Source organism: Bufo gargarizans, chromosome 3 (genome assembly GCF_014858855.1).
Source record: "Bufo gargarizans isolate SCDJY-AF-19 chromosome 3, ASM1485885v1, whole genome shotgun sequence".
Lineage (NCBI taxonomy): Eukaryota > Metazoa > Chordata > Amphibia > Anura > Bufonidae > Bufo > Bufo gargarizans.
In genome coordinates this window covers 243,319,097-244,472,529 of record NC_058082.1, presented here as the reverse complement: position 1 = coordinate 244,472,529, position 1,153,433 = coordinate 243,319,097, and the positions used below count along the sequence as shown (strand labels likewise).

At 42.8% G+C, this 1,153,433-nt stretch overlaps 5 protein-coding genes and 1 non-coding gene across 12 annotated transcripts in view; 2 read left to right on the top strand and 4 right to left on the bottom strand.

The window, feature by feature from the left end:
• The window catches only part of FRMPD4 (FERM and PDZ domain containing 4), a 553,304-nt gene extending 532,605 nt beyond the window's left edge, over window positions 1–20,699 (bottom strand). For both annotated transcript variants that reach the window (XM_044286281.1, XM_044286283.1), the window contains exon 1: window positions 20,368–20,699. In XM_044286281.1, coding sequence (XP_044142216.1) covers window positions 20,368–20,408 — 41 coding nt within the window. In that variant the 5' untranslated portion in view covers window positions 20,409–20,699. The remainder of the gene's footprint in view (window positions 1–20,367) is intronic.
• A 188,670-nt stretch (window positions 20,700–209,369) lies between these two features.
• Window positions 209,370–209,455, bottom strand: LOC122933554. The gene has a single exon (XR_006388505.1). It is a non-coding gene; the product is annotated as a small nucleolar RNA SNORD71 (small nucleolar RNA).
• Window positions 209,456–338,058: 128,603 nt separating this feature from the next.
• Window positions 338,059–340,702, bottom strand: LOC122931504 (DNA damage-regulated autophagy modulator protein 1-like). The gene is made up of 7 exons (XM_044285569.1): window positions 340,584–340,702; window positions 340,099–340,166; window positions 339,759–339,901; window positions 338,908–339,079; window positions 338,531–338,586; window positions 338,274–338,360; window positions 338,059–338,167 (listed from the first exon to the last, which is right to left on the bottom strand). The coding sequence occupies exons 1-7, from the start codon at window positions 340,700–340,702 to the stop codon at window positions 338,087–338,089; spliced, it is 726 nt and encodes a 241-aa protein (XP_044141504.1). The 3' UTR covers window positions 338,059–338,086.
• A 51,053-nt stretch (window positions 340,703–391,755) lies between these two features.
• On the bottom strand, window positions 391,756–420,803 carry MSL3 (MSL complex subunit 3). 3 transcript variants are annotated; one of them, XM_044287620.1, is made up of 13 exons: window positions 420,602–420,803; window positions 418,968–419,050; window positions 417,415–417,527; window positions 415,068–415,168; window positions 409,015–409,103; window positions 407,515–407,637; window positions 406,941–407,101; window positions 404,530–404,688; window positions 403,813–404,075; window positions 400,687–400,796; window positions 395,064–395,163; window positions 394,624–394,708; window positions 391,756–392,162 (listed from the first exon to the last, which is right to left on the bottom strand). In XM_044287620.1, exons 5-13 carry the CDS (start codon window positions 409,015–409,017, stop codon window positions 392,063–392,065), a joined length of 1,104 nt encoding a protein of 367 aa, XP_044143555.1. In that variant the 5' UTR covers window positions 409,018–409,103; window positions 415,068–415,168; window positions 417,415–417,527; window positions 418,968–419,050; window positions 420,602–420,803; the 3' UTR covers window positions 391,756–392,062. The 3 variants fall into 3 exon arrangements, with proteins under 3 accessions (XP_044143555.1, XP_044143553.1, XP_044143554.1); XM_044287618.1 differs by having other exon boundaries at window positions 417,432–417,527; XM_044287619.1 differs by lacking the exon at window positions 417,415–417,527.
• A 25,408-nt stretch (window positions 420,804–446,211) lies between these two features.
• Window positions 446,212–1,079,385, top strand: ARHGAP6 (Rho GTPase activating protein 6). 4 transcript variants are annotated; one of them, XM_044287027.1, is made up of 13 exons: window positions 446,212–447,076; window positions 984,453–984,612; window positions 1,020,835–1,020,906; window positions 1,031,554–1,031,810; window positions 1,046,237–1,046,432; window positions 1,049,285–1,049,340; window positions 1,051,469–1,051,619; window positions 1,053,653–1,053,801; window positions 1,057,367–1,057,546; window positions 1,063,253–1,063,350; window positions 1,073,061–1,073,314; window positions 1,074,666–1,074,749; window positions 1,078,150–1,079,385. In XM_044287027.1, exons 1-13 carry the CDS (start codon window positions 446,534–446,536, stop codon window positions 1,078,839–1,078,841), a joined length of 2,892 nt encoding a protein of 963 aa, XP_044142962.1. In that variant the 5' UTR covers window positions 446,212–446,533; the 3' UTR covers window positions 1,078,842–1,079,385. The 4 variants fall into 4 exon arrangements, with proteins under 4 accessions (XP_044142962.1, XP_044142963.1, XP_044142965.1 ...); XM_044287028.1 differs by lacking the exon at window positions 446,212–447,076 and adding an exon at window positions 835,124–835,251; XM_044287030.1 differs by lacking the exon at window positions 446,212–447,076 and adding an exon at window positions 964,240–964,626.
• Window positions 1,079,386–1,099,126: 19,741 nt separating this feature from the next.
• The window catches only part of CFAP47 (cilia and flagella associated protein 47), a 465,875-nt gene continuing 411,568 nt past the window's right edge, over window positions 1,099,127–1,153,433 (top strand). Inside the window, exons 1-15 of the mRNA XM_044285568.1 lie at window positions 1,099,127–1,099,203; window positions 1,101,118–1,101,281; window positions 1,104,311–1,104,462; window positions 1,108,506–1,108,621; window positions 1,115,544–1,115,682; window positions 1,120,297–1,120,522; window positions 1,121,496–1,121,656; window positions 1,123,395–1,123,528; window positions 1,124,792–1,125,027; window positions 1,128,954–1,129,143; window positions 1,132,008–1,132,230; window positions 1,134,862–1,135,014; window positions 1,137,709–1,137,898; window positions 1,146,178–1,146,274; window positions 1,146,570–1,146,786. Of these exons, the coding sequence (XP_044141503.1) occupies window positions 1,101,120–1,101,281; window positions 1,104,311–1,104,462; window positions 1,108,506–1,108,621; window positions 1,115,544–1,115,682; window positions 1,120,297–1,120,522; window positions 1,121,496–1,121,656; window positions 1,123,395–1,123,528; window positions 1,124,792–1,125,027; window positions 1,128,954–1,129,143; window positions 1,132,008–1,132,230; window positions 1,134,862–1,135,014; window positions 1,137,709–1,137,898; window positions 1,146,178–1,146,274; window positions 1,146,570–1,146,786 (2,396 nt within the window). The 5' untranslated portion in view covers window positions 1,099,127–1,099,203; window positions 1,101,118–1,101,119. The remainder of the gene's footprint in view (window positions 1,099,204–1,101,117; window positions 1,101,282–1,104,310; window positions 1,104,463–1,108,505; window positions 1,108,622–1,115,543; window positions 1,115,683–1,120,296; window positions 1,120,523–1,121,495; window positions 1,121,657–1,123,394; window positions 1,123,529–1,124,791; window positions 1,125,028–1,128,953; window positions 1,129,144–1,132,007; window positions 1,132,231–1,134,861; window positions 1,135,015–1,137,708; window positions 1,137,899–1,146,177; window positions 1,146,275–1,146,569; window positions 1,146,787–1,153,433) is intronic.

Genomic DNA, 1,153,433 nt, shown 5'->3' with positions numbered 1-1,153,433 from the left:
ACTGAGGACAAAGCGAGGTCCACATACACATGGGGTTGCGGTACTGGGCAAAACCATACTTTTGTTGTGCTATAGATACGTGACTTTATTGTTTATTCAAGGCCGGCTGGAGCAAGCCGGTCACTGCTGAATACTGCCTTATTGTTTTGTCAAGAATAAAAGACAACCATTACTGTTAAAAGGCTGCTGCTGTGTTATTATCTAAAGGCTACCATTGGGGCAGATCCCTACAACATATAATTTATGTTAAAGGTGATATGAATTATTGATATTTCTGCCAATCTTAATAATTAATATTCATAAATAGGCGTGAGTCGTCTCACGCCTATTTATGCCTAATTTAACAACAAATCACTACTGATTGCCTTACTCTACACTGTACTACCTGCGGCTATTGCTGCGGCGCCTTGCTACTACAAAAGACTACACACTGTGCTTAAATAAAAGGTATTTATTAACACACTATACGTCACAGTATAATATATTTGGTTATAACTATATAAATCTATATCAATGGAATAGATATATATATTTATAGCAGCACACAGCAATATAAGTACACACACTATTACAACACACTAATACGGTTCTAACTACGCTAACACAGTCCCAATTCCTCCTCAGAATCTAACTACAATTACAATAACACACATACATACACTTTACCAGCAGCCCACCCAATCCTGTCAATATACTGTCCCTACGGGGAATAACAAGGGGTTAATACAGACACTGCTGCTGCTGGGGTAAGCAGGGCAGCCGTGAAGGGGTATCAGGGGTAGAGGCAATACCAGGGTAGCAGGGGATATGAGGGATCTACAATCCTGGGGGAACACAGGGGAATTAGGAATATAGGGGGACACAGGGCAGGGGAAGGTAAGGGTTTCCAGGGGTCCAGGGGGTAAGGGTAAATGAGCTGCAGGGGAAGGTAAGGGTTATAGGGGAATTAGGGGTATCGTTGGTAGTATAGGGGGAGTAAGGGTTGGTTGTATGGGGGGAGTAAGGGTTCGTTGGTGGTATAGGGAGGGTAATAATAGGGTTAATAATATTATAGGGAGGGTAATAATAGGGTTAATAATATTGTTGGTGGTATAGGGAGGGTAATAATAGGGTTAATCGATACTTAGGGTAGTATGCTCGTTGTCCAGGGGGGCTCGTTTGTCCAGGGGATGATCCTCTCTGGCTGGGGGCTCGTTTCTGAAGTGCCCCAGAGTAGCGCCGCCGAACTATTTAAGTATGACATCACCGCACCGGCCCGCGCATCCCAGAGCGCGCTTCCAGGCGGAGGGTTCCTTTGATCCTCCGCCTGTGGCGCATCTGCATACCATAATTATCGCGCCGGAGGTATGCAGATAGCAGAGGGAGGGACGTTTGTTTCCCTCTCTCTGTTATGTTAACTATCCCCAGCAGCTGTGAATATTTAAAACCAAAAGGCATCGGATCTCTATTGATCCTATGCCTTTTGAGGTCACCAGAGGCTGGACATAATTGTCCAGCCATCTGGTGACCTTCTCATCTCCTGCAGGGATGCAGGAGGAGGGGGGGGGGCATCCGGACAGGGGGCATCTTATCCTTATACTATATGTGTATGGATGCTTGGGGCACATCCATACACATATATATATCCACCAATCTTCTGGAGGGATATATATATATATATATATATATATATATAAAATATAAAAAGTAGAAAGGATGGGCAGCACTCCAAATGGTAAAAAATACAAAAATCTTTATTTACCCCAGTGGGACATGCCACGTTTCGGCTCTAGACAGGAGCCTTCCTCAAGCGCTTGAGGAAGGCTCCTGTCTAGAGCCGAAACGTTGCATGTCCCACTGGGGTAAATACAGATGTTTGTTTTGTTTTTTACCATTTGGAGTGATGCCCATCCTTTCTACTTTGTATTTTTGGATTGGCCTTAATCCGTGTTGGGCTGCTGCACCCACCAGATTGCATCAGGGACTGTGCTGCCACTGTTTTTTATATTTTTATATATGTTGGTAAGGCTGATTAGTCAGCCTGCATTTGTGGGAGGGGCGGAGGCTTTTCATATACGAGCCACACCCTCACTCACAGGTGTGTGTTTTCAGGTGCACAGCTGCCGCTGGGTGTCATTAGCACACTAGGTTCTCTGGTGGTAGGATTCTTTCTTTGCAGCATGGAGCTTGTTATTTTGCTCTCTGCTACCGTAGCATGCACGCGCCATACTACGTAAGTAGGTTGGGCCGGGGCCGTCTCTCCAGGCCGGTCGGATCCGACTTTGCTAGCGAACGGGAGGCTTCGCCTCAGAATCTGCTACCTCAGGTTTGCTCGTTTGGGCCTAAATACTTCCATTTGCTTTTCATTTTTGTTTGTTGGTAATAAGAGTTGGTTCTTATAAATCTTACAAGTTTCACTTTGCTTCGTTCGTCTCGTATGAAAAGTTTATTTACAGCAATCCGGCTGAAGTAAGAGTTACCCGGGCTGCACCTGACGTCATGTTTGGAGATCGGACACAGTGTTTATTGTTTAGGCCTTTTGCTGTAGCTGTTCCTTGCCATGTGTCTCCCCCCCCCCTTTTTCCCCCCGCTACCACCATCTTTAAACTTCATGTATTTCACTTTCGTAAGCCGTGTACCGGGGTGGGCTCCCCAGGATACAGCAAAGTCACAGACATGGAAGCATCACTGACACCAGCTTTATATGCAAGAATATAAACTTTACTTTGGAAACAGTATTAACACAAGTACAAACAGTATAAGTAATACCCCAGGCCCACAGTCACCGTCCCTGTCCGAGGGACAGGCCTAGCCTGTTGGTGTACACAGCAGAGCCTACAAGTCGTACTGTGCCGCTATAGAAGACACACCTAACCGGTGGCAGACACAGCAGAGCCTGCAAGTCAATTACTCCGCTGCAGTCCAGTACAGTAAGGCCTAACAAAGCTATAACCCTATCTAACTAGCGCATACAAGGCCTAGGCTAGTCTCTGTTACTTTAGGCGCCAAACAGTGAAGTACAATTGGTAATCAGGTGTACTGACCTGCGTCCGTTCTGGGCCCTAGGATGCCGCTTACCCGGGATGGCCACCAAGCTCTCAGCAACCGTGCGGCCTTGCTTGATGCTAAGGTTTTCTGTCCATACACTGGAACTGGTCTTCCTGGGACAACCTCTCTTTCAAAGTGCTGGATCCAGACAGGGGACAGCAGATGCTCTCCTTCCTTTGAATGTCCATTCACTGCCGGACATCTGCAAGCCAGGATGGAATCGGATTCAGCCCCTCACAGCACAATCCTTCCACCATGTCAGATCAACACTTACTGGTTCACCCAGAAGCATGCTGACTGTGCTGCAAAACAGCGGCCTCTAGTGCCCGGAATGCCAAATGACAGCTCCAGTACAATTTAAACATAAATATACAGGCAGAGCTTATCCACAATCTCATACTTTCATGCTCCGCTGTTATCCTGAGCGGCATTTACACTTTCGGCTTTTATTTAATGTCTTATGCTGCATCGGCACGTCTTCACTGTACTGCACTTTTCTACTCTTGGTTCGTATTCACTCAGATTGGTCTCACACTCAAGCTGCGCTCACCTGTTGGCTGTTACATCTCATTCCATCCCCGACAGCCGGATCCGTATTACATGCCTGTTATTACATGTTGTATACTCGGCTTACAGCCATAGCTGCTACTGTTACTCCGTTTTCATGCTCTGGACGCACCACCCTGGTGTTCCCACCTTGCTCCACTCACAACCAGAGCTGCGTTTATACCAATCTTCATGCTCTGCTTATACCCAAAGTTGTGTTCACAGTTCTACTGCTACACCAGGTTGTATACCCCACTCACCAAAGCCGCTTTCCATGTCTGCGGTCACATCAAGTTAATATTCCGTTCACATCCAAAGCTGCGTCCGCATGTCTGCTTTTCACATCTTGTCCTATACTCCTTTCACTACTAGAGCTGCGTCCACATGTCTGCTTTCGCATCACGTCAATACTCTGCTCACTTTCAGGTTGCATTTATACGTCTTTATACCATGCTTTTCATGCGCCTATACCATGTTTTTAGGTACCACTCACATCCAAAGCTGCATTCACCCATTTGTTGTTACATCATGTGTTGTACTCTGCTCCCACTCAAAGCTGCATTCTCCTGTTTATTGCTACATCATGGTTTTGCTCAATCTCACCGGGGCAGTCTGCACCCACCGCTCTGGTACCTCTCTCCTGACAAACATAACTGCGTTCTTTTCAGGCTTACGTTCCCTTCCTCGGTGGTCTGTCACATTCCATAGGCCTAGTTTCTGTTTAATCCTGTTTCGTATTTACTCAGACTGGTCTCCTGCCCTAGTTCACCAAACAGCTCCTCAGCGGAGGTCAGTGGGCCGATAGGAGTCCGTTTCCTGGTATGTTTTCACAAGCTGTTCATTTGTTTGTCACAATAAGAGACTTCTCTTAGCGAACTCGCAATGCCCCAGGCATTTCATGTTTACGTTTATGGTTCACGGTGGTTAGTGTTTTATGTATGCACGTGCTTCGGATTACTAATGTCTATATTTTTAACGCCTGTTGGCAGTCATGTTCCTTAGGCCACCTTCTAACCAATCCAATCATTCAAGTCGCTTCATATGCCATCAGGTCCGGCTTACGTTTTAATTACTTATCGTCACCGCAACGTCATCCCACTGGCTTCGGGGGCCCTATGACCGATCCGGCCTCATGGCTCCGGGGGCCCCTTGACCGCTTTTCATGTTTTGTTTGTTAAGGGTACGACATGGTTGTAGGCTGGTTAGTGTCCCAGGTTTCTGTTGGAGGTTATGCGAGTCCATGTCTTTGTCTTTCTAGTTTCTCGAGTCCCGGTTGCTTACTAAACCCGTTGGGTTAAGGCCCAATCTTTTCCCCAGCCGTCCTTAATTCTAAGGTTCGCATCCCGGCGGCTGCCCGGCCCCATGGGCCCCTGGTGGTTGCTTCAGCCCCATGGCTTCAGGGGTCTGACCAATGGTTGTCTGTCCACCTGTGCAGCTATGCTTTTGAATGACTCATATCTTTACCTGCTTATGTTATTAATTTGAGATAATGTCCGTTATTATCTCCATTTTCTGTCACGTTTCCCTTCGTCTTTTCAGGTCATGCAGTTGAACTATTGGGGTCACCTTCCACGTTGGTCAGGTCTCATTCCTAACGATATTTCGCCTTGCATGTTATTCAGGCCACGTAGTTTATCTTGGGTATCACCTGCCACATCGGTCAGGCTCATGGTTTAATTCACGTGCACCTTATTCATGTCACTTTTCATAGTTATAATTCTTAAAAAAAAAATAAAAATGGCTTTGGGGGCCCGACGACTGCTTCGGCCCCATGGCTTCGGGGGCCCGACGACTGCTTCGGCCCCATGGCTTCGGGGGCCCGACGACTGCTTCGGCCCCATGGCTTCGGGGGCCCGACGACTGTTTTCAAACCAGCTGGGCTGATTGCCTGGTTGGTTGTCCATCTGTGCATCTAGGCTGATTTGGCCCCTATGTATCGCACACATACCTGCTTCCCTAATTTCCTAATAATCCATGTTGATCGCTCCATGTTGATCCATGGCTTCGGGGGCCCAACGACTGCTTCGGCCCCATGGCTTCGGGGGCCCGACGACTGCTTCGGCCCCATGGCTTCTGGGGCCCGACGACCTGCTTCGGCCCCATGGCTTCGGGGGCCCGACGACCTGCTTCGGCCCCATGGCTTCGGGGGCCCGACGACCTGCTTCGGCCCCATGGCTTCGGGGGCCCGACGACCTGCTTCGGCCCCTTGGCTTCGGGGGCCCGACGACCTGCTTCGGCCCCTTGGCTTCGGGGGCCCGACGACCTGCTTCGGCCCCTTGGCTTCGGGGGCCCGACGTCTGCTTCGGCCCCTTGGCTTCGGGGGCCCGACGACTGTTTTCAGTCCTGCTGGGCTGATTGCCTGGTTGGTTGTCCATCTGTGCATCTAGGCTGGCCCCTATGTATCGCACACATACCTGCTTCCCTAATTTCCTAATAATCCATGTTGATCGCTCCATGTTGATCCATGGCTTCGACTGCTTCGGCCCTATGGCTTTGGGGGCCCGACTACTGCTTCGGCCCTATGGCTTCGGGGGCCCGACTACTGCTTCGGCCCTATGGCTTCGGGGGCTGACGACTGCTTCGGCCCCATGGCTTCGGGGGCCCGACGACTGCTTCGGCCCTATGGCCCCTATGTATCGCATACATACCTGCTTCCCTAATAATCCACGTTGATCGCTCATTTTATGTTTTGACCGCAAACTGGTCCGGTTCGCCCTACAGCATTATTGTCATGTCTTACGCAGATATTTCGTCTTTCTTTAATTGTTCATGCTTTCGTTCAGGTCCTGTCAGAGGAAGAACAAGTAGGGCAATTCGCTCTAGCATTTCAGTCTCTGATTGTAGTCGATCATATCTTGTCAACCAGGTCCCCACGCAAAGTCTTTGCCTTTTTACCACGACCAGGAATTCATTTTTGCCAGTAGCTTCATTGCATTGCATTCCCTCACTCATGGGAGGGCATAGACAGAATCTTGTATATTATGGCTTCATAGCTTCTTGCCGCACTAACCTCCGACTCCCTACAACCACGCTGAATCGGATTTTGGACAAGGTCCAGCATTTTCTCACGGTAGAAGATTCAGATAGTAGGTCGGTCTTCACGTCTCAAGCGTAAAAGCAATTCTCAGGGGCGCACAGTAGAACAAAGCGCGGATAGCTGTTGTCTGGGTAACTATTCAAGGATTCTCTTCCTATCTACATGGTTCTTTTTGGCCCTCATTCCTGCATAGTCTAGGCAGTTAGGTTTTGGTCCCATGATCTCCTGACGCTAGGGCATTGCCAGTACTCACACTAGAACCAAACTTTACAAGTTTCAGTTGGTTTTTATGATCCATTTCACAACGTTTTCTCGGTCCTCCATTCCGCTTTTGTGCAATATCCGCAATATTGAGCATCATAGTCTCTGGCCTTGTCATCCACAAGATGGGTTGTAGGTTTCCTACTGGTCTTGCCTCACATACCCCGAATTTTCGCTCTAGATCCCGGATGCCTTGCAGTTGGCTTGGGGATTAGTTTGTACATGCCATTCAAATTCCTCTTCTACCCTACTTGGCTTGGTTTTTGCCCACTTATAGGCCTACCCACGATCATGGCTTAGGGCACACAACAAGCCATTTAGTGAGGTCAGCTAAGACACGCCTAGCTGGGTTAGGTTGTTCCCGTTGTTTTCTCCCTAGGGTTTCCGGATACCTCTTGGCCGTAGCCATGACCACAAGTTGGTAAGGCTGATTAGTCAGCCTGCATTTGTGGGAGGGGCGGAGGCTCTTCATATACGAGCCACACCCTCACTCACAGGTGTGTGTTTTCAGGTGCCCCACCCTCCCTCCCTTATCTTCTCATTTCCACAGGGTATGCCCACTTATAGGCCTACCCACGATCATGGCTTAGGGCACACAACAAGCCATTTAGTGAGGTCAGCTAAGACACGCCTAGCTGGGTTAGGTTGTTCCCGTTGTTTTCTCCCTAGGGTTTCCGGATACCGCTTGGCCGTAGCCATGACCACAAATATATATATATATATACATTCATGGATGTTTGGGGCACATCCATAAATATACATATACATACCCATAGACAAAACCAATAAGCCCACCAGTATAAATATATATATATATATATATATATATATATATAGAGATGTATGCTGCCAAGGGGGCTTACACCCATCTCCATGTATACCCACAGGTCCCACCTGTACGAGCCCATAGACAAGGGCCAATATATATGTACAGTATATATGTAGAGGCATATATACATATATATTTAGGAGATATGCTTATACAGTGTGCTGCTTCTTCACTTTCTTCAAACTACATATATATTTAAATATAACACTTCCCTAAACAATATACATATAATCTGAAATAATAATGCACTCATTGCTGTCTGGTTCAACATCGAGGTAGACAGAACATGGTGCACATCACTTGATGGTCTATCTACCTCCTTGGTGAGCCAGGCTGCAATGAATGTCCCGCTACTGCCATGAATGGCCTTTTTAGATTGAAAATTTGATTGACTGGTATGAAATCATTTTATGCTCATTTTTTGTATATGTTAATATTTGTAGGTATATATACTTGTTCCTTCCCGTTTGTGTGAAGTTGCAATTGAGGATTGGTGGGTCCTAATTGCAAGCAGTTAGCAGTGGAGTGGTTTCCTCGATCAAACCATTCCCCATGTACTCTCAGTACAGTTACATTAGAAAGCCCCAAAAGGTTAGCAGTATTTGAAATACTAGCTCTGGTTAGACCAGAACCAATGATCATAGAAAACAAACCAGCTCACCCTGCATATGGTGTCTCCCGTGCACGGACCGAACCAGGCAAGCTCTCAAATAAGCAAAAGTAGAACAGATAGTACAGCACTTTAGGGGGGATATCGATGCTCCGTCTTTATTGGTACAAACTACAAACACATACAGTGGACCCCACTGCACATTTGCACATCCTAGTTGACGAGTTTCGACCAGTAACTGGTTGTAGTCGGAACTGACGGAGCATTGATTTCCCCCCTAAAGTGCTGGACTATCTGTTGCACTTTAACCAATGATCATGCCTTGTCCAAAAAATCATTCATATTGCTTGATTTTTCCAATTCTAATGTGGATCCACAATAAAAGTAATCCACAGGGAATTTGCTCACCTGATAGTATGCTGTACTTCGGGGGTCATGTGTCTAATTTCCATACAGGGAAGCTCCACTCATGGGAGGCCAGGTAGTCTCTAATAAAGTAGCCAGTCAGTGTGCATGTATTGTCAAAAAATCTGCATAAAAATACTTGTATTATGGGCTTTGTTTCAGTTTTGATGTTTTACATTTTTATTTCATTCTTTGTTTTATGTCTGACTTTAAATTAAAAAGGGGCATGAAGGGTCTTAGTTATGAAGAAAGATTAGAAGAATAAAATGTATTTAGTCTCGAGAACAGAAGGGGGAACATGATTAACCTATACAAATATATAGATGGGCCATACAAAAAATATGGTGAAAAACGGTATAATGTAAAATGTCCTCAAAAGACAAGGGGGCACTGCCTCCGACTGAAGAAGAAAAAGTTTAGTCTCCAGAAGCGTCAAGTCTTCTTTACTGTAAGAACTATAAATCTGTGGAATAGTCTGCCTTAGGATGTTTTCACAGTAGGAACAGTGGATAGTTTTATAAAGGGATTAATTCCTAAAAGTAAATGACATTAAAGGGATCCTGTTATCAACTTTATGCTGTCCGTACAGAGGGCAGTATAAAGTAGTGACAGAAATGCTGATCTCAGCGGTGTGTCACTCATGAGCTAAAAGTGAGTGGTTGCCAAAACCAGCATCATAATCATTGCAGCCCAGGCCTGGAAAAGAGTCAGATCTACCTGAGAAGAGTCCTGGTTATTCATAATCTCCTGCTCTCCTGCCCATCTGCTGATGACTGACAGTCTGTTACCTAGTTTTCTCCCTTTCCTTTCTCTCTAGGAGACAACTGCCAATTATCAGCAGATGGATGGGGAGAGCAGGAGATTAGGAATAACCATGACTCTTCTCAGGTAGATCTGACTCTTTTCAAGGCCTGGGTTGCAATGATTATAATGCTGGTTCTCAGCAACCACTTACTTTTAGTTGATGTGTGACATACCAATGAAATCAGCATTTCTGTCACTATTTTATACTGCCCTCAATACGGTCGGCATAAAGTTAATGACAGGTTCCCTTTAATGTTTATGAAAATATGTAGAAATCTGAGTCTTATTTCTTTCTGGGATTCACATACCCACCTATCCCTTGGTTGAGCCTAATTGACTTATGTCTTTATTCTACCGTATTAACTATGTAACTCTTTGCCAAGGCTACCAAGGGTTAGCATCTTTCTGGCCAGGAGTATTAGCAAAATCAAATTTTAGTTTGTACTACTTTGTAAGTGAAATCTGTTTTTGAAATCAGCTATAATTTATACTGACATAGAAATCCACAGATAAGATTTGTTGATAACATTTCACCCTTAAGGTCCCTTGACACAAGACAATTATTGGGCTGCAAAGGTGCGGCCGATCACCTGGTGAACTAATTGTTTATGCGGACACTACAATAATTCTGAATGGGGACAAGAGATGCCAGTAGAAATCCCTTGTTCCTATAGTGCAGGTGATTGCAGCAGGAAAATGCAGCTATCACTTCCCCTTACAAGTGGGAAATTATCTGGAACAAATGGTTCTGTCCCAATCATTGCCTGCTCTTTAAACCATTTATATTTCCTTTTTTTTCCCCCCCTTTTCTGTACCTGTGTGTACTGTGAAAAGTAAATCAATGAAGGTTCCTACAGAATACAGAGGTCTTAAAAACCTTAAGGAATTGATACAACTTTTCACTACACACAAAAAAAAAATAACATCTGCAGTAACTTTAATCCTCCTTTGACTGAGGAGTACCTATAAAATACAACACATGAAGAGTAACTGCCAAACTTGGTGACATCAGTTGGCTTAGTTTTTTCTTATACATATAATACAGTTTCTATCTAGTTAACATTTTAGCTATGCGAAACAAGGCTGAGCTTCAGAGCAATTTGGAAATAAGCAAGAATGATACAAATTAGATTTTTTAACAAACTCAGAATTTGCAAGAACAACTACTCTACCACAAAGCACAATACTTCTTATAAAATGTTCTCTAGTAGTTGTCAAAAAACAAAACAGATCATACAGTGGATACAGTAAAAGGTGGCAGCCAACAAGGAGATGCACCCGACCCAAGTTTAAATCCTGGAGCTGTCCACACAAGCTAGTTTACCATGCACTGCAGCCAAGGATAATATTTTGAATCAAACTTTATGCGGACACAAAAAAAAATCTCACATCTCCATTTGGAAAACAACAGTCTCAGCAGGATTCACGCAGTTGAGGCTCCTGTATTAAAATACAATTCTCACATGAATTCAGCATTATGAACCATGGGAGATAGAAGGATATTACGTGTAAATTCAAGAGAGAGAGGCTAGAAGCAATGTTTCCCTTGTGAATACTGGTATGGATAATACTTAAGTATGAAGGGAGCCACTTCCAATGTCGAAATTGTTGTGTCCATGTCACAGTTAGGCGCTCAGAATGAAAAATACATGTTTTAAAGTGTTTGTTGTTAAACCTAGTAGCAATGAACATTTATAGAGCATCTGACATTGTAACATAACAACCACACATTCAAGAACAAAATCCGTGATTTTACCCTGCTAGATTGAATGAAGTAAAATCCACAGACTCGAGTTAGGCATGAATAAATTTGTCCCAAAATTGAAAGCTCGGGACCTAATGCTAAACCTACCTGGGCTGTATGGGCAATACCAGGAGCAAGTGGGCAAATTACAGGAGTACCATTGAGGTACTTGTGGTCCGCTGCAGCCATCCTCAATTGTATGCATTTTTGCTGGGGATTGCCATTACCAGCGGGCCACAAGTGCAGAATCTGCCCCCAGTGTATAGATGCACCACTGCATATGGCGTTGAGCACGTCCTGCTTTTTATTACCACACCAATCTGTAGTTTGTATATTGAATTTTTTGGAGGTGTAGAAACTCCTAGTCTGAATGTGCCTTTATTTCCATCCACAGGCAGCATTCTGGTGCACATGTGAGGCCCGGGCTATATCAGCCAGTCTTGGGTGGGGCTCAGAGCTCTCGCCCTTCTCCCACTGTATGCATGGTCACATGCTGCAGGTTACTGGGAGATTCACTGTGAGTCGGACCTTGTGCTCCTGTAATTTGCCCACTTGCTCCTGGTATTACCCATGCGGCCCAGGTAGGTTTAGCGTTAGGTCCCGAGCTACTTGAGAAACCTTGGCGCGGTGCTCGGGCTCAGCCATGTCCTCCAAGCAGGATATGTTGGCTAATCTCTCAATTTTATACCAGTACGAGTGTTAGTAAGACCGCAGTGTGCACCTGTCTTTGTTTTGTTATAGTATTATCACTACACTATAGAGCTGCATGCCCAGTTACTCAAAAAATAATATGAGACTTCTGCTATATAGGAATACTTACTACTAGTAAGTATTCCTATACAGCAGAAGTCTCTTTTTTTTTTTTTTTAAGTAACTGGCCATGCAGCTATATAGTGTAGTGGTTAACATTCTGGGCTGTAATCTAGAAGGTTGTGAGTCCGAATCCCGCCAGAAACTTTTCAGAAATAGAGACTAAATTAGATTTAAATACACTGACTCAAGCATTGAGCTCAAGCACACGTGATATTCGGCCGAGCATAGCGATGACCGAGCTGAACTGGTGTTCGGCCGAGCATGCTCGCCCAACACTACTGTATACCCATCGTAGCTTCATCAGTTTACAGCTCTTAGATGCCAATTGGCTTTAAGGAAGACTCATCACCTCCTAACATGTCTGTTTTAGTAAGGACCTGCATTCCCCATGTAATAACAATTCAGAAAAATCTATTCTTATGACTCTATGCTGTGCCATTCCTTTATTATTTCTACTAGAAGTTGTAAATTATTACTAGCAGTTTGCAATGAAGGTCAAGATGGGTGTTACCAGTTGGGTGTGCGTCCCTACACAGTCTGACATTATCCAATCAGTGTTCCCATTGTCAGACTAGTGATTAATTCACAATTTGTAGCCGGAATAATATAGGAATAGTACAACATAGAGTCATAAGACTAGATGCAACAGAATTGTTGTTACATAGGGAAGGTAAGAAGTTTCTAAAACAGACATGTCAGGGGATGTTACAGGAAGTGGAATTCGGTCCGAATTTTAGGAAAACTTTAAAGGGAGTTTGTCACCTCCATATGGCCATATAAAGTGCTTACATGGCTCTGTAGCAAACCTATACAGGATTGTAACGGTACCTTTGTCTTTGTCTTTAGACTTGCACCAGCAGGAAAAACTAAGTTTAATTAATATGCAAATGAGCACTCGCAAGTGCCGAGGGGCAGCGTTCAGTGTGTAGGTGCCCAGGCTGCTTTGCCTTCTTTTCACTTTTCTCCTCCCCAGTCTCTGCCTTTGCCCGTCCTCCAAGTCTCTTGCCTCATTGATAGGGCAAAGGAAGAGGCTGGGGAGGAGAAAAGTGAAAAGAAGGCAGAGCAGCCTGGGCACCTACACACTGAACGCCGCCCCTGGGCACTTGCGAGTGCTCATTTGCATATGAATTAAACTTAGTTTTTCCTGCTGGTGCAAGGTCTAAAGAAAAGAACAAAGGTACCTGTACAATCCTGTATAGGTGTGCTACAGAGCCATGTAAGCACTGTATATGGCCATATAGAGGTGACAGACTCCCTTTAAATCTAAACAAAGTTGAATTTCCTTGAGCTTCTTGGTAACAAATCATTTTTCCTCAAATTGCGGCTGCAGTTGTCTTAGAAAGAACGGGAAAAAAAAATACAAATACTCACCTCATTCACTTGCTGTGCATTGAAAAAGGCCTGCTGAAGGACTTGCGCTGAGCATGATGACGTCACCGCGTGCTCCCAGCATTATCACATGGTGACGTCATCACTGATTGTTATTGAAATACCTATGGAAAAATATTAGGTTATTCAGTTTCTCTTCAATAGTTTACTGTGGGCTCAGGGAGTCTTAGCCTCTAAAGCTATGATTCCCCTATACAGGAGGAATAGTAATGCCCCATCTCCCATTGGATACAAAAAGTTGCCCAAATCTTGCATATAGAAGAAATTTGCTCCCTGGATCTTCAAATTCCCCAAAAAGGGAAAACAGATCTGGAACCAGGGTCAGACTGGCCCACAGGCGTACAGGCAAATTCCCTGGTGGGCCCTGAGCAAGGTAGGCCCCTAGTCCCCTACCCCCTGAACAAGTGGCACATAACACAGTAGAATTACTGCACTACATACATATATTCAATGTACAGCACCTCAACCAGCCTATGTTCATATAAAATACTTTATAGATTTTTAAAGAAACTCCCCAGTTTATTATTATAGACACGACCAGAGCTGAGATGACTTCTATGTATAGAGGAAAGCTAGCCAGTGTCCTCTTCTCCCCAGGACCTACCTTCTCAAAGGTGCTGCAGGGACCCCCATATTCAATCATATGGTAGCATCTTGCTTCTGTGTGAACAGGTAATATTTGAATGTATCCGTACGGTGGGCCCCCAATCTAAATTTTGCTGGTGGAGCCTAGGCATCCCAGTCCTACACTGTCTGGAACCCTCCAATCTTTACATAACCCCAACACCACCTCACTTATGCAGTTGCTTCTGCAACTTCCTTCAGATCATGGAGCTTGTTAAACTTAGCTAATTTGTCCCAGTCTACAGTTACTATAACCTGCCTGTCTACAGATCATTACCTTATGAGATCCTGACTAACATGCCTAGGGAATGCATTCTGTGATGTTTATCCATTGTTCACCAACTGTTACCCAGTGTTAGGCCTCATGCACACGGCCGTGTTCCGCGGCCGAGAGCAGTCCGTGGTAACACGGCTTGGATTCCTGTTGAGAGCAGGAGCACACGGCGTATAGTGTATTACTGTAGTGCAGCGGCGGCATGAAGCGCACGGCGTCATAGCAACCAATGACGCCGTGCACTCCTGCTCGCAACAGGAATCCAGGCCGTGTTACCACGGACCGCTCTCGGCCACGGAACACGGCCGTGTGCATGAGGCCTAACTCTGGTCTTTTATAATTGTTTCACACTTTTTTCTTTCATGGAACTTGCACAATGCCATAACTAAGCATGTATTGTGTGCCTTATAAAATGTAATTAAGGAAAAAACTACAAGGAAAAACATAAGGTTATACATATTCTAGCTACAAATATGAAGTATTGGACAAAAATACTTGGCAGACGCAGGCCATAAATAGTGTAAATTATGCAGATTTTTTTGGAGCAGAATTGCGTGAGGAAAATCCACAGAATTTACAGTAACAGCTAAGAGGATGAGATTTTAGTTATCTCCTCCACACAATGCAGAGATAATTCACAGTCCACCAGTGGTGCAGATTTTAAATTCATAGCATGCCAATTTATGTTTGTGGATATCTGCCACGGATTTCACCCTTGGCACTGTATGGGGTGAAATCTGCTGCAAATTCACAGAAATCTGTAGAAAAATGTGCATGATTTGAAAATTTTGCTGCTACATATTTTGACCATATCCACTTTAGATTCTCCACAACAGACTTGCCATGTGAGAACATACTGTTAGACTGGACACTGTAAACCCACCTAACTTTCACAAATGAACATCAATTTGTATTACGGCAAAACATAAAGGTGCTTAGGGTAGAGTCACATCAACGTTTTGTTTTCTGTCCTTCTGATCTGTTCGAAGAACAGAAAAAAAAATAGATCCTTTATTTTAGGCATCCGTTATACAAATTTTGCACTAGTCTAGTTTTTGCCATTTCCGTCTGATATTTGTTATTATAGATGGGAGAAAAAGTCCTCCAGGAAGAACGTTTTCTTCTGTCTAAAATAACGGATCTCAGACAGAAATGGCTAAAAAGGATGTAAAATTAGCATAACGGATGCTTAAAATAAAGGATCTGTTTTTCTTTTTATTTTATTTTTCATTTTCTTCTGATGGATCAGAAGAACAGAAAACAAAACGGTGATGTGACTCTACCCTAATATAGTGCAGTTCCCAGCTTAAACATGGATTTTACAAGGAAAGTCCTTCTGAATTTATTGTTCCAATATTCTGAATGAAAAATACTGAAAACTAAGCATTAGTGTTGGGCGCGAATATTCGAATCATGAATATTAATCGCGAATATCATAACTTTGAGAATTCGCTAAGATTTCGAATATAGTGCTATATATTCGTATTTACGAATATTCTAGATTTTTTTTCCATCTGAACCCTCCCTCCCTGCTTCTTGCTTGTGAGCCAATGAGAAGGCTGCAGTGTCTTTGTCTGAGCTTAGCAACATCCCTAGCAACCAATAGGAAAGTTTCCTACCTCTTACTATATAAGAACCTCCCCAGCAGCCATTTTCTAAAGTTTATTGCAGTTATGAGAGAGACAACAGTGTCATTGCTGTGCTCTGTGCTTTGTTGTATTACATTAGACAGTTACCATATTTTTCACCCCATACGACGCATTTCCCCCCCTCAAAAGTGGGGGGAAAGTGCCCCTGTGTCTTATGGGGCGAATGCTGCCATCTTACATCGCAGTCTGCGATGCTGCAGCATCGCAGACTGCGATGTATCAGCGGGGAGGGAGGAGGGGCTGGAGTCCGGGAACTTGCGGCGGGGCCCGGTGCAGTCACTGTGCTCTTACACCGGGCCCCGACGCTCACAGCAGTATTTCTAAACCATAATCCTTAACCTCTTAATAACTTTAACTAAAGTTGCGCTCTCCCCTGTATCAGAACTTACTAGTGAGCATCCAGAGCAGGCAGAGCGGCTGGCAGCGTTATGTCACTCACTGATGTTGCGTGCCTGCTCCACCTGCTTCATTCATAAAGTGGGAGGAGCAGGCACGCAACGTCAGTGAGTAACGTAACGCTGTCAGCCGCTTTCCCTGCTCCGGATGCTCATTAGTAAGTGCTGATACAGGGGAGAGCGCAACTTTAGTTAAAGTTATTAAGAGGTTAAGGATTACTGTTTAGAAATACTGTTGTGAACGGCAGGGCCCGGTGTATTGGGGGACAATGTTATGGGGCGGGGAATCTGTGGATGACACATATATAGCAGTGTCATCCACAGATCTCCCCCATAACAGTGTCATCTACAGATCCCCGACCCCATAATAGGGCCATCCACAGAGGCCCCTCTCCATAAAAGTGCCATCGACAGATCCCCCCATAACAGTGCCATCGACAGATCCCCCCATAACAGTGCCATCGACAGATCCCCCCATAACAGTGCCATCGACAGATCCCCCCATAACAGTGCCATCGACAGATCCCCCCATAACAGTGCCATAGACAGATCCCCCCATAACAGTGCCATCCACAGATCCCCACATAACAGTGCCATCAACTGATCCCCTCAATAACAGTGCATCATCCACATATCCTCCATAATAGTGTCATGCACAGACCACCATTAGTTCAAAAGCACACCTTTTGGTTAAAAAAAATGTGTTTCTTATTTTCCTCCTCAAAAACTTAGGTGAGTCTTATGGGCTGGTGTGTCTTATAGGGCGAAAAATATGGTAACTTATATATATAATTCAGATAGTCAGTGTAGGTTAGATTGATCTATAGTGTAGTTGATAGGTTCCAGTGCAAGGTGTTAGGCAGTGTAATAGGTTCTGCTGTCCATACATACATGCTACAGACATAGTGCTGTGATGTCACAAGTTGTACGTATTGCAAAAAAATATGCACATCATTAATTGCCGAAAATTCACAAGCGCAAATATATTGGAGCACTCTATCTGCATATAAAGCTATTGTAATGTTCTGCCGTGCCAACCATTTTCTCCAGTCTCAGGAAACTTATACCAGCTTGAAAACTGTAACATAAGTGACCCACGCCTGGATTTCACGCGCATTACGCAAATATTACATTGCCGATTTTCGCAATCAAGAATATAATCGTGAATTATCGAATTCTTAAATATATGATATATATTTTACAAAATATTTGCAAAATATAGCAAATTCGAATATTGCCCCTGCCGCTCATCACTACTAAGCATGCATATTCAGAATGGAGTGTTTCTTTGATGTATGTTAGTGGTGAGCGAATCAAGCTTCGTTCCTACAATTTGTTTTAATGCTGTATAGAGATTCCGTATAACATTAAAACAGATTTTAGGAACAAATCGGATCTTGGATCCGAAGCTCGATTCGCTCACCCCTAATGACTGATGTCAATGAGTAGACATTTGCTGTGTGCAGAGGCTTGATTATAAGACATGGGGGAATACAGGCAAGTACTATCTGCACCACTGGAATTGGAAGCACTTCTTTATAAATGTTGTGATCAGAGCTAAATCCTTTAGGAAGATTATCCACTCAGAAATCAGAAAATCCTGCAATGAAAGCACTTTTATTCCCCACGTTTCAGAACAACATCAACATAACGGCTGATTTCTTGACAGCAAATCTTATGTTTGCATCTGGAGTTGTAAATAGCTTCAGATGACGACTGTAATTACTGTCCTTTTAATGACTTTTAACAACTTTTCAAGACTGTCAAAATCATATCTCGCTAGAAATGAAAGAGTGAACTACACAGACCTATAATCTTTTTATGCAAGTAATTAAACGAATGTCCTATGAAGAGGGATTTAATTCCTTTAAGGTTCTTAATTAGACAAGCATGCTGTTGGGAAAAAAGAGTGCAACGGGACAGAATAGTAAGGAATATAGGAATATGCCTGGTTCTTATTACATCATATATTATCAAGTTTAAAAAAACGATTGCAAATTTGCTATAGCCTAATAAAAGATTGAAGATCTTTTTATAGATTTAAAACGACTGTAATACATAAAATACTCAAAAGTATATGTTATTTTATATTATATACCACTATGGCTCATCAAAATACATAGGGGGTCATTTATTAAACAGAAATATGTCTAATTTAAGAGTATTTCTAGCGCAGAGGTCCTTTGCGCCGCAATCTGTAACTTCTCCCCACTCATGGCAGGTCTAAAAAGTGGACATGGCGTGGTCGGGGACTTGCCGGCAGATCCATCTCATTTTCTTAATGGTCTACTTGTAAGACAGCTAGGAAGCCGTCTTATGTCTAGAAGCGGGTATGTAAAGGCCGATGCCTCTTTATAACTTCAGCGGATCCACTGCTAGTGCAGAGCCTTATTAAGACCGGCATCTAAAAAGCCAATCTTAATAAATGGGCCCCATATTTTTTATCTTTATTACCATATCCAAATTAAATATTTCTAAAATTGAGTAATTTACACTACTATATAACACTATGTTAATGCTCATATTACAGTTATAATGCTTGCATTATAAAAATTATAAAAAAATATGTATATTATGGTTCTAAATCCTAAAAGGTTCTCTGCCAATAGCACTGAGACTGGGTGTACTGGACAATTAGGAATATGAAAAAAGTTCAGGAAAAGTGTGGGCAAAATAAAAACTGATATTATTTCCATTGCTTCTCTAATAAAAGGCCTCGGTGATTCAGAGAAATTCCTGTGAGCTTCGTGCATTCTTCATATTAATGATAGTCAAGAGGTTATCTTAGAACACTGCTTTAACGTGACGTGTTCGGTTTCTTACCGTAAGCTAGTACACACACTGCACTATATAAAATAAGTAGGCCCGTGCTGTTCACTCCTCTGGAATTATCTTGTAGCAACTGTTGCAAAATACGAATGTGTTTGTGTCGAGGTAAAGCAGCAGACCAGAAGAGTGTTCAGATATATGAATGCTAAGAAACTTATTAACCATTGTGCTTTTACAGTGAGCTAACCTTTACACTGCCACAAAGATGTTTGCCACATTGATTGAGGCCCGAAGAAGTATCAAGTAAAGTCATTTCTCTATATCAGCTGGGATCTGTCTAGCAATCTATTTATAATCTATCTATCTATCTATCTATTCATAATAGTTTTATCTATCTATCATAGTTTTATTTATCTATCTATTATAGTTTTATTTATCTATCTTAGTTTTATTTATCTATATATTATAGTTTTATCTATCTACTGTATCTATCTATCTATCTATCTATCTATCTATCTTTCTAGCATAGGTCTATCTATTATAGATCTATCTATCTATCTATCTATCTATCTATCTATCTTTCTATCATAGGTCTATCTATTATAGATCTATCTATCTATCTATCTTTCTATCATAGGTCTATCTATTATAGATCTATCTATCTATCTATCTATCTATCTTTCTATCATAGGTCTATCTATTATAGATCTATCTATCTATCTATCTATCTATCTATCTATCTATCTATCTATCATAGTCCTGCAGTATATTAAATAGGTTATATGTGTACTATAACATACTTTACATTCATAGCAGTTAGCAACCAGTGGTATAGCTCTGTCTGATCTCTGGACATGTCCATTGTTAACAGCAATGTGAAGATTCACCCCCAGAGTGAAGATGCTAGACACTAAAGCAGACTGTGGCTAGCTTCGGTTTGTGCTCCCATATAACTCCACCGAATAACAAGGGTCACAGAAATTCAAACATGAAGTAAATAGGAAATAGGTCACAGGAATGAGATGGCAGCTTTGGTCTATTATCAATGCGAGACCCTGATTGTTACAATGCTAGTCCTGCGACTGCAGATTGCATGCCTTGGCTTATACCCCCTCCCCCCTCTTTAAGGAGGTACAGTAGCACTGGACACACATGCTCCCCATCCATACAATGTGACAGTGGTAAACTTACCTGGATAGCTTAGCAATCTTTGCAAAGCCAAACACATCCATGCATGCAGCTGTGCTCTATTCTCCCCTTCCTTCAGACAAGCAACATCCTGCTGTTATCAGAGGTTTCTACCAATATTGGATGTCTTCTACACCAGAATGCAGCGCAGTATCATCCAAGGTCTGCAGTTTGGGAATGAATCACTCAGAAATACCATTGATTCTATTTTTTGCATCCAGCCAATATGACTGTGGAGAGATGTCAATATGACAGTATCTAATCTTCAAGCTCCTTGCAGCATGTCTTATTTACAGCGTGCTATTGTACATTGTGTCCATGTAGCTCTTTTAAGCATCTTTGCTGTGCTTTCTTCATTGAAGACTGCTGATCCCAGGCAGTGAAAGAGAAACAAAAGGGGAGGAGGTAGGAGCAGCCAGTGTGCATGCAGTGAAGCAGCACAGAGAGCGGAAGCAGAGCTCCAGAGATGCAGTAAATCACCCCTGCCTCTGCATAATGCTCACACTATAACCTTCTGCTCTACAAGCCCTCTGACATCACTCAGCAGCCTTAGGCTTCCCTGGTACTCAACATACACCTTTCCACACTTGGATAAGGCTAGTGTTTGGTTGACCTAATGCTCTGTATAAATCAAGTCGGTCTTCCTTAAAAGCGATCTTGCCAGAAATATAGATATTTCCAGAAAATGAAGGTCAGAATAAATAATAGGACAATACTATACTAATGTCAAAATACTGTGTCAAACATGTCATCAAGTGAGGAATAGTTTAGTGCTCTCATTAAGAGAAACAAAATAAGAGTATTGTAGGTTTGATACCTTTTAATGGCTAACAAAAATAGAAGTAATGATGTTACATAGCGAGCTTTCGAGACATCACCAGTCTCTTCATCAGGCTTACTACAAGAATATATGAAGAAACAGCAATATATATACAATAAGAACAGAGGCATGGGGAAAATGAATGGACATTTGAAAAAAAAAAACAAAAACAGAACAACATATTAAAGATCTTGAGAATGAGTCCTTAATTATCTTACAGATAAGGGGTGTGAAAGTTTTATGGTCTCTAAATTGATGTTATCTCAGAGACCTGGTGCCCCGACTATGTCTATAGAAGTCTCTTTAGATCTTGTAGTGTGTCATAAATCCCAGGGACAAATTCAGTCCAGTATTCAAAGTGTCAAGCAGTGTTATAAATTTGTATTCCCAAATTCTTCTAGCTTTTTGGGATTTGAAGTTACCTTTTAATATGAGAACTTTCATGTGTTCTACATTGTGTCCTGGGGTACAGAAATGCTTAGCCACAGGAAAGTGTAGCTTCTTCTCTTTAATTGTGTGGCGGTGGGACCTCATCCTTGCATTGAGTCTCTGTCCTGTTTCTCCAACGTAGAGGCCTCTAACAGGACATTTAGTGCAGAGAATCAGATAAACAACATTGGATGTAGAACATGTGAATGTCCCAGGGATCCTATATTCCTGCTATGTGTTGGGGATCCGGATTTTATCTGTTGTCATTATATGGGAACAGGTTTTGCATCTTCTTATATTACAGGGATGGGTTCCCTTTTCTGTGGTACATGGCCTTGAACTTGATCTGATCAGAATGTGCCTTAGATTTGGAGGTTGTCGGTAAGCTAGTAAGGGGGGGTCTGGGAAGATTATTATGATGTCATCAATTTCATGAACATTTCATGAACAATTCAACAAATTCCATCCCACCATAAACCTGACCCTCAACTATTCCCACACAGAAGTCAGCTTTCTGGACACTACCATAAAACTTCAAGACAGCTCAATACAGACATCTCTGTATCGGAAACCTATTGATCGGCCTACATACCTCAAATGGGACAGCTTCCACCCCAAACATATTAAAACGTCCATCATCTATAGTCAAGCCGTCAGATATAACCGAATCTGCTCCAGCCCATTAGACAGGGATGAGCATTTACAATATCTGAAAAGGACATTTCTACACCAGGGCTATCATCCTGCTTCGATTGAAGATCAGATCACAAGAGCCACCAAGATCCCCAGAAGTCAACTTCTCCAATACAATGAAAATAAACAGAACCAGCGCATACCTCTGGCTGTGACCTACAACCCACAACTAGAGGTACTGAGGAAAACTGCCAAAAAATTACATCATGTCCTACGTAAGGATGAACGACTAAAAACAATCTTCCCAGACCCCCCCTTACTAGCTTACCGACAACCTCCAAATCTAAGGAACATTCTGATCAGATCAAGTTCAAGGCCATGTACCACAGAAAAGGGAACCCATCCCTGTAATATAAGAAGATGCAAAACCTGTTCCCATATAATGACAACAGATAAGATCCGGATCCCCAACACATAGCAGGAATATAGGATCCCTGGGACATTCACATGTTCTACATCCAATGTTGTATTCTGATTCTCTGCACTACATGTCCTGTTAGAGGCCTCTACGTTGGAGAAACAGGACAGAGACTCATGCAAGGATGAGGTCCCATCGCCACACAATTAAAGAGAAGAAGCTACACTTTCCTGTGGCTAAGCATTTCTGTACCCCAGGACACAATGTAGAACACATGAAAGTTCTTATATTAAAAGGTAACTTCAAATCCCCAAAAGCTAGAAGAATTTGGGAATACAAATTTATAACACTGCTTGACACTTTGAATACTGGACTGAATTTGTCCCCGGGATTTATGACGCACTACAAGATCTAAAGAGTCTTCTATAGACCTAGTCGGGGCACCAGGTCTCTGAGATAACATCAATTTAGAGACCATAAAACTTTCACACCCCTTATCTGTAAGATAATTAAGGACTCATTCTCAAGATCTTTAATATGTTGTTCTGTTTATTTTTTTTTCAAATGTCCATTCATTCCCCCTATGCCTCTGTTCTTATTGTATATATGTTGCTGTTTCTTCATATATTCTTGTAGTAAGCCTGATGAAGAGACTGGTGATGTCTCGAAAGCTCGCTATGTAACATCATTACTTCTATTTTTGTTAGCCATTAAAAGTTATATAACCTGCAATACTCTTATTTTGTTTCTCTTAATGAGAGCACTAAACTATTTTTCTATTGGCTAACACGGTACCAGACTTTTTCCTTTTTCTTTCAATCAAGTGAGGATTAATGCATGTAGAAAACAAGTGACAGCTTTCACAGGTGCCAATGGGTCAAAGTATGACAAGATCCTTCAACCAAAAAGTACAATTAGCTCTTCAGTAGAGATTATAAAGAACAATAAGAAAAGTCTGAACAGGGAACTACCTTAGTGTCATCCATTTGTCAGCCCGAAAGACTAAAGGTGATGCACATATTGGAGAAGAGATGCCCCCAGATATGTGCTCATCACACCCTTATGTCAGCAATACACCTTTTGCACAACCAGACTGCTAGCCTAAGGAGCTAGCCTAAGCCAGTCCAATTACATGGATAATACCTACTGAAGGAGTTAGTGTTCCCCTCCTTCTTAAAGCCATGTCTCATTTCCTTATTGCTGTGGGGGTTCCAACCAGGCTGATTTGATTCTTAAGAATTTGATTAATTTAAAGAACTACCCAACACTAAAAACACTGTTTTGACTGGGGGTAGAGGCTATACCCATTCCTGTAACTTCTAACTCTCATGGGTCATTCATGTTACATATGGGTTAGGCTCTGGTGAAACATAAGGTTTTCATATACTCTGGAAAACCTGCTGATAGAAAGTATACAATAAAAATTTGGTTTGATAATTTACAACTGTGTGCCATACAGTCTGAGACAGTGAAAAGCATAGTTAAAATTAACAACATTTTTGGGGAAAAAAGGCATGTTGTGAGAATACCGCTTAGTATACCCTAACTGTGCACTAAAATGAAATGTGAACATAATGGAGGAGAATTACTCTGAGCCAGAAATCCGGTGCAATTTGCACACACACACACACACACACACAAAAAACTCTACACTCTTCATCACTTGCCAAAAACGGGGGCATGGCCTAGCACAAAAAGACATGGATTTCTTCGTAAAGAGGTATGGCTTCAATGCATAGCCAAGTGCAAAAAATGCACCAAAATATGGTGTAAACTTAGACAAGACCAGGGATGGGCAAACTGCGGCTCTCCAGCTGTTCTAAAACTCCCAGTCTGCCCAGTCTGCCTACAGCTATCAGCTTATAGCAGGGCATGATGGGATTTGTAGTTTTACAACAGCTGGAGAGCCGCAGTTTGCCCATCCCTGGACTAGACTAAGGATCAGCAACCTCCGGCACTCCAGCTGTTCAGAAACTACAACTCCCAGAATGCTTTATTCACTTCTGTGGGAGTTTGAAGAACAGCCAAGCATGTTTATCTGCTGGGAGTCATAGTTTCACACAAGCTGAAGTGCAAAAGGTTGCTGACCCCTGGACTAGACAGCCCATAGGTCCCCCACAGTTTATCATCCAACATCAGCCACTGTGATAATTCTGGATCATTTTAAATCTCAGTTTATATGGTCTTACTTGTAGTCAGTATTAGTAAATGTGGGCCAGTGTGTCAGTTTCAAAATGTGACATGCACAGTTCTCCTTGGTACTTAGGCAGGCCAAGATTGATACCTCCTGCACTAAATAAGTCACCTTTAATGTGGTTGCTTAGGTATTGAAAAAGTATGTTGGACAAAAAGATTCCTTTCAGAACTACTTATCAAAATACTTTTTCAGAACTGTTTTGGTTTTGCAGAAAGTTGCAAAATTCCATTTAAGGTCTCCTCCTTGGAAACAGACTACAAGCTGTCAATCTTTTTATTATGGTGACTTTTGAGTTTCTGACAGTTAGTAGTCTGTTGCCACGAAGACGCGAGAAGTAACTAACAGAGTTTTAAACGGCATGTGTTAAATCTCAGCAAGACCAGACCTAAGCTTCAAATAGCAATTTCCTATGGAAATGTTAATCATCCATATTATAGTCTTTAGGTCAGAGTAGATAATAATTCACTTTGCAGATTGAATTATGTATAATAAAACAAAATTATTTCAGGCATGTAAATCTGTTACATCTTTCTCACAAGGTGAAGACCTGAGCTGGTGGGTTCATTTTCGTGAGTGTCATGTATCTAATACTGATGTAACTAAAGACATATCTACAAAAATAAGCAAAAAAAATTCCTTTACACTACAATCTTCATAAATTCTGGACCATAAAGGTGTTAATGTAAGCTTATCTTTAAAGGGATAAACCCATGGAAAATATTTATAGTTATATCCAGCCCATTACTATAAAACCTTTTTTGTTTTATAAAAAAAGCTTATATCCTCAAATAATCCGAAAGTGATGTCAGTATAGCACCACCTGCTGTTTCTATTGAACTGCTTTTTTGTTTCCAGTTCTTTAAATCTGCTGAGGTGGACACACATGCTCAGTCTTGCTTCCCTCTCTGCCCCTATGCGTATGCAGAGGGTTTCCTTGTGTGATGAGCTAGCTGCTTCTGAAGCTGCAGCATCTTTTCTGATTAGCCCTACAATCCACTATTTATCTGGGCAATGCATGACACTGCAGGGGAAGTCAATGCTAGGTTGAAAAGGGGTGTCTTTTCTAGTACAATTCAGACCAGGCCTGGCCCCTCCAGATACACTGGGGACCTTTGGCTGTCATGGTTGTACATACCAGAGTATGAAGGATCTTGGAGAAACAGTAATGGTAGGCTAAAGGACCTTTGATGATTTCATGATCGCAGCTCCTTTAGCCTCCAAAACACACCAGAGGAGAAGAAGGAGAATAGAGAACCTGCAGCATGTAAGTAAATAAGTGTTTGTGTGTCTATGCGTGTGTATGTGCTTATATGTGTTTCTGTGTGTGTGTTTGTGTATCTGTGTTATTCAGTATATAGGAGATAGCACCAGTAGCTTAAAGGGAATGTGTCATTAGAAAATGACCTGTTGTTTGACCTGTGTTGCTTTTTTTATGTTTAACATACCGTATATACTCGAGTTTAAGACGAGTTTTTTGGCACATATTTTTGTGCTCAAAAAGCCTTCTCGTCTTATACTCGAGTCTAGGTCTGTATTATGGCAACTTACATTGCCATAATACAGACCATGACATGTTGGAGGCCGGAGAAGCTGTTACTTACCTTTACAGCTGCTCCGGTCAGCTCCCAGCACGTCCGCGCGGCACCTCTGTTAAGCTCCCAGTGTAAATCTCGCGAGACACGCGGGCTATTTTTGATTTTCCATGTGACTTTTTATATGTAAACTAAAACAAAAAATCCTGCAGTTTTTGCACTGGCCACTACATCTAATAATTGCCGCCACTTCTTGGTTTGTACAGATCACTTTACTGTAGTTTACTCATTCTAATCCTGTCTATAATGAGATCATCTCTATGTATGGATAAGACAGGATCCACCATTCACAATAGGGGATTGTCAGATCGTATTATTCCTTCTTTGTTGAATGACTGCTGCACAGGCCACAGAGCATGTCTAGAAGACTTTCCCATGTAAGTCAGTAGGGTCCCTTTCTGTCCATTGTGTCTATGGACCATGCGGCTGCAATAGAGCAATTTTGTAATGCTTTGTAAATGCTGTTAACAATAGCTCAGGCAGGATGGCTGCCTCCATAATAGTGTTTGGGAAATAGAATAAAAAATGTATGATCAGAAAATAAAAACAATAAAAACAAATTGAAAAAAAAATATGTTGCTATCTGGTTTTAACTGGCAGAATGTTTTGTGACGCATTCCTTTTAAAGTGTAACTGACTTTTTTTTTTTTTTTTTGCTAATGTGTAGGTACAGTAACAGTATACTTTAGTTAGGGAAAACTTTTATTTATGGTAGACATGTCAAAAAAGTTTTTACAAAAACTCAGTGACCCTTTAAACAATTCCCTCAATTGTTGAAAATATTTTCAAAGGATGTGATATCATTTGAGTTAAGGGGGGAGGGTGTCAATAAGGGACACATTTTACTTTCTTCACCCTGGTAGTGTTGTTTAGTACCACACCATGAGCAAAGCTGGGGTATCTCTCTGTAATTGGAAGTGTGCACATTATATTAGGGTGGGTTCACATCACGGTTTCCCCATTTGTTCAACACTTTCACTACTGGAGATTTTTCCATTCTTCCTTGAGCAATAACTTTTTTTATATTTTCGTTTACATAAATATTTGAGGGCTTATTTTTTGTGGGACAAGTTGTACTTTCTAATGCCACAATTAATTATGTCATACAATGTAGTGGGAAGTGGTAAAAAAAATTACAAATGGGGTGGAATTGTAAAAAAAATTCTCCACAGTTTTACGGGTTTTGTACCCACGTAGTTTCGTTTTCGGCAAAACTGACTAATACCCTTCATTCTCTGGGTCAGTACAATGATACCACATATGTATAGGTTTTTTATGTCTAAATAGTGTAAAAAATTTTTTACAGCACCATATTCTGACCCACATAACTTTTTTAAAGTTATATCTACTGAGCTGTATGAGGGCTCATTTTTTGTCGGACAATCTGTAGTTTTTATGTGTGTGGGACTTTTTGATCACATTTTATTAAATTTGTTTGGGTAAGATAAGCAATGAAAAAAATGGAAAATTGGCCATTTTTACCCTTTTCCATTACACCACTCACCGTATTGTAAAAATTATTTTATTTTTTAATAGTATAGGAATTTTCAGTTGTGGGGATACCCATGATGTTTATAATGTTGGTTATTTAGATATTTATTTTTTTATTATACGGAAAAGGGGGGTGATTTAAACTTTTATATTTTTTTACATATCTTTTTTAACTTTTTTTATTTTTGGAATGATTTTGAAGCTCATATATATGCCTATAGAATCTATTTTTTTATTTTTTTATTTTGAACAATCATGTATTTTTAAAATGAGTTTATTACTGTCTATTGCTCATTTCTTATGTTGGCCTGCTTTCTGGTGGCCAAAATAAGAATTGCAGCACCAATGCTGTGGGTCTCGTCAGCATTCAAAGCAACTACCGCCATCCCCATTGACCACAGGGGATGTCTGTAGCGTTTAACACATTAGATGCTGTGATCTCACTTGATCATGGCATCTGAAACCTTTATTTACAGTGATCAGTATTATTGCCGGTCGTGGTAATTAGCCACAGGTTTCTGCTGTTTGGAACAGCAGAGACCTGCCGGCCATGATGCCCGCTGAACATTCAAGCAGGCATCTTGTTTACATGTATGGCGCTAGTATCGAAAGGTTTAACATATGCAAAAAAACATATATGTTAAACGGATGCCTCATACTGATGCCATACAGTGGCAAAAAAAAAAAAGTGTACTTTTTTTTACCATTGTAGAAAAAAAGGATACACTTTTTTTTTTTTACCAGACTGTGCAGGATACAAGAACATGGTGTGCTACGTTTATGTATCCTTTTTTTTTTCAAATTTATACGTCAAACGGAGGTATAAAACGGGATGTGAACCCAGCCTTAGTAACATACCACACACTTGCTCCTGTTTTTCTTCCTTCATTGTGATCAATACACCAGTACTAAAAAAACTTTTATTGTCTCATGAATTTTAATTTAATTATTTTTACCTTGGTCATTGCCAGCATGAAGGGTGACAGCATTATGGTTGACAAAAGTGCATTGAATATAGAGGTAATGCATACAATGACTATGTGAATACTTTTTTGAAATGTAGACTATTACTGCCCTATATGGATGTATTATGCATACGTGTACTCTGAGAACCGAAGTTTAGAACCCATTTTAATTTGTAAAAATATTATGGAATGGCCAAAGAATCTTAAAATATTATCGTACCTGTGTAACTAATGCATTAAATGTGAATATATTCTAGGAAAGCTTTTGAATGGATTGGTTTGTAGGCCCCTTGAAAGAAAAATTACAAATGTCAATGTTGATAAACATGGGTTAATTTCTACAATAAATTGTAAAAAAAGGATGATTCTGGTGACATTTTATACTCCATCTACTACAGTTCGTCTAGAACACATTTTTTCAAAACACAATACTTAGTATTGATAGGCATATGTTAATTAACCCATTGAGAAAATAGAAAATTTCCATTTTTGTGTTTCTGTTTTTTACTCCTGGCCTTCCAGGAGCCATAACGTTTTTTTATGTTTTCCTTCACTCAGCCATACGAGGGCTTGTTTTATGTGGGACAAGTTGTACTTTCTAATGGCACCATTTACTGTTGCTTACTACATTGTAGGAATCTGGAAAAAAAATGTGGTGAAACAGGAAAAAAATTAAAATTTTACCGGGTTTTGTTTTTATGAAGTTCCTTAAGCGGTAAAACTAACTGTGCCCTTCATTCTCTGGGTAAGTATGATAACAATACCATATTTGTGTAGTTTTTCTGGTGTTTTAATACTGAAGAAAATAATCTGTACTTTTCATGAATTTTGGAGTGTGACTTTTTTATCACATTTTATTCATTTTAGGGAGGTGAGGTGACGTAAAAATGATCAATCGGTCAATATTTTTTTTTTTTTTTATGTTATTGCATTCACTGTATGGGATAAAAAAAATTGTTTTATTAGTCCTGGCATTTTGGGATACAGCAGTGTCTATGATATTTATTTTTTTATTATTTTGTGGAAATGGAATGATTTTTATAACATTATTTTTAAAAACCTTTTTTTTCTAATTTTTTAATCCCCAAAGGTGAAATAAACTTGCAATAATCATATTGCCTTTTCCACACTATAATGTGATTTTATACATTAGTGTGTGGAAAATATTATATATTCTAATTCAGTGCTGCCATCTGCTGGCCTGCATTGGAATATAACTGTAATAGGCCTGGTAGCCTTGTACAGGCTCAGGCCTATTACTGCTAAGGAATGCTTTCCCTGGTCTCAGTGAGGGAAAGGCGTTAAGTCGCTATTGGGTTTTCTGCTCTCAGATGTCGTGTTCACATTTGACCAGGGCATCGGAGGAGATAAATGTCTGTGATCAGCTTTATCACTGATCTCAGTCATTAGCTACAGATGTCTGCTATGTGAACTAGAAGGCATCTGGCAGCTATGGTGCTCGCTGTGCTTTAGGTTCCATCTTTAAAGAGACTACATTATTTTCCACCACCACTCCAGATGACTACTTCAGTGATCAAAGTATTCATAGGGTTGATGTAAATTACAGCAATACTATCAATGCAGAACAGTAAAAGGAAGCTGAGAATGTTCTGCCTGAGACATTCTGTAGGGACCATGCTGGCGCTTAGACAAATGGATACAAGCATTAAAACAGCATCTTTTTATCAACCCCAGACCACCATAGATGATAACATTAATCTTTCCTTGCCATCATATATATTATTATTAACCCCATCACCAGTCTATAACAGTATATGCTTTGGAAAACACAGTTTTTCTTCACATGTGATTTTATGTTTATAATTATTAGTGTTGATTGAGCCCCATAGTGCTTGAAGGCTCGGGCCAAACACATTGGGATGCTCGGATCCTCTACCGAGCACCCAAGCACAATGGAAGTAAATGGGAGAACCCCAGGCTCCCCCTGCTCTGAAGAGGGGAGGGTGCCTAGTTCATAGGAAAAGGTCAGAAATTGATGGAAACACCACCAAAATAGTTCAGGAACGATGTTGTCCGAGTAGTAAGCCACTTTTACAGAAAGACAATAATACGCACAAAACCAAAGATAAAAATGATTTTAGAGGAAAAATTGTTAGGAAACATTCTTTCCTGTATATTTACTTGTATATAAAGTGCAAGTGCTGCCAAAAATTACAAGGAAGAGGCACTCCGATATAGCCTGCATATCACATAAAGGAGGGCATAATTTACATTGTAGTACAATTGTTCATGTAGTGGAAATCCTACACCTAAAGCCGATGCACTAAGTGAAAGGGCTGATAAAAATTACAAGGAACCGGCAGTCCAAAACACCCTTTGTTACATATAAAGGAGGGCATCATACACACCCTTGAAAAATTATGATTGATGGCCTGCTGGTGACCCTCAAAAACATTTGGAGCAAGGGCCTGCTGATCAGACCATCTAAAACACTATGGGCTAGGGCCTGCTGCCGCTCTGGTGACTCTAGAAAACCTGGGCCCGATCGCACGTCCCTGTGATGGTGACGATCCATTCAGATGTCTGCCCTATCAACCTTCGATGTTATTTTTAGCGTGAACCACGGTGACCATGGGTAACGGGGAATCAGGGTTTGATTCCGGAGAGGGAGCCTGAGAAACATCTACGGCTACCACTTCCAAGCAAGGCATTATGTGCGCAAATTACCTATTAGGTATAATTAGGTGAGGACCTGCAGGTGAGCTGACCCTGTAAAAGATTGCAGGTGAGGGCCTGCTCGTGAGCTGACCCTCTAAAAGATTGTAGTTGAGGGCCTGCAGGTGATCTTACCCTCTAAAAAATTATATGCTAGGGCCTGCTGCTGAGCTGACCATTTAAAAAATTATGGGAGAGTGCCTGCTGCTTAGCTGACCATTGAAAAAATGTACAGTGTTCAAAGCAGGCCGGGTCGACTGAATACTTCAGCTAGGAATAATGGAATAGGACTCTGGTTCTACTTTGTTGGTTTTCGGAACTGGGGCCATGATTAAGAGGTACGGCCGGGGGCCTGCAGCTAAGCTGACCCTGTAAAACATTATATGCAAAGGGCATATATGCGAGGGCATTATATGCGACGAAAAAGCATGTTGATATGATGGAAGAGGAGAAGGAGGATGAGAAAAGGAAGATTCAATCATATATTCTTGTTTGTGGTGAAAGGGGTGCACAGGAATACAGTGTATTCAGTACATTATAAACAACACGTTTAAAGTGCCTTTATGTTCATCAACTTTCCTCTGGTGGAGTCGAGAAATCATGGTCAATCCAGGCCTTGTTCATTTTTTATCAGAATTTTCAGTTGACAGGCGGATACGCTTATCTGTTATAATGCCACCAGCAGCACTAAATACCCGCTCAGACAAAACACTGGCGGCAGGGTAGGCCAGCACCTCCAAGGTGTAGAGCACCAGTTCGTGCCACGTGTCCAGCTTGGACACCCAGTAGTTATAAGGCACTGAGGGATCATTGAGGACGCTGACACGGTCTGCTATGTACTCCTTCACCATCTTCCAAAATGTTTCCCTCCCTGTGACACTAGACCACACATCAGGTTGAGGGTGCTGGCGAGGTGTCATGAAACTGTCCCAGGCTTTAGAGAGTGTTGCCCTGCCTCTGTTGGAACTGCTGTGTGTTCCCCTTGTTTTCCCTCCTCGGTCGGCCAAGGAACTACGGACTCTGTCAGATGGAAATTTTTGGAGCAGTTTTTCAACAAGGATCTTCTGGTATTGCACCGTTTTGAGAGATGAGAAGTTCTCTTTGTAGCGGGGGTCGAGAAGGGTGAACAATCAGTAATCCGTGATGTCTAAAATACGTATAACGCGTGGGTCGCGTGAAAGGCAGCCTAACATGAAGTCAGCCATGTGTGCCAGAGTACCAACAGGCAAGATGTCAATGTTGACATCAGGATGACTCTCCATCTCCTCATCCCACTCCTCCTCTTCTGCCCATCTACGCTGAACAGATGGCATTCCATGAGTACTGCCCTCTGTAGCAGAGGCAACTGTCTCCAGCTCCTGCTCACCCTCTTCATGGTCCAATTCGCACTGAGAAGACGAACTGAGGGGCGGTCTGGCTATCACCATGTGTAATGTCGTCCCCCATTTCCTCATCTGCCACATTCAGAGCGTCATCCTTAATTGTGAGCAGCGATCGTTTGAGTAGACACAGCAGTGGGATGGTTACACTGATAATAGCGTTATCGTCACTAACCAACTGTGTGGATTCATCAAAGTTTTTTAAAACCTCACAGAGGTCTGACATCACTGCCCACTCCTCGCTTGTGATTAGTGGCAGTTGACTCGAAAGGTGAAGACCATGTTGCAGCTGGTATTCCACAATCTCAGGTCCCTCTTCAAGCGTGCTGGGCGCTAGAGCCAAATGTAATAGTGGCGCTGGATAGAGCTCCTCGGAATATCCGAATGTGGGATCACTCGTTTGGCAAGCCTCTCCATGGTGGGAGGAAGGATGATCAGAGAGAGGATTCAGCTGACCAGACTTTGCTGTCATCATCAGGAGGATCACTATCAATCTCCTCATCTTCTTCCGCCTCTTCTTCCAACCCACGCTGAACAGATGGAATTAAAGTTCCATGGGTACTACCCTCTGTAGCGGAGGCAACCGTCTCCTTCTCCTTCTCCTTTTCATCGTCCAATTTGCGCTGAGAAGACGAACTGAGGGTGGCCTGACTATCACCCTGTGTAATGTCTTCCCCCATTTCCACCTCTTCCACATGCAAAGCGTCGTCCTGAATTGTGAGCAGCTAGCGTTTGAGTAGACACAAAAGTGGGATGGTTACGCTGATAATAGCGTTATCGCCGCTCACCATCTGTGTTGATTCCTCAAAGTTTCTTAAAACCTCAGCGGTCAGACATCCATGCCCATTCCACGCTTGTGAATAGCGGAAGCTGACTGGAAAGGCGACAACCATGTTGCAGCTGGTATTCCACTACTGCCCTCTGCTTCTCACAAAGCCTGGCCAACATGTGGAACGTCGAGTTCCAGCGCGTGCTCAAGTCGCGCAACAGCCGGTGAGCTGGCAATTTTAATCGCTGCTGCAGCGTTGATAGACCAGGCTGAAGCTATAAATGACTTTCGGTAATGTGCACACATGTGTCGCACCTTCACCTGTAGCTCATGCAATTTTGGGTAGGTTTTGAGAAACTGCTGAACCACTGAGTTTAAGACATTGGCTAGGCATGGGATTGTTTGTGAGCTTGCCAAGCTCCAAAGCCGCCACCAAGTTATGGCCATTATCAGAAACTACCATGCCTGGTTCTAGGTTGAGTGGTGAGAGCCACAGCTCAGTCTGGTCTCTTATCCCCTGCCACAGCTCTGCGGCGGTGTGCTGTTTGTCCCCTAAGCATATCAGCTTCAGCACGGCCTCTTGCCGCTTCACCACTGCAGTGCTACACTGCTTCCAGCTACCGACTGATGACTGACTGGTGGAGGAGGAAGCGGAGGAGGAGAAGTGGGGGTTGGAGGCACTGGTGCCAGATGCTGGCGGAAACCCTGATCGACGTACGGCCCGCAATCAGTTGGCGTCGGTAGCACCTGTGCCATCCCAGGGTGCGACACTTTCCCGGCCTCCACAACATTCACCCAGTGTGCCGTAAGGGAAATGTAGCATCCCTGGCCAAATGCACTTGTACATGCGTCCGTGGTTAAGTGGACATTCCCAGTAACTGCGTTGGTCAGGGCTTGTGTGAAGTTACGGGACACATGTTGGTTTAAGGCGGGCACGGCACAACTTGAAAAATAGTGGCGGCTGGGGACTGTGTAACGCGGGACGGCCACCGACATGAGGCTGCAGAAGGCCTCAGGGGATTGGCCATCACTAGTGATGAGCATCGCTATGCTTTGCACATGGCAGTACTCTGCCAATACAACAAGTGCATGAGCGCCATGCTCGAGTCTCCTTCCCATACGTTTTGCGGCTGCTAAGCAGCCAATAAACGTGCAGGTAAGTACTGCCATCACTGTAATGCCAGTAGCCAGGTTGGCATTACAGTGATTGGTTGGCCGGAACGCATCATCTGGTGCTATATAGCATCCAATGACACAGGTTTGGCTCAGAGCTGCAGTTAGGAGGGGACTTTTTTGCTGTCAACGGTGCAATCCGTGACTTGTGTGATCTGCGTTTCAATACATTGTGTGGTTGTCAGGCCCAGATATAGGGAAAAAATTCTAATATCGAAAACACATTTTTTTCCCATAATCTATCCACATTTTTGCTGTCAACGGTGTAATCCATGAATTGTGTAATCTGCGCTTCAATACATTTTGTGGTTGTCAGGCCCAGATACAGTGAAAAATATAAATATAAACTACATCAGAAAACAGTGTCTGTACCGCAGATTCCAATAATCTGGGCCTAAAATATTGTCCACATTGTGTGTATTTCTGTGACATATACTGTCCTGCATCCAAAAACTGTTTCTTTTGGGCAAATTCCAAAAATCTGGGCCTAATCTAGTGACCATAGTCTGTGTGTTTCTGTGACATATACTGTCCTGCATCCAAAAATGGTGTCTTTAGCAGACTGTAAAACAATCTGCGCCACATCTAGTGACAAAACCATTAATATGAAGGAGAGCACTAAGGGACGGGGAAGTGGGCGTGATGCTGATGGTGCACGCAGAGGCCGTGGCCCTGAGCGCAATGAAATTGTGCCTGCTGCCAGTGCACCAGAAAAAAAAAAACATCCACCATACCCAGCTTCATGTCCAACTTGGCCAGTTGGGCGGCGCAGGACAACACTGTCTAAGTCAGACCAGTGCGAACAGTTGGTCGGTTGGATTGCTGAAGATAATGCTTCCAGTCGATTAAGCACCACCCTCTCTTTCACCAAGTCCAGTCTCTGTAGCCAAGAGTCTGGTCAATTGAATCCTCTCTCTGATCATCCTTCCTCCCACCATGGAGAGGCTTGCCAAACGAGTGATCCCACATTCGGATATTCTGAGGAGCTCTATCCAGAGCCACTATTACATTTGGCTCTCGCGCCCAGCACGCTTGAAGAGGGACCTGAGATTGTGGAATACCAGCTGCAACATGGTTGTCGCCTTTCGAGTCAACTGCCACTAATCACAAGAGAGGAGTGGGCAGTGATGTCAGACCTCTGTGAGGTTTTAAAAAACTTTGATGAAACCACACAGTTGGTTAGTGACGATAACGCTATTATCAGCGTAACCATCCCACTGCTGTGTCTACTCAAACGATCGCTGCTCACAATTAAGGATGACGCTCTGAATGTGGCAGATGAGGAAATGGGGGACGACATTACACATGGTGATAGCCAGACCGCCCTCAGTTGGTCTCATCAGCGCGATTGGACCATGAAGAGGATCAGCAGGAGCTGGAGACAGTTGCCTCTGCTACAGAGGGCAGTACCCATGGAACTTTAATTCCATCTGTTCAGCGTGGGTGGGCAGAAGAGGAGGAGGGGGAGGAGGAGATGGAGAGTCATCCTGATGTCAACATTGACGTCTTGCCTGTTGGTACTCTGGCACACATGGCTGACTTCATGTTAGGCTGCCTTTTCAGCGACCCTCGTGTTATACGCATTTTAGATAACAAGGATTACTGAGTGTTCACCCCTCTCGACCCCCACTACAAAGAGAACTTCTCATCTCTCATTCCTGTGGTGGAGAGGACGAGCAAAATGGTACAATACCATAAGATCCTTGTTGGAAATTTGCTCCAATCTGACAACGCTGGCGGCAGAGTACGTACTTCCTTAGGCAACCGAGGAAGAGAGACAAGGGGAACACACAGCAGTTCCAACAAAGGCAGGGAAACACTCTCAAAAGCATGGGGCACTTTCATGACACCCCGCCAGCAACCTCACCCTGAAGTGTGGCCTAGTGGTACAAGGAAGTAACAGTTTTGGACGATGGAGAAGGAATACATAGCAGACCGTGTCAGCGTCCTAAATGATCCCACAGTGCCTTACAACTACTGGGTGTCCAAGCTGGACACGTGGCACGAACTTGCGCTCTACGCCTTGGAGGTGCTGGCCTGCCCTGCCTCCAGCGTTTTGTCTGAGCGTGTATTTAGTGCTGCTGGTGGCATTATAACAGATGCAATGCTGACAGGTTGACCCAGATAAAAATGGCCTGTATTGCCCCTGACTTCTTAACTCCACCAGAGTAAAGCTGAGCTGATGATGAACATAAAGGCAATTTCAAGCTATCATTTATAATGTACTCAATCTACTGTAGTGTATTCTCATGCACCTTTTCCACCACAAAAAAAGAGTATACGGTTGAAACTTGTTTTCTCCTCCTCCTCATCCAGATTGTCTATATTCCCTCCACTCAAATTTTTTTAATAGGGTCAGCTCAACTGCAGGCCGTCAACTCACATTTTTTTTATAGGGTCAGCTCAGCAGCAGGCCCTCACCCATAATGTTTTAGAGGGTAAGTTTAGCAGCAGGCCCTCGCCCCTAATGTTTTAGAGGGTCAGTTCAGCATCAGGCCCTCGCCCCTAATGTTTTAGAGGATCAGCTTAGCAGCAGCCCCTCGCCCATAATGTTTTGGAGGGTCAGTTCAGCAGCAGGCTCTCGCCCCTAATGTTTTAGAGGGTAAGTTCAGCAGCAGGCCCTCGCCCCTAATGTTTTAGAGGGTCAGCTCAGCAGCAGGCCCTCGAATATAATGTTTTACAGGGTCAGCTCACCAGCAGGCCTGCACCTAAAATCTTTTAGTTGGTCAGCTCACCTGCAGGCCCGCAACTCAAATCTTTTACAGGGTCAGCTCACCTTCAGGCCTAAACCTAAAATCTTTTACAGCATCAGCACACCTGCAGGCCCGCAACTCAATGTGAATGAGGCCCTCCTTTATGTGATATCAGGTTGTATCGGAATGCCTCTTCATTGTAATTTTTGGCAGGACTTGCACTTTATATACAAGAATAAATACAAGGGGTGGTCCCTTAGGGGTGGTGGGAGGGCACCCCCCAAAAACTACTCGTGAATTGAATCTAAGTGAAAGAAAGGGGTAGTAACATATTAAAACCTAACTTTTATTAGGATTATTAAAAGTCCCAGTAATGGGAGGAGAACCCCTACCAGACAAACAAAACACACAACAACAGGGGCCCTGGGGTAGCAGGTTGCCTGATGGTCAGATACACGTTCACGTCTCCGAGTAAAGCCGGAGGTGGACTGTGCGACCTATAGACATAAACAAAAAAATGGAGACCGTGGCAGGTGTGCCGTGGTCTAAAGACATGCATGTCTTTAGACCACGGCACACCTGCCACGGTCTCCATTTTTTTGTTTATGTGAGTAAACATGAAGGTCCGGAAGGCCTAAACCACCTTTATACTTATTATTGTACTAATAGGGAATGAGAATCTGGGGCACCTAGCTCTCTAGCGGTATTGGGGAAAAAAGTTTTTAATATCCTTAAAAAAGGATAATGGGAGCTGCACTGGGATGATGGTAATAGTATACAATATTTTGGGGAGAATATAGGTTTTAAGGACATTTTATGCCTCATCCATGAAAGCAAGAGGAAGTCATCAAGTCATAATGGAGATTTAATCTCTGCAAATAAGGAGACATAGTTCAATTTTTGCAGGAGTTTTGGGTCATTTGTGAGCCAGATCCCAAGATATTTTATTGAACAATCATTCCAAAGAAAGGGTGTGGTCTGTTTTAGTGAATCTACTTCAGTAGAAGGGAGAGAGAGATTTTTATATATAGCCCAAAAAGTCAAAAGTGTATAATATATTATGCCTTTTTTCCGGTATTGAGCTCCTGTGATGGAATCTTGCATCTCAGGTAGACTTTTGTGTAGTTTATATTCAAAAGGTCTTTCTGTTTATTTCTAATAGTTGTGATGTCTGCTAAAGTAGCTCTAACCTTGGACAACTTATGGATGCGTTCTAAGGACGCAAGTTGGCGTAGTAAGGAATTTCTTTTGTTTGCTGTTTTTTCAAATAAGTCTCAATGGAAAATTTATTTAACCCTAATCACAGCCATAGTCCCATTTTTGCTGGAGTTTTGGGTCTTTTGTGAGCCAGATCCCAAGATATTGTATTGAACAATCATTCCAAAGAACAGATGTGGTCTGTTTTAGTGAATCTACTTCAGTAGAAGGGAGAGAGATATTTTTATATAGAGTCAAAAAAGTCAAAAGTGCATAATATTTCATGGTGGGCTATGCTGGAGTTCGCAAGAATTATGAGAAGATCATCTACAAAGGCAGCAGTGGAGTATACTGTGTTTATTATAGTGAGGCCTTGTAAATGGGGGTTGTTGTGGGTGTTTTGAATTTGTGTCTCAATAACAATCTACCATCTACCACCCTACTCGTGTTCACCGTTCTGTTAGCGACCTAAGATTAATAACCTCCATAGTTCATACCTCTCACTCCCATCTTCAAGACTTTTTCTCGAGCTGCACCTACTCTCTGGAATACTCTGCCCCGGAATACTAGGTCAATACACAACTTCTCTACATTCAAACGTGCCTTAAAAACACATCTTTTCAGGCAGGCTTATCAAGCTACCTAAACTAACTATTCCCTGACTAAACCTCCCCCACCAACTCCTCTGGCCTAATCTCAATCCTCTAGTAGTCCCAAACCCGAAGCAGATCGGCCGGCACGACTCCAGTTAGTTCAATAATGGCTCAAATCCTACTTATCACAATCAACTACCTTATGTGTCACCCCCAATTCCTCATAGATTGTAAGCAGTGGCGTCTCTAGCTTTCAAATTTTGGGGGGGCACACTGGGGGCCAGGACAAAAGTAGGGGGGGGGGCAGCTATAACAACGATACATTTCACACTTGCGTTGTCCGGATCCGGCATAGAGTTCCGTCGTCGGGGCTCTATGCCGGAAGAATCCTGATCAGTTTTATCCTAATGCATTCTGAATGGAGTGAAATCCGTTCAGGATGCATCAGGATGTCTTCAGTTCCGGACCGGAACGTTTTTTGGCCGGAGAAAATACCGCAGCATGCTGTACTTTTTGCTCCGGCCAAAAATCCTGAACACTTGCCGCAAGGCCGGATCTGGAATTAATGCCCATTGAAAGGCATTGATCCGGATCCGGCCTTAAGCTAAACATCGTTTCGGCGCATTGCCGGATACGACGTTTAGCTTTTTCTCAATGGTTACCATGGCTGCCGGGACGCTAAAGTCCTGGCAGCCATGGTAAAGTGTAGCGTGGAGCGGGGGAGCGGCATACTTACCGTCCGTGCGGCTCCCGGGGCTCTCCAGAGTGACGTCAGGGCGCCCCAGGCGCATGGATGACGTGATCGCATGTACATGTCATCCATGCGCCTGGGGCGCTCTGACGTCATTCTGGAGCGCCCCGGGAGCCGCACGGATGGTAAGTATACCGCTCCCCGCTCCTACTATGGCAACCAGGACTTTAATAGCGTCCTGGCTGCCATAGTAACACTGAAAGCATTTTGAAGACGGATCCGTCTTCAAATGCTTTCAGTACACTTGCATTTTTCCGGATCCGGCGTGTAATTCCGGCAAGTGGAGTACACGCCGGATCCGGACAATGCAAGTGTGAAAGGGCCCTTAGTTATATAGCTACTGAATGAGATGCCTTTAACATATATATCTCCTGAGAAGCCAATTTGATTCTAAGGGGTTAATTTAATTCAACCTGTAATCTAAACTCTTGTGTCATCTGTCACTTCTCCTATCTGTTGCAACAAAAGCAGCCAGACAGCCTCAGTGTAATGTAACCTGTTCTACAGCCTGACTCACGGCTCTTTTAACTCAATGAATCGAATGAGTCACAAACTAAGTCGGATCTTTAGATTCTTTTAACTTGTGACTCATTCGATTCATTTCTATTCATAGACTCCCTGCACTTGTGTGACTCGAGTCAGAGCTGCTAGTGCTGTGCTTGCCCTGCCCCCTCAGCTCTGGTCGGTGATTGGTTGGTGGGCGGGGAGGAGAGGGGCTGGCAGAAGCCAGCTTCCACTCTAAGATCAGATTACGCTCCTCCCCGTCCCTCCCTCAGGCTCCGGCTCCCTGAGTCCCTGCTGCCAGCAGCATGAGGTGAGAGACACCGATCTGATCAGTCAAGTGAATGCCGCTGGCACAGGCAGTAGTAAGGAGATGAGCGCAATGGAAGCGCTCATCTCCCTGTGCCTGGCGGCGGCTCACTGGGGGGGGGGGGCGCATTTTAGTTGGGGGGGCACATGGGGGGGCCCAGCATGATGTAGGGGGGGCCGTGGCCCCCTCTGGCCCCCCCTGGTGACGCCACTGATTGTAAGCTCTTGTGAGCAGGGCCCTGACTCCTAGTTTTTCAGTTGTATATTAGCCAGTTATTTTTGTTTTGTATATCAACCCTATGAACTTGTAAAGCGCTGCGGAATATTGTGGCGCCATATAAATACATTTTATTATTATTATTACAATGAATAAAGATGGGTATAGGTGTAAACCCTGGCTTGTGCCATTAGAAATGAAAAATATATCAGAGAGAGTACCATTTACCCTGTTACGTCCATGTGGCTGTGAATAAAGGGAGGAAAAAAAAATCACTGTAGGGTCACTGTCACACTGTCAGGTTCCTGCATGCAGTTTTTGAAGCCAAAACCAGGAGTGAATTCAAAGTTCTAACTGTCTTATATACCGTACTTCCTCTCCTTGTATGATCCACTCCTGATTTGGGCTTCCAAAACTGAGTGCAGAAACCTTAGCACAAGGTTGTACCCTAACAAGCTGAGACAGGAAACCAAATCATTGTAGAGCTTTAGATATACAGAGCCAATCTACCCTATCAAATACCTAGTCAGGATCAGTACGAAGAAGGGCTATAGGGATTTGTTTAGAGCGTGCATAATGGATTAAGTGATGAACTCTATTAGCATTATTTTTTACTTCTCTGATTCTGACAAAACTGGTTTGTTCAAGATTAGTGATACATGTGAGAAGAGGTCTAATATATAGGTCTAGCAATTTCACCCAGCGTTTTATGTCTGTGTTCAATAGGCATATAGGTCTATAGATGTCACATAGTTATGCATCTTTGCTGTCTTTAGGTATTATGGTTATCCGTGCTTCTGAAGCCTGCTTCAGGATAGCTGTCCCTGGGAGGAAGATGTTCTAAGTCAGACTGTATAGAAAGGTATAATATTCCTAGAAAGTTGTTGCTATACTGGCCTAGGGGACTTTTAGTTTTATTGACAAAGGTACAGTCTATCTTTTTGTTTTAAGATAAGCTCACCTCCTTTGTCGCTGTGCACATAGAATTTTATGTTTGCATCTCAGGTAGACTTTTGCAGAGTTTATATCCAAAAGGTCTTTCTGTTTATTTCTAATAGTTGTATTCTCTGCTAAAGTAGCTCTGACCTTGGACAACTTATGGATGCGTTCTAAGGACGCAAGTTGGTGTAGTAAGGAGTTTCTTTTGTTTGCTGTTTTTTCAAATGAGTCTCCATAGAAATTTATTCAACCCTAATCACAGCCTTATGAGTTTCCCAAATAACAGCTTAGGATGGTTGTGAGTTGGAGTTCTTCCAAAAATGCTAGAATACTGTAAATTTAACAGCCTTGAAGAAAACACATAATAGTCCAAAAAGCATTATAAGAACCAACAGCCATACTGGCTTATTGGGCAGGCGTGGGGGCACCCTTACTGCAATGTAGAGAAAGTCGCAAAAGGATAACAGCATGACCTGCAGCCTGTAAATAATGTGCAATGAATAGAGCAACAACAAAATAAGAATAACAAGATTAAAAATGTATTCATTATGGACCTAACATTGAAAACTCAACAATTACCCTGAAACTAAATGTGCTGGAAATATAACACTACAATAGGGGTGGGTCACTGACAGTACCATGGATTAACAGCATGGGGAGGACCAGTTCAATACCCTGGGTAAGGGGTGCAATAAAAATGACCCAGTCCTCTGGAAGAGACCTCTGTGACAGCTTTAGGCCTTGCTTCTTATTCTTGGGGGATTTGAATTTCCCAGCTATCTACCAATCTGCAGGCTTCGGAAGGTGTAGTAGGAAAAGGAGATCCTCAACAGGCATCCAAGACAACACTTCCATCCACTGGAAGCATCTGAAGGTGGCCACAGACCTGCTCGAGACATCCTGGGGAGTGGATGGTGCTTTCCCTCTTTTGTTAGTTTCTCCTTCCGTAGTTGGTCCAGATATCAAAAGAGTCATATAGTACAATTGTGTTAAGTGATAAAAGAGTGCTCTCTAGCCTTTGTTAAACTTTCAGTCAACATAGCTAAAAGGCCACAAATCACTTCCCCCTGGGGTTTGTTAGGCTTGGGTTTAGGGCAGGGCTGGCCAATCTGCGTCTCTCCAGCTGTTGCAAAACTACAACTCCCAGCATGCCCAGACAACCTACAGCTATCAGCCTACAGCAGGGCATGGTGGAAATTGTAGTTTTACAACAGCTGGAGATACACAGATTGGCCAGCCCTGGTTTAGGGCATAGGGCCCTGTGGATTAGTTCAATAATGATTTGTGAAGTTCTTTCTGGACTCAGTATGATTAAGGTATTCCTTTGAGCCAAACGTTTTTATGATTGCTCCTGTTTTCTTGGTCTTCCAATAGGACCATGGTTTAGTTTAAATATTGGAAATGTAGGCTGGTTTTAGTGCCAAGGACTGCAGAGTAAGAAAGAGAAGCAGTCTGCACAGCTTCCAAGTTCTCAACTCTATGTCCAATTTGTTTAATGTCTGTGTGAAGCTCCATGATTTCTTGTAGCAGAGGAGACATTGCTTCGGCTATAGCTTAAAAAAAAAAAAATATCTAGTAACTGGGGCTCCACCGGGATCTGCAAGATCATTATCTTCATCATCTTGTTTTTCAACATCATGGTCTGAGTTCTATGTGAGAATCAGGACTGTGAGATGAGGACAGCTTAGCTGCATGGCCAGTGGAAGTGCTAGATCTTTTGCGTAAGAATTTGTCGAGTTCTCCTTGAGGTATGGGAGGTTTCAGAGTATTTTCACAGAATACAAATGGCACTACTCAAAAAATAAGCTGCGAGTCACACTTTAGAAAAGGTATTAACACATGGATAGTTGTATAAGGGCTTGGGTATTTACAGCTTACTAGCTCTTTAAAGGGAACCTGTCACCAGGATGTTGTGTATAGAGCTGAGGACATGGGTTGCTAGATGGCCGCTAGCACATCCGCAATACCCAGTCCCCATAGCTCTGTGTTCTTTTATTGTGTAAAAAAAAACAACGATTTGATACATATGTAAATTAACCTGAGAAAAGTTCTGTACCTGAGATGAGTCAGGGACAGGACTCATCTCAGGTTAATTTGCATATGTATTATGGATGTGCTAGCGGCCATCTAACCCATGTCCTCAGCTCTATACACAAAATCCCGGTGACAGGTTCCCTTTAAGTAAAAGTTAAGCAGCAGAAACAGGATTGCAGACAATCCAGAAAAAATTGTGGCTGGTCCGCTTTAATAAAGGAAACAGCATACAGAAGATATTTGTCCCCCTGTGGAGATGATAAGGAGAGTAGTCCTTTCTTGTATTGCTTAAACTAAAAGGCAGCAAGGCCAAGTGGGGATAAGGGAGAGAAGTATTACATTGTCACATGAGGTCACTTACCATCCAAAATATGTGGAGCAGAAGGAGCTTGTATGGCCATGGAGTGGTGTCAGGCTGCTGAAGACCGAGTAGGCCACAGGGCACAAACATGGATGAGAATGGAGAGAAAGCTCTACCCAGCCTTGGAATCTCTTCAGGGACAAGTCTCTAGGGCTCCTGGAGGCAATCAATGTGTCCTGGTATGCTAAGGTTTGTAAGTCCAGCGGCTGGGACGCATCCTTGGGATGAACTGAAATTTAGTCCTTGGCTTCACACAGCTGGGTAGGCCACAACTCAAGGAACCACGTAAAGTTTCTAAATAACCATGAGCGGTGTCCCATTGTGTCTCTGCAAAACGTTTTAGCACACTTAGGTGGAACAAGATGATGTCGCTGGATTAAAAAGCGGAGCCAGGGAACATGCATCCTCTCACTACCATGCCAGTCCACACACCTAGTTTCAGCAAATTCTGTGATATCCTCCCATTCTATAAAATCAAGTGAATCCCCCAGATCCTCATCCCATTGTCTCATATCAGAAAGCTTTTCAAGCAAGGAAACCACTGACTTATACATGGTAGATATGCAGCCCAGGCCACCATGTTTAGAATGGCAAAGTTTCTTTGTCCCATCTTTGCACTTATCAAAGTGACAGTACACCTATGATTTGAATGGATTAGTTTTGACTGCTAGTCTGGTTGTTAGGAATACACCACAGTGCCTACCAACAACAGTCTTTTTTGTTGTTTTGTTGCTGTTGTTGTTGTTTTTTTTATTTGTTAGCAGAATGTCCCCAGCAACCTGTCTCAGTTTACACAAATATTCAGCTAAAGGCAAAATTGCTGCCAAAGTAGGGTTAGATTAGGACCCAAATCTCTTATTTTGACTGATATCATCACCATTATTACTTTACACTAAGGGTCAGAGACCCCTTGTACTTCAGCTGTTATGAAACTGCAACTCCCAGCATGCTCCAGTATGCGGCTACTGAGAATAGCTAAGCAAGTTCCATGCAAGGAGTTGTATATAATTCCATAGATAACCTGCAGATCAGTATTGTGCACAACATATAAATGCATTTTAAAGGTAATGATGTAATGGAAAGACTTTTATTTTAATGAAATAACAGAAGGATGCTCATTAATTCACTGACTACAAAACTTACATTTGTGTCTTTAACATCTGAGTGGAAGCAGAAAGCTTGAATTATAGATGAGACTATATTTAGATTGCAACAGTAGACAATCATTCTACATAATCTATGATCCAATGTTTTATTAGTAGTGGCTTTTTTTGACAGGAAACGGGACGCTACTATTCACACACTTTTCTGGATAATCTCTGGATAAGATGTATATCGAATACTCAGGGATAAAATATGTGGTCTTTTTTAAGATATTGAACTAAACAGCAATTGTAAGCATGGCGAAAGCGATTCCGTTGTTTATGACTCTGATAAGTTACTCTAAAAAGACTATTGTCTCATAAAAATGATGCATTTCTGTAGGCTGGATTCAAAGTGGGCAGCAGGCACAATCGCTATATTCAGCATTGTCATGTAGGATCTCTCAAGTAGATCAAAGACAAATTGTGAAGTATTTACAGCAACATTTGAAAATAAGCTACATGGCAACAGATGCATTTACAGAAGCAATAACATTTCTACAGTAGATATATATATATATATATATATATATATATATATATATATAGAGAGAGAGAGAGAGAGAGAGATATCTTAATTAATTTACTTTGAGGTCTATAAAAGAACAGCTAAAGGGATTTTATATTATTCCCTCTGAACAACTATAAATGGTGCACTGAGCTTGTATCATTTATGATTGTTCAAGTGCTTCATACTGTTTTCAAAGCTTATTAAAACTTCCTTCTCATCAAGTCAAGCCACAAGTGATTAATTGGGAAGCATTGATGGAGCCTTTTAAATGACCAGTAATAACTTGGTGATGTAAAGGCATAGCTATGGACTGGTTGTTGATCATTAGGATCTATTTATATAGGATCAATGACCCAAGGAATTTTTACCGGATCGGGAAATTTGCAGTTTATGCATTTTAGTTTTTCACTCCCCACCTTCCCAGAGTCATAACTTTTTTATTTTTCAGTTCACATAACATTAAGCTTATTTTTTGTGGGACAAGTTGTAATTTCTAATGGCACCATTTACGGTTGCATACATTGTAGTGGGAAGCAGAATAAAAAATTCCAAATGGGGTGGAATTGGAAAAAAAAGAGGTTTTTTTTTTTTGGGGGGGGGGGGGGTTACAGCATTTACTATGCAGTAAAATTGACCTGTTAACTTTATTCACTAGGTCAATACAATTACAATAATGCCATACTTTTAAAGTTTTTCTTGAATTTTAATACTGAAAAAAAAATTTTTGAAAGAAAATTTGAATTCTTTTTTATCACCATATTCTGACCCCTTTTACTTTTTTGTTGTTATGTGTACAGAGCTGTGTGGGGGCTCATTTTTTGAAGAGCGATCTGTACTTTGATACCATTTTGAAGTGTGTGTGACTGTCTGATTACTTTTTATAAAATGTTTTAAGGGAGTTGAAGTGACAAAAAAATGGCAAATTGGCCATTTTTGTTTTTGTTTCAGTTACACCATCCACTGTATGGGATTAGTATTGTTATATTTTAATAGAATGGGCATTTTCAAATGCGGTGATGCCCATGATGTGTTTTTTTAATTGGTTAAGTATTTTTATTTTGATTCTGGGGAAAGGCGTTTTTTGTCCGGCCACCTCTCAGCATATTTGCTGTGTTACGACCAGATCGACAATGCACTACAGATCTGGCAGGCTGTTCCAACAGTGGAAGATAAACGCCAGTGTGAAACTGAACTTAAGCTTCAAATGCTATCGATTTCACCAGGGAGTTGGACGACAAATCTATGCAAAGCTAAAGAAGAGTAGCACTGGTACAGGTAGAGCGGTGATGCTCAGTGCTGCTGTACTCCCATATCCGTACAGATGTGTATGGGTGTATGGAAAGCGCAATACATATATGAACTTCAGGTTATTATTTAACTAGGAAAAGTAAAAATAAATCTAAAAATAATAATTAAAATATACTACAAAAATAATTTCCTTCACATTTAGAATACATTTTAATAAAGCGTATCTGAAGGTTTAGGTATACTTTAACCAACCAAGTTCTTTTCAGTGTGTAGACCATGTTTCAAAAACTTGATTCTTCTGAAATATTAAACTTTGCTACTCCAGCATATTCTTATCTTGCTTCTCTTCCCATCTGCTCTATTTATAATCTAACACTAATAGAACGTGGTCTCCTTGAAAATAAGTAAATGTAAGCAATGTTTGAAAGCTGTGTCAAAACCAACAAACCCATTGGAGTCCGACTGTACATTGTGCCTCCCTCGCTTATCAGTTTCCACTGAAATGTTAGAGTTGAGAAATATGATGAATCCTCTAGGGATTCTGGAAAATACTATTCAGTGGATGTACAGTACATTCCAGGCAAACGGATTTGGCAACTACATAGAAAAGATATTAACCTTTCAGTAATGTATGTTTAACCCACACATACGATAAAGGTATATAGAGAATGATAAAGTTTGTACAGCTCGGTGGAAATAACCATGTTTATAGTCTCCATGTGGCTGCCTTTATGTTGCTTGTCAAGCCTGGACTTGAGTAATAGAAGATGCGGAATTGGTATTATGGCATCTTCCTCTGTTTAATTAGAATAACAATATCAGGAATGAATCATTAACTGCAGGCAATGGGGGTCATTTGCAATTTAAAGAAATGGTACAGTGGCTGCAAATACAATGTTTGCCTTTAGACATGTACAACGGATTAATAAAACTAGGTCATTGGTTAAAATGAGAAATGTTTCTGCAGCAAACAGACTTAGATCCAAATTTCAGGGAAAATGTGATTCGCCACGAAGCCGAATTTCCGTGTGCTTCTCGGTAACGAATCGATTTTCCCTGAATGGTGGTAAAAAATTTTAAAAAAAATCATACTTACCTCATCTGTTTGAGCACGAAGAGCCATCTTGGTCCCACACAAAATCCTGTGCACAGTGACATATAATGCCAGCAGACATGTTGACGTTACTACAGGCTGCTTGAGATTTTGCACTAGATCTTCAATAAAGCTGGTGGCGGCCAGCTATTGGTGATCAAATGGATGAGGCAAGTATGATTTTATTTATTTTTTATTTTAATTTTACACTTTATTGTTAATGTCATATGCCATGATACGCTATGAACGTGGCATCTGAGGGGTACAATTGTTTTGAAAATTCGGCGAAGCATCCGAATCACATTTTCCAATACTTCGCTCATCTCTTGTGAACATGCTGTAAGTGTTGTATATAGAAAAATGTCTAAAAGAGCCTGTCCAGAATTAAAAGAAACTGTGGAATGGTACTCTCCAAAGATGCAGCAGCAGGACAATTGTTAGGTCTAAGTCAATTGGCTTCTCTTCATTTTGGAAGTATATCTGATTCAGATATGTAATTAGTAGGGATAAGCAAACCCGTGGAAGTTCGGCTTCGGCCGTACTTCAGTTCAAAGTTCGGGTTCGGGAGCCAAACTTGACTCTGACCCTTAACCCCATTGAAGTCAATGGGGACCCGAACTACACTTTATTATTTTCTGTTATAACATGGTTATAGCGGGAAAATAAAAACATTCTTAAGACAGAATGCAAAAGAATATGGCAATTTAGGGGTAAAAAACAAAACAACTCACTTCATCCACTTGATAGCACTGCTGCAGCGTCTTCTATTAGCAGGACCTGCCAAAGGATCTGTGATGATGTCATCGCACTCACCATGTGGTGAGTGCAGTGATGTCATCACAGGTCCTTTGGCAGGCCTCATTGGCGGTGCACTCCATACAAAAAAAAATTTCTTTTATTTTTGCTCAAAATTATATGAACATCTATGCTTGATCTGTACATACTAAACTGAAGTGAAGCTGGATGGGATTCATGGGTTATATGAGGTAAGTGCCTACTTTTTTTTAAGTGTCTTTTAATGAAGCACATTCAGCTACTTTGTGCTTTCTCTACATTTCCTTCTCCTTTCAGGTCAACTGAACTCATGTAATTTATGCATTACCTCCTGTGCTCTAATTAGTAACACTTTACAGACATTTTAGCCTTTGATGCTGCGCTTCTCCAGTGGACCAGCGTAATGCTGAATATGCAACCCACATTGATGGGCTTCTTTCCCTAAAAACAATAGACACCAATTTAAAAACAACGGCACGTTTATATGGTTCATGGGCAAGTTTTCGGCATTGTCTAAAGTATCCTACATGCACCAGCGTCTTGACTAACCTCCAGTCAACCTCCACTTAGTGGGAAAAAACAAACATATTTAGTTAAACAACCCACATTTATTGGCCATAAGGTAAATAATACAGATGATTAATTCAGTTAATATATCATTTTCAACTCTTTATTGCCCTACAGAATTAAGAATCGCAAACCATTGAACATATTTAAAAGAAAAAAATTGCACATTATGTCTGACATCTTTTTGGCAGAGTGTGCCTTATAAGCGTATTCCTTGATGCCAAGCAGTGGGTGCAACCACTGACAAAGAACACCAATATATTTTAACATTATGCTTCATTGTCTATGAATATTCATTAAACATGATTGTTTGTTCCTCTTATTGTTGTTGTTGTTATTATAAGCAGCACAAATTCGTTCACATTAGACTGCATACAGTATATAGCTTGACAGCTTATGTAGCCATACAGTACAATTATTCTTTGTTCATTACAGAATATAGCATATATAGAGAATTTACTGCTATTTATTATATTTAAATCCACAAAATGTCAATGGTAGCATATTGTACAGTCGTGGCCAAAAGTTTTGAGAATGACACAAATATTAGTTTTCACAAAGTTTGCTGCTAAACCGCTTTTAGATCTTTGTTCCAGTTGTTTCTGTGATGTAGTGAAATATAATTGTAACGGAACGTTTCAGCAGACAAGGGGTTAAAATCCGTTTAGGCGATATGCCCCTTTCTGAGAGACAGGCACAGCTACTGCAGAACACCAACCTCCCGAACTGGATACAAAATAGCAATCCAAACTGGAACCTCGCAAATAGCTGCCAGCAGACGAACAGGAAAAGCATCCAATCGGCTTACACTCCTGGCAATCAGTCTCCAACAGCATACAGGGAATCCCCCCAATAACGAGACAAGGCTCCGTGTTGAGGATCAGCAGTGGTCTGACGTGCTGGCACACTCAGCCTGGTTTTTATTACATTTGTTGCAAATACAGGTCCGCCCACAGGGTTTTGAAATACAACCAATCAGTAATTCACAACACACACAATGTAAATACAGCAACCAATCGTTCCCGCCCCCTAGAGGACCAGAAGGGAGACTGCGACACAGAACAGATACAACACATCCCCACAATGCATCATGGTTTCTTCCTCTCTGCCTGGGAGACAACCGAGGGCAATCCAATTATCTCTCAGGACAAAGGGGAGATCGCCAATACACATGTGGAGACAACAGGATAGACATCACCATTTAAACACACAATGGGACAATAGAACCACGCCCAGCATATTCCTTCCAAGCTGACAAGTTACACTTATTATAAATTGTTACAACTTTGTGAGGTTACATTGTCCATACATATAACTTACATCAATTTAAACAGTATAACTTGGGGGACACACCTATCCAAAATTCCCTGTAATAGGTTCAGGGGTTTAAAAGTTAGCATGGGCCATAATCCTGAGGCAAGAGGCCTTCAAACAGCCCCCTCCAAAACACTGTGGCGAGGTTGGTTTCGCCACACATCTCCCCCCCCCCCGCCCCCCCCAGGGAAGACTAACCAGATACCTGACCTCACGCCGGTCGGTACCTGAGTTAGTCTGGCAGCCCACCCACAACCAAATACTGGACCTGTTGAATTTAGTAGCCTGTCTCTGTCCAGTGAATCCACCAAGGTTATATTGGTAGCTGGTACTCCCGGTCTCTGAGTTGCTCCCTGGCTTGGAGTGGAGGTTGCTTTGGGGGCAGGGATCAGCGGGACTCTGCCCTGGTACCAGCGCTACCATGGAATAAGCCTGGTTGGAGTCTGGTTGTTGGAGGGGGAAACCGACTGTCTCCCCTTTGGCTAAACTGCCCTGTTGCTGGGGGACAGGAACAACTGTCCCTACCCCCTGTGCTGCAAGTGCAGAGACCATGGTCCCATCTGCACTGTTGTGGGGCTTACTGTCTCCCCCTGGTGCTTTAAGCCGCCGCTGGGGAGAGGGGGTAACGAGCTCCTCTCCCATACATACTTCCAGCTGCTGGGGAGGGCGACCGACCGCCTCCACTCCCAATACAGTGTCCTGCTGCTGGGGAAAGGAGACTGGGCTCTCTATTCCCTGTAGGACACTCTGCCGCTGGGGGACAGGACCGACTGTCTCTGCCCCCTGTAACTCCGCCTGCCGCTGGGGAATGGAGACTGGGCTCCTGATTCCCTGTACATCACACGGCCGCTGGGGAATGGAGACTGGGCTCCCAATTCCCAAAAAATCATGCTGCTGCTGGGGAGCAGGAACAACTACCTCTGCCCCCTGTAACTCAGCCTGCCGCTGGGGAGGGAGGCCGCTGCTCTCCTCTCCCTGCACTTCACGCTGCCTTCCCGGCATATCACTCTGCTGCTGGGGGGCAGGAACAACTACCTCTGCCCCCTGTAACTCAGCCTGCCGCTGGGGAGGGAGGCCGCTGCTCTCCTCTCCCTGCACTTCACACTGCCGCTGGGGAATGGAGACTGGGCTCCCTCTGTCCCGCAACTGTAACTTCCGATGGAGGTCCACCCAACGTGGCAGCTGACCGTCACCTTCTGCCCGGTATAGTAGGGTCTTGAACACTAGACTCCTCACGAACTTCACGTATTTCTCAGCTGGATTGGGTCCGAAGAAGTTCAGCCGCAACCACATCATACGGTCAAATTCCTCCACAGAGTATCTGTACTCCACTGCTGGTTCCATCCTGGTGCTTGTAGGATCGCTGTACTGAGACATGCGTTGCCCTTAAATTGTAGAATCCACAGAAATGGTGTCTCCTGCAGCTGTCCTTCTGGCTGTAGGAACGATCCCGCTGCTTGCCACCAATTGTAACGGACCGTTTCAGCAGACAAGGGGTTAAAATCCGTTTAGGCGATATGCCCCTTTCTGAGAGACAGGCACAGCTACTGCAGAACACCAACCTCCCAAACTGGATACAAAATAGCAATCCAAACTGGAACCTCGCAAATAGCTGCCAGCAGACGAACAGGAAAAGCATCCAATCGGCTTACACTCCTGGCAATCAGTCTCCAACAGCATACAGGGAATCCCCCCAATAACGAGACAAGGCTCCGTGTTGAGGATCAGCAGTGGTCTGACGTGCTGGCACACTCAGCCTGGTTTTTATTACAGTTGTTGCAAATACAGGTCCGCCCACAGGGTTTTGAAATACAACCAATCAGTAATTCACAACATACACAATGTAAATATAACAACCAATCGTTCCCGCCCCCTAGAGGACCAGAAGGGAGACTGCGACACAGAACAGATACAACACATCCCCACAATGCATCAAGGTTTCCTCCTCTCTGCCTGGGAGAAACCGAGGGCAATCCAATTATCTCTCAGGACAAAGGGGAGATCGCCAATACACATGTGGAGACAACAGGATAGACATCACCATTTAAACACACAATGGGACAATGGGACAATAGAACCACACCCAGCACATTCCTCCCAAGCTGACAAGTTACACTTATTATAAATTGTTACAACTTTGTGAGGTTACATTGTCCATACATATTACTTACATCAATTTAAACAGTATAACTTGGGGGACAAACCTATCCAAAATTCCCTGGAATAGGTTCAGGGGTTTAAAAGTTAGCATGGACCATAATCCTGAGGCAAGAGGCCTTCAAACAGCCCCCTCCAAAACACCGTGGCGAGGTTGGTTTTGCCACAATAATTACACTCACTTCATACGTTTCAAAGGCTTTTATTGACAATTACATTACATTTATGCAAAGAGTCAGTATTTGCACTGTTGGCCCTTCTTTTTCAGGACCTCTGCAATTTGACTAGGCATGCTCTCAATCAACTTCTGGGCCAATTCCTGACTCATAGCAACCCATTCTTTCATAATCACTTCTTGGAGTTTGTCAGAATTTGTGAGTTTTTGTTTGTCCACTCGCCTCTTGAGGATTGACCACAAGTTCTCAATGGGATTAAGATCTGGGGAGTTTCCAGGCCATGGACCCAAAATGTCAACGTTTTGGTCCCCGAACCACTTAGTTATCACTTTTGCCTTATCGCACGGTGCTCCATCGTGCTGGAAAGTGCATTGTTCTTCACCAAACTGTTGTTGGATTGTTGGAAGAAGTTGCTGTTGGAGGGTGTTTTGGTACCATTGTTTATTTATGGCTTTGTTTTGGGGCAAAATTGTGAGTGAGCCCACTCCCTTGGATAAGAAGCAACCCCACACATGAATAGTCTCAGGATGCTTTACTGTTGGCATGACACAGGACTGATGGTAGCGCTCACCTTTTCTTGTCCGGACAAGCCTTTTTCCTGATGCCCCAAACAATCGGAAAGAGGCTTCATCAGAGAATATGACTTTGCCCCAGTCCTCAGCAGTCCATTCACCATATTTTCTGCAGAAGATCAATCTATCCCTGATGTGTTTTTTTGGAGAGAAGTGGCTTCTTTGCTGCCCTTCTTGACACCAGGCCATCTTCCAAAAGTCTTCGCCTCACTGTGCGTGCAGATGCGGTCACACCTGCCTGCTGCCATTCCTGAGCAAGCTCTGCACTGGTGGCACTTCGATCCCGCAGCTGAATCCTCTTTAGGAGACTATCCTAGTGCTTGCTGGACTTTCTTGGGCGCCCTGAAGCCTTCTTCACAAGAATTGAACCTCTTTCCTTGAAGTTCTTGATGATCCTATAAATTGTTGATTGAGGTGCAATCTTAGTAGCCACAATATCCTTGCCTGTGAAGCCATTTTTATGCAACGCAATGATGGCTGCACGCGTTTCTTTGCAGGTCACCATGGTTAACAATGGAAGAACAATGATTTCAAGTATCACTCTCCTTTTAACAGATCAAGTCTGCCATTTTAACCCAATCAGCCTGACATAATGATCTCCAGCCTTGTGCTGGTCAACATTCTCACCTGAGTTAACAAGACGATTACTGAAATTATCTCAGCAGGTCCTTAAATGACAGCAATGAAATGCAGTGGAAAGTTTTTTGGGGATTAAGTTAATTTTCATGGCAAAGAAGGACTATGCAATTTATCTGATCACTCTTCATAACATTCTGGAGTATATGCAAATTGCTATTATAAAAACATAAGCAGCAACTTTTCCAATTTCCAATATTTATGTAAAAACTTTTGGCCACGACTGTATATTTGGACAGAGTGGTATTTTTCAACATTTCTGAGCCGAAAACCTTTACGCAAATAATTAACATCAATGAACTATAAAACCTATGAGCATACAACATGTAGCACATTAAAAGTACAACTTGAGAACAGTGTGATGACCCCCTAAAGATGGTATTTAACCACCTGGGGTATATATACAATAGGTTGAGAACCTAGGAGCTAGAACACCAAGAGGTAAAATCTATTTTCAAAATGTTTCCTACTCAAATTATAGTAAAATGTAGTTAACTCAAAATATACATAAATAAATATAAAAAATAACATTTGAGGTTTAAAGTGTAGCTGAGTTTTCAAAAAAAAGCTTATATATAATTGCTCTGTTCTTTGTGCAATCATACTTCACATTCAACTGTGAAGGTCTTTTTTTTAGCTCCCTTAATGTCTTTTTTAGCCATAGTATTCCATATTTCCGCTGCACAGCTATATGCAATTCTCTCACAAGCATGGACATCTCCCTTCTGTGGAATCTGACAGTACTATTCTGCTGTAACGTCCTTTCCCTTACTTCCCACTATGTTTGCTTTCAGCTCCAGAGCTCACAGAACAGATATGGATGGGAAATCACATTTACAGAAAAGCAAAAGTCTTCTGTGCTGTTCAGAAGCTTTGTAGAAGCAATTCTATCATGCTCACAATATCAGCTAGCTCTGACATGCCCCCAATTCCTGTGAGATGTCTTCTATGTCTCTGTTAATCTTGCCTGAAAATAGGCAGTGGACTGCAAATTAGGTAGAAATGAGACCCAGAGTGGCCATGACGTTACTGCTTTTTTAGGTAGATGCAGGCTTATTTTTTAGAATTAGAAATTTGCACCATCCTTTATTAAGTTAAATGAAATTGTGTGAAAGTACAGTGACTGTTTAAGTATGACATTAAAAGGGATTTTCAGGGCTTAAATACTGATGACCTGTCATCAGGTTGGATCATCAATAGTGTTGAGTAAATCAAAGCATCCAAAATGGAATTCAATCCAAAGTTTACGAAAAATTTGATTTGCAATTAATCTGAATTTCCTGGCGCTTCATGGTAACTAATCTATTTTTGCAGTGCAGTCAGCCAATCAGCAGCTACCCAGCTCTTGTAATGTCACAGCCCAATTCTAATCCCGCCCAATCTCATCCATTTTACAGTGAACTGAGCATAGGGAGAGACATAACAAGTGCTAGGAACAGTGTTTAACAAAGCTTTAACTGTAGAATCTTGGATAGGAAGAGTGTAAGGAGAACATAGGGAGAGTTTTTTCTCACTGAAGGGAGAACATAGGGAGACCATATGGAGATAGTTGGGACAATGCAGAAGCTGAAGGGAGCCATAGGAGACAGCCTAGTTTACATCAATCCCTGCACAGAGCTATCTAATTGAACAGTGTCCACCTCTATTATTCATTGCTTCTTAAATTGGGGTGAATAAACTGTCTAATTTAACTGTTATTGGTGTGCTCTCCTTGTTTAATAGATACACAATTCTATTACACCTTGATTCTCAAATTGGGGTGAATAAGTTGTGTAATTTAACTGTTATTGGGGTGTCTACCTTGTTTTATTGATAAGTAATTCCATTAGGCCTTGATTCTCAAATCGGGGTGAATAAGCTGTGTAATTTAAATGGTATTGTGGTGCCCACCTTGTTAAATAGATAACCAATTCCATTATGCCTTTATTCTCAAACAAGCTCTATATTTTTACTGTTCTTGGAGTGCCCACCTTGTTTCTTAGATAAGCAATCCCATTAGGCCTTTATTTTCTGATTGGGGTTAATAAGCTGGCTAATACTATTGTTATTGGGGTGTCCACATTGATATTGAATAACTTAATTTACAAATACAGTTACTGTTACTGTACAGTATGTCAAACAGACAGGTGCCAATGCACTCTGAGGGTGGCAAAAAAGGTTGTTGGATCCGGCAGAAATAGCAGCAGAAGAAGTGGGTGTGGTAGCAGCAGTGATGGGGTGGTGTAGTCAGTGGCCAAACGGACAAGGTTTTATGTTTAGGGGTTATGTTTTGATGCCTGTAAAAGTGACAATAAAGCTGGTTGTGGCCAGTTTACACCCAAATCTGCAGTGTTGGAGTGGTTTATTGAGGTGTGGCAACCATCTAAGCTGAGAAGACGACGATCCTGGAGAGCTAAGTGACACTAAGATGTCACAATATTTAATCCAAGACTAATCTTTTAAAATGAGTGTGAGCAAGAATTACATCTGACTTTTTGTAATTTTGTGATTACTGACCTTACTGCTGCAGCCACTTCAACATGGGTATCAAAGTGTACATTATAAAATAATAAATTCAGTTAGTATTAACAAATACACTATAAAACTACAGTAAACTAACTTTTACCACTTACAAAGATGCCAACAGTTCTGATTTTTGTGAGACAATTTCACAAGCCATGTTGACAAGGAGTAGAGTTTCAGTAAATTTTTCTCCCAAAGTGGGTGTCTAGGGGCCTTAAAGGGAACCTGTAATCAACTTTATGCTGTCCATACTAACGGCAGCATAAAGTAGAGACAAATGAATTGATTTCAGCGGTCTGTCATTTCTAAGTGAAAAGCAAGTGGTTGCCGAAAACCAACATCAGAATCATTGCAGATTGGGCCTGGAAAAGAGTCAAATCTACATGAGAAGAGTCATGGTTATTCATGAATTCCTGCTCTTCCTGCTTACCTGCTGATGACTGGCAGTCTTCTACCAAGTTTTCTCCCTTTCTCTCTAGGAGAGAACTTCCAATCATCAGCTGATGGACGGGGAGAGCAGGAGATTATGAATAACTATGACATTTCTCAAGTAGATTTGACTCTTTTCGAAAAGTATCACGATGGGCACGCCCTGTGCACCGACTTTTACCAATTTATTTTTAGGGTGGTGGGAGGACCAAATTGTTTTTTCAGAGAAATTTTCACTATTCACAAGTCACATTTTATTTTGGGGCAGATTTATTTATGACATCCTGCTGTTTTGGGAAGGAGAAAAACAAGTCTTTCTTGATTTTGTTAATAAACTAAATGACAACAGTATTGAAATGCATTTCACTTTTTGAGATCCATCCAAGTGAGATTTGTTTCCTAGATTAAAAAATTTGTAAGGATAGTGACGGACGCATTCTGACGGATATATTTCGTAAGCCTACTTCTAGAAACAGCCTCCCCCATTGGTCCAGCTAGCATCCAACGGCATTAAAGAATGGAATACGGGTTGGACAATATCTAAGAGCCAGAAGAAACTGCACTACGGAGGATGCTTTCAAAAGAGAAGCAGATGAATTGTACAAACGCTTCACGGCTATAGGATACCCAATTATTACATGGAGGCGAGCATATAACACAATAACAACACACAGCTTATTTAAATAAAGAGTGTTTACTAACAAAACAGTGCTACAATATAAAGCACTATAAGTTTGCTGCCATTCTCAGAAAATAAACAATGTCCCCTGTTATGTCCTGATAGTATTAATCACACACTTTTTATTTTCTTTGTTATATGTTTTAAATAGAATATAATAAAATATGTAGTTTTAAATATATATATAAATATATATATATATATATATATATACAGTTGCAAAAAAAAGTATGTGAACCCTTTGGAATTATATGGATTTCTGCACAAATTGGTCATAAAATGTGATCTGATCTTCATCTAAGTCACAACACTAGACAATCACAGACTGCTTAAACTAATGACACACAAATAATTAAATGTTACCATGTTTTTATTGAACACAATGTAAACATTCCCAGTGCAGGTGGAAAAAGTATGTGAACCCCTAGACTAATGACATCTCCAAGAACTAATTGGAGAGAGGTGTCAGCCAACTGGAGTCCAATCAATGAGATGGGATTGAAGGTGTTGGTTACAGCTGCCCTGCCCTATAAAACACACACACCAGTTATGGGTTTGCTTTTCACAAGAAGCATTGCTTGATGTGAATGATGCCTCGCACAAAAGAGCTCTCAGAAGACCTACGATTAAGAATTGTTGACTTGCATAAACCTGGATTGGGTTATAAAAGTATCTTCAAAAGCCTTGCTGTTCATCAGTCCACCGTAAGACAAATAGTCTATAAATGGAGAAAGTTCAGCACTGCTGCTACTCTCCCTAGGAGTGGCCGTCCTGTAAAGATGACTGCAAGAGCACAGCGCAGACTGCTCAATGAGGTGAAGAAGAATCCTAGAGTGTCAGCTAAAGACTTACAAAAGTCTCTGGCATATGCTAACATCCCGGTTAGTGAATCTACGATATGTAAAACACTAAACAAGAATGAATTTCATGGGAGGATACCACAGAGGAAGCCACTGCTGTCCAAAAAAAACACATTGCTGCACGTTTACAGATTGCACAAGAGCACGTGGATGTTCCACAGCAGTACTGGCAAAATATTCTGTGGACAGATGAAACCAAAGTTGAGTTGTTTGGAAGAAACACACAACACTATGTGTGAAGAAAAAGAGGCACAGCACACCAACATCAAAACCTCATCCCAACTGTGAAGTATGGTGGTGGGGGCATCATGGTTTGGGGCTGCTTTGCTGCGTCAGAGCCTGGATGGATTGCTATCATTGAAGGAAAAATGAATTCCAAAGTTTATCAAGACATTTTGCAGGAGAACTTAAGGCCAGCTGTCCATGAGCTGAAGCTCAACATAAGATGGGTGTTGTAACAGGACAATGACCCAAAGCATAGAAGTAAATCAACAACAGAATGGCTTAAGCAGAAGAAAATACGCCTTCTGGAGTGGCCCAGTCAGAGTCCTGACCTCAACCCGATTGAGATGCTGTGGCATGACCTCAAGAAAGCGATTCACACCAGACATCCCAAGAATATTGCAGACCTGAAACAGTTCTGTAAAGAGGAATGGTCAAGAATTACTCATGACCGTTGTTTATGTCTGATCTGCAACTACAGGAAACGTTTGGTTGAAGTTATTGCAGCCAAAAGGAGGTTCAACCAGTTATTAAATCCAAGGGTACACATACTTTTTCCACCTGCACTGTGAATGTTTACATGGTGTGTTCAATAAAAAACATGGTAACATTTAATTATTTGTGTGTTATTAGTTTAAGCAGACTGTGATTGTCTATTGTTGTGACTTAGATGAAGATCAGATCACTTTTTATGACCAATTTGTGCAGAAATCCATATCATTCCACAGGGTTCACATACTTTTTCTTGCAACTGTATGTATATATAAGCTAGGACCCCTAAATCGATTTTTTTGGTCATTTGACCGCTAGCTATTTTGTGATTCATTATCCCGAGGGTCCTAGCAAGGGTTCAACTCTGTGTTTGTTTCCACCTTGTGCGCACTTTGCATATGAGGCGGTGAGCGGGAGGGCTGAAGTTACACTGCAGTGCAGACAGGTGAGCAGCAGCAGGGTGAGAACACCGAAAGACGTACAGACGTACTGCACTTTCTGCAGCAGCTCTGACACATCGGTGTAATTTTTCAAGAACCTCTGCACCACCAAATTCATCACATGCGCCAGGCAAGGGATGTGCGTCAAACCGGCTAGTCCTAGAGCTGCTACGAGATTTTGCTCATTATCGCACACCACCAGGCCGGGCTTGAAGCTCAGTGGCACCAACCACTCATCGGTCTGTTGTTACATGCATGTCCACAGCTCCTGTGCGGTGTGGGTTTTTTCCCCCAAACAGATGAGTTTCAAAATAGCCTGCTGTCGTTTTCCCCTGGCTGTGCTGAAGTTGGTGGTGAAAGTGTTACGCTAATCAGATGAGGAGGCGGTAGAGGAGGAAGCGGAGTAGGAGGAGCAGGCAACAGGAGGCAAAGAGAAATGTCCTACAAATCTCGGTGGCGGAAGGACATGCGCCAAATTGCTATCCGCCTCAGGCAAAGCTGCCACTTCATTTACCCAGTGTCCAGTTAGGGAGATATAACGTTCCTGCCTGTGCTTACTGATCCACGTCGGTGGTTATGTGGACCTTGCCACAGATGGCGTTGCGCAGTGCACACCTAATTTTGTTGGCCACTTGGTTGTGCAGGGCGGTGATGGCTCGCCTGGAAAAGTAGTGGCGGCTTGGAAACACGTACTGTGGGACAGTACGCCATAAGTTTTTTAAAAGTCTTTGTCTCCACCAGAAGGAATGATAGCATTTCAAAGGCCAGGAATTTTGAAATGCTGGCATTCAGGGCCAGGGATCGCAGGTGGGTAGGGGGGTAATTACTCTTTCTCTCCAGTGTTTGGAAGATGGACAGCTGAACGCTTCCATGGGACATTGTGGAGATGCTTGGTGACGGTGACAGACGTGGTGGCATTGCTGCCACATCCTCTGTTTGCAGGGTGACAGTTGCCACTGTCACTCCAGCGGGGGAGGAAGAGGCTGAGACTGCAGCAGAAGAGGGACCAGGAGGAGCCTGAGATCTTTCGTGGTTTTTGAGGTGTTTACTCCACTGCAGCTTGTGCTTCGCACTTAGATGCCTGGTCATGCAGGTGGTGCTCAGGTTTAGAACATTTATGCCTCGCTTCAGGCTCTGATTGTACAGCGTGCAAACCACTCACATTTTGTCGTCTGCACACTGTCTGAAGAACTGCCACGCCAGGGAACTCCTTGGAGCTGGTTTTGGTGTGCTCAGTCCCTGGTTGTGGTGGGCAGTAGCAGGCAAACTGGCTAGGGTACGGCCACTCTGCTTTTGCACACTGCTCCCTCTTTTGCTGTGCGGCTGGTGCTGTGTGACCATCACCTCTTCCTCTGAACTGCACACATCACTTGCATTACCTTCATTCCATGTGGGGTCTAAGATCTCATCATTCTCCACATCATCTTCCACCCACTCTTCACCCCTGCCCTCCTTGTCGGTCTGCACACTGCAGAAAGTTGCAGCAGTTGGCACCTCTGTTTCGTCATCATCAGAGATGTGCTGCGGTGGTCCTCCCATGTCCACATCCTGAAACATAAGTGGTTGGGCATCAGTGCACTCAATCTCTTTTACTTCGGGAGCAGGGCTATGTGGACGGCCCTCGGAAACCCTGCCAGCAAAGTCATCAAAAAGCATAAGAGACTGCTGCATGACTTGGGTCTCAGACTGCTTGGCTGATTTGCAAGTGGGTGAGGTGAAAAACAGATGCCCATGGGCTTCAGGTGCCAATTCTGCGTTTTCAGCACAGGACCGGGTGGAAGACAATGTGAAGGAACTGGAGGCACTGTCAGCCACCCAATCTACTACCGCCTCTACTACCGCCGATATTCACAATTAAAATTCACTATTCGAATATTCGCGCTCAACATTACTCAACACTAATATCTAATTCTAGAAAAGCACAGAAACATTCACATGCTTATCTATACATACATATATGTAAATAATGTTTTTATTAACTTTATACATTCGTCATTTTGTGTCTATCCTCTCAAAAAACTAAATGGGGCAGTATGAATAGCATATGGTGGAACCGAAAATCTGTCACAGAAAATCAGATCTGGATAAGGGATCTTCCCACAGAGGTGGTCCCTTGGAGAGGTAACATAGTAACACAGTATATAAGACCTGTTATCCTGCAAGTTGATCCAATACAGGTTTTACTGTAATGTACAGAAAAAAAAAAAATTGAATACATAACTACCCCCCCAAAAAATTTGACCCATGAAACTTGATTTTATACGTTTATATTGTATATTTCTCTGTCAGTGTAGAACTGAGTGAAAATGTTGATGATATCTGTATAGCTCTATTCTTGTTATCAGAACCTAGTCTATGGGATACAGTGCATAGAAATTTACTTTTAAGAAACAAGAGAGGATTAACATTTTGGAGCTTGCTCTAAATCTTCAGATGAAAAGCGAACATTAGCTGAATCCTGGGCAGAAGCAATAATTTTATATTTTAACTGCTTCCCATATGATTTCCCATAGATTTTAAACACCTCGGCAGTCAGTGCTTATTCTTGCTTATTTCTGAATATCTCTCCATAGAGATGGAAGGGATGTTTTTAACCATCCCTGCTGCCTTATCTATCGCTGTATACACATGGCTCAACACATCCCCTATATCAAAACAACCATTATGGAAAGGGGAAATACTTTTTAAAAGTATTTTTTGTGCACTTTGTGCTAGTAAAAATAAAAATAAAATTGTTTTAATATTTTCCCAGATACCCCTAACATGTTCATAGCACTGACTCCATATCTGTACACAGCCATACAGTAGATGGAGTCAGAGACAGGGATGGGAAAGCAAGGAAGAGACAGTAAATATGCAGACTGACGTTACTACACGTCACCCCTCGCAAACAGCATACACGGAATCCACCATAGCCAGTATGTCAGAGCACAAACGTGAGCAACAAGGCAACCCGTCTCACAGTGAAACACACTGTGACAAAATTTTTCAGAAAATTAGCAAAACCCACTTTTTTAAAGACCAGTTCAGTTCTAAAGTCACTTTATGGGGCTTACATAGTAGAAACCATCCATAAAGGACCTCATTTTAGAAACTACGCCGCTTAAATTATTCAAAACTAATTTTACAAACCCTTTACATGTTCCACAACAATTAAATTTCACTTTTTTTGGTAGATTTTCCATTTTAATCCATTATTTTCTGTAACACAGAAATGGTTAACCAAAACGCAATATCTATTACTGTGATTCTGCAGTTTACAGAAACACCCCATATGTGTTTGTAAACTGCTGTATGGGCGCACATCAGGGCTCAGAAGGAAAGGAGCGCCATATGGTTTTTGGAGGGCAGATTTTGGTTAACTGGTTTTTAGACACCATATCCCATGTGAAACCCCCATGATGCACCCAACAGTAGAGACTCTCCAAAAGTGACCCCATTTTGCAAACCACAGGATAAGGTGACAGTTTTATTGGTGCTACTTTGGGGTACATATGATTTTTTAACACTAGGTATTTTGCTTTTTTGAGGCAAGGTAACAAAAAAATTGCTGTTTTGGCACAGTTAATTTTTTTTCTTTATTACAATGTTTACCTGGAAGGTTAGATCATGTGATATATTTATAGAGCAGGTTGTTTCAGATGCTGCACAGTTTTTTTTTTTTTTTTACGACATTCACCTTAGGCTGACGATCATGTGATATTTGTATAGAGCAGGTTGTTCTGGACGCGGCAATACCTAATATATTTATTTTTTTAAGTTTATTTTAGTTTTACACATTAAAATTATTTTTGAAAAAAAATCAAGTTTTTGTGTCTCCATTTTCTGAAAGCCATATATATATATATATATATATATATATATATATATATATAGTTCAGACCAAAAGTTTGGACATACCTTCTCATTCAAAAAGTTTTCTTTATTTTCATGACTATGAAAATTGTACATTCACACTGAAGGCATCAAAACTATGAATTAACACATGTGGAATTATATACATAACAAAAAAGTGTGAAACAACTGAAAATATGTCATATTCTAGGTTCTTCAAAGTAGCCACCTTTTGCTTTGATTACTGCTTTGCACCCTCTTGGCATTCTCTTGATGAGCTTCAAGAGGTAGTCACCTGAAATGGTCTTTCAACAGTCTTGAAGGAGTTCCCAGAGATGCTTAGCACTTGTTGGCCCTTTTGCCTTCACTCTGCGGTCCAGCTCACCCCAAACCATCTCGATTGGGTTCAGGTCCGGTGACTGTGGAGGCCAGGTCATCTTGTGCAGCACCCCATCACTCTCCTTCATGGTCAAATAGCCCTTACACAGCCTGGAGGTGTGTTTGGGGTCATTGTCCTGTTGAAAAATAAATGATGGTCCAACTAAATGCAAACCGGATGGAATAGCATGCCGCTGCAAGATGCTGTGGTAGCCATGCTGGTTCAGTATGCCTTCAATTTTAAATAAATCCCCAACAGTATCACCAGCAAATCACCCCCACACCATCACACCTCCTCCTCCATGCTTCACAGTGGAAACCAGGCATGTAGAGTCCATCCGTTCACCTTTTCTGCATCGTACAAAGACACAGTGGTTGGAACCAAAGATCTCAAATTTGGACTCATCAGACCAAAGCACAGATTTCCACTGGTCTAATGTCCATTCCTTGCGTTCTTTAGCCCAAACAAGTCTCTTCTGCTTGTTGCCTGTCCTTAGCAGTGGTTTCCTAGCAGATATTCTACCATGAAGGCCTGATTCACACAGTCTCCTCTTAACAGTTGTTCTAGAGATGTGTCTGCTGCTAGAACTCTGTGTTGCATTGACCTGGTCTCTAATCTGAGCTGTTGTTAACCTGCGATTTCTGAGGCTGGTGACTCGGATGAACTTATCCTCCGCAGCAGAGGTGACTTTTGGTCTTCCTTTCCTGGGGCGGTCCGCATGTGAGCCAGTTTCTTTGTAGAGCTTGATGGTTTTTGTGACTGCACTTGGGGACACTTTCAAAGTTTTCCCAATTTTTCGGACTGACTGACCTTCATTTCTTAAAGTAATGATGACCATTCGTTTTTCTTTACTTAGCTGCTTTTTTCTTGCCATAATACAAATTCTAACAGTCTATTCAGTAGGACTATGAGCTGTTTCCACCTGACTTCTCCACAACGCAACTGATGGTCCCAACCCCATATATAAGGCAAGAAATCCCACTTATTAAACCTGACAGGGCACACCTGTGAAGTGAAAACCATTTCAGGTGACTACCTCTTGAAGATCATCAAGAGAATGCTAAGAGTGTGCAAAGCAGTAATCAAAGCAAAAGGTGGCTACTTTGAAGAACCTAGAATATGACATATTTTCAGTTGTTTCACACTTTTTTGTTATGTATATAATTCCACATGTGGTAAAAATAACATGATCTTTTTATAATGTCATTACAAACACGGCAATACCAAACATGTAGTGTATTATTTTTCTTTTTCTTTTATTACTTTTTCTAACTTTTTTAAACAGTTTGTGCACAGACCCAGTGTTCTGCAGTGTACTGAACAGCCATCAGACCCAGTCTTGAAGATCCAGTGGGTCTGATGGCTCTCCAGTACACTGCAGAACATTGTATATTGTACTGTAGTGCATTGTCACTTACACTAAGCTGATCAGGCTCCGTCTCTGGCAGAACGGTTTCCATTGTAACCACCGGGAAGCTGCCATAGCAGCACAGCGGCCCAATGGTGGAGGGAGCTCCCTCACTCTGTTAACCCTTTCCATACCATGGTCCATCGGGGATCAGAACCTTTAGCTGCCGATTTGATCCTCTAATTGTCTAGTCTGTACAGACTGGCCAATCAGAACGATCACCAGTGCGGGACCACTCTCATCGGTAACGGGCCAATTAACTGAGAACCCTAGCTGTGTGTAACATTCGGGATCTCAGCATTGTCACCATGTCTGTAGACATGGTGACAGTTTGCTTCCATGACGGACCTGTAGGTTATGGTGGCTTAATGCAGTGTAGTCCATGACGTAAATGTATGTCATAGTGGCTTAAGGGGTTTAAGGGGATATCCAGGTAAATATAATGATGACCAATCCTCAGGATAGGTAATTGTTATCGCATTGGGAGGAGTCCGAGTCCTGGCTTGTCCACTGATAAGCTGCGACAGGTAGCCGCTGTGCTCACTGGAACAGCACTGAACAATCTATAGTGGCTGTGCTTGGTATTGCAGCTCAGCCCCATTCACTTCAATGGGGCTGAGCTGCAACTAGGCCATGTGACTGATGTACAGTGATGTCACATGGTCTAGGAAGAAGCCATGGCGCTCACGGAGCGCAGGCCTCCTCTAACAGCTAATCAGCGGGGTTCCCCGACAATCTGATATTGATGACCCTTAAAGACAAACCAGTTTTTTCACGGCTCCCTCTGCCTCTCAATCGACCCCCCTTGTTGCGGTGATAGTGGGCCAAAGGCTATCATTGTAAACCCAGGCCTCGCAATGGCCTCAGGGACTGCTATGTATGGAAGCCTATGCAATGCAGCCCCCAGGCTTGGTCTAGTAGGCACACTGTCAGTATTGTACTACATTGAAACAGGGATTAGACCATGAAATGTTGAAGTCCCTGTACTGCCACAAAAATAAAAAGTGAAAAAACATAAAAAAAGGGTTTTATAAAAATAATAGTTTACAGTAAAAAAAAAGCACCCGTTTCCCTTCATCAAGTGATTTTTAATTAAAATACAATTTTATAAAAATAGACATAGTAGATATTGCTACTCCCTAAAGAGTGGCTCTATAAAAATATCACATGACCTACCCCCTGTAATATTTAACGATCAAAAAATCTTGTACCCAAAAATGGTACCAAAACAGTCATTTCTTCCCACAAAAAACGAGCCCCTACACAAGACAATAGGCAGAAAAATGTAAAAAAAAAAAAATATGACTATCAGAAAACGAAGACACAAAAACATGATTTTTTTCAAAAATTCTTTTTATTGTGTAAAACTGAAAAAATAAAAAAAAAATAGACATATTAGGTATTGTTGCATCTGTAACAACCAACTCCAACCAATGAAAACTATCACATGATCTACCCCCTAAGGTGAATGCAGAAAAAAATATAAAAAAATGTGCATAAACTGCCATTTTTTGTCACTTTGCACCAAAAAAGTGTACTATTGAACGATCAAATAATCATATGTACCCAAAAATGGTAACAATAAAAAGTCAACTCTTCCAGCAAAAAACTAGCCCCTACACAAAATGATCAGCAGAAAATTTAAAAGAAAAATGGGTTTCAGAAAATGGAGACACATCTAACCTTCTCTCAGTTTTAGAAAATTGCAGCAGAGATCAGCAAGAGGATGTACAGAGTAGTGTTGAGTTATATACTGGTGTTCATGATATACTGCTGTATTAAGAAACGGCAATATGATGATATCACTGTTTCCTAATATTCGCAGTGTTTAGTGATGCCATAGGAGTGGTTGTATGCGTGTTGACCACTTCTGAAACGTCCATGTCCTGCCACCTAAATACATCACATGTTAGTTCCCGTAGCGGCTGCCCCCTCCTTGCTCCTTTTTCTCCATGAACCTGCCCACTTGTGTCTGATGTTGGACGTCAGGAAATAGCCATGCACACAAGCCAGATGACCAACGTCAGCAGCGAGTGAGAGAGGTGGAAACAGGGAGTTCTCCTGGTCCTGGCCTGCGATTGTCCAAGACTGGTACACTTCCATATTAGAAAAGTCACACACTAGAAGCAGTTTCTAAGCTAAATATCAGGGGTCTGAAAATAATGGAAATAAAGATTACAGACTTTTTTACTCAAGGTAGCTGTTAACATGTGTCAATATCCTGTAGGTACAGTATTTGCTATCAATATAATAATATCCACTCTTACAGTAGAAAGCTGTATAATTTCTAAAAACTGTTGCAAGAAAAAGTATGTGAACCCTTTGGAATGATATGGATTTCTCCACAAATTGGTCATAAAATGTGATCTGATCTTTATCTAAGTCCCAACAATAGACAATCACAGTCTGCTTAAACTAATAGCACACAAAGAATTAAATGTTACCATGTTTTTATTGAACACACCATGTAAACATTCACAATGCAGGTGGAAAAAGTATGTGAACCCCTAGACTAATGACATCTCCAAGAGCTAATTGAAGTGAGGTGTCAGCCAACTTGAGTCCAATCAATGAGATGAGATTGGAGGTGTTGGTTACAGCTGCCCTGCCCTATAAAAAACACACACCAGTTCTGGGTTTGCTTTTCACAAGAAGCATTGCCTGATGTGAATTTTGCGGGCCGCAGCACGACCACGGGGCACACACGCCCGTGTAAAAGAGGCCTAAATCATATGGTCGACAAGCATTACTTAGCAGCGCATACCATGTCAACGCACAAAATACCGTCCCAGAAGCACTAGATACAAAACTACAGCACAATTGCACACCACAGTGTAGCACAAAACAGCCATACAAATAGCACAGTGAGGCACAACATATTTCTCGAGAGTACTATAGAAAAACCACAGTATAGCACAAAATATGTCCCCAGCAATGTCAAATACTATATTGCAGCACAAAATACCTCCCCAGATGTGCCACATATTACAGTACAGAACAAAATACAGTAGTTCCCTAGCAGAGGCAAACAAATAGCACAGTGCAGCAGAAAAATACCTTCCCAGCAGTGCCAGATACCACAGTGCAACACAAAATACCTTCCCAACTATGCCAATCACAAAATCGAGTCCCAATGCAGCTGTAACAAACATTTGTGCTTAAACTGGGATTTTGAACAATCAAATAGTAGAAAGCAAGAGTTGATAAACCTTTAGACTGCATTGTACTGAACAGAAGACAACATACTGTCTCTAAGTACTAAATGTCTCTAGTTATTGAATAGTAACAGACCTTTAAGATACAATTGCTGCATATAACTGAAATATGATTTTCTTTCATCATAATCAATATATCTAATTAACTGAGTAACAGTAAGATATATTTGTATAAAGAAATGGCACATGGGGTATACACAGTACAAAATCTGAGAAAGCAGAAAATGATGTTAGCTTTTAATGATTACTAGACAAGAGTTATGGGTATTTGAATGACTTTGCCATACACTATGGTGTCCTTTCAGATATGCAAAAAAATTATGTCATATCACATAAATTTCTGCTCGGGTAATTCTAAATATATTGTCTTGCAATGGCACATTACCCTTTTAACATGAAAAAGACAATTCAGATCAAAGTCTGGACATAGCTGCTCAAAATTGGTTTGCAACCATGTAAAGATTATCAATATGACTTGCCTATGGCAACATGCAGAGTGACTCAGATGACAAAAGCAATTACATTCAGGCATTGTCTGTCTCACTAAACATGACAAATGTTTGGGACATTCACTGATCTTTTTTGCGGGTATTACTTTGAGAATTAGACCTGACTAGGTATGTACCAAGGGCATTTCTAGAGCACCACCAGCGTGTAACTTTGACGTTTTCATTAAAGTATCAAAGAAAAATTAATGTTCTTGTCTTCAAATTATGTGCTCTAAGTGATATTCTGTATTTGCAATTTATTTCAAATATGTTTGCCTAATATTTGAAAGTGTAAATGTCATTTTTTTTTTTTTATCTTTTAGGGACAGTGGGTATGTTTTTTTAATACACTCTATATGCTAAATTTTATTAGAAAATTATATGCAAAGTCTCCCCTCACAGGAGCTGGCCAGTTTATATTACTAGCTGCACGTGTGCTGGTAATAATAACTTTAGGAACAATATATAGGGGGGGCACATAAGATACCACAGTCAAAAATGGGGCGGCACTAATAATTTTCACCACTTAATCATACTACTGAAAAAATGAAATAAGTATATATAAATAAGATTACAAAATACGAGAGTATTGCGGGATGCAGGGATACCTTTTTATTGTACTAACCTAATACTTAAAATACTTTCAAGAGTTTTCCTTTCTTCCTCTGTATTGCTTCACACCTGAGAAACACTCTCGAAAACTGTTCTATATAGTTTAAAGCAGTTTCAGCAAACACCAGGGCTGTGTAAATAACCTCATATGTTAAACATATCACTAAAGAAGACCAATGAACAGACACTCACAGGCTTATTCACAAAAGGGGGAAGAGTTTGGAGAAGGGAACAATCTAGGACAATATAACTGAATAGGAAAGTGAGCTGAATTGGAGGATTTTTTTCAAATCAGCTACGTTGTCCTATATTGTTCACTTCTCCTGACTTCTCCAAACTCTTCACCCTTTTGTGGAATAATCCTGTGGGTGTTGTTGGTGTGTGCAACTAATAGCACTTATTCTGTTTGTAATGCAGAATGCAGCAATCAGGGGTACGTGTAACTCAGTGTGCGTTGGTCAGGGGTGCATGTAGCGCAAGGTGTGCTAGTCAGGGGTGCATGTAACGCAGGGGGCGCTGGTCAGGGGTGCATGTAATGCAAAGTGCGCTAGTCAGGGTGCATGTAACGCAGGGTGCGCTGGTCACGGGTGCATGTAACACAGGGATCACTGGTCAGGGGTGCATGTAAAGCAGGGGGCGCTGGTCAGGGGTGCATGTAATGGAGGGGGCGATGGTCAGGGGTGCATCGCAGATAGAAAAGGTACTTACAGTTCTGATGTGCTCTGTCCTCGTGCCTTCTTCCTCTAGGTGTGGTGGCAGGGGGAGGGGAGCGCAATGATGTTTCCTGATCGTAAATCCTCCATTCTTTTCTGCCTCTGCAGGCCCTGCTAGGCTGAAATACCAGGCAGCCAATGGCAGTGCTGCCCTCTCCCTCCCAGACAATAGCAGCTGAGGTGGGCGGGGGAAGATTAACTTGGCTGCCGACTGCCGAAGAGTCCGTAGTGAAGCGGGTGGGCAGCATGGGCAGTACTTTCAGTTTAGCAAAAATCCAGGGCCTGCTTTAATATTGATTGGACCCTGGGCAAGAATTTACTTGGGCCCCCTGGATCCTGCCTTCCTACACCCTAGCATGCAATCACACCCTCCACCACAACACACACACCCAAAAAAAATCCACACCTCCTAGAGTAATAAACTTTAATAATGATAAGTGGCCACTAGAGGTGTTCCTTGGCAGTAATGTAAACACTGTCCTTTTTTTCTGAAAAGGCAGTGTTTACATTAAAAAGCTTGCAGACACATACTATAGACACCAGAACTACTACGTTTAGCTGTTGGGGTTCTGGTGACTATAGTGTCCCTTAATATAGAGAAGAAAAAAAATGAATTAGCACAAAACTATCAAATAAAATGGCTGTATCATTATTCTAAAAATAAAAAAAGCACAAATTTACAATGTGCCTATAGTACTGTATTACTAACCCCTCCATCCACCCCTACATCCAGAGTAATACAGCGCCACATACCTCCTACATCCAGTGACCTCTCTTTGATGTAGATGTTCTCTTTCCTCATCTTCTCCTTTCAGACCTTCAGACCAGACCAATTTTTCAGCAGTTTCTCGTCTCAGCAGTTTGACAAACAAAATCTTAGTTTACTACTTTTCCATAATCCTCACATCTTCTGGACAAATCATCCTACCACCCCCAATACTGTGCCACTGTGCTCCCCAATACTATACTGCAGTAACAGATAAACCCCTGAAAATAGTAGTACCATGCAGATAGTGCCCTTCAATAATTATTGGCACACAGTGCCCTAAAATAACTGTGCCCAGCAAATAGTGCCCCTGACACTAAACATAAGGTCCCCCAAAAATAATTGTGGTAAGCTGATACTGTTCCAAGCTGCCCCCACAATAATAGTGCTCCCAAAAGTCCCACCAGTCCTACAGTGCCCCAACATGTCCCCCGGAAGTAATAATGCTCCCATAGTGCCCATACTAGTAATCATACTCCCCATAGACCCTCAGTAGTAATAAAGCCCATAATAATGCCCCCCAGTAGTAATAATTCTCCTTATAATATGCCAGTGCAAAAAATACCCCCTTTTAATGCCCCCAGTTGAGCTAATGTCCCCATAGTGCCCCCATAATGTGCCAGTATAAAATACCACTATATAGTGCCCCCAGTAAATGCCCCCATAGTGCTCTTCTCCCCCTTCTTCCTAGTGCCCCCCCATTATGTACCAGTATAAAAATGCCCCATATATCGTGCCCCAGTAGATGCGCTCAGTGTCCCCCTTAATTTGCAAGTATAAAATACCCCTTTTTAGTGCCCCCCATAGATGAGCCCATAATACTCCTATCTCCCCTTCCCCATAGTACCCACCATTATGTGCCCCAGAATGAAATGCCCCTATACAGAGCCCACCATATAAAATCCCCTTTTGCGACCTCAGTAGAAGCCCCCATAGTCTTCCTCTCCCCCCTTCCCCATATAAAATACCCCTTCTTTGTGGCCTCAGTAGATGCCCCAATAGTGCCCACAATATTGTGCCAGTAAGAAGTATCACCAATAATGTGTCAGTAAGAAGTTCCCCCATAGATGCCTCCACAGTGCCCCCCAATAATGTGCCAGTAAGATGTGCCCTCATAAATGCTCCCAATAATGTGTCAGTAACAAATGCCCCCATAGATGCCCCCCAATCATGTGCCAGTAACAAGTGCCCCCATAGATGCCCCTAAACATGTGCCAGTAATAAGTGCCCCCATAAATGCCCCCAATCATGTGCCAGTAACAAGTACCCCCATAGATGCCCCCAATCATGTGCCAGTAACAAGTGCCCCCATAAATGCCCCCCAATCATGTTCCAGTAACAAGTACCCCCATAGATGCCCCAATCATGTGCCAGTAACAAGTAGTACCCCCATAGATGCCCCCCAATCATGTGCCAGTAACAAGTGCCCCCATAGATGTCCCCCAATCATGTGCCAGTAACAGGAGCCCCATAGATGCCCCCCCAATCATGTGCAGTAGTAGTACCATATGAAAAAAATAAACACCTATACTTACCTCCATCAGGTTGGCAGTAATGCGATGCAGGCCTCTTCCGGTCTGTGTCCCACACTGTACAGTTCGGATGGAGCGATGACGTCACCATCCCGCCTGCCGCGGCCTCTGATTACCACTCTGAGTACTAGCGGTGGCCAGCGTTTTAAAGAGGAATCAGCAGGGGGTGGAACACGAGGGGGGGCAAGGAAAAACCTAGGGCCCCTCTTGCCCTCCTGTAGCGACGCCTATGATAATCATTATTAAACTATTGGCACTGATATCCGATAGTTTATTAAGAATAATTCATGTTCACATGCATGTCCGAGTGTGTCTCTGGTTAGCGCTAGGAAGATAAGAATAGGAGCAGGGCTGAAGGGTTCAGTGCTGATAGTCAGTGTACTGTGTTTCTGTATCCACTCCTCTCTCTATCTTCCCAGCACTACCTAAAGACACACTTTAGACGGTAGTGTTACTACCAGCGATCAGTGCTGGCAGCAGATATACTGTCTTCAGTGAAAGCAAAAACTCCAGCAATAAAGTGGTAAACTTGTTGAGTTTTATTAAGGAACGCGGCTGTGCAAATCAAGTGGGACGTTTCGGCTACATACGGCCTTTTTCAAACTACAGCAGAAAACAAGACATAAATATAAATAAATAAAAGGGATATACCAGGGCAGTGGTGGTATATGTTCAATGTAAGTGACAAAATGCAATATTAGTGACAAAACGCCATAATACAAAGCTATAAATGCAATAATACAGTAATATAAATGTTGTAAAGCTTTGGTCCAGAAGTATGTGGGTCCCTTGGTTCAAGTCAGGTGGAGTCCAAAGTTGGAGATCCATATACACAAGTTCAGGAAAATAACAGTCCATGTCTTACATAAAATAACATCTCCCATCAATCTCATGTGATTTCATGTATAAATGTATGCAATATGTATACTAAATAGAGTTAATGGAGCCTATGAGTATGATCCCGAGATGGCAGCCAGTAGAAGTATGTTCCTATACAAGCCTATATAAGCATATATAAACAATTGTATCCATCCCCCTGGATGTATAGTCAGTTCAATGTGTCCCCTTAATGATTGAGTTAGCAGGATTAAAAGTCACTTGTTTGCTTTAGAACAAAATAAATTTTTATTCGAATTTTCAAAGAAATTTCAATATAACATACAGGAAATTGAATGTTTCACACGTAATATTACTTCATATCACATGAGGTGAGAACACAATCTACATTTCAAATATAATTGGTGATGCATGTATCAGAATAAATTGCAGTAAAATAAAATAAACATATACACGAAAGTGCCTTCTTAAATCTTTGTTAACTTTTAACCTTAAATGAATAAAGAAAAGTGAATCTTTATTACATATACATTGAGAACATATCTTTAATTACATGTATCACTAATCTTATCTAGCAATACTAAATTGGTTTTATGCATTATAATCTTTATTATATTTATGCTTTCTCTTATGTTGTCTGACTTTTCGGTTGACCGGCTCCTTTCACACATCCGACTCCCTCCTTACTTAGGGAAGTACTTTAGCCATGCTTCCCATTTTTGTTGCATAATGGTATACCTCTCCATACATATTGCATACGATTTTTCATTGATACAGCTTCTTGACACCATCTCTATAATGTTTTTAGTAATTGGTATTGTTTCTGTTTTCCAGTTTTTTGCTATCAATGTTCTGTATGCAATAAAGATGTGTATCAAGGGGAACTGCACCGATGAATCCATAGAGTCTATTCCCAGATTCAGCAATACCAGTTCTGGGGTGATAGTAAGGGTTTTACCTGTGATCATATTAACTAGTATACCTATATCGCCTTTCAATCTCGTCAGTTTCGGGCAAGACCAAAAGACATGGAACAAAGTTCCCCTTTGATTACAGTTTCTCCAACATGTGTCTGAGCATGTGTCGTAAAAGAAATGTAATCTTGCAGGGGTGTGATACCATCTACATAGTGTTTTAAATAATTGTTCTCTATGGTTAGTGCAAATTGTTGCTTTTTTAAACAATATCAATGCTGTGTTCCATTTATTTAAGGGTATGTTTTTATTAAGGTCTAATTCCCATTTTTTATGGTAGGGCAAAAGTTCTTGAGTTGAGTCGTTGTTTAGTATGTCGTATATTGGTTTAAAGTTGCTTTTTGTAGGATTAGTGTAGGTTTGATTCAATAGGTCTGACAACTGCTGGGGAATATATGTATCTGTTTTGGGACATCTTTCCCACATCTTTTTCAAGGTGTTATATACTGGCTTGTCTTCTTCTGAAAGATTGAATTTTTCCTTTATTAGATTGAAGGGCTTAATAATATCGCCTTCAACTATGCTAACAAATGTAGTAATTCCCTTGGAGGTCCAATTTTCAATTTTTTTTATTGAGGTAAAATATTTTAGGGACTCTAGTTCTAAAGTGTGCTTGACTTTATCTGGAGAATTACTCTCATTAAGAGTATGCATGTTCCATGCCTCTAATGAAGCTTTAATCGTGGGCATACATGAATTTGCTAGCATTTTGGCTTTTCCAGAGTTTAAAATAAATTGTAACCAGTTTGTCATTTGTAATGCTTTGGATTCAATTTCCACCCAACTTTTAGGGATATTTTTACTTTTGATCCAATCTAATGATTGCTGAATTAGAATAGTTTTATGATAGGATTCAATATTAGGGAACGAGATTCCTCCAAATTGAAATTTCTTCGCAAGGGTTAGCATGGATATCCTAGGCTTCATGTTTTTCCAGATGAAGTTAGAAGCTTGTATCTGGAACTTTCTCAAAAGGTTTTTAGGGATGGATAAGGGTAACGTCCTGAATTTATATAGCAATTTAGGAAGTATAAGCATTTTATATAGAGTGAGTCTTCCGAACCAACTCCATTCTTTAGACAACAGACTATCTATTTCTTTTTGTAGGTCCTTAAGTAGCTTGGGGAAATTTTCTTTTATAATTACATTCCTAGTTGCTGCTAATTCGACCCCTAAAAAGGTAATTGTCTTGGGGTTCCAGACAAAGCTTGATATGTCTTGTATTGCTGATTTAGTACTTTCATTTATGTGTATTCCCAAGACCTGAGATTTATTTTGGTTCACTTTGTGATAGGACATATTGCCAAAGCTTTTTAATTCCTGCTGGACTTCCCTAACAGATTCAAGTGGGTTTGTTAGTGTTAAAATCATATCATCTGCAAATAGCGTTATTTTATGCGTTTTGTCTGCTATTTTTATACCCTTAATGTTGTTGTTATTTCTAATGTGGGCTGCGAGGGGTTCAACAGCTAGAATAAAAAGCAGCGGCGATAATGGGCAGCCTTGCCGCGTTCCATTTGTGATATGGAATTTTTCTGAGAAAATGCTGTTGCATTGTACTTTGGCTGTGGGTTCGGTATATAATGCAAAAATAGCTTTTATCATAGACTCTGGAAAGTTGTATTGTTTTAGAGCTATCTTAACAAAACTCCAGTGGATCCTGTCGAACGCCTTCTCTGCGTCCAAGGAGAGGAGCAGAGAAGGCGTTCTTTTTGACTTTGCCCAATACGATAAGTCCATGATTTTTCTGGTTCCATCGTATGGTTGTCTGTGCTTGGTGAAGCCTACCTGATCCATGCCAACTAGTGTTGGGACTATGTCTTGTAATCTAAATGCTAGGACTTTCGCATATAATTTAATATCAGAATTTAGTAGTGATATTGGGCGAAAATTACTAGGAGTTGTTGGTTCCTTGCCTGGCTTGGGAATTGTTATTATGTTTGCTGTTAACATTTCTTGGGGGAACTCACCATCTTTCATGGCTTTGTTAAAAGATCTGGTCAGATGGGGTATAAGAATATCACTAAATGACTTATAGTATTCTATAGATAGCCCATCCGGTCCCGGGGATTTTCCTGATTTTGAGGTTTTAACGGCTCGTTCTATTTCTTTTTCTGTGATAGGTGTCTCAAGAGTTTTTTTAAGTTCAGGTGATATCATGGGTAGCTGACTTTCCCCAACATATTGGGTAATTTCTTTTTCAGTTGGTTGAGGAATATTGGCGTTGCTTTTCAGGTTATATAGTTTCTCATAATATTTTGCAATGTAATTAGCTATATCTACCGGATTGCTTATTTTTTCTTTAGTTATCTCATCCACTAAATGGTGAATCCTATGTTGGGTTCTAATGTTCTTTGTGTGTTTGGCCATGAGTTTGGATGGTTTGTTAAAATCTCTATAGTAACCTGCCTCTATTCTTTCTTTGGATTTTAAATACTTTTTTAACATGAGCTCATGTAGTTTCAGTCTGACTTTTGAGAGGGCCTCTAACGTGGTGTATGAGTTGTCTTGTTTGTGTTGTTTTTCTAACTTCTCTAAGTTATGCAATGTATTAGTTATATCCTTTTGATGCTTTTTGTTAAATCTAGAGGTTTGTTGAATGATGATCCCCCTTATAAAAGCTTTGTGGGTTCTCCATAAAAGAATCGGGTCAATAGATGGGGTTAAATTGAATACAAAAAATTCCTCTAAATTTTTCCTGATATTTTGTTGTGTGGATATTTTGGACAGAATAAAGGTGTTGTTTCTCCAGGATGAAGCTCTGCTAAAATTTGCTGAAGACTTTACTCTCATCACTATGGGAGAGTGGTCCGACCAAGTGATGTTTTCAATTTTGCATGAAATAATCTGTCCTATAGTGTCTGCTTTCGCTAAGAACATATCTATTCTGGAATATGTTTTGTGGCTTTGAGAGAAGTATGTAAAATCTCTTTCAGAAGCGTTCAGACATCGCCAGATATCAAACAAACCGTGATCCTTTAGCCAGTTAGTAATGATTGTTCTGCTTTTGTTTCTCCCTCCACTTGTGTCCATCTGTGGGTCATGAATTGAATTAAAATCTCCTCCAATCAGGAGAGAACCTTTCTGTATTGGAATTATTTTCTTGTATAGTTGGTTAAGAAATTTGATTTGGTTGGTATTTGGGGCGTAAATGTTGACTAATGTATACAAAACATTGTTAATTGTACACGATAGGATAATAAATCTACCTATGGGACTTTGGATTAAATCAATAATTTGAAAGGTTAATGTATCTTTAACCATAATGGCCACCCCTGCTTTCTTTGCTGCAGCATTTGCATATATGACTTTTGAATAGCCCTTAAACTTAATTTGTGGATTGCAATTTTCTTTGAAATGTGTTTCTTGTAAAAATACTATATCCGGTGTGTGTTTTTGTATGTCATGTAACAGGTAAGATCTTTTTTGAGGACTGTTAAGACCTCTCACATTGTAGCTTAGTATGGACAAAGACATTTCTGGTTCCTCCCACACCTTATTCAGAGGGAAAGTAGCAGAAAAAGCCCAGCCAGTGTACAGTGTATTATTTTGTACAGATGTTTATGGAATTGTCTACTTACTGGTGGCCAGAATGCTGACGATTTCTGAGTTTGTAGTATTCTGACGTTTCTAGTTGTTTTGATCCAGGAGTCAGTAGGCGTTGTATATCTGAGTAAATTTTTTTATCTCTAGACATATAAGGAACAAAAGTTCAGTTAATTAAAACAGGAGCCGGTCAAGCGATCAGTGGTTGGGAGGAAAAAAGAAAAAGAAAATAAAACACTGAGAACAGATAAAAGAGAGTAAATACTAACAACGAAAAAATTGTAGTGTTTTCTCGATCAAACTCTCGGGAAAAACCCCACAACAATAGAGTAGAGAGTATAACAAGAGTAGCTATTCGCTACACAATTGGGGACAATTGTTAAGAACAATAAAAGGACAATTGGAGCTTGTTACATAAAAGCTCTATAGTGACTGCTGCTATTTGCAGTATTGTCAGTTATGTTCTGATGTTGTAGGGAAATCCTGGTTAATAGCCTTTAGTTCAGCGTGATCTTTCCCTTTTTTGGGGTCTCTCGGTAGGTTGTGCTTCTTCTTCTGGTGTCAAGTCCCATTTACGAAGCTGGTCAAGACCTTGTTCTATTGTAGTTATCACTTTCATTGTACCTCCATCTGGAATTAATAGTTTGATCGGGAAACCCCACCGGTAGGGGATGTCGTGCATACGGAGGGTATTTGTGACAATTTTGAATTTTTTCCTCTGCTGGAGGGTGTATTGGGAAAGGTCCGTGAAGACTTGGATATTCTTGTATTCCTCAGGTAACGGTTTAAGTTTCCTGAATTCTTGAGTGAACTTTTCTTTAATCCTATAAAAATGAATTCTGGCAATAGTGTCCCTTGGAATTGCTGGATCTAACCCCCTTGGCTTCGGAAGTCTGTGGGCTCTATCTATTTCTAACTCTTGTGGAGTGCAGTTTTTGAGGACAGTTCTCATTAGTTTTTGTAGATAAGAAGTTAATTCCATGGGAGCAATGCTTTCAGGTATGCCTCTAAATTTTAAATTGTTTCTTCTGTTTCGGTCCTCTAGGTCAGCTAATTTAAGCTGGAGTCTTTCTACATCATCTGAATTGGTATTTGTGGCATCTGCTATGTCATTATGTGACTTACAAATTTGTTCCATTTTTTTCTCAATATGTGTCACTCTTTGATCCACTTTTTCAAGTTTGGCATTAGTCGCCATCAAGGCGTTGCCTATTTCTTTGGAAAAGGATCTATGAAGTAGTAGCATTGTCTCTTTTATAAAAGATTCTGATGCAGCTTTGTCTGTAGCTGTGATCGAGTTTAGATCAGTGTCCGCTATGGGTTCTGTTGAATTATTTTCTGTTGATGAAGCTTGTATTTGAGTCTCAGTTGAAAGAGGTTCACTGGAAGAATTTTTCCTAGTTCTTTGCTTTTGTGGGCTGGAAGTGTCAGAAGAATTTTCTGAATGTTGGTCTTCTTCTATATTATCTTCTATCTCTTCAGTGACAAAAATTCTGTTATTTGCAGGTCTGGTATTTCTGGATTTGGATCCTTTAGTTTTATTTTTTTGTGAGTTATGCATATTTACTATGTCTTTGAGTTCGTCGTTGGGATATTCTTTGTTAGAATGGTATTCTTTGTTAGGCGTCTGCCAAGAGTCTATGTTATTTATGCCTCTAGTGTGGTAGGAATGGCTGTACTTTTGTTGCTGCATCTCACAAATGTGGTTTTGATTGTTTACGTGGGCATAGACCCCTGCTGCTAACAATTGTTCCTCTGACAGGTATGTTGGTTAAAATACTACTGCAAGTTACACAGGGTTAATATGTCGATTACTAATTATGCAGATGTCTCTGTGAAGTTAGTTTATAGTAATTCCAAGGAGCTGTAGCCTGTAGCAAGTCTCCTCTCCAAAGCAGCTTTACATTCAGAGCTGCAGCCTTATTTCTGGTTTTAATCTTTTGGCTGAGCGATTGTAAGCAGTTAGTATAAACAGTCCTCTTACTCCCCAGCCCACTTGTAGTTACTTATCTTTTACTTTTCTTTAGTAAGTGTGCTCTTTATGGCTCACTAGCCTAGTGGAATAATTCCAAGGAGCTGTAGCAAGTCTCCTCTTCAAAGCAGCTTTACACTCAGAGCTGCAGCCTCATTTCTGGTTTTAATCTTTTGGCTGATCGATTTTGTTTCTAGTGCAGGGGCACACTCTTGTATCACCCAAACAGTCTCAGGTCTCAGAAGGTCTTTGGTCCAGTGGTTCCTTTTTTGTTGGAGTTCAGGCTGTGAGATGTTAGCTGTTTATCTTATCCCGTTTTCGCGCCCTGTTCTTGTTCCTTTCCTGCTATGATCCTAAGGATGCTGATTAAAGATGTTCTCCTTGCACAAATGAAATGAAACTTGGTCCAGATGTTCTTTGGTTCCCCTTCTCTCTTTATGGCAATTTCTGTGCCGATCTGACAGCTGGAAGTTGCTTTAAATCGTTGCTTTTGCAGCAAGGCACAGAGAGCTCAAACTAACAGCGTCTGCACTGCATGATATCCAAGCTCCGCCCCCACTTGTTTGCTTTAGAAAAGACACTTATTTGCTTTATAAAAGGACCGAAATAAGGAGACCATTAGGAGAAATACAATTAACTGGTGCCGCTGGAGGAAGGTGGAAGGACGTGCGCAACAAGAGAGGTGCAATCGCACTGAAGGGAAAGCTCGGGTAGGACTCTGAGAGGCGCGCCCTATTTGGGGTAGTGTAGGCAGAGGGTATGACAAGGAGACCAGAGGAAGGCTGAGATTTATCCAGAGTTTTCAGAGTTTAGTAGTTAGATGGTTGGTAAGGGGAGACCTTGCATAGAGTTTGGTAATACATATTCATATTTTAATATTTCCCTAATAAAGTATTCCAAACTCACTATCCCTATATGTTAAAAATGAAATGAGAGTTATACTATAAGTGTTGTGTCAATTTTAGATTTCAAAACAAATCAGAAGTATCAGCTCACAAAAAACTGACTAAGGCCTCATGCACACGACAGTTGTTTTTCTCGGCCTCCGTTCCGTTTCTTTTGCGGATAGGATGGGGACCCATTCATTTCAATGGGTCAGCAAAAAAATGATGATAGTTCATCCGTTTATGTTCTGCGTCCGTTGTCCGTGTTTCCCTTCAGCAAAAAAAATAGAGCATGTCCTACTTTTTTTACATTTGCGGACAAGGATAGGCATTTATTACATGGGATCTGTGGAAAAAAAACAGATCCTCCCAAAAAAACGGATGCTGCATCCGTTTTTTTTGACAGACACACAATTTGCGGACGCAAAAAACAACTGTCGTGTGCATGACGTCTAAGGGCTCTTTCACACCTGCGTTATGGTCTTCCGGCATAGAGTTCCGTCGTCGGGGCTCTATGCCGGAAGAATCCTGATCAGTTTTATCCTAATGCATTCTGAATGGAGTGAAATCCGTTCAGGATGCATCAGGATGTCTTCAGTTCCGGAACGGAACGTTTTTTGGCCGGAGAAAATAGCGACGCATGCTGCGCTTTTTGCTCCGGCCAAAAAAACTGAAGACTTGCCGCAAGGCCGGATCCGGAATTAATGCCCATTGAAAGGCATTGATCCGGATCCGGCCTTAAGCTAAACGTCGTTTCGGCGCATTGCCGGATCCGACGTTTAGCTTTTTCTGAATGGTTACTATGGCTGCCGGGACGCTAAAGTCCTGGCAGCCATGGTAAAGTGTAGTGGGGAGCGGGGGGAGCAGCATACTTACCATCCGTGCGGCTCCCGGGGTGCTCCAGAGTGACATCAGGGCGCCCCAGGCGCATGGATGGCGTGATCGCATGGCACGTCATCCATGCGCATGGGGCGCTCTGACGTCATTCTGGAGCGCCCCGGGAGCCGCACGGATGGTAAGTATACCGCTCCCCGCTCCCCACTACTACTATGGCAACCAGTACTTTAATAGCGTCCTGGCTGCCATAGTAACACTGAAAGCATTTTGAAGACAGATCCGTCTTCAAATGCTTTCAGTACACTTGCGTTTTTCTGGATCCGGCGTGTAATTCCAGCAAGTGGAGTACACGCCGGATCCGGACAACGCAAGTGTGAAAGAGGCCTAAGTCTTCAACTTTCAGGCCACAAGCAAAATAATAATGAGCTAATGCCCACTAAAATGTTAGCAAGTTTACTTGCCTTTATGTTTTACTACTGAGGTGCAGCCTGTGTGACAGGTATGTGGAGGCTTCTAAAAAGTTGCAGGTTTCCTTTTAAAAAGCGATTTGCTCTCTCATGTGAAAAGGTTATTAGGGCATTGTTTTCATGAATAATACTATTCATTATTGTTACTTTAATATTAATGAGTGCGTTAATAAGAAGAAAGGACAATGAATATATACGGTATTTAATATTAGTTTTGTTAATATTATTACTCGTACATTATTAAATAAATATAATACTTTGTGGAGAAATTATACAAATGCATACTTTGGATCTTTATCATTACATTTGCTATTATTAAACGGGTTGTGTGCATTAAATAAAATCCAAGCAGTAGCAGTAATTACCATAAAATAACAGAAATATACTCACCTCTTTTCTCCCATGTTACTTCCAGCTCCTGTTCTCGTTGTCAGTGTTTGTTTTCCTGGGTGCAGTGGTGGCACCCCAAACATACTATGTCCCATATACTACTGAGGACAGTGATTAGCTGCACAGTGAACTGTAATGTACAGGATGTGACCACTGCAGCCAGGAAGATCAAGTCAGCTGGAAGGGGCTAGGGAAAAAATAGGTGAGTATAACTTATTTTCATTTTGAGGCTACTTTCACACTTCACACGTCCGTTTTGTCCCCATTTATTGTCAATGGGGACCAAACAGAACAGAACAGAATGCTCCAAAATGCATTCCTTTGCGTTTGGTTGCATTTCCATAACGGAGAGAGAACTGCAGCAAGCTGCGGTTTTCTGTCCGGCATGGGGTACGGAGCAAAACGGATCCAGCGTGACACATAATGCAAGTCAATGAGGTCAGATCCGTTTTCTAGTACACAATAGAAAACAGATCCGGCACCCATTGACTTGCAATGGTGTTCATGACGGATCCGTCATTGCTATTTTAAAGATAATACAACTGGATCAGTTCATGACTGATGCAGTCGATTGTATTATTAGAAATTGAAGCATTTTTGCTGATCCCTGCCGGATCAGGCAAAAACGCAAATGTGAAAGTAGCGTAAGACATTTATTGCTGCTACCCGAGTTACATTATTAAATCATTTGCCAATTTTGATGATTTGCTGATCCATAGAAAACATTTGGCCAAAAGTGGCTCTCAGTCCTGGAGAATAGATTTACCATGGCTTCCTACTGGCCAGTAAATCAGGCATACAGTAATCGGGCAAAAAAAAAAAATTGTGCCTTAATATTATAAGTTATTGAACAGGAAAAATCATGAAACTAGGTTGTTTTTTTCCCCTTACAGATGATAAATGCAAAGCAGATCTAATTTATTGGCGTGTCACAAGACAATTACATGCAATTATTTGTAGTGGTTAAATCCTTTTATATGTATTACAATTATGAATTATAATTGCATGTATTATAAAATGAATGAGTAAGATAATTATTTTTATAAAAAGATATGTAATATTTTTCTTTCACTAAATTCTGGCATTCACATTCAACACCGTTGAGTGAGCAATAGCTTCGCAGAGAGCTATCTGAATAGAATGAGAGATCTCACCCAACACTCTAATAATAAAACTGTGAAATAATGTGCGATGACGTTCATGCTATTTCTAGTGCACAAGCATGTTTCTGTGGCTAAATAAACCTTTCAGTAAAGTTCTCAGTAAACCAAAGGAAAGGACCAAGCAGGTTTCCCTTCAAAGCGTCTTCAAAACATAATGAATCTATAACACTTAAGGCGCCTTCTGCACATTAACACAAATTGTGCATTGCAGTGAGCCTGATTACTTACTGAATCACTCTGAAGAGCCCCAATGGATTATCACAGAAGTCCATGCTGTTTAAATGAGATTGAAAGATTTTCCTACTGAGTCCTCAGCTTGTCACACTGTGAGCGATAGAAACATTCTGCCTCGCTCCGAATTTGCACTGCCCAGTTGACAATATCTGTGCATAGGAAATTATTTAGCTCAAGGGGTTTTCATCTGCTACAATGTGGCTTTATAATGTTGAAGTGTAGCTACAATGCAAATACAATAATGCACGTCTTCACAATGGTAAGTGAGATAATAAATAAACATAACAAGTTCACTAAAATCTATCTGGACAGAAAAGAAATGCTATTGGCCATTATATAACTTGCATCAAATTGGACAGCTTAGCAACGCCATGATGTGGTATGTTTTGTGGTATTATGCTCTTTAAATATGTCTATGTCCTGTACAGTGTATAAAGTTAAAATAGCTGAGAATGTCTAATGGCTTAACTTTTATTATTACAATTGGGTCCCATGTCATACAGCAAATTAGGAAGTTAAACATCTATACAAGCATTGTTACTTTGATTTATAAATTGAATGGGATAGATAGACAAACAGGTATATAATTAGATGATAGATAATTAGATAAATATTAATAGTTATTTTAACTGAGTAGCATGCCATGCCTGTTAGTTGACTGAATACTTCATCTGTAGATGAGAGATAGTTTGCCTAGACATCTTCTTGGTATAATAGATATAGTATTATTTTGTATAGTCTAGCACCATAGCAATTAATTACTGTTACGACCAGTGGAAGTGGATTCACTGTGCTAACCAACGGATTCAGCTTAAGGTTAAACACAAGGGTGTTATCCTGGACACTCCCTGATATTCTCCCTTTTAATCCCCTATACAGGGATTTGGCCTTTGTTGCAGTGAACGCACCAGGCCGCTACCTCTTAAAGTAGTCTCAGTGTGGTTGGCTACATACCTAGCTGGTGCAGAATACCAAGGGATGAGACTATACATGTTGTCAGAAAACAGGTCAGGGAAGGTGGCTCAGGGTCAGTACAGTGAACAGGCACGAGTCAGGTCAGACAGCAGAGAAACAGAGTCCTCGAGTCAGGCAGAAGTTGGTGCACAAGCAGACAAATGGCTATACCTCTTTAACAGGGTCTGGCAGACCATAGAAACATATTGTACCGGCAAGTACCGAAAGAAGCAGCCAGATATATAGATATATAGGCGCAGCTGATTAACAATTTGACACAGCCACGCAGCATCTCACCAAGCAGGAGAAGATTAACTCTTGCAGACAGCAGTTTAAAGAATACAAGCCCTAATACACACAGGACAGGGTGCTGGCCTACTGCTAGACTGCTGGAACTAGGATAGACACTGGTAGATTGTGGAGCAGAACTGGTGCCCACCTGAGAAAGTGGGACATCGCCATCAGTGTAACAATTACAGCTTTTAGTTTTATTTCTGTCTGGCTTGACAGCTCGGTCTGGATAACTTTAAACCACAATGAGTCAGACTGAAGCTTTTATTAATGTTCTTTTGCTTTTTCGTTGTTTCCAATTGTGGGCACCAGCGTGTAGGAGTGTGTACAGCTGAAAGAAGATAAGCTCTTTTACAGCATAAGTATGTTCAGATTTTGTATTCCACAATGTTAATCTTAATTAAGAAATTCAATCTGTCCATGCTTTAAATTAGTGTTTCTCAACTTTTTAACTCCAATTGCCCCCTAGTAACAAACATTTTGAAGTGAGTTCTCCCAAGGAAATGAACACTTTAAAATGTTAACAAAATAAAGCTCTTCTCACTCCACTCTTATAGGCTCTGTTCCAAGCCCCTGTCAGCAGTTCCTTGAGATTTGACAATAAGAATAGTGCAGCATGCAGCACTAATCTTCCTGTCAAAATGATAGATGCCACATTAGGACCCATGATAGACGACTATTACTTTTTAAAGTACATTCCATTCTACCAAATATACAGGAGAATACAGCACTACATGCCTATTACATCCAATGATGTATCCTTTGATATAAATGTGCTCTTTCCTCATCATCTCCATTTGGACCAGACCACCACAATGATTTCTTTCAGTCATCAACCATGTCTGAACTCTGTATACACACAGACATCTTAGGTTCCTGCTTTTTCATCATCCTCCCCACCTTCTGAACACCCCATCCTACCACCCCCAATACTGTGCCCTCTGTGCTCCCCAATACTATACTGCAGAAACAGTCCCCCACAAAATGCTAGAACCAGTCATGGCCGTAAATGTTGGAACCCCTGAATTTATTCAAGAAAATGAAGTATTTCTCACAGAAAAGTATTGCAGTAACACATGTTTTGCTTAACACATGTTTATTCCCTTTGTGTGTATTGGAACAAAACCAAAAAAGAGAGGAAAAAAAGCCAATTAGACATAATGTCACACCAAACTCCAAAAATGGGCTGGACAAAATTATTAACACCCTTTCAAAATTGTGGATAAATAAGATTGTTTCAAGCATGTGATGCTCCTTTAAACTCATCTGGGACAAGTAACAGGTGTGGGCAATATAAAAATCCCACATGAAAGCATATAAAAAGGAGAGAAGTTCACTTAGTCTTTGCATTGTGTGTTTGTGTGCACCACACTAAGCATGGCCAACAGAAAAAGGAGAAGAGAACTGTCTGAGGACTTGAGAACCAAAATTGTGGAAAAATATCAACAATTTCGAGGTTACAAGTCCATCTCCAGAGATCTAGATTTGCCTTTGTCCACAGTGCACAACATTGTAAGAAGTTTGCAACTCATGGCACTGTAGCTAATCTCCCTGGGCGTGGACGGAAGATAAAAATTGATGAAAGGTGTCAACGCAGGATAGTCCGGATGGTGGATAAGCAGCACCAAACAAGTTCCAAAGATATCCAAGCTGTTCTGCAGGCTCAGGGAGCATCAGTGTCAGCGCAAACTATCCGTCGACATTTACATTAAATAAAACGCTATGGCAGGAGACCCAGGAGGACCCCACTGCTGACAGAGACATAAAAAAGCAAGACTACCTTTTGCAAAAATGAACTTGAGTAAGCCAAAATCCTTCTGGGAAAACGTCTTGTGGACAGATGAGACCAAGATACAGCTTTTTGGTAAAGCACATCATTCTACTGTTTACCGAAAACAGAATGAGGCCTACAAAGAAAAGAACACAGTACCTACAGTGAAATATGGTGGAGGTTCATTGATGTTTTGGGGTTGTTTTGGTGCCTCTGGCACTGGGTGCCTTGAATGTCTGCAAGGCATCCTAAAATCTGAGGATTACCAACGGATTTTGGGTCTCACTGTAGAGCCCAGTGTCTGAAAGCTGGGCTTGCATCCGAGATCTTGGGTCTTCCAGCAGGACAATGACTCCAAACATACGTCAAAAAGCACCCAGAAATGGATTGCAACAAAGCATTGGAGAGTTCTGAAGTGGCCAGCAATGCGTCCAGATCTAAATCCCATTGAACACCTGTGGAGAGATCTTAAAATTGCTGTTGGGAAAACACACCCTTCCAATAAGAGAGACCTGGAGCAGTTTGCTAAGGAAGAGTGGTCCAAAATTCCGGGTGAGTGGTGTCAGGAGAATATTGATGGTTATAGGAGGCGACTGATTTCAGTAATTTTTTCCAAAGGGTGTGCAACCAAAAATATTAAGCTAATGGTGCCAATAATTTTGTCCACCCCATTTTGTCCTCCACCGTTTGGTGTGACATTATGCCCAATTAGATTTTTTTTCCTCCCTTTTTTGGTTTTGTTCCAATACACACAAAGGGAATAAACATGTGTATAGCAAAACATATGTTACTGCAATACTTTTCTGTGAGAAAAACGTCATTTTCTTGAAAAATTTCAGGTGTGCCAACATTTACGGCCATGACTGTAGATAATAATAATTCCCCCTATAGTGCCTCCAGTAGTAGTAAAGCCCACCATAAGGTACTTAATAGTAATAATGCCCACCTGTAGTGCACCCAGTAATATTAATGCCTTTTATATTGCCCCAGTACTAATAAAGCCCATCACAGTGGCTTACTGTACATTAAAAATAAAGCCCACCACAGTGCCTCCAGTAGTAATAAAGCCTAACATAGTGTCCTCCAATAATAATAAAAAAAGCCCACATAATGCTCCCCAGTAGCAATAAAGCCCCCATAGTGTGCCACTGTAGTAAACATGCCCTCTTATAGTGTCCCCAGTAGTACTAATGCCTTCTAAAGTGTCTCAAAATAGTAATAAAGCCCCTATAGTATGCCCAGAGGTAATAATGCCCTCATAAAGTGCCCCCAGAAGTACTAATACCCCCTTATAGTGCCTCTCTGTAGTAAAAAAAAAGCCCCATAATGTGCCCCTGTAGAAAAAATGCCCCCTTATAGTGCCGTGGGTAGTAATAATGTCCAAAAATGCCCCTCAGTAATAATAATAATAATTCCACCTATAGTGGCCCAATAGTATGCTGCCCTGAGGTGGCAAAATAAAATAATAAACTGAAATAATCACCTCACTCTGGTTCTATGCCGCTGAATGCAATGCGGTACAGGAAACTGGACTCCTCCAGGCTATGTCCTGACCTGCTTGCAGACCGGTTCAGGTGCTTGGGATGATGTCATCGCTGCCTGTACCATCCTACTGGCCTGTAGCCTATGGGAGTGAACATCAGGGCAGGGAGACAATGGATCCCGTGCCCTTCCACAGTATTCTCCTGTATTGCTATCCTGAGGACAACGATACAGTTGAATGTGAACAGACCTTAGCAACTAGCAATGAAACACTGCTAGGTGCTAGGACAGTCTCACATACCCCCTTACCTCATGGCATGTACCTCTTTATACCACTCACTCCAGTTTTGCAAAGTGGGTGGGCAAGTATACATGGTTACATATGTTAGTGAGTTTTATAGTCCTTTAGATTTACTCCTGAGAATTTTTTTTAACAGTCTCAAAAAAGCTGCAAACTTACTCGAGTGGGGGGCGTGTTAGAAAAACCAGAGGAGTATTTCTAGACAAAAGTGCAAAGTATGTCAATGCAAGCTCAAGAAATCCTGACTATTATCCTTATGATTCCCCTAACAGTTGTAGACATCTAGATTTAGAGGAATTGTATTTTGCTTAGTCCAAAAGGAGAGTTGATTAAAGAAAAGGGTGTAGCTTTGCTGGAAAGGGGACATTGCCTAAGATGTGAAGTTTTGCACCAAAATTGTAGTGTAAAATTATGTCTCAAAGTAAGCCAACCAATAGTTTGGTATACAGTTAGACAAAAGTGCACCAAATTTATCATCTAGTAGGAGACCATGTGATAAATGTGGTGCAGATCTAGACAACCTGTCTAAAATTATGCCATCTACAGGATCAGTAAATCTGCCCTAAGGTAGACAGGCAGCGTAACTTGGGTGAGCATTTTATAGGCTTATTATCAATTACAGGTAACTGCCTCAACGTCTTTTGTGTTTGGCTCTTTGACATTACCCAACTCTATAGTGAATAACATCATTTTAAGGGTTTCCATAGACATTAGATTAAATTAGAGATGAGCTAATAGATTCTAAATGAATTGGATTCAATTAATCCGCAAAAAGTTTTTGCAATTTCAGTAAAAATGGAGCACAGAGCCATTTTACTGTGAAAATTGGCAGGGAAAACCTAGAATGAGTAAGATAATGGAGGATCACGTAACACATTGGAAGCGTGGAGGGAGGCTTGCCCTCATTGGCTCAGAGGCTGAAAGACAGCCTGAGACACACCACACTCTTTAAATTGTTAGGTGGGTTCTACTAGGGAGAGAAATGCCATAAATGTGGACGTAAACTGCCATTTGCACATGCTACAGGCTTCAGAAGGGAAAGACTATCTTTTGGCTTTTGCAGCACAGATTTTGAAGGAATGGTGCTTTTGAACAGGCACCAGTACAGATATTTTTTGACAGCCAATTACGTTTGTTTAATTTTCTCTTCACAGAGCTGTGTGAGGGCTTATTTTTCGTGGAATGAGTTGTCATTATCAATGGTTCCACTTTGAGGTACATCTGACTTTTTGTTAATTTTTTTATTTAGTTTTTTGTGAAGCAGGATAAAAAAATAGGCAACAACCCTGCCATTGCTTTTTGAGTTTTGTTATTGCGGCATACACTATGCAGGAAAAACATGTTATCTTTATCCTTCTGATCAGTATGATTACAGAGATGCAAATTTCATATAGTTTTTTATTGTTTACTACTTTTACACAGCATTTTTGAAAAAAAATCCTGTTTTTGTGTCACCACTTTCTGAGAGCCATAATTTTTTTTGTTTCTCTGGCGATTCTCTTGTGTGAGGGCTAATTTTTTGTGGGGTGAGTTGACATTTTCATTGGTAGGTAGGTACCATAGTACTATTTGTATGCTCGCTATTGCACTTTTTGTGAGGCAAGGTGATAAAAAAAATTGCTGTTTTGGCACCTAATGGGGTAGATCATGTGATATTTTTATAGATCCAGTCGTGGCGATACCTAATATATAAATATATTATATTTTTAAAAAAAATCATTGTAAATGGCTTGATGAGGGTAAAGGGTGTTTATTTTTATTTTTTTACTTAAAACTTTTATTTTTTTATCTTTAAAAAACACTTCACTTTTTTTGTGCCCTGTATGGGGAACCATTCACTTCAATGTGCCTTGCGGACAAGGATAGGCATGTTACAATGGTTAAAAAAAATATATATATGCAAAACGGATGTCACATAGATGTCATCTGTGTTTTTGGGGATCCATGTATTGCGGACTGAAAAATACATACTTTCATGTGCATGAGCCCTTACACTGACAGTTCGCCTATGAGACCTACCCTGGGTACTGGACATCATAGGTTAGCAAAGCTAGTGGGCCCTAAGGCCTTTGAAAGGCTTGGGGCTGCCATGGTAACCATCAGTTCCCTGTTATCGCCATGCGGGGGGCCGATGAAAAGACAGAAGGAGCCCCCTCCTTCTGCGAACCCCTTAGATGGTGCAGTTAATCCGCCAGCATCACTGAAAATGTAACAGCTGGGCCCTTGCCGCTAATTGGGTGAGCGCTACTTCTGCGTCCACTTGATTAGTGCACTGTACATTTGAAAAAATAAAAATGTAAAAGGCAATAACAAAAAGATATTTAAGAAAACCTAGGAGACCTCAGAGTGTCATATACAAATTTTCCCACCATAATAGGAATTGTTCTATCTTTGAATGGAACAGGAAAACGGAAAAACGGAAACCGAAGGCATACAGAGTACCTTCCGTTTTTTTTCCGGATCCATTGAAATTAATGGTTCCATTTACGGTCCGTATATGGAACGCAAAAAACAGAAGGCAAACAGAAAAAATTAGTCCTAAAGTGTATGCAGGCCTCCTCAAATACAGGGCAAATAAATCTGCATAAAGCTCCACATGTAATCCCCATTAAGCAAAAGTTGTAGAACTTCACATAACAGAACATACCTGACATAACATAGTGATATATAGCTATATGTAGTGCGTACCGCTGTAAGTGTTGCCGTTTAGTAATTCATTTTGCTCAAAACAGAGCAAATTAATTTGTTAGTGCAAATTGTTTAATTCTCTAGTAGACGATACTGTAAATGAGCTTTGTGTCCAGACTATTAGAGACACATGTCAGTATGTGAGTAAAATCTAATGATTTTTATAATAGGCATAGTCACATGGAGCTCAGCAAAATGTAGTTAATTAAAATAATTGTGCTGTTAACCTTTGTTAATGGGATGATTTATTCCAAAGCGATTACAAATGCTTTACAGTCTAATATAACAAGGCTTAATATATTGGTCACAACAGTTACTTTATTAAAAGTGGCTAGATATGTTATGATTGCTGTATTCACTGTAGAATACATTTAGTCATAAAGTATTATTACCTTATGCACTGGTAAAATTATATTATTTTGAAGGCACCTTATGACTCAGAGACCGATTTTTCAATGAATATCTAAATCAAAATGAACCTTAAATAATATAGCAGTAGAAAGATATAATTGAGCCCATTTAGTATGCATGACACATGCGAAAATCACCTTAGGTCTATTTATTTTATTAAGGTTCCCCCTTACCAAGTGGTCACAACAAACCAACCCTATCTCTTTTGGTCACAACAGGGCTTTCCCATTCCATTTAGTCACCCATTTTTCCCTTTTATCATTGTCACATGGTAAGGGAAAAAAACTAGCTATGCTGTTGGACGCACAAACACCTAGATACTACTAAATCTCTTTTTCAAGAGGAAGTACGATCTACTCATTGCTGACTTATTGACAGGGGCATATCTACCATAGCGGCAGACCATGCGACTGCTATGGGGCCTAGGGCAAAGGGGGCCTAGTCTTAGTTGGGATTATCTCCTCTTCTACTGGAGATGAAAACTTGGTCAGTACTCTACCCTTTAAAGGAACAACTTTTAGCAAACAAGGCAGTGGAAAAAATGGCCCAAGGGTCACCGAAAGTGGTTTAGGTGGAAACCCTTCTGTCCTGTGTTTGATCCTTGCTATGGGGCCATTACTTCTCTATTTACTCCACTGCTTATTGACATTCTATTTTCTGAATGGAATATGCATATGCTGGTGAGGATGATATTTTTGTTAACAGAAGGGAAGCTTTATGCTATCAAATTGTGAGCTTCAATCAATAAATTCGGAAAGTGTAAGTTATGCCATAGGGAGGAAAAAGAGGGGAATTCACAGAAAATAAGAAACAACTGAGGGCATCTTTATTATTATACAAACAGTACACAAAAATATAATTAGAAATTGGTATACATTTTTCAAACTCCCCTATACTTCCCCCCCCCCTTTGATACCCCCCCAGCCTGATGCGTGCACCCCCGCCTCCCCACCCAGCCCCCCTTGAATAAATAAGGAGAAGGGAGGAGAAAAAAGGGGGCAAACAAAATAAAAATGTATAAATAAATAAAAATAAAAAATAATAATAATAATGACAATTAGGATAAATTACAGTTGTACAGTCCTGTCAGAATTACCAACCATCCCATATCTTAACCCATTTCTCAATTCCACCCCTCTGCTTATAGAGAATCCGCTCATAATTTTCACCTTATTCACCAGATTTATCCATTTGTTTACTTCTGGGGCCTGTCGTGCAAACCAACTCTGACTAATCAGGACCCTGGCCAATAGTAATATTCTGCCTATTAGAATCTTTTGAGGTCTATGACTAGTTAGTATCGAGAGATTGTTCAGTAAAAACAATTGTGGCTCAAGAGGAATCTGTGTTTTTAGTTTGTATATAAGAACCTTGTTAATACCACTCCAGTATGCCCCGAGTTCTGGGCATGCCCAGATCATATGTATGTAGTCCGCACCGGCAGTATCACATCGAGGACAGTTGGAGAAATCTCTTAATCCACACCTATTAAGCCAAGTAGGGGTAACGTATAATCTATGATAAATATTGAACTGTATTAGGACGTGATTAAAGTTGTGGGATAGTACATCTGGGTTAGTAAAAATACTCCCCCACCCTACACTTTGTATATTTGGGCAATCCCTCACCCAAGCCTTTTGCCCTGGTGATTGTGTCTCGGAAAACCGTGAATTAATTAATAATTTCTATATAATTGAAATCTTCATTCTTACTGGTGCCTTCTCAAACCTCTCATTAAGCGGGGAGGAATTATCTATTTCTAACAGTGATTTATAATCTAAACTAGCAAGTGCCGAACAAAGCTGAAAATGCCTAAACCATGACAAATTCTCTACACTATGTGATAGTTCCACAAACTGCATAATTTTTCCATTATTAACAACCTGTGCCAGGAAAAGAATCCCATTCTTTTGCCAGAATTGATCCTGTGCTATACCATCTAATATCTGTAAGTGAGTGTTGTGCCAAAGAGGCGTGAATGTGAGTGATCCTTTTACTCCCAACCATTCTCTAGTAACAGCCCACATTTTCATTAATAGTTTTATAGTCCCTTTATGCCCCCAGTCTCTATTAGTCCACAACCCCGATTCCAAAAGCGTAAATATATTATTATGTGGAGAGCTTCTTACTAGGCTACTTAAGAAAGTGTTGTTTGGCCACTCACTGCACGTCCATAACTGGGCGGCAATGAAATAGCCTTTGAAACATGGGAGGTTTAGACCCGCATGGTCCAAAGGCTTATAAAAGTATTCCAATTTGAGTCTCACACGTTTTCTTCCCCAAATCAAATTGTTGATTATTCTTTCCATTAATTTGAAATATTTTTCCTCTATCCAAATAGGTAAATTCCTAAGAACATAGAGGAATTGCGGTATAATTACCATTTTAACCAGTGAAACTCGATCTGCTCTGGATAAGGGAAGTCTCAGCCAAATCCCTATTTTTGCTCTTATTTTGGTTATCAATGGGGTCAGGTTAAGATGTACCGAGTCTTCCACCTTGGGAGATATCGTCATACCCAAGTATTGAAAGGTTTCAGCCATATCTAGCTGGGTTATCAAGGATTCCTCTTGAGGCACTGAGTCTATTGGCATTAGAATAGTCTTTGACCAGTTTATATCTAGGCCTGATACCCCACCAAATAGTTTAACATTATGAATAATTCTTGGGACGGTTATCTCTGTATTATCTGCAAAAAAAAGAACATCATCTGCATATAATGAAATGCAATCTTCCTCTCCCAGTATTCCAAAGCCTTTATTTTGAGGACCCTGCCTAACAGCCAGAGCCAAGGGCTCAATGTAGATATCGAATAGGAGTGGAAATAGTGGGCAACCCTGACGGGTACCTCTGTTTAGATCGAAGTAAGACTCCCATTGAGACTCAGCCTGGCCGTAGGGGACCTATAAAGTGTCTTAATCATATTTATAAATCTCTCCCCGAAGCCCATCCTCACCAAAACCTTCCAGAGAAACCGTCACTCCACCCTGTCAAAGGCCTTTGAGGCATCTAGAGACAGGATGGAGCGAGCAAACCCACCGGGGGCCTGTATATTGGCAAAAAGCCGGTGGAGATTATGATGGATACCTTTGTTTGGAATGAAACCGTTCTGGTCCGGGTGGAAAACAGAGGCGATCACCCCAGAAAGCCTTGTGGCCAGAATCCTCGCCAGGAGCTTTACATCAGCGTTCAACAGCGAGATCGGTCTGTAGGATCCCATATCTACGGGTCCTTACCTTTTTGGGGAATTAATATTATTACCGCTTCCATCATTGAACCCGGCAGGTTCCCCTCCTCCACCGACTCAGCAAGGACCTCCAACAATCTAGGAAAAACATCCTCTTTATATCGAACATAGAATTCGTATGGAAGTTCGTCCGAGCCGGGGGTGGAATTACCAGCACATAATTCAATTGCGCCCTCCAGCTCCTGGATAGAGAGATCGTCCTCAAGTACTTTCCTTTGTGCTAAAGTAATAGTGGGAAAAGTTATACCATCAAGATAGGAGTCCATCAATTCATCCGTGATCTCACAATCGGCTCTATAAAGGTCTGAGAAGTAATCAAGGAAGGCCCTCTCTATGGAATCATGTCCCCTAACCATCCTCCCATGGGTCAGTCGTATATTATCTATATTTTTTTGGGATTCCTGACTAGAGATCACCCTGGATAAAAGTTTCCCTGGGCGGCCTGTTTCAGTAAAGTATTTTTGCCCTTTGAAGAATAGGCTCTGTTGTGCCTTATCCAACAAGAGGTCGGAGTATGCTTGTACACTCTTCTGCATATTTTCCCTATTTTCCTCTGTCCTATTTATAAAAAAAGATTGCGTAGCTGAGGACGCTTGTTCTTTTTGTTTTTTCTCGTTTTTCCCCATACTCCTTTCTCAAGTTTGCAATATGACTGACCATTATTCCCCTCATATAGGCCTTAAAAGTGTCCCATACCACTTGGATTCTAGCTGACTAGAGTTGAGCGGACACCTGGATGTTCGGGTTCGAGAAGTTCGGCCGAACTTCCCGGAAATGTTCGGGTTCGGGATCCGAACCCGATCCGAACTTCGTCCCGAACCCCATTGAAGTCAATGGGGACCCGAACTTTTCGGCACTAAAAAGGCTGTAAAACAGCCCAGGAAAGGGCTAGAGGGCTGCAAAAGGCAGCAACATGTAGGTAAATCCCCTGCAAACAAATGTGGATAGGGAAATGAATTAAAATAAAAATAAAATAAATAAAAATTAACCAATATCAATTGGAGAGAGGTCCCATAGCAGAGAATCAGGCTTCACGTCAGCCACCACTGCAACAGTCCATTGTCAGATATTTAGGCCCAGCACCCAGGCAGGGAGAGAGGTCCCGTAACAGAGAATCTGTCTTCATGTCAGCAGAGAATCAGTCTGCATGTCATAGCAGAGAATCAGGCTTCACGTCAGCCACCACTGCAACAGTCCATTGGCATATATTTAGGCCCAGCACACAGGCAGAGGAGAGAGGTCCCGTAACAGAGAATCTGTCTTCATGTCAGCAGAGAATTAGTCTGCATGTCATAGCAGAGAATCAGGCTTCACGTCACCCACCACTGTAACAGTCCATTGTCATATATTTAGGCCCAGGCACCCAGGCAGAGGAGAGAGGTCCCGTAACAGAGAATCTGGCTTCATGTCAGCCGAGAATCAGCCTGCATGTCATAGCAGAGAATCAGGCTTCACGTCAGCCACCACTGCAACAGTCCATTGTCAGATATTTAGGCCCAGCACCCAGGCAGAGGAGAGAGGTCCCGTAACAGAGAATCTGGCTTCATGTCAGCAGAGAATCAGTCTGCATGTCATAGCAGAGAATCAGGCTTCACGTCAGCCACCAGTGCAACAGTCCATTGTCATATATTTAGGCCCAGCACCCAGGCAGAGGAGAGAGGTCCCGTAACAGAGAATCTGGCTTCATGTCAGCAGAGAATCAGTCTGCATGTCATAGCAGAGAATCAGGCTTCACGTCAGCCACCACTGCAACAGTCCATTGTCAGATATTTAGGCCCAGCACCCAGGCAGAGGAGAGAGGTCCCGTAACAGAGAATCTGGCTTCATGTCAGCAGAGAATCAGTCTGCATGTCATAGCAGAGAATCAGGCTTCACGTCTGTTGGGCAATATATATACGGACCCCTTTACCTTAGTGTCCCTGTAAATGATCTCGGCAGTAAGCTTGGATTAAGTCTGTCTGGTACCAGGAGGGTGAATGAATGACAAACATGTGCCTTGTTCAAATTCACTCTGTTTAATGGCAGAGGAACAACAGTTGATATAGGAGGGGTTGAACTTTCTTTACATCCAATCATATGTTAGCATTTATCACAACCTATAGTATTCATACACATGAGCTCTGCATTAACATAAAGGATGCAGTAGTAACAGCACTTGACCAATTAGGTATGGACACATGGGCTACTATGCATTTAAAATCCTGATGACCTTATAAGGTAAACCTTCCAACTTTTAGGAATGTTTTGGGTGTTCTTGAAACCGCTCAGGAAGTTTCTCACATTCCAAAGGGGGAAGGAGATCTTAAACAGATGTACTGGTCAGCTTAGAGAGACAAGATGGAGTTACCTATATCCCATCAACGTCAGCTACCAGTGCAACAGTCCATTGTCATATATTTAGGCCCAGCACCCAGGCAGAGGAGAGAGGTCCCGTAACAGAGGATCTGGCTTCATGTCAGCAGAGAATCAGTCTGCATGTCATAGCAGAGAATCAGGCTTCACGTCAGCCACCACTGCAACAGTCCATTGGCATATATTTAGGCCCAGCACCCAGGCAGAGGAGAGAGGTCCCGTAACAGAGAATCTGGCTTCATGTCAGCAGAGAATCAGTCTGCATGTCATAGCAGAGAATCAGGCTTCACGTCAGCCACCACTGCAACAGTCCATTGTCAGATATTTAGGCCCAGCACCCAGGCAGAGGAGAGAGGTCCCGTAACAGAGGATCTGGCTTCATGTCAGCAGAGAATCAGTCTGCATGTCATAGCAGAGAATCAGGCTTCACGTCAGCCACCACTGCAACAGTCCATTGTCAGATATTTAGGCCCAGCACCCAGGCAGAGGAGAGAGGTCCCGTAACAGAGAATCTGGCTTCATGTCAGCAGAGAATCAGTCTGCATGTCATAGCAGAGAATCAGGCTTCACGTCACCCAACATTGGAACAGTCCATTGGCATATATTTAGGCCCCGGCACCCAGACAGAGGAGAGGTTCATTCAACTTTGGTTAGCCTCGCAATATAATGGTAAAATGAAAATAAAAATAGGATTGAATGAGGAAGTGCCCTGGAGTACAATAATATATGGTTAAGGGGAGGTAGTTAATGTCTAATCTGGACAAGGGACGGACAGGTCCTGTGGGATCCATGCCTGGTTCATTTTTATGAACGTCAGCTTATCCACATTGGCTGTAGACAGGCGGCTGCGTTAGTCTGTAATGACGCCCCCTGCAGTGCTGAATACACGTTCAGACAAAATGCTGGCCGCCGGGCAGGCCAGCACCTCCAAGGCATAAAAGGCTAGCTCTGGCCACGTGGACAATTTAGAGACCCAGAAGTTGAATGGGGCCGAATCATCAGTCAGTACGTGGAGGGGTGTGCACACGTACTGTTCCACCATGTTAGGGAAATGTTGCCTCCTGCTAACACGTTGCGTATCAGGTGGTGGTGCAGTTAGCTGTGGCGTGTTGACAAAAGTTTTCCACATCTCTGCCATGCTAAACCTGCCCTCAGAGGAGCTGGCCGTGACACAGCTGCCTTGGCGACCTCTTGCTCCTCCTCTGCCTTGGCCTTGGGCTTCCACTTGTTCCCCTGTGACATTTGGGAATGCTCTCAGTAGCGCGTCTACCAACGTGCGCTTGTACTCGCGCATCTTCCTATCACGCTCCAGTGCAGGAAGTAAGGTGGGCACATTGTCTTTGTAGCGTGGATCCAGCAGGGTGGCAACCCAGTAGTCCGCACACGTTAAAATGTGGGCAACTCTGCTGTCGTTGCGCAGGCACTGCAGCATGTAGTCGCTCATGTGTGCCAGGCTGCCCAGGGGTAAGGACAAGCTGTCCTCTGTGGGAGGCGTATCGTCATCGTCCTGCCTTTCCCCCCAGCCACGCACCAGTGATGGGCCCGAGCTGCGTTGGGTGCCACCCCGCCGTGACCATGCTTCATCCTCATCCTCCTCCACCTCCTCCTCATCCTCGTCCTCCTCGTCCTCCAGTAGTGGGCCCTGGCTGGCCACATTTGTACCTGGCCTCTGCTGTTGCAAAAAACCTCCCTCTGAGTCACTTCGAAGAGACTGGCCTGAAAGTGCTAAAAATGACCCCTCTTCCTCCTCCTCCTCCTCCTGGGCCACCTCCTCTTCCATCATCGCCCTAAGTGTTTTCTCAAGGAGACATAGAAGTGGTATTGTAACGCTGATAACGGCGTCATCGCCACTGGCCATGTTGGTGGAGTACTCGAAACAGCGCAACAGGGCACACAGGTCTCGCATGGAGGCCCAGTCATTGGTGGTGAAGTGGTGCTGTTCCGCAGTGCGACTGACCCGTGCGTGCTGCAGCTGAAACTCCATTATGGCCTGCTGCTGCTCGCACAGTCTGTCCAGCATGTGCAAGGTGGAGTTCCACCTGGTGGGCACGTCGCATATGAGGCGGTGAGCGGGAAGGCCGAAGTTACGCTGTAGCGCAGATAGGCGAGCAGCGGCAGAATGTGAACGCCGGAAGCGCGAACAGACGGCCCGCACTTTATGCAGCAGCTCTGACATGTCGGGGTAGTTGTGAATGAACTTCTGCACCACCAAATTCAGCACATGCGCCAGGCAAGGGATGTGCGTCAAACCGGCTAGTCCCAGAGCTGCAACGAGATTTCGCCCATTATCGCACACCACCAGGCCGGGCATGAGGCTCACCGGCAGCAACCACTCGTCGGTCTGTTGTTCTATACCACGCCACAACTCCTGTGCGGTGTGGGGCCTGTCCCCCAAACATATGAATTTCAGAATGGCCTGCTGACGTTTACCCCGGGCTGTGCTGAAGTTGGTGGTGAAGGTGTGTGGCTGACTGGATGAGCAGGTGGAAGAAGAGGAGGAGGAAGCCGAGAAGGAGGAGGTGGCAACAGGAGGCAAAGAATGTTGCCCTGCGATCCTTGGCGGCGGAAGGACGTGCGCCAAACAGCTCTCCGCCTGGGGCCCAGCTGCCACTACATTTACCCAGTGTGCAGTTAGGGAGATATAGCGTCCCTGGCCGTGCTTACTGGTCCACGTATCTGTGGTTAGGTGGACCTTGCTACAGATGGCGTTGCGCAGTGCACACTTGATTTTATCGGATACATGGTTGTGCAGGGAAGGCATGGCTCTCTTGGAGAAGTAGTGGCGGCTGGGAACAACATACTGTGGGACAGCAAGCGACATGTGCTGTTTGAAACTGTCTGTGTCCACCAGCCTAAATGACAGCATTTCATAGGCCAGTAGTTTAGAAATGCTGGCGTTCAGGGCCAGGGATCGAGGGTGGCTAGGTGGGAATTTACGCTTTTCTCTCAAATGTTTGTGAGATGGAGAGCTGAACGCTGCCGTGTGACATGGTTGAGATGCTTGGTGACGGAGGTGGTGGTGGTGGTGGTACATCCCCTGTTTGCTGGGCGGCAGGTGCCAACGTTCCTCCAGAGGCGGAGGAAGAGGCCGAGGCGGCAGTAGCAGAAGAGGTAGCAGGGGGAGCCTGAGTGACTTCCTTGTTTTTAAGGTGTTTACTCCACTGCAGTTCATGCTTTGCATGCAGGTGCCTGGTCATGCAGGTTGTGCTAAGGTTCAGAACGGTAATGCCTCGCTTCAGGCTCTGATGGCACAGCGTGCAAACCACTCGGGTCTTGTCGTCAGCACATTGTTTGAAGAAGTGCCATGCCAGGGAACTCCTTGAAGCTGCCTTTGGAGTGCTCGGTCCCAGATGGCGGCGGTCAGTAGCAGGCGGAGTCTCTTGGCGGTGGGTGTTCTGCTTTTGCCCACTGCTCCCTCTTTTGCTACACTGTTGGCTCGGTCTCACCACTGCCTCTTCCTCCGAACTGTGAAAGTCAGTGGCACGACCTTCATTCCATGTGGGGTCTAGGACCTCATCGTCCCCTGCATCGTCTTCCACCCAGTCTTGATCCCTGACCTCCTGTTCAGTCTGCACACTGCAAAAAGACGCAGCAGTTGGCACCTGTGTTTCGTCATCATCAGAGACTTGCTGAGGTGGTATTTGTCACGAACTATGGATCCGACCGCTCCGGATCCCACAGCTCTGACGTAGTGGTCTGTGACGGAGTCTGCGCACACACAGAGACCTCACGTGACCGGGGTATTACCACTCGGCTAACACCCCCCACTACACTTCGGTAACTGCCACCACGTGGGTTCCCGGTCCACGAGCCGACTATCCGGGTCATTCACTATCACACAGATCAGTGGATGAACCGGATATCACTTACTGACCAACCGCAGTCAATCACCCCCAGCTACAATTCCTAAATGCAATTTAACTAACTACCTGGTAACGTCTCTTCAAAGGCAAGGTACGTTGTTCAGCAGCTTAGAATATGGAAGACTTGGCTATTTAGATTTTATAATCTTTAATAAGCGGTAAAAAGCAGTGCAGACAAATCTAATGAAAATGACTATAAAACTACAGAATAATAATAACAATATAAATAATCACGACAGTTCAAATGAAAGGGAAAAAGATGAAAGAATACTTAGTTTCTCTGCAGGGTTTCAGATGGTCGTTCATATGTCCTTTTTGAATCCTTGCAAACCCCTTTTCAGTATGTATCAGGGGAGACCCTCAAAGTTCTTCTGATACAGGGATATGCCGTCAATGTCCAATGAAGTGTCTGGTGATGTTCCATGGGTCTCTCTCCTCTGTCCTTGTGCATGGATTTTTATGAACTCTGCCATGGGCAGGAGACTTACTCCTGTCAGCCAATGGCAGCAGAGTGACTGTCAATCCTAGGGATTGCCCCCAAGTGTTTTATGACCCCATCAAAGTTCAGTTCCTACAATGAGGATTATACTTAAGCCCGTATCTCCTTGATACATCGGCATATTGTTATACAGAATACATATTTGCGATCCTTATTTATTTACCTACAGAATGAGACCACACACTGTAATGCTGGGACCTGTAGTTCTTCTACCACCCATAGGTCAGCTAAGGAATCACATCCTCTAGTCATATTTGATACCCAATTAACCACAATACTCTGTAGAGCCTGGATCTGGTGTCAGAAAGGGCATAAGTTGATTCATAAATGAAATATGAAAGTGGACTGGTTTTATGCCCAGAGCTAATTAAGGGCTATTAGCTCTCCTCAAACCAGACCTGGAAATTAATGACGTCACGCTCCAGCCAGGCTTGACAGCGAGCTGATCTTGGACAGGATGAGCTGGGCCTGGTGTAGCTTTTATGACCTTTTATTGCTGGCCTTACAGAGTAGTGGTAATAAAAGTGTCCATCTATATCATAGGCGACCCAGGCTTCAGAAAGATGAGAGTTCACAGCTTTTTACATGGGCCAGAAGCATATAAGATGGCTACCCAAAGGAATTATGTATGTATGCCGGCACACCTCCCTCTTTTAAAAGGTTGCCTGGGGAAATGGCCACAAGCCTATTCCACAGCAACCCAGCCATCTCCGGTCGATTCTCCCTGCCGCGACAACCCGTCGGCATTTCCATGTAAACTACCTTTTCTGTGCTGCACGGTGAAGTTGTACTGCTGCAAAATCAGGCTCCATCTCAGCAGTTTCGCATTGTCTCCTGCGAGACGTGCCAACCAGCTGAGGGGATTGTGATCAGTGATCACTGTGAAATTGCGTCCATACAGGTAGTGTTGTAGCTTTTGCAGGGACCACACAATAGCTAAACACTCCTTCTCTATTGTGGAGTAGCTGGTCTCCCTGGCCAGTAACTTACGGCTCAGGTATAGTACAGGATGCTCCTCCCCGGCCTGGTTCACCTGACTCAGGACTGCACCCAGACCAAAGGCGGAAGCATCCGTGTGGACCACAAACTTCCGAGTGAAATCTGGGGCCTGAAGCACAGGAGCACTGGCTAGTGCATCCTTCAGGGCCTGGAAGCCTTGCTCGCATTCCGGCGTCCATGACACCATCCTGGGCAGCTTCTTCTTGGTCAAGTCTGTCAGAGGCTTGGCCAGGCGCTATAGTTCGGGATGAACTTCCTATAGTACCCGGCCGTTCCCAAGAAAGACATGACCTGCTTCTTGGTGAGAGGTGTTGGCCATCTCGTAATGGCTTTCACCTTCTCTATTTCAGGCCTCAGTGTGCCTCCTCCTACTCTGTGGCCTAAGTAAGTGACCTCATTCATGCCCAGCTGGCACTTGCTAGGCTTAACAGTTAGTCCAGCCGCAGCAAGTTTGTCCAGTACTTGCGACAGGTGCACCAGATGCTCCTTCCACGTGGGGCTATACACGGCAATGTCGTCTAAATAGGCGACAGCACATTCTTCTAGTCCTTCCAGCAAGTCATTCACAAGCCTTTGAAAGGTGGCTGGCGCATTCTTCATCCCAAACGGCATTACAGTAAATTCGTATAAGCCGAAAGGGGTGATGAAGGCCGACTTCTCCTGAGCCTCCGAGGTCAGGGGAATCTGCCAATACCCCCTGCTCAGGTCCATGATTGCAGGTAGCTGGCTCCTGCCAACTTATCTAACAGTTCATCAATCCTGGGCATGGGGTAAGCATCCGAGGTTGTGATGGCATTCAGTTTCCGATAATCCACACAGAACCTGGTTGTCTGATCTTTCTTCGGGACCAGAACCACCGGTGAGGCCCAAGCGCTGTGGGATTTCTGAATGACCCCGAGCTGCTTCATCTCCTCGATCTCCCTCCTGAGGTCTGCCTGGACCTCCAGTGAGACACGGTAGGCGGACTGCTTGGTGGGAGCATGTGTACCTGTGTCCACATGATGGACTGCAAGGTGTGTTCTCCCGGGTTTCCCTGTAAAAGTGTCACGGTGAGCCGTCAACACTTCTAAGAGCTGAGATCTCTGCTGGGACGAGAGTTGAGGGTTGAGGGTTAAGTCCACCTCCAACTCTCGAGTGTCAGCTAGCAGATCTAGTAGGGGGTCGGCCTCCTCCCTTTCGGGCAGGCTGCAAACCGGCATAACATGTGGCGTTCTCTCGTGATGCTCCTTGAGCATGTTGACGTGAAACGTCTTCTGTCTCCTACCTCCCTCTCCAAGGCCCACCACATAATTTACCTTACTCAGACATTTGACAATGGGGTACGGCCCTTCCCATGCAGCTTGCAGTTTGTTTTGCCGCATTGGCAGCAGGACATAGACCTTCTGCCCCTCCTGGTAGATTCTCTCTCGGGCAGTGCGGTTATACCACTGCTTCTGTTTGCTTTGGGCCTGCACCATATTCTCCTGTACCAGACCTACCAGCGACTCCATTTTGTCTCGGAACCTGAGGACATAGTCTACTACAGAGACTTCAGTTCCGGCAACCCTGCCTTCCCAAGACTCTCTGATTAGGTCTAGGGGACCTCTTACTCGTCGACCATACAGGAGTTCGAAGGGTGAAAACCCGGTTGACTCCTGGGGAACCTCTCTGTAGGCAAATAGCAGGTGAGGTAGATATCGTTCCTTCCCTTGCGCCTCCACAAACGTCTTCAGCATCTGCTTCAACGTCCCGTTGAAGCGCTCACAGAGGCCGTTTGTTTGTGGGTGGTAAGGGCTGGCTACGATATGGTTCACCTGTATTTTCCTACAGAGCCCCTGCATTAGTTCAGACATGAACTGAGGTCCTTGGTCGCTGAGAAGCTCAGCTGGGAACCCCACTCTCGTGAAGATCCCCAGCAGGGCGTCTGCAACCTTGTCCGCCCTAATGGAGGATAACGCCACTGCTTCCGGGTAGCGCGTCGCGTAATCCACCAGGGTTAATATGAACCGTTTACCCGAACTGCTGGGGATGGCCAGGGGACCAATGATATCCACGGCCACCCTCCTGAAGGGTTCATCAATTATTGGTAAGGGATTCAATGGAGCTCGGTGACGGTCTCCTGCTTTGCCAACTCGCTGACAGGTGTCGCAGGACCTGCAGTACTTGGCGACATCTGCCCCGAGGCCAGGCCAGAAAAAATTCTGCATCACCCGGGACTTTGTTTTGGTTATTCCCAGGTGACCAGCTAAGGGGATCTCATGAGCCACTTGCAGTAATTGTTCCCTGAACTGCACAGGTACAATGAGCTGCCTCTTGAGTGGCCCCACCCTACTGTCACTGTGGGAGATGTCCTCCTTATACAGTTTCCCATTGTCCCAACACACTCGGTATTTGTCTCCCTCAGTGGGAGGGCTGGCAGCTAACCCTCTTAGCTGCTCCAAGGTAGGGTCATCTCGCAGGGCCTGCTCAAAGGCGGCACTACAAGTCCCAGCCAGCTGTCCTGTGGCGAACAGGGACAGTGGCTGAGGCTCTGACGCGGTTAAGTCCACGGGGTCCGAACCGGTGGAAGGGGACACTTCCACTTGCTCTTCCCCAATGGCGCGTTCCGCTGCGGCTTTTGCAGCCCTGCGAGTGACGGGCAACACAGGCACAATAATGTCATCACATTTAACATTTGCACAACTTGAATCAGTTAAACACAGGTTTGCTACCTGTGTACATACACCCGCCATCCCCTCTACATCTCCTGTCATAGGAGAACTGCTCCCACACACCCCACCTCCCACCTCCCGAGGTCCATCCCCGAGGTTATCTGATGTTATGCAAACATCCTTGCACAGTACCTCGGTATGTCCAGGGACCTCCATAGGGACGGGTGAGTCCTGTGTGCTTCCAGGGGGCACGTAGCACGAGACCAATCGTCCTAGGTCAGTGCCTAATAAAACATTTGTGGGGATCTCCGCAGAGACTCCCACCTCCCTTACTCCACTCCCAGCCCCCCAATCAAGGAAAACACGAGCTAGGGGAACATTAGGGCTCACCCCCCCAACTCCCGTGATGGTGAGGCTTTTGCCGGGAATAAGGTCTGCGTCATCCACTAGTTCAGGCCGAACTAGTGTGACTTCGGCTCCTGTATCGCGGAAGCCTGTGGTGCATCGGTTGCCCACAGTAACCGACTGTAGGTTGTCTGCGGTGTGTCTTGCAGCTCCATTCACTAACAGCACAGATGATGGGTTGCGGGCAAGCTTGCCAGGGGGTGCTGTCTTCTTCTCCGGGCACGAGTGGCTGAGGTGTCCTGGCTTGCCGCACGCATAGCACTTGCGCACGTCTGTCGGTGCTGGCTTGACTCCTTCAGGTCTTTGTGCAGGCCTGTGAAAGGGTCGCTGGACAGGAACCGACAAAGCTGGCCGGGAGGAAGAAGCAGATGAAGAGGTTCCTCCCAGACGGGACAGAGTGTCTTTGAATGCCCGAGTGCTGGGCATGGCGACGTATTCATCGGCTAGCTCAGCCGCCTCTCGCGCACTCTTCGGCTTGTGCTCACATACATATTTTTGCACATCTGTGGGGCAATTGGAGACAAACTGTTCTCGGACCATCAGATCCGCCAGGGACTGCTTGGTGTCCTCTGTGAGGGGATCAGACCACTGTTGGAAGGTGGTCTGCAACTTGCCCAGATGGTCCATAAAAGTATCTCCGGGCCCTCTCCGCAGGGACCGGAACCGTAAACGGTAAGTCTCTGGAGTCAGCTGGTACTTGACCAGAATAGCCTTTTTGATGACCGCGTAACTGGTACGCTCTGCTAATGGTAGTCCGACCAGGGCCTCCATAGCTTTGCCCTTCAGTGCGGACATTAGATGTCCCGCCCACTGTGGCTCTGGTACCTGGTACTGCTGGCATGAGGTTTCAAAAGCATGCAGGAAAAGATCAATGTCACAGTTCTCAGACTCCATCACAGGCAGTTTTGGCTTGACCATCAGGGATGGGCCTGTGGCTGTGGCATGCCGGTCGGACCCCTGAAGCTGTACTCGGGCCAGGTCCAGTTCATGCCTGCGGACAGCTTCCCGTTCTGCAGCCTCGCGCTCAGCCTTGCGCTCTGCAGCCTCGAGCTCAGCCTTGCGTTCTGCAGCCTCGAGCTCAGCCTTGCGCTCTGCACGACGTGCCTCCAGCAGCCGAAAATATAAGTCCGGGTTACTGAGCATTAGTTGGTCCAGCCCATTTTGGGATGGCATAGAGACAGAGTTATGTCCAGCTAGAGGACTGCAAGCCCCAGCAGGCTGTCCTCCTCCCAGTTCATCATCCTCATTCTGGAAGGGGTCACCTGGCTCAGGGGCCCCTGAGTCTCCTCCATTCTCTGAATCCTGCAGGGATGACTCTTGACTCCTACGTGCACATAACTCCTGGATGAGGACAGTCTTATTTTTCCCATATACTTGGATGCCTTTGTGCTCACACAGAGCTGTGATATCAGCCACGCTCAGGGCGTCATAATTCACGGATTCGGACATTATTGCCAAATAAAAGATAGGACAGAAAACAAGAGAGAGGGGAGGGTACTGTCGTGAATTATTATTCTATCAAAACTAATGCACTGTGCTTCGTCTTCCAGAATTTTTCAATCCTTTAGTACAGAGTTATGGACATAACTTCATGCACTAATATTCTAAGCATACAGAATCCCGTAAGCTGCCACCATAAAAATGTCACGAACTATGGATCCGACCGCTCCGGATCCCACAGCTCTGACGTAGTGGTCTGTGACGGAGTCTGCGCACACACAGAGACCTCACGTGACCGGGGTATTACCACTCGGCTAACACCCCCCACTACACTTCGGTAACTGCCACCACGTGGGTTCCCGGTCCACGAGCCGACTATCCGGGTCATTCACTATCACACAGATCAGTGGATGAACCGGATATCACTTACTGACCAACCGCAGTCAATCACCCCCAGCTACAATTCCTAAATGCAATTTAACTAACTACCTGGTAACGTCTCTTCAAAGGCAAGGTACGTTGTTCAGCAGCTTAGAATATGGAAGACTTGGCTATTTAGATTTTATAATCTTTAATAAGCGGTAAAAAGCAGTGCAGACAAATCTAATGAAAATGACTATAAAACTACAGAATAATAATAACAATATAAATAATCACGACAGTTCAAATGAAAGGGAAAAAGATGAAAGAATACTTAGTTTCTCTGCAGGGTTTCAGATGGTCGTTCATATGTCCTTTTTGAATCCTTGCAAACCCCTTTTCAGTATGTATCAGGGGAGACCCTCAAAGTTCTTCTGATACAGGGATATGCCGTCAATGTCCAATGAAGTGTCTGGTGATGTTCCATGGGTCTCTCTCCTCTGTCCTTGTGCATGGATTTTTATGAACTCTGCCATGGGCAGGAGACTTACTCCTGTCAGCCAATGGCAGCAGAGTGACTGTCAATCCTAGGGATTGCCCCCAAGTGTTTTATGACCCCATCAAAGTTCAGTTCCTACAATGAGGATTATACTTAAGCCCGTATCTCCTTGATACATCGGCATATTGTTATACAGAATACATATTTGCGATCCTTATTTATTTACCTACAGAATGAGACCACACACTGTAATGCTGGGACCTGTAGTTCTTCTACCACCCATAGGTCAGCTAAGGAATCACATCCTCTAGTCATATTTGATACCCAATTAACCACAATACTCTGTAGAGCCTGGATCTGGTGTCAGAAAGGGCATAAGTTGATTCATAAATGAAATATGAAAGTGGACTGGTTTTATGCCCAGAGCTAATTAAGGGCTATTAGCTCTCCTCAAACCAGACCTGGAAATTAATGACGTCACGCTCCAGCCAGGCTTGACAGCGAGCTGATCTTGGACAGGATGAGCTGGGCCTGGTGTAGCTTTTATGACCTTTTATTGCTGGCCTTACAGAGTAGTGGTAATAAAAGTGTCCATCTATATCATAGGCGACCCAGGCTTCAGAAAGATGAGAGTTCACAGCTTTTTACATGGGCCAGAAGCATATAAGATGGCTACCCAAAGGAATTATGTATGTATGCCGGCACAGTATTCCCATGTCCTCATCATCAGGAAACATAAGTGGTTGTGCGTCAGTGCATTCTATGTCTTCCACCGCTAGGGAAGGGCTAGGTGGATGCCCTTGGCAAACCCTGCCAGCAGAGTCTTCAAACAGCATAAGAGACTGCTGCATAACTTGAGGCTCAGACAGTTTCCCTGATATGCATGGGGGTGATGTGACAGACTGATAGGGTTGGTTTTTAGGCGCCATCTGTGCGCTTTCTGCAGAAGACTGGGTGGGAGATATTGTGAACGTGCTGGATCCACTGTCGGCCACCCAATTGACTAATGCCTGTACCTGCTCAGGCCTTACCATCCTTAGAACGGCATTGGGCCCCACCATATATCGCTGTAAATTCTGGCGGCTACTGGGACCTGAGGTAGTTGGTACACTAGGACGTGTGGATGTGGCAGAACGGCCACGTCCTCTCCCAGCACCAGAGGGTCCACTAACACCACCACGACCATGTCCACGGCCGCGTCCCTTACTAGATGTTTTCCTCATTGTTATCGTTCACCACAACAACAAAAATATTATTTGGCCCAATGTATTGTGTTCAAATTCAGCTGAATATAAATTTGAGGCCTAGTATTTAGGCGCTGGGTGACAGGTATAGGTTTACTGACAGAATTAAACTGGAATATGCACAGTAGCGTGTGTGTGAAGTTATTCAGAATGACCCTATCAGCACCTTGATTCTGATATACCCTTTTAGGGATGTATTTAAAGTAGGCCTGATACAGCAGAAACCACTAAATTATGAAATTGCTAAATTGGGAATTGTATTTCAACCCAGAACAAAAAATGTGCTTTGACGGACACTAAATAACTTGCCCAGCCACAACAGTACAGCAGTAACGACAGATTTAGCAGGATATAAATTTGAGGCCTAGTATTTATGCGCTGGGTGACAGGTATACGTTTTACGGACAGAATTAGACTGGGATATGCACAGTAGCGTGTGTGTGAAGTTATTCAGAATTACCCTATGTGCACCTTGAATCTGATATACCCTTTTAGGGATGTATTTAAAGTAGGCCTGATACAGCAGAAAGCACTAAATTAGGAATTTGCTAAATTGGGAATTGTATTTCAACCCACAACAAAAAATGTGCTTTGACGGACACTAAATAACTTGCCCAGCCACAACAGTACAGCAGTAACGACAGATTTAGCTGGATATAAATTTGATGCCTAGTATTTAGGCGCTGGGTGACAGGTATAGGTTTACTGACAGAATTAGACTTGGAAATGCACAGTAGCGTGTGTGTGAAGTTATTCTGAATGACCCAATGTGCACCTTGAATCTGATATACCCTTTTAGGGATAGATTTCAAATAGCTCTGATACAGCAGAAACCATTAAATTAGGAAATTGCTAAATTGGGAATTGTATTTCAACCCAAAACAAAAAATGTGCTTAGACGGACACTAAATAACTTGCCCAGCCACAACAGTACAGTAGTAACGACAGATTTAGCTGGATATAAATTTGAGGCCTAGTATTTAGGCGCTGGGTGACAGGTATAGGTTTACTGACAGAATTAGACTTGGAAATGCACAGTAGCGGGTGTGTGAAGTTATGCTGAATGACCCTATGTGCACCTTGAATATGATATACCCTTTTAGGGATAGATTTCAAATAGCTCTGATACAGCAGAAACCACTAAATTATGAAATTGCTAAATTGGGAATTGTATATCAACCCAGAACAAAAAATGTGCTTTGAAGGACACTAAATAACTTGACCAGCCACACCAGTAACGACAGATTTAGCTGGATATAAAGTTGAGGCCTAGTATTTAGGCGCTGGGTGACAGATATACGTTTACTGACAGAATTAGACTGGGATATGGCCAAAAAATAATTACACTATTGATGGTTAAATGCACTTGTTGTGACAGCTTGACCAACCACACTACTGAGGGTTAAATGCACTTGGTGACAGGCGCAGCTTGCCCCTGATGTAGTATATGGCCAAAAAATAAACAGACTATTGCTGGTTAAATGCACTTGGTGTGACAGCTTCACCCTGATGTAGGCTTTAGCCAAAAAACAACCACACCATTGAGGGTTAAATGCACTTGGTGACAGGCGCAGCTTGCCCCTGATGTAGTATATGGCCAAAAAATAAACAGACTATTGCTGGTTAAATGCACTTGGTGTGACAGCTTCACCCTGATGTAGGCTTTAGCCAAAAAACAACCACACCATTGAGGGTTAAATGCACTTGGTGACAGGCGCAGCTTGCCCCTGATGTAGTATATGGCCAAAAAATAAACAGACTATTGCTGGTTAAATGCACTTGGTGTGACAGCTTCACCCTGATGTAGGCTTTAGCCAAAAAACAACCACAGAAGATACCTGAAGTGCACTTGCACTAAACAGATATTATACACCTGACAGCCATAATAGTCATGTACATCGAATGACAAGCAATTCGATATGACATGCTAAGATTATGACGCATGCGCAGGAGAGGGCAAGGAACAAACCTATGCCGAATGCTGTGAAAAATAAGAGATTATACTTAATAGATAAAATTAATTTTATTGGTTTTAATTTTATCTATTAAGTATAATCTCTTATTTTTCACAGCATTCGGCATAGGTTTGTTCCTTGCCCTCTCCTGCGCATGCGTCATAATCTTAGCATGTCATATCGAATTGCTTGTCATTCGATGTGCATGACTATTATGGCTGTCAGGTGTATAATATCTGTTTAGTGCAAGTGCACTTCAGGTATCTTCACCTGACGAACATATATATATATATATATATATATATATATACATTAAGTTTAATTGAGATGACTGAGGTGAGGATCTGTGCATGCATTTTGACAAATTGACAAATATCTGACTTGGACTGTTAGGACATAGATGTTTATGCCTCTGGATAACAACTGTGTCTATCATTTTATGATTTACATATGATAAGATACCATCATCTCATGTAAAGCAATCTGATGTTCTTGACACATCCCTATGCTATGTTTATGTGCCCCCACTCAATATGGCGGAGGTGGCGTGTTCGGCGTTCTGCGCATGCGCCGCGTTCATGTGCCGCCGGCCGCTCCAGAGTGACGCCTGTCGCACAGGATGTGCGTGACTGCCTTCCTCTGGACCGGCGCGGCGTCACCGGATGTGGTGGCCTGCGAGTGAGAGGCCGAGCGCCATTAATGTCCGCCGTGTGAGAGTACCCAGGTGAGCCTGAAATGTAATCAAATACGAGATCGACAACCAATCAAATATATCCACCTGACCTATTTATGGATGACCCTCCTCTCTGTCAACCAATACCCCTTTAAAAAGCTGTACGCGAAACGTGCGTTGGGGAGTGGACCGGTGGTACTGCTGCACGATACATTATAATCAATTGGTCAGTATATATATATCTTTTCCATCATGTGTCAAATACAATTGTGATTATTGTTATTGCCTCATTTTTGACAAACTTGGTGTATATTTTTACACCGGCTTGTGGCAAACTTTGACATATATATATGTGGATATTTTTAGTATCTAATAGCTACAGCCTGTGGATACTATATGCCCACTATTGATGACCATTTGGGTACAATTATGCACTTGCACTTTACCTTGGAGATATGTATTGGCAGCCCACCATCGGTTCACTTGGTTTTTAATATGTACTGTAACCTGTGTGTATTGTCTTACTTGTGACCAGTGCTGATCATGTGTCTTTTTTGTAATTTTCATAATAAAATTGAGTTATTTTTGTACTAATGTAGTATATATTCTTTGAATTAAAATATATTTTACTTATCTTACTCCTTCAATCGGTTATATATATTCTAATTAGGGGTAAGCCCGTAATTTTGTTAGGGCTATATATAGGTCTTTCTATTCTAGACATAGATCTACCTGATTTACTAATACATGAAAGACCCTTCTCCCTTGGCCCAGACCTTCCCAAACATCCTCAAACCCGGCCTCAAAGCAGAAGAGAGCCAGATTACTGTCTCTCATTTAATATCTATGAAGAGCATGACTTTTTAAGTTGAATTAAGAAATATAGTCTGTTGTTTTCTTTGGTTCTGTTTTGTAACCTTTACAAAGAAGTTAGACATGGAAAATAGGAAACAACTCAGACACTGAGACATTATGAAATATAGAGTGTGGAGGGGCACCTGGATGTAATGTCTAGATGTATTTTTCCATACCATTATGCTTTAATAAGTGCTTGTGATTGGACATATTAAAATTGATGGCTAAAGAGGGGGTGGTTAGACCCCCCAATGTGCAACTAATAAAATTGGCTCTATGGGCGGTGCCCATAAAAGAATCCTTTAACCAGCAAGTGTCTGGGTCTTTGATTATTAGGTTGACCGCATCCCATGGCACATGGGAAGAACTTATTAACCAACTTGAATTCCACAGACAAGAAAGGTGTGGTCCCCTAGTTTGGCACTTGCCCTAAATTGCAGCGGCACTCAGTACAAAAGCCTATACCATCCTACTCATATTAACTGGAAGACTTCCATTTTTTCATTTCGATTTGGGCTGAAAAAAAATGCATGGACTTTAATGACACCAAAATAAAAACATACGTTAAAAACATCTGAATTTAAATGTTTTAGCACTGAATATCCCCTAGTGATGTTTACAAATGACAATGCTAGTAATTATGATACAATAGGTTCTTATGTTGATGGATACTGATCACCCGTTGAAGATGTTTGTAATTGCAGTTCCTTAATAATGCAGCAGAGCTTTGCATGGTCAAGATTGGTCAATTATGTATATCATTGAACACTTGGAAGGCTGTAATTTATTTAATAACAGGGCAATTTTCTCTTTATGATGCCAATGGATGGCTGATGATGGATGAGATTGGGTGCTAAAATTCATGACAGAGTTATTTATAAACCACATCTGGATTCATTGACATAATTCTGCCATGTTGTTTTGTGCCAAAGTATACTGAAATGTTACTTAAAAAAAAAAATATAACTAAAAGAATATAGTATATGACTAATTTGTTTTTCTAGGAACAGGCTTAGGCCAAGTTCACACTTCAGTTATTTGCTCAGTTATTTCCATCTGTTATTGTGAGCCAACACCAGGTGCGGGTCAAAAGACAGAACAGGTGCAGATATTTCCATTATACCTTATCTCTGAGTAGGCTTCACTACTGGTTTTGGCTCATAATAACTAATGAAAATAACTGACCAAATAACTGAAGTGTAAACGTCAACGTGGTCTTATTGATAATAATGACAATGTTTTAGGGTGGCCATCCAAACGCTTTCACTTGAACAGCATCATTTCATGGGAAGTAGCTGCTACTGATTTGCTCCAGCAAGAAATATAAATTTAGAAACTTGGACTTGACCTCTCTGAAATGAAGAGATACTGTATTATATCTTGTTAAGTAAGATGCCATCAAACTAATAGGGCTTGCCATAGCCTATATGACTAGAGATGATTCTAAACTAATCAGATTCCTCTCGAACTTACTACAAATTCTGATTCCAGTAGAATCTGAATCTTTTACGATTTGATTCAGAGAAATCTGTCAAAGTCGCCGCCACCATTTTTCAGGTCAGAAAACACAGAAGGCATCTGCTACTAAAAGGATAATTTGCGGAGCATGTGCGGTAAACCGGTGACGAGGATAGGAGTGGTAGTGGCACTGATGAGATGTTGTGTCACGGTGTACTCCCTCAAGCTGTTGCTCTCTGGACATCAGTGCAGTAGAAAGGTGGTTTGAAGAATTAGGTCAGAAGTAAAAGATTGAAAGTCTTTCTTTACTCAAAATATAACTTATAGTACTCCTACCAAGAGGTGGGGAGCAGAGTGGTTAACCCTGTCGCTTCCAACCTTACCTATTCATTACTGGTGTACCTTTATAACATTACAAATATAATGGCATCAAGGGCGGAGCTTGCCGTGCTGTGTAATGGCCGCATAACTGCAGCGCTCCTGGCTGAATCACCTCCACCTCAAGCAATCTGAGCCCACATAACCCACAAGGTGGTCAAAATCAGAAGAGAGATGCAAGAGACTGCTCCCTCTACCCCTAAAACCACATTCTGACATGGACAGATACCTTCAAAAGAAAGATGCTTCCCCAGCCGGGAGACCTAAGATAGCGCCGAAAGGAGCCTCCTCCGCCTTCCACGAGCGGAGACTCAGATGAGGAAAGCTCAGAGGCACTCTCGGATGCGGCTGGTGAGTTGGACCCTTCACATATCTCTAAGTCCTTCCTAACCAAGACCCTCAAAAAGGCTATCGCCCCAGTGATAAGAGAACTGGCGAACATAAAGGCTGACATAAAACACCTGGGACAGAGAGTGTCAGGGCTTATACAACACAGCAAGATGCTGCAGACAATCACCCTCTCCTATCGAGATTATATAAACCACGCTCTCCTGCAGATTGAGGACCAGGAGAACCGTAGCAGACAGAAGAACATTAGGCTTCGGGTCCTACCCGAGAGATTTGGTGCAGAGGCCATCCCACAGGCAGTCCACTCAATTCAATCTTCACTCAGCTATTAGGGGAGGAAAGAGCCCAACAGGTTGTCATTGAGTGCGTACATAGAGCCTTTAGGCCCAAGCTGATACCAGACAACCCCCCTAGAGACATTATCTGTGGACTTCTCAGCTATTTGGATACGGCTGCTATACTGTGAGCCACCAGAGAAGCTAAAGAAATCTCCTATGAGGGGGTGTGCATACTAATATTCCAAGATTTAGCAGCCAGCACCCTGGTGAAAAGACGCATCCTAAAGCCCCTCACAGAAGCTCTCAGAGCGCAACGCATCCCTATACACTGGCTCTACCCATTTGGACTTGCTGTAATTAAGTGAGGCCGCCAGACCATCATACGTTCTCGAACAGCTTTAGGAAAAGCTAGAAATTCCTCCTATGAAAATTCCATCCTGGCTTCCCATATCCTCTCTAACTGATTTCCTAAAGCTACCTCAGTCACAGGTCTGGTCAGTGGTTGGATAGAACAAGCTGCCCAGAAGACCGTCTACAGCTGCTTGTCTTTTTTCTCTTTATTTTTCTCTCTTCCTCTTCCTCATTTATATTGTAGACACTATTGTATGCTGCTGATCTCCTTTTTTTATTTGGAGCCTAAGTTCCAGGACTGACTATTGATGACCTGCATGCTTGTATAACTTACCATGTGGACTCTTTCTGATAAGTACCTGTTATTTCACATGTAGAGGTGCATCACAGTCGCCTTATGAGGCACCCGCCTCCCACTCCACAAGGTGTCCCCCCTGGGGCTTCCCAGGCCGCAACTGGTGGCCTGTGGGTTCCAGAGGTGCTCCTCTTCTTCACAATCATGTTTATTACACACTCACTAAGTTCCTTTATGTTCTTTTGGGTTACTTTGTATCTTACTTTTGTAAAATACTCCAGGTGTCTAGTGAGAGGGCTACGCCAGCACCCTACCTTACTCCATTTAATATGGCAAATCTGAATATTGTGTCCTTTAACGCTAGGGGCTTAAACACACCCCAAAAGCGAAACCAGATGTTTAGACTCCTCCGTGGGGAGAGGGCAGATTTCCTATTACTCCATTTTCGCCATAGACACATTCCCGCATTGCCTACCAGAACGTACTCTATTTGGTACCATAGTACACACTCCTCAGCATCTAGAGGTGTGTCGATTGCAGTTCATTGCTCCACACCTTTTCAAATGTCATCCCTCATCACAGACCCTGAGGGAAGATACCTAATTAGTTGGGATAAGCGGGTGCAGTACAGAGGCAAAGTACAAGTTTGTTAATTCAAATGTCCAAGTTTATTCACACATCAGGTCAAACAAAAAACACTCTTTGTTTTTGTTCACACCGAGTAGAAAGTTCATGCATAACAAAAAACATCACCTTGTCGGTGGTTCTGCCTCCAGCAGTCCAAATGCATGCTTTAGGTGGCCTGCTCTGCCAACACACAGGTCTCAGCTTTTCAGCTCAGCACAGGGCTCAGTTCCCACACCAGCGATTGCCAGAGCTCCTCTGTCAGAGAGAGGTAATCACTCCCAGCTGACACTGCTGGCTGGGTTTTTTATAGGCCAGTCAAGACCCGGCCTGGAACATGGGGAATAATCACCCACCCAGCACTTTGACTACTTCTAGTAAGAGCCATCCCGGATCAGCTATACAGCCATACTAAAATAGCAAAGTGTCAATCAGCATTAGTTCCCGCTGACACCTGAAAGTAGCGGCTCTTACTTCACCGAGGCCAGGAACCTCAGTGACACATACCTTCCATCAACAATGGACCCTTGAGCCTTCCTACAGTGGCCAAACAATAACTATAGCTAATGTTTACACCCCTAACACCTGCCAGATTTCATGGCTCTTGAAGACCCTTAGCCTCATTAGAACTTACTCAGTTAGCACACTATTACTTGGAGGAGACTTCAATGTAGCTTTACATCCCTACTTGGAGGAGACTTCTCAATCGACCTCTAGGACACTTCTTATCTAATTAAAAATACTGCTCTCAGATATGGCTTTGGTAGACTCATGGCACACAGTACATATAGATGACAAAGACTTTACATTCTATTCCAATACACATGGCACCTATCACCGCATAGACTATATATTTGTTCCTCCCTAACATTGTCTCTGCCCAAATAGCTCAGATAACTATTTCTGACCATGCCCACGTCTCTGTAAAACTGCATCTTTCCAGCCTGCCTCCTAGAGCTTGGATGTGGAAACGTAAAGGGTAACTGTCATATTTTTATTTTATTTGCTAGTTTATTAGAGCTAGGCATGTATACCTGAGTTAGTCTGTCAATGTTTGTCAAAAGATCTGTAATTACCTTATAATAACAGCTTTCATTAATGTCCTCTGCCCTTTCCACTGTTCCCTTAAAAGACAGTTGCTACGGCTTGTCTGTCTCTGGCTAAGAAGACAGAGGGGCGGTCCTTCACACTGCATGCCTGTATTAGGCTTCAGAGTGAGGAGGGGTGTCACTCAGTAATCCAATCTGATTGGCTGGCAGGGAGCTGCTGCCTAGAGCAAATGTGTATGGGAAGTGAGGGAAAGCAGTTTGTCCTCAGAGAACTGGAAGAGGTGCCATCTTAAAGAAGATCCTCATATTGTAGGGTTCAAAACAGCTGTAACTAAGGGAAAAACTGAAGGAAAACTATGGTATGTGAATAAACTAAAGATTGCTTTATGCATAATGCTGCTGCAGCAGTAACATATGCTAAAATTGATATTTTTATGAAAACATGACAGTTACCTTTTAATACTACAATCCTAGATACTCCATCCCACATACAATCCCTAACCCAAAAGCTAGAATATTACTTTCGGACTAATGAAGATCCAGCCATTTCCCACCTTATTTTGTGGGAAGCCCACAAAGGCCTTCATTAGGGGAGAATAAATTGCATTGGGCAGTCGGCTTAAAAAACAGAGAGAAAAAGAGCTGACATCTCTACTTAGCCAAATTACCCATCTGGTGAACACCCACAAAATCTCTGACTCAGCCATTCATCTTGATAAATTAGTTTATCTTAAACGCCAGGTCAAAGACTTATTGAATATAAAGTCTGCAAAGACCCTCCAATCCCTACATTATAAATATTATGCCCATGGGGACAAGGGAACGAGGGTAATGTCCTCTTAGTTGAAAAAACAGAGAACCAGAACCTTTGTCTCCTCTATAAAAACCACTTGAGGCTCAAGTGTTACTTCCACCCCCTTGATAGCACAACAGTTCCATCAATTCTACACAGAAATTTATAATCTGCATCCACTTACTAGGGATGGCTCTGATGCCTCGGACCACTCTCCCATAGATTACATGATTTCTTCCTTCCTACACAACATAGATATCCCTACATTGTCGGCCAAGAACCGGACCCAATTGCTTGTCTCCATATCAGAGGAGGCCGAGAGGGTCCTTGGTACTATCCTATCTTGGAAAAGCCCGGGACCAGATGGCTTCCCTATAATATATTACAAAACATTTAAGAAGACCCTACTCCCTAAATTCATGTCACTGTGCACGGTTCTACACTCCCCCCTCAATCACTTGAGGCCTATGTCACAATTATCCATAAAGAAGGTAAAGACCTTGAGCTCTGTAGTAGCTATCATCCAATTTCTAAATGTCTATTGTTAAATACGGATCTCAAATGGTGGGCAAAGATCCTTGCACATAGACTCTCCTCCCTAAGATTATCAGAGAGGAGCAGGTGGGATTTATTCAGGGAAGAGAGGAGAAACACAATGTTTCTAGGGTCCTACATGCTGCCTATCATGCCAAACAAAATAAAATACCATTGGTCTTGCTGGGTGCAGATGCAGAGAAGGCTTTTGATAGGGTCAACTGGGAGTTCATGAGATATACACTACAAGCCTTTTATTTTCCTGACCTATTTATCCAAATTCTCTCTCTGTACACCTCCCCCACGGCTAAAATACAGATAAATGGCACCCTGTCGAAACCTTTTCTATACGAAATGGAACGCACCATGGTTGTCCTCTATCCCCCTCATTAGTTGTTTTGTGTCTGGAGATGCTTCTTCTAAAATTACAGCAATCTGACCAGATCAAAGGCCTCAAACTGGGCACCTTCACACATAAAATTGCTGCCTTTGCAGACGATCTTTTATTGCTTATCACAAACCCTTTGGAAGCCTTCCCAATTATATTACAGATATTTGCTGACTTCGGCAGAGTGTCCAACTTCAAAATAAATTTGACAAGTCTGAAGCCCTAAATATTCCGGGGGGCAGCGCGGACAAAGGGGGCACTGATTGAAAAATTAATGACTGAATAAGCAATACCGGGGGCATGTAAGTAAGGCTATATCTTTAGTTTAACTTTCATTTTCTTTAACTACCCTCCGTTACTCCAGAAAATAAGCAAAACCCTCCAAGACTGGAAGGTCCCATATGTCTCCTGGTTTGGATGAAAGAACATTCTTTCCATGTTTGTTCTCCCCCCAGCTATTATATATGATGCAAGTGTTGCCTATATATATACGAGCTTCCTTCTTCTCAAGAGTTCAAACACTATTTAGAAGATTTTTGTGGAACAACAAAAGAGCTAGACTACCTTATCTCCATCTCAATCAAAAACCATCCAATGGAGGCATCTCCATACCTGACTTATCGCTATGCTTCCAAGCTACTGAATTGGCACCCTGGACTCTACTGCTAATCCCCAATTGAAAAATCCATACTTGGAGATTGGGAGAGAGGTCTTGTCATCTAGATATAGAGTCTGGGGCATGAGTCTGATATGACACGGGGCATGTTAAAGGTATGCAGAGCCCACCCCACCCTATTAATGTCTAAGGGTCTGGTCTCTCTCCTAGCACCCTTGAGTACTATGCCATCAGCTATTGCAAATAAAGATACCCCCACATGGTGGGACTCACTTCCTGACATATAAATTACAGAAGCCATCAGAGCCCCCACGGAACTGGCTCAACTGTCCCTGATCAACCAACATTCAGGCCCACTACTCTCTAGCTTACACTCATTTGATCTCTTTTCATCTGTTCGCAAATTTAAGCTTAAAAGTACTGATCATAAACTTGATCCAACCTGGTTAGAGAACTATACACTTCTTGACTCCCCGCCTCCTATGCTCTTCTCCAAGATTTACTCAACCCTACTTAAGGACCGCATTATTCGCAAACCTGCCCTCAATCGTACATTCACACAGTAGGAGATATCCACAATCCTCCTTCACTCTCATGGGTTTTCTAGATGTGTAAAAATACAGGTGAACACATTTAAAACTGTTACCTGTTGGTATAGAACACCGGATTATCTCTTCAGAATTGGGGTTTCCCCAGATAATGTGTGCTGGAGATGTGGTGACGATATGGGCACTCTTTCACATATATTTTGGGAGTGTAAACTGCTCAAACTATTTTGGGCGGCCCTGGACAGAGCATTACACCAAATCTGCCGTGGTGCCCAGGTCACCTTAGACAAGGCATTGATTCTCCTCTGGCTCACGAAGGGCCCCTTCCAGCCCTCCAAACATGATCTCATAACCTCACTCATCACTGCTGCAAAATTGTTGATTCCCTTGCACTGGCAGTCAACCTCTCCCCCGACCCTAGATCAATGGATCAATAAAGTGCACCAAATTTTCAGATTGGAGGAGTTGGCGGGCTGGGAGTCCCACACCAGAACGAGGTATCTTCAGATGTGGACTCCATGGCTAGACTTTATAGATAAAAGAACATAGCTCTTTACACTAGAACAGAGGTGGAGGAATGAGGCTCCTTTGTTGAGCCCCAGTTAGGGTGCAGCCTCAAAACTCCAATGACTATACCCCACCCTCCCTTCCTATACTTCTCCCCTTCTCTCCTTCCCCAACTTCCCCCCCCCCCCACCCCTCCCCCTCCCGGTCCTCAGGACATGTATACTGGACACTTATGGAGTGATTTGTTTATTTTATTGTTTATTTTATTTCTTATTTTTACAGTTATATTGTTCTGTTTACATTGTGCTCTCTATCCTTTCTATAATATGGAGCTCAGCTCACACAGTGTGATAACACTATCCGAGACAATTGGACCGCAGCAGTTCATGTAGCCTCTGTTTTGCCAAAGAGGTATTGCGTTATTTCTTTTAAGAGGCGCTGGAATAAGACAACTGCCAATAGACCCCAGGTCCTATACTGACTCCTAGTCGCCCTTTTTCTGCACTTTCTTCTTCTAGGATATTGAGGTCACTAAGTGATGTAACCGTCATAACTGTATTTCCAATATGCTGAGTCTGTCTATTCTATCCATTTTTGTATACATCCTCCTTGTGAGAGCATATTTGTAACTGTACTTATGTTCTTTTATTAATAAAAACTGATTTGAAATAAATATAATGGCATCAACAATTTGTAACATTTGCAGATATCCCCAGGTCTGGGGTACTGCATATGATTTAATTTTAAAATATAATCTGCATATGATTTAATTTTAAAATATAATCAGATAGTGTGTTGTTAAACAGGCTGTTTGTTACCACCAGCTACTGGTGGATCTCAAATGGTGGGCAAAGATCCTTGCACATAGACTCTCCTCCCTAAGATTATCAGAGAGGAGCAGGTGGGATTTATTCAGGGAAGAGAGGAGAAACACAATGTTTCTAGGGTCCTACATGCTGCCTATCATGCCAAACAAAATAAAATACCATTGGTCTTGCTGGGTGCAGATGCAGAGAAGGCTTTTGATAGGGTCAACTGGGAGTTCATGAGATATACACTACAAGCCTTTTATTTTCCTGACCTATTTATCCAAATTCTCTCTCTGTACACCTCCCCCACGGCTAAAATACAGATAAATGGCACCCTGTCGAAACCTTTTCTATACGAAATGGAACGCACCATGGTTGTCCTCTATCCCCCTCATTAGTTGTTTTGTGTCTGGAGATGCTTCTTCTAAAATTACACCAATCTGACCAGATCAAAGGCCTCAAACTGGGCACCTTCACACATAAAATTGCTGCCTTTGCAGACGATCTTTTATTGCTTACCACAAACCCTTTGGAAGCCTTCCCAATTATATTACAGATATTTGCTGACTTCGGCAGAGTGTCCAACTTCAAAATAAATTTGACAAGTCTGAAGCCCTAAATATTCCGGGGGGCAGCGCGGACAAACGGGGGCACTGATTGAAAAATTAATGACTGAATAAGCAATACCGGGGGCATGTAAGTAAGGCTATATCTTTAGTTTAACTTTCATTTTCTTTAACTACCCTCCGTTACTCCAGAAAATAAGCAAAACCCTCCAAGACTGGAAGGTCCCATATGTCTCCTGGTTTGGATGAAAGAACATTCTTTCCATGTTTGTTCTCCCCCCAGCTATTATATATGATGCAAGTGTTGCCTATATATATACGAGCTTCCTTCTTCTCAAGAGTTCAAACACTATTTAGAAGATTTTTGTGGAACAACAAAAGAGCTAGACTACCTTATCTCCATCTCAATCAAAAACCATCCAATGGAGGCATCTCCATACCTGACTTATCGCTATGCTTCCAAGCTACTGAATTGGCACCCTGGACTCTACTGCTAATCCCCAATTGAAAAATCCATACTTGGAGATTGGGAGAGAGGTCTTGTCATCTAGATATAGAGTCTGGGGCATGAGTCTGATATGACACGGGGCATGTTAAAGGTATGCAGAGCCCACCCCACCCTATTAATGTCTAAGGGTCTGGTCTCTCTCCTAGCACCCTTGAGTACTATGCCATCAGCTATTGCAAATAAAGATACCCCCACATGGTGGGACTCACTTCCTGACATATAAATTACAGAAGCCATCAGAGCCCCCACGGAACTGGCTCAACTGTCCCTGATCAACCAACATTCAGGCCCACTACTCTCTAGCTTACACTCATTTGATCTCTTTTCATCTGTTCGCAAATTTAAGCTTAAAAGTACTGATCATAAACTTGATCCAACCTGGTTAGAGAACTATACTCTTCTTGACTGCCCGCCTCCTAAGACCCTCTCCAAGATTTACTCAACCCTACTTAAGGACCGCACTACTCCCAAACCTGCCCTCAATCGTACATTCACACAGAAGGAGATATCCACAATCCTCCTTCACTCTAATGGGTTTTCTAGATGTGTAAAAATACAGGAGAACACATTGAAAATTGTTACCCGTTGGTATAGAACACCGGACTATCTCTTCAGAATTGGGGTTTCCCCAGATAATATGTGCTGGAGATGTGGTGACCATGGGAGTGTAAACTGCTCAAACAATTTTGGACGGACCTGGAGGGAGCATTACGCCAGATCTGCCCTGGTGCCAAGGTCACCTTAGACAAGGAATTGATCCTCCTCTGGCTCACACGGGCCCCTTCGAGCCCTCCAAAAATTATCTCATAACCTCACTCATCACTGCTACCAAATTGTTGATCCTCTTTCACTGGCAGTCAACTTCTCCCCGACCTTAGATCAATGGATTAACAAAGTGCACCAAATTTGCAGATTGGAGGATTTGGCGGGTTGGGAGTCCTACACCAGAACAAGGTATCTTCAGATGTGGACTCCATGGCTAGACTTTATAGATAAAAGAACATAGCTCTTTACACTAGAATGGAGGTGGAGGAATGAGGCTTCTCTGTTAAGCCCCAGTTAGGGCGCAGCCTCAAAACTCCAATGACTATACCCCACCCTCCCTTCCTATACTTCTCCCCTTCTCTCCTTCCCCAACTTCCCCCCCCCCACCCCTCCCCCTCCCGGTCCTCAGGACATGTATACTGGACACTTATGGAGTGATTTGTTTATTTTATTGTTTATTTTATTTCTTATTTTTACAGTTATATTGTTCTGTTTACATTGTGCTCTCTATCCTTTCTATAATATGGAGCTCAGTCACACGTGTGATAACACTTCCGCCATTGACCGGCAGTTCATGTGCCTCTGTTTTGGGGTCTTGGTTTTTCTTTTAAGACGCTGAATAAGACCCCTGCAAGACCCCCAGTCCCTACTCTAGTCTCGCTCTTCTTCTTTCCCTTTTTCGCACTTTCTTCTTCTAGGATTTGAGGTCACTAAGGAATGTAACCTTATTTCTGTATTTCCATATGCGGAGTCGGTCTATGGCTATCCATTTTTGTAATACCTCCTTGTGGAGCTATTTGTACTGTATTATTTTCTTTCTATGGGACTCTCTCTTACCTGATCGTCCGATTTACAGCCGACTTCTCCCCCCATTTGTTCTTACTGATTTGCTTCCCTGTCACTGTTGTGACTAACCTCCCTGTGACTGTGTCTTTGTAATACTGGGATCAACCCTATAAAACTTTATTTTTGATAGGCTGCTGGATATTCGGCTTCTCCGTTTTGGCTGCTGGTGTCTCTTAGGAGTCTCTGGTCCTGGGGAAGGTTGAAACCCGGTGAGATTGTTCCTTTCTTTTGTTACCCCACTTCCTTTTGTCTCCTATACGTCCTCTCCCGCGGATGATAGCTGCTAACTAAAATCTACTTCGCCATCCTAAAAACACACTTGGTGCCTACAAATACTAAAAGTAGTAAACCATACAGTATCAGGTGGAAAGTGGAAGTGGAAGAGTGGAAAAAGTAAAAAAAAAAAAAAAAAGAATACAAAAAGGAAAAAAAAAAAAAAAAAAGGGGCGAAAGAGGGAGAAGGAGCAAAGAAAGAGAGAAGAAGAGATACAAATATAAAAGGAGAGTAGGAAAAAAAAAAAAAAAAAAAAAAACACAGGAAAGGGAGAAAAAAAAAAAAAAAAAAAAAAAAAAAGGGAGGAGAGAAAAAGAGAGTAAAGAAGGAGGAGAAGAAAAAGAGAATAAAGAAAAGGAGGGGAGACGGGAAGGGAGTAGGAGGAAAAGGGGAGGAAAAAAAAAAAAAAAAAAAAAAAAAAAAAATTATCAAGGAACCGACCATGGCTCCAAAAGCTCCCAGGCGATCGGCTGACCACTCAAGTCAGAAATCGGGGTCTAAAACTTACGAAACAACTAAAATAGACCAGTTCTTGAGATCTCCGAGGATTAATACGAGGGGCGGACAAAAGGAACTTGCCACAAAAAAAAATGATGATGATTCTGAGGTGATTGTAACAGAATTACAAAAAGCTTCTAGATACCCCGAAGAGGAAGACGGCATAATGGGGGAAGTCATCCCAATGATAACTCCTCCCCGCTAGAAGAAATACTGCTAGCGGTAAAACAGAATGGGGATCTAATACAAGCTGTACAACCCACTTGGGTTTATTCAAGTCGACGTCGGATTAATAAAAGATGATGTCCAAAATGCGAGATAGAGTTAAACTCCTTGAGAGTTCCGTCACCCTTATACAGAAGGATCCAAAAAAACAAATATGGAACTATCTACATTTAAATCAGAATATAATCTCTTGAAGAAAAAGCTAGTGGACCTTGAGGATAGGTCACGAAGATATAATGTGAGAATAATTGGGATTCCAGAGGGTGTGGAGGAGAAAAACCCAAAATTTATACAGAAGTTAATCCTTGAGAATTTCGGGAAGGAGTCATTTTCTTCCTTTTTTATGATTGAACGAGCCCATCGGGTCCCAGGGGGAAAACCAATTCCAGGGAGACAACCTCGGACATTCCTCGTCAAGCTACTGACTTCAGGGGACAGAGATATCCTCCTGAGAAGGGCAAGGGAATCCCCACGGTTATATATAACGGGACAGATTGGCTTTTTTTCCCGACTTCTCGAAAGATGTACAAGAAAAGAGACGCACATTTATGATCGTTAAAAAGAGGCTAAGAGAAAGGGATATTAATATTCTCTCATATTCCCAGCCAAATTGCGGATTGTTTTTAATGATAAAATTTTTTTGACACCCCAGAAGAAGCTGCGGACTGGCTTGATCGAAAGAATTGATAATTCAATTGGGTTATGTTTTGGTGGGAATAATTAGTACTACAAGGGGCTTATACCCCCAAAATGTATTTTCCTTTGCTTCTTAATGAGGATGGCTGAGGGGGGAAGGTGGAGGGATGGTCATAGGAAAGAAATCTACTACAAATGTGGTGGATTGCTTGTAGGGGGGGGTGGGGGGAGGGGGAGGTGGGGTTGGGCTGTGGTGCGTCAAAGTAGGTGTGGTTTCCCTTTTTTTGGTTTTTGTTCTTTTTTCTTCTTTCTTCTATTTCTCCATTTTGACCTTTCATGATGACGCTGATTAGAATTTTTGCGTGGAATATACGTGGCTTGGGGGATAGAGGCAAGAGACAAGCGATTTTTGACTTGACACAGGCCCACTTACCAGCAATAGTATGCCTGCTAGAGACCCACCTTACTGAGGAGACCACTAGAGTGCTCGACAGGGGATGGGCTGCACACGTTCCATTCTACCCTCTCCAACTATTCGAGAGGTGTCACGGTGTTGATACACAGACTTATTGATTTCGTCTGTGAGGCATCCTCTGTCGACCAACAGGGGAGATTTTTTTCTTATACTGTAAGATAGGAGGGAAGATATGTATTTTGGCCTTTGTCTATATTCCACCGCCATTTTCTTTCTCGGTTCTTAATTCTCTTTTATTATTTATGGATAAATGGCCAGAATGTCCAACATTGATTATGGCGACTTTAACTGTGTTATCGACCCTCTTCGCGATAGGATTTCTACGAGTGCTAGGAGTGACAGTCCGGTCCAGGGGTCCCCCCTGGCACGGTTCTGCCTGGAGGCTGGATTTGAGGACGCTTGGGAACATCTGGGACAGGGGAAAAGGGCTTTCTCATGCTTTAGTAAAGCAGGTAAATCGCTGTCCAGAATAGATCTTGTATTGATAAATAGTAAATATGTGAATCAGATAAAGCGAATGAAATACGAAACAAGGTCAGTATCTGATCACTCTCCGATACTACTTGAATTATGTTATCTCAGGAAAGATATATACCAAAATCTCCTTTTAGATTAAATCCCTACTGGTTATCAGTTATAAAGACACATGAAACAATTCAAAACGAAATAGGTCGATTCTGGGAAATTAACTACGGTTCAGCGAAAACTCAAGTAGTATGGGATACTTTCAAGGCGTATATGAGGGGATTGATGGTTAGTAACATTGCGAACCTTAGACAGGAATATGGAAAGAAACAGAAAAATCTAAAAGAACACGCAGTGTTAGCAACAGAATCCTTCTATAGGAAAAGACGAGAGAATAGGCAAAATATGCAAAGAGCCACACAAATATATGCTAATTTTTTATTGGATAAGGCCCAACAGAACCTTTTTTTTAAAGGGCAAAAATACTTTACAGAATCAGGCCGACCTGGTAAACTCCTTTCCAGGGTAATCTCCAATCAACAACCCAAAAAACATATAGATAAACTTCGTTTGAGTGATGGTAGGATAGTCACTACACAGGGCCCGGTGGAGAAGGCCTTTCTTGATATTTTACTGATTTGTATAAAGCTGATTCTAACATCACAGATGATAAGATAGATCTCTACTTAGATAGGATCAAGTTTCCAACTATTACTGAGTGGAAAAGAAAGCACTAGAAATGGAGGTCTCAATGCAGGAACTTGAGGGAGCTAACTATGCTCGGCTAACTCCACCCCTGGTTCAGATGGGCTTCCATATGAATTTTATAGTAAATATGGGGACTGCATTCTTCCCAGACTGTTGGAGGTCTTGCTGAATCAGTGGAGGATGGGATTGCCAGATTCAATGATGGAGGCCATAATAATACTAATACCGAAAAAAAACAAGGACCCCTTAGAATTAGAATCATAGACCAATTTCACTGCTAATGCAGATGTAAAGCTCCTTGCGAGGGTCCTGGCAACAAGGCTTTCCAGGGTCATCTCCTCCATTGTCCATCGGATCAGTGCGGCTTTATCCAAAATAAGGGTACACATCATAATTACACCGGCTCTTCTCCAATATTCAGGCCCCGGGGGGGACTGCCCGCTCCATCCTGTCATTGGACGCCTCCAAGGCCTTTGACAGGGTGGAGTGGCGTTTCCTCTGGAAGGTTCTTGCAAGGATGGGCTTTGGAGAAAGATTTATACGCACTCTTAAGCTACTGTATAGATCTCCAAGGGCAAAACTGAGTCTTAATGGAATCCTGAGCGGCAGTATTGATTTAAAGAGAGGCACCCGCCAGGGCTGTCCACTATCCCCCTGCTATTCGATATTTATATCGAACCCCTTGCGATGGCCATCAGGCAAGATGATCAGGTTAAAGGATTCGGTACGTTAGGAACACAAGACCGCATCTCATTATATGCAGATGATGTTCTGTTTTTTATAGATCATACGGAAACTACTCTTCCTAGGATCATTCATATGGTTAAATTATTTGGTGAGGTGTCTGGTCTTTGTATAAATTGGGCAAGACCAGTTACTCCCAATAGACCCTCTGCCACAGAAGGAGGTTCCTGGTATACAGTTGGATATTGTTGATACTTTCCAATATTTGGGTCTGACTATATCGCCTCGGGTTGAAAATTTTCTACAACTTAATTTGATTCCATAATAGTAAAGACCAGAGCTAAAATAGGAATCTGGCTGAAACTTCCCCTATCCAGAGCTGATCGAATCTCATTAGTTAAAATGGTGATATTACCACAATTTCTCTATGTGCTCAGGAATACACCTATTTGGATACAGACAAACACTTTAAACTTATTGAAAGAATAATTAATGATTTAATATGGGGAAGAAAGCGAGTTCGAATTAAGTTGGAATATTTGTATAAATCCGTGGAGTCGGGGGTTTAAATCTCCCCTACTTTAAAGGGTACTTTATTGCAGCTCACCTATTGAGGTGTTATGAATCAGAGAACAGCGCACTCTTGAGGAAGCTGGTAACTAGCCATGCTCATAATAATATTTTTACTTTGTTGGAATCCGGTTTATTGAAGAGTTATGAGCACGGCTATAGAGAAACTATTAATCTACTTCTGAAAATGTGGAATACAACTAGGACATGGTTGAAGGTTAAGGGTTCATTCACATTTACGCCTCTTTGGCATAATTTCTATTTACAAAGCTTAGATGATATTGCAGCTGACATATTTTGGCAGAAGAATAAAATTTATATATTTCACAGGTAGTTAAAGATAGAGAAATTAAATCCTTTATAGAAATGACACATAATATAAGAAATCTTTCATGGTTTAGGTACTTCAACTGCGATCTGTATTATCCAGTTTGGATGATAAGCGATTGTTGGATATAGATAATTTATCTTTTTTGAATGAGTGGGTAGGGGGTGCACTTGTTAAAATAAAGATTTCAAATATATATAAGTTATTACTTAAGGCACGGTTTAGTGATACACAGTCACCAGGACAAAAAGCTGGGAGGCGGATTGTCCGAATTTACAAGTAGAAGGTTGGGAGAATATTTTTGGGAATTTGGTTTCAGTATCCCAGAACTTCAACCATGTTTTAATACAATTCTATATTTGTCACAGATTATATATTACTCCCTTATGGATGAAGAAATGTGGGTTAAGAGATATGTCCAACTGCCCCAAATGTGACATTGTAGGAGCGGACTTCCTCCATATGATATGGACTTGTCCAGAACTATAAACTACTGGAATAACATCAATAACTGTATTATCTACAAATTAAAAATTCGAATTCCTTTTGAACCACAAGTATTCGTGCTTAATGATCTCTCCAAATTAAAAAATCATAAGTATCAAAAGATTTTTCCTGATATAAGTTGATGCTGGCAAGTACTGATCAGCCGGACCTGGTTTCCCGTTCCATTCAGACAGCAACACATGGATAAACCTAACCGATAATGTTAAAACTAACTAGAACATTTTATATAAACGGAGGGATGTTAGGAACAGTGGAACAATATTGGGAATGGCTGAAGCTTGATTTGATTAGTCGAGGTCAAGTTGGTTTTTACTGGGGGCCTGCTGTGACGCACCACAGATTAGTGGGATTGGGATTATGGGGTAGGAGGGGGAGGGGGTTCTAAATGAAGAAAAGATGAATTGATATATTATAATTATACATAATTATTGGGACACTAAGAATTGAGAGTTGTAAACAATGTCTGTAAAAAATGTTTTTGTAGTGTTTTTTTCCAATAATCTTTAGAATCAAAAAAAAAAAAAAAAAAAAAAAAAAAAAAAAAAAAAAAAAAAAGCGCCAATAAATCAACCGAACACTGACCAAACCCAAACTTTTACTAAAAGTAAAAAAAGAACGAAAAAAAAAAAAAAAAAAATATAATATGGAGCTCAGCTCACACAGTGTGATAACACTATCCGAGACAATTGGACCGCAGCAGTTCATGTAGCCTCTGTTTTGCCAAAGAGGTATTGCGTTATTTCTTTTAAGAGGCGCTGGAATAAGACAACTGCCAATAGACCCCAGGTCCTATACTGACTCCTAGTCGCCCTTTTTCTGCACTTTCTTCTTCTAGGATATTGAGGTCACTAAGTGATGTAACCGTCATAACTGTATTTCCAATATGCTGAGTCTGTCTATTCTATCCATTTTTGTATACATCCTCCTTGTGAGAGCATATTTGTAACTGTACTTATGTTCTTTTATTAATAAAAACTGATTTGAAATAAATATAATGGCATCAACAATTTGTAACATTTGCAGATATCCCCAGGTCTGGGGTACTGCATATGATTTAATTTTAAAATATAATCTGCATATGATTTAATTTTAAAATATAATCAGATAGTGTGTTGTTAAACAGGCTGTTTGTTACCACCAGCTACTGGTGGATCTCAAATGGTGGGCAAAGATCCTTGCACATAGACTCTCCTCCCTAAGATTATCAGAGAGGAGCAGGTGGGATTTATTCAGGGAAGAGAGGAGAAACACAATGTTTCTAGGGTCCTACATGCTGCCTATCATGCCAAACAAAATAAAATACCATTGGTCTTGCTGGGTGCAGATGCAGAGAAGGCTTTTGATAGGGTCAACTGGGAGTTCATGAGATATACACTACAAGCCTTTTATTTTCCTGACCTATTTATCCAAATTCTCTCTCTGTACACCTCCCCCACGGCTAAAATACAGATAAATGGCACCCTGTCGAAACCTTTTCTATACGAAATGGAACGCACCATGGTTGTCCTCTATCCCCCTCATTAGTTGTTTTGTGTCTGGAGATGCTTCTTCTAAAATTACACCAATCTGACCAGATCAAAGGCCTCAAACTGGGCACCTTCACACATAAAATTGCTGCCTTTGCAGACGATCTTTTATTGCTTATCACAAACCCTTTGGAAGCCTTCCCAATTATATTACAGATATTTGCTGACTTCGGCAGAGTGTCCAACTTCAAAATAAATTTGACAAGTCTGAAGCCCTAAATATTCCGGGGGGCAGCGCGGACAAACGGGGGCACTGATTGAAAAATTAATGACTGAATAAGCAATACCGGGGGCATGTAAGTAAGGCTATATCTTTAGTTTAACTTTCATTTTCTTTAACTACCCTCCGTTACTCCAGAAAATAAGCAAAACCCTCCAAGACTGGAAGGTCCCATATGTCTCCTGGTTTGGATGAAAGAACATTCTTTCCATGTTTGTTCTCCCCCCAGCTATTATATATGATGCAAGTGTTGCCTATATATATATACGAGCTTCCTTCTTCTCAAGAGTTCAAACACTATTTAGAAGATTTTTGTGGAACAACAAAAGAGCTAGACTACCTTATCTCCATCTCAATCAAAAACCATCCAATGGAGGCATCTCCATACCTGACTTATCGCTATGCTTCCAAGCTACTGAATTGGCACCCTGGACTCTACTGCTAATCCCCAATTGAAAAATCCATACTTGGAGATTGGGAGAGAGGTCTTGTCATCTAGATATAGAGTCTGGGGCATGAGTCTGATATGACACGGGGCATGTTAAAGGTATGCAGAGCCCACCCCACCCTATTAATGTCTAAGGGTCTGGTCTCTCTCCTAGCACCCTTGAGTACTATGCCATCAGCTATTGCAAATAAAGATACCCCCACATGGTGGGACTCACTTCCTGACATATAAATTACAGAAGCCATCAGAGCCCCCACGGAACTGGCTCAACTGTCCCTGATCAACCAACATTCAGGCCCACTACTCTCTAGCTTACACTCATTTGATCTCTTTTCATCTGTTCGCAAATTTAAGCTTAAAAGTACTGATCATAAACTTGATCCAACCTGGTTAGAGAACTATACTCTTCTTGACTGCCCGCCTCCTAAGACCCTCTCCAAGATTTACTCAACCCTACTTAAGGACCGCACTACTCCCAAACCTGCCCTCAATCGTACATTCACACAGAAGGAGATATCCACAATCCTCCTTCACTCTAATGGGTTTTCTAGATGTGTAAAAATACAGGAGAACACATTGAAAATTGTTACCCGTTGGTATAGAACACCGGACTATCTCTTCAGAATTGGGGTTTCCCCAGATAATATGTGCTGGAGATGTGGTGACCATGGGAGTGTAAACTGCTCAAACAATTTTGGACGGACCTGGAGGGAGCATTACGCCAGATCTGCCCTGGTGCCAAGGTCACCTTAGACAAGGAATTGATCCTCCTCTGGCTCACACGGGCCCCTTCGAGCCCCCCAAAAATGATCTCATAACCTCACTCATCACTGCTACCAAATTGTTGATCCTCTTTCACTGGCAGTCAACTTCTCCCCGACCTTAGATCAATGGATTAACAAAGTGCACCAAATTTGCAGATTGGAGGATTTGGCGGGTTGGGAGTCCTACACCAGAACAAGGTATCTTCAGATGTGGACTCCATGGCTAGACTTTATAGATAAAAGAACATAGCTCTTTACACTAGAATGGAGGTGGAGGAATGAGGCTTCTCTGTTAAGCCCCAGTTAGGGCGCAGCCTCAAAACTCCAATGACTATACCCCACCCTCCCTTCCTATACTTCTCCCCTTCTCTCCTTCCCCAACTTCCCCCCCCCCACCCCTCCCCCTCCCGGTCCTCAGGACATGTATACTGGACACTTATGGAGTGATTTGTTTATTTTATTGTTTATTTTATTTCTTATTTTTACAGTTATATTGTTCTGTTTACATTGTGCTCTCTATCCTTTCTATAATATGGAGCTCAGCTCACACAGTGTGATAACACTATCCGAGACAATTGGACCGCAGCAGTTCATGTAGCCTCTGTTTTGCCAAAGAGGTATTGCGTTATTTCTTTTAAGAGGCGCTGGAATAAGACAACTGCCAATAGACCCCAGGTCCTATACTGACTCCTAGTCGCCCTTTTTCTGCACTTTCTTCTTCTAGGATATTGAGGTCACTAAGTGATGTAACCGTCATAACTGTATTTCCAATATGCTGAGTCTGTCTATTCTATCCATTTTTGTATACATCCTCCTTGTGAGAGCATATTTGTAACTGTACTTATGTTCTTTTATTAATAAAAACTGATTTGAAATAAATATAATGGCATCAACAATTTGTAACATTTGCAGATATCCCCAGGTCTGGGGTACTGCATATGATTTAATTTTAAAATATAATCTGCATATGATTTAATTTTAAAATATAATCAGATAGTGTGTTGTTAAACAGGCTGTTTGTTACCACCAGCTACTGGGGGATCTCAAATGGTGGGCAAAGATCCTTGCACATAGACTCTCCTCCCTAAGATTATCAGAGAGGAGCAGGTGGGATTTATTCAGGGAAGAGAGGAGAAACACAATGTTTCTAGGGTCCTACATGCTGCCTATCATGCCAAACAAAATAAAATACCATTGGTCTTGCTGGGTGCAGATGCAGAGAAGGCTTTTGATAGGGTCAACTGGGAGTTCATGAGATATACACTACAAGCCTTTTATTTTCCTAACCTATTTATCCAAATTCTCTCTCTGTACACCTCCCCCACGGCTAAAATACAGATAAATGGCACCCTGTCGAAACCTTTTCTATACGAAATGGAACGCACCATGGTTGTCCTCTATCCCCCTCATTAGTTGTTTTGTGTCTGGAGATGCTTCTTCTAAAATTACACCAATCTGACCAGATCAAAGGCCTCAAACTGGGCACCTTCACACATAAAATTGCTGCCTTTGCAGACGATCTTTTATTGCTTATCACAAACCCTTTGGAAGCCTTCCCAATTATATTACAGATATTTGCTGACTTCGGCAGAGTGTCCAACTTCAAAATAAATTTGACAAGTCTGAAGCCCTAAATATTCCGGGGGGCAGCGCGGACAAACGGGGGCACTGATTGAAAAATTAATGACTGAATAAGCAATACCGGGGGCATGTAAGTAAGGCTATATCTTTAGTTTAACTTTCATTTTCTTTAACTACCCTCCGTTACTCCAGAAAATAAGCAAAACCCTCCAAGACTGGAAGGTCCCATATGTCTCCTGGTTTGGATGAAAGAACATTCTTTCCATGTTTGTTCTCCCCCCAGCTATTATATATGATGCAAGTGTTGCCTATATATATATACGAGCTTCCTTCTTCTCAAGAGTTCAAACACTATTTAGAAGATTTTTGTGGAACAACAAAAGAGCTAGACTACCTTATCTCCATCTCAATCAAAAACCATCCAATGGAGGCATCTCCATACCTGACTTATCGCTATGCTTCCAAGCTACTGAATTGGCACCCTGGACTCTACTGCTAATCCCCAATTGAAAAATCCATACTTGGAGATTGGGAGAGAGGTCTTGTCATCTAGATATAGAGTCTGGGGCATGAGTCTGATATGACACGGGGCATGTTAAAGGTATGCAGAGCCCACCCCACCCTATTAATGTCTAAGGGTCTGGTCTCTCTCCTAGCACCCTTGAGTACTATGCCATCAGCTATTGCAAATAAAGATACCCCCACATGGTGGGACTCACTTCCTGACATATAAATTACAGAAGCCATCAGAGCCCCCACGGAACTGGCTCAACTGTCCCTGATCAACCAACATTCAGGCCCACTACTCTCTAGCTTACACTCATTTGATCTCTTTTCATCTGTTCGCAAATTTAAGCTTAAAAGTACTGATCATAAACTTGATCCAACCTGGTTAGAGAACTATACTCTTCTTGACTGCCCGCCTCCTAAGACCCTCTCCAAGATTTACTCAACCCTACTTAAGGACCGCACTACTCCCAAACCTGCCCTCAATCGTACATTCACACAGAAGGAGATATCCACAATCCTCCTTCACTCTAATGGGTTTTCTAGATGTGTAAAAATACAGGAGAACACATTGAAAATTGTTACCCGTTGGTATAGAACACCGGACTATCTCTTCAGAATTGGGGTTTCCCCAGATAATATGTGCTGGAGATGTGGTGACCATGGGAGTGTAAACTGCTCAAACAATTTTGGACGGACCTGGAGGGAGCATTACGCCAGATCTGCCCTGGTGCCAAGGTCACCTTAGACAAGGAATTGATCCTCCTCTGGCTCACACGGGCCCCTTCGAGCCCTCCAAAAATTATCTCATAACCTCACTCATCACTGCTACCAAATTGTTGATCCTCTTTCACTGGCAGTCAACTTCTCCCCGACCTTAGATCAATGGATTAACAAAGTGCACCAAATTTGCAGATTGGAGGATTTGGCGGGTTGGGAGTCCTACACCAGAACAAGGTATCTTCAGATGTGGACTCCATGGCTAGACTTTATAGATAAAAGAACATAGCTCTTTACACTAGAATGGAGGTGGAGGAATGAGGCTTCTCTGTTAAGCCCCAGTTAGGGCGCAGCCTCAAAACTCCAATGACTATACCCCACCCTCCCTTCCTATACTTCTCCCCTTCTCTCCTTCCCCAACTTCCCCCCCCCCCACCCCTCCCCCTCCCGGTCCTCAGGACATGTATACTGGACACTTATGGAGTGATTTGTTTATTTTATTGTTTATTTTATTTCTTATTTTTACAGTTATATTGTTCTGTTTACATTGTGCTCTCTATCCTTTCTATAATATGGAGCTCAGGGTCGAGTGACGTGACGCGATGACGTAGGCTGAGTACGTCACGCTCTCCGCCTCCCCCGTGGCTCAGCTGTCCTGCTGCTGCTCTGAGCTTTCGGCGTCTCATGGATCTCTTGGCGTCTCTGTGACGCTCCCTGGCCGTGTTTCCTCTATGTTGCCGCTCCGACGATTGCTCCGACTGCTCTACCTGTGAGGAGCTCATCATCAGCTTATATTTCCCCGGTCTTCGTCGATCCTCTCCCCTCCTCTCCATCCCGCTGTGGAAACTTGGAGTCGGCACCGTCTGGATTTGCCTGGATCGCTGGATCGCTGAACGGGTTTGGATCCTCACTCCTGCTGCCTCCTGCTCCTGCTGCCTGTATTACTGTATGTATTGGTCCTCAGACCTGCTGATTCCTGCTGATTCCTCCTGATCCCCCGTCCCTCTCCCTGTGCCGTTCTGATTAGATTAAATTCTATGGGACTCTCTCTTACCTGATCGTCCGATTTACAGCCGACTTCTCCCCCCATTTGTTCTTACTGATTTGCTTCCCTGTCACTGTTGTGACTAACCTCCCTGTGACTGTGTCTTTGTAATACTGGGATCAACCCTATAAAACTTTATTTTTGATAGGCTGCTGGATATTCGGCTTCTCCGTTTTGGCTGCTGGTGTCTCTTAGGAGTCTCTGGTCCTGGGGAAGGTTGAAACCCGGTGAGATTGTTCCTTTCTTTTGTTACCCCACTTCCTTTTGTCTCCTATACGTCCTCTCCCGCGGATGATAGCTGCTAACTAAAATCTACTTCGCCATCCTAAAAACACACTTGGTGCCTACAAATACTAAAAGTAGTAAACCATACAGTATCAGGTGGAAAGTGGAAGTGGAAGAGTGGAAAAAGTAAAAAAAAAAAAAAAAAGAATACAAAAAGGAAAAAAAAAAAAAAAAAAGGGGCGAAAGAGGGAGAAGGAGCAAAGAAAGAGAGAAGAAGAGATACAAATATAAAAGGAGAGTAAGGAAAAAAAAAAAAAAAAAAAAAAAAACACAGGGAAAGGGGGAGAAAAAAAAAAAAAAAAAAAAAAAAAAGGGAGGAGAAGAAAAAGAGAGTAAAGAAAAGGAGGAGAAGAAAAAGAGAATAAAGAAAAGGAGGGGAGACGGGAAGGGAGTAGGAGGAAAAGGGGAGGAAAATAAAAAAAAAAAAAAAAAAAAAATTATCAAGGAACCGACCATGGCTCCAAAAGCTCCCAGGCGATCGGCTGACCACTCAAGTCAGAAATCGGGGTCTAAAACTTACGAAACAACTAAAATAGACCAGTTCTTGAGATCTCCAAGGATTAATACGAGGGGCGGACAAAAAGAACTTGCCACAAAAAAAAATGATGATGATTCTGAGGTGATTGTAACAGAATTACAAAAAGCTTCTAGATACCCCGAAGAGGAAGACGGCATAATGGGGGAAGTCATCCCCAATGATAACTCCTCCCCGCTAGAAGAAATACTGCTAGCGGTAAAACAGAATGGGGATTTAATACAAGCTGTAACAACCCAGCTTGGGTTTATTCAAGTCGACGTCGGATTAATAAAAGATGATGTCTCCAAAATGCGAGATAGAGTTAAACTCCTTGAGAGTTCCGTCACCCTTATACAGAAGGATTCCAAAAAAACAAATATGGAACTATCTACATTTAAATCAGAATATAATCTCTTGAAGAAAAAGTTAGTGGACCTTGAGGATAGGTCACGAAGATATAATGTGAGAATAATTGGGATTCCAGAGGGTGTGGAGGAGAAAAACCCAACTGAATTTATACAGAAGTTAATCCTTGAGAATTTCGGGAAGGAGTCATTTTCTTCCTTTTTTATGATTGAACGAGCCCATCGGGTCCCAGGGGGAAAACCAATTCCAGGGAGACAACCTCGGACATTCCTCGTCAAGCTACTGACTTCAGGGGACAGAGATATCCTCCTGAGAAGGGCAAGGGAATCCCCACCGGTTATATATAACGGGACTAGATTGGCTTTTTTTCCCGACTTCTCGAAAGATGTACAAGAAAAGAGACGCACATTTATGATCGTTAAAAAGAGGCTAAGAGAAAGGGATATTAAATATTCTCTCATATTCCCAGCCAAATTGCGGATTGTTTTTAATGATAAAATCTTTTTTTTTGACACCCCAGAAGAAGCTGCGGACTGGCTTGATCGAAAGAATTGATAACTCAATTGGGTTATGTTTTGGTGGGAATAATTAGTACTATAAGGGGCTTATACCCCCAAAATGTACTTTTCCTTTGCTTCTTAATGAGGATGGCTGAGTGGGGGGGAAGGTGGAGGGATGGTCATAGGAAAGAAATCTACTACAAATGTGGTGGATTGCTTGTAGGTGGGGGGTGGGGGGAGGGGGAGGTGGGGTTGGGCTGTGGTGCGTCAAAGTAGGTGTGGTTTCCCTTTTTTTGGTTTTTTGTTCTTTTTTCTTCTTTCTTCTATTTCTCCATTTTGACCTTTCATGATGACGCTGATTAGAATTTTTGCGTGGAATATACGTGGCTTGGGGGATAGAGGCAAGAGACAAGCGATTTTTGACTTGACACAGGCCCACTTACCAGCAATAGTATGCCTGCTAGAGACCCACCTTACTGAGGAGACCACTAGAGTGCTCGACAGGGGATGGGCTGTGCACACGTTCCATTCTACCCTCTCCAATTATTCGAGAGGTGTCACGGTGTTGATACACAGACTTATTGATTTCGTCTGTGAGGCATCCTCTGTCGACCAACAGGGGAGATTTATTTTCTTATACTGTAAGATAGGAGGGAAGATATGTATTTTGGCCTTTGTCTATATTCCACCGCCATTTTCTTTCTCGGTTCTTAATTCTCTTTTATTATTTATGGATAAATGGCCAGAATGCCCAACATTGATTATCGGCGACTTTAACTGTGTTATCGACCCTCTTCGCGATAGGATTTCTACGAGTGCTAGGAGTGACAGTACGGTCCAGGGGTCCCCCCTGGCACGGTTCTGCCTGGAGGCTGGATTTGAGGACGCTTGGGAACATCTGGGACAGGGGAAAAGGGCTTTCTCATGCTTTAGTAAAGCAGGTAAATCGCTGTCCAGAATAGATCTTGTATTGATAAATAGTAAATATGTGAATCAGATAAAGCGAATGAAATACGAAACAAGGTCAGTATCTGATCACTCTCCGATACTACTTGAATTATGTCTATCTCAGGAAAGATATATACCAAAATCTCCTTTTAGATTAAATCCCTACTGGTTATCAGTTATAAAGACACATGAAACAATTCAAAACGAAATAGGTCGATTCTGGGAAATTAACTACGGTTCAGCGAAAACTCAAGTAGTATGGGATACTTTCAAGGCGTATATGAGGGGATTGATGGTTAGTAACATTGCGAACCTTAGACAGGAATATGGAAAGAAACAGAAAAATCTAAAAGAACACGCAGTGTTAGCAACAGAATCCTTCTATAGGAATAAGACGGAGAAGAATAGGCAAAATATGCAAAGAGCCACACAAATATATGCTAATTTTTTATTGGATAAGGCCCAACAGAACCTTTTTTTTAAAGGGCAAAAATACTTTACAGAATCAGGCCGACCTGGTAAACTCCTTTCCAGGGTAATCTCCAATCAACAACCCAAAAAACATATAGATAAACTTCGTTTGAGTGATGGTAGGATAGTCACTACACAGGGCCCGGTGGAGAAGGCCTTTCTTGATTATTTTACTGATTTGTATAAAGCTGATTCTAACATCACAGATGATAAGATAGATCTCTATTTAGATAGGATCAAGTTTCCAACTATTACTGAGTTGGAAAAGAAAGCACTAGAAATGGAGGTCTCAATACAGGAACTTGAGGGAGCTATTAAACTATGTTCGGCTAACTCCACCCCTGGTTCAGATGGGCTTCCATATGAATTTTATAGTAAATATGGGGACTGCATTCTTCCCAGACTGTTGGAGGTCCTTGCTGAATCAGTGGAGGATGGGATGTTGCCAGATTCAATGATGGAGGCCATAATAATACTAATACCGAAAAAAAACAAGGACCCCTTAGAATTAGAATCATTTAGACCAATTTCACTGCTTAATGCAGATGTAAAGCTCCTTGCAAGGGTCCTGGCAACAAGGCTTTCCAGGGTCATCTCCTCCATTGTCCATCCGGATCAGTGCGGCTTTATCCAAAATAAGGGTACACATCATAATCTACACCGGCTCTTCTCCAATATTCAGGCCCCGGGGGGGACTGCCCGCTCCATCCTGTCATTGGACGCCTCCAAGGCCTTTGACAGGGTGGAGTGGCGTTTCCTCTGGAAGGTTCTTGCAAGGATGGGCTTTGGAGAAAGATTTATACGCACTCTTAAGCTACTGTATAGATCTCCAAGGGCAAAACTGAGTCTTAATGGAATCCTGAGCGGCAGTATTGATTTAAAGAGAGGCACCCGCCAGGGCTGTCCATTATCCCCCCTGCTATTCGATATTTATATCGAACCCCTTGCGATGGCCATCAGGCAAGATGATCAGGTTAAAGGATTCGGTACGTTAGGAACACAAGACCGCATCTCATTATATGCAGATGATGTTCTGTTTTTTATAGATCATACGGAAACTACTCTTCCGAGGATCATTCATATGGTTAAATTATTTGGTGAGGTGTCTGGTCTTTGTATAAATTGGGCTAAGACCAGTTTACTCCCAATAGACCCTCTGTCACAGAAGGAGGTTCCTGGTATACAGTTGGATATTGTTGATACTTTCCAATATTTGGGTCTGACTATATCGCCTCGGGTTGAAAATTTTCTACAACTTAATTTGATTCCTATAATAGTAAAGACCAGAGCTAAAATAGGAATCTGGCTGAAACTTCCCCTATCCAGAGCTGATCGAATCTCATTAGTTAAAATGGTGATATTACCACAATTTCTCTATGTGCTCAGGAATACACCTATTTGGATACAAGACAAACACTTTAAACTTATTGAAAGAATAATTAATGATTTAATATGGGGAAGAAAGCGAGTTCGAATTAAGTTGGAATATTTGTATAAATCCGTGGAGTCCGGGGGTTTAAATCTCCCCTACTTTAAAGGGTACTTTATTGCAGCTCACCTATTGAGGTGTTATGAATCAGAGAACAGCGCACTCTTGAGGAAGCTGGTAACTAGCCATGCTCATAATAATATTTTTACTTTGTTGGAATCCGGTTTATTGAAGAGTTATGAGCACGGCTATAGAGAAACTATTAATCTACTTCTGAAAATGTGGAATACAACTAGGACATGGTTGAAGGTTAAGGGTTCATTCACATTTACGCCTCTTTGGCATAATTTCTATTTACAAAGCTTAGATGATATTGCAGCTGACATATTTTGGCAGAAGAATAAAATTTTATATATTTCACAGGTAGTTAAAGATAGAGAAATTAAATCCTTTATAGAAATGACACATAATATAAGAAATCTTTCATGGTTTAGGTACTTTCAACTGCGATCTGTATTATCCAGTTTGGATGATAAGCGATTGTTGGATATAGATAATTTATCTTTTTTGAATGAGTGGGTAGGGGGTGCACTTGTTAAAATAAAGATTTCAAATATATATAAGTTATTACTTAAGGCACGGTTTAGTGATACACAGTCACCAGGACAAAAAGCCTGGGAGGCGGATTGTACGAACTTACAAGTAGAAGGTTGGGAGAATATTTTTGGGAATTTGGTTTCAGTATCCCAGAACTTCAACCATGTTTTAATACAATTCTATATTTGTCACAGATTATATATTACTCCCGTATGGATGAAGAAATGTGGGTTAAGAGATATGTCCAACTGCCCCAAATGTGACATTGTAGGAGCGGACTTCCTCCATATGATATGGACTTGTCCAGAACTTATAAACTACTGGAATAACATCAATAACTGTATTATCTACAAATTAAAAATTCGAATTCCTTTTGAACCACAAATATTCGTGCTTAATGATCTCTCCAAATTAAAAAATCATAAGTATCAAAAGATTTTCCTGAGTAGAATATTGATGCTGGCTAGAGTACTGATCAGCCGGACCTGGTTTGCCCGTTCCATTCCAGACATCAACACATGGATAAACCTAACCGATAAGGTTAAAAACTACGAGAAAATTTTATATAAACGGAGGGAGGTTGAGGAACAGTGGAACAAGATATGGGATGGCTGGAAGATTGATTGATTAGTCGAGGTCAAGTTGGTTTATTTACGGGGGGCCTGCTTTGACGCACCACAGATTAGGGATTAGGGATTAGGGGGGAGGGAGGGGAGGGTTTTCTAAATGAAAGAAAAGATGAATTGAATATATTATAATTATACATAATTAGTTGGGACACTAAGAATTGAGAGATTGTAAAAATGTCTGTAAAAAATGTTTTTGTAGTGTTTTTTTCCAATAAATCTTTAGAAGCAAAAAAAAAAAAAAAAAAAAAAAAAAAAAAAAAAAAAAAAAAAGCGCCAATAAATCACCGAACACTGAACTCAAACCCAAACTTTTACTAAAAAGTAAAAAAAAGAAGAAAAAAAAAAAAAAAAAAAATATAATATGGAGCTCAGCTCACACAGTGTGATAACACTATCCGAGACAATTGGACCGCAGCAGTTCATGTAGCCTCTGTTTTGCCAAAGAGGTATTGCATTATTTCTTTTAAGAGGCGCTGGAATAAGACAACTGCCAATAGACCCCAGGTCCTATACTGACTCCTAGTCGCCCTTTTTCTGCACTTTCTTCTTCTAGGATATTGAGGTCACTAAGTGATGTAACCGTCATAACTGTATTTCCAATATGCTGAGTCTGTCTATTCTATCCATTTTTGTATACATCCTCCTTGTGAGAGCATATTTGTAACTGTACTTATGTTCTTTTATTAATAAAAACTGATTTGAAATAAATATAATGGCATCAACAATTTGTAACATTTGCAGATATCCCCAGGTCTGGGGTACTGCATATGATTTAATTTTAAAATATAATCTGCATATGATTTAATTTTAAAATATAATCAGATAGTGTGTTGTTAAACAGGCTGTTTGTTACCACCAGCTACTGGTGGATCTCAAATGGTGGGCAAAGATCCTTGCACATAGACTCTCCTCCCTAAGATTATCAGAGAGGAGCAGGTGGGATTTATTCAGGGAAGAGAGGAGAAACACAATGTTTCTAGGGTCCTACATGCTGCCTATCATGCCAAACAAAATAAAATACCATTGGTCTTGCTGGGTGCAGATGCAGAGAAGGCTTTTGATAGGGTCAACTGGGAGTTCATGAGATATACACTACAAGCCTTTTATTTTCCTGACCTATTTATCCAAATTCTCTCTCTGTACACCTCCCCCACGGCTAAAATACAGATAAATGGCACCCTGTCGAAACCTTTTCTATACGAAATGGAACGCACCATGGTTGTCCTCTATCCCCCTCATTAGTTGTTTTGTGTCTGGAGATGCTTCTTCTAAAATTACACCAATCTGACCAGATCAAAGGCCTCAAACTGGGCACCTTCACACATAAAATTGCTGCCTTTGCAGACGATCTTTTATTGCTTATCACAAACCCTTTGGAAGCCTTCCCAATTATATTACAGATATTTGCTGACTTCGGCAGAGTGTCCAACTTCAAAATAAATTTGACAAGTCTGAAGCCCTAAATATTCCGGGGGGCAGCGCGGACAAACGGGGGCACTGATTGAAAAATTAATGACTGAATAAGCAATACCGGGGGCATGTAAGTAAGGCTATATCTTTAGTTTAACTTTCATTTTCTTTAACTACCCTCCGTTACTCCAGAAAATAAGCAAAACCCTCCAAGACTGGAAGGTCCCATATGTCTCCTGGTTTGGATGAAAGAACATTCTTTCCATGTTTGTTCTCCCCCCAGCTATTATATATGATGCAAGTGTTGCCTATATATATATACGAGCTTCCTTCTTCTCAAGAGTTCAAACACTATTTAGAAGATTTTTGTGGAACAACAAAAGAGCTAGACTACCTTATCTCCATCTCAATCAAAAACCATCCAATGGAGGCATCTCCATACCTGACTTATCGCTATGCTTCCAAGCTACTGAATTGGCACCCTGGACTCTACTGCTAATCCCCAATTGAAAAATCCATACTTGGAGATTGGGAGAGAGGTCTTGTCATCTAGATATAGAGTCTGGGGCATGAGTCTGATATGACACGGGGCATGTTAAAGGTATGCAGAGCCCACCCCACCCTATTAATGTCTAAGGGTCTGGTCTCTCTCCTAGCACCCTTGAGTACTATGCCATCAGCTATTGCAAATAAAGATACCCCCACATGGTGGGACTCACTTCCTGACATATAAATTACAGAAGCCATCAGAGCCCCCACGGAACTGGCTCAACTGTCCCTGATCAACCAACATTCAGGCCCACTACTCTCTAGCTTACACTCATTTGATCTCTTTTCATCTGTTCGCAAATTTAAGCTTAAAAGTACTGATCATAAACTTGATCCAACCTGGTTAGAGAACTATACTCTTCTTGACTGCCCGCCTCCTAAGACCCTCTCCAAGATTTACTCAACCCTACTTAAGGACCGCACTACTCCCAAACCTGCCCTCAATCGTACATTCACACAGAAGGAGATATCCACAATCCTCCTTCACTCTAATGGGTTTTCTAGATGTGTAAAAATACAGGAGAACACATTGAAAATTGTTACCCGTTGGTATAGAACACCGGACTATCTCTTCAGAATTGGGGTTTCCCCAGATAATATGTGCTGGAGATGTGGTGACCATGGGAGTGTAAACTGCTCAAACAATTTTGGACGGACCTGGAGGGAGCATTACGCCAGATCTGCCCTGGTGCCAAGGTCACCTTAGACAAGGAATTGATCCTCCTCTGGCTCACACGGGCCCCTTCGAGCCCCCCAAAAATGATCTCATAACCTCACTCATCACTGCTACCAAATTGTTGATCCTCTTTCACTGGCAGTCAACTTCTCCCCGACCTTAGATCAATGGATTAACAAAGTGCACCAAATTTGCAGATTGGAGGATTTGGCGGGTTGGGAGTCCTACACCAGAACAAGGTATCTTCAGATGTGGACTCCATGGCTAGACTTTATAGATAAAAGAACATAGCTCTTTACACTAGAATGGAGGTGGAGGAATGAGGCTTCTCTGTTAAGCCCCAGTTAGGGCGCAGCCTCAAAACTCCAATGACTATACCCCACCCTCCCTTCCTATACTTCTCCCCTTCTCTCCTTCCCCAACTTCCCCCCCCCCCACCCCTCCCCCTCCCGGTCCTCAGGACATGTATACTGGACACTTATGGAGTGATTTGTTTATTTTATTGTTTATTTTATTTCTTATTTTTACAGTTATATTGTTCTGTTTACATTGTGCTCTCTATCCTTTCTATAATATGGAGCTCAGCTCACACAGTGTGATAACACTATCCGAGACAATTGGACCGCAGCAGTTCATGTAGCCTCTGTTTTGCCAAAGAGGTATTGCGTTATTTCTTTTAAGAGGCGCTGGAATAAGACAACTGCCAATAGACCCCAGGTCCTATACTGACTCCTAGTCGCCCTTTTTCTGCACTTTCTTCTTCTAGGATATTGAGGTCACTAAGTGATGTAACCGTCATAACTGTATTTCCAATATGCTGAGTCTGTCTATTCTATCCATTTTTGTATACATCCTCCTTGTGAGAGCATATTTGTAACTGTACTTATGTTCTTTTATTAATAAAAACTGATTTGAAATAAATATAATGGCATCAACAATTTGTAACATTTGCAGATATCCCCAGGTCTGGGGTACTGCATATGATTTAATTTTAAAATATAATCTGCATATGATTTAATTTTAAAATATAATCAGATAGTGTGTTGTTAAACAGGCTGTTTGTTACCACCAGCTACTGGGGGATCTCAAATGGTGGGCAAAGATCCTTGCACATAGACTCTCCTCCCTAAGATTATCAGAGAGGAGCAGGTGGGATTTATTCAGGGAAGAGAGGAGAAACACAATGTTTCTAGGGTCCTACATGCTGCCTATCATGCCAAACAAAATAAAATACCATTGGTCTTGCTGGGTGCAGATGCAGAGAAGGCTTTTGATAGGGTCAACTGGGAGTTCATGAGATATACACTACAAGCCTTTTATTTTCCTAACCTATTTATCCAAATTCTCTCTCTGTACACCTCCCCCACGGCTAAAATACAGATAAATGGCACCCTGTCGAAACCTTTTCTATACGAAATGGAACGCACCATGGTTGTCCTCTATCCCCCTCATTAGTTGTTTTGTGTCTGGAGATGCTTCTTCTAAAATTACACCAATCTGACCAGATCAAAGGCCTCAAACTGGGCACCTTCACACATAAAATTGCTGCCTTTGCAGACGATCTTTTATTGCTTATCACAAACCCTTTGGAAGCCTTCCCAATTATATTACAGATATTTGCTGACTTCGGCAGAGTGTCCAACTTCAAAATAAATTTGACAAGTCTGAAGCCCTAAATATTCCGGGGGGCAGCGCGGACAAACGGGGGCACTGATTGAAAAATTAATGACTGAATAAGCAATACCGGGGGCATGTAAGTAAGGCTATATCTTTAGTTTAACTTTCATTTTCTTTAACTACCCTCCGTTACTCCAGAAAATAAGCAAAACCCTCCAAGACTGGAAGGTCCCATATGTCTCCTGGTTTGGATGAAAGAACATTCTTTCCATGTTTGTTCTCCCCCCAGCTATTATATATGATGCAAGTGTTGCCTATATATATACGAGCTTCCTTCTTCTCAAGAGTTCAAACACTATTTAGAAGATTTTTGTGGAACAACAAAAGAGCTAGACTACCTTATCTCCATCTCAATCAAAAACCATCCAATGGAGGCATCTCCATACCTGACTTATCGCTATGCTTCCAAGCTACTGAATTGGCACCCTGGACTCTACTGCTAATCCCCAATTGAAAAATCCATACTTGGAGATTGGGAGAGAGGTCTTGTCATCTAGATATAGAGTCTGGGGCATGAGTCTGATATGACACGGGGCATGTTAAAGGTATGCAGAGCCCACCCCACCCTATTAATGTCTAAGGGTCTGGTCTCTCTCCTAGCACCCTTGAGTACTATGCCATCAGCTATTGCAAATAAAGATACCCCCACATGGTGGGACTCACTTCCTGACATATAAATTACAGAAGCCATCAGAGCCCCCACGGAACTGGCTCAACTGTCCCTGATCAACCAACATTCAGGCCCACTACTCTCTAGCTTACACTCATTTGATCTCTTTTCATCTGTTCGCAAATTTAAGCTTAAAAGTACTGATCATAAACTTGATCCAACCTGGTTAGAGAACTATACTCTTCTTGACTGCCCGCCTCCTAAGACCCTCTCCAAGATTTACTCAACCCTACTTAAGGACCGCACTACTCCCAAACCTGCCCTCAATCGTACATTCACACAGAAGGAGATATCCACAATCCTCCTTCACTCTAATGGGTTTTCTAGATGTGTAAAAATACAGGAGAACACATTGAAAATTGTTACCCGTTGGTATAGAACACCGGACTATCTCTTCAGAATTGGGGTTTCCCCAGATAATATGTGCTGGAGATGTGGTGACCATGGGAGTGTAAACTGCTCAAACAATTTTGGACGGACCTGGAGGGAGCATTACGCCAGATCTGCCCTGGTGCCAAGGTCACCTTAGACAAGGAATTGATCCTCCTCTGGCTCACACGGGCCCCTTCGAGCCCTCCAAAAATGATCTCATAACCTCACTCATCACTGCTACCAAATTGTTGATCCTCTTTCACTGGCAGTCAACTTCTCCCCGACCTTAGATCAATGGATTAACAAAGTGCACCAAATTTGCAGATTGGAGGATTTGGCGGGTTGGGAGTCCTACACCAGAACAAGGTATCTTCAGATGTGGACTCCATGGCTAGACTTTATAGATAAAAGAACATAGCTCTTTACACTAGAATGGAGGTGGAGGAATGAGGCTTCTCTGTTAAGCCCCAGTTAGGGCGCAGCCTCAAAACTCCAATGACTATACCCCACCCTCCCTTCCTATACTTCTCCCCTTCTCTCCTTCCCCAACTTCCCCCCCCCCACCCCTCCCCCTCCCGGTCCTCAGGACATGTATACTGGACACTTATGGAGTGATTTGTTTATTTTATTGTTTATTTTATTTCTTATTTTTACAGTTATATTGTTCTGTTTACATTGTGCTCTCTATCCTTTCTATAATATGGAGCTCAGCTCACACAGTGTGATAACACTATCCGAGACAATTGGACCGCAGCAGTTCATGTAGCCTCTGTTTTGCCAAAGAGGTATTGCGTTATTTCTTTTAAGAGGCGCTGGAATAAGACAACTGCCAATAGACCCCAGGTCCTATACTGACTCCTAGTCGCCCTTTTTCTGCACTTTCTTCTTCTAGGATATTGAGGTCACTAAGTGATGTAACCGTCATAACTGTATTTCCAATATGCTGAGTCTGTCTATTCTATCCATTTTTGTATACATCCTCCTTGTGAGAGCATATTTGTAACTGTACTTATGTTCTTTTATTAATAAAAACTGATTTGAAATAAATATAATGGCATCAACAATTTGTAACATTTGCAGATATCCCCAGGTCTGGGGTACTGCATATGATTTAATTTAAAAATATAATCTGCATATGATTTAATTTTAAAATATAATCAGATAGTGTGTTGTTAAACAGGCTGTTTGTTACCACCAGCTACTGGTGGATCTCAAATGGTGGGCAAAGATCCTTGCACATAGACTCTCCTCCCTAAGATTATCAGAGAGGAGCAGGTGGGATTTATTCAGGGAAGAGAGGAGAAACACAATGTTTCTAGGGTCCTACATGCTGCCTATCATGCCAAACAAAATAAAATACCATTGGTCTTGCTGGGTGCAGATGCAGAGAAGGCTTTTGATAGGGTCAACTGGGAGTTCATGAGATATACACTACAAGCCTTTTATTTTCCTGACCTATTTATCCAAATTCTCTCTCTGTACACCTCCCCCACGGCTAAAATACAGATAAATGGCACCCTGTCGAAACCTTTTCTATACGAAATGGAACGCACCATGGTTGTCCTCTATCCCCCTCATTAGTTGTTTTGTGTCTGGAGATGCTTCTTCTAAAATTACACCAATCTGACCAGATCAAAGGCCTCAAACTGGGCACCTTCACACATAAAATTGCTGCCTTTGCAGACGATCTTTTATTGCTTATCACAAACCCTTTGGAAGCCTTCCCAATTATATTACAGATATTTGCTGACTTCGGCAGAGTGTCCAACTTCAAAATAAATTTGACAAGTCTGAAGCCCTAAATATTCCGGGGGGCAGCGCGGACAAACGGGGGCACTGATTGAAAAATTAATGACTGAATAAGCAATACCGGGGGCATGTAAGTAAGGCTATATCTTTAGTTTAACTTTCATTTTCTTTAACTACCCTCCGTTACTCCAGAAAATAAGCAAAACCCTCCAAGACTGGAAGGTCCCATATGTCTCCTGGTTTGGATGAAAGAACATTCTTTCCATGTTTGTTCTCCCCCCAGCTATTATATATGATGCAAGTGTTGCCTATATATATATACGAGCTTCCTTCTTCTCAAGAGTTCAAACACTATTTAGAAGATTTTTGTGGAACAACAAAAGAGCTAGACTACCTTATCTCCATCTCAATCAAAAACCATCCAATGGAGGCATCTCCATACCTGACTTATCGCTATGCTTCCAAGCTACTGAATTGGCACCCTGGACTCTACTGCTAATCCCCAATTGAAAAATCCATACTTGGAGATTGGGAGAGAGGTCTTGTCATCTAGATATAGAGTCTGGGGCATGAGTCTGATATGACACGGGGCATGTTAAAGGTATGCAGAGCCCACCCCACCCTATTAATGTCTAAGGGTCTGGTCTCTCTCCTAGCACCCTTGAGTACTATGCCATCAGCTATTGCAAATAAAGATACCCCCACATGGTGGGACTCACTTCCTGACATATAAATTACAGAAGCCATCAGAGCCCCCACGGAACTGGCTCAACTGTCCCTGATCAACCAACATTCAGGCCCACTACTCTCTAGCTTACACTCATTTGATCTCTTTTCATCTGTTCGCAAATTTAAGCTTAAAAGTACTGATCATAAACTTGATCCAACCTGGTTAGAGAACTATACTCTTCTTGACTGCCCGCCTCCTAAGACCCTCTCCAAGATTTACTCAACCCTACTTAAGGACCACACTACTCCCAAACCTGCCCTCAATCGTACATTCACACAGAAGGAGATATCCACAATCCTCCTTCACTCTAATGGGTTTTCTAGATGTGTAAAAATACAGGAGAACACATTGAAAATTGTTACCCGTTGGTATAGAACACCGGACTATCTCTTCAGAATTGGGGTTTCCCCAGATAATATGTGCTGGAGATGTGGTGACCATGGGAGTGTAAACTGCTCAAACAATTTTGGACGGACCTGGAGGGAGCATTACGCCAGATCTGCCCTGGTGCCAAGGTCACCTTAGACAAGGAATTGATCCTCCTCTGGCTCACACGGGCCCCTTCGAGCCCTCCAAAAATGATCTCATAACCTCACTCATCATTGCTACCAAATTGTTGATCCTCTTTCACTGGCAGTCAACTTCTCCCCGACCTTAGATCAATGGATTAACAAAGTGCACCAAATTTGCAGATTGGAGGATTTGGCGGGTTGGGAGTCCTACACCAGATCAAGGTATCTTCAGATGTGGACTCCATGGCTAGACTTTATAGATAAAAGAACATAGCTCTTTACACTAGAATGGAGGTGGAGGAATGAGGCTTCTCTGTTAAGCCCCAGTTAGGGCGCAGCCTCAAAACTCCAATGACTATACCCCACCCTCCCTTCCTATACTTCTCCCCTTCTCTCCTTCCCCAACTTCCCCCCCCCACCCCTCCCCCTCCCGGTCCTCAGGACATGTATACTGGACACTTATGGAGTGATTTGTTTATTTTATTGTTTATTTTATTTCTTATTTTTACAGTTATATTGTTCTGTTTACATTGTGCTCTCTATCCTTTCTATAATATGGAGCTCAGCTCACACAGTGTGATAACACTATCCGAGACAATTGGACCGCAGCAGTTCATGTAGCCTCTGTTTTGCCAAAGAGGTATTGCGTTATTTCTTTTAAGAGGCGCTGGAATAAGACAACTGCCAATAGACCCCAGGTCCTATACTGACTCCTAGTCGCCCTTTTTCTGCACTTTCTTCTTCTAGGATATTGAGGTCACTAAGTGATGTAACCGTCATAACTGTATTTCCAATATGCTGAGTCTGTCTATTCTATCCATTTTTGTATACATCCTCCTTGTGAGAGCATATTTGTAACTGTACTTATGTTCTTTTATTAATAAAAACTGATTTGAAATAAATATAATGGCATCAACAATTTGTAACATTTGCAGATATCCCCAGGTCTGGGGTACTGCATATGATTTAATTTTAAAATATAATCTGCATATGATTTAATTTTAAAATATAATCAGATAGTGTGTTGTTAAACAGGCTGTTTGTTACCACCAGCTACTGTGCATTTACCCATAGCTAAATATCACTGTCACTTAGAAAAAATTCTATATTGGCATTAAAGAGCTTGAAGGGTTGGATACAGTCCTAGGAGACTTCAGGGTCTCATACACAACTTTTGAGGACAATCTGAGTACTTTAAATTTGTGTCAAATTTATTTGTCTGTGGGTATATGCATGATCCTATATTGTCAATCCCAAGCACCAATACTGCAACAGCAGCCCTAACACATCCAGCATCTACAAAGCACTGTGAAAATACAACCAGCCCCCGAAACCCAATGAGGATGAAGTCATGTATAGCCACACATTACACATCTGGAAGGCCATACATAAAAAAAGTCAAATGTAACAGCCAATACTGTGCTGTAGATTATTTATTTAATTTACCAACGGAACACCTTCTTTTCAATGGTCTTTTATTGGTCATAGTAGAAAATAAGGATGGAAAATTCCCACAAAAAACTGTGCAAGCCAGCCTCCCAAAAGTTATTCAACAATGTGGTTTTCTGTTGCATAATGCGCCTTTTTCATCTCCCTAAGACCTCATGCACAAAGCAAATGTGTGTGCATGAAGCCTGTGCACAAGTCCCTGTACTACATAATCCATGTGCCAATGTATGGTCACTGTCCAAGATGAGAATAACTCTGCATTGCACCATATGATGTTGCTAGCATGTCACCAATTCTTTATAGAAACACTCATATCAAAATACTACTGTAGGTATGCCCCTATATGAAATCAGAAGATTACAGACATATGTAAAACCCCAATAGACTGCTCTGTGTGAAGTATTACTGCTTTGTAGTTTGTACAGAAGAGTAGTTGGACCATTCACATGGGGCCAAACTGTGCTGTATACATAGGTGTCTTCTTCTAAGCTTATACTCTAATGCAGTCTAATCTTTATGCATGTTTTTTCCAGCAATGAATAGATTAGCCAGTGACAAGTAGAAGTTATACAATGCAATTGCTGCTAGAAATAAAATATATATCACACAAATTAAAGGAAAACAAGGACAGCTGCTTAATGGTCTTATATTAAATCAATCCCAATGAACACGTATTACAGTCAAACTCCATACTTGTCATTTGTTCAGCATTCGTTGACATATGCCAGTTTAATTGAGTGTTCCTTTCCATGCTGCTCACTTGATACCTGAAAAGTGCTCATTATACCTTGTAATAGAAGCAGTACTCTGATTTAAAGGTATAATTTGCATTTGTTAACTCAAATCAGGTAACAGACAATATCCTAGTTCAAAATTTAAATTGAAAAAAAAAAAAAAAAAAGAGATGACACAATAAACAATAGCCTGTATAATCCCGATTTCTTCTCATTCTTGCAGACTGATTTCACAGCCCTTGAAAACAGAAAGAAAATGGAGTTTCTTGTTTACTCATGTTCCTTGTAAATGAAAATGCATTTATTGCAACTGACAGCTAACATAAAGGTTATCAGGGGTTAAACTATTGACATGCAGCAGTGATTATCAGTGTTGCAGTACTGGGGTCCTGAGTTTGAATCTGACCAAGGGCAACATCTGCTTGGAGCGTCTATGTTCACCCCATGCTTGTGTACTTTTGATCTGGGTGCTCTGGTTTCCTCCCGAACTCCAAAAAACATACAGATAAATATTCATTCCAGAATGTGGTTACCCATTCTGTTTGGCACTATACAGATACATTTTATTGAATGACTCCGTTTTAGATTTCTCACGGGACAACCCCTTTGAGTACCAATGCATTAGATTCCTCTCTTGTGATATTCATTATCTCTTATTACTGTGGCATGTAACAGGTATCTTTAGAAGCAGTCTACATATTGTGTGGTAAAGATAGCATATGGACAGGAAAAACAGTACAAAATGGAAACTTTATTGACGCTTGTGTGTGGGGTACAAATTTTTGGTATAATTTATTTGACACAGTGATCTGGATGCTGGTACAAATCTTGGTCATAGCATTAATAAATTACCTAATTAGGCGCAAAGGAGCGATTAGATGGGCAAGTGCTCATCTTCTCACTGCTTTCCTGGAAAAAAAGACCTCCATATGTGATGATCAAAGAGCAAGTTTACTCCGCCTGGGGTTATGAGAGATTTTTTTTTTCTCTCTTCCCTACAACCTGTCAGCTCCCACACTGCCCCCCCCCCCCTTCCTTTTTCAGGCTGGCTGAGATCACAGCCAGCTAAAAGGTGGAGCTTTTACTATTTATATCAGTCCCGACCAGATTTCTAAAGGCTATATCTCTCTATGTAGAGGAAATAATGCTGGCCTTGCTTTAAAGCTTAGATTGTTGGCTTTCAAACAAGACTAGGCCCAGATCTCTAGCTCCAACAAAACCTGAACTATGATTGCTTAAAGCAGTCCTCCTCCCCCTCAGCCCATTGTCTGAGCTCCTCTTGGGCTGAACTGTTATATCCTTTTCTCAAAACTGAGCAAAGTTCAGGCAAAACTGTTAGGGAGTTAAAGGGGTTATCTTTTTCCCCAAACCAATGTAACCTAATAAGAAAGCAACACTTTTAACCCTGATATTGTGGCTATTACATACTTTTTTTTGTAATTTCAAACTTCAGTGAGGATGGCACTACTGCTCTTGTGCCATCTTACTACACAGAATGAAAAAGACACCAATGATGCCTAACCTAGACAAAAGTAACTAGTGGAGGACAAATCCCTGGGCAACTAGGTATAAAATAAGTTGTAGCATGGCAATTTTGAAATAGGGGGGTGAATCTCAAGCAAGGTTTGCTTTAAAAAACAGTTGCATTTGAGAACCGTTTATATTTTAGCACTGGGGCAATGAGGCTGGAACTGGTGTCTGTGTTTTGCCTTGGTTTTCAGCAATGGTGGCAAAAACAAAGTGCTTTGCCACAATTATGTTATAAAAAAAATCACAGTGTATGCAATGCAGGCACAACATGTTAACTCAGCCTAAGAAATGCTCCAACTGATGAGATGCTGCATAGGCACCAAAGGCCATGACATAATGCCTGACTAGTCAACCTATTCCTGTTTATAGATGAATACTGTATAAGTATGAATATACTGCATAACATAAAAATACCCATGGCCTCTTACATATCTAGAGCAAACTGTAGGAGTTTGAAAGCTGTAGATGAAAAATAAATTACAATAAGGAAAAACAAATGTGTGGGGTGAAAAAAGATTAATTCTGGAATAACTAAATTGGCAGCCTTGATGGGACAGCTGGTCTTTTCTGCTGTGAGCTTTTTAGATTGGTGCTGTCTAGTTTTTAACAAATTTACTCAAGCTCTAGGTACTCTAGGGATATGTCTACTCCATTTAGTACTGTTCATACTCTTACACTTCATGCTCCTAATAATCCATGTATAGTGTTATACATGATAGAATAAAAGAGCAAGCACTCACTCTGTGGCAAAATACTCCGATTTAATAATAAAAAACAATAATAAACAATATCACAATAAAAAATATATCACAATAAAAATAAAGTGCGAATAAAATATTACAAAATAGTAAAATACTTGGTCGACCAAATTAGTATCGCATTCCACCTTGATAGAGGGGCATAACTCAATAATAAAATGACGGTGTCTTGAATAAGAATAAACGTGATACTAAACTGTGGATTTAAATATAAGAATATAAGAATATAGGTCCGATGGATTCTCCGTGTAAAATGAAAATCAACAGTGCTACAAATCAACAGTGCTGCAAATCAATCAACACAAATGTGCAATAGTGTAATCAACACATATTAATAACAACATATAATAGAAATAAATGTGAAGAGGTGATGGGACACCTGATAGGCTTACGGGCCAAGAAGTTCCTCCTATAATATTGAATAACTGCAACCAGCAATGGCCAAATCAGCCGTTGGAATGTCTCAGCTTAATAGCTGTATCACTTTCAATGATGGCAATAATGTGACTGTCTTTGTTCCAAAAAGGTAAACTTTCCTGGGTATGGAGTCTTACCTCCTATGATGGTATACTGCTGCTGTGCACGTGTGTAGTCGTCCACTTACTGTTTGTTTGAAAATGCCGGCACTCCGCTGTACGAGACGCGCTGACGTCCGCTCTCTCGTTAGTGCTGCTTGTAAGGCAATGACGTCTGGTCTCGCGGTGTTACGAGTGAGACTTCCGTCCGATCTCTCTAGCCGCTCAGACGCTATACAGCAGTTTGGTTATCCCAGCAAAAGTAATTTTTCAAGAATGTCTATTAGCGCATGGCCATGCGAAAATTCTTTCTCCTGGAGGTTATAGCTGAGTATCGCCCAGACGCGTTTCGGGACTGTTCCGGTCCCTTCCTCAGTGGTAATGGCAGACACTCCTGAACCTCCTCCTTTTTAAACAATCCTTTGGTAAATGACAAGTCCCGGTTGAACAATCCAGGCGGGAATAATAATATATAATTATCGCCATGTTGCGATTTGGTTGCGTTTTTCATGCGTTTTTTTGGGGGGTAATGCGTTTTTTGTGAAATTAAGTTCTACCTATTGCAATACATCTATGTACATAGTTAAAACTCCTTAAATCAATTAAAAATCAATTAAAAATCAATAAAAACATATCATTAATCAATAAAATGGCATTTTATTGATTAATGATATGTTTTTATTGATTTTTAATTGATTTAAGGAGTTTTAACTATGTACATAGATGTATTGCAATAGGTAGAACTTAATTTCACAAAAAACGCATTACCCCCCAAAAAACCGCATGAAAAACGCAACCAAATCGCAACATGGCAATAATTATTTATTATTTTTCCCGCCTGGATTGTTCAACCGGGACTTGTCATTTACCAAAGGATTGTTTAAAAAGGAGGAGGTTCAGGAGTGTCTGCCATTACCACTGAGGAAGGGACCGGACCTGGTATTTTAGGGGCCCTAAAGCGTGAGAAGAAGTCTGGAATCCAAATGCCTAAAAATGCCCTCCTAAAAGGTACTCATTGGAATTTGGGTCCCTTTGCGCACCTAGGATGCAAAAAAGTGTCACACATGTGGTATCGCCGTACTCAAAAGAAGTAGGGCAATGTGTTTTGGGGTGTATTTTTACATATACCCATGCTGGGTGAGATAAATATCTCTGTAAAAGACAACTTTTTCAATTTTTTTGTACAAAGTTGTCAATTTGCAGTGATATTTCTCTCACCCAGCATGGGTATATGTAAAAATACACCCCAAAACACATTCCCCTACTTCTCCTCAGTACGGCGATACCACATGTGTGACACTTTTTTGCAGACTAGGTGCGCAAAGGGGCCCAAATTCCAATGAGTACCTTTTAGGAGGGCATTTTTAGGCATTTGGATTCCAGACTTCTTCTCACGCTTTAGGGCCCCTAAAATACCAGGGCAGTATAAATACCCCACATGTGACCCCATTTTGGAAAGAAGACACTCCAAGATATTCCGTGAGGGGTATGGTGAGTTCATGTAAAATTTTATTTTTTGTCACAAGTTAGTGGAATATGAGACTTTGTAAGAAAAAAAATAATAATCATTTTCCGCTAACTTGTGACAAAAAAGTGACCCCATTTTGGAAAGAAGATACCCCAAGGTATTCCGTGAGGGGCAAGGCGAGTTCCTAGAATATTTATTTTGGGCACAAGTTAGCGGAAAATGATTTTTTTTTTTTTTTTTCTCTTACAAAGTCTCATATTCCACTAACTTGTGACTAAAACATTTTTTACATGAACTCGCCATGCCCCTCACAAAATACCTTGGGGTGTCTTCTTTCCAAAATGGGGTCAAATGTGGGGTATTTATACTGCCCTGTTATTTTAGGGGCCCTAAAACGTGAGAATAAGTCTGGAATATAAATGTCTAAAAAATTTGACACATTTGGATTCCGTGAGGGGTATGGTGAGTTCATGTGAGATTTTATTTTTTGTCACAAGTTAGTGGAATATGAAACTTTGTAAGAAAAAACTAAAAAAATTAAAATAAATCTATTTCCGCTAACTTGTGGCAAAAAAAAAAAATCTTCTATGAACTCGCCATGCCCCTCAAGATCACTTTTGAGGGGCATGGCGAGTTCATAGTAGATTATTTTTTTTTGGCACAAGTTAGCGGAAATAGATTTATTTAATTTTTTTTGTTTTTTCTTACAAAGTTTCATATTCCATGTAGCGCTGCAGCGCTTTTGCAGTGTTTTTGCAGTGATCAGAAAAAAAATTCTGTCACTGCGGTGGTGCGGACTGAACGCAAGTGTGCGCACAAGATCAGGCTTGATCGGGCGAACACTGCGTTTTTTGTAGAGCCTATAGAACATGTCCTATTCTGCAACAAGAAAAGGCATTTTTTATATAGTTCTGGCAATGTGCGGATCCGAAAAAAACAGAAAGCACATTGCCGGTGTCCGTGTTTTGTGGATCTGCGGATCAGTGAATCCGCAAAACACATATGGACTTCTGAATGAAGCCTTACAGGGGGGTGATCAATGACAGGGGGGTGATCAGGGAGTCTATATGGGGTGATCAGGGGTTAATAAGGGGTTAATAAGTGACAGGGGGGGTGTAGTGTAGTTTGGTGCTTGGTGCTACTTACAGAGCTGCCTGTGTCCTCTGGTGGTCGATCCAAGCAAAAGGGACCACCAGAGGACCAGGTAGCAGGTATATTAGACGTTGTTAACAAAACAGCATCTAATATACATTTTTGGGGTTAAAGCAAATCACGTCTACAGCCTGCCAGCGAATGATCGCCGCTGGCAGGCTGTGGATCAACTCGTTTCTTCCGTGAGCGCACGTTCACAGGAAATCTCGCGTCTCGCGAGATGACTACGAGGAACAAACCGACCGCCCGCAGGATGCATCCCTGCGTTAGGCGGTCGGGAGGCGGTTAAAAAAAAATAAAAAAATTATTTATAAGTGCAGGGAAAGGATAGCGAGGAATAATTTTGCAGCATCTTAGTGCAGGGAGAGACATCTAAAGTCTCTTGGGACAGTGCTAGAAAAACCTCACTGTGATAAAAAAGCAATTTACTAGTGCAGGAAAACATTATTTGGGGATCCAAATAGCCATTATACAGCTCTGGCATTTTAGCAATTTGTTCTGGTAATTAGGGTTTAAGCGCTATGTTGAAAATCCTTTTGTGGCTTATATCTGTGGAAAAGGAAAAAATATACGCACTTCACTGTCACTGCATTTATTTGTGAAAGAATTTAGTGGCCTATTTCAGGACGAAAAAGAAAAAAATATATATGCATTTCACTTCTGCAGTTATATTTGTTGAAAGGGTTCAGTGTCCTATTTCAGTACAAAAAGGAAAAAAATATACGCACTTCACTGGTGCATTTAATTGTGAAAGAGTTTAGTGGCTTATTTCAGGACAAAAAAAATATATATATACGCACGTCACTGGTGCCTTTATTTATGCTAAAAGCGTTTATTGGCCTATTTCAGTACAGAATGAAAAATATATTATCATTACAAAAATAAAAATATATTCTCAGTTCACTTCTGTAATTATGTGTTGAAAGCATTTACTGGCCTATTTCAGTACAGAAAGAAAAATATAGACTACTACACTGCGGCATTTATTTGTTGCAAAAGCATTTAGTGGCCTATTTTAGTGCAGAAAGAAAAATATATACGCACTTCACTGCTGCATTTATTTCTGCTAAAAGCGTTTAGTGGCCAATTTCATTACAAAAAGAAAAATATGTTATCAATACAAAAAGAAAAATATATTCTCAGTTTACGTCTGTAGTTATGTGGTGAAAGCATTTACTGGCCTATTTCAGTGCAGAAAGAAAAATATAGACTACTACACTGGGGTATTTATTTGTGGCAAAAGCTTTTACTGGCCTATTTCAGCACAGAAAGAAAAATATTTGGCGCTTTTAGTGGTGTTTTCATTTGCGTTCAATTTATTTAGTTCAGCTAAAATTATGTCAGACAGAGAAGTGCCAGGCCATGCACAGAAGAGGAGAAGAGGCCTAAATGTTTCTGGAGCATGCAGAGATCGCAGCAGAGTAAGGGGGCTTGGCAGCAGGAGTTGCAGTGAGAGGCCTGAGCTCCCGATGTCATCTAGCAGTCGTGTCTTGAACAGTAACCCAGCAGTTCTTGATTGGCTAACTCGGTCATCCACTTCCTCCCAAGTGAAATCAGACACCCCAGTCAACAGTTGGTGGGTTCGTCAGACGCAACCCTTAGTTGGCATGGCCCAGGATCAGGCCCTGTGCCCTCACCTGTCCTCAACCTGCCTCTGTCCTTTTCTGTTCCCTCAGTCAGAGAAGTTATGTATGCTATGGGCTCAGCTCCACTATTCAGCGAGGACGAGCTACTAGAGGACAGTCAGCAGCTACTGCCAAGCCAAGATGTAGAGGAGACATCTGCCGATTCCTCCTCTAGGCGGGCAAGTAGTGATGGGGAGAGTGACATGGGAGGTGGTGTTGCGAGCGGTAAGGCTCCTGACCCAGAGACTGTTGAGGAGGACAGTGACCTGCAGATATCACTTGATTATGGTGAAGCCGATTGCAGTTGGGAGCCAGGTGCAGAAGAGTCTTCATCATCATCAGGAGAAGAGGGTGACCGCTTGCCCATGAGGCGGCAGCAGAGCCAGCAAGGTGGTAGCATGTTTGGGAGTCAGCAGGGTGGCAGCAGTGGGAGGCTGGGAGCCGAACGTACCTGTGGTAGACCAACTTCTTCTCAGCAGCCTATCTGCCTGGGAAGTAGTGGTGCAGGGGTTCACAGAGGCAGCAGCGTTAGTAGTCAGTCAGTGCGGACTGTGGCAGTTTTTTATTAAGTTGCAAGAGGAGGTTAACGTGGCCACATGTAGAATATGTGGGCAGAAGGTGAGGCATGGCCAGGGTGCCAATGTTGGGACTACAGCCCTGCGTCAACATATCCAGCATCGCCATGCAGTGGCCTGGGAGAACAGTGGCCCCGATGTGGTGGTCCAGCTTGCCGCATCTACCACTGCATCACCCAGTGGCACGCATCCGGTTTCAGCCAGTCAAGGCTCCACCACCTCAGCCGAAGGGAAGCTGTCTGCCATTCCCATCTTCTGCTGGTCCAGATGTTCCTGCTCTTACTCCTCGTCAGTCATTCCATCAGCAATCGATAGCCAAAGCGATTGCCAAGAGACAAAAGTATGCGTGCACGCATCCAATGGCGCAGAAGCTGAACGTGCTCCTGTCCAAGTTGCTGGTGCTGCAGTCCCTCCCTTTCCAAGTGGTGGACTCTGCACCTTTCAGAGAACTGATGGCTTGTGCAGAGCCGAAGTGGAGAGTCCCAAGCCATCATTTCTTTGCCAAAAATGCAGTACCAGCCCTGCACAAATATGTAGAACAGAAGGTGGGCCAGTCCTTGAGCCTGTCAGTGTCTGTCAAAGTGCACGACATGTGGAGGTGTAACTACGATCAGTGACAATACATGTCCTTTACGGCCCACTGGGTGAATGTGGTTCCTGCACAGCCACACTAGCAACTTGGCCAGGTCACGCCGCTTTCGCCTCCACGTTGTCACGCCTTTGGTCCTGCGACAATGTCCGCCTCTGCCTCCACCATATCCTCAGCCTCTACTGCAGGGAGAAGTTGCTGCGCCCCTCCAGCATACCACATGTGCAGGGCACAGCTGTGCTAAGCTGTTCTGCACCTTGTTTGCCTGGGTGAACAGAGTCACACATGGGAGGAACTGCTCCGTGTCCTTCAGCAAGAAATCGAATCCTGGCTGTCTCCCCGACAACTCAATTTGTAACCATAGTGACCGACAACTGGAAGAACATTGCTTTGGTGCTGCATCAAGGAGGACTGAGCCATGTGCCCTGCATGGCACACGTTTTCAATCTGGTTGTCAAGCGGTTCCTGAAGTCTTCCACACATCTGCAAGACATCCTAAAAATGGCCAGGAAACTTTGCATGCATCTCAGCCACTTGTAAACCACAAAGCACACTCTCCTTGAGCTGCAGTGGCAGAACGGCATCCCCCAACATTGTCAGCTGCCAGGACTACAGGCTGAACGACGTCATTCCACTTCATGTCCTGGAACAGATGCTGGTAACAATGGCTGGCCAGGGGACTGGAGACATGGCGCTTAGATCTCACGGCCACATGAGGCCTGTAGGGGCTGAACTAGAAGAGAAGGGGGAGGAGGACATTGAAGCACAGCCATGGGTGATTTTTCTACTCAGGTGACAGGAGAGGAGGAGCAGGAGCAGCCAGAAGAGCTCCAGGGCAATGAGGAAGACGAGACAGAGGACCCAGACACGACGTGGCAGTATGCAGTAAAGATGGAGGAAGGGAGTCCCTCGAAGTCACTTGCACAAATGGCCCGATCCATGCTCACTTGCTTGCGTAGTGACAGTCGAATTGTCACCATTCAGCAGAGGGATTACCTCTGGCTCTCCACCTTGTTGGACCCTCGCTACCGGTCCAGAATGGGGGCCTTTTTTACACCCACTGAGAGGTACGGTAGGACAAACTAAACTATAACAGAGACATCCTATGTAGTCAGTTGGCCACTGCCTATCTGCGCCATCGTCCATCCTCTTGCAGGTCTGACCGGGGGGGCCCTCTGCGCTCACGTTCCACTGCCATGACTGCTGGGGAGGGGTGGGGTGGCAGGAGCAGTACCAGCTCCATCAGCAGCAGCCTGAGTCTACAGTCGCTGATGAGTAGCTTTCTTCACTCGCATAGTGAAGAAACTACTCACCAGCAGCAGGTAGACCTGGAGCAGGACCTGAACCAGCAAGTGGTGGCATACTTGGACAGCACTCTGCCAACCCACATTGAAGATCCGCTGGACTACTGGGCAGCCAAACTGGATTTGTGGCCTCAACTAACTGGTTTGCCCTGTAAAAGCTGTCCTGCCCGGCCAGTGGTGTGGCATCAGAGCGGGTGTTTAGTGTGCCGGGGCCATAGTTACACCGAGACTGACCTTTTGTCAAGAGGCATCAGGTGTGGATCAGCCAGGAATTTCAACCACCAATTCCTGATGCATCAGACTAGGTCTTCCATGGTGCCACACCAACACTTTGATAAAAGAGATGCCATCTGATGCCAAGTGTTCCTTATTTCAGCCACCTTCATCAGCGGGTACCGGTATTGCCACCCACCTCCCCACTCTGTCACCGGGTCACTTTGTGGTCTCCTGATGCAGCTGCTACTGCCATTTCCACAGTATGTCATCTTTCCCCTCTGTGGTATCCTCCTGCTGCTGCTGCCATCTCCACACTATGTCACCTTGCCACTCAGTGGGGATATGGCAGTAGCATCAGGATACCACAGAGTGCCAAGGTGACATAGTGTGGAGATGGCAGCAGGAGGATACCACAGAGTGCCAAGGTGACATAGTGTGGAGATTGCAGCAGGAGGATACCACAGAGTGGAAAGATGACATACTGTGGAGATGGCAGTAGCAGCAGGACACTACAGAGTGGCAAGGTGACATAGTGTGGAGATGGCAGTAGCATCAGGATACCACAATGTCACCTTGCCACTCAGTGATATCCTCCTGCTGCTGCTGCCATCTCCACACTATGTCACCTTGTCACTCTGTGGTATACTGATGCTGCGGCCATCTCCACACTGTGTCACCTTGCCACTATGTGGTATCCTCCTGCTGCTGCTATCTTCACACTATGTCACCTTGCCACTCTGTGGTATCCTCCTGCTGCTGCTATCTACACACTATGTAACCTTGCCACTCTGTGGTGTCCTCCTGCTGCTGCAGCCATCTCCACGCTATGTCACCTTGCCACTCTGTGGTCTCCTGATGCTGCTGCCATATCCACACTATGTCACCTTGCCACTTTGTGGTATCCTCCTGCTGCTGCCATCTCCACACTATGTCACCTTGTCATTCTGTGGTATCCTCATGCTGCTGCCATCTCCATACTATGTCACCTTGCCATTCTGGGGTATCCTCCTGCTGCTGCTGCCATCTCCACACTATGTCACCTTGCCACTCTGTGGTCTCCTCCGGCTACTGCCATCTCCACACTATTTCACCTTGCCACTCTGTGGTCTCCTGATGTTGCTGCCATATCCACACTATGTCACCTTGCCACTCTATGGTATCCTGATGCTGCTGCTGCCACCATCTCCACACTATGTCACCTTGCCACTCTGTGCTATCCTGCTTCTGCTGCCATATTCACACTATGTCACCTTGCCACTCTATGGAATCCTGATGCTGCTGCTTCTGCCATCTCCACCAGATATCTCCTTGCTACTCTGTGGTCTCCTGATGCTGCTGCCATATCCACACTATGTCGCCTTGCCACTGTATGGTATCCTGATGCTGCTGCCATCTCCACACTATGTCACCTTGCTACTCTGTGGTATCCTCCTGCTGCTGCTGCCATCTCCACACTATGTCACCTTGCCACTCTGCGGCAGGGGCTATATTCGAATTCACAATATTTTGCGATTATTTGGGCGAATATTTATCATATATATCCATTTATTATTTTCTTTATTGCGAAAATCGGCAATGTAATATTTGCGTACTGCGCATGCGCAAAAGGGAGTCGTCTAGTATAGCATAACTGTTTTCAGACTACCCAAAGTTTGATGAGATTAGAAAAAATGGTTGGCAGCAATTTTCGCGACTCTGAGGAAGAATTCCTGATCACTGTAAGTAATTTGACATTACAGCATTGTATTTTATTACATTTCACATGCATGACAGAACAATCGCTTTATATGCAGATAGAGTGCTTTTAAATATTCGCAATTGTTCAAATCGTCGCTAATGATGCAAATGTTTTTTCGCAATACATACAACTTCACATTTTATCAGGTCTCAATAGATATTACTGATTGGTGACATCACAGCACTATATATGTAGCATGTATGTATGGAGAGCAGAGAAATATCTCTCACATGCACATTGCGCATCTATTTTCCTGCCGCACGCTATATACCACACACGCACACACACACATGGTCTATAGATTAGAGTTTGTGTCCTGATGGTCTGGACTCAGGAGATGCTTTCTTTGTCTGACCGCCAGTATTTGTAGGTTAATTTAGAGTTACCCTGGGTGCACCACGAGGAGGCGAACCAGCTTTACACCCCATACTGTACCGTTGCTTCACTAGACAGGCACATCTCTGCTCAGCTGGCCAATATCTGATTGCTCAGACCCCACACACATACAATCGCAATACAATCCGATCTTATAATGGTAGCATTAAATCGAATATTTCCCCTTCAAAGACTTTTTGCTGTTTTGTTGAGGACATTATTTTCAATACTTGTATTAAAAGAAATTGGGATTATATGCTTGCATCTTTATCCTGCAGCGAATGTTGGAGCGTGGCTATGACAGGACCCGGGTCCCGTCTGACAGAAATGGTCCGGTTTGAAGAGGAGGAACTCGGAGCGGATTAGAGAGACCCATGACAGAATATTCTCAGGTACAATGCCTACTTTACTTTTGTATTTCTTGCCAACACTCTGTAATGTATATATACAGTTATGCAAATAAGTATTTCATCCCTTTACAAACGATTACTTAGTACCTGGTGTGACACGTATCAAATCAGCAGGTTACATCATACATCTCGATCTCGCCATGAGTATATATATATTTATACACACAGCGAGTAGAGTTCAGCAGACACCTGGATGTTCGGGTTCGGCGGGTTCGGCCGAACTTTGGAAAAAAGTTAGAGTTCGGGACCCGAACTTGACCCGAACTTGACCCCAAACCCCATTGAAGTCAATGGGGACCCGAACTTTTGAGCACTAAAATGGCTGTAAAAATGGAAAGGGCTAGAGGGCTGCAAATGGCATAAAAATGTGGTTAAGAGCATGGCAAGTGCTCTGCAAACAAATGTGGATAGGGAAATGACTTTAAATAACATAAAATACGTAAAAAAATAAAATAAAATCTTGACGAGGTCCATATGGAATAGGAGGTTGAGGAGGCGATGGATGTGGCGGTGGCAGTGTAGGTGGAAGCGGCGGTGGAGGAGGAGGTAGCCTACACTGGTTTTTGGTTTTAAATTTTATTTTTTTAAATTAGGGTACACCCCAAAACATTGGGAACTATAACCTGTGATAACCCCCTGCAGTCGTGCTAAACACACGTTCAGACAATACACTGGCTGCAGGGCAGGCCAGCACCTCCAGGGGGTAAAGGGCAAGCTCAGGCCATGTGCCCAATTTGGAGACCCAGAAATTGCAGGGGCTGACCCCTGTCAGTCAGTTCGTGTAAGCGTGTGCACACTTACTGCTCCACCATGTCGCACGTCCCCGTGATGTTAACAATCCAATTTGATATTTGCTCTATCAACTTTCGATGTTCTTTTCTGCGCCTACCATGCTGATCACGAGTGGCGGGGAATCAGGGTTCCACGCTGGAGAGGGAGCGTGAGAAAGAGAGACCACATCCAAGGGAGGATTCATTTTTTCAAATTTAACCCGTCTACTTGGTAGAGCAGGGGTCTATGACAGAAAAAAATTAGTTTATTGTCACCCGAAAAAGTTAAAGAAAAATTATTGAAATTTATTAAGCTGTCAACTAGGTAGAGGAGGGGTATATTACACCCCAAAATTGGTGAATTTCATCAGAAAATATAACAGACAAATTTTTTTTTTTTAAACCTGTCTACTAGGTATAGCAGTGGGACATCACACCCAAAAATTGTTGAATTTCAACTGAAAATGTAACTGACAATTTATTTATTTTTTAACCTGTCTACTAGGTCTAGCAGTGGTACATCACACCCAAAAATTGGTGAATTTCACCAGAAAATGTAACTGAAATTTTTTTATTTTTTTTTCGGTCTACTGGGTATAGGAGTGGTACATCACACCCAAAAATTGGTGAATTTCACCAGAATATGTAAATGACAATTTTTTTATTTATTTTTTTACCGGTCTACTAGTATAGCAGTGGTACTATACACCCAAAAATTGGCGAATTTCACCCAAAAATTTAAATGACAATTTTTCATTTATTTTTTACCAGTCTACTAGGTATAACAGTGGTACATCACGCCCAAAAATTGGTGAATTTCACCCAAAAATGTAAATGACTATTTTTTTTCTTTTTTTTTTTCTTGGTTAACCTGTCTACTAGGTATAGCAGTGGTACTAATTACCCAAAAATTGGTGAATTTCACCAGAAAATGTAGCTTACAATTTATTTTTATTTTTTACCAGTCTACTAGGTATAGCAGTGGTACTATACACCCAAAAATTGGTGAATTTCACCCGAAAATGTAAATGACAATTTATTTTATTTTTTTACTCGTCTACTAGGTATAGCAGTGAACACCGAAAAGGAACTGAGATTAAATGGGTATATCATCAAAAATAAATCCTTTATTAAATAAATAACAGTAATAACAGCGCTGCAGTATAACAATGGCTGGTTAGTGCCGGTATACATGTCTATTCTGCACAAGGTACGGACAAGTCCTGAGGGATCCATGCCTGGTTCATTTTAATGAACGTGAGCTTGTCCACATTGGCTGTGTACAGGCGGCTGCGCTTGTCTGTGATGACGCCCCCTGCCGTGCTAAACACACGTTCAGAAAATACATTGGCTGCAGGGCAGGCCAGTACCTCCAAGGCATAAAGGGGAAGCTCAGGCCATGTGTCCAATTTGGAGACCCAGAAGTTGAAGGGGGCAGACCCGTCATCCAGTACGTGAAGGCGTGTGCGCACATACTGCTCCACCATGTTGGTGAAATGCTGCCTCCTGCTAAGACGTTCCATATCAGCTGGTGGTGCTGGTTGTTGTGGCGTGCTGACAAAGCTTTTCCACATTTTGGCCATGCTAACCCTGCCTTCTGAGATGCTGGCGGTGCCCCAGCTGCATTGGTGACCTTTTCCTCTGCCTTCGCCTTGTGCTTCCACTGTGCTCCCACTGTCAGGTGGGAATGCCACCAGCAGCGCGCCTACCAGCGTGCGCTTGTACTCACACATCTTACGATCACACTCCAGTGAGGGAATTAAGGACGGTACGTTGTCCTTGTAACGTGGATCCAGCAGCGTGGCCACCCAGTAATCAGCACAAGTTAGAATGTGGGCAACTTGGCGGTCATTGCGGAGACACTGCAGCATGTAATCGCTCATGTGTGCCAGGCTGCCCAGAGGCAACAAATAGCTGTCCTCTGTATCCCCCCAGCCACGCACCAGTGATGGCCATGAGCTGGTCTGCGTGCCACCCTGCTGTGAACATGGTTTCTCCTCCTCCTCATACTCCACCTCGTCATCCTCCAGAACTGTGCCCTGGCTGGAAAATTGTGTACCTGGCGTTTGTGGGTGCAGGAACCCACCCTTGTAGCCACTTGGGAATGACTGGCCGGAAACCCTACAAAATGATCCCTCTTCCTCCTCCTCCTCCTCCAGTGCCACATCCTCTTCCCATCATCGCCAGGAGCGTTTTTTCAAGGAGGCATAGAAGTGGGATAGTAACGCTGAGAACGGCATTATCGGCACTGGCCATGTTGGTGGAGTACTCGAAACAGCGCAACAAGGAACACAGGTCTCTCATGGAGGCCCAGTCATTGGTGGTGAAGTGGTGCTGTTCCGCAGAGCGACTCACCCGTGCGTGCTGGAGCTGAAACTCCACTATCACTTGCTGCTGCTCGCACAGTCTGGCCAGCATGTGCAAGGTGGAGTTCCACCTTGTGGGCACGTCGCATATGAGGCGGTGAGCGGGAACGCCGAAATTACGCTGCAGCGCTGAGAACGCCGAAAGCGCGCACAGACGGCCCGCACTTTATGCAGCAGCTCTGACATATTGGGGTAGTTTTTAAGGAATGTTACACCAAATTTAGCACATGTGTAACATCCCAGAGTTATGTTACTAAACTCTTTTGCCTCGCTACAACCTGTTAAGTGTATCTGCATTGTCATCCTGTGTAATTTAACATCACATTCCTCACAAATGTGCATTTTCTAAGCCTGTTACATGTATTTGCTGTAATTTCCATGTGCACCAGCAGGTGGCAGCAATGTGTTAGCAAGGCCTTAGTTCAGTTTAACATATCTAGACTGGAATAGTACATTCCAGTTTAGCTCCCCCTCTATGAGCAGAAGTGGGCTGGCCCATGTCCTGTCTCATGGGGAGGAAAGCAAGTTAGTGTTAGTGTGCCAGCCACCCCGGCTAGGAGAAGGCTGTGCTGGTAGGAGCTCCCAGTTCTAGGGATCCTAACCCAAGATCTCGTCTCGGCTGAGACCAAAGATCACCATCCCTAGTCTGAGCCTTCAGCCTCAGCTGGTTGACAAGCAAGCAGCCACCTCCAGAACTCCAGGAAGAGCCATTCCCTGTGAGCTAACTGTGAGTAACCATCCAGAGACCAGGAGAAGCCAAATTCCTCCTTAGCTAGTCAGTCCCATACACAGCAGAAGATAGACAGAGCAGAAGACAGATTCCTGCTATATTCTCCAGGCACATGATAGGAGCAGAAGAGATATTGATCCCTGCCACATATTGCCATTAAATGCTGGGACACAAGGACTATTGCTGTATCTCATATGGATTAATGCTGCTTCCAGTAAAGACAAGTTGAATTATATCCCAAGTCTGGATCTCTTTCATTACTACCAAGGTCCTCAATTACTCCTACTAGCAACATATTCATTTATTGCAAGTGAGCCAGGATCCAGGAGTCCAGCCGTACCAAGGTAGGAGACACCGTTGACACTATACCTACTACTAGACATTATACCACTCTGGCATTCCTCACCTGGTACGTGAGTTACAACATCTTAAAGGGCCCTGTATTAGTACCCTGTGCACGCTGCAATTGGTGTCACGAACAAAAACCATACACTATTATACACATATCCTGACCCACTGCATAATTGGCATCCGTGTAACCGTACCACGGTTCTGCTCATTGCACTTGCGCAAGGCAAGGGATGTGCGTCAAACCGGCTAGTCCCAGAGCTGCTACGAGATTTCGCCCATTATCGCGCACCACCAGGCCGGGCTTGAGGCTGACTGGCACAAACCACTCATCAGTCTGTTGTTCAAGGCCCGTCCACAGCTCCTGCGCGGTGTGGGGTTTGTCCCCCAAACAGATAAGTTTTAAAATAGCCTGCTGTCATTTATTCCTGGCTGTGCTTAAGTTGGTGGTGAAGGTTTTACGCTGACCGGATGAGGAGCCGGTAGAGGATGAGGAAGCGGAGTAGCTTTGCACTTAAATGCCTGGTCATGCAGGTTGTGCTCAGGTTGAGAATGTTTATGCATCGCTTCAGGCTCTGATTGCACAGCGTGCAAACCACTCGTGTCTTGTCGTCAGCATATTGTCTGAAGAACTGCCACGCCAGGGAACTCCTTGGAGCTAGCTTTTGTGTGCTCAGTCCTTTGCTGCAGTGGGCAGTAGCAGGCGTACTGTCTAGAGGACGGCTACTCCACTTTTGCACCGTGCTCCCTCTTCTGCTGTGCTGGTGGCTCTGTGCGACCACGGCCTCTTCCTCTGAACTACATAGCTCACTCGCATGACCTTGATTCCATGTGATTCCTCAACGTCCTCCACATCATCTTCCACCCAGTCTTCACCCCTGCCTTCCTTGTCGGTCTGCACACTTTCGAAAGCCCCAGCAGTTGGCACCTGTGCTTCGTCATCATCCAAGACGTGCTGCGATGGTCCTCCCATGTACTCATTTTGAAAGATAAGTGGTTGGGCATCGGTGCACTCAATATCTTCCACTTCTGGGGCAGGGCTAGGTGGATGGCCTTGGGAAACCCTGCTAACAGAGTCATCAAAAAGCAGAAGAGACTTCTGCATGACTTGGGGCTCAGACTGCTTGGCTGATTTGCAAGGGGGTGAGGTGAAAGACTGATGGACATCGGCTGCAGGTGCCAACTGTGGTCTTTCAGCAGGAGACTGGGTGGCAGACAATGTGAAATAACTGGATCCACTGTGTGACAACCACCCGCCAATCCCGTCGTACTAAGCCACAGTTGCCATACAGGTCTCCACTAGAGACTTCTGGAGGCGAATCCACTGTGAGCACAAAAGACGTTTAAGATTGGTTGGTGGGCCCAGACAGGATGCAATCACGATTGTATGTACAATCGGTAAAAATAAAATTACTGATTTCACGCTGGAAATCCAATTAATTTGCTGCCACCACTCTTCGTATTGAATCGGGGCGAAGAGACCCCGGCTAGTTAATCCTAAAGGGACGAAACGGTTATTTGCAACCTAGCTAGTAAATTAACAATTTATAAAAATAACACAATTTGGTAATATGTCTTCTGAGGACAGAGTTCTTAGCATAGATCAGGTCATCAAGTAACAAGGGCAAAACTGGAACGATGAAATCGTTAGTTTTTATTCTAAAACTACACACAAAAATATATATATTAAAGCTGACAGATAAATATACCTGCCAGTTGAACAGATTGGTTTGGATAGAAATAGGTAAGAGGTGGAAGGGAATAGAATGTCTGTAAGTTCAGAATTACCGTGGTAGGGTCCAGTAATAGGCAAAGTCTTTGAAAGGAATAATCCAAGATGGTGGGTGTGCCCGTGTCCCGCGGGCGGTCGTGATGTTAGTCGACGTCAGATGGTAGAATAAGGACCTGAGTGTGTCACTGTTTTTACCTACTCTGAAGCGGGGAGTGGTTATGACACGTTCAGGTCCAGGCTTGTGTAATTGGAACAGGGGCAGTCCTTTGCCCCATAGGGAGAAAATCTGGCAGAATCTTTGCTTTGCCCATTTCTCCATATCCCGTAAGTTCAATCAAGAAATATAGTTGATATTGATAATCAGTACAATTTTACGCATCATCTGATAACAAATACGACTAAAAGATAATACAGGGTGCCTGAGAACCTTTATATCTCAGAGCGGGAATCTCTGATTTGCCTGCGGGTTTCCTAGAAGGTGGGTTAGAAGAACCAAAACCATCTCTGAAAAGATGGTTTCTTTCACATTTCCATAACCCATGAAATATTAGGAAAATATGGGAAAAATATGAAGCTTATGGATTGAAGGGGACTTTCAGGTCATCTTCCTTCCTGTACCAACCAGCTGTGTGATAAGGATCTGTCCTTTTCTTCTGAAGCTCGCTGCCCAGGCTAAAGGTGTAAGACCCCTGCTGGTATTGGAGACACTATGGCTGCAGAAAGACCAGGTTTATGAGGTTCTGTCATAAGAGAATTAGATTGATGGCTACTCAACTTGGCATGGGCAGGAAAGGTTTGTCACAAGGTGGTGATAATGGCACCTCTGCTCTGTGAATTACTCTTTTAGTCAAAAGAGAAGATTCTTAGTGAAGGCTCTTTTGTCTTTGTGATTGTGAAATAAGATAGGGCCAGGGGCTATCCATAGTATTCAGTATATTGTGCAGACTAGATGGGCCAAATGGTTCTTATCTGCCGACACATTCTATGTTTCTATATTTCTATGTTGATATGGCGCATTTGCGATTTCCTAGTATTGCAAAGCGTCACACACTGTCAGCAACCCAATCTACTATCGACTGTACTTGTTCAGGCCTCACCATTCGTAGAGCCGCATAAGGCCTGACCAAATACCGCTGCAGGTTCTGTCGCCTACTCGCACCTGAGGAAGGGTTTTCACTTGTGCGTGTAGCTGGCACAGATTGACCACGTCTTCTCCCTGCAACAGGAGCTCCACCAGCAGCACCACGACCTGAGCCACGTCCCTTATTTGACGGTCTCCTCATATTTCTCGAATTTAGGATCTTGCCCTAAATGGGTGTTTCATTAATAGTAGAATAGAATGACAGTATGTACAGGGTGTATCTCACACAGCCTGAACCATACTAGGCCTCAATTAAATTTGTTTACCCAAAGTGGCTGTACTTCAAATACCTGAATCAAACCCCTGTATTTAAAGGGTGTATCTCACACGGCCTGAACTAGACTAGGCCTCAATTAAATTTGTTTGCCCAAAATGGCGGTATTTCAAATACCTGAATAGAAGCCCTGTATTTAAAGGGTGCATCTCATACAGCCTGAACCAGACTAGGCCTCAATTACATTTGTTTGCCCAAAATGGCTGTATTTCAAATACCTGAATCCAACCCCTGTATTTAAAGGGTGTATCTCACACGGCTTGAACCAGACTAGGCCTCAATTAAAGATTTTTGCACCAAATGGCGGCATTTCAAATATCTGAACATAAAACAGATATATAAAGGCTGTATCTTACAATGACATATGCAGAAAAGGCTGCCAAATAAACTTTTTTTGCCCAAACCGGTGTTTGTTTAATAACTGAATATGGCAGCAGTATATAACCCTGTAATTTCAACCGTCTTGATGCTGCAAGGCCTGAAAAATTGTGTATTTTGCCCCAAAAAGGGTGTTTTATTAATAGAAGAATATAAGCCCTGTATATACAGTGTGTATCTCAAATGCCCTGACCCACACTAGGCCTAAACTAAATTTGTTTGCCCAAAATGGCTGTATTTCAAATACCTGAATAGAAGCCCTATATTTAAAGGGTGTATCTCACATGCCCTGAACCAGACTAGGCGTCAATTAAAGATTTGTGCATCAAATGGCAGTATTTCAAATATCTGAATATAACCCAAATATATAAAGGGTGTATCTCACAATGACATATGCAGCAAAGGCTGCCAAATAAACTTTTTTTTGCCCAAACGGGTGTTTGTTTAATAACTCAATATGGCAGCATTATATAACCCTGGAATTTCAAATGTCAAGATGCTGCAAGGCCTGAAAAATTGTGTATTTTGCACAAAAAAGGTGTTTTATTAATAAAAGAATCAAACCCCTGTATTTAAAGGGTGTTTCTCACACGCCCGGAACCAGACTAGGCCTTCTTTTAATTTTGTTTGCCCAAAATGGCTGTATTTCAAATACCTAAATAGAAGCCCTGTATTTAAAGGGTGTATTTCACACGTCCTTATCCACACTAGGACGCTATCAAAGAATTGTGCCCAAAATGGCTTTATTTCAAATAACTGAATAGAAAGACAGTATGTAAAGGCGGTATCTCACAATGACATCTGCAGCAAATGCTGCCAACCAAATTTATTTTTTTCCCAAATGGGTGTTTGTTTAATAACTGTCATGGAACCATGAACCAGACGTACAACAAGAGATAAGTGGAAATAAGAAGGCTTTATTGAAAATCAAGCTGTCAGGCAAAAGTCCAAACGGATGGCTAAACCGAAGCAGGGTCTTGCGAAGCCAGAGGTCAGGAACCAGAAGGGTAGTCAGACGAAGCCTGGATCAGGAACCAGCAGGGTAGTCAGACGAAGCCAGGATCAGGAACCAGAAGCAGCAGCAGTCTTAGAAGCATGTGAACACAGGAGGACCAAGCAAGGAACTGAAGCCACAGACCTCCTATATATATGAGCAGGCATCCAGCTCCTCCCAGTGGGAAGGAGAAGCCGCAGGGTGGGAGGCTACAAGAAACCCAGAAACCAAGATGGCCGCCAGCACATGTCAAACGAAGGAGAACAGCAAGAAGGTAAGACCATGACAGTACCTCCCCCTCAAGGGCCCCTCCTCCGCGGAGTAAAGAACGGTTTCTGAGGGAAGCGTGCGTGGAAGGCTCGGAGCAAGGCAGGAGCATGGACATCTGCGGAGGGAACCCAGGAACGCTCCTCTGGACCATAACCACGCCAATGGACCAAAAACTGCACCCGACCGCGGACCAGGCGTGAGTCCAGGATTTTGCTCACCTCATACTCCTCACGATTGCCCACTTGGACCGGACGAGGCCGAGGAACCGAGGAAGTGAAACGATTACACACCAGTGGCTTCAACAGGGAGACATGAAACACGTTGGAGATCCGCATGCCAGGAGGAAGCGCAAGGGCATAGGCTACCGGGTTTACCCTGCGAAGCACTCGGAAGGGACCAACAAAACGAGGCGCCAGCTTGGGAGTGGGCACTCGAAGGTTGAGGTTGCGGGTGGACAACCATACGCGGTCTCCGACCTGGTAGGAAGGAGCGGGCGCTCGTCTGCGATCAGCCTGGAGTCTCTGGCGCCGCGCAGAGACCTTTAAAGGGACCTCTGGATCTGTACCCAAGAAGCACGTAGGACGGAAAGGTGATCCTCCACAGCCGGAATATCCTGGGGAGAGAATACCTCTGGTAACACGGCAGGTTGGAACCCATAATTGGCCATGAAGGGAGACGTCCCAGAGGAAGAGTTCACCGCCGTGTTCCTGGCAAACTCAGCCCAAGGCAGGAGGTCAACCCAATTGTCTTGGTGATCGGAGACATAGCAACGAAGGAATTGCTCCAAGGCCTGATTGGATCGTTCTGCGGCCCCATTGGACTGAGGGTGGTAGGCCGAGGAGAAAGAGAGATGAATCCCCAACTGGGAGCAAAAGGCGCGCCAGAACCTGGACACAAACTGACTCCCCCGATCCGACACAATCTCCTTGGGCAAACCGTGCAACCGGAAGACCTCCCTGGCAAAAATCGTGGCCAACTCTTGTGCAGAGGGTAACTTCTTGAGAGGAACACAGTGGCACATTTTGGAAAACCGATCCACAATCATGAGAATGACCGTATGGCCTCGGGATGCAGGGAGGTCCACAATGAAATCCATCCCCAGGTGTGACCATGGACGCTCCCCGGTGGCTATGGGTTGCAAAAGACCCAACGGAAGGTGCCGAGGGGACTTACTCTGGGCACAAACGGAGCATGCCGCTACATATGCGGCAATGTCGGAACGTAGAGAAGGCCACCAGAACAGACGTGAAACAGCCCAGGACAGCTGATTCTTTCCAGGATGCCCCGCGGCCTTGGAGTTATGGTAGGTTCGCAACAACCGAGTGCGCAACTCCTCAGGCAAAAAACATCTGCCGTTGGGTCTCCCAGAGGGAGCACCAGATTGAGCCGCCAAAATCTGCTCACCCAGGGGAGAGGTCAGGCTGGTGCGAATGGCGGCCAGGATCTGATTCGGAGGTATGACCGAAGTCGGAATCGACTCCTCCCCGGACAGCTCGGAGTACTGCCGTGATAAGGCATCCGCTCTGATGTTCTTGGAACCGGGTAGGTAGGAGACCACGTAATTAAAACGTGACAAGAACAGAGCCCATCTGGCCTGACGTGGTGTCAATCTCTTGGCCTCAGAGAGGTAGGTCAGATTCTTGTGGTCCGTCAGGATGAGAACCGGAACCACCGAGCCCTCGAGCAAGTGCCTCCATTCTTTAAGGGCCTGCACGATGGCCAATAACTCCCTGTCACCAATCTGATAGTTGCACTCCGCGGAAGACAGTTTCCGGGAGTAAAACCCACAAGGAAGCAGAGGACCCTCTGGTGTTCTACGCTGAGACAGAAGGGCGCCTACTCCCGTCTCAGACGCGTCCACCTCGAGGACAAAAGGCAACCCAGGGTTGGGATGCGACAGAATTGGAGCCGACACAAAGGCGGACTTTAGAGCCTCAAAAGCTCGGATGGCCTCGAGCGGCCAGACCTGGGGATTACTGCCCCTCCTGGTCAGATCCGTGAGAGGCTTGGCTAGCATGGAAAAGTCCCTGATGAACTTCCGATAATAATTGGCGAAGCCCAAAAAGCGCTGCAGGGCACGAAGACCACTGGGCTGGGGCCACTGTAAGACAGCCGAAACCTTCTCAGGATCCATGGAGAACCTCTCAGCGGAAATGATGTAACCTAAGAAGGTTACCTGGGATCGGTGAAATTCGCATTTCTCAAGCTTACCGAACAGCTTGTTCTCTCGTAACCGTTGCAACACTCGTCTGACATCCAGAATGTGGGCCTCCATGGATTCAGAATATACCAAGATGTCATCCAAATAGACCACCACACACTGCTGCAACAGGTCACGGAAAACATCGTTGATGAATTCCTGGAAGACTGCGGGCGCATTGCACAACCCAAAGGGCATAACCAAGGATTCATAATGACCGGTCCTGGTGTTAAACGCGGTCTTCCACTCATCGCCCGCCTTGATCCTTACCAGGTTATATGCCGCCCTCAGGTCGAGTTTGGTAAAGACCGTGGCCCCTTTGAGGCGATCGAACAGCTCGGAAATCAAGGGTATCGGGTAAGCGTTCTTGATCGTGATGCGATTGAGACCCCTGTAATCGATGCAAGGCCTCAACTCACCGCCCTTCTTTTTCACAAAGGAAAATCCAGCCCCTGCCGGGGACGAGGATTTGCGAATGTGTCCGCGTGAAAGCGCCTCCCTCACGTACTCCTCCATGGCCTCATTCTCCGCTACCGACAGTGGATAGACCTTGCCACGAGGAGGAACGGCACCAGATTGTAACTCTATGGCACAATCGTATGGGCGGTGCGGAGGTAGGGCAACCGCACGCACCTTATCGAATACATCCCGGTACTCCTCGTATTCAGGAGGCAACAGAGAGTCCGAGGAAGTACACAGCAACTTGACAGACCCATGGATGCAACTAGCCCCACACTGCGGTGACCACGAGAGGATCTCGGCCGATCTCCAATCGAAAGTCGGATTATGCTTCTGGAGCCAGGGGTACCCCAAGACCACCGAGTAGTGTGGAGACGAAATAACCTGGAGACAGACCGACTCTCTGTGAACGGCACCAATGGCCATCCCCACTGGAAGGGTCTCATGAGTCACGTGTGGTGGCAGAAGGGGTCTGCCGTCTATCGCCTCAAGAGCCAGTGGGGAACCTCGAGGCTGCAGAGGAATGGAATTGGCGGCAGCGAACACACTATCAATGAACAAACCACCAGCACCAGAGTCCACCAACGCCTGGGTCGTCACCGAGCCCCCGACCCAGGAGAGGACAACAGTAATCAGTGGTTTGTCAACACGGGAAACCGGGGACGAGGAGACTCCACCCAAGATCTGCCCCCGACAGGATCTCAGGTGCGAGCGTTTCCCGGACGGTTCGGGCATGCCAACCGAAAATGCCCACCGAAACCACAGTACATGCATCGGCCCTCGCGTCTCCGGAGTACCCTCTCCCCCTCGGACAGGCGAGCAAACCCCAGCTGCATGGGTTCACCCCCAGACAAGTCATCCCCAGGAGGCGTGGGAGGAGAGGGAGGCACGGGTGGGACAGCAAACGTAGGCGCCAATCTGTTAGAAGACCTCCGTAGGCTCTCCTTAAAGGAAGGTCTCTCCCTGAGTCTGGTGTCAATCAAAATCAGGAAAGAAATAAGAGACTCGAGCTCCACTGGTAGGTCCTTAGCTGCAACCTCATCCTTCAAGGCATCCGAGAGACCATGAGAGAAAGCAGCGACCAGAGCCTCATTATTCCAGCCCACCTCTGCTGCCAGGGTACGAAACTCAATGGCGTATTCAGCTACGGATCGTGAACCCTGTCTGATGGACATAAGGAGCTTCGCAGCAGAGGCAGCACGAGCCGGCACATCGAATACCTTCCGAAGAGAAGCAACAAAACCGGAAAACTCGGCAACCACCGGATTGTTGTTCTCCCATAAAGGGCTGGCCCAGGCCAAGGCCTTGTCCGAGAGCAGCGAGATCAAGAAGCCCACCTTTGATCTCTCAGTAGGAAAGGCATGTGGCAGCAACTCGAAATAAATGCCCACCTGGTTAAGGAAACCTCGGCACTGAGTTGGCTCTCCCCCAAAGCGCTGTGGAAGGGGGGCAGAACCGGTCATACCCCGAAACACCGCAGGCGCAGCAACAGGTGTCGGGGTAGACTCTGGCGCAACAACCGGAGCGGCAGTAGGAGCGGGCCCAGGAGCGACAACCGACCCATCGGCAACGGAAGCTAAATGAGCCGTGCGTTCAAGCAGGGTTTGCAACGCCACAGCGAACCGACCCAACAGGTGATCCTGCTGATCAAGTCTGGCAACCAGCGTAGGTAGCGAGGATGGCCCTGTACCGTCAGAATTCATGGCTTGGTCCTAATGTCATGGAACCATGAACCAGACGTACAACAAGAGATAAGTGGAAATAAGAAGGCTTTATTGAAAATCAAGCTGTCAGGCAAAAGTCCAAACGGATGGCTAAACCGAAGCAGGGTCTTGCGAAGCCAGAGGTCAGGAACCAGAAGGGTAGTCAGACGAAGCCTGGATCAGGAACCAGCAGGGTAGTCAGACGAAGCCAGGATCAGGAACCAGAAGCAGCAGCAGTCTTAGAAGCATGTGAACACAGGAGGACCAAGCAAGGAACTGAAGCCACAGACCTCCTATATATATGAGCAGGCATCCAGCTCCTCCCAGTGGGAAGGAGAAGCCGCAGGGTGGGAGGCTACAAGAAACCCAGAAACCAAGATGGCCGCCAGCACATGTCAAACGAAGGAGAACAGCAAGAAGGTAAGACCATGACAATAACTGAATTTGACAGCAGTATATAACCCTGGAATTTCACACGTGCTGATGCTGCAATGCCAGAAAAATAGTGGAATCTGGCAAAAAAAAGTGTATTTTTAAAAACCCAGAAAATGATGGCTGGATTTCTAGCTTAAATTGTACACTGACTAATCCAGATGTTGTATATTGCCAAAAAATTGTTTTTTTGGTAACAGAATATGAAAGCTGTATATATTAAACTTGAATTTAACACTTTCAGATCTGGAAATTAGTGTTTTTTGGCAAAAAAGTGTGTTTTTAAAAACCCAGAAAATGATGGTTGTATTTCTATCCTAAATTGCACACTGACTAATCCAGATGTTGTATATTTCCAAAAAAAGTGTTTTTGGGCAACAGAATATGAAAGCTGTATTTATTAAACTTGAATTTAATACTTGCAGATCTTAAAAATAGTGTTTTTTGGCAAAAAAGTGTGTTTTTAAAAACCCAGAAAATGATGGCTGTATTTCTAGCTTAACTAGCACACTGACTAATCCAGATGATGTATATTGCCCAAAAAAGTGTTTTAGCTGTATTTCTTGCTTAAATGCTTGTAAATAAATAAAAAAATTTCAGTTCTAATGTGTGCTTCCGTTTTTTTTTTTATATTGTTTTGTTTTTGTGTAATTGTGAACGATAAGGTTTAAATTTAGTCCAGGGTCAAACTCATCAGGAAACACCTATATATAGCCCTAACAAAATTACGGGCTTACCCCTAATTAGAATATATATAACCGATTGAAGGAGTAAGGTGAGTAGAGTATATTTTAATTCAAAGAATATATACTACAATAGTACAAAAATATTCAATTTTATTAAGAAAATCACAAAAAAGACACATGATCAGCACTGGTCACAAATAAGACAATACACACAGGTTACAATACATGTTAAAAACCAAGTGAACCGATGGTGGGCTGCCAATACATATATCCAAAGTAAAGTGCAAGTGCATAATTGTACCCAAATGGTCATCAATAGTGGGCATATAGTATCCACAAGCTGTAGCTGTTAGATACCAAAAATATCCACATGTATATATGTGTCAAAGTTTGCCACAAGCCGGTGTAAAAATATACACCAAAGTTATCAAAACTAGGGCAATAACAATAAACAATAATCACAATTGTATTTGACACATGATGGAAAGCGTTATATATACTGACCAATTGATTTGATTGTATCGTGCAGCAATACCACCGGTCCACTCCCCTCTGTGACAGGACTGCCCCTAAACCAACATCAGAGGCATCAGTCTGTACAGTAAACACCTTTTTGAAATCTGGGGTCATCAACACTGGTTGTCTACAAAGGGCAGACTTTAACTCCTGAAATGCACTCTCAGCTTCTGTGCTCCATTTTACCATGGCCGACTTACTTCCCTTAGTGAGGTCTGTCAAGGGTACTGCTACACTAGCAAAGTTTGGGATAAACCTACGGTAATACCCCACAATTCCCAAAAAGGCTCTCACTTGTTTTTTGGTTAAGGGCCTGGGCCAATCTTGGATGGCTTCTACCTTATTCACTTGAGGTTTTATTACACCTCTCCCAATTATATACCCTAGATAACGTGCTTCCTCAAGACCTAAAGCACACTTCTTAGGGTTTGCTGTTAACCTGGCTGCCTGGAGGGAATCCAACACCGCCTGCACTTTTGGTAAATGACTTTCCCAGTCATCACTAAAAATGATGATATCATCTAGATAAGCAGAAGCATATCTACGATGAGGTTTAAGGATGACATCCATTAACCTTTGGAAGGTTGCTGGAGCCCCATGTAACCCGAAGGGCATGGTGACATACTGAAAAAGGCCTTCTGGAACAACAAAAGCAGTTTTTTCTTTAGCACTGTCAGTAAGGGGCACTTGCCAGTACCCCTTGGTTAGGTCAAGGGTAGAGAAATACCTTGCATGGCCAAGTCTCTCAATTAATTCATCTACTCTTGGCATTGGGTATGCGTCAAACTTTGACACTTAATTTTCGGAAATCATTACAGAACCTCACTGTACCATCTGGCTTTGGGATTAGGACTATGGGATTGGACCACTCACTTTGCGACTCTTCAATCACCCCAAGTTTTAACATATTTTTTACTTCTTCAGATATAGCTTGTCTCCGAGCTTCAGGTACCCTATATGGTTTCAAGTGAACTCGTACCTGCGGCTCAGTGACTATGTCATGTTTGATAACTGAAGTGCGCCCAGGCAAATCTGAGAACACATCAGTGTTTCTTGAGACAAATTCTTTTGTCTCCTGTATTTGAAACTTGGACAAGGATTCTGAAATATGCACACCTACAGTATTACAAGAATTGTTTATCTTATTTGCAGACAACTCTGGGGCAACACTGCAAGGGGAACTCACTGCTGACAGAGTCTCTCTGTCCTTCCAGGGTTTGAGCAAATTTATATGATACAGCTGTTCAGGCTTTCTTTTACCAGGCTGGTAAACTTTATAATTTACCTCTCCCACTTTTTCTATTACCTCGTATGGCCCTTGCCACTTAGCCAGGAATTTACTTTCTACAGTGGGCACTAGCACCAACACTCGGTCACCGGGGTTAAAGGTTCTAACTTTAGCTGACCGGTTGTAGACACAACTTTGTGCCTCCTGAGCCTGCTCTAAGTGTTCTTTGACGATGGGCATGACAGCAGCTATTCTGTCTTGCATGAGAGCAATATGCTCTATTACACTTCGGTAAGGGGTGGGTTCTTGTTCCCAAGTTTCCTTAGCAATGTCAAGGAGACCACGTGGGTGTCTGCCATATAAGAGCTCAAATGGGGAGAAACCTGTTGAGGACTGCGGTACTTCCCGAACTGCAAACATCAAATAGGGTAATAAACAATCCCAGTCCTTTCCATCCTTGCTAACCACTTTTTTTTAACATGCCCTTCAGTGTCTTGTTAAATCTTTCAACTAGGCCATCAGTTTGAGGGTGATAAACGGAAGTACGCAGGTGTTTAATCTTCAAGAGCTTACACATTTCTTTAGTGACCTTGGACATGAAAGGAGTCCCCTGATCCGTAAGGATCTCCTTTGGTATGCCTGTGCGAGAAAACATGTAAAAACGCTCTTTGGCAATAAGCTTAGCAGAGGTGTTTCGTAAAGGCACTGCCTCAGGATAACGTGTGGCGTAATCTAACACCACAAGTATATGTTGATGTCCCCGTGCAGACTTTACAACAGGGCCTACCAAATCCATGGCCACCCTTTCAAATGGTACTTCTATAATTGGCAAGGGGACCAGAGGACTTCTAAAATGTGACACAGGAGAGGTTAGTTGACACTCTGGGCAGGATTCACAAAACCTCTGTACCTCAGAAAAAATCCCTGGCCAAAAGAAACGCTGGAGGATGCGTTCTCTGGTCTTTTCAGACCCAAGATGACCTCCTAGCACATGCTTGTGTGCTAGATCCAATACCAGTCTGCGATATGGTTGGGGCACCACCAGTTGCTCAACAATTACCCCACGTATTTTATCTACCCGGTATAATAGATCCTGGTTAACAGCCATATGGGGAAACTCACCATCAGCACCTGGATACTGTGGTACACCATTTACCACCTTCACATTTTCCCTTGATCGTGTCAAAGTGGGGTCTCTGAGCTGAGCAGTCCCAAAATTGTCACGAGACACCTCTAAATTAGGCATATCAGGAACCTCCCCCACATCTTCAGTATCACCAGCTAGAACGGCTAGAGGAAAATTATCAACTTTGTCAGTGGTCACCCCTACTGTGGGAACCTCAGAATCTGGGTCATATGGTTCAGGGGTTACCTCAATACATACATTATCAGTCAGATTTTCTCCACAGGTTACATTTCTGCTCTGCCACAAGTCCCAGAACAGGGGAAAGTCTCTTCCTAGTATCACACTATGCATTAGTGATTTAACCACACCCACTTCATGACATGAAACACCACAGGGAGTTTCTACTGTGACCCGAGCAGTTGGGTACTCTCTGGTTTCTCCATGTATGCATAGTACCCCAACAGTATGTCCACTGTATGTCCCAGGGTTTACCAGAGAGCCGTGTACCAAGGTCACTAAGCTCCCAGAGTCCAACAGCGCCTCAGCTGTACAACCTCCTATGGACACAGTACACATTTGAGGTTCTAACTTAGACACAGTTTCTGCAGAATACACGGGCTGTGCAAACAGAGAAATACGTCTGGACATATTGCAATCCATTGGCTCAGTTGTGAGGGGGCAATTAGCAACCACATGTCCAAATTCATGACACCGCCAGCACTGTACACGGTACTGTTCCCCATTTTGGGACCCTGGCCTGGACCTCCAGGTCCCAGCGGAACGTGGCCCAGCTGGTTCCCCCTTTAAGCCATCTCCCCTTAAAGCATTTCTCACATCTCTAGCAATTGGTACAGTCTTACCAGTAGACTTCGGGGACCTGCTGTCCCTGGAGCTGGCATACCTGGACGATGCTTGGAGTAGGTCCTCTGTTGCACTGTACTGCTCCACGAGACTCACCAATTGGTCAGCAGTTGTAGGTCCTCCTTGTCCAATCCAGCGCTGGATCTTGGGGGGTACTGACCTGATGAACTTATCCAGGACAACTCTCTCTACAATTTGACCTGGGGTACATTCCTCAGGCTGCAGCCATTTTCTCACAAGATGGATCAGATCGTGCATCTGTGAACGGGGTGGCAAGCTCTCAGAGAAAGTCCAGTTGTGCACACGGCCTGCACACACATGCATGTTTACTCCAAGTCGAGCAAGTATCTCGCCCTTAAGTTTTGCATAATTTCTCGCATCTGGCTCACCCAAATCGTAGTAGGCCTTCTGCGGTTCCCCAGTTAAGAAAGGCGCCACCACATCCGCCCACTGGTCGACTGGTAACTTTTCACGCTCTGCTACTCTCTCAAAGACCATGAGATAGGTTTCCACGTCATCTGTGGGCGTCATCTTTTGGAGTGAACTTTGTACCGCAGCCCGTGCTGTTGGTAACGCTCCCCGGCTTCCTGACACGGCAGCATTTTCACCGGTAAGTCGCAAAGCCGCCATTGCCTCACTCAGCACCGCCATTTTCTCCATTAATTGGCGATTCATCTCATCCTGCCTGGCCTGTGCCTGGTGCTGTCGTTTGTCAGACTGTGCAAAGTTTTGCTGCTGCTGCAACATCAGCTGTTGCTGTTGAAGAATGGCTTGTCCAAACAGTTTGCCAAAGTCCTCCATTACACCAGACGTGAAGTGAACTGGCAGGTCTGTGCAACAAACTTTTTAGGTGTTTGTCTCTTTAAGACTGCATTTTTGGATCCAACTGCCCGCATCCGACACCATATGTGGGGGTTTGCTCACTAGTAGGGGGCACAGCAGTCAGAGACAGTGACACAATGGCACAGTTCACAAAGGGGTTTGCCTGTTTTCTTTATTTTCGTCCACAAACAAAATATAAGGCCTTTACATTCAGGCAAAGATACAAAATAAATTCCTGCTCGGCTGAGCACTAACTAAACATAAAATTACCCTTTCTATACGGGCGGCCTACTACCAGCCACACGACACAATTCAAAATAAACTCACAGTGTCCTTTTTGTTGCTTGAGCAGACTTCTGTAGCAATGGTGAAAGCCAGTCAGTTCAACCAGTCCCCACCCAGACATGCTCATAGTGCAAACCTTTATAGCCCAGAAATGAGCTGAGATCCATCACCTGGCTGAGAGCTCTATATGAAACCCGTTCTGGACAGGAAGGGAATGAGGAGCCCCACTACCAACCTGCATCCTCATTCCATTAAATCCAGGCCCGACAACACCATTTACCAAAGTCCTCAGCAAACTGTTTTGCTAAGGCAGACCAGCTTTTCCTGGATTTCTGATATCTCACCCAGTTTCCTAGTTGAGATATCCACCTCCTGTAGCATAGTACATGGTATATGAAAGAAACCTAGGGGAAATATAACAATTCGCTACTACTTTTCCAGTCACTCTCTCACAACATATACACTTATACATATATATATATATATATATATACACACAAGTGGCAATAACGCTTCATTCCCAAAACCGGATTACCACATGGATGTGTATAACACCAGTCACACCCAACCATGTAGAGAGATCAACATGGAAGTCAGGCATCCTGTTCAGGTCGACAGACAACACCATGTTAGAACCTAAATCCAGATTAAAACAAACAAGAACAAAAATAATAAAATGTAATAAGGTTCCTCAATCAGTCCTGTACAATGTTAACTGCACAAGACCTTTTAACAAGGTAAGCCCACATAAGGTCCCCTCCTAGTTTTAGTAAGAACCACACCAGGGCCGCCTAAAACCCAAATAAAGCAAAATATAACATATAAAATGAAATAAAGTAAAAAATATGTTTTTTGGTGAATGAAGCATAACACCGCATGATTGTATTTTATTCAAATGATTATATATATATAAATATTGACAATATATGATGAACAGAGCACATGCGCAAAAATTAAGCATGAACACCAGTTTAAGAGAATTCTAATACTCGATAGTTGATAAAGTCCTAGGGAGAATAAGTGGTCCATACTGGTTCTCCTCAGCAGGATCAGGACAGACAGAAGCAGCAGGTAATTTTTAACGGTATAGTATGAGGCCTACACATAGTTTGACCAAACTCAGGAGGAGCAGGACAGACAGCTGCGAATAAATGGTAACGCTGTAGTATAAGGCCTACAAATAGCTCAACCAAACTCAGCAGGATCAGAACAGACAGCGGCAGGTAAATGGTAACGCTGTAGTATAAGGCCCACAAATAGCTCGACCAAACTCAGCAGGATCAGAACAGACAGCAGCAGGTAAATAGTAGCACTGTACTATAAGGCATACACATAGCTGGGACTAACTCAGCAGGATCAGAACAGACTGCAGCAGGTAAATGGTAATGCTGTACCATAAGGCATACACATAGCTGGGCCTAACTCAACAGGATCAGGACAGACAGAAGCAGCAGGTAAATGGCAATACTGCAGTATAAGGCCGACACATAACTCAGCATGATCAGGACAGACAGCAGTAGCAGCAGCAGGTACATGGTATTGGTTGAGTCTAAGGCCTACAGCTAGCTTGGCCTAACTCAACAGGATCAGGACAGACAGCATCAGCAGGTAAATGGTAATGCTATAGTATAAGGCCTATACATAACTCAGCATGATCAGAACAGACAGCAGCAGCACCAGGTACATGGTAATAGTCGAGTCTAAGGCCTACACATAGCTCGGCCTAACTCAGCAGGAACAGAGAGCAGCAGGTTCTTTGTTTGCAGCAGGAATGTGTTCCCAGGAATGGGCCCCCACCAGACCAGGGCAACACAAAAATTAACTTGGACACCTCTGACAGCAGCAGGTTCTTCGTCTAGAGCAGGAATGTGCTCCCATGCATGCAAAATGCAATATTTTCCATTGACAATATTTTTTTTCAAAGGTATTTTAAGTGTACAAAGCCCACAATAAATTTGGACAACATTAGCTCCACACGCTGCCTGCACCAGTCTGCTCTTAGTTTACATATCGGGCATATTGAGTCTGGAGAAGAACACTTTGGTAACGCAGCCTGCTGCGCCGTGTACTGATTCCTCCAAGCCAGAGGGCAGCATGACTGGCGGGGTTGAACAGCGGCTCTCTCATCCTCCTTTTGTCTGTGAGGAGGCATCGGTACTGCCACTGCTAAACCCTGCCAGTCCTGCTGCCCTCTGGCTTGTAGGAATCAGCACATGGCGTATCAGGCTGCGTTACCGCAGTGTTCTTCTCCAGACTCAATGTGCCCAATATGGAAACTTAGAGCAGACCGATGCGGGCAGAGTGTGGAGCGCTGTGTGGCGATTCGTATCTTAGAGGTCTATGGGGTACACTATAGTAGGGCTGAAACGATTAATCAATTGAAAAAGCCAATGTGGTCAAGTTGTACCTGTGTATATATATATATATATATTGAATTGAATGAATAAATAAATAAGAGGTTTAATAAATTAATTAAAAAATAGATAAACTCATCGATTGATAAAAATAAAAATACATTCTTTGCCAAATAAATACATGAAGGAATACATCAATAGAGAAATATATAAATAAAGTCATCAATAAAGTCATCAATAAATAAATACATAAATAAATTCATCCCTAAATAAATAAAATCATCCAGAAATCTATATAGAAGTTAAAAAAACAATGGTGTTTTGGAGGGAGAGCCAAGGAGAGGGATTGACAAGGGACTCTTTAGCGCCCTGAACCCACGGGGGGGGGGGGGGGGGCTAAGAATAGAGATGCCCTGAACTATTCGCCGGCGAACAGTTCCCAGCGAATATCGCATGTTCGCGTTCGCCGCGGCGGGCAAACATATGCGATGTTAGGTCCGCCTCCTATACGTCATCATTGAGCAAACTTTGACCCTGTACCTCACAGTCAGCAGACACATTCCAACAAATCAGCATACCCTCACTCCCAGACCGTCCAACCGCCTATCAAAAAGCAAGGACAGCATCCATCTTAGATTAATTCTGAAGCTGCAGTGTCACAAAGTTGTAATCGCAATGCGGTTAATACAGGTTATATTAATCGCATTGTGATTACAACTTAGAGCTGGGTTCCTAATGGTTATATTGATAGAATTTAACGAAGATTGAGAATATAGTGCTATATTCGTTGTCAATTCTAGCAATACAACCATTAGGAACTCAGATCTAAGTTATAATCGCAATGCGAACAATGCAGGTTATATTAATCGCATTCTGAATTCAACTTAGAGCTAAGTTCCTAATGGTTGTATTGCTAGAATTGACGAATATAACGAATATAGCACTATATTCTCAATCTTCGTTATAGTCTAGCAATACAACCATTAGGAATCCAGCAGCTCTAAGTTGAATTCGCAATGCGATTAATTCATGTTCTATAAATCGCATTGCAATTTCAACTTAGAACTTCTGCCGACTTCCGTGCTCATGGAGCGTCCCCATCACCATGGGAACGACTCCATGCTAGAATGTACTGTCGGATTTGAGAAAGTTGAAATCGCAATGCGATTAATTCAAGTTCTATAAATCGCATTGCGATTTCAACTTAGTACACTCTGTGTCAACTACGTAATTTTCCATGGGTGTTTTGCCATGGATCCCCCTCCGGCATGCCACAGTCCAGGTGTTAGTCCCCTTGAAACAACTTTTCCATCACTATTGTGGCCACAAAGAATCCCTGTGGGTTTTCAAATTCGCCTTCCTATTGAAGTCTATTGCGGTTCGCACGTTCACAAACATTTGCGGAAATTTGCGTTCGCCGTTCATGAACGGAAAATTTTATGTTCGCGACATCTCTAGCTAAGAAGTCGCTGCCGATCCAGACCTCATTCATTTTGATAAATGTCAGTCTAACCATGGAGTCTGTGGATAGACGGGTCCTCTTGTTGGGGACCACCCCACCTGCCGCACTGAATGTCCGCTCAGACAGTACGCTGGGGGGGGGAGCAAGAAATTACTTCCAGCGTATACTGAGCAAGCTCACGGCAGGTGTCCAGCCTGGCAACTCAGTACTCCATGGGGTCGTTGGTGATCATGCTGTTGGAACCACCAACGGACCCCATGTAGTCAGCCACCATGCAGGCCAGCCGCTGGTGGTGACTGCTGCTGCTACTGGATCGTGCAGGCTGGTAGAACAGCCTCATCTCACTCATAAGATCACCTGCTCGGCTGGAGGTGCTTGGGCCAGATACCTGCTGGGTGAGATGAGCGGGGAGAACTGGAGCGTGAGGCAGAGGGTTCGTCTGCTCCAGCCAGCGGAGCAGACAGGCCCACAGGTGTTGCATATGGGCATCCCGCCAGCTGGCTGGGATGAACTTCTCCAGTTTCCCCTGGCAGTGAGGGTCTAAAAGGATGGCCAACCAAAAATCATCCCTCTCCTTAATTTACCTGATCGAGGGGTCCCTCGGAGGCAGCACAGCATGTGGGCAGCAATGGGGAAGAGGACAGCGGACATATAGAAACAGAATGCACACGGAGTAACTTCAGTTTTTTTGTGGACCTATGGAAATGAATGGTTCCTTATACGGTCCGCAAAAAAACGGAACGGACACAGAAGGAATATATACATTTGTGTGCATCAGCCCTAAGAGTAACGCCTGTCATCTGCATGTCATATGGACCCACAGTATTATTTCACTACCAAAGCAGACTCCCTATGCTTGTTACTACAAGGCACAGTGTTCTACACCACGATAAAGGCTCTCTGCAGCCAGGAAATTTAAAGTAATTCACTGCGAATATATTCGGATCAAAACAAATTTTTCCCGAAAAATTTTGCCAACCGGCGATTTTTTTTTACATTTGCTTATCTCTAATGGCCACGATGACCTCTTTATGCTTAAATGGATGAGGTAAGTTTATTTTTGTTTTACCACTATTTCAGGGAAAATCAATTTGCTACAACGAAGCACGAGGTAAATAAAATTTCTCCTGACATTCAGATCATAAAGTCCATTTCTTTAACTTCAATTTACTTAACAATAATCATTATACAGTGAAAACTGTTTGACATGCCCACCAAATGGTCTTCAAGAGGGGTAGTCTTCTCAAAGAAGATGGTTAATATGTATACTATAGGATGGAACTGAAATATGTCAAGGAAATCTGATCTAGGTGGTCTTATGATATATTACTGTACATGTACTGTACATATTTTACTGTACATGATAGGAAAGAAAGTTGCAAATGGCCTTAAGATAACAGTTCCCTTACCCTAGGAAGAAAAACATTGCCTTCATAGGAGTCTTACTCCTACACATTCTACTGAATCAGTGGGACAACAAGAGGAACTTATTGGTATTATATTTCCTCATTTACTCAAGATTATTATCTAAATATGTTATAAAGCACAGTTATAATTTTATACATTATGAAAACTATATTAATTTTATGATGGCTAATCAATTTACGTGACTTTCAGTAGAACTACAATTAACAACTCGCAAAGTACTTTAAATAATATATTCAGATAATTTAATCCACAACATGAAAGCTGACCTAAATATTGGCTGCTCCCAAATCAATAACACATAACTAATTAGGATCATTCTCTTTCCCGGTTGCTAAGGTGACTGGTGACAGAGAATGCTGAGAAAGTGATGCTTGCAATAAAGCTCAATGCATTGTGAAATCCTTGTCTTTAAAAATAGAAATGCCTTTTGTTTGCTGGAGAAAAGCAGTGCATGGTAATTTACTGCAATTGTCCTTTTACTAGTCTGGGTTTGTATTATTAAGGCCTATATCTGCTGCTTTGTAAAAAAAAATATTGGATGCAAAAAATTTCACTAATCACTAATAAAAAATATGTGCGTCAGAAATAGGAGAGGACTGAATATCCCAAGCTGTCTTTAGACAAGACTGTTTAACAATGTTAAATCCAGCAATTAAATATAGGTTTTTAATAAATGGGTCAATGAAGAAGTACAGAATCCAGCTACAGAGTCAACCCTTCAAGAGAACAATCGCTTCAGTTATTAAATATTCTTTATTATCTCAACACATATCGAGTGTCCACGGTTGGTCAACCACCTATCTGACTAGATGGGTTTAGCTGTGGGCAAGGACAATGTCCCTATTATGGACCCTGTGCTAAGCCCTTTGCCCAGGGACGGCCCCTGATGGTGGGGACTCCCTGTCCTCCAGCCTAAGGCTAACAGATCCTAGGTAGCCGTCCCTGTTGAGATGAGCCTATTCTGTGGGGGACCTCTATGGACAGCAAGACAAAAACAAACATAAATTTAGTGCGCCATGTATACATCCCTGGTGATATAAAAATATCAAAAGGTACGCGGCGCACCGGACTTACTCATTAAAAGACACTCCGTTATAGGGGTGTAAGCGGTCACCCAGATATATGGACCGAATCAAAGCAATACACTAATACCCCAACGCGTTTCCCCCACGGTGTGGGATCATCAGGGGGTGAATGAATCTTTCCGTTAAATTAAATAATGAGGTGTATCAAATGCTGCATCAGGTCAGCAGCATATACCCTAAATATCACACTGACAGGATAAAGGCCCAGATAATGGGACCACTCTATTGGTGAATCTCTCTCATCATCCCTAGTGTGATAATGTCTGTTACTGCACAAATGGCAGTTCGGACTGGACCTATTGGTTTTGCATGATATTAGTATTAAAGAGAGTTTAAGGGAGCATCCGACATAATCAACCATCGATGCATGGCTATCAATTGCATAGATGCAGGACTTCAGATTAGGATTCTGTGAAAGGAAATGGAAAAGAAGAAGAGACATATATGTATAATTACAAGTCGTCATCAGCACTAAATCATCACCTGATACGTGTGTGCCCACCACCATGCTAGTCACATAGTGTTAATGGGTAACTCACTCTGTCTAAGTGTTTTGATGTCACTCCTTGTATAGTATGCCAACAGGGCACAGGTCGTCGTGTTATAGGACGAGCGTCCCTATGTGATATAGATATATGGCTGAAAAAGAGAGGAATATATACATATACATACTTATTGTGTCTCCAGTCAATCCAGGAAACCACCACCCAATGACTCTTATATTAATAAATGATGCTACCTTGAAAAGGTCCTAGATCACGTAAGTCTGGCCCCACAGATATATCAGGTGGATGAATGGAGCCTGGGCATTCAAGACATTAAATAATGAGAAAAGATATATTCATATATCTTGAGCCGATTTATAGCAGTCTTAGGGGGTTACTCACATTTAAGTTGTCCTACGGTCCAGTCCTCCCTTGCAATCCCTATGGCGGTCCAGAGTCATTGTCTGACTGTCCCTGCCCACTTTATAGCCCTCTTGATTATTCAGATGTGTTGGCCACAGGTGTAACTACGCTGCAGGCATGTGGTGTGAGCGTGCGTTCCACTGTGGAACGCATCCCGACACCGCAGCCTCCGATATCCAGCGTACTGTGGGTGGAGTGCCGAGTCTGGGCGTGCGTTCCACAGTGGAACGCACGCGCACTTCCGCCCATTCATATGACCATTTCCGGATTCTTGTCACTGTTGTTGCCTGTGGAGCGCACGGTGCATCCGGTAATTGAACCGCATCATGCACATTATCCCACTTCAGATATATAATGGTGAGGGGAACATTAATGACGCACCAATAATATTGATGTTAGATATACCAGGGTCAGTTTATTAGTGATACAGCGGCCCTCACATTACAAATGGCAGTTTATTATTATTTATATCTATATACATAATTATCTAAGGACACCTGCTGTCCTCTATGTCATGTATACAGTGACTTGGTATACATTGGTTATGGTCATATGGTCATCGGTCTTTTCAGGGGGACTATACAGTGGGGTTAGGACTAGCACTAATGTGTGAGATAATGTCATTATAACTATTTTTCCCCGTAAAGATGCATCAGGGGAAATCGAGTACACAATGAATCCATTGTCATTCATGTGTTTTTAATAATCATATTTCGGCGCTTTGCGCACCTGGTCCAGTTTAAGGGACCATCTAATCACTAGAGCCTATATAGCTATAGGGGATATACAAACACACACATAGAGGAAAAAGCAGGAAGGAGGGGGGGGGGGGGAAGGAGAAAAGCGGAAGGGAAAAAGGGGAGGGGGGGAAAACACAGAAAGGGATGTCCCAGGAATACGCGGAACGGACAGTAATTAAGGTTCAGATGGACATTTTACTGGGGGTATATACATCCAAACGCCCCCTGTCAGTACATTATTGATGCACCAAGAAACTGAGGGTCAAAGGAAACACGAAAAGGTCAGCCTTTCATTAAGGCCACGTGGGGACTGGGAACAGAATCTGTGGATCCATTGACTCTCCTTTTGCAGGATCATTCTGTCCCAGTCACCCCCACGTGGAGGTGGAGGGATCACCTCAAGTACCGAAAAACGTAGAGACCTCAAGTCACCCCCATGTATGGTTTATATGGGTGGCGACCGGTGTCGCCTCGTTATTTTTAATGTCGTTGACGTGTTCCAGGATCCTTTTTCTCAGTTCCCTGATTGTCTTGCCCACATAGTCCATGGGGCAGGAACACTGACATATATAGACCACACCTTTCGATCTACAGTTAATAAAGTCCCGAATTTGAAATAGACGACCTGTCGTTGAGCAGGTGATTGTTTTCGCCGTGGATAGGAACTCACAAGCTTTACAATTCCCGCATTTGAAGATACCCACTGGTTTTCTGTCCAACCAGGTACCAGTTTTAGTAGGAGGTACAAAGTGACTGGTAACCAGGCGGTCTCTCAAACTTCTGCCTCGTCTATATGAGACAGCGGGATGTTCAGTGGTTATCTCCAAAAGATCAGGATCCATTCTAAGGATCGGCCAATATTTTCTGAGTATTTGTTTTACATCATCATTTGCTACATCATAGTTGGATATGATCCTTAACGGTTGTGAGTCAGTTGTTTTCACTTTGGGGACTAGTAAATCACTTCGGTCTTTGGTAGCCGCATGTCGAAATGCGTCTCTCAGTACTGTTTGAGGATACCCTCTATCTTTAAATCTAGATTGTAAGGCTCTTGCCTTATTGTAGAACGCCTCATCATTTGAACAGTTTCTTCTTACCCTAAGATATTGTCCTCTAGGGATCCCTCGTTTCAGGGGGGTTGGATGATAGCTCCTCCAGTGTAATAGGGAGTTGGTCGCTGTGGTTTTTCTATATATATTGGTTGATAGTCTATCCCCCACTTTGCTAACTTTAACATCCAAGAATGTAATGGTGGATGAGTCATATTCAGAGGTGAAGCGAAGGCCTATTTCGTTTTTGTTCAGATCCACTATAAATCTTTTAAAGTCTGTTGGCCCACCCTTCCACACAATAAATACTGTATGTTGCTGGACCACCAAACAGCGACATCCGGAAATACATGTGTGTCCTCCCACCAGCCCAGGAAGAGGTTCGCGTAGGTTGGGGCACAAGGACTGCCCATCGCCGTCCCCCTGAGCTGGTGGTAGAATCTTGAGTTATACAAGAAGTAGTTATGCGTCAGAGTAAATTCCAACAGCTTTAGTATAAACTCATTGTGTGTGTTATATTGTATCCCTCTTGTGCGGAGAAAGTATCCTATGGCCAGAAGGCCATGTTGGTGGGGGATCGAGCTATATAGCGATTCTACGTCTATGCTTCCCAGAATGCAGTCTGGATCAAGGTTTAAGGCATCTATCTTATTGAGGAAGTCCATTGTGTCCCTTGTATATGCCGGGAGGGACACAACGAACTCCCTCAACACCTGGTCCAGATACACTCCACAGTTCTGAGTCAGGGAGTTTATTCCTGACACGATCGGGCGACCCTTTAGGGGAGTGGTCCCCTTGTGGATCTTGGGAAGCCCGTAGAAGGTGGCTGTAGTGGGTTTTGTTGGTAGTAGGAACTCAAATTCTGAGGTACTGATCACTTTGTCTTGGAGACCATCAACCAGTATCTGTTTTAGGTCAAGCAAGAAAGGCTGGGTCGGATTAGTAGATAGGATCCTGTATCCATCCTTATCCTTCAGGAGATCCAGGCACATACGGACATAGGCATCGCAGTCTAAGATGACAAGATTGCCCCCTTTATCAGATGGTTTGATTATAATATTGCGATCCTTTTCTAGGGACGTAAGTGCCTGCATCTCCGTCAGGGAGAGATTGAAGGACCTTGGTCCCCTCTGTTCCAGTTGTTCCATATCGCTGATAACCATCTGTAAAAAGATGTCGACATGTTCATAGTTAGCCAGCGGTGGCATTCTCCTGCTCTTAGGTCTCAATGTTGTAAACGGCCCAGAGCCTGTGATCCGATTATGTTCGCTATTAAGATCAGTAAGGGTTTGTAAATCATCAAAATCCCCTTCATCCAGGCCAAGTCTGCTGCATGTTTCTCTATTGGAGGTTTTGAAAAATTTATGCCACTTTAACCTCCTACAGAAGAGGTGGAGGTCCTTCGTCCAAGAGAAGAGGCTAAAGTTGGTAGTTGGGACAAAGGACAAACCCCTCTTAAGGACCCCCACCTCCTCGGGAGTGAGGCCCCTGGATGAGAGGTTCACGATCTGTAGGTCTCCTGTTGACCCCTGTCCTTGCGGTTTCGTAGGTCGTAGGGTATAGCACTCTTTTCTAAAAAAGACGACGGTTGGTTTTGTGACAAAGTATTGTCGGAGTAGCCAGAGGGAGGTGAAAACGAGGAGGCACTCGAGTACCCCGATCCTCGTCCTCCCCTTCCCCTGCCTCTGTAATTCCCACCCCTCTGCCATCCTCGATTCCCTCGTCTTCCAGAACCACGCCTATTCGCGTTGTAGGGGCCCGTATAGGGCCTAGAGTATGACTCGGTCTCAGAGGAGTCGAGATCAGAGGAGGATGGTTCAGAAGCTACTGTTTGTCCCTGTCCTGTTGTATATGCCCGATTTTCCTTGAACTCACCAAGGTCTCTGACAAACTGTCTGTGTTTCCGCTCCTTGATGAGTCCTTGGAAGCGGTCAACAGATGTTTGGAGAGAATTCTCACGCCTAGCAAATTCCGAGTCTTCTTTAAGTTTCAAGGCTATTTCTATTTGTTCCTGGAGTTTTTTGGATGAGAGTTCGAAGACTTTTTTCTCTTCCTCTAATAGTAAATTCATCAGACTCAGAGAGCTATGTGTGAGTATCTCTTCCCATTTTGTCACAAGGGTCGGTCAGGAAATCCTGTCAGCTGGTCTTACTCGGAGCCTTAGCCCCCGCGGGACGATTTTGTGTCCTATATAGCTCTCTAAGGATTTGATCTCCCACCAGGACTTTATGTTCTCTTTATAGCAGTTGTATAAGTCACTAAACACTTGCTTAATAGTGGCCGTCTGGCCCAACCCTGGGACGTCCCTGTCTGAAAAAATATCCCTAGCTTCGTTATCCAAAGCTTCTGTGAATAAGGTCCCCGACAAAAGACTGGCCATTCCTAAAACATAAATAACACTAAATCCAGCAATTAAATATAGGTTTTTAATAAATGGGTCAATGAAGAAGTACAGAATCCAGCTACAGAGTCAACCCTTCAAGAGAACAATCGCTTCAGTTATTAAATATTCTTTATTATCTCAACACATATCGAGTGTCCACGGTTGGTCAACCACCTATCTGACTAGATGGGTTTAGCTGTGGGCAAGGACAATGTCCCTATTATGGACCCTGTGCTAAGCCCTTTGCCCAGGGACGGCCCCTGATGGTGGGGACTCCCTGTCCTCCAGCCTAAGGCTAACAGATCCTAGGTAGCCCTCCCTGTTGAGATGAGCCTATTCTGTGGGGGACCTCTATGGACAGCAAGACAAAAACAAACATAAATTTAGTGCGCCATGTATACATCCCTGGTGATATAAAAATATCAAAAGGTACGCGGCGCACCGGACTTACTCATTAAAAGACACTCCGTTATAGGGGTGTAAGCGGTCACCCAGATATATGGACCGAATCAAAGCAATACACTAATACCCCAACGCGTTTCCCCCACGGTGTGGGATCATCAGGGGGTGAATGAATCTTTCCGTTAAATTAAATAATGAGGTGTATCAAATGCTGCATCAGGTCAGCAGCATATACCCTAAATATCACACTGACAGGATAAAGGCCCAGATAATGGGACCACTCTATTGGTGAATCTCTCTCATCATCCCTAGTGTGATAATGTCTGTTACTGCACAAATGGCAGTTCGGACTGGACCTATTGGTTTTGCATGATATTAGTATTAAAGAGAGTTTAAGGGAGCATCCGACATAATCAACCATCGATGCATGGCTATCAATTGCATAGATGCAGGACTTCAGATTAGGATTCTGTGAAAGGAAATGGAAAAGAAGAAGAGACATATATGTATAATTACAAGTCGTCATCAGCACTAAATCATCACCTGATACGTGTGTGCCCACCACCATGCTAGTCACATAGTGTTAATGGGTAACTCACTCTGTCTAAGTGTTTTGATGTCACTCCTTGTATAGTATGCCAACAGGGCACAGGTCGTCGTGTTATAGGACGAGCGTCCCTATGTGATATAGATATATGGCTGAAAAAGAGAGGAATATATACATATACATACTTATTGTGTCTCCAGTCAATCCAGGAAACCACCACCCAATGATTCTTATATTAATAAATGATGCTACCTTGAAAAGGTCCTAGATCACGTAAGTCTGGCCCCACAGATATATCAGGTGGATGAATGGAGCCTGGGCATTCAAGACATTAAATAATGAGAAAAGATATATTCATATATCTTGAGCCGATTTATAGCAGTCTTAGGGGGTTACTCACATTTAAGTTGTCCTACGGTCCAGTCCTCCCTTGCAATCCCTATGGCGGTCCAGAGTCATTGTCTGACTGTCCCTGCCCACTTTATAGCCCTCTTGATTATTCAGATGTGTTGGCCACAGGTGTAACTACGCTGCAGGCATGTGGTGTGAGCGTGCGTTCCACTGTGGAACGCATCCCGACACCGCAGCCTCCGATATCCAGCGTACTGTGGGTGGAGTGCCGAGTCTGGGCGTGCGTTCCACAGTGGAACGCACGCGCACTTCCGCCCATTCATATGACCATTTCCGGATTCTTGTCACTGTTGTTGCCTGTGGAGCGCACGGTGCATCCGGTAATTGAACCGCATCATGCACATTATCCCACTTCAGATATATAATGGTGAGGGGAACATTATTGACGCACCAATAATATTGATGTTAGATATACCAGGGTCAGTTTATTAGTGATACAGCGGCCCTCACATTACAGATGGCAGTTTATTATTATTTATATCTATATACATAATTATCTAAGGACACCTGCTGTCCTCTATGTCATGTATACAGTGACTTGGTATACATTGGTTGATTATGTCGGATGCTCCCTTAAACTCTCTTTAATACTAATATCATGCAAAACCAATAGGTCCAGTCCGAACTGCCATTTGTGCAGTAACAGACATTATCACACTAGGGATGATGAGAGAGATTCACCAATAGAGTGGTCCCATTATCTGGGCCTTTATCCTGTCAGTGTGATATTTAGGGTATATGCTGCTGACCTGATGCAGCATTTGATACACCTCATTATTTAATTTAACGGAAAGATTCATTCACCCCCTGATGATCCCACACCGTGGGGGAAACGCGTTGGGGTATTAGTGTATTGCTTTGATTCGGTCCATATATCTGGGTGACCGCTTACACCCCTATAACGGAGTGTCTTTTAATGAGTAAGTCCGGTGCGCCGCGTACCTTTTGATATTTTTATATCACCAGGGATGTATACATGGCGCACTAAATTTATGTTTGTTTTTGTCTTGCTGTCCATAGAGGTCCCCCACAGAATAGGCTCATCTCAACAGGGAGGGCTACCTAGGATCTGTTAGCCTTAGGCTGGAGGACAGGGAGTCCCCACCATCAGGGGCCGTCCCTGGGCAAAGGGCTTAGCACAGGGTCCATAATAGGGACATTGTCCTTGCCCACAGCTAAACCCATCTAGTCAGATAGGTGGTGGACCAACCGTGGACACTCGATATGTGTTGAGATAATAAAGAATATTTAATAACTGAAGCGATTGTTCTCTTGAAGGGTTGACTCTGTAGCTGGATTCTGTTTAACAATGTGACTGCAGAGGGAACTGCTACCAAATGCTCCAGCTGAGGCTACATTACAGTTTAAGGCTCCATTCACACATCCGCAACTTGTTTTGCGGATACACGGAGCCGCGGATCCGCAAAACACGGAAAAGGGCAATGTGCGTTCCACATTTTGCGGACCGCACATTGTCGGCACTAATAGAATAAGCCTGTTCTTGTCCGCAATTGTGGACAAGAATAGGACATGTTCTATTTTTTTGCGGAATGGAAGTGCGACCCGGAAGTGCGGATCCGCAATTCCGTGTCCGGGAGGCACATCATCCTGCCCCATAGGAATGAATGGGTCCGCAATTCCGTTCTGCAAAATGCAGAACGAAATTGCGGACGTGTGAATGGAGCCTAAGGGCTCATTCACACAAAAACGTTTTTTTGCGTTCCATATACGGGCCGTTTTTGGAGTTCCGTAACCGTTGATTTCAATGGTTCCGCAAAAAAATAAACGAATGTACTCTGCATTCTGTTTCCATATTTCCATTTTTCCCTTCCGATCAAAGATAGAACATGTCCTATTATTGCCCACAAATTACGTTCCGTGGCTCCATTTAAGTCAATAGGTCCGCAAAAAAACAGAACACATACGGAATGTACTCAGTATGTCTTCCATATGCATTCAGTTTTTGCGGAACCATCTATTGAAAATTTTATGCCCAGCCCAATTTTTTCTATGTAATTACTGTATACTGTATATGCCATACGGAAAAGCAGAACGGAAAAACGGAACGAAACCGGAAATACTACTGAAACCAAAAAATGGAAAAACGGATTTGTTAAAAACGGCTGCAAAACACTGAAAAAGCCATACGGTCGTGTCAACGAGCCCGAAGACAAAACCGTATCATGCTGGCCGCAATGCATGAACACTGACCGTGGGGCAGCCGCAGAGGATCGCAGACCCATTCACTTAAATGGGTCCGCGATCCGGCAGTTCCGCAAAACGATAGGACATGTTAACCCTCCGTTGTGCTTCTGTAGGGTTCTGTTCCGTGCCTCCATTCCGCACTATTCCACATCTCCGGATTTGCAGACCCATTAAAGTGAATGGGTCCGCATCCGTGATGCGGAATGTACACGGAACAGTGTCTGTGTATTGCGGATCCGCAAATGCGATCCGCAATACAGCAACGGGACACCTACGGTCGTGTGCAGGAGGCCTAAGGCAAAGTTTACACATCACAGATTTTCATGCTGATGAAATCCGCATTAAATCCTCATAGAAATCCAACCATATCTCCACAATAAAGGGTTGTGTGGATTTTGGTGCAGAGGTGAGGATTTTGACGTAAAATTTTATTGCAGATCCACAATAAAATCTGCAAGCAAACAATTCTGTATTATGTATTTAGATCTGAATATCAGTACTCCATTGCCTTTGCTAGAGAAAATCCATGGCAAATCTGCACACAATCAGCAAGATAATGAACATGCTGCACATTTTAAAAGGAGATCTGCAAGAGGGTATCCTCACTAAAAAAACACAGCATATACAGGTCCTTCTCAAATAATTAGCATATTGTGATAAAATTCATTTTTTTCTGTAATGTACTGATAAACATTAGACTTTCATATATTTTAGATTCATTACACACCAACTGAAGTAGTTCAAGCCTTTTATTGTTTTAATATTGATGATTTTGGCATACAGCTCATGAAAACCCAAATTTCCTATCTCAAAAAATTAGCATATTTCATCCGACCAATAAAAGAAAAGTGTTTTTAATACAAAAAAAGTCAACCTTCAAATAATTATGTTCAGTTCTGCACTCAATACTTGGTTGGGAATCCTTTTGCAGAAATGACTGCTTCAATGCGGCGTGGCATGGAGGCAATCAGCCTGTGGCACTGCTGAGGTGTTATGGAGGCCCAGGATGCTTCGATAGCGGCCTTAAGCTCATCCAGAGTGTTGGGTTTTGCGTCTCTCAACTTTCTCTTCCCAATATCCCACAGATTCTCTATGGGGTTAGGTCAGGAGAGTTGGCAGGCCAATAGAGCACAGTGATACCATGGTCAGTAAACCATTTACCAGTGGTTTTGGCACTGTGAGCAGGTGCCAGGTCGTGCTGAAAAATGAAATCTTCATCTCCATAAAGCTTTTCAGCAGATGGAAGCATGAAGTGCTCCAAAATCTCCTGATAGCTAGTTGCATTGACCCTGCCCTTGATAAAACACAGTGGACCAACACCAGCAGCTGACATGGCACCCCAGACCATCACTGTCTGTGGGTACTTGACACTGGACTTCAGGCATTTTGGCATTTCCCTCTCCCCAGTCTTCCTCCAGACTCTGGCACCTTGATTTCCGAATGACATGCAAAATTTGCTTTCATCCGAAAAAAGTACTTTGGACCACTGAGCAACAGTCCAGTGCTGCTTCTCTGTAGCCCAGGTCAGGCGCTTCTGCCGCTGTTTATGGTTCAAAAGTGGTTTGACCTGGGGAATGCGGCACCTGTAGCCCATTTCCTGCACACGCCTGTGGATGTTTCTACTCCAGACTCAGTCCACTGCTTCCGCAGGTCCCCCAAGGTCTGGAATCGGTCCTTCTCCACAATCTTCCTCAGGGTCCGTTCACCTCTTCTCGTTGTGCAGCGTTTTCTGCCACACTTTTTCCTTCCCACAGACTTCCCACTGAGGTGCCTTGATACAGCACTCTGGGAACAGCCTATTCGTTCAGAAATTTCTTTCTGTGTCTTACCCTCTTGTTTGAGGGTGTCAATGATGGCCTTCTGGACAGCAGTCAGGTCGGCAGTCTTACCCATGATTGCGGTTTTGAGTAATGAACCAGGCTGGGAGTTTTTAAAAGCCTCAGGAATCTTTTGCAGGTGTTTAGAGTTAATTAGTTGATTCAGATGATTAGGTTAATAGCTCGTTTAGAGAACCTTTTCATGATATGCTAATTTTTTGAGATAGGAATTTTGGGTTTTCATGAGCTGTATGCCAAAATCATCAATATTAAAACAATAAAAGGCTTGAACTACTTCAGTTGGTGTGTAATGAATCTAAAATATATGAAAGTCTAATGTTTATCAGTACATTACAGAAAATAATGAACTTTATCACAATATGCTAATTTTTTGAGAAGGACCTGTACATGGAGTGAGCAAAACTCCATTGACTCATTTTGCGTCTACTTGATTGCCACTATTTTGGGGTGCATATGACTTTTTGATCGCTTGCTATTACACTTTTTGTGATGTAAGGTAAAAAAAAAAATTGTGGAAATTGTTTTACATAATCATAACAGAACACAGCCTAGAAAAAAGACACATAATAGTGTGACATCATTACTATTTGGAATAAAACAATCACTGTTGTGGAATCAGAACAATGGAATGCAATTTAGGAATAAGAACAAGCACTATTATGACATCATCATTATTCACACATTATTGTGACATCACAATAGAACACAGCATTGAAACTAAACACCATTGTGCCATCATAGAACATAGCCTAGAAGTAAAGACAATTACTATTGCAACAGCAACACAATAGAACATAGTTTAGGAATAGTGATGAGCGGCATCGGCAATATTCGAATTTGCAATATTTAGCGAATTCTGGCCAAATATTCGCCATAAATTCGCAAATTCGTGATCTCCAGTCATTATTTACTTGATTGCAAAAATCGTCAATGTAATATATTTGCAATAAAAATTCACGAATATTCAAGATCAACACTAAGGGGTAGGCAACTAACCTCTTGGTTGCTAGGGATGTTGCTAAGTGCCGTTACTCGCGATAAATTTGCGATCAAAATATTCGTGATCAACACAATTCGCAAATACGAATATATAGCACTGTAATATAAATATTCGCAAATTCTCGAAGTGGCGATATTCACGATTAAAATGTGTGATTCGAATATTCGTGCTCAACACTATTTAGGAATAAGCACATGCATTATTATAATATGTTCATGACAGAGAACATTCTAGAACTAAAGAATACAATTATTGTGACATTAATTTAGATATTGCCATGCAGGTAAACTTGGCAAAGGGTTTGTTACCTTGTTATATTATTGGCCAATCACACATGAACTACATCTATATAAATGGGGCTTAGTACCTAAACTATAACCACAAGGTGTTGTTTGTCTATACCAATAACCTCCAAAAAGAACAACACCACACAACAATTTAAAGGGGTTGTTCCACGAAAAATAGTCTACAATTTTCACACCAACACCTGCATCGGAATACTTTTGTAATTGATTGCAATTTAAAATTTAGCATAGACACTGAGTTATTCAATAACATGTATCTGTATAGCGCCACCTGGTATTTGTTATTTTTCTTATTTCTTTGACCTGTTCACTGAGAAGGCCACGCATGCTCAGCTTCATCCTTCATTTGCCTCCTGAGCTGTGATAGGGAGAGCTGAGACACGCCCCCCTTACCTGCAGCAGAAAAGACACTCCCCTTGAGTTTTCAGCTTGATATAAATCTACCCGAGCAAGAAATGGGGAGATCTCTGGATCAATGGGAGGTCCAGGCCTGGTTCTGACTTTGTTAGAAAGAAGTTTTAATGTACTATATCATGGGATATTCCCAAATGATCAATAGTTAGGGTATGTAACACCAAACAATTCAGATATTGCACAAATCCATGTACCGGTATGTTATTACTTTATTTATATGTCAGTTGACACATTACATATATTTTTTCTTTTTTTTATTAAACCCTAGAGGACCCTGCGATTTTCCATTTTTGTGTTTTAGTTAGTCTTAACTGTTTTATTTTTCTGTTCAAATTTTTTTTATCATCACCATATGCTGACCCCTATACATTTTTTGTAGTTATGTGTACGGGGCTGTGTGAGGGCTCATTTTTTGTGAGGTGACCTGTACTTTTCAGTGATACCAATTTGAAGTGTGTGTGTGTGTGACTTTTTGATCACGTGTAATAAAAAATTATTGAAGTGACAAAAAATGCCAAATTTGCTGTTTTTATTTTTTCCCCATTGCGCCATTTGATGTATGCCATTAAAATTGTTATATTTTAATTGTATGAGCATTTTCGCACATGGCGATGCCCATAATGTTTATTTTTTTATTGGTTATGTATTTTATTTTTATTTTAAGGAAAGGGGGGTGATTTGAGCTTTTATATTTTTCATTTTTTTAATATTTGTAAAAACCTTGGGTGAAAATAATTGGCAATCATTAGATTGAACATTGTGTTCATTGATAGCTATATAGCCATCATTGAACACTTAATTTTCAATATAACAATACAGTGCTGCCACCTAGTGGCCTTTATTGGTATATTCCTCTAATAGACTCCGAAGCCTGCTTGAGGCTTCGGGCTATTAGAACAGTGTAACAGGTTCCCTGATCTCAGCCGGGGAATGCTGTTACCGCAGCCGGAGAGTGCAGCTCCCGCTTCTGGACTGCTCAGATGCCATGCTCATATTTGACCATGGCATCTGAAGGGGAAAATGTATGCGATTAGCCTTATGGCTCATCGCATACATGTGCCGCGGGTCTCTGCTATTTTAAACAGCAGAAATCTGGCGGCTATGGCTCCCGCTGCACATGTGAGTGGGCGCCATGTTTAAAGACCGGACTTCCGCCATACATGTACAGCGGAGATCCTGAAGGAGTTAAACAAATGTCACATGTAGTAGTATGAAACCCAACTTGTGGCTGAGTAGGTGACAAGGAGGTGTGGAGGAGTAAAGCCTATTGTACAGGTTCAGAGAACGTTTCAAATATGCTGTTACGTGTGTATCCATGAGTGATTGCACTATTTTTGACCATTATATTATTTGTAACCTGTGTTTATTGCAGTTTTCTTTTCTGCAGGCTCCATTTGTAAATTTCAATTGTCGCTGGACTGCTAGGTTGAGATTGGCTGTAATAAGTATCTACCAATAGACTGCACATGAAAAACAGATTCTGCTACATAACTCTCTCTCTCTCACTCACCCAGAATAAATCAGAAGCACCATATAGGACACTATAGAGAAGAACAGAGCAGCATAGATGTGAATAAAGCACTTGGGTGAGATATAACATTCATTATTAACTTTGAATTGTGCATGTGTCTCTCTGTCTGACTCTGCTGCTCATTGCTCAAACCACCTCTCCAAAGATTTCTGTGAGATTATATAATCTGATCCTTCAGTGAGGTTGTAGCCTGTTTTGGTCTCTTGAGATGGATTTTTCCCAGAATTCAGAGAAAGGAAAAGAAGAAAAGAGTGGATAAAAAGGCATTTTCCCTGATGTATTTCAAAGTTTGTTATATTTGTCTGTACTATTTTTACACAGCCCGATACACAAGCAATTATCGAAAACAGGCTATATGTTCCTGAGAACTGCATGTACTGTACATGCAGCAATGATCTCTGTATGGGGACAAGCGATTGCTACTGCAATTAATTAATTATTACTGCAATTAATTAACTTATTTATTTTACTTACATAGCACCAACATATTCTGCAGTACTTTACAATCCTTATCATCACTCACAAGCTCACAATCAGCATGTCTTTGGAGTGTGGGAGGAAACTGGAGTACTCAGGAAGCCCAAGCAAGCATGGGGAGAACATGCAAACTCCATGCAGATATTGTCCTTGGTCGTATTTCAAACCTAGGTCCCCAGTGCTGCAAGCCACCAGTGCTAACCACTGAGCCACCATGCTACTCATGTTTTGGAGCTGCAGATCCCTGATTACAGGCTGCTGCATCCATAATGCTTTACATGCATCAATATTCTCTTCTGTATGGGGACAAAGGATCACTACTGCAATCGCTCATCCCATATACATTTGTTTATTTTGGAGCGGCAGATCCCTGTGTACATGGCACGATCTGATGCTCGATTTGTTTTGATAGACAATCTATATGAACAGGTAAAGCTGAAATACAAAGCCTGGGGGAGAGACCGAGCAGCAATGAGAAATTCTGACGGAATAGTGTTTGGATTTATACTGTCAGTTGTAGTTACTTATCTGCGTCTAATGGAGGATTGTCCTGCTCCTGATGATATCAGATGGCATATGAGCAGGAAAAGCTCTAGGGCTCTATGTTGATTGTAATATCTATAAGAATTTGTAAAGGGTGCAAATGCTTCCAAGGACATCATGGAATATCTAACACCACTCCAATATGGAACAAGGTAATAGACAAACAAAATTATTTCAGCACCCACGGGTCCCAGAAAAAAAACTGTGGATGGATCGGTAAGCAGAAGGCTCCATCCGCTACGTAGGGGCTGTTTTGGTGCACTGTTAATCATCAATAGTTGGGCAGGTTAGTATGAGGTTGTGAATAACCATGATTCTTCTCCAGCACTGGCTGCAATGATTGTACTTTAGGTTCTCTGCAACCACTTGATATTAGCTCATGAGTGAAACATTGGTTGTATCAGCATGTCTGTCACCACCTTATGCTTCCTTCAGCGAGGGCAGCATAAAGTTGATGACAGATTCTCTGTACACGCAGTAGCAATGCCCATCATAAAAAAAGATAATTTGGACTTACACCCTATATCACCATTTTATTTACAGAATACAGGCTACAGTAAACAGCAGGGAAGCCATGGAAAACTTGAACTCCCAGCAGCCCTGCATGGAGGTAATATTCGATAATGATATTGAGAAAGGATCATGTACGAGCCGAAACGTCGTTTATTGCCACCACATGGGTGAATAAAAAAATCTACTGTTTTACTGAAGAACCGCTTGGAGTGCAGTCCGATTTTTTTGCTGTCGATAATGATATTATATATGACTCCAAACTACAGCTTCCTGTTAAGATTACATTAAAATACTCATATAAAAAACAAATTCCCACCAAATAGTTATGTGAAATCGTCAGATAAACAATATTACATTCTTAAAAACATTACTTCCGGTTGTCAATAAGTGAAAAATTATGTTATAGATGGAATGACTGTATAACTGGCAATAAACATTTATGATTGAATTGAAATGCTAATTATCAGTCACTTAATAAAAAACTGAGTTTTGCTTTCACAATTTATTTGAGGTAATTGTGTAGATAATGAAGAGACACACTTCCGATTCCATACATTTGCATATGCTTTAACACTAGCTCAAGAAATATTATCATTAATTCCATCTCTTCATATGGGAATACATTTGCTTGTCCATTAGGGTTGCATCAATGTGATTTATGGCTAAGAAACATAGAATGCACCCATAACAGTAAAAATCCATTATCTTTATGTGAAGTGTATGATGCTATCATGGTGGTACAATATCTGACACATATGCTGACTGTCAGTAGTCAAAGCTGAATGTCAATCTCTTGGTTTAAAATTAAATTAAGTTGGCCTATTAACCCTTTCATGACCAAGGGTCATTGATGCCCCAGTGTCCAGGTCAAAATTTACAAATCTGTCATTGCGTCACTTTATGTGGTAATTGCTTTGGAACACTTTTATTTATCCAAGTTTCATTTATGGAACCCCCCCCCCCCCCATAAATGACCCCATTGTAGAAACTACACCCCTCAAGTTACTCAAAACTGATTTTACAAACTTTGTTAACCCTTTAGGTGTTCCACAAGAATTAAAGGAAACTGGAGATGAAATTTCTAAATTTTACTTTTTTGGCAGATTTTCCATTTTATAAAAAAAAAATTCTTTAACACATTGAGGGATAACATCCAAACAAAACTCAACATTTATTACCCTGATTCTGTGGTTTACAGAAACACCCCACATGTGGTCGTAAACTGATGTAAGGGCGCACGGCAGGGTGCAGAAGGAAAGGAACGCCGTATGGTTTTTGGAAGGCAGATTTTGCTAAACTGGTTTTAGATGCCATGTCCCATTTAAAGCCCCCCTGATGCACCCACACAGTAGAAACTCCCAAAAAGTGACCCTATTTCGGAAACTAGGGGATAAGGTGCCAGTTTTATTGGTACTATTTTGGGGTACATATGATTTTTAATTGCTCTATATTAAGTTTTTTGTGAGGCAAGGTAACTGAAAAATGGCAGTTTTTTTTTTTTTTTTTTTACAAGATTCATCTGACAGGGTAGATCATGTGCTATTTTTATAGAGCAGGTTGTTACAGACGCAATGATATCAAATATATCTACTTTCTTTGTTTGTTTCTTTCAGTTTTACATAATAAAGCAATTTTGAAAAATAAATTATGTTTTTATGTGTCGATTTTCTGAACGCCATATGTTTTTTTTATTTTTCTGCCGATCGTCTGCAGGGGCTTGTTTTTTGCAGAAAGAGTTGAGGTTTTTGTTGGTACCATTTTTGGGTACATAGGATTTTTTTGATCATTCATTATTACACTTTATGGGGCAAGGTGAACAAAAAATTGGCTGTTTTGGAACAGTTTTTATTTATTTATTTTCACAGCGTTTATCTGAGGGGTTAGGTCATGTGAAAGTTTTATAGAGCAGATCGTTACGGACGTGGCAATACCTAATATGTATACTTTTTCTTATTTATTTAAGTTTTACACAATAATAGCATTTCTGAAACCCAAAAAATTATGTTTTAGTGTCTCCATAGTCTGAGAGCCATAACTTTTGAATTTTTTGGGCGATTGTCTTAAACAGGGCATCATTTTTTGCGAGATGAGGTAATAGTTTGATTGGTAATATTTTGGGGGTCATAAGCCTTTTTGATCGCTTGCTGTTGCACTTTTTGTGATGTAAGGTGCTTTTTTTACACAGTTTTTATTTTTATTTTTTTATGGGGGTCTATCATGTGATATATTTATAGAGACGGTCGTTACAGACGCAGTGATACCTAATATGTGTATTTTTATTTTTTTTCATTTTTTATAGGAAAAGGCTATTTATTTTTTTAATTTTACATTTTTATTTATTTATTTATTCTTACTTTTATTAATTTTACATTTTTTTTATCAAGTCCCTCTTGGATCTTGAAGATCCAGTGGGGCTGATGGCTGTACTATACTTTGCAATTCTCTTGCATTGCAAAGTATAATACAATCAGATGCCTTGTAGGTGGCAACAGCGGACGCTTTTGCAAAGCGTCCGGTTGCCATGGCAGCGCAGCAGCCCCGATGGTGGAGAGAGGGAGCTCCTCCCTCTATTAACCCCATAGATGCCGCTGCCGTGGCATCTATGGGGTTACAGCAGAGTGTCAGCATAGAGCTGACACTCTCTGCTGATGGCGGCGTCTCAGGAATGGAGCCGCCGCCATCACACACAGCAGGGGGAACGCACGGCATCGGGGGCAGGGGGCAGCCCTGGGACGGGGGGGTCACGGCCAACAATGAGGGAGGTGATGCATCACAAAATGGGGGCAGGAGGAATGTATGTGGCGGGAAGGGGGCGAACCGCATCAGGGCAGGAGGCAGGAGATAAGCTATAACGGCAGACGGGCACAAGGGGGGCTTGGAGGGGCACAGATGGGGGGCACAGATCGGGGGGGCACGAGGACACTATCTGATTTCAGGCTCTGATCTGCAGAGCGCAGATCAGAGCCTGAAACCGCCATTTTTTCACTGCTGCGATCCGATTGGTTAGTCTGCACAGACTAACCAATCGGATCGATTGCCGGCAAGGGGCCACTCTGATTGGTCCCTTGCCGGCATTACTGAACTGTATGCTGTCCGTGACAGCAGCAGGACTGGGGCAGAAGCTATAATCCAAGCGCTTTGCAGCGCTTGGATTAAAGAGCTGCCATGACGTCTATACATGTGGTAGCTGCACAGGGTATGTGCAGCTATCATGTATATATGTGGATTGCGGTCGTGAAGGGGTTAAACTTGCATGCCATTTCACCTGGGGAAATTCTTTGGGAAAAAAATCAAGACTAATGCTGTCACCATGTTGAGGTCATAAACAGTGGCTCTTTGGACTTTGGACTTCTGCCACGGATGTGCTGCTGGTGTGCAGAAGATCTGCAGCATATTTCTCTGAGGATTTGTCTCACTGAATTCAATGGGGCTAATCCTAGGGTCTCCAGCTGAAGTTAGTCACACTTCACTCATTTCCAAATTAGATTTTTTTTCCTGATACATGTGAACAGGGTTGCAGAAACCTCATTTCCATGCACAGGATATGTTTTTTTATCTGACTTACAGTTGCAAGAAAAAGTATGTGAACCCTTTGGAATGATATGGATTTCTGCACAAATTGGTCATAAAATGTGATCTGATCTTCATCTAAGTCACGACAATAGACAATAACAGTCTGCTTAAACTAATAACACACAAAGAATTAAATGTTACCATGTTTTTATTGAACACACCATGTAAACATTCACAGTGCAGGTGGAAAAAGTATGTGAACCCCTAGACTAATGACATCTCCAAGAGCTAATTGGAGTGAGGTGTCAGACAACTGGAGTCCAATCAATGAGATGAGATTGGAGGTGTTGGCTACAGCTGCCCTGCCCTATACAAAACACACACCAGTTCTGGGTTTGCTTCACACAAGAAGCATTGCCTGATGTGAATGATGCCTCACACAAAAGAGCTCTCAGAAGACCTACATTAAGAATTGTTGACTTGCATAAAGCTGGAAAGGGTTATAAAAGTATCTCCAAAAGCCTTGCTGTTCATCAGTCCACGGTAACACAAATTGTCTATAAATGGAGAAAGTTCAGCACTGCTGCTACTCTCCCTAGGAGTGGCCGTCCTGTAAAGATGACTGCAAGAGCACAGCGCAGACTGCTCAATGGGGTGAAGAAGAATCCTAGATTGTCAGCCGAAGACTTACAAAAGTCTCTGGCATATGCTAACATTCCTGTTAGCGAATCTATGATATGTAAAACACTAAACAAGAATGGATTTCATGGGAGAATACCACAGAGGAAGCCACTGCTGTCCAAATAAAACATTGCTGCACGTTTACAGTTTGCACAAGAGCACCTGGATGTTCCACAGCAGTACTGGCACAATATTCTGTGGAGCGATGAAATCAAAGTTGAGTTGTTTGGAAGAAACACACAAAACTATGTGTGGAGAAAAAGAGGTACAGCACACCAACATCAAAACCTCATCCCAACTGTGAAGTATGGTGGTGGGGGCATCATTGGGGATGCTTTGCTGCGTCAGGGCCTGGACGGATTGCTATCATCGAAGGAAAAATGAATTCCTAAGTTTATCAAGACATTTTGCAGGAGAACTTAAGGCCATCTGTCCACCAGCTGAAACTCAGCGGAAGATGACTGTTGCAAAAGGACAATGACCCAAAGCATAGAAGTAAATCAACAACAGAATGGCTTAAACAGAAGAAAATACACCTTCTGGATTGGCCCAGTCAGAGTCCTGACCTCAACCCGATTAAAATGCATGACCTCAAGAAAGCGATTCACACCAGACATTCCAAGAATATTGCTGAACTGAAACAGTTCTGTAAAGAGGAATGGTCAAGAATTACTCCTGACCGTTGTGCATGTCTGATCTGCAACTACAGGAAACGTTTGGTTAAAGTTATTGCTGCCAAAGGAGGTTCAACTAGTTATTAAATCCAAGGGTTCACATACTTTTTCCACCTGCACTGCGAATGTTTACATGGTGTGTTCAATAAAAACATGGTAACATTTAATTCTTTGTGTGTTATTAGTTTAAAGGGAACCTGTCACCGGGATTTTGAGTATAAAGCTAAGGACATGGGTTGCTAGATGGCCGCTAGCACATCCGCAATACCCAGTCACCATAGCTCTGTGTGCTTTTATTGTGTAAAAAAGATTTTATCAATATGCAAATTACCCTGAGATGAGTCCTGTATGTGAGATGAGTGAGGGACAGGACTCATCTCAGGTTAATTTGCATATGTATCCCATCCTTTTTTCTTTTACACAATAAAAGCACACAGAGCTATGGGGACTGAGTATTGCGGATGTGCTAGTGGCCATCTTGCAACCCATGTCCTCAGCTCTATACTCAAAATCCCAGTGACAGGTTCCCTTTAGGGCTCATGCACACGGCCGTGTTTCACGGCCATGAGCAGTCCATGGAATCACAGGCTGGATTCCTGCTGAGAGCAGGAGAGCACGGCGTCATTGGTTGCTATGACGCCGTGCGCTCCCTGCTGCCGCCGCAATACAGTAATACACTGGTATGTATTACACGGCCGTGAGCGGTCCGTGGAACCACAGGCTGGATTCCTGCTGAGAGCAGGAGCGCACGGCGTCATTGGTTGCTATGACGCCGTGCGCTCCCTGCTGCCGCCGCAATACAGCAATCCACTAGTATGATCTATACCAGTGTATTACTGTATTGCGGCGGCAGCAGGGAGCGCACGGCGTCATAGCAACCAATGACGCCGTGCGCTCCTGCTCTCAGCAGGAATCCAGCCCGTGGTTCCACGGACCGCTCACGGCCGTGTGCATGAGTCCTTAAGCAGACTGTGATTGTCTATTGTTGTGACTTAGATGAAGATCAGATCTCATTTTATGACCAATTTGTGCAGAAATCAATATCATTCCAAAGGGTTCACATACTTTTTCTTGCAACTGTAATTTTCCTTTAATACACATTGATGAATACATTACAAATGTTATGAATACAGAGGTGATAAATGGATACAGGGTCACTGTCCACCACCAGAAACTATAAATCTGTTACCTATCTTCTTTACCACTCGAGTTAGTAGATCTAACGCTGGGTTCACATCTGAGCGTTTTACAGCGCGTTCCTACGCGCTGTAAAACGCACAACAGGCAAGAACCAATGATTCCCTATGGGAATGGTTCTCACCTGGGCGTTTTACAGCGCGTACGATCGCGCTGTAAAACGCCCGACGCTCAAACAAGTGCTTGAGCTTTTTTTTGGGCGTTTGTCGCGCGATTGTAAACGCCCGTACAATCGCGCATACAGAGCGCTCGTTTCCGAACGCTCAGGTCTGAACCCAGCGTTAAGCTACCCTCAGGTGTTCATCAGAGCTGGTTGCAAGGTAATGTCACCTTGGCTGCTAGGTACACAGGTTAGCTCTGTGGAGTAAGGCAGCAGATGCAAGCTCATAGGTAGAAAACCAGTCAGACTGCAAGAAGCAGCACAACAATGGAACATGTCACAGGCCAAGAGAGCAGACAAGGGGTTAATCTAGAAACAAGCCCAGGAATCAAGCTAGGAGAATTAGCAGAAGCCTAATTGCCTAAAGGGGTAAATCTTGAAACATGCCAAGGTCAATACTCTGGAGGGTCCAATAGAAATGCAGCACTGTTCTGAGCATAATCCCCAGCCTAGCACTAAGATTGGACACCGACTCATTAACCTGATTGGCCTGATATCCAAAATCACTGAGAGGCTGACCAACTGGAAATTGGCTGGTCGGCTCGCGCATGCGCAGTTCCTTCCCTGAGGCTGATACCAGCACAGGAAAGGAACACTATGCCGGCACTTCGCATGCACGAGCTCGCACATCGTGAGATTATGGCGATCTGACTTTGTGAGCAAGGAGGAGATTCGTGGATACAGGCGGTGCTGGGCTCCTTCACAGGGGGTGTGGCTGGGCTCCAGAACGGTTAGTACAGCCCCTTGGGCTCCTTACCAGGCTGATTTACATATATACAAAATCATCGTTTACACTCAATAAAACCACACAGAGATATAGGACAGATATATTGCGGACATGCTAGCGGTGATCTAGCCGTGCATTTCCGCATCTCTATAGGGTAAAAAGAGGTGACAGAATCCCTTTAAAATGTCACCTACAATGGGTCACTAGACCTCTTTCTATCAGCAAAGTAAAAACCAGCACTGTTCTTAAAAGCTGTGACAATCCATTATTCTTGAATCGAGCAAGCACATACAATTAATCACAGCACCCTGACTATAAATGTGTTTCGGACAAACTACATGCCTTTAATCATTACATCTTTTTCTATAAGCACATCTGTAAGACTGTGCACATTGCCTCCAATGGGAAGATAGAACGCAACCATTGGAAATATTTCCCGAAAGACGGTGCAGACATATGGCACTGTATAGGAATATTTTTCTATAATGTACAAAAAAGGCATGCTGACTGATACTGGCCTAGTGGAGGCCAAAAGGAATGGTTAATGTCTAACGTATATAAATGGAGCTTTTCTCAGCATAAACATGAAGCAGAGGGCTCAGAAGCAATCCCCAGTGAGCATCTTTTCTTCTAAAGTAGCCGGTAAGCCAGTCGGGCGACCCATCTGTCAGTAAGTAAGAGGAACCCAGGGTATAGATCAGAATCTAGATATTTTTTTCCGATAATAATGTACCCTGGTAAATTTGCAACCACTTCTGATTGGCTTTTAGACTGGTAAGCAATAGCTTTCATAACTGGCCTCGAATAACATATAAGTAAGCAGATTTATTTTGGTAGAATGTTCCTGGGGACTTGTCAGTCATTTTTTTGTTTTGACTGTGAAATCTTAAATTGTCTGTACATAAACTCATCCAGTACCTACATCCCAGCAGAACAATATTAATAACGTAAGTCTTTGGACTCTCTCCAGCTGTATATCCTAAATCCTTTTCTCGCACAAAGCTGGGATGTCTATAAATCAAGATAGATTGTTTACTTCAAATCTGTAATGCACAATTTTCCTTACTCACAGCCTATAGTGCTTGGGGCATTAATAAAATTTGACAGTGCATTGCCAGCAGTCTTTGTTAAATTAAAACAGTGCACGTTCTAACCAAATGTGTGGCTTTGGCAGAAATTATGTCTGACAAAGAACAACTATTGGGCTTTCTTGAGGGTGATATATCTGCACAACCCCGACTGTAGAATCGAAGCATTACTTAATAGGATACGCATCACCTCAGATAACTGTGCTTTAAAACAATATTCATAGGCAATTTTTACCTTAGTTTGACTTCTTGTTAAAGACTTTAAAGACTTTTATTACAAAGTTGCTGAACGTGGTTGTTAACCAAAACATGCTTTGCTTTTTCGTTGCGTAAGAGATTGACAATTTCTTATCATTTTAAAGATCTACTATAGTTAACCTCTTTAGGACACATGACGTACCGGTACCGGCATGTTGTCCCGGTACTTAAGGACACATGATGTACCGGTACGTCATGTGTATTTCCGATCACCAAATCCTTGAGCAGGCACCTTGGCTAAATGCGCGGGGGGTCCTGTGAGCCCCCGTGTCGGCGATCACCGCAAACCGCAGGTCAATTTAGACCTGCGGTTTGCGGCACTTTATGGTGCGGCGGAAGGTGATGCCATTGGGTCCCCATGGGGCTGCAGGGGGGACACGATGGCATGGAAGGCAGCGCGATGCCTGTGTGATCCAGCCACCTGGATCTCACAGGCAGGAAGCTGTATGAGTAAAACTCACTGTATTACTCATACAGCCAATGCATTCCAATAACAGTAGTATTGAAATGCATTGTAAAGGATTAGACCCCTAAAAGTTGAAGTCCCAAAGTGGTACAAAAAAAGTGAAAAAAAAGTTTCCCCCCAAAAATGAAAAGTTTCAAGTAAAAAAACAAAAAACTTAATTTCCCCCAAATAAAGTTTAAAAAAATTGGTAAAAAATAGACCGGCTCTATAAAAATATCACATTACCTAACCCCTCAGATGAACACCGTAAAAAATAAAAACTGTGCTAAATAAACAATTTTTTGTCACCTTACATCACAAAAAGTAAAACAGCAAGCGATCAAAAAGGCGTATGCCCACCAAAATAGTACCAATCTAACTGTCACCTCATCCCACAAAAAATGAGCCCCTACTTGAGAGAATCGGGCCAAAAAAAAAAATAAGGCTCAGAATATGGAGACACTAAAACATCATTTTTTGGGTTTTAGAAAAGCTGTTATTGTATAAAACTTACGTAAAAAAAAGTATACATATTAGGTATCGCCACGTCCGTATCGACCGGCTTTATAAAAATATCACATGACCTAACCCCTCAGATGAACACCGTAAAAAATAGAAACTGTGCTAAATAAACCATTTTTTGTCACCTTACATCACAAAAAGTGTAATAGCAAGCGATCAAAAAGTCATATGCACCCCAAAATAGTGCCAATGAAACAGTCATCTCATCCCGCAAAAATAATACCCTACCCAAGATAATCGATAAAATTGAATAAACTTTGGCTCTCAGACAATGGAAACACTAAAACAAATTTTTTTTGTTTCAAAAATGAAATCATTGTGTAAAACTTACATAAATAAAAAAAAGTATGCATATTAGGTATCGCCTTGTCCGTAATAACTTGCTCTATAAAAATATCACATCACCTAACCCCTCAGGTGAATACCGTAAAAAAACTAAAATAAAAATGGTGTAAAAAAAGCAATTTTTTGTCACCTTACATCACAAAAAGTGTAATAGCAAGCGATCAAAAAGTTACACGCACCCAAAAATAGTGTCAATCAAACCATCATCTCATGCCGCAAAAATCATACCCTACCTAAGATAATCGCCCAAAAACTGAAAAAACTATGGCTCTCAGACTATGGAAACACTAAAAGAAAAAAAAAAATTTTGTTTAAAAAATGAAATCATTGTGTAAAACTTACATAAATTTAAAAAAAGTTTACATATTAGTTATCGCCGTGTCCGTGACAACTTGGTCTATAAAAATACCACATGATCTAACCTGTCAGATGAATTTTGTAAATAAAATAAAAAAAACTGTGCCATTACAGGTATTTCTTGTTACCTTGACTAACAAAAAGTGTAATATAGAGCAACCAAAAATCATATGTACCCCAAAATAGTACTAACAAAACTGCCACCCTATCCCATAGTTTCTAAAATGGGGTCACTTTTTTGGAGTTTCTACTCTAGGGGTTCCTTCCAAAAACCGTACGGCATTACTTTCCTTCTGCGCCTTGCCGTGTGCCTGTACAGCAGTTTGCGACCACATGTGGGGTGTTTCTGTAAACTACAGAATCAGAGCCATAAATATAGAGTTTTGTTTGTTTGTATAGAGTTTTGCTTTGTAACAGGAAAAAAAATATTAAAATTGAAAATCTGCCATAAAAGTGAAATTTTGAAATTGCATCTCTATTTTCCATGAATTCTTGTGGAACACCTAAGGGGTTAACAAAGTTTTTAAAATCAGTTTTGAATACCTTGAGGGGTTTAGTTTCTAGAATGGAGTCAGTTTTTTGAAGTGTCTACTCTAGGGGTGCATCAGGGGGGCTTCAAATGGGACATGGTGTCAAAAAACCAGTCCAGCAAAATCTGCCTTTAAAAAATGTTGGTAAATTTGGTATTTTTTATAATTAAAAATGATTTTTTTTTTTACTTCATTTTACCAGTGTCATGGAGTACAATATGTGCTGAAAAAACGATCTCAGAATGGCCTAGATAAGTCAAAGCGTTTTAAAGTTATCACCACTTAAAGTGACACTGGGCAGATTAGCAAAAAATGGCCTGGTCCTTAAGGTGAAAATGAGCCCGGTCCCTAAGGGGTTAAGGAATGGAAACATTAATGGGATAAGATATATCTAACAATGAAGCTGATGAAGTATTGGTGACATCCTTGTGGGGAAATTGGTGCTGTACTACTTAGGCCTCACCTTTATGTATAGCACAGATGCTCTATGGAGGCACATGGAGTCTTTAAGACTTGGTAGCACAGAGCCAGAGACACTCAGTGGGCCATTTTACTGTACATATTAGGGAGATACTCTGATTCTAACAGAAAACATCTCCCTAGTGCAGCATCCAATACAACATGGCATCTTTTTTCTATAAGATTCATATGTAATTTCATAGCCATTACAGGCTCATGTGCAAAAGGTCTTAAAAGCATGGATTGAATAATGAACTATAGGAAATAATGTGGTAGACAGTGAAACAATTACATAGTAGCATAGTAACATAGTTTAAAAGGCCAAAAAAAAGAAGGGTGAGGTAGAGGCCAATTTTCCCCACTTAAGGGGGGAAAAAATTCCTTCCCGACTCCAATCAGGCAAGTCAGAATAACTCCCTAGATCAATGAACCATCTCTAGTAACGATAGCCTGTAATATTATTACACCAGAAATACATCCAGGCCCCTCTTGAACTCTTTTAGTGAATTCACCATCACCACCTCCTCAGGCAGAGAGTTCCATAGTCTCACTGCTCTTACCATAAAGAATCCTCTTCTATGTTTGTGTACAAACCTTCTCTCCTCCAGACACAGAGGATGTCCGCTCGTCACAGTCCTGGGGATAAATAGATGATGGGAGAGATCTCTGTACTGACCCCTGATATATTTATACATAGTTATTAGATCTCCCCTCAGTTGTCTTTTTTCTAAAGTAAATAACCCTAATTTTGATAATCTTTCTGGGTACTTTAGTCCATCCATTCCAGTTATTACTTTAGTTGCCCTCCTCTGAACCCTCTCCAGCTCTGCTATGTCTGCCTTGTTCATAGGAGCCCAGAACTGTACACAGTACTCCATGTGTGGTCTGACTAGTGATTTGTAAAGTGGTAGGACTATGTTCTCATTATGGGCATCTATGCCCGTTTTGATGCAACCTATTATCTTATTGGCCTTGGCAGCAGCTGCATGACACTGGTGTCTACAGCTTAGTTTGCTGTTCACCAAAATTGCTAAGTCCTTTTCCATGTGAGTGTTACCCAGTGTTTTACCATGTAGTATGTACGGGTGACTTGCATTATTCCTTCCCATGTGCATAACCTTACATTTGTCAGTGTTAAATTCTTGTTGCATAATGGAAATCATTACTTATTTTTGTTTAATATAATTGGTTTCAATTTCCTATCATTTTGAAGATCTACTCTACTTAAGGAATGGAAACATTAAACCTCATTCACACGTCAGTGTGCCATGTATGTGTGCTGTACGTGCTCTCCACGTGGTTTTAGCACAGAAGAATGCTCTATTTTGTCTGTGTTATGCCCATTATAACCTATTGGTCTGTGAAAACCATGGATGCAACACGGATGCCATCTGTGTTTCATAAATCATTAGGAAGAGTTGCTTTGTAAATTAGTTTTCAGCTGCATGATGTCCATGAAACACGGATGACACACGGACAGCAAAAAACAGACACACGGACCACACACACGGATTCTTCACTGGCAGCTTCACGGAGGCATCACTGACCACCTATTCACAGATTTGAGCACGGACATGTGAATGAAGCTTTAATGGGACAGGATATATCTCATATTAAGACTCCTGATTAAGCTGAACGATTGGTGACAGCAATACACGTGGGGTTTTCCCCATAGCACTCTGATAGGGGTCCTTTACTTATTCCTACAGGTTGTATTTTATACTTTGTGCGCTGCAGGTATTTTGCACGTTGCACTTGCACTTTATACATTCTTGATCATGTGATGTCACATTGGTAAATTATTTTTTTTGACTGGACTTAATTATGGTTTTTTTTGGGAATATCATGTGCTGCATTGTCAAATGGATTAATTATTGCTAGGTATTTCTTTATTTCATCACATATGCCTGAAGTAATTGTTGTATATTGGATATTGGACCTCTACATAGATTTAATGTATGCTGCTGTTTTGGGGGGATGGTTCTCACATATATCACACTTGAGACCCCCAGGTGCACTTGGTTTTTACATTTTTTTTTTATTATACAATAAAGCTTTACTTTTTTATTGCATGATATGCATCTAGTTTAGCATGTCCTTTGCTCTTTTTGTTTATTCTGATTTATATTATTACACACGTGATCACACCCATAATTTTTATTCATAGTGGTGCCAATCCTATGGTTTATATATATCTCATAATGAGAGGCTAAAAAAAATTGTGTATTAAAGGTGACCTCATTTACATGTATAAATTCAGGTTTGGTCAATACAAAGAAATGGCACATGATTTATTCATTCTAAGGACTTTACGTTGGACCAGGAAACATGTGGAGGATACGTGTAAAGGAAAGGGGATTTAGACATCTATATAGGAAAGGTTTCTTTATGGTTAGAGGAGTGAAACTATGGAATGTCATCCTACAAGAGGTAGGGGTTATAGTTAGGCCTCCTGCACACGACCGTTTTTTTTCCCGTTTACAGGCCGTTATTTGCATTCTGTATACGGTCCGTATACAGAACCATTAATTTCCGTTCCGTTGAAAGATAGAACATGTCCTATTATTGCCCGCAAATCATGTTTCGTGGATCCATCCAAATCAATGAGTTCGCCAAAAAAAACTAACACATACGGAATGTACTCTGTATGTCTTAAGTATCCGTTCCATTTTTGCAGACCCCTCTATTGAAAATGTTATGCCCAGTCCAATTTTTTCTATGTAATTACTGTATACTGTATATGCCATATGGAAAATGAAATGGAAGAATGGAATGGAAACGGAAACAAAAACCGATCCGTGAAAAACGGACCGCAAAACACTGAAAAAGCCATATAGTCGTGTGCAGGAGGTCTAAATCTGACAATTAATGTTGTATAATTGATTTGAGAAAGTTGGAACTTGATGGACCTGAGTCTTTTTATCAGCCTATGTAACTGGTAACTTTAAATTTAATGTAAAACAAGATTTGTATTCTACCAGCAAGCAGAGATTGTTAGGAAATAGTTCTGCATCATATGCATCAGCAGGGCACAGGTCAGTCCTGACTTTGATAAATGAGTCATATTTGTTAGAAAAATGCTGCAGGTGATTCATAAATATAAGGGGATATGCATCAAACAGCTACAAAAGAAAACTGGCCTCTTTCTGACACCTTCGCCCCTTTTAGAAAAAGTGGGTATACAGAAAACTGATGCATATTACACCAGAAATTTATGTCAGCCCCTTGCTGCGGTAGATTTCATTTTATGGAGCACAGACCTCCTGAGGATGCACCAAAATTATTAAAAGGTGTCTCTGTCAAATCAGAATTGCCAGCCTAAATAAATTCGCCCTTAAGTGTTTTTGCTGAAGTAAACATTCCCAATGTGTCACATTTACATTTGCCAACACTGTCAACAATAATTTTAGTGTGTATGTGTGTCCACGAAACAACGGTATAATTATTCATTATTGATCTTTTGGTGCATTTATAATGACGACTGACAACACACAAAACACAAGAATAATTGCCGAATGTAAAAGGTCCTTAAAAGGAACCTGACACATTTTATGTGCAGTCCTATCCATGAGCAACAGGAGAAGCTGAGCAGATTGACATATAATTTGTGGAACAAGGATCCGTATAACTATCAGTGTTTGGCAGGTATATCTCTATAGTATATGTCTATACATAATTATGCAATAATTGATAGGACTGCCCACTGGACTATTAAGTATAAATTAATGAAATACAAGTTAGGGGGCATTCACATTACTATATCCATTTTGTGGTCCACAAATCTCAGATCTGCAAAACACGGATACCGGCCATGTGAGTCCCACATTTTCCCCTTCCACAGGTCCCACACTATGTAACAAATGCCTATTATTGTCTGCAAAATTGACAAGAATAGGACATGTTCTATTTTTTGGGGCTGGTTGATAAATCTAGTGCAGGAATACACATTTTTGTCGAACTCTATACCAATTACCAAAGTAATTTTGGCACAAAATGTCACATCTTAAGCTGTGCCCTCTTTCCTTTGAAAGGCCACCCCTTCCAGCAAATTGGATACCCTAGTTGTGCCAAATTGCACCACACTTGTGCCAGTTTGCACCACTTTTTAGACAGATTCTAGGTGCAGACACATTAGTAAACCTAGGCCCATGTTTCAGGTTCCCTTTAAGAGATACATCCAATATCTTCCCACTTGCAATGTGCATATATTTCCTGATTCACCAGGTGTGGATGGAGTGTGTAAGATTCAGGTGCCCATGTAACCAATGTCCTCTTCAGTAGATGATACTCCCAGCATGATCACACAGGTCAGAAACCCCCATGTTCGGCCCTACCCAGAGGAACTGCCATATTGTCAGATGTAAAATATGAAACCCAATTAGTGTAAGGAGAGAAAAACATATTCCTTTCAAGTACGCTCAGCCAACATGCTTAAATTGAATAGAAATGTTGAATTATGCTATTAGATGATTGTATCGCATTGGTTTCCTGTTGCAATCTAAATAATGCTTGCAATGAATTCCAAGTGATTCTTCTCTATAATTATATTAATCAGGTTGGCATTATGGGGCCTAGTCCAGGATGCCAGAAATGCGCTATCTCAGCTGATATACAAATTACCTCTATAAACACTTATGTATGTGACTAGAAAAGAGGAGGCAGAATGCCTGCAAACACATTTGTCACCTTGCTACAGGAACAGATGACATAACATGTCCTCTGAGTTGTACATTTGTATACAGCGCCCGAGCCATATGAGCAATGTTACTTAAATGACGTGTAATTAAACATGCTTTCAGCATATTCTCTCTAAATATATATGCGATTATTCATACATCAGTAACACAGCTATTAGCATTAGCGACAGGAGCTTTCCATTTCATTTTGCAATTATAGCGATTTAGTCAACTGGGAAAAAAAACGGCAATAATTTATATTTTACTTAAATTATCCCAAAACTATCCAGCAAAGCACAGTTATTAGCAGGTAATGGCAATTGTAGTCAGTGATAGGAATATTTCATATTTTAATTTCATAAAAAGCAAATATAAATAATCTTTCTTTCGTATTGATTACATGGCTCTTAAGGCCTAATTTCAATCATTCACTTTTTAAGGGTACGAAAGCTACACCATTATTATGCACTCAGCATCAAAAGTACATGCAAATAAATGTGGTCTTTCCAACCGTTGACCACGACTGCGGCCTGCTGCCAATCCAGATAGATGCATTGTGGTTTTGCTGCACGGCATTAATAATGCAGCCCTCTACAGCACAATTAGTGCCCTATGTGAATTTACTGTATCTTTAGGCAAAAATATCAAAGAATCCACGTAACTTAAATGCTGTGAAAATAGGAGTCATTTAAGGCTCCTTTACACTGATAGATTAATCAGACAATCGTCGGGAGGTAGCGTTTCTTCCCCACAATCGCATGCTTGTCATTGAAGGAGACCTCTGTATTTACTGTGCATGCAGCAATCTCCTCTACAGTATAGGAAAGAGTCAGGGCTGTACCTACTGTAGCCTTTTTGCTGTCTGAGGCAAAAACTGAAATGGCGCCAACCCCCCTGCACCCCTATGACCAGGATAGGTCATCAGTATCTGACTAGCGGGGGTCTGACACATGGCATCTCCACCAATCAGCAGTTTGAAGAAGAGGCAGCGCTCCAGAAGAGAAAGCAGCATTCAACTGGAGAGCTCCCTCCTCTTCAAACTGATCTGCAGGGGTGTCGGGTGTCAGACCCCTGACAATCAGATATTTTGCAGTGTAATACAGTACCAGTTAAGTAGATGTACCTGAGGTGCAGATAACAATGTGAATTATTGTCTTCTTTAGCGATGAGCGGCAGGAGCAATATTCGAATTCGTGATAATTCACAAATATTTTGTAGACCATTCGTAATATGTTCGCATATTTGAGAATTCGCTATTATTTTCTTGATTGTGAAAATTGGCAATGTAATATTCGCGTAAAGCGCGTGCAATACAGGCGTGGATCACTTTTGATACATTTTCCAATCTGCTAGAAGTTTCCTGAGACTGGAGAAAATGGTTGGCACGGCAGAACATTGAAAATGGCTTAGAGTGTTCCAATATATTTGCAATTGTGCTAATCAGCAAATAATGATGCTCATATTTTGGCGCAATACGTGCAACTTCACATTTTAGCAGGTCTGACTACATATTAGTGATTGGTGCACTATGCATTGTTGTGACATCACAGCACTATGTCTGTAGCATATATGTATGGACAGCAGAACCTATCACACTACCAAACACCCTGCACTGGAACCTATCAGCTACACTATATCAGGATATAACCTACACTGACTATTTCCCACTAACTATCTGTATTATATATAAGCTAACTAACTATCTATCTAATGTAATACAACAAAGCACAGAGCACAGTAATGACACTGCTGTCTCTATCAGAACTTTAAAAAACTGTAGAAAATGGCTGCTGGGGAGGTTCTTGTATAGTAAGGGGCAGGCAGCTTTCCTATTGGTTGCTAGGGATGTTGCTAAGCTCAGACAAAGACATTGCAGCCTTCTCATTGGCTCACAAACAAGAAGCAGGGAGGGATCATGGGTTCAGATGAAAAAAAAATCTAGAATATTCGAAAATACGAATATATTACTATATTCAAAATATTTGCAAATTCTCAAAGTGCCAATATTTGCGATTGATATTCACTATTCAAATATTTGCGCCCAATACTAGTCTTCTTTTAATTAAGTATATATTTTTTTTAAAGTATGTCTACTCCTGTTCTGCAAACAACATAGCACTTCACTTTTTTTTTTTTTTCAAAGACCAGGTATAAATTTTTTTTTTTCAGACTAGGTATAAATAGGTTTACTGCTTTGCATTGTGTTATACACCAAAATTGCATAACACAACTTTACAAACATCTATTCAAGTTGTATCTATACACTACAAATGTTTGATGTGAGCTCCATTGGTGACATGTCAGACGTCTAGGCGGTAGTCCAGTTCTGTCCAGACGTGTGACAGCATATCCTCGGATATGAACCCCTTTTTCAGTGATGGGCCGACTCAGATCATTCAGATCCTGAGGCTAGCAGGGTGGGGGTTGGGGGACAGATACACTAAGTTCTTGATGTAGCCCCACAGAAAGAAGTTGGCTGCGTTCAGTGCAGTTTCTAGGTAAAATTTCTCTCAGGGCGAGTGTCAAAAAAACTCCCCCCCCCCCCCCCCCGGTAACAGACAGGCAGGCAGTGCTGACCTCACTCACTGTACGTCACGCAGTGCGTGAGGTACAGTGAGTGAGCGCCGCCGCCCGCACTGCCTGCCTGTGGGGGGACATTATTTTTAATAAGGATCACTATGGACATTATTTAGAATGGAGGCTGCTGTGGATGTCATTATAACTGTATAATGTCTGATAGGCCTAGTCCTGAGTTATATTACCCTGCCCTGTATAATAATGTACCCTGATACCCCTTAGTTATATTACTCCAGCGGGGTAATATAACTTAAGGCTACTTTCACACTAGCGTTCGTCGGTCCGCTCGTGAGCTCCGTTTGAAGGGGCTCACGAGCGGACCCGAACGCAGCCGTCCAGCCCTGATGCAGTCTGAATGGAGCGGATCCGCTCAGAATGCATCAGTCTGGCGGCGTTCAGCCTCCGCTCCGCTCGCCTCCGCACGGACAGGCGGACAGCTGAACGCTGCTTGCAGCGTTCGGGTGTCCGCCTGGCCGTGCGGATCCGTTCAGACTTACAATGTAAGTCAATGGGAACGGATCCGCTTGAAGATGTCACCAATTGACTCAATCTTCAAGCGGATCCGTCCCCCATTGACTTTACATTGAAAGTCTGAACGGATCCGCGCAGGCTACTTGCGCACTTGCGAATTTTTTTAAAGTTATTAATGCAGACGGATCCGTACTGAACGGAGCCTCCGTCTGCATTAATATGAGCGGATCCGTTCAGAACGGATCCGCCCGAACGCTAGTGTGAAAGTAGCCTTAGGGGTATCAGGGATGGGTACATTATTATACAGGGCATGGGCAGGGTAATATAACTCAGCTCAGGACTAGGCCTATCAGACATTATACAGTTATAATGAGTAATGACACCCACAGCAGCCTCCATTCTAAATAATGTCCATAGTGATCCTTATTAAACTTAATGTCCCCCACAGTGACAGTGGCCCCCATTTTCATGTCTCCCACAGTGGCCCCCCCCCCCCCATTGTAATTAATTCCCCCCATTGTAATTAATGCCCCCCCCCCATTGTAATAACCCCCATCCCCCCATTGTAATTAATGCCCCCCCCCAGACCATCACTCGCCTCACAGCAGGCATCAGCACTGCTCAGGGGCTCAGGGCGGGCGGTAACAGGCAGGCAGTGCGGCGCTCACTCAGTCACTGTATGTCACGCGCCTGCGCCGCCTAGTGGGAGGAGCAGGCGCGTGACGTCAGTAAGTCTGACCAGGGCCGGTGCAAGGATTTTTGCCGCCCTAGGCAAGATAAAAATTGGCACCCCCGCCCCCCCCCCCCCCCCTTATCAGATCCGGAATTGCGGACCCGGATCCGCAATTCCGAACCTGAAAAAAAATAGTACATGTCCTATTCTTGTCCCCAATAACGGACAAGAATAGGCATATTCCTTAGTGCCGGCAATGTGCGGTCCGCAAAATGTAGTATTAATAACTAAACAATTAAATAATACACATATTGCATTGTCTACTTACCACCAGGACAATACGATGATCTGGTCTCTGGCTGCAGTCTGGCTCTGGGGACTCCCTTGTCACTCTCTTCTCCCCCCCTCCCTTGTCACTCTCTTCTCCCCGTCACTCTCCCCCCCCCCTTGTCACTCTCTTCTCCCCCCCCTCCCTTGTCACTCTCTTCTCCCCCCCCTCCCTTGTCACTCTCTTCTCCCCCCCCCTCCCTTGTCACTCTCTTCTCCCCCCCCCTCCCTTGTCACTCTCTTCTCCCCCCCCCTCCCTTGTCACTCTCTTCTCCCCCCCCCTCCCTTGTCACTCTCTTCTCCCCCCCCCTCCCTTGTCACTCTCTTCTCCCCCCCTCCCTTGTCACTCTCTTCTCCCCCCCCTCCCTTGTCACTCTCTTCTCCCCCCTCCCTTGTCACTCTCATTCTACTACTCCCCCCCCCTCCCTTGTCACTCTCATTCTACTACTCCCCCCCCCTTGTCACTCTCATTCTACTACTCCCCCCCCTCCCTTGTCACTAGTCTCATTCTACTCCCCCCCCCTCCCTTGTCACTAGTCTCATTCTACTCCCCCCCCCCTCCCTTGTCACTAGTCTCATTCTACTCCCCCCCCTCCCCCTCCCTTGTCACTAGTCTCATTCTACTCCCCCCCCCCTCCCCCTCCCTTGTCACTAGTCTCTAGTCTCATTCTACTCCCCCCCTCCCTTGTCACTAGTCTCATTCTACTCCCCCCCCTCCTCCCCTCCCCTCCCTTCCCTTCCCTTCCCTTCCCCTCCCTTGTCACTAGTCTCATTCTACTCCCCCCCCTCCTCCTCTCATTTCCTCCCCCTTGTCACCTCTAATGTAGCGTGGCCGAGCTCTGTTCGCTCCGCGGTACAGGAGCTTTTGTTTCCTGTACCCGGCTGACAGGAAGTGCTCACTTAGTGTGCACTTCCTTTCAGTCCGGCCGGGTACAAGAAACAAATGTTCCTGTACCCCGGGCCGGACCGAACAGAGCTCGGCCACGCTACACTAACAACTCAGCAGTCTGCAGCGCAGGCAGGCTGCGCAGCACTGAGCCGGCCGCTCAGGAGGCTCAGCATGAGGGGCGCCGCCGGCCGGCCGCCCGATCATTTACCATCATAACGATTTTCTTTTTTTTTTTTTTTTTTACCTCAACGGGCGCCCTGCTGCTGACAGCGCCCCGGGCGGCCGCCCGTCCCGCCCGCCCCTAGAAACGGCCCTGGCTGCGTTTATCTAGTAATCATGGAGGTCATTTTCTCCTTACTCTGCTTCATTCAGCTTTCCTTCAACCTCAGTCTCCCTGTCCCAGTTGCTGAAAAACATCTCCACAGCATGATGCTGCCGCCAATATGCTTCACTATAGGGATGGTATAGGTGTATGTATAGATGTTGTGCGGTGCCTGTTTTTTTTATAGACATAACGCTTTGAGGTCAAAAAGTGTAATCTTGGTTTCATCAGACCAGATAATTTTGTTTCTCACAGTCTGAGAGGTCCTTTAGGTGCATTTTTGCAAACTCCAGATGGGTTTCATTTGTCTTTTACCAAGAGGCTTTTTTTCTGGCCACTGTGCCATGAAGCTCAGATTGGTCGAGTGTTGCAGCGATCGTTGACCTTCTGGAAGTTTATCCCATCTGCACAAGGATCTTTGGAGTTCAGCCAGAGGGATCTTTGGGCTCCTGGTCACCTCTGTTACCAAGGCCGTTATCCCTCGATTACTTGTTTCGTGGGAAGAGTCCTGGTAGTTCCAAACTTCTTCCATTTAAGAATTATGAAACGCACTGTACTCTTGGGAACTTTCATGGCAGAACAAATTTTTGTACCCTCCACACAATCCTGAGCTCTACAGACAGTTATTTCTTCCCCGCAGCAATGCTAATATGCATATGTCAGCTGTGAGATTTTATATAGACAAGGCAGTATCTTTAAAAGTATGTCTAATCAAAGTGCATCAGGAAACCTAGCCATGTGTCCGTATCCATAGAATCTCATATAGTATGATGTGAGTTTTCCACAAGCAAATATTCATGTAATATGCAGAGTGCTCATGTGGCCTTATAGGCAGGGGTGTAGCTAAAGGCTCATGGGCCCTGGTACAAGAGTTCAGCTTGGGCCCCCCTTCCCTCAGTGCTTTGTGGCCAGGGGGGATGGAAGCTCATAGCCTTCATGAAATGGCACCCTCCCCATGCCAATTCTTGACCTAACCCCTTCCCTTCAGCCAGAGGTGTAACTTGACCAGCATGCACTTTCTATAATACCAGTCTCTTCTTATGTGGCACAAGGGTCTTTGGGCCCCATTAGGCTTCTGGGCCCGGTAGTGGCTGCTACCTCTGCACCCCCTATAGCTACGCCCCTGCATATAGGACATTCACATATGTCAGATTTTGTAGCAAAAATTCTGTGATTGAAAATCAGCAGAAATTTATGTTTTGCCACCAAAACAAGCACATTCAGATGAATTAAACTCATTTTCAGTTGCAGAAATTTCTGGATCAAAATCTGCAACACCCTTAGGGTATATTCTCATGTGACTGAAATTCATCAGTTTTGCTATTGCAGATTTTTGTGCAGCAAATCTGCAGCGTCGTATAGTACCAGCTAAGTAAATCAGTTCTTAGCAATTCTCACCCACTCACAAATCTGCAGAGGAATTTGACCTGTGATACAGATTTTAACCCCTTAAGGACCCTGGGATTTTCCATATTTGCGTTTTCGTTTTTCACTCCCCACATTCCTATAGCGCTAACTTTTTTATTTTTCCATTCACATAGCCATATGAGGGCTTATGTTTTGGTGGACAAGTTGTACTTTCTAATGGCACCATTTACGGTTGCATGTAGCAGGAAGTGGGAAACAAATTCCAAATATGGTAGAATTGGTAAAAAACGCTATTCTGATAAATGTTCATTTTATTTTTTATTTTTTTTTTTACACTGTACACTATGTGGTAAAATTGACCTCTTATCTTAATTGTCCAGGTCAGTATGGTTACAACGATACCACACTTGTATAATTTTTCTTGCGTTTTAATACTGATTTTTTTTTTAAACCTTTGAGGAAATATATATTTTTTTTATAACCATATTCTGACCCCTATAACTTTTTTGTAGTTATGTGTATGGGGCTGTATGAGGGCTAATTTTTTGTAGGACGATCTGTTCTTTTCAGTGATATCGATTTGAAGTGTGTGCGACTTTTTGATCACTTATTATTTAAAAAAATTGGGTGTTGAAGTGACAAAAAATGGCAAATTGGCTGTTTTTATTTATTTTCCCATTAGGCCATTTTCGCACGTGGCGATGCCCATGATGTTTATTTTTTTATTGTTTAAGTATTTTTATTTTAAGGAAAGGGGGTGATTTGAACTTTTTTTTTATATTTCCCAAAACTTTTTTTTACTTTTTCGTTTTTAAGTCACCTTGGGTGACAATAACTGGCAATTATTAAATTGCCTATTGTGTTCATTGATTTTTATATAGACACCATTGAACACTTCATTTGCACTATACCAATACAATGCTGCCACCTAGTGGCCTGTATTGGTATAGTCATCTCATAAGCACCGAAGCCTGCTTGAGGCTGAAACCTATTAGATCAATGTAACAGGTTCCCCGATCTCAGCCGGGGAAGGCTGTTACCGGAGCAGAAATGCGCGACTTCCGCTTCCAGACTCCGCTTCACATTTGACCACGGCATCTGAAAGGGAAAATGTATGTATCCAGCCTTATGGCTGATCGGTTATGGCGCCCGCTGCACGTGCGAGTGGGTGCCATGTTTGGGGACCGGACTTCCACCGTACATGTATGGTGGAGGTCCTTAAAGGGTTACATCTGCAGTATGTCAATTTATACTGCAGATTTTCATTATGGATTCACCCTTTGCAATGCAAGGAGTGAAATTTGCATCAAAACAGCAGCATTTCTGAAACAAAATAAGCAACAAAAACTGCATATTTTTCTTTCTTTTTTCTTCTAATTTCAAGCAGAAATGCTGCAGATTTTCAGCCGGCAAAAATCTGCAGAAATGCAATCATGTGAGGACGTACCCTTAGGATGGTGCAGATTTCAAATCTACAGCATGTGTGTTTATGCTGTAGATTTTCATTGTGGATTTCACCCATTGCAAATTCAGAGAGTGAAATTTCATCAAATAAGCAGCTTTTCTGAATTTGTCACACAAAAATCAGTGATTGTGACACCAAAACTGCAGCCTTTCAGTCACGTGAACAAACCTTGAAGGGTAAGTCCAAACAGGATGGAAAATACAGTGGAAAAGTCCACTGCAGATTTTGTTGCGAATCCACCGCAAAATCTGTGACATAAAACCATGGCAAAAACAGCATGTATTACATGTGCTTTTTGCCACTGGAATATCTGTGGACTTCACCCATTTCATTGCTAAATCTGAATTGGAGATCGAGAGCATAAATTGACAAGCTGCAGATATTAAATCCACACCGCAGGTCAATTCACGCTGTGGATTTTTTAGGCAGCATGTGGATGAGGTTTCGCAAATTCCCATCCTCTCAGCTTGTACTGTATGATGCTACAGGTTTGCCCTATGAAAACCTGTGATGGCAAATCCTTAGCGTGTCCATCACATCTGTAAAACTTAAAGCGGTTCTCCGGGAATAAAAAAAATGAAAATACTTAAATATTAGTTCATGATAAATATATTCCCAAATATCTTTCATTAGTTATAATGGCTAATTTTGTCTAGGGAGAAATAAAATGGCCGCCATCCTATTAGTGCACACAAAACCTGTCCTAATCACACATCAGTTATTTCACAACACTGAGCTAAAGAGCTGCCTCATCATCCTCTCTACTCTGTTTGTCAGTATACAGCTAATAAGATCTTCAACTTAATCTCTGTAAGAAAGGAGTTCATGAGGAGACATGAAGTGCAGAGAGGAGGGTGTGGATAATAAGCAGCAGCTATTATATGCAGTCTCTATTACCATAGCCCCACAGTCTGTCCTGTCTGTCTTCTCTGTACTTTATGTCTCCTCATGGACTCCATTTCTACAGAGATTCAGCTGAAGATCTTATCAGCTGTTTTCAGGATCATAATCCCTGAAAAGTAGAGCAGAGAGGAGGATGAGACAGCTCTTTACCTCAGTGTTGTGAAGTAACCTGTCCTCCTGTGTGATTAGGACAGATTTTGTGTGTACTAACAGAACGGTGGCCATTTTGTTTCCCCTGATGATTGCTCCCTAGACAACATCAGCCAATATAAATAATGAAAGGTATTTGGGAATATATTTATTATAAAGTAATGTTTAAGTAAGTATTTTTATTTTCTTAATTCCCTTAGAACCTCTTTAAATGCAGCAGCCGTAATGTAGTCTGAACCTTACTGCTTAGCATGTCACTGTGCCATACTGAGACTGAATGTATTTTAGGATGATTATACCTATCAAATATTGTAAACGCAAAACTGACACATTTTAGATCAAAAAGATTGACACTGAATTTGTATGGCAGTTTACCTCAGTCTAACCTTTTTAGAAGAATAATTGGTTCAGCTACCTTCTGCAACTGTCTGGTACATATTCAATTTATGTGTCACCGCTAGCGATGACTGGCTCATATCACGTGGCTCTATCTCAGTCTGCAAAATTATTTAGATTGGGGAATAAACAATGTTCGCAAATTCATTGTGCTGTTGTTTCTAAATGATCAGTTTATCTGAAATGTTTCCTAAATTACCACCATTTGCACTAAAATAACTTCAGCAGACGACTTAATAAAATTGCAGCATTGACTGCATAATAAGTCAATAAAGAGAGCAAGCTTTGCAAGTGATTTTTTATTTTTTTTCATTATCATGTAATAATTTCATTACCTTGAATGTTTCATGACAGAATAAATGAAAACGAGCTGTGATAGTTTCCTGTTCTGCTACTTCTCTCTCTAGCATTTTAAATATGCATTAAAATACTTTAACAAAATCTATAAAGGTAAAGACAAATATAACAATATTATCTTACACCTGGATATAAATTGTCAAGGCTACAAATGGAAATCGATCATAATTTATAAAGGTGTTTTTTTTTTCATTATAATAATCCAAAACAGTTTTTACAGTATTTACAGTTTTTTTCCTGTTAGATTTTTGGACAAAAGTGCCATTGGTATGGAAGAGAGACAGCAAGATCACATTACTACTGTCCTCGCATGGCAAGATGCTTTATATCGAATCACAGACACTCCATACTGTTCACCTTCTGTGCACAGGGGAGGATTATATTCAACTGGGTAAGCAATTAACTGTAACGTAGGATAAAAATCTTTACTCCAAGTTTGATGTAAGAAAATGATGACTCGCGGTGCAAGATTTATATATTTATATTGGTAGCATAAGAAAGTGATGAAAATCTTCAGAACTCGCTGGCCACTGTGTGCTTTATAAACACTAAAAAATAGGTTGCACCTATACTTAAATACATATATATATATATATATATATATATATACTGTATATTAGGAATGAGGGAATCGACTTTGGATGAAACATCTGAAGTCGATTTGCATAAAACTTCATTCTAATAATGTACGGAGCAGGAGCTCTGTACAGTTTTAGAATATATTGGCTCCGATGAGCCAAAGTTATTGCTTTCTGAAGTCTCGCGAGACTTCGCGCAATAACTTCATAAATTAATTTGTAAAGTAAAAATACATTTCCCGATCTCGGGTTCAGTTCCAAGGTACCACTTGGAACTAACCCCAAGTTCGGGAAATGAATTCTTACAGTACAAATTAATTTAATACTAATACATTCTAATACTGTACGGAGCTCCGACTCCCTACAGCATTAGAGCGAAGATTTATGCGAATCTACTTCGGATGTTTCCTTCATCCCTAATATATATATAATCTAACAATATATACAAATATATATATATATATATATATAAGTGTATATAAGTGATATAACAAAAGTGAGTACGCTCCTCATATTTTTGTATCATTTCATGGGACAACACTGAAGATCTGACACTTTGATACAATGTAAAGCAGTCAGTGTACAGCTTGTAGAACAATGTAAATTTGGTGTGCCAACAAAATAATTCAACACACAGCCATAATGTCTAAACTGCTGGCAACAAAAGTGAGTACACCCCTAAGGGTACTTTTACATTTGCAGCAGAGTGATCCGGCAAGCAGTTCCGTTGCCAGAACTGCTTGCCGGATCCGGCAATCTGCATGCAAACGGAAAGCATTTGTAGACGGATCCGGACGCAGATCCGTCTTACAAATGCATTGCAAGAACGGTTGCCACCACTCATGCTTGACACCATCTGAACCAAATAAGTTTATATTGGTCTCATCAGACCACAGGACATGGTTCTAGTAATCCATGTCCTTAGTCTGCTTGTCTTGAGCAAACTGTTTGCAGGCTTTCTTGTGTATCATCTTTAGAAGAGGCTTCCTTCTGGGTCGACAGCCATGAAGACCAGTTTGATGCAGTGTGTGGCGTATGGTCTGAGCACTGACAGGCCGACCACCAACCCCCACCCCTTTAACCTCTGCAGCAATGCTGGTAGCACTCATACGTCTACTTGAAAAGACTTCACATGTCACGTGCTGAGAGGTGAAAACTTAATTTTCATACATAAAAATACATATTTTTCTAAAGCCAGACAAGCCCTTTAACATATGATACTGATCATGACAGGCTTCTGTCATAGAGGCAGGTCAAAATATGTTATCAGTTATGATGTTATCAGTGTTGGTTTGTAGGCTGAGACGCTCATCAATTTTAAAATTAAGAGCTTGCCGTAAGCACTGGATCCCTATTTTCAAATTCTATGGTAAAAATGCCAAACCCTGAGATGCAGTATGTTTTTTTTTCAAAAACCCCCTTGTATGTAGTGTATTTCATTTTTCACTATTCACTTTAATGTAACATCTTGCTGTAGCATTTTTGGACAAAAAGCACACACAAAAATGCAGTTAAAAGCGACATGAAAAATTTTGTGTTTTTCAGCATAATGCTATATATGAACTACCCTAAGAGATGTTGACAGGGACCTAAATGATCAGTGATGATTTCAGTTCTATACCTTTCACTGACAATATCTTGGAGCATTTTTCAATAACTTGTCAGAAGATGCTTAAAGGGAACCTGTCACCAGTTTTATGGTGTCCTAACTAAGGCTACTTTCACACTAGCGTTCGATCGGATCCGTTCTGAACGGATCCGATCATAATAATGCAGACGGAGGCTCCGTTCAGAACGGATCCGTCTGCATTATTTTAGCATATAACAGCTAAGTGTGAAAATAGCCTCGTACGGATCCGTCCAGACTTTCAATGTAAAGTCAATGGGGGACGGATCCGCCTGAAGATTGAGCCATATTGTGGCATCTTCAAACGGATCCGTCCCCATTGACTTACATTGTAAGTCTGGACGGATCCGCACGGATCCGCACGCCTCCGTACGGCCAGGCGGACACCCGAACGCTGCAAGCAGTGTTCAGCTGTCCGCCTGTCCGTGCGGAGTCGAGCGGAGCGGAGGCTGAACGCCGCCAGACTGATGCAGTCTGAGCGGATCCGCTCCATTCAGACTGCATCAGGGCTGGACGGCTGCGTTCGGGTCCGCTCGTGAGCCCCTTCAAACGGAGCTCACGAGCGGACCGACGAACGCTAGTGTGAAAGTAGCCTAAGGGCAACATAAATAAGTGACTGATTCTCTTAGCAAAATGCTGGGTCACTTTCTTTAATTTACCCAGTCAATCTGCCAACATCTTGTATTGAAAAGCTCCAGCTCATAATGATGAGTCCAGAATATTCATGAGCTCCTGACTCTTCCCGTCTACCTGCTGCTGATTGACAGTTATTTTCCATATGAATCAGCAGCAGGTGGGCAGGGGAGTGGCTATAGCTCTGAATTAAATAAACGCTGGACTCAATGATATCACGCTGGACTCAAATCAGCTCATTAGCATGCGGCATGTGGCATCTTTGTGTGTATATTATGAGGTAACCATCTGTCACACCAGTAAGTGAATACATCTAAGGTACCGTTTAGTAGTTAATGATTGTATATAATTAGTTAGATTATAATCAAATAACCACATGACAGGTTCCCTTTAAATCCGTTGTAACAACGTCACTTAGCTGTCTAGGATCGCCGTCATCTCACCTTAGACGATTGGCACACCTCAAGAAGCCACTTTAGCACTGCTGATTTGGGTTTAAACTGGCCGCAACCAGCTTTATTGTCACTTTTACAGCAGTCGAAAACATAAAATACAAACACAAATCCTCGGCTGTCTGGCCATAACTACACAGTAGTTATGCCCTCTCTATATTGGTCTACCACCCAGCTCCCCAAAATACAACTCAGTGCTTACCCCACACAGAGTCAGAGGGTCCCGACTCCCACAAGCCTTGATGCAGCCTGTTTCTTTCCCAGACTGAGAGCCCCGATTGAGGAGCTCAGCCCACATTTACCTGAGCTCCTCAGCTGGCTGCTAACAACCTTCATTATCAGCCTGACTGGTGCAGACAGTGGGAAAACCTTATTGTCACAGCCTTTCTTGTTCTCACTCAGCTTTTACTGGATGAGAGACACCATTTTAATGGCTCTCATATGGCCCTCCGGCAGCTCCACTGCCACACCATATATACCCTTTAAATAATGAATAACAAAGCATTTCCAGGGGGAGTGCAATAATGACCAGGACCAAGGAAGGCCTGGACCTATCCAAAACCCTGGGCTAGCACTGTTTTCAACTATATCCAGTTGGAAGCTATGGAGGGGTAGATTTGCTCACAACATGACACTTACTCTACTACTTACTCAGGGTCTGGAGGCAGCACCTACAATATACAGGCTCGCAGGAGGTCAGGAGAACAGAGAACATGTCAGGAGATGCAATGATTTCACTACATTGCACTGGAGACTTCATAGAGGGAGATAGAAAAAGGACCAATCATGGTGGGAATGGGGATAGATGAGTTTAACCCCTTAAGGACACAGCCTTATTTCACCTTAAGGACCAGGCCATTTTTTGCAAATCTGACTTTAAGTCTCACTTTAAGCGGTGATAACTTTAAAACGCTTTGACTTATCCAGGCCATTCTGAGATTGATTTTTCGTCACATATTGTACTTCATGACACTGGTAAAATGAAGTCCCCCCAAAACATTTTGCATAGAAAAATACCTAATTTACCAAAAAATTTGAAATATTTGCAAATTTCTAAGTTTCAGTTTCTATATTTCTGTAATACATAGCAATACCCCAAAAATTGTGATGACTTTACATTCCCCATATGTCTACTTCATGTTTGAATTATTTTGGGAATGATATTTTATTTTTTGGGGATGTTACAAGGCTTAGAAGTTTAGAAGCAAATCTTGAAATTTTTCAGAAATTTACAAAAACACAATTTTTAGGGACCACTACAGCTCTGAAGTCACTTTGCGAGGCTTACATAATAGAAACCACCCAAAAAGACCCATTCTATAAACTATACCCCTCAAGGTATTCAAAACGGATTTTATAAACTTTTTTAACCCTTTAGGTGTTGTACAAGAGTTATTGGCAAATGGGGATGAAATTTGAGAATTTCATTTTTTTGCCTAATTTTCCATTTTAACCCATTTTTTCCACTAACAAAGGAAGGGTTAACAGCCAAACAAGACTGTATCTTTATTGCCCTGACTCTGCCGTTTACAGAAACACCCCATATGTGGCCATAAACTACTGTACGGCCACACAGCGGGTCGTAGAGTGAAAGGTGCGCCGTTTGGTTTTTGGAAGGCAGATTTTGCTGGACTGGTTTATTTACACCATGTCCCATTTGAAGCCCCCCTGATGCACCCCTAGAGTAGAAACTCCATAAAAGTGACCCCATCTAAGAAACTACACCCCTCAAGGTATTAAAAACTGATTTTACAAACTTTGTTAACCCTTTAGGTGTTGCACAAGATTAAATGGAAAATAGAGATACAATTTCAAAATTTAACTTTTTGGGCAGATTTTCCATTTTAATATTTTTTTTTCCCAGTTGCAAAGCAAGGGTTAACAGCCAAACAAAACTCATTATTTATGGCCCTGATTCTGTAGTTTACAGAAACACCCCATATGTGGTCATAAACTGCTGTACGGGCACACGGCAGGGCGCAGAAGGAAAGGAATGCCCTACGGGTTTTGGAAGGCAGATTTTGCTGGACTGGTTTTTTTTGACACCATATCCCATTTGAAGCCCCCCTGATGGGTGCCCTAGAGTAGAAACTCCAAAACAGTGACCCCATTTTAGAAACTACGGGATAGGGTTGCAGTTTTGTTGGTACTAGTTTAGGGTACATATGATTTTTGGTTGCTCTATATTACACTTTTTGTGCGGCAAGGTAACAAGAAATAGCTTTTTTGGCACAGTTTTTTTTTTGTTATTTACAACATTCATCTGACAGGTTAGATCATGTGGTCATTTTATAGAGCAGGTTGTCACGGACACAGCGATACCTAATATGCATACACAATATTTATTTCTTTATGTAAGTTTTACACAATGATTTCATTTTTAAAACAAAAAAAGTTTTAGTGTCTCCATAGTCTAAAAGCCATAGTTTTTTCAGTTTTTGGGTGATTATCTTAAGTTGGGTCTCATTTTTTGGGGTGCATATGACTTTATGATGGCTTGCTATTACACTTTTTGTGACGTAGGATGACAAAAAATGGCTTTTTTTTACACCGTTTTTATTTTTTACGGTGGTCACCTGAGGAGTTAGGTCATGTGATATTTTTATAGAGCCGGTCGATACGGACGTGGCGATACCTAATATGTATACTTTTTTTTATTTATGTAAGTTTTACACAATGATTTTATTTTTTAAACAAAATAAATCATGTTTTAGTGTTAGTTTTCCATAGTCTAAGAGCCATAGTTTTTACAGTTTTTGGCCGATTATCTTGGGTAGGGTATGATTTTTGCCAGATGAGATGACGGTTTGATTGTTACAATTTTGGCGTACATACGACTTTTTTGATTACTTTTATTTTTTGGGAGGTATTTTTTGGGAGGTAAGTTGGGCAAAATTTCAATTTCATCATAGTTTTTAATTTTTAATTTTTATGGCGGTCACCGTTCGGGTGAAGTAACATGACCGTTTTATAGATCAGGTCGTTACGGACGTGGCGATACCAAACATGTGTAGGGAATTTTATTTTTTTCATTTTTAATCAGTGATAAATGTGTTTTTTGATTTTTACTTTTTTTTTTACTTTTTTTACTTTTTTTTTACCCAGACCCACTTGGTTCTTGAAGATCCAGTGGGTCTGGTGTGTGTATAATACAGTACAGTACACTATATAGTATTACTTACACTTTGACTGAACAGATCTATGCCTTTAGCACAGATCTGTTCAGCACCATGGACAGCAGGATGCCTGAGAAGGCATCCTTTTGCCATGGGAGCCAACTGTGCAGACGGGGAAGGGTAAGGAGGGAGGCTCCCTCCCTCTGTCACCCTATCCTGTCCGGGGGCTGCAAAGGCACAGCAGCCCCCCGATGGGAGAGGGAGAGAGCTCCCGACTGTTAACCTCTGCTCTTCCATACCGCAGTCAGGGACCGTGGGGATCAGAAACTGCAGAAAGCACAGCAAACAGCAGGTCTGAATTGACCTGCACTTTATTGCAATCGCCGACATGGGGGGGTGGACCCCCCGCGCATTTAGCCGAGGTGCCTGCTCAATGATTTGAGCAGGCACCTTGTTCCGCTCACAGCTGGCCGGTCAGCAGTGATCGGAACAACACATGACGTACCGGTACTTCATGTGTCCTTAACCCCTTAGGGACACAGCCTTTTTACACCTTAGGACCAGGCCATTTTTTGCAAATCTGACCAGTGTCACTTTAAGTGCTGATAACTTTAAAACGCTTTGACTTATCCAGGCCGTTCTGAGATTGTTTTTTCGTCACATATTGTACTTCATGACACTGGTAAAATGAAGTCAAAAAAATTATTTTTTTTGCACAAAATAATACCTAATTTACCAAAAAATCTCAAAAATTTGCAAATTTCAAAGTTTCAGTTTCTCTACTTCTGTAATACATAGTAATACCCCCAAAAATTGTGATGATTTGACATTCCCCATATGTCTACTTCATGTTTGTAGCATTTTGGGAATGATATTTTATTTTTTGGGGATGTTACAAGGCTTAGAAGTTTAGAAGCAAATTTTGAAAATTTTCTGAAATCTTCAAAATCCCACTTTTTATGGACCAGTTCAGGTTTGAAGTCATATTGTGAGGCTTAGATAATAGAAAACTCCCAAAAATGACCCCATCTAAGAAACTACACCCCTCAAGGTATTCAAAACTGATTTTACATACGTCGTTAACCCTTTAGGTGTTGCACAAGAGTTATTGGCAAATGGGGATGAAATTTGAGAATTTCATTTTTTTGTTTATTTTTCCATTTTCACCCATTTTTTCCACTAACAAAGCAAGGGTTAACAGCCAAACAAGACTGTATCTTTATTACCCTGACTCTGCCGTTTACAGAAACACCCAATATGTGGCCGTAAACTACTGTACGGCCACATAGCGGGGCGTACAGTGAAAGGTGCGCCGTTTGGTTTTTGAAAGGCTGATTTTTATGGACTGGTTTATTTACACCATGTCCCATTTGAAGCCCCCTGATGCACCCCTAGAGTAGAAACTCCATAAAAGTGACCCCATCTAAGAAACTACACCCCTCAAGGTATTCAAAACTGATTTTACATACGTCGTTAACCCTTTAGGTGTTGCACAAGAGTTATTGGCAAATGGGGATGAAATTTGAAAATTTCATTTTTTTGCCTTATTTTCCATTTTAACCCATTTTTTCCACTAACAAAGCAAGGGTTAACAGCCAAACAAGACTGTATCTTTATTGCCCTAACTCTGCCGTTTACATAAACACCCCATATGTGGCCGTAAACTACTGTACGGCCACACAGCGGGGCGTAGAGTGAAAGGTGCGCCGTTTGGTTTTTGGAAGTCAAATTTTGCTGGACTGGTTTTTTGACACCATGTCCCATTTGAAGCCCCCTGATGCACCCCTAGAGTAGAAACTCCATAAAAGTGACCCCATCTAAGAAACTACACCCCTCAAGGTATTCAAAACTGATTTTACATACATTTTTAACCCTTTAGGTGTTGCACAAGATTTAATGGAAAATAGAGATACAATTTCCAAATTTCACTTTTTTGGCAGATTTTCCATTTTAATATTTTTTTTCCAGTTACAAAGAAAGGGTTAACAGCCAAACAAAACTCATTATTCATGGCCCTAATTCTGTAGTTTACAGAAACACCCCATATGTGGTCGTAAACCACTGTACGGGCACACGGCGGGGCGCAGAAGGAAAGGAATGCCATACGGTTTTTGGAAGGCAGATTTTGCTGGACTGGTTTTTTGACACCATGTCCCATTTGAAGCCCCCCTGATGCACCCCTAGAGTAGAAACTCAAAAAAAGTGACCCCATTTTAGAAACTACGGGATAGGGTGGCAGTTTTGTTGGTACTAGTTTAGGGTACATATGATTTTTGGTTGCTCTATATTACACTTTTTGTGCGGCAAGGTAACAAGAAATACCTTTTTGGCACAGTTTTTTTTTTGTTATTTACAACATTTATCTGACAGGGTAGATCATGTGGTAATTTTATAGAGCAGGTTGTCACGGACACGGCGATACCTAATATGTATACAATTTTTTTTATTTATGTAAGTTTTACACAATGATTTCATTTTTAAAACAAAAAAAGTTTTAGTGTCTACATAGTCTAAGAGCCATAGTTGTTTCAGTTTTTGGGCGTTTATCTTGAGTAGGGTCTCATTTTTTGCGGGATGAGATGATGGTTTGATTGGCACTATTTTGGGGTGCATATGATTTTTTGATCGCTTGCTATTGCACTTTTTGTGATGTAAGATGACCAAAAATTGCTTTTTTTACACCGTTTTTATTTTTATTTTTTTACGGTGGTCACCTGAGGGGTTAGGTCATGTGATATTTTTATAGAGCCGGTCCATACGGACGCGGCAATACCCAATATGTATACTTTTTTTTATTTATGTAAGTTTTACACAATGATTTCATTTTTGAAACAAAAAAAATGATGTTTTAGTGTTTTCATAGTCTAAGAGCCATAGTTTTTTCAGTTTTTGGGCGATTATCTTAATTAGGGTCTCATTTTTTGCGGGATGAGATGACGGTTTGATTGTTACAATTTTGGCGTACATGCGACTTTTTTGATCACTTTTATTACCTTTTTTTGGGAAGTAAGGTGGGCAAAATTTCTATTTTATCATAGTTTTTAATTTTTTATTTTTATGGCGTTCACCGTTCGGGTAAAGTAACATTACCGTTTTATAGATCAGGTCGTTACGGACGCGGCGATACCAAACATGTGTAGGGAATTTAATTTTTTTCATTTTTAATCAGTGATAAATGTGTTTTTTGATTTTTCCTTTTTTTTCACTTTTTTTCACTTTTTTTTTTACCCAGACCCACTTGGTTCTTGAAGATCCAGTGGGTCTGATGTCTATATAATACAGTACTGTACTCTATATAGGGTACTGCACTGTATTTTACTTACACTGAACCGATCTATGCTTTCAGCACAGATCTGTTCAGCACCATGGACAGCAGGACGCCTGAGCAGGCGTCCTGTTGCCATGGGAACCTTCCCCGTCTGCCACAACTTCGCAGACGGGGAAGGGTAAGGACTGGGGTGTCGGGGGGCTGTCTGGGGGCTCTCTCCCTCTCCCATCGGGGGGCTGCAAAGGCACAGCAGCCCCCCGATCGGAGAGGGAGGGAGCTCCCTGCGCTGTTAACCTTTTCCATACAGCGGTCCGTACGGACCGCTGTATGGAAAGGGTTAAACGGCTGACATCGCATCAACGATGTCAGCCGTTTATACCAGGGTGCCAGCAATGTGCTGGCACCCTGGTATACCCACTCTACACCAACGATTACGCAATGGGAGGCGGGCGGGGGATCGCGATCCCGCCTGCCGCACCGCCCGCCTCCCGCACCGCCCGCACCGCCCGCAATCCTCCCCCTGCACCACCCGCCCACATAATATCATTCAGGGATGCAGGGGGAGGAATAACATATATATTCTGGGCATTGTAAAGTTTCTGATCCCCGCGGTCAGGGACCGCAGGGATCAGAAACTGCAAAAAGCGCATCAAACCGCAGGTCTGAATTGACCTGCGGTTTGTTGCGTTCGCCGACATGGGGGGGTCACGGGACCCCCCCGCGCATTTAGCCTAGGTGCCTGCTCAATGATTTGTGCAGGCACCTTGTTCCGATCACTGCCAGCCGGGCGGCAGTGATCGAAACAACACATGACGTACCGGTACGTCATGTGTCCTTAAGTACCAGGGCATCATGACGTACCGGTACGTCATGTGTCCTGAAGAGGTTAAGGACTCGGGAAACATGCCGTACCTGTACGTCATGTGTCCTTAAGGGGTTAATGTTTTTACTGTGGGAGCTGAAAAGAGGCACATTACTGTCTTTAAGGGCAACTAGGGGGACATTACTGATGCAAAGGGCACTAAGGGGGACAATTCTGTACTAAGTGGGACAATAGGAGATATATACAGTAGTAGCTGTGTGAAGGGACACTAAAGAGGATATTACTAAAGAGCAATAAGGAAGACATTACTGATACAAGGAGTACTAAGATAAGCGCAATATTGTATTAAGGAGAACTATATGACTGTATTATTTAGAGGTCTGTTATCATGTATCATATTATAGCAAATTGCATTGCTATTATTTTATTTTTGGAGGGAGGGGGGCAATGTCACTGGGACTTAAGTTATCATTTATATTGTAAATAAGTATATTATCTCTCTCTCTCTCTCTCTCTATATATATATATATATATATATATATATGCAGTGAGGAACAGAAGTATTTGAACACCCTGCGATTTTGCAAGTTCTCCCACTTAGAAATCATGAAGGAGTCTGAAATTCACACAGACAGAATAAATAAATAAAAATCAGGAAATCACATTGTATGATTTTTAAATAATTTATTTGTCTTGCACTGCAGAACATAAGTATTTGAACACCTGAGAAAATCTGTTAATATTTGGTACAGAAGCCTTTGTTTGCAATTACAGAGGTCAAACGTTTCCTGTAGTTCTTGACCAGGTTTGCACACACTGGAATAGGGATTTTGGCCCACTCCTCCACACAGATCTCCTCTAGATCTGTTTGGTTTCTGGGCTGTCCGGGAGCAAAATAAATTCAGGAAATCACATTGTATGATTTTTAAAGAATTTATTTGTCTTGCACTGCTAAAAATAAGTATTTGAACACCTGAGAAAATCTGTTAATATTTGGTACAGAAGCCTTTGTTTGCAATTACAGAGGTCAAACATTTCCTGTAGTTCTTGACCAGGTTTGCACACACTGCAATAGGGATTTTGGCCCACTCCTCCACACAGATCTCTAGATCTGTCAGGTTTCGGGGCTGTCACTGAGCAACACGGAGTTTAAGCTCCCTCCAAAAATGTTCTATTGGATTTAGGTCTGGAGACTGGTTAGGCCACTCCAGAACCTTGATATGCTTCTTACGGAGCCACTTCTTGGTTATCTTGGCTGTGTGCTTCGGGTCGTTGTCATGTTGGAAGACCCAGCCACGACCCATCTTCAATGCTCTGACTGAGGGAAGGAGGTTGTTGCTCAAAATCTCACAATAAATGGCCCCATTCATCCTCTCCTTAATACAGTGCAGTCATCCTGTCCCCTTTGCAGAAAAGCACCCCCAAAGCATGATGTTACCACCCCATGCTTCACAGTAGGGATGGTGTTCTTGGGATGCAACTCATCCTTCTTTTTCCTCCAAACACGACGAGTGAAGTTTAGACCAAAACGTTCTACTTTGGTCTCATATGACCACATTACTTTCTCCCATGCCTCCTCTGGATCATCCAGATGGTCATTGGCAAACTTCAGAGGGGCCTGGACATGTGATGACTTGAGCAGGAGAAGCTTCGTTGCACGGCATGATTTGAAACCATGACGGCGTAGTGTTCTACCGACAGTGACATTTGAAACTGTGGTACCAGCTCTCTTCATGTCATTGACCAGCTCCTCCCTTGTAGTTATGGGCTGATTCTTCACCTTTCTTATCATCAGTGATACCTCACGAGGTTAGATCTTGCATGGAGCGCCAGTCCGAGGGAGACTGACAGTCGTCTTTAGCCTCTTCCATTTTCTAACAATTGCTCCAACAGTTGATATATTTTCACCAAGCTGCTTGGTAATTGCCCTGTAGCCCTTTCCAACCTTGTGGGGTCCACAATTTTGTCTCTGGTCTATTTTGATAGCCCTTTGGTCTTGCCCATGGTAGTAGTTGGCGTCTGACTGACTGTGGGGTGGACAGGTGTCTTTAAAGAGCTCAAATACTTATGTTCAGCAGTGCAAGACAAATAAATTCTTTAAAAATCATACAATGTGCTTTTCCTGATTTTTTATTTATTTATTCTGTCTCTGAGTGGGAATGCACCTACAATGTGAATTGTTCAAATACTTCTGTTCCTCACTGTGTGTGTGTGTATATATATATATATATATATATATATATACACATTACTAATGATGAGTGAATATGAATAAAACATCATTGTAATGTACACAGTCTAATTAACTTATTTTCTAACATTATTATGATTAATTCCCTTAAATTCTGATCCCCTTACCGCTTACCAATGGAAAATATACCAATATATACTGCATAGTATATTAATAGCAAATGCAAAAAGATTGAGGAAACTTACTGGCAAATGTATTTTTCTGCAATCTTGTCTTTATCACAATTCGTGTTCCAGAGAGAAGGATCAATACACGGACATCCATCAATATCACAGTCTTTCTCCATCATGGCTCATAAATATTCAGATTTTAATGCAAAGTTTGTCTCTATATAATAAAAGAGCAGATAAGTACTGGTTCCTCACACCGAATGTACAAAAGGAATGAGGCAGGGTTTACAATGGAGGCCAGTTACTCTCACCTCTGAGATAGCATGAAACAAGATATGCTTTTAGCATCATGTGACTTTAGTGAATTAGTGATACTGCGGCTGTAATCTGATCTGACATTCACCTTTGCTTAAATCATTAGTCAACATTTCATATGGTAAGATTTTTAGATATTTGCGCCAGGGTGGCCATACAAGAAAAGGAATAATGTTGTGATAGTAAAAAGAAAATATTAAACTATATGGAAATTACCTGTATTTGAAATGATTACTGCAGAACTACACACAGCCATCCATGTTCATCCATGTTTTTACAGATACACAGGTCTTCTTCGTGACATATACAATTTGGTAACTTAATTAACTTAGCACATATGCTAAAGAGGATGTGTCATCAGAAAATGCCAGATTTTTTAAATCTATTTTTTATGTTAAACATAGATTTTTTGGTGATGCTATTTTTAATTTTTCATGTCACTATCCATATTTAAAAATTATCTAAAATCCTGAAGCTTTCGCACTGGCCACTAAACCTACAGGAGTTATTTATTGGTCTGTACATATCACTACTTAGCAGTCATCTCATTATCTTCACAAGCAGGATTGCAATGACATATATCATCTTTATATAGAAAACACAGGCTCCACCATTCATAATAGATAATATTGCAGCTTTTTTTTTTCTCCCTCCTGAACTCTACACATGTCACACAGGTGTAGAAAACTCCCATATACAGTTGCAAGAAAAATTATGTGAACCCTTTGGAATTATATGGATTTCTGCACATATTGGTCATAAAATGTGATCTGATCTTCAGATCAGAACAATAGACAATCACAGTCTGCTTAAACTAATAACACACAAAGAATTAAATGTTACCATGTTTTTATTGAACACACCATGTAAACATTCATAGTGCAGGTGGAAAAAGTATGTGAACCCTTGGATTTAATAACCGGTTGAACCTCCTTTGGCAGCAATAACTTCAACCAAACGTTTCCTGTAGTTGCAGATCAGAAGTGCACAACGGTCAGGAGTAATTCTTCACCATTCCTCTTTACAGAACTGTTTCAGCTCAGCAATATTCTTGGGATGTCTGGTGTGAAACGCTTTCTTGAGGTCATGCCACAGCATCTCAATCGGGTTGAGGTCAGGTGTCTGACTGGGCCACTCCAGAAGGCATATTTTCTTCTGTTTAAGCCATTCTGTTGTTGATTTACTTCTATGCTTTGGGTCGTTGTCCTGTTGCAACACCCATCTTCTGTTGAGCTTCAGCTGGTGGACAGATGGCCTTAAGTTCTCCTGCAAAATGTCTTGATAAACTTGGGAATTCATTTTTCCTTCGATGATAGCAATCCGTCCAGGCCCTGACGCAGCAAAGCAGCCCCAAACCATGATGCCCCCACCACCATACTTCACAGTTGGGATGAGGTTTTGATGTTGGTGTGCTGTGCCTCTTTTTCTCCACACATAGTGTTGTGTGTTTCTTCCAAACAACTCAACTTTGATTTAATCTGTCCACAGAATATGTTGCCAGTACTGCTGTGGAACATCCAGGTGCTCTTGTGCAAGCTGTAAACGTGCAGCAATGTTTTTTTGGAAAGCAGTGGCCTCTGTGGTATCCTCCCATGAAATCCATTTTTGTTTAGTGTTTTACGAATCGTAGATTCGCTAACAGGGATGTTAGCATATGCCAGAGACTTTTGTAAGTCTTTAGCTGACACACTAGGATTCTTCTTCACCTCATTGAGCAGTCTGCGCTGTGCTCTTGCCGTCATCTTTACAGGACAGCCACTCCTAGGGAGAGTAGCAGCAGTGCTGAACTTTCTCCATTTATAGACAATTTGTCTTACCATGGACTAATGAACAGCAAGGCTTTTGGAGATACTTTTATAACCCTCTCAGCTTTATGCAAGTCAGCAATTCTTAATCGTAGGTCTTCTGAGAGCTCTTTTGTGCGAGGCATCATTCACATCAGGCAATGCTTCTTGTGAAAAGCAAACCCAGAACTGGTGTGTGTTTTTTATAGGGCAGGGCAGCTGTAACCAACACCTCCAAACTCATCTCATAGATTGGACTCCAGTTGGCTGACACCTCACTCCAATTAGCTCTTGGAGAGGTCATTAGTCTAGGGGTTCATATACTTTTTCCACCTGCACTGTGAATGTTTACATGGTGTGTTCAATAAAAACATGGTAACATTTAATTATTTGTGTATTTTATAGTTTAAGCAGACTATGATTGTCTATTGTTGTGACTCAGATGAAGATCAGAACACATTTTATGACCAATTTGTGCAGAAATCCATATCATTCCAAAGGATTCACATACTTTTTCTTGCAACTGTAAGTCAATGAGGACCTGTCCATTGTATCTATCGCCCATGGTGGCTGCTATAACGCATATCTCTAAATATTGTTAAAAACAGGTCAGGTAAGATAGCGGCCTTCATAATAATGTACAGAAAACCAAATAAAAATCTACAATCAGAAAATAAAAGCAGATTAGAAAAAAGGATGTGTGTCACTATCTGGTTTAACTGGTAGAAAAAAGAAAATAGGTGACACATTCCCTGTCCTGATTGTTTATGGGGGAAAAAATTATCATCTGTTGGCAGCATATCACCCTGTATAAACAGACAATGAAACGGTACAGTATGCTGTTCAAATGATCATAGTGACTGCATATAGCAGCAATCACTGCTGCATATAGATGTTGCTAAACATCGAGCAATGACGGGGAATGGTTGTTCCTATAAATGTTTTTGATCATTCATTGCACAGTATATTGGCACATGTAAATGGTACCTAAGTTTCATTCATACACTGAATAAAATGATGATGTGGTTGCTATTTATATTTTAAATGTGAATCTGCTGCAATCGTGGTTGTTACATTAACTGGCTAGAAGAGCTAACAGATTTCACTCGGGCTAACAATCACAAGGAGATACTGATTTTCCCAAAGATAATTAAGCAGTCTTTATTAGAGATGAGCGAATTTCTTAAAAGTTTAATTTGGCTGATTCGCCAAATTTCACAAAAAAATTTGCTTTGTAACGAAGTACTTTGTCACGAACATGGAGGCGGCCGGCCCGTCGCAAGCAAATGGAGGCAGTAAGTTTGATTTAATTTTATTTTATTGTTAATTTTACACTCAGATGCCGTGATCATGTATGAGGGGTACAATGACGCTGCCATCACATCTGCTAATTTACACTGAAATTCAGATCGAATTCCACTTCGTAGGATTCGATTCGCTCATCTCTAGTCATTGCTACTGGAGTAGACACTGTTTCTAATGACACATTCAGGCAAGTATGGGGTTCCAATTTGGTGTTAACAAGTGACTAGTAGAAATCATAATCAGAGTTCAGTCATAAGCGTAAGTCAGGTAAAGGTCAGGACAAGTAGTAGACAAGAAAATGCTGTCAAATATAGCAGGAACAAACACACACTAAAGCAGACTGGGAATGAATGAATACTATTACTGAAGTCAAGTGGTATGGGAAGGACCCTTATAAAGCTTAGGATATTGGCTGGGGTTACGGGAGCTTAGTGTACACTAGCCCTTTGAAGAGCTGAAGCCAATACACTTTTACAACACAGCAACAGATCAGCAGTGAGGAAGAGGATTCCAGGTACACGCATCTCATTATAGCCACAATTCTTCATTTTCTTTGCAGAGGGAAGAGGTTGCCCTTCCATTCCCATTGTTATACTTATTTGGACCATTATATTCTAATGATCAATAGGTAGGCAGTTTCATTACCACATTTATATGTTCAGGTCCGCAGTAGTGATTGTCAGGAGCCTCCTGCGAACCTATACAAAAATAATTGCTGCATTTTCAAATTTTTCTCAGAATGTTAAGGAAACATTTTAAGAACATTTTCAATAATGTTCATAAATATAGATACAGTATAGAGGTTATATGAAAGATCTTCCAAAACACAGTAACTGTGATTTCAAAAACCTGCAGCACAGTGTCAGAAAATTAAATGTGTGAAAGGAAATGCATATGTTCACATTTAATAAGGCCTCATACAACTGGCTTACCCATGTTCCCAGATCCCATATAGAGGCAGGTGGAGTCCTTTCTGGTTACTGATGACCAGTGTGTTTGTAAGATATTTATATGGCATTTACTAATATAGGCTTTGTTGAAATTCTGAAGCAGTTTCTATATTTCATAAGGTATGCCAGCTTGTTTGCCAAGTCTTTTGTGTTATCCACTGAGAGGTCTTGTCCATAAAATGGCTGCTGATGGATGGTCATGTGACCAGACAAATCCCCACCATGTGATGTCTCCTCCGTTCAAATACACTGCACATGTCATCTGCACTTCACTGCTGGAAGTTTAGTGCACGTGCATTGTGTTTTAATAAAGGAGACATCAGATCGAGGTGATTTGCCTGATCACGTGACCTTCCATCTGCGGCCATCTTATTGATGGGACCTTTATGTGGACAGCACAGAAGATTTGCCTAACAAGGGGGCATGGCTTATGAAATATAGCAGACGGCACAGACTATCAACAAAGGCTATATTAGTAAGTCTCATATTGCCATCTAATATATACACAATGGTCACAAGTAGCTAGAGAGTGGTCAACCCCTTTAAGATTCTGTACTATGGTGTTGTAGGTACTACTTGTACTTGTACCACCAAATGGTGACACTTTACAGCACCCTTTCATTGAGGTATTCTCAGCTAGAATCACTGCTTTAAGCAGGAAAAAAACCCTGAAATATGGCATTAGTTGCACCATTCTTTTTCAATGAGATGGAAAAAAAAATTGTATTCCTCTGCATGTGTGTGGAGACACAGTATAGGTCCATAGACTTCTATTGGGAAGTATTCTATGGCTCGCATTCTGAGCTGTAATAGGTTAGTGTGAATGAACAAAAACAAAAACTTTCATTGTAAACTCAAAATTGAGTATCAGTATGTAGATGGACTTTTAACAACAATGATGAGACCACAGCTGCATAACAAATAGAACAATATGTTTTCCACAGCGCATTTATGATTTTTGAAAGCTTCAGTGATAAAATATGGTTTTAATGAGCAAAATTCACTTAACTTCTGTGAATACGTTAATGCTGTAATTGCTTCACACACAAAAAAATATAAATACAATTTTTAAAACATTACTTGGCTGTTCTGGTTTCCAGAATGTAGAAATCACATAAAAGGAAACCAGGGAAAATAATATTCATGCTTACAAGCTAATTAAAGTAATAGAGAATGCATTTAACTATTACCTTTCTTTTCAGGGGAATGAATGTGCATTCATTGCTTAGATTTAGTCTAAGCACATCCAATTTTATTGTCAATTTGCCGAACAACAAATAAAATTCCAAAAACATTTACTTACTGAGATCCTTGGTTGTACATGAGCTATTCTGTCAGATCTGTCTTTTTTTTTATTTTGGGTTTGGGAGGGATTGCGATTTAATATATATAAATATTCTCCCCAACATTGAAATTGCAACACCAAGAGGGAAAAGTCATGAAATAATGGAAATCACAGGACCCATAGAAATGTTAATGACACGCAAATGATACAAAAATTTAAACAAAACATTCAAAACTTCTCGATTTATTCAGTATTGAGTATGAAGCGCAGAAATACATGCACTTACACGGCTTGGTATCAGTGAGGTTATTAACACCTTAAGGACCCAGCTCATTTTCACCTTAAGGACCAGGCCATTTTTGGCAAATCTGACCAGTGTCACTTTAAGTGGTGATAACTTTAAAACGCTTTAACTTATCCAGGCCATTCTGAGATTGTTTTTTCGGCACATATTGTACTTCATGACACTGGTAAAATGATTATGGTTAGATCATGTGGTATTTTTATAGAGCAGGTTGTCACAGACGCGGCGATACCTAATATGTATACAATTTTTATATTTATGTAAGTTTTACAGAATGATTTCATTTTTTAAGCATAAAAATATGTTTTAGTGTCTCCATAGTCTGAGAGCCATAGTTTTTTCAGTTTTTGGGCGAATATCTAAAGTAGGGTCTCATTTTTGGTGGGATGAGATGACGGTTTTATTGGCACTATTTTGGGGTGCATACGACTTTTTGATCGCTTGTTATTACACTTTTTGTGACATAAGATGACAAAAAATGGCTTTTTTTACACGGTTTTTATTTTTATTTTTTTACGTTGTTCATCTGAGGGGTTAGGTCATGTGATATTTTTATAGAGCCAGTCGATACGGATGCAGAGATACCTAATATGTATACTTTTTATTTATTTATGTAATTTTTACACAATGATTTCATTTTTGAAACAAAAAAAATCATGTTTTAGTGTTTCCATAGTCTAAGAGCCATAGTTTTTTCAATTTTTGGGCCATTATCTTGGGTAGGGTACGATTTTTGCGGGATGAGATGACGGTTTGATTGGTGCTATTTTGGGGTGCATATGACTTTTTGATCGCTTGCTATTACACTTTTTGTGATGTAAGGTGACAAAAAATTGTTTATTTAGCACAGTTTTTATTTTTTATTTTTCATGGTGTTCATCTGAGGGGTTAGCTCATGTGATATTATTATAGAGCTGGTCGATACGGATGCGGCGATACCTAATATGTATACTTTTTTTTATTTATGTAAGTTTTACACAATAATATCATTTTTGAAACAAAAAAAAATCATGTTATAGTGTCCCCATAGTTTTTTTTTTTTGGGCCATTGTCTCTTGTAGGGGCTCATTTTTTGCGGGATGAGGTGATGGTTTGATTGGTACTATTTCAGCGTACATGCGACTCTTTTGATCACTTTTATTACCTTTTTTGGGAAGTAAGGTGGGCAAAATTTCAATTTCCTGATAGTTTTTATTTTTTTATTTTTATAGCGTTCACCGTGCAGGGAAAGTAACATGACCGTTTTATAGATCATGTTACTTCAGGGGAAAGTAACATTACCGTTTTATAGATCCGTGTAGTGTATTTTATTTTTTTTATTTTTATTCAGTGATAAATGTGTTTTTATTATCTTTACTTTTTTTCACTTTTTTTTTTACATTTTTTGGACCCAGACCCACTTGGTTCTTGAAGATCCAGTGGATATGATGTCTGTATAATACAGTACAGTACAATATATATTGTACTGTACTGTATTTTACTTACATTGAACTGATCTATGCTTTTAGCATAGATCTGTTCAGCACCATGGACAGCAGGACCCCTGAGAAGGCGTCCTGTTGCCATGGGAACCTTCCCCGTCTGCCACAACTGAGCAGAGGGGAAAGGGGAAGGAGGGGAGCTCCCTCCCTCTGTCCCCTCTTCCATCTGGGGGTTGCAAAGGCACAGCAGCCCCCTCGATGGCAGAGGGGGGGAGCTCCCTGACTTAACCCTTTCCATACTGCGGTCCGTAGCGATGTCAGCCGTTTATACCAGAGTGTCAGCAATGCGCTGACACTCTGGTACCAGTGACCCACCAATGAAAATTCTGCGGGAGGCAACTCCCCGCAACTGCCGCACCGCCCAAAAACCGCCCCCCTGCACCCCGCCACATAAATGAATTCAAGGGTGCAGGGGGGGTTAAAAAAAATTTGATTTTGGCCAATTTTAGGTTTCTGATCCCGGCGGTCAGGGACCGCAGGGATCAGAAACTAAATAAAGCGCTGCAAACCGCAGGTCTGAATTGACCCGCGGTTTGCAGCGATCGCCGATATGGGGGGTCACAGGACCCCCCTCGGCATTGAGCCTGGGTGCCTGGCTGTGTGTAATGAAGGGGTTAATGGTTGTCTGAGGAATGTTCTGCCATGCTAAAATGCACTTGGACATGCAAGTCACCAAGATCCACTGTTGGCAGCTCCCTTTGCAATTGATGACCAGGAAGACAAAGTCTGGAGATGTTGCAAGCCATGCTAACACATTTAGACCTCACAGACTGCTCACAGTAGCACAAGTAACACGCGGCCTGGCATTATCTTGTTGAAAATGGCTCCTGGGACACTTTGGAGAAATAGATGTACCACTAGTTCATGACCAAATAATGTAATTCTGGGCTGTTAGTGTGCCTGAAATAAAGACTAAGGGGGTCCAGCTACTGTACATTATGCCACCTCACACCATAATCTTGGGTGTAGGACCAGTATGACATTCCTTTGTGAAGGCCTCTTCATAGGATTGCCCACCTGGTCTCCAGATCTCTGGCTATCATTGCATTCATGACAAAAGTGGGACTGATCGCTGAAGAGTAGAAATAAGTTCTTCAACAAATTTGATTAGTTCCAAATCAATTTGTCATGAATCGCGAAAAATATGGTATACCCAGGCTACTCTGCCTAATCATATGCATCCCACTCGGTCCAATTTTATTGTGAAGGCTTGGAACTTAAACTGCAGAGAGAGTGCAAGGAGAGGTTATCGCCATGTGCATTACGCTCTAGTGCAGGCATGGCCAACCTGTGGCTCTCCAGCTGTTGTAAAACTACAACTCCCACCATGCCCTGCTGTAGGCTGATAGCTGTAGACTGTCTAGGGCATGATGGGAGTTGTAGTTTTGCAACAGCTGGAGAGCCTCAGGTTGGCCATCCCTGCTCTAGTGCATCCACATTCATAGTTAATCCATTCTGTAGGTACTGTGCCATCAGTATTACAGGAAGTTATAAATCATCTACATCACTGTGCAGGGCACCAAAATTCATAGCTAATATTTTCTGTTAGTTGTGGAATTAGTGTGTCAATATTACAGGTCAATAAAAGCGTCATGTCTAATATATCACCATTGACTTAACTGTGCAGTACACTGAAGATTCAAGTAGTGGACCCATGACAGAGTGAGGAAGGTGGCAGCAGCAGTGGCAGTAACCTTGACTCCGTTAACCAACGACACTCCTACTGTATGGCAATAATCTAGCTGCCAAGTTTGATCCATCCAGCAAGTTCAGCCCATCTGGTTTAAACCCTAATACAAGGAGTTATTTACCTCAGGCATTCCGCGTCCAAGTTCCTGGAGGGCCAAGTGGTGTTCAGCACAAACTGTTCTGTGATGCCCTTACATGTCCGGGGCTGCACACATGGATTTCCCTGTACCCCTATAGGCTAGTCCGAGCCTGGCGAAGCAAGTGAAATAGATAAACAAGCCTATATATTAGACCGCCTGTTGAGACTGAGTCTAATGCAAAGTAAGTCTATACATAATAGAACAAATTAAGTATAAATGGTGCAGCAAGTGTACTAGATAAACACGCCTACTTATTAGACTGCCTGTTGACAATGAGTCTGATGCTCAGTAAGTCTATGTATAACTGAACAGATTAAGTATAAATGGTGCATCAGATGAAGCAGATAAATAAGCCTATATTTAGACCGCCTGCTGATAATGAGTCTGATGCATAGTAAGTCTATATATAACAGAATAGACTAAGAATGAATGGCGCACCAGGTGAACAAGATGCATAAGGCGATTACACTGAGCCTGCACTGTCCCTGCAGTCTCCCTTTCCTCTCCCTACAATGTCTAAAAACTCTCCCAACAATCTCCCTACACTGTCACTGTACTTTCCCTATCCAATATTCTACAATCAAAAACCTGCTAAAACACTGTGCCTAGCGCTTGCCACATCTCTTCCTATGCTCAGTTCACAGTGACATGGCAATGGCCACTCAGGATGAGGCTTTTATAGGACTGCAACATGACAGTGGATGGCTATCTGCTGATTTGCTGGCTACATGGGATTAAGGATTATTTCACATTCCCAGGCTTCTTGCTTTCACTTTGTAACACGTGTAGACGCCATCTTAGGAAAAAAATGATTTGTTACCAAAAAGCACAGGGAATTTCGGGCTTATAGCCCAAAGTCATGAAAGCACCATCTGATGGTTTCTGTAGACACTGTTTACCACCCTTGGCTTGGGATGGTGCATCCAATTTCACTAGCAGAACAAAAAGGATTGCTACACCCCTTTCTTGTAATCAGATGATCTGTCTGTGAACAGGTTAACTTCTCTGCACCTGTTGCTGTCATTCCAGTTTGTCTCCCAACCACCGGGAAGCACAACGTTGAACAGTGCTGACAGCTCAGCCTATGCACGTAGTGATCTGCCGAAGTGATAAACAAAGGTCTCTCAGTTCAAGGATTCCGTCTCTCTCACTTTGGGACAATTAGTGATAACTGGCAAGTCATCACACAGTCATCCCACATGACTTGATCCAATTTTTGAGGTTTCATGTGGCAAATAATATGTCCTTCAATCTGGCTTTTATTCCCCTCCCACGTGCCACAAATTGGAGCTAGGTGCTTGATCTGATCATCAGCAGATTTTAGACATCTGCTATACCAAGCCAGAAGTCAGAACCAAGAGGGCGCCTTGGCATCCAAATAGTCAGCCAAGGGTCAAAGGTCACAGTCCAAGCTGGGTCAGAATACCAGGAGATTCAGAATAGAAGCAAAGGGCTAGTAAGGATATCCTAGGAGAAGAGCACTGATCACAGGCAACCTGTGGCCAACAGGTTGCCTGTTTAAATAGGCAGCAGTTCCTAATCATTTGACCCATCCAGTGTTACATGACTGATGACATCAGCAAATCTCTGATTGGCTGGCGCTTCCTGAACCAGGAAGCTTGCCTCATTGTCCTGACAACTGAATGTCTGCAGCTCTGCCTATATATATACAGCACATGTAACCAAAAGACAAAACAAAGCCTTCTGCGCAAGACTGTGCGCATTACATACTGCCAGTGCTCAACATAGACAGTGTTGGACTCGGGTACTAGTGGTGAGCGGCAGGGGCTATATTCGAATTTGCAGTATTTTAGGAATATTTGGGCGAATATTTATCATATATTCGCGATATCACGAAATTTAGATTATTTTCTTGATTGCAAAAAATCAGCAATGTAATATTTGCATAATGTGTGCGAAATACAGGTTGGGTCACTTTTGCTACATTTTCAAAGCTGCTAGAAGTTTCCTGAGACTGGAGAAAATAGTTGGCACGGCAGAACATTAAAAAGGGCTTTATATGCAGTTAGAGTGCTCAAATTTGGTCCAAATTCCCAATAGCGCAAATCGGAACTAACAATGCGAATATTTTGGCGCAATACGTGAAACTTCACATTTTAGTAGGTCTGCATGTATGTATGGACAGCAGAACTAAACACTACCTAAGACCCTGCAATGCAACAGCTACACTATATCAGGATATAACCTACACTAACTATCTGAATTATATACAGTGAGGAACAGAAGTATTTGAACACCCAGCGATTTTGCAAGTTCTCCCACTTAGAACTCATGGAGGGGTCTCAAATTCACATTGTAGGTGCATTCCCACTCTGAGAGACAGCCATTCGATTATAGTAATCCTCCCTCTCCAACATACTCGATCCTTCTCTGGTGGACGACAGGGCGGCTCGCAGTATATCAAACAAGACCTCCCACTGCTCTGGGAGGCCACCCCCAGGTACTCCAACATGGGGGAGGCAGAGTCAATAAGGCTAGACATGCAAATTAGATGATAAGGCGGTGGCGCGAAAATACAGTCCTTCCCGCTTTTTCAGCAGACGGCGCCCAATTTTTCCCGCCAATACAATACAGCGATGACGCAGCAGTAAATTCAGTCAGCTTAGGCGGACATCTTTAAGCATAAGGCTGTCCATTCACTGACAGCAAGCGGTGACTTAAGAAGCAGCAAACAGTCCATAAAATACAGTTTTGACACCGCAGTTTTTCAACAATTTTAGCCCAACAATTTTCAAATATACAAATAGGGCATTTATCACTTTATAGGCAATAATGGCACACAGTTCAGATTCCACAATGGCGTAGGGATATTTGTATCCTGTTCGTGACGCCAAAATATGCAGTGGATGTAAGGCTAGGCTCCCACTGCATTTAGCCTCTCACTTGTCTTTCCAGCTTTTTTTACTGGACAGGTTTTGAGCGCTGCAGTCCCAAAATGGCTGCTGATGGAAGGGTCATGTGACCAGTCCTGTCTATCACTGGCCAATAGAGATGAGAGAATTTCATATTCTGAAACTCGTTCAGGCTTTGTTTACTGGTAAAAGGTGAATTGCGTCATGGATTTCGTTATCATATGACCATAACGCAATTCTATGACGGAATGCATAATGGAATTCCCTCATAATAGAAGTCTATGGGCTGTAAAATGAATCTGCTCCGTTTCTGTTATGCAGGGGAGTCCTTGGAATCGAACCCGAGTTCAGGAAATGTTTTTTTTACAGTACAAATTAATTTATGAAGTTATTACCCGAAGTCTCGCGAGACTTCACGAAGCAAGAACTTCGGCTCATTGGAGCAAATACATTCTAATACTGTACGGAGCTCCTGGAGTTTTATGCGAATCGACTTTGGATGTTTCATCCGAAGTCAATTTGCTCATCCCTAGTTATAATATTTATATAATGCCAACATATTCCATAGCATTTGTACATATACAAGCAAATATATAGCCTTCTGCACACGGCAGAGCTCGTACAACTACCTACTACAGAGCCATACAGGTACCATTCGGTGCTATGTGAACAGAGCTATGAAATCAGAAGCATGCAGGGCTGCAATAAATGTACCTCGGCTGAATCGTTTACACAGCTAAAATGTAAAGTCTGAAGAAGAACTCGATTGATTGCAATTAGAGATGAACAAATCGAAGTTGACTAAGTGGAATTGAATCCGAATTTCAGGAATTATTAGATTTGCCCCGAATCTGAATTTCCTCATGCTTCATGGTAACGAATCACATTTTTTCCTAAAATGGCTGCTGCACGTGTGAGGACAAGGAGCAAGGAACTCTGGGAACGAGGGTTCACCCACAATGCTATGCATGCAGCCAATCAGCAGCCAGCCAGCCTTGTGATGTCACAGCCCTATAAATAACCTCAGCCATCTTGGGTTCAGCCATTTTCCAGTGTACTTAGTGCAGGGAGAGACGTCAGCAGTCACTAGGGACAGTGATAGGAAAGACTTTAAAACTTTTATTTTGCTGTATAGAAGTTCAGGGAAAGAATAGGGAGGAATCATTCCACAGTATTGAAGCAGAACAGGGTTCAGTAGGGGAGGTTACAGCCTGGTTAATAGGAACAATCCTATTACACCTTGCTGCACTGACTGGGGATCCAAATTTAATTATACAGCTCTGTAATTCCAGCAAACCGTTCTTGTTATTGGGGTGCAAGTGCTGTTTGACACAACCATTAACAGGGTTTATTACACGGAAATATTTCTACATCTTATTTGCCCTTATGCGGTGCAGTTATATGTTCTAAAGCATTTTATGGCTTGTATTAGTGGGAAAAAAAGGGCTTATTAGCCGTTGTGTGGTGAAGTGCGAAAATTATAGCCTTTTTTGCATGTATTAGTGGCAACAAAATATATATTTGCCGTTCAGCGGTGCAGTTATATGTTCTAAAGCCTTTCGTGGCGTGTATAAGTGGAAAAAAATAAGGGCCTATTTGCCATTCAGTGGTGCAGTTACAGTATATCTTCTAAAGCCCTTTTTGACGTGTATTAGTGGGAAAAAAGGGCTTATTAGCTGTTGTATGCTGAAGTGAGAAAATTACTGACTTTTTTGGGGTGTATTAATTTCCTTTTTATTTATTTATTTGATCTGACAGTGTGTCAGACAGAAAAGTGCCAGGCCCTGCACAGGGGAGTGGCAGAGGCCTAAATGTTTCTGGCGCAGGCACAGGTAGCAGCAGAGTAAGGGGGTATGGCAGCAGGAGTCACAGGGATAGACCCGAGCTCCCGGTGTCATCTAGCGGTCGTGTCTTGACCAGCAACCCAGAAGTTCTTGAATTGTTGCCTCCAGCTGGTTCAGCTGCACAGAGGCCCAGCAAGGGAGAGGGCCCATCCCAGTGCCAGCAGAGGCGTTTATGTTTTTATGTTATCATATTTTTCATTCCCTACCTCTGCCAACAGGGTAACCTGGGCACCTTGGTGTGAAGCCCGGGAGGGGGTGGCGTTTAGGGGGGGTGGGTGGTGACCTGATTAGCACTTACTGCGAATCTGCTGCCTGTTTGTGTCTACACTCCATAGCTGAAAAACCATCGATGACATCATAGTCATGTGATCTTTTCAGCAGTGGAAGTGGAGGTAGGACCTGTGATGTGACCAGTGCAGAAAGAGGCAGCACTCAGCAGTGGAGACCTGTGATGCCATGGAATGAATGTAAGTGCCAGAGAAATGCTGGGAGATGTGGTTCTCCCCATTATACCTCCTCCCTGATTAGTTGGAGGGAAATATGTTATTTAACTGGGACTGTATGTTAGAGGGGCTGAAGGGAGGGGTGTCAGTTATATAGGACTGTATGTTATAGAAGACTATAAGAAAGATATGTTTTTTACATGGGACTGTATGTTATAGAAGATTGGAGGGAGACGACTGGTGTTATTTACATGGGACTGGATATTTTAGAAGACTGGAGGCTAAGGAGTGATGTTATTTATATGGGACTATGTGTTGGATGGGGTGAAGGAGAGGATTTAAGTTATTTACATGGGACTGTAGGGAGAGGACTGGTGTTGTTTACATGGGACTTCATGGTATAGAAGACTGAAGGGAGGAGTGAAATTATTTACATGGACTGTATCATATAAAAGACTGGTGGGAGACGACTGGTGTTATTTACATGGGACCTCATGGTATAGAAGACTGGAGGGAGAGAACAGGCATTATAATTTATGGGGGCACTACAGAGATGATTATAACTCCGGGGGGTACAGCAGGAGGTATTTTAATTACAGGGGGAACTGCAGGGAACATTTTAAATACTGTGGGCAGTGGTGGCGGCATTACTACTACAGAGGGCTCTATAGAAGTGCTTATAGATTATAAGAGGTGCCCTATAGGGAGGCCTTATTACCACTGGGGATACTATTTGGGGGAGGCTTCCACCTGGCAGTGAGCCCGGTGATGTCACTGGCACTAATGGACATGCTTTAGCGCTGCCTTAGCCTGTAAAATGGCTAGTGCAGTGCTAAAGCCACCCATCAGTGCCGGTCTGTATTCGGCCCATGTTCATATATGCCTGCATTATTGAGAAAAAATGTTTTTTTGAATATATGCAAATGATCCTCTAGGAGCAACGTGAGCGTTACCATTACACCTAGAGGCTCTGCTGTCTCTGCAACTGCCCCTCCCTGTCTACTTTGACAGAGCCTAGCAGTGAAAATGTCATCCCACCGGGCCATGTTAGCATGCAGAGGGTGCGGCAGTTACAGAGAGAGTGGAGCCTCTAGGTGTAATGGTAACGCCCCCATTTGTATATAATAAAACATAATTTTTCTCAGCAATGCAAGCACATAAGAAGATGGTACCAACACAGATGCCTTAAAGGGAGTCTGTCACCAGCATTTCACTTTTTTAACCTTTCCCACAGCTCCCTAGCATGCTTACAGTTAATAAAAACGTTACCTCTGGCATCAATCCTGGACTTATAGAACCATCAAAAACGATCTTTATAAGATATGCAAATGAGGGCTCGCAAGTGCCCAGGGGTGGCGTTACTCTCTTAGGTGCCCTGCTTGCTCAGCCTTTTCATTGCGTCCCCCCGCCCCTTCCTACCCTCCGCCCGACCATCCTTTCCCTCTGACCGCCTTTCTACTAACTTGTTATTCTGCCGATATACCGCGCCTGCGCACTCATTCCTTTGGCCGGCGCATGCGCTCTGCGATGCCCATTCCTTGTACGGCATCACAGTAATTAATGCGCATGTGCCGATGGACCGCCTCCTTTGTTGTGTTTTTGTGTCGTTAGCCGGTGCATACTCAATAGTTACTGTGATGCCGTACAAGGAATGAGCATCGCAGTGCGCATGCGCCGGCCAAAGGAATGAGTGCGCAGGCGCGGGATATCGGCAGAATAACAAGTTAGTAGAAAGGCAGTCAGAGGGAAAGGATGGGCGGGCGGAGGGTAGGAAGGGGCGGGGGGACACAATGAAAAGGCTGAGCAAGCAGGGCACCTAAGAGAGTAACGCCGCCCCTGGGCACTTGCGAGCCCTCATTTGCATATCTATTAAAGATCGTTTTTGATTGTTCTATAAGTCCAGGATTGATAGTAACATAGTACATAAGGCCGAAAAAAGACATTTTTCCATCCAGTTTGGCCTGTTATCCTGCAAGTTGATCCAGAGGAAGGCAAAAAAAAAACTGTGAGGTAGAAGCCAATTTTCCCAACTGATGCCAGAGGCAGGGGCGTAGCTAAAAGCTCATGGGCCCTAGTGCAAGAGTTCAGCTTGGGCCCCCCTTCCCTTAGTGCTTGTTGGAAAGGGGCAGGGGAGAACGTAGCCTTCCTGCTGCCTGAGGCAAACATTGAAAGGGCACCTCATCATGCCAAATTCTTGACCTAACCCCTTCCCTCGAGCCAGAGGTGTAAATTGACCAGCATGTGCTTTCTATAATGCCAGTGTCTTATGTGACACAAGGGTCCTTGGGCCCCTCAGGCTCTTGGGCCCGGTAGCGACTGCTACCTCTGCACCCCCTATAGCTACGCCCCTGGCCAGAGGTAACGTTTTTATTAACTGTAAGCATGCTAGGGAGCTGTGGGAAGGGTTAAAAAAGTGAAATGCTGGTGAGAGACTCCCTTTAAGCTGCCAAGCGCACACGTAACAGGTCAAGCCTTTAATTGTCCAAGTGTATAAGGGAGTCCTGAGGGATAACTGAAGGCCTAGGGAGCATTTTACCATCAGCTACGGACTTCATTGGCGGGAGTAAGCTGGCACTAAAGTGCCTAGGGCAGCATCAAATCTAAATATGGACCTGGCTCCACAGCAGTAGCTGGATGTAGTGTCACACATCACACTGCTGGTCTGCGTATGAGGAGGAGCGGTGCGGCCTGGAATCTGCTGTGCTCCTCCTCCTACACAGACCTATAATTTATGGGGGCACTACAGAGATGATTATAACTCCGGGGGGTACAGCAGGAGGTATTTTAATTACAGGGGGAACTGCAGGGAACATTTAAAATACTGTGGGCAGTGGTGGCGGCATTACTACTACAGAGGGCTCTATAGAAGTGCTTATAGATTATAAGAGGTGCCCTATAGGGAGGCCTTATTACCACTGGGGATACTATTTGGGGGAGGCTTCCACCTGGCAGTGAGCCCGGTGATGTCACTGGCACTAATGGATATGCTTAGGGTGTATAAGGGAGTCCTGAGGGATAACTGAAGGCCTAGGGAGCATTTTACCATCAGCTACGGACTTCATTGGCGGGAGTAAGCTGGCACTAAAGTGCCTAGGGCAGCATCAAATCTAAATATGGACCTGGCTCCACAGCAGTAGCTGGATGTAGTGTCACACATCACACTGCTGGTCTGCGTATGAGGAGGAGCGGTGCGGCCTGGAATCTGCTGTGCTCCTCCTCCTACACAGACCAGCAAAGCAATGTGTGAAACTACATCCTGCTAATGCTGTGGAGAGCCAGCGGCTGAACGGTGATCATGAGGAACTAGGTGAGTATATTTTTTTAACTTCCTGTGACGGGGGCACATATCGGACCATTACTACTGTGAGGGAGCACATATCTGGATATAACTACTATGTACTGGCACAAAGAGGGAATAATTACTATGTGGGGGCAATAAGGGTACTGGGTGTGTATAATTATGCTTTGGGCAGAGTTAGAGGTGTGACCTAGTATGAAAAGAATGTATATACGTACATATTGTAAACATATTCACAAGATGTTTTTTATTTGCACATACAGTGTATATAAAAAGTCTACACACCCCTGTTAAAATATCTATCACGACTGGCGGGCCAATCACATACGTGACGCAAAGGGAGGAAAAAGGAAGGCCCTGTCCAAGGGAGAGGGAAAGATGGTGACCCCTAACTCACCTTGAGGCTGGCACCTGACTGCCCTGACGTCCCTAGATGGGTTTCTCACCCGTACGCCGATCACATTCCTAAACCCTGGCTTTCCCTAAGATGAGCCCTACGTAGTGAATAGGGCGGTGGGAACACTAGTCCGCACCACTAACACTAAAGGGAAACACTAGGGAGAAGACAGACAATACTGACAAAACATATAGTTCCAGGTGGGCGACAACAAACAACCAACAGGGATCCGGAGGGTAATGCTCTGGTACGACAACCAGGGATAACAGCAACTCAGCTCCAGTGGGTCAGTATAGAAGTCCAGGCAGGAAGCTCTATATCTGGTAACCAGAGAAGTGGGAGAGGGGAATATAAGGAGGGTGGGAGTGCTAACCCAGAAAGCTACCATTAGGAACAGCACTATCTTTAGACATAGAGCGCGCAGCCACCCTGGGATGTAAAAAAATGAGACAAAGATAAATCATTTCAGAACTTTTTCTACCTTTAAGGAGTATGCACATGTCTGTGGAACACGGACCGTGAGATACCGGCCTGGATTACTGCTGAGTGCAGGAGCGCACGGCATCATTAGTTGCTATGAAGCCGTGCGCTTTGTGCAGCCGCTGCTGTACAGTAATGGATCATATGAGTGTATTACTGTATATCAGCGGCGTCACGAAGCGCACGGTGTCATAGCAACCAATGACGCCGTACGCTCCTGCACTTAGCAGGAATCCAGGTTGGATCTCACGGTCCGTGTTCCTTGGACGTGTGCATGGGGCTTTAATGTGACCTATAAACTGTACCACTCAATTGAAAAAACAAACTGAAATCTTTTTCCTGTATAACATTTCCTGTATTCTTCATATGTCTGGGCTATGGGGTACAGTGGCAAGACGAAAGCTTTTTCTTACGAAGAAAAACATCCAAGCCAGGCTACATTTTGCAAAAACACATCTGAAGTCTCCCAAAAGCATGTAGGGAAAAGGTGTTATGGTCTGATGAAACCAAGGTTGAACTTTTTGGCCATAATTCCAAAAGATATGTTTGGCGCAAAAACAACACTGCACATCACAAAAAAAAAACATACCCATAGTGAAGCATGGTGGTGGCAGCAACATGCTTTGGGGTTGTTTTTCTTCAGCTGGAACTGGGGCTTTAGTTAAGCTAGAGGGAATTATGAACAGTTCCAAATACCAGTCAATTTTGGCACAAATCCTTCAGGCTTCTACTAGAAAGCTGAACATGAAGAGGAACATCATCTTTCAGCGTGACAACGACCCAAAGCATACATCCAAATCAGCAAAGGAATGGCTTCACCAGAAGAAGATTAAAGTTTTGGAATGGCCCAGCCAGAGCCCAGACCTGAATCAGATTGAAAATCTGTGGGCTGATTTGAAGAGGGATGTGCACAGGAGATGCCCTCGCAATCTGACAGATTTGAAGTGTTTTTGCAAAGAAGAGTGGGCAAATCTTGCCAAGTCAAAATGTGCCATACTGATAGACTCATACCCAAAAAGACTGAGTGCTGTAAAAAAAAATCAAAAGGTGCTTTAAAAAAGTATTAGTTTAAGGGTGTGCACCCTTATGCAACTACATTATTGTATTTTTATATTTTTTCTTCCCTTTACCTAAAAGATTTCAGTTTGCTTTTCAATTGAGTGGTACATTTTATAGGTCACATTAAATGTAGAAAAAGTTCTGAAATAATTTATCGTTGTCTCATTTTTTTACATCACAGAAACCTGACCTTTTAACAGGGGTGTGTAGACTTTTTATATCCACTGTGTATGTTTATATTTGTATGTGCGGTTTGCCCTTTGCTGCCTGTGTCCACCCCTGGTTGACTCGGTCATCCACTTCGTTCCAAGTGACATCAAACACCCAGAGCCAAGAGTCGGTGGGTTCGTCAGACACAATCCTTAGTTGTTGTAAAGACAATATTGAATTAATGGCTGGCTTCATACAAAAGAGGACAAAGTAAAAAGAACATATACCAATTTATTCTTATTATTACCTTAAAAATCAATATATATTCTACACATACATCACAAATAATCCTATGTTTTTCATACAAAACCTTAAAATAGCCTAAAAAAATGAAATAAATGGCCAATGTAATGATTACTCGTTTAGTCCTTGAATTAAAATAGTATACAGTCACGGTTCCTCTATTAGTTCACAGTGCGGAGCTCACGCAGTATTTGGAACAATTTTATATTCCACAGCGATGTTACAAAGATCAGCAAGAAATCCTGTTGTTATTATCTTGCTGTATATGGTATATTAATTGCTGAGCAATAGTCCTAATTTTGCTACTTTGTGTGTTATATACTTGCCTCTTCATAACACAGTTCCAAAGATGATATATTAATATAATGTTTAACTCAGCATATAAACTAGGTGCATTATAATGTTTTTTCGCTTACCAGACTCCCGATACGTTGTTTGGTATAGCTGGTAGCTAAAATACATACGTGTTTCCTTCTTTCCTATATAGTTGCGAGTTTCTTGCGCTGCCGATTCCCGCAATTTATCTGTGCGCTAGTGCAGCACTTACTTCACTGCGCATGCGGGTTGAGGGCTTTGAGGTGCTGACTGTGTTAGAGGCTTTGAAGCGCTGATTGTGGTCCGTAGCTGTGTAATTTGCCGCAGGTTCTTGTATATTTTTTTATGTCGCTGTGCTCAAATGCTTGTCACCATTCACCAAACACGTTTCGAAACCTTACTGGTTTCTTCTTTAGTGGTCAAAAAATCCTATGAAAAACGAGGGACAAAATCGATCTTTATATTGGATTACCCTGATCTCTACAAAGCCTGTACCGGACTAAATCAGGTTGGTGCATTTGTATAAAATCTTGACCGGACTTTACATTAACTATCATGTTCAATGCACTGTTCAGACATTGCGGTATACAGTACAGACCAAAAGTTTGGACACACCTTCTCATTCAAAGAGTTTTCTTTATTTTCATGACTATGAAAATTGTATATTCACACTGAAGGCATCAAAACTATGAATTAACACATGTGGAATTATATACATAACAAAAAAGTGTGAAACAACTGAAAATATGTAATATTCTTGGTTCTTTAAAGTGGCCACCTTTTGCTTTGATTACTGCTTTGCACACTCTTGGCATTCTCTTGATGAGCTTCAAGAGGTAGTCACCTGAAATGGTTTTCACTTCACAGGTGTGCCCTGTCAGGTTTAATAAGTGGGATTTCTTGCCTTATAAATGGGGTTGGGACCATCAGTTGCGTTGTGGAGAAGTCAGGTGGATACACAGCTGATAGTCCTACTGAATACATTGTCATTGTACCACCCTGTGGTATTCTTCAGATGCTGCTGCCACAACCTGCACAGCCTGTCATTGTGCTACTCTGTCACCTTGCCACTCTGTGGCCTCCTGATGCTGCTGATGCCGACACTTCCACACTTTGTCATTGTGCCACTCTGTGGCCTCCTGATGCTGCCACAACCACACTGTCATTGTGCCAACCTGTGGCCTCCTCCTGATGCTGCACCACCTCCACACTCTGTCATTGTGCCACTCTGTGGCCTCCTGATGCTGCTGCTGCTGACACCTCCACACTGTCAATGTGCCACTCTATGGCCTCCTCCTGATGTTGCTGCTGCTGCCACCTCTGCGCTCTGTCATTGTGCCACTATGTTGCCTCCTGATGCTGCTGCTTCCACCTTCACAATTGTGCCATTCTGTGGCTTCCTCCTGATGCTGCTGCCACCTCCAGACTCTGTCATTGGGCCACTCTGTGGTCTCCTCATGCTGCTTCCACTTCACCACTATGTCATAGGGCCACTCTGTGGACTTTTCATGCTGTTCCCAACCTCCCCACTTCATGACTGGGCCACTATTTTGCCTTTCGACCTGGATGATATTATGATTTATTTGACCCTTCATCTGATCTGTCCTACATGACATGGTCCCTATTTTGCATCAGAATTGGCTTATGATTTGGTAGCCAAAAGCAGGAGTGAGTACAAAACACAGAAGACATGCAATTATTCCATTCACGTGTCATCTCTGTTTTGGATCCACTCCTGTTTTTTTGGGCTTTAGCAATACTGATGGATTACTGACCAAATGCTGACCAAGTGAAGGTGGATGCTCCACAAACAGGATCCGTTTTTTGGGGGTCAATGTTCTGACGGATCAGAGGAAAGGCAAAATAATCAGTGACGTCAACATAAACTTACTGCTGACACCCTCTACACTCTGTTGGGGGGGTTCTACTTGTATAAGCATTTAATAGAACAGGTTCTGTAGACATCTATGTGGAATCAGCTGACGACGGTGTAAAAGGAGTGCGCTTCTTCGTGATGCTAACATTGACCTGTAAGGCTGAGTTCACACTTGAGTTAAGTGTTGGCCCCGTTACTGCCAAAATAAGTGTGAAGTGATTCCAAGAGCGAAGCCTGTTATCTGCGTGTCATACTGATTCACAGTATTGTTCCACTACCACAGCAGACTCCCTATGTGTGTTACTGCAAGGCACAGGACTACAAAGGCTCTCTGCAGCCAGGAAATAGCCATTTTTTTACTTGATTTGCCACAAATTAATTTGGATCGAACCAAATTTTTGGGAAAAATTTGGCAAACTGGCTGAATCAAATTTTTTAGAAATTCGCTCATCTCTAATTGCAATGACAAATTGTGTCTTACTGAAAGTGTCTTACTGAAATGTTCTTTTGTTGGTCTCTTATTATTTTTTTTTTTACAAATCTATAAAGTGTTTCTACAATCTCCAATTCTTGAATTAATTTGCAATTGCACGTGATACTATTCTGCTCTCACTGTATATGAGAAGGAACACATGAGGACATTTATTATGCCATTTAATGTTTCCACCATAATTTGCGACTTTTCACTTTCACTTTTCAAAAGCAGAAAGAAAAGCAGGTGGGGCTTAGCATAGGGGACGTGATCTACCACTGCCAAACAAATTTACTATAATTTATGTCCGAAACTGGCATAATAAATAGGTCAAATCTACACCAGCTCATAGCTTGTGTATATTTGAAAATGTGGTGCATGAACTGCCTGGAGAAGAGCAAAATTTTTCCTCCTAGTAAATTTGTTGCATTCTGTGCCAATGGACATTATACTCTACACTCACCTAAAGAATTATTAGGAACACCATACTAATACGGTGTTGGACCCCCTTTTGCCTTCAGAACTGCCTTAATTCTACATGGCATTGATTCAACAAGGTGCCGATAGCATTCTTTAGAAATGTTGGCCCATATTGATAGGATAGCATCTTGCAGTTGATGGAGATTTGAGGGATGCACATACAGGGCACGAAGCTCCCGTTCCACCACATCCCAAAGATGCTCTATTGGGTTGAGATCTGGTGACTGTGGGGGCCATTTTAGTACAGTGAACTCATTGTCAAGTTCAAGAAACCAATTTGAAATGATTCGAGCTTTGTGACATGGTGCATTATCCTGCTGGAAGTAGCCATCAGAGGATGGGTATATGGTGGTCATGAAGGGATGGACATGGTCAGAAACAATGCTCAGGTAGCCCGTGGCATTTAAACGATGGCCAATTGGCACTAAGGGGCCTAAAGTGTGCCCAGAAAACATCCCCCACACCATTACACCACCACCACCAGCCTGCACAGTGGTAACAAGGCATGATGGATACATGTTCTCATTCTGTTTACGCAAAATTCGGACTCTACCATTTGAATGTGTCAACAGAAATCAAGACTCTTTAGACCAGGCATCATTTTTCCAGTCTTCAACAGTCCAATTTTGGTGAGCTCATGCAAATTGTAGCCTCTTTTTCCTATTTGTAGTGGAGATGAGTGGTACCTGGTGGGGTCTTCTGCTGTTGTAGCCCATCCGCCTCAAGGTCCTGCATGTTGTGGCTTCATAAATGCTTTGCTGCATACCTCGGTTGTAACGAGTGGTTATTTCAGTCAACGTTGCTCTTCTATCAGCTTGAATCAGTCGGCCCATTCTCCTCTGACCTCTAGCATCAACAATGCATTTTCACCCACAGGACTGCCGCATACTGGATGTTTTTCCCTTTTCACACCAGTAACTGAGCAGATTGTGAAAAACTCAGACCGGCCCGTCTGGCACCAACAACCATGCCACGCTCATAATTGCTTAAATCACCTTTCTTTCCCATTCTGACATTCAGTTTGGAGTTCAGGAGATTGTCTTGACCAGGACCACAACCCTACATGCATTAAAGCAACTGTCATGTGATTGGTTGACTAGATAATTATGTGAAATAGAACAGGTGTTCCCAATAATTCTTTAGGTGAGTGTATACCGCCAGTCTTAGTACATGTGTTCCAATAAATCCAACTAAAGAGTTTAGTGCAGACACCACTAGTGGGAGCATGGGAGCCTACACATGATTCATTATTTAACAGTATGCCATAAACTTCTAACCTCCCTCTAGTGGCAGGTGCCAGAAGCCATGGAGACAAGTATTGTGACACAGTTCTCAATCATTGAATTTAGGTGTTTCCCATTGCCACAGATGTATAAAATTCACCCCATAGCAATGTAGTCTGCCTTTACAAACATTTGTAAAATAATGGGTCGTTCTAAAGAGCTTACTGAATTCCAGCATGGTACTGTAATAGGATGCCATTGTTTTAACAAGTCAGTTTATGAAATTCCTTCCCCCCTAGATATTCTACAATCAGCCTTGAGTGGCATTATTGGAAGAATTTAGGAACAAAACGAACTCAGCCACGAAGTGGCAGACCACATAGGGTTGGCGAGTGCTGAGGCGCCTGGTGCATAAAAATCACCAGTTAATGCAGAAGTTCCAAATCTCGTCTTGTATTAACATCAGCACAAAAACTGTGCACCTGGAGCTTTATGGTATGCATTTTCATGACCGTGCAGCTGCATGCAAGCCTTATATCACCAAGCATAAAGCCAGGTCTCAAATGGAGTGGTGTAAAGCATGCCGCCACTGGACTCTGAAGCGGTATAATTGTATTCTGTGGAGTGATGAATCACACTTGTCTATCTGGCAGTCTGATGAATGAGTCTGGGTGTTGCAAGTGCAAGTAGAACGAGACCTGCCTGACTGCACTGTAGGAACTGTAAAGAACTTTACATTTTGGTGAAGGAGGCATAATGCTGTGGGGTTGTATTTCAGGGGTCGGCCTAGGCCCCAGAGAAGGGAACTCTTAAAGGAAATGTGTCACAATTTTTTTTATCTGCCAGTTAAAACCACAGAAACAGTTTTTTTCGAATCTGTTGTTATTTTCTGATTGTAGATTTTTTATATTTTTTTTATGAACATTATTATGGGGGCGGCCATCTGGCCTGAGCTATTCTTAACAGCAGTTATCCAGCTTTAAAAAAATTGCTCTATGGCAGCCACATGGACCATAGACAAAATGGTCAGGAGGGGACCTCATTGACTTCTAAGGGACAGTTTTCTAGGTATGCTCTGTGACCTAGGCAGAGGTCATTATACAAGGAAAAAAATGATAAGCTTTGACAATCACCTATTGTGAATGGTTGATCCTGTCTTATCTGTACACAGAAATTATATACAGTTGCAAGAAAAAGTATGTGAACCCTTTTAAATTATATGGATTTCTGCACATATTGGTCATAAAATGTGATCTGATCTTCATCTAAGTCACAACAATAGACAATCACAGTCTGCTTAAACTAATACCACACAAATAATTAAATGTTACCATATTTTTATTGAACACACCATGTAAACATTCACAGTGCAGATGGAAAAAGTATGTGTACCCTTGGATTTAATAACTGGTTGAACCTCCTTTGTCAGCAATAACTTCAACCAAACGTTTGCTGTAGTTGCAGGTCAGACGTGCGCAACAGTCAGGCGTAATTCTTGACCATTCCTCTTTACAGAACTGTTTCAGTTCAGCAATATTCTTGGGATGTCTGGTGTGAATCGCTTTCTTGAGGTCATGCCACAGCATCTCAATCGGGTTGAGGTCAGGACTCTGACTGGGCCACTCCAGAAGGCATATTTTCTTCTGTTTAGGCCATTCTGTTGTTGATTTACTTCTATGCTTTGGGTCGTTGTCCCGTTGCAACACCCATCTTCTGTTGAGCTTCAGCAGGTGGACAAATGGCCTTAGGTTCTCCTGCAAAATGTCTTGATAAACTTGTGAATTCATTTTTTTTTATGATAGAAATCCGTCCAGGCCCTGACGCAGCAAAGCAGCCCCAAACCATGATGCCCCCACAACCATACTTCACAGTTGGGATGAGGTTTTGATGTTGGTGTGCTGTGCCTCTTTCTCCACACATAGTGTTGTAGGTTTCTTCCAAACAACTCAACTTTGGTTTCATCTGTCCACAGAATATTTTGCCAGTACTGCTGTGGAACATCCAGGTGCTCTTGTGCAAGCTGTAAACGTGCAGCAATGTTTTTTTTTGGACAGCAGTGGCTTCCTCTGTGGTGTCCTACCATGAAAACCATTCTTGTTTAGTGTTTTACATATCGTAGATTTGCTAACAGGGATGTTAGCATATGCCAGAGACTTTTGTAAGTCTTTAGCTGACACTCTAGGATTCTTCTTCACCTCATTGAGCAGTCTGCGCTGTGCTCTTGCAGTCATCTTTACAGGACGGCCACTCCTAGGGAGAGTAGCAGCAGTGCTGAACTTTCTCCATTTAGAGACAATTTGTCTTACCGTGGACTAATGAACAGCAAGGCTTTTGGAGATACTTTCATAACCCTTTCCAGCTTTATGCAAGTCAACAATTCTTAATCGTAGGTCTTCTGTTGTGACTTAGATGAAGATCAGATCACATTTTATGGCCAATTTGTGCAGAAATCCATATCATTCCAAAGAGTGCACATACTTTTTCTTGCAACTGTAATTGCAGGCAGGTTTACAATGAGCTAACTGCAGTAAATAGATCTGTACAAACCAAGAAGTGGTGCGAATTATTAGACCTAGTTTTTTTTTAAATATAAAAAGTAACATGAAAAATTTAAAATAATATAAAAAATTATTTAAAATTATGTTAAACATAAAAAAGTGATTTGAACAGCAGGTCATTTTCTGATGACATATTCCCTTTAATGCTTCAGCTTTCTAAGACATTTTGGACAATTTTAAGCATGACTGTGCTCTAGTGCACAAAACAAGGTCCATAAAGGCATGGTTGGGTGAGTTTGGTGTGGACAAACTTAAAAGGCCTACACAGAGCACTGACCTCAAATCAATCAAACAATTTGGGTTGAACTGGACAGAGATTGGGAGTCAGACCTCTCTTCTAACATCAGTGCCTGACCTCATAAATGCTTTTTCTGGATGAATGGGCAAAAATTCTGACAGACACATTCCAAACTCTTGCAAAAAGCTTTCCGAGAACAGTGCAAAGGGGAAACCTAACTAGATATTAATTATGGATTTATGGATTTATAATGGGATGTCATAAAAGCACCTGTGGGTGTAATACTTTTGTCCATATAGTGTATCTCTTAAAAGGGGTTGTCTGGGCTTTTACTATTGACGACCTATAGGTCATCAATAGTAAAAGCCCAGACAACCCCTTTAAATCTGTGGAGCTCTATATCATAGTAACATAGTTTATAAGGCTTCAAAAAAGACAGCTGTCCATCTAGTTCAGCCTGTTATCCTGCAAGTTATCAGTCAAACAGTTCTGGCAAATACAAAGATACATAAGTTAATCCGCACAGAACTGTGAACCTATTTTTAAAAAATACCAGGTGATATTCTAGGGTGGAAATTCATTATGAATATCCTATATAAATAATTCTAATGTACCCTCTCTTTTTTTAACTAATTAAATCGAAATCCCTAATAGCTATTATTTTTTCTAAACCATTGTTATTTTCTGATTGTAGATTTTTTTTATTCTATGTTCTGTACATGATTATGGGGCATCCATCTTGTGAGATCTGCTGCTAACAACATTTTAGATATGCTTTACAGCTGTCAAATGGTCTATAAGGCACAATAGACAGAATATGTTGATTGACTTCTGTGAGACAATTTTCTAAACATGCTCTGTGATTGTACAGAGGTAATTGTGCAGGGAGGGGGAGGGTATCAGATTTGTCAACCTAAATTTTTATTTACATTTTTTTTATCCAAAAATCATGGACAGACATTTCATTTTTTAAAGACACATTGGAAAACTATAATGAACTATAAATATTATAAGTTATACATGTCTATAGGTCAGATACTAATACTGAACACATTACAAGCATGTCAGCTCTAAAATGCTGAGAATTGAAGATTATGCTAGCGCTAGTGTACTTATAATCTTAATTTTAGTAATGACAGGAGGCGAGTATTTTGCATTAAACTCTCTTTACTTACTCCACATAGCAGTAAAGAAACAGTTAAAACAGTAACCAATCAAAATGCAATAGGAGGTAATATATTCTGAGCCGTGAGACTCCTCCTCCTCTTTCGCATGCGACATCAGAAAAAACTGGATAAACTAAAGTCAATGTCTCTTAAACCACGAACCACCGAACGAACTCCTTGTCCTGTAACTGTAAGGCATGAAGAAAATCCGGAATGAACTGTAACCGGAATCAAAAGACCTTCTGTCCGCATTCAGATCTCCGTGAGACGAAGTCCGATCGACACGAAGAAACTCCCTGAAGTTGGACCGGAAACTTCAAGCATTTATACTGAAAAACAATATGAAATGGGTTAGGAACCGAAACTGAACCTGCATGCAGGCATGACCCACATAAAATGACAGTAAATGACATCACTTAAAAGGATCTTGGCTGCTAAAACGCAAAAGGGAATGAAACCATATACTTACCCACGAACACTTACCAAGGGTGGGAAAGAGGTGGGAAAATACTCGCCTCCTGTCATTACTAAAATTAAGATTATAAGTACACTAGCGCTAGCATAATCTTCAATTTTACCACATGACAGGAGGCTTCGTATTTTGCATTTTTTAACGCTGATTCACAAGACACATAGCCGCCCCCGTGCTTGGACGAAAGTAGAATGTCCTGAAGGTAGACTCCCTCGACCAGTCCGCCGAATGTAGAATGTCTGTCAGAGAAGCGCCTGCCGAGAAGGCCGAGGAAGCAGCCGCCCCACGAACTGAATGTGCCCCAAAACAGGGGTCCACGCCCGCCAGAGACAGAAGCCACCGTATCCACCTGGCGAGTGTAGTAGTTGAGACGGGAACGTGAGGCCGAACGTAGGACACCAAAAGCTGTCCCGAGGCAGAAGTTCGAAGCGCGGAAGTGACCTCAACGTACCGAGTAAGGGTAGAAACGACACAAAGTTGCGGTTCTGAGGCAAAGAAGGGATAAAAGACTGACGTAGAGTTGGACTTGGTACGTCTAGACACCCGAAAGGTAACTCCCTCCGGAGAGACCGAAAAGGCGTCGACGTCGAAAGCCCGTACGTCCGAAACTCGACGAAAGGAAACGAGGCAAAGTAACAAGGTCAACTTGGCCGACAGCTGTCTTAGAGAGAGGGAGGTATTAGTCGGCCAATCTCTCAGAAACTGAAGAACCAAGGCCACATCCCAGAGACGAGAATATCTGGGGCCCGGAGGTCTCTGCAACCTTATACCCCTAAGTAAACGGCAAACAAGTGGATCCCTACCGATTGGGATACCAAGAGAGGGAACGTGCGCCGCCGAAATAGCGGAGCGCACCACGTTGAGAGAACGATAGGAGCGGCCCAAAGAGAACAAATGTGACAGAAAATTCAATATGGCGGTCACAGGTGCCGTAAATGGATCGAAGTCCCGTTCACAGCACCAAGAGGACCAGGAATCCCAAGCTGATAAGTAACATCTTCTAGTTCCAGGAGCCCAGGAGTCCCATATGAGGTCTCTAGCTGCCTGCGATAAATCGCTGGTCTGCCAGGCTCCCCGGAAAGAGCCCAAGCCACCAGAAGGAGACGGCCCTCGAGTACCAGGGAATGCGGATTCCCTTTTGGGTCCGTGAGGAGCATCGGGAAAGACGGTAGAGGCAACGGATCGATGTAGGAGAGCTCCAGAAGGTCCGGGAACCACGGTTGACTCCGCCAAAGCGGAGCGACGAGCAGGAGAGAAATGCGTTGATTCCTCAGGAATTTAATTGTCCGTGCGATCATGCTGAAAGGGGGAAAGGCGTACGCTCCCTTGGCTGGCCACTGTTGGAGAAACGCGTCCACCGCTAAACTCTCCGGATCCGGTATCCAGCTGAAGTAGGCCGGAGTCTGCCTGTTGTTGCGGGAAGCGAATAGGTCCAGTCGGAAGGGGCCCCTCCTGACCGAGAGTCGTTGAAAGACCTGAGGATCCAATCTCCAGTCGCTGCTGTCCCTCCAGTGACGTGAGAACCAGTCTGCCGTCAGATTCGTCTCCCCCGGAAGGTATTCCGCCTTGAGTGAAATGTTGCGGGGAAGGCAGAAGTCGAAGATCTCCTTCGTCACCTCCGACAGTAGACGGGAACGGGCTCCGCCCAGGCGGTTGATATAGCGGACCGCCGAGATGTTGTCCATCCGCAAGAGAATACAGCAATGTGACTTGTCCTTCGCCAGACTGCGGATAGCGAACGACCCCGCCAACAGTTCCAGGCAGTTGATGTGGAGAAGACTCTCTTGAGCGGTCCAGGCGCCTCCTGTTAAACTGCCTCCGCCCGTCGCGCCCCAGCCCCAAAGGCTGGCGTCCGACTCTAAAACGACGTCGGGAGAGCTCCCGAAGATGGCTCGGCCGTTCCAAGCCTCCATGCTGTCTAGCCACCATCTGAATTCCTCCCTGACCTCTTCCGTTATCGGGATCGATTGATCGTAGGAAGGATTCCGATGGAGAAAATAGGTCTTCAGACGTTGCATCGCCCTGTAGTGGAGCGGTCCCGGGAAAATGGCCTGAATGGAAGCGGATAGTAGACCTACGATCCGAGCCAGAGTACGGAGTGGAATGGAGAAGCAGCGGATGACTCTGCGCAATTCCTTCTTGATAGCCGCGATCTTCGTCGCTGGTAAGCGTAGTGTGCTGGACCTGGAGTCTATCTCGAATCCCAGAAACTGGACAGTCTGAGTCGGGGACAACTCCGACTTCAAGAAGTTCACCATGAACCCTAGGGAGGTCAGGAAGTCGACGGTAAAACGTGTGTGCCGAGTCAGTCCGAACCTGTCGTCGCAAAACAGAAGCAGGTCGTCCAGGTATATAATGCACCGAATCCCTTGAGCACGAAGATGTGCGACCACAGGCTTCAACAACTTGGTGAAACACCACGGGGCTGAACTGAGGCCGAAAGGGAGGCACGTGAACTGCCACGGCCGACCTTGCCACAGGAATCTGAGGAAACGTCGGCAGGTCAAGTGGACCGGTACTGACAAGTACGCGTCTTTGAGGTCCAGTCTCGTGAACCAATCTCCGTCTCGAAGGAGGTCCCTCAGAAGGTGTATGCCCTCCATCTTGAAGTGCCTGTATCGCACGTAGGAGTTGAGCTTTTTTAAGTTTAAGACTGGTCTGAAATCCCCGGTCTTTTTCTTCACCAAGAAAAGATTGCTGAAAAAGCCTCCCTGGTCGTGTGCGGGCTCCACCGCACCCTTTGAGTGGAGGTCTAGTAGCTCGTTTGCTATCAACCTGTAGTCCTCTGCGGAGCAGAGAAAAGGATGTGGCATGATCGACTGGTCTGGACGTCCCACGAAGTCTATGACGTAACCCTGCACCGTCTGGAGTATCCACGCGTCCGACGATATAGCCGCCCAGTTCTGAAAACAAAGGGAAATACGACCTGCTGTATGAGTGAGAAGAGGTACCTGCAACAGGTGACGACTTACCGGTGGAGTTGAAGCGAGCCCTGCCCCGGGCACGTGATCCACGACCTCTGTCGGCTCCTCTGGTGAAGGAGAAAGGCTGTCTATAGCCTGTTTCTGGGTAGAACGGTTGAGGCCTTTGAGAACTGGGGCCCGAAGGCCAGAATCGGCTGGCTGCTCGGCCTCTGTGGTGGCCAGCCCTTCCAAAAACACCCCTTTGGGAGTTGGCTCGGAAGACCCGCTTCATGGAGGTCTGTGCTTTGTTAAGCGAGGTAAAGACATTCACATGTCTATTGAGCTCCTTCAGAAAAGTCTCACCAAATAGCTTGCCCTGTGCCAGAGGTCCTAGTTCTTTGGTGCCCAATTCCACCAATTTTCCGTCAAGACGGAGTAATGCTGCTTTCCTCCTCTCAGAAGAGAGGGCTACGTTGGCGTTGCCTACAAAGCAGAAGCACCGTTGAGCCCATTCTCTAATGTCGTGAGCCCATTCACGAACCATATTAGCGTCAAACTCCTCTGATCGCGCTAGGGCATCATCCGCCAAATACAAAATGCGGGAAAGTGGACCAATGGAGTCCAACAGCTTATCCTGCACGCCGTGGAATGCCTTCTCAACCCCTTTGCGAGGGTCCCGACCACCCCTAGACATAAAGGTGGTCATGATCTGGTCGAACTCCGGAGTTTGCGCCACGAAGTCGGGTAACAGAGGGCGAGGGCATTCGGATCGTAAACGGTTGCGAACCGTTTTGTCCATAGGTTTGCGTAGCCATAGGTGCATAAACTTTGCGAGGTGATCCGGAGGCGTCCAGTCTCCAGAACGTGGATGACGGATGTTTCTCGGATCGAAGAGACGTTGGCCAGAGGGGTCCAGGATGGTTTCCTCATCCTCCAGCGGTGGCACCGAGTCGTCGGGTAGCTGGGCGGTGTCGAGAAAGGTGCCCTTTTGGTCACCGGAAAACGCGCCCTCATCCGAGCCCCAGGCGTCCTCCGGAACGTCGGAGTCCGCGGCCTGCCACGAGTCCAGAATATTCATGGAGGGAGAAAGCTTATCCTCCTCGTCCGAGGAGTATTGATGTTCAGGCGAGGGAGCGAGAGGAGACGGTTTATCGCGCTTGGCGGGGGCCTTGCCCCTGTCCGGATTAGCAGAGCCCTTCTCTCCTTTCCAATGGCGTTTTTGTGGCCGAGAGTCGGCACGAACCTGTGACTCCGAAGCCTCGGAATCGTAGTCCTGTTGCGGTACCTCAGCGAGGTTATCTGGCCCATCAGCCGCCGTCATAATTCTGGAGAAAGCCTTCTCCATCGAGGCAGCAACTGCCTCATTAATCATGGCCTGAAGCTGAGCAGCGTTCTGGTCCATTGTCCAACAACCCCCTGGCACAGGGTAGTATAAAGTATATAGAGATGGTACCAGCAGTACCTATAACCCCAGCAGGGTAAATTGGGATTTTTACACTGGGCAGCACCCAGGAATAGAGGATGTATGTCTGACACCTCTGTAGCAGCAGCAATTTCGGGGCGACACCCCAAAGCCCAGGGAATGAACCCTGCAGTGGTGAGGCCTGGACAAACGGCCACAGATTTGAGAGCCCTGCCTGGTCGTCTGACAGGCTTATGCAATCCGAGCTGTGAAGGAGGAGAGACACAGTGAGGGCTCTGACACAGAGCACAATATCAAATAGTAAGAGGAAATGGTTGTAATGGACTTACCGCAAAAACCGAGCACTGAGGACATGGAGTCTCTATCCAAAATGGCGGCCACAGTTCTCGCGAGATGCGAGTATAATTCCCGCCGTTGCCGCGAGCGAAAATGTGCGGCGAAAATTTTTGCCGAAAATTCGCGGCGAAAAAATCGCGACGCGATATTCGCAGATGGGGTGAACGTTACCCCTCACCATAATCCTTTGGGGGGGGGGGTGCTAGTAAATAAATAAATAAATTGGCTAGTAAAGCTTATCCTCCACGTCCGAGTGAGAAGGCCAGACAGGGACGGGAGACCAAACTGATGAGAAAATTTTTTGCTTGAGCCACAAACCCCCCAAAATGTAGTAGTAGACATTAAATATTACCACAAGGATAGATAGAAAAACATTCAAATGGAAATACGTAACCCCAAAAGCCTTATAACTGGGAGAGCAGAAACTCTGACCTGTCTGTCTGATGGAGCAGTAAAGAAAGAGGAGGAGGAGTCTCACGGCTCAGAATATATTACCTCCTATTGCATTTTGATTGGTTACTGTTTTAACTGTTTCTTTACTGCTATGTGGAGTAAGTAAAGAGAGTTTAATGCAAAATACGAAGCCTCCTGTCATGTGGTAAAATTACAATTAAAATGACCTTATCAAGTACCACCAGCCTAAAAAAAATCGAATCTAATGTTTTTAACGGACACTGGAAAAAAGCCCCCTATTTTTATGGACTGTCCAGGAATTTCTGAATGTTTGGCAACCCTGGGTGCAATGGTGATGCCCTTGTTGTACTAAGCAGCTCATTTGCATAAACTAAAAATGTGGATAGCTTTGCAATGGTGCCACCAAGCGAGATGGGACAAAGTACCTTAGATTCAACTGGTAAGCACTAGTGATGAGCGAGCATGCTCGGCCGAGTACTGGTTCGGCTCGAGCATCTCTATGCTCGGCACGTGACGGTACTGGGCAGAATACCACGTGTGCTCGTCGCATTGCTCGAGTATTCGCCCTGCACGTTTGGTGCCTCCGAAAGCATCCAATCAGCATTCAGGTAAGTAATTCCCTCCAGTGTAATGCCATAGCCATGTTAGCTATAAGCCTTACAATGGTTGCCTGGCCGAAACACGTGGTACTAGTTTATATAGGAGCCAACGTCCCGCGCTCGGTTCATTCAGCGTCAGGGAGAGCCGACAGTAGGCAGGGACATATAGCGGTTTGCGGAAATTATAATTGAACTCCCAAAAAGCTCTTAAAAAGAAAAACAGTCCTCTTCAGGGCTAAAGTGTGTGTTTGACAGCAGTGCAGCATATTTTTTTTTTTAAACAAGGGTTAAATTCAGCATTATTAGGGACTGGCGTCTGCAGCAAGGGACAGATAGTGCAGGGCTGGAAAACCGCTGTGTTTAGTTCCAAAAAGCTTTCAAAAGAAAGAAATATTACGTATCAGTGAGATCTAGAGTACCAACATCAGAAAGCAGTGTGTTTAGCAGAAATTCTAAAAAAGGGCTTATTCAATAGAGTGTACCTGCTAGTGAAATACACACCTCTCCATCATAGAAAATTATTTTTCTGGAGAAATTAACCTAATTTGTGCCACATCTGTGTGCGCGCTCAATCAACAAACGTTACATACAGTATTCCAGCCTAGAATCATTTCTATTTGGGACAAATTTCACTAGTTTGGGTGACTTCTGTGTGTGAATTAAGTCCGTAACTATATATACAGTTAGTCAACAGAGAATTATTTCTATTTGTGACAAATTTTAGGTCACATCTGTGTCTGCATTTAGGCTGCAACCATATATACAGTAATCCAGCAGAGAAGAAATTTTGCTGGTGGCAAATTTAACAAAGTTGTCCAACATCTATGCAATAAAACTTTTAATATGAAGAAGGCGAGCACTAAGGGACAGGGAAGTCGGCATGTTGCTGACGGTTCAGGCAGAGGCCGTGGTCCTGAGTGCAATAAAACTGTGCCAGCTGCCAGTAAAGCTGGAAAAAAGAAAAAAAACACCGTACCCAGTTTCATTTCACAGTTAACTTGGCGTCGCAGGACAACACTGTCCAAGTCGGAGCAGTGCGACCAGGTGGTCGGTTGGATTATTCTTCCACCCCCTCTTCCACCAAGACCAGTCTCATTAGCAAAGAGTCTGGTCCACAGAATCCTCACCCTCATCCTCCTTCCTCCCACCATGTAGAGTCAGGAGTCGGACAAACCGTTGATAACACACTCGGACATTCCCAGGACCTATTTTCATCGTCTTCACTAGATTTGGCCCTCTCGCCAAGCACGCTTGAAGAGGCACAGATATTGTGCCCTGATTCAAAACCACTTGACCTATCACAGGGTCAGAAGATGAGGGTGGTGAACGTCAATTATTTGTTCACGAGGTGGATGAGGATGAGACACAGTTGTCAATCACTGAGGTTGTGCTTAGGTCAAGTCAGGAGGATGGGGATGAGGAAGTGGAAGAGGAGCTGGTGGACAATGAGGTCACTGACCCAACTTGGGAAGGTAAAAAGCAGAGCGAGGAAAGCAGTACAGATGGTAAGGGATCTGCAGCACCGCAACAAGCTGTAAGAGGCAGTGGGGTGGCAAAAGGGAGAAGTCGGCCCACACCAAACAGGCCAGCAACCATTACACAGAGCACCCACATGCGTAAGTCTCCCTTGCCAAGGGGTAGGTGTTCCGCAGTATGGAGCTTTTTTTGTGGAAAGTGCAGACGACAAAAGAATGGTAGTTTGCAACCTGTGCTGTACAAAATGAGCCGGAACGCAAACACCAGCAACCTCACCACCACCATCATGATCTGCCACATGGCATCCAAGCACCCTAATCAGTGGTCCGAATGCCTGAGTCCACAATCTGGGTCTGCCGCCCACCCCACTGCCTCCTCTTCCCCTGTGTTACGCACTGCTGGCCAATCCCCTGTCAAAGGCGCAGGTCCGGATGCCCCTTGCCCTGCACCTGGCCCTTCGCATGCACCATCAGAAAATACATCCACTTCCCTGTCCCAGCACAGTGTCCAATTGTCCTTACCCCAGGCATTTGAACGCAAGCGGAAATACCCAGCCACCCACCCACTGTCCATAGCTCTAAATGCGCAACTTTCAAAATTACTGGGCCTTGAAATTTTGCCATATAGGCTTGTGGAGATTGAGGCCTTCCGCAGCCTGATGTCGGAGGCCGTCCCTTGGTACGCAGTCCCCAGTAGCCACTATTTTTCACGGTGTGTCGTGCCCGCCTTACATCAACATGTGTCCCAGAACATCACCCGTGCCCTGACCAATGCAGTTACTGGGAAGGTCCACTTCACCACGGACACATGGACAAGTGCTGGTGGCCAGGGACGCTACATTTCCCTGACCGCACACTGGGTGAATGTTGTCGAGGCTGGGAGTGAGTCGTACCCTGGGATGGCACAGGTGCTACCCACGCCCAGGATTGCGGGCCCTACGTCCATCAGGGTCTCCACCAGCAGCTATGTTACTGGCTCCACCCCCCTTCTCCTCCTCCTCCTCTTCCGCCCCTACCTCCACCACTTATACCTCCAGCAGTTAGCCATCAGTCGGTAGCTGGAAGCAGTGTAGCACTGCTGTGGGGAAATGTCAACAGACCGTGCTGAAGCTGATCTGCCTAGGGGACAAACAGCACACTGCTACAGATCTGAGGCAGGGTATAAGGGACCAGACCGAGCTGTGGCTGTCACCACTCAACCTACAACCAGGCATTGGTGGCGGCTTTGGAGCTCGGCAACCTGATGCACGTGCCATGCCTAGCGCACGTATTAAACTTAGTGGTTCAGTGCTTTAGTAAAACATATACAAATTTGACAGAGCTACTAGTAAAGGCGCGCCGCATGGGTGCCCATTTCCGCAAGTCATCCACAGCTTCAGCTGCTCTGTCAACGCTGCAGCAGCGCTTGAGGCTTCCAGCTCACCGACTGTTGTGTGACATGAGCACGCGCTGGAACTCTACGTTCTATATGTTGTCCAGGATTTGTGAGCAGCAGAGGGCAGTTGTGTAATACCAGCTGCTACATGGTCATCACCTTTCAAGTCAGCTTCCACTATTCACAAGCGAGGAGTGGGCATTGATGGCAGACCTCTGTGAGGTGTTAAGAAACTTTGAGGAATCCACACAGATGGTTAGTGGCGATAACGCTATAATCAGCTTAAGCATCCCACTTCTGTGTCTACTCAAACAATTGATGCTCACAATGAAGGACGACGCTCTGAATATGGCAGACGCGGAAATAGGGGAGGACTTTAGAGTGGGTGATAGCCAGACCACCCACATTTCGAATTAGACCATGAGGAGGAGGAGGAGGAGGAGCTGGAGAATGTTGCCTCTGCTATAGAGGGTACTACCGACGGAACTTTAATTCCACTGGTTCGATGTGGGTGGGCACAAGGGGGTAAGGAGATGGAGAGTCATGCTGACGTCGCCATAGACGTCTTGCCTGTTGGTACTCTTGCACACATGGCTGACTTCATGTTGGGGGCCCTTTCCCGCGACCCTCACGTTATACGCATTTTAGACAACACAGATTACTGGGTGTTCACCCTTCTCGACCCCAGCTACACAGAGAACTTCTCATCTCTCATTCCTGCGGTGGAAAGGGTAAGTAAAATGGTGCAATACCAGAAGGTCCTTGTTGAGAAATTGCTCCAAACATTTCCATCTGACAATGCAATTCTGGCGGCAGAGTTCGTGCTTCCTTTGGCAACCGAGGAAGGGAGACAAGGGGAAAACACACCAGTTCCAACAAACGCAGGGCAACACTGTCCAAGGCATGGGACACTTTTATGACACCCCACCAGCAACCTCACCCTGAAGCGCAGATTAGTGGCTCACGAGGGGACAAGTTTTGGAAGATGGTGAAAGAATACATAGCAGACCGTGTCAGCGTCCTGAATGATCCCTCGGTGCCTTACAACTCCTGGATGTCCAAGCTGTACACGTGGAGCAAAATTGCGCTCTATGCCTTGGAGGTGCTGGCCTGCCCTGCCGCCAGCGTATTGTCTGAGCGTGTATTTAGTGCTGCTGGTGGCATTTTAACAGATAAGCGTATCCGCTTGTCAACTGGCAATACTGACAGGTTGACTCAGATAAAAATGAACAAGGCCTGGATTGCCCCTGACTTCTCCACTCCACCAGAGGAATGCTGAGCTAATGAGGAACAAATACGCAATTTAAATGTATGATATACAATGTACTCCCTCCAAAAAAGGGTATATATTTGAATCTTGTTTTCTCCTCCTCCTCCTGTTCCATACAGTATATATGCCCTCAGTACAATGTTTTATGGGGTTTGCTCAACTTCAGGCCCTCACCTCCAATGCTTCATACGATCTGCTCACCTGTAGGCCCTCACTACAATGTTTTATGGGGTTCCCTTACCTTCAGGCCCTCACCTCCAATGTTTCATACCATCTGCTCACCTGTAGCCCCTCACTACAATGTTTTATGGGGTTCCCTTACCTTAAGGCCCTCACCTCCAATGTTTCATACCATCTGCTCACCTGTAGCCCCTCACTACAATGTTTTATGGGGTTCGCTTACCTTCAGGCCCTCACCTCCAATGTTTCATACGGTCTGCTCACATGTAGGCCCTCACTACAATGTTTTCTGGGGTTCGCTCACCTTCAATTTTTTTTTTAAATACCAGGTGATATTCTTGGATGGAAATTCATTATGAATGTCCTATATAAATAATTATAATGTACCCCCTCTTGTTTTTTTACTAATTAAATCTAAATCCCTAATAGCTATTATTTTTTCTAAACCATTTTTATTTTCTGATTGTAGATTTTTTATTCTATGTTCTGTACATGAATATGTGGCATCCATCTTGTAACAACATCAGAGATATGCTTTACAGTTGTCAAATGGTCTATAAGGCACAATAGACAGAATATGTTGATTGACAATTTTCTAAACACGCTCTGTGATTGCACAGAGTTAATTATGCAGGGAGGGGGAGGATGTAGGCTGTGATTCCCTATTGTGAATGATGGATCCTGATCTAATTACATTAGGTGTTGCCATTTATTGTATACCTGCAACTTTCAGGCCTGTACTGCACGTGCGCCGATCCCAGAGGCGTGAGAGTACAGAGCCAAGCTTGATTACATCGAAAATGCCTCACCTTGTCACTCCAGCAAAGGGGACCTTTGGGTATTACCACGAGCCTCAAAAAATCTAATGTTTTTAACGGACACCAAAAAAAAGCCCCCTATTTTTATGGACTGTCCAGGAATTTCTGGACGTCTGGCAACCCTGGGTGCAATGGTGATGCCCTTGTTGTACCAAGCATCTCATTTGCATAAAATAAAAATGTGGATAGCTCTGCAATGGTGCCACCAAGCGAGATGGGGCAAAGTACCTTAGATTCAGCTGGTAAGCACACCTCTAACAAGTCATTTGGATTGATATGCAAGTATGTGGTGACAGAATGGTCATTTTTCTGATGACTCATTCCCTTCAACAGCGGCATTTATTCTGTGAAGACGTCGTTACATAGCTGCTTCCGAATTAACATATACATAAATCTCAGATATTATTTTATCTTGATAATAGTACAGTCACATTGAATACAGCCTATTGGATGATTAGTGCAGGGGTGTTAGACAAAATTATACAAACAAAACAACTCCAAGTATTCTGGGTGAATGAGGGAAACAGTTGCCTTTCAGCTTCTGTCTTCTTTGGCACGTTCACACCAGTCTTATGCCAGCAATGTTCCCTGTGCTTCATTTTCCTGGCTGCTTATTGTGTAGCTATTACGACAAAGAACAATTTTACATTTGAAAAGCGTGTTTAGGTGCTCTGGCACTAAATTCTGCAATATTCTTTGGCATTCCTTTTGTAGTGCTTGAATTGCACATTTTGGGGTCCATATACTACAATCTAAGTATTCTCTGTAGAAGCTGCAGAGTCACACTACACTGGAGTTGGAATAATTTTCAGACAGATACACAATAAAGTGATTCCATACAGAATATGGTCAGTAAAGTACCGCAGCTGACTTCAGGGCATGTAATGTCAAAATGGATTTAAATGGCAGGTTGGCCTTGATGTTCCACTCAAGTGTATCCAATAAAATGTTATTACTAGGCCTTAGACAGAGCAAAAGCAAGTCAAAAAGATAACAATTTACTGATCACAATTCCTTTATGTCGCCAATATCATTGCCAGGTAAAAGGGAGTTAATAGGAATGACAGGGCTAGTTTGCAGTGTGTCAAAGCGAGAGTGTTATGTAATCTGGGTGCGAGTTACACATCTAGTTACATTTGAAAGGGCCATAAATAAAATTAAACCATCATCCATTTATAATGCTGTAAGTAAAAGCTCATTTTCTTGGAAGCAATATAGAAGTAATGATGGAAATTACAGTAATTGCCATAGATGTGACATCGTGTCAACTTTCCTAACCATGGACTGCCCTTTAAATGTGTGAGCATTTTCTATTAAAGGGGCTGTCCCATCAAAAATATTCTACAAACACCTAGATCTGAATACTTTTGTAATTGCATGTAATTAAAAATGTAGTACAGCCACTGAGTTATTCAACAAAATCTATCTGTACAGCGCCACCTGCTGTTTATTTTATTTTATTTTTCATTTTTCTGTCTACCTCTTGTGAAGGCTCATGTTCAGTTTCATCCTTCAACTTCCACCCGATGTAGAATACACCACACATCCCCTGAGAAAGGACATTCCCCCCTGAGCTGCCAGCTTGAAATAAATCTTGAAGCAATGAATGGGGAGATCTCTGGATCGATGTGAGATGTTTGGCCCAAGAGGAAGCGCTGATATGCGTGAAACAGCTGCCCCACGTCCTATTACCTATGCTGTTGCTTTTAGGGTCCATTCACACGTCCGTTTTTTCTTTCCTGATCTGTTCCGTTTTTTGCGGAACAGATCAGGACCAGATCTGGACCCATTCATTTTCAATGGGTCCTGGAAAAAATCCGTTCCGCATGTCCGATTAAATATAAAACATGTCCTATTCTTTTCCGCAAAAATCGGATCCTGGTACAATACAAAGTCAATGGATCCGCAAACAACGGAAGAAATTCGGATGTCATTACGTATGTCATCCGTTTTATGCGGATTCCGTTCGGGAAGGGCTTGGCAGAGCTGGATCATCTTTTTTTAAAATCAGACTGGATTTAAAGTTGTCAGGATGCCACTCTATGATGTGGAGAAATTAATTACGCTAATTGAAGAGCGTCCCAACCTATGGGATACCCGACTGGACTCCTACCATGACTGAGTCCAGAAGGAAAGGTCATGGGAAGAGATTGCCCAAGAAATAGATGGGGCTGAATTTGCTAAAGCAGACTCCAAGAAGCGTCACACCATCAGTGAGTAATTTATATATGTATATATGTCTGGTCATATTTCTTGTATGAAGTGCATGTATTCAGGAATGTGAAAACTATGGCTCTACAAACTACTCCTCCTCCTATGACGTGCTGTATAGAGTAGTCGTTTTTCAGCATTTGGAGAGCAGCAGGCTGACCATGCATTCCATATAGCATAAAGATCCAGCTGCATATTCATGCTTTTTTTTTGCTTTGCAAACTTTTATAATCCTTACGTCTAAGAATTTTACTTTGCAAACCTGTGCATAGCAAGGCATTACTATACATCTGCATATTCATGCTTTTTTACTGGTTTGCAAACATTTTAACCCCCCCGTCCAAGATTTTTACTTTGCAAACCTGTGCATAGCAAGGCATTACTATACATCTGCATATTCATGCTTTTTTGCTGGTTTGCAAACATTTTAACTCCCCAGTCCAAGATTTTTACTTTGCAAACCTGTGCATAGCAAGGCATTATTATACAGCTGCATATGGCTACTTTTTTTTTAGGCCTTGCAAACATGTTAACTCCTTATAGCATGGCTGCTCAAGCTGTGGCCATCCAGCTTTGGACAATCTACAACACCTAACATGCCATGCTATAGGCTGTTAGCTGTCGCCTGTGCAGAAATGCTGGGAGTTGTAGTTTGGAAACAGCATGAGGGCCTGAGGTAGTGCATGCCTGCCTTACAGCTAATACAGTAAATTGAGTAGACGAGTGTTTGAATAGTGTGTAAATCTCAGATATGTTGTTTTTTTATAATTATGGAAAATTTCAAATATATGTCTGTTTATTCTTTTTTTGTTTTTTTTACCTAGTCAGCAAAATAAAAAAAACGCTGAAATAAAACCAATTTAAGCGGGAGATGAACCAGAGGCAAAAAAGTGGCGACGGATCGTTGGCCAAAAAGCCATACTTGCATACGGCCAATTTACAATTTTTAAGGCCAATCATGGAAACTCGACCGTAAGTAATGTTTTATTAAGATTATATTTCAATGTCATCTTGATGATTATAGTTTGGTGCCTTTCAGACTGGCGTTTCTGGGTCAACCTGTGAAATCAGTTTTAAGGCTCTCGCAAGCGGCCCAAGAATGATCAGTTCTGTACCAATGCATTCTGATTGGATATGGATCCATTTAGAATGCATAAATTTGGCGCCATCATGCCTCTTTTCCGCTCAGGAGGCGGGCATCTAGATGATGTATGAAGAATTTAGGTGTGCTCCTGGAGATGCCGAACCAAAGGGATCCGTCCTGAGGTACAATGTAAGTAAATGTGTACGGATCCTTTTGCAGTTACACAATATGGTGCAATTGTAAACGGATCCATTTCACATCGCCTTTCAATGTAAAGTCAGGAGTCCCTATTAATATACCATTGGATCAGAGTTTTCTCAAATCCAATGGTATTTTTTTACTTGAAGCGTCCCCATCACCCTGAGAAAGCCTCTATGTTATAATATACCAGGTATGCTCAACCTGCGGCCCTCCAGCTGTTGCCAAACTACAACTACCAGCATGCCCGAACAGCATACAGCTATTAGCTTACAGCAGGCAAACGTGGGAGCTTTAGTTGGACAACAGCTTGAGGGCCGCTGGTTGAGCATGCCTAGAATATACCATTGGATGCAAGTTTGTTTGTAATAACTCAGATCCAACAGTATATGCACACACAGAGGCGTTCCCATGGTGATGGGACCGCTTCTAGTTCTATTATACTAAGAACAGTGTAATTAACCGCACCAGAGTGGTTAATTGTGGGGATCATAGCACCCTGTAACAGATAGGGTGTTGCCAGGCAAGCAAGGGTCAGTATGTACATTGTTCTTTTTATATTCCAACTTGAAGCGTCCCTATCGCCACGGGAAGGCCTCTGTGTTAGATTATACTGATGGACCTGAGTTTGAGCCTTCAAACTGAAATTCGATTGTATATTCTAACATAGGAGTTTTCTCGTGGTGAGAGGGATGTTTTTTTTTTTTTTTAACTTTTTGGGCTTAAAATTTTTACTTTTTAATAATAATGTCACACTCATTGAGTGAGGAATCCCGTGGGTTTAGTTGAACTAGTTAGTCAATCTATCCGGACAGAATCAGTTATTCTCGTCTGCAAGGGGCCTATGGTATTTTAATATCCAATAGCTTGGCTAGTGACCCTGCGTCATTCTTAAAACAGTTGGCAAATAGCAATTCCCACAATGGTCCTAATAAGAGGATTTCTGTATGCCGTTCTGAAATGATGGGAAATGTAGTTTTGAAACTGCTAGATGTTTCCCGGATCAGCATGTCTGTCAAATAATAATCAATTTCGATTTTTATATTTCCTTGAATAATTAACTTGAATAATACTTTTGAAAATATTTTACAGGACCGTTGATAACCTCAGCCAAGACCCGGATGAAGTCGAAGCAGCATCTGGACCATCTTCCATTGATAATACATCTGCCCCTCCATCCATGGAAGAAAATCCACCTTTGCCAACAGTCTCAGAGGATGTCCCTGAAAATATCGCAGTACCACAGCAGATAAACACCCAGCGTCGTTCCTCTGGTAGACGTAGGGGTCCCCCTCCCCCCGATTCTGCTATAGATACTCGAACCATTGTTGAATCAAGGGTTATGGAGTATCTAAACCAGAATCGTGGTACGGACGAAACCATGGTAAAAAGTTTGGTGCCCTTACTTAAAAAAATACCCGAGGAACGAAAAGCTCGGTGTCTATCTGCTGTGGCACTTTTAATGGACCTATTTGCAGGTCCACAAGTACCCATTGAAACGGTTCACAATTTGGAGCGCGATCGAGATGAAATGCTCAATTGGAGGCCATTTGGGCAAACTTATTCCCACTATCCACCACCATCTCGGTCATATCGTGGAGAAACCTCTACCCAGGGGAGTTACCAATTTCAACATGGACACCCCAGGTCTTCAGAGGGAACTCGTCCCCCCAGTTCCAATCCCGGCCCTTTTACAAGGGAACTTTTTGATCTTTAATTTTTTCCTTTAAAAAAATATGTTTACTATAATAAATGACATTTTTCATTTAAATATGTCTATTAATTTTTATTTAGACAATTAAAGTTAATAACATATAAATAATAAAATTTAAGTCCAACACACATTTAGGAAAAATTTAATAGTTAAAAAAAAAACTTTTGTGGTTACAAAAGTACAATTTAAAAACACATTGCAAACAATTTTTAATAAATGTTATTTTGAGGTATTTGAAGGTATTTAATAAAAAAAATTAAATTTTTTTAAAACACTATCACCAAAATTTGATATAAAGATAGTCATTTGTCAAATATTAAATACCTCAGCTCGCAAGCCGACGTCAAGGGTCCTCATTATCTTGCGAGTCCCTAAACTAAACTAACAACAGGGGATCTAACTAAACTAAGAAAATGTAAATTTGTATAGTAATTTGGAAACCAGATTCAAGCTGAAATCAACGTCTTCCACGGATGGCTTCCAATTGCCACGGTAATGCCCCTTCTGGACTGCTGAAAAAGTCGGCATAGAATTCCCGAACAGCTAGCCCAGCCGTTCCCGGTCGTCCAGTCCGACTCAGATCAAAATTGACAGAAGATGGCTCATTTTGACCAATATCAGCATCAGCAGAGGCATCATGTATCCTGGTGAAGTTGTGCAGCAGTACACAAGCCTGAATCACCAGGGTGGCATTGTCCGGATTTATCTGTATGGATGACATGAATACTCTCCACTTACTGGACAGTATTCCAAAAGCGCACTCCACATACCGACGAGCGCGAGTCAATCGATAATTGAAGATGCGCTTCCTGTCATCAAGATCGCGTCTAGGGAAGGGCCGCATCAGGTGGTGTGACAATGCGAATCCTTCGTCTGCCACGATCACAAATGGAGCCGGCGGACCTGCAGATCCGGGTAGTCTTCTTGGCTCTGGCAGGGCAAGCTGGTTTTCACGAAGCCGTTCACCCATTCTGGAAACACTAAAGATGCGGCTGTCTGAAGTGCTCCCGTAGGCCCCGATATCCACAATTACAAACTTGTAGTTACTGTCAACCAAGGCCATCAGCACTACAGAAAAATATTGCTTGTAATTGAAGTACCGGGACCCTGAGTGAGGCGGCTTCTTCACATGGATGTGCTTTCCGTCCAGTGCCCCAATGCAGTTTGGAAACTGCGCTGATTGGTAAAATCCCTCAGCGATACGAAGCCAATCTTCCGCCTTGGTGGTGGGCATCACTGCATCTCTGAGTCGCTGCCATATGACTTGACATGTATGGCAGACAATCCCAGAGATTGTTGAGATCCCAAGCAAAAATTCAAAGTGCAGCGATGCAAACGAATTTCCAGTTGCAAGGAATCTGTGGGAAAAAGAAAAAAAATTTTTTTTATTTCAATAAAAAACCACAAAATATTCACATTACCAAAAAAACCTTACCTCAACGTGACAATAAGCCTTTGTTCGGCAGAGATGCTGCGCCGCATGCTAGTGTCCATGAAGTTAAGGTCTCGATGGAGAGACGACAAAAGGCGATCAAATGACTCCATGGACATACGGCAAAAATTTTGAAACTTTAAGGGGTCTTGACGCAGATCGTTATAAAGAGTATGAAATTGTCCCTTCTGATGTCTCTGCGCAACAATTGGATGAATCCACTGTCTCCTCCTCCTCCTCTCCGATACTTCTTCCAACATTGCTGCTTGATGTCCAAATAAACGAAATAGGACCCAATGGAACAGAACTCCAGAAATATCCTTCGGCATGTTATCGCAGTAGAGTTTGCACGGAAAAATGGCTAAACAGCAAAATTTCCACACAGAGCTCTTTACCTCACGATGAACCAAAGAAAATGGCACCTGAGGTAACACATAACTAGACTTTTATTCACTTTTTTTTTCATTTTTTTTTCAAAGAAATCCAAACAACTTTATTTGCTTTGTGAAATTTATACATGTTTACGTTTTTTGCGGATCCGCAAAAAACGGATGACATACGGATGACATACGGAAACATTTTCAGGAACAACGGATCCGCAAAAATCGGACCGAAATTCGGGATATAGAGAAATACTGACGTGTGAATGTAGCCTTAGGCTCCATTCACACGACCGTATTATTTTTTTCCGCGTCCGATCCGCATCCGTTCCGTTTTTTGCGGAATAAAATCGGCCCCATTCATTCCTATGGGTGAATTAAATTAGCGGACAACATTCAGTATGTTGTCCGCCTCCGTTTTTCCGATTTTATACACCGCAAAAATATGAAGCATGTCCTATTATTGTCCGTAGAAATCGGTCCGCTCCCCCATAGAAATTAATGGATCCGCAAATATCGGATGACATACGGAATGGTTTCCGTATGTCATCCGATATTTGCGGATCCGTTTCCGTTTTTTTATTTAAATATTTTAATTTTAATGTTGGCTCTGCCCTCAGGGGTTGTGGCTAAATAATCATTTCTAGCATTTGGTGACGATTGTTGGACACCAACTTGATTGCTCTCCAAAATGTCCAGAATTGATGTCAGCAAACTCATTGTCTTGATCCAAGACAGGCCAGAGATTTGGGATTGCAGACAAAATATGTACCAAGACCGTGTACGAAAGGATCGTTCATGGGAAGAGATCGCGCAGGAGCTCTTGCCTGATGAATGGGCAAGATACAGATCTGATAAACGTATTGGACTTGGTAAGTCAAAATTTATAACTGATAATTTTTTTTTTTATTGTCTAAAATCTATAGTTAAAAACAACTCCTGTAGCATCCATGATTGCCATCTCCAGGCTGTTGTTCAGGCATCTGCACTAGAAAGTATAATGGGTCTAGCAAAGTGACATAGAAAAGAAGTGCTTATAATAAAATCCTATCATGCATCTTATCAAATTTTATGCAATGCATCTCTGCACAATATTAAATGCAAACTTTTCCTATGTGACTTTGCTAGGCCCTTGCACTTTTCAAGTGCAGACATCTCGTCTGCAAGGATGGAACAGTGACCCTGTAAAAAAAAAATAAGAGGGCATGCTATAGGACAGTGATGGCTAACCTTGGCACTCCAGCTGTGATGAAACTACGACTCCCAGCATGCTCCATTTATTTCTATAGAGTTCTGAGAGCAGCCAAGCAAGCTGGGTATCTTGGGAGTTGTAGTTTTACCACAGCTGGAGTGCCAAGGTTAGCCATCACTGATATAGGAGTTGCTATGGTGCTCTGATATGAACATTTCAGAAAGCCATCACAGATGGCTTTATGAAATGTTCATTATATGTAAAATTAAATAGAATAGTTGTGCTTTTATTAAAATCCAAATAGGGTACTTTTACACTTGTGGCTAAGCGGATCCCAGAACCATGTTGCTGGACTGCTGCTCCGTCCCCACTATAAAATTTCATGAACGTTGTAAGGTGATTATATTTAAAAAAAATTAAACTAAAGTGACATAGGAATAAATAACGGTTAAATAATATAGTAAATCATAATTTATTAATTTTTTTGCAGTAAAAAGACTAAAAACAAAATGGAATTCATGCCGTGATCAATTTCGCCGTGAGTTCAATGCCAACAAAGGTCATAGTGGCGATGGGAAACCGAAAAAAAAACCTTATCTCTACACCAAGGATTTACAGTTTCTTTTACCTATAATGGACCTGCGACCGTAAGTATTGTTTTTTTTCCAAAAATGTATAATAGGTTTTTTTTGTACTAAAATTTTTTTCTTTAATTAGTACTGTGGACAATCTGGAGGCTGAAGGTGACTCTTCAACTGACATAGATAATCCAACACCACCACCATCATGTTCAACAGCCGCTGTAGAAATGGAGGATGTTCCAAGACCAGATGAGGAAAGCCACCAGGAAACTTCGCCTCAACAGCCTACTCAGCGTCCAAGCAAAAGAAGGAGGGGAGGCAGTAATCCACAAGCTCCCTCTGAGATGGCCAGAAGAGACTATATTGACTCTCAAGTTTTTGAGTACTTGAACAAAACCAAATCTGAGACACAAGAGGAAAAAATGTTACGTTCACTGTCAGTTGGTTTATCTCGAATACCAGAAGACCTCCATATGATGGTACTAAATGTAATGTCCTCAATTATGTATATATTTGAAGGGGATAACATGCCCCTCGACATGATCCAGTATGTTGATCAGGAAAAAATGCGACAGGCACAGATTCGATCGCAAACAAGAACCAATATACCGTCTGCAACAAGTATGTCACAGATTACTATGCCTGCTCAAACAATGCAAAGCAGTTCTACATTTGCTCCGATAGTTCGCAGGGGAAGTGGTCCATACACCCGTGAACTTTTTGATCTGTGATTTTTTTATTTTTTTATTGATAGTTTTATAAAAAGTTTTTCAAAATCAATTAAATTGTGTCAGTCTTTGTTAACCGCTACAGGACCGCCGTACGCAGGATCGCGTCCTGGCAGCGGCCCTTTTATTCCTCCAGGAGGCGCCGGCGCGTCCTCTTGCGAGAGGCGAGATTTCCAGGATCAGAAGGTAAGCGAGTGGATCTACAGCCTGCCAGCGGTGATCGTTAGCTGGCAGGCTGTAGAAGCTTTTTTTTTTTTAACCCCGAACAGGTATATTAGACGCTGTTTTGATAACTGCATCTAATATACCTGCTACCTGGTCCTCTGGTGGTCCCTTTTGCTTGGATCGACCACCAGAGGACACAGGCAGCTCTGTAATAAGTAGCACCAAGCACTACACTACACCCCCCCTGTCACTTATTAACCCCTTATTACCCCCTGATCACCCCATATAGACTCCCTGATCACCCCCCTGTCACTGATCACCCCCCTGTAAGGCTCCATTCAGACATTTTTTGGCACAAGTTAGTGGAATATGAGACTTTGTAAGGAAAAAAAAAATATCATTTACCGCAAACTTGTGTCAAAAAATAAAAAGTTTTACGAACTCACTATGCAAGTGTCAGGTCCAATTGCATTCAAGTGTAATATTAGGAATAGTTATTATATACAAAGGAGCTTGTCTTTAAAATCCTCAAATAAAATTTTTGGGGAAAAAAACATTTTTTAAATATAAGTTGAATGTGATATTAGAGGGTATTTTTTAAATTTTGTCAAATTAAAACTCTAAAAAATAGAGTAAATTTATATTAAAATATTTCATGGTCTATTTTTATTTTATTTAAAAAATTGCATATAGGCCATGAAAAGTTTTAATACATTTTTTAAATTTAAATTTTTAAAATAATACCCCAGCTCGCAAGCCCACGTCAAGGGTCCACATTACCTTGCGAGTCCCTAAACTATCACAAAAAAAAAAAGAGGAACTAACTAACTAAAAAAAAGCTTTCAATTTGTCAAATTTGATCCCAGAGACCAGATGAAATTAACGACCACCACGGATGGCATCCATCTGCCAATGCTCCCTCTGGACTGCAAAAGTAGTCCGCATAGCGTTCCCGGACAGCTAGTCCAGCTGTTCCAGGTCTTCCATGTCGGACTTGTTCAAAATTGACTGGTGTGGTAGTCAAGTTTTGAAGCAGTTCAGCATCCAAGGTCACATCGTGGATCCTGGTGAAATTGTGTAAAACTACACAAGCTTGGATCACCAGGGTGACATTTTCCGGATCCATTTGTATTGACGACATAAATACTCTCCACTTAGCTGAAAGTATACCAAATGCGCACTCAACAAACCGACGGGCACGAGTCAGTCGGTAGTTGAATATGCGCTTTCGGTTGTCTAAATCGCGCCTGGGGAAGGGCCGCATCAGATTGGGTGATAATGCAAACCCTGCGGACCTGCTGATCCGGCTAGTGTTCTGGGCTCTGGTAGGGCTAACTGATTGGCGCGAAGTCGCTCACCCATTCTGGAGGCACAAAAGATGCGGGAGTCTGATGCACTTCCATAGGCCCCGATATCGACAATTACAAACCTGTAATTACTGTCAACCAAGGCTAACAGCACCACAGAAAAGTACTGCTTGTAATTAAAGTACCGGGACCCTGAGTGAGCAGGCTTCTTAACACGTATGTGTTTGCCATCAAGTGCCCCAAGGCAGTTTGGAAACTGCGCAGATTCTTGAAAACCCTCGGCGATACGTAGCCAATCTACCGCCTTGGGGGTGGGCATCACCGCTTCCCTGAGATGTTGCCATATGATTTGACACGTTTGGCTGACTATCCCAGAGATCGTAGAGACTCCCAGCAGGAACTCGAAGTGCAGCGAAGCAAAGGAGTTTCCAGTTGCCAGGAATCTGTAAGATATAAAAAAAAAAATATATATATATATATATATATATATATATAAGTAAAATACAGTGTGATAAAGTATTAAGGGCTATTCTCATCTCATAGCATGAAAGGTTACGGTTCCCACCTCTTGAAACCACACTTAAAGGTCCGCCACCAAGCGCTTATCCATGTCTTTCTTATAAAACTGAATTGGAGCATGTGACCCATGTTCCTTTAAATTTTTATGAGGCTGGTGGAAATAGCTGAGCTGGGCTTGGCTATATTTGTCTGGACAATTTAAAATAATGGATGGTGGCTGCACATGCGCTGTGCACCCTCCTTCACTTTGTGTGCTATGTTCTCAATAATTGTTGGTCCAAGCTGTGGGATCCACACCCACCAGACAATGGGGGCATATCCTAGCTATATGCCCACATTGTCTGAGATGTGAAAACCCCATTACTAAAGAAAGGCATTGTTAAAGACTACACATTCAGGCTACATAACATCATAATTAAAATTTTTGAGACCCCTGCAAGTGGCAGATGCCACATTAAAAACAAACCACAATGACAGATCTGGCATGCGTTAAAAAAAAATTAGGTAGACTGATCTATCTGTCCACATGAGAAGCGGAGAGACAGGTCCACATTTGCTATACATTTGTGAGATGGATCCATATCCGGATCCGTCTACAAATGCTTTATGTCTGCAAGCTGTTCGCGGGATCCAGCTATATTATATAAAATACAAATTATTTAATCTATAACATAATAGTTTTTTTTTTAAATTTACCTCAAAGTGACAATGAGTCTTTCTTCAGGTCCAATGCAGCGCCTCATGTTCGTATCCTGAAAGGTTAGGTACGGACGAAGAGATGCAAGCAGGCGATCAAAAGATTCCACAGACATTCGACAAAACTGGTTAAATTTCATAGGGTCCTGTCGCAGGTCTGCATATAATGTATGGAAGTGTCCCTTTTGGAGCCTTTGTGAGACAATAGGATGCACCCATTGCCTCCGTCTCCTCCTTGGTTCTTCTTCCAGCATGTGCGAATTACTTCCAAAGCGCCGAGAAAGGAGCCAGCGTAGAAGCAGTTCACGTTCAAAGTAATTTGCCATGGTTGTCGCACAGAAAACAGTGAAAATCCAATACCAGCAAGGCACAAGATACCCACACAGCTCTATCCGACTAGAAAAGCACAAAATGGCACCTGAATTCAGGAGCATGTGACTTTTCCACATTAGTTTCCTTGACAACTATGAATATATTATAATATTTTATTCTCTCCTCTTTTTTTTTTACTCATCCGTTTTTTGCGGACCGTTTTTTACGGATGACATACGGAAGCCACTCTTCCGTTTTTTGCGGACATGCGGATCCGTTATTTGCGGATCCGCAAAACGGAACGGATTACACACGGTCGTGTGAATGTAGCCTAAAGTGAAGAAATAAAAGATTTTTTTATACTGGTGAGTGCCACATATTTTTTCTTTTTTGATTTATAATATTTGGACTGTTTTTCCATGTTGAGCGCCACCACGGTATGGGTAGCTGACTCGTTGGACGTATACAGGCTCTGAATGAATACATTTAGCGGCATTGCAGTACCAACCACTAATTTGAACTCTTTTTTATATACTGTAAGTATGTTTATTTTGCATTCCATTACATGAAATTTATATAAACACAGCAAATCATGATAATATCTGTCACACCCTCTGTTGTGTTCACTGTGACATGGTTGCCTTGCATGCTGTTGCTGGAGGGGTTAACTATCTGGCTGGTGGGAATCTAGGTGTGTCCTAGGTGTGGCTCTTTTAATCCTGGTGTTGTGAGTGTGAGGTCAGTTGCCCTCCAGCCTTTGTTTTAGCTGTTGCTTCATTCCTGGATATACCATCTGTCCAGTGGGAGGGCCTCACCATGATGTCTTCCCTATGTTCCCTCTTTTCCCATCTTCACCTGTTTGTCTTGTTTGGTGTGGTTGGTGTTTTGGGTGTGTGTTTATGTCTAGTTTGGTGTTCCATGTCTGGTATGTTTGGTGTTGGATTCTAGCATGGTTGCTAGACATTTTCACTGTTTATCTGTTGAACCTACGAAAGGGTGTGTCTGGGTTCCCCAGAGGGGGAATCGCAAGTCGGTGAGCAGCTCTGACTGGGGCCGCCATGCTTCCTGTCTGCATGGGGGTCTGGTTTTCGTTGTGGCCAAGGCAGGTAAGTGCGTATTGTTTTTGGGCTCTTACTTGCCGATCCAGTGGCTGTTTACTGGCTGTCCCTTTACTTGCAGCTAGGCCGGTGGACACTCCTGTTCATCCACGTCTGGGATGAACAGGTTGTCTCCTGCTCCTAACCTTATTTCAGGGATATTCAGGGCGACTCAGGTTCCTAGGTTCCTGTGTATGAGACCACCAACCATCTGGGTCTGCTCATATGGTTAGAAGTTAGGGCCAGGATTAGGGCGGCTTTAGGAGGTGACCTGCTCCCTTTTCCTGGTAAGAGATGGCCACAAGGAGAGAAAGGCGCTCATAGGGTGAGTATGTCAAATAAACAATGTCCTTCAAACACAGGTTAATTATGCTCACCTGTTCAGGTTGCACCAATATTGAGCGCAACCACAATGAAGGCCAACTGGGGAAGTTACAGGAGACTGGTTGGTGCTGTCGGCTCTGTCCGAAATCTCCTTTGGCGGGGGCCAGACCACCGACCGGGTATATAATTGTACTGGAGATCCACTGGACCATAAGAGTCAAGTGAGCGTATGGACCCAAGGTGCAAGATCACAACCAGATGTTGAATATAGTAAGGTTTATTGGGAGACAATGTATTTCAGAATTCTACGGACCTCTTTATCAAGTGAAAAAAAAAATGTATAAAATAGAAAGTAGTCTGCATTTTTTATTTGCACACTACTTTCTATTTTATACCTTTTTTTTTTTAGACTTGATAAAGGGGTCCGTAGAACCCCAAAACACGTTGTCTCCCAATAAACCTTACTATATTCAACATCTGGTTGTGATCTTGCTCCTTGGGTCCATATGCTTACTTGACTCTTATGGTCCAGTGGAGCTCCAGTACAACCCTTTTCCTGTTGTCCAGGCCTAGCTGCTCCCCCGTTCTCCTACATTATACAGTAGGAAGTCCCCCCTCCCCCACTCCCCACCATGACAATATCATCATTCTAACATGACATTGCTATGTTAGCCAATGTGATGACAATATTGATGGCAGTAAAGATTTGTAAATTAACATTTTTTTTCTTCTCTTTTACAAAGTAAGATACATTGGAGGATTTATACTGACCTCTCGTGGACATGTAAGACATTCTTCATTCTAGTTCTACAATACTGCCAATATCATGTAAAGTGCATTATAAAATTAAGAGACAGCACTTCATCAGAGTTTATGTATCAGAATAGAGCAGATGAACAAGATATGCAAATTGCACTCCAATTTTAGGGTTGCTCAGCGAGGTACAAAATCCGTAAGTGCCCTTTAAAGGGAATCTATCATCATCTTCATGGACTATTATCTGAATAGTACTGCAGAGTCCTTATCACCATTTTTTCATTTTCTTACTGCCCCCATTCTCTTGCTGTCAGCACTCAAAGCTGCAATGGAATATACAGTCTGGATGGCTGTGCTGCCACGATAACATAAAGAAGAGGACTCCTGTGCACATGCACAGCAGTCCCAACAATGTATTTCAGCACAGCTTTAAAAGATGACAGCGGGTGAACGGAGGGCAGTAGGGAAATAAAAAAATAAGGAGTTTTCTTTGTATGAGGTTGTTGCTAATATTCCATCCAGTAGCTGGAGCAGATCCAGAGATACATGCACAGAGAACCAGTTACAAAGGTAAATTTTTTTTTTTTTATCAGCACGGCCAAGGATTCAGTTCCAACCAGGGATGAATTAATCAAGAAAAGTGGATCTTTATTTCTATATGGACTGTTTTGAAAAAAAGATACACTTTTCTTTATTAATTCATTCCTGATTGAAAATGAATACTTTTTATGGGAAAGGGATTTGCAGGTAAAATTCTCTGATACTGACATTCAAACTATCTTAACTTCTCCCAAACTAACCTTGAGATGCACTAACATACAAGACAATACATATAGTTGTGTTTAAAATAATAGCAGTCAGACATCACTAACCTGATCAATCACTGTTTTTGGTAGAAATGATATTTCTACATGGCAAATCATTTACTATCAGGTGTAGTAGAGTAATAGAAATCCAACAGACCAACAGTCATGGCATTCTGCTGATTCTGTGTAATTGAATCACTAATTGAAAGGGGCATGTTGAAAATAATAGCAGTGTGGAGATCAATTAGTGAGGTCATTCATTCTTTGAAAAACAGGTGGTAATTATTGCCCTTATTTAAGGAAGGAAGGCAGCAAATGTTGTACATGCTGGTTACAGTGCATTTCTCTCTGAAATTCTGAGGAAAATGGGTTATTCCAGACATTGTTCAGAAGAACAGCGTACCTTTATTAAAAAGTTGATTGGAGAGGGGAAAACATATAAAGAACTGCAGAAAATGATAGGCTGCTCAGCTAAAATGCTTTAAAATGGCAACCAAAACTTGAAAGACACGGAAAAAAGCAAAAAACTACCAATCGAATGGATAGAATAATAGCCAAAATAGCCAATCAGCTCCAAGAAGATCAAAGAAGGTCTAAAGTTACCTGTGAGTACTGTTGCAATTAGAAGAAGCCTATGTGAAGCCAAGCTATCTGCAGGAAACCCCCACAAAGTCCCACTGTTGAAAAAAAGACATGTGCTGAAGAGGTTACAATTCGCCAAAGAGCACATTAACTGGCCTAAAGAGAAATGGCGCAACATTTTGTAGACTGATCAAAGTAAGATTGTTCTTTTTAGGTCTAGTGGCCGGAGACAGTTTGTCAGATGACCCCCAAACACTGAATTCAAGCCACAGTACACTGTGAAGACAGTGAAGCATGGTGGCGCAAGCATCATGATATGGGGATGTTTCTCATACTACGGTGTTGGGCCTATTTATCGCATAACAGGGATCATGGATCAGTTTGAATACATCAGATTACTTGGAGAGGTCATGCTGCCTTATGCTGAAGAGGAAATGCCCTTGAAATGGGTGTTCTAACAAGACAACGACCCCAAACACACCAGTAAACATCTTTCTTCCAAACCAACAAGATTGACATTATGGAGTGGCCAGGCCAATCCCCGAATCTTAATCCAATAGTAAACTTGTGGGGTGACATAAAAAAATGCAGTTTCTGAGGCAAAACCAAGAAATAGAGAAGAACTGTGGAATGTAGTCCAATCATCCTGGGCTGGAATACCTGTTCACAGGTGCCAGAAGTTGGTTGACTCCATGCAACACAGATGTACAGCAGTTCTCAGAAACAGTGGTTATACAACTAAATATTAGTTAAGTGATTCAAAGGAAAGCAAAATCTTCCACATTGACCTTCTAGAAGTTTATCCCATCTGCATTGGGTTCTTGGTCACCTCTCTTACCAAGGCCCTTCTCCACTAATTACTTAGTTTGGTGGGCGGCCAGCTCTACGAAGAGTCCTGGTTGTTCTGCGCTTCTTCCATTTAAGAATTATGGAGGCACTGTGCTCTTGGGAACTTTCAGTGCAGCAGACTTTTATGTACCCTTCTCCACATCTGTGCCTCCACACAGTCCAGTCTCTGAGCTCAACAGGCATTTTTTCCTCCTCATGGCTTCACATGCATTATCAGCTGTGAGACTTTATATAGACAGGAGTATGTATTTTAAAATCGAGTCCAATCAAGTGAATTTAGCACACGTGGACTCCAATCAAGATATATAAACATCTCAAAGATGATCAATAGAAATGGGACGCTCCCAGAGCTAAATTTCAAGTATCAGAAATGAGTCTAAACACTTATGTGTATTGTTTTCCCTTTTTAATGAATTAGAAAACATTTTTAAAATTCAGTTTTGTTATTATGGGGTGTACATTGGGGGATAATTAGTTTTTTATTTATTTATTTTTTAGCACAAAGGAAAACTGCAACAAAAGGTAAAGAAAGTAATTTATTTCAAACTATAGCTCCTTATTTTTAAATATGCAAACTTACACCAAAATTAATTATTAACATGGGTTCCCTATTTTGTGTCGGTCGTTTTGATGTATAATATCTATAGTTTTACATGCATGGGGAAACTATGGTGACGGTATTGATTGGCGTGGGCATTTTATTTGTATTTTATAAAAAAAAAAAAAATTATTACAAGGTAAAACAGCTCCTGTGGGGGCATTGTGCACAAGCAGAGCTAGTCAGGGTCTGCTATGATCATATGATCGCTGGGTCCAGTAGTGAAAGTGGCATAGCCCCTATAGCCACTGCATAGAGGAATGCTATGTATAGAAGAAGGGAGATGGCAGAAGTGCTAAAAAAGGCCTGCAGATGTGCTCCACAATAAAGGAGTAATTGATCATACTGGCGATGACTTTGACTCTTCTTCCCTTCTGGCTCCTATAAATTGACTATGAATAAGATACACCGAAAATTAAAGCTTTATTTCTTTTGTTAATACTGGGCACAAATTTGTGATGCTTCTGTCAATTTTAACGATTACATGCTCGCTGTCAATATTGCAGTGGCAAGCAGGTGTAAGTAGAGCGCCATCGTCCCATTCACTTCAATGGGAAAATAAGTATGTATTGGCATGCCTTAAAGGGATTGTCCCATCTGGACATTTCTGCCATTTTCACTTATACTAGCATATACTAAGCTACTTTTCCCATAGCAGTGAATAGAGACATAAATGTATGGCCTCCTCTCCATTTCTGGTGGTAACCGGTGGTGAGCCCTGTTCTTGAGACAAAAGCTGGTCCTGTATGTGGGACCTGCACCTATCGGACATATAGGAAATAACCCTTGGCTTGCCTTACATGTTATATAGCTGTTGGCTAAATGCTCAGTTGGCCAACAACTTTCCCTCCATCCAACCCCCCAATATACAATAATCGTTTCTGAGGAGTAAATCGTGCTGTCTAAATAGTACTCTTCTGCCCAGAAGCAATGATTTTTTTTTTTGTATGGGGACAAGTGATAGCAGTAGCCTACACTCAACCTAATAATGTGAAGATGAGAGCTGCATGTAAATACTAACAGGGAAATATACAGACGTGGACAAAATTGTTGGTACCCTTTGGTCAATGAAAGAAAAAGTCACAATGGTCACAGAAATAACTTTAATCTGACAAAAGTAATAATAAATTAAAATTCTATAAATGTTAACCAATGAAAGTCAGACATTGTTTTTCAACCATGCTTCAACAGAATTATGTAAAAAAATAAACTCATGAAACAGGCATGGACAAAAATGATGGTACCCCTAACTTAATATTTTGTTGCGCAACCTTTTGAGGCAATCACTGCAATCAAACGCTTCCTGTAACTGTCAATGAGACATCTGCACCTCTCAGCAGGTATTTTGGCCCACTCCTCATGAGCAAACTGCTCCAGTTGTGTCCGGTTTGAAGGGTGCCTTTTCCAGACTGCATGTTTCAGCTCCTTCCAAAGATGCTCAATAGGATTGAGGTCAGGGCTCATAGAAGGCCACTTTAGAATAGTCCAATTTTTTCCTCTTAGCCATTCTTGGGTGTTTTTAGCGGTGTGTTTTGGGTCATTGTCCTGTTGCAAGACCCATGACCTGCGACTGAGACCAAGCTTTCTGACACTGGCTAGTACATTTCTCTCTAGAATTCCTTGATAGTCTTGAGATTTCATTGTACCCTGCACAGATTCAAGACACCCTGTGCCAGACGCAGCAAAGCAGCCCCAGAACATAACAGAGCCTCCTCCATGTTTCACAGTAGGGACAGTGTTCTTTTCTTGATATGCTTCATTTTTTCGTCTGTGAACATACAGCTGATGTGCCTTGGCAAAAACTTCGATTTTTGTCTCATCTGTCCACAGGACATTCTCCCAGAAGCTTTGTGGCTTGTCAACATGTAGTTTGGCATATTCCAGTCTTGCTTTTTTATGATTCGTTTTCAACAATGGTGTCCTCCTTGGTCGTCTCCCATGTAGTCCACTTTGGCTCAAACAACGACGGATGGTGCGATCTGACACTGATGTTCCTTGAGCATGAAGTTCACCTTGAATCTCTTTAGAAGTCTTTCTAGGCTCTTTTGTTACCATTCGGATTATCCGTCTCTTAGATTTGTCATCAATTTTCCTCCTGCGGCCACGTCCAGGGAGGTTGGCTACAGTCCCATGGATCTTAAACTTATGAATAATATGTGCAACTGTACTCACAGGAACATCTAGTTGCTTGGAGATGGTCTTATAGCCTTTACCTTTAACATGCTTGTCTATAATTTTCTTTCTGATCTCTTGAGACAGCTCTTTCCTTTGCTTCCTCTGGTCCATGTCGAGTGTGGTACACACCATATCACCAAACAACACAGTGATTACCTGGAGCCATATATATAGGCCCAATGGCTGATTACAAGGTTGTAGACACCTGTGATGCTAATTAGTGGACACACCTTGAATTAACATGTCCCTTTGGTCACATTATGTTCTGTGTTTTCTAGGGGTACCATCATTTTTGTCCATGCCTGTTTCATGAGTTTATTTTTTTACATAATTCTGTTGAAGCATGGTTGAAAAACAATGTCTGACTTTCATTGGTTAACATTTATAGAATTTTAATTTATTATTACTTTTGTCAGATTAAAGTTATTTCTGTGACCATTGTGACTTTTTCTTTCATTGACCAAAGGGTACCAACAATTTTGTCCACGTCTGTATATAAGCAAGCAAATGTCATTAAGGAGTGCTTCCTTCCTGACAATCGTCTGCTCATCAGCACAGTGTAAATACACCTTCACTTGTAGAGCAGTAGAGATGAGCGAATCGAAGTTGACGAATTTCAGGAGAAATTTGATTCGCACCAAATCAAAATTTCCTCACGCTTCTTGGTAATGAATCGAGTTTTTTCCTAAAATGGCTGCTGCACGTGTGAGGACATGGAACAAGGAACTCTGTGAATGAGGGATCACCCACAATGCTATGCATGCAGCCAATCAGCAGCCAGCCCTGTGATGTCACAGCCCTATAAATAGCCTCAGTCATCTTGGGTTCAGACATTTTCCAGTGTACTTAATGAAGGGAGAGACGACAGCAGGCGCTAGGGACAGTGATATAGAAGTGATATATTTGCTGTATAGAAGTTCAGGGAAAGGATAGGGAGGAATCATTCCACAGTATTGAAGAAGAACAGGGTTCAGTAGGGGAGTTTACAGCCTGGGTAACAGGAACAATCCTATTACACCTTGCTGTACTGACTGCGGATCCAAATTGCCATTATACAGCTCTGTAATTCCAGCAAACCGTTCTTGTTATTGGGGTGCAAGTGGTGTTTGATACAGCCATTAACAGAGTTTATTACAAGGAAATATTTCTATGTCTTATTTGCCCTTGTGCGGTGTAGTTATATGTTCTAAAGTATTTTTTGGCTTGTATTAGTGGGAAAAAAGGGCTTATTAGCCATTGAGTGGTGAAGTGAGAAAAATACAGCCCTTTTTGGAGTGTATTAGTGGCAAAAAAAATAAATATAATATAAATATATTTACCGTTGAGCGGTGCAGTTATACGGTATGCTCTAAAGCCCTTTTTTGGCCTGTATTAGTGGAAAAAATATATATATTTGCCGTTCAGCAGTGCAGTTATATGTTCTAAAGCACTTTCTGGCGTGTATTAGTGGCATGTATTGCCGTTGTGTGGTGAAGTGAGAAATTTACAGCCCTTTTTGGCGTGTATTAGTGGTAAAAAAAATATATCATTTGTCGTTCAGCGGTGCAGTTTTATGTTCTTAAGCCTTTTGTGGCGTGTATAAGTGGAAAAAAATAAGGGCCTATTTGCCGTTCAGTGGTGCAGTTATATGTTCTAAAGGCTTTTTTGGCGTCTATACCATAAGTGGAAAAAAATAAGGGCCTATTTGCCATTCAGTGGTGCAGTTATATGTTCTAAAGCCTTTTTTGGCGTCTATACCATAAGTGGAAAAAAATAAGGGCCTATTTGCCATTCAGCAGTGCAGTTATATATTCTAAAGCCCTTTCGACATGTATTATTGGCACAAAAAAAAGTATTTACCGTTGTGTGGTGAAGTGAGAAAATTGCAGCCCTTTTTGGCGTGTATTAGTGTAAAAAATTAGTGTAAAAAATAAAAAAATTTGCCGTTCAGAGGTGCAGTTATATGTTCTAACCCCCTTTTTGGCATGTATTAGTGGCAAAAAAATATATATATATTTGCCGTTCAGCAGTGCAGTTATATGTTCTAAAGCCCTTTTTAGCATGTATTAGTGAAAAAAAAGGGCTTAGTAGCCGTTGTGTGGTGAAGTGAGAAAATTATCCGCCTCCGGACCGCCTAACGCAGGATCGCGGTCCGGAGGCGGCAGTCTGAGGCACAGTCACGTATATATGCGTCATCTCGCACATGCGCATCACGGGCCGGAAAAGTTAGAGGGGGGTCACGTCATCAGCTTGCCAGCCAATGATCGTGGCTGGCAAGCTGATGATTTAAAAAAAAAAAAGAATCAGAAGCCAGTTAACACATTATATTTATAAATATAATGTGGTAAATGGCTGCTGTGCTCCTCTGCTGGTCCTTTTCGTCGGTTGGTCTCAGCAGAGGAGCACAGTTCACAGTGAGTACACAAGACACAACACTTAGCCCCCAGATCACCCCCATCACCGCAATTAACCCCTTGATCGCCCCTGTCAATCACCTAGTGAAAGGGAAAAAAGTGATCAGTGTAAACTGTCACTTTTTTTTCCCACTGGTATTGACTGTTAGGTTTTAGGATAGTTTAGGCCCCTTGGTTAGGTAGTTAGCAATCGGTTAGCGCCCAGCCCACCGCACCGCAGTCACTGATTCGCTAATCAGCATTTGTACTTTTATAGTATCTGTAAGTGATCAAAACTGATCACAGTCAGATCTATAATAGTATTAGTGTCACCTTAGCTCGCCCTCCTCCCAAAACGCGGTGTTTGCCCGATCAGGCCTGATCGGTCGCCCACACGTGCGTTCACCCACGCCCGCTCAGCCGCAGTGACAAAAAAATTATTTTTTGATCACTGCACAATCACTTTACAAGCACTGCGGCGATAAAAAAATCTGTTTTGATATTTTTTATCAATCGCAGCGGCCTCCGGTACTTCGCTAGCCTCCCATTTGTAAGACAGGCTTGCTTTTTTTCTTGGGTAGTCTAAGGGAATACCCCCTGAATTGAGTAGTCCAAATGTCAAACAAGGGGTATTCTTCTGAAGAGGCCTACAGGATTCTGACCCAGTCGGATGAGGAATTGGAACCCTCATCTGACGAATCCAGCGGGTCAGAATATGAACCTCTAGAAAGCAGTGGCAGTCTGACACAAAGTTCGGATGAGGAGGTTAAGGTCCCTGATACCACCAGGCGTACCCGGCCCCGTGTTGCTAGACCACCAGGTTGCGCAGGATCCGCTTCAAGGGCAGCAGAGTGGGGATGGCGCTGTCGGATTACGTGGTGAGGCATACACCAGCAGCGCAGCCCACCCTGGACCTAGTACCAGCACTGCCATACAACATGGTGAAGTGGCGAGCACCAGAAGGGCAGTTGAAGCTGGTACGGTGGCACGTGCAATAGTTACCCCGGCGCAGCCACCGCACAGACAGGCCCGTAGACCCCCTAGAGTCCCTGAGGTGCTGGCAAACCCTGATTGGCAGTCCCCAACTTCAGCCGCACCATTAGTTCCCCCTTTCACCTCCCAGTCTGGAGTTCGGGTTGAGACAGCTCAGATCGGTTCGGCCCTGGGATTTTTTGAGCTGTTCTTGACTGCGGAGCTCTTGAACATAGTCATGGCAGAAACAAACCGGTATGCCACTCAATTTATATCCGCCAACCCGGGAAGCTTTTATGCCCAGCCTTTCCGGTGGAAACCCGTCCAAGTTTCCGAATTAAACATTTTTCTGGGCCTTCTCCTCAACATGGGTCTAACCAAAAAGCATGAATTGTGGTCATATTGGTCCACGAACCCAATTAATCACATGCCTATGTTCTCTGCTGCCATGTCCAGGGCACGATTTGAGGCCATCCTGCTTTTCCTGCACTTTAGTGACAATAGCACCTCTCGTCCCAGAGGCCACCCAGCTTTTGACCGGCTCCACAAAATTCGGCCCCTCATAGACCACTTCAACCAGAAATTTGCAGATTTGTATACCCCTGAGCAAAACATCTGCGTAGACGAGTCCCTTATACATTTTACCGGGCGCCTTGGCTTCAAACAATACATCCTAAGCAAGCGTGCCCGGTATGGGGTCAAATTGTATAAGCTCTGTGAAAGGGCCACAGGCTATACCCACAAATTTCGGATCTATGAGGGTAAAGATCAGACCCTGGAGCCGGTCGATTGCCCTGACTACCTGGGGAGCAGTGGGAAGACAGTCTGGGACTTGGTGTCACCCTTATTTGGCAAGGGGTACCACCTTTATTTGGACAATTTCTACACAAGTGTGCCCCTCTTCAGGCATTTGTTCCTAGAACAGATTGGCTGCTGTGGCACCGCGCGAACTAGTCGCACGGGCTTCCCCCAACGGCTCGTTACCACCAGTCTTGCAAGGGGGGAGAGGGCTGCCTTGTGTAATGAAGAACTGCTTGCGGTGAAATGGAGAGACAAGCATGACGTTTACATGCTCTCCTCCATTCACGCAGACACGACAATACAAATTGAACGAGCAACCAGTGTCATTGAAAAGCCCCTCTGTGTCCACGACTATAATTTGCTCATGGGAGGGGTGAACTTCAGTGACCAGATGTTGGCTCCGTATTTAGTTTCCCGATGCACCAGACGCTGGTATAAGAAGGTGTCTGTATATTTAATTCAATTGGCTGCATATAATAGTTTTGTTCTCTACAGTAAGGCTGGGAGAACAGAATCCTTCCTCAAATTTCAGGAAGAGATCATTGAGTGAGCAGTCTACACGAACGACATTTCCCCAGTGTCTTTGCCGGTACCTCAACCCAACCATCACCCCGAAAAAGATGTTGTGTCTGTAGCAGGAATGGAATAAGGCGTGACACCCGCTATTTCTGTCCTGACTGCCCTGACCACCCTGCCCTATGCTTTGGGGAATGTTTCCGGAAGTACCACACACAGGTACACTTAGCATAGGGATTGCATCTCAGAGGACAGGCACCCAGGGCTATTAGGGCCCATTCACACACAGCTGCTGCAAACCTCTCCTTTCACCTGGGACAAAGTGCATAATGTACTTCGCCACATCTTTAGGCGATTTGCGCTTTGCACATTGTCACATGGGGAAGGAGAGGTTTGTCCTATAAAGGTAAAAAAAATAAAAAAAACGTTCAGTTCAAAAAGTTAAATAAAGTTTATATGTTCTGTTCAAATGTTATTATAAAGTTAATTGCGTTAATTGCGTAAGTTAATAACATTTATTGCGTTGCGGCCTGTTTTTTTTTTACCTTCCAGGTGGACCAATCGATCGACTAGCTGCAGCACTGATGTACATTCTGACAGAAGCATTGCGCTGCTGTCAGATTACACAAAAGTCGGTGTATGCGGCGCTGCAAGACGAGATTTCTCCTCCTGCAGTAAAAGATTCGTTTGCCGAGGCATATGAGCTGAGGAGGCGGCGGTGTTCATATGCTTTGGTAAACACTTTGTATATAAAAAAAATCAAAAAAAAATCCCGGCAATGATTTATTCATCCACATCGATTGATGCGAATGGAGAAATCGGGTTTGCCAGGGCATACGAGCTAAGTGGGTATTGATGTTGGGCGGAGCTCCTATGTCCTGGCAGACGCCTTTCCCCTCCTTTTTTTTGGGGGGGAAGAGATTTTTTCATCCACATTGATCGATATGAATGAAGAAATCTGTGCCGTTCATTTTTTCTTTCAGCCCAGAGGCTGAACGGAAAAAAAAAATCTCATTACCTGTATGCTCAATATAAGGAGGATAGCAGAAACTCCTAATGCTGGCCATACATGTAATGATTACGGAGACCCTCAAATGCCAGGGCAGTACAAACACCCCACAAATGACACCATTTTGGAAAGAAGACACCCCAAGGTATTCGCTGAGGGGCATATTGAGTCCATGAAAGATTGAAATTTTTGTCCCAAGTTAGTGGAAAGTGAGACTTTGTGAGAAAAAAAAATAAAAAATCAATTTCCGCTTTATACTGCCCTGGCTTTTTAGGGGCCCTAAAGCGTGAGAAGAAGTCTGGGGTCCAAATGTCTAAAAATGCCCTCCTAAAAGGAATTTGGGCACCTTTGCGCATCTAGGCTGCAAAAAAGTGTCACACATGTGGTATCGCCGTACTCAGGAGAAGCTGGGGAATGTGTTTTGGGGTGTCATTTTACATATACCTATGCTGGGTGGGATAAATATCTTGGTCAAATGCCAACTTTGTATAAAAGAAATGGGAAAAGTTGTCTTTTGCCGAGATATTTCTCTCACCCAGCATGGGTATATGTAAAATGACACCCCAAAACACATTCCCCAACTTCTCCTGAGTACCGCGATATCACATGTGTGACACTTTTTTGCAGCCTAGGTGGGCAAATGGGCCCACATTCCAAAGAGCACTTTTCGGATTTCACAGGGCATTTTTTACAGATTTTGATTTCAAACTACTTCTCATGCATCTGGGCCCCTAAAATGCAAGGGCAGTATAACTGCCCCACAAGTGACCCCATTTTGGAAAGAAGACACCCCAAGGTATTCCGTGAGGGGCATGGCAAGTTCATAGAATTTTTTCTTTTTTGTCACAAGTTAGCAGAATATTATGATTTTTTTAATTTATTTTTTTCCTTACAAAGTCTCATATTCCACTAACTTGTGACAAAAAATAAAAACTTCCATGAACTCACTATGCCCATCACAAAATACCTTGGGGTGCTTTCTTTCCAAAATGGGGTCACTTGTGGGGTAGTTATACTGCCCTGGCATTTTAGGGGCCCAAATGCTTGCAAAGTAGTTTGAAATCAAAATCTGTTAAAAATGGCCTGTGAAATCCGAAAGGTGCTCTTTGGAATGTGGGCCCCTTTGTCCAGCTAGGCTGCAAAAAAGTGTCACACATGTGGTATCACCGTACTCAGGAGAAGTTGGGGAATGTGTTTTGGGGTGTCATTTTACATATACCCATGATGGGCGAGATAAATATCTTGGTCAAATGCCAACTTTGTATAAAAAAATGGGAAAAGTTGTCTTTTGCCGAGATATTTCTCTCACCCAGCATGGGTATATGTAAACTGACACCCCAAAACACATTCCCCAACTTCTCCTGAGTACGGCGATACCACATGTGTGACACTTTTTTGCAGCCTAGGTGGGCAAATGGGCCCACATTCCAAAGAGCTTCTTTCGGATTTCACAGGCCATTTTTTACAGATTTTGATTTCAAACTACTTTGCACGCATTTGGGCCCCTAAAATGCCAGGGCAGTATAACTACCCCACAAGTGACCCCATTTTGGAAAGAAGACACCCCAAGGTATTTCATGATGGGCATAGTGAGTTCATGGAAGTTTTTATTTTTTGTCACAAGTTAGTGGAGTATGAGACTTTGTAAGTAAAAAAAAAAAAATCATCATTTTCCGCTAACTTGTGACAAAAAATAAAAAGTTCTAAGAAATCACTATGCCCATCAGCGAATACCTTAGGGTATCTACTTTCAGAAATGGGGTCATTTGTGGGGTTTTTCTACTGTCTGGGCATTGTAGAACCTCAGGAAACATGACAGGTGCTCAGAAAGTCAGAGCTGCTTCAAAAAGCAGAAATTCACATTTTTGTACCATAGATTGTAAACGCTATAACTTTTACCCAAACCATTTTTTTTTTACCCAAACATTTTTTTAATCAAAGACATGTAGAACAATAAATTTAGCGAAAAATTTATAAATGGATGTCTTTTAAAAAAAAAAATATTACAACTGAAAGTGAAAAATGTCATTTTTTTGCAAAAATTTTGTTAAATTTCGATTAATAACAAAAAAGTAAAAATGTGTCACCACCAGACATCTTAGAAGCTCTGACAGACATTCTTCAGAACCTCCTCCTTGAGGTTCCTTTTGTTTTGCTTTCGTTTTCTCATCTCGTTAGCCTCTCTCAGCTGTCATGTAGTTGCACTGATTGCATCCCTTTAAATCCCTTCCCATACTGCATTACTTTGCGGTTTATACAACTTCCTGGAGTGTGTGCATGCTGGATGCTACTACTGAGTCTTCCCAGGTGACCCTGACTCCCTCCGTATCAAGTGTAGGGAGCCGGTGTTCGTGTCCCCTCACTATTATAGGGCGTTCAGGTGTTATACAGTCGGGGTACGAGGATATGCGATCATCTACCATTGAGATTTTTGCATAGGCTGAGCAGTTAGGGAGAGAGCCAGGTCTGTTGCAGGGCTCTCCCTTTTGTTCCTTAGTTTTGGATCCAGTCAGTCGGATCTTCATTTTGTGTCTTCTAGTTTTCTTTACACCTTCCGTGACAAAATGTCAGCAGCAATGAAATACCACCAAATGAAAGCTCTATTAGTGAGAAGAAAAGGAGGTAAAATTCATTTGGGTGGTAAGTTGCATGACCAAGCAATAAACGGTGAAAGTAGTGTAGTGCAGAATTGTAAAAAGTGGTCTGGTCATTAAGGGTGTTTAAGCTAGGGGGGCTGAGGTGGTTAAAGACTTTTTTGGGGTGTTTTAATTTTCTTTTTATTTATTTATTTGATCTAACAGTATGTCTGACAGAGAAGTGCCCTGTACAGGGGAGTGGCAGAGACGTAAATGTTTCTGGCGCAGGCACAGGTCACAGCAGAGTAAGGGGGGGTGGCAACAGGAGTTCCAGTGAGAGGCCTGACCTACCAGTGTCATCTAGCGGACGTGTCTTGACCAGCAACCCAGCGGTCCTTGAATGGTTGACTTGGTTGACAACCCTTAGTTTTTTGCAGCAGGCCAGTGGACTACAGACCCCAAAATGATGCATTCAGCGTACAGAAAAGAACAAGTAAGTATGTGGCTGGAGGTAGATTATACGGTCATTGGATATCAATTTTACTGCAGGCCAGTGTATTACAGGCCCCAAAAATTATGCATTCACCGTACAGAAAAGATCAAGTCTACAGAAAAGATCAAATCTACAGTATTAGACGGTCAATGGATATCAATTTTACTGAAGGCCAGTACAAATACAGGTCAAATACATATGTTTAAAAGAACTAAAAATATAAAATTGGATTAAAAACATGGCTAACGAAATCCCCCCGCTTGAAAAAAAATCTAATGATAATAGTTGAAACACGTGGTCGTCACAGGTGTCGAATTCCTCCGAGGCCCAAAACATTAGGCATTCAAAGGACAGAAAAGGCAAGCCTGCATGCAATCCATGGCGGTAACACCAAATCCACACAGGTGCCACGGGTTGCATGCTTGACGGCTGTTAGAAGGTTCACCCAGTGGGCAGTAAAAGTTATGTACCTTCCCTGCCCGTGTTTGCTGTGAAGGGGCACAGATAGAGCATTACTACAGTGAAAGGGTCACAGAGAGGGCATAACTACTGTGAGAGGGGCACAATGAGGGCATAACTACTATGAAGGGGGCACAATGAAGGGATAAGTACTTTAAGGGGGCACAATGAAGGGATAAGTACTTTAAGGGGGCACAATGTGGGCATAACGACTGTTAGGGGGCACAATGTGGGCATAACGACTGTTAGGGGGCACACATCTGTACAAAACTTTTCTCCCTGGAAAAAGTCTCCCACATTCATCAGTGCAGTGAGTGCTATGAACGGCATGGGCAGCACAGCGACGCTGCCTGTGCCTAAAATAACTAACAAAGCTCCTTAGAGCAAGGAGCTTTGTTATTGGTTGGGTATTGGCGATACAGATCGGGTCATGCAGGTGAAGCCGGCAAGAGCTAGAAGGAGGAGGGACTGACTCCCGGAAGAGGCTGTATTAAGGAGAGCAGGGCACGCTGCCCAAGGTCCCTGTGGAGCCGCAGACTTATGTGACTGGACTGGTCTGAGAGAAAAGCTGACCCTGGGCCTGTGACCCCCTGGTGGTGTTGTTGTGGCAGTGAAAAGCCTGGCCTGTCAGTCTTAAAGTAAGTGATTCCCCCCTCCCCCAATCATGGTTCTGTCCAGTCTCACAGTTCTCTGCACCCCTCCTCTTGTCACCCCACTTGTAACCTCACTAGTGACCCTTCTCCCCCCTCCTCCTGTCCCCCCAGTGACCATGCTCCCCCTTCTCCTGTAACTTCACTAGTGAACCTGCTCTCCCTCCTCCTCTCACCTGACTAGTGACTCTGCTCCCCCCTGCTTCCCCTCCTCCTGTCACCCCACTAGTGACCCTGCTTCCCCTCCCCCTGTCACCTCACTAGTGACCCTGCTCCCCCCTCCTCCTGTCACCCCACTAGTAGCCCTGCTACCCTCTTCTAGGTCCCTGTCCCTGTGTGTGTCCCAGCTGCATCAGGACGTTCTGTGCTGGGCAAGAAGAAGAAGATGGAAGAGGAGGCAGCACTGCCGGCATGGAGTCCATGGGAAAGACACAGGGAGGCACACTAAGGCCTCATGCACACGACCGTTGTGTGTTTTGCGGTCTGCAAATCGCAGATCCGGAGAACACGGATGTGGTCCATTTGCTGTACCACCTGATGGATGTGTCATGGGTCAAAGTTCTTCACAATGTAAAAGAATATGGCGACGGCAGACATCGCCATATGGGTGAACCGCAAGCAGTCATTTCTTTGCCAAAAAGGCAGTACCAGCCCTGCACACATATGTAGAACAGAAGGTGGGCCAGCCCTTGAGCCTCTCGGTGTCTGCCAAAGTGCACGGCAACACCAACCTGTGGAGCTGTAACTACGGTCAGGGACAATACATGTCCTTTATGGCCCACTGGATGAATATGGTTCCTGCAGAGCCACACCAGCAACTTAGCCAGGTGACGCTGCATCCGCCTCCACGTTCACAATGTCCGCCTCTGCCTCCTTATCCTTCACCTCCACTCCTCAGTCCTCAGCCTCCACTGCATGGACAATTCACAGTGCCCCTCCAGCGTACCACATGTGCAGGGCACGGCGGTGTCACGCTGTTCTGCACTTCGTTTGCCTGGGCAAATGGAGTCCCGTGTCATTCATCGAGAAATCGAATCCTGGCTTTCTCCGTGACAACTCAAAATTGGAACCATGGTGACGAACAACGGGAAGAACATGGTTTTGGTGCTGCGTCAAGGAGGGCTGAGCCATGCGCCCTGCATGGCACACGTGTTCAATATGGTTGTCAAGCGGTTCCTGAAGTCTTCCACCCATCTGCAAGACATCCTAAAATTGGCCAGGAAACTTTGCCTGCACTCCAGCCACTCATACACTGCATAGGACAGCCTCCTTACGCTGCAGTGGCAGAATGGCATCCCCCAACATAGATAAGATAAGATGCCTTTATTGTCACTGTACACTACAATGTAATACAATGTACAATACAATGAAATGTTGTTTGGAGCAATCATAGATGCCATGGACAGGGGAACAAGAACTGACATTTAAACTAAAGCATTACACTAGAAAAAAACTAAACATTGCACTAGAAGGCATTACTATACACAGGAGTAAAGGAGAGGGCTCAACACACAGCCTTGCGGTACCCCAGTGTTTAGTGTTAAGGATGAAGAAAAGTGCTTGCCCATGCGTACGATTTGTGGTCTTTTTGTAAGAAAATCCAGTATCCAGTGGCACAGGTGTGAGCTGAGACCCAAGTTGTTCAGTTTTGTTTCCAACTTGTTGGGAGGGATGGTGTTAAAGGCCGAGCTGTAATCAATGAACAGCATCCGCACATAGCTGTCTCTCTGCTCCAGGTGTGACAGCGCAGTGTGAAGTGTAAGTGAGACAGCATCCTCAGTTGACCTATGTGCTCGGTAAGCAAACTGGTATTGGTCCATGGAGGTGCAGATCTTGCTCTTCATGTGCCTGAGGACAAGTTGTTCAAAACACTTCATAGGCTGATATGCGATGTTACCACCCGTTGGAATTCCACCCTCTATATGTTGGACCAACTATACGAACAGAGAAAGGCCATAAACGATTTATTGATGATCCAAACGGACAGGAGTACTCCCCTGTGTAACTTCAATGTCAGCCAGTGGTAGCTCATCATGACAGCTGCCATTTGCTTAGGCCCTGTTTGAGGAGGCCACGTTATTTGTCAGTCGCCAGGACTACAGGATGATCAACTTCATTCCACTGCTTCATGTCCTATAACAGATGCTGGTAAATCTGGCTGGTCAGGGGACCGGAGATGTGGCGCCTATATCTCACGGCCACATGAGTCCTGTGGGCGCTGAACTGGAGAAGGAGGACCTTGGAGCACAAGCAATGTGTAGAGAAATAGGTGGACTTTCTACACAGATGACAGGAAAGAAGGAGCAGCCATAGGAGCTACAGGGCGATGAGGAAGACAAGGCAGAGGACCCAGACACACCGTGGCAGTATGCAGTGGAGATGGAGGCAGGGAGTCCCTCCAAGTCACTTGCACAAATGGCCTGATGCATGCTCACTTGCTTGCATAGTGACAGCCGAATTGTCACCATTTGGGGGCCTTTTTGACACCCGCTGAGAGGGAGGACAAAGTGAACTTCTATAGAGACATTCTATGTAGTCAGTTGGTCGCTGCCTATCTGCGTCATCATCCATCCTCTCGTAGTTCTAACTGGGGGGGCCCTCTGCGCTCACGTTCTTCTGCCATGGCTGCTGTGGCAGGGAGGAGGGGTAGGAGCAGTTCCAGCTCCATCAGCAGCAACTCGAGTCTAGAGTCGCTGATGAGCAGCTTTCTTCACCCACCTAGTGAAGAAACTACTCACCAGCAGCAGCAGCTAGACCTGGAGCAGGACCTGAACCAGCAGATGGTGGCATACTTGGACAGCAGCCTGCCACCCCACATTGAAGATCCGTTGGACTACTGGGCAGCCAAACTGGATTTGTGGCAGCAACTGGCAAAGTTTGCCCTGGAAAAGCTGTCCTGCCAGCCCAGTAGTATGGCATCAGAGTGGGTATTTAGTTCAGCAGGGCTCATAGTTACCCCAAGAAGTACTCGCCTGTCCACCCAAAATGTGGAGAGACAGACCTTTGTCAAGATGAATCAGACATGGATCAGCCAGGATTTCCACCCACCAGTGCCTGATGCTTCAGACTAGATCATTCATGGTGCCACACCAACACTTTGACAAAAGAGACTGGTTTCTTCTGGCTACCTGCCCCAGCTACTATTCTGATGCTTATACCCACCTGATGCCACACATCTAATGACAAGTGCTCCTTCTTTCACCCACCAACCTCAGCTGGTACTGGTATTGCCACCCACCTCCCCACTCTGTCACCGGGTCACTCTGTGGTCTCCTGATGCTGCTGCCACCTCCACACTATGTCACCTTGCCATTCTGTGGTCTACTGATGCTGCTGCAACCTCCACACTGTCATTGTGCCACCCTGTGGCCTCCTCCTGATGCTGCCATCACCTCCACACTGTCATTGTGCCATCCTGTCGCCTCCTCCTGATGGTGCTGCTGCCACCTCCTCACTCTGTCATTGTGCCACTCTGTGACCTCCTGATGCTGCTGCCTCCTCCACACTGTCATTATGCCACTCTTTGGCCTCCTGATGATGCTGCTGCCACCTCCACACTCTGTCATTGTGCCAGCCTGTGGCCTCCTCCTGATGCTGCTGCCGTCACCTCTACACTCTGTCGTTGTGCCACTTTTTCGTCTCCTCATGCTGCTGCTGCCACCTCCACACTATGTGGTCTCCTGATGCCGCTGAAACCTCCACACTGTCATTGTGCCACCCTGTGGCCTCCTCCTGATGCTGTTGCTGCCACCTCCACACTTTGTCATTGTGCCACTCTGTGGCCTCCTGAAGCGGCTGCCACCTTCACCCTGTCTTTGTGCCACTATGTGGCCTCCTCCTGATGCTGATGCCACCTCCAGACTCTGACATTGGGCCACTCTGTGGTCTCCTCTTGCTGCTTCCCCCTCACCACTATGTTATAGGGCCACTCTGTGGACTTCTCATGCTGTTCCCATCCTCCCCACTTCATGACTGGGCCACTCTTTTGCCTTTTTGCCTGGCCGACATCATGATTTATTTGACCCTTCTTCTGATGTCAGAAGGAAGGAAAAATTAGACACACAATGGCTATTGTCTATGTAACAGCTGTAAGGCCTGCATGACATGGTCCCTAGTTTGCATCAGAATTGGTTTATGATTTGGTAGCCAAAAGCAGGAGTGGGTACAAAACACAGAAGACATGCAAATATTCATTTTAAGTGTCACCTCTGTTTTGGATCCACTCCTGTTTTTTTTGCTTTAGCAATACTGATGGATTACTGATCAAATGCTGACAGAATGAAGGCAGATGCTCCACAGACCATTTTTTGGGGGTTATTGTTCTGACGAATCAGAGGAAGGGCAAAATAATCAGTGACATAAACACAAACTTACTGCTGACACCCTCTCTGCTCTGTCTGGGGGGAGGGGCTCTACTTCTATAAGTGTTTAATAGAACAGGTTCTGTAGACATCTATGTGGAATCAGCTGCTGACTGTGTACAAGGAGGGCGCTTCTTCTTGATACTAACATTGACCTGTAAGGCTGAGTTCACACTTGAGTTATTTGGTCAGTTTTGGCCCTCGTAACTGCCGAAATAAGTGAAGTTTGCAGTAATTCTAAGAGCGACGCCTGTCATCTGCATGTCATACTGACTCACAGTATTGTTTAACTACCACAGCAGACTCCCTATGCATGTTACTACAAGGCACAGTGTTTTACATCACTATAAAGGCTCTCTGCAGCCAGGAAATAGCCTTTTTTTTTTAACAAGAGATTCGCCACGAATGAATTCGGAACAAACCAGTTATTTTTTTATTCTGCGAACCAGCCGAATCGAATTTTTAAGAAATTCACTCATCTCTATACAGCAGGCTTAGAACTCAAGAGTTGCTTTAATATATACTGGTTGCCTGCATGCTTTAATAATTTTATATATTAACAGCCATACTGTAGTTAGAAATCACAGGAGCCCACTGATAGCTGTAACACCCCTTAAATACATGTATATATCGGCCTTAACACTTTAGACTCAATGTAGTGTACCATGTGGATAACAATCACTGGGATAATTACATGTATTCTTTACAATGTCAAACACTAGCATCTGTTAGTGGGTGCAAATACACTGATCAGTATTGTGGGTGTCAAACTAGCTCTATAAATTCAGTTCTAACATAAGTGAGTCATTTCACATCTCTTATTTTGTGCAGTAAGAAAAATATCTTGCATACTATAAACTATCTAAGGCTAATTTCACACTAGCCTTTTTTTTAGTTTTCTGTTCGTTTTGACCCCAAGGGACTCCAGTGAACCCCAGGGACTCTAGAACCTTTGACATTGTGTACAGCTGAAAGTGGGAGTGCAGGGCTTCGTCTGTGAGGTTAACACACGCTTATTTCTAATAGACCTCATAGCTCTTTTTTTTTGGTCTTTTTTTTGGCTTCCGGGTGCCCTTTCATACATGTTTGTCATTTGCCTCCATTTTGTGTGAAAGTGTTTTGCATCTACTATTTAACCACTTCAGCCCCGCTAGCTGAAACCCCCTTCATGACCAGAGCACTTTTTACACTTCGGCACTACACTCCTTTCACCGTTTATCGCTCGGTCATGCAACTTACCACCCAAATGAATTTTACCTCCTTTTCTTCTCACTAATGGAGCTTTCATTTGGTGGTATTTTATTGCTGCTGACATTTTTACTTTTTTTGTTATTAATCAAAATGTAACGATTTTTTTGCAAAAAAATGACATTTTTCACTTTCAGCTGTAAAATTTTGCAAAAAAAACTACATCCATATATAAATTTTTCACCAAATTTATTGTTCTACATGTCTTTGATAAAAAAAAAATGTTTGGGCAAAAAAAAAATGGTTTGGGTAAAAGTTATAGCATTTACAAACTATGGTACAAAAATGTGAATTTCCGCTTTTTGAAACAGCTCTGACTTTCTGAGCACCTGTCATGATTCCTGAGGTTCTACAATGCCCAGACAGTAGAAAACCCCCACAAATGACCCCATTTCGGAAAGTAGACACCCTAAGGTATTCGCTGATGGGCATAGTGAGTTCATAGAACTTTTTATTTTTTGTCACACGTTAGCGGAAAATGATGATGATTTTTATTTTATTTTTTTTTCTTACAAAGTCTCATATTCCACTAACTTGCGACAAAAAATAAAAAATTCTAGGAACTCACCATGCCCCTCACAGAATACCTTGGGGTGTTTTCTTTCCAAAATGGGGTCACTTGTGGCGTAGTTATACTGCCCTGGCAATTTAGGGGCCCAAATGTGTGAGAAGAACTTTGCAATCAAAATGTGTAAAAAATGACCGGTGAAATCCGAAAGGTGCACTTTGGAATATGTGCCCCTTTGCCCACCTTGGCAGCAAAAAAGTGTCACACATCTGGTTTTGCCGTACTCAGGAGAAGTTGGGGAATGTGTTTTGGGGTGTCATTTTACATATACCCATGCTGGGTGAGAGAAATATCTTGGCAAAAGACAACTTTTCCCATTTTTTTATACAAAGTTGGCATTTGACCAAGATATTTTTCTCACCCAGCATGGGTATATGTAAAATGACACCCCAAAACACATTCCCCAACTTCTCCTGAGTACGGCGATACCAGATGTGTCACACTTTTTTGATGCCAAGGTGGGCAAAGGGGCACATATCCCAAAGTGCACCTTTTGGATTTCACCGGTCATTTTTTACAGATTTTGATTGCAAAGTACTTCTCACACATATGGGCCCCTAAATTGCCAGGGCAGTATAACTACGCCACAAGTGACCCCATTTTGGAAAGAAGACACCCCAAGGTATTCCGTGAGGGGCATGGCGAGTTCCTAGAATTTTTTTTTTTTTGTCACAAGTTAGCGGAAAATGATGATTTTTTTTTTCTCTTTTTTCCTTACAAAGTCTCATATTCCACTAACTTGCGACAAAAAATAAAAAATTCTAGGAACTCGCCATGCCCCTCACGGAATACCTTGGGGTGTCTTCTTTCCAAAATGGGGTCACTTGTGGCGTAGTTATACTGCCCTGGCAATTTAGGGGCCCATATGTGTGAGAAGTACTTTGCAATCAAAATCTGTAAAAAATGACCGGTGAAATCCAAAAGGTGCACTTTGGGATATGTGCCCCTTTGCCCACCTTGGCATCAAAAAAGTGTGACACATCTGGTATCGCCGTACTCAGGAGAAGTTGGGGAATGTGTTTTGGGGTGTCATTTTACATATACCCATGCTGGGTGAGAAAAATATCTTGGCAAAAGACAACTTTTCCCATTTTTTTATACAAAGTTGGCATTTGACCAAGATATTTTTCTCACCCAGCATGGGTATATGTAAAATGACACCCCAAAACACATTCCCCAACTTCTCCTGAGTACGGCGATACCAGATGTGTCACACTTTTTTGCTGCCAAGGTGGGCAAAGGGGCACATATTCCAAAGTGCACCTTTCAGATTTTGCAGGCCATTTTTTACACATTTTGATTGCAAGGTACTTCTCACACATTTGGGCCCCTAAATTGCCAGGGCAGTATAACTACGCCACAAGTGACCCCATTTTGGAAAGAAGACACCCCAAGGTATTCCGTGAGGGGCATGGCGAGTTCCTAGAATTTTTTATTTTTTGTCGCAAGTTAGTGGAATATGAGACTTTGTAAGAAAAAAATAAATAAATAAAATCATCATCATTTTCCGCTAACTTGTGACAAAAAATAAAAAGTTCTATGAACTCACTATGCCCATCGGCGAATACCTTAGGGTGTCTACTTTCCGAAATGGGGTCATTTGTGGGGGTTTTCTACTGTTTGGGCATTGTAGAACCTCAGGAATCATGACAGGTGCTCAGAAAGTCAGAGCTGTTTCAAAAAGCGGAAATTCACATTTTTGTACCATAGTTTGTAAATGCTATAACTTTTACCCAAACCATTTTTTTTTTTTGCCCAAACATTTTTTTTTTTATCAAAGACATGTAGAACAATAAATTTGGCGAAAAATTTATATATGGATGTCGTTTTTTTTGCAAAATTTTACAGCTGAAAGTGAAAAATGTCATTTTTTTGCAAAAAAATCGTTACATTTTGATTAATAACAAAAAAAGTAAAAATGTCAGCAGCAATAAAATACCACCAAATGAAAACTCCATTAGTGAGAAGAAAAGGAGGTAAAATTCATTTGGGTGGTAAGTTGCATGACCGAGCGATAAACGGTGAAAGGAGTGTAGTGCCGAAGTGTAAAAAGTGCTCTGGTCATGAAGGGGGTTTCACCTAGCGGGGCTGAAGTGGTTAAGAGGCATTCCGTTTTGCTCCGTCTTAATAGAAGTCTATGGGAAAACATAACGGATTTGTCTGGTTCCCGTTATGCAAGACGGGACCCAGACGGATCCGTTATGTTTTCCCATAGACTTCTATTAGGACAGAGCAAAACGGAATGCATCTTATAGGCTTCCGTTTTGCATTCCATCCTATGGATTCCGTTATGTTCCGTTATAACCCTGTTATAACGGAAAGCCATAACGGAATTCCTAACGCTAGTGTGAACCCACCCTTAGGCCTCTTTCACATGACATTATGGCTTTTTCAGTGTTTTGTGGTCTGTTTTTCACAGATCCGTTGTTCCGTTTTTTGTTTCCGTTGTGTTTGTTTTCTGTTCCGTTTTTCTATATTGCATATACAGTATACAGTAATTACATAAAAAAATTGGGCTGGACATAACATTTTCAATAGATGGTTCCGGAAAAACTGAATGGATACAGAAGGCATATGGATACATTTCCGTATGTGTTCCGTTTTTTTGAGGACCCATTAACTTGAATAGAACCACGGAACGTGATTTGCGGGCAATAATACGACATGTTCTATTTTTCAGCGGAATGGAAAAACAAAAACGTAATGCATATGGCGTACATTCCGTTTTTTTTGCGAAACCATTGAAACCATTGAAAAAACGGCCTGTAAATGGGGGGAAAAAAAAGTTGTGTGAAAGAGGCCTTATCCTTCTCTCCACTTCCCTCAGGGTTTCTGCACACTTATACACAGCAGCCTGCCGAACACCACCTCAAGAGGTGGGGAGGTGGGGAGAGCCATCTGCTCATGAATACACCAGACTCAAAATATGAAACCATTGTATTCTTTAAGAAAAACTACAATTTAGGCCTCATGCACACGACCGTTGTTGTGGTCCTCATCCGAGCCGCATTTTTTGCGGCTCGGATGCAGACCCATTCACTTCAATAGGGCCGCAAAAGATGCGGACAGCCCTCCGTGGGCTGTCCGCATCCGTTGCAATGCTCCGAGGCCCCGCAAAAAAAATATGGCATATCCTATTCTTGTCCGTTTTGCGGACAAGAATAGGCATTTCTACATTTCTGTTTTTTGCGGACCGCAAAAAACAGCACGGTTGTGTGCATGAGGCCTTAAAATAATAATTTGCAAACATACACCCACGCATATAAGGTTGCCATAGTGGTTTGGCAATATGCATTTGGTACTTTGGAAATACCAAAAATACATGACAGTATAATAAACTGTAAAAAAATCCTTGGGGCATGTGACCTGTCCCACATTATGGAATGTTTCTACCTGTCTAATCTGGGCATGCACTGCCATGTTGGTAAGTAGATCCTGCCTTATGGGACTTGTTTTGAGTCTTTAGACTCCTCCTCCAACATTGTGGTGTGTTATGTATACCCCTGAATATAGTGGCTTGAATCTATTCTTATGTGTGTGATTGTTAAGGAGAATTAATTATATTAATTTTGTTCAGATGCATGACAGTCCCATGATTAGCTATTGTGGTTTTATATTGTGGGTGAATTATAAGGGGAAATTATGTTGGGGCAGAGGGTAACCATTGCGGTTGGTATTTTTACTCTTTTACCATGCATTGTGTATCTAGGACTTTGTGCTATTGTCTAATAGGATTTCACTTGTTTAGTATTGTATAGCACATGTCTTACTAGTTATTATGGCTACTTTCACATTAGCATTTTTGCTGAATTCGGCAGGGCTCAGAAAAAACGCTTCCATTACTGATAATACAACCATCTGCATTCGTTATAAACGGATCTGGTTATATTATCTTTTACATAGCCAAGACGGATCCGTCATGAACTCCATTGAAAGTCAATGGGGATGAATCAGTTTTCTATTGTGTTAGAGTTAACGGATCCGTCTCTATTGACTTGCATTGTGGGTCATGACGGATCCGTTTTGCTCCGCATCCCATGACAGAAAGAAAACCACAGCATGCTGCAGTTTGCTCTCCAGTATGGGAATGCAACCAAACGGAACTGAATGCTTTTTGGAGCATTCCGTTCTGTTCAGTTGCATTATGTCCCTATTGAAAATGAATGGGGACAAAACGGAAGGGTAAATAGAAGGTAAGAGGGTAAGAAAATAGAAACACTAGTGTGAAAGTAGCCTTACAATTACTAATGCATATTTGTAACAGCCGGTCTACTATGGAACACTTTTATGTGTGGGTTGATGTTTGCAATATATTATTTTAATTGTGTTTTATTACATTTTTTTACATAAAAAAGTATGAATCGCAATATCCACATGCTATGTATTGATCTATTGCTTCTAAGCAAAATTTATAAACTGGACATAAGGTACTTTATATGCTTCTTGATCAAAATGCACAAGCACATCAAGGTGACTGCTTTTGAGCGGGTCCCTACTCTAAACTGGCAGTATAGCCACATGGCACCTACCGCTCCAACACTACACCTGCAGGCAGAGCAACCAAACAGCCCAACAACACCCCTGCTGTTAGGCTAAGCCTACCATGGCACAGGGTTACACCAACCCACAGGCAGCGCCATGGCAACATCTGCCATGCAGCACTGACCCATGTGAAAAAAATCTCAAAAACTCACCTCTCGTTGTGGTCTCAATTAAGTAGGAAAAAACTGTTATGCAGTCTCCTGCTATTTAAAAACATAAGGGTTAATTCCTACTTGGTTTCAGTTAGTTTATGAGATCTGTTCACATGGGGCAGTGCTGCATGGAGACTTTTGTTTCTCGTGGCGCTAGGCCTGTGGATTGGTGTGGCCAAGTGTCATGGTCGGCTTAGGCAGGGTGTTGTTGGGCTGCTTGATGGCGCTGCCTGCAAGTGTGGTGTTGCGGCGGCGGTGGTAGCCATGTGGCTATGCTATACTAGTAGGGACCCACTCAAAAAAGGTCACCTTAACATTGTGAGTGGACTTTCTGATTAAAACGTATACAAAGTGCCTCATGTACAGTTTATTAATTATGCTGAGAAGCAAGAGATCAATGCATTGCTGTCACGGCGTGGTGTTGGAGGATAACTCCACACCGACCACAAGAGGGAGGGAAAAAGGTACTAGGCCTGGAAACTAGGGAAAGGGGAAAAGGTCACTACCTCGTGAATCCCTAACCCGAGCCCTGACTACTATAAGTATGAACAGAAACCTAGGGCCCTATCTGACCCTAAGGGCGCTGGAAATAGTGTCAGGACACAAGATGACCTGTTCCTTACCAGCTGAAGGAACAGGAGACTCCCTCAGACCTAATACCATAAGGTAGGGGAAAACCACAAACAAAAAATAGGGAAAAGACACTTAACTTCAAAATATGCAGACGAGCAGGAACTCATAGGAGAATCAGACACCAGCTCTTCATAACCAAAAGGAGCTATAAACCGCATAGCCAGATGGGTGAGCACTGACTAAATAGAGGAGTAGGAATTACCACTTAAGCTATACCTGAGACCAGAGGTGTGGTCAAACCCAGCAACAACACAGAAGATTGAAACCAGAGAGGCTGTCAGATCACATCACTTGCAGCCAGTCTCCTAGATCTTCTGACCCCTGTCACAGGAGAGACCTTGACAATAGCATGGGGATGTACGATCCATGCTTTTTCTTTGTTAGAATAATGCAGTTTATAAATTGGTATACAATAAAGATGTATTAATTTTCCTTTCATTGGTTTTATGGTGCTATCCATTTACTATTCGGAGCTTTAACCCTTAGGATACTGGAGGTTTTTTCATTTTTGCGTTTTCATTTTTCTTTCCCATCTTCCTTGAGCCATAACTTTTTTATTTTTCTGTTCACATAGTGGTATGAGGGCCTATTTTTTGCGTGACAAGTAGTACATTCTAATGCTAAAATTTAGTATGGCATAAAATGTAGTTGGAAGCCGTGCGATGTTAAAGGTGCGATGTTAAAGGTATGAGGACAGCTGCTTGGCCAGGACAACAGAATTAGGAAGTAGGTCACCTCCTACAGCGTCCCTAACTCTGACCCTGACTCCTAACTGTATGAGCCGACCCAGATGGTAGGAAGGCTCATACTCAGGAACCTCGGGTCCCTATTAGCCCTCAGCCGATCCCTGAGCTAGGAGCTGGGTAAGACAACCTGTTCCTTCTAGACACAGAGGAACAGGAATCTAAACTGGCTAAGCTGCAAATAAAGGGGAACATCAACAGCATAAGGATATGGCAGGCGCGTGAAACCAATTCCACCACTACCTGCCACAGACACACTGACTGGAACCCATGCTCAACTGCTGTAGTCCACACCAAACACAAAAGGACACAGCACACATATAACTCACACAGGAAACCAGATCCAAAGCTGCAATAAGGTGAGACATCGCAGGAACATAAACTTAACATCAGGACATATGTTTTATGACCACAAGGGTGGCCCTCACTGGCAGATGGTAAAAGAGACCAGGAGGATGACTCCAACCCACAAACAACATAGAAACATAGAATGTGTCGGCAGATAAGAACCATTTGGCCCATCTAGTCTGCCCAATATATCTGAATCCTATGAATAGTCCCTGGCCCTATCTTATATGAAGGATAGCCTTATGCCTATCCCATGCATGCTTAAACTCCTCCACTGTATTTGCCGCTACCACTTCTGCAGGAAGGCTATTCCATGCATCCACTACTCTCTCAGTAAAGTAATACTTCCTTATATTACTTTTAAACCTTTGCCCCTCTAATTTAAAACTGTGTCCTCTTGTGGTAGTTTTTCTTCTTTTAAATATGCTCTCCTCCTTTACCGAGTTGATTCCCTTTATGTATTTAAAAGTTTCTATCATATCCCCTCGGTCTCTTCTTTCTTCCAAGCTATTCTTTCTTCCAAGCTATCCCTCAGCTTCAGATCTCAACTGAGGCTAAATAGCCCAATTAGCCACACCCACACACAGACACACCCAGTGTTCACACACTAAGAAGGGAGTTACACTAGGCAAGGAACGGAAACCACTTAAAGGCAAATACACGCATAAACGTCACACTCCACCTGTTACCGCCGGCAATGGCATGTGTGGCAACCATGTCCTGGGAATCAGCCAGAAGACTGAGACACTGCCACCACATGCACACAAACAACACGTTGCCACAGACAACCGCAGGTGAAGGGAAAATGTCACAGTGCACACACAAAAACCCAGTGCACACCAAAACGACAAAATGCACACATACAAAGACAGGTTGCCTGGTGCAACCACATGCACTTTACAGCAAGCTGCCTAGCAACAGCTCCGGCTGCTATACTGCCACATACATTATGTTGCCAGCGGCAACCACAGGTGAGGCAACATACTTCAGCCCTCACCTGTGATTGACAACAAGACCAGACTGCAGGCAACTGCAGGCGGTTCCAGGAGTCACGGCCATGACCATGGTCGTGACAGATATCCATGATGTTTATACTTTTTGTTATTTAGGTATTTCGTTTTTTATTATACGGGAAGGGGGTGATTTAAATTTTTATATTTTTTTTAATTTGTTATATATTTTTTAACCGTTTTTTTATTTTTTGTAATGGTTTTGAAGCTCATATCAGCATATAAAATATATTTTTAATTTTTTTATTTAGAACAATCATGGATTTTTTAACTGGACTTATTACAGAGAATTGCTCATTTCTTATTGTTGGCCTGCAGTTTGAATGTTCTCAGCCTCTTCAGCGAGGCTGAGTGCATTCAAACCAACTATCGGCATCAGCATTGGCTGCAGGGGATGCCGGTAACACTCCCGGAAAAGCGAGCTTCAAGGTTTTTGCGCATTTAGATGCCATGATCTCACTTGATCACTGCATCTAAAGGCTTTAATTACCGCAATCGGCATTCTTGGTGTTTAGCCGCAGGTCTCTGCTGTTTGAAACAACAGAGACCTGCCAGCCATGACGCCTGCTGCTAGTGCGAGCGGGGTTCATGTTTGCCTATCGCTCCAGCGCTGTACATGTACGGCGCTGGTAGGGAAACAAGGTACTTAACACCTACATCTAATTTATTTGACATAGAGCCCATGAAATATACAGATATTTCTTCTGTAACTCCTTTAGAAGTAAATGAAGAAAACGTTTAAAAACTGTTAAGGGAAATTGACTTAGTTGTCCATAGAAACCTTTCAGATAGATCCTTTTATTTTCTAAAGGAGCTCTGAAAATGAAAGGTGGAATATGATTGGTTGGTTTCTGGTTTCCCTTTACACCAGTTTTGAGAAATCTCATCCCATGACTTTAAAGTGTACCTAAAATCAGTGTAACCGATTCTGGGGGCCCATCTGCACACAATCTTTTTTTTTACCATGTCTGTACCGTTCACTTCACTTCAATGGGGCAGCAAAAAAAATGACTCGGTGTGCATTCCGTGTCTGCAAAATTAGAGAACATGTCCCATTATTGTCAGCTCATTAGCATGCGGCATCTTTGTGTGTATATTATGAGGTAACCATCTGTCACACCAGTAAGTGAATACATCTAAGGCACTTTTTAGTAGTTAATGATTGTATATAATTAGTTAGATTATAATCAAATATCCACATGACAGGTTCCCTTTAAGTCAGTCAGAAACAAGACACATGCAGCGCACACCAATCACTCATTGGATACATGTGGCACACAGGAAACTTATACATGGGTCACATGCCACTGATGCATATGTCACATGCTGCGCATACAACACTGATATATATACATATATAGCACACAATCACACATAGAAAACACTCTGCACACACCAAGACATTTATGTAGCACACTTAAAGGGGTTAAGGGGCTGTCTCACATCAGAAATTGACATTTATCATGTAGAGAAAGTTAATACAAAGTACTTGTATTGTGATTCTCAATATTGACTCTTTTCCATCACATTATACACAGCACGTATCCATGGTTTTGACCACTCTGCAATCCAGCAGCGGTGGCCGGGCTTGTACACTATAGGTAAAGGTGTTGGCCTATGAGCATTTCCAGCCTTCCCCTATAGTGTGTAAGCACAGCCACCACTGCTGGATTACACGGTGGTAATAACCACAAATACGTGCTTTGTATAATGTGATGGAAAGGAGGCAATATGGACAATCACAATACGTTAGTAAGTGCCTTGTAGTAACTGCATGATAAATGTAAGTGAGACAAACCCTTTAACCCCTTTAAGCATAAATGGCATGAAATTTACCAAATCTTAACTTCCTCAAATTGCACATAATCTACAGTATATTTAAAAGGGTTGTCCTACCATAATGACCTATTGCCTACCTACAGGATAGGTGATAAATATCAGATTGCTGGGATTTGACTGCTGGAAAACCCACTGATCATAAAAAAGGGGTCCTGAGACATTCAATTACATTACCGCCAATCTATCTGGTCTTAAGACCACATTACCTTGGTCATGGAGGTCCCAGCAGTCAGACCCCCACCAATCAGACACTTATCACCTGTCGTGTCATAGCTGTTGGACCTTTTCACATTCCCTATCCTTAAAAGTTTTCTTTGGGTGCAAAAAATAATAATTTTTAATAAAAATCTGACCCAAAATATGTGTCAAACTAAAATAGAAATGCTTGCATTTTAAAGGGCCTGTGTCCAGGATCGTGGATAACTAAGTGATCCGTGGAGGTCTGAACGCTGGAGCCTCCACTGATCCCACTTCTTGATTGAGTGGCAGGTCAAGCATATGCCCTGCCTTTCCATCCATTCCCTATGGGGTCACTGGAGATGGCAGAGTACAGCGCTGGCTATTTCCAGTGGTCCCAAAGAGAATAAATGGAGCAGCAGGGCATATGTGTGGCCTGCCACACCATCAAAAAGGGGGAACAGGACCCATTCCTGGGATCAGTGGGGGTCACAGAATCGGACCCCACAAATCATATAGTTATGCCCTATGGTGTGGAGAGGATAACTTGAAAACTGAGACAATCCCTTTAAATCCTCCACCACCAGTATCTCTTTACATGGCAGCAGTGATGCCTGTAAATACGGAATATCATGTCAATACTGGACAATACTGAACAATAATATGATGCACTGTGCAGAATTGTTCAGTCATAAGTCCAACCTTCTTTGCAGGTCATAACCTTTAACAAAGCCCAAGCAAAGGTGCTAGAGTAGTAAAGGGTACTGAAACAGAGGCATTAGGGTCACCTGAGGCAGGGTAACAGTGGGGATCCTGGAGCAGGGGTAACTGGAGAAGAGGCAATATTAGCGGTGCATTTAGAGTAGGGGCATCTGGAGCTGGGGGCATTTATCGGGGTGCACCTAGAGCAGAGGTATTGGGGGGACCTAGGGCAGAGTCCCCAATGCCACGCTGAACTCTGCAGAAAGCAGCACACATACACAGATATGAGTCCACTATAAAAAAAATCCCCTATTTCCCCCTTACAGTCTCCTACAGCTCACTACTGTCACATACCTGAGAAATCAGCAAGATGAATCCTTCTCTCCAGTTTTCTGACAGCAGCGAGGGCAGGAGGATGGTCAGACATGTTCTCTCCTCCTTCACTACGAGCAGCCTGGGAGGTTTAGAAGATACTGCGGGGCCTCCTGTACAATTTACACCAGTAGGAGGCTGCATCGCTGTGTGATGTCCGTTTGTGTCAGTTCTGTCAGGGATCAGTTATTTTTGATCAGAGAAAAGGTCCTGCATGCAGGACTTTTTCTCCCATCAAAAATAAAAACTGGTCCCTGGCGGAACTGACACAAACTGATGCAAACTGACGCTCAAAATACAGGATCCAGTTTTTATTTTTCTGATGGATCAGTAGAATAGAAAGCTAAACGATGATGTGAACTCAGCCTTAGCCTACATGCACATGACCATTGTTTTGGTCCACATCCGAGCTGCAGTTTTTGCAGCTTGGATGCGGACCTATTCACTTCAAAGTTCCCGCAAAAGTTGCTCCATTCCGTGGTCCTCAAAAAAAATATAACCTGTTCTATTCTTGTCCGTTTTGCGTACAAGAATAGACAGTTATATTAATGGCTGTCCGAGCCGTTCCGCAAATTGCGGAACACACACGGACGACATCCGTGTTTTGCAGAGCCGCAAGTTGCGGACCGCAAAACACACAATGGTTGTGTGCATGTAGCCTCATGCCATCCGTTTTTTTTTGCTGATTCATTGTAACAATGCTTAAAACGGACAAGAATAGTACATGTTCAATTATTTTTGCGGGGCTGCGGAAAGGACATATTGATGGCATTGTCTTAGGCAGGATCTCGTTTTGGGCGATTGTCTTAAATAGGATCTCATTTTTTGAGGGATGAGGTGACAGTTTGATTGGTACTATTTTGGGGGGCATACGCCTTTTTGATCGCTTGGTGTTGCAATATTTGTGATGTAAGGTAACAAAAAATTGCTTTTTTTTGGCACTGTTCTTATTTTTCTCTGTGTTCACCTGAGGGGTTAAGTCATGTGATATTTTTATACCTAATATGTATACTTTTTTGCATTTATTTCAATTTAACACAATTATTACATTTTTGAAACAGCTTTTATTTAATTTTTTACGGTGTTTATCGGATGGGGTGGATCATGTGATATATTTATAGAGCCGGTCGTTACGGACGCGGTGATACCTAATATGTGTGTGTTTTCTTTTTTTATACTCATATTTCTGTCGCACTCTGATCCCCTCTGCCATGCATTACAATACATCTGTATTGTAATGCATTGCCTGTTAGTGTATTACACAGAGTACTATCCCAACAGGTTGCCTAGAAGACCCAGCCTGAGGCTGAATCTCCTGGGCACCCGTAGAAGGCAGGTCCCGATGCCATGCACAGCATTGGGCTGCCGTCTCACCCAACGGGTCCACGCCACAGCAGTGGGGGACCCGATGGGCTCCCTCACCCGCTGCAAATCCCTTCTATGCCACGGTCAACGCTGATCGCGGCATAGAAGGGGTTAATCAGCAGGGGCCTGGCTATCGGGGACTGACAGCCCCCTGCAGTGATCGGGTGTGCACCGCTCCGGTGCCCGCCTGATCACCATGACGTAATAGTACAGCAAAATGCGGGAACACACTTTCCGCAATGACGTACTATTATATCATATGTCGGGAAGGGGTTAAACGGTTATAAATACCCTAATAATTAGGTATGAGCGAACTTGTGCTTTCAAGTTCGACGTACAAGGCTTGAGTTCGGGTTTTCTAAGAATTCCGTTTTGGATTCCGCTACCACAGACTATAAGTTATGGTAAAGTTAAGATAACCCGAACCTTGTACGCTGAACTTTAAAACGCACGTTCACTTATCCCTACTAATAATCATTTTTGTATTATACTTTATTATTGATTTTATTGTCTGACAAGCAAAAGAGGCTCCCAAAGTTCGACCCTTCCTGAAGCACTCTTTGCTGCAGTGTATACAGAATCTGCACACCATGGCTATCTATACGGTGTATTGATTCTGACCTCTACAATATGCGCTGCACTAGCGGGATCACACATTACTGCCTCTGCCTGTGCCTGCTCTGCTGAAAGCTTCCCTGCCTCAATGTGCTATTTCAGGCTTTGGCAGAGCCAAGTGAGGACAGCCCGGAGCAGTGATGTGCTATGCAGAGCTCCTGCCTGTGCCTGCTAGGCCAGTACAGAGCTCACTGCTGCGCATAATGTAGAAGTCAGAATTTTTACACCGTATATATGGCTACAGTGTACGGATTCTGTATGCACTGCAGTAAAGAGTGCTTCAGGAAGACCTAACCTTCAGGAGCCTATTCTGCTTGAAAAACAATAAAATCAATAAAGTATAATCCTAAAAGGTATTATTAAAGCATTTTTAATAGTTGAAAAAATATTTCTTGAGAGTTTAGGGACATTTTAAAAACATCTGTGAAAAGGATGTCCTGACACCCCAACTGCGTACCTCCGTTGATAGATGCTCCCAGTGCCTCCCGAGGACTCCAAGCACTCCACTCGACACTGATACCACCACAGGAACCAGGAACAGCTCTTACAAGAGCTAGAAGTAATAGCCAGGGGAGTATACACGTATAGCAATCCCCACACACATGAGACGAGGCTCTATGTTGAATGTAAAACAGCAACTCTTTATTTGAACACACAGCATTGATTTATACACATCTTCCAACACAGGGTTTTGTAAAAACAGCCAATCACATGCATTTACAGTATTGACACCTTCCCAGCAATTGTACACAAAACCCCCTTCCCTCTGTCTGTAACGCAATCAACAAAATACAATGAGCATTGTTTTTGTCTTTGACGCAATTAACTAACACACTAGCATTGTCTGAGACGCAATCAACAAAACACAATTACCAAACGTAATGGGCTAACTTAATCACTCACAGACAGAACACACACATTTTTCCCAAAACACAGAAAACACCTCAAAACCCCACATATCCCCATAATGTATACACCCATGGATAGCTCTGATCTGGGTGAACAACATATCCAAAAATCACCCAGATCCGAGCAGGGGTTCCCGAATTCCATGGAAGTCACATTTGGCCGGCCGCAAGCATGGCTTTCCTGCCCAAAACAGTTCCACAGATTTAAGCTGTGCGGCCGGTCTGTCTTCTCCTTCAAAGTTAGTATGGGCCATAATCCTGGGGCAAGAGGCTGGCAAACAGGCCCCTCCAAAACCCAGTGGCGAGGTTGGTTTCGCCACAATCTGAAAAGATGAAGGATCCAAAGGACATTTCAGAACAATCCTCATACCAGAGAGAGGAGCATCATTGTTGCCTAGATTTTGTGTTGTTCATGTTACTGTCACTATAAACGGCACTGGCTGATCTTGCAGCCAAAAGTGATAAATGGTACGGAAACAAAATCAATCAAGATCCATGATAAAAAAAATAGTTCCCTGCATTAACACTGGTTAATTATCTGTGCAAATCAAAATTTGGTCAATGTAATCTGGCCTTTAGGCTAGGGCTACACGGAAACTATGGTCACGTGTCCACCCAAAAAAGTGTGTTTTTTTGTGCAAGTTCATACCTTTACAACTCCTCGGCATTAACATCGAAATATTTGAATGAATCGACTTTGGATCTATGACCTGAAGGTCTATTCACTCAAGCCTAATGATGTCAAACTGATGTTACTTTTAAAGGGGTTTTCCAAGCTAAAGCTATTGATGTCCTGTCCGCATGATTGGAATCCTTCTCCCGGTAACCCTACCGATCAGCTGTTGCCTGCAGCCGCCGGCACCAGAACTGACACTGGGAATGGAGCTGGAAGTATAGCTCCTTTCAAAGTGCAGTGGCTGCAGGGGCGTAACTATAGGGGAAGCAGGGGAAGCGGCTGCTTTGGGACCCTGACCCCCAAGGGGCCCATCCAGGAGGAGGAGGACTAAAAGATTTTGTCAGGGCCCCCTCAACAGTATTACACAATGAAATGATATACAGTGACAGTATAGACAGTGTACAAAATAGATGGAACAGCTGCCGGGCCTGGTCTGAGAGAGCGATCTTTACTAGCCACAGGAACGGGGGCGGCATAAAAGGAAGGGGTTGTGAAAAAATTACTGGGGGAGGGGGGCCCCATTCAAAAATATGCTGTGGGGCCCAGTAATTTCTAGTTTTACCACTGTCAGGGCGTTAACTAAGCACTGAGAGAAGGGTAAAAGATATACAGCGGGCACAGCACTATTGCTGTTTGGTTGGGTTCACAAGAGCGTTATCACACTCTGGTCTTCTGCTTTCACTGGAGCAGAAGGATAAATATAATGGAAGTGCTAAATTGAGCACAAATCTTAAAGTAAAAGAACGGAGCAGGTGCCATTAACTATAACAGCGTCTGCTCAGGATGCTGCTTCTTTACCAGACACAAAAAAAATCCAGCATGCAGGACTTTTTTGTCTGGTCTTTTTGACAGAATCTGTGACAGAGGACCCGACAACGCAGATGTGCATAGATAGTATCAGATCAAAGTCTAGCATCAGATGCATATTTAGCACACAAATGCAGTGCTAGAACTACATCATTACAACGCTGAAACTAAGCACAGAATGTAGATACAGCACTAGAACAAAGCTCATAACACAAATACTACACCATAACCAAGTTCAATACATAAATGCAGCACCAGAATTAAGCCTATAAGTCAAATACAGTGCCAGAACCAAGCTCACTACAGAAATACAGCGCCAAAATTAAAAATATCTTTAAAGTCATCAATATGTGATCTGCAGGAGTCTTACTTCCAGAATCTCAGCCTCGTCCTCATCTTTTGATATCATATCCATTGGTCACATGGCCTTTTTGTAGCTCAATCCCATTACAGTACAAAAATATCCTCTTATGTGTGCCAATACAAAAAATGCGGCACAAAGTATATGAACTGTGATGTCACACGCAAGAATAAAGCACATATGCTGTCACAGAGCAAAAATATGCAAAAAGTAAAGCTTAACAAAAGAGATATTGCAAACAGCAGAAGTAACCATGAGGCTCCATTGAAACACTGAAAGAGCATTCACACGACCGTATTTTCGGTCCACATCGGATCAGCATTTTTTGCGGATCAGATTGGGGACCCATTCATTACAGTGGGCCCTGCAAAAAAATAAAATGAAAATAGAGAATGTCCTATTCTTATCCGTTTAGCAGACAGGAATAAGCATTTCTAACAAAGGGCAAGACGTGCTGATCCACAAATGCGGAATGCACAAGGCTGGTATTCATGTTTTGCGGATCTACAATTTGAGGTCTGAAAAATGGATACGGTCATGTGAATGCTACCTTAGAATAGGTCATATTAAATTATCCATGTATATGTTTTTACTAGAGATGAGTGAAGTTTTCAAAAATTTGATTCGGATGCTTCGCCAAATTTTTCCAACAAATTCAATTTGAATTGATTAGTGATGAAGCGCGTTAAAAATCAGCTATTTGCCGGCTGCAGGGTGCGTGTATATGGGTGTACATCACTGTGCATTGCAGAAACATTCATAGCTAGTCCGCTGTGGTAGTGAAACAATTATTGTGCATTTGTATGGCAGGCAGTTGACAGGCGTCACTCTTAGAATCAGTTCACACTTAGAATCAGCCTTACATGTCAAGGACTTAACCTAGAGTGGCCCAAGATTCTACTATAGGGTGAAAGAGCCCTATCTTTTTACACCGTCTGCTGATTCCATATAGATTGCTAGAGAACCAGTTCTGTTACACGCTGATAAAAATATGGCCCTCATGACAGAGTGGAGAGGGTGTCAGCAGTAAGTTTGTGTTGACGTCACTGTTTATTTTTCCAGCATTTGGTCAGTAATTGATTAGTATTGCTAAGGCCAAAAGAAAACAGGAGTGGGTCCAAAACAGAGATGACTTGTGATTGGAATATTTGCCTTCTGTGTTTTGTACCCAACTCCTGCTTTTAGCTTCCAAATCATGAGCAAATCCTGATGCAAAATACTGACCGTGTGATAGAGGCCTTATGGATGCTCCAAAGACAGAATCTGTTGTGTTTTTCATTTTTCAGTTCTTCTGACAGATCAGAAGTGTAAAATCTGTTTTTTTTATATCTCTTTATATTTTTTCCAAAAAGATGTCATTTATAATACCCTTAAAATGACAACCACTGCTTACATGCTGTTTACTTATATAGAAAAATCTAACCTTGCCATTACCACGCTCTTCATGTCACTTCCAGAGATTGGTCTGGTCACCACCAAGAAGTTTCCCATCCTCTATTATCTAATATTAGTTATAATAAGTTGCCTACAATGAATGATAAAGAGACACAGACACATTGTTTGCTACCTTATCTGGTGACTTTTATTTATTAAAAGGGCAGAAATTTTGGAATGGCCCTGTTGATGGAAAACCCCTAACTCACAAAGAGTCGCCCTTCAACACTCAGGAGAGGAAAAACCCCCAGTGGAGGAAACCTCTAGGGAGCCATGGCTGAAGGACTGCCCCTCCCCTGGGCAAAGGGGTAAAAAGTCAACATTTTATGTGAAGTAGCTCTGAACAATCAGGTAAATGCCATGTCCAGAATTGAGAACAGAGACCGAGCCCGGAATCTGTCTCTTGATGCAGCAGATTAAATATACATCTGACTGCAGAAAGTCCGGTAAGTGTCATATCCAGTAGCGAGAACAGAGACCAAGCCTGGAATCTGTCTCTTGATGCAGCAGATAAAATATATATCTAACTGCGGAAAGTCCGGTAATTGCCATGTCCAGTGGTGAGAACAGAGACCAAGCCTGGAATCTGTCTCTTGATGCAGCAGATAAAATATATATCTGACTGCGGAAAGTCCGGTAAATGCCATGTCCAGTGGTGAGAACAGAGACCAAGCCTGGAATCTGTCTCTTGACGCAGCAGATAAAATATATATCTAACTGCGGAAAGTCCGGTAAATGCCATGTTCGGTATTAAATCCAGCAATGTCCAGATGGTTTTAGTTGTCTTCCTGGCACTCCGCTCCTGGTTCTTAACCTTAGATTTTATTGGGGGTTTTCAGGGTCCTGGGTCTTTTTCCTCAGAACGATGGAGATGCCTTCTCGGGACAACTCTAATGACAAACACTGAGAATAAAAGAAAAGGGAAATTTATCATAAAAAGTCTTTCTTCAATATATTATCATTAAGCAGCTTACTGGGTGCATGAGACCTTCATGTATAATCTACTCACCTGGAAATCTGTATAATTCATGACAGGGTAAACTGTCAAGCCAAAGAATCCCGTCCACTCACCCACCAGGCCTGTTATAGAGAAGATCTGCAGAAGAGAATGGGATGGAATAGAAGATATTAGTGCCCAGCAGTACTCACCAGTGGTTCTGGTATGGAGTTGGGTGGGAGGATCACATATCCACCAAGAGTTTCTATATCACTATTACATAGGACACATGTGGTTACTTAAGATGGCAAATAGAGACATAAACTCACCTCTTTACAGCTATCAGTGGTACATAGAAGGAAGAAGGTGCCCAAACCTACAGCAACTGGAAGGAGATGTTAAGGAGAAGTAACAAAAGTCTATTAATATTGTGTTTTCTATACTGTCATGTCTCATCTATGCTGCAATGAAGTCACTGGAAGCAGATAATCACCAGTGTATCCAGCACACAACATTAAGACGTATATTGTTATCCACTTGGAAGGTCTTAGGGAAATCAATATAGATATACTAAGGCCAAAACGCCCAAAAAACTACAGCTTAGGACCAACCAAAATGTTATTAAAATGTAACTTGTATTTCTTAATAACTTAAAATGCAAATATATCTACACAAATAATTGTACCAGCCGGCTATAAAAGGATACAGATTATCAGTGCCACAATGGTCACCAAGGTTGATGCCAGTCTAATGTGGCACATGCAACGACTGCTGAGGGATCTCTTGTACAGGCATATAGATTGACACAGGTTGTATATGGCAAAAGTGAAAAATGCCACTCCTGCGCTGATCCTGTGGACGAGGGGATTGGTCTTCATCTAGAATGAAGAGAGAGAGATATAAATGTCACAATGAGCTCGTTATGGAGATCTTAGAATGCAGAAGAGCAGAGTCCGCAGGTGGTGTGCAATTACACAGAGGCAGTAATACCTAAGGATAGTTACCAGGGGGTATCATGGTAATGTATGCTTCATTTGGCACTATGCCACTGAGCATCAGACACTATGGGGGAGATTTACTAATAGTGTCACAATTTACACTAAGAATATGAATTACTGTCTTGTTATTAGACAAATTTACTATTCTGGTGTATAGACCCAGATTCAGTCTTATACTTTATAATTTTACTAAAAAAAATTGTCAAGAATTTGGTGCGTTTTGTCGCACATGAAGATGCATTTAGGCCACACGCCTTTCCTTTAGGCGACACTCCTCCTTATCGCACAAGGCATAAAAAGCTTAGCAAAGTGTGTAAAACACTTGGCAAATGTGATGCTACACTATGGACACCAGTTTTTTGGTGCAAAATGCACATTTTCAAATAGAATTTCCGCACATTTTCAAATAGAATTTCCGCCCCTATGTTTTCTATGGAACAAACACTAAATGGGGCCCCGGCCCAGTATATATGTAAAACCGGGCCCAAGCATTGACCCCTCTACATGTAATTGTTCTGATTCCTCTGTGTATTTATACTTTATCTAAAATCTGACTAACCGAAAATGCTCCGGTCAAGGCTGTCCCAATACATGCCAGCCATCCCATGGCATAGAGGAGTCTCTGGCCGATGATATGTCGCTTCTCTGATGGCTCAGAATGAATGATCATGAACCTGTATTTGATGGAAGCGATGCCAGCTCCTGAAATAGACAATACATGTTATCAGTCAGAGATTTCCATAGGTCATTTCTATAAACACTTGCAATAACCTTCAGGAGTCAATGATGATTACAATCTCTAGTGATGGCCACCGCTCAGTGCTGGATAGTGATCATAGATCTGGAGTCACTGAGATCTTCATCATGTAGTCTCCCTATAGGAAGCTGCATCCACTTACCTACAATGGATATAACCATGAAGACGACTGTGAAGACCACCGATTCGGGGAATTCTTCTCCCGTGTTACTGTGAAATAAAGCAAAATATTGGAAGTTACTAGGACATGAGTCGGAAATATCTCATCAAGAGCAGAGGAGAATTTATGCACTTTTACCTCCCCTGCTATATATCTATTACTTCCCCAGTACACCCAGTGATATGGTCCCTGCAGAGAAGCAGAGGAACTGGGTAAAACTCATTAGGAAATGAATAATTATTACTATCATCACCACCATTATTATTATTATGACATTTATAGTTGACACATTGATGTTCTATATACTTATAGTCATTGTGATATTTTCCACATGAGCAATAAGATGGAGCTTATTAATAATCCACTAATAGTAATTCTAATGTAATAATGCCCTCCCAGGAATGATACCGCAGTAATACTAATAATTATACTACACAATCAGGAATCTGGCCCCCGTCTCCTCTTACCTGATGTATGGATATTTTGAATGGCCTAAGATGACAGTAATGGTGGTCGTGGAACAGAGACCTAATAGCATCCATATGGACAAGAAGATAGGCAAGAATGCCAAACCCTGAATCTCCATGATGCAAAGAAAAGATTTGCTCAGCAAAAGCAAAAGCCAAATCTGTCTCTCTGTGTATTCACAGTTAATTTGGCCAAGGTAAAGTCAGCCAGTGTTTTTTCTAGGCTCAGAACTTGGTGATGTCACTAGCTTCTGTGATGTCATCACATATGCTTCAATCTGATTGGTCCTCAGGCTCTTCACTAATTTCTGTGATGTCATCGATGTTGTGTCATCATCACATATGCCTGAATATGATTGGTCCTCATTATTATATACTTTATAAATGGCAGAATCTCTTAGTTATACAATGACAGATCACACACTACCATATCACTAGGTGACCAACCCTGCTGCCATATCTGCCCCTCTGCCTCTTCCATTTAGTAAATGAAGTCACCATGAAGGTATCTGAGTTCTGCAGATGGCACTGGGGGTGAAATTGTTACCTGTCTCATCTCCGCTCTCCAGAGGCAGACTGGAAAAAATAAGAAAAGTGGCCATGTTTTGTAAATGGGTCCAAATTGATGGAAGGCAGGAGGAGCAATACTATATTGTGGCACATTATACCACCCCAACAGGCCATCACAAAATACTGCCAGAAGCACAAAATGCATCCCCAAAAACATCCACTGGCTGGCCCTCTGGGCATCGGTCCACCAGGAAATTTCCGTGTAAGGTCTATGGTCAATCCACCCCTGACGCTCTCCTATCCAAATTACTCCTAATATAAAGCCAGAGATTGAGGTTGTAGGCATTTATTTTTACACTATATGATTTTTTGATGCAAATCCGGCCCTGCCAGTGTTATGCTGCTCCTTTGTCTTCATGTTATCACACAAACTGGTAAGTATTAAAACAGCAAAATCTCCTCAAAACCATACAATATACTGAACCACTGAGGATATGGAGTAATTTAAAACATAACTTTTACTAGTTCCAAAAATAAAATAAATGAGGCTCAAACGATTAACCATAAATTGGTGATAAGGAAAAAAATTTATTCTTACCACCTCTGGCGTGTGTTGCTGATTCTTTCTTTCCAAGTCCAAAGGGGTAGTAATTATCCTGCAAATCTTGCGTCACAAACACAGAGCACCCGCTCCGATAGGGGTGACCTCGTCTGGAACCTGTCCTTCAGTGACCGTATCCCTAAAAAGCCCTCACTCTATTCCCATGGGGCTGGTGCTCTGTTTTTATGAGGCAGGGACATATAGCCCCTTCCCTACTTACACATATTGTTTTTTAAGGGTAAGATAGTTATTGTCCCTATGTAACAATCACAGCGTCCAGCCAAGATATTATTATTTACGGACAGAAAGATCCAGGATTTTCAAGATAATTACTACCCCTTTGGACTTGGAAAGAAAGAATCAGCAACACACGCCAGAGGTGGTAAGATTTTATTTTTTCCTTATTACTAATTTATGGTTAATTGTTTGAGCCTCATTTATTTTATTTTTGGAACTAGTAAAAGCTATGTTTCAAATTACTCCATATCCTCATTGGTTCAGTATGCTCCTTAGTCCTCCACTAAGTTTTGAACTCATTTAAGTGGAGCAGAATCATTGACCACCCGCCTGTTTTACATGATATTTTTTCACACTTGAAAGTATATCAAAGGAGAGTGCGGGACATAAGATGTTCAGTAGAAGAATGGTTTCCGGATCAGGATGGAGCCAGCAAATGCCATTTCATATGGAGGTAGGGCCAGATTAAAGTTTCCAGAAGTACAGAGTACTCCATTTATTTGGGGCCCACTAAAGCAAAGCTTTCCTCCACCACACGCTGGGGGACATATGGACTTATACACTGCTTTAAAATAAGTTAGGAGGATTTGTTAACCATACACTACCATATCTGCCAGTATTAATGAAAATTGTGGACACACTCCTTTTCCTAAGACTCCACCACCTTCCATGTATGCCCCCACCCCTTTCATGATGTGTCCTTCATTCCCTGTGTGGGGATTTACAAAGCCCTCTAGGAATTCAGGAGGTCTTCCCTTTTTGGGAGCCTCCTGTATGTTTCAGGAGAGTTGCCAACTCTTCTATATACATACTGTAAGGGTTTACACTCTTAGGTAGGGCGGCGATGACAGATTCTCTTGCAGACCGCAGGGTTAAAGTCCAAATGTTGCTTTATTTATCACACTCCGACAATACAGGCAACCCCAGTTATAATTCACTGAATAAGCTGAATGTCCAGCACCACAAAACATAAACCCCCAAAAAAAACTGCCCATCTGGGCTCTGGCTAATGCAGTGAAGTTTCTAACTCACCTATTGAACAGAGTTCACACAGAGAACTCGGCTTCTCTAGCCAGCAGGGCAGCCAGCTTCCCAGACTTTCTCCAGGCCTATCTCTCCTAGACTGACAGCCTGGACTATGCTTTATTTCCCCTTGACAATCCCAGCTGGCTTCAGCTGGGGGATCCCTCAGGGTAGGGGAAAACCTGTCCCGGAATGGGGTGGACTGGGGAGGTCCCTCTACCAATCCTACCTTCTCCCAGTCCAATAAAATCCAGCCCATAAACTTAACAAAACTGTCTCAGCAACCTACACATTGCTGAGACCATTTTAACCTTCTGGATTTTATTTACCTCACCCAGTTGAGGAAGCTGGGTGGGATATACACCCCTTCCAGGACTCTACCATACACTTTTCTGTTCACCTTACCACAATACCTACTCACAAACACTCACTAAACGTATAACTTAATTACATCCCTATATGTCCATTATATGAATGGGCAGGGCCGCTGTGTCAGGGTTCTGCGGCTAATTCAAGTAATTTCTGCTGCTTGTAATAGAGGAAGAGAGACAGAGGCTTGCAATATAAAGGTCTATATGATTTGAAGGAGAAGTTATGAGTAAAAAGTTAAGTAAATCATGAAAGGACTTATAGGAGAGACAGGGAGAGTCCTGATTACATGTGAAAGTTGCCGTTACAAAAGAAAATAAAGTCATGTATGGCCGGATTCATAAAAATATTCGACAATAATAAAAATGCCAGGGAGCCTACTAAGGGTACTTGCACACTTGCGTTGTGAGGATCTGGCAGACAGTTCCGTTGCCGAAACTGCCTGCCGGATCCGGAAATCCTGTGGTATTTTCTCCGTCCAAATACCGTAAAAGGGACTGAACTGAAGACATCCTGATGCATACTGAATAGATTGCTTTCCATTCAGATTGCATTAGGATAAAACAGAAGCATTTTTTTCCGGTATTGAGCACCTGTGACGGAACTCAATACCGGAAAAGAATAACGCTAGTGTGAAAGTACCCTAACTGGTACTATTTAGTTTGGCGTACTGTACGGTTTATTCCCATAAATGCAAATCCACTGAAAATACTACACATTCAATTCCAAATCAAAACAATTACAAAATGTATCCTGTTTGTTATTCCTTTACAGAAAGCAAAGAAAAAGGCTGTTCATAAAAAGAAAAAAGAAATAAATATTCCCTGCAGTAACGTTCAAAACTTCTAAATTTCGTGTTCAGCACCAGGAACAACACATCAAATAGCTGTGCATCACTGGGAACGTTCCCGGTTGTTGATGCAACTTTCCGTGTTGATAACTTTTTAACCACAGGAGATATTGCAAATCTGATTGTGGCATTCGATTAATCGATATATAAAAAACTGGTCTTCTTTTAAATGCTACATGTGCCCCCATTTCCATTGGAAAAAATTTCCCTCGATCCAATATGGCGGCCATGTTCAGGACATAGCCTAAAGGATAGGCCGCCTCATCCATTACTTGCTGGGGTATTCAGATATTTCATTTTCCCTTCCGTTTCTGAAACAAATGGGTGTCCTGAGACTTTTGACTCACCCTGTATATATCAGGAAAAACACTAAAAGCAGTTCTTTCCCGTTCTGAACCATCATTTTTATGGACCATCATTCTTTTATTTCAACAGTCACATTTTCCTAAAGCAAATAAAAGACATTATGAAGTAATAGGGTCCGACAACGGTAATAAAAATATTACTATAACTGAATGATTGAAACCTTTCTATTTACAGACGTGATTTTTCCCATTCAGCTGGAGGAATGTTAACAACAATGACAACTTGCATACTTTTCACCAGAAATGTAAAGCCTCCTGTCATACCAGCACAGGGCCAGAATCCAGAATCTTTAGACATGTCCTCACTGAGATTCCAGTGTGTATAAAACAAGACAATGGAGCAGGTATCAGAATGATGGATAATTTCATTAGGGAGCAGTAATGTAATCACGAGGCCGCTAACATGAGGATGAACACACAGGAAAAATGATACAATGCAGATCAGGCAGTTCTACGTGTCATACTCCTTATCTATTCTTGTAGACAGATTTTAAACCCATTTGGCACCTGTAAACACTTGTCATCCATGATGTTCAACCACTTACAACAAATTAAAGTGGAAGGGTTTTTGCAACCTGAAAATAAAACTATAATGTATCACTAACAGCCTATGTGATAGACGCAAGGCTTTTAGGTAGATAATTTAATAAGACAGAAGAATCACATAATACATTGAACGGTGATAAGGCAAATGTGACAAGCGATCTGTGGCAATACAAGATGACAACGTATTACACTAATGCATAGTGTATCCTCCTCCTACAAAGACGTTACAGCATTGAGATAACAACGGAATATACCGCACATATAACACAAGTACAAAAAATAGGTCACATTATATGGGAGTTCCTTAGCTGAACCCAAACAGTTTTTTGTTGCTATAGCACTAAAGATGAGCGAAGTATTCAAAAAATTAATTCAGCTGCTTCGCCGAATTTTGCAAAAAAAAAATTGTTTTGTGACTAAATACTTTGTCACAAAGCGCATTTCTTTGTAAGTAGTGGATGCTATGACAGGGAGTAGCGATTGCGCCGCCCCCGCGGTCATTGTACTCCTCAGATGCCGCGTTCATCGCTAAAAAAAAAAGAATAGGTCATCAAAATAAGATCGGCGGGGCTCCAACTTCCAGCTCCGGTGAGTGCTGTGGTCTCTTCACAGCTTTTCAAGCACAGTGCTGTACAATGTATAACGGCTGTGCTTGGTATTGCAGCTCAGTCCAATTAACTTGAACGGGACTGAGCTGCACCTGGGCCATGTGATCGATGTACTGTGACATCACTGGAATAGGAAAAGGCCCAAGTGCCTCTGGAGCGCTTCAGCTGCTCAGCAGGGGTCCCGGGATTCAGATCCCCACTGATCTAATATTGATGACTTATCCAGAGGATTATGTGCACTGTGATGTCACAGAGTATCATCACACAGGGATAATACACATGATATCATAAAGGGGGGCTAACAGTTATGTTACAGCATACCTCCCAACTTTTTAAAAGAAGGAAGAGAGACACTATGTGCAAATTCTTTCAGCATTAGGCCACTCCTCTAACTCCGCCCAAAACATAACTAAACACCTAATCCCTCCCAGTCCCCTAAATGCCCCCACATAGTAATTATTCCACCTTTATGCCACCACACAGTAGTTATGTGAGCATTGCGCCCCCTTCACAGATTATGCCCAGATATGTGCCCCTCATAGTAGTTATGACAGAAGTGCCCCCTCAGAGTAGTTATTCCCTGATATGTGCCCCCTCAAAATAGCGATGCCCAGATATGTGCCCCCACTAGGTGCGTTGCTAGGGTCTCAAAAGATCCGGGGCCCAAGCACCAATACATGTGGCCCAATTCTCTAAGTTGAACAACCGTATCCCCCCCCCCCCCCCCCAGCAAACACTAGCACTGAAGACATTTTAGTGTACTTGCTATACAGCAGCACATACTTCTCACATCCAGGGCCTCCCAGGTGACGTCTCCTCAGATTTAGATCTTCTCTGTCATCATCTTCTCCATTCAGTCCGGACACTTCTCTCAGCCGCTTCGTCTCTGCAGAGTGTGACACACAGACATCTTAGCTTCCTTACTTTTCAGTACCCCCAAAAACTATTCTGAAGAAAAATGAGTGCACCCTATAGTAACAGTACTCCTCATAGTCCCACCAATAGTATTTCCCAACCGTTATAGCGCTTCCCAAGAGCGCCTCCATTACTTGAAGAGCCCTCCAGTATTAATAATACCCTCACAGAGCCCCCAGTAGAAATAAGGCCCCCCTATCCCCCCCCCCCCAGTGGTAATAAAGCTCTCTATAGACCTTCAGTAGTGAGAAGGACCCCAATAGTGCTCTTAGTAGAAATAAGGCAGATCTTTAAGTCCCTCCTATAGAGCCCCCAGTAGTAATAAGAACGCCTAATGTCCCATGGAATTAAAATGCCCCCACAGTGCCCCCAGTATTTATATCGCCCCTACTGTTATAATGCTCGCCCTGAATCGCCCCAAGTATTTATAATGCCGCCTGCAGTGCCTTCTGTAGATATATAGCCCCCTACTGCTATAATGCTCGCCCTGAAGTGCCCCCAGTATTTATAATGCTGTCTGCAGTGGGGTAGCTATATTTCTCTGTTTAGTGTCCTCAGAAATTATAATTCCTCAGCACCTCCGCCATACAGTCCCATGTAAATAACACTATTTTCCTCCCTCCACCATAGAGTCCCATATAAATACCATCACACCATCTCTCCAGCCCCTCCATTATAAATTCCCATGTAAATAACATCACCCCCTCTGCAGCTGCCTTCAACATACAGTCCCATGTAAATAACATCACCTCCTCAATATTCATTCCCATATAAATAACATCACTCCCTCCCCCAGACACCTTCAACATACAGTCCTATGTAAATAAAATCACTCCCTCCCACAGCTGCCTTCAACATGCAGTCCCATATACACTCACCTAAAGAATTATTAGGAACACCATACTAATACGGTGTTGGACCCCCTTTTGCCTTCAGAACTGCCTTAATTCTACGTGGCATTGATTCAACAAGGTGCTGATAGCATTCTTTAGAAATGTTGGCCCATATTGATAGGATAGCATCTTGCAGTTGATGAAGATTTGAGGGATGCACATCCAGGGCACGAAGCTCCCGTTCCACCACATCCCAAAGATGCTCTATTGGGTTGAGATCTGGTGACTGTGGGGGCCATTTTAGTACAGTGAACTCATTGTCATGTTCAAGAAACCAATTTGAAATGATTCGAGCTTTGTGACATGGTGCATTATCCTGCTGGAAGTAGCCATCAGAGGATGGGTACATGGTGGTCATGAAGGGATGGACATTCGCCACAAACCATAGATAGCACAGACCCAAAATATCCAGAACAAAATAAACGGCCCCCGAAAAGAAAATCCCTCCACAAGATGTGCCTTAATAAACGCCAGATCGGCAGTTAAGAATAAATATGAAATTAGCGATTTATGCATAGATAGAAATTATGAATGTCTGTTCATTACGGAATCATGGTTTACAGAAAAGTCCAGGGTAGACATCGGGGAAATGCTCCCACCAGACTACAAGATCATCATAAAGAACAGACCTAACAAACAGGGGGGAGGGATAGCGATTGTACATAAAAACACAATAAAAATAACAGAAATTAACCTTCCTACGGAAAACCCATCATGGGAAACACTCACAGCACGTTTGACGATTGAAAATAAATACACAATAATAATAGCGTTATGTTACAGACCCCCAGGACCCCGCACTCATTTCACAGACAACTTCATAGAATGGGCCACGGATCTCACAATAAAACATCATAGACTCCTTATTCTATGGGACCTTAACCTTTGGTTCAACGATAAGCAAGATACCCCAGCCCAAAAAGTTACCACACAGCTCGACTTAGCCCAACTCACCTTAAGGGTCGACAAACCCACACATAAAGCGGGTCACCTGCTCGATCCGATTTTTGAAAAAAATCTAAACTTAACGGTAGAAGATCCAGAAGAATTGCTCTGGACTGACCATAGACTCATAGCCTTCGAACTCCACATCCCAATTAACACGAAGCAGCTAACCACAGGAGAAAAAAAAATTGGCGAAGAAATAACAACAACCTGACATATGACAAAATCCTACCTACCCTAGAAGAACACATCAGTAAAATCGACTTCAAACTGCCCTGTGAGAAACTCACATTACAATTTGACGACATCGTCAAAAAAACGGCGGACCAACTTGCCCCCTTGAGACTGGTAAAGAAATCAGGGAAAAAAGCACCGTGGTATACGAGAGAACTAAAAATAGTAAAAATAGAATGCAACAGACTAGAGAGGGCATGGAGAAAAAATCTGATAGAAGAATCACAGCTAAAATACAAGACCCAACTGACGATTTACCACAAAGCAATCTTTAAGGCCAAACAAGATCATTTTGCTAGCGAGATCGAAAACGCTGCTCAAAAGCCTAAAAAGATCTTTCAGATCATTTTCGATCTGGCTAACCCCGATGGCCTCAAAACCACCATCCCCGAATCCCAAGACCTCTGCAACGATATCTCGAAATTTTTTAAACAAAAAGTCGACGATATCCAAAACGATATCCTGCTAGCTCAACAGGCAACTGTCCCCCCCATAGAGAACAACGTGACAAACCCTACTCACACCTTCAACCTATGCCCATTAAAACTTGAAGACCTAACAAAAAGCATGAAAAACATGTCCAAAGCAACTTATCCCCTCTCCAATATCCAAACTAAACCTCTTATTGAATGCACGACCACCATTGCCCCGTTAATTCTAACAATTATAAACGACTCCTTTCTCAGTGGCAACGTCCCTGAGACTCTCAAGTTAGGAATCATAACTCCCCTCCTCAAGAAACCAGGAGCAGACATAAATATAATGGCCAACTTCAGACCGATTACCAACATCCACCTAATAGCTAAAATCATGGAGACAGCAGTGGCAAGCCAACTCCAGCTGCACGTAGAAAAGCATCGACTTCTAGATGAACACCAGTCGGGCTTTAGGCCAACACACAGCACGGAATCAGCCCTGGTCAGCCTATGGGATGAAGCCCTAGGAGTCGCAGACGAGGGAGGGGGGACCTGGCTTGTCCTCATAGACATGTCGGCAGCTTTTGACACTATCAGTCATCCCATCCTCCTAAATAGATTAAAAGCTGACATCGGAGTAGATAGCCACGGACTTGCCTGGTTTGACTCCTTTCTGAAAAACAGAATTCAGAGAGTCAAACTGGGCTCATTCTTTTCCCCAGTCGAGAAGGTGGAGTGGGGAGTCCCTCAGGGATCTCCCGTCTCGCCATTACTCTTTAACATATATGTCCGACCTCTGCTCGCTATTCTGAAGGAGTATAACATCAGCTATGAGTCTTATGTGGACGATACACAGATCCTTTTGAGAGTATCGAAATCCGCTGATGACTACAAGCACGCGCAAGAAGGATTAAATAAGGCCAGGAACTGGCTAGCACATAACCACCTCAAACTCAACCCGACCAAGACTGAGCTTATTGCACTACATAAAACACCTGAGGCTGCCGCCCAGTCTATCTTCAGGGAAAACGTTGCCATCGCCACACAAGGAAAGAGTCTGGGGATAATCTTGGATCAAGAAATGAGCCTCCGTCCCCAGATTAAAGAAGTAATACGGAAAGCAAACTTCGCCCTATTCCTTCTAAAAAAAGCCCTACCGTTTCTCCCCAACACGTGCAGACAGGTCGTGGTGGGAGCTCTAGTCAACTCCCACCTGGACTATGGTAATGCAATGTATGCGGGGCTGCCAGAGAAAGATCTGGGAGCTCTGCAACACTGTCAAAACAGAGCCATCCGGCTCATCAAGAAACTAGACTGGACAGGTTCTGTCACAAAAGCACGCAGGGAACTCCACTGGCTCCCAGTGAAAGAGAGAGTGCAGTTTAAGCTGTGCTGCTTAACACACAAAGCTCTCTACAAAACAGGTCCCATCTACCTGCAAAAAAAGATAACACGTCACCATCCTCCTAGAGAACTGAGATCCACCTCAGCCTCCCTTTTGTCGGTGCCAAGAACCCGCCTCAAGACAAGGGGGGACAGACGTTTCTCAGTATTGGCCCCCAAGATCTGGAACTCCCTCCTAGAACACATTAGAAAAACATCAAATTACCTGGAATTTAGGAAGTTGGTTAAGACCTGGCTTTTTGTGTAGGGTGACGTAGGGGCCCACCAATATAGCCGTCGACAAGCGCTTTGATCGGATTGAGTTCCTCTAGAGCGCTATACAAGGACTTAGTAACATAACATAACATAACATGGTCAGAAACAATGCTCAGGTAGCCCTTGGCATTTAAATGATGGCCAATTGGCACTAAGGGGCCTAAAGTGTGCCCAGAAAACATCCCCCACACCATTACACCACCACCACCCGCCTGCACAGTGGTAACAAGGCATGATGGATACATGTTCTCATTCTGTTTACGTCAAATTCGGACTCTACCATTTTTAATGTCTCAACAGAAATCAAGACTCATCAGACCAGGCAACATTTTTCCAGTCTTCAACAGTCCAATTTTGGTGAGCTCGTGCAAATTGTAGCCTCTTTTTCCTATTTGTAGTGGAGATGAGTGGTACCCGGTGGGGTCTTCTGCTGTTGTAGCCCACCTTTCTTTCCCATTCTGACATTCAGTTTGGAGTTCAGGAGATTGTCTTGACCAGGATAACAACCCTACATGCATTGAAGCAACTGCCATGTGATTGGTTGACTAGATAATCGCATTAATGAGAAATAGAACAGGTGTTCCTAATAATTCTTTAGGTGAGTGTATATAACATTACCCTTCAACATACAGTCCCATGTAAATAACATAACCCTACCCCAGCCACTTCCAAATTTCAGTCCCATGTAATTAACATCACTCCACCTCACTGTCCCATGTAAAAAACTTCTCATGTAGCAGACCTCACCTCAGCCTCTTTCCAGGGCTTCTCTTCACTGCTGAGCCATCCTCTACTGCACTGGTCACATGATGGCGACATCATCCCAGGTCCTTTTCAGCTACTGCATTTAGAACTGATCACATGCCCTGTGATGACATCACAGGTCCTTCAGCTATTGCAGTGCATTAGATTCAATTGTATTGCTGCCCTGAGGCAGGCAATACATTTGTGGCCTAGGACAAAACATCAGGAGCCCAGACCCCGAATGTTTTGACCTAGCAACACCCCTCGCCCCCACACAGTAGCAATGCCCAGATATGTGCCCCCTCACAGTAATATGGCCAGGATTGTGCCCCCTCATATTAATATGCCCAGCATTGTGCCCCCTCAAAGTAATATAGCCAGGATTGTGCCCCCACACAGTAATATGCCTATCTGTGCCCCCTCAGAAATTTGCCCAGCTGTGCCCCTTCACATAAACATGCCGTGCTGCGCCCCCTCACAGAAATATGCCCAGCTGTGCCCCTCAGAAATATTGCCAGCTGTGCCCCCTGTGGGGTTTTGCTCTGGTAGATAGGGTAAGCGGGCGCAGTACAGAGGCAAAATACAAGTTCTTAACTTAAAACGTCAGTGTTTATTCACACTTGAGGCAATTGCACAAAACAGCACGTAACTTTGCAGTCTTGGTGTTAATTCACACACAATGAAAAGTTCATATAAGTCACCTTGCTGGTAGTTCTGCCTCCAGTAGCCCACAGCAGGCTTTAGGGGGCCTGTTTCATCAGCATTCAGCTCTCAGACCTTCAGCACGGCACAAAGCCTCAGATCCCCAAAAACAGAGACATCTCTTCTGAGCCCAGCTGCCTATTTAAGGACAGCCAGGTGCTGCCAAAACCCGGACCGGCACTCGAACTCCGGTATTTGACCTCACCTGGCTGGAAACCAGCCCAGCCGCACATGCTAGTAGGAAAATGCCTGCCTTGCCAGACACAACCCCTCACTGTGTCACATACCCCCCTTTGTTCAACCCTGAGGGGGTGGACACACGCCAGATAATGCACCCGGTACAGGGCATCCGCATTTCCCTGCAACCAGCCTGCTCTGTGTTCTACAGAGAACGTAAAGTTCTGCAGAGACAAAAACCATCTGGTGATGCAGACATTCCTGTCTTTGGCCTGGCTCATCCACTTGAAAGGGGAGTGGTCGGTCATCAGGCGGAACTTTCTCCCCAACAAATAGTAGCGGAGAGACTCGAGTGCCCACTTGATAGCCAAGCACTCTCTCTCCACTATACTGTACCTGGTTTCTGCTGGGGTGAGCTTGCAGCTTAGGAAGACAATGGGATGCTCCTCCCCGTTGACTTCCTGAGACAGTACAGCACCGAGGCCTAATTCGGAGGCATCCGTTTGTACCACAAACTTCCTCTGGTAGTCGGGCATCACCAAAACCGAAGACCCACACAGGGCCGATTCAAAGCCGCAAGAGCCTCTTCTGCCCGATCCTCCCAGCGAACCATCACCGATTTTCGTCCCTTCAAGAGCCCTGTCAAGGGCGCGGCTAGAGTAGAAAAGTGGGGAACAAACCTTATGTAATAGCCTACTATTCCCAGGAATTTTTTTTTTTTTCTAGTGGTGACAGGTTGGGGCCAATTCCGTATCGCCTCTATTTTGTTTACTTGGCGTTTGATTACTCCGCGCCCAATGACATAACCCAGGTATTTAGTCTCTTCTAACCCTATCACACATTTTTTTGGGTTAGCGGTTAGGCCAGCTTTCCAAATGGAGTCCACTACAGAATGCACTTTGGGTAGGTGACTTTCCCAGTCGGTACTGTGGATGACCATATCACCCAGGTAAGCTGAAGAGTATCGATGATGGATGAAGCACAATGTCCATTAGTCGCTGAAAAAAAAGGGGAGGGGGCACCATGCAGACGAAAGGGTAAGACCTTATATTAATACAGCCCCTCAGGCGTGATTAAGGCAGTTTTCTCTTTGGCAGCCTCCATTAAGGGCACCTGCCATTACCCTCTTGTGAGGTCCAAAACAGAAAAATACTGTGCTTGGCCTAACCTCTCGATGAGCTCATCCACCGGGGCATGGGATACGCATCGAATTTGGAAACCTTGTTAAGTTTATGAAAATCGTTACAAAACCACAACGTCCCGTCTGGCTTGGGTATCAATACTATAGGACTGGCCCACTCACTTTTTGACTCCTCAATGACGTCTAGTTGCAACTTTTGCTGCACCTCCTCCGATATAGCTTTTCGCCAAGCCTTGGGTACCCGGTATGATTTTAAACTGACTTTTGCCTGAGGCTCAGTGACAATGTCATGCTGGATTATGGAAGTGCATCCAGGGAGGTCTGAGAACACATCCGTGTTCTGACTTACAAACTCCCTGTCCTCCTAAGTCTGTTTAGAGGAGAGGGTGTCAGCAATTTTTACTGTGGCAGCTGCCTATCTTGCATCAGAAAGAGGGGCCAGTACCTCTTCTCCTAAAAAATCCAGCTGCGGGCTTCTGTACAGGATTCCCTATCTTTCCACGGTTTGAGTAAATTCACATGGTAAACCTGCTCCAGCTTTCGCTGCCCTGACTGGTGTACCTTGTAGTTTACATCTCTTTTTTTTTTATATTTTATTATTTCAATACAAAATTTTAAATCCTTATTACATACTCCATGAGTCCACCATTTCCAATCTGTAAGCATAATTAACAATAATTTCATACAAATATCCCTAACAGTGTTAACATTAAAAAGAAAAACAAAAAACAAAGGGAGGTCTCCTAGAGGGGAGGGTACCAGGACCACCCAGCATCCATGGCTTAATAAAATAGATGAACTCTCAGCCCAAGTTCTATGTGGCTATAGGGATAGAGGCCCGACGTCCAGACATCCACCAAGCAATGAGCGCCACTCGCGCACGCCCTCACCCAGACACAGAAAAATACAAGCCAAGAGGTTGGCACCAGTGTGACCAATCGCTTGATATTCCCATACTACCTGTAGGCAAACTTGCAGCGATCTTTAATCGCAAGCCTTTAATAAAGCAAAAACCAAGAAGAGGGGGTCCAGCAGTCTCACCACAGTGGTCGAAAACCCACTCACATATTTCACTGCCTCATCCCCATATGATTAATCATATCAGAGCCATAGTTCGCCATACCTTGCGTACATTCACATAGATATTTCATGCAGCAGGGAACTCAAATCGAATGTCAGATACTGGCAGCTGAAAAAGGAAATATAGACAGAGAACAGAGCCTGAAATCAGCTCTGTCTCCTTAAAAGGGCACACAATAGCGTGCTCGTCACGTATGATCCATCCCTGCCTGCGCTCGAACTCCGTATCCAACGGGAAGAGCCGTACCCCGAGCCGCGCCCGGCACCCGGGGACCCCCGGACTCCAAGCCGCGACCCCCCACCCACATATCGCTCGGTATTTTAAATAGCTGAGAGCTCCCAACATCATTTAATGCCGGGAAGTCCCCCCTCCACCATCCTGGAGACCCACCCGTGCTCGGATATACCTTCACATTCTTCATCAATAAAGTACATAAGGAAACACCGGACAGATTGAATTTTCCCCAGCTCACCCCTCCCACCCATCCCCCACCTTGCAGGAAACAACAAAAAAAAAAAAAAAAAAAAAGGAAAAAAGTCCTAATTAGTTAGCCATGTCCCAATCTTTCCATAAGCTATTCCACTTTGAATAAGATCCTCTTTGTCTGTGTAGGATCCTCTCATAGCTTTTCACTTTTTCCACCAGGCTCAGCCAATTATTACAGTCTGGGGCGGGAGAGCAGAACCACGATCTTGAAATCAGGAGCCTAGCCAAGAACATCACCTTAACCAACAAGTGACTTTTTATAGGTTGATGGTTAACCTCAGATAGGTCTCCCAGGACCCAGATCCTGGGGGACAGGGTAACAACAATTTTAAGTTTGCGCGCCAAATTCTTTTGGACCAAACTCCAGTACCTGCTCACCATTGGGCAGTCCCAGAACAGATGTAAATGATCTGCCTCGGGATCGCCACAGCGTGGGCAGTCAGAGGAGGCCCGGAATCCTCTTCTATATAACCATACAGGTGTCACATACATTTTGTGCAAAATATTGAATTGTACCACGATGTGGTTAAAATTATGTGAAACCAATTTTAAACTTTCCCCTATATTCTCCCAGTTTGGAGAGCCCCCCTCTAAAAGAAGAGAGGACCAGGCTCTCTGTCCTGGAGAGAGAACACCAAAAAAGAAATTATGCATTAAATGTCTATAACAGTGCGATAATTTAATTCTCGTGACAATTTTCTTACGAATTAAATCCTGTAAAAAAGCAGGAGTATCTATAATAAAAGAATTACTATTCAAGGTGCTAGAGAGTGCTAACCTCAATTGAAAATATGCAAACCAAGCCACCTCACCTAAATTTGCCCTTAGTTCCATCAGGGACAAAATTTGTCCACCACTGACTACTTGGTGTAAGTACTGCACATTTTTGGTCCTCCAATACTGGCGGCAGCTTGAGTCGTTTAAATTAAGAAGTTGTGGGTTATGCCATAATGGAGTGCAAATAAGCGAAGCCTTAACTCCACACCAACTCCTTATGAGAGACCAAGTCTTCATAGCCATTCTGCAGAAAAACGTGTATCCGCTCAGTGTGTTTAGTAAATAATCTGATTCCAGTACGGTGAAAAAATCGGAGAAACCTGCATCTTTCACCACTTTACTGCAGAAGGGACTATTTTGCCAATCATTAAAAAGGCATAGTTGGGAGGCCACAAAATAGCCCCTAAAGTAAGGGAGGTTAAGGCCTCCCTGACTATAGGGCATAGAAAAATAAAGTGCCTTCAGTCTCACGCGCTTCCTCCCCCATAATAAATCATTGAGTATACGCTCTATCAGTCTAAAATACTTGTCTGGAATCCATATAGGCGAGTTGCATAGGACATAAAGAACCTGGGGAAGCACTACCATTTTTATCAATGAGATTCTGTCCGCTCTTGCTAGCAGAATTTTTTGCCATATCTTAATTTTCGCTCTTAACTTCATCAACAAGGGAATCAAATTAAGTTGTAAATATTCCTGAGGTTTAGCGGAAACTGTTATCCCCAGGTACTTTATTGAATCAGAGATCATTAATCGGTTATTAAATTTGCCTCGCAATTCGTCTATAGGGAGGAGGACGGTCTTATCCCAGTTGATCTCAAGTCCGGATAAATCGGAGAAGTGATTAACCAGGTCCATTATACGAGGGAGAGTAGTATCTGTTTGATGAATAAAAACCAGAATATCATCTGCATAGAGGGATACTCGGTCCTGCTTCCCCATTATGCCAAAACCAGCCACCTCCGGATCTTGTCTTATCATAACCGCTAGAGGTTCAATATAAATATTGAATAAAAGGGGGGAAAGGGGACAACCTTGGCGAGTGCCTCTTCCCAAAGTAAAGCTCTCTGTCATTGAATCATTGATCCTAATCCTGGCAACTGGGGAATTGTAAAGTAACTGGACCATCGCAATAAATCTTGGGCCAAAGCCCATTTTTTTCATTATCTTCCAGAGAAAAATCCACTCCACCCTGTCGAAGGCTTTCGTGGCATCCAGCGACAGGATGGAGCGGGCACCACGCTCCGGGGATTGAATATTAGTAAATAACCTATGCAAATTGTGATGGGTGCCCCTATTTGGCATAAAGCCATTTTGATCTGGGTGAATAATCGTGGGCATAACCCGCGAGAGCCTCCTAGCCAGAACTTTTGATAATAGCTTAGCGTCAGTATTTAATAAGGATATTGGTCTGTAGGAGCTCAGTTCTACCGGATCTTTATCCTTTTTTAGAATTAAAACAATAAGAGCCTCCATCATAGAATGTGGGAGTTTCCCTCCCTGAGCCGCTTGGGAGAAAACCTCCGACAGGTGGGGGAGAAACATCGCTATACTTGCGATAGACCTCATATGGGAGGCCATCTGCCCCTGGCGATGAGTTCCCCAAGACGGACCCAAGGGCCTCCTGCAGCTCCGTAAAAGACAGCTCCTCCTCCAAATATCCCCTCTGAGCTTCACTTAACGTTGAGAGTGGAATTCTCTCTAGGAACCGCATCGCCAGCCCAGATGACAAACCAGGAGAGGATCTATATATCTGAGCAAAGTATTGTAAAAAAGTATTCCCAATTCCATCTAAATCTGTTATGATTTCACCCTCTGCATTACGGATGGAAGTAATGTTTTTTTTTTTTTTATCTTGTTGTGTAATTATTCTGGCTAAAAGCTTACCCGGGCGTCCAGATTCGATAAAATAATTGAGCCCCTTAAAGAATACCCTATGGTTTGCTTTCTCTGTTACATATTTCTCCAAAGAACAGCTAGCCTTCTGCATTCCTTCCCTATTGTACTCAGTGGGGTGGCTAGCATATCGCTCAGCTGTAAGTGCGGCTGTCTTAACCAACTCCTCCTCTTTCTTCCTAAATGTTCTTTTTACTGCGGCAATCTCACTTATAAAGGCCCCCCTCAGATATGCTTTAAAAGCACCCCACACTGTGTTGAGATTGGCAGAGGGAAGATTCACCTCCCAAAAGGAGGACATCACTAATTTCATTGACTGTAGATTATCCATGATAGTGAGCCAATATGGATTCAACTTGAATCCTAGCCCCCTGGTATCCTTATTCTTCCCGCTGCGGACCTCAACCAGTACGGGTGAGTGATCAGAGACTGTTCTTACTCCATATCGCATCTTACAGATATTACTCAAGTTGCTCTCATTGGTAAGTGCTAGATCGATCCTTGACATTGCTCTGCCCCCCCTGCTCACACAGGAGTATACTCTCTTTCCTCCGCCAAAATATTCCCATATATCCACCACTCCAAGCTCTGTGCAAAATTGAAGCAGCGGGGAATTACAAGGATTCCTCCCCCTTTCCGCATCCAGTGAGAATCTATCTTTTTTAGGGTCATTGACCGCATTAAAATCCCCCATCAGGATTAAGCGACATTCTGGTCTCTTTTCATAAAAGAGCATTAACTGAAGCAATGGATACATTGAGAATGGCGGGGGTATATAGAAAAAAGCTAAAATATAACTATCGCCATACAGCATACCATGCAAGAAAATAAATCTACCCTGAGTATCTATATAAGATTTTATGAGGGTAAAATCTATAGAATTATGAATAAGAACCGAAACACCCCTAGAGGAGCCACTAAAGGTAGAATGATACGATTGGGAGTGCCATCCCATTGTCAAGCGGAACACGGTTTCTTTGGTTAAATGAGTTTCTACTATACAGATAATCACTGGAAGGTATCTTTTTAATGCATCCATGATCGCTTGTCTTTTAACTCTTTCCCCAAGTCCTCTGACATTCCAAGCTACAATTCTAGTGGACATCCCTCAAAGAAAAAAAAAAAAAAAAAACACCCTGCAAGGTGGGTTCCCCCCCCCCCCCCCCTCTCTTGATCCGCCCGAACTAGTCAGCGAACCTCTAACCTCCGGCCGTTCTCCCCCCAGCCTGCCCCCCCTCCCCCTCGTCCCTATAGTCATAGTGATGCACAATTTCAGATGCCCATTTGATCCGTCCAATCTGATGCTTGTTGTGATGTCTCAAAAAAAAGAGAAGTCCCGTTATGAATTACTCTTAATTTCGCTGGATACTGTAGAGAGTATTTAATCTCCTTGACCGCCAGACGTTTCTTTATCTCTACAAAGTTTCTTCTTCTTTCCTGGGTCTGCCGCGCAAAATCAGGAAAGAAGAGCAGCCTTGTGCCCTGGTGTTCAATAGGTGTACATTCTCTTGCTCTTCTCAAGATCATATCTCTATCCGCGGATAATAGTAATTTAATCAAGATTGCACGCGGGGGTCTCCCTGGGGTAGGTTTCCCCCCTGGAATTCGATGGGCTCTTTCTATATGAAACATGGAAGAGAAATTGTCACTGCCAAGATTTTTCAAGATCACATCTTTAAGTTGTTCCTCTAGCTGTCGGCCTTCAGCTCCTTCTGGAAAACCAATTATCCGAACGTTATTACGCCTTGACCTATTTTCTAAATCCTCTAACTTATTTTGAAGTGCTAGGTTTTCTGAGGCAAGAAGCAGAGTTTTTGATTTTAACATGCCCATTTCAGTTTGCAAAGAGTCAGCAATTTTCTCCACATTCAGCACTCGATCCCGAATCTTTACTAAATCGTCTCTTATTAGTGAAACATCACTCTGCACTGACCCCAATTGGGTGGACATTCCTTGCACTAAAGTGCCGTTATTTTCCACAGCGCATAAGATTTTGTCCAAAACTAATGGGTCATATTCGGTTCGTATTTGTGCGGAGAGACATTCCTCGCCTACCTCCTGGTCTGCCTCCTCCATTCCATCCTCTGAAAGTTCCTCGTTTTGGGAAATTTTAGCAACTTTTTTCACCTTGGCGGGAGGTTTAGTTTTACCTGTGTTCTTTTCATTTAAAAAGGGCAATTTCAAAAACTTATCGATTTTATTCTCTGGGGTCTTAGCCCCAGGCTTGATTACGGAAGAGTCAACTGAGCGTCGCTTTGGGGCCATTCTCCCTTGAAGATTATTATTTGTATATATTTTTATTTATTTTTTTCCTCCCCACTTTTTCCTTCTCTTATCTTTTTTCTTCTTATCTTTTTCCCTTTTTTTTTTTTTCCTCTTTATTTCCTTTCTTTTTTTCCTTTCCCTTTTTTTTTTTTTTTTTTTTTTTTTCCCTGCTTAAATTTCTGCTGAGTTTTCCCCACCGCTTTTTTTTTTTTTTATAACACCCCCGTCTTTATCCTTTTTTTTTTTTGTACTTTTATACTATCCTTTATGTTTCTTTTCTTTCTTATCTCCCCTCCTATTTTCCCCCCTTTTAACCCTTTTCCTACCCTTTCTTTTTCCCTCTTTTCTCCTGTAACACAAAATTTCAGCAAAAAAGAAAAAGAAACAGGAACTATGTCCTCACTGCAGCTATATACACCGCTAGCCCTTCTTTTACAACGGTATAGCAGAAAAGACAACAATGCAGTGGGTAAAGAAAAAAAATAGATGAAATAGGGTCTATGTTCTCACGTGTCCAGTCTCGTATCAGGAACCTTGATCCCAATGTAGTCCGTAGCTGTAACGATGAGTCCAAACCAAGGGGAAAGGGAACAAAAGTATCCACGAAGTGGCAACAGGGCATCCAGCAGGTGGCAGCAGAGCGGCAGTCCAGCAGCAGGAAGAGGCAGAAGAGTGGAACCAAGCGAAACAAGCGACCCAACGGCGAGGAAACCAAGAGGACAGCAGGCAGGGCAGACACCCAAAAAAGCCCAACGATCAGAAGGCAGCAGCGGAGCAGAAGGCGTCAGACCGCAGACAGAGGAGCGAGGCAACCAGGCAGCGAAGAAGCCAAATCCAGGGCAGTCCAGGAGTAGAGCACACCCACAGACCTGACCAGGTATGATGGAGACTCGCGGATCACGCTCGCGGCATCAGCTTGTTCGGCCGCAGCTACTCAGCATCAGGTGTTCGGCATCAACCTGGAGGGGGAGAGGCCAGCGCGGGGGGAATCGAGACGCGACGCACTCACGTCATCCCGCCGCTCCCTACTATATCTTGTAGTTTACATCTCTAATTTTCTGGAGTACCTCGTAGGGCCCCTGCCACCTAGCCAGGAACTTACTGTCCACATTCGGCACCAGAACCAAAACCAGATCACCTGGGTTAAAGATCTGGACCCGAGCCTGCCAATTATAGACCCAACTCTGGGCTCACTGAGCTGCCTCCATATGCTCCCTAACAAGAGGCAACACTGTCTCTATCTGATCTTGCATCTGGGTAACGTACTCAATGACACTTTTATGTGGAGTGGGTTGTTGTTCCTACGCCTCTTTGGCCACGTTCAAGAAACCGCGAGGGTGTCTGCCATATAGCAGTTCAAAGGGCGAAAACCCAGTAGAGGCCTGGGGTTCCTCTCGCACTGCGAACATGAGATAGGGCAAAAGGTCTCAGTTCTTCCCATCTTTAAACACTACCTTTTTTAAAAAAAAATGGAATGTTTAGTTAAACCTTTTTAACAGACCGTCCGTTTGCGGATGGTAAACGGACGTCCGTAGTTGTTTTATGTGCAGCAACTCACAGCGTTCCCTCATCCCCCTTGGACATAAAAGGGTTCCCTTGGTCGGTCAGAACCTCTTTAGGTAGTCCTACTCTGGAAAACATCTCCATTAACTCCTTAGCTATGAGTTTGGCCGAGGTATGTCGCAGTGGCACCACCTCCGGGTACCGAGTGGCGTAGTGTAGAATGACTAAGATGTGTTGAAGCCCCCTGGTGGACTTCAGTACTGGGCCTATGAGGTCCATAAATACCTATTCGGTCAAATGGTACTTCGATAATTGGGAGAGGTACTAGGGGACTATGTAAATGTGGCTGGGGGCTAGTTATCTGGCAGGTCGGGCAAGACTTACAAAACTCTTCCACTTCTTTGAATATGCTGGGCCAGTAAAACTGCTGTAGAATACGATCCTGAGCTTTCTGCAGCCCCAGGTGACCCCCAAGAACGGGTTTGTGGGCTAGATCTAACACAAGCTTGCGATAAGCCTTCCTGAGGCATGGGCGCTGCCTTCCTGTGACGAGCCTGTGAGATCTAGCCCCCTGGATCTCACAGGCCGGAAGCTGTATGAGTAATACACACTGTATTACTCATACAGCCAGTGCATTCCAATACAGAAGTATTGTAATGCATTGTAAAGGATTAGACCCCCAAACGAAGTACCAAAGTGGGACAAAAAATTAAGTGAAAAAAAAGTTTAAAAAATAAAGTTTGCCCCCCCCCAAAATAAAAGTTTAAAAAATAAAAACTGTGCTAAATAAACAATTTTTTTGTCACCTTACATCATAAAAAGTACAACAGCAAGCGATCAAAAAGGCAAATGCCCACCAAAATAGTACCCATCTAACCGTCACCTCATCCCACAAAAAATGAGCCCCTACCTGAGACAATTGCCCAAAAAATAAAAAAAAACTATGGCTCAGAATATGGAGACACTAAAACATTGTGTCAAACTTACATGAATAAATAAAAAGGAGAGACTTCCGGTTCCGGCGCTGAGATGGAGGACGCGGAGTAAGCTTGCTCCGACCATCCCTCGCCTACAGCAAGCTCCGGACGCTACAAATCGGCACAGTAAGGGGCCGGGCAGTGATCCTGACTCCCCTAGAACGTCCTGGCACGAGGTCCATGGACAGATATCTGCTCCGGAGCGGCAGAAAACAGGTACGGAGCGGCGCGGCACTAATCAAAGACAGCATGCCGGACAAGATGGAGGGCTCGGAGCCCGGGTCCCCTTCCAGCGCTGTGGAAAGTGTAATAGAGGCCCTGACAAACTCACAGCCAGAAGAATCGCTGGACATGGCCAAAATAAACTATAAATCGCTGGCCATAGAAGTAGCCAGGCATTTGGCCCCGGATATTAAGGAGACTTTATCCAAAACACTGGCGATGTCTTTGCAGCAGCTGCATGAGTCTGTGGCGCACCATGACACGTGTCTGGTGGATTTAGAGCAGAGATGCACATCTTTAGAAGATGATTACTCGAGGTCAAACATGGCCATCCAGGAGCTGCAGAAGCATAATATTATCCTGAGGGATCGCCTTGAGGACTTAGAAAACCGGTCCAGGCGAAATAATTTGAGGCTCCTAGGCTTACCCGAGGGGGTCAAAGTGCAGGCCCTTAAAGAGATCTGCGAAATAGACTTACCGCGGACACTGGGGCTAGATGGAAAGCACAAGGTGGAGCGGGCGCACCGGATCGGGCCACCACCGGACCTCAATGGTTCGCCTAGCCGTGAAGGAAACAGCCAACCGCAGAGACCTCGCCCTGTCATTATGCGGTATCTGGATTACTGTGACAAGGAGGCAATTCTCAGAGCCTACAGAACCAGACGAGGCCCTTTGAAACTTAGAGGGCACACCATATTATTATTTGCGGATTATTCCGCACAAGTAGCAGAACAAAGGAGGGAGTTTAGTGGCATATGTTCTGCTTTATTCCGCCGACAGATTAAGTTCCAGCTGCAATACCCGGCTATATTGAGAGTAACCATGCCGGATGGAACAACAACTACTTTCAGTGACTCCTCAGCAGCGTCCGAGTCACTACAGGAAATATTATCATCTGACGAAACGCGGGCCTCAGCGGATCGGGACAATGCTAATGCCACGAGGTGGGAAAGATCAAGCAGCCCGGATAGAGACCATCTTCCCCAAAGGGAGCGAGATCGTAGAGGCAGAGAACAGCCTTATGGAAGGGGCCGTATGTCCCGCATCAGATAAGGACTCATTTATTGTTTACATGGTTTAATGCTTTGAAATGTTCTCTCATGCTCCAGCGAGGTTAATATGTTGAATGGGTCGGATAAGGATGGAGCTATTCTTGCTGGTGCAATTATGTTTAAACGGTTCTGGTGTTGGTCAACTGGGAATGTTTAATATGCCGCTAGTTCCACTCTGGTGGAGCCGTACTATGACGCAATAGTAAGGCAGGGTACAGAAGGGGAGGGGTGGGAGGGTCCTGGTAACTCAGAAAAAAGGAAGTTCTACTAACGGAGGAAAAAAGTGTTAAGGAGTTGGGGATTATTGCCCGTGTTACAAGGGTAATCGTTTTAAGGGTATCTTTTGTGGGGGGAAGGGAGATCTCTCGAAAATAGTTGGGGATTTGTTGTCCTATTCATCAAAGTAGCGCACTCCACTCAGGGGAGGGAAATGGGTACAAAAGCTTTCATAAAAGGAATAAACGATAAATAAAGAAAGAAAAAGGGGGGAAAAAAAAAAAAAAAGGGAAAAAAAAAAAGAACATGAAGGTTTTATCATGGAATGTGAAGGGCCTAAGGTCGCCTCACAAGAGCTGGATGGTGCTGCGTCATTTAAAGCGGGCTAATCCTGATATAGTGCTTCTTCAGGAGACGCACCCAGCAACGGAAGATTTCGCAAGGATGAATAAATTATGGGTAGGCAAGGTATACGGGTCGGCTTCAGTAGCTAAGAAGGCTGGGGTCCTGATCCTACTTAACAAAAACTTAAACTGCCAGGTCTTGGGTTCAACGTCGGACGCAGAGGGAAGGTTAATCCAAATCCAGATCCAGATTCAAAATATCCAATATAGTATCTACAATGTGTATGGCCCCAACAAAAATAATGAGAGTTTTTTCAAAAACCTAGAAACTAAACTTTTGTCTGACCCATGCATGAATAAAATAGTGGGAGGAGATTTCAATTCCGTGGCGAAAGAAGTGGAGGATAGACAGAGAGGTAATCTCCCAAAAGCAGGTTCAAACAAACATGATAGAGCACTAGGTAGGCTGATGGAGGGGGTGGCCCTGGTGGATCCTTGGCGCCAATTTCACCCTGATGAAAGGTCCTATACCTTCTATTCTCATCCACAGGATTCTTGGTCGCGAATAGATTATATATTCACCAGCTCCCATTTGATGGGAAAAGTGGAAAGAGATGACATTGGCGACTTGGTGATATCGGACCACTCCCCGATTTGGATACAGGTACGGGATACATACCCTAAGGGTTCCGATTATTTATGGAGATTCCCTGCGAATTTGACGGCTAGTGAAGATTTCACCGATAAACTGATAGCCTGGTGGGAGGAGTATATGGGTGACAATCAGGAGCATATTGACTCACCGGAGTTGTTGTGGAACGCCTCTAAAGTGGTTATACGAGGTAAGATCATGGGCTATATCTTTGGTAGACGAAAGCAGACCCAATTAAGATTGGAGCAAACAAGTATGTTAGTCAGAAGCTCTTGCCAGGAATATAGGAGAAACCCCACTGCTGAGAATAAGCAGAAGTGGTCAGAGGCCAGGGGGGCTTTTGAGGCCAATGAGAAGGATAGGGAATTGCTAAACAATACGAATCTTACTGCGACGTTACATAAATTTGGCAATAAATCTGGACGCCTTATGGCGAATCTTGCAAAAGGGAGGAGGGACCCCCAGTTCATTTCTGGACTTAAAGGAAAAGATGGGGGAGTCATTACTGACCCCTCCAAGATAAATTTACTACTAGGGGAATACTATGAGGCATTATACAGGGATGCCACTAAGCCTGACCTTACAGATTCCCTCTTGGAGAAGGTCAAACTACCAGGTCTTACTGTGGAACAATTGCAGCATCTAAATGGAAAGGTTAGCCTTGAGGAACTTCAGTCTGTCATCAAGAAACTAGGGAACAATAAAGCACCTGGCCCGGATGGATATTCAGGGGAATATTACAAGGCATTGTTAGGGCAGGTATCCCCAATCTTATTGAAGTGGTACAACGACGTATTGATGGGCAAAGCATCCCCAGACAAGGAGAATGTCTCTTATATCAAGTTACTACCTAAACCAGGAAAGGACCCATCACTGCCAGGGTCGTATAGACCAATCTCACTTATAAATGTGGACACTAAAATACTGTCAAAAATCATTGCAGATCGCTTGGCTAGCATCTTACCATCGCTAATTGGCAAAGAACAGGTGGGGTTCGTGCAGGGTCGATCAGCTGTCACCAATATCCGTACAGTATTAACGGTACTGGATAGGGTTCGCCACCAACCACGACCTGGGGAGGCTCCAGCCATGCTCACCTTGGATGCTGAGAAAGCTTTTGACAACGTGAGATGGGCATGGCTGGAGGCAGTACTTGATAGGATGGGATTCATGGGGACTTTTAGGACTTTTCTTTCGGAACTGTATAAGTGTCCTAGGGCTCGGATATACACCCCGGGCTTTCTATCCAAACCTTTCCAACTTCAAAAGGGGACACGCCAGGGGTGTCCTCTATCGCCCCTTTTGTTTAACCTTTCCATAGAGCCTTTAGCTAGGTTTTTATGCCAATCTGATCTGTATGAAGGGATAGGGATAGGGGCTAAGCAATTAAAGATAGCGTTATTCGCAGATGACGTAATGCTGTTTATATCTGATCCTAAAAAACATGTGGAGCAGATTTTTCATGCATTGGGTGTCTTTGGATCCTACTCAGGGTATAGACTGAATGCATCCAAATGTGAGATGTTGGCCCTCTCCCAGGAGGATATAGGGAAATATCAGTTACCTAAACACTTGAACATAGCGAAAGCGCAAGGGAACATCAAATATTTGGGTATTAAAATTGGTAAGGACCCGCATTCATTGTATACCCTGAACTTTCCACCTCTCATTGCCAAGATTGTGAAGGAATTGGATAGATGGCAGGGGTTACCGTTGAATCTGGTAGGTAGATGTCACCTTATCAAAATGATGAGTATGTCCAAACTTCTCTACCCATTCCAGACCATCCCACTTCTCCTCCGCCATGCAGATGTTCAACTGCTGGAAAGCAGGTTTATTAGGTTCATATGGCAGAGCAAGAGACCCAGAATATCACTTGACAAACTGAGAAAGGAGGAGGGAGGTCTGAACTTTCCAGACATTAGAGGGTATAACTTGACGTGCATAAGTAGGCACATTCTGGATTGGGTCAACGGAACTTCCCACTACTCAAATGTAGCCTTAGAACGTGAGTTAGTGCGCCCCTGGGACCTGGTGGCTTTACTTCATGCTAAAAGACCCACCTTACCTGTGAGCATTAAAACCTCTTTGGTAGTTAGAGACACGACGGTAGTCTGGAAAATTCTTAGAACCCATTTTCATCTCCCATATCAAGTCTCCAAACACCTCCCATTGATGGGGAACCCATCTTTTGAGCCAGGCAGGGATAATGTATTCTTCAGAGATTGGGCCCATAAGGGGATACGGAAAGTAGGAGACCTGTTTCTTGAGGCTGAAGGGAGGTGGGCGACCTTGCAAGAATTAAAAGATAAACTGGGATTGGGGAGCTCCTCGTTTATGCAATATTCCCAAGTTAGGAACTACTGCAGGAGGTTGGCTAGTGATTTATCAATGGAATGGAAACCCAATGACTTTGACTCATTTCTAAGTATCAAGTCTAAGAGGTCTCTGTCCATGCTACATCATGTGCTGAGGGATAGATGGAGAGTTAAAGACCCTAAAGGGATATTCAAAAAATGGGGCCAACAGCTGGAGGTGGGGGAGATACATGACACAGTTTGGGCAGGAATTGCAGTCATGCGCAAGGCCATAATAAACGAATCATGGAGGGAGACGCACTTGAAAATTTTACATCATGCTATCTACGGATTTGACTTACCAAGCTCCATCACTAGCCCGGGGAGACTTAAGGCGTGTCCTAAATGTGATACCCCCAAAACAGATCTGTATCATGGGTTGTGGTCATGCTCGAAACTGAGGAAATACTGGGATGAGATCAGCCAGATGTTAAGTAAGATTAGCAAACTGAGCATTGTTGCCACTCCTTCATTGGTGATACTGCACTGCGATGCTGCTCACCAGACTAACAAGCAAGGGCTAGTGGAAAAGGAAGGTGTTCCCTCTAAATTACCGTTAGTGGGCCATAAACTGATTATGGTAGCAAAAAGAAGTTTGCTACGATTATGGCTATCGACAGAGATCCCTACTATGGAAATGGTGGCGTCACAAATGCGAAACCTTTTCCATTTGGAGTGGCTGGAAGCGCTAAAGGGTAAGGAAAAGCTAGGACAGCGACTTTATCAAACGTGGAAGCAATTTCTTCTGTCGTTCACCCCACGCATAGAGTACGTGAAAATAATGCGCCCATTCAGGCTGACGGCATGGTATCTAAAAGAAGATTTAAGGGGGGACCTGGGACCATTAAAAATTCCCAATTAATGTCTCATTGTTAGGCCTGGAGTCAATCAGGGTCTGAAGCGTCGGGAGAACGCAAGTGGTGTCGGAGGAGTAAAAGACAGCCCAGCATTATAAGAGTGTATAGGGTAAAGCCCCTTCAGGGGGAGTGCGACTCTACTGTTAGCTGTTTGGGACAACTTTCCGTATCATCCGAGGGGGGGAGGGGGGAGAGAGATGGATGGGGCTTTTGTTCACGGGTATGGGTTATTCAAGGGGGGTGGGGGGGGGGGAGAAAAATGAAAATGAGTCTCCAACTGTGCTATTTCATTTATGTTATCTCTCAAGCTGATTTCTGTATCGCAATGCTGCATTGAGGTGATTGTATTGCTTCTGAATTGTATGATACTGTATGGAGACTCGCAAAACTTAATAAAGAAATATTATAAAAAAAAATTTAAAAAAAAATAAGTATACATATTAGGTATGATACCCTACCTAAGATAATCGCCCAAAAACTGAAAAAACTATGTCTCTCAATAATATTATTGTGTAAAACTTACAGTACAGACCAAAAGTTTGGACACACCTTCTCATTCAAAGAGTTTTCATAATTTTCATGACTATGAAAATTGTAGATTCACACTGAAGGCATCAAAACTATGAATTAACACATGTGGAATTATATACATAACAAAAAAGTGTGAAACAACTGAAAATATGTCATATTCTAGGTTCTTCAAAGTAGCCACCTTTTGCTTTGATTACTGCTTTGCACACTTTTGGCATTCTCTTGATGAGCTTCAAGAGGTAGTCACCTGAAATGGTCTTCCAACAGTCTTGAAGGAGTTCCCAGAGATGCTTAGCACTTGTTGGCCCTTTTGCCTTCACTCTGCGGTCCAGCTCACCCCAAACCATCTCGATTGGGTTCAGGTCTGGTGACTGTGGAGGCCAGGTCATCTGGCGCAGCACCCCATCACTCTCCTTCATCCTTCATGGTCAAATAGCCCTTACACAGCCTGGAGGTGTGTTTGGGGTCATTGTCCTGTTGAAAAATAAATGATGGTCCAACTAAATGCAAACCAGATGGAATAGCATGCCGCTGCAAGATGCTGTGGTAGCCATGCTGGTTCAGTATGCCTTCAATTTTGAATAAATCCCCAACAGTGTCACCAGCAAAGCACCCCCACACCATCACACCTCCTTCTCCATGCTTCACGGTGGGAACCAGGCATGTAGAGTCCATCCGTTCACCTTTTCTGCGTCGCACAAAGACACGGTGGTTGGAACCAAAGTTCTCAAATTTGGACTCATCAAACCAAAGCACAGATTTCCACTGGTCTAATGTCCATTCCTTGTGTTCTTTAGCCCAAACAAGTCTCTTCTGCTTGTTGCCTGTCCTTAGCAGTGGTTTCCTAGCAGATATTCTACCATGAAGGCCTGATTCACACAGTCTCCTCTTAACAGTTGTTCTAATGATGTGTCTGCTGATGGAACTCTGTGTGGCATTGACCTGGTCTCTAATCTGAGCTGCTGTTAACCTGCAATTTCTGAGGCTGGTGACTCGGATGAACTTATCCTCCGCAGCAGAGGTGACTCTTGGTCCTCCTTTCCTGGGGCAGTCCGCATGTGAGCTAGTTTCTTTGTAGCGCTTGATGGTCTTTGTGACTGCACTTGGGGACACTTTCAAAGTTTTCCCAATTTTTCGGACTGACTGACCTTCATTTCTTAAAGTAATGATGGCCACTCGTTTTTCTTTACTTAGCTGATTTTTTCTTGCCATAATACAAATTCTAACAGTCTATTCAGTAGGACTATCAGCTGTGTATCCACCTGACTTCTCCACAACGCAACTGATGGTCCCAACCCCATTTATAAGGCAAGCAATCCCACTTATTAAACCTGACAGGGCACACCTGTGAAGTGAAAACCATTTCAGGTGACTACCTCTTGAAGCTCATCAACAGAATGCCAAGAGTGTGCAAAGCAGTAATCAAAGCAAAAGGTGGCTACTTTGAAGAACCTAGAATATGACATATTTTCAGTTGTTTCACACTTTTTTGTTATATATATAATTCCACATGTGTTAATTCATAGTTTTGATGCCTTCAGTGTGAATCTACAATTTCATGAAAATAAAGAAAACTCTTTGAATGAGAAGGTGTGTCCAAACTTTTGGTCTGTACTGTACATAAATAAAAAGTATACATATTAGGTATGAGACCCTACCTAAGATAATCGCCCAAAAACTGAAAAAACTATGTCTCTCAATAATATTATTGTGTAAAACTTACATAAATAAAATAAAAGTATACATATTAGGTATCTCCACATCCGTAATAACCTTCTCTATAAAAATATCACATGACCTAACCCCTCAGGTGAATACCATAAAAAAAAAAAAAACAACCGTGTAAAAAAAGCCATTTTTTCTCACCTTACACCACAAAAAGTGTAATAGTAAGCGATCAAAAAGTCACACGCACCCCAAAATAGTGCCAATCAAACCGTCATCTTATCCCACAAAAATCATACCTTATCCAAGATAATCGCCCAAAAACTGAAAAAACTATGGCTCTCAGACTATGGAAACACTAAAACATGATTTTTTTGGTTTCAAAAATGAAATCATTGTGTAAAACTTACATAAATAAAAAAAAGTATGCATATTAGGTATCAGAGTCTGTAATAACTTGCTGTATAAAAATATCACATGACCTAACCCGTTTTGTTTCAAAAATGAAATCATTGTGTAAAACTTACATAAATAAAAAAAAGTATACATATTAGGTATCGCCGAGTCTGTAATAACTTGCTGTATAAAAATATCACATGACCTAGCCAGTCAGGTGAATACCGTAAAAAAAAAAACGGGGTAAAAAAACGCTATTTCTTGTTATCTTGCCTCACAAAAAGTGTAATATAGTGCAACCAAAAATCATATGTACCCTAAAATAGTACCAACAAAACTGCCACCCTATCCCGTACTTTCTAAACTGGGGTCACTTTTTTTGAGTTTCTACTCTAGGGGTGCATCAGGGGGGCTTCAAATGGGACATGGTGTCAAAAAAACAGTCCAGCAAAATATGCCTTCCAAAAACCGTATGGCATTACTTTCCTTCTGCGCCCTGCCGTGTTCCGTACAGTGGTTTATGACAACATATGGGGTGTTTCTGTAAACTACAGAATCAGAGCCATAAATAGAGTTTTGTTTGGCTGTTAACCCTTGCTTTGTAACTGAAAAAAAAATTATTAAAATGGAAAATCTGCCAAAAAAGTGAAATTTTGAAATTGTATCTCTATTTTCCATTAATTCTTGTGGCACACCTAAAGGGTTAACAAAGTTAGTAAAATCCTTGGGGGTGTAGTTTCTAGAATGGTGGTTTCTATTATGTAAGCCTCACAAAGTGACTTCAGACCTGAACCGATCCTTGAAAAGTAGATTTTTGAACATTTCTGAAAAATTTCAAGATTTGCTTATAAACTTCTGAGCCTTGTAACATCCCCCAAAAATAAAATGATCCAAACATGAAATAGACATATGCTGAATGTAAAGTAATAACTATTTTTGTAGGTATTACTATGTATTATAAAAGTAGAGAAATTGAAACTTTGAAATTTGCTAATTTTTCAAAATTGTGGGCAAATTTTGTATTCATTTTTTAAATAAAAAAGATTTTTTTTTTTACTCCATTTTACCAGTGTCATGAAGTACAATATGTGACGATAAAACAATCTCAGAATGGCTTGGATAAGTCAAAGTGTTTTAAAGTTATCACCACATAAAGGGACACTGGTCAGATTTGCAAAAAATGGCCAAGTCCTTAAGGTGAAAATGAGCCCGGTCCTTAAGGAGTTAAACCCCCACTGATGTACCCGCTGGGCCCAGACCAACACATTCACCCCCAGTCTTGCCAAAATCTCACCCTTTACTTTTTGGTAGTCGGCTGCTTGATCGTCCGGCAACTCAAAATACACCCGTTGGGAATTGGATGCCAGGAATGGAGCGACTACTTCAGCCCACTGGTCACGGGGTAGCTTTTCTCTGATGGACACTTTCTCGTACATCGCCAGGTAGGTTTCTATGACATCTGCGGGGGTCATCTTAGGAATCGTGGCACGGACTGCTTTCTGGGCATCGTGGATGCTCGGGGTTGCTCCTGCTGTCTGCAAAGCAATCACGTGTTGTAGCAGCAACTGGTTAGTCTCCTGCTCCTGCTTATTAGCCTCGCATTGCTGCAGGTTTGTCTCTCGCTGCTGCAGATTAGCCCCCATGAGGGCCTTCACAACATCCTCCATTTTGTCGTGGGGCACTGGTTGTAATACAGCTGGTTTAATGTACGACATACCACTGTGTCTGAAAAATGCAGAAACCAAAAATATCGGCGTTCACGCCAGCCTCACTGCTCTTGCCCGTATTCTCCACCGATTGTGGGGCTTCGCTCTGGTAGACAGGGTAAGCGGGCACAGTACAGAGGCAAAAGACAAGTTCTTAACTCAAAACATCAGTGTTTATTCACACTTGAGGCAATTGCACAAAACAGCACATAACTTTGCAGTCTTGGTGTTAATTCACACACAATGGAAAGTTCATATACCACAAGTCACCTTGCTGGCAGTTCTGCCTCCAGTAGTCCAAAGAAGGCTTTAGGGGGCATGTTTTCCCAAGCCTCAGATCCCAAAAACAGAGACATCTCTGCTGAGTCCAGCTGCCTATTTAACCACCTCCGGACCGCCTAACGCGCCGATGCGTCCGGAAGGTGGTTGCTTTTCTCCTCCTGGACGCATCGGCGCGTCATCTCGCGAGACGCGAGATTTCGCCGCAGCCGGCCCGCACATGCGCATCGCGGGCCGGCATTTCATAGAGGAGTATTTCGTCAGGACCTGCCAGCCAGCGATCATTGGCTGGCAGGTTGCTGATTTTCAAAAAAGCCAATCACAGAGCCATATAGCAGATCATATTTGTAAATATGATCTGTTATATGGCTGCCTGCTCCTCTGCTGGTTCTTTTCGTTGGTTGGATCCAGCAGAGGAGCAGGCTTCACAGTGAGTACACCAACAGTACATACTTAGCCCCAGATCACCCCCCTGAACCCCTATTAACCCTTTGATCACCCCTTCTAGCCCCTGTCAATCACTAGTGAAAGGAAAAAAAGTGATCAGTGCAAACTGTCACTTTTTTTTTTCACTGGTATTGACCGTTAGGTTTTAGGTATAGTTTAGGTCCCTTGGTTAGGTAGTTAGGGATCAGTTAGCGCCCAGCCCACCGCACCGCAGTCCGTTATTCGCTGATTAGCGTATCGCTAATCAGCATTTGTACTTTTATAGTATCTGGAAGTGATCAAAACTGATCACGGTCAGATCTATAACTGTATTAGTGTCACTTTAGGTTCGCCCTCCACCCAAAACGCAGTGTTTGCCCGATCAGGCCTGATCGGTCGCCCACACGTGCGTTCGCCCACACCCGCCCCACCGCAGTGACAAAAAAAAATTTTTTTTTGATCGCTGCACATCCACTTTACACGCACTGCGGCGATAAAAAAATCACTTTTGAAATTTTTTATCAACCGCAGCGGCCTCCGGTACTTCGCTAGCCTCCCCTTTGTAAGACAGGCTTGCTTTTTTTACCTGGGTAGTCTCAGGGAATACCCCTAAATTTAGTTGCCCACATGTCAAACAGGGGGTATTCCTCTGAAGAGGCCTACAGGCTTCTGACCCAGTCGGATGAGGAGTGGGAACCCTCATCTGATGAATCCAGCGGGTCAGAATACGAACCTGTAGAAAGCAGTGGCTCTCTGACCCAAAGTTCGGACGAGGAGGCTGAGGTCCCTGATAGAACCAGGCGTACCCGGCCCCGTGTTGCTAGACCGCAGGTTGCGCAGGATCCGCTTCAAGAGCATCAGAGTGGGGCTGGTGCTGCCGGATTACGTGGTGAGGCATACACCAGCAGACCAGCCCATCCTGGACCTAGTACCAGCACTGCCGTACAACCTGGTGAAGTAGCGAGCACCAGAAGGGCAGTTGAAGCTGGTACGGTGGCACGAGCAGTAGTGACCCCGTCGCAGCCACCGCAAAGACGTGCCCGTAGAGCCCCTAGAATCCCAGAGGTGCTGGCAAACCCTGATTGGCAGCCCCCAACTTCAGCCGCACCTGTAGTTCCCCCTTTCACCGCCCTGTCTGGAGTTCGGGTTGAGACAGCTCAGATCGGTTCGGCCCTGGGATTTTTTGAGCTGTTCTTGACTGCGGAGCTCTTAGACATAGTCGTGGCAGAGACAAACCGGTATGCCACACAATTTATAACCGCTAACCCGGGAAGCTTTTATGCCCAGCCTTTCCGGTGGAAACCAGTCCAAGTTTCCGAATTTAAAACTTTTCTGGGCCTCCTCCTCAACATGGGCCTGACAAAAAAACATGAATTGCGGTCATATTGGTCCACGAACCCAATTCATCACATGCCCATGTTCTCTGGTGCAATGTCCAGGACACGATTTGAGACCATCCTGCGTTTCTTGCACTTTAGTGACAACACCGCCTCCCGTCCCAGAGGCCACCCTGCTTTTGACCGGCTCCACAAAATTCGGCCCCTCATAGACCATTTCAACCAGAAATTTGCAGATTTGTATACCCCTGAGCAAAACATCTGCGTAGACGAGTCCCTAATACATTTTACCGGGCGCCTTGGCTTCAAACAATACATCCCAAGCAAGCGCGCCCGGTATGGGGTCAAATTGTATAAGCTCTGTGAAAGGGCCACAGGCTATACCCACAAATTTCGTGTCTATGAGGGAAAAGATCAGACCCTGGAGCCGGTCGGTTGCCCTGACTACCTGGGGAGCAGTGGGAAGATAGTTTGGGACTTGGTGTCACCCTTATTCGGCAAGGGGTACCATCTTTATGTGGACAATTTTTACACAAGTGTGGCCCTCTTTAGGCATTTGTTTCTAGAACGGATTGGCGCCTGTGGTACCGCGCGAACTAGTCGCGCGGGCTTCCCCCAACGGCTCGTTAGCACCCGTCTTGCAAGGGGGCAGAGGGCCGCACTGTGTAACGAAGAACTGCTCGCGGTGAAATGGAGAGACAAGCGTGACGTTTACATGCTCTCCTCCATTCACGCAGACACGACAATACAAATTGAGCGAGCAACCCGTGTCATTGAAAAGCCCCTCTCAGTCCACGACTATAACCTCCACATGGGAGGGGTCGACTTCAATGACCAGATGTTGTCTCCGTATTTAGTTTCCCGCAGAACCAGACGCTGGTATAAGAAGGTGTCTGTATATTTGATTCAATTGGCGCTGTATAATAGTTTTGTTCTCTACAGTAAGGCTGGGAGAACTGGATCCTTCCTCAAATTTCAGGAAGAGATCATTGAGAACCTCCTGTATCCAGAAGGTTCCGTGGCCCCATCCACCAGTGTAGTTAGCCGTCTACACGAGCGACATTTCCCCAATGTCGTTGCTGGTACCTCAACCCAACCGTCACCCCGAAAAAGATGTCGTGTCTGTAGCAGGAGTGGAATAAGGCGTGACACCCGGTATTTCTGTCCTGACTGTCCTGACCACCCTGCCCTATGCTTAGGGGATTGTTTCCGAAAGTACCACACACAGGTACACCTAGCATAGGGATCACATCTCACCAGGATAGGCACACAGGGCTATTAGGGCCCATTCACTCACACAGCTGCTGCAAACGTCTCCTTTCACATGGGACAAAGTGCATAACGCACTTCGCCACATCTTTGGGCGATTTGCGCTTTGCACATTGACCCATGGGGGAGGAGAGGTTTGTTCTATAAAGGTAAAAAAACAAAAAAAAAACAAAAAAAAAAAAACAGGTAAGCAAACAGGTTAATGTTTAGTTCCAAAAGTTAAAGTTACATGTTCTGTTCCAAAGTTAATAAAATTATTGCGTTGTGGCCTGGTTTTTTCTTTTTTTTTTTTTTTTGTCTTTTTACCTTCCAGGTGGACCAACCGATCTACTAGCTGCAGCACCGATGTGCATTCTGACAGAAGCATTGCGCTGCTGTCAGATTACACGCAAGTCGGTGTATGCGGCGCTGCAAGACGGGATTTTCTCCTCTGCAGTGACAGATACGTTTGCCGAAGCATACGAGCTGAGGAGGAGGCGGCGTTCCTATGCTTTGGCAAGCATTTTGTATATATATATATATATATATATATATATATATAAAAAAAAAATCCCGGCAATGATTTATTCATCCACATCGATTGATGCGAATGGAGAAATCTGGTTTGCCAGGGCATACGAGCTAAGTGGGTATGGATGTAGGGCGGAGCTCCTATGTCCTGGCAGACGCCTTTCCCCTCCATTTTTTTTTTTTGGCAGAGATTTTTTCATCCACATTGATCGATGCGAATGAAGAAATCTGTGCCGTTCATTTTTTTCTTTCAGCCCAGAAGCTGAACGGAAAAAAAAATCTCATTACCTGTATGCTCAATATAAGGAGAATAGCAGAAACTCCTAATGCTGGCCATACATGTAATGATTGCGGAGACCCTCAAATGCCAGGGCAGTACAAACACCCCACAACTGACCCCATTTTGGAAAGAAGACACCCCAAGGTATTTGCTGAGGGGCATATTGAGTCCATGAAAGATTGAAATTTTTGTCCTAAGTTAGCGGAAAGTGAGACTTTGTGAGAAAAAAAAAAAAAATAATCAATTTCCGCTAACTTATGCGAAAAAAAAAAAATTCTATGAACTTGCCAGGCCCCTCATTGGATACCTTGGGGTGTCTTCTTTCCAAAGTGGGGTCACATGTGGGGTATTTATACTGCCCTGGCTTTTTAGGGGCCCTAAAGCGTGAGAAGAAGTCTGGGATCCAAATGTCTAAAAATGCCCTCCTAAAAGGAATTTGGGCCCCTTTGCGCATCTAGGCTGCAAAAAAGTGTCACACATCTGGTATCGCCGTACTCAGGAGAAGTTGGGGAATGTGTTTTGGGGTGTCATTTTACATATACCCATGCTGGGTGAGAAAAATATCTTGGTCAAATGCCAACTTTGTATAAAAAAATGGGAAAAGTTGTCGTTTGCCAAGATATTTTTCTCACCCAGCATGGGTATATGTAAAATGACACCCCAAAACACATTCCCCAACTTCTCCTGAGTACGGCGATACCAGATGTGTCACACTTTTTTGCTGCCAAGGTGGGCAAAGGGGCACATATTCCAAAGTGCACCTTTCGGATTTTGCAGGGCATTTTTTACACATTTTGATTGCAAGGTACTTCTCACACATTTGGGCCCCTAAATTGCCAGGGCAGTATAACTACGCCACAAGTGACCCCATTTTGGAAAGAAGACACCCCAAGGTATTCCGTGAGGGGCACGGCGAGTTCCTAGAATTTTTTTTTTTTTGTCACAAGTTAGCGGAAAATGATGATTTTTTTTTTTTCTCTTTTTTCCTTACAAAGTCTCATATTCCACTAACTTGCGACAAAAAATAAAAAATTCTAGGAACTCGCCATGCCCCTCACGGAATACCTTGGGGTGTCTTCTTTCCAAAATGGGGTCACTTGTGGCGTAGTTATACTGCCCTGGCAATTTAGGGGCCCAAATGTGTGAGAAGTACCTTGCAATCAAAATGTGTAAAAAATGCCCTGCAAAATCCGAAAGGTGCACTTTGGAATATGTGCCCCTTTGCCCACCTTGGCAGCAAAAAAGTGTGACACATCTGGTATCGCCGTACTCAGGAGAAGTTGGGGAATGTGTTTTGGGGTGTCATTTTACATATACCCATGCTGGGTGAGAAAAATATCTTGGTCAAATGCCAACTTTGTATAAAAAAATGGGAAAAGTTGTCGTTTGCCAAGATATTTCTCTCACCCAGCATGGGTATATGTAAAATGACACCCCAAAACACATTCCCCAACTTCTCCTGAGTACGGCGATACCAGATGTGTGACACTTTTTTGATGCCAAGGTGGGCAAAGGGGCGCATATTCCAAAGTGCACCTTTCGTATTTCACCGGTCATTTTTTACAGATTTTGATTGCAAAGTACTTCTCACACATATGGGCCCCTAAATTGCCAGGGCAGTATAACTACGCCACAAGTGACCCCATTTTGGAAAGAAGACACCCCAAGGTATTCCGTGAGGGGCATGGCGAGTTCCTAGAATTTTTTATTTTTTGTCGCAAGTTAGTGGAATATGAGACTTTGTAAGGAAAAAAGAGAAAAAAAAAAAAAATCATCATTTTCCGCTAACTTGTGACAAAAAATAAAAAATTCTAGGAACTCGCCGTGCCCCTCACGGAATACCTTGGGGTGTCTTCTTTCCAAAATGGGGTCACTTGTGGCGTAGTTATACTGCCCTGGCAATTTAGGGGCCCAAATGTGTGAGAAGTACCTTGCAATCAAAATGTGTAAAAAATGCCCTGCAAAATCCGAAAGGTGCACTTTGGAATATGTGCCCCTTTGCCCACCTTGGCAGCAAAAAAGTGTGACACATCTGGTATCGCCGTACTCAGGAGAAGTTGGGGAATGTGTTTTGGGGTGTCATTTTACATATACCCATGCTGGGTGAGAAAAATATCTTGGTCAAATGCCAACTTTGTATAAAAAAAATGGGAAAAGTTGTCTTTTGCCAAGATATTTCTCTCACCCAGCATGGGTATATGTAAAATGACACCCCAAAACACATTCCCCAACTTCTCCTGAGTACGGCGATACCACATGTGTGACACTTTTTTGCTGCCAAGGTGGGCAAAGGGGCGCATATTCCAAAGTGCACCTTTCGGATTTCACCGGTCATTTTTTACACATTTTGATTGCAAAGTTCTTCTCACACATTTGGGCCCCTAAATTGCCAGGGCAGTATAACTACACCACAAGTGACCCCATTTTGGAAAGAAGACACCCCAAGGTATTCTGTGAGGGGCATGGCGAGTTCCTAGAATTTTTTATTTTTTGTCGCAAGTTAGTGGAAAATGAGACTTTGTAAGAAAAAAATAAAAAAATAAAAATCATCATCATTTTCCGCTAACTTGTGACAAAAAATAAAAAGTTCTATGAACTCACTATGCCCATCAGCGAATACCTTAGGGTGTCTACTTTCCGAAATGGGGTCATTTGTGGGGGTTTTCTACTGTTTGGGCATTGTAGAACCTCAGGAAACATGACAGGTGCTCAGAAAGTCAGAGCTGTTTCAAAAAGCGGAAATTCACATTTTTGTACCATAGTTTGTAAATGCTATAACTTTTACCCAAACCATTTTTTTTTTGCCCAAACATTTTTTTTTTATCAAAGACATGTAGAACTATAAATTTAGCGAAAAATTTATATATGGATGTCGTTTTTTTTGCAAAATTTCACAGCTGAAAGTGAAAAATGTCATTTTTTTGCAAAAAAATCGTTATATTTTGATTAATAACAAAAAAAGTAAAAATGTCAGCAGCAATAAAATACCACCAAATGAAAGCTCCATTAGTGAGAAGAAAAGGAGGTAAAATTCATTTGGGTGGTAAGTTGCATGACCGAGCGATAAACGGTGAAAGGAGTGTAGTGCCGAAGTGTAAAAAGTGGCCTGGTCATGAAGGGGGTTTCACCTAGCGGGGCTGAAGTGGTTAAGGACAACCAGGTGCTGCCAAAACCCGGACCGGCACTTAAACTCTGGTCCGGTATTTGAGCTCACCTGGCTGGAAACCAGCCCAGCTGCACATGCTGGGAGGAAAATACCTGCCTTGCCAGACACAACCCCTTACTGTGTCACACCCCTTACAGAAATTTGGCCAGCTGTGCTCCCTCACAGAAAGTAAAAAAATATAAATAAAAAAATACTTTACATACTCACCTATTTTAGCAGCAGCAGGATACACATCCGCTGCTCTGGTCTGTGTAGGAGGAAGAGCAGAGGCTGACTGATGGCTGGCCCCACCTCTACACAGACCTGCAGTGTGGAGCGCCGGCAGGGGGGAGGAATTATGGAGCATGGAGCCAATGGCTTTCTGTTTCATCATTACAGGCAACTGTCTCTGCTGAAGCAGGGACAGCTGCCAGAGACCAGGACCGCGACTGATATCCGGGACGGTTGGGAGGTATGTTACAGTACAGCGATAAACAGTGTAATGTGTTAAATAGAAAAAATGAGCGCTGTGCTGTCACAAAACAGAAATTAACATAGTGATGTCTCAGCTAATGGACTAAGGACCACAGTGATGTCATAGTACAGTGATAACATACAGTGCTGCCCATAATTATTCATACCCGTGGCAAGTTTTGACTTAGTTACTTTTATTCAACCAGCAAGTAATTTTTTGATGGGAAATGACATAGGTGTCTCCCAAAAGATAATAAGACGATGTACAAGAGGCATTATTGTGGAAAACAAAAACATTTCTCAGCTTTTATTTACATTTGAGCAAAAAGTGTCCAGTCCAAAATTATTCATACCCCTCTCTAAAATCAATAGAAAAGCCTTTATTGGCTATTACAGCAATCAAACGCTTGCAGACCAGCTTTTTGCATGTCTCCACAGGTATTTTTGCCCATTTATCTTTAGCAATGAGCTCCAAATCTTTCAGGTTGGAGGGTCTTCTTGCCATCACCCTGATCTTTAGCTCCCTCCACAGATTCTCAATTGGATTCAAGTCTGGACTCTGGCTGGGCCACTCTAAAACGTTAATGTTGTGGTCTGCTAACCATTTCTTCACCACTTTTGCTGTGTGTTTTGGGTCATTGTCATGCTGAAATGTCCACTGGTGCACAAGGCCAAGTTTCTCTGCAGACTGCCTGATGTCGTTGAGAATCCTCATGTATTGCTCTTTTTGCATAGTGCCGTTTACTGCGATTAGGTTCCTTGGTCCATTGGCTGAAAAACACCCCCAAAGCATTAGGTTCCCACCACCACGTTTGACAGTGGGGATGGTGTTCTTTGGGTTGAAGGTTTCTCCTTTTTTACGCCAAATAAAGGAAACATCATTGTGACAAAACAATTCAATTTTTGTTTCATCTGACCATAACACAGAAGACCAGAAGTCTTCTTTGTCCAGATGAGCTTTTGCAAAGGCCAAGCAAGCTTATGTGTGCCTGGTCTGCATCCGTGGAACCCAGCAGTGTGCAGTGTCCATTGGATTGTCTGCCGTAAGACATTTCCACCAGCAGAGCCCAGATTCACCAGGATGGTCTTGGTGGTGATCCTTGGATTCTTTTTCACTAACTCTCTAACTATCCTCCTGGCCAGCACAGGTGTCACTTTTGGCTTCCGACGAGGTCCTCTGAAATTTTCAACAGTGCAGAACAACTTGTATTTTTTGCTCAAATGTACATAAAAGCTGAGAAATTATTTTTTTTCCAAAATAATGCCTCTTGTACATCGTCTTATTATCTTTTGGGAGACACCTATGTCATTTCCCGTCAAAAAAATTACTTGCTGGTTGAAAAAAAGTAACTAAGTCAAAATTTGCCATGGGGTATAAATAATTATGGGCAGCACTGTAGGTATTCTTCTATTATGTGGCAGAGTGCCCATTGTCCACCTCAGGCCTTATAAGAGAACATTACCTTCACTCCCTATAGTTATGCACTTTATAACACCATTGTCATTGTGCTTGGTACTTCAAATCTGGTGAAGGACAGTCATAAATGGAGCTGCTGAGTGCTTTGTCTATCCATAGAAAATGATGCCTCTTTCAAATAATGGTCACATGGTTCTCTTCAAAGATCTCTATTGCTACAGAGCAACAATAGGACCGCATGCAGCCTGCCCTCTGGCATCAGCAACAAAATATATCTGAAAACTAATAACATTACGACTGACATATCATTCGATACAGTATATCACATTACATAGGGTATTATTTAATTATTTTCAGCAGAAGCTGGTTTGGACCAAAAGCCGGTGCCTCCTTTTTCAAAACTTGATGTGGTAATAACTTTGGAATGCTTTTATTTATCCAAGCAATTCCGAGACAGTTTTTTCGTGACACATCATACTTCATGTTAGTGGTAAATTTAGAGCGATATGTTTTACATTTATTGAACAAATTCTAAATTTACAGTAAATTTGGAAAAATTTAGAATTTTCTAAATTTGAATTCCTCTGCTTTTAAGAGGATAGTTATACCTCATAAATAGTTATTAACATTCGCCATATGTCAGCGTAATTTTGAAAATGTCATTTTATTTCTTTAGGACGTCAGAAGGTTTAGGTCCCTTTCACACGAGCGTGATTTCCGCGTGGTGCAGTGCGTGACGTGAACGCATAGCACCCGCACTGAATCCTGACCCATTTATTTCAATGGGGCTGTGTACATGAGCGTTTTTTTTCACGCATCACTTCTGCAATGCTTTATAATCGCAGCATGTTCTATATTATGCGTTTGTAACGCAGGACAGGCCCCATAGAAGCGAATGGGGCTGCGTGAAAAACGCATTGCATCCGCAAGCAAGTGCGGGTGCAATTGCGTTTTTTCACTGATGGTTGCTAAGAGACGTTGTTTGTAAACATTCAGTTTTTTATCACGCGCGTGAAAAACGCATCAAAACGCATTGCACCCGCGAGGAAAAAACTGAACAACTAAACGCAATCGCAGACAAAACTGACTTGTTTTAGTGCCAAAATCGCAGCATTTTCACTGAACGCACCCTGAACGCATCCGGATCAAATCCGTCACGCCCGTGTGAAACCAGCCTTAGAATTTTAGAAGCAGTTTTTAAAATTTTCACAGACATTTCTAAAACTGACTTTTTAAGTACCAGTTCAGTTCTGAAGTGACTTTGAGGGGCTTAGATAATAGAAACCACCCAAAAATGAACCCATTTTAGAAACCACATCTCTCAAATTATTCTAAACTGATTTTAGAAATGGTGTGAACCCTTTAGGCAGGCATGTCCAAACTACGGCCCTCCAGCTGTTGCAAAACTACATCTCCCAGCATTCCCTAATAGCTGTAAACTATCCAGGCATGCTGGGAGTTGTAGTTTTGGAACAGCTGGAGGGCCGCAGTTTGGACATGCCTGCTTTAGGTGTTTCACAGAAATTAAAGCAAATTTAAAAATAAAAAAATTTGTGTGCAGATTTTGCATTTTAATCCATTAATTCTTGTAAGGGCTCTTTCACACTTGCTTTGTTCTTTTCCGGCATAGAGTTCCGTCGTCGGGGCTCCATGCCGGAACAATCCTGATCAGGATTATCCCCATGCATTCTGAATGGAGAGAAATCCATTCAGGATGCATCAGGATGTCTTCAGTTCAGGACCGGAACGTTTTTTGGCCGGAGAAAATAGCGCAGCATGCTGCGCTTTTTGCTCCGGCCAAAAATCCTGAAGACTTGCCGCAAGGCCGGATCCGGAATTAATGCCCATTGAAAGGCATTAATCCGTATCCGGCCTTAAGCTAAACGTCGTTTCGGTGCATTACCGGATCCGACGTTTAGCTTTTTCTGAATGGTTACTATGGCTGCCAGGACACTAAAGTCCTGTTTGCCATGATAAAGTGTAGTGGGGAGCAGTATACTTACCGTCCGTGTGGCTCCCGGGGCGCTTCAGAGTGACGTCAGGGCGCCCCACACTAAAGCGCAGAACCGGAAGCGTGGTGAGCGCTAACGTAAATGCTGCTGGTGGGAGGAATAGATAACCAGTGCGCTCCAAGTTGGAGCGAATTATGCAGGAAGGAGGGCATTTGGTGGCCTGTAGGGGGAGTGGCCACTTGATAGATGTAGAGAAATGGTGCGACAAGTGGTATATGGGCGAACAATGATTAAACCCTTAGTGACAACCCATACGTGTTTTTACAGCGGTCACTAAGGGGCCTTAGGCTGGGCCACCGTGCAGCGGGGAGCAGGGACCCGGCTCTCACATGATAACCGCGGCCCTGCTCTAGCAAACCGGATCGGCAGGAGTGTCGATCCGGGCTGTTTAACATTTTACATTGGCGCCCGCCGTATGTAAAGTGGTGACAGAGGGAGTGGACTTCCTCTGTCTCCCATCAGCACCCCACAAATGCGATCGTGGGGTGCCGATGGCTTACGATGTAGCCCCCAGTCAGGGCTGTAGTAATTTCCAGCAGGCTGAACCTCTCTGCCGCAGCCTGCTGGTCAATGTTAAAATAGCATTGCCATTAAAATGCAATGCATTATAGGGATAATGCATTGCATTTTAAAAGCAATCAAAATACTGTCTGTTATAGTTCCCTTGTGGGACTATTAAAGGATAACTGTCGTATTATTATTTTTTGGAGTATTGGATTGTGGTGATTAATATCACCTTGGTGGCCCTATTTTAACTTTTCACTGTGTATTCAATTACCCCTTAATTCCACATTTTTGTTCCCTGTACTGCCTATTTTTACCTGTGCTTAAAATAGGATTGCTAGGCATGGTCCGTCTATCTGTTGAAGGACGGAGGACGCAGAAGCAGGCTGCGTGCAAAGTCACATTGCTGACAGCCAGGGACTGTAATGATTAAAGCCAGGTCCTCCCCAGCAGCTGATAACAGTGCCTGGGCTGTGTGCACTTCTCCCTGTCCCTGCGCTTGGCAGACACTCCCTCACTCAGCAGAGCTGGAGAATGCAGAGTTGGAACAGCGCACAACAGGAAACGGAGATCTGCCATCTGCTCAGTGTATAAATGAAAGCAACATGTGGTAAGAGGGCCCCTTTGTGCTCCAGGAGATTAACCTTTTAGGGGGGAGGGCTTTGGTTACTGACACTTTTTGGGGGCTATTGTTACTGGCTAGTGCATGTGAGGAGATCAATGCATTGTAGGTAATGAGGGCAGGCACGATTAGCCTCAGGGTGAGGGCAGTGGCAGCCATCTTAACTAAATAGTGAAATTGCAGTTTTATGCAGACTGGTTGCTAAGGGCTGAATCTTATTAAATATGGGGTAAGTCAGTCTAATAGTAACGGATTCTGGAATATCATGTTATTAGTAACTACATATATGAAAATTGAAATTAGGGTCTAAATGTGACAGTTATCCTTTAAGTATAAAAAAAAAAAGAAAAAAACCTCATTCATTCAATTTAAAAAAAATTACGCTTTTCAATGAAAAAAAAATGAAAAAAAAAATCTCCCCGATATGTTTGGTATTGCCGCATCCGTAACGACCCAGACTACATAAATATCACAAAAATTATCGCCTATGGTGAACGCCGTAAAAATTAAAAAAAGAGACAGAATTGCTCATTTATTCTTAGTTGCCACCGAAAAAACGTGATAACAAGTGATCGAAAAGCGCCATTTACTCCAAAATTATACCAATGAAAAATACAAGTCGTCCTGTAAAAATCAAGCCCTCACGCAACCTTCGCGCCCATATTCATTGAGGGACACAGGAACCGTGGGACGTCAAAAAGCAGTCCACAGGTAGGGAAACCACAGACCCATGGAAGCAAGCGTCCCTGCATCTAAGAACTGTCGCCTGCAAGATCACACCGCCCAAGGCAGCGACCGCCGATGCATAAGTATGCACCTGGTAAATTTTTGTGAACGTGTGTAAGGAGGACCAAGTAGCCGCCTTACACAACTAGGCAGCCGAAGCACGATTCCTCAGAGCCCAAGAAGTGCCCACCGCTCTGTGGAGTAAGCGGTGACACCAAAGGGCGGAACCCTGCTCCGGGTGCGGTATGCTTCAGCAGTTGCAGACCGAATCCAACGTGCAATCACCACCTTGGAGGCTGCTAATCTCTAGCGAGGACCCTTCGGAAGACAAAAAGGGGGTCCAAACGCCGGAAGAGACTGGAGGCTGCCAAATAATGATTGGAGCTCAGACAACGTCCAATAATGTAACTCCCTTCCGTAGGGTGTGAAGGAGAAACAGTGAAGGAAGGACAATTTCTTCATAGATATGGAAATCAGAGACCACCTTCGGGATTAGAAGGAATGAGCCGGAGAACCGCCTTATCCTTGTGAAGAACCAGGAAGGGCTTTCTGCAAGAGAGCACCCCCAACTCGGACGCCCCTCTGATAGATGTGATAGCCACAAGAAAAGACTACCTTGTAGGACAGGAGCCAGAGTGAGATCTCCCGCAAGGGCTCAAAGGGAGAAGACTGGAACGCTGAGAAAACTATATTCGGATCTCAAAACAGTAAGGACGGTAGGGAGGAACCGTATGTGCCACTCCCTTAGGAAGGTTTTCATGGCACCAGGGAAATCAAAGTACACTGGAATCCGCCCCAGGATAGAAGCGCCAGCACCTGACCCATCAAGGACTAAGGGATAAACCAGCTCCAACCCTGATAGTAGAAAGGATAGGATCGCAGGGAGAGAAAAAACAGAGTAAGGGGATGTCCCGGCTTTCACAGAAGCCCAGGAAGGACCTCCAGGTCCTAAGAGATCCTGGGCGAATCATAGTGCAGATGACATCCGCCGAGAAAACCCTCTCCACGTCAGAATGGCGGTTTCAATAGCCACGCCGTCAAACAAAGACCCTAAATGCTGATGTAGGACCGTACTCTGTGAAGGTCGTCTCTGAGAGTCAGTGACCAAGGGACGTCTTCTAGAAGGAGAACGAGGTCGGCGTACTATGCGCGACAGGATCAATTCGGAGCAACTAGGATTTGTCGCGATGTCCTCCAGCTTGAGTTTCCGTAGAACCCTGGGAAGGAGGGGAAGAAACACAAGGAGAAATCAGGTCGTCCACGTCGCATGCTTCAGGAACTCTGGCTCTGGAGAGAAAGGTGGGAAGCTTTCGTGTAGATACAGTTAGCACACCCGGACCAATGGAAGAGTCCCTGTAAAAGGACGGATGTAGAGGGCGCCACAGCCCACCAGTCGGGACCAGATTTGCCTGGAATGGAAGGCCACCAAACGAATACCCGGTTCAAATGCAGATGAGGGAAGGTAGCAACGTAGGAACTACCAAGGCATGCGGGGTGGCTATGAATCATGAGCCAGAGGAGGAAAAAAAGACAGGAGAAGAATAGGCTAGGTGTAAGCCCATTCCCCGTCTGAGACCGGCGCTATACAGAAGTAGCCAAGGATTAAGTGGCTGTGCAAAAACTCTGCTAGCCCCATACCCCAGCAAAGGAGGGGGTCACCCGTAGAGGCCACCAAATTCAGTGCTAAAAGAGTCCACCGCCTGACGAAAGAGCTGTGCAGTAAGAACCCAAGCATGTAGTGGTAATGCAATACAGCTCCCACAGTAGTAGCCAGCGTTTGCCCCGTCAGCGCAAAACTAAGTTAAGTAGAGCTACCTTAAAAACTCTAGCTGGAAATGCGCAACTGCCAAGCTAGCGCCAGGGTAGGACTCCTACCTGAGGGGGATGTCCCACTTAAGTGACCACGAACTCTAGCATTAGCGAAAAGCTGCACCTGTGGAGGAGAACAAGCTGTAGGAGCTAAACCAGAGTGCCAGCATAACCACTTTCCCAGAGAAGGGGGAGTGGTGGATAGAGAATACGGAGTCAGTGAAACACTCAACTCGCTGGAATGTATTCACCATATATGTGCAATGGAGTACACACTACGTATTGATGCGGACAAAAACATGACCGACTGGAACAACGGAGGCCCATGGAGAAGGGAATCTCTAGGACACATAAGTGTTGCTAGGAACACCCTGAGAAGACAGTAGGTCAGGGCCGGCTCTATCATAAGGCAGCCCAAGCGGATGCTTGAGGGCGCAGAGAAGGGGGGCGGCGCAAAACAATTAACTTACATTTACCTCGCTGAGCCTGTGTGCCGAGCAGCCCGGCCACCCTCCTGTCCTCACTGTCTCTGTCACAGAGAGGCACGCATCCCAGGAGAAACTTTTCTGAAAGATATGCTAAATGAGATTTAAATACACCAGTGGCTCGTAGCTCAGAGTGTGTGTGCTCCACACACACACTCTGAGCTACGAGCCACTGGTGTATTTAAATCTCATTTAGCATATCTTTCAGAAAAGTTTCTCCTGGGATTCGAACTCGCGACCTTTCACATCAGAGGCAAGGCATTTAATCACACAGCTATGACAGCTGTATAGCAAGTTGCTTAAAAATAAAATAAAAATAGAAGACTTCTACTGTAGATAACTTTGTTACCTAGTGTACATACACATGACAGCTGCCCCAGCACACTGTATGGATGTAGCAGAGCTGGGTGTGTTGGGGCAACTATCATGTGTATGGTTGTACACTAGGCATCAAAGTTATCTACAGTAGAAGTCATATATATATATAATATATTTTTTGTAAGTAACTGTCTGCACAGCTGTCATAGCTGCGTGGGTAAGTGCTTTGCCTTTGATACAGAAGGTCAAGGGTTCGAATCCCATCATAAGGCTAAATAAGAACACGAGCACCAAATCTTCAACACCAGAGGCTGCTGGGAACACAGGAAGAGGAAGAGGCTGCATCGCATTGCTGACATGGAGGTAAGTAGAAAAGTTATTTTTTTTTTTAAATACCAGACTGTTACTTTACTGCCATGGGGTGGGGCTATTGGCGCATGATACTGGCACATGGAGGGGGAGGAGAGAGGCACTTAATACTGGCACATTAGGGAGCAGGGGGGAGGATGGCACTATGATATTGGCAATATGGGGGGGGGAGAGAGGCACTTGATACTGGCACATTAGTGGGCAGGGGGAGAGGATGGCACTATGATACTAGCACATTGGGAGGGGGCAAGAAATGGATATTAATCATGAGGGGCAGAAATGTGAAATGATGGGGGGGGGGCAAGAAATGGACATGAATCATGAGGGGCAGAAATGTGAAATGATGGGGGGGGAGGCAAGAAATGGATATGGATATGAATCATGAGGCGCCAAATGTAGATTCGCTTGTGTTGACAAAAATCCTTGCACCGCCCCTGCAGTAGGTTATAATCATGCGCAAAACCAGCAACCAAAGGAAAAGAAGGATACCATGAGGAATAGCCACCGTGTCCACTGGTGGCACCTATATAGCACTAGAGTAAGAGTGGGCACCTGCGAGTACCGACTGTTGCCACACCCCCTTGGAAATAAGCGAAGGCACCTAGAGCCATGGTGCCGCAGAATTGCAGCATCTGAATATGTTTAGTTATTCCTCGCTAGTGGATCACTTGTGGAAGGGGGTAAATGCAACAGAAAGCATGGTGATGTGCAACACTCCGCCTATGGAAGGATAGCGCGACAGTCGTAAACCGTATTCAATGGTAGTGCAATTAGCTACCTAAGGAAGGTGGAAGCATACGGCAAGTACTAGCCAGTGGTAGGGAGGATACCCCACCAATGAAGGAGTGCAATTGTTGCACCTTAGTAAGGGAGTAATGCCTACAGCACTCAATGTAACCAGAGATAATGGCATTGCGCCATCAATGAATATGCATATGGCAGGTCACGAACCTCATGTCATTGTACTTAGTCCACCTATGGCAGGGGACAATGTATAAGGCAGGTACTGTATCCCGAAGTAGTGCAGTTACTCCACCTAAGGAAGGGGTAATGCATACGACAAGTACTGCTGGCCACCTTAGATGCAATCTCGGGGGATTGCTTCGGACTCATGTCAGGGTCTGAATCAGTGATTCTCCACCCCAACTCCGGACAGACCCTCCCCTGTGAGGGAGGATGTGTCTGGTCGTGACCCAGGGAGGAAGGGTGAGGGTGCGAGATATTCGAGGAGATGATGTCCTGCTGTGGTGCGCTTGCACGCAGGGCTACCCCTCAGAATCTCGCCCCTGGCAGTTGTGGACTGCACAGGTGTGGACTTATCAACCAAACTACCCAGGGGGTGGAATGGGACCTTCTAAAGGTCTCTCCACCAGATCGCGAAGGCGGTGCATTAGCAACCAAACAACCCCGGAGGGTGGTTGGGAGGTTCCAGGGGACCCCCTATGGATTGCGCAGGTGGAGAATTATCAACCAAACGACCCAGGAGGGGGGATTGGGAATGTCCTTTTGTAGAGATCCTCTATTGAATTGCGCCGGTGGAGAATTATCAACCAAATGACCCGAGGGTAGAATGGGAAGTTCCAGCGGCCCCCCACTGGAATGCGCAGATGGAGAATTATCAACCAAAAAACCCGGATGGTGGATTGGGAATACTTCAGCTGTCCTCCACGGGACTTGCGAAGGTGGAGAATTATCAACCAAACGGCCCCGAAGGGCGGATTGGGAACTATGCAATGGACTCCTTATCAGAAAAAAGGACATGGTCCCAGCCTGGGACCACACAGACAGGGTGGTTCTGCGGTGATGAGGGCTGAGGAGGGGAACCCGGATGAACGCACATTTCAATTATTTTTTTTTATTATTTTTTTTTTTTATTATTTTTTTTTTAACCCCTTTAGGACACAGCCTTATTTCACCTTAAGGACCAGGCCATTTTTTGCAAATCTGACCAGTGTCACTTTAAGTGCTGATAACTTTAAAACGCTTTGACTTATCCAGGCCATTCAGAGATTGTTTTTTCGTCACATATTGTACTTCATGACACTGGTAAAATGAAGTAAAAAAAAATAATCATTTTTATTTATAAAAAAAACACCAAATTTACCATAAATATATATCAAATCATAACTATAGGATCATATAGTCCCGGTGTGGATGCTGTCAATGGGTTCAAAGGATAAATGTTAAGCAGCATTTTTAGAATATCAAGAAGTATACCTATGTTAAAAAAATTATACATATACATAGGCTGTGTATACATATGTGACACCTTTCATAAAATATATATATTCTTGAGATCTTCCCAAGATCTCAGGATCCGAAAGCTCAGGATTCACAGAATCTGAATCACATACATAACCACTCTAAAGGAACGCAATCTTTGGGGGGAATCCCGGGCAGATTGAACTTCCACTCTAACCATGGATTTAATCTCCTCCAGCAGAGTAGATGATTCATACTTGACAACAGACGCGGTACACTCCTTGCATAAAGGTTTAGACCCAGGAGGAAGGTAGACGTTTTGAACAGAGAACACACTTTCTGGGTTTAACCTTGGCAGAAGAGGAAGACTCCTTTTCTCCCTGCAATATACAAGAGAGAGAAGGGTCAACCACTACAGGGTAAGAAAAACATAAAGAGGGTGCCTGAGACAGGCTACTCACAAAACTCAGAGTAGTGGGGTGCTCAGATCCAGAGCCAATGATAGAGGGGGCACTCATGACTCCAGCTCCCGTCCACAGAAACGCCAGAGACTGCCGGCAGGTTGAGAACACTGGGTGCCAAGTTGGGACTGGAATTGCCCCCTTTAACACTGGGCAAGTGCCGGCCGCGTGACGTCAAGACGCTAAGCCAAGCCCCCTCGGCATCTGACATCATCAGCTGGCGGCTGGAGGGAAGAGCGTTCTAGCGTCGATCCAGCCGCCTTTCCACTCCACATAAAGCCCTCCTGGATCGCTGCAAGAGGGAGCTTCGCCGGGGCCACCGTACCATAAACTGGCCCGGGCGCAGACCACATAGGAAGAGGGAAGAGCCAGGCCGCCGGAACCAACCTTCGGTCTGCAGTCAAAAAAATTATCCCGATAAAATAGACTAGGAACCCAGAAGAGCTCCCAGCACCTCTCTGGTCTCCTTCCTTGACAGGACAGGAAAAAACACTGGCGATGAGGGGAAGGGTGGGGGGTTTTAAAACTCTCTGTGTTTTTCCTATCCTATTAGAGGAAGTCAATCTCCGTGTGTGCTGTCATGGAGACGACTGGGGAAAAGACCATGAATATTATTTCGACACAAAATTTATTTAAGAAACACAACTCAATATGACAATTCAAAAAAATAAAATAATAAATTCACAATAGTTGTGAAGTGACCGCTGGAAAATCCGTGCTGCAGGTTTTTTACAGAGAGCGTTGAGAAAGAATACAGCAGGAGTTCTCCGTTCATCTGCTTGTTCGGTACATACATTTCTTAAGTCCATTTCACAAATTCACAAAAACCTTTCTTAAAATATACAACAAAATTGATGAGGTGTCCAAAGAGTTCACAACATGAATGAATCATGAATGACCAGACTGAATGGTAGGTTCAGTAGATAGCGCGAGGATTTTTGGTGCTATAATACGCCTCACAGGCGGCCACATACGCTGACTCTGGAAAGAAGTCTTCATGATACTCTGCCAGGAACCTGCAAAAAGAAATACGCTTTTTTAACCCCTCCTCATCATTACAGTAGAATCGGGTCTACACATCTACCATGGGAGAGCTGGCACTACCAAAAAATTTGGGGGCTGCCAAAGGGATTTGGTTGAGAACACTGCAGAACCAGTGTTCCTATCTAGTGACATGTTTGTGTCTCTTCATCAGATAACAGTTATAATGTAGAGAAAGTTAATACAAGGCACATACTAATGTATTGTGATTGTCCATATTGCCTCTTTTGCTGGCTGGATTCATGGATTCATTTATTTATTTTTTACTTCATCAACTGAGGAAGCTACATGTGAAATCAGTACTTCTTGATGTCTGTATGTTATTTATGGCACTTTAGACTGTTATATGTTATTCATGTGATAGTCATCTTTTCCTATTCATTGCTTGTTCTCCACTTGGAGTTTACTATATCTATGATACTGTGTGATCTTCATACCTCATTACCAGTGTCATAGTGATTGATATTAATATCATTGACCAAGAAGTCTGGACTTTTGACATGTGACTTAGGCTCCATTCACAGGTCCGCATCCGTTCCGCAAAACCCACTCATTCTCTATGGGGACAGAACGGATGTGGACAGCACACAGTGTGCTGTCCGCATCCGCATTTGCAGAGCGTGGCCCCGATCTTCCGGTCCACAGCTCCGCAAAAGATAGAACATGTCCTATTCTTGTCCGCAGCTGCGGACAAGATTAGGCATTTCTATAGGGGGTGCAGGCAATTTGCGGGTCCGCAACACACCACGGAAGTGTGAATGGAGCCTTATTGTTTGTGGTTCTTTTTCTTTCCTGTGTATACATGCTGTTGCTATATTTTTTTAATCTATGTATTTTTCTAATATGTACTAAATAAAATTTATTGGATTTATTATATGCTGTGTATTGTAATGTACTATACATTAGTAGGTGTCTTGTAATAACTTTCTCTACATGATAAATGCCACTTGCTGAAGTGACAACCCCTTTAAAAGGGAATCGGTCACCTGGTTTGACCATATTAAGCTCTCATCATTGCCATGTGTAATAAGATACCTTATCTCCTGCAGTGGTTTCTTTCTTATATTCATGCTTTCGTTTTGCTAAAAAAGCGATCTTTGTGTTATGCAAATGAACCCTGAAGGTGCCCAGAGGGGCGTTATTCTTCACCCTCTGAGCCCAGTAACGCCCCCCTGCAGTGCCTAGACTGCCTTAGTTTATAGTCCAAACACGCCCTCTTCGCCATGTAGTATCGTCCCACAGTCTAGTTTAACAGTGCCACCCCCACTGCTTACTTTATTCAAGCCAGGCACCTGGAATCTTCAGTTAGTCCGGCTGAAATCTTGCTCAGGCGCAGTACCGCCTACTGCCTGTGCGATCGACCACTCCTGAGGGCAACAGCGATAAGAAGACGTCACTGGGCTCGGCGCATGCCCAGTGACACTTTTGAGGCTGTTGCCCGCAGGAGCGGTCGGATCGCACAGGCGGTACTGCGCCTTAGCCGGACTAACTGAAGATTCCAGGTGCCTGGCTTGAATAAAGTAAGCAGTGGGGGTGGCACTGTTAAACTAGACTGTGGGACGATACTACATGGCGAAGAGGGCGTGTTTGGACTATAAACTAAGGCAGTCTAGGCACTGCAGGGGGGCGTTACTGGGCTCAGAGGGTGAAGAATAACGCCCCTCTGGGCACCTTCAGGGTTCATTTGCATAACACAAAGAAAACCATATAAGAAAGAAAACCACTGCAGGAGAATAGGTATTTTATTAAACATGGCAATGGTGAGAGCTTAATATGGTCAAACCAGGTGACAGATTCCCTTTAAGTCAAACCATGTGTCTTGGATTGAAGTAAGAGGGAAGTGGATAATACAGCGGATCTGACTCCATGACACTTCCTGCACTTTGTGAAAGGATAAAGCAGAGGGGGCTGTTGCAGATCATATGCTAATATAACAAATTACTCACTGAACTTTCTGTTGGATTTCACATGATTTGCGCCTACAATATGCAAGTCTACCTTCCAATACATTGGTACTGTATGGGATTCTAAGGTGTCTATTCCAGGAGGTTCTGTACAGGAACTATACACAGATACTTGCAATTTCTCACTAAAGCTACTTTCAGGTTGCTCCTGCTAGACACGGGCGTTCACTGCCGGAGCCCATTGACTATAATGAGAACCGGCGGTGATTCGAAAGATCCCCCCTCAGCCGGGCAAAAACTGTTGTATGGAGCGTTTTTTGTCCGGCTGAATCCTGGCATTATACTGGGAAGCAACCAGATTCCATTATAGCCCACCGACGCGCAGAGCTCTCCAGCTATGCCAGATCTGGAGAACTCCGGCAGGCTGTTCTTCTGCTGGATTGCTTTAGCTCTAGTGTGAAACCAGCCTAACCTCAGTAATTTCTACTAAGGTGAAGCAAAAGAAAAGTACAACTGCAGCGCATCCGCATACCTTAGAAAAAGTTCAAAGTGCTTGAGCAAAACCTTCACGTTTTTCTCTGCAAAGAACATCTTTCCCATAATCTCAGGAAGTTTCACTAAGAAAAGTAAAATAAACAAGTTTGGATTTATTTTTAAATGTCAGTCATACAATTTTTATTTTTGTGCATCACACATCTTTCTTTACCTGCTTTTTGCACAGCTCCGCCATATAAACGTACTATGGACACAGCCAATTTAAGCTGCAGTAAAATACTGTATTAAACTATTGCTAAACAAACCTAAATATAAATACAAATATAAATCAAAAAGCTAAAATATGAAACTTTGAAAACAGATCTTTTTTCACCTAAATGCCTAGGAATGTAGGTTGCTGAAGCGCCAGGACTTCATAAGGATAAAAATCTTTACAGCACACAATACAGAAATGATTCTCCAACAGACGCTTCTTACCAAACAAACGAAGCAAATGCTGCGATCCATATATATAGGACGGAGGAGGTGGCTGGTCACTTTGAGGGTAATTTTCAGGCATCAGTTTCCAAGACAACACCTACAAATGAGAAAAAAAAATTACTTGAGTTAAAATGAGGTCAAGATACTGGGATAAATAATTCACTAAATTGGAAGACTACATACAAGAATATTAAAAAGGCTTCCCTATCCAGCAACCAAAGGTTAACTAGGTGTTGGAAGTGGAAAAAGGAACAAGCAGATCTTCTCCATATGATTTGGTCATGCCCACTGATCCAGTCCTTCTGGGGTCGAGTCTTTGAGGAGTTCGTTTGTAGGACCACCATTAAACCCTCCTTTGATGCCCAATTAGCCATTTAGGTATTTTTTCTTCTCCCCCAGAAATGTCTAGGAAGGATGATATCTTCTGGCTTAAAACTTTGTTATTAGCCAGAGTTGTTCTAGTAAGAAAATGGGGATCAAGTATACAACCGGATTTGAAAAAGTGGCAAAATCTAATAAGGAAGGTTAAGAATTATTTGAGATATGCAATTCAGAGCACTAAAATGGGAAAAAACTTGGGTATATTGCTCTTAACCCGTACCCGGCTGTCTTTTAGCCCTGCAATATTCCAAATTGGGGATACATAATTTTAAGCATATATAGCAGTTCTTTTAAAAGTTTTTTTTTTTCAGCTCCATAGCCACGAGACAAGGGGCGGAGGGGAGATCTTTGGTTGGGGGGGGGGGGGGGATTCGGTCTTCTTTCTTGTTATAAGAATTACGGACAGAGATTAAGCATTTCGATGTCTGTTGCTGTCATTGTTGCATATCACATGTTCAATAGCATAGTTTGTCTATTGTAATTATGTCAACTATGACTTTGCTGTACAATCTTTCTTAGAGTCCATTAACACGTCCGCAATTTCGTTCTGCATTATGCAGAACGGAATTGCAGAGGACCTATTCAGTTCTATGGGGCCGCACGATGGGCTGCCCGGACACGGAATTGCGGATCCGCACTTCCGTTCCCCCAAAAAATAGAACATGTCCTATTCTTGTCCGCAATTGCGGACAAGAATAGGCATTTTCTATTAAGTTCCGGCAAAATGCGGAACGCACATTGTCGAAGTCCGTGTTTTGCGGATCCACAGATCCGCATAACAGACACGGACGTGTGAATGGACCCTTATTGTATTTTTATAAGAATATAAATAAATAAAACTCCATGTGAAAAAAATCATTACTACTGTTATGTCCTGCCATGGCGCTCAGCAGAATGTACATGTGGCACAAATGATTAGATAAGGAGGCAAAGGCCAGCAGCCTTTGCAATAGGTTTATTAAATTTGGGTGTTCTGACTTTCTCCTCCATATCTGTAGTGCGGGATTGGATTGCTTAATAGGACATTCCCATGGTGAGGATATGCCATATACGTCCAGTAGGTTCCCATCTCAATAGGCCCCTGAAGCGAATGGAGAGCCAGCTACCATGCACAGCCACTACTATGGGCCTTGTGAGGGACACGCGGCTTGCTCTCCGATTCACTGATATGGAACGTCCGAGAATAGCCGAGCATGCTCGCTTGGCTAGTTTTGGAATTCCCAAGCACTGAATAGAGGGGTGGCTGTGGCCTCTTGAGATTGGAGTGGGTCCCAGAGGTGGACATTTATGCATAACCTATCAATATACAATAAATGTACAGATGAGATAACCCCTATCAATTACAGAAATCAGTTACTTAGTCCCAAATCTAAATTGCATCATATGGGGGAGAAACTTTATTCATTTTTTTTAAGCATCAACACCCCTCTCCAGCAATAACCTATGCAAATCATAGCTGAAGTACGCAGACAGATGTCAATGATACCACAGTAACAAATGTAATGCTTTCTAGGAAGGGAACTGATAAGAGTAGCCCATGAAATGTGGATGAAACTAATACAGGGAAATCAATCTTCTAAGAAACTCCCCTCGTTGGGATGAAAATAAAAGAACCTAGAAATGTGGGTAAGGGATGTGCAAGGTCCAGAAGGGGGCGCCATGTTTCCATTTTACAGAAATAAGACTGTTCTGATGCTAAACATTATAGTATTCTAGGGATAATACCTCTTACAAAACAGCCAGAAATAGCATAATTGCAAGCTTTGCATATAAAAAGAAGAGAATGCAGAATGACTATAAAAACAATACGCAAAATGAATGTTTTATGGAGAAATACAACTCAGCTAAGTACTGGCAGGTTCAGTGTGTAAAAACTATGGCCTCACGTACACCGGGAGGTGAAACCACTGGTCAATCAACTGAACAAACTGGTTCTCCTGCTGTATTTGATGGACTGGTGAATCAGGCAAAGTGGGTTGCTGAGACTGAATATGCATCATATACCATAGTTGAGGTATCCATTTCCTTTTTTTAAAGATGTGCTTTGGACCTCTGTTTCTCCATGTTCCTACCCCTTAAAGGGGTATTCCGGTAGGTACAAGTTATTCCCTATCCACAGGTCCTACTGCTGAGACCCCCACCAATCATGAGAATGAGCAGCCCCTTGCTTCTCCCCTAAAATGACTGAATCGGCCGGTCACACCATTCATTTCTATGGGCATGCTGGAGACAGATGAGTACAGCACTCAGCTATCTCCAGAGTTCCCACAGAAATAAATGGAGCGGCCACGTGCAGCAGCCCCCATTCTTATGATCGGTGGGGGGGGGGGAGAATAAATGTAAAAAACTCTACTTGTCGAAGGACTAAAGCGGGGGATCGATCTACTTGTTCCTCATGACAATCTACTGGTCCCGATACAAAACATTATTTTAATTCAAAACCATATTTCAATGCACCACTACGCTTCCTTATGCAGGGAGGTGGCTGGCTTGCGTTCCAGTCTTTGTGGGGTGAAATGACTAAGTTTAGTTCTCGTTCACACCAGATGATTCTGTCCAGAATGCACTACATCGCGACCGTCTCACTATGTTGTGGGGCAGGAGGGGGCGTGATGATCCATTGAAGTGAATGGCACCGTAGCAACAGCCGCAGGCGATCAGATGCACGGGATCGCAAGGCACAATTATGCCTGAAGTCCGGTCAAATTGCTGCTTGCAGAATTTTGTTTGGACTGGACAGCAGGCATAATGTGCCTTACGATCCTGTGCAGCCAATCGCATTGCAGCCGTTGGGCATGGTTATGGTGCCAATCACTTCAACAGACCACTACGCCCCCTCCTGCCCCACAATAAAGTTAGCCGGCCATAATGCGGTGCAGTGCATTTTGGACAGAATCAGGCCAGAACGCACTGCCTGGTGTGAACGAGGCCTTAATGTACTCACAGCAATTCGTTTAGTGCACACTCTTGCTCTTAGCACATTACTACCCGTACCTCTAGGTAGTTTAGGCAAATTAGCTCACCTTCCCAGTTCGACAACACCTGCAGAAAGGGGGTCCTCTGAGGGATGCTGGCAGAGTTGAGAGTTCTATCACTGCCCCTGGCTCTGTAACGGCTCTGTCACTGCTCCTCCCCCCGAGCCGGAGACGTGACAGAACCTTTCATTGCTCCACCCCTTCAGCTCTGTCATTTCTTCTCCCCCCCCCCCCCCCCCCCCCCCCCCCCGCTGTCACTACACCACGCCCCCCCCAGCTGTCACTACACCACGCCCCCCCCAGCTCTGTCACCGAGGCTGCGTCACTGCTCTACGGCCACTGCTAGTGTTGAGCGAACCTGGGACCCGAACTTGACCCCGGACCCCATTAAAGTCAATGGGGAACCGAACTTCACTTGAACATGGTTATCACGGAAAATAATACTATTCGCTTTTTCAGATCTGAGTTTTCACGATCGTGGAAACTCAGATCCGATGGTATATTCTAACAGTGATGGGGACGCACCTGTGACAGGGCGCTGCCATTTGCGGCACCTGAGGGGTTTATGGCGCGGACGGCAGCTCCCTGTAAGAGGTCGGGTGCCAGAATGTTTCTACGATGTTTGCATTGGTGGGCAGTTTTCTCCAATCCAATGGTATATTTTAACTTTAAGCGTCCCCATCACCATGGGAACGCCTCTCCACGCCCAGCTTGTCGCCGATCCACTGCGTCCACTGCTCCGGTAAACAAAGCCATCTCAGCCCTGCTACTTGCCCGCAGTAGGGCTAAGCTACTGAACAAACTACCTGTCCGGCACCCGGAACTGCATGTCCCGGGCGTCGGGCGATACGATTTCCACACCCCTGGGGTCCCAGCGGTAGGACTCCCACCGATCTGATAGTTATCCCCTATCTTGTGGATAGGGGATAACTTGTACCTACTGGAATACCCCTTTAAACACTACTCAAATAAATTGCATCAAAGTACAACCAAGGCTATGTCCATACACTGTGCTGCACTGCCCCTTTTGAAAGCACAGCATGAGAACAGTGCGAGTAACCCGAGAGACATGGTCATTTAATCCAGGTTAAGAACCTAGACTTTAGTCAACCAAGTCATGTCATTGAAGGGTGTATACATGTTATAAAGTAGGGAATGTGCTTGTATACTTGCTAACTATAAGCCAAAGTAGAGCACCACAAGAGGACTAGGCAGCCCATTTATTTTAATCCTGCAATAAATGCTTAGAGCAAGTGGCCCTGGCAGATGAACCCCATGAACAGCTTATACTCAGGAGACATTTTATATGGGCCTTTCACTATCCCACCATAAATCTTGCATTTGTATGTCCGATAGATTTTATTAATTTTTTTATACATTCTAACACAGATATTTAACTGTGTAGAACTGATAACTCCGTGATCAATATCTCAACTTTTTAACTATCACTTCTATTACTTTTAAGTTCAACATGTTCATGAAGGATATTGTTTCTAACTTATACTAAAGCTGCCCAAAGACATGACATAACTGTCATTCAAAAGGTGTAGTATTCTGGAAAGCCCTAACTGGGTCTTCAAGAAAGACCAAGTTTTCTGGAAACTCAGATAAAGGGTCTGTGAAGGTTCTCATTTATCCAGGTCATGGTATATATCTGTAAATCTTTACAGATATATCAGTTAAAGGGGTATTCTGGTAGGTAAAAGTTATCCCCTATCCACATGATAGAGGATAACTATCAGATTGAACGGGGGCCCCATACACCCTGCAGCTCCCCCCCCCCCCCCCGAAAAGAACGGAGCGGATGGTACATGTGGGAGGCCGCTCTATTCATTTCTATGGGAGTTGCGGAGATAGTGGAGCGCTGTATTTGGCTATCTCCGAAACTCCCATAGATATGAAGTAGTCGTCCCATGTGCGATTTGCCGCTCTGTTCTTTTCAGGGGAGATGCAGGGGTACCGAACCTGAATTCTCATGATCGGTGGGGGTCCCAGCAATAGTACCCCCAACCAATCTGATAGTTATCCCCTATCCTGTGGATAGGGGATAACTTTAACCAACCAGAATACCCATTGCCCTGTAAGGAGTACTTGATCATATGTGTCTAACACTGCATGTGCCTAACAACCCCCCCCAGAAATCTTTCAGACGTGCAGGGTACATGATCACAGACAATGCAGGAAGCAGAATGAGTGACTACATTATAGTTGGTTAAATTAATTCAAAGAAAAGAGTTGACCACTTTAACATTGCTTGTGGTTACCTCATTGAGTTCATTGTTTCGACGACCTTCAAGTCCAGAAAACACAGAACTTCCTTCTTTGCTGGGAGTTAAAGTAATCGGTGATGATGAGCCACTATGAACAGGCGTTTCTAGAAAGAATCAAAGGTGAAATATAAAATAATGCTTCAAATACAGCAAACAAACATATACTGGTAAATGAAAATCTAGATCACATTTTAATGAGCAACATGGATCTACCAGGAGAAGTAGAAAAATCCGCAGCACTCGCCAGTGTAGTTAATCCAGTAGTGATTTATTCACAAAACAGCATGGTGATGCGACATTTTGACCTTCATCAGTCTTTCTCAAGCATTAGAAAGACCGATGAAGGTCGAAACGTCGCATCACCATGCTGTTTTGTGAATAAATCACTACTGGATTTACTACACTGGCGAGTGCTGCGGATTTTTGTATTTCTACTGACGTTAGGACCACAAGCCAAGATTCCCATCTGCGTGCACCACCTTCACCTCAAAGGTACCTTTTATGGCTTTCCCTATTATGGGATCAGTAGTGCTGCCAATCCTCTGTGTATAATGGATCTACCAGGGTCATATTAATTCTGCCACGCTGGTCCCTCAAATGCAAGTTCCTAAGATGTTCTCTACACCAGCGGTCTCCAACTACCGGGCCGCGGACCAGTACCAGGCCGTGGATCATCTGGTACTGGTCCTGCAGAGCGTGCTGGTGTTAAAAGAAGACCTTTCATGGGTCCAAACATAATAAACTAAGTAGCAGAACATGTAGGGGTTAATGCAGGGATGTCCCTGCACTTACTATTATTTCTGTCCGGCGCTCCATTCGCCCGCTGTGGCCCCGGTTACAGTCTCCCGCGCTGTATGCTAAGTAATAACATCGGAACACCAGGGAGGAGACATCAGCTTTTCTCCCTGGCTGTGAAGGTGGTTTTTATTTTTTTTCTCCCTGACTGTGACTGGACAGCGCTACAGCCAGGGAGAAGGAACGTCCAGGGAGAGAAGCTGATGTCTCCTCCCTGGTGTTGCAATGCTATTACTTAGCATACAGCACGGGAAAATGTAGCGGGGGGCCACAGCGGCACAAGGGAGCGGCGCCCATAAATAATAGTAAGTGCAGGGACATCCCTGCATTAACCCCTACATGTTCTGCTACTTCGTTTATTATGTTTGGACCCATGAAATGTCCTCTTTAAATGACGGGGACAGGAACTGTTGGCTCCTGTGCCCCGTTGTTTAGCCTTGCAGACTGAAGGCTGTAAGGCCTGATGCCTATGAGGCAGTGCTAAGGTGCAAGATGGTCACAATATTATCATCATTGCGAACTGATGTGCCGGGTCAGAGGCGTTGTGACCGTCGTCATCACACTGCCAGAGACCCGGTGAAGGAGTACCGCCTGTACTGTAATGCAGGGAGCCGGAAGGAGGTGAGTTTTTGCTCTCTCTTTCCTTTATGAACACTACTGGGGCACCAAGGAGGAGGCACTGCTCTACACTATGTCCAAAACACCACAGGACATATCAGCATGGCTGCATTTTACTGGGCTTTGTAGGAGGAGCTGCCGATACAATGTCCACTCTCTGACATCATTTCCAGGTATTGGCTGAAGCACCACATGACAGACTTCCTACTTTGTCCGTCCCTTGAAATCGCTCTGCACATAACATTGGTGATACTAACGGCTCCATTTGAAAATTCTTGTATTAATTGGGTAATGCAACAGGTGGAAGAGCAGGGAGTGAGTGATGCTTCAATCAACCGATGCAAAGCAAAAAGTGATCTCAGAGAAGGGGCATTATATCGGCAGCCCAACATTCACATTAAGGCCTCTTTCACACTTGCGTTGTCCGGATCCGGCGTGTACTCCACTTGCCGGAATTACACGCCGGATCCGGAAAAACGCAAGTGTACTGAAAGCATTTGAAGACGGATCCGTCTTCAAAATGCTTTCAGTGTTACTATGGCACCCAGGACACTATTAAAGTCCTGGTTGCCATAGTAGGAGCGGGGAGCGGTATACTTACAGTCCGCGCGGCTCCCGGGGCGCTCCAGAGTGACGTCAGAGCGCCCCATGCGCATGGATGACGTGTCATGCGATCACGTGATCCATGCGCTTGGGGCGCCCTGACGTCACTCTGGAGCGCCCCGGGAGCCGCACGGACGGTAAGTATGCTGCTCCCCCGCTCCCCGCTACACTTTACCATGGCTGCCAGGACTTTAGCGTCCCGGCAGCCATGGTAACCCACTCTAAAAAAGCTAAACGTCGGATCCGGCAATGCGCCGAAACGACGTTTAGCTTAAGGCCGGATCCGGATCAATGCCTTTCAATGGGCATTCATTCCGGATCCGGCCTAGCGGCAAGTCTTCAGGATTTTTGGCCGGAGCAAAAAGCGCATATCCTTTATATCTAATCTGTTTTTATTTTCTGATTGCAGTTTCCTGAACATTATTATGGGATCGGCCATCTAGCCTGAGCTGTTCTTTACAGCATTTACACAGCATTAAAAAATTGCTTTACGGCAGCCCATGGACCATAGACACAATGGTCAGGAGGGAACCTCATTGACTTCTATGGGAGTGTGTTCTGGGCATGCTCTGTGCCCTGTGCAGAGGTCATTGTACAAGGAAAGAACAGATACGTTCTGGCAATGACCTACTGTGAAACCAATAGCAGGCAGCGACGGGGACGAGCCCCTTGAGGCTGGTCACCATCGCGGCCTGCTATTGGCTGCTCCCCCTCCCGTTGACAGATGTTTTGATCCGAGCGATGCGGAGATGCAGCAGTGGCAAGGGATCCAGAGCGACGTGGGTGCCAGGGGAGCATGTAAGTATATTTCTGGAGCTTCACTTTATAAATCATTAAGTTTCAAAAACTAAAGTTTGCATCGGTCATAACCTTTAAAGGCTGTTTTGCAAGATGTTTTTTTTTCTGTCTGGGGGTTAGGTTTGTCTGTGGCCACTGATTTCAATGAAGTGTTCGAGATCATTATTTGGGTCCACTGCTGTGAACTGACCTTTACTACAGCAAAACAAAATTATTTAGATGGTGTGAAAATAACTGTTATATAAAGTAGTATAAAACTAAAATCTATGCTGATTTTGGCTACCTTAAGCACAGAAGATAACCTACTCTTCTCTAAGTGAAGAAATAGCTTTGGCATTGAAGTTGGCGTCTCCGGATGCCGTCGCTTGGGTTGTGGAGAAGAACTACTCTCAGACATTCGATCACAGCTCGAACTGTGACGTGTTGAGCGCCTCAGAGATTGCAAAACGTCCGACTCTGTTCTCCGTCTCTTGGGAGTTGTGGACTCTCCAGTGGTGGGCTGGCTATCTGTTGACTGAGGAGTTGGTGGGTTTAAAAGTGGTGGACTTGGGGATACTTCCTCCTGGTTTCTTTAGAAGAGAAAAAAAATACTATTAACTGCTTGACTTTTTGTTAAGGCTACTTTCACACTTGCGGCAGGACGGATCCGACAGGCTGTTCACACTGTCGGATCCGTCCTTACGCTGTTTTGCCGTGCCGCCGCTCCGTCCCCATTGACTATAATGGGGACGGGGGTGGCGCTCCAGCGCAATACGGCAGTGCACGGCGAAAGGCCGCCGGACTAAAAGTCCTGCATGTCCAACTTTTCAGTCTGGCGGCCTCTGACCGCGAACTGCCGTACTGCGCCGGAGCGCCGCCCCGTCCGCATTATAGTCAATGGGAACGGAGCGGCGGTCCGGTGGCACAGCGGAAGGACGGATCCGACAGGGTGAACAGCCTGTCAGATCCGTCCTGCCGCAAGTATGAAAGTAGCCTAAGGAAAGCATGAATAAAACAAACAAAAAAAACAACAACAGAACATACCTATTACCAAAAGATGTGACTTCTTTAATAGGAAGAAAAAATTTTGATGAGATCACCTTCTTATATTGTGCTTGCTCATATGGGTAGAGGAGTATCAGTGGGAGCGTGAAGTCAAACGTAATTCTTAAGCCATCCACCATTTCTTTGCACAGTTCCACACTAGAAAACAAATATATTTTTGAAATGTATTTTACTGACCAATATAGCGCCGACATATCCTGCAGTACTTTACAGACATTATGATCACTTGTATAGCGCTGAAATATTCCGCCGTGCTTTACAGTCATTAGCATCACTTATATAGCGCTGACAAATTCTGCAGCGCTTTACAGACATTATCTCACTTGCTGTCCCCAAAGGAGCTCACAATGTAAGGTCCCCATCAGTATGTCTTTGGAGTGTGGGAGGAAACCGGAGTATCTACAGGAAACACACACGAACAGGGGAAGAACATTCAAACTCCATGCAGATGTTGTCCTTGGTCGGATTCGGACCTTGGACCCCAGTGTTGCAAGGCTACAGTGCTAACCACTGAGCCACCATGCTGCCCAAAATTATATATTTAATATAAGGCTGAAACGATTACTCGATTCAATCGAGTAATTCTACCCAAAAAAACCTTGATGCATAATCGAGGATTCGTTTGTGTCATGTGACCAGAAAGCTGGAGTGAAGCGCTTGCTATTACTCACCACTGCGTGGTCACCCGCCGCCCCCTACCGCACTGCACCCGCCGGCTGTCGGACAGCAGCTTCATTGCCAACCTCCCCAACAGCTACATGACCGACCTGCAGCACCCCCAGCCGCCACCACCCACCGGGCAGTAGCAGGCAGAGTAGGGCGTAAGTGGCAGGGGGCTTCTCTTTCATCACCAACGTAGTCAAACAGACGGTGCCTCGGCGGGTCTGGGGGAGCAGCGTGAGGGCGCCCCGGGAGGAAGTCCCATATCCCGCTGGTGAGTCCCTGGCCGTTATATGTGCCCACTGGATCATAGGGGCCCTGATGTACACAAGGTGTCGACTGAGACCCTAAGATGTGGGGTTCCCAGTTCCCCCCAATGTACTGGTGTGCAAACTGGTTTACATTCCACAGGGACTGGGGGGACTTCCTGTTTAATGTTAGTGGTCCCCAAATAAATGTATGCAAATTATTTCTTTATATTCCACATCCTGCATTTTAGGGGCCCCTGTGTTAGATTGCCATAGGGCCCCCCAAAAACTATATGGAAAATATATTATGCCATGTACACAGGGGCCACTGTGTTAGATTGCCATAGGACCCCAGCAAAATATATGGAAATTCTATTATTGCTTTATAGGTCATATAGACAGAGGGCCCTGTATATGACGCCATAGGGTCCCCAGCCCGTTCCCCAATAATATATATGGAAATTATTGCTCTATGTGTCATGTAGACAGGGGCGCCCCCGGTGTTTCGGATCCCCCATACTGACTGGAGAGTTCCCCTACAATGAGACCTCCTACACCGTGTCCCAGTCACTGCTGGCGGCTTATGGCGGGGGGGGCTGATGAGTTTTTATAAAAAACTTTCTTTTAATTAGTATTTTGTTATTAGATTACTTGATTAATCGTAACAAATAGTCAATAGAATACTCGATTTCTAAAATAATCGTTTACTGCAGCCCTAATTCAATGCCTAAATGTGTTTGGGACAAATGACTGCAATAAGAAACGCTGACAGCGAGGATGGATACTGGACCTTACAGAGAAATGCAGACACTCTTCTCCTGAAGCCAGTGTGCAGGTTTCCACAATCTAAGCAAACAGATCTAATTTGCTTTACCATATTTTCCAGGCACTGCAGACTTTTTAGTGTTTTTTGTCTGATTTGGTGTTTTACCAATGACCAGATGTGACAAAATATATACCTTCAACTATTTCTTAAGCCCTCCCAATGCACTATATATACACGTCTCATCACGCCGTTACTAAGGTGAGATACTGTCCAGACCACCAGGTGGCTGAGAAACAACAAATTCAGATTTCTATTTTATTTATCTCTTTTTAACATTTAAAATTAAAAGTGTTCGGTTTTGTTTTGTCAAGATATGAACGCCAAAATCTATGCCTAAACATCAATTAAAAAAATATTCACCCTTAGAACATGTTGTTTAGAAAAGATGATCATTTTGATATAGAAATGTAGGCACCATTTCTTAAACTGGTGTAAAGTAGAACTGGCTTAGTTGCCCATAGCAACCAATTAGATTCCACCTTTCATTTTGGACAGCTCCTTTGGAAAATGAAGGGAGGAATCTGATTGGTTGCTATGGGAAACTAAGCCAGTTCTACTTTACACCAATTTGATAAATGACCCCACAAGTTTCTAGTCGCAAAGGGGTTTAAAACACAAGAAAAAGGGCTGCAAGAATTTTTTTTTAAAAGTCTTACTTTTTCTCAGGTGGAACATAGTGGACATTCATGTTGACATTTGATGTGGTCTGATGCTGCCTAATTCTTTCATTTGCTGAAAATGCTGCATTGATTGCAAAGTGTTTCACGTACGATTCCAGAATGGTAATAATGTTGGTCTGACAAGGCAGTTTCACAAGCTGGAATGGGAGTAAAAAAATAAATAAAAATTTATTAATTATACTGTTTACATAACTGAAGTAATGCTGGAGCATGCCCTTTGCACACGGGGTGGATGCACATACATCACTTGCTATATGTCGTGCCTGACACGGCTCTTACATGTTTACCCAGCCTCAAGGACACCAGTCCATCGTCTTGTGGCAGACAGAAAACCTCTGCATGCTACGTTTTTCTGTCTCAGGGATTTTTGTCTGGCCGAAACCCAGCACTTATGCCGGAAACCAGTCGTATCCCTGCCGGATCGCATTATAGTCAATGGGGTCTGGTGTTGAACGGTAATATCTGGCTATGCCCTGTACTGTGAACTCCGGCAGGCTGGTGTGAACTTGGCCTAAGCAGCTAATGATGAAAAGGTTTTATACCAATGTACCCTTTTGCGTTTGTTTATATAATAGCAATCTTCTTCAAGCTTCTTCTTTAAAATCTCCGGTATTTCTATTAGAATGCTTTTTTCTTCCATGTCCCGTTTCGAGAGAATTTCTTGTTCTTCTTTCTACACAGCAATACAAAGAAACAATGATCTAATGGTTCTGAAAAGAGACAAGTGCATTAACTTTGTGAAGAATTGCCCAATAATGCACGGATTTGACTCAGACAACCATTTATTCACCTCTTGTAAGAGCATATGGATATCATAGGCTGTCAGGAGCCTAAGTCACATATTCCATCAGAAAAGCCAGAGAAAACAGTGAAGCACACTTGCGCTAATTTGTCTGGAAAAATGCCGGCTGCTGCACTGTTTTGTGTCCGCCATGCAATGGACCCAGAGCATCTACTACTATAAAGGAGCAGAACAACAGAAACTAGAATGCGGTCTAATATAGTAAGGTTGAAAAAAACTAATTTAGTCCAATCGAGTTTCTTACATTTCCTAAAACACATGAAGGCATAACAACCTCCATGGGGCAGGAGCCATTTTTCTCATTAATGGCCATGTCAATCATGGGTCCCTGGCAATTAACACATTTGGACCAGCAGCCATACCCAAGGGCTATTTCAACAAAAAAGGCCAACCTCTTTAATATACAGCATTTCCCATTTTTTAAAGGGGTTAGGGAATCTTTTTGTTTAAATAGGTTGGTCACTTTCTAGTTACTATTGACCACTGTGTTGTATGATGATTATATGACACTAAGGCTACATGCACACGAACATTGTTTGTTTCTGTGTCCGTTCCTTTTTTTTTTCAGGATAGGATGCGGACCCATTCATTTCAATGGGTCCGCAAAAAAATGAGGAAAGCACACCGTGTGCTCTCCGCATCAGTATGTCCGTTCCGTAGCCCAGCAAAAAAAAAAAATTGAAAATGTCCTATTCTTGTCCGTTTTAGGCATCGTTACAATGGATCCGCAAAAAAAAAAAAAAAAACATATGGCATCCGTTTTTTTTTTGCAGATCCGCAATTTGCGGACCACAAAACACATACTGTCGTGTACATGTAGCCCAATATAGCCGTTTGTTGAAATTCTGCACCATTTTCTATATTTCTATATTTTAGTTGACCAAATCAACTCCATGTGATGTCTCCTCCATTCTAATACAGCACACACATCATCTGCTCTTGCACTGCTGGGAGTTTAGTACAGGTGCAATGTGTTAGAATGGAGCAGGATGAGCAATGTGACTGGTCACATGACCCTCCATCAGCTGACATCTTATGAACAGGATCTCTATGCAGACATAACAGCAGATCTGCCTAACAAGGGGGCATGACTTATGAAATATAGCAAACCGCACAGAATATCAAAGACTATATTTTGTAATATATAAGTAAGTGCCACATAGTCAACACATTGGTCACAAGTAGCCAAATCAATTTCTTGCATCCCTTGCCCCTCTTTTCCATACCTCCGCTATAAAATAGACTTACCATTTCTGCCTTTTCTTCAAAGTCACTTTCCTCACTTTTTATTTCCTCGTCCGTCCCTTCCTCGCTGTCCTCTGATGAACTGCTCACTGCTATGGGATAAATACAGCGTGGCTGGTTACCTCAAATGTTTGTGTTATACATACTTTCATCTTTTAATGCTGCACAACAGAACAAACATTTAGATCTCCGCACTCAAGAAATAGTTTACTTTCACTATAAACACTTTCGCAAAAATAGGACATGCACGTGAAGAAGGGTACACAGATTATAAATTGAAATCTGTACGCTTCGCTCATAAAACATACTGAAATACAGAAAAGATAAGTTACAACTTGTGAGTGCATGTCACATCATTTGCTTACAGAGTTGTTGCTTCACCCATTCTAACCTATAGCCTACTTTCCTTAAAGGGTAACTGTCATATTTATTTTTTTATTCGCTAGTTTATTAGAGCTAGGCATATATACCTGAGTTAGTCTGTCAATTATTGTCAAAAGATCTGTAATTACCTATAACAGCTTTCATTAATGTCCTCCGTCCCTTTCCACTGCTCCCTTAAAAGACAGTTGCTATGGCTCACCTGTCTCCGGCTAGGAAGACTGAGGGGCGGTCCTTCACACTGCATGCCTGCATTAGGCTTCAGAGTGAGGAGGCGTGTCTCTAAGTAATCCAATTTGATTGGCTGGCAGGAAGCTGCTGGCTACAGCAAGTGTGTATGGGAAGTGAGGGAAAGCAGTTTTGGCCTCAGAGAACTGGCAGAGGAGCCATCTTGAGAAGGTCCTCATATTGTAAATGTTTAAACAGCCTTAACTAAGGGAAAAACTCAAGGAAAACAGTGGTATGTGAAGAAACTAAAAATTTATTTTATGCATAGTGCTGCTGCAGCAGTACCGTGCTAAAATTGTTTTTTTTTTTTAATGAATACATGACGGTTACACTTTAAATGTCAGGTAGAGCCTACATGTCACCTGCCTCCGCCTATGACTGGCTAAGCAGTCTTATCTGCATGAGGGAGCAGGAAGCCGAGCCAGGTTGGTAAATGGGAAGAAAGGGGATAGGAGCAAGGTGGATAGGTAACGAGAGTATGCCTTATCACAGGGCTGGCCAACCTGCGGATCTCCAGCTGTTGTAAAACTACAATTCCCACCATGCCCTGCTGTAGGCTGATAGTTGTAGACAGTCTGGGCATACTGGGAGTTGCAAAACTACAACAGCTGGAGAGCCACAGGTTGGCCATCCCTGCCTTATCATTTTACACTATGGGGAGCCTTAAAAAAGGCATAAAAGCCTAACTCGGACATTATTGTTTTCATTCAAAGGATAAACTCATGTCATGATTTCCTCCAACTCAATGTTAAAAATTGTTACAAAGTATCATTCTAGGCAATAGACAAGACAAACAGAATCAAATATCTGTGCTGACCTCATTTCTACTACCTACACAGATACATAGTAACATAGTGGTGCTGTGTGGAAGTAGGATTAGAAATCAGCAGGTTCACAGTTTCTGGATGTGGGTTTTCCATTCGACGAGTTCAATTAAAGGGGTTGTCCGGGTTCAGAGCTGAAACCAGACATACCCATAATCTTACCCAGGCAGCCCCCCTGATGTTAGCATCAGATCATTTCATGCTCCGATGCGCTCCCTTGCCCTGCGCTGGATCGCGCAGGGCAAGGGCTCTTTTATTTACAATAACACACTGCCGGGCGGAGGCTTCCTCCCAGCAGTGTGTTCGGTGACGTCACCGGCTCTGATGGGCGGGCTTTAGCGTTGCCCTAGCCGTTTTACAGGCTAGGGCAGCGCTAAAGCCCGCCCATCAGTGCCAATGATGTCACCGGGCTCACTGCTGTGCAGAAGCCTCCGCCTGGCAGCCCCATGGAGAGCCCGGTACGTCACCGGAACTCCAGAAAATGCCTTTGCCCTGCGTGATTTAGCACAGGGCAAAGGAGAGCATCGGAGCATGAACTGCGCCGATGCTCAAGTCTGCTGCCTGGGTGAAAATGGTGATATGTCCGGGTTCAGCTCTGAACCCAGACAACCCCTTTAAAGCACTTGAAAGCTGTGGGTATATAAAAGTTAGAAGGGTGTGTTTTCTCTAACCCAGACCGTCTGCTGCTAGGAAAGCTGAGACTTGTCATACATTTAGCCAGTACTGGCTGCAAAAAATAGTGGCCAACCCAGTAATGAATAAGGGCCAGAGAGGGAGCCACTCCTACATAGTTCTCTCCTTTTGGGTTTATAGAGTAGGGCTCCAAGCAACAGTATATAAGAAGGGATTTTTATTGTGAGGTAACCCCTTAAAAAAGGGAAATTTATTATTAACATCTTTTAAACAATATGGTATGCTGATATCAAGAATTACTATAGTAACAGCAAGCGGCTTGGAAGCCATTTAATAAAACTGTGCAAAGTATTGCAAACATTCACTGCCTATCGCTATCCTATGGCTGTGAGCTCCTAATTTTCTAGAGATCAGTGGTAGTCATGGATATATACTTATCACAGGAAGCCAATAAAATTGAGTTATGCATTTCATAACTTAAGCTCTAAATATTGAGAAATGGAATTTACTTAATATGCATAATAATAACGTTTTCAAAAATGGCAGTGTGCCTTATGGAACAAATACTAATGACCGTTTCCATTATGAAAGTAGTCATCAGTATGCAGGAGGCGTGAGGAGCAGTGAGTGTAACGCTGCTAGCGCTGGCTATACTCACTGCTCCCCGATTTTCTTCTGGGCGCCGCACTGCACGTACAGTGGCATGCGAATGTTTGGAACCCCTGGTATAAATTACTATTACTGCGAACAGTTAAGCAAGTTCAAGATTAAATGATCTCCAAAAGGCATACAGTTAAAGATTAAACATTCTTTAACAGTATCAGTGTATTACTACCCAAACTCCTCTAACCTTGTCCCAAAAAACAGCAGCCATGAATTCTTCTAAGCAGCTGCCTAACACCTTGAAAATGAAAATGGCTGAGGCCCACAAAGAAGGGGAAGGCTATAAGAAGATAGTTAAACGTTTTCAGGTTGCCATTCCCTCTGTTTAAAAGGTAATTAAGAAATTGCAGTTAACAGGAACAGTGGAGGTCAAGAGAAGGTCTGGAAGTCCAAGAAAAATTTCAGAGACAGCTGCTTGTAGGGTTTCTAGAAAGGCAAATCAGAACCCCCGCTTGACTGCAAAAGACCTTCAGGAAGATTGAGCAGACTCTGGAGTTGGGGTACATTGTTCTACTGTTCAGCAACACCTGCACAAATATGGCCTTCGTGGAAGAGTGATCAGAAGAAAACCTCTCCTGTGTCCTCACCACAAAATTCTGCATCAGAAGTTTACAAAACATCTAAACAGGCCTGATGCATTTACAAGTTGTGATACTTGCCAAAGGGGGTGCTACTAGGTACTAACCATGCAGGGTGTGCAAACTTTTCCTTTGGGTCCTTTTTTGTTATTTTGAAAATGAAAAGATGAAAATAAAAATAGTTTTTACTTAAAATACAAAGGGAATGTGTAATCTTTAACTTTATGTCTTTTGTAGATCATTTCATCTTCAACTTGCTTAACTGTTCTTTACACCTTGTGGGATTGTGGACATTTTACTGCGATTATTATGTTATTTTATTGAGCATGTTCTAATAAAGATGCCTTGTTTATGGATATTGCATCTTTTTTTTTTCGTTTTTTTTTTGGGGGGGGGGGGGGGTTAATGATTGTGATTCCACACAAAACAGATGGTGTGAAACTTATAGGTGTTATATTGCTTAAATATTCACAGTAACCGTAATTTTGACCAAGTGTGCCTAAACTTTTGTATGCCACTGTAGGTGCACACTATGACCTGACGCTGTGCAATGCGAGGTCACAGTGCAGCACTAAGCCAGCAGAAAACCAGGGAATGGCAAGGGTCAGCAGCGCCCAGAGCAGGAGAGATAAGTTAATTTCTTTCTTTCTTTTTTTTTTTTTTTTTCGTTTGATGGAACTAGGTGGTCTGCTCTATGGTCTGAGGGAAAAATAGGGATCTGATACAGAAGTCTGATGGAGCTTTGGGGTCTTCTACGGAGGGCTGATGGAGCTTGGGTGTCTGATCTGAGGTCTGACGGAGCTTGGAAGTCTGGATCTAAGGAGGAATGGAGGTCTGATGGGGCTTGAGGGTCTGATACAGATGTCTGATGGAGCTGGGGGGGGTCTTACACAGAGGTCTGATAGGGCTTGGACTCTGATCTGAGGAGGAATGTGGGTCTGATACAGAGTTCGGATGGAGCTTGGGGGTTTGATGTGAGGTCTGACAACAAATATTTGTATTCTTATTTTCTTCCTCTATATCCTAGGTGTGTCTTATGGGGGCCATAGACAGGCCGACTAAGGCTACTTTCACACTTGCGTTCGGGGTTCCGCTTGCGAGTTCCGTTTGAAGGCTCTCACAAGCGGCCCCGAATGGATTCGTACAGCCCCAATGCATTCTGAGTTGATGCGGATCCGCTCAGAATGCATCAGTATGGCTCCGTTTGGCCTCCGTTCCGCTCAGCAGGCGGACACCCGAACGCAGCTTGCAGCGTTTTCGTGTCCGCCTGGCCGTGCGGAGCCAAACGGATCCGTCCAGACTTACAATGCAAGTCAACGGGGACGGATCATTTTGACGCTGACACAATATGGTGCAATTGCAAACGGATCCGTCCCACATTGGCTTTCAATGTAAAGTCAGGAGTCCCTATTAATATACCATCGGATCAGAGTTTTCTCCAATCCGATGGTATATTTTAACTTGAAGCGTCCCCATCACCATGGGAACACCTCTATGTTAGAATATACCATCGGATTTGAGTTACATCGTGAAAACTCAGATCCGACAGTATATTCTAACACAGAGGCGCTCCCATAGTGATGGGGATGCTTCAAGTTAGAATATACTGAGAACTGTGTACATAACTGCCCCCTGCTGCCTGGCTGCACCCAATCTCTTACAGGGGGTTGTGATATGCACAATTAACCCCTCAGGTGCAGCAATGAATTTAATACTGGGGAGGAAGGGAGGGGGGGGGCCGCACTGGCCACCAATAAATGTAATACTGGGGAGGGAGGGGGGCGCACTGGACACCAATGAATGTAATACTGGGGAGGGAGGGGGGGGGCCGCACTGGCCACCAATAAATGTAATACTGGGGAGGGAGGGGGGGGCCGCACTGGCCACCAATGAATTTAAGAGGGGTTAATTGTGCGGATCACAGCCCCCTGTAAGAGATCGGGTGCTGCCAGGCAGCAGTCATGTACACAGTTCTTAGTATTTTCTAACTTGAAGCTTCCCCACCACCATGGGAACGCCTCTGTGTTAGAATATACTGTCGGATCTGAGTTTTCACGATGTGAAAACTCAGATCTGAAAAAGCTGTCTAAAGCAGACGGATCCATTCAAAACGGATGCAAGCGCTTGCATTATAGGTGCGGATCCGTCTGTTCAGATACCAGACGGATCCGCACCGAACGCAAGTGTGAAAGTAGCCTAAGCAGGAAATTATTATTGGGAATGAACCATTCGTTAACAATAATTGCCTGCTTGTCAGAAGAGTTGAAAGCTGCATATACATTTCCTTTGTATGGGGATGAGTGATGGCTACTGCTACAGGTTCATTGTTTCTGGGCAGCAGATCCCTGTTTTCACTGAAAAATCTGCTGACCAGAAACAATGATTTTGGTGTCCACATCAACAATGCTTTCACATGATGTTGCATTCATCAATTGATAAAAAGCACCACTACAGAGACAATTATCGAGAACGAGTGTTTCTACGAACGTGCGTGCCAGATGCTGGCCAATGTAAAAGGGCCTTAAGGCCAGTGATTTCCTGATCGGCCATTTCCAGCAATTTCCTGTGTGTTGAGCCAGGACCAGGAAGTGAAGGATCAGTGAGGTGGGAAATGGTTATCTGTAAGATGTATTACCTCTATACAGACTTTCTGCCTCTGGATAACAAGAAAATAATCTTTAAAATGCAGTGGAACTGGAATTCAAGTACATAAGAAAGTTGCATAACCCACTGTGAAATACACACTTACAATGATCATCGTTGTCTTCTTTTTCATTAGCTGGAAGACTTTTTAGAACAGAGTCGACCCCAGGCAACCGACACCGTCTCTTCTTCCTTCCTTTCCTCCTCCTGAAAGCACAAGGCAGTTTATTTTGTGCAGATTTATTACAGCCATTGTTGTATTTTTGTCACTGCATTTCATAATATTCTTAAACGGTTTCTTCAGGAATGATTTAAAATGGCTGCCAGCAACCTGTCCTAGAATGTGAGCTGGACTGGTTGCCCCAGCAGCCTAGGCCTCACTACAGACTACGCTCTGGCACATATACTACACATTGATGAGTTGTTCTGTCAGGCTGCTCAGCCATGATGGCATATCCTAGGCAGGATCACATCATTACCATCTATTATAGAGCAGTGAAGTGTGTAGTGAGGCCCTGCAAGCGGCAGCAGCTAGTACTGCTCCCAACATTAGGTTGCTGGCGGCCATTTTAAATATTTCCTGGAATCAATCTAATAGAAACAGACAAATTCCATGAACAGTAAATGGAACCTGTCACTAGGTTTGGGGCCACAAAACCACAAGCATGTTTTTATGCTGCAGGGATTTAATACAACTATTTTGGCAGTATATATTAAAAGAACCCATATTACCCAGAATGAGTTTGGTGAGGATTGCACAATGAGCAGGTGAAGAAGAAGACTTTAATACACATTTGCTGGACCCATCTCAGGTAATAGAGGAGTATGTCTACTACATCATTCCAAAATGATGCATCATCTCTATTTCAAAGAAGTGGTCCTTTGATTTTTCTGTTCCCATCTAGGAAACTACCAGTGCTATCAGGGATCCAGTAGGCTTTGTCCACATAGTGCCCTGGCTTGAAATGAATCCTGGTGGTCCCCAACGAACAGATGTGGTGGTGTTTTTGGAAGAAAGCCGCCGTATTTTTCTAGTCCTGTACAACCCTTTAATAGGGTCTGTCCCGTTTCCATTTTAGCACTGCTGACTGTACTATTGCAAAAAATACAGGAACCCCTGACAGAAGGCACATAAGGCCAAATGCACACGGCCGTGAGAGGTCCGTGGTATCCCAGTCTGGCATCCTGCTGAGAGCAAGAGTGCACGGCGTCATTGGTTGCTATGACGCCATGCACTTCATGCCGCCGCTGCACTACAGTAATACACTGGTATGATCGATAACACATTTGTCCCCCTAGATATCAGGCTGAAGGAGCATGCCTTCTTCTTGTGGTCTTTGCTTAAAGCTGTACAGTGGCCTGCTCTCAGGAGTTTCAACGGTCAATAGGGCATTAACAGCCATAAAAGGACTGATACATTCTCACCTCTTGGTAGTGTTGTGCGAACTTGTGTTTTCAAATTTGGCGTACAAGGTTTGGGTTATCTAAAAATCCCATTATGGATTCCGCTACCGCGGACCATGACGGAATTCTAAGACGTCATGCACCACGGAAGCCAATAAGAGGCATTCCGTACAGCGTTCCATCATAATAGAAATCTATGGCCAGCATAAACAATTATGATGGAATGCCTCTTATAGGCTTCCGTGGTGCATGCCGTCCTAGAATTCTGTTATGGTCCATAGTAGCGGAATCCATAATGGGATTTTTAGATAACCCAAACCTTTCTACGCCAAACTTGAAAACACAAGTTCGCTCAACACTACTTATTAGTGCTGTTTTCTCCAATTATCACATGGTTATCCAGACGAGTATTTCGACTGCACAATCACCAGCAATTATTAGGTTAACCTAGGCTACTTTCACACTGGTGTTTTGGTTTCCGTTTGTGAGATCCGTTCAGGGCTCTCACAAGCGGTCCAAAACGGATCAATTTTGCCCTAATAGATTCTGAACGGAAAAGGATTCGCTCAGAATGCCTCAGTTTGCCTCCGTTCAGTCACTATTCCGCTCTGGAGGCAGACACCAAAACGCTGCTTGCAGCGTTTGGGTGTCCGCTTGACGAAACTGAGCCAAACGGATCCGTCCGGGCACACAATGTAAGTCAATGGGGACAGATCCGTTCTCTCTGACACAATAGAAAACGGATCCGTCTCCCATTGACTTTTAATGGAGTTCATGACAGATCCATCTTGGCTATGTTACAGATAATACAAACAGATCTGTTCATGATGGATGCATGGGGTTGTATTATTGTAACTGATCCGTTTTTGTAGATCCATGACGGATCCACCCAAAACGCAAGTGTGAAAGTAGCCTAATGTAGTTCCCAATAAACATAGTAAAAAAAAATAAAAAAAAAAAAAATAAAAAAAAAAAAAAAATTGAGGGATAAGGAAAAAAAGGGAAGCAAAAATATGGGGTATGTAAACGTAGCAGCAGTAAGTGTCTACCTAGAGAGGTTCCTTACATGCGAGCCACGGCTTTCCTTGCCAGCTTTCTTTGCAATCGCCTGTTTTCATCAGTATCACGAAGAACATGGTCTTCTGCTGCCCATCTATCCCAGCTATAATATATCAGAAACAAACACATACTTAACAATTAACAAGACAATGACAACCCTAGAGATGAAGTGGCGACAATCTAAAACAGAGGAACAAAGGAGCATTCCCATCTGGACATTTATGGCATATAAATAGGATATGCAATAATGCTCGATAGGTGTGGGCCCACCTCTGGCATCCTCTCCTATCTCACAAATGAGGCCCCACCACAAACACAGCCCTACGTTTGGACTGAAAGTAGAGTGATGGTTCAGCTATTTGTTGGAAGTAGTAGTGAATGGAGAGGACACAGTGTGCTCTTCATTTACCATGGGCCCCGTTCTTGAGATAGGAGCAGGTCCTAGAGGTGGGACTCACACCTATTGGTCCTCCTCTTTAAAGTATATATCTAGTAAACAAAGTGGAGAGGATTTAATATGGAACCTAAAAGAAGTCAATAAATACAGTGGACGCATTTCAGTGGTTCAGCCTGTTGTGAGGCATTATCAGGAATGGAATGGAGGCCAAGAGGGCATCTAATGCCCAAATGCAACCAATCTTATATGTATAGGGGTCACTCGACTCTCTGCTCATGGCAGATGTCAGGCAAGTGGGATAAGGCATATTGGATTTCAACATACCTAAAGGTAAACTGCTGGTTATTCCCTTCTGCCCATCACCTGCACACAAGCCTATTCAGATGTTTCCAGAGGTGGCCACAATTAACGGCTCTACAGGGGAGATGAGGGTCAGAGGACCCCTGCTCTGGAGCCATAGAGGTCTACAGTGCCGTTCACGGTTTGTGGCAGAGGTAATGGAAACAATGGTAAAGGAAGGTAACCTCAATTAAAGCTACTTTCACACTCGCGTTTAGTGCGAATCCGTCATGGATCTGCACAAACGGATCAGTTTGTATTATCTTTAACATAGCCAAGACGGATCCGTCTTGAACACCATTTAAAGTCAATGGAGGACGGATCCGTTTTCTATTGTGTCACAGAAAACTGATCCGTCCCCATTGACTTACATTGTGTGCCAGTATGAATCCGTTTGGCTCAGTTTTGTCAGACAGACACCAAAACGCTGCAGGCAGCATTTTGGTGTCCGTCTCCAAAGCAGAATGGAGACTGATCGGAGGCAAACTGACGCATTCTGAGCAGATCCTTTTCCATTCAGAATGCATTAGGGCAAAACTGATCCGTTTTGGACCGCTTGTGAGAGCCCTGAACAGGTCTCAGAAACGGAAAGCCAAAACGCCAGTGTGAAAGTAGCCTGACAGAGGTAATGGAGACAGAGTTACTTGTCCATGGCCCCATTCCACCTCAGGCAAGGCTATGCCCTCATACCTTACAATTTTCCTGCACCATATTGATCTGCAGGCTCGGGCAGTATTAATCCTATCAGGTGCTGACATTGTTCTCCACCTATGTATACTACAATACTGCGGTATAAAGAGCATTTACCTTCTGTTCCAACCATTAAAATGGATCAGATACTCCGGGTTTTTTCTGCCTTTGTCATCTTTGCTGACAACTACATCAACAACCTAAAACAAAGAAGAAAAGTGTGAGGAAAGACTGGAAGACAAATCCCGGACCTGGTGAACTCTGGCAAGCTACTCCTGCCGGATCAGTTAGGTCACCTGCACACATTGCGGAATATGTGCGGTTTTTCCACACAGATTCCTGTGTGAAAAACCGCAGCATATAACAGTACCACGAATCTTATGCACACTTTGCAGATTTTTTTTCTGTACGGAAATTAACCTGCCGCGCGGATTTTAAAATAATTAGCATGTAAATTAGGTTTGCGGTTTTAGCTGCGGATTTCATCGTTTCCAATGAAAGGGTGAGATCTGCGACAAAACAGCATCAAATCCGCACCAAAAACCACAATTAGACATTGCAGATTTTGGTGCAGATATGCTATGTTTCCGCATGGAAATTTGAGCGGATCTTATGTGCGTTCACCCATACCAACGTGCAAGTAGCCTTGAATGCACACGTGAATCAGTCCTTAAAGGGGGTTATCCTGGAAATACAATGGATGACCTATCCACAGCATATCGGTGGGATCCAATTCCGAGGACCGTTGCCGATCAGCTGTTTCGGGAAGCTGCAGCAGTCACCCAGGCGCTTACCAAGCACGACGCCATACATGATATAGTGGCTGTGCTAGGTATCGCAGCTCAGCCCCATTGACTTGGGAGGGGCCGAGCTATAACTGGTCCATGTGACATCACTGGGCTAGGAAGAGACCGCAGTGCCGGCCAATTCTAGCATCTGTCAATATCAGATCGACGGGGGTCCGACTCCCAGCACCCCCACTGTGCTCACCAGAACTCTGGTGACTGGATACCATATAGCGGCAGTTTCTGGTTTTGCAGCTCAGCCCCATTGACTTGAATGGGGCAGGGATGAAACTAGTCCACGTGACTTGGGGGGAGGGGGTGTTGCACCCGACAGATCTGACCAAGATGATAAGTCATAAATATCTTTTCCTAGATAACCCCTTTAATAATAGAGGAATGGCGCATCAGAGTCAGAAGACTGGATGCCCCAGAACTACGACATGGGCAATGTAAGAAGTACAGCCGTCGCCCCTCATGCAGCGCGGAGCAGCTGAAGGAACAGTCTGCAGCATCAGTGAAAGTGGTACAAGGCAAACGGTTTAGAATTTTTAATAAAAAACAATTGGACAACAAAAAAAAAAAAAAACTTTTTACCCAAGAAATGTAGAAGGTTTCTGGTCAGCGTAAGACCTCATGCACAGAGCCATCCTCTGCTAGAAGCCATGCTTTATTACCGCCAGAATACACCTCCCATATATAATGATGTCTGATATGTAAAGTATGAAATATGATGCCCCAGGCTGTACAGTGCAGCCCTACAGACTGTATGATGAGCAGGACACATAGGCAGGTGACCACAGCAGCCAATCAGATCGCTGCAGCCTGAGGGGTTGCTATGGGCAACTGCTCCATGATGTTTGGGTTCCACCTTACCATACAGTACGGGCTCTCTCAGAGGAGGCCATTGTAGGATGAGGCGCCCTCTTCACCCACACAACAGCCCGCCCCCGTCCACACTACGCGCACCTTGGCATCGTACAACACTTTAGCCTTGGTCGGGTCTGGTTCAAAGCAGAGAACTTTCTCCCCTTTTTGGAACTTAAATTTCATTCCCCGTGAGTTCATTTGTTCATCATGGCGAAAAGCAGGAAGCGAAACTCCCGCAGCGGCCTCAGCGCTGCACAGAGCACAGGGGAAGAGGAAGACACCGCCATTCCGGGAGAGAGACGCCACGCCCTCCCAGGCGCCCATAGCCAATCACAAAGGCACTTTGGGATAGGTGGGGAAACGCCACCAATGAGGGGTACGTGAGGGTGGAGCTATTCTGAAATGAGCCTATCATACTGAGGGGCGTGTCAGCCGGCAGGGGCAACGTCATGGCCACGTGATCGCCGTTTAGCGTTTCATAAATATTGTTGAGAAGTGTGTTGTGGGCGCATGCGCGGCGGTAGGGGAGTTCCTGTATGGGACGTGCAGGCAGTTCCACTGACTAATGTATCCATAGGGTTTTGGTGCTTAGCAGTATCCGTGGCATATGCGCAACAGGGAAGGGTTAAAAAGCGTTTTCCTCTGAAATAGCCCCTCTATGGGGGAGGGTATCAGTGTGATACCTTGTTTGCAGTCAGAAAAATTCCTTTATCACTCCGGCATACCTCCTAGCTTTAAAGGGAACCTGTCACCGGGATTTTGTGTATAGAGCTGAGGACATGAGTTGCTAGATGGCTGCTAGCACATCTGCAATATCCAGTCCCCATAGCTCTGTGTGCTTTTATTGTGTAAAAAAAATGATTTGATACATATGTAAATTACCCTGAGATGAGTCCTGTCCCTGACTCATCTCATGTACAGGACTCATCTCAGGTTAATTTGCATATGTATCAAATCAGTTTTTTTACACAATAAAAGCACACAGAGCTATGGGGACTGGGTATTGCGGATGTGCTAGCGGCCATCTAGCAACCCATGTCCTCAGCTCTATACACAAAATCCAGGTGACAGGTTCCCTTTAACCCCTTAGATACCGGATTATTTTTATTTATTTTCTGTTGCAGGGGAGGCGTTGCACCTGCTTCCAGAGGTTCCGTTCGCCCACCTCATTTCCACGCCCTTCTGTCTTGTTTGACAGGGACTTGTCTGCCATGTAAATCTCGCGCCTGCACCGTCCCATTCAGCGCAGGCTCAGTGAGAAAGCCGGCTGCGCTTTACAGACACCAAGATCAAGCTGTCCTCAATGGGGCTCACAACCTAAGGTCCCTATCAGTATGTCTTTGGAGTGTAGGAGGAAACCGGAGAACCCAGAGGAAACCCACACAAACACAGGGAGAACATACAAACTCCATGCAGATGTCTGCGAGGCTCCAGTGCTAATCACTGAGCCACCATGCTGCCCATGATGCTTCCTTAGAGCCGGCCTACACAGTTTTATGTCCCCTTGTTGCCCCACATGAAGTATTATGCTCCCCTAGTGCCCCTTATGCAGAATTCGGCCCACTTAGGCAGGCACTGTGCGGCGGCGGGGCAGGCACTGAGATGAGCGCTTCCATTGTGGAAGCAAAGCGCTCATCTCCATAGTGATCTGTTTGTATCGCCGTCCTCAGGACAGCGATACAATCAGAAGGCTGCGGAGGAGCAGGGCAGGGAGGTGTGTTCCTTTCCTGTTCCTCTGATAGGCTGCCGGCACTACTAGGCCGGCAGCCTATCAGAGGCCGGCGTAGGCGGCACGATGACGTCATTGTGCCACCTGAGCCGTACAGCGCTGGAGTCGGGACACAGGCCGGAAGAGGCCTGCATCGCATCGCTCCAAAGAGGTAAGTATAAGTGTTAATTATTATTTTTTTACTATATACAATACAAACCGGATTCCCAAAAAGTTGGGACACTATACAAATCGTGAATAAAAACTGAATGCAATGATGTGGAGGTGCCAACTTCTAATATTTTATTCAGAATAGAACATAAATCAAGGAACAAAAGTTTAAACTGAGAAAATGTACCATTTTAAGGGAAAAATATGTTGAATCAGAATTTCATGGTGTCAACAAATCCCCAAAAAGTTGGGACAAGGCCATTTTCACCACTGTGTGGCATCTCCCCTTCTTCTTACAACACTCAACAGATGTCTGGGGACCGAGGAGACCAGTTTCTCAAGTTTAGAAATAGGAATGCTCTCCCATTCCTGTCTAATAACCATGTTATAACGGAAAATAATAATTATCGGGTCCCCATCCCGATCATCTCCTAGCAACCGTGCGTGAAAATCGCACCGCATCCGCACTTGCTTGCGGATGCTTGCGATTTTCACGCAACCCCATTCATTTATATGGGGCCTGCGTTACGTGAAAAACGCACAATATAGAACTTGCTGAGATTTTCACGCAACGCACAAGTGATGCGTGAAAATCAACGCTCATGTGCACATCCCCATAGAAAGGAATGGGTCGGGATTCAGTGCGGGTGCAATGCGTTCACCTCACGCATTGCACCCGCGTGGAAATCTCACCTGTGTGAAAGGGGCCTAAAGGGGTTGTCTCACTTATGTAAGTTGCAATTATCATGTAGAGGATGTTAATACAAAGCACTTACTAATGTATTGTACATATTGCCTCCTTTGCTGCTGGATTCATTTTTCCATCGCTTTGACATTATACACCGCTCATATCAAGGGGGTTACGGCCACTGATGCAGCGCACATACAAGGTGGCTGGGACGGGAGCTTCTGTGCATGTATGCCTATGCGCGCCCCCATTGTCCCAGCCACCAGAGAGGCCAGATCTTTTTCCTGTTGCTTCCTTCGCTGGCTGGATTTATTTTTCTATCACATTATACACTGCTCATTTCCATGGTTACAGAATACCCTGCATTCCATCAGTGGTGGTCGTCCTTGCACCCTATAGGAAAAAGCACTAGCCCAGTGATGGCCAACCTTTTAGAGACCGAGCGCCCAAACTGCAACCCAAAATCAACTTATTTATCGCTAAGTGCCAACACGGCAATTTAACCTGAATACCTATATAGTATATCTTCCATTTACTTTATCATTTAGCTATATGAATAGCAGGAAAACTCTAAGGCATATTGGCATGCCTGAGACTTTTTCCAGGGCGTGGGTGCCGACAGAGATTCAAGTGCCGCCTCTGGCACCCGTGCCATAGGTTTGCCACCACTGCACTAGCCTATGTGAGCTCCCATGGTCTTGGGCCACCAGAGAGGCTCGCACTTTTTCCTATAGTGTGCAAGCACGCCCACCACTGATGGATTGCAGGGTGGTCTGTAACCATGGAAATTAGCTGATGGAAAAATGAATCTAACCAGCAAAGGAGGCAATACGGACAATCACAATACATTAGTAAGTGTCTTCAGGACACAGGGCGTACCGGTACGTCCTGAGAATTTCCGATCGCCGCGCGGTGGTCGGAAGCCGGTGCCTGCTCAAATCATTGAGCAGGCACCTCGGCTAAATGCGCGGGGGGGTCCTGTGACCCCCATGTCGGCGATCACCGCAAACCGCAGGTCAATTCAGTCCTGCGGTTTGCAGCTTTTTATTGTGCAGGCGGCGGTGCCATCAGGCCCCCATGGGGCTGTAGGGGGAACCCGATGGCATGGAAGGCAGCGCAATGCCTTCCTGAGGCACCGCCGCTGCCTTCCTGTGACTAGCCTGTGATGATTCAGCCCCCTGGATCTCACAGGCCGGAAGCTGTATGAGTAATACACACAGTATTACTCATACAGCCAATGCATTCCAATACAGAAGTATTGGAATGCATTGTAAAGGATTAGATCCCCAAAAGTTCAAGTCCCAAAGTGGGACCAAAAATAAAATTTCCCCCCCAAAAAATTAAAAGTTTTAAGTAAAAATAAACAAAAACAGCATTTTCCCCAAATAAAGTTAATAAAATTGGTAAAAAATAGGGAAAACAAAAGTATACATATCCGTATCGACCGGCTCTATAAACATATCACATGACCTAACCCCTCAGATGAGCACCGTAAAAAATAAAAACGGTGCTAAATAAACAATTTTTTTGTCGCCTTATATCACAAAAAGTACAACAACAAGCGATCAAAAAGGCGTTTGCCCACCAAATCAGTACCAATCTAACCGTCACCTCATCCCGCAAAAAATTAGCCCCTACCTGAGACAATCGCCCAAAAAATAAAAAAACTATGGCCCAGAATATGGAGACACTAAAACATCATTTTTTTTGTTTTAAAAAAGCTGTTATTGTGTAAAACTTACATAAATAAATAAAAAAAGTATACATATTTGGTATCGCCGCATACGTACCGACCGGCTCTATAAAAATATCAGATGACCTAACCCCTCAGATGAACACTGTAAAAAATAAAAACTGTGCTAAATAAAGCATTTTTTTTGTCATCTTACATCACAAAAAATGTAATAGCAAGCCATCAAAAAGTCATATGCACCCCAAAATAGTGTCAATGGAACCATCATCTCACCCCGCAAAAAAATTAGACCCTACCCCAGATAATCGCCCAAAGACTGAAAAAACTATGGCTCTCAGAATACGGAGACTCTAAAACATGATTTTTTTTGTTTCAAAAATGATATTATTGTGTAAAACTTACATAAATAAAAAAAAGTATACATATTAGGTATCACCGTGTCCGTATCGAGCGGCTCTTTAAAAATATCACATGACCTAACCCCTCAGATGAACACCGTCAAAAATAAAAACTGTGCTAAATAAACCATTTTTTTTTCACCTTACATCACAAAAAGTGTAATAGCAAGCGATCAAAAAGTCACACGCACCCCAAAATAGTGCCAATCAAACCGTCATCTCATCCCGCAAAAATCATACCCTACCCAAAATAATCGCCCAAAAACCATGGATCTCAGACTATGGAAATACTAAAACATGATTTTTTGGGGTTTAAAAAATTTAATCATTGTGTAAGGCCTCATGCACACGACCGTTGTTGTGTCCGTTGTTCCGTTTTCTGTGATTTTCTGCGGACCCATTGACTTTCAATGGGTCTGTGGAAAATTCAGAAAATGCACCGTTTGTCATTCGCGTCCGTGATCCGTGTTTCCTGTCCGTGAAAAAAATAGGACCTGTCACAGACCCAAGTCAATGGGTCTGTGAAAAAAAACAGAGGCACACAAGATTGTCATCCGCGTCTGTGATCCGTGTCCGTTTTTTTTTTCTATCATTTGCAAGGCAAACTTGACTTAGATTTTTTTTCTATTTCCTTCATGTCTGGTGATCCTCCAAAAATCAAGGAAGACACACGGTAACAAAAACAGACACGGATCACGGAACAACGGAACCCCGTTTTGCGGACTGTGAAAAAATACTGTCGTGTGCATGAGGCCTAAACTTACATAAATAAAGTATACATATTAGGTATCGCCGCGTCCGTAATAAGTTACTCTATAAAAATATCACATGACCTAACCCCTCAGGTGAACACCGTAAAAAAATTAAAATGGTGTTACGGTGTAATCTTACATCACAAAAAGAGTAATAGCAAGCAATCAAAAATCCATATGCATCTCAAAATAGTGCCAATCAAACCGTTATCTCATCCCGCAAAAAATGAGACCCTACCTAAGATAATCGCCCAAAAACTGAAAAAACTATAGCTCCCAGACTATGGAGACATTAAAACATGATTTTTTTTTTCAAAAATGAAATCATTGTGTAAAACTTACATAAATAAAAAAAATTGTATACATATTAGGTATCGCCGCGTCCGTGACAACCTGCTCTATAAAAATACCACATGATCTAACCTGTTAGATGAATGTTGTAAATAACAAAACAAAAAACAATGCCAAAACTATTTCTTGTTACCTTGACTCTTGTTACCTTGATAGAGCAACCAAAAATCATATGTACCCTAAACTAGTACCAACAAAACTTCCACCCTATCCCTTAGTTTCTAAAATGGGGTCACTTTTTTGGAGTTTCTACTCTAGGGGTGCATCAGTGGGGCTTCAAATGTGACATGGTGTCAAAAAACCAGTCCAGCAAAATCTGCCTTCCAAAAACCGTATGGAATTCCTTTCCTTCTGCGCCCTGCCGTGTGCCCGTACAGCAGTTTACGACCACATACGGGGTGTTTCTGTAAACTACAGTATCAGGGCCATAAATATTGAGCTTTGTTTGGCTGTTAACCCTTGCTTTGTAACTGGAAAACAAATATTAAAATGTAAAATCTGCCAAAAAAGTGAAATTTTGAAATGGTATCTCTTTTCCATTAATTCTTGTGGAACACCTAAAGGGTTAACAACATTTTTAATTGAATACCTTGTATTCTAGAATGCGGTCATTTTTGGGTGTAGTTTCTAGAATGGGGTCATTTTTGGGTGGTTTCTAGTATTTAAGCCTCACAAAGTGACTTCAGACCTGAACTGGTCCTTGAAAAGTTGTTTTTTGAAAATTTCTCAGAAATTTCAAGATTTACTTCTAAACTTCTAAGCCTTGTAACGTCTCCCAAAAATAAAATGTCATTCCCAAAATGATCCTAACATGAAGTACACATATGGGGAATGTAAAGTAATAACTATTTTTGTAGGTATTACTATGTATTATAGAAGTAGAGAAATTGAAACTTAAAAATGTGCTAATTTTTCAAAATTTTTGGCAAATTTGGTATTTTTTTATAAATAAAAATGTTTGTTTGTTTTTTAACTCCATTTTACCAGTGTCATGAAGTACAATATGTGACGAAAAAACGATCTCAGAATGGCCTGGATAAGTAAAAGCGTTTTTAAGTTATTACCACTTAAAGTGCAAAAAATGGCCTGGTCCTTAAGGTGAAATAAGGCTGTGTCCTGAAGGGGTTAATGCAGGCCTCTTGCTGCCTGTCCTGTTTGCGGCTCGCACAAGGCATGATGATGTCACTACATTGTACCTGCTCACGGCAGGGGTCTTAGGGTAAATGTTGGAGCAGACACCTGACAGCTCCCTGCTTCACCATTATCTTCAAGAGCATCTGTGTCCTGAAGATCCAGGGACTGTGGGACAGTGTCTACAATCCAAGACTGTTCTGGATCAAGGCTGGTATCTCATACGGTGTACTCTTTTACAATCAATGCACCAATGTATCTAACTATGGGGCTTCCTACTGTTTAGTGTATACAGCTTTTATGCAGATCTGTGTGTCTCCATGGTAACAGAACACAAACCCCAATCCTGCAATAGTAGTCCATTCTACTAGTCCCCTATTTCTCCTACTTATGACGCTGTTATCAGCATATTCTATACATACAGTACCTGGATATGTCACTACACCTGTTTAGGGGTTTCTGGTCACATGTAATTTATTATATGCTACTTTTCACTAGACTTTTTCAATTCCTTGTAATTGTTGTGGGTAATTTCACATCAGTAGCAAATGTTATCAGCGGGTTTCCTAAATGCTGGAGAAAAACTGCAAAATAGTTTAGTGTGATAGCAGATGTCAGACTTCAGACGCCAAGGATGTTCATGTCTGTGTAATGTAAGAACAGTTACACGCTGTTACGTACGAGTTCTGTTCAATATCTTTCCTATTTTTATTACAAAAACTTCGGCAGAGAAAACACCTGGAAAATTTTATAGAAGGAAATTGAATCGGCAAATTAAACAATAGTAGAACATCCAAAAATATTTCGGCAATCGGAAGTTCCAAATGACAGAGAAGCATGCAGCAATAAACTACCACATTGAAAGAAGCTGCTTCCTATCATTAAATTTAAAGCAACTTTAAATTAAAGGGATATTACTTTAAAAACACTGCCACGTGGCATGCAAATGGTAATAAAATAAGCCAACTCATACCTTGCCAATTCCCCACTGCTGCCATTCTGAGGGTGCCCTGGTCCCCGCTGTGCTCAGCTTTCTGCACCTGTTCTCTACACGGCTGGAAATGCTGCTCAGCCAATCACTGGCTGAGGAGGGTCATCGCTGCAGTCAGTGATTGGCTGAGTGGTTTTCCAAGACATTTCCTGTTATGCTGAAAACAGGAGCAGGAAGTGGAGTGCGGCAGGGATCGGTGAGGTGAGGTGAGGTGAGTATGAGTTGGCTTATTTTTATTTATATTATATACAAGGGAAGCATTTTTAATGTGCTGGAATACCCCTTTAACTTATACACAGGGAAACATGTGTCTTTTCATTGGCAGAGGGGTGGAGTGTCACCACATCTAAGGGGCAGTAAGTAATAGATTGGTGACATAAAACCTGTGTACCCTAACTCACACTGCAGTCAGTGTATCTTCTCATTCAAGTGTTTATAGCAGGTACAAGAATATACATTGTAGGGTATCAAAACAGAAACATTGTCCAATGTATACATGCTTGCAGTATCAAAATACTTGTGATCCTTGAATCCGGTGTTATGTCAATGACCTGTCAGCCAGGTCTCATGAATAGGAGTGAGGAGAACCTCAGAGCAAGAGGACAATGAAAGAAAAGAAACCAAGAAATAAACTATGAAAAAATAACAACAATCAGTAGCTCCTAGTCTCTCCAGTGCTGAGTCTACAGTTGTGGTCAAAAGTTTTGAGAATGACAGAAATATTAGTTTTCACAAAATTTGCTGCTAAACTGCTTTTAGATCTTTGTTTCAGTTGTTTCTGTGATGTAGTGAAATATAATTACACGCACTTCATACGTTTCAAAGGCTTTTATCGACAATTACTTGACATTTATGCAAAGAGTCAGTATTTGCAGTGTTGGCCCTTCTTTTTCAGGACCTCTGCAATTCTTCTGGGCATGCTCTCAATGAACTTCTGGGCCAATTCCTGACTGATAGCAACCAATTATTTCATAATCACTTCTTGGAGTTTGTCAGAATTAGTGGGTTTTTGTTTGTCCACCCGCTTCCTGAGGATTGACCACAAGTTCTCAATGGGATTAAGATCTGGGGAGTTTCTAGGCCATGGACCCAAAATGTCAATGTTTCGGTCCCCAAGCCACTTAGTTATCACTTTTGCCTTATGGCACGGTGCTCCATCGTGCTGGAAAATGCATTGTTCTTCACCAAACTGTTGTTGGATTGTTGGAAGAAGTTGCTGTTGGAGGATGTTTTGGTACCATTCTTTATTCATGGCTGTGTTTTTGGGCAAAATTGTGAGTGAGCCCACTCCCTTGGATGAGAAGCAACCCCACACATAAATGGTCTCAGGATGCTTTACTGTTGGCATGACACAGGACTGATGGTAGCGCTCACCTTTTCTTCTCCGGACAAGCCTTTTTCCTGATGCCCAAACAATTGGAAAGAGGCTTCATCGGAGAATATGACTTTGCCCCAGTTCTCAGCAGTCCATTCACCATATTTTCTGCAGAAGATCAATCTGTCCCTGATGTTTTTTTTTTTTTTTTAGAGAAGTGGCTTCTTTGCTGCCCTTCTTGACACCAGGCCATCTTCTAAAAGTCGTGGTATAACTTGGGTTGGACGATACTCCTCTTTGTCATTCGGTACGGTGCTCAATGGTAGTGGAAGTAATATAATCAAAGTAGCCCACGGCACTCGTATTTGTGGTTTTGAATATTATATTTTCATTTCATTTTTCATTTCATTATTTTCAACATCCAGGAGTAATAAATGCAAACTGGCCAACGTTTCGGTCCTAACACAGGACCTTGTTCACGGCCTGGGGTAAAGTAAATATAGTACATCAGGGTATTTGGTACATAGTCAATTCAATACATAATCAATTCAATAATCCTGGAAGTAGTTTGTAGTATTCGCATCAGGAAATATGTCTAAGATTAATGTCTAGCATATAGAGACACAGAGGATATGAAGAGAGTACATAGCAAAGTAATTGCCATATTACACAGCACCATCTGTAGCAGAGTCACAGAGTGAGAGTGCACAGATGTAAATCAGCAAACCAGCTAAAAGCAGCAGTGAGGACTTCAATAAACATGGCGCAGTCCTGTGATATGGAGATAGCATAGGATGCAGAGTAGCACAGGTCGGCGAAGATTCCAAGGGTCGGTTTGAGTGACATAACCTGTAGGGTATAGGGGGCATTGGTTACAATGTTCAAAAGTGTTAAGTAACACTTGCACAATATCAAGACAACCAGACACCAGGAGTCAGCATGGAGTGTCATGCAGGGGCAGAATCAAAAGCAACCGCCTATTTTAAATCGTAATCGTCAACATATGGATATTTAGAGCCACGCGATTCTTTGCAGGTCACTATTGTTAACAATGGAAGAACAATGATTTCAAGCATCACCCTCCTTTTAACAGGTCAAATCTGCCATTTTAACCCAATCAGCCTGACATAAAGATCTCCAGCCTTGTGCTCGTCAACATTCTCACCTGAGTTAACAAGATGATTACTAAAATGATCTCAGCAGGTCCTTTAATGGCAGCAATGAAATGCAGTGGAAAGGTTTTTTGGGGATTAAGTATATGCAAATTGCTATTATAAAAACTTAAAGGGGTTCTTCACTTTCATTTAACTGATGATCTATCCTCTGGATAGATCATCAGCTTCTGATCGGCGGGGGTCCGACACCCGGGACCCCTGCCGATCAGCTGTTTGAGAAGGCGGCCGCGCTCCAGCAGCGCCTCTGCCTTCTCACTATTTACCGCCGGGCCGCCCGCCCACTGACGTCACGACTTGTATCAACTAGAGTGGGCACGGCTAAGCTCCATTCAAGTGAACAGAGCTTAGCCGCGCCCACTCTAGTTGATACTAGTCGTGACGTCAGTGGGCGGGCGGCCCGGCGGTAAATAGTGAGAAGGCCGCGGCGCTGCTGGAGCGCCGCTGCCTTCTCAAACAGCTGATCGGCGGGGGTCCCGGGTGTCGGACCCCCGCCGATCAGAAGCTGATGATCTATCCAGAGGATAGATCATCAATTAAATAAAGGTGCAGAACCCCTTTAAGCAGCAATTTTTCCAATTTCCAATATTTATGTAATTCTCAAAACTTTTGGCCACGACTGTAGAGGTAAAACAAAGAGAGGCGAACCTCTCAAGGTAAGTACCGCTATCACTCCATAGAAAACATAGCAAGATGTGGTGTGCCTCCGCCCGCCATCATCATAGATGTTTGTTCCCAAGAAAAGGTGAGACACCCACAGCTCCTCAATCAGGCTTCTGATAGGAAAGGTCCATTACCATGGGGGGAATAAGTGTCCCAGATTTTAAGAGTAGATTTTGTCTCAAATTTATGAAGTGCAGTTTTTTTAAAAAGTCAGAACTCCACGACAGGCATCCCTCAGGCATACTTTTACTGAAAAAGGCCCAGCCACATTACCCTTACGCCAAATTTATTATTACTGTACAATATTTTCATAAATTTGGCACAGGTGCGTATAGCAACTCCAGTCTAAAAACTAACCTCCAAATACACCTACAATGATAAATTACTTTTCTTTCATGCACTACATCCTCTCATGTTTTCCATAGTTCGAAAACCTCGGCTGTACGTTCACAATATAGTAACATCAACTTGCTAAAGAACTGCTGCAGCCAATCACTGGCCTCAGTGCTGCTGTCACAGTGTAGGGGGGAGGAACACCAGAATGACAACAGAAGGCAAATGACCAGAAACTCAGCCTCAAGGCTAGGGAAAGGGAAGTAGTGACCACCTAAAGAAACCCTAAACCTAGCCTTGACTTCTATCAGTAGTGAAGAACTAACATCTGCCGGGACGGTTCGTGATCGTGCGAACGCGATCAAATATTCGCAAACCGCAAGTTCGCGGCGGGTCCCATTCATTTTAATGGCAGGCGAACCTGAATAACATTCAGCTCATATTTGCAGCCAAGAAATAATTACTAGAAGTGCACAAATAGTCCCACAACATGGACAGTGACACATACCAGATGTATTATTCGAATTTGCGATCTCCATTCATTTTTGTTTTCAATGCGAAATATCGGCAATATAATTTTTGCATACGCACCTGCGCAAATGCACTATACAGTACCCAAATGCACTATAAAGAAAGTATATTGGAATATAACACCCCGCTTCAATCTGTTTTTTGGGGGGTGACTGGTATATCACACCAGTTATAATTATTTTTTCCAATACCGTTTGTCTCTGTATGTTGCAGAGGTAATGCAGCAAAACCGCAAACAAATGCTGCTGTACCCAAATGCACTATATAGAACGTATATTATTGGTATATAACACCCCGCTTCAATCAGTTTTTTGGGGGGGCAACTAGTATATCACATCAGTTATAATTATTTTTTCCAATACCGTTTGTCACTCTGTGTAGCTGCAGTATCACAGCAGAACTGCATACTGCTGCACAATACAAATCCACTATAATATGCTTTCTATGTTGGAAAGTATATTATAAGTGTATTGCACCCCTCTGTACTGTACACCTATCAATTGTACACTTATACCAGTCCTTAAAAGGACTTTTTTGGACCTATTTGATAGCATTTGTATCCCTAAAAGCCTGTCCCTGCTCCACACAGCAACCTCTCCCTACACTGACAAAAGACTGAATGTAAAATGGTGGCCAGATCGGGTCTATTTATAAGGTAGGGGGTATGTCCATGTACTGAAATGTCTCAATTGGTTGTGGTCAAAGTTCTTCACAATGTAAAAGAATATGACGGGTGCGAATATCGCCATATGTTCGGCGAATCGCGAACGCGCAAAGTTCGCCATGAACCGACCGCCGTGCGAACCGCAAGGCCATCTCTACCTATCAGTATGAATAGACCCTGAAGTGGGGAATATTCATACACCGTAAACCTAGGCCCTAGTTACCCTGAAAAGACCTAGGATTAGTGACAGGGTCTGAGACCACTGGTTCCTTCCCAGATGAAGGAACCAGTGTCTCCCTGAGGCCAAGTTAACAATGAGCAAATGGGAACAACAAAATACCAAGAGAAGAACACCTATTTTTAACAGTGATGAGCGGCAGGGGCAATATTCGAATTTGCGTTATTTAGCAAATATTTGGGCGAATATTTGTCATATATTTGCGAATTCGAGTGATCTCCAGTCATTATTTTCTTGATTACGAAAATCGGTAATCGGAAAATTTGCGATCAACACTACTATAGGCAACTTTTCTATTGGTTGCTAGGGATGTTGCTAAGTGCTGATATTCGCAATAAATTTGCAATAAATTTGTGATTAGAATATTCATGAATACGAATATATAGCACTATATTCTAAATATAAGCAAATTCTCAAAGTGGCGATATTCCCAATTAAAACTCGCGATTCGAATATTCACGCTCAACACTAATCTTCAATAGAAAATGGATGAGCAGAAACTCAGATAAGGACCACACACCAGCTCTTCCAACTCCAGGCAGAGAATATCAACTGCATGGTATGAAGTGTGAGTCCAGACTAAGGCTCCATTCAGACATCCGTAGAATGGGTCCACATCCGTTCCGCAATTATGCGGAACATGTGCGGACCCATTCATTCTCTATGGGGCCGGGAGAAATGCGGACAGCACACAGTGTGCTGTCCGCAACCGCACTTCCGCTCCGCAGTTCCTGAAAAAAATAGAGCATATCCTATTCTTGTCTGAAATTGCATTTCTATGGGGGTATCGGCCGGGTGTATTGCGGATACGCAATGTACTACCAATGTGTGAATGGACCCTAAATAAAGGAGCAGTAATGACCACAAGCTACACCTGAGACAAGAACTGTGGTCATTACCAACAACACTGCAACAAGCGAAAACAGGCTGTCAGATAACCTATTGTGCAGCCAGTCTCTCAGATCTTCTAACCTCTGTCATTGGAGGGACCGTGACAGCTGCATTGAAAAGGATAGTGATTGGCTGCGGCAGTGACAGAGTTTTTATTTAACTTAGACAACTTCTTATAAATTACATTTCCTCTGCAAAAGAAAAGCCTGTTAACCACTTGATTATTGAGGCATTTAGAATATTTTCTAGACTGGAAACAATCAAAGGAACCTCTCAACTGTGGGAAGTACTGGGTAAAGTCCACGGCATAGTGGAGTCTTTCCACCATAAAATTGCTTTCAAAATTCTTTAAGCATGGTGCAGATTTGAAGCAGTGTCTGATAATTGTTTCCACTGCATATCGACTAGGTTTTGAAAACCCATCTACATGTAATGTGCTGTAAACGGCTGCGGACTTTCAGTGCAGAATCCACGGCACTTCCACCACAACTAAATGTCGTCTTCATTTCTGTAGGATTACAAACACTGGATTTAACAGTGGCGGAATATTTCATGATAAAAAAAATTATGTTTTTTCTTTACTTAAAATTAGAACACCCTTTTAACTCCTTGCAGATTGTCAAAGATTGTGAACAACTGACTGGTCAGCTTCCTGAGCAATGTGTATACAGTTGATGCAGTCACCATGATGTTTCTTGCTTCTGACTGGAACTTAGCAGACACATATCAGCTCTGCAGTGCATGTTAGAGGGGAATATATATACAGTCATGTGAAAAAATTAGGACACCCTTTGAAAGCATGTGGTTTTTTGTAACATTTTTAATAAAAGGTTATTTCATCTCCGTTTCAACAATACAGAGAGATTAAAGTAATCCAACTAAACAAAGAAAACTGAAGAAAAGTCTTTTCAAGATCTTCTGTAAATGTCATTCTACAAAAATGCCTATTCTAACTGAGGAAAAAGATAGGACACCCTTGCCCCTAATAGCGAGTGTTACCTCCTTTGGCTGAAATAACTGCAGTGAGACGGTTCTTGTAGCCATCTACCAGTCTTTGACATCGGTCTGAGGAAATTTTACCCCACTCCTCAATGCAGAACTTTTTCAGCTGTGAGATGTTTGAGGGGTTTCTTGCACGTACAGCCCTTTTCAAGTCACCCCACAGCATCTCAATGGGATTCAAATCTGGACTTTGACTTGGCCATTCCAGGACTCTCCATTTCTTCTTTTTCAGCCAATCTTTGGTTGATTTACTAGTATGTTTTGGGTCATTGTCATGTTGCATGGTCCAGTTCCGCTTCAGCTTTAATTTTCTAACTGATGGTCTCACATGTTCTTCAAGCACCTTCTGATACACAGTAGAATTCATCGTGGATTCTATGATGGTGAGCTGACCAGGTCCTGCTGCAGCAAAGCAGCCCCAAACCATGACACTTCCACCTCCATGCTTCACAGTTGGTATGAGGTTCTTTTCTTGGAATGCTGTGTTTGGTTTACGCCAAACATGTCCTCTGCTGTTGTGTCCAAATAATTCAATTTTGGACTCATCTGTCCAAAGAACATTATTCCAGAAGTCCTGGTCTTTGTCAACTTTATCTCTGGCAAATGTCAGTCTGGCCTCGATGTTTCTCTTGGAAAGCAAAGGTTTCCTCCTTGCACACCTCCCATGCAAGTTAAACTTGTACAGTCTCTTTCTGATTGTAGAGGCATGTACTTCTACATCAACAGTAGCCAGAGCCTGCTGTAGTTCTCGAGATGACACTTTAGGGTTTTTGGAGACCTCTTTTAGCATCTTGCGGTCTGCTCTTGGGGTGAACTTGCTGGGGCGACCAGTCCTGGGCATGTTGGCAGTTGTTTTGAAAGCCCTCCACTTGTAGACTATCTTCCGGACAGTGGAATGGCTGATTTCAAAATCTTTTGAGATCTTTTTAAATCCCTTCCCAGACTCATAGGCTGCTACAATCTTTTTTCTGAAGTCCTCTGACAGCTCTTTTGCTCTCACCATGGTGCTCACTCTCACTTCAACAGTCAGGAGCACACCAAACTAAATGTCTGAGGTTTAAATAGGGCAAGCCTCATTCAACATGCAGAGTAACGATCTACTAATTATGTGCACCTGGTGTGATATACCTGTGTGAGATCTGAGCCAATTTAAGAGGGAATACATGTGAGGGTGTCCTATCTTTTTCCTCAGTTAGAATAGGCATTTTTGTAGAATGACATTTACAGAAGATCTTGAAAAGACTTTTCTTCAGTTTTCTTTGTTTAGTTGGATTACTTTAATCTCTCTGTATTGTTGAAACGGAGATGAAATAACCTTTTATTAAAAATGTTACAAAAAAACACATGCTTTCAAAGGGTGTCCTAATTTTTTCACATGACTGTATACAGTTGCAAGAAAAAGTATGTGAACCCTTTGGAATGATACGGATTTCTGCACAAATTGGTCATACAATGTGATCTGATCTTTATCTAAGTCACAACAATAGACAATCACAGTCTGCTTAAACTAATAACACACAAAGAATTAAATGTTACCATGTTTTTATTGAACACACTATGTAAACATTCACAGTGCAGGTGGAAAAAGTATGTGAACCCTTGGATTTAATAACTGGTTGAACCTCCTTTGGCAGCAATAACTTCAACCAAGCGTTTCCTGTAGTTGCAGATCAGACGTGCACAATGGTCAGGAGTAATTCTTCACCATTACTCTTTACAGAACTCTTTCTGTTCAGCAATATTCTTGGGATGTCTGGTGTAAATCGCTTTTTTGAGGTCATGCCACAGCATCTCAATTGGGTTGAGGTCAGGACTCTGACTGGGCCACTCCAGAAGGCGTATTTTCTTCTGTTTAAGCCATTCTGTTGTGGAAAATGTGAAAATGTGGAACATGCACGGCTGGTACCTGAGTTTTGCAGATCCGCAATTTGGGGACTGCAAAACATATACGGTCGTCTGAATAAGCCCTTATACGGTAAAAATTCCCTAGAAGACTAGCCTTTCTTCCTTCTAGACAGGTTTTTTCTGTGACCGATTTCCCTAACCCCTATCCAATCACAGACCACTTTTTTTTACCACATGGAAACCCCTTTCAAAAGGCCACACTGGATGATTTGTCAGTAAGCGGGTCTGGGCTGCACCTCATCAGTGGACTGGAATGAGCAGGAGACTTGCAAGGGACATCTGGAGAGGCTGTCAGAGAAGGACATAGTGCAGGACTGAACAGCCCACATGATCCCTGAACTATGTATAATGTAGACTGCTACTGAAGTATCACAGTTAGGCTCCCTTCACATGTCCGTAGCGTGTTTTACGGATCCGCAGATCCGCAAAACACAGACTCCGGCAATGTGCGTTCCGCATTTTGCGGACCGTACATCGCCGGCACTAATAGAATATGCCTATTCTTGTCCGCAATTGCGGACAAGAATAGGACATGTTCTATTTTTTTCGTGAACGTAATTGCAGACCCGGAAGTGCGGGTCCGCAATTCCGTATCCCGGCAGCACATCGTACGGCCCCATAGAAATGAATGGGTCCACAATTCCGTTCCGCAAAATGCGGAACAAAATTGCGGACGTGTGAATGGGGCTTCAGCAGTGAGAGGAGAAAATGAAAGAGGAGCCAAGCTGGGGACCAGGAATAAGGGAGGGGGCCATAGTGGGGACCATGAATGAGAGGAGAAACATACTGGGGACTAGGAATAGGAGGTGGAGTCATGCTGAGGACTAGTAATGAAAGGGAGGCCATGTTAGGGATTAGGTATAAGAAGGGAGCCATGCTGGTTGTCAAGAATTAGGGGGGCTCCATGCTGGGGACCACAAATAATGGGGACATTTTAAAATGGGATTTAATTGTATTTCCCCTATAGAAAAAAATAAAACTGTAATGGAAAGGGCACACAATGGCCTGGTCTTGAGATGGTTAACCCACCTTAATTGCACATAACTCGCCTGTAGAAGAATGTTCAGAAAACCATGATGCTCCTTTTCTGGAAACCCTTCTTCCACTGACATCACATTCTTTACAAGGTTTCTGGACAGGACTTCAAACAGGATGTCACTTCCACTGTTGATGGGACCAGAATTATTTCTCTCCCTAAGGCCTCTTTCAGACGGGCGTTGCAGGAAAATGTGCCGGTGCGTTGCGGGAACACCCGCGATTTTTCAGCGCGAGTGTAAAACATTGTAAGGCTACTTTCACACTAGCGTTCGGGCGGATCCGTTCTGAACGGATCCGCTCATATTAATGCAGACGGTGGCTCCGTTCAGAACGGATCCGTCTGCATTAAAATGGCAAAAAAAAGCTAGTGTGAAAATAGCCTCGGACGGATCCGTCCAGACTTTCAATGTAAAGTCAATAGGGGACGGATCCGCTTGAAGATTGAGCCATATTGTGGCATCTTCAAACGGATCCGTCCCCATTGACTTACATTGTAAGTCTGGACGGATCCGCACGCCTCCGCACGGCCAGGCGGACACCCGAACGCTGCAAGCAGCGTTCAGCTGTCCGCCTGTCCGTGCGGAGGCGAGCAGAGCGGAGGCTGAACGCCGCCAGACTGATGCAGTCTGAGCGGATCCGCTCCATTCAGACTGCATCAGGGCTGGACGGCTGCGTTCGGGTCCGCTCGTGAGCCCCTTCAAACGGAGCTCAGGAGCGGACAGCCGAACGCTAGTGTGAAAGCAGCCTAACGCGTTTTGCACTCACGTGAGAAAAATCGTGCATGTTTGGTACCCAAACCCGAACTTCTTCACAGAAGTTCGGGCTTGGGATCGGTGTTCTGTAGATTGTATTATTTTCCCTTATAACATGGTTATAAGGGAAAATAATAGCATTCTGAATACAGAATGCATAGTAAAATAGCGCTGGAGGGGTAAAAAAAAAAAAATAATAATAATTTAACTCACCTTAGTCCACTTGATCGCGTAGCCCGGCATCTCTTCTGTCTCCTTTGCTGAACAGGACCTGTGGTGAGCATTCATTTCAGGAACAGGACCTGTGGTGACGTCACTCCGGTCATCACATGATCCATCACCATGGTAAAAGATCATGTGATGGAACATGTGATGACCGAAGTGATGTCACCACAGGTCCTGTTCACCAAAGGAGACAGACGAGATGCCGGGCAGCGCGATCAAGTGGACTAAGGTGAGTTACATTTATTTATTTTTTAACCCCTCCAGCGCTATTTTACTATGCATTCTATATTAAGAATGCTATTATTTTCCCTTATAACCATGTTATAAGGGAAAATAATAAAAATAATGATGATTGGGTCTCCACCCCGATCGTCTCCTAGCAACTGTGCGTGAAAATCGCACCGCATCCGCACTTGCTTGCGGATGCTTGCGATTTTCACGCAATCCCATTAATTTCTATGGGGCCTGCATTACGTGAAAAATGCACAAAATAGAGCATGCTGCGATTTTAGCACAACGCATAAGTGATACGGGAAAATCACCGCTCATGTGAACAACCCCAAAGAAATTAATGGGTCGGTATTTAGTGCGGGTGCAATTCATTTAACTCACGCATTGCACACGCACTGTGAAAGGCTTCTTTCACATCAGCGTTCAGCCTTTCCGTTCTCCTGCTCTGTTTAGGGGCAGGAGAACGAAAAGTACAGAGAAGGCACATAACTGAGCCAAACGGAACCTAAGGACTCCCATAAACTATAATGGGGTCCGTCAGGTTTCCGCTCAGAAGATGATTTTGGAGCGGAGACAAAAGTAGTGCATGCAGGAGTTTTATCTTCGCTTCAAAAATCTTCCTCTGAGCGTAAACCTAACGGACCCCATTATAGTCTAAGGTGTCCTTAGGTTCCGTTTGGCTCAGTTATGTGCCTTCTCCGTCCTTTCCGTTCTCCTGCTCCTAAACGAAGCAGGAGAACAGAAAGACTGACCGGTCATGTGAACGAAGCCTAATGTATGTGCAAACTCCCGATTCCACCTCACCTGCATGTAGTGCTGTCCTTGTCTACAGTGGAAACAATGTCCATAGCCCAGGCCAGAAGGTCTGGTAATGGACTTTACATCAGTGTAAGGCCTCATGCACACGACTGTTGTTTTGGTCCACATCCGAAGTTTGCTCCGTGTGCTGTCCGCATCCGTTGCTCCATTCCGTTGTCTGCAAAAAAAATATAACCTGTCCTAGACAGTTATATCAATGGCTGTCCCTGCCGTTCCGCAAATTGTGGAACGCACAAAGACGCCATCTGTGTTTTGCGGATCCGCAATTTGCGGACTGCAAAACACACAACGGTCGTGTGCATGAGGCCTAAGGAGGGTTTTTTAGAAGAGGACCGTCACATTACTGGGTTCCCCGGAGGCTGATCCACACAACTTTGGGCCAGTAAGTATATTACAAACTTTCTTCTACCGGTGTGTTATGCATAATGAATGTGGGTGAATCCTTTTAAAATTACAGTGATAAACCCATAACTAGCGATTCTGCAAAATTCTGCTGGGTACACTACATGAACTAGCCACTAGAGGGAGTTAATACACCTTGGTGCTTTTGAAATCCTAACTGGACAAAAAACAGTCCCTGTCGGCATTACCTCATTTGACAGATGAGACTTCAGTGCTGAGAGTTTCTTCACATTACTGAACGAGAGCCAAGTATCTGAAATGTGCACGCTGCGTTATTTGTTTATACTGAGGTTCCACTTCAGATAAAAGTGAAATGCAACTCACAATATTTTAACCCCCTCTAATTATTTCCATCACTAATCAAAATGTATACAGTATGTAGCAGCAATTCCAGAAACGGGTCTCTTATTCTAGGTATGACAAGGCTGATGTTATCTAATGTTATTGATCGTGTGTTTTTATAGGATGTAATAACACACTACGTGATGAATGAGCCTGATCATGCCTGGAAATCTGATGTTAGATCATGAGATTTCAGTATCCTGCCCCATTCATTTTCTAGATCTCAGTGATGTTTGAAGGAATTCCTGAACTAGATTGATAGAAAATCATAAGGCCAGGCTCGGACTGGCCCACGGGAAAAAGGTGAATTCTCCGGTGGGACCCTGAGCAGGATGGGTCCCATTTCCCCTTTCCTCTGCACAAGTGGCACGTGGCAAAGTAGACTGACTTCACTACATATAGATAGACAACATCCCAGCCTGCCTATATTCATATAAAAAACTAGGTTGCCCAACCATGGAATCCGCAGTCCAATTTCCTGCAAAATCTGCATGTGGATGCTGTGGCTGATCTGCGCCATGATTGCTAGTACAGGCAATTAGCTGTACTCTGCGTGTGGATCCTGCAGCTCGTCGGCACTCTATTAAAGCACCCGAAAACCACGGACAGGTTAAGTGAATAACATTTCTTATCCCATTTCAATAGCAGCTTTCAGGGACTAGGCTATATTAGGCAGCAAGTAAGCAGTCAGGTCTTAAAGTTGATGTGTTAGGCCTCTTGCCCACGACCAGAGCGGCATTGATCGTGCGCACGGGAGCACACAGACAATAGCCCCACGGGCGGCCCGCCGTCCACAGCATCATTGTAATCTATGATGCTGTGTGCTCCCGTGCGCACCATCAATGCCACTCTGGGACATATGGCCTGCTCATGGACCGTATATCTCGGAGGGCATACGGTCATGAGCAGGAGGCCTTAGAAGTAGGAAGAATTAGCAAATGTAAAGACCTGAACATCTTTTAGAAGGGACTTATTGTGATGGCTAGTCAACTGAGTCAGAGCATCTGCAATATGGTAGGTCTTATAAGGTGTTCCCAGTGTGCAGTGGGTAGTGCCTACTAAATGTTATAGGCACTGGTGACCGGGTGATGTGGCTGATTGATTCACATAGAGAGCAAAGACTAGCCCGTCTGATCCAATTCCATAGAAAAAACTACTGTAACCCAAATTGCAGAAAAAGCTAATGCAGACTATGATGCTGTGCTAAATATGTCAAAACACTTAGGGGGAGATTTATCTAAGGTCTTTGAAATCTCCTGCATTGCCAGAGAATGCGACTAATTTGTGACGAGGCACAGGACTCTTCATAAATTATGCGCACCTCCGTCTGACCGTGCGCCAGAGTGAAATCCGCAGCAGCTCTGAGCTGCTGTAGATTTCTGACTTCATTTGCAGATGAAAACAGTAAATGTGTCAACCCATTGGCCATGCCCACCCTCACCACTGCCCCTTTCAGAAAGTGGAGAAGACTGCACAGAAACCAACAAAATTTGTCACAAGTGGCGTTCAATTAGTGGCAAACACACAGTATGCAAAGTTTTTGTGCCACTTGTCTGGAGCAGAGAAATGATACACCCCCTCTCAGTGTTTCAGAGCTTACTGCTTATGTGGTTGCTTACAGATGTAGCAGAGTTAACAGTCACACTTGACTGTGACTGTTAACTCTGCTACATCTGTAGCTGCAGTCTGATCAGTGTTCTCATGCTGACGGTGGTCCACTGCCAAAAGCACTTTTGATGGGCACATAAGCAGAACTGGACCATGGGGCAATGGAAGATATCCTGGCCTGATAAATCAAATTTTTTACATCATGTGGACGATTCACTCCATGTGCATCTCTTACCTTGTGTAGCAAGTACACCGCTTTGTGGCAATGGTATTAACTAATAGCAGTGGCCTCTTGCAACCAGCCACACTGCAATGATTGTTCAGGTATGGTTTAAGGAACATGACAAAGAGTTCAAGGTGTTTACTTGGCCTCCAAATATCCTAAATCTGGAAAAACAAGCCTAATACATGGAGGCAACACCTCGTAACATACACACAGGACTTCAGCAGTCTTGTGGAGTCTATGTCTCAATGATTTAGAGCTGTTTTGTCTCCAGGAGGAATACCTACACAATATTAGGCAGGTAGGCTGATCGGTGTATGTATATTTACTGTTGATGACTGATGTTCATGCAGTACCCCAGAGTGGGAGTATTTGAAAATTGTTAATTTATGTTATGTCATGGTATGTATTGCACCCAGTATAGCCATGTATGGGTGGCACAGCCAGGGTTAATAGTACTTGCGTAGCCCATGTAGGAGGTTAGGTGTGAACTAGCTTCACCTCTAACTCTAGTCAGTGATAGGGAGAGTTTAGAAGAGAGAGGAAGGTGTTACCTCATTATTCCTCCATTTAGGCCTCAAGCTACAGAGACTTACCGATCTCTGCATGATCTAGAGAAGTAGAAAAAGAAAAATACAAAAGAGATAACTAGATAACTCAGTCAGTAAGGTAACCTGCTACAAAAGGCTGTTAAGACTTTACTGCTGTGAAGGATACCCTTCACACCAGGATATGACCTGGCCAGTCATATCTCTAAAACCCTGGATGCCTTAGTGGACATTACATCCACTACTAAAAGAATACTATTGTCCACTATGGATTCTACTGGAAGAGACTTGAGACAGATAGGGAGGGAAGAGGGCCAAAACTCCCACCCTTGCCTAAATCCATACATTGCTATCTGGGAAGAATTGCACCCTGCACAGTTGGGACTGTGTTTTGCTATCGTTGGATGTACTACAACTCCTATTTTGCACTTCAGTAAGTAGAGACGTTAATTCTGCTACATTTGGCCTGGTCACTGACCCCTGAACCTATACGCCAGCCTTTGCACTGTACACTCCCTTCTGTGCACCCATACAAACACCTAACATAATTGGCACCCAACTACCATCAAGCAGGAGCCCCAGAACAAGGGTGTGCCCTGAGGGAAGAAAAGGTGCCCTTCATTTCACTGCTTGGTCCTAGGGCTTGCTGCATTCAGTGTTCATGTTAATCTGTCTATGTGACTAACCAGATCGTATATGTGCTGGTTGAACATAGTTATTTTTTAAGCCTTCTGCAGACGTTTGGTAACCACATGCTCAAACATTTATCCAAACAAATTCAGTCTCTCCATTATCATGCAACTAGTCAAATGTACATTTTGTGGAGGGAAGAGAGGTAAAGGGATTCCAAATACTTCAGGTGCCACTCATCATGGAAAATCTGTCATTCAAGCTCTGCCAGTGTCCATCTACGTTAAATTGTCAGCCCGCCTTTCCATAGACAATAGGATCCACCAGCAAGAAAACTATTGCCTATGTGCATGAGTCTTTTGGGTAGTGTCCTACATTACTGATGGGTGATACTCTATAAACATAGTATATAAACTGAGATGTGACAAGGATCTGGTATATATACTCCCTTCTATGTCCAGCTCTGGGTATTGGGAATTTAAGATATGGTCAAGTAACCTGCATTCAGTAGTCAAGATAGTGTTACTGTCATCACTTTACTCTAGGGTGGTAGAAACCTGATAGGATTGTCTTTCCTAGTAAGATTTTTTTTTTTGAAGGGATGGCTGATGGCTAAATCTGGTGTGTGATGTTATGTACTCTGGTCAGTGGTCAGCCACAATCAGTGTAGAGACTGAACAGATACAGCTATCTATAGAAAGCACTAGTGGATATGCCAAACTGGACCTTACTGGCCATCAAGCCAAATTATGATTTTTACTTTTGCAATAATTATAATCTAATAAAATCATATTGTAATAAAATCATATATTTGTTGTATAATTATAATCTTTTCTGACTATGGACAACACAGTGAAGAATTAGCTGATCTCTGTACCAGTGACTCTTTCCCTCATCCCCCTTCCCCCTTAAATGACATGTCACTTTATCTACAACTACTCCAAGTATAAGATAGCAAACTGCCTATTATGTCACAGAAGCTCCTTCACTATATTCTGTTCCTGGAGGGATTTTTTTTTAACCAGATAGACCCTGTCATGACATTATAAGATGTCCAACAAACAACCATTTGCAGGGGCACCTGCTTGCACTTAATTGCCCCCAATTCGCTGATTTTAAGGGTGAATATTTTGACCAATCAGAAGTGTTTTTTCCTATAGAAGACCAAACATTAATTGGTGTGTCTATTCATAGTTACCCTTAAATGGAATCTGTCAGCTCTGAAACACCCACCAAATTAGACAAATCGGTGTATAGTGTAATTGATTCCTAGCCCGGTTATGTAATTTTTATCTTCATGCTCACTTGCATTTCAATGCTGTGCTCCGACAAATCAGCAGTGAAATGCATTGAGAGGACTCCAGTGCTCACGCACATAATGGAGAAGACCCAAAAAGGAGTCCTCACAATGCATTTTACTGCTGGGTTGTGGGAGCATGGTGTTGGACTACAAGTGAGTATAAAGATAAAAATCACATAACCGGACTTAGCATCACTAAACAATGCTTACTTTAGTTTGGGGGGGGGTTTGGAGCTGACCGATTCCCTTTAAAGCTGGTCACACATTTTAAATAGTTGTTGGCTGAATTCTTGTTTGACCGACTGCTTCCTCTCCTGACACCCCACCTCCCCCCATTCACATGCTGGCCAAGTTTGCATTTGTTCTAAATGTGAGAAGTAAATAAGCTACTTATGTCCCCAAGGACAAAGGGAAAGGGGATATCGAAATCCAACTGCCCAATCCTCTGTCATCAGGGAAAGTCAGGAGGCCTCCATACACATTATTTAGATGGTTGCCCAGTCCCATCCAAAGTGGCAGATTTGACCCTTATTAATTTAACGTGTACGGCCTGCTCTGAATGGGTTGATGACCTGTCCTTAGGATAGGTTATCAATATCAGATCGGTGGAGGTACAATTTCAAACATGAGCAGGTATTGATGATCTAGCCGATGGATATCTCATCAACAGTCTTGAAATACCACTTTAAAATACTATACATTTTCCTTAGTGAATGATTTGTTACATTTCCATCTCTTTTCTTGCCATAAAAAGATTCTCAAATGATACTAGTATCGAGAATTCAAAATGGATTTGTGTATTTCATCTGTAGTGCAAGAATTGTATATTTGCACTACGATGGACAGTATGGAAAACAGCATAAGCTAGCTGACATCCAGGTGACTGAGGAGAGGTCACAGCACAGCTGATTGCTGGAGCAGTGCTGGGAGGAGTGGTTGGGAGAGCTGCGTTAGGAGACAGAATCCCAGCTCTCTTCTGTCCTTCCCTCCCCTTCTTATCCTTTGTAAACCAGCTCTCCTGAAGGATTCTTGCACTGAGGCTTATAATAATGAATAAAGGAATGTAACTGAGGATATCCAAACTGGGGAGAGTGAAGCTGTCCTGTGCTGCTTGTGTCCTCCTTCTAGTAGTTGTTCACTAGATGTGGAGTTTATGGAAAGCATGCTGTTCTGGGAGGATACGATGAACTAATCTCACTTGAAGCCTGCTGGCATTGCTCTCATCTGACGGAACATCTGTGGAGACTACAGTTCCCCAGAGTGGAGTGTGAAAGCCGTACTTCGCTGAAAGAGGACGAAGACTAGAAAAAAAAAAGATGTCAGCTCAAAACTTGTTGAACAGCGTCTTCTCATGCTCAACTCCGACAGCAAAAACCTTCTCGAAAAACCGACTACGCCAGACCCGCAGCTTGGATCCTGCCATTATTCGCAATTATAGCAACGAAGGGGATGAACGAGCACCTGCACTGCATGAAGAATCTAGTAATGGGGCACCATTGCATGCACGCAAATGGAGAGATGCAGAAGGTTACCCTATGTCAGGAAGCATGACTATAACTTCATCTGATTACCTGGCTGCTTCTAGGTCTATGCGACTCAAGCAGAAAACGTTGCCACATGGTTCATTTTCCACCCCAACAACTCCACTGGAAAAATCACCCTCTACCAGTTTTCACTTTGACTATGATATTAAAGGAATCAAGAGGAACACTGCCTGGGATCTGCCCTTCCTGGCTCGTAGCCCTCTGGTTCTCACCCCTAGTGGCAGTACCAACAGCATCTTTTCCCCTAGAAAGTGGCTGCAGCAGAAAAAAGTGCAGAGCCAGATAAGTCACTCGTACATTGTCTGGAAATCTGAGGTAAGAGTGAAAGTTTGAGATCACAACTATAGTTCTTCATTGCAACACTATAAGTAAGGTCTAAACTGCAGTTAAAGGAACTGAATGCTGTCCGTCTTAATGTTCTTGTATACTATTTCCAATTTTCTATTGCACTTGGTATATATATCCAGGCACGCACATGTATGGGTTAATGGTTATAGTAACCATTCCATTTGATTTTTCACATGAAAAAGGGTGGAAGCTTTTGTTCCTTATGGTTTTCCATTGTCCTGGGTGACCTTATGGTTTGGATTCCTTCTGATTTGGTTTGGGAATATAATTAAGGTGCATTATGTTACATCCTCGCGCAAACCTATGCAAAAAAAATAATCACAGCAGGTGGCTGCATGCCAAGCAGGAAGTTCTGAGGTTCATACCAGTTGATAGCATATGCCTTAGATATACTGTATCTGTCTACTGTGAGTCAAATGTGTTTCTTATCATTCTCTCAAAGGCAGCTTGTCAGCAGTCTTAACGTTTGCCATAAACAATATGGGATTGCAATTTTTGTTGGAAGAATTTTTCTGTTTTTCATTTATTCAAACATTTAAGGGGTATTCCCACTTTACACATGTATGAGATAGCCACAGGATATGCCATACATGTCTAACAGATGTATCTTCTACCTCTGAGACCCACACCTATCTCCAGTAAAGAGATCCCTAAACCCCCTGTACGCCTGCCTCATCCAGGAGTAGAATGGAAGGAGAGATGGCTTTGAATGCCCTTGGCTCTCTTCATTCACTTCTATGGGAGTTAAAGGACTTGTCCAGGAATAAGGAGCTTTTATCTAATGACTGCAGCCTGCTTCAGGAATATGTGTCCATATACCCTTCCCATGCTTGTTTACTTCCGGTGCAGCATGGGCATGGTCACATGCTCCACTGCAGCTAATGACTGGATTCAGCAGTGATGTGGCCACAAGTGGCATGTTACCACTGAAGCCTGTCATGGGCTGATGTGGCCTCAGTGGTGGTTACTTCCAGTGCAGCATGGGCATGGTCACATGCTCCACTGCAGCTAATGACTGGATTTAGCAGTGATGTGGCCACAAGTGGCACGTTACCACTGAAGCCTGTCATGGGCTGATGTGACCTCAGTGGTGGTTACTTCCAGTGCAGCATGGGCATGGTCACATGCTCCACTGCAGCTAATGACTGGATTCAGCAGTGATGTGGCCACAAGTGGCATGTTACCACTGAAGCCTGTCATGGGCTGATGTGGCCTCAGTGGTGGTTACTTCCAGTGCAGCATGGGCATGGTCACATGCTCCACTGCAGCTATTGACTGGATTCAGCAGTGATGTGGCCACAAGTGGCACGTTACCACTGAAGCCTGTCATGGGCTGATGTGGCCTCAGTGGTGACCTGGCCTCTCCATAACTTCAGCGCATCCAGCGCCATCCTAAATGTAAGACAGCTTTCTAGCTGGCTTACATTCAGACCATTTTCACGCCTAATCCAGGTGCACCACCATCTGCGCCTGAAATATGGCTAATCTAGGCATATTTAGGTATAATAAATGACCCCCTTACTCCCTTTGGAGTGCTGCATCTATTTTTGTTCCTTTTACTTTATTAACTCCCATTTCATCATGCACTTTAGATTTTCAGAGTCATTGGTGAACATGCCAGATGACGTCATTTGATAAACCATAAGGCTCACAATGAACAAAAAAGAGAAAGGTAGTAGCGCTTACCTGGATTTAAGTGATCACGGTTGCACGGAACACGCTGGGAACATGGCGTGCAGGCAATGATCCAGTATGCTATGATCCGAAACGCATAGACATGGACTTCCTTTTTGGTTTTTAATGCACTACTTTAAAGGAAACCTGTCACCAGGATTTTTTGCATAGAGCTGGGGACATGGGCTGCTAGATGGCCACTAGCACATCTGCAGTACCCAGGTCCCATAGCTCTCTGTGCTTTTATTGTGTTAAAAAACAGTTTTGATCCATATGCAAATGACCTGATATGAGTCCTGTATCCGGAGATGAGTCAAGCGGAAAGGAGCCCAGCACCGCCCCGCGTCCTCCGAATCTCCTCCTTGCTGGCTGACGTCATAGAGCTGGAGCGCCGAAATCTCGCGATGTGCGAGCTAGCACATGTGTAGTTCGTTCCCTGTGCTGATGCCAGTACAGGGAATGAACATGATGCCGACACTGAGCATGCGCTAGCTTGCGCATCATGAGATTTCGGCGCTTCAGCTCTGTAACGTCAGCCAGCAAGGAGGAGATTCGGAGGACGCGGGGCGGTGCTGGGCTCCTTTCCGCTTGACTCATCTCCGGATACAGGACTCATATCAGGTCATTTGCATATTAATCAAAACAGTTTTTTAACACAATAAAAGCGCAGAGAGCTATGGGACCTGGGTACTGCAGATGTGCTAGTGGCCATCTAGCAGCCCATGTCCCCAGCTCTATGCGCAAAATCATGGTGACAGGTTTCCTTTAATAAAGGCTGCCACGTTTTGTATTGGAAGCTGGATCTCTGTTTTTCTTTTTGGATAAGGCTCATAATGAACCATTTTATAATCCGATTGCTAAAAAAGCTGTATAATATACATTAGAATCAGACAGACCCTCAAGGGAATCTCCATTTATTTTAGCTGATGTCAGACTATATCTCTCTGCTAGGTAAGTCTACAAAGGTTGGTGTAGTAGCACAAGTATACTATAATAGAGATAAACCATATACAGTATCTAACAAAAGTGAGTACACCCCTCACATTTTTGTAAATATTTTATTATAACTGTTCTTGGAACAACATTGACAATATGACACTTTGATACAATGTAAAGTAGTCAGTGGTTCTCCTTAAAATAACTCAACACACAGCCATTAATGTCTAAACCGCTGGCAACAAAAGTGAGTACACCCCTAAGTGAAAATGGCCACATTGTTCCCAATAAGCCATTTTCCCTCCCCGGTGTCATGTGACTTATTAGAGTTACAAGGTCTCAGGTGTGATTGGGGAGCAGGTGTGATACACTTGGTGTTATTGCTCTCATACTCGCTCATACTGGTCACTGGAAGTTCAACGTGGCATCTCATAGCAAAGAACTCTCTGAGGTTCTGAAAAAAAGGATTGTTGCTGCACATACAGATGGCCTACACTATAAGAAGATTGCCAACACCCTGAAACTGAGCTGTAGCACGGTGGCCAAGACCATCCAGCGGTTTAACAAGACAGGTTCCACTCAGAACAGGCCTTGCCGTGGTCGACCAAAGTAGTTGAGTGCATGTGCTCAGCGTCATATCCAGAGGTTGTCTTTTCAAAGTAGACGTATGAGTGCTGCCAGCATTGCTGCAGATGTTGAAGGGGGTGGTCAGCCTGTCAGTGCTCAGACCATACGCCGCACACTGCATTAAATTGGTCTGCATGGCTGTCGTCCCAGAAGGAAGCCTCTTCTAAAGATGATGCACAAGAAAGACCTGCAAACAGTTTGATGAAGACAAGCAGGCTAAGGACATGGATTACTGGAACCACGTCCTGTGGTCTGATGAGACCAAGATAAACTTCTTTGGTTCAGATGGTGTCAAGCGTGTGTGGCGGCAACCAGGTAAGGAGTACAAAGACAAGTGTGTCTTGCCTACAGTCGAGCATGGTGGCGGGGGTGTCATGGCGGAGGCATGAGTGCTGCTGGCTGTGGAGAGCTAAAGTTCATTGAGGGAACCATGAATGCCAACATGTACTGTGACATACTGAAGCAGAGCATGATTCCCCCTCCCTTCAGAATCTGGGCCACAGGGCAGTATTCCATCATGAGAATGACCCAAACACACTTCCAAGACGACCACTGCCTTGCTAAAGAAACTGAGGGTAAATGTGCTGGACTGGCCAAGCATGTCTCCAGACCTAAACCCTATTGAGCATCTGTGGGGCATCCTCAAACAGATGGTGGAGGAGCGCAAGGTCTCTAACATCCACCAGCTCTGTGATGTCTTTATGGAGGAGTAGAAGAGGATTCCAGTGGCAACCCGTGAAGCTCTAGTGAACTTCATGCTCAAGAGAGTTAAGGCAGTGCTGGAAAATAATGGTGGCCACACAAAATATTGACACTTTCGGCACAATATGGCCATTTTTATTTAGGGTCCATTTACACGTCTGTAAATGTTTTGCGGATCCGCAATTGGCGGACTGCACATCACAGACACTATAATAGAAAATGCCTTTGCGGACAACAATAGGACATGTTCTATTTTTTTCAGGAACGGAATTGCGGATCCCGGAAAAACGGATGCGGATTCCGAAAATGCGGATGCGGATCCTGAAAATGCGGATTTGCATCCTTTCCAGCCCCATTGACAGTGAATGGGTCCGCAAATTGCGGAACGAATGCAGACCCAAATTACGGACGTGTGAATGGACCCTTAGGGGTGTACTCATCTTTGTTGCCAGTAGTTTACACATTAATGGCTGTGTGTTGAGCTATTTATTACTTTACATTGTATCAAAGTATCATATCTTCAGTGTTGTCCAACGAAAAGATATAATAAAATATTTACAAAGATTTGAGAGGTGCACATACTGTATGTAATAGAGATAAACCAGAATTTCTGAATTATTGTACTATACAGTCATTTCTTGTATTATGATTATTATTTATTTGAAAGTGCCTTTAAGAAGGGGAATACATAAGGTACATAATATGTACAATAAGCAACATGCCGCCTATGTACAATAATGCACCCTATGTACAATGAGCATGAACTTACTAACAGACTGGTGCAGAGGGGGAGAGGACCCTGCCCGTGAGAACTAATAACATGCATAACATGTAAGTTATGGTAAAGAGGTTTGGAGACGTTAAATGTATTTAGTTTGAGCTGAACCATGCAATTTATTTTATGCCCGTCTTTATATTAGTACATAAAATGGGACGAAACATTGGCGACTGGGAAGGTGTAAATGTAATATGAAAGTCATAAACATTTACTGAAAAATTCTTCCACAGAGTTTGACCATATAACATCTGAATTGGGTATTAATGTTCCAATAACTTGTATCTCTCATTTTTACAATTCTGTGAATGCCTTTCCCTATATGTCTGTATTTATAGGCAGTTTACAGTGTTTGGTTTTCATACTATAATAATATTTGAAACATTTTGGACTAATCAATAAAATTCCCAAAATGCACACCATAATTGGCTTTGCAGAATGCATGATAGTGTCTTGCTCCACATCGAGTGATATTGTGGAGTTGACCCTGGATGAATTGTTTTGATGTATCAAGTGTTATAAAGTGCCATGAAATAGTATTGTAGAGGGGCTCTCAAGGGCATCCTAAATAGATATAATGAAGGGACCACATCATGGACCTTGTGCAAAAATTGCCCAAGGAAAAAGCTGTCCAACCAGAACTGATCATTTCTTTTTTTTTTTTTTCCTGTGAGTTGAAAAAAATGGAACGATTTCACTTTTTTTTTTTAAACTCCACCTGGTTTTGACAAGGTTTTTGATCCTACCCATTTCATTGGAAGTTTAGATGTGGATTCATCAAAGAATCTGCACTAAGAATGAACTTCGCTTCTTTGGCACAGTTTTTAAAATTGCAAGCAGAAAAAAACACCATGTAAAGGGAGGTGGATTCAACTAATTTTCTCTCTGGATTTTAGGTGGTGAATTTTGGTCTTTTTGGGTATTTTATTATTGCCTTTTAATTAGCAGTTTGGCCAATGGTCTTTCTGAAAGAAAATGAAGCAAGAATAAATCTTCATAAAGTTGAAAATGCGTCACTGTCTGAGAAAACAATAGTACACGGTGAATGTGTGACCAGTAGCTCCATTAACCTCAAGGTTCTGTCAGAGGTAGCCAAGCGCCGTACTTGGCAGTCCCAAGGGCAGTGAATGGATCGATGGTCACACATCCACCAATCCAACAATTTTTTTATATTGCAAATAATTTTTGTAGTAAATGGAAACATGCAACCATAAGGGTTAGTTCACATGGCAGATTTTTCAAAGGCAAGGTTTTTTGGTTTAAATGCCATGGATTTGTTCATGTTGTAGCCCATTTAAAGGAGCAAAACACCAGGTGGACACCTGCCTCGGTTTTCAGTGGCGTCCTTCCAGACAACATGCCACTTTATGTGCAGCACAGTTTACCGTTGAAAACAATGGCGGATAAGGGCAGATACACTGCTGCTGATGGCGGCTTTTTGGCTTGGATTCCATACCAAATTCTGGCAGAAAAAAATCCCCATGTGAACAAGGCCTTAGGCTACTTTCACACCTCCAATTTTAATTCAGGCAGGCTGTTCCGGCAGCCTGCCAGAATTATCCAGATCCAGCACTGCCAGCTGCGGACAAAATGTACGTCAGCCCTATCAGGTATAATGGGGCCCGGCGGAGATCCGTACGAATGCCGACAGAGACTCACCCGGACACAAACCACTGCATGCTGCGGTTTGTATGTGGCTTCTTCTCAGCTTGTCTGCCGGAACAGCCATGCTGGAGTTTCACACCGGAGGATCCCATTAATTAATGGGGTTTTGTCACCTGGATTAAGCCCTATTAAGTGCAGTAGTACATGTGTAGTACTGCAGATAGGGGATCTGGATCACTACCTTTTAGGCCAACTTCACACAAACGTATTAAGTGCATGCACTCCATGTATCAGTGGTGTTTCCCGCCTTGAATGCTGCTCCTATGACATGAACCCACAGCATTACAATGATTTATAATGCTGTGTGATCTTGTTTGACCTCATCTCTAATGAAGAAAAAAATCGGCACTCGCTGCAACTTTGCAATCCAATCCTTCTCAATTTTTTATCAGATAGAAAAAATTACATGTGACGGGTTTCGACTCAATCTGAGCCTCAGATTGAGCTGAAACGCGCACATGTAGTTTTTTCTATGTGACAATAAATTGAGAAGGATTGGATTGCAAATTTTTTTTGAATGCCTGTCTTTTTTGTCATTGTTGCATGGGACGCCTTCCCTAGATGTGAGCACCACGCTATTGACTGGAGTGCTGACTGAACAATACACAGCTTGACCTCAACTCTAATGATATTTACTGACAGCATTATGTGAGTACAGTTCATTAGACGACATCAGGCAGGAGCACACAGCATTATAAATCATTATAATGCTGTGGGTCCATGTCATAGGAGCAGCCTTCAGGACGGGAAATACCTCTGACACAAGCAGCATATTTCTCGCCCTGAATACCCTTGTGTGAAATCGTCCTTTTTTCTCATATTCCTCCATTTATTCCCATGCCCCCACTGTGCACCCTAAAGCTCCAATGTAACACATTGCTAGGACTGTTGAACTTGTGTTCAGGAGGAAGTCCTATCCATCATGTGTGCATGGCTTAGCAGTGCTGGAAATGTAATTCAGCTGAGCTTTGAGGGTGCAAACGGGGGTGTAGTAGAAGAATAAAAAAAGAACGATCCAGACTCCCTAGCTGCAGTAATGCTCATCTAGCACTGCACCTAATAAGGCTTAATCACGGTAACAGATTCCTTTCTTATAATCAGACATGGGCCCCTGGAATTTTTATATAACGTCTTTGGCTATCAAGAAGGAGCAGCCACAGACACTAGAGCGCTAGAAGAATGGCATTTCAAAATGTTTTTTTTTTTTTTATTACAACTGAGAACAGATTTTTTTGCACATATAAATTTTATGATAGGAACACTTTCCTATTCTTGGGTCATGCATATTTTAGAAAATATTTCCCCAGTCCTGGCTCTGGAACCAAGGGTTAATGTATTCGGCAGAAATAAAAAGCCTGGAGGAAAATATAGCAGCTGCCCAGTTAGCTGTAGTGTTGCTCTCCAAGTTATAGGAAAGGTAGGCTGTTAGTAGGATCTCATTGGGGCTGAATTTCCAAAGCAGAAATCTGCAGCATTTCCAAGGATATAATATCGACCTGCCTAACAAACTAAGAAGGTATCGTGTAAATGTGCTGCTATTGCTGCTATTCTGTCACACATGTAATGTGTATAGGTTGTGAAAAGCACAACGGTATCATCCTAATGGCAACATCGCCTGTGCCGCCCCTTCACAGCAGCATTTGCCTTTTGAAGTGATACATGAACTGTCTTGAGCTCAGCAGGGTTCTCAAAACACGAACATGGGGCATGCCGCCAGTCCAAGAGGCAGCCGGCGGAAACGTGTCCTCTCTGATGCATGTTAAGTTAAGGACGCTTTTTCAGGTCAGGTTTACAGCATTTCGGCATGGGTTACCTTTGATTCACCATATTTATTAGTTTATATATATATATATATGCTTATATTTTTATCGCAAAGATTATTGTAACTTGTCTAAAAAAGTTCCATATGGGTTTAATATGACTACATATTAGCATGTGGGTTTAATGTGGCAAAAAGTGAATGAGATGTAAGGTGACTTTTTTTTGCCACAGATTTCGTCTCAAATGTATTGAAAAGGTAAAAATTGTGAAAATCCACAGTTTTTCTCAAATTGTACATAGTGAAAATCAGGCAAATCTCTAACATGCATATTTTCCTAGATTTTTTTTTTCCACTACAGGGGGATGGGGCTTTAAAACCTCACCTATATGTATTCCACTGTAAATTTCTGCAGATTTACGATGCTGAATCCACAACACAATTTCAGCACTTCTGAACATAACCAGAATCTTTACTGCATAATTTCCTCCGTTTAGGATTCATACTTTTCTTAATAAGGCATGATGTGCACACAACCATCTTCCAGCTCCTTACGGCCTCTGAGTTGTACAGATCTGTGGTACAACATCCATAGAGATAGCGCCCTACTCTACTACCATATGGATTTCATGCCAAGGTGTACTCTGTATGAATCCGATAAAAAAAAAAAAAATTGTGCTATGTTCTATAAAATATTTTTGGTTTATGTATTGTTAGTACGGATTATTTTCTAGAAGCATTGTTATACAGCTCATATTAACTGTAGGGTACATGCCTCTTCATTCATTTGATGTGTCTCTGGCCCTCCTTGCGCCCTAAACTCAAATGTATACTACCTAGGGGCTGGCATAGACTTAAGATATAATTTAAAGGGGTTCTCTGGGAATTAATAAAATAAAATGACTGAACAAACCTAAATATTCCTTAATTATAAACAGATTCCCAAATAGGATTTATTATTTATAATGGCTTAAAGGGATTGTCTCATCACAGACAATGGGGGCATATCTCTAGAATATGCCCCTATTGTCTTATATGTGTGGGTCCCACCGCTGGGGCCTGCACCTATTTTGAGAACGTAGCCACGAAAGTGTTGAAGGGCGCACTAGCGATATGCCCCCATTGTCTGTCATGAGACAACCCCTTTAATTTCTCTAAGGGGCAATCATCAGGGGAAATAAAATGGCAGCTGCCCCATTAGCACTCACAAAACCCGTCCTAACTAACAGCTGGACCTGTTAGTTCAAAGCAGGGAGCTCAAGCGCTGTCTCAGCTCTCCTCATGGCTCTGCCTGTCATGAATTACATAGCTGATAACACAGCTGATAACATCTTCAGCTCTGTGTGTGTAGGAAGGAATGAAATAAAAGCCCAGAGAGGAGAAAGACTAGTGGAGTCTGTGGCTAAGGCCTCATGCGCACGACAGTATTTTTTTGCGGTCTGCAAAAAGGGGTTCCGTTGTTCCGTGATCCGTGTCCATTTTTGTTTCTGTGTGTCTTCCTTTATTTTTGGAGGATCTTCAGACAAGTAAAAAAAAATCTAAGTTAAGTTTGCCATGCAAATGATAGGAAAAAAACGGACGAGGATGACAATCTTGCGTGCCTCAGTTTTTTTTCACTGACCCATTGACTTGAATGGGTCCGCGAACCGTTGTCCGTGAAAAAAATAGGACAGGTCATATTTTTTTCACGGACTGGAAACACAGACGCGGATGACAAACGGTGCATTAGCCGAGTTTTCCACGGACTCATTGAAAGTCAATGGGTCCGCAGAAAATCACGGAAAACGGAACAACGGACATGGGACACAACAACGGTCGTGTGCATGAGGCCTAATGAGCAGCAGCGGGTGCACTCTGCTATATTACCATAGACCCCACCAGTCTGACCCCTCTCTGTGCTTTCACTTCATTCCTTCCTACACACACACAGAGCTGAAGATGTTATCAGCTATGTAATTCATGACAGGCAGGGCCATGAGGAGAGCTGAGACGGCTCTTTAGCTCCCTGCTTTGAACTAACAGGTCCAGCTATATTAGGACAGGTTTTGTGCGCGCTAATAGGGCAACAGCTATTTTATCTGATCTGATGATTGCCCTCTAGAGAAAACAAGCCATTATAAATAATAAAATCTGTTTGGAAATGTGTTTATAGTAAAGTAACATTTAGTTCCAGGAGAACCCCTTAAGCCAATTTCTAGTGTACATTCTAGTAAATATAGCAGGCTATGGATGCTCTGTCCCTTCCTGCTAAGGGGCTTTATAAAAATGGCAAGAAGCACAAAAAGTCACTAATTATGGTGGAAGTACTGTGTGGGCCATAATTTGCCACTTTTTAATGCATAAAAGCCTTGTCGAATCTCCCCCTGTGTGTTCAGCTTTACTCCTGCTTCAGGATGTTTTCAGAATTACTGGAGTGAAAGAGCTTCCTTGTTGAGGATTTGTGGTTTTTGGCAGTGAAGCCGTAGTTTATTTCCTTGATAAGCTGCAGGTAAAGATATGTGGGATGAAATCTGTCCAGTAAGCTGGCTATGAATCTATGTAGGCATGTTCTTTAAATTTAGGGCTGATATTTTATTAATAAAACCGGCTTGCCACTGAGCACTTTCAGGATTGGATTAGGTACATTTGCCCAGGGCATTAAGTGGTTGTTTGGCCTCCACCACTGTTTTAGTTCAGTAACGTTTCCTTGTGTTAAATAATAGAACTAGGGAAGATTTATGAATCACGCAATGCAAGGATAAAAGATTATTTAACTAAAGGGTTATTGTCTGGCAGGAAAAAAACTCACCGTTTCAACACCATTGCCGTTCCAATGCCTACTGGCCCCTGCTGGTCTTGAGTTTCTGATTCCATCTCGTCACACAGGAAATGCCTGCTCAGCCAATCACTGGTTGCAACTGTGATCCACCTCAATCAGTGATTGGCTAAGTGGGAATTTCTTGTGTCGAGATGGGACCAAAAAGCCAAGACCAACAGTGTCAGAACAGCAGCGGCAAGGGATAGGTGAGATGACTAATGAGATGACTTTTATTTTATTGCACTGGCTGCATTATGGGATAAACATATATTTGTTGCCTGTGTATTCTCATACATTGCAGACTACAATAACAATAGAACAATATAATAGAATTACAGTACGGTAGTACAGGCCAGGTAGGATGGACATGATCTTCTTAGAAAGAGCCACCCACAACACAACTATCATACAAGAATACATGGCCCAGCTGACAGATTGGCAGAGTAGGCAACTCTTACACATATCCAGTCACTCTTAGTACAGACGGTGCTCTGGTAGTTCTTTGGACAGTGAAGGAACCAGAGCCTATGCAGTAACACGGCAGCATAGTTGAAAAGACTCCTTTTGCAGGGGAAGTAAGAAAGCATTCTATATGGTCAGCTGCCAGAGGGGGAAGGAGACTCATTTTGTTCAGGGTCTGCTCTCAGCAGCACAGATTTACGGCAGGGGACACATGGAAGCAAAAAATAATGAAATAGGTGTTTGTTATGCTGGAAACAATATACGTATATTGTGTGCAGCCCTTTGAGTCAAGGGCTGTCTTTGAAACCCAATGAGGAACATTTATCAAGACTGGTGTTCCCATATGCCAGTCTTGATCTCCCTGAGCTGGAATAAGATGCACCTAATTAAATTAGGCACATTTGTGGCCCTCTGTGCTCCATAAGCTCAAATCTATGCCAGCTATGGGCTTGCATAGATTTGAGCTATAACTTACAGCAGTTTGTGGTGCAAGTTATAGTGGGCTCCGCTCCTCCCTTTATGCCCACCCTCTTTTTTTAAACCTGAAAAAGTCGCAACCTATGACTTTTAAATATGAAAATAGTGGTGTAAAGACAATAATAAATAATCCTCACTATTTTGTATTAAGCACCACTTCTGAATATTGAATGAAAAAAAGGTGTGGAATCCAAATAGAAATTGACTTTTGATGCAGACTTTAACTCCTTGATGACCACAGATATTTTTTTTACAGTGGTCATAGGTTAGGCCTTTTTATGGTGGCCTAGTCTTAAGTGCTGCATTGGTCCCCCATGGAGGGAAGAGCAGGAGTTCAGCTCTCTTATGACAGCCAGGCTCCTACTCTAAGTACCAATCTCTGCTGTTTAAACCCCTTAAATGTAGTGGTAAATAGCAACAACTGCATCTAAGTGATTTCCGAGAGAGGGTGCCCCCACTGTCAACCATCAACACCGCTGCAATTGAAGGATGCCGATATCTTTCCCAAGCAGCCAGGGGTCCCCAGGTCTGCCTTCTGTGTTTGCCTTTTAGGCCATGCCAGAGGCACAGCCCTAGTGTCCTACTGATAACATAATATACTGTACTACAAAAGTTATGGAATTGTTCGAAGGATCAAATTCCCCTTGTGGAACAATTAAATACATTATTTTAAAAAAATCTCCAAGTAAAAAAAACCCTGATTTTTCAATTAAAAAAATAAATAAATAAATCCTCTCTACGTTTGGTATCGCTGCATCCATAACTACCTGTCACAACCAGACAGCTGAGAAGCTCTGACAGAAGCCTTTCAGAACCTCCTCCTTGAGTTTCTTTGTTGTGATGTTCAGTTCCTCATCTCGTTAGCCTCTCTCAGCTGTCATGTAGTTGGACTGATTGCATCCCTTTAAATTCCGCCCCATAATGCATTACTGGGCGGCTTATACTACTTCCTGGAGTGTGTGTGCATGCTGATCTTGTTTTCCAGTCTGCTACAAAGTTAAGTGCTGAACATTTATCTGTTATTTTCTGTTTGCTGGATCCCAGGTGACCCTGACTCCCTCCGTGTCTGGTGTAGGGAGCCGGTGGTCGTGTCCCCTCACTATTGTAGGGTGTTCAGGGGTTATATAGTCGAGGTAAGTGGATATGCAACCATCCACCTCTGGGATCTTTGCATAGGCCGAGCAGCCAGGTAGAGTCTCAGGTCTTGTGCAGGGGTCTCCCTTTGGCTCCTTAGCTTTGGATCTACTGAGTCATATATGCATGTTGCTTTGTCTTGTTTCCTGTACACCGTCCGTGACACTACCTGGCTTATACTATGATCATGTAATTTATACTGCACGGTGAATTCCGTAAAAATAAAATAGCTTTTTTTGTTGTTCTTTTATGCTTATCCACACCACAAACGGCATAAAAAACAATAAAAAAGCCTTATGTATCTCAAAATGACACTAATAACTAGGGATGAGCTCCTGCTCCGTACAGTATTAGAACAAAGTTTTATACGAATCGACTTCAGATGTTTCATCCGAAGTCGATTGCTCAACCCTACTAATAACATCTACAAGTTGTTTCACAAAAATCAAGCCATCACACGTCTCTGTAGAAAGAACAAGAAAAATTGTATGGGTCTTGGGATGCGGCAACGCTAGAATGTTTAGAAAATTGCGTTTTTATTGTGCAAAAGCAGTAAAGTTTAAAATAAAAACTATAAATATTTGCTATGACTGTGATCATGCTGACCTAGAGAGTAAAGTTATCATGTTTATTATGAACATCACAAAATTTACAATGTAAAAGAGTTAATCAATAATTATGTGCTGCAAAATGATGCCATTAAAAACTACAACTTGTCCTGCAAAAAACAATCCCCCGTACAGCTACATCAATGGAAAGCTAAAAATGATATAGCTCTTGGAATATGACGATCAAAAAATAAAAATGCTTAGTCACTAAGGCCGGGTTCACATCACCATTTAGTTTTCCCCTCTACTGATCTGTCAGGACAACAGAAAAGTAAACAGAAAATGGATTCTGTATTTTTGTCATCCGCTGTGCTCAGTTAAGCACATTTTGCTTTCGTTTTAACCATTTCCATCTGAGATCTGTTATTTTAGATAGAAAAAAGTCCTACACAAAGTATTTTTTTTCCCATCTAAAATAACACATCTCAAACAGAAATGGCCATGAAAAATGTGCATAACTGAGCACAACGGATGCTTAAAATACAGGATCCATTTTTTTGTTTTGTTTTCTGTTCTTCTGATGGATCAGAAGTACGGAAAACGAAATGGTGACATGAACCCAGCCTAAAGGCCTCTTTCACGCGCATCTGCATTGCATGAAAATTGCAGCATGTTCTATATTCTGTGTTTTTCATGCAGCCCTGGCCCCATAGAAGTGAATGAGGGTTCAGAGAAAAATGCATTGCATCCGGAAGCAAGTGCGGATGTGATGCGTTTTTCACTGATTGTTGCTAAGAGATGTTGTTTTGTAAACCTTCAGTTTTTTTTCAGGCGCGTGAAAAACGCATCAAAACGCATTGCAACCGCGCTGAATCCGGACCCATTCACTTCAATGGGGCTGTTCAGATGAGCTGTGATTTTTATGCATCACTTGTGCGTTGCGTGAAAATCGCAGCATGTTCTATACAGGCCCCATAAAAATGAATGGGGATGCTTGAAAATCGCAAGCATCCGCAAGCAAGTGCAGATGCGGTGAAATTTTCCTGCATGTTTGCTAGGAGATGATCGGGATGCGCAACCCAATTAATGTCTAATCACTGTAACCTTATACTATGGTTATACGGGAAAATAATAGCATTCTTAAAACAGAATGCTAAGTAAATTAGGGATGGAGGGGTAAAAAAATAAATAAAAATAACTCACCTCATCCTCTTGTTCGCGCAGCCGGCATTGTCTTCTTTTTTCGTCTTTCAGGACCTGCATAAGGACCTTTGATGACATAATCGCGCTCACTACGTGGTGAGCGTGGTGACGTCAGCGCAGGTCCTGCTGAATGAAGAGAATGGGTCCGGATTCAGTGTGGGTGCAATGCGTTAGATGTGATGTCAGCAATGATGTGTCTTAGGCCTCATGCACACGACACAAAATTTTTGGGGGATCACATGCAGACTCATTGATTTCAGTGGAGCCGCAAAAGACGTGAACATCACACCGTGTCCTGTCTGCATCCAGTTGTACGCTCCGCAGCCTCACAACAAAAATAGAACATGTCCTACTCTTGTTTATTGCGGAATACGGAACACACACGACCGGTATCCGTGTTTTGATCTGCAATTTGAGGACTGCAAAAAAGGCAATGGCTGTGTGCATGAGGCCTTAGGCAGGGTTCTTTTTCCAGCAGGGCTTCAAGCAGGCTTGGATCCAGGGTAGCCATCAGGAATTTCTGGGCTCCATATAGGCAAACCACGTGCCCCTTCCCCCCACATTTTTATCTATACTTTTCACCAATCACCACATAAAAAATCCAACATTTACATCAGGCCTCTTTTATGGAGGAATTGGTAAGGCAGCTGTTTACTGTACAGAAGGTCTGGAGTTCAAATCCTCCTGAGACCTATAAAATAATCTTTATAGTAAAAGTTTTGGCACAAGAATAGAATTTTTACTTTGCAGCTTTTTTCTTTTATGGTAAAAGTTACAAATTTCTGCAAAGTTATTGTTACTAAAAAAATAACGAAGCAAAAACCATTAAAACTGTATTTGGTATTCCTCCAATCATATTAAACTGTACAATATAGTGAACACATTTTTTATGGTGATTGGTAAATGGTGCAATTTTTTCCCTTTATTTTAGTAATCTACTATTTATTTAGTTTTAGGCCTTTGAAGAAAATAGCTTCTTAAGCACAGAAAATTCATCCCTTCCATCACACCGCTGCGGTTAGCCACTCACGGTTTAGCTGCATTTACACTGAGAACCACAGCAGACACCGAAGGGGTTTCTGCAGTGGAGTACCCGTCAGATTTTCCACTGTGTGAACAGGCCTTATGATTTTAGGACAGGATAAAAAGAAGGAAAAAACTCAGATTCAAAATGTTTGAATATGTCAGAAATATATCCATCGAGAAGGACAAACATAAAGAAAAGAGTGCAGATGTGATTCCACTCTAATGGTAAACACTTTACACTATATTGCACTTGTATCGCACCAAGAAGGAGTTGTAGGAATCGAATGAAACTGAATATGTCTGAATGTAATGAAGATTTAGGTAAGTGATTAATGATACATTTACTGAGGAAAACTGCTGAAAGGAGGCTCTAGTACCTTGCTGGGCCGCCTTTAGCTCGGATATAAAATGAGATATAGTTGGGAATGGAGGCATACAGGTTCTTTATGGTATCCTGTGGCCAGGGGCGTAGCTAAATGTTCATGGGTCCTGGTGCAAGACTTCACCATGGGCCCCTTTTCTTCAATGCTTTATGGCCAGGGGCAGGGAAGCACATAGCCTTCCTTCTGTCTGAGGCAAAAATTGAAACGGCACCCCTTCCCCATGCCAAATTCTTGGTCTAACCTCTTGCCTCCAGCCAGAAGTGTAACTTGAAGATTCTGGGCCCCAGTGGAAAATCTATGACAGAGCCCTCCAAGTGTGCACTTTCTATAATGCCAGTGTCTTATATGGCACAAGGGTCTTTAGGCCCCCCTCAGGCTCCTGAGCCCAGTAGCGACTGCTACCTCTGCACCCCGTATAGCTACACCCCATCCTGTTGCACATTTGCCCACAGATGTTGCAGCTCGGCCTGTAGATCCTGCACACTTGTAGGTTTCTAAAGCAGGCATCCCAGCTGCTTCCATAAATGATGGTGATAAATTTGTCAACCAGACAGGCCAAGAAAGTATTGTATTCTGGCAGAGACAGAAAGCCGTTGCTGTGAGTATTATATTGCGGAAAATCCCAGCTGGAAATCCTGCCATGAGAGGCAACACATGTGGTGGCAGGATACCCTGCACATGTCGCTGAGCTGTTAGTGTCCCTTGTATCACTACTAGGGGTGACCGACTGTCGTATGTGATGGCTCCCCAGATCAGCACGCCAGCAGTTGGGGCAGTGTGTCACTCCACAGCAAAGGCAGGATTGAAGCACTCCCAGAATCTGGATTCATCACTAAAGTTGATACAGTTCCATTTAGCAGTCAAGTTTTTTCATGGACAACACCACTGCAAACGAAGGTGACATGGCTGGCTGTCAATGGCGGAAAACATAATGGTCACCGTGACACCATATTTCCTTCTGCTAAGCCCTGGAAGTGGTCTAGGCAGAGACAGGGATGTGTAATGAAGGTGCGGCCTGTACTAGATGGTGGACAGCAAAACTATGAGAGCTACTTGTGCTTGTCAGTGAACCACACAGTCCTCTCTACTGGTATCCTCCACAGCCAGGTCACTGTGTGTGCATCTTCTCATGTAACCACTGCTCCCAACACATCGAGGTTACAACAGCCTACATTGTGGGCAATTTGTCAAAACAACTATCCTGCCCCTGCGAGTCCAATAATGTGCCCCCACTCAAAGTCTTTTGAATGGGAAAAAATATCTTCAAGTGCATTGTAGAGGCATGTCTAGCAGTCAACAATTTCTTTAATGAAGAGGTACACTCCCCAAAATTAGCCTCTGAGAGCCTTTTTATAGTCAGCAGTGAAGCACTTTTATGTCCTCTTATGAGAAAGCCCCAGCGTCTAATCAAACCACACTCGCAATCATTTACATATCTGCCTGAGACATAACTGCACGCAGAATTTTGCAGCAATCCAACATTTCTATCTGAGTGAACTATTTTTTTCGTCAATGAGTGTAAAATATTTTGGTTGAGGAGACAACAAGCATTTCAGTTTAAAATTTTCTTAAACATTCATGTTTAGCTCCACATAATTTCCTGGCGTCAGCTTTTTGGTTGTTCTTCCTAAGGGCAACAAGCTTGATCATATATGAAGAGTTAATCTGATAAATGCAGTTAGACACCATTTCCCATACCGCTATACTGTTTAACTATGTTTTATCAGATCACATCTTGTTCCAGGGCAGTCATGAGGTAATGTGCCAGATGCAATGAAAACACTAGGTGGAAGCGGAATATGCAGTAGAATTGGTCAAGTCAAATTATAGTTTTTATCTGTATTTTCCCATTAAAGTCATTTGAGGAAAATGCCTCACATATGCCAGAAATAGCATGTTAAAGGTTTTATTTTCAATACCATGGCCCAGATTTACTAATCTTGTAAGTGGTGTAAACTTAGGCTGTCTAGACCGGCACCAGATTTATCACAGGAGCCTAGACTGGATGATGAACCTGGTGCAGGAATAGATGCTTTGGTCTAACTCTGTACCAACTATTGGTTGGCTTACTTTAAGACACAATTTTACACCAAAAATATGTTGCACAATTTCGGTGAAAACTGGCGCCTCTTAAGTCACATCCCTTTCACATGAAGCCACGACCCCTTTCAACTAAGCAAGTCAGAAAAAAGTATAAAAACCGTAGTTGCAGAAAAAAATTGCACCTAAATTTTCACATTTTAGACAAAATGTTGGTGCAGATACATTATTAAATCTGGGCCCATGTACCACAATATAACACCTGTGCTGTACTGTACAGGTCCTTCTAAAAAAATTTGCATATTGTGATAAAGTTCATTATTTTCTGTAATGTACTGATAAACATTAGACTTTCATATATTTTAGATTCATTACACACAACTGAAGTAGTTCAAGCCTTTTATTGTTTTAATATTGATGATTTTGGCATACAGCTCATGAAAACCCAAAATTCCTATCTAAAAAAATTAGCATATTTCATCCGACCAATAAAAGAAAAGTGTTTTTAATACAAAAAAAGTAAACCTTCAAATAATTATGTTCAGTTATGCACTCAATACTTGGTCGGGAATCCTTTTGCAGAAATGACTGCTTCAATGCGGCGTGGCATGGAGGCAATCAGCCTGTGGCACTGCTGAGGTGTTATGGAGGCCCAGGATGCTTCGATAGCGGCCTTAAGCTCATCCAGAGTGTTGGGTCTTGCGTCTCTCAACTTTCTCTTCCCAATATCCCACAGATTCTCTATGGGGTTCAGGTCAGGAGAGTTGGCAGGCCAATTGAGCACAGTAATACCATGGTCAGTAAACCATTTACCAGTGGTTTTGGCACTGTGAGCAGGTGCCAGGTCGTGCTGAAAAATGAAATCTTCATCTCCATAAAGCTTTTCAGCAGATGGAAGCATGAAGTGCTCCAAAATCTCCTGTTAGCTAGCTGCATTGACCCTGCCCTTGATAAAACACAGTGGACCAACACCAGCAGCTGACATGGCACCCCAGACCATCACTGACTGTGGGTACTTGACACTGGACTTCAGGCATTTTGGCATTTCCCTCTCCCCAGTCTTCCTCCAGACTCTGGCACCTTGATTTCCGAATGGCATGCAACAGTCCAGTGCTGCTTCTCTGTAGCCCAGGTCAGGCGCTTCTGCCGCTGTTTCTGGTTCAAAAGTGGCTTGACCTGGGGAATGCGGCACCTGTAGCCCATTTCCTGCACACGCCTGTACACGGTGGCTCTGGATGTTTCTACTCCAGACTCAGTCCACTGCTTCCGCAGGTCCCCCAAGGTCTGGAATCGGTCCTTCTCCACAATCTTCCTCAGGGTCCGGTCACCTCTTCTCGTTGTGCAGCGTTTTCTGCCCCACTTTTTCCTTCCCACAGACTTCCCACTGAGGTGCCTTGATACAGCACTCTGGGAACAGCCTATTCGTTCAGAAATTTCTTTCTGTGTCTTACCCTCTTGCTTGAGGGTATCAATGATGGCCTTCTGGACAGCAGTCAGGTCGGCAGTCTTACCCATGATTGCGGTTTTGAGTAATGAACCAGGCTGGGAGTTTTTAGAAGCCACAGGAATCTTTTGCAGGTGTTTAGAGTTAATTAGTTGATTCAGATGATTAGGTTAATAGCTCGTTTAGAGAACCTTTTCATGATATGCTAATTTTTTTAGATAGGAATTTGGGGTTTTCATGAGCTGTATGCCAAAATCATCAATATTAAAACAATAAAAGGCTTGAACTACTTCAGTTGTGTGTAATGAATCTAAAATATATGGAAGTCTAATGTTTATCAGTACATTACAGAAAATAATGAACTTTATCACAATATGCTAATTTTTTTAGAAAGACCTGTAATCTACAACAGCTAGAATGCATGAACCAGTCCATAGGATTGACAAGATTATGTCTCAGGTTTGTGCCGTCTTCAGCTTTCTTATTTTTCATTTATTAAGATCACAACTTCCCAATGGAAGCAATACAGCCCTTCCGAAATAGAACATCATTAGATCCTCAAAAATCTGGTTGAAACTGTAAATCGATTTCCAAAGGAAAGCTGTTTCTCTACAGTCAAATCCCTTTCGAAGTCATATCATAAATCTACAGCATGGAAAGTGGCTCGTTCATGCACCATGTTGTTCATTTACAGTATAGCGATTAATGGCAGGTGCCATCTGTAACATACAATTGGCACCCTGCAGCAACGGCCAAGATCAGGGCTAGCACAAATCCCAGCTGTTTAACCCCTTACATAGCGACCGCTGCATCTAATGGTTTTACACAGGGAGGGGGATTCCTCTCTTCCCCTTCTGGCCCCCAAGAGACACGGTCTGATAGGCTGTCAGTGTAAAACTGACATGTACAAAACACTCTAATACAGGGGTCGGCAACCTTTTTTGTATGGAGTGCCGATAAAAAAAAAAATCAAAGTTGAATCGCTTGGTGTGCCAAGCCATAAGGGAAGGTAATATAACACAAATGTGTGACTGTGAGATAGTGACAGATCTCACAGAGGTGAGAGGCAAGGAAGGGGTGGATAGTGCGGTCCACACCCCTATTCCACCACAGGTGAGACCAGCTGGAGGTTCTCGGGCTGGCATAAAGCACCTCCCAGGGTGTCAGTCTAGGGGAGGGAGATTCGTTTGTGTAACAGGGTCCTGCTGGAGGCTCTGTATTAGTGGTCTCAGCCGGGCTGGCTGAGGGACCACGGGGCTAGGTGCTAGCCGTAGCATTGGGGGACGCCGTGACGCCTGGGCGCAAGGGTCACGAGGTTGGAGTCGGAGGGACTACCCCCCATAAAGGTACTGGATGTGAAACCGTGTTTGAACAGTGCTCTGTACAGCCAGGCGGCTGTGGGACACTGGGCTGGGAAAGTAGCTTGTAATTACCATGTGGGAACGGTGCTTTAAGTAAGGTAGGAAGATACCTTGTTTAGTTAGAGCCCAGTCGGGCAAGTGTTTATTTTGTATGATTTATGTTTGTTTTGCTGAGGTGCCAAATAAAAGCAATGATTGGACCTTAAACTTGGTGTCTGGCGAAGATACTTGTATAAATGACCCCCAGAGAAGAGCTAACTCCCCACAGACATAAACCAGGTATTTAATAGCCATGTCCCAAAATCCTCAACAACACTGCCTGACCTGCACGGCTTAAAGAGTTTTACAACTTTTCAGAAAAATAGATAGTAAAGATTGTCACTGCTCCTCGGAATCCTCCTAAGGGACCAATATATGAGAGACCAGTATATGGGGGACCACCCTCCACCAACTGTACACGTACTGACAGTGGGGAAGAGCAGCCCTAACTCATTTTAAGTGACTGAGGGCTGCCCTTCCCCACCACTGGCCGACATACATTGGTACCCCATATACTGGTGACCCCCACAGAGTTGCACTAATCACACTTAGATCCACCCCACAGACTAATCAGATTCCCCCCCAAAGTAGTCAATTAGCTTGCCCCCCCCCCCCCCCAGAAATCATTTTCAGGCTCATCACTTCTTCCCCCAATCCCCCAAAGTAGTCAGAAAGGTGGTTTCCCTTCATTACCAGCCTCCCCTATCCCCCAGTAATCTTGTTCAGACTCACCAATCTCCCCCCACCCTCAATCTGGTCACAGTACTCATTCCCCTATCTCCCTAAGCTCACAATCCTGCCCCCCTCCCAATCTGGTCACATACTTGTTCCCCCATCTCCCCAAGCTCACCTTTCTCACCCCCACTGCAAATCTGGCCATATGCTCATTCCCCCCCCCCCCTCCCCATTCTGGTTACATGCTGATCTCCCCAAGCTCACCTTCCTTCCCCCAGTCCCAATCAGGTCAGATGCCGGTTTCCCCATCTCCTCCTCATCTCCCCACCCCCAATCTGGTCACACACAAACTCTCAGTACATTTAAATACCTCTGGCAGCATTTATGGCAGTCCTGAGGAGGAGGAGATGCGCAGCGGCAAGGTACAATAGCAGCCAGCCTCTAAGGTAGTAGAGTGCCACTCTCTGCTATCGCTCCTCTGTGGAGTCCGGGGCGGGAAGCGTGATGGGCAGGCCTAGCAGACATGTCTTTTATGACGCGTCTGAAGATCTTTATGCTCAGAGGTAGAGCGCGGCGGCGGGGCATCCAACAAATGGCGACAAGACCGAAAAGACTTGCCCTCATTTGGTGACAGCTGGTGTGCCAGTAGAAAGCGGTCTGTGTGCCACCTCTTGCATGCGTGCCGCAGGTTGCCAACCCATGCTCTAATAGATAACTCTTGCAGTGTATTCTACCAGCGATCGGACCACTATATATTCAAGTCCCCAATAATAAAAAAATACAAATTTTAAGTAAAAAAAGTTGCTTTTTTCACCATATTCAGTCTTTTACAATTGGTTAAAAATGATGAACATAAAACAAACTACACATAATTGGTATCATTACATTCGTATTTATCTAATCTATAAAAAGATCATGTTACTTCAATTCAACGCCGTAAAAAAAAAACTTGATATGAAATTTATATGAAAAGCTATCAAAAAGTCATATGTATCCCAAAATGGTACCAATAAAATCTACAGCCTATCCTGCAAAAAACAAGCCTTCGCACAGCTGCCTACAACAGAGAATTAAAAAGTGATTTTGTCTAAAACAAAGGCATTAAAGGGGTTGTCTCATCTCGTCATTACTAAAGCAAGATGAGACACAGTCCCGACCACCTCTTGGCCAGGAAACAGCAGAGCACTCCAGCACTCTGCTGTCTCAGTAGCTGAGAGCTATGGAAAAAGGTGTAGCACAGCAAGCTATGCTATTTCTGAATTAGGGAAACAGCATAGCTTCCCGTACTACGTTTGAGTAGCTCTCATGAACGGCAATGTGAGCTACTGAAACAACAGTGCCAGAGCGCTCTGCTGTTTTCCGGTCAGGAGGTGGACGGGACTGTGTCTCATCTTGCCTTAGTAACAGGACATGAGACAACCCCTTTAATAATTGCTTTATAACTGATCTTTATAAAAAAGTCCTTACTTCTGCATGAAACCTGTACTTGTAGCTACTTCAAAGCTTTAGCCTAGCCAGCAGTGCTTCCATCCATGCTGTGGAGCTTTGCTGAAGTTCCTTGAGCAATCAGTAGATGCAACCGGCACTATACAGGGGATAATCCAAAGGGACTGTGGTGACTGGTGACCAAACAATGCTCACGTTTTGTGCATATTGATGTCACTCAGACAGCTATTGATTGGCTGCAGCAGTCAGGATCCTTAAAGCATAAAATCCTACTGATGGAAGAAAGATTAGAGGGAATGCTATCAGGTTTCCATAGAATGCATAATATGTTCAGTAATAGGTACCATATTATTCAGTAATAGGTACCAATTGTCATATTGTCTTGCAGAGTAAAATCTGCAAGACAATATGACAAATTTTATATTTTGTGACATATTTGGCCTGTGCTATTTGTCTTACACATAATGATAGATGAGCAGTCTAAGGCCCCTTTCACACAGGCGAGTATTCTGCGCGGATGCGATGCGTGAGTTGAACGCATTGCACCCGCACTGAATACCGACCCATTCATTTCTATGGGGCTGTTCACATGAGCAGTGATTTTCACGCATCACTTGTGCATTGCGTGAAAATCGCAGCATGCTCCTCTTTGTGCGTTTTTCACGCAACGCAGGCCCCATAGAAGTGAATGGGGTTGCGTGAAAATCGCAAGCATCCGCAAGCAAGTGCGGATGCGGTGTGATTTTCACGCACGGTTGCTAGGAGACGATCGGGATGGAGACTCGATCACTATTATTTTCCCTTATAACATGGTTATAAGGGAAAATAATAGCATTCTGAATACAGAATGCATAGTAAAATAGCGCTGGAGGGGTTAAAATAATAATAATAATAATTTAGCTCACCTTAGTCCATTTGCTCACGTAGCCGGCATCTCCTTCTGTCTTGATCTTAGCTCTGTGTAGCAACAAGGACCTTTGGTGACGTCACATGATCCATCACATGATCTTTTACCATGGTGATGGATCATGTGATGACTGGAGTGACGTCACCACAGGTCCTGTTACTGCACACAGCTAAGATGAAGACAGAAGGCGATGCCGGCTACGCGAGCAAGTGGACTAAGGTGAGTTAAATTATTTTTTTATTTTTTTTAACCCCTCCAGCGCTATATGTATTCAGAATGCTATTATTTTCCCTTATAACCATGTTATAAGGGAAAATAATACAATCTACAGAACACCGATCCCAAGCCCGAACTTCTGTGAAGAAGTTCGGGTTTGGGTACCAAACACGCGCGATTTTTCTCAGGCGAGTGCAAAACGCATTACAATGTTTTGCACTCGCGCAGAAAAATCGCGGGTGTTCCCGCAACGCACCCGCACATTTTCCCGCAACGCCCGTGTGAAAGAGGCCTAACAGATTCGCTGTAGGGACAAGTGAGACATATTGATGTTAAACAGACATTTCACATGATGCTATTTACTAGCAATTAGCTAAATAAAATTATTAAAGTTGCATGGATCGACTGCTCAGGAACCCAATCATGTGGTACTCCTCCTTAAAATCCATCTTCCACCAACCTCACATTCTTTACTAGGCTTCAGCCTGGACTATGGACAGGTGCTGGGCCAGAAATATTCCTTTCTCTGGTGCATTTCCAAGCTCTTAAATCCACCTCACCTGCACATGTGCCACAGAGAGGAATAGTTCTGGCCTCATCCACAGCAGAAGTGATATCCTGTCGATAGCCCAGTTCTGAAATCTGGTAAAGGACTTTGGTGGTAATATCTCTCCTTATGGAGAGCACCTTAATAGACGTGAGGAGACTTATAGACCATACATGCTCCTCTGAAATTCTGGGAAGAAAGTATGCAAATGAGCTCTTAACAAGCTCTGCCTCTAATGCCACCAGATGTAAGGCAGCTATTCTATAAGTCAGTGTTCCACCCTTTCAAGAGGCCTTGAGACATGACTTGGATAATAAATAAGCCACCACCTCATCTGCAGACAGAGGAGCATGTTTGGCCTATAAGCCTCCTCACTACGATTAAGGAGCTGTCCATAAAGGCGCTGTCCATAAGAGATAGTATCCCCAAAATCCTGACCTACTCCTCTCACCCAGTTAAGCCAGTACTCTCTGCTCTGCACTGATGAGGGGCAGTCACCCAGAAACAGCTGTCTGCAGATGAGGTGCTGGCTTATTTATTATCAAAGTCATGTCTCAAGGACTGTTTAAAGGGTTAACTGCCTTACATCTGGTATAAGATGTGACGTCAGTGGAAGCAACATTTTTTAGAAAAAAAGGTTCCCGATCCATGCAACTTTGGAAGGTAGGTATATTACAAACTTTCTCCTACAGGTGTGTTATGTGTAACTAATGTGGCTCTGCAAGACCCCCTGGGTTCTAGAAAGCCCCTTAAAGGTCTCCTGCTCCATACAGTATTAGAACAAAGTCGATTCACTCATCCCTAGTGGCCGCATCAAAAGTTTTTTTTTCTGTTGTTTTTTTTACATTTATTTTTTAGATAGTAGATTTTATGCCACACATCTCAGAATATGTGGAGCCAAGAGAAAAGGTAAGCAAGGATACATCTGTACATCCTTTTAGGGCATGTAGGGGGTCCCGAGCTAAATCCGAGCCAAAACTTGAGACATTCGTGTATTACATAGATAATCAATCATCTAGGTAGGCCATGCAATACTGTATTTTCACCATGTTTGCAGGGGAAAATTTGTGGTTGGATGTGGCTTCTCCAGGCAGTTTTAGCTATTAGACAGGAGTGCTGAAAGCTGGACCAGCAGTGATTGCTGCAGTTGTCCCTTTTAAACACAAAATTTAAAAAGGGAAATATATTTCAGATTTGTCTCAGGGTACTTTCACACTTGCTTTAAAGTTTTCCGGTTTTGAGTTCCATCACAGGGGCTCAATACCGGAAAAAAATGCTTCCGTTTTATCCTAATGCATTGTGAATAGAAAGCAATCCGTTCAGTTCATCATCAGGATGTCTTCAGTTCAGTCCCTCTTACAGTATTTGGCCGGGGGAAAATACCGCAGCATGCTACTGTATTTTCTCTGGCCAAAATTCCGGAACACTTGCCGGAATGCCGGATCCGGCATTAATTTTCATTGAAATGTACTAATGCCAGATCCGGAACCAAGTGTTCCAGAAAACCGGATCCGGTTTCCCCATCTGCGCATGCGCAGACCTTTAAAAATGTGGGAAAAAAAAATACTGGATCCGTTTTTCCGGATGACACCGTAGAAACTGATCTGGTGTTTCAATGCATTTGTCAGCTGGATCCGCAGGCAACAGAACTACCTGCCGGAATCCAACAACGCAAGTGTGAAAGTACCCTTAATGTTTTAATATTCTGTGGATCTTGATGTTTATATTATTATTTTTAATAAATTGATTGAATAGTTAGGCCTTTCCATTTTTGTGTAATATCTTTTCTTGCTGGTAGAAGTTCTTAGTGTATTACAGGGCATATGTTAGGAGTTATACATGGCTGCTCTACATAATTGGCAGGATGTATTTAGATTATGGCTTACATTGTGTTCTATCATTTTCTGCCTCTGTATTGAATTATTCAGGTGGCATGACTGCAACACCACAGGAAAGCATTATATCTTTATTTTCCTGTTTATAGCTAAGAGTACTAACATGTGAGGACACGTTTAGTGCAGAGAACATTTTGAAACCATTTTTAGCATTAATCAATTCTTATTTTATAGTCTGTTTTCTTTTTTGCCATTGCATGAGGTCAAACTAGAGAGAAAATGTTCTGAAATCTGTTCCATTTTCTTTTCTTGTGTTCTATAAATAGTATTATTCCATTTTCTAATGTAGTTTGCTTTCCTAAAAAGTTTTTGTTTTAAAAAACCAAAAACAATTATACTTTATTTGGCAGAAAATATAATATTTTAAAGTTTGGCAAACAGAAGGTCAAAGATGGATCTGTCGCTATAAGGTCAACAGATTACATTTGATTGTAATTAGAACACAATCTGGGAGACTTTCTTTCCTACTTAACACACCATTTTAGGTGACCATATGAGGTGAAAAAGCCACCACCATACACCTCCAACATAAAATCCAACATGCCTTATCCTTCTTTGCCACAACATCTGCAGTTGTTAGGGTACTTTCACACTAGCGTTTTTCTTTTCCGGCATAGAGTTCCGTCACAGGGGCTCTATACCGGAAAAGAACTGATCAGTTTTATCCCCATGCATTCTGAATGGAGAGTAATCCGTTCAGTTTGCATCAGGATGTCTTCAGTTCAGTCGTTTTGACTGATCAGGCAAAAGAGAAAACCGTAGCATGCTACGGTTTTCTCTCCGGCAAAAAAAACCTGAAGACTTGCCTGAACGCCGGATCCGGCATTTTTTCCCATAGGAATGTATTAGCGCCGGATCCGGCATTCAGAATACCGGAATGCCGGATCCGTCGCTCCGGCATGCGCATGCGCAGATCGGTAAAAATGAGAAAAATGTACAAGACGGATCCGTCTGTCCGCATGACAAGCGGAGAGACGGATCCGTCCTTGCAATGCATTTGTGAGACGGATCCGCATCCGGATCCGTCTCACAAATGCTTTCAGTCAGCAGCAGATCGGCGGATCCGGCGGCCAGTTCCGACGACGGAACTGCCTGCCGGATCACACTGCCGCAAGTGTGAAAGTAGCCTAAGAGATTTAGGACACCTCCATACACAATAGATGATCAATGGCTGATCCTTCCGAAATCGATATTCATCTAGTGTGTATGGCCACTTTTACTGACTCAAACAAAAGTCACTGGGGACACTGGTGCTAAGGCAACTTTCACACTTGCAGCAGAGGAATCCGCCAGGCAGTTCCGTCGCTGGAACTGCCTGCCAGATCCGGCAAAACGTATGCCAACTGATTGCATTATAAGACTGATCAGGATCCTGATCTGTCTTAAAAATGCATTGCAAGAACGGATCCGTCTGTCCGTTTGTCATATGGACAAACGGATTAGTTTCGATTTTCTTTCACATTCTTAGACGGAAAGACGGATCCAGCATTCCGGTATTTTGAATGCCGGATCTGGCACTAATACATTCCTATGGAAAAAAAATGCTGGATCCGGCATTCAGGCAAGTCTTCAGTTTTTTTGGGCCGGAGATAAAACCATAGCATGCTACGGTTTTATCTTTTGCCTGATCAGTCAAAAAGACTGAACTGAAGACATCCTGAACGGATTACTCTCCATTCAGAATGCATGGGGATATGCCTGATCAGTTCTTTTCCGGTATAGAGCCCCTAGGACGGAACTCAGTGCAGGAAAAGAATAACGCAAGTGTGAAAGTACCCAAAGGAAAACTGGCTAGCTTTTAATAAGATTTCATTTTTCAAAGCTTCTTTGGAAAATGAACAGATCAATCTGATTGGTTGCTATGGGCAATTAAAGGAGTTTTCCAGGATTTTGATATTGATGACCTTGTAATTGCATGTGATTAAAAATGTATTATAGCTATTAAGTTACTCAATCTGTATGGCACCACCTTCTGTTTGCTCTTCTTTGTCCTGCTCACTGAGATGGAAGCACATGCTCAGTTCTATCCTTCAACTGCCACCAGCTCCAGCAGAAAGCACACACCCCCTGAGAAAGGGCATGCCCCCCTGAGCAGCTGGCTTGAAATAAATCTAGCAGGGAAATTGAAGCAGTGAATGGGGAGATCTCTGGATCCATGTGAGGTACAGGGCTGGTTCTAGCTTTGTTAGAAAGATATTATCATGTAGTAGATTATGTATGGTTTTCATTTTTTATTTTATTCATGGGATGATGCCTTTAATTATTGTAAAGGCAGTTATTTATCTTTATATACTTTTTAAATAAAAAGCAAATCTTAATTTGTCTTAATAGGTGTCAATACTTTTTGACAGAACTATTCACTGTAACGTATCCAAAGCTTTTGAATGTGTACAGTATCCAGCTATGTGGAAAAGACTGTTCATCTCCATGTGATTTATAGGCTGAAATGTTCAGCCAAATATAACTAATGAAATAAACATTGAACCATGTACTTCTCGTGTAATTCCTAAAACTGGAATTGGGTGGTTGTGTATCCAAATTCTTTAAAAAATGTCACCAAAAAATATACTATATATACAGGTACAAAATTGTACTTGAGAAAAATCCTGGAGAAGATTAAAACGTACTGGCATGGGTGATTAAAGCCAGTACACTTTATTCATTGGCGTGCCATGGATTCCGATTCCGTGTTGCTGCTATACAAATATATATATTGTAGGAAGGCACAAGGGACCATAGTTGATGGTAGATACGTGTCACCCAGGTTGGGTGGGTGACTACTCCCCACGTTCTCGTCCGGTTCTTGACTGGCCTGCAAAACACAGCCAGCAGTGTCAGGTGGGGGATTACCTCTGACTGTGGAGCTCTGTGGAGTGCTGTGTTGGATCAGAGTCTGAGCTGGAGTTACAATGCCTGAAAGACTGAGGACAAAGGGAGGTCCACATACACCCCGTGGGGTTATGGCCGTTGCTTTGCTTTTACCACTAAAAGGCTACTATATTCTTATCTGAAGGCTATCATTGGGGCAGATCCCTACAACATATATATAGATATATATATATATATATATATATATATATGTTTTGCACGCGCGTGAGAAAAATCGGCATGTTTGGTACCCAAACCCGAACTTCTTCACAGAAGTTCGGGCTTGGGATCGGTGTTCTGTAGATCGTATTATTTTACCTTATAACATGGTTATAAGAGAAAATAATAGCATTCTGAATACAGAATGCATAGCACAAGAGCGCTGGAGGTTGAAAAATAAATAAAAAATAATTTAACTCACCTTAATCCACTTGCTCGCGCAGCCCGGCATCTCTTCTGTCTGTCTTCTGTGCTGTGTGCAGGAAAAGGACCTGTGGTGACGTCACTCCGGTCATCACATGGTCCATCACATGATCTTTTACCATGGTGATGGATCATGTGACGGACCATGTGATGACCGAAGTGATATCACCACAGGTCCTTTTCCTGCACACAGCACAGAAGACAGACAGAAGAGATGCCGGGCTGCGCGAGCAAGTGGATTAAGGTGAGTTAAATTATTTTTATTTTTTTAACCCCTCCAGAGCTATTGTACTATGCATTCTGTATTCAGAATGCTATTATTTTCCCTTAAAACTATGTTACAAGGGAAAATAATAATGATTGGGTCTCCATCCTGATCATCTCCTAGCAACCGTGCGTGAAAATCGCACCGCATCCACACTTGCTTGCGGATGCTTGCGATTTTCACGCAGCCCCATTCATTTCTATGCGTTGCGTGGAAAACGCACAATATAGAGCATGCTGCGATTTTCACGCAACGCACAAGTGATGCGTGAAAATCACCGCTCATGTGCACAGCCCATAGAAATGAATGGGTCCGGATTCAGTGCAGGTGCAATGTGTTCACTTCACGCATTGCACCCGCGCAGAAATCTGGACCATGTGAAAGGGGCCTTAAGGAGTGCAGTGGATTTTTGTAACTTGTCTACCACCCAGAATTGAGGGGTTACCGCTGGCACCCACTTTACAGTTGGCAAAGGAGTGCTGACCTACTTTTGATGTGTGTGTGTGTGTATATATATATATATATATATATATATATATATACGAATGAAAAATAGAGCTGCACTCCAGTAAAGTCACTTTACTGGAGTGCTGCTCTATTTTTCATTTGTATTATCCTGGGACGCTATTCCCACTGGAGCTTGCACCCGACTTTCAAACTTTGAGATTGGTGCTACATTGTATATATATATATATATATATATATATATACATACACACACAGTGGATATAAAAAGTCTACACACCCCTGTTAAAATGTCAGGTTTCTGAGCTGTAAAAAAATGAGACAAAGATAAATCATTTCAGAACTTCTTCCACCTTTAAAGTGACCTATAAACTTTACCACTCAATTGAAAAACAAACTGAAATCTTTTAGGTGGAGGGAAGAAAACAAAAAAAAAAACTCAAATAATGTGGTTGCATAAGTGTGCACCCCCCCCTTATAAGTGGGGATGTAGATGTGTTCAAAATCATGTTAAATAGGAGTCAGCATACACCTGCCATCATTTAAAGTGCCTCTAATTAACCCCAAATAAAGTTCAGCTGCTCTAGTTGGTCTTTCCTGAAATTTTCTTAGTCGCATCCCACAGCAAAAGTCATGGTCCACAGAGAGCTTCCAAAGCATCAGAGGGAGCTCATTGTTAAAAGGTATCAGTCAGGAGAAAGGTACAAAAGAATTTCCTAGGCATTAGATATACCATGGAACACAGTGAAGACAGTCATCATCAAGTGGAAAAAATCTGGCACAACAGTGACATTACCAAGAACTGGACGTCCCTCCAAAATGTATGAACAGATGAGAAGAAAACTGGTCTGGGAGGCTACCAAGAGGCCTACAGCAACTATACAGCAGCTGCAGGAATATCTGGCAAGCACACATCTGAAGTCTCCCAAAAGCATGTGGGAAATGGTGTTATGGTCTGATGAAACCAAGGTTGACCTTTTTGGCCATAATTCCTAAAGATATGTTTGGCCCAAAAACAACACTGCACATCACCAAAAGAACACCATACCCATAGTGAAGCATGGTGGCAGCATCATGCTTTGGGGTAGTTTTTCTCCAGCTTAGCCTTAGTTAAGCTAGAGGGAATTATAAACATTTCCAAATACCAGTCAATATTGGTACAAAACCTTCAGGCTTCTACTAGAAAGCTGAACATGAAGAGGAACTTCATCTTTCAGCATGACAACGACCCAAAGCGTACATCCAAATCAACAAAGGAATGGCTTCACCAGAAGAAGATTAAAGTTTTGGAATGGCCCAGCCAGAGCCCAGACCTGAATCCAATTGAAAATCTGGGGGTGATCTGAAGAGGGCTGTGCAAGAGAATATGCCCTCACAATTTGACAGATTTGGAGTGTTTTTGCAAAGAAGAGTGGGCAAATCTTGCCAAGTCAAAATGTGTCATGCTGATAGACTCATACCCAAAAAGACTGAGTGCTATAATAAAATAAAAAGGTGCTTCAACAAAGTATTAGTTTAAGAGTGTGCACACTTATGCAACCATATTATTTTATTTTTATATTTTTTGTTTTTTCAATTGAGTTGTACAGTTTATAGGTCACATTAAAGGTGGAAAAGTTCTGAAATTATTTATCTTTGTCTAATTTTTTTACATCACAGAAACCTGACATTTTTACAGGGGTGTGTAGACTTTTTATATCCACTGTGTGTGTGTATATATATATATATATATATATATATGTGTGTGTGTGTGTATTCTTCTTAAAGAGGATGTGGAGCTGATGGACATCTAAATGATGTTGTTTCAGGAACAATATTGATAGCTGAAGGTCTGAGAAGGACATATATATCCGCTACTGATATAATCTGTAACAACATGTTCTGTTCTCAGAGACGTCCTGTCCTCATGTGATTCAAGCATTTCATTGATTACTCTATAAAATGTTCTTACATTTAATATCCAAGTACTGAATGAATACTGGATTTCAAGAACTAATTAGTTTAATAATCATATTTAGGTCAGGGCTAACCGACAACTATGGCTATACAGTCAGAAGCATCACCGGCTGCCTGTGTGACCTGCAATGCCTGATGTGAATCACCTCAAGTCCACTATTTCCACAGCACTTTACTGGTGATAGATGAGAGTTTTCCACCTTGCTATCCAGTCTGGTCAGTGGAGTCTGTCTAACCTGCAGTTGCCTTTAGATGATCACATTGTGCAGTTTAGTGTATCTTTATGGGAACAGTGATGGCTCTCCTCTAAGCTTTTTATCTAGTGTAGGCCTACATTTTTTATAGTCATATGGAACAGTAAGCTCCAAGCTCCTGGACAATGAGGCTTCATCATAATATATGCCCGCTGCGTCGACTCGTTATTGGTTTGGATGTTGCTACAAGATTAGAGTCAAGTTCGCATTCAGTGCACCTTGCTCAGGGCACTCAGTAGTCACATTGAGAGGGAGACCACCCAGTCTTATGAAGTTTCAGGGCGATCATTCAACTATAAATTTAACATGTTTCACCAGCAGAATTGCTAATATTTAATTGAAATACTTTATTAACCCTTTAAGCCTCAGTTCCATAATAGCATTGGTAAGTAGTGTTGCTGCCTCTTTAGTAGAATGCCGGTAAAAGTCCTGGAGGTATCAGGAACTCCTTTCCCCATCCTTGTGGGACAACTTCAGAATTATAAGTTCTACCAGTTATTAAGTTTAAGATGCCAATGTATTTTTTACAGTGGGCATATAGGTGATACTATTGCTCTTTCAGCAGGATAAACCTTATTAAATCAGGCATACTGCCTGGTAGGGTTGATCCTGTGATTAAAAGGATACCTGTCTTGTGAAAATCAGTTGCAGGGTTCTCGAGAGACACTTTTACACTGTGTACAAATGAGGGCTTTAGTGCGCCAAGGGGCGGGGCCTATCCTCTCTGTGCTCCTCAGATTTCCAGCGCCGGCCACACCCCTCAGTACACTCAAGATCTCATTTGCATAAAAAAAAGTCTATTTTTCTTTGGATACAAAACATTTTCACATGTCAGGTACCTTTTTAATCGATAGGATCAGTCCTACTAGACAGCAAGCCTGGTTCAATAGGATTAATTGTGCTGATGGGTGCTCTTTAAGATGTATAGAATGAGATTCAGTTATTCCTGCTTTAAAAGAGCATCTGTTAGTTCTCCTGACAGATCTATTTAGTAAATAATTGTACTCCTCATGAAATAATAATTCTGGAGCATCTTTTGTTAGAACTCTACATTGCACCGTTCCTTTATTATTCATCCTAGAAATGTCTCAATAAATTGACAACTGGTTCCCCACGCACTCTGACAATATCAGTGCTGCTAGTGTCAGACTGTATAGGGACCCACCCTTATTACAAGGAGAATGGTAACACTCAGTTGTCAGTTTTTTTGTAAATTTTCAGGAGATATAACAGGGGAATGGCATAACGCAGTTATACGAAGAGGTGATCCAGAATCATAATTTCATGGGGAATGTAAGTATTTGCAGAAAAAATACATATCAGGAGTGATGACAACTGCTCTTTAAAGAAGATCTTGAATGCCCTGACTATTGAACCACATTTTCCTCAATATATTGATGTTTTTTTACACTAGATACTAACTATGAATAGTTTGCAAATCCCTTCATTGTAACGTCCTTCTGCTTCATTGGCTTAAGAGTGTAATAAATGCAGCAAGCAAAGTAATCCAGATGTTTCCACTTCACAAAAATACTTGGAGCCACACTGCGACATTAAAAATAGCCATACACTGCGTGCTAATGGAGTGAGCCGCCTAAGCCTTTTTATAGAGTCTGTCCTATCTATCTATCTATCTATCTATCTATCTATCATCTATCTATCATCTATGTATTATCTATGTATTATCTATCTACCTATCTATCTCTTATCTATCTATCTATCTATTTATCTATCGATCTCATATCTATCTATCTTTCTATCTATCTATCTATCTATCTATCTATCTATCTATCTATCTCATATCTATCTATTTCTTATCTATCTATCTATCTATCTATCTATCTATCTATCTATCTATCTATCTATCTATCTTATATCTAGAAGAGAAAAATAGCCAGCAGCACTCCAAATCAATTCAAAAGTTGATGATTTATTGGACCCAAAATCAGGCGACGTTTCAACAGCTTGTTGCTGTCTTTATCAAGCATGCAAGCTGTTGAAACGTCGCCTGATTTTGGGTCCAATAAATCATCAACTTTTGAATTGATTTGGAGTGCTGCTGGCTATTTTTCTCTTCTAATACATTGGACCTAGGTGCTGGTCCACACTGGCCGGACGTGCACCCCCTGCTTATACAGTGTGCTGCTTCCTCACTTTCTTCAAACTATCTTATATCTATATATCATCTATCTACACTGAGCAAAAATATAAATGCAACACTTTCGGTTTTGCTCCCATTTTGCATGAGTTGAACTCAAAGATCTGAAACATTTTCTACATACACAAAAGACCCATTGCTCTCAAATATTGTTCAGAAATCTGTCTAAATCTGTGTTAGCGAGCACTTCTCCTTTGCCGAGATAATCCATCCCACCTCGTTTGAGGGAGCGTGCAATTGCCTATGGCCTAAGCCTTTTTATAGAGTATATCTATCTATTTATCTATTTATCTATCTATCTATTATCTATCTATTTATTATATATCTACCTATCTACCTATCTATCTATCTATCTATCTATCTATCTATCTATTCATCTCATATCTATCTATCTATCTATCTATCTATCTATCTATCTATCTATCTATCATATACAGTTGCAATAAAAAGTATGTGAACCCTTTGGAATCATATGGATTTCTGCACAAATTGGTCAAAAACGTGATCTGATCTTCATCTAAGTCACAACAATAGACAATCACAGTCTGCTTAAACTAATAACACACAAATAATTAAATGTTACCATGTTTTTATTGAACACACCATGTAAACATTCACAGTGCAGGTGGAAAAAGTATGTGAACCCTTGGATTTAATACCTGGTTGAACCTCCTTTGGCAGCAATAACTTCAACCAAACGTTTCCTGTAGTTGCAGATCAGACGTGCACAACGGTCAGGAGTAATTCTTCACCATTCCTCTTTACAGAACTGTTTCAGTTTAGCAATATTCTTGGGATGTCTGGTGTGAATCGCTTTCTTGAGGTCATGCCACAGCATCTCAATCGGGTTGAGGTCAGGACTCTGACTGGGCCACTCCAGAAGGCGTATTTTCTTCTGTTTAAGCCATTCTGTTGTTGATTTACTTCTATGCTTTGGGTCGTTGTCCTGTTGCAACACCTATCTTCTGTTGAGCTTCAACGGGTGGACAGATGGCCTTAAGTTCTCCTGCAAAATGTCTTGATAAACTTGTGAATTCATTTTTCCTTCGATGATAGCAATCCGTCCAGGCCCTGACGCAGCAAAGCAGCCCCAAACTATGATGCCCCCACCACCATACTTCACAGTTGGGATGAGGTTTTGATGTTGGTGTGCTGTGCCTCTTTTTCTCCACACATAGTGCTGTGTGTTTCTTCCAAACAACTCAACTTTGGTTTCATCTGTCCACAGAATATTTTGCCAGTACTGCTGTGGAACATCCAGGCGCTCTTGTGCAAACTGTAAACATGCAGCAATGTTTTTTTTTGGACAGCAGTGGCTTCCTCTGTTGTATTATCCTTCCATAAAATCCATTCTTGTTTAGTGTTTTACATATCGTAGATTCGCTAACAGGGATGTTAGCATATGCCACAGACTTTTGTAAGTCTTTAGCTGACACTCTAGGATTCTTCTTGAACTCATTGAGCAGTCTGCGCTGTGCTCTTGCAGTCATATTTACAGGACGGCCATTCCTAGGGAGAGTAGCAGCAGTGCTGAACTTTCTCCATTTATAGACAATTTGTCTTACCGTGGACTGATGAACAGCAAGGCTTTCGGAGATACTTTTATAACCCTTTCCAGCTTTATGCAAGTCAACAATTCTTAATTGTAGGTCTTCTGAGGGCTCTTTTGTGCGAGGCATCATTCACATTAGGCAATGCTTCTTGTGAAAAGCAAACCCAGAACTGGTGTGTGTTTTTTATAGGGCAGCTGTAACAAACTCCTCCAATGTCATCTCATTGATTGGACAGTTGGCTGACACCTTACTCCAATTAGCTCTTGGAGATGTCATTAGTCTAGGGGTTCACATACTTTTTCCACCTGCACTGTGAATGTTTACATGGTGTGTTCAATAAAAACATGGTAACATTTAATTCTATGTGTGTTTTTAGTTTAAGCAGACTGTGATTGTCTATTGTTGTGACTTAGATGAAGATCAGATCACATTTTATAACTAATATGTGCAGAAATCCATATCATTCCAAAGGGTTCACATACTTTTTCTTGCAACTGTATCTACACTGAGTAAAAATATAAACGCAACACTTTTGGTTTTGCTCCCATTTTGCATGAGCTGAACTCAAAGATCTGAAACATTTTCTACATACACAAAAGACCCATTACTCTCAAATATTGTTCTCAAATCTGTCTAAATCTGTGTTAGCGAGCACTTCTCCTTTGCCGAGATAATCCATCCCACCTCATAGGTGTGGCATATGATTAGACAGCATGAATATTGCACAGGTGTGCGTTAGACTGCCCACAACAAGATTTACTGGGGGGGGGGGGGGGCAGAAAACCAGTCAGTATCTAGTGTGGCCACAATTTGCCTCACGCAGTGCAACACATCTCCCTTGCATAGAATTGATCAGGTTGTTGATTGTGGCCTGTGGAATGTTGGTCCACTCCTCTTCAATAGCTGTGCGAAGTTGCAGAATATTGTCAGGAACTGGAACACGCTGTCGTATACGCCGATCCAGAGCATCCCAAACATGCTCAATGGGTGACATGTCCTGGTGAGTATGCTGGCCATGTAAGAACTGGGATGTTTTCAGCTTCCAGGAATTTTGTACAGATCCTTGCAATATGGGGCTGTGCATTATCATCCTGCAACATGAGGTGATGGTCGTGGATGAATGGCACAACAATGGGCCTTAGGATCTCCTCACGGTATCTCTGTGCATTCAAAATGCCATCAATAAAATGCACCTGTGTTCGTTGTCCATAACATACGCCTTCCCATACCATAACCCCACCGCCACCATGGGCCACTCGATCCACAACATTGACGTCAGCAAACCGCTCACCCACACAACGCCACACACGCTGTCTTCCATCTGCCCTGGAAACCGGGACTCATCCGTGAGCAGAGCGCCTCTCCAATGTGCCAGACGCCATTGAATGTGAGCATTTGCCCACTCAAGTCGGTTACAATGATGAACTGCAGTCATGTCGAGACGCCGATGAGGACTACAAGCATGCAGATGAGCTTCCCTGAGACGGTTTCTTACAGTTTGTGCAGAAATTCTTTGGTCATGCAAACCGATTGTTGCTGCAGCTGTCCGGGAGGCTGGTCTCAGACGATCATAGAGGTGAACATGCTGGATGTGGAGGTCCTGGACACTTGGTCTGCGTTTGTGAGGACGGTTGGATGTACTGCCAAATTCTCTGAAACTCCTTTGGAGACAGCTTATGGTAGAGAAATAAACATTCATTGCACGGGCAACAGCTCTGGTAGACATTCCTGCAGTCAGCATGCCAATTGCACGCTCCCTCAAACGTTGCGACATCTGTGGCATTGTGCTGTGTGATCCAACTGCACATGTCAGAGTGTCCTTTTATTGTGGGCATTCTAAGGCACAACCTGTGCAATATTCATGCTGTCTAATCAGCACCTTGATATGCCACACCTGTGAGGTGGGATGGATTATCTTGGCAAAGAAGAAGTGCTCACTAGCACAGATTTAGACAAATATGTGAACAATATTGGAGAGTAATGGGTCTTTTGTGTATGTAGAAAATGTTTCAGATCTTTGAGTTCAGCTCATGCAAAATGGGAGCTAAACTGAAAGTGTTGTGTTTATATATTTTCTCAGTGTATCTACTGTATCTATCTATTATCTATCTATCTATCTATCTATCTATCTATCTATTTATCTATCTATCAGCTATCATCTAGCTCAGTATAGATATGGGATAATTTTGGAAACTTTTTTGAATTTATAGCTGGCCTTGCAGATTCATTTCTTCAAAGTGTTCAGCAGAGTGGGAAACTTTTACCAATTTTAGACATCTATTTTTAAGTCAATGCACATGTAGCAGGGCTTAACCTTGGGGTGAACTTACATGGCTTGTAATGGAGAAGATTAAATCAATGTAATATTACAGTTTTTGGGGTTTTTTGCAAGTAACTTTTTCCGGAGGGATCCAATTCTGCTTTTGACAAAAATGAAAGGGAACACAGGCTTCAAATACAGTTGTGTTAGCACGTTTGTATGTGTAAGATTTAGGAGATAAAATGATTCAAGAGAACTTCACCAGAGAGTGCTATGTAGACAGCAAGGGATGGAAAAAGCAGACTATACTGGCACCTTGGTTCTTTGTTATGTATATTTTATGCATATTGAATCAGCCACCTTATGAGATATTGCCCCCCTGAGGAACCCAGAAGAGGGGGAAACGTGTTGGGCACAGGGACCCATGAGGGACAATTAGGGTTGTTGGCAGGATAGGTACGAGGACAGATAGTCTTCACCTTTAGTGGCCGTCTCTGGGCTAAGGGACACTGTAGGGTCATCACAGGGAAAGTTTCAGTGTTCCTATGCTGCTGCATCTCTGAGTTACCATCCTGGTGTATAGTATACATCATCCTTGTGTATAGTAAATCAGGTTTCAAATTGACCATCATCAGAATAATGTATTGGAAAACTTTTGTATTGGGTTTATTTTTTAATTATATGAATTAAAGTGTGTTTTTAAGGGTCTTACTTTTTGCTGGACTTAATTTGATATATTTTGAAAGACTCATGTACTGAGGTGGATATAGGTATTTGCAGGAAATTGTTGTTTTGAGCCAATAGCCAGCATTTCCCCTAAGATTCTCTCCCTAAAACTGACTTTTCTCCAATCTATTTCATCTGCTAGAAGAGTTAATGAGATTTCTGCTCTTTCCATTGACCAGCCTTACTTAAAAATTTTGGAGGATCGGGTAGTCATTTCTCCTGATCCCTCTTTTTTGCCAAAGGTGTCTTCCTCTTATCCCAAGAGATAGTTCTTCCCTCTTTCTGTGCGTCTCAAAAAAATTAGAAAGAATCGGAGTTCCATTGTTTAGACGTAAGGAGATGTTTAATTCAGTATCTGCAGGTCACGCAGCCCTGGAGGTCCTCCTCCCGTCTGTTGTTTTCCTTTCGGGGTACTAAGAGGGGCTCTGCTGCATCTTCCCAGACTATCGCTAGATGGATCAGGCAGGCTATTTACTTAGCATACTCATCCAAGGGAGCTGTTCCACCATCTGGGTTCGGGGCTCAATCTACTAGATCAGTCTCTACTTCTTGGGCAGAGAGGGCCTCAGCTTCTATAGAGCAGATTTGTAGGGCTGCCACCTGGAGTTTCCTGCATACTGCATTATAGACTTTAGCTGACTTCTAATGAAGGCCTGAGTTTGGGCTGTAAGGTACTTCAGGCGGTTGTCCCACCCTAAATTAATCTCGCTTAATTCTCCATGGGTGCTGTCTAGAGATGAGCGAATCGAATCCCACGAAGTGGAATTCGATCCGAATTTTCGGCCGGCGTAAGGATGTTATAGGTCACACGCCAGCCGGCGTAATGACGCACAGGATTTCGGCTGAGGTCTTCAAGCAAGATGGCGGCGGCTGGCCCGTCGTACGCAAATGGAGGTGGTAAATTTGATGTTGTTTTTTTATTGCTAATTTTACAAAGTTTTTATACTCAGATGCCGTGATCATGTATGAACGTGGCATCTGATGGGTACAATGACAGGGGCGGCACTATCGCAGCTCCCTGTCATTGCACCCACAAAGCAGCTGAATCAAATTTTGAAGAAATTCTCTGATCAGTGCTGTCATAGGCGAGGGGGAAAAATGAGATTACACTTACTGGTGATCGGTTTTCTTTGAGCCTATGACAGCACCCGGCTAATTCCCTTCCCAGGAAAAAAAAAAATTATGATATTATGATATTTAAAAAAATTATTATAATTATACATCTTATGTGTCTTAGTTCTTGGAAAAGGACTGGAGGTGTAGAGGGTGGTCCCTCTTTTAAAGCGGTTTCTGGTTCCTGTTTCCTGTCCTGAGGAGTAGGAGGCGGTCTCTCCATGGGTGCTGTCATAGGCTCAAAGTAAACCGATTACTGGTAAGTGTAATCTCATTTTTCAGTGGTACTGTATAGTACTGCTTAAATGAAAAAAACAAAACAAAAAAACAGCCAAATATGAATATTAAGTTTTAAAAATGACCCCTTTCTAATAGAAGTGTCCCTTTAATACTCCATTCCACTCTGCATATACTGACTAGAGTCCTATCCTTGTTGCTGCTGGGGGAATTGCCAGCCCCTAATACCAGAGCTGTACCGTATATGCCAGCTCACAAGTTTAAAGCTATGCATTAAAACATTTAATTTATTTCCACAGCTATAACGGAGCTATAACATACTGTATGAACAAGAAATGTAGTCTAATAGTATTTGCTTTGCACAGTATATAGTACATATTTTGAAGAAATACCTGGAATAACTTCTTCAATTAAATGTCACCATTGTCATACATGATATACAATTTGACTAGTACTTGTGGGATAATTTACACTTTTATGTTATTGTCCTCCTTTAGTGCAATTTTATATATAATAAAAGATATCTTTACTATTTACTATAGTGACTGCTCTTGTGAAATTTATTTAAGCTGCTCTAACAATTGTAAAGTCTTAAGTAGATGAGTAATTCTGCCCAGTTATTGTAGAGCAGCAAATATTTATGATTAATGACATTTTGTATACATTTATCATACTATTAGATTTATCCAACATATGTCATAGTTCTTACATTTTCTCAGTTCTGTCCACTAATTATGATGAATGATATTGGAAAAACATTACTTAGGATTAAGTGTACTATCTTGAAGTATTATTTCTGCAGTTGTCTTGGCGATTTATATTCATTCTTGCAAATGCTGTAAACATCTTACCTTTAGAAAAACTTCAGTAGAAATCTACTGCAGTGGAAAGTGGATTGGCCATAATACAGGACAACTTGAAAGAGATCCTGTCATCCCTCTTCATACTTTTGTGTTCACTAGCAAATACAAATTCTGAAGTATATTTTCTTAAAAATGTGCATTGTGTCTTCCCTCTGTTATTCCTCAATTTTGCGGAACATGTGCCATTCATTTCAATGGGGCCGCAAAAGATGCGGCCAGCACGCCGTCCCCACGCCGTCCCCCAAAAATATAGAGCATGAATAGACAAGAATAGGGATTCTCTATATAGCGCCGGCAATGTGCGGTCTGCAAAATGCGGAAAGCACACGGCCAGTATCAGTGTTTTGCGGACAGAAAAACACTTACAGTCGTGTGAATGCACCCTTAAAGACATGTAAAAGAAACATGTAAATTCCAGTAAAAGATATGGGCCTACCCATGTACGCGGACGACATAAAAATGGAAGAAACGTGTTAAAAGTTTAGACGTACTTATCATGTGACACTCTGCAATGTTGCTTCAGCATCAGAAATACCCCACATGATAACTTCCGCCCATGGACTCAATAAAACAGCTCCACTCAGTGGACCACTTCCTTTGGTTTGCACATGCACTGATCACTAGACCAAGGGTATCTTATAGGAGTTCCTAGTTGAAATCACATCTGTTTTATGAGAAGTGCACTGTACACGAAGGCCTCTTACAGCCAGAAATTAGGCTTCAGCTTTGATATGTCTAAGTGTCCTTGTATCGTGTTCTACTTTTAACTTCTATGTATACAACAAGGTGCATCACCAATGAAAAAGTGTACGGAGTGGGATCATGAGCTGAGCCTGCCCCGTACACGGTGTTAGCACTGATCCCAGTTGTTCAGCCCCTTAGATGCTGCAGTCAATAGCGATAGGAGAAGGTGAAGCAATTTCTGGGTGCATTGTTGATCGGTTGTCAATAATATGCAATATAGAAGTCCCTTGGGAAACTACAAAAACTGTTAAAACAGGTGAATAAAATTTTTAAAAACATTTTAAAAAAAATCACAAATATTAACTTTCACTTACCTGCCAAAGTGCCAGTTTTTTTTTTTTTTTTTTTTTTTTTATGATTACAGCAACTGCATTTCGTTACTCTGTATTTATACATGTGTAATGACAAAGTTGAATCAATCAATCAATACCACTTTTTTTTATAGTTTTTCTTGTGCTTGAATACTTCATTTTTTCTTTGCATTTCCTTATTCTGACCCTCATAACATTTTTATATTTATTTTTAAGAAGCTGTGTGAGGGCTCATTTTTTGCAGGATGATATTTACTTTTTATTAATACCATCTTCAAGTGTGTATGGCTTTTTTGATCACTTTTTATTAAATTTTTTGGGGGGAGGTGAGACGACCAAAAAACAGGGAATTGGACATTTTGATTTATTTCCATTACACTGTTCACCATATGGGATAAATACTATATAGTATGGGCATTTTAGGTTGCAGTGATGCTAATGATTTTTTATTGTTTATTTTTATTAATTGCACAATTTGAATTTTGATATCTTTATTTTTAAAAACTTTTTCACTTTTTTTTTACACATATTTTAACTCACCCTATGGGACTTTAAGGCCTGTTTCACATTTATGGCTAGAACAGCCTGCCGAAGCTCTCTGGATCCAGCATTTCAAGACATTACCGAAATACCTTCAGGCTCCTTTGACTATAATGAGATTTGGCGGAGATCCATCCGATACCTGGCAAACCGGACTAATACCGCTGCATACAGATTTATTATACATTATATGGAACATTAGTGTCATTAAAAATTACAACTCTTCCAGCAAGAAAAAAGACAAACTCTTATACAGATATGCAGACCAAAACATAAAATCATTATGGCTGTTGGAAGTGGGGAAGAAATAGAAATTTGCTGTTGCCTGAAATAATTAAAGGGTATTACAGATTTTTGTATTGATCACATATCCTCTGCATCAGACACTTGACTCCCTCACCAATCAGCTGTCTTTGGCAGCCGCTGATGCCGGAAACTTAAAGGGACTCTGTCACCAGTTTCTAACCCCCACTTTTAAAAATATTGTTCTGTCCATGGAGCCCTTGTGATTACTATGGTGTTGTTATAAGCTAAATCTGCTGGCTCGTTTTGTTAAAAAAACCTTTTATCTAACCTGTCAGTCATATTGTTAAGGTGCCCAGGGCGTTTCTCATGGCCTGAAGATGCCGCCCCCCGCCGTTGGTGCCCAGCTCCTCCTCTGCTCTCGTCAGCGCCGCCTGAAAATCATGAGATACGCCTCCGGCTCTCCCTCACTCCCCCCTCCTTCTTTTCTAAGATCCTGCACGTGCGGCAGTGTTCGCGTTATCGGGAGGTTGAGCGAAGTGCCCGCGCATGCGCACTTTGCTCAATGAGGCTGAACCGAAAAGTCCGCACGGGCGCATCAGGCACAGGCCTGTGCGCACGCGCGGGATCTTAGAAAAGAAGGAGGGGGGAGTGAGGGGGAGGCGTATCTCATGATTTTCAGGCGGCGCTGACGAGAGCAGAGGAGGAGCTGGGCACCAACGGTGGCGGCGGCGGGCGGCATCTTCAGGCCATGAGAAACGCCCTGGGCACCTTAACAATATGACTGACAAGTTAGATAAAACGTTTTTTTAACAAAACGAGCCAGCAGATTTAGCTTATAACAACACCATAGTAATCACAAGGGCTCCATGGACAGAACAATATTTTTAAAAGTGGGGGTTAGAAACTGGTGACAGAGTCCCTTTAACAGTGGACGGAGCCAGAAACAAAAGGATCTGTCCTTTGTGTAGTCGCTGTGTCAATGTTCTGCAGCTCAGCTCCCATTGCATCTCAGCCGTCCCTTTCACTTCAATGCGACTGATCGTTCCTATTCACTTGAATAGGAAGGAGCCGTCCCATAGAAGTGATCGGGATGGCTTAGGTTGTAATTACACCTGCTCATCAAGCAGGTAAAAAATAAAAAAGAAAGCAGTGCAAGTATGAGTGCTGTGGTCTCTTCAAATAGCTGGGAGTCTCCCTCTCACTGCTGATATGATATTGACAACTTATCCTGCGGATAGGTCATCAATATACAGGGAGTGCAGAATTATTAGGCAAGTTGTATTTTTGAGGATTAATTTTATTATTGAACAACAACCATGTTCTCAATGAACCCAAAAAACTCATTAATATCAAAGCTGAATATTTTTGGAAGTAGTTTTTAGTTTGTTTTTAGTTTTAGCTATTTTAGGGGGATATCTGTGTGTGCAGGTGACTATTACTGTACATAATTATTAGGCAACTTAACAAAAAACAAATATATACCCATTTCAATTATTTATTTTTACCAGTGAAACCAATATAACATCTCAACATTCACAAATATACATTTCTGACATTCAAAAACAAAACAAAAACAAATCAGTGACCAATATAGCCACCTTTCTTTGCAAGGACACTCAAAAGCCTGCCATCCATGGATTCTGTCAGTGTTTTGATCTGTTCACCATCAACATTGCGTGCAGCAGCAACCACAGCCTCCCAGACACTGTTCAGAGAGGTGTACTGTTTTCCCTCCTTGTAAATCTCACATTTGATGATGGACCACAGGTTCTCAATGGGGTTCAGATCAGGTGAACAAGGAGGCCATGTCATTAGATTTTCTTCTTTTATACCCTTTCTTGCCAGCCACGTTGTGGAGTACTTGGACGCGTGTGATGGAGCATTGTCCTGCATGAAAATCATGTTTTTCTTACCTTGCAGACTTCTTCCTGTACCACTGCTTGAAGAAGGTGTCTTCCAGAAACTGACAGTAGGACTGGGAGTTGAGCTTGACTCCATCCTCAACCCAAAAAGGCCCCACAAGCTCATCTTTGATGATACCAGCCCAAACCAGTACTCCACCTCCACCTTGCTGGCGTCTTAGTCGGACTGGAGCTCTCTGCCCTTTACCAATCCAGCCATCTGGCCCATCAAGACTCACTCTCATTTTATCAGTCCATAAAACCTTAGAAAAATCAGTCTTGAGATATTTCTTGGCCCAGTCTTGACGTTTCAGCTTGTGTGTCTTGTTCAGTGGTGGTCGTCTTTCAGCCTTTCTTACCTTGGCCATGTCTCTGAGTATTGCACACCTTGTGCTCTTGGGCACTCCAGTGATGTTGCAGCTCTGAAATATGGCCAAACGGGTGGCAAGTGGCATCTTGGCAGCTGCACGCTTGACTTTTCTCAGTTCATGGGCAGTTATTTTGCGCCTTGGTTTTTCCACACTCTTCTTGCGACCCTGTTGACTATTTTGAATGAAACGCTTGATTGTTCGATGATCACGCTTCAGAAGCTTTGCAATTTTAAGAGTGCTGCATCCCTCTGCAAGATATCTCACTATTTTTGACTTTTCTGAGCCTGTCAAGTCCTTCTTTTGACCCACTTTGCCAATGGAAAGGAACTTGCCTATTAATTATGCACACCTGATATAGGGTGTTGATGTCATTAGACCACACCCCTTCTCATTACAGAGATGCACATCACCTAATATGCTTAATTGGTAGTAGGCTTTCGAGCCTATACAGCTTGGAGTAAGACAACATGCATAAAGAGGATGATGTGGTCAAAATACTCATTTGCCTAATAATTCTGCACGTAGTGTAGAAAAAGTGGGCAACCCCTTTAATATGTTTGTGTTTGGGTAGGGAAAAAGAATAGAAAAAAATAAAATAAACATTTTTGAGTTTCAATTCTACGGCATTCATTGTGCATTATGGACATTATTAACTTTGTTCTGAGGGTATGAGTTTACTACCTTTACACTGAAGAAACACCAGTTGCGACAATTACAATTATGTATTATTAATAGAATAATATAATTTTCCGTTTTTTCTTTGATGGTTTTTAATATCATTCAAAATGTTATTTTATTGAAGTCCCACTACTGAACTTGACCATCCGATTAGTGGATCTCTAATATAATACAGTGCAATACTGTATTGCAGTGTATTATGCCTATATAGATAGTCCTGTTACCATTAACCAGCAGGGATCGGAGGCCCTTTTTAGCAGTTTATCAGCTGTAAAAAATAGAAATATAGCTCCAAAGCCCATGTTATCTTTCTCTGTACATATATACCATATGACACTAACTGCATAGCACCAGGGCAGGCAATTTGGAGCTCTGTGGCAGAAAAACAAACCTTAAAAACTAATTATATATATATATATATATATATATATATATATATATACAGTATATACACACACACCATATTTTTCGCCCTATAAAACGCACTGGCCCATAAGACGCACCTAGGTTTTAGTGGAGGACAATAAGAAAAAAATATTTTCCATTACACCTCAGGTCAGACCAGCAGTTAGACCCCCAGTGTTAATCAGAACTCAGCTGACAGCCCCAATCAACCCCCTAATGCCATATATCAACCCCCCAGCCTCATATATCAGTCCCAGCCTCATATATCAGCTCCCAGCCTCATATATCAGACCCCCAGCTTCATATATCAGACCCCCAGCTTCATATATCAGCCCCCAGTCTCATATATCAGCCCCCCAGCCTTATATATCAGCTCCCAGCCTCATATCAGCCCCCAGACATCAGCACAAATAAAATAATAAACCACTTACCTATCCTGGATCTCGCCGCTCCTCACCACCAGCGCTCTCTCTCTCTTTTTCCTGGTCCTCAGCTGTCGGCTGTGCAGGGCTGCGCACAGTGTGACCTCACGCTATGCGCAGCCTTTACACCCGACAGCCGAGGATCAGGAATCAGTGAGTACAGAGCTTTCAGCGCTTCCCGGTCATCCGGTACTAATTAGCGCATCCTAATTAGTATTCACCCCATAAGACGCACTTTTGAGGGGAAGAAAATGCATCTTATTGGCCGAAAAATACGGTGTATATATATATATATATACACACAGATTGTGAGAGAGGGAGAGAGTACATATTAGTGACTGTACAATAGAATATTTTTTCACTATGATTACAGATAGAGATTTATAATTGCAGTAAGTCACCTCAGGTTTTAACTTGCCACAAAAAGGCGCCAGATAGTTTTCTACCAATATGAACGTCATTGAAAACTCAGGCAACAATTGCTTAATCTGCACTGTCCTTGATGTTACATTGAAAAAGTCTCAGATCTGCTCGGTCATTATTAATAATTCTGACATTTTGCTGGCAGTAACTTGCTTTGCTTCTTATACCCCATTATTATCAGGTGACACGTTGAGGAATTATTAAACATTGAAACAAATATAGTCTGTGCTTTTCCACTGCACAAGGTAAATATCCTCATCACCATGTGCTGTTATTTTATTGTGAAGTATGTACTCCTGTCAAAAACATAGGTTGCCATAGCTTGATCATTTATATAGATCAAGTATACACTTTTGACATTTTATGAACAGGGCAAATAAAACCTTCTGTTACTTGCATTCCAAATTTTTATCTTTTTTTTTGTGTTGGGCATTCTTGCATAAAGCTTAACTTAGATTTTATAAAAAAATAAAAAAAATAAAAAACTGCTTGCCTTAGATATGTATGAAGTCTGTTTCCTGTTTATGACATCACTATAACATTGTAAGCCGTGTACCGGGGTGGGCTCCCCAGGATACATTGAAGTCATGAACGAGGAAAGCAACTCTGACACCAACTTTTGCAAAAACTGAATTTTACTACACGTGATAATAACCACAACCACAATGCCGAGAACATAAAATACGTTTACATACACCCAGCCCAAAGGCTGAGACCCCTGTGTTACACAGCACGGCGCCCCCTGATTTGCGGTAATTTACCTACTGGCAGGCCCAACTAAAACTGCCTTGCCATACCTATTATTACCCTGAAACAAACACAAACAACTGGTTGGGTGCTTAGTACAGGCTGGCCTGTGGTGCAACACAACAGTTCGCAATTAGTGTTGAGCGATTCCCGAACTGTAAAGTTCGGGTCCGTACCCAACTTTACGTTTTTTTGTACCCGAACCCAAACTTTGCCGGAAAAGTTTGGGTTCGAGTTTGGTGTGCGGGCACTCAATAAAGCTTGTTGAAAGGCTGCAGGGCAGCCAATCAATAAGCTTTTAAGCTGTGTGCCCTTAGAAGCCATCACAGCCATGCCTACTAATAGCATGGCTGTGATTGGCCGCTGCATCATGTGACCCATCCTCTATATAAGCTGGATCACGTGTAGCACCGCCCATCAGCTCTCAGTAGTGAAGTGACAGAAAGCAGGCAGCTGAAGTGAGGGACAGTGGGATTTTTTGTGGATGCAATACACCATCTTTGCACCCCTGACACAGAAAGCTAATCATAAATCTGGCTGTTAATTCTGTGGGTGACCTACAGAGATTTTGTTTTGTGGGTGCAATGCAACATTGTACTTTGTACCCCTGACAAATTTAATAGTTAATCCGTCTGTTAGGTGCACATCATATACCTATTTATTGCGTGAAGTACACCTGCACTGCATACGTAACAGGGAAATTGATATAGTTAATCCGTCTGTTAGTTAGGTGCACGTCATATACCCATTTATTACGTGAAGTACACCTGCACTGCATACGTGACAGGGAAAATAATATAGTTAATCTGTCTGTTAGGTGCGCGTCATATACCCATTTATTGCGTGAAGTACACCTGCACTGCATACGCGACAGAGAAATTGATATAGTTAATCCGTTTGTTAGTTAGGTGCACATCATATGCCCATTTATTGCCTGAAGTACATCTGCACTGCATATGTGACAGGGAAAATAATATAGTTAATCTGTCTGTTAGTTCAGTGGGTGACCTCAAAGAATGAGGAGAGCATCAAATAAGGGACGTGGCCCTGGTCGTGGTACTGCTGGGGTTGGTGGAGCTTCTGTTGCAGGGAGAGGACGTGGTCGATCTGTGCCAGCTACACGCCCAAATGAAACACTTTCCTCAGGTGCAAGTAAGCGACAGAATGTTCAGCGTTATTTTGTAGGCCGGTATACCGGTGTACGAATGGTGAGGCTAGAACAAGTAGAGGCGGTAGTAGATTGGGTGGCTGACAGTGCTTCCAGTTCCTTCATATTGTCTCCCACCCGGTACCCTGCTGAGAGTGCAGAATTGGTACCTGCAGCCCATGGGCATCTGTCTTTCACCTCACCCTCTTGCAAATGAGCCAAGCAGTCTGAGCCCCAAGTCATGCAGCAGTCTCTTATTCTTTTTCGATGACTCTGCTGGCAGGGTTTCCGAGGGAATCCACATAGCCCGGCTCCAGAAGTGGAAGAGATTGAGTGCACTGATGCCCAACCACTTATGTTTCAGGATGTGGACATGAGAGGACCACCGCAGCACATCTCTGATGATGACGAAACACAGGTGCCAACTGAGGCAGCTTTCTGCAGTGTGCAGACCGGTTCGGAGGGCAGGGGTGAAGATTGGGTAGAAGATGATGTGGAGGATGATGAGGTCCTAGACCCCACATGGAATCAAGGTCAGTGTGCAAAAGCAGAGTGGCCGTCCCCTAGCCAGTACACCTGCTACTGCCCACCGCACCCAGGGACTGAGCACACCAAAGCCAGCTCCAAGGAGTTCCCTGGCGTGGCAGTTCTCCAGACAATGTGCTGATGACAAAACGCGAGTGTTTTGCACGCTGTGCAATCAGAGCCTCAAGCGAGGCATAAATGTTCTAAACCTGAGCACCACCTGCATGACCAGGCATCTAAATGCAAAGCACAAGATGCAGTGAAGTAAACACCCCAAAAACCACGAAAGATCTCAGGCTCCTCCTGGTCCCTCTTCACCACCAACTTCAGCACAGCCGGGGGAATCGACAGCAGGCTGTTTTGAAACTCATCTGTTTGGGGGGGAAAAAAACACACCGCACAGGAGTTGTGGACAGGCATGGAACAACAGACCGATGAGTGGTTGGTGCCAGTGAGCCTCAAGCCCAGCCTGGTGGTGTGCGATAATGGGCAAAACCTCGTAGCAGCTCTGGGCCTAGCCGGTTTGACGCACATCCCTTGCCTTGCGCATGTGCTGAATTTGGTGGTGCAGAGGTTCCTGAAAAATGACCCTGATATGTCAGAACTGCTGCAGAAAGAGCGGTCCGTCTGTGCGCGCTTTCAGCGTTATCACCCTGCTGCTGCTCGCCTGTCTGCGCTGCAGCGTAACTTCCCGCTTGCACCTCCGGGAGAGACTGTGCGAGTTTCGAGTACTCCACCAACATGGCCAGTGCCAATGACGCAGTCCTTAGCGTTACTATCCCACTTCTATGTCTCCTTGAAAAACCGCTAAGGGCGATGATGGAAGAAGATGTGGCACGGGAGGAGGAAGAGGGATCATTTCCACGGTTATCAGGCCAGTCATTCACAAGTGGCTCGGAAGGTGGGTTCCTGCACCAACAAAGGCCATGTACACAATTGTCCAGCCACAGCACAGTTCTGGAGGATGAGTAGGAGGAGGATGATGAGGAGGAGAAACCGTGTTCACAGAAGGGTGGCACCCAAAGCAGCTCATAGGCATCACTGGAGCGTGGCTGGGGGATACAGAGAACACAGACGATACACCTCCCACAGAGGACAGTTTGTCATTGCCTCTGGGCAGCCTGGCGCACATGAGCGACTATATGCTGCAGTGCCTGTGCAATGACTGCCGAGTCGCCCACATTCTAACCAGTGGGCGACTGCACAACTACAAGGACAACGTGCCGTCTTTAATTCCGTCACCGGAGCGTGATTGGAAGATGCGCGAGTTCAAGCGTGGTAGACACACTGCTGATGGCATTCCCACCTGACACTGGGGGCTCAGTGAAAGCACAAGGCGAAGGCAGAGGAGGAGGAAGAAGTCGCCAACGCATCTGGGGCACCGCCAGCACCTCCGAATGGAGGGTTAGCATGGCCGAAATGTGGAAAAGCTTTGTCAGCACGCCACAACAACCAGCACCACCAGCTCATATGGAATGTCTTAGCAGGAGGCAGCATTTCAGCAACATGGTGGAACAGTACATGTGCACACGCCTGATGGGTCTGCCCCCTTCAACTTCTGGGTCTCCAAATTGGGCACATGGCCTAAGCTTGCCCTTTACTCCTTGCAGGTGCTGGCCTGTTCTGCGGCCAGTATATTTTGCGAACATGTGTTCAGCAAGGCAGGGGGCGTCATCACAGACAAGCGCAGCCGCCTGTCCACAGCCAATGTGGACAAGCTCACGTTCATTAAAATGAACCAGGCATGGATCCCACAGGACTTGTCTGTACCTTGTGCAGAATAGACAAGTATACCAACCGGACCCAGCCATTTTTATACTCCAGCGCACTTTCTCTTTGTTTTCCTTTTTATATTTCCCAATGTTTTGGGGTCTTCCCAAATTTATAAAACATAATTTTTTATTTTTTTTTTAAAGCTAGAAAAATAGTGTTGGCTACCTCCTCCTCCTCCACCACCACTTCCACCTACATCGCCACGTCCACCCCCTCCTCAACCTCCTACTCCACTTTGACCTCCGCCTCCTAGTTCAAGATCATTATTTTTAACTTTTATTTTATTTTATGTTATTTTGATTCATTTCCCTATCCACATTTGTTTGCAGGGCAATTGTCCTGCTCTTACCTCTATTTTGCAGCCCTCTATCCCTTTCTATGACTTTTTTAGAGCCATTTTAGTGCCCCAAAGTTCGGGTCCCCATTGACTTCAACGTAGTTGAACTTTGCGGCGATGTTCCGCCGAACCCGGAGAACCCGAATTTCTAGGTATTCGCTCAACCCTATTCACAATCTTACCGTGCTCTATATTATTGCCCCTCCCATATCTAGTCCGGTAGCACATGCCTAATTATTTCTCCTGAGCAAAACACTGAACAGGATAGAGATCGTGGGGGTATTTATCAGCTCTCAAATGTGCAATATCCCTTTTAGTAATGGAGTCCTTGTAGTACACTAGCAACACTTTAGGCCTGACACAAAGCAGAAACCCTAACTATCTAGATACAGCCCTTGTCTAAGTCTCTAGGTGCCAGACGATCTTATCGACCCGGGTCTGCTCTTTATCCACTGATGTCTCTGAACCGAACAACCAGTCTCTCCAGCAAACATGAGGTTCTACAGGGTATGCAGCTTGTTCCTTAGCTCTTGTCAGCCTTCCTGGAAACAATCCTCCTTTCCCCGGAAAGGATCTGGGTCTTGGACAATGATCAGCTTCACTCAGCTTCAGCTGTGGTCACAGAGGAGGTCCTCTGACTCCTGGATCCATTACCTTCTCTGCTCACACCCAGCTCCTAAGATGGCTGCAGATCCATCTTCATGCTCTGAAAAACCACACCTCTCATGAATATGGAAATATATATGCAGTCAGTCAGCTGTGCCTAGGAAACAGCAGCATCTTATGGCCAAACAGTAGAACGTCAGTCCAGAACATTTAATTTACACACACAAACAGTGTTCAAACAATGGGAGCTGTTTCTCAATCTCACAACATTACACGTTCATGCGTATACGGAGCAATTCTGGTGTTCTGTTTCGGCATAGAAACTAAATAATAGAATCGCCTGATCCTATGCCAAACATGCCCAATGGATCCCTTTAACTATAATGGGGTCCCTCAGGTTTGCAGTATTTCATCCTTTTTGAGGGCCACAATTTGTGACAAAGGTGTCTGCCAGATCCTCTGCCACAGATGTGAACTTAGCTATACTATGGCAATTCAAAAATACAGTTCTGAACTGGGAAACAGAGCCGTTATTCAGGCTACTAAACAGCCCCTCGATTCTACAGGCTTGTTGGAACAATCACTGTGAAGTGGACATAGAGGAATGTGTTTGCAATGAGCAGGACACTGGGTCAGTGGGGTTGCTATGCAGTGGGTCAGTAAATATGTGTAAGAGTCCGTGACGCCAATTGCAGCTTGCGCAGGTCAATAGCAGGGCCCTTTAAGATGTAATAGCTCATATACCAGGTGAGGAATGCCAGAGGGGGATAATGTCTCTGTGTAGTGTCAACGGTGTCTCCTACCTTGGTACGGCTGGACTCCTGAATCCTGGCTCACTTGCAATAAATTGAGTGTGGTTAGCAGGAGTTTTGAGGAAATAACTGAGATCCAGACGGATAATGAAGTCCAACTTGAGTTTACTGAATGGCAGCTTTGATCCATACAAGTTACAGCAATAGTCTTGAGTTCCAGAAGGTTTTGGCAATATGTGGCAGGAATTTATCTATTCTGCTTCTGGGTCATACGCCTAGTAGATCTGGCAGGTATCTATCTTCTGCTCTGTCTGTAGTCTGCTTATAATGGGCCTAACTAGCTGAGGAGGTACTTATCTTCTCCTGATCTTGGGATCTGTACTCACAGGACTGCTCGCAGGGTATGGTGATGTCTTCCTGGAGATCTATGGTTCTGTGGAGGCTGCTTCTCTGGTCGTCCAGCTGAGGTAGATGACTCAGGCTGGGAAGATGGATCCTTAACCTCAGCTGAGGTTGGATCCAGGGTTGGGATCCCTGTAACTGGGAGCTCCTACCAACACAGCCTCCCCAAGCAGGGGGCTGGTACACACTAACTAAACTTTCCTTCCTCCCTATGAGGTAGGAAGTGGGAAGATTCCACTCCTCCTCAGAAAGGGGGGAGCTAACCTGGAATGGACTATTCCAGGCTAGAAATACTAACAATAATCTGCTACATGCTGCTGCCACCTGCTGGTGTACATGAAAATTACAGCAATCATATAAAACAGGAATAGACAATATGTATAAAGAACAAGGCAAAGCAAGATTTTACAAGATAATAATAAATATACACTTAACATCAAGTAGCTGGGTGACAGTAGTTTTAGTGACATACTTCAGGATGTTACATACCCCTTTACTTTAAGATAAGCCATCCTCGGCACAAGATAGGCGGATGAGGAATAAGCTCTGGGTACCCAATAAATACTAAGTGCTGCGTGACTAAATATAAAATTACATACAAAGAAAAAAGTTTCCTCGAGGTTCCTGCCCGCTAAAGTAAGGTGTCCAACACACAGTTTCCTTCTCTTGGTATAACCAGGTAACCTAATACTGCACTAAGCAAACATTACTAACTGACTTCGTATATTGTCCACCAATACCAAAGAAAGCATGGGGGTGTCTTTACTCCGTAATCCCACCATTGTGTAATGCAAAGCCCGCAAATAGAAGGGTGGCTTTATCCTGTATTCCCTTCCCTGCACCATAGCCTGAAGAAATTTGGCTTAAAGCACGATCACTATGATGTCTAAGAGGAAGCTAAGGGCTCTAAGGCTTGAGGTACCATACCTTAGGCAAAAGGCTCAGAAGGGGAGGTATTTATCGTCTCCATGTCTTCTGGCTAGTCACAGGAGGAGGGTCTTTAATCCCGTGCACTCCTGGAAATAAGACACCTCCGGATGGGAACAATCCGGAACATAAAACAAGTGGGAAGGAGCAGCCTAGGGCTTCTAACAATTCCAGAAGCAGCAGGGATACCTGTGTAACTGGATCTGCCTGGACTTACCACTTGGTTCTACCCTGGGTACCTATGGGTGTATATCACTGGGTGTAGGCTATTAGTATTCAATGTCCCTATGTAGACAATCCGTATAAGGGGGAAGAGAACAAGAGCTGTGAAAAAAGGCATACTTTGGTAAGTTACTACAATTCTTGTTAAGTGCAATGTTAAGTGCAATCATGATGAACAGTGCATAAATTCACATTGCGGCATCTGAAAGGATAATACACACAATGGGCATGTTATCTTGAAGGCTGCATAACATTGGTAAACTGGTTACTAGTGCAAAATTAATAAATAGCATGAAAATCACAAAGAGCTCAGGTATCACGTTTGAGTCCTTTCTTTGGGTGCAAACTTTTATGTTGCAATAACATATTTTGTAAAATAGTACAAATGTCAATGCCAGGTGAGGCTCAACAATAACAGAGTCCTCTTTCCTGGAAGAGTCCTGTTTCCTGGAAGTGCTTAAAGTTGTAGAATCCTCTGGAAACTGATAAAAATTCCTTGCAATACACAGGGCAAAGGAGTTAATTGTAATCCAAAGGGTTAAAAGTCAATTGTAATCCAAGAGTTAAAAGTTATAAGAGCAGCAAAGGCTATCAAGTAACCTGAGAAAGGGGATAAAACGGTTAACTTGGAGATGAAGGGGTTAAAGTGCTGATGGGGGGAGTCCTAACTGACATGACCATCTGGATGAGGACAAACACTGGCAACCTGGAACAAAAACGGTTAAAACAGCACACAAATGCCAAACAGGTCCTCACCCGTCAGATAGCAGTCCATGGAGTGGCTCCCAGAACAATGTCACAGATGTTTTTTTTTTCTTTTTCTTTAGTGGGGACACCTTACAGGTAGGTGTCCAGCTCCTAATCACTACTGGAGCTGCTGAAGTGCATCAGAGGTAATTCCTGCCTCTGTTGGTAGCTGAGAGTGGCATTGGTAGTGGTGCGTCACCGTCCTCTACCGGTGACGGTAGGAATTGGCTGTGCAGACAGCCTGGATAATGCTGCTGTGACCCTCTGCAATCCGGAATCCACAGCCGATGCAGGGAGGGGCAGAACTTCTGGCTGCATAGGCTCAGGGAGAGCTAGAACAGCTGCCTGGGGCTGCTTCCAGGGCAACATATAAGGTGACAGGAAGCATGGCTGCACCTTGGGGTTGAAGGTCAGGACGCTGTTATTAATTTGCCCTACCCTCATGGTTGGTGGTGGCGCCAAATCTGGTATTAGAGGTGCAGGTGCCGGTTGGGCCTTTTTTTTTAAACAGCAGACGGCCGTCCGGGGTTTCCTGGAGGCATCTGGTCCTGCCCACAGAGCCTGGATCCTCCTGCCAGGACTCTGGGGTGACGGCAGGGGAGAGTGGCTTCTGCAGTAATGTGACTCCAGCTGCAAAGAGTCCTTGCATGGACTGCATGGGTGTGTATTCCACCTGGTCTCCCACATACAGATTGTGCCTTTCCTGGGGCAGATAATGCCGTTTTACTGAGCGGCGTCCTACAAATACTTCTGTGCTAGAGTAGTTATCCTGGAGAAATCCTACACCCCTCTCCACGGAGAACCATAATACAGTGCCGGTACGCCAGGTCAATTTGGGATCCCCTGGCTGGGGGCTATCAATGACTTGCTTTACCCATTCTTCAACCGCGGATTTGTACTCCCAAGCGGTCTGGGCGAAGGCCGTGATTTCATGCGGGACCTCAGGGTTCAGGCTCTGGAGCGTGGCATAGCTGGGCGGCAGAGTGGAATCACCAGCTGCCTCCGCCGCACCAGTAGGTGGCTGTGGCTTTGCGGGCCTCAGGTTAATGGCTGGCGCTGGGGTCTCTGGACGTGGCGGAGGGACGGACACGGACCGGGCCTGGGCCTCAGGGAGCAAAGCAGCTCCTACCTGTTGTCGCGGCCGGGCGGCCGGTTCCGGTGTCTCCTGGTCCCGCTCCGAAGGTGCCATCTTCATCTGGGCCGCCGACTGGATGCTGACTGAGGTAGCTACATCCTCCGCGGGTGGGGGCTCAACATCAATCTCCATCCTTATAGACGCGTCGCCTTCCGCGGGTGCATCTGAGGAGACGGAGGGATCCGCAGCCTCCGGTAACTCCATCAGTTCAGGAACTTTAGGAGCAGGAGCCGGGACTTCGTCAGCAGCCTTCTCTGGAAGCTCCGGTATACTGGCCAGGGTAGGTGCTGCTGGGCTCTTGGGCACGGAGGAATCCACAGCCTCCGGCACAGTGGCAAATATAGAGGGTCCCCTTTTCTTTAGGACCTGGGAGACATGAATCTCCGGTGGGCGCTCCTCATAGACAGGTTCGCCGCAGATTGCCATCTGATTCCAGCGTGGCTGAGGGAACGCCATCTTCGCAATCCGCTCAGTCCAACAGGGTGTCAGTTCTATAGGTGCGGCTAGGAGGGTGGAGCCTTTATCACCTCTGTCCACCGTAGGAGGTTCACAGGGGGCAGTCTCGATTTTTCCCGCTCTTGAAGGGGCGTATTCGACATCTTCACGCCTTTCTGTAGGTGGTGTCATTAGTTTTTCCCGCTTCTGGGGGGCGTAGACAGTACTTTCGCGCTCCTGAGAGGGCGTTCCTTTGTTCCTTTGTCTCTGAGTATGAAGATGAGGTGCCATCTTAAAACGAATATGGCGAATTTCCACAATATCGAATTAACTCTTTGCATGCTGTAGCGCACGTCCAGCGCTTTCTTGGCACAACAATACAAGTAAAAAAGTCCGTTTTTTCAGCGATCTTTGCACAATCTTCAGCCCTTACTGTTCTACTGTGAAACATGCGATTTAAGTCCTGTTTTTTTTTTTGCGCACAATTATGAGACATGCGATTCTGTTGTTAGCGATGGACACACAATTCAATCCGATCCTGTTCGTGACGCCACTTATGCAATGAGCAGGACACTGGGTCAGTGGGGTTGCTATGCAGTGGGTCAGTAAATATGTGTAAGAGTTTGTGACGCCAATTGCAGCTTGCGCAGGTACTATAGCAGGGACCTTTAAGATGTAATAGCTCATATACCAGGTGAGGAATGCCAGAGGGGGATAATGTCTCTGTGTAATGTCAACGGTGTTTCCTACCTTGGTACGGCTGGACTCCTGAATCCTGGCTCACTTGCAATAAATTGAGTGTGGTTAGCAGGAGTTTTGAGGAAATAACTGAGATCCAGACGGATAATAAAGTCCAACTTGAGTTTACTGAATGGCAGCTTTGATCCATACAAGTTACAGCATAAGTCTTGGGTCCCAGCAGGTTTTGGCAATATGTGGCAGGAATTTATCTATTCTGCTTCTGGTACATACGCCTAGTAGATCTGGCAGGTATCTATCTTCTGCTCTGTCTGTAGTCTGCTTATAAAGGGCCTGACTAGCTGAGGAGGTACTTATCTTCTCCTGATCTTGGGATCTGTACTCACAGGACTGCTCGCAGGGTATGGTGATGTCTTCCTGGAGATCTATGGTTCTGTGGACGCTGCTTCTCTGGTCGTCCAGCTGAGGTAGATGACTCAGGCTGGGAAGATGGATCCTTAACCTCAGCTGAGGTTGGATCCAGGGTTGGGATCCCTGTAACTGGGAGCTCCTACCAACACAGCCTCCCCAAGCAGGGGGCTGGTACACACTAACTAAACTTTCCTTCCTCCCTATGAGGTAGGAAGTGGGAAGATTCCACTCCTCCTCAGAAAGGGGGGAGCTAACCTGGAATGGACTATTCCAGGCTAGAAATACTAACAATAATCTGCTACATGCTGCTGCCACCTGCTGGTGTACATGAAAATTACAGCAATCATATAAAACAGGTATAGACAATATGTATAAAGAACAATGCATAGCAAGATTTTACAAGATAATAATAAATATACACTTAACATCAAGTAGCTGGGTGACAGTAGTTTTAGTGACAAACTTCAGGATGTTACATGTTCACCTCCCGATATACAGCTAGTATTTCAGGTAATAGCCAGGATATATTTTTGCTACTGTCTTGTCATCCATAATGGATAGTATGATGGCTCAGTGGTTAGCACTGGTGCTTTTCAGCTCTGGGGTCCTAGATTTGAATCCGACTGAGGTTACCATCTGCATGGAGTTAGTATTTTCTCCCTGTGTTTGTAATGCCCTGAAGAATATGTCAGTTAAAGGGGTTTTCTAAGGATTTATAACACTTGGGAACCCCGCCAATCAGCTGTTTGAGAAGGCAGTAGCGCTGCAGCCTTTACACAGCTTTTTCTAGGCCAGTGACGTCACGTTCATCGGTCACACGTACTAGGAACAGCTCCGCTCCATAGAAGTGAATGGGCCTAAGAGCAATATCAAGCACAGCCGCTACACAATGTACGGCACTTGGTGACCCCTGAGAAGGCTGCGGTGCTCACAGAACTGCTGGTGTCTTCTCAAAGAGCTGACCAGTGGGCATCCAGGTGTCGGACCCTCACTGATCAGATACTAAAGACCTATACAGAGGATAAGTCATCAGTTATAAAATCTTGGAAAACCCTTTTAAATAAATTTATTTTTAATGCATGAAGATGATTGGTTAATTAACACCATGGCAGGGATGTGTTTGTTTCTCTCTATTATTTATTTGAGTAATTTATGAATCATACTAATAAAAAAAAGACTGTACCATCTCATTCATACTTTGCTTAACCACATCTTTAAAGGGATTATATCATGAAGATAACCCCTGTCCATATACCCTGTTAGGTCATATGGATGTCATTAAAAGCTTTTTAACACTTTTTGTCTTCCCCTCTTCTGCCAAACCTGTGGGTGGAAGCCTGCTTTGTTCTGTCTCCTTCGGTCTACTGCTGTGTTAACGTGTGCAGCCAATGACAGCAGTGGGGCAACAAAGGATCCAGAACCGAGCAGAGGTGAGTGGCAGGGAGGTCCCCTCCCCATAGGTCCAATGGGGAGGGGACCAAAAAGTGTTAAAAAGCTAGAGAACTCCTTTTATCATGTGGGAACCAACCTATGACAATTTTTTTCATCTCTTGGAGAACTTCTACTCCCATTAGAAGCTTAGAGGAGATGCAGGTGAAGGGTTCTGTAATTCTTACCTAGCACAATATTCTGCTTTTGCCAGGTACTTTTGATCAGGCTAAAAAAAGTTTGCCTTCTGTTGATCTCACTGTGACCTCACATCTGCTGGATCATTTTCTACTAAGTACTACAGCATTATTCTCAAAATGTACATAGCTAGGTTGTCACTAAGACTTAATGAACAAGACATTTATGTTGCACATTCCACATGTCATCCTGTATCGTCTTCCAGGGAATAGCTGATCCTACTATGATCACTAAGGAGTGATGTCTGCAAACCCAGGAATTTATGATGAATTGGCTGATGATCTGTTATATATGTATGTGTGCCTCACGACTGTCCCTTGCTAGCAGATCTCAGGGGTTTCCACCATTCCCACCCTTTGTTCCCTTTGAGAAATAAGAGTAGTCTTGCAGCATCTTATTAGCCTCTTCCCATTGAAACACACATGTGCCCTCAAGCAAGTTGAGTATGCATGTTTATGGTGGAATCAGATGAAATAGCTGACAGCTGTCAAGCGGGTATGGCCAACTTGAAGGACCTATTGAGTTTAAAATATGTGGCTTATACACTGTTCAGAAGTATAGTACTCACACTTTAATTACTTTTTCCCCCATAGATCATTGCTTGTATGTTCTTTGTGGAAAAATAAAGTTACCTCAAATATCTTATGTCGTACATACTTCCTAGATGAATATGTTATTGTACTTCACGTAGCATATTTTGCTAACATTTAGTGTTGAATTTGTACTGAATCTGACTTGAGATGAAATGACAGGAAGTTGTTTATATTAAGAAAGATAAGAAAAATTGATTTAAAAAAAAGAACCGTAAAATTGCATCCTTCTGCACCAAATTAAATTACAGGACATGCTTCCTGTTAGTCTAAGAAAATTTGCTATTGTGCTTTGGAAAATTGTTGAAGGCTTATGAGAATATGTTTTTTTCAGGCTTTAATTAAATGTGAAAAATTGCAACATGAATATCTTCAGTCATAAGATAATCAGCATGGTTATCGGAGAAAAGAAATGAGATAACATTTAAAGAAGCACCTCCACAAAAATGTAGGCTCTCTGGCCCATTATGATATAAACTGTAGTGAAGGTAATCGTCTTACCCTCCCTTCTGGTTCTCAGCTGTGACCAACACCATGACTCTCCAACTGACCTAGTGCCTTGTGTGTGGACAGGAAGTCTGTTTCTCTATTCATTCCTATGGGACTGACATTGAGGTTTCTATGGGAATGAATTAAGAAACGGACCTCCTGTCCACACATAAGACTCAGTGTCTCAGTGTGTCATCATATAGCACAGCTGAGGACCAGAAGAACAAATGCAGTCATCTGTAAAAAGATGACCTTCACGACAATTTCATACACCTTTCTATTGGGCCACAGTTTAAAACATTTTTTGTGAGAATGCTTCTTTAGTGGTATCACCATTACCATTGTATTCCAGTAAAGTAAGACCCCACCTTGATTGACATTGGTTAGCATGTCTGTAATATATATTAATATACAAGTAAATGTTGAAAGCACAGTAAGCTCACCACTTATCAGATCAGTGCATGGAGAAAACCTTACCACGCTTGATCGTTATCCAAGATAGAAGGGAAAAAGCTTGCTTTGCCCTTACTTGTAGCCTTTATTCCATGCACATTTAAATCTGTACCCTGCTTAGGCAATGACATATACATTTCAGGGGTTAAAAGTCCAAACAGCTTTTCCATCCAACACAAGACAGTGGCTTGCAAGTTCATTTCTCACTTTTTACACATCCACATATGCATGACATAAAAAAATAAATCATCTTGTCCATCATGTGACCTCTATACTTCAAGTCCACACTCGGGGGGGATCAGGCTTTGTACAGGATACACAGGTCAGTTTCTAGACACTGACCGTGAATATGGCTCTTAGGGTCCATTCACATGTCCGTTGTTTCTTTCCTGATCTGTTCCGTTTTTTGCAGAACAGATCTGGACCAGATCTGTACCCATTTATTTTCAATGGGTCCTGAAAAAAAATCTGACATTGTGCTGTCCGATTTTTTTCAGGACCCATTGAAAATGAATGGGTACAGATCTGGTCCAGATCTGTTCCGCAAAAAAACGGAACAGATCAGGAAAGAAACAACGGACGTGTGAATGGACCCTTAGTCCTATCTTTATCCCCACAGCAATGAGCCCAGCCGCTACACCTGGATTCATCTCAGGCTAAGGCCTCATGCACATGACCATTGTGTGCATCCGTGTCCGTTGTTCCGTTTTCTGTGATTTTCTGCGGTCCCATTGACTTTCAATGGGTCCGTTAAAAACTCGGAAAATGCACCGTTCATCCGCGTCCGTGATCCGTGTTTCCTGTCCGTCAAAAAAATATGACCTGTCCTATTTTTTTGACGGACAACGGTTTGCGGACCCATTCAAGTCAATGGGTCCGTGAAAAAACACGGATGCACACAAGATTGTCATCCGCGTCCATGACCGTAGGCTACTTTCACACAGTCTGCATAAAATCTTTTTCAGAGCTGAGTTTTCACTTCGTGAAAACTCAGATCCAACAGTATATTCTAACACAGAGGCGTTCCCATAGTGATGGGGACGCTTCAAGTTAGAATATACTAAGAACTGTTTACATGACTGCCCCCTGCTGCCTTGCAGCACCCGATCTCTTACAGGGGGCTGTGATCCACACAATTAACCCCTCAGGTCAATGGGGACGGATCCGTTTGACGTTGACACAATATGGTGCAATTGCAAATGGATCCGTCCCCAATTGACTTTCAATGTAAAGTAAGGGTATATTTTAACTTGAAGCGTCCCCATCACCATGGGAACACCTCTATGTTAGAATATACCATCGGATTTGAGTTATATCGTGAAAACTCAGATCCGACAGTATATTCTAGAGGCATTCCCATAGTGATGGGGACGCTTCAAGTTAGAAAATACTAAGAACTGTGTACATGACTGCCCCCTGCTGCCTGGCAGCACCCGATCTCTTATAGGGGGATGTGATCCGCACAATTAACCCCTCAGGTGCCGCACCTGTGGAGTTAATTGTGCGTATCATAGCCCCCTGTAAGAGATCAGGTGCTGCCAGGCAGGAGGGGGCAGACCCCCCTCCCTTCCTCCCCAGTTTTAAATTCATTCGTGGCCAGTGCGGGGGCACAACTGGGACCGTAATATATGTATGGGGGCACAACTGGGACTGTAATATATGTATGGGGGCACAACTGGGGCCATAATATATGTATAGGGACACATCTGGGGTCATAGTATATGTATGAGGGCACAACTGGGGCCATAATATAAAGATGGGGCACATAGTATATGGGGGGGATTTTAATTAGGAGGGGGGGGAGGGGAGGCCGCACTGGCCACCAATGAATGTAATACAGGGGAGGGAGGGGGGCCGCCCTGGCCACCAATGAATTTAAAACTGGGGAGGGAGGGGGGGGGGATATGTCCCCTCCTGCCTGGCAGCACCTGATCTCTTACAGGGGGCTATGATACGCACAATTAACTCCACAGGTGCGGCACATGAGGGGTTAATTGTGCGGATCACATCCCCCTATAAGAGATCGGGTGCTGCCAGGCAGCAGGGGGCAGTCATGTACACAGTTCTTAGTATTTTCTAACTTGAAGCGTCCCCATCACTATGGGAACGCCTCTAGAATATACTGTCGGATCTGAGTTTTCACGATATAACTCAAATCCGATGGTATATTCTAACATAGAGGTGTTCCCATGGTGATGGGGACGCTTCAAGTTAAAATATACCCCTACTTTACATTGAAAGTCAATTGGGGACGGATCCGTTTGCAATTGCACCATATTGTGTCAACGTCAAACGGATCCGTCCCCATTGACTTGCATTGTAAGTCAGGATGGATCAGTTTGGCTCCGCACGGCCAGGCGGACACCAAAACAACTTTTTTTTAACCTTCCTTCATGTCTGGTGATCCTCCAAAAATCACAGAAGACACACGGAAAAAAAAACGGACACGGATCACGGAACAAAGGAACCCCGTTTTGCGGACCATGAAAAAAAATGAGGCCTAAGGTAAAATGCTATACTGGAGTGGGAGGAAATGGCAGGCCCCTCTACTAGCCTACCCACCATTCCATAAAAATACAGGCCCATGAAATATTTTAATATTTTAAACAAACATCTGAGCAATCTAGGTGAGATATAGACACCTCCAGTAATTTAACATACACAGTGTTATACAATATATATATATATATATATATATATATATACACACACACACATACGATCATTTCTGTGGTTAAGACCTAGACACATATGGGTCATTTTTTTCAGACTGGCGTTTTAGATGCCGGTCTTAATAACCCCTATATCTGGAGGTGGATCCGCTGAAGTTATGGCCTCTACATAACTTCGGAGCATGCAGCAATAGACTAAGTGTAAGGCAGCTTCCTTGCTGGCTTACATTTAGACCATTTTCTATGCCTAAAACAGGAGTAGAAAATGATGAATGAGATGGGCCTTCTGGCCCGTCCCCTTCCCCATCCACACCACGCCCACAATTTTAGACCTGGCGTGAGCTGGGAAAAGTCAGATTGTGGCACAACTAACCATTGCGCTACAATCTACACCTGAAATTCACCTAATTTAGGCCTATTTCAGTGTAATAATTGACCCCCATAATCCAGGAAGCCTCCTAGTTCAGGACACGTTTGTTTCCTCAAACAGGTTTAGTCATCCTCTCTATGCAAAAAAAAAATGGAATGTGCACCGTGAACTGCCACATACTTCTTTGCTTTGGAGTGGTTTTTCATAATGTCATTTATATGTTTTGATACCTTCATTTTTAGTTTCCTGATCATGCAGCCTGTATAAGATTTACTGCAAACTGTGCAGTCTATCTTACAGACTTCATGAGCACAGTGAAGTTTCTGATGAAGGTGTGTGAGGGCTTGTTTTCTGTGGGGCAAATTGAGTTCTTCATTGGTATTTTGAGGAACGTACCTTTTTCATAATTTACTATTGTTGTGTTGTTGTGTTTTGGGGGGGGGGGGGGGGGGGGTAAGGTGACCAAAGCATGTCAGTTCTAGCATTAGAATTGTTAGATTTTTTTTTTTAACTCACATGATAGATAACAACAGACAGGATTGGAATTATCTATGATCCCGGCCACTGCGAGTGGGTGCCTCGCTGTGTACGGACCAGGCACAGGTTGGGAGCCCTGCTCCATAAAATCCTTACATACAGTGAGTGTACAGTTACACCCTGGTGCACGACGGGGTGAACAGTCTATCCTGTACGAGCATGCAAAGATAATTGTCAGTCACTGATTAGGACACCCACTAAACTTCTAAACCCAGAATGAGCAAAGGTTTAGAGCACAAGTTATACTAAATCTTTTCCCCTCCTGCTCTATAACACGCACATTTCGTAGTGTCAGGTCCTCTTCAAAATGTATTATTGTCTTCTAATTAGATTCATTTTCCTGTTGCCACCGATAGCATTTTGTGAAATTAAGCCTTTGCCCTGCTACATCCAACTTTATTTCTCCCAACAAATATTTACTGAAGGTTAAATAAATCAAGATCTAATTAAATCTGAGAACAGATGGATATGGTTTATGGACTTTATTCGGTAGGGTTAGCGAATGATTTTGATATATAATCTAAGAAAATAAGTATAAGTCCTTCTTCTTTAGATTTTTTGCTGATTCCTGGATAAGATGCCTTCAGGTGCTGAGCTCTATGCATGGGATTGTTTAAAACACAGCTAATGCTTCTGTGAAATTCCCCCCTTCACTGCTATAATGTATCATTAACCAACCTTCACAGTAGATGTTTTCCCAAGACAAATATTCGGATTAGTTGTGCCATAAATGTCTGATCGGTGAGGTTTGCCTGCTTGTATCCTCTCAGATCTTTAGAATGGAGTAGAGCGGTACCCTGTTACTGCAAGAAAACGGTGGTCGCGCATATTCAGTTAATTCCCATTAAAGTCTATGGGAGATATGGAAAAAAGCGACGTCTAACCCAATTCTGTGGATGTGTGTGCTTTAAAGTCTGTGTTAGACAGTGGAGTAATAATGCTGTACCTGTGCCAACCCAAATGTGGAAAATGTAGTAGACCAAACTGCTCTGGGTCATCCCACTCAAAGGCATTGAACCTCAAAACCATCCATGTTTAATTTTTTCCAAAAGGATAAAAAAAAATGAAACCTGAAGTCTGATGTGAACACCAAGGTCACTTTTTTAAGGGTTTCTCCCATAATTAATGTAAAAAATGAAAATCAGACATTATATAGTACATGACAATCTATTTAAGAACAAACCTAGAACAAGTCCCATACCTCACAGATATCCAGAGCCCTCCCCAATCATTGCTCCAATTGCTCCGCAAGATTTTCTTCTGTCCGGCAGCTTAGGGGAGTGTCTGTTCTCAAGAGTGTGTCCTTTCTGCTGCACTTCTGTCCCTATCATGGCTCGGGGCATGTCCTTTCTGCTGCAGCTTGTTACATGTAAATGTTACAGCTTCTAACAGAAGATACGGCTGGTGGCATTTTTTTGGGTGGGACAATCCATTTAAATGTAACTGAAGGTTGTATGTAGCTTAAAGGGACCCTATGAATAGATTTCTGATTTGTCAGAGCATAGCATCAGTGGAATGAAGGCGCACCTCATGTATTCTGCCCTGTTTTCAAGGTTAAACACTAACCTACAGTCAAGAACGGGAATGGCTATAGACTCCACAGATATAAATCCATTATTCAGTTCTGGCAGAGAAGCAGACGAATGGAGCTACAGTATTCAGCATAGCTGGACAATGCCGGGTACCTCCAGATTCCTACTCAATATTATGGGTTTCTGCCTGGAGAATGCTGCTGCACAAAGGAAACCCGCTGGACCCCATTATAGAGAATGGGGATCTGACGGTGTATGGCTATGCCGGATACGGTAACTCCCCTAGTTCCTTATAGGAAAACATGCGTATAGCAGCACAACGAAAAATTTAAGTCTTATCTTGTGGTGGTGCCAGCCGTGTTGGGAGCCAGTCAGAAGTTCCCCCTTGGATGCGTCATATAGAAGAAACCGCAGCACTCTCCTGTCTTGCTCGCTTGAGAAAGACCTTTACGGTCGAAACGTTGCATTTTTTTTGCTGGTGAAATAAATTCCACTGAATTGAAGACAGGAGAGTGCTGCGGTTTCTTCTATATGACGTCCCCTAGTTCCTTCCTCTTTGGGAACAGACTACTGGTGTTACCAAATAGAGCTTTGGACAAGGCCTTACTTGTCCAGTGGAGTATGACGCCAGTATGTGTACCCATACCTGGGTATTTAACTATTTCATATCAGACTACATGAACATTATGGCGAGCTTTTAAAATCCAGTAAAACAAGGATTTTTCTCATTTTTCATTTCATTCTATTAAATTATCAATTTTCTTTAAATAGGCTCATTTATTGTCATTCCCATCTGTAATTAAGGCAAATTATTTGCTTCTACCGCATAATCACTCTGAATACTGTCAGTACAGGATGTGGGACTTGCTGCCTCCACCTGTTATTATCCTTTAGTAAACCATAAGGCTCTGCACTGATGAATTCTTTTTATAAACACCCTCAATGTAAATGTTAATGCTGCTAGTTTACAAATGTGCTGTGTACCACATTACTATTGGTATTGGATAGAACATGAAAGGGGTTTTGTCATTTTAGCAAGTGGCATTTATCACGTAGAGAAAAGTTAATACAAGACACTTACTAATGTATTATGATTATCCATATTGCTTCCTTTGCTGACTGGCCACCACTGCTGGATTACAGGGTGGTCGTAACTATGGAAACGAGCAGTGTATAATGTGATGGAAAAATGAATCCAGCCAGCAAAGGAAGCAATATTGGTAATAACAATATATTAGTAAGTGCCTTGTATTAACTTTCTCTACATGATAAATGCTATTTGCTGAAGTGAGACAACCCCTTTAAAGCCGAATGCACACGGCCGTGAGCGGTCCGTGGTAACGCGGCCTGCATTTCTGCTAAGAGCAGGAGCGCACAGCGTCGTTGGTTGCTATGACACCGTGCGCTTCATGTCGCTGCTGCACTTCAGTAATACACTTGTATAGATCATACCAGTGTATTACTGTAGTCATTGGTTGACGCCGTGCGCTCCTGCTCTTAGCAGGAATCCAGGCCGTGTTACCATGGACCGCTCGCGGCCGTGTGCATTCGGCTCAAAGGTGAGTGTAATAAAGCTTTTTATGGGATTATAAAACCCACATTTATAAAACTGACTCTTTCCATTTCATAGAAAATAGAATATTTACCCAATGTTACTGGTACAATTAATGGCTCACATATAAATATTAGGAAAGGTAGTGTAAATTATGCCTCTGAGCAGTAGGTTCTGCCATGGCTCTGCTTGGTAGAGAAGTTATCAGCATTCAGTAGGTAGTGGTCATCTTATGTTTATAGGGGACATACTGTCGCCTGTCTCCGTCATCTATTATTCTTTACGGTTGTATTAAGTCTATGTGTCTCCAGTTATGCACCATTAGGCTGAGTAAGCTTAATAATGCCCTCAGAATTACTAACTTGTGGAAGAAAATGTCTCTGAAATCCTTACACTTGCTAGTAAATGAGTTTCTGAAGTGCTGCCCACTCTTAAACCTAATGACACGTGTCCAAAGTGCTTCAAAGACTCCATAAATGTTTTTATGAAAGTTTTATTTTTTTATGTATTTATGCAAAAAAAACTTCCATAACTACATCAATTTGCTAAATATAAAATCGGTACATGGGGGAAGGGGGGAGGGGCAAACATTCGTACAAACGCTCATTCCTGTTATCCATGTAAATGTTAATCAGCTGATAAATTAATAAATCTCTTGTTTGTCATGTGAGCTGAAGTTTTTGTTATCCATAAAATCATCATTTGTCGGCAATACGCTGCCCTGTGTAAATAGGGTCATACTGATGACAAATATTGAATCCATATGGAGATGAATGATCGCAGTAGCACTCGTTGTTCCTTAAACAAAGGGATGATTGCTGCATGTTAATGTGGCTTTAACGAGCTGGCAGTGATTGGGAACAAATGGTTTGTTCTCAATCATTGTGCTGTATATTGGTCCTTTGTCCCTTAGGACAGTCTGTTATCTAGCACAGTTCTAGATAACCAACTATTCCTTCCAGAACATTGCTAGATTGTTAGACCTCCATTTACATACAGCAATGATCCTTGTATAGGGATGAATTAATGCTGCTGTGATCATTCATTCCCATACAGATTCATTGTTTGTCAGAAGAACATCCCTGCTTACACAGGGCTATGTGCAGGGGTGCACCGCCAATGAGGCCAGGAGAGGTGATCGCCTCTGGCAGCACCAGGTAGAGGCAAGAGGGGGCCAGCGGAAGGGTCATGGGTAATAAGCGCTTTCATTGTGGCAAAGGGGTTAGGTTAATAAATTTGCATGGAGGGCGCCGTTTCAGTTTTCACCTCAGGCAGCAGAAAGGCTAGGTGCACCATTGGCTATGTATTGCAAACAAACATTGATTCTAATGACGGTGGTATAAATGGTCGGATAAACCGACAAGCTTTTTGATCATTTGTTGGGTGATCATTTACATGGGGCATGTATAGGGAACGGGCATTCACACAAATGTTCGTACCTGATAAACTGCCCTTATATATGGGTCCTTGGACTGTCAGGTCTAAGTTAATACTGTCTGTATGTTACATAGGATTAGTCTATCTTCTCCATAGTATTTGTAGGAAATGTAAGTTTAAACTCAATGGGGAAAAACGGTAGAAACCTATGTTATATGGCAGCATGATATAAATCTATAAAGTTCTTAGTGAGAATGGAACTTCAATTCTACATACAAAACTGCAGCCAAAAATGTACCGAAACCTGAATATCTGAACATACCCCAATTCAGTTTATGTTACACTGTATGAAAAGAACTTTACGTGATTTGTAGTTATGCTTACACTTAACGTCACTAATTCTACATGATATATTGCAGGAGCAACATCACTAATATGGACATTTAATACAGTAGCATAGTTATGGCAGTTGAAACAAGTCAACTCCATGATGTTGTAGTTACCTATGAAACGGTGCAGTTAAGGTGTAATTTCTTCCCAGTCAAAATCAAGATGAGATTTAAAAATGACGAGCAGTATTGATACTGTAATTGATGCTTCTGTAATGCTTAGCCTACAATTCCATATGTGGAAAAAAACTGCACCAAAACTACACTAATGTTCTGTACACCTGCATGTCACAGTGTCAGTAACATGCACAGTGATATGCGATGTATGGCATGTGACCGCTGCAGCCAATCTTCATTGTTAGACCACAGAAGCACACCGTCCAAGAGCTTGTCCTTGATTTAAAGATTTTTTGGACAACCCCTTTAAGGACCATATGTTTAGAATTTGTAAAAATGGTGTCCAGTTATAAGTGGTGTGACATGTGCTAGGAACAGGAGGCTATGGAAGAGGACTCATTAATTGTTTGGAGAGGACTCGCTTATTGTCTGGAGCCCCCCTTGGCAAATAAGGTTGAACGTGGCTAAACAATGTAGATATACACTCACCTAAAGAACTATTAGGAACACCATACTAATACCCCCTTTTGCCTTCAGAACTGCCTTAATTCTACGTGGCATTGATCCAACAAGGTGCTGATAGCATTCTTTAGAAATGTTGGCCCATATTGATAGGATAGCATCTTGCAGTTGATGGAGATTTGAGGGATGCACATCCAGGGCACGAAGCTCCCGTTCCACCACATCCCAAAGATGCTCTATTGGGTTGAGATCTGGTGACTGTGGGGGCCATTTTAGTACAGTGAACTCATTGTCATGTTCAAGAAACCAATTTGAAATGATTCGAGCTTTGTGACATGGTGCATTATCCTGCTGGAAGTAGCCATCAGGGGATGGGTACATGGTGGTCATGAAGGGATGGACATGGTCAGAAACAATGCTCAGGTAGCCTGTGGCATTTAAACGATGACCAATTGGCACTAAGGGCCTAAAGTGTGTCCAGAAAACATCCCCCACACCATTACACCACCACCACCAGCCTGCACAGTGGTAACAAGGCATAATGGATACATGTTCTCATTCTGTTTACGCCAAATTCGGACTCTACCATTTGAATGTCTCAATAGAAGTCGAGACTCATCAGACCAGGCAACATTTTCCCAGTCTTCAACAGTCCAATTTTGGTGATCTCATGCAAATTGTAGCCTCTTTTTCCTATTTGTAGTGGAGATGAGTGGTACCCGGTGGGGTCTTCTGCTGTTGTAGCCCATCCGCCTCAAGGTTGTGCGTGTTGTGGCTTCACAAATGCTTTGCTGCATACCTCGGTTGTAACGAGTGGTTATTTCAGTCAACGTTGCTCTTCTATCAGCTTGAATCAGTCGGCCCATTCTCCTCTGACCTCTAGCATCAACAAGGCATTTTCGCCCACAGGACTGCCGCATACTGGATGTTTTTCCCTTTTCACACCATTCTTAGTAAACCCTAGAAATGGTTGTGCGTGAAAATCCCAGTAACTGAGCAGATAGTGAAATACTCAGAACAGCCCGTCTGGCACCAACAACCATGCCACGCTCAAAATTGCTTAAATCACCTTTCTTTCCCATTCTGACATTCAGTTTGGAGTTCAGGAGATTGTCTGGACCAGGACCACAACCCTACATGCATTGAAGCAACTGCCATGTGATTGGTTGACTAGATAATCGCATTAATGAGAAATAGAACAGGTGTTCCTAATAATTCTTTAGGTGAGTGTATGTAATGGGTAATAGTCTACATGTAACATATGTCCTAGAGGGAGTACAACTGGGAGAGTCACTTGTAGCAAAGGATTTGGGTGTACTTGTAGATGATGAACTAAATAAGAACATGCATTTTCAATAAGCTGCTTCTAAGGCTTCCAGGATATTGACATGTAGTAAAAGAGTTGTAGACTCGTGAGACAGGGATGTAATATTACCACTTTACAAACAGTGGTGAGGTCTCATCTGGAATATGCAGTTCTGTTCTGGACACTAGTCCATAGATAGGTAGCCCTGGAGATGGAAAAGTACAAAGGAGAGGGACTAAACTGATACGGGGCATGGGGGGTGAGGATAGATTAAAATAGTTAATTTATTTATTTTATCATGGAGCCACTGTAATCCTGGACCTGAATGGCTTTTGTGTACAGGTAAACTATTCAACAAAAAAAAAGACAGAATGTTGCAAACAAACCCGGTGTCACATACCATTAAAAGTTTAGTACATAGTGTTCATTGTATGTGATATATTGATACTTTATCAAATACACTGTATTTGTATTGTTTTCTGCTCTTGCATTCTCGTCTATATCCCTACTGTTCATGCCACCAGGCTAAAGTCGTTGATTTCTAGTAGTGTTTGAGAATTCCTTCCTCTAAATTATTCCAATATAAGCCTGTCCATAAAAGGTAAAATGCATGTTTCGTGGGTATATGTCACACTATTTTGAAGGCAGCTAAGACACTCCATTAAAATAGTCCATTTCAGCTCTATCAAGAGTCTTTTACAACAGGCTTTAGATAGTTTTATGAATCTGCTGAATAAGATCAAAGCAAATTGACCTCAGGGACTACTGATAATCTAAATATTTCACAAATGACACAAACACGGGAGGCATATTCTAAACATATTTAATACCAGAAGTAGGGGCTCCAATAAATTGCTTGTTATGTGAACTTAATAAATTGGCTTTATAACACAGAGAATGTTACATCACACTTGTTTATACTAAACCATCACAAAAATAAATGTAACCGGAAAGGAAACATTGCGAAAATCATTTTATTTGATGGGTTTCCAATTTCATCAAAAATATTTTGCAGTATATTAAGAATTTTGTAGAAGCATTCACAATAGAATATGGAATGGCATTTACAGACGGTAGCCATATTGAACATGCAGTCCAGTCTGCAGCGTTTTGTAGAGCAGGAGGAGCCAAGCAGATTGATATATAGGAGGAGAGTCATAAAAACTTGTGTCCAGAAAAACTGGCTTAGTTAACCACTAATCAGATTCCACCTTTCATTTTCCGGAGCTTCTTTGGAAAATTAAAGGTGGAATCTGCTATGGGTAACTAAGCCAGTTTTCATTTACACTAGTTTTGATAAATCTCCCCCTTAGTTTTATGGGAAAGGATTAAATCCCTGCTCATTCACGACTATGGAGTCCAGTGGGTGGTGCTACTCAGTGACTGACAGCTATCTCTATCTCATACAGACATAGCTGTTGGAGGGTTCACTGGACTCCAAAGCAAAGAATAAGAAGAGATTTAAACGAATAAATGACAAATTCAACTAAATCTTTCCCCATAAACTATCAATCTTCTGAGTTTCTCCTGCTCTATGCAATGTTCAATGTGACAGCTTCCCTTTGAAGCAAGGGTGCACAACTTTTTTTTTTGTTTGGGGGCCACATTGTCACATTGCTCTATTTCAAGGGGCAGCAAAAATAAATGTCGTTCTGCTCCGTTTGCATTATATATATATATATATATATATATATATATATGTAGATATATAACCCCCTGTCATTGATTACCCCCCTGTAAGGCTCCATTCAGACGTCCGTATGTGTTTTGCGGATCCGATCCATGTATCCGTGGATCCGTAAAAATCATACGGACGTCTGAATGGAGCCTTACAGGGGGGTGATCAATGACAGGGGGTGATCAGGAAGTCTATATGGGGTGATCATGGGTGATCAGGGGTTCATAAGGGGTTAATAAGTGACAGGGGGGGTGTAGTGTAGTGGTGTTTGGTGGTACTTTACACAGCTACCTGTGTCCTCTGGTGGTCGATCCAAGCAAAAGGGACCACCAGAGGACCAGGTAGCAGGTATATTAGACGCTGTTATCAAAACAGCGTCTAATATACCTGTTAGGGGTAAAAAAAATAGCATCTCCAGCCTGCCAGCGAACGATCGCCGCTGGCAGGCTGGAGATCCACTCGCTTACCTTCCGTTCCTGTGAACGCGCGCATCTGTTCACTTGAACGGGGTGATGATGACAACAATTTTGGTTAGCATGGGTGGTTTTGTTTTTTATTTTAGTTGTATTTTATTATATTTTATCTTATTTATTTATTTATGTTAATATATTTTTGCCACATAATATGCCCCCAAAAGGTCATTAAAAGACCTTTGGGGCGACACTGACACTTTTTTTTTATATTTTGAACTATTTCAACTATAACTGGGGCATGCTAAGGAGCCTTTTGGTGGCATTGTACAAGGCAGATCTGATCAGCCACTTCTATGCTCACTGCATAGTACTCATTGAGTGCTATACACAAATCTGAGGAGAAGGCAGAAGCCATAATAAACTGCTTCGGTCTTTTCCTCAGGTCCCTGATTGTCACTGACAGCCAGGGACCCGACCTTGCTAGAGTACGAGAATATGACCCACTGTATAATCCTGAGCTGTGCAAAGCTGTTTATGTCCAGCAGGATGGGGGCCACAAATCGTGGCTCTGCGGGCTGCATGTCAGCCACGGGATGTGCCCCCCTGCTTTACAAGTCAGGTTTTTTTGGGATACTGAGCTCCAAGTCTCCTGCATAAACATAGATTTAAAATATGAAATGCTGGCTGCCTTTTATATCTATGCAGGGGTTTGGTGCTCTGTATGAGAAAAAGAGAGCTATATTAACAGGTTCATCCACTCAGAATTTTGTGGATTAAAAAGCTTTTTAAAAGATTGTAGATGAAAAATTGGTTGTGAACAATAGAAGTTCTATTAAACAATAGAAGTTCAATTTAAAAGTTTTGAGAATTACATAAATATTGGAAATTGGAAAAGTTGCTGCTTAAGTTTTTATAATAGCAATTTGCATATACTCCAGAATGTTGTGAAGAGTGATCAGATGAATTGCATAGTCCTTCTTTGCCATAAAAATTAACTTAATCCCCCCAAAAACTTTCCACTGCATTTCATTGCTGTCATTAAAGGACCTGCTGAGATAATTTCAGTAATCGTCTTGTTAACTCAGGTGAGAATGTTGACGAGCACAAGGCTGAAAAACATTATGTCAGGCTGATTGGGTTAAAATGGCAGACTTGACCTGTTAAAAGGAGGGTGATGCTTGAAATCATTGTTCTTCCATTGTTAACCATGGTGACCTGCAAAGAAACGCGTGCAGCCATCGTTGCATTGCAGAAAAATGGCTTCACAGGCAAGGATATTGTGGCTACTAAGATTGCACCTCAATCAACAATTTATAGGATCATCAAGAACTTCAAGGAAAGAGGTTCAATTCTTGTTAAGAAGGCTTCAGGGAGTCCAAAAAGTCCAGCAAGCGCCAGGATCCTCTCCTAAAGAGGATTCAGCTGCGGGATCGGAGTGCCACGAGTGCAGAGCTTGCTCAGGAATGGCAGCAGGCAGGTGTGAGCGCATCTGCACGCACAGTGAGGCGAAGACTTTTGGAAGATGGCTTGGTGTCAAGAAGGGCCGCAAAGAAGCCACTTCTCTCCAAAAAAACATCAGGGACAGATTGATCTTCTGCAGAAAATATGGTGAATGGACTGCTGAGGACTGGGGCCAAGTCATATTCTCTGATGAAGCCTCCGATTGTTTGGGGCATCAGGAAAAAGGCTTGTCCGGAGAAGAAAAGGTGAGCGCTACCATCGTAAATATTTATCGCAAATTTTCTATGCAAATGTTTTTTCAGCAGATTCTGCTCATTTCCATGTCTTTCCCATATGCCCATGTTTATGCAAATGAGTTTATATGACAAAACTGTATAGTAAGGTTATTGAATATTATGTTAGGACAATCAAAAAACTTTTTGTCACCCTAATGATAATGAACTAGGTGCTCAGGTCCATCCAAGCCACCCCACAGATATAAAACAATTATGAGGCTAACTGGCTCTCAGTCAGATGAGAGCTGGTTTTGAATTTCTCATAGTGCACAAGGCTGCCATTGTAAAGTATGCTGACAGTATCTGTCTTATGGATAGATTGTTTTCTTGCACATACCCGGCTTTTGGCATATAGCCTTTGTGTGGTTCTCTATTGTATGTCATAGGTAATGGGAGTCCAAGATGCATCCAGACATCCTTCCTATGCTGTTTCCCAACAATTTTGGTGGTGTTTCCATCAATTTCTAACCTTTTTTTGTGAACCAGACTCCATCTCTTCTTGATTTTTATTGTGGTCAATTATGCTCGAGCAAACACAGTATTTGGCCAAGCACTGTGATGTGCCGAGCATAGCGATGCTCGAGCCGAACTTCTGTTTGGCCGAGTATGCTCGCTTAACACTAGTCTATAGATTTTTATGGTGCCATATCACAGTACTGTACAACTGTAAACCTTTAGTCGATTTGTGTTCCTAATAAGCTATTAACTAGTTGTACAGCACATAAAGCTGATACGATAGTATGTTAATATGCCAAGTACGTGCTCTAAACTGTCCACAAATAAATGTAGCGCCATGTAACTAGTAGTGTTTTAGAAACTAGTCTTCTTGAACCAGTTCCAGTAAATCCATTAATAAATTGAGGTTAGCATCTCTCCAAATTATTTTAGCTTTCCCATAATCTGAATAAAAAATAATGCTTGAGAACTGGATTTAAATAGCGACAAATGATAATCAGATGTTGAGCAAAATTCATTAGGGTGTAATAATCTGAAAATGGGTTTTCTCTGAGGGTATTCACTACGTATGATCTTAGTTATATCTTTAACCCATCATTGAACCTTTGCACTGTCAAATATGGTGGCTTATTTGTACAGATGGCCGCTATGGAATCAAGTACATATTAAATGTTTGTTGTTTTACAATCATCCAATTCATTAAAATATAATAAAAAATAACATAGGTTTCCATTTCCAGTCCTGCTCAACTTTATAAGACAGGAGGACATGCATTTATCTTTTCACTGCCCATTGCCATTGTTATACTGGTAAATATGTATGTGATTAACAGAAAATCCACCTGTAATTGGAATTTACTGTATATATCTAGCGTTTAACAGAATGTTGTTCTAGGTGTTTCAATGCATTTGTTAGTGAGATCCGCATCCGTATCCATCTACTAATGCTATCCTTTTTGTACACGGATTCCCGGATCCGGCAGGCAGTTCCCGCGATGGAACTGCCTGCCGGATCTACACAACCAAAGCGTGAAGGTACCCTAAGATGTTTTGCAGAGTTAAGGGGCACCTAGTAGATTGCCTGTCTGTTTTACAGTGACAGGCAATAAGGTTTTTGGGATTCTAATCAGCATATAGGTCCACAGTGGAATAGAAAAATTTAATTAAAGAGGACCTGACATCTCAGATATCCAATATAAACTGCCCACAGTACCTTTTTCATGCATTTATAGTGCTCTGGAAACAGTTCATGTTGCATTATTCTAACTAGTAAATGTGCTGCTTGATTGTCAGAGCCGGCATGGGATGACGGTCCCTGTCTGAGAGAACAGCAATCAAGATGCAGGAGGCAGGGCGGCAGGCCCCAAAAAAATCATTTAGATGAGTAAAATACCAACTTCTTTGACTTGAACAGACTAATTTCCATATGGCAGGAAAAAGATTAAAAGTTCATTTTCAGCGCATTACTAGTTAGAATAACGCAACAAGAACTGCTTCCAGAGCCCCATAAGTGCATGAATAAGGTACTGTGGGCAGCTAAAATGGCATATCCGAGATGTCAGGTCCCCTTTAAGATCAATAAAATGTAATAAATACCCCCCCCCCCCCCCCCAGAAAAAAAAAAAAGGATTTTTTTTTTTAAACTAGTAAGAAAAAATAGAAGCAGTGCTTTTATTTATCCGTATTCAATGCAATGCTCCAAATCCCTCCAAGGGTTTTTTTCATGGCAAGAAAAGAAATAGATGTATGTAAGGAGTTTGCACATTATGTAAAACACATCACATATAGTGTGGAAAAAAGGCAAAAATTCTGATGGAATTACATCTTTTTCCCAGTCCCCTTGTAAAAGTTGATATGGCATTAACAGTGATGAGAGTAAAACATTCGGGTCTCAGAAAATGTTTTTTTCTTTTCTGTAAAACATTAAATAAAATATAGATTTGGTGTGCTACTGTACATCCATAGAACAATATTTATCTCTTCATTATTTTATCTGTTTGTACTACATTCTCCTCTTTACACATTTCTTTCTTAGCTCTTTATTGCTACTAATGTGTTTTATCTTCTTCATTCCAAATTTCCATTTTTATAGCATCATGTCTTTTCTCTTGATCTTGGAGTCACTTCATCCTTTACGTCAGTGTATTATCTCTTTTTCAGTCTCATTTGGTTACCTTTAACCTTTTCAGTTATGTCTTCACTCTTCACTCCTTTAAGTATTTCCAACTTTATTATACTGTAATCACATTTTATTTATTTCTCATCAGTTATCATTACGTCTTAGTTCCAATTTATTATCACTGCCTTGAATTTGTCCAGAGCTACCAGCATCATGATTGGTCATGCCTTTTCTTTTCATCTTATTCATTAGTGTATTTCATTTTTTCTCTAAACATGTTATTGCTTTTCCAGATGTACATATTCAGCATGTGTGCCTGTTTTCTATATTTCCATTGTGACATTCCTAGTTGTCTACTTATTATCATTCATCAATAATAAAAAAAAATACTTTGTAGAGCAGAATTAGTCAGTGTAGCATAAATAGAACCACACTTTCAAAAATCACACTTTTGTGAAAAAGATCCGTCGGATCGGTCCCTGCCGGGCGCAGCCAGCATTCCGTCCAGCCCCATTTACTATAATGGGGGCCAGCTGCAACCTAGCAAATATGCACACAGCGGTATTTGTCTGGCCATTCCTCCGCATATTTGCCCGGTTGCAGCTGGAATTCCCCCAGCCCTCATTATAGTGAATGGGGCCAGCAGGGGCAGATCCAACATGCTGTTCCCGGTCAGAATAGCCTTCCGGATCTGTTTTACTCAAGTGTGAAACAAGCCTTAGAGCATTTTGGTTAAATTTATTTTATTGAGTCAATTGCCTGATATAGGGAAACATATTGCAACGTGAGTTGCATTGCTTTTTGTTTTCATTCAAATTCTTGGTTCTATTTTGTCTCATATTATAATTGAAACTGATAAATGTATACATTTTCTCTGTGTGTCCCATAAGCTCAGCAATGTCCCTCATCCTTCTGCTTACTGTTCTGTAATGTAACTGGCTGGAGTAGGAGCCTCCCTGCTGTGCCCTGTCTAGAGTAGGACAAAAGTTTGCTAAACCCCATCTCTTAGTTTGCTGAAGATGGAAGAAAATTAACAGAAAATAAAACACTGTGGTAATCATTTATTATCCTGAAATACACCCACACCTATTTTCCCCACTCACGCCAGGTTTAAAAAAAGCGGGCGGGAAGAGGACGGGCGAGTAGGCCCTTCTCATTCATCGTTTTCTACACCTGTTTTAGGAGTAGAAAATGGTCTAAATGTAAGCCAGCTAGGAAGCTGGCTTACATTTAGACTGGCGCTGGATACGCCAAAATTTTGTAGAGGCCGGCGCCTCTATAACTTCGACTGATCCATCGCCAGATATAGGGGTTGCTAAGACCTGTGTTTGTGTCAAAATACTGCAATATTAATGGCAACTATATTTATTGTTTACTTATGCCATTCATTTCTAAAATTTCTACCATTTTATGCTTATAATGGGAGAAAATATTTACACAATGGGCAGTTTTCAAGAGGGTATCTGAGAGTACATAGGGAGAAGTTATGTGGCAGTGTTTTTTATAGGCTGCCGCTGTTCTGATCACCTCTAGAGGCACTCTGGACCCATCTTCTATTGTCTATTTCTTCCAAGCGGTTAGGGCCACAAGGCTTTCTCTATCCCTCCACCCTGGCTCCCTCCAGCTTCCTCTGGCTCATAAAGGGCCAGCGCATGCACACCCTGATCTTCACCACCCAAGGCTGGCAACCCTAGGGTACTTAAGGCACCTTCCCCTGTGGGAGGTTGCCTGAGAAATAGGTTTTCATGTGTGGTAAGGTATGTTCTTTTATGTGTCCATTTACTTATTATACCCTCTGCTGTCTGAATTGACCTGTGCCTGACCTTTGACCATTTACTGTATAGCACTGACCTCGGCCTGTCCGTTCCTATGATTTTCTGACCCCTTGGTGCCCTACACCGGTATAATGACCCCTGTAGGACAGCTGACAATCATAAAGAGAGTACCAGGGGCAGCCTGGCCATAGACCTTACAGGGAAATATCCCAGTGGGCCGATGCCCAGAGGGCCATGTGAGCCCTCCTCACGGTCAGCCAGTTTTTGGGGATGTATTTTGTGCTGCTGGCAATATTTTGTGATGGACTGTGGTATTTGGCTCTGTTGGGGTGGTATAATGTGCCACAATATGGTAATGCTGGCCCTGCCTACTTGTGTTGGCTCTGACTTCCATCAATTTGGACCCGACTACAAAACAGGGCCACTTCAAGTAATTTTTCCAGGGCCACTTTAAGTTCCCGGTCCGCCACTGGAGAGTAGTCCAGAAGGTAGAGGCCTAGTGGATTCCCTGTGGCAAAGTCCAAGTCCATATACTGGGGATAAAGGTTAAAAACCAGGGACTTGTCAGGATAATGCCCTTAAGAGTAGCCCAAAGCCAAATCTGTTGTTTGACACAGTGGCTCCACACCTACTGACGTCATATGCACTACTGAGTAATCATTAACATCATTTTAATAATTTCAGGCACTTTATAGGAATCAGGGAACATTCTTGCCCACTGTGCCGACACAAGTTGATAAGTAGGGTTGATCGCAAATATTCTAATTGCAAATTTTTATTGCGAATATCGGCACTTCGAGAATTCATGAAGATGTAGAATATAGTGCTATATATTCGTAATAGCGAATATTCTAGATTATTTTTTTTCATTTTTTCATCAAAAACTTCCCTTCTTGCTTGTGGGCCAATAATAAGGCTGCAGTATCTTTGTCAAAGCTTAGTAACATCCCTAGCAACCAATAGGAAAGTTGCCTACCGCTTACTATATAAGAAACTCCCCAGCAGCCATTTTCTGCAGTTCTGAGAGAAAGAGAGAGCAGTGACATTGCTGTGCTCTGTGCTTTCATCTGGATCCTTATCCAATTACGTTAGTTAGCTCATATATATATATATAATACAGATAGTTAGTGGGAGATAGTCAGTGTAGGTTATATCCTGATATAGTGTAGTTAATAGGTTCCAGTGCAGGGTGTTAGGTAGTGTGATAGGAATTACTGTTTCTCTGCTGTCCATACATACATAATACAGACATAGTGCTGTGATGTCACAACAATACTTAGTGCACCAATTAGTAATATATACTCAAAGCCTTAAACCTCTCTACACTTAGAGCCATAAACACGATTTGAGATCTCATTACCAACAAAGAAAGCTATTAAATACATCTATACAATCAATGCCCATCTCAGTTTTAGAAGCTGCTATCTCAGATTTGGACCTCTCCTCATGGAAAGAGAAAGGTATTCACACAAAAGGAGATTTTTCGGTTGACAAAACACCTCTCCTTATCACAACTAACTGAAAATTATAATCTCTGCAAGAGAGTTCTATTAATTCCTCCAGATTAGACATATACTGCTTCCTATTCACCCCTTTGAAACATCTGCACATTCCCAACCTCAATGATGATGTATACTTGGCTACACAACAACTCCTCTACAGTTAGAGGTATATCCAAAGTTTATAATATTCTCATATCTCCCACAGAGGATCCTTTAAAATCACTGAAATCTCAATGGATAGGTGACCTTTCAATTTAAATCTCAGACAAACAATTGTCCCAATCCTTTGTAGTCTCGCACTACACCTCTCGCTACAATGGTCCCAATCCTTTGTAGTCTCGCACTACACCTCTCGCTGCATTAGCCATTTCAAAAAAATCTATGAAAATTCTGTACAGATGGTATATATACCCAATGAAAATGCACAGAATATTTCCTGATGTTGGAGATGTGGAAATCCAGAAGGTACATTTATTCATTGTTGGTGGGAGTGCAAAGAAATTCACATGCTATGGAAACAGGTTTTCCACATGATTTCAGAGCTATGTAGAATCCAGATTCCCTTATCCCCCACAGTTGCACTTCTATCTATGGATCTAGACAAATTCCCGTACTTGACACGCACAGTGACTAACCACCTCTGCATTAGTACTTAGACACTTGATTGCATGTCATTGGAAAGATAAAAAAACTACCCTCTATATCTGAAGTTATCAGAGGTGTACAGGATAACTGTTGGTTTGAAGGGACAGCAGCTTCCGCTCTTCACCGTAAAGAATCATTTTACAAGTTATGGGATATTTGGTTTACCAGTTCCTACCATTCCTCATCTACACAGGGCGATTCCCTAGTTTTGTGAGCTATACCAGGTTGAGTCTAGATGGTTGTTTGGGATATCTACCTAACTTCATACTACGAGTACTTCTCTTATAAACCTTAAACATCCAAGGGCAGCAATACTGATATCGCTATTCTTTTGTGTTGTTACACGACCTTAGGATCACTCTCTGAACTATAATTCAGGCATGAAACTGAAATGTAGCTATACCGCAATGTGTCATTCCATCTGAATTTTGATCTTTGTTCATGTTTTCTGTTTTGTATATTGTATGCTATACTATATAATTTATACACAAGTGTAATACCTCATACTGTTCTTGAAAATACCTCAATAAAAAATCTAATGTTTAAAAAAAAAAAGATCCGAAGATCATTCCACTACTAATGAGGGGAACATAAAAATCGAGACGACTCAGACCACAGGTTACCTACTGAGGAAGAGATAAGTCATCTCGAAACACGTCTGGACGGAATACCTGTGTGTTAATCAGTCTCGAACATATATGGCCATGTACTAAAGTATACTGTTAAAGTGTGAAACTGTGGGACGCCACAGAAGGAATCTCCACACACTGATAAGGTTGGATCAGCGAGATATACCGTGAGTACAGAGCAAATACAATAATGAATATCATATGCTCTATATACGGGCGGACTGAATTGTCCTCACGATCGGGACTACATAGAGATTGTGTCCCCTATACAAAAGAGCAAAAGCTCCATACACATGGGCTGACTATACCGACCATACCACTGGAATCACATGTATGGTGTGTCTCTATTTATAAGAGTTGAAACAAGAATATTGACGCTATCTAAAGTGGAAACTATACTTACATACAGTGAGACCTACTTATGAGTTGACGCATCCTATGAATTGAACTATCTCAAAGAACCAGCACTTTGCACAGGATTTGACCACATTGACCACATTGAATTTATACATTCTACCACTGCTACCAGTTTAATGAGCACTGCAACTATAAAATATACTGGTGTATATGTCATTTAAGTCGGTCATTTCACTCTACCATATCAACTGTAATCCACAAAAATCATCCTTACCAGTAGGAAATGGATACAGTTTTTTGATACAGTGAACCTTGGACGCAGCAATTGTATGCAACTGCAAAAATAAGGTCCTTGGTATAATCTATGCTCTTTTTAAAATTATTTTACAATTTTTATAATTTTTGTTGTATTTTTTATCCAATGTAGACATGTTTAATGTAGATCTATATATTTTATGACATTAATAAATGTATTTATATTATTCTACGTGATCTTTAATTGTTCTGAGTGCCGGTTCAACTTTTTAACTATTTATATTCTCCTTTCAACAAATTATTTTTTTTCTTTTGTACTGCATGAGCGATAATTTGCTCATTGGTTGATCACTCATGTTTACAAGGGGCAAATATCTGGACTGTGCATTTGGTCAGTGATCTGCCTGTATGATCGGGTCCTTACCATGCGCTTGACAAACTTTTTTTTTAATGCAAAACAGAACCCTAATTTAGATGTTCTGCAGAACTTTCTGTTTAAAACCAGCCATGTATGGTAATCTGATCTGGACCATGGAAACTGGATCACTGAACATAGGGAACATTTGAGCCCTTGTGATGACCAGATATGATATTCTCCGTTATCAGGTGGCTTTTGTTGTTTATGTACAGTAGAAACACTTTTCTTTTTTTGGATTTATTAACCTGACCTTCTTTGTTCCTACTCATATCATGAATAATCTCTGCATTATAACTTTTTAGCGCTGCTTGGTCATTTTTATAGTACTATAGATAAATGTGAAATTCAGTGTGCGAATTAGACTTTAATGCTAGGTACTAAGAGTTGTATAAGATGATAATACTAACACTTTCCAGATCGACATACAGTGAGTGTCAGCAGGACTTAACACTGTTAGGCCTGTTTTCTCATAGTATAAAGCTCAATGTCATTTGTTAGGAAGATTGGATTAGCTACATTACTGCATAACTATTCATCGTTGGCTAAGAAATACCAGAGAGTTGATATGAATTCCTCTGCCAAGCAATGTTTCACTAATATATCTGACAGTATGTATTGCAGGGCTTTTCAGAGAGAATGAAAGTAGAATCCAACCTCTCCAGCATACTGGCGTACTTATGGTAACCATAGCATAACAAATACTCCTGCTGAATGTAATGAAAGAAACCAGACTCATACAGCCTGGGGTGAACTTGAGAATTATGGTCTTGAGCTTTATATGTTTTGATCCAAGGGTACGGCCACACTTTCAGGCTTCTTGATGCAGTTTTGGAAGCCAAATTCAAGAGTGGGTCATAAAAGAAGAGAAAGTAAAAAGGACAGGTGCGACTTCTCTTCTTTTTTTATTCACTCCTGGTAAAGATGAGCGAATCAATTCTAAATGAACAAAATTCAACCCAAATTTTCCAAAAATTCTGGTCAAATCTGAACTTTTGGTGACTCAATTTGGAACAATTTCTCAAAATCGCATCATCTGCAAAATAGCTAATATTTTCGAACCATTTTTTAAAGTAATTAATCCTATAGTGCAGCTTGTTTTTAAAGAGACTGTTACCACCAGCAGCTATGCATTTGTAAAGTGCAGGACAAGTGCAGAAGAATTGGAGCGGATATTTCTTTAAGATAAAACTTTACTGAGAAACCGGTAGTGAACAATGAATAAAACTTAGCAGAAGAAACAGAACAGAAGAAAATAAAATTCAGCAAACAATCCTGGATTAACTCTGTCTTCGGCCGCACGCCTGTGTGAGGGGAGTCATTAACAGATTAATACCCCGGCTGCTTAAGAAGTGTCCAGAACAAACTGAGTAACTAACTTTAAATGGATGAAAATGATGCTTAATTACTTTCACAATATTACCCTAGCACAAGCTTGTGTTAACGTCCCGCCCCAGGAAGAATCTCTGCTCGTCTGTGTCACTATGGCCGATGGCCCTCATGTGGTTCTTGATAAATTCTTTTTTTTGACCTGAAGCAAACACTATCCTCTTGCCAGAGGCAAAGATACAGATGCAACTCACTTCTCTTTAGGGAACAGTTCTTACACCAGGTGCCTTTTACAGTATACTTAGATTCACTCTGTGCTGATGATGACCATGCTCTCCTGGATTCTGGTGCTGGCATACATCTCATGCTCTGCCTCTGTGCTGTGACTTGCAGATTTCTACATAGCCCTTGCTCTCTGACTTCGGCAGCTCATACTTGATGGCCAGTTTCTCCCCCCAGAGTCTCCAGACACCTCTTTTCACACAGTAGCAATAGCTTCTGTCCAAGCTTAAAAGCCTTCCTCTGTTGTGTCCCTGAACTTTGGTTCCACCTCCTTCCTACTGATACACTGTCCTTACATACTCAACTTTGGTTCCACCTCCTTCCTACTGATACACTGTCCTTACATACTCTCGCAGACTCTGCATGCAGCGAAGGGGCAACTTCTGTGTTTTACACATTTGTCCATAGCTATTTCTGTCGCTATCACTTTAACATTGCTAAATTATTACTCATTTGGCTTTAAGGATCTTGAAATTAGTTACATACAGTCCTAGGAGACCCCAGAATGTCATTCACATATTTTCATGATAATTGGAGCACTTTCAATTCAGGTCAAATTTATTTGGACCTGAATCGAATAAGCAAACTGATTTGGCTAAATCAAATCCAAATCGAATTTTAAGAAATTCGCTCATCACTAACACCTGGTTTTAGCTTCCAAAACTTCATCAAGAAAACAGAATGTGTTGCCATACTTATAAAGGGAGTCAGTTGCCAGTCAAATCCCTATCTGTTTGCATAGACACATACACTACTCACAAAAAGTTAGGGATATTTGGCGTTTGGGTCAAATTTATGGAAAATGTAAAAGGTTCACACTACAGCGATATTATATCATGAAAGTTGGGTAATTTAAGTAGAAGCATGGAATGGTGATTTCCTCATCTCAAGCAATTTATTGAAACAAAAGCCAACAACAGTGGTGGGTATACCCCCACAAAAAATGTAAATGTCTCAATAACTTGTCATGTGGCCTTGACCATCAATTACAACTTGAGAATGACATCTCATGCTGTTCACAAGTTGACTTATTGTCTGCTAAAGCATGGCATCCCACTCTTCTTGAAATGTGGCCCTCAGGTCATTGAGGCTCTGGGGTACAGAGTTACGAGCCTCTACTTGGTGACTCAGCTGATCCCATAGGTTTTCAATGGGATTCAGGTCTGGATAAAAAGTGTAGGCCACTCCATTTGAGGTACCCCCGTCTCCAGCAGCTGTTCCCTAATGGTGCAACCTCGATGATCTGGCGCATTTTAGTCTATTAAGATTAAATTAGGCCTGTGTTGTTCATGCAGAGGTACAATGACTGGATGTTATTAAAATAGTATGGGCTTGTCAATGTACCATTCACAATGTGTAGGGCAGTTCTGTATTGATTAGACACACCTGCTCACACTATGACATCACCACCACCAAAGGCAAACAGTGCTGATGCATATCACTCTTTTTGACTTCTCCAACATCGTTGGTGGCCATCATTTCTGCTTAGCGTGAATCAACTTTCATCTGTGGTCAGGTACCCTTGCAGGTCATCTAACACACAGACCATGCTGCTGTAAATGGTTTTGAATGGTCTGACGTGACACTTGGGTGGCATTCATCATCCGGTTCCACAGTGCATTATTCACAATAAAGCGCTCATCAATGTGGGATGTGGCCAAAGGATGTCCAGTCTCTCTGCATTTCTTCTGCAACCTCCTGAAGGCACTCTGTGACACTCTGAGGTCAGTGGACACTTCTGTCTGAGAACATCCTGTTTGAAGCCTCGCAATGGTGAGATACTGTTGATCAATTGATAAGTGTTGTCTTGGTCATATGTTAAAATGTGAACAGCATGATGATGAGGACTGTTTAAATACTATTTCTAATTGATTTATCAAGGGGAGAAACAGAACTGGATCGCACATCCAAAATGCTAGTTCTGTTTCTCCCCTTGATATATGCAAGTTTAATCTTCCTTCTTTATTACTGGTATCAGCACTCCTCCCATTTGGCACAGGTGGTTTTAATTCTGCAGAAGTCTGCATATAGTGGTAATTGACCCGCAGTTCCTAATAGTAGTGGACATGTTGTGTTAGACAACTGTTCACATGGTGCAGTACTGCGTGGTGGCCTTTGTTTTTGTGGCGCTGTGCTCGTGGGTCGGTGGGACCCAGTGCCATGGATGGTATTGTCAGATAGCAGGGCTGCTGTTTGACTCCTGGGTCCTGCTTCCCACTAGGGCAGTGCCGCTTTGTCACCGCACTGTGCTGCACCTATTTGTCAGAGTAGGTCCCGCTCTAAGAGGCAACCTTGACGTGGTAAGTGGGCTTATGCCTTTTGATCTAAATGTACACTAATGCCTCTTGTACAGCATGCAGTATAGGGGGTTGTGCACTTTAATATTGCGCTGAGAAGCGCGTTTAATTAGATCTAAGCATAGTATTGTGGATGTGCGATCCAGTTCTGTTTCTCCCCTTGATATAACCATTTCTAATTGAACCAGGAAATTTATTGGGCGATTCATGGATCAAAACACCTGTTGTGAATTTTGCTAAGCTCCTTGTTAGAGAAAAACAAGTTGTGCAAAAAGTACAGAAAAATTGAACAGTTGGACATGTACATTCAAAAGTTTATATAAGGTTGTAGAGAAGTTCACCTGTAAAGGTTAGAGAGCATTTTAGGTTCATCCTAAAATTTCAGCCACAAGCCAAATATCCCTAACTTTTTGTAAGTAGTGTAGCTGTAGTTCATCTGATTAAAACAGTTTTTATTTTAATGATCCAAGGCTTTATTCCAGACTTATGATACTTTTTCTTAATATGCAAATTAGGTGATTGGTGCAAAGAGGGCATCACTGTTGCTCTGGTTGCACACAAGATTCTGTGGCCAGTCCCTCCATGGCTGGTGTGATTGACAGGGCCAGGCAGTGGCAAAGCAGCAAGGTAGGGGCTGCTCACAGAAAGGAGTGGCGCTTGCAACAAGAGCAATGGTGACACCCTCATTGCACCAAATGTCTAATTTATGTATTAAGACTCGGGAACAGAGTCTCAGATCAACAAAAGAAAAACTGTGTTTAAATGAGGAGAACCACAGCTTTGTGTATATACAAACAGTTGGATATGAGGTCACTGAAGACTGATTCCCTTTGACCCCTTTATGACTGCCATTTTTCACCTTAAGGAGGCCTTTTTTGGAGATTTGACATGTGTCAAATAACTTTCGAATGCTCTTAATTATCTAACCATTCTGACATTGTTTTCTTTGCTATACATTGTACTTATTGATAGTGGAAAATTTGAGTCTATAAATTCACCTTTATTCCTAAAAAAAAACTAAATTTACTGAAAATGTATCTACTTTTAAGGCAGATAGTGATACATCATAAAAGAGTTAGTGCTTTGTATTTCCTATATGTCCACTTTCATGTTTGCATCATTTCGTAATGTATTTTTATTTTTTTAGGATGTTATAAGGCTTAGAATTTTAGAGGCAATTTTTTTATTTTTTAAGAAAATTTCTGAAAATCACTTTTCTAATGACCAGTTCAGTTATGAAGTCACTTTGTGGGGCTTACATAGTGGAAACCACCCATAAATGATCCAATTTTAGAAACTACGCCAATCAAGTTATTCAAAACTGATTTTACAAACTTTGTTAACCCATTAGGTGTTTCAGAAGAATTAAAGGAAAAAGGAGCTTACATTTAAAAATTTCAATCAATTTTTACCATTAACACGTCAAGGGTTAACAGCCAAAGAAAACTCAATATTTATTGCCCTGATTCTGCAGTTTACAGAAACCCTATATGTGGATGTAAACTGCTGTATGGGCACACAGCAGAGCACAGATGGAAAGAAGCATCATATGGATTTTGGATGGCAGATTTCATTTTAAGTTGCTATATGACATTTAAAGACCCCCTTATGCACCTCTAGAGTAGAAACTCCAAAAAAGTTACCCCCTTTTTGAAATTACGGGAATGGGTGACAGTTTCATTGGTACTATTCTGGGGTACATATGATTTTTTATCGCTCTATATTACGCTTTTTGTGAAGAAAGGTAGCCAAAAAATAGCTGTTCTGGCACAGTGTAAATTTTTTTATAGACCAGGTTGTTACGGATACGACAATGTCATATATGTCTACTTTAACCTCTTCAGTACCAAGCCACTTTTCACCTTAAATCCCAGGACGATTTTTGCAAATCTGACATGTGTCACTTTATGTGGTAATAACTTTGGAACGCTTTTACTTATCCAAGCTATTCTGAGATTGTTTTCTCGTGACACATTGTACTTCATGACAGTGGTAAATTTGAGTCAATAGATTTCACCTTTATTTATAAAATAATCCCAAATTTACCCAAATTTTGAAAAATGCACAATTTTCTAAATTTGAATTTTTCTACTATTAAAACAGATAGTAATTCCTCATAAAATAGTTATCAGTCAACATTCCCCATATGTCTGCTATATGTTGGCATCATTTTGTAAATGTAATTTTTTTTTTTAGGATGTTAGAAGGTTTAGAAGCCATTTTTCTAATTTTCAGCAAATTTTTTTAAGCACCAATTCAGTTATAAAGTGATTTTGAGGGGCTTACGTAATGGAAACCACCCATAAATGACCCCATTTTAGAAACTACACCCCTCAAATTATTCAAAACTTATGTTACAAACTTTGTTAACCATTTAGGTGTTCCACAAGAATTAATGGAAAATGGAGGTGAAATTTCAAAATTTAACTTTTTGGGTATATTTTTTATGTTAATCAATTTTTTCTTTCAACACAGCAAGGGTTAACAGCAAAATAAACCCCAATATATATTACTCTGATTCTGAAGTTTACATAAATACCCCATATGTGGCAGTGAACTGCCCTATGGGCACGTGGCAGTGGTCAGAATGAAAGGAGGATTTTGGAGGCAGATTTTGCTAGAATGGTTTTTAGGCACCATTTTGTATTTGAAGAGACCCTGACGTACACCTACAGTGGAAATTCTTAAAAAGCTACCCCATTTTGGAAACGACACCCCCTAAATTCTGTAAAATGCTTCGGGGGTACTAAGCACTTTGACCCCCTAAGCGTTTTACACTTGGCTGTGAAAATGAAAAGTTTAATTTCTTCCAAGAAAATGTTGCTTTAGCCCCAAATTTTTCATTTTCACAAGGATTAACAGGAGAAAAAGCACCCCATAATTTGTTACCCATTTTCTCTTGAATACGGCAACACCCCATATGTAGTGGTAAACTGCTGTGGGGGCACATGGCAGGGCTCGGAACGGAAGGAGCGCCATATGGCTTTTGCAGTGCAGATTTTGATGGATTAGTTTACAGGTGCCATTGGTTTTTATTTTTTAAGTGATTGTCTTATGTGGGGGGACATTTTTTGTGGGATGAGGTGATGTTTCCATTGGTACCATTTTTGGATACATAAGACTTTTTGATCGCTTGGTATTACAGTTTTTGTGAGGCAAGGTGAAAGTAAATGGCTGTTTTGGCATTGTTTGTTTATTTTTGTTTTTTTTACAGCATTCACCTGAGGGGACATATAATGTGATATTTTTTGGAGCAAGTGGTTACAGACGTGGTGATACCCAATATGTCTATCATTTTTCTTTTTGTTAAGTTTTACACAGTGAAAGCTTTTTTGAACAGAATAAAATCTTGTTTTTGTGTTGCCATTTCTGAGAGCCATAGTTTTTATGGTCTCATTTTTCGCAGTATGAGATGATGGTTTGATTGGTACCATTTTGGGGTACATAAGACTTTTTGATTGCTTGGCATTACACTTTGGCATTACACTTTTTATGAGGCAAGGTGAAAAAAAAGCTTTTTTGGCACAGTTTTTTTATTTTTATTTTTTACGGTGTTCATCTGACAGGATCACGGATCATGTGATATTTTTATACCTAATATGTCTACTTTACTCTTTTTTCCTTTTTTTAAACAATTTTTTTGTAACTTTATTTTGGGAAAAGGACGCTTTTTTTTTTTTTTTACTTGAAACGTAATTTTTTTGTAATTCCTAAATCCATCTGCAAATGAATAACCAATTTCTTAACCGACAGGATGCAGCAGGTTAGACTTGGGAAACACACCTTAAGCTCTTTGACAGTCAGTACTGGAGTTCCCCAGGGCTATGTGCTTTCCCCACTGCTCTACTCACTGTACACCAATGACTGCATCTCCACAGACCCATCTGTAAAGGTTCTGAAGCTTGCAGATGACACAACAGTAGTTGGTCTCATACAAAATGGGGATCAGTCTGAATATAGGCAGGAAGTGGGACAGCTTTGCTCCTGGTGCAGCAACAACTTGGAACTTAATGCTCTTAAGACCATGGAGATGATAATAGACTTTAGGAGATCTCTCCCCCCCCCCCAGCACCTCCCCTAATCATAAATGGATCTACAGTAACCTGAGTAGAGTCATTCATGGGACCACAATTTCCAACAACCTTAAATGGAACAACAATACTGTCTCTATCATCAAGAAAGTTTGGCCTACCACAAAAATTAATGGTGCAGTACTACACCGCGATCATTGAATCCTTCATAACATCATCTATGACTGTATGGTTCGGCTCCTGCTCAGTATTAGAAAGAAGACTGCAGCGCATTATCCGAACAGTGGAAAGGATAATTTTATTCCAAGACACGGAGGCTCCTATTGCTTTATCTTCCTTTACTGACAACCACAGCAGCAAAGAAAAAATGGCACACATTAACATATTGCCATGGCAACTGTCCCTCCCCACACAGCAGACCCTATAAATGTCCACCAGTCCTCATAACTTCCTCTTTCTTTGCTGCTGCCACGAGCTAAGTATACTCTTATCTTGCAGCATCTATTTATAGTATTGTAATTCATTTTGGGCTTGTTTTTTTCACCATTAGCCTTGTTATTGCGTGGGGGGGACATTTATTAGCATTAGGTGTCTCCTATATAGGTTTTTCTTTTAGTTTTTTTCTACCGATTCCCTCATCTGGTGCCCTGTGCCTTCCCGCTCCTGTCTCCCTTCTGGGAGCGGGTTCGGGGATCGTAGGGGTTAATTTCTCCCCGGTGCGGCGCCCCGGCTTCCGCCGTCTCCCCTTCCTCCCCCCCACCTCTCACCCTGGTGGGCGCCAGGCGCCCGCGCTGTTTTTTGTCTTCCCGCTTGTCTTCCCTGGCGCCTTGTGCTGGGCTGCAATCTCGCTGGAGTTCTCGGCGGCCATTTTCTTGTAGCCTTTTCTTCGGCTCCTGCCTATTCTTTCCTCTGGCGGGCTCTCTTCCGGCTGTTGCCACGCCCACTTCCGCCGGCGCTCGTTCCGTTCCTACTCTGTTCTCTGCGCGCACGCTAGCTGGGTGACTACCCTCTGTGTGCCTCCGGCCCTCATTGCGATTGCGGCGAGTTTTTTCACCCTCCTTTTGTGCCTTATAGGTACCCGACCCATCTGATATTCTTGCTGGCCACTGTCTGGGCATATACCCGACCCATCTGATATTCTTGCTGGCCACTGTCAGGGCATATATCTATACCGTGCTATAACATCATGTCTCACTCTGGGCATCCCTCACAGGCGGTTGAGACAGGGAGAGACGCACTGATCTCTTCTCCTGCACCTGCAGCTGCTGGCACCGCATTCTCTGCGGAAGCCTTTCAGCAGTCCGTCTCTGAAGCCATCATGGCTGCTATGGGGTCCGTTACCAACTCCCTCACTAGGTCCATTTCTGATGCCCTTTCAGCACGCCCTAGTGTCTCTAGTGACACATTACAAGCTGAATTACCTGTACCTCACGCCTCCAGAACCACTGTGATTGGTGAGTCTTTATCGCGCAAAAGAGCCTCATCCCGCCGGGCAGAACGGGCGCGGAATTGGAAGTGTGCGAGAACGCACCCTGAGCTAGAGATCGACTCTGAGGTCGACTCTGATGAGGAGGTGAGATTTGAGGACATGGTTTTCCCTGAGGACGAGCTGTCCGATTCTGCCCCTGCCGACCTTGTTTCGGCTCCCGCCCCGACGCCTCCGGGCGCTTCATCCTCTGATGGTATATAGGGGCCTTCGGGCGTCCTAACAGACCCTCTTGGAGAACCTCTCTTTGATCCCGACAGTCTCCACCACCCGAGATCTGCCGAATGGCTTCCCATGGATCATGTGGCACAATACCTAGAGGCCAGGGTGCGTTGCCCTCTGTCTAAAGAGGCTCCAACAAGATGAGAGCGGAATGCCCTAGACCTATTGTGGCAAATAAGGTTTGTGAGACCCCGTCGGTGGATCCTAAAATGGTCCAATTCTTATCAAAATCAGGGTGGAACCCCAGAAGGGGCCTGGAATCGGCCTTAAAAGCGTGCCAGGACAAACTCCTGGATGTTTTCAGCCCAATAGCCAAAATCTTTGAGATGGCTGAGGTCGCCAGAGAATCCAACACATCTGTGGATCCGGAGGAACTCCGTGGGTGGATACAAAGGGCCATCTGTATAGCAGGCAACGTGAACAGTTCCCTGTCTATTGAACACCGTAAGGCTATTTTATTTAAGATTGAGCCAAAATTAATGAACTTGTCCCTCACTGAGGCCGGAAGTGCTGCTCAGGGTCTCCTATTCGGAGATTCATTTATTAACGACATGGGGAAATTCGTTGGAGCCTTTACGGCTCTTGACAAGGCCCAATCTTCCATGAGGAAGGTGTTCCAGGGCCGTTTTTCCTCAAGGGCCGGCAACTTCAGGGGCCGTTCTGCCGGCCGCTCCTCCTTCCATGCCCGGGGCTCGGGCAGAGGCTCCTTCGGTCAGCGACCCTTTAATCAACAACCCTCCTTCCAGGATGCAAGGCCATCACAGAGTTTCTTTCCATCCCGAGGTGCTACCAACCGAATACCGTTCAGAGGAAGTTCCGGTTTCCGTCGTCCCCTTGGTAAGTGTTCCTCGTCTTCGTTCTTTTCCAGTTTGTGTAGGGGGCAGACTCTGACTTTTTTCTCATGCTTGGGAATCAATCACGTCGGACGGCTGGGTGTTAGCCACTATCCAGGGTTTCCAGATAGAACTGGTTCAGTCCCCCTATCATCTCCCTGCTCCCCCTCCTATTCCAGCTTCCGGGGCTGCGTCACTAGCCATAGACAAGGAACTCACAGACCTCTTCCTCAAGAGCGCAATCGAATTGGTTCCGCACCCTTCGGTGGGTCTGCTCAGCAGTATTTTCCTGGTTCGAAAGAAAGGGGGGCAGATGCGCCCCGTCATAAACCTCAAACCTCTGAACAGATTTGTTCGTTACAGGCACTTCAAAATGGAGGGTATTCACCTGCTCAGAGATCTCCTTCTTCAAGGGGATTGGATGGTGAAGTTAGATTTGAAGGATGCCTATCTCACTGTCCCGGTTGCGACGCCTTCCAGGGATCTCCTCCGCTTCCTATGGAAGGATCAGGTTTGGTGTTTCACCTGTCTCCCCTTCGGTCTGTCCTCGGCCCCCTGGTGCTTCACCAAGGTCATGCGCCCGGTGGTAGCTTGGCTCCGCAGTCGCGGGATCAGGTTGATCATCTACCTGGACGACCTCCTTCTCATGGCCCAGGGCCCCGCTGTTCTCCGCTCACAGTTACAGGTAGCTATGAACCTCCTATCCCGTTTAGGTTTCCTCATCAACTACGAGAAGTCTTCCCTGGACCCCTCCAGAGTTATGGAATCCCTCGGCTTCTCGGTGGATTCCGTCTCAGAGACTCTCAGCCTCCCTCTGGCGAAACTCCGGTCCATACGCAAGGAGCTACGCAAGACGCTAGCTGCTCCTCGGATTACGCTTCGCCACCTGGCGCGGATTATAGGACTCCTCTCCTCTTCCATTCAAGCAGTGTTTCCGGCTCCTCTCCATTACCGGGCTTTTCAGCGTTTGAAGCACGCTCACCTTCAGACCGGGGCTTCATACGCGGATACGATCTCGCTGGATTCCGAGACCCGGGACGAGTTGCGTTGGTGGATCTCGAACCTTCAGGCGTGGAATGGGAAGGCGATTTGCGGTCCTCGTCTGGATTTCACCATCGACTCCGACGCCAGCCTGTTCGGGTGGGGGGCCCACTGCGAGTTTCCACTGGAGGTCCCTGGTCTCAGGAGGAGGCCTCACTCCATATCAACGCCCTGGAGCTCCTGGCCGGCTCTTTTGCCATCTGCAGTTTTGCCAAGAACAGTGCCAGTGCCTGCATTCGCCTACGCATGGACAACGTGTCGGCTGTCCGATATGTCAACTCCATGGGAGGTACCCATTCGAGCATGTTATCTCACTTGGCCAAGGAGTTCTGGTCCTTCTGTCTCAGCCAGCAGGTTACGGTGGTGGCGGAGTATCTCCCTTAGTCTGCAGAACGTCCTGGCGGACTGGAATTCTCGGTATCTCAGGGATGGCAGCGACTGGAAGTTAGATGGTCTGGTGTTCTCACACATCTCCTCCCTCTGGGGTCCGTTCTGTATCGACCTGTTTGCCTCTCGTTTGAACACTCAGTTGCCACGCTTCTTCAGTTGGCGCCCGGATCCAGAAGCAGAGGCTGTGGATGCATTCCTGCAGGATTGGCGCGGATCTCTACTTTACGCATTTCCACCATTTGCGATGCTTCCACGGGTCCTGTCTCAGGTGCGTTGGCAGCAAGCGGAGTTGGTGTTGATTGTCCCGTTTTGGACCTTTCAGTCGTGGTTCCCTCACCTTCTGGACCTGCTCATCCTACCACCGTTGCTCCTACCGGATCTTCCAGAGCTTCTCTTAGGTGCCGGAGGCGCGCAACACCCGCTCCTGCTGGAGGGATCTCTCCGTCTGTTAGCATGCAGAATATCAGGCGTTTCGGACAAGGCGAGGAGTATTCGGACGCGGCTAGAAGACTCTTGGAGCAGTCGTGGGCTCCTGGCACCAGAAGAGCCTATAGAGCGGCCTGGGGATCATGGACTAGCTGGTGCGTCGCACGGAGTGTGGATCCCCTTTCAGCTCCTGTCTCTGTCGTTTTAGAGTTTTTGACTTCTTTATTCGAGGCTGATAAGGCGTACCGTACCATCAACCTCTTTCAGTCCGCAATTTCCTCCTTCCATCAGGGTTTTGAGGGTCGTCCTGCGGGGCAACATCCTTTGGTATGTCGTCTCCTTAAAGGTTCGCATATGTCGCGGCCCCCTCGGCCGCGTTTTTCTTCCACTTGGGATGTTTCCTTGGTCCTAGATCTTTTCACGGCTTGGCCGTCTAACTCCCTTCTTTCTCTACGCCAGCTCTCTGCCAAGCTGGTTACCCTCTTTTGCCTGGTATCTTGCAAACGGGTTTCCGATGTCAGGGCATTGGATTTCGATGCCAGGTCCTTTTCCCCGGAGGGGTTCACCTTCAATATTTCGCGCCGAACCAAAACGCATATTCGCTCGGTCTCTTATCCCAGTTTTCCGACCATTCCGAACCTTTGCCCGGTTGCTTGTCTCCAAGAGTATGAGGCTCGTACCTCTTTGCATAGGTCGACTGACAGTTCTCAGTTGTTTCTCTCTTATCGGCACCCTTTTGCTCCGGTTGCGACTCCCACGCTGGCTCGTTGGGTTAAATGGTGTATGTCCTTGGCAGGCGTGGATACCTCAGTGTTCACGGCTCATTCCTCTAGGAGTGCAGCTTCCACCTCTATGTTGGTGTCCGGAGCTCGCTTGGAGGACATTATGAGGATTGCCGACTGGTCTCGAGTTTCAACTTTTAAGGAATTTTACTTTCGTCCTGCTCGTCATGCATTTTCCTCTGTTTTCATGCAGCTTTGAACTTGCAATAGGAGCCTCCGTGTCTTGGAATAAAATTGTTGGATTTTACTAGTCTATGACGTAAAGTCATGATTTTATGAAAGACACGGAGGCGAGTATTGCCCTCCCTTTATGTTTTCCCTCCCTTGGGTTTTGATTATTTATTATGTACAGTGTCATTTCGAATGATTCATGTTACTGTCATTTGATTGCCTAACATATTTGCAGGTGTTCTGATGCGGATGGAACATTTCCTTTTATGTGTTTTTATTCTCTTGCAGGGTGAATAGGATGGCGATTTACATCCAGGTGTTCATAGGGGGTACCTTCTGCCTGTTCCAGTTCGGCAGTTACGTGTTCGCAGGAGGACTCCTTGTTTCCATCTGTTCCGTGAATGGAGTTGATCACTGTCCCTCCGGCTTTCCAGTTCTGCGGGTTTGCAGTTCCTGAGGTCCGTTTCAGAGTATCCAGTATCGGTTCCGGTAGAGGTGGCATTCGCCAAGAAAGAGGAAGTTATGAGGACTGGTGGACATTTATAGGGTCTGCTGTGTGGGGAGGGACAGTTGCCATGGCAATATGTTAATGTGTGCCATTTTTTCTTTGCTGCTGTGGTTGTCAGTAAAGGAAGATAAAGCAATACTCGCCTCCGTGTCTTTCATAAAATCATGACTTTACGTCATAGACTAGTAAAATCCAACAATTGGCTGTAGCTTACCTTCCCTGCAGGATCTTCACGCTAACAGGTGCAGAAAGAGAGCAGCTAAGATTGCCTCAGACCACTCTCTCACCCTGCTGACTCCATCTTCCCGCCTATGCCTTCAGGAGTGAGATACTGTTCAGTGGCTACTAAAACATCCAGGCACAGGAACAGCTTTTTCCCCAGGCAGTTGCCTTGCTTAACGCAGAACCATGCTAAAGCTGCTATGACTTGAAAGCATTAAAAATGAACACTTCTCCCTGTTTATTGCCACTAAAACCTACATGCTGTCCTTGTCCTGCACTATCCATACTGTCTGTCCTTGTACTGTTTTGTTTGTGTCTGTCAAACAATTGCCAAGTCAAATTCCTTGTAAGTGCAGACTTATTTGTCCAAATAAATTGATTCTGATTCTGATTACCAGTGTAATACACTTACAGCCTTCCTGGGGGCTGGATCTCACAGGCTGACACGGATGGCAGCCACGATGCCTAAGGAGGGCATTGGGTCCCTGTCACAGCAGCACGGGGACCAGATGGACACCCCACACCTGACAGGATACCGCAAGTGCCATTGTCAGTGCTGACGTGCTGCAGTGCAAGGGTTAATGCGCCATCATTGGCGCATACAGCAGTGACTGCCGGACCCCTGCAGCTGATCGGGCAGGCGCAGCTCCTGCACCCCCTCCCCCATCAGAACGCCGTAGCTGTGCAGCGCTGGGATTTGTGACCCTGTTTCCAGTGCCTTACATGTACGCAACTGGTATCCTACGGGTTAATCTTTCTTTTGTTTCAGTTTTACATAATGGAGCATTTTTCTGCTTGTCTCCTTTTTTTGAAAGCCATATTTTTTCTGTTTCGCACAATTATCTTATGTAGGGGCTCATTATTTTTCAGCATGAGGTGACGGTTTGATTAGTACTATTTTGGGGTACATGCGACTTTTTGATCATCACACTTTTTGTGATGTAAAGTGCCAAAAAAATTGATTTAATTTTTTATTATTTGTTTTTACTGTGTTTACCTGACAGGTTAGATCATGTGATATTTTTATACAGCAGATTGCTACAGACGCGGTGATACCAAATTTGTCTATATTTTATATTTATCTAGGTTCTATACATTAAAAGTATTTTAAGAAGAAAAACAATCATGTTTTTAAATCTCCATTTTCTGAAAGCCGTATTTTCTTTATTTTTCAGCTCATTGTCTTATGTAGGGGCAAATTTTTTGTGAGATGAAGTGACAGTGTAATTGGTATTATTTTGGGGTACATATGACTTTTTAATCGCTTGATATTCAATTTTTTATGATGTAAGGAGACTGGTTTATTTGGCACAGTTTTTTTTTTACGGTGTTCACCTGTGGTGGATCATGTGATATTTTTACAGAGCAAGTTGCTATGGACACAGCAATACCTAATATTTCTGTTTTTTCTTTTCTATTTTTTTACAATTTTATTTGTCTCTTTTTATGGGAAAGGGGCCTTTTTTTTTTACTTCAAACTCTATTTTTTTCTACTTTTATTTCACTTTTTTTTTTTCACTATAGGAACATTTTAGGGTCTGATCCCTGTTTCAATGCAGTACAATACATTTGTATTGTACTGCATTGACTATCAGTGTATCACTCAGTGTAACACACTGACAGCTTGCCTATCAGACCCAGTTCCTGGGCCACAAAGCCTTTAAAAGGCTTGGGGATGCCATAGCAAACATCGGGTCTCTGTCACCACAGCACGGGGACCCCATGGATAGTGAGAGAGAGCGAGAACCTCCCATATGCCGCGGGGCATGAGTGGTTAATCCACCGGCATCAATGTTGTCAACGATCCTGGTGGATGCATCAGCAGCTTTCAATAACAGCCAGACCCCTGCAGCTGATCATGGAATCACGTGTGGGGCAGGGGAAGAACCACATGATGAGGATGCTTGTCCTGGGGCGCAAAGTACCAGCAACTAAGGACGAGCATTCTCGTCCTAGGTCCTTAATGTGTTAATGTTATCTAATGAACTGTCTAGAAATCATTCTTCCCAAACAAACAAACTTTTATAATTATGTATGCTGGGCACTAGAGGTTTCTTATGTGGGTTTAACATTTATGATATTGCAAGACACAATACATTGTGTTTTAATTTTTTGTGTTAAAGGGGTTGTCCCACAAAAAAATATTTTACGATTTTCAAACCAGCACCTGGATCTGAATACTTTTGTAACTGCGTGTAATTAAAAATGTTGTATAGCTACTGAGTTATTCAATAAAATGTATCTGTATAGTGCCACTAAATTTCTTTGACCGGCTCATTAAGGAGGCCGCACATGCTCAGTTTCATCTTTCAACTCCCTCCTGAGCTGTGATAGGGAGAGCTGAGACACGCCCCCTTAGCTATAATAGGAAGAGCATGGACACGCCCCCTTAGCTGCAGCAGAAAAGACACTCCTCTTGTGCTGCCAGCTTGATATAAATCTAGCAGAGCAATTAATGGAGAGATCCATGGATCCATGTGAGGTCCAGGGCTGGTTCTAGCTTTGTTAGAAAGGAATTGTCATGTACTATATGATGTCCGATTTTCATTTTTTACATTATCCATGGAATAACCCTTTTAAAATGAATGCCCACTGCCATAGAGAGGTACAAAACTAAGTTGTAATATGGCAGTGTGTGAGTCCTAAAAATTTTTAGGGGGACATTACTGATTAAATTCTTTGAACACATCATTAACCCCTTCACTACATCCACCATGCATCGACAGACAAATAAAAAAGCTATAGCTCTTGAAAGGTGACAATGAAAAAATGTAAAAAATAGCTTTGTCACTAAGCCCTAATACATACAGAGGGAAGGGGTTAATTCTAAGAATTCTTAGAATTCATCTATTCCTGTTTTAAAACCGTCATGTTCCTGCTGTGACCACCTCCTGAGATATCATGCCATGCCATGCTATGGGGCCCAACAACTGAAGGTGGACTTACATGGGGAGATAATAATCGGGCAGATTATCGGGAACAAATGAAAAAATAGAATGCCCATTTTTGACAATCTGCCAGTGTAAAGGTGCCGTCCCTAAATTATCATTTCTGAGCAGCAGATCATGTGGTCTAAACAGCAATCAGCTGCCCAGAAACAATGCAGTTGTATGAGGACGAGGGATCGCAATAGCAATTCATCGTCTTCATACTGTGGAGGAGATCGCTGCATGTAAATGCACTTCACCTCAACTTAACAAGCAGCCAACTGTAGGGAAGGAACGCTTTCGGCTTTAACACAACCCATGTAAATCCACCTTAAGCGTCCCCATCTCAAAAGGTAGAGTTAATGGTGAAGCGAAGGTAAGGTAGTATAGAAAATTCATTGTGTCCTCATTCTGAATTTTAAATTGAGTATCATGATTAACTGTGCACAGTAATATCACTGCATGCATTTTAAAAGCGTCGCTGTTTGTACAGTATAATTCCTATGCTGTAACATCACTGATTATATTATTCTTGTAATGTGACATCACTGTTTATTATCCTTGTAATGTGACATCACTATGCGCTTTATCTCTATACTGTGACATTAGTTATCCCTGTGCTGCAACATCACTATGTTTATAATCCTTGTACTGTCACATCACTGTGTTTGTTTAATATCCATGTACTGTGACATCATTGTTTTAATGTGACATCACTATGTGCATTTCCCTGTAGCTTGCAATCACTGTGTCTGTGCCTGTACTGTAATATCACTGTGCCTGTACTGTAATATCACTGTGGTTTTTTTCTCACCCCTGTGCTCATTATCTCTGTACTGTAACTTCTCTGTTTATTATCAATATACTGTGACATCACTGTCTACATTACCTCTATACTGTGACATTACTGTGTGCATTTTACCACCATACATTTTGCCACTGGTCTATAATTACTTGTGGAAGACCTACACCCTTTGTTGAAAATGGGCAACATATTTGCCTTGAACCAGTCACTTGGTATTGTGCCTTTCACTAATGAATCTGCGTGTTTAAATCTGAGGCAAATTGACACATTTACTGAACTGGTTTAGTTTAAAGGGATGCTCCAAGTTTAAACTTCTGGGGCATAAACTGCAGAAAGACTGATAAATATTAACCCCTTCCTCACATGACATTTCTGTTTTCGTTTTTTATACTCCCTGCCTTAAAAAAAAAAAAAAAAAAAAAAAAACACTTCAACTCACCTTCCTGAGCTCCCTATGTCCTCTCCACCAGGCTGCTGCTATGACGTATTGTTTTGGCTGTAGTATTGACATCCCAAAAATCACTGCAGCCAATCGCTGGCCTCAGTGATGTACTGCATAAGATAAATGGGCATAGAGCCTGTATGGCATTTCATGGAGGCCTCTATGCACTATTGTAAGCCTTCATCAGATGCTGTACATACAAATATTCTGGACCTCAATGGCAACCGTATTATTGGTATGTACAAAATGTAACCATAATACCGTCATTGTATGACCCTAAACCTCTTGAATGGAGCAAACAAAAAAAAATTACCTGTCATTTGGTAAAAGTCTCTTAAAAAGTGGTGTTGCTTTTAGTTGATTTAATTATGTGCGGCACAATATAACATAATATAGTTTTAGCGTGGAAAATCCATGCGAAGCTGAGCACTTTTGTAGACAGAGCAGAAAGCACATGGTTCCATCCACTGTGTAGTGGCCATGCTGTGGTACTGCAGCTCTGCTCCTATTCATATGAATGGGAGCTAAGCTGTAACACTCTGGCAGTATACAGTGGATGAAATATGCTGGTGTCCAAAACTACATATTGGACAGCGCCTTCCACCCACTGTCTAGTTTCCATTGGCTGTGAAACAGTTGATCAGTGAGGGGTGCCAGTTGTCAGACCCCCCACTGATTTGATTTTGTTGACCTTTACTGGGGATAGGTTATAAATGTCTAAGTTCTGGAACTTGGGTTTTTGTAATACAACTTGGGTTTTTGTTATAATACATGGAAAGCAATGGAGGTAGTGAGTTCAGAGATCAGGAGTCTGATAGGGCTTTTAAAGTATCTTCTCTTCACTGGTGTATTTTCTGGAAGTGTCAGTAAGTAGCCGAAAAAAGGGGCTGGTCATAATCACTTCCGATCCCCTGCTGGACTTGAATGTTATTATAGAAGATCAGCCCATTACATGGATTTGCTGACTGACCGCTCTTGCAGGACTGAATCCTGAATTCTCAGTTTTTTTCCAGTTCCACCCCATCTGGAATATTTTCCAGTTCCTACTACCTTGTATGGAATATTGAATGATGCTGTTAGATAGTGGAACTGAAATATCTGATTTAATCAAACATGGCTATCCTAAAAAAAATTGGGTGGAAATGCTGTTTATGCAAATGCAGTAATAGATGAAGAACTGCGTCTTCTATGTTCTCTTATATCCTTTGTGTGATATTGAATATTGTTTAAAGAAATCCATTTAGTGCTACGAATGTGCAATAAGAAATGAAGTCATCTGGTAAGTTAACAGTATGTATATACCTAGTAAACATAGTAGCAACTATATTAGGTAGCATCTAAAGAACACGTTATATCGAGATCATTTAGTCATGACAATTGCAGGAACATTATGTAAATAAAAAACAATCTTGAATTCAGTTACATGCTCTGCCTCAAGAACATCTGGTCACATGAAGCCTAAGAACAATCAAGTTAGTAACTTGGCATTCCTTATGTGGTTCAAAACTGCACATGGAATGCCTCTGCTGTCATAGTGCCATATTTCTTTGGGTTATTTTTGGCTCTGCTGAATTTCCACTCATTTTGCCTTCTTAAGAAAGTGTAATTCCTCCATTCTACATTATACTTTCTATCATGTTCATATAATTCAATGGCAATGTTATCACAGTTGAATTATATGCTGGGTTCTGCTATGGTATAGATCAAGGAATGGCTCTTCAAAGCCATTGAGGTGATGTTTAATGCTATGATCTGGGGCAAGAAAAGGATCAGAACTAAATTACAATACCTATGCTATCCTAAAAGTGAAGGAAGCTTTGCTTTTTTCAAACATTGGGTTAATTATTTATCTGCTCAATTAAATTATTAATTGGAAAAGTACACATTTTTGGCTTTGTGTTTTTAAACAAGTGAATGGAATTCGAGTAACATTTGGGAGGTTTTGGAAGCAGGTCAGTTTCTACATGTGCAGTTAGCTAGATTACGGAGAAATGATGGGAAAGTGTAAAAGATAATTCACTATTTAATTTTACCCCAATGTGGGATAAACTCTGTTTGGAGAACATCATGAATTGAGCTGTTTCTGTAATCTGGAAAGATAAATTGGTGGCTACTTAAATGATGTCATTGAGAATTGGGAAATTTTTGGGATGTCAATGCTTTCCCCTAGGCATAACCTCCCAATGAGTGCCTTTTTTTCCTACTTCCAATCGAAACATGCACTGTAGAAATTAAGCACAGTGGGAAATTTTGGTAAAATTCCTGCATCTGCAATATTTAAGATGCTAATTGAACTATACAACAGTAAAAAGACTCTGTCCAGAAACTTATTATCCTCTGATATCAGCCTAAATGTTATTCTTAATTTAGATGAGAGAGAGTTTTGGTAAGCTTTGGATGGTTAAATTGGAAAAATATAGATCAAAATATAAAGTAAAGTTGCTTTGAATAAAAACCTTTGCCTTGTTTAATTAAGCATTGTTCACAGGGTGTATTATTCTCCAAACAGCTGATCAGTGGGGATGCCAGGTGTCTGACCCCAACCAATCAGATATTGATGACCTATCCTGTGGATAGGTCATCAGTGTCATCTAAGATGGTCTTCTCAGACTTCCTAATGTATACTGTACATTGAAAGTCCAAAACTGCTACTGCTTGCCCAGCTCTGCTCTTGGATTGGCCAGCACTGCTCGCATGAGCCATGCTGTCCAGTCCGAGGGCACCAGGAAGTATTTTGTATTACCAAAATACACAGTATGCATCAGGGGTCAAGTCCTGGGAAAAAGTGTGGGAACTCACCCAAGATCCACTGCAAACCTCCCCCCCCAGCCTGTGTCCTGACTCCAGCGCAGGCCGCGGCGCGATGACGTCATCGCGCCGCCTACGCCGGCCTCTGATAGGCTGCCGGCGTAGTAGTGCCGGCAGCCTATCAGAGGAACAGGAAAGGGACACACCTCCCTGCCCTGCTCCTCCGCAGCCTTCTGTTTGTATCGCTGTCCTGAGGACGGCGATACAAACAGATCACTATGGAGATGAGCGCTTCCACAATGGAAGCGCTCATCTCAGTGCCTGCCCCGCCGCCGCCGCACACTGCCTGCCGCCGCTGCACACTGATGAAAGGGAACGGCGTTCCTGCCATGAAAAAAGTGCAGGAACGCCGTTCCCACGCGTTCCCCCTTTACTCGACCCCTGGTATGCATCAATTAGTCTGAGAAGCAGTGCGGCAGTGTCACCATTCTGGGTGACAAAAGAGGAGGCCAAGAACTGATTGAGGATTTGCAGCTGAAAAAGATGAAAAGGAGGGCACCAGGTAAGTCTGTTTGTCCCCAAATAAGACTGTAGGGCCTCTCAAAGATTTGTTAAAATTTGGCAGGGAGCAGTGTAAAATAATAATAATAAAAAAAACTCTTACCTAAAATGCCCTACCACTCCTGCTCCAGTCTTCATCATTTTGATTTCCACTGGGCCTACAGTAGTCATGTGCCATTCATCACTCCCATGTCACTATAGCCAATCAATAGCAGAGGCCAGTGATTGGCTGCAGCAGTTATAGAAAGGATAAACGGAACATGACAGCTTCAGGACCAGCAGGGATTGGAGCTGTGGGGACCAGAGCAGCGTGACATTTTTAAGATAAGGGTTTTTTATTTTATTTTGTACAACTCCCTGCTCACTAATAAAAAAATAAAAAAACTTGGAGAACCCCTTTAAATTTTCTAACCTTGCAGAGAAACCAACAAACGAGCAACGACTCATGTCCCAGCTTCCTGGACTTGTGTGAGTGTGAGAGAGTGAGATATGGAAGGGAGGTAAATTCTGTCAAACATACATGTTTTGTTTTTCCAAGTTGATCTAGCCTTTAATTACTATTTATTTTTGTATTAGATTTTGATAATGCGGCATTCTATATTTGGATCCAGCAGGACAGTGTTACATTAGGTTGTAAAAAGTCTGAATATGCTATACATGTTCCATATATTGCTATATAAAACAAAGAACAAATCTGCAGACAACCAACTTACTATGTATTTCATCTAATATAGGATTAGAGTTTTCATAAGTGAGCTCAGTATGTGTAGCAAATGAGTTACAGTATATTCACATGTGGCAGAATTGTTGCCTCAACAGCAACCCCATTCAGATGAGTCAAACTGAATTTTCAGTAGCAGAGATTTCTGCAACAAATCAGGCTTGTGTGGACTTACCCTTAGTGTAGTTCAGAGGCAAAGCTGTTTTTATTGGAGAGCAAACATAAAAATGGAATTCTTGGAGTGAACTAAAATCACCCAGTGTAACTTGTGAGTCTGTACGGTGATTGTTTTCAGAAACAGTATATAGTATTATATAAGAAATATGGCAGTTTTTGGGTACTTCAAGGGAGCATACTATTTGAGCATTGTGTGGTGGTATTATGTAGGCTGTATGTGACAATATGGTCTTTTCACTATATAGTGATATTACGGTATTATGTAGGGTAACGTTCACAACTTTATAGCCAGTGTGATTCTGATGGCAATCAATATTTTATTTACATCATAGTTTAATTTCTTTTTTTAAAGCTCAGTTTATCACCATATTACATTTTCTCATTTAATTTAAGAGTTTCCCACATGCCTTGTGGCAAACTTGAGTGTTTTCAATAGTAGCTTCAACTCATGGAACTCAATCTTTTATTTTTGATGTTTCCAACAGACACTATTAGAAAATGACCATGGATGCGTGGCCATGTCTTTGCTTGGACCAAGCACTCCATTTTTAGAATCAATGGTGCTCCCGAAGATCACACATATTACGTTTCAGAAAGCCACTTTAATGTCTTTATAATATAAAACATAAATAAGAAATAGTTGACCAAACAAACATAAAAAGTTTTCTTAGAAAAACTTACCCCAGCCATTAATCCCTTTCCGCCTGGCACCGAAATACAATATTAAATTGCGATGGACAAGTTATTTCTGGGAGAGTAATGCACATACAATGGCACTCCTTCTGTAAACCCACTGGCACCCATGACACGATTACAGAGTGCCCATGGGTTGCCATGGCAGCCAATTACCAAACAAAGGACTTCCTGTCTAACATGTACATAAGCCGATTAGGTCCTGCCTAATAGGTTGCCTGTCAGTGTAACACTGACAGGCATACTACATTGTGACACAGAAGTATTGCTAAGTATTAATGAAGCAATCTAAATATTACATGTTAAGTCCTTTAATGGAACTAAAAAAGCAACAGAAAAATTCAATAGCATGTATAAAAAATAAAACTAAATTACATGTGAAGAAGACAAAACCCTAGAACTAATGTGAACACACCTAAATGCTATGTATACCTTTGTAGGCAATTTTTGTTTAGGATTTGTTTATGCATTTTACTCATTTTTGGCTGAAAACATATTTTCAATTGGCTTTTATTAAAAATATTGAGCCATTCTGTCACAGAGGGTTAACTGTTCTTTTTAACTGTCTGTCTGGTACTTCAACTTTCACTTTGTGCTGGTCATCTAATAAACCTTATCTCTAAACTACTGAGAGGTCATAAACATCTATTTAAGCCACATTTTTATCAGTAAGATAAGGATTGGCTTTAATGAGTGTTTGTTTATAATAAGCCTGTCTGCTCCCCAGGTGACAGAAAAGACAAAAAAAATCCTATGTACACAAAAAGGATTCCATTTTGCTAATAAAGACCAATTTAGCTCAAAATAAGTACAATGCAATAATAGAAAAAAATCCAAAAATATGTACATAGCCTTTAAGTCATATATTTTTTTTTTTTTACAAACGGATTGGGGGTCATTTACTAAAGACTGGCGTTTCATGCTAGCCTAAGTAAAAACCCTGCTGGTGAAAGATCTGACAAATTTATTAAGAGACACATCTTCTGCTGTCTGTGCTGTCTGTGGTGTAATGTGCACTGGTTTTCTGGCATACACGCTCTGCCCACTTTTCTCCTCCCTCCCACACTCTGCCCACTTTTCTCCTCCCTCCCACACTCTGCCCACTTTTTGGCAAAAGTGTCAATAAAAGCTAAAATGTTGAAAATGTCACAAAACGTAACACTTGACCCCGCTTGTCTGTACAGGTGGCTGTGCCTAGTACTGCAGTTCAGTCCAATTGTCAGTTTAAATAATAAAGCAAACTTTATGGCCTCTGTACACTGGTCTAACATTGATGGTTTTTGCTAAGGATAGATCCTCAGTGTTAACTTTAATTGTTGATTTGACTTCATTGGTTGAACTACTGACAGCTTGCGTTCCTGCTTAAAAAATCTTACAAAATATTTTACTTTGAATTTCTAAACTATTCTCAAAGTCTGGTTTGTGGCTTTAATAAAAGAAAGACTTCTTTACTATACTTTATACTTCAGAGCCAAAAACCATGAGAGTACTTGTAAACCATTTCTTAGATTGTATCATGCCATTCTGAAATTTCTTCTCTTGGATGGTTGAGGAAGATACACAATTCCAAACATTGAGTGGCTCGGTGCTTTTAGCCAAGTACTTTGGAAGACAGTTTCAAAGTCATCATGAAAGCTCTTTTTGTTAAAGGGGTTCTGCACTTTCATTTAACTGATGATCTACCCTCTGGATAGATCATCAGCTTCTGATCGGCGGGGGTCCAACACCCAGGACTAGAGTTGAGCGAACACCTGGATGTTCGGGTTCGAGAAGTTCGGCCGAACATCCCGGAAATGTTCGGGTTCGGGATCCGAACCCGATCCGAACTTCGTCCCGAACCCGAACCCCATTGAAGTCAATGGGGACCCGAACTTTTCGGCACTAAAAAGGCTGTAAAACAGCCCAGGAAAGAGCTAGAGGGCTGCAAAAGGCAGCAACATGTAGGTAAATCCCCTGCAAACAAATGTGGATAGGGAAATGAATTAAAATAAAAATTAAATAAATAAAAATTAACCAAAATCAATTGGAGAGAGGTCCCATAGCAGAGAATGAGGCTTCACGTCAGCCACCACTGCAACAGTCCATTGGCATATATTTAGGCCCAGCACCCAGGCAGAGGAGGGAGGTCCCGTAACAGAGAATCTGTCTTCATGTCAGCAGAGAATCAGTCTGCATGTCATAGCAGAGAATGAGGCTTCACGTCAGCCACCACTGCAACAGTCCATTGGCATATATTTAGGCCCAGCACACACACAGGCAGAGGAGAGAGGTCCCGTAACAGAGAATCTGTCTTCATGTCAGCAGAGAATTAGTCTGCATGTCATAGCAGAGAATGAGGCTTCACGTCAGCCACCACTGCAACAGTCCATTGGCATATATTTAGGCCCAGCACACACACAGGCAGAGGAGAGAGGTCCCGTAACAGACAATCTGGCTTCATGTCAGCAGAGAATTAGTCTGCATGTCATAGCAGAGAATGAGGCTTCACGTCAGCCACCAATGCAACAGTCCATTGTCAGATATTTAGGCCCAGCACACAGGCAGAGGAGAGAGGTCCCGTAACAGACAATCTGGCTTCATGTCAGCAGAGAATCAGTCTTCATGTCATAGCAGAGAATGAGGCTTCACGTCAGCCACCACTGCAACAGTCCATTGGCATATATTTAGGCCCAGCACACACACAGGCAGAGGAGAGAGGTCCCGTAACAGACAATCTGGCTTCATGTCAGCAGAGAATCAGTCTGCATGTCATAGCAGAGAATGAGGCTTCACGTCAGCCACCACTGCAACAGTCCATTGGCATATATTTAGGCCCAGCACCCAGGCAGAGGAGGGAGGTCCCGTAACAGAGAATCTGTCTTCATGTCAGCAGAGAATCAGTCTGCATGTCATAGCAGAGAATGAGGCTTCACGTCAGCCACCACTGCAACAGTCCATTGGCATATATTTAGGCCCAGCACACACACAGGCAGAGGAGAGAGGTCCCGTAACAGAGAATCTGTCTTCATGTCAGCAGAGAATTAGTCTGCATGTCATAGCAGAGAATGAGGCTTCACGTCAGCCACCACTGCAACAGTCCATTGGCATATATTTAGGCCCAGCACACAGGCAGAGGAGAGAGGTCCCGTAACAGACAATCTGGCTTCATGTCAGCAGAGAATTAGTCTGCATGTCATAGCAGAGAATGAGGCTTCACGTCAGCCACCACTGCAACAGTCCATTGGCATATATTTAGGCCCAGCACACACACAGGCAGAGGAGAGAGGTCCCGTAACAGACAATCTGGCTTCATGTCAGCAGAGAATCAGTCTGCATGTCATAGCAGAGAATGAGGCTTCACGTCAGCCACCACTGCAACAGTCCATTGGCATATATTTAGGCCCAGCACACAGGCAGAGGAGAGAGGTCCCGTAACAGACAATCTGGCTTCATGTCAGCAGAGAATCATTCTGCATGTCATAGCAGAGAATCAGGCTTCACGTCACCCAACATTGGAACAGTCCATTGGCATATATTTAGGCCCCGGCACCCAGACACAGGAGAGGTTCATTCAACTTTGGGTAGCCTCGCAATATAATGGTAAAATGAAAATAAAAATAGGATTGAATGAGGAAGTGCCCTGGAGTCCAATAATATATGGTTAAGGGGAGGTAGTTAATGTCTAATCTGGACAAGGGACGGACAGATCCTGTGGGATCCATGCCTGGTTCATTTTTATGAACGTCAGCTTGTCCACATTGGCTGTAGACAGGCGGCTGCGTTTGTCTGTAATGACGCCCCCTGCCGTGCTGAATACACGTTCAGACAAAACGCTGGCCGCCGGGCAGGCCAGCACCTCCAAGGCATAAAAGGCTAGCTCTGGCCACGTGGACAATTTAGAGACCCAGAAGTTGAATGGGGCCGAACCATCAGTCAGTACGTGGAGGGGTGTGCACACGTACTGTTCCACCATGTTAGTGAAATGTTGCCTCCTGCTAACACGTTGCGTATCAGGTGGTGGTGCAGTTAGCTGTGGCGTGTTGACAAAAGTTTTCCACATCTCTGCCATGCTAACCCTGCCCTCAAAGGAGCTGGCATTGACACAGCTGCCTTGGCGACCTCTTGCTCCTCCTCTGCCTTGGCCTTGGGCTTCCACTTGTTCCCCTGTGACATTTGGGAATGCTCTCAGTAGCGCGTCTACCAACGTGCGCTTGTACTCGCGCATCTTCCTATCACGCTCCAGTGCAGGAAGTAAGGTGGGCACATTGTCTTTGTAGCGTGGATCCAGCAGGGTGGCAACCCAGTAGTCCGCACAGGTTAAAATGTGGGCAACTCTGCTGTCGTTGCGCAGGCACTGCAGCATGTAGTCGCTCATGTGTGCCAGGCTGCCCAGGGGTAAGGACAAGCTGTCCTCTGTGGGAGGCGTATCGTCATCGTCCTGCCTTTCCCCCCAGCCACGCACCAGTGATGGACCCGAGCTGCGTTGGGTGCCACCCCGCTGGGCCAAAGCTTCATCCTCATCCTCCTCCACCTCCTCCTCATCCTCGTCCTCCTCGTCCTCCAGTAGTGGGCCCTGTCTGGCCACATTTGTACCTGGCCTCTGCTGTTGCCAAAAACCTCCCTCTGAGTCACTTCGAAGAGACTGGCCTGAAAGTGCTAAAAATGACCCCTCTTCCTCCTCCTCCTCCTCCTCCTCCTGGGCCACCTCCTCTTGCATCATCGCCCTAAGTGTTTTCTCAAGGAGACATAGAAGTGGTATTGTAACGCTGATAACGGCGTCATCGCCACTGGCCATGTTGGTGGAGTACTCGAAACAGCGCAACAGGGCACACAGGTCTCGCATGGAGGCCCAGTCATTGGTGGTGAAGTGGTGCTGTTCTGTAGTGCGACTGACCCGTGCGTGCTGCAGCTGAAACTCCACTATGGCCTGCTGCTGCTCGCACAGTCTGTCCAGCATGTGCAAGGTGGAGTTCCACCTGGTGGGCACGTCGCATATGAGGCGGTGAGCGGGAAGGCCGAAGTTACGCTGTAGCGCAGACAGGCGAGCAGCAGCAGGATGTGAACGCCGGAAGCGCGAACAGACGGCCCGCACTTTATGCAGCAGCTCTGACATGTCGGGGTAGTTGTGAATGAACTTCTGCACCACCAAATTCAGCACATGCGCCAAGCAAGGGATGTGCGTCAAATTGGCTAGTCCCAGAGCTGCAACGAGATTTCGCCCATTATCGCACACCACCAGGCCGGGCTTGAGGCTCACCGGCAGCAACCACTCGTCGGTCTGTTGTTCTATACCCCGCCACAACTCCTGTGCGGTGTGGGGCCTGTCCCCCAAACATATGAGTTTCAGAATGGCCTGCTGACGTTTACCCCGGGCTGTGCTGAAGTTGGTGGTGAAGGTGTGTGGCTGACTGGATGAGCAGGTGGAAGAAGAGGAGGAGGAAGCCGAGAAGGAGGAGGTGGCAACAGGAGGCAAAGAATGTTGCCCTGCGATCCTTGGCGGCGGAAGGACGTGCGCCAAACAGCTCTCCGCCTGGGGCCCAGCTGCCACTACATTTACCCAGTGTGCAGTTAGGGAGATATAGCGTCCCTGGCCGTGCTTACTGGTCCACGTATCTGTGGTTAGGTGGACCTTGCCACAGATGGCGTTGCGCAGTGCACACTTGATTTTATCGGATACTTGGTTGTGCAGGGAAGGCACGGCTCTCTTGGAGAAGTAGTGGCGGCTGGGAACAACATACTGTGGGACAGCAAGCGACATGAGCTGTTTGAAGCTGTCTGTGTCCACCAGCCTAAATGACAGCATTTCATAGGCCAGTAGTTTAGAAATGCTGGCATTCAGGGCCAGGGATCGAGGGTGGCTAGGTGGGAATTTACGCTTTCTCTCAAATGTTTGTGAGATGGAGAGCTGAACGCTGCCGTGTGACATGGTTGAGACGCTTGGTGACGGAGGTGGTGGTGGTGGTGTTGGTGGTACATCCCCTGTTTGCTGGGCGGCAGGTGCCAACGTTCCTCCAGAGGCGGAGGAAGAGGCCGAGGCGGCAGCAGCAGAAGAGGCCGAGGCGGCAGCAGCAGAAGAGGTAGCAGGGGGAGCCTGAGTGACTTCCTTGGTTTTAAGGTGTTTACTCCACTGCAGTTCATGCTTTGCATGCAGGTGCCTGGTCATGCAGGTTGTGCTCAGGTTCAGAACGTTAATGCCTCGCTTAAGGCTCTGATGGCACAGCGTGCAAACCACTCGGGTCTTGTCGTCAGCACATTGTTTGAAGAAGTGCCATGCCAGGGAACTCCTTGAAGCTGCCTTTGGGGTGCTCGGTCCCAGATGGCGGCGGGCAGTAGCAGGCGGAGTCTCTTGGCGGCGGGTGTTCTGCTTTTGCCCACTGCTCCCTCTTTTGCTACGCTGTTGGCTCGGTCTCACCACTGCCTCTTCCTCCGAACTGTGAAAGTCAGTGGCACGACCTTCATTCCATGTGGGGTCTAGGACCTCATCATCCCCTGCATCGTCTTCCACCCAGTCTTGATCCCTGACCTCCTGTTCAGTCTGCACACTGCAGAAAGACGCAGCAGTTGGCACCTGTGTTTCGTCATCATCAGAGACATGCTGAGGTGGTATTCCCATGTCCTCATCATCAGGAAACATAAGTGGTTGTGCGTCAGTGCATTCTATATCTTTCACCGCTGGGGAAGGGCTAGGTGGATGCCCTTGGGAAACCCTGCCAGCGGAGTCTTCAAACAGCATAAGAGACTGCTGCATAACTTGAGGCTGAGACAGTTTCCCTGGTATGCATGGGGGTGATGTGACAGACTGATGGGGTTGGTTTTCAGGCGCCATCTGTGCGCTTTCTGCAGAAGACTGGGTGGGAGATAATGTGAACGTGCTGGATCCACTGTCGGCCACCCAATTGACTAATGCCTGTACCTGCTCAGGCCTTACCATCCTTAGAACGGCATTGGGCCCCACCATATATCGCTGTAAATTCTGGCGGCTACTGGGACCTGAGGTAGTTGGTACACTAGGACGTGTGGATGTGGCAGAACGGCCACGTCCTCTCCCAGCACCAGAGGGTCCACTAACACCACCACGAACATGTCCACGTCCGCGTCCCTTACTAGATGTTTTTCTCATTGTTATGGTTCACCACAACAACAAAAATATTATTTGGCCCAATGTATTGTATTCAAATTCAGCGGGATATAAATTTGAGGCCTAGTATTTAGGCGCTGGGTGACCGGTATGGATTTACTAACAGAATTAGACTTGGAAATGCACAGTAGCGTGTGTGTGAAGTTATTCTGAATGACCCTATGTGCACCTTGAATATTATATACCCTTTTAGGGATAGATTTCAAATAGCTCTGATACAGCAGAAACCACTAAATTTTTAAATTGCTAAATTGGGAATTGTATTTCAACCCAGAACAAAAAAATGTGCTTTGACGGACACTAAATAACTTTCCCAGCCACAACAGGACAGCGGTAACGAGAGATTTAGCGGGATATAAATTTGAGGCCTAGTATTTAGGCGCTGGGTGACAGGTATGGGTTTAGTGACAGAATTAGACTTGGAAATGCACAGTAGCGGGTGTGTGTGAAGTTATTCTGAATGACCCTATGTGCACCTTGAATATTATATACCCTTTTAGGGATAGATTTCAAATAGCTCTGATATAGCAGAAACCACTAAATTATGAAATTGCTAAATTGGGAATTGTATTTCAACCCAGAACAAAAAATGTGCTTTGACGGACACTAAATAACTTTCCCAGCCACAACAGGACAGCGGTAACGAGAGATTTAGCAGGATATAAATTTGAGGCCTAGTATTTAGGCGCTGGGTGACAGGTATGGGTTTAGTGACAGAATTAGACTTGGAAATACACAGTAGCGGGTGTGTGTGAAGTTATTCTGAATGACCCAATGTGCACCTTGAATATTATATACCCTTTTAGGGATAGATTTCAAATAGCTCTGATATAGCAGAAACCACTAAATTATGAAATTGCTAAATTGGGAATTGTATTTCAACCCAGAACAAAAAATGTGCTTTGACGGACACTAAATAACTTTCCCAGCCACAACAGGACAGCGGTAACGAGAGATTTAGCGGGATATAAATTTGAGGCCTAGTATTTAGGCGCTGGGTGACAGGTATGGGTTTAGTGACAGAATTAGACTTGGAAATACACAGTAGCGGGTGTGTGTGAAGTTATTCTGAATGACCCAATGTGCACCTTGAATATTATATACCCTTTTAGGGATAGATTTCAAATAGCTCTGATATAGCAGAAACCACTAAATTATGAAATTGCTAAATTGGGAATTGTATTTCAACCCAGAACAAAAAATGTGCTTTGACGGACACTAAATAACTTTCCCAGCCACAACAGGACAGCGGTAACGAGAGATTTAGCGGGATATAAATTTGAGGCCTAGTATTTAGGCGCTGGGTGACAGGTATGGGTTTAGTGACAGAATTAGACTTGGAAATGCACAGTAGCGGGTGTGTGTGAAGTTATTCTGAATGACCCTATGTGCACCTTGAATATTATATACCCTTTTAGGGATAGATTTCAAATAGCTCTGATATAGCAGGAACCACTAAATTATGAAATTGCTAAATTGGGAATTGTACTTCAACCCAGAACAAAAAATGTGCTTTGACGGACACTAAATAACTTTCCCAGCCACAACAGGACAGCGGTAATGAGAGATTTAGCGGGATATAAATTTGAGGCCTAGTATTTAGGCGCTGGGTGACCGGTATGGATTTAGTGACAGAATTAGACTGGGATATGGCCAAAAAATAACCACACTATTGCTGGTTAAATGCACTTGGTGACGGGCGCAGCTTGCCCCTGATGTAGTATATGGCCAAAAAATGAACAGACTATTGCTGGTTAAATGCACTTGGTGTCACAGCTTGACCAACCACACTACTGAGGGTTAAATGCACTTGGTGACGGGCGCAGCTTGCCCCTGATGTAGTATATGGCCAAAAAATAAACAGACTATTGCTGGTTAAATGCACTTGGTGTGACAGCTTCACCCTGATGTAGACTTTAGCCAAAAAACAACCACACCATTGAGGGTTAAATGCACTTGGTGACAGGCGCAGCTTGCCCCTGATTTAGTATATGGCCAAAAAATGAACAGACTATTGCTGGTTAAATGCACTTGGTGTGACAGCTTCACCCTGATGTAGGCTTTAGCCAAAAAACAACCACACCATTGAGGGTTAAATGCACTTGGTGACAGGCGCAGCTTGCCCCTGATTTTGTATATGGCCAAAAAATGAACAGACTATTGCTGGTTAAATGCACTTGGTGTGACAGCTTCACCCTGATGTCGGCTTTAGCCAAAAAACAACCACACCATTGAGGGTTAAATGCACTTGGTGACAGGCGCAGCTTGCCCCTGATTTTGTATATGGCCAAAAAATGAACAGACTATTGCTGGTTAAATGCACTTGGTGTGACAGCTTCACCCTGATGTAGGCTTTAGCCAAAAAACAACCACACCATTGAGGGTTAAATGCACTTGGTCGCAGCTTGTGGTCGCGCACCACAAGACACAAAATGGCCGCCGATCACCCCAGAAAAAAGTGACTGACAAACGGTCTGGGCAGCCTAAAAACAGTGAGTGAGCATTTGAATTTCAGCAGCTCAATGATGCACAGCTGCAGATCGATCGATTAATCAAGTGAAGTCCTTTGGAGGAGTTAATCTGCCTAATCTCGCCCTACTGTCGCATCCGCAACCTCTCCCTACGCTAATCAGAGCAGAGTGACGGGCGGCGCTATGTGACTCCAGCTTAAATAGAGGCTGGGTCACATGGTGCTCTGGCCAATCACAGCCATGCCAATAGTAGGCATGGCTGTGACGGCCTCTTGGGGCAAGTAGTATGACGCTTGTTGATTGGCTGCTTTGCAGCCTTTCAAAAAGCGCCAAGAAAGCGTCACAAAAGCGCCAAGAAAGCGACGAACACCGAACCCGAACCCGGACTTTTACGAAAATGTCCGGGTTCGGGTCCGTGTCACGGACACCCCAAAATTCGGTACGAACCCGAACTATACAGTTCGAGTTCGCTCATCCCTACCCAGGACCCCCGCCGATCAGCTGTTTGAGAAGGCAGCGGCACTCCAGCAGCGCCGCTACCTCCTCATTGTTTACCGCCGGCCCACTGATGTCGCGGCCCGGCGGTAAACAGTGGATAGATCATTAGTTAAATGAAAGTGCAGAACCCCTTTAAATAGGTTGTTCTACTTGGTCACACTAATCCGTTATTACCTTATGAACCATCAATTATTTTCTACTCAATGCATTTAAAGGGCTTTTCTGTGAAATCATAAGTAACAATAGGTCTTGTCCTGGTGGAATTGGAGAGTTATGGTGACATTGTTATTTCAGAAGTTTAAATCAGGAGGCAATGTCTGCTCTACATTAAATGCTTAAAAAAGTAGATCTGCACTTTTCATCTGATTTCACGCATTTTGTTAAACAAAAATACACAAATACTTGTCTCCCAATCGACAGGACAGTCACTAATTTCGGACACTGTCCCAGGTCCCAGGACATTTGCTTCATATTCCAATTTCAACCATATCTGTGTCCTTTCGACTGCGTACCTCAGTTTCCTGCACCACCATTCCCCTGGTGTTGGTGGTTCAGCGCAGGCATTCGCAATACATTGATGTCATCGTGCTTGATGCACTGAAACACAGACCAGAGAAGACTTGCACTGCTCTATTTGTTGTGGGAAAATGGGTTAATTGAGTATTTCTTTTGGTGGTACTAAGGCAGGGAATTTTTTAGCTTCTTAGGGTCATTTGGATATTTGTAACATCATTTACGGGCTATACAAAATTCTCAACTTAAAAATTTGACTTTGGTCAAACATATAATTGACTTTGGGGTAAGTTACAGAAATTGCGCTTCAATTTAAAAAAATGTAGAGCGCTGTATTTTTGCGGCACAAAATGGCACCTACACTATACATATTACATATAGTACAGGTGCCATTTTGGCCACACATAGCAATCTAATTTTTAAGTTCAGAATGTTACATATTTAGATCTTTGGCATTAATGGCAGGAAGTTCATCCCAGGGGGTGTCCAGAGAGGAGTTTGCCCAGTTTTCACTCTCCCTGCCACTGTCCCTGTCGCTTTCTTCGCAACTGTCCCTGTCTTTGTCCCTTTCTCAGCCTCAGATCTACCCCCCACCTTCATCAGTCTCAAATCAGTCTCCTATCAGACCCCCCAGCCTACATCAGCCTCAGATCAGACTCCCATCAGACCTCCCAGCCTCAGATTAGACTCCAATCAGACCCTCCCTAGCATCAGATCAGACTCCCATCAGACCTCCCAGCCTCAGATCAGACTCCCATCAGACCCCCATCCTCAGATCAGAGCCAGATCAGACCCTTATCAGAGCCTCCCCAGCCTTAGATCAGACCCCATCAGACCCTCCAGCCTCAGATCAAATGACATAAACATTCAAATACTGAATATAGGATGCTATAGTTTTCAAGCATTTGCCTGTTAAATGATGAAATACTGGCACTGTAATGACTGATGCATGCAGTTGGCACGATGCCAGTAATTTTTTTTACCTCTCAGTTATTAATTTACTGCTGACAGAATTTTCTGGATGATACTGATCGGTATAGTTAAGTGAGTGTCACATATTCTTCATTATGTACACAGGATCAGACCGCCTGATTGATGAAAACCTTTTTAAATAACTGTGAGCAGAATACTGGACAGGTCTGAGTCACAAAAAAGGCTCAAGAGATGCTGCAGATTATGTTTATGCAGCAGCATGCGTGTCACAAGCATTGTGCCAACACCAGCCCCAGATGATTGTAATGTGGTGACTTTACAAAATATTGAGAAAATAAAAAGTAACCTTTAGGTTACCGCTATTAGAGCATGCTGGGAGTTGTAGTTTTGCAACAGCTGGAGGGCCGCATTTTGGACATGCCTGCTTTAGGGGATGCAGTCCATAGCGCTGTAAAGATTTGCAGTTGCCAACCAGTGCTGTATTGGATTGCTGCTATGCAATCAGCTGGAATCCTTTTGGGGATGATTTATCACAACTAGTGTAAAGGAAAACTGGCCTTTTTGCCTGTGGCAACCAATCATATTGCACTTTTTATTTTTCAAGGCTCCTTTGGAAAATGGTTGCTAGGGGCACACCAGTTTGATAAATCTCCCCCTTTGCCTTATGCTTTATTAATCAGAAATCTGTAAGATTCAGAGGTGAAATCAGACACTATGATTACATAACTGAAGTTTCCCTTTAACCAACTGTGGATATCATCGAAACAGCTTTAAAGCCTTCAAACAACTCTTGGGTTTTATTTGACAGTATAAACACACGTCTATCCCATGTGGTATGTGAGTGAAATCTCTCAATACATACACGTATCTTATTTCTTTCTTGGAATCATTTCTGGACCATATATATTTTTAAAGCATGACTTCCCTATAGAACGATGACATGTCCGTGGTATCCTCGTGTTTATTATTTTATCTTCAGGCAAGTGTCTATGGGAAGCTTTCAGCACAGATATGATTATTTTGTTAACAGTTTGGGGCTTGGAAATGTAATATATAAATTATATTTTAAATTGGGGAGCCAAACTGATCCCTTATGGAAAAAATAAAATGTAGCTATTCCAATATTCAACTTCTAGTCAGTGTCAGACTAGGGTGTCTAGGACCCCCTGGTAAAATTCATTCTGGGGGTCCACTATACAGCTACAAGGAAATGTTACCTGACCTTCATTCTCAAATCCCTAAAACTGCGGCAAACATCCAAACATGTTTTTTAGTAGCAGCCTGCTGCCTCGCCTGTACCTCAGACAGTTCTGTCCTGGAACCCCAGTTTACTGGCTCTTGCCTAGGACTAGGGTCCTCTTAGTTATGTGAGCGAGGAACAAATGCTCACACAGCAGGCAGCAGAATGACGCTGCAAAATAATTGATCATGGCGGCCCCTGCAGTGACTTTGAAAAGGCAGATCCTTGGGTAAAGAGGATACTGGCTGGCCTGCCTCTTTACCCTAAAGTAATCTCAGCCCCCTTATGCATCTGTAATAATAACCTGGAAAGTTTATTAACTTAAAGGGAACCTGTCATCTGGATTTTGGGTATAGAGCTGAGGACATGGAAAAAAGGAGGAATAATCCAGCTTCATCTTCAACGTAGCAGCTTTATTGATAAACATAGTGCATTAAAAACCATACCAACAGTCCATGTCAATGCGTTTCGGATCCCTTTAACACTGATCCTTAATCATGACCACAAAGAGACTGTATTCACACAGGATTTTTTTTATAGTGGATAACTGCAGGCATCGTCAGGTGACCACAATTAACCTAGTAACACCCTCTTCTGGCCATCAAAGCATTACATCTTCTAAAAATGCCTAAAAAACAACTAAAGAATATATATGTATATATACTGGGTCAATAATGAAGAATCAAGTCATGTCTTCGATTTAGACTTTTTGGGATACTAGATTCCATACAAAAGATCCAATATGATTCCCTATTTAGAAGCTTTCTTCTGTAATCTCCACCCCGCACAGGGGGGTTAACCCTCTTCAATCCCAGAACCTGCATACCAGCAATATCACCTCCATGTGTTGCCACATAATGTGCACTGACTGCAGTAACATCCCTAGTCCTTACATAGGGAATGTCCGAAATATGTCTGCAGATTCTAGTTTTTAACCTATTGGTAGTGCAACCAACATATTGGAGGCGGCATAGCGAACATGTGATACTATATACAACAAAACTTGTGTTGCAATTGATATATTGTTTCAGATTATAAGATCTCTGGTTACCATGTGAAAAAATGTGGCTGCCTGTTGAAATAACTTTACAGCATGTACAAATCTTATGCCCACATTTAAAATTCCCCCTATATGTTAGCCAGGTGGATGGGCTTTGTGTAATGTCTGAAAAAAGGGAGGGACTAACTTTTTGGGCTAGTGTTGGTGCTCTGCGTGCTATACACTTAATACCAGAGAACACTATATCCTTCCATTAATCATCGTATTCTAAAATGGAGAGATGTTTTTTTGACAATTTGACAGATACGCGAATATTTCAGGCTATAGCCTGTCACAAAGGCCGGAGCAGAAGAATATCTCGATCTACGAGTTTTTTTACTTTTATAAGAATGACTAGAATGAATCAATTCTGCTCTGGTTTATGTAAGGGCTACTTTCTTAGCCATATTAAGAGAATTTTCTTCATAACCCCTGTTTGCTAGACGGTTTGCAACACTATCCATTTCCCTGCCACATACTGCAACATTAGAACAATTCCCTGGAAACACGTATGAATTCCCCCTTGGGTATATTTTTTATAACGTGTCGAGGATGGCAGGATGTGGCAAGGAGGGTAGTGTTACCCGATGTCTCCTTCCTGTAAGTGCACGCACTCACCATGGAGCTCTCTGTCTCACCCAAAAGTACAAGATCAAGAAAGGAGATGCTGTAGTTACTGTGGTTTTAGACAAAATTAAGATTACAAGTATTGCAATTGAGGTAATCCCCAAACCGTGGTACGGCCGCCACATCGCCCGACCACACAAATAGTAGGTCGTCGATGTACCGGCCGTACAACCGAATCGAGGAGCCCCATATATTACCATCAGAAAATAGATATTGGTGCTCCCACCAGGCCATGTATACATTTGCCATTGATGGGGAAAATTTTGCAACCATTGAAACCCCAGTACACTGCAAATACATCTGATGATTAAATGTAAAGACATTATGTTCCAACAAGAATAATACCACTTTACATATGTAGTCCCAAAAAGTCATAGAATAATCAGAATAGACACTGAGAAACCATCTTAGGGCAGTAATTGCTAATGTATGAGGTACAGTCCTGATCAAAAATTTAAGACCACTTGAAAAATGTCAAAAAATCATATTTTACATTGTTGAATCTTAACAAGGTTCCAAGTAGAGCTTCAACATGCAACAAGAAGAAATGAGAGTGAGACAAAACATTTTTTGAACATTCAATTAATTGAAAATAACGATTAAACTGAAACAGGCTGTTTTTCAGCTGATCCAAATTTTAGGACCACATTTCTTTAAAAGGCCAAATCTGTGCAAAGATGTGGATTCATTGTCATTTTCTGTCAGGTAGTCACACGTTGTGATAGCAAAGGCAAAAAAACTCTTCCTTTTTTAATGTGGTCGGGTTGTTGAACTGCATAAGCAGGGTCTCTCACAGCGCGCCATCGTTGCTGAGGTGGGACACAGTAAGACAGTCATTTGGAATTTCTTAAATGATCCTGAGGGTTATGGAACAAAAAAGTCAAGTGGAAGACCCAAAAAAAAATCATCAGCATTAAGCTAGAGGATCCAATTGGCTGTCCATAAAGACACTGGACGATCCTCGACCCAAATGGCCCTTACTGGTGCTGACTGCAGCCCCATAACCATCAGACGGCATCTGAGACTGAAGAGCTTCAAAAACAAAAAACGTCTTCAAAGACCTCGTCTCCATGAATGCCACAGAACTGCTCGTTTGGACTTTGCAAGAGAGCACCAAACATGGTACATTCAAATGTGGAAGAAAGTTTTATTCTCTGATGAGAAAAAATTTAACTTTGATGGTCCTGATGGTTTCCAACGTTACTGGCATGACAAGCAGATCCCACCTGAGATGTTTTCTACGTGCCACAGTGGAGGGGGCACCATACTGGTCTGGGGTGCTTTTTCCTTCAGTGGAACAATGGAGCTTCAGGAAGTGCAGGGGTGTCAAATGGCCGCTGGCTATGTCCAGATGTTGCAAAGAGCATTCCTCATGACTGAGGGCCCTCGTCTGTGTGGTAACGACTGGGTTTTTCAACAGGACAACACTACAGTACACAATGCCCGCAGGACAAGGGACTTCTTCCTGGAGAATAACATCACTCTTTTGGCCCATCCTGCCTGTTCCCCTGATCTAAATCCAATTGAGAATCTTTGGGGATGGATGGCAAGGGAAGTTTACAAAAATGGACAACAGTAGATGGTCTTCGTGCGGCCGTCTTCATCACTTGGAGAAATGTTCCCACTCACCTCATGGAAACGCTTGCATCAAGCATGCCAAAACTAATTTTGGAAGTGATAAACAATAATGGCGGAGCTACTCATTACTGAGTTCATGTTTGGAAGTTGGATTTATGTTTTGGGGGGGGTTTAGTTTTTTTTTGGAGGTGTGGTCCTAAACTTTTGATCAGCTGAAAAACTGCCTGTTTTAGTTTATTCGTTGTTTTCATTAAATCGAATGCTCAAAAAATGTTTTGTCTCACTCCCATTTCTTCTTGTTGCATGTTGAAGCTCTACTTGGAACCTTGTTAAGATCCAGCCATGCTAAATATGATTTTTTTGCAATTTTTCAAGTGGTCTTAAACTTTTGATCAGGTCTGTATCACTGTATATAATTAGGTAACATCTGCCGTGATCAAACTATATTCCGGCTTCCAAGTAAAATCCAGACATTTTTTTAATACAGTTTTTGTATCCAACAGGAAACCGGGGATAGTTTGGACCATGGGTTGCAATATGCTATCTACCAAGGCTGATAGTCTCTCAGTGAAAGAACCGATTCCTGAGACAATCTGACGCATCTGTGGTGGAAAGCCTCTGTTATGCAATTTTGACAATGAGTGGAAAATAGGGACTACTGGATGGGGAACAAATATGTAGTCAATTTGCTTTTGATCTAAATATCCCCCATCCAGGCCTGTGGAAAGGATAGAGAGGAGTTGTTGCTGATAAATGGGGGTTGGGGTCCTGGGCAAGTTTTAAATAAGTATTTAAATCATCTAACATAATTCAATTTAGTTTTTCATAAATCAACTTGTCCAGGACTACTATAGAGCTGAGGACATGGGTTGCTAGATGGCCACTAGCACATCTGCAATACCCTGTCTCCTTAGCACTGTTTGCTTTTATTGTGTAAAAAAAACAACAACATTTGATGCATATGCAAATTAACGTGAGATGAGTCAGAGCTTGAAAATATGACTCTTCTCTGGTCACATAAGTAAGATATTACTCTTTTATGTTAATTTTCATAAAAGGCAGGAAATATAAAAATGCATAATACTTATTGAATTCATCTGCAAATGAATTTAAAAGTGTAATTTATATGTTTAGGGTAAAACAATGAACATTTAGAAACGCTCAGTGAGAGTAGCATAGTAGAGGTGACAGGTTCCCTTTAAAGGCAGACCACGTAGTTGCTATGGGGCCCATCGGGAAAAGGGGCTTGCAGTGGAGGATTGGCCCCACACCCTAATTACACTCATTATGTCCAGCTCTAGTATAGTATCCCTATTCCCTACCATCAGTGGAGAAAGCTTAAGAACCTGTGATGAATGATGATGTCAGCACAGGTCCTGTACATCTAGTAAAGGAATTGCACAAAGAATGGCATAGTTCCTAGGTTAGATAGGAGCATATATGTGGTCAGTTATAAATTATGCTCATTATTAGTGTTGAGCGAACGTGTGTTTTACAAGTTCGGCGTACAAGGTTTGGGATATCTAAAAATTCCGTTATGGATTCCGCTACTGTTATGGTCGGGTCCGTGGTAGCGGAATCCATAACGCAATTTTTAGATATCCTGAACCTTGTACGCCGAACTTGAAAACACACGTTCGTTCAACACTAATAATGACCATAATAAATAACTGACATATATCTGTATACACTGCAATTATACCTTATACTTCTTACATCAGTACACTTCTCTCTCTATATATATATTTTTGATTTAATATAATTTAGATTCTTGCTATGGGGCCCAGTGACGTCTATGTACTCCCCTGGTTCTACATATTAAGGTGGGAAACAAATTACTAAAATTGGAACTGCTGAAATGAACATGAGTTTCAAAACTAGGACAAGACAAACGTATTTATCTTGATAATAGCTTAGATCTGCAGTTTAATCACTGATATCCTAATCGTGGAGAAAGTGACTGGGCTGTTGCATGACAACAATCCAAGAAAATACCAAGGGACAGCTATAAATCTGTATAACACTGTGCATTCTTCCATTGTAACCGAATCTTCTTCAGACAACCTCCTGTTTCTTTTAATTGATGTAAGGCGATTGCCAAAAATCATCTCTACCCTACCTTGAGGTTTGCACTTTGCCTGTGAGATGATTGACGTTGCATAGCCACAATCTACAGCCTCTCGTGTGCTTTTGTCTGTGCTCTCCAATTGGAATGATACATATAATCATAGCTTCTGCCAGGTGGTCTGAGCAAGGCACCATGGGACTTATAGTTGGTACTGCCTGCAGACAGAAGCTGGAATGTTCACTTCTAAAAAGCAATTTAGAGGTGGCATGGGGCATTTGAGAATCTTAAATTGACCCCCATAACTGACAAAAGAACAAAGCACTTATGTCCTTCTTTTCATCTTTTCAGTTGCAGATCTGCTAATTCTCGGGCCTCTCTTCTGCCATCCAAAATAGTACTTCTCAGACTGTCTAATGCACACTGAGCATCGGGAGCCCAGGACACTTGTCCAGCCCGGCTTTTGGATTGGCCAGTTCTGTTCATGTGAGCAGCGCTGGACAATCCAAAGGCAGTTGGAATTACAAAATACATTGTTTTCATCAAATACTCTGAGAAGCAGTGCAGCCATTTAGGATGGCAGAAGAGGAGCCCATGCATTATCAAATCTGCATCTAAAAAGAAGTAAAGGAGGGCACAAGTGCTCATTTAATATCATGTTGTTTTCTGACATTCACAAAGTACATAAAATACTAAAACATCCAAGTATTACAGCCCCAATGCAGGCGAGGATTACTGTATTGTTTGTTTGTACAGTCTCATGATAATTACCGTTTTCTGGAAAAATGCTATGAGCAACATAGAGGAAATTAAGTATTGCAAGTTTTGAAAGAACATTAGACAGTAGTGGTTTCCTCCTTGCTACTCTCCCATGATTCCCATTTTGTAAAGTCATGAGCCCTGACCTTAGTGCAGGCTAAAAGTTTGCAGTCCTGTTTATTCTTCTGGGATGTGTTGTGATATCCTGGAAGATTTGTGGCTGTGCACTTGGAATTATTTTGGGAGGCAGGCTGTCAAGTGTTTTTCATTTGCAGATTTTATTGCTCTTAATGTAATTTGAATCCTTGAAGATTAGAAATTATTATGTACAGTTGTGCACACTGACTTTTTGGATTTGTTTTGATTGTGACAGTGTTCTCAAGGTGGTTTTACATAATGTTTTTTTCTTTAAGCATAACTGAGTTTTCAAAAAAGTATGCATAATGACTGTGCATCATTGCAGAATATTTGTGAAGGAATAAGTCCTTTTAGGGCTTCCCTAGTATCCTCCTCAGCCATATTATTCACTCTTTCGGGGGCACAGCTAGATGCATTTCTCTCATAAGCAGGGGGGGGAAGCTCCCTTCTGTGGCATTTGCAAGTACTGTATACAATGACCTTACTTCCCATACTTCCCACTTTGTTTGTTTTCTTCTACGGAGCTCTCAGAACTGATATAAGGAGGGATAAATCACACTTAAAAGAAAGACAGGACATTCCTGTGCTCTAACCTAACTCTGACACACTCCCACTTCCTCTCAGCCATTTTCTGAATCTCTGTTAGCAGGGTTGGCTCTTGCCGGACAATAGGCAGTGGACTGCAACTTAGATGGAAGTGTTACCCCAGTGGCCATGACTTTATAGCTTTTTTTTTTTCTGGTAGATGCAGTCACATTTTTAAATGAGGTGATTTAGAAATTTGCCAGTTACACCATTCTCTATTAAATTAAATGAAATTGTGTGAAAGTACAGTGACTTATTAAATCTGCAGTTTTTGAAGGTGATTTAAAATGAATGAGAATATAGCAAAAGGACATATCCTTACTGCTTTATCCACTTCTGGCTTGGCTAAAAAAAAATACATAAAAGCTACCAGAAAAACTGTAGATATTTTCTTAAAAAAAAAAAAAGCTGTATGTGAAACCCACCCTTGTAGAATCTTTGTGGCAACTGCTTTAATTATTATAATGAGCAATACATGAGAAATACAACTTGAGATTTAATATATGTGGCAGGAAGTGCTTGATTGCAGTTAGTTCTACAGTTTGAGTCCATATGTTTCACCTCTATTTATTTAAAAAAAATTGAGAACATTTAGAAAAATTCACTATTTTCTAAATATGAATTTCTCTTCTTTTATGGTCAATAGTGATACCTCACAAAATAGTTATTACCGTACTTTACATTTTCCATATGTATACTTTATGTTGGCATCATTTTGTAAATGTCATAAAAAATTTAGGACGTTAGAAGGCTTAGAATTTTAGAAGCAATTTTTCAAATTTTCAACATTTCCCAAAAATTTTTTAAGCACTAATTCAGCTATAAAGTGATTTTGAGGGGCTTACATAATGAAAACCATCAATAAATTACCCCATTTTATAAACTTCACCCGCAAATTATTCAGAACTTAAGCTACAAACTTTGTTAACCCTTAAGGTGTTCCACAAGAATTAAAGGAAAATGGAGGTGAAATTTCAAATTTCAAGATTTTTTATGTTTATAAAAAAATTTCTTGCAACACAACAAGGGTTAACAGCAAAATAAACCTCAATATACATTTCTCTGATTTTGCAGTTTACCCAATATGTGGTAGTAAACTGCTCTCGGGGCACATGGCAGTGGCCAGAAGGAAAGGAGCCCATATGGTTTTTGGAGGCAGATTTTGCTAGAATGGTTTTTGGGCACCATTTTGTATTTGAAGAGACCCTGACGTACCCCTAGAGTGGAAACCCTCAAATAGTGACCATTTTAAAAACTACACCCCTCAAAGAATATATTAAAATGTGTACTGAGCATTTTGATGCCATAAGTGTTTTATGGAATTTGGAAACACTTGGCTGTGAAAATGAAAAGTTTCATTTCTTCTAATAAAATGTTGCTTTAGCCCCACATTTTTCATTTTCACAAAGCGTAACAGGAGAAAAAGCACCCCATAATTTGTTACTTATTTTCTCCTGAAGCAACAACCCATATGTGGTGATAAACTGCTGTTTCGGCACATGGTAGGATGCCATATGGCTTTTGCAGGGCAGATTTTGATGGAGTGGTTTATGGGTGCCATTGATTTTTATTTTTGGAGTTATTGTCTTATGTGGGGGTTCATTTTTTTGCAGGATGAGGTGATGTTTTAATTGGTACCATTTAGGGGTATATATGACTTTTTAATCACTTGATATTATTTTGTAAGACGAGATGAAAACACACAAAGAGGCTGGGTTCGTTGACCAGACCTAATTACTCCCAAAATTAGTGTAGCAATAGTACTGATCCCCTATGGGACAGAGGGGTAAAACTTAACATTTAATAACGATAATTCTAAAAAGAATAGACACTAGAGGATGGACCTCTGTAACAATTAACATGAACACAGCCCACGGGGCCAAGACTAAACATACACATGCAGTATCGAAAAAAGATAGGAATGTTCTCACCTGGATGTAGATGTTGACCGGGGGTTCTCTCAAACGGTGTTGAGGATGGAGACGGACCTGGGATGGTAAATCGCCATACTGGAAGGCACCAAGCGTGTGTACCTCTGTGAGGTATTGGGTAACAGTGGGAAATGTCCCTAGAAAACCCTATACAAGGGACAGGGGCTAGTACGCCCTACCTATCTATACGGGGAACTTGCTCCGCAAGGAGCGTCCTCGTCCGGATACCTGACCCTGTAAGGGCAGAATCCCTAATAAACCCTAAGTGGGTGCTCCCAACGTGTCACGTTTCATTCCGTGAGTGAAATCATCAGGGGAGGAAAATGGAAATAACAAGACTATGGATGGGCCTTGTATAACCATAAATAGATGGTAGATGGAGGGATTTGCGAGGGTCAGTCAGTGTCCAAAGAGGACAGAGGTGTGTAGTCAGTCAGACACAAACACCTTAGATGCCCACAGCAAAAAACTCCTAATTGGGGTATAGGTGCACCAGTGGGTGGTACCTATAGAAGTCAAACAATGACCACAGGATAATCAAAATCCAGAGGGGGGGCTGTCAGCAAAGTATGTCCACCATTCAGCGTCTTTTAAAGAGTGCAGGAAATCGCGCCAGTTACCCTATAACGCCCCACTTCCGCTCATGTGACTCAGGTGAGAGGAAGTCACATGTCCGGTGGAACGCAAGGAAGTGAGCGTGCGCTCCAGGGCGACGCAGTCCGTGATGCGCGGCGCCTGGAGATGACGCCACACATTATGTGAGAGATGTCACATGGTCAGGAGGCTGGTCACGGAGCGCGTCGCACCTAGTGAGTGACGCCCACCACCCAAGTGCAGGAGTGGGAGCGGTTAGGTACATGAACAGGGGGTGGGATTGAGCATGGGGCAACCATATTGTTGCAAGGTAGATGCAAACTAATGAGGTTGCAGTTGGGGCCCATAGTTAGAGGGATCCTTTAGTAACAAGAAAATATTAGTGAACCAAACTATTAGAGGCAGGCTAACATGAAACACTAGTCCCAGGAGAGACATACCTGGCACGATTGAGACCTGGAGATTAAGGATGAGATAATGGGGAGAAAAAAAGTTTAAATAAAACAACTGTAATTGAGCTGCTCATTTAGGCCTAAAGGGGCCATGGTTTTGAGATAGTATATCCAGCGTGTCTCTCGCTGCAGAATGGCGCGATCCCAATCCCCTCCCACGCTTTGGGGGTAAGATCCGATCGATGCCCATCACGGATATACGAGCTTTTCCGTTATGCTGATTGTGGACATGGTTAGCAACAGGGGTGTCTTTTGCCTTTGCTATATCACTGAGGTGTTCCCCAATACGTCTTCGAAATTCGCGGATGGTTTTACCCACGTACCCCCTGCCACACTCACATGACAGGAGGTATATGACACCGCAAGTCCTGCAGTTAATAAAATGGTGTATCTGATATTCTCTGCCTGTGACCGCACTGCTAAAAACTTTCCCGGATTTCACATAGGGACAGGCAATGATTTTGATTATCCTGTGGTCATTGTTTGACTTCTATAGGTACCACCCACTGGTGCACCTATACCCCAATTAGAGTTTTTTTGCTGTGGGCATCTAAGGTGTTTGTGTCTGACTGACTACACACCTCTGTCCTCTTTGGACACTGACTGACCCTCGCAAATCCCTCCATCTACCATCTATTTATGGTTAAACAAGCCCCATCCATAGTCTTGTTATTTCCATTTTCCTCCCCTGATGATTTCACTCATGGAATGAAACGTGACACGTCGGGAGCACCCACTTAGGGTTTATTAGGGATTCTGCCCTTACAAGTTCCCCGTATAGATAGGTAGGGCGTACTAGCCCCTGTCCCTTGTATAGGGTTTTCTAGGGACATTTCCCACTGTTACCCAATACCTCACAGGGGTACACACGCTTGGTGCCTTCCAGTATGGCGATTTACCATCCCAGGTCAATCCTCAACACCGTTTGAGAGAACCCCCGGTCAACTTGTACATCCGGGTGAGAACGTTCCTATATTTTTTCCATACTGCATGTGTATGTTTAGTCTTGGCCCCGTGGGCTGTGTTGATGTTAATTGTTACAGAGGTAAGACGAGGTGACAAAAAATAACTGTTCAGGCAAAGTTGTTATTTATTTTATTTTTACAACATTCATCTGACAGAGTATATCAGGGATGGCCAAACTGAGGCTCTCCAGATGTTGCAAAACTACAACTCCGAACATGCCCGGACTGCCTACAGCTACCAGCCTACAGCAGGGCATGGTGGGAGTTGTAGTTTTACAACAGCTGGAAAGCTACAGGTTGGCCATCCCTGGAGTATATGATGTGATATTTTTTATAGAGCAGGTTGTTATGGATGCGGAAATACCTAATATGTTTATTATTTTTAAGCTTTACACAGTAAAAGCATTTTTGAATAGCTTAAAATCTTATCTTGTTTTTGTGTTGCCATGTTTTAACGCCTTAGTGACCACTGATATGTGTTTTTACGGGGGTCACTAAGGGGCCTTAGGCTGGGCCGCAGCTTATTTACGGCAGCCCAGTCTAAGTGCTGCACGGGTCCCCCTCTCACATAAAAATACTGTCTGTTATAGTCCCCTTGTGGGACTATTAAGTGGTAAAAAAGAAAAAAAATTCATTAAATAAAAAAAATCCCATAAAAAATTGCACTTTTTTCCATTGAAAATAAGCTTTTTAATGAAAAAAATAGCAAAAAAATAATCTCCCCCATATATTTGGCATTGCTGCGTCTGTAACGACCTGGACTACATAAATATCACATAAATGATCCCCTACGATGAATGACGTAAAAAAAAAAAAAAAATACACAATTGCTAATTTATTCTTAGTTGGCACTGAAAAAACATAATAACAAGTCATCAAAAAGCGCCATTTACTCCAAAATGATACCAATAAACAATACAAGTCGTCCCGCAAAAATCAAGCCCTCACGTAACTCCATAGAAAGAAAAATAAAAACGTTATGGGTCTTGGGAAGCGGCAATGTAAAAACACTTTTTTTCTTTTAAAAAAAGGGGTTTTATTGCAAAAAAGTAGCAAAACCAAAAACAAAACTATATGTATTTGGTATCACTGTAATCATACTGACCCAAATAATAAAGATATTATGTTATTTATACCGAAAAATTAACGCCGTAAAATTTAGAACACTCTCCCAGAAAGAGTAAATAAAAGTAAATCAGAAAGTTATGTGTACCCCAAAATGGCGCCATAAAAAAACTACAACTTGTCCCGCAAAAAACAAGCCCTCATAAACCTATATAGACGGAAAAATAAGGAGTTAAGAGCCATATTTTATTTTTCTGGCAATTGTTTTAGGTAGGGTTTCATTTTTTTGCGGGATGAGAGGACAGTTTGATTGGTACAATTTTATAGTACATACGACTTTTGAATCACTTGGTATTACACTTTTTGTGAAGCAACGTGATAAAAAATGGCACAATTTTTATTTTTTACAGCGTTCATCTGACAGGGTATATCATGTGATATTTTTATAGAGCAGGTCGCTATAAATGTGGAAATACCTAATATTATTTTAATTAATTTTGGGGTCTGATTCCCTATGCAATGCATTACAATACATCTGAATTTTAATGCATTGGCTATAAGTGTATTACACAGTGTAATACACTTAAAGCCAGCTTGCCCGTGAGATCCAGGGGGCTGGGTCTCACAGGCTTACATGGAAGGCAGCACGATGCCTATGGAGGGCATCGGGCTGCGTTCCCAGCCATCGGGTCCTCGTCACTGCAGAGCAGGGACCCAATGGGACGGGGAATCAACAAGGACATCGCCCATGCCATGGTCCACGCTGACCACGGCATAGCGAGGGTTAATGTGCCAGCATCTGTGTTTGACTTGTGCTGTTTTTGGAAGAAAGCAACTATATTTTTCTAATCCTGGACAGTCCCTTTAAACACCATGTAAATTGTTTATACTTATCTTTCCTATGTCTAATATTGCATTACTTTAAGAAGAAACCAAATGCAATAAAATAGGGTACACTTCAAGGAAGAGAAGGTGATAATGCTTTCACAGGATTATGCATTGCTGCTACTGAACTGTCTACTTATTTGAATGTTAATATTTCCAAACTTCTGATATTTTTTTCTGCAACTAGTCTAGTAGCATTTTGTACCTTGACACTTATTATTGTATTTAAATTAAATTCTTTTAAAAATTGCATAAAGGGGTAAAGGCAGGTTTACACTGCACAATGTAATGATTGTCAGGAAGGAAGCTGATCTTTCAGTGAAGGAGACCTCCCCATTTACTGCCCAGAAACTATGATTGGCGGTGCCTGCACAAATGATAGGATCACCCGATGACCAAGCTTTTCGCTCATTCATTGGGTGATAGGCGGTACATTTACATAGGGATGTAGTCGGGAAAGAGCATTCATAGGAATGTTAATTCCCGATAATCTGCCCAACAATCGGGCCATGTAAATCCCCCTTAAGAAGAAACCATTTGTAAAGTGTTTAAGTGCATGTCTAATAGATTATCAGAATGGGATTATCCCCATAGTCTAATCAAACACAGATCAATGAGTTTAAACAAGTTTCACAAACTGAGGTTTTATTAATTGACAAAATTGTAATAAGGATAAAAGTCTAGTTTAATACTCAAAGTGACAATATTGTGGATTTTTCTGAAATACTGGTCTTCTGTATCTGTGCACTACCCTATAATCTCTAAATTTCAGCAGAAAATATATTTTTGGAGAGAATGCATGATAAATATGAGACTGATCTGGGGAGAAAACATTAAACAGGTGATAAGCCGCTGTTTATTATGGGTGAAAAGAAAAAGAAAGATTGTACATTTTCTGGTTTATATTGTGCACAAACAAGTCATTAAGAGTAATACTATTTCTCATCCATTTATGGGAAAACAAATACTAAGAACAGTTCAACTGTGATTCCTGTTATTTTGTCTATGCCCTAAAATGGTTTTCCTTTCCATGGGACGACAATACAAAGAATAAGGCATAGAACTTCAAAGCAAAAGTCCAGGGTTAGGAGTAAACAACCATACCAATACCATGTCATTTTATGGAGCAAGAAGGAAATAAAAAGGCACCATATAGGGAAGTACAGCTTTAAAAGATAAATAAGTGGTATATTTTTAAGGAGAGGTGTCCAGCTTGTGTCGTTGTGAACACTCACAACAACAGTGTAGGCATTTGTACAAGCCAGTGCAAGAAGGACTGGGCAGTTTGTCAGAAGTGCACACTGGGCCACCAGACGTCAATATCACAAGTAGGAAGAGAAAAAAATAACCACTATACTGCACTTAACAGTTGTCTTTTTCTCAGATGACTTTATTGTTGTCCAACCATAGGTCCAACCATATATGTGATTTTTTTGGAACAAAGTAATTCCCCTAATCAGATACATTTCCACGTTTTGGAACATGAGTTCTGGGGGATCTAGTAAAACTGTTAAACACAGGTACACTATATGGACAAAAGTACTGGGACATACCTACACAATAACGTTACCACAGGTGTATAAAATCCAGTCTCTAGCCATGCAGTCTGCCTCTACAAACATTTGTGAAAGAATGTGTTGTTCTAAAGGATGCTACTGTACTGAGCATTGTACTGTAATAGGATGCTACTGTTACTGTTACTCTTCCCTCGTAGATATTTCATGATCAGCTGTGGAGGTATTATTGTGAAGGGGAAGCATTTAGGAAAATAACAGCAACTCAGCCATGAACTGGCAGGCCACGTAAAGTTACAGAGTGGGTTTGCTTCTTGCTCAGGTGCATAGTGCAAAAAAGTCACCAGCGATCTGCTGATTCAATAATTGCAGAGTTCCAAATCTCTTCTGGCATTAACATAAGCATAACAACTGTGCGCCAGGAGTTTCATGGCATGGGTTTCCATGGCTGAGAAGCTGTATGCAAGCTGCACAATGCCAAGAGACGGATGCAGTGGTGTAAAGTACTGGACTTTAGAACAGTGGAAATGTGTTCTATGGAGATACAAATCACTCTTCCCTGACAGTCTGATAGAAGGAGTCTGGGTTTGGCAAATTCCAGGAGAACTTTATCTGTTTGACTTCATTGTGCCAACTGTAAAATTTAGTGGAGGAGGGATAATGCTATGGGGTCGTTTTTCAGGTTTCAGTCTATTCCCATTAGTTCAAATGAAGAGAAATCTTTGGCATACCAAGACCTTTTGGACAATAAATGATTGCTTCTAACTTTGCAGGAACAGTTTGAGAAAACCCTTTTCTGTTCGAGTGTGACAGTGCCCCAGTGCACAAAGCAAGGTCTGTAAAAACTTAGTTGTGTGAGTTTAGTGTGGAAGAACTTGACTGTCTTGCACAGAGTGCTGACCTCTAGTGAACTAGAACTTAGATTGCAAGCCATGCCCTCTCATCCAACATCAGTGATCTTCTGGATGAACGGCAAAAATTTCAACAGAAGCACTCCTAAATCTTGTCATCCGGCATAAAGTTTTCCCTGATTAGAGGAAGCTGTTTTTGGTGTAAAGGGGATTGGGGTGTGTGTGAATAGTTTTCTATTGTTGTGTATATTGGATACATAAATTGACTATGTATCAGGTCGTTAGGAACTGTATTGTACAGTGCTTTTCATTGTTAATCAAGACCAGCTCCAAATCCATGTGGGCCCTTGTGGACCTCTTTGAATTAAAAAAGGATGCTATTGGCAATTGAAGTTTTTTGTGCTCACCACTGCCCCCTTCCCCCATTGGCTGTCTGTTTATTGTGTGTGTTTTACTCATGTATCTGATGTAGTCCTGAGCTGTTCCTGTTTGTCAATTTGTTTGTCCTGTGCTCTCCTTGTCCTTTTGGTCATCCCTCTGCTCTGGTTTTCTGGCAGTTCTCAGTGCCAATGAAGAGAGATAGCAATGGCTGGAGCTGTGGTAGGATAGCGCTGCTCCTGAGCAAACATGGAGCAGAGCATCAGTATTTAATTGATTTGATCAGAATTTTGCTTAAATGAGCATTCAATATAGGAGAAAGAAGGACTGAAGAAAAGCAGATGGAATTGACTGCGAACATCATCCAGCAGCTGGCATTGTAGCTGAATACGGTAGATGTAAGCTGATGAAGCCAAACGTAGTAAAATGTTTAATTGAAGCCAGTTACAAAAATGGTTTAGCACAAAATACATGCAATTCAATAAAAACAATTATTGAAAAGGTGTCCATAGTCTGAGGCCTGATTCACACTTGAGCGTATTTGGTAAGCGCGTTTTACGTGTGCGTTTTTGTCTGATGTTTTCAGGGTGTATTACAGCGCGTTTTTGGAAATAGGTTCTTGCGATTGACCACAGAGGCGTCCAATGAAAAACAGCCATGTCTACAATGAGGTGTCCAATGAAAGAGACTTCCGTTGAAGTCTATGGGCGCCAACGTGCGACAATATGCCCCAAAGAAGCTCCTGTACTTCTTTGGGCGTAGGGCATTTTACAGTGCGTTCGTACCATGCCCATAGGGAAACATGGGTTTTCGCCTGTTGAGCTTTTTACAGCGCGTAGGAACGTGCTGTAAAATGCTCAGGTGTGAACCAGGCCTGAAGGGGAAAACTCTGGTCTATAATATTGTGTAACTGACATTACCATTTGCTCCATAGGTAAAATATTTCTTACTGCTCTCTCACACAGGCTGCTACCCACTTTCTCACTCAAATTACTCCCTATTGTTATAATGGAATTTCATGGCCATTGCTGTCCCATGCCGTGTTCCTGGGTATGAATTAGGCCATTCTTCTTATTCTTCTTTGTATCTCACCTCAGCACTGAAAGGGTTAATGCTCCTTGGTTTCTGTGTGCACTTTTATACTAAAGAGCTCACAAGCTCTCCTATATAAACTGTGTTTTTTGTTTCTCCACTGGGCCTGAGCAATTCCTCAGATTCTGTCTCATCTTCTAGTCTGCTGAATCCTGTGAAGCAGCTATAATTACGGGATTTTACTAAGTATGACGTAAAGTCATGATTTTATTAAAGACACGGAGGCGAGTATTGCTTCAACCTTTCTTTACTTCTACCATAGCAGCAAAGAGAAAAAAGAAGGTATACAGAAAGGAAACCATAGTAACAGGCCCCTCCCCCTTATCCCAGTATATCCCTCCTTGTCTGCCTGGGCTCTTCCTCTTTCTTTGCGTCTCAACTATCGCTGTTCAACCGGAGTAACAGATGCCGAAACAACTGGGTAACGAAAAAACCTTTTGAACTCGTCGGCGTGGACCGCAACAACCGGACATCCGACTGGACCGGAACTGAGTAACTCCAAAACATGAAGCCGTTAGCCTCTCAACCTAGGAAAAAAGGATATAAAGAGAGAAAAACCTTCTAAGAGCGTATTCCAGTGTATTAGAAAAAACACATAGGATCCATTTGTTGGAAACACTAACAGCTCTAAAATCCTGATCATAGGGTAAATTAACATTATACTTACTTCAAGCCCAAAGGGTGGGTCCAGGGAGGGAAATACTCGCCTCCGTGTCTTTAATAAAATCATGACTTTACGTCATACTTAGTAAAATCCCGTAATTTTATAACAAGACACGGAGGCTCCTATTGCTTGTTTAAAGCTGAGCCACTAAAGAATCAAAAGCATGCGAAGCCGGTCTAAAGTAAAACTCGCGGAAAGTGGAGGATCTGGACCAATCCGCCAATCTCATAACATCTTCCAAGCGAGCCCCAGAGATTGTCATGGAAGTAGCTGCCGCACTGCGAACCGAATGTGCCGTGAAGATAGACGTATCAATCCCGGAAAGGGAGAGAATCCACTTAACCCAGCGAGATAAAGTAACACTGGTAACCGGGGCAAACGGGCTGCGAAACGAGATGAACAAGTGGGGAAGAGAACGAGACCGCAACGGACGGGTTCTGTCCTCATATTCACGCAAGCACGCCACAGGACACAGTTGCGGTGACGCCGGAAAACGGGGATAAGAGACCGACCGGATACTGGTTTTCATGCGACGGGAAATGTTAAAGTGGACCCCCTCCGGGGTAAAGGATCTAGCGTCCCAATCCAAAGCACGCACATCCGAAACTCTCTTACAGGAGATTAGACAGAATAAAGTGACCAATTTGGCCGATAACTGACGTAATGACAAAAGATAATTCGAGGGCCAACTGACCAAAAACGTTAAGACATCAGACACATCCCAGGTTGACGAAAACCGTGGCCGAGGTGGTCGGGCCAAACGTGAGCCCTTGAGCAAACGACAGACCAGGGGATGTTGACCCGCTGGACGTCCCTCGAACCCGTTATGCCTGGAGGAAATTGCTGACCTAAAGACATTGATGGTGCGGTAAGCCTTTCCTGCCTCAAAGAGTGAGGACAAGAAGGCCAAGATGGAATTTACAGGAGCCGCAACGGGATCCAAAGTCCGGTCGACGCACCAGCGAGACCAAGAACCCCAGGCGGCTCGATAAGCCTGTCTCGTCCCGGGCGCCCAAGCGCAGTCCAATAGGAACCTAGTTGTTCCTGAAAGTCCAGCGCCTCCTCCTGGACTCCCGAGATCTTGCAAGCCAGGAGGCGTAGCGATCCGTTCTGCAGAAGTGGGTGAAACTCTCCTGCAGGCCCTCTGAGCAGAGACAACTGAGCGGGAAGGAGAAGCGGAAGATCCACCAGAAGTTCCAGGATTTGAGGGAACCAGGACTGGGCTCTCCAGAATGGAACGATCAGAACCAGGCTCGCCAACTGCTGACGAACCTGAATGAGCACCCGTGGGATGAGCGCAAAGGGAGGGAATGTGTACATCAACGCGCCTCCCCAATGCTGAAGCAGAGCGTCCACTGCCTTCGCCAAGGGATCCGGCCTCCAGCTGAAGAACCTGGGCAGTTGTGTATTCAAACGGGAAGCGAACAGGTCGACTGCAAAGGGACCCCATAGAGAAGAAATAGCGGAAAAAACCGTCTCGTCTAACTTCCAATCGCTGGAGTCCGATGTGTAGCGTGAACTCCAGTCCGCTAGAGTATTGTGAAGGCCTGGAAGGTATTCGGCCACCACCGAAATGTTCCTGTCGAGACAAAACTCCCAAAAATCCTTCGCTAAATGGGTCAGAACCACAGACCGTGTGCCACCCATACAATTGACATACCTGACCGCTGAGATGTTGTCCATGCGGAGTCTGATGGCTGAACTGACCACACCATTGGCAAAACTGCGAATGGCAAACGACCCTGCTAGAAGTTCCAGGGCGTTGATGTGAAGCCGGGATTCTTCCTGAGACCATGGACCACCTGTGGAAACTCCACTGCAATGTGCTCTCCATCCGTGCAGGCTCGCATCGGATTCTATGACCAGATCCGGTTGGGGACCCACGATCGCTCTGCCATTCCACACTGACAGGTTGTGGATCCACCATCTCATTTCGTCCTTTGTCTCTGCATCCAATGTGACCAAATCCGCGTAGGAGGCCCCCGACCGAAGGTGAGCAATTTTGAGGCGCTGTAACGCCCGATAATGGAGGGGGGCTGGAAAGATGGCCTGAATCGAGGAGGCCAGAAGTCCGATTATCCTTGCTAAGTGTCGCAACGACATCTGAGGAAGACGCAGGGCGTGCTTCAGTTCCTTGCGGATGGACTTGATCTTTGAAAGTGGGAGACTGAGGGATAACTCTTCCGAGTCCACCTGGAACCCCAGGAATTCCATGGATCTGGACGGAATTAAACAGGATTTCTCCTGGTTGACAATGAACCCCAGGTTGGAAACGAGCGACACCGTCAAGTGGAGGTGCCTCAACAGGAGAGTCTGCGAGTGGGCCATGATCAAGATATCGTCCAGGTAGACGATTAGACGAACACCTCTGCTGCGAAGCCACGCCACCACAGGGCGCATGATCTTGGTAAAGCACCAGGGGGCGGAGGACAGGCCAAACGGCAGGCAGGTGAAGCGCCAAGTCCGACCGTTCCACAGGAACCGCAGCAGATCCCTGGAAGAAGGCGACACTGGGACTGTGAGGTAGGCGTCTTTAAGATCTATCTTGGCCAACCAATCGCCTGGAAGGAGTAGATCCCTCAAAAGATGGATGCCCTCCATCTTGAAATGTCGGTATTGTACAAAAGCGTTCAGTGCTTTCAGATTGATCACCGGGCGCATCTGACCCCCTTTCTTTTGCACCAGAAATATACTGCTGATTACTCCCCCTCGAGTCTCTGGTGCGCGTTCGATCGCGCCTTTTTGCAGAAGGTCCGACAGTTCCTTCTGAAATAGGGATCGTGCTGAACTGGACGGTGGTATCACAGGGGGTGCAGGGATGGAACTTGGATCGGCAATCAGATCTATCACGAACCCCTGTACAGCAGAAAGGACCCATTGGTCTGAGGTTATGCCTGACCACACATGAGAAAAGAATCGGAGTCTGCCCCCGACTAAACGGTCTAAAAAAGGGGGAGGACGAAGCATATAACTTACCAAATGGTCGACGGGAGCCTGGATTTCCTCTGAAACCTCGTGACCTGAAGGGAGCGCCTCGGGACAGAAAAAAGGACGGCTGGTGTCTCTGATCCTGGAGGGATGCTCTATAATTGAAGGAGCCTCTGCTGGAACCTCTGGCATGAAAATTGGAACGGCCGGACAGTCGGCCCCTAGAACTGCCGGCCCTGTTGGAAAAACGCCCTTGAAAGACTCGACGCATCGATGTCTGGGCCTTGTCAAGAGCCGTAAAGGCTCCAACATATTTTCCTAATTCTTTAATAAAGGAGTCGCCAAATAGCAACCCCTGGGCGTCTTTGCCCGCCTCAGTCAAGGCCAAGTTAGAGAGCTTTGGCTCGATCTTAATCAGGATCGCTTTTCGCCTTTCAATGGCGAGCGAGGTATTGGTATTACCAGCCACGCATATGGCCCGCTGGGCCCAACCTCTTAACTCTACAGGGTCTACCTGGCTACCTGTCGCAATAGCGGACTCTGCCAAATCGAAAATTTTTGCTAAAGGACCTGTAATGTCCAGTAGCTTGTCTTGGACTGTCTTCAAGGCTGCGTCTAGGCCTTTACGGGGGTTAAAACCCGTCTTCGCCAAAAACTGTACCATCTTCGGATCCACTGATGGCGTCTCACACACTTTGTGTGGGATCAAAGGACGAGGGCACTCCGCTCGCAACTTATTCCGCGATTCTTTACTAAGCGAATTGCGCATGCGAGCCTCCATATATTGTGCCACATGAGTGGCGGGCATCCATTCCGCAGAGCGGGGATGGTGCAGCTCCTCGGGGTTAAACAACGGCTCCCCAGATGGATCCAATAAGAGATCCTCTGCTGACCCCTGTTGAAACAACGGGACTTCCGGGCCCACATTAAGAGCCGGATCCACGGAGATATCCGCCAAATCATCCTCCACCTCATCAGTCAAATCATAGACATTCTCATGAGTCTCCTCCTCTGACTCCCTATCAGAGTCTGACCCTGGCTCAGGTAGAGACCTGGCAGTCTTCCATGCCCGCGTTTTGTCTGCCTGGCGGGTACAAGCTCTTTTACGCGAACCGAGCGCGTTATCTTGCGATGGGGATGGCCCATCAATCTGAGGTGTTCTGGAGGCAATAGGAGATGGTCCAGGAGGTGGAACCAAACCCTGGGCGGTAGTATTAGGATGCGCCATAAGGGCCTGCGATATAGACTGGGTCAATGCGGATGACATTGAGCCCATGGCGGTCATAATGGCATTTGATATAGACCGTTGTAATGCCCCCTCATGGTCGTCCGGGTGCATTACCTCGGACCTCCTATCCTGAGCAGGGGAACCCTGATCTACCTGGGGGGATTCGCTAGGGGCCACAGAGGCAACGGAACTCTTTCTCAGGGACATAGTATAGGATAAAGATGGCAGGAGTTAGTCACCCCAGCCGGAGCAGCAGAAATAGCACTAGGAAAAAAAAAAAAAAAGAGAGAAAAGGGAATCATGTAATAACCATAGATTAACATGGATAGAAGAAGAGGGAATAAAACACCCGATTACAAGGGTCAGAGGAGTAGAGGCAAGCCGAAAGGGACGAGCTGTGCCGAGCGGTGCCGAGCTGTGCTGTCCGGTGTGCGCTGAGCGGAGGAACTCACAGAGACAGCGAGATCTCGCGAGATCTCGCCGTCAGCAGCAGCCGGGCAAGAGGAGAGCGCCCGAAATCTCGATCTCGCGAGACTTCGGGCGGGAAGGAGAGGAGGAAGAAGGCAAAAGCGCACGCAATGGCGGCGCAGACCGAGGTGACCGGGGAACAAGGTAAACAAATCGGAACGTCGGGAGGGGGGCGGAAGAGCCGCAAGGACCGCAACAGAGGGCAATATAGCCGAAACGGAACGGCCACACCAATACCTGAGGGAAAAAAAGGGTCATAGACATATACTAAATAAAATACATATATCAATATAGGACAGAAAGAATCTCTGATAAGAAACTAAGCCCCAAAATGAAAAGGGCGAATCAATCACCTGAACCAAGGACATATAATATAGTATACCAGACCCTGGGCAACGCCACAGAGCTGGAGAGTACTTATCTGCCTGGTAGCAGCAAAGAAAGAGGGAGAGCCCAGGCAGACAAGGAGGGATATACTGGGATAAGGGGGAGGGGCCTGTTACTATGGTTTACTTTCTGTATACCTTCTTTTTTCTCTTTGCTGCTATGGTAGAAGTAAAGAAAGGTTGAAGCAATAGGAGCCTCCGTGTCTTGTTATAAAATCCATTGTCTGTCTGTGGACCGTGTTCTGCTGTGCACTGTCTGACCTATGCCTGTTACCCTGATGTGTTCATCTGCCTGTGGTCCGTCTTGTGTCTGTTGCCTGGTCTCTGACCCTGTGCTGCCTGCCCTGACCCAGGGACAGTTTCTGGGATTCACATGTCTGACTTCAGCCTGTTTCTGACTATGAGTACTGCCTGATCCCTTGATGGTTTGCACTGATGTCTCTGAACACTGTGGATCAGCAGCCAACCACTTCAGTTGGTTGGCACAGTGGGTTCATATCCACAGCCATAACAGTTTGCTCAGGCCATGGAACCCATTGACATTTCCAAGATATGTCTGTCCAAAGGCTGTGGGAAATTGGCCACTCAGCAAGGTTGCAGGGAGCTGCTCCTGTAGTATCTTCACTCCATTTATGAATGCCTTGCAAAGTTTTTGCAACTGCATCTGTGATGTCTGAACTAGCCCCTAAAGTTCTGTTTCTGTTCCAGGAGTTTTACTTTTTTTCATTTGCCTGTGAAAGAGCCATAATCTGTTTGTCTGTCTGTAGACAGTTTTCTACTTGAGTGTGTCTATCAGCCATCTTACTTGACCTGTGCCTTTTACCCTGATCTGTTTTTCTGCTTGTGCTTCTTCTTGTGCCAGTTGCCTGGGATCTGACCCTGTTCCATCTTCCCTGACCCTAGAACTGTTTTGCATGTTTTCTGGCTGCCTGATGTCAGCCTGGTTCTAACTGTGTTTTTTCCGATCCTCCCCATGGGTCAGTAACCAACTACACCTGAACTATTTTAAGAGGTAGTGGCCTGGTGGCTCCCCTGCAGTGAGGACCGGATCCCTGTATAAAGGTTAAAAGGTGAAAACCAAGGGACCGCCAGAACAACTCTTTCAGGAATATCCCAAAGACAAACCAGTTAGTTGGCACAGTGGTTCCATAACCATTGTCTGTAACACCTATGCTACTCTTTTTCTCACACCAACTGTTCTTGGCATTCCACTCTCTTTTTCACATAAACTGTTCCCCATACCATATTCTTACTCACCCAGACTGCTTCTGGTGGCACCGTTTTTCTCACAATGATTGCTCCCAGCATGCCACTCTCTTTCTCACACAGATGGCTCTCAGTGCCCTCCTCTATCACACACACTGCATCCTCTGGGACCCCCTCACACAAACTGTTATCAGTGCCTGTATTTTCACAGAATTATCCTTATGCCTTTCCCCAAAGAATGTTCCCCATGCTGTCTTCTTCCACACAGACTGCTCTCCATACCACCATCTTTCTCAGGCAGCCCCCCTGACTTGAGCACCGGAGCAGTTCATGCTCCGATGCTCTCCTATGCCCTGCGCTAAATCCAGCAGGGCAAAGGCATTTTTTGGAGATCTGGTGATGTACCGGGCTCTTGATGGGGCTGCTAGCAAGCCAGTAAAACAGCTAGGGCAGCGCTAAAGCCCGCCCATCAGAGCCGATGACGTCACCGAACACACTGCCGGACAGAAACTTCCGCCCGGTAGTGTGTTATGATAAACAAAAGAGCCCGTGCCCTGCACGATTTAGCACAGGGCAAGGGAACGCATCGGAGATGCTCGCCTCAGGGGGGCTGCCTGGGTGAAAATAAGGGTATGTCCAGGTTTAGCTCTGAACCTGGACAACCCCTTTGATAAGGTCAATAGCAAATAGAGACCTTATAACCATCAATCAATATACTGTAATTGTCATAAAATAGAAGTACATAGATAAAAAGAACATAATAATGCTCAGTGTTGGATTGGGGTTACATAGGCCCACCAGATGAAATTATTCATACCCATGTATCACCAATAAAGTCTAATAGGCTTTAATTCAAAGAAATTGACTAAAGATGAGCAAATTGATTTGTTAAAATCAAAATTCAACCAGAATTTATTTTTTTTTTTTCAGGGGCACTTTCAATTTGGGGAGAATCGATTTGTATCCAAATAGAATTTGTTAACCAATTTTCGCACCAAAACAAATTTCACACCGAAATTTGTTCAACTCTAACAGTTTACACTTTTAGGGCAATATGTCTTCAGGGAATACGCCCAATGGAGGATCCTCGAGTACTCTGATAGGCCAGACCAACCCTGATGATGCTTATGATAATGTAACATCAAAGTAAAAAAAATACATTAGTGAACACCATTCTGTAATATAAATAAAGAATACAACATCATTTCAGTGAAAAGGTAAAAGGAGTTATAAGAGACCTTGCAGTCAGAGATGCTGTGACGTTGATAGTAGATCAAGCAGCGCTATGCCTACTAAGTGCTTTGTTAATATTCTCATTGTTACTCACGTGCAATTCTTAGCTATAAACGTCAATGCTCTCTAGCCAGACCTACATGTAGTGGTTATTGCACATGTAAGTATCTAGTTGATCATCCTGTAAATATTCGGCATGGCCAAATTGCTATTTACCCCTGAGGAATCTGTATGGCAGCAACATGCCTGGGGTTCCAGCCTTCTGCACCTCTGACTATGAGGTCCTGTACAACTCCTTTTTCTTTTTGTTCACTGGAATTAGGTTGTATATAATTTCCTTATATGCATTATTTATTGATATTGCATTCACTGGTGCATTTTTCAACTTTGATATCAAAATATTGTCATAGGCAATCAGGCATCATTATGCACTAGCCATCTTAAGTATGCATTTTTTCTCAATAGGAAGACGGCCACTGTTGATTACACTGACAGCAAGTATCTCCCATGCCAAGGATCAGGCATTTTGAAACCCATCATGCCCTATCTTGATTTTCTTTGCATTGTGGGAGAGTTTGGAGACCCCCATACAAATTAGTTACCCAGCCAGTTAAACTCTAAAGGTTTGGCAGATCATCATGTATATGAGCACCTTTACGCTGGGTTCAGACCTGAGCGTTCTGAAAGGAGCGCTCTGTATGCGCGATTGTACCGGCGTTTGCAATCGCGCATACAGAGACAAGCGAACGCCCATTGTCACGCGTTCCCGAAAGTCTATGTACGGGAACGCGCGACAAGACGCCCCAAAGAAGCTCATGTACTTCTTGGGGCGTTGGGCGTTTTACAGCGTGATCGTACGCGCTGTAAAACGCCCAGGTGAGAACCATTCCCATAGGGAATCATTGGTTTCTCCATGTTGAGCGTTTTACAGCGCGTAGGAACGCGCTGTAAAACGCTCAGGTGTGAACCCAGCCTTAGTATTTAAACCAGACCATAGACAATCCAGTCATTTCTGTATCTGTCAGCTACAACAATTTTTGCAGTGTCTAATTTTTATTATTATTATTGTTATTCATTATTAAACATTTATAGATTGAATATATATTCTGGAATATATCATATAGTGTATTTACTATTTGACAAGCATGAATTTCTGGAACTACTTTAGCCATATTGGATACTTATTGCCAATTTTTATGGACTCCACATTAAAGTACAGTAATAATTTGTTTATCTGCTCATACAGTTCTATTAGTTTTTGAAAAGATTAAATACTCTGTTTAATACTATTGCTAAATGGCTGTAGGCTACACAATTAAATACCCTGGTTAATACCACTGTAACATGGCTGTAGGCTACACAAGCAGCTGACTCCATTAGGATTCCTTATTTTAATACCTTAATTCAACCTTCAGTGAGACACCAGTCACACCTATATGTGATTAATACCTATTAGCTTGTGACAAGCATAGAGGTTAACCAGTTTGAATAGCATGTTAATGTATGAGGACAGGCATCAATGGTGTGACTTAATGTGCTTCAGTGCACCCACATTAACGTGTTAAACGTGACTTTAAGCATATTAGCTATTGGGTGTCAGATGTAAACCTGAAAGGTCATTTCTGGTGGTAAATACTTTGCTCTTTCCCTTCTTTTGATATGTTGATATTTATACTTGGAACGTAACTGTTTTAACATGTGATGTGTATCTTCCATCTAGACATATTAGTCAAGTTATAATATACAGTATATATGACAATGAATATACAGTATATTGTCTGTATGGAAGAACACTCATTAAAGAGGACCTTTCACCAGGATACATGTATTGAAATAGTTATATTACCTTACAGTAAATTCAAGTCTCCGCCTAGTTGAACCGAATCGGCTCATTAGCATATGGGGCGCCAAAACAAACAGAGACCACAGCGGATGAAATGGGGGGGTTCTTTAAAAAAGAACAAAAAAAACGGAAAGACATCACTGGGGGCCGCACTGTAAGGTAATATAACTATTTCAATACACGTATCCTGGTGAAAGGTCCTCGTTAAAGAGCATCTGTCAGCATGATAAACCCTATTAAACCAGGCGTATGGGTAACATGATGTATTTCTTTTTGTTTTAGGTTGAATAGTTAAGGAGATATATAACTTTCTATATTTATGCAAATGATCTATTTTGAGGTCCAAGGGGCTGGCCATAGTGCTAGGAGCACTTCTAGCGCAACGCCTCTGCGCTCTGTGTACTCTTCTCTTTGATTGACAGGGTGAGGCATCTCATTTAACCTAGTGTTCTTGCACCCGTGCCAAGTTGGGTTGGTAACTCAGCGTCTGTGCAGTGGATTTAATAAGTGCTGCTTTCCGAGTTCATCAGATCCACTGTGTAGGCACGATTCACTAAGCCAACTTAGTGCTGGCGTGAGAATATAGGAATAGATGAAATGTCTAGGTAGTGGAATAACTAGAGTTCTATGGGCCCCAGGGCAAACATTGGATCGGGGTCCACCCTACCCATAATATGTTTAAATGCGTAGTAGTACACTGCCGCTGATCGCTACACAAACCCGCAGCGTCTAACCATGTATGGACTCCCTGATACCTACAAATAAAATTATGCCCCCAATCTATAAAATATAAATGACCTGTTTTAATGTATTTTACTCTAATGAAATCCATGTGATGAAATTGATTAAATTACAATGAATTGCCTGCTGACTGTGCTGATGAAGCAAGCATGACACAATAATGGTGGATCTCTTCCCTCTCCACATTGTTCCTCCCCTGCCTTTCCAAAGCTTCAATATTGGCTGCTCAAGTCAGCTGGTAGCCTATGCAGGATGGTAAATTAAAGGGTCCACCCAGGACGTACCATAAAACTCACTCCCAAACCATCACCATCAACTTCTGTGACCAGCACTATCCCCCTCTACACCGGCACGTATACCAGCAATCCATTAGCACCCCCCAGCACATACACCAGCTATCAAAGCCCCCCCATGCTCCGAGAGTGCCTTCAGTAAAAGTAATTCCCCCCATAATTCCTCCAGTAAAAAGGCCCCAATAATAATGCTATATTCCCCAATAATAATGCCCATATAGTGGCCCCGGTAATAATAATGAGCCCATAGTGACTCAGTATTAAAAATGCACCCTTAGTAATCCCGGTAATTAAAAATAACCCCTGTGGTGCCCCAGTAATAATAATGCTCCCACAGTGCACCAAGTAATCATGTCTTCTATTGTATCTCCAGTGTGTCTCTGTGTCTCATTGCCCCGTATTGTGTCTCTAGTAATAATTATGTCCCCACAGAGGCCCACAGTAATATCGACCCACTACCCCCAGTAATCCCTATAGCGCCCGCTGTAATGTCCCTATACCGCCCCCAGTAATGTCCTTCCACTGTCCACAGTAATATCTCTATAGTGCATCCAGTAATGTCATTCCACTGCCCCCAGTAATCTCCCTATATTGCACCCAGTAATGTTTATCCCACCCCCAGTAATCTCCCTATAGTGACCACAGTAATTGTCCCCTAGCCACTTACTGGTAATAGGACCTGGCATTGTTAGTGGACTTCATGCAGGGCCCCCTACTACAAATAGGGCAGCGCTGGGGCCTGATAGATGCCGGACCAAGTGGATGGAATGCTGCTGTAACGAGCGCTCTGACAGGAAACGGGTATGAAGTACAGTGACAGTGCCAGGCCCTGTTAAATGTGAATGCAATGGGCCATAAGCCCCCCTCCCCCCGCATTCTGGACAGGATCCTTATGCCTCTGTGTATAGCCCTGTCAATAAAAGGGGAGAGGAGAGAACAAAGAGCATGGGTGTTGCACTAGCAGTGCTTCTAGCACTATGGCAAGCCCCTTGGTGCTCGGAATAGGTCATTTGAAATATAAAACGATTATGCATCTCGGCAGCTATTCAAACTAAGAAATATATTATTTTACTTAGCATAATCAACCCTGCCAGGCAATATGCCTGGTTTAATAGGGTGTCACGGCTGAGGATGGGGAAAACCCTCAGCCGTGCGATGACAGAAGATGGAGTCACAACTTGGCCAAAACCACAGAACTAGGGAACTGGTCACCTCCTATTGCTTCCCTAGCCTGACCCTAACTCCTAGCAACATGAGCCGACCTTGAAGGTAGGAAGGCTCATGCTCTGGAACCTCGGGTCCCTACTAGCCCTCCGCAGGTCCCTAAGCTAGGAGCTGGGTAGACTACCTGTTTCTCCTGGACATGGAGCAATAGGAGTCTAAGATGGCCAAACTATAAAGACAAGGAAACAAGAACAGTCATATGGCAATGGCAGGTAAGTGCAACTAGTACTAACACTTTCCTGCCACAGACACAGAGCCTGGGACCCAAGTATCAGTGCTACTGTCCACAAACACAAACGACAGAGCACACACACACACACACACTACAGAGGACACCAGGAAACCATACACTGCAACATATAGACATGACACACAAACACCTTCAAATCACCGTCCATAAACCTAAGAGACACAGTTAGTTCTATGACCACAAGGATGGCCCCCACTTGGCAGATGGAGGTCACAGGAGGCTGCTCCAGCAAGCATGGCTGAAGCAACCCACTGAGCCATACCAAACACAGAGGCTTTATAGGCCTAAGTGGCCACACCCACACAGACACACCCAGTGACATCACACACACTGGGAAGAGATTTAACCCTTCCAGCACCAGGGAAGGGAAAATACAACTTAAAAGGAGAAGTGTCCAAAACACGAAACACACTGTGGCTGTTGCCGCAGGCAACGACATGGGTGGCACTCATGTCCTGGGAGTCAGCCTGAAGGCCGGGACACTGCCACCACATGTACACACAACGACCAAACGTTGCCGCGGGCAACCACAGTGAGGGGAAGATGTAAGTGCACACCACACATAACACAGAGTGCAAACCGACATACGAAAGTGCATACAAACACGCACACAACTCCAAGGGAACCGCACACATAGCTGTTGTCCGCGGCAACCGCACTTGAGGCTAACCACATTATGCCTCCAGCTGCGGTTGACACAACAACCCGAAAACCGCGGGCAACTGTATGCGGCTCCCAAGGAGTCACGGCCATAAACATGGTTGTGACATAGGGTTGATCATGCTGACAGATGCTCTTTAAAGAGTTGGCATACTAGATAAAAGGGTAGGTCCCACCCAGACGTGGCGCCAACTGTTGCTGTTAGCACTGTTGCCTTGTAGCGCTGGGGTCCTGGTTTTAAATCTATCCAAGGTCAACATCTGCATCCCACACTCCCAAAACATACCAATAGGTTAATTCAGAATTAAAATAGTAAAACCCAAAAGGGAATGGAACTGAAGTAAGTGAGGATAATCTCTGTACAGTGCTGTACATAAAATGCAGAGCAATTAATCCCAACTCTCAGCCAGAGAGCAGGATGAGCATGCTCCTCCATAAGAGCAGCAGAATCAGCCAAACACTTTTATGTTTATATGGCCAATCAACGGTCCTATTAAAAGTGAATAGCAATAGAAACAACTAAACCTTAAAATAAATACATGCCTGATTTATAATATATATTCAATAATTATCAGAAAGGAGGTCAGTGTATGGCAGTAAGATTCACTTACATTATTGTCATTATTTTAAGTGATTGAAGTCTTAAAAGTACAGTATGTATGAACTATGAATACTCAGCCCCGTGGCTATTGCTACTATTGTCTATGTGTGTATTTGGATTGATCAGGCCATTGATGAAATTCCTTGGCAAGGTGAATAGAGTGATAATCTCAATGTGTGCATGGTGTCGATGTACTGTATGAACAAACAGTTATGGCAACATATAATGATATCTTCTGCACATGATAATTTTTGCTCATATATACAGAACAATAATTGTTAACCTTTAGGATACCAGAGTTTTTTTTACATTTTTTGCGTTATCAGTTTGCTTCCCTATTTTCCTTGATTTTCCGTTCACAAAACCATATGAGGGCTTATTTTTAGCGAAGCAAGTTGTACTTTCTAATGTCACCATTTAGTATGACATACAATGTGTTGGGAAGCGGGAAAAAAATTCCAAATGGGGTGGAAAAATACCCAATTCCTCCACTGTTTTACAATTTGCGTCCCTGTGGCGTGCCCATTGCGGCAAAACTGACCCATGCACTTAATTCTCTGGGTCAGTACGATCACAATGATACGACATATGTATATGTTTTAATGTCTAAATAGTGTAAAAATAAATCAAAATATTCTGCCCCCCATAACTTTTTTTTATAGTTATGTCTACTGTGTGGGGACTCATTTTTTGTGGGAAAATCTGGAAAATTGGCCATTTTGACCCTTTTTTCAGTTACGCCATTCACCATATTGGAAAAATATTTTTAGATTTTAATAGTACGGGCATTTTTGGACACGGTGATGCGCATGATGTTTATATTTTTTTGTTACCTATGTATTTTTTTAATATACAGAAAGAAGGTGATTTATATATTTTTTTAATTTTTTAATATATACAGTACAGACCAAAAGTTTGGACACACCTTCTCATTCAAAGAGTTTTCTTTATTTTCATGACTATGAAAATTGTAGATTCACACTGAAGGCATCAAAATTATGAATTAACACATGTGGAATTATATACATAACAAAAAAGTGTGAAACAACTGAAAATATGTCTTATTCTAGGTTCTTCAAAGTAGCCACCTTTTGCTTTGATTACTGTTTTGCACACTCTTGGCATTCTCTTGATGAGCTTCAAGAGGTAGTCACCTGAAATGGTCTTACAACAGTCTTGAAGGAGTTCCCAGAGATGCTTAGCACTTGTTGGCCCTTTTGCCATTACTCTACGGTCCAGCTCACCCCAAACCATCTCGATTGGGTTCAGGTCCGGTGACTGTGGAGGCCAGGTCATCTGGCGCAGCACCCCATCACTCTCCTTCATGGTCAAATAGCCCTTACAGCCTGGAGGTGTGTTTGGGGTCAACTAAACGCAAACCGGATGGAATAGCATGCCGCTGAAAGATGCTGTGGTAGCCATGCTGGTTCAGTATGCCTTCAATTTTGAATAAATCCCCAACAGTGTCACCAGCAAAGCACCATCACATCTCTTCCTCCATGCTTCATGGTAGGAACCAGGCACGTAGAGTCCATCTGTTCACTTTTTCTGCGTCGCACAAAGACACGGTGGTTGGAACCAAAGATCTCAAATTTGGACTCATCAGACCAAAGCACAGATTTCCACTGTTCTAATGTCCATTCCTTGTGTTCTTTAGCCCAAACAAGTCTCTTCTGCTTGTTGCCTGTCCTTAGCAGTGGTTTCCTAGCAGCTATTCTACCATGAAGGCCTGATTCACACAGTCTCCTCTTAACAGTTGTTCTAGAGATGTGTCTGCTGCTAGAACTCTGTGTGGCATTGACCTGGTCTCTAATCTGAGCTGCTGTTAACCTGCGATTTCTGAGGCTGGTGACTCGGATGAACTTATCCTCCTCAGGAGAGGTGACTCTTGGTCTTCTTTTCCTGGGGAGGTCCACATGTGAGCCAGTTTCTTTGTAGTGCTTGATGGTTTTTGTGACTGCACTTGGGGACACTGTCAAAGTTTTCCCAATTTTTCGGACTGACTGACCTTCATTTCTTAAAGTAATGATGGCCACTTGCTTTTCTTTACTTAGCTGCTCTGCTTTTTTTCTTGCCATAATACAAATTCTAACAGTCTATTCAGTAGGACTATCAGCTGTGTATCCACCTGACTTCTCCACAACGCAACTGATGGTCCCAACCACATTTATAAGGCAAGAAATCCCACTTATTAAACCTGACAGGGCACACCTGTGAAGTGAAAACAATTTCAGGTGACTACCTCTTGAAGCTCATCAAGAGAATGCCAAGAGTGTGCAAAGCAGTAATCAAAGCAAAAGGTGGCTACTTTGAAGAACCTAGAATATGACATATTTTCAGTTGTTTAACACTTTTCTGTTATGTATATAATTCCACATGTGTTAATTCATAGTTTTGATGCCTTCAGTGTGAATCTACAATTTTCATAGTCATGAAAATAAAGAAAACTCTTTGAATGAGAAGGTGTGTCCAAACTTTTGGTCTGTACTGTATATATATTTTATTTTTTATGATTTTGTAGCTAGTGTTTGAGGCTTCAAAATGCAGTATTTTTCAATTCTGTACCATTATGCTTATTATATATCGATATTGGTATAGAATTTCTCATTTGTTATGTTGGCCTGGCACTATGCTGGACAAAATAAGAATTGCAGCTTCAATATCCTGGGTCTATTCAGAGAGACCCAGCATATTGAAATCAATTACCGGCATCCTCATTGGTCGCAGAGGATGCCAGTAAGAAGCGCTTCTGGATTTTTCACCCTTTAGATGTGGTGATCACACTTGATCATGGCATCTAAAGGCATTAATGACTGTGATCGGCATTATTGCAAGTCATGGTGCCTGCATTAGCATGGTGCCTGCTGCATGCGCAAGTGGGTGCATTGTTTGCCCATCACTCCAGCGCCATACATGTACGGCGCTGGTAGCGAAAGGGTTAAGACAATTCATAACCACTGTGGAGGACCAGAAGTTAACAATGCAATAGTAGCCACCATTCTGTAAAAATCTTGTAAATGTTAATTAAAATGTATCCAGCCAGTGTACGTAAAGAGTTACGTAAATCTACGAGATAGATTTACAGCCAGTGTACGTAAATCTACGAGATAGATTTACTATTAAAAATGCACAAGTTTTCTGGCGGAATTTGTACCAAAATGTTGGTGTATATGCTTTGCACTGCATTTATCAAGTGTTTTAGATACTTTTATAACCTTTGTACACCTTGACCAACAAAGGCTGTGGCTTAAGGGAAAGGGGGCATGGCTTAAATGTGCCTACATGCACCAAAAAAGTGGAACATTTTGACTCTTTTTTAGAGTAAAGCTAAGCCAACTTATGTGGCATAAATGTAGACTAGTCAGTCTAAAGATGTGACAGATATATCTTACGGCATCAGCCACTGTCATCAATGTGGCACAGTTTAAGACAAAGTCAAAGTTGACACTTTCTAGAAGTATTAGTAAATCTAGCCCTACCTGCTCACAGGCAGTAGAAATTAGGAATATGTGCAGTGGGTTATTCCCTAAACAGGTTTCTAGTTGCTTAATCTTCTGCCCAGGATCTGATTGTGTTGGCAGACTGGGGAAAGAGTCTGCTATAAGACACCATGGAATTTGGGGGTTGGGTAGGCATCCCCATTCTAGGCAAATGCTATGTACAGCTGTTACACAGTGTCACTTGATAACATATAAATATTAAGAATGCCTCTTGGTTCAGTTGTCTCTTTATTGAAAATACTCTGTCTCAGGGCAAGTTCAATCTTTCTATTAGATGTCATCTACTTTATATGGCAGTATAAAAAATGAAGCCAAAGTCATTGGCACTTACTGTATATAGAGAGTTTTTTGGTCTTTTTCTATTGTCATAGCATGCAAAATAATAGTATTTATTAGAACATGCCTAAAATGTTTTTAGTCTTGAAAGTCATCATAATCTATTTAAGAGGTTTAGCTATTGAAAATAAAAAACAATAGATGCTATTTTCCTGGAAATAACTGTTTCTAAGTCTATATCTTATGGTTCATCTGAAAATGATTTAGCCATGCCAGACCTCAAAGTCTTTCCAGATCTTCTGTCTATTAGAGTAATTTCCGCTCATGTTAAACTCTGTACTTCAAAATTAGCTAAAGAGCACTGACTGTTTCTATTCTTTTCAGTATCATGGACTAAAACCTAGTTTATTTATTTAGCATTAACTGATAAAGGTACCTCTCATAATCTTAAGGGCCCTTTACACGGGCCGACAATGAAACAGATCATCGCTAACCAGCCTTACGGATCTGGCAGTGTAAATGCACTGCCAATTTACCTGATGAACAAACAAAACGCTCATTCATTGGGTAATTGTATATTTTGCGCAGCACAAACGATCATCGTTTCCCTGCTGCTGGGAAGCAACAAGACAGTATGGGGAAGAGCGATGGCACTAGCGATCTCTCCTCCCCATAATCTGGGGGAGATCTGTGCATGTTAACGCAGTGGTCTTCTCCGCTAGCAATCAGCAGATTGTCAGGAAGAAACGCTTCCTTCCCGAAAATCTGCTAGATCGTCGTCCCGTGTAAAGGAACCATCATATAATTTAACTCCTTCTACTACGGACTAACCAACACTAAAAATGTGCGCAAGATCTGTTATTCCTTTGTTATCTTGTAGTTTGATCTTCTCTTTACCTGTTTTTATTTCAGTTTTGTTCATACAAGTATCTTCATGCCTTTAGAAGATAGTTTAGAAGAGGAGAGGGAGTGGAGACTTAGCCATACGACAGCCAGTTAGACAGACCTGACTGTGAACAGCATTCATCTGCTGTTATGTATTGTGAAACACAGAAGCTGCAGAAGCCAAGTGAAGCAAGATTTTCTTGTAATCACACATAAGCATTACTTACAGCAGACATCTGGCAAGGAGCAATGTGACTTCTGGAATATATGAAGAGCCAGTAGAAATTCTACTGGACACTGTAAATAACAGTATGTGTAAAGTACTAACCTGTCCGTGATCCAACCATGGTATCTCCTGCCAGTGTTCTGGTGTGTGTATGGTGGCATTAGCAAGGATGCTGGCTGGTATGAGCAAAAGTGCACGACCATTGGGGCAATAGTAGCACTCAGTCAATCAGGTGGTCCAGCGACCAGTATCAGCCAACTTTTTAGTTGTTTGTTTTAGGCTACTTTAACACTAGCATTTTGGCTTTCCGTTTCTGAGACCCGTTCAGAGCTCTCACAAGCGGTCCAAAACGGATCAGTTTTGCCCTAATGCACGCTGAATGGAAAATGATCCGCTCAGAATGCATCAGTTTGCCTCCGTTCAGTCTCCATTCCGCTCTGGAGGCGGACACCAAAACGCTGCCTGCAGTATTTTGCTGTCCGCCTGACGAAGCGGAGCCTAACGTCCTGGCACACAATGTAAGTCAATGGCGACGGATCCATTTTCTCTGGCACAATCTGGCACTATAGAAAACGGATCTTTCCCCCATTGACTTTCAATGGTGTTCAAGACGGATCCGTCATGGCTATAGAAGACATAATACAACCGGATCCATTCATGACGGATGCATGCGGTTGTATTATTGTAATGGAAGGGTTTTTGCAGATCCATGACGGATCCGCAAAAACCGCTAGTGTGAAAGTAGCCTTACTTTGCTTGACTCTGAATTTGAGCTCCTACCTAGCTTTGTCATTATCTCTGTGGTCACCTGGTATTGACCTTTGGGTTTGTTTGGCTCAATCCATTCTATTTGCTCTATCAGTCAGCAATTATTCTGCAGATGTAACTTCAGGATTTGAAGTAACATGGTCCAGATCTCTATATAGGGGTTAAAGAATGACTACCTATGGCCGCTTATATTTTTCCATCCAGAGAGGAAAATCTAATTGTGGAAGTGCTTTGGTTAAAAAGGTGGTAACCAATACAGAACATTATTGGGGTAACATCTGAATTGCTGCAATGAAACATAAAAGTGGCTCTTTCTCTGCAGCTACTTCTGTCTTTAATAACCTTGAATTTTTGTATAAAGAAATAGCGCATTGTGACTTTATGGGTTTATTTTCACAAATATTTTGCAACATTTTTATACCACTCACTTCAGTTTACATATCAGATTTAGTAAACTAGTAAGAGAAACAGGGCAGGGAAGATGAAGATTGAGATTCATATGACCCTGAGCTGCAGGATTGCCAAACGTCCAGAATTTTCTGGAAAGTCCGTAAAAATAGGTGACTTTTTTCAGGTGTTCGTGAAAAGAATAAATGTGTCTGTGATTTCTTTAAGGCTGGTGGTACCGTATTTTTTGCCCTATAAGACGCACCTTTTCCCCCCCAAAAGTGGGGGGGAAATAGCAGTGCGTCTTATGAGGCGAATGCTGCTGATTTTGCCGAATTTTCAATGATACACCCGCCGCGATGCAGCGCGGTGGGTGTATCAACTGTGAGGAAGGAAGCAGGCCGGGAGGACGGGCGCTGGCAGCTTGAGTCACTACGTCACGCGCCTGCACCACCCACCGTGACTCACGCTGCCAGCGCCCGTCCTCCCGGCCTGCCTCCTCCCTCCTCTCTGCTACCGAGCGCTAGTAGTTGTAAGTAATACAGGCGCTGATTACCCGATTATATACATAACAATTAACTATTACAGATACGATAATATACAGTGAGCGGGGCCCGTGTAGTAGAATACAGTCACTGCACGGGCCCCGCTGTCATTATAAAAGCAGATGCGACCCCCACCCCGAGGGTCATTCATTACAGGGACACTGTTATGGAGGGGATCTGTGGATGACACATAGCATAAGATGCCATATATGTGTCATACACAGATCCCCATAACAGTGCCATCCAGAGACCCCAATAAGAGCCACCCACAGACCCCAATAAGAGCCACCCACAGATCCCCCATAAGTGTCACCCACAGATCCCCCATAGGTGTCACCCACAGATCCCACATTACAGTGCGTCACCCACAGATCCCCCATAACAGTGCGCCATCCACAGATCCCCCATAACAGTGCGCCATCCACAGACCACAATTAGTTCAAAACCCACCAAAAGCACACCTTTTGGTTCAAAATGTTTTTTTTCTTATTTTCCTCAAAAACCTATTATGGGGTGAAAAATACGGTACTTTATTAGATTAGTTTGGTGATAATTTTCATCATTTTACAGCTCACAGTAAATGCTGGTAATGAGTTCTTATCAGTATATTGAGCTATAGACATGTATTACTTACTATCTTTATCATTCATTATGGTTCATTATAATGGCATCTGAGAATATAGATTTAGTGGCTGTTACTGAGACATGGTTCAATGGGAGTAATGACTGGGATATAACAATAACAGGGTTCTCTCTACAGGGAGTGCAGAATTATTAGGCAAATAAGTATTTTGACCACATCATCCTCTTTATGCATGTTGTCTTACTCCAAGCTGTATAGGCTCGAAAGCCTACTACCAATTAGGCATGTTAGGTGATGTGCATCTCTGTAATGAGAAGGGGTGTGGTCTAATGACATCAACACCCTATATCAGGTGTGCATAATTATTAGGCAACTTCCTTTCCTTTGGCAAAATGGGTCAAAAGAAGGACTTGACAGGCTCAGAAAAGTCAAAAATAGTGAGATATCTTGCAGAGGGATGCAGCACTCTTAAAATTGCAAAGCTTCTGAAGCGTGATCATCGAACAATCAAGCGTTTAATTCAAAATAGTCAACAGGGTCGCAAGAAGCGTGTGGAAAAACCAAGGCGCAAAATAACTGCCCATGAACTGAGAAAAGTCAAGCGTGCAGCTGCCAAGATGCCACTTGCCACCAGTTTGGCCATATTTCAGAGCTGCAACATCACTGGAGTGCCCAAAAGCACAAGGTGGGCAATACTCAGAGACATGGCCAAGGTAAGAAAGGCTGAAAGACGACCACCACTGAACAAGACACACAAGCTGAAACGTCAAGACTGGGCCAAGAAATATCTCAAGACTGATTTTTCTAAGGTTTTATGGACTGATGAAATGAGAGTGAGTCTTGTTGGGCCAGATGGATGGGCCCGTGGCTGGATTGGTAAAGGGCAGAGAGCTCCAGTCCGACTCAGACGCCAGCAAGGTGGAGGTGGAGTACTGGTTTGGGCTGGTATCATCAAAGATGAGCTTGTGGGGCCTTTTCGGGTTGAGGATGGAGTCAAGCTCAACTCCCAGTCCTACTGCCAGTTTCTGGAAGACACCTTCTTCAAGCAGTGGTACAGGAAGAAGTCTGCATCCTTCAAGAAAAACATGATTTTCATGCAGGACAATGCTCCATCACACGCGTCCAAGTACTCCACAGCGTGGCTGGCAAGAAAGGGTATAAAAGAAGAAAATCTAATGACATGGCCTCCTTGTTCACCTGATCTGAACCCCATTGAGAACCTGTGGTCCATCATCAAATGTGAGATTTACAAGGAGGGAAAACAGTACACCTCTCTGAACAGTGTCTGGGAGGCTGTGGTTGCTGCTGCACGCAATGTTGATGGTGAACAGATCAAAACACTGACAGAATCCATGGATGGCAGGCTTTTGAGTGTCCTTGCAAAGAAAGGTGGCTATATTGGTCACTGATTTTGTTTTTGTTTTGTTTTTGAATGTCAGAAATGTATATTTGTGAATGTTGAGATTGGTTTCACTGGTAAAAATAAATAATTGAAATGGGTATATATTTGTTTTTTGTTAAGTTGCCTAATAATTATGCACAGTAATAGTCACCTGCACACACAGATATCCCCCTAAAATAGCTAAAACTAAAAACAAACTAAAAACTACTTCCAAAAATATTCAGCTTTGATATTAATGAGTTTTTTGGGTTCATTGAGAACATGGTTGTTGTTCAATAATAAAATTAATCCTCAAAAATACAACTTGCCTAATAATTCTGCGCTCCCTGTATATAGTAAAGACAGAGAAGGCAAGAAAGGGGGAGGGGTGGCCATGTATGTGAAAGATAGCATAAAATCTAATTTAATACAAGTTAGCTAGACCAATTTAGAGTCAGTTTGGGTTACATTGCAGCTTGATAATCATAAGGTAACTCGTGTAGGTGTGATATATAACCCACCTAGCCAAGTCAAAGAATTAGATGATCTACTAGTTGAGAAAATAGCTAAAATGACATTGAAAGGGGAAGTTATCATTATGGGAGATTTTAATCTTCCTGATGTAAACTGGAAAACCAAAATATCTAGTTCTGCTAGGAGTACAGATATTCTAAATTCCCTACTGGGATTATCTTTACATCAAGTAGTGGAGGAGCCAACCCGGAAAGAGGCCCTTTTAGATTTAGTATTCACAAATGGGAATTTGGTATCTGATATTACTGTAGGGGAAAGCTTGGGATCTAGTGATCACCAGTCAGTGTGGTTTACTATAAGTACAGTCACTGAGTCACACCACACAAAAACAAAAGTTTTAGATTTTAGAAAAACTGACTTTTCTAAATGTAGATTAGTGGTATACGAGTCCCTATCAGATTGGAACTGTTTCAATGGAGTCCAAGAGAAATGGGACTAATTAAAAGTGGCACTATTGAAGGCAACAGATAATTGCATTAGGCTTGTCAGTAAAATAAAAAAAAGGAAGAGACCACTGTGGTACTCAGCAGAAGTGGCCAAAATAATTAAAAACAAAAAGATAGCATTTAGTAATTATAAAAAATAAACGAGGATGACAGGCAAATTTATAAGATTAGACAGAGAGAGGTCAAGCAAGTTATAAGAGCTTCTAAAGCACAGGCAGAAGAGAAATTAGCTCAGTCAGTGAAAAAAGGCGATAAGGCATTCTTTAGATACATAAATGAGAAAAGGAAACTAAAACAAGGAATTACCAAATTAAAAACAAAAGAAGAAAGGTATATGCAAGAAGATAAAGAACTATCTGACTGCCTCAATAAATACTTCTGTTCAGTTTTTACAAAGGAAAATAAAGGAGAAGGACCTCAGTTAGGAAGGAAGACTAATTAATCTTTTGATGCATGTGTCTTTACAGAGAAAAGGGTTCTAAGTCAACTGTCTAAAATTAAAACAAATAAGTCACAGGGGCCTGATGGGATACACCCAAAGATATTAAAAGAGCTTAACGGTGAACTAGCAAAACCATTAACAGATTTATTTAACCAATCACTGGTAACAGAAGTCGTCCCAAAAGATTGCAAATTAGCAAATGTTGTGCCCATTCACAAGAAAGGTAGTAAGGAGGAATCGGGAAACTATAGGACAGTAAGCCTGACATCGATATTGGAGAAATTAATGGAAACCATACTTAAGGAGAGGATTGTGGAACATCTAAAATCCCATGGATTGAAAGATGAAAAACAGCATGGGTTTACTTCAGGGAGATCATGTCAAACTAATCTTATAGATTTTTTTGATTGGGTGACTAAAATAATAGATGGCGGAGGTGCAGTAGACATAGCTTATCTAGACTTTAGTAAGGTTTTTTATACTGTCCCACATAAAAGGCTTATCAATAAATTGCAGTCTTTGTGCTTGGACTCCCATATTGTTATATGGATTAGGCAGTGGCTGAGGGAGAGACAACAGAGGGTTGTAGTAAATGGAGTATATTCTTGTTACCAGTGGGGTACCTCAGGGATCTGTTCTGGGACCCATATTGTTTAATATCTTTCCATGCCCAAAAAAGTTAAGGCAGTGCTGGAAAATAATGATGGCCAGACTTTAAGCACAATTTGGTCATTTTCACTTAGGGGTGTATTCACTTTTGTTGCAAGAGGTTTAGACATTAATGGCTGTGTGTTGAGTTATTTTAAGGGTACACAAAATGTACACTGTTATACAAGCTGTACACTGGCTACACTTTATCAAAGTGTCATATCTTCAGTGTTGTTCAAAGAAAAGATATAACAACATATTTACACAAATGTGAGGGGTGCACTCACTTTTGTGAGATACTGTATATGTCACTGTCACTTTGACATTACTAATGCTGTCTTTACATTAAAGAAATTAAAGGGAAGAGAGAGAAAAAAAAAAAGAGAGAAAGACAAAAGACAAAATATGAATTTTTGGAGACCTTAGATAGAATGTCATATACACATTTACAGGACAATTGGACCACTTTCAGTTCAGTTGAATTTATTCTTACCTGCATTAAATATTCCAATCAATTCATTAGAATTAGACCCAAAACTAATTTCAAGAAATTAGTTCATCTCTAATCACCCCCCATAAACATTTACAATCTCTCCATGCACTCCTTTTAAACCTTCTTGGTCTTCTTAGTTTTGCCCTTTTATTGAATGGAAACAAAATTGCATTTTCATTTTTTAAGTCCTTCTCTCCTCACCTTGACACTTTTCCAAGTGTATTTTTGGACATATTTAAAGTGAAGACATAAATAAAAGTCTGGAAATGAAAAAATGTTGAGGGCATTTAGTGAAATGGCCCATGACCAGAATTACTAATCTCCAATAACAACTTTTGAATACATAAACCTCTTGTTTCTATTACTGTATTCCTACTTGTTAAACATCCAAGATCCGTCTTTCTCTCATCCACTTTCTTGTTACACTATTTTTGTCCATGAAAAACTGTCTAGTCCATATGTTTCTTTTTATTATCACATTCATCTTTAACTTTAATAGCATTCATAATGCTTTTTCCTGTTTCCTTTTTTTTTAACAGCATTTCATGACAAACAACAAAAATAAGATTCCTATCTTCTGTTTGTACAGTTCACATGGGCCCATTCAACGTTCCCATATACAATCATTAGAAAGATTTATCACATCATTTAAAATATAAAGGTCAATTTAGTGTTCCACCAAGTGAATTCATCATTAGAAAAATGCTGAAGATCAGGGATATTAATTTGAGTTTCTTTTACTCACCATTAGTGTTGAGCGAACTTGTGTTTTCAAGTTTGGCTTACAAGGTTCAGATTACCTTAGAATTCCGTTATGGATTCCGCTACCACGGACCATAAATTATGGTCCGTGGTAGCAGAATCCATAATAAAATTCTTAGATAACCGGAATCCAAACCTTGTACGCCGAACTTGAAAACACAAGTTCGCTCAGCCCTATTCACCATCAGAAATTTCTTTATTCCTCATTTTAAAAACATAATCTGTAGCTAGGGCCTCAATGAGCAGTAGATGGAGTTGCCTAGAGCAATGACCTACTATACCTTTAAATTTAATTGTACCCTTAATGGGGCATATCATCTGAGTAAGCGATAATGCTTTAGGTGCTCGTAGAGATGAGCAAAGTATTGAAAATTCGATTCGTCTGCTTCTCAGAATTTTACAAAACAATTTGATTACAATGCTCCCTGTCATTGTACCCCTCAGATGTCGCGTTCATACATGATTGAGGCATCTGATAGCAATAATCAGGTATAAAATAAAAAAACAATACATTATTTAAATCATACCTCATCCATTTGATTGCAACGGGCCAGTTACCACCATCTTAATTGAAAATCTGGTGCAAAATCTTGTGAGGACCGTGATGACATCATACGTCAGCTGGCGTGGTGACATCATACATCACCGCTCATGGGATTTCGCGCAAGATTTTCAAGCAAGATGGTGGCGACCGGCCCTTCGCGAGCAAATGGATGAGGTAAATATGATTTTTTTTTTTTTTTACACTATTTCAGGTAAAATCAATTCTCTACTGTGAAGCACGAGGAAATTCGGCTTCGGCAAATCAAATTTATCCTTAAATTCGGATCAAAATCCACTCCATGGACTCAGATTCACCCAACACTGAGTGCTCGGGTTCAATAAGCTTTTCCCCTGCATTTAAAGGCTATAGGCAACTTTCAGGGCATTTTTATTTATTTCATTCTACTTATTTTTTTGGGCTGAGAATAATTTTTCCAATTGGTCTTTATTAAACATTTTCAACAGTTTTTTCTCTACAGCTTTCAGTTTCACTGCATCTGCAGACTGTTGCTTCTCCTTCTCAGTGGATCTATTAGAGAGCTGCTCTGATGGCTCAATGTGTAGCTCTTATCTTTACATTCCTAACAATTCATAAGCACATATTTAATGCTGTTGTCTCACTTCGAATAATGGTATTTATCATGTAGACAAAGTTAATAGTAGGCACTTACTAATGTATTGCCTCCCATGCTGGCATTTTCCCATAGCATTATAAACTGCTCATTTCCAGGGGTTATGACCACCTCTGCAGCTCGGATATGAGGTGACCGGGATGGGAGCTGTCGCCTATGCACGCTCTGAATGTTCCGGCCACCAGGGAGGCCAACACTGTTTCTTATGGCGTGCAAGCACGGCCACTGCTGCTGGATTGCAGTGATGGCCATAACTCCTGAAAGCAAACAGTGTATAATGTGATTGAAAAATTAATCAAACCAACAAAGAATGCAAAATGGACAATCACCATAAATTAGTAAGTGCCTTGTATTAACCTTGCCTACATGATAAATGCCATTTGCTGAATTTAGACAACCCCTTTAAGCTAAAATATCAAGCAGAACGGCAGAGCAACTGGAAGAACTGTAAAAACAATATTCATATGAATAAGGAAAAATAATGTACTTCCCACAATGTTTAAGCTGTTTCCAATCCACTGCCCCATTATTTTCCTTACAAGCCTAAGTGTCTCTACATCCAGTATCAGGGTAAACCAAAACAGGTTACATAATAAAGCGTAAAGCAACAAATGGCGTGAACCCTTCTAGCAAAGCTAGCTCAGAAATGATGAGAAGACCTATAAACGAACACTGAGACTAATTAGCTATAAAAATATGAATTTTATTGAAATACATGTTAAAAAGATATATAATATGGGATGACAGACATATCAATATCAAAAAGTGCGGTACAACCCTGGGAGATCAGGGGCAGACAGGGACAATAGGGGATTCCTTACTCTCCATCTGCTCATTTTATGGTAATCAGATGCTGATGATAGAATCTTCCACAGGGTTCACCTCCATAATGAGCAAATCCATACCAATTATTTTATGCCCTAAGGACTCAGGATGTACCGGTACGTCCTAAGTTTAAATAGTGATTGCGGCGTCCCGGGGGTTAATCCGAACAGGATGCCGGCTGAAATCATTCAGCCGGCATCCTGTCACAACGCCAGGGGGGGTCATGTAGTTTCTGATCCCCTGATTTTGCACCCCTCCCCTGCACCCCTGCATGATTTTATGCCGGCGGGTGGTGCAGGGGGGGTTGTGGGCGGTGGAGGCATTGCGGGAGGCGGGCGGTGCGGCAGGCGGGATCGCGATCCACCGCCCGCCTCCCCTTGACAATTCGTTGGTGTACAGTGGTTATACCAGAGTGTCAGCACATTTCTGACACTCTGGTATAAACGGCTGACATCTGTGCAGATGTCAGCCGTTTAACCCTTTCCATGGAAAAGGTTAACTGTCAGGGTCAAGGGGCTCCCTCCCTCTCCCATCGGGGGGCTGCTGTGCCTTTGCAGCCCCCAGACAGGATGGGGTCACAGAGGTAGGGAGCCCCCGTCCTTACCCTTCCCCGTCTGCGCAGTTCTGGCCACTACTGAGCAGACGGGGAAGGTTCCCATAGCAACAGGACGCCTTCTCAGGCGTCCTGCTGTCCATGGTGCTGAACAGATCTTTGCTAAAGGCATAGATCTGTTCAGACAAAGTGTAAGTAAAATACAGTACAGTACTCTATATAGTGTACTGTACTGTATTATACAGACATCAGACCCACTAGATCTTCAAGAACCAAGTGGGTCTGGGTCAACTTTTTTAATTTTTTAAGTGAAAAAAGTTAAGATAAAAAAACAAAACATTTATCACTGAATAAAAATTAAAAAAATAAAATACACTACACATATTAGGTATCGCCGTGTCCGTAACGACCTGATCTATAAAACGGATTGTGTTACTTTCCCCGCACAGTGAACGCCATAAAAATAAAAAAATAAAAACTATGAGAAAATTGAAATTTTGCCCACCTTACTTCCCCAAAAAGGTAATAAAAGTGATCAAAAAAGTCGCATGTAGGGGGGGCGTGGCCGGCGGCGCATGGAGCAAGACGCACACTAGCTGAGCTCCGGTGCCATTAAGCCTAAATAGCGGCTCATAGCGTTATATTACGGTCCTTCAGTGAGCTGAACTTCTCCCCAGTTTGGGACTGAGTCGGAACGACATGGTGAAGCCAAAAAAGAAGCCGGCATCTTCCAAACTCACCGAGTTCTTCCCGGCGGTCAGCGGCAGCCAAGATGGCGTGGGTGGAAGCGCGGCCCTGTGCAACGCAGCGGACCATATCCACATGAGCCCGGCAGCCTCTTCCTCGCTACAAGCGAGCATCGGGTCCCCAGCGATTCAGATGATGACACCCCAGTGTGACCTTGTTGGCTCTCAGAAGGCCGTTACCGCAGCTGTGGTCACAGGTAATGGGGGACAGCAGCATAGCATGCTAAAGGGGCAGAGTGAGAGCCCAGGGGCACACAGCAGGTCAGCTCTGTTGAAGTATCAGGAAGAGCTACTACTTTCCTCTGAGTCAAGAAGGGGAGATAACCCCCTAACTGAATCTATGCTCATTACATTGATGGGAGACCTGAGGAAGTCCCTACAAGCGGACATTAAAGAAATGATTGTGCCCTTGCAAAGGGAGATAACGGCTGTCGGACACAGAACGTCTCACCTGGAAAATAAAATGGCGGAGTTTGCCAGAGCGCATAATGATCTGGTAGATACACAGAATGAAAAAGAAGAGGAACTAAAGTTTCTGAGAGCGAAAGTAATTGATTTAGAGGACCGTTCTCGTAGAAATAATATTCGGTTCCGCTGCATTCCCGAAACGGTCAAACAAGAGGAGCTGCACGTTTTTCTAACGGACTTATTTGTGGCCTTATTACCAGACCTGTCGCAATCTGAGTTATATATTGATAGGGCTCACAGGATTCCCAAGCCCAAAAGTCTGCCAGCTGAGGTGCCAAGGGATGTCTTAGCGCGGATTACTTTTTATCACGTAAAAGAGAGAATAATGGCGGCTGCCAGAGAGAATCCTAACTTGCCTGATAGATTTCAAGCTGTATCCTTATACACAGATTTGTCAGCTGCCACGCTGGCAAAGAGGAGAGAATTTCAAGAGGCGGACAGAATTCTTCGTCATCATGGCGTTCAATACCGGTGGGGATTCCCGGCAAAGCTTCTCATATCATACAGAGGCAAGAAATTTGTGGCTTTAACAGTGGATGAGGCCGTGTCTTTATTAGACAATTCTCCGACTAAGCTGGATGGCGAGTGGTCTGAGGTGACAAGCGGACACACACCAGATACCTGAAGAGGTTGTATGCAGTGATGAAGGATTCAATTCCGTTAATGCCAATTCACAGACACTGTGTCATTGTTAGGCTTAAACGGTCGTTGGTGGTTTCTGTAACCCCCGTTAGGACGCAATGTGGTCGGCGTCCAGATATGGAAGAGTTGAGGTTTACTTGTTTAATTTTTTGTTTTTTCTTGTGAACCATGGTCCGGACATGTGTACTCGTATTATGCATGCTTGTTATATGCAAGGCTCATTGAAGATAGTCGGGAATGGGGAATGGGAGCTTATATTGAATAGCTCTTACTCTCACTGTCAGAATGGTGATTAAGCTTACTACCGTGAATGCAAAGGGACTTAACAGTCCCTTTAAAAGATCTCAGCTGTGGAGAAATGCGCTATTGGATAAGTCAGATGTCCTGTGTGTGCAGGAGACGCACTTAGTCACAGCTGACGCACATAGATTTAAACATAAAAAATATCCGCATGTGTTCTCATCCACCTTAAAGGATAAGAAAAAGAGAGGAGTATCAATAGCCATAAAAGATTCCGTGGCATTTAAGTTGGTTGACTCAAAAATAGACACTGGGGGGCGGTATATTATATTGATATGTGAGATCAATAACATTCCATTTACATTGGTAGCACTATATGCGCCTAATAAGGGGCCTTTGAAATTTATTCGTAAATTGTTTAATGTGGTTTCGGGTCTCAAATCTGGTTCCTTATTAGTTATGGGGGATTTTAATTCATTGATGTGGCCAGCGCTAGATTCTTCGGCCGCAGAGAAGCAAGACTCGCCCTCCAAACTTTTCCTAGCCTCGCAACAGGAAGAATTAGTTGATATCTGGCGGGCCAAACATGCTGATGAACGGGATTATAGCTTTTTCTCCCAGAGACATAAAACTTATTCTAGAATTGATCTCATTTTCTCTGATTTAAACACTCTGCCTAAAGTTATCTCTTGTGACATAGGTTATATTAGCTGGTCTGACCATGCCCCAGTTCATGTTACGCTTATGGAAAGGTTTAGGTCAGGCACACGCACGGCATGGCGTTTAAATGAGAGAATTCTTCATTCAGCAAAATATACTGAAGGGTCGCATAGATCTATCAAAGAATTTTTCACCTATAATGACACAGGGGAAGTTAATATCAGGTCGGTATGGTGTGCCCATAAAGCTTTTGCTAGGGGGCACTTTCTTAGTTTAGCAGCTAAAGATAAAAGAGAAAGAGAAGCTCATAGGGCACGGCTGGTTAACTCTATCATTAGACTTAGCTCCCTAAATAAGAAAGTGTTTTGTGCAACGCGCGAACTAGAACTGAAACAACTGAGACAGGAATTACATAACCTGGATTTACACAAGTATGATCTGGCGCTCAGGCGGATGAAGGCCCAATACTATGGGAGGGATAATAAGGCGGGTTCTTTATTGGCTTCTAGGCTAAAAGCGAGGCAATGTAAATTGAAACTTCCCTATATACTTAGTGATACTGGTACAAAATTTTTTGATCCTCAATTGATAGCTGAGGAAATGGCTGTATTTTACTCGTCACTTTATAACCTTAAACTAAATGACACAACGGTCCAGCCATCCTCGTAGGGAATCGATAAATTCTTAGAGGGGGTAAAATTACCTGTAATTTCCCAATCTCACCTGGAGGTTCTTCAGGCAGAAATTACAGATGAGGGAATAATCAGTGCCATTAGAGGTTTGAAACCTAATAAAGCTCCTGGTCCAGATGGCCTTACAAATAGTTATTATAAGGAATTTAAAGACTACTTGGTACCTTCGCTTAAGAAACTTTTCAATGAGGTAAGAAAGGGGGGGATTTCCCGGCTGAAATGCTGGAGGCCACTATTATCACATTGCCAAAACCTGGGATGTCTCCAGATAAACCAGAGAATTTTCGTCCAATCTCACTGTTGAACACAGATCTAAAACTGTATGCAAAGATTCTAGCGGTGAGATTGGCGGAGATTCTTCCTAGCTTGGTCCATGCTGACCAAGTGGGATTTGTAAAAGGCAGGCAATCAGCAGATGGCACTAGAAGGTTCATAGACCTGATTGAACTGGTGGAGCAGCGTGGAACGCCTTCTCTGCTCCTATCCCTGGATGCGGAGAAGGCGTTCGACAGGGTCCATTGGGGTTATCTGGATAAGATATTAGATACATTTGGAATTGTGGGGGAAGCGAAAACAGCAATATTGGCTATGTATTCTAAACCGTCGGCTAAAGTTCTGACTTCTGGTTTTATGTCTAAGGGGTTCCCCATCACAAACGGTACTCGACAAGGGTGCCCGTTATCACCCCTAATCTTTACCTTGGTTATGGAACCACTGGCAGAATATATTCGGGGGGCATGTAATGTATTGGGAGTCCAAGTTGGAGGGATGGAACATAAAATAGGATTGTTTGCGGATGACGTCATTTTAGCGTTAACCGACCCGGCCAGATCTTTAAGTGCAGTTTTGTCCATTCTAGAGGAATTTAGTACAGTTTCGTATTACAAACTCAATGTTAATAAGTCGGTAGCGTTAAATATGGGACTGGCCCCTGCTGATCAATTATTTATAGCATCTAAATTCCCGTTTAAATGGGCAAAAGATAGTATTACATATTTGGGGGTAGAACTGCCCTTCCCTTCTAAAAAGCTATTTAAAGTTAATTACGAACCGCTGTTGGATACAATAGCTGAGGACATTAAAACGTATGCAGGTAATGAACTATCGTGGGTAGGTCGGATTGCAACGATAAAAATGATGGTGCTGCCAAAAATTCTATATGTGTTCAGGAATGTTCTAATTTCGGTGTCCAAAAAATATATCGCAAAATTACAGTCTTTGCTGCTGCGTTTCGTATGGAAAAATGCCAGACATAGGGTAGCGGCTGCCACTTTATATAGACCAATTGCCTTGGGAGGTCTTAGTTTTCCTAATTTACTTTACTACCACTATGCGGCACTCTTGTCGCCCATGAGACAAAGCCTGTCAGATCCGAATCCTCCATTATGGGTGCAGATAGAGACAAACACGTCGGATATAAAAAACACTGGGGCGAGTAGTGAATCCAAATCAGCATTGATCAAGGCAGGGTTAGTGTTGTGGAAGAATGTAATTTTAGCTAAAGATTTAATTCATATGAAGAGATTGGATATACCGTTGGAAGCTATAGAGCAGATGATACCAGATATTTCCTTTAGCTCGTGGAGGCAGAAAGGAATTAAGACAGTAAGAGAGGTGTGGTGTGAGTCCGGGATGCTGCAATTTTCTGATTTATCTCGTACATTTGAGATCCCTAATAGAGAGTTTTATAAATATTTGAGGCTGAGATCCTTATTGAAGTCTTTACCAGAGGAAGTGGGTAGCCCTGACTCATTATTTGCCACATTCTTCTTTAGTGTAAGAAGTAAGGAGAAGGGTATTTCTAAGTTTTATCGGTTACTCCTGGAAGTTTATAGCAAAGAGACCGTAACAGGTTTAGATAAATGGGCCAAAGACTTGAACATGCCTACAGATCAAATTGCATGGGAACATATATTCACGCTCTCCCAGAAACACTCTAAGTGTTCGTATCATCTGGAGGCTACCAGGAAAATAATCTACAGATGGTATATGACGCCAGAAAGGTTGTCCTTAATATACCCGGAAGTGTTAAACGTGTGCTGGAGATGTGGGAATCATGGGGGAGGTATGATGCACATTTTCTGGGAATGCGCAAAACTGAAATCCTTTTGGAAGGAAGTGTCTAACATGCTTCTCTCGCTCTCTGACTTAACTCTCCCCTTTACCCCAGATTTGGTCTTATTACTTAATGGGTTGCATTTAGTGCCGAAGGCCTATCGTACGATAGTTTTTCATATATTAACGTCTGCTAAAATCATTATAGCTAAATACTGGAAGTCTAATAAAGTTCCAAGCATCTCAGAGGTAATCAATCGGGTTAGCTTCCATTGTGAAATGGAAGGCACCCTGGCTTCGTGTCAGGGCAGGTTTAAACATTATTTGAATAATTGGGGGGAGTGGAAAGTGAAATTCCCCACTACCAATGGTTAAAGGAGAGAGTTGGGGAAATCTTTGGGAGTAGGTGTTCTGTATATGTCATGGTGAGTGGCGCCAAAGTGCATATGAAGCTGGAGGTCATCAAGAGACCTTTGAGTCACCAGTGAGCGTTCTAACTACCAGTCATGCATAAGATATAAATGTGCAGAGGGTATAATTTTTGGACTATGGACGGGTTATTGTTGTTTATGTTTGTTCTATTCCCTATGTCCCTCCTCTTTCCCCCCTTATCCTGATACGGGCAATCAATGTCGGAAGTGTTATCTGTATAAGCTGCTATTGCTGAATGCCTGTATTATTCTGTTCAAAAACTGAATAAAAATATTGTGAAAAAAAAAAAAAAAGTCGCATGTACGCCAAAATAGTACCATCTATCAAACTGTCATCTCATCCCGCAAAAATCATACCCTACCCAAGATAATTGCCCAAAAACTGAAAAAACTATGGCCCTTAGACTATGGAAACACTAAAACATGATTTTTTTTGTTTAAAAAATGAAATCATTGTGTAAAACTTACATAAATAAAAATAAAGTATACATATTAGGTATCGCCGCGTCCGTATCGACTGGCTCTATAAAAATATCACATGACCTAACCCCTCAGGTGACCACCGTAAAAAAATAAAAATAAAAACGGTGTAAAAAAAGCCATTTTTTGTCCTCTTACGTCACAAAAAGTGTAATAGCAAGCGATCAAAAAGTCATATGCACCCCAAAAAAGTGCCAATCAAACCATCATCTCATCCCGCAAAAAATTAGACCATACTCAAGATAATCGCCCCAAAATCTGAAAAAACTATGGCTCTTAGACTATGGAGACACTAAAACATTTTTTGGGTTTTAAAAATGAAGTCATTGTATAAAACTTACATAAATAAAAAAAATTGTATACATATTAGGTATCGCCGCGTCCGTGACAACCTGCTTTATAAAATTACCACATGATCTAACTTGTCAGATGAATGTTGTAAATAACAAAAAAAAACGTGCCAAAAAAGCTATTTCTTGTTACCTTGCCGCACAAAAAGTGTAATATAGAGCAACCAAAAATCATATGTACCCTAAACTAGTACCAACAATACTGCCACCCTATTCCATAGTTTCTAAAATGGGGTCACTTTTTTGGAGTTTCTACTCTAGGGGTGCATCAGGGGGGCTTCAAATGGGACATGGTGTAAAAAAAAAAACAGTCTAGCAAAATCTGCCTTCCAAAAACCGTATGGCATTCCTTTCCTTCTGTGCCCTGCCGTGTGCCCGTACAGCAGTTTACGACCAGATATGGGGTGTTTCTGTAAACTACAGAATCAGGGCCATAAATATTGAGTTTTGTTTGGCTGTTAACCCTTGCTTTGTAACTGGAAAAAAAATACTAAAATGGAAAATCTGCCAAAAAAGTGAAATTTTGAAATTGTATCTCTATTTTCCATTAAATCTTGTGCAACACCTAAACGTTTAACAAAGTTTGTAAAATCAGTTTTGAATACCTTGAGGGTTGTAGTTTCTTAGATGGGGTCACTTTTATGGAGTTTCTACTCTAGGGGTGCATCAGGGGGGCTTCAAATGGGACATGGTGTCAAAAAAACAGTCCAGCAAAATCTGGCTTCCAAAAACCGTACGGCGCACCTTTCCCTCTACGCCCTACTGTGTGCCCGTACAGTAGTTTACGGCCACATATGGGGTGTTTCTGTAAACAACAGAGTCAGGGCAATAAATATACAGTCTTGTTTGACTGTTAACCCTTGCTTTGTTAGTGGAGAAAATGAGTTAAAATGGAAAATTAGGCAAAAAAATGAAATTCTCAAATTTCATCCCCATTTGCCAATAACTCTTGTGCAACACCTAAAGGGTTAACGAAGTTTGTAAAATCAGTTTTGAATACCTTAAGGGGTGTAGTTTATAGAATGGGGTCATTTTTGGGCGGTTTCTATTATGTTAGCCTCGCAAAGTGACTTCAGACCTGTAGTGGTCCCTAAAAATTGGGTTTTTGTAAATTTCTGAAAAATTTCAAGATTTGCTTCTAAACTTCTAAGCCTTGTAACAGCCCCAAAAAATAAAATATCATTCCCAAAATAATTATTCAAACATGAAGTAGACATATGGGGAATGTTAAGTCATTACAATTTTTGGGGGTATTACTATGTATTACAGAAGTAGAGAAACTGAAACTTTGACATTTGCAAATTTTTCTAAATTTTGGGTAAATTAGGTATTTAATATATATGTAGGTACTGCGCGACTTGTACTCCCTATTGCTTTCTCAATCAGAATGGCACCATGAAGATACGTAATGGTTATAGCAGGGACTTACAGTTTGGTTGTGATGTCTTAATCCCAGATGCTCCTCTATGGGTGCTGTTCTCCTGCGTCTTTCCAGTTTTCTTCTTTTCTTTTTTTCTTTTTTGTTTTTGGTGCCGTTCGGGATGAGGGAAGGTTTGGGGAGCTGGGCCCTAATAGTAACAACTGTTTTTTAAATAAGAATATTACTTGAGCTTGCCCCGGCCGGTGGTGCCGCTCGTGATTTAAAAGAAGCCGCTTGTTCGCGCTCGCTCGGAGCGCTGCGTGACGTCACGACAGTGGCTACGGTGGACCAGGAGGACCAAAGTTCTTTCCAACGCGTTTCGATTAGTTCGCTAATCTTCGTCAGGGATGCGTCCTCTGTCTCCTGATGCTACTTTTGAAGGTATGTGACTCCTCCCTTCCCTGATTCCTACATCCCTGGCTTGCTTGATTGATATCTTAGTTGAAGGCAAATAGTTCTATCTCTGAATTGAGACCCGAGGGTACCAGAGTGTTTAAGTTAAATATCCAGCGGCTTTCTGATCTGGACATTTTCTTGATAAAATCTCCTCCTTTGTCCTTATAGTGTCTGGAAAGTGGGTGGCCCTCGTATTTCCTTCCTATGTTATAAATGTGTTCCCCTATTCTTTTACTTTTACATTTATAACATAGGAAGGAAATACGAGGGCCACCCACTTTCCAGACACTATAAGGACAAACACGGAGGAAACTATAGCGGCACCACTTTCCGGGGTATTGAAATAGTTAAAAAAGATAAAAGAGGAGGAGATTTTATCAAGAAAATGTCCAGATCAGAAAGCCGCTGGATATTTAACTTAAACACTCTGGTACCCTCGGGTCTCAATTCAGAGATAGAACTATTTGCCTTCAACTAAGATATCAATCAAGCAAGCCAGGGATGTAGGAATCAGGGAAGGGAGGAGTCACATACCTTCAAAAGTAGCATCAGGAGACAGAGGACGCATCCCTGACGAAGATTAGCGAACTAATCGAAACGCGTTGGAAAGAACTTTGGTCCTCCTGGTCCACCGTAGCCACTGTCGTGACGTCACGCAGCGCTCCGAGCGAGCGCGAACAAGCGGCTTCTTTTAAATCACGAGCGGCGCCACCGGCCGGGGCAAGCTCAAGTAATATTCTTATTTAAAAAACAGTTGTTACTATTAGGGCCCAGCTCCCCAAACCTTCCCTCATCCCGAACGGCACCAAAAACAAAAAAGAAAAAAAGAAAAGAAGAAAACTGGAAAGACGCAGGAGAACAGCACCCATAGAGGAGCATCTGGGATTAAGACATCACAACCAAACTGTAAGTCCCTGCTATAACCATTACGTATCTTCATGGTGCCATTCTGATTGAGAAAGCAATAGGGAGTACAAGTCGCGCAGTACCTACATATATATTACTTACATCATTCACTTGATATCCAACGGTGGCGATACCGTTGCGGTACCGCTGCGTCAGCTAAACTCAGTGCAAGCGCCGGTGTACCACTATAGTATTAAATTAGGTATTTTATTATGCAAAAAATTTTATTTTTTTTACTTAGCTTTACCAGTGTCATGAAGTACAATATGTGACAAAAAAACTATCTCAGAATGGCCTGGCTAAGTCAAAGTGTTTTTAAGTTATCTGCACTTAAAGTGACACTGGTCAGATTTGCAAAAAATGGCCAAGTCCTTAAGGTGAAATAGGGCTGAGTCCTTAAGGGGTTAAGGTGGCAGGCACCTTTGTCCCCATACAATTATCATGTATGATATGTCCACCACTGTCTAGTATCTGTGGTGGTGTGACATAAGCCAGTGCATGAATCTGTGCACTCAATCAGGTTGAAATCAATGAGGAAGTATTTATCATAACTAAAAGTTTGTTTTATTTGCATCTCCTACACCACTCCCGCTCATGCAGTAACCTTTTTCTCATAATTGGAAACTCTTTCAGTTATACCAGACACACTAGGGGTTATTTGTTAAAGACTACAAATGTAAATGATGGTGAATGTGCAGGGTCCATGGCTCTGCCCAGACCACACCCGCACCACGCTCCTTGTTCAAAAAATGGTGTGTGTGCGCCTAAATTTAGGGTACAGGGACATAGTAAATGAAACACAACATCTCTCTCTGCCAGCCCCTCCCTTTACTTTTTGATTGACAGGGCCAGGTTCCCGCACAGTCATCTGATTTAACCCTGTCAATCAAGAAGGTTTTCTAATTGAAAAGTATCACTACATTCAGCTGAGCTAGCCCTACAAGGTGTTGTGTCTGGTTCCACAGTGAATTTCCTGATGACAGATTCCATTTAGTCACCTAACAGTTTTGCCCAAGCTCTGATCAGGCTTTGGGAAAAGGTTCTAACAGTTCATCCCAAGCAGACCATGTGCCTGGTCTAGATATATTTTAAGATATAGATAATATCTCGTTTGAAGGCTGGCAATCAAAACTTTAAAACAAGATAAGAATCAACATTATTCGGAGCATTTATTAAGACCAACATTTTAGACGCCGGTCTTAATAACCTCTACATCTGGCAGTGATCCAGTAGAGTTATGAAGAGGGGAGGGCTCTACACAACTGCAGCGCATCCAGCACCAGTCTACATGTCAGTGAGCTTCCTTGCTGGCTTACATTTAGACCATTTTCTGCATCTAAAACAGGTGTAGAAAATGATGAATCAGAGGAGCCTACTTGCCCATCCTCTTTCCCTGCCCACATCATGCCCCCAAATCTCTTGATGCAGAGGAGATAATGACACGATTCTTGTTTTAAAGCTTAGATTAAATCTTTCAAACAAGACCAGCCCTATATCTATATCGTCTATGAAGCCCAAGATATGAAGGTTTAAATCAGTCCCCCTTCAGTAGGCTGCAATCTCAGCCAGCCTGGAGGGGGGCAGTGGGGTTGCTGACAGTCTTCAGTAGGAGAGAAAAAACATCCTTTCTCATGATAATAATCACTAGAGAGAGATCTAATATATTAGCCCTCGCCCAATGTCCTGGGTCTTGGAATGCAGAGACACAAAAACAGGTTATTTTGTATTTTAAAAAAAGGGATTTTATTATGTATGTAATAGAAGAAAAACTACATAAATTTAACACCATCATAATTGTACTTATCCACAGAATAAAGTTATTGTGTTATTTATACTACACAGTGAACACCATAAAAATATATTCTACAGAATGTTAAAATTGCTATTTTTTTATCTTACAAAAAGTAGACCTCCAGCTATATTATGTTTATGACCAGCGACGCGCTGTGTGTCCCGGTGACTTGATTGCAGAGCACCTTATGTCTATGTTTCTATATTTTTTTCCTTTAGCTTGCAAACCTACCATACCATTTGCCATGTAAATGCTATCTGGGTGGCGTAATCACTCCAACCAATGTTTCAATCATTGTGGAGCTAGAATGTAAGAGTAGAGTCGCAACCACCTTCATGGTCTTAAGGAGGACCTTTTACTAGTCCTGACATTACAATATAAATACCTGGCACTGCAAGGCACATTGATGAGATGTGATATCGCCTATTTTTTTTCTGTGGTGTGCTTCGTTCCCCTGCCGTTTCCCCATTCTGATTTCCCGCCCTGTCTGTAAATCTATACAATCGGTACAGGGAGGAGGAGAAGCCTGTGTTTCTCATTGGGCATCTCCTTCTCCCTGACTGTGAGCTGGCCAATCGCAATGGAGAGCTTCACAGTCAGGGAGAATGTGAGCTTTTTTTTCTCCCTGTGACATGCTCCGCTGTGGTTCGACAGCTCACAGACAGGGAGAAGGAGATTTACATACAGGGCGGGAAACCAGAACAGGGGGCACAGCGGGGGGAATGGAGCAGCCCACAGAAAAAAAATAAGCAGTATGTTACGTGGAAGGGAAGAGTGCAGCCCTGAATTCCACCCATACCTCTATCCCTGCCTACTTGCACGTCCCGTCTGAACTGACGGCGTACAACTTGGTTGCAGTCCCTCGGGCAAAAACGTAGCGGAGTCAAGGAAGCAAGGGTCAAGGCCAGGAGGTCACGCAGTACATGGGGAAAAGGCAAAGCAAGGTCAAAAACAACTCAAAGTCAGAAGCCAAAAAGTAACATCAAATCCAAGGAGGTCGCAAGGTCGAGGTCAAAAACTAGCTGAGGTTAAAACACACAATAGGAAATCCAAATACGCAGGTGAGGGTAGAAGACCTATCACAGGCAACCTGTATCCAGCACTCTGCCTGTTTGAATAGCCCCTACAGGTAAGTCACGTGACGTGGCCAGCATCACGTGACTCGCATTGCACGCCACACAGCTGAGCGCCGATTCATTCCCATAAGCGCTCAGATCCCTTGCTGCTTCCGCCGGCTCCCCGTTACACAGTATCACATCTCATCAATGTGCCCTACACTGCCAGGTGTTTATATTGTAATGTCAGGACTGGTGAAAGGTCCTCTTTAAAGTACTTTCCAAGTAAAAAATATAATAGTTTAACAAGTCACCTGAAATGGTCTTCCAACAGTCTTGAAGGAGTTCCCAGAGATGCTTAGCACTTGTTGGCCCTTTTGCCTTCACTCTGCGGTCCAGCTCACCCCAAACCATCTCGATTGGGTTCAGGTCCGGTGACTGTGGAGGCCAGGTCATCTGGTGCAGCACCCCATCACTCTCCTTCATGGTCAAATAGCCCTTACACAGCCTGGAGGTGTGTTTGGGGTCATTGTCCTGTTGAAAAATAAATGAGGGTCCAACTAAACGAACCGGATGGAATAGCATGCCGCTGCAAGATGCTGTGGTAGCCATGCTGGTTCAGTATGCCTTCAATTTTGAATGAATCCCCAACAGTGTCACCAGCAAAGCACCCCCACACCATCACACCTCCTCCATGCTTCACGGTGGGAACCAGGCATGTAGAGTCCATCCGTTCACCTTTTCTGCATCACACAAAGACACGGTGGTTGGAACCAAAGATCTCAAATTTGGACTCATCAGACCAAAGCACAGATTTCCACTGGTCTAATGTCCATTCCTTGTGTTCTTTAGACCAAACAAGTCTCTTCTGCTTGTTGCCTGTCCTTAGCAGTGGTTTCCTAGCAGATATTCTACCATGAAGGCCTGATTCACACAGTCTCCTCTTAACAGTTGTGTAAAGGAAAATAATTATACTCTGTACTCCATTCAGTCAGATGTGCTATAAAATCCTGAACTGCCACATTGATTTATTGTCTGAGCACTGTGTAATTATTAAACATTTAATAGATGGTGATATTTAGGAAAAGTGTGTTGATGCAGAGCAGAACTCCTAGCTATATATAGTATTCACAGTCTGTAACATTGATCGCTGCAGTGCAGTGTACATCATGCCTGAGACATTGGTATGCGAAAGCTAGACCTTAAATTGTTTGGTGCTTCTATATATAGAATTTGTATAATTTCCCCGGTAGTCGTGGAGTCGTGGCTTTCTTCCTTTTTCTGATGGTCACTGAACATGCAGTTACTCTTTTTAATTAAGTTTAAGTATGCATAGACTGGCCTGTGCCGTTACCTCTGCCCTTACTGGCATTGCAATGCAAATCTTCCTTCTAGAAACTGACTCCTTCCCCTTGAAGGGCTTTGTACAACTCGGCATTGTGAAACTCATAACTTCTTGTTTCCTTATTTGTCTTTTGAATGGTAATGTTCTTGAATAAATGTGTTTCAAGAATATACACTGATCATTAGAGTTGAGCAATCAAATTCCTCTCTAATTTCCCAAAAATATTTTGCACGGCAGCCACCATTTACAGGTTAGAAGACAGAGAAGAAGGCATCTAATGCCAAAAAGGAATAATTTGTAGACTGTGTTTAACCCGTAGAGGACCAGAGCCGTACATGTGCGGCGAGATAATCGGTCAGGTGCAGGAGCTGCGTCCTCCCAATCAGCAGCACTGACCAGGCAGTCACTGAAAGCCGGGCCCCTGCTGCATACGCTGGCATCGGCGAAAACACCGATGCCAGCGTATTAACCCCTTGTATGCTGCAGTCAAATCTGACCATGGCATGCAGAGGGTTTGCAGAGGGTACGGGTTCCCTCCACTTCCCCATCGGGGGCCCCGCGCTGCAGTGACTTGGACCCGATGGCAGAGAAGGCAGCCTGATGCCTTCCATAGGCATTGGGGCTTGCCTTCTACAGAAGCCTGTGAGATGCAGCCCCTTAGGGTGGGTCTCGCAGGCAGGCTGTCAGCATAAAAGCTGAAGACAATGCATTACAATAGGAAGGAAGTGTTTTTCATAATAAATAAAATAAAGTTTCAAGTTAAAAAAAAATACCATTTCCCAAACACTTGAAATTGTAAAAAATAAAAATAAAAATGAAAAACAGACATATTGGGTATTGCCATGTCCGTAACAACCGGTTCTATAAAAATATCACATGACCCACCCCCTCATCTGAAAGGCGTAGAAAAAATTAAATAAAAACTGTGCTTAAACAACCATTTTTTGTCACCTTACATCACAAAAAGTGCAACACCAAGCATTTAAAAAGGCGTTTGCCACCCAAAATAGTACCAATCAAACCGTCACCTCATCCTGAAAATAATGAGCCCCTACATAAAACAATAGGGCAAAAAATAAAAAAACTATGACTCTCAGAATATGGAGACACTAAAACATGATTTTTTTGGTTTTAAAATGCTATTATTGTGTTAAAATTGAAAAAAAAATAAGGACGTTCTCCTGCTGCCGGATTCACTCACTGCGCCTGCGCCGAATACTAAACGGGATGGCGCAGGCGCGGTATTTTACGGGCACAAAGGAGATCTAGGATGTCAATCAACTAAACATGGGCGTGCCAGAGGGTGAGAAGACCGAGCCTCTAGGTGCTGCAGCAACGCCCCACTAGCACCTAGAGGCTCATTAGCATATTATAAAAGTCTTTATTTTGAGGGAACGGCGGCAGGCAGGGAGTTAACAAACATACAGTTTTGTTCTACTGACAAAAGCACATCGCTAATGTCAGCCAGATACATAACTATTTTTCTGACAACAGAAACCCTTTAAAAGCAATTGATGGACTGCTTTAAGCTATTTGTATTCCTCATTCTTTGCTTCAACCAGTGTATATATATTGTATATATATGTAATATATAGTGCATATATAACCATTCCCTACTAGAAGTATACAATCTATTCATCAACACAATACAGTCAGGGGATAAATCAGAATAAAAATCTGATGCTAGCTAATATTTCACGACTACTTATCTAGGTATGCTGCCAGTGTCGGAGTGGCCTTTCTGCGGCCCACCACAATACATTATTATTATTAATATTATTATTCTCAAGGCCCAACTTCTATACCATCAATAAAGTTTAATAGAGTTTTGATTAAAGCAATAGACCCTAAGGACAAGTGATTGTCTCCAAAGGCACCCACAATGTTGTTTCTTTCTCCTGGATCATTGGGGCCGACCATGACATTAGAGCCTAGGCCCACTCTAGGATCCTCTAGTACTCTGGTGGAGCAGTTCAACCCTGTATACTGCAGATCTGGTATCTTTCTGTGTTTCAGTGGATTTCTCAGCTATGAATTTTAAAGGGTCGTTCTCTAAAGCAGAAATGATTTATTGATTTGCTTATGTGTAGTTTTGATATACATGACCCCAAATATTGCATGAACACAGACATATATACTCAGTGCTGTCTATGTGGTACCATGTAATGAGGCATCATAACAAAATCATCCAAGTAGTGATCTATAGGTCCAATACTACTGAGGCTGCACCTGAATTCTGAATCTGAATTTTCTATTGAGCTTCGATCCAGTGAAGGAGCATGGCTTTCATGGAAAGCGGGTGCAATTAGTGGAAATGAGCCTGGTTTATAATTTTCATACAAAATTCTGTTGCAAGGTAATTAAGGTAAAATCATTACAATGTGAACACTTATATGGAAACGTTATACTTGCATTTATGTGACTATCAAAATCCATAGATGTTCAGCATACATTATATATAAGTACAAAAGCAAGAAATGTATTTTGGATTACTAATACACACAGACTATATGCATTGGGCATATATTTTATTATGTAGCTTATTGGTTTTTATGCACATATCTGGTTCATACAAGCAGTATATATATGGATGAGTATATATGCAGAGGTCTGCAATGTCTACTCTCCAGCTTTGGCTTCACCATTTATCTATAAAGAGAGCACTGCCTGTTCTATGTTATTTGCATCTCAGATTGTGAAAACTATCAGTCCTTAAATCTTAATGTGAGATATTCATTTCATGTTAAACAGAAAAGAAATCGTCATATGTGGTAAGGTTTAGCAGTAACATTGTTCAGTGACAGGCTGAATGTGCCCCCTTGTGCTTGTTCACCAAATTACAGGTCACAGTGCATATCATATTGTGCAAAGTACAATAAGGTAACAATTTCAAAATGTATTATAAATATGGACAACCTTTCAAATCTGGTTGTCCTGCCATTGTAAACCAAGAACTCTTAATCGTTGCTGAGAGTTGTGTTTCCTAACCACAAAATGCAGATCACTGCTATATACAGCTGAACAAAATAATATCCAAATGTGTAGGTAGAGGCCGTGTCCATTCGACAAATAAATAGGGTTGAAGTGGGCCACCACAGTACCAGAGGATCCACCAGTGGGCCCTTTTTCTGACACAATACTGGGCCCCATATAATACAGGTCCCCTAAGGTCTAACAAAAGATAATATGGAATTAATCTTGGAACCAATAATCATCAGGTAGCCTATTAAACCTTATAGATGATAAGTCCTAAATATGAATTAATAACAACAATGACTTGGACCTCCATATGTCCTGAGGTATGGGTCATTAGAACCATTTCTACAGGGGGGCCCGAGGAACTTCCATCTGATGCTGAGAACAAGCTAAATGTGTATCCAGTACAAAGTTTTCTTCTTTGTTTTCATGCATTGTTATTTCCCAGCAGAACTGGTCTCCAAAATTGTAGATTGATAAACATGAAATCAAAAAAGACAAATTTATTGAAAGACAAAATACACAAAGGAGCGTTGCACTCAAATGTTGTACATATTAATGGTGTAAGACTTGCCAAATTTGAGTGTGATTGACTTACGTATTGAAATTAAAAGCCAAGATTTCCAAGCTGAAGCGCAGATGAACTTTATCTGGGCAGGGTTTGAAATTACACTGCCAGATTATGCTAATATTGGACACTCTTGCTGTTTTTTTTTGTGTGGTGGTGGGAGAATGAAAATATAAATATATGAGATCATAGGAGAGGACTTTTGTTTGGCACCTCTTCCATCTGTCATGTTTTTGGTGGTGTCATGTAGCGTCTTGATGCTTTAAACAACATTGCATGCTGAAACTTCCATGTAGTTGGATATTTTGTGGCATTTTGTGGATAGTTGTTTGGCAGGTCGGGAAAAACTTACAAAAGTCATCCACCTCTCTAAACACACTGGGCCAGTAAAACCATTGTAGTATCCGATCCTGTGTCTTCTGCAGTCCCAGATGACCCCCGAGAACATGTTGGTGGGCTAACTCTACCACGAGTTTTCGAAAAGCCCGGGGCACCACCAACTGTTCAATGGGTTCACCCCACAGCTGGTTTACCCAATATAGCATATTCTGGTTGACCACAAAACAGGAAAACATCAACTCGACCCCAGGTTGTTGGGGTACCCCATCAACTATTACCACATTCTCCCAAGCCAGGGATAGGGTTGAGTCTTGGCTTTGGGCTGTACCGAAATTCTCAGTGGAGACGTTAATGTCTGCAAACTCAGGTCCCGGTGGCAATTCCCCCACGTCTCCCACCATTACCCTATGCAGGGTTGTCTCCCCCTCTTCCACCGAGGTGGCGGTCACCTCTACTGGCCCTTCGGCCTCAGGTTCCCAGGGTTCTGGCCGTCCTCCTGAACATGGCCAATCTCCTGGGCTCATTCAGCGGTACCAGTCACTCTCACAACCAGCCATAGGGCCGGAAAACCTGGAAAGTCTCTCCCTATTATGAGTTTGTAGTGCAAGTTTGCAGCAACAGCTCCAAACACTGTGAGCTACAACTAGCACAGCTCCATACACTGTGAGCTAGAACTAGCACAGCTCCATACACTGTGTGCCAGAATTAGCACAGCTCCATTAACTGTGTGTGAGATCTAGCACAGCTCCATACACTGTGTCTCAGATCTAGCACAGCTCCTTACACTGTGTGCCAGAACTAGCGCAGCTCCAAACACTGTGTGCCAGAACTAGCAGGCTCCATACACTGTGTGCCAGATCTAGCATAGCACCAAACACTGTGTGCCAGAACTAGCATAGCTCCAAATACTGTGTGCCAGAACTAGCAGAGCTCCAAACACTGTGTGCCAGAACTAGCACAGCTCCATACACTGTGTGCCACAACTAGCACAGCTCCATACACTGTGAGCCAGAACTACCAGGCTCCATACACTGTGTGCCAGATCTAGAACAGCTCCTTACACTGTGTGCCAGAACTAGCATAGCTCCATACACTGTGTGCTAGAATTACTGTAGCTGTATACATTTCCTGGCCACTAAACAGTGTATGGAGCTGTTGCACGTCTTGCTGTGGACAAGCCCGCTTTGTTCATCTCATATTCATTTCTGATCCGTAGCTTAGTACATGTCTTTAATGTACAGTTGCAAGAAAAAGTATGTAAACCCTTGGAATGATATGGATTTCTGCACAAATTAGTCATAAAATGTGATCTGATCTTCATCTAAGTCACAACAATAGACAATCACAGTCTGCTTAAGCTAATAACACACAAAGAATTAAATGTTACCATGTTTTTATTAAACACACCATGTAAACATTCACAGTGCAGGTGGAAAAAGTATGTGAACCCTTGGATTTAATAACTGGGTTTACCTCCTTTGGCAGCAATAACTTCAACCAAACGTTTCCTGTAGTTGCAGATCGGATGTGCACAACGGTCAGGAGTAATTCTTGACCATTCCTCTTTACAGAACTGTTTCAGTTCAGCAATATTCTTGGGATGTCTGGTGTGAATAGCTTTCTTGAGGTCATGCCACAGCATCTCAATCGGGTTGAGGTCAGTACTCTGACTGGGCCACTCCAGAAGGTGTATTTTCTTCTCTTTAAGCCATTCTATTGTTGATTTACTTCTATACTTTGGGTCGTTGTCCTGTGGCAACACCCATCTTCTGTTGAGCTTCAGCTGGTGGGCAGATTGCCTAAAGTTCTCCTGCAAAATGTCTTGATAAACTTGGGAATTCATTTTTCCTTCGATGATAGCAATCCGTCCAGGCCCTGATGCAGCAAAGCAGCCCCAAACCATGATGCCCCCACAACCATACTTCACAGTTGTGATGAGGTTTTGATGTTGGTGTGCTGTGCCTCTTTTTCTCCACACATAGTGTTGTGTGTTTCTTCCAAACAACTCAACTTTGGTTTCATCTGTCCACAGAATATTTTGCCAGTACTGCTGTGGAACATCCTGGTGCTCTTGTGCAAACTGTAAACGTGCAGCAATGGTTTTTTTGGACAGCAGTGGCCTACTCTGTGGTATCCTCCCATGAAATCCATTTTTGTTTAGTGTTTTACGTATCGTAACAAGGATGTTAGCATATGCCAGAGACTTTTGTAAGTCTTTAGCTGACACTCTAGGATTCTTCTTCACCTCATTGAGCAGTCTGCACTATGCTCTTGCAGTCATCTTTAGAGGACGGCCACTCCTAGGGAGAGTAGCAGCAGTGATGAAATTTCTCCATTTATAGACAATTTGTCTTACTGTGGACTGATGAGCAGCAAGGCTTTTGGAGATACTTTTATAACCCTTTCCAGCTTTATGCAAGTCAACAATTCTTAATTGTAGGTCTTCTGAGAGCTCTTTTGTGCGAGGCATCATTCACATCAGGCAATGCTTCTTGTGAAAAGCAAACCCAGAACTGGTGTGTGTTTTTTATAGGGCAGGGCAGCTATAACCAACACCTCCAATCTCATCTCATTGATTGGACTCCAGTTGGCTGACACCTCACTCTAATTAGCTCTTAGAGATGTAATTAGTCTAGGGGTTCACATACTTTTTCCACCTGCACTGTGAATGTTTACATGGTGTGTTCAATAAAAACATGGTAACATTTAATTCTTTGTGTGTTATTAGTTTAAGCAGACTGTGATTGTCTATTGTTGTGACTTAGATGAAGATCAGATCACATTTTATGACCAATTTGTGCAGAAATCCAAATCATTCCAAAGGGTTCACATACTTTTTCTTGAAACTGTATTGCCTCTCATGAGGTTCTTTAAAGACGGCGGCAGGTAACACGAGAATACAGTAATCTCATGCATGCCCCATTTCTGTAAGTAGTGGCAGATGCATTAATGTATTACAGTACGAATCCAAACCTGGGTTCGTTATTAATAGTGGCGTGCATCGACGAACCTGGGCTCAGATTTGTAATGTAATACATTAATGCATGAGCGCTTCTTACAGTAAGCATGAGATTACTGCAGTCTCACCCACCGCCATCTTGAAATAGTCTCATCAGAGGCAATACATTAAAGGCATGTACGGAGCTAGAGATCGGGAACAAATATAAGTCATGTAGATAAATGAACCTGGTTCGTCCATAGCAGGATGAACCAGGTTTGTTCATCACTAAGCAAAATCCCTCACCCACTGATCTGCGGTAATTTTACCTATGTGTCCTCTGCTTATGTGTTCTATACATAAAATTATGAGTCAGTAAATTGCTCCAGATATATCAACATACCATAATAAATCTGGTGAAATTCATATGTCACCAAGTATGTACTACATCTGTACTACATCTGGAACATTCTTAACATTCTATAACATTGCTTAGCATTTTTAGGCTACTTTTATACCAGCGTTTTTGCTGGATCCGTCATGGATCAGCAAAAATGCTTCCGTCATGATAATACAACCGTCTGCATCCGTTATAAACGGATCCGGTTGTATTATCTCTAAAATAGCCATGACAGATCTGTCTCTCAAACCATTGTAAGTCAATGGGTAATGGATCCGTTTTCTTTTGTGTCAGAGAAAATGGATCCGTCCCCATTGACTTACGTTGTGTGCCAGGACGGATCCGTCTTGCTCTGCACCACATCGCGGACAGAAATACGCTGCTTGCGGCGTTATTCTGTCCACGATGGGGACGCAACCAAATGTAATGGAATTCATTATGGACCATTCCATTTAGTTCAGTTCAGTTTTTCATTCAATGGGGACAAAACGGAAGCGTTTTCCACTGCTATTGAGATCCTATGACTGATCTCAATAGCGGAAAGGGAAAGCGGCAAAAGGCAAGTGTGAAAGTAGCTTTAATAGCAATTTGCCCTCCCATCTAGTAACAGAGCAGCCAGTTTCTTTGTTCATTCTTGTGTTTCTGAATACACACACAAAAAAACACAGACAGCCATCAAACATTGAAACCTAAGTGAATACTTAAGATTATAATCAATGTATGCCATGTAGTACAAAGTAATTGCAAAGAAATGGAACCCCTTTAGTAAATAGCAAGGATATAGGAGAATTTCCTATGAAAAAGTCCTTAATATTAAGTGAGAGTGCGTAGAAACAAATAACATTTGTGAATTGTTACATAAAGCTTTTTTGTATAATACATTTTACTTACTTTCCCAGCAATGATAGCATAAATCCATAATTGTTTCAAGAAAATTCCTCATAGCCATTCTGATCTGTAAATAATAGTTTCTGTATTAATCTTCTAAATATAAGACAACAACTTTGAGGTATTAAATGCTAATATTCTAAAATTAGAAGCCATTTCTGGCATCTAAAATTAGCCATTTATAGCAATATCAGGGTTGATCTTCTCTAAACAGACAAAACATTATGTGGAATAAAATCAATACAGTCAGGTAAAAGAACACATCTCTTCAGTTACAAAAACAACGTTCTTCCCAAGTTCCTGTGCCTATCAGTGTTTCTAATTTTAGAGAATTTAACTGCAATTCTTGAATGTCACACAAGTGGAAATTTGGCTTTATTTTTCTCTAACCTCTGTTTAGGTGTTTTTCTGCAAGGACTGGCTAAAACCCAAGATCACTGTGGAAGTTGCTTCTGTTCTGGGGTCCCTTATATTTGCATTTGATTTTAATACTTATAATGTGAACCTGACAGTAGAACTGTATATTTCTTATTTTAGAGAAGCACAGAACTTAACATTCTTTAATAACAGGTAAAAAATCCAGGTTCCTTAACGTAGAGTTCATATATTCCTTCCACCTTGAGGGGAAGATATGGTTATGTGTTATGAATACTATGATTATTTATTTTTATATATGCATACGAAAATTGTTTACATAGATAATGTAATGCAAAAACAAGTACAATAAACATTCACTAAGTCACAGAATGGTACTGAGGGGGCAAGGACCCAGTCTTACAATCTAGAAGAGAAGGGAGAATGAGACAGTAGGTGAGAGTAGAAACTGGACATATGGTGGTGTAGTGACAACAAGGTAATTGAAGGTTGTAGGCTTTCCAGAAGAGGTGGCTTTTTTAAGTTTCTTTTGTAAGTTTGATTGGTGGGGAAAGTCTGATGTGTTAGAGTAGTGAGTATGAGGGATGCACAGAAGAAATCTTAGAGATGGATATATGGGAAACAGACAAGAGGAGAGCAAAAGTCTTGGGAGGGTTGGAAATTGTGTGTGGGTAGGTTACAGCCATATGGAGGGGAATGTTTGTGGATATCGTATGCCATTGGGAATATTTAGACCTGAATTTGCTGGGCAGTGGACATGGAAGGGGTTTGTAGAGGGGAGAAATGGAGAATGGAGGGGAGAGATGAATTAACCAGGGTCAGTTGAGGGTGGATTAGATCTGGGCAAGATTGTTAGATGGAAGGCCAAAAATGGTTAAAAGGATATTATAGTAGCCTAGGTGGTATACTCTAGTATTCTGGAGAGTAGAGAGATAACATCTGTGCCAGAGAGGTACATTTTAGTGTCATCAGAATAGAAGTGGTATTGAAAGACATGAGGCTCTATGAACTGTCCCATGGCAAATGAATAAATAGAGAAGTGTAGGAGTCTCAGGATAGAATTTTGAAGGACACAGATGAAGAGATCCAGGTGAAGGACAATTATTTAATGCCAAGGGATGAGAGCTGGTAACAGGAGGTAGTGGTCAACTGTGTAGAGGGCAGATTACAGCACTAGAAGGAGGAGCACTGAGTAATGTTCTTTGAATTTAGTGGTCTAAGTAGAGTGATAGGATTGAAAGCCAGATTGTAGGTGATCAAAAGATTAGTTGCATGAGAGGTGCAAGGACAGTTCATGATGGATACGTTGTTCTAAGACTAAAATAGGAGTAGTTAGATGTAGTGATGAGCGGCATAGACAATATTCAAATTCATGATATTTCACAAATTTTTTGCTGAATATTCACCATAAATTCGTAAATTCGACAATTTGTGATCTCCAGTCATTATTTACTTGATTGCGAAAATAGGCAATGTAATATATTTGCGATATAAATTCGCGATTAGTATATTCGCGATCAACACTATTCGCGAATATGAATATAAAGCACTATATTCTAAATATTAGCAATTTCTTGAAGTGGATATTAGGATAGGCAGGTTTGAGAGGTTGGGTAGAGAACAGAGCTGGGGAAGATAAGTTCTAGTATGTATCTGGCTTTATGGCCAAAGGAGGAAGAAAGTGATAAGTGTTTAGGGGCAGCTGTATACCATTTGTCATCAGAGATGTTGAAGTCACCCATGATGATGTTGGGGATGTCAGTTGAAAGCAAGTATAACAGCCAGGTAGTGAAATGGTCTATAAAGGTGGTGGAAGGATCTGATGGTCAGTAGATGATGGCCACTTAGACGGGGCATACTTAAAAATGTCATGGAACCATGAACCAGACGTACAACAAGAGATAAGTGGAAATAAGAAGGCTTTATTGAAATTAAAGCTGTAAGGCAAAGTCCAAACGGATGGCTAAACCGAAGCAGGGTCTTGCGAAGCCAGAGGTCAGGAACCAGAAGGGTAGTCAGACGAAGCCTGGATCAGGAACCAGCAGGGTAGTCAGACGAAGCCTGGATCAGGAACCAGCAGGGTAGTCAGACGAAGCCAGGATCAGGAACCAGAAGCAGCAGCAGTCTTAGAAGCATGTGAACACAGGAGGACCAAGCAAGGAACTGAAGCCACAGAGCTCCTATATATATGAGCTAGGCATCCAGCTCCTCCCAGTGGGAAGGAGAAGCCGCAGGGTGGGAGGCTACAAGAAACCCAGAAACCAAGATGGCCGCCAGCACATGTCAAACGAAGGAGAGCAGCAAGAAGGTAAGACCATGACAAAAAGGAGGGTTAGAAACATTAAGGGAGGGAGCAAGGGAAGAAATGTGTATAAAGAGTTACAGAAGATATAATAGTGTGAATTTGATGAGTGGGCCTTGGATTCGGAGATATGTCACCAGCAGTAACAAGTTACATAGTAGGTGTGAGTTGGATAGGGCACGAGGTAGTTGTGTGTGTTCAAAGAAAACAGTTTTAGTGTTTAAAACCAGATCAGCAGAGGAAGTCAAGCGAGGGGGTAAAAAGGTAATTTTGATATCAAAAATAAACATTTCAGTTTGTTAAAATTAATTTGTTAGATAAGGAGAAAGAAGAGAGAACGTCTTTGGGTTGTAGCAGTTACCTTCAGTTCACTTCTTGTTTAATACAGATCTAATTCTGATGTGCACTTATGAAGTTCTACTTAGGGATGTGGCACACAAATTACCAAGGTCAGAAACAACCTTAAATGTATACAACGTAGATTAACTAAAAGCTCCCTTACATTGCCCGATATTGGGGACAATTATTGCTAACGATCATTCGTACAAATGTTCGTTAGTGATGATCTGCCGGTGTAAGGCTAGGGCTACACGGCGCACAAAAGTTGCGTGACAATTTTTATAATAGTAGTCGATGGTGTCGCACAGCGACATGGAACATGCTGTGACTGCTACACAACAATCGCAAAAAATCGATCCAGGATGGATTTTTGTGTGACTGTCGCATCGCAGTCGCAGCATGTTGCATGTCGCAGTGGGACACCATTGACTACCATTACAAAATTTGTCGTGCAGCATCAATGTCGCAGTTTAGTTGTATCCTATATGTCGCGCAACACATGTCACTGTTTAGCCCTAGCCTAAAAGTGCAGCTGGTTACCTGATGAATGAGCGAAACTCTCATTAATTGGGTAATAGATTGTTGGTGCAGACACCTAAATCATAGTTTGCCGGCAGCAGATTGTGGTGTTTAAATAACACCCTGCTGCCGGCATACAATCATTCTGTATGGGGACACATGATAGCATTAACAATCGCTCTTCCCCAGAATGTGGAGAAGATCACTGAATGTAAATGCTGCCTTCTCCTCCACTGACGAGCACGCGATTGTCAGGAAGGAACATTTCCATCCCGACAATCGTCAGCCTTGTCTATCAGTTTAAAGGGGCCTTAAAAAATGCTATCAGATCTGCTCATAAAGGTAGGCGGTACATGTGAGGTAATCAGGATAGAATCAAAGATGAACAGAGATACATAGTGAGTTTTGTGTAAGCAATCCTTGCAGCAGACACATTGTTAAGGTCAATAGGCTTTGTACAATGTACCATGCTCATGTATGAATGAGTATGTGACACCACCATAGCAGGGACAGACTTTTAGTGAAATGTAAGGTGTCCTATGTATTGCACAGACAGTGAAAGAGAAGACCATGTATGGACATATGTGCCTCTTCAGTGGGTGCAATTATATTTTTTAAAACATATCATAGAAACGATCTGCTGTTCTTCAGGAATGAGCTAAAAAAAAGCCCAAGAAACCTCTTTGAGTTGACCATCAGGAAGTGTGATTTCAGAGAGTACACTAGAGACAGCAATATAATTTATACATCACATATTGGAGAACAGAGAATATCTAGAGAATAGATATATACAGTAAAAGGTATAAACATTATGTAAACCAAGTTGAAATGTTTGTTCTCTAAACTGATTCCATATGCAACCATCAAGGAAATATTAAGACCATTCTTATACATTACATTCTTATTAGAGCTATTGCACAAGAGACCTCACCCCAGGCAGTCTGTACTGGCTATGTTACATGACATTGCTTATGTGATGCCAAGAATAAAGTCAATGATCCATGAGTATGATGACTTCCATTCCCATCTATACATTAGAAGAGGATCTGGTTCATTGTCAAGAAACGACTTCTTTTGAAAACATACATTGATGTCTATGTGGGGGTAGGTGAGAGGTAAACAACTCAATTTCATCTGCCTTGAAAAGAAAAGTAGTAAATGAACTTCCCTTCTATGAAGCACATGGTCATTATGTGTGTGCACATGTGAAAACTATGTATATTCTAAACTAAAAACAGACTCGTACCATATACTGTAGATGAATCTGATGCCAAGTTTATTTGTTCTGCATTACATTGTATATAATATTTTTGGTGCAATGATAAATAGCAGTACTATTTACTAATACCAGTTTATATGATTCAGTTCCAACTTGGAATCATTAGATTTCCGTGTTAACAGTAGCGTTTTTTTGTGGATCCGCCATGGATCTGCAAAAACGCTTGCGTTACAATAATACAACCGCATGCATCCTTCATGAACAGATCCGATTGTATTATGTCTTATATAGCCATGACGGAGCCGTCATGAACACCACTGAAAGTCAATGGGGATGGATTTTTCTTGCTCTGCTTTATTCTCTCCGCCATGGGAGCGCAACTAAACGGAACACAATGCATTCTTGTGCACTCTGTTTCATTCGTTCAGTTTTGTCCCCATTGACAATGAATGGGAACAAAGCTGAAGTGTTTTCCTCCACTATTGAGATCCTATGACAGATCTCAATAGCGGAAAGGGAAAACGCTAGTGTGAAAGTAGCCTTAGCTAAGTGCTGTGGCCTCTTCCTGTAATACAAAAGGCAATAGGTAAGGTTAACTCCCTATCAATTAGACCAAGCTGGGTTCGTTGACACAGAACAGGACAATACTGTTCTGCACAAGTCCAGCTTCTGAGGGCTCCTTTTCAGGCTACGATTCAGCTAGAGCTATATTTTTGGTCTAGTTTTGAAATGAAACAATAACATGTCTCTAGTCATGATCTACCCTGAATTATAGCAGATTGAAATAAAAGCTGCATATCCAATACTTTCAGCTCTCATTTCAGCTTGTGTGGAGGAGGAGGGGACAAGGAGGACAATCTGGCTGTACGAGGGCAAGGCTCATAGACGTTACTCATGTCTCTGTATGGGTTGAGATCATCTTAGTAAAAAGGATGGCATTAAAGGGATTGTCCGGGCTTTTACTATTAATGACCTATCCTCAGGATAGGTCATCACTATCAGATCTGTGGGGGTGCCGAGTATCCGACACCCCCGCCGATCAGCTGTATGAGGAGACTGCGCATGCAGTGTGCATGTGCCATCTCCCGTCTCTCTTCCTGCTCTGCTGCTTCTTTGCCATAGACAGCAGCAGTGGACAGGAAGAGAGAAGGGAGACGGCACGTGCACACTTCGCTCGCCATCTTCTCGTACATCTGATCAGCGGGGGTGTCGGGTGTCGGACCCCACCAATCGGATCTTGATGACCTATCCTGAGGATAGGTCATCAATATTAAAAGCCTGCATTATCCCTTTGACTTTTCCTGTTATTTCCCCCTATAGTAATCAAAGTGTATCTGTTGTTTTTTGGGTGCACCTGATGTTAATTGTTTTGGCAGGGTGCAAGGCAGGAGTGTGGAAGCAGTGTCCGGCAAATGATAGAGTCAGTAACCAGGGTCAGTTGATATCAATAAATACATTTTTTTACTAAAGTACATAATAGGAGTAGTAGTACATGCAACAGTAACAAGGCACAGATCTAAGTAGACCACAGTGCGTTTCTGCACCAACAGCAAGGTTCTCTGAGCTCAGGCCTGGCTCTGTGGAGAAGCACAAGTAGTTCCTCACAGCTAGACTCTCACTACAAACTGACTAATTAGGGGGTGGACCCAGGTCCATCTCCTGACAACTTAAGGGGGTGAGACAAGGTTGTTAACCCTTGTTTGTCCATACAGTCCTATTACGTGTACAAATATAATAAATCATAACATTTCACTCAACAATATAACATTACAACAATTTACCCTTTGCAGTGATCCTAGTTTGGCTATATTCTGTGACCTCTCTGACGGGAGTATATGTTTTTTTTTCCTATGGTCAAGATCGCTGCTGGTTGTAAAAATGTTTAATTTTGCTAACTATATATTATGAAATTACCCATGACGCATATATCTAATATATACATGAAGACAGACCTAAAATCAAATTTGAATGCATTATTTTCAGAAACAGTATGCTGCAACTAGGATGAACTATTCATGAGTGGGAAGTTTGTTGTGTAGTTACGACATGCTGATTCTCAATTTGTCATTGAGATGTGCTTTTTTAAAGTGTTTCTTCAAGGGTTCTAGTCATGCAATACTTGGCTCTTGTGCAGCTTAGATAGCACAAGCCCTGGAAATGGCATAGAATCAAAGGAGCATATGGCTAATGACTTTGGTAGTGAGCATAAACTTGTAAGCTCGTATCTGCTCTCCTACTGGCAGTCAATGTTTTTTTGTATGTGATCAAAAGTCTAGGGGGAAAGCTATCTGAAGAAAGCCAAGAATCTCGCTATTAGGTGATAGTAGATAAGAAATTAGAAAAAAGCAGCATGTTTGCTCAATGTGCTATAAGCACTCAAACAGGAACGTCATATCATGGCAATAAGGCCTCATGCACACAACAGTATTTTTTCACGGTCTGCAAAACGGGGTTCCGTTGTTCCGTGATCCGTGTCCATTTTTTCTTCCGTGTGTCTTCCTTGATTTTTGGAGGATCACCAGACCAGAAAAGTGAAAAAAAAATCTAAGTCAAGTTTGCCTTGAAAATGATAGGAAAAAAACTGACACGGATCACGGACACGGATGGCAATCTTGTGTGCCTCCATGTTTTTTCACAGACCCATTGACTTGAATGGGTCCGCGAATCGTTGTCCGTCAAAAAAATAAGACAGGTCCTATTTTTTTGACGGACAGGAAACACGGATCACGGACGCGGATGACAAACGGTGCATTTTCCGAGTTTTCAACGGACCCATTGAAAGTCAATGGGTCCGCTGAAAATCACGGAAAACAGAACAACGGACACGGATGCACACAACGGTTGTGTGCATGAGGCCTAAGTGCTATATGTTCAACATCACATTCATCCCTTTCTCACTTATGTCTACCTTTGTGTAGCTCTGTGTCTCTGTTTGGTATGTCATGTAAAGCCACGGAAACATGAAAAAAATGACACACAAATATGTCTGTGCATGTATGTGTGTGTCTGATTACCTGAAATATTCACCAGGAAATTCACTGATAAACCAGGCACACTACTTTGTAAGGTTAGGTCAGCCAAATGTAATGATACCTTTCACCTAGTGATCCACTGCTTCATTCTGGTGAAAAAAGTGCTTTTAATCTATACACAAATAAGCAGTTAAGTGCCTGGAGGGTGGGCCCGATTTTTTACTGTGCACCCTTGCTCCTTCTGCTTGTTTTGCTAGACCCTCCCATTCCTTCTTAATTGACTGATTGAATTGGCATGGAACCCAAATTCTCGTGATTGGTGGGAGATATCACTCCCTATTTATAAACAAAGATAAGTGTTAAAGGGGTATTCCAGACACTATTGCCCACTGGATAAGTGATGATAATACTGGTAGTGGTCTAACCTCTGATACCTCCATCTCTACAACAGGTCCGCTTAAGGCCGAATGCACACGGCCGTGTTTCACAGCCGGGAGCGGTCTGTGGTAACACGGCCTGGATTCCGGCTGTGAGCAGGAGCGCACGGTGTCATTGGTTGCTATCAGGGGCGGACACAGACAGCAGAGGGCCCCTGTGCAAAGAATGTGCCTGGGCCCCCTCCTCTCCAAGCCAAGTTCTCAACATAACCAATTCCGTCCTAACATTACTTTAGCAATACATTAGCAATACAAAACATTCAGTGTCACTGTGATTTTGTAGTAAAAAGGTCACAGAGAGGCAAAGAGCATTATCAATCATGTAATGCTCCATGTCTCTGCTGTCCGGAGCGGGGCTTGACACTCTTTCACGCAGTGGATTACCCGCACAGGATCCGCTCGTGTGAAAGAGCCCTAAGCCCAATGCATGGCTACACTCACCCTACCTCATCCAGGATGTCACTGGCGTCGGCGTGATGTCCGCTGGATCGAGAACAAGGTCCCTGTGGTGATAGAGAAAAAGAAAAATCACATAAGGAAGGGATGGTGACTGCCCCTGTGAAATCGCCAGCAGAGGGCACTATGTTGGTCCTGTAAGACTGAGCCATGCCAAATTGCCAATGTATAGCAAGGTAATCTAGTGCTACCATACAGTACTAATGCCCACATTGTGGCCCCTCACAGTAATTAAGTCGTCACAATAGTTATGTCCTCCTTGTGGCCCCTCACAGCAGTTATACCTACATATGTGCCCCCTCACAGTAGTTATGCCCAGATATGTGCCCCTCAGTCGTTATGGCCAGATATGTGCCCCCTCAGTCGTTATGGCCAGATATGTGCCTCCCTCAGTCGTTAAGCCCAGATATGTGCCCCTCACAGTGGTTATAGCCAGATATGTGCCTCCTCAGTCGTTATGCCCAGATATGTGCCTCCTCAGTAGTTATGCCCAGATATGTGCCCCCTCAGTCGTTATGGCCAGATATGTGCCTCCCTCACAGTCGTTAAGCCCAGATATGTGCCTTCTTCACAGTCGTTATGCCCAGATATGTGCCTTCTTCACAGTCGTTATGCCAGATATGTGCCCCTCACAGTTGTTATGCCAGATATGTTACCCTCACAGTCATTATGCCAGATATGTGCCCCTCACAGTGGTTATAGCCAGATATGTGCCTCCCTCACAGTGGTTATAGCCAGATATGTGCCTCCTCAGTCGTTATGCCCAGATATGTGCCTCCTCAGTAGCTATGCCCGGATATGTGCCCCCTCAGTCATTATGCCCAGATATGTGCCTTCTTCACAGTCGTTATGCCCAGATATGTGCCTCCCTCACAGTCGTTATGCCCATATATGTGCCCCCTCACATTCGTTATGCCAGATATGTGCCCCTCACAGTAGTTATGCCCAGATATGTGCCTCCCTCACAGTCATTATGCCCAGATATGTGCCTCCCTCACAGTCATTATGCCCAGATATGTGCCTCCCTCACAGTCGTTATGCCCAGATATGGGCCCCTCTCACAGTTGTTATGCCCAGATATGTGTCCCATCACAGTCATTATGCAAAATATGTGCCCCTCACAGTATTTATAGCCAGATATGTGCCTCCTCAGTCGTTATGCCCAGATATGTGCCTCCTCAGTAGTTATGCCCAGATAAGTGCCTCCCTCACAGCAGTTATGCCAGATATGTGCCCCTAGTTATGCCAGATATGAGCCCCCTTACAGCAGTTATGCCAGATGTGCCCCTCACAGTGGTTATGCCAAATATGTGCCCAATGCCCATAGTTACGCCAGATATGAGCTGCCTTATAACAGTTTTGCCAAATATGTGCTCCTCATAGTAGTTATGCCAGATATGTGCCCAGTGCCCATAGTTATGCCAGATATGAGCTGACCTATAACAGTTATGCCAGATATGTGCCCCTCATAGTAGTTATGCCTATATATCTGTGCTCCCTCACAGTCACAGTAGTTGTTTTACCCAGATATGTGCCCCTCACAGTGGCTCTTTTGTGCCCCCTCACTTTAGTGGTTGCCTCCTGTTTGCAGCTTTATAGGGGGAAAAAACAAAAACGTAATACTTACCTTCTTCCCTGATGACGTGCTCCCACACTCACATCGTGCTGCTGGCTGTGCTGAAGGCAAATTCCCGAGCATTCAGCGCTCCTCCCACAGCCAGCAGCGCAATGTGCGGCCAGCAGGGGGAGTGCCTGAGCTCTGAATATCAGTGAAGCAGGGAGCAGAGGTCTCCCTGCTTCACTATAGAAACTAACAGCCCGACAGTGACGAGAACTGCCGGGCAGGGTGAGTGCTCCACCCCCTCCCCCTCCTCCTTGTCTCTGTGCCACCTGTTCTGTGCCGCTCTGACTGGGCCCGGCATTCTCACTGTACTTCATGCTGGGCCCGGTCAGAGCGCCCCTGCTTGGGCCCCCCAGGAACAACTGGGCCCGGGGCAGCTGCCTTTGACCCGCTTTAATGACGGCCCTGGGAGTTTCTTATCTCCCCCTGCAGCCGGTAAGAAGGGGCCCCCTCTTGCTCTGGGCCCCTGTGCAACCGAACCGGCTGCACATGCGGTATGTCCGCCCCTGGTTGCTATGACGCCGTGCGCTTCATGCCGCCGCTGTACTACAGTAATACACTCATACGAGTGTATTACTGTAGTGCAGCGGCGGAATGAAGCGCACGGCGTCATAGCAACTAGTGACGCCGTGCGCTCCTGCTCGCAGCCGGAATCCAGGCTGTGTTACCACGGACCGCTCATGGCCGTGCATTCGGCCTAACTCTGACAAGGACAAGCAGAGGTCAATCAGGCACTGCTACTCCCTTCAATGTATACAGTAGTGACAGAAACAGCCCAACACAGCTGCATTGGTGATACATTTTTCAGTCAGGAATAGTGATGAGCGGCAGGGGCAATATATTAGAATTCATAATATTTGGGCGAATATTCATCATATATTCGCATATTCGAGAATTTGCCATTATTTTCTTGATTGCGAAAATCGGCAATGTAATATGCGCGCGCAATACAGGCGAAGGTCTCTTTTGCTACATTTTTCAAGCTGGTATAAGTTTCCTGAGACTGGAGAAAATGGTTGGCATGGCAGAATATTACAATAGCTTTATATGCAGATAGAGTGCTCCAATATATTCGCTATTGCGCAAATCGGCAATTAATCTGTATTATATATATGAGCTAACTATCTAATGTAATTGCACAGCAAAGCACAGAGCACAGCAATAACACTGCTGTCTCTCTCAGAACTGCAAAAAACTGCAGAAAATGGCTGCTGGGGAGGTTCTTATATGGTAAGGGGCAGGCAGCTTTCCTATTGATTGCTAGGGATGTTGCTAAGCTCAGACAAAGACATTGCAGCCTTCTCATTGGCCCACAAGCAAGAAGCAGGGAGGGATCATGGGTTTAGATAAAAAAAATCTCGAATATTCGCGAATATAGTACTATATTCTAAATCTTCGCGAATTCTCAAAGTGGCGATATTCGCAATTAAAATTTGCAATTTGAATATTTGTGCCCAACACTAGTCAGGAATACCCATTTAATAATTGAATCACCCCCAATACAACTTTTCCACTTTTTGCAACACATTGGTATGTGGCGAAAAAGTCATGCTGGGCTTTATAAATATGGTGCCCGGTTTGTCTACATGTTGGCACATGGAAAAATACTTTGAGAAATTGGAGCTGTAGCTAAGGATACTTTCACACTTGGGGCAGGACGGATCCGACAGGCTGTTCACCCTGTCGGATCCGTCCTTCCGCTATTTCGCTGTGCCGCCGGACCGCTGCTCTGTCCCCATTGACTATAATGGGGACGGTGGCGGAGCTCCGGCGCAGCACGGCAGTGCATTGCGAAAGGCCGCCGGACTAAAAGTCTTGCATGTCCGACTTTTTATAGTCAATGGGGACGGAGCGGCGGTCCGGCAGCACGGCAAAATAGTGGAAGCACGGATCTGACAGGGTGAACAGCCTGTCGGATCCGTCCTGCCGCAAGTGTGAAAGTAGCCTAAAGGACACAACTACATTTCTGTGGAAGTATGATCATAAAATGAGGAAATGGTCAAGGTAGTAGTCGTTGACTGACATAATGAAGCAATTGTGGGGAAAAGGAGAGCTTTAGAGGTTCTGCCTTGATCCTCAATAACAGTTTTCTGAGCTAGGTCTCTGGAAAAAGCACTTAACTGTTGTGCTGGAGCCAAGCTTGGCAGAAGGGGAAGGGGGAAGGAGGACAATACAAAGTCCATATCTCTAGCTGCTACCTATCCAGAGATATGAGTAGCTAAAGCAGCTACCCCCCTTCAGTCTGGAGGAGGAGGGAGGGCAGTTGGGTAGCTGACATCCTGCAAAAGGAAAGGAAAAATAATAAAAAATATAGAAGTTTGACATTATCATCATTTTAGTGACCCAGTTATTTAATACACTATATATACCCCAAAATGGTTTTTAAAAACCTACAACTAATCTCACAAAGAATAGCAGTGAAAATTAAAAAGTTATGACTGCTGGAACACGAACGGAGAGAAAGGTCCTTAAGGATAAAATTAATTATGTCACCAAGTGATTAAAAATGTAATTGTGTCCCCTGAGTTGTGCGCCAACAAGATTTACTTCAGACACATATTAGAAATCTACAATAAAAAAGATATATTTTCTAGAGAGTTTTTCCAACTTTAATGTGAATGTTAGGAGGTTAATTACCTACATGTCATTAGAGACATTACAGCTGCAAAAGTAAAACTAGCCATGGGTTTTGCCATCTATAAATATAGCAAGCAGTGAGACGTGTTTTATTTTCTAATCAGAAAATGAAGCAATTTAAAAAGCGTTCATATTAGTAAGATATTCCTGTTGAAAGCAGTAGGAGGATTTATTAATTATAAGTTGCCATGTGCTGAAGAAAAGTATCAGAACACAGAGTACAATCAAAAGAAAAGTTGGCGGCTGTTGTAAGACTATCCACCCACAAGTCAAAAGGAGGGAGATATACAGAAGTTGGCATACCTTGCACAAAACCAAATGTCAGAAGTAAACACCATACCTTTAGGTTAAAGTTAGAATCTGTCACGAAAACACAGCACGTGCTACAGTACTCACGCAGCTAACCATGAGTTGGGCGCAACTACTAAGAGTACTGGCCAGTGTCTGTAGCTTTGCGCTAGTAATAAATAATTCTGCACCCAAGTGCTGTGCTTCTTTTACAATTATGCTTTCTTTTTTATACATGGTTCCAGCCTTAAAGGGGTTGGCCGCTTTGTGGTTACTGTTGACCAGTGTAAGATGATTATATGGCTCTTACTAATATAGTCTTTGTTGAAATTCATGCACTTTTGTATGTTTCATCAGGTATGCCTCCTTGTTTGCCAAGTCTCTTCTGCTTTCCAAACAGAGGTCCTGTCCATAAAATGGCTGCTGATGGATGGTCCTGTGACCACATCACCTCCATGTGATGTCTCCTCCATTGTAATACTACACATGTCATCTGTACTTCTACTGTTGAGAGTTTACTGTAGGTGCAGTGTGCTTGAATAGGAGGTGATCTGCCTGGTCACATGACCCTCTATCAGTGGTTATCCTACGGGTAGGACCTCTGTGTGGACAGCACAGAAGATTTGCCCAACAAGGGGAGATGGATTCTCACATACAGCTAACGGCACAAAATATCATTAAAGGCTATATTAGTAAAAGCCATATAGTCATCTTACATACCCACTAGTCACAAGTAGCCATAAAGTGGCAACCCCTTTAAGTACTGAACGCCAAAAAATGGTTTTAGAGAGTAGGAGATCACTTTCAGTTATGCTCCGGCTCCCCCGTGTGGTGATCGGAGGAGCCAGAGTGTGTATGCAGCAACCCCTGTCTTTGTGAATGACAGGAAGCTGCTGCATAGTATTTCCTATGGAGCCTTTGCCTGTAATAGGGCTCCATAGGAAACTAGTAAAATCGTCATAGATTCCAATGCAAGTGCATTGGAGTCTATGATAATAGCAATCTAATAAGTATAAAGAACTAAAAAAAAAAAAAACACATGATGGGGCTCACGATGTATGAAAACGCCTATAGTATAAAAATATTAAAATATATTCCCAAAAAGGCAAACAACAAAACGGAAAAAAGCGTCCAAATGGCTGACCAAAAATAAATAAATAAAAAGTGATCAAAATATCATACACACCCCAGAATGTTATCAATATAAAGTTCCGATGACTCCGCAAAAAATGAGCTCCCATACAGCTCTGTACACATAATTACCCAAAAAGTTATAGGGGGCAAAATATGGCGACAAAAAAATTAAACAGATTTTTTTTCGACTTTTACATTTTTTTATCACTATAAAAACGCAAAATAAACTATACATATAAGGTATCGCCAGACTCGTACTGACCTGTAGAATAAAGTAACTGGTCAGTTTTATTGCACATCGAAAGTTGTAAATAAAAAACCCGTAAAACTGGAATTGCTTTTTTTTTTGCAATTTTACCCCATTTGGAATTTTTTTCCCGCTTCCCACTACATCATATGCAATATTAAATGGTGGCGTTGAAAAGTACAACTTGTCCAGCAAAAAAAGCCCTCCTATGGCTATGTAAACAGAAGAATAAAAAAGTTATGGAAGGCAGGGAGCGCAAAACGAAAACGCAAAAAAATAACTCTTAAAGAGATAAGGTACTGTATAAAGGAAAGATCTGCACCTGTTCTGTATTTATAGCCGTATCTGGTTTTGGCTCACAATTACTGATGAAAATGATGACTGAGTATCGCAGTCTACCTCTGTGACACATTCTCTTTTATATAAACTTAAAGGGAGTTTGTCAACAGGAAGTTTCCAGTTAAATCAGACACAGTGTCTTGAAGGGGGCAGCTCAGCTGAATAAAATGATACCTTTCACTTAGCGATCTGTTGCTTCATTCTGGAGAAAAAGTACCTTTAATCCATATGCAAATTAGCAGTTAAGTGCACCAAGGGTGGGCCTAAGTTACTCTGTGCACCCTTGCTCCTCCCGCTTCCTCTGCCAGCCTCTCCCTCTCCAGTGTTGGCCAGTCTTGACGAAATTGGTGGCTTTAGCTGATATACAGGTAGTATACTGTATATGAGCAGCTTACGATCTCCTTTGCTTTTACGATCTCCAAATGTATTTTTATATTACACTTTGCGGGGGATTTGTATTATTCATTATACTTACTGTATACTGCATTAGTTTGGACGGCACTTATCTAAGGCTCATACGCACTACCGTATTGCAGTAACCTCTGTGTTGCAGACTTCTATGGACTCATACTGGACTTCTGCATGGCCATAGTTTCCTACAGAAGTATAGACAAGTTTTGTACAAAGTCCAAAAATGAAATGTTGCATGCTCATCTAATATTAGAGAGGTAATCATGTTTCAGGAGATAGTATGTCTGTAGTATGGAACAATACCCCCGTTATCTTATATGGAGCTGTAGGGACTGCATGTGCCACTGTACAGGTCCATGCACACCTCCTGCTTTGTGCATAAAGCCTAAATGTAATCCAAATAATCATGTAAAACTTTCTTTATGTTCTGCCAAACAATATAAAAAACTGATAAGAATTGTTTTTGTATGTAAAATACAGATTGTTTTTGCCAGCAATGATTCCAAGTATTGTTTTTGTTTTCTAATGTGGGCTGATATTTTGTTTCTAATACGGGAAAGTGCGTAGTCACATTCCAGCAGGCGGCCATTGTTATTGAAATTGCTTGTTTTTAATTAGTCCTGGTATTTAAAGTAATAATTTCAGTAATTAGTGATAATGCAGTCCGCAAAGAGATGCCCATTTTTTATCAATTCACATAATTTGCATACAGGAAAAATAGACAGTATATGAAATAATTTAAGGGATTCTTCCGTCTAACTCAATATTCATAGAAAACATTTTGGTTCGCTGTTTTTCTTTTTCATTTCATATTATACCATTGACAATTAAATACAAACTATAGTCCTTCTGTAGCAGCCAGCACAGAGAGATACAACTTCCATATAGATAAGTAATCCATAGGTTACAATAAATATATTTAGGGGTTATTTATTATGACCACTTTTTGGTGTATTTAAGTCACAGATTTTGTTGCAGGAGATTTTTGCAGCAAAACCTCTGACTTTTTGCCACTTTTTCCAAGTGTGTCAAGGAAGAGGGCAGACTGGCAGGTCCATCTTATTTATCATTTTCCACTCCAGTTTTTGGCATGGAAAATGTCTTAAATCTACCCCAGCAATGGAGCTGGCATAGATCTAAGTATGTCGCACAGCCTGCAGAAGAAAGCACCATACTTATGTAGAGGTCTGCGCCTCCACATAACTTTGGCACTTACTCCAGCAGCATAGAGGGACTTAAGACTGGCGTGTAAATTGACGGTCTTAATAAGTGTCCCCCTTAATTTATAAATAATTTATTCCCATTGTTTTTATAGTTCCGGGAAGTTTGCAGTCCACGCACGAAACACTTGTCTTTTTACTCAAATAAAAAGTTTGGGGCACATTTATTAAGACATTTTAGACACCGGTCCTAATAAGCCCTATAGCTGCCAGTGGATCCCCAGAGTTATGAAGAGGCGCATGCCTCTCCATAACTTTGGCGCATCCAGCGGCAGTTCTAAATGTAAGACAGCTTCCTACCTGTCTTACATTTAGACCTTTTTCTACACCTAAAACAGGTGTAGAAAATGGTGAATGAGATGGGCCTGCCAACCCGTCCCCTTCCATGCCCACACCCACAATTTTAGATCTGGTGTGAGCGGGGACTGGGAGAAGTTGATAGTTAGTTGCGCCGCCCATCTGGCTGTTAAATGACCCCCTTTGACTTTACTACATTAGTTTTGGATTACTTACCTGTGTGTATGCTCTGGTGTGAATGGGATCCTTTGCAATCATGCAGTCTTCTTATCTCGGTCTCAGAGACACACACACTAGGGTTAGTTTCATAGGAAACTAACTCACCTACCATTAAGTGCGTTGGAGTGTGGTAAAAAAAAAGCCTATGCAAACATGCAGACGTTGCCCTTGGTGAGATTTGAACCCAGGTCCCCAGGCAACAATTTTTAACACTGAGCCAATTTGCTGATACAAAAATAAAGTAAACCTCAAAATTGGTGACAGTAAATAAGTAACATAAGGTATTATGTGTAGTCAATACTTTAATAGACTTCTCTTTGTGGTAGAATATTCCCATTCCAGTTCTGAAGATATTTTGTTTTAAAAAAAAGATGTTCTTTTGTAATGACAAAGTTAAGTTAATAGAACAAAGAATGAGTTCTGCTAATTGGAACGGATCTATTGGAAAATTTCCAGGCATAAATGAAACCTTTAAAGAAACCCTTAGAAGGAAATAGTGGATTTCCACATTCCTTTGAATTGGGATTATTTTGGTTTAAACTATGGGATGTTTATTTTAAATCATACTTTCTTAAATCACAGTTTTTACTTAGAAATTACATTAGTTTAACTTGTTTTGTGCTCCACCGTGTAGACAAAATAAATATATTATTAATGTAGGTGTGCAGTTGTACGCATAAAGGGGTTGTCTAAGATTTTGATATTGAAGGCGAATCCTCAGGCCTGCACGCTATTACCCACTGTGGGTGCCAATACATGACTCGGCAGTCCAAGAACATGTGAGGAAATGTATGGCACTCCATGAATTTCTGATGCTATAAAGTACATTTTTATTCCAGATAGTATATTCAGGTAGGTATCAATTTCCAATTTTGTTGCCACATAAAAAAATGCTGAAAATGACTGTGTATTTTATAGAACCAATATGTTCCCATGCCTGACCCACAGACATTTTCACCCCGCTTTCTCACACTGCAGAATCCAGATCAGCCTGTTTATGAATTGGTTAATCACCAATATTGTAGAATACTTATGGTACCTGGATCTGCTAGACTGGAGCTTGGAAAAGCGAAGTAAGAATCCCAGTGACAAATACTCCTAGCTAGACAAATTTGTCCTTCAGAGTCCCTGGAAAGCTGGGTAACAAAATAATGGTGATCATGCCTGTAAACCACTGCTGAATATATTGCTTCTATAGAAGTGGAAATAATATTTTTTTTAAATGGACCTGTAAAAGGTACTGCAAAATAGTCTAAGTCATTCTCCTCACTCCCAAATAGTGCCATAACTAGGAAAATTTGCCTTTCAAGGTTTTGGAAAAGCTGGGTTCCAACCATGCGGAGCTGTAATAGAGACTGAAGAATACTAAATCTACCAAGATAAAACCCCCTCCCCACTCCTAAATAATTCCACAGCTAGGCAGGCTTGCCTTTCAGGGTCCTAAGAAAGCTTGGTTACAACCATATTAAACTGTAATAGACTGGAGAATACTTAATCTACCAAGATAAATCCCCTCCTCACTTAGCAGATTTGCCATTCAGGGTCCTGGGAAAGGCTGGGTTACCACCATGTGGAACTGTAATAGACTGCTTAATACTAAATCTACCAAGATAAAGCCCCGTCCTCAATCTTGTAAAGCTGGGTTACTTGCACTATGTAAGGGTAACATTATATGGACAGTGTATATAGCTCCACATGACTTGTAATGATGGATTTGTCAAGACAGAAAAATCCCTTCTGGCTCTATAGAAAGACTTTATTTTCAGGCACCTGGGAAAGTTGGGTAGCACTTTCTGTAGTTTCAATGGCCTGGTACTGTACACACACAGAGGTTTTGCAAGAAGCTGCTGAAGTTTTGTAGCTTCTGCCTCTTTCACACAGCTCTGGATGTCTATTGAAGTGAATGCTGTGTTAAGCCCTGTCCCCTTTCCCAAACTTCCTGTTTGCCTGGGCTCATGGTAGTGCACACAACAGGTCTCCAGCCTAAGATGGAGAGGCAGGGAGGAAGGTGACATTTCACTGACTGCAGGATATCTATTTAACTGCTTTCTGCAGCAGCTTTCAGATGCCCACAAAGAAAGGACTTCAGGTAGGCATTCCTAAAAAGGTTAGGGTTGTTTCACACTTGCATTGTTGTTTTCCGGGATTGAAATCAAGCAGAGGATTGTCTAGTCCTAATGCATTCTGAATAGAAAGAGATCAGTTTAGGATGTATCAGGATGCCTTCTGCAAGCTGTGGTTTTGTGTCAGGTCACAGAAACGGAACAAAACTGATCCGTCACTAAAAAAAAATTTAAGTCATTGGTGACGGATCCGATTTATTAGGATCCTAAAAAAAACTGATCCGTCACCCATTGACTTTCAATGCATTTAGTGATAGAACTGGTTTGTTCCGTTTTTATTTCACACAACTGCATCCTAACGGAACCTGATACTGATATGTAAAATCAAAACGGATCTGTTTACTTCCGGTATTGAGATCCTTTACCGGATCTCAAAACCAGAATTAACAATGCAAGTGCAGACCAAATTCTTCATTTTTCTTGTTTTTCTTATTTTTCCTGCCAGCCATATAAATTATGTATGAATATGTAAAGTATTGAAGTATTGAATTCTAAAATGCCTTGTTTATTCCCAAGTTTATCTTGTACAAGATTTCATTAATCAGTAGTGCATGTAATGATGACTTTGTAATATATTTTAAGAAAAATCCCTCTTTCCTTAATTATCAGTTGCCTCTTCTCCTTATTGCTGTTGCACTTATTAAATAAGGGATCAGAAAACGCAAAACGCAAAAAGTTTTTATAATGATTTAAAAAAGTAAAAAATAACACATAAAACGTGATGGTTACCATACGATGCATTGATGCATTTGCCAACAAAAGTTTTCGATTCTAAAAATGGAAAGGCAATCATAACATAATGGCTTTACTTGTTGACAGCTTTGTGATTATTGCCAACCATAAATCTTTTAGCCCTCATTGCAGCAGTGACAATGCCAGCACATCTCAGCCTTATTAAAATGATCCATCATCGCCAAGTTCCAAAGTACATAAATGAATTATGCTAATTTCTATAATAAACATTTTTTATTCATATATGATTCAATGTTTCATTTACTAACATTATATATAGGGGATTACATGCTAAATATTCTTATTAATAACTAGTGATGAGCGGCAGGGGCAATATTCAAATTTGCGATATTTCACGAATATTTGGGCGAATATTCGTCATATATTCGCAAATTCGAGAATTGCGCGCTCAATACAGGAATGGGTGACTGTTGCTAAATTTTTCAAGCTGCTGGAAGTTTCCTGAGACTGGAGAAAATGGTTGGCACGGCAGAACATTACAATGGCTTTATATGCAGATAGAGTGCTCCAATATATTCACGATTGCGCAAATTGGCAATTAATGATGTGCATAGTTTTGCGCAATACATGCAACTTTACATTTTAGCAGGTCTGACTACATATTAGTGATTGGTGCACTATGCATTGTTGTGACATCACAGCACTATGTCTGTAGTATGTATGTATGGACAGCAGAACCTATCAGCTACACTATATCAGGATATAACCTACACGGACTATCTCCCACTAACTATCTGTATTATATATAAGCTATCTAACCATCTAATGTAATTAAAAAGTTAAGCACAGAGCACAGAAATGACACTGCTGTCTCTCTCAGAAAATGGCTGCTGGGGAGGTTCCTATATAGTAAGGGGCAGGCAGCTTTCCTATTGGTTGCTAGGGATGTTGCTAAGGTCAGACAAAGACATTGCAGCCTTCTCATTGGCCTACAAGCAAGAAGGGAGGTTACTGATGAAAAAAAAAAATTGAGTATAAATATAGCACTATATTCGAAATCTTCGCAAATTCTCAAGGTGGCGATATTTGCGATTAAAATTCGGGATTCGAATATTCGCGCCCAACACTATTAATAACATCCAAAGTTGTATCAAAATAGTTTGTTTGGAACAAGCATATATAGAGACTAAAACTGATATGTTTAATATTCACAATCTTGACCTATGCCTTAAGATATTGTTTAAAGGGAATCTGGTACCAGGAAATTCACTGTTAAACCTTTTACTTTAAGATCTGTTTCTTCTTTATGGAGAAAAATACTTTTATTCCCTATGCAAATGAGAGACTAAGTGCACCCAGACCCAAGCCACTCTGTGCACCCTTTCTCTTCTGGCTTCCTTTGTCAGCTCTTCCCGCTCCTTCTATATTGACAGGGCCAGGGGACTGTGCAAGCTCTCTCTACAACTGTTGTGCCCTCTGTACTTTGGCAGGACCAGGCAGGTCTTATTTTCACTGACTGGCCCTGTCAATCAGTGCAGAGAGCACGGCAGTGGCAGAGAAAGCTGAGCCTCTAGGTGTAATGGCAATGCCCCCAAAACATACTTTTTTCCGCAATGTGATTACATGAAACATGGGACCAACACAGATGCCTTCAATATTGCCTGCCAAGCGCACATGTAACAGGTCAGACAGTTTCATAGAAATCGGCTAACAGATGCCCTGTAATGCAATATATGTGATTGAAAATCAATTTCTCACTTGCTGATATTGCAAATCTGAATCCTCTACTAAGGGTAAAAAATACACTGTCTTCATTGTAAATTACCCAAAAAATAATTGGTATATTTTATTTTGGTGATTTTGTAAATGTATTTTGTAAATAATTTTAAGCTTTTTTTGTAGATCAAGAGTCATAGATTTTTTTTTTTTAGATACATCACAGTTTCCATTAGGGTTGTTTCGGGTATCGGGTATACGATACAGAGATTTGTCTTTTATCGATACTAGGCTGTGCTACTGGGAAGGGGCATTGGTGGCGCATGGCGCCCCCCCCCCCCCCAACAGTTATAAAAACATTGGTGGCAGTGGCCAAAGAGTCACCTCCTCTCATTGATGGAGCAGTGGCAGCTTCTGATCGGAGCCCCAGCAGTGTAACCCTGGGGCTCTGATCGGTTACCATGGCAGCCAGGACGCTACTGAAGCCCTGGCTGCCATGGTAATCTCCCTGCTGCCGTGAGCACAAAGCCCAGGGCAGCAGGAACAGTGTGAGATCCTATTCACCCTAATAGAGCTCTATTAGGGGGACTAGACAAGGGATTAAAAGATCCCAGGTTCTAGCCCCTAAGGGGGGAAATAGTTATTAAATAAACTATAAAATAAAATAATAAAGTTACAAAAAACACACCAAAATATTAAGTATAAATCACCCCCTTTCCCAATTTTACATATAAAATATATAACCAATAAATAAATAAAATATTACATATCGCCACGTCTGAAAAGTCCAAACTATTAAAATATTTAAAAATATCACCTATGCGGTGAACTCCATAAAAGAAAAAAAACTGCGCAATTCGCCATTTTTTTTTAGTCACCTTGTCCCCCCAAAAAATAGGATAGAACTGTTCGATTATGGGCTGGATGTTCCATAAAATGCGGAACGCACACTTTTGTTTTTTGGTGTTTTTTTTTTTTTCGCGTGGTATCGAATGGTATCAAGTATCACAATACTTTTGTATGGTATCGAAACTTAATCAAAATTTTGGTATTGAAACAACCCTAGTGTCCATTGTTTTTTCAGAGTTTTTTTTTATGCTGTTTTATCATGTTTGTAAGTGTTGATCTGTTGATGTAGCTGTGTGTGGGCTTGTTTTTTTTTAGCAGGAGTTGAAGTTTTCATTGGCTCTATTTTGGAGTACATACAACATGTTTTATTACTTGAGGGAGCTAGGAAAAAATGCACTAAATCCACAATCCTTCAAAGAATGTTTTTATGCAATTTGCTGCTGAAAAAGTGTATATGCTGTTGGGGGGGACACTTTATTTTTCTTCAAACTTAAACTTTGTCTTACATTTTCTTCCCAGTAGCAAAATATTTTTGTTGCATTTATCATGCTTTGAAAAGTATTCAGATAGATAATCCATTGCACTATGCCTCTTCCATGCCCTACTAGGCATATAGTTTCCAAAGAGTCAGTAAAAAAATGTCATTCTTTATTCTTTATGCTTTGAAATAATCTACATGAAAGCATGAATGCTCACTCTTTGGGATGCAGTAGCAAATTTTGTCATAGCTTCTTACATATAACTTGTACCTTTGTCAGATTGGGGCCTTTTTCCGATCCCTGGCTAACATGGTAACCTACTAACAGTCCATGATGTTGTCATTGTTCACACTGCATCTAATAATTTAAACAGTTGAGATCGAAAGTTTCTCTCATCCCAACTATTGCAGCATTCGGGTAACAGTCAATCACTTGTGTGCCCAAAGCATCATCAGAATACACTATTAACAATAACCTATTTCAGTTAAAAATGACAATAAAAGGGACACTAAGGCCTCTTTCACACGGGCGTCATGTTTTTTGGCCGGATGCGTTCAGGATGCGTTCAGTGAAAAGCTTGCGATTTTTCAAGCGAGTGCTGTAATTTTACTATGCGATTGCGTCGCGTTTCACGCGCGTGTGGCATGCGTTTTTCATGCGCGTGAAAAAAAACGGATCCATCCACTAGATTCACCTGTAACTGCAAAGACAATATAAATAGTCCCAGCATGCAGTGTTTTGTTGGACAGCTCCATTTTTTTTGTTTGAGTGGTTTTTGTGTGGTTGACGTGTGTCTTTGTTATTGGATTATCCTTTGCAGGATGTCCACTTTCACCCTGTCATCAACTGACCATGTCTTTTTGCACTGGCTGGTGTCCCGTTGTTTTGGAGAGCAGCCAGAAATGATTGAGGAGGAGCCGCGGAGGAAGCGCATGTGGGTGCATCCTATACTTTCGCAGCGGGCCAGCAAAGGACTCTTTGTTGGCTTGTACGCTGAGCTCCGTGCGCACCCTCCAAAGTTCTTCAATTATTGCCGAAAAATCCAATACATTAATGTGTGTTTACAGATTGTGATTTAAAAATTTTAAATGTATGGATCTTTTGTGGCTAATGATGTTTTCCACAAATCATGAATCTATATTGTATTGTGTGTGTTTCTGCAAAATAAACACCAAAGTTAACAATTATAAACTTGAAAAATTAAAGTGTTTTATTGCACACTATATTCCAATATACTCTGGCTTTTCAAAAAAATAAACAGTAAACAAATATAAATTATAAATTTACATAACGTCTTGATGGCGACGAGGCTTCCTGATAATGAGGGGCAGAAATTTGTTGCTGCGAAGGAGGCCCAGATTAGTGACTAGGCCCAGGTTGACTGGACGATGGGCCCTGATATGGAGGTCCAGTAAATTGTTGCTGGGAAGGGGGTCCAGAGTAGTGACTAGGCCCAAGTTTGACTGGACGATGGGCCCTGATTTGGAGGTCCAGGAAATTGTGTCTGGGAAGGGGGTCCAGAGTATTGGCTTGGGCCAGGTTGACAGGACGATGGGCCCTGCTGACTGTAACTGGGTTCCCCCTGATACTGTGGCACATATGGTGCAATTGGTGGGCCATAGGGATCCCCTTGGGGTGGAAATTGTTGGGGGCCCTGTGAGGGCTGACTACCTGCAGGGTGGTGGGGGCTAAATATGTTGCCATGACAGCGCAGGCTTTCGAGCGCATTGAACATTTCGGTCGGCTCTTGTGGGCGATTAGCTACCTCCAGAACTATTTCTATTGCAGTTCTGGTTCGCATTAGTCGTTCAGGAGGTAGCTGACGCATAAAATGGGCCAGACTACGGGCAAACATGTCATGATGATCCTCCTGCCGTGTTCTAGATAAATAATCTAGAACTTGTAAATTTATGTTAGATTCGGCAGGAGGCATTGCCCGTCGTCTGGCCCTGCTGGGTAGAGCCAGAGGGGAGGTGGGGGAATCGCCACCAGATGCTGCAGGAGGCCTTGATGGTGCTGTGCTGGGTCCTGGTCCACTTTCAGGCTGGGCTGTTGTGGTGTCCTCCTCACATGCACCTGATTGGTGCGGGCCCGACTCATCACCTTCCTCCTCTAGGTTGTCCTCAGTTCTAAAAACATTAGAAAATAAAAAAACATATGTTGAAATTTCAATACTTTAGTTACATTATAAGTACAGATATAGCAGGAATAACACACACACTCTTTAACTTGAATGTCTATAATAATCATGTTATCTTTAAGCAAAATGCCGCAATAAGCTATTGCATAATGCATTTATTAGCATTTAGTTAGCATCACATGTCACATAAAGCATGTGTATTTACCCTGCTACATCTGTAACCTATGTCCATACCATAAATACAACTCAAATGACCATTTCAGTATGACTATAAAATGGACTTACGGACGCAGCTCCATAACATCACGCAGGAACATCAGCTGCTTCCGGAAAAGATGGGGCCTTTTCTTGGGGGGACCAGCCCCGATCCGCCCACGATGTTTCATTTCTTTGTGGAACTGGTCCCTGCAGCTCCGCCAACGATTCTTGACCTCTTCAACTGGTAATACAAAGACATGAAAGGAACAGGTATCAATATCTACATCTATTCATAAAAAATTGTCAATTAACGCCTATATACTAGGAACAATAACGTATAACAAGGCCTATATACTAGGAACAATAACGTATAACTACGCCTATATACTAGGGAGTACTGAAAGTCTCAAACATGTATACATTGTGTACCTACTTAAATTCCTTCTACTTGGGCCTTGTGTCTTCTCCCAGATTGGGGCAAAAAGATCCTGGGTAATCTTCGTCCAGGCGGCATCGTTTTTATAGCGGTCCTGGTACTCCGCAGCCCGAAGATCCCAGATGCAGGGCCTCTCCTGCACCAGGACAATAAGCTTTTCGACGTCAATGATGTGTGGTGATTTTGGCATTTTTGTGCTCCGCAAGGGCTGAAAAGTTTAGGCAGCCAACTTTCTCCCTCTTCTCAGACAGCAAACTGATGCAGACAGACGCTGAAAAACGTCTACTTCCTGTCTTTAAATTCCCTGAGTGTTGCTTAGTTACAAGCGTGAAAAACGCAACGCATGGTATCCGGATGTATTGCGTTTTTCTGGCAGCCCCATTCACTTTTATGGGGCCTGCGTCGCGTGAAAAACGCACAATATAGAGGCATGCTGCGATTTTCACTCAACGCACAAGTAATGCGTGAAAATCACCGCTCATGTGCACAGCCCCATAGAAATGAATGGGTCAGGATTCAGTGCGGGTGCCACGCGTTCACTTCATGCTTCGCACCCGCACGGAAAACTCGCCCGTGTGAAAGGGGCCTAAACCCTGAAAAACAAAAAATAAAAGCATAAACTGCTAAGGAAAGTTTGTCATTACTGCTGCTTAGACATCTTCAAACTGCTACAAAAAGCAGTTTTAAGATTTCTTGCAGTCAGACATTTGCCTTCTTCCTCTCAGCCCCCAATCTTCAGCTGAAAACAGGCTGTTATAAGTCTCTGTGCATTTGCATTATCTCACAGTCACACGGGAAGTTCAGTAGAGCTCGGGGGTTTAAGGCTAGGTCTACACGACAACTTATTGTCGCGTGGCACATAGGGCACAACTACACTGCAACATGTGTCGCGCGATTTCTATAATGATAGTCTATGGTGTTGCACTGCGACATGTGACATGCTGCGACTGCAACGCGACAGTCCATCCATAAATATCAGTACTACACCTGGCACTATTTTTATTCCTTATTTTTGGTAACTAACAAAATGGCCATGCTTAGCTGTGTACACAAAAAGTATTCAGACTAAACTCAGCCCGCTCCTTCTAAATTTCCTGCTCACTATCATCAGAAGACAGAGGGTTGGGGGAAGAAGTCATGGCTCTAGCCCGAGAGAACCTGAATCAGGTAAATACTTTGTGTCTAGTGATGAGTGGCAAGGGCAATAGTCGAATTTGCGATATTCCGCAAATATTTGGGTGAATATCCTCCATATATTCGAGAATTCGTGATCTCCAGTCATTATTTTCTTGATTGCGAAAATTCGCATTATGAAAATTTGCAATTAACACTACTCCTAAAATCAAAGATATTGCAACCTTCTCATTGGCCCACAAGCTAGAAGCAGGGAGGGATCATGTGTACTGTTTAAAAAAAAAATCTTGAATATTGAAAATTACGAATATATCACTATATTCAAAATATTTGAGAACTCTGGAAGTGCAAATATTCGCGATAAAAATTTGCAATTCGAATATTCGTGATCCACACTAGTGTCTACACGTGTCAGGACACTGGTAGCCAGAAATGTAGTATTTAGAGATGAGCGAATCGAATTCCACAAAGTGGAATTTGATCCAAATTTCTGGATAAATTCAATTTGCCTCGAATCCGAATTTCCTCGTGCTTCGTGTCAGTGAATCGATTTACCCTCAAATAATGTAAAAAAAACTAAAAAATTCATACTTTTTTGTAAAATTTAGGGAATCAGCTAAATTGAACTTTTCATAAATTCGCTAATTTCTAGTAGAACTACATGTTATTCATGTAAATTAATAGTTAACCATGCAATACATGGACAGGCCATGTCCCTCAAAGCAGAATCAGCTCTTTGTTACCAGTTCTTTGGGTCATATTAAGCACAGTGTTTATGCTTTTATCTTCCTCTGACTGCCAACCAGGACTACAAGCTCCACTACTTTTAATGAGAGGCCATAAGAACATGGGGATCTGGAAATCACCTGCCAATTGCTATTCAATTACTACGAAGTGGTCCTAATATGTTTACACAACTGCTTAGTAAGCAGTATAGATAATTCACAAAGGAGTCTGAAAGGCTAATTGCCATGAATACAATATATAATTACAGCAGGAATTTCTTGTTTTGCTAACTCTAAACACTCCAGGGAAAGCATATTTGTTTTCATGTTTCACTCAACAATTTTGCAATTTCTATAAACTCTTTTGACTGTTGCTTATCTATGTTTTTTATGTTTTTTTTAAATTATATATTGCATTTGGAAAGACCAAGACCCTTTTACCTTTTTCACATTTTGTAATGTTGCGTCTTTGTGCTGAAATAAAAAATAAAATAAAAATCCTCTAATGAGAGAGTAACAACAGAATTTTAGAAATTATTTCAAATTTATTAAAAAGGAAAAACAAAAAATTGTGCATGGGTATAAGTATTCCGACCCTTTGGTGGGATACACAATTTAACCATCGGGGCCTCACATTTCTCTTGATTATCTTTGAGATGTTTCTAGACCTTGATTTGAGAGCATCTGTGGTAAATTTAGTTTATTTGACATTATTTAGAAAGACATACCCCGTCTATATAAGGTCTCATAACTGACGATGCGTTTCAGAGCAAAAACCAAGCCATGAGGAGGAAAGAGCTGCCTATAAGAACTATATGGAGGCATAGATCTAGAGAAGGGTACAAAAATGTCTGCTGCACTGAAAGTTCCCAAGAGCACAGTGGCCACCATAATTCTTAAATGTACAGTAAGAAGTTTGTAACAACAAAGACTTTTCCTAGAGCTGGCCACCCCAACAAGCTAATTAATAGGGGAAGAAAGGCCTTGGTAAGAGAAGTGACCAAGAAATCAATCGTCACTGGCTGAGCTTCAAAGATTGTGCGTGCAGACGGGAGAAACTTTAAGAAAGTCAACCATCACTGCTACACTCTACCAATATGGGATTTATGGTAGAGTGGCCAAAAAGAAGCCTTTCCTCAGTAAAAGACACATGAAAGCCCACCTAGAGTTTGCAAAAGAACACCTGAAGGTGCTCTCAGACTGTGAGAAACAACATTCCCTGGTCTGATGCAACCAAGGTTAAACTTTTTGGCCTCAGTTCTAAGAATCATATCTGGAGGAAACCAAACAATGCTCATCACCTGCCCAATACCATCCTGACAGTGAAGCACAGTGGTGGCAGCATCATGCTCTGGGGGTGTTTTTCATTATCTAGGACAGGGATACTGGTCAGGGCTGAGGGAAAGTGAAGTACAGAGATATTATTAATGAAAACCTCATCCAGAGTGCTCTGGACCTCGGTGTGGGCCGAAGCTTCAATTTCCAACAAGACAACGACCCTAAAAACACAGCCAAGATAACACAGGAGTGGATTAGGAAAGACTCTGTGAATGTCCTTGAGTGACCCAGTCAGATCCCTGACTTGAACCTAATCAATTGAAAATATCTGGAAAGACCTTAAAATTGTTGTCCACCAATGGTCCCTATTCAAACTTACAGAGCTTGAGAGGATCTTCAGAGAAGAATGGCTGAAGTGCCATATCCAGTTTTGCAATTATTGTTGGTCGCAAATATTTGAATCATGAATTTTAATCGCGAATATCGCCACTTCGTGAATTCACGAAGATTTAGAATATAGTGCTATATATTCGTATTCTCAAATATTCTAGATTTTCTTTTCATCAGTGGGCCAATTAGAATGCTGCAATGTTTTTGTCTGAGCTTAGCAACATCTCCTAGCAACGAAGTTAGGAGTGCCTACCCCTTACTATATAAGAACCTCCCCAGCAGCCATTTTCTGTAGTTTTATGGAGTTCTGAGAGAGACAGCAGCGTCATTGCTGTGCTCTGTGCTTTCCACTCATTACATTAGATAGTTAGTTAGTTAGCTTATATATATATATATATATATATATATATATATATATATACAGATAGTTAGTGGGAGATAGTGTAGGTTAGATTGTGATATAATGTAGCTGATAGGTTCCAGTGCAGGGTGATAGGTAGTGTGACAATACTGAGTGCACCAAGTAATATGTAGTCAGACCTGCTAAAATGTGAAGTTGCACGTATTGCGCAAAAATATGCGCATCATTGATTGTCGATTTGCGCAATCGCAAATATATTGGAGCACAATATCTGCATATAAAGCTATTGTAATGTTCTGCCATGCCAACCATTTTCTCCAGTCTCAGGAAACTTCTAGCAGCTTGAAAGATGCAGCAACAGTGACCCACGGCTGTATTGCGCGCGCAATACACGCATATTACATTGTCGATTTTCGCAATCAAGACAATAATCGCAAATTCTCGAATTTGAGAATATATGACAAATATTCGCCCAAATATATGTGAAATATCGCAAATTCGAATATTGCCCTTGCCGCTCATCTCTATTTGCAATCCTTGTGGCATTATACTCAAGAAAACTGGAGTATGTAATTACTGCCAAAGGTGCTTCAACTATGTCCTGAGTAAAATACTCTAAATACCTATGTAAATAACATTCTGTAAGTTATGTAACATCCTGTTTTCACTTTGTCATTTTGGAGTACTCTGCGCAGATTGATGGGGAAAAACATGATTTTTTTATTTTATCTTATCACAAGTGTCTGATAACTTTCGCCAATACATTGTAGATCCTTGTTTATGTTCTACATATTCTGCATCAATTCATTAGCACAGTTTAGGCCTCATTAAGTAGAGATGATTTTTAGCAGATGGGTTTATATTATTATGGATTCGCTTCACACTAGGAAAAATACACATGTGCTTTCCTTCTGATATACTATTTATTTTATGGAGGAGCAAATGACAACCACACTATTTAGATACACTTCTCTTTCTTTTTTCCCCCTACATCGCATTGCTATAGATGATTTTATATCGGCAGACATAACACATTCATTTTAATGTTAGTATTTTTAATGAAATTCTTGCATCTGCTTCCACCCACAGACTTCTACAGACAACTCTATAGAGAGTTGCCTCATTAGAACTCCTGTAGTGTGAATAAACTGACACTGTGTGATTATGTAATGAAACAGTCTATTGTCGCCAGTAATAATATTACAACAGATATTTATAACTAGAAGCCACATGCAGATCTATGAAGCTTTTAAACATCTGAACAATTGATGATATGGTGGAAAGCTGTTAGCTTTTAGCTTTTATTTCCATTTTCTTACCATCAGCACAGAGATTTTGTATTCCCCCCTCTTTCCTTTTGCATAAACTGATTCAGAATGATATGCTCTGAGGCTAGCCGAGTCCAATATAGAATGTCTAATTCTTCAAGCAATATTGTATCCCAACTCTGTAAGGCTACTTTCACACTAGCGTTGTTTTAATCCGGCGTTCAATTCCGACACCGGAACTGCCCGCCGGATCCGGAAAAAAGTGTGAAAACGGATTACATTTGAATCCTGATCAGGATTTTGATCACAATGAAAAAATGCATTGGAAAAAACGGATCCGCCATTTATGGACTTTAACTTTTTTTTCACATTTTTCGGGTTTAACATGCAAAAGCCGGATCCGTTTTGACTGAACACACGGGGCCGGATCCGGCGTAAGGCTACTTTCACACTTGCGGCAGTGTGATCCGGCAGGCAGTTCCGTCGTCGGAACTGGCCGCCGGATCCGCCGATCTGCTGCTGCCTGAAAGCATTTGTGAGACGGATCCGGATGCGGATCCGTCTCACAAATGCATTGCAAGGACGGATCCGTCTCTCCGCTTGTCATGCGGACCGACGGATCCGTCTTGTACATTTTTCTCATTTTTACCGATTTGCGCATGCGCATGCCGGAACGACGGATCCGGCATTCCGGTATTCTGAATGCCAGATCCGGCGCTAATACATTCCTATGGGGAAAAATGCCGGATCCGGCGTTCAGGCATGTCTTCAGTTTTTTTGGCCGGAGAGAAAACCGTAGCATGCTGCGGTTTTCTCTTTTGCCTGATCAGTCAAAACGACTGAACTGAAGACATCCTGATGCAAACTGAACGGATTACTCTCCATTCAGAATGCATGGGGATATGCCTGATCAGTTCTTTTCCGGTATAGAGCCCCTGTGACGGAACTCTATGCCGGAAAAGAAAAACGCTAGTGTGAAAGTACCCTTAATGCAAGTCAATGGGAAAAAAGCCTGATCAGGCGTTCAGTCAAAGTGTTCAGGCTTTTTGGCCGGAGGTAAAAATACTGCATGCTACGTTTTTCTGAAAAGCCTGATCAGTCAAAAAGACTGAACTGAAGACATCCTGATGCATCCTGAAGGACTGACTCTCCATTCAGAATGCATTAGGATAAAACTGATCAGTTCTTTTCCGGATTTGAGCCCCTAGGACGGAACTCAGCGCCGGAAAAGAAAAACGCTAGTGTGAAAGTAGCCTAAGGACTGTTCTGAATAGGACTTGTCAAGTGAGTTCTGCTGCCCTACCTGAGAGAAGTATATGACAGAGGGAGAGAGGCTGAGCTCTATGATATATATCTTTATATGACTTGGAGCAGAACTTCTGAGTAAAAGCAGAGACAATCCTGACAGGACTCATTGGAACGACTGTGAGAGTCCTGATTACTCCGCCCAAACTGTATGATTGACAGCTCTCCCTGGATCAGTGTGTAGACAGTAAGCTGTGAATCGCTGTATGTGGGCATGGTAGTCAGGACTTTCACTGCTCTCCTAGGAGTCCTGTCATGATTATATAGTATATCACAGAGCTCAGCTTCGATCATATCCTGATCTCAGATAGGGCAGCATCAATCACCTGACAAGTTCACTTTCAGAGAATCTGTCTCCTGTTTGTTTGCTGCAGTAAATACGTTTTGTAACAGGGTTGATGTTCCTGGAGGGATACACCAAATGTGGAAAAGGATTTAGGAAAACTAGAGGAATAGTCAAAAATCTGGCAACTAAAATTAAATGTTGATAAGTGCAAGATAATGCACCTGGGGTATATAGAATATAAAATCAGTGATACAGTCCTAACCTCAGTATCTGAGGAAAGGGATTTAGGGGTCATTATTTCAGAAGACTTAAAGGTAGGCAGACAATGTCATTGAGCAGCAGGAAATGCTAGCAGATTGCTTGGGTGTATAGGGAGAGGCATTACCAGTAGAAAGAGGGAGGTGCTCATGCCGCTCTACAGAGCACTAGTGAGACCTCATTTGGAGTATTGTGCGCAGTACTGGAGACCATATCTCCAGAAGGATATTGATACTTTATAGAGAGTTCAGAGAAGAGCTACTAAACTGGTACATGGATTGCAGGATAAAACTTACCAGGAAAGGTTAAAGGACCTTAACATGTATAGCTTGGAAGAAAGACGAGACAGAGGGGATATGATAGAAACTTTTAAATACATAAAGGGAATCAACAAGGTAAAAGAGGAAAGAATATTTAAAAAAAGAAAAACTGCTACAAGAGGACATTGTTTTAAATTAGAGGGGCAAAGGTTTAAAAGTAATATCAGGAAGTATTACTTTACTGAGAGAGTAGTGGATGCATGGAATAGCCTTCCTGCAGAAGTAGTAGCTGCAAATACAGTGAAGGAGTTTAAGCAGGCATGGGATAGGCATAAGGCTATCCTTCATATAAGATAGGGCCAGGGGCTATCCATAGTATTCAGTATATTGGGCAGACTAGATGAGCCAAATGGTTCTTATCTGCCGACACATTCTATGTTTCTATGTTTCTATGTATTCCTATGACATAACAGTTCATTCTGAATCAATTCTTACTCTATGTTTGATATTCCTCTGTTATTCTTCCTGGAAATGTATGAATAACTTGACAACAGAATGCTATCATCATGCTTCTCAGTCGGTCACGTGCCTATACACTGGGACTCACTTGCCAACTGCTGAAAGACTGTTGCAACTGTAGGCATTTGAATAATAAGCACAATTTTTATTTGCTGGCTGCATAACAGCCCGATGCTGTACAATTATTTTTGTGATCCTTGTGATTGAGCAATCATCATAAAGGAGCAAGGAAGACCCCTTGAGGCCACTAACAGTGGTCTCTGGACATGTGATAACTTGGTTAGCCTGTCACAGTGACGACGTGTGTGTGTATTACTGTAATATACACCCATATACTTTTTTCTTTCATAAAAAAAAAAAGTGAAGTACTGTGTTGTCTTAATTCATTCTGTGACAGCTAGAATCTAGCTAAATAGCTAAAATCTATAGGAATGGAAAATAATGTTTCTATAGTTTCTGCCTTTAATAACATTGTATCTATCATTAAATTAAAGGGGTTCTGCAGTTTTTTTAAACTCATCAGCATCTGAACGGCAGGGGTCCGACACCCGGGTCCCCTGCCGACCAGCTGTTTGAGAAAGCAGCGGCGCTGATAGTAGTGCCACGGCCTTCTCACTGTTTACCGTAGGCCCAGTGACGTCACTACTAGTATCAATGGCCTGGGCGGGGCTAAGCTCCATTCAAATGAACAGAGCTTAGCCCCACCCAGGCCATTGATACTAGTCGTGACGTCACTGGGCCCGTGGTAAACAGCGAGAAGGACGCGGCACTACTGCCAGCGCCGCTGCTTTCTCAAACAGCTGATCTGCAGGGGACCCGGATGTCGGACCCCTGCCAATCAGATGCTGATGATCTATCCAGAGAAAAAACTGCAGAACCCATTTAAGCAAGACAAATGTCTAATATGTCCTGAAAAAAATTATATCAAATATATTTCTGTTGATTAGGTCCTGTACAGTGGAAAATCTCCAGATATACATGCTACACGTGACCATACGGTTACATCATGAAGAGGGAGGACAAAAGAGTGGCCTCTATCTATACATCACTATTAGTGTTGAGCACGAATATTTGAATAGCAAATTTTTATCGCGAATATCACCACTTTCAAGAATTCGCGAATATTTTGATTATAGTGCTATATATTCGTTATATCGAATATTCAGAATACATGATTCCTCTCTGCTTCTTGCTTGTGAGCCAATGGGAAGGAAGCAATGTCAAGTTCACAACAATACTTAGTGCACCAATCAGTAATCTGTAGTCAGACCTGCTAAAATGTAAAGTTGCACGTAGTGCGAATAAATATTCTAATCACTGCCAATTAGCGCAATAGCGAATATATTGGAGCACTTGACTCTATCTGCATATAAAGCTATTGTAATGTTCTGCCATGCCAACCATTTTCTCCAGTCTCAGGAAACTTATACCAGCTTGAAAAGTGTAGCCAAAGGGACCCACGCCTGTATTTCGCGTTACGAATTCACATTATGCGATTTTTACATTGCCGGTTTTTCACATTCAATAAAATAATCTCGAATTCTCGAAATTCGCGAATGTATGACGAATATTCTACAAAATATTTGTGAAATATCGTGAATTCGATTATAGCCCCTGCCGCTCATCACTAATCACTATACAGCATACAAACAGTATGGCATAGTGTAGTAGACTGCACTGTTCAATACAATGTTATACAGGGAGAAGAGTCTGTTTTTAACCCCGTGGGTGATGGATGTCATTGGCCGTCAGTGGAATCAGCTTAATATATATGTCAGGCATAGTCATGTGTATGTAACAAAGAAAATATTCATGGCAAAGTCTCTGTATTAGAACATTGGTGTCTTCTTGCCTGTATATTTATGTGAATTGCCTACAGGCTTAAAAGTTCAGGTTTCAACAGTCAAAATAAGGAAGATTGACACAGCAAATGTTTCCTTACCCTGTGGTTATGATGCATTGGAACTCACCCAAGAAAGTTTTTAAATGCTCAGTTTTCTTAAGGCCACAAAGCACGCTTTTATTACCTACTGATAAAAGGGAAATGTCTATTATTATTTTAGATTAAGAAAGATACAAAGTAGTAAGTCACAATGAAAACTTAAAGGGAACCTGTCACCTGTAAGCAGCCACATAAAACCTCATTGCGCCCCAGCTATTAGCTTGTTTTCTTTTTTTATAATTGCAGTTTTACCTCAATAATTCGCCGCTCTGCCTGTAACGCAAATTGAGTTCCAATGTCACCTGCGATGTTGTCCTCCAGCAGTAACCCTGCCTCCAGATCAAAGATTGATATCCACTGTCCCATCTGTCCTACAAATCCAGCTCATGAGCGTTCTGGTTTTATCACAGTGCATGCACGACTGCGCCTGTGCCGTAATAGAAAACAATACACAGACATGGGATTTGGGGCTTTAGAGCACCAGAGAGAACCTGTCAATCAAAAGCAGGCAGGAGGCACAACAGTATGTTGGACTCTTCTCTGTTTCAGGAGGAACATCCGACTCCTCTCTGAACATTGGCATTCAGCACAGGAAATTTTCATGTAAAGATTGTACAGTTACAGAGGCTCACGGACTAGACGTTTGAAGGTGTTTTAAAGGTGCAGATTAATAACTTTATGAAGTTTGGCTGCGGGGGATAACTTGAGGTGACAGGTTTCCTTTAAAATCATAGCCTGATACATATAAATAACATGGAGACAGTAGGTTGTGCTCAATACAAAGACGCTATGTTTGATCCACTGACAAAAAATCTTATGTTCATTAGAAAACCAACAATTTATTTTGGACAAATCACTCAAAACCCTTTTACAGGTCAGAAGAAAAGGGGATCATTTTTGGACCATTTTTTAATTACTAAAAAAATCTGACAGTGTAGCGTGTTATTATAGATCAGTAGTCAGAGAAGAAGGCATCTGCCACCAAAAAGGAATCATTTTTGGACCATTTTTTTTATTAAAAATAAAATCCCATCCTGTAGTGCAGTGTGTTTTCAAACAGGCTGTTCATGACCACCAGCTAGCATGCGTTTACTCACAGTCATATGTGTTACTGTCACTTTGGCATTACTAATGATGTCTTGGTGTTAAAATGCTCAAAGGGGTTCATAGGCAATCCTAGGAGACCCTGGAGTGCCATATACAAAGTTTCAGGACAATTGGGGCACTTTGGATTCAAGTTAAATTTATCAGCCCCAAATTGAATTTGACGACGATTCATGCAAATTTTAAGAAATGTGTTTTCTACATAGTTCAGCACATATAATACATTGTATGTAGGGCAATACATAGTATATTTTATATATTGTGGTGAAGAGTACGGTAGAGGTGTGGAGGTGTATATCTCATCCAGTTTCCAGTTTAGTTGGGTGAGGCAGCAGAAATCCAGAGTTGTGTTTCGCTTCAGCAACGCATAGCTTGCTTGAGATCTTTTCTTTAAGTTATAGGGCTGGATTTCTTTGGACTGGGCGACAGGTTGGTAGTGAGAGTCTCTCAGTCCACACCCCTAGGCCAGCTGTGAATGATCACTGAGGGATAAAACAATCCTCATTGTATATTAAAAGAGAACGGGAATTGAGAAGGAAGCCTGCAGAGGCTCTGTGTGGTCCCAGCCAGGAGGACTGGGGGCCACAAGGCTGAGTAAAGCCTGAGTTTGGGGAGGGAGGGGCCTGGTGACGCCTTGAGAAGAGAGGTTTCACATGATCAGAGTGGGGAGGACTGTTGGACTGTATCCTCCCAAGGTATAGCATGGTCACAGTCAGGAGGACTGGACCGAGACCCCAATGTGTCATGTTGGTGACAGCCAGGAGGCTGCAGGACCATATGGCTGTGTGAAGCCGGATTTCCCAATGTGAACAGTGACCTATAGGTGATATAGGCAAGTGCTGTGTATTAGTGAGAGCCTAGATGGGCAAGGTTTATTTTGTGGTGTGACACTGGAACTGTATTCATCGTGCCAAGTGATGCCAAACTTGGAAGTGTGATGTGCTGTGTGACAAATAAAGCACCATCTGAGCTTGAGAACCCCCTGTTTGATGGGAAGTCTGTTATCGCCACCCCAAGCAGAGAGAGAGAGATCTGTACAATATATATATATAATGCATAAAAGATGTTTTTAAATGCTTGGGCATAAAAAATTGTGGTTGACCACAATACAATTGAAAACATGTCTGCAGATACAGTACATATCTGCCACTTTATGCATACACAGCTGACATTTGGTGCATGTCCAACGTAAACACTAGAGCATATTACAGATATGTATGCCATTGCCAAATGTGTTATGTGTAGTGTGTAAGAATATATCAGAAGGGTTTAGAAGCCTGTAATTTGTCCAAAATGCCACTAGAGGGAGGTGTAGGTCTTTTATGGACTTGATGAAAAAGAACCTACATCCATGTCTGCACCTTCCACAAGCATCCATTTGTATGTGTGTGTCAATGTGATTTTTAGCATTAGTAACTGCATCTTATTCTTTTAATAGTTCTTCTATTATATCTGCATTTATTCTGCAAGTCACAGCGTAAATGAGATGACTAAATAGCTTAGCCATGGTCTAATGGCTAAAAGTGTCTGGTTACAGTACAGTATTTTCTGCTGTGTAAGAGAGAAAACGAATATATAATCAACAATTATTAGGCTACTTTTACACTTGCGTTGTTAATTCCGGTATTAAGATCCGGCAGAGGATCCCAATACTGGAATTAAACGGATCCATTCTGTTAGGATGCATTGGTGTGAAATCAAAACGGAAAAAACGGATCCATCACTAAATACATTGAAAATCAAAGGGTGACTGATCAATTTTTTTAGGCTCCTAAAAAAAGGATCTGTCCCCATTGACTTATATTGGTTTTTTTTTCCTGTTTTTCATGACTGGACAGGAAAATAACTCAGCTTGTAGCGGTTTTGTGTCCAGTCACAAAACGGAATGCTGACAGAACGGAAGACATCCTGATGGATCGCTTTCCTTTAAGAATGCATGAGGACTAAACAGAAACTTAGTTTTTCTGGTATTGAGATCCTCTGCCAGATCTTAAGACAACAAAGCAAGTGTGAAAGTAGCTTTATACTAGTCAACATTATTATTATTAATATTATTATTGCTTATTAGAGATGGCCTTGCGGTTCGCCCGGCGGTCGTTTCGCGGCAAACTTTACGTGTTCGCAATTCGCCGAACATGCGAACATATGCAGAAATTCCCGCCCGCCATATTCTTTTACATTGTGAAGAACTTTGACCCATGACACATCCATCAGGTGGTACAGGACAGCCAATTAAGACGTTTCAGCACATGGACATACACCCTACCCTATAAATAAACCTGATCTGGGCGCCATTTTACATTTAGTCTTTTGCCAGTGTAGGGAGAGGTTGCTGTGTGGAGCAGGGACAGACTGTTAGGGACACCAAACGCTAGCTAATAGGGCCACAAAAGTCATTTTAGGCACTAGTATAGGTGTGCTATCGATAGGTGTGATACACAGAGGGGTGCGATATACTTATACTTTTATAATGAGTCAAAAACACATAGATCTATATATTGATCACCTGGAAGTCAGGGGCCTAGGGGCTTACTAGGGCCATTTTTATATAGGGTAAGGTTCCGGACCGGGTCGCTCTTATCAGGGCGGGTGGTCTGTGGTTAGGCTATCAGGGCCAGAATAGCACCCCCCTGTAGGGCAATATCAGGGACAGTTCTTTGCCCACCCTGTTCTTCAATACCACATCATCATCTAGCCCAGGGATGGATGCTTTTTTTTGCTTTCCCTCCTGGATTCATCGATGTGCACTGGAACCCCCCGGATTGTGGTGGGACATATGGTTTCTGATTTGGTGCTGCCGAGCACCTGATTTAGTGCCGCCGAGCACTTGTTATTGCCTACCACATCTATGCTTTTTGGTTAACTTTAATAATTTCATTTATTTTCATTTTGAGGGATATCTTTTCCATTCACACGTCCGCAAAATGGGTCCACATCCATTCTGCAATTTTGCGGAGCGGGTGCAGACTCATTCATTTTCAATGGGCCCAGAATGTGCTGTCCGCATCTGCGGATCCGTACTTCCGCATCTGTGCTTCCGTTTCCGCAAAAAAATAGAACATGTCCTATTCTTGTCCGCAATTGCAGACAAAATTAGGCATTTTCTATTATAGTGCCGGTGATGTGCGGTCCATAAATTGCGGAATGCATATTGCCGGTGTCCGTGTTTTGCGGGCCCTCATAGTAAAATTATTAAAGGTTACGTTTTATCTTTATGTATATTCTAATGCATTGCCTTCCTTGTACAATGTTATAATATACTTTCTATGTTAGAAAGTATATTATAGTGCATTTGTATTGTGCGGCAGTTGTGTGCGGTTCTGCTGCGATACCGCAGGTATATAGAGGGACAAGCGTTATTAGAACAAATAATTTCTACTGGTGTGATATACCAGTCGCCCCCCCCAAAAAACTGATTGAAGCGGGGTGTTATATACCAATATACTTTTGAGTACTGTATAGTGCATTTGCGCATGCGTGTACACGAAAATTATATTGCCGATATTTCGCATTAAAAACAAAAATGAATGGAGATCACAAATTCGAATAATACATCTGGCATGTCACTGTCCATGTTGTGGGACTATTTCTGCACTTCTAGAAATTATTTCTTGGCTGCAAATATGAGCTGATGGTTTTTCATGTTCGCCTGCCATTAAAATGAATGGGACCCGCCGCGAACTTGCGGTTCGCGATCATTTGATTGCGTTCACACGATTGCATTCGCGAATCGCCCCAGCAGATGTTCATCATCACTATTTATTCTATTCAGTTATTACATTTCAGCACTTTTCGATTTGTGAAATATTTTTTTGTGTTAAAATAATGAACGTTTTGCTAATAACATTTACATAATTTTTCTACCTCTCCAGTACAGTTTCTTAATCCAAGGAGAATCCTAAGAAGGCACAACAGTTTGATGCTAGAAGTCACATAGTATATACAGAATCATCAACATGAGAAATCTAATAGAAAACAGTGAAGGCATAAACTATTTTAATATCAGCAGATGACTAAAATAATGTAACTACCATACACTTATTAAAACATCACTGAATTGTATACAGCAGACAACCATGAGACAACCCTATAGAAATAAACAGAGCCATTCATGGACACAAAGCTGTTTATTAACAAAAACTTCTTTATCATGAACAAGCTCTACAAACGTAGGTAAAGGGCCTTTTCACTTTTGAACATTATATTGCAGTTTTCACATAGATACCATCTAAATTCTTGCAGGCTCAGTGTCTGTTTCAAGCGCCTTTTGCTGTAAAGCATTTTGGGAACTGTAGACTTTAAACCTAAATACCCCTATACATATACATATTAGTGTATTGTCTGCTGAGCACCGACAATCCAATATGTATAGGGAGTTCCCAACTCTCCTCTGACAGAAGATGTGGGGGGGAGGGGTAGAAGTATCGGGAGCCATGAATTTTAATACCCAATGATTTTACTCTTCTAGGACAGGCATGCTCAACCTGCAACCTATGGCCTTCCAGCTGTTGTAAAACTACAACTTCCACAATGCCCTGCTGCAGGCTGATAGCTGTAGGCTGTTCGGGCATGCTGGGAGTTGTAGTTTCGCAAAAGCTGGAGGGCCGCAGGTTCAGCATGCCTGTTCTAGGAGATAAGCCACCAGAGTTTCCAGGTTTGAGGTGGCCCCCAACGTTGCGCTGGGTCCTGACACCAGCTACGTAGGTGTCGCCACTTGTTGCTAATCTCCAGTGGGGATGGGACGTTGTGGTGTTACCCAATGGGAAAAAAGTCCAGAGAGTCAGGGTTGATTCTTTACTGGAGGAACTCAAGTGCAAAACAATGCAGGTAATGGCTTCTCCAGTCTCACCACTGGTAGCAGAAGGTTCTCTGCTGAGGAAAGTAATGAGCTAGCTGTCCCTCTCTTTCTTAGAAAGCTGGTGCCATGATGGTGGCGGCAGCAGCAGCCATACAGAACGTGATGGTAGGCAGGTCACAGCAGTGGCATTAAGAAGGCGGCAACAGCAGACGTACAGAATATGATGGTAGGCAGGTTGCAGCAGTGGCATGATGGAGGCGCCAGCAGCAGCTGTACAGAACTGAATCATAGGCAGTTTGCAGCAGTGGCATGATGGAGGCGGCAGTTGTACAGAACGTGATGGTAGGCAGATCGCAGCAGTGGAATGATGGTTGTAGGCAGGCAGGCAGACAGCAACAGTGGCAAATGGGGCACCACCATCAAGGCTAGATCTATTCATCAGTATCAGTTGGAAGCATGTGAAAATCGCTCTGCATCCAGGCTTGGTTCATTTTGACAAAGGTGACGTTTTGGAGACTCGTGGAGGACAACTTGTTTCTGTTTGGATGTCACCGCATCCCCCGTTGGGCTGAAAACCCTCTTCAAGATGACACTGGAGGCAGGGCAGAAATAAGATATAGAGCATGCTCTGCCAGTTCGGGCCAATGTTCAGGGAACACGGTATGTGTCAGAGACTGGCTAGGGTTTAGGTAGGGCTGCACCTAGGTGTTGAGACAAGAGCTGTCGTCTTGCTGAGTGGCCTAAGCCTGGCGCAGCACATGGAAAAACTGCTCCATCATGTTGAGGTTACTGTGGCTTCTGCTGCTGGTCGCAATGGGAGGGGGGGTAACTCTGCAGGGGGGTGGAGAGGGGCCTTTTTTTCAAACATGCTGGCAACAGACGTTTGCCCGCCATGAGCCATGGCAAGCAGTGTACACAGTGTTTTCTGGTAATAACGTAATTTGTCCTCCCTTTCTGCAAGAGGAAAACATTCACACATTTTGCCTTGGTAGCGAGGGTCTAAAAGCATGGCTATCCAGTAGTGATCAGAATGTTTGATGTCAATGATACGTCTGTCACTGCGTAAGCAAGCGAATCTACAGCTGGCCATTCTGGCGAGCATGGCTGAGGAGCCAGTTATTCCCACTTCCACCCTTCACTGAGACAATTGGGTGTCATGGCCGGTGTTACCATCATTATCATCATCATCAACTTTCTCCTCCAACTTTTACTCCTCTTTCTCCTCCTCAAGTGGCAGCACCTCCTCCCCCATGGGAGTTTCTCACTGTGGATCCCCAACAGATCCCTTCAAATATACGTATTATGGGGATGAGGGACAACTTCAGCATGAATGGCATGAGCTGTCACTGCTCAAACTCGAAACAACAAATGCTCCCTGCTGAGGTGGTCTGTTGCATAATCAAATTGTTCACTGATTTTTGCTGCTCTTATAGATGCTCAAGCATGTGCAATGTTGAAGTCCAGCAAGTTGAAAAGTCATGGATTAAACAATGTAGCTGCAGACATTTCTGACTCTGCATGTCCAGGAGAACGTTCCTCACCACGTGATTATGGCTGAAAAGAGGTCTCCTGGACATTGGCAATAAGCCAGTACTTTTTAAAAGGCTATGCAGGGACCATGTGTTATTTCCCCCAGGTGCAGGGCGGCCAGGATGTTGCACCCAATGCCACTGACCAACTTGCCCAGTTGTAGTCGGCGGGGTGACAGCCAACAAGAAGTTAGACAAGCTAATTTCTGGTGGAGAAAAGATTTTTCATGGCCAAACAGTCCGCTATAGATGCGCCGCACAAACCTGTCACTTACCAGTAGGAGGAGCTCCCGGCCGGACACAGACATCGCAGCAGCCAGCAGGTAAGTATGATGCTTCTACTATTGCATTGCAGTAGCGTCCTGGTTGCCATGGTTACCGATCGGAGCCCCAGCGATTAAACTGGGACTCCGATCGGAACTCCGCTGCCATCAATGATCGGGGGGAGAAGGGAGGCCGCACACTGCCACCAATGTTATCAATGCAATAGAGGGAGGGAGGGGGGGCCGGGGGAGGCCGCACACTGCCACCAATGTTATTAATGCAATAGAGGGGGGGGAGGCCGCACACTGCCACCAATGTTATTAATGCAATAGAGGGAGGGGGGGCCGGGGGAGGCCGCACACTGTGCCACCAATGTTATTATTACAATAGAGGGAGGGAGGGGGTGCCGCACTGGCCACCAATGAATTTTAAACTGGGGAGGGAGGGGGGTCTGCCCCCTGCTGCCTGGCAGCCCCGGATCTCTTACAGGGGGCTATGATACGCACAATTAACCCCTTCAGGTGCAGCACCTGAGGGATTAATTGTACGGATCACAGCCCCCTGTAAGAGATCGGGTGCTGCCAGGCAGCAGGGGGCAGTCATGTACACAGTTCGTTGTATATTCTAACTAGAAGCGTCCCCATCACTATGGGAACGCCTCTGTGTTAGACTATACTGTCGGATCTGAGTTTTCACGAAGTTAAAACTCAGCTCTGAAAAAGCTTTTATGCAGACGGATCTTCGGATCTTCAGTCTCGGCTGCAAAACGGTGCGTTTTCCGATTTTTCCACGGACCCATTGAAAGTCAATGGGTCCGTGAAAAAAAACGGAAAACGGCACAACGGCCACGGATGCACACAACGGTCGTGTGCATGAGGCCTTAACAGGAGAAAAAGTCGATGATGATGATGACGACAAAGATTCTCTATTGCCTGGGGATGTGGGTTGGCTGCCATAAAGAGGACTATGTGAAGGAGGACAGATTTATTCTGATCTGTGTGTATAAACAGCCTGCTGAAGAAGTATTGGTCATAAAATCTGTCAGATAATGTGTTTGTGTAATATACCCCTAACACGTTTGTTGAATATTTTCACTCTCCTAGGTAGATGTGCAAAACTAAGATTAGGACTGTGCTCCATGACAGATGCTGCATTTATGTGGTAGAAGTTCTCAAAGATTCAGTTTTGGATATTAGGGGAGGTGGATGGCCGATGTAGAAATTGGATATTGCGCGTTTTGAAAAATTGGAGAAATGTATTGTTGTTTTTTAACTTGTGCTTTTGCTAATAAAGATGCAAATGGATCAATGTAAGATAACTCAATGTATTTACAAAGTTGCTAAACTTTTAATATAGCTATAAAATCATTTTCAAAGGTGAACATTCCCTTAACCCTTTGCTGATGTGGCGACTTTCTGTTTTTGCGTTTTCGTTTTTCACTCCATGCCATCCAAGAGCAATAACTTTTTTATTTCTCCGTTCACATAGTCGTATGAGGGCTTGTTGTACTTTCTAATGACACATTTTAATATTACCTAAGATGTAGTGGGAAGCAGGAAAAAAAATCCAAATGGGGTGAAATTGGTGAAAAAACACAATTACACCACAGTTTTAGGCCCCTTTCACACGGGCTAGAATTCCACGTGGGTGCAATGCGTGAGGTGAACGCATTGCATCCGCACTGAATCCGGACCCATTCACTTATATGGGGCTGTACACATGAGCAGTGATTTTCACGCATCACTTGTGCGTTGCGTGAAAATCACAGCAAGCTCTATATTGTGCATTTTTCACGCAATGCAGGCCCTATAGAAGTGAATGGGGCTGCGTGAAAATCGGAAGCATCCGCAAGCAAGTGCGGATGCGGTGCAATTTTCATGCATGGTTGCTAAGTGACGATCCGGAGGGGGACCCGATCTTTATTATTTTCCTTATTTTCCCTTATTCCCATGGTTATAAGGGAAAATAATAGCATTCTTAATACAGAATTCTAAGTAAATTGGGGGTGGAGGGGTTAAAAAATTTAAATTAAACTCATCACTGCGCTCATCACATGGTCCATCACAGGGTCCATCACCATGGTGATGGACCATGTGATCAGCGCAGTGATGTCACCAAAGGTCCTTTTCTCCCAGGTCGTCAAAGAAGAAGAAAAAGACAAGCCGGGCTGCGCAAACAAGTGGATGAGGTGAGTTTAATTATTTATTTATTTATTTTAACCCCTCCATCCCTAATTTGCTTAGCATTCTGTATTAAGAATGCTATTATTTTCCCTTATAACCATGTTATAAGGGAAAATAATAAAATCTACACAGCACCTAACCTAAACCCGAACTTCAGTGAAGAAGTCCGGGTTTGGGTCTGGGTACCACATTCAGTTTTTTCTCACGCGTGTGCAAAATGCATTGCACTCGTGCGGAAAAAACTGAAGAACGCAATGCAATCACATACAAAACTCACCCCATTTGAAGGCAAAATCGCACGATTTTCCCGCGACGCACCCGCAACCTATCCGGCCCTCACACGCGACACGCATGTAAAAGAGGCCTTACAGATTTCTTTTAATGGCGTTCACTATGCTGTAAAACTGACTTGTGCTGTTCATTCTTCAGGTCAGTATGAATCTGGCGACGCCACATATGTTTAGTTTCTTTTGTATTTTAATACAAGATGTGTCAGGGCTCATTTTTTGTGGACGATCTGTAGTTTTTGCCGATTCCATTTTCATGTTCACTTTTTATTAAAAATTTTTTGGAGATAAAGTAATGTAAAAACGGGGAATCAGCCAATTTTTTTATTTATTTTTTCGTTACACCATTCACTGCATGGGCTAACCTTTTTATTTTAATGTGTATGGAGCCCTTCTGATTGGTCTATGAGGGCAGATGTTAAGGAAAAAGAGAATTGAGCATTTTTTTCAGATAAGATAAACCTGGTGTCACCCATTCAATAAATTTGGACACAAGGCATATCATTAGGATCCAACCACTTGGTACCAGGTTGACCCTTTGACAATAAGCCCTTTTCCACATATCACTAAAACACAGCCCATGTACCCATTGCATTCACACACCAGTGGTTTTCCATGGACTTTGGGTCCATGGTGACACCCACAGAAACATGCTCCATTATGGGCCATGATTATGGATCCCTTATGCACGTTATAGTCTATAGGTCAGTGAAAACCACGGACACAACATCCATGTTTTGCCCTGGAATACAGATAACATATGGAGGGCAAAAATGGACACATGGACCAAATACAGAGTTTTTATTTCATTTTATATGTTCACGGATGACCCACTGAACATCTTGTCATGCATGTCAACACAGACGGTTGAAAGAGGCCTAAGGTTCATCCCTACTATCTTCATATGAATAACATCAGTGCTCTTGATGGAGGCATAAAAATTATCAGACAAATCACAATAGGATGTTAGTTATTAAATGTCTATAATTAAGAAGAGTAATTCAGTTTATAATGAACCAGGTTTGTCACAAATGTTGCATTTTTTCGGATGATAGTGAACTGAAACCTTTTCAGGTTCATTTCAGACGAATTGAGTGAAAGCACCGTAGGAAAGAAGCAGAAGAGAGGAAAAAGAAGGGTGATCACATGACGCTGAGAGGAAGTGGGAAGGAGGACTTGCCCTGTTTGGCTCACAGACCAACAGACAGCCTAGATGAGCCAATCAGCAGGCAGGGGAGATGCCCTAGCAGAACAAGTAGGACGTCATTCTGTGCTGGGCTGTGAATGAAGGTGGTTATGTCTGCCAGAAAAACAATCAGGGAGAGTCAAAAATTACAATGAAGCTTATATTCTACTGCCAGGGACAGTGAAGAGAAAGGCTAGAATTAAGAAGAAGAATTGTGTGTGCAGAATAGAGACAGGCAGGGAAAGCTGTCAGCCAGGGAGTGAGAAGTGAGGAGCTGTGGTAGCTGTGCCTCCTAGCCCAACTGCAGCTGCTGCAAACTTCAAAACCACCTACCTGCAAGGACATTTATTTCACGTTTTCCCCATTTTAAGGCCTCTTTCACACTACAGTATGTCCATTTCAGTGTTTTGCGGTCAGTTTTTCATGGATCCGTTGTTCTGTTTTTTGCTTCCGTTGTGGTTCCGTTTCCGTTCTGTTGTTCCGTTCCGTTTTTCCGTATGGCATATACAGTATACAGTAATTACATAGAAAAAATTGGGCTGGGCATAACATTTTCAATAGATGGTTCCGCAAAAAACGGAACGGATACGGAAGACATACGGATGCATTTTTTTGCGGACCCATTGACTTGAATGGAGCCACGGACCGTGATTTGCGGCCAAATATAGGACATGTTCTATCTTTTCAACGGAACGGAAATACGGAAACGGAATGCATACGGAACACATTCAGTTTTTTTGCAGAACCATTGAAATGAATGGTTCCGTATACGGACCGTATCCGGAACGCAAAAAACGGACCGCAAAACGAAAAAAAAAAACGGTAGTGTGAAAGAGGCCTAACAGAAATCCTTTTTGTGGAGGGTGGAATGACAGCAAAACTATACAACTCGTGCTCTATCATCGATCAAGCATTTTTTTCATTTTACATATATCATCTGCCCCCAATAGGGGATAATTTTTGGAAGCTTTGGAATATGAAAAAGCATAACACGTGACAGCACTGTGTGTTTTTAAAAACGCTTATATGTTAAGACAGTCAAACATGCGTTTATCCATGGCTATATATGTCAGTGTCACTCAGACATCATTTACTACTGCTGTCATTGTGTTTGAGCATTAGGGAAGGGAAAATTATAAAAAATTATAAAAAAATAAATGAAAATGAAAAATTCTGAGTCCTAGGAGACTAGAGGGTGTTATATACTAATTTGTTAGGGCCATTGGAGCAACTTCGGTTCAATTCGGGTCTAAACCGAACGTTTTCAAAAATTCAACAAAGCTGAACCAAACCAAAACCTGAGTGGTTCGTTCATCTCTGGTCTAGAGTCAACATTAGCGGCTCTAAAGCATGGCCCTCAACAAGGCTCAGAAAATGTAATTATTTCATTATATCGAGTTAATCTCTGTTTAGCATTATATTTTCTGTGCACTTCCCGTGATCCCGTGTCATTTTCCCATTAAATATTTAACTAATTTAATTCTGCACAGAACTTAAGATATCTTTACACAAGGCAATGATCGGTACTAATGAGCAATGAACGAGTCGGTGTAGTGAACATTTCAATAATGACCCTTTAAAACGCTCAGATTATCCTTCACAAAATCGTAATTTCGATGCATATTCTATCGTTTGTAAAGCAGACTGTTCATGTATAAAATCATTAATGTCGAACGATGATTTTTGTGCCCACACAAATGATTGCACCAATGAGAATCTACCTATTGTCAGTTGTCTCTCTATCGTTCATTGTTTTTACACTGCTTAATAATCGTTCAGTTTCACTCGATTTAATGATAATTTACACAATAATCGGCTCATGTAAAAGGACATTAAGATTATCTTCTTAATTTTCAATATGTGATTGGTATAAATACTATAGATTCATTAGAATGTGATAGTTTATAGAAATCCTAAATATTTTATAGGACTTGCTATAAAAGGCCAGAATAAGAACTAATAAGGTCATTAATGGAGCAAATATAAATACCTTATTATGTGCTGGGATAGTGTGGAGTGAAATCCTTTAGTTTCAGTATGATACTTATCTAGTAGGTATTATCATAGTCTGATGAATAGCCACCAATGTGTCCTGCTGATGACAAACCAACCAAAATATTTGTTTTGTTGCGTTTAATATATCCTACAGAAGTGCCTTTAAGTAGATACAAGAGACCCATTCATTGCTCTATTTACATTAATAACATTGGAGTGAAATCAGTGCACGCATAATTAAGAGAAAGGTGTCTTATTCTCCAGGGTTGTAAGATAGTAAATAGATTACTTATTTTCCTCCTACTGCTTAAGTATCTATGGTACTTTTCATTTTAAGGAATGTCACAACTTTTTTTTTTTAGGTTCATCTGCATTTAGAAAGCTACGTAGTGTTTAAAACCACAGACAAGGTACCTTTCATGGTAGGCTACAGCAGCTCCTTTTTGACTACTACATCCCAGTAGAAGACTGCTACTGGAAATCTCTAAGCCACTTGGACCCCTAACAAGGAACAGTTTGACATAACAAAATGCAACATCTTTAATAAAAGTATATTTGAAGGGAAAGTAAAATCTAGCCATAAGGCATATAATTTATTTTCATATCTGTCATAAAATCAGCATCATATACAAAACAAATACAAAGTTCCAAAAAAGTCTCCCTCTCTTTAAAGGGGTTATCCCATGAATAATGTAAACAATGAAAAGGGGGCGTGTCCATGCTCTCCCTATCACAGCTCAGGAGTCAGTTGAAGGATCAAGGTGGGCATATTCAGCCATCTAAGTGAGCTGGACAAAGAAATAAGAAAAAACAAACAGCAGGTGACACTATACAGATACATTTTATTGAATAACTCAGTAGCAATACTACATTTTCAATTACATGCAATCACCAACTTGTTCAGGACCCGACTAGAGGGACGGCCATACTGGACTTAGTATTAACCAATAGATCTGACAGAACAACAGATGTGCAGGTCGGGGGACACCTGGGAAATAGTGACCATAAAGTAATAACCTTCCAATTATCCTTCAAACTAGCGTTTCTACAGGGAGGAACAAAAATACCAAACTTCAAAAAAGCTAAATTTAGCCAACTAAGAGAGGCCATAGGCCTAACTAACTGAGACAAAGTCCTTAAAAATAAAGATACCGCCACAAAATTGGATATTTTTAAAAGCATCCTGAAATCTAATTGTGAGAGGTACATACTTTATAGGAATAAAGGGTTAAGGAACAAGAAGAAACCAATGTGGATAAATAGAACTGTAAAGAAAGCAATAAATGACAAAAAGCTTTTAAATCACTAAAACAGGAGGGAAGCAAGGAAGCACTAAGAAAATATAAGGAAAAAATAGAACATGTAAAAAACAAATAAAAGCCGCCAAACTAGAGACTGAGAGATTAATTGCCGAAGATAGCAAAACTAACCCTAAAATGTTTTTCAATTATATAAATGGTAAAAAGTATAATTCTGAAGATGTCGGCACCCTACAGAGCAATGAGGGGGAAATTGCGGAGAGTGACGAGGAGAAAACAAAGCTATTAAAAAAAATTTTCTCCAATGTATTCACTGTTAAAATGTCAGATGAAATGCAGAATGTAAAAGTAAATTCCCTATTAAAAGGGACCTGTCTGACCCAGAAAGAAGTACAACAGCGACTTAAAAAGATAAAAATAGACAAATTGCCAGGACCAGATGGCATACACCCCCGTCTCCTAATATAATTAAGTAATGTCATAGCCAGACCCTTATTTCTGAAATTTACAAACTCTATACTGACAGGGAGTGTTCCACAGGATTGGCGCATAGCAAATGTGGTGCCAATATTCAAAAAGGGTGCAAAAACAGACCCCGGAAATTATAGGCCGGTAAGTTTAACATCTGTTGTGGGTAAACTGTTTGAAGATTTTCTAAGAGATGCTATCTTGGAGGATCTCAATTAAAACAAGCAAATAATATCAGCATGGCTTCATGAGGGATCGGTCATGTCAAACTAATTTAATCAGTTTCAATGAGGAGGTAAGTTCTAGACTTGACAGTGGTGAATCAATGGATGTCGTATATCTAGACTTCTCCAAAGCATTTGACACTGTACCACATAAAAGGTTAGTATATAAAATGAGAATGCTCGGACTGGGAGAAAACGTCTGTATGTGGATAAGTAACTGGCTCAATGATAGAAAATTATTGTACACACTCAGATTGGGTCACTGTCACTAGCGGAGTACCTCAGGGGTCCGTATTGGGCCCTATTCTCTTTAATATATTTATTAATGATCTTGTAGAAGGCTTGCACAATAAAATATCAATTTTTGCAGATGACACTAAACTGTGTAAAGTAATTAACACTGAAGAGGACAATATACAGCTACAGATGGATCTGGATAGGTTAGAGGCTTGGGCAGAGAAGTGGCAGATGAGGTTTAACACTGACAAATGTAAGGTCATGCACATGGAAAGGAATAATGCAAATCACCCGTACATACTAAATTGTAAAACACTCTGTAACACTGACATTGAAAAGGACCTAGGAATTTTAATAAACAGCAAACTAAGCAGTAAAAAACAGTGTCAGGCAGCTGCTGCCAAGGCCAATAAGATAATGGGTTGCATCAAAAGGGGCATAGATGCCCGTGATGAGAACATAGTCCTACCACTTTACAAATCACTAATCAGACCACACATGGAGTACTGTGTACAGTTCTGGGCTCCTGTGAACAGGGCAGATATAGCAGAGCTGGAGAAGGTTCAGATGAGGGCAATTGAATTAATAACTGGAATGGGGCAACTACAATACCCTGAAAGATTATCAACATTAGGGTTATTCACTCTAGAAAAAAGACGACTGAGGGGAGATAATAACTATGTATAAATATTGCCCCCCCAAAAAAAACTGATAGAGGGGTGTGATATACCTATTATATACCTTCTAACATAGAAAGTATATTATAGTGCATTTGTATTGTGCAGCAGTTGTGTGCGATTCTGCTAAGATACCGCAGCAATATAGAGGGACAAACGCTATTCGAATAACTAATTGCAACTGGTGTGATATACCTGTTGCCCCCAACAAAACTGATTAAGGGGTGTGATATACCTGCTTCCACAAAATACTGATTGAGGAGTGTGATACACCGGCTTCCACAACATTTTTATTGAGGGGTGTGATACAAAGGTTTCCATTAAATATAGATTGAGGCCTGCGATACACCATCTTCCACAAAATATTGATTAAGGGGTTTGATATACCAGCTTCCAACAAATACTTATTATTGGGTTCTATATACCTTTTTCCACAAAATACTGATACAGGGTATTGATATGCCGGCTTCCACCAAATATTGATTGAGGCCTGCGATACACCGGCTTCCACAAAATATTGATTAAGGGGTTTGCTATACCGGCTTTCAGCAAATACTCATTATTGGGTTCTATATACCCGTTTCTAGAAAATACTGATAGAGGGTATTGATATATCGGCTTCCAGCAAATACTGATTGAGGCCTTCTATACACCAGCTTCCACCAAATATTGATTAAGGGGTTTGATTTACCAACTTCCAGCAAATACTCATTATTGAGTTCTATATACCTGTTTCCACAAAATACTGATAGAGAGGATTGATATACCGGCTTCCACCAAATATTGATTGAGGCCTGCGATATACCTGCTTCCACAAATACTGCTCTTCTATAGGGACTTTGTCAAAGGGTCATTTTGAAAATGACAGGCAGAGGAAGAGGTAGGTCATTTCACAGGGGTGGTAGGGGTCAGGCAGGTGCACCAGGCCGGAGCCTAAGTGGGAAGTTGGAGAAGTTGCGTGCGATTACGTCAAAGGATGCACCACAGTTGGTTGAGTGGCTCACTCAGCCTTCCACTTCTGCACCCTCCTCATCCTCTGTGTCAGCACCCTCCTCACTCTCTGCTGTGTGGACCCCCAAAGACACCGCCACCATAGCCCCTCTATTCAGGTCAGAGGATTTATTTCCCCATCCAGGAGGTAGCAGCGGCCGCCACCCAGCGGTCTAACAACAGTACCCAGATCAGCCCAAGGAGGGTGGTCCCTGCTGTTGCTGCCTACTCAGAGATCTCTAATGTCAGTAGTGGTGGAGGTGACGATAATGACGTGTCGATGGACGTCATGTGGGTGCCCAAAAGAGAGGAAGAGGAGGGGAGTTCAGAGGGAGAGACGGAGCAGCAGACATAACTTGCAGTGCACAGGAGGCAAAAAGCAGACTGCAAAAGTATCTGGAGCGAGCCATCAACGATGCACGGTCACATCTGGCGCTCCCAGGACGCCGGCAGATGGCTCCGCAGTATGGGCTTTTTTTTACGTGGCAGCTGTTGACAATAGTGTTTCCATCTGCAGGCTGTGCTGTCAACGCATAATTCGCGGTAAGCCCAACACTCACCTAGGGACGACCGCCTTAAGAAGGCACCTGGACTCCCATCACCGAGCCTAGTGGGAGCAAGACCGTCAGAACTCACAAAGTCACACTCCCAGCGCTCCACGTCCTGCCTCTTCTCCTTCTCCTCTCTCCTCCCATTTGTCCTCCATTCCACAGTGCTGTTGTCGCGTTCATCTGGCAAAAGGCAGGCTTCCGGGCCCAAATGTTCAAACGTAAAAAGTTGATCACGCCGGATAACCCTCTTGCCCAACGGCTGACCGCCAGCTTGTCGGAACTGCTAACCTGCCAACTACTGCCATATGAACTGGTGGACTCGGAGGCCTTTAGAAAATTTGCGGCCATTGGCATACCACAATGGAAGGTCACCAGAATAAAATATTTCTCTCAGAAGGGCATCCCAGAGCTATATGGCCATGTTGGTGCCAAGATACATCTGACCACAGACACGTGGTCTAGCAAACACGGGCAGGGAAGGTACATAACTTTTACTGCCTACTTCTGACAGCTGTCAAGCATGCAACCCGTGGCACCTGAGTGGATTTGGCTTTACTGCCACGGATTGCATGCAGGCATGCTTCTTCTCCTCCTCCTATTCCATCCTCCGTCTGCTCATCGGCTGACCCCTCCTTTTCCACTGCTACCGCCTCTTCTGCTGCACCCCCCCAGCTCCCCAGAACCTATTCGATGTGCCAGGTGAGACGTTGCCATGCTGTGCTGTCGCTGTTGTGCCTGGAAGCCTAGAGCCACACCGGTCCTGCACTCCTTTCAGCTCTGTGGTCACAGGCCGATCAGTGGCCAACCCCGCTCAATTTGACAGATGGTAAAGTGGTGTGCAACAACGGTGCCAATCTGCTAAGCGTGCTGAAACAGGGCAAAATGACACACGTGCCGTGCATGGCACATGTCCTGAACTTAGTCATGCAGCGATTCGTTGCCAAATACCGCAGGGTCCAGGACGTCTTGCGGCAGGCCAGGAAAATCTCGGGGCATTTTAGAAGATCTTATATGGCCATGACTCGCCTTGCTGACGTTCAGAGGTGACACCACTTGCACGTCAGACGTCTGATATGTGACTGCCCAACGTGCTGGAACTCCACCTTGTATATGCCTGATAGACTGCGCCAGCAGAAACATGCCGTTAACGACTATCTGTACGAACTCTGCGGCAGGACAGGTTCTAGGGAGCTTGGTTTTTTTCACCGCGCCAGTGGCTGCTCATGTGCGATGCATGCAGACTTCTGCGGCCATTTGATGAGATCACCAAACTGGTCAGTCGCAGCCAGGGCGCCATCAGTGACATCGTACCTTACGCCTTCTTTCTGGAGCATGCATTGCGTCGTGTCATTGATCAAGCCGTCGAGGAGCAGGAAGATGAGGAAGCCACAATGCTGAATGAATTCCCAGGGGGGCTACTCCATCTGAGACAAGTCAGCAGGAATCTGAAGAGGAGTCAGAGGAGGATGATGTTGTCTGTGGCTGGGGGGAGGAGACCGAGGATGACATTCTCATATCAGCAGGAGCCAGGCCACTCCACCGCTTCCAATTTAGTGCAAATGGGGGCCTTCATGCTCCAGTGTTTGAAAAGGGACCCCTGTATTAAAAGCATAAAAGGTAAGGACCAGTACTGGGTGGCAACGTACTTAGTACCCTGGTACAAACACAAAATGGCGGACATGTTACCAGCATTACAGAGGGCTGTCAGAATGCAGAATTTCCAGGCCTTGCTTTAAGAGATGCTGCATTCCGCTGTTGCGGGCGCTGGCAGAGGAATTTCCACCCACAGAGAAACAGTTGCGGGAACCAATCCTACAGTGCATGCAAGAAGAGGGCAGGTTGAAGATGTGTTGGTCACTTTGGATATGAGATCATTCTTGCAGCCAACCCATCGGCAGCCGCCCTCCGGATCCAGCCTCAAGGATCGCCTAGACCGACAGGTGTCTGACTACATCGGGTTAACGGCCGATGTGAACGCTCTAAGAAGAGAGGAACCCCTTCACTACTGGGTGTGCAGGCTTGACCTGTGGCCAGAGCTGGCACAATTTGCCATGGAACTCTTGGCTTGCCCCTCATCAAGTGTCCTGTCCGAAAGGACATTCAGCGCAGCAGGGGGGATCGTGACCGATAAGCGCACTCGCCAAGCTCACGACAGTGTGGACTACCTCACATTTCTAAAAATGAATGAGGCATGGATCTCGGAGGAATTCAACACCTGTGACGACCATGTTTAATTGAATTTCCCTTATACCAGCCCACACATATCCGCCACCACCCAGAACAAATAATGGTCCATGTCGTATGTAAATACAGCGGCATAAAGCGCCTTTTCTGTCCGGTTAATGCCTAATGTTTGGGGCCAAGGAGGAATTCAACACCCGTGACGACTACGTGTTATCGAATTTCAACTTTTATAATTAGTTTTTTTTTCAAGAGGGGGGATTTTGTTAGCCATGTTTTTAATCCAATTTAATATTTTTGGTTCTTTTAAACATATGTATTTGACATGTATTTGTACTGGCCTGCAGTAAAATTGATATCCAATGACCGTCTAATATACCTCCAGCCACATAATCACTTGATGTTTTCTGTCAGATGAATGCCTAATTTTTGGGGCCTCTACTCCACTGGCCTGAAGTAAAATTTATATCCTATGACCATCTAATATACCTTCAGCCACATAATCACTTGATGTTTTCTCTCCGGTGAATGAATAACTTTTGGGGCCTGTAGTCAACTGGCCTGCAGTAAAATTGATATCCATTGACCGTCTAATATACCTCCAGCCACATAATCACTTGATCTTTTCTGTATGGTGAATGCATAATTTTTGGAGCCTGTAATAAAACTGGCCTGCATTAAAATTGATATCCAATGACCGTCTAATATACCTCCAGCCACATAATTACTTAATGTTTTCTGTCCGGTGAATGCCTAATGTTTGGGGCTTGTACTCCACTGGCCTGCAGTAAAATTGATATCCAATGACCGTCTAATATACCTCCAGCCACATAATCACTTGTTCTTTTCTGTACATTGAATTAATAATTTTTGAGACCTGTTCTCCACTGGTCGGAAGTAAAATTGTTATCCAATGACTGTCTATTATACCTCCAGCCACATAATCATTTGATGTTTTCTGTCCAGTGAATGCCTAATGTTTGGGGCCTGTACTCCACTGGCCTGCATTAAAATTGATATGCAATGATTGCCTAATATACCTTCAGCCACATAATCACTTGATGTTTTCTGTCCGGTGAATGAATAATTTTTGGGGACTGTAGTTCACTGGCCTGCAGTAAAATTGATATCCATTGACCGTCTAATATACCTCCAGCCACATAATCACTTTATGTTTTCTCTTCGGTGAATGCATAATGTTTGGGGCCTGTAAACTAACTGGCCAACAGTAAAATTGGTATACGGTGACCGCCTAATGTACCTCCAGCCACATTATTAATAGTTTTTTTCTATTTGGTGAATGAATAATTTTGGGGGCCTGTAGTCCACTGGCCTGCAGCAAAATTGATATCCAATGACCGTCTAATATACCTCCAGCCACATAATCACTTGATCTTTTTTGTATGGTGAATGCCTAATGTTTGGGGCCTGTACTCCACTGGCCTGCAGTAAAATTGATATCTATTGACCGTTTAATATAACTCCAGCTACATAATCACTTGATGTTTTCTGTCCAGTGAATGCCTAATGTTTGGGGCCTGTACTCCACTGTCCTGAAGTAAAATTGCTATCCAATGGCCGCCTAATATACCTCCAGACACATAATCACTTGATGTTTTCTGTCCGGTGAATGAATAATTTTTGGGGCCTGTAATTCACCGGCCTGCAGTAAAATTGATATCCATTGACCGTCTAATATACCTCCAGCCACATAATCACTTAATGTTTTCTGTCCGGTGAATGTCTAATGTTTGAGGCCTGTACTCCCGTGGCCTAAAATAATTTTTTTCTAGGCTCGAGCAGGGCACATTTTTTGTAGTTTCCCTTTTAAGACGCATAAAAATGGCCCCTGATTAAAATACATATTTTTTGGGGGAATTTTTGCCACTGATCCCCCTCTGGTATGTCACTGGCCATGATGTGGGATGATTTGTGCACTTCTAGTAAGTATTTGGTGGCTACAAATATGACCTGAAGGTTTTTCAGGTTCGCCTGCAATTAAAGTGAATGGGGCCCACTGCGAACTTGCAGTTCGTGAACATTTGATCGCGTTCTTGCGATCACGTTCGCAAATCTTCCCAGCTGATGTTCGTCCAACACTAATCCCCTTTAATTCACTCTTATGTGTAATTATAGATAACCAGAACCATATAATATGGAGTCCTTCTACCCATTTTAGGAAGATGACCTACTATTATCTTGATTTTAAATCTTGTGGAGGCCCTTGCCCACTTTCTCTGATATATAGTGCAGTCACCTGCTCCACTCATATACAGTGCAGTGAAAATAGGGATGTCACAGGAACAGAGGTGATTATGCGAACAATGCAACTTTTTAGTGGCTAATCTCAGAAATCTAAAATCATTTTTTCAATTCATTGTTAATAAAAATGCTCAACCCCTTTCTCTGTACAGCCTTGAAATTCTCTAGTAGCAGGATCTGTATTTTTCCTTTGTCCCTTCAGGCAGCTCATTTGCTTGCTCCTTATCTCTGATCTCTGACCTTATAAACACTCATTATAGCTTAATTCTTAACTTACTGATAAAAATGTGGCTTAAATAAGTGTTTATGACTAGAGATGAGCAAATCGAAGCTGACAAAGTCAAATTCATTCCGAATTTCAGGAAATATTTGATTCTGAACTAATGCGAATTTCCTCATGCTTCGTAGTAACAAATCACAATTTTTCCTAACATCGCGGCTAACCACCTACAATGGCGACTAAATTGGGGCTACACGTGTGAGGATATGGGGCAAGGAACTCTGGGAAGGCCGGATGACCCATAATGCCATCTATGCAGCCAATCAGCAGCCAGCCAGCCCGGTGATGTCACAGCCCTATAAATATGGCAGCCATCTTAGAGTCTGCCATTCACTATCGTACTTTGTTCAGAGACAGACGTGTATGCAGGCGCTAGGGTGAGTGAAAGAAAAACTAATTGTAAAAAAAAAAGGAAAGAAGCGATTTACTGGTGCAGGGAAAGGATAGTGAGAGGAATAATTTCACAGGCAGGGAGAGACGTGTGCAGATGCTAGAGAGAGTCATAGGAAAATCTGATTTGTGAAAAAAAAAAGTGATTTGCAAGTGCAGGGAAACATTACTTGGGGATCCAGATAGTCTCATAATACATCTCTGTCATTCCAGCAATTAGTTATTGGCGTGCAAGTGCTATGTTGAAAAGCCTTTAGTAGCTTTTATCTGTGGAAAAAGATAAATATACCGTATACGCAGGTCACTTTTGCTGTTAACTGCGCTGATATCATACAATACGAGAAATATTTACGCCGGTCACTTTTGTTGTTATTTGCACTTAAAGCGTTTATTGCCATATTTCTAGAGAAAAAGAGAAAATAGACTAAGTTCATATTTGCTGTTATTTGCGCTAAAAGCGTTTCTTGTCATATTTTACTACAATACGAGAAAAATAGACGCAGTTCACATTTGGTGTTATTTGCGCTAAAAGTGTTTATTGCTATATTTCTAGAGAAAAAGAGAAAAATAGACTTAGTTCATAATTGGTGTTATTTGCTCTAAAAGTGTTTATTGTCATATTTCACTACAATACGAGAAAAATATACACATTTCACACTTGGTGTTATTTGCACTAAAAGCGTTTCTTGTCATATTTCACTGCAATACGAGAAAAATAGACGCAGTTCACATTTGGTATTATTTGCGGTAAAAGCGTTTACTGCCATATTTCTAGAGAAAAAGAGAAAAATAAACTAAGTTCATATTTGCTGTTATTTGCCCTAAAAGCGTTTATTGTCATATTTCACTACAATACGAGAAAAATAGACGCAGTTCACATTTAGTGTTATTTGCGCTGGAAGTGTTTCTTGTCATATTTTACTACAATATGAGAAAAATAGACGCAGTTTACATTTGCCGTTATTTGTGCTAAAAGCGTTTATTGTCATATTTCTAGAGAAAATGAGAAAAAAAAAGCTGTTTACTTTTGCTGTTTATGCTGAAATCGTTTCGTTGCCAATTTCAAATCCTTTAGTTGCCTAGCTCAGTAAAAAAAGAAAAATATATTTGGCGCTTTTAGGGGTGTTTTAGTTTGCTTTTAATTTATTTAGTTCAGCTAAAAGTATGTCAGACAGAGAAGTGCCGGCGCAGGCACAGGTCGCAGCAGAGAAAGGGGGCGTGGCAGCAGGGGTTTCTTCCCGAGGCCTCAGGTCCACATGTCAGCTAGCGGTTGTGTCTTGATTGGTTGACTGCATCTTTGACTTCGTCGCAAGTGAGAGCAGCACCAGCAGCCTGTGTCTGGAGTCGCTGATGAGCAGCTTTTTTCACCCGCATAGTGAAGAAACTACTCACCAGCAGCAGCAGGTAGACCTGGAGCAGGACCTGAACCAGCAGGTGATGGCATACCTTGACAGCACCCTGCCAGCCATCATAGAAGATCCGCTGGACTACTGGGCAGCCAAACTGGATTTGTGGCCGCAACTGGCAGAGTTTGCCCTGAAAAAGATGTCTTGCCCAGCCAGTTAGTGTGGCATCAGAGCGGATGTTTAGTGCGGCGGGGGCCATAGTTACCCCAAGAAGAACTCGCCTGTCCACCCAAAATGTGTAGAGACCTACTTTTGTCAAGATGAATCAGGCGTGGATCAGACAGGATTTCCACCCACCAAAGCCTGATGCATCAGATTAGATCATCCATCTCCACACTATGTCACCATGCCAATCTGTGATATCAAGCTGCTGCTGCTGTTGCTGCAATGTCCACACTATGTCACCATGCCACTCTGCGGTATCATGTTGCTGCTGTTGCTGCCATGTTCACACTATGTCACCATGCCACTCTGTGGCCTCCTGATGCTGCCATCTCCACACTATGTCAAGTGCCACTTTGTGGCTTCCTGATGCTGCCATGTCCACACTACGTCACCTTGCCACTCTGCGGTATCATGTTGCTGCTGTTGCTGCCATGTTCACACTATGTCACCATGCCACTCTGTGGCCTCCTGATGCTGCCATCTCCACACTATGTCACCTTGCCACTCTGTGGCCTAATCATACTGCTGCTGTCACCTCCACACTTTGTCATTGTGCCACTCTGTGGCCTACTGATGCTGCCGCCACCTCCAGACCCTGTCATTGTGCCACTTGGTGGTCTCCTCATGCTGCTTCCACCACTATGTCATAGGGCCACTCTGTGGACTTCTCATGCTGTTACCACCCTCCCCACTCTATAACGGGGTCGCTATTGTCCTTGTTTGGCCTTCTTGAAATCACCATTTATTTGACCTTTCTTCAGATCAGTCAGAAGGAAGGAAAAATGAGACGCACAACAGATCCTGTCTGTGTAGCATCTGTAAGGCCTGTATGGTCCCATCAGTATTGGCTTATGATTTGGTAGCCAAGAGCAGGAGTGGGTACAAAACACAGAAGACATGCAAATATTCCATTCACGTGTTATCTCTGTTTTAGATCCACTCCTGTTTTTTTGGGCATTATCAATACTCATGGATTACTGAGCAAATGCTGACCGAGTGAATGCGTATACTCCCCAGACAGGATCCGTTTTTTGTGGGTTATTGTTCTGACAGATCAGAGCAAATTAATCAGTGACGTCAACACAAACTTACTGCTGACACCCTCTCCACTCTGTCGGGGGGCTCTACTTTTATACGCGTTTAAAGGGAGTCTGTCACCAGATTTTGACCTTATAGAGCGCTTACATAGCGCTCTAGCATAGCAGTCTATGATTCTAATGGTACCTTTGATGTTTTCTTGTGAAGTTCCCCCAAGGCAAAAACTGACTTTTATTCATATGTAAATTAGGGCTCGCAAGTGCCCAGGGGCGGCTTTCACCTCGTTGTTGCCCAGGCTGTTCTGCCTCTTTTCGTCATATCCCAACCCCAGCCTCTTCCTCTGCCTGCCCCGCTCTTCCTTTGCGTTCTCCTTCTCAAGTTCTCTGCAGCGAGATCCCACGCCTGCGCTCTCCATTTCTTGGCCGGGTCATGCGCACTGCGATGCCCATTGTGGGTGTCTCTGGTCCGCCTCCTCGCCGCTGTTTCTCGCCGTTGGACGGCGCATGCGCAGTAGCTACTGTGATGCCGTGCCCACAATAGGCATCGTAGTGCACATGCCCCGGCAAAGCTATGGATAGCGCAGGCGCGGGATCTCGCTGCAGTGAAGGAGGACGCAAAGGAAGAGCGGATCAAAAAGTCATATGCACCCCAAAATGGTAAGAATGAAACATACAGATTGCCCAGCAAAAAAAGAGCCCTCACACAGCTCTGTACACATAATTACAAAAAAGTTACAGGGGTCATAATATGGCGATAAGAAAAAAATATAAAAATTTCAAGGTTTTTATTTATTTTTCTGTATTAGAACACAAGAAAAACTATACATATGTTGAAGTGCCATAAATCATACTGACCTGGAGACTGAAAGTAACAGGTCAGTTTTATCGTATAGGGAATACTATAAAAACAAAACCCATAAGGGTCCATTCACACGTCAGTATTTTTCTATATCCCGAATTTCGGTCCGTTTTTTGCGGATCCGTTGTTCCTGAAAATGTTTCCGTATGTCATCCGTTTTTTGCGGATCCATTGACTTTCTATTGTACCAGGATCCGATTTTGCGGATAATAATAGGACAAGTTTTATATTTTTTCGGACATGCGGATCTGAACAACGGACGTCCGATTTTTTTCTGGACCCATTGAAAATGAATGGGTACGCAACTGGTCCGGATCTGTTCCGCAATAAACGGAACAGATCCGGAAAGAAACAACGGACGTGTGAATGGACCCTAAAACTGTTGCAGAATTTAGTTTTTTTTCCAATTTGACACCATTTGGATTTTTTTTTCCAGCTCCCCACTACATATTAAATATTAAACCGTAAAATTGGAAAGTGCAACTTGTCTTGTAAAAAACAAACCCTTATACGGCTATGTGAACGGAAAAATAAAAAAGTTATGGCAACAGAAAGGCCATGTTACTCCTATGACCAGCATTACTTATATCACTAGTAGTCCCAGTCAATGGGGAATCTTGTAGCTTCTAGACCACCCTAAAAATTGTAACCTGTCTACTTACGGAATGTGGGTCACTGGGCCCCCACAGGCACCAGGGCCCAGGTGTAACTGCTATCTCTGCCACTCTGATGTTGCTCTTTCGCTGGAGTTCTGCACCTGATTCCATAGCTGTTTAAATACACACATCACTCACCTAAAATGCTACTATCAAAGGAAGATAGTAAATCTGAATATACATAGCTAAACTGAACAGTCTTGCTATTAAATATAAAGACTCATAGATCAAGTCCTTCAGTGTCTTCACTGTTCTAGTCTATTGTACTACTGCAACTGGACATCTTTTTTTTGCTGACGTATTTACTTAAATGCTTTATTTTTTACAGTGGCTGAGAAAATGTCAGCAAATTCAACAGAAAAATTGAGAATTATTTATATGCATTTGGATATGGTTACAATATGAACTTTTTACTGGCTAAATATTTTAAGGCAATATTTGGGATGCAATATCTTGTTACCATGCTTATATGGAACCTCAAGCTCTTCCTTGCAACATGATATTTTGGTTTTAAGAATACCTTAGGCTTTTCCTTAGCTTAAAGTCTTTAGGAGATTTAGGCACATTGGGTACACTACACCTGCAATTTATCAAGCTTTACCTTTGATAAACATGACTTCATTTTCCATCTTATAGTAAAATATTAGCCTAGATTATATCACAGTGTAGGCCAGTATATCAAGAAAAGCCTCCGTGTGTTATTTAGTGAGTATAGGTTTGCAGGTCTCTTTATTTATGGAGGGTGATTATGTTCTTTGAGCCACTAGTGGAATTGACATTATATAGAAAGAATGTCTCTGTAGATATTGGAGCTTATTCACAATGTACATATTGTCCAGAGTGCAATCCTGTGCTCTGTGCTCTGATATATACTTATCTAAGATTAAGGTCGTTTTCCATATAACATTATCACTGTTAGGCCCCTTTCACACAGACGAGTATTCCGCGCGGGTGCAATGCGTGAGTTGAATCCTGACCCATTAATTTCTATGGGGCTGTGCACACGAGCAGTGATTTTCACGCATCACTTGTGCGTTGCGTGAAAATCGCAGCATGCTCTATATTCTGCGTTTTTCACGCAACATAGGCCCCATAGAAGTGAATGGAGCTGTGTGAAAATCGCAAGCATCTGCAAGCAAGTGCGGATGCGGTGCGATTTTCACGCATGGTTGCTAGGTGACGATCAGGCTGGGAACCCGATCTGTATTATTTTCCCTTATAACATGGTAACATAGTATTCTGAATACAGAATGCAAAGTAAAATTGTGATGGAGGGGTCAAAAAAATAAATAAATCAACTCACCTAGTCCATTTGATCGCGTAGTTGCGGATCTCTGTCTTCTTCTGTAATGTTGAGCTGCCAGCTAAGGACCTGTGGTGACGTCACATCACAAGGTCCAATCACATGGTCCCTCACCATGGTGATGAACCATGTGATTGGACCATGTGATGAGCACAGTGACGTCACCACAGGTCTTTTGCCAGGTCCAGGTTCCAGATAGAACAGAGACCGGCAGCTATGGAGCAGGTAAGTTAACTTTTTTTTATTTTTTAACCCCTCCATCCCTAATTGACTTTGCATTCTGTATTAAGAATGCTATTATTTTCCCTTATAACCATGTTATAAGGGAAAATAATAAAATCTACACAACACCTAACCCAAACCTGAACTTCAGTGATGAAGTCCAGGTTTGGGCATGGGTACCAAACATGGCGATTTTTCTCACGCGCGCGCAAAACGTATTAAAATGCTTTGCACTCGCGCGGAAAAATTGTGCATTTTACCGCAACGCACCCGCATCTTATGGGGCCCTCACAAGAAAGAGGCCTAATACTATATCAGGACATTTGTCTGGTCTCTACATGAAAAAAAACACTTTCCCATTGTCTCACCCTATTTTCTACATTACCATGGACACATGTTCTTTACTAATTTTCAGTGCAATCAGTTTAGGCAAGGTGCTTAATCTCCTTTAAGACACCAGTCCTGTATGGAAACTCACTGGAAGTATTTCATAGTAAGTCTCCATACAGGACTGGTTTCATTGAGTAGATTCAGAATCCTGCCTAAGCCGGTTCCAAGGTATTGCACTAAACAAGCAAGAATTGTACTCCATAATGGTGAGGGGCAAACACTCCGAAAAAGCTGTCTACAGATGGATATCTGGCTTGGCTATTTTCCCTTGTCCGAACCAAAGGCTTGTTCGAAAGTGTTCTTAACTCCTTCCAGGATGTTGCACAGGTCAGGTTGGTTCTTTTTCTTGGCAGATACCTTTTTGTACAGTGTAATCGGTGGTAATAAATTAGAGGTGACCAAAAATTACTTTCTATTAGACAAGAACAATTGATATTGCATTTACTCACATATACGCAGCCAAAACTTTTGCCTAAAAATGTTATGGATGCAAACTGTACTAAGAGAAAACTGTTAACCCCTTAAGGACACAGTCTTATTTCACCTTAGGACCAGGCAATTTTTTGCAAATCTGACCAGTGTCACTTTAAGTGGTGATAAATTTAAAATGCTTTGACTCATCCAGGCCATTCTGAGATTGTTTTTTTTGTCACATATTGTACTTCATGACACTGGTAAAATGAAGTCCAAAAAATTATTTTTTTTGCAGAGAAAAAAAACCCTAATTTACCAAAAATTGGGAAAAATTAGCAAATTTCAAAGTTTCAGTTTCTCTACTTCTGTAATACATAGTAATACTGTACCCCTAAAAATGGTGATGACTTTACATTCCCCATATGTCTACTTCATGTTTGAATTATTTTAGGAATGATATTTTATTTTTTGGGGATGTTACAAGGCTTAGAAGTTTAGAAGCAAATCTTGACATTTTTCAGAAATTTACAAAAACCCAATTTTTAGGGACCACTACAGCTTTGAAGTCACTTTGCGAGGCTTACATAATAGAAACCACCCAAAAATGACCCCATTCTATAAACTACACCCCTCAAGGTATTCAAAACTGATTTTACAAACTTCGTTAACCCTTTAGGTGTTGCAAAAGAGTTATTGGCAAATGGGGATGAAATTTGAGAATTTCATTTTTTTTTGCCTAATTTTCCATTTTAACCCATTTTTTCCACTAACAAAGCAAAGGTTAACAGCCAAACAAGACTGTATCTTTATTGCCCTGACTCTGCCGTTTACAGAAACACCCCATATGTGGCTGTAAACTACTGTACGGCCACACAGCGGGGTGTAGACTGAAAGGTGCGCCATTTGGTTTTTGGAAGGCAGGTTTTGCTGGACTGGTTTTTTGACACCATGTCCCATTTGAAGCCCCCCTGATGCACCCCTAGGGTAGAAACTCCATAAAAGTGACCCCATCTAAGAAACTACACCCCTCAAGGTATTCAAAACTGATTTTACAAACTTTGTTAACACTTTAGGTGTTGCACAAGATTTAATTGAAAATAGAGATACAATTTCAAAATTTCACTTTTTTGGCAGATTTTCCATTTCAAATTTTTTTTTTTCAGTTACAAAGCAAGGGTTAACAACCAAACAAAACTCATTATTTATGGCCCTGATTCTGTAGTTTACAGAAACACCCCATATGTGGTCGTAAACTGCTGTACTGGCACACGGCAGGGCACAGAGGGAAAGGAATGCCATACGGTTTTTGGAAGGCAGATTTTGCTGGACTGGTTTATTTACACCATGTCCCATTTGAAGCCCCCCTGATGCACCCCTAGAGTAGAAACTCCAAAAATGTGACCTCATTTTAGAAACTACGGGATAGGGTGGCAGTTTTGTTGGTACTAGTTTAGGGTACATATGACTTTTGGTTGCTCTACATTACACTTTTTGTGTGGCAAGGTAACAAGAAATAGCTTTTTTGGCACCGTTTTTTTTTGTTATTTACAACATTCATCTGACAGGTTAGATCATGTGGTAATTTTATAGAGCAGGTTGTCACGGACGCGGCGATACATAATATGTATACAATTTTTTTTATTTATGTAAGTTTTACACAATGAATTCATTTTTAAAACAAAAAAAAGTTTTTGTGTCTCCATAGTCTAAGAGCCATAGTTTTTTCAGTTTTTGGGCGATTATCTTAAGTAGGGTCTCATTTTTTGCGGGATGAGATGACGGTTTTATTGGCACTATTTTGGGGTGCATATGACTTTTTGATCGCTTGCTATTACACTTTTTGTGACTTAAGATGACAAAAAATTGCTTTTTTTACACCGTTTTTATTTTTATTTTCTTACGGTGGTCACCTGAGGGGTTAGGTCATGTGATATTTTTATAGAGCCGGTCAAGACGGACACGGCGATACCTAATATGTATGCTTTTTTTTATTTATGTAAGTTTTACACAATGATTTCATTTTTGAAACAAAAAAATTATGTTTTAGTGTTTCCATAGTCTAAGAGCCATAGTGTACTGTACTGTATTTTACTTACACTTTGAACAGATCTATGCCTTTAGCACAGATCTGTTCAGCACCATGGACAGCAGGATGCCTGAGAAGGCGTTCTGTTGCCATAGGAACCTTCCCCGTCTGCTCAGTAGTGGCCAGAACTGCGCAGACGGGGAAGGGTATGGACGGGGCTGTCGGGGGGCTGTCTGGGGGCTCTCTCCCTCTCCATTGGGGGGATGCAAAGGCACAGCAGCCCCCCGATGGGAGAGGGAGGGAGCTTCCTGAGCTGTTAACCTTTTCCATACGCACGGCAGTGATCGAAAATACACAAGGCGTACATGTACGCCCTGTGTCCTTAAGTACCAGGACACAAGGGCGTACCTGTACGCCCTATGTCCTTAAGGGGTTAAAGGGCATCTGTCAGTAGATTTGAACCAACGAAACTGGATGACCTGTTGCATGTGCACTTGGTAGCTGAAGGCATCTGTGTTGGTCCCATGGCCATATATGCCTGCTGAGAAAAATGATGTTTTCATCTATGCAAATGAGCCTCTAGGAACAATAGGGGTGTTGCCATTACCCCTAGAGGCTCTGCTATCTCTGCAACCCTTGCGCCTTTCTGCCCATCTCTCTGGAGCAGATGTGGGTCCACTGTGTTTACTGAACAGATTTGTCTTGGGGATACCCCTAGGCTCATTACATAAGTTGCTGGTCTTCACCCTCACCCTAATCCCTATTTAGCAATTTGGACAATTTTTTCTCTGCCGAGGAACCACCAGGCTGCCACCTCTTGGAGTAGTCTCTTTTCAGTAGACTGCTGACCTTTGGGGGTCAAAAGACACCAGTGTGAAACATCAAGAGTTCAGGCAAAACCGTTGTCAAGCTGAGGTCCAACCAGACAAAATTTGCACAATCCAAAGTCAGTCCAAGGGTCAGGGCAGGCAGCTCACGGTCAGTAAGTAGATCAGGCAGAGATTAGGACAGGCAGCAAAGGGTCAGTTTCAGAGAGAGGCAGAAGTTAGTACCCCAGAAAGCAAACATGACAAATAGTGCACATTTTCAGGAAACTAGACAACTAGAACCAGTTGTACAGACACCTTCCCACAGGAAAGGTGCTTTGAATACCCTAAGGTGGCTAGCCATTGGCTGGGGAGAATGAGATGGATGAACACTGGACCCTTTAAGGTTACCTCCACATAGGTGCTTATTTACAAACAGAATTTCTATGTGGATTTTGATGTTGTTTTTCCCCAATCTCATTCCTCACCCTCGCATGGCAAAGGGTGAAATCTGCACAAAAAAATCGGCAGAAACAATTGACATACTGCAGATTTTAATATCTGCATGGGAGGTCAATTTCCACATGGAAAAGGTATGCAAAGGTACTGTGTACAGTATTAAAGGGGTTATCCGGGTTCAGAGCTGAACCCAGACATATCCCAGTTTTCTCCCAGTCATGCCCTCTGGCTTGAGCATCGGAGCATTTCTGGAGATCTGGTGATGCACTAATAGTCGGGATTTTTTTTTAAATTGATTATCTTTATTAATTAATATATCGAAACATTACAAATATAAGAAAAAATACAATTTCTCCCCAACCCCAATTCCCTAAAGGAACCCTCCCCTCCCCCCCTACCTGTGGTGCGTCAAAATAAAGACCTTTATCAATAAAAAAAAAATTAAACACAACTAATCAAGTTCTCCAACCACCCCATATCTTAATCCACTTCTCCTCAGCTTCCCTCTGTTTATACATAATTTTCTCCTAATTTTTTACCTTAACAATTAGATTTATCCATGTAATTATATCTGGAGTATATCGAGCAAACCAGGTCCGACTGACCAGCACTCTGGCCAACATCAATATCCTACTCAGGAGGATCTTTTGATACTTGTGATTATTTAATTTTGAAAGATCATTAAGCACGAATACTTGTGGTTCAAAAGGGATTCGTATTTTTAGTTTATACATAATACAATTATTTATAGTATTCCAGAAGTTTATGAGTTCTGGACAAGTCCATATCATATGAAGAAAATCCGCTCCTACGATATCGCATTTAGGGCAGTTAGACGTGTCTCTTAATCCACATTTATTCATCCATAAAGGAGTAATATATAATCTATGGCAAATATAAAATTGTATTAAAACATGGTGGAAGTTCTGGGATAGTGAGACTAGGTTCCCAAAAATAGGTTCGCTAAATCTCTAGTCGGGATTTAGCGCTGCCTTAGCCTGTAAAACAACTAGGACCATTAGTGCCAGTGACATCACCAGGAACACTGCTAGACGAAAGCCTCCACCTAGCATTGTAATAAGTGTAAAAAAAAAAACAGCCCCTGTGCTGCGCAATACAGCACATGGCAAGAGAGAACATCGGAGCATGAAATGCTCTGATGCTCAGGCCTGCCTGGGTGTAAACGGGGATATGTCCATGTTCAACTCTGAACAACCCTTTTAGGCTGCAGTTTTCTTTCATGAAAATCAGCCAGAAAAAAAGACACATAATCTACAATGTTGTGCAAGTACCTTAAGAGCCAGTGGAGACGCATGTGAACCCTTTGGGTGTAGAGCGACAGAAAAGGTGAGCAGGAGAGGAGGCTGTACCCATCAGGGAAAAAGAGGAGGATGCCAGTGGGGATGATCTGCTAGGATAAACAAGATAAGTGATCCACCGGCCACGACCCATGGGAAGAGAGGTTGTAATGGGCACGGACTGCTGACATAACACAAGGTAATATCACCAATAGGAGCTTTGGCAAATCCTAATAGTCTTCAGAATTGATCACCTGTTAATGCAATACAAACTACTTTGGCAATTTCCGTCTGCTGTTCCAAATCTAAAACTTTACTAGATTTTTATTTATTTTTTAGAAATAAATTATTATTACTGCATTTTTAGCTTACACACATTACAAAGAATAGGTTTCTTGGCTAAACATGGAAATTAGGGGAATACTAATGCAATTTGGAGGTAAACAAAAACGTCAACAGAATTGAGTTTCTGGCCCATAGCTTCCATTTGGTTTGCTGAATTGACTCTGAAGTAAACTGTAGTCCTATACATTATTCCGATTTTATTAGCTATTTATTCTATATAGGACTTCAAATCTATCTGAGGTCTGATCTGACTCCTAATGTGCAAGATCTGAACTGCAAGCAAAGTCAAGAATTTGAGCCACCGCCCACAGCTTCCTTACCTGGAAATATATTCCGTTCCTAAAGGTAAGGCAATCTCCGGTTTTATACAAAACTACACTGCCCTGCCTTTGAGACCATGGCCAAGATATTATCCCAGGGATTTATAAAATAAAGAAATTCTATGAGATAGAAATGAATGCTGAAAAGTTCTATTTACATGTCTGTTTGAACAGTAACATAGCTGATCCTGGCCCATCGCTTAACAAAGAGTTTAGTCCTGGCAAAATCTCACAGGCATAATCCCTCCTGTATTTGTCCAAAAATATTATGTAGAATAAACCAATACTAACCTAACTGTAGAGCTAGAATCATTGCTCCTCTAGTTTTTATTAATGTTCAACCCTAATTATAAACACAGGATTATGTTCAGTGAACAGCACCAATCACGCCCAGGTACTTCTTAATGTTCTAAGGAAGCACTTAAGAAACTGAAGGTTCACTGTGTATCTGCCAGGTTTCATGCCATTACAATATTTTTTGCAAAGTTCTTGGGAAGATTAAAAAGAGGTTTACCGCTAAACCTTTGCTTACTCCACCCAGCCCTTTTTTGGGCTGTTCACTGGATGTGCAACACTAAACTATTAAGAAGCTTTCCAAAAACCATTACAAAACAGCTTGCCCCCATTGTGACCTAACATTTTGTTCACTCTACGATGATAAGATGAATGATTTCAAAGCTTATAACAAATATATTCATTCTAGTTGCTGCAAAAATCCTTTTTTCTTTTTTTTTTTGGCGGATATTGCTATTTGAAACAATGGCAACTGAACAAGGATTATGATCCAATAGCATAGAAATGTTCTTTTCAGCAATTGTTACATGTGGTAACTTGTATTAGTGGCCTAATAAAAGGCTCTGCACTTTATTTAGCCACAACAAGAATCTGGATCGATTTGGCAGTTCTGTGCACAAACTAAATACACATGTATTTTTTGAAGCCAAGAAGCATGTACCGTATAGCCAACTTTGTAAATTTACCACATTACGGTTCCTTCAAATCTATGTTTTGTTCCGGCAGAGGAGCAGACCACCGGAGTTACCACATCTGGCATAGCTGGACCTCGCTGGGCACGGCTGGGTTCCCATCCTCTATAACAGGCATGGCCAACCTGCGGATCTCCAGCTGTTGTAAAACTACAATTCTCACCATGCCCTGCTGTAGGCTGATCGCTATAGGCAGTCTAGGCATGCTGGGAGTTGTAGTTTTGCAACAGCTGGAGAGCCCCAGGTTGGCCATCCCTTCTCTAATATAACAGTACAGGTGAAACTCCAAAAATTTGAATATCGTGCAAAAGTCAATTTATTTCAGTAATATAAATTAAAAAGTTTATAATTGCAATTAATGCAGCTTAAAATTAGAATTTTGTGAAAAGGTTCAATATTCTAGGCTCAAAGTGTCACACTCTAGTCAGCCAATTAATCCATACCCCCTGAGCAAAGGGGCCTGAGATTGTGACTTTGGGGTTTCATAAGCTGTAAACCATAATCATCCAGATTATAACAAATAAAGGCTTGAAATATCTCGCTTTGCATGTAATGAGTCTCTCATATATTAGTTTCACCTTTTAAGTTGCATTACTGAAATAAATGAACTTTGCACGATATTCTAATTTTTCGAGTTTCACTTGTATATCTCTGGCAGAAAGCCAGCATCTATACTGGAAACCCGCAGTATCCCATTATAGTGAATAAGAATCCAGTGGTGCTTGGAGATGTCCAGCTATGCCGGAAACGGTAATTCCAGCCTTAGGGCTTGTTCACACGACCGTGCTGTGTTTTGCAGTCCGCAAATTGCGGATCCGCAAAACACGGATGCCGCCCGTGTGCCTTACACAATTTGCGAAACTGAACGGAGAGCCCTTTATAGAAATACCTATCTTGTCAGCAAAACAGACAAGAATAGGACTCATAACTTTTGCGGGGCCACAGAACGGAGCAACGGATGCGGACAGCACACGGAGTGCTGTCCGCAACTTTTGCGGCCCCATTGAAGTGAATGGGTCCGCACCCGAGCTGCTACAAATTGCAGCTCAGATGCGAACCAAAACCACGGTCAGGTGAATGAGCCCTTACACATTTTTTTAAAGGGGAGAAGTGATAGCATTCATGAAACACCCATGGGGGTTTTGGTGTTGGTGTTGATTATGAAAAGTTTGCCAGCTTATGAAAAGTTTGCCAGCAGTGATGGGGGTTGCTGATCCCTGTTCTACCGATTTGGTTTAAAATCTGTCAACACACTATATTCTAGATTACCTAGCATTATCAATCCCCTAGACCCCTATGGATAATAGATACCAATATTAACCCCTTCATCAGCCTAGACCACCAGAGGCGCTAGGTATTAAACCACTGTGGACTCCCAGCGATATTACAGCTTTCTAAATGCTGTAATATCGCTGGGAGTCCACAGTGGTTTAATACCTAGCGCCTCTGGTGGTCTAGGCTGATGAAGGGGTTAATATTGGTATCTATTATCCATAGGGGTCTAGGGGATTGATAATGCTAGGTAATCTAGAATATAGTGTGTTGACAGATTTTAAACCAAATCGGTAGAACAGGGATCAGCAACCCCCATCACTCCAGCTGTTCTGAAACTACAACTACTCCCAGAATTCTCATTTCACTTCTGTGGGAGTTACAAGAACAGCCAAGTAAGTGTGCATGCTGGGAGTTGTAGTTTCACAGCAGCTGGAGTGCTGTGGGTTGCTGATCCCTGCGGTAGAATAACAAATACGATATGTCCTTTTTGTGCAATGATAAAGCATAGTCTGTCATGGAAATTTCCTATTCACTTTGATTGAACAGCGTGTGTATTACAGTCCCAACAATGTAACTGAGAAATTGCAGACAGCTGTATATTTTGAAGATTAAAGGGTTATCTCACTTCAGCAGTGGCATTTATCCTGTAGATAAAGTTAATACAAGGCAGTTACTAATGTATTGTGAGTGTGCATATTGCTTCCTTTGCTGGCTGGATTCATTTTTCCATCACATGATACACTGCTCGTTTCCATAGTTACAACCACCCTGCATCCATCAGTGGTGGCCGTGCTTGTACACCACAGGAAAAAGCGTCATCCTATGCGCACTCCCACGTTGCCGGCCACCACAGAGGCCAGCCCCTTTTCCTATAGTGTGCAAGCATGGCCACCACTGCTAGATTTCAGGGTGGCCATGACCATGGAAACTAGAAGTGTGATGGAAAAAGGAATCCAGCCAGCAAAGGAGGCAATATGGACAATCACGATACATTAGTAAGTGCCTTGTATTAACTTTCTCTACATGATAAGTGCCATTTCCTGACATGAGACAACCCCTTTAATATTGCATAATTCATCCATGTGTAAAATATTGCATATTACTGTCCTATAGCCGACCTCCATTCCTTTCATCTCACAGTATTCCTTCTGGCCATGTAGTTGCACATGAAGTAATGGTGACTGAGGAAAAAAAACTTTGAGATCAAGGGAAATGCTTGGTGATTGTGGACTCTTGATGGGGAAATAATTCAGTTACCTTCCCTCACCTGAATCTGAGCACTTACAGCACATGCTCTATCTGCCACTGCCAGGTACGTGCCCGGAAAATGCCATGTGCAATAGCAAGGTCTTTAAAGGGAACCTGTCACAGGGATTTTGTATATAGAGCTGAGGACATGGGTTGCTAGATGGCCGCTAGCACATCCGCAATACCCTGTCCCCATAGCTCTGTGTGCTTTTATTGTGTAAAAAAAAACGATTTGATACATATGCAAATTAACCTGAGATGAGCCCTGTACATGAGATAAGTCAGGGACAGGACTCATCTCAGGTTAATTTGCATATAGATCAAATCTTTTTTTTACACAATAAAAGCACACAGAGCTATGGGACTGGGAATTGCGGATGTGCTAGTGGCCATCTAGCAACCCATGGCCTCAGCTCTATACCCCAAATCCCGGTGACAGGTTCCCTTTAAGAGAGGAATGCTCTGTCTTAGAGCACAATTTGGTAGGATAGACACGTTAGACTAGACCTCACTGAATGTGGTTCAACAGTTTTATCTTTGCCTTTAAACTCTCAGAAAGCCCCTGAGCTAACAAATCTGTGCTGCGCCATAATAAACAGAGCGGATCTATATGTAAACCATCATGGATGTTCTTTATTAGTGATAATATCTGAGGGTATTTGTTCTTACTGTCTTAAGACTGGAGGGCTTATTTTAAGTTAAGTAAGATAATATTTAGTTGACCTTAGAGGTCACTTGCGATATACTCCTAAACTGCAAAAATGGTAATATTGTCCAAAATTTGCTGACTCTGTGAGTGGAGGCTCCCATACAATAACACTGTTACAGCAGTCTGCGAGTATGTAGCCTATGCCAGAAATGCTGCTGAATACCTTAAAGTTTTTATAGTAGTTACAACTGTAGAGCATTACCAAGGGAAGGGGATGGATTGATTTCTGGACCAAGGCCTCCAGAAGCTATTGTGATTTTGTATCCATTTAAAAAGACCCTAACCTAATATAAATTCTACAGGATCAGTTTTCAAAATGTTAAATTTGGTTTTGGCTGGTACCACATACTGAACCACCTTTGACAGGATAAATTGGTACTTATGTGTCCACACCCATCTACTTCTGATTCCTCACCTAGTGAAAAGGGATCTCTGCACAGATTCTCACCACAACAATACAACATTGTTAGCCCAGCACTCCATGCCTGCGCTGCTGGTCCTACACTAGGGCACGGGCACCGGGCTCTCTCATTCCCTCCTGCTGTCGAGCGCCGTACTGACAAGTGTGGGCAGCAGAGGTCGCTTAAACTGTTGTATCTGTCCTCTATGCCAGAACTGTTTGTTAGGGCGTGTCTCTCCTCCTTTGTGAGGCAGCACGTACACACCCTCTATCTCCCCAGCCTATGGCTGGGTTGCAGTACGTATTTAAAAGTGCTTCCTGCATCAGAAAGGTGCCTGAGCAATCTTGGTCACTAGCCAGTCTAGTCCCTTGTGTGAAGGTGTTTAGAAGTTTCTGCTTTTCAGTGTACCGGACCCTGCTTCTCGATTAATCAGATTTTGCTTGATTGCCGCCTGCCTCTGACCTTGGACTTCAATTACGGACTTTGCTTGATCACTGCCTGCCCTGACTGCTGACTTCCTGACCACATCCTTCCTCTCGGTGCTTGCACCACTATCTCTGACCCCCTGTTCAACTGCCACTGACCCGAGGAATGCTGTGGAGTGGTACCTGGTAGCTATTCTAAAGGCCCAAGCCTATCCTCGGAATCAGAGGCTCTAGAGAAGACCAGCTAGTTACATAGCCATGCCCCTCCAGGGTATAGCCAGTCAGTGGCGCAGTAGTTCCACACCTGCTTTCATAACAAACATGTTATACAGATAACAAGGACTGGGGACTTCAATCTCTAGGGGCCCCATAACACCTCCATGGACTGACTCTATGGTATGTATGTCCTTGTCCACATGCCAACCTACATGTGCCTTGACAGCTATATATGCAAACTCCTACTCTTTAAGATTGCCTTCTCTCACATCCAGGGAGAATATATTTTATTTGGAAATTATAGTTTTGTTAGACTGAGAATCTGAGGCTAATATGTAAAGATTAGATAGATAGATAGATAGATAGATAGATACAGGATATAGATAAGATAGATAGATAGATAGATAGATAGATAGATAATAAAGATAGATAATAGATAGATAAATAATAGACAGATGATAGATTTATAGATTGATTGATTGATAGATAGATAGATATGAGATAGATTGATAGATAGATGGATAGATTGATAGATAGATGGATAGATTGATAGATAGATGGATAGATAGATAGATAGATAGATAGATAGATAGTGTAAGGATCTTCCCCAATGGTAGCCTTCAGATAAGAACACAGCAGCAGCCTTTTAACAGTAATGGTTGTCTTTTATTCTTGACAAAACAATAAGGCAGTATTCAGCAGTGACCGGCTTGCTCCAGCCGGCCTCAAATGAACAATAAAGTCACGTGTCTATAGCACAACAAAAGTATGGTTTTGCCCAGTACCGCAACCCCATGTGTATGTGGACCTCGCTTTGTCCTCAGTCTTTCAGGCACTGCAACTCCAGCTCAGACTCTATCCAACACAGCACTCCACAGAGCTCCACAGTCAGAGAGGTAATCCCCCACCTGACACTGCTGGCTGTGTTTTGTAGGCCAGTCAAAACCCGGCCTGGAAAGCGGGGAGTAGTTACCCACCCAGCACTATAACTATTCCCAGTAAGAGCCACCCCGAATCAGTTATTCACAGCTATACTAAATAAACAAAATGTCAACCACCTACTGCCGCTGACACCTGAAATACTGGCTCTTACTTCACGAGGCCAGGAATATCGCTGACACGTATCTGCCATCAACGATGGTCTTTTGTGCCTTCCTAAAATAGATAAATAGATAGATAATAGATAGATATCAGATAGATAGATAGATGAGATAGATAGATAGATAGATAGATAGATAGATGAGATAGATAAGAGATAGATAGATAGATACAACAGAGAGATAGATAGAAGATATATAGATAGATAGACAGATAGATAATAGCTAGATAGATATGAGATATATAGATAGATAGACAGACAGACAGATAGATAGATAGATATGAGATAGATAGATAATAAATAAATATATAGATAGGATATAGATAGATAAACAATAGATAGATAAATACATAAATAGATAGATAGATAGATAGATAGAGAGATAGATATGAGATAGATAGATAGATAGATAAATACATACATAGATAAATAGATAGATAGATAGATAGATAGATAGATACGACAGATAGATATCCAAAGATTATGTTTAGATCAGCAGTAAATGGTGAACAAAAACACTTGTGACATCTTTGTTGTTCCTGTATCTTACTGTAGCCTTTTAAAAAGTCTGGTTTTCTTTCATCTTCTCTGACACAACTGGATTAGTCTGCATCGTCTTGACACATGTCAAAAGAAAACACTTTATAACCGCAGACAGTAAATTCTATGCCGGGGGCATGATGTGGGAGGTAACTTTAAAAGAGAACAAAAACTGATGAGGCAGCACTTAAACCATGTATGACCACCTGACATGTTCACTAATTCCTACTTTGAGTTTATGGAATCGTCAGTGTTCCAGGCTATCAATAATCTATAGCACAAGTAAAGTATATTAACTCTCCGTATTGCTAGAAGAAAAAAATGAAAAAAAATCTGAGAATGTACAAACACCTAAATGTTACAAATAATTGAGGTTTTCTCTAAACTCCTGCTTTTGTATAAAAATCTTTATTTTTCTTAGAATTGTGTGATAACATTTATTTTTATGTCATAGTCATCAATTTATTATCTTTGGCTCACCACAAGTGCATCTGTCAGCATCATATTGAAAGATTGCAGACCATTCATTTCCACAGCCCTGCAGGGTTATTTTAGAACTGTTGTTTCATAAAGGCCTCATGCACACAACCGTAGTTCTGGTCCGCATCCGAGCCACAGTTTTTGACATATTAGGTATCGTCGTGTCCGTAAGAACCTGCTCTAAAAAAATATCACATGACCTAACCCCTCAGGTGAACATCGTAAAAATAAAAAAAATGGTGTAAAGAAAGCCATTTTTTTGTCACCTTATATCACAAAAAGTGTAATAGCAAGTGTTTAAAAAGTCATATACACCCTAAATTAGTACCAATCAAACCCCCAAAACATGAGCCCCTAAAATTAAAAAAACGACCATATATGGGCTGTTTCTGTAAACTACAGTATCAGGGCCATAAATTTTGAGTTTTGTTTGATTGTTAACCCTTGCTTTGTAACTGGAAAAAATTGATTAAAATGGAAAATCTGCCCAAAAAGTGAAATTTCTAAATTGTATCTCTATTTTCTATTAATTCTTGTGGAACACCTAAAGGGTTAACAAAGTTTGTAAAATCAGTTTTGTATATCTTGAAGGGTGTAGTATCTAAAATGGGATCACTTTTTTTGGAGTCTACTCTAGGGGTGCATCAGGGGGGCTTCAAATGTGACATAGCAGCTTAAAATTATCCCAGTGAAATCTGCTTTTCAAAAACCACATGGCGTTCCTTTCCTTCTGCGCAATATCGTGTGCCAGTATGCCTGTACAGCACTTTACAACCACATAGGGGGTGTTTTTGTAAACTTCAGAATCAGGGCAATAAATGTTGAATTTTGTTTGGCTGTTAACCCTTGCTTTGTAACTGGAAAAAATGGTTTTAAATAGAAAATATGCCAAAAAAGTGAAATTTTGAAATGTTATTTCTATTTTCCATTAATTCTTGTGGAACACCTAAAGGTTTAACAAAGTTTCTAAACTCAGTTTTGAATACCTTGAGGGGTGTAGTTTCTAAAATGGGCTAATTTTTTGATGGTTTCTACTATGTAAGCCTCACAAAGTGACTTCAGACATGAACTGGTCCTTAAAAAGTGGATTTTGGAAATGTTCTGAAAAATTTCAAGATTTGCTTTTAAACTTCTAAGCCTTCTAACGTCCCCAAAAAATAAAATGGCATTCACAAAATGATCCAAACATGAAGTAGACATATGGGAAATGTAAAGTAATAACTAGTTTTGGAGGTATTACTATCTATTATTAAAGTAGATAAATTGAAATTTGGAAATTTGGAAATTTTTCAAAATTTTGGGTAAATTTGGTATTTTTTTAATAAATAAAAATAACGTTTTTGGACTCAATTTTACCACTGTCATGAAGTACAATATGTGATGAGAAAACATTCTCAGAATGGCCTGGATAAAGTAAAAGCGTTTTAAAGTTATCACCACATAAAGTGACACTGGTCAGATTTGCAAAAAATGGCCTGGTCCTTAAGGTGAAAAATGGCAGGGTCCTGAAGGGGTTAAGGGCTTGGAGATGAAGGCAGCTACCTATAGGTTTTGGAGCAGAGTTATTTAGAACATGTCTTTCTGCCCTTGCTGGATCTTCTGGTAATAGCTGTATGGAGAAGGTGCTGGAGACTATCTGTCTAGGTTCTTCATGCTGTCTTTCTGGTTGCAGAAAAAAAACTGGAAAGAAAGCTTAATGCTGCTTTATACCTTAAAGATGCCCATACACATTCAATAGCTGTTAGACAATTGATTGTTTGGCCAACAGCTATATCACTAGATTCCTCTATACACATTTGGTTTGGCCCAACTTGTATATGTATTCAATAGGGAGAGGGGAGAAAGTCGCTGCCAGACACCTGTGCCAGTGGCTTATCCCCTGGGAGAATAAAAGGATCAGGTGAAAATATTTACTTCACCTGATCTTTCTCTCAGGAGAGTCGGGACTTCCCCTTATAAACAATACTGTACTGTGCATGGTGGTCTTAAGTAATGACAAACAACACCAATGTTTAAGAGTTCCCATATAAGATTAAGGTGGGATTTTATGAAGACTGGCTTTTCTTGCAGATTTCTATGCTAAGACCTGGTGGACATTGCACCAATTTTCTTGTGCAAGTTATATTACATTTACAGTATATTGTGTAGACCTTGCCCCATTCCACCCTCCTTTGAGAAAAATGGTGAGTGTGGCATAAATGAGGTGTAATTGCAAATGTTTGCTCAAAATGGGGATTGCACTAAAATTTGGGATTTTTCTACACCAGGAAACTGGCAAAGAGGCCTTGGTCATCAATGATTATGACTATGAGAACATTTTTACATTTTTTGTTTTTTTACAAACCGGATTCCAAAAAAGTTGGGACACTATACAAATCGTGAATAAAAACTAAATGCAATGATGTGGAGGTGCCAACTTCTAATATTTTATTCAGAATAGAACATAAATCACGGAACAAAAGTTTAAACTGAGAAAATGTACCATTTTAAGGGAAAAATATGTTGAATCAGAATTTCATGGTGTCAACAAATCCCCAAAAAGTTGGGACAAGGCCCTTTTCACCACTGTGTGGCATCTCCCCTTCTTCTTACAACACTCAACAGACGTCTGGGGACCGAGGAGACCAGTTTCTCAAGTTTAGAAATAGGAATGCTCTCCCATTCTTGTCTAATACAGGCCTCTAACTGTTCAATCGTCTTGGGCCTTCTTTGTTTAACCTTCCTCTTTATGATGCGCCAAATGTTCTCTATAGGTGAAAGATCTGGACTGCAGACTGGCCATTTCAGTACCCGGATCCTTCTCCTACGCAGCCATGATGTTGTGATTGATGCAGAATGTGGTCTGGCATTATCTTGTTGAAAAATGCAGGGTCTTCCCTGAAAGAGATGACGTCTGGATGGGAGCATATGTTGTTCTAGAACCTGAATATATTTTTCTGCATTGATGGTGCCTTTCCAGACATGCAAGCTGCCCATGCCACACGCACTCATGCAACCCCATACCATCAGAGATGCAGGCTTCTGAACTGTGCGTTGATAACAACTTGGGTTGTCCTTGTCCTCTTTGGTCCGGATGACATGGCATCCCAGATTTCCCAAAAGAACTTTGAATCGTGACTCGTCTGACCACAGAGCAGTCTTCCATTTTGCCACACTCCATTTTAAATGATCCCTGGCCCAGTGAAAACGCCTGAGCTTGTGGATCTTGCTTAGAAATGGCTTCTTCTTTGCACTGTAGAGTTTCAGCTGGCAACGGCGGATGGCACGGTGGATTGTGTTCACTGACAATGGTTTCTGGAAGTATTCCTGAGCCCATTCTGTGATTTCCTTTACAGTAGCATTCCTGTTTGTGGTGCAGTGTCGTTTAAGGGCCCAGAGATCACAGGCATCCAGTATGGTTTTACTTGACCCTTACGCACAGAGATTGTTCCAGATTCTCCGAATCTTCGGATGATGTTATGCACAGTTGATGATGGTAGATGCAAAGTCTTTGCAATTTTTCGCTGGGTAACACCTTTCTGATATTGCTCCACTATCTTTCTGCGCAACATTGTGGGAATTGGTGATCCTCTACCCATCTTGGCTTCTGAGAGACACTGCCACTCTGAGAAGCTCTTTTTATACCCAATCATGTTGCCAATTGACCTAATTAGTGTTAATTGGTCTTCCAGCTCTTCGTTATGCTCAAATTTACTTTTTCCAGCCTCTTATTGCTACTTGTCCCAACTTTTTTGGGATTTGTTGACACCGTGAAAATTTGAATCAACGTATTTTTCCTTTAAAATGATACATTTACTCGGATTAAACATTTGATCTGTCATCTACGTTCTATTACAAATAAAATATTGACATTTGCCATCTCCACATCATTGCATTTAGTTTTTATTCACAATTTGTTTAGTGTCCCAACTTTTTGGGAATCCGGTTTGTATATTTGATGAATAGTGTTGTATCGTTGCACCAATAGTAACAAGATGGCAGCTATTCAAGTGCAAAACCACAGCTGAAATAATTCAGTATATACAAAGTTTCAGGTGCTATTATTTTAATAAATAGGCCTATGTAATGATTCTTAGTTGCTTCAAAGCATATTTGTGTATCACAGTCAGTTGTTTTCCAGTGACACTTGCCAGAAAAGTAGTGATCATTATCTCAATAAATCCCTCCAGCTATGTTTGGGACAACCTTGTTTAGTTTAATAGTGCTATAAGCTTTGTAAAAACAGTCTGGAGAGTGAGAAAGAGATCTGATACGGTATTTACTTTCATAATAAATGGCTTCCATTTCAAGACTCAATTTCCTATTAACTTTATAACCAGTTTGGCTATAATATGGATGCACTAATTTGCAACAAATTAATTTAGACTAAGGATGCTCAGCCTGCAGCCCCCCAGCTGTTGGAAAACTACAACTCCCAGCATGCCCTAATAGCTGTGGGCTGTCCAGGCATGCTGATTTGGACAATTGAGAGTGATGAACGAATTTCTTGAATTTGATTTGCCTGAATTGGTCAGGCGATTAAATTCATCCCAAATTGAAAGTGCTCCAATTGTCCTAAAAGGTTGTGGATGACATTCTGGGGTCTTCTAGCACTGTATGCAACACATTTCAAGATCTATAATGCCAAGCCAGTATTAGAAATCTGAAAGTGACAGTTATATATATGGCTTCAGGTAAACATATGGCTGCTGTTAGTAATAAACTGCCTCTTTAAAAAAAAAAATCACCTTTTTTCCGAAAATGCTGATCTGAAAAATGTCTGATGCTATTTCAAGAAATTTTCCCAAATGAAATTGCCCCAAAAAATGTGGATTCTGATTTGACCCGAATTTTAAAAAACGTTTCTAACACTTAGTTTAGAATCGATTCACTCATCTCAAACTATTGATAGAAATATGTGTTGCTCATGGTAGACTAATGAAAACAATGTTTTATTTTATTTTATACATCCTCGAAACCCCTCCTATATCATGGAGTGTAGTCCTGTTCACGAGACTCACGGCCAGAGTGGACAGTGATTGCAAAAAATGTCTCTAAATCTGTAGAACTTGTCATGTTCTATATTACACAGGTAAAACATTGATTTCAATAGGAGCTGTGTAATGCTTAATTTATCCTGTCTTGGCAGTCCAGATAATATGAAGTCTTACTGCCAGATTTCCCTATAGAATAGGATTAATCGCAGGAAGTAGCGGTGAACACTTTGAGATCAGCTTATTGTTAGGAGACCCTTGAAGCAAGAAGGAATTGTACAAAATAGACAACCCATTGAATTGGCATTAGGGGAAACCTCTTTGAAGCATTAGAGGAACCAGGTTCTTCACCATAATATTACTAGCTACAGAATTTACCATTTATATACTTCTCGTTCTGTACTTTTCAAGATCTTTTTCTATGTTCGAAATAAAGTATAGCCCCTTAAGATGCAGGAGGTGTGTAACCACGACTGGGCCCTGGAGGAAGGCCTGCGGCACAGCCATGCGCACACAGTCTAGCATTCTCCTTTAAATACACAATGCTGGAGACAAGTCCAGCACCATGCATTGAATATACAGTACAGACCAAAAGTTTGGACACACCTTCTCATTCAAAGAGTTTTCTTTATTTTCATGACTATGAAAATTGTAGATTCACACTGAAGGCATCAAAACTATGAATTAACACATGTGGAATTATATACATAACAAAAAAGTGTGAAACAACTGAAAATATGTCATATTCTAGGTTCTTCAAAGGAGCCACCTTTTGCTGAGCTTCAAGAGATAGTCACCTGAAATGGTCTTCCAACAGTCTTGAAGGAGTTCCCAGAGATGCTTAGCACTTGTTGGCCCTTTTTCCTTCACTCTGCAGTCCAGATCACCCCAAACCATCTCGATTTGGTTCAGGTCCGGTGACTGTGGAGGCCAGGTCATCTGGCGCAGCACCCCATCACTCTCCTTCATGGTCAAATAGCCCTTACACAGCCTGGAGGTATGTTTGGGGTCATTGTCCTGTTGAAAAATAAATGATGGTCCAACTAAACGCAAACCGGATGGAATAGCATGCCGCTGCAAGATGCTGTGGTAGCCAGGCTGGTTCAGTATGCCTTCAATTTTGAATAAATCCCCAACAGTGTCACCAGCAAAGCACCCCCACACCATCACACCTCCTCCTTCATGCTTCACGGTGGGAACCAGGCATGTAGAGTCCATCCGTTCACCTTTTCTGCGTCGCACAAAGACACGGTGGTTGGAACCAAAGATCTCAAATTTGGACTCATCAGACCGAAGCACAGATTTCCACGGGTCTAATGTCCATTCCTTGTGTTCTTTAGCCCAAACAAGTCTCTTCTGCTTGTTGCCTGCCCTTATCAGTGGTTTCCTAGCAGATATTCTACCATGAAGGCCTGATTCACACAGTCTCCTCTTAACAGTTGTACTAGAGATGTGTCTGCTGCTAGAACGCTGTGTGGCATTGACCTGGTCTCTAATATGAGCTGCTGTTAACCTGCGATTTCTGAGGCTGGTGACTCGGATGAACTTATCCTCCGCAGCAGAGGTGACTCTTGGTCTTCCTTTCCTGGGGCGGTCCGCATGTGAGCCAGTTTCTTTGTAGCGCTTGATGGTTTTTGTGACTGCACTTGGGGACACTTTCAAAGTTTTCCCAATTTTTCAGACTGACTGACCTTCATTTCTTAAAGTAATGATGGCCACTCGTTTTTCTTTACTTAGCTTCTTTTTTCTTGCCATAATACAAATTCTAACAGTCTATTCAGTAGGACTATCAGCTGTGTATCCACCTGACTTCTCCACAACGCAACTGATGGTCCTAACCCCATTTATAAGGCAATAAATCCCACTTATTAAACCTGACAGGGCACACCTGTGAAGTGAAAACCATTTCAGGTGATTACCTCTTGAAGCTCATCAAGAGAATGCCAAAAGTGTGCAAAGCAGTAATCAAAGCAAAAGGTGGCTACTTTGAAGAACCTAGAATATGACATATTTTCAGTTGTTTCACACTTTTTTGTTATGTATATAATTCCACATGTGGTAATTCATAGTTTTGATGCCTTCAGTGTGAATCTACAATTTTCATAGTCATGAAAATAAAGAAAACTCTTTGAATGGGAATGTGTGTCCATTCCTCTCATTCAACGCATCACTTTCTTTTTTTCCTACAGAAATGTAGTAATTGTTGTAGATTATGTTTAGATATATGTATAGGAATTTGCAGATCATTGCATCACATACAGTATAAGATGGGCCTTTCACAATTGTATTATTGGTGGACCATGTCTAAGTTTCTCAAGACTAGGTTGTACTAATAGTTATCATTTCTGTGGACAATCTTTTCATTGCCATGTGGGTGCTTTCATTATAAAATAATTCCACCAGAAAGCTGAAATTGCACTTGCAACAGGGTTTTCTTCTCCATACTGACTCTCCTCCTACCAACATGAGGTCACAGAGAACAATGTTTCCATGCCACAATATACTTGTGATTTCGGGTGGTGGTTTCTCTTTGAAGGGTGTTCCAGACAACACATGTTAAGGCAATAAATTGCTTTCTGTCTTGATCAGGGGCTTGAACTGTGCTTCTATTAGTGGGACGCAAAACACTGAGCTTAGAACTACTGCAGCCGACAATAGCAAAAAAATGTAACATTATAGTTCAGCTTTTTTTTAAAGAATATCTGCCTTCAATTGGTACTTACTATGAGGAAAAAATAGGAAAGAACCGCCTCATCGAGGAGTACATCTGTGCTAATATGTATGGCTGACAGAGCTTACATGCTAATCTTTATTTGTTGTGCTAGATAAAGCACAACACTTAAGCCTCATTCACACGTCAGTTTTCAGTCAATGATTTCCATCAGTGATTGGGAATCAAAATCAGGATTGGAGCCTCCACAGACATGAGGCATAAGGGAAAGATCTGCACCTGTTCTGTGTTTAGAGCCACACCTGGTTTTGGCTCAAAATCACTGATGGAAATCACTGACCGAACACTGACTGTGTGAATGAGGCATTAGGGTTGTACTAGACAGCCAGATCAGGCAGGCGATTTTCAGGAGGGAAGCGTTCCTTCCCGGCAATCATCTGCTCGATATACTGAATTACTGTTTGCCGGCAGCAGATTGTGATTACACAGTATGATCTGATGCCTGCAAACAATAATTTTTAAACCTGTTGAAAGATTTGGATTGCCCAATGAACAAGCGTTTGTGCATTCATCGTGTTATCGGCAGCAGTATTACACTGCCAGATCATTGCTAACAGGCGTTACTACGAATAATACAGCCTTTATGTAACATGGAAGAAGAAAGGTGTGCTGCACTCCAGAATCCAGAAAGAGAATTGAATCACAAGTTTAAAATAAAAAATTCTGGCTGTCACCCAAAGTGTAATCGTGACTATCTTCAAGTTAATTAAAAAAAACAAGAAAAATGTATTTCTGTTGGAAAATGAATGAATTTTGGGATTACTACATAAACATATATGATTAAAGATGCGCCAATCCCACACCTCAAAAGAGGGAGTGGCATTCAAAATTAGGCCAAAGAGTAAAGAGGGTCAAACTGCTATCAAAAATTCACTTGGATTTCATACAAACATACACTGCCTGTCCAACAAAAAAGTCGCCACCCAAAAAAAAAAGGTCACACACTCTAATATTTTGTTGGACTTCCTTTAGCTTTGATTACGGCACGCATTCGCTGTGGCATTGTTTCGATAAGCTTCTGCAATGTCACAAGATTTATTTCCATCCAGTTTTGCATTCATTTTCGCCAAGATCTTGCATTGATGATGGTAGAGTCTGACTGCTGCGCAAAGCCTTCTCCAGCACATCCCAAAGATTCTCAATAGGTTTAAGGTCTGGACTCTGTGGTGGCGAATCCATGTGTGAAAATGATGTCTCATGCTCCCTGAACCACTCTTTCACAATTTGAGCCCGATGAATCCTGGCATTGTCATCTTGGAATATGCCATCTAGAAAAAATCCATTGATGGAATAACCTGGTCATTCAGTATGTTCAGGTAGTCGCTGACCTCATTCTTGGAGCACATACTGTTGCTGAACCTAGACCTAACCAACTGCAGCAACCCCAGATCATAGCACTGCCCCCACAGGCTTGTACAGTAGGCACTAGGCACGATGGGTGAATCACTTCATCTGCCTCTCTTCTTACCCTGATGCGCCCATCACTCTGGAACAGGGTAAATCTGGACTCATCAGGCCACATGACCTTCTTCCATTGCTCCAGAGTCCAATCTTTATGCTCCCTAGCAAATTGAAGCCTTTTTTTATGGTTTGCCTCAGTGATTAGTGGTTTTCTTACGGCTACACAGCTGTTCAGTCCCAATCCCTTGAGTTCCCTTCGCATTGTGTGTGTGGAAATGCTCTTACTTTCACTATTAAACATAGCCCTGAGTTCTACTGTGTCCTCGAATATGATGGGTCCCCACTATCCTTCCAGTTTTTAATAATGCGTTGGACAGTTCTTAACCCAGTTTTAGTAGTTTCTGCAATCTCCTTAGATGTTTTCTCTGCTTGATGCATGCCAACGATTGGACCCTTCTCAAACAGACTAACATCTTTTCCCCGACCACGAGATGTGTCTTTCGACATGGTTGTTTAAGAAATGAGAAGCAACTCATTGCACCAGTTGGGGTTAAATAACTTGTTGACAGCTGAAAGATAATCGCCCATGCAGTAATTATCCAATAGGAGGCTCATAACATTTTCTTAGTTAAATCCAGGTGGTGACTTATTTTATGGACAGGCAGTGTAAGTTACGGCACTCTATTATTATGTCATAATATCCAAAGCACACATTTATTTTACAAAAACCATATTTGTTTTCACAACAACACACTCTCTCTGTTAATTAATTCAATGGGGATGCAGTGCGATCCAAAGCAAGTGCTCGTTCATATGGTACAAGGATAAGAAACTAAAATGTGGTTTATTTATATATTCAAATAAAATACTGTTATTGCTCAATCTTTCGCTTCGCTCAGCAAAGGTGCTAGCACTTCTTAAAAACAAGTAGGCAATTATGTGCGCCAAGCACTCCAAAGATGGGATCAACAAAAGATAGTAAGAATTGGTAGTAGTTAACTTTTTCATTATGTTTGTGAAAGCAACATAATTGCATATTATTATATAAAAGTAAAAACATTAGAGTAAAAACTCTAAACTGCAAGCAGTGTTTTTCTGTCCACATTGTGCTGCGAAGCAAGATGGATCCGTCATGACTCACAATGCAAGTAAATGGGGACAGATCCGTTTTCTCAGACACAATAGAAAATGGATTTGTCCCCCTGTTGACTTTCAATGGTGTTCATGACGGATTTGTCTTAGCTATTTTAAAGATAATACAACCGGATCCGTTCATAACGGATGCAGACGGTTGTATTTCTACACTCAGATGCCGCATTCAATGATGATAGCAGCATCTTTGACTGACATTCAGCTGCTCATGGCTTAATCAGGGGATAAAAAAAATTATATTCACCTCATACACTTGATCGCGGAGAGGCCATCTGCTCCTGTCTTGATTGAAGAAAACCTGCCAAAGGACCTGCAGCAAGCATGATGGCGCGAGCAGTTATGCCATAGTTTCAAAATCCCCCATATATAAATTTTCAAAACTAGGTGTGCAAATTTTGTCCCCATTGCTGTTCCTCGTATTTGCCTGTATAGCTGGCCATCAAATTCAAAAACAATAAAATTGATACCCTCAAGGATGACCTGTTTTGGAGTGTCGATAGTATACCATCTTTTTCTAATAATTTGTTAATTAATTTCATGCCTTTTTGTGAGGTATATTTTAATACAAGTCAGACACATGCAAAGACAATATTCAGTGTGCCATTCTAGATCTAAGAGTAGACTACTTGTATCTTTCAGTGAGTGTAGAATTGTACTTGATTTTGCAGAAATAAAATCTATATATTGAGATAGTGGGCTGGTTAGAGAATTAATTCCTGATATAGGCCTCCCTGGAGGTTTAAAGGGAACCTGTCACCCGGATTTTGTGTATAGAGCTGAGGACATGGGCTGCTAGATGGCCGCTAGCACACCCGCAATACCCAGTCCCCATAGCTCTGTGTGCTTTTATTGTGTATAAAAAACGATTTGATATATATGCAAATTAACCTGAGATCAGTCCTGTCTCTGACTGACTGAATCTCACGTACAGTACTCATCTCGGGTTAATTTGCATATGTATCAAATCGGTTTTTTTTACACAATAAAAGCACACAGAGCTATGGGGACTGGGTATTGCGGATGTGCTAGCGGCCATCTAGCAACCCATGGCCTCAGCTCTATACACAACATCCCGGTGACAGGTTCCCTTTAACTGGTTTTTATGTACTTTGGAAAGGTAGTATATGGGCATATGTGGATGCTTGAAAAGCCTTATCTGAAAGTTTGTGATGGGTCTTCCTCAACAAGTTTGTAATATTATACATCAGACAGGATACGATAAGCTTCCGCAAAATGAATTTCTTTATCCTGAAGTACCATTCCCCAGCCTTTGTCTTATGATGATATTGTCATTCATCTTAAGACTTTTTATAGCCTGAATTTCTGATGTTGTTAGGTTTTTCTTTAAATTGAGGTATACTGATACTAGGTCAAATAAGGTTTCCACATAATTGCTTTTATAGTGGATCAGCAAAAAAACTAGACCTATGGTTTAAAATGTGTTTGAAAAGATGGTGGGTCTGCAAGTGCTTCAGACATTGACTCTTCAAGAGGGAGTATATGTTTGCTGCCTCTTTTTTCTATTTCAAAATGTCTGGCTAGAGCTAATTTTCTAATATAATCATTTAAATCAACATGTAAATCAAATTAATAAAATGTATTAGCAGTACAAAAGGATAGGCCTTTACTAAGTAAACTTCTCTAAGCTTCATTTAGAATGTGTTGCAATAAATGAAAAAGTTTGGTCTGTGAATTTTTGTGTTGTGGCTTTTTATTGTTGTTAGGTCTTTTGGTTCTTTTTTTGCCTCCTCTACATCCTCTAGCTCATCTTCTAAACTCATTGGGCTGAAAAACTGCATAAAGTTCATCGATTTGGGGCTTTGCCTTATATGGTACGTCTGAGTGGGAGTTAGAATAGGTGGCAGATCTAAAAAAAGACACAGTTGTCGATATTTGATGAATAGACTGTTGGGTATAGACACTGGAGAATATTTGTTATATCAGGTAGGATTCTAACTATCATTAACTATGAGAGCGTAATATAGGTATGCTCTATCCTACCATAAACAATTTAACTATTAAATTGATAGAGCAAAAAGAAAAACTAAAAATCTTTATTCAAGAACTGCTGATTAAAATGGCATTAAAATGTGCTGTCTGTCTCTTTATTTAAGTTTAGAAAAACACATGACCATTACATATGCTAAGCCCCTTGTTCGTAGTGCGGGCAACTTTATTGTAGTCAAAACAATATGTGATGTCTGGATTCAGATTAAATCCAGGGAGGTAGAAGGTATGGCGCTGCACCCCTACAATTTGCACATAGACACCAGAAGCTGTCGCTAAAGCCTAAGATTCCTGTGCCTAATAGATATGTCACTGCCTCTGGAGTGCTGTGAGCAGCCCTGTAGACATAACCTCTGACGACAACCCTGAATCTACAAATTGAGGCGCTACTGAGTAAGCCACCCTATATGCAGGCATCCACACACCTGGTAACACTTTGTTAATAGTCGCTGTTGCTAACGCACAGGTGACTATTGGACTGTTGCCCTACAAGCAGATTAACACACCTGCTAGAACTCAGCCTGTAGTAGCCTAGGCTGTCTAAGGTGTTCTATGAGGACTGTTGCCCTGCCTACAGATAAGGCACCCCACTCAGGTACACATATCCACCTCCTGGCATCATGCTAATGCCTGTATTATCAAACACGAGGTGCATGTGTGTGTACTCTAAGTACAGGTGCTAACAGGCTACCTAGCTATGCCCTGTTTCCTATACATCAAATTGCGCCTTACACAACGCGTTTCTATAGCGGGACCTCGCCAGAAATTTCCTCAGGAATAGGCGCACAAAGTATTTAAAACTAGATTGCAAGATATAATGAACACAGAAGCGCTGCCCGCTACTGACATTGAGCGGCAGCGGCAGTAGGAACGAGGAATCAGTATAGTAACAATATCACAGCGCTGACCGCTACTGATAACGAGTGGCAGAATTCGTAGCCCCGGCACTATGATGGCCGTCATAGTGTGCTCCTTAACCCCTTCAGGACCCTGCCATTTTTCACCTTAAGGACCAGGCCATTTTTTGCAAATCTGACTTGACACTTTATGTGGTTATAACTTTAAAACGCTTTTACTTATCCAGGCCATTCTAAGATAGTTTTTTCGTCACATGTTGTACATCTTGACACTAGTAAAATGGAGTAAAAAAAAAGAATCATATTAATTTATAAAAAAAATTACCAAAAATTTTGAAAAATTTGCAAATTTCCAAGTTTACATTTCTCAACTTTTATAATACATAGTAATACCCCCCAAAATAGTTATTCATTTACATTCCCCATATATCTACTTCATGTTTGGATCATTTTGGGAATGCCATTTTATTTTTTGGGGATGTTACAAGTCTTAGTAGTTTAGAAGTAAATCTTGAAATTTTTCAGACATTTTCCAAAACCCACTTTTTAAGGACCAGTTCAGGTCTGAAGTCATTTTGTGAGGCTTACATAACAGAAACCACCCATAAATGGCCCATTTTAGGAACTACCCCCCTAAAGGTAAACTAACCCTTTGCTAACCCTTTTGGTGTTCGACAAGAGTTATTGGCAAATGGAGATGAAATTTCAGAATTTAAATTTTTGGGCAAATTTTCTATTTTAATCCATTTTTTTCAGTAACAAAGCAAGGGTTAACAGCCAAACAAAACTCTATATTTATTGCCCTGATTCTGTAGTTTATAGGAACATCCCATATGTGGTCGTAAACTACTGTACGGGCACACGGCAGGGCGCAGAAGGAAAAGAACACCATATGGTTTCTGGAAGGCAGATTTTGCTGGACTGGTTTATTTACACTATGTCCTATTTGAAGCCCCCCTGATGCACCCCTAGAGTAGAAACTCCACAAAAGTGACTCCATTTTGGAAACTAGGGGATAAGGTGGCAGTTTAGTTGGGACTATTTTTAGGGTACATATGATTTTTTGTTGCTCTATATTACATTTTTGTGAGGCAAGGTTACAAAAAATTGCAATTCTGAAATTTAATCTCTATTTGCCAATAACTCTTGTGGAACACCTAAAGGGTTAAAAAAAAGTTTGTAAAATCAGTTTTGAATATCTTGAGTGGTATCGTTTCTTAGATGGGGTCACTTTTATGGAGTTTATACTTTAGGGGTGCATCAGGGGGGCTTCAAATGGGACATGGTGTAAAAAAAAACAGTCCAGCAAAACTTGCGTTCCAAAAACCATATGGCGCTCTTTTCCTTGTCCGCCCTGCCATTTGGCCATACAGCATTTTATGACCACATATGGGGTGTTTCTGAAAACTACAGAATCTCCCTGCCTAATCTAAGCTGTCCCTAAATACCTTTTTAGTGCCAGATGGCACTGTGGTGGCTCAGATGGGGGGTGCTGGGCACAAATGAGGGGTGCTGCGGGTGCTGTGCACAGATCCACGAGGCTTCTCTCTCCATAGCTCCAGGACGCAGTGTAGAGGATGAGGAGAGCAGAGCTGGGGAAGTTTTAACCCCCGCCCACCCTTGCAGCTAATAGGAAGCGATCCTGAGAGGTGATGTCACCATCACCTCTCAGGATCTAAGGATGGTGATTGGTGGTGTATTATCACACCACCAATCACCATCCTATTCTGGGTTATCGGGTCACCAGAGACCAGAATAACCCGGAAATGCAGCAAACCGCAGGTCTGAATTGACCTGCGGTTTGCTGCGATCGCTGATACGGGGTCACAGGATCCCCCTCGGCATTGTCACAGAGTGCCTACTGAATGATTTCAGCAGGCACTCTGTTCCGATCACTGCCCGCCACGCGGCGGTGATTGGAAATACACAGGGCGTACAGGTACGCCCTGTGTCCTTAAGTACCGGGACATCAGGGTGCAGACGGAGCAACCCAGCAGATCGTTCAACCAGACGAGGCGGTCTGTGCTGACACACCTCCTCCTGCTGACTAATAGATGCGAAGGCCGGGGGATGAATGCTCTAATCTGGTAGCTGCGTCCTGTGACAGTACTGGTCACTACATTGCCTTTCCTGATTGCTTGGCATGCCACACATTTACCACATTTAACCACCTCAGCTCCTCTAGCTTAAACACCCTTAATGACCAGACCACTTTTTACAATTCTGCACTACACTACTTTCACAGTTTATTGCTCTGTCATACAACTTACCACCCAAATTAATTTTACCTCCTTTTCTTCTCACTAATAGAGCTTTCATTTGTTGGTATTTCATTGCTGCTGACATTTTTACTTTTTTTGTTATTAATCGAAATTTACCAAAATTTAAATACCCCAGTATAAATACCCCATAAGTGACCCCATATTGGAAAGAAGACACCCCAAGGTATTTTGTGATGGGCATAGTGAGTTCATGGAAGTTTTTATTTTTTGTCACAAGTTAGTGGGAATATGAGACTTTGTAAGAAAAAAAAAACATAGTTTTCCGCTAACTTGTGACAAAAAATAAAAATTTCTAGGAACTCGCCATGCCCCTCACGGAATACCTTGGGGTGTCTTCTTTCCAAAATGGGGTCACTTGTAGGGTAGTTATACTGCCCTGGCATTTTAGGGGCCCTAATGCGTGAGAAGTAGTTTGAAATCCAAATGTGTTAAAAATGCCCTGTGAAATCCTAAAGGTGCTCTTTAGAATGTGGGCCCCTTGGCGCATCTAGGCTGCAAAAAAGTGTCACACATGTGGTATCGCCGTACTCGGAAGAAGTTGGGCAATGTGTTTTGGGGTGTACTTTTACATATACCCATGCTGGGTGAGAGAAATATCTCTCTAAAAGTCAACTTTTCCCATTGTTTTATACAAAGTTGTCATTATAGAGAGATATTTATCTCACCCAGCATGGGTATATGTAAAAAGACACCCCCAAAACACATTGCCCAACTTCTCCTGAGTACGGCGATACCACATGTGTGACACTTTTTTGCAGCCTAGATGCGCAAAGGGGCCCAAATTCCTTTTAGGGCAGCATTTTTAGACATTTGGATTCCAGACTTCTTCTCACGCTTTAGGGCCCCTAAAATGCCATGGCAGTATAAATACCCCACATGTGACCCCATTTTGGAAAGAAGACACCCCAAGGTATTCAATGAGGGGCATGACGAGTTCATAGAAGATTTTTTTTTTTTGGCACAAGTTAGCGGAAATTGATATTTATTTATTTTTTCTCACAAAGTCTCCCTTTCCGCTAACTTGGGACAAAAAGTTAAATCTTTCATGGACTCAATATGCCCCTCAGCGAATACCTTGGGGTGTCTTCTTTCCGAAATGGGTTTCACATGTGGGGTATTTATACTGCCCTGGCATTTTAGGGGCCCTAAAGCGTGAGAAGAAGTCTGGAATATAAATGTCTAAAAAAATGTACGCATTTGGATTCCGTGAGGGGTATGGTGAGTTCATGTGAGATTTTATTTTTTGTCACAAGTTAGTGGAATATGAGACTTTGTAAGAAAAGCAAAAATAAAAATAAAATCAATTTCCGCTAACTTGTGCCAAAAAAATGTCTGAATGGAGCCTTACAGGGGGGTGATTAATGACAGGGGGGTGATCAGGGAGTCTATATGGGGGTGATCACCCCCCTGTCATTGATCACCCCCCTGTAAGGCTCCATTCAGACGTCCGTATGTGTTTTGCGTATCCGATCCATGGATCCGTGGATTCGTAAAACACATACGGACGTCTGAATGGAGCCTTACAGGGGGGTGATCAATGACAGGGGGGTGATCAGGGAGTCTATATGGGGTGATCAGGGGTTAATAAGGGGTTAATAAGTGACAGGGGGGTGTAGTGTAGTGTAGTGTGGTGCTTGGTGCTACTTATTTCAGAGCTGCCTGTGTCCTCTGGTGGTCGATCCAAGCAAAAGGGACCACCAGAGGACCAGGTAGCAGGTATATTAGATGCTGTTATCAAAACAGTGTCTAATATACCTGTTAGGGGTTAAAAAAATTGCATCTACAGCCTGCCAGTGAACGATCGCCGCTGGCAGGCTGTAGATCCACTCGCTTACCTGCAGTTCCTGTGAACGCGCGCGCCTGTGTCTCACGAGATGACGCATAGATGCGTGACTGTGCCTGAGTGAGCCGCCTCCGGAACGCGTTAGGTGGTCCAGAGGCGGTTAAAGGTACCATGTTTGTTGGTCAGCCTGACAGGTAGGCGTTTTAAAGTTGCTACGGACCAGTCTGTCCCTCAAATTACCACTCCTACGGTAGGTGATCTGTGGGTATTCGCCCATCAGGTTACCCGCAACCGGATCGGATTTGTGGATTCACCAAGCATCTTGTAATATGTTCCGTACTTGCTTGTGGTCCAGATCAAATGTTCCAATAATCCTCATCTATTGCCCTCCACTGTCTCTTTCTTTGGGGTATGCAAGTAACAGTAACAGTACAGCAATTCCTGTCACAGGACGCAGTACCAAATAAGAGAATTCATTAACTGCAAAACGGTGGGTGTGGTGTATGTTGCCAAAAGCAATACGTGGGAAAAACCAAGAGGGAATTTAGGAGGCGGATAGGTGAGCATCTCTCCAACATCACTAAACAAGATGACACCCCCATAGCACAGCATGTTCTGAAATTCCATGCAGGAGCACCGAATTGCATCAGCTTCCAAGGAATTGAACATGTTAAACCGTCACCAAGAGGAGTTGACATTGATAACCTCCTCTTGCGCAAAGAAGCGGAATGGACATTCAGACTCAATACGGCTAAGCCACATGGATTAAATGAATTAATTTCATATACGTTCTTTATATGAACTATATGCAGGGAATACATTCTCCCTTTGTCACTGTGAAAGGCCTATAAGGGCATGACACATACCCCTCTGACCTCCTCTCTTGCCTTAATTGTGTTTATAACTATGGTTACATCACCTATGTCCTCATTATGGACTTCCACCTTTTTGCTCAAAGATGGATGCCTGTCTGGGATGATAGTATATTGGCATCACCTGCCTTCCTGTATATACACGTGTTACAAATTATGAGGGATATAGGGTCTATGCCGTTTCGATATATCCACTTGGCTAATCCCTTAATATGAGTTATATCAGTCAGCAGGAGGAGGTGTGTCAGCACACCCCCCTCATCTGGTTGGACGATCTGCTGGGTTTCTCTGCCTGGGGGAGTGGCTGTTCACCTCTTAAGGAGCGCACTATGGCGGCCACGCTAAGGCCATCATAGTCCTGGGGCTACGAATGCTGCCGCTTGTTATCAGTAGCAGTCAGTGCTGTGATATTGTTACTATATTACTACTATATTACTACCTTGTTCCTATTGCTGCTGCAGCTCGATATCAGTAGCGGGCAGCGCTTCTGTGTTCATTATATCTTGCAACCTAGTTTCAAATACTTTGTGCGCCGACTCCTGAGGAAATTGCTGGCAAGGTCCAGCTATAGAAACGCATTAAGTAAGACATTATTTGATGTATAAGAAACAGGGAGTAGCTAGGTAGCCTGTTAGCACCTGTACTTAGCGTACACACACATGCACCTCGTGTTTGATAATACAGGCATTAGCATGATGCCAGGAGGTGGATATGTGTACCTGAGTGGGGTGCCTTATCTGTAGGCAGGGCAACAGTCCTCATAGAACACCTTAGCCAGCCTAAGCTACTACAGGCTGAGTTCTAGCAGGTGTGTTAATCTGCTTGTAGGGCAACAGTCCAATAGTCACCTGAGTAGTGTTGATCGAGCCCTAAAGTGCCCGTGTGCTCTGGCCGAACACATCAGTATGCTCAAGTGCTATACCGAGCACCCGAGCATAATGGAAGTCAATGGGAGAACCCCAGGCACCCCCTTCTCAGAAGAGAAGAGGATGTCTGGTTCACAAAAAAAGGTTAGAAATTGATTGAAAACCAATCAAAATGGTTTATTAAGAGGGTGGCTGGATGCGTCTTGGACTCCTATTATCTATGACATACAATAGACAACCACACAAAGGCTATATGCCAAAAGCCAGGTACAGTATGTGGAAGCCAACAATCTATACATGAGACAGATAACAGTCAGCATAACTTACAATGGCAGCCTTGTGCACTATGACACATTCCAAACCAGCTGTCATCTGACTGAGAGCCAGTAAGCCTCAAAGTTGCTTCACATCTGTTGGATGGCTTGGGTGGACCTGCACACCTAGATCAATATCATTAAGGTGTCAAAAAGTTTTCTGATTGTCCTAACATAATATTCAATAACCTTTCTATATAGTTTTGTCATGTAAAAATCTAATTTGCATAAACATGGGCATATGGGAAAGACATGCAAAATTTGCAATCTACACTACTCATGAACAGCATCATCTATTGGATTCATAGTCTTGTCATAAGACTATGAAACCAATAGATGGTGCTGTTCATGAGTCATGAACATTGCCATCTATTGGTTTCATAGTCTTATGACAAGATTATTAGTCTTGTCATAAGACTATGAAACCAATAGATGGCGCTGTTCATCTTGTTGGAGCGCTAGTAAGTGGGGCACCCTGCTCAACAGGCAGACCTCCGGGACTTCTTGCAAACAGGACACAGGCAGAAACAGACCAAGGACCAAAGTACTTTATTATACATGTAATAAAACAACATGACAGTAGAGACATACAGGTTAGGCAATAGTGGTAGACCTACCACAGAACGAATTGCACCGGCAGACCAGAGGCAAAACTCTGAGAACGGAGAGCCAGCGAGCCCCTTTCTTCATAGAGCCCTTGGTGGTAGGGATGAACTGGGCCGAGGGCTCACTGGTCACACCTCCAGGAAGGTCCCAGTACACTTGGCCCTTACCTGCAGAGAACCAGGATGGTAAAACCACTAGCGGAACAGTCAACAGAATTGGAACCCAAGCAAACACAGGATATGGATAAGACAACAAGACAAATGGGAACCAGCACAGAAGCAGGTGCGTGCACCCCAAGCGGAATGGAAACATAGCGATCTCAGGCAGAGGTGCACACAGACTAGAGATCCTCCCTCCGGAGAACTCAGGGACCCTCTCACAAAGGCAGGACAAACACAGGAACAGAAGAAGTAAGGCAGTGCAGGACAGACAAGGAACAGACTATAACAGAAGCAGAAGGCATTGCCAGGCTGGTCAAGGAACAGGCAGGATCAGAAGCAGTTTAGCTCTGCCAGGCTATCTGATGCAATTAGAGAACTGCTAGGCTATACAAGGAACATATTGAATCCAGACATAGAACAGGTACAGAAGAACAGGCAAGGCATGGACAAGGTAACATCAACATCATCACAGGACGGTACAGAAGATCAGACAAGGACATAACATCAATGCTTTACCAGGTTACACCACAAACAAGAGCAGATGGCAAAACCACCTGGGTGAGCAGCAAGGGGCTACACCCAGTAAGTAACAGGACAGACTGAACTCCTGGGTGAGCAGCAAGGTGCTACACCCAGCAAGACACAAAATGGACTGACCTCCTGGGTCAGCAGCAAGGGGCTACACCCAGTAAGGAGCAGGACAGACTGACCACAAGCCTCACACCTCACAGATAGATATAGCTGCCTAACAAGGGCACCTGATAAGCAACACCCAGGAACAGACCAGAGAATGTTAACCCCATCAGAACCAGGAGTACCAGAACCATAGAACAAATGATACAGGCCACAGTTCACACAAAACACTGCAGTCAGCACGCAGTCCCAAGCAACCAACATAAACAGGAGTTAGCCTGCAGCCAGTACGCGAGGGAGCCTGCAGCCAGCCTACATGACATCAGAGACCGGAACCACACAGAGATACAGACATAGGGAGTACACACATTCACGGGCATAGTTCACATCAGATACCGCAGCCAGCATGCAGCCCCAAGCAACCAGTATACACAGGTGTCAGCCAGCAGCCATTACGCAAGAGGGCATGCAGCCAGCCTACACAGCCACAACTATCGCAGTGAACCGCACTGTGACACTCAGACACAGATCACGACTCGTACCTCTCATCCTAACTAGCAGTATAGGTATTTTTTGAATATATATATAAACAGTATGTATTGAATATATAAATAAATCACAAAGCACTTGCTTTGGATCGCACTGCACCCCCTTAAATTAACCCGTAGGATACCAGCGCCTTACATGTACGGCGCTGGGATCTGTGTCTGAAATCCCAGCGCCGTACAGCTATGGCGCGCTGATCAGGCGGGCGCAGGAGCTGCGCCCGCCTCATCAGCTACCAGGGTCCGGCAGTCACTGATAGCCCGACCCGTGCTGTATGCGCCGGCATTGGTGAAAACACCAATGCCGGCACATTAACCCTCACACTGCCGCGGTCAGCGCTGACTGTGGCATGTGCGGTATCCTGACGGGTCCCGGGTGTCCATCGGGTCCCTGCACTGCTATGACGGGAAACTGATGACTTGGACGGCAGCCCAATGCCTTCCTTAGGCATTGTGGCTGCCTGTAATGGACGTTCCTGCGACAGGTGGCAGGAGATCTGTGAGACTGGCAACATATGGTTTGATCTGACATGATTGTCCTTTTGGATCAAATGACATCTGTGTTGTTTCTAGTGCTTGCCACACCTTCTTTCCCCAGGTGTGGCTATTGTGGTCATTTAACCTTCTCTATTTATTGGTGTTTCTCCCACTATACCGTGCGGTTTATAGCTTCTGTTGTACTTGTTCCTGGTGCTACCAAAGCTTCATTGAAGATAAGTGTTTCCTTTCCCTTTTGTATTTTGTTTATATATATATATATATATATGTGTGTGTGTGTTGCCTTTCCCTGTTGTTTGCCATTAAGCCTGAGGGAGACTCCCGTTTGTCCTTCCCTTTGGAGGAACAGGTAGATTCAGTCCTGACATTAATTCCAGAGTCCTATAGGGTGAGCTAGGATTCTAGGTATCCAGTGTATGAATTTGCCTACCTGTGGGACCTGTTCATACTGGTAGTCTGTCAGGACTGGAGTTAGGGTTTTCTCTAGGAGGTGTCCATCTTCCTTCCCTAGTTTCCAGGCCTTATTCCGGTATCTCCTATCCCTCCTATGCTAGGTGTGGTGTTTTCCTCCCACACACTAGCATGACACTGCCATCCCTGTGAGCCTGTGAGATCCAGCCCCCTGAATCTGACAGGAAGCAGGCTGTAAGTGTATTACATTGAGTAATACATTTGCAGCCAATGCATTACAATACAGATGTATTGTAATGCACTGTAATGGGGATCAGACCCCCAAAAGTTGAAGTCCCAGAGTGGGACAAAAAATAAAGTTAAAAAAATGTTTAAAAAAAGTTTTACAAAATAAAAAATTACAAGTTTCGAGTAAAAAATAAATAAAAATAAAGTGAAAAAAAATGAAAATATAGGGAAAAAGAGAAAAGTGGACATATTAGGTATCATCGCTTCAGTATCGACCAGCTCAATAAAAATATCACATGATCCACCCCCTCAGGTGAAAACAGTAAAAAAATAAAAACTGTGCCAAAACAGCCATTTTCTGAACACCATGCTTCATTAAAAGTGTAATACCAAGAGATCAAAAGGGCGTATTTTGCCCAAAATGGTACCAATCAAACCGTCATCTCATCCCACAAAAAATTAGCTCAATCGGCTAAAACCGGACAGAACCTAATACAATCAGCCAAAAAATAAAAAAAAATATGGCTCTCAGAAAATAGATGGTCAGATCAGTAGGCCCTTGCTCCAAATGTTTTTGAGGGTCACCAGCAGGCCATCAATCATAATTTTTCAAGGCTGTGTATAATGCCCTCCTTTATGTGTAACAAAGGGTGTATTGTAGTGCCGGTTCCTTGTAATTTTTGGCAGCACTTCCACTTTATATACAAGTAAATATACAGGAAAGAATGTTTCCTAACAATTTGTCCTCAAAAATCGATTTTATCTTCGGTTTGGTGCGTATTATTGTCAGTCTGTAAAAGTGGCGTACTACTCGGACAACATCGTTCCCAGCAGCGACCTGGGAGTCCAAGATGCATCCAGACATTCTCTCTATGCTGTTCCCGAACCATTTAGGTGGTGTTTCCATCAATTTCTGACCTTTTCCTATGAACCAGGCACCCTCCCCTCTTCAGAGCAGGGGGTGCCTGGTTTAATGCTCAGGTTCTCTCATTGACTTCCATTATACTCGGGTGCTCGGTACATCCCGTTGTGTTTGGCCCGAGCCCCCGAGCACACAAGCACTATGGTGCTCGAACAACACTAGTTATTACCACATAAAGTGACACATTAGATTTGATAAAATCGGCCTGGGATTTAATGTGAGAAGTGGCTCGGTACTGAAGAGGTTAATTAACAGTGAGAGTGTGTTGTTGTGAAAACAAATATGGTTTTTATAAATTAAATGTGTGCTTTGAATATTATGACATAATAATAGAGTGCCTTAACTTATGTTTTTTATGAAATCCACATGAATTAATGGTAGCTGTTTCATCAGGTAGCTGTTTCATCCTCTTTACCATTTGACCTAAATTTAAATGCCATTCCCAACCCCTTTCAGTGGCGGGTTTAGCATCTGTTTAGCGTCTACCCATTTTGGCATTCCCAAATCTAAAGTGTATAGAGAGCTTTATGTATCAATGACCCAATAAACATGTTTATTTCATTAATGAGAAGGAAACAATATACAGGACATGCTTGAAACCGACATGCCTGAGACATGAGACATTGGAGTACAATTGGGTCTTCTGCTATTGACATACTTGGGAGATCAAAGAAAATGATGCCCAAACCTGTGACAGAAGCACTAACATCAGTTTTTCCATATTTGTAGGCATGAACTTGTGTTGCTTTACTCGAACTCACATAAAAAGCATCTTCCATTATGTCTAGCCCATGGAAAGTAATATCAGTATTATAGTGATCATGATTAGAGTTGAGCGAACACCTGGATGTTCGGGTTCGAGAAGTTCGGCCGAACATCCCGGAAATGTTCGGGTTCGGGATCCGAACCCGATCCGAACTTCGTCCCGAACCCGAACCCCATTGAAGTCAATGGGGACCCGAACTTTTCGGCACTAAAAAGGCTGTAAAACAGCCCAGGAAAGAGCTAGAGGGCTGCAAAAGGCAGCAACATGTAGGTAAATCCCCTGCAAACAAATGTGGATAGGGAAATGAATTAAAATAAAAATTAAATAAATAAAAATTAACCAAAATCAATTGGAGAGAGGTTCCATAGCAGAGAATCTGGCTTCCCGTCACCCACCACTGGAACAGTCCATTCTCAGATATTTAGGCCCCGGCACCCAGGCAGAGGAGAGAGGTCCCGTAACAGAGAATCTGTCTTCATGTCAGCAGAGAATTAGTCTGCATGTCATAGCAGAGAATGAGGCTTCACGTCAGCCACCACTGCAACAGTCCATTGGCATATATTTAGGCCCAGCACCCAGGCAGAGGAGGGAGGTCCCGTAACAGAGAATCTGTCTTCATGTCAGCAGAGAATTAGTCTGCATGTCATAGCAGAGAATGAGGCTTCACGTCAGCCACCACTGCAACAGTCCATTGGCATATATTTAGGCCCAGCACACACACAGGCAGAGGAGAGAGGTCCCGTAACAGAGAATCTGGCTTCATGTCAGCAGAGAATCAGTCTGCATGTCATAGCAGAGAATGAGGCTTCACGTCAGCCACCACTGCAACAGTCCATTGGCATATATTTAGGCCCAGCACACACACAGGCAGAGGAGAGAGGTCCCGTAACAGAGAATCTGGCTTCATGTCAGCAGAGAATCAGTCTGCATGTCATAGCAGAGAATGAGGCTTCACGTCAGCCACCACTGCAACAGTCCATTGGCATATATTTAGGCCCAGCACCCAGGCAGAGGAGGGAGGTCCCGTAACAGAGAATCTGTCTTCATGTCAGCAGAGAATTAGTCTGCATGTCATAGCAGAGAATGAGGCTTCACGTCAGCCACCACTGCAACAGTCCATTGGCATATATTTAGGCCCAGCACCCAGGCAGAGGAGGGAGGTCCCGTAACAGAGAATCTGTCTTCATGTCAGCAGAGAATTAGTCTGCATGTCATAGCAGAGAATGAGGCTTCACGTCAGCCACCACTGGAACAGTCCATTCTCAGATATTTAGGCCCCGGCACCCAGGCAGAGGAGAGAGGTCCCGTAACAGAGAATCTGTCTTCATGTCAGCAGAGAATTAGTCTGCATGTCATAGCAGAGAATGAGGCTTCACGTCAGCCACCACTGCAACAGTCCATTGGCATATATTTAGGCCCAGCACCCAGGCAGAGGAGAGAGGTCCCGTAACAGACAATCTGGCTTCATGTCAGCAGAGAATCAGTCTGCATGTCATAGCAGAGAATCAGGCTTCACGTCACCCACCACTGCAACAGTCCATTGTCATAAATTTAGGCCCAGCACTAGTGTTGAGCGGCATGTCCCATATTCGAATTCGCGAAATTTTGTGAATATTCGAAAGAATATTCGTAAAATATTCGCGATTATTCAAATTCGTTATTATTTCGCATATGCGATAATTCGAATTATCGCATAATACATATGCTATGCAAAATTCACATGTGCGCTAATGAAATCGCCTTACGAAGATTCGCAACTCAATTCAATCACTAATGTATGAATGCAATGCCCTTTGCCTCTGTTCTGGGACAAGTGTAGATATTCGCATGTGCGCTAATAAAATCGCCTTACGAAGATTCGCACCTCAATCACTTTCTAGGGAATGTGAGACTTTTGGGAATCAATCGAGATACAGTGGGGGGTGATGACAGTAGTTGACAGAGTACAGATCAATGTAATCTGTAAGGTGGAAAGTAAAATAAAAAATACGAATATTCGTAAATCGACTTTTACGAAGTTCTACGTATTCGCGAATATGGTGCTATACTATATGAATGCACAGGCCTTTGCCTCTCTGTTCTGGGGACAAGTGTAGATATTTGCATTTGCGTTAATAAAATCGCCTTACGAAGATTCGCAGCTCAATTCAATCACTAATGTATGAATGCAAAGCCCTTTGCCTCTGTTCTGGGACAAGTGTAGATATTCGCATGTGCGCTAATAAAATCGCCTTACGAAGATTCGCAACTCAATTCACTAATGTATGAATGCAAAGCCCTTTGCCTCTGTTCTGGGACGTGCCGATATTCGCATGTGCGCTAATAAAATCGCCTTACGAAGATTCGCGCCTCAATCACTTTCTAGGCAATGTGAGTAAGATCTGAGCTGTTGGACCTTTGGGAAACAATCAATTATATGTGTACTGTAATTTTGTGGGGGGGGGGGGGGAAACAAAAAACGAATATTCGTTTTTACGAATATATAGCACTATATTCGAAATATTCGCGAAATCGCGAAGTTGCGATATTCGCGAAAAAAATTTGCTTTTCGAATATTCGCGCTCAACACTACCCAGCACCCAGGCAGAGGAGAGAGGTCCCGTAACAGAGAATCTGGCTTCATGTCAGCAGAGAATCAGTCTTCATATCATAGCAGAGAATCAGGCTTCACGTCACCCACCACTGTAAGAGTCAATTTTCATAAATTTAGGCCCAGAACCCAGGCAGAGGAGAAAGGTCCCGTAACAGACAATCTGGCTTCATGTCAGCAGAGAATCAGTCTTCATATCATAGCAGAGAATCAGGCTTCACGTCACCCACCACTGCAACAGTCAATTGTCATAAATTTAGGCCCAGCACCCAGGCAGAGGAGAGAGCTCCCGTAACAGAGGATCTGGCTTCATGTCAGCAGAGAATCAGTCTGCATGTCATAGCAGAGAATGAGGCTTCACGTCACCCACCACTGCAACAGTCCATTGGCATATATTTAGGCCTAGCACACAGGCAGAGCAGAGAGGTCCCGTAACAGACAATCTGGCTTCATGTCAGCAGAGAATCAGTCTGCATGTCATAGCAGAGAATGAGGCTTCACGTCACCCACCACTGCAACAGTCCATTGGCATATATTTAGGCCTAGCACACAGGCAGAGCAGAGAGGTCCCGTAACAGACAATCTGGCTTCATGTCAGCAGAGAATCAGTCTGCATGTCATAGCAGAGAATGAGGCTTCACGTCACCCACCACTGCAACAGTCCATTGGCATATATTTAGGCCTAGCACACAGGCAGAGCAGAGAGGTCCCGTAACAGACAATCTGGCTTCATGTCAGCAGAGAATCAGTCTGCATGTCATAGCAGAGAATGAGGCTTCACGTCACCCACCACTGCAACAGTCCATTGGCATATATTTAGGCCTAGCACACAGGCAGAGCAGAGAGGTCCCGTAACAGACAATCTGGCTTCATGTCAGCAGAGAATCAGTCTGCATGTCATAGCAGAGAATGAGGCTTCACGTCACCCACCACTGCAACAGTCCATTGGCATATATTTAGGCCTAGCACACAGGCAGAGCAGAGAGGTCCCGTAACAGACAATCTGGCTTCATGACAGCAGAGAATCAGTCTGCATGTCATAGCAGAGAATGAGGCTTCACGTCAGCCACCACTGCAACAGTCCATTGGCATATATTTAGGCCTAGCACACAGGCAGAGCAGAGAGGTCCCGTAACAGACAATCTGGCTTCATGACAGCAGAGAATCAGTCTGCATGTCATAGCAGAGAATCAGGCTTCACGTCAGCCACCACTGCAACAGTCCATTGTCATAAATTTAGGCCCAGCACCCAGGCAGAGGAGAGAGGTCCCGTAACAGAGAATCTGGCTTCATGTCAGCAGAGAATCAGTCTTCATATCATAGCAGAGAATCAGGCTTCACGTCACCCACCACTGTAAGAGTCAATTTTCATAAATTTAGGCCCAGAACCCAGGCAGAGGAGAAAGGTCCCGTAACAGACAATCTGGCTTCATGTCAGCAGAGAATCAGTCTTCATATCATAGCAGAGAATCAGGCTTCACGTCACCCACCACTGCAACAGTCAATTGTCATAAATTTAGGCCCAGCACCCAGGCAGAGGAGAGAGCTCCCGTAACAGAGGATCTGGCTTCATGTCAGCAGAGAATCAGTCTGCATGTCATAGCAGAGAATGAGGCTTCACGTCACCCACCACTGCAACAGTCCATTGGCATATATTTAGGCCTAGCACACAGGCAGAGCAGAGAGGTCCCGTAACAGACAATCTGGCTTCATGTCAGCAGAGAATCAGTCTGCATGTCATAGCAGAGAATGAGGCTTCACGTCACCCACCACTGCAACAGTCCATTGGCATATATTTAGGCCTAGCACACAGGCAGAGCAGAGAGGTCCCGTAACAGACAATCTGGCTTCATGTCAGCAGAGAATCAGTCTGCATGTCATAGCAGAGAATGAGGCTTCACGTCACCCACCACTGCAACAGTCCATTGGCATATATTTAGGCCTAGCACACAGGCAGAGCAGAGAGGTCCCGTAACAGACAATCTGGCTTCATGTCAGCAGAGAATCAGTCTGCATGTCATAGCAGAGAATGAGGCTTCACGTCACCCACCACTGCAACAGTCCATTGGCATATATTTAGGCCTAGCACACAGGCAGAGCAGAGAGGTCCCGTAACAGACAATCTGGCTTCATGTCAGCAGAGAATCAGTCTGCATGTCATAGCAGAGAATGAGGCTTCACGTCACCCACCACTGCAACAGTCCATTGGCATATATTTAGGCCTAGCACACAGGCAGAGCAGAGAGGTCCCGTAACAGACAATCTGGCTTCATGACAGCAGAGAATCAGTCTGCATGTCATAGCAGAGAATGAGGCTTCACGTCAGCCACCACTGCAACAGTCCATTGGCATATATTTAGGCCTAGCACACAGGCAGAGCAGAGAGGTCCCGTAACAGACAATCTGGCTTCATGACAGCAGAGAATCAGTCTGCATGTCATAGCAGAGAATCAGGCTTCACGTCAGCCACCACTGCAACAGTCCATTGTCATAAATTTAGGCCCAGCACCCAGGCAGAGGAGAGAGGTCCCGTAACAGAGAATCTGGCTTCATGTCAGCAGAGAATCAGTCTTCATATCATAGCAGAGAATCAGGCTTCACGTCACCCACCACTGTAAGAGTCAATTTTCATAAATTTAGGCCCAGAACCCAGGCAGAGGAGAAAGGTCCCGTAACAGACAATCTGGCTTCATGTCAGCAGAGAATCAGTCTTCATATCATAGCAGAGAATCAGGCTTCACGTCACCCACCACTGCAACAGTCAATTTTCATAAATTTAGGCCCAGAACCCAGGCAGAGGAGAAAGGTCCCGTAACAGACAATCTGGCTTCATGTCAGCAGAGAATCAGTCTTCATATCATAGCAGAGAATCAGGCTTCACGTCACCCACCACTGCAACAGTCAATTGTCATAAATTTAGGCCCAGCACCCAGGCAGAGGAGAGAGCTCCCGTAACAGAGGATCTGGCTTCATGTCAGCAGAGAATCAGTCTGCATGTCATAGCAGAGAATGAGGCTTCACGTCACCCACCACTGCAACAGTCCATTGGCATATATTTAGGCCTAGCACACAGGCAGAGGAGAGGTTCATTCAACTTTGGGTAGCCTCGCAATATAATGGTAAAATGAAAATAAAAATAGGATTGAATGAGGAAGTGCCCTGGAGTCCAATAATATATGGTTATGGGGAGGTAGTTAATGTCTAATCTGGACAAGGGACGGACAGGTCCTGTGGGATCCATGCCTGGTTCATTTTTATGAACGTCAGCTTGTCCACATTGGCTGTAGACAGGCGGCTGCGTTTGTCTGTAATGACGCCCCCTGCCGTGCTGAATACACGTTCAGACAAAACGCTGGCTGCCGGGCAGGCCAGCACCTCCAAGGCATAAAAGGCTAGCTCTGGCCACGTGGACAATTTAGAGACCCAGAAGTTGAATGGGGCCGAACCATCAGTCAGTACGTGGAGGGGTGTGCACACGTACTGTTCCACCATGTTAGTGAAATGTTGCCTCCTGCTAACACGTTGCGTATCAGGTGGTGGTGCAGTTAGCTGTGGCGTGTTGACAAAAGTTTTCCACATCTCTGCCATGCTAACCCTGCCCTCAGAGGAGCTGGCCGTGACACAGCTGCCTTGGCGACCTCTTGCTCCTCCTCTGCCTTGGCCTTGGGCTTCCACTTGTTCCCCTGTGACATTTGGGAATGCTCTCAGTAGCGTGTCTACCAACGTGCGCTTGTACTCGCGCATCTTCCTATCACGCTCCAGTGCAGGAAGTAAGGTGGGCACATTGTCTTTGTAGCGTGGATCCAGCAGGGTGGCAACCCAGTAGTCCGCACAGGTTAAAATGTGGGCAACTCTGCTGTCGTTGCGCAGGCACTGCAGCATGTAGTCGCTCATGTGTGCCAGGCTGCCCAGGGATAAGGACAAGCTGTCCTCTGTGGGAGGCGTATCGTCATCGTCCTGCCTTTCCCCCCAGCCACGCACCAGTGATGGACCCGAGCTGCGTTGGGTGCCACCCCGCTGTGACCATGCTTCATCCTCATCCTCCTCCACCTCCTCCTCATCCTCGTCCTCCTCGTCCTCCAGTAGTGGGCCCTGGCTGGCCACATTTGTACCTGGCCTCTGCTGTTGCCAAAAACCTCCCTCTGAGTCACTTCGAAGAGACTGGCCTGAAAGTGCTAAAAATGACCCCTCTTCCTCCTCCTCCTCCTCCTCCTCCTGGGCCACCTCCTCTTCCATCATCGCCCTAAGTGTTTTCTCAAGGAGACATAGAAGTGGTATTGTAACGCTGATAACGGTGTCATCGCCACTGGCCATGTTGGTGGAGTACTCGAAACAGCGCAACAGGGCACACAGGTCTCGCATGGAGGCCCAGTCATTGGTGGTGAAGTGGTGCTGTTCTGTAGTGCGACTGACCCGTGCGTGCTGCAGCTGAAACTCCACTATGGCCTGCTGCTGCTCGCACAGTCTGTCCAGCATGTGCAAGGTGGAGTTCCACCTGGTGGGCACGTCGCATATGAGGCGGTGAGCGGGAAGGCCGAAGTTACGCTGTAGCGCAGACAGGCGAGCAGCAGCAGGATGTGAACGCCGGAAGCGCGAACAGACGGCCCGCACTTTATGCAGCAGCTCTGACATGTCGGGGTAGTTGTGAATGAACTTCTGCACCACCAAATTCAGCACATGCGCCAAGCAAGGGATGTGCGTCAAATTGGCTAGTCCCAGAGCTGCAACGAGATTTCGCCCATTATCACACACCACCAGGCCGGGCTTGAGGCTCACCGGCAGCAACCACTCGTCGGTCTGTTGTTCTATACCCCGCCACAACTCCTGTGCGGTGTGGGGCCTGTCCCCCAAACATATGAGTTTCAGAATGGCCTGCTGACGTTTACCCCGGGCTGTGCTGAAGTTGGTGGTGAAGGTGTGTGGCTGACTGGATGAGCAGGTGGAAGAAGAGGAGGAGGAAGCCGAGAAGGAGGAGGTGGCAACAGGAGGCAAAGAATGTTGCCCTGCGATCCTTGGCGGCGGAAGGACGTGCGCCAAACAGCTCTCCGCCTGGGGCCCAGCTGCCACTACATTTACCCAGTGTGCAGTTAGGGAGATATAGCGTCCCTGGCCGTGCTTACTGGTCCACGTATCTGTGGTTAGGTGGACCTTGCTACAGATGGCGTTGCGCAGTGCACACTTGATTTTATCGGATACTTGGTTGTGCAGGGAAGGCACGGCTCTCTTGGAGAAGTAGTGCCGGCTGGGAACAACATACTGTGGGACAGCAAGCGACATGAGCTGTTTGAAGCTGTCTGTGTCCACCAGCCTAAATGACAGCATTTCATAGGCCAGTAGTTTAGAAATGCTGGCATTCAGGGCCAGGGATCGAGGGTGGCTAGGTGGGAATTTACGCTTTCTATCAAATGTTTGTGAGATGGAGAGCTGAACGCTGGCGTGTGACATGGTTGAGACGCTTGGTGACGGAGGTGGTGGTGGTGGTGTTGGTGGTACATCCCCTGTTTGCTGGGCGGCAGGTGCCAACGTTCCTCCAGAGGCGGAGGAAGAGGCCGAGGCGGCAGCAGCAGAATAGGCCGAGGCGGCAGCAGCAGAAGAGGTAGCAGGGGGAGCCTGAGTGACTTCCTTGGTTTTAAGGTGTTTACTCCACTGCAGTTCATGCTTTGCATGCAGGTGCCTGGTCATGCAGGTTGTGCTCAGGTTCAGAACGTTAATGCCTCGCTTCAGGCTCTGATGGCACAGCGTGCAAACCACTCGGGTCTTGTCGTCAGCACATTGTTTGAAGAAGTGCCATGCCAGGGAACTCCTTGAAGCTGCCTTTGGGGTGCTCGGTCCCAGATGGCGGCGGTCAGTAGCAGGCGGAGTCTCTTGGCGGCGGGTGTTCTGCTTTTGCCCACTGCTCCCTCTTTTGCTACGCTGTTGGCTCGGTCTCACCACTGCCTCTTCCTCCGAACTGTGAAAGTCAGTGGCACGACCTTCATTCCATGTGGGGTCTAGGACCTCATCGTCCCCTGCATCGTCTTCCACCCAGTCTTGATCCCTGACCTCCTGTTCAGTCTGCACACTGCAGAAAGACGCAGCAGTTGGCACCTGTGTTTCGTCATCATCAGAGACATGCTGAGGTGGTATTCCCATGTCCTCATCATCAGGAAACATAAGTGGTTGTGCGTCAGTGCATTCTATGTCTTTCACCGCTGGGGAAGGGCTAGGTGGATGCCCTTGGGAAACCCTGCCAGCGGAGTCTTCAAACAGCATAAGAGACTGCTGCATAACTTGAGGCTGAGACAGTTTCCCTGGTATGCATGGGGGTGATGTGACAGACTGATGGGGTTGGTTTTCAGGCGCCATCTGTGCGCTTTCTGCAGAAGACTGGGTGGGAGATAATGTGAACGTGCTGGATCCACTGTCGGCCACCCAATTGACTAATGCCTGTACCTGCTCAGGCCTTACCATCCTTAGAACGGCATTGGGCCCCACCATATATCGCTGTAAATTCTGGCGGCTACTGGGACCTGAGGTAGTTGGTACACTAGGACGTGTGGATGTGGCAGAACGGCCACGTCCTCTCCCAGCACCAGAGGGTCCACTAACACCACCACGACCATGTCCACGTCCGCGTCCCTTACTAGATGTTTTTCTCATTGTTATGGTTCACCACAACAACAAATATATTATTTGGCCCAATGTATTGTATTCAAATTCAGCGGGATATAAATTTGAGGCCTAGTATTTAGGCGCTGGGTGACCGGTATGGATTTAGTGACAGAATTAGACTTGGAAATGCACAGAAGCGTGTGTGTGTGAAGTTATTCTGAATGACCCAATGTGCACCTTGAATATTATATACCCTTTTAGGGATAGATTTCAAATAGCTCTGATATAGCAGAAACCACTAAATTATGAAATTGCTAAATTGGGAATTGTACTTCAACCCAGAACAAAAAATGTGCTTTGACGGACACTAAATATCTTGCCCAGCAACAACAGTACAACGGTGGGTAACGAGAGATTTAGAGGGAATTAAATTTGAGGCCTAGTATTTAGGCGCTGGGTCACCGGTATGGATTTAGTGACAGAATTAGACTTGGAAATACACAGTAGCGGGTGTGTGTGAAGTTATTCTGAATGACCCTATGTGCACCTTCAATATTATATACCCTTTTAGGGATAGATTTCAAATAGCTCTGATATAGCAGAAACCACTAAATTATGAAATTGCTAAATTGGGAATTGTACTTCAACCCAGAACAAAAAATGTGCTTTGACGGACACTAAATATCTTGCCCAGCAACAACAGTACAGCGGTGGGTAACGAGAGATTTAGAGGGAATTAAATTTGAGGCCTAGTATTTAGGCGCTGGGTCACCGGTATGGATTTAGTGACAGAATTAGACTTGGAAATGCACAGAAGCGTGTGTGTGAAGTTATTCTGAATGACCCAATGTGCACCTTCAATATTATATACCCTTTTTGGGATAGATTTCAAATAGCTCTGATATAGCAGGAACCACTAAATTATGAAATTGCTAAATTGGGAATTGTACTTCAACCCAGAACAAAAAATGTGCTTTGACGGGCACTAAATAACTTTCCCAGCTACAACAGGACAACGGTAACGAGAGATTTAGAGGGATTTAAATTTGAGGCCTAGTATTTAGGCGCTGGGTGACAGGTATGGGTTTAGTGACAGAATTAGACTTGGAAATACACAGTAGCGGGTGTGTGTGAAGTTATTCTGAATGACCCTATGTGCACCTTCAATATTATATACCCTTTTAGGGATAGATTTCAAATAGCTCTGATATAGCAGAAACCACTAAATTATGAAATTGCTAAATTGGGAATTGTACTTCAACCCAGAACAAAAAATGTGCTTTGACGGACACTAAATATCTTGCCCAGCAACAACAGTACAGCGGTGGGTAACGAGAGATTTAGAGGGAATTAAATTTGAGGCCTAGTATTTAGGCGCTGGGTCACCGGTATGGATTTAGTGACAGAATTAGACTTGGAAATACACAGTAGCGGGTGTGTGTGAAGTTATTCTGAATGACCCTATGTGCACCTTCAATATTATATACCCTTTTTGGGATAGATTTCAAATAGCTCTGATATAGCAGGAACCACTAAATTATGAAATTGCTAAATTGGGAATTGTACTTCAACCCAGAACAAAAAATGTGCTTTGACGGGCACTAAATAACTTTCCCAGCTACAACAGGACAACGGTAACGAGAGATTTAGAGGGATTTAAATTTGAGGCCTAGTATTTAGGCGCTGGGTGACAGGTATGGGTTTAGTGACAGAATTAGACTTGGAAATACACAGTAGCGGGTGTGTGTGAAGTTATTCTGAATGACCCTATGTGCACCTTCAATATTATATACCCTTTTTGGGATAGATTTCAAATAGCTCTGATATAGCAGAAACCACTAAATTATGAAATTGCTAAATTGGGAATTGTACTTCAACCCAGAACAAAAAATGTGCTTTGACGGACACTAAATATCTTGCCCAGCAACAACAGTACAGCGGTGGGTAACGAGAGATTTAGAGGGAATTAAATTTGAGGCCTAGTATTTAGGCGCTGGGTCACCGGTATGGATTTAGTGACAGAATTAGACTTGGAAATACACAGTAGCGGGTGTGTGTGAAGTTACTCTGAATGACCCTATGTGCACCTTCAATATTATATACCCTTTTTGGGATAGATTTCAAAGAGCTCTGATATAGCAGGAACCACTAAATTATGAAATTGCTAAATTGGGAATTGTATTTCAACCCAGAACAAGAAATGTGCTTGAACGGACACTAAATAACTCGCCCAGCTACAGCACTAGGGACAGATTTAGCTGGATATAAATTTGAGGCCTAGTATTTAGGCGCTGGGTGACAGGTATGGGTTTAGTGACAGAATTAGACTTGGAAATACACAGTAGCGGGTGTGTGTGAAGTTATTCTGAATGACCCTATGTGCACCTTCAATATTATATACCCTTTTAGGGATAGATTTCAAATAGCTCTGATATAGCAGAAACCACTAAATTATGAAATTGCTAAATTGGGAATTGTACTTCAACCCAGAACAAAAAATGTGCTTTGACGGACACTAAATATCTTGCCCAGCAACAACAGTACAGCGGTGGGTAACGAGAGATTTAGAGGGAATTAAATTTGAGGCCTAGTATTTAGGCGCTGGGTCACCGGTATGGATTTAGTGACAGAATTAGACTTGGAAATACACAGTAGCGGGTGTGTGTGAAGTTATTCTGAATGACCCTATGTGCACCTTCAATATTATATACCCTTTTTGGGATAGATTTCAAATAGCTCTGATATAGCAGGAACCACTAAATTATGAAATTGCTAAATTGGGAATTGTACTTCAACCCAGAACAAAAAATGTGCTTTGACGGGCACTAAATAACTTTCCCAGCTACAACAGGACAACGGTAACGAGAGATTTAGAGGGATTTAAATTTGAGGCCTAGTATTTAGGCGCTGGGTGACAGGTATGGGTTTAGTGACAGAATTAGACTTGGAAATACACAGTAGCGGGTGTGTGTGAAGTTATTCTGAATGACCCTATGTGCACCTTCAATATTATATACCCTTTTTGGGATAGATTTCAAATAGCTCTGATATAGCAGAAACCACTAAATTATGAAATTGCTAAATTGGGAATTGTACTTCAACCCAGAACAAAAAATGTGCTTTGACGGACACTAAATATCTTGCCCAGCAACAACAGTACAGCGGTGGGTAACGAGAGATTTAGAGGGAATTAAATTTGAGGCCTAGTATTTAGGCGCTGGGTCACCGGTATGGATTTAGTGACAGAATTAGACTTGGAAATACACAGTAGCGGGTGTGTGTGAAGTTACTCTGAATGACCCTATGTGCACCTTCAATATTATATACCCTTTTTGGGATAGATTTCAAAGAGCTCTGATATAGCAGGAACCACTAAATTATGAAATTGCTAAATTGGGAATTGTATTTCAACCCAGAACAAGAAATGTGCTTGAACGGACACTAAATAACTCGCCCAGCTACAGCACTAGGGACAGATTTAGCTGGATATAAATTTGAGGCCTAGTATTTAGGCGCTGGGTGACCGGTATGGATTTAGTGACAGAATTAGACTGGGATATGGCCAAAAAATGAACAGACTATTGCTGGTTAAATGCACTTGGTGTGACAGCTTCACCCTGATGTAGGCTTTAGCCAAAAAACAACCACACCATTGAGGGTTAAATGCACTTGGTGACAGGCGCAGCTTGCCCCTGATTTTGTATATGGCCAAAAAATGAACAGACTATTGCTGGTTAAATGCACTTGGTGTGACAGCTTCACCCTGATGTAGGCTTTAGCCAAAAAACAACCACACCATTGAGGGTTAAATGCACTTGGTGACAGGCGCAGCTTGCCCCTGATTTTGTATATGGCCAAAAAATGAACAGACTATTGCTGGTTAAATGCACTTGGTGTGACAGCTTCACCCTGATGTAGGCTTTAGCCAAAAAACAACCACACCATTGAGGGTTAAATGCACTTGGTGACAGGCGCAGCTTGCCCCTGATTTTGTATATGGCCAAAAAATGAACAGACTATTGCTGGTTAAATGCACTTGGTGTCACAGCTTCACCCTGATGTAGGCTTTAGCCAAAAAACAACCACACCATTGAGGGTTAAATGCACTTGGTCGCAGCTTGTGCTGGCGCACCACAAGACACAAAATGGCCGCCGATCACCCCAGAAAAATGAGACTGACAAACGGTCTGTGCAGCCTAAAAACAGTGAGCAATTGAGGATCAGCAGCTCAATGATCCACAGCTGCAGATCGATCAGTTAATCAAGTCCTTTGGAGGAGTTAATCTGCCTAATCTCGCCCTACTGTCGCAGCCGCAACCTCTCCCTACGCTAATCAGAGCAGAGTGACGGGCGGCGCTATGTGACTCCAGCTTAAATAGAGGCTGGGTCACATGGTGCTCTGGCCAATCACAGCCATGCCAATAGTAGGCATGGCTGTGATGGCCTCTTGGGGCAAGTAGTATGACGCTTGTTGATTGGCTGCTTTGCAGCCTTTCAAAAAGCGCCAAGAAAGCGTCACAAAAGCGCGAAGAAAGCGACGAACACCGAACCCGAACCCGGACTTTTACGAAAATGTCCGGGTTCGGGTCCGTGTCACGGACACCCCAAAATTCGGTACGAACCCGAACTATACAGTTCGGGTTCGCTCATCCCTAATCATGATGTTAAGTTTTTCATCATGATGTTTTTTGTTTTGTAAACATGCCAAAGTAGTCAACCCAAGTTATTTTGGTTTAATGAGCTGCCTCCGCTATGTGAATGATGATATGCATAGCTAGAATATAAATCTGATTGCTTTTGTTTTCTTATTAAGTGATTTTACTGTTTTATCTGTGATTCATCCAAGGAATCAACGTCTTTGGTCTATGTCAGTTTGTCACTCTATAATATACTATGCAGTAACATGTGTTTTACTGAGAACCTGTGAGCTCAAGTAAGGAAATATAGTCTTTATGTACATCCTCCCAAATAAGCAAAGGTAGTTAGTGACCTAGAAATACCTAAAAGCCCTGGAAAACTTTATCACATGTGGAACCATGTTTGAGGTCAGCTGGTAACTTAATTTTCTGAAAATCATAATTCTTGGAGATGGAGGAAACAAACACAATAATGGTCTGTGGCTTTTTAACTGGAACCAGAACTGCATAGTTGGTGACGTTAACAAATATTTTTCTGGAAACTAATATGAGAGAGAACAAAGGATGGGGTAGATGATAAGATCTTGAAACTTCTACATAGATCTCTTATTGTCTAAATCTAAAGCACTCACCTTGGCTCTATGTATGGGTCATAAAGAGCCCAGTATTAATGCTTTAGGAAAGTTTTGAACTTGTAAAGCAAGGTAAAAGACTGATTCTATATGTAACACCTCATCCTAATATGCAGGTAAAAAGGAGATCAGCCAAGGATCAGGCTAGTGAGTGGAATAATGTATAGTAGGAGGATGCGGCCAAAGGGAAATGTAGGAATCTACAGTGTACAATGCATCTGAAAAGTCTTCAGACCCTTTCAATTTTTCAAAGTTTGCTATGTTGCGGCCTTGTGCCAAAAAAAAAAGTTTTTCTGTGTCAATCTGCACTCAATACCCTATGAGAAAATTAAAACAGAATGTTCGAAATCTTTGCTAATTTATTGAAAAAGAAAAACTAAAATAATGCATTGACATAAGTATTAAGATATTTTATTCAGTATTTGGTTGAAGCACCTTTGGCAGCGACTACAACCTCCATTCTTCTTGGGTATGATTCCAAAAGTTTAGATACCTAGATTTGGGATTTTCTGCCATTTTTCTCTGCATATCCTCTCAAGCTCTGTCAGTAGGTATGGGAATCGTCAGTGGACAGACATTTTCAGGTCTCTACAGAGATGTTTTTTTGGATTCAAGTCAGGGCTCTGGCTGGACCACTCAAGGACATTCACAGAGTTGTCACTAAGCCACTATTTGTCACGCCTGTGTGTGGGAGGGAGACATCACACTGGACAAAGAAGGAGAGGGAACAAGGAACAAGGCCTGAAACCAAGGGAAGAAATAAGGACACCTCCTAGTCAAATCCCTAGTCACAGTCCTGACTGGCTATCAGTATGAACAGACCCCAAAGGTAGGTGAGTTCATACGCAGGAGTACCTAGAGTCCTAACTCATCCTATAAGACCCTGGTGATAGTGAAAGGACTAAGACTACCTGTTCATCCAGAAAGGAACGACGACCGGGAGTCTCCCTCAGGCCTAGAACAAAGGGCAGGGGAAAACCAACACACAGATAAACCAAAACAAAATGCAAAAGGGAAAGCAAACACTTAACTTTCCACTGCCCCCATACAGTAGTTTCCACCACACTGCCCCCACACAGAAATTTCCCTCACATTGCCCCCACACAGTAGTTTACCCCACACAGTAGTTTCCACCACATTGCCCCTACACAGTAGTTTCCCCCACACTGCCCCCACTGTAATTTCTTCCACACTGACCCCCACACATTATTTTCCCCCACACTGTCCACACACAGTAGTTTCCCCCACACAGTAACTCCCCCCACACAGTAATTCCCCCCACACTGCCTCCACACAGTAATTTCCCCCACACTGCCCCCACACAGTAATTTCTCCCACACTGTCCCATACAGTAGTTTCCCCCATACTGCCCCACGCAGTGATTTCCTCCACACTGCCCCCACACAATAATTTCCCCCACACTGCATCCACACAGTAGTTTCCCCCACACAGCTATTTTCCCCACACTGCCCCAGACAGTGATTTCCCCCACACTGCCCCCATACAGTAGTTTCCACCAGACAGCCCCCACACAGTAATTTCCCCCACACTGCCCCCACACAGTGGTTTCCCCACACAGTAGTTTCCCCCACACTGCCCCCACACAGTAATTTCCCCCACACTGCCCCTATACAGTAGTTTCCCTCACACTGCCCCACACAGCAATTTCCCCCATACTACCCCCAGACAGTAATTTCCCCCACACTGCCCCCACACAGTGGTTTCCCCACACAGTAGTTTCCCCCACACTGCCCCCAGACAGTAATTTCCCCCCACTGCCCCAGACAGTAATTTCCCCCACATTGCCCCCATACAGTAGTTTCCCCCACACTGCCCCCCACAGTAATTTCCTCCACACTGCCCCCACACAGTAGTTTATCCCACACAGCAATTTCCCCCACACTGCCCCCAGAAAGTAATTTCCCCCTCACTGCCCCCAGACAGTAATTTCCCCAACACTGCCCCCATACATTAGTTTCAACCACACTGCCCCCACACCATAATTTCCCCCACACAGTAGTTCCCCACACACAGTAGTTTCCCCCACATTGCCCCACACAGCAATTTCCCCCACACTACCCCCAGACAGTAATTTCAACCCACACTGCCCCCAGACAGTAATTTCCCCCACTGCCCCAGACAGTAATTTCCCCCACTGCCCCAGACAGTAATTTCCCCCACACTGCCCCATTCATTAGTTTCCACCACACTGCCCCACACAGTAGTTTTCCCCGCACTGCCCCCACACAGTAGTTTCCCCCACACAGGAGTTCCCCACACATTGCCCCACACAGTAATTTCCCCAACACTGCCCCCAAACAGTAATTTCCCACACACTGCCCCCATACAGTAGTTTCCACCACACTGCCCCCACACAGTAATTTCCACCACACTGCCCCCACACAATAATTTCCCCCACACGACCCACAGACAGTAGTTTCCACCACAATGCCACCACACAGAAATTTCCCCCACACTGCCCACGCACAGTAGATTCCCCCACACTGCCCCATACAGTAGTTTCCTCCACACTACTCCCACACAGTAATTGCCCCCACACTGCCCCCAACACAGTAGTTTCCCCCAAACTGCCCCCACACAGTAGTTTACCCCACACAGCCCTGTCTAAACAGTCAAGAGAACGCAGCACTATTATTAAACAGCTGATCTGCAAAACTAGAATAATAGCCTTCATAAATGTCCCCCTATATTGTTGGTATCTTGGCCGAAAAAACAATTATGTGATTCTCACTAACTTCTGTGAACACATAACCTCTAGTAACTACAGATGTCATTTTTTACAGAAGAAAATTTTTGATTCTGCTTCAGCACTCGATAGAAGTTGAAAACAGGCTTTTATTAGGTCTTCATTAAAAACAATAAGCTTTGCACAACTCGTAAAAACAGTCTGCACATTTCGAAACCATACTGGTTTCTTAATCATAAGGTTAATATGGAGTCATTTTTTCCCAAATTATCAACCAACAATCAGAAATCAAGTGGGAAAAAAGTGGAAACATTTGAAATCAACAACTAAAAAAAAAAATGAAGGTGTTAGAATGACCAAGTAAGAATCCAGACCTGAACACACTGAGATGCTGTTGTGGGATCTTAAAGGAACACTAAAGCTAGAAGCTGAAGAAAAGCTGGATGAAACTCATAGAAGAACACGAGGAGAACATACAAACCCCATGCAAATGTTAACCTGTTTAGATTCCAACCACTTACTCTCAAAGTACATGCAACAATGCTACTCACTTTTACATACAGTGCCTTAAAAAAGTATTTATACCCCTTGAAATTTTCCACATTTTTTTCATGTTACACTCACAAACTTAAAGGGATTGTCTCACTTCAACAAGCAGTGTTTATCATATAGAGAAAGTTAATACAAGGCACTTACTAATGCATTGTTATTATTCATATTGCCTCTTTTGCTGGCTGGATAAATTTTTCCATCACATTATATGCTGCTCATTTCCATGATTATGTCCACCCTGCAATCCAGCGGCAGTCGCAGTGCTTCCACAATATAGGGAAAAAAACTGCCTGCAGTCCCAGCCACCAGTGTGCAAGAACGACCACAGCTGCTGGATTGTAGGGTGGCATAACCATGCAAACAAGCAGTGTATAATGTGATGGGATAATGAATCTAGCCAGCAAATAAAGCAATATAATTAATAAAAATACATTAGTAAGTGCCTTGTATTAACTTTCTCTACATGATAGACACCACTTGCTGAAGTGAGACAACTCCTCTAAATGCATTTTAACTGGATTGTATGTGGTAGACCAACACAAAGTAGCAAGTATATGTCAAGTGAAAAGAAAGTGATACATGGTTTTCCAATTTTTTTATCAATAAAAATCAAAAAAGTGTGGTATGCATTTATATTCAGCCCCTGTACTCCGATACCCCTAAATAAAATCCAGTGTGACCAATTACCTTCACTTGTGTGTAATTTATTCTCAGTATAACTACAGCTGTTCTGTGAAGGCCTCAGATGTTTGTTAGTGAACATTAGTGATGAAACAGCATCATGAAAACTAAGAACACATCAGACAGGTCAGGGATAAAGTTGTGCAGAAGTGTAAAGCAGGGTTAGATTATTAAAATATATTCCAAGCTCTGAACATTGCATAGAACACTGTTCAATACATCATTCAAAAATGGAAGAAGTATGACAAAACAGCAAACCTACCAAGACATGGACATCCACCTAAACTGACAACCTAGGCAAGGAGAGCACTAATTACACAAGCAGGCAAAAGGCCCATGGTCCCTCTGGAGCAGCTGCAGAGATCCACAGCCCAGGTGGGAGAATCTGTCCACAGGACAACTATTAGTTGTGTATTCTACAAATCTGTCCTCAATGGAAGAGTGGCAAGAAGAAAGACATTTTTCAAACCAAGTCATAAGACGTTCCATTTACAGTTTGCCACAAGCCATGTAGGGAACACAGCAAACATGTAAAAAAAAAGTACTATGGTCAGATGAGACCAAAGTTTAACTTTTTGGCATAAATGCAAAACGCTGTGTGTGGCGGAAAACTAACACTGCATATCACCCTGAACACACGATCCCCACTGTGAAACATGGTGGTGGCAGCATCATGCTGTGGGGATGTTTTTCTTGAGCAGGGACAGGGAAGCTGGTTAGAGTTGATGGGAAGATGGAAGGAGCTAAATACAGGGTAATCCTGGAGGAAAACCTGGTAGAGGCTGCAAAAGACTTGAGACTGTAGGCAAAGGTTCACCTTCCAGCAGGACAACGACCCTAAACATACAGCCAGAGCTACAATGGAATGGTTTGGATCAAAGCGTATTTATGTGTTAGAATGACCCAGTCAAAGTCCAGCCATAAATCCCATTGAGGATCTGTGGCAAGACTGTAAAATCGCTGTTCACTGGCGCGCTTCATCCAATGAGCTTGACTGAGCTTGAGCTATTTTGTGTAGAAGAATGGGCAAAAATCTCAGCCTCTAGGTGTGCAAAATTGGTAGAAACATAGAAAGACTTGCAGCTGAAAGGTGGTCCTACAAAGTATTAACTCATTGGGGATAAATACAAAGGCACGCCACACTTTTCAGATTTTTGAAAACCATGTATCATCTTCTTTTCACTTCATATAGACTTGCTACTTTGTGTTGGTCTATCACATAAAATTCCAATAAAATACATTTAAGTTTGTGAGTGTAACATGGGATAATGTGGAAAAGGTCAAGGGGTATGAATAATTTTTTAAGGCACCCTTTATGATATAATAAAGATGCTTTTTCTCTTCAAATTACTCTGACAATAAAAAAAATATATATTTTAATAAATATTTCATTGAAAAATGATACTTATTTATAGTTATTTATATTAGTAGTAGTGCAGTGAACAATAAGCAATGCCACAGTTCAACCAGACTGTACTTTAAGTGCACGTAAGACATGTGAAGGTTTTAGTGAAGAATTATAATATTGAATTTCATGAGCGGATACTTTTAGGCTTTATAAAACCTGAACTATTCTACTTTATGGCTGAAATTAAGAAAGGGGATCTAGTGTTTTAAAGGGGCCTAGCAGTGCTATGTGTAAAGGTAAACCTATCAGTGCCTCCCTCTAAGCCCATCTGCACATACATGATACAAATCATTGCACATTCATAGCTGGAGATGTAAATCTGAGAATTGCTTCTTTAGCAGTAAATTCCTAACATACAGTTTCCATTAAATGACCTCAGTCTGAAAGGAATGCCGAAAAGACTTAACTATTTCATGGCTGTGTTGTAAAGTGATCCTGAGTATTATTATAAATTGAAGACACCCTCAGACATAAAAGCACAGGCTGGTTTACACATATGCTTTGGCTACTGACATCGAATTCACAATTTTTGTATTTTTGCAGATGTGAAAAGTGCTTATTTGTGTATCAGCAGTGCACAACGAGGATAAGTGTGTTTTAAATATAGAGTTGGAAATCAGTCCTCATTTGGGTGGACTTTACTAATTTGGTTAATAGTAATAATCCTTATTAATATTGCCCCAATATATTTCTTAGAAGTTTACAATTGGGGAACCAATAAACAAGTAAAATGACAAGTAATAAATGCATATATTTGATTAGTACAGCAAATATAACCAAAACACCCACTGCTTACCTCTGCTTTTCCCCTGTGGATACACTTCAATTGCTTTTTGAAAGCTGCCAATGATAGCTTGCCATATCAACTTGTGACCACTGAAGCCAATCAGTAGCCTCAGTGGTCATGTGACGTGCTTACTGGCATCTGCCACTGCACTGGATCGATGAAGGCATTTGGGCATATCCTGTGCATATGGCTAGAAATGAGTGAATTTCTTGAAATTAGTTTTGGGTCCTATTCACTTGAAATGCGACCCAAGTGGAAAGTGCCCTAGATGTCCTGAAAAGTTGTGTGTGACTCTCTAAGGTCTCCTAGGACTGTATGAAACCCCTTCCAAGCTCTTTGACACCAAGACAGCAATAGTAATGTCAAAGTGACATTGACAAATATGGCTATGGGTAAATAGATGTTAGCCGGAGGTAACAAACAGCCTGTTTAATAACACACTGCGAGAGTTGATGTTTTTTAATAAATAAATAAAAAACTGTCCAAAAATGAGCCCTTTTTGGTAGTAGATATTCTCTGTCTTCTGGCCTGTAAAAAGGTGGACACTATTTAGAGTGATTAGCCCCAAAAAGTTCAAATCTTTTAGCTTTCGCTAAATCCAATTTTTGGGGGAACATTCGTAATGAAAGAGATTTGTTTAAAATCAATTTGCTCATCTGTATACATGACATAAATGCCTAAAATGAGATTTCCCCTTTAAGTCAACCTTTAGCCATTTGTACATGTGGGACATCATCAGATTTCTCTGATTATCAAACTGACAATGAATCAGTAATAATGAAAAGAGAACTCTTCTGAATTCACAGGTCCAACAATAACATTTTCTGCTTCCCCTTCTACAAGAGACCCTTGCTGAGATGTAAGATATAGGGCTGTCTTGACTGTTACAGAAAGGAGACCTTTGAGGAAGTGATTTAGCATGGCTGCCAAAGCAATTTCCATTCTTTATCTGAGACTTTGACAAGGAGTACAGGAATTTACTGCAGACAAACCACTCCTTTACTGTGTAAAGGGGTGTTCAAGGCCCAGTAAAGGACAGTGAGCCTAATTGCAAGTTTAGGTGGCAAAGGTCTTAGAAAACAGAGGTCAGGGTCACAGGCAGGGTTAGTAGGCAATAAATCCAACACAAAGCAGCACCAACTGAGGGTGTTTATCTAGTCAAGATGGAGACATCAAACAATGTGCTTGGATAGATGAACGTGATGCTTGCCCTAAATGCAAGGTAGGTATGTCTAAGAAATAGATACCTAAAAAAAGTTACATACCCCTTCTAATAGGTAGGTCAACAGGTTTCTTGCTGCACGATTTAAGCTTTAGAAAAACTCTAGAGCAAGTTCTCTAATTAATGCTCATTGTGATTAGGTCCCATTTTGCCAGAACTAAACAGCAGGGGTGGACTGGTCATAGACTCAACAGGGAAATTTCCAGGAGAGCCGATGTCCAGAGGGGTACAGAGCCCTCCTCACTGCCGCTGGACAGGTACATAATGATCTGATGCTCTCAGCTTTAATTAATGCTGAGAGCATCAGGTACCTGGCCAACAGCCACATATGCCTTCCTTCAGTCACTGTCTTTAGGATAATAATACAGGTAAACACTGCCATGGCTCATTGCCCTGCTTTTCAGCCTAATAGGCCACAGATCATTATATGAGGTAATGGCACAGGGACACAGGCGTCCTAGGCAGGGGCATAGCTAAAGGTTCATGGGTCTTGGCGCAAGAGTTCAGCTTGGGCCCCCCTTCTCTCGGTGCTTTGTGGCTAGGGGCAGTAAAACACATAGCCATTGTGCTTCCTGAGGCAAAAATTAAAATGGCCGCCGCCCATGACAAATTCTTGACCTAACAACTTCCCTCTAGCCAGAGGTGTAACTTGACCAGCATGCACTTTCTATAATACTGGTGTGTTGTGTGGCGCAAGGGTCTTTGGGCCCCCTCAGACTCCTGAGCCTGGTAGAAACTGCTACCTCTGCACCACACTGTAGCTACCCCACAAGGCTGGAAAAGGCATTTGGCCTGCACCACAGAAAGCGACTTTTACATACTACTTGTGGTGCTAAAGGGGTAATTACTAGGGGATGTTCAGGCAGGATGCTGAAGGTAGGGCTGGTTGGGGGCTGTGGCCCACATCTCACCTCCTAAGCCCTCTGCTCCAGTATCTTAATTAGAGACTACTGTAGGAGGGGGACAGAATATTGCACCTATTGATGGCCACCACAGACGGGCAGCTTCTGGGTAGGTATTCTCTGCTGCACTGTGGTATTTGGTTCAGTGAGGCAGAATTCTGTGCTGCACTGTGGAACTTGGTTCTGCTGGAGCAGTATTTTGTACTGCACTATGGTATTGCTGACCCTGTCTACTTGTGTTGCCCCACCTTGTCAATTTGAACTCACCTACAACATGGAGGCCAGTTTTATGTTTTTTTCCAGGGTCACATTAAATTCCCAGTCCGACCCTCCTAAAGAGGAACTGTCACTACTTCTGACGTGTCTTTTTTAATAAATTAATTTACTCCACATGCAATAAAAATTCTGGAGCATCTTTCATATAACTCTACGTTGCTTAGTTTCTCAGTTTTTGCTTCTAGAAGTTTATTAACAAATCTGTAGCTGGGTGTTACCAGTTGGGAGTGTGCCCTTGCACAATCTAAGTCTGACGCTGGCAGTTTTGATTGAATAGTATCAGAGGGACACAGCCTCAACTTGTAAAACCAAGTTTTATATTCATTAATAAACTTCTAGTAGTAATAACTGAGGAGTAGAACAACCTAGAGTTATATAAAAAGATGCCCCTGAATTGTTACAGCATGGGAATGCAAGTAGATACTAAAAAAGATATGTAAGGAGAGGAAACAGATCCTCTTAATGCAATTTTTTTGTTTGATTTTTAAATCTTTTAGTTTCACATTCATTGTAGCCAAGAATGACAGAAAGTAGGAAATAATGAGTAATGTCAAAAACACACAAAAGTAAAGCACAATATAACATTTAACTTTTCTGCTTACAACATGTTTTCTATAGGATCCAGTTGCATTGCTCGTGTGAGCTGATGTTTCTACTAAAGGACAACCGGTTACTGACCAAGATGGAGAACCACTGCCATACAGCAGCTTTTCCTCTGGTATTGGGCATCACCATGTATTACATGGTCGCCTACATAAAAGGAATCTATCATCAGAAAATGGTGTGAAGTTAAAGAAGACCTGTCAGCTCCACTGATATGTTTGTTTTAAGCAAACAATTATATGCCCCATAATATAACAATTTTGGATAATCTTCTCTTATGGAGCTGCATTATACTATCCCCCTGTTATTCCTAATAGGAAAAGTTATGAATAAATTGACACTTGGGTACTTGCAGTAGGGGACATGTCCCTACAGACTCACTGTCCAATCAGTGCTGATAATGTCAGATTGTGTAGGGGCACACTTCTGTTTGACAGTGGGGATGGTGCCAAGTTATTCATGCATTTCTAGGAGGAATAACCTAGGAACTGCTCAATACAGAGGTGAAGGTTGTGCCAGAATTATTATTTTATGGGGAACGTAAGTATTAGATAAAACAGATATATCATGAGGCACAATCAGGCGCAGCATCCAGCAGTCTGTGCGGTCCTGGCTGGCGTAAATTTCTGTGTTCTTCTACGGTAATAAGTTGTGGTGGGGCCACTGGCCCTGCCCCTTACCAGCCTTAACCAGGCCCCCTTTTTCAGGAAATTGGTGAGGCCAGAAGAATTATGGCACTTGTGCCAAAAATGTTTGCACACGTGCCATTGGAAAAGTCAGAAGCATTTTAATGATAAATGTGACACAATCACTACAGTTTTGCAGTTTTCACACAACCCAATCCTTGGGAGAAAGTATGAGATCCGCACACCCTAGATGTTGGGTGCTCGTGAAGGACAAACGTCAATTGATTCACAAAGGAAATCCACGGCACACCATTACAATTTCATCAATAATGTTTTTTTAATTCATAATAGTTCATACATCATAATGTATGAACTGTCATGAATTAAAAAAAACATTAATTGATGAAATTGTAATGGTGTGCCATGGACAACCCAATCCTTGGCAGTAACACTCGGTTCTGTACCAAAGTAAATTCAGGTCCCCCGCGTACTTTAATATGATTAAGTTACATTGTGGCGGTAATGGTAGTGGTCATGGTATGGCGTTACTATTTTGGTCTTGTACAATGGTCATATTGGCTTTTCTCAATAACAATATGGCGTTCATAAGAATATCTATTTATATAGCGCCAACATATTCAGCAGTGCTTTACAATCAGAGGTTCATGTACAAATAAAATAATAAACTATATGGCAGGAAATAAGTCAACAAGTAACACGAGAGGAATGAGGGACCTGCTCGCAAGAGCTTACAATCTATTAGGGGATAGAGGTGACATAAAAGTAATAAGTGCTTGTTTTGTATGTTTCTTATTTAATATACTTTATTAGTTTATAAAGAACGGACCTTTTCCGCTGTGTTGTACAGAGCTTGTCGTCACTCACATTGGTCCTTGTTCACATTGCCACGGAACAGAGCAACGGATGCGGACAGCACCCAGAGTTCTGTCCGCATCTTTTGCGGCCCCATTAAAGTGAATGGGTTTGCACCCGAGCTGCAAAAACTGCGGCTAGGATGCGGACCAGAACAACAGTCGTGTGCATGAGGCCTTAGTGGAATAGGGGCATATACCTTGGAGCTTGTGCCCTTGATCTTTTAAGACCCTAGAACTGTCTCTGGAAGCTCTTGAGATCACCTTCTGAACTGACTGAATGTGGCGTGCTGTCCGTACATTTAAAATTGGCCCATAACCTTCCCTGTCCATTCTACTATGTCTCCTGCACTGTACCATATTTTGTGACTTCACAGTAGATATGATTGAATTTCCCTATATAGAGACAACCAGAATAATGTAATAGACACCTATGGCTACACAAATAGCTGAGTTCTTGCTGTACATCTGGTGCCCATCTGCAAACTGCTGCTGTGGCAAATACTGTGACCTCAGCTATTGCGAAAGAAGGGAAAGTGTCTTTAGGAAACAACGCTTCTCTAAAGGCTGACAACATATGGCCTTCTCTGGCTGTGAAACATAAAAGGGCGTGGACCTCAGGGGTTAAACTTGGGCCTTGCCCATCTGTTCTACCCAGCATCCTCCAATGCTTTGCAATGGCCCCAGGACTTGTAGCCACATCCCCGGACATACATGTGTCTCTCTTTATATTCATACGCAGTGTGTCGTCCAGATACTGCTATAGCTCCTATGTGTTTCTTCCATATTACATCACTCTAGAGGCAGAACTGCTGTAACGTGGAGTTTTATTCTTCAATCATCCAGATGTCAGTGTCTCCAGACTGCTATGTATTACTAAGGCAGAGCTGGAACTAAAGCGTCTTCATATTCAGAATTCCCTAGGACCTAGAGCAGATTTAAAGTTATGCAGCATGCTTAGATGGTCTGTGATAAAACTCTTGCTGCCACTTCTTAAAGGGGTTTTCCTAAATTTAATTTATTGATGACCCCTGCCAATCAGCTGTTTGGCACTCCAGTGAGCCCCGCAGCCTTCTCTCTGCTTTTCGTAGGTCTAGTGTCACATTCATCGGTCACGTGGCCTAGGTGCAGCTCAGCTTCATTCAAGTGAATGAGGCTGAGCTGCAATACCAAGCGCTATACAATGTACGGCGCTGTGCTTGGTAAGCTGTGAGAAGGCAGCGGCGCTTACAGGAGCACCGCTGTCTTCTCAAAATAGCTGATTGGCGGTGAACCCCCACCGATCAGATACTGATGACTAGAGATAAGTGAAGTTCTTGTAAATTCAATTCAGCTGGTTTGCCGAATTTCACAAAGAAATTCGATTTATGATGAATTACTTCATCACAAAGCACATTCCTTAGTATGTAGCGGGCGCAATGACGGGGAACGGCAATCGCACCACCCCCCATCATTGAATGCCTCAGATCCGCATTCATTGCTAATCGCGGCATCTGAGATTAAAATTAAGGCCTTCCAGGGGTTAATCCAGTCCAAAAAATACATACCTCATCCATTTGCTCGCAGAGAGGCCATTGCAGCCATCTTAAATGAATATACAGCGCAAAATCTCCAGCCAGCCCAGTGACATGGTGATGTCACACGTCACCATGTGCGAGATTTCGCTGGGTATCTTCAATTAAGATGGCCATGACAGCCTCTCCGCAAGCAAATGGATGAGGTAAGTATGTTTTTTTTTATTGCCATCATTTCAGGAAAAATTGATTTGTTAAGGGCTCGTTCACCCGAAAAAAAATTGCGTTCCGTATACGGGCCGTTTTTGCGTTCCGTATATGGTCCGTATACGGGACCATTCATTTCAATGGTTCTGCAAAAAAATTGAATGTACTCTGTATCCATTCTGTATTCTGTTTTTCCGTTCTGTTGAAAGATATAACATGTCCTATTATTGCCCGTAAATCACGTTCTGTGGCTCCATTCAAGTCATTGGTTTCTTTAAAAAAAAGTAACACATACGGAATGTACTCCGTATGTCTTCCGTATCAGTTCCGTTTTTGCGGAACCATCTACTGAAAATGTTATGCCCAGCCCAATTTTTTCTATGTAATTACTGTAGAATGGAACCGGAAACACTACTGAAAAAAAAAACTGAAAAACGGATCCGGAAAAAACGGACCGCAAAACACTAAAAAAGACAAACGGTCGTGTGAACGAGCCCTAATAAGAAGCACAAGGAAATTCGGCTTTGTGGCAAATGCAATTTTTACTGAAATTCGGATCAAAGTCAATTTGTTTGGCTTTGATTCACTCAACACGACTGATGACCTATCCCGAAGTCTTGAAAGATAGGTCATCAGAAAAAAAACTTGCAAAACTCTTTTATGGGTTCGTCCACATGTGACTGAAACACTGTAGATTTGCGTTGCAGATTTTCATGTGTTTTTTTGCCACAGCAAAGTTTTCAGCTGCATTTCTCGTCACACTTAAAGGGGTCCTTTAAGACAAACTCCCCTGATCCCTGCTGATGGGTTCCATCTCCTTCGCTCCTCTGCCGCCTGTGCAGATCACCTGTGTCCATCCTGTTTGACATGGGCCAGTGACTGGCTGCAGCTCTGACAAGTCCACCATGCATCACGTGACCCAGTGACACGGGTGAACAACCCCTTCGTAGGCTGGTGATAGTGCAAAATAAACTTTTCTGCATAAAGTGCAAGTCCAATGAAAAGAACTTCATAGTGTAATGTTTTGGTGAAAATTCACAGGTGTCCTTTGGATCTTGTTACAAGATGCATGAAGTGACCGCATGTCACATGCAGTAAGACTCATACATATGACACTGCATAGAGGAGCAGTACACGTTCTCCAGCACTTCTCCTCAACCAGTGGGGTGCTCAGTGATTGAACATTTAGCAGCTACCTTTGGATAGATGACATGAATTTGGTTGGAAAGCCCCTGTAAATTACACCATTTTATTTATTTTTTAATTTAAAAATACATTCAAGGTCTATAAAAACGTGCATGTAAAATATCTGACACAGTTTTGAGACTCGGTACGAAGCAGAAGGAAGTGAATCATATATACAGAAATAACTAGAGTGAGGGCAGTCCTGTTGAATCAACAATAATGAATCATTTTGTTAATATTTTAAGTAATGTTAAATACATGTAATTATTTATCCAATCAATCCCATACAATGGGAACATATTCACATTTAAAAAACATTCATTCAGAAATGTTCTAGAAAAATTTTTTTTTTCAAGATTGTTGCTTTTACAGTCTCCAGACGACCTGTCATGAAGAAGGCAGGGGCTAGTGCATCCAAGGAGTGGCCCCCGAGGAACCTGAAAGAGACTTTCTGCTGTATACAAATGGAAATGTCTGTGATATCTGTCAATTGACCAAAAATGTCTCCCCACCACCAACCTATCTTCAGACCAGTTGCCAATTCCCCCATAGGTCTTAAAGTGTCCCTGTACTTTGGAAAAACTTTTGATATGTCATAATGACATATCGATTGTTTCGATCAGTGGGGGGATCTGTGCACTGACACCTCTGCTGATCACTAGAACAAAGTGAGGGAAGTGTTCACAAAGCACACTCTTTCTTCTTTTTTCAAAAGTTGATTATCTAAAGTTATGGGGCTGGCTTCCCAAATAATTTCACCTGCCTGATCTTTTTGTTCTTGGGGAGATAAGCCGCTGCCAGCGGGGGCATGTGTATCAGGAGTGATATCTTTTGGGCGAATGAACATTCGACCAACAGCTATTCTATGTGCATGGCTTGTCTTAGATGACACTTACAGTAGTTTTAAAGAGTATAGAATTTAACGTGCTTAACTAAAAACGATACCTTTATTATTCTACTGGGTTATAGAGCAAAAGGATTTGCTCCAAGTGATATCCCGAATATGATAGATACATTGGGACAAGAACTCCTCTTAAAAAAAAGGGATAAATTCTTACATGTGGTCAATAAAGTGCTGACTAGGTAAAAATTCGGAGTGGTGGGGAGACGGATGGGAAAGACGCTTTCCCTAGATGACCCTCTAGATGACCATTCTTGTGACTGAATAAACGCAACATTCATCATCATCGCGAGTGCCGGTCTTTCTTCCTTTTATTGCAAGTATTGGGACGTCTACCCACTGACTCGTGCACCGCGTCCATTCCAGCAGTGCCGACCCTTCTCTACACAACATTCTTGAGGGTCATCTAGGGAAAGCATCTTTCCCATCCGTCTCCCCACCACCCCCAATTTTCACCTAGTCAGCACTTTATTGACCACATGTAAGAATTGATCCCTTTTTTTTAAGAGGAGTTCTTGTCCCAATGTATCTATCATATTCGGGATATCACTTGGAGCAAATCCTTTTGCTCTATAACCCAGTAGAATAATAAAGGTATCGTTTTTAGTTAAGCACGTTAAATTCTATACTCTTTAAAACTAAAACTTGGTACGTGTAGTCTATCTTCAATTGTAACTTTTTCAAGTCTGTTTCTAATTGACACTTACAGTAGGTCAACAACCAAAGCTAAGCTAAGTTGCAGCAACCATTTTTATGGAGTTATAAGTGTGTCAAGGGGTCCCACACACACTCTTTTGATGCAATGCAGATATATTTGGGTCGATTTAATATTGTCTCAAACAGAAAAAGAAGAGGCCACTTACCACATTATTATGGGTCACTTTGTGTCATGGCCAACAAGAGGAAGAAAAGAGGGTGTGATTTATCAACAGAGGGAGCCTGGCTTTAAATGCACCATAATTGAGACAAAATTCAGGTGCAGAATTGTGGTATGAAGTAAACCACATAATAGGTAGTAAAAACTTACACAGTCTTAAGGAAATATCCTGCATATGCCACTGTGATAAACTAGCGCATTTTAAATTATTTCCTGAGCATTAGAATCAATTCACATGCAACAACCACCCCTTTTATATAGGGATGAATGATTACTACTGCAATTCTTCAGCCCTATATGGGTAGCCACCATGCTGCCCATAACATAAATGTCGGCTCATCCAACAAACTAGCATTTTTTGGGGTCATCGGTGACACATTTAGCCAAGACAATTTTCAGGAACAAGCATTCATATGAACCCGATAGTTGCGGTGATAATCTGCCTAAATAAATGGGCCCTGAGTTTGCACTTAGCTTTTGTAAATCTACTCCACAGTTTTCTGGAAGAAATCAAATAAATCATTAGCACCTCATTTCAATGGATTTCACCCTTGTCTTGTAATAGCTGGTCGGCACAATGGCAGGGTTACTAAAATAAACAGACTGTACTTTTAACTATACTCAAGCGAAATAAAAAAAAAATCCTAAACAGAACGTGAGACAGGATATAATTTCTTCCAGACTGCAGATTCTCACAGAAGCTTTGATGTCTCCAGTCTCCACCCTATTTGGATTATAGACTGTTTTCTATCATTGTGCAAGCATTGGAAATAAATTGAAAACTGCTTGTCCTATATCCGTTCTTAGCTATAGAAACATTGCATACACAGTTTAAAACTTTCTTCTTTCCTAGTTTCAAGGAGAGCAATTTAAATTTTTGGATCCAGGTGGCAGAGAGCAGGTAACAGGGTTGTATTTTCCATAATGTACTCCTAGGCATGTGCCTGGAGTACTAGAATGTTGGGAGTGTCACTGCACATATGGCTCTAAGTCCCCACTCCTATATTCAACTGTTGACTACTTTAACCTGAGGCCTAGGAGGTAGTAAATGACGGATCGTGTCCATCTGTGCACAGATACAGAGCAATGATGTCAGAGCATCTGGCCGCCGGTGTCCCAACATCCCAGGCCGTCGACTGGAAGAGGTTCCGACCTGCATCGTGAACGCCATGAAATAGAACACAGATAAGTGTTAGTGTTGTTTTTTTAACTGGCCTTTTGGAGGACAATACTGGCGGAAAGGGTAGCCTTCCGTGCAGTGTTTTTTTTTTTGCCCGGCTAAATCCCGGCATTTTTTGCCATCAGATGACAGGCGTCGCTCTTAGAATCACTGCACACTTCACTTAGTTGGGCAGTCACGGGGCCAAAACTGACCAAATAACATAAGTAGGAACTCAGCCTTACAGGTCAGCATCAAGAAGAAGAAGTGCACTCCTTTTATACCGTCGTCAGCTGATTCCACATAGATGTCTACAGTACCTGTTCTATTAAACGCTTATACAAGTAGAGCCCCCCGACAAAGTGGAGAGGGTGTCAACAGTGAGTTTGTGTTGACTTCACTGATTATTTTGCCCTTCCTCTGATCCGTCAGGACAATAACCCACAAAAAACGGATCCTGTCTGTTGAGCATCCGCCTTCACTTGGTCAGCATTTGGTCAGTAATCCATCAGTAATGCTAATGCCCAAAAAAACAGGAGTAGATGTAAAACAGAGATGACACGTGAATTGAATATTTGCATGTCTTCTGTGTTTTGTACCCACTCCTGCTTTTGGCAACCAAATCATAAGCCAATTCTGATGGGACCATACAGGCCTTAAAGCTGCTACACAGACAGGATCCGTTGTGCTTCTCATTTTTCCTTCCTTCTGACAGATCAGAAGAAGGGTCAAATAAATAGTGATGTCTTCCAGGCCAAAAAGGCAAAATATTGACCCAGTTATGGAGTGGGAAGGATGGGAGAACAGCTTGAGAAGTCCATAGAGTGGCCCAATGACATAGTAGTGAGGTGGAAGCAGCATGAGTAGACCACAGAGTGGCCCAATGACATAGTGGTGAGGTGGCAGCAGCATGAGGAGACCACAGAGTGGCACAATGACAGATTGTGGAGGTGGCAGCAGTAGCATGAGGAGGCCACAGTGTGGCCCAGTGACATAGTGTTGAGGTAGCAGCAGCATGAGGAAGCCACAGAGTGGCACAATGACAGATTGTGGAGGTGGCAGCAGCAGCACGAGGAGGCCACAGAGTGTCAAGGTGACATAGTGTGGAGGTGGCAGCAGCATGAGGATACCACAGAGTGGCAAGGTGACATAGTGTGGAGGTGGCAGCAGCATGAGGAGACCACAGAGTCACCCGGTGACAGAGTGAGGCGGTGGGTAGCAATAGCAGTACCCGCTGACGATGGTGGGTGTAAGAAGGAGCACTAGATGTGTGGCATTAGCGGGTGGCAGCATCAGAATAGTAGCTGAGGCGGGTAGCCAGAAGAAACCAGTCTATTTTGTCAAGGTTTGGGTGAGGCAGCATGGATGAGCTAATCTGATGCATCAGGCATTGGTGGGTGGAAATCCTGTCTGATAAACGCCTGATTCATCTTGACAAGGGTGAGTCTCTCCACATTTTGGGTGGACAGGCGAATTCTCCTCGGGGTAACTTTGGCCCCCGCCCACTAAACACCCGCTCTGATGCCACACTACTGGTGGGGAAGCTGTTTTTCCAGGGCAAATTCAGCCAGTTGCGGCCACAAATCCAGTTTGGCAGCCCAGTAGTCCAGCGGCTCTTCGATGACGGGTGGCAGGGTGCACTCCAAGTTTGCCACTACCTTCTGGTTCAGGTTCTGCTCTATGTCTAGCTGCTGGTCAGTAGTTTCTTGACCAGGCGGTTGAAGAAGGCTGCTCATCAGTGACTCTAGACTCAGGCTTCTGCTGATGGAGCTGGTACTGCTCCTGCCCCCCCCCCAGCAGCCATAGCAGTGGAAAATGAGCGCAGAGGGCCCCCTCCTCTGCGAGAAGATGGACGATGGCACAGATAGGCAGCAGCCAACTGACTACATAGGATGTCTGTCATGCCCTGCGGAGGTCTGCCAGATTAGCAGCACATGTTTAGTTTTTTGTTTTGCTTTGGAGTTGTGCTAGATCCTCCTCCCTTCAGGTGCACTGGGTGGGGTCGTTGGTTTAAATTACTCTCACTCCCAGTGTTCCGTGTGGGTTGTAGCTTCTGTCTGGCTTTGGAAGCAAGGAAGGAAGGATTGGCTGTTCCTGCTCAGATAAGATAAGTTGGTTTCCGATTTCTTGTTGTTTGCTGTCTAGGCTGTTTGAGTTACATCTGTCCCCTCCAGTTTCTGAGGGAACAGGCTGCCCCTATTCCCCTTTCACCATCTCAGGGATTCTAGGGTATTTTCAGCCCAGGCACGAGGACACATTATTCTCACCTTAAGGGTCTAAATGTGGGCATAGCAGTATAGGGAGAGCTGTTAGGGATTTGCTAGGAGGTGACCTTATCCCCAGCTTCTCGCCTAGATACTTGTTGGTTTATTTATCTGTGTATCTGATATCCTGTCCGCCTTGACAATGTCTCTATAGTTGTTCAGTTTGTCCTCCCTCTCAGCAGGTGTAAAAAAGGCCCCCATTTTGGACCGGTAGTGAGGGTCTAACATGGTGGAGAGCCAGTAGTCATCCCTCTGGAGAATGGTGACAATTTGGCTGTCACTACGCAAGCAAGTGAGCATGCAACGAGCCATTTGTGCAAGTGACTAGGAGGGACTCCCTGCCTCTATCTCCACTGCATACTGCCACGGTGTGTCTGGGTCCTCTGCCTCCTCTTCCTTATCGCCCTGTAGCTCCTCTGGCTGCTCCTCCTCTCCTGTCAGCTGTGTATAAAAAGCACCCATTTTGCTACACATTGCTTGTGCTCCAATGTCCTCCTCCTCCAGTTCATCCCCCACAAGGCTCATGTGGCTGTGAGATCTAAGCACCACATCTCCAGTCCCCTGACCAGACAGTTTTACCAGAATCTGTTCCAGGACATGAAGCAGTGGAAGGACATTGTTCATCCCGTACTCCTGGCGACTGACTCAAAGGGCCTGAGCAAACGACAGGTGTCACGCATGAGCTGCCACTGTCTGACATCAAAGTTACACAAGGGAGTACTCCTATCTGCTTGCATCATCAAGAAATCGTTGATGGCCTTTCTCTGTTCGTATAGTCGGTCCAATATTTGGAGGGTGGAATTCCAATGGGTGGAAACTTTGCATATCAACCTATGTTGGGGGATGCTGTTCTGCCGCTGCAGTTTAAGATGGGTGGGCTTTGTGGTGTACAAGTAGCTGCAGTGCATGCAAAGTTTCCTGGCCATTTTTTGGATGTCTTGCAGATGGGTGAAATACTTCAGGAACTGTTTGACAACCAGATTGAACACGTGTGCCATGCAGGGTGCATGGCTTAGCCCTCCTTGACTGCAGAATGGCTAATAAGAAGTACTTATTTTTTCTCTTAATAAACACCAACAATGGTTGTATGACAATGTAAATTCATCCCCAGACCGGCTAATAACACATACTTATTCACTTCACCACACAACAGCTAATAAGCCCTTTCTCTTTTTCCCCACTAATATACGCCAAAAAGAGGCTTTAGAACATATAACTGCGTCTGTGAACAGCAAATAAAGTTAATTTTTTGCCAATAATAAGGGCTGTAATTTTCTCACTTCAACACACAATGGCTAATACGCCCCCTTTTTTTCCCTCCACTAATACACAACAAAAAAAAAGCTTTATAACATATATATAACTGCACTGCACAAGAGCTAATAAGACCCCAATAAGAAGACCGATTTGCTGGAATTACAGAGGTATTGCAAACCTGAAATGAGCAGCAGTATAATGGCAATTTGGATCCACAGTCAGTGCAGCAAGGTGTAATAGGATTGTTCCTATTACCCAGGCTGTAACCTCCCCTACTGAACCCTGTTCTGCATCAATATTGTGGAATAATTCCTCCCTATCCTTTCCCTACACTTTTAATGCTCTTTCCCTGAACTTCTATTGAGCAAAATATAAGTTTTCAAGTCCTTTCTAGCACTGTCCCTAGCGCCTGCTAACGTCTTTCCCTGCACTAAGTACACTGGAAAATGGCTGAATCCAAGATGGCTGAGGCTATTTAAAGGGCTGTGACATCACAGGGATGGCTGGCTGCTGATTGGCTGCATGCATGGCATTGTGGGTGATCCCTCGTTCACAGAGTTCCTTGCTCTATGTTCTAACATGTGCATCAGCCATTTTAGGAAAATGAAGCGTGAGAAAATTTGGATTCGGTGCAAATCGAATAATTCCTGAAATTCGGATCAAAATCCACTTCATCAGCTTCAATTCGCTCATCTCTACCCATTCCCATCAAATCAACCAAACTATAAGCCCCTATTTGATGTAATTGATCATACCGTAAGAAAACAAACCATATACGGTAAACCAACCTAAAAAGAAGGTACTAGAATACAGTATTAAAAAATTTGAGATGGATAAAACAAGAGGGTGAGCCTGCATCAAAAATATGCATCATACCAGTCCAGCAATACCAGTCCATACCAGGCCAGTGCTTAGGATAAACCACTTGGGCTAATTTCACAACTAGCGCTTGAGATCCGGCCAGCTGTTCTGGCAGGGAACAGCCAGCCGCATCTTTCTGCATTCTGACATTGCTAGAAGTTTGTAAGTTTCCATCCGGCATTTTTAACTATAATGGTGATCGGTGGAGATTCGGCCGTATTCAGGCCAATATGCCGAGAATCGGCGGGAAGAAAAATGCTGTGTGTGAGATGGATCTTAAGCGCTACAATTATACTGGCCTTAAAAGTCACAATTCAATCAGTACAAAAGCAGAGCTCGCCCACCACACCCACCCATTCCCATCAAAACCAAGGTTATAGGATCTACCTTCATCTGTTTGCATCATCACTTCGCACTGAATACGTTCCAGCTAAATCATTCGGTTGGGATTTCTGTCTGCTGAGGAATGTGGCTAGTTTTGATTACTGCAGGAAGCTGGGCTGTAAACATGGACATGCTGCTGTAAGTGTTTAGACAAGCAATGCTGCTTGCATACTGTGTCTGGCCCACTCACTCAGATCCTTGCATCGAATCCTAATCTGCAATGTGGTAGTGGAGGCAAGAGACTGGCGCTACTGCAGTATATACAGTAAAATGTGGAATTGATTTCTGTATCCATGGCATCTGTGCATGGGTTTTCCAAATCTAGACTTATAGATTGACAACTGGATGTAGTGGAAAGTACATACTCAATTCCTGGGCTACCCTGTGACTTTCTGTAGCACTACTGATTGATTTTAACTATCAAGTGACAGCTGCAGTCCACAAGATCATTGCATTAAAGAGTAACTAAATTTTTGAATACGTTTTTGTTAAAATGTCCCTGATGTTATAATAAGTCTTAATAATAATAAGGTATAATAAGACTTTTTGTAATATACTTTATTAATGTATTTTGTATTTTTACCTTTCTCTGTGTGCTTAAAATTGACTTTTCTGCACACCCCTGACTTCTCAGCGGTGTACAGAGTATGGAGTACACAATGGGGCTCCAGGGCAGGGAATATGGGCAGGAGCGCACATTGCTGCTCCTGCCTGTGCCCCCCGGAGGTTTACTAACTCCTGGCATAGCACATGGGTACCCATGTCACTTTGTAAACATAGTGACATGGAAAATGAAAAATAACACTAGCAATATTCTTTAAAAATATGTTTAATGTGGGGGCGTGGGCTTACCATCATGAAATAATGATGTGTTGAAGCTGTGGCATCCTGGTGTTATTCTGGGCAATCTACTTCTAGTTACATGTCTGAGTTTGGACATTAGTGGGATACTCCTCTGAACAGCCCTGGTGTGTTTTTGAGAAGTTCTAGACACCTTTTCCACAGCACGATTGTACGGACTTCGTTCTGGCTAAGTTGGGCCTTGTTGTCTGTCTGCAGCCTATCCTCTGTTGAAGGAGGGTGCAGCATTTCAGTCAGGGATTCTTCTCTCTGCAAGGACATTATCATACAGCCCTTCCCTGTGGATCTGAAGATGAGAAGGAGACCACCTTGAGATCGGTGAGACTAGGGATGTGGAGGCAGTAAGCCGCCATCTTGAAAACGTGTTCTGAGGGCATTTTAGAAGCGCTGCACTCCCATTCTAACATCTTGGAAATGTACTGCTCTTGACGCTACTAACCTCTTATGGGTGAATCTTTATGTGGAAATCTAAGACTTTGCTCCTGTCTCTACTATCTCTTTCTTCAACCTGTCTGCTCATTTGGAAGTTACCACATAAAGTTTGCAGGGGCAAGTGTCCCCTGTCTAGGACCTGCAAGAGTTAATCAATTACACTGTGGTGTACCATCAAGGCGGTTGGCAGTGTATTCTGCTCTCCAGGGGTTAAACTGAGCTCCTCTCTTATATTTTCTGCTTTCTTGCCAACTAGGAGCTGATATTAACCCTTTGTTATCACACTTCTGAAGGACATTTCTAACTCCATATCTACTGTATGGATTGGAAAACCAGCACGGCTTTGTCACAAACTCTTGCTAAAGTGTTTGTGGATAGGATGAGTAAGACAAACATGGGAGATACCAACTCTCTTCTTGCTTCAAATAAAATTATTATGCCATCGCAGCATGTCAAGATAGATTATTTGCAAATAGGCATAAACTGTCTTAGACATGATATTGACGAGGTGATGGACTGCATAGTGGAGCTGGAGTGCAGGTTGGGAGATGTGGAGGATTCTGCACACACAGAATGAGATTACAGCAAGTAAGGGCTCTGCAGGTGAGGGCATCAAATAGGAATAAATCTAACAATGTTTGCATCTTGGGCCTCCTGGAAGGAGCTGAGGGTTTGAACCCAGAAGTTTTTGCTGAGCAGTTGATTCAGGATGTCTTTGCCCCACCTAACCTCTCCCTGTGCCTCATAATAGAGCGGCACATAGGATCCCTACTATACCTCTGCCTTAAAGGGAACCTGTCACCAGGATTTTGGGTATAGAGCTGAGGACATGGGCTGCTAGATGGCCGCTAGCACATCCGCAATACCCAGTCCCGATAGCTCTGTGTGCTTTCATTGTTTAAAAAAAACTGATTTGATACATATGCAAATTAACCTGAGATGAGTCAGAGCTTGAGAATATGACTCTTCTCTGGTCACACAATTAAGATATGACTCTTTTATGTTAATTTACATAAAAGGCAGGAAGTACAAAAATGCATAATACTTATTGAATTCGTCTGAAAATAAAATTTAAAGTGTAATTTATATGTTTAGGGTAACACAATGAAAATTTAGAAAGCATAGTAGAGGTGACAGGTTCCCTTTAAGGGGCTCCACCTCGACCCTTCATCATGAAACTCCTGAACTATAGGAACTGGAATGTGTTTCTGGCAGAAGCTCGAAAGAAAGGGAAAATCAAATATGAAATTTCCAGACTGTCCATCTCTCCAGATTTTATTACAGAGTTTTATAGGAAGCAGTGGCAATTTTCTCAGGTCCATGCCCATCTCTGATCTTGCTATAAAATATGCCATGTTATATCCAACAAGGCTACGAATTCAAGATGGCGACAGAACACGATTTTTCCAGACCTGAGAGGAGACATCTGAGGGATTAGATACTTGACACCTGAACGTACCATGATGGACATATGGGCTTTTATATGTAGAAGATGGGCCTGATCCCAGGGGTCTCGCTAGTGAGACTGATAGGACATTAATGTTATACTCTGTTTTGTTTCTTTTTTTTTCGTACAGGTTGCTGTTCATTCCCACAATTGTGGGCTTGGCCCCTATTTATCAGGGATAATTGCACTATATAAAGTCTCTGTTTCATTGGGGCTCATACTCTTACATTTACCGCACCGATTGTTTGTACTTTAGGAGATTCAGTTCTTTCCCCCTATTAGGTTTACCCTAAATTAAGAAAACAACATTTAAGGGATAGTGTCTAGCCCCTAGGGGCTACAGGATGTTTTTCTACAGTGGGTGGTTTGGGAAAGTAAACTCAGACAGGTAGGTGAAGTTTGGGCGGGGTGCAATTGTGGGCTCTACTGTTTCTTGCTTTGTTTAGTCTGTATGTGAATCAATGTTGCTACATGCAGGTAGGTGTTTATCTGTCTCATTATCTGTATGCAAAAGTCAAATGGTGACACGAGGGGTTCTAACTGCAAATTAAGTTAGAGATCTCTAGTCTTTAATTATCACAAAGGACATAATCCCTATATTGTTCTGTTGCAAGAAACACATTTGGGAGGCCAAAGGGGACTGTCCTTTAAACGACCATAGGTAGGTCAGGCCTATCATGCTGTTTACTCTAATTATGCTAGGGGATTATCTTTTTTAGTTAATATTGTTCTTCCCTTCCAGTTGAATACTGTCCAAATAGATCAAAATGGGCGATGTGCACTTCTTCATGCTTCTCTTAGGCTGAGTTCACATCAGCTTTCAGCCTTTCCATTCTCCTGCTCCATTATAGGAGCAGGAGAACGGACGGATTTGGCACATAACTGAGCAGAACGGAGCCTAAGGACCCCATAGACTATAATAGGGTCCATTAGGCTATAATAGGGTCCATCAGAAGATGATTTTGGAGCGGAGACAAAAGTTGTGCGTGCAGGACTTTTGTCTCCGCTCCAAAATCATCTTCTGAGCAAAAACCTAACGAACCCCATTATAGTCTATGGGTCCGTAGGCTCCGTTCGGCTCAGTTATGTGCCTTCTCTCTCCTTTCAGTTCTCCTGCTCCTAGAACAGAGCAGGAGAATGGAAAGGCTGAACGCTGATGTGAACTCAGCCTTAGAAGGTGTAATTATATAGCAGTAAGGAATTTATTAAGGGGTTTTAGACAATGTACTGGCGAAGGTGGCACTGCTTCCTGCTATTCCTTTTCTGCTGGTGGGTGACTTTAATACCATTCTGGATGCATAACCCTGCATTGTATAACTGGGCTCAAGCGAATAATCTGATGGAAGCTTGGATATGGCTTCATCCAAATGTCAATTTTCGTGACTCTGCTTTTGTCAACTCTATGTCACACTTTGATCTGGCCTTTACTAGTCCAGATTGTCTTCTTCAAGCATCAGTTTTTGATTATCTTCTGACAGGGTCTTCAAATCCTCTAAAAGAATGGGAGACTAGTAGGCTGGAGGGGCCAAACTCTCTTGAGCTAAAGATCTCCGTAATGGAGCAAACTTAAGTCTCCGTAACGGAGCAAACTTATGCCTGATCCTACATCAGGCTGAATAGTTGTCTGCTCAAGGGACACATACATTACATTTAACAGACTGTACGCTGAAAAAGTTGCTGGTTCAGTGGCTGACCATTTTTTTTTAAGGAGATAAACATGGGAGGGCTTCAGCATATCTATCTAGTATGGAAACACCACAGACAGTTGGGGTGGATATTAAATCTGAATTAGGGGAACTGTTGACCAGACTTGATTATATCTTCATACAATTTTTACATAATAATCAAATTTACACACGTCCAAATCTTTTTTACTCAGCAATGGAACTGTCCAATTATCTTCATGTTCCCTCTATTTCACAGGCTGCCAGGCAGGAATTAGATTTCTCAATTGTGGAGGCAGACATTCAATATGCTGTTGGCTCTACAGGGCCTCATAGGACTCCTGGTCCAGATGGCTTCCTGACGGAGTGGTATACATTTTACTAGAAGAAGCAGAGACTCAATGTCTCGGCCATCCTCCTGAGTCCACAATTGTAGTGATTGGGAAGCCTGGGAAGCCCTCTGATTTGTGAAAGTACTAGCTTTGAGATCAAGAGATGAGGATCTTTCCATAGTCAGTATATATGACTCTGGCTTTAAGAAGGGGAAAATGATGGATATTAACTTGAGACGATTGTTTACCAAATTATAAGTCCCACATAATAATGCTGGTCACAGAGTTATAATTTCTTTAGATAATGAAACAGCTGGCATGTACCACACTCTTAGTTCTGAAACAGTGGCTCTTATAATTACACAGAATGCTTATGATGGGGTCTTTAGGAAGAGGAGAGAGAGTACAGTCATCTGTTATTCCCTTGTGCAGAAATTCTAAACTTTCAGAGCTACTACATCTTACTGATTATGAATTTTGGCCTTAGAGGGGTATTAAATATTTTACCCAGTGATATGTCGAAGGGCACTTTACATCATTTGCGGACTTGAAACCAAAGTTTAAAGAGGACCTTTTACATAGTAACATAGTAACATAGTACATAAGGCCGAAAAAAGACATTTGTCCATCCAGTTCGGCCTGTTATCCTGCAAGTTGATCCAGAGGAAGGCAAAAAAAACAAAAACCCTGTGAGGTAGAAGCCAATTTTCTCCACTTTAGGGGAATATAAACTTCCTTCCCGACTCCAATCAGGCAATCAGAATAACTCCCTGGATCAACGACCCCTCTCTAGTAGCTATAGCCTGTAATATTATTAAGCTCCAGAAATACGTCCAGGCCCCTCTTGAATTCCTTTATTGTACTCACCATCACCACCTCCTCAGGCAGAGAGTTCCATAGTCTCACTGCTCTTACCGTAAAGAATCCTTTTCTATGTTTGTGTACAAACCTTCTTTCCTCCAGGCGCAGAGGATGTCCCCTCGTCACAGTCACAGTCCTGGGGATAAATAGCTGATGGGATAGATCTCTGTACTGACCCCTGATATATTTATACATATTAATTAGATCTCCCCTCAGTCGTCTTTTTTCTAAAGTGAATAACCCTAATTTTGATAATCTTTCAGGGTACTGTAGTTGCCCCATTCCAGTTATTACTTTAGATGCCCTCCTCTGGACCTTCTCCAGCTCTGCTATGTCTGCCTTGTTTACAGGAGCCCAGAACTGTACACAGTACTCCATGTGTGGTCTGACTAGCGATTTGTAAAGTGGTAGGACTATGTTCTTATCACGGGAATCTATGCCCCTTCTGATGCAACCCATTATCTTGTTGGCCTTGGCAGCAGCTGCCTGACACTGGTTTTTGCAGCTTCGTTTGCTGTTTATTAAAGATCCTAGATCCTTTTCCATGTCAGTGTTACCGAGTGTTTTACCATTTAGTATGTACGGGTGACTTGCATTTTTCCTTCCCATGTGCATAACTTTACATTTATCAGTGTTAAACCTCATCTGCCACTTATCTGCCCAAGTCTCCAATCTATCCAGATCCCTCTGTAGTAGTATACTGTCCTCATCAGTGTAAATTACTTTACACAGTTTAGTGTCATCTGCGAAAATTGATACTTTACTATGCAAGCCTTCTACAAGATCATTAATAAATATATTGAAGAGAATAGGGCCCAATACTGACCCCTGAGGTACCCCACTAGTGACAGTGACCCAATCTGAGTGTGTACCGTTAATAACCACCCTCTGTTTTCTATCACTGAGCCAGTTACTTACCCACATACAGATGTTTTCTCCCAGTCCGAGCATTCTCATTTTATATACTAACCTTTTATGTGGTACAGTGTCAAATGCTTTGGAGAAGTCCAGATATACGACTTCCATTGATTCGCCGCTGTCAAGTCTAGAACTTACCTCCTCATAGAAACTGATTAAATTAGTCTGACATGACCGATCCCTCACGAAGCCATGCTGATATGGCGTTATTTGCTTATTTCTGTTGAGATGCTCTAATATAGCATCTCTCAGAAAACCTTCAAACAGTTTACCCACAACAGATGTTAAACTTACCGGCCTATAGTTTCCAGGCTCTGTTTTTGGCCCCTTTTTGAATATTGGCACCACATATGCCATGCGCCAATCCTGTGGGACATTCCCTGTCAGTACAGAGTCTGCAAATATCAGAAATAAGGGTCTGGCTATGACATTACTTAATTCCTTTAGGATACGGGGGTGTATGCCATCCGGTCCTGGCGATTTGTCTATTTTAATCTTTTTAAGTCGCTGATGTACTTCTTCCTGGGTCAGACAGGACACTTTTAATGGGGAATTTATTTTTGCATTCTGCATGTCATCTGACAATTTATTTTCCTCAGTGAATACATTGGAGAAAAAAATATTTAACAGCTTTGCTTTCTCCTCATCGCTCTCTGCGACTTCCCCCTCATTACTCTTTAAAGGGCCGACACCTTCAGATTTATACTTTTTAACATTTATATAATTGAAGAACATTTTAGGGTTAGTTTTACTCTCTTTGGCAATTAATCTCTTGGTCTCTAGTTTGGCCGCTTTTATTTGTTTTTTACATGTTCTATTTTTTTCCTTATAGTTTTTCAGTGCTTCCGTGCTCCCTTCCTGTTTCAGTGAATGATATGCTTTCTTTTTGTCATTTATTGCTTTCTTTACAGTTCTATTTATCCACATTGGTTTCTTTTTGTTCCTTAACCTTTTATTACCATACGGTATGTACCTCTCACAATGAGATTTTAGGATGTTTTCAAAGATATCCCATTTTGTGGCTGTATTTTTATTTTTGAGGACTTTGTCCCAGTTAGTTTGGCCTATAGCCTCTCTTAGTTGGCTAAATTTAGCTTTTTTGAAGTTTGGTATTTTTGTTCCTCCCTGTAGAAACGCTCTTTTGTCAGTTTTTACTTTATAAAAGCGATACCTCACACTGTAGCCCATGTTCCCTAGATGTCATATCACAATTCTTTTTCATGATATGCTCCTCCGTTGCGCCGCTGTGCCCCTCGTCCTTTTTAGGCGCCCTTTATGCTAATTAATAGCATCAGAACAGGGAGGAGGAGACATCAGCATTTCTCAGTGGGCGTCTCTTCTATCTGGCTGTGGCGATGTCCAATCACATCGGAGCGCGTCACAGCCAGGGAGAAGGTGAGCTGTTTTTTTCTCAATAGAGGAAGAGCATATCATGAAAAAAATTAGCGATATGACATCTAGGGAACATGGGCTACAGTGTGAGGTATCGCTTTTATAAAGAAAAAACTGGTGAAAGGTCCTCTTTAATCTTTTCAGAATAGACCAGAATTAAACACAGTTGTGTATCTGAAGCCAGGTCCCAGTCATGACCTGTATGGGCCGCAGTCCAGATGATATACTGTTCTCATGGATTTATCTTGCAATGTCACAGATTTCATGGGTGGAGTGCATGGGTTTCTATTATTATAGTTGACAGTCTTTTAATAGAATAATTCCAAGGATTCCCCAAACCAAGCAGATTTTAGATTAAGAATTTTAATGGAATTTCTGTGTTAAGGGTGTTTTTTCCCCCCAAACATATTAGTTTGGTTGCAGTTGCTTATTAAAGACATATAATTTCTTTAATGGGGGAATCAATTCATCAGCAATCAAATTATGTAGTTGGAAAAAGAAATAGTTTATTTGCAAATTTACGTATACAAGGCATTTTTAACCAGATAATATATATTTATTTTCTATAAACAGTGCCACCATTGTCCAAGGCATGTGCCTGGTATTGCACCCCAGCTCCATCTGCTACTTTAAATAATGAACTATCACTGAGCGAACACAAAACTCCTAAATATAACCTTTAATATAGACATAAAAAAATATAAAATAAACCCCAAAGTATAGATACAGTAAGATAGTATCCAAATGATAGCTCGTGCCTGCACCCAGAATAATAGGTCAATGTAGTGCATGTACCACAAAGCAAGACAACAGGGACAAAAATAACATTACAACTGCATATTTTATATATTGTAATGATGCAGTAAAGAATCGGGGGTTGTTGTTTCAAAACTCACGGTTACTTGATACCAGACCGTATCTAGGAGTAGCAGCCGACAACATGTGGTGGGGAAGGTGTTAAATCCCTAGGTTTTCCCTATGACTACCCCGGCCTAAAAGCAGAGCACCCGCCCCAAAAGGGGCGACCCCACTTATCGGTGGCTAAACCCTGGGAGACCCTGGATGTCCCTGTTGGCTTCTTGACACTCCCCGACGCGTTTCCCCAGGTGGCGATATTCACATGGTTCATCAGGGGAATTATGGTCCAGCACCTAGACGATGAATAAGTGCTGTAAATGGTCCTGAAGAATACACAAGATGTGGGCACCAAGATGAAAAAATGTTGCACCTAAATGCACATGCATTCTCCTGTACATTGGATTTTTACAGCCCTGTCCCTGTCTCTACGCCAGCTTCTATTCTGTATTTCTAAAATTAAACTAGCCCCTATTCTAATAAAAGCCTTCTCTTTGCCACCCACATTCCTTACATGGAAGGCTAGAGTTCCTCTTCCATTTCCTGCCTTTTATTTCCCTGTTTTGCCTCCTTTACTTCCCCTCCTTGTCTGCAATAAACCACTTTCTAAATGTCTGGTAAATGACTATAAGAAAGTCTCTGAAAACAAACACATGCATTTGCCTAAATTTTTATTAATTCTACTTAACCACTTCAGCCCCGCTAGGTGAAACCCCCTTCATGACCAGAGCACTTTTTACACTTCGGCACTACACTACTTTCACCGTTTATCGCTCGGTCATGCAACTTACCATACAAATGAATTTTACCTCCTTTTCTTCTCACTAATAGAGCTTTCATTTGGTGGTATTTCATTGCTGCTGGCATTTTTACTTTTTTTGTTATTAATCAAAATGTAACGATTTTTTTGCAAAAAAATGACATTTTTCACTTTCAGCTGTAAAATTTTGCAAAAAAAACGACATCCATATATAAATTTTTCACCAAATTTATTGTTCTACATGTCTTTGATAAAAAAAAAAATGTTTGGGCAAAAAAAAAAATGGTTTGGGTAAAAGTTATAGCATTTACAAACTATGGTACAAAAATGTGAATTTCCGCTTTTTGAAGCAGCTCTGACTTTCTGAGCACCTGTCATGATTCCTGAGGTTCTACAATGCCCAAACAGTAGAAAACCCCCACAAATGACCCCATTTCGGAAAGTAGACACCCTAAGGTATTCGCTGATGGGCATAGTGAGTTCATAGAACTTTTTATTTTTTGTCACAAGTTAGCGGAAAATGATGATGATTTTTATTTTTTATTTTTTTCTTACAAAGTCTCATATTCCACTAACTTGCGACAAAAAATAAAAAATTCTAGGAACTCACCATGCCCCTCACAGAATACCTTGGGGTGTCTTCTTTCCAAAATGGGGTCACTTGTGGCGTAGTTATACTGCCCTGGCAATTTAGGGGCCCAAATGTGTGAGAAGAACTTTGCAATCAAAATGTGTAAAAAATGACCGGTGAAATCCAAAAGGTGCACTTTGGAATATGTGCCCCTTTGCCCACCTTGGCAGCAAAAAAGTGTGACACATCTGGTATCGCCGTACTCAGGAGAAGTTGGGGAATGTGTTTTGGGGTGTCATTTTACATATACCCATGCTGGGTGAGAAAAATATCTTGGTCAAATGCCAACTTTGTATAAAAAAATGGGAAAAGTTGTCTTTTGCCAAGATATTTCTCTCATCCAGCATGGGTATATGTAAAATGACACCCCAAAACACATTCCCCAACTTCTCCTGAGTACGGCGATACCAGATGTGTCACACTTTTTTGCTGCCAAGGTGGGCAAAGGGGCACATATTCCAAAGTGCACCTTTCAGATTTTGCAGGCCATTTTTTACACATTTTGATTGCAAGGTACTTCTCACACATTTGGGCCCCTAAATTGCCAGGGCAGTATAACTACGCCACAAGTGACCCCATTTTGGAAAGAAGACACCCCAAGGTATTCCGTGAGGGGCACGGCGAGTTCCTAGAATTTTTTATTTTTTGTAACAAGTTAGCGGAAAATGCTGATTTTTTTTTTTTCTCTTTTTTCCTTACAAAGTCTCATATTCCACTAACTTGCGACAAAAAATAAAAAATTCTAGGAACTCGCCATGCCCCTCACGGAATACCTTGGGGTGTCTTCTTTCCAAAATGGGGTCACTTGTGGCGTAGTTATACTGCCCTGGCAATTTAGGGGCCCATATGTGTGAGAAGTACTTTGCAATCAAAATCTGTAAAAAATGACCGGTGAAATCCGAAAGGTGCACTTTGGAATATGTGCCCCTTTGCCCACCTTGGCAGCAAAAAAGTGTGACACATCTGGTATCGCCGTACTCAAGAGAAGTTGGGGAATGTGTTTTGGGGTGTCATTTTACATATACCCATGCTGGGTGAGAAAAATATCTTGGTCAAATGCCAACTTTGTATAAAAAAATGGGAAGAGTTGTCTTTTGCCAAGATATTTCTCTCATCCAGCATGGGTATATGTAAAATGACACCCCAAAACACATTCCCCAACTTCTCCTGAGTACGGCGATACCAGATGTGTCACACTTTTTTGCTGCCAAGGTGGGCAAAGGGGCACATATTCCAAAGTGCACCTTTCAGATTTTGCAGGCCATTTTTTACACATTTTGATTGCAAGGTACTTCTCACACATTTGGGCCCCTAAATTGCCAGGGCAGTATAACTACGCCACAAGTGACCCCATTTTGGAAAGAAGACACCCCAAGGTATTCCGTGAGGGGCACTGCGAGTTCCTAGAATTTTTTATTTTTTGTCACAAGTTAGCGGAAAATGATGATTTTTTATTTTTTCTCTTTTTTCCTTACAAAGTCTCATATTCCACTAACTTGCGACAAAAAATAAAAAATTCTAGGAACTCGCCATGCCCCTCACAGAATACCTTGGGGTGTCTTCTTTCCAAAATGGGGTCACTTGTGGCGTAGTTATACTGCCCTGGCAATTTAGGGGCCCATATGTGTGAGAAGTACTTTGCAATCAAAATCTGTAAAAAATGACCGGTGAAATCCGAAAGGTGCACTTTGGAATATGTGCCCCTTTGCCCACCTTGGCATCAAAAAAGTGTCACACATCTGGTATCGCCGTACTCAGGAGAAGTTGGGGAATGTGTTTTGGGGTGTCATTTTACATATACCCATGCTGGGTGAGAGAAATATCTTGGCAAAAGACAACTTTTCCAATTTTTTTATACAAAGTTGGCATTTGACCAAGATATTTTTCTCACCCAGCATGGGTATATGTAAAATGACACCCCGAAACACATTTCCCAACTTCTCCTGAGTACGGCGATACCAGATGTGTGACACTTTTTTGCAGCCTAGATGCGCAAAGGGGCCAAAATTCCTTTTAGGAGGGCATTTTTAGACATTTGGATCCCAGACTTCTTCTCACGCTTTAGGGCCCCTAAAAAGCCAGGGCAGTATAAATACCCCACATGTGACCCCACTTTGGAAAGAAGACACCCCAAGGTATCCAATGAGGGGCCTGGCAAGTTCATAGAATTTTTTTTTTTTTTGCATAAGTTAGCGGAAATTGATATTTTTTTTTTTTCTCACAAAGTCTCACTTTCCGCTAACTTAGGACAAAAATTTTAATCTTTCATGGACTCAATATGCCCCTCAGCGAATACCTTGGAGTGTCTTCTTTCCAAAATGGGGTCAGTTGTGGGGTGTTTGTACTGCCCTGGCATTTGAGGGTCTCCGCAATCATTACATGTATGGCCAGCATTAGGAGTTTCTGCTATTCTCCTTATATTGAGCATACAGGTAATGAGATTTTTTTTTCCGTTCAGCCTCTGGGCTGAAAGAAAAAAATGAACGGCACAGATTTCTTCATTCGCATCGATCAATGTGGATGAAAAAATCTCTGCCAAAAAAAAAAAATGTAGGGGAAAGGCGTCTGCCAGGACATAGGAGCTCCGCCCTACATCCATACCCACTTAGCTCGTATGCCCTGGCAAACCAGATTTCTCCATTCACATCAATCGATGTGGATGGATAAATCATTGCCGGGATTTTTGTTTTTATTTTTTTATATATATATACAAAGTGCTTGCCAAAGCATAGGAACGCCGCCTCCTCCTCAGCTCGTATGCCTCGGCAAACGTATCTGTCACTGCAGAGGAGAAAATCCCGTCTTGCAGCGCCGCATACACCGACTTGCGTGTAATCTGACAGCAGCGCAATGCTTCTGTCAGAATGCACATCGGTGCTGCAGCTAGTCGATCGGTTGGTCCACCTGGAAGGTAAAAAAGAAAAAAAAAAAAAAAAAGAAAAAACCAGGCCGCAACGCAATAATTTTATTAACTTTGCAACAGAACATGTAACTTTAACTTTTTTAACTGAACATTAACGTGTTTGCTTACTGGTGTGTTTTTTTTTTTGTTTTTTTACCTTTATAGAACAAACCTCTCCTTCCCCATGGGTCAATGTGCAAAGCGCAAATCGCCCAAAGATGTGGCGAAGTGCGTTATGCACTTTGTCCCATGTGAAAGGAGACGTTTGCAGCAGCAGTGAGTGAATGGGCCCTAATAGCCCTGTGTGCCTGTCCTGGTGAGATGATCCCTATGCTAATAGTGTACCTGTGAGTGGTACTTCCGGAAACACTCTCCAAAGCATAGGGCAGGGTGGTCCGGACAGTCAGGACAGAAATAGCGGGTGTCACGCCTTATTCCACTCCTGCTACAGACACGACATCTTTTTCGGGGTGACTGTTGGGTTGAGGTACCAGGAACGACATTGGGGAAATGTCGCTCGTGTAGACGGCTAACTACACTGGTGGTTGGGGCCACGGAACCTCCTGGATACAGGAGGTTCTCGATGATCTCTTCCTGAAATTTGAGGAAGGATCCAGTTCTCCCAGCCTTACTGTAGAGAACAAAACTATTGTACAGAGCCAATTGAATTAAATATACAGACACCTTCTTATACCAACGTCTGGTGCGTCGGGAAACTAAATACGGAGACAACATCTGGTCATTGAAGTCGACCCCTCCCATGTGGAGGTTATAGTCGTGGACTGAGAGGGGCTTTTCAATGACACGGGTTGCTCGCTCAATTTGTATTGTCGTGTCTGCGTGAATGGAGGAGAGCATGTAAACGTCACGCTTGTCTCTCCATTTCACCGCGAGCAGTTCTTCGTTACACAGTGCGGCCCTCTGCCCCCTTGCAAGACGGGTGGTAACGAGCCGTTGGGGGAAGCCCGCGCGACTAGTTCGCGCGGTACCACAGGCGCCAATCCGTTCTAGAAACAAATGCCTAAAGAGGGCCACACTTGTGTAAAAATTGTCCACATAAAGATGGTACCCCTTGCCGAATAAGGGTGACACCAAGTCCCAAACTGTCTTCCCACTGCTCCCCAGGTAGTCAGGGCAACCGACCGGCTCCAGGGTCTGATCTTTTCCCTCATAGACCCGAAATTTGTGGGTATAGCCTGTGGCCCTTTCACAGAGCTTATACAATTTGACCCCATACCGGGCGCGCTTGCTTGGGATGTATTGTTTGAAGCCAAGGCGCCCGGTAAAATGTATCAGGGACTCGTCTATGCAGATGTTTTGCTCTGGGGTATAAATATCTGCAAATTTCTGGTTGAAATGGTCTATGAGGGGCCGAATTTTGTGGAGCCGGTCAAAAGCAGGGTGGCCCCTGGGACGGGAGGCGGTGTTGTCACTAAAGTGCAGGAACCGCAGGATGGCCTCAAAACGTGCCCTGGACATGGCAGCAGAGAACATGGGCATGTGATGAATCAGGTTCGTGGACCAATATGACCGCAATTCATGCTTTTTTGTCAGGCCCATGTTGAGGAGGAGGCCCAGAAAAGTTTTAAGTTCGGAAACTTGGACTGGTTTCCACCGGAAAGGCTGGGCATAAAAGCTTCCCGGGTTAGCGGTGATAAATTGTGTGGCATACCTGTTTGTTTCGGCCACAACTATGTCTAAAAGCTCCGCAGTCAAGAACAGCTCAAAAAATCCCAGGGCCGAACCGATCTGAGCCGTCTCAACCCGAACTCCAGACTGGGCGGTGAAAGGGAAAACTACAGGTGCGGCTGAAGTTGGGGACTGCCAATCAGGGTTTGCCAGCACCTCCGGGATTCTAGGGGCTCTACGGGCACGTCTTTGCGGTGGCTGCGACGGGGTCACTACTGCACGTGCCACCGTACCAGCTTCAACTGCCCTTCTGGTGCTCGCTACTTCACCAGGTTGTACGGCAGTGCTGGTACTAGGTCCAGGGAGGGCTGGGCTGCTGGTGTATGCCTCACCACGTAATCCGACAGCACCAGCCCCACTCTGCTACTCTTGAAGCAGATCCTGCGCAACCTGCGGTCTAGCGACACGGGGCCGGGTACGCCTGGTGGTATCAGGGACCTCAGCCTCCTCGTCCGAACTTTGGGTCAGAGAGCCACTGCTTTCTACAGGTTCGTATTCTGACCCGCTGGATTCATCAGATGAGGGTTCCCACTCCTCATCCGACTGGGTCAGAAGCCTGTAGGCCTCTTCAGAAGAATACCCCCTGTTAGACATGTGGGCAACTAAATTTAGGGGTATTCCCTGAGACTACCCAAGAAAAAAAAAGCAAGCCTGTCTTACAAAGGGGAGGCTAGCGAAGTACCGGAGGCCGCTGCGGTTGATAAAAAATATCAAAACTGATTTTTTTATCGCCGCAGTGCGTGTAAAGTGAATGTGCAGTGATCAAAAAAAAATTATTTTTTTTGTCACTGCGGTGGGGCGGGTGTGGGCGAACGCACGTGTGGGCGAGCGATCAGGCCTGATCGGGCAAACACTGCGTTTTGGGTGGAGGGCGAACTAAAGTGACACTAGTACTATTATAGATCTGACCGTGATCAGTTTTGATCACTTCCAGATACTATAAAAGTACAAATGCTGATTAGCGATACGCTAATCAGCGAATAACGGACTGCGGTGCGGTGGGCTGGGCGCTAACTGATCGCTAACTACCTAACCAAGGGACCTAAACTATACCTAAAACCTAACGGTCAATAACAGTGAAAAAAAAAAGTGACAGTTTGCACTGATCACTTTTTTCTTTTCACTTGTGATTGACAGGGGTGATCAAAGGGGTGATCAAAGGGTTAATTGGGGTTCAGGGGGGTGATCAGGGGCTATAGTGTAGTGTTTGGTGTACTCACTGTGAAGCCTTCTCCTCTGCTGGATCCAACCGACAAAAAGAACCAGCAGAGGAGCAGGCAGCCATATAACAGATCATATTTACAAATATGATCTGTTGTCTGGCACTTTGATTGGATTTTTTAAAAATCAGCAACCTGCCAGCCACGATCATTGGCTGGCAGGTTGCTGACGAAATACTGCTGTGCGAAATGCCGGCGCGAACTGCGCATGCGCGCGCGCATATTCGCGTCATCTCGCATCTCGCGAGATGACGCGTATATGCGTGACTGTGCGCAGCGCTGCCACCTCCGGACCGCACATCTGCGTTAGGCGGTCCGGAGGTGGTTAAAGGGAGTCTTTCACCTAATCTGAGCGTTTTAGACCGCTCAGATCAGGTTATAGACTCTTTAACCCTCATTACGATCATACCTTTCTCTTATGTGTCCCTCGTCCAGATAATGAAAATAACACTTTTTAAACTTATGCAAATTACCTTCTGAAGGTGCCCAGGGGCGGCGTTACTGGGCGATGTGCCCAGAAAAACACACCTCCAGCCGGCGGACGTCACGAGCGGCACCAGAGGACGGTGGGCTGGGAACTGGCCCGCACCTGCGCACTGCTCTGCCCATTATGGGCAGATGAACAGCTTTTCATATTGCGCATGCGCCGGCCAACTAAAGTCAGCCGGCTGGGCACCTTCAGAAGGTAATTTGCATAAGTTTAAAAAGTGTTATTTTCATTATCTGGGCGAGGGACACATAAGAGAAAGGTATGATCGTAATGAGGGTTAAAGAGTCTATAACCTGATCTGAGCGGTCTAAAACGCTCAGATTAGGTGAAAGACTCCCTTTAAAGAGGACCTTTCACCAATCCTGACATGTCTGTTTTAATAGCTTCATGCATTCCCTATGTAATAACAGTTTTGAAGTAGTATTGAGCACGAATATTCGAAAAGCAAATTTTTATCGCAAATATTGGCACTTCGAGAATTCATAAATATTTAGAATATAGTGCTATATATTCGTAATTACGAAATATATATTTTTAACACAGTACACATCAGGTGATCATTCCTCCCTTCTTCTAGCTTGTGGGCCAATGAGAAGGCTTTGTCTGAGCTTAGCAACATCCCTAGCAACCAATAGAAAAGTTGCCTACCCCTTACTATGCAAGTTGCACGTATTGTGAAAAAAAATGTGCATCATTAATTGCCAAAAATTCGCAAGCGCAAATATACTGGAGCACTCTATCTGCATATAAAGCTATTGTAATGTTCTGCCATGCCAACCATTTTCTCCAGTCTCAGGAAAACTTATACCAGCTTGAAAAATGTAGCATAAGGGACCCATGTTGGTACTTCGCGTGCATTACGCGAATAATACATTGCCGATTTTCACAATCAAGAATATAATCTGGAATTCTTGAATTCGCTAATATATGACAAATATTTGACAAAATATTTGTGAAATATGGCAAATTCAAATATTGCCCATGCCGCTCATCACTATTCTGGAGCCTGTAGTCTTATGGCTCTGTTTTGTACCATTCCTTTATTATTCCTGCAAGAAGTTATGAATGAGTTGCTATTAGCCTTCAGTAAGGGTACAGAGAGGAGGTAACCAGTTGGGGGTGTCTCTGCACAGCCTCACTCTATTCAATCAGTGCTGCCAGTTTCACACAGTGCAGATACACAACCCCAACTGGTTACCTCCTCTTTGTCCCCTTACTGCAGACTGCTAGCAATTATTCATAACTTGCAGAAATAGCAGAAATAATAGAGGAATGGCACAACATCGAGCCATAAGAATAGATGTTCCAGAATTGTTATTACATTGGGAATGCATGAAGCCTTTTAAAACAGACATGTCAGGAGTGGCGAAAGGTCCGGGATTTAAAGAGAGTTTGTCACCTGTGTTTTACTAACATAACTGTAATAACCGTTCGGATGTTGGATAAGCATTTTTTTAACATACCTGTATGTAATTTCTGTGTAAATGCATTTTTCAGAAAAAGCAGTTTTATTCCTTTGGAAAATGGCTCGCAAGTGTCCAGGTAGGTAGGCTTTCCTGTTCAAAGTGCCCAAAACTGCCCGCCTTCCCCGACATCTGCTTCTCTCCATCGCCTCCCAATGCTTCCTGTTCCTCCCTTGACGTCAGGCGATGCAGCTCCATACTTTGCGTAGGCGCCTTGTGCTGCACTTCCGGAACCTGCACATTAAATTCTTTAGTTTGGGTGATTGCCTCAGGAAGCTGTCATGCGCAGGCGCTGCTTGTGAAGATCAGCAGCACAGCACACAAAGCCTTTGCGAGATATGGATCTGCGTCACCTGACCTCAGGGAAGGGGGAGGAAGCATTGGGAGGCTATGGGGAGAACCAGACCACTTCCATTTCCTCAGCCTTGTGTGGCTAAAGAGAGAAAGGTGCTCATAGGGTGAATAAGTTAGGGTATGCTCCTCAAAGGACGATGTAGTCTGCTCACCTGTTTGCATTGTGATGTCCTGGGCAAAACGCCAGTAAGAGCAAAAAAAGGAAGAGTTGCTGGTCGGTGCAGCCGGAACTATCGAGAACCCTTGGGGCAGTAGCCAAGCCGCTGGTGGGATGAGGTATAATATTGGAAGTTGGCTCAACTGTAATTGTCGAACTGATCTTAGATAGTGAGAGGCGCAGTACACAACCAGATGTTGGTATCAAGTAAAATTCGATTTTATTTTATTAGTTCAAGACAAAAAGACTTTACTGTGCCTCTCACTATCTACGATCATCTCAACAATGCCAATCAAATTAACTTCCAATATTATTTCCTAGGCCTGTGACATCACATCTATCAGTCACATAGCCTTTCTAAATCTCAATCCCATTGTAGAATAGGATAAAGCTGCCACTATAAAATGTATAATGCTGTGCTTGGTATACGTAGTTTGAAGAGGCTGCAGTGCTTGTCATAGAGCTGTGGCCCCTTCAAACAGTAGATTAGCAGAGGTCTCGGGAGTCATACCTCCACTGATCAGATATTGATGGCCTATCCTGAGAATAAGTCATTAATATTAATATCCCGGACAACTCATTTAAGCTTCCTATAAGTTTATAGAAACTCTTTTTAGATGTTTCTTATCACTTTGACTATAGTTTTCCTGTGTAACAACATTGGGAGAGATTTATTAAAACTAGTGTGAAGGAAAACTGGCTTAGTTGCCCTCAGCAACCAATCCGGTTCCACCTTTCATTTTTCAGAGCTCCTTTGGAAAATAAAATGTGGAATCTGATTGGTTGTTATGGGCAACTACTGTAAGCCAGTTTTCTTTACACCAGTTTTCATAAATCTCCCCTCTATTTAGCGGATCTTATGTTGTTATCTTTATGTGTATGACCAAAGGTGAGACCAAGGTCACTTTTACGCAGGCTGATGATGGGATGGGATGGACATTTCACTGAACATTCATTCCTGGCAAATGGTCTGTTTAAATATCTCACCAAGAAAAAAACAAACCAGCAAACAACAGTTCCACTAATAGTAATACTTCTCTCCCATAGTACCATCATTAGTAATAGTGCCCTTGCAGTGATAATGTTTTCCCGAGAGAGCCCCTGTAAGTATTAGTGCCCTCCATATTGTGCCCAATAACAAAAATGCTCTCACAGAACCTCCAGTAGTAATAATGCTGCTTAGTGCCCCCAGTAGTGATAAAGCTCCCAAAAGTGCCCCCAGTAGTAAAAAAGGCCCCTCCATAAGTCTCCTTGTAGTGCCCCAGTAATTATAATGGCCCCTTGTAGTGATTCCAGTGGATGCAATGCTGTCGGCCGTGTGCCTAGTAGGTATAATGTCCCTGTAATTCCCCCAGTAGTTCAAATTACTCCCTGTAGTACCCCAGTAGGTATAATGCCCTCAGTAAGTATAATGCACCCTAAATAATCTCAGTAGTTCTAATGTCCCCCTACAGTGCCTCCAATAGGCATATCTTTAATACCCCCAGTAATAATAATAATAATAATCTTTATTTATATAGCGCCAACATATTCCACAGTGCTTCACAGTTCAGGGGTTCATGTACAAACAGTCATAAATAACATAGCAACAGACAAGTCGAGGAATGAGGACCCTGCTCGCAAGAGCTTGCAATCTATGAGGGGATAGGGGTGACACAAAATGTAGAAGTGCTTGTTATGTACGATAGTCCAGCCATTTTGGAAGAATAGGGGAGCAGATATAAAGCCACAGGGGAGCAGATATAAAGCCACAGTAGGTATGATGTCCCTCTGTAGTGCCCCCAGTAGATATGATGCCTCTCTGTAGTGCCTCCAGTAGGTATTATGCCACCACATAAAGCTTTAGTACTATCTCCCCCCAAAGAAAAAATAAATCATCCGATTCCGCACAGCCATCTGCAATGCAGGCCAGAGACCAGCTTCTTGGCTCAGACAGTCTACCTGGTCTGTAACGTGCTGCTTGCATCTTTGTGCAGCCATGCGCAATGATGTCATCACACCACCGAAACCCTGCGCATTCTGTTGCAATTATGTCATTATTTTGTGACCGCCTGTGCTGTCCTACTGTCTCATGGACCATAGGCCTAGTGACCTGTGGCATATAAGAGTGAACATTTCGGAAGAGACCCATTGGGTCATGTGTCCTGTCCCAGTAATTCAAATGTCTCATTGTCCTGAGTATTAAGTATTGCCTATTGAATGCTCTAGCATCCTAACTCTTAAAAGAAGGATGCACAAACCAGCTATTGCATCGTGATGTCTGGGTCAACCACTCATGGTCAAAGCCTATGCCAAAATTAAAGTTATTGCTTCATTTTCTTTCTCTCCTGAACTCGGTATAATATTAAAATAAGTACAAAAATAACCTATTATGTTACTAAATGCTGGTGCCTCTTCTAATTACTTTATTGAAAACTCCATATCCAGTTGCACCTCAACAACAACCAGGGGGTTAATCAGTGATACCCACTGAGGTCATCCCACTGTCTGTCTTGCTCTAATACAATGCATTCATATATAACTTATTCACATATAGCTCCATGTTCTTTATTGTATTCCTACAGCCCATGTGGTATATATACAGTATGTCAACTACAATTTAGAAAGTGCATTAGTTGAAACCATGAATGCCATGCAATAATTAGAGGACACGTTGGATTTCATAGCAAATATCTACTTACTTTGACATTTGAAAAGTGTCCTGAAGGAAGGTGAGTGACGCATGAACTGTAAAGCACAACGAGATCTAGCCGAGGCCTAATATTATATCAATTCAGAACTTGACTATATCACTGTGTGAAATCATCCTACATATGCATTCTAATTTCTACTTGGAAGTAAAATCCTGCTGTTCTGACTTTAAGTAAAAGCCGAGAAAGCATTTCATGCCTACATCGTGTCTTTCTTTCCTTTCAGCCTGAAAAGAACATTTGAAGGAATAATATTAGATGCTATGGCAACTAAACTTGAAAATGTCCTCGGCCAGTCATTAGCAAGCTTACTTCTTTTATATAGTAATTTACTTTAATAACCATTGCTTTGCACAAGATTTGATGGTTGAAAAAATATGAATGTTAGTTTTATTTCCGTGTTTGCCATGGAAAAACGTGATAATTATTGTGACAATTATTGAAGCCATGTATCAAGTGCAGATGGGGCATATCTTGAAACTGTAATATACAACCACAAAAGGTGGCCCTACACATTAGTTTAAAGTTGATAAAATGGATTTTAAATAAAATTGATCGTTCATTAGGTGCAATTTAACAACAATGTAGCTGACCGAGGGTACACCGTCATATTCTGGAAAGAACGCAGCCGTGTTTAGCATTTTTGTCTGACAGTCAATTAGTCCACAATTTTTCCATGAAATAACATTCCCAGAATGTTATCAGAGAGATCGTCCATCCTTCAGCCAATGTCATTGAAAATGTATGACCAGTTTGAACAACTGCATAGACTAAAATGTGTATGGCTATGTTGACATCTTGATCATTTCCCGGATGATCATTCGTCGCATGTTGAATATTGTATACAGCCACCCTGAGGGCTCATGTGCACAGGAGAGCCAGGAGCACATATGGCTCCTTAACATGGTGTCACACAGGCTCCCTACTGCCTTCATACCATGTAGGTATGGAGATATTCTCCCCTAGACGCAATAATTCTAAGGAAGACTACTTCAGTACATACTGAGTCCAATAGAGCATGCCACTATTCTTCTGCCTGTTTCCTAAGGTGCAGCCTCAACATCTATGTCCCGATATTTGACATACATGGGATCATAATGCTGCAGGACGTATGTATGTGGAGTGGCCTCAGGAATTGAGCCTACTCCAAACAAGGCTTGTGCCAGCTGCAATCAACTTTTACTTTTATAGAGTAGGGTTCCCTTTGTCAACCGATCACATACTCACCATCCTCCACAAAGCAATTGCTGCATGCTGAGTGGTTGCCATTGCATCTGGGAGCCTAATGCAAGCCCCCAGGCCAACCATCTTAAAGTACTCCAACTACACCCTTCTAAACAAATGACATAAATTTGGTCACCTTGCTTCAAACAATGCATAACAATAGGACAAAAAGTTGTATGTAACCCAAAATGGTACCAATGAAAACTATAGCTTTCTACACAAAATACAAGCCCTTACACAACTCCATCAATGAAAAAACAAAAAGTTATAGGTCCTATGATATAACAACATAAAGAATTGTTTTTTTGTTTTTTTTAGCAAGCAACAAAAAGCAATAAAAAAAGCCATCATGTAATATAAAGTGCATGCTGAAGCTTGTAAAAACTCCACCCAAATAATAATGGCACAGTTGTGTTTTGTTCCGGTCCACCAGTCTCTTCCAGTCATGGTAGAGAAGACAGGTCATATCATTGTTGATTTGCGTATAGAGTATGAAGCAACAGATCAGTAGCTGATCTAGGCCTACAAAGCGTTGTTCCTGGGTTAACAGGGAATGTCCTGGCAACAGATTTCCTGTAAGATATGAGGGAGCACAATCGCTCATAGGTTGGCCCTTTTTCTCAAATCGACCCTCTGTATTTTTGAATTTCTCCTATATAAAATTTTTTAAAAAACATACTGATTCATTGACACGATACATATTTCCCCTAGACTGTGAACTTGAGATGGAGAAATTAAGATGGAAGCCCCAGTGGAGATATCGACACATGTAAAATTCAGTCTCCCTGACATGTCCATATTGTATAAATAATGAGATGCAAATATTAACTAAATAGTGGTTTTCTGTCAGGACATTTAGATTCCACTCATTATCATCAAATTATTTTCCCCTCAATATAACCATATAAATGAATTGTTTGAGTAATTACTGCAATATATTTAATTTTACCAGAATTTCATTGTTAGTTGATCTCTGCTTGAGCCAATTCTGAAAGGTTATTATTAAGTGTCACTAAATAAAATCACAAAGTGGGACAAGTAATGGCTCATATTAAGTTTAAAGTGCTAGTTCAATTTTGGATGGAGTACAACTGTATTCATTTGTCTAATTAAGAATTCCTTTGTTGTGTAGCCAATAACCTCTTAATACAATTCAACACATTCCTACATAGTCAGACTTCAAGAAATGCTTCCAACGCTGTTTCAAGCTGTATTTAGAAATAAAGCGCTCACTAAAACCAGGCTGTATTCCTTAGGTATGATACAAAACATTGGACAAAAGGCTACATTTGCAGTTGTCGAAGAAGCTCAAAACGGTTTAAATACTCTAGATGATTTAACCCCTTAAGGACCGGGCTCATTTTCACCTTAAGGACCAGGCCATTTTTTGCAAATCTGACCACTGTCACTTTAAGTGCTGATAACTTTAAAACACTTTGACTTATCCAGGCCATTCTGAGATTGTTTTTTCGTCACATATTGTACTTCATGACACTGGTAAAATAAAGTCAAAAAAATGAATTTTTTTGCATAATAAAATACCTAATTTACCAAAAATTTTAAAAATTAGCAAATTTCAAAGTTTCAGTTTCTCTACTTCTGTAACACATAGTAATACCCCCAAAAATTGTGATGACTTAACATTCCCCATATGTCTACTTCATGTTTGAATTATTTTGGGAATGATATTTTATTTTTTGGGGATGTTACAAGGCTTAGAAGTTTAGAAGCAAATCTTGAAATTTTTCAGAAATTTACAAAAACCCAATTTTTAGGGACCACTACAGCTCTGAAGTCACTTTGCGAGGCTTACATAATAGAAACCGCCCAAAAATGACCCCATTCTATAAACTACACCCCTCAAGGTATTCAAAACTGATTTTACAAACTCCGTTAACCCTTTAGGTGTTGCACAAGAGTTATTGGCAAATGGGGATGAAATTTGAGAATTTCATTTTTTTGCCTAATTTTCCATTTTAACCAATTTTTTCCACTAACAAAGCAAGGGTTAACAGCCAAACAAGACTGTATCTTTATTGCCCTGACTCTGCTGTTTACAGAAACACCCAATATGTGTCTGTAAACTACTGTACGGCCACACAGCGGGGCGTAGAGTGAAAGGTGCGCCGTATGGTTTTTGGAAGCCAGATTTTGCTGGACAGTTTTTTTGACACCATGTCCCATTTGAAGCCCCCTGATGCACCCCTAGAGTAGAAACTACATAAAAGTGACCCCATCTAAGAAACTACACCCCTCAAGGTATTCAAAACTGATTTCACAAACTTCGTTAACCCTTTAGGTGTTGCACAAGAGTTATTGGCAGATGGGAATGAAATTTGAGAATTTCATTTTTTTGCCTAATTTTCCATTTTAACCCATTTTTTCCACTAACAAAGCAAGGGTTAACAGCCAAACAAGACTGTATCTTTATTGCCCTGACTCTGCTGTTCACAGAAACACCCAATATGTGTCTGTAAACTACTGTACGGCCACACAGCGGGGCGTAGAGTGAAAGGTGCGCCGTATGGTTTTTGGAAGCCAGATTTTGCTGGACAGTTTTTTTGACACCATGTCCCATTTGAAGCCCCCTGATGCACCCCTAGAGTAGAAACTCCATAAAAGTGACCCCATCTAAGAAACTACACCCCTCAAGGTATTCAAAACTGATTTTACAAACTTCGTTAACCCTTTAGGTGTTGCACAAGAGTTATTGGCAGATGGGAAAGAAATTTGAGAATTTCATTTTTTTGCCTAATTTTCCATTTTAACCAATTTTTTCCACTAACAAAGCAAGGGTTAACAGCCAAACAAGACTGTATCTTTATTGCCCTGACTCTGCCGTTTACAGAAACACCCCATATGTGGCCGTAAACTACTGTACGGCCACACAGCGGGGCGTAGAGTGAAAGGTGCGCCGTATGGTTTTTGGAAGCCAGATTTTGCTGGACAGTTTTTTTGACACCATGTCCCATTTGAAGCCCCCTGATGCACCCCTAGAGTAGAAACTCCATAAAAGTGACCCCATCTAAGAAACTACACCCCTCAAGGTATTCAAAACTGATTTTACAAACTTCGTTAACCCTTTAGGTGTTGCACAAGATTTAATGGAAAATAGAGATACAATTTCAAAATTTCACTTTTTTGGCAGATTTTCCATTTTTTTTTTTTTTTCCAGTTACAAAGCAAGGGTTAACAGCCAATCAAAACTCATTATTTATGGCCCTGATTCTGCAGTTTACAGAAACACCCCATATGTGGTCGTAAACTGCTGTAAGGGCACACGGCAGGGCGCAGAAGGAAAGGAATGCCATACGGTTTTTGGAAGGCAGATTTTGCTGGACTGTTTTTTTGACACCATGTCCCATTTGAAGCCCCCTGATGCACCCCTAGAGTAGAAACTCCAAAAAAGTGACCCCATTTTAGAAAGTACGGAATAGGGTGGCAGTATTGTTGGTACTAGTTTAGGGTACACATGATTTTTTATTGCTCTATATTACACTTTTTGTGAGGCAAGGTAACAAGAAATAGCTTTTTTGGCACGTGTTTTTTTTTTTGTTATTTACAACATTCATCTGACAGGTTAGATCATGTGGTAATTTTATAGAGCAGGTTGTCACGGACGCGGCGATACCTAATATGTATACAATTTTTTTTTATTTATGTAAGTTTTATACAATAACTTTTTTTTAAAACCAAAAAATTGTTTAGTGTCTCCATAGTCTAAGAGCCATAGTTTTTTCAGTTTTTGGGCGATTATCTTGAGTAGGGTCTAATTTTTTGCGGGATGAGATGACGGTTTGATTGGCACTATTTTGGGGTGCATATGACTTTTTGATCGCTTGCTATTACACTTTTTGTGACGTAAGATGGCAAAAAATAGCTTTTTTTACACCTTTTTTTTTTTTTTTTTTTACGGTGGTCATCTGAGGGGTTAGGTCATGTGATATTTTTATAGAGCCGGTCGATACGGACGTGGCGATACCTAATATGTATACTTTATTTTTATTTATGTAAGTTTTACACAATGATTTTATTTTTGAAACAAAAAAAAATCATGTTTTAGTGTTTCCATAGTCTAAGAGCCATAGTTTTTTCAGTTTTTGGGAGATTATCTTGAGTAGGGTCTCATTTTTTGCGGGATGAGATGACGGTTTGATTGGCACTATTTTGGGGTGCATATGACTTTTTGATCGCTTGCTATTACACTTTTTGTGACGTAAGATGGCAAAAAATTGCTTTTTTTACACCGTTTTTTTTTTTTTTTTTTTTACGGTGGTCATCTGAGGGGTTAGGTCATGTGATATTTTTATAGAGCCGGTCGATACGGACGTGGCGATACCTAATATGTATACTTTATTTTTATTTATGTAAGTTTTACACAATGATTTTATTTTTGAAACAAAAAAAAATCATGTTTTAGTGTTTCCATAGTCTAAGAGCCATAGTTTTTTTAGTTTTTGGGCGATTATCTTGAGTAGGGTCTCATTTTTTGCGGGATGAGATGACGGTTTGATTGGTACTATTTTGGCGTACATGCGACTTTTTTGATCACTTTTATTACCTTTTTTGGGAAGTAAGGTGGGCAAAATTTCAATTTTCTCATAGTTTTTATTTTTTTATTTTTATGGCGTTCACCGTGCGGGGAAAGTAACATGACCGTTTTATAGATCAGGTCGTTACGGACGCGGCGATACCTAATATGTGTAGTGTATTTTATTTTTTTAATTTTTATTCAGTGATAAATGTTTTTTTTTTTTATCTTAACTTTTTTCACTTTTTTTTTAATTTTTTTGACCCAGACCCACTTGGTTCTTGAAGATCCAGTGGGTCTGATGTCTGTATAATACAGTACAGAACCTATATAGGGTTCTGCACTGTATTTTACTTACACTGAACAGATCTATGCTTTCAGCACAGATCTGTTCAGCACCATGGACAGCAGGACGCCTGAGCAGGCGTCCTGTTGCCATGGGAACCTTCCCCGTCTGCCACAACTTCGCAGACGGGGAAGGGTAAGGACGGGGCTCTCGGGGGGATGCCTGGGGGCTCTCTCCCTCTCCCATCGGGGGGCTGCAAAGGCACAGCAGCCCCCCGATGGGAGAGGGAGGGAGCTCCCTGCACTGTTAACCTTTTCCATACAGCGGTCCGTACGGACCGCTGTATGGAAAGGGTTAAACGGCTGACATCGCATCAACGATGTCAGCCGTTTATACCAGGGTGCCAGCAATGTGCTGGCACCCTGGTATATCCACTAGAAACCAACGATTATTCAAGGGGAGGCGGGCGGGGGATCGCGATCCCGCCTGCCGCACCGCCCGCCTCCCGCAACGCCCCCACTGCCTGCGACACCCCCCCTGCACCACCCGCCGCCATCAAATCGTGCAGGGGTGCAGGGGGAAGGTGAAATCTTGATTTTAGGCACTCTGAAGTTTCTGATCCCCGCGGTCAGGGACCGCGGGGATCAGAAACTGCAAAAAGCGCAGCAAACCGCAGGTCTGAATTGACCTGCGGTTTGCTGCGATCGCCGACACGGGGGGGTCAAATGACCCCCCCCTGCGTTGTTACGGGATGCCGGCTGAATGATTTCAGCCGAAATCCCGTTCCGATTAACCCCCGCGGCGCCGGAATTCAGATTTTAAGTCAGGACGTACCGGTACGTCCTCGGTCCTTAAGGACTCGGGAAATAGGGCGTACCGGTACGTCCTCGGTCCTTAAGGGGTTAAAGGGGTTGTGTCATGAAACATATTCTACATTTTTCAAACCAGCGCCTGGATCTGAATACTTTTGCAATTGCATGTAATTAAACATTTAGCATAGCCACTGAGGTATTCAATAAAATGTGTCTGTATAGCGCCACCTGCTGTTTGTTCTTTTCCTTATTTTTTGTCCGTCTTACTGAGCTGGTCAAAAGTGCTCAGTTTAAATCCTCAACTGCCACCAGCCATATGTCCTGTTAGAAGCTTTGCCAGTTACAGGGAGAGAGCTGCAGCAGGAAGGTCACTCCCCCTGAACTGCCAGGCTGAAGATAATCTAGCAGAGCAGTGAACATGAAAATTTCTGGAGCCATGTGAGGTACAGGGCTGGTGCTAGCTTTGTTAGAAAGGCATTGCCATGTGCTATAAGATGTCTGATTTTCATTTTTGTTACATCAATCATGGCATAACCCTTTAAGTTATTGTTCTCAAAACATATTTATACATCGATCTAATTAGAACACATGTATAAATACTACTTTGGTCATAAAATGTATCAGCATCATTAAAGAGCTTGTCTAGAATTAGAAAAACATGGTTGCTTTATTTCATGACAGCCTCTACCTGATCATGGGTCGTGCCTGGTATAAATCAGCTCCATTGAAGTGAATGGGGCTGTGCTGTAGTACCACACACAACCTGTGGACACATGTGCCGCTCTTTTGCATGAACGCAGCCATCGTTATCCAGTCCAGACTTCTGTTTGGGGGCAAAAGGGATGAGAAGTGACAAATGTTGTAACTTCTTCATCCCTCGGCCATTACCCTGGAGTAGGCGCTACAAGCATTTACAAGATATGTGCAAGAAGGAAATTTACCACAATTGGTGAATAAAAAAAGTAGAATAAGTACAAATTGCCACCATAGAAACATAGAAACATAGAATGTGTCGGCAGATAAGAACCATTTGGCCCATCTAGTCTGCCCGATATACTGAATACTATGGATAGCCCCTGGCCCTATCTTATATGAAGGATAGCCTTATGCCTATATCATGCATGCTTAAACTCCTTCACTGTATTGGCAGCTACCACGTCTGCAGGAAGGCTATTCCATGCATCCACTACTCTCTCAGTAAAGTAATACTTCCACCAATCAAATTTCAGCTTTCAGATTTCTGACTGGATGTTCCTCCGCTTTTTATTTGCACCATTTTTAGTAAGGCAAAATGGTGGCAAAGTGGCTGTTGTTCATACTTAACCCCTTCTCATACTTTGATGTAACTGTATGCCAAGGTAGCTTGCACATCTTGACATACAGTTATGTCAGGGTGATCCCACAGACTCAAAAGCTGTGCCTGCACATTGATCTTGGAAGGCTAGCTGTGTTTGACAACTGTAGAGGCTATTTACCCTTAGATGTTGTGGTCTATATCAACTGTGGCATCTAAGGGGTTTGTTAGAGTAACTGACATCCCCATTTCCCCTCCCTCCCTCTATGCAAAGCAATCACAGGGTACAGATGTTAGCTATAAGAGCTGGAAGCATAACAATGTCTTCTAAGCCTGCCATCTACAGAAGCCTACTAGGCCCTTTGTCTAAAGCTGTGATGGCTAACCTCCAGCACTCCCTTGGCTGTTCTTGCTTGGCTGTTCTCAAAATACCATGCTGGGAGTTGTAGTTTCATCACAGCTGGAGTGCCATCCAGTGTAGTTTCATCACAGTGTAGTTTCATCACAGCTGGAGTGAGGTTAGCCATCACTGGTCTAATACATTGGCTGTTGCTGTAAGGCTGACAGGTAAAATATACTGCAGTACATAGGCATTGCAGTGTATTATACCATTGATCACTGTGTCAGAAGTTGAAGTCCCCTAGAGGCACAAAAAAAATTTAAAAAAAAAAAAATTCTAAAAAAATGAAAAGAGAAAAACTAATATTTCACAATACATGTGATTGATATTGTGCAACTATTACATTATTATGTTATTTAAACCATGTGGTGAACACCATAACAATAAAAACTAATATCAGGAATATTCTTTTTCTGTCCAGCGCACTTCTGAAAAAGCGGAATAAAATGCAATCCATTAAGCCGCATTCACACGTCAGTGTTCCACGGATGTGTGTTGTACGTGTTCTCCACAGACAGCACACGTCCTCATTCATTTAATTGTGTGTATTCAGACATCAGTGTTTTAGCACAGTCCGTGGGTCAGTGTTTTCAGCACAGATTCATGCTAACTCCCAGCATGCCCGAATAGCCTACAGGTATCAGCCTACAGCAGGGCATTGTGGGAGTTGTAGTTTTACAACAGCTAGAGGGCCGAAGTTTGAGGATGCCTGGCTTAAAGGAACAAGCCATCACACAGCTCTGCTAATGGATAGATACAAAATGGGGGGGGTATTTTTGTATCTTTGTGCAATAGAAAACCATCACATATTTGGTATCACTGTAATCGTCCCGCAGAATAATGCCAACCTCATTTATGCCACATGGAGAAAGGCTCTAAATTTACATTGCAAAAACAAAGGCAGAAAATCTATTTGCCTTCCCTCCACCCCTAGAAAGAGCAGAAAAGCTACATTTATCCCAAAAAATTGTGCATGGAACAAATAATACTTTTGAAATATACAACTTACCAAAAATGAGTCAATGGAAGAATAAAAAAGTTCTGACGGAAAAAATGCTTAGTCCTAAAATTCCAAATATATCAGCCCTAAGGGGTTAAATACTTTTTAGTTGTTTTTCTGTTTGTGTTTTTTTATTTTCGTTTCTTTTTTTTTTTTAAATAAGTCCTACAAGTTCAAAAAGATCTTTGGCAGAAAAGCATCTCAGTACGTTATGTCAGCGCTATAACTACCAAGCAGATAAAGACTGGGACGTTGAATGCTGTGGGACGTGGATGTTGAACATGGGTGGAGACGGCCCTAACTCTGCTGTAGATATGAATGTTGTCATTTCCTGGATGAGCACAATAACAATTTGGCAATGAAAGAAAAAAGTTTCTTATACCTGGCAAACACCATACATTTCCGCTTTGTAATAATTGTTTAACACGTAAACACTTTGGCATTTGATTGTCGAACCAAAACCACGACTTTTAGCTGTTCTTCCTCAGTCTGTTTACTAGACAGGAAAGTAACATTCTGTGACGACTAGAGATTTGGAGACCAAGAACTGTTTAAAAAGAAAATGGTTCGCGATCTCATAAAAGCAAATTCACCCACGTCATGCAGGAATTAGCGTTTTCATAGGAATTTCAATTCTAAACAGTTTACAGTGAAGCAATATTTTACAGGCTTTATACAGAAAGTGACGACGGGCTACCCAGCTTTTATTTTAGATTTTTTTTGTTACCAAATAACATTTTACTGTGAAAGAAAGCAAAAGGCACGGAACAAATGCTTATCTTTACGTAAGCATACCTCTCAACTTATTGGACGGCCAAAGAAGGACACTTGTGGTTCATTGTGTGAAAAATCCATCCTTTCAGGAGTTTGCATAGTTTTTGAGTTACACATTAGCACAAAAAACATCCGAATGTACATTTTTGAACTATGCAAATTGCACCAAGTGATAACATAATTTACTAATTGGGTGCCTCGTTTCCAGTTTTTGCAGCAATATTGTAAATGTATTGATGCAAATCTATTTCCCAATTACACCATTTAGGCCCCTTTCACACGGAGGAGATTTCCGCACGGGTGAAATGCGTGAGGTGAACGCATTGTACCCGCACTGAATCTGGACCCATTCAATTCTGTGGGGCTGTGCACATGAGCGTTGGTTTTCACGCATCACTTGTGCGTTGCATGAAAATCGCAGCATGTTCTATATTTTGCATTTTTCACGTAACGCAGGCCCCATAGAAATGAATGGGGTTGCGTGAAAATCGCAAGCATCCGCAAGCAAGTGCGGATGTGGTGAGATTTTCACGCACGGTTGCTAGAAGACGATCGGGATAGAGATCTCATCAAAGGTCCTATTCCTCAAAGAAGAAGACAGAAGAGAAGCCGGGCTGCGCCAACAAGTGGATTAAGGTGAGTTAAATTATTTATTTTAACCCCTCCAGTCCTATTGTACTATGCATTCTGTATTCAGAATGCTATTATTTTCCCTTAGAACCACCCGCATCTTTTTCCGCAACGCCCTTGTGAAACCAGCCCTAAAGGGCTAAGAGGGACCAAGTGGTTTGCGTCAAAAGTAGGGACTGTCTGTTATGCAAGTGACCGGCTATAGCCTGGAGGGGCATGACTATGTAACTACCTGGTCTTCTCTAGAGCCTCTGATGGTGAGGATACGCTTGGGCCTTCAAGGTAGCTACCAGGTACCACTCCAGAGCAGTCTTCGGGTCAGTGGCAGCTGACCAGGGGGTCAGAGATGCCGATGCAAGCACCAAAGGGAAAGATGTAGTCAGGAAGTCCGGAGTCAGGGCGGGCAGTGATCAAAGTCCATAATCGAACTCTAAGAGCTAATATTGTCCATCCAAAAGCATTACATTTCTGGGGTATGCGTAGGCAGGGTGTCCGATCCCTGTTTACAATAGGGCAAACATTTACTATTGTGGCTGCATCTGAATTAGGACATTATTTGTGCCAAAGTAATTTATGAGTAAGTAAGCCAGAATGACAGGGGCAGGGCCAAAATTTGGCATTTGCCCCTCATGGTGTCATAGAGACACAGTTATGTGCTGGTATTGTTACCCCCCCCCCCCCCCCCCCATCCCCCTGTTTTCTCTCTCTATTTTCCTCAGGTATTCAGGTTAGCAGTGTTTTGATTGGCCACGGTGGTTGCTGACTAGTTGCTGGGCAGTGGGCTATTTTTAACCCATTCTGTGGATTGGACCATGAACATTTTCAGCGGGAATTTGGGGTATTTATGGAGGTCACTCACCCTGGGAGCGCTGTCAGCGTCTGAAGATTCAAGCAGGAAGAACGCGCCCGCCCTCCTTGTATTAGTCGCGGCTTGGTTAAATGGGGGGGGGGGGGTTAGTCGCTCAGCCTTACTGGGTGGACTGATGATCAGTTCCTTAATGGACTTTAGTTAACATCTGTGGGAATTTTTATGAGTTAATGATTGATGGATTTGTTAATATTTATGGTTACCCCCATTAATATAGACTGTGGCCATTTTAATCCATATCTTTGCCATCCGTATTGCATCAGTGTTTCACAGATCATTAGGAAGAGATGCTTTGAAAATTGTTTTTCAGCTGTGCAGGACAGTGAAACACAGATGCAACATGGACAGCAAAAAACGGACACACGGACTTAACACAGATCCTTCACGGACAACTTCACGGATCCATCACTGATCACCTGCTCACGGATTTGAGCACGGACACGGACGTGTGAATGAGGCTTTAAGCATAGTCCAAAGATCTATACTTTAGGCCCAAGTAACTATTAGAAATATTTGTTAGTTCTTTTGGAATGTAAATGGTTGATAAAATAACAGATAATGGGATATAAAAGAACGACAGTGATAATAAATGACAATAATGGCTGTAGTAAGGAAGCATTCCTCATATTCCCCTGTTAATAATTATGCATGTCCTTTCATAAGGCACTCGTATTTCAGGTTTAGTAACCCTGAATGTGTGTTACTTGCCAATGTCATAAAATATAGGAACTAGTCCAGTGTAATCAGAGAGGTATACATGTCTGCCTAAGCTCTATGAGAATATTCATATGGATGTTTTCAGACAGCATTTTGAACACATTGCTTAGTGGGGTCAAAGAGAAATTGTTAAAGGGGTTGTTCCAGATAACAACTTAACCTCTATCCTAGGAAATCTTTGATCGGTGGGGGTCCAGCTGCTGAGACCACAATTGATCACATAAATGAGGTGGCAGAGTCCCAGAGTGAATGGAGTGGTGGCCATGCATGTAAGTGAATGCCGGTGGTTAAGTTCTTATGGTGAGACCACTTTATATGAAATTTCAATATCCTGTATTTTGCACAGCAAATGCCGTAACAAAAATGGCAGTATTGCTGTTTACTGAATAAGGCTACATGCACACGAACGATGTTTGTTTCTGTGTCCGTTTCGTTTTTTTTGCAGATAGTATGCCGACCCATTCATTTCAATGGGTCTGCAAAATATGTGGGCAGCACACCATGTGCTGTCAACATCAGTATGTCCGTTCCGTAGCCCTGCAAAAAAAAAAAATAGAACATGTCCTATTCTTGTCCGTTTTAGGCATTGTTACAATGGATCCACCCAAAAGAAAACTGATGGCATATGGATCATGGCAAGGTCATCAGTCATGGCAAGGTCATCAGTTTTTTTTGCGGACCGCAAAACACATACGGTCGTGTGCATGTAGCCTAAAAAGAAATCAAAAAGTGTTCTATACCTCAAAATGATAGCAATGAATACAAAAAAAATAAAGCTTTCACACAGCTCTATAGAATGTAAAATAAAAAGTCTTGGGTTTTGGGATGCTATCTTTTTTTTTTTTTTTCAAGAGTTTTTATTGTAAAAAACGATGAAGAAAAAAAGAAGTAAAATGTAAAAAAAATAAAAAAATTCTTTAGTATTACTGTAATCATACTGATCCGGAGAGTACAGTTAGTATGTTATCTATGCCGCAAAGTGAACGTTGCAAAATTTACAATTTAAACCTCAGTGGCAGTATTGTTTTTTTTCCCTGTCCCTTCAGAAAGGGTTAATAAAAGTTAACCAGTAAGTTATATGTATCCAAAAATTAGACCATAAAAAACTACAAAGAGCCAAAAATAACTAAATTGACCCCTAAAAGCTAATTTTAATTAAATCAATTTAAAAGGACCTGGCAAAGCAGGGCACCTGTATAAATCTTCACAATGTAAGTGAACCAAAAAGCAAAAATGTGCAACCTCATACTAAAAAAGAGGCCGCCAGTAAATGTTAGGGTAGGATGGGCAGAGAGAACCATATGAGGGGAGCATTTGACCCTAATGTGGCCCTGCTGAGTCCTCAGCCCGGGGATGGCCCCTGAAGGTGGAGTCTCCCCGTCCTTGTGCCTAACCTGGCTGGTCATAGTAAGCCCTAAATGGGTTTCCCTACAGCCCCAACACGTTTCCCCCACCTGGGTTCATCAGGGGGTCGTGTGGAAAAAAGTACAGGGCCCAACAAACAACAGCAATACAAAAAGATACTGAAAACAATAAATATGGTACATTACATCCAAAAAGATTGGCACAGAAGATATGTATTTGGAACAATCAAAGACAACCTGTGTTGCCTGCTTTTAGGGGCCAATTTAGTTCTTCTTGGTTCTTTATATGTATGTATGACCTTCAATTATCAGTCTACATCGTTTCTTTTTGGTAACATAAAGAAATACAACTTGTCCCGCACAAAGCAAGCCTTCATACAGCTACATTGAGTAAAAAATAAAAAAGTTATAGCTCTTCGAGGACAACGTTGATAAAATGGAAAAATTGTTTGTTCACTAAGGCCAAAAATTAATATAGGTGGAAGGGGGTTAAACAAAAGTTCTAGGATATGTCAACTAATTCACAGATATGTCCTGTAAGTAACAGTCATTTCCACGTGTCAATAACTAATATCTACAACGGACCTTTGGGCATATTACCTGGGGAACCCAAACTATGTTTCTTTAATACATACTTTAAGCATGAGCTCATAGCAGTTTTTTCTAAGAATAGAATTGCTATTAATCTTCTGGCAAAAGGGGAAGTGTAGTTCTGTTTTCTCTCAAGCACTGAATCCAGTGGCTTCAGGGCTGCACACATGAATGACATTTTGTTATTTTTGCGCAGTGTTCAGGTTAATGTGACAATCAGCTAGAAATTGTTACAATGCAAAATCAGCTGAATGAATGCACTGATATTTTCTTTCTTTCTTGCTGCATATCCATCATCTGCATGGAATGTTCCAGACTGCTAAGTCTTAAAAGTGTTAACAGACATAAGAAATGATTTCTTTACATAGAAGAAATACCAATAAGGATTCTAATGCTATAAACAACAGGGAGAGAATATATACCAGGCATCATTCTATACTCTAGCCCTCTTACTAGGGAGACTCTGGCCAGAGTTTGAGCACCTTTAGAATTTACTTAACCCCCTCTTTATCCCTTCTGTTCCCGCTTCAAAGTTGTTTGTAGAAAATAACCTAAACCCACCAGATCAACAAAACGAGACATAGTAATCTCGCTAAAAGCAATGACATCACATAGTCAAAAGACTATCGGACAAAACCACAATCAGTCTGGTCACATCACTGCATCCAACACAGATTATGTTCAGCTTCAGGCTTGGATTCTCAACTGGGAGCCATCTTTTTCATGGTTATGACCTGCGGTTACCTTCAGTTGCTGGACCTCAGGTCACCCACTATCCTAAAGTACATGATGTGACATAACAAATTCCCCCAAAACATTGACATTAAGTGGTGCACTGTAGTCCCCCCAGAAGCAGGCGTGGGACAAGCTTCCTGGATGCTCATGGCAAATCATATGACTAATAATGCACCCCCCCTCCCAACATTGGATCCCAAAGTTCAGAATGCTGGACAATCACACATTTAATGATGACCTGTCACCGCTCCTGACATTTCTGTGCAGGGCCGTCTTTACCAAGGGGCAAAAGGGGCAGCTGCCCTGGGCCCAGTTGCTCCTGGGGGGCCCAAGGCAGCTGCCTCTTGAGCCCTGCTAGCTACTGCCCCGGGTGTCAGGCTGTCAGCTTTACCAGGAGTCCAGGCATCATGATCGTACTGTGTTAATGATCTTAATTCTAGGACCTTAATGAGTTTTGCTCTAGGACCTTAATGACATCATTACCATGTGACCAGTAACCTAGCAATTACTGGTCACATGGCTATGAGGTCATCACAGGTCCTGTGGAGTGTTGCAGAAGTTAACTGTGGAGCTTTTTTGTGTAAAGATTACATCAGAAAAAGGTGACAGGGGCTGTTATGTTAATATACCTTAAACAACTGTATAGTGGGGTGCTGTATACTGTGTGGTGGGCTGTATATTGTGTGGTGGGCTGTATATTGTGTGGTGGTCTATATATTGTGTAATGGGCTGTATATTGTGTGGTGGGCTGTATACTGTGGGGGGGGGTGGCCTGTATACTGTGTGGGGGCCTGTATACTGTGTGGTGGGCTGTATACTGTGTGGTGGGCTGTATACTGTGGGGGGACTGTATAGTGTGGGGGGGCCTGTATAGTGGGGGGGAGTGCTATACTGCTGTACTGTATAGTGTGGGGGGCTGTATCGTGTATAGTTTGGGGTGCTGTATACAGTGAGGTGTTGTATACTGTGGGGTGCTGTATACTGTGGGCTGCTATACTGCTCTACCATATACTGTGGGGTACTGTATAGTGTGGGGTGCTATACTGCATACTGTGTGGTGCTGTATACTATATGGTGCTATACTGCATACTGTGGGGTGCTGGGGTGCACTGTAACACTAGGGTGAGCAGAGCCCTGGTCTCCTTCCTGCAGAGCGGTGCCCACTTCCAGCCTGAGCCCAGCTGCCCAGAGCACTGATCCTGAGCCGCTGGAGTCTTCAGAACTGGAAGTATTTACAGTCATTCACTGGACTCTACCAGATGTGTGGATTTTTTGTGTGTGTGTTGTGGTGGAGGGCGTGATTGCATGCTAAGGTGTGGAAAGGCGGGATCCAGGGGGCCCAAGTAAATTTTTGCCCAGGGTCCAATCAATATTAAAGACGGCCCTGTGTCTGTGTTAGCAACTACATACATTCTTCATGTAATACAAATTCCGGAGCATTTATTTTTATACTTGCAGTTTGCAATGAAGGTCCATGGGGGTGTTACCAATTGGGAGTGTGTCCCTGCACAATCCCTGCACAATCTGACATTAAATCAGTGCTGTCAGTGTCAGACTGTACAGGGACACATCCTCAACTGGTAACACCCATCTGGACCTTCATTGCAAACTGATGGCAGTTCATTCATAACTTCCAGCAGTGATAATTAGTGTTGAGCGAATCGAACCAGACAAAGTGGAATTCGATCAGAATTTCAGGATAAATTCAATTCGCCACAAATAGTGTAAAAAAAATAAAAATATTTATACAAACCTCCTCCATTTGTTCACAACGGTCCAATTTGATTGAAGATCTCACATGAAATCACATGCGCGGTGACCTATGATGTAACCACGCCGGCCAGAGTGATGATGTCATCACAGGCTGTGTGAGATTTCGCTCAGATCAAGATGGCAGCGGGCAGCCCATCGCGAGAAAATGGAAGGGGTAAGTATGATTTCATTTATTGTTCTGTTGATTTTACACTGTGTTTCATGTGTGAACGCAGCATCTGAGGGGTACAATGATGGGGAGCGGCGCAATCACTGCTCCCTGTCATTACTTACAAAGAAATGCACTTCATGATGAAGCAATTAGTCATGAAGGGAATTGTCCTGTAAAATTCAGCGAAGCAGCCGAATCAAATTTTACAATACTTTACTCACCTCTAGTGATAAAAAAGGAATGGCGCAACATAGAGTGATAAAAACAAAATTATAGTGAAATATGATTCTCTAGAGGGTTCATCTTCTCAAAGACGTGGTCTTATGTATAGAGGCCACTATATTTCTAACACTTAAAATATATAAAAGTAGGCATTTCATAGTGGAAATATATGACTATATTGTAGGTAGTTATCATAGAAACAATGATATTCCCCCTTGTGTCATTGAATTTTAGTCGGGAAATAATTGGCGTTGTATTTTTAAGAGAAGAATGTCTTGTCTTAAATAATCTTGTGAAAAGCCTCACACCTTTATTACATTCAAGAAATGTCCTGCCACCTCCCATGGCATCTGGAATTCCACAGTTCGAGGTTTAAGCTCTGAAAGAGGCAGAAAAACAGTGCGATTATTGTTGAGTAATTATCTGTGGATAAACAAACCACACAGCATTATCACAGATTAGAAAAGGATCAAATGCCGGCACAGTGCTTGGTACTATGAGCAGTTATCCACAGAAAGCTTCACCATAGAACCAGTGACCTCATGTGATTCTTTAACAATCTACAGCTACAATGAAGTTGAAGGACTAGCAGGAAATACAACCTCGAAGCTTAACTCCTTCCCTCAATATCACATACATGTACGTGGGGGAATGTGGTGCGGTAAGGCATTCCCACGTGCATGTACGTGATGTGATCAGGCGAATTAGCCATTTAACATGCTGCAGTCAGCGCTGACCGTGGCACATGCAGGGTTTATAGAGGGAGGGGGCTCCCTCTGATTCCATCAGCCCCCCGCACTGCGCTAACAGGGGGCCGATGGTTGCCATGGCATCACCGATGCCTTCCACAGGCATCAGAGCCTGCCAGCTATGGAAGCCCAAGAGAGCCATCCTGGGGGCTGGGTCTCCTAGGCAACTGTCAGCGTCTTACTGTGTAAGACGCTGACAGTTCAATTTAGTACAATACATAATGTCAAACCCGGAAAAGGTAAAGTCCCACAGTGGGACAAATATAAAAAGTAAAAAATACAACTTTTATAATAAAAAAATTAAAGTTTCAAGTAAAAAAAAAAGTGTCCTTTTCCCAAAAGAAAGTAAAAAAAATGTTTAAAAAAATAGGGAAAATAAGAAAAGTAGACATATTAGAAATCGCCGTGTCCGTATTGACCAGCTTTATAAAAATATCACATGACCTAACCCCTCAAATAAACACCGTCAAATATTTTTAATAAAAACTGTGTTTATTGATGGTCATCTTACATCAATAAAATTGCAACACCAAGCGATCAAATAGGCGTATGCCCCCCAGAATAGTACCAATCTAACCATCACCTCATAAGCCCCTACATAAGACGAATCGCCCAAAAAAAAAAAAAAACTATGCCTCTCAGACTATGGACACACTAAACATTTTTTAATGCTTTTATTGTGTTAAATGTAAAAAAAAAAGTTGACAAATTAGGTATCGACACATCCGTAACAACCTGCTCTATAAAAATACCACATGACCTAACCCCTCAGGTAAACACTGTAAAAAAATATAAAATAAAAACGGTGTCAAAAAAGCATCTCATCCCGCAAAAATGATACCCTACCTAAGACAATCACCCAAAAAATACAAATAAAATATGGCTCTCAGACTATGGAGACACTAAAACATGATTTTTATTTTTGTTTCAAAAATGATATTATTGTGTAAAACTTCAATAAATAACAAAGTATACATATTAGGTAATGCCACATCTGTAATGACCTGTTCTATAAAAATCTCACATGATCTAACCCCTCAGGTGAACACCATAAAAAAAAGCAATTTTTTGTCACCTTACATCACAAAAAGTGTAATACTATGCGATCAAAAAGTCATACGCACCCCAAAATTATATCAATCAAAACGTCATCTCATTCCACAAAAAATGAAACCCTACCTAGGACAATCGCCAAAAACAAAAACAAAAATATGTCCCTCAGAATATGGAGACACTAAAACATGATTGTTTTGGTTTAAAAAATTCAGTTATTGTGTAAAACTTAAATAAATAAAAGTATACATATTAGGTATCGCCATGTTCGTAAGAACCTGCTATATAAAATTATGACATGAACTAACCCCTCAGGTTAACACCATAAAAAAAAAACAGGGTAAAAAAAGCTATTTTTTGTCACCTTACATCACAAAAAGTGTAATACCAAGCAATCAAAAAGTCAAACGCACCCCCAAAATCATACCAATCAAATCGTCATCTCATCCAGCAAAAAAAATGAGACCCTACCTAGGACAGTCGCTCAAAAAATAAAAAAAACTATGGCTTTCAGAATATAGAGACATAAAAAAAATGCTTTATTATGTAAAATTGAAACAAACAACCCAAAAAAGTAGTCATATTTTGTATTGTCACGTCCGTAACAACCTGTTCTATAAAAATACCACATGATCTAACCTGTCAGATGAACATTGTAAATAACAAAAAATAAAAACAGTTCCAAAACAGCTATTTTTTTGTCACCTTGCCTCACAAAGAGTGTAATATAGAGCAACCAAAAATCATACGTACCCTAAAATAGTACCAACAAAACTGCCACCTTATCCCGTAGTTTCAGAAATGGGGTAATTTTTGGGGAGTTTCTACTCTAGGGGTGCATCAGGGGGTCTTCAAATGTGACATGGCAACTTAAAATTATCCCAGTGAAATCTGCCTTCCAAAAACCATATGGCATTCCTTTCCTTCTGTTCCCTGCTGTGAGCCCATACAGCAGTTTGCGATCACAAATGGGATGTTTCTGTAAACTACAGAATCAGGCTAATAAATATTGAATTTTGTTTGGCTGTTAACCCTTGACGGATCCTCCACCAGCTAAGGGCCTTTATTAAGACCGACATCTAAAATGTGGTTCTTAATAAATGTGATTAAAATGGAAAATCTGCCAAAAAGTGAAATTCTGAAATTTCATCTACATTTTCCTTTTATTCTTGTGGAACATCTAAAGGGTTACCAAAGTTTGTAAAAAGCAGTTTTGAATACCTTGAGGGGTGTATTTTCCAAAATGGGGTCACTTTTTTGGAGTTTCTACTCTAGGGGTGCATCAGGGGGTCTTCAAATGTGACATGGCACTTTAAAATTATCCCAGTGAAATCTGCCTTTCAAAAAACATATAGCGTTCCTTTCCTTCTGAGCCCTGCCTGAGTGCCCATATGGAAGTTTACGACCACATATGGGATGTTTCTGTTAACTACAGAATCAGGGCAATAAATATTGAGTTTTGTTTAGCTGTTAACCCTTGACGGATCCTCCACCAGCTAAGGGCCTTTATTAAGACCGGCATCTAAAATGCGGTTCTTAATAAATGTGCCCCATAAAGGTTAAAAGTCTTCAGAAAAAAGTAAGGAAATAGGAATAAGCATATAAATGTGCAGAGATCTACTAAATGAAAACCATGGAAACCTGAACGATGCACTGCCAGAAATAAGTTGACCGCAAAAGACATTCAAAATAAAACTTCTTTGAGATCTTACTTGAAAATAGATGATAGATGTATGTAGAAAATTAATAATATTTTAGTAACTGCTTGGTATGAACATAAATATCCCTGGTGTTAAAGGTGAGACTATTAATCATGGAAAGGATGAAAATGAGAAGAGACATACAAAGCCTTGTGACACACTAAGGCTACTTTCACACTGGCGCTTTGGCTTTCCATTTTTGAGATCCGTTCAGGGCTCTCAAAAGCGGTCCAAAACGGATCAGTTTTGCCCTAATGCTATCTGAATTGAAAAGGATCCGCTCAGAATGCATCAGTTTGCCTTCGTTCAATCACTATTGAGCTCTGGAGGCGGACACCAAAACGCTGCCTGCAGCGTTTTGCTGTGCACCTGATGAAGCCGTGAATCCGTTATGACACACAATGTAAGTTAATAGGGACAGATCCATTTTCTCTGACACAAACCTGCACAATAGAAAACAGGTACGTCCCCCATTGACTTTCAAGACGATGTTCAAGACGGATCCTGGCTATATAACACATAATTATGACGGATGCATGCGGTTGTATTATTGTAACGGAAGCGTTTTTGCAGATCCATGACGGATCCGCAAAAAACACTAGTGTGAAAGTAGCCTAAAAAGTAAACAGTAAGTTAATGAAGATTCATAAGAATTACATATTTGAAAAGATTTTTATGTTTTTTTTCCTTGGTCTTCAAAAATCAATACCTCAACCCACAGGCTGACAAAAGGGTTTTGCTGTTGTAATAACCTCCACTCTTTACAGGGGGGGTTTCATTAGATTTTCTGCTAAGTCTGATTGGATTTGTTTGTTTTCAGACATCATGACACTTATGTTTGGTGACAAAGCATGACTCACCGATGTACCCATTCATCTAAAATGCATTTGATATAGTTGATATTGGATCTCTGTGGAGGTGGAATGACACCAGTTGTGAACAAGACCACAGAACTGGACTTCATCTATGGCAGTCACCTTTCCCAAATCGCTATTGGTACTCAACTACCCTCAGTAGGGCTGATTTGCACTTCAAAACCTGTTTTTCAAGATCAAAAGATATGAAGCACATATCAATCCTGGCAGAAAGCAGGGGAGCACCAAGGAATTTTGTCTAGGGGGGGTCTGAAAGACAAAAAATTTGGCATGTGTAGTGCGCTGTGCTAATTCAATTTTTCAAAGCCCCCTTTATATTTAAAAATGCGGGGAAGGGGTGTAGTGCGTTGCACTGATTCTTTTACTTGGCGATTCTAAAAGCTCTGTTGGTATAGAACAATGCAATTTTTGGGCTCCGCCCATAATTAAAAGCCCCTCCTACATATGATAGGCCACTCCCAACAAACACTGTACAGCTGACATTCTATAGTTGAGGCCTGTCTCTACACATCATACGGAGAGGGGGGGGGGGGTCTGTCCTGGCTGCACTGCCTGCTTCACATTATACAATAGACAACAGGCTACAGCCAGGAAGCTCCTCCACTCTCCTCCCTCCTCAGATCCTGCTCAAGGCCTGTGGTTCCCCCCTACCATCTGCCACCCGCCCGTGGCCTGCTGCCCCCCTTGACCGTCCTCACCCAGCTCTGAATCCTCCTTCTGCAAATGGCAGGGGGAGGAGCCGGAGCATCTCCTCTCCTACATAGCGTCCCATACCTCTTACATCCAGTGATGTCACCTTTGTTGTAGACGTTCTCTTTCTTCATCTTCTCCATTCAGACCAGACCGCCATGGTGATTTTTCAGCCATCTCTCATCTCTGCAGAGATTAACAAACAGACATTAGTTTCCCACATTTCCATCATCTTCACATCTTCTGAACACCCTTTCTTGCCACCCCCAATACTATACTGCAGAAACAGTCCCTCTGGAAATACTACTACCACACAGATAGTGCCCCCTTCAACAATTATTGGCACACAGTGCTCTAAAAGAATAACTGCGCCCAGACAATAATATTATAAAGATAATGTCCCCCAAAAATTATTGTGCTAAGCTGATACTGTGGCAGGGTGCCCCCCAAAGTAACAGGGCTCCCCAAAATACAAATAATTCTCTGCCAGAGCACACTTAGTAGTAATAATGCCCCTATAGTGCCCATACTAGTAATCATGTTCCTCATAGCCCCTCAGTAGTAGCAAAGCTCCGCATAATACAATGAAATACCCCCGCTTAGTGCCTGCTGTTGAGCTAATTTCCCCATAATGTATGCCAGTATAAAATACCCCTATATAGTGCCCTAGTAAATCCCCTTATAGTGCTCCTCTCCCCCTTCCCCATAGTGTCCCCATAATATGCCAGTAAAAAATGCCCCTTCTAAGTGCCACCATATGCCCCAATAGTGCTCCTCTCCCCCATAGTGCCCCCAAATAATGCCCCATAGTGCCACTCTCTCCCATAATGTGCTAGTAAAAAAATGCCCCCTTAGTGCCACAATGCCCCCATAATGTGCCAATAAGAATAAAGGCCCCTTTAGAGCCCCACTTCCCCTTAGTGCCCCCAAATAATGCCCCTATAGTGGCACCAGATGCCCCATAGTGCCATTCTCCACTATAGTGCCCCCATAATGTGTCAATAAAAAAAAGCCCCTTTAGACACCCCAGATGCCCCCATAGTGCTCCTCTCCCCCATGGTGCCGCCCCATAATGTGCCAGTAAAAAATGCCCCTTCGAAGTGCCACCATATGCCCCAATAGTGCTCCACTCCTCCATAGTGCCGCCCTCCCCTATAGTGCCTCCCATAATGTGCCAGTAAAAAATGCCCCCTTAGTGCCACCAGATGCCATAATGCCCCCCATGTGCCAATAAAAAAAAGGCCCCTTTAGACCCCCCACTTCCCCATAGTGCCCCCAAATAATGCCCCTATAGTGCCACCAGATGCCCCATAGTGCCTGTTCTCCCCTATAGTGCCCCCCATAATGTGTTAAAAAAAGCCCCTTTAGAGCCCCCATAGTGCTCCTCTCCCCCATGGTGCCCCCCAAATAATGCCCCTATAGTGCCACCAGATGCCCCCTAGTGCCGTTCTCCCCTATAGTGCCCCCCATAATGTGTAAAAAAAAAAAGCCCCTTTAGAGCCCCCATACTGCTCCTCTCCCCCATGGTGCCCCCCAAATAATGCCCCTATAGTGCCACCAGAAGCCCCATAGTGCCGTTCTCCCCTATAGTGCCCCCCATAATGTGTAAAAATAAAAAGCCCCTTTAGAGCCCCCATAGTGCTCCTCTCCCCCATGGTGCCCCCCCAATAATGCCCCTATAGTGCCACCAGATGCCCCCTAGTGCCGTTCTCCCCTATAGTGCCCCCCATAATGTGTAAAAAAAAAAAAAACCCCTTTAGAGCCCCCATAGTGCTCATCTCCCCCATGGCCCCCCCATAATGTGCCAGTAACAAGTGCCACCCCAAAAAAAATGGGGCTGTAAGAATTGTCAGATGCCCCCATGGTGCTCCTCTCCCCCATGGTGCCCCCCCCCTTAATGTGCGAGTAAGAAGTGCCACCCCAAAAAAATGGGGCTGTAAGAATTGTCAGATGCCCCCATAGTGCCAGCTCCCCCCCTCCCAAAAAATAAATAAATAAATACACTGATACCTCCTTCAGCAGCGATGTGAAGCAGGCCTCTTCCGGCCTGTGTCCCTGCTGTGTGCTACCCGGTTCAGGCGGCGCGATGATGACGTCATCTCGCCGCCTGAGCCGGCCTCTGATAGGCTGCAGACATTAGTGCCTGCGGCCTATCAGAAGAACAGGGGAGGGACACACCTCTCCCTCCCCTGCCGCAGCACAGCACAGCCATCTGTATCGCTGTCCTGAGGACGGCGATACAAATGAATATGGAGATGAGCGCTTCCACAATGGAAGCGCTCATCTCCTACTGCCCCCCCCCCCGCTTCCGCAATTACATCCAGGGCCGCGCCGCCTGTGGTGATCGACGGTGCGGCACTGAAGGATAAAAAAAATTTATATATTGTCTTGTTGTTCTAGGGGGGCCAGACCCGCTGGACCCCCCTGTAGGTGCGCCACTGTTCAGGGGGGCTCTACTTGTATAAGTGTTTAATAGAGCAGGTTCTGTAGACATCTATGTGGAATCAGCTGACGACGGTGTAAAAGGTGCGCTTTTCTTGACGCTAACATCTACCTGTAAAGGCTCATACTTGAATTATTTGGTCAGTTTTGGTCCCGCGAGTGACTGCCCAAATAAGTGAAGTGTGCAGTGATTCTAAGAGCGACGCCTGTCATCTGCATGTCATACTGACTCACAGTATTGTTTCACTACCACAGCAGACCCCCTATATGCGTGTTACTGCAAGGCACAGTGGCACCAGATGCCCCATAGTGCCATTCTCCACTATAGTGCCCCCATAATGTGTCAATAAAAAAAAGCCCCTTTAGACACCCCAGATGCTCTCTGCAGCCCAGAAATAGCCGTTTTAAAGTGATTCGCTGGCCGAATCTAATTTTTGAAAAATGTGTTTATCTCTAGTAATGATTTTTTTATTTTTGTTTTGACATATTATTATTATTTTTTTTTTTATGTTATTACTTTCCTGTATATTAATGCATTATACTCAGTGTCACTGCAAGCTTAATGGGGTATTCTGGTTTCATGACATTGATAACCTATCATCAGGATATGTCATCAATATCAGACCAGTAGGAGTCTTAATTCCCGCCCCCCTGCCCACATCAATCCGATATCGATGATCTATCCTGATGAAGACCAGACAACCCCTTTAAGGTCCAAAATATAGATGATTTGATCCAGCATGTAGTAAAAGTAGTAAACTTTATTCAAATAAACATTCAAATATTCCTCCTGATAGAAGCAGATTCCATCGCTTACATGTTTCTACCCCTATATCCAGTCTTATCATAACTATGACTAAAGGTTATTATTAGAGATGAGCAAAGTTCTCTGAAATTGGATTCGCCCTCTTCGCTGAACTTTACAAAAAAAAAAAAAAACGCTTCATGACGAATTACTTTGTCACAAAGCACATTTCTTTGTAAATAGCAGATGCAATGACAGAGATCGGCGATTGTGCTGCCCACCCCCGTCATTGAACTCCTCATATTAACGCATATTAGTATTTGCTAACTTAAAAAAAAAAATTGTACTTAACTCATCCATTTGATCACAAAGAGGCCGCCGCTGCCATCTTGCTTGAAGATCCACGGTGAAATCTCACGCAGCATGTGATATGGTCATCAGGTTGACCGGCATGGTGACATCACCACACATGACATTTCGCTCAACAATAGTTATTATTTTATTATTTTTACTGCATGCAGGATGAAATTGGACTGGAGACATTTTGGACTAAGGACACTGTGACACAGAGTAAATGCTTTGCTTAGTTAAGACAACATATATGGCGAGTTGACTCGTTTTCCCTATTGCATTTGAGAGAAGGTACCTGTACACATTAGTCTAACTGGACTTTTCAGCTCCGAGCGATTTTCAATTTTTGTATTTTCATTTTTCACTACCTGCTCTCCTAGAGCTATAACTTTTTAATTTTTCCATGCACATAGCCATATGAGAGCTTGTTTTTTGTACTTTCTAATGGCAAAATGTAATATTGGATACAATGCAGGGGAAGCTAGAAAAAGTCCCAAATAAAAAACACAATTCCGCCAGTTTTATGGATTTTGTTTTTATGATGTTCCCTGTGCGGTAAAACTGATCTGTTACCTTCATTCTCCGGGTGAGTACAATTAATAGTTGTTGTTTTTTTTTATACCGAAATAAACAAATAAATGACCATATAACTTTTTTTTTATAATTATGTCTACAGAGCTGTGTTAGGGCTTATTATAATTATTTATACCATTTTGTAACAACTTTTTTGATGATTTTTTTGTTAATTTTTTGGGGGAGGAGAAGTGATGAAAAAATGGAGAATCATCCAGTTTGATTTTTTTTTATGACGGCATTCACTGTACAGGATAAATACGTTTATATTTTAATAGTTTAGGCATTTTGAGATGCAGTGATGCCTATGATATTTGTTTTTTAGAGTTCATTCTTATTATGGAAACGGGGGGTGATTTGGATATTTATATATTTTTTAAAATTAAAAAAAATAATTAGCCCCCCCCACTCAGCGAATCTGAACATGCGATCTTCAGATTTCTTCTGCTTTACATCACAATAAATTTCCATTGCAATGTACTGCCGATTTGCTTCTTCAGAGAGACCCAGGCTATTGCTGACAACAAATGGCTCCCTTGATCTCCATGCGGGGGAGCCGTTCGGGTCCCAGGAACACAGTGCTCCAGCGGAAAGAAGACGTAAGAAAGAAGAAGAAATAATGACCCATTAGGGGAGATTTATCAAAATTGGTGTAAAGAAAAACTGGCTTAGTTTCCCATAGCAACCAATCAGATTGATCAATTCAATTTCCAAAGGAGCTCTGAAAAAAAATGAAAGGTGGAATCTGATTGGCCGGCTATGGGCAACTAAGCCAGTTTTCCTTTACACCAGTGTTAATAAATCTCTCTCATTATCTCTGATGGCGGAGGATCGGGTATGTTGAAAGTCAGCTGACTCTGATCTGTTGTGTGTAACTAGCTATAGTCTGTGTTATTCTCTCTAATATGTGCTTATGGTAATTCTATCTCTGGAGAGGCAAGACATACACATCCATAGTCAGCAGCACACAGACATTTAGTAATGCATGTATATACATATATATATATATATATATATCAGCCCACATTTTGTTTTTGTTTAGTTTTTTTGTTTTTCTAGTTCGGGTTGATGTCTAAATGGTCCATTACAATTGAATGTACATTTTGTGTTATTCATAGAGGCCAGTATTGCTGTTTCTATTATGTTTCTTGGCTCTGTTGGTTCTTTGACTTTTGAATATTAACATTGTGCTAAATTCCCTTTTTACAGAGACATTGTGGTCTTTAGGATTGGGGGAAAAAAACTAAAACCCCCAGCTGGATGCTTTTTCTAGGAAAGCAGAACAGTTGCCCTTTAAATATATTCAATGCTTCATCTTACTTCCTATGGCATGCCTGTTACTGAGGGCTGATGTGAGACCTAAAAACGTTAGCAGTGTGAGCTTGCCAAGTTTCCGTCTCAGGCATTAAGCTGTGATCATGATTTTATTGCAGTTGAAGCTTTTGTAGAAGAAGGTAGTGATGACCGAACTCTAATTGCCACACACTAGGAGCATAAAGTTACTCTGTCCTTGCATAACATCACATTACTCTATCGATCAAATATGAGCTGTATACAATTACAGTTGTTGTACTTTTTACTGGTAAAAATTTGATCATAATACTCTTTGGGGTATTAAATGGGATGATGCTACATACCGTCATGCTCTGGCAAGTGAATGGCCGTAGGGAATCTGGAGCTGATGTCATTTTACATATGTCCTCCTAGCTGTGTTTTCTTTTCTAATCAAATACAGTACTGGAGTTTTATTATTTGAAGAAGAAAAAAACACTGGTAAAAGGCAATGCAGAGCTTAAAGGGGTTGTCCACAATCTGGATGGGTTTCGGACAGCCCCATTGAATGTGAATAATGTGGGGGGGAAAATTAACAATTTTTAGTCTTAAAGGGTTTTTTTCCAGTTTGGATCAACATCCTTTAAAATAATAATTTATGAAGGGAGCAGTCATTTTGTATTTTATTTTTACCTTTATTGCTCCTACCTCTCATTCTGGGCTTTGGTCACATGACCATGTCCATGCAGCTCTTTCTTATTTCCTGTGAGGTTACGTCCATGGGCGTGTCAGAGCAGCAACAGGGAGAGTGATAGGAGAGTCTGTAATTAGCTGGGTGGGAGGAGCTATAAACTAGCATGGGCGGTGCTGAAGCTGTGGCACAGGAAGGAGAAGTGCATCATGGGTTTGGTTGGATACAGCAACAGGAAGTCCAGGATGTAGACAAGCCAGAGTGAATTCTTTACATAGTTAAAATGGGTCAGTCCAAATTGAAAAAAACATGATGAAAGAAAACCAAAGTAAGCAACCACATGAACATATCTGTTAAACACAATTTGAATTCAAGAAACCCCCTTTAAAGGAACTCTATCATCTTGGAAGAGCCCTGCTGCAATAATAGTACACCTGAAGCCGAGCTCAGATCAGTCATTTTCCTCTCACTCTGGTTCCCCCACCGTGCTCCTGGTCATGCAATGCATTAAAAGGACTAGTTTTGGAGTCTATTATGGGTAAGCGCTCAGGAGTCCTCTCTACACATTACATGGCTGAAATACGCATAGAAGTGCCATTTAGAAAACAATTACTGATCTGAATTCAGCATCATGTGTACTATATTCATACATTGCTGTGGTTATTAGGTGACACCTACCAAAAATTGTAGCGGAAAAGTTCTGCTACAAAAACCGCTACAAAGTCCACATGTTACTACATGCAGTTTTTGCTGCAAAAAGGCCAGTAGACTTCACCCTCTCCATTGCAAAAGATTAAATCTGCCAGGGAGAACCGCAGCCTAAATTGACACTCTGGAGGTTTCAAATCCACACCACAGGTCAATTTCCGCTGTCGTTTTTGTACGCAGGTTTCTTATAATCTCATCTATTTTGCTGGTACTGTACAACACTGCGGATTTGATGCATGAAAATCTGTGATGGCAAATTCTGAGCTATTCAGTCACGTCTGAACCCAGCCATATCGTCCATTGAGATGTCACTAAACATGACCATGTCAACCAGTGGTTGCATCTGGTGGGCCATGTCACGACTGGCTTGCTTCCATAGTCATATGAAATACCAATATTTTATTGTAATATTGTATGAACACGACCATGACCATTCTGTTCTTTAGGATGCACAGACTTATTAGACTTACAAATAACTTACAAAGGTTCAAAACACAGAAAGTTCAAAACATCAAAGTTCTGTGTTCAGCACCAGGGACAACACATTGAACACTTCAAATAGCTGTGCATCACAGGGAACGTTCCCGGTTGTTGTTGAATATTTCTGTGTTGATAACTTTTGAACCACAAGAGATATTGCATATCTGATAGTTGCAGTCGATTTCTGAGAAACCTCTGGTCTTCTTTGATATGCTAGATGACCCCTTCCCGTTGGAAAAATTTGCCCTTGATCCAATATGGTGACTTTGAAGATGGCAGCCATGTTCCGGACATACAGTGCCTTGCAAAAGTATTCACCCCCTTGACTTTTTCTTGTGTTTTGGTGCCTCAAAACCTGGAGTTAACATGGATTGTTTGAGGATTTGCATCATTTAATTTGCACAAAATGCCCACAACTTTGAAGATGTTTTTTTTTTTTTTATTGTGAAGCAAACAACAAATAGGACAAAATAACAGAAAAAGACAATGTGCATAACCATTCACCCCCCTAAAGTCAATACTTTGTAGAGCCACCTTTTGCAGCAATCACAGCTCTAAGTCTCTATGAGCTTACCACATCTTACCACTGGGATTTGTGCCCATTCCTCTTTGCAAAACTGCTCCAGCTCCTTTAAGCTGGATGGTTTGCACTTGTGAACAGCAATCTTTATGTCTGACCACAGATTTTCTATTGGATTTAGATCTGGGCTTTGACTAGGCCATTCCAACACATTTACATGTTTCCCCTTAAACCACTCAAGTGTTGCTTTAGCAGTGTGTTTGGGGTCATTGTCCTGTTGGATGGTGAACCTCCGTCCTAGCCTCAATTCACGCGCAGAGTGCTACAGGTTGTGCTCAAGAATATCCCTGTATTTAGCACCATCCATCTTTGCCTCAACTCTGACCAGTTTCCCTGTCCCAGCTGCTGAAAATCATCCCCACAGCATGATGCTGCTACTGCCATGTTTCACTGTGGGGATGGTGTTTTTTGGGTGATGTGATGTGTTGGGTTTGCGCCAGCCATAGCATTTTCTTTGATGGCTGAAAAGTAAAATTTTAGTCTCCTCAGACCAGAGCACTTTCCTCCATACATTTCGGGAGTCTCCCACGTGCCTTTTTGAAAACTCACAACGTGCCTTTTTTTTTTTATCTGAAAGTAATGGCTGTCTTCTGGCCATTCTGCCATAAAGTCCAAATCTATGGAGCGTACGGCTTATTGTCGTCCTATGTACATATACAGTACTCCAGTCTCTGCTGTGGAACTCTGCAGCTCCTCCAGGGTTACCTTAGGTCTCTGTGCTGCCACTCTGAATAATGCCTTCCTTGCCCGGTCTGTGAGTTTTGGTTGGCGGCCATCACTTGGCAGGTTTGCTGTTGTGCCATGTTCTTTCCATTTGATTATGATAGATTTGATGGTGTTCCTGGGAATCATCAAAGATTTGGATATTTTTTTATAACCTAACCCTGACTTGTACTTCTCAACAACATTGTTACCTTACTTGTTTGGAGAGTTCCTTGGTCTTCATGGCAGTGTTTAGTTAGTGACGCCTCTTGCTTAGATGTTGTAGCCTCTGGGGCCTTTCAAAAAAGGTGTGCATATGTAATGACAGATCATGTGACACTTAGATTGCACACAGATGACATCATTTCACTAATTATGTGACTTCTGAAGGTAATTGGTTACACCAGAGCTTTTTATGGGCTTCCTAACAAAGGAGGTGAAAACATACGCACATGCCAATTTTCTGTTTTCTATTTCTAAACAATAGTTTTATTTATATATTTTTCTCATTTCACTTCACCAACTTAGACCATTGTGTTCTAATCCATCACATAAAATTCAGATTAACAAAACAAAATATGAAAAAAGTCAAGGGGGTGAATACTTTTGCAAGGCACTGTAGCCTAAAATATAGGCTCTGTTACCCATTAATTGCTGGGGTATTTCAGATATTTCATTTTTCCAATTGTCTCTGAAATAATAAAGTGTCCTGAGACTCTTGGCTCCTGTTTGCCTTATTTCTTCCTTAGTGTAAAGAACTGGAGAACTTTTAGAAAATTAACATATGTTACTATTAACAGATAATTTGGTTTCTGCATGATAAACTATAAATATATTCTCTGTATACCAGAAAATAACTCTTAATACATCACATTTTTATATAAACTAATGGTTCTAGGTTTTTTGGGGGTGGGGGCTCTGGCTGGAAATGATATCATGATATGTGATAGTAAAGTTAGAAGTACCCTTATTTTGTCTGCACAGTATTTTATTGTTAGGCAGGGAACTGTGCCTACCAAAAGTAACAAAACTGCCAGCTATGGGAAGTAGGTGCCAGCGTGGTTGATGAATCAAAGCATTGGGGGATCAGATATTCCCTAAGGCAGATATTTCATGGCAATGGCATGGAAAGAAGGCTTGGGTCCTCTCCATATTCTTTCACATGCAGATTTTGGAACAGATTTCACCCATTTCAATGCAACATCTGTGATACATTTTCAGCATGTTGTGGATTTTAATCCCATGTTATACGTATTTTTGCAACATATCTGTCATGTGTGAATATGACACTTTTATGGCTAATATTCCTATAACTATATCAAACTTTAAGCAAAAAAATATAACACTGACCGAGAAGGTGATTATAGGTTGGACCTGATACAGAATTGAATGCATTTCTTTGATAAAGCAAAATAAAGGGCTAGCCTTTTCTTTTATAAAGGTTAAAGTATGTATTTTTAGTACTGCGGGATTCAAAGCACAACTACAGGAATGCACTCATATGTAAAGCAAATATTGGGATAGTGATTTGCCCCAGGATTATAAAATACTCAGAGTGGAGCAGAGATGTTTTCTCTTACATGATGTAGGTGTGCAGATGTAAAAGTAGATACTGTACGTTACTGAAACAAATCTAACAATTCTGTACCATACGTTACCATAGCTTGCAGTATGATGTAGTATTCTTTTATGCACATTACTATATATTTTTATCAGTACTGTACGTTTTGTACATCTCCTTTGGAACCTAAAATATTATGATACAATTCTGGCCACTAGGGATTTGGAAAATTATTGCATATAGGTATACATTGAACTCTATAATTATTAAAGGGATTGTGTCACTTCTGCAAGTGGCATGTATCATGTAGAGGAAGTTATTACAAGGCCCGTATTAATGTATTGTTATTATCCATGTTGCTTGTTATTCCTTTGCTGGCTGGATTAATTTTTCTATCACATTATACACATCTGGTTTCCATGGTTACGACCACCCTGTAATCCATCAGCAGTGGCCATGCTTGCATACTATAGGAAAAAGTGCCAGCCTCTTTGGTGGTTGGGACCGTGGGAGCGCACATAGGCTGGAGCTGGATTGCAGGGTGGTGGTAACCATGGAAACGAGCAGTGTACAATGTGAGGGAAAAATGAATCCAGCCAGCAAAGGAGGCAACATGGACAATCACAATACATTAGTAAGTGCTTTGTATTCACTTTTTGCTACATAATAAATGCTATTTGCTGAAGTGACACAACCCCTTTACAGTATGCAGAATGTGAAAGGGTCAGCTCTGTATGTTGACCCTTGAGGGGAACCAGTCACCATAAAATACAGTGCTATCTGAAGGCAGTGAGTTATAGAGCTGAAAGAGCTGAGCAGTTTGATATATAGTTTTATAGGGAATCAGTATAACATGTATTTTATTCATTTAAATCCCAGCTCATTCTGAGATACGGAGTCACATCAGCGGTCCTAATCAGTGACTGACAGCTAAGGTGTATATGCGCACCTAAAAAGGGAAGCCCCTCACTCACTGATTAGGACCGCCAACCAGGGGTGCACCACCAATAAGGCCAGGTGAGGTGATCGCCCCAAGCAGTATCAGGCAGGGGCAAGAGGGGGGTAGCAGAAGGGCCATGGGCAATGAGCGCTTTCATTGTGGCCAAACGGTTAGGTTAAGGAATTGGCATGGGGGGGGGGGGGGCGCCGTTTCAGTTTTCACCTCAGGCAGCAGAAAGACTAGGTGCACACCTGCCGCCAACATGAATGCTAAGCTTAGAATGAACAAGATTAATCCAATACGAGTTATACTAAATCTTTACAGTTATGATTACAGTTAACGTCATTGGGGCAGTTTCATGCACCAAAATAAAGCTCATTTCAGATGCATATCTTAAAGGACCTTCTCCTATATCCAGAACAGGCCCCTACAGTGAATAAGAGCACTGCTCAAGCGTGGCTACTTTCCAATTACTTCTATGGGAGTTTGAGCCATCCCAGGGGGATGAATGGAGATGTGGCTGTGCATGCACGGTGCACCCTCCATTTACTTCTATAGGAGTTCTGAAAATAGCTGAGTAAGCCCTGTTGGCTATTTTCAGAACTCCTATAGAAGTGAATGGTGAGCATGTGCACATGAGCGGTGCACTCTCATTCACTTTCGGGGGGCTCGTTCTATAGATAGGAGTGGGTCATGTGACATTTATGGTATACCCTAGCTATATGCTATGATTAAGAACATACATCAAACTGTTTGAAACACAGGACTGTCTCTCTGGCTAGGCATCTTGTATATGTGATATTTATAAAAGTGTGACGATAAAAGGAAAGATTTTTTAACAGTGCTCGAGAATATAGCCCTTTTTTCCTTCGATTGAAATATCCTAGCGATATGCCACCAATGTATGAGATGACACAACCCCTTTAACCACTCCCATACAAGTAAGCTCTGTCTAGTAATGGCTGCAGCCAGGCACCATTTTTTTCTTGAACAGACAGTATTAGAGGAATTTGGGGCTCTGTATCTCTATCAATATGGTTCTCCAACCACTATAAAAATATAATATGAAATGAACGATCGGAAAATATCGGATCTAAAAAGAACGTATGGGGAGCTATAACATGAGCAGAATTTTTAAAGTCTGTTTTGCAAGGGTCTGCATTGTCGAAATTTCCACCAAACATCTCATACATTTTGATAATTTGGTGTATCTTAAAAGAAGAGCTCCCACAAAAAATGTTAATCTCTGGCCTGCTAGAAAGGTACATCTGTAATCTGTAGTGAATGTTATCTTCTTACCAGTGACTGTATTTGCGAGTTATCACCTCCCTTCTGCTTCTTGGCTGTGTCATGTCATCAACAAACAGACTTTCCAAATAACACAGCATCTTAAGTGTGGACAGGAAGTCAGTTTCTCTATCTATTCCTATGGGAGCCTCAATGTCAGTCTCATAGGAATGAATAGAGAAGTAACTGACTTCCTTTCCTGTGTCAGTCGGAGATCAGAGAGTTGGTCACATGACACAGCTGAGGATCAGAATGGAGGTTTTAACTCACAAATACAGTCACTGGTAAGAAGATTACCTTTACTGCAATGTACATCATGCACCTTTCTAGCAGGTCAGAGAAGAACACTTGAACAGTCTTTAGATGTTACTCCACTTTCTATTTCACTCCTTTACTGGAGTAAGATTGACACAATTTTTCGGACTTTTCAAAAAGTCACAGGAAATTTGGCCCTGCTTTACAGGCTCACCATGGCCTTTTTCCTGAACTGGAATGAGTTGTGTACAAAAATGCATAACGTCACAAAAGTTGGGTAACTTGAAAATAGATTGTATTACTTATCATAGAGAGGTCTTGAGTTAGAACTTGTCCAGAGCTGCTCTCAAAGTTGTGCTGGTTGCCACCAGAAAGAGTGAATAAGCTTCTGTATTACAGGAAAGCAGTTATATGATCTTTTTCAGATTACTGTACAGTGCTTCCTGTAGACACTATATTGGAGCTATAGTAGAGAATGCTGGGAGATTTCAGTTCTCAGGTCACTGGATGCATTTCTCCAGTAGAATACAGGCTGTAACTCAGGACCAGCACAAGATGCAGTAAGTAATATACTAAAGTTACTCAGCTTTTTATGCAAGTAATATATACTGAAAAATTGCCTGCTTGATTTAAACATACTATACAAACATAAAGTGGCGCCAACAAGCCTATTCAGCTTGTACTAAGATGGAGACGCTGATTACATAGCAAAAATCACCAAACAAAAAAATTGCACACATTGGTTTGTGCAAAAAAATGTGTGATTTTTTGTGATTTTAAGCTGCAAAGTGAGTGGAAATGGGGGCGTTGTTAACTATGTCAAATAGGTGAATGCCAAATGTATCAAATGACTATTTAAAAAGTCTCAATAAAAGCGCAATTTCACACCAGTAGGGGATGGCATAAAATAACTGGAGCAACATCTCTAGACAAAAGTGTTATGTGTAAAGATACGCCAAATGAATCAAATAACATACAAAGGTAGACAGACTCAAGATGAACTGACTTCATAATCAATTCCTCCCAAGATGTTACAGTATATGGGTATAAGTATGTGAGTGTATATATATATATATATATATATATATATCCATAACAAAAGGTCAGGCAGCACTCCTTAATATGCAGCTGAAGCTGTAGCGGTGCCCGCAGTGATCCCTCGATCCAGGACCAGCAATGTAACACAGAAAAAACTGCGGCACTCCTTGAAGTAGAAAAATGTGCAATTTATTCACACATGTCAGCAGAGACAACGTTTCGGTTCTCTCCCAGAACCTTTTTCAAGTCACTTGACTTGAAAAAGGTTCTGGGAGAGAACCGAAACGTTGTCTCTGCTGACATGTGTGAATAAATTGCACATTTTTCTACTTCAAGGAGTGCCGCAGTTTTTTCTGTGTTATATATATATATATATATATATATATCTGAGTGTATGTGTGTATGTATGTCCACTAAAGGAATCCACACCGTCATATTTACAATCACAATATTTGGCACACGGGTACATCAGGTGTCCAGGAAGGTTTTAGACTGGGTCTCAGCTCTCTAACACGTACCATTCCTGAGATTTTTCCCAAATATACATTAGCCAATAGAAGCCTGGTCACATGACCCTTATCAGCCAATAGAAGCTTGCAGGTCCTTAGCCTCCACATACACAGTTTTACTCCAGGTTTCCATAACAGCCCAGCCATTTTTCTTCACTGCTATAGGTGAGCTTTAAAGGAAATATGTCACCAGGATAATCGCTATTGAAGTAAAGCCATGGCCTAATAGCACTTAGCACATTATTTCAATATGTGCCTTTGTTTTAGCAATAGATGTTTTCTATCTTCTGAAAATCCAGTTTATTTGGTATGCAAATGAGCCTGTAAGGTGCCCAGAGGGAAGGAGCCCAGGCACGCCTCCTGCCACAATGTGTCCACCTACCCCTCCTACATCACATTCAAGCTATAACTCTGCCCCCCTTTTCCCTGCTCCCAGCCTGAGGGCATGCCTGGGCTCCTTCCTGCAAGAGTGACGCCCCTCTGGGCACCTTACTGGCCCATTTGCATACCAAATAAACTGGATTTTAAGAAGCTCTGTTGCTGAAACAAAGGCACATCTGGTCACAGATTTCTTTTAAAGCAGCAGGGCGCCATGGATGACACTGTTAAGGGAGCGGAGTGCTTTGGAGGTCACAGTTCAGGGGGCAGGTAGGGTGGCCATTCAGGCCACCTTCAAAAGACTGACTTAAAAACCCCACCCCCCAGGTCCTGCTAAGACACGCCCCTGACCTGTTTAGGCCACGCCTTCTCTCCTTCTGCAGCCGGCTGGGATTGAAAAAATTAAGGTAAAAATCAACTTCTGTCAGCTGCAGGGGTGGGAGGGTCGGTGACTTTCTCCCTGCAGGTCACGATCAGACAGCACAGTGCTGCTGTCCGAAAGGGAGCTGTTCAAAAGGAAATCCCTGAGTCTGTCCAGGCCCTGCGCCGGACGGAGGACAGGAGTCTAAAAGCCGGACTTTTCTGCCTAAAACCGGTCCCCTGGCCACCCTAGGGGCAGGCTGCTGTGGAGGTCACAATTAAGGGGACGGTCTGCTATGGAGGTCAGTGTTAAGGGGCAAATTGTTGTAGAGGCCACTGTTAAGGAGGCGGGGTGTTGTGGAAATCACTGCTAAGGAGACAGGGTATTGTGGAGGTCACTAATAAAGGGACCGCCGCTGTGCAGGTCACTATTAAAGGGGCAGGTCGCTATGGAGGTCGCTGTTAAGGGGACAGGATGCTGTGGAGGTCACTGTTAAAGGGGCGGGCGCCGTGGAGGTCTCTGTTAAGGGGGCAGGGAACGGTGTAGGTCACAGTTAAGGGGATGGTCCGCTATGGAGGCCAGTTTTAAGGGGATTTATTAGTGAGAGGTCAATGTTAAGGGGGCGGGGTGTTGTGGAGGTCAAATTTTAAGAGAACGGAGCTCTGTGGAGGTTACTGTTAAGGAGCGGGTTATTGTGTAAATCACTGTTAAAGGGGAGGATGCTGTGGATGCTACTGTTAAGGGGGCAGACCGCTGTGGAGGTAAATGTTAAAGGGTTGGGCACTGTGGAGGTCACTGTTAAAGGGGCAGTGGGGTACTGTGAGGTCACTGTTAGGGCAGTGGGTACTGTGAGGTCACTGTTAGGGCAGTGGGTACTGTGAGGTCACTTTTAAGGCAGCAGGTACTGTGAGGTCACTGTTAGGGCAGCGGGTACTGTCAGGTCACTGTTAAGTGACCATGTTACTGTGGCAGTCACTGTTAAAGAGGCAGTAGCTGGGGAGGTCTCTGTTACGGGGGCCAGGAATGGTGGAGGTCACAGTTAAGGGGACTGTAAACACTTGTCAGTGTTAAGGGGCGGGTGCTGTAGAGAACACTGTTACAGGGGCGGGCCCCTGTCGACGTCACTGTCAAGGGGGCAGGCTGCTGTGGAACTCACTGTTAAAGGGGCAGGCTGCTGTGAAGGTGAAAGTTAAGGGGTGGGCTGCTGTGGAGGTCCCATTTTAAGGAGACGGGGCACTGTGGGGGGTAAGTGTTAAGGGATGGGGGCTGTGGATGTCACTGTTAAGGGGGCGGGGTGCTATGGAACTCACTGTTAAAGGGGCAGGCTGCTGTGAAGGTCAAAGTTAAGGGGTGGGCTGCTGTGGAGGTCCCATTTTAAGGAGACGGGGCACTGTGGGGGGGGGGGCAGTGTTAAGGGATGGGGGGCTCTGGAGGTATCTGTTATAGTGGATACTGTCGATATCTTTTAACGACACACACAAACATGAAATGAAATAGATGAAATATACTCGAGTGAAGCCAGGTCCTTCAGCTCTCTCTCTCTCTCTCTCTCTCAATATATATATATATATATATATATATATATATATACAGTATATAATATATAAATATCAAAATAAGATGCAGTGCATTCCTTTTTTCTAGTGAACCATTTAAACATAACCTATAATGTCCATAAGTCTGAAGATTCTAATTAAAGGGGTTGTTCCCTCCCGGGCTTCTTTTGGGTGGCTCCCCCTTCCCCCACACCCCATGTGGCCAGACCTAAGTATGCTTACCTCCACAGGCTAGTTTCACATATGTGCTAAAGGTATCCAGCAACTGGATATTGCCTTTGACTGCCAGAGCCCATTAGCTATATTGGGATCTGGCAGGGATCCTGCTAGTTTCTGACACTGTCCAAAACCAGCCGCTCATGCCAGAAACGGGCCAAATCCCTGCTGAATCCCATTGTCATTAATGGGCTCCAGCAGTGCACGGCATTATCCCGCTATGCTGAATGCAGTAAGGGTACCTGCACTTGTGAACTTATTTGATGCAGATTTTCCACATGCAGATTTTATTTCTCATACACTGGAAACATATTCACTTTTAAAAGTGATCCATTCAATTTAGTAAAAGAAAGGAGTGATTTCTTGAGATTGATGCGTTAAAGGTATGGCCACAAGGTGGCGGATTTTCCATAGCGGGATTTCTACTGCAAATTCACTGCATTTCCACAGGAAAATCCACACTGAATCTGCGGCAAAGTTCACATGTTATATATACAGTTTGTGTTGTTGATTTTCCGCAGATTTAGAGGGAACCATTTTTATATATTGCTTCCAGTTGCTAAAATCAATAATGAATATATAACATTATAATTATTTTACGGATAATAATATATTAGCATATTAAATTATTATAGCAGATGAGGGAGTAGGTGGTTGTCACCTGTATGTTAAGGAATTACCATTCTCCCAACACCCACCAAACCAGAAACCCAATGTCAGTGTGTTTAACGTTGTAGGTTCTCAACCCATGGAATCTCCATGACCATGATTATACGAAAACGGAATCCATGTGCCTCAGATCACAGTGCCAAGACATCCCCCTGTGCTGAGGGAGCTGCAGTACCATGAGTAATTTTTGATTAGGCCTCTCCAAGAAACTTCCTGCCTTGGCTGAAAGGAACTTAGCGTGGGAAAGTGCCATTTTTATTACTGTGCAGAGTTTAGTCAGGGAGTCTGGGCAAGCCATGAACTGAGATCTCTTTGGCTGTAAATGTTCTGAGGACGGTATAGCTGGCACCATACTGCAGACATTGTGGACAGTATTTGGAGTGAGGTTGGTAATTTGGATAAAAATGTTTGAGGAGCATTGTAACTAGAAGCATTTTCTGGGCACTGTGTCTGGTGGTGTGCTGGAGACCTTGTTGCTGGCAGTCTAATGAGGAATATCTGGTGGCATAGTGGTTGACAATTATAGGGGTTTTGTGGCTTTTATGATGACATTTTAGCTGGCAGTATTGGGACACCGTGACAGGAACACTGGAATTGGAAGTATTCTGGGAGTACTGTGACAGGAGATGTTATTGGGTAATTGTGGCTGACTATGCTTTATCAGGGCATTGTGGGTGAGAATGTTATGGGGGCTGTGTGGACTGGCACTGTTGCAGAAGCACCATGGGTTCTAATTTGCCTCTTAAATGAGGTTTTCAAGTACTATATCTCCTTGAGAAGAGTGCCTTAATCGGTGTGAAGAGACTTATAGGCCATACAAGCTCCTCTGGAATTCTGGGAAGAAAGGAAGCTTGCTAAGGGCTCATTTGCATCCCTTTCTTCTCAAGATTACAAAAATATGGCTACTTTATTCCAAAAACATTGATTGTGTCTGGAATTGAGTCTCAGCCCCACTGAAGTGAATGGGTCTGAACTGCAGTGCCCCACAGCGCCTGTGGAGCGGTGTACTGTTTTTGGAATGTACTTATGAATCGAGAACAACCTCGTTAAGGGCACATTCACACGCCCTGTTTAGCGGTCTGCAAATTGCGGACCTGCAAAACACGGATGCCGCCCGCGTGCATTCCGCAATTTGCAGAACAGGCAGCCCATTATAGAAATGCCTATTCTTGTCCATGATTGCGGAGAAGAAAAGGACATGCTCTATATTTTTGCGGGGCTGCGGAACAGAACAATGGATGTGGACAGCACAGGGTGTGCTGTCCGCATCTTTTGTGGCCCTATTGAAATAAATGGGTCCGCACCCGTTCCGCATAATTGCGGAACGGATGCGAAACCATTCATACGATCGTCTGAATGAGCCGTAACCATGAGGCTAAGAAGTAAATTGGTGTCCTAATTGCATGAAGCCGGTGGCAGTAGTTAATAAGTAGCACGGCACTACTACACCCAGCACAGTTTAAAATGCCACCAAATCTAAGTGTTGTACACAGTGATCTCACGGCTAAGGGCTTCTGCACATGGCTGTAAGTGTTTTGTGGTCTGCAAATCGTGGATCCTCAAAACTATTTTACCGGACATGCCAGCATTTTTTTTACTTCTGCAGAAATGTTCTATCCTTGTCTGCAAAACGATCAAGAATAAGACATGTTCTATTTTTTTGCGTGCCCGCGGAACGGACATACGGGTGTGGACAGCACACACATTATTTGCAAATCAGACACAGACCAAAAATATGGCCGTGTGAATGGAGTGAATGGAGTTTTATTTCAGTATATTCTGCCCTGGGTAGCTACGACTGGGTGTGGACACACGACTGACACAGTGGGTGAGATGGTAAACTAGTTTACTAGGTATTCTGTGATAGGCATGAAATGTATAACTAATTTCAGCGCCAAGACCGAAAATTTTCCCTTGTGGGTTCTGTGCAAATAAAGCTGAGTTCACATCAGCGTTCAGCCTTTCCGTTCTCCTGCTCCGTTATAGGCACATAATGGAGTCAAACTGAGCCTACGGCCCCATAGACTATAATGGGGTACATTAGGTTTCCACTCAGAGGAAGATTTTTGAAGTGGAGACAAAAGTCCTTCATGCAAGACCTCTGAGTGGAAACCTAACAGACCTCATTATAGTCTATGGGGTATGCAGGTTCCATTCGGCACTTTCCGTTTGTCAGATCCGTTCAGGGCTCTCACAAGCGGTCCAAAACGGATCAGTTTTGCCCTAATGCATTCTGAATGGAAAATGATCCACTCAGAATGCATCAGTTCAGTCTCCATTCCGCTTTAGAGACGGACACTAAAACTGAGCCAAACTGATCCGTCCTGGCACACAATGTAAGTCACAATCTGGCACAATAGAAAACGGATCCGTCCTCCATTGACTTTCAATGGAGTTCATGACGGATCCGTCTTGGCTATGTTACAGATAATACAAACGGATCCGTTCATGACGGATGCATGCGGTTGTATTAGTGTAACGGATCCGTTTTTGCAGATCCATGATGGATCTGCCCAAAACGGGAGTGTGAAAGTAGCCTAATGTGCCAAATCCGTTCTTCTGCCCCTATAATGGAGCAGAAGAACAGAAAGGCTTAGGGCTGTTTAACACGAGCGGATGCCGTGCGTGGCATCCGCTCCGTGACTGACAGCCAAGACCCGATGCAGACTGCAGAGGCACGGAGCATTAACATGACTGATAATGCTCCGTGCCTCTGCAGTCTGCATCGGGTCTTGGCTGTCATTCACGGAGCGGATGCCACGCACGGCATCCGCTCGTGTGAAACAGCCCTTAGGGTAGGTTCACGTCTGCGTTCTGGATTCCGTTATGGCTTTCTGTTATAAAATGGTTATAACGGAAAATACCGGAATCCATAAGACAGAAGGACGGATCCGTTCTGCAGCCCATAGACTTGTATTATGACGGAATGCAAAACGGAAGCCTTTAAAAGGCGTTCCGTTTTGCTTTCCATCTTAATAGAAGTCTATGGGGAAGCATAACGGATCCTTCTGGTTTCCGTTATGCAGAACGGACAAAAAAAGTCAACTTTGTTTTCCGTCTTGCATAATGGGGCACAGACGGATCCGTTATGATTCCCCATAGACTTCTATTTAGACGGATCAAAACGGAATGCCTCTTAAAGGCTTCCGTTTTGACTTCCATCTTATGGATTCCGTTATTTTCCGTCATAACCATTTTATCATGGAAAGCCATAACGGACTCTAGAACGCAGATGTGAACCCACCCTTATCTTATTATCAGCACCAAGACCGAAAATTTTCCTTGTGGGTTCTGTGCAAATAAAACTGTATTTTAGTTCATATGAGTTAAAAACTACTTTATTTATGCAAAACTGGATCGATTTTTTAATTATTATTGTTATGATACTGTCCTGTCCATCCGGCACTGCAATGGGGACTGAGCTGGCTGTGATTCCACGGATGGCCTTTAGGGGGAGCTCTTCTATTCCGTCTTCTAGTTCCGTGCCTGCTCCTGATTTCCCTCACTCCTCTTCATTCTGTCTGTTGGGCTGTGGGATTACAACAATGTGGATGCAGTGCGGAAGGCAGCGGTACTTGTGCGACTTCTTACTCTGAGGAACAGCACCCTAGAAGACCACAATGTTTGGGGAGTCGGTGTTCTGTGACCGGAGGCTGTGCTACGCTGTAAGTGATGGCCAGGGTGCTGCTGTCTGTGTGGGTGCAGCATGTGGGTGCTGCAGGCTTAGGTGTGTGCAGTGCAGGGCACCTCACTGTATCTTGTGCTGACACTTTACACTTTTTTGTAGCCTTGGTTTATAGTGAGATTAAAAAATGCATCCAACTTTTGCCATAAATGTCCAGTCTGCATGGTGTTAGGAGAGGGACCTGCGTTTCTATTTTATGCATTCCGTGTGTGTGTTCAGCGCCTGCTTCTTTGTATTACTTTTCATATAAAACAGCCCATGGCCTTTTTTGGAAGCATGAGGTGACGCTCCTAGGGTTACAGTACAGAGTCGGTTGTAATAGGACTCTCAGCAGGATGTGTGTGAGGACTGATAGACAACATCTGCTCTGCCTAGAAGGCGTCTCAATCTGAAGAACTTCTGGGGAGGTGGGGTTGATTTATAGCATTCTCACTGTTGGAGGATGGGGGGTGATGGCCAAGATCTAATTTGTCCAATTTTCAGTGGCTTAAAGGGTTCTTTCCAGGTTGTATTCGAAGAACTCAGGAACCTGTTGCAACTAGAAAGAGTTAAGTTTTTTCTTAAGACAACTTCTGCCCCCCTTCCATGGTGACCTAACATGATGTGTGGTCCTTGGATGATGAGGGCGCAATACCTTAACTGGGACTGAGTAGGACCAGCGGTGAGGAGCAAAAGAAAAAGTTGGGTGCTAAATATATTACAAAGTCTGTCATAGTTTTTGTGGGCACTAGTGAAAAATTTTGGAAAATGTCTGCCTACAAGTCAACAACGCCTGCTCTTATGGTGCCAAGACCAGGGCATATTTTGAATCTGTAGGACATGGCAGCCATTACCTGTATTTGGCAATAGGACTAGTCAGATGTATAGTCGCTGAACATCCCGGCTAGGTTGTGTTCACCCACGTGAGGATGTATCTCGCTTTTCTTTGCTGGACTATATGAAAAATTGGAATGTATTACGCTTTTACATCCTTTTTTTCCCCCAATGTGTATGTTGAACATGGGAATAAAAGGTGAGGTGAACAGCTCCTCATAGATTTTCTAAACCGTTGTGGACTATATTTGTTTCTGTATGGATACAACCACCTCATGATCCTCAATATTTCAGAAAGCCATCTCTGATCAGTACGAGGATCTTGTGGCCCAAGGATTGTGAAAGACTTCACTTTGGTCTTTTGCTGTCTGCACTGAGGATTTGGTAAAAGTTCATCCCCTCGATGACAGAAGCAGACATCTGGATGCTTCAGAAGAATGTGCTCCCCATGACTGTCGGAAGTTGTAATGGCCCCCACTTAAAACCGGCCTTAGGCTTTATTGCCTGTATGCAAATATTAGCTGGAAAGCTCTCAGGGTTGTATTTATTTAGTGCCTGCCAGACGTGTCTACAAAAATGTACATAGACATGAATTGTCCTCTCAAGTGTTTGGGATTTTGCATAGAGCAGGTTAGGCTGGGTTTAGCCATTTTGTCTTGGATATACATTGCTCTGTGCTGTCATTTTTGGTTCACATGTAAATGGAATTTTTTTTTCCCACCCAAGCAAAACAGAGCAAATCCCCATAATGGGGTGTCCCTTCCAGTCACTAACTGGTATGGTCACAGTGATTGGATCAGGGAGAGTTGTATGCAGACCACATCATTGTCATTAGAGATGAGCAAAGTATTCAAAAACTCCTATCAGCTGCTTCGCTGAATTTTACAAAAAAATTTGCTTTGTGACTACATACTTTGTCACAAAGCGCATTTATTTGTAAGTAGTGGGTGCAATGATGGGGAACAGCGATTGCACCGCTCCCCGTCATTGTACCCCCTCAGATGCCCCGTTAATATACATGATCACGGCTTCTAATAGCAAAAATTGGGTGTAAAATAAAAAAATGATTAATTGATACTTGCCTCATTCATTTGCTTGCAACTGGGCAGCCACCGCCATCTTGATTGAAGATCTAGCGCGAAATCTCGTGTTGCCCGTGATGACGTCATACGTTACTGCACACCCGATTTGGTTTCGGATCTTCAATCAAGATGGAGGCAGCCGGCCCCATCGTGAGCAAATGGATGAGGCAAGTATGTTTTTTACACTATTTCAGGAACAATCGATTCGCTACCATGAAGCACGAGGAATTTGGGCTTCGCGGCAAATCGAATTTTCTCTGTAATTTGGATTGGAGTGCACTTTGTGGACTTTGATTGATTCTCTCAACACTAAATATAATTTACAGAGATTTATTAAAATTTGTATTGGTGTGCAGTTCGAATCAGGTACGAATCGACTCTACCCAAATCGATAGTGCTTTAAATGCCTAGAAAAATCTTGTCAAAAATTCTCCTGAATCGAATTTTAAGAAACTCTGATTCTAACGAATCCAAATTTTCTTACAAAATGTGATTCTAAAGAATCGATTTGTTCATCTATAACTCTGTCATTTTGGATGTATTTTAACCACAAGCCAGTCTCAGATCTCCATGCACTCACCAGGTTCTGTATAGATAATATATCTGCAATTTGGATAAATAGGTTAACAATTTGCATTAGTGAACTAGGGTTACTCCAGATTTTTATTAATTGAAGCAACCATTCTATGTGGTCACATTTTGTAATAGTTGTTGTCCAGTTAGAACCGGACGGTGTATCTTGTGTGCACCCAGTGTTTCCATAGACGAGACATGCATCCATAGGATTGGAAAGCTTAGCTATACTGTCCTGTATAAGTGTGCCTTGTGTTTCTGGCTCATTGACCTCTTGTTCTGAAAAGCAAAAAGACCCCTTTAAAATGAGTGGCCTTAAAGGGGTTGTCCAACAAAAAATAAGCTACGGTTTTCAAACCAGCACCTGCATCTGAATACGTTTGTAATTGCATGTATTTAAAATTTTTGTATCGCCACTATGTTATTCAATAACATATATTTGTATAGCGCCACCTGCTGTTTTTTCCTTTTCTTATTTCTTTGACCTGCTCACTGAGCTGGCCGCACATGCTCAGTTTAATTTTTCATGTGCCTCCTGAGCTGTGATAGGTAAAGCATGGACACACCCCCTTACCTGCAGCAGAAAAGACACTCCCCTTGAGCTGTCAGCTTGATATAAATATAGCAGAGCAATGAATGGGGAGATCTCTGGATCCATGTGAGGTCCAGAGCTGGTTCTAGCTTTGTCAGAAATAGATTGTCATGGATTATATGATGTCTGATTTTTGTTTTTTACTTTACTCAATGGATAACCCCTTTAAATGCTATTTTTGGGGGTTTTCTTATAGATGGCGGCATGGTGGAATGCCGTAGATTAAGGTCTCATGGAATGCGGCATGTCTGTGCCTATTTGTGTGTTTTCAGAAAACATGAAACGCTTTCTCCTCGTTTAGATTGCTTTAGTTTGCAGTGACTTTCTGTGTCAGGCTTCAGCCGACCACTTCCTTCTTGTACACAGCATAAGTCAAGCTATTTCCTTTATTCTGATGTAAAGAAACGGTTCTCGTAGGAAGCAGAACGCTGCTGTTAATGAAACTTTCATCTTCTTTTAAAGTGTCGAGCACCTATGAAGAAGCTGGATCATTTCCACCCATAAATGTTTGTTGTATTTTGCCCTTTGTCTGATGGCTTTTTTCCCTGTGCATTGTACTTTGTGTGGTTTTTCTCAGAACGCAGCGCATTCATTTTATATCAGTTGGTTAATAATCTCCCAGGACATGTTTAGGTTAGCTACTGTTTCTACAATTGGGAAGTAAAGAATTACAAGGTGGTAATTGGTGCATGCACTTCCACATACCTAGAAAGAAAATTCCTTCTACCCCCAAGAAGAATTTTGTCAACAATAAAATTAAACATATCCTCCAGGCAGCGTACCTTCATTGCTTATTCAGACCACACCAATGGCTTCCAGGAGATGCTATTCTCCTTCCTGTCATTGGACGCTTTCCATAACATGTGCTTGGTTTTATTTTGGGATTAGACATGGAAAAATGACAGCCAAAAGTTGCTCTTTAAACATCATCAATATGACAAGATGATTAGTATAGGGTAGCAACATAAAAAAATTGCATTGCTACGTCTAGGTTTACATGACGTTAGTTTTCTGTTCTTCTGATCTGATCTTCTGACAAAGAATATAAAAAAAGGATCTTTTGTTTTCTGTACTTCTGATGGATATTAGGACCTCTTGCAGTCCATATATTAGTTACTGATTGGAGCTTTTTTTACGTATTTAGTAATTGAAAGAAAAATATGAGAGCAATAGAGGTGGGACCACCACAGAAGATCTGGCTAAATGAATCAGCGTCTTTTCTGTATTATTGTTCGCTGAAACTCAATATTTTTTAAGGGGTTTTCTGAGCGTCAGTATGTGATCAGTAGGGGTCTGACTCTTGGCACCCCTGCCGGTCAGCTGTTTGAAGAGGCTGCGGAGCTCCAGTGAGTACCGCGGCCTCCTTTCAGCTTACCAAGTACAGCACCGTCCATTGGCTGGCTACTGTGTTTGGTATCACGGTTCAGAATGGGACTGAATTGCACCTAGACTATGTGACCGATGAATGTGATATCACTGACCTAGGAAGAGTACAACAAGAAGGTTGTAGCAGCACTTACATAAAAAATTATAGTGATAGGGATCAGCCTGTAGTGCCCCCATTATCCACAAATAGAAGAGGACCGCAGCACTCTCAAGTCTTCAGCATGGTCTTTTTCAAGCTTGAAAAAAAACATGTTATTCGCGCTATTTTGGTGAATAAACTACAGTTTTATGTTGAAGACTTGAGAGTGCTGCGGTTCTCTTCTATTTTTGACCTACATAGGAAAAGGCCACGGTGCTCACAGAAGTGCCACAGCTGAACGGCAGAGTCGGACCCTCACCGGTATAAAACATTCAGACAACCTCTTTAATACCCTATTATTGCTATGGTTGTTAGAGGTTATCTGGTGAATAGGACCAGTAAAGCTGTACCATAAATATCTGATAGTTGATGATTCAATGATGGTGGCTTCAGGTGCATGTTATTTTTACAGACCTGCTCTAGCACTGCTTGAATCTGAGGGACCCAAGTGTTTGAACAGCTTAAATGGAATGTACCTTTGGAAAATGACATTGTTTAAATCAAGTTTTATGTTAAAGGATATGGACATCTTTGACAATAAGAAATATCTTTACACTTGTTAGTGGTTACCTTGAGTCAGAAAGGTTGCACTAACCTCTAGGCTAGAATTTATTCATTCATTTCCATACACCCTGATAAATACATTTTGTAGCCAGCTCCTAGTTTCAGGCATTTCAGGCATTCTGATGATGTGTTTTGCAAGTCTACAAAGTTCCTGCCTTCATTGCTTTAGCTCTCATGAAGTAGAACAGCTTCATTCTTCAGCTGCTTTCACCTTCTGCAGACACTTGTACAGCCCCTTGTGGTCTCCTCCCCACTGTATGCATGGTGATCTCTTCCCCGCACCCTGTAAACATATGGTCTTCTTCCTTATTCTTGTATCCAGTTGTCCCTGCCCTGTTTTGTACAGCCTCCTGCTGGTATCCCCCACTGACCTTGCAGTGCTATTCGGTGCTTGGAAGAAGAGCAGGCTCTCAGTAATATATGACTTCAGCCCTGAGCCAACAGCAACTGGGAGCTGTCATCAGCAGTACCACAGTTAGTGGAAAAGACTCTGCAGCAACAAAATGGTGTGGCATTTTAATAAATCTTGAAAGTTGCTCAAGAACAAGAAAAAAAATCACTGGTCAGAGGAGTACAGAACTTTTAAACATATTTTTTTTATGTTCTCTTGTACCATCTGTATTTAAAAAAAAAAGTCACATTTATGTCTATTGTATATACCTTTTTGAAGTAGATTGGTAGGGGTTTGGAGGACCCATTAACAGTCTGTGGGATCCAACAGGATCAGAGGCGGGCTCAGGGTCGGATTGACCCACCAGAGTACTAGAGGATCCTCCGGTGGACCCTTCTATGAAGCCATAATGGGTCCCAAAGATCCACGAGAAAAATTGAATTTGGAGTTGGCTTTTGAGCTAATCTCTGTCCATAGTGGGTCCATGTCTTAAGTTTTGAATGAATTAGACTTTATTGATAATATAGGGGTTGGGCCAAAAGAGTAATTTCCTGTGGTGGGCCAGTGAACCCCAGTCCGAACCCTGAGTGGGCTCTACCACCACATTGACCAAGCAAATGTTTTGATTCCTAGAGATCAGGGGGCCTGAAAAAAGAGCAGTAGCGGAGGTGCCCAGACTGCACTACTAAGATGGGAATTGGGCCTAAGGGATGGGCAGAGATGGAGCTTAGCAGTGCAGTGGGATCCCCCATGCATAACGTTGTTCCTTAGGCTGTACTCACACATTGAAGTTTAACATGTGTTGTTTTTTGTCAGGAAACATATAACGGAAAGATACATCTATAGTCATTAGGTGTGAAACACTAAGGGTAGGTTCACACTGAGTTTATTGGAGGAGGTTTCAAGGCAGTTTTTTTTAACCAAAGCCAGAAGTGGATTCAAAAGGAATTGGAAATATAAAAGAGGGACTTATACTTCTCCTGGATCCACTTCTGACTTTGTCTAAAAAACCTGTAGGAAATTCTGCCTCAAAACCTCTTCCAGTAAACTCTGTGTGACCCTACCCTAAGGGCTCATGTACATGACCGTTCTTTTTGTCTGCATCTTCTCTGCATTTTTTTGCAGGTCGGATGCGGACCCATTCACTTCAATGGAGCCGCAAAAGATGCGGACATCACACCGTGTGCTGTCCGCAGCCGTATGTCCGTTCTGCGGTACCTGCAAAAAAATAGAACGGACAAGGAGCTCGACGTTCTGTTCCGCAAAATGCAGAATGCACACGGCCAGTATGCATGTTTTGCAGGTACACAATTTTTAGACCACAAGAACAGCTACGGCTGTGTGCATGAGCCCTAGATGTAAGGCTAGACTTGCTGTTTTTTATGTTTTTTTTAAGCCAAAATCACGAGTTGATCATGAGAGGACAGAAAGTTGTAAGAACAGATTCTACTTCTCTTTTATGAGCCACTCTTGGTTTTAGCTTCAAAAACTGCATAAAAAAGCCTGCATGTGTGGCTGTACCCTAAACAAACGGCGTGAACTTAGTGAACTCTTCTCCTTTTCCCTTTATAGAGTATAGAAGCTGACCAGATGTTGCTGGTTTTGTGAATATTTTGAACCTCATTGACTTGTTAGTAAATGAGCCTTGGAGTCCTCTAATAACATAATTAACAGCTTCCAGGGATCGTAGTTTGATCTAACCCTCCACCCTTCCAGTGTTGACACGTCTACTTGTAGTAGTTTACTCTGAGTGAAGGGACTTTATGTTTCTCCACTTCAGTAACCCGATAGGCTTCACTTTTGGCTGAAGAAAGCTTGACATCAGATTTCCAATTTTTACACATTTTTTTCCATAGAATTCTAAAGGACAAGGATTTAACCAGTAGTACAGTTATAAGAAATAAACAAAAAAAATACCCCTTAAAGTTGACGTTGTCTGATAAGCTGTAGCCTCCAAAATCAACATGGCTATCTATGTATATAATAAGACTAAAACATCTTGATGTTGTTATTGTTATATTGTTAGGGGTTGTCCACCATTTATTAAGTGTTGGCCTGTCCACAGGATAAGCTATCATTAGTCGAATGGCAGGGGTCAAACGCCCTGCACTCAGCAGTAACTCCAATACAAGAAGCAGGCAGCGCTGTCTACTTTTAGTGGACAGATCTCATCACTGTGGTGATGCTCCCACTGAAGCCAGTGGAAGCAGCTCTGCAGTGAGGAGTTTCAGTCCACTACAAAGTAGGTGGTCCTGCCTCTTTCCAGCACCCAAGCTATTTCCAGGCAGCTGTTTGACAGGGGTGCATGATGTTAAACCTCTGCTGGGCCTCGGTGCAGGGTGTTGGACCTTTGCCGGACAACTAGTGATGGCTTATCCTGAGGATAGGCCAACACTTAATAAAAGGTGGACAACCCTTTTACAGGGGCTGTGGAGAAGGACATCCATCGGGAATGACGATTCATACAAACACTATGTAAGTATGCCAGCACATGATGAACCAGTTTGTCAAGTGGTTGCATTTTTCATGTGGTGCCTAGAATCCTTGTTGATTGGTAGCATATTACCCTGCGTAAACCAGGAAACTGTATAGGGACAAATGAGCGTAGTAATTATTGATCCCCATATATCCTCGATCGTTGCAAAAAAACAGGCAACAATCAGGGATAAACTTTCTTATGAAACTCTGTTCCCGAGCTTTGCCTGCTCTGTCGACCTGTTTAAAGGGACTCTTAGGGAGTCAGTGCCCTCAGTAGTATACAAGACTCTCATAAATTTCAATACTGACCAATTGTCATGGCGGTGCTCCATGCTCATATGGGTTTTGTGTCCCATACTGGAGACTGCAGCCTGCGCCTGGCTTTTAGACCTCTACCTTTGTCCCACTGGGCACACACACTTCCTGGCTTTTAAAGGGCCAGTTAACTGTTACACCAATTTTTACCAGCCTATTGCTGGACACCTGAGGGTGCTTAAGTGCCTTTCCCTAGGGAGAGGAGCCTGAGCAATAGGTTGTATAGCTTGCTGGTTCCCTGCAAAAGTGTGCTGTATACTGGTTTACTGACCTCTGCTGTATTCCTGACTCTGACTTTCCACTGCCCGACCTTACCCATGCCTTTTTACCATATTGACACTTTGATGTCTTCCCAGACCCCGACCTGTCCCAGACACGGTTTTGCCTATTCCTCAGTGTTCTAAACTAGTGTCTCTGACCCTCATGGGTCAGCTGTCAACCACACTGTGACTGCTCCAGGAGGTAGTGGCCTAGTGGCTCCCCTGAAGGAAACTAGGGGTTAAAGGGTAAATAACAGGGTACTGGTAGGATAACGCCCTTAGGTTTCGCCCAAAGTCAAACTGGTTGATTGATACAGTGGTTCCCCACCCACTGACTATTACCCGAAACACTTTAGCTGTTGCATGAACACTCGTTCGACTTTACAGCTATTCCTTCCAACCTAATTCTTACACATGCATCTGTTTTGGAAGAGAGCAGTAAGCTGCTGCCAGATTCCTCTGATGGTGGCAGATTTCCACGGAGAACAAAAGGATTAGATGTGTTGAAATACAATCTCTCAATCCTTCTTTCCCCTGACATTTGCTGTTGGGGGAAAGCTGTGACTCCCCAATACACATTAGATAGTTTGCTAGTCAAAATTAGCAGGTTCAAGTGAAACCGATCTAATGTGTATGGGCGTTGCCAGGGCAGATTCAGTGATTTACAGATAACATCTCATTGGATTGAAGTTCTTCACTTCCCTTTACTTCTCTGTTTGGTCCAGACCATCATGGGAAGATGTCTATGGTCAGGGTGTGCAGCCCCCTCTGACACATTAAAAGATACCAGTATTACTTTATGACACATGATCGATGGGGGGCAGTTACAGATTTTACAAATCAGCCCCCAAATTCATACAGTTCCCTGTCATCCTGCTGCTACTCCCAATATTGTGCCTGCTGTGCTCCCCTATGTCCACAAACCCTACACTGTCAGAAATAACACTGCCATACAGATAGTGACCTCATAGTAATAGTTCTCCCAGACTGCCCTCATTAGTTATAGTTCCCTCAATACTCCCCGAGTGCAACCATTAGTAGCAATATTGCACCCAATAATTATAATGCGTCTACAGTATACCCAGTAGTAATAATATAATCTTTATGCCCTCTAGTCTTTATAAAGCCTTTCTTGAAGTGCCTTCTGTAGTTCTACTGCCCCCGTGCAGTTATAACTCCCCTGTAGTGCTCCCTGTATTATAATGCCCCCGTGTAGTTCTGATATATATTTATATATATATAATGCTCCCCCTCATAGTGGCAGTATATATATATGCTACCCGTAGTGTCAGTAATATATAATGCTCCCCCCACGTGTTGCCCCCCTGTAGATGATGACTCTGTCTTTAGTGCCAATTATATATAATACTTCCCCCCCTTGGTGCCTCCAGTAGATGATGACCCCCCCTCCTTTGATGCTCCCAGGAGCTGTGACCTTTAGTGTAAAAAAAAAACACTTACCTTACTCCTGTTCCCCCGCCACCGTCTGCGATGCAGGCCACAGGCAGTCCCAATGACATCACCGCAGCCTTCTGAACCAAATTGTCATGTGATGACGGGAAAAAAAGAACACAAGACCCGGTGCAGGAGGTCACAGTGATGTAATTGCGACCTCTTGCGCCCGTCTACTGAATCATAGGCTTGAGACCTAGCGACCTTTGAGGCTGAGCCGCTGCAAATGTGGCTTTGATTGCGACCCCCCATTAGGGTATCCTCATCTAACCCTCATCCTGGCCCTGTGTATGAGTACCTTAATGCTATACTTGTATGGCCATCTCTCCATGGAAAGGATACAACCAAAGTGGATTCCTGCCAATAAGAGTTACACAACCTTTTAAGGAGGACTATTATATAACTCCACTGGCAACCAGAACTGATAATTATCTAACCATGATTAATTGTCTATTGTCAGCTTTCCATGAATTGCATTAATTTATAAGTAACTAGACTACCTTGCCAGTCTGAAGCCAGGAGGGAGCCTGTGAGACACTGGTTGAGGAACACAGTAGTGCTTAAGGCAAAAATTGACTAGAAAATTGCATTTCACATGTTATAGTTCAGCTCTTCTGCTTACACTTTTGGAATTCATAGGATAATTCATGTGAAAAATTTAAAATTTCTGTGGCACCTATAGATAACCCTGCCCCTGTCACATAAGGCTAGAGATACACTATGACTCAATCTGCTCACTCATCATAGCCTGTTGTGACCCATTAAGTAATATTCAGGTGCATGGCATAATGCAACCACACGGCCACCCAGGTCAATGGGCATGTTAACACTGGCTACAACTTGACTGCAATATTGTTGCACTTTACAGTAGTGATCTTACCCCATGTATGTCAGGTGGTGGCATACCGCTGCAAAGCCAAAAGGTCAATGTATTTTCCACCCATTCTTATGTTCTTTATTTTTTAAGGTTTATTGTATTGTTGCCTTTATGATGTGTCTTTGTGATAAGTTGTAAGTTGAAAAAAGCCCATAGAAAACATTCAAGGAATGTCAGGTTGAAATAATTACATGTTGTCATTCTAGATTGAACTATAGAAGATAATTTGTAGATAAGAACTTAAAAGACCTCTTGAATTGTTGCTGTGGTGCAGTGACGGATACACGCTCATGTCCGTACAAAAACAGGCATGTTCGTCTGCTCCACATGTAGATCAGCAGCAAAACAAAGTGGTGAACTTTTGTAACTGGATAAAAGCTCTCTGAACGCTGGGATGGATGTCACGTATTATCACAGGCGGTCCTGTAATTCTTTGGATTTTATCCAGTCCACATAACGGCAGTCTGCTGTGCTGCACACTGTCAGCTCTCATATATACCTACCTGTAAGGAGGCTACAACGAGCGCAGTATCGCTCTCAGATAAACCTACCTGTAAGGAGTCTACAACGAGCGCAGTATTGCTCTCAGATATACCTACCTGTAAGGAGGCTACAACGAGCGCAGTATCGCTCTCAGATATACCTACCTGTAAGGAGGCTACAACGAGCGCAGTATTGCTCTCAGATATACCTACCTGTAAGGAGGCTACAACGAGCACAGTATCGCTCTCAGATATACCTACCTGTAAGGAGGCTACAACGAGCGCAGTATCGCTTTCCAGTAAAAATATTATTTCTGCAAACGAGGAATCCTGCAAATCATGAGCAACTCAAATCACCTCATCCTGCACAACAGCTGAGCTGCAGATTTCTCTCAGTTTATTTTAGCTTTGTGCATACATGCAAGAAAAATCATCTGTGTCATATTGAGAACGTGACTTTAGCTAAAAAAAAATGGGTGGCATGTTGTAGACTGTTTATATTTGCCACTCAGGCCCCGTTTCCACCGAGCAATTATAATTAGGATTTGTTCCTCTCTAAAACAGTAACTGCCCTGAAAAATGTACAAAAAGCGGTAATATGCAATGCATAAAAAATAGTTACCGGCAGGATCGGTAAATACGGTATAATGATGCTCGCAACAACATTTCTGATGCTCAGCTTTCTAAAGGGTGATTGTTAGGCAATGATTACATTGGTCATCGGGGAAAGGAAATACCCTGCTGTGATGGAAAACGCCCAGCAGATACTCATGGTCTAGGCAGGGGAGCACCTAGCCCTTCTGCTGCCTAAGGCGAAAACGGAAACGCCCGTCTCAGGCAGCGCGATAATGTTCACACCGGCCTTTGATAAGCGACAGAAACTAGGACTAAAGCCTAATATAAGAAACTGTGGACTAGGAAGACATCGCTTCTGTGCCCCATCACAGTCTTCAACTGTATTGTTGTCCTGATTACAGTGATACAGTTGAACATGTAGAGATTAGCGTTTCCATAATTAAAGCCCTCATTGCCCATGTCTCTTCTGCTGCCCCCCTCTTGCCCCTACCTGGTGCTGCCTCAGGCGATTGCCTCACCTGGCCTCATTGGTGGCGCACCCCTTGGGTCTAGGTCGAACATACCAGTGCAGCTCTATAGGGGCCCACTAGGCAAAATATCTACTTGCGCTTCAGATTTAATGTAAGGGACTATCTTCAGGCACATCTATCGGCGCTTGTTTGCACTGGCTGGATTCTGCAAGGCCAATGGAAGCTTTGAATGTGGGAGGAATGATTGGTACTGCAGTCGTTCCGCCCTCATTCTGCTCTATTGATTATCAGCAGCACGTCCCTCATTACACAGGAAGATGTCCTGCATATAATTGTAGCTCATCGGCTGCTCGATTATACGGGCCAGTTATTGGGAACAACCGTTGTTATGAGCGCTTGTTCCCCATAATTGGCCCGAAAATCATGCAGTCTAATATTAAAGGGGTTGGTAAAGAATGGGGGGGGGGGTGTCAAACTCCCCCTTCCCATTGTCTGAATCTGTAGAGGAAAGAGGACTTACCTGATTCCTGGCACCGGTTCCCTGTTCCTTCTCCTCTAGGCCCGCGATGCTCTGCTGGGGTCCATCAATGTCAACATCCAGTTTGAAATTGCCGATTCACCAGATGTCATGTAATCATTTGTCATGATGTAAGGGGAGTTGGTTATCACTGTGGGCAGTGATTGACTGCGGTGATGGCATTATAGACCTGCAGGAGAAGGATTGGGAAGTCAGCACTGGGAAGCAGGTAAGTCAACCTTCTTTTACAAGTCTAGACAAATGGGAGGGAGTTTACCAAAACGCCCAATTCTTGCACAACCCCTTTAAGGTATCGACATGTCCAATCATTTTGTAGCCAAGGCCAGGGGATCTGACAGTGGCTTACTCCCCTCTCTGAGAGGATAACTCTTCAGATAACATCTTCCTCTCACAGCAGCAGTAAACTGACAGTGGATAACCTATGTATATAGGAAGTCTTTGTATGCTGATGCTACAGAAGGACAATATTTTGTGTTTCATTTTCAATGTTATATGTAATACTGCTGAAATAAAAAAAATAAAAAAAAACATTTTCTATGAATACACCTTTCTAACGGGAGGTACATAGTAATCACAGAATATCTAGTTGCTCCGACAATGAAGTGTAAGCTCTTGTTAAACTCTAACCCCTTCATATGGTAGGAATGTTAGTGGAAATGTGAGAAGCAGGTAGGCATATCCCTTGTGCATTTCTCAACATGTCTGCTGGAAAAGATAACATAGCTGATAAGAGTGAGCGTTTCACATCTACACATCAGTGATAACAGAATGAGGAAGTGGCGGATTGCTCACATCCCAACTCAGACTGGATTAGGTGAAAAGAAAACAATAGCGCCTAAATGTTTTGTTTTTCCGCCAAATGTGTTACTAATGGTTTTACTGCAGCATCAAGGCTGTCAGTCAACGGTGAGCACAGGCCATACAGAAATAAAGTACAGTCAATAGCAGCATATTCTCACCTGAGAGAGGCAAGGTTACAGGAAATACATGGCGTCTGGGACGGGGGAGGTATGACGACAAGAACCAAATGAAACCAACAGAATATAGACAATGCGCTGTGACTGGAGCAACTAAATGGTGTTTTAGATATGTGTAGAATGAAATCTATCATCCTATATCCTGACAACATCACCAGATCCCTCTGATACCTAATGAACGCTGTTCACATTTCACACTACAATTAAAGGGGAGCTGTCAGCTCCTGCAGTGGGGGCAGCATAGTGTAGTGACAGACCCCTGGTTTCAGGGTAGCAACATGCCAAAGCCCGAGAAGAATGAGTCTGATGCCACACACTGCCCCCACCTCTGAACAATGATTGACAGTAGTCTTTCCTGCTGTAAATAGGAAGGAAAACTGTCCATCCTCATCTGAAGGCGGGGGAGGGGTGGGAATAGCAATAGCATTGGACTCTTCTCTATTGCTGCGCTGGCAAATCTGTGAATGCCATCATAAAAGTGACCAGTGAAGTCAGCCGGTCTGCCCCCACCCAGTGCGGCACTATCTTTAAAGGGAATGAAAATCTTTCTGCCAGTTAAAACCAGATAGTGATACATCCGTTTCTTCCAATCTGTTTTTTATTTTCATTTATTTATTCTATTTCCTGAACATGATTATGGGGGCGGCCCTCTTGCCTGAGCTGTTGTTAACAGCTTTTAGAGAGATGTTTTGCAGCAGCCACATGGGCCATAGACACAATGGGCAGGAGGGGATTTAGCAACTTCTATGGGAGAGTCTTCTAGGCATGCTGTGTGACCTGTTCAGAGGTCAGGGGGAAGTGGATAAGCTATGATATCACCTATTGTGGACGGTGGATCCTGTGTTTTATATATATGTATATATTAGGGATCAACCAATATAGATTTTTGTTAGAGCCGATACTGATAACCTGTGAACTTTCAGGCCGATAGCTGATGACTTAGACCGATATTCTGTGCATTTTCATTTTTGAAAAATAAAACACTATACCCTATCATTATAAAAATTGTTGATACAAAATATTGTGCGACACATGTCATTGTGTAGCCCTAGCATTAAAGGGGCAGGGCGCTGTGGAGGTCACTGGTAAAGGGGCAGGGTGCTGTGGAGGTCACTGGTAAAGGGGCAGGCTCTGTGGAGGTCACTGGTAAAGGGGCAGGCTCTGTGGAGGTCACTGTTAAAGAGGCATTCACTGTGGATGTTACTGTTAAGGAGGCAGGCCGCTGTGGAGGTCACTGTTAAATGGGCAGACACTGTGGAGTTCACTGTTAAGGGGGCAGGGGCCACTATTAAAGGGGCAACTGCTGTGGAGGTCACTGTTAAGGCAGAAGGGTACTGTGAGGTCACTGTTAAGGGGGCGGGCCCCTGAGGAGGTCAATGTCAAGGGAGTGCGGTGCTGTGAAACTCACTGTTAAAGGGGCGGGCTGCTGTGAAGGTCAAAGTTAAGGGGATGGGCTGCTGTGAAGGTCCCATTTTAAAGTGGCGGGGCACTGTGGGGGGTCGGGGGGGACTGTGAAGTTCACTGTTTAAGGGGCGGGATGCTGTAGAGGTCACTGTTATGGGGGATACTGTCGATATCTTTTAATGACACACACAAACATTAAATAAATAGATTAAATATACCCGTGTGAAGCCGGGTCCTTCTGCTAGTATATATATATATATGTATATATATGATATCTGTCATTGTAGTACTGCCTGTAATGATCAGCAGATAACTGCAGTAAAGAGATTTGTACAGACCAAGAAGGTCTACCTATTATTAGGCTAGTGGCCAGTAAAAAAACTTCAGGATTTTCTGTTTTTCTTTTATATACAGATATTGATTTGGAAAATAAAAAATAACATCACCACAATTCCTTAAAAGTAAACATAAATTAACGTAAAAACATGATTTAAACAATGTTATTTTCTAATAAGAAATTCCCTTTAATGACATACAACCTGGCCCCACCCCACCCCATTCACCTCTGCAAAAATTAGCCACACCCCCTCCTTCAGAAACGCTTCCAACCCTGCAATAACCCTGTCTCCATCACAGAATTCTATAAAGCTACTTTCACACTTGCGCTTTCCCTATCCACTATTGAGCTCAGTCATAGGATCTCAATGACGGGGGAAGACACTTTTGTTTTGTCCCCATTCATTGTCAATGGGGACAAAAATGAACTGAAGGGATAGAGTGCACCAGAATGCATTCCGTTCAGTTTGGTTGCGTCCCCATCACGGACAGAATAACACTGCAAGCAGCGTTTTTCTGTTCGCGATGTATACTGTCCGGATCCGTCCTGACAAACAATGCAAGTCAACGGGGACGGATCCGTTTTCTCAGACACAATAGAAATCTGGATCCTTTATGGCTATAGAAGACATAATACAACCGGATCCGTTCATGACGGATGCGTGCGGTTGTATTATTGTAACGGAGGTGTTTTTGCAGATCCATGACAGATCCGCAAAAAACGCTAGTGCCTAAGCATTTTTTGCCCTTACCTCCTTCTGTCTTCTTACTTCTTTCTCTATGGTCAGGGTCGTTTCCTCTTCTGTACCAGCTGGTCACTCAGTAAGCTTACGTTTTTTGCACTTTCATATTTTTAAAACATCCAGAATATTATTCGTTTGAGATAATAGATTATACATGGTGGCGGTATGCACTACTGTCATGCCATTCACACTTTAAGGGGTTTTCTGGTTTTCATCAAAATCCTTCAAATAATCATTTATGAAGGTAGCTAGAATTTTGCAATGTATTTCGTTGAACTATTGCTCTTGTCTACCGTTCTGGGCTGTGGTCACATGACCATGTCCATGCAGATCTCATTTACTGTGATGTTATGTATATGGGAGTGTCAACGCAGCAACAGAGGCAGTGATAAAGGAGTGTCTATGTAACTAGCTGGGTGGGAGGAGTTATAAATTAGCTGGGTGTTGTTAGGGGCAGTGATAGGGGAGTATCTATGTAACTAGCTGGTGGGAGGAGCTATACACTAGCGGGGGATTATCAGGGGCAGTGATAGGGGAGTGTCTATGTAATTAGCTGTGGGAGGAGCTATAAACTAGCAGGGGATTATCAGGGGCAGTGATAGGGGAGTGTCTATGTACCTAGCTGGGTGGAAGGAGCTATAAACTAGCTGGGTGTTTTTAGGAGCAGTCATAGGGGAGTGTCTATGTAACTATATAACAATAGCAAAGAGGTGCACTCTGCAGTCTTACTAAACACTCAAACTGATTTTAAACTAGCTGGGTGTTAGGGGCAGTGATAGTGGAGTGTCTATGTAACTAGCTGGGTGGGAGGAGCTATAAACTAGCTGGGTGTTAGGGGCTGTGAAAGAGGAGTGTCTATACAACTAGCTGGTGGGAGGAGCTATAAACTAGCTGGGTGTTAGGAGCAGTGATAGAGGAGTGTCTATGTAACTAGCTGGGTGGGAGGAGCTATAAACTAGCTGGGTGTTAGGAGCAGTGATAGAGGAGTGTCTATGTAACTAGCTGGTGGGAGGAGCTATAAACTAGCTGGGTGTTAGGAGCAGTGATAGAGGAGTGTCTATGTAACTAGCTGGATGGGAGGAGCTATAAACTAGCTGGGTGTTAGGAGCAGTGATAGAGGAGTGTCTATGTAACTAGCTGGGTGGAAGGAGCTATAAACTAGCGGGGATTATCAGGGGCAGTGATAGGGGAGTTTCTATGTAACTAGCTGGGTGGGAGGAGTTCTAAAGTAGCTGGGTGTTAGGGGCAGTGATAGGGGAGTGTCTATGTAACTATATGAGTGGGAGGAGCTATAAACTAGCTGGGTGTTAGGGGCTGTGATCGGGGGGTGTCTATGTAACTAGCTGGTGGGAGGAGCCATAAACTTGCTGGTTGTTGTTAGGGACAGTGATCAGGGAGTGTCTATGTAACTATCTGGTGGGAGGAGCTATAAACTAGCGGGGGATCATCGGGGGCAGTGATAGGGGAGTGTCTATGTAATTCGCTGGGTGGGAGGAGCTATAAACCAGTTGGGTGTTGTTAGGGGCAGTGATAGGGGAGTTTCTATGTAACTAGCTGGTTGGGGGAGCTATAAACTAGCTGGGGATTATCAGGGGCAGTGCTGTAGCTGTGACAGAGAAAGGAGAAGTGCATCATGGGTTTGGTTGGATACAGCAACAGGAAGTGCTACATACAGGATGTAAACCAGAGTGATCTATCTACCTAGTAAAGATGGGTCAGGAGAGTTTAACTTGTAAATACAGCAGTCTTTTTGAGTGGAGTTCTCAGTAGTTAAGGTTTTAGCTTTGTAATCTGCAGATTGAACAGCTTATAGGGATCAATGGTCACGGGTTAAATGAGACAAGTTGGACACAGTCAGGACCTAGCTTGACATTACCAGTTGCATAGGGAGGATTACAGGTGTCTGGGAAAATCACATCCTTGTCTCTGTGTATGTATGTGATTGTTTTATTGTCATGGGATGGACTTAATGAAGCTATGTCGACGTGTGGTAGGGTTTTGTGCCTCCAGTTTTTGCTGTTTTCTAGTAGCTCAAAACAATAACGGATTTGGTAATGTTCGAAAAATTAAGATGTAGAAAGTGGTGTATATGCACTCTTACAATGTTTGGGCATTATGCAGTAGCTTTTCTGCTATTTATATATAGATAACAACAACTCAGAGTCACTTAGCTCTCTGGGATTGCCATCTTCTAAGTTTAGCCAGTTGGCACACCTCAAGAAGGCACTGCAACAACATAGATTTGGGTGCAGACTGTTTGCAACCAGCTTTATTATCTTTTTCACAGCAGAAAGTATACTGTCAAACACAGGGTAACAAACAAAATTCTCGGCTATCTAACAGCCACTAACTACACAGTAGTTTCTCTCGCTAGCAGGACCTAGCCCCTAAAATATAAATGAGCATACTGCGTATGTGATCAGAGGCTGGCTGCCAGTTACCCCTCATTAGTAAACATAAATCACAGCAGAGTTTTTCTTGATCAATTTAGCTTCTTTTATTATTCAGAAAAATAAGTCGCGCGGCAGTGTGTGAACATTTTCGGCTCGCAGGCCTTTATCAGAAACTGTGCTGCAGTTAGGGAATTGAAGAAAGGATGGAGTAGTACAATAGTAAGGTGGACGGCACTATCTCGTGCCTGGAGAATAGTGGTGCTCATTCATTGGGTGAGACAGTCGTTTGTGCAAGCAAATCATCGTTTCTGGGCAGCAGATCGTGCTATCTAAAAGATTGTGCTGCCCAGAAACAATGCAGCTCTATGAGGACAAGGAATCGCAGTACTGATCGCTTGTTCTTATACTGTGAAGGTGATCACTGCATGTAAATGCACTGCTTAAATGTGATAAAATAATAAACGATTGCAGTGCTGGGATCCTAGGTTCGAATCCAAACCTAGTGCTATGTCAGTGCTATATCAGTAATAAAAAAATAATATATATATATATATATATATATAGTAAGGGATTGCTCTCTCAGGCAGGGCAGCGGTGACAGATTCCTTTGCAGACAACAGGATTAAAGCTCAAATTGATTCTTTATTTTATGACACTCCGGCAATTTACAGGCAAACCCAGTTATAATTTACTAGGTACGGTGAAGTTCCAGCACCACAAAACATAAACCAAACAAAATAAACTCCTGCCCGTATGGGCTCTAACTAATACAGGTTAGTTTCTAGCTCACCTAGTGCAGGTCACACACAGAGAATCCGGCGTCTCTAGCCAGCAAGGCAGCCAGCTTGCTTGACTTCTTCCAGGCAAAACTCTTTTTGACTGACAGCCTGGGATATGCTTTTATTTCTCCCTAACGATCCCAGGTGGCTACACCTCGGGATCCCTCAAGCTAGTGGAAAACCTGCCCTGGAATGGGGGTGAAATGGGGAGGTGCCACTACCAAACCTACCTTCCCAGTCCAAATAAAATCCAGCCCTTTAACTTTTAACAAAACTGTCTCAGCAACCTACACCTTGCTGAAACCACTTTAGCCTTTCCAGGATTTTACTTACCTCACCCAGTTGAGGAACCTGGGTAAGATATACACCCCTTCCAAGACTTTTCCATACACTTCACCACTATACATATATATATAGAAACATAGAATGTGTCGGCAGATAAGAACCATTAGTCTGCCCAATATTCTGAATACTATGAATAGCCCCTGGCCCTATCTTATATGAAGGATAGCCTTATGCCTATCCCATGCATGCCTAAACTCCTTCACTGTATTTGCAGCTCCTTCTGCAGGAAGGCTATAGAGTTCAGTTACAGTCAGTAATGAAGATTAATTAAAACTATTCTATAAAATTATCCATGTACATTCCCTATATTAGTGCCTGACTACATTGACGGTTCTTATTGGAATAGTGAAAGTCACTAAGAAGAAAATATGAGCATGGCTGGATTGCTAGTCCTGAAATGTACAATGAAAAATCTCCTCACAAGGGATCGTTTGATTAGTATAGAAGCGAACAATTTAAGAGTAACCTCTAGTACCTGGAAAAGTAGACCTGTGGACTGAGTCCTTAACTGTATTGTATAATGTTGGTAAATATAGGTGCACATATACTTCTATTGAAAAATGGGAAGGAAGCTTCTGATAAGTGCACTAAAAAGTAATAATCAAGGTAATAGCGAGTTATAGTGATTGTGTGATGATGTCCACTGAAGCTTGCCAGAGACACAACATGTCCCCATGTCAATCACTGGAGTGTAGGACATTTCGGGGGTCATTTATCAAACTGGTGTAAAGTAGAACTGGCTAAGTTTCCCATAGCAACCAATCAGATTCCACCTTTCATTTTGGACAGTTGCTTTGGAAAATAAAAGGAGCAATCTGATTGGTTGCATAGGGCAACTTAGCCAGTTGTACGTTACACCAGTTTGATAAATTACCTCCTTAGCTCATACTCCTCTGGCTTCTAGCTCAGGTGTCCCAACATTGCTACAAGATACCAAGTTCTATTCCATTGAGTTATTTCAATTTTTTTATTGATCTGCTATGTGTCAAGGGTTTGGAATGGTGACAGACAATATTTCCGGCCCGAAGGCCTCTTTCAGACGGGCGTTGCGGGAAAATGTGCGGGTGCGCTGCGGGAACACCCGCGATTTTTCAGCGCGAGTGCAAACATTGTAATGCGTTTTGCACGCGCGTGAGAAAAATCTCGCATGTTTGGTACCCAAACCCGAACTTCTTCACAGAAGTTCGGGTCTGGGATCGGTGTTCTGTAGATTGTATTATTTTCCCTTATAACATGGTTATAAGGGAAAATAATAGCATTCTGAATACAGAATGCATAGTAAAAAAAAAAAAAAAAAAAATTTAACTTACCTTAGTCCACTTGATCGCGTAGCCCGGCATCTCTTCTGTCTCCTTTGCTGAACAGAAAGCGCTATTTTACTACGCATTTTATATTCAGAATGCTATTATTTTCCCTTATAACCATGTTATAAGGGAAAATAATAATGATTGGGTCTCCATCCCGATCGTCTCCTAGCAACCGTGCGTGAAAATCGCACTGCGGATGCTTGCGATTTTCATGCAACCCCATTCATTTCTATGGGGCCTGCGTTACGTGAAAAATGCACAAAATAGAGCATGCTGCGATTTTCACGCAACGCATAAGTGATGCTTGAAAATTAACGCTCATGTAAACAGCCCCATAGAAATGAATGGGTCGGTATTCATTGCGGGTGTAATGCGTTCAACTCACGCATCGCATCCGCGCGGAATACTCGCCCGTGTGAAAGAGACCTAAGGGTTGTCATAAAGCTTGCAATTACTTTTCTCCTTCCTGTCACTTCTTTTCTATTGCTTGATTTTCTGTGACATCAGTTGAAACATTTCTGTGCTTCTGTCTACTCAAGAACCAGGAAGATTAGGATTTACAGTTCAGTAGATGCCTCCTACAAAAGTACTGCAGTATTGTGAAAGGACATAGAAAACAACAATATCAGAAAATAGGCAATAATTGTTAGTAAGCAATGCTTCATTCTAGGTCATCATTTTAAATTGATGTCCTGTCCTCAGGACAGGTCATCAGTATCTGATTGGTGGTGGTCTGATTCTCATCTGCTTGAAGGGGTCGCAGACGAGCCTTGTGTCCTTTTTTTAGTATATCAAACACAGCACCATACATTGTACAGTGACTATTCTTGGTATTCCAGCTCAGTCCCATTGATGTGAAAGGGACTGAGCTGCAGAAAGTCCATGTGACCGATTTTGCCAGAGCACTGAAGCTGATTGACCGAGTTATTGGGAGTCGAACCACCACCAATCAGATATTGATGACCTATCCTGAAAACTAAAAAAGCAGAAGTATCTCTGGCTCTAAACTTATTTTCCAATAGTAACACAGAGATCTCAGGACTCCCCATCACCACCTCAGAAGAGATTAAAGGGGTTATCCCATCTTAGACAATGGGGGCATATCGCTAGGATATACCCCCATTGTCTGATAGGTGCGGGTCCCACCGCTGGGACCCGCACCTACAAGGAGAACGGAGCGGAGAAAGTGGAGGTGGGCGCACTGCGCATGCGCAGCCGCCCTCCATTCATTTCTATGGAGCCGCCGAAAATAGCCGAACACTGGCTCGGCTATTTCCGTCGGCCCCATAGAAAGGAATGGGAGCGGTGGCCGGGCATGCGCGGTGCGCTCCCATTCACTTCAATGAAAGAGGCGGGGAGCTGTGCCTGGTGGTGGACGGACCCTGGGTCCTCCAGCCACAACTCTCCCCGACTCCGTTCTCGTTGTAGGTGCGGGTCCCAGAGGTGGGACCCGCACCTATCAGACAATGGGGGCATATCCTTGCGATATGCCCCCATTGTCTAAGATGGGATAACCCCTTTAAGGGTAAGAAGGCCTCCTATTCAGTCCTATACCTCTTTCCACCGACTCCACATACACGCTTGGCACAGATGTCTCACAATCACTGCTTGCCACACCAGCGGTAGGAAGTTACTCCCAGCTGAGCGCAGAATAGATATTCACTTGCTCAAAGGTATTCACACCATGCAGTGTTAGATCTTATCTAGCAGGGAGTCACTAGGAAGAATAAAATCATAGCTTTTATCCAAACTCACAAAAGTCCAAAGTATAAAAGCATGTAACAAACTCTGCTAAAACACCTGACCTAGGGTTTCGCCCAGTATCGACTTTTTCTGGTGCAATGCCAGCTATAGATATTGCATGAAAGGTCTATAAGAATATTAAACACTGGACAAACAGGCATTTTTGTAGTGTCATTTTTTCACTCTTTTTTTGGCCAGTGTTTTTTTATTTATTTATCCCAGACTGCATAGTGTTTTTTTAACACGCAAAAATGTCTCAAAAAGTGCTACAAAATATACTGATCAAGTTAGACATTTTGAGGCATTTTTGTTGCCCAACAGACACCAGACACAAAACTGTCTCTGAAGGGCTGTTAAGCTAGCTGTAGAGTTTGGGTAAGTGTTGGCTGAGGCAACATTCCTCTTTCCCCACCACCATTATACCCACTCATGCTCAGCTAACTTGTCAAAAGGGGAGTAAACTACTGCCAGACACTTCTGGTTGATACTTATCTCCCCTGAGAACTAATAGACTTTGCGTGTTGAAATCCAACAGCTAGTTTAGTGCTCTCATTAAGGCCTATTTCACACGGGCATGTTTTCCCCCGTGGTCGTGCTGCGGCAAAAATGCAGGCCACAATGCACAAGCACAGTCCGTGGGGCAGCCGCAGCAGATCGCGGACCCATTCACTTGAATGGGTCCGCAATCCGGCTGTTCCGCAAATAGATAGGACATGTTCTATCTTTTTGCGGAATGGATGTAGGGGACGAAACCCCACGGAAGCATTCCGTAGTCCTTCTGTAGGGTTCCGTTCTTCTATTCCGCACCATTTCGCATCTCCGGATTTGCGGACCCATTAAAGTGAATGGATCCGCATCCGTGATGAGGAATGTCCACGGAATGGCACCCGTGTATTGCGGTTCCGCAAATGCGGTCCACAATACGGCAACGGGGCGCACACGCCCGTGTGTAAGAGGCCTAAGAGAAACAAAATAAGAGTATTGAAGGTTTGATACCTTTTAATGGCTAACAAAAATAGAAGTAATAATTTTCCATAGCGAGCTTTCGAGACATCACCAGTCTCTTCATCAGGCGTACTACAAGAATATATGAAGAAACAGCAATATATATACAATAAGAACAGAGACATTGGGGGAATGAATGGACATTTGAAAAATAACAAAACAACATATCAAAGATCTTGAGAATGAGTCCATAATTATCTTACAGATAAGGGGTGTGAAAGTTTTATGGTCTCTAAATTTAAATTTTATGGTCTCCATTCATTCCCCCCATGCCTCTGTTCTTATTGTATATATATTGCTGTTTCTTCATATATTCTTGTAGTACGCCTGATGAAGAGACTGGTGATGTCTCGAAAGCTCGCTATGTAACATAATTTCTTCTATTTTTGTTACCTATTAAAAGGTACCAAACCTGCAATACTCTTATTTTGTTTCTCTTAATGAGAGCACTAAACTAGTTTTCTGTTGGCTAACACGGTACCAGACTTTTTCCTTTTTCTTTTGAAATCCAACAGCTTGATCCTTCTTCCTCTGATATCCACCATTGTGTGAAGGTCAGGTCCCCCTCTGATATACATTAGATGGTAGGCTGGTCCCATTAAAATTGTGTGTCATATTTTATAGTAATGTCCTGTTTTTTTTGTAAGATTATTTGTTGTCTCTGATTTTTTTTCTTTAGTTTTATACTTTTTAATGTGAGTTTTTAATTAATGTATGTTAAATTGCACAATATACATTTAGTTTATTGTGTTATAATGAGTGAATGAACAAAAACAGTTTTGTTCATCAATAACTCATGCATGTAATTAATGAAATTGTTTATTCCTAACATCGCACAGTATACATCCACACGCCCACGCAGCTGCAAAATACACAACATCCTATTTCAATAGAGAATGTAGCCAAGATAGTGGTTTTAAAGACTGGAAATGGAGAATTATATCAACATACAGTCAGAAATACCATGTATCAGGCTGAACTCTTGAAAGGTTTATGGCACTGTCATGTTTGATTTTTGCTTCTGATGGGTTAAGTATGTTGAATTTCTGCTGCTTTAAAAAAAATTAAAGTATGCTGCTATTTTTAAGTTCTATATACAAACACAACAGAAAGGATACAAGTTACATCTGTCTATTTAAAATGTTTAATTATTTAAAGTGACATTTTTGTGACACAGTCTGATTTTGTTGCAGCCTTAAATTTATTTTCTTCTTATGAAAAATACAACAATTTTCCAATGACTTAAGTTGTGTGGAAGAGCTCATAAAAACCTAGATATTAAAAACTTTGCATCCAGATGGAAATACATGTATTGGAAAATACAGACAATGTGGGAGATTTATCAAAGTGCTTTAAAGTAGAACTGTCTTAGTTGCCCATAGCAACCAATCAGATTCCAATTTTCATTTTTCACAGCTCCTTTGAAAAATGAAAGAAAGAATCGGTTTGATAAATCTCCCTCCAATATATACAGTGATGTTTGAAAGTTTGTGAACCTTTCAGAATTTTCTATTTTGCTGCATAATTTGACCTATAACTACATCACATTTCACAAAATTCCTAACTGTAGATGAAGATAACAAACAAATGAGTCATAAATATACTACCTGGGCATTTATTGAGGAAAATTATCCAATGTAATATATCTGTGTACGGCAAAGGTATATGAACCTTTGCTTTCATTATTTGGTATGACCCCTTTGCAGCAATATCTGCAACTAACCATTTCTAGTAATTGGTAATTAGTCCTGCACATCAGCTTGGAAGAATTTTAGACCAGTCCTCAGTACAAAATAGTGTCAGCTCTTCACATGAACTACTTGCTTCAGGACCTTCCTTCCAAAATTTCTGTTGGCTAAAGGTCAGGACTAGTGATGAGCTAAGCGAGCTTCAGATCCTGGATCCGAAGTTGCTTTAATCAAAACTTCGTATTAATGCTGTAGGGAGAACTGTCTCCGTACAGCATTGAAATGTACAGCCTCAGATGAGGCGAAGTTAGTTATTCGCAAAGTCTTGTGAGACTTTTTGAATAACTTTGGTATTTGATTTTTAAAGTGGAAAACTACTTTAAAATTTGGATCCAAACTTTGTACCTTGGAACTGAAGCTTCGGATCCTAGTTTTAAAGTGGTTTTCCGCTTTAAAAATCAAATACCAAAGTTATTCACAAAGTCTCTCAAGACTTTGCAAATAACTAACTTCACTTCATCGGAGGCCATGCATTTTAATGCTGTACAGAGACGGTTCTCCCTACAGCATTAATACGAAGTTTTGAGCGAAGCGACTTCGGATCTAGGATCCAAAGCTCGCCTCACTCATCACTAGTCAGGACTTCAACTTGACCATTTCAAAACTTTAAAGGGAATCTGTCACCAGTTTTATGGTGTCCTAACTACTAGGACAACATAAACTAGTGAAAGGTCTCCTTAGCAAAATGTTGGGTCACTTTCTTTAATTGATCCAGACGTTTTGCCAAAAACTTGTGCTAGACAACTTCAGTGCATGCTGAACGAGTCCCCATATTCATAAGTCTCTCCATGATCACCATGATCTCTCCATGATCAAAGAAACCTTTCAATTAGAGACAGGTGGGTGGGGAGAGCCATGAGCTTATGAATATGGAGACTTGTTGTGAATCGTTGTTTTGCTGCAAGACTCACGTTCTCTTGAGATTCAGCTCAGGAACAGATGTTCTGACATTTTTCTTTAGCATTTGCTGGTATAATTCAGAATTCATTGTTCCAAATATGTTGGCAAGGATAAGGAAGATGATTTTATGCTGGAATGGCATGTTTTCATTTCTCCAAATATATCTACAAAACATTGTTCCAATAGCCTTCTGTCTTGTCCAGGTGATCTTTAGCAAATTGCAGATGGGCAGTTTTCTCCTTATAGACCTGCTATGCACACCATTGTTATTTTGTGTCCTCCTTATGGTTGACTCATTAACATTAACTAATAGTATGCTCCTCCCCATACTATGGAGGATATTGCTTCATGTAAATCCAGCGGTCTCCTCCACCAGCGATCAGCAGGTGTTTGGGAAGGAATACTTCCTTCCTGACTATCTGCTGTAATATGGTCCCGGGACCTTTACAGTTTACCTCAGATTCCTTTGTGAACTTGTGAACTCTTACACACCTTGCTCCTGCCGTGATCTTTGCTGTTCCAACCACTCCTGGGAGAGTAATTATGGTCCTGAATTCTCTCCATTTGTACTTAATCTGTTTGGCTGTGGATTGGTGGAATCTAAGTCTTTTACAGATGGTTTTGTGACCTTTTCCAGCTTCATGAGCATCAACAATGCTTCTTCTGAGGTCCTCATAAATCTCCTTTGTGACATGATACACTTCCACAATGAATCTTTAATACTCAGACTTTGATAGATCCCTGTTCTTTAAATAAAAAAGGTCATCCACTCACACTTAATTGTCATCCCATTGATTGAAAACACCAGATTTTTATTCGACCTTCAGATTATCTGCTAATCCCAAAGGTTCACATACTCCTGCCACTCACAGACATGTGATATTGGATAATTTTCCTCAATAAATAAATTAACAAATATAATATTTTTTACTCATTTTGTATTTGGTTATCTTTATGTACTTTTAGGAAAATCCGATGTAGTTTTAGGTCAAATTTATGCAGAAATATAGAAAATTCTAAAAGGTTCACAAACTTTCAAATACCATTGTACACTAGGCCAACAAAGAAGAATTGAAAGATGTAGCAGAGGGAGACTGTAGGCATTAAATCATTTTCATTTCACATTGTCGTCTTGTCATATTTTGCAATCTAGTTGTTAAAGGTTATTCTATGAATAATATTGCTCAATTGGCGATTATCTGGCAGCGTAAAGGTGCCACCGATTACCAAATGAACAAGCAAAACGCCCGTTCGTTGGATAATGAAATCGTTTGTGTAGGCAACTAAATCATCATTTGCCAGCAGCAGATTGTGCTGCCTAAACATGCTCTGCTTCCGGCAAACAATGAATTTGTATGGGATGGCATTGGTGATTGCTTCTCCCCATAATGTGTAGGAGATCGCTGCATGTAAATGCAGCGGTCTCCTTCTCTGACAAGCAGGCAGTTGCCAAGAAGGAATGGTTCCTTTCTGACAATTGCCTGCTGAATTATCCTGTCTAAAGGGACTTTAAGTGTTCAGAGGCGGAGACAAGCGTAGTGCCGCAGCTATCGATTATTTTAGTAATCAAGTAATCTATAGATTAATCCAACAATTAATTAAGTACCCTAATAAAAAACTAATAAAAAAGAAAGTTTTCCTTTATAAAATGTCATCAGACCCCCCGTGATGTCATCAGACCCCCGTGCCATCAGTCCTCTGTGCCCTCAGCTCCCCCCAGAGCCATCAATCCTTTGTGCCATCCGCTCCCCTCATGCCATCAGCTCACCCCCCCCCGGTTGCCATCAGCTCCACTGTGCCATCAGCTCCCCCCCAGTGCCACCAGTCCTCTGTGCCATCAGCTCCCCCCATGCCATCAGCCCCCCGAGTGCCATCAGTCCTCTGTGCCATCAGCTCCCCCTAGTGCCATTACGCCCCCCAGTACCATCAATCCTCTGTGCCATCAGCTTTATGTGCCATCAGCTCCCCCATGCCATCAGTCCTCTGTGCCATCAGCTCCCCCATGCCATCAGCCCCCCCAGTGCCATCAGTCCTCTGTGCCATCAGCTCCCCCCAGTGCCATCAGCTCTATGTGCCATCATCTCCTCCTATGCCATCAGACCTCTGTGCCATCAGAAATTACACCTCTGACAATCCTATGCACACTATTTGGACCCCATAAAAGCAGAACCACTATTGAACACTTAGTAAAGTGGACACAGTGATTGAAGCTTAATATCACTCAGTGTTATATCTTGGCACTTTTGTAATCAGTGTCAGTGCAAAAAAATGTTTTAAATTAGTTGCTTTAGTATACTAAATGTAATATAATTTGTGGATAGTGATGACTGTATATTGAAACATTGTGTGTCCTTAAGCTATCTGATCTTTATGGTGAGTCCTGCTAGGGCAACTATGCACTAGTAGAGATTCAATGAGTTCTTGATGGTTCATGTGCCACTTTTATTCTTTACTCCTCTGTAGTAGTATATAGTGTCATATCCCATGAGCATCCCACATCCTTGGTGAGCTTTATACAGTCTCATATGTGTCTAATTAGGGGTTTTGACGCCACTATCCATGATGTCACTCATTTTAGCAGCTAAGGAAAACAATTAATAGATATCAATACGCCTCCACTGTTTTATCATATCTTCGTCTGGACCCTTATCTTTTTTTTATTTTTTTTATTTTATTTTGTATATCACTTGGGTCTATCAAATTAGTCTGGTTGTTTATTTTCCTTGGGACACGTTCATGTTTCCTTTAAAATGTGAATCTTGAATCTGTTTCAGTTTTTCTTTGCCAAATTCAACAAAAATGAAATAAAATGAAGATGAAAGGCTGGAGGAACCAAATTGACAGACCAAAGATAAATGAAACATTGTTCCCTTGTCTCATTTAATCCTTTATCTGAAGCCTTCAGCTTGCCGTCTGTGAGAAAAGGCAGTGGAGATTTCCATGACTTCCTTTGAAATGGCAGAATATGTCACGTCTGGGCCATATGTTTCCAGTTTGTTGTGTCTTCAACTTTAAGTGTAAATTCTTAGTAAATCTGTATTACAGTTTTTGGCAGTGGGGGCAATGTTGAAATAAGTGAAAAGGCCTTCTTACATAGGCGACATTATACTTTAACAGGAAACATTTTACATGTTTCATATTATTTAGAATACAATAAAATTGTAATAATAGAGATTACAAATAACTGTCCAAAGGAAATATCCTGCTACAAAATCAATACTGAACCTGACAGATTTGTATAAATATAAACTAGTAGTGTTGATCGAGCACCAAAGTGCTCGTGTGCAACACTTTGGGATGCTCGGGTGTTCTACACAATGGAAGAACCCCAGACACCCCCTGCTCTTAAGAGGGGAGGGTGTCCGGACTCTAGTTCGGCTTAGGAATCCCTGCTCTGACTAAATATAAAGCTATGTCCATATATGGAGTCAGTGCTTGGGACTGAATTTTGCCTATATTTCAGAAAAGTTTCTGCCGGGATTCAAACTCACAACCTTCTGTATTAGAGGCAAGGCATTTAACCACTCAGCTATAATAGCTGCACAACCAGTTAAAAAAAAATAAAAAAAAATCTATATGAGACTTCTACTGTACTGTAATTCTACTGAGACCTATACAGTAAAAGTCTAATTTTTTTTTTTATTTTTTTTTTTTTTTTTTAAGTGACTGGCTATGCAGCTATATAGTGTAGTGGTTAAATTTCAGGGCTGTGATGCAGAAGCTGTGAGTTCAAATCCTGTTATAAACTAGTGTTCAGGCCTGTTGGAACTGAGACACCAGGCCTCGGGAAAGTCAATGTTGAAATTTGGGGAATAGCTATAGAAGGTTGTAGGAGCTAACATGTGTATCCAGGCCCTGGTACCTGAGGGGACCCAAAGGTCACTAAAGAAGACAACAGTATTATAAATGGCTATGGGAGGTAGAGGACCATGTTATAAATCTTTTGTTGGGACCAAGGAGCCTCAAATTAGACTTTATATAAAGATACAGCTAATCTATTATAATCTCTGTATAATAATTTAGGTATTTTGAGTGCATGACTTTTTTCAGTGGGTACCATTGATGAGGCAGTAATCACCTTCATATTAAAAGAGTTTTCCGGGCTACAGATATTGATGACCTATCCTCAGAATAGGTCATCAATATAAAATCTGCCCCTTCACTTGAATGGGATGGACAACTGTAATTACACCGCACCTCCCTAAAAGCGAGACAGCTTGCAGGTAAGCATTGAAGAGGATGCAGCACTCACACGATCACCGTGACCCCTTCAAAAGGCTGATTGGCTTGGGTGCTAGGAGTCAGACCCTGGCCGTTCTGATATTGATGACCAATCCAAAGCATAGGATATATAATATTCAATAAATAATCAATATTTGTATCCCGGACAACCCCTTTTTTTAGCATAGTCTTATATAAAGGAAACTATATGGTTTTCTAAAAGAACACAAACAGGATACTTTCTGGTCGGTTAATACTATACGGTGTAGTAAACTGGTTGTCAGGGAGCCCCCTATTGTGCTTTGGGCTATGCTTGTTTAATTACCCTCTTAAAGGACCTTAATTGATTGTGGATAAAGTGTCACTGACAACACATTCCAGATTTTTTTTGTTACTTCTCTGTTCCCATACTGCCATGTTGTTAGATCAGCCACTCTCATGACAAAGCACATGCTGCTCTCACTCTCTCACATAACATATGTAGAACTGCAATATATGTCAATCATATGTAATGAACTACTACATATTGATGGAACGGGGGCCATGTGCAATCTGCCACAACATACACATTTACTATTGTGATGGAAGCTTGGTGGTTGATAACATTTACAACTTGTTAGCACATAGTAAAGCGGCTGGAAATATATTGTTGAGAGGGAAAGGTAGTCTGTTACCATTTGACCCAGAGGTCATATAGTAATCTAGCGTCTGTGAAAAGTAGTCAAAAGAAATGTTAGGTTGCCAAGCAGGAAGAGTAAAAATTTACTCAATGCTAGAACTTCATCTGCACTGGATTCATGTGAAGGTATGTCCACCTACAACAGACTCATTGCAAAAATTTCTACTACTGTCCCATCCATTGGAATGACACTCACAGAATCCATGTACAGTACACGCAACCCCATTTACATACATGTAATAGATTTTAAGTCACTGAAATATCTTCAGCATGTGATTATACCCAGTATTACAGCCACAGAATTCGGCACGACCTTGGATCTGATGACCTGAGTAGTGTTGATCACGAATATTCAAATTGCGAATTTTTATCGCGAATATCAGTACTTCGAGAATTTGCGAATATTTAGAATATAGTGATATATATTCGTAATTTCTAATATTCAAGATTTTTTTTAAATCAGTACACATGATCACTCCCTGCTTCTAGCTTGTGGGCCAATGAGAAGGCTGCAATATCTTTGACTTTAGGAGTAGTGTGCGAATTTTCCTAATGCAAATTTTCATAATGAGAATTTTCGTAATGCGAATTTTCACAATGAGAATCAATAAGATTGTGAAAACTCGCATCCGATGGTATATTCTAACCCCCAGGCATTCCCATGGTGACGGGGACTCTTGTCGGGGAGGAGTATACCAATATGAAACAACTGTACAGATTTAAAAAAGACGAATATTCTAAAAAACTAATGTATTCGATATAGTGCTATATATTTGTTTTTTTCGAATATTCTTAATATTCTAAAACAAGAATATATAGCAATATAGCGAATATTCGAAAAAAATAACTAATGTAGAACAATTCATCTAATATAGTGCTATAATCTTTTTTTTTAATAGTTGTCATTTTTTTCCAATCTGAACTTCAGATGAGAAAAAAATTACAACTATTAGACAAAGAAGATTATAGCACTATATTAGCTAAATTGCTCTATATTCGTTTTTTTCCCCGAATATTCGCTATATTGCTATATATTCTTGTTTTTGAATATTACAAATATTCTAAAAAACAAATATATTCGTTTTCTAGAATATGCAACTTTTTTTTTTTTTTTTTTATCTGTACAGTTGTTCTGCTTTGGCATACTCCTCCCCGACAAGCGTCCCCATCACCATGGGAATGCCTGGGGGTTAGAATATACCATCATATCTGAGTTTTCACAATTTCATTGATTCTCATTACGAAAATTCTCATTACGAAAATTCTCATTACGAAAATTCTCATTACGAAAATTTGCAATCAACACTACTCCTAACGAATATTCAAATTCGCGAATATTCAGCGAATATTCTATGAAATATTCGCTAAATATCGCCAATTCGAATATGACCCCTGCCGCTCATCACTAGACCTGAAGTGACAGCACAATAAGGGCCCATGATGATGGCATTTTAGGTGTTCAGACCCATGGTCGGACCTCGACTTGCACCCAGTCTAGTGTAATATCAGTCCAATAATCTTATTCATTAGATGCTAAATTATCAGATTTTTTTGTCATAATAAAATTATGCTCAGGTCTAAACTATGCAAGGATTACAAGTTAAAGGGATTGTCCAGTGGGCTTCACTTTTTATATTGGGACCGTTGAAAAAAAGATGACACTTTACTCACCTCTCTGATCCCCTACCTCTTCTACTCTGTCACTTAGCAGGTCCCCACAAGTCTCTGCTTCCTGGTCCTTGCTTGACACACTGGAAATGGCAGGAGATACCTTCTCAGCATTACAAGCCAATCCCTGGTCACAGCTTTGACCCCCCCCCCCCCCCCCTCAGCCAATGACTGGTGGAATAAGCATCACCAACATTTTGCAGGGTGTATTTTTATGGCTCTGTGTTGTGCCACACCTCTGTTATTCCTACTAGAGGTCTATGACTGAATTGGGGGGCGTCTCTTCACAGTATGCCACAGGTAGCACTGATTGGATAGCGGACTGTGCAGGTGCAGGTAATGCCAAGTCGGCGATTCATTCATAAAATTCTAGCAGGAATAATAGGGGAATGGCACAACATAGAGACATAAGGAAAGATGCTCCAGAATCGTGGAATACATAATACAGACTTGTCTGACACTTTCGTGTCTTTGTAAAAACTGTCACTTGAGTAAATTGCAATGTGCTACAGTAGCGTTCATTTACTCAGACTTCCCAATGAAATTCTTCTTTTATGTAAAAAGATTAGCAAGTGGCGAAAAGTAAATGATTTCTGATATTGTCTGTCCTGAGGAATTATATAACACCCACGTTAGTCACCGGGGCAGAAAGGCTGCTGCGTGAATCATACACGAGCATTGTTATACCCTTGCCAAAGTGGGCTGTATTGTAAATGTACTCCTCGGTTGTCCCTGGAGAACACGGAAGTCTGCTTGTCGTGCTTTTAGCACATATGTAGAAAGGTGAACAACGCACAAGGTTTAGATTTTTTTAACTACTTTTATTTCACTGCCACGTACGGCATGTATTTTTCTGTGAAATAATGGCAGCTCTGCAGTAACGACTGACGTCCTAATTTGCATACAGCCCACAAAAGTAGTCCTGAGATTGCTTTTCCAGATACAATCCAAGATCGCAGGTGGGATCCAGGACCCCCACACGCACATATTTGTGTAATAATTCATATTCTTTCCAGCAGATTCTGAGTTTGCCTTCCAACAGGACGACCACTAATTGTGGCCATCACAGTGATTATTTTGGTTGTCACCTGGCTTTTTGCAGACTTTGGACAGGCTCACACACACAGCAGAAATTTCCTCTGCTTAAATATGCTTAAAGGGACATGTCCGATGGGGGGGGGGGGGGGGGGGGGTGTTGGGGTGGAATCTGATGGGGCTCAGAGTGGGTTACAAATAAATAAAAAGATAAAAATCTTCACCGCTCCCCGCTCCTTTCATTCTGACACTTCCTAGCCCTGTCTTGACTGACAGAAAGTGCCTTCCCCACCAGTTATTGGATAAGGTGCTTCACCACCGCAGCCAGTGATTGGCTGAGCAGGTAATTCCTGAATATTGAGATGGGAGACACCAAAAGCAAGCAGAGGTTTCTGTTGATGACAGCACCACTGCTTGCGTTGTGATACCTGCTGTACTGATAATCTTTAGTAGAGTTTACTCAGAATCGTTGAACTTCGGTTGCAGTTGCTTCTGGCTGAGAGAAGAAGTGTCTCTTGTTGATTAGAAGGGGAAACTGATTTATGGGGCAGAAAAGGAATACACAATGCCTCCATACCCTGACACCCTCCTTCCCTCCACCTGAAACAGAACGGAATGTGAAAGGATTATGTTTCTGAGTTCGCCTGCGCATGTATGGGTTCCAGGTGGATATAGGAATATAAGACACTGCCAGACACCTTATGGTGAAATACATCATGTCCAATCCTTCTTTCCTCTGACATTATCTGTTGACATAACCCAATACACATAAGATAGTTGCTAGGTCCTGCCAAAATTGGTGGAGCTGACTTTATATTGGCACCTTGAGAGTGCATATACATAAAAAAAGTAAATGTTAGGAGTAGTGGTATCACAGACAGGGCACACTGGGAGCTGTTGTTCCATAGCAGCAGGAAAGATGAAGGTACATAACGTTGTGACCATGCAAAGACAACTCCTAGCATGTCTGAAAGCTGAGGCATGGACCAGCATTCTTGGAGATGTTGTTCCATAGTAGTAGAGGAGATAAAGCTGAGGCTCAGCCGCAGCCCTGAGACTACCACTTCCAGCATTTATGTGACTTTTTTGCAACTCGTGATTATTTTAGAGCTGCAATGTACCTGCAAGGAAATGCCAACTAGCAGAAATTTCAAGCAGTTGTAGGTAGAGTTGTCACGATACCAGAATTTTGAGTTTGATCTCAATACCAAGAAAAGCATTTTGTGCCCGATTGAGGAAACCTCCATAGAAAAACCACAGGAAATTTCCCCTTCAGCAAGACTGCTTCTGGATGCTCTTAGGATAAAGCACCTGTGATTACATCATCGCCATTTGACCAGTAACATGGATGTTACTGGTCACATGACGATAATGTCATCACAGGCCCTTTATCCCATGAGCATCCAGCATTGTCCAGTGAGGCAGCAGTGAATGTGAGCAGACAGCAAGGACTCGGTGGTCTTATGTTGTGTCCTGTATGGCGTGGACCCCTCCTGTATATAGCGGTCAGTGTACATATCCCGTGTCCTATTCTCCACCCTCCCTCTCTCCATGACACAACCCCCTCAGGCCAATCAGCTTTTCCATTGGTGGCTGTGTCACAGTGGGACGGCTGGGACGCCCTCCATCCTTCTCCACTATGTGTACCATGTTCTCTGATAGCTAATGCGCAGCTTAATATAAAAAAACAGGGGATCCTGGTATCGTACCGAACCGGGTATCAAAGTATCGAAAAAGTATTGAGACTTCGATACCCAGTACAACCCTAGTTGCAGGCAACTTTGTAAGGTGGTCTATGATAGCAAAGGTGCATGTGCCTTGCAACCAAAAATCTAACAGTGTTTTTTGCAACAGTCACGGCGCAGTCATGGCAGATCGTATGTTTCATTGTGACCCCTTAGACATTCATTGAAAGTGAAAGTCCTTCTCCGTGAGACCTCATGCAGTTGGCCCTGATGAGGACACATTTTACAACCACATGGTCAGGTTTCTGTATGTATTTTTGGAGGCAAAACCAAAAGTGAATCATAAAAAGAAGGAAAGTATAAAGGACAGAAAGTATAGGACAGATACAACTTCTCCTCCTTTTTGAATTCACTCCTGGTGTTGGCTTCTAAAACTGCATGCAGAAACCTGTGGCCGTACCTGTGGTGTCCATATTACAGCCACGAGACTCAGATGCCCATTGTACAGATAAACTGAACTTCAGTCACTACAGAACCCTTTGGTGATCTAAGTTTACTTGAATAGCTGGTGGATCAGGGTCTTGTGGCTGTAATACTGTATAATTGCTAAAATGGGTGACATTATTGCCATGTGCATGAGGCCTAACAGACAGAAGGGTGTGACCCATGGTGTATGGAAGTCATAGATGAGCTTCTAAAAAAAATATAGGGTTCTGGTTTTGCTGCCCTCCAGTGGTCATACATGGAATATCTGAGATATTATATATTATTTAAAACGTTAGTTTTTGAGCCTGTACATCTAATTACCCTCCCCCACACATCTCTTGTGATACTCTCTTTTAGTAAACCTGCAATATGCATACAGCCAGTCGCTACCCTTTGCTTTAGGGATGTAACATCCTCTGTGATCAAACACTATCGTCACTGGGCAGGAATGCAGAGATGAAGACAGCCGATGAAATCTGTCCCTTGGCATTCCTGTTTTACAGAAAACAGGGAAGTGGATTAGGCTTATTATTATGATCATTGTAAAATAGATCTCAGGGAAACATTTGTGATCATGGAGTAAAATTAAAGCGGATGACCATCCCTTTTTGCTAGAAAGCTTTCTTGAAGATGGCAATATGTGGAGCTAGCCAGGGGGTTGTTTGCCTGGCTGCAGAGGCGATGTCATGTTGACAACATGTGATCGCTGCAGCTAATCACTGGTCTCAGTGGTGCACTGAGGAGGAAACCGGACATCTCAGGCAATCGACCTGTTATAAAGAATAGATGATTACTGCAATAACAGATTCTGCTCAGTTTTCCCGGCTGCAGCGGTGACGTCACGTTGACAACATGTGCCACCTGCTCAGGATAGGTCATCAGTATCTGATCAGTGAGGGTCTGACACCTGGGAGAAGTGTGAGCGCCGCAGCCATCTCTGTGCTCACCAAGCGCAGCACCGTGGCTGTGCTTTGTATCACGCTCAGCCCCATTAACTTGATCAGCGGGGGTCCAATCAGTATTTGATCAGACCCCCACTGATCAAATACTGATGACCTATACTCAGGATAGAATAGTCGAGAATTGATTCGATCAAGCAACGAACAATTGTGTAAGTGCGATCTAGTGATGGATCATTTGTCAGGCAAAGAGTTGCATTTCCTCCCACTATGGAATTGTCTGTGCTGTAAATGATACCTGTTTACACTTGTAGAGTTCTGGACCACAAATGATGATTTAGGGTACTTTCACACTAGCGTTAAAGTTTTCCGGTATTGAGTTCCGTCCTAGGGGGCTCGATACCGGAAAAAACGCTTCAGTTTTATCCTAATGCATTCTGAATGGAGAGTAATCCGTTCAGTACGCATCAGGATGTCTTCAGTTCAGTCCCTCTTACAGTATTTGGCCTGTATTTGCTGCGGTATTTTCTCCAACCAAAATTCCAGAACACTTGCCGGAATGCCATTGAATACATTGAAATGTATTAATGCCGGATCCGTTACCAAGTGTTCTGGAAAAACGGATCCTGTTTCCCGGTCTGCGCATGGGCAGACCATTAAAAATGCAAAAAATAATAATACTAGATGTGTTTTTCCAGATGACATCGAAGAGACGGATCCAGTATTTCAATGCATTTGTCAGCCAGATCCGCATCTGGAAACAAATGCTAACCATTTGCATATGGATTTCCGGATCCGGCAGGCAGTTCTGGCAACGGAAGTGTGAAAGTACCCTTAGGTGTCTACATCACCGATTGCAAGACGGACAAACTAAGCCATCATCACTAGTCGTTCGATCATTGAATGCTCTTACAGTCCTATAATCGAGCACTTGTTTATCTTCTCCTGTAAAGGGGCCTTTAGTTATGCATTCCAGTACAAGCATCTTCAGCCCTGGTTACATCCGACTCTTTTTTTTAAGTACATTGTGGCCATGGTCGAATATTTGTTGAATTATAGTGTTGCGTATATGATCTGACTTGTAATTGTAACCTGCTGGTTCGCTTTTATAGGGGATCTGTACGATGTCCTGAATTAAAGGAGTGTGTCACAGTGACAGGTTCCCTTTTGTTTCCTAGAAAAACACGAACCGTCATTCTCTAGACATCAGATTAAAGTTGGATCTGGAAGGTTTCTTACATTTGTACTTTTGCGCAGTTTGGCTATAGCCGATGAGGTGGCATATTTTGTATATATCTGGATTAAATCAGTGTTGTAAATCAGATTTGCAGGGGTACATGTTGGATCTGTTGTAGCTCTGCTTCAGTAACAGGAAGTCAGAATAAGGGCCCAATCCCAAATCCAGATAATCTGCCCATGAGAAGTGCTGATTGACGAGATAGCCAATTGTTCAGGGCTTGTTTAGTTGCATTTAAATAATCAGTCCCCCAGATTATGTCCGGCCCTGCAGAAATGTTCAGACTTATGGCTATGGACTGCTTTCATGGTCTACCACAGAAAACATTGTTCTTTTCCGTATTTACAACCTGCTTATTCAACATTTGATTTGTTTCCTTTGTTGTCTTATTTGACCATTTTTCTTATTTAAAGCTAGCCTTTCACTAGGAAATTCATTTTAAACCAGGTATAATCCCTTGTAGGCTTAGCTCAGCTGAATGTAATGATACCTTTCGTTGCTTAATTCTGGAGAAAAAGTACCTTTAATCCATATACAAATGAGCAATTAAGTGCACCAAGCCACTGTGTGCACCCTTGCTCCAGCTTCCTTTGCCTTCTTGTTGATTGACAGGGCCATGTGAGACGACTGTGCAGGAATCTGGTCCTGTCAATCAAGGAGCGGAGGGAGGGGCTGGCAGAGAACGCGGAAGGCGTAAAAGGTGCACCGATTGGCTTGGGCCAGCTCTCAGTGCACTTAACTGCTCATTTGCATATGAATTCAAAGTACTTTTCTACAGAATGAAGCAATAGATTGGTACGTGAAGACTACATTCAGCTGAGCTAACCCTACAGATCAGTGGACCTCTTGGTGACAGACATCCTTTAACGAGAATCATGAGATTCTACATGTAATGTTTCCATTATATTCCAGTTGTGTGCACAAAATGTACTTCCCCTATGAAATAGGTTCTGAAGTTTCATATAAATAGACACAATCTGCAGCTGGCTGGATGGGTTATACAGTGTGTGGCTCCTCCATATAGACTGACCTTCATGTGGGAACTATTGTTGACATTAAATCAGATTAACACTTCACTCTCCAGTACCAGTTAAGGCTACTTTCACACTCGCGTTTTGTGCTGATCCGTCATGGACGGATCCGTTCAGATAATACAACCATCTGCATTCGTTCAGAACGGATCCGTTTGTATTATCTGTAACATAGCCGAGATGGATCTGTCTTGAACACCAATGAAAGTCAATGGAGGACAGATCCGTTTTCTATTGCGCCAGATTGTGTCAGTGAAAACTGATCCGTCCCCATTGACTTACATTGTGTGCCAGGACGGATCCGTTTGGCTCAGTTTCATCAGATGGACACCAAAACGCTGCAGGCAGCGTTTTGGTGTCCGTCTCCAAAGCGGAATGGAGACTGAACTGATGCAAACTGATGCATTCTGAGCGGATCCTTATCTATTTAGAATGCATTAGGGCAAAACTGATTCGTCTTGGACCGCTTGTGAGAGCCCTGAACGGATCTCACAGACGGAAAGCCAAAACGCCAGTGTGAAAGTAGACTAAGACACTTTTACAAATCAGAAATATTGTTATCATTCATACATTTCACAAGGATTGTAACAATAAACGCCCTGTATAAATGCACAATGAATATTGGTTATTAATAAGAAAAAAGGGAACTGTTCATTGTCCACATAACTTGAAACTTTGAAACTTGCATTTGAAGCCCTTAAATTGGCCTTAAGGCTGGTTTCACACGGGCGTTGCGGAAAAAGATGCGGGTGCCTTGCAGGAACATGCGCGATTTTTCTGCGCAAGTGTAAAACATTGTAATGCGTTTTGCACGCGCGTGAGAAAAATCGGCATGATTGGTACCCAAACCCGAACTTCTTCACAGAAGTTCGGGTTTGGGTTCAGTGTTGTGTAGATTTTATTATTTTCCCTTATAACATGGTTATAAGGGAAAATAATAGCATTCTGATTACAGAATGCATAGTACAATAGGGCTGGAGGGGTTAAAAAAAACATAAAAAAGAATATCTCACCTTAATCCACTTGTTCTTGCACCCCGACTCTTCTGTCTTCATCTTTGAGGAATAGGACCTTTGATGAGGTCACTGCACTCATCACATGGTCCATCACATGACCCATCACCATAGTAAAAAGAGATCATGTGATGGGCCATGTGATGAGCGCAGTGACGTCAAGTGGATTAAGGTGAGTTATACTATTTTTTATTATTTTTTTACCCCTCCAGCCCTATTGTACTATGCATTCTGTATTAAGAATGCTATTATTTTCCCTTATAACCATGTTATAAGGGAAAATAATAATGATTGGGTCTCCATCCCGATCGCCTCCTAGCAACCGTGCGTGAAAATTGCACCGCATCCGCACTTGCTTAAAGATGCTTGCAATTTTCACGCAGCCCCATTCACTTCTATGGGCCTGCGTTGCGTGAAAAACGCACAATATAGAACATGCTGCGAATTTTACGTAACGCACAAGTGATGCGTGAAAATCACGACTCATGTGAACAGCCCCATAGAAATGAATGGGTCCAGATTCAGTGCGGGTGCAATGCGTTCACCTCACGCATTGCACCCGCGCGGAAATCTCGCTCATGTGAAAGGGGCCTGACCCATATTTTCTGCAGCAGTGAGATCCAATAAGGGACCTTTTCTTTCAGTAACACTTGTAGCAATTGATTATTAAAGGGGTTGTGCCACAAAAAATATTCCTTTTTCAAACTAGCACCTCGATCTGAATAATTTTGTAATTTCATGTAATTAAAAATTAAGTGTAGCCACTGAGCTATGCAATTAAATGTATATGTATAGCACCACCTGCTGTTTGTTTTTTGTCCTTATTTGTTGTCCACTTCACTTAGGTGGTTGCACGCACTCAACTGTCACCAGCCATATCTTCTCTTAGAAGCTGTGACAGTTACAGGGAAATAGCTAAAGCAGAAAGGACATATCCCTGAGCTGTGATAGGGAGAGAGCTGCAGCAGAAAGGACACATCCCTGAGCTGTGATAGGGAGAGAGCTGCAGCAGAAAGGACACATCCCTGAACTGTGATAGGGAGAGAGCTGCAGCAGAAAGGACACATCCCCTGAGCTGTCAAATGGGAGAGAGCTCCAGCAGAAAAGACATACCCTTGAGTTACCAGCTTGAAATATATTCAGAACAATTGGCGTTATGAATAGGGAGATCTCTGGATCCACATGAGGTACAAGACTGGTTGTAGAGATTGTCATGTAATATATATATATATATATAGATTACATCAATCATGGCATAACCCCTTTGAAGTCATTGTCCAGGCTTTTTCTATTGATGACCTATCCTCTCTTCTCTCTTCCTGTCCGCAGCTGCTGTTCCATAGACATACAGCAGCGAACAGGGAGAGAGAGGGGAAGATGGCATGTGTGCACTGCGCTCCGTCTTCTCATACAGCTGATCAAAGGGGGTGCCGGGTGTTGGACCCCTGCCGATCTGATAATAATGACCTATCCTGAGTATAGGTGATGAATAGAAAAAGCCCAGACAACCCCTTTAATACTGTATACATTATGATAAGAGATAGAGTATATTTATGATTAAAGAGATACTTCTAAAACTGTTATTTTTTTAACTTAATATTCATAGAAAATAATTTTTTTTGCCTGTTTTTCCATTTTGGCAGTAGTCTACCATTCAAATGATTGTCCTTTTGTAACAGATAAAACGCCTATATAGATTAGTAATCTAGTGTCAGTTTACTGCTGCTGTGAGGGGGAAATGTTATGCGTTATGTACTGTGTGGTGGCCTTTGTTTTTGTGGCACTGTGCTGGTGGGTTGGTGGGACCCAGTGCCATGGGTGGCATTGTCAGACAGCAGAGGTGCTGTTTGACTCCTGGCTCCCGCCGCCTACTAGGGCAGTGCCGCTTTGTCACCGCATTGTCGCTGCGCCTTTTTGTCAGAGTAGGTCCCACTCAAAGAGGCAACCTTGGCGTGGTGATTGGGCTTATGCCTTTTGATCAAAATGTACACTAATGCCTCTTGTACAGCATGAAGTATGGGGGGCTGTACACTTTAATATTGCGCTGAGAAGCGAGGTTTATTAGATCCAAGCATAGCATTGTGGATGTGCGATCTAGTTCTGTTTTTCTCCCCCTGATTATTGTCCTTTTGTAACACAGACAGATAAAACTCCTATATAGATTAGTAATCTATTGTCAGTCTACTGCTGCTGTGAGGGGGAAATGTTATCTATTAGTATAATAGTAGATAGTAGAATTGGGATAGCAGTATAGCAGCGGCATTTTCCAATTGGTGGGCCTAGATAAAGATGCCCACAGAAGAACATTGCACTTAAAATGAATCTGTGATACCCTAATTAAGTTACTCATGCCCCTTCCCTCTCTGGACGCCATCAATGACTGATTGGAAAAGTCGTGAGGTTATTTGCCATGCTAAAAGTCCCAAAGTGACTTCAAAAATGATATCTAGAAAACTTTTTTTTTTTGTAAAAAAATAAATAAATAAATATTACATAGAATATTCCCATATAGACAGCTAATATGTGAGAATTTTTTGGGGGGATGGTAGTGTCTCTTTAAATTTGTTAACCTGCCTAGTGCACAGCTGGATCCAGTTTCTGGAACCCCCTATTATTTAGATGACACTTTCTGGGGAAATATGGAAGTTGCAACGAATAGTACCCTCAGTGGAGGCCTCTAGAGGGGAAGTGGGGTATTACAGAACCAGTCTACTTAGCGACTGTACGTTCAGGTTCACAGGGAGGACCTCTTTCTATGGTTTCCATATACCCTAATATTGTATATGAACAGTGGTTATTCTATACCTCTTTGAAATTATGATATCTTTTTATCTAACTCCTTCCACTGATGAGTTATTTAGAAACTCCATTTTCAGTCTTCCTCCCATGTGAAACTGCAGTTTCTAAATGTCATTGCGTAGCTTTTTAACACAGATTTCCAGAGGTCAACAAATAGTGACCATGGAAGCAATAAATAGATAACTAAGCTTCACAGAGTATACACTATTGTTCTGTCCTCTGGTTTCCTGCCCTATGTTGACATAATGTTCTGGCAATCAGGTCCAAAGGAAACATTATGCATGATGTTATTGTGCCTGATGTTTGTAAGTTACACGAGTTTGCAGAATATGTACATTTTATATGGTATTGCATATTACTGTATTGTTTATACCAACCCGGAATACGTTAGGTTTAAAAAAAATTGTTTTTAAAGACAGCTCCGAGCTGACCAGTCATGTTCCCACGAAACATAAAAAGTCCTGAAATGAAGGGTAGGAAAGCTGAAGTAATGCTAGTTCAGACTAAGGCTACTTTCACACTAGCGTTGTTTTAATCCGGCGTTCAATTCCGACACTGGAACTGCCCGCCGGAAAAACGTGTGAAAACGGATTACATTTGAATCCTGATCAGGCTTTCGATCACAATGGAAAAATTCATTGGAAAAAACGGATCCGCCATTTATGGACTTTAACTTTTTTTTCACATTTTTCGGGTTTAACATGCAAAAGCCGGATCCGTTTTGACTGAACACACAGGGCCGGATCCGGCGTTAATGCAAGTCAATGGGAAAAAAGCCTGATCAGGCGTTCAGTCAAAGTGTTCAGGCTTTTTGGCCGGAGGTAAAAATACTGCATGCTACGTTTTTCTGAAAAGCCTGATCAGTCAAAAAGACTGAACAGAAGACATCCTGATGCATCCTGAGGGACGGACTCTCCATTCAGAATGCATTAGGATAAAACTGATCAGTTCTTTTCCGGATTTGAGCCCCTAGGACGGAACTCAGCGCCGGAAAAGAAAAACGCTAGTGTGAAAGTACCCTTACTAGTCCTGTGGATGGTGTAAACTTAGCTGTCTAGACCTTTGCCAGACGTATCACAGGGGCTCAGGAGGGATGATAAATCTGGTGGAAGAATAGACATTCTTCTCTGGCTCTGTACTAACTTTTGGTTGGCAAATTTTAAGATTGAATTTTACGCCAGAATTGTTGCAAAAGGCACATCTTATGTCCCATCCCTTTCTGATAAGCCCCGACTCCTTGTCGAGCATGTCAGAAAATAAGTCTAAAGACCCTAGACGTACCAAATTGCACCAATTAATGCCACTTTTCAGACAGATTTCATGGACAGTCTGGGTCATTGTGTTCTGGATAGAAGCAGAAAACACTATATACCACGTGAATCTTGTGAGGATTCATAAATCCGAGTCCCATGCACATGCAGAGCTGTGCTCATGTAGCCCCCTTGGCATTGCCATGCAGCATCCCAGTACAGCTGCACCACCTCTGTGAGCTGCCGTAAAGACTCTGTTGGATGCCACTTGTGGGTACATAATGCTTCCAGAGGGAACTGCCTCCTTACATACTGTACGTGATAGATTGGAATCTAAAGAAAACCTCTACATGCCTCAATATGAAATCAGTCTTCAGAAGTACAGTGGAGCCCATATAGACTTGAATGGGAGGCCCATTATGGTTCTGTACAAAACATCCTCATCATATTGCCTTGTGTTTGAGCCCTAATCGCCCTTTTCTCTGGTGAATGTAAAGTGGATTATGCAAGAAATATGTCCGTGTGATTTACTATTTATTAAAGAAGCACTCCCACATCTTTTTATTCTCTGACCTGTTTGAAAGGTAGTGAAGGTAACCTGATTATTACCAGTGACTGTATTTGTCAGTTATTCCCTCTGTTCTGATCCTCAGCTGTGTCATGTGACCAGCACCCTGCCTTCCCAAATAACACAGCATCTTCTGTGTGGACAGCAAGTCAGTTTCTCTGTGTATGTCCGTGGAAACCTCAATGTCAGTCTCATAGGAATGTATAGAGAAATAACTGACAGCTGAGAATCAGAAGGGAGGTTATAACTTACAAATACAGTCACTGGTAAGAAGATTACCTTCACTACATCATGTACCATGTCAGGGAATAAAAAAAATTCTGGGAGGGCTACTTAAAGAGGAAAGTGAATTTCATAGTGTGTCTCTGCTGGTACAGAGAGTAAAAAACGTACAATTATTTCCAGGAAATGTTCGAATTCTGTGACTCAATAATTATGAAGCTCCATAGGGAATGTTAGCAATCAGCTCATGTATACAAAGAGCTATTTTGTATGAGGCAAGTGTCATTTGACTACATTATGTTACTAAACAGGTTAGATCTTTTGTAACTATTGTTTCTGCCAGACATTGATAAACCTGCTGTAAAGGCTTAAAACATCTAATGTGTTCCTTGGCTTATCCCCAGGAACATCAGGAGCTACTATTCATTTCATTTATTACAGCAGGAACATTTTTACATCAGGATAAGATTCTTTATTGTCATTTGGCCTGTGCAGTTGGAGCTAGCATCAGCTCATGAAGTCAGCAATGTGTATTGTTAAGCACTTTGATTGTACTATGGTTTGATTCTCAGAAGATGTATTTTCTGTACTAAGTCTTTTATTGGGCATTTGTATTTTTGGCATCTTGCACTAAAATGGCTGACGGAGACTTACAGTAAACAGGATAACGGCAGTACACGTTTAACATCATTACTTCTCACAATGAAACAAGCTCTTCCTCAGCTCCATTGCCTTCCATTACGTCATATATAGTGTTCGGAAAGTAGCTTACACACTGGCTAGTATTGTGGAGGGGATTATCCGACCCGTTGAGTGTTTTGTGAGACACCTCTAAAACAATAGGACTATGGCTAAGGGAAAAAGGAAAGGAATATTGCATTATAGACACCACAGAGATCTTCAACCACTGGAGGATTAAAGGGAACATGTCAAAAAATTACCTACTACTTAAAGGGGTATTCCGGTTACCATAATATAACTTATGATTTAGACTAATTAATCATCAATAATTACCTAATATAATATAAATTTCACATATTTACTGTTCAGTGGTTATAAAAGTAGTTTTCTTCCTCTGCTTCCCACTGCATTTCCTCATAAATTACCATGGCAGCGACCCGTAGTTCTGAGCCTTTGTTAGGTCGAGCATGCTAAGTGTGTTGCTATCAGTTCTCTAGCTAAATGTCTTGTGAAACAAAGGGCGTGTTAGGCTACTTTCACACTTGCGTCGGAACTTCCTGCTGGATCCGGCAAAATGTATGCCAACTGATGCAATTTGTAAGACTGATCAGGATCCTGATCAGTCTGAAAAATGCCTGCTCAGTCAGATAAATGTATTGAAATGTCGGATCAGTCTTTCCGGTGTCATCCGGCAAAACGGATCCGGCTATTATTTTTTTTTAACCTTTTTTTACATAGGTAGAGGCATGGAAACTCAAAATAAAAATCCAAACCAAAACATTCTTAAAAAAATTGTTTAACATAAAAATGTCATTTCAAAAATAGGTCATTTTCGCATGACACATTCCCTTTAAAGGATTATTTCCATACTAGACATTTATGGCATATCCACATTATATGACATAAATGACTGATTGATTGACATAAATGACTGATTGATTTGAGACCTCTGGGACCTCGATCCCCATTCCACGCTGGACACCTCATCCAGGCATGCAATGAATTGAGAGCCAGACCCGCACCTAATAGACATTTCTGCCATATCCTGGTTCTGCCATTTGGGAGCTGATATATAGTAGACCCATATGGACCAGGGTCACAGTTGTAGTGCATTTTCTTCCCGTTCTGGACGCCGTTTAAAGGGTCACAACTTTTCAACTAGCATCTGACATTTAAAATTATAATCAGTGGGGGTTTCAGCAGCAAGAACTCCTTCATACAGCTTCTGACATGTCTTTGAGACATGTCAAATGTCTTTTGAAGTGGCTATGACCCTTTAATAAAAAGACATGACAGGAGTACACCATAGTAATTCAGAAGAATGCCAGCACACACTGCTTTTAGAGCTTTGTGCTTTTAGCACCTTAAGATGCTCAAAAGGTGTCATGTTTGAATGATGTACCCTGAATAAAAGTGTTGGAAAAGTGTGAATATCAATCCATCTTTGGAGTATCCCCCACTGCTATTTCACAGTATACTGAGGGGAATAAAAAAAAAAATATATATATATATATATATATATATATATATATGTATATATATATATATATATATATATATATATATATATATATACAAACCGGATTCCAAAAAAGTTGGGACACTATACAAATCGTGAATAAATACTGAATGCAATGATGTGGAGGTGCCAACTTCTAATATTTTATTCAGAATAGAACATAAATCACGGAACAAAAGTTTAAACTGAGAAAATGTACCATTTTAAGGGAAAAATATGTTGAATCAGAATTTCATGGTGTCAACAAATCCCCAAAAAGTTGGGACAAGGCCATTTTCACCACTGTGTGGCATCTCCCCTTCTTCTTACAACACTCAACAGACGTCTGGGGACCGAGGAGACCAGTTTCTCAAGTTTAGAAATAGGAATGCTCTCCCATTCTTGTCTAATACAGGCCTCTAACTGTTCAATCGTCTTGGGCCTTCTTTGTTGCACCTTCCTCTTTATGATGCGCCAATTGTTCTCTATAGGTGAAAGATCTGGACTGCAGACTGGCCATTTCAGTACCCGGATCCTTCTCCTACGCAGCCATGATGTTGTGATTGATGCAGAATGCGGTCTGGCATTATCTTGTTGAAAAATGCAGGGTCTTCCCTGAAAGAGATGACGTCTGGATGGGAGCATATGTTGTTCTAGAACCTGAATATATTTTTCTGCATTGATTGTGCCTTTCCAGACATGCAAGCTGCCCATGCCACACGCACTCATGCAACCCCATACCATCAGAGATGCAGGCTTCTGAACGGAGCGTTGATACCAACTTGGGTTGTCATTGTCCTCTTTGGTCCGGATGACATGGCCAGATTTCCAAAAAGAACTTTGAATCGTGACTCGTCTGACCACAGAACAGTCTTCCATTTTGCCACACTCCATTTTAAATGATCCCAGGCCCAGTGAAAACGCCTGAGCTTGTGGATCTTGCTTAGAAATGGCTTCTTCTTTGCACTGTAGAGTTTCAGCTGGCAACGGCGGATGGCACGGTGGATTGTGTTCACTGACAATGGTTTCTGGAAGTATTCCTGAGCCCATTCTGTGATTTCCTTTACAGTAGCATTCCTGTTTGTGGTGCAGTGTCGTTTAAGGGCCCGGAGATCACGGGCATCCAGTATGGTTTTACGCACAGAGATTGTTCCAGATTCTCTGAATCTTCGGATGATGTTATGCACAGTTGATGATGATAGATGCAAAGTCTTTGCAATTTTTCGCTGGGTAACACCTTTCTGATATTGCTCCACTATCTTTCTGCGCAACATTGTGGGAATTGGTGATCCTCTACCCATCTTGGCTTCTGAGAGACACTGCCACTCTGATAAGCTCTTTTTATACCCAATCATGTTGCCAATTGACCTAATTAGTGTTAATTGGTCTTCCAGCTCTTCGTTATGCTCAAATTTACTTTTTCCAGCCTCTTATTGCTACTTGTCCCAACTTTTTTGGGATTTGTTGACACCGTGAAAAAATTTGAATCAACGTATTTTTCCTTTAAAATGATACATTTACTCGGATTAAACGTTTGATCTGTCATCTACGTTCCATTACAAATAAAATATTGACATTTGCCATCTCCACATCATTGCATTCAGTTTTTATTCACAATTTGTTTAGTGTCCAAACTTTTTTGGAATCCGGTTTGTATATATATATATTGGACTTTTCACACACACACACACACACACAGTACATTTCAATGCATATTTAGCCAAAACCAAAGCTGTCTTCAAATAAAAATAAAAAAGTAAAAGTGTAATTCCTCCATTTAGGATCTACTCCTGGTTTTACCTAAACAAAAATGTATTAAGAAACATCAAAATTGCACTGTGTGTAGGAGGCTCTAGATGTGATTTTTTTTTTCTTTTTGTTCAGTTCTCTCAGTAAATATGCATGTTACAAAAATACACTGTGTCAAAAGTATAATTGCACTCAGAACAATGAGTTCCAAACCATAGAGACCACAAAGCCACCCAGCAGACCCAGTTAAGGTCATCTTCCCACAAAGCAGAAAGATTCACTGTTTGGAACAACTTGGGAAAAAAAAAGGGAAAAAGTAAATTACTGTTCATCCGCAGGCAATAACATACATCATGTTGTCACTACACGCTTCCCAATACGTAACGTCTTCATATACATTCCACTACTAGGCAATATGGAAATGACTTAGAAGTATGAATTTGCTAGGAGATGTTAAGATGTCAGCAAAAGTACAAGGTAAATGTATTCATTCTTTCAAAGAGCAGCAATCAGATTTAAACATTACAGTACAAAAGTACAAAGGTAGCACAATGCACTAAACCTATAAAACACTGATATTAAATATCATTTTGACTCAATATCCCAGGCAATCCCAAACACTAACCCAGTTTTCTGCATCCGTTATTCCACCTAAAATGATCAGATGTGTAGCTGTAGAGGGTGCAGAGATAGCACTGACACTCCAGCATTGGTGCCACAATGGGCCCAACAACCCCTACGCCACATTACCAAATATAAATGGCACATGGTATGCCCTTCTACAGATTTTTCATTAGAGCCCAAGAGCTTCAGGAGCACTAGTATGGAAATATTTCTAGTGGGCATATTTGCTGGAAAACTTCTGTAGCTTCCTAGAATTTACTTTACTTTGCTTTACATTGTTCTGGGCTTTGTGATCTTTTTTATATGAGTAGCAATTTTTGTACCAAATAATAGATTTCCAGTAAGTAGAATGCATCAGGCACCATGGCTGTGCGTCATCTGATGAATCTGACAACTCGGCCATTTTTGTTGTTCTCCTGTAATTGAGAAAAATAAAGGGAATGATTAGCAGATCTGTAGTGCTGATGTGAATGAGCCCTTAAACAGAATGTGTAGTGAGTAAAATTGTTTAAATCAAGTTTTTATGTTAAACTACAGCATTTTTGGTAATGTAATTTTCAATGTTCCTGATCACTATCTGTATTTGTACGGGTTCTCTGGAATTGTGATATTGATGGCCTATCCTCAGAATAGATCATCTATGTCAAATCAGCAGGGGTCTGACTCTCGTAAGATCACCTGTATGAAGAGTCCATGGTGCTCCATGCGTAGGCCTCTTTCTAGGCCATGTGATGTCATGTTCATCGCTCATCGAGTCCCCCCATTTATTGAGTCTATGGTCCATGGTGGCTACTGTAAAGCTACTGTATCTCTACTCTCTGAAGGTCCTCTTACACCTGAAGATAATTGTGCAGGTCATCGCTAACAAGGGTTTGTATGAACGCGCATTAGTGATGATCTGGCAGTGTAATTTGTCGGAATCTTTTAGCGGGTTTAAAAATCCTCATTTGTCAGTGGCAGATCGTACCGTGTAATCACGATCTGCTGCCGGCAAATAGTGATTCAGTATTGGGACAAGCAATGGCATTAGCGATCGCTCCTCCCGATACTGAGGAGGAGATTGCTGCATGTAATAGCATCGGTATCCTCCACTAGCAAGCCGGAAGAAAGCGTTCCTTCCTGGCAATCGCCTGCTTCATATGGAGGTGTAATAGGACTCTAAATGCTGTTAACAAGCAGCTAGGGCGAGATGGCTGCCTCCACAATAATATTCAGGAAATAGGATAAAACAATCTACAATCATGAAAATAATCAGATTCCAAAAAAGGACAGAAAAAAAAGGTAAAGTTATTGATCCCCTATAGATTTTACATTTGGTGTTATTTCTGTATGTAAATACATTTGCTCCTCACTCATACCCCAGTACCGTGCCTCTCTTGAGTATGCTGGCATTCCCCTTGAAGCCAGAACTATCCGCACTACAAATATTTTTAAGCATTTCATTGCAAGAGAGGCAATGGTTAGTTTCATCTTGCAGCTCTGTCCTGGTAGAGGTACTGACTTTTCAGAATCAATCTTGCATTCCTCTACTCTATCCAGGGAGTGTAGGAGAAGAATTCTTCATAAATATTTCCTTCCTCTGGGTGCCTCACCATTCTTGAAAATGGTGGGAGTAGTCTTGGAAAAACAGTGTATAGAATCAGTGAGTACATGATATAGCAATGGCTGCATTCCTAATGTCATCATCCAACTGATAGTGGAACAGTGCGGAAAGCTGTAATATATTCTTTCCTTACCGTCACTATATACTACTGTATATAGTGACATCTAGACATGGGAAGAAGAGTATTCGAAAGCAGACTTACATGAAATAGTACCTGTCTGCTGAACCAATACTATATGTCATTTGCTTGTCATGTGGGTATGTGCTGTATGAAAAGTATTCTGGGGCAGGAGCTGAAGGTGGACTAAGTGAAACTGTTAGGCGCCGTTCACATGCAGCAGATATGGTGTAGACATGTTTGTTACTGTCTCATTCATCGTTGTTTGCAGCAATCCATGTACATGCTGTAGAAACAGCACCAGAACTGATATTCAGTCTCAAAAGTTTCTGCAAGAACTTTACTTTGTGTAAATATACCGTAATAGGTGCTGCAAGCTTCTCAATTAGGATTCTTTCACACGAACATGTCCTATCTTTTTGCAGAACGGTCGGATGGCGGACCCATTAAAGTGAATAGGTCCGCAATCCGCTGCGGCTGCCTCGCGGTGGGTGTTCGTGCATTTGGCCTTGGGGCGTACACGTTCGTGTGAAAGAGGCCTTAAAGGGAACCTGACACCATGAAAGTGCAGTGCAATCTGCAGGCAGCATGCTACTGAGCAGGAGGAGCAGAGTAGACTGATATGTAGTTTTATGGGAAAAGATTCTGTAAAATTTCTAATTTATTCATGTTAGGCTACTTTTACACTAGCGTTAATATTTTCCGATATTGAGATCCGTCATAGGGTCTCAATACCGGAAAAAAACGCTTCCATTTTGTCCCCATTCATTGTCATTTGGGCCAAACGTAACTGAAAAGAACGGAATGTTCCAAAATGCATTTCATTCTCATACCGGAGAGCAAACAGCAGCACGTTGCGGTTTGCTTTCTGTCCTAGGATGCAGAGCTAGACCCACAATGCAAGTCATTGGGGACAGATCCGTTTTCTCTGACACAATCTGACACAATAGAAAACAGATCCGTCCCTCATTGACTTTGAATGGAGTTGATGACTGATCCGTCTTGGCTATGTTAAAGATAATACAACTTGATCCGTTTCTAACGGATGCAGACGGTTGTATTATCTGTAACGGAAGCATTTTTGCTGAACCCTGCCGGATCCAGTAAAAAAGTAGCCTGACTCTGCTCTGTCTATGTCTAGGAGTCTTGAGGGTGGTCCTACCAGTGACTGACAGCTAGCTGTGCATGACTGATCAAGGAAGAATCTTTTCCACAAAACAATATACCAATCTGCATTAAACTATGCTGCCTGCAGATTGCACTGCATTTCATGGTGACAGGTTCCCTTTAAATAGGTATTGTATGGAAATAATGGAAAGGTTCATTAAATAGTTTTTGCAGATCAGAATATTGAAACCTGTCCAAAGACTGGACTATCAATATCAGATTTATTGGGATCTGACTCTCAACATCCCCAGCTGTCTGGTGGCTGCAGTTAGAATGAGGTTGAGCTGCAGTAACTTGGAATGGCCACTACATATTGTATGGCGCTGTCTGCTTCTGCTCTATATATTGCTGACTCTGGTGACCGCGGCTTCTGCTGGCAGCTGATGGTGGGGGTGTCAAGTGTCAGACCCGCACTAATCTGATATTAATTATTTATCCTAAGGAAAGGGAGTCAGAAGGCTTGGAAAGCTCCTGTAAATAGACAGGTATAACCTGGTAATTCACAGTTACACTCAGTCGAAGATATATTGAAGAATGCTGCATTTGGACAAATAGCAAATTTATGACAGACAGTACATAAAAAGAAGCCTGGGCTTCAGACTTATGATGTGCACTCATTTCTCAGTGTCAGAAAACAATGCAAGGTCGGACAGCAGATTTCTCTACCATGTCCATGAATGCGGTACACGTATTAAAGGGGTTGTCCGGGTTAAGAGCTGAACCCGGACGTACCTCTATTTCTACCCAGGCAGCCCCCCCTGACTTGAGCATCGGAGCAGATCATGCTCCGATGCTCTCCCTTGCCCTGTGCTAAATCGCGCAGGGCAAAGGCATTTTTTTTAGATCCGGTGACGTACCGGGGTTCTCCATGAGGCTGCCAGGAAGCCCGGTGACGTCACCGGCAATGATGGGTGGGCTTTTGCGCTGCCCTAGACAGTAAAAAGGCTAGGGCAGCGCTAAAGCCCGCCCATCAGAGCCGGTGATGTCACGGAACACACTGCCGGGCGGAAGTTTCCGCCCAGCAGTGTTATTGAAAACAAAAGAGCCTGTGCCCTGCGCGATTTGGCGCAGGGAAAGGGAGTACATCGGATCATGAGATGCCCTGATGCTAGCCTAAGAGGGCTGCCTGGGTGAAAATAAGGGTATGTCCGGGTTCAGCTCTGAACCCGGACAACCCCTTTAAAACGTTTTACCAATATACGTAACATACATTGGCCTCTCACATGAGTTGGCGTCGAATGGCAACACAGTTATTTCATCTGCCAGATACAGATTATTAGTGAACTGGCACCTATCGGCTGACTCCTTTCCAGCTGTCGATGCTCTGTCATTAATGTGTTTTGTTACCCAATAATCAACCATTTTAGTTGAAATAGTTCTATAATGTGTACAAGCACGTTAAAACGTTACATTTGCATTTTGGTTTATTTGTGGATTAGAGTGTAGTTACTCGCTGTTCCCAATGAAGATAGCTCAGACTATGTAGAAAAGTTGCAAGATGTTAGCAAACATCCCGAGAATTTGTTTCACATGCCAGGATAATGTGAAATGTCATTTACACAGCAGGTATATAGAGGTTTGGAAAACCGCTCAAAGCTACATGCATTATAAGGCTTTAACTGAACAGAAATCTTGTTTCAAATGGTAATGTATCCCCCCAAGGTTAGTTTCACTATCTGTTAATTAAAGAGAACAATGTGCTTTTCCTTTCCAGACAGATGCTTCAAAGTGAGCTCTGCTCTCAGCGGAGGTTTAGGTAAACAGTCACACATATTGGTTGGCCTCCCTTTCCTGCCTGAGACTGGTTATACCCCACTTATCAGCCGCTATGAGCTGCTGTGGAATCCTACCCTCATTTGCAGGCTCCCCTGGACATCAGTAATAGATACTGACTATGTTCTGGCCTTTGTTGTGTCCTTTCTTCTGAAGTCAGGCGTGTAGGTGAAGAAGTCCACACACAGTGCGCCGCCCATCCATGGAGGATAGTTCTTTGATGTTTAGGCTCAGCTTAGATGTATGGAACAAGTTGGTTTTTTACCTGTCACTTTTAATAGCAATATATATGGTGGCCTTCTGACAATAGTATATGACTATGAGAACAATTCTTCAAAACTGTAATACTTTCTTGAGTAGAATATACACTGAACTGAAGTTTTTGTGTCCGCAAAGTGCAGTTTACATTAGTAATAGCTCCTAAGTAACTATTTTAGATGAACCTTCCTTTGTTTAAATAGGAGGCAGCTTTCTTTTGGTTGGTATGAAACTGACTTTTAGATAAAGGTCTTCACACCAATATAAGTTACAGATTCAAGACTGGCGCAGACTTACGAATCCTATCTAATTCTTGGTGATTGTAAACTTAAAGGGGTTATCCGGGTACACATTGTTCCCTTTCCCTGTGCTTCCCCTGCCAGACCCTGCAACTTGCTAATACAGTTGCGCTTTTTTTCTGTCTTACTCTGGAGATCGGGAGAGTGGTCATGTGACTGCACCTTCTGTGAAGACTGTATTTCCCTGAACATCACGACCAGGCCTCCAATGATGTCCTCCGTCAGAATGGTTGTGATGTAAGCCCCATGAGATCTTGGAGTGAGCTGGTCCACAAGCAGGCTAGGTGAAGTCCACAAAGCTGTATGGGAGAAAACATTAGGAGGAAACAGAAAAAGGACGATGGAGGGTGTAGTGGGTGGAGTTTTCAGCCCAGGGAAGGTGTAGTAGGAGTTTACATTTCTGACTGCTCTTACATCACACAACATTATGGGCAATTTTGTGGCTGCAGCTCATCTACGCCCTCAGCCTGGAAGTTCTAGTTGTAAACAATGGAGCGCAGCGGTAGCATGGAGATTGGAGTGAAGTTGACAAGAACACTGGTATGCTCTGCAGAAGACTAGACAAGGTGGACACAATTAAATGCAATTTGACCCCATACATATTAGCATATTCCCAGACAAATCAAACAAAACAATCTAGTGTGTATGGGGTGCTCCTGACAATCCCCTGGAAGATCTGGTTGGGGGAATTTTTTTGCCAATCCATTTTCTCTCCAGGGAGGTAAGCCGCTGTCAGTGGTGTCTGGAAGTCATTTTCTCCTGTACTTGGTTGAACTGAGTGTGTTTGTGTATGGAGGAGTCAGTAGAGAGAGCTGTCAGCTGAACAATCCTTTGTCCAGCAACTTATCAAGGTTTAAGAGCTCCTTGAGACTAAAGATGTGCTAGATGCACTAGTGGCTGACACTGGCTGATAAATTTGGTGCTCAATTACCCAATTAACACTCATTAATCGGGTAATAGATTGTTTATGTCTGCCAGCAAACAATGATTCTGTATGGTGACAGGCAATGGCATTAGAGATCGCTCCTCCCCTTACTGTGGAGGAGATCTCTGAAAGTAAATGCAGCAGTCACCTCCACTGTCAAGCAGTGGGGAAGGAACACTTCCTTCCTGATAATCATCTAGTCATTTGAGCTTCGCAAAGGGGCCTAGGATCTAATACACCATAAATGTGGTCCACAGTACGCCAGTTTTCTTGTGCAAATTAAGCCAGAATACTGTCACATTTACTTTATAAATCTGCCCCTTTTAGTGTAGTCATTGTATTATAAAAAAACAGTCTATTGTTGATGTGCAACACATTTATGTATTTAACTTAGTTTTAGCAAAATACACATCTTCAAGCAACATCTACATTTACCACCCATTCAGAGGGTAGGTTGTAAAGCAGTGCAGTCTGCAGGCAGCATGTTCTGAGCAGGAGGAGCTGAGCATTGAAATCTCTGCTCTTTCTGAGCTTAGTTGTACATGGGCAACCAATAGATGTTTTCCCTTCTATGTATATATGACCCAATATCAAAACAATTGGAACCAATAATAGAGAATATATGGATCAAAGTTTAAACAAACCATAATTCCACCACTCAATATATATTCAAATAATCATTTTTATTAAACATTTCATAATTACAAAAATCGGGCTTCACATAATTAAGAACATTTAAAATCTCATGGGCTTCAGGTGTATGGTGACATTAGTTCATCTATATAAAGTGCAAGTGCAAAGATATATTCATAGGGTAGTATAGACAGTGCATATATATGGTGTTGTTACTGACCACAGTATAGAAATATCAGAGTATCAATATTGCTGCTACTAATGTTATGCAACAAATATTCCTACACGATTAGAACATTATACTATGCTATACCAAAATACCATATAAAGTTAGCATAATGCAGTGCATACTGACCCAAATGTAAACCACACCACTGCCAGACCATACCCCACTAGTGTTACATGGGGCCGTCTTATCAGTGATTGATAGCATTCCCTGTATAAGCATGTATACAGATAAAGCTGTCAGTCACTCATAATTGTCCATAGGGGCCGTAAAATTATAAGTTTTACAGAATTTTTTCCCCACAAAACTATATATCACTCTGCTCAGCTCCTCCTGCTCTATAACATGCGGCCTGCAGACTACACTGGATTTTGTGATGGCAGGTTCCCTTTAAGACCCTAAGGGGAAGGCAGTATCAGCAAATGCAGTGACTGTGCAGGCAATGTGACACAGTGGACTAAAACTGTATCCAGGAGGGGGGGGGGGGGGGGACATGCTTTCTTTTTCACCCTGAAAATAATTTGTCCTTTCTATACCCACAATTCTCTCTCCACTATCTTTCTTTCTATAATTATTCTTTGATCTTCTCCCATGCTGCGGCCTCAATAGTAACATCACACAGCTTAGCAACCATACAAAACAGCATTGTGTTTTGGATTTTACTGTATTTTTTATGCTGCTTTCCTGTGAATCTCTCTAACTGCTTTTAACTGCTTTATGCTTCACTGAAAAACTGAAATCCATTTCAGCGACTTGAAATTTGCTTTAGGGTTTAAATGAAAATGCTATTTCCAGCATGATTACCATAATTCTGGCCACTTGTTTCCACAGTCTTTTTAACCGGGGAATGATCACACATGCTTCTAACAGTATATATTCATTGTAAATGTAGTGTCATCACTGACGGAAAATCAAAGGGAGTCTGCCATATCTGACAAGCCCTATTAACTCCATTATTACTTATATAGTACTGCCACCACCAACACCAGATCGGTCATTTTTCTGTCACCACCGACCACCATTCCTGGCATTGTGCCCGCAAGCCTGATGTGGAAGGCTCTGAGAGGACTCAGAGAGGTACTATTCATGTATTACTGTACTTAATGGAGCTTGTCAGAGATGACAGACCCCTTTTAAGAATATTGTAAATATCGATCATTTATACAATGATTGGCAGAAAACCTATATGCATCTATTGGCCATCATTGCCAAAAAAATACACATGTGAATAACTCACAGCCCAGATGAGCTAAATAGATATAGTAAGTACTAGAGAAAAGTACAAATAATCCTATAGACAGTGCCCAGTGTTAAGAGCCAGGCACATTCATAATACCCATAATTCGTCGACGAAGCTGAGGCAAATCACGCTTGACATGTTTTACAACTTTTGGTGGGTGACAGCGGCATAGGCCAGTGGATTCTGGAACTTGCCTTTCCGCTGGTGTTCCCTGCTATTTCTATTTTTATGTACATTTGATATGTTATGTATTTATTGGAAGATAAATAATATTTTTGATTTTTTTGGGCATTTTGTCGTTGTTTGTTAACAACACTGTAGGTATATATTGGTTTCCAATTTTTGCCCAGACTCATTGTGTTACATATTAAGGCTTGTTTTTGGTTTTGCAGTTGGTAACCTGTTTTTTCCCTAGTTACTGTTCCCCTTCTTTCCTGTGTTTATAGTCAAACCCCCCCTTCCCCACACACTGATCGTGACAGGTATGCATTTTTTTTATCCCGCCATTTCAGGGAAAATTGATTCGTTACCACGAGACGCGAGGAAATTTGGCTTTGCGGCGAATCCAATTTTTGGCCTTGGGTCTGCAAAAGACCCTTATGACTGGCCTAAGAGAAACCCAGTTAGGGCATTCCTTATGTGCTGTATGCCCTAACATTTTAAACACACAGGCAGTAATGCATTGGGAAGAATACATAAGTACAGTCAATCTGTGGGGTTTGACTTTTGTAGTGTTTGGGGAATGAGCAATGGGAGAGGCATGAAATAATTGTGCTTCTACAAAGAAGTGTGGACTGATTTGTCCCTGTATTCTGAGGCTTGGAGACCCTTCCTATAAGATTAACAAGACCAGAACCTCCGTTTACTGCTTCCTGGTGCATTGTTTAGAAAGTAAAATGCCTAAGACAAAGGAAGTTTTCATAGCTAGTCACGTACTATCGCTTTTCCATTATATTCAGTGAGACTGGATAGCTGCACGACATACAAGTTGCAAAAATATATATTTATGGTTTATCAGAGCTACATAAATGACTTTGCGAATTGGTACTGATGCTTATGTTTTTGGCTTGTTTTCTGTTAAGGGCTATGAATGTTTTTATATTTGACCCCAAAAATAAAGTAAATAATAGAACTATAGCCCTATCCTATACTAATAATAATACAAGATGTCTGTGGTGTTTACCGTTTAAATTATTTTCAGCATCAGAATCTAGGGGACGAAGAGAAGTACTACTGACAAATACAGATTTTTATGTCCACAAAAAATATATAACAAACGAGGCCGATGACATGTAGCAATGACAAGTGCGCTAAAAGAGAGTTTCAATTCAAAATATTTCATGGGGCAATGTATATGTTTTTCGACCTACCTCAAACACCTTACCAGATAAGTTAACATTTTGCCCTAAATATATTGCCCAAAAAAACAGACCTATACTATGGTCCGTGGGTACAGTATCTCCACAAGTTCAGGTTTTTAAGAGTATAGTGGGCAGTCACTCCACAGCTGACTCTTGAAGTGTCAAACAGGGAATTAAACTGTCACAAATACTAACTTTTAGGACTGATGCAGACGAACCTATTTTTTTTCCATGTCCTTTCCGGTTTTTGTTTGCGGACCGTATGCGGAACCATTCATTTTAATGTGTCTGCAAAAAAAACGGAAGTTACTCCATGTGCATTCCGTTTCCATATGTCCGTTCCACCAAGAAATAGAACATGTCCTATTATAGTCGGCATTATGGACAAGTATAGTACTGTTCTATTAGGGGCCAGCTGTTCCATTCCGCAAAATACGGAATGCACATGGACGACATCCGTATTTTTTCAGGATCCCTTTTTTGTGGACCGCAAAATACATACAGTCGTGTGCATGAGCCCTTACTGATATGTGCAATGTTGGTTGTCACTAAATGAGCATTACAGCAATCAAGTGACTTCACCTTTTGCACCTACAGTGTGGTATTTGCAGGAAATATTGAAGAGTCAAATGGCTGTATTGCTATTATAAATGCGTTTTCTGAGCAGTTTCTTATTTGATGGTAATCATGTTTAGGACCACATGCCTGCATTTTTTATCTTTATTTTGTGTTATTTCTATAGGGTAAAATGACAATAAAAATTATACAGTCGTGGCCAAAAGTTTTGAGAATTACATAAATATTGGAAATTGGAAAAGTTGCTGCTTAAGTTTTTATAATAGCAATTTGCATATACTCCACAATGTTATAAAGAGTGATCAGATGAATTGCATAGTCCTTCTTTGCCATGAAAATTAACTTAATCCCCAAAAAAACTTTCCACTGCATTTCATTGCTGTCATTAAAGGACCTGCTGAGATCATTTCAGTAATCGTCTTGTTAACTCAGGTGAGAATGTTGACGAGCACAAGGTTGGAGATTATTATGTCAGGCTGATTGGGTTAAAATGGCAGACTTGACCTGTTAAAAGGAGGGTGATACTTGAAATCATTGTTCTTCCATTGTTAACCATGGTGACCTGCAAAGAAACGCGTGTAGCCATTCTTGCGTTGCATAAAAATGGCTTCAGAGGCAAGGATATTGTGGCTACTAAGATTGCACCTCAATCAACAATTTATAGGATCATCAAGAACTTCAAGGAAAGAGGTTCAATTCTTGTTAAGAAGGCTTCAAGGCGTCCAAGAAAGTCCAGCAAGCGACAGGATCGTCTCCTAAAGAGGATTCAGCTGCGGGATCGGAGTGCCACCAGTGCAGAGCTTGCTCAGGAATGGCAGCAGGCAGGTGTGAGCGCATCTGCACGCACAGTGAGGCAAAGACTTTTGGAAGCTGGCCTGGTGTCAAGAAGGGCAGCAAAGAAGCCACTTCGCTCCAAAAAACCCCATCAGGGACAGATTGATCTTCTGCAGAAAATATGGTGAATGGACTGCTGAGGACTGGGGCAAAGTCATATTCTCAGATGAAGCCTCTTTCCGATTGTTTGGGGCATCAGGAAAAAGGCTTGTCCGGAGAAGAAAAAGTGAGCGCTACCATCAGTCCTGTGTCATGCCAACAGTAAAGCATCCTGAGACCATTCATGTGTGGGGTTGCTTCTCATCCAAGGGAGTGGGCTCACTCACAATTTTGCCCAAAAACACAGCCATGAATAAAGAATGGTACCAAAACACCCTCCAACAGCAACTTCTTCCAACAATCCAACAACAGTTTGGTGAAGAACAATGCTTTTTCCAGCACGATGGAGCACCATGCCATAAGGCAAAAGTGATAACTAAGTGGCTCGGGGACCAAAACGTTGACATTTTGGGTCCATGGCCTGGAAACTCCCCAGATCTTAATCCCATTGAGAACTTGTGGTCAATCCTCAAGAGGTGGGTGGACAAACAAAAACCCACTAATTCTGACAAACTCCAAGAAGTGAATATGAAAGAATGGGTTGCTATCAGTCAGGAATTGGCCCAGAAGTTGATTGAGAGCATGCCCAGTCGAATTGCAGAGGTCCTGAAAAAGAAGGGCCAACACTGCAAATACTGACTCTTTGCATAAATGTCATGTAATTGTCGATAAAAGCCTTTGAAACGTATGAAGTGCGTGTAATTATATTTCACTACATCACAGAAACAACTGAAACAAAGATCTAAAAGCAGTTTAGCAGCAAACTTTATGAAAACTAATATTTGTGTCATTCTCAAAACTTTTGGCCACGACTGTACTATAAAACGCCTGTGTGTGACTGTTGGTCAGAATAGTTGAAGCTTTGTTGGATCGTCAGAAAAAACACGCTATATCTTGAGTTCAGTTGCTTTTCCCCAAAAATCTTCTGCTGTAAGTTGGACAACTATTTCCAACCTCTGTGTTAAAGATGAGAGAATCGCCGCGCCTGCGCAGACGCTGCTCCGAGGCCGAAGCAAAGCCTGTACCCTTACTCTGATCAGCGGAGAAGTAGCGTGCGCAGGAAATTGCCATGACTAGGATAAATGTTCATCCCTGTCCGTCTTGTGGCAGATGGGTGCTTCTTCACCTGTGGGGGCAGCCCCCCACCGGTGAAGGCATCCTGCTGATGAGAAGAATCGATTCGTTAGAAGGAATTTACTCATCTCTACTCTGTGTCTGTTCAGTCTGAACATACATGTCAAAAAGAAACTTGTCAGCAGTTTTAATATGTGTATTTATGTGTACTGGATGTTGGAGCATCTTTTCTTAGAACTCATCATTGTGTTATTCCTTTGTTATTCTTCCTGGGAAAGTGTGATTATTTTAACAACTGGGTGTTACCATTATCCTTGCCAATGGAGCGTGCCCCTACACAGTTTCACTTTTGTCAGCTATTATAAATAGTCTGTGTCAGAGGCCTCATTCACACGGCCGTTGTGCGGTCGTTCTATGCATTGGGGACCGCAATTTGTGGTCCCAAATACACAGTCAAGGTCTGTGCGGAGGACGGGGCAGATCGAGACCCATTCAACTAGAATGGGTCCGTGATCTGTCCGCACCGCAAAAAAATATAACACGTTCTTCCAAGGGGTTCCGTCCCTCAGTTCCGCACCTCAGCTGCGAATTGCAGACCCATTCAAGCGAATGGGTCCACATCCGTGATGTGGGGAGAACACGGCTGGCGACCGATGTTGGCGGGCTGCAATACCGCCATGGCCATTTGCATGATGCCAGAGTTTGTAGGAGTTTGACAAGGGTATTGGTAACAAATGGTTGTCAAATTAATTCATACATGTCCTGCAGGAATAACAGAGGGATGAAACAATGCTGAGATTTTAAAAAGATGCTCCAGAATTATTTAATAGGGAAGGCAAGTATTTACTAAAATAGAAATGTCCGAAGAGAGGCAACATATTCTTTTGCTTGAGAGTATAATAGTGGAAAATTAGAGAATAATTGCAAAAAAAAAAAAAATAATTAAACTGATGAATAGATAACATTGGTGGACACATATAATAAACTGAGGCCTCATGCACACAGCCGTTGTTCACACCCATTCACTGTCCGCATCCGTTGCTCCATTCTGCGGCCCCGCAAAAAAAATATAACATGTCCTATTCTTGTCCGCAAAACGGACAAGAATAGGCAGTTATATCAATGGCCACCCGTTCCGTTCCGCAAATTGCGGAAGGCACACAGGCGGCTTCCGTTTTTTGCGGATCCGCAGTTTGCGGACCACAAAAAAGGCACGGTCATGTGCATGTAGCCTAAATCGATATTTCCTACTTTTATCTCCAGGGGACATTATTGCTATTAATTTTGCAGATGAGATTAATGATGTACATCTGTATTAGAACATGGACTCATTTAATAAAAGTTATTTAATTCCCACTGATAATAATGTCATACGGATAGCTAAGACAAACGCCTTTGTGTATTGGGTTATATAACCATCCAGACTTTTAATCTTCACTGCTAAATCATGAGGCATACTGTACATTTTTCTTTGGAGATTTTAGACTTACTTTTATACAAGAAATGAAATGAATATTGTCAGTATGTTTATTATGCCAGCAGCTCTGTGATATAAAATGATGTGTTTTTAGTTTGGTTCTGCTATTTTTAGGTTTTATTTTTCACTTTTAAATCAAATGACTATGATCACACTTTAGGCAGCTGAGAATTAGAAAAAAGTAAATGTCCCTAAGTATAAATGTGAGAAATAAAAAATAAAAAAATACTGGGAATTCTGTAGAAAATGCTCACTGGTGGGGTTTCGTGATGAATAGTAGGGTTGAGCGAATCGGGTTCGGATACAGCAATCAAAGCCAAGTTCAGCTTTGATGCAGCAATTTATGTGAATGAACGAACTGGAACATGAACAAGGCGAGACAAAGTTTCTCAATATTTGATGACCCTTTGGAAATGGAGGCCATACATTTTACAGTATAAAACATCCAAAGTCTGTGTGGAGTCGAAGTTATTACTTTGCGAAGTCTCGCGAGACTTCACATAATAACTTCAGAAATTAATTTATACTGTAAAAAAACATTTCCTGAACTCGGGTTCGGTTCGCAAAGTAATGACTTCGGCTTATCAGAGCCAATACATTCTAATACTGTACAGAGCTCAGGGCAGTTGGACCAAGGCATCTATTATATGTAACCCTAACCAATGCTAAACCATATATTTATAATGAATATATTTTTTTTTTATTAGAGAACAACCTTTTATATCAGCTTGAGGTTTACAAATGTTAAGCATCATAATGACATTAAAGTTTTGAAAAGAAAATAAGAAAGCTCCTCAAACTATACACTTTACAAGCAATAGAGTAGCCACAAGATAAATGCATTTTAATAGAGTCTGTCCTTGCATAGACAGAGATGAGAATTCTCTAGAAAGTGGCTATATGCAGTAACTTTTTCACTTGTATGTTTCTATTTTGACTGTATGTTATCTTTGTATGTGTGGGGATATACAATATGAACCTGAATGATAAATAGAGGCCTTCCTTCCGTAACCACACTTGACAATACAAGGCAGTTTACTGCCCATGGTAGACTTCATCTGAAAGGCATTTCCGGTTTCTAGCATGTCTATTTGATTGATAACTTTCTATGAAGGAAAGGGTTGTGTACAGTTTTAACCTGACTACACAGTGGAGCTGATTTACTAAGCCTGACATTTCCTACACTACTTTTGTAAGTGTGCTATAGTAAGATGCCTCAAATTTATTAGGAGGCCCAGGCCTCTTAAGAAGTTTGGCTCATCTTCTGGCTGTTCATGTGCCAAAAGCTGAAATCTACGCCAGCTACGAGCTGGCGTAGATTTCAGCTATAATTTATGCCAGTTTCTGGCATACTGTAGATTATAGTAAATCTGGTGGAAGGCTTCACCCCTCCCACTAAGCCCTGCGCCCTTTTTTTCAAACCTTTGAAAATTGTCAAGAAGTTAAAAAAATTGGCCGAGAAATATTCCATGTACCCTAATTAATGACGTACAAGCTTCAGTATATTTACCCCAATATATTGTACCAGTGACACGAGTTTGTAGGAAAGTTAAGACATAACAATAATTACTTCAATGTGTTAATTGTGAGTGAAATTATAATTATCGAATACTCAAAATGCCCCAAAAGTTCATCATTTAGGAAAATATACAGAAAGGTCATCCCTGATTTGACCGTTACAGTACTTTTTAGACATCCAAATAAACGATTCATCCAGCACTCTTGTGAAGTTCCAGTTAAAATCCAAGTTTATTATCACATTTAAAACCTGTCCAGCAAAATGCCCATGAGCGAGTAATGCTTACGGGTTTCAGATAGTTATGTCCTCAGTCATAGCAAACTAAAGCTACTTTCACACTAGCGTTTTTTTGCGGATCCACCATGGATCTGCAAAAACACTTCTGTACAACCGCATGCATCCATCATGAATGGATCCGGTTGTATTATGTCTTCTATAGTCATGACGGATTCGTCTTGAACACCATTGAAAGTCAATGGGGGACGGACCCGTTTTCTATTGTGCCAGAGAAAACGGATCTGTCCCCATTGACTTACATTGTGTGTCAGGACGGATCAGTTTGGCTTAGTTTCCTGCAAGCAGCGTTTTGTTGTCCGCCTCCAGAGCGGAATGGTGACGGAACGGAGGCAAACTGATGCACTCTGAGCGGATCCTTTTCCATTCAGATTGCATTAGGGCAAAAGTGATCCATTTTGGCCCGCTTTTGAGATCCCATGACTGATCTCACAAACGGAAAGCCAAAACGCTAGTGTGAAAGTAGCCTAAGGTTACAGTTCTTGAGAGTAACAATGTATGTGCATTGAAGGTAGTAGGGTAGTTATAAATATATACCTGTTAGTAATTAACATTTTTAGTAATAATTATTATTTTATTCTATTTTCTGTAACTTTTTTTCTTAGAAGAGTAAGTGGCTAACACAAGACTGGTTGCCGTTTAACATGTGGGCATAGCTTGCTGGCTGATCAGACAAGCTTTCTGTCTCTACGTAACTGAGTAACTGACACAATTTTACTTCTATAGCAGCATTGCATTTATTTCAGTCTCAGGGTTGTCCCATCTGGCTATTTATGGCATATCAAGGCTAAAGGTCTGGCAGTGATTCTGGTGAACTCTCCAGAGAGCCAGTATTTATATAGGGTCTGTCAGAAGTTTTGACTATGCAAAACTGCTGACAGCTCTAAGTAAGGGTCTGGTAGAACAAGACAATCATACCTTTTGTGAAGATTTATTTAGCAGCGGTAGTGTGAATATAAACTTTTATTCCGCCAGTTTCTGCTCTTGAATGTGCTTCACTATAAATGATTCTCTTCGTTGAGCTCCTTCACAGCCCCAATCCCTTCCTGTGCCCTGATGATAGCTGAAGCATCCAACCAGGAGACGACCACAGCTGTCACTCACAGCATAGGGGAGGGGCTGTAAAGCAGCTCAAAGCAAGGAGCAGTTCACAGTGAAGCTCCGCCTCCATAGCACTTTTAGGAGTAGATTCTGACAAAATAAAAGGTAATATTCACGCTGCTCCTTTTCATAAAAGCTTTACTGAAGGTATTATTGACTCCCTTTAATATTGTTCTGCAGTTCTGGGGTTCTGGGTTAGTCTAACCTAGGGAAACATCTGCATGTTTGTATATTCTACTAATTTTTTACTTCTGGTACTCTTTTTTACATAAAAAAAAAATATATATCAGATGTTACTTAGGTCTGAAATATGGAAATGAGATTCTAAACCCCACCAAGTACAGCAACTAATGTGACTAATGTGATTAACATCTGTGTGCAGCGCTCAGGGATATATTAGAGCTGTATAAAAAATGTTGGTGGTGCGTTGTCACTAGTAATACATAGAAGTGTTGATGAATGCTTGGATGATGACACCAGCAAACACTTTATTCAGTTTATACAGATTGTGTTTACATCAGTGGTGTATGAATGAGCGTCACTAGATTGTTATTACAGTAAAATATTTTCTGCATTAACAATGTGACTTTTAAACTTGCATTATCTTGAAGCATTCTCCGCCTATGTTCTTGGTAAATGTGTTCACTTTACAGAGACGTAGGCTTCATTCAAACCCATTTACTAATAATGGTTAAAGATTATAGCAGTCATTTTAACGTTTTTCTTTTCCAAGCATATCCCATAGGGAGTTTCATATTTGCTATTGCACCATATCTCCTGGAGCACAGTTCCTACGAACCAAGCCCCGGAGCGAGTGAGTCATTTCAAGAGGAATTAAACATAAAAATGAAACCCCGTTTTTTAGACTTCATGTAGGAGTCCTCTATTCATACATGAGAAGCTGATAAAAGGATGTTTTATAATGTATGACATCAGCTCTACAATCTTTGCCTTAGAGAACTGCCATAATGATTTGTATGCAGCAATGCTGTGAAAACAGAGAATATTAGGGTAATGGAAAATGTTGCATCTTTTTATTAAAGATTTTTATAAGTTTATACAACAAGACAAAATAACCACCCCCCAAAAAAAAAAATCACCATTAAATTAAAAAGTGCTCTAGTCTTGAAAAGTCCAGTATGTCCAAAATATACTCCTGCACCACCCATTGCACCAGCAGTTTAAGCAGGTATACCTTCTGAGTGAGATCATACAGTATAACATAAGGAGAGAAAGTTCTACCAAGGCATATCAGGGTACACTTCAGATTACAGGTGAAAAAATAAACCCTCTGGCTATTGAGCCTCACAGAAATAAGAAATCGAGTCCATACCTAATATCATCTCACCATGTGAACACTGCTGCCACATCCCCAGCCACCTTCGCCCCACAAAGGACCAGGAAATGGCTTGATCCTGTTACCGCTGCATCCAATCACCTGCCTTAGTGCTCACTGTGATGTACTGTCCAAACAGATGTTACCGCCAAGACCTGTGATTAGCCACAGCAATTACGGGACCAATCCACTTCCTGGTCCTTCATGGTTATGAAGGTGCTACAAACTGGCCAACAGCACATGCATGGTGGGACCACAGACAGGTACAGGTTAGATGCATTGGAGTTGTCATCTCCTAGGCTGGACAACCCTTTTAAACCCAAATAGTATCTCACCAATTATCTGGACCATAACCTAGAAATGCTTTTACATTTTTAAATGTATGTCTTTCTCCTCTTTGTCCTATAGACCTTCTTTTCTAAATGTACTTGCCAAATAATCTTGGACACATGTTCTCCCCTATTAGAGATGCATTCACTTCCAGGCCACGTAGAGCATTCAGGAAACTCTAAATTTATCCAGTTGGGTGGTCATTAGGTCCTCCATATACAGTCAGGTCCATAAATATTGGGACATCGACACAATTCTCTCATTTTTGGCTCTATACACCACCACAATGGATTTAAAATAAATCAAACAAGGTGTGCTTTAACTACAGACATTCAGCTTTAATTTGAGGGTATTTACATCCAAATCAGGTGAACAGTGTAGGAATTACAACAGTTTGCATATGTGCCTCCCACTTGTTAAGGGACCAAAAGTAATGGGACATAATAATAATGTCCCAATATTTATGGACCTGACTGTAACCTAATAGACAGACAATGGGATCATTTCGGCATTAACAGAATACACTGAGTTAATGATATCCACAGCATTCTTCCAAAAGCTTTCCAAAACCGGACACAACCACATTATGTGCATCACATCCTCACCCTTGCAATGAGAATATTCGGAATGGCATCTAATATTAATGTCAAATGGGAATTTAGGAGTTTGTAAATTCTTTTGAGTAAGTCTATGTTTGACAGCCTAGGCTAGGCAACAATCGCAGAACCCTCTCTAATATCTCCTGCCATTGGTGGACAATTTAGCTGTTACCATGTGGATCCCTTGTTATTGTTAGGTGAAGTAAACTCTATGTTACTATAGAACCCATTCCTGCTCACAGTTTACTAGTTCACTTCCATTTAGCCATCTCTAGAAAGCTGGAGACATGCCTGTACAACCACTTTTAGCATTTTATGCATATGCTTTAAAGCTTAGGATAATATGTGCAATATATAAGACTTTAAATACAATTTAAAATGCATTCATCTAAATAAGAGCTAAATTTTAGAAGTTAAAGTAATGCAACTTGTGTGCCTGGTGTTGACACAATGATAGGGAAAGCAGATGTGGAATTACTCCACCTTATGAATATGTTTAAATGGCAAGCATTTTCAGAATTAGGTCTAATTTTTTTCAAATGCCAGCATGAAGAAAACTAAATTCAGATAACCAAGGAATATAGGTTTGTATTTGTAACCGGGGAGGTGTTATTGAAATTTGGACATGCTAAAGTAGACTGATAACAGTAACAGGGTTAGATGCAGCCAATAAATAGCTATCCTACGCTGTCATCTGGTTATTCCATTAGCATACCTCTCCTGTACTCCAGGATTTATAAAGTATTGGATGTCTTTGAACTCAAGAAATTTGACATGCCGTATAATAATCAGTTAGGCTTCTTTCACATCGGCATTCAGCCTTTCCGTTCTCCTGCTCCGTTTAGGAGCAGGAGAACGGAAAGGACGGAGAAGGCACATAACTGAGCCGAACTGAGCCTAAGGACCCCATAGACTATAATGGGGTCCGTCAGAAGATAATTTTGGAGCAGAGACAAAAGTTGTGCTTGCAGGACTTTTGTCTCCGCTTCAAAATCATCTTCTGAGCAGAAACCTAACGGACCCCATTATAGTCTATGGGGTCCTAAGGGCTCCGTTTGGCTCAGTTATGTGCCTTCTCCATCCTTTCCATTCTCCTGCCCCTAAACAGAGCAGGAGAACGGAAAGGCTGAACGGTGATGTGAACGAAGCCTTAACAGTGACTACATCTGCATGTCACATATCCGCCACTAAACATATTTTCTATATTATATTATTAATATATAAAATCACATTCAATAAATATAGCTTATTCTACTAAATGCACACATTGAGCTGTAGATCAGCAAAGCTTGCTTTACATATAGATTAGCTGTTGACCAATCACTCTTTGGTTAGAGAGCTATATCCACTCACCCGTTCCTTTTAAATATGCACAATAAACATTTTATCTGCAAGTATTCATATTAAGTAGAACAAATGTTTCATCTCTGCATGTAATTTGACATCACTGGCCATATGCATTAAAGGAGCACTCCCACAAAAATGTTTATTCTTTGACCCGTTAGAAAGTTACTTGATGTAATAAGTAGTGCAGGTAATTTATTTACCAGTGATTGTACTTGTGAGTTATCCACTTCCTTCTGGTCTTCAGCTGTGTCATGAGACCAACACTGTCACTTTTCAAGTGACACGGCTCTTGTGTGTGTGGATAGGAGGTCAGTTTCCCCATTTATCCCTATGGGAACCTCAATGTCAGTCTTATAGGAATGAATCGAGAAAATGACTGCCTGTCCACACATAAGATGCTGTGTCACTTGGAGAGTCACAGTGTCAACCACATGATTCAGCTGAGGATCAGAAGAGAGGGGATAACTGGATAATACAATCACCAATAAGATGAGATTTGGTAAAATCTCATCCACTTTGCAGATACTGGAATACACTGCAGATTTCCTGTCCACCGTTCCAGAACAAAATATCTGCAGTGTATCCACCAGGTGTGACCATACCTTAAAGTTACAGTGAAAGCTATTTGAAATGACCACTCACTGAGAAGTCGTTTTCTAGGTATTGGTCTTAAGATGGCCAGTATGCATAATAACTAACTGTAAATCCATTACAGGAAATGTGGGCTGGATATTGGGGGTGGTCTTCAAAGAGGTGGTCTTTTGGAGCAGCTTCACTGTAGCTGTTTTCTTGGACTACTCCTTTCTGTAATGTCTTCCCAAGCTCATAATAGAGTTATGTGGTTGCCACAGGGTTGACAAGCACTTTTGAGTTATATGCCTTGAAAAGGAAGCAAAGTACGATCTGTGTTGCTAATAAAGGCATTTGTTAATTCATTTTCCTGTCTTTGTTTTACTTGCATTAGAAAGAATGCCCTATAGAAGAATCCATAATAATCTCTTGTTAATTCAAACACAAACATTTCACTTTGCGTCCTTCCAAATGTTCTGAGGCGTGTTTAACAAGATGCTTGTATGTCAGAACCCTTTAGAATTCGTCCTCGCTGTTCTTGTAGATATTGTGTTTCTGTATCCAAGTATGCTAAAGAGTAAAGAATGCAGCAATTCCTCTGAGGAGACTGTCAACCTTTTCAAAATTAGGGAAGTGTCACAAAAAGTGATGTCAAGTACCATTTTCTGGAAACAGCATTATAAGAGATGTATGCAACAGCTGGTCCACATATAAGGTTGAGAAAGAGGCACTTGGTACATTGTACTGACACTAGCTTACTCATTCAGACTTGTTTGTGTACATGCCTCCGTATGTCTATATATTACATACATATAGTACATAACAAAACTTCTTATAACTAAAAGAGCAAAGTTTGTAACATGACAAGGTAATGTGTCACCAATTTTTTTTCTGCCAGTTAAAACTAAATAGCGATACGTATGCTTTTTTTCTAATCTGTTTTTATTTTCCGATTGCAGATTTATTTTTTTATTCTGTTTCCTGAAAATGATTATGTTGGCTGCCATTTTGCCTGAGCTGTTCTTAACAGTATTTAGAAATATGCTTGAGAGCAGCCACCAAGAGCCATAGACACATTGCAAAGGAGGGGACCTCACTGACTCACTATCAAATCAATATTTGGTGTGGCCACTCTATCTTCAAAACAACACTAGTTTTTCTTCGTACACTTGCATAATGTTTTTGAAGAAACTCAGCAGGGAGGTTGTTCCAAACGTCTTGGAGAGCTAACTACAGATCTTCTGTGGATGTAGCTTTGCTCAAATCCTTTTGTCACTTCATGCAATCCCAGACAAACTTGATAATGTTCAGATCAGGGCTCCATGGTGGCCATATCATCACTTGCAGGACGCCTTGTTCTTCTTCACTAAGAAGATAGTTCTTAATAACATTGGCTGTATGTTTCAGGCCATTGTCCTGCTGCAGAATACATTTAAATGATTAGCACTTCTATTTTTGAAAGCATTGTTACTCTACAGCATTTTTGCACAGTACTGTATATATAGATGATTTTTGTCTTTGTAATTGTGCTTGTAATGATAAGCAGATAAATGCTGTAAAGTGGCCTGGATGGAACAAGTCACGTTACTGTTCCAAGACTTTACAATTAGGATATGGTTAAGGTTGCATTTTGGCACAATTATTATGTGTCTTGCAAAAGTTGCATGAAAGTTCCAGTAGCGGTTAGAAGTTTAAAACCAAGCTGGTGTGTGACTGTTGTGTAGATTTTTCTACTCATTGCTGTTGTGTATTGTGAAATAACGGAAAAGGAATGTACCTTCAAGTACACCCCTACTCTAAAGTTTTCACGTTAAATACGGTGACATGTTGAAGTTTGGGCACCCCTGGTCAAAATCACTGTCACTATTAACAGTTTAAGCAATGCGAAGATGAAATGATCTCCAAAAAGCATAACGTTAACATTTTAAGCAATATCAGTGTATTATTTTGGTTTTGTACAATTTTAGAGTGAAAAAAGGAAATAAACATTTTGCAAAGGTATGGGAACCCAAGAAGTTTTGAGCGCTCAGATAACCTTGACCGAGGTCTCAGACCTTAAGTAGCCTGTTAGGGTTAAAGGGGTTTTCCCATCTTAGACAATGGGGGCATATTGCTACGATTTGCCCCCATTATCTGATAGGTGCGGGTCCCACCTCTGGGATCCGCACATACACTGATAACAGAGCCCCGAAAGTTATGGAGGGTGAACTGCACATCCGCAGCAGCCCTCCATTCATTTGTTTTCCGTCTTGCATAACGGGACCCAGACGGATCCGTTTTGATTATCATAGACTTCTATTAGGACAGAGACCAAACGGAATGCCTTTTAAAGGCTTCCGTTTTGCATTCCGTCATAATACAAGTCTATGGGAAGAAAAACTGATCCATCCTTCCGTCTTATAGATTCTGTTATTTTCCGTTATAACCATGTTATAGCGTAAAGCCATAACGGAATCCCTAACGCTAGTGTGAACACACCCTAAGTTACATTGCACTCTTTGGATGTTACCCATAGATTCTGTCTATACTTGCACCTCTGTAGAGTAAGAGCTCTACTGGTGCTGTTTCTATGAAGCATAGATTATACAATGATGCAATGTAACTTTAGTTATTTTATTCCTCATAATTCTTTTATTCTTCTGGTGAAAATCTCTGCATGTGTTTTGATATGTGTGCACTGTACCTCCTCATAACTCTTTGATATCTCATTGCTACCACAATGTTTTCAAACCAAACTAGAACCTAAAGCCACCAGCAACAATGACTCATCCTAATTTCCTATCCACAGTACAAAGTGAAGAACTGAAAACAATTGCAGGTGTTTTATCAAAATATGATACTTCTAAAACCTAAATCATAGCACAGGAATCAGTGTCGCACTGCGGGGTCATTTACCAAGCACATAAGATGTGCTCAACTAATTGGTTGTTGGTGTTTGCCTACAATTCTGCTGTTGGAGATACATTTCAGGGCTTGAATGTGACATTCAGGGGAATGTTGTGAGAGAATGTACCAAACAATTCCAGTGTAAGAGGACATCGGCCTCTTACCTGATCACCAAGAGTGACATCCCTCTCTGTCTATCCTGGCTAGTATATGAGCCTGATGTGCCTGCTTTCTGAAAGGGCCTGGGTTTAGCAAATGTTTAAGGCCCTCTCAATGAGCAACAAGCTTTCTAGGTTACTGCATAGCCTGAGGTTGTGACCACTGGTTCTTATCACAGATTTCACCTGGACTGGTTATTGACTTTGTTTTCTAACCATTGCCTGGTCTGACATGTATCTGTGAACCTGTCCAAACCACAGATTGGAACAACGAATCTGTATCTTATATTATCTGCAAGTCTTCTGCAGTTGCTACCCTTATATACACATTCACGCCTGCTTATGTGCTGAATATGGAACGGAGGGAATTCGATGCCAAACACCACTGGTGGCAGCTAATCTCCCCTAGAGGATGTTGGATTCCAACTCCTTGTCCTTCTCTCCACTGACATCTAACACAGGGAGAGTAGAGAGACCCCTATACACATTAAATGGTTGACAGATGCCGCTCAAATTGGCAGTTTTGGCCAATATATATATATATATATATATATATAGTGCATAACCAGCTTAACCCTTTCATGGATGTAGTAACAGTAAACTAGGGTTAGCGCACACAGTATAGTAGTGATGCAGTTTACATTTATTCATGTTTCTAGTGTTTGCATGTGTCTTTGTGCATGGCAATGTGCGGCTACTTGTAGTCCTTGTTTGCTTTTACATTACAGCCTTGGTAGCTTGCACCTGACCCCCCTTTTTTCACATTGTTTGGAGGTGCTGGTCTAACTGTGTGTGGCTGACCTCTTTTAGACCGTGCAGCCCCAACCATCTGCCAGGGCTTTTAATCAGAACGTGTCAGTGTGATATAGCTGGATTCTAGTGTTTGCATGTGTCTTTGTGCATGGCAGTTTGCTGCTACTTGTAGTCCTTGTGTGCTTATCCTGAGAAGGTAAGAGTGGACACATCTGAAGGCCCCTGTACATATTTTCTCACAGCTGCAGGATGATTACTTTTGTTTGCTGAAAATAGAAGTAACTTTTTGAGACAACCCTGTTTATATTAAATATAAACAGGTAATCTATATTGACAAAAAAAAAAACCATGATGCCATAATAAACCATAAATCACAGTCTAAAGCATAAAATATTTCATTTTTCCATATATGGGTTTGAATGGTGCAATAAGTACAGTCCGTTCAGGCACTTGCACAGACACAGAATGAGAAGTTCTCCAGAGAAGATAAATATATCTTGGTAATACAAATGATTTGAATGCCTGAGAATTGTGGAATACGTTAATCATTTCTACAGTATTCTTATCATGATTGTGAATGCATTAGGAAGAATTGAGATTGTTGAATGTAGAACTTGGCTGTTTACTTAAAGGCAGCATGAAAATGTTCCCCAGCAGAACACAAGTTATTCCTAGTACAAATATAGTAGAGAAGGCAGTGGAGTGCCTATCTGCATATCCACTTCACAGGGAATTCCTCATCTCATGGTTATGCAAGCTGTACAAGCTATTTCCACAGTCTCACTACAGCATTCAATGAAGAGACACCCACGTTTGGTTATTACTAGGGATGAGCGAACTCGAACTGTATAGTTCGGGTTCGTACCGAATTTTGGGGTGTCCGTGACACGGACCCGAACCCGGACATTTTCGTAAAAGTCCGGGTTCGGGTTCGGTGTTCGTCGCTTTCTTCGCGCTTTTGTGACGCTTTCTTGGCGCTTTTTGAAAGGCTGCAAAGCAGCCAATCAACAAGCGTCATACTACTTGCCCCAAGAGGCCATCACAGCCATGCCTACTATTGGCATGGCTGTGATTGGCCAGAGCACCATGTGACCCAGCCTCTATTTAAGCTGGAGTCACATAGCGCCGCCCGTCACTCTGCTCTGATTAGCGTAGGGAGAGGTTGCGGCTGCGACAGTAGGGCGAGATTAGGCAGATTAACTCCTCCAAAGGACTTGATTAACTGATCGATCTGCAGCTGTGGATCATTGAGCTGCTGATCCTCAATTGCTCACTGTTTTTAGGCTGCCCAGACCGTTTGTCAGTCACATTTTTCTGGGGTGATCGGCGGCCATTTTGTGTCTTGTGGTGCGCCAGCACAAGCTGCGACCAAGTGCATTTAACCCTCAATGGTGTGGTTGTTTTTTGGCTAAAGCCTACATCAGGGTGAAGCTGTCACACCAAGTGCATTTAACCAGCAATAGTCTGTTCATTTTTTGGCCATATACAAAATCAGGGGCAAGCTGCGCCTGTCACCAAGTGCATTTAACCCTCAATGGTGTGGTTGTTTTTTGGCTAAAGCCTACATCAGGGTGAAGCTGTCACACCAAGTGCATTTAACCAGCAATAGTCTGTTCATTTTTTGGCCATATACTAAATCAGGGGCAAGCTGCGCCTGTCACCAAGTGCATTTAACCCTCAATGGTGTGGTTGTTTTTTGGCTAAAGCCTACATCAGGGTGAAGCTGTCACACCAAGTGCATTTAACCAGCAATAGTCTGTTTATTTTTTGGCCATATCCCAGTCTAATTCTGTCACTAAATCCATACCGGTCACCCAGCGCCTAAATACTAGGCCTCAAATTTATATCCCGCTAAATCTGTCCTTAGTGCTGTAGCTGGGCGAGTTATTTAGTGTCCGTTCAAGCACATTTCTTGTTCTGGGTTGAAATACAATTCCCAATTTAGCAATTTCATAATTTAGTGGTTTCTGCTATATCAGAGCTATTTGAAATCTATCCCTAAAAGGGTATATAATATTCAAGGTGCACATTGGGTCATTCAGAATAACTTCACACACACCCGCTACTGTGTATTTCCAAGTCTAATTCTGGCACTAAACCCATACCTGTCACCCAGCGCCTAAATACTAGGCCTCAAATTTATATCCCGCTAAATCTGTCCCTAGTGCTGTAGCTGGGCGAGTTATTTAGTGTCCGTTCAAGCACATTTCTTGTTCTGGGTTGAAATACAATTCCCAATTTAGCAATTTCATAATTTAGTGGTTTCTGCTATATCAGAGCTATTTGAAATCTATCCCTAAAAGGGTATATAATATTCAAGGTGCACATAGGGTCATTCAGAATAACTTCACACACCCGCTACTGTGCATTTCCAAATCTAATTCTGTCACTAAACCCATACCTGTCACCCAGCGCCTAAATACTAGGCCTCAAATTTATATCCCGCTAAATCTGTCCTTAGTGCTGTAGCTGGGCGAGTTATTTAGTGTCCGTTCAAGCACATTTCTTGTTCTGGGTTGAAATACAATTCCCAATTTAGCAATTTCATAATTTAGTGGTTTCTGCTATATCAGAGCTATTTGAAATCTATCCCTAAAAGGGTATATAATATTCAAGGTGCACATTGGGTCATTCAGAATAACTTCACACACACCCGCTACTGTGTATTTCCAAGTCTAATTCTGGCACTAAACCCATACCTGTCACCCAGCGCCTAAATACTAGGCCTCAAATTTATATCCCGCTAAATCTGTCCCTAGTGCTGTAGCTGGGCGAGTTATTTAGTGTCCGTTCAAGCACATTTCTTGTTCTGGGTTGAAATACAATTCCCAATTTAGCAATTTCATAATTTAGTGGTTTCTGCTATATCAGAGCTATTTGAAATCTATCCCTAAAAGGGTATATAATATTCAAGGTGCACATAGGGTCATTCAGAATAACTTCACACACCCGCTACTGTGCATTTCCAAATCTAATTCTGTCACTAAACCCATACCTGTCACCCAGCGCCTAAATACTAGGCCTCAAATTTATATCCCGCTAAATCTGTCCTTAGTGCTGTAGCTGGGCGAGTTATTTAGTGTCCGTTCAAGCACATTTCTTGTTCTGGGTTGAAATACAATTCCCAATTTAGCAATTTCATAATTTAGTGGTTTCTGCTATATCAGAGCTATTTGAAATCTATCCCTAAAAGGGTATATAATATTCAAGGTGCACATTGGGTCATTCAGAATAACTTCACACACACCCGCTACTGTGTATTTCCAAGTCTAATTCTGGCACTAAACCCATACCTGTCACCCAGCGCCTAAATACTAGGCCTCAAATTTATATCCCGCTAAATCTGTCCCTAGTGCTGTAGCTGGGCGAGTTATTTAGTGTCCGTTCAAGCACATTTCTTGTTCTGGGTTGAAATACAATTCCCAATTTAGCAATTTCATAATTTAGTGGTTTCTGCTATATCAGAGCTATTTGAAATCTATCCCTAAAAGGGTATATAATATTCAAGGTGCACATAGGGTCATTCAGAATAACTTCACACACCCGCTACTGTGCATTTCCAAATCTAATTCTGTCACTAAACCCATACCTGTCACCCAGCGCCTAAATACTAGGCCTCAAATTTATATCCCGCTAAATCTGTCCTTAGTGCTGTAGCTGGGCGAGTTATTTAGTGTCCGTTCAAGCACATTTCTTGTTCTGGGTTGAAATACAATTCCCAATTTAGCAATTTCATAATTTAGTGGTTTCTGCTATATCAGAGCTATTTGAAATCTATCCCTAAAAGGGTATATAATATTCAAGGTGCACATTGGGTCATTCAGAATAACTTCACACACACCCGCTACTGTGTATTTCCAAGTCTAATTCTGGCACTAAACCCATACCTGTCACCCAGCGCCTAAATACTAGGCCTCAAATTTATATCCCGCTAAATCTGTCCCTAGTGCTGTAGCTGGGCGAGTTATTTAGTGTCCGTTCAAGCACATTTCTTGTTCTGGGTTGAAATACAATTCCCAATTTAGCAATTTCATAATTTAGTGGTTTCTGCTATATCAGAGCTATTTGAAATCTATCCCTAAAAGGGTATATAATATTCAAGGTGCACATAGGGTCATTCAGAATAACTTCACACACCCGCTACTGTGCATTTCCAAATCTAATTCTGTCACTAAACCCATACCTGTCACCCAGCGCCTAAATACTAGGCCTCAAATTTATATCCCGCTAAATCTCTCGTTACCGCTGTCCTGTTGTGGCTGGGAAAGTTATTTAGTGTCCGTCAAAGCACATTTTTTGTTCTGGGTTGAAATACAATTCCCAATTTAGCAATTTCATAATTTAGTCGTTTCTGCTATATCAGAGCTATTTGAAATCTATCCCTAAAAGGGTAGATCATATTGAAGGTGCACATAGGGTCATTCAGAATAACTTCACACACACGCTTCTGTGCATTTCCAAGTCTAATTCTGTCACTAAATCCATACCGGTCACCCAGCGCCTAAATACTAGGCCTCAAATTTATATCCCGCTGAATTTGAATACAATACATTGGGCCAAATAATATATTTGTTGTTGTGGTGAACCATAACAATGAGAAAAACATCTAGTAAGGGACGCGGACGTGGACATGGTCGTGGTGGTGTTAGTGGACCCTCTGGTGCTGGGAGAGGACGTGGCCGTTCTGCCACATCCACACGTCCTAGTGTACCAACTACCTCAGGTCCCAGTAGCCGCCAGAATTTACAGCGATATATGGTGGGGCCCAATGCCGTTCTAAGGATGGTAAGGCCTGAGCAGGTACAGGCATTAGTCAATTGGGTGGCCGACAGTGGATCCAGCACGTTCACATTATCTCCCACCCAGTCTTCTGCAGAAAGCGCACAGATGGCGCCTGAAAACCAACCCCATCAGTCTGTCACATCACCCCCATGCATACCAGGGAAACTGTCTCAGCCTCAAGTTATGCAGCAGTCTCTTATGCTGTTTGAAGACTCCGCTGGCAGGGTTTCCCAAGGGCATCCACCTAGCCCTTCCCCAGCGGTGAAAGACATAGAATGCACTGACGCACAACCACTTATGTTTCCTGATGATGAGGACATGGGAATACCACCTCAGCATGTCTCTGATGATGACGAAACACAGGTGCCAACTGCTGCGTCTTTCTGCAGTGTGCAGACTGAACAGGAGGTCAGGGATCAAGACTGGGTGGAAGACGATGCAGGGGACGATGAGGTCCTAGACCCCACATGGAATGAAGGTCGTGCCACTGACTTTCACAGTTCGGAGGAAGAGGCAGTGGTGAGACCGAGCCAACAGCGTAGCAAAAGAGGGAGCAGTGGGCAAAAGCAGAACACCCGCCGCCAAGAGACTCCGCCTGCTACTGACCGCAGCCATCTGGGACCGAGCACCCCAAAGGCAGCTTCAAGGAGTTCCCTGGCATGGCACTTCTTCAAACAATGTGCTGACGACAAGACCCGAGTGGTTTGCACGCTGTGCCATCAGAGCCTGAAGCGAGGCATTAACGTTCTGAACCTGAGCACAACCTGCATGACCAGGCACCTGCATGCAAAGCATGAACTGCAGTGGAGTAAACACCTTAAAACCAAGGAAGTCACTCAGGCTCCCCCTGCTACCTCTTCTGCTGCTGCCGCCTCGGCCTATTCTGCTGCTGCCGCCTCGGCCTCTTCCTCCGCCTCTGGAGGAACGTTGGCACCTGCCGCCCAGCAAACAGGGGATGTACCACCAACACCACCACCACCACCTCCGTCACCAAGCGTCTCAACCATGTCACACGCCAGCGTTCAGCTCTCCATCTCACAAACATTTGATAGAAAGCGTAAATTCCCACCTAGCCACCCTCGATCCCTGGCCCTGAATGCCAGCATTTCTAAACTACTGGCCTATGAAATGCTGTCATTTAGGCTGGTGGACACAGACAGCTTCAAACAGCTCATGTCGCTTGCTGTCCCACAGTATGTTGTTCCCAGCCGGCACTACTTCTCCAAGAGAGCCGTGCCTTCCCTGCACAACCAAGTATCCGATAAAATCAAGTGTGCACTGCGCAACGCCATCTGTAGCAAGGTCCACCTAACCACAGATACGTGGACCAGTAAGCACGGCCAGGGACGCTATATCTCCCTAACTGCACACTGGGTAAATGTAGTGGCAGCTGGGCCCCAGGCGGAGAGCTGTTTGGCGCACGTCCTTCCGCCGCCAAGGATCGCAGGGCAACATTCTTTGCCTCCTGTTGCCACCTCCTCCTTCTCGGCTTCCTCCTCCTCTTCTTCCACCTGCTCATCCAGTCAGCCACACACCTTCACCACCAACTTCAGCACAGCCCGGGGTAAACGTCAGCAGGCCATTCTGAAACTCATATGTTTGGGGGACAGGCCCCACACCGCACAGGAGTTGTGGCGGGGTATAGAACAACAGACCGACGAGTGGTTGCTGCCGGTGAGCCTCAAGCCCGGCCTGGTGGTGTGTGATAATGGGCGAAATCTCGTTGCAGCTCTGGGACTAGCCAATTTGACGCACATCCCTTGCTTGGCGCATGTGCTGAATTTGGTGGTGCAGAAGTTCATTCACAACTACCCCGACATGTCAGAGCTGCTGCATAAAGTGCGGGCCGTCTGTTCGCGCTTCCGGCGTTCACATCCTGCTGCTGCTCGCCTGTCTGCGCTACAGCGTAACTTCGGCCTTCCCGCTCACCGCCTCATATGCGACGTGCCCACCAGGTGGAACTCCACCTTGCACATGCTGGACAGACTGTGCGAGCAGCAGCAGGCCATAGTGGAGTTTCAGCTGCAGCACGCACGGGTCAGTCGCACTACAGAACAGCACCACTTCACCACCAATGACTGGGCCTCCATGCGAGACCTGTGTGCCCTGTTGCGCTGTTTCGAGTACTCCACCAACATGGCCAGTGGCGATGACACCGTTATCAGCGTTACAATACCACTTCTATGTCTCCTTGAGAAAACACTTAGGGCGATGATGGAAGAGGAGGTGGCCCAGGAGGAGGAGGAGGAGGAGGAGGAAGAGGGGTCATTTTTAGCACTTTCAGGCCAGTCTCTTCGAAGTGACTCAGAGGGAGGTTTTTGGCAACAGCAGAGGCCAGGTACAAATGTGGCCAGCCAGGGCCCACTACTGGAGGACGAGGAGGACGAGGATGAGGAGGAGGTGGAGGAGGATGAGGATGAAGCATGGTCACAGCGGGGTGGCACCCAACGCAGCTCGGGTCCATCACTGGTGCGTGGCTGGGGGGAAAGGCAGGACGATGACGATACGCCTCCCACAGAGGACAGCTTGTCCTTACCCCTGGGCAGCCTGGCACACATGAGCGACTACATGCTGCAGTGCCTGCGCAACGACAGCAGAGTTGCCCACATTTTAACCTGTGCGGACTACTGGGTTGCCACCCTGCTGGATCCACGCTACAAAGACAATGTGCCCACCTTACTTCCTGCACTGGAGCGTGATAGGAAGATGCGCGAGTACAAGCGCACGTTGGTAGACGCGCTACTGAGAGCATTCCCAAATGTCACAGGGGAACAAGTGGAAGCCCAAGGCCAAGGCAGAGGAGGAGCAAGAGGTCGCCAAGGCAGCTGTGTCACGGCCAGCTCCTCTGAGGGCAGGGTTAGCATGGCAGAGATGTGGAAAACTTTTGTCAACACGCCACAGCTAACTGCACCACCACCTGATACGCAACGTGTTAGCAGGAGGCAACATTTCACTAACATGGTGGAACAGTACGTGTGCACACCCCTCCACGTACTGACTGATGGTTCGGCCCCATTCAACTTCTGGGTCTCTAAATTGTCCACGTGGCCAGAGCTAGCCTTTTATGCCTTGGAGGTGCTGGCCTGCCCGGCAGCCAGCGTTTTGTCTGAACGTGTATTCAGCACGGCAGGGGGCGTCATTACAGACAAACGCAGCCGCCTGTCTACAGCCAATGTAGACAAGCTGACGTTCATAAAAATGAACCAGGCATGGATCCCACAGGACCTGTCCGTCCCTTGTCCAGATTAGACATTAACTACCTCCCCATAACCATATATTATTGGACTCCAGGGCACTTCCTCATTCAATCCTATTTTTATTTTCATTTTACCATTATATTGCGAGGCTACCCAAAGTTGAATGAACCTCTCCTCTGCCTGTGTGCTAGGCCTAAATATATGCCAATGGACTGTTGCAGTGGTGGCTGACGTGAAGCCTCATTCTCTGCTATGACATGCAGACTGATTCTCTGCTGACATGAAGACAGATTCTCTGTTACGGGACCTCCCTCCTCTGCCTGGGTGCTGGGCCTAAATATATGCCAATGGACTGTTGCAGTGGTGGCTGACATGAAGCCTGATTCTCTGCTATGACATGCAGACTAATTCTCTGCTGACATGAAGCCAGATTGTCTGTTACGGGACCTCTCTCCTCTGCCTGGGTGCTGGGCCTAAATTTATGACAATGGACTGTTGCAGTGGTGGCTGACGTGAAGCCTGATTCTCTGCTATGACATGCAGACTGATTCTCTGCTGACATGAAGCCAGATTGTCTGTTACGGGACCTCTCTGCTCTGCCTGTGTGCTAGGCCTAAATATATGCCAATGGACTGTTGCAGTGGTGGCTGACGTGAAGCCTCATTCTCTGCTATGACATGCAGACTGATTCTCTGCTGACATGAAGCCAGATTGTCTGTTACGGGACCTCTCTGCTCTGCCTGTGTGCTAGGCCTAAATATATGCCAATGGACTGTTGCAGTGGTGGCTGACGTGAAGCCTGATTCTCTGCTATGACATGCAGACTGATTCTCTGCTGACATGAAGCCAGATTGTCTGTTACGGGACCTCTCTGCTCTGCCTGTGTGCTAGGCCTAAATATATGCCAATGGACTGTTGCAGTGGTGGGTGACGTGAAGCCTCATTCTCTGCTATGACATGCAGACTGATTCTCTGCTGACATGAAGACAGATTCTCTGTTACGGGACCTCCCTCCTCTGCCTGGGTGCTGGGCCTAAATATATGCCAATGGACTGTTGCAGTGGTGGCTGACATGAAGCCTGATTCTCTGCTATGACATGCAGACTAATTCTCTGCTGACATGAAGCCAGATTGTCTGTTACGGGACCTCTCTCCTCTGCCTGGGTGCTGGGCCTAAATTTATGACAATGGACTGTTGCAGTGGTGGCTGACGTGAAGCCTGATTCTCTGCTATGACATGCAGACTGATTCTCTGCTGACATGAAGCCAGATTGTCTGTTACGGGACCTCTCTGCTCTGCCTGTGTGCTAGGCCTAAATATATGCCAATGGACTGTTGCAGTGGTGGCTGACGTGAAGCCTCATTCTCTGCTATGACATGCAGACTGATTCTCTGCTGACATGAAGCCAGATTGTCTGTTACGGGACCTCTCTCCTCTGCCTGTGTGTGTGCTGGGCCTAAATATATGCCAATGGACTGTTGCAGTGGTGGCTGACGTGAAGCCTCATTCTCTGCTATGACATGCAGACTAATTCTCTGCTGACATGAAGACAGATTCTCTGTTACGGGACCTCTCTCCTCTGCCTGGGTGCCGGGGCCTAAATATCTGAGAATGGACTGTTCCAGTGGTGGGTGACGGGAAGCCAGATTCTCTGCTATGGAACCTCTCTCCAATTGATTTTGGTTAATTTTTATTTATTTAATTTTTATTTTAATTCATTTCCCTATCCACATTTGTTTGCAGGGGATTTACCTACATGTTGCTGCCTTTTGCAGCCCTCTAGCTCTTTCCTGGGCTGTTTTACAGCCTTTTTAGTGCCGAAAAGTTCGGGTCCCCATTGACTTCAATGGGGTTCGGGTTCGGGACGAAGTTCGGATCGGGTTCGGATCCCGAACCCGAACATTTCCGGGATGTTCGGCCGAACTTCTCGAACCCGAACATCCAGGTGTTCGCTCAACTCTAGTTATTACCTGTTGAGAGTGAAAAGAGCAGCATTAACAAAATAAATAATCTAATACAGGCTGGAGCCATAACCAAACAAGTTATAGGTTTGACTCTAATGTATTCAGTTAAGGCCATGCAGAGATCTGAGAAGCCCTATAGCAATACCATTTTAACATTTTAGGACAGAGGATCCCAGCACCCACTCACCCCCTTCGGTATCTGTTGTAGGATTAGAATTAGTGTAGTTCCCAAATGCTTCCTTTGCTATCTGTGCTACATCATTACAATACTATGGCAAGGATTTGAAGAGGTACTCTATCTCCTTATGGAGATTGTCTAAATTGGCATGAGGAGTCTTATAGGCCAGGCAATGCTCAGCAAGCTCGCCTCTGATGCAACCAGATGTAAGGTAGCTATCCTATAAGTCAATGTTCGACCTTTTAAATAGACCTTGAGACATGACTCGGATGTAAATAAGCCAGCACCTCATCTGCAGACAGCTGTTTCGGGTTGACCCTCATCAGTGCAATCTGTAAGTATTTGTATAATTGTATTACAGTTTTATTGAGACTGTGGTAGTGGTTTTAGAAAACCACACTTAGAAACGGTTATTTGCATGGCACATGCAGATCACCATGGTATAGTATCGGTATGGTACAGTATCTATGTGGTTTTGTACTCCATAGGACAGAATCAGTGGGGTTTTGTACAAAATCATAGAGGTATAGGACCAGTGACCCCCTATCCACAAGCCCTTGTGTTATCTACTGTATATGGAGACAGGAGGTAAAGACCTCCATAACACCAACCAAGAAACCAGGTGTGGCTGTAATCTTGACATACACTACTCACAAAGCGTTAGGGATATTACACTACAATATTATAAAATGAAACGAAGTGATTTAAGTAGAAGCATGTAATGGCGATTTCTTTATCTCAAACAATTTATTGAAACAAAAGCCAACAACAGTGCATATGCCCCCACAAAAAATGTCAGTGTCTCAATAACTTGTCATGTTGCCTTGAGCATCATTTACAGCTTGACAACGATGTCTCGTTGTTCACAGGTCGACTTATTGTCTGCTGAGGCATGGCATCCCACTCTTCTTGAAGGGCGGCCCTCAGGTCATTGCTGTTTTGGGGTACAGAGTTCCGAGCCTCTACACGGCAACTCAGTTGATCCCGTAGGTTTTTAATGGCATTCAGGTCTGGAGAAAGTGCAGGGCACTCCATCTGAGGTACCCCAGTCTCCAGCAGCCGTTCCCTAATGATGCAACCTCGATGAGCTAATGATGCAACCTCATCAGTGTGGGATGTGGCCAAAAGACGTCCACTTCTACGCCTTTCTATGACTCTTCCAGTCTCTCTGTATCTCTATTCTACTCTAAGTTCAGTGGCCACTGCCATCTGAGAACATCCTCCTTGAAGCCTCACAATGGCGAGGTACTGTTGATCAATTGTTAGGTGTCGTCTTGGTCTCATAATGTCAAAATATCAACAGCATGATGAGGACGGTTTAAATACAAATTCTAATTGAACTAGAAAAGTTATTGGGCGATTTATGGATCAAACACCTATTGTGAATTTTGCTGTTAAAGGGGTTTTCTCACTTCAGCAAATTGTCATTTATCATGTAGAGAAAGTTAATTCAAGGCACTTACTAATGTATTGTTATTATCCATATTGCTTCATTTGCTGGCTGGATTCATGTTTACATCACATTATACACTGCTTATTTCCATGGTTGCGACCACCCTGCAGTCCAGCAGCGGTGGCCATGCTTTCACACTATAGGAAAAAGCAATAGCCTGTGTGTGCTCCCACGGTCCCGGCCACAAGAGAGGCTGGAGCTTTTTCCTGTAGTCTGCGAGCACGACCACCACTGATGAATTGCAGGGTGGTTTGTAACCATGGAAATGAGTAGTGTATAATGTGATGGAAAAATGAATCAATATGGACAATCACAATACGTTAGTAAGTGCCTTGTAATAACTTAATGTACATGATAAATGCCACTTGCTGAAGTGAGACAACCCATTTAAGCAGCTTGTTAGAGAACAGCGTTTTTGCAAAAAGTACTGAAACATTGAACAGTTGGACACGTGCATTCAAAAGTTTAGAGAAGGTCACAAGGTTCACCTGTAAAGTTCAGAGTGCATTTTAGGTTCATCCTGAAATTTCACAAGCCAAATATCCCTAACTTTTTGTGAGTAGTGTACTTTGCTGAAGGTACTATCATACAGTGCTGTCTAGGTTATCTTTCTGCCCTACCACAAATTAACCCTTCGTCTAACAAGCTGCCTTTTCCTGAGTCGTGAAGCATTATGAACTCATTCCATTTTTGCCTTAAATCACTACCACCAGCCTCTCAGAACCTATAATCTTCTCCCAGATTTGAGGGAGATTGTTTTTTGAGTAGGTCCAAGAAGAAAGGACTTTGTAGCCTGCCCATAACATTGATGCACTATTCTGTACTGTGTAAACTGTGAATATACTATAATTCTTTGATGTTTTTTGAGACAATTTTTACATTACTAAAGGGATGTGGCCTGTATGCATTGGCCCTTTAGCAGCCACATAAACTTCTCTCTTGAGCATATTACCTTGCATTAACTGTTTTTATTAATAATTTTACCGTTTTTATATTGCAGTTGTTATACTGTACTGCATATTATGTTATATCTGAGTACAATGTATTTAACAGCATCTTCTGACATTCAGACATAGACCATACCATATAATAGATGTGCTGTTCATCATCATCCTGCTTTATTTCTTAGCCTTCCTAAACCCTTTACCAGCTTTTTACTAAGTAGCAGAAAGAGTGTAGCTCTCTTCTGTCATATTATGTCTTATGTTTCAGTTCATTCCACAAGAGAAGATCTCACGGACCACCACTTGTAGCTTAGATTTGTTTTATTATATACATTGTTTTATTATATACAGATGAGAATTATCCAAATTTCAGGGGTTTTCTGGACAGATATTTTCCTTTAGGGTACTTTCACACTTGCGTTTTTCTTTTCCGGCATTGAGTTCCGTCACAGGGGCTCTATACCGGAAAAGAACTGATCAGTTTTATCCCCATGCATTCTGAATGGAGAGAAATCCGTTCAGTTTGCATCAGGATGTCTTCAGTTCAGTCGTTTTGACTGATCAGGCAAAAGAGAAAACCGCAGCATGCTACGGTTTTATCTCCGGCGAAAAAAACAGAAGACTTGCCTGAACGCCGGATCCGGCATTTTTCCCCATAGAAATGTATTAGCGCCGGATCCGGCATTCAGAATACCAGAATGCCGGATCCGTCGTTCCGGCATGCGCAGATCGGTAAAAATGAGAAAAAATGTACAAGACGGATCTGTCGGTCCGCATAACAAGCGGAGAGACGGATCCGTCCTTGCAATGCATTTGTGAGACAGATCCGCATCCGGATCCGTCTCACAAATGCTTTCAGTCAGCGGCAGATCGGCGGATCCGGCGGGCAGTTCCGACGACGGAACTGCCCGCCGGATCACACTGCCGCAAGTGTGAAAGTAGCCTTAAACAAAAAAACTGAAATGGGTCAGAAAGGATTAAAAAAATCAGGCATTTTTCGGACTATAGGACACACCGGACTATAAGACACATCTACAATTTGAGGAGGAAAATAAGAAAAAAAAAATTTCATCAGACCTCAGAGCATACCCCCAAGTCCTCATCAGACCCCCAATCTTCATCAATCTCGGATCAGACCCATAGACCTCCAAGCTCCATCAGCCTCAGCTCAGACTCTCAGACCCCCAAGCTCCGGCAACCTAAGATCAGACCCCCTAGCCTCCATCATCCTCAGATCACACTACATCAGCCTCAGATCAGACCCCATAAGCCTCAGATCAGAGCCCCATCACTGCTTCCTGGTCTTTTTCCAGCCCACGCTGCACTTTGACCTGACATCGCAGTACGCCATCAGGACATACTGCACAGCGGGGCCCAGAAGAAAACCAGGGAGGGTGAGTAAAGCCAGCACAGCACTTCCCTCACTGATCCCCATGCCTCCCTCATGCTGATGACTTCTTCCATAATGGAAGTAGTCATTAGCATTCAGTCTATAAGATGCACTGACACTTTTTCCTTACTTTTTGGGGGAAAAGGTGTGTCTTATAGACCAAAAATACAGTAACAAAGAAACATTGCTTATCTTTATTGTTTTCCTGCAGCTGCAGTTCATTCACTGCTCACCAAGTCCAGAATGAGACGGTCACTAAAGTCAGTGACTGGCTGAGGCTAGTTTCACACTAGTGTTGAACTATCCAGCAGGCTGTTCTGGCAGAGGTACAGCCTGGTGTAGTTCATTTTATCTGGCATAGCAATGATTTGTGTCCAGATGAATCCCGGCACGAATGTCGGAAACAGGCCAGATCCCCGCTGGGTCCCATTATAGTCAATGAGTTCTGGTGGTGCTCTTTTCCAGCTATGCCGGATACAATAAACTAGTTTTAATGCTAGTATAAAACTAGCCTGAGCTGTTTTCTTTTGGCATATATGGTTTGCTGAGCCATGACAATAAGTAGAGGAGCAGAAACCGGGCCAGTGTTGAAGCGGTAGCCTTGTGAAGGCTTTTTTAAATATATATATTTTTTAAGTATCTCCCTGGAAATTTCTTTAATAATAATAATAATAATACTGTAGTTGTCTATACTAACACATTTTTCTGATTCCCCTGCCCCCCAGCTCTTGTGTTACAGTGTGCCTTGTTCTGTCATAGAGAAAACATTCAAAGTACAGCATGTCCCACTAAGTACAAAGTAATGTTTTATTACACTTTAGGTGAAGGATTTATACATCCCCGATGACATAAGCGCTATCAGTTTGGCTTTTCATCTGTTATTCAGTTAGGTAACTTGCAGTCTTCTCTTACTGATGATAGTTAAAGTGAGACAAATATGTGTGAAGATTCAGATGTTTGAGGATGTGAACCCCAATCTCTGATTCTGCAGTTCTAAGAATATTCTCTCTCTGCATTGCGTCTGCCCGTTCTTATGGCACATCCCAGGAATGGTGATAGCCTCTATCATAGGAGCTACATGTGAAAAGGAGTCAAGTTATTCTGCAGTGTGTACTGTATACATGAGCTTGAAATGAATGTTTATGGGCAAAACTCAAACTCCAGCTCTTGATGTGGGCCGAGCCAGCACTTCAGTACTCAGGCCACAGGTGATTATGTCATTCTCCGTCTCCTCGCACTCTGTATAACAAATACAGATCGGGTTAGGGAAGGAGAATGCAGTCCAAGGCTAACCCTTAGATGTTTGCCATGAATTTGCATCTACAACTCCTTCTGGCCTACACAAAGAATAGACCTAATTAATTGGACTTCTCTACATGTGGCCATCCCTGCCATGTTTTGGGGGGAATCCTTCATACAAATAATACTTTGTGGCCATGTGTGTACGGTCAAATGTAAGTGTTCGTTAGATCACCGCACAGTCCAGAGTGGCAGAGTGCATGTCAGACATGCCTAATACACTTTTGGCTTTCCTCTGCCTCTTCTATTTTTCCTCGGCATGCGCATTGGCGCCAGTTGAACGCTGTCATCAGTGTGCACACATGTTGTTTTTCCCCTGCTGAGCCCAATCTTTTGATCTATTCATTGAATAATCATTTGCATATGAAGTATACGTGTAATAATGTTTTGTAATGCATATTAATCATGGTATTATGTGATTTGGTGTACTCACTGTATTATGTATAGGGTTTTGATAATTATGTGCACAATTGTATGAATACATTATGGCACCATGCACTTTTTATGGCACTTTTAGCACTTTACTTTTGTTTTTTATGTTTAATTACGTATATTGATTCATGATTTATTGCACATGCACTTTGTATATACAGGTGAAACTCGAAAAATTTGAATATTGTGCAAAGTTCATTTATTTTAGTAATGCAACTTAAAATCTGAAACTAACATATGAGAGAGACTCATTACATGCAAAGTGAGATATTTCAAGCCTTTATTTGTTAGTGAGATATTTCAAGCCTTTATTTGTTATAATCTGGATGATTATGGCTTACAGCTTATGAAAACCCCAAAGTCACAATCTCAGGTCCCCTTTGCTCAGGGGGTATGGATTAATTGGCTGACTAGAGTGTGACACTTTGAGCCTAGAATATTGAGCCGTTTACGTTCAAAGGACACAAAACAATAATTGCTAAATATCTTTTTGCTATCGTTGCTGGTTTGACCCTAGAGCATTTACACTGCTAATGACCGGCAGATTTCTGATTAGACGAGGAGATGCGGTGGCGACTAACAATAATCTTTCAGCCAGCCAGATATGTCCTCTCCACAGAAAGCTGCTTATCGTTCATCAATATCATTTGTCAAATTTGAACGGCAATCGCTGTGTCAAAGGCCATTTATCCACCACTCGTTTAGCAATAATGAGAGAAAACCCTGTCTGAGGGGCCTGATGCTGCGGTGACCTATCTGTGTTATGTACATCTCTGCTCAATCGTATTTGCCAACAGCCCCAATTTTACCAGGATAATCCTGTGAACTGGGCTGCAAAGGGTGTGTATTCCCATCCCCCCATCCTCTTACATAACTGTGATTTGTCCCTGGATGGTAATGGCATTTCTTACAGGAAGTTTGTAAAAGTGGTCCAGATTGACATCCTTCGGAGCAGTAGTCAGCCAGTGATCTGATCGCTCCCTTTCAGTAAACAAGCAGCGCTTCACCGTGGTTACATTCCACAACCAGATGTGCAGCATGGAACAATCTCCTTCCAGCAGCATGGAATCCACGCACAGATGTTCCCAATATACCTCTGGAGAAACACTCTTTATAGGAATATCAGCACAATATCACGTTTTATCAATTTCAAGGCAGTGATAATGCAGAACTGTATGTGTCATTATATATGGGCCTGAATCATGATGTCATGTGCAGTGAGAGTTTTTGTTCCATTTTTTTAAGCCAGCAGAAAGAAGTAAAAATCTTTCTTTTATATTTCCCATTCTTTTGGCATCTACTACTGGCTATGGCTCCAAAAACTGCATCAAAAATGTCATTTGAGATTTTAGCATAAATCTGACATCCAGTAATCCAAAAAGTATGATGGCACTTGTTTTGTAGTGAAAAATGGCAACATAATGTGGGGTTTTATAGGCAGCAGAAGTCAGAGCAGAGAGAGGGAAAAACAGTGACAACAAATTTTGTAGGGATCGACTGATATAGATTTTTTAGAGTCGATACCGATAATCGGTGGACTTTCAGGCCGATAGCCGATAATTTATACAGATATTTTATATATTAGAATATATATTATATTAGTTAATAGTCACTGAGGTGGTGGAAATTTGCATTTGGCACTTGTATATTATAAATGTAAATGATAAATTATAAATTAATAAAGCCCTTAGTTGGTAGTCAATTTATAATTTACATTTATAATATACTAGTGCCAAACGCCAATATCCACACCATTCCCCCCTTATCACTGACTTTATTAACCCCTATCAGACCTCAGATCAGACTTTATTTAACCCCTATCAGACCTCAGATCAGACTTTAATTAACCCCTATCAGACTTCAGATCAGTTTTTATTTATTCCCTATCAGACCTCAGATCAAACTTTAACCCCTATCAGACCTCAGATCAGACTTTATTTAACCCCTAAAAGACCTCAGATGAATAAAATAAAAAAACTCCTCACCTCTCCTGCATGGCGGCTCCTCTTCATCTCCAGGTCCAGTGTTGCGCTTCCCTGTGTTCTCCGGCCCGCACTGCAATGTCACCTGACAGCGTGCAGCGTCAGGTCATAGTGCGTGCGATGCTTTACGGGGTCAGGACAGTGCAGCGCGGGCCCCATCAAAGAAGACCAGGGATGGTGAGTATCGGAAGTGCTTGCTGCGCTTCTTCCCTGCTCCCGCCACCCGATACATACTAGTGAGCGCTTCCATAAGCGCTCACTAGTATTTGCTTTATACGCATTATCGGCATATCGGCAAGGTTAGATGCCGATACCGATAATGTGCAAAATCCTTAATATCGTTCAATAATATCGGTAGTTCCGATAATCGATCGATCCCTAAAATTTTGTATTAAAGGGGTTGGCCCATCTCGGCATTGATGGCATATCAGTAGAATATTCAGTCAATGTCAGATAAGTGTGGGTCTCCTCTCTAGTAGCCACTCCTATCTCCAGAACGCCCCCCCCCCCCCCACATATGGGCAGTATGCTCTCCATTCATCACTCTCTGATATGCTTGTTTTTAGAAATGTGCCTGTATACTAGTAAATTATATATGTAACTCAAGGCTATGTTTACATTAGCGTTGTGCCTTCCATTCTTAATGGAAGACATGACATGGTGCTAGGTCCATCATGTGACAAACTAAAACACTGCCTGACAGACCACATTGACCTATAATATGGTCACTCTAGGGTTTTCATCATTTTGATTGCAAGAATAGTGTTGCTATGAATTCAGCCTTATGTTAGCATGCTAAAACCCACTGCAGTTGGGCAGTTGATGCCCCAGTGATGAAGAGCTTTGAGATACCCATGAGGATTAAGTGGATCACTTAACTTTTTTTCAGTTCTAAAAATGCCTGGTACTGACCTTAGGCTACTTTCACACTAGCGTTTTTGCTGAATACGGCAGGGTTTAGCAAAAATGCTTCCGTTACTGATAACACAACCGCCTGCATCCATTATGAACTGATCCGGTTGTATTATCTGTAACAGCGCCAAGACGGATCCGTCATGAACTCCATTGAAAGTCAATAGGGGACGGATCCGTTTTCTATTGTGTCAAATTGTGTCAGAGAAAACTGATCCCTCCCCATTGACTTGCATTGTGGGTCATGACGGATCCATCTTGCTCCGCATCCCAGGATGGAAAGCAAACTGCAGCATGCTGCAGTTTACTCTCCGGTATGAGAACAGAATGAAATGCATTTTGGAGCATTCCGTTCTGTTCAGTTACGATTTGTCCCCATTGACAATGAAATGGGACAAAACGGAAGCGTTTTTTCCGGTATTGAGACCCTATGACGGATCTCAATACCAGAAAATATTAACACTAGTGTGAAAGTAGCCTTACCTATACTGTGTCCACAGACATTGACATATAATGTATGTGAAATAGTGAAATGTACAGTGTATCAGTAGTGATGTCAGAACACCTGGACTTAAAGACGTTTCGCTAGCCGTTCAAATGGCTTTCTCAATTTCTCAGTTTTAGTCATGTAGGTAAGATGTTGTTTGCACTTGCATGACTGAACCTTTTAGGTGCGAAAACTGCCCCAGGAGAAGTGTTAGAACAGCCTTGTAAGTGGCAGATAATATAAGAACACTCCCAGGCAATGTAATTATTTTAATCCTGATGAAGAATAAGCAACAAACAATGTATTAGTTTACATATTTCTAAATTTGTTTTATTTTTATCATATTTCATTGCAGGTACATTAACCAAGTCTAAATTAAATGTACACAATGGTACAAATAGGAGTTTTTGCCTATAGAAGGGGCCAATGTCCCCTCGACCATATTAGAAGACATTATTAGTATAAATGGCACGTGGTAGGTGAGGGGCCCTGTTACAGATTTTGCATTGGTGTGCAGTAGCTTCAAGTTATGCTTTTGGATATGGTATACATTTCCCTTTGCTGTTGTTAGTCTGGGAGAGATGAAGATGTCAGCCACACAAAGGGAAGAAGTCATGACAATTGGATGAAATTCACAGTGGGTTGTATTAGAATGGTTCAGAAGATACAGTGGTCACTGGATGTTGAGCATCATAAAATGTGGCACCTAAAAGGAGTTTGACTTTACAGTAAGTCTTTTGTCTGTATTTTTATGTGTATGCTATTCTCATAAGAGTTTGGAGGTATATTGAATGCAAGCATTACCACTGAATGCAATCTACTACAAATATTTGCAATGACCTCGATCGTGTGTTGGACCCTAGTATGCCGCAGACATGCTTGTAACATACAGTTATAAATACCATTTCCTGTGCTTGTTTAATTAGCATGCTATTTTGGGATGCAAAAAGTATAAACATAGGCTCCCGAGATCTGGACTTCCCAATTACTAGATAGATACTTATCAAGGAATTTCTTAGATCTGCATTTCATTTCTCCTCTATTGTCTAGATTGCTATTTTATGCTATTGCCACATCTATGGTTCTTTTGTGAGACAGATCAGCGTAGAAATACCCAACAGTCTATATAGTTTCTAGTGACTTTGTGTGACATTTCTCATATCTTGTTTTGTTAGGTTGTTTGATATTGTAATGGCTCAAAGGCATTATAGAGGTCAGTGGTCTTCCTGTATAATAAGCTTGAAAAATTCCATAGCCTTATTAGTCAGGTCACATTATGTGACCGTCACTTCCGAGGTTAATACATTGAACAAGTAATGTCTTGTAATAGGGCTTAATATTTACATACCGATCATTAGAATATGATTGCTCTGTTTGGTAATATAAACCTATCCAGAGTTTTTTACTGACTACCTATGCTCTGAATAGGTCATCAGTATCTGATCGATGGGCGTTCGACCTCAAGGACCCCCGCATACCAGCTGTTTGAGAAGGCAGTGGCGCTATGATACGATGTCCTGTTTATTGGTCCCATGGCCTATGTGCAGCTCAGCCCCATTGAATGAGACTGAGGTGCGATACCAAGCACAGCCGCTATACAATGTACGGTGCTGTGCTTGATGAGCAGAGAAAAGGCAGTGGTGCTACTGCGAGCAACTGATGCCTTCTCAAACAGCTGATCAGATACTGATGACCTATCCAGAGGATAGGTCATCAGATAAGGCTACTTTCACACTTGCAGCAGAGTGATCCGGCAAGAAGTTCCGTCGCAGTGCTGGCAAAACGTATGCCAACTGATGGCATTTGTAAGACTGATCAGGATCCTGATCAGTCTTAAAAATGCCTGATCAGTCAGAAAAATGCATTGAAATGCCGAAACCATTTTTCTTGTGTCACCAGGCAAAATGGATCCGGTATTTATTTTTATATTTTTAAAGGTCTGCGCATGCGCAGACCGGAATACCAGATCCATCAATGCGGCAATTTGAATGCCAGATCTGGCACTAATACATTCCTATGGAGAAAAATGCCAGATCCGGCATTCAGGCAAGTCTTCAGTTTTTTGGGGCCGGAGATTAAACCGCAGCATGCTGTGGAATTATCGCCGTCCTGAAAAGTCAAAAAGACTGAACTGAAGACATCCTGATGCATCCTGAACGGATTGTTTTCCATTCAGAATGCATGGGGATAAAACTAATCAGTTATTTTCCGGTATTGAGCCCCTGTGACGCAACTCTATGCCGGAAAAGAAAAACGCAAGTGTGAAAGTACCCTAAAAAACTATCGGAAAACCCCTTTAAGTAATGCTTACCAGTTCCTCTAAGGGCTCTTTCACACTTGCGTTGTCCGGATCCGGCGTGTACTCCACTTGCCGGAATTACACGCCGGATCCGGTAAAACGCAAGTGAACTGAAAGCATTTGAAGACGGTTCCTTCTTCAAAATGCGTTCAGTGTTACTATGGCAGCCAGGACGCTATTAAAGTCCTGGTTGCCATAGTAGTAGTGGGGAGCGGGGGAGCAGTATACTTACAGTCCGTGCGGCTCCCGGGGCGCTCCAGAATGACGTCAGAGCGCCCCAAGCGCATGGATGACGTGCCATGCGATCACGTCATCCATGCGTGTGGGGCGCCCTGACGTCACTCTGGAGCGCCCCGGGAGCTGCACGGACGGTAAGTATACTGCTCCCCCGCTCCCCACTACACTTTACCATGGCTGCCAGGACTTTAGCGTCCCGGCAGCCATGGTAACCATTCAGAAAAAGCTAAACATCGGATCTGGCAATGCGCCGAAACGACGTTTAGCTTAAGGCCGGATCCAGATTAATGCCTTTCAATGGGCATTAATTCCGGATCCGGCCTTGCGGCAAGTGTTCAGGATTTTTGGCCGGAGCAAAAAGCGCAGCATGCTGCGGTATTTTCTCCGGTCAAAAAACGTTCCGGTCCTGAACTGAAGACATCCTGATGCATCCTGAACGGATTTCTCGCCATTTAGAATGCATTAGGATAAAACTGATCAGGATTCTTCCGGCATAGAGCCCCGACGACGGAACTCTATGCCGGAAGAAAAGAACGCAAGTGTGAAAGAGCCCTAAGGTATTTTCACACTAGCATTGTTCAGATCCGGCAACACTTGGTACCGGATCCGGAATTAATACATCTTTATGGAAATTAATGCCGGATCCGGCAAGTGTGGTATCGTTCCGCAGCATGCTACAGTATTTTGTCCGGTTAAATACTGTACAAGGGACGGAACGGAAGACATCCTGATGCATACTGAATGTATTGCTTTCCATTCAGAATGCATTAGGACAAAACTGATGCATTTTTTTCCGGTATTGAGACCCCTTACCGGATTTCAATACCGGAAAAGAATAACGCTAGTGTGAAAGTACCCTAACTTAGTTTTTCTTTCTGGTTGCCACGGATCATGTGGTCCTTTAACAAGACGAGACTGTGTGTGATTTGGCAAAATCGGCTGTGCAGATTTGTGTGAAAAGTCAGGCTTTTGTGGTTCCATAGGTTGTGTGTGATGACTTTTGACTCATCATAAGATACATTTCCGCTTTGAAAAAGGATGTTGTCTTAAAGGAATGTTAACGCCAAACATAAAAAAAGGCAGTTTCTCCCTTTATCTTTTCCTTTCCTTTAATCCTATTTTGTTAAATATTACAATTTCCCTCCTCACAGAGTCCTGTGTCTGCCTGTAAAGCAAGTCGCCGCCACAGGAGCCACCTTCCTCTGCCCTGTCTGTAGAGGGAGAAACAAGATGGATAGGCCACACCCCATTGACTAAGCCCTGCCTTTAGTTAGTTCCCAAGTGAAAATAGAACAGATCAATGAGATGTGTTCTCCGCATGGCTTCTACAATGACTACAAAAAACGATTGGCAGACAGTGGGGGGCAATATTATTTCCAGTTTCATCTTGTCCCTCCTTTCTCGGTTCAGTGTTCCTTTAATAAGGGGCAATTTTAAACTGCTGCAGTGTAGTTGTATAGGAGGATGGTTTGGGGAGTTTATGTGAGAGGTTTGATTTCTATTGATTTCCTAAGTGGGAGTGTTGACTGAAATAAATTGGAGTGATGAAATCTCCCAAATGACTGCAGTTAGAAAAATGTTGTTGATTTTCATAATGATATACCCAAGGGGGAGACTATTTTCTGTGATTAGATTAATTGAGACATTTTATAAAATCTGTTTTTAATCTTCTAAGGTACAAATCTTAAAATGAAACTCATAACTTCTCATCAAGCAAGATCATGAAGATCAGTAGGAGACTATGATGATAGTATTATTGTGGATATATGATCTCCAGGTCAGTTTATAAGGGATTAGGTGTAAAGCTGGCCATAGACCTGAGATAAATGTCTGACAAAATGGACAATTTCTACTAATGCGTACAGCTCTCAGCCGGGTTCATGGTCTGCTGGTTTGGCCAACCTCCATTTTATTTCCCTCTGGCCCACCATAAACATGCACACTAGGCTCAGCCAAGTGTGCATGTTTATTTCAACTGAGAGAGGAGAATACTGCCATTTGGCAGCAGCTTATCTTCTGCAGGAATAGATATCTAAAAATATATAGAAAAACACATTTCCCTAAATCATAACTTAAATTGACAAATCCGGGATCCGAGGATGAGGTGGTAACTGAAATTAAATATGCAAGTCTCACATTAGTAATAGAGAAGAACAATAGAGATCCCGTAGGCTGGTTCGGCAGGCTCTCTGGATTCATCATAGCCAGACGTTAGTGGAATGGCCGCCGGCTCTATAAACCAGGGGTGAGCAACCCCCAGCACTTGAGCTGTTGCAAAACTACGACTCCCAGCATGCTCCATTCACTTCTAAGGAAGTTCTGAAAACAGCCAAGCAAGTGTGCATGCTGGGAGTTGTAGTTTCACCACACCTGGATGGCCGAAGGTTGCTGATTCCTGCTATGAACTATAATGAGGTCTGGTGGAGATCCGGCCGCTACCTGGCAAATATGTGAAAATAGCCTAAGGTAGCCAGTACCTTATGTGGATATATTCGCATAGCTTAAATATGAAGTTTATTTACCAATTCCTCATACATATCTGGAACATTAGATCTCTCCCTCAACATCCAGCCTGTAAACCTACTTCTTCAGAAAAGCTTCCAAACTTGCAATAATCCTGTCTCCACTTCACAACTATATAAGCAGCTTCTACCCTTTCCTACTGTCTTTTACCCCTTTCCTTCATATAGGCTAGTACACAAGGAGTGAGGACCTTATCAGTCAGTAGTATCATGTTATTGTGCTTGCTTGTTTTTATAGTTTGTTCATCTGTCATGTGTGTAAACCCTTCTGTTTTTTCATATGTACTGCACCCATATATACTAGTTCAGTGGTGCTGAACCTATGGCACGGGTGCCAGAGGTGGCACTCAGAGCCGTCTCTGTGGGCACCCGCACCCTGGAAAAAGTCTATGTTGTACCAATATGCCTTAGACTATTCCTGCCACTCATCAGCGCAGGGCGCACTATGTACAGCACAGGCAGCACACTGAATCTAGGCAGGCTATTATAGCTAAATGATAAAGTACATGGGAGATATACTATACTGGACTGTAGTACTCAGGGTAAATTGCCGTGTTGGCACTTTGCAATAAATAAGTGGGTTTTGGGTCGCAGTTTGGGCACTCGGTCTCTAAAAAGTTCGCCATCACTGTACTAGTTCTATAAATAATAATTTAAGTGGTTGTGCCAAGTTTGCAAGTTGGGGTTCCTGTTCCCCTGATGTGATGAAGTGGCAGGTCAGGCATGCAGACTGCCGCTCTTTTCATTCTCTATGGGACTGCTGGAGATAGCAGAGTACTTGGCTATTTTCGGCGGCCATCTTGATTGAATTTTGCGAGATGTCACAATTTTGTGATGACAACATAATGCTGGCCATGGTGCGGTGCCGCACACATCACCCTTCTTCTGCAATCAAGATGAGGTGAGTATGTTTTTTTACCACCATTTCAGGAAAAATTGATTCGTTACCACGAAGAGCAAGGAAATTCGGTTTCGCGGCGAATCAAATTCCTGAAAATCGGATCAAAGTTCACTTCAGATACTTCTATTCAGATACTTCTATTTGCTCAACACTACTAATGACCTCACCTGAGAATAACTCCTCAATAGTAAGCCACTGCTACTTCACAAAGCTATACCAATGAAATATTTTACCATAATCACTAAATGAAATGTACACAAATATATGTTTATTTAGATCAAGTGAACCAATTTTAAATGTTTTTAGCTGAAAATTAATGATCTTTCTTCAGCACCCCACACTTCTGAAAAAAAAATAAGCCGTACTGATTCTGAAGGTCCCAATTCTCTATCTTGATGATCTGTTTATGGTGGGGAACTCAGCTGATGGGCACAAGGAAGGCAATGTCATGTCTGTAACTGCTATGTTTCATTTTAGTCCTTAAAATAACCAGCTCTGTACGGTTCACCAATATGGTCAGATTTTTGGGTGGTTTTTTTTCTTTCTACGGCTGTTCACAAATTTCAAAAGCTAATGTTCACATGTGATTTTCTGACCTGATATCAGGCATAGTAGATGGGAAAAAGTTCATCTGCAGCTATGGATACAGTTGCGACATTTATCTTATTTATATGAGCCAACTGAGCATGCACGTATTGGGAATTAATCGTTTGGTCCCTATAATTGCCTGCTTGTCAGCAATGCTGTATATAGTATATGTTACTATGTTAATGGGCAGCAGACTGCTGGTTAATGCCCCTTGCGCTGGCACATGATGTGCCTAGGTTATGCAGAGTCGCTGACCTCTACGCATCCACCGCCAGCCTAAATACACCAGCTCCCTTGCTGGCATAGATTTAGATAATTTTCTACATCTAAGGCCTCTTGCACACAACCGTATGGCTTTTTCAGGATTTTTCAGTCCGCAAAAAACGGATCCACAAAAATACGGATGACGTTCGTGTGCATTCCGTTTTTTGCAGACTAGAACAGCTGGCCTCTGATAGAACAGTACTATTCTTGTCCATTATGCGGACAATATTAGGACATGTTCTATCTTTGAACAGAACGGAAATACGGAACCGTTTTTTTTTTGCGGATCCATTGACATGAATTGTTCCGTATAAGAAATTCAAAAAATGGAACGGAAACGGAAAAAAAAACATTCGTGTGCAAGAGGCCTAAACCAGCGGTAGAACATTATAAATGGGATGGGCCAGCAAAGTGGGGAACCTGGCGTCAGCAGGGAAAATATGCAGACTAGGCCCCAATTTTGCGACCAAATCTGCGACAGATATACGCCAAAAATTGTCTTACCTCTAAAAAAAATTCCCCCCTACGTGTATAGAGATTCAACTTGGAGTTCCTCCTAATGCAAAATCTGTAAAGAGGGTTGTACATATAATGTGCAATTTTTTCTGCTGATGTTTTCTCTTGTGTTACCCTCCTCAGGCTCCCTCACAGTGTATATATCAGCATTCGTCGATTTAGGACATTGGGAAAATGATGGCCATCTTGCCACAATACATGGGTGTCAGGTGTGAACCTTGACTCCATCATAGTTCACGTTACGTTCAACCAGGCCTGGGTCAATAGAGGGGGACAAATCTGCAAGCTTTTTAACTAAAAAATGGGAATGGATCTCAGCTAATTTGTTCCTTGGTTGGGTAGAGAGCTTAGTCCAGAGGAGTTCTCCTCACTGTTCATTAAAGGGAACCTGTCATCAACTTTATGCTGACCTCACTTAGGCCATCATAAAATAGTGACAGAAATGCTGATTTCAGCGATGTGTCACCCATGAGCTAAAAGTAAGACTGTCAGTCATCAGCAGGTGGGCAGGAGAGCAGGAATTCATGAACATCCATGACTCTTCTCAGATGGCCGGGACTCCTTTCCAGGCCCAGTCTGCAACGATTGTGATGTTGGTTCTCGGAAACCACTTACTTTTAACTTAAATGACTGACTGCTGAAATCAACTCACCTGTCTCTACTTTAGTAGTTATTATGCCATTAGTATGGGCAGCATAACGTTGATGACAGGTTCCCTTTAACTTGGAAAGGATATCTGAAGCCGCCTATCTGTAGCCGCCTATTTTAGTGATTCCAAAGAAAGAAGAAACCTTTGGAAAAAGAAACCTTTGCTTATTGTTCCAAAATGCACTTCTAATGAAACACCTGTACGACTATGCACGTGTCACGATGCTAAGCGGTGCAGCTTGTGTGGCTGCTCTTGAAGCAGGCATGTGGAAAAGAGTGGGCGGTGAAGTATGCTGGAGAAAGCAATGCGTTGAGGCGAAATATAAACACAGTTATCGCTCATAGGCACGTGTGACATTGTTTTCTGCTCTGTTTTTCAATGCTGTGATGCCAATGTATCATTTCTGTTGTTTACCAGTGTACAGGTGGATAACACATAAGTCTTGTAGAGCAAAGGCAGCTTGTACATTGCTAAAGGCGTGCTGCTAAATACTTTCTATGCAGAAGGATTATTGAGATGAACATTGAACTTATTTGTATAAGGACTGTTCCATGAAATGTGCACATTTAGTCACAACTTTTATATAAAAAAAAAGTGTATCCAGCGTGAAGCTTGCAAAACCCCTATACTGTCTGTCCCTAGGGAACTTTAGGGTTTCACTCTTGTATTTTATGTATATCTCAAAGTGTCTCATCACAGGTAACATCCAACCCCTCAAAAATGACTATTGCAGGGCTGGACTACTAATGTTTATGCAAGTTCCTATTGATAAGTTGCATTAAAAAAAATCTGACTAGCTCAAGCTCATCCTTGCCAAATCTTCCAGAATGTCTGGAAGACTCCATTGAAAGGGAGAGATGTGTGGACTCCGAGAATAGCAGGACATAACCACCTCTTACCATTCCTGCACTTTCCTCTTCTCCTAGGTGCCCTCTCAGACAAAGTCCTTGTGGTTTGGGAGAATCTGTATTAATAGTTGGGGATGTGTTTGTTCAGATATTCTCATCTGGGGTTGTATTCAGGGATGTCTGGCCTTGGGTAGGTATAAGGGGGTGTCTGGTCTGGTGTCTATATAACGGGCCAGCCTAAGGACTATACAAAGGGCTGGGGTCTGCATAAAGGGCTGAGCTGAGGTCTGTTTAGAGGTGATCTGGTCTAGGGTCTGTATTAAGAGAGGTCCGCTCTGTGGTGTCATTAAGCCAAACATATTACTAAAAACATGTTTCATAAGCGGTTGCTAAACATTAGGAGGCATGTGCTATTCTTCCTGGTTTCACTTATATGTAGGTACCTTGCTTTGCTTGGCAACATGTTTTTTTAGCTATAAGCTAAAGCTAATAAGATATAATTCTTTTTTTTTTCCAAAGTACAGCACAGTCTTCTCTTAGTATTAGATGGCTGCTACTAGTACCCCACTATAAATGATTATTTGGTCAGTTATTTCCATCAGTTATTGTGAGCCAACATCATTAGTGAAGCCTACTCAGGGATCAGGTGTAATGGAAAGATCTGCACCTGTTCTGTGTTTTTTACCCACACTTAGTGTTGGCTCACAATAAACAATGGAAATAACTGACCAAATAACTGAAGTGTGAACTTGGTCATAGCTGGAACCTGATTGTTTGCTATGGGGAACTGTTCCACTTTTGCTTTGCACCATTTTTATTTTATTTATAAATCTCCATTCTTGTGGTTAAAGTGGTTCCTAGTTCATATCTGCAGGGATATATGAGTGATCTAAAAAAACTTGAAGAAAACTTGACATTTATAGAAGTTTTAAAAGAAATCTGTCAGCAGGTTTTTACCTATGAAACTGGTTGACCTGTGGCATGTGCACTTGGCGGCTGAAGGCATCTGTGTTGGTCCTATGTTTATATGTAACCACGTGGCTGAGTGATGTTTTAATATATCTAAATGAGCCTCTAGGAGCAGTGGAGGCGTTGCCATTGCACCTAGAGGCTCTGCTCTCTCTGCAACTGCTGTTCCCTCTCCACTTTGATTGACAGGATGAGGTGTGATCACATTTGCACTGCCTGACCATGTCAATCAATGTGCAGAGCTGAGCTCCAGATGTAATGGCAATGCCCCCGTTGCTCCTACAGGCTCATTTGCGTATAGTAAAACATGCAGGCACATATGTACATGGGACCAACACAGATGCCTCCAGCTACCAAGCGCACATATAGAAGGTCAGCTAGTTTCCTAGGTACAAATCTGCTGACAGAAGCCCTTTAAAATAGACATCAAAACATTGCAGTAGAGAACAATGCAGTTTTTGGGGCATGATACAGCTATTTCAGCCCACAGCATCTCAAATCCATTGAAGACAAACCACAGTGTAGTTTTCCATAGAAAAACTTTGAACATTTTGTCGAACTGTATCCCTGAACTCAGCAAATCTAAACTTCTGCTGGCACACGTGAACTTGGCCTTAAATAACTTTGCGCGGTATACTATTTATTACAAAAACACCGCTAGGTAGTGTGTGCCGTCAGCCATGTGTGGTATGAAGCCTGATAAAGGCTAGAAGTGTCACAGCACAGAGCTCTGTAGGAATCAAGTCATTTTCCAGGTTTTATGACAGCCTGATGTACTCCGTGGCATGCAGTGCAGAGAATACATTGGCAATGTCTTCAGTTCCTTTTGGTTGCTTTCCAGACCTTCCCATTGTTGTTGGGCATGGGGAATAGAAAGCCTGCTGTTGTCTATATATACTCTTTCGAGATTGAAAATGTCAAGTATTTCTGGAAACAAATCATTTTTATATATGATCTCAAGGGTTTGCATACTAGCATTCATTCAAACACCTTATATAACTTTCTATTCCTATAGGAACCTTCATATAAACACCACTAAATATTGTTCTACAGGGACATGCATAGTAGAGTACATTGTCAGTATATTATATGTGGAAATTAAAGGGAGTTTCTTATCTCAAAAAGTGATGTGTGTCCACCAGAACCCCTACCAGTCTTCAGAACAAGGAGTCTTCAGCATTTCCCAGTGTATTTCCCTTTTACAGGAAGATAAAGAGAGCATTCCAATAATATCATATCAGACTGCTGTTTTATGTACTACTGTACTGTGACTCCACAGGTAGACTTCCGCGTTGTGCATATTGAAAAGGTTCTTGCCGTATGATTGATGAAAAGCAGTCATTCGTTTGAATGATACAAACTGAAATGTATCAATTACCTCTTACCTTGTAGTTTATGGGGTGAGCATCACATGTGGAAAGACTAATGCAAGTGAAGCAATATAAATCAAGCCCTGTTTTAACAGCAACCAATCATCTTTAACAGTATAACGTGTCAGCAATTTTATTATCATTCTTAATTAAGAAGAAGCTTAAAGGGGTATTATCATCTTAATGATCACTGTTAAATCTGTTGATGATTTAACAGTGATAATTTTTCTAAATATATTTTATTAACAAATCCCAGAGTCGCATGCGCCCTGGTGACTTCTTCCTGGCAAGTATACTATACTGGCCAGGAAGAAGTCACCAGGGCACATGCGCGGACTCGGCATGCGCGTTCAGTACAGCGCGCGGCCCGGCCGGCAGAAGACATCAATGAAGATGGAGCCCGCCCCCTGCCGAGTGCCGAAACCAGGAAGTGGATGGCGCACCGGGACCAGGTAAGTATCAAATAGCCTGTTGAGAAAACCCCTTTAAAGGGGTTTTCCAATCCCTATAAAGACTCCCAGAATGCCCAGGCCCCTCTTATAGGTTATGCTTACCTGCTGCCCGGCATCTGCGTCCCTTTGAATCCCTGCACAGCCGCCACTGCATCTCCCTGTCGCGCAGATCAAAACATCTGGTGACGGCAGGAGTAGCAGACCGCGATGGTGTCCAGCCTCCCTAGTGTCACCCGAGATGCTAGGGAGGCTGGTCACTGTCGAGGCCCGCTATAGGGACGCGGGTGCCGGGGAGCAGGTAAGTATGCTCTAGACGAGGGACCCGGGCATTATAGGGATTGGATAACCCCTTTAAACCTGTTAATTTTAACTTATATATATCTTCCAGTGCTGCAATATGTTATTATTATAAAATGCGGGCAAGGTCAGCCTTCTAGTTCTTATACCTAGTTATGTTCTTGGTTCCCAATGTGCAAAAGAAATTAATTATCACAGTTTATTTTATTAATATAAAGTAAAGATTAACCTAAAGGCCAGTTTTTGCCTAGACTCTGTTTACAGTATCATTGAGCCTTCTTGCATTAGGGGAATAGTGGGCACAAACAGGAAACAATATGGCTTCCAATCAGCACACATCAGCCATCTTTGTTAAGGGCAAAGCCGAGAGCAAACACAGCAGCCTCCAATGGTGAAGAGTAGAAGTGCAATATAATAGTTCAGACTTCAGAGCCACTAGCCACTAGTGGTTAATTAGAAAAATACATCAGGATCCTGACACACGCAGTGCAGGCCTGAAGCTTGCCGGGTGGAAGAAATCTGTACTGCGCATGTGACATTGCTCTGCATCCAGTAAAAGCGAGCATCATCGGCACATGCGCAGTGCAGTTTCCTTCTGCCTGGCAAGGTCCAGGCCTGTACTGCAAGTGCATTGATCCCCAAATCTCCATCTCTGAGCACTGCCTTTCAATCTAGGAGTAGTGATGCCAGCAGGACCTCATCTGTTTATCACTCACTGATGTACTCTCTACATATTGAAAGTGGACTTCAGATCATACCAGTGGTCAAGCGATGACCTGGAGAACTGTCAAACCCTACTTCAAGCAAAGTGGGCAATCAAAGCACTTTCAGGTACCATCTTCTTCCTCCTACAGGATATTATGGAGATAGCCAGTTACATTTAGGTGTTATTTTATTTTTTTGCCAGCGAGCGATTATGGCAGTTAGTGCAGACCATTGTTGTTTTATTGTATCGGTATTGAGTTTTTCAGCAGGCTGCAGTACCGCATCGATTCTTCAGAAATATAAATTAGGGTGGAAACAGCTCCAGTGAATAGTGTTGAGCGAACCCGAACTGAGCGAACGATTTTTGGTACCCGGACCCGAACCCGAACTTCGCCAGAAAAGTTTGTGTTCGGTGTTTGGGCATTTAATAAAGCTTGTTGAATGGCTTCAGGGCAGCCAATCAACAAGCTTTTAAGCTGTGTGCCCTTAGAAGCCATCACAGCCATGCCTACTAATAGCATGGCTGTGATTGGCCGGTGCAGCATGTGACCCAGCCTCTATATAAGCTGGATCACGTGTAGCACCGCCCATCAGCTCTGAGTAGTGAAGGGACAGAAAGCAGGCAGCTGAAGTGAGGGACAGTGTTAGTGCGATTTGTGGGTGCAATACACCATCTTTGCACCCCTGACACAGAAAGATAATCATAAATCTATCTGTTAATTCTGTGGGTGACCTACAGCAATTTTTTTTGTGTGGGTGCAATGCAACATTGTACTCTGTACCCCTGACACACTAATATAATAGTGAATCTGTCTGATAGTTAGGTGCATATGACATACCTGTTTATTGAGTGAAGTACACTTGCACTGCATACATGACATGGAAAATAATATAGTTAATCTGTCTGTTAGTTCAGTGGGTGACCTCAAAGAATGAGGAGAGCATCAAATAAGGGACGTGGCCCTGGTTGTGATGCTGCTGGGGTTGATGGGGCTCCTGTTGCAGGGTGAGGACGTGGTCGATCTGTGCCAGCTACACTCCAAAATAAAAACACCTTCCTCGGGTGCACGTAGGCGACAGAACGTTCAGCGTTATTTTGTAGGCCCGAATACCGGTGTACGAATGGAGACGCCAGAACAAGTAGAGGCGGTAGTATATTGGGTGGCTGACAGTTCCTCCAGTTCCTTCACATTGTCTCCCACCGTTCCCCTGCTGAAAGTGCAGAATTGGCACCTGCAGCCCATGGGCATTATCCTTCTTGAAAATCAGCCAAGCAGTCTGAGCCCCAAGTTATGCAGCAGTCTCTTATGCTTTTTGATGACTCTGCTGGCAGGGTTTCCGAGGGCCATCCACATAGCTCTGTCCCAGAAGTGGAAGAGATTGAGTGCACTGATGCCCAACCACTTATGTTTCAGGATGTGGACATGGGAGGACTACCGCAGCACATCTCTGATGATGATGAAACACAGGTGCCAACTCCGGCGGCTTTCTGCAACGTGCAGACCGGCTTGGAGGGCAGGGGTGAAGAGTGGGTAGAAGATGATGTGGAGGATGATGAGGTCCTAGACCCCACATTGAATCAAGGTCATGCTAGTGACGTGTGCAGTTCGGAGGAAGAGGTGGTGGTCACACAGCACCAGCCGCACAGCAAAAGAAGGAGCAGTGTGCAAAAGCAGAGTGGCCGTTACCTAGCCAGTACGCTGATACTGCCCACCTCAGCCAGGGACTGAGCACACTAAAGCCAGCTCCAAGGAGTTCCCTGGCGGGGCAGTTCCTCAGACAATGTGCTGACGACAAAACGCGAGTGGCAAGGCATAAATGTAAACCTGAGCACCACCTGCATGACCAGGCATCTAAGTGCAAAGCACAAGCTGCAGTGGAGTAAACACCTCAAAAACCATGAAAAATCTCAGGCTCCTCCTAGTCCCTCTTCTGCTGCAGTCTCGGCCCCTTCCTCCCCCTCCGGAGTGATAGTGGCACCTGCCACCCCGCAAACAGAGGATATGGCAGCAACGCTCCCACGTCTGTCACCGTCACCAAGCATTTCCACAATGTCCCATGGTAGCGTTCAGCTGTCCATCTCCCAAACACTGGAGAAAAAGAGGAAGTACCCCCCTACCCACCTGCCATCCCTGGCCCTGAATGCCAGCATTTCAAAATTCCTGGTCTTTGAAATGCTGTCATTCCGTCTGGTGGAGACGGAGACTTTTAAAAAACTTATGGCGGTGGCTGTCCCATAGTACGTGGTTCCCAGCCGCCACTACTTTTCCAGGCGAGCCATCCCCGCTCTGCAAAACCAAGTGGCGGACAAAATTAGGTGTGCTCTGCGCAATGCCATCTGTGGCAAGGTCCACATAACCACTGATACGTGGACCAGTAAGCACGGGCAGGGACATATCTCCCTAACTGCACACTAGGTAAATGCAGTGGCGGCTGGGCCTGAGGCGGATAGCAGTTTGGCACATGTCCTTCTGCCACGAGGATTGCAGGACATTTCTCTTAGCCTCCTGTTGCCTCCTCCTCCTCTACCGCCTTCTCATCTGTGGTGATGAGTGGTTGCTGCCACTGAGCCTCAAGCCCAGCCTGGTGGTGTGCGATAATGGTCGAAATCTCGTAGCAGCTCTGGAACTAGCCGGTTTGACGCACATTCCTTGCCTGGTGCATGTGCTGAATTTGGTGGTGCAGAGGTTCCTGAAAAATTACCCCGATATGTCAGAGCTGCTGCAGAAAGTGCGGTCCGTCTGTGCGCACTTTCGGCATTCTCACCCTGCTACCGCTCGCCTGTCTGCTCTGCAGCGTAACTTCGGCCTTCCCACTCACAACCTCATATGCGATGTGCCCACAAGGTGGAACTCCACCTTGCACATGCTGGCCAGACTGTGCGAGCAGCAGCAGGCGATAGTGAAGTTTTAGCTGCAGCACACACGGGTGAGTGGCTCTGAGGAACAGCACCACTTCACCACCAACGAGTGGGCCTCCATGAGGGACGTCTGTGCCGTGTTGCGCTGTTTCAAGTACTCCACCAACATGGCCAGCGTCGATGACGCAGTCCTCAGCGTTACTATCCCACTTCTATGTCTCCTTAAAAAAACGATTTGGGCAATGATGGAAGAGCATGTGGCACAGGAGGAGGAGGAAGAGGGATCATTTCCACGGTTATCAGGCCAGTCATTCACAAGTGGCTCGGAGGATGGGTTACTGCACCAACAAAGGCCAGGTACACAATTGTCCAGCCACGGCACAGTTCTGGAGGATGATGAGGAGGAGGAACCGTGTTCACAGCAGGGTGGCACCCAAAGCAGCTCATGGGCATCACTGGAGCTTGGCTGGAGGGATACAGAGAACACAGACGATACACCTCCCACAGAGGACAGCTTGTCGTTGCTTCTGGGCAGCCTTGCACACATGAGCGACTACATGCTGCAGTGCCTGCCGTCACTGGAGTGTGATCAGAAGATGCGCGGGTTACAAGCGTACGCTGGTAGACACGCTGCTGATGGCATTCCCACCTGACACCGGGTGCGAAGGCAGAGGAGGAGGAAGAAGTCGCCAACACAGCTGGTGCACCGCCAGCACCTCAGAAGGGAGGGTTAGCATGGCCGAAATGTGGAAAAGCTTTGTCAGCACGCCACAACAACCAGCACCACCAGCTGATATGGAACGTCTTAGCAGGAGGCAGCATTTCAGCAGCATGGTGGAACAGTATGTGTGCATACGCCTACACGTACTGACTGATGGGTCTGCCCCATTTAACTTCTGGGTCTCCAAATTGGGCACATGGCTTGAGCTTGCCATTTACTCCTTGGAGGTGCTGGCCTGCCCTGCGGCTAATGTGTTGTCTGAACGTGTGTTCAGCACCGCATGGGGGGTGATCACAGACAAGCGCAGCCGCCTGTCCACACCCAATGTGGACAAGCTCACGTTCATTAAAATGAACCAGGCATGGATCGCACAGGACTTTGTCCGTACCTTGTGCAGAATAGACAAGTATACCGGCCGCACCCAGCCATTGTTATACTTCATTGCACTTTTGCTTTGTTTTCTTTTTTATGTTTCCCAATGTTTTGGGGTCTTCCCAAATTTATAAAAAATAAAATAAAATAAATAGTGTTGGTTACCTCCTCCTCCTCCACCACCGCTTCCACCTATGCCGCAACATCCACTGCCTCCTCAACCTCCTAGTTCAAGATCATTATTTTAAAAAAAAAATTACATTCTATGTTATTTTAATTAACTTCCCTATCCACATTTGTTTGCAGGGCAAGTGTCCTGCTCTTACCCCTATTTTGCTTCCTTTTGCAGCCCTCTAGCCCTTTCTATGACTTTTTTAGAGCCATTTTAGTGCCCCAAAGTTCGGGTCCCCATTGACTTCAATGGGGTTCGGGGTCAAGTTCGGGTCCTTAACCCGAATTTGTGGCGAAGTTCGGCCGAACCCGGCCTTCCAGGTGTTCGCTCAACCCTACCAGTAAATTATTACAATGTCTTTTTTATCCTTTGAAGAAGTCTTGTAGCATTCTACAATAAATTATTAACAAATATTTCTCTTTATTTTTGCGTAAGGTGAGAAAATGCTTTGACATGCCCATGGTCAGCGACTTGTTCCTTGGTCTGGAACATATAACAGCTCTGAGTGCTACTTTTCACACTTTGGCTTATTTTACAGGCAGTTATTTTCTGCCATGGGTTTTGTGTGCAGAGTGTTGGCTTAGTCAGAGAACTGGCTTATATCAAGATTGCTGTAACTAAATGTATTTTTGCCAAAGAATTAGGTCAAAGAACAAGTGTAATATCACTTGAGGCCATGCGCTTGCTGTAAATATGGCACTAAAATACATCTTACAATGTATTTTACTTGTCCTATTAACCATCTGCTGTTTACAATGTAATTATATCAGCATTTATGGTACATGTCCTTTCCAAATAGATACATTTTATAGTGTCATGGTGTTGTGGGGGGTTTGAGCCTGCATATTTAATTACTTTCTAATATATTTACTGTACCTAGGAAAAAATTATATTAGCTTAATGCTTTACTGTTCATAATTTAGGGCAATATACACTGCGACACAGTAAAGGGTATTGTCTGCGAAAACAGGTATGTTCCTCCCAGTGTGTGCTGCTGGACTGATTGGTGGCCAGACGGGGTCAAACACCGGATTGGATCTCTGTTAAAAGACAGCTGGGATCAGCAGAGGGGAACTCTGTGTTGGGATCTGAGGCTTGTGCCGAGTTGGAGGGCTAAGACCCAGGTGTAGGGGAAACAGGCCTCCTAAAGCCTGCTGATGGACTTGACGAGGCAGAACTGCCAGCAGGGTGCAAACTAACACCCAGGAGATAAGGTGACTTTCTTGCTTTATGAACTTCTCGTGTGTGTGAACAAACACCAAGACTGCAAAGTGACTTGCGTTTTGTGCTATACCTTATGTGTGAATAAACACTGTAGTTTTGCTTTACAAACTGGTTTTTGCCTCTGTACTGCGTCCGCTCACCCTGCCTACCAGAGCGAATCCCTACAACACATATACAAAGTTATATTGAGAGTATCATGTATTTAAACAGGTTGTTTGAAAACATATTTTAAAAGAAGGAGCTACAGTTAGAAATTCATACTGACAAACACAATAGTTAATAAGATATTTCTCAGTATCTTCCGCTGTCTGCAGTTCATTTTATATTTGGATATAATTATACTGTGTGAATTGAATTCCCTAGATATTTTTGTGGTCTCTGCAACAATAATATGATTGGAAACTATGTCCTGAGTGTTTGTAAATAGATTTAAAATATTTTCCAGTCGTTAAATATTACTAAATATCCCTGATCAGACTCATTATACATTTTACAGAAGATGGCAAGAGCCAAGAAGAGCTCTGGTTAGACTAGGCCTGCGAATATCGTGACGCATATTAGCTATATTCCTTTGTAGGCAACTTGTCTGCCGTTAAAGAGGTCCTCACACCTCTCCTGATGTCTGGCCCCTTTACACTGCCCTAGCATCAGGCAGATCATTGCTAACAAGCGTTCGTAGGAACGATAATTAGCAATGATCTGCCGGCGTAAAGGTGCCGCTGATTACCCAATGAACATGCAAAACTCTTGTTCATCTGGTAATATTATCGTTTGTGCGGTCACCTACATCATCACTTACCAGCAGTAAATCATGCCATCCAAACGGCACCCTGCTGCCGGCAAACAGTGATTCTGTATAGGCATAGCATGTGTGATCGCTCCTCCCAACTGTGGAGGAGATCTCTCAATGTAAATGCAGAGGTCTCCTTCACTGACGAGCAGGCGATTCCTGGGAAGTAACTACTTGAATTTAGTAACTACGTGCATTCTCCATGAACTAACAATTCTGGGACATCTTTTAAGATAATTCTTTGCTGTGCCATTCATCTGTTATTGCTGTTAGAAGATTATGAATGAATTGCCAGAAGCCTGCAATAACGGTCCATCTTGGTGTTACTAGTAGGAGATGTGTCCCTGCACAGTTTAGTCAGTGCTGCCAGTGTCAGACTGCGCAACCCTCCAAACCCCCAACCGGTAATACCCAGATGTACCTTTATTACAGGTGTAGTGTCCCACTAGGTAGGGGTGGGCACTACACAAGGGTCAATTGGTGTGCGCGTTACTCCTACTCACAAGGAACAGAAATGTTATATTTAATTGTGCATTTAATGTATGTTCTAATGTGGTTTTATATGCAATGTACCCCTGTATGATGCAACAGCAGGCCTAGTTGGGTGTAGTTAGACATCCCAGACACTAGAGGGAGATAGGGAGCCCCTAGTATAAATGTCCAGGCCCAGACAGGGAGAGTTAGTGCAGTGCAGTGCAGTGTGTGCAGAGTCAGGAGTCTGAGAAGACAGAGGCTAGAAAGCCTGCTCCTGACATGCAGCTGGATAGCCCTGGCTGCTAGTGATGTCCAGGAGGCTGTTGAGAAGCTCCAGCCTGCCTGAAACCAAGAGAGCCTTAGTTAGCTCTGAAGTCACCCCAGTTGCAGGAACCAACCTCCTGGGAGAAACCCACAGTCAATCAACAGCCACGTGAGAAAGATCCAGGGAAAGATAAGTAACCCTGATGGGCAGATGCAAATAGAAAGGAAAGCAAGGATTTAATTAATACCAGAGGAAGATAGTAACCAAGGATTTAAGCCACCCTTTAGGCATCCGGGCCTTGGGATATAAAGCCAGAGCAGGAGTTCTAGAAAGGACAGTGTACATTGATTCTGAGGAAAGGTACAACCTGCTGCTGAGTGCTTGTGAAGTTACCCTCTGCGTATCTTGCATAAGTATTACCTGCCAATTTGTGAATAAGCCTACTTGTGGAACTGTGATTGAAAGACTGTGTTACCACCTGCTGTACAAAGTTGAACTGTTCAGTAAAAGTTACGTTTGGTTCACGATTCTACCTGTGTACCTACATCATTCCAACTACCAACCGGCGTGCCACCGTCCAAAGGCACTGGCGTCACGAATCCAACAGGGACCTTGCCCCAGGCACTCAAAATACCCGTAACATCCAGGGCACCTCATCCACCATCAGGCCTGGTCCCTATATACAGAGTGTGCCCCAGAGGAACCGTGTCTACCTCTCCTTCACTGCCACGCGCCTGCCCAGGGTTCTCCCATACAGTGAGTAACCCTCGATTGCCCATAACCGTGACCTCAGTTCGCTATACCCTGTAGGTCTGGCGTGTTGCACAGGCTGCCAGCAGTTCGTTCATAAATGTCTAGTAGGAATACTAGAGGAATGACATTAACAAAGTGTCATAAGAATAGGTGCTCCAAAATTGAAATTACTTGGGGAATGCAAGTAATTACTAAAATAAACATGTCCGGAGAGGTCACAAGTCCTGATATGCTGTGGTGTGGCTGAAAACCACAGTGGGAAACAGCTGCTGTGGTTTTCAAACTTTTACTCTATATGCAGAGGAGCAGTTAAGTGCACCAGGCGTTGGTGTACCCTTGTTCCTCCTGCTGTCTCTGCCAGGCTCAACACCACTGCAAACAAAGGTGACAATGGCTGGCTGTCAATGGCATGATATGTTATGGGCACCTTGACACCAAATTTCCTCCTGCTAAGCATCTGAAAATGTTCTGTGCAGAGATAGGGGTGTGTAAAGAAGGTGCCACCTTTTTCTGGATGGTGGATAATGAAACTGTGGGAGCTGTTCATGCTAGTCAGTGGATGAAATCACTATCTCTACTGGTGGTCTGTCTGACACATCTGGAGCATGTTCGCTGTGTGCTCCCAGCACCTCCTAACATCTGGGTCAGAAAAGCCTAGATGCCTGGCAGTTTGTCGAAATGACTATCTTGCTTCTCTCAGTCTATTGATATTCCCCCTCTCAAAGTCTGTCAACTGGGCAAAATGTATTTTCGAGTGCATTGCACTAGTCATGTCTAGCAGTCAATGATCTCTCATCAAGAGGTATACTACCCAAAATTTGCCTCTAAAATTCTTTCTATGGTGCAGCGGGGAAAGCAGTTTTACACCTTGTTGTGGCAAGACCCACACAGGCTGTCATTTACATACCTGCCTGAGACATAACTGTGTGCAGAGTTTTACAACTATCCATCCAACATCTGGGTGCATTAGTCATTTATATACTTTGTTAATAACTAAACATACACTTTGGATTATACTTAGATCCAATCACAATCAGCAGGAACCACCAACAAATACCTAATGGCCATGGTCAGCTTGTGATCTTTTTTTCTACATTGCATTGTGTTGATAAAGCCCATTGTGCCAAAAAACACTGATATCATCAGGTGGCAATGTATCAATATATAATGTGGTATTGTGTTGTATTTATGGCACAAATAACAGATGCCTGATAATAAAGTAATAACATGAAACATTACTACATAATGATGTCAAAAGAAATGTTAAAACTAAAACAATAAGCCAGATATAATAGCCATAAGATAAGTCAAGATAAAATAACTCACAATAGCTGAGACTTGTTAAAGGGAACCTGTCACATTGAACATGGTGTCTGAGCTGAAGACGGCGTGTGGTAGAGCATAAGGAGCTGAGCAAATTTATATGTAGTTTTATGTGAAAATATTACGTTTAACTTATTTATTTAATGTCCTGCTCATTCTGAGCTTTGAAGTCTAAGGTGGTTATATCAGTGATTGACAGCCTTCCATATGAAGAATTAAAATGAATAAAATACAAGTTTTACTGAATATTCTCCCACAAACTATATATCAATCTTCAAAATAGGGTTATCTTGTTTTAAAAAAAAAAAGCTGAGGGGAGATTTAATAACCGTGTATAAATATATGATGGGTCAAAACAGAGATCTCTCCCTTGATCTCAGGACTGTGACTGTTCCAAGGGGACATACTTTATGTCAAGAAGTAAGAATATTTTTGTAGCGTAGAAAGAGGCTTTTTACTGTAAAAGCAGTGAGACTATGGAACTCTACCAGAGTAGGTTGGTGAACTCATTGGGCACATCCTCTGGAAGTTAGAAGATTTCTACAACATAGAAGGGTGTTCTTTACTGTAAGAGAAGTGAGACTATGGAACTCTACCAGAGGAGGTTGGTGAACTCATTGAGCACATCCTCTGGAAGTTAGAAGATTTCTACAACATAGAAGGGTGTTCTTTACTGTAAGAGAAGTGAGATTATTGAACTCTACCAGAGGAGGTTGGTGAACTCACTGGGCACATGCTCTGTAAGTTAGAAGATTTCTACAACATAGAAGGGTGTTCTTTACTGTAAGAGAAGTGAGACTATGGAACTCTACCAGATGAGGTTGGTGAACTCACTGGGCACATCCTCTGGAAGTTAAAAGATTTCTACAACATAGAAGGGTGTTCTTTACTGTAAGAGAAGTGAGACTATGGAACTCTACCAGAGTAGGTTGGTGAACTCATTGGGCACATCCTCTGGAAGTTAGAAGATTTCTACAACATAGAAGGGTGTTCTTTACTGTAAGAGAAGTGAGACTATGGAACTCTACCAGAGGAGGTTGGTGAACTCATTGGGCACATCCTCTGGAAGTTAGAAGATTTCTACAACATAGAAGGGTGTTCTTTACTGTAAGAGAAGTGAGACTATGGAACTCTACCAGATGAGGTTGGTGAACTCACTGGGCACATCCTCTGGAAGTTAAAAGATTTCTACAACATAGAAGGGTGTTCTTTACTGTAAGAGAAGTGAGACTATGGAACTCTACCAGAGTAGGTTGGTGAACTCATTGGGCACATCCTCTGGAAGTTAGAAGATTTCTACAACATAGAAGGGTGTTCTTTACTGTAAGAGAAGTGAGACTATGGAACTCTACCAGAGGAGGTTGGTGAACTCATTGGGCACATCCTCTGGAAGTTAGAAGATTTCTACAACATAGAAGGGTGTTCTTTACTGTAAGAGAAGTGAGATTATTGAACTCTACCAGAGGAGGTTGGTGAACTCACTGGGCACATGCTCTGGAAGTTAGAAGATTTCTACAACATAGAAGGGTGTTCTTTACTGTAAGAGAAGTGAGACTATGGAACTCTACCAGATGAGGTTGGTGAACTCACTGGGCACATCCTCTGGAAGTTAAAAGATTTCTACAACATAGAAGGGTGTTCTTTACTGTAAGAGAAGTGAGACTATGGAAATCAACCAGAGGATGTTGTTGAACTTACTAAGTGTGTTCAAAGGGGCTTGAATGCATTTTCTGGAGTGTATTACAGAATACAGTTACTATATTTCTGGAGATCGCTCCAGAGATTTATTTATATGGCTAGAGATTAATTATGGTATACATATTTGAAGTCAGGAAGGATTTGTAATCCGGGGTTGAGGATTTTTTTGCCTTCTGCTGGATCAACATTGCAGGATAGTTGGTTCTCTGGATGGAGATTGTCTTTTTTGAACCTTACAAACCATGTTACTATGTACCTTCACAAGCTATATGTTAGGCAAACTGCAGTCATCGTCCAGACCGCCGCTAGTGTTCCCAAAACCTGATACCAGCCTTTTGAAACCTCTCTGGGTGAGTTCAGCATAAAATTGATGACAGGTTCCCTTTAATCTATCCCGCACTGTGAATACAAAAATAAAAAAAAACAGAATTGCTGTTTTTTGTTTATCTGCCACACAATAAAATGGAATAAAAAGCAATCAAAATGTCTTATGTACTCCAAAATGATACCAATGGAAAATAAAAATAAAAAAACGTTATGAGTTTAGGCATGCAGCAATTTTTTTAAAGGGTTTCAATTGTGCACAAGTATTAAAACTTAAAAAAAGATATATTTGGGAATTTACAGTGTCTCTTTGTCTCTCAAGTCTCAACATGGCACAGGAGGAGTGCCACATGGAGACCACCTGAGAAGACTTTGCCAGGTAAATCTAGTGGAAGACATTCCAAGTAGGCTGGATTAGTTTCCCATATATAATGTTCCGTTAACCAAGTCTATGACGACCACAAAGCTTCATTTTCGAGTATAAACCACAATAAGTATTACAGAAGCATGAGTAGATTACCTCAGTAAGACGTGAGAGGAATAGCGGGTACAACTGAAGATTCTGTACTGGAAAATCAAATAATACTTGTGTAGTATGACATACCTCAGCAACAAGTGAAGGCATTGTACTGGTTATCTGATAAAGAAGGTAAAAGCTGTAATTTATTATAAAGTACAATGTCTTAGCCAGATAAGTGTAATTTAGACCAGAATCTGTGATTTACTGTAGCCAGTGAACAATGTGCTTGAGAGCAGTATGCATGTAGGTCAGTGAATTGCCTCTTCTCCCCCTGTATGCACACTCCACGTTATTCCTGATGTAAAGTAAAATCCATATCTTAAAATATCTATTAGCATCATCTGAATACAACCAGGGCAGGTCATCTCATTTGAAATTCATATGAAACATTCAGGGTAAAGTGTGCAGCAAGCAAAAGTGTTTTTTTTTATTTTTATATTCAATAAAATTAATAAATAGCTCTTTTCCATTCATTCTGTATTTAATAGCGGAATAGAGCCTTGTGTTCCTTCAAACGGAGCTCACAAGCGGACACCCGAACGCTAGTGTGAAAGTAGCCTAAGGCATAGCAAGCCTGGGGGCCTTTGTTTGGCTGGTGGGCTTATAGAGGGAGCCTCATAGCATTGTAAGACCATTGCCAGCCGAGGTAGTAAGATGTTGGCTTTATATGGAAGCCAAGAACCACATCTGTGCCAACCCTATGCTGCATGGCACTGGACTCCCTCGTGCCCGTGTTAAACATGTGCCATGAGATGCATGAATGAGTTAAAAACAGTAAGGGAACAAAATAAGAGATTAATTTAAATCTCTGTTACCGATGCGTATACTTTAATGTTTTCTAACCAGTGTCTCAGAAGCCCCATGTAAGCCCCATATGAGTGCCTTCTGGCTATTTGTCACCTACATGTGGCTTAACTGTTGGCAGCTCCAAATGCAATTGTGTACTCGTGGCACCAGAGATGTCATAGCATTTTTTGAACTTGGTACAGGGATCAAAATCACCATTAGTTAATATAATCCATATTATTTGTCATATCCATATTTTTTTCATTTTAATACTCCGTGTAGCAATAAGTGATCTTATTTGAAAGTGGCTTGCACTACACTGGCCAGTTCCATGCATTTTTAAACCGTGTTTTTAGGGTTATCCATTGCCCATTTGTGGCATTTCTTCTCAGTCCATGAAAGTGGCTTGCACTACACTGGCCAGTTCCATGCATTTTTAAACCGTGTTTTTAGGGTTATCCATTGCCCATTTGTGGCATTTCTTCTCAGTCCAACCCAACAGAAGAAAAACACTGCATGTGAAAACCATAAAAGTCTATATAAATTTAGATTTTTTGGGATTCAGACATTTAAAAAACTTTTAGGGTACGGCCATAGGGGGCGGAATATCTCCTGCAGAATTTACTTGGCAGATTTGTGGTTTCCACATAAAAACTGGCACAATACCAGGAGTTCTTTCTGTAGAGAAGTGGCAGTATATATTAAATCAGTCGCACTCCACAGTGATGTCACAGTACAGGGATAATGTACGAAATGATGTCATCATATAGGAATAAGGTGCAGAATGATGTCATCGTACAGGAATAATGCTCACAGTGATGTCACACTATTGGCAAAATGCATACAGTGATGGCACAATACAGAGATAGTCCGCTGATGTCACAGTACAGGCATTTAGCACAGTAATAGCATAAAAATGGCACCATGTGCCTGTTTCCTCCTCAAGCAGTGGAAATGCATGTAGGTATAATGCACAATACAGGAATAATACAGCAATGTCACAACATAGCTAAGGCTCCATTCACATGTCCGCAAGGTCTTTTGCAGATCCACGGAGCCACGGATCCGCAAAACACAGAAAGCGACAATGTGCGTTCCGTATTTTGCAGACCGCACATTGCCGGCACTAATAGAATATGCCTGTTCTTGTTCACAATTGTGGACAAGAATAGGACATGTTCTATTTTTTGGCGGACCGGAAGTGCGGACCCGGAAGTGCTGCCCCATAGGAATGGATGGGTCCGCAATTCCGTTCCGCAAAGTGCGGGACGAAATTGCGGACGTGTGAATGGAGCCTAACCTTGGGGCCGCATTCAGTGTTCCATGTCATCTTACATACACTTCATTACTGAATGTACCACATGTTTGAGCTGATATGGGCCCCCTTAGTTTCTGGGCCCTATAGCAGCTGCTATGTCTGCCCCCCTGAGTCTCTTATCATTTATATCACAGTAAGTGTTCTTGTGCATGTATTTATTGTGACAACTGTGTTTCAAGGAATGTGAGAAGATGATGTAGCCACATCCTTGTTACTAAACAGGCTTTAAAATAACGAGTATAACCCTACCATGATACACATATAATGTATATATAATCAAGTAATATTTCTACCCAGTTTTCCTGCTTTTCTCAGGATGGAATTAACAGGCCTTGTATATTATATGGCTCTAGTAGGTCCATTTCACCCATTAAAATGCGCCTGGCATTCACTTTAGCTCTAGTAAGGCTTTATTCACATCAGCGTTCAGCCTTTCCGTTCTCCTACTCCATTATAGGGGCAGAAAAAACGGAAAGGACAGATTCGGCACAAAACTGAGCCGAACTGAGCCTACGGACCCCATAGACTATATTGGGGTCCGTTAGGTTTACGCTCGGAAGATGATTTTGGAGCGGAGACAAAAGTAGTGCATGCAGGGTTTTTATCTCCGCTTAAAAAATCTTCCTCTGGGCGTAAACCTAACGGACCCCATTATAGTTTATAGGGGGGTCTATGGAGTCCATAGGCTTCGTTCGGCTCAGTTATGTGCCGAATCCGTCCTTTCCGTTTTTCCTGGCCGTTTAACGGAGTAGGAGAACGGAAAGGCTGAACGCTGATGTGAACGAAGCCTAACTCTACAGTCCAGATCTTTTTTAATTCCAAGCTTGTTAATATATTATTAGGGGATGTCCACAGCCCTAAAAACTTTGGGCGTTTACCCTGATTTCCAAGATGCTGGCCTAAACCATGACAACAATCTGTGGAAAACCAGCTCCCCTAGCCATTGCCATTACTACATAGAGCATAGGATGCATTAGTTTACGTTCCGTTCCGGTAGCATTCCATTTAGTGACCGGACACAAAACCGCTGCAAGCTGCATTTTTATGTCCGGTCTTTGAATCGGAACAAAACAATGTAAGTCAATGACGCCGGATCCGCTTTTTTCGGATCCTAAAAGAAACTGATCCATTACCCATTGACTTATATTGTTTTTAATGACTGATTTTGATTTAACACAACCGCATCCTAATAGAACAGATGCATCCTGATGTGTTAAATCAAACAGTACCATTTTGGTCTGGAAACCAGAGTGCAGATGTGAAAGTAGCCTAAGTGGACCTCTCATTGCTTCATGTCATCTCGCTGTCCCAGGCTGATGTTATCTTGACTTCTTCTTCTTGCCTGGCATCTAGACAGAGCATCTGGGCACACATACAGAGGAGGTCAAATCAATACTTTATGAAATGTTCCCATCTCATAAAGTGTTTGAAGTTTGTGACATCAAACACTTCCACATTTTCCCTATGGCACAGATTTCATGTAAGTGATGTCATCCAACTAGCTGAGTAATCAAAGGAGACAAAAGGAATTATTTTCAAGAATTGAGAAAGGTAGGCCGAGTTGGATTTCATTGTGGCGTGGACGGCTTCTTATGTCAAGTTCATTCTGTTCTATCACCGTAAACCTTCTTGACATTACTGAAATGTGCTCTTGTTTTAATCTTGAAAAGTGCTAATCCCACAGCCGAATGAATGGCCTAAAATCCCTGAAGAATGAAACTTCCCAATGAAAAAGCCATTGCCTTTATTCCCTTTCTGTTTATTTGAAACTGCTTTTAAAGGAAGCTGACGGGAAGCTCCACAGGAACAGATATGAGGACTATATTATTATTTGGCAGCTGACTTGTACCCTTGTAATTAAGGCAGAGATATTACAGACCTGTCCTCGGGCTGAAACGTTCACATGCAGAATTGCTTGTACTCATGGGTTATGTCTTTCCACTGCTAATCTTGTGATTTATTTTCATTGTGTGTTGTGAGAATTTAAAAAGATCCTCAATAGGTAAGATATACAGTGTTATAGATGAATCCAGTAGAATGATGGTACGTGTAAGGCTACTTTCACACTCGCGTTTGGTGCAGACCCGTCATGGATCTGCACAGACGGATCCGTTCAGATAATACAAACGTCTGCATCCGTTCAGAACGGATCCATTTGTATTATCTTTAACGTAGCCAAGACGTTGAACACCATTGAAAGTCAATGGAGGACGGATCCGTTTTCTATTGTGCCAGATTGTGTCAGAGAAAACGGATTTGTCCCCATTGTGTGTCAGAATGGATCCTTTTGGCTCATTTCGTCAGACAGACACAGCGTTTTGGTGTCCGCCTTCAGAGCGGAATGGAGACTAATCAGAGGCAAACTGATGCATTCTGAGCGGATCCTTTTCCATTCAGAATGCATTAGGGCAAAACTGATCCATTTTGGACCGCTTGTGAGAGCCCTGAACGGATCTCACAAACGGAAAACCAAAACGCCAGTGTGAAAGTAGCCTAACAAGATCATATGGACCCAGGAGCCTTGTGTATGTGAAATGAGTCTTATGCTTCTCTGTGAATGTAAAGCAGACTTCAGAAGCTACTTTGAAGAGGTGCTGTCACCGATCCTGACATATCAGTTTTACTAAATAAGTGCATTTCCTATAAAATATAACAATTCTGTAGCATCTGTTCTTGAAATTGTATATTGTGCTATTCCTCTGTTATTCTTCCCTGAAAGTTATGAATAAGTTTGGTGTTACCATCCCCCCCTGTCAAAGGAGTGTGTCCCCCTACACAATCAGATACTGTCAGCACTGATTGGAAAATGTCAGACACCAACTGTCAATTTATTCAAAAATTTCTCGGAATAATAACTGCTCTAACACGCCCATAAACATAACATAATAGGAAATAAGAAAGAGCTGCATAGACATGGTCGTGTGACCACAGCCCAGAACGGAAGATAGGAGCAATAAAATAAAAGACACGTAAAGTAAAAGATTGCAAAATGACAGCTACCTTTAACAATGAAGTTAAATAGCCATGGTTGGTGCTCACTGTGTATGGCTATTTATATACATGCATCCAGCATAGAAGCACTGCATGTAAAGCATTACATCCCTTGTAGTCACATTACAAGCTGTCGGGTTCTGAATTTAATTAAGCCCATACCACCAAAGTCTGTATACATTGTGACACAGTGAAGGTATTGTCTGCGAAAACAGGTATGTTCCTCCCAGTGTGTGCTGCTGGACTGATTGGCAGCCAGGTGGGGTCAAACACCGGATTGAATCTCAGGTGCCGGTCTGGGGTTTTGGCAACACCTAGCTGCCTTTAAAAAACAGCTGGCATCAGCAGAGGGGATCTCTGTGTTGGGATCTGAGGCTTGTGCCGAGTTGGATGGCTGAGACCCAGGTGTAGGGGAAACAGGCCTCCTAAAGCCTGCTGATGGACTTGACGAGGCAGAACTGCCAGCAGGGTGCAAACTAACACCCAGGAGATAAGGTGACTTTCTTGCTTTATGAAATTCTCGTCTGTGTGAACAAACACCAAGACTGCAAAGTGACTTGCGTTTTGTGCTATACCTTATGTGTGAATAAACACTGAAGTTTTGCTTTACAAACTGGTTTTTGCCTCTGTACTGCGTCCGCTCACCCTGCCTACCAGAGCGAATCCCTAAAACATGTACAGTGCATTCAGAAAGTCTTTAGACGCCTTCAGTTTTTTCACTTTTTGTTGTGTTGCGGCCTAGTGCTAAAATAAAAAACAAAGTTTTCCCCATCAATCTGCACTCATTACCCCATAATGACAAAGTGAAAACAGAATATGTGAAATCTTTGATAATTTATTGAAAAGCAAAAGCTAAAATATTGCATTGACATATGTATTCAGACCCTTTACTTTGTGCTTAGTTGAAGCACCAGTAGAAGTGATTACAGCCTCTAGTCTTCTTGGGTATGATGCCACAAGGTTTGCACACCTGGATTTGGGGATTTTCTGACATTCTTCTCTGCAGATAACCTCAAGCTCTGTCATGATGGATGTGGACTGTCAGTAGGCAGACATTTTCAGGTCTCTCCAGAGATGTTCTTTTAGGTTCAAGTTACTCAAGGACATTTACAGAGTTGTCCATAAGGCTCCATTCACACGTCCGCAACGTGTTTTGTGGATCCGCGGATCCGCAACGTGTTTTGTGAATCCGCGGATCCGCAAAACACGGACAGCGGCAATGTGCATTCTGCATTTTGCGGACCGCACATTGCCGGCACTATAGAATATGCCTATTCTTGTCCGCAATCTGTAAAGAATAAATCAAGGCAACTGGACGTACTGTAGATTTCTTGAAAACGTTTCACTCGTTCTTCCAACGAGCTTTCTCAGTTCTGAGTGATTGTACAAAAATTCTGGGAATAAATATGTAACTGAATCCACATCTGGTAATTATACCCAGCATTGGGTCAAAGGTGTTGATTCCATTATCCTAATTGGAGTCAGTAGGTGATAAAGACTTCCCCCCCACCTCTATTCAAGCTTGGCTTCTCCATTTTTCCGTAGATGGCCTCCTTCACGCCTCTTTTGTACCAATCGGCCTCCTTATCCAAAACACGCACTTGACTGTCTTTAAAGGTGTGACCTGTTCCTTTTCTATGCTGAGCCATACGCTGATGTAGTTGTTGTTTTGTTTCGCCAATATACAGTTCTGAGCATTCCTCATTGCACTTGACTGCGTACACAATGTTGTCCATCTTGTGTTTAGGCGTTGGGTCTTTGGGGTGAACCAGTTGTTGCCTCAGTGTGTTGCTGGGTTTAAAGCAAACAGGAATGTGATGTTTATTAAAAATCCTTTTGAGTTTCTCAGACACTCACTGGTAGTCTTGGTGGTCTTTCTTCTCCTTCCTTCTGTTTTGACAAAGGCCCAAACTGGATACCCACAAGTTTTAAGTGCCCCTCTGAGGTGTTTGAGTTCCTTCGCCTTGGCCTCTGTGCTGGTGGGGATTTTCTCTGCCCGGTGGTGTAGAGTCTGGATGACTCCCAGTTTGTGGTCTAGAGGATGGTGGGAATCAAATAGCAGGTACTGGTCTGTGTGTGTTGGTTTTCGATAGACCTCAATCACTCAGAATTAAGAAAGCTCGTTGGAAGAACGAGTGAAACGTTTTCAAGAAATCTACAGTACGTCCAGTTGCCTTGATTTATTCTTTACAGATATATACCATGACCTGGATAAATGAGAACCTTCACAGACAAGAATAGGACATGTTTATTTTTTTTCGGGAACGGAATTGCGGACGCGGAAGTGCGGGTCCGCAATTCCGTGTCCGGGCAGCACATCGTGCTGCCCCATAGGAATGAATGGGTCCGCAATTCCGAAATTGCGGACGTGTGAATGGACCCTTAGCTACTCCTTTGTTGTCTTGGCTGTGTGCCTAGTGTCATTGTCTTGTTGGAAGGTAAATCTTCATCCCAGTCCAGAGATACAGAGCACTCTGGATCAGGTTTTCATTAATAATTTCTCTGTACTTTGCTCCATTTAGCTTTCCCTCAACTCTGACCAGTCTCGCTGTCCCTTTACCTTTCTTCACTGTAGGGATAGTATTGGGCAGGTGATGAGCAATGCCTAGTTTCCTCCAGACATTACGCTTAGAATTTTGGCCAAAAAGTTCAATCTTTGTATCATCAGACCAAAGAATCTTGTTTCTCACAGTCTCAGAATCCTTTAAGTGCTTATTTGCAAACTCCAGGTGGTCCTTCATGTGTTGTTTACTGAGAAGAGGCTTTGTTCTGGCCACTCTGCCAAAAATTGGTGGAGTGCTGCAGTGATGGTTGACCTCCTGGAAGTTTCTTCCTTCTGCAAACAATATATTTAGAGCTCAGCTAGAGTGACCATTAGGTTCTTGGTCACCCCACTTACTAAGGTTCTTCTCCCTCAGTTACTCAGTTTGCTTTTATGACCAGCTCTAGGATGAGTCCAGGTTGTTCTGGACTTCTTTCATTTAATAATTATAGAGGATACTGTGTTTTGGGGAACTTTCAGTGCAACAGAATTTTTTTTTGTACTGTTCTCCATATCTGTCTCCACACAATCTTGTCTCTGGGCTCCACAGGCAGTTCTTTTCTCCTAGTGGCTTGGTTGGCTTTTGCTCTGCTATTCAGCTGTGAGACCTTATATAGACAGGGGTGTGTCTTTCCAAATCATGTCCAATCAACTGAATTTACCACTGGTGGACTCCAATCAAGGTGTAGAAACGTCTCAGAGATGATCAAGAAAAATGGAAAACCCCAGAGCTAAATACTTATGTCCAAGGGAAATCAATTTTTTCTTTTTTTTTTTTAGCTCAAGGTCACAACATAACAAAATGTGAAAAAAGTTAAAGGGTTTGAAGACTTTCTGAAATCATTGTACAAGAACTGTTCCTTTTTGTAATTAACAAACTGTGCTTTGCTACGCTAATAGTGCAGAACACATATCGACAGCAAATGTTTCCAACCAGTTGCTATGTTTGATCAAGTTAATCATAAAATGCAATGAAACTGGTTATCCATGTGTGTGGAATCTATGGTCAGCAATCTGGAAAATAGGATATTTTTAAGCAATTGTTTGGCATTGCACCTATTAAAAAAGCACTCTAGGAAAATGATTACATTTTTTCCTCAATTTATATTGCCCATTCTGCAAGTAATTTTGTTAGCGATCGTTTTTATTATTGAATTATCCACCTTCCTTCAGATGTACCACATGACCGCACTACCTCTGAATCAAGCAGCCTCTTCAGTGTGCACCACCTGTTAGTCACTCTATGCATACATATGGGATTCTCAATGTGCAGCTCATAAGCATGCATAGAAAGCCTGACAGTCTTCCCACAGTGAAGAGGCTGCATGATTCGGAGAGTCAAAGTGCAGTCACGTGGCACAACTGAAGGAAAGGAATGGAGACTAATCATAGGAAAAAAACGACGATTAACCCCTTAGTGACCAAGCCTGTTTGGGCCTTTATAACCAAGCGTTTTTCTTCCTTTTTTCATCATCACGTTCCAAGAGCTATAACTTTTTTATTTTTCTGTCTATATAGCTTTATGAGGGCTTGTTTTTTTGCGGGACAAGTTGTAGTTTTTAATGGCTCCATTTTGGGGTACACATAACTTTATGATTAACTTTTATTAACTCTTTCTGGGAGGGGGATGGGAAAAAAAAGCAATACTGCCACTGCATTTTTACGTTATAAATTTTACGACATTCATTTTTCGGTATAAATAACATGATATCTTTATTCTCTGGATCAGTACGATTACAGTGATACCAAATACATATAGTTTTTTTATGTTTTTACTACTTTTTTTGCAATAAAATCCCTTTTTTTGGGGGGGGGGGGGGATTTTTTTTTTGCCTTGCCGCTTCCCAAGACCCATAACTTAAAAAAAAAAATTCTATGGAGTTGTGTGAGGGCTTGATTTTTGCGGGATGGCTTGTATTTTCCATTGGTATCATTTTTGAGTAAATGGCGCTTTTTGATTGCTTGTTAAGTTTTTTTCCGTGGCAACCAAGAATAAATTAGGAATTCTTTTTATTTTATTTTTTTATAGCGTTTACCGTAGGGGATAATTTATCTGATATTTATGTCGTTTGGGTTGTTACGGATGCGGCAATAGCAAACATATGGGGTAGATTTATTTTCAATGGAAAAAAAGCGTATTTTTTATTTATTTAATAAATGTATTTTTTTTTGTTTTTTTTTACCACTTAATAGTCCCACAAGAGGACTATAACAGACAGTATTTTGATTGCTTTTAAAATGCAGTACATTAACCCTATAGTGCATTGCATTTTAATGGCAATGCTATTCTAACATTGACCAGCAGATGAACATTACTGAACATTACTACAGCCAGGACCAGGGCCTACAACAGATGCCAGGTAGCCTTGAAACACATAAGCACCCCCCGATCGCATTTGCGGGGTGCTGATGGGAGACAGAGGGAGTCCGCTCCCTCTGTCAGCACTTTACACGCTGCAGGCGTCATTGAGAGGTAAAGGTATAGATAAAATAATTTTATAAAATTATATAATATTATATATTTATGTAATGTATATTCAGTTACTGGATTTTCTTAATTATATAAACATATCAATTTTAGTAAATACTTTCCCCTTGAAATAAAAATTCGGAAGTATTTTCTCTTAGAACTCTGGATTGTGGTTATTCCTCCTCAAAATTTAGGAATAAATTGACAGCTGAGCGTTAGGATTTTTATTTTATAAGAAATACCATTATGTACTAAAGCAGACATTTCAATCTTTAAATGGATATTCCATCAGAATAAAAATAGTTTGGCCATTGGCTGCAAATGCTTTTTAAAAAAAACAAAAACAAACATGGGCTCACCTTACCAGTTCCCGCTCCTCTTCCTGCTCCTGTTCTCGACACTGCAGGAAATGGTTGTGAATGCTGCTCATCCAATCACTGTCTCCAGTTATGATCCACCTTTTAATACAATTGGCTGAGTGGGACTTACAGCAATCTACTGCCATGTCGGGACAGGAGCACTGGGTGAAGAACCCAGGGACTGTCGGAATGGCAGTGGTGGGGTAATGGGGAGGTGATTATAACCTTTGGTATTTAAAAAAAAAACTATTTGCATTTGCAGTCCTTTTTTATTTTGATGGAATACCCCTTTAAGATGCATTTACATTTTCCGATTATTGGCATGATTCATGCACTTTCAAGATTTTAATTATAATTGCTTAGTGTGACTGCAGGAAAAAGTCAAGAAGAGGAAGTGTAGCTTAGCAGGGAATGGCCATGGCTTAAGATGTGGCGAGTGCTAAACTTGCGCCAATTTTTTTGCGCGTATTAAGCCAACCAATAGGTGGTTTAAAGTTAAAGCAAATGTGTCTAGCAATTCTCCAGATTTATCATACAAATGGAGATTGTGAGACTTTAGTGAGTGCTGACAACTCCCCTCTGACAACCCCCTCTGCTCTACACCAGGTTTACTCACAATGCTTATCCGGGAAACATAATTTATGAAGCTGCTTTTCTGGGTGTAACTAGTTAAAGGTAAAAGAAACATTTAAATGTTCTTTACCAAAATAAAAGGGATGATCCTCGAGCCTTCCAACATTCTTTAGTCTATTCCTAATAAGGAAAGTTTGGACAGTTTCAGTCCAGCTAAGAGGCACCGAGTCCCAAGTACGGGATTCTCTCTAATTTCTTCAGTTTTTCCTTAAAATCTGCCTTTTAGTGCTTTAAAGACCATTGCTTATTTTGATAGACTAGAGGAAGAATCCATTAGCAGAAGTAAAGTTTCGATCTTCTGGTTCCAATAAGGATAGCTGAACGGAGGAAGCTAAAGTGAGCAGCAAATCTACAGCTTTCCTAGTAGTGATTCTTGTCTCTCGGAAAGAAAAGACAGTATCCTGGGATTTATGGCTGCAGATTTTTCCGCTTCACATGTGGCATAATGGGAATGAAGACCTTACATGTGTATATGTTTTTTGCCTTTTTGAGTTCACCCCCTTCGTTTCTGACAGCATTTCAAAGGAAAGAAGCAAACATGTTTAGTTGATGGGTAAGGAAAGATCATTTTTCTGAACATTTGCACAGAAAGAACAGTTCAATGTGAGTACGTCAGTGGGATATATCTATCCAAATGAGCGCGCTGCTTTTTTTCATGAACATTTTGATAGTTGGGGTTTATTTTAGCAGGGGAAGCCTTGACAATTGTGACAGGGTGTGTTCATATAGATTATACACTGACTAGATAGATAGATAGATAGATAGATAAACAGACACATGGACAGATAGATACAAACATAGAATGATTGATAGATAGATAGAGATATAGCAATTTTAAACTTGAATGTGATATGTCACCAAAGCAATTTAAAGACTTCGAAAAGATAATTAAAAGTTCATTACCATTGTTTACTTAAGAATCAAGATGAGGATTGCTATATCTGTAGATAGATAATAGAGATGGAAAGAGAGGGACAGTTCAGCAACAAGTAGCCCCAATCCCGGTTACTATTTTTACACCGTTTTTCTCCTATTTTCCATATCCCTGTTGGATAATGAAAGGGTAACAGTAAATTTCTTGCTGGTTTAAAGCACATTCCCTAGTGGTTTAGGAAAGTGAAAGGGTAAATTAAGGTTGCTCGAGAGTTTTCATTCCTGGGGGAAACCCCTAGTGAAGGGGTTAATTTTACATTCCCTTTTGGTCTAAGGCAGTAGAGAGTCGAGTTATGAGGGGACTAGAAGGAGACCCTGAACAACAGCCCAGTTTGCCATCCCTGGACAGATAGATTAGATTTGCTGAAATCAATAAAAACATAATAGCTTATTTGTGGGCTGCCCTTTTTCAATAGCGATACTGTCCCTATTGTCCATGAGACCGTATACAAGATTCATTAAGTGCAGGGGGTTTACCAGTGCATCGTGGGGGCAGAGATAGGCTAAAACGGTGTAATTACCCTGCACGGTGTAATTTAACATGCTTCCAGAGTATTATAATGAAATGCTCTGGAGACTAGCGGTCTGGTAAGCAGGTTACTGCGCTCATTGGTACAGACTGGGCATGAAACTGTTGTACGTTCACTCCGTTTACAGCAGTGAGAAGTTACTTGTTTGCAGGAGCAAAATGCCTGGTCATTGTAATCTTAGTCTAAGGGTACTTTCACACTTCCCGCAGAGGATTTCAGCAGGCAGTTCCGTCGCTGGAACTGCCTACCGGATCCGTCAAAACGTATGCAACCTGAAGGAATTTATCAGACGTCTGACAAATGCATTGAAATGCCGGCTCCGTCTCTCTGGTATCATCCGGAAAAACGGATCTGGCATTTATTTATTTCACATTTTCATGCGCAGACAGCAAAAACGGATTTGTTTTGCCGGAACACTTGGAGCCGGATCTGGCATTAATGCATGTCAATGGGAAAAAATGCCGGCAATCTGGCAACTGTTCCGGCATTTTGGACGGAGATAAAACCTCAGCATGCTGCAGTATTATCTCCGTCCTGAACAGTCAAAATGACTGAACTGAAGACATCCAGATGCATCCTGAACGGATTTCTCTCCATTCAGAATGCATTAGGATAAAACTGATCAGTTATTTTTCGGTATTGAGCCCCTAGGACGGAACTCAATGCCGGAAAAGAATAACGCAAGTGTGAAAGTACCCTAAGGCTACATCTGTTAAAAATGAATGCATCTGTTATTTATCAGCTGTTAGGAATGAATCTATGTAATGCTTTGACAAAATGCGTTGCTTTTACAAAGATGAATTATACATATTTTCTTCTCTTGTGACCTGACATTTCTATCAGAGTTATTGGTAGGCGTCTCTTTTAAGAAAGATGCAGTCACTACATCTGGTATATAGTGCACATTTACGTTCTCACACAAGTGGTAGAAACTGCACAGATTTGATGTTGTATCTATATTTTTATACATGGCCCCTATGTATTGTACTGGAATGATATTCTAGGAGACCACACAGGGGTGAAAGCTTGCCAGCCGTATACATAGGTCTACATAAATGAAACCTTCTACTGTAACATATTGTAGATAATCTCGCCCCGTACTGAAATCTCTTCTTTTGACTCTGCTGTAACTTTTGGAATGCATCATGGATGCCACATTTCCCAAAGGGGTTTCTAGCTCTGATCTGCAGAATAGACAAGTTGCTTCTTTATTGTGGGAAATTCTCGCTGGAAGTTCCAGGGACAGTCACACCCATCCAGACTCAGTGGTGCAGAGGAGACATTCATCTATATTAGGCTAGTGTGTATTGTTACATTTAGAAAATTCAACAATTCGATACTCCCTCGCCGCATTTGGTTTTTAGATTTCCATTTTTCCTTTACTAATATGTAGATCCTGTTAAAACGGTTGGTGCAGTTTTTGATGCCTATTTTTCAACCAAAACAAGGATAAAATACATCCATTTTTCCTTTGCACTTTTATTCCCTTTTGGATTTACTACTAGATTGAAAAAAAAGCATCAAAACTGCCTTGGTGGCCCTGGTTGTAAAGTTATAGTGTTTGACTTTGGAAGCAAATCTTATTCAGTCTGTATGCAGGTATGTAGCATATTCTTAATTTCCAACCCATCAGTTGCCCCCTTTCCTATAATCCCCTAAACTTGCATTTGTGCCTCGGTAATGCTCCCTTCTTTCCCTTCCCATTCCATCATGTACCCCTTCCATCTTTATATTTCCCCATCCTTTGTTCATGTACTACCCTTCTTTTCTGGTGGCAGTCTCCTTCCTTCATCCACCTCTCATTTTCCTTCCTTTAATTTCCTAATATATCATTTTCACCTACTAATCTTACCCACTACCCTAACGCCCTATCAGATCTTTCTTCTTTACTCTACCTACAGTTGCTCTTTTTAGATAATCTTAGGCCCCATTCAGTCATCCGTAGAATGGGTCCACAATTATCTCTATGGGTCCGGAAGAGATGCAGAGAACACACTATGTGCTCTTCGCATCTGCATTTCCGGAGCGCGCCCCCGATCTTCTGGTACGCAGCTCCGCAAGAAACTAGAGCAGTTGCGAACAAGAATAGGCATTTCTATGGGGGTGCCGGCCAGGTGTATTGCGGATCCGCAATGGAAGGTTAATTTATTTACATTAAAGCCTTTATTTGTCCTCTCCTAAATGCTCTATATCTCCATTTTCTGGCTCTTATTTCTATACACCAGGTTTAATAGAAGACTGCGTTTACCGGTTGGAAACTAAAGCTTTCCTTGAAAGCCAAAAATGTAGGAACCTTAACAGTGCCCCCTTTATTGTACTGATCATTTACAGACTTTGGTATTACAGACTAGACTTCAGAAGGATGCTGCTCTCTCATAACTGCACTCTTCAGTAATGTTGCCCATAGACAATAGATTTTGTGCAGACTTCAGTAAGCCAGTACACCAAAGGGGACACATACTTACTGTAATATGAAAAGGCTGTACCTTTTGTTTCCCAGTAGATAAGTTGCTCCCTAAAGGGGTTGTTTACCTTTTGGGGGTGTTTGGGCAGGAGCCCCTTGCCAGAACTGCAAAGGGAAGCATACTTACCTGCTCCCGACCACTTAGTCCCAGCTTCTTTGCTCTTTTGCTTCGCCCAGGCCCCCCACTGTCAACATCTGCTTTGACGCTGCTGCCGCCAATGACTGGTTGCAGCGGTGACCTGATCCCCTTCTGTCATGGCAGTTGGTCACATGATGCAAGGGGGGGGAATGTAATTCCTGTGGCCAGTCATTGTCAAAGCAGATGTTGACAGTGGGGACCTGGGCAAGGCAGCAGCGGCAGGGCAGCGAAGGAGCCGAGACCCAGCAGCGGGGATCAAGTAAGAATGCTTCCCTTTGCAGGTCTAGCCAGGGGGATGGGGGTCTGCCCAAACACTCCTAAAAGATGAACAACTCCTTTAAAATGAAGGGATCTCCTAAAAGAGAGGAGGATTCAGTCCAGTGGAATTTTGCATGTGTTATTGTGCAACAGTATTAAATCACAGTGGATTAAAGCTGACGTTTTTGACACTGATGAACAGGAAAATTGCTATTTCATGTTCATCTGGAGCAGAAATGAACAGTGATCTATAGACAGATATGGAACATAGAATAAATAAATGCACAACTTTTCACCCCTTCCATTCAGAATCTATCATTTCTTTTTACAGCAATATAAATGTTGAGTCTGTGCGGGTAGGGCTCTGTCGCATTACATGTGGACACTGCAGCTTTCCCCATTATTATTTTTGGAAAACAGGTCGAGCTCTTTTAAGTTGCATGGGGTCTGAGGATGAATGAATATTTGCAAGGACTGGACTTTGTTGTTTCTAAGCCTTCCCTTTGTGGCTTTGGCTAATGAAATGTTCTGTGACTCATTGTTGTAAAGTAAGAAATAATGAAACAGACCAAAGGGGTGGATAGTCTCTATAGGGTCTGCATGGGGCTTTTTTATCAGTGCATCAGGAATCTTTGGTTTGTGTGTGGGCATCTGTGCAACATCAAAATAAAATAACCGAACGACAAGGGTTTTTCCCATTAACTATATTTATCATCACCTTTCCACAAGATAGTATCCTGTTCCACCACCGATCACAAGGACAGGGGCCCCCTGCAAATGGGCCGGAAGTGTGTATGCTTGACTTCACTGAAGGTCACATACGGGTGGTAATCTGTTTTTATTTTCTGAACAGTAAAATGAAAATGTTTCAATAGCGCTCTTCCATAGAAACAATGGTTTGGAGCTGACCTCATTGACTTTTATGGGAGAGTTTTGTAGGAATGCTCTGTGACCTGTGCAGAGGTCATTGTGCAAGGAAAGAATAGATAGCCTGCCTTATCTATACACAGAGGTGCTATCATTACAGGCAGGATTAGAATGACAGATAAGCAGGTAACTACAGTAAAGTGACCTGTACAGATCAAGAAGTGACGCCTGTTATTAGATTTGTGGTCAGGGTGAAAACGGCAGGAATGTACTATGTAGCTTTGAAGTCCAGGGCATGGTTAACAGAGTCATCTCATTATCATTAGTGGATAGGCATCTAATGATAGATGAATGCTCTATAGCTGTACTTCTGTACATAAGATGGGTAAGGAGGGGCACCAATACTACACATCTATTGATAGGGTTCATAGGACTCTACTGTATTAGGGCTCAGCTCACCAAATATTTGAGAACACCATGTGTGTCCCAATTCGGGGTGAGCCCTCTGCGACTAAAATATGGGGAGATAGAGAAAATTGCCAGGCGCGTAGAACATGGTAAAATAGTCTCTGCCTTCTATGGGACACTAATATCGCATCAACCTTCGCCTATATCTAAAGCTTTCACCAAATGGAAAGAGGATATCATGAATTTAGACCTGCGGCAGGAGAGGGAATTGGCCTCTACATGGAGATCATCAGTGATTTGTGCGCGAGATCAGCTGATTCAGGCTAAGTGGATACACAGAGTATATTTGACTCCTGTGCATCTAGCTTGCATATATAAACTCTCATCAGATATCTGTACCAGATGTGGCATTGGCAAGGGAACGTTAATGCACATGATTTGGGAATGTCCAGTTATTGCAGACTTTTGGGAAGACGTGCACAGATATCTCAATTCCAGACTGGGTCTCCAGGCAGTTATATCCCCAGAAGTTAGTGGTTACTGGTCCTTGTAACGACATTATTTCTACCAAATACACTAAAATCCTTTCTAGGTTACTACTATTCTATGCTAGGAAGTCCATCCTGCTAAATTGGAAGCCTCCAAAGAGTCCCTCCTTATCCCATTGGACTCAACTCATCAATGCAACTTTACCTATGTACACATTGACCTTTGAAGCTAGGGGTACACCAGACAGGTTTGAAAAGATTTGGGGCCACTGGTTGAGTGCCAACTTGGTATCGGAATAACTCATAGACATAACTCTGGTGTCTGCAGGTCGCTGCCTGAGTGTATGTGGTGTGTGAATGACAGTCTTCGATGGCGACCAATTATATCCAGGACCACTAGGATTACGAGTTAAAGGTGAAATGTACTGTTTCAACAACATCTTATGCTACATAACGCCTTTTCATGTCTGTCAGTTAAGGTAGCTGAATGTAATTGTCCTTTTTATTCTGTTTATTTTGAATGTTATTGTTTTGTTATTGTAAACTTGACAAAACGAGAAATAAAACCTATTAAAAAAAATATTTGAGAACAGACATATATTGTAACTTCATAATTTATTGATAGAAATTCATACAGTACATAACATATATCATAATTAATAAAATAGCAGCAGTGCAAGGAATGCTATGACATAAATGCTCCCCCAGAGGCACACTGGACCATATACAGGTGAAACTCGAAAAATTTGAATATCGTGCAAAGTTCATTTATTTCAGTAATGCAACTTAAAAGGTGAAACTAACATATGAGAGACTCATTACATGCAAAGTGAGATATTTCAAGCCTTTATTTGCTATAATTTGGATGATTATGGCTTACAGCTTATGAAAACCCCAAAGTCACAATTAGGAGGTACCTTTTGCTCAGGGGATATGGATTAGTTAGCTGACTAGAGTGTGACACTTTGAGCCTAGAATATTGAACCTTTTTACAATATTCTAAGTTTAAGCTGCATTAATGCAATTCCATTTAATTTGCATTACTGAAATAAATTGAGTTTTGCACGATATTCAAATTTTTCGAGTTTCACCTGTAGTTAAGTCTTCAAAGGATGTGGAATATCCATATATAGTGTCTGACAAAAAATGTCAGTAGCTATATTCAGGTTGCACGTGAACATCCAAATCCTACAGGTGGTATTGCACACCTCACAGTTCCAATAAATAGTTGCATTCAAAAAGTCCCAACAGGGAATAGCCCTGAGCAGACCATAGTAGGTAAAGCATATAATAAAGCAATACAAAAGTTATGAACAATTATGCAATGTGCAAATGTAGCATGGAAGACAAATACAGACCAGGAGCCTGGAGGGAACACCAACCCCAACACACGTTTCACCTCGCTTCCTCTTTGGGGACGTATAAGTGTATTAGGGCTCATTGAGATGACTGTATTTATGTGTCCGCATTCATTCTGCAATTTCGCAAAATGGATGTGTACCCATTCATTTCAGTGGGGCCGCAAAAGATGTGGACACCACACTGTGTCCTGTCAACATCGGTACTTCTGTTCCGCAGCCCCGCAAAAAGAACATGTCCTATTCTTGTCCGCAATTGCGGACAATAATAGGCACTTCTATCATAGGGCTGGCAAAATGAGGAACACACACAGCCGGTTTCAGTGTTTTGCGGATCCGCAATTTGCAGACCACAAAACACATACGGTCATCTAAATGAGCCCATAGTCCCTGGACTATTTTCTCACCATTAACTCTCATTCGTTACAGCTACCATAAAGCACACACATCTTGCTGCACTATCTATGCAGTCAGTACAGGAAGGAAGTGTGTACATTCAACATGGCAGCCCTCATGAAGGTATAGCCAAGAAAGAAAACTGTAAATATTGAAAATACATTTGAACATATTGCACTCGGCTAATCGGAGTCAGTAAAGAATAATCTGAAGCAAAGAATGACCTGAAATATGTGTATAAACATATTTTTATTACGTCCTGATATAATTACAAAAGACAAGAATAGAAAGCGATCTGGCAGAAAAGTTTAGGTAAGGAGTATGTATGTATAGGATTGATGGATCTTGGCGCTAGTAAAAGGGAGTGTTTCTTTTCAAAGAACATTCTTAATGCTTAGAAGTAGCTTTACTACATGGTGTACATTGCACTTACGTTGAACTCGCTGGTTTACAATACCAATTAAATAATCATCAAAGAACATCCAACCACAGGAACGTTGGGGGCTGATCGCCTAAAGACTTTACTATTAGTAGTAAGGAAAGAAAAGCTATGACCATCTTTTATCCAGTGTTCTGTTTTACAAGTATGGTGCTATGATCTCATGTGTGGTGTGTATGGTGCTATGATCTCTCGAGTGTTAGGACCACACACGTCTCACAATCACAAGACCAATAGCAATATGAACAGCAGTGATAATAAATCTCATGCCATTTGGAGTAAATTATTTTTTGCTAATTTAAAACTGTTATTAATATACACATCAGAAAAACCTTATGTGAAAAAAATGAGTGCTTATAACTAAACAAAGGAGGAATGTTCTCATATCTACAAGGCAAAGAAAGGTCAGTGCGAGTGAGTGGTATGATCATCGTGTAACTGCATGCAACGAACATATAGAGCAGACAACCCAAACGATGAAACCTTCTAGATTATGAGGCATACAACAATGCTATTCACTTCAGTAGGACATTTTTTTTTTTTTTACATGGCTATTAATTTTTTTTTTTGGGTGACAAGGAAAGTTTTTCTAATATACTTTATTAAGTGTTCCGATGTTCTCCCATACTCATGCAGGGAAAGGGCTTTCTCATTAGATCTGGTCGCGTACTGGGTCTCTGCTGGGACGACTACATATGGGGTGTTGCCATGTTCAGGAGAAAATATGTGGTGCTTTTTCTCCTGTTACCCCTTGTGAAAATAAAAATAGGGGGCTTATGGGGTCAAAGTGGTGAGGACACCCCTCAATAAATTCCTTGAGGGGTGTAGTTTCCACAATGGGGTCACTTTTTGGTGGATTCTACTGTAGGGGTATTTTACTGTTAATATTTGAAACATGTAAAGGGTTAACAATACTTGTAAAATCAGTTTTTAATAATTTGAAGGGTGTAGTTTCTAAAATGGGGGTAATTTTTGGGTGGTTTCTACTACATCATTGCTCCAGTAGCCTTCTGGTTTGTTCAGCTAACCTTTATCAAACTGCAGAGGAGCAGCAATGTTCCTTTTGGAGAATAGTGGCTTTCATCTTGCAGTCCTGTCATGCACACCATGGCAGGATTGCGAGAAGAAAGCATGTACAGTGTCTTCCCGATGGTGGACTCATGAACATTACGTTAGCTAATGTGATAAAGGTCTTTAGTTGCTTAGAGTTTACCAAGAGTTCCTTTGTTAACTTGTGGATTATTACATGCCTTGCACTTGGCATTATCTTTGATGGTCGATCACTTCTGGGGATGGTAATAATGTTTTTGAATTATGTCCATTTGTACACAATATGATTGTGGATTGGTGGAGTACAGAGTCTTTACAGATGGCTTTGTAACGTTTTTCAGCCTAATGAGCATCAACTACTCTTCTTCTGAGGTCCTCAGAAATCTCCTTTGTTCATGCCATGATACACTTCCACAAACATAAGACTTTGATAGATCCTTGTTTAAATAAAAAAAGGTGGCCTGCCACACCTTCCAAGTTTCTGCTAATTATAAAGGTTCACATATTTTTCCCACTCCCAAACATGTGATAATGGATCATTGTCCTCAATAAATAAAAGACCAAGTCTAATATTTGCAGGGCCCAGGTTTGAAGTGGCCCCAGTAATATACTGGGTCCGCTAGACACCATCGAGTTGTCACTACATGTTGCTGTTTTCTGGAGGGGATGGTAAGGTGTGTTGCATGCCAGTAGAATGCAGAGTCCCACAAAACTTACTTTAAAAATTCTTCTCGTGATAAATCATTCCCTATATTGTCCCTCTCTTGTCCCTCCCAGTAATCAGCTGTAATCTCTAATCAGGAAACCAGTTTCTAAGTGTTTAGTTTCCCGGTGCACTACCAAAGGCAAAATTAAGTATTACATTGTTTTAAATTTAAATCAATAGGATGTCCATGTAATGTAGGAAAGAGTAAATCACCCAGATTGAGAGATGCTCCAGAGATATGACATGGACTTTCTGATTAATAAGTAGTCCGTCATCTAGCAAACGTCATAAACCAAATATTTTTAAAATATTTACATAACATTCTTTGGGCTGACATCCAGAAAGTAAAGCAAGCAGCTAATAGTGAACAAATATGCCTAGGTAGGAGTTGCTCTCTGCACACTAGGAGAAGGTCATATCCTTGTTACTTTAGATTGGCCTATGTACATTTGTATTACAGCTGGACAACTTCTGCAAGTATGCATGACCAGCTAAAGTACTCAGTAATGCTTTTATTCACATAGTCCATGAATACTTTTTAAGAGGATGAACAAATGGAAATTAAAGGGGTAGTGCCACCTCTGCATTTATATTTAATAATGCTGAAATGAGTAAAGCGAGCAATTCTGCCAGTAAACAGATATTAAAGCGCCATCAGAAAATGACACATTGCTTAAAGGGGTATTCTCATCTCAGATAATGGGGGCATATAGCTAGGATATGCCTCCATTGTCTGATAGGGGTGGGTCCCACCTCTGCGACCCGCACCTATCTCTAAAACGAAGCCTGACAGGAGACCAGCAAAGTGGTGGCTGGCAGTGCCGGGTCAGGCCACCACCAAGCCTTCGTATTGGCACGCCGAAAATATTTTCAAAATCCCCCTAAAAATGGGGGCCCACCGCACTTGCTATCTGCTATACATTTTGTCCATGGCTCTCAAAGTACAGAAAGTCTTGACAAGTTTTAGGCCTAGTGACCAGTGTGAAAACTGATTGATTTTAGTATTTTTTAAACATAGATAAGGACATGGAAATTAAGAAATAAATTCTAAAAACATTTAGTATAAAAACTCTATTTAAACAATAGGTCATTTCCTTTAAAAGCCACACCTGGTTACAAATACATTCACCTAAGATGCTAAGGATGGCGCCCCCCGTTTTTTTCTAGTGCTGTCCATTTTGTCCATCCATCTATGCGACTCCTAGTGGCCAAGCATGTGTGGTCCTCCTGTGTGTTGTTCTCTATGACTGCAGCAACGTTTCCCCCCCAGCACGTGCACCATGTTAAAATTAGAGTCTTCCTCATTGGCTGGCTCAATTCAAATATTGTGAAAGCCGGGATGTGCATGGAGCATCTGTGTATGCATAGATGAATGGGCAACTGGGGCAGCACTAGTAATGTACAGTAGACAAATATCTTTGTAGCAAGGTATCACTTTTATTTTACTCTTTCCAGTATAATTAAATATAAATGGAATGGTGGCAGAACCCCTTTAAAGTTTTCCATACCTTTAGCATAATTAAAAATACCTTGAGATGTAGAAGTTCAGTTCTTGTCTCCTGACTACCACGGTAGTCCCTCTTGTTCTTTCTTTTAGCATATTTGTAAGGATATCCAATGTGAGATCCAATCCATAATAAATTTACTTGCTGGGCAAAGGACTCGAGCCAGGATTTAAAAAAAATATATATATTTATATATATATATATAACTGATGTGAGCTGCCCTGTATTTGCAGTATGACCACCCACGTTAGTACTGTGTGGGGTCTGCTTAATGTCTACTTAGGTCTAATTTTTAACAAATACCATTAAGGCCTCATGCACATGACCATATGTATTTTGCGGTCCGCAAAAAACGGATCCGCAAAAAATACGGATGATGTCCATGTGCATTCCGTATTTTGCAGAACGGAACAGCTGGCCCCTAATAGAACAGTACTATCCTTGTCCGTAATGTGGACAATAATAGGACATATTCTATTTTTTTGCGGAACGGAAATACGGACATCCGGAATGCACACAGAGTACCTTCCATTTTTTGGGCGGACCTATTGAAATGAATGGTTCTGCATACGGTCCGCAAAACAAATTGGGCGGACACGGAAAGAAAATAAGTTTGTGTGCATGAGGACTAAAGGTTACGTTTTATACTGGTGAAGGTGCTCTGTGACTTAAAGGTTTACTTAGGAAAGCTACAAAGATAACATCTAGAGCTCAAATAATAAAGCTACATAAATTAAGGGTTTGTGCAAAATGCCACCCAAACAAGCCAGATAGTCCTCAAGTCTGTGTTTAACCCTACTACAAATCATGTCATGTTCAGCACAGTGGTCCTTTTATTAATCCTGGCAAATTAGCATTTTGAATGGGAAAAATTAGAACTAACTTTGCTAATTAGTATGAATGGGTGGAATATTCTGTAAATATGTCCCATTTATGAAAGGGCCAACTGTCGGGAACTAATGTTCATATGAATGCTCGTTTCCAGATAATTGACCTATGTAAATGTGCCAAGGATCAGCCAAAAATGAGCAAAGCACTTGTTGACTTATTTGATAATTTATGCAGACGAAAAAATCATTGCCCTGTGTAAACAGGGATGTGCTGCCGACAAGCAATAGAACTCTATATGGACAAACAAATGTACGATCATTGATCCCCATAGAGCAGGCATCATTGCTGCATGTAAATGCAGTTACTGAGCAGGCAGTGATCATTGCCAGTAATATCAGCACATGTTAATTGTCCTGTAGTCTCCTTTGCATATTGCAGGCTCCCAGAGTAAAGATTATATGCTAGTTAGTTGATGTTGTAAAGACATGATTAGCGTTGTCTTCTCTCCTAAGAGGCCCTATAATCAACCGAAACAGGAAGGGAATCCGCTTCAATACTGATCCTTTATACTACAGGTAAAACATAGCAGCAGGTATGGACGCTCTATGCCTACCGAACAAATTTGGCCTGAAGCTACTCCTGAGGGAATTGTCAAAATGGACCTCTGGTTATCATCTTTTCATCCTCATACAGGGATCCGGACTTTGCTGCAGAGGCTATTGATCCAGATGGGCAAGAAACACAGGCAGAAGCATAACTAGAAAAGGCTGAATTCCCACAGTAAATTTTTGAACAGCCCTCCTCTCAAGCAACTTTCTCACAAGCCCCCTTCCGCGACTAGTCATTACTGCCCACACTCACCACCTACTCAGTCATGTAAAAAAATATGAAAATAAAATGCCTACTAGCGCTGAACTAGAGGAGGAGTCAAGAGTTTATTTTACCGTATGCCCTGTCAGTGCCCCCCACAGTAGAAAGCTCCCTTAGTGCTCCCTTTACAGTAGTTATGCAGCCTTTTTTGACCCCACACAGTAGTTATTCCCCCGTAGTGACCCCACTTAGTAATTATGCCCCCTTAGTGCCCCCCAGCACAGTATAATGTGCCCTTAATGCCCCTTCACAGTAGTCACACCCCCTTAGAGCCTTCACATTGTAGTTATGCTCCATTAGTGTCAGCTCACAGTAGTTATTCCCCCTTAGTGCCCCTTCACAGTATAATGCCCCCTTAGTATCCTCACAGAGAAGAATGCCCCTTACAGTAGTGCTGGCCCCTTAGTGCCCCCTTTATACTTGTGCTGCTATGTTAGGGCCCCCTTTACAGTAGTGAAGCCCATGTATTATTTATAAAATGAAAAAGTAATACCTAGGCTTGTTCCCCTGATGATCACATCAGGCTCTCCCCAATAGGAGGCACAATGAAGTGACATCATCATGCCTGCTAAGCAGGAGAGTGCACAGGCTGACGGCAGGCCAGGGGATGTTCCTCAGCCTGTGCGCTGTCTTAGCCCTGCAGGCATAATTATGTCACTGCATCATGCCTGCTGGTGAAAGCATGGTGTGCTTGTCAGGGGCCTTGACTACTGGAAGAGGGGTACTAAGTGGGCAGCACTATATTGTAAGGGGGCAACAAGAAGCCAGCATAACGGTAAGGGAATGAGTCCTGGGCCGTAATGGATAACAGACACAGCAGTCGGAATCAGGCCCAAAATTACAAGCCCAAGTCTGGCTGCAGTGTCTATTGATTTAATTTTATACTACCAGTTCTCCACAACACAGACTCTGTTGGTTGGCTAAGTGTAGTTTTTAATAAAAAAATGTTAGTTGTATTTGTAGTTTCAAAATAATAAATTTCCTATGAAATTCATAATAAATTATAATGAGCATTGAACATTGTTCTACACACATGGCATTCTTAGAACGGACTCTGTAATGTGGATCCAGTTTGCATCTGTTTCCAACTGCAGAATGAGACTATTAGAGCTAAAAGGAAGTGATACGATGTAAAGTATGGGGGGTATTTATGAAACTTTCCAATAGAAAAGTTCTTGCCCATAGCAGCAAGCACAACACAGATTTATCTTTGTATTATCCTCTTGAAAAATGCAAGGTGCACTGTGATCGGTTGATATGAGCATCAAAGACAGTTTTCTTTTAGAAAGGTTTTCAAAAATCTGCTGCAAAAAGATTGTGCCACACATAGAAGTTGTTCTGCGGTCTGTATGCAAGTTCCAAAGATGAAAGTGGTTTCGGGGTTATAGGGGTTTTCTGATATTTTGATATCCTCGGATACGTCATCAGTATTTGATCGAAGGAGGTCCGACACCTGGGACCCCTGCCGATCAGCTGTTTGAGAAGGCAGTGGCACTCCTGTGAGCCTTCTCTGAGCTAACAAAGGACAGCTCACTACATTGTATAGCGGCAGTGCTTGGTATCGCGCTCAGCCCTATTTACCGTTACTTAATGGGGCTGAGCGCAATACTAAGCACTGCTGCTTATACAAGGCGCCACTGCCTTCTCAAACAGCTTATTCGTTAGGGTCCCGAGTGTTGGACCCCCATGATCAGATACTGATGACCCATCCTGAGGATAGTTCACCAGTATCAAAATCTTGGAAAACCCCTTTAATGCTCCTCATCAGTACAGGACATGGCACTGTCATGGATACAGAGCAAGGTGGGGGTACTGTTTCTATTTAAAGAGACTTATTTTCCAAGCAATGCTCCATGGGAAATAGTCTTATTACTCAAAGCTAATAGACTGTCGGAATGACAGTAAATCACATGCATTAGGGCAATATATTGACTGTTTCCACTAATTAGGTACAATTCATTGTATAAATAAACTATATTTGGATTGGTTGGATGCCAATTTTATGTCATATACATGTCCTAAGTGATGCTCGCGTGTGACATTTAGTGCATATTTTTGCGACATTTGGCGAGCGTTGCCACTTTTAGAAGTGGAGTAAAAAGTAGGTCAGGATTTCAGACTAGAACACCTTTAAGTGTCATTTATGATGTGCAACATTTTATAAAGTCTCATCTCCAGGCCAGGCACATAGGTGTACAACACTTTACACTTGCCCCAAATACATTATTACTGTGCGCCATTTCAGAAATTTCGCTCAACCTCACAAAGCAAAGACTTAACTGACTTAAAACTGACTATAAAGCCTCCGCAAATGATACATTTCCGACGGGGTGTCTCAACTGTGTTCCCGGAATACCAGGGTTCCGCTAAGGGGCTTCACAGGTTTGCCAAGATTAAGATGAGTAAAAGTGGATAAATGTTTATATGGCACTAGCAGGTACGATGTTGCCACTTGTGAATAGTTATTATTATTATTATTATTTATTATTAAAGAGTAAATTATTCCATAGTGCTGTACATATGAAAAGCGGTATACACACATAATACAGACAATTGCACTAAGCATGGACAAGATGAGTTACAGACTGGTACAGAAGGAGAGAGGGCCCTGCCCATGAGGGCTTACAATCGACATGAAACTTATATTTGTTTATAGATATCTCCTGGTCTATACTTAGCATTAGAAGTAATGTTGCCCTGTTCCACTAATGACCTCATTTTATAAATCATGTGCTAGAACACAAGTATAATCTCACATCTGGACCATTAGGGGAAGCGAGTGTTACTAATCAGAAGTTATATACAAAGAGAAATACGCAGTTTAGTTTAACTTTAATCATCTGTTCTCCTTTTAGCTTTAGGCTCTGGCCATTAATATTATTTTAATTATTGATGTTTGATCAAATTTATATATGAGCTACAGTTCATGTCATGGAGAAGGTAACAGGGCAGAAGGTAATATATTTTTATGAAAACATTTTTTTTTTCTCTTTTGTTATTTTCTTAGTTTCACTAGCATTAAAAGCATACAGTACCTCTAATTAAAGTATGAAAAACCAGTGAATGTAAAAGGTAGATTAACAATTTAAAGGGAACCTGTCATTAACGTTATGCTGCCCATACTAATGTCAGAATAAAGTAGAGACAAGTGAGTTGATTTCAGCGGTCTGTCATTTATAAGTTAAGTGGTTGCAGAGAACCAACATCACAATCATTACAGTCTGGGCCTGGAAAGGAGTCCCGCCGGCCACCTGAGAAGAGTCCTGGTTATTCATGAATTCCTGCCCTCCCTGCCCACCTGCTGATGACTGACAGTCTTCTACCAAGTTTTCTCCCCATCTATCTAGGAGAGAACTGCCAATCAGCAGCAGATGGGTGAGAGTGCAGGAGATTAGGAATATCCATGACTCTTCTCAGGTAGGTCTGACTCTTTTCCAGGCCTGGGCTGCAGTGATTATGATGCTGGTTCTCAGCAACCACTTACTTTTAGCTCATGAGTGACACACCGCTGAAATCAGTATTTCTGTCACTATCTTATGATGGCCTAAGTGAGGTCAGCATAAAGTTGATGACAGGTTCCCTTTAACTCAATTTTAATTTACCTAGAGATATGTTTTTCATAAATAGTAAAAGCTTCTAACACATCTGAACATCTATAAACATGCATACGTGTACAAGTATGAAAACATTGTGAAATTATGTACAGACAAGCATATGTTTTAAAGGAAGGCTGCCATCATGTATGACGCCCCTAAGCCACTGCCATAGTATTATGCAGTAGGTTTATAAAGGTGTCAAATTATAAATTAACATGCAGTACCCGTAAAGTCATTTAGTTGGCCCCGTTCACAGGGGTAGACAGTTAAACCTCACTTGTTTGCCTGCTCCAATAAATTTTTTATTTTAACAATTGTTTTTTTGTAAAATTAGCCTATGAATATCTACCGTATGTCAGTGTTTGCAATACCAGATGCTTCAACTTATGTTTTTAAAGGGGTTGTTCAAAAATGGGGGTGTTTTTTGGCACGCCTCCCCCCACACACACACACACACTTGTAAAGGGAGGCTTACTTACCTGCTTCCCGGTGCAGGCTCCCTGCTCCTCCAGGCCTGCTATGCTCTGCTGGGCTCCTTGCTGTAAACATCTGGTTTGACATAATTTGCAGTGGTGGTGTCACTTACACCTTGACAAGTGGAGACATGATGCATGACGTATGTAAGCTTTCCTTTAGGTCTGGCCAAGCCCCCCATTCTTTCACACCCTTTTAAGTCCTACACACTATGACACATTACATGTCATAAAGAAACCAGCAGGGGTGGAATGAGGTGACATATATAATCCACAGTTGAAGAACTTGGGCAGACAACCATCATCCACAGATTGGGTGCACCCATCTATCTAAGCTGAATATTTCAATTAGATGAACTGTAGATGACATTCAATGTCAGACTTGGTTGTCATTGGACTAAGGCTTTCAATATTGTTCACTCATGTGATTGAGAGCTCCTGCATGATAGCTTTGTCATTACGTAGTGTCTTGGCGGCATGCTTCTGTCACTTCCCCCACAGAGAAAAGCTGCGACTCTGGCTTCTGTGGTTTTGCTTGATTTCTCGATGGCCACTGTCTTTGAGACATTCAAGTGCAGCCCACTTCAGATTTTGCTTTTGGCTCTTGATTCTTCTGAACTTTAGGCTCTTTCATTCTAACTGAACCAGTTGGCAGGAAAACATTATTCATGAGTGTAGGTTTTGTGTTCCCATTTGTCCCACAGTATTGCATGTACACTGAGGCCTGAGCAATGTATGTTTTGATGTCAAGCTTACTTCTAGTAGGTGTGAAGTTATAGACACCAGTATGCAGTGAAGACTAAGATAAACAGTCTCGACTTCTTACCGGGGAGAGTATGCTTCTCACAGATTTTCATAATGTCCAATAATAAGAAAATATGGGCACAGTTCAAGAATGTTATTCTTCCATTAACCACAGGAAATGTATAAAGCGGTAGATGCTTTATATATGTACATAGGGGCCTCTGTTTTCTAACATCTCTTGTGCAGGGCTATAATCATTTTTTATGTATTGTGGGTCTCATCGCAATCCAAATTCTGGCAAGTCATCATACTTTATATAAATACTCAAACAAATGGCCCATTTCACTGCTTACATTAAAGTTTTGAGTATATTTTTAGAGAAAATTTTGCCAGTGTGTATGATGTTAAGAAAAATAAATGCATTTTAGCTTACATTACACAAAGTATTCAAGTAATGTATGTTACATTCCTTTTTCTACATAGCAGCCAAATCATATATCCAAGAATTACTCTCGGTGAAAGTGATACAGGGTACAAAAGTGCACTGATGCCTTAAATGCTTCCAACAGAATATTCTAGACAAATACACTGGATGTGATAAAAAAAATAATTCCAATGGATGCATAATTATATTAAATACATAGGCCAGTGATGTCACGTATATCGGTCACATATTCAAGTGAGCGGGCCTGTGCTGCAATACCAAGCACAGCCCCTATACAATGTACGGCACTGTGCTTTGTAAGCTGTGAGGAGGCTGCGGCACTCACCTTCAGCCTCTTCAAACAGCTTAACGTCGGGGGTCCCTAGAGTAGGGATCCCACCGATGAGATATTGATGACCTCTGCTGAAGATTTCAAAATTTTGGACAACCTCTTTAATTCTGTATTTATTGTAAAGGCTACTGTTACAATTTTCCATTTTGTTTATAATCAAACATTCTACAACTTTCACAAAGAGAAACCTTTTGTCTTGTGCATATACATAAAGGAGGACATTTATTATTCCCTATTCCCAAAAAGGTTGCCAAGTTTGGTGCCTACTATACTTTTATTTTATTGACTTTTTATGGTTTGGAGCCCCCCTAGAGCAAGGCAGGGGGTGGGCAGTTCAGGACTGGCGTAGCCAGCCCGTACATTTCTTTTTTTATAATCTACACCAGAAAAGTAGCACAGATTATAGCAGAAATCTACGTGAGTTTTCTTGCTGCCGTAGATTTCCATTTTGGCGTATGGAACTGCACAGATGCTCCACAACAATAGGTGCGCTCTTCATGATAGTTGTTGTGCGTCTGATGCCAGCAGGGGATAGATTAAGATAGATTATGTGTCATATGCCGGTCTTAGTAAATGTCCCCAAGAGTTTTTGTAAAGTGGTTCTCTGTTTTTATATTTATCTCATATACTCATACTGTATCTTATAGACTCGTTTATCTCATATACATGCTGACAGTTTCTACTGTACAAGAAATAAAAGTCAGTCCCAGAGATCTTGGAGAACTTATGCTGAGTTTACATGTACACATGCAGGCTTTGTTGTTCACATCTCATTTTGCCTTCCATCAAAGGTATATGCCTAGAGTATTTTTTGACATATACTGTACCTTTGATAGATGGCATATGTCTTCCACAGGATCATGTTGTAAAAAATGCATACTGGTTCACTGTATGTTGAAAGGAAACTTTTTGGCATCTGTTGAGTAAATGGGGCCCTATGTATACGTTTGTTCTAAGTGTCCAAAGCTTTTTCAGCACCTGTATAGGAATAGATCCTTCTAAGGCAGCCTGTGTGGATGTTCAGTTTGAGGGGCCAGATACAGTGTAACATATGCTCTCAATTGTTCAGCAGAATTAAACTGGTTAAGAAAAGTTCTTTAAAGGCATTGTCCGATAATAAACACTTATCCCCTATGGCAGGATGGATGTCTGAACTGTCATGTCCCCTACAGATCATGAGAACATCGGCCCCATTTGAATGGAGTGGTGGTCACACTCGTGCGCTGAAGCTCCATTCAACTCTATAGGACTGCTGAAGATTGCCAAACACAAGCTCACAGCTCTGGAGCAGCAGTGCACATGCAGGAGTATCACTGCATTCAAATGGGGGACAGTGTGGTCCATGTGACCTGGGGGCCAGCATTGAAACCCCTGCCAGTCAGACATTTATGCCCTTTCCTGTAGATACGGGATATGTTTTTTTGTGGGATAACCCCTTTAATGAACAGCTTCTGTTTTTGCAATTGTTTCAGCTTCCTTGAGGTTTGCATTTGAGTAATATTTTGTGCCTCCTAAGATATAAAACAATATGTTTTTCTTTGTCATTAGGGTGATTTTACATGGAACAGTATGTCTGGCCGAACTGTCCGTCTGAAATCGGTTCCCATACAAAGTCTCTCTGAACTGGAGCGCGCACGGCTACAGGAAGTTGCATTTTATCGTCTGCAGCAAGATTTTGACTTAAGTTGTCAGATTACTATTCCCAAAGGTAAACACTTGGTTTGTTGCTGCTTTTCAGTTGTTCAGTGTTGTTTCTTACCAAGGTATTTGTGCACTGCTATCACTATCTGATATTAGCTACGCCTTGCTGTGATTTAGATATTCACACCCACTTGAAACATTTAAAGCCTTCTTGAAATACTTACCACTGTCAAATGAAATGCCATGATGAAATGAGAGAAAACGTTATTGAATGATGGGGTCCGAAGGCTTTTTCATGGCTCCGACACTCTATTGAATGACATGGCTTTCAAATGGAGAAAACTTAAGGCCCCTTTCACACGGGCGAGTATTCCGCGCGGATGCGATGCGTTAGTTGAACGCATTGCACCTGCACTCAATCCCGACCCATTCATTTCTATGGGGCTGTTCACATGAGCGGTGATTTTCACGCATCACTTGTGCGTTGCGTGAAAATCTTCAGCATGCTCTATTTTGTGCGTTTTTCACGTAACGCAGGCCCCATAGAAATGAATGGGGTTGCGTGAAAATCACAAGCAAGTGCAGATGCGGTGCGATTTCCACGCACGGTTGCTAGGAGACGATCGGGATGGAGACCCGATCATTATTATTTTCCCTTATAACATGGTTATAAGGGAAAATAATAGCATTCTGAGTACAGAATGCATAGTAAAATGGCTCTGGAGGGGTAAAAAAAAATATATAATAATTTAACTCACCTTAGTCTACTTGATCGCGCAGCCGGCATCTCTTCTGTCTTCTTTCTTTGCTGTGTGCAGGAACAGGACCTGTGGTGACCTCACTCCGGTCATCACATGATCTTTTACCATGGTGATGGATCATGTGATGGACCATGTGATGACCGGAGTGACGTCACCACAGGTCCTGTTCCTGCACACAGCAAAGAAAGAAGACAGAAGAGATGCCGACTGCGCGATCAAGTAGACTAAGGTGAGTTAAATTATTATATATTTTTTTTTACCCCTCCAGAGCCATTTTACTATGCATTCTGTACTCAGAATGCTATTATTTTCCCTTATAACCATGTTATAAGGGAAAATAATACAATCTACAGAACACCGATCCCAAGCCCGAACTTCTGTGAAGAAGTTCGGGTTTGGGTACCAAACATGCCGTTTTTCTCACGTGCGTGCAAAACGCATTACAATGTTTTGCACTCGCGCGGAAAAATCGTGCATGTTCCCGCAACACACCCGCACATTTTCCCGCAACGCCCGTGTAAAAGAGGCCTAAGACAACAGGAAGATTCAGAGCATCCCAGAAGACTATAATAACTGCAGACAATCTCAGCCTCAGTAAGGGTCCATTCACACGTCCGTAGTATCCGCAATTTGCGGATCCGCAATACACCCGGCCGGCACCCCCATAGAACTGACTATTCTTGTCCGCAATTGCGGACAAGAATAGGACATGTTCCTAATTTTTTTTCCAGAGCCGCAGACTGTTAGATCGGCGGCACGCTCCGGAAATGCGGATGCGGACAGCACACTGTGTGCTGTCCGCATCCATTCCATCCCCATAGAGAATGAATGAGTCCGCAACCATTCCGCACAATTGCAGAACGGATGCGGACCACAATTGCGGACATGTCTATGCAACCGGGTTTTCCAAAATTTTATTACTGATGACCTATCCACTGGATAAGTCATCCGTATCTGATCGGACCCCCTGCCGATCAGCTGTTTGGAAAGCGTTGCGGCCTTCTCCGTGCTCACCAAGCACAGCGCCGTACATTATATAGTGGCTGTGCTAGGTATAGCATCTCAGCCCTATTCGTTTCAATCAGACGGAGATGCGCCTAGGCCACATGACCGATGAACGTGTTATCACTCGGCCTAGGGAAAGCAGTGAGGAGGCCGAGGCGCTACTACGAGCGCCACTGCCTTCTCGAATAGCTGATCTGGGAGCGCCCGGGTGTTGGACACCCACCACCGATCAGATATCGAGAGGATAGTTCATCAGTATTAACATCTTGGAAAACCCCTTAAGCATAGGTTTCTCTACAGTCTGAGGGCGACTGGTTCATATGGGGTTTATAGGAGAATAGCAGGGTAGAAATGATTGATCCAAGGGGAACTTAAATTACTAGACATCATCATTAAATAAACACACTAGGATGATTCCCAAATTTAAACCATTACCACAATAACAGCATTGTACCAACTGTGAAAAATACAGGTGAGGCTACTTTCACACTAGCGTTCGGGGCTCCACTTGTGAGTTCCGTTTGAAGGCTCTCACAAGCGGCCCTGAACGCATCCGTACGGCCCCAATGCATTCTGAGTGGATGCGGATCCGCTCAGAATGCCTCAGTCTGGCACCGTTTGTCCTCCGCTCAGCTCAGCAGGCGGACACCTGAACGCTGCTTGCAGCGTTTGGGTGTCCGCCTGGCCGTGCGGAGCCAAACGGATCCGTCCAGACTTACAATGTAAGTCAATGGGGACGGATCCGTTTAAAGTTGACACAATATGGCTCAATTTCAAACGGATCCGTCCCCCATTGACTTTCAATGATAAGTCTGGACGGATCCGTCTGACTAACTTTCACACTTAGAATTTTTTCTGAAATATAATGCAGACGGATCCGTTCTGAACGCAAGTGTGAAAGTAGCCTGACGTGATGGGAACTCTTTGTTGCGTGGAAATTCCTTTGCCTAATAGTCAATGTTTTATTAAATTTTTTAAAATAGTATAATGTACAGGAACTAGTAAAATGGACACAAACATGCTGATACAAATAAGTGCAAAGAACACACATAACAGACCTTGTAACTTGACATAAAAGAAGCACAACTGATGGGTAAGGAACATGGAAGTAGAATGCACAACTACAGTATATCATCATAAGCTGAATCTGGATTTGCTGCAAGACAGTAGTTCTGTACAAGAAGATACAGGTTACCATACAGCTTAGATGGCTGTCAGACAAATGCTTGCTCAGCCAACATCTATTCCTTTGAACCGTCCTATACACATGTACATATGACTTGGCTGAGTGTGCATGTGTTCTCAATAGGGAGAGAGGAATGAGCCACTGTCAGACACCTCTTGCAGCAGTTCATCTCTCATGAGAAAAAAATAAGGCTCGGCATACTGAATTCTAACATACCTGACCATTCTTTTCCTCGACATCTGCTGTCAGATTAGAGTCGACATACCCTTATACACATTGGATGGTATACTGTCTAGCGTGTCGCCATCTTCAGCTTTGTGAAGGTCCAAACTTAACAATACAAAGGCTGGGGCAGGACCTGAAATCAGCAGTTCATGCACAAAAACCGTTAACCACTTCAGCCCCGCTAGCTGAAACCCCCTTCATGACCAGAGCACTTTTTACACTTCGGCACTACACTCCTTTCACCGTTTATCGCTCGGTCATGCAACTTACCATACCAAATGAATTTTACCTACTTTTCTTCTCACTAATAGAGCTTTCATTTGGTGGTATTTTATTGCTGCTGACATTTTTACTTTTTTTGTTATTAATCAAAATGTAACGATTTTTTTGCAAAAAAATGACATTTTTCACTTTCAGCTGTAAAATTTTGCAAAAAAAACTACATCCATATATACATTTTTCGCCAGATTTATTGTTCTACATGTCTTTGATAAAAAAAAAATGTTTGGGCAAAAAAAAAATGGTTTGGGTAAAAGTTATAGCGTTTACACACTATGGTACAAAAATGTGAATTTCCGCTTTTTGAAACAGCTCTGATTTTCTGAGCACCTGTCATGATTCCTGAGGTTCTACAATGCCCAAACAGTAGAAAAACCCCACAAATGACCCCATTTCGGAAAGTAGACACCCTAAGGTATTCGCTGATGGGCATAGTGAGTTCATAGAACTTTTTATTTTTTGTCACAAGTTAGCGGAAAATGATGATGATTTTTATTTTATTTTTTTTCTTACAAAGTCTCATATTCCACTAACTTGCGACAAAAAATAAAAAATTCTAGGAACTCACCATGCCCCTCACAGAATACCTTGGGGTGTCTTCTTTCCAAAATGGGGTCACTTGTGGGGTAGTTATACTGCCCTGGCAATTTAGGGGCCCATATGTGTGAGAAGTACTTTGCAATCAAAATGTGTAAAAAATGACCGGTGAAATCCGAAAGGTGCACTTTGGAATATGTGCCCCTTTGCCCACCTTGGCAGCAAAAAAGTGTCACACATCTGGTATCGCCGTACCCAGCATGGGTATATGTAAAATGATACCCCAAAACACATTCCCCAACTTCTCCTGAGTACGGCGATACCAGATGTGTCACACTTTTTTGCTGCCAAGGTGGGCAAAGGGGCACATATTCCAAAGTGCACCTTTCGGATTTTGCAGGCCATTTTTTACACATTTTGATTGCAAGGTACTTCTCACACATTTGGGCCCCTAAATTGCCAGGGCAGTATAACTACGCCACAAGTGACCCCATTTTGGAAAGAAGACACCCCAAGGTATTCCGTGAGGGGCACTGCGAGTTCCTAGAATTTTTTTTTTTTGTCACAAGTTAGCGGAAAATTATGATTTTTTTTTTCTTCTCTTTTTTCCTTACAAAGTCTCATATTCCACTAACTTGCGACAAAAAATAAAAAATTCTAGGAACTCACCATGCCCCTCACAGAATACCTTGGGGTGTCTTCTTTCCAAAATGGGGTCACTTGTGGCGTAGTTATACTGCCCTGGCAATTTAGGGGCCCATATGTGTGAGAAGTACTTTGCAATCAAAATGTGTAAAAAATGACCGGTGAAATCCGAAAGGTGCACTTTGGAATATGTGCCCCTTTGCCCACCTTGGCAGCAAAAAAGTGTCACACATCTGGTATCGCCGTACCCAGCATGGGTATATGTAAAATGATACCCCAAAACACATTCCCCAACTTCTCCTGAGTACGGCGATACCAGATGTGTCACACTTTTTTGCTGCCAAGGTGGGCAAAGGGGCACATATTCCAAAGTGCACCTTTCGGATTTTGCAGGCCATTTTTTACACATTTTGATTGCAAGGTACTTCTCACACATTTGGGCCCCTAAATTGCCAGGGCAGTATAACTACGCCACAAGTGACCCCATTTTGGAAAGAAGACACCCCAAGGTATTCCGTGAGGGGCACTGCGAGTTCCTAGAATTTTTTTTTTTTGTCACAAGTTAGCGGAAAATGATGATTTTTTTTTTCTTCTCTTTTTTCCTTACAAAGTCTCATATTCCACTAACTTGCGACAAAAAATAAAAAATTCGAGGAACTCACCATGCCCCTCACAGAATACCTTGGGGTGTCTTCTTTCCAAAATGGGGTCACTTGTGGCGTAGTTATACTGCCCTGGCAATTTAGGGGCCCATATGTGTGAGAAGTACTTTGCAATCAAAATCTGTAAAAAATGACCGGTGAAATCCGAAAGGTGCACTTTGGAATATGTGCCCCTTTGCCCACCTTGGCAGCAAAAAAGTGTCACACATCTGGTATCGCCGTACCCAGCATGGGTATATGTAAAATGATACCCCAAAACACATTCCCCAACTTCTCCTGAGTACGGCGATACCAGATGTGTCACACTTTTTTGCTGCCAAGGTGGGCAAAGGGGCACATATTCCAAAGTGCACCTTTCGGATTTTGCAGGCCATTTTTTACACATTTTGATTGCAAGGTACTTCTCACACATTTGGGCCCCTAAATTGCCAGGGCAGTATAACTACGCCACAAGTGACCCCATTTTGGAAAGAAGACACCCCAAGGTATTCCGTGAGGGGCACTGCGAGTTCCTAGAATTTTTTTTTTTTGTCACAAGTTAGCGGAAAATGATGATTTTTTTTTCTTCTCTTTTTTCCTTACAAAGTCTCATATTCCACTAACTTGCGACAAAAAATAAAAAATTCTAGGAACTCACCATGCCCCTCACAGAATACCTTGGGGTGTCTTCTTTCCAAAATGGGGTCACTTGTGGCGTAGTTATACTGCCCTGGCAATTTAGGGGCCCATATGTGTGAGAAGTACTTTGCAATCAAAATCTGTAAAAAATGACCGGTGAAATCCGAAAGGTGCACTTTGGAATATGTGCCCCTTTGCCCACCTTGGCATCAAAAAAGTGTCACACATCTGGTATCGCCGTACTGAGGAGAAGTTGGGGAATGTGTTTTGGGGTGTCATTTTACATATACCCATGCTGGGTGAGAGAAATATCCTGGCAAAAGACAACTTTTCCCATTTTTTTATACAAAGTTGGCATTTGATCAAGATGTTTATCTCACCCAGCATGGGTATATGTAAAATGACACCCCAAAACACATTCCCCAACTTCTCCTGAGTACGGCGATACCAGATGTGTGACACTTTTTTGCAGCCTAGATACGCAAAGGTGCCCAAATTCCTTTTAGGAGGGCATTTTTAGACATTTGGATCCCAGACTTCTTCTCACGCTTTAGGGCCCCTAAAAAGCCAGGGCAGTATAAATACCCCACATGTGACCCCACTTTGGAAAGAAGACACCCCAAGGTATCCAATGAGGGGCCTGGCAAGTTCATAGAATTTTTTTTTTTTTCGCATAAGTTAGCGGAAATTGATATTTTTTTTGTTTTTTCTCACAAAGTCTCACTTTCCGCTAACTTAGGACAAAAATTAAAATCTTTCATGGACTCAATATGCCCCTCAGCAAATACCTTGGGGTGTCTTCTTTCCAAAATGGGGTCAGTTGTGGGGTATTTGTACTGCCCTGGCATTTGAGGGTCTCCGCAATCATTACATGTATGGCCAGCATTAGGAGTTTCTGCTATTCTCCTTATATTGAGCATACAGGTAATGAGATTTTTTTTTCCGTTCAGCCTCTGGGCTGAAAGAAAAAGATGAACGGCACAGATTTCTTCATTCGCATCGATCAATGTGGATGAAAAAATCTCTGCCCAAAAAAAAAAGATGGAGGGGAAAGGCGTCTGCCAGGACATAGGTGCTCCGCCCTACATCCATACCCACTTAGCTCGTATGCCCTGGCAAACCAGATTTCTCCATTCACATCAATCGATGTGGATGAATAAATCATTGCCGGGATTTTTTATTTTTTTATATATATACAAAGTGTTTGCCAAAGCATAGGAACGCCGCCTCCTCCTCAGCTCGTATGCCTTGGCAAACGTATCTGTTACTGCAGAGGAGAAAATCTAGTCTTGCAGCACCGCATACACCGACTTGCGTGTAATCTGACACCAGCGCAATGCTTCTGTCAGAATGCACATCAGTGCTGCAGCTAATCGATCGGTTGGTCCACCTGGAAGGTAAAAAAACAACAAAAAAAAAAAAGAAAAAACCAGGCCGCAACGCAATAATTTTATTAACTTTGCAACAGAACATATAAACTTTAACTTTTTTAACTGAACATTAACCTTTTTGCTTACTGGTGTTTTTTTTTTTTGTTTTTTTACCTTTATAGAACAAACCTCTCCTTCCCCATGGGTCAATGTGCAAAGCGAAAATCGCCCAAAGATGTGGCGAAGTGCGTTATGCACTTTGTCCCATGTGAAAGGAGAGGTTTGCAGCAGCTGTGTGTGAATGGGCCCTAATAGCCCTGGGTGCCTGTCCTGGTGAGATGATCCCTATGCTAATAGTGTACCTGTGAGTGGTACTTCCGGAAACACTCTCCAAAGCATAGGGCAGGGTGGTCAGGACAGTCAGGACAGAAATAGCGGGTGTCACGCCTTATTCCACTCCTGCTACAGACACAACATCTTTTTCGGGGTGACGGTTGGGTTGAGGTACCAGGAACGACATTGGGGAAATGTCGCTCGTGTAGACGGCTAACTACACTGGTGGATGGGGCCACGGAACCTCCTGGGTACAGGAGGTTCTCGATGATCTCTTCCTGAAATTTGAGGAAGGATCCAGTTCTCCCAGCCTTACTGTAGAGAACAAAACTATTATACAGAGCCAATTGAATTAAATATACAGACACCTTCTTATACCAGCGTCTGGTTCTGCGGGAAACTAAATACGGAGACAACATCTGGTCATTGAAGTCCACCCCTCCCATGAGCAAATTATAGTCGTGGACTGAGAGGGGCTTTTCAATGACACGGGTTGCTCGCTCAATTTGTATTGTCGTGTCTGCGTGAATGGAGGAGAGCATGTAAACGTCACACTTGTCTCTCCATTTCACCGCGAGCAGTTCTTCGTTACACAGTGCGGCCCTCTGCCCCCTTGCAAGACGGGTGGTAACGAGCCTTTGGGGGAAGCCCACGCGACTAGTTCGCGCGGTACCACAGGCGCCAATCCGTTCTAGAAACAAATGCCTAAAGAGGGCCACACTTGTGTAAAAATTGTCCACATAAAGATGGTACCCCTTGCCGAATAAGGGTGACACCAAGTCCCAAACTGTCTTCCCACTGCTCCCCAGGTAGTCAGGGCAACCGACCAGCTCCAGGGTCTGATCTTTTCCCTCATAGATCCGAAATTTGTGGGTATAGCCTGTGGCCCTTTCACAGAGCTTATACAATTTGACCCCATACCGGGCGCGCTTGCTTGGGATGTATTGTTTGAAGCCAAGGCGCCCGGTAAAATGTATCAGGGACTCGTCTACGCAGATGTTTTGCTCTGGGGTATACAAATCTGCAAATTTCTGGTTGAAATGGTCTATGAGGGGCCGAATTTTGTGGAGCCGGTCAAAAGCAGGGTGGCCTCTGGGACGGGAGGCGGTGTTGTCACTAAAGTGCAGGAAACGCAGGATGGCCTCAAAACGTGCCCTGGACATAGCAGCAGAGAACATGGGCATGTGATGAATCGGGTTCGTGGACCAATATGACCGCAATTCATGCTTTTTTGTCAGGCCCATGTTGAGGAGGAGGCCCAGAAAAGTTTTAATTTCGGAAACTTGGACTGGTTTCCACTGGAAAGGCTGGGCATAAAAGCTTCCCGGGTTAGCGGTGATAAATTGTGTGGCGTACCTGTTTGTTTCGGCCACAACTATGTCTAAGAGCTCCGCAGTCAAGAACAGCTCAAAAAATCCCAGGGCCGAACCGATCTGAGCTGTCTCAACCCGAACTCCAGACTGGGCAGTGAAAGGGAAAACTACAGGTGCGGCTGAAGTTGGGGACTGCCAATCAGGGTTTGCCAGCACCTCTGGGATTCTAGGGGCTCTACGGGCACGTCTTTGCGGTGGCTGCGACGGGGTCACTACTGCACGTACCACCGTACCAGCTTCAACTGCCCTTCTGGTGCTCGCTACTTCACCAGGTTGTACGGCAGTGCAGGGAGGGCTGGGCTGCTGGTGTATGCCTCACCACGTAATCCGACAGCACCAGCCCCACTCTGCTGCTCTTGAAGCGGATCCTGCGCAACCTGCGGTCTAGCGACACGGGGTCGGGTTTGCCTGGTGGTATCAGGGACCTCAGCCTCCTCGTCCGAACTTTGGGTCAGAGAGCCACTGCTTTCTACAGGTTCGTATTCTGACCCGCTGGATTCATCAGATGAGGGTTCCCACTCCTCATCCGACTGGGTCAGAAGCCTGTAGGCCTCTTCAGAGGAATACCCCCTGTTTGACATTTTGGGCAACTAAATTTAGGGGTATTCCCTGAGACTACCCAAGAAAAAAAAAGCAAGCCTGTCTTACAAAGGGGAGGCTAGCGAAGTACCGGAGGCCGCTGCGGTTGATAAAAAATATCAAAACTGATTTTTTTATCGCCGCAGTGCGTGTAAAGTGATTGTGCAGTGATCAAAAAAAAATTTTTTTTTGTCACTGCGGTGGGGCGGGCGTGGGTGAACGCACGTGTGGGCGACCGATCAGGCCTGATCGGGCAAACACTGCGTTTTGGGTGGAGGGCGAACTAAAGTGACACTAGTACTATTATAGATCTGACCGTGATCAGTTTTGATCACTTCCAGATACTATAAAAGTACAAATGCTGATTAGCGATACGCTAATCAGCGAATAACGGACTGCGGTGCGGTGGGCTGGGCGCTAACTGATCGCTAACTACCTAACCAAGGGGCCTAAACTATACCTAAAACCTAACGGTCAATACCAGTGAAAAAAAAGTGACAGTTTACACTGATCACTTTTTTCCTTTCACTAGTGATTGACAAAGGGGTGATCAAAGGGTTAATTGGGGTTCAGGGGGGTGATCTGGGGCTAAAGTGTAGTGTTTGGTGTACTCACTGTGAAGCCTGCTCCTCTGCTGGATCCAACCGACGAAAAGAACCAGCAGAGGAGCAGGCAGCCATATAACAGATCATATTTACAAATATGATCTGCTATCTGGCGCTGTGATTGGTTTTTTTGAAAATCATCAGCTTGCCAGCCGCGATCATTGGCTGGCAAGCTGATGACGAAATGGTCCCTGACGAAATGCCGGCCCGAACTGCGCATGCGCGGGCCGCATAGCGCGTCATCTCGCGTCTCGCGAGATATCGCGTATATGTGTCGTTGTGCGCAGCGCTGCCGCCTCCGGACCGCACATCTGCGTTAGGCGGTCCGGAGGCGGTTAAAGTGGTTGTCACACAAAAAATATTCTACAGTGTTTAAACCAGGCCCTGGATCTGAATACTTTTGGAACTGCATGTAATTAAACATTTTGTATAGCCACTGAGGTATTCAATAAAATGTATCTTATTTCTTTGTCCGGGTCACTGAGATGGCCGCACATGCTCAGTTTCATCCTTCAACTGCCTCTTGAACTGTGATAGGTAGAGCATGGACACGCCCCCTTAGCTGCAGAAGAAAAGACACTCCCCTTGAACTTTCAGCTTCATATAAATCTAGTAGAGCAATGAAAGTGGAGATCTGTGGATCCATGTGAGGTACAGGGCTGGTTCTGGCTTTGTTACAAAGACATTGTCATGTTCTATATGATGTCTGATTTAAATGTTTTACATTAGTCATGGCATAACCCCATTAACAGTTAAAATTCCTCAGCAGCAAAACGAATGACATATCATGTCATAGGCAGTATTTGATTGCAATTATTATTAGCACGACTAGGCCCCAGGGCAAATACTTTTCACATGAAATAATTTCACTAATATTACAAAAATGTGGTACTGTATATTCTTATGTTTGTACTATTTAATATTTGTTGAAAGAAAACTTCCCTTGTGACAGATATGCGATAAAAGGAGCATCAGGCCAATACTTTTTATTTATGCTGCCTATGATCCTGTTAAACAGGGTAGTGATCACTTCAGAACCAAAGTGGATATTATCAGAGACCCAAAGGGTTTGTTTCTTGCAAGACTCACCATAAGCTGTTGGTGGGAGCAGTAAGAAATACAGTACCAGAGAGCCTTGAGCAAGATTGATTGCCTATTGGCCAAGATCGAGCATAGTGTCTTTTATCAGTGGTCAGTGGGACCTTGTGTAGAATGCAGACGTGCCCTGAGATGTGGTGCCCTGAGAGTGTCTTAAATTAAAAAGGAGAGGATCCCACTGATTGAATGAACATTGAATGTACTTCAATTAAACTCTAGGCTTAAAGACTAGGCTTAAAGGGATTTTCCACTTTTCGAACAAATTTTGGTTCCTCCCTTCAGGACCCCTGAAAGGCACCTTTAGTTCACGGCCCTCTGGTCCCTGCTTATTAAGTTCTGCCATGGAAGTGGGTAACATGTGCTGCTACAGCCAATGACTTGCCACAGCGGCGACTTGTCCTCAAAGCATTAAGTCACTGGGTCACATGTGGCTTGGGAGACACATTATGGACCTTTGGACCTTTAGGACCTGTTATTTCAATAGTTTAGCTATCTGCCTATCTGTGGATGGAGCCCTAGTTCGTTAACTGTTCTGAAACCAATGGTGTGTGTCAGGGCCGGGCCGACACAGAGGCTGGGGAGGCTCAAGCCTCAGGGCACAGGCCAGCTCCCCAGCCTCTGGGCGGCAGGCAGGCCACTGACCACGTCGCTGCTGCTGCCGCGCCTGCCGGGCTGCCGGCCTCGCTGGAGGACGGAGGGAGTAGTGAGCACTTGGCACTGGCTTACGTGCTCCCTCCCCGTTACGCCTCCTGGCTCGGCCGCTCCGCTGCTCTGCTCAGTCGCTCGCCTGACTGGCTGCGTACAGCGCGCACTTTGAACTGACGCGCTGTACGCAGTCAGGTCACATTTGCGCCCTCTGGAGACCAGGAGCAGCGCGGGCAGCAGCACAGCACTGTGTCACGACCCAGCCCAGGCCCCAGCAGGGATAGAGCGTGAGAGTCTGCCCTGAAGTGAAGTAAGATAGTTTTTAAATAAGGATAATATTCTTTTCCGTCTGATCTGAGGTCTGATGGGGTTCTGGATGGGGTAAAATTACAAGGAACGGCCCGGGGGGTGTTGGGTGGGTTGGGGTGGATGATGATTAATAACAAACATACATATCTAAATGGCGGGGGGGGGGGGGCTTGACTTGAGTCACCTACTGATCAGTGATCATCAGAGCATTAGAGCTGCAGGAATAAATAACATCTAAATGTCTGGTGGGGTAGATTGGGGGGGGGGGGGTAGATGATCTAACCCAGCTCCCCTTCCCCCATCAGCCCTTGTCCTACCACCCCATCTACCCGTACCCCTGCAAAACTTGCTAGTTTTTATTCTGTCTTGTTGACAGGATTATGTTTATTTATATTAAGATTATGTGGTTATTGTCTTATATGACTTGTTTCTATCTTTATATGGATCTAAAGAGGTTGTGCATTTGTTTACAGCTATAGTTAATTGGTACATTAAACTGTGCATCTGTATGTGTGATCACAGCAGTAAGTATTTAGTAAAGACGCCACAAGTTGGGGGGGGGGGGGGGGGCGCACTTGGGCAGCTCAGCCTCTGTTGGTGGTGGGCCTTATCCCAGCCCTGTTGTGTGTGAATGATGATGACACTAAGGGGAAATAACAAGTGTGCAACACTGTGGGAATAGGAAAATATTTAAATAAATATGCCACAATTTAGACTAAACACAGGAAGGAAAATATCCATATGCTAATCTATCATTTTGAACCAAATAGGCCCTAAATTATGGACGATAACATACAAACAAATTATTCATTACAAGAAACATTTTTATTTCATTTGATGTGCAATATAAAATAGCATCAACTAGAAGTGATGTATAAAGAAATCAATATGCTAACCACCAATTTTATACAATAGAGAAGTAAATAGAAAAGAACTACATATTCCATAAACCAAATAAACAGTCTATAAAATTAAAGGGGTTTTCTGGTACATGGATATTGATGGCCTCTCCTCAGGACAAATCATTAATATCATACCATTGAGGTCCAACGCCTGCACCCCCACCGCACAGCTGTTTCAGGCAGCCTGTCGGGCCCACCAATCTGATACTGATTACCTAAACTGTGGGCCAGATGTTGACCTATGTGGGCCAGATGTGCTCTCCTGTTTCTGTAGCTCCCATAGCAGTGAATGGGAGCTATTCAAAACAGCATAGCACAACAAGCTACTCTGCTTTCAGTAACTCGGGGGTTATAGAGACAGCATGGTTTGCTGCGCTCTATTTTTCATTCATACTATTTTTGATTCACCCCAGTAGGGAGTAACAGAAACAGTGGAGCACATGAGGCTCGTCAATTTCCTTATTTCCACCTAACCCTGGCCGGCACTTACTGTGGTTATTCCTATCTCTGCCATGCAAGACCGAGATTGGAATAAACCTTAAAGTCTAAATTTCCAAACCTGCTACACTTTATAGTATGGCACATGTGAATGAGGTTTTCAATATCTTATCCACAGGCTAGGATATGCCCCCAGTGTCTGATAGGTGCAGGTCCCACCTCTGGGACCCGCACCTATGCCGAGAACGGAGCGGGGAGAGTGGTGGCTGGAAGACCCTGAGTTTCCCCGGGTCCGGCCACCGCCAAGCGCTCTCCAAATACAAGTGAATGGGAGCACACTGCGCTTGCGCAGCCCCTGCTCCCATTATTTTCTATGGGGCCGACGGAAATACCCGAGCAAATGCTCGGCTATTTTCGGCCGCGGCCCCATAGAAATTATTAGAGGGTGGCTGAGCATGTGCAGTGCGCGCTCCGCCACCTTCCCCGCTCCGTTCTCCTTCTAGGTGCGATATGCCCCCATTGTCTGTGATGGGAATACCACTTTAACTTTTTTATTTTTCCATTCACATTACCTATGAGGTAAAATTGACCTATTAGCTTCATTCTCCAGGTCAGTAAGATTACAATGATACCACACTTGTATAGTTTTTATTGCATTTTAATACTGGGGAAAAAAAACAACTTTTTTTTATTTTTTTATTTTTATCGCCATATTCTGACCTCTATAACTTTTTTTGTAGTTATGTGTACAGAGCTGTATGAGGGCTCTTTTTTTCCAATGTACTTTTCAATTATGCCATATTGAAGTGTGTATGATCGCTTTTTATAAATTATGTGTGTGTGGGGGGGGGGGGGGTAGTGACAACCAATATTTTCTATTGGTTATGTATTTTTATTTTTATTTTGGGGAAAGGGGGTGATTTGAACATAATTTTTTTTATAGGTTTTAAAAACCTTTTTTTAAAACTTTTGTACCTTATTACTTTAAGTCACCCCCGGTGACTATAACTGGCAATCATTAGATTGCCCATTGTGTACAGTGATGGCTATATAGCCATCATAGAACACTCCATTTACAATATACCAATACAGTGCTGCCACCTGCTGGCCTGTATTGGTATATTCTAGTTAAAGCTACTGGAGCCTGCTTGAGGCTTCCGGCTATTACTATAATGTAACAAGTTCTTCTATTTCAGCTGGGGAACGCTGTTACTGGCACGAGAGCACGTGACTCCCGCTTCCAAACCGGTCAGATGCCATGGTCACATTTAACCATAGCATCTGAGGGGTTAAATGTATACCATCAGCCATAGGGCTGATCACATACATCCACTGTGGGTCTCTGCTGTTTGAAATCTTTAAAGAGGTCGCCAAGGGGTTAAAGGGGTTTTCCAGGCTCCAGATATTGATGACCTATTCTAAGGATAGGTCATTAATATTTAATCAGTGTGGGTCTGACACCCTCACCAATCAGCTGTTAGGCCTCTTGCACACGAACGTGTGCGTCCCGTGGCCGTGCTATGCACGAACACCCACTGTGGGGCAGCCGCAGCGGATTGCGGTCCCATTCACTTTAATGGGTCCGCGATCCGGCTGTTCCGCAAAAAGATAGGACATGTTCTATCTTTTTGCGGAACGGAAGTACGGGACGAAACCCCACGGAAGCACTCCGTAGTGCTTCTGTAGGGTTCCGCTCCGTGCTTCCGTTCTGCACCATTCCGCATCTCTGGATTTGCAGACCCATTGAAGTGAATGGGTCCGCATCCGTGATGCGGAATGCACACAGAACGGTGTACGTGTATTGCGGATCCGCAAATGCGGATTGCAGGAATACTTGCTATATGACAGACTACGTTAGCTAGAAGTCCACTAGAAGAAAGAAAAAGCTTGCTAATCCCAGACAGCGTACATTGTGGCACCATAAACAAATCCCTTTCCTCTATGTGTTCTTTTTGTGCTCTGTACTATCATATACAAGTTATTTGGCAGTGTATTTAGAAAGTAAGCATAAACCAGCAATATTCTAACAACTCCCAGCTAAATATTTTCTTAGCTTTTTCAACTATGCTGTGTCAAATGCAAACACTGGGTTTGCAGTCTTCCTCACCTCAAATAACCTTTCTGGGTATATATATCTGAAATATTATGTTTAACACTATTTTCCTGTCAGCTTGCTTTGAAACTCTATTATGATGATCTTCCAGTCATTGGGTGATACACCTCTGAGGACTGTAGCACCTGCCCACACTAAATGTGCAATGAAGCCCTCCTCTTCCACTTTCCCGGTGTTCCACCTCCATATCTGTTGGTTAGGGCAGTTGGTGAGTTGCAGATCCCAAGATAAAATATATAAATGCACTTGAAACAAAATAAAAAACTGCTGGATGGCTAGGGCCGCCATGCTGTCTTGTCCCTGTAGGTAGAAGTGCCTGTAATTAAAGGGGTTTCTGAGATTCTGATATCGATAAACTATCCTCAGAATAGATCTTTTTTTTATTTATTTTTTATTTAAATCTTTATTTTCATTACATAAAAGGAAACATATATATTCCAGACATATCAAATATTTCAATATCTCCCAAAAAATTAAATACATTTCCATTTTACCCAAACCAATTATTTTATACTACTTTTTTCCATTCACTTGAATGGGACTGAGCTGCGTTTAAGCCATGTGACTGATGAATGTCAAGTCACTGGCCATGGAAGAGGCCACAGCAGTAGGTCATCAATATCAAAATCTTGGACAACCCTTTAAGCGTGTAGAGAAGATAGTCTATCATTCTCAATGGGGCTCTCACCCTTAAAAGGGAATTTAAACAGATTTTTCGGAGACTTTTACAATCATGACCTATCCTGATAGATAGGTCATCAGTATCTGATCGATGCCTTCTCAAACAGTTAATTGGCGGGGGTTCCGGGCATTGGAACCCCACCGATCAGATACTGATGACCTATTCAGAAGATAGGTCATCAGTTTAAAAGTCTCAGAAAACCCCTCTAAAGCTTCCTACTAAAAATATCCTTACCGTGTAACTGTGCAAGTCTTAGATTGGCCATAAACGTTAGATAACTGTTGGCCAAATTCTTCACAAACTCCTCCATATACATGCTTGCTCTTCTTGGCCTGACCACATCTTCCCGAGACCGAAAAGAGTGGGCAATTGAAATTCAACTGCTGGATACTTATCTCCCACAACATTGCCATCGGAGGAGAGTTGGGAGGTCACTGTACACACTAGAAGGTCAGTTGGTCCAGCTGAAATTGGCAGGTTCAGCCAACATTTATCTAATGTGTATAACCAACTTTTCAAACGGAAAAATTTAAGGGGTTGTCTTATTTCAGCAAATTATCCTGAAAGAGAAATGTAACACAAGACACTTTTCTAAAGTATTATTTATAGTCCATGTTACCTCCTCTGCTGGCTTGAATTATTTTTCCATCACATTATACACTTCTCGTTTCCATGGTTACAATCGCCCTGCAATCCAGCAGTGGTGACCATGCTTGCACACTCCAGGAAAAAGTGCTGTCCTATGCGCACTCCCACAGTACCGGCCACCAGAGAGGCCAGTTCTTTTTCCAGTGCAAGCACGGCCACCACTGCTGGATTGTAATGTGGTTGTAACCATGGAAACGAGAAGTGTATAATGTGATGGAAAAATTAATCAAGCCAGCAATGGAAGTAATATGGACGCTAACAATACATTAGTCCCTTGTATTAAAGGGATTTTCCAGGATTTTAATATTGATGACCTATCTTCAGGACAGGTCATCAATATCAAATTGGTGGGAATCAGACACTCCCGCCGATCATCTGGTTGAAGAGAAGGGTGCGCTCCGTGCGAGGCCAGCCTTCTCTAAATTGTTTACCTGCTTGCCATCGACATTGCAGAGGTGAACATGTGTAATTACAAGCTGTCCCATTCACTTCTATTGGAAGGCTCCTTCCTATTCAAGTGAATACTACAGATCCATCCCATAGAAATGAATGGGAAGACTTGTAATTACACATGTTCACCGCTGTGATGTTGTCGGTGAGCAGGTAAACAATGAAGAGAAGACTGCTCTCGCATGGAGCGTGGCCTTCTCTTCAACCAACTGATTGGCAGGGGTGCTGGGTGTGGATAAGTCATTAATATTAAAATCCCAGAAAACTCCTTTAACTTTGTCTCCATGATAAATGCCATTTGCTGAAGTGAGACAACCCCTTTAAATGTATTGCAACAAAATGAGTCCTTCCATTGTTCCAGTAGGGATGGGCTTCCGGTGAAGTGCTAATAATCAGGTATAATCACGGCTCCCCTTGTCACTCATTCTGTTGAGCAGTTAAGTTTCACTGTTCACATTTAATACTTCATCCAAACCGGCCTTTTACTATGCCTATCTGGGCTTCTCTACTGCATTAAAGTAAACTTGGCATTTCTGTGTTTATACTGCTCCAGAGTACATTCTCCTAATTGATGCCATGGGCTTTTAACATTTTAAAGTGTAAATAACTGCTTATGTAGTCATCTACACAAAAGCTTTAAGCAGCATTTTCAAACACTGTGGCATCAGGTTTTACACATTACTTCGTTATGTGATTTCGTGATTTTGATGGTGGGTTTCTCTGGTCCCTGTCCAGGAATCTTTTTTTTACCCACTATACACTCATCTGCGTCCCCATGGAAGACAGGCCTGCACAAAAGAGTACTGTATCATGATAAATATAATATTTAAGAGGTGCATGAAACATTAATTACATAAGGATAAGAAATATATCACATAATTGCCCAATACATAGATGTATCAAAAAAACATATTGGCACAATGAAGCAAAAAACACCACTTAGACAACATGCAATTCAGCCAATAAGCCAAGCAGCATTGGCAGTATTAAAGCTGGAGCGTAACTATAGGGGAAACAACTGCTTTGGGGCCTGAATTTAGAAGGGACCCATCCAGGAGGAGGACTAAAAGATTTTATTGTCAGGGTCCCCTTAACAGTATTATAAAATTGCATTATATACATAGACAGTGTAGGAAATGGATGGACCAGCTGCCGGGCCTGGTCTGAGAGAGTGATCTTGACTAGTCACAGGAGTGGAGGGTTACAAAGACATTGATTAGGGGGCCCAGTTCAAAAATATATTGTGGGGCCCAGTTATTTCTAGTTATGCCATTGCTTAAAGGTTTTTTTCAGGGTTTGCTTTCTTTTTAGTAAGCCCCATGGCAAGTTTAACCTACTGAAAGAATCATACTCGCCTGCTTCCTGCCACTCCAGTCCTGTGCCCTGGCTCTCGTTCTGCAATGTTCCCGTCCCCAGCTTGTTTACCGAGGTATGGACAGGGTCAGATGACTGGACTCAGCGGTGACGTGTCCCCTAGCAGCATGTGACTCAGCAATGACAAGCAAGTGTCAAATATCAAAAATTGAGCAAACCCATGTTCTGATTTAATATCTAGACTGACGTGTGAGGCTCATGAGACAGTATGGCTATGGTTGTCTTTATTGATCAACTTCACCTGATATCTGTAAGACAGGGTTCAACTCCAGGCTGAATCTGTGTAATTTTGCACAAACATTAGGTGAAAAGAAGATTTTTTGGCCAGGGTTCAACAGAAGATGTTACGAGGTAGGGGCTATTGCATCAGAGCCTGGCTACAGGAAGATAGCAGGGACAAACTTCTAACAAGGAAACACACTGCAGTCACACTGACACATATGTCAAGGTAACAGGCATTGCCTAATCTTTTTTATTTTTACTGTACTAAATAGTATACCTGTCTACACTATTCAACATAGGGCATCCTACAAACATATACCAAATTTAGTATGTTTTTTTATAATGAGCATCAATTTAATTTAAGCCCTCATGGCCAGGCCCTCAATTCTGTACCAGTTTGTGACTCATCTTGTTTATGCTTATTGCAATTGTCTGTATTAGGGCTCATGCACATGGCCGTTGATTGGCCGTTCGGTGCATTGGGGATCGGAATTTGCTGTCCCTAATGCACGGGCAACATCCGTGCGGATTCTGCAGACGGATCCAGACTTATTCAACTTGAATGTGTCCGTGATCCGTCTGCACCGCAAAAAAATAGAACATGTTCTATTTTTTGCACTGCAGGCGCACGGAGAAAAACCCGATGGAAGGACTCTGTAGTGCTTCTGCGGGGTTCCTTGCCTCCGTTCTGCACCACAGTTTCCGGATTGCGGACCAATTCAAGTGAATGGGTCCGCATCTGTGATGCAGGGTGCACTTGGCCGTTGCCCACATATTGCGGACCTGTTGTTTACAGGCCACAATACGAGCATGACCAGGCAACTACCGTGAGCATGTATACACCTTTTCATTTGTGCATAAATAGCGCAGATAATAAATGTCCCCTATAGTTTGTAAGGCTTAAAAAAGACATCCATCCAGTTTAGCCGCTGAGTTTACTGTAAGTTCTGTAATTTTATTGGTTTCAGAATAAAGCTTGATAAATGTACAATAAAAGAAATAGGTGGGCTAGGGTTTTGATCAGACGCTCTAGACATCAGCTGGGTTATTAGGTCTACCTCAGTGGAACCTTCTTTTTGATGCTTTGTGTTTATTTATAGGTTTCACAAATCCTGTGCAAATGAGTCCAAGCTTTACTTAGACAGATTAGCAAGGCAGCGTTTTTCAGTCTGGTCAAAGAGTTATCCTGTTTATTCTTTTCAGTCTGTCCTACTGTATATAATGTATGTGACAAGTAAACACAGTAAAGGATAATCATCTTAAAATGCTGTTGTTAGTGAGTATAAAGGCTTGAAAAAGACATGTAGATATTCCGTATATATACAGAGATAGATAGATAGATAGATAGATAGATAGACAATAAATAGTTAATAACAGACTGATATGTAATGGATAGATTGATGATAAATAAATACTGTACGTTTGTAGAGAGAAAATAAATACAGTATATTATGAATACATTGATAGACAGATAGATAATAGGTGGATAGATATATAGATAGACTGATGATAAATAAATAGATAGATACAGGAGATAGATAGATAGATACAGTTGCAAGAAAAAGTATGTGAACCCTTTGGAATGATATGGATTTCTGCACAAATTGGTCATAAAATGTGATCTGATCCTCATCTAAGTCACAACAATAGACAATCACAGTCTGCTTAACCTAATAACACACAAAGAATTACATGTTACCATGTTTTTATTGAACACACCATGTAAACATTCACAATGCAGGTGGAAAAAGTATGTGAACCCCTAGACTAATGACATCTCCAAGAGCTAATTGGAGTGAGGTGTCAGCCAACTGGAGTCCAATCAATGAGATGAGATTGAAGGTGTTGGTTACAGCTGTCCTGCCCTATACAAAACACACCCCAGTTCTGGGTTTGCTTTTCACAAGAAGCATTGCCTGATGTGAATGATGCCTCGCACAAAAGAGCTCTCAGAAGACCTACGATTAAGAATTGTTATCTTGAATAAAGCTGGAAAGGGTTATAAAAGTATCTCCAAAAGCCTTGCTGTTCATCAGTCCACGGTAACACAAATTGTCTATAAATGGAGAAAGTTCAGCACTGCTGCTACTCTCCCCTAGGAGTGGCTGTCCTGTAAAGATGACTGCAAGAGCACAGCGCAGACTGCTCAATGAGGTGTAGAAGAATCCTAGAGTGTCAGCTAAAGACTTACAAAAGTCTCTGGCATATGCTAACATCCCTGTTAGCGAATCTACGATACGTAAAACACTAAACAAGAATGGATTTCATGGAAGGATACCACAGAGGAAGCCACTGCTGTCCAAAATAAACATTGCTGCACGTTTACAGTTTGCACAAGAGCACCTGGATGTTCCACAGGCAAAATAAATGTCCAGTACTGGACAAATGAAACCAAAGTTGAGTTGTTTGGAAGAAACACACAACACTATGTGTGGGGAAAAAGAGGCACAGCACACCAACATCAAAACCTCATCCCAACTGTGAAGTATGGTGGTGGGGGCATCATGGTTTGGGGCTGCTTTGCTGCGTCAGGGCCTGGACGGATTGCTATCATCGAAGGAAAAATGAATTCCCACGTTTATCAAGACATTTTGCAGGAGAACTTAAGGCCATCTGCCCACCAGCTGAAGCTCAACAGAAGATGGGTGCAACAGGACAATGACCCAAAGCATAGAAGTAAGGCTACTTTCACACTAGCGTTCGGCTGTCCGCTCGTGAGCTCCGTTTGAAGGGGCTCACGAGCGGACCCGAACGCTTCCGTCCAGCCCTGATGCAGTCTGAATGGATGCGGATCCGCTCAGACTGCATCAGTCTGGCGGCGTTCAGCCTCCGCTCCGCTCACCTCCGCACGGCCAGGCGGACAGCTGAACGCTGCTTGCAGCGTTCGGGTGTCCGCCTGGCCGTGCGGAGGCGTGCGGATCCGTCCAGACTTACAATGTAAGTCAATGGGGACGGATCAGTTTGAAGATGCCACAATATGGCTCAATCTTCAAGCGGATCCGTCCCCCATTGACTTTACATTGAAAGTCTGGACGGATCCGTCCGAGGCTATTTTCTCACTTAGCTTTTATATGCTAATATAATGCAGACGGATCCGTTCTGAACGGAGCCTCCGTCTGCATTATTATGATCGGATCCGTTCAGAACGGATCCGATCGAACGCTAGTGTGAAAGTAGCCTAAATCAACAACAGAATGGCTTAAACAGAAGAAAATACGCCTTCTGGAGTGGCCCAGTAAGAGTCCTGACCTCAACCCGATTGAGATGCTGTGGCATGACCTCAAGAAAGCGATTCACACCAGACATCCCAAGAATATTGCTGAACAGAAAGAGTTCTGTAAAGAGGAATGGTGAAGAATTACTCCTGACCCTTGTGCACGTCTGATCTGCAACTACAGGAAACGTTTGGTTGAAGTTATTGCTGCCAAATGAGGTTCAACCAGTTATTAAATCCAAGGGTTCACATACTTTTTCCACCTGCACTGTGAATGTTTACATGGTGTGTTCAATAAAAACATGGTAACATTTAATTCTTTGTGTGTTATTAGTTTAGACTGTGATTGTCTATTGTTGTGACTTAGATGGAGATCAGATCACATTTTATGACCAATTTGTGCAGAAATCCATATCATTCCAAAGGGTTCACATACTTTTCTTGCAACTGTAGATAGATAGATACAGGATTTAGATAGATAGACTGATGATAGATAGATAGATAGACTGAAGATAGATAGATAGATAGACTGATGATAGATACGTATAGATAAAGTTGCTGGCTTTAATGTTTTCATACTGTACTCTTATAGACTTACAGGGGCTATCCCATGATTAATGTAAAAAAATAATAATTAAAAGCTAGAATATATCAAGCTGGCAGACTTTTCACCTGGACTTTTTAGATCTGGGAGGATATAAATCGTGAATTGCACGCTCCTGGGTCGTGCTCAGGCTGTCCCGGTTGAGGACCGGGGAGCCAGAATGTGTGTACAGCAGCCGCTGTTTCCTGAGTGACAGGAAGCTGCTATCCATTAGTTCCTATAGAGAGCTCCATAGGAACTTAGTGTAATTCTAATAGACTCCAATGCTAATGCATTGTAGTCCGTGAGAGAAGCAATCTAATGATTTCCTTAGGGAAAAAAGTTTTTAATAATATAAAAAAAATATATATATATAAAAATCCAAATCACTCTCCTTTCCCTTAAATTAAAATAAACGTGCATAAACAATAAAAATAAATAAACATCATGCGTATTTATACCATACAGCAAACAACTAAATAGAAAGAAAAGTCAAAATTGCTGATTTGCCATTTTTTGGTTGCTTCACCTCCCTCAAAATTTTTTATAAAAAGTAATCAAAAAGCTGTACACATCATCCCACAAAAAATGATCTCTCATACAGCTCCGTACACATAAAAGTAAAAAAGTTATGGAGGTACGAATATGGTGATGCAAGAAAATAATTAGTTTTCCCCCCCCCAATTTTTTTTCCCCCACTATTAAAACACAAGAAAAACTATACATATATGGTATCATGACCCAGAGATTGAGGGTAACAGGTCAGTTTTACCGCATAGTAAACGCTGTCAAAATTAAACCCATAAACCTGTGGCAGAATTTTTTTTTATAGTTCCACCCCATTTGGAATTTTTTTCCTCTCACAAATACATTATATGCAACTGTAAATGATGTCATTAGAAAGTACAACTTGTCCCACAAAAAAAACAAGCACTCATACGGCTATGTGAATGGAAAAATAACAAAGTTATGGTTTTGGGAAGGCTGAGAGTAAAAAAACTAAAATGAAAAAATGGAAAATGCCCGGTGATTTAGAGGTTAATATGGGCAAACAAAGGCAGACTATCGGGGAGAATTATAAAAACTGGTGAAAAGGAAAACTGGCTTACTTGCCCATGACAACCATTTTAGATTTCACCTTTCATTTTTCAGAGCTCCTTTGGAAAATGAATGGTGAAATATCATTGGTTGATACGGGCTACTAAGCCAGTCTTCCTTTACACCAGTTTTGATACATTTGGTTTTACAGACTATGATCATGGGCAGGTGCATAGCTCTGGAAGCGGCTGCTAAAGGGCCTGAACTCAGAAGGGGCCCAGCCAGGAGCAGGACTGAAAGATTTTATTGTCAGGGCTCCCTCAACACTATTATATGACATTATATACAGTAATAGTATATACAGAACATGGCATACAGTATATGTGGTGGAAACAGACAAACAAGTGGGGGTTGCATAGGAGGAGGGAGTTACGGGGGGGGGGGGCATTAAAAATTTTGATGTGCTGCCCAGTCAGTTCTAGTTACGCCACTAATTATGAGAATAGAGTGAAGTCCAGAGACAACTAGTAGGGGGAGCACAATATTTCAGTGACTAGTTGTACATACAAGTCCACTGTAAAACGGATGTACCAAGTATGTGGTGCCACATGTATATATCTATACTATGCAGTTCAAACTTCAATAAAGAACTGCCGTCAGTTAAATTGTGTTGACTAGAAATTATATTTTTCTATAAAAGGAAATGTACAAAATGGGTATATTGTAGCTTTAAATAGGCCTTTGCAAGTTGTTATTTTCAGTAGGAATCTCCGTGGTTGTTAATTATGTTCGTCTCTACCATTGCCATACAAGAGGCTAATAGGACAGTTCAGAAAATGAATAATTTGAACAGTGTGTTCCAGATAGAGCTGATAATTATCTTTCATTAGATAGTTTGCCTTCCATGGTAGCAAGTATGACTAGAGTACAAAGTAAACTTTATTTAATATTGTAAATACTGATTTGGCTTTCATGCTATGAAAAAATAAATTATATATATATATATATATATATATATATATATCGAAAAGAAAAGGAAAAAAGCAGCACACATTAAACGCGGGTGCAAGTCCTCCTGAGGGCCTATGACCAAGGTCCCAAATGCATATAGAAGAAAAAAGGCAGCACTCCAAAATTTGATGAAAAAAAGTGGACGGTTTATTCACCCATCTAGCAGCAACGTTTCAGCTCTCTCATTGGAGCCTTTGTCTAGCTGAATAACATGTGCATGGTGGCATACATAAATAGTGCAAACAATTTCATAATCACAAATCGATGATTAAACAATAAAGTGCACCTGCATCAAGAGTTTAACAATGTTAAAAATACAATTCAAATGTCGCCATGATTATATCTCAAAGAGTTGTGAACATGATCATATGAAGTGCAAATGGTGATCCGTACAGTGAAAAGATCAATAAACATACATGATTGTCAATCAATATATAAAAAGTGTACACAGTGTGTGGCAATCACAAATCGATTAAAACATTAAAAAACCTTGAATGAGTCACGTTGAATCATAGAGACCTGGTGGAATCTGCTGGCGTCCGGAAAGGCAATCGGCGCATGCGCCGCTCCATGTGCTCTCGCGAGACATGTGATAATATAAGAAAATATGGGAACCACATTAAAGATGGCCGCTATCCAACTTTCCACCAGGGTGCATGCTCATGCCCATACAGGCCGGCAAGTTCCTTGTACAGAATTACAAGACACACTTAAAGTGTCCAAAGCTCCGCATTTTTTAGCACAATCCACAAGCGGAAGATCAGCGGGTGAGCAGTCTCCGTAACGGGATGTCTGTATCAGGGGGGCATCACGGCATGTCAAACCGCATACACCCCCCTGTCCAGACCTATCAGCATGTCCGCTCCATGTCAAAATCCCACCACGATAGGGCTGGGGATCAGGGAATCACAATAATGTGATCCCGATTCCCTCCCTCAGTGGGGGGAGTCACAGATGAACTGCATCAGAGCATTACATAATCTTCCCGTCAGGAGTCAGTGTCACTCAAGTCCCATTAGGGGCTAGAGAGGCATCAAATCACAGACAGGGATTGTCACTATTCAAAAATTCCAAAGGTGGTATCCCAACACAATTAATTGTTTAATAACATATAAATGGATCGCCTGCATAGTTCCTCCTTCATCAAACGTGACCATTCATGACAATGAAGTCAAAAATATTGTCCTACGAAAAAAGAGAACACAGTTAGACATATAGCACATGTTGTTTTCCCTACAGAGAATACAAGTCAAGAGCACATACATAACTGGTGACTAAATGACCCTAAATTCTACATTTAAACCCTGTGGCTTCAAAGTACCTAACGTATAAATCCAATAAAGTTCTCTTCTTTTCAATAATTTGGTTCTATCACCACCTCGTCTCAAAAGAGGTATTTGTTCCAAAATTCTAAACCGTAAATCCCTTTCAGAATGTTTCGCCTCAGTGAAATGTTTTGATACGGGAAGATCCATTTTTTGTTTCCTAATGGAATACCGATGTTGATTGAGTCGAGTTTTGACGTCCCAGGTAGTTTCACCTATGTACAGGTCCTTCTCAAAAAATTTGCATATTGTGATAAAGTTCATTATTTTCTGTAATGTACTGATAAACATTAGACTTTCATATATTTTAGATTCATTACACACCAACTGAAGTAGTTCAAGCCTTTTATTGTTTTAATATTGATGATTTTGGCATACAGCTAATGAAAACCCAAATTTCCCATCTCAAAAAATTAGCATATTTCATCCGACCAATAAAAGAAAAGTGTTTTTAATACAAAAAAAGTCAACCTTCAAATAATTATGTTCAGTTATGCACTCAATACTTGGTCGGGAATCCTTTTGCAGAAATGACTGCTTCAATGCGGCGTGGCATGGAGGTAATCAGCCTGTGGCACTGCTGAGGTGTTATGGAGGCCCAGGATGCTTCGATAGCGGCCTTAAGCTCATCCAGAGTGTTTGGTCTTGCATCTCTCAACTTTCTCTTCCCAATATCCCACAGATTCTCTATGGGGTTCAGGTCAGGAGAGTTGGCAGGCCAATTGAGCACAGTAATACCATGGTCAGTAAACCATTTACCAGTGGTTTTGGCACTGTGAACAGGTGCCAGGTCGTGCTGAAAAATGAAATCTTCATCTCCATAAAGCTTTTCAGCAGATGGAAGCATGAAGTGCTCCAAAATCTCCTGATAGCTAGCTGCATTGACCCTGCCCTTGATAAAACACAGTGGACCAACACCAGCAGCTGACATGGCACCCCAGACCATCACTGACTGTGGGTACTTGACACTGGACTTCAGGCATTTTGGCATTTCCCTCTCCCCAGTCTTCCTCCAGACTCTGGCACCTTGATTTCCGAATGACATGCAACAGTCCAGTGCTGCTTCTCTGTAGCCCAGGTCAGGCGCTTCTGCCGCTGTTTCTGGTTCAAAAGTGGCTTGACCTGGGGAATGCGGCACCTGGAGCCCATTTCCTGCACACGCCTGTACACGGTGGCTCTGGATGTTTCTACTCCAGACTCAGTCCACTGCTTCTGCAGGTCCCCCAAGGTCTGGAATTGGTCCTTCTCCACAATCTTCCTCAGGGTCCGGTCACCTCTTCTCGTTGTGCAGCGTTTTCTGCCACACTTTTTCCTTCCCACAGACTTCCCACTGAGGTGCCTTGATACAGCACTCTGGGAACAGCCTATTCGTTCAGAAATTTCTTTCTGTGTCTTACCCTCTTGCTTAAGGGTGTCAATGATGGCCTTCTGGACAGCAGTCAGGTCGGCAGTCTTACCCATGATTGCGGTTTTGAGTAATGAACCAGGCTGGGAGTTTTTAAAAGCCTCAGGAATCTTTTGCAGGTGTTTAGAGTTAATTAGTTGATTCAGATGATTAGGTTAACAGCTCGTTTAGAGAACCTTTTCATGATATGCAAATTTTTTGAGATAGGAATTTGGGGTTTTTATGAGCTGTATGCCAAAATCATCAATATTAAAACAATAAAAGGCTTGAACTACTTCAGTTGGTGTGTAATGAATCTAAAATATATGAAAGTCTAATATTTATCAGTACATTACAGAAAATAATGAACTTTATCACAATATGCTAATTTTTTGAGAAGGACCTGTATAGGAGGTGACAGGGGCAGGTCAACAAATAAATAACATGGGACGAGTCACATGTTAGATATTGTTTGTTTTTAAGGTGAAGGTGCGGCGCGTGTGTGCCTATTTCCGCAAGTCATCAACAGCTTCCGCCGGTCTGGCAATGCTGCAGTAGCGCTTGCAATTGCCAGCTCACCGACTGTTGTGCGACGTGAGCACGCGCTGGAACTCCATGTTCCACATGTTGGCCAGGCTTTGTCAGCAGCAGAGGGGAGTAGTGGAATACCAGCTGCAACATGTTCTTCGTCTTTCCAGTCAGCTTCCGCTCTTCACAAGCGACAAGTGGGCATTGATGTCTGACCTCTGAGGTTTGTCCTCTGATATCACATAATAATGGTCTGGACATTCTGCAAGTTGTAGGTTCTCTCTTCATACCTCTTCCCTATAATGTCCTTTGATATCACACCTGAACACCTGAACATGCTGGGAGTTTTAGTCCTTTCTTCTTATACCTCCTCCCTGTAATGTCCTCTGATATAAAATAACATCCTAAACATGTTGTGAGTTGTAGTCCTCTCCTCTTATACCTCATCCCTGTAATGTACTCTGATATTACGTAACAATGGTCTGGACATGCTGGGAGTTGTAGTTCTCACCTCTTATACCTCCTCACTGTATTGTCCAAACTCGCAAACTCTTGGAGGCAGTGTAAAGGAGTTAAATATTGCAAGTAACCATTTATCTTATAGATTTCTAGTGTAATTGACTCATGCTGATTTATAGATTATGGTTTCCATTCTGTGAGACTCCAGAGTCTGCTAAATCTTCCTGAAGGTCTTTTGCAGTCAAGAGGAGATTCTGATTTGCTTTTCTAGCAATCCAACAAGCAGCTGTCTCTCAAAATTCTCTTAATCTCCACTGTTCCTATTAACTGCCATTTCCTAAGGTACTTTCACACTAGCGTTTCTATTTTCCGGTATTGAGATCCGTCATAGTGTCTCAATGCCATAAAAAAACGCTTCCGTTTTTTCCCCATTCATTATCATTGGGGACAAAACGTAACTGAACAGAACGGAATGCTGCAAAATGCATTCTGTTCCGTTCTCATACCGGAGAGCATGCTTTCCGTTCTGGGATGCGCAGCAATCTGACATAATAGAAAACGGATTCGACTTCCAATGGAGTTCATGACGGATCAGTCTTAGGTATGTTACAGATAATACAACTGGATCTGTTCATAACGGATGCAGACGGTTGTATTATCAGTAACGGGAGCGTTTTTTCTGAACCCTGCCAGATCCAGCAAAAATGCTAGTGTGAAAGTAGCCTTAATTACAACTCAAACTGAGGAAATGGCAATGTGAAAATTCTTTTTGGAGATAATTTCATCTTCAATTAGCTTCACAGTAAAAGAGATAACCAGAGGTGCTAAAATGTCTGCATGCCACTGTGTATATTGTGACCAGTGAGGGGAATGGTCTGGGAAAACAGGTATTTTCCTTCCAGTGTGTGCTGCTGTGCTGATTTGCAGCCATGTGGGGTCAAATACCGGACTGGATTTTAATTGCTGGTCCGGGTTTTTGGCAGCACCTGGCTGTCCTTAAATAGTCAGCTGAGCTCAGCAGCAGGATCTCTGTGTTGGGATCTGAGGCTTGGTGCATGGTTGGAGGGCTGATACCCATGGGCCGAGGAAACAGGCCCCCTGAAGCCTGCCGTGGACTGCTGGAGGCAGTGACTTGTCTTATATGAACTTTCCAATTTGTGTGAAGTAACACCAAGATGTACTTTCCATTGTGTGTGAAAATGCAAAGTAACGCATTATTTTGTGCATTTGCCTAGTGTGAATAAACACTGAAGTTTTGTGTTAAGAACTTGTCTTTTGCCTCTGTATGTATATATATATATAAATATATATATTATTTATGTGAAAGTTAATTTTGCAACCTACAGTTGTGTTCAAAATTATTCAACCCCCAATGCTGTAAAGGGTTTTAGGGAATTTAGCGTACATTTGTAATTGTGTTCAGAATGAAATCTTACAAGGACTTTTTAAAGAACCAAATGCAACTAAAATGACATCAATTGTTTTTGTAATACAGTATTAAATGTTTTTTTTGTGATTTCTTCATTAACACAATTATTCAACCCCTTAAAGACTACCACACTTGAATGAACAGAGGTTCATTCAAGTGTTTTTGATCAGGTATTAAAAACACCTGTGGATGTCAAGGAGCAGCAATTAAGCATAATAAGCACCAATTAGGCAGATTTAAACGGACTGTGATACTCAGCTCCTTCTAGACATTTACTGGTGTGTTTACAAACATGGTGAAGTCAAGAGAATGGTCCAGGAAGACAAGAGAAGAGGTGATTTCTCTTCACAGGAAGGGCAATGGCTATAAGAAGATTGCAAAGATGTTAAACATACCAAGAGACACCATAGGAAGCATCATTCGCAAATTCAAGGCAAAGGGCACTGTTGAAACGCTACCTGGTCGTGGCAGAAAGAAGATGATGACTTCGACTGCTGTGCGCTTGCTGAAGCGCAAAGTGGAGAAAAGTCCCCATGTGACTGCTGAAGAACTGAAAAAAGATTTGTCAGATGTGGGTACTGAAGTTTCAGCTCAGACAATAAGGCACACACTGCATAATGAAGGCCTCCATGCCAGAACTCTCAGGCGCATCCCCTTGCTGTCTCCAAAGAATAAGAAGAGTCGACTGCAGTATGCCAAAAGTCATGTGGACAAACCACAAAAGTTTAGGGATAGTGTTCTGTGGACTTATGAAACAAAATTAGAACTGTTTGGGCCCATGGATCAACGCTATGTTTGGAGGAGGAAGAACAAGGCCTATGAAGAAAAGAACACCTTGCCTACTGTGAAGCATGGCGGGGGTCAATCATGCTTTGGGGCTGTTTTGCTTCTACAGGTACAGGGAAGCTTCAGCGTGTGCAAGGTACCATGAATTCTCTTCAGTACCAGGAGATATTGGATGAAAATGTGATGCAGTCCGTCACAAACCTGAGGCTTGGGAGACGTTGGACCTTTCAACAGGACAATAAGCAAGCATACCTCCAAGTCCAGTAGAGCATGGTTGCAGATTAAAGGCTGGAACATTTTGAAGTGGCCATAGCAGTCACCAGACTTAAATCCGGTTGAGAACCTCTGGTGGGACTTAAAGAAAGCAGTTGCAGCGTGCAAGCCTAAGAATGTGACTGAACTGGAGGCTTTTGCCCATGAAGAATGGGTGAAGATACCCGTAGATCGCTGCAAGACACTTGTGTCAAGCTATGCTTCACGTTTAACAGCTGTTATAACTGGAAAAGGATGTTGTACTAAGATTGAATGTCACTTGGGGGTTGAATACAACTGATGATGATGTGAGCACAGAAAAGACATTTGTGGTTATTTCATTATAAATGTTATGCTATATTTGTCTGACTTACAAGTGCCTCTTTGATTTAATTGTAAACAAGATGACTGAAATGATCAAAATCAATGTCAAACTGGCCAAAACACTCAATTTCAGTGGGGGTTGAATAATTTTGAACACAACTGTATGTGTAGTCTTCAAACTTCTATCTATTGTATGGAATGTAAGAAACAGGTGTAAACTGTCAGGCTCACAGGCTGTATTTCAGTATGTTTTCTTGCATGAATAGTGTTCATGATAAAAGGGATTTTATTGATGGTTAAGCTGTGGGAATGAATAAAGGAGGAATGTTTACCTGGTATGACTCTGGCAGGGGCTTAGCATTAGATATAAATGGTTGTGTGTATGAAAATTTTGCTACATGCCAACAGATGAACGTGGTTTAGATGCCAGGGAGGGGGTTTGTGTATTGGAATTTGTAGATGCAAATATCTAATCTAATAATAGGTAAAATATTGCTGTCTCACTTCAGCAAATGTCATTTATCATGTACAGAAAGTTAATACAAGGCTATTACTAATGTATTGTGATTGTCAATATTGCCTCCTTTGCTTGCTGGATTCATTTTTCCATCACATTATACACTAATTGTTTCCAGGGATTACGACCACCCTGCAATCTAGCAGCGGTGGTCGAGCCTGCACACTATAGTAAAAAGTGCTGGCCTATGAACGTGCCCGTAGTCCCAGCCACCAGAGGCCAGTGCCTTTGCCTTTAGTGTGCAGGCATGGCCATCGCTGCTGGACTGCAGAGTGGTTGTAACCATGAATACGAGCAAAATATAATGTGATGGAAAAATGAATCCAGCGAGCAAAGGAACAATATGGACAATCACAATACTTTAGTAAGTGCCTTGTATTAATTTTCTCTACATGATAAATGCCATTTGCTGAGTTGAGACAACCCCTTTAAACACCTAAAATAGCTACTATACAATATCTGAAATTTTGTTTCTTTATTGTTCAAAAACAATTGACCCATACTTTTAATGAGGAAATACTTTGAGAAAATATAGGAAATGGAAAATCCGGCAGAACAGCGCTGAAGGACATTGAAGGCTTTAAGTAAAAGGGTGCACATTGCTGTAAATGTTTATTTTTTATCGATCTAGAAATATAGATATTAAAGAATATTGTTTTACTGTTGCTGTCAGTTCTTCAGCTTTAAAGACCCCACACGTACAAATGATTTCTAGACGGTCCCTGAAGGCATTGTCTGTGGATTTGGCAGATGCTTGCTCTAGGAGAAGTATCTACGTGTGTTGCTTATAAACTTTATTTTTTTATTCTTTCTTGCTTTCCTTAGGGAGTTTTTACTGACGTCTCTGGAGTGTTTTTGTATTGCACATTTATATGTGTATTACAATATTAGGGCATAATCTGAAATGAGAACTACAGATTAGGATCTGCTGTTAAACATTTATCATGGCCATTAACAATGGAAGTCATGTTGCTTTGGTCCCATGAGGTTGACATGTCATGTAGTAGTACATTCCTAGTACATGTCATATTACAGAACTGATCTCATAGCTTCACTGAAAAATGGCCTATTCAAGTTTTTAGACGGCTGCTTTGTGTTTAGCAAGGTAAACTCCATTTCTACTTAGCAAGTTTTCCAGTCTGGGTGCAATGCGCGTGTCACGTACCAGAGGCCCAAGGCAAACCTCCGGGACATCAAGCAAACAGGACACAAAAAAAAAACCAGACCAAGGACCCACAGAGAACTGTATTAGAAGTGTAATAAAAGTACATGACAGTAGGCAGGTAGGCAATAGTGGTAGCACTACCACAGAACCAAGTGCACCGGCAGATCCACAGGCAAAACCCAGAGGGCAGAAAGCCATCGAGCCCATTCTTCACAGAGCCCCTGGTGGTGGGGATGAACTGGGCCAAGGTACTCACTGGTCGCACCTCCAGGAAGGTTCATTTACACTTGGCCCCTACCTGCAAGGAACTATGCATGTGCAAGCACCAGTGGAACAGACAACAACAGAACTGGAACCCATACAAACACAGCACATGGAACAGACAAGACAAACTGGAACCAGCACAGAAGCAGGTGCCTGGACCCCAAGCGGAATGGAAGCATGGCCGTCTCAGGCACAGCCGCACACAGACTAGAGATTCCCCCATACTAGAGAGTCATACGGACAATAGATTCACACAGAGTAGAGATTCCCCCTTCAGGGAAGCCAGGGACCTTCTCATGAAGGCAGGACGTACACAGGAAAGGAACAGATGGCACAACAGGCAGACAAGAACAGACAAGGTTTAGAAGCAGTAGCCACTGCCAGACAGGACATGGGACAGAATACATCAGAAGCAGTTTAGCACTACCAGGCTATCAGATGCAGTTGCGGACCTCTAGACGAAACAAGGAACAAACAATGATAACATAAACATAATACAGGGCAGGTACAGATCAGACAAGGACATAACCTCAAACACCATCACAGAACAGGTACAGGAGAACAGACAAGGCAGTAACAACAAACACCAATGCAAAACCAGGCGATACCACACACAAGGGTAGATGGTAAACCCCCCTGGGTCAGCAGCAAGGGGCTACACCTAGAAAGACACAAGACAGACTGACCTCAAGCCCCACAGCTCACAGGTAGACATAGCTGCTTAATGAGGACACCTGATAAGCCACACCCAGGCACAGATAAGGAGAAGTTAACCCCAACAGAACAGGAGGAGTACAGAACCACAAAACACACAGGCTGCAGAACAGGATGTTGCCCCTGGCAACAAGGTTTCCCCTAGCATACAAGGAGAACACCGCAGCCAGTACGCCAGAGCACAAACAACCCGTGTAACACTGACAAACAGAGAAGCATCACGGGGAGAGCAAACATTCACAGTGAGCAGTTCACAGAAGACACTGCAGCCATCCTGCAGCAACCAGCCTGCACAGGAGGCAGCCTGCAACCAGTACGTGAGAGGGCATGCAGCCAGCCTACACGGACACAACTGTCACAGTGAACCATACTGTGACAGCGTGAAGCAAACAAATAGCATCCAGACTGAATCCTGACCCATTCATTTCAATGGGTCTTTTTCACGCATAATTTCTGCGTTCAGGAAAAAAAAATTCTATATTCTGTTCTATATTTTGTGTCTTTCCCACAGTTCTGGTTCCATAGAAGTGAATGGAGCAATCCGGATGCAATGTGTTTTTCACTGATATTTGCCAGTGATTGTTATTCTTCAGTTTTTTTTTTCACGCACATGAAAAACACATCAAAAACTGATTTCACCTGCATGGAAAAAACTGACACTGAACTTGTGTGCAAAACATCAGTTTTTTCCTGAACAGACCCTGAGAGAATTTGTAACACTCATGTGAAAGAGGCCTAATGCATCTCCACTCATATATTAAAGCTTACATATGTTTGCAGAGTGGTTAGAGGAGCAGTTCCAGCTCCAAGGCAGTGGTCTTCACATCTCACCAGGGTACTAAAAGTTGCTTCCATACACATTTTGGGAGCTATGTTAAAGGGAACCTGTAATGTTAAACATGCTGTTTTGTCTGTGCGCAGGAAGGTCTGAGGAGACTGACATAGTTTTATTGGGGGAAAAAAAAAACAATATAACTGAAAATCCTGCTCTTATTAGGTTTAGGTGTCAAGTAGGCGGTCCTACTACTGGAAGTCTGAGTGATGACTGGCTCTTAAAAGGAATGTCTGAACTAAAAAATGAATGGACCACTGGAAATGATGTTAAAATAAGAAAAATGAGCACTAACCTTTTCAAAGTCCTGTCCCTAGCACCTTGACTCCTCTCCTCACTGAACCAAAAGTGTTAAAGTCCTGTTCATGACCATGTCAACACTGTAGCCAATAACTGGTCTTACCGCTGAGGCCAGTGATTGGCTGTAAGGTTCATGTGACTGTGGAAAGCATGTCATCACATGGTGCATCTGGAAATGCAGGAAATGCAGTTCTGGAGTGGTGGCACTTTTAAAGGTAGGTGTTTTTTTTTTCTTTTGTAATAACACCATCTCAAGCCTTTTTTTTTAGGATGAGTATTGCAAATACATTCTCTGAGCTATCCTATTTATTACAGTAAAAGGCACATCCTGGAAGAACAGCTATGGTAACTTATGGTAATTTTAAAATAAAATAGAATGTTTACAATGCAACCAGATATACAACCCTACAAGACATGAAATAGCATTGGAAATATGCTTTACACAGAGAAGGACTCCAAGATTCCAGTCTTGTTATAGAAGTAAATAGGAGATATTAAAGGGGTTGTGCCACTAATATAAAGGTATCCTGCTCAACAGATATCGCTGTTGTATCACTTCCCCAAATACCATTTATCAAAACTGCCTTATTCCAAAGTTAGTAGCCTACCATTGCACCCAGTTGCTGTTGGTTATGTACTGCATTGGAGTCATGTAATGTAGGACATAGGATGTGTCATTGGTAAGAACAAGGGACATGGTTTCACATGACCTCCTGATGTCAGGACACATCTCACCGCCCTAAGGCCATATGGGACAGTAGATACATGACAAACCAGGAAGAAGGATTTAAGCATGGGGATAAGAAAAAAAGGTGAAAAGGGTGATGAGGTAAATAAAAATAATTTTTTTATTTTTTTTTTAAATGAATTGAGGAGGAATGGTTTATTGTTATAACCTCTTTACCTATGATATAGTATTTATCTTCAATGCTGTTCTTCATTCCTGAGCGATTGTACACTATTATTTTCTCATTTTAATGAATTCCCTAGACAAGTAAGTTAATCTTGAATGTTCTTGACAAATAGTAGCACATTCAATTCTAATTTGCATTACTGCTATCTTATGTTTATAAGACATCTTCATTCTATTTGTTTTATTTTATAGATGGACAAAAGAGAAAAAAATCTTTAAGAAAGAAACTGGATTCATTGGGGAAAGAGAAAAACAAAGATAAAGGTATGCAACACAATACTGCATATTAATCTAGTTGCTATATACTAATAGTTAAATAGGGTTTTATGTCCTTACATGATACCTTAGTATGTGGTACTCTTAGGAAATACTCTCCATATATAACAGTTCATAAAAACCTCTTTCTTTTAGCTGAGACTGAATTTAACTGATTAATCCAAAAAAGTGAAGAACAAGGGTTTATAAGTCGTATAGCCTCATTTATCAAACTTTTCTACAAAAAATATATATAATTTGTTCCCCATAGGCACCAATCATAGCACAGCTTTAATTTCTTAAACAGTTCTGCTAAAATGAAAGCTGCACGCAGATAGGTAATAAAGACAGTTTTCATTTTAGACAATTTTAATAAATCTGCCCCACAGGTTTGGTTTGAGAATCTTACATGATGAAGACTGAGTCTATCATAAGGAACAGTTGTGTAACGGTCGCGTACACACACACACACACAGGGGGGAGGGAAGTGACCACTGCGCTCCACCCTTACCCCTGGTCCTTCCTACTTGCCTCGCGAGTCCTAATGACAGGGGACAACTGGACGGCAATCCCTAGCTTGAACTAAGTTCAGGGATGACAGACAGACAAACAAAAGAACGTGAACGGACCGAGTCAATACCAGGAAAGCTACAAAGTAACAATGGAGCAAGCAGAGAATAGTCAGGAGAAGCCGGGGTCATAAATACCAGGAGAGTCGTGAAGTACCAAAGGAGTAATCAGAGGATCGTCAGGAGGAGGCCGGTGTCAGAATACCAGGAGAGCAGCAAAGTACACAAGGAGCAGGCAGAGGATCGTCAGGAAACAGCAGGAGGTAAGTACGCCAGGAAATACAACATCACAGGTGGAACCTAAATTAACAGGCAACCTGTGGCCAGCAGGTTGCCTGTATTTATAGTGGGGAGTGAGGGTCATGTGATGTGGCCAGTGTCACATGACCGACAGACCAACCAGTCGAGCACCGAGTGATCAGCTCGGCGCTCAAGGCAGACTTAGGAGCAGGGAAACTCCCAGCTAGCAAAGCCGCCCTGGGAATGAGGTCAAGCACAGATCCTCGCTCCCGAAGCTAAGCAGCAGGTCTGCGGCTAATGGGAGACCGAGTGCACCTTCGGAACCCCGTTACAGTACCCCCCCTTTTACGAGGGGCCACCGGACCCAAGACTTCAGGCGATTGCCTTTCAGGGTGTTCTAAATGAAATTTTCGAACAAGTCTAGGAACATGAACTTCCCTGGCAGGTACCCAAGATCTCTCTTCAGGTCCATACCCCTTCCAGTGAATCAGGTACTGCAAGGAATTACGCACCTTCCTGACATCCACTATTTTAGACACCACATACTCGACAGCATCATTAACAAGAACCAGTGGAGGCGAGGCTTTCGATGGTACTACCGGTTCAACATATTTTTTAAGTAGAGATTTATGGAACACATTATGAATGTGGAATGACTCGGGCAGCTCCAACCTAAATGATACCGGGTTAATCACCTCCGTGATCTTATATGGTCCAATAAAATGAGGTGCAAACTTTTTAGAATCTACCTTAAGAGAGAGATTCTTGGAGGACAACTATACCTTATCCCCAATCTGAAAATTCACCCCCCTTGAACGTCTCCTATCTGCCTTGAGTTTCGGAGAACTTTGAGCCTTTTCTAAGTTCAATTGAACCCGGGCCCAAACTGTGCACAGTTCAGAGGAGAGCCTATCCACCTCAGGGTTAGAGGAGGAGGCTGATGACCCAGAATGAAAACGGGGATGGAAGCCATGGTTACAAAAGAAAGGTGAAACCCCAGTAGAAGAATTGACACGGTTATTCAAAGCAAATTCAGCCAATGGAAGAAATTTCACCCATAATTGCTGGTCATCAGCCACATACAACCTCAAGAATTGTTCCACAGACTGATTAAGGCGTTCAGTCTGCCCATTACTCTCAGGGTGGTAGGCAGAAGAAAAAGACAATGAAATTTGACATTTTTTACAGAAGGCCCTCCAGAATTTGGACACAAACTGCACACCCCTGTCAGAAATAGGATACCATGCAATCGAACAATTTCTTAAAAAAAATAGACACCAGGGTTTTGGCATTCGGAAGTTTAGTCAGGGGAATGAAATGGACCATCTTGCTAAACCTATCTACCACTACCCAAACTACAGTCTTACCCTCTGCCGGCGGTAGGTCAGTTATAAAATCCATCGAGATATGGGACCAGGGTCTACTGGGAATGGGTAGGGGTCGTAGGTTACCAGCAGGGCGAGTCCTAGGTGTCTTGGACCTGGCACAAACCTCACAGGCTGACACGTAGGACTTGACATCCCTAGTTAGAGTGGGCCACCAATAAGATCTAGAAACCAGATCCTTAGTGCCCTCAACACCCGGATGTCCACAAAAGGCAGAATCGTGACACTCACCCAACAGCTGGAGACGAAATTTTACGGGAACAAACAACTTATCTGTTGGGGTGGATACCGGTACCAGATGTTGTTCAGACCTAATGCGAGCCGAGATATCCTGGGTTAGAGCTGCTATGAAGATTTTTGCTGGTAGGATGGATTCAGGTGGTACCTCAGTAGGTTGAAAAGCATGGAAGCTCTGAGATAATGCGTCCGCCTTCACATTTTTACTTCCCGGCCTGAACGTAATGGAAAAATCAAAACAAGTAAAAAACAGAGCCCATCTGGCTTGACGGGGATTCAACCTCTTAGCAGACTCGAGAAACATAAGGTTTTTATGGTCAGTGACAACAGTTACACAATGCCTTGCCCCCTCCAGAAAATGCCTCCACTCCTCAAATGCCCATTTAATGGCCAGCAGCTCCCTATTTCCTATGTCGTAGTTTCTCTCCGTGGGAGAGAATTTCCTGGTGAAGAAGGCACATGGTATCAAGTTAGTGAGGCTAGCAGGACCTTGTGAAAGGACTGCTCCTGCGCCGTCCTCGGACGCATCCACCTCCACAATAAAAGGTCTCTCCTGATCAGGCTGGATCAGAATGGGAGCGCTACTGAATGCCTTTTTTTATTTTTCAAATGAAGAAATGGCCTCAATAGACCAATTCTCCAAATCCGCCCCTTTCTTAGTAAGGTCGGGCAACGGTTTATTGTTGTCCCATCAATTTTTTCATGGGACAACACTGAAAATATGACACTTTGATACAATGTAAAGTAGTCAGTGTACAGCTTGTATAAATTGCTGGCAACAAAAGTGAGTACACCCCTAGGTGAAAATGGCCAAATTGTGCCCAATTAGCCATTTTCCCTCCCAGTGTCATGTGACTTATTAGTGTTTCAAGGTCTCGTGTGTATGGGGAGCAGGTATGTCAAATTTGGTGTTATCGCTCTCACACTCTCTCATACTGCTCACTGGAAGTTCAACATGGCATCTCATTGCAAAGAACTCTGTGAGGATCTGAAAAAAAGAATTGTTGCTCTATATAAAGATGTCCTAGGCTATAAGAAGATTGCCAACACCCTGAAACTGCACTGCAGTATGGTGGCCAAGACCATGTAGCAGGTTTAACAAGACAGGTTCCACTCAGAACAGGCCATATGCCGCACATTGCATCAAATTGGTCATCCCAAAAGGAAGCCTCTTTTAAAGATGCACAAGAAAGCCTGCAAACAGTTTGCTGAAGACAAGCAGACAAATGACATGGATTACTGGAACCATGTCTTGTGGTCTGATGAGATCAAGATAAACTTATTTGGTTCAGATGGTATTGAGCATCTGTGACAGCAACCAGGTGAGGAGTACAAAGGCAAGTGTGTCTTGCCTACAGTCAAGCATGGTGGTGGGAGTATTATGGTTTGGGGCTGCACGAGTGCTGACAGCTGTGGGGAGCTACAGGTCATTGAGGGAACCATGAATGCCAACATGTACTGTGACATACTGAAGAGATCATGATCCCCACCCTTCGGAAACTGGATCGCAGGGCAGTATTTCAACATGATAACAACCCCAAACACACCTCCAAGACGACCACAAGTGCAGTGGCTGGGTTTGGGGTGGCCCCAACGATACTCTGTGTCCCCCGAACACTGTCAAGGTGTCACCACGTGTTGCTGCTCTTCGGAAGGAATGGTAAGGCGTGATGCACCCCAATGGGAAATAAGTCCAGAGAGTCAGGGTCTGCAGTAAACCAGAGTGCTTATTTACTGGAGGAATTTAGGTACACAACAATACAGGCAAGGTATTGGGCTGGCTTCTCTAGTCTCCTCCCTGGCAGAAGAAGGGTTTGATGCTGAGGAAAGGCCTGAGCTAGCTGTCCATCTTTCTCTTCAGAAGGCTGGTGCACTGGTACTAGGCTGGTGATCCAGGGTCTGTGGCAGCGTATCCCCGTCTCAGTGTCTTCTTCTGGTCACTCAGTAGTCTGTCAGAGTCTCCTCTTCCAAGCACTGTTCCCTAACTGCAGCACACTAGGGGCTCTGACTGCTCTCCTTATATACAGTTTTTGCTAGACTAGAACCTTCTATTGGGAGGGGTGGAGTGGAGAAACTCAGCACAAACAGATACATTGTTTCAACTCCCGTCTGGTATAGACTTACATTAGAGCTTCAATGATACTCAATGGCAATGACACAGCAGGTTTTCCAGACAGAAAGAAGTTTCCAGACACAACAACATAGCTAAAACCAAACATTTAAATGGTCAGGCTGTCTGCTTTTCGGTGGTAAACAAGCCTGGGTTTTTCCGTCCAAAACATGGTGGTAAATGTCTAGGTTTTTCCCTCCAAAACATGGTCTTCTTTAAACCCTATAGCAGCTGTGGAAAATTACCAGCTTCTCAATCAAAGCCCTAACAGTCTCTCAGTATTCATTAACCCTTTCCACAGAGCCATGTAAATACAGTGATAATGAACATAATATATATCACAACATATAAAATTCAGGTAGACAGTATTAAACAGTGCAAGTTAACCCTTTTAGATGAAATAAAGTAAGATGTTTTAACTTTGCATAGGGGAAATAGGCAAATGTCAAAATGTCAAAGTACTCCCTGCTCCAGGGCACTACACAATTATGTCTCCAGACCTAAACCCTATTTGAGCATCTTTGTGGTATCCTCAAATGGAAGGTGGAGGAGCGCAAAGTTTCTAACATCCACCAGCTCCGTGATGTCGTCATGGAGGAGTGGAAGAGGATTCCAGTGGCAACCTGTGAAGCTCTAGTGAACTCCATGCCTAAGGCTGAGTTCACACGGGCGAGATTTCTGCGCAGGTGCAATGCGGGAGGTGAACGCATTGCACCCGCACTGAATCTGGACCCATTCATTTCTATGGGGCTGTGCACATGAGCTGTGATTTTCACGCATCACTTATGCGTTGCGTGAAAATCGCAGCATGCTCTATATTGCGCGTTTATCAACGCAGGCCCCATAGAAGTGAATGGGGCTGAGTGAAAGCATCCGCAAGCAAGTGCAGATGTGGTGCGATTTTCACACATGGTTGCTAGGTGACAGTCTATTCACTGTATTATTTTCCCTTATAACATGGTTATAAGGGAAAATAATAGCATTCTGAATACAGAATGCTTAGTAGGTGGTCAATTGAGGGTTAAAAAAATAAATAAATAATTAACTCACCTTCTCCTCTTGATCGCGTAGCTGCCGGTCTCTTCTTACTTCTTTAATGATGAGCTGCCGGCTAAATGACCTGTGGTGACGTCAGATCACATGGTCCAATCACATGATCCATCACCGTGGTGATGAATAGACTGCCATGTTATAAGGGAAAATAATAACATCTACACAACACCGAACCCAAACCTCCCAAACCTGAACTTCTGTGAAGAAGTTCGGGTCTGGGTACCACAGTCGGTTTTTTATCACGCGCGTGCAAAACACATTGCACCTGTGCGATAAAAACTGAACATCGGAACGCAATCGCAGTCAAAACTGACTGCAATTGCGTACCTACTCGCGCGGGTTTGCCGCAATACACCGGGACGCATCCGGACCTAATCCGGACGCGCTCGTGTGAACTCAGCCTAAAAAAGTTAAAGCAGTGCTGGAAAATAATGGTGGCCACACAAAATGTTGACACTCTGTGCACAATTTGACCTTTTTCACTTAGGGGTGTACTCACTTTTGTTGACTGTCTGTTATGTTATTTTGAGGGCATACCAAATTTACACTGTTATATAAGCTGTATACTGACTACTTTACATTGTATTAAAGTGTCATATCTTCAGTGATGTCCCATGAAAAGATATGGGATGAAAAGATGTAATAAAAAATGTGAGGGATGTACTCACTTTTGTGAGTTACTGTATATAAAAAGACGGCGCATTAGAAGAAGTCCCCTCAATTGCAGTCATATAACACTATACAGCAGTTAATAATGGCTATGGACACCTTTGGGGACATTTTTTTATAATTGCATTTACTCATTTTCAGCTAAAAATCTTCTTTAAATGTATCTTTATTGAACATTTTCTGCCATTTCTGAGCTACAGGGGTTAAAAATCAGTCTGCAAGCTGTCATAGTCTGTTTTCTTTGAATCGTAGCTCATGTGTATCTCATGTGTAGCATTTATCTCTGATCTCCTGACCTCATAAACACTTATTTAGGCAATATTCACATCAGTCTGATAAGAATATAGCTTTTATAAGCATTTGAGTTCAAGAGATCAGCGATAAGAGCTACACTCAGATGACAAGATTGATAGAAAACAGATTTTCTGTGTCTCAGAAAAGAAACAGCTGAAATTTTTTAACAGATACCAATTGAATAAATGATTTCTAATGAGTAGAATGCAAAAAAATAAAAAATAAATTGCCCCAAAGGTGTAAGCCTTTAAGGGGTTAAAGCAGCTTTTCTAGAAAACATTGCACACATTAGTGCACATTGGAGAAGATTGATGTATCCTAGACCAGTCTAGGTAAAGCATGGAGTTGCGCACTGCACCTTTAATATTTAAAAAATTCAGACATGCTACACAGGGTGCGTCTGCAAGACCCAAATGTATGCTTCCCACAGTGCAGGGGCGGACTGGGAACTTAAAGTGGCCCTGGAAAAAATACTAAGAGTGGCCCCATTTTGTATTTGTGTCCAAATTCATGGAAGGCGGGGCCAGCAATACCATATTGTGGCAAATTATACCACCACAGCAGAGCAAATACCAAAGTCCATCACAAAATACTGCCAGCAGCACAAAATACATCCCCAAAAACTTCTACTGGCCGGCCATGAGGAGGGCCCAGGCGGCCCCCTGGGCATCGGCCTACTGGGAGTTTTCCCTGTAAGGTCTATGGCCAATCCACCCCTGACGCAGTGCCAGCCAGCTATGAGACTCCACTGCCTCACAGGTCGGCTTGCTGAGTGCTGATACACTACAGGGCCCATCACCAAGGCCCGCCTCTCACGCTTCCTGTTGTGCCAGCCAGCTTCATACTCCACTACCTCATGGGTTGGCTGGCTGTTGTACCGCATAGATGACAGCAGGGGATGGTGTGCTGGGGCAGTCAGATGGAAGATTGATAGTGAGCTTGGGGAATGGAGGTCATAAACAGTGTTTAAGCCACATTCTTATCAGTAAGATAAGAACTGAACTATAATGAGTGTTTATAATGTCTGACGGAGCAGAGAGAAAATTCAGATCCCTTTATTAGAGCATCTCAGCTCTGTACAGAAATAAAGTTCCATATTTGTAATAAAGACCAATAAAAAAAAATATTTTTAGCACAAAATGAGTAAAATGAAACTTCCCCCAAAGGTGTACATAACCTTTAAATGCATTTTATTGGGATTTTATGTGATAGACCAACACAAAGTAGCAGGTATGTGTAATGTGAAAAGAAAATTATACATGGTTTTAAACATTTTCAATAAATAAAAATCTGAAAAGTGTGGTGTGCATTTGTATTCAGCCCCCTTAGTCAATACTTTGTAGGACCACCTTTCACTGCAATTAAAGCTGCAAGTCTTTTGGGGTATCTACGGTATCTACCAGCGTTACACATCTAGAGGCCGCAGGTTGAGCATCCCTAATCTAAACCATTCCATTGTAGCTCTGGCTGTATGTTTAGGGTCGTTGTCCTGCTGGAAGGTGAACCTCCGACACAGTCTCAAGTCTTTTGCAGCCTCTACCAGGTTTTCCTCCAGGATTACCTTGTATTTAGTGCCATTCATCTTCCCACCAACTCTGACCAGCTTTCCTGTCCCTGCTGAAGAAAAGCATCCCCAAAGCATGATGCTGCTTCCACCATGTTTCACTTTTATGGTGTGTTCAGGGTGATGTGTAGTGTTAGTTTTCTGCCATAAAAAGGCCAAGTTCTACTTTGGTCTCATCTGACCAGAGCACCTTCTTTCACATGTTTGCTATGTACCCTACATGCGTACATAGAGAAATAAGGGCCCCATAGCAAGGATCAAACCAGCCCCCCCCTCCCCCCCCCCCACCCCACACACAGGACAGAAGGGTTTCTGCCTAAACCCTTTTCAACAACCCTGCCTTATGTGCTAAAAATTGTTCCTTTAGAGCAGGGGTCAGCAACCTTCGGCACTCCAGCAGCAGTGAAACTACAACGCCCAGCATGCAAACATGCTCAGCTGTTTGTATAACTCCTACGAAAGTGAATGGAGCATGTTGGAAGTTGTAGTTTCAGAACATCTGGAGTGCCGGAGGTTGCTGATCCCTGCTTTAGATGGTAGAGTCCTGACCAAGTTTTCACCTCCGGTAGAAGAGATAATCCCAACTAAGACTGGGCTCCTTCTTGCCCTGGGCCCCATAGCAATTGCATTGGTCTGCCACTATGGTAGTTACGCCCCTACATGGCTTGTGACAAACTGGAAACGGGACTCCTTATTGCTTGCTTTCAAAAATGGCTTTATTCTTTGCACTCTTCCATAAAGAACAGATTTGTGGAGTACACAACTAATAGTTGTCCTGTGGACATATTCTGCCACCTGTGCTGTGGATCTCTGCAGGTCCTCTATAGTGACCATGGGCTTGTTGGCTGCTTCTCTAATTAGTGCTCTCCTTGCCTGGGCTGTCAGTTTAAGTGGACGACCATGTCTTTGTTGGTTTGCAGTTGTGTCCTACTCCTTCCATTTTCCATGATAGATTGAACAGTGCTCTGTGAGATGATCAGAACTTGGTATATTTTTTTTATAACCTAACTCTGCTTTACACTTTTCATAACTTTATCCCTGACCTGTTCCTTGTTTTTTATTATGCTGTTTGATCACTAATGTTCTCTAACAAACCTCTGAGGCCTTCGCAGAGCAGTTGTAGTTATACTGGGATTAAATTATATATAGGTGGATATATATTTACTAATTAGGTGACTTCTGAAGGCAATTGGTCACTCTGGCTTTTTATTTAAGAAACATTTTGAAAACCAGGTATGCTTTTCTTTTCCGGTCACACATACTTGCTACTTTGTGTTGGTCTCTCAATTTATTGATTTAATTGTATATCATCATTGTACCAAAGGTGTTTGTTTCAAATTGCATTTTTATTCAATAATACAATTCAATACAACAATCATTCTGCACTAGATCAAGGATAGTAACATTCTGTTTCAGAATTAAATGTAAAATGTAGGCGTTTCCAAGATTTCAACTATTCTTCAGAGCTTTCTTTTTCCTGGAATTTGTTTCATTTTTTTTCTCCAGTAACTTGCGTAATCTCACATATATTTTTCTACTTTTTTGAATAACCCTTCATCATGGCATTTTCCGATTATCTATTCATTGGTCTGCAACACTGCACAGAACTGCTTAAGGGAGTTATCATCATAAGGCCTTTGTAGATATGGCATATTTCATATTAAATTATGTTTTATTTGTTTTTAGAACTGTTTGCATTGCTTATATAAGCAAAATGATAATGTGAAATTCTGAGGCATTTGGAAAATGTATGTTTACTTAGTGGTTAGCACTGCTGCTTTACAGCACTGGGCTGATTTAATATTACAAATGGATAACATGTACATGTAGTCTATATCTTCTCTTTTTATCCTCAGTGTATTTCTTTCCACACACGAAAAACCTACTGGATGACCCTAATGTGTATTTGAGTGTTTCTATAATAACACTTCAAATGCACTTCAATATATTCTGTATTATGCAGTATTATGTGTATGCTAAATATTCACGGAGTAATATGTACATTATTACATATTTGAGTCAGTAAATGGCTAATGGATTAAAGGGGTTTTTCAGGATTTTAATATTGATGACCCATCCTCAGGATATCAGATTGGAGGGGGTTCCAGCGCTGCCTTCCCTTCATTGTTCACCTGCTCGCTGTCGACATTGCAGCAGTGAGCAGTTGTAAGTTCAAGAATCTGTCCCATTCACTTCTATACACTCGTATAGGAAGGAACCATCCCATGGGAAGGCTTCTTGTAATTATACCTGCTCACCTCTGCAATGTCGACAGCGAGCAGGTAAACAATGAAGGGAAGGCAGGCTGGCACGAGCACAGCCTTCTCTTCAAACAGCTGATCGGCAGGGGTCCCAGGTGTCAGACCCCCGCCAATCTGATATCGATGACCTATCCTGAGGATAAGTCATCAATATTAAAATCCTGGAAAACCCCTTTAATATTTAGGGTTGGAAAGCTTTTAAAATGCCACAAAGGCATAGCAGATGGCAGCAGATATCCAGTGTGGTAATGATTATTCTTTTCCTTTATTCTAGAATTCTTACCACAGGCATTTGGAATGTCATTATCACAAGTTATCGCCAACGACAGGGCTCAAAAGCTAAAGCAAGATTCTCATAAAGATGAGCAGAAAGAGGTCTCTGACTTTGTTACGTCCATCCTGCCATTTGGATCTAGAAGACAGAATAAAGAGCTCTCCAGTAGTAATTCATCTCTTAGCTCCACTTCAGAAACGCCAAATGAATCCACATCTCCAAATACACCAGAGGCAGCACCCCGGGCACGCAGGAGGGTGAGTTGACATGTCTGGTCACGTAATTGGCAATGGATCATCCATTATTTTAGAAATGTCATCCAATAGAAATACATCTCCTTTATGGACTTATTTTTTAATCTAGATAGCTGAGTTGCGAATGCCACTTCTGCAGTTTCCTCCATGGGACCTTTTATATCAGTGAAAATTACAGGACTGCAGAATGTAACAAAATGTCATTTCATAATATTTTAGAAATAGATTTATATCTGTGAAATAACATTAATGCTCTCAGCCTGTTGGTTATTGGTTTTGGGATGCACTTTTGTTTTTGTACCATGCTAGAAAAATAAACTTTTATTTTTACAGGAAACAAAAGAAAATAAATGCCACTTTATTTGATGTAAAAGTTAACAAATTTTACCAACCAACTTTACTAAAGTTAGTAAAGAGCCAGAGAGAAATTTGAATACGTATTGTAATTAGTGCCTTGTGGATTGCCCTTCTTCTGTTTCCAAATATTATGGGGGGCATTTATCAAATCTAGTACGCCAGGTTTTTGGTGTGGAAATGTGAGGAACTAAGCCTTAGATTAAAAAAAATAATAAATAACTTGCATGTGTATGGGGGCATCAGGAGGTAGCTGTCAGCCCAACATTCCATCATGGGCTCTTTCACACCTGCGTTATTGTCTTCCGGCATAGAGTTCCGTCGTCGGGGCTCTATGCCGGAAGAATCCTGATCAGTTTTATCCTAATGCATTCTGAATGGAGTGAAATCCGTTCAGGATGCATCAGGATGTCTTCAGTACCGGAACGGAACGTTTTTTGGCCGGAGAAAATACCGCAGCATGCTGCGCTTTTTGCTCCGGCCAAAAAAACTGAAGACTTGCCACAAGGCCGGATCCGGAATGAATGCCCATTGAAAGGCATTGATCCGGATCCGGCCTTAAGCTAAACGTCGTTTCGGCGCATTGCCGGATACGACGTTTAGCTTTTTTAGAGTGGTTACCATGGCTGCCGGGACGCTAAAGTTCTGGCAGCCATGGTAAAGTGTAGTGGGGAGCGGGAGAGCAGTATACTTACCATCCGTGCAGCTCCCGGGGCGCTCCAGAGTGACGTCAGGGCGCCCCACGCGCATGGATGACGTGATCGCATGGTACGTCATCCATGCGCATGGGACGCTCTGACGTCATTCTGGAGCGCCCCGGGAGCCGCGCGGACTGTAAGTATACCGCTCTCCCGCTCCCCGCTCCTACTATGGCAACCAGGACTTTAATAGCGTCCTGGCTGCCATAGTAACACTGAACGCATTTTGAAGACGGATCCGTCTTCAAATGCTTTCAGTACACTTGCGCTTTTCCGGATCCGGCGTGTAATTCCGGCAAGTGGAGTACACGCCGGATCCGGACAACGCAAGTGTGAAAGAGGCCACATGACCCCAGAATCAGGCCGCAGATCATGTGCTTGTCATGTGCAATGTCAAATGTTCTGCTCATTTTTAATAATAGACTCATTTTTTAAAGAGTTTTTCTGTAGAGTACCATACTGAAGACCTATAATCAGGATGGGTCATCGATATCAGATCAGTGGGGGGTCTGACTCTTGGCACCCGCACTGATCAGCTGTTTGAAAGGGAGCTGCTGCCTCCTCACAGCATGCCAAGCACAGCGCCATACATTGTATAGTGGCTGCATTCGTTACTGCAGCCCAGGCCCATTCCCTTGATTGGGACTACGTTTCACATAGGCCATGTGACTAATGAGCATAATGCCACTGATGTCACATTTATTAAGACTGACATTTCTTATACCAGATGTAGTAAGAAAAAATCTACTAGGGTAAGACGCTCTAAATTTATTAAAAGGCACATGCCTCTTAGTAATTTAACAGGCACATGCCTTTAATCATTTTTCCCCTGCACCAGGAACTGAAATCAACTTCAGCTAGGAGCTGGCGTAGATTTCAGTTGTAATTGACACCAGTTTTCTGGCACACCTTTCGTTAAATTGTTTTGGCCGCCTCTCGCCCACTTTTCAGATAGGAGGTCAATATGGCATAAGCAGGCAAAAAGTCTCAAATTGTTACACACAATAGGACTTTTGGTGCCACCATTCACGAGCAGGGGGTTTGATACATTTCCCCCAGGTCTTTGTTATTTTTTTATGTGGCATGTGAATTGGTAGTGACCTGTAGCATGGTTATCACTTCCTTCCACGTGCATTTCATTTTTATGTAGCGATCAACTGTGTAAAGTCTATTATCTGTCACATCCACAAAATATGCCACGAATGTCAGGACTCATACCAACATCTTTTCCTGCTAGTGAGGTTACCAGCAACCTATAATCTGTCTTTTAATGGCTGCAACTACAAAAGTGCCAGTTCCTTAGAAGAAATGTGTGATCAGAAGAAGACCTATTGTTTAAATCATGGTTTTAAGTTAAAGTAAACTTATCTTTTTTTTATTATATATATATTTTTTAAATATACATAATCCTGCAATTTTTACACTGGCCACTTGGTCAAATAATAGGTTATGATTTCCTGTTCTGTACAGGTAACTTTTCAGTAGTTATTGTCATTATCACCACAGGCAGAATTACAATGACAAGTAACACCTCTACATAGATAACACATCATCCACCATTCACAATAGGTTATATCCCAGCTTATCAGCTCATGCCTGACCTCTGCACTGGTCATAGAGCATGCCTAGGTATCTCTTCCATAGAAGTCAATGGAGTCACCTCCTGTCCATTGTTTCTGTGGTCCATATAGTTACACTCAAAAGACAGGAAACCTTAACTTACTTTAGACCTAGTGGTCAGCGCATAAACTGCAGGATTTTGATTGTCTTTTAAATATGGATAGGGACATGGTAACAATGCAAAAATCACTAAAAATTCAAAAAAATATGCCCAACATAAAATCGTGATTTAATGTGATTTTTCTGTTGACACGTTCCCTTTAAGACCTCCTTGACTTTGTCTTATTACAACATTCATAGACTTGGTTGGGGCCTCACTGTATCTTTAATTTCATACAGAGGCACACATAATTATTATAAATTAAAAAAACGAAAAACTCCATAATAGAGCTGTTCTCCCCTAGAAACATTGCTTGAAGGTGAATATTGCCCACATATGGTGGCACTCGGAGTCCCTGTGGCAGTAATGATCATCAAGCATGACTAGGATAAAGTTGCTTCAAGCTTAAACCTCAGAATATTATACAGTCATAAGCCTTGCCATCAGATGAGAGTTCAACCAATGAAATGCATATCTTTTTCACATTACCTTACATTGAGGGTATGTTCAGACGGAGGATTTTGGACACGGGTTTCAGCGCAGATTTGCAGGGAAAAAAGGCTAAATATGCGCTAAAACTGCCTTCCATTGTTTTCATTGGGAGGCCGTGCTGCAGTTCATGCAGCCGAGGAGTTTTTAAGATCATGCAAAGAATGTACAGGTCCATTCTTGGCATGGATAACTGTGTGGACCTACTCATGGATTAGCTCCATTCAAGTGGGTCCACAGAAAAACCCACAGCAGCACAGCGGTTACTCCCTTGGGGCACGCAGCGGATTTTGTTGCAGACAAAATCTTCCATCTGAACATACCCTCATAGTACAACCTTTACAGCATACATGACAGTGTAGCGGAATCATGGCAACTCTTGCAGACTGTAAACTAACCCCATTCAATAGATACACAGTCTGTTTATATGCAGAAATAAACATCAGTTTTTATGGTTAATTGTTTGCTTGTCATCATCTGCATTCCAAGTTTCTTGGACCTATAATTTCCTCACAAACAAACCACAAAGTTATTGTGAGTTCCAGATCAAATAAATACATAAATTGGCCAAGAAAACGTTGCTTGTGATTATCCCTTCTGCTGTGGGAAACGGAATATTTTGAAACTTAAAAATTCATTGCAACTATTATCTTTCTTAATCAAGGCAGATGACTTGAATCAAGCCCCACGCCTTCCTTATTTACCGCTGAACTGTGTTTGGAAGGCTTTACAAATGAACTCACTCACACAAAAACACATTGAAATATATGTCTTCCCATTGCCAGCACAGCCTAAAGCGCAGATGAATCCATCAGATGACTTACAGAGAACAGTCTGCTGAAGAAAAGTGTGTTATTAGGTTTGGGATTTCAGTGATATCTGTGTGTGGACATGTTGGCATGTGAGGTTTGACTATTGATGTACGGTCATCACTCAGGTATTCATGGTGACCATTAGCAGTGTCACAATTACATAATCATTATTCATTAGCAATACTATAGAGAAAAGTTTCTATAGTGCAGCTGTGATTTTCACATTTCTAACTGTTCTTTAGTATTTTTTTTAATAGAGAATATCTTCTGTCCTCCTTCAATGCCTGGACCAGACCTGTAGTTCTGTTTATTCTCTGTCCACTTATTCTAACTCAAAAATAAAGATTTTCTTAGCTAGTGCACAGATTTATGACCTTCAACATATTAATAAATATTATTCTACATACTATTACTATGAAAATTCTCAGTTCAATTCAAAGTCACTTTCATGAGATTTGAAGCATTGGAAATCTGCGAGAAATGTTTTGTCGTTTACATCTAAGCTAATTCTTAATATTGGTATGTCAGAAATTTGTCAGCGATTCTAGTATCTTCTAACAAATAAACAAGATACAAAATACAACATGAAATAGTAGTAGTCAAAGCACAGCTCCGTCTTATTCAGAGTGTCACTCATGACCTAAAAGTGGTTGCCAAGGACCAGCATTATAATGATCGCAGCCTGGGCCTGGAAAAGAGTCACGGCTACATGGGAAGAGTCATGGTTATTCATGAACTGCTGCTCTCCTGTGTAAGAAGCAGTCATGTAATGTGTCTAAGTTTCATTATCCTGGTAAACTGTGTTAAAATTTAATGTATATAATGTATAATGCTATTCTAGTAATACAGATAAATGTAAATGCCTGTAGTATTCGTTTGGTCAGTAGATGGCAGCATAGGACCAATTTGCATTGAAGTTTGCCATAGAGAAAGTGTATTAATATCATAGTGGCTCTTTAAAACAGCAGTTAAGTGTTGAAGTGACACGCCCCTTATGATGTCAGCCTGCCTCAGTGTGAGCAGGAAGAATGAGGAAGAGGGACTGAAACTATAACGGCTGCCATCTTGACTAGATAGAAAGCAAGTTCTGTGCTGTGTAAGACGTGTGTGGAGATACTAAAGGACGTTCCTGTGCAGCCAAGCTGTGTGAACTTCAGTCTAGAGACGGATGGAGTATAGAGACCGTGGATTTAGTGAAGCCAAGTTAAAAAGGACTGTGTGCAGCAGCTAACCTGTGGAGCTGACATTGGGCTGAGTGGATTGCCCCAAACAGTAAAGAGACTCACAGTGCTGTCGAGGTACCGGACAGTCACTGTAAAATTCTGGATTATATCCATCTGGTTTTCCGGCCTGCTGAGGAGGACTTCTTTGTTGCGGATCCTGCGCTGGTTATAAAGGAAAAGGACGACATCGGGCCCCACAGTGCACTTCCACAAACTGTAAGAGGTCCACTTGGACCACTGGGATAAGGGGGGTGCGCACCCGCTTGAAAGTTAGGGTCAGTTAGGGATAGTTCCTGGGACTGCTATTCCTTAGTGTCCGCACCGCGAACACGGACACAGCAAAGGTGGAAATTGTTGTAGTATTTGACTTGAATTGTTCATACTGTTTTATTGTTAACCTGCTTTTATTAATTGATAGTAAATGCAATTTTCTTAATCTTGACTTCTGCGTATGCACTCTTTTCTGGTTGCGGAGTCATACCACCTGCCTTGCTCTCGGTTCACAAATTGGCGTAGTCGGCAGGATCCGCTTACCAGAATGGACGGCGACGCACCCGTTAGGAGGGATGGTGCTAGAGGAAGAATGCCAGCAGGGGCTGTAATGAGTCAGTTAGCAAAGTTTGATGGCAATAATATGTCTGTGAGTGTGTGGGCAGAGCAGATACGAATGGTACAGCGCATGTACCAGACCGCACCAGAAGTACTAGTAGAGCTAGCCATATTGACGTTACAAGGAGATGCTAAGACTACAGTGATATTGCGGCCATTTGAACAAAGACAGACATTTGAGCAAGTTGTCCAGATTCTAGAAACTATTTATGGAGAAACCGCATTGCTGGGGTCCCTGCAGGCACGGTTCTTCCAGAGGGTACAAAAGGAGAATGAAAGTCTCCCTCAGTATGCAAATGCCCTACAAGAACTGCTCCGAGATATTCAAGGGAAGGAAAGAGGGGGCTCACCAGCCTTCTGTAACCCTGATCGGACACTCCGTGACCAGTTTGTCCTGGGGATCCGTGATGGCAGTTTGACTGTTGCTATGCAGGACTTTATACGACGGGAGACTGATGCTAAATTTCATGACGTACAGGTGGAGGCCATCTCACGTGCCAATAGTATGGTTCAGAAGCCTCAGACCGCAGTTGGAGTTACATTGTCGCAGGGGGCTAGCTCTGGCCCAGAAACAGTGGAAAAAGGGACAGTTAAAGAGATACTTACAGTAATGCAGAAATTGCAAGAGCAAATGGAACACCTACAAACCAATTGTAATGAGAATTCTATGAGAATTGCAGGCCTCCAGAAAACTAGAGATGAAGGGGTGGGCCGTTCACACCAAGAAGGTCAGAATCACCCACAACCCTACTGGAGGGATGAGGATAGAGGGATGAGGATAGGACCTACCGAAGGGGTCCCAATAATGTAGTACAACTCTCAGGAGAGAACGATGAGGCTTACCGAAGGGGCCCAAACCGATGGCCAGAGCGACGGGAAATACGCTGCTGGGATTGTGGACGCGTGGGCCACATTGCTGCTAGATGTCCAGAGCAGCGACAAGCTTATGAGAGACCGCCGTTAAACTGAAATCCCCTGCTGCAGTAGGGCGGGCAGTAGGGGAAACTGAGGAGACTATGAGAGGAGAATGCCCTGAAGAGGATCTGATCGCTGCAAGTCCCATCATACAGATGGAATTGGAAGGTATTCCGGTTACCGGGATGATTGACACGGGTTCCCAAGTAACGACCCTGAGTAGAGACTGTTACGAACGGTATTTTCAGCGACATGTGAAATATGATCCCCATACATTCATACGAGTGGTCGCAGCTAATCAGTTACCAGTACCGGTGGTGGGAGTGGCCTGGATGAATGTCAGATTATGTGGCCAAGATCTAGGTAAGAAAGGCATTGTGGTAGTACAGGAGTCACATGAAGTAAAGGTCCCTGTCATCTTGGGGATGAATGTGTTAAAAGAATTGGATCAGATTCTCTTTGAAAAGAAAGGTCACGGTTATTGGAGAGAAACCACTAGCCATCGGCCTACTCAAACGGCCTTCCAGCAGCTGGTCCGAACATGTGGCTTACAGAAAAGTTCAGATGCACAGTGTCCTCTTGCTCGAATTTCGGTCCCTCTGCATACAAAAGTTACGTTGCCACCCAGACGGGAGATGATAGTGTCCATGCCTGTAGGCACCTGTAGGAAACTAGAGGGCATAGCTGTGTTGATAGAACCACTGCCGACAGCCGGAAGAAGTGTTGATCCGCTAGTAGCCCGTTCCTTGGTAGTAGTCCGCAATGGGAGAGTACCCCTCCGATGTGTGAACACTCAGGATCAGAGTGTAGACCTAGCCCCAGGAAGGCTGCTGGCTAACCTCTATGTGACTCCGGAGGAAGTGAGGAAAGCGACCCCGATGCAGTTGAGGCCGGCTGAACGAGGTGAATGGGCCGTAACCGTGTCTATGGGGGAAGGCGAGAACCCCACCCCTAAATGGAATGGCGGTGCAATTCGAGAACAGATGAAGATAGAGACTTCTTCGTGTTCTCTGGAACAGATCCGGAAGGTAGATGAACTGTTATGGGAAAACCGCACAACCTTTGCACGTCATGCTGAAGATTTTGGATGTACAACAGGGATCTACCATGAGATTCCCACAGGAGACACCCTTCCAATCAGAGAGCGCTACCGACAAATTCCTCCACAGATGTATCAGGAGGTGAAAGAACTGTTGACCCAGATGCTGCAGGGTGGGATCATTCAAGAAAGCCAAAGTCCCTGGGCAGCTCCAGTGGTACTAGTAAGGAAGAAAGATGGGTCCATTCGGTTTTGTGTAGACTATCGAAAGTTGAATACCTGCACCGTACGAGATTCCTACCCCTTACCTCGGATTGAGGAGTCCCTTTCGGCACTAGGAAGAGCCCGGTACTTCTCCTCATTAGACCTGGCTAGTGGGTATTGGCAGGTGCCAATGGCCGAGAAAGATAAGGAAAAGACAGCCTTTATCTTGCCCATGGGACTATACGAATTTAACCGGATGCCCTTTGGATTGACAAATGCACCTGGAACGTTTCAACGATTGATGGAGAAATGTCTTGGTGACTTCAACTTTGAATTCACTCTCATCTACTTGGATGACATTATAGTGTACTCTGCAACCTTTGAGGACCATCTCCGCCAGTTGGGACAAGTATTTCAACGATTGCGGGAACATGGGCTCAAACTGAAACCCAGTAAATGTTGGTTGTTTCAATCTGAAATTGACTACTTGGGTCATTGTGTATCAGGAGAAGGGGTGAGGCCGTCAAGGGACAAGATAGCGGCTGTTCAAGACTGGCCGACACCGACTACCCTGCGAGAAGTGAGGGCGTTCCTGGGAGTAGCCGGCTACTATCGACGGTTTATTAAGGACTTTGCTAGAGTAGCAGCGCCACTTAATGCTCTTCTACGAGGCACCGCCGGGGGCCCGAAGAACCGGTCCGTGAAATGGGGCCCTGAACAGGAACACGCCTTCCAGGCATTGAAGGATGCTCTTACAACGGCCCCAATCTTGGCGTATGCTGATTACCACTTGCCCTTCCAGCTATATACCGATGCAAGCCTGTATGGTCTCGGAGCGGTGCTCTCTCAGTTCCAGGATGGCCAAGAGCGTGTCATAGCGTACGCCAGCCGATCCTTGCGAGATTCTGAGAGAAACCCTGACAATTATAGTTCATTTAAGTTAGAACTGTTGGCACTGGTATGGGCCATGACTGAGAAATTTTCTGAGTATTTGACCGGAGCTGAAGTCTTAGTACTGACTGACAACAACCCATTGGCTCACCTGGAAAATGCCAAGCTCGGGGCTTTGGAGCAGAGGTGGATAGCCCGAATGTCTAAGTTCAATTACCGCATTAAGTATCGGTCCAAGACAGAGAACCAAAATGCCGATGGACTTTCTAGGGTAACTACCCAGGCCCCCAGCGGAGACGTGGATCATGAGTTGGAGCATGTGGAGATGCCTGACTTCAGCAGATTTTCACAAGCCTTGGTCACTGCTATGCAGTGTGCAGTGGAAGGGACCGAAACGGCTCCTTTCTTTGGCCCCTCACTACAGGAATGGGTGCAAATACAGCAGGCCCATGAGGGGCTGGCGAAAATGATCAAGTGTGTTGAGAAAGGCAAGAAGCCCTGTAAAGAGGAAAGAGAACGACTGACCCGTGAAATGCTATTAGTCCTGAGTCAGTGGGAAAAGTTAGAGATGAAAAATGGAGTGCTATGCCGAAAGGTATATCTGCCTTCTGAAATCGACATTTGTTACCAAATCGTAGTGCCTAGTGAACTGGCTCAATCATTGGCTCTTGAGGCTCATAATAAGAATGGACATTTTGGTCATGAGAAGACCTTTCGTTGGCTACAGCGACTGATTTACTGTCCAGCTCTCCGTCAAATGGTCGAAGAAGTATGTCATAGATGTCGAACTTGTGAGATCCATAAGGCAATAGAACAAAGAGCTCCCCTGCAAACCACAGTGACCCAGGAACCTTTGGAGATCGTCATGATAGACTACCTAATGGTGGGCCCATCCAACAGTGGGCACCAGTACTGCCTCGTAATGGTGGACCACTTCACCAAATTTGCGGTGGTGACCGCCACCAAGGACCAGACCGCTGAGTCAGCAGCTCGAGCCCTATGCCAAGATTTCATCCGAGTGTACGGGTGTCCACAACGCATCCACTCTGACCAAGGGGCTTGCTTTGAGGGACATGTAATGAAAGAAGTTCAACGTATCTACGGGATAAAGAAGTCGCACACGACTCCATACCATCCCCAAGGAAACGGAGCCTGCGAACGATTTAATAGAACTCTGCTACAGATGGTGCGGACTTTGGAGGAGGACAAGAAGTTACAGTGGCCTCAGTTCTTGTCTGAGATGGTGTGGGCCTATAACAATCAGGTCCATTCTACAACGGGGTATTCTCCTTATACTCTCCTCTTTGGACGGTCTGGGCGAAGTGTCGGAGAGTTACAGTTAAATTATGTGGATGGGTTCCCTCCAAGAGATCCAGCCTCCTGGGTGCGAGCACACCGGCAGAGACTTGAGACAGTTCATCGATTGGTGCGACAGCGTCTGCAAGAAAATTCTCATCCTGATAAGACCCCGGTGCAAAGGGCACCATTGCAGCCAGGTGACCTGGTGCTGGTACGTGTCAAGAAGCCTCAAGGAAAATTGGAAAGCAGGTGGGAGGCTGTGCCATATCGTGTAGTTGCCCGCAAGTATGCAAATGGGCCTGTGTACGAAGTTCAGAAGGAAGGAACTGATTGTGTCCGAGTACTTCACAGAAATATGTTGCGCCTGTGTCAATCTAAAGAAGCAAATTGTGATGGAACTGATAATGTCAACGAACTCCCACAGCCCGAGACTGGTGGTGTGGAATGGGCTTACGATGATGAGGATGATTGTTGGCCAATCCCCGCTCCTGAGGATGTTCCACCTGTGACTAGTGTGCCCCCAGCCTGTGCCCCCTCTGGTGCGGAGTCTGCTGGTCCTTCTCAGCCTATGGCTACAGTACCCCAGAGTATACCAGTGGTTCTCAGACGCACCACTAGACCAAATGCTGGCATTCCCCCTGTTCGGTATGCGCAGGACGAGTTTATTTGGCCTGCCATACAACGGTACATTACCACTCTACATATAAGAGTACAGCCCTCTGGATATTCAGTCATTGGCAGGGACTGCCAATCTTAAAGTGGGGGGGAATATGTAAGAAGCAGTCATGTAATGTGTCTAAGTTTCATTATCCTGGTAAACTGTGTTAAAATTTAATGTATATAATGTATAATGCTATTCTAGTAATACAGATAAATGTAAATGCCTGTAGTATTCGTTTGGTCAGTAGATGGCAGCATAGGACCAATTTGCATTGAAGTTTGCCATAGAGAAAGTGTATTAATATCGTAGTGGCTCTTTAAAACAGCAGTTAAGTGTTGAAGTGACACGCCCCTTATGATGTCAGCCTGCCTCAGTGTGAGCAGGAAGAATGAGGAAGAGGGACTGAAACTATAACGGCTGCCATCTTGACTAGATAGAAAGCAAGTTCTGTGCTGTGTAAGACGTGTGTGGAGATACTAAAGGACGTTCCTGTGCAGCCAAGCTGTGTGAACTTCAGTCTAGAGACGGATGGAGTATAAAGAGACCGTGGATTTAGTGAAGCCAAGTTAAAAAGGACTGTGTGCAGCAGCTAACCTGTGGAGCTGACATTGGGCTGAGTGGATTGCCCCAAACAGTAAAGAGACTCACAGTGCTGTCGAGGTACCGGACAGTCACTGTAAAATTCTGGATTATATCCATCTGGTTTTCCGGCCTGCTGAGGAGGACTTCTTTGTTGCGGATCCTGCGCTGGTTATAAAGGAAAAGGACGACATCGGGCCCCACCGTGCACTTCCACAAACTGTAAGAGGTCCACTTGGACCACTGGGATAAGGGGGGTGCGCACCCGCTTGAAAGTTAGGGTCAGTTAGGGATAGTTCCTGGGACTGCTATTCCTTAGTGTCCGCACCGCGAACATGGACACAGCAAAGGTGGAAATTGTTGTAGTATTTGACTTGAATTGTTCATACTGTTTTATTGTTAACCTGCTTTTATTAATTGATAGTAAATGCAATTTTCTTAATCTTGACTTCTGCGTACGCACTCTTTTCTGGTTGCGGAGTCATACCACCTGCCTTGCTCTCGGTTCACACCTGCCCATCTATTTGACAGTTTTATCTTTCTCCCTATGAGAGAACTGTCAATTATTAGCAGGTGAGTGGGGAGAGGAGGAGCTCTTCTCAGGTAGCTGTGACTCTTTCTCAGGCCCAGGCTGTGATGATTATGATGCTGGTTCTCAGCAACCACTTAATTTTAGCTCATGAATGACACCCCACCGAAATCAGGATGTCTGTCTTTATGCTGCTCTCAGTGAAAGAGGCATAACGTTGCTGATGGGCTCCCTTTAATGACTATGACTTCTGTTACTGTAGCTCAGTGCACTTAGCTCTGTTATTGTATCTACTGTATGTGCTGAGCTTGGTTCTGTTGCCTTATTTATTTACAGGGCTTGGCTCTATTACTATATCTAAGCGATGAACTTGGTTCTCTTATTGTATCTTGATACTGAACTTGGTTCCAATACATATACATGTTACTGTCTATTACTGTATGTAAGTACTGATCTTGGTTCTGTTAACTTACCTAAGTAGTGAGCTTGGTTGTTTTAGCATAACTAAGGACTGAGCTTGTTACTGTATTGAGCTTGGTTATGTTAGCATATCTAAGTACAGAGCTTAGTTCTGCTGCAGACCTTAGTTGTGTTACCATCTGCTACTGTATATTACTGCAGAGTTTCTTTCTGTTATTGTATGTAAGTAGCACCTCAGGGTCATATAGATAGAATAGTATTATCCCACACATGTAAGGCTCATGGCATAAAAAATCATGCTGAATATACTCCTTTTTCCCATTACAACCCCAAAAAAATCTATAGTTAACAAGAGACTAAATTATTTAAGTCAATCAAATTATAAGAACCCTAAAATGGTCCTAAGAAAAACTATAAATCATCCCACAAAAAACAACTTTATTTTGCAGAACATTGGTAGAAAAATAAAGTCACGGTAAAACAAAAATGATTTTATTTTCATAAAACATGATTTTACAGTGTCACTGTATTACAATATGAACTAAATTAGGCATATTTATTATCACTGCAAGCATAACAAACCATAGAATAAAGTTATCATGTTATTTATCCTACACTGTGCTTACTTTAAAAAGAAAATATAAAAAAATTTATAGCGGATTTACTATTTATCCCCCCCCCCTCCCAAATAAAGCTAGTAATGACTAAACACTAAATGATATGTACCCCAAACGGTGCCACAGAAAAAAAATAAAAATATAAGTCCTCTTATGGATACGTCAATGGGGAAAAAAGTAAGGCTCTTGAAAAGCTGCAATTAAAAATAAAAAAATAATTGCTACAAAAGAGCTGGCAATATTTGCCTGTATCAATAGGCCCCTGAATCATTACTATTGGTGGTCCCTAGGCATCCTAGTACCACACTAGATAGACTGACAGACAGACAGACACAAAGATAGACTAACAGACGGATAGATACAGTATTATAAATAAGTGAATTGATTCTAGATTAATCAAATTTACAATTACAAAAAAAAAAAATTGTGGCAAATCTGAAACTTTTGCAATTTATTTCAGAAAAATTGCTAAAAATGGCAGCCACCAGTATTATTATTTTTTAAATCCAATAGTGCAGTGTGTTTGGCTATTTGTTACAACCCGCTATCATCTGTTTACCCATATTTACCCATAGCTATATATGTTACTGTTACTTTGACATTGCTAATGCTGTCTTTGCGTTAGAGAGCTTTCCAGGGGTTGGATAGAGTCCTAACAGACCACAGAGTGCCATATACAACTTTTCAGGGTAATAGGGGCACTTTTGATTTGAATTTAACTTATTTATACACAAATAGAATCTGATACTGATTCAAATCAGACACATTTTAAGAAATTAACCCATCTCTAATAGCTAGATAGATGCATATCACATATGAACTACTTAAAGAGGACCTGTCCTCTCTTCAGACATGTCTGTTGTAACTACTTGCATTCCCCATGTAATTGCAATTCTGGAGCATCTATTCTTATGACTTCCTGTTGTGCCATCAGAAGTTTTGAATGAATTGCTAGCAGCTTGTAGTAAAGGTACACATGGGTGTTGGCGGGGGGGGGGGGGGGGAGGGGGGGGTGTCTGATAACAGCAGCACTGATTGGACATAGTCAGACACACTCGCTACTGGTAACACCCAGCAGTACCTTTACTGCCGACTCCTTGCAATTTATTTGTAATAATAGCAGGAATAATACCGGAATGGCACAACATACATTCATAAGAATAGATGCTCCAGAATTGGTATTATATGGGGAATGCAAGTAGTTGCTTAAACAGACACGTCGGGAGAGGTTAAGGTCATCTTTAAGACTATTATTCATGCATGCAGTACTATAAGAATATGAGATCTGCAGAATGGGTAAGCGTTAACCATTAAGGGTTGGGTAAATAGTGATGTCGCCATGTACTAAGGGCCGTTTTCGTGTGTTGCAGGGGGCAATGTCTGTGGACTCTATTACAGATCTTGATGACAATCAGTCTCGACTCCTAGAGGCACTACAGCTGTCTTTGCCAGCCGAAGCTCAAAGTAAGAAAGAAAAGCAAAGGGATAAAAAGCTCAGTCTGAACCCTATCTACAGACAAGTTCCCAGGCTCGTGGACAGCTGCTGTCTGCATTTAGAAAAGAATGGTAAGTGTTAGGCTGATGTTTCCAGGAGTTACTATTGGTACTGTGGTGAAATGAAGTCTACAGTAAAAGGATATACAGAAAAGATGTATATATTTGCTGTCTATTACAGTCATCTATTTCATTCCAGTATATACAAATGTATTTTCTCATTTTTCTAGCTTTGATTTCCGTTGCAGTTGAGACCCTTTTGTTATTTGTGTTTTTCTGTGTATACAGCTGTTTTTAGCATGAGTGGCTGATTGTTGGAAATTAGTTACGCATTGGTTATCATGGGATAGAGCACACTGTAAACAGAGTGCTTCATTACCCCCCAAGATGTGCATTCCTGCCATTACATTGCTAAGAATAAAATTAGCAAGTAAACCCCAAATAAGCAGTTAATTTTCATTGTAGACCCGTACATATTAGTAAAGTAAAACCTATTCAGTATAGTTTCTTTAAAGGGATATTCCAGTTACTCAACCTAATTTTTATTAAAAACAGACTACTTACAGTGATTATATATAACACTAACTAAGCTTATGATTTTGACATTCAAACACATTCCCAGTACCTTCTTTGGGACCTAGTCTGACCCGGTGATGCATCCTTTTTTAATGAACGCCATCATGGCTGCCGCGCTTGTAACACGCGAGCAAATTCAAATGCCGAAAACTACAACTCCCACAACCGCCCTGTTCACTGGCTTGTCTTTGTGTGCGTTCATGTAGATTACGGCTCCATCATTGGCTGGCATCATAGTAACATAGTACATAAGGCCGAAAAAAGACATTTGTCCATCCAGTTCGGCCTGTTATCCTGCAAGTTGATCCAGAGGAAGGCAAAAAAAACAAAAAACTGTGAGGTAGAAGCCAATTTTCCCCACTTTAGGGGAATAAAAAATTCCTTCCCGACTCCAATCAGGCAATCAGAATAACTCAGCGCTGTGAAATGCTGTATAGTTCCTCCCACTAGCCCCCCATAGACAGAGGCTCTTAACGCTCATGGGATGAAGCACATACATGTAGCTCGGGGATGAAATCTCACTCTCACAGGGACAGCAATGAGAGCACATTCATGTGCACACTCCTATCAGTTCATACACATTCCTTCCCTTCATAATCGGAGGCAACTGCGCATAATCAACCAGTGAAAGACAGATGACACAGGTCATTTCCATAGGGAAGAAAACTGTAAATTACACTATATTAGACATTATTATTTTGGGGAAACATATAACATAAGATGAACTGTGAGTAAGGGTGGGTTTACATATGTGTTCTGGATTTCGTTATGGCTTTCCGTTATAACATGGTTATAACAGAAAATTACGGAATCCAGAAGACGGAAGTCAAAACGGAAGCCTTTAAGAGGCATTCCGTTTAGATCCTCCATAATACAAGTCTATGGGCAGCAGAACGGATCCGTCCTGCTTTCCATTATGCAGGTGTCCAGTCCTGCATAACTGGAACGAGACGGTCCGTTTTGCTGCCCATAGACTTGTATTATGACGGAATGCAAAACAGAAGCCTTTAAAAGTGCTTGCTGTCTTAATAGAAGTCTATGGGAATTATAACAGATCCGTCCCGTTTCCGTTATACAGAACGGAGAAAAAAAGTCCTGTTGACAGGACTTTGTTTTCCGTCTTGCATAACGGGAACCAGACTGATCCGTTATGTTTTCCCATAGACTTCTATTTAGATGGATCAAAACGGAATGCCTCCTAAAGGTTTCTGTTTTGACTTCCGTCTTATGGATTCCGTTATTTTCCGTTATAACCATGTTATAACAGAAAGCCATAACGGAATCCAGAACGCAGATGTGAACACACCCTAACCGGAATAACCCTTTAACTTGGAATGAATGACATCTTATTGATGCTAGATTATCACATATTTGTTGAATATTGGACAGTCAGAAAAATGTGCATCTAAAAGACTCGTAATGATAGAAAAATTTCCAGTACAAAACCGAAAATAAAATGTTAAAACAAAATCTGCTACTGTAACTTTTTTTTCCACACAATTGGAAGTTAGAATTTCCCAGTCTTGTGAATTTCTATATTATGGTACAGTTTCATGTTAACATTTTTTATTTTAACTGCTTCCTTAGCCAGAGGAGTGTCCCAACAGTAAAGACAGGAATCATTGTATCTTTCCTGCTCTCATGCTCCAGAGTTCTCAGCATACCTCAGACTGCAGGCTGGCCCAGTACAGTGTATTTCTGCTGATGGATCTGGCGAACCTGGGGCTTTAACACTTCTGACTGTTGTACTGGTTGTTATTGGAATATTCCCATGTGTAGCTTTGTAACAATATTATTTCTTAAGTGTTTTTATCCACCCTTGAATGTCATTATTTTTAAAAGTTGGTCCAGATTTCTGTGGTGATGAATTTCTTGATGCATCTTTGTGGTGGTTAGAGCTTCATATCTTCTGCATAGACATAGTGTTAACTAACAGTATTCTGAATGCCTGCAGCCTACTGAATGCCTGCAGCCTACTGCATGCGGTACGTACATTAAAGGCTATGGACATCTTTGGAGTGATATCTTTATTATGGCATTGAACTTATTGTGGGTTAAAGGATAGAAAGAACAGGGAGTACAAAACTATATATCAGTCTTCTCCGCTCAGTTTGCTCCGCAACATGATACTGGTAGATTAGATTGCATCTTCGCCCTGACAGGTTCCCTTTAAGACAATTTACAAGTGAGCACTTTTTACAGTTTTATTACTTTCTTAGCGGTGTGCTATTCATAAGTTCTAAACCATTATAGTAACACAGACTATGCACATTTTTAGTGCAAGTTTTAAAATCCTAGAAAAGTATTTAACAGCATTATAAATATACTAACAAAATGCTTTCTTTTAGGTCTACAGACAGTGGGGATTTTTAGAGTCGGAAGTTCCAAAAAGCGAGTACGGCAGGTAATGTATTATTATTTATATCACTTCTATCCAGTATATTATTATGATTAATAATACAAAACATTTTAAAAAGTTCACATTTGGGTTACGTTGTATTAATGTTCATCTAAAAACATACACCATTAAAACATAATACAATCACATATAGTCATAAATTGATATTTCTACAGTCTCGGCCCCTTTTATCTTAGTGTCATGCGGGGCTCACGTACGTATAATTAAAAGTGGTGGCTTTTGTGACTGTTATCTTGCCCTCATTTAGTGTATTAGCTCCTGTATTTTCCACCAGTTCACATCTATATTGGTGTAGTTTATATAGGGATCTCAAGTATATTGCCAGAGTTCCAGATAGATTCGTGTAAGTTGCACAATACTCCTTTGCCGTATTGCTCTTATTCCCTTTCGGCGTTATACTGCAGTGGTAACGTAGTCATGCAATATACCGTGTCCCTCAATAGATCGCATTGCACAATATATAATAATAATATCCGATATTCCAGACTGTACTGTTCTTGCGTACGCTGTGAATGTACACTGGATATTTTCTTACTGGACTCCTCGGTCTTCATGCGGATGCGGAACCAAACAACGTTTGTTTGCATGAGCCCATAGTGAGTGCAATATCTGTTACCGAACAGCTCTTTAAACATCTACATGGACATTTAATATTAGATTTACGGCCTTTATTTGGTGTATATTTGCCGCATGACATCTTGCACATCATTTTTTGCAGTAAATGTAACAACCATACGCCACTGCGGTTGATTTATCTGCAAGCATAATACACCTGTTTTAGACTAGATTAGGCTACTATATATTATTTGCAATTGGTTCTACTCTTACACATATAGGGGTACACCACATTGCGATCATGCCAAGTGTATTATTAAGGCACATCATTTCATAAATTTGGCACAATTTTTTTTAAATCATCTGTTTCCCACTAAAGTGAGCCCCCATAACTCTCCTCCTCATTCCTCCCCATTCCTTTGAGTTTTTGTAATGCACCAGTAAATTTCTTTAACTGTCCATGAGGGAGGGTAAGTTAGCTCATGCGGTATAAGAAACCAGAGCTTCCCTCCCAGGTTATTGGGGTCTTATGGCTGTCTCATGATTCTTTTAGAAGTGATGCTATAGATCCATTTAGGAGTCCTTAGTATAACAACTAGCTTAGTGCTGCAAGTGCATCTGATAGTTGCCATAAGTTAAAGAAATATAGTTCTCTTTGCTGCTAAAATCTAAAGAAGTTGTAGTCTACGGCTGACTTTTGGCTTTATATGTAATAAATCTGAGAAGAACTTTCCTGCTGACTCCTGCCATATGTTTGGTTTTGGCAATGAATGATATCTCTTAACTTCAATGGGTAAGGCTACTTTCACACTGGCGTTTTGGCTTTCCGTCTGTGAGATCCGTTCAGGGCTCTCACAAGCGGTCCAAAACGGATCAGTCTTGCCCTAATGCATTCTGAATGGAAAATGATCCGCTCAGAATGCATCAGTTTGCCTCCGATCAGTCTCCATTCCGCTCTGGAGGCGGACACCAAACCGCTGCCTGAAGCGTTTTGCTGTCCGCTTGACGAAACTGAGCCACACGTTTTCTCTTGAAACAATCTGGCACAGTCGAAAACGGATACGTCTCCTATCGACTTTAAATGGAGTTCATGATGGATCCGTCTTGGCTATGTTACAGATAATACAAACGGATCCGTTCATCATGGATGCATGCGGTCGTATTATTGTAACAGATCTGTTTTTGCAGATCCATGCCGAATCCTACCAAAACGTGAGTGTGAAAGTAGCCTAAACTAGTCACAGACGCACATATTTACTCCTGACCTAGTGAGATACCCTACTCTTTATTTTTTCTAATTAGAAGGGGGAATTAAAATGAATAAAATGGCCCTAGTACAAGTAGATCAGATTTATAATAATTCTTCCAAAGCCTACCACTTGGTAAATAGATAACTTCATTTTCCAGTAGGAAGTCTAGGTAGCAAGGGTTTTCACATTTTCCATGTCATGTTGGGATCACTGCTGCTGTAAACTGTCCTTCTCGATTTCGAGCCTAGCACACTGTAGAACGCTTGGTGAGGGACTTGACCTTACACGACTTTCACTCTGTTTTCCAGCTACGTGAAGAGTTTGACCGTGGTGTTGATGTTGTTCTAGAAGAGGAGCACAGTGTCCATGATGTTGCTGCCTTGTTAAAAGAATTTCTCAGAGACATGCCCGATCCCTTGCTGACCAGAGAACTTTATACACCTTTCATACATACAATAAGTATGATGTTGTATATTCCACATATATGTTAATGTTTCTGTTCACATCTGGATGTGCAATTGCAACTCACCCCACAGTTGGGGTTCTTTTGTATGTTCTGTGGAGAGGAAATAAGCAAAATGAAACAGAGAAGAATCCAGCACCGGAAGTTTCTTAAGTTGCTTTATTAAGGCATATAAAATATATGGTAACAACGTCAGCATCAATCCTCTCACTCCAGAAATAGTCTACGCGTTTCGAACAAAAAAGTTCTTATTCATGTCTACAGAAATGCCCAAATACCTGTAATTTATAGGGAACTATTTCTGATTCTACCTTAATCCAAAAGTAGGGAGGAGAAAGGGAGAAACAGGTACATAGCTCCACCCTCATTAATTCGGGCGTTACTACTGTGACTATCCTAAGCACATACATGGTGCATAAAACATGTAACATAGAAAAAAACAAGTAGCCAAAGTTGTTCATGTACCTCCTTTGCGGTTTATAGACTCCAAACTTGAGTCCTTTTGCACAAACCGCAAGCATGAGTTTACAAAAACCCAAAAACTACACAGTCTGAATAGGCATGTCTAAAGCAGTGCTGAATAATGAATTATAATATATAGAGCAGCACTGATTTGATAATCACAGAGTGCAGTGCAGTAGTGGTACACATGGCGATGAAGGTATATGCAGGAAATATGGAAAAAATTAACAGAAATAAAGAAAAATGGAACTGTCAGTTATAATACATTCAATAAACGTGCATCGGTTCTTTTCTTAAATTCAAACCAGTTGGGTATCTGGTCTTCAAGGCTTCTCTTTGTACAATTAACCTTTTAATATCCCCTCCTCGAGATGGAGTGTAAACTCGTTCTATAGCATATGCACATAAGTGCTGCAGAGAACGATTATGTAAGGTAATAAAGTGTATGGTGGATTTGTGATGTCATTTCAATTCTCCAGGATTCTTGTTTTGACTTTCCTAGATGTAATTCCCACGTATAATAAATCACATTGTTTGCATTCTATCGCATATATTACCCCTGTGGAATTGCAATTTATATATGATTTAATAGGAAAATTTGTAGCATGACCCGAATCATGAAAGGTTTTTTTAGGGACTGCGATACCGCATGTTTTACAGGGGGGATAACCACCTCGGGTAAAACCCCTATACTTCAACCAGGTGTTAGGTTTATTAGTGTTGGAGGTGGACGAGAAGTAAGAAGGAGAAAGAGTAGTGGCCAGAGTGGGGGGACGCCTAGAGACTATTCTGTGTCCATTATTGAGTATTTCATACAGTGTCTCGTCTTCATACAGGATAGAGATACATTTAGATAATACCTGTTGTATTTGTGAAAACTGCTTGCTATATGTGAGAACCAGCGTAGGTACTGTTTGAGTATCTTTTTTTTTTGTTTGAAATTAACATTTTTAAATAACAGGTCTTTTCCATCATCGCTCCAAATTAGTAGTGTAGTCATGAGTAAGAACTTTTTGGTTCGAAAGGCGTAGACTATTTCTGGAGTGAGAGGATTGATGCTGACGTTGTTACCATATATTTTATACGCCTTAATAAAGAAACAAGCAACTTAAGAAACTTCCGGTGCTGGATTCATCTTTGTTTCATTTTGCGTTTGGAGGCCTTACCTGTGGTTTCCATGCACCCGGGGGATTACAACAAGGATAGCAATTCAAGGTGCGCTGGACATCTCTACTATGGAGAGGAAATATGCTCGAGGGGAGGGGGATTCAGAACTTTCAAATGGGATCCAGCGCTCTCTAGTTACACCCCTGGCCGGATCTGTCACGACAAACCACACTTTCACTGAGGTGACCATTATATTGATGGGAAAAATATTGTTGCATGCAGTGCTATAATTCCCATAGCAACGAGGAAATGTGTGAAGCAGATGTGGACAAAGCTTTATTCCGTTGATACAAATCATTTATACTGTATATGCATGCCTGTGTGTACAATAACAAGAAAAATGTGTGAACAATTTATATTCCTTAGCACATATTTAACAAATTTCTATCTGCATTTCCAGTGTTGGATCTTGAAGATCAGCTGGGAGCTTTGCAGCTTCTCATTTACCTCCTACCTCCTTGCAACTGTGATACTCTACATAGACTGTTACATTTCCTGTCCACTGTAGCTGGCCACGCCGAAGACGCAACTGATAAAGAAGGACAAGAGGTAAGAGAACAATGGGCAAGATCTACTGAGCCAAATTGCACCAGATTGTTCGAAAAATTTGTGTACGTCATATGTCAGGCTTGTTATGTGCTTTAGGGCTGTATTAGGCCTCGTTCACATTTCCGTTTTTCACTGAAGTGTGCTGTCTGCATTTTCTACGGACAGCACAGATACCCTTTGATTTAAATGTGTCTGTTCAGATTTCAGTATTTTTTAATGACCGTGGGTCAGTGAAACAATCATGGGGACATGCACTACTTTGATCTGTGAGGCGGACCAAGCATGCCCATTGAAGTCTATGGGTCCGTGAAAATCACTGACACGCATCCGTGTTGTGTCCTTTTTTCACTAAAGACTAATAGGAGATTCTTTGGAAAATAATTTTCAGCTGAGCAACGTCAGTGAATTACGGATGACACACGGATGGTTAAAAAGGGACACACGGCCAACCACGGATCCTTCACGGACATCTTCATGGATGAAACACGTACACTTTTTTTTAACGGACGTGACACTGACATGAAAATGTAAACGAGGCCTCACACTGGCTGTGGATCGGCCTGATCATTGTTAACAAGCGTTTGTAGGAACTCTTGTTAGTAATGATCTGCTGGTGTAAATGTGCCGCTGATTACGGTCACAGAAATAATCATCTGGCGGCAGCAGATCGTGCCATCTAATCAGCAAATAATGATTCTGTATGGGGACGAGCAATGGCATAGTGATGACTCCTTCCCAGACTATGGAGGAGATTGCTGCATGTAATTGTAGTGGTCTCCTTCACTGACGACTAGGCGATTGCCGGGAAGGAACGCTTCCTTCTCGACAATCTTCTGCTAAATCTAGAAGAGTAATACAGCCCTTAGACACTTTGCTCCTCACTAGGAGTTTGAAAATTGTAACTAGGAGGCATGGCTTAGAGGATTTATCAATGATCTGTGCCACAATTTTGGGGTAAATGCTAGTTTAAAGTAAAACAACCAAGATGTGGTGTAAGCAAAGGTTTCAAACACAACACATGTTTTTTATGTTTCTATAAAAAGTCACTGTTCGGGACCACCCCCTGGACTCTTAAGCCCAGAATGATTCTGGGTTCCACTGAATAAACTGGTATGCAATGGAAAAGATGCAACATTTTTATTGAATATAGGGGAATTTTTTGAATATCAAAGCAATAGGAATTAATGGTAATGTCATATACTTTTGAGGCATAAGCTATTCAGAAATATCACTTACAAGCCATGACAAAAAATAATCTAGTTACACACCACTATAATAGGAGCATTATATCATAATGTATTGTATTGTATTTGAAAAAAGAGCATGCGTCTGTCTCCTTTTTGGCAGTTTCCACAGCATGCAGCTTGGACCACAGGCAATGTTCATAATTCAGATAAGAGATGGGTAATAAAATATACAGAACTTTGAAATAGTGAGTTTGTCTCTCATGGCTAGTGAAAATCACATATATCCACAAACAGTTTGTAAGGGCCTGTCCTCACTGAATATTTTGGCAACTGAATTTGGTCCTGATTCTGCACCAAAAGCTGCCAGGAAGCACCGTGGAAACCACCTCCCATTGTTTTCACTGGGAGGCCATACTGGTATTCATGTGGCCAGTTTTTTTTTGCCTCAACCACACCAAGAAAGGACAAGTAGCAGGAGTAGACTCCACATTCTTAAATGTAATTGCTTGAAAAAATAGCACATCACTGCATAGTGATCACTGCAGCCACCAGTTTGTGTATAGACTCTTAAAGGAGTTGTCCTAGCTCAAAATGTATGGCTTATCGTTAGGATACGCCACAAAGGTCAGATGGCTGTGGTTCCCACATCTCGTACCCACTCCAATCACCAGATTGGGGCCCCTGGAGTGAAGGAAGAGCAGCTGCACATGCACGGCCACTCTTCATTTACCACTGTGGGAGTTCAGAAAAAAGCCAAGTGCTGGCTTGGCTATTTCTGGCAGTCCCACGTAGCTGAATGAAGATCTGTCCGAGCTTGCGCATGTGCAGTGTGCTCTCCTTCACTGTGTAGGCCCCGTTTTGGAGTGGATTCCAAAGCACCTATGTGACATTTGTGGCATATCCTGGAGATATGAGAGGGGACAACCCCTTTATGTCCAATGCTCCATTTTCTTACAATGAGGGGTATACTTTAAAGTGTAATGGCAGAAATCTGATTTCTGGTCTCCATCCTTTCTCATGAATGTTCCTGCTTAGGAACGTCTGGTGTTCTTCTGCTGAGTTTGCTAATAAAGCTTGACATGAACCCCTTGGAAATTTTCACAAGGAATAGTTTGACTGCTGGATCTTGTGCCGAATTGTTACTTATGCAGATTCCCAGATGTCTCATGACATTGGTGATCTGGACAGACATGGGGCAATTTATCATGAGGGTAATTTTGGAAGTCAGTTTGTGTTGGCATACTTTGCATCAAATTTATCAGCTCACGTATGTTAAATTTGGCACATTTTCAAACCTAACACTTTTGTCTAGAACTGCTCCAGTTTTTTTACACCATCCCCGGCTGGAGTGATTGTGAAATTTTTTGGCGACTTTGTAAAAAAAAACATAGTGGATAAACCTGGCAAGAAACTAATTGACATAACTAACCATGCCTACTTTCCCACTTAGGCTATTTTCACACTCGCGGCAGTGTGATCCGGCAAGCAGTTCCATCGTCGGAACTGCCTGCCGGATCCGCCGATCTGGATGTGACTGAAAGCATTTGTGAGATGCATCCGGATGCGGATCCGTCTCACAAATGCATTGCAATAACGGATGCGTCTCTCCGCTTGTCATGTGGACAGACGGATCCGTCTTGTATCTTTTTTCACATTTTTACCGGTCTGGGCATGCGCAGGCCGGAAGGATGGTTCCGGCATTCCGATATTTTGAATGTCGGATCCGGCACTAATACATTCCTATGGGGAAAAATGCCAGATCCGGGATTCAGGCAAGTCTTCAGTTTTTTTCGCCGGAGATAAAACCATAGCATGCTACTGTTATATCTTTTGCCTGATCAGTCAAAATGACTGAACTGTGGACATCCTGATGCATCCTGAACGGATTACTCTTCATTCAGAATGCATGGCGATAAAACTCAACTCAATGCTGGAAAAGAAAAACGCTATTGTGAAAGTAGCCTAAATTTTCAAAAATTGCAAAAGCAGTGTAAAATAGCAAAAAAAAATAACAAACATATTTTTAAAAATGTAATAGTTTGTGTCAAAATGCTAGCACAAATGGAATGATAAATTGCCCCCATGGAGTTAGGACAACATACTAAATTTTGAGTTTGCACATAGTTACACTTTAAAATGGAACTCAGTTTGCACGGCTATACAGATGGCATTAAACAGTAAAAAGACACCCATGGTTTAGTCACCCACTTTATGTGTCAGATACAGGGAGAAGATTCCAAACTGTATAAATGTCCTTATAGTATTTCTCACGTACTCACGAAATAAGCAGTGCTACTCTAGGCAAGGTAGTTGCTCATAAAAATGCTGTTATGCACATTCTGATCATGTTTTGCTCTATCTAATGTGATTTTTATTAGATTACTGGGAACAAAATGACATCATTAAACCTGGCAACAATATTTGGGCCTAATTTGTTGCACAAGCAGAAGTCGTCTGACAAAGAGTTTACAGTTCAAAGTACTGCCAGGGCGGAGGAGAGTACGACTATTATCTCTGTGGTACAGAAGATGATTGAAAATTATGAAAATCTCTTTATGGTAAGCAAATCATTTAGTCATCTTAAAATATGAGAACAAAGGTTTGTGTATGAAACATGGCAGATTTTATAAAGAATCACATTAGTTATTTTCACTTTGGTTAAGTACTACTATCTTTGGAGAGCTTATTCATCTGTTTATATTCATTCGGTGCATATTTTAGGGTTGCGTTAATATCAGTTTGAAAGAACAACATGGGATTCCCAGAAGAAAGGTATTATTATAAGATATTCAAGTATAAAATATTTACACATATGAAGCAAAAAGCACTACCTTCATCTTACATGGGAATTCCACTTATTTGGTAATGGCATAAAACAATACCAGACATTGGAACAGGGTTATTAATACTGCTTAATATTCAGACAGTGTAAACTTAGAACAGACAGTCTATGTCAGGTATATCACTGTGGCTGATAAATCTGGTTGAAGTTTATAATACCTAGTAGTTGGCTTGCTTTGTGCCAGGATTCTGTGTTCCTTTATTACTACACCACACCTGCTTGTCAAGTGCGGCATCAAACTCACTAATAGGTGGTCACTGTGGCTGGTACTAACACTGCCAGCCTGTAATGAAAGGGTAGGGAACAGTACAGCCCTGTGCTCCACCGGCCCCACTGTCCCTACCTACTTGCAGGATCCCTCCTAAGTGACGGCCCACAACTGGGCGGCAGTCCCTTCCTAGCTACGTGCAGGGGCCTAAACCAAATGGGAAAAGAGTAGTGAGACAGAAAAAGGTAAACACCAAACAGGCAAAAATCTCATACAAATACACAGCAAAGTGAAACCAGGAGAAAACGGCAGAGACAAAGTCAACAGGCACAGGCGAGGTCACAAACTGGCAGGGCCAAATACTTGGAGGTCATTTTAGAGGCAAAATCAGTAATCAGAAGCAATGTCAAAGTCAGCAGGCAAAGGTCAGTGATCCAGAGTAGCAAACACACAGCTAGCTAGTGAGGTTTAGAAAGCCAGTCACAGGCACCTGTGGCCAGCAGCTGCCTGTTTAAATAGCTGGCCTCAGGAGGCAGGTGACGCTGACACACAGCCTGATTGGTCCGGCGTCCTAGCTCCCTGATAAGTCAGCGGGGCTAGTTCCTGTAGCAACAGGGTGATGCCTGCAATGCTGCCATATTGTGGTCGGACTCGCTGCAGGAGCACAGACAGGTAAGTGTGTGACACAAGCAGGGTTAATAGTACCACCCATAGCGCCTGAAAAAGAATTTAAGATATTCAGGAATGTTTACTAACCTTGTTCATCCCCCACTATCTTGGACAGATATTGCATGGGATGGGATGCATCAAGAATTTAATGTTGCATATTAGTGAAAATCCAGCAGCTTGGACATGCGTCAGTGCACAGATGTGTCTGCTTAGATTTTTTTATAATTGTTATCAAAACAGGGACCTTAACTAGGGACCTAAGGGTACTTTCACACTTGCGTTTTTCTTTTCCGGCATAGAGTTCCGTCACAGGGGCTCTATACTGGAAACAAACTAATCAGGCATATCCCCATGCATTCTGTTTTGACTGATCAGGCAAAAGATAAAACCGTAGCATGCTACGGTTTTATCTCCGGCGAAAAATACTGAAGACATGCCTGAATGCCGGCATTTTTTCCCGTAGGAATGTATTAGTGCCGGATCCGGCATTCAAAATACCGGAATGACGGATCCATCCTTCCGGCCTGCGCATGCGCAGACCGTTAAAAATGTGAAAAAAATATACAAGACAGATCCGTCTGTCCGCATGACAAGCGGAGAGACGGATCCGTCTTTGCAATGCATTTGTGAGACGGATCCGTATCCGGATCCGTCTCACAAATGCTTTCAGTCAGCGGCAGATCGGCGGATCCGGCGGCCAGTTCCGACGACAGAACTGCCCGCCTGATCACACTGCCGCAAGTGTGAAAGTAGCCTTAACTAGTTGAAAGAAATTAAGGGTATGTTTACACATGCTTGAAAATACAAAAAAAAATAAAAAAAGTTTTGCTGCAGATCTACTTCAAAAGCCTCAACGAAAAATATGTAAAAAAAAATGCCACTAAAAGGACTGTGGATTTACCCCTCTCCATTGCAAACAGTGAAATTCATCTGCTGCATACAGTGACATGCTACAGAATTTAACTCTGCTGATTTTATGCAGCATGTGGATGAGAGTTCATGACATCTCATCCACTTTTCTGGTACTGTACAATGCTTCTCATTTGCTGCATAAAAATCTGCAAGGGAAAATCTGTGGCATATCTGCCATGTGTGAACATACCCTAAGGCCCCTTGCAGAGGAGCGTGTACGGATTATGTCCAGATGCGTTGCGGATGCGTTCAGTGAAAACTGCGCATTTTCGCAAACAAAGCCATTCAATTTTGTTTGCAATCACGTTCAATTCAGTTTTTATTGCGCAGGTGCAATGCGATTTACTGCATTTTGCACGTGCGTGATAAAAAAAAACAATGTTTACAAACAACATCTCTTAGCAAGCATCTGTGAAAATCGCATCCCATCCGCACTTGCTTGCGGATGCGATTTTCACACAGCCCTATTCACTTCTATGGGGCAAAGTTACGTGAAAATCGCAGAATACAGAACATGCTGCGATTTTCATGCAATGCAAAAGTGATGCTTGACCACCACTCATGTACACAGACCCATTTAAATGAATGGCTCCGGATTCAGTGCGGGCGCAATGCGTTTGCATCACGTATTGCACCCGTGCGGAATTCTCGCTCGTGTGAAAGGGGCCTAAAAAGTGCCTGGATGTCTTTCTCAAAAGTATTTATGTTACAAGCTATGGATCAAGAAGGAATGTTTTGTTTCCTATGGGGAGTTTTGCCTCCATGTGGAACATTGAGAATAGAGATGAGCGAATTTCTTGAAAATTCGATTCGGCTGATTTGCCGAATTTCACCCCAAAAAATTCTTTGTGAGGAATTACTTCGCCATGCAGTGCATTTTTTTTGTAAATAGTGGGTGCAATGACAGGAAGCGGCGATAGCGCCACCCCCGTTATTGTACCCCTCAGATGCTGTGTTTATACATGATCGCAGCATCTGAGTGTACAAACAGTGTGAAATTAACAGTAAAAAAAACGGCCACCACCATCTTGCTTGAAGATCTCGACCGAAATCACATGCGGCGCGAGATTACATCATCTTGCGCCGCAGGGGATTTTGGCCGAAATCCTCAAGCAAGTTGGAGGCTGTTTGCCCTTCACGCACAAATGGACGCGGTAAGTTTAAATTTTGGAATTAATCGATTCGCTGACACAAAGCACAAGGAAATTCGACTTCTAGGCAAATCAAATAATTCCTGAAATTTGGATCGAATTGCACTTCGTGGGATTCGATTCGCTCATCTCTAATTGAGAATATTGCAGTAGATCAGTGGTGGTGAACCTATGGCATGGGTGCCAGATGAGCCATCTCTGTGGGCACCCGCACCCTGGAAATAGTCTATGGTGTAACAATATACCTTAGACTATTCCTTGGATTCATCAGCGCAGGGCGCACTATGTACAACACAGGCAGCGCACTGAATGTAGGCAGGTTATTATAGCTAAATGATAAAGTACATGGGAGATATACTATACTGTAGGATTCAGGGTAAATTGCTGTGTTGGCACTTTGCGATAAATATGTGGGTTTTGGGTTGCAGTTTGGGCACTCGGTCTCTAAAAGGTTCGCCATCGCTGCTCTAGATGAACTTATCAACCTCCCCTTATTGTAGGATAAATAGGGGGGAACTTGCAAAAAATGTTTTATTAAGCCTATTAATAACCAGATTATGGCAGCTACGAGGTGGCATAAATTTGCTCTATAATTAATGCTAGTTTTGGTCATAAATAATAAAATTGTTGGGCTTCAGGAGGCATTTGCTTTTTTCTAGAACGTAAAATCAATAAAGGTGTGCATTTATTTTGCATTAACCATGCTTATGCAAAATCGTGTGACTTTTTGCCACCAGTTTTCTGGCGCAAAGACCATGGTAGATTCCCCCTCATACAGTAGTCTATGTATCACTATTTTTCAGTTGTCTAGTCATGCTGGAGGCTGTCGAGCTGCCAGGTCTTTATGCATGAATAAATATGGGACTTGTTTTACTCATCAAATATTTTGATATTCAAATACAATAGTTAGGCTGCGTTTGTATGTTATAGCCAATATTTCTGTCACAAAGGAGGCAAACTGGACATGAACAAGTGGACCAACATACCGTGGCACTAAATTGTCAATCATTGTGTGAAATATCAGGCGTACCTTTATCTTACGATAAACTTGTATCTACTAAGGTTCGACCAGACAACTAGGTGTCCTGATGCAGTTTGGAAGCCAAAAACAGGAGTGAATTCAAAAAAGAGATGTCGTATCTGTGCTTTTATTCCTTCTCTCCTTTTATGATCCACTCCTGATTTTTGCTTCTGAAACTGCTTCAAGAAACTTGACCATGTGGTTGTACCCTTACTACCGTAGCAGTGACATTATGTGGACATTGCATGCCTATAAATCCTGAAAAAGGTGCTTACACTGTTTGTCAAAAGTGCTCAATACATTGCTGACACAGCTAAAGCCCAATCCTTCTGTCGTTACTTCTCATCTGATGTTTGCAGCCGGGAAATAATAACAATGGAAAAACATTACACAAGTATCTTTGATGTGAAGCCAATTGCATTACTGTTTCCCATCATACATTAAGTATTGCAAATGAGCATAAAGGAACAGTAATTAAAAATCTAATGACAGAATACCTTAGCCCATACCTTGTTTTTCCTGGTTATAGACCAAGGGCAATAATTCTAATCCTACCACTGGATTGCGGTCAGCTTTTCATACATTCTGTCACGACCAGAATGGTTGTCGGACATTTGTTCTGCTAGCCTCCATCTTTATTCATTGCAGGGGCTTACCCACTATAGGAAGTTATGGCACATTTTTCAGTAGGAAGGTCCATAGCACTAATCGTAAGAGTTTTCTGGTTAAATATTGCTGACCTGTCATCAGCATAGGTCATCAGTATCTGATAAGTGAGGGTACTCCTGGGGCTTCCACTAATTAGCTGTATGAAGGGCCGCTGTGCTCCAACAAGTGCTACGGTATCTTCATTGTATAACAATCACATACTTTAATCCATGTGGGTTCCAAGATATACACATACACATACTTTAATCCAGGGGTTCCAAGATATATGGAGGTACTTTCTGTGACCATGCCATCAATAACTACCAGTGAAAAGGAGCTGGGAAAAATGAAAGGTGGAATCTGAATCCAGTTCTACTTTACACCAGTCTGTTAAATGTCCCCCATTGTGTTTTTAGTGGCACAATCACAAAACAATTATACGTAAGTTAACCATGAAACAAGTAGTGCTCCCTTTCCTAATCCTTATACATGGTGGATTAAACAATAAGCTTTTCATAAATTAATTATTAAAACCACAATTATTAATTACACAGACATAAACAAATAGATAACATACTCATTCTCCACCAATTCTCCACATCAACATCTGTGTGCCAGCCGTCATCCAAAGCCCATGTTTGGAGCACAAAATGGAAATATTATTCCCATCCCGGTATAGAATAGTTGTGTACGTCCTTTAGCGTTGCACTTGACCATGAAAAATTGTATAATGTTTGTCACAGTGGACACTGAATGATTATCCACAGGCCAGATATTCCTTCATATACTTAATCTTTTTCTTTTTTAATGAAGGTGCCTCCTGATTTACAGAATGAAGTTCTCCTTAGCCTTTTAGAGACCGATCCTGATGTTGTGGACTATCTACTCAGAAGAAAAGCTTCTCAATCATCGTACGTAAATATGATTACAGCAAAGTTTAGACATTTTCAAATAATGTCTGTTTTCCAAAAGAAATGCTTCTCATAATGCTCAGAAAAGCTGTCTATATACCGAAAGAGGAAGAAACCAGGTAGTTGTACTTAAATTGCTGCATAGCAAACTGCAGCACAAAATAATTCTTTAGAAGGATAGGACCAAATGTGGACAGTCGAAACGTGTCTGCGATGCAGCAAAAACCAGTGCCGACATGCAAGCTTCAGTGGTTTTGTATAGATCACTAACAATTGTCAGTTGCTTGCTTATTGTTAAAGGGGCTCTCCGAGCTATAGATACTGATGGCCTATCCTCAGGATAAGTCATCAGTATCAAGTCGGTAAAAGTCCAACATCCAGCACACCCACCAATCAGCTGTTTTGGGCAGCCGCAGAGCTGGTGACTAACATTGTATGGAGCTGTCTTCCTCCAGCGCCACAGCCCGAAACAGCTGATTGATAGGGATGCCAGGTGTTTGACCCCCACTGATTTGATGACCTATCCTGAGAATATGACATCAATATCTGTAGCCCGGAGACTCTGTTATTAATAGCTGCACAGTTTTCTAGATTTACCTGCAAAACTGTATGGCAACTAGCTGAAGAAGGAACCTCCCCCATTGCTCTGTTTCCGATAGGACACCAAGAACACTAAGCTTTGTTTTGCCCTTTGGCTAGACCCTGTACCTCTGCCAAAAATGAAAGGAACCTGGAAGAAATTAACACACGATCTCGCAGCACTTCTCGCAAACACTTTTTGTGAAAGTTTTTCCCCTTTATACTTATAATATTCAATTCTAGGTTTAGTCTTTCTTTAATAACCTTTAGCACAATCATACTGTAATACCAAAATAGCTGCCGTGAATGGTTTTCTGTGCTACATATAGACAATAGATGTCTCCTTATGATATAAAGCACCGTGAGACGTGTGTACTTACTGCATAAAAGTCTTTACAATTTTTTTACAGAACGTGTAGCATTCTTATATTGGATGCAGAGTCAGGGCCATGCTAAACAAATTCAAAGGGCTTGTCCAAAACCCCAAAGCATTTGCAAAGAGGGTGTGATAGCTAAAAAACCCACTTACCTGTCCAATGGATCCCGATTTCTGTGCTGCCGCTCCAATCTTTCGCTGCTTCCTTAAGTGTGACGTGCACTGGTTAACCACTGGCTTCAGCGGTGACTTGTACCTGAGTCATAAGATTCTGGCTCTCAACCTCACTGGTTATGATAGGAAAAATGATGTCAGGAGGCAGAGGACGAAGAGAGCGGGAGATCATGAATATTGAGATTCCTGATCATGTGCAATGTATCGAGTGGACCTTTTAGTGCTCAACTCGCGCTGGAGCTGCTCAGTACAGATTTTAGCAAAACGGTTGGGTCCATTGTTCTTGTAAGTGACCTAGTGTTGCGGTCCAGGAATCTGTCATCTGTCCAGGAATCTGTCAATCTGTTGCTGCCCTTAGATAGAGCCTTTATCAGGGCTGCCATAGAAGCACATGAAGCCTCTACTGAAAGGGAGAGACAAAAATGGTGCTGATGCTAAAAAGCCACCGAAACGCCACAAAGTGAATGTTGTGTGTTTTATATTTCAATACTTTAACATGTGGCTGTAGAGGTTTTGGTAAAGCAAAAACACTGGTTAAAAAAATGCTATGAAAAAATCCACCAAAAGGAAAAAATAAAACCAAAGTGCTGTATGTGAATCCAGGCCAAACATGTTCTCAGATTTTCACTGGATATATGTGATTATATACACAGGTTACATAAAGACTATTGTAGATTCCGACAGTACATAAAGTGTCACTGAACTTTGAAAAACCTTTTGATACATCAGATTGACATATCAACGGTTTTGATCAGTGGGGTCTGAATGCTGAGACCCTCTCCAATTGCTAAAACGAGGAGAGAGAAGCGCTTACAGGTGCACCCTCTCTTTCCTCACTGCAGTAGACTGGCTCAAAAGAAGTCTATGGGCCCGTCTCAATTCCATCTCCTGCAGTGAGGAGAAGGTGTGCGATGAGCACTTCTTTCTCCTATTTCTAGCGATCATGGGTGGGTCTCAGCACTGAAACCCCCGCTGATCAAAATCTTTGATATATCACTATGACATATCAAATGTTGTGTGAACCTGATGACTAGTGTTGAGCGAATTGAGGTATCCGAAGTAGACCGGCCAGCGTGATGTCATCATGCACCACGTGAGATTTTGCACGGGATCTTCAATCAAGATGGCTGTGGTAGTGACATCTTCGTGCTCAAATGGATAAGGTGACTATTTTTTTTTTTTTTCACTGATTAACCCCTGAAAGCCCTAACTTTTTATCTCCGATACCGCAATCATCAGTGAATGCGGTGTCGGAGAGGTTCAAAGCCGGGGGGGGGGGGGGGGTCATTGCACCCGCTACTCACAAAGAATTGCACTTTGTGATGAAGTCATTCGTCACAAAGCGAATTTCTTTGTGAAATCCAGCGAAGCAGCCGAATGGAAGTTTTCTGAACTTCGCTCATCTCTACTGATGACACCTTAACTGATACAACTTTTAAACTATAAGCAAGCGTATCCATAAAATGATCATCCCTGACTCCGTGACCAGCAGTCCTTTCTGCGCTAGGAAAGTAAAGAAAAGCAGGACTTTATGAAGTGCATACAATAACAGTATGATATCATAGACCGAAAAGTACTGAGTAAATAGCAGATGTAGCTCTAAAAAGGGCGGATTCAGATGAACGTCTAGGCACAACGCCAGAATACCAGGGTCAAGAACTGAGTTCCCGAGTAAAAAAATTTAGAAACTTGGGAATAACATGTATTTACATAAATGCTGAAAATGAAAGGACACAATTAATTGTAAGAAGTCTGTTGAGAGTTTAGATTTTTATTAAATAAAGCAAATAAGATATGCTTCTTGGGCGAAACATTAGGACGAGCATCCTAGGAAAACGCACTAATGCTAGCTTGGGAGAGCCGTATCAGCAGAACATTTTTATCTTGGATGACAGTTTACGCCAATTTCTGTAAATCCTTTTGCATTTCATAATCATACAACTGTAATGTTGGAAGGATACACATCTATGTGAGTAATGAGAGATGTCCATGAGAACAACCCGATTTAAGTACTGTGATAAGTACTGTGACTACTGTGCATATATCTAAGATATATTTTATAGTAATAATATAAATCTTACTAATACTGGGGCACTCTTACAAGTTAAAGGAGTTGGACCATTGGGGATATTGTCAGATAGGTACAGGTCCCACTCCTATCTACAGAACAAGGCCCCGAAGTGAAGAAAAATATGCTGCGCATGCACAGCATGCTCTCCATTCTTCATGAAGGGGGTCCCAAATATAGCTGAGCAAGAGTTATTTTGTCTATTTTCAGAACTTCCATAGCTATAAATGGGGATCGACTGCACAACCGCATCCACCTCTTCTGAAAATAGCCAAGCCAGTGGTGGCCTATTTTCAGTGGACAGAGGGTGGTCACACATGCGCAGCTGCTCTCGGTTTACCTTGGTGATCCCGTTCTGGAGACAGGCGTAGATCTCAGACAAGGGACCCACACCTATCTGCCACTGATGACATATGCTAGTTCCAGGTGGGAATACACCTTCAATATTGCCCTTTGTATTCAGATTGAACATAGGTTTTTCCATGATAATGGAAATACTAAATTGACACAATGTTATAGGTATTACTGTGCAGCTTTTTGCTGTGTGACAGTAGTGTGGAAACGGCGTGCCATCTGGCAGTTCAGTACAGTATGGTGGCAGTATAAAAGGTAAAACTAAATTGTGTGGTCAATAAGCACTGTGGCATTGGGTCCACATTTACTAAGGTTGGGGTCCAAGTTTTCTGCTGTTGTTTGCGCCATTTTTTGTAGAAGAGCAAGTTGATTCATATGAAACACAGTTCTTGGGCAGTGAAGGGTCATCCCTGCTGCTCAAGAGCTTCCCCCATGCTGATTGATTGACAGGGGCGGATATATTGCTTGGCCTTGTCAATCTCGCCCCTGCCAGGTACCGGGAAGTGTAGCGTCACTTGCACAGTTAGTGCCCGGTGGCAGCAGCAGAACATCTGTACAAGCGTTGCTACGCAGGTGAAAGATGGTCAGGGCCGGGCAAGTTGTATGGCAGGCAGGGGGAGCATCTTGAGCAGCAGGGACAGCCATTCGCTGCTCAGGATCATTGTTTGATGAACAATTTGATTCCTATGAATCAATCCGCTCATCTCTATTGCAGGAATAATAGAGGCATAACACGACATAGTAATAAGAACTGATGTTCCAGAATTGTTATTACATGGGGAATGCAAGAAGTTCCTAAAACCGACCTGTCAGCAGAGGTGACAGGTCCGCTTTAAGATATCCGATTGCACCTTTTAACTTCCTTCCTATCATGCCTCTGTCCCAGAAGTTCATTCATTTCCCTTTCACTGAACCAGTTCCCCCTCATAGGTGTTGTTTTTGTCATTCTTTCTTGTTATTTAGTGAAACTTCTGAACATACCGCTTGCTGGGCGCTAACATCTGTCAGGTCTATGAACAGGTCAGGCGGCGGTCTGCTGCGTGACAGATCGCTTAGAAAAGCAGTAGCCTTCCTGAATGCAGCACATAGACTAATACGTGAGCCACATCTAACCGATAGGCACATGTAGGAAAGTGTAACGTAGCAACAGGTCGGCTTAATGTCATTTCATAAAATGAGTCACAACTCCCACACAACCTAAATGTCACAAAGACTAAAGAAGCGGCTCGGTGCATTATAATGAACCGTGAGCCACAATCAAGCAGTACAGAATGTGTCGCTCCATGTGGCATATAATAATAGTCTTTACCCCTGCATTAGGTTTGCACCTATTCTTTTAAACTACAGCTAAAGTAGAACTTTGGAGAAAGTAAATGCGGTGGCATCCATTTTAAATATTGAAAGTAAAGCTTGTCTGTAACATGCCGTATTGCCATTTGCTTCTCATTATGTGGATCTATTTCCTGGCTTGGGTGTGTGCTATCTTCCGAGGTTTACACTAGAAGCAGTGACCATGCATGCTCAAATGGACGTCCAAATAAACTACACAAAGATTAATTGTAGCAGACCGAGAAGCTGCTTCACGCCACAGTGGGGCTCCCAACGTGAGTCACACACAGATGCAGTAAGGGGACCCAAACCCTGGAGGAAGCCACAATAAGGCAGAGGTGCTCCTGCACCTTCGGGCTTCAAAGGCTGCAGAGTACAGATCCACAGAAAGTATAAAGGGGATGGGCTCTCCTCAGGATGGAAAAGCCACGCAGAACAGATGAACAGTGATGGCGATCTGCCATCTTGACTCGCAAGTCCGGCGATCGCCATCATCAGGCTGTTTTTGGAACTGCCTGCTCCCGGTGACCGCATTTGTTTCAGACCGGCTCGCGCACAGGCACAGGTAAGGGCTTACCTGTGCATCGCCGGACTTTTAAGTCAAGATGGCAGCCTGCATGTGTTCGCTGGCGAACACTGCGAACTGGCCATCACTGCAGATGAAACCCAATCTAAGGAGGGCTGCTGCATGATCGTGGTTGGTTTAGGTCCCTTTTAAACACCAAGGAAGAGTTATGAAACTGACCAGCATCCAATCGTAGTGCAGCTTTCTTTCTTTAGGAGAATCATACAAAATGAAGGCTGCATTGAGATTGGTTTCTATGGGCAACAAAGGCAGTTTCTCCTGTAGGGCTCACTCACATGACCAATTTAGCGGAACGGGTGCAAACCCATTCAGAGTGGGTCCGCAAAAGATGCGGACAGCACACCATATGCTGTCCACATCCATAGTTCCGTTCCACGGGCCTGCAATAAAAATAGACAGTGGCGGCCATGTGCGGTCTGCAAATTGCGGAACGTGTTTGAGTTGTGTGAATGAGGCCTTAGTTTCATAATCTCTTTAGGCAGCTTGCAACATATTAGGGTCCATTCACACGTCCATAATTCTGGCTCCGAATCATTTCTGCAATTTTGTTGCGCAAAAGATGCAGACACCACACTGATAGAGCATGTCCGATTCTTGTCTGCAATTGCAGGAACGCAAAACACTGATTGGACCCTTAAAGGGGTTTTCCAGGCTACTGATATTTATTAAAGGGGTTCTGCAGTTTTTTTAAACTGATGATCTATCCTCTGGAGAGATCATCAGCATCCGATTGGCGGGGGTCTGTCACCCGGGACCCCCGGCCGGTCAGCTGTTTGAGAAGGCAGAGGTGCTGGCAGTAGAGCCGCGGACTTCTCGCTGTTTACCGCAGGCCCAGTGACGTCACGACTAGTATCAATGGCCTGGGCGCGGCTAAACTCTGTTCACTTGAATGGAAAAAGAAGGTGTAATTACACTGCCCTGCACACAAGGGCTGGGGCCTCTTCTACCAGCTGATCAGCGGGGGTGCTGGGAGCCGAACCCCATCAGTATGGACATTGATGACCTCTCCAGAGGATTGGTTATCCTTATCCTGACACCGCACAACCCCTTTAATATACTTTATTAGGAAATGTGTTTTGTTCACTAGAACATTGTGTGTAAAGAGTCTTCTTAGCAAAGCTCTGAGCGTTCCTAAGGAGAGTTTATCTTCTGAGCGATGAAGACAATGACGACGCCTGTGTGTAACATACAGAGGCTTCCAGCCTGCCTCTTGTCACCACCCCAGCCCGTTCCTCCCTATATGGGCCCTATCTCTCTTGTGTCCCTGCCTAACTGACTTGCTGCCAGCGCTAACCCCTGGCAGCTCGGCTAGTTTACCTCTCTTCCCTGCATTTCTCTTTTAGTTAGTAAGCGCTGGGATTGGGACTGCCAACTCTTAGCAATGACAGTAAGTGTACAGTAACATAGCACAGTTACTGTCAGTGCAGAATGCTGCTTCTCTGCTCCTCTCTCCATCTTCCCAGCGCTAAGGGTCCATTCACACGTCCGTAAGTGTTTTGCGCTTTCACAAAACACCGGCAATGTGCATTCCGCAATTTGCGGACCGCACATCGCCGGCACTATAAAAGAAAATGCCTAATCTTGCGGACAAGAACAGGACATGTTCTATTTTTTTGCGGAAACGGAAGCAAGGATGTGGAAGTGCGGATCCGCAAATGCGGATGCGGAAAGCACATTCTGGCCCCATTGAAAATTGCGTAACGGATGCGGACCCATTTTGCGAACGTGTGAATAGACACAGGGAAGACAGTGACATGAGTGGGGCTGCAGCATCCAGTAAATGTGTTTACTAAGAGAGAAGAGCAGGAAAGAGAGCTAAAGCAGCAAAGCTGGCAGGGGTTAGCAAGGAGATGGGCAGGGATAGTGAGGGCACATATACCTAGTAAAGGACTGGGCTGGTGACCAGAGGCTCTGTATGTTACACACAGGCATCTTCAGCGCTCAGCAGAACACTGAAGATGGACTCATTTAAAGCATTGCTAAGGGGACTGTGTATACAATGTTTTCTAGTATAAAGAAACATCTTCCACTAATAATATATATTACACATATGTTTGACATCTCTGTCCATACACTATATTAAAAATAAACTGGAACAGCAGTTACAATTGAATCTTAAACTTTCTCCATGTAGACATGCAGATTGTCCTCAGATCTATGCAGTCTCGCATTCAAGATACAGCGGTGCTTGATAATTTGTGAACCCTTTTCTAGATTTCAGCATAAAGCCTCATTCATACGTCAGTGTTTTGGTGAATGACGTGTGAATGAGGCATACATGTGACCTAAAATTAATCAGATTAGCCAATTATTGGAAGGTATTTTCAATCATTATATAGAAATATAGAACATTCTGAAGGGTTCACAAACTTTTAAGCGCCATCTTACAGACTACATTATATCTTGCACCAGGAGCAAAACATGCTGCAGCTTATAAGCATCCAAGAATTCTAAAGGGTTCTCTGGATTTTTACATTGTTGAACTATGCATTTGACGGAATGATGCTGACCTGCAGTATTAGACACAGTCCCATTTGTGTGGACGCCACTTTGTTCTGATGAATTCCTCACCGATCACACATGGATAAATTGTCCTTAGGATAGGAATCAATGAGCAATCCTGGAAAAATTTACTATTTAAGAAACGTTAAGGGGGTCATTTACTATGCAGAAATACACCTATATTAGGCATATTTCTGGTGCAGATTGCGGTGTAAAGGTTACAACAGGTCTAAAAAAGTGGGTGTGGGCGGGTAGGGGGATGGGCAAGTCTAAAATGGTCTAAGTGTAAGCCAGCAAGGAAGCTGGCGTACATTTAGACTAGCGCTGGATACGCCAAAGTTATGTAGAGGCCAACGCCTCTTCATAACTTCGGTGGATCTACCATCAGCTATAAGGGTTCTTAAGACTGATGTCTAAAATGCTGGTCAAAATAAATGACCCCCTAAATTCTTCTAAACTAACATTCTCTGCATCTGTATTGAAAGACGAGACAGATTGCCAGCTCACTGAAGTATCAGATTACATGCTGCCCACAGAAGTCTGCAAAGGGGGGAAGATACACAGAGAAACACACACAGACATGCTGCCTATAGAAATCTATGGAGAGGGGAGGGGCCAGCTGCTAGAGGGAGAAAAAGGCATTTTTCTCTGATGTTACAAAGGGGCTTATATTCACCTATACTATTGATTTATGCAAAGTTAGTTAAAAGAACATTGACCATTTAACACTAATAGTAGTCCCCACAGCAGCAGTCTCTTAGATGTCTATCTATCTGTCTGTCTATCTATCTATGTAGTTGTAAGGAGCCACGGATGAGAATCATTATTCTAGTCTCTGTTTCTTTTGAAGCAGCATTGGGCCCTGGTTGAGATACCCAGATTGTACAAATGGTGTGTTCACCCCGATCAGCATCTGTCCATTAATCCATCTCTATAACTATCTGTTGGGATTTCTTTTCATTACCACCTTAATGATTTTTTGTTAATTCCTGTCTGCGTTTCCATACAGATTTAAGTAGTCTTGTTTTTTCCCCTTGCGGTGCAGACCTGCAACCCTCATCCTCAAACATTTTATCAGCCGTCTTTAGCTTTTCTGCATTCCTCCTCATTTTCTGCAAGCAATTATGTCTGATCGCAGGATATGAGTGGCTCTCCCCTCATATCCACTGCGTGCCAATATAGTTGTGTAACACACCTCCACAAAGTACTGTTTGTCTTTCAGGTTCTTAATTGGAAAAATATTTGCCATTTGCAATGCTTTTCATGTATTTCCTGTTGACCTGAAGATAACGTGATTTTGCAGTAATGTTGATTTTATATGCTTATTTCACAAGAATATTACTTATATCATAGTGTACAAGTATGGTTGCTATTATTTTACTGTAAAAGACCTCAAAACACACACAACATCTTATATACTTTCTTAGTGAAATACATCATTTCTCCTATAAAGTATGGTGTATACTGTATGTCAACTGGGGTCTAATGAGTGCCATAGGGTGCCAGCTAGACAGTTCATCTACTATCAGTCTAATCTGCGGCTTTGAAATGTATTGGATTGCTTAGTATCATGTTTTATTGTAAAATGTATTACGCTGAACTGTATAATAAGTATCAGCTTTAAAATTCTTCCATTTTTGTAGTAGTCAAATTAAGACCAATCAGTAGTACTTGTCTGCCCCCTAGTGGATGTTTCTAGGCATGAAACATAGATTACTGATAACTGTACGATTTCCTTCTAGGAGTCCTGAACTGTTGAGATCTGAAGGTTCTTTTTCCCTTGAAGGAAGACACTCATCTACAGATTCTAATAAAGCATCCAGTGGTGATGTGTCTCCATATGATAATAACTCCCCAATACTGTCTGACCGATCCGCAACTGCGAGGCAAGAAAATAGCTCTGAGAAGATCCTGAAGGCTGCTGATCACCATACATTAGTTAGTCAATTACTCGCCAAGACAAAGGAAAATGCCTCAGCACCATGGTGTTCAAAAGGTATGGAAGTAGGTCCTCCATATTTACAGGCTTTATGGATGTTCTTTCTAATCCAGCTCTTTTATTGGTCCTCTTTTTATGGGGTTAAAAGGAGGCTGCCGTATGCATAGAAACCAATTGTATTGTATGATGAAGTTGTAAGTACCTGCATGTAGTATGTCATGTCACAGAGCATTGTGGCTAAGATTCTTGAGAGTCCACCAGTAAACTCTAACCTCATAGGCCCCAAGGCAATAATATCTGTAAATACCATACCATTCATGATACTAGCTGAGGGACCAGGACTACGTGTGATATACAAATCCCACTGCTACACCCCTCGGAAACAAAGTTCTATGTTATGGTCTCTTAATACAGTCACCATCACATAGTAATGGCTGCCATTATAAGTTGGACTTCACAAAGTGTCTATATATGGGTACCTGCATAATTCCTGCTTCACTTTTTGACTATCATTTTTTACTTTCTGATAAAGTAGGCAAGATGACAAGGATGGTGCAACCTGCAACACTATCCAAAAACATGAACGAAGACCTGACAGTCCCCATAATAAAGCAGTGGGATCTTATCAGGATTTGTCAGGACCTGTTTGAGAATGGATCCAGCATAGTTGTCATGTGTTTGTTATCAGCAGAGGTCACCATGGCTAGACTGAATAGATGTATTATAATTAGGGATGAGCAAAACGGAACTTTACAGGTTCGGCGTTTGGCCATTGTGGATAACGGGCCATAACGGAATTCTATGATGGAATGCAAAACGGAAGCCCATAATAGAAGTCTTTGGCCAAGCATATTGGATCCGTCTGGTTTCCGTTATGCAGGACTTTGTATTTCGTCCTGCATAACGGAAATCAGACGGGTTCCAAAATTTGAAAAAAGATACTCTTAGGGCTCATTCACAAATTGCGGATCAGCCAAAAACAGATGCTGCCTGTGTGCAATTTGCGGAACAGAACAGGAGGCCCATTATAGAATTGCCTATTCTTGTCTGCAAAACGGACAAAAATAGGACAGGACTCATCATTTTTGCAGGGCCACGGAACGGAGCAACAGATGCCAACAGCACTCAGAGTGCTGTCTGCATCTTTTGCGGACACATGGAAATGAATGGTTCCGTATACGGACCGTATGCGGAACGCAGAAAACGTCCCGTGTACGGAACGCAAAATACGTTTGCGTGAACGAGCCCTTAATCATACCATCCCAACAGAACCTTAAAGGACTCTTTTATCCTCGTAGGTAAATGAGGCGTATGGATATGTTTGCCATACAGTATGTCTTTGGGTTTTCATCTGTCTGCATTTAGAATTGCTACGCTGTATGTAATTATGCATGTTTATTTATTGCAGATACGGTTCCACAGGACAACTTAGACATATGGGGAGCATGGCACTCGACACTAAAATCAGCATCGAAAGATCGAGGAATGACAGGTACTGCATAGCGTGAGCCAAGCTGATCTAGACTGTGGGGTTGACAAACTGCCCACGAAGGGTCAACTGAAAGCCCCATTTACATTGCTAGATATAGCAGATGATCATCAGGAAGGAAGCGTTCCTTCCCGGCAAGTGCCTGCTCGTCATAAAGGTGACCACTGTATTTACATGCAGCAATCTCCTCCACAGTATAGGGAGGAGTGATCGCTAATGCCAACCATACAGAATCATTATTTGCCAGCAGCCGAGTGTGTTTAGATTGCACGATATGCTGCCAGCAAATGATTATTTAGGTGACCGCACAAACGATCATATTACCCCATGAACGAGCGTTTCACTCGTTCATTGGGTAATCGGCGGCACCTTTACACTCCGAGATAATTGCTAACGTGCGATTATCTGGCCGAAGCTTGGGCAATGTAAAGGGCCCATCCAAGACAGATTACACTGTGCACTGTGAGATCCCTGTTATCTGTGTTTCACCTATATTTGGAATCTGATTGTTTGATATGGGCAACCGCTCCAGTTTTTCTGTGTCGGTTTTCATAAATGAAACCCATTCTGCTGATAGGTCACATAAGAAGTAGCTAGGACGTTCTTTCTTGTAGAGGGATTTTTATCATTATCTCCTTGTCAGACTGGTACAAGGTTAGGTATAAGGTACAGATGTAGCCCAGCAGTCTTATCGTGTCACAAAAGCCATTGGAATCCATTGAAAAAGTCAATTAACATTTTCTTGCCATTGTTTACTTAACGCGTAACGATCAAGCTGAGCTCGGCTAGATCTGTAATCTGACATGTTAAAACAATGGGTGGAACTATTATTAGAGGGCTGTATTGGTGCCATTTGTATCAAACGCATCAAACGTCTGATAAATTTGGCACATCTTAAAGGGACTATGTCACCAGCCACCTCCCTATTCCCCCCTACACATACAGTAGCTGTAAGCACTGTTTTACTTTTGTGGATCTGAGGCTCCATTTCCAAGATACTTTTCTTAACATTTTCAATTATGCAATTGGTGCAATGAGGGCGTCACCATTGCTCTCATTGCACCCAGGATCCACTCATTTCTGTGGCCAGACCGTCCCTCGCTGCTTTGATTGACAGGCCGGGCAGTGGGAAAGAAGTGAGAGAGGAACTGGCCACAGAAAGGAGTGGAGCTTGGGTGCAACAAGAGCAACTAAGATGCCCTCATTGCACCAAAGGCCTAATTTGAATATTAGGAAAAAGTATGGGATCAACAGCCTCAGATCAACACGAGAGAAATAGCACTTTAATCAGGGAAACTACGACTACGTGCCTATGCAAGCAGTTGGCTAGGGAGGTTGCTGGTCACAGGCTCCCTTTAAACATAACACTTTAGTCTAGGGCTACACACAATGGAAGAGTAAGATTAGGCCTTTTTTTTGCAACTTTAAAAAAAAAAGGCCACGGTTGACAAATCTGAAGTGCAACTAAATAAGGCTACTTTCACATTTATTTATTTTTTGCGGGTCCATCATGGATCTGCAAAATTGCTTCTGTTACAATAATACAACCGCATGCATCCATCATAAACGGATCCAGTTATATTATGTCTTCTATAGCTATAACGGATCCGTCATGAACACCATTGAAAGCCAATGGGGGACGGATCCGTTTTCTATTGTGTCAGATTGTGCCAGAGAAAACAGTCTCCAGAGCAGAATGGAGACTGATCGGAGGCAAACTGATGCATTCTGAGCGGATCCTTATCTATTCAGCGTGCATTAGGGCAAAACTGATCCGTTTTAGACCGCTTGTGAGAGCCCTGAACGGATCTCAGAAACGGAAAGCCAAAACGCCAGTGTGAAAGGAGACTAACGCAGTTAATCGGGCTATCCCATGATTAATATAAAATAACAAAAAACAGACATCTTATAGTACATGACAATCTCTTTCTAATATACTCAGAACCAGCTCTGTACCTCACATGGATTCAGAGATCTCCCCATTCATTGCTCTGCTAGATTTTCATAAGGCTGGCAGCTCCGTGGATGTGTTCTTTCTCAGGGGTTATGTCCTTTCCGTTGCAGCTCTCTCCCTATCACAGCTCAGGGATGTGTCCTTTCCACTGCAGCTCTCTCCCTATCACATCTCTGGGGCTGTGTCCTTTCCGCTGCAGCTCTCTCCCTATCACAGCTCAGGGAGGTGTCCTTTCCGCTGCAGCTCTCTCCCTATCACAGCTCAGGGGATGTGTCCTTTCTGCTTCAGCTCTCTCCCTATCACAGCTCAGGGATGTGTCCATTCTGCTTCAGCTCTCTCCCTATCACAGCTCAGGGGATGTGTCCTTTCTGCTTCAGCTCTCTCCCTATCACAGCTCAGGGATGTGTCCATTCTGCTGCAGCTCTCTCCCTATCACAGCTCAGGGATGTGTCCTTTCTGCTGCAGCTCTCCCCCTATCACAGCTCAGGGATGTGTCCTTTCTGCTTCAGCTCTCTCCCTATCACAGCTCAGGGGATGTGTCCCTTCTGATGCAGCTCTCTCCCTATCACAGCTCAGGGATGTGTCCTTTCTGCTGCAGCTCTCTCCCTATCACAGCTCAGGGATGTGTCCTTTCTGCTGCAGCTCTCTCCCTATCACAGCTCAGGGATGTGTCCTTTCTGCTTCAGCTCTCTCCCTATCACAGCTCAGGGGATGTGTCCCTTCTGATGCAGCTCTCTCCCTATCACAGCTCAGGGATTTGTCCTTTCTGCTGCAGCTCTCTCCCTATCACAGCTCAGGGATGTGTCCTTTCTGATGCAGCTCTCTCCCTATCACAGCTCAGGGATGTGTCCTTTCTGCTGCAGCTCTCTCCCTATCACAGCTCAGGGATGTGTCCTTTCTGCTTCAGCTCACTCCCTTTCACATCTCAGGGGATGTGTCCTTTCTGCTTCAGCTCTCTCCCTATCACAGCTCAGGGGATGTGTTCTTTTGCTGCTGCTCTCTCCCTGTAACTATTACAGCTTCTAACAATGGGTAGCAGTTGTAAGAACATGTGCGTCCACTTCAGCGACCACAGAAATAAGGAAAAGGACAAAGTGCAGGTGGCGCTATACAGATAGACTTTATTAAATAACTCAGTATCTATACAAAAAATTTAATTACATGTAATTACAAAACTATTCAGATCCAGCAGCTGGATTGAAAGCTGGTTAGAATATATTTCACGGGACAAGCCCTTTAACCACACCTACTTCTCAAAAGTGGGGAAAGCAGTGAGAATTGCAAAACAGGCACTACATTTTCTGATACCAGACTCTGGCGGATACCACGGACCTAGTTATCAAAGACAACTCAACTAGCGGACATTGCCTGACATGATATTAGAGGGCAGTCTGTCCAGAATTGTCTTTTCATCATGCTTTAACTATATATATTTCGTGTTTCTTTTAGGTTCGTATGGAAATATCCATGAGAGTATTTCCTTACACCAAGGGCAGTATTCCCTTTCCCAAAGTAATCTGACACAGAACTGGGCTTCATGTAAAACCTCAACCGTGGAAATAGACAATGGTAAGCCAAATATACGAAGGACACACACCACGACTGCCCTTCAGGACTGCAAGCCGCACAATGCAGTAACACGTGTTAGCAGCACGCCACAAATAGAGGCTGCTAGAAGGAGCCTTGAGCAGAAGTCAAGATGTGACCAGTACTTGGTGTCAAGCAGTACAGAACGTGCCACAGAGGACAATGCACAGATAACTTGCACTCAAAACAGGCCACCACCGTTAAATTTACGCCATTCCGATATCAACAGAAATGAAGCAAGGCTCCCCCCACCTTATCCTGGCTCCTTAAAGCAAGGCGCGTCACAGCCGCATCGATCACCAGTGTTTTCAGCTGAACAGTCCCTATGGAGACTACCAAGGCCTGAGACCGTTGTAGGGACGTCAACAGGAAGGACTCAACCCCCTGAGCAATCTGTGCAAATTAGACAGACTTCATTGAAAAGTCCAGCCAACAACCAAAACAGTAAAAACATATCTGATCCAGACTGGCAAGAGTGGCAAAGAGAAAGATGGCAGATATGGGAGCTTCTGTCTGCTGACAACCCAGATACACTTCCTGAAACCTTGGTATGATGGTTCTGACATAACAAGGACACCAATGGAGATATTGTGGACTAGAGCGAAGAATGAAATTGTCTAAAGTGATCTCTTTATTTTTTTACACGTAAATTTTGATTTAAAAAATTGTGACTGTGCTTCATATGTTATCACTGCCAACAACCCATTTGTTACGTTCCTTATCCAGGTACTAGCAAGTAATATTGCCGTACTTGGACCTCTGGTGACTGACTTTAAAGAAATACTACAATTAATGGCCAAATAGCTTTATGGTATTTATACATTCCCTGAAAATGCATATTTTGTAATGGGCTGTAACTTGTAGGCACATATAGAAAAAGAAATCAACAAAATAGCTTTTTTTAAAAATAATTGTCACTGCACTTGTTTTGCCATGTTGCTCTTTTTTTTTTATATCAGATATGCACAAGCTGGTTTATGTGCTTTGAAACAAATAGAACTGTTCCTTTAAGCCGTGCTTTGAAAGCTAGCTAAGAGGGAAGCCATATTGTGGGGCACTGTCATAACCGAAACTGTCCATGCGCCGCTCATATATGTTTGTACATAGGAAACAAGTCAATCATTAGGTCAGATTTCAGGCCAAGCCGATATAGAAGGATTTAAGCAGTGGTCCTGTGTGTGGAAACCTTGTTAACCACTTCAGTGCTGCTCTGCCATATGACACGCTGGTCTGTGGAGAACACAGTTATAATACATCTTATATATAATATATACATATATACATATATAAATATATATTTATCTTGTGTAGTTTCCTGTATTGTTTCCCAACAATAAACTGGAATCACTGTAGATTAGAAATATATATGTATATCAAATAGTGCAAGTCATTAAAAGTACTGCTTTTGTCTACTGCCCAGTGCCCGCTAGTTTACAACCAGATAGGAAAGGTCAATAAGTTGGTATTGACTTAAAGGGCATTTGTTAAGTGCCACCGTGTTATGTAGCCTCTGTAGTTTTTGCCCTCTTGTATAGGTGTTACTGTAGGTGGATTTAGAAGCAGACCATTAACGAGTAGTTTCTGAAATCCCACTTGAATAAAAAGTTAAAGGGGTTATCCAAGTTCTATAATGCCCCCCCATGTGCCTGTACATCCGGCGTCGGGGTGGAGGGGGTCAGCCAATAGCAGACCGCAATGGAAAAGGGCCTCCCGAGCATCACCCCCCTGAAGGGCATTATAGAACTTGGATAACCCCCTTAATACTACATTACTCCTGTGCCAAGCTATGCACAAATGTAAGTTATGGGCACCTATGACAACTCTTCTGTGCTGGTTGCCTCGTGACAATGCTTCTGGCCCTGTACTCTAGGGATATAATGTTGTCATAGCATATAAATGTACAGATCAGAACTACTAGCTTTTAAAGAGAACCTGTCACCACGAAATGTAACGCAATCTGGCAGAGGGTTATAGAGCAGAAGGAGCTAAGCAGATTGATATATAGATTTGTGGGAAAAGATTCAACTTGGGCCTCATTCACACGACTGTATCTTTGCTCCACATCCGAGCTGCATTTATTGCGGATCGGATGCGGACCCATTAATTTCAATGGGGCCTCAAAATTCCTGTCTACATCCGTATGTCTGTTTAACAGCCCCGGAAAAAAGATAGAACATGACCTATTCTAGTGCGTTTTGCGGACAAGACAAGGCATTGTTACAAAAAGTCTGCAAAAAAAACAGATGCAACACGGACGTCATCCACATTTTTTGCGGATCTGTGAATGCACCCTTATACATTAAAATGTCTATTCTTTCAGACTTTAGTTGTACACAGAGGAGGTGTTATCAGTGATAACAGTATAAATGTGTATACAAAGATAGCTGTCAGTCACTGGCACTTGTGCACGGGGGTGGTTTTAAAGGCGTTGTGCCCGCCAATTGCACTGATGATCTATCCTGAGGATAGGTTATCAATATTATTGTACTGCACAACCCCTTTAAGTTCAGGAAGAGCAGAGATTTACATGTGCAAATTACAGGTTTTGATGAATCTTTTTCAACAAAACTATATGTCAATGTGCTCAGCTCCTCCTGCTCTATAACATGGTGCCTACAGATTACACTGCATTTCATAGTGACGGGTCCTCTTTAAGTCAGTTAAAATCTGAACATTGATATCAATATAGCCTGAGCTCAGGGACAGAAACAACGCCACTGGAAACCTAGAGCATTATGGCGCCCTGTAGTTTTATATATTTTATTGGAGTTTCCATTTAGGTAGAATCTCACACTAATTCCAGGTGGACCTCCTGTAAACGATCAGAACCATATCAGAGAGTGAAAGGAATTGATAGCGAATGTTAACAATATGGGTCAGTGCTTTGAAAGAGTTTTCAAAGATCTTTTTACTGATGACCGATAATATCCTCTGGATACAATACCTATCCTCTGGATAGATCATCAGTATCTGATTCTGATCGTGGGGGTCTGACACCCATTCAGCTGGCAATGGCAATGGTACCATAAATCCGAAGTCACTTCGTTCAAAACTGTGACCCGTTGAAAGGAGGTGAAAGTCGTTATGTCCAAAGTCTGACGAAACCTCATTGAATAACTTCAGACTTCGATTATTCAGCTTGGAAACCATTTAAAAACTGGCATCTGAAGTCAGCTTCAGTACCCAGGTACCAGCCGGTATCGAAGCTGACTTCTGATCCAAGTTATAAAATGGTTTCCAAGTTGAAGTTATTCAATGAAGTCTTTCTTGCAAACCTTCGGACATAACTAATTTCACCTCCATGAAGCCCATACATTTGAATGCTGTGCGGAGACGGGTCTTTGTATAGCATTCAAATGAGGTTTTGCAAGAAGCAACTTCAGATCTATGATCCGAAGCTCGATTTGCTCAACACAAGCCTAGGCAAAGCTGCAAGAAGGCCTGGTGCTACTTTATCGGTAAAAAGATCTCGGAAAACCCCTTTAAAGCAGTCCATTATTAGTGGTACTGGATCAATTGACAAGCAGATTTCTTTTAATGGTCTTGCATAGATGTGATAGGTACAACAAATTGGTAACTGCTTGAAGCATCATAAACCATGTAGCTTTTGTGGTAAGGCCTGTTTAAAGAGTCCACATGCAGACTGCATTCTTTTGTATTAAGTGTTGACAAATGTAATATATTGGGTATTTTATATTGTCTTGTTCATGTATATATTATACATGTCTCATTGCACATACAATATAGCACAGTATTATGCAGGTACTTTATAGCATTTAAAAAAAAATATTCAAAAGTAACCATTTTGGTCCAATGTGTTTCCAACGAGGAGACATTATAACTTGTCATTGTTTTTTATTGTTTTCTTTTTATCATCTAAAGTTAGGAAAATTGTAAGGTATATTCATTTTGAGCTTTTAATATCAGGAAATTACACATGAAGTACGCAATGTTCTTCCATAGGTGCAGTGCACATAGCACAAACTGAGTTAACATAAGGGCATTTGGTAAACCTTTGCTTTATATTAGGGAATTGCATATAAAACAGTTCTCAAATATATAGCCCTTGTCTGCACATCTCTCTTTTACAAGTAGGAATTGGGGATTATAGCATAAGGAAATCAAATTTCATTGGCATTCATGGAATACATTGAAGCAGATGGGAGGTAGGTCTTTTTGCATCACATTCTAGAGATCTGTTGTCCATGTCCGGTGGCATAAAAATCTGTTTTCTGTTTACGAAATGTAAAAATGTTGAAGTTACTAATATACTTTATCTAGCAATTTGTTCGCAGATCATCCTGTTTCAGACCCCCTCTCCTGGCAGCTCCACTCCCACATTTGTTCTGACACAGGCTGTATCAGTGATGAGCTTTCAAGGGGGCTGGCTGGTTGAGCTAGTTCCAAAGCTAAGTCAGCCCCCTCTTCTTGGCTGATGCAGTGAACAGAGAAGGGGGCTGGCTGGTTGAGTTAGTTCCATAGCTAAGTCAGCCCCCTTTCTTGGCTGATGCAGAGAACAAAGAAGGGGGCTGGCTGGTTGAGTTAGTTCCATAGCTAAGTCAGCCCCCTTTCTTGGCTGATTCAGAGAACAGAGAAGGGGGTTGGCTGGTTGAGTTAGTTCCATAGCTAAGTCAGCTCCCTTTCTTGGCTGATGCAGAGAACAGAGAAGGGGGTTGGCTGGTTGAGTTAGTTCCATAGCTAAGTCAGCTCCCTTTCTTGGCTGATGCAGAGAACAGAGAAGGGGGTTAGCTGGTTGAGTTAGTTCCATAGCTAAGTCAGCTCCCTTTCTTGGCTGATGCAGAGAACAGAGAAGGGGGCTGGCTGGTTGAGTTAGTTCAATAGCCAAGTCAGCCCCCTTTCTTGGCTGATGCAGAGAACAGAGAAGGGGGCTGGCTGGTTGAGTTAGTTCCATAGCTAAGTCAGCTCCCTTTCTTGGCTGATGCAGAGAACAGAGAAGGGGGTTGGCTGGTTGAGTTAGTTCCATAGCTAAGTCAGCTCCCTTTCTTGGCTGATGCAGAGAACAGAGAAGGGGGTTAGCTGGTTGAGTTAGTTCCATAGCTAAGTCAGCTCCCTTTCTTGGCTGATGCAGAGAACAGAGAAGGGGGCTGGCTGGTTGAGTTAGTTCAATAGCCAAGTCAGCCCCCTTTCTTGGCTGATGCAGAGAACAGAGAAGGGGGCTGGCTGGTTGAGTTAGTTCCATAGCTAAGTCAGCCCCCTTTCTTGGCTGATGCAGAGAACAGAGAAGGGGGCTGGCTGGTTGAGTAAGTTCCATAGATAAGTTAGCTCCATTTCTTGGCTGATGCAGAGAACAGAGAAGGGGGCTGGCTGGTTGAGTTAGTTCCATAGCTAAGTCAGCCCCCTTTCTTGGCTGATGCAGAGAACAGAGAAGGGGCCTGGCTGGTTGAGTTAGTTCCATAGCTAAGTCAGCCCCCTTTCTTGGCAGATGCAGAGAACAGAGAAGGGGGCTGGCTGGTTGAGTTAGTTCCATAGCTAAGTCAGCCCCCTTTCTTGGCTGATGCAGAGAACAGAGGAGGGGGCTGGCTGGTTGAGTTAGTTCCATAGCTAAGTCAGCCCCCTTTCTTGGGTGATGCAGAAAACAGAGAAGGGGGCTGGCTTAGCTATTTAACTGAGCTAGATAGCCAGCCCTCTCCAAGGACATCACCAACATAGCGAGTGTCAAAACTAATGTGGAAGTGGAGTTAAACAGATTTAATAAAGTATATTAGTAAGGCCACATTCACATATGCGCTGTGAACTCCAGCAGTCTGTTCTGGTGCAGGAACAAACTTTCGGAGTTCACTGTATCTAACATGTATACCGCCTTTCAGACGGACAAAAAATACTACACGCAGGGAGTGAGAGTGACATGCTGTTATATACCATTAAATGCCAATATCCATTTATAGATGACCCGTTGGATCTCCACAGGAAGATATTTGGAGATTTGTGCGTCCCCCACTACCTGAAGTGTTTGTTGCTAACTAAAACTCCAAACATATTTGGGACCTACCAAGCAAAACATAACAATTACTCAATGAGGCACTCCTTAAAGGGGTATTCTTATGTGAGAATAGTGTGGCCTAGTGCTATTATATGCAATAATATTCTTATCTGTGGTGATCTGACCTCAAGCACCCCCTGCTGATCCAAAAACGAAGTACCATATGTCCTGCACATCAGCTCCCCTGGCCACCGGCTGTCTGAGGAACTGCATAGCTCCTCAAGTGAATCGGTCTGTGTTGTACTTCCTGCACAGTGGACCCTGCGGTCCCATCACTTTGGGGATCAGTGGGAGTCCCAGCAGTCAGACCACCACCAGTGCCAAAGAGATGGCACATCCTAGTAATATACCATCATGGGAAAGTGCAGTCTCCCTTTAAGGAAGGCGAAGTAATAGCTGCCAATAGTGTTTGTGTCAGTGCAGGGCTCTTAACTCAGTTTGTACATGGAAGTCATATTGTACTTTCATATGTATCTCTTTTTAAGCTGAGAGATTTGCGGATGTGAAAGAGTGTACTTCGTATACGTTGCTGCTGGGTGTCCAAAACACATTGCTGGGCAGTTTGTGTCAGGCTTTTCCAGCAGGGAACATGACAGTATGTTTGGATAGTAAGGGAATATCTGTGCAAATAGTTTTCTAAAATTATACTTGTATTTAAATGTCTATCTGTTGTTCTGCTACTGTACATAGAAAATCATGATGGGCACATGCTAGTAAGCTATCCACGTTACCCTAAAAAATAAAAATGCTTCAATAAAGAAGATGAATATGTATTACGTACGTTCTATGTCTTCCTAATGATTCAGGCTTCTACTAATGATTCAGGCTTCTCATTGGCAGCCGGCAGAAATTGGTTCGGCTATGCATAAAAAACACTAGGGTTAGGAGCAAAAATAAAAGTGAGCAGTCTATACATTTATTAAAGGGTTGTTCCAGGAGCTTGTTCCGTAACAATAAAAAGCCTTACTCAGCTGCACAGTTCTTGCTGTTCCAGTACCACTGCTGCGGTGCTCCTGGTCTTCTTGGTTTTCGGTGCTGCAGAGATGCTGTCACTGACTACGCCATGGTTCTCTAAGAAAAAGACATACGGCGTGGCTTGTTACACTGTGGAAAAAACTCTACATTTGTTACTTTTGTATGACCGACTACTCCATGTGCTCGCTGCAGCCAACCACTGGCCTCAGCGTTAACTTGAGGTACTCAGGTATGTCATCTCTGTAGAAGGACCATTGCCTAATTGTATGTAGTCATTTCTAAGAATAGCAACAATATGATCCATGATCCATTAGAAATGTACAGGGTGGATCACAAAATACAGAATCCTGATTCCCTTGTGTGGTTTGTACAGGATGGAAGAATGATGCAGTTATGTATTATAGCAGAAACTTATAACACAGGAGAAAGCAGCTCTCACCTGTTCCACCTGTTGTGAGCTCGGATTACAGCCTGGACACGGCTGTGTTAGAACGGAAGAAATAGGTACGAAAACCCAGCTCTTTACAAACAAGTGGTTCTTGATTTGCGGTACGGTAAAAACTTCCAACAGACAAACGCAAAAGTACGTCTACGCGTTTCGGACCCTTGTATTCCGGTCCTTCCTGTCATGAGTAAGGACCGGAATACAAGGGTCCGAAATGTGTAGACGCGTTTGTCTGTTTTTAACGCACCACAAATAAAGAACCACTTGTTTGTCAAGAGCTGGATTTCGTACCTATTTCTTCAGATCTTTTATAGCAGATACTGGGAATGGTTTTCACCAGCGGCTATGCAAAGTTATGTTCTTATCATGCTCAGGAACACTTTATGAAACACCACGCGTTCCATATTTCGGGCATGAATTTCCATTTGCTGTTTCAATCGAGAACTGTCTGGGGATTAGTTTAGACGCTTCCGGACCAAGCAAATTTTAGCTTTTGTTTTTCTCCCTGCCTTCCAGTACCCAGAACGGTTTTACTTTTCTGTTCATATCGCCTTATAAGAGCTTGTTTGGAGCGGAACAGGTTGCATTCTTAATGGTACCTTTTGATTTACCATTTCTTGTACTGGAAAATGGGAAAAAATGACTTGTGGGTTGAAATGGAAAAAAATGCAATTGCTCCATAGTTTTTAATTTTTTTTATTTTATGCCATTCACTGAGCACTAAAAATAAATGACATGACAATCTTATTCTGTCGATCCGTACAATTCACAGAGTTATATCGTTTTTGTTATGTTTTATTACTTTTTTTTTAAATGAACCTTTAAAAAAGCCAAATTATTTTTGCTTCACAATATTTATATTGGTACAGTGTTGGGGTACATACAACTTTTGATCACTTCTATTCAGCTTATTTTCTCTGGGGGCAAGATGACTAAAAAACTGAATCTGTATTTTTCTAAATGTCCAAGATCAGAGTTATTTCTCATTGCTGGCTGTCACTGTATTACATAGCCAGCACCTGATGAGTATGGAACAAACACAGGGATGCCTGTGACATATGGCAAGTTGCCCCATCCTACTAAAAGAAACAATTTTCATGCTTGTGATCAGTTAATTGCTTGAAGGTGTCCATGTACATGGCTGTGTTCACATTTTCATTGAAGAATATTAGACTCATAGCCACACATTAGACTCAACTTTTGGATCATGCACTGGCTGTTAATGCAGCTCATCTGAATTTTCCGTGTGCCAGTACCTATAAAAATACTCCATAGTAGTACGGACCTGTAGCTGTACTATACTGTCATTTTATAGGGTGTCATATTAAGCTGACATATCGCATACGTCCCAGCAGGGTGGCAATTCATTAGCTAAGGATGTTCCTCGTAAGTCCTTGCTACTGATGGCTGGATATAAGGCTGTTTAACAATAAGAGATTCAAGCCAGGTCTTGTTTTAAGAGTGACAATCAATCTCAGCTTTAAAACAAGACAAAGATTAAGGATCTAACCACAACATATTGCAAGTTAGAGACCTTAGAAACAGCTCTAAGTGAAAGCTCTATATACCTGCAGCTTTTATTCCCTAACTCTAACCAGCGATTTAGCATGGCTAGAGCCTCATTCTTTAGGACTGGCATGAATCTTTGTTAAACAACCCGAGATATGCCAACAGAAAGAAGACCTCCCCTTTCAGCTGGCTGAGACGTCTCCCTGTGTGACTATTCGTGGTCCCAGGGGAAGGACAGCATGTGCATGCTATCAAACCTATCAATTACCTGATCAGTCAGATAGCATGCTTGCTCTCTGATTGTTACCTATGGGAGTGGGGTCTCTTTTTTCAGAATAGGAGTGATAGGATGAGAGCTTGTTCAATAAAGCTTACATTTTACACTATCCCTATCCTGTCCATACCTGATCTCTAGAGTAAAATATACAGACCACTTCTCTAGCGATACACATAAGACGTTGCAGTAATAGCAATAATGATTATCACTAGAACGATCTGATATATTTTTGACGGATGGAAAATAATGTTGTTAGAAAATACATTTTTACTGATATATAAAGTACTAGAGTCACCATCCACACCACGGCAAGTGAACCCCAAAACTGCTATAAGCCTTCCAAATGTACTCTGAGTAGTATGAAACTAAGGCTAACCCTAAGTACTCACCAGTCTGCTGCATGGCAGGATGGGCTTGGTTGCCAGGGACCCTGGATACGTCTGCGGAGCTGATGACACTTGGACCTACACAATATATGCAGTATACAAATGGTTAATCCAGAGGTGATCTAAGGTCAGTTACCAGAAGACTCGATATAAACAGGAGCAGCAGGGACAAGAGTAAGTAAAAAAACTGGAAGTGAGATCACCAGAAATATCAGAATGAAGTCGCACAGTATAGAGCCTAGAAAACAAAGCGCAATCACAGGCAGGGCTGATAGAAAACCGCAGTCTTAAAGGGATTCTGTCACCTCTTTTAGCCTATAGAGCTGCGGACATGCACGGCTAGATCACCGCTAGCATGTCCGCAATATACCTGTCCCATGAAGCGGTGTCCTTTTATTGTGCTATGTAAATGAGCCTGGTAAGGTGCCCAAGGGGCTGTACTAACCTTCTTGGTGCCCAGCCACGCCCCCCTCTGAATCTACTCCTAGATTGCCGTAATCTCGCGATGCGCGAGCTCGCGCATGCGCAGTGTCGGTATAGTGTTCCTTCCCTGTGCTGGCATCAGTCTCATAGAAAGAACTGCGCATGCGCGAGCTCACGCATCACGAGAATCGGAGGACGCAGGCGGTGCTGGGCTCCTTCACAGGGGGGCAAAACAGCTTCAGTTACTTCAAAAGGAGGTGTGAAAGCCGCATTGCTGATATCTAGTGCTTTCAGGGGAGTTGCTAGGGTTTTAAAACATTATCGGCACAAGCACCAAGGCATACACCCCCCTCCAAACAAAATATACCATTATGCAAGGCCCAAATAACATCACATAGCACCTCCACCAACTTTCCACTCCAGAGTGACTCAATACTATAATACTATACCATACAAAGTTCAATATTGCCATCATACTGCTAAAAATCCAGAGCATGTGCCTGAGTTGCTCAATGTGCTGAAGCAGGGGTGTACAGTCATCAAAGGGCCCCAGAATTAGGAATGTACACCTCCAAAAAGGCAAAACAATTGGGGTCATTTACTAATCTGAAATATGCCTAAATTAGGCGTATTTCATGCGCAGGTGGCGGCACAAGGGTTAGTTGTGCCTCTATCTGTGACCTTGCCCTGCTGTGTCTTCGCCTCACCAGGTCAAAAATTGTGGGCATGTCATGGGCGGAGAAGGGGTTCATCATTTTCTACGACGTTTTAGGTGTAGAAAATGGTCTAAATGTAAGACAGCTCGGAAGCTGGAGTTGGATGCACCGAAGTTATGGAGAGACCGACGCCTCTTCATAACTTCGGTGGATCCTCTGCCAGCTATAGGGACATTTTAAGAACGGCGTCTAAAACGCAGGTTTTAATAAATCTGCCCCAATGTCTTTATTATCCAGTTTTCCTATTGTCCTAATAGTGCCACCCACAGTTTAAGTCATTTATTTCAAAATGTTACTTTTGTATTTCCAGCCATGCCACCCCATGCCACCCATTTTCCCTCATGCCCAATAGTTCAAGCCACAGTAGCCTCCTTTAGTTAAAAAAAACTAAATTTTTATGCTGGCCATGTCACTCCAACCCACCCAGATTGATCCATGCTCAAATGGTGCAAGCCACAATTGGCTATTATGTATAATTTTCACCTCATGTCACTAATGCCAGCATTTCCTCCGTGCTCCAATAGTGGAAACCACAATGAATCCCCTTTATTTACAAATGCTCCCCTCACAGTGCCAACCAGTTCCTTTAAAGTGGTTGTCTCATCATGGACAATGGGGGCATATTGCTAGGATATACCCCCATTGTCTTATAGGTGCGGGTCCCACGGCTGGGACCCGCACCTATATCGAGAACGGAGCCTCGCAAGGTGGTGGATGGAGGACTCCGATCTGACCACCACCAAGCCGGCTTCCCAGAAGTGAATGGGAGCGTACCGCAAAAATGAATAGAGGGCGGCTGCGCATGCGCAGTGCGCCCTCCTTCACTTGCGGGGCTCCGTTCTCGATATAGGTCCCAGCATGGCTAGTAGCAGTAGCTTCAGCAGAGACAGACGCATGTACGACATGCGACTGCTGAGGTTACTGGATAGCCAGTAGCGGTGGACTCAGCGGAGACATGCGGAAGTACGGCATGTGACTGCTGTCTGCTGAGGTTACTGGATGGCCAGTAGCGGTGGCTTCAGTGGAGACATGCGCAGGTACCACATGTGACTGCTGAGGTTACCGGATGGCCAGTAGCGGTGGACTCAGCGGAGACATGCGCAGGTACGGCATGTGACTGCTGTCTGCTGAGGTTACTGGATGGCCAGTAGCGGTGGACTCAGCAGAGACATGTGCAGGTACGGCATGTGACTGCTGTCTGCTGAGGTTACTGGATGGCCAGTAGCGTTGGACTCAGCGGAGACATGCGCAGGTACCACATGTGACTGCTCTCTGCTGAGGTTACTGGATGGCCAGTAACGGTGGCTTTAGTGGAGACATGCGCAGGTACGGCATGTGACTGCTGAGGTTACTGGATGGCCAGTAGCGGTGGACTCAGCGGAGACATGCGCAGGTACTACATGTGACTGCTGTCTGCTGAGGTTACCGGATGGCCACTAGCGGTGGACTCAGCGGAGACATGCGCAGGTACGGCATGTGACTGCTGAGGTTAGTGGATGGCCAGTAGCGGTGAACTCAGCAGAGACATGCGCAGGTACCACATGTGACTACTCTCTGCTGAGGTTACTAGATAGCCAGTAGCGGTAGACTCAGCAGAGACATGTGCAGGTACCACATGTGACTGCTGTCTGCTGAGGTTACTGGATAGCCAGTAGGGGTGGCTTCAGTGGAGACATGCGCAGGTACCACATGTGACTGCTGAGGTTACTGGATGGCCAGTAGCGGTGGACTCAGCGGAGTCATGCGCAGGTACGGCATGTGACTGCTGTCTGCTGAGGTTACTGGATGGCCAGTAGGGGTGGACTCAGCGGAGACATTTGCAGGTACCACATGAGACTGCTGTCTGCTGAGGTTACTGGATGGCCAGTAGCGGTGGACTCAGCAGAGACATGTGCAGGTACGGCATGTGACTGCTGTAGTTACTGGATGGCCAGTAGCGGTGGCTTCAGTGGAGACATGCGCAGGTACCACATGTGACTGCTGAGGTTACCGGATGGCCAGTAGCGGTGGACTCAGCGGAGAGTCATGCGCAGGTACGGCATGTGACTGCTGTCTGCTGAGGTTACTGGATGGCCAGTAGTGGTGGCTTTAGTGGAGACATGTGTAGGTACGGCATGTGACTGCTGAGGTTACTGGATGGCCAGTAGCGGTGGACTCAGCGGAGACATGCGCAGGTACGGCATGTGACTGCTGTCTGCTGAGGTTACTGTATGGCCAGTAGCGGTGGACTCAGCAGAGACATGTGCAGGTACGGCATGTGACTGCTGTCTGCTGAGGTTAATGGATAGCCAGTAGTGGTGGCTTCAGTGGAGACATGCGCAGGTACCACATGTGACTGCTGAGGTTACTGGATGGCCAGTAGCGGTGGCTTCAGTGGAGACATGCGCAGGTACCACATGTGACTGCTGAGGTTACCGGATGGCCAGTAGCGGTGGACTCAGCGGAGACATGCGCAGGTACGGCATGTGACTGCTGTCTGCTGAGGTTACTGGATGGCCAGTAGCGGTGGACTCAGCAGAGACATGTGCAGGTACTGCATGTGACTGCTGTCTGCTGAGGTTACTGGATAGCCAGTAGCGGTGGCTTCAGTGGAGACATGCGCAGGTACCACATGTGACTGCTGAGGTTACTGGATGGCCAGTAGCGGTGGACTCAGCGGAGACATGTGCAGGTACGGCATGTGACTGCTGTCTGCTGAGGTTAATGGATAGCCAGTAGTGGTGGCTTCAGTGGAGACATGCGCAGGTACCACATGTGACTGCTGAGGTTACTGGATGGCCAGTAGCGGTGGCTTCAGTGGAGACATGCGCAGGTACCACATGTGACTGCTGAGGTTACCGGATGGCCAGTAGCGGTGGACTCAGCGGAGACATGCGCAGGTACGGCATGTGACTGCTGTCTGCTGAGGTTACTGGATGGCCAGTAGCGGTGGACTCAGCAGAGACATGTGCAGGTACTGCATGTGACTGCTGTCTGCTGAGGTTACTGGATAGCCAGTAGCGGTGGCTTCAGTGGAGACATGCGCAGGTACCACATGTGACTGCTGAGGTTACTGGATGGCCAGTAGCGGTGGACTCAGCGGAGTCATGCGCAGGTACGGCATGTGACTGCTGTCTGCTGAGGTTACTGGATGGCCAGTAGGGGTGGACTTAGCGGAGACATGCGCAGGTACCACATGTGACTGCTCTCTGCTGAGGTTACTGAATGGCCAGTAGCGGTGGACTCAGCGGAGACATGCGCAGGTACCACGTGTGACTGCTGAGGTTACTGGATGGCCAGTAGCGGTGGACTCAGCGGAGTCATGCGCATGTGACTGCTGTCTGCTGAGGTTACTGGATGGCCAGTAGGGGTGGACTCAGCGGAGACATGCGCAGGTACCACATGTGACTGCTCTCTGCTGAGGTTACTGAATGGCCAGTAGCGGTGGACTCAGCGGAGACATGCGCAGGTACCACATGTGACTGCTGAGATTACTGGATGGCCAGTAGCGGTGGACTCAGCGGAGACATGCGCAGGTACGGCATGTGACTGCTGTCTGCTGAGGTTACTGGATGGCCAGTAGGGGTGGACTCAGCGGAGACATGCGCAGGTACCACATGTGACTGCTGAGGTTACTGGATGGCTAGTAGTGGAGGCTTCAGCGGAGACATGTGCAGGTACCACATGTGACTGCTGTCTGCTGAGGTTACTGGATGGCCAGTAGCGGTGGACTCAGCAGAGACATGTGCAGGTACGGCATGTGACTGCTGTGGTTACTGGATGGCCAGTAGCGGTGGCTTCAGTGGAGACATGCGCAGGTACCACATGTGACTGCTGAGGTTACCGGATGGCCAGTAGCGGTGGACTCAGCGGAGAGTCATGCGCAGGTACGGCATGTGACTGCTGTCTGCTGAGATTACTGGATGGCCAGTAGTGGTGGCTTTAGTGGAGACATGTGTAGGTACGGCATGTGACTGCTGAGGTTACTGGATGGCCAGTAGCGGTGGCTTCAGTGGAGACATGCGCAGGTACCACATGTGACTGCTGAGGTTACCGGATGGCCAGTAGCGGTGGACTCAGCGGAGACATGCGCAGGTACGGCATGTGACTGCTGTCTGCTGAGGTTACTGGATGGCCAGTAGCGGTGGACTTAGCAGAGACATGTGCAGGTACGGCATGTGACTGCTGTCTGCTGAGGTTACTGGATGGCCAGTAGCGGTGGACTCAGCGGAGACATGCGCAGGTACCACATGTGACTGCTCTCTGCTGAGGTTACTGGATGGCCAGTAACGGTGGCTTTAGTGGAGACATGCGCAGGTACGGCATGTGACTGCTGAGGTTACTGGATGGCCAGTAGCGGTGGACTCAGCGGAGACATGTGCAGGTACGGCATGTGACTGCTGTCTGCTGAGGTTAATGGATAGCCAGTAGCGGTGGCTTCAGTGGAGACATGCGCAGGTACCACATGTGACTGCTGAGGTTACTGGATGGCCAGTAGCGGTGGCTTCAGTGGAGACATGCGCAGGTACCACATGTGACTGCTGAGGTTACCGGATGGCCAGTAGCGGTGGACTCAGCGGAGACATGCGCAGGTACGGCATGTGACTGCTGTCTGCTGAGGTTACTGGATGGCCAGTAGCGGTGGACTCAGCAGAGACATGTGCAGGTACTGCATGTGACTGCTGTCTGCTGAGGTTACTGGATAGCCAGTAGCGGTGGCTTCAGTGGAGACATGCGCAGGTACCACATGTGACTGCTGAGGTTACTGGATGGCCAGTAGCGGTGGACTCAGCGGAGTCATGCGCAGGTACGGCATGTGACTGCTGTCTGCTGAGGTTACTGGATGGCCAGTAGGGGTGGACTTAGCGGAGACATGCGCAGGTACCACATGTGACTGCTCTCTGCTGAGGTTACTGAATGGCCAGTAGCGGTGGACTCAGCGGAGACATGCGCAGGTACCACGTGTGACTGCTGAGGTTACTGGATGGCCAGTAGCGGTGGACTCAGCGGAGTCATGCGCATGTGACTGCTGTCTGCTGAGGTTACTGGATGGCCAGTAGGGGTGGACTCAGCGGAGACATGCGCAGGTACCACATGTGACTGCTCTCTGCTGAGGTTACTGAATGGCCAGTAGCGGTGGACTCAGCGGAGACATGCGCAGGTACCACATGTGACTGCTGAGATTACTGGATGGCCAGTAGCGGTGGACTCAGCGGAGACATGCGCAGGTACGGCATGTGACTGCTGTCTGCTGAGGTTACTGGATGGCCAGTAGGGGTGGACTCAGCGGAGACATGCGCAGGTACCACATGTGACTGCTGAGGTTACTGGATGGCTAGTAGTGGAGGCTTCAGCGGAGACATGTGCAGGTACCACATGTGACTGCTGTCTGCTGAGGTTATTGGATAGCCAGTAGTGGTGGCTTCAGTGGAGACATATGCAGGTACCACATGTGACTGCTGTCTGCTGAGGTTACTGGATGGCCAGTAGCGGTGGACTCAGCAGAGACATGTGCAGGTACGGCATGTAACTGCTGTGGTTACTGGATGGCCAGTAGCGGTGGCTTCAGTGGAGACATGCGCAGGTACCACATGTGACTGCTGAGGTTACCGGATGGCCAGTAGCGGTGGACTCAGCGGAGAGTCATGCGCAGGTACGGCATGTGACTGCTGTCTGCTGAGATTACTGGATGGCCAGTAGTGGTGGCTTTAGTGGAGACATGTGTAGGTACGGCATGTGACTGCTGAGGTTACTGGATGGCCAGTAGCGGTGGCTTCAGTGGAGACATGCGCAGGTACCACATGTGACTGCTGAGGTTACCGGATGGCCAGTAGCGGTGGACTCAGCGGAGACATGCGCAGGTACGGCATGTGACTGCTGTCTGCTGAGGTTACTGGATGGCCAGTAGCGGTGGACTCAGCAGAGACATGTGCAGGTACGGCATGTGACTGCTGTCTGCTGAGGTTACTGGATGGCCAGTAGCGGTGGACTCAGCGGAGACATGCGCAGGTACCACATGTGACTGCTCTCTGCTGAGGTTACTGGATGGCCAGTAACGGTGGCTTTAGTGGAGACATGCGCAGGTACGGCATGTGACTGCTGAGGTTACTGGATGGCCAGTAGCGGTGGACTCAGCGGAGACATGCGCAGGTACTACATGTGACTGCTGTCTGCTGAGGTTACCGGATGACCAGTAGCGGTGGACTCAGCGGAGACATGCGCAGGTACGGCATGTGACTGCTGAGGTTACTGGATGGCCACTAGCGGTGGACTCAGCGGAGACATGCGCAGGTACGGCATGTGACTGCTGAGGTTAGTGGATGGCCAGTAGCGGTGAACTCAGCAGAGACATGCGCAGGTACCACATGTGACTACTCTCTGCTGAGGTTACTAGATAGCCAGTAGCGGTAGACTCAGCAGAGACATGTGCAGGTACCACATGTGACTGCTGTCTGCTGAGGTTACTGGATAGCCAGTAGGGGTGGCTTCAGTGGAGACATGCGCAGGTACCACATGTGACTGCTGAGGTTACTGGATGGCCAGTAGCGGTGGACTCAGCGGAGTCATGCGCAGGTACGGCATGTGACTGCTGTCTGCTGAGGTTACTGGATGGCCAGTAGGGGTGGACTCAGCGGAGACATTTGCAGGTACCACATGTGACTGCTGTCTGCTGAGGTTACTGGATGGCCAGTAGCGGTGGACTCAGCAGAGACATGTGCAGGTACGGCATGTGACTGCTGTGGTTACTGGATGGCCAGTAGCGGTGGCTTCAGTGGAGACATGCGCAGGTACCACATGTGACTGCTGAGGTTACCGGATGGCCAGTAGCGGTGGACTCAGCGGAGAGTCATGCGCAGGTACGGCATGTGACTGCTGTCTGCTGAGGTTACTGGATGGCCAGTAGTGGTGGCTTTAGTGGAGACATGCGCAGGTACCACATGTGACTGCTGAGGTTACTGGATGGCCAGTAGCGGTGGCTTCAGTGGAGACATGCGCAGGTACCACATGTGACTGCTGAGGTTACTGGATGGCCAGTAGCGGTGGACTCAGCGGAGTAATGCGCAGGTACGGCATGTGACTGCTGTCTGCTGAGGTTACTGGATGGCCAGTAGGGGTGGACTTAGCGGAGACATGCGCAGGTACCACATGTGACTGCTCTCTGCTGAGGTTACTGAATGGCCAGTAGCGGTGGACTCAGCGGAGACATGCGCAGGTACCACGTGTGACTGCTGAGGTTACTGGATGGCCAGTAGCGGTGGACTCAGCGGAGTCATGCGCATGTGACTGCTGTCTGCTGAGGTTACTGGATGGCCAGTAGGGGTGGACTCAGCGGAGTCATGCGCATGTGACTGCTCTCTGCTGAGGTTAATGGATGGCTAGTAGTGGAGGCTTCAGCGGAGACATGTGCAGGTACCACATGTGACTGCTGTCTGCTGAGGTTACTGGATAGCCAGTAGGGGTGGCTTCAGTGGAGACATGCGCAGGTACCACATGTGACTGCTGAGGTTACTGGATGGCCAGTAGCGGTGGACTCAGCGGAGTCATGCGCAGGTACGGCATGTGACTGCTGTCTGCTGAGGTTACTGGATGGCCAGTAGGGGTGGACTCAGCAGAGACATGTGCAGGTACCACATGTGACTGCTGTGGTTACTGGATGGCCAGTAGCGGTGGCTTCAGTGGAGACATGCGCAGGTACCACATGTGACTGCTGAGGTTACCGGATGGCCAGTAGCGGTGGACTCAGCGGAGAGTCATGCGCAGGTACGGCATGTGACTGCTGTCTGCTGAGGTTACTGGATGGCCAGTAGTGGTGGCTTTAGTGGAGACATGCGCAGGTACCACATGTGACTGCTGAGGTTACTGGATGGCCAGTAGCGGTGGCTTCAGTGGAGACATGCGCAGGTACCACATGTGACTGCTGAGGTTACCGGATGGCCAGTAGCGGTGGACTCAGCGGAGACATGCGCAGGCACGGCATGTGACTGCTGTCTGCTGAGGTTACTGGATGGCCAGTAGCGGTGGACTCAGCAGAGACATGTGCAGGTACTGCATGTGACTGCTGTCTGCTGAGGTTACTGGATGGCCAGTAGGGGTGGACTTAGCGGAGACATGCGCAGGTACCACATGTGACTGCTCTCTGCTGAGGTTACTGAATGGCCAGTAGCGGTGGACTCAGCGGAGACATGCGGAGGTACCACATGTGACTGCTGAGATTACTGGATGGCCAGTAGCGGTGGACTCAGCGGAGAAATGTGCAGGTACCACATGTGACTGTTGTGGTTACTGGATAGCTAGTAGTGGAGGCTTTAGCGGAGACATGCGCAGGTACCACATGTGACTGCTCTCTGCTGAGGTTAATGGATGGCTAGTAGTGGAGGCTTCAGCAGAGACATGCGCAGGTACGGCATGTGTGACTGCTGTCTGCTGAGGTTACTGGATGGCCAGTAGCGGTGGAATCAGCAGAGAAATGTGCAGGTACCACATGTGACCGCTGTCTGCTGAGGTTACTGGATGGCCAGTAGCGGTGGACTCAGCAGAGACATGTGCAGGTACCACATGTGACTGCTGAGGTTACTGGATGGCCAGTAGCGGTGGACTCAGCGGAGTCATGCGCAGGTACGGCATGTGACTGCTGTCTGCTGAGGTTACTGGATGGCCAGTAGGGGTGGACTTAGCGGAGACATGCGCAGGTACCACATGTGACTGCTCTCTGCTGAGGTTACTGGATGGCCAGTAGCGGTGGACTCAGCGGAGACATGCGCAGGTACCACATGTGACTGCTGAGGTTACTGGATAGCCAGTAGCGGTGGACTCAGCGGAGACATGCGCAGGTACCACATGTGACTGCTGTCTGCTGAGGTTACTGGATAGCCAGTAGCGGTGGACTCAGCAGAGACATGCGCAGGTACCACATGTGACTGCTGAGGTTACTGGATGGCCAGTAGCGGTGGACTCAGCGGAGACATGCGCAGCTACGGCATGTGACTGCTGAGGTTACCGGATGGCCAGTAGCGGTGGACTCAGCGGAGACATGCGCAAGTATCACATGTGACTGCTGTCTGCTGAGGTTACTGGATGGCCAGTAGCGGTGATGAGTGGGGAGGCAGCATATCCTCCTTCTCAGAGGGACCAGGGTGGGATGTATCCAGTTATTTACAGGGCACACCCGATGGTGAAGCTTACACGTTTTGGATTAAACATATCATCGCTCGCCGTAAGTAAAGACTATGGGGGAGACTTATCAAACTGGTGTAAAGTAGAACTGGATTAGTTGCCCATAGCAACCAATCAGATTCCACCTTTCATGTTTCACAGTTCCTTTGGAAGATGAAAGGTGGAATCTGATTGGTTGCTATGGGAAACTAGGTCAGTTCTACTGTACACCAGTTTGATAAGTCTCCCCTATGCGTCTAGTTGCATTGTGACTATACCCATGTTGTGTACTGCGGCTGACCTAGAAGGGCTGCCAACCCTCCAGAAATTTCTGAACAGTCCGTAAAAATAGGCGACTTTTTTCCTGTGAGAGATAAAAAAAATAATGTGTCCGTGATTTTTGTGAGGCTGCTGGTGCACGAGTAGTTTGGTGGTAATGTCATCATTTCTCAGCTCACAGTAAATGCCGGCAATCAGTACATTGAGCTATAGACGGGGATTACTTCTCATCTGTATCATTCGTCCATAAAAACATTGGCTGCCCGTGATTTGGGGAGAAGTAGTCCAGAAGGAGGAGAAATTCTGGTTGGCAACCCTGCCCAGAAGTGTTACCCCAGGAGCATCATGCTGCACTGGAACCTGTGGTTGGTGTATTCATGTGTATGAGGGCATTAGTGCCCATCACCCCCTGAGCCTAGTATATGGGCACCACTTCCGAACGCATCCTCAGCACAGTCACTGCGCCATTCTGTGAAGCTGCTGCTGGGGACAACGTTGAACGTTCCCTCAAAATGCCCCGAGCACAGCACGTGGTACACAGCCCCGACCGAAACCTCACTTGTGATAGGTCCAGACCACATTGAGCGCCGCCCCCTCACAGTGCCCGCCCTCCCATTGGTGGAGGAAGTTGTACACCGTTCACCCGCTCTCCGCCCTGAAATTCCTGCCGTTGCCCAGCAACCGGAGGACGCTGGCTGACGCTCGTTTACCTTAGTGACTGGAGGCTGCGACTTGGAGAGTAAAGCGTGTTCCATCTATCCGTCCACAGCCCGGTACGTACCCGGTGCTCCCCGGTCACTGCCCTGGATATATCCCGGATCATGCAGCATCATACACTGCCCATAGAAACGTCTATGGAACCGTCTCCATCCCTGCACTTTCTACATTTTATCTCTCCAGTTTCCCCCTTTCCCTTTCCGCCTTCATTCCCCTGTGTTTACACAGTGTGTCTCTCTCTCCTTCCTCTCTATTTTACTCTTTCCTCTATTTTTCTTGCCCTCTTTCTTCAATGTCCTGTTTTTCTCTCCCCTCTCTCTCTTTTCACTTTCTATCTATTTTACTCTTTCTCCTTCTTCCTGCAAATGTATTAGGATATTATAAGTACCCAAATGCATCTCTTACCTGCTTCTCTTCTTTCTTTCTTTCTTTCTTTCTTTCTTTCTTTCTTTCTTTCTTTCTTTCTTTCTTTCTTTCTTTCTTTCTTTCTTTCTCTCCCTTCTCTCCTTCCTCATTTTCCCTCCCTATTTCTCAGACATCTCTGTTCCTCTCTCCTTTATTCCTCTCTTTCTCTGTCTCTTATTCTTTCCATCCTCTCTCTCATTGTGTACTCTCTATCTTCCTCACCTTCCTCTCTCTTTCCTTCTCTCTCTTTTCTTACTTTGTGTTATAATATAAATGTATCGGAGTGTTGTAAACACCGGAGTTCCCTATTTACTCTCTCTTTTCCTCCAATCTCTTCTTCCTTTCTCTTTTTCTATTTCAGTGTCTCGCTGTACCTCCTTTCACTTTCTTTTTTCTTTCCATTCCATCCTTATTATTTTTGCTATCTCTATCTCCACTGCCTCTCTCTACTTCCTCCCCCCTCTCTCTCTCTTTCCACTACCTCTCTCTACTTCCTACCCCTCTCTTTCTCTCTCTCCACTGCCTCTCTCTACTTCCTTCCGCCCTCTCTCTCTCCACTGCCTCTCTCTACTTCCTCCCCCTCTCTCTCTTTCCACTGCCTCTCTCTACTTCCTTCCCCTCTCTCTTTCCACTGCCTCTCTCTACTTCCTTCCCCTCTCTCTTTCCACTGCCTCTCTCTACTTCCTCCCCCTCTCTCTTTCCACTGCCTCTCTCTACTTCCTTCCGCCCTCTCTCTCTCCACTGCCTCTCTCTACTTCCTCCCCCCTCTCTCTCTCTTTCCACTACCTCTCTCTACTTCCTACCCCTCTCTTTCTCTCTCTCCACTGCCTCTCTCTACTTCCTTCCGCCCTCTCTCTCTCCACTGCCTCTCTCTACTTCCTCCCCCTCTCTCTCTTTCCACTGCCTCTCTCTACTTCCTTCCCCTCTCTCTTTCCTCTGCCTCTCTCTACTTCCTTCCCCTCTCTCTTTCCACTGCCTCTCTCTACTTCCTCCCCCTCTCTCTTTCCACTGCCTCTCTCTACTTCCTCCCCCTCTCTCTTTCCACTACCTCTCTCTACTTCCTACCCCTCTCTTTCTCTCTCTCCACTGCCTCTCTCTACTTCCTTCCGCCCTCTCTCTCTCCACTGCCTCTCTCTACTTCCTCCCCCTCTCTCTCTTTCCACTGCCTCTCTCTACTTCCTTCCCCTCTCTCTTTCCTCTGCCTCTCTCTACTTCCTTCCCCTCTCTCTTTCCACTGCCTCTCTCTACTTCCTCCCCCTCTCTCTTTCCACTGCCTCTCTCTACTTCCTCCCCCTCTCTCTTTCCACTGCCTCTCTCTACTTCCTTCCCCTCTCTCTTTCCTCTGCCTCTCTCTACTTCCTTCCCCTCTCTCTTTCCACTGCCTCTCTCTACTTCCTCCCCCTCTCTCTTTCCACTGCCTCTCTCTACTTCCTCCCCCTCTCTCTTTCCACTGCATCTCTCTACTTCCTCTCTCTTTCTTTTCACTTTCTTTTCTCGTGATGCACACAATGTATGAGTAGGGCAGTTCAGTATCATGTGATTGCTTATCCATTGTTCCCCTGCAGCCATGGAAGAATTACTGGACAAGACATTAGGAGTGAGGATTGCTCCCGGTCTTCTCCATTTCATGGATGTATTCGTTGGAAGGACTTACCAAGCCAATATCTCTGTGCAGAACATTAGTCATGTGGCTAAAGCAATCAAAATACATGGAGCAAGCGACCCCCAGGTATAAATCAGTATCAGGATGTATAGTGTGTTCTTCTATAGAAATATTTTCATTGTTTTCTTTGGGCAGTTCAGAAATTCACCTACCCATAGAAAATGTGATTACAAAAATTACCATTACTCCAATATTAGTTCAATTCTCTGCTGCTCCAGAGCAGACACTCCGCTGGTCCCCAGCTGCACATCCACGTGACCACGCAGGCAATCACTGGCCTCAGCTGTGATACCTGTATGTACATCCCAAGACTGTAATCAGGGATTGGCTGCAGTAGTCATGTAGCTGGACAAGTTAGCAAAGGGCGATGGGGACAGCGGAGCATCACCACTAGCATAACCAAAGGTTTAACAGGCGAATATTGGTATAACTGGCATCAGTGATGATGTGTCACCAAGTGGCACATGACCAGTAGTGATTTGCTGCTTAAGGCCAGTTATTGGCTGCTGCAGCACACATGACCCCATCTAGAAATTTACTGAAGGGGCTGGGATTCTTTTTTATCACCACATTCCAAGTGCCATTATTTTACCTTTTTTCTTTGATGTACCCCTATGGTGTTTGATTTTTATTGGATGAGCTTTATTTTTATGTGGTTCTATAAGGGGGTACATATAATTTATTACATTTTATAATTGTTTTTGTTATAGAGATTGTAAAAATATCATTTCCAACGTTCTTATCGCATTTTCTTACATTGTTTACTGTGCAGTATAAATAATACTATATCTGACAATGTAAATTTTTTTTTGCCATGTACAGTGCAGTATAATGTGTTATCTTTATTTTTACAAGATGCTTTGATGTTGACCTACTGTACTTTTAGACATAAACTAATTTTTTGTGAAAAAAATGTGTTTATTTTTTATTTAAAAAAAATACATTTTAATTAAAGTTAACCTGTCACCGGGATTTTGTGTATAGAGCTGAGGAGATGGGTTGCTAGATGGCCGCTAGCACATCTGCAATACCCAGTCCCCATAGCTCTGTGTGCTTTTATTGTGTAAAAAAAAGATTTGATACATATGCAAATTAACCTGAGATGAGTCATATCTTACTTGTGTGACCAGAGGAGTCATATTTTCAAGCTCTGACTCATCTCAGGTTAATTTGCATATGTATCAAATCAGTTTTTTTTTACACAATAAAAGCACACCGAGCTATGGGGACTGGGTATTGCAGATGTGCTAGCAGCCATCTAGCAACCCATGTCCTCAGCTCTATACACAAAATCCCGGTGACAGGTTCCCTATAAAGGGGTTTTCCATCCTGTAGATATTGGTGACCCCCAATATCAGATCAGTGTGGGTTCAACACCTCGCACCTCCACCAATGAGCTGTTTTCAGCAGCCGACAGTGCGGGAACAAAACTGTGGACGGAGCTGGAAGCAGAAGGCGGCATCACTGTATATTGCTGGGTTACACAGTGGTTGAAGCCTTCTGCTTCCGGCTCCGTCGGCTGTTTTATTTCCGACTGCCAAAAAGAGGTGCTGGTTATTGGACCCCCCCCCGGTGATCTGATATTGATGACCTACAGTACAGACCAAAAGTTTGGACACACCTTCTCATTCAAAGAGTTTTCTTTATTTTCATGACTATGAAAATTGTAGATTCACACTGAAGGCATCAAAACTATGAATTAACACATGTGGAATTATATACATAACCAATAAGTGTGAAACAACTGAAAATATGTCATTCTAGGTTCTTCAAAGTAGCCACCTTTTGCTTTGATTACTGCTTTGCACACTCTTGGCATTCTCTTGATGAGCTTCAAGAGGTAGTCACCTGAAATGGTTTTCACTTCACAGGTGTGCCCTGTCAGGTTTAATAAGTGGGATTTCTTGCCTTATAAATGGGGTTGGGACCATCAGTTGCGTTGTGGAGAAGTCAGGTGGATACACAGCTGATAGTCCTACTGAATAGACTGTTAGAATTTGTATTATGGCAAGAAAAAAGCAGCTAAGTAAAGAAAAACGAGTGGCCATCATTACTTTAAGAAATGAAGGTCAGTCAGCCGAAAAATTGGGAAAACTTTGAAAGTAAGGGCTATTTGACCATGAATGAGAGTGATGGGGTGCTGCGCCAGATGACCTGGCCTCCACAGTCACCAGACCTGAACCCAATCGAGATGTTTTGGGGTGAGCTGGACCGCAGAGTGAAGGCAAAAGGGCCAACAAGTGCTAAGCATCTCTGTGAACTCCTTCAAGACTGTTGGAAGACCATTTCAGGTGACTACCTCTTGAAGCTTATCAAGAGAATGCCAAGAGTGTGCAAAGCAGTAATCAAAGCAAAAGGTGGCTCCTTTGATGGAACCTAGAATATGACATATTTTCAGTTGTTTCACACTTGTTTGTTATGTATATAAATCCACATGTGTTAATTCATAGTTTTGATGCCTTCATAGTCATGAAAATAAAGAAAACTCTTTGAATGAGAAGGTGTTTCCAAATATTTGGTCTGTACTGTATATAATTGTAACTTTGATCATTTGTCCTTATCGTCTGTCAGACTACTTTGGTGCTGAAGTCTCTGTTGACTGTGACATCTAAGGGGTTGAAGAGCTAATATCGGAGCATTCTCCATTGCCTACCGTTCCATCAGACCCCTCAAAACTTCTGAAAGCACGAGAGCAGTGCAGATATTCTCAGAGTAATGGCCAAGCAGGTTACATGACTGAGACATTTAAGTTGTCATCCTGTTATGGCCACAGGTGTCCAGGAGATGGTCCCTTCATGTTCAGTACTCAGGGTTCTCTGCACTAAACACCTCCCAGCTCCTACGCTCGGAGCGGTCAATCTAGCAGTCTCCTGATTGAACGCTAGAGCTGAGGGTCTGGAAAGCATTCCAGAGATACAGTATCTAAAGTTCACACTACAGAAGGATGATTTATTATACGTGATGGGAAAGTGCAGTGCACATTAAAGGAATTACCTTGGTGGAGAGTGGAAGGACTGTAGATACAGCCACTTATATGTTCCTCTTCCCTTTCCATTCCGCATGGTAAATACATGTCTGCTCATGTTCCTCTCCAGTTTACACTATATGTACAAAATCCAGAGAAGCCTATAGCACCCGGGCTCCAAGTGACAGCATCTGTGGAATATCGTCCCTCCAAAAAGGAAGACATTCATGACAAGCTACTGGTTGTGGTTGATAATGACGTCATTGAGGTGCCATTATTAGGGTAAGATGTTTCCATTTATTCACCACTATACATTGGTCGGACCCCCACGCAATCCTGTGGATAGGGGATAACTTTTAAGCTTAGCAACACCCCATTAACCATGTTATGTAACTGATTGCTGGCTTCCTATGTGCATTCATGTAGCCTCACCCCAGTATTACTTATATAGATTACTTTGAATATTTTCAGGGTTTTAAAGGGAGCCTGTCACCAGATCGTTCACAGTTACACCAGGCACAGTGCCTCGTAGGGCTTGCTGAGCTGAACGTAACATTACTTTTCAATTAGCAATCTGTTGCTTCATTCTAGAGAAAAAAATAATTTTGATTTATATTTAAATGAGCAGTTAAGTGCACGGAGGGCGGGCCACTCCGTGCACCTTTGCTCCTCCTCCTTCCTCTGCCAGCTCCTCCCTCCCTTTTAAATGACACAGTAGTAGTACGTTCTCTCCAGAATGAAGCAAGGGATCACAAAATGAAAGTTATCATTCCATTCCGCTGATCTAGCTCTACAAGGCGTTCTGCCTGGTTGTCAGGTGGCAGATTCCCTTTAAAGAGAGCATTACGTCTCCATTTACACAGATCAAAAGACTTTAACCATAATATTTTTTTTTAGAAAGTTTCATAATTTCATAGTACACAGGGAATGAGCTTAGTTTACAGAAAGTCAGAAAACCCCTTTAAGCAAGAGAAGATTGAAGCACGGAGGAAGCGCGGCAGCTTTTACAAAGCTTGATTTATGATGCTGGGATTTGAGCTGTGCACAAAAACATTAATAATACTTGAAAGTGGTAAAAAAAAGTAATTTTACCTGACTGCAAATGAATGAAGTGGAAACTCTGTAGATAAAATATTAATATTAATGTCCCTCCACCTTTCACAGGTTTAAATAGAGTCATTATTTAATAATTCATTGTAACTACTATCAGTGCAACAGATGTCCTCAAGTAATTCTTAATTTTTGACATATTCAGGTTGTTTTTTGGTGGAGAAGCTCATTCTTGCCTGTTATAATTCATTCTTGCGAGTGCTTGAGTTAATTGAATTGGACGTCATTATGAGGCACTTTCCCTTGTGTCACAGCTGTCCACTGTCTTCTCCTGCCTTTCACGTTACTCAGCTTCTACAGTGTCTACTTTCACAGCTATACACAACACTTACTATGGCCTCCTACAGATCCTGACTACACGCCGGGCTATTATCTAAACACCTAATGCTTGGCATACATTGTAGTCAGGGGTGTAGCTATAGGGGGTGCAGAGGTAGCAGTCGCTACCGGGCCCTGGAGCCTGAGGGGGCCCAAAGATCCTTGTGCCATTTAAGAGGACACTGGTATTATAGAAAGTGCATGCTGGTCAAGTGACACCTTTGGCTGGAGGGAAGGGGTTAGGTCAAGAATTTGGCATGGGGGGGGGGGGGGTTGCCATTTTAATGTTTGCTTCAGGCAGAAGGAAGGCTATGTGCTTCCCTGCCCCTGGCCACAAAGCACTGAGGGAGGAGGGGCCCAAGCTGAACATTTGCACCAGGGCCCATGAGCCTATAGCTAAGCCCCTGATTGTAGTCAGCCATTGTTCCTGACCATCTTATATACAAGGACACTGCTCAGATGACCATTTATGTGTTTTCAATGGAGAGAGGGGGATACCGTACGTTGCCATCAGACAAATAAGGAGAACATAAGGATTGGGCATGCTGAAATCCAACTGTCCAATTCTTCTGTTCCCTGGGGGAAAGTCAGGGCACCCTCATACACATATCTGGTGGCTTCGACTCAGGGCAATTAAAGGAAATCTGTCAACTCCAAAGCACCCCCCAAATTAGCGCACTTAGGGTGGGATCACACTGGCGGTAGGGATTCCGTTATAGCTTTCTGTTATAACAGGGTTATAACGGAACTTAACGGAATCCATAAGATGGAATGCAAAATGGAAGCCTTTAGGAGGCATTCCGTTTTGCTTCGTCCTAAAAGAAGTCTATGGGAAAACATAACGGATCCATCTGGGTCCCGTTATGCAAGACGGAAAACATAGTCCTGTCGACAGGACTTTGTTTTCCGTCTTGCATTAACGAGAACCAGACGGATCCGTTTTGATTCCCATAGACTTCTATTAGGACAGAGAGCAAACGGAATGTCTTTTAAAGGCGTCCATTTTGCATTCCGTCATAATGCAAGTCTATGGGCAGCAAAATGGATCCGCCCTTCCGTCTTATGGATTCTGTTATGTTCCGTTATAACAAAGTCATAACGGAATCCCTAACCCTAGTGTGAACCCACCCTTATAGTGTAAGTGACACTGCGTCTGATTATGTCATTTTTATCTTCATATTCACTTGCATTCCAGCAGTAAAGTGCATTGAGAGGACTGCTCCTTGAGTCCTCTACATTATGTGCATGAGCACGGGAGTCCTCTCAATGCATCTCACTGCCTGTTTATGGGAGCTTAGCATTAAAGTGCAAGTATGAAGATAAAAATGACATATACTCAGACACTTCAACCTTCCAGGTTTCTAAGGTCACAGTCCTTGGGGCATTAACATGACCATTAGCAGTACTATCTCCATATCTCTGAATGGGAGCAGTAGGCATGGCTACTGCACAGTGTATGGAACTATGTCATTCTGATGCCTAGTACTGGCGCTGTAGCTCTAAAAACAGCGGATTGACTGAAGTGCTAGGCGCAGGACCTCTACTGATCTGATATTGATGACCTATCCCGAGGATAGCTCTTCAGTAAGTAAATCTTAGGACACCCCTTTAACTGGGAAGATCATGTCGTAATTTTTTTTTTAACAAAAATAAATTTTTACCTTAAGGCTCTATTCACACATGCGCAAATGGGTCTGCATCCTTTCCGCAATTTTGTGTAACGGGTGCGGACCCATTCATTCTCTATGGGGGACTGTACACAGTGTGCTCTCCGAATCCGCATTTCCGTGGGCCGTGAGTCCGCAAAAAATAGAACATGTCCTATTCTTGTCCGCAATTGCGGACAAGAATAGGCAGTTCTATGGGGGGTGCCGGCCGCAATTTGCAGATCTGCAATACACTACGGACATGTGAATAGACCCTTATTGTGGCTCACTTACTAAATTCTTGCATTTCACAAGCCCACCAGAGGAAGATGTGTCTAATTTATTGAGGGACGCATGTCTCTAAATATATTTGTCACATTTGTGATGTCTGTGCACCAGAAATGGAAGTTTTCTTTCTTAATGGGGTATTCACATCTTGGACATTGGGGGCATATCACCAGGATATGCCCCCGATGTCTGATAGGTATGGGTCCCACCTCTCGGACACGCACCTATATTTAGAACGGAGCCAGCAAAGTGCTGGAGGGCGCACTCGCGATCTCCCTCCATTTATTCCTATGGGAGCGCTGAAAATAGTCAAGCTGGCTTGGCTTTTTCTGTCAGCTCCATACAAGTGAATGGAGTGGTGGAAGCGCTTATTTTTGACGCAATAGAAATAGATGGAGGGCGGCCTCTCATGCACGGTGCACCCTCTGGCACTGTGCTGGCTCCGTTTTAAGTATAGGTGCGGGTCCCAGAGGTGGAACCTGCACCTTTCAGACATTGGGGGCATATCCTAGCCATATTCCCTCAATGTCCAAGATGGTAATACCCCTTTAAATTATTAGAAATGTATAGGGGCTTCCCCTTCCAATAAGTACTGCCCAGTTTTATAAAAAGTGGCAAGAGCAACTGAGAAAAGCATAGGGGGAGATTTATCAAACTGGTGTGAAGTAGAACTGCCCTAGTTGCCCGTAGCAACCAATCAGATTCCACCTTTCATTTTCCAAAGGGGCTGTGAAAAATGCAAAGTGGAATCTGATTGGTTGCTATGGGCAACTAAGCCAGTTCTACTTTACGCCACTTTGATAAATGACCTCATAAAGTCGCAATTTTTGGCGCAAAAGGTTAGACTTTTATATGTCAGTACAGCTTTTGTCTTTTCAGTGTCTTTTCTGTATAAAGCACCTAGCTCAAGAGTGTAACTGATTATTATTATTATTATTAATAATACAACTGCTTTTTTTCCAGTTTGACCCCTTCCTGCTGTCTAGAAATTGACCCAGAAGTAAATTTTGGCGACCTGGTTGCAAATAGTAAAGTGATCTACAAGGAGATTGCAGTTACAAACCATGGTTCTTCTCCAGGTAAAACCCCTCTGTATATTGGACCATTCTGTGGGATTTCTGATTCTTGTCTTGCAGAACGGTAGAATTTTGCTGCCCTTTTAGGTCGAGCATCTTCCTAATACATTGAAATGAAGTGACAACTGTTAACCCCTGCCTTGTGGGATCATAGCAGAATGATATTCACCTTTTCCTGCAATTTTGAAGCAAGTGCTGCAGTTCTTACCAGTTTAGGCTTGATGTGCATGGAGCCAGGGTAGAGGTACACAGAGAGTCAAGCCATAGACACTCAGTAAAGTACTGGGGGGCGCCTCCATATGACACAATATTAGGTTTCCTTCACACACCTATACCTAAAATATACCATGTTTTTCTTTTTCACAAGGCTTTGGTGTATTTTTTATTTATTTTTTACCACATTTTTGCTGGCTTATTTCATTATAGAGAAGATAGCGGAAAGAAAAAAAGGACACCTTAAAGAAAACGCTATGCTTTGCGAATGCCGCCAAACAGTAAAATAATTTTTTGTCGAACAAAGATATAAAAAAAAAATTCCAGGATAGATGGCAGCTCTATTCCTGACAACTGTGTGAATGCAACCGTATAGACATATTTTACTTTAGAAGCAGTGTTTCTAGGGGAGAATACATCTGTGATGTTAAAGAAACTCTTTGGGATTTTTTTTTTCTTTGCCTATATAGTGCAGGATAGGCCTTTTTTAAAGACTAAGACAGAAGTTTTATATATTCTTACATTAGCACAATAATGACTTGTGTTAGTTTCCAGTTGATACATAATTCCACTAGGTGGCAGCATTATTACTAATTTGCAGCATACAGTACATGTAAGCACTTGTTACCTCGCTTCATTTTGGAATCTAAAGAGTAAAAAAAAAATAGTAGCACTCACCGGTGTTTTTGGCTCCCTCACGTCTGTTTAATTAAAATGAAATCATTGATGAGATCTTGAAAGACTTCAAGCACTGCTAGTCTACAAGTGCACTCTGGCCTACTTAGCCATTCACTTCTGCATATCTTTTTGAGCAGAACTATAGAGTTGATACTATAAAATTGCTGTATTTAAGGGGTCGCTGCCATAAAATGTGCTGTGACACGTCTTTAAAGATTTTTTTATGTTACTGGTCGTAGGAAAACACAAGTTACAGTTTTACCAGTCTATCATGTAAAATAGGTTAAAATAAAAATAATAATACTCACCTCAACCATTTGCATGCGCTGGAACACTCACTCCCCACTTGAGGCAGCAGGACCTGCGCTCCAGCGTGATGATGTCACATGAGGTACGGTACTTTTTTTTTGGCCTGCACTAAAGGGGGCAATTTATAATACCGGGCCACAAAAGGAACAATTTATAATACTGGGAACACAAAGTGTCAATTTATAATACCAGGGACACAGAAGGGGCATTTTAGAATACTGGGGGCACAAATGGGGTCATCATCTATACTGTGGGTCACAAAGAGGGCCATTATTTATATTAGGGGCACTGTGTAGGGCATTATCCATACTGGGGTGCACTATCTATAGTGGGGCGGGGGGGACTATTGGGGAGCCATTATATATATAATGAGGGCACTGCAGAGGTTGGGATAAAAAAAAAATAAGTCAGCTATTTTTAATGGGCAATAAAAAAACTGATGCAACACAGCCGTAGAAAAAAATCGATAAGGAGCCAGAAAATTCGACGGGGCCTTTTTTTTTTTACTTTGTATGCTATGACTAATAAGGCTGCCCACCAGAAACATGTAAGCAAAAGTCTATATGTTTGAAGATTAGATAAAGTATGATGGATTTTGCCGCAAAAACTTATATTTTTCATCTGAAAAATTAACACTTGTCATAGGGTTTTTTACGGACCCATAGACTATAATGGGCTTGATGGATCCATGAACACGGACAAAATAGAGCATGCATCCGTGCTAAAAACACGGACCCACGAACCATGGTAAAAAAACGGATATGTGAATACACACATTAAAATGAATGGATACGTGTGCTTTCTGTCGAATGCGCAGTTACTGTAAGTATCAGTGCATGCGCAATGATATAAAAGCAAATCTGTATCAGCGATTTTTAGCAACATGTGCAGCCATGATAATCTCATTACTATAAGTATTGGCTCATGCGCAAAAGATTGGACTAGTTAACCGAATCAGTTGTACATGCGCGGATACTCGTAACAAGATTATCATGGCTGGAAGAGATGTGCAGCCATGTTTATCGATTTGCTCGTCCCTAATATATATACAGTATATATATATATAGATGAGTCCCCCTTGTGACCCATGTGGCTGCTGTAAATCATATCTCTAAATTCTGGAAATAAGATCTGCGGCAAAATGGCTGCCCCCATAACCATGTATTGAAAATAGAATTTAAAAAAATCTACAGTCATAAAATCAAATCAGTTTAGAAAAAGTAACGTGTATCACTTTCTGGTTTTAATTGCCAGCTACAGAAATCCTAGGTGACACATTCTCTCTGACATCCGGGCTTCACTCTGGTCCTTCTGTCTTCTCAGGACATGATCATGGCTGGTATGCCTCCCTCTGCACCAGTTAGAGCCACTTATAACTAAAGCCTGCATTAGACGGGCAGAGTTTCTGGCAGATCATTGCTAATGAGCATTCGTGGTAACGCTACTTAGCAATCAGTTGGCAGTATACAGTTGCAAGAAAAAGTATGTGAACCCTTTGGAATGATATAGATTTTTGCAAAAATTGGTCATAAAATGTGATCTGATCTTCATCTAAGTCACAGCAGCTGCCCTGCCCTATAAAAAACACACACCAGTTCTGGGTTTGCTTTTCACAAGAAGCATTGCCTGATGTGAATGATGCCTCACACAAAAGAGCTCTCAGAAGACCTACAATTAAGAATTGTTGACTTGCATAAAGCTGGAAAGGGTTTTAAAAGTATCTCCAAAAGCCTTGCTGTTCATCAGTCGACGGTAAGACAAATTGTCTATAAATGGAGAAAGTTCAGCACTGCTGCTACTCTCCCTAGGAGTGGCTGTCCTGTAAAGATGACTGTAAGAGCACAGCGCAGACTGCTCAATGAGGTGAAGAAGAATCCTAGAGTGTCAGCTAAAGACTTACAAAAATCTCTGGCATATGCTAACATTCCTGTTAGCGGATCTACGATACGTAAAACACTAAACAAGAATGGATTTCATGGGAGAATACCACAGAGGAAGCCACTGCTGTCCAAAAAAAAACATTGCTGCACGTTTACAGTTTGCAGTTTGACAGTAGCTCCATTCCCCTGAAGACGCCACATCTGTGGCGAAACATGTTGGGGGAGCTGCAATTCGGATTTTAGGCTAGGTGCATGTAGGACTAAGTGTCATAGTGTTGATTGACTGCAGACTCAGCGCACTTAGACACATAAGCGGCAGTGAATCGCGATAAATGATACATAACAAAATGAAAGCGAGAGATTGAAATCTAAAGCGACTTGATAGATGGTCCTCAACAATGCGATCTATTTAGATATATAATGACTGCTGTAATAGCAAACAAAAGAAAGATAGACGCATGAGAATGAGTCAGGATATATAGGTGAAGTAACCCATATCCTCTGCTGCTTGAGCTCTACAGCACCTATAATTTTAAAGTTCCTTTCTTTCCCGATTCACACTAGCTTTAATAAATGAAATAAATGTTATATTTTAATAGACCTGAAACGGGAATTTAGTAGCCTAGGCCATTTGAACTTTATTATTTATATATTCCGGGTCCAAAGGGTCCTTGAAATAAATTCAGTTTGCACAAGAGCACCTGGATGTTCCACAGCAGTACTGGCAAAATATTCTGTGGACAGATGAAACCAAAGTTGAGTTGTTTGGAAGAAACACACAACACTATGTGTGGAGAAAAAGAGGCACAGCACACCAACATCAAAACCTCATCCCAACTGTGAAGTATGGTGGTGGGGGCATCATGGTTTGGGGCTGCTTTGCTGCGTCAGGCCCTGGACGATTTGCTATCATCAAAGGAAAAATGAATTCTCAAGTTTATCAAGACATTTTGCAGGAGAACTTAAGGCCATCTGTCCACCAGCTGAAGCTCAACAGAAGATGGGTGTTGCAACAGGACAACGACCCAAAGCATAGAAGTAAATCAACAACAGAATGGCTTAAACAGAAGAAAATACGCCTTCTGGAGTGGCCCAGTCAGAGTCCTGACCTCAACCCGATTGAGATGCTGTGGCATGACCTCAAGAAAGTGATTCACACCAGACATCCCAAGAATATTGCTGAACTGAAACAGTTCTGTAAAGAGGAATGGTCAAGAATTACTCCTAACAGACAGAAACAAATTGGTAGGTGTGGATCAATGGACAGTCAGCTGCGGTGCCCTTAATAGGACAGGTTCAAAGTCCTTAATACAAAGTAGAAAAGAGGTTAACGGGTGCCGCGCTAAATTATGAAGCAGTATACGGGATCAAGAACCAGAATACAACGTGCCAAATTCGTATGATGCACAAGCGAAAAATTCCAAATCCATAAACAATAGTATACAGGCGGATCTCACACTTCCATATATACCATGCGAAGATTTTCAGCAACCTGTTACTCAGCTGCACATATATGAAGACGGCTGTCTTACGTCTTCCAGTTCACATGCAAAGGAATGGATGTCCGCCTGCAATATGCGATGAAATCTCCCTTAGGTATAACAATCACACGAAAAGCTTGATCCGAAACAGCCCGGATTACCCTAGTAAAGGACAGAAAAAGATTGCGCAATACCCTCGGGATTTAAAAGTAGGAATACTTTAATCTACTTACAAAAAGCAAGTTTTCACAAGCATGTAAAATACCCGACCCGGGTTTCGCACTTAGCTTCGTCAGGGGCCCCTGACGAAGCTAAGTGCGAAACCCGGGTCGGGTATTTTACATGCTTGTGAAAACTTGCTTTTTGTAAGTAGATTAAAGTATTCCTACTTTTAAATCCCGAGGGTATTGCGCAATCTTTTTCTGTCCTTTACTAGGGTAATCCGGGCTGTTTCGGATCAAGCTTTTCGTGTGATTGTTATACCTAAGGGAGATTTCATCGCATATTGCAGGCGGACATCCATTCCTTTGCATGTGAACTGGAAGACGTAAGACAGCCGTCTTCATATATGTGCAGCTGAGTAACAGGTTGCTGAAAATCTTCGCATGGTATATATGGAAGTGTGAGATCCGCCTGTATACTATTGTTTATGGATTTGGAATTTTTCGCTTGTGCATCATACGAATTTGGCACGTTGTATTCTGGTTCTTGATCCCGTATACTGCTTCATAATTTAGCGCGGCACCCGTTAACCTCTTTTCTACTAAGAATTACTCCTGACCGTTGTACACGTCTGATCTGCAACTACAGGAAACGTTTGGTTGAAGTTATTGCTGCCAAAGGAGGTTCAACCAGTTATTAAATCCAAGGGTTCACATACTTTTTCCACCTGCACTGTGAATGTTTACATGGTGTGATTCAATAAAAACATGGTAGCATTTAATTCTTTGTGTGTTATTAGTTTAAGCAACTGTGATTGTCTATTGTTGTGACTTAGATGAAGATCAGATCACATTTTATGACTAAATAAGGGTACACATACTTTTCTTGCAACTGTAATACTGTCGCTTATTACCCGATGAAAGAGAAAACTCTCGTTCAATAATAAAAGAATCGGGCTGTGTAATACACAATGCTTTTGCATTCTTTAAGTGGAGTTTACGGTATAGACTGAGTGGTCCTTCTGCATGCTGTAATAGGATATGTCCTTCGTCGCAGTCTTGTTCCTCTCCACCGTTCTGTGCTGTGATTCCTCACTTTATACAGTTGCCATGCCGCCTTACAGCAATTATATCTATAGCTCACCAAAAATCTAAACACTCACATATAATATAGATTCATTCTTTATTGTTAAAAAAATATAAATACATGATATTAAACAAAATACATAGAATGGCAGCACCAACCCCGACCCGCATTTCACCTCGCTTCCTCGTGGGGGCATTATATCTAAAGTCTTAATAGTAAGTTTTATTTAATGTTATGTGCTGGGATTATTGGCTGTACCCATGTGCCTAGGTTGACAGTGATGATCCATGCTGTGCAAGAAAAAACCACCAGGGCATTATAATGAATGCAGTAATGACAGCTCTGAATTGGTGCGTGCTTCTCTGCAGCTAGGGACAATCTTTCCAGCCTTGTGAGTGCAAGAAACAGGAATTGATTTAGACGATTTTCATACATTATCATTCCACTTCTTCTGTACTCTGCACTAATTTATGGAAAAATATCACTACCACGCGTTTATGCGTATTAACTACCTGTTAATTAGATAATTAGTTAAAGTGTAACTGTCATGTTTTCATTAAAAAAATCTATTTTAGCATATGTTACTGCTGCAGCAACATTATGCATAAAGCAGTCTTTAGTTTCTTCACATAGCACTGTTTTCCTTGAGCTTTTCCCTTAGTTATGGCTGTTTGAAAGTGTACAATATGAGGATCTTCTCAAGATGGCTCCTCTGCCAGTTCTCTGAGGCCAAAATTGCTTTCCCTCACTTCCCAAACACACTTGCTGTAGCTAGCAGCTCCCTGCCAGCCAATCAGATTGGATTACTGAGAGACACGCCTCCTCACTCTGCAGGCATGCAGTGTGAAGGACCGCCCCTCCGTCTTCCTGTCTTCTTAGCCGGAGACAAACAAGCCCTAGTAACGGTCTATTAAGGGAGCAGTGGAAAGGGACGGAGGACATTAATGAAAGCTGTAATAAGTTAATTACAGATCTTTTGGCAATCATTGACAGACTAACTCAGGTATACATGCCTAGCTCTAATAAACTAGCAAATAAAAAAATATGACAATTACCCTTTTAATCTCCATTGTGAATGAAACTGTAACTCTAACCACCATATGTATGTTTTATCAGGTACTTTTAAAATAAAATACAGTGGGCACCTTCCGATCACTATATCTCCCACCAGTGGTATAGTTGAGCCGAAAAAAATGCAAATAATTAAAGTGGACCTCTGTACAGACATCCCTGCTGTCTTTGAAGAAACTGCTAAGTAAGTGAATTATTTAGCCATTGACAATAGCATAAAAATAAAGGTTAAAGGGGTTTTCTCGTTTGCATCAACATCCTTCAGATAATTATATATGAAGGTAGCTGTAATATTGTAATGTATTTCTTACCTTTATTGCTCCCATTTTCCAATCTGGGCTGTGGTCACATGACCATGTCCGTGCATCCCTTTTCTATTTCCTGTGATGTTATGTCCATGGGCGTGTCATAGCAGCAAAAGGTACAGTGATAGGGGAGTGTCTATGTAACTAGCTAGGTGGGAGGAGCTATAAACTAGCTGGGTGTTGTTGGGGCAGTGATAGGAGAGTGTCTATGTAACTAGCTGGTGGGAGGAGCTATAACCTAGCTGGGTGATGTTAGGGTCAGTGATGGGGAGCGTCTATGTAACTATCTTGTAGGAGGAGCTATAAATTAGCTGGGTGTAAGGGGCTGTGATAAGGGAGTGTCTATGTAACTAGCTGGGTGGGAGGAGCTATAAACTAGCTGGGTGTTAGGGGCAGTGATCGGGTAGTGTCTATGTAACTAGCTGCTGGGAGGAGCTATAAACTAGCTGGGTGTTGTTAGGGGCAGTGATAGGGGAGTATCTATGTAAGTAGCTGGTGGGAGGAGCTATAAACTAGTTCAGGTTAGCAACTACTTGAGCATATCTGGTAAACACCATAGTGATCCTGTAAAACCCCTTTAAGGCCTTGTATAATGGCTCTATACAAGTTTTTAATTGTTTGGAGCTGTAATATAACATCCATAGAAATCTATGGGCCCACAATATATGGAGCCATACAAACTTCTTGTGCTGACACAGAGACCCTGTACACATGGTCCTGAGATGAAGAGGATTTCCAGCAGAGACTTAAAGTGGTTGTGCCAAGTTTTTCACAGAATAGGAGAAAACGAACTGATCCCAAGAACCAAGGTCCTATTTCTCCTGTCCTGATGATAACGGCAGGCCGCACGTACACCCTGCCGCTCCATTTATTCTCTGGGACTGCCGGAATTAGTGAATAAAGTGCATGTGTGGTCTGCCACCAAAACAGGATGGGGGAACAGGTCAGACCCCCAGCGATCACTTTGTTTTCCTGTAGACAGGGGATAACTTGAAAACTTGGCACAACCCCTTTAATAACGTCCACATATTGGTAAATCAAAGCTTTGACATACAGCTAAATTATGAAATTATTTTGTACTAACTTGAGATTTTTGACTTTTGGTTCAGCTGTTTTCGCAAAAGTGATAGCAGGAAGTTTTGCCACACTAGTTGTCAATTTGAATTTGTTGCTGAGATTTTAATGCAAATGTGACAAGCCATATGTCCAGAGAAAATCCTCTTAAAATAGTTAATGATGGAACATCTGATTTAAGCCATGTGTCTTACTTTCGTTTTTATTTTTTATTTGAATGTTTAAAATTAAATGTAAATTTTAAAAAAATGCATCCACATATTGCATAAAAAAATCTGTGTTGACCCCATGTAAAAATTACAGTTCCTTGAAAAAGTATTCATACCCCTTGACCTTTTCCTCTTTTTGTCACGTTACACCCACAAACTGAAATGTATTTTTATTGGGATGTTATATGATAGACCAACACAAAGTAGCAATTATGTGTGAAGTGAAAAGAAAATAATACCTGTTTTTTAAAATTTGTAATAAATAAAAATCAGTAAAGTGTGGCGTGAATTTGAGTCAATACTTTGTAGGACCACTTTTTCGCTGCAATTACAGCTGCAGGTCTTTTGGGGTATGTCTCTGCCAGCTTTGCACATCTAAAGGCTGAAATATTTGCCAATTCTTCTTTACAAATAAGCTCAAGCTCAGACAGATTGCATGGAGAGCGTCAGTGAACAGCAATTTTCAAGTCTCGCCACAGATTCTTAAAGGGATTTAGGTCTGGACTTTGACTGGGCCATTCTAAGACATGATCTCAACCAGGGATGCTCAGCCTGTGGTCCTCCAGCTGTTGTAAAACTACAACTCCCAACATGCCCTTCTGTAGGCTGATAGCTGTAAGCTGTCCGGGCATGCTGGGAGTTGTAGTTTTGCAACAGCTGGAGGGCGGCAGGTTGGGCTTCCCTGGTCTAAACCATTACATTGTAGCTCTGGCTGTTTGTTTAGGGTTGTTGTCCTGCTGGAAGGTGAACCATCGCCCCAGTTTCAATCCTTCTCCAGCCTCTCACAGGTTTTCTTCCAGGATTGCCCTGTATTTAGCTCCATCCATATTCCCATTAACAAAGATTGATCCGCGCTACCTCCAATTTACCAAAAGAAATATGGAAAGAAAGAGAGATCCTTCAGGTGTATCTTCAGTATTTGCTTTTGTAGCTTCACAGATAATCACTGAATTAACTTCTTGCTTATTGCTTTATAACCTCTAGTCTCACCCTCAAACCTTCCCAGAAACACAGATAGGGAAATCGGATAGTGCAGTATTGAAACTGAGAGTGGTAAAAAAGTATTTTAATATACTCACGAACATAACATTAAAATTGCATATCATAAAAGTCTGCACTTCGGCATCCACACACCTGACCTAGCTTTCGCTTTTCGTCAAGGGCCTTGGGTCAGCTAATCTTATGTTTTTGAGTATATTAAAACATGCTTTTTACCACTCTCCGTTGCAATACTTCACTCTCCGATTTCCCTATCTGTTTTCCTGGGACTGTTTAAGGTGGAGACTGGAGTTTAGAAAGCAGTGTAAGAAGTAGTGATTATCTGTGAAGCTATAAAAGAAAATACTGAAGATACACTTGGAGGATCTCTCTTTCTTTCCATATCAGTTTTGGTAGATTGGAGGCAACGTGGATCAAACTTTCTTTGTTAACTTTAGACATTTTGAAGACGACCTACTTCAAGCTGACCCTGAAGTGCAGCTGACCCATCATCACCACCATCCCTGTCCCTGCTGAAGAAAAGCATCCCCACAGCATGATGCTGCCACCACCATGTTTCACAGTGAGGATGGTGTGTTCAGGGTGATGTGCAGTGTTAGTTTTCTGCCACACACAGCGTTTTGCATTTAGACCAAAAAGTTCAACTTTGGTCTCATCTGAAGAGAGCACCTTCTTAAACATGTGTCCCCTACATGGATTGTGGTAAACTGCAAACGGGACCTCTTATGGCTTGCTTTAAAAAATGGCTTTCTTCTTGCCACTGTTCCATTATTTTACAAATTTTGGTATGCAAACTATATAAGCATCTAGGTGCCAGCTCCATATTGTAATGGCTTAACATTAATATCATGACATCCTCAACACTATCACATAAAATCCCAATAAAATACATTTAAGTTTGTGGGCGTAACATGAAAAAATGTGGCAAAGTTCAAGGGGGTATGAATACTTTTTCAAGGCACTGTAATTTGCAGTCAATCCATAGGATATCAATTTGTGCCATAGATTTCACTTTTTTTCAATGTAGAGGGTAAAATCCATGGAAAATCTGCCAGAAAATCCACATGTAAGTCATGTGGATTTTGACGCATATTCATCTAAGATGTTGTCACATCTTCATATTGGGTTTTCTGCATCAAAATATGTCCTGTGAATGGTGGTTGGATTAACACTGTGCCTCTTTCACACGAGCGTGACGGATTGGCTCCGGATGCGTTCAGGGTGCGTTTAGTGACAGTTCAGTCAGTTTTGTCTGTGATTGCGTTCAGTTATTCCGTTTTTTCCGCGCGGGTGCAATGTGCTTTGATGCGTTTTTCACGCACGTTATAAAAAACGGAAGGTTTACAAACAACATCTCTTAGCAAGCTTCATTGAAAACCGCATTGCATCCTCACTTGCTTGCGGATGCAATGCGTTTTTCACTGAAGCCCCATTCACTTCTATGGGGTCAGGGCTGCGTGAAAAACGCAGAATATAGAACATGCTGCGTTTTTCATGCAGAGCAGAACTGATGCGTGAAAAAAAACGCTCATGTACACAGACCCTTGAAATGAATTGGTCAGGATTCAGTGCGGGTGCTATGTGTTCACGTCACGCATTGCATCCGCGTGGAAAACTCGCTCGTGTGAAAGGGGCCTGAGGATCTTGGCAGAATTCAGCTTTAGCTCAAATTTAATTAAGGGACAGGGAGGGTCTAGTGGTTGGATCCTAGTAATCTTCATTCATGAAGTGCTGTGAGCTAAGGGAAAACAAATTTAACTCCTTAGTGACTAAAAAGACTAAATTATTTGTTGTGGCACATAAATACTTATCATACTTCACACCCGGGTACTCATTAGAAGGCCCTTGGCTGGCCATTTATCGGCCATATAAACAGTCCAGAGCTGCGGGACTCATGTCAATATGGTGGTCATGATTTACCAAGATGACAGCTGTCTCAGCCTGGATCTTCTGTGCAGGCGCTGGATGTATTCAGCTACTGTTCAGTGCCTATGCTAAAGACAGCGCAGCAGAGGACAGCCAGGAAAGCTGTCATATGGGTAAACACGGGGCCACATCCAGACAAGGAGCAAGTCCTATTCTGCAGCACCATGTAAAGGCGGCATCAGATAAAGCCACACATGTATACAAATACAAACTTTGCAAGGTGTTATATATGCATGTGCATAAAGATTTTATGTATGAAACCTGACATCTGGCTGGTTACCTTAGAGTGAAATTACAAGGTCATGAGGAGCTGCTCTTGAAGATAAAAGGAAATATAGTCAACCAGAATTTAGAACTTCTAGATCTCTCTGGAAAACCTCTAAAATGCCTTCACTTTGGATCTGTCTACTTTGGAACATCAAAAATTCACAAAGCAGTGATTTATAATGATAGCCCTGAGACAATAAGTTGGGTGTCGGTCTTGGATGATAACGCCGTGGGTGCTGAACTGGTAAGTTTGTTTAAATGATATTGGAATGCATACTTTGCTTAAAGCGAACACTGTTGGTCCTGCATAGTGACAAAGGAGACACAGTAACACACCTTTTGGGAAGATGCAGTTTTGTAAGTATGAACTGTGATGTAAGGAGCCAGTCAACAAAGACCGGGGAATTTGTGCCCAATAAAAAAAAAAAACTGCCCAAAATTCTTCCGTTCCTGCACCGCGTCCCCATTCCCAGTCACTTCGGGTCCCTGCTACACCAAAAGTGCTTTGGTCCTGTGGCCACCGTGGCATGCCACTAGCAGGATTAAGTTAGCTGGACCTGACAACTCCATTATTATACATAGTAGGAGGAAATCAAGATAATCTCCCAACTATACATGAAACCTACAGTGATCTAGCCAAAAATCATTGCCAAATACAAGATTGACTGCTTAAGGACTGCCCACTACAGAATTAAGGCTGATGGTCCTGGTCCTTAGACCTGTGGTTAATTTACCCTTCTCTAATCTACTAATCTGTGCCTTGTTACCACAACGGCCTTATAAAAGTCTCTCCATTATCAATTATCATTTCTTGTTTGCATTAGACTTAAAGTAGTAGTCTGGGTTCAGGAGGCACCTGGACAACACTTGGGATCTGCCTGCAATGAAGAATAGATCATCACTTACCAAGCATTTCTTGTGCCCCCTCTCCAGTTCTCCCAGCTGAGCTTTGTTTACCTGGCTACAGCGGTGACATCACATCGATAACACATGTTACTGGCCTATGAGTGCACCTCTGAGGCCAGTGATTGGCTGCATCGGTCATGAGAACAAGAGTGGCAGCATGGGATCTGATCTATTATTTATGGCAGACACGTGCCACGTGTTGTCCAGTTACCTCTTGAAACCAAACAACCCCTTTAATAACTGCCGGTTACCCTACAAACAGTAACATCTATGCTATGTAGTACCAGTTTTACTATTCTATTGCTTTACAGGGCACCAATATTCTAGAAAGCACAGATGCTGCTCTGCAAGACATGGACTACAGGAACAGGATGAGTGATAGAGAGGTCTCTAGTATTCTTACCTGCTGCCCCAATGAAGGAGTTCTTTTACCTTTCCAGAAAACCACCTTTACAGTCTGTTTTAGTCCCAAGTGAGTATACATTCCAGTCCTTTCACAGTTGATTCCACTGGTAGAACTGCTTCTCCTTCCCTGTGGTCTCCACTATAGATCCGAGAATGTAATGACAACAGAACTGCACAAAAACGGGCGCTGTTCTTGTGCAAAAGTAAAAAGCCTTTCTTAAAACATGGGGCGCATTTCAGAAGCGTTCTGGCTCCTTCCTCAGGTTAATATTTGAAGTCAGTTTTGTGCCAAATGTATCAAATGTTAAATGCTGTGTGTTAGATTTGGCATATTTTTAAACCTAGCACTTTCACACGAACGTGTCTGGATAAGGTCCTGATGCGTCCCAGTGCATTGTGGCAAACCCGCGCGAGTAGGTACCCAATTGCAGTCAGTTTTGACTGCGATTGCGTTCCGTTGTTCAGTTTTTATCCCTCGGGTGCAATGCGTTTTGCACGCACGTGATAAAAAACTGAATGTGATACCCAGACCCGAACTTCTTCACAGAACTTCTTCAGGCTGAATACAGAATGCATAGTACAATAGGGCTGGAGGGGTTAAAAAATAAATAAATAATAATTTGACTCACCTTAATCCACTCGTTCGCGCAGCCGGCATTTCTTCTGTCTTTTTCTGTGAGGAATAGGACCTTTGATGACGTCACTATGCTCATCACATGGTCCGTCACATGAGCCATCACCATGGTGATGGATCATGTAATGAGCGTAGTGACGTCATCAAAGGTCCTTTTCCTCACAGATGAAGACAGAAGAGATGCCGGCTGCGCGAACAAGTGGATTAAGGTGAGTTAAAATATTTTGATTTATTTTTTTAACCCCTCCAGCCCTATTGTACTATGCATTCTGTATTAAGAATGCTATTATTTTCCCTTATAACCATGTTAAAATAATCCCCATCCCGATCGTCACCTAGCAACCGTGCATGAAAATCGCACCGCATCTGCACTTGCTTGCGGATGCTTCTGATTTTCACGCAACCCCATTCACTGCGTTACGTGAAAAATGCACATAGAGGAGCATACTGCGATTTTCACGCAACGCACAAGTGATGCGTGAAAATCACCGCTCATGTGCACAGCCCCATAGAAATGAATGGGTCCGGATTCAGTGCGGGTGCAATGCGTTCAACTAAGGCATTGCACCCGTGCGGAAATCTCGCCCGTGTGAAAAAGGGGCCTTACTCCTGTTACTCCCGTTTTTCTACACCACCCCTTACCGGAATGAGTTCAGAGTGTAAACTTTAGAGTTTAAATCGAGAGAGAACGTAATTGACATAGCTAACCACGCCAGCATTCCCATCACACTTTTCAAAACTGGAGTGTGTAGTGTAAGAATGCAAAAAGAAAGTCTCAAAGTTTGTAGAAATAAGTCTAAAATGTTGCAAAAGCCCATTTTTCCAACTTTCTTTTAAAAGCTAGAATTCTGGAGTGAAGTGCTTGACACCTTCCCTGAAATATTCCATGAGTGAACCGTGTTCTTGTCTCACAATGACATTTCTTGATGTGTTACATTTTCAACAGTCCTTTTCTGAAAAAATGCCAAGAAATGTTTTATGCATGTTGCAAAATTCAGAAAAGAACATTTAAAACTCTTGCTTGCTTTTATGCATATGATGTCAAATGGATCATGATAGTTTATTCGGGTAGACAGTGACTTGTATGCAAATCTTTAAAAAATAAAAGATTATCCTTGCACATGTACTGTAATTAGTTTATTCTAAATGATTTTATGTTCATTTTTATCAGGCCATTTGATGAAGCCATCAGAAGAAACGATGTTCCATCTCAGCAGGATTATGCTCTGTTTATGAGGTTTGAGCCCATTGGAAGTAAGGATGGATTCCTGCAATCAGATGCAGACAGTAGAGGGCATCGTAAAGGTATGTCTATATCTTACAAACTTTCACACTGACGTTTTGGCTTTCTGTTTGTATGATCTGTCATGGGCTCTCACAAGCGGTCCAAAACGGATCCGTTTTGCCCTAATGCATTCTGAATGGAAAAGCACCAGCTCCATTCCGCTCTGGAGGTGGACACCAAAACGCTGCCTGCATCGCTTTGCTATCCGTCTGACGAAACTGAGCCAAATGGATCCGTCCTGACACACAATGTAAGTCAATGGGGACGGATCCGTTTTCTCTGACACAATCTGGCACAATAGAAAACGTATCCGTCCTCCATTGACTTTCAATGGTGCTCATGACTGATCCGTCTTGGCTATGTTACAGATAATACAAATGGTTGTATTATCTGAATGGATCCGCACCAAAAGTGTAAAAGTAGCTCTAAAGTCCTGACTGAGAGTAGGTTATGAAATAGGGAGAGAACTGAGCCCTGTGATGTATAGGTTAAGGAGACTTCACATCTCCGTTTCATTTTCTGTTCTTCTGATCTGTCAGAAGAACCGAAATAAAAAACAAAAACAGGATACTGTAAAAAAAGAACAAAAAAAACAAAACAACGGAATCTGTTGCACATTTGCCATTTGAGCCATTTTCATCTAAGACCCGTTTTTTATACAGAAAAAAAAGTACTGCATGCAGGAAAAAAAAATTCATCTAAAATAACGGATCTCTGATGTGGCTCAAATGAATGTCAGATATGCATAACTAATGTGCAGTTTTTTTTACAGGATCCTGTTTTGTTTTTGTTTTTTTCTGTTCTGCTGACGCATCAGAAGACCGGAAAATGAAACGGAGATGTGATCTGTCCCTTAAAGGGGTTTTGCCACTTCAGCAAATAGCATTTATTATGCAGAGAAAGTTTCCATGGTTACGACCCCCCTGCAGTCCAGCAGCATGGTCGTGCTTGTACACTATAGAAAAAAGCACCAGCCGACGTGAGCTCCCACGGTCTCGGTCACCAGAGAGGCTGGCGTTTTTTCTTATAGTGTGCAAGCACGACCACCACTGCTGGATTACAGGGTGGTTGTAACTATGGAAACGAGCCGTGTATAATGTGATGGATCCAGCCAGCAAAGGAGGCAATATGCACAATCACAATACATTAGTAAGGGCCTTGTATTAACTGTCTAAATAGAGGTAGAAAAGTCTTTTAAAACCAGTAAGAGATGTGTCTAGTTATAAGCTTTGTCGTTTTGTGCAGTAATTCATTGCTTTTACTATTTTATATCCCTGGCATAGGACAACAGATATGTCACGTGGAGTTGGCTGTTACTGGTTCTGCTTTTCCGGTCGCATTAACATTCAGCCCAGGCACAGTGTACAATTTTAAGGAATGCTTGATTGGTGAAAGGATCGATATTCATTGCTCACTAAAAAATGAATCTCAGTTCCTCCCTGTGGTGTTTAGCTTTCACAAGATTTCCCATTTTCATATCTCTCCGGCTAATGGAAAGATAGAAGCAGGACGTTCTCAGGTACAAAAACATTTATCTAAATCTAGCAAGTAGCATTGTATTACGGTACAAGATAAAGCTGTCCTGAATATGGAAAGCCTGTTAACAAGTATTCGTGCATTGCTTAATTCATATTAATTAACTCAGCAAAATTGTTATGTATTTTACTCGATGTTCTAGAAGGAGTAATGGGACCTTAAAGCCTAACTCCTCCGCAAGAGCAATTTATAGTGTAATATAAGTTACTTTGCCTTGTTTATGTTGACCTTGGATTATTTATTCTCTATTCACATTCAAAGCTGGATTCAGCATCATACTGGCGGCATTACAATAGTATGCAGACAGATGTGGGTCATCAGTGAGATGTGAAGTTCTGCTGCCCTACAGCTAACAGGAAATCTAGCAGAATTAGCAGAATTATGAATGCAGCTCTGAAAGTAAATGGAGGTGGAAAATGTTTTATCAGTTAGATGGCCATTAAGGAGGTTCTCCCGGCTTTAGTGAATATCTTCCTGTTTGCTGACCTGTGTTGATAAGATACTCTGCTCACTACTTACACCTCCATCGTGCCACCGTTTTTGCTGTGCTCACGTCTCACATGACCATGGAGACTGAATGCGGACTCTTCTGCTCAGGCCCAGACTTGATATGTTCCTAGACTTCCTGTTTAGCTGCATACTGTAAATGTGGCTGAACATGAAGACTCAGGAACACATCTGGTTAGGACCTGAGCGGAAGAGGCTGCATCCAGTACCAGCGGTCAAATAAGTGAAGCGCAGGTGGCAGAATTGTTGGCGCAACGTAGAGGTAAGTACGCAGATCTTCCCTCCATAGGTCAGCACATAGAAGAATTGTCACCAAAGCTCAGAAGACCCCTTTAATATAATACACATTGTAGAGGCCATAAAAATAAATGAACAATGTTTGCAATTTACTTTCTGTTAAAAACAATCCTTTAAAGAGTTATGCCATTTACTTACATAGTAAAGTGCCACCTAGTGTTCAAAGTGTATAGAAATGTGCATCTAGTGAGCTGATTGCTGCAGGTCACTCTCCCCACAGCCGGGTTTCTGCACATTGAAGTGCAGCCAACATTGCTCGAATCGTTACCTAAAGTGCGGTAAATGTTTAGATGTCTCCTTCTGCTTATCCCTAGGGAAATATTCATCAATTGCAATCTGATATGACAGAGGTTTTTTTAGGTGGGATGCACCCTAGGATACATATACGTTAGCTCTATTCCCTCCTCTCCTCAAAGGAGGATTGGGAGTTCCTGACCTCTTCAGGTATGATCAGGCTTGTCTGATAGATCAGCTGAAGGAATGGTGGTCATCTTCCGCTCCTTAAGTGTGGCTCTCATTAGAAGCTACATAGTCTAAAGGGGAATCCCTTAAGTTGCTTTTGGCTGCTTCAGATACCGCTTTTATCTATCAAAGCATCTCTGCACATTTGGTGGAATTGCGGTACATTTGTGGTACTTCCCAAGAGACTGTTTGCCCCCGACTCCAAGTCAGTGAAGACCATATACCCGGCTTATCTCTATATCGACGGGCTTCTCATGGTATTGACACTACAAATAAACTGTATTGCGGTGGCTCATTTCTCCCGATTTAGTCCTTGCATAACACATTCTCGCTTCCTAATGAGTGTTTCTATCAGTATTTGCAAATTCACCACTGTTTGTCAACTGTTTCCTGTTCCCCTATATCTTCATCGGAGTGGCCTTAGAAGTTTTCTTTCATAGCTCTAACCTGCCGCTGAGAGGCCAGTCCCTCTTATAACTGCTTTTTTACTTCCGACCTGACTACTAAGCCTCACTTTAATGACTGCATGGATATTGGAACAAGGGGAGACCTTGACAACGGATAGCTGGGAGAAGGCACTGTTTCAGGGGATCCCGCTGCATTAATCATGTGGAACAGAAACGCAAAATGTAACTTTGCTGGTACCCGACCGCTGGCAGACTTTCCCACATTATCCCTTGCTACTTGCCACTTGCTGAAAGGGATGGGGGATGCGGAGAACAGCAGCACATATGTGGTGATATTGCCTTTTTATTGCCCTGTGGACGCATCTCTCCGATATGATGTTCAAATTGTCAACTGTCTCCCTACCGGTTCCCCTACTTTAGCTATCTTAAGCCTCATGCACAGGACTGTGATGTGTTTTGCGGTCTGCAAATTGCTGATCCGCAAAACACAGATGCTGGCCGTGTGTGTAACGGGCCGCCCATAATAGAAATGCATATTTTTGTCCGCAAAATGCACAAGAATAGGACATGTTCTATTTTTTTTGCGGGCCGCGGAACAGAGCCCCATGGAAGTGAATGGGTCCATATCCGAGCTGCAAAAAATCCTTAGGGATTGGCATTTCTTCTATTTCACCTTGCTGCAGATGGATCTGGAGCCCTGCTTTCACTGCTGCCCAGAAATGTATAGCTAGACATTTGAAACATGCCAGCTATCTTTGAAGGGATGGCACTCATAAAGCAATACTCACAACAGGAGCTTATTTATGCCCCTGTCTTGCCTGCTAGTAAGAAAACCCAATCTACAGTGCCTTGCAAAAGTATTCACCCCCCTTTACTTTTTTCAGTATTTTGGTGCCTCACAATCTGGAGTTAACATGGATTGTTTGAGGATTTGCATCATTTAATTTACAGAACATGCCCACAACTTAGAAGATGTTTATTTTTTATTTTTTTTTATTGTGAATCAAACAACAAATAGGACAAAATAACAGAAAAAGTCAATGTGCATAACTATTCACCCCCCTAAAGTCAATACTTTATAAAGCCATCTTTTGCAGCAATCACAGCTCCAAGTCGCTTTGGATAAGTCTCTATGAGCTTGCCACGTCTTACCACTGGGATTTTTGCCCATTCCTCCTGCAAAACTGCTCCAGCTCCTTTAAGCTGGATGGTTTGCGCTTGTGAACAGCAATCTTAAAGTCTGACCACAGATTTTCTATTGGATTGAGATCTGGGCTTTGACTAGGCCATTCTAACACATTTACTTGTCGTCATCATCGGTGAGTTATTTTGAGGGCACACCAAATTTACACTGTTATACAAACTGTACGCTGAAGTTGCCCCTTCAAACAGCTGATTGATGGGGGTGCTGAGAGTTGTACACACCACCCATTCTGATAATGACGGCCATCAATATCTTGAACCCAGAAAATCCCTTTAATGATATAATACCGAAAAAGCAGCAGTGCAGATGGAAAATGCGGTGTATTTACAGATTATCATAACCTGGATTGGTACCGTTATCAGTACTGTACACCAAACCATCTTTAGACAGACTGTAGAAGAATTTACAGTATTCTGCTGGCTCTGGGGTTTCCAGTCCTCTGCGGTATCCCTTTATAGCTTCTAGGCACTGTACCCTCATATAAGTGTCACACAATAATTGGAATAACTTTTTCAGTAGCAGAGCTGAGTATTTTATTCTTATGACAGTTCTTCCTCATCAACTAAAGGAAACTGCTCTGAAAATGCTTGTGAGGCTTCAATGCCTTTTTTTCATCCAGGGACATGCCGCATGTGGAGGGTATCCACTTATTTCTAAGGTAAAAGGAAAATAATTCTTTTTTTCCTAGGCGAAGCTGAAACAAAATATTTAAGAGGACACACAATTTTAGATTTTAATTGAATTATTCAAATTAAATATATTTCAGAAGTTTAACATGGAATTTATCAGTGGTTTAGAGCCAGGCTTTAAAAGTGCATTGCGGTAGAAATCAAACTGTTCAAGAAAACAACGAATTATAGTTTCATTTTGTATGCCTTTTGGATTGCTGACATTTCGCTTGCCTGTAGCTAAAAGCCTTAAAATTGAAGACATTTTCCCTAAGAGCAATTTTTAGTACAAAAATATAGCAATCAATTCTTTGGCTGTCTCTTTTGTATCTCATATTATTGTGCTGTCCTTCTTTCCCTCTAGGAAGTGATGTTTTCATTTGTACCACATCAAGGAGGAACCTTTACCGTGAAACAAGTTGTAGATATTCTGGGTCCCACATCGGATGATAATTTGCCACCTTTGAAAATGAAAGCCTTTCATCAGAAAAAGCTCAGTTTTACAGCAGTCTGCAAACCTTTAACCAAGAAAATTGTCATGAAAATAAACCCAGGTAAATTCTTCTAAGTTCTTTTTGGTTCTTGTGTTCTAATTGATGACTTTGAGGCCTATTGTGTCGTGCAAGCTACTCTGCACTTCCATTGTATAAGCGGAGAATTTAAAGAGTCTTGCTTTCTTAAAGGAACTGAAAATCATAGAGCGCAAGACGCGCTACGGCTAAATTTACGGGCACAGAAAAGAGAGGCAAGCTTCTAAAATTCATTAATAGTGCTATTGAGAATAAGCTCTGTGTATAGGGAAAAAATAGATAGCCAGGTACTCTATCTAGAATGTCTATGTCTAGCTTGACAATAGAAAACAGAAAAATGGGTACATCCCCAATAAAACAAACATGTCCCAACCTGACGAGTCGTCTGCATGTTTATTGCTGTATAATTATACATGCAGTGTGGGACATTTATCAGTCATTTAGTCACAATGGTGGCGTAATAAAGTCACAGATTATGGCGCACACCATATTTACGTAATCATTAGCAAAAGTGGTGAGGAAAGGCTAAGGCCTGGTTCACACTTGAGCGTATTTGAGACGCTTGTTTCACACGCGCTTTTAGTCAGGACGTTTTCGGGGCGTATTACAGCGCGTTTTGGGAAATAGGAAACGTTCTTGCGATTGACCACAGAGGCGTCCAATGTAAAACAGCCATGTCTACACTGAAGTGTCCAATGAAAGAGACTTCCTGCGGAGCACCATCACCCTTTCCTGTGTGTTTATGTACAGAGGAGAGTGTGTTGGTTGCAGTCTGTTAAACCATGGATCTCTGCAAACGACGACGAACTGCAGCAATATTTGAAGTCTATGAGCGCGAACGCGCGACAATACGCCCCCAAAAAGCTCCTGTACTTCTTTGGGTGTAGGGCGTTTTACAGCGCGTTCGTATGAGCTGTAAAAAGCGCAGGTGAGAACCATGCCCATAGGGAAACATGGGTTTTCGCCTGTTGAGCGTTTTTACAGGTGTGAACCAGGCCTTAGAGAGGGCCAGGGCTTTACGCAGCTTATTGGATTTACTGTAACTGATGCCAGAACCTGGCGTATGCTATAGATAAGGTCTTCACCAGCCCTGGTGTAGACTTCAGTTTCTGGTGCATAGAGTGCCAGAGGTGCTACTAATTTATTAAGAAGCATCTTCTTAGGCTCATCTCACCCTAGCTTACAAGGATCAAGACTGGCATATGGAAATACCAGGTTTGATAAATGTTCCATCGCTTAGGTTACCTAGAGCAGAAAAACTAGCTGTGGTTATCTATGGGTGAATCAAATATTACAATTGTTGAGTAATGGCATAGTGTAATAAAAATGATCTGTACTCTGGATCAATATCATGTCTATAGACACTGTTTCTCGGTCAAATGACATCTCTTTTTAGAGATTGTCTCTGTTAAATGAATGGCATATCACTAGGATATACCAATATACCATCAATGATTAAATGCCTGACCTGTTTAGATCCAACTGCTATAATTATAATAGATTGAGCATGCAAAGAAACAAGGCAGAGCATGACAGAAGACATAGTAGCATGGTGTAGCATGGTGCTTTTTGGGGATGCTGCCACTTTTTTCTAAGAGTGGTGAGACCTCTACCAATTTCATATTAATGGCTAGTGTTGAGCGAATCGAAGTCCACGAAGTTGAAGATCTCAAATAAATTCCGTGCGCGGTGACGTATGACTGTCACTACACCGGCTGATGTGATGATCTCATCTCCATCCACACGAGATTTCTCTCCAGATCTTCAAGCGAATAGATCAGGTAAGTATGATTTTTTTAATTTTATTTTTATTTGACACTCTGTTATGTATATCTGATGCTGTGATCATGTATGAACACCGCATCTGTGGGGCATCTGTTATTGCACCCACTACTTACAAAGAAATGGGTTTAAAAAATTTGCTCATCTTTATTGATGGCATATCCCAAAAATATGCTAGTAATGTTTATACTGGGCCAACTCTTGTATACATTTTAGTACACCTAGATACACTTTTCAATATATATATTTTTTTTTACACTTTCTGGAAGCCACTTACCTTCTTCGCTCCATTGAAATATCATGCCTGTTCTGTTAACATAAATGGAAATTGTAAAAGGAGATACTTTGAAAATTGATAAAACTAGACCAGGCAGGCAGAAGGTGTGCCTTTTGCTGTTTAATAGATCTGATGAACCTTGCTAGATATGTTAGACACTTAGGGGAGATTTATCAAGACCGATGCTTTCTGCACGAGTCTTGATATCCCCTGCACTGCTGGAGGATGTGCCTAATTTAGGACGATAAAGATCACAAATGAGGCACATCCTCCTGCAGTCCGCGCACCAGAAATCTATGACAGCTCAGGGCTTCATTTGCGCCAGAAAACTTGCGTAAATGAAGATAAACTTGTAGAGGTGGCTGGCCACGTCTCCTTCCAACCCCTTGCAATAGGCCCTTTAGGGAAAGTGAAGGTGGCTGTAAAATCCTAAAGATTTGACAATTTAAAAAAAAGTTGTAGTTAAAAAGTTGCATAGTTTGCAACTTTTTAACGTCACTTTTCAAGCGCAAGGGAGATGATAAATCCCACTCTTTCTTATGCCACCTTTTGGTTGACATGCTGGCACACACAGTTTAGTAAATCGCCCTTATTTTTTAAACCACAAGGGTCTTAAATGCCTTAGCTATCTTAATTTGGCCTTAGCGAAAGAGGGAATTAGGAATCACAATGTTTCACTTTCATTGTGCAAATGGATAAACTAACGTTTATGGAGCCTTATATGTTTTCCTTTTAGCTTTGCTTACTACTTGTATTATTGCATTTGGGACCTAATGTATCTCACGTAGTCTAACTAAATAACCTTAATAATCTAATGTCCATTCTGCAGGTATCACACCTATGATTAGTAACCCCACCGGACATTTTGTCCCAGTGGCACCCCAGGAAACTGCAGTATGCACTGGATCCACTCGTGCAGCTACTTTGAAGGCAGACAAAGTACAAATCCATGACCATCAGAACACAATCTGTGTAGATAAAAATGTGATGGTGGCATTTCCAAATGATCGTGCCACAAGTATACGGCCCAGTGATCGCAATACTCATTACAGGTATGTAAAGACCAAGCAGATCAGAATTATAAATTTCTTAAGAGTTCATAAGGGTCGTCATACCTTCTGGATTACATGCTTATTCTGCCTGAAATGCAATATGTAATGATCCGATTGATCATAAATAAGTCAGTGCGCCATAGTTTAAAACGCAACAGACAATGTAGTGTACTGTAAAATAATAATTAAAAATAATACAGTCCTAAATATTGAAACTGCAACATCAAGAAGAAAAAGTCATGGAGTTATGGAAAAAGTCATTGAGTTATGGAAGTCAGAGGATGGACAGACATGTTAATGATATGCTAATGATACAAAAAAATGTGCCATACACAGAAATACACACACTGATTTGCCTTGGCATACTATTAATTAGGTTATTAATGGTTGTCTGAGCAATGCTCTGCCACGCAAAATGCGCTTGGACTCCTTTTGAAAGACTATTGACGCCCGAGATGTGCTCAATGGTAGACAAGTCCAGAGACGTTGCAGGCCATGGTAACACATTTAGACCATGCAACCTTCTCACAGTACGACTAGCAACATGCATCCTGGCATTGTCCTGTTGAAAAACGGCTTCTGGGACACGTTGGAGAAATGGCTGTACCACTTGTTCCACTCCCAGATCAATGTAATGCCAAGTTGTTAGTGTACCTGAAATGAAGACTAGAGCAGTTAAGCTACTGTACATTATGTCTCCCCACACGACAATCCCGGTAGTAGGACCAGTGTGATACTCCCTTGTGAAGGCATCTTCAAGGCATTGGCCATGGGGTTTCCAGACCAATCTCTGGCTATTATTAAGTCCAAGACAAAAGTGTGACTCATCGCTGAAGAGGATGGACCTCCATTCCAGCCTCCATTGCTGTTTTGCCGTGCACCATGATAGCCTTTGTATGCAGTGGCACAAGGTCAATGGAACACCTGCAGCTGGATGGCTCACTGCCCAATGTCATGTACCTTCTGATGGCTTGTGTAGACAACATTTGCGGCCCTAGGCCTGGTATGTGATGTCCAATTTCACTTACTGTAAGAATAGATCACTACGTGCCTTTATTCTAATCAGAACATCTGATGATCCATCCATGCCGAGGTTCACCTCTGTGCACCTCTTGATGTCATTCCAGTACGTCATTGTTATTCCAAACAACCTGGACACACAACATTGAACATTGCTGACATTTCTGCCTAGGCACATAGTAATCTGCTGGAGTGATAAACTAAGATAATCTCAGTTCAAGGATTCTGTTCCTCTTAGTTAGTGACAAGTGGCGATAACTGCCTTGTTGACGAACAGGAAGCATCACACAATCATCTGACACAACTTCATCCAACTTTTGAGGTTTCATGAGGCTAAAAAACTTTGCTTTTGATCTGGCTTTTATGCCTCTCCCACATACCACAGATTGGAGCTAGGTGCTTGAAAATTTGATCATCTGCACATCTTAGTGACACGTGCTATTCCTAGATTTGCATAACCTTAGGGCTTCTCCTTTTTGGTGTTGTAATATCAGTGTTGAGGAGTGTAATATAACATCTACACACTGACACACGCAAGTGTACTCACACACATTAGCACACTGTTAAACACACATCTAGTAATCAAAGAAGAAAGTTTATCCAGCTCACCATAAGCGTTCGGTGCACGGAGAGGACCGGACTCGTCCCTTGTACAATCAGAGAAATAAAGGAATATTCTCCAGTATCCGTCAGTAATGGTCGTCTTTATTGTAGATCGGTATAACAGTACATGCTTCAATCTTCACCACCCTCCACCACAGGTTAACGTGTTTCAAACTCGGAAGTTCTTAGTCACAAGTTATGGTGAAGATTGAAGCATGTACTGTTATACCGATCTACAATAAAGACGACCATTACTGACGGATGCTGGAGAATATTCCTTTATTTCTTTAAACACACATCGACACACAGACACACAAATATGGTAAACTGTGACACACATCTACACACTGACACATGTCATCTATAAGCTGTGAAACACATATACACAGTGACACACACATATACACATTGTGACACCCAACATATACTTACATATACTTACTATATTTCTTTTTAATAAGCTCTCCTAAGTATCAGGAGCCATTGCCCCCTGTCCCCTCCTGGTGTAGCTGTGTTCTTTGATCTCCAGTTTTCAGTGAGCTTGACTTCCATCCTTTCCTCTATATCCTGACACCTGTCTGTGTGTGATGCTTCCATGTAGTGTACCTCTTTCACCAGCAGATGGCAGAGTGCTTACATACCATCAGTCTAAATGTAAAGGAGCCAGAGTAGGAGAGCTGTAGGAGGTGGGTTTGCGAAAAGAGAGACAGGGAAACATTTAATTTGGGTTGTTAGGGCACAAGGAAGATGTCTTTACCCTTTGCCCCTTTCACCCATCTCCCTTTGTGTACACCGTTTGATAGCTCCATTTTGTTTATGGGGTTCTCTCTGGGTTATGTACTTTTTAGGTTCCTTGTTATTTATATACCTTTTTAACATATAAGTAAATTATGTTAACGTCTGATTTTCTTTTAGGGGCCTTTCAAAGCTATTCCATTATGTTTTATTGTTATACTTGTTATTATTAGGCAATAAATAATGAGCAGACACAATTATTATTCACAATAGGACTATTTTCACCAAAGTTGAAAGATATAATTACGTGGATCCCGATTATGCATATACAGAAGATGAAGAAAAGTTAAAAGAAGCTCACAAGGATTATTATACTAATTATATCAAGAACAGGAGAGAAAATCGTCTACAAGAAGAGAACGATAGGTACAATATGTTGTGCTTGAATGAAAAGTCGTAATTAACCTTGTCCTGTAGTTATAGCAGCCTATGTAATTGTAATACTTCCCGTTGTTTCCTCTCTCTGAGAGAGACACTCATCAGACGTGAGTGCTAACAGGTGCACTTCTTCCTGCACACATTGAGATACCTCCAGATATAAATGATCGGAATTTGAATATCATTGCATCATGATGTTAGTAAGACAAGCAAACAAGCAAAACAAAATATACTTAGAACCTGGATACTTTTAGAATGATATGGCCCCAGGGACAATTAAGGTCATTGATCACTTACCATCAGCTGCATCATGACAAACCCATATACAAGCAGAGACCTTGAGAATGGTGACTAGGGTCCTTTGATATGGGCAACTACATTTCCTGTCACCATGTACAGCAAAACAATCAGCATATATGTACGAGAGGATCCTCTGGTGGGCCCAAACATAATAAAGAACATCTAAAAAAAACTGAATCCCAAAGGTCAACTGATTTGGGAACCAATAACCAGATCTGAGGTGGCTATCCCCAGTCTGTGTAGTAGCCCAGGGCCCAGTAGGAAAAGGTGACCACTACCATCTTATCAAGAAAACACCTATGTATCCTAATGTCTTCGTCATACCATGTTAAGGTCTGTGTAACTATTGTCATACTGCAGCTAACAGGGGATTCATATCTGCAAGAGAAATTGGTACATCATTAAACAATTTGCGATAAAGGAGCTTTGTGATAAGTGGCTCATTCTCAACAAACCAGTGCTTACATAAAAGGGGCCCACATACTTTTGTTGTACAGGGTCCCTTTGCAGTCTATGTTTACCGCTAAACCAAATATCCTATGAAACCTTACGGATGATGAGTCTATGTGCAGTGATGACAAAAGTTACGATGGACATGCATATACATAGGGTGGGCCCTCAGAATTATTTCTTCTGGTGGACTCAAGAAACTGCAGTATAACATTTTCCATTATTATCAGCAGCACATCCCTGTTTACGTAACGGGATATGCTGCCAACAAATAGTGATTCATATATCATCTTAAAAGATGTGATCAACTGAAAGTGAGTGAATTCTCTTTTGTTTTTCGATCCCTGGATCAAATGAATGATATTTGGCTCTGGCCACTGGCCAACACTAGACACTGGCCAATAGTCAGATGAACGATTGTTCAGGCGATTATCACCCTGTGTAAAAAGAGGTTGTCTCATCTTAGACATTGGTGGGAACTGGGGACCCACACCTATCTCCAGAATGGGATGCCTGAAGTGCACAGCCCATGCATTCACAGCCGCCCTCCATTCTTTTCTATGGGACCTCCGAAAATAGCCAAACGTTAGCTTGGCTATCTCCAGCTATCCCAAAGAAGTGAACGGAGTGGTAGCTGCACTCGTACCATGCACTCTCCATTCATTTCTATGGGAGTTACGAAGTAGCAGAGCGCGCTCACTTGCCTATTTTCAGTACTCCCATAGAAATTAATGGAGAGCACAACGGGGGCCCATTCTGGAGATAAGTGTGGGTCTCAGATGTGGGACCTGCACCTGTCTGACTTTGATGGCATATCCTAGTGATATGCCATCAAAGTTGGAGTTCACACAAGCCTTTAACTGAAAAGCATTTTTGAATGTTGCATAATGTACATTATAATATGATAAACATTTCTTAATATAAAACCAGAAAGCTCAGTTTTGTTTCTTTCGCAAGTAAAAAATAAGCAAGTAATAAGTAAAAACAGTGAAGACATTGGAATTTGGAGTGGGAAATGGGACTCTTACTCCACAATGGAAACACTTGACAAATACAGTATGTCTGTTTCCATTGTTAAAGGGAACCTGTTACCTCAAAAATGCAGCAGTACCTCATAGTAGCCCGCAGCCTGATAATAATCATATGTTTCATCCTGTTGTCCGATGCTGCGTAAGTTCGAAAAACGCAGTTTAATTCTCCATCAGCGCTGTAGTGCCGGCCAGCTTGAAGTCAAGGTAACCACGCCCCCTAACCGGGCCCTCTTGCCTGAGAGTGACAGCCTGCAGCGCGGCCGCGATTCCCCAAGTCTGCGCTCTGTAGTAATGCGCTATCCCATCTCCTGCTGCCGCTGTTAACTGGGTTTCAGCGGCGCAATGCGCATGCGCGAGACTTGGGGAATCACAGCCGCACTTCAGGCTGTTACTCTCAGGCAAGAGGGGCCGGTTAGGGGGCGTGGTTACCTTGACTTCAAGCTGGCCGGCACTATAGCGCTGATGGAGAATAAAACTGTGTTTTTTGAACGTACGCAACATCGTAAGGATGAAACATAAGATTATTATCAGACTGCGGGCTACTACGAGGTACTGCTGGCGGTTGTAGATGCATTTTTGAGGAGACAGGTTCCCTTTAAGTAATAATTGCTTTGTCCTTTAGCTCAGATTCCTCTGGTCTGTCTACATAGCTACACCTCTGAACTTGCTGCACCACATAGACATCTTTCTTCTTTCCAGGATAGATACTTACTTGTGGTCATTATATTCAGAGGAGAAATATGTGTTTCATTGGATTGATTTGTGGGACAATGCTATTCACTCGATAAATTGATTTGCAAGCGGTATGGGGGGAACTTTGCTCCTTCTTTGTATTCTCAAAGCTTTCACTAAAAGGTTATGTGATTATAAATAAGAATTACTTTGCTTTCTCACTTTCTAGGGAATTTCAAGAAGTTAGTAATGATTTTGATATTGGCATCACCCCAGCAGCTCGGTTTCAGCCACCAAGTACTTCAGTTTTTGAGCACTTTAATGAGCAACGGCAAACTAAATCAAGTCCCATGAATAAGGGTCGTATGCTGACCACTCGCCAACTTGCTGCTGAAGAGTCTACATCCATAACACGAGAAGTAAGTGTCTTACGTCTTAAAGAAGGACCTATCACCACAAAAAAAAGTGCAGTCTGCAGGCAGAATGTTATAGAGCAGGAGGGGAGCTGAGCAGATTGATATTTAGTTTTGTGGGGAAAAAATTTGGTAAAACTTGTAATGTATACATATAAATATTCACTGTAATTTAATCACCACCCTTCTCTCCACTCTGGTCTGACTCATGGTGTGACAAAGAGTGTTAAGTGAGACTCTGCTAAAGGTCCAGACAGAAAGGAAGTTAAAGACTCTAGACAGGAACCAGTATATGTGGAATGGCGTCATATAGAAAACAATCCACCCAGTTTTTATAAAATATATTAATATGTTAATCTAAATTTGAATGGCAACACCGCCAAAAAAGGATTTCAAATCCCAAAAGAGGTGCTCAGTGAAGGGGCTGTCAAGCCACTAGACAGAATTATATATATATATCCACGGCACACTCACATGAGTGTGCCGTGGATATATATATAATTTTATAAAATATATAACATATGGGGGTGTGGGCTGACTGCCGATGGCGCGGGCTGTGTGAAGAGGGAGCTCCGTCTGAGGAACACTAAGTAAGCGGCTCAAAGCGGCAATCTTGCCTGGAGTCAATTGATAACTTACCTACAATGCTTCATGGTAAGATGGTCAAACGGGGCCCTCCATAAAATTTTTTTGCAAAAAGCCCCCTTCAGCTCCGGAACCGGGAAGCTGATCACCATGTGAGCAGCCCTCTTCTCCTACCTCCTCGTGTGATGACCACGCAGAGCTCTTCTCTGGAACACCGGAAGGTGAGATACCTGAGTGCGCGCTTACGAAGCAGAATATGCAGTCTATGTTGAATGCCTTCCACCTATTGGGGGACTTTAAGGCCATGCTGTGCGATCTAAAGCGGGAAATCTCGGACCTGGGAGATCGTACTACACACATTGAATCCAAGATGGCGGAGCATGCTACCTCTCATATTGCTTTGATATATGATCACTATGAGCTAGAGGAGGATGTCTCCCATATGAAAAATAAGCTATATGACCTTGAGGATAGGTCCAGGAGAAATAATGTGCGCATTAGAGGGATCCCAGAGAATATCCAGGACTCTCAACTCCGGGACTTCTTTGCTGGGTTCCTTAGAGATGTTCTACCGGACTTACCTGAAATGGACCTCCTGGTGGACAGAATTCCCCTAAACAACTTAACCCTGCGTTACCGTGTGACACGCTGGCCAGGCTTAATTTCTGCAAAACTAAGGGGGCCTTTCTTTCCCAACTGGGTCACAAGCCAACTCTATCAGATGCATACAATGAGCTTGCGGTTTACCCGGATCTGTCAGCAGCTACCCTGGCAAAGAGAAGGGAGTTTGCAACTGTCACCCAAGTTCTACGGAGCAAAGCCATCCCATATAAATGGGGATTTCCGATGAAGTTGGTGATCACTAAAGATGTAACTACTTTGACCTGTTTCACCCCAAGCCAAGCAGAGGCCTTGCTGCGAAAATGGCGTGTCCTTCCCAAAGCTACAGACCCTCTGCAATTAACATGACTGTGCCGACATACATACATAATTCCTCTGGGTAGCCATGTTATATGCTTCTGGCCTATGTAAAAAAAACTGTGAACTCTCATCTTCCTGAAGCCTGGGTCACCTATGATATAGATTGACACTTTTATTACCACTACTCTTTGAGGCCAGCTATAAAAGGTCATAAAGGCTATACCAGGCCCAGCTCATCCTGTCCTATAAGATAAGATCAGCTCGCTGTCAAGCCTGGCTGGAGCGTGACGTCATTAATTCCCAGGTCTGGTTTGAGGAGAGCTAATAGCCCTTAATTAGCTCTGGGCATAAAACCAGTCCACTTTCATATTTCATTTATGAATCAACTTATGCCCTTTCTGACACCAGATCCAGGCTCTACAGAGTATTGTGGTTAATTGGGTATCAAATATGACCAGAGGATGTGATTCCGTAGCTGACCTATGGGTGGTAGAAGAACTACAGGTCCCAGCATTACCGTGTGTGGTCTCATTCTGTAGGTAAATAAATAGGGATCGCAAATATGTATTCTGTATAAAAATATGCCTATGTATCAAGGAGATACGGGCTTAAGTATAATCCTCATTGTAGGAACTGAACTTTGATGGGGTCATAAAACACTTGGGGGCCAATCCCTAGGCTTCTCAGTCACTCTGCTGCCATTGGCTGACAGGAGTAAGGCCTCATTCACACTTCAGTGTTTGGTCAGTGATTTCCATCAGTGATTTGTGAGCCAAAACCAGAAGTGGATCCTACACAGACATGAGGTAGAAGGGAAAGATCTGCTCCTGTTCTGTGTTTAGAGTTGTACCTGGTTTTGGCTCACAAATCACTGATGGAAATCACTGACTAAACACTGATGTGTGAACGAGGCCTTAGTCTCCTGCCCATGGGAGAGTTCATAAAAATCTGTGCACAAGGACAGAGGAGAGAGACCCATGGAACATCACCAGACACTTAATTGGAAATTGACAGCATATCCCTGTATCAGAAGAACTTTGAGGGTCTCCCCTGATACATACTGAAAAGGGGTTGCAAGGATTCAAAAAGGACATATGAACGACCATCTGAAACCCTCCAGAGAAACTAAGTATTCTTTCATCTTTTTCCCTTTCATTTGAAGTGTCGTGATTATTTATATTGTTATTATTATTCTGTAGTTTTATAGTCATTTTCATTAGACTTGTATGCACTGCTTTTTACCTCTTATTAAAGATTATAAAATCTAAATGGCCAAGTCTTCCATATTCTAAGCTGCTGAACAACGTACCTTGCCTTTGAAGAGACGTTACCAGGTAGTTAGTTAAATTGCATTTAGGAATTGTAGCTGGGGGTGATTGACTGCGGTTGGTCAGTAAGTGATATCCGGTTCATCCACTGATCTGTGTGATAGTGAATGACCCGGATAGTCGGCTCGTGGACCGGGAACCCACGTGGTGGCAGTTACCGAAGTGTAGTGGGGGGTGTTAGCCGAATGGTAATACCCCGGTCACGTGAGGTCTCTGTGTGTGCGCAGACTCCGTCACAGACCACTACGTCACAGCTGTGGGATCTGGAGCGATCGGATCCATAGTTCGTGACAATGACCACCGGAGAAGATTGCGCAAGATTGGTCAGTGACCTGACTCCAGTCGCCTGAACAGGTTCCTCATGCTGTTCCACCTGGACAGTAGTCCGAGTTCTTCCAATGCTCGCACTTCTCCTCACTGCGCGCATTCCCCAAGTTGTCGCTAGTGATTTCACTAGCCTTGTTTTTTTGTTATTGTTTAACTTTAATTTTTCTTTTCTTCTTAGTTTTTTTTATGGTTCATGTCAGCTATTGGTACACTCATGATTACTATGTACTCTCCCTGGCTCAATATCTTTTTTATAATGCCTTATATGTGTTACAATGGTAGTGAAGATTGTATCTTTGAATGTAAGGGGCTTAAATTCCCCATATAAGAGATCTATGCTATGGAGGGAACTGGTTAAGTCTCGGTGTGATATTGCTTGCATACAGGAAACCCATCTGTTACTGAAAATTGCTTGCGACTATCACACAGAGACTTCCCATACATAAAGCACGCCACGGCCGTGACCAAGAGGGCCGAAGTTTGCATCCTTGTCAAGAACTAGTGGACCCAGGAGGGAGATTTATTGTTTTAGTATGTAGTGTTAATGGCTTTTTGTTAACTCTGGTTAATATTTATGCACCTAACCATTCACCATGTGCGTTTGTCCGCTCGGTGCTGAAGAGGGCGAAGCTGCTGGCAAAGGGGGGAGGTTTGGTGTGTGGGGACTTTAGCATCCCTGTCTCTACGCATTTAGATTTTTCATCAAAGGCTGCTAGTCAGAGAGATGATCTGCATACATTACTATTAGAGGAAGATCTTCATGATATCTGGAGATAACAGCATGTGAATAAGAGAGATTTTTCATATTTCTCCCCTAGATACCACTCTTACTCTCGTATTGACTATTTTCTAGCTGTTAATCTTATTCTGCCTTCCTGTTGGCCTTATAACATGGTGGGACTATGCTCCGGTTACTCTTGTACTAGATGACAGGAGCCCCCGTACCCCGCACTCTCCCTGGCGCCTCAGCCCCTTCCTGTTGAAATCTCAAGAGGTGGTTAGCAAGATCACTAGGGCACTACAAAGTTATTTCTCGATCAATGATAACGCAGAAGTCTCAGATGGTACCCTATGGGATGCGTGTAAGGCGTATGTTAGGGTTTTCTTCCTGCAGGCTGCCTCTGCAGCCAAATATAAGAGGGAAAAGGATGTTAAGGAAGCGATGGATCGAATCAGAGAATCCTACAAAAAAAATCCTATGTTGTGCTTTTTCTAATAAGTAGTTTTTATATTTCAGTCTAGCTTCTTCAATTGAGTTCATATTATTATCTATCTCTCCCCATAGGGACTGGACCCTTCTTTTTAAAGTTAATTCTTTTGCTGCAAATTATTTTTCTTTCCAATTAATTCTGGCCATATAAACTCAGCGCAAAAACGCTTTAAACGAATCCCATACAAACTACATGGGAGCCGACGGGGCGTTCAATAACCCAAATTCCCGGATCTCATTTATTATATTATCCTAATCCTTAACCAAGTTAATCCAATAGGGGTTTAGTCTAAAAATCCTCGTTTTCTTCTTATCATGTCCAATTTTAATCATTACTGCTATTGGAGAGTGATCAGATATCTTATGTATTTCATACTTCATTTTTATTACCATATCTAAAAGGTCAGGGTTAGCTAATGCTAGATCTATTCTAGACATAACTGTATTAGCGCAGCTAAAGCAAGAGACGACTCTTTTCTCTCCATACAAAAAGTGCCATATGTCCGTCAATGCCAATTCCTGGCAGACCCTTCTTAGCAGTGTAAGTTTATCTCTAAGCAGTGTAAGTTTATATGCATGATCCTTGGAGAGTCGGTCCTCCTTTAGGCACATTACATCATTAAAGTCCCCAGTTACCAAAACTAAGCACCTTGTTCTTGAGCCAATAAAGTCTGCCAGGTCTGACATAACAGACATTGAGAAAGGTGCAGGGACACATAGACAAATGCCAATATACAAGTAGTGCCGTTCAGGCGACAATGCTAAAAAACAAATCTGCCCTCTCTGTCAATTCTGTGGGCAATTGGTATGTAATCCACCTTCCCATGAACATAAACACTAACGCCCCGGGAGTAGGCCAAGCAGCAAGCATGGTAGTCAAATTTAGACCATCTCCTTTTTGCAATGCTGATGTTCTCATATCTAAGATGTGTTTCCAGAAGACATATAATCGCAGGCAGATGTCTCGCCACTACATCAAATATGACCACCTGTTTCGCTCTCTCGGCCATCCCCCACATATTCCACGTAAATATTCTATTCATGTTTGCTCAATAATGCATCTGCCTCTACCTGCCGTGGAGGGGGCGGGGGGGGAGGGGAGAGAGAGAGAGCACACCACAGTAACCATCAAACCCCATCAACCCACCCTCCCCTTCCCGCCACCCTCCGCTCCCACACACCCCAGCCTTCCCGCACACCCCACCCTTCCCATCTTGTTCAGACGAACCGAACAGTCCACTAACCTCTTACACATCCCTCCCCCTCCCACCTCCCCATCCGGACCCCTTTTCACATATTCACATATAGTCCAACCTATGTCATACTTATATATACTCAGGATCCTATCCCCCTACCATCTAGCCACTTACAAGCCTCCTCCGGGTGGGTGAAGAAATATGCCTGTTCCTAGAGTATTTGATCTTAGCTGCCGTCATTCTCTTCTTAACTACTCTAAATGCTTGGCGTTTAACTTGGGTTGCCCTTGAGTAGTCCGGGTAGATTTCTACTTTGCTTCCATTATATTCTAGGGACGAATGATTTATTTTATTCTTCATAATACTTTCCCTATCTCGGGCATTTATCATTTTGGCTAAAATTGCTCTCGGCGGACTTCCAACCGATGGCTGTTTATTTGGTATCCGGTGGACTCTCTCCACCGCAAACCAGATAGAAAATTGATCTACACCGAACAATTCCAGCAACAATTGTTGAATAAACCCACTTGGATCTTCTTTTTCCACCCCTTCAGGGAACCCAACTATACGTATATTCGCTCTGCGGGACCTATCCTCCATTTCAGTAAGTCTATCTTGTAGTGAATTCCTTTCTATTTCCATCCCCTCCATCCTATTCTTAAGCCCGTCAACCTCCTATTTTAGGTCTCTTACGGTCACCTGAAGATCCTTGACTTTCTCACATACTTTATTCATTTCGTCTTTAATCAGAGATATGTCTACTTGGACTGTGGAGATTTTTGCCGACAGATCGCCCAATGCTAGATTTGATTGCTGTACAGCATTCAGAATGTCTGTCAGTTTCTTGTCCACCATTTCTATCCTCTCCTCCGTTGGAATACTCTTATTACTCCTCCCCTCTTCTCTATCGCTAACTTCCTCTATATTTTGTGGGTCTATCAGGTCAGCTTTATTTTCCTTATTACCCTTCTGATTTGTCCTGGTCTTATATTGGGGTGATTTCAGGAATTTGTCCATTTTGGAGTCTACTTCCACTTGCACCCAGAGATTTCCTATTTTGTGCCTTTGGGGGCATTATATTGTCTGGGGACCGCCCTAGGTGTATTGGACAAGAGAGGAAGAGGACAGAGCAAACGAGCAACAAAAAAAGTTTTCCTTTCTCCTCTTTTCTTTTCTTTCTTTGCAGTTACAAATTAAGTTACGGAACAATCAGCAGAGTCACTCTACATATCTCTCATGAACCACAAAATATATATATATAAACTCAACAGTCAGGTTAGAGTAAGAGTTATAGGTCCACCCTTTTTTCATCTCCCCAAAGATTTCTTCTCCCCGCACACTGGGCAGGGCTTAAATTTCTGTGTATCGCAATCTGTCCGAGATATAAATTCATGCCAAACAGTCAAGCGGTCCATCAACAGACAAAGCCCCCAGGGATACTTGTAATGCTGCTGTCCGTTTTACAGCGGGGAGTAGTCATCCTGGTTTATTACATAGGGTTAGTAAGTAGATTGTTACATAGGGTTAATAAATAGGGGTTCCACAGACAGCTGCAGGTGTTAGAGAATGTTAGTTTACCAGCAGGGTTCCAATTACCACTCAGGGTTCATTCCTCTGGACACTCTTTCTCAGATATGATACAATCCTCGAAGCCAGACCCCCAGAGAGGACAGAGGGAAAACGTATCAGTTCCACCGAATGTAAAAAACCACTGCTCACCCATGACAGGCGGGCCACCCCACAGAAGTACCGCAGATAGCTCACCTGGTGCTCCTGCCACAATAAAGAGCAAACACCACCAGTCCGTGTGTCCCATGAAATAGAGGAGGCTTTAGAATACCCAGCGAACACTCAATTGCCCATATCTTTTCGGTTTCGATGTCCCATCTCTTCTTTACTAATATGGCATAGGCTTGCAGTTTAATCATGCCAAGTGATCCAAACAAGTTCTGCCTCCATCCACCTGTATGGAGATCTATCACTCTTATTCCACCGCCCCTATCCGCACAGCCCCCAAACATAGGGATCACATTGAGACCATCAACCTCTGGTTTCCTTGTCGGTTAACCAGGGATCAAGTGCGCACCCCAAAGCTTCCTTCTCCTCTCCCGTCTGTTACGACCACAGTCCAGTTGGGGGAGGATGCCACCGCAGGGCTAAGGCAGGAGCAGCGGATCTGCAGGCGAATAGAGGGACACCAGTGCTAGGTGAGGAACTGAGGCGACAGGCTAGGAGAGAATTACCGGCATGAGTCCAGAGCTTGAGGTGCTTGAAGCGGCGAGGTCAGGTCAGTGTTCGCTTGGCATCGCTGAGGTCTGGGAGTCGGGTGGAGGAGGAGGGAGGGAGGAGCCACGACACGCCTACGTGCTTACGTCCTGCCGCTTCAGACGCCAGTGCCAGTTTGGACGTATTTGAGATTATATTTTCTTGTATGGTTGTCTTTGAAAGCTTTACCAGCCTTTGACCTTAAAATGCATCTGTCACCATGTACCATGTAACTGGTAGCTTCATCATGGTCTCTTCATTCAAACGTTGTTGTGCCCCTGCTGATCAGTTCCTCCGTTGCTCAGAAATGAAGCCTTTAGTATTATGCAAATGAGTTTTTCGGTGCAACGAGGGCGTCATATTTGGTTTATTACTCAGGTATCTGGTGACAGATGCTTTTTAATACAACACTTTTAAGTATAGCTATAACTACGCATTTTTATGTTTTTGTAGATTAATGAAGGTCTCAATGCATTGCCCCGCACTGCAACAGAGAAGGAAGACTGCAGTCTTATCCTGACACCTCAGCAACTTCACCACATAGTTATCGGTAAGTCTTGACACATGAAATAAGAATGTGAAAGGCCCTGAGCAATAATTGTTCCTTTCAGACTGTATTCAGACTTAAATCTCTAATTAGTGCTGAAGATAAATTTATAAATGTGCAAGGAAGCAGGCATTTCTGCGGATTACTATAGGAATTGTTTGAACTAGTTGGGCAGATAGCTTATTTATTTTGTTCCAAGACGCCTAAATATGAAAGCAACAGAGCTTATCGGAATTTAATTAAATTTGTCTTTTTGAAGTTTTTAACACTTTCTTTGCCCTTTTTTTAACATTTGCAGGTCCTTCCACAATAGATTTTGGAGAAGTCTGTGTTAACTCCACATCGGTTAAAGAAATGAATATAATTAATAGTCTCCCCACGTACATCTGGGTTCAGGTAGAGATTGATTGCGTCGAGCTGCAGCAAACCAGCCCACTTTCTCATGTTGTGCTGCCAATGTCAAAGACGGAGATCCCAGTAGTCTTTGAGACAAATACATTGGGGAAATTTAAAAAGTAAGTAGAAATGTATTTTTATTTATACACGGTAATAATTCCTTACATTATTCCAATCTTGTGCCTGGTACAAAAAGTCACATTTAAAGTTGAAATGAAACTTCTCAGATCTCATATAATGCTGAGTGAGCTGACGTACGTAATCACTGCTGTAGTAAATCTTGATCTACTTACTGTCAAAAGCGGAAGCATTGAGAGAGCAGAACACTAATATGAGAATTGATGCCCACAAGAAATTCATATTGCAGAAGATTTATAAAAGAAGTGAACAGCATATTAAAGAACCTGCTATCATGTCTTTATTAACCAAACCAATCCCGCTGTATAAGATTGTACTGAAATGGTGACTTTCTACAACTGGAACTTTCAACATGCGGCATCTTATGGTCTTGTTGATCCACTGATCTTTAAATGTTTTTTGTATTATGGTTATTGGTACATTCATTGTAAAGTCCCCTGGAGGTCAGTAGTCCAGCCAGTAACTGGTGCCTAATGCTTGGTGATACAGTAAGAATCTGTTAGCTGGCAATCATTAGTAAAGCTTATAGCCAAGTACTTTTGCTTACAAAAGTGTTCAGCATTCAGCCCATGATGATCTGTGGTGTATCCAGTGTGTTGTCCCTGGTGGTTAGTGGTACTGTCAATGCCCTGTACCTGTTGTACATAGAGACCTGATTCCTTGTAATGCCAGATGTTCTATACACCTTGTTTTCAAGTGGTGGCCTGATCCATGATGAGACTATGTGTGATGTGTGTGTGTGTGATGCGTGTGGTATGGTATATGGTGTGGAAAAAAATCAAAAGGGGGCCAGCAATACCAGGGTAATCAGATTAAAGTATAGCTGTTAATGTCCTTTTTTATAAAAGGTGATGCTCAAAATCGTAAAAAATACAAAAAGTGCAAAAATGTAGCAATAGAAGTGGTACTGTCAACTAAACTATAGTAATTGGAGCAGTCTTACCATTCCTGTCGACACGCAGTGGTTTGGGATACTCCGATATGCAGAGGGTCGTCACAGTTCGGGTCCTCTTCAGTAGGCAGCAGGACGCTGTATCTGTCCCTGAATTGACCTACTTGTCCTGGTCTGAACTAAGAGGAGCAACCACCCCAAAAGGAGAGACCCCTCTGGACAATCCCTCTCTAGTCTGGAGGCCATCCACTCAACCCTGACCCAGGTGGTACCGGTAAAGGGCTGTGTCATCCAGTCTCCTCATTCGACAAAGAAAAACAAAGTTATTGCTGCTATCTGCGTGCGGCAGTTTGGAGCACAAGAGTAGCGTATGACATCCCTGGTTTCCCTCCATTTCAGTGAGTTTAAATGGTCTGGAAAGGGGCGTGCCTGTCCTGCCCACCTAGATGTAGCGGGAGGATTAGCCAGTAGTGTGTCGGTCCCACCCCTATGTCATGCATTAAGTAACTGCATGCAGGATTAGGCAGTGGGGGCATAAACAGCTGTCAAGCATGATGACAGTGTTGTGCAGTCACTGATGTTGGAAGATGAAACAATAGTGAGTGCTCCCCTATGTAGAACACTCATCAATGCAGTACATGGAAGTATCGGTAAAGTGACCTATCACATCAGTTTTGCTGGATGGAGTATTGCTGCATAGGGGAGAAATGGCTGAGGAGTGTGGACAAATTGAAGTACATTGGCGGACATGAAATCTTTGTTCATGCCCACTCACTGATCCGTCCAGGGCAAAGTTTCCAAACCTGGACAGACTTGACGCTGTGTCTAAAGGGTGGTGATGATCATCCCTAGGTCTAAAGTAAGGTTATTTATTGCAGGTTGTGCATGAGGTATATGACACTTAATAAACTGTTCTACATAGAATAAGTAATAAAGTCTAAATGCAAGTATAGCTCAATATTTTATTCTGACCCATATTTGAGGATTTTCTTGTTTTAATTTCCCTGTTCTGATGGGGTATGGGATCAGCTCAATGTCCATAAACTTCATATTCCTGATATCGTTCAGGTGTTCCTCTACCCTTTTCCGGAGCTCACACACAGTCTTTGCCACATACTCAAGACCACAGTCACAATTGGCCGTAAAGACCACTCCTCTTGACCGTCAATTTATAAAGCTGTCCTATATATTTTGGCAGTCATGTTATTGCTAAACTCACGTCCTTGCTGAATGGAGTTGCAGGCGATGCAGCCGCTGCAGTGAAAACATCCCACCACTTTGGTATATTCATGGAGTCTTTTGGGTGGTTGGGGGGGGGGGGGGTTCTTCAAAATGTCTGCGTACCAGTTTGTCCTTTAAACTGCTTCCCTTTCGAACTCCTTTTTATTGGAATAATTCCTTCTTAGGTGAAGGTATTGTCTGACGGGGATGCCCCTCATGAGTGTGAAAGGATGATGACTCAACCATCTTAGGATGGAAATTGGTGGACGTGGATTTACAGTGTATTCCTGTGATCAGCTCACCTCCTGGGCCCCTCCTGATGTTCACGTCAAATAATTCTAGGGGGTCCCTGTTTATTTCATCTGTGAATTTAAGGCCAAGGTTGTTGACATTGAGGTGCTGCACAAAGTCCACAAAAATTAATCCCTACTCCCATTCCAGATTATGAATATATCATCAATATATCTTGCCCAAAGGGCAATATCGGCAGTATCTTCTGTGGTTCCTCACCAAAGACGTCTTGCTCTTCCCACCAGCCCAGCATATGAGGGAATACAGGGACTGCCCATCCTGGTCCCCCTCAATAGTTCCAGGACAAACCTACTGTCGGCACTGAACTAACAACCCCCTCGCTTTAATGAAGTGTTCTGTTGATCTCAAGCCACACTGGTGCGAGATGGATGCGTGCAGAAGATCAGAAGATCTCCTTTGTACCTGGTATAGGAGGGCAAACTCATCACAAAGAGAGCTAGAATTCTGTCGATATAAATGCCTGGGTTTTGAATCAGGCAATTAAACACCCAAAATGACAGGTCTACCTTTAATAGGATTAAGGCCTTTGTGTACCTTCGGTAGTCTATAGAAGGTGGCAACAGTCTGAGTTTTATTCAGCAATAGCTCATACTCTTTCTCGCCTAAGATCTGTTATTTTTTGGCCCGCCCTAGTATAGTAGTCAGTTCTAACAGGAATCTTTCTGTGGGGTCACCTGCTAGGGTTTAGTATGTGCTGGCATCCTTCAGGAGTTTGAGACACATGCTCTTATAGTCGTTGGTATTCATTACAACCAGATTACCCCCTTTATCAGAGGGCTTGATTGTAAAAAAATGATCCTTTTGTAATGATACAAGGGCCTCATGTTCAATCTTCGATAAATTGTGTCTGTTTTCCTGAAAACCCAGAACCACCAGGTCCCTGATCGTCTGGTCAACAAAAACATCGACACAAGATATCTCTCCAACTGGAGGCAGCTTGGTACTTTTTTTCTTAAGATTGGTGAAGAATCCTGTTCTCACTGAGACCAAATAACATTTTGATGTAATCTAGCATCTCCGTCGGAATGGCCAGTTCTCTGCTTTCCCTTCTATTGGACAACTGGATATATTTATGCCAACAAAGTTTTCTGGCAATCACTGACCAAAATACTGACATGTAATTTAGGCTTTAGGCACAGCATCAAGTATGTCCAGGTTTTGAAGCTTTCTCCTGGATGGATCAGTGTGTGAGCATAAATGAAGGTTTCATGTCCGCCAATGTACTTCAATTTGTCCACGTTCCTCACCCATTTCTCCCCTGTGCAGAAATACTCCCTCCAGCATAACTGACGTGATAGATCACTGTACCAATACTTCCACGTACTGCATTGAGGAGTGTTCTACATAGGGGAGCACTCACTGTTGTTTCCAACATCAGTGACTGCACAACACTGTCATCATGCTTGACAGCTGTTTACGCCCCCACTACCTAATCCTGCATGCAGTTACTTAATGCATGACATAGGGGTGGGACCGATACACTACTGGCTAATCCTCACGCTACATCTAGGTGGGCAGGACAGGCACGCCCCTTCCCAGGCCATTTAAACTCACTGAAATGGAGGGAAACCAGGGATGCCATATGCTATTCTTGTGCTCCAAACTGTCACATGCAGATAGCAGCAACAACTTTGTCTAATGAGGAGACTGGATGACACAGTCCTGTTGTAAAGCATAGGAACATCTACTTTACTATAATTCTTGTCAACTCTGTACAGCAGGACCGGTACCACCTGGGTCAGGGTTGAGTGGATGGCCTCCAGACTAGAGAGGGATTGTCCAGAGGGGTCACCCCTTTTGGGTGGTTGCTCCTCTTAGCTGGTCGTACAGTTCAGACCAGGAGAAGTAGGTCAATTCAGGGACAGGGATGTTTCTCTATGTCCCCTGAGGAGACTGGGCGACACAGCCCTGTTGTAACATGTAGCAGGGGAGCACCCAGGAATTTTGTCTAGGAGGGGTCCGAAAGGCAAAAAATGTGGCACGCTGTGCCAATTCTTATGCCCGCCCATTTTTCAAAGCCCCCTTCATATTTAAAAATGTGGCGCGCGTAGCGTGCTGCGCCGATTCTTTTGCCTGGCCATTTCTAAAAGCCCTGTAGGAGTTGAAAAATGTGGCGTGCGCAGCGCGCCGTGCAACATTTTTAGCCCCACCCATTGTTAAAAGCCCCTCCTACATGTAATAGGCCACTCCTAACAAACACTGTACAGCTGACATTCTATAGTTGAGGCCTGTCTCTACACATCATACGGAGAGGGGAGGACCTGTCCTGGCTGCACTGCCTGCTTCACATTATACAATAAACAGCAGGCTACAGCCAGGAAGCTCCTCCGCTCTCCTCCCTCCCCAGATCCTGCTCAAGGCCTGTGGTTCCCCCCACCATCTGCCACCCACCCGTGACCTGCAGCCCCCTTGGCTGTCCTCACCCAGCTCTGAATCCTCCTTCTGCAAATGGCAGGGGGAGGAGCCGGAGCATCTCCTCTCCTACATAGTGCCACATACCTCTTACATCCAGTGATGTCACCTTTGTTGTAGATGTTCTCTTTTCTCATCTTCTCCATTCAGACCAGACCGCCATGATGATTTTTCTGCCATCTCCCGTCTCTGCAGAGATTGACAAACAGACATTAGTTTCCCACATTTCCATCATCTTCACATCTTCTGAACACCCTTTCCTGCCACCCCCAATACTATACTGCAGAAACAGTCCCCACTGGAAATACTACTACCACATAGATAGTGCCCCCTTCAACAATTATTGGCACACAGTGCTCTAAAAAATAACTGCGCCCAGACACTAATAGTATAAAAATAATGTCCCCACAAAAATAATTGTGCTAAGCTGATACTGTGCCAGGGTGCCCCCCAAAGTAACAGTCCTCCCCAAAATCCCACCAATAGAAATAATTATCTGTCAGAGCACACTTAGTAGTAATAATTCACCTATAGTGCCCTTACTAGTAATCATGTTCCTCATAGCCCCCAGTAGTAGTAAAGCTCCCCATAATACCCCCTAGTAGTAATAATTCTACTTATAATATGACAGTACATGAAATATCCCCGCTTAGTGCCCGCAGTTGAGCTAATGTCCCCATAATGTATGCCAGTATAAAATACCCCTATATAGTGCCCCAGTAAATGCCCACATAGTGCTCCTCTCCCCCTTCCCCATAGTGTCCCCATAATATGCCAGTAAAAAAATGCCCCTTTTTAGTGCCCCCAGCAGATGCCCCTATAGTGCTCCTCTCCCCCATAATGTCCCAGTAAAAAAATGACCCTTCTTAGTGCCACCAGATACCTCAATAGTGCTCCACTCCCCCATAGTGCCCCCAAATAATGCCCCATAGTGCCGCTCTCCCCTATAGTGCCTCCTATAATGTGCCATTAAAAATGCCACCTTAGTGCCACCAGATGCTATAGTGCCCCCCATAATATGTCAATAAAAATAGCCTCCTTTAGAGCCCCACTTTCCCATAGTGCCCCCAAATAATGCCCCTATAGTGCCACCAGATGCCCCATAGTGCCGCTCTTCCTTAAAGTGCCCCCCATAATGTGCCAATACAAAAAAAAGCCCCTTTAAAGCCCCCAGATGCCCCCATAGTGCTCCTCTCCCCCATGTTAGTATACAGTATGGTGTGTGTTGAGAGAGGTGCAAGACCTTACTATGGTTCCAGGCAGCTTTGTAGCTGTAACAATTTTGACCTGGTATAGGAGGGCAAACTCATCACAAATGGAGCTACAGTTCCTTCCCGGCAGTTGGCATGCAGCGATCTCCTTCACTGTATGAAGACGAGGGATGGATAATGTGATCGCTTGTCCTCATAGAGCTGCATTGTTTCTGGGCAGCAGATCGCAGTTTAGACCGCATAACCTGCTGCCCAGAAACAATCATTTATGTGCCCGCAGGAACGACAGGATCACCCAGTGAACAAGTGTTTCGCTTATTCATCGGGTGATAGGCGGCACATTTACACGGGCAGATTCACAGGAACGGTTGTTCCCGATCTGGACGATTACTGGCTCATGTAAATGCAGCTTAAGTTATTGCCAAAACCCTTTTTTTCCATTTTATTTGCCATTTCATCATAATTTATATTTCCATTAAAATATTCTACACTGAAGCAACAGTGATACAGAGCCTGGCGTGCCTCACTCACCTACTGTAAATTGTAAATGAACAATTCTGTATTTTTTTTTGTTTGGCAG

Coding starts and splice junctions, on each gene's coding strand:
- MSL3 (XM_044287618.1), bottom strand. CDS start 420,700: ATGAACTCACGGGGAATGAAATTTAAGTTCCAAAAAGGGGAGAAAGTT. Junction 415,169..417,431: donor AGGAAAGCCGTGGCTCGCAT/GTAAGGAACCTC, acceptor TTGTGCTTTCAG/GAGGAGGAAAGGAAGGAAGA. Junction 407,102..407,514: donor ATATAAACAAACGCAAAAGG/GTACATTGGTAT, acceptor CTCCCATTCCAG/CTTGTGAAACTGCCTTGTCA.
- LOC122931504 (XM_044285569.1), bottom strand. CDS start 340,702: ATGGAGATTCAGGGTTTGGCATTCTTGCCTATCTTCTTGTCCATATGG. Junction 339,902..340,098: donor CATGGTTATATCCATTGTAG/GTAAGTGGATGC, acceptor TGTCTATTTCAG/GAGCTGGCATCGCTTCCATC. Junction 338,361..338,530: donor CCACTGATAGCTGTAAAGAG/GTGAGTTTATGT, acceptor TCTCTTCTGCAG/ATCTTCTCTATAACAGGCCT.
- ARHGAP6 (XM_044287027.1), top strand. CDS start 446,534: ATGTCAGCTCAAAACTTGTTGAACAGCGTCTTCTCATGCTCAACTCCG. Junction 1,051,620..1,053,652: donor ACCTTTCATACATACAATAA/GTATGATGTTGT, acceptor CTGCATTTCCAG/TGTTGGATCTTGAAGATCAG. Junction 1,073,315..1,074,665: donor AGCACCATGGTGTTCAAAAG/GTATGGAAGTAG, acceptor TATTTATTGCAG/ATACGGTTCCACAGGACAAC.